General features: G+C 38.5%; 2 protein-coding genes, 1 long non-coding RNA gene, 2 other non-coding genes and 1 pseudogene across 9 annotated transcripts; 5 read left to right on the top strand and 1 right to left on the bottom strand.

The window, feature by feature from the left end:
* The first annotated feature begins 69,997 nt into the window (after nt 1–69,997).
* On the top strand, nt 69,998–72,245 carry LOC100979750 (vascular endothelial zinc finger 1-like; annotated as a pseudogene).
* Nucleotides 72,246–303,781: 231,536 nt separating this feature from the next.
* MB21D2 (Mab-21 domain containing 2) lies at nt 303,782–423,687 on the top strand. Of its 2 annotated transcripts, none has more exons than XM_003807661.6 (2): nt 303,782–304,490; nt 421,393–423,687. In XM_003807661.6, the coding sequence occupies exons 1-2, from the start codon at nt 304,280–304,282 to the stop codon at nt 422,655–422,657; spliced, it is 1,476 nt and encodes a 491-aa protein (XP_003807709.1). In that variant the 5' UTR covers nt 303,782–304,279; the 3' UTR covers nt 422,658–423,687. The 2 variants fall into 2 exon arrangements, with proteins under 2 accessions (XP_003807709.1, XP_008958053.1); XM_008959805.6 differs by lacking the exon at nt 303,782–304,490 and adding an exon at nt 401,981–402,056.
* Nucleotides 423,688–485,304: 61,617 nt separating this feature from the next.
* LOC112439521 (U1 spliceosomal RNA) lies at nt 485,305–485,466 on the top strand. Its single transcript, XR_003027790.1, has one exon. It is a non-coding gene; the product is annotated as a U1 spliceosomal RNA (small nuclear RNA).
* A 564-nt stretch (nt 485,467–486,030) lies between these two features.
* On the top strand, nt 486,031–1,075,312 carry FGF12 (fibroblast growth factor 12). Of its 4 annotated transcripts, XM_055110791.3 has the most exons (6): nt 486,031–487,536; nt 487,694–487,836; nt 859,787–859,897; nt 884,577–884,680; nt 1,049,977–1,050,175; nt 1,070,436–1,075,169. In XM_055110791.3, the coding sequence occupies exons 2-6, from the start codon at nt 487,824–487,826 to the stop codon at nt 1,070,552–1,070,554; spliced, it is 546 nt and encodes a 181-aa protein (XP_054966766.1). In that variant the 5' UTR covers nt 486,031–487,536; nt 487,694–487,823; the 3' UTR covers nt 1,070,555–1,075,169. The 4 variants fall into 4 exon arrangements, with proteins under 4 accessions (XP_054966766.1, XP_034813798.1, XP_008958054.1 ...); XM_034957907.3 differs by lacking the exon at nt 487,694–487,836; XM_008959806.4 differs by lacking the exons at nt 486,031–487,536; nt 487,694–487,836 and adding an exon at nt 699,816–699,951 and having other exon boundaries at nt 1,070,436–1,075,312.
* Nucleotides 680,474–680,577, top strand: LOC112439479 (small nucleolar RNA U13). Its single transcript, XR_003027754.1, has one exon. It is a non-coding gene; the product is annotated as a small nucleolar RNA U13 (small nucleolar RNA).
* Nucleotides 937,754–989,586, bottom strand: LOC130541395 (uncharacterized). The gene is made up of 5 exons (XR_008955442.2): nt 982,218–989,586; nt 955,473–955,642; nt 953,758–953,894; nt 937,937–938,054; nt 937,754–937,853 (listed from the first exon to the last, which is right to left on the bottom strand). It is a non-coding gene; the product is annotated as an uncharacterized LOC130541395 (long non-coding RNA).
* Nucleotides 1,075,313–1,153,433: the final 78,121 nt, after the last annotated feature.

Below are 1,153,433 nucleotides of genomic sequence, written 5' to 3'. Positions count from 1 at the left end.
CTCCTGGGCTAGTTGGAAACAGTACTAATAACTCCAGAGTGCCTGAAAACTACTGAAAAAATGCATAAAAGAAGAGAAGCAAGTTTAAGGGAAAGGAACTGTAAAAAAAGAAAAAGAAAAAAGCTCCACTACCAGCAAAGTGTTCATTTTCCTGCTGAGTTACTTTCCCTGCCCACCCCATTTCAACCTCTACCAGACCACCAGAAGTTTCTAACACTGATCTGATCATGTCACTCCTCTGATTAAACCCTTCTCTAGCACCTGTAAGATGAAGTGTACATTTCTCAGCCCTTCGTTTTGATGTGGATATCAGGTACCCATTATACCTTGCAGGCTTCATCTCCCGTCTCCACCTCCCTGTCTGACTCAACCAGCCCCAGTCCCTATACCATATGTTCTAGCCACATTGAACTCCTTAAAATTCCCTGAGCATGACAGATGGCATCTTGTCTCCATGTCCATTATGCCCTTAACGCCTCCTGTTTCAATGGTAAATGCTCCTAGATTTCAAGGCCTAGTTCAAACCACTCCAAAAATGAAGCAGCATTTCCCCCTTCTTTTTTCTCATTGTGTTTCTTTCAGAACTTTCTAAGATAATCTTTATCATAGATGCTCTTCTCTTTCCTGCAGTAGACTGTAAACTCCTCAGTATCAAGCCTGGATATTATTCACATTTCTGTTGATAATACCTAACTCAGAACTGCAGGCGTATGCAGTCACAGAGGAATGAAAAAATGAACAAGTTCGCCTCTCTTTCATTTTCTATCCCCCTTTATATTATTGTTCTCACCAGGGAGTCATTTTGCTAATCACAAGTGGGAGTTCTCACTACTCTGATACTGCATCCCTGCAAGACCTCAGTATAAATGAAAGTAAGGTACATCCCGGTGACTCCTTGAGAGTAAATGAAGGACGATCTATGGAGACTCCTAACACAAAATTATAACCTTATAAAAACAGCTGCCCTGCCTTACCTGCTGTCGTCACTGCTGTTCCAGAAGCTGCTAGCAAATTCAGCTTTCTGATAACTCAGAAGCTATTCAGCAGCCTCCCTGCTGATTTGCTTTCTGGTGGAGCTGAATAGAAACCAGCTTGTAGTCAGAAGGCCTGAATTCTAGTCTTGACTCTGTGGTTGAAATTCATATGACTTCCTATAGGAACTGAGTCTGTTTCCTCATGTGCAAAATATGGAAAACAATCCTTTCTCCTGCTCTGCTGACCTTACTGGATTCTTACGAAATTCAGAGGATATAAAGAACTTGAAATCACTTTATGAAATAGAAAATTCACCAGAGGGACAGAGGGTTATAATATAGTATTGTTTATATCTTAACCCTGCATTGTCTGTTTTCCTCAGGAAGGTCAAATTAAATACAATGCCTGAAATACAGGCACTTATTTATTCAGCAATATCAAGTTGAGTACAATGCCTGAGATACATTTTATAATGCAAGTGAAAGACCAACCTCTACCACCAGTAACCTGGAACCTTTCCTACACTGTGCCTATTCAAAGCACATTGACCAGTTGTCACCATTGGTAGCATTTATTTGTGAGGCCACATGTCCAGACTCAGTTTAGCTACATGGGACCTGGGCATTGACTACAAGGCAAATAAAAGCCATGTCTACAGATATCTGTGCACCTATCAGAGAGGTGACTCACTAACCTGCATGGAAAATCCTGGTTATATCCTTAGAGCAATGGTGTTGCTCTATGTTATTAGACATACAAAAGGACATATAGTCTTATTCTGCTTAGAATAGAATGATAAATCTATTTTAGTTGAAGTGTTTAAAAGTCTTTTATAACAAGGAAAGCTGCTGTAGAGAGTAATAATAACAGCTAACTCCTACAGAATGGTCACTATATACTAGGCACAATCGTTAACAATTGTCCTGCATTCTCTTAACCCACACCAATCCTTTGAGGAAGGTTCGCTTGATAGCTGTATTTTACAGTTGAGAAAAATGAAGTCACAATGCTTAAGTGTGCAGAGTCTGACTCCACAACCTGGATGCCTAACTCTCCAGTCAGGTCCCTGCCTTTGTGAGGTCCACTAACAGCTAAAATTTCTCTTAGGATTGTTGAGAGAGGTATTTGGGTTAAAAGTGTCAGGTATACATTTTACTCTGCATGGTTTCTCTGTACACTCAACTTCAATAGATTGAGGTGGGAGGAAGCAGGGGTGTGGATGATTATTTCTCACATTGTTTTTATAATGGGTAATTGCCCAAGCAAAAGGCTTTCTCTACGTCTGTCTCCACTTTTACTTGAACTGGCAATGTGCACATCTGAAACTTACGTTTACCAACCTCCTGTAATGTTATCTGTGATTATGTGACTATGTTTCAAGCAATAAGATGAAAATGGAAGCATGACCATAGAATAATCTTGCGGTATTGAAATGGGAGAGTTCCCTGATTTCCTCTCACAGGACGCACCAGGGGTGTGGCTCACCTGTTTGTGTCATCCCACAGCTCAGACACCTAGAAGGAGCATGCAGACGGGCAGGTGCAGAGGCCGGGATAAGTGCTTTGGGCTCTCGGCCCTGGGGTAGTGTCTAGGGCAGGGTGCTGCAACCCCAGTGTTACAAAGCTCTTTCAGCTTTGCCATCTGCAGATGGCTTGAGTGTTAATCAGCTCAATGGACCCTCTGCCTTATCATAAGGGCAAAGGGCCAGTGTGACAGCCTTCTGTGTCCTAAGCTCTTGCCCAGTGTCCCAGAAGAATCGGATCACACACAGGCTCAAAGGATGAGTGCAAGGTTTTATTGAGTGGTGGAGGTCGCTCTCAGCGAGATGGTTGGAGAGCCAGCAGCGGGGATGGAGTAGGAAGGTGATCTTTCCCTGGAGTCAGGACACCCAGCAGCTGGACTCTTCTCCAACTGCCCCCCAGCTGAACTCCCCTTGGTGTCCAGACATTCCTCCTCTTCTCTCTTTCTCTGCCACATTATTCTGCCATCATTGGTCTGCTGGTCTGCTGATCTGTTGGTCTGCTCTGGAGCTTGGGGTTTGGGGTTTATATGGGAGCAGGATAGGGGGTGTGGCAGGCCAACAGGCAACTTTTGGGGCATGAAAACAGAAATACCTGTTCTTATTTAGGGCTCCAGGTATCCAGGCTTGCGGGTGGGGCCTTTGCCGGGGAACTGCCCTCTTCTACCCGTATGTCCCTGTCTCCTGTCTGTATCAGTATTTACAGAAAAGGGAGTTGATGCAGCTGAGGGGGACATCCTGCTTTCCTCCTGCTTCTTCATTTCTTTTACGTGACATACAAACATGGAGGCAGAGCTCTGGTAGTTGCATTGGACCATGAAGCAACCTTATGCAGAGAGACAGAAAAAGCCTGAGTTCCTAATTATTTTTTTGGAGCATTCATGTCAGCACTGCTACCCACTTTACCTTCTTTTATGCTAGAAGAATAAATCCTGAGAGTTTAAGTAAATGCTATTTTGGTTTTCCTCTTATATGCAACTACAATTAATCCTAATTGAGATGAAGATTACCTGGTTTGGCTTCTGTTTCATAGACATTTCACTGTGGATTAGCATTTCAACTACAGGGAAGTTGCAAAATTAATCCTGTTCACTTTGCTTACTTTTTAATAAAACTGAGAAGAAAAATTTTAGTCAGAAAAAGGCTGAATTTATTGATTAAAATAAAATCTGGAGGCTTCTTTCTTTTTCTAGACCAAATTAAAATAACCAGTCAAGAACTAATTGGATTTGTATTCTACAAAGAGAAAGAAAGACAGCCCTTTTCATCTTCTGTACTCGCATGGTAGTGTTGTAGAAAAAACCCAGGTTCTTGTCACACAACCAGGATAATTTAGGCACGTAGACACATTGTAGGGTGAGTAGGGCTGCATTTATTGGGTGGAAAAAAAAGGGAAGCAGGAACCATCAGCAAAGTGAGATAGAGTCCTGCTAGCAGGTTTCTCACCTCACAGATTGATTCCCAGGTTGCCACACAGGAACAGGAGAGGCCAGGCTCCTCGACCCTGCAAACAGCACAAACTTTTGGAGGCTCCACTCCATCTTCCCAGTGTGCATGCCAGTCAGAGATTCTTCAGCGACCCCTTTTTACTTGACTGTCTCAGTAGGAGGTTTGTCCTTCCTTAGATTACAAGTATCCTGTATTCTATTGTTGGAAATTATGCAAATTGCCCACGTTGAGCCTAGTTATGTAAATCGATTACTGCTGGCCAATAGTCAAACTGGAATTTTCCTGGGTCTAGGATAAATTATGAAATTATAAAACTCAAGTCCATTTCTGAGGTATCTCCGACTTTTGTTTCAGAACACTGTGAAGTATATCCATTAACACGTGCTTTGAGGAGACTGATTTCTGGCACAGTAGGATGAGAAGCTCCAGTGACCTGTTTTCCAATAAAACTTGCAAAAATTATTTTTTCAAAAACAAAACAAACTTTTGAAGCCTCTCTGGAAATGGTCGAAGGGTAAATAGCAAATGAAGAAACATCTATGAACATTTAGTAAGAAAGATGAGAGTCTGTGGTAGCTGAACAAAGACTCCTTTTTTCCTTTCCCCTCCAAGCTAAGCCGGGTGGAGATTTCTGCAACCAAGAATACAGGGCCCCCTCTCCCTTTAGCTCCCAGCTGGAGAGCTTCTTCCAGGGAGAAGCAGGAATTTCTCATTCTGTCTTCAGCTGCCCATTGCTGAGCTTAAGTCCCAAGTTGGTGTGATTGTGTGGAGGCTCCATTTCTTCACCCAATTTCCACTCATGGATCTGAGACTCTACCTTCAGTGTGATATGCTTAAAATACTGCAGCCCCCTAAAAGCTCTCTGCTAGTGAGGTGCTAGTGTTACACTAAAAGTGACAAGCCTAGAGGACCCCAGATTATTGAATCTCTTCCCCTTCCACTTAGCTGTCAGCTTCTAGAGTGGAGTGTCGCTCGGAAAAGAGCTTGCCATTGTTTCCACCTCCATTTCCAGAGCCCTGGCTCAGAGGTTTTGCCTGGGAGAAGAAGCCAGCCATATGACAGATCATGCCTAATCTCTTCCCCCAAACTGACTTTAGATGCAATGATACGTGGAGAAGTTTAAACCTAAGGCCACTCTGCAGATAGTAGAGGTTGGAGTAATAGAAAGTTGGGAGGAGATCCATGGGTCTAATGGAGATACAGCCTAGACTGTAAGCCAGCTACTTTGCAGGAGAGAGCCAGGGAATAGGGCAGCTGGGAGGAACGCTTCTAGGGTTAGGACAAATATCAAACTTTTACCTCAGAAACTGTTCTGTCAAGGGAACTGAAAGTTGATTAGACCGGTTTGAAGAAGAATTTATCCTCAGGGCATTGTTGAAAACAATAGAACTCTCAATGGGCAAGTAACTACTGAGAAAGTCAGTAGAGATGAACAGCTGGATATGGTCAGGAAAAGAGTAGAGGAGTCCTGCAAGTGCCACTGTTACCCGAGGGCAACTGTGAACATAGACCAAGTTCCATCTCCCTGAGCACAAATATCAGAGGCTGAACACTATAGAGCTGACAGGCTAGATTTAACTAAACCTAGGGAGTCACTCAACAGATAAACAAATAAATAATAATTATAAGCCCCAGAGGCCTGGCAGTGCCCAGAATTGCTACAATATATTATCTAAAGTGTCCAGTTTCTAATAAAAAATTACAAGGCATGAAAAGAAACAGAAAACTATGATACACCTAAATAAAAGAAGACAAGACAAACTGCCTTTCAGAGTGACCAGATGTTGTAACTGCCCAAGGGGTTCACCTTGCCCTCTGCCTAGACAGAGTTGATTTATCAAGACAGGGGAATTGCAATAGAGAAAGAGTAATTCACTCAGAGCCGGCTGTGCAGGAGACTGGAGTTTTATTATTACTCAAATCAGTCTCCCCAAAAACTCGGGTATCAGAGTTTTTAAGGATAATATGGTGGGTAGGGGGCCAGTGAATCAGGAGTGCTGACTGCTTGGCTCAGGGATGAACTCATAGGGAGTCGAAGCTGTTCTCTTCTACTGAGTTAGTTCCTGGGTGGGGGCCATAGAACGGGCTGGCAGGTCCAGGGGGGCTATCTGGATGTTAGAAATGCAAAAACCTGAAAAGACATCTCCAAAGGCCAATCTTAGGTTCACAATAGTGATGTTACCTTGAAGAGGAACTGGGGAAGCTACAAATCTCATGACCTCTGGAATTATGGCTGGTAATATTTAAAATTCCAGCTCCTCTCATCTTGACTTGGTGGCTGGTGGCCTTTCATTTGTTTTGCTAGAACAGTTTAGCCTTTTGGGAAGAGCTATTATATAAACTGTACACTAAATTCCTTTCCAAAGTTAGTTTGGCCTATGCCCAGGAATGGACAAGGACAGTTTAGAGGTTAGAAGCAAGATGAGGTCAGCTAGGTCTGATATTGTTCACTGTCATAATTTTCTCAGTTATGATTTTTGCAAAGGGAGTTTCAATGTCAGACTAACAGAAAATGATTTTAAGGTAGTTATCACAAATACATTGACAGAACTAAGGGGAAGCATAATTAAAGAAGTAAAGGAAGGCATGATGACAATATATCAAATAGAGAATACCACTAAAGACATACAAGTTGCTAGAAATAACCAAATGAAAATTCTGAGGTTGAAAAGTTCAATAATTGCAATAAAAATAACTAGATGGGCTCAACAGTAGATTTTATCTGGCAGAACAAAGTACTAGTAAAGGAAATTAAGAAATTATAAAAGAAACTATAAATGCATATTTTTCTTCTTTCTTCTGCTAATAGATTTAAAAAGCAACTGTATAAAATAATATGTATCAGCTGGGTGCCGTGGCTCACACCTGTAATCCTAGCACTTTGGGAGGCCCAGGTGGGCAGATCACCTGAGGTCAGGAGTTCAAGACCATCCTGGCCAATATGGTAAAACCCTGACTCCACTAAAAATAGAAAAAATTAAGCAGGTGTGGTGGCACATGCCTGTAGTCCCAGGTACTCAGGAGGCTGAGACAGGAGAATCACTTGGACCTGGGAGGCAGAGGTAGCAGTGAGCCAAGATTTTGCCACTGCACTCCAGCCTGGATGACAGAGCAAGACTCCCTCTCAAAAAAAAAAAAAAAAAATGTATCTAATGTATTGTGGAGACTATAACAAGCATATAGAAATGTAATGCAAGTAATATATTTGCCAATCAGAGAACAAAGAAGATGAATGGGAGCAAAACCATATTGCCTAAGGAAATAATGATAAACAGTAAGTTAAAATTATAATATATTGTCAGGTTTTTAACATTAATAGATATGTATGACAATACCACAAACAAGGAGGAAAAGGGAATAGAGAGCTAACAGAAGTAACCTTTCTTTACATTACTAGAATTAAGCTAGTATAAATCTGAAGCTAATTCCAATAAGTTAAGATTCATGTAGTAAACCTTAGAGCAACCACTTAAAAAAAAACCAACCTCAAAATATATGATGGAAAAAATAATGGAATTAAAATGCTACATTAGAAAACATTCACTCAGTGCAAAAGAAAGCAGTAAGGGAGGAATAGAGTAATAAAAAAGACAAAAGACATGGAAAACAAAAAGTAAAATGGCAGACATATCTAAATATATAAAAAATAAAATGTGAATGGATAAATAACCAATTAAAAGGTAGTTATTTTCAGACTAGATAAAAAGCATAATCCAAAGCCTGTCTTATTTAGATCACATATAGTAGATGAGTGTGTCTATATGTCATCTACATAAGATACACTAGTCATATCTAGTAGATGACTGTATGTCATCTACATAAGACACACTTTGGATTCAAAGACACAAGAAGATTAAAAGTGAAAGAAAGGGAAAAGATATATTATGCAAACAGCAATCTCAAGAAAGCTTGAGTGGCTATATTAATGTCAGACCAAATACATTTTAGATTACAAAAATTACTAAAGATAAAGAGGGACATTTAATAATGATAAAAGGATCAATTCAGGACTAAAATATAACAATTATAAATATGTATGCACCTAATAACAGATCACAAAAATACATGAAAAAAACTGACTGAAATGAAGGGAAAAGGAGAAAGTTCAACAATAAGAGTTGGAGACATCAACACCCCCCTTTCAATAATGGGTAAAAGTAGACATAAGGTTAACAAGGAAATAGAAAAAAACTATAACTATACCTAGAAGACATCTACAGAATATTTTACAAAACAACAAAATATGCATTTTTCTCAAGTGCACATGGAACATTCTCAAAGATCAATCACAGTAAAACCATGAGACAAAGTTTCAGTAAATTTGAAAGAATGTAAATAATGCAAAGCATGTTCTCTTACCACAATAAAATACAATTAGACGTCAATAATGGAAAATTTGGGGAAACTCACAAATATGTGGAAATTGAACACACTCCTAAATAATCAATAGGACAAAGAAGAAATTAAAGAGAAACAGAAGATACCTTGAGATGTATGAAAATGAAGACATAACATAAGAAAGCTTATAGGATGCACCTAAAGCAATGCTTAGACAGAAATTTATTACAATAAAAGCCTGTATTAAGAAAAAAAGAAATAAATCAATAGCCTAATTTTGCACCTTAAGACACTGAAAAAGTAAAAGCAGACTAAACCTAAAACAAGCAGAATGAAGAAAATAATAAGAATTAGAGTAGAAATTAATTATATAGAAATAGAAAAAAATAGATAAAATCAGTAAACCCAAAAGCTGGTTCTTAGAAAAGATCTACAAAATTGACAAACTTTTACTAGTTAGACTAAAAAATAAAAAAGAGAAAAGACTCAGATTACTAGAATCAGAAATGAAAGAGAGGACATTACCACTGACCTTATAAAAATAGGAAGGATTATAAATAAATACTGTGAACAATTGTACACCAACAGATTAGACAACTTAAATGAAATGGGCCAAGTCCTAGAAAAACACAAACTACTAAAACTGACTCAATATGAAATAGTTATTCTGAATAGACTTATAATAAGTAAAGAGATTGGATCAAGAATTTTAAAACTATCCACGAGAAAAGCCCAGGCCCAGATGGCTTCACTACTGAATTCTATCAAACATTCAAAAAAGAATTAATACCAATTTTTCACAAATTCTCCCAAAAATAGAATGAGAAGGAACACTTTCCAAATATTTTAAGCCACTATTACTCCGATACCGAAACCAGAGAAAGGCATTACAAGAAAATTAAAACTACACAACAATATCTCTTGTGAATGTGGATGCAAAAATCTTCAGTGGCATACTAGCAAACCAAATCTGGCAACATACAAAACAAATTATACTTATACTCTATGACTAAGTGGGATTTATTCCAGGAATTCAAAACTGGTTTAACAACTAAAAAATTAATTAATATACTAAATCATCAATAGAACAAAAAAACTCACATGGTCATTTCAATAGCCAAAGAAAAAGGCATTTGACAAAATCCAACACCTTTTAATAATAAGAAACCCTCAGCAAACTAGAAATAGAAGGAAACTTTCTCATCCTGATAAAGACAATCCATAGAATAGGATAAAATACTTGCAAATCACACATCTGATAAGGGACTTCTATCCAGGATATATAAAGAACTCCTACTAAAAAACTCTTATAACAAAAAGACAACCAAATTTTAAAATGGGCAAATGATTTGGATATGCATTTCTCCAAAAAAGATGTATACAAGTGGCAAATAAGCATATGAAAAGGCACTTGACATTAGTCATCAGCATCCACTAGGAAGGTGAGAATAAAAACTAAGAAGAAATGTTGGTGAGGATGTGGAAAACTCAGAACTTTCATATAGTCATAGTGGGAATGTAAAACGGTACAGCCACTGTGGAGAAGAATCTAGTAGTTCCTCAAATGATTAAACCTTGAGTTACTACATAACATAACAATTTCACTTCTAGGTATGCATCCAAGACAGATGAAAATGTATGTCCACACAAAAACTTGTACAGAAATGTTAATAGTAGCATCTTTCATAACAGCCAAAAGATGGAAACAACCCAAATGTTCATCAGTCAACAAACGGATCAACAAAAGTGGTATCCATACAAGGAAAATTACTTAACAAGAAATGAAGTACTGGTACATGCTATAATGTAGATTAACCTTGAAAACATTATGCTAACTAAAAGAAATCAGTTACAAAAGACCACTAATTATATGACTCCATTGATTTATAAGTCCAGAATGAATAAATCTGTAGAGACAGAAGTATATTAATGGTTGCTTAGGGTCAGGGGTAGTGGAAGAGATGGGGGAATTGTGGGGTGATAGCCAAAGAGTAAGAGATTTCATTTTAAGGTGGTGAAAATATTCTAAAATTGACTGTTATGATAATTGTATGTGTCCTAGAAACCATTGAGATGTACACTGGAAATACAATTTTATAGACTGAATTATATTTCAATAAAGCTATTAAAAAGTTTTTAAATTACTTGTATAATTTTATGTTTCTTTTCTAAATATATATATAGACAGATGTCCCTCTTTATATTTTCTGACAAATAATATCACCAACTATCACTTGTCTATGTGTAATATAATATTTGCATGAGGAAATGTTCATTTGAAGCAGATTTTTCCCTACCACAAATGCCAATTCTGTTAAATTCCTAAACTATATTCAGTTTTCACTATTACACTTCCTCCTTTTGACTTGGATACAACAATCTTGGAGCTAAATGAATATAGTGTTCAAATGTAGTGAATCACTCAGCAAGCATCTAGTGTTGTGACTAGCCATAGTAAGCAACCAATAAATAACAGCTATCATCATCATCAGGACCAGTGTTGTCATTACCTCCACCACCACCCCAGGTTTTAACATCTAATCTATGCCTCTCTTCTGCTTGGTTTCTGGTATTTTAACCTGAATTTACTTGTAGTTGTTCCGTAGTGTGTGTAATATATGTACATATTCATATGCATTTGTGCCTATGTTTCTATTTATGTGCCTATGTTTCTATTTATGTGCCTATGTTTCTATTTATGTATGTGTTTGTGTGTGAATTGAAAACTTTGCAAATTCCTTAAAGAAGTAGTTGAATTATAATTAAGTAACCTGATTGAGGAATACTACAAAAATCTGTTATCGACTACAAAAAGATTTTTCTGTAATTGTTTTCCACAGGTTATGGAGAATAAGTGGTATTTGGTTACATGAGTAAATTCTTTAGTGGTGATTTGTGAAATTTTGGTGCACTTATCACCTGAGCAGTATACACTGCCCCCTATTTGTAGTCTTATTCCTCACCCCTTCCCACCCTTTCCTCCTGTGTCCCCAAAGTCCAGTGTGTCATTCTATGTCTTTGCATCCTCATACCTTAGCTCCCACATATGGGTGAGAACATGTGATGTTTGGTTTTCCATTCCTGAGTCACTTCACTTAGGATAATAGTCTCCAATCTCATCCAGGTCTCTGCATTTGCCATTAATTCATTCCTTTTTATGGCTGACTAGTATTCCATCATATATATATAAAACACCGCAGTTTATTTATCCACTTCTTCACTGACGGGCATTTGGGTTGGTTCCACGACTACAGAAAGTTTTGATAATTTTACAAAGAAGCTCAATTGTGTTCTCACTTTTTTTTTTAGCTGTCAGGTATAATAGATTTCTTCTTCATTTATTTCCAGATAATTGTTAGGTGTCTATGCTAAGCCTTGCAATGAGTTACAGCTCCCTATTTGGAGGAGAAAAGTAAAGAATGTGTTTTTCTCCTATTAGATTTGCAGCAGGTAAGTTAGGAGTGTCTATTTAAGAATATGGCACAGTTGAGTTTGCTCATGGTCCACTTAAAACAAAGGATTTTTTAAAAGCCACTAGTTAAGGAAAGCTTAGAATTTCTCAGGACAAAAGATAAATGTTGATACAGTTTAATCTGTCTCACTTGATAATATGCCCTCTTGCCATCTACATCCTTCTGATTCTCCAAAAAAAAAAAAAAAAAACACCAAAACAAAATGAAATCTTAGTTGAAAGTTTGAAAGTTCCCATTAGATAAGTTTGGTTAAGCAGGATTTTGCTGTAGTTGACTATTATTGTACTCCTAACTTAGGCATCTGAATAATTAATTTCTATTCTCATAACGCAATTAATTTTTTACTAGTTTCACATTGAATTAGTCATTAAAGCAAAGCTCATTAAAATGCTGACATATGTTGTGTTTAGGTTGCTTTTGAACAGTAGAAAAAATTAAAATTTTTCATCTAAGTATTCCAAAGAGAAGGTAAGATAAAAAGACATATGAATAAAGTCAACCAACTATGTGCCAAGATAAATATCTCTATTTTCTAAAAGATGTAAATTGACATTTTTTAAAGAAAGTGGACACAGTGTTTCATTGTTACAGTAGATGCTCTATGTTACTAAGTACAATAGTGTTCCAAAGAGTAATAGTTGTACTATTAGTGGTACTTATAATTGAAGAGTAATAGGAAAGAAGTAGCTAAAATTTAAGTAGTAATTTTTACTTCTTTGAAATTTTTCAGAAATGTTGCTAGTTATAACCTCAATTCTAAGAAGCAATAAAGATGATATGATTATACATTGTTTAGATTTCTTACTGATATATGGAACTAGAAGTTATGCACTTCTATTCAACCTGAATAGTTAAGTGCTAAACTATAGACCATCAAGGTATTCTCTTGTTATGATTTGGCTGTGGATTTACTGCTTTTTCTTGAACAAATCAATCCAGTGTTTTGTAATTTGGATTTGTCTCTAAAAGACTGAGAATAGAAATGTTGGACATTCTCTCCAGATTGTTTTAAACGTTAATGGAACCTTCAAATAATTATTATTAATTTTGTATTTATAATTGACACATAATGTGCATATTAATGGAGTACAGTGTGAGGTTTCAGTACATTTATATATTGTTTCAAGATCAAATCAAGATAGTTACCATATTCATCACTTTTAACATTTCTCTTTTCTTTGTGGTGACAGCAAGAACACCAGAACTTATTCCTCCAATATAACTATGACTTCGCACCCATTGACCGATCTTTTCCAGTCCCCTCCTCCTTTTTACCTTCCCCAGCCTTTGGTAATAAATACTTTGCTCTCTAATTCTATGAGATCAACTTTTTAAAATTCCATATATGAGTGAGATAATGTGGTGTTTGTCTTTCTGTGCCTGGCTTATTTCACTTAATGTAATATCCTTCAGGTTCACCCACGTTGCTCTAAGTGACAGGATTTCATTCTGTTTTATGGCTGAGTAGTATTCCATTGTGTACGTATATACATCACATTTTCTTTATCCATTCATCTGTACATGTGTATTTAGGTTGATTTCATATCTTGGCTATTGTGAATAATGCTGCAATAAACATTAAGGTGCAGATGTCTCTTCAGCATAGTGATTACGTTTGTTTTGGATATGCAACAAGTAATGTAATGGGACTGCTGGATCATGAATTAGTTCTATTGTTAACTTTTTGTAGAACCTCCATACTGTCTTCCACAACAGCTGTGCTAATTTACATTCCCACCAATGGTGTATAAAAGTTCCCCTTTCTCTGGATTCTCTTTTTTTAAAATAATAGCCATTTTAACTGGGGTAAGGTCATTGGGGTAAGGTCATTGTGGTTTTGATTTATGTTTCCCCAGTGATTAGTGGTGCTGAGCATTTTTTCATATATCTGTTAGCCATTTGTATGTCTTCTTCTGAGAAATGTTTGTTCAGGTCTTTTGTTCATTTTTTAATCTGATGATTATTATTATTGCTATTGAGTTGTTTGACTTCCTTATATATTCAGTATGTGATGGTTAATATTAAGTGCCAACTTGATTGGATTGAAGGATGCAAAGTATTGTTTCTGGGTGAAACAATTGTACACGAAGTATTGTTTCTATGAAGGTGTTGCCAGAGGAGATTAGCATTTGAGTCAGTGGACTACTAGAGGGAGGCCCACCCTCAATGTGGGTGGGCACCAGCCAATCAGCTGTGTGGCTAGAAAAAGCAGGTAGAAGAACGTGTAATAAGTCGGCTTGCTGAATCTTCCAGTTTTCATCTTTTTCCCATGCTGGATGATTTCTGCACCCTTGGACTTACACCAGTGGTTCACCAGGGGCTCTCTAGCCTTTGGCCACAGACTGAAGGCTGCACTGTCGGCTTCCCTACTTTTGAGAGCTGGGGACTCAGACTGAGCCACTACTGGCTTCCTAGCTCCTCAGCTTGCAGACAGCCTATTGTGGGGCTTCAACTTGTGATTGTGTAAGTCAATTCTCCTTAATAAACTTCCTTTCATATGTACATATGTACATATATCCTTTCATATGTACATATGTACATATATCCTTTCATATGTACATATGTACATATATCCTTTCATATGTACATATGTACATATATCCTTTCATATGTACATATGTACATATATCCTTTCATATGTACATATATCCTATTAGTTCTGTCCCTCTGGAGAACCCTAATATGCAGGATATTTACCTTCTGTCAAATGCAAAGTTTACAGATACTTTCTCCCATTCTGTAAGTTGTCTCTTCACTATATTGATGGTCTCCTTAGCTGCACAGAGCCTTTTTAGTTTGATACAATCCCATTTGTCTATTTTTGCTCTTGTTGCTTACGCTTTTGAGGTCTTATTAAAAACAATCTGCCCAGTCCAGTTTCACAAAGCCTTTTTCCTACGTTTTCTTCTGGTAGTTTCATAGCTTCAGGCCTTCCATTTAAGTATTTAACATATTTAGATTTGACTTTTGTGTATGGTGAGAGATAGAGGTCTAAATAAATAACCTCTTAAATATATAAATATATATATATACATGTAAATATATAAAAATCCATATTTATATATGTAAATATATAAAATACATATTTATATGTAAATATATAAATACATATTTGTGCTATATGCTATGTAAATATATAGATACATAAATGTGCTCTAATTCCTAGCACATTTATATATTTGCATATATAAATATGGATTTTATATATTTATATATGTGTGTGTATATTTACACACACACACATACTCACACAATGGATTATTTTTCAGCCTTAAAAATTAAAGAACTACTGACTCAAGCCACAACATGGATAAATGTGGAGGACATTATGCTAAGTAAAATCAGCTAGTCACGGCCGGGTGGGGTGGTTCACGCCTTAATCCCAGCACTTTGGGAGGCTAAGGCAGGTGGATCACGAGGTCAAGAGATCAAGACCATCCTGGCCAACATGGTGAAACTCCGTCTCTACTAAAAATACAAAAAATTAGCCAGACGTGGTGGCAAGCGTCTGTAGTCCCAGCTACTCGAGAAGCTGAGGCAGGAGAATCACTTGAACCTGGGAGGTGGAGTTTGCAGTGAGCCGAGATTGTGCCACTGCACTCTAGCCTGGCAACAGAGCGAGACTCTGTCTCAAAATAAATAAATAGATAAATAAATAAGCTAGTCACAAAAGGACAAATACTGTACGATTTCACTTACATAAGAAAGACAGAGAGTAGAATGGTGGTTGTTAGGGGCACCATCCAATCAGCTGTGCGGCTAGAAAAGGCAGGTGGAAGAAGGTGTAACAAGCTGGCTTGCTGAGTCTTCTGGTTTTCATCTTTCTCCCATGCTGGATGCTTCCTGCCCTTGGACATCAGACTGCAGTTTCGTTGGCCTTTAGATTCTTGGACTAAAGAATCATTTGGATTCCCTTTAGGGCAAGTTAGGAATGGGGAGTTTGTATTTAATGGGTACAATGTTTCAGCTGGTGAAAATGAAAACTTTCTGGAGATGGATGGTGCTGATGGTCGCACAACAATGTGAATGTATTTAATACCACTGACCTCTACAATTTAAAAAGGCTAAAATGGTAAATTTCATGTTATATGTATTTTAGCACAATTTTTAAAAAGAACGACAATAACTAACATTTACTGGATGCTTGAAATGTGGCAGATGCCCTTCTAAATTCTTTCCAAATAGAATCTCATTAAATTCTCACAGCAAGCCAGTGAATAATTATCATTATTCCTCTTTCACAGGTGAATAAACTGCAGATAGAGGTGTTGAGGGACAATTTTCCACAGGACTCTCAGGTTTCTCTATGTTTTGTGAGCAGAGGTTACCCTTTTTCCGGACTATCTTCTCAAGAATACACGTATAGCAAACAGACTGGGAAAATAAGCATAGTGTCTTCTTTCAGGGCAAAAGCAGGTTTGTTTATTGTCCAGTATAATAAAGATAATGTCTTCCTTCAAGGCAAAGTTCAGGCAGGCTGACTGTCCATTACAAAAGATCTGGGTTCCCTATACCAGGGAGTCCTCTCCTATAACACAATCCACTGCACGTGATGATATCTCCTGCCTTGTTTGCATCACCCTGTAAGAATTGGGGCTCAGAGAACTGGCACAAATGCTGATATTTTGGCTACCGATGTTGCCATGAGTAATAAAGTCCATTGTTTCTGACTCAAGAGTCTCATGTCTTCCGCCAATATCCATGAAACTGTGGCAGTTAACTTGTTAGCTTGCAAGTAGGATGAAATATATGAGACTCTTCACAGTTCTGACAACAGGTTCAGCAAGTTTCCCAAGATCACTCAGCCAAAAAGCAGTGGAGCTAGGAATTGGACCAGCCCATTTCTAATTCCTAGCACATGCTTCCCCCACCCATCTTGCTATACTGAAAGAAATGGTGGCCAGAAGACAGGAGATAACACTCAAATATGTTATTTAAAAGTTAATAAACCATATGTATCCTTTAATAAGCCCATCAAGTTATATTTGATATCCTTTGCCTCCACTAATTATGGTCAATTTACAGGGAATGAAAATGTATCCACAATGATTAGTATAGTCAATGTGTCAGAGAGAATGCTCTTCATTCTGTCCTGATCTTTCCAAACCTATAGTTCTCTGCTTTCATAATTCTTTCAAGGTATCATTTAAAATATTATATATTGCATGAATCCCTTCCTATTCCCTCACTGAAAAATAATGTGACATTTCTCTGAATTCTGGAGTATTTTGCATTTCTTGCTAAGGTCAAAACTGCAGAGCAGTTGAGAACATGGTTTCTGGAGCCAGGCTGCCTTGATTCTAAACTTGACTTGCCGTTTCTTAGCTATGTGACCTTGGGCAATTCACTTAAGCTTATGAGTCTGTTTCCTCACCTGAAAAATGGAGATAATAATGTTGATAATAGGTCATAGGTACAGCCATGATAAAGAAAATGCATCTGTGTGTCACCATACCCTCACAGTTTAAGAAGAAAAATGCACATTTTCTATGAGTACACTTTAGCTTATTTTGCTTTGCAGCCAGTTTTATGTTAGGTTTGCAGCCCAACATAACATGTCCTGTGTTATGAGATTAAATGAGTTCCTCCCTTTAAAGCACTCTGAATACCACCTGGCATATCATTAAGTTTTCAATAAATGTCTGCTATCATTATCCACCTCTTACAGCCCTTTTAAATGCTACCTGGCTTCATGGCTACAAGTGTATGTTACCTCCAGTGAGTATAGATGTAGTCCCATCTATTCTGCCAAACGTCATTGACTGTGACCCTCTTCCTGATTGTTTTAGAAATATCAAAGGAAAATCACAGTTCCTTCTAAATTATCCTCAAAACTGTTTTTATGTTTCCATAATCAAGTCCTGATTAAACATCACCCTCTCAATCAGCCTGAGCCTCAACACTTCCTCATTGGTGTCACTTAGAGTTGGAACTCTGCGACACACCAGCAGCACTGCCATCACCTGGGACCTGGCGGAGCTGGAAAGCGGCTACAATCAATGTCAGTAGAATGGGAACAACCTAACCACAGAGATGTCTGCTATCACTCTTATGTAAAAGAGACAACACACCTACTGTGCGATACTTGGGCAGATAAGAGATCCTCAACAAGATTGCCTGCACATGCTAAGACTTCAGGCTTCCGGGATGTAACAACTCTCTCCCCTGTTTACATCCACAAAACTGGAGCAACATGAGTCTGTTTTCTCAACCACGTGGTTCTCAGGACTTGCATTTTCCTCTGGCTCTGTTACTAAGGATGGCTCCCTGTGAAGATTCCTTTCTCTGTGATAAATTATTTTCAATGATTCACTTTGTCTCTCTCTCTGCAGAGTATCAGGCATATCTGTCTAAATGCAAATGGCAGATGAGATTCAGGTTTTTTCCAAAGTGGCTACCATCCTCTCTGTTTGTCAGTGGGTATAAATGTATACATATGAATGAAAACTTTTGGAATAACTGAAGTGAAAAAAGACTGACCAAAAAGACTGACCATACCAGTTTTTGGAAAGGTGTGGAACAACTAGAATTCTCATACATTGCTGATGAGAATTAAAAAATGGTACAGCCATTCTGGAAACAGTTTGTCAGTTTCTTAAAAAGCTAAACATACAGCTGCCATATGACCCAGCCATTCCACCCCCTAGTATTTACTCAAGATAAATGAAAGCATGTATCATTTCCATATGTCCATGTAAATAAAGACTTCATAAATATATGAATATTTATACCTTTATTTGTAATAATCAAAAACTGGAAATAACCCCAAATTTCCCACAACAGATGAATGGATAAACAAGTTCTGGTATATATTTAGTAGACTATTACTTTGCAATAAAAATAAACAAACTATTGATACAAAACAATGTATATGGACCTCAAAATAATGACGCTGAGTGAAAAAAAGCCAAGCAAAAAAATAGTACATATAGTATGATTCCATTTATATAAAATAATGAAAATGCAACCCAATCTATAGTGACAGAAAGCAGGTCACTGTTTTCCTAGGGATTGGGCAGTGGAGCCCAAGAGGAGCAAGAGGGAGGGATTACTGAAGGTACTAGCAATTCTGTGGGGTGATGGGTATGTTCATCATCTTGACAGTGATCATGGGGTGTCTACATATGTCAGAACTTATCAAATTGTCGCTTTCATTGTATGTGGTTTATTGTGTGTCAGTCAAACCTCAGTAAAGCTGTTTTTACAAAATGAGTACAGAGGGAAAATGTGCCACCTAACCCTTTTCTCCAGAAGTGACTGAGTGCTGTCCCCTCCTACTGAATCAAAATTCCCTGCTGAATATCCATCACTTAGTTCTTAAAAAACTAGGAGCTAGTTTGTTGAGGGCAGAAGTGGCTTTACCTACCTTTGTGTTTCCCAGGAAACTTACCCACCTTTACCTACCTTTACCTACCTTTGTGTTTCCCAGGAACCTTACCCACTTATACCTACCTTTACCTACCTTTGTGTTTCCCAGGAACCTTAGCATAATATCTTGCAGGCATCACAGGCACTGCATATAAACATATGAAATGAGTGAAGAATAAATTAACTAATGAATTGAATAATTATCAATGGTAACCATTATTTTGTTATTTGCATGTAGCTCTACAATTGCTAACTTCCCTCTCCCTAGTATAAATTATTTCTCTTGATAAGCCAATACTTCTCACTCCAGATTATCAAGCAACAAACCTTTGTTTGAAGATCTATGTGTATAAATGATACAATTCATAAAATAGGAAGCATTATTAATTTCTCTTTAAACAGAGCACTGAGGTAGTCTCTTATGTGTCCTTTCAGCACCATTAAAACTTGGAATTATAGTTCAGTATCTCCTTGATTCAGTTGATAAAGTGCTGCCAACATTCAGGAATCTGAATGTAAATGGAAAAGGATCTGTAAATAGAAGGAAAGCTTTAGACCAGGAGATGGGATCCTAGCATTTCATTCCAGAATCTACCACTTACTGACTGTTTGCTTCATCACTCTTGGGCTTAAATTGCTTCATCACTCTTGGGCTTAGTTTTCCAGTCCTAAAAAAAAAAAGATGAAGCAAAATTACTCATGGGGCTTTCCTATGCCAACATTCTGTGATTTTGATTCCAGGAGGGATCTATAGACTGTACCAGGGCTGAAGCGTACTCTTTTGGGGAGGAGATAAAATGAGGTAGGCAGTTGAGGGATTAATTGGAGAAGGAGAGCATTAAATTTGCAGGCTGTTTCTACTCTTAGAAAATTCTAGTACATGGATGGGTGTATTCAGGTCCCAGTTCTTTATTATTGAACTGTGTCCTTGGAGTATACCTCTCTTATCACATTATACCTCTTCCGGGGAACATAGAGCATTAGTTATGTGTCCTATCTACTTGCTATGGATAAACTGTATAATGAAAAGAGCATGGCAGCTTTGATGTGAAGGAAGTATGAGCCACTCATTCATCAGCTTTTCCCTGCATGTTTTGTATTTAGGGACATCAGGCAGAGATTTGGCATAGTCTATGTTCAATCACTGTCAGAGACCAGAATTGCATTTTCTGCCCTGTTTCTACTTGGCAAGAGTGCCTTTTGTGCTGATGCCTAATGGGATGCAGTTTCCAGAAGAGTGATTGATTGCCAGGTGCAGGCATGATTAAGCCAGTGCAACTGTGGGTCACCCCACACCCATAGTGTAAGAAGCAAAGCACACATTTTCTGCAAGGACACTGTAGCTTTTTTTGGCTTTATAGCTCACGACAAACACCCTATAGTAAAAAATAAATAATGGTAACCTATGCATATACTCAGTAAACTAGACTCCTTCATAGAAGCAGGAAGTGAAGAAAATAAATACATTACTGTCAGGACTTGGGGTCAAAACCTAAATATAAAAAATGGAAGCATAAAGGTCATTTGAAAAGACTGCTTTACTAGTGGTGTCATTCCCATGTTGTACTTATTTAGCCAAATTAATGTGATATGTGTGTAGCCCAGTTATATCTCAGTCTTTTGTTCCAAACTTGAAGTCTATCTCTGTCTCAAAGAAAAAAAAAATCAATTTCTGAAAGTCTTGAAAAGCCGAACACTCTTGGAGAAGAGAAAAAGGATAATTGAATGCAATTCAGCACCAAGATCTCTTGGTGATATATATTTCTTTCCATCCCTTCTGGCTATGGCAACTTGCAGTTTGACAGTGTAGAAAAGACAAATTTCTGCCACTCTACCTCCTATCCCACCACACAGGAATGGACCAAGGCACAGCATCCAAAGAAAGGTTCCCCTTCAGGATAAGAAAGTAGGGGAAACAGGACTCACTGGTCTATGCAAGGATGGAATACTGATGGATGGGTCTTATAAGGGACTCTTGTTCTATCATGGGGAAAATTTGTAACAAACCTTGAACTCAATTTCTGGGAGGAATTCCCTAGGCTATTGTTTTCTATGGCCCCTAACTCTCCCATCTGGGAAGTTGGAGGCTCAGAAGTTTTCACAGTCAAGACTTTTAAAGTGCAGGCTTGTTGTTTCTTTTAGCAATGCATTTCCTTCAAAAATATAATGGGCTTCTGATCTATTTACTCCCAGTCAATTCCATGTGCGAATTACCATACCCAAAGTTATTCTCTAGATAGAGTGCTCAGGCCTCTGTATTTGCTTCCTTACCCCTATGCTGAACTCTCTAAACTTAGAGCATACCGAAGTATGTCTAAAACAAAAGGCTTGGGCAGGAAGAGAACATTCTTAACTTGATCTATGCTACAGTATTGAGTTTCTTCATAAGTCCTTATAGACCTTTTCTTGTTGAAAGTGTTTATATGTCTTGCTGTTTGGATTCCAGAAGCAGTTGGCTTTTCGGATCCAAATTTCTAGATTGCTAACACCTTTTATTTATGCTTTTAAATCAGCCAATCCTTATAGGTACTTATTTCCTCTTTACAATACCTTGCTAATACACTAACACACACAATGCACACACAGATGCACTGGCTTTTTCTTACCTATTCCCCTAGAACTAAAGATTTAGAAGGCACTTGTTTTGAGTTCCAAGTTACTGAAAGTGACAATATTACCAAAATTTTTTGCCACTTTATGCCATGGGTTCTCATCTTTCTTGCCTCTGAATATTTGTTTACTCCTCAGCAGATCCTTGACCACTAAGCAGAACCCACATATTTTCAGTTTTTGTTAAAGTAGAGCCCTACTTCTGATGTCAATTTCTAGTCAGTTGTTGGAGGACATAAAATAATCATGCCAACAAAAAGACCTTTCCACACCAATATTGAAGAAAGAAATAGAACACTATTACTGGGAAGCATTAGAGGATTTATACACATGTAAGGTCATAAAAATGTGACTACAAAGTCTGGACAGAATTTCACACAAATTTGGACAGTAAAGTAGTAGAAAGAGCAATTAAAACTTCCCTTATTTCCTCAAGAGACGAAGATGCTAAAGTGTGTGACAATTTCCGCTCACCTCCTGAGATGCTTCTGACCTAATTCCAGGGGTACAATCTTACATAAAGAGCTATCTCATGACCTTAGAAGTATCTCTATATTGTAGAACCTAAAGATTAGGCTTAATATCTAAAAAGATTTATCTTTATTACAAAGGTTAGAATAAAAGCTCAGATTTATTACGGCTCCAAGAAACCATTTTAAGAGAGAAGGGGGAAATGGTCTCTTTGCCCTCTATAAGCAGAGAAAAACATCTTTATTTATACTTACGCTAGTTAAAGTCATGATGACAAATAGACCTAACATGAATATGGCTCTAAAACAATAGAAGTTTGTGTGTTTTCACCTAATAGTCCAAGATAGGTGTTCCTGATCTGCAGGTCAACTTTCCTCCACGCAGTTATCCGGGGGTCCATGCAGACAATGCATCTGCCATCTTCAGCCTATGATTGGCAAGATCATCCTGGGGATTGCCATCCCAGTTAACCATAAAAGCATGGAGGAGGCTTTCCTCTTTTTTAAAAGCCTTAGCTTAGAAACGATACCTATCACCTATGCTCACATTCCATCCACTCAGTCCTATGGCCACACTTAACCTGCAAAAGAGTCTGGAAAATGTGATCTAACTCTGCCCAGGAAAATTAATTGCCTGAAAAAACTAATTTGGTAAATGGCTAGCCATATCTACCACAGGAAATTAGACAAAGCAATATAAGAGCAAGATCACAGGACCCGTAGATAAATTAATTAAAAGGCAGTGTTTTTCAGAAGTGTTTACTTTTCCAATAGCTGGTGCAGTCTCTAACCCAACTGATCCACTCCTAGAATTACAACCTGGCAACACTTCTGGTAGCTCTTCTGCAATAGTATCTTCTGTGCTGCATTCTTCTTGCTCATTTAAAAGTCAGTCTCAGTCAAAGTGACCTTGATTCTGAAGGAGTAACTCGATATTACTCTTGACCCCACCAGGTCTGCTCTGAATTCCCTGGAATTTATATTCCCCTAGCCAAGCCTCCCTCTCCACATCAGTTACTGGCCTCAGCACACGGTCAGACACGTTATTTTTTGCCACTCTTTTAGTAGGCTTTCTGGACTTGAAAATGCCAGTTGCTTATTTCCAGGCACTCATTCAATTCTAATGTAAGTGTGTTGAGAGCAGGGACGTTGTTTATCTTGGCACACAAAGAAGCTTCTCAGACATATCTACTAAAGTATTTTTGTTTGAAGATATGAATGGCACCAATCTATTTTGTAAGTTTCCATAGCTTCCCCCTTTTGAACTTGTATTAACCACATCTCCTTATTTTCTGTTTTGATGCTATGACATCTGGTGTCTTGCTCTCTCTGGAAGGACTACAGCTCACAAGATTAGCCAATTCCTAGAGATAATAAATAACTTGCCCAGGAGCACACTTTCCAAATGTAAACTAACCATTCCAGAGCCACACCCAACCACTTCCTGTATTGATCTTTCTTACTGCACACCCCTATCCATCTGTCCTAAACACTCTAGGGCCAGTGTATTAGTCAGAGTTCTCCAGAAACATAACCAAGAGGATAGACGAATACAGATGCTGCTTGACTTACTGTGGAGTTATGTCTCAATAAACACATCATAAGTTGAAAATATCATGTCAAAAATTCATTTAATATACCTAACCTACTGAACATCATAGCTTACTATACTCTACTTTAAACAGAACACTTACATTCACCTACAACGGGGTAAAATAACCTAACACAAAGTGTGGAATATCTCACATAATTTATTGACTATTGTACTGAAAGTGAAAAACACAATGGTTGTGTGAGTACATTAAGTATGGTTTCTAAAATGCCTATCACTTTTGTGCCATTGTAAAGTGGAAAAATTGTACTTGGAACCATTGTAAGTTGGGGATTGTGTTATATAGGGAGAGTTTTTTAAAAACAGAATGGTTCATGTGATTGTGGTGGCTTGATAAATCCAAAATCTGCAGGGTAGGCCAGCAGACAGGTATATTAGTCCATTTTCACACGGTTATAAAGATACCACCTGAGAATGGGTAATTTATAAACAATAATTTATAAAATATAAACAAAAGAGGTTTAATTGACTTACAGCTCCACATGGCTGGAGAGGCCTGAGGAAACTTACAATCATGGCGGAAGGCAAAGGGAAAGCAAGGCACATCTTACATGGCGGCAGGAGAGAGGAGAAGAGTGAAGAGGTAACTGCCAAACACTTTTAAAACCATCAGCTCTCATAAGAAGTCACTCACTATCATGAGAACAACATGGGGGAAACCATCCCAATGATACAATCACCTCCCACCAGGTCCCTCCCTCAACATCTGAAGATTACAGTTTGAGATGAGATTTGGGTGGGGACACAGAGACAAACCATATCAGCAGCAGACCCAGGGAAGAGTTGCAGTTCAAATCCAAAGGTAGTCTGCTATCATAATTCCTCCTTGCTCAGGAGAGGTCAGTCTTTATGCTTAAGACCTTCAAATGATTGGATGAGGACCACCCACATTTTGGAGAGTAATCTACTTTATGCAAAGTCCACAAATTTAAATGTTAACTTCATGCAAAAAACACCTTCATGAAAGTACCCAGAATAATGTTTGACCAGCTATTTGAGCACCATGGCCCAGCCAGGTTGACACATAAAATTAATTATCACAGCCAGGTACCAGATAACTCAAGACAGCTCCTATGCTCCAGAGGCCATGTTTTCCCCTCCCTCCGTCTGCCTCCTGACGAACCTCAGTGCTTCCCCATGTGAGGAACCTCAGTGCTTCCCCATGTGAGCCCCTATGTGGCATGCCATGCCTCCTATTTCTAGGAATCTGTGAGTATAACAAATTCTTTCATCATGACAACCATGTCTCTGTGTCTTACCATACTTAATCAAAACAAATCCTGGTTACCCTTAAAACATCACTAAATAGGATAGGCACGGTGGCTCACGCCTGTAATCCCAGCACTTTGGGAGGCAGAGGTGGGCAGATCACAAGGTCAGGAGATCAAGACCACCCTGGCTAACACAGTGAAACCCCATCTCTACTAAAAATACAAAAAATTAGCTGGGCATGGTGGCACACACCTGTAGTCCCAGTTACTCGGGAGGCTGAGGCAGGAGAATTGCTTGAACCTGGTAGGCAGAGGTTGCAGTCAGCCGAGATTGTACCATTGTACTCCAGCCTGGGCGACAGAGCAAGACTCAGTCTCAAAAAAAAAAAAAAAAAAAAAAAAATCACTAAATAGGATACTCCAGGTATTTTTCCTACAGGAGAAATTGTTAATAGAAAACCATCTCCAATTCCGGAATTTAAAATCTTTATCATTTTTATCATAGGCTGAATGGCTTTTGCTCACTTACTCTGTGTTAGCTCTTGCCTCTGAGCCTCATATTTTCAGGCTGACAAAGTAGTAGTGTCTGGTACCCCAATTTTGAGAGCAAAACCAACCATTGTGAGCTTTTCCTTCTCCAAGAATTAAACTCTGAGGCCTAAACACAGCCCTATTCAATCTCAAAGCCATCTTGAAGCCTCCAACTCCTGAACCTTTCAAATATAATAAGCTAATTAGAGCTCTTTGGGGTTACTGTTCAGACCTCATTCTCATGCCTTTCAAATCCAAAGCCTATGTTTTTAATGACCAATGAGTTGGCAGAACAATGTTGGTTGCTGTGTGTGAACTTAAATAAGTGACCCTTACCAAATCTGGCCATCAGCTTTTGTATCTCTTCAGTTCTTAATGAAAACACAGGATACATGCTGAAGGCTCTGCTGGCTATTTCTCATTTTCCATGCCCACTCCTATATTGATTCTCTGCTCTTCTCTGCCCTATTCAATGCCCCAGGAAGCTCTGACTGCATAACCTAAGCTACCTTGCTCCTGGCTCCTGCTTATGTTAAGCCAGTGGAAGCCACTAGCAAAAGAGAGAAGGAATGGATATGTCTCTCCACATCCCTCCTGCTCTACCAAAGCATTTCTGACAATTGCTGCATGTCTTCAACAGCCTAGTTTCTGGAAGGCAGCCCCTCCACTAGGGTTCCCATTCTCACTGATTCCAATAAAGGTTAATTTCTACCATTATTCCATCAGCTCTGGGGAGGGGTGGCAGTGGCAGTGGTAATGGCTTGTCATTGTTGCTGGTCTCTGGGTTCCTCACCTTTATTGTTTCCCTAATCTGGCCCACATCTCTGGAAATAGTCCCTTCATTGAATTCTCTTCATTTGAAACATTTATGCTCCCTGACTCAAATAGGACCTTTGCAACCTACAGTAGTTGTGACAAGACAGGTGAAAGAGAAAAGAGCATCTCCTAACAAGGGGAACTGGCCTAACACAGCTAAGCCTCAGTGTTATGAAAGCAGGCCCAGTGCTCACAGCTACACCAGGTGTTCTCTTATTGGACAAAAACTATCTCATGGACTGCCAGCATCAGACAAGATCACTCTGTGACCTTGACGAAGTGAGACTAAACAGGATCACTTCATAATGCTTGTCTAAACACAGACAAAGACAAGGTCTTTATGCAAACTACAAAATGTGAAACCTCCCTCTCCTGGCTAATATGAGTGACAGTTGCTTGTCCGCCAATTATAGCTTTAGCCTTGCTTTAGTCTTGCCCTCCTTCTACATAAGATTTATTGAGATGCCCAATTATAAGATTCTTCCCACTTTCTAACAGCACTCAATCCTGAGCAAACCCACATTTCCTGGGACCCTCTCCAAAATCACCTAACCAACACTTACAGTCGTTTCTAATATTCTTACTGAGGCGCAGTTCCCCATGGCGGCAGTCTCGCTAACTTCAACAAGGAATAAAACCACTTTGCTCAACTGCACATGTGTTTCTGGTAGTTTTAGACCAGATTCTGTAACCAATGGAAATGCCCTGTGCCAGATGGCCTGAGATCTTTGATTTAAATTCTCCCTTATCTTTGCTCCAAGCAAAATTGATAGGGAGAAACATTACAAGAGCCCTCAAATGGGAGAGAGCTGAGGTTGCCACACCTAGAGAAATACTTTTCCTAGAAAACTGTGTAGTTATCTAGCCCACCCCAATCCTAGGAAAGCAAGACAATCCCAAACAGGCCATCACTAATGCATATGCGTAACAATGCCTGGTGGAAATTCACAGCCACACAAGGCAACTGGTCTAGTTGTGACATCTACCAACATGTCAGGCCACCAAGCCTAGTAGAAGCCCAAAACATGATCTTAGGTTCTTCCAGTACCTCATGGGGGCATGCTTCAAAATACCCAAGTATTTAGAATGGATACCCTTGGATTAGAGATGGCTCAGAGAGGCCTAAAGATCTGCCGCATTTTCTGTCATCTCAAACATCCTGGGATTTTATCAGAAAGATATATTTTAAGTGCTTGGCTTCCTGATGCCCAAGACATCATCCCAATAATGTTAAATGCTTTTGCCAAAATGGCATATTTTCTAGGTACCAATATCCCACTGCTGCTCATCTGTATCACCCACAGCAACTGTCTTCATCAAAAAGATCTACTTTCACAGACTGCCCAGCTCTCTGATCTCTGACTATGCACTTTTGTTTCTTGTTTCCAAATTCTTGTTTTGGAAAATGCTCTCTGAGCTTGGGCTTACACATCCATACCAACCAGACTATCATGTACCTCTCCTGGGCCAACAACAACCTGGAATGGTCAACTGATCCCTAGAATATTGCAGATAATAGAACTAGCCAATCAACCCAGATGCTTTCCAAGACCTGAACTTTGCCTATAATAACTTACCTTGCTCCTCTACACAGACTGTCGTCTTTCAAAAGTATCGATTTGTCCTCCAAACTCCTTACACCAAACACCACACCTCCTCAGTAGTCAGAGTATTTAAGAAGACATGGAAGACATACTCTCTCTTGCACCCAAGAATAGGGAATGTGTCAGCAGGGAATCTAGGATGGGAGATAAAATGTAAAAAGCCCTGCATCTGCTACAACCAGAGGATGGTGACGTGAGTCTTTCAAGTTAATACCCATAGTCAACTCTAGTTTTACAGTTTGCAGCTCCAATCACCCTCTATTATTTTGTCCATCCTGTTTTTATGACTCTCTGCTCCATCTGGCCTACTAAGACCCTGTTCGGTACATCTTCCAGGTTCCAGAACCTAAGATGGGTAACCTGAACATGTTGTCAAAGGCCTTCTGAACTCTTGCTTAAACTATATTCAGTCTCAGGACTTTCAAGTTCTAGGTGGTGACAGTGTATGGGATAGAACACATACTCTGGAATTTAGTGTCTGCACCCCTCGGATGAGTCTAAAAGAGGGTTCTGGAAATGGGAGTATCTCCCTCATTCCTGACTCTACAAAAGAGCCAGTCCTCCTAAAAATCCTCCTGAGACAGACACATCAAATCTGATGAGGTAGCAATATCCATTTTTGATAAATACCCTGCACTATTTGTTTTACAAGTGCCCTGTAAGCAATACATGCTCTGTTTTAAGTCCCCTGTGAGTAATATCTGTAAGTACCCTTAACTGTTTTACTTTTTTTTTCAAGCTACTCTCCAACCCAAGATTTAAATATTGATTCTGGCTCGCAGTTGATGATATACTTCCACTTCCATCTCTATCATACTGAACTCCACCTTCTGACTGAATGATATGCCTCCTTCCATCTTCTCCTTCCCAGGGGAGAAACTCCTTCCATCCAAGAATCCCAGGAAACTCTGTAGCTTGGATCAGCCCTGGAAAGTGCTGGGGAAATTAGGTGCTTGACAGCTTCTATTTGATAACCTCTGCTCTTCTCTAGTCTCTTTTATATTCTGATCATCCATCCTTCCATCTATCTACCTATCCAAATGTCCAGTCAAAAATTTTAAGAATTTACTATATGTCAAAGACTCTGTTAAACTCTTGAAATAAAACCAGTCCATATCATCATTGAGTCTACAATGTAATGGTGGAAAGCAACTTTTAAAAGAGAAAAATTGTATTAAAAGGGGTATATGTCCTAATAAGCAGAAGGAACTGCATGTTGTGGCAGCTTGATGGTACCGAACTGCCTTGCTTTCTACCTCCTTCATTTCCATGACTCCTCTCTGATGCTCTCTGTCTCTTCCTCCTCCAAGATGCTTCAACTCTTGAGCCTGCTGTATGATCACAACTGATGTGTCTCCTTCTGGTTTCCCATATTTTCTGTCTTTTCCTTTCATATGACATGAAGCCCCACAAGAGATACATTATATTAAAATTTGTCACTAATTCCATGGCAAGGCATTTAAATGAGATTTTTGTGAGGCTACACTCAGTACGGAAAACTTGTGTTGGGATAATGTATTGTCTGTGTGCATATGCTATCTACTGTAGAAGAGCAGATGAAATGAAATGCCTTCTGTAATTGCTGTCTTTGGGGAATAACATGGGAGATAGGACAAAATGGTATTATTACTGTATCAGCCAAGCCCCATGAATTTAAAAATGTTTATGTGAAAGGAAACAATTTTCAACCCACAATTTCATATCCAGCCACACTAAGCTTCATAAGTGAAGGAGAAATAAAATCCTTTACAGACAAGCAAATGCTGAGAGATTTTTGTCACCACCAGGGATGCCTTACAAGAGCTCCTGAAGGAAGCACTAAATATGGAAAGAAAATAGAAGTACCCACCACTACAACAACACACCAAATTGTAAAGACCATTGACACCATGAGGAAACTGCATCAATTAACAGACAAAATAGCCAGCTAGAATCAAAATGACAAAATCAAATTCACACATAACAATATTAACCTTAAATGTAAATGGGCTAAATGCCCCAATTAAAAGACACAGACTGGCAAATTGGATAGAGTCAAGACCCATCGGTGTGCTGTATTCAGGAGACCCATCTCACATGCAAAGACACATATAGGCTCAAAATAAAGATATGGAGGAAAATTTATCAAGCAAAAGGAAAGCAAAAAAAAAAGTGGGGGTGGCAACCCTAATCGCTGATAAAACAGACTTTAAACCAACAAAGATCAAAAAAGACAAAGAAGGGTATACATAATGGTAAAGGAATCAACGTAATAAGAAGAGCTAACTATCCTAAATATATATGCACCCAATATAGGAGCACCCAGATTCATAAAGCAAGTTCTTAGAGGCCTAAAAAGAGACTCAGACTCTCACACAATAATAGTGGGGGACTTTAATACTCCACTCTCAATATTAGGCAGATCAACAAGACTGAAAATTAACAAGGATATTCAGGACATGAACTCAGCTCTGGAGCAAGCAGAACTAATAGACATCTACAGAACTCTCCACCCCAAATCAACAGAATACGCATTCTTCTCAGCACCACATCACACTTATTCTAAAATTGACCACATAATTGGAAGCAAAACACTCCTCAGCAAATGCAAAACAATGGAAATCCTAACAAACAGTGTCTCAGACCACAGTGCAATCAAATTAGAACTCGGGATTAAGAAACTCACTCAAAACGGCACAACTACATGGAAACTGAACAACCTGCTCCTGAATGACTATAGGGTAAATAACAAAATTAAGGCAGAAATAAAGAAGTTCTTTGAAACCAATGAGAACAAAGACATAATGTACCAGAATCTCTGGGATTCAGCTAAAGCAGTGTTAAGAAAGAAATTTATAGCACTAAATGCCCACAGGAGAAAACAGGAAAGATCTAAAATCGACACCCTAACATCACAATAAAAAGAACTAGAGAAGCAAGGGCAAACAAAAGCTGGCAGAACACAAGAAATAACTAAGATCAGAGCAGAACTGAAGGAGAGAGAGACATGAAAAAACCTTCAAAAAATCAAAGAACTCAGGAGGTGGTTTTTTGAAAAGATTAATAAAATATACCACTACCCAGAATAATAAAGAAGAAAAGAGAGAAGAATCAAATAGACACAATAAAAAAATGATAAAGGGGATATCATCACTGATCCAGCAGAAATACAAACTACCATCAGAGAATGCTAGAAACACCTCTAGGCAAATAAAATAGAAAATCTAGAAGAAATGGATAAATTCCTGGACACATACACCCTCCCAAGAATAAAACAGGAAGAACTCAAATCCCTGAATAGACCAATAACAAGTTCTGACATTGAGAAAGTAATTAATAGTCTTCCAACCAAAAAAAGCCCAGGACCAGATAGATTCACAGCTGAATTCTACCAGAGATACAAAGAGGAGCTGGTACCATTCCTTCTGAACTATTCCAATCAATAGAAAAAGAGGGACTCTTCCGTAACTCATTTTATGAGACCAGCATCATTCTGATACCAAAACCTGGCAGAGACACAACAAAAAAAGAAAATTCCAGGCCAATATCCCTGACAAACATCGATGAGAAAATCCTCAATAAAATACTGGCAAACCGAATCCAGCAGCACATCAAAAAGCTTATCCACCATGATCAAGTCAGCTTCATCCCTGGGATACAAGGCCGGTTCAACATACTCAAATCAATAAATGTAATCTGTCACATAAACAGAACCAATGATAAAAACCACATGATTATCTCAATAGATGCAGAAAAGACCTTCCATAAAATTCAACACCGCTTCATGCCAAAAACCCTCAATAAACTAGGCATTGGTGGAACGCATCTCAAAATAATAAAAGTTATTTATGACAAACCCACAGCCAATATCATACTGAATGGGAAAAAGCTGGAAGCATACCTTTTGAAAACTGACACAAGACAAAGATGCCCTCTCTCACCACTCCTATTCAACATAGTATTGGAAGTTCTGGCCAGGGCAATCAGTCAAGAGAAAGAAATGAAGGGTATTCAAATAGGAAGGAGGAAGTCAAATTGTTCCTGTTTGCAGATGACGTGATTGCATATTTAGAAAACCCCATCGTCTCAGGCCAAAATCTCCTTAAGCTGATAAGCAACTTCAGCAAAGTCTCAGGATACAAAATCAATGTGCAAAAGTCACAGGCATTCCTATACACCAATAACAGACAAACAGAGAGCCAAATCATGAGTGAACTCCCATTCACAATTGCTACAAAGATAATAAAATACCTAGGAATACAACTTACAAGGGATGTAAAGGATCTCTTCAAGGAGAACTATAAACCATGGCTAAAGAAAATAAGAGAGGACACAAACAAATGGAAAAACATTCCATGCTCATGGATAGGAAGAATCAATATCATGAAAATGGCCATACTGCTTAAAGTAATTTATAAATTCAATGCTATCCCCTTCAAGCTACCATTGACTTTCTTCACAGAATTAGAAAAAACTACTTTAAATTTCATATGGAACCAAAAAGGAGCCCATATAGCCAAGTCAATCCTAAGCCAAAAGAACAAAGCTGGAGGCATCACGCTGCCTCACTTCAAACTCTAGTACAAGGCTACAGTAACCAAAACAGCATGGTACTGGTACCAAAACAGATATATAGACCAATGGAACAGAACAGAGGCCTCATAAATAACACCACACATCTACAACCATTTGATCTTTGACAAATCTGACAAAAACAAGAAATGGGGAAAGGATTCCCTATTTAATAAATGATGCTGGGAAAACTGGCTAGCCATATACAGAAAACTGAAACTGGATCCCTTCCTTACACCTTATACAAAAATTAACTCAAGATGGATTAAAGATTTAAATATAAGACCTAAAACCATACAAACCCTAGAAGAAAACCTAGGCAATACCATTCAGGACATAGACATTGGCAAAGACTTCATGACTAAAACACCAAAAGCAATGGCAACAACAGCCAAAATTGACAAATGGGATCTAATTAAACTAAAGAGCTTCTGCACAGCAAAAGAAACTGTCATCAGAGTGAACAGACAACCTACAGAATGGGAGAAAATTTTTGCAATCTATCCACCAGACAAAGGGCTAATATCCAGAATCTAAGAAGAACTTAAACAAATTTACAAGAAAAAAAAACAACCCCGTCAAAAAGTAGGCAAAGGATATGAACAGACCCTTCTCAAAGAAGACATTTATGTGGCCAAAAAGCATATGAAAAAAAGCTCATCATCACTGGACATTAGAGAAATGTAAATCAAAACCACAATGAGATACCATCTCATGCCAGTTAGAATGTCTATCTCTAATAAAAAGTCAGGAAACAACAGATGCTGGAGAGGATGTGGAGGAATAGGAACCCTTTTACACTGTTGGTGGGAGTGTAAATCAGTTCAACCATTGTGGAAGACAGTGTGGCAATTCCTCAGGATCTAGAACCAGAAATACCATTTGACCCAGCAAGCCCATTACTGGGTATATACCCAAAGGATTATAAATCATGCTACTATAAAGACATGCACACATATGTTTATTGCAGCACTGTTCACCATAGCAAAGACTTGGAACCAACACAAATGCCCATCAATGATAGACTGGATAAAGAAAATGTGGCACGTATACACCATGGAATACTATGCAGCCATAAAAAAGAATGAGTTCATGTCCTTTGCAGGGACATGGATGAAGCTGGAAACCATCATTCTCAGCAAACTAACACAGGAATATAAAACCAAACACCACATATTCTCACTCATAAGTGGGAGTTGAACAATGAGAACACATGGACACAGGGAAGGTAACATCACACACCAGGGCCTGTTGAGGGGTGAGGGCCTAGGGGAGGGATAGCATTAGGAGAAATACTTAATGTAGATGACGGGTTGATGGGTGCAGCAAACCACCATGGCACGTGTACACCTATGTAACAACCCTGCATGTTCTGCACATGTATCCCAGAACTTAAAGTATAAAAAAAATTATGTGAAAATACTAAAAAGAGATGCATCTTATATTCTTGCACACATGTAAAAGAGACTTGGATCAAAGTACTGGAAACAGTAATAAAAAGAAAATATAATTTACCATACAAAAGGACATTTCAGGTGTGTGTGAGAATCTCTGGCCAAACCAGGCAGGGTCACAGCTTTGCACCTTGGGGTGCCCTAGTGCTTTGGTGGTGGCATCACCCTCCCTCACAGATATCTTGGCAAGCTGTCCAGGAGTACTGGCCAGTTTCTTTCATTTGTTTATTCATTACTTCATTCAACAAATATTTGCAAATTTCCTACCATGTGCCAGGCTCTCTGCTAGGTTTGAAATAAATTGTGAAACCGAAGGATCCATGCTCTCATGGAGCTTATATCTTAGTACTGGAAGTAGCCCAAACTAGAGGATAATAGAATGTAACTGTAATCGTTCTAATACTTAATTTGGATGTGCCAGGTAGTAAGTGCTTTACTTATATTAATACTCATCACCATCCTAAGGTTAAGATTATTATTCTCACCTATATTGTTTTTATTAGATTTGTTATCCTCATTTTACAGAGGAAGAAATTGAAATTCAGAGGAATTAAGTAACTTATCCCAAATCAGTATTGGCCCCTATAATGGTTAATATTCAGTGTCAACTGGATTAGATTGAAAGATGCAATATATTGTTCCTGGATGTGTCTGTGAGGGTGCTGACAAAAGAGATTAACATTTGAGTCAGTGGACTGGGAGAGGCAGACCCACCCTCAATCTGGGTGGGCACCATCTCATCAGCTGCCAGCACCACTAGAATAAAGCAGGCAGAAGAAGGAAGAGCAGACTTGCTGAGTCTTCCAGTCTTCACCTTTCTCCCATGTGGGATGCTTCTGCCCTTGAACATCAGACTCCAAGTTCTTCAGATTTCGGATTCTTGGACGTGCCAGGGGCTCTCAGGCCTTAGACCACAGGCTGAAGGCTGTAGTGTCGGCTTCCCTACTTTTGAGGTTTTGGGACTCGGACTGACTTCCTTGCTCCTCAGCTTGCAGACAGCCTATTGTGGGACTTCACCTTGTGATTGTGTGAGTCGGCACTCCTTAATAAATTCCCCTTTAATAGACATCTATCCTATTAGTTCCATCCCTCTAGGGAACCCTGACTAATACAGCACCAAATCATATAGTTAGTAAGTGCCGTCTTTGCTAAAGTCCGTGGGCTTAGTTACTGTGCTCTTGAAGTTTCCAAAATGAGAAAGCTGAAACCAATCACCCAACAAGGGGAAAACACATCTCTGCCTCCCCTTCTAAGGCTGAGGCTTAAGTGGATAAGGCCTGGAAGAAATGACAGTTGGGTTCCGTCTAAGCCCCATGTATAAAGGGGGACATCAGGTCTCTGAATCTTGCTCATGAGTTTTTCTGAATCACTTGCCCTGACCTACCTCATGTTCCACTTTCCAATCCATTCCTCACCTTCCATTTAAGTCTCAAGTTTCCTTGCCCCTCAGGCCTGGCCTTTCCGCTGTGTCTCTACCTGTAAGCCCCAGCTTGGTCTTGACCACCTTCTGGAGCTACTCTCCAGAGCTCTAGATGAATGATTGCTTACGGTAGCACAGCTACAGGAGCTACACCCCACAATTCTCCAGGTTCACCTGGCCCCCAGGCAGGAGAACGCAGGCATCCCTATGAGTATCCATACATATCACTTATACAGCTAGATATAGTACAGGTGCATTTGAGGCTCCCAGGAAAACAAAGGCTTTGATCGTTTTATTCTTCTCTTCTGCTAAAATCTAAACCAATAATTCAATTAAAGATAATGTAAAGCTGTATCAGAAAATCCTTTTTCACTTTGTGCTGAGCTTGGCTCATGGAGAAGTAACATAGCAAGTGGATTTTTCTTTCTCTGCCTTTGTTAGCAACTCAAATCAGAGTGACTTAATTTTTTTTCTTCTAGTTTCATTCAGAGATTTAAACACCTTTTGTTCTGGTTCTCTGCAAAATTCCATTGTATCTTTGGGGAAAAATCTCTCTCCTACCTTGTAATCTTCTGCTATCAGTAAGAAGCAAAGTCAGAATAAAGTTTCAGGAGAAAAGTCATCAACTTTGTTGCTTGACAAGAACTAAAATGTGGGGTTTTGACAGATGACAAATTCATTGTGATTACAGGAATTATTTAAGTCTTGAAGGCCAAACTTGAAGAGTAAGATATTTTCTGTTTACAGGTGTAAAGTTAAAATGAAACTACAAATTGCTTGACAGCTGTATTTTCCATTGTTTTTTAGGACACTTCTCTCCTACTTTCAACCAGAGAGGCAGTGTTTTTAGACATGATATTCTTATCACTGTTTAGTCCATGTAGTGTTATTAAACAAGGTTTGTGGAATATAAGAGCTAAAAAGAAACTCTAAAATTATCTAGTTTAAAGAATTCATTTTCCTGTTAGAGCAATTGAGGTCCAGAGAGAGGAGCTGCTTGGCAGAGGTAACTGAAGAAATACATTGTGCCTGGGTCTTTGAATGTCACTCAGTCAGGCATCCTCGTGTCTGCTACCTCTCTGCTGTTGCTATGCAATTCCTAGACATGGCAGTGAGGAGACACCTCCCAATCAGCTGTACCCAGAGCTTTGTGTGAGTGTGCTGGAGGAGGAGGATTGCTCTGTAAAACGACTTGAAATAATTTAATTATTAATGGTAAAGAAGAGATCCAGCTGCTGCAGCCGCTGCTGCTGCTGTTAAAAGCTCATCATTCTCACATCTTCAGTGACACCTCATTTATCAAACAGCATGAGAAGCTGACAACTTCACAGAATGAAAAACGCTGACTTTATTTTATCCTACCTAAAAAATGTCTTTTTCTTTGGGGAAAAAATGTCAAAATGAAATACATGTTTTCATAGTGTAAAAGTGCACTTCTCCCTGTAAAACTCTCCTGTTATTCCATGATATACAAAATGTTTACAGGGCTCAACTGCAAACTCACCATTGGGAACATATGTATATACACTCAGAAATCTTCATATGTGTCTTGAGAACTTCCTGGAATGATTTTGAGTGGAGGAGTATTAGAGAGAAAAAGAAGAAGCAAAGCTTATTTTCCATCTAAAAATTAATTTAAAAGGTGGTTGTAACTATGTTTGCTTTTCAATTAGGCATATAAATTTTTAATAAAATTAATAAATAGCATCCACAGAGCACCATTTCCCAAAAAAGTAATCCATTTTCTATTACTCCCACAAGACAATCTATTAAAAATGGATTCTGTGGTCGAATGAATTTGAAAAATGCAGATAATATAGTCCCTTGAAAATTTACAACCCATATCAGCTTTTTATGGCACTGAGGTGTCCTGCTGTCAAGAAAAATGCATTTATTTTATAACAGAGCCAGTTTACTTTTTAACAGAACACACTTCTGAAAACAATGCCACGATAATACTTTTTAAAAGGTCAATATGAAATATCTTTAAAATTATGAATACATTGAAAACAGTGGAATAAAAGCAACAAAACTAATCTTGGGTTTCTGGTATTGACAGGTGTAGATTCATGCTTAAAAAAATATAAGAATGGTCATAATAAATGAAGTAGCTGTGTTTAGATGTCGGACATCAGACATATTCCTAAAAGAAGAAAAATGCATTAAGTGAGGCCTGGGTTGATTGGCCTTTAGCCTGGGGCACTGCTTGGTAGGCTGAAGGGAAGTGGGGCTCAAGCAGATCAGCTTCAGCAGAGGAACAGAGGTCAGAGTCTGGGGGTGCTGAGCCAGCTGGGGTTTGGGGAACATGATCTTTGAAAGGAGGAGTGCACAGAGCAGGTGCTTGGAAATCTACATAGAGGTCCTCTGGTCTTGGGTCAAACACAATGTCACGTATGCACAGGAGAGACTCAGTGAGACCTGGCGGAAAAGAGCTTCTGGATTGTCACATATGCAACCAAGTGAAAGCCTCAAGAGAAGGTCTGAAGGTCCCACAGTGTGCCGGGAGCCATCAAACTCGGACCATCCAGACTCAGAAGACCTTGCTGAACGTGGTAGACCTTCTACCAAGACCCCCAAAAGACTCTAGCCTTAGACTAAGGGCTCCACTGGACCCTACCTAACCAAGCTTACAAACAAGCTTCAGAAGGATCCAGCCTATCTGCCAGCAAATTACTGCCGGCCATAACAAAAATTCACATTTCTTGCAGGAAGAAAAATATTCAGACTCTCAAGAGTTGGAGCATTTCAAATATCCACAATGCAATTTTAAAATTACTGGATATTTATCTTAAGAAAATAAGCCAAAAGATATGACCTTATAGCTATGCTTCTTCCTCCTCCAACGCTCTTCAACTCCCGAGCCTGCTGTTTGACCGCCACTGATGTGTCCTTCTAGTTTCCCATCTTTTCTCCCTTTTCCTTGCATATGACATGAAGCGCCACTAAAGGTGGGTGGCCATGAGTCAATAGGAGCAGACCCTGAGATGACCTGGAATTAGCAAGTGAGTGCTTAAAATAGCTCTTATACATATTTATAGATTGAAAAGGAAAGATGGACATAATGAGTGAACAAGTTCTCAAACTAAAACATACGGTACCTGAAATAAAAACAAAACCTCAGTAAGCTTGCAAATACATGTCATTCCTTTTAATACTTTAAAAACATCTAGTTATTAATTACTTCCAATAATAAAGTGTTCAATTTTAGGTTTAGATTCTGTACTTAAATTTTACAGATTCTGGAGATGTAAAAGAAACCTCAGAGCAGTTAAAAAAAACTTATAATCTGTGACTGAAAAAGACATGGAAATTATATCTAGATATAACAATTAGAACTTGGCTGTTAATGGCAAGTTATAAGTGATTCATTGGCTGGTTTAACTGTGGGGAGTCAAAAAGAATAGTTTCCTTAGTGAGACGCAATGAAAGAAAATATTCAAAACTAAAATATGAAGCAAAAGCAAGTCATAGACAAATATGGTCACCCACATAAGAGGACTTTTATATAATTTTATCCTCAGTCAAAACTGGTTCTTCACATTTTCAAGAGACATTTGCCTCTTTTGATTTTATCTTTTTTTATTATGCTGCAAGTCAGCATGACAGAGCACCAACTTTTGCTGAATATCTTCTGTCAGAAGTCCTCTAAGATCCTTTGGATCTTGGGTCAGAAAAGTCAATTGGCATTGCTTAATGGTGCGTTGGGGGGTATAAATAAGAGCTATATCCTATAACCTGTGGATTCTCATTGCAGGAACAAAGTTGTCTCTGTTCCTTAACACAGTGAGAAGACAAGGAGAGAGCAGAGCTGTAGTCCATCGGAAGTGGAATGTAATGTGTCTTATCACTGACATGGGTTACAATCACCAGCACATGGTAATAATGAAAAGTAGATCAACTTCTGGTTGGTTTTAAAATTCTCTATAAGGGTTACTTCCATTGCCTCCTCCCCTCCCAACATACACCACCACCTCAACATTTTGCTAGTTACTTTTATTGGCCATCCTTTCTTCATTTACTTGGGCATTAAAATCGTCAGTTGGAATAATACTCTTACACTCTGTGCTCTAGAGCAGATTTCATTAAGCGACTGAGTTTATCCCAGGAGCTTTAATTGTATCTTATATGGACCTATTTTTAATTGTCCTCAACAGACAAAATGTTCTTATGCATAGACTCTAAGGATGATATAGAAAAATCTGGTAAATTTAATAATGTTACATTTATATAGCAACTACATAATTTTTTTAGATTCAAATTTCATTTTAAACTCTTAGTGCTGTTGTATCCTTATAGATATAGACAGATATTATTATTTTCATTTGACACATGATGAAATGCTGCATCATTTGAATGTCTATTCTAGTTAATTACCCCATTTAATAAGAGACTATCAAGAAAGATATATGTAAATTTAGATATTTATCTTTAATATTCCCATTTAACCAATAGGAAAGCCAAAGCTTGGGTATGTTAACTAACGTTTTAGATCAAGGTGCAACTTGTTGCCTTAGGACAGGAAGTTGAGCTCTATACCAAGATGCAAGGCTTCATAACCAAGCCTGGGAGTGTCTCTTGCATGGATGAAGACTCTGGCCCACCATGAGGATTCAGGCTCATGGCAGCAGTGGGAAGGTAGGAAGATGTGACCTGGAGGAAAGTTTGTTCTTTCCAGCCCAGGGAAATAGAGGTAGAAGAAAGGTGTCAGGGCAGAGAAGTTGCTGGGGGCTGTGAGAAGGCCCAGTGTCCTGACTTCTCAGCTCTGGGCTTCAGGCTGCAGAGAAGGAGGTGTTTTAGATAAGCTGTGGTGGAGCCAAGAGCAGAGCAAACACAGCTTGATTCCCATTTCATGCTATGAAAAGAATTCTCCCACTGGGCTGAATTCCCCATACCAACCATATCAGAATAAATTTGTCAACACAATTAGATAGAAAGAGGACTTGAAATTTAGTTTTCCTAAGCATCTCCAAGTCCTCATTTAGAATACACCACCTTATTTCTACCTAAAATCTAAGCACTTTGAACTGATCTGAAGAATGAAGCCCTTAGCCTCATGGGGCCAGGGGCTCATATAGACACACACTTGTACTGCCTCCTAGTGGGAGGTCTCAGAAATCACTGACTTGAGATGCAGATGGCTTGCCACAGAGCCCTATAGCAATGGAAGAGGAAACCCCACAGTAGAGGCTGGGGCTGAACTGCTTGTGTCAGGGTGCCACACAGAGGACATGGCAGAGACTCAAGGGTCTAAAATGCTACTGAGAATATTTCTGTGGAGGCAGCCAGGGAGCATCACCGGGCTGTGATCAACCCAAGAGAGAGAGAGATCAGATGACAGTACACAGCCCCAACCAGTGAGAACAGACAATTCCTCAGAGACCAGAAGAACCAGCAGATGGTACAAGGAAGTAAAGTAAATCTGATCATTCTCCTGTCTTTCTCAAAATCGTGGTGTTGCATAAGCCTCTTCCTTCAGAAGGGAGGGTCAAGCAGAGGATTTTCGCTTAAACTAGAACATTATCTGAAGCAAATCTTTAAATCATTGCATTGGAGTAGGATTTTTTAAATCTTTAAATAATCTCAAACTTACAGAAGAACTGCAAATACAGTATAAAAACTGCACTCCCTCAGAACCATTTGTGACTAACTTGCTGAAATGATACATCTTAAGACCAAAATAAATCAATGCATCATATTTCAAAAAAAAAACAAGAAAATTATCCCCTATGACTACACTATAAATATTAAAATCAGGGAATCAATACTGATAAATTGCCATCATTTCATCCTCAGACTCCATTCCAACTTCAGGAATTGTCACAATAACGTCCTTTATAGCAAAAGGATGCAGTTCAGAATTGCACGATGCATGTCTCCTTATTTCTATCTGGAACATTTTCATGGCCTTGACTTTTTTGAAGATTAAAGGCTACTTTGTAGAATATCCCTCAGTTTAGGTCTTCTGATGTTCCCTTACAATGAGATCTAGATTATTTACCTCTAGCAGGAATATCCCAGAAGTGATGCTGTGTATTTCTCATCGCATCTGATCAGGTGGCGTATGATTTTCAGCTTGTTCCATTACTGATAATGTTCACTTTGATTGCTCCATTAAAGTCTGCCTTATCCATGGTAAGGTTACCCTTTTTCCCTTTTTAATTAACAGGTATTTTGTGGAGAGGTAATTTGAAACTATTTAAATATCCTACTCTTTCCATACTTTTAGTTTATTTATAAATTGACTCATATTTTCCTGCGTTTATTGGGTTATAATTCTTTCCTGTCCTCATGTATTTTGATGCTCTGTGACCTTTTGATATGCCCCTTTCATTTTTCAAGCTCTTCCTTAGCTTTCTGGCAAACGGATGCTCCAGACTCTGATCTACCTTGCTCAATTCCACCTAATGACTTCAGGACTGAATTGTTCAGGAAGGGAAGAGAAGGGAAGAGGAAGAGCTGACAAAGTTAATTTCTATCCTTCTTACCTCCCCATCCAATGTATGAGACTTCAAAGGAAACCAAAGTGCTTATCCTCTGCTATTACGGATGGTAGTGTAAGGAAATTTAAAACCTTGCTAAATCTATGTTACCAGGGAGAAGTGTTAGGAGACCTGTGTTCGCAGTTCATAGACTTTGTCGGTTCCCTGGGTTGGTTACTTGTGTTCACGTTTTGTTCACCCGTCTATAGTGCTTAGCAACAAATCTGTGCAACAGCAGTAACATGAATCTGTTTTAGGATCTTCAATAATGGAAGAAGTGGTGAAATTTTAATACTATTCTAAAGTGAGTTCAAGGATTGGGCACAAGAGAGAAGGTACACTGGTAAATAAGCCCAAATCTCTGGAGTCTGAGAAAATGTAAAAAGTCGAGAACACCAAAACTTGTCCAGGACCCAAAGGAGACCTGATGGCTTAAGAAGCAGAGGACAGCTCCTTGCCAGCAGCACGGCACAGCTTCTCCCAGGATTCACAGTGTTCCTGGAGATTATGGGCCAGGTGACAACACTAGCGGTTCTACACCCTCAAAGCAGCCGCTTTTTCGTAGAAAAATACAACCTGGGTATGATAAATTTTTAACATTGTTTTCTGTCTGGGAAATGGTGTTTTGAACGATATTCATTTTCTAGGCTTTTACATTTCTGATATGTTGGGGTACTTTACGGAATACATATGTTTTGTAACCAGAAAAATTACAGATGTAAGAAATAAAAAGTTAAATAATGAATAGGGTGCAAAGCGGTTTCATTAAAATATCGCATTTAGTTTTTTCTAAGGTATAGTGTTACATTTAGTAAAATGTACACATCTTAAATATATAACTGGGTAGATTTTTACATATGTGTACATTCCAGTAGCCACCATTTGGATCAAGATAGAGAATATTTCTGTCATACAAGAGAGTTTTCTTTGCACCTCTTCCTAGCCAATCCCCAATCAAGGTACCACTCTTCTGACTTGTATCACATAGGTTATGTTCAGGAAGCAGGTCCCAGCTCTGCTCTGAACCTTAATGTACAGTGCCAACCTACACAAGTGCCTGTTCATCCGTGTGTCTCAGGAAATGGACTCAAAGACCTTCATGAACCCTTTCCATTGTACCGTTCCACAAAAAATACGATAAGTAGGGCATTTTCTCCACGGGTCGTTAGTAATTGAGCAGAAAGAATTATCTGCCAACTTCCATACCTGACTCCATCTACTGAGCCACAGGGCTTTTGTGAAAATTAGTTCCTGAAGCTGAATCAAATAGTTAACTCAAATGTGAAGGTGATGCTTAATTTTGAAATATTAGGTTAATGCTTCACTCATTCACTTATTCTACCAAAACTTTTTATTTTTACTATTTATGATTTGCCCAACATTTGTTTGGCAGGAAAAGGGCTTCTCTGGGGAGGCAATGATAGTCACAGCAGTGCCTGCTCCTCAGTCTAGTGGAAGAATGTAAACACAGTTCACTCATCATTTGGCTCTCTGTTTGTCTGTTATTGGTGTATAGGAATGCTTGTGATTTTTGCACATTGATTTTGTATCTGAGACTTTGCTGAAGTTGCTTATCAGCTTAAGGAGATTTTGGGCTGAGACAATGGGGTTTTCTAAATATAAGCATGTCATCTGCAAACAGGGACATTTTGAGTTCCTCTTTTACTAATTGAATACCCTTTATTTCTTTCTCTTGCCTGATTGCCCTGGCCAGAAGTTCCGATAATATGTTGAAAAGGAGTGGTAAGAGAGGGCATCCTTGTCTTGTGCCAGTTTTCAAAGGGAATGCTTCCAGTTTTTGCCCATTCAGTATGATATTGGCTGTGGGTTTGTCATAAATAGCTCTTATTATATTGAGATAAGTTCCATCAATACCTAGTTTATCGAGAGTTTTTAGCATGAAGCGGTGTTGAATTTTACGGAAGGCCTTTTCTGCATCTATTGAGATAATTATGTGGTTTTTGTCTTTGGTTCTGTTTATGTGATGGATTATGTTTATTGATGTGTGTATGTTGAACCAGCCTTGCATCCCAGGGATGAAGCCAACTTCATTATGGTGGATAAGCTTTTCGATATGCTGCTGGATTTGGTTTGCCAGTATTTTATTGAGGATTTTTGCATTGATGTTCACCATGGATATTGGTCTAAAATTCTCTTTTTTTCTTGTGTCTCTGCCAGGCTTTGGTATTAGGATGATGCTGGCCTCATAAAATGAGTTAGGGAGGATTCCCTCTTTTTCTATAGATTGGAATAGTTCAGAAGGAATAGTACCAGCTGCTGTTTGTACCTCTGGTAGATTCGGCTGTGAATCTGTCTGGTCCTGGACTTTTTTTGGTTGGTAGGCTATTAATTATTGCCTCAATTGCAGAGCCTGCTATTGGTCTATTCAGAGATTCAACTTCTTCCTGGTTTGTTCTTGGGAGGGTGTATGTGTCCAGGAATTTATCCATTTCTTCCCGATTTTCTAGTTTATTTGTGTGGACGTGTTTACAGTATTCTCTGATGGTAGTTTGTATTTCCGTGGGATCAGTGGTGATATCCCCTTTATCATTTTTGATTGCATCTATTTGATTTTTCTCTCTTTTCTTCTTTAGTCTTGCTAGCGGTCTATCAATCTTATTGATCTTTTCAAAAAAACCAGCTCCTGGATTCATTGATTTTTTGAAGGGTATTTTGTGTCTCTATCTCCTTCAGTTCTGCTCTGATCTTAGTTGTTTCTTGCCTTCTGCTAGCTTTTGAATTTGTTTGCTCTTGCTTTTCTAGTTCTTTTAATTGTGATACTAGGGTGTCGATTTTAGATCTTTCCTGCTTTCTCTTGTGGGCATTTATGGTGCTATAAATTTCCCTCTACACACTGCTTTAAATGTGTCCCAGAGATTCTGGTATGTTATGTCTTTGTTCTCACTGGTTTCAAAGAACATCTTTATTACTGCTTTCATTTCATTATTTACCCAGTAGTCATTCAGGAGCAGGTTGTTCAGTTTCCAGGTAGTTCTGTGGTTTTGAGTGAATTTCTTAATCCTGAATTCTAATTTGATTGCACTGTGGTCTGAAAGACGGTTTGTTGTGATTTCAGTTCTTTTACGTTTGCTGAGGAGTGCTTTACTTCCAATATGTGGTCAATTTTAAAACAAGTGCGATGTGGTGCTGAGAAGAATGTGTAGTCTGTTGATTTGGGGTGGAGAGTTCTGTAGATGTCTATTAGGTCTGCTTGGTGTGGAGCTGAGTTCAAGTCCTGGAAATCCTTGTTAACTTTCTGACTCATTGATCTGTCTAATATTGACAGTGGGGTGCTAAAGTCTCCCATTATTATTGTGTGGGAGTCTAAGTCTCTTTGTAGGTCTCTGAGGACTTGCTTTATAAATCTGGATGCTCCTGTATTGGGTGCATATATGTTTAGGATAGTTAGCTCTTCTTGTTGAATTTGATCCCTATACCATTATATAATGGCCTTCTTTGTGTCTTTTGATCTTTGTTGGTTTAAAGTCTGTTTTATCAGAGACTAGGATTGCAACCCCTGCTTTTTTTTTGCTTTCCATTTGCTTGGTAGATCTTCCTCCATCCCTTTATTTTGAGCCTATGTGTGTCTCTGCACGTGAGATGGGTCTCCTGAATACAGCACACTGATGGGTCTTGACTCTTTATCCAATTTGCCAGTCTGTGTCTTTTAATTGGGGCATTTAGCCCATTTACATTTAAGGTTAATATTGTTATGTGTGAATTTGATCCCTTCATTATGATGTTAGCTAGCTATCTTGTCTGTTAGTTGATGCAGTTTCTTCCTAGCATCATTGGTGTTTACAATTTGGCATGTTTTTGCAGTGGCTGATACTGGTTGTTCCTTTCCATGTTTAGTGCTTCCTTCAGGATCTCTTGTAAGGCAGGCCTGGTGGTGACAAAATCTCTCAGCATTTGCTTGTCTGTACAGGATTTTATTTCTCCTTCACTTATGAAGCTTAGTTTGGCTGGGTATGAAATTCTGGGTTAAAAATTCTTTTCCTTAAGAATGTTGAATATTGGCCCCCACTCTCTTCTGGCTTGTAAGGTTTCTGCTGAGAGATCTGCTGTTAGTCTGATGGGCTTCCCTTTGTGGGTAATCTGACCTTTCTCTCTAGCTGCCCTTAACATTTTTTCCTTCATTTCAACCTTGGTGAATCTGACAATTATGTGTCTTGGAATTGCTCTTCTCAAGGAATATCTTTGTGGTATTCTTTGTATTTCCTGAATTTGAACGTTGGCCTGCCTTGCTAGGTTGGGGAAGTTCTCCTGGATAATATCCTGAAGAGTGTTTTCAAACTTGGTTCCATTCTCCCCATCACTTTCAGTTACACCAGTCAAACACAGATTTGGTCTTTTCACATCATCCTATATTTCTTGGAGGCTTTGTTCATTTCTTTTTACTCTTTTTTCTCTAAACTTGTCTCTCGTTTTATTCCATTAATTTGATTTTCAATCACTGATACCCTTTCTTCCACTTGATTGAATTGGCTATTGAAACTTGTGCATGTGTCACAAAGTTCTTGTGCCATGGTTTTCAGCTCCATCAGATCATTTAAGATCTTCTCTACACTGTTTATTCTAGTTAGCCATTCATCTAACCTTTTTTCAAGGTTCTTGGCTTCCTTGTGATGGGTTAGAATGTGCTTCTTTACCTCAGAGAAGTTTGTTATTACCAATCTTCTGAAGCCTACTTCTGTCAACTTGTCAAAGTCATTCTCCATCCAGCTGTGTTCCGTTGCTGGCAAGGAGCTGCAATCCTTTAGAGGAGAAGAGGCACTCTGATTTTTAGAATTTTCAGCTTTTCTGCTCTGGTTTTTCCCCATCTTTGTGGTTTTATCTACCTTTGGTCTTTGATGCTGGTGACCTACAGACTTACAGATGGGGTTTTGGTGTAGATGTCCTTTTTGTTGAAGTTGATGCTATTCCTTTCTGCTTGTTGGTTTTCCTTCTAGCAGTCAAGGCCCTCAGCTGCAGGTCTGTTAGAGTTTGCTGGAGGTCCACTCCAGACCGTGTTTGCCTGGGTATCACCAGCAGAGGTTGCAGAACAGCAAATATTGCAGAGTGGCAAATATTGCTGCCTGATCCTTCCTCTGGAAGCCTTGTCCCAGAGGAGCACCCACCTGTATGAGGTGTCTGTCAGCCCCTACTGGGAGGTGTCTCCCAGTTAGGCTACACAGGGGTCAAGGGCCCATGTAAGGAGGCAGTCTGTCTGTTCTCAGAGCTCAAATGCCATGCTGGGAGAACCACTGCTCTCTTCAGAGCTGTCAGATGGGGATGTTTAAGTCTGCAGAAGTTGTCTACTGCCTTTTGTTCAGCTATGCCCTGCCCACAGAGGCGGAGTCTATAGAGGCAGTAGGCCTTGCTGAGCTGCAGTGGGCTCTGCCCAGTTCGAGCTTCCTGGCTGCTTTATTTACCTATTCAAGCCTCAGTAATGGCAGACGCCCCTCCCCCAGCCAGGCTGCTGCCACACTGTTCAATCTCAGACTGCTGCACTAGCAGTGAGCAAGGCTCTGTGGGCATGGGACCTGCCGAGTCAGGCACTGGAGAGAATCTCCTTGTCTGCTGGTTGCTAAGACCTTGGGAAAAGCATGGTATTTGGGCTGGAGTGTCCCGTTTTTCCCAGTACAGTCTGTCGTGGCTTCCCTTGTCTAGGGAAGGGAAATCCCCCAATCCCTTGCACTTCTTGGGTGAGGCAATGCCCCACCCTGCTTCAGCTCACCCTCCATGGGCTGCACTCACTGTCCGACCAGTCCCAATGAGATAAGCCAGATACCTCAGTTGGAAATGCAGAAATCACCCATCTTCTGCATTGATCACACTGGGAGCTGCAGACCGGAGCTGATCCTACTCAGCCATCTTGGAATGGAAGCCCATAGATTACTTTTTTAAAAGCATGATTTCTATGAGATTTATTCATTAGCTCATTTTAAAATTCATTTAGCAAACTTATATGGAGCATCCAGCTGTTAAGAGTATCAGGTCCAGTCCTTGACATAGAGGATACGGTAATAAAAAGAAAAGACTAAATCCCTGTGGTCAGAAAATTTACATGACAGTAGGAGAAGAAAGGTATAAACAAAAACATACAGAACACATTGGTTGTTAATAAGCACTCAAAAGAAAATAGATTGCATTATGATGTACAGAGAAAAAGATTGGCAGGTGGAGGCTGCTATTTTATAGATGCTAGTCGAGGAAACCCTTTCCAATAAGATGACATTTAAACTGAGGCCTGAGTGAAGTGAGGAACTGAGTCATTAGCAATAGTATTCCAGTTAGAGATAACAGCAAGTGCTATGACCTTGAATATGCTTAATGTGCTGAAGAACAGCAAAGTGATCATATGGCTAAAGTAAAGAAGGAATTGGGAAGTAAATCACGCAAGGCTCTATGATTAGAAGCCACTGGACATTGTAAGCAGAGGAATGGAATATTTTTTCATTTATATCTTGAAAGGCTTATTCTGGTTGTTGAGTGTAGATAGTAACTAACGGGCAAGGGAAGGCAGAGTTTTCTTTCAGAAAGCCCTTTAATAGATAGGGTCTATGGAAGGTTCAGGCCTTGGACCAGGGTAGCAGGATGGAAGAGCTGGGAAGTGACCTGATTCTGGATATAGTTGGATGATAAAGTCAATAGGATTCGCTAATGGATTGACTAAGACTTATGGAATAAGGAAAGGGGTCAAAGTAGGTGTTGGAATTACAATGGTGAACAAAACAGACAGGGCCCTGACCTCAGGGAGTTTATCTACTGGTGGAATAGGCAGCCAATAAACAAATAAATGTGATTACATTTTGTGATGAGTACTGAAAAGGAGACAGCAGAGGCTATTGCTACAAAATCACAAGGGGTGCCTGCTTATGGTAGAGTAGTCAGGGGCGGCCTCTACCAGAAAGGGGTATTTAAGCTAACGCCTGAAGAATGAGAAGGAACCTGCCATGCAAAGATGCAGGGGTACAGTGATCAGTTGGAAGCTCCAGCAAACATAACAGCCTGGAGGTCTCAGGGCTGAAAAGAAGAAGAAGAAGTCAGGAATTAAAGCAATCTGTCTAGTCTTAAACCTGTTGTGTTCAACTCTCACCTGCTCTAGCACAACAGCTTTCAAGATGTGATCTGTGGACCCCAGAGTTCCCTGAGACCTTTTTAGGGCTGTCTACAAGGTCAAAACTCTTTTCATGTGAATACTAAGACATTATTTTCACTTTTCCTATACATTCTCTCATGAGTATACAATGGTTTTCAAAGGCTACAAGGCATATAATACCACAACGAATTTTTTTTTTTGAGATGGACAGGGTCTTGCTCTGTCATCCAGGCTAGAGTGCAGTGGCACAATCACAGCTCACTGTAGCCTTGAACTCCTGGGCTCAAGTGATCCTCCTGCCTCAGCCACCCAAGGAGCTGGGACTGCGGGTACATGTCACCCTGGCTAATTTTTTTGTGTGTGTAGAGATGGGGTCTCCCTGTGTTGCCTAGGATGGTCTCGAATTCCTGGCCTTAAGCCATCCTCCTGCCTTGACCTCCCAAAGTGATCACAACAGATTGAATGCAAAGCAAATATGAAAATCCAGCTGCCTTCAGTTAAGCCAGACATTAAAGAAATGTGGACAAATGTAAAACAATGTCACTCTTCTCACTAAATTATTTTTATTTTGTGGAAGAATCATTTTTCATAACATATCATTTGTATTAACAAGACAGAGGGTTATTAATGTTATTTTTAAACAAACTGATAAATATTTTTAATTGCTCAGTATTGAATAAGGTAAATATAAATGAAAATAATCCACAAAAACGAAGGTTCTTTGGGTCCTCCATAATTTCTAAATGTGTAAACATCTTAAGACTACAAATCTGAGAACTGCTACTCTAGTACTAATGTTAAAGCTCTCTCAAATTTTGTACTTTGTCTCTAGATATAAAATACCCTTTAACACTCAGAACTTTCTATAACAAACAGTAGAAAGAATTACTAACATTGATGGAGTGTTTACTACATTCTAGGCATGTCCTAAGTGTTCCACATATCTTAACTAATTTAATCCTCTCAAACAAACCCATAAATTGGATAATTTCATTATATCCATTTTGTAAGGAAGAAACCAAGGAACAGAGACATGAAAACTTGTCTCAGGTCACACAACTAGTAAGTAATGGAACTGAGATTTGAACCCAAGCAGTCTTGCTCTTTAGAAAACATTTCTATCCACCAGCAGTAATTTAATATGTATGAACAAATAAAAGAAGATTTAGTTCTAATGCTATGTAAACCTCCCTTGAAAGGGATTACAGTAGCTCCACCTGTCTGGTGGATCCAGGTCAAGCAGAGTGGTGGCCTGAAATATAATGTGGTAAGAAGCACCAAGGGCAGGCAAGAACCCTGGCCAGGGCGCAGTGAGCATTGAGCCACGGAAACTCAACTCTGCCATGTCCCACAGGCAAGCATGAATCAGGATGACAGTCAATGCCACAAAATCCAAAGCCGTGTGGGTGCTTTTTTGACTAGAGACAGAGCAAGGGCAGGAGTGAAGCTTAGGCTTCTGCACCAACCCAGCGAGACATCAGTCATCTCTAAGCACTGCAGCTCTCTGCCCCTCTGATTCTCAAAGGAAGACCACAAGGACCATATTCCATGGAGTCATAGCTACAGGTGAGGGCTTAGTTGAAGCTGGAAAATATTTCCTCTCTTTTTCCCACCCCACTAACTGAAGGTCACTGAATTAGAAGTTTCCAGACAAACAATAAGAAAAGGGCTGGAATGCTTAAGACTTGTTCTGATTTATTGAAGAATTCATAGGATCCTTCACAGAAATTTATAGGACTTCACAGGTGGATTGCCTGGTTTAATAGCATCAGGATAGGGAAACACCCACAGCAGAATACATTTTGCAATACGAGTTGAGTACCCCTTATCCAAAATGCATGAGACCAGAAGTGTTTGGATTTCAAATTTTTGGGTTAGGGATGCTCAAATTATAATATACGTGGTGAACTAAATAATCACACATGGTCTGCAGATTTTAGCTTGAAGAATCTTTTAAGTGACACAAAATTTCCTAAATGCAAATTTGTTATAATCAGGCATAAAGACCAAAATCAACAGAGAATTAAAATCTAATTATATTCTACTGAACATAAATATCATTTATACTAGACATTTGATAATGTCATTTAAAGTTTTTCTGCTTTAGTAGAATGAGATACAGGTTTCACTTTCAGTATAATGCAGTTGTAAGATAAAAGGGAAATGTTTGTATCTGAGAACTCAGCCTCATTTGTAACAGACTATATAACCTCTTTCCCTCTCCCCTGCCCTAAGATGAGTGTGTATTATGCAAATGAGGTGATGGATGAGAGGAAAGGAAACTCAGAGAAGCCCATTTGGTTTATATTGGAAACAGATAATATAAAATAGACACCCTCCTTAAAAGCTATCTTCAAAGCCCCCTTTATGTCCCTCCCATACCATTCCCAACCCGACCTACAAAGGTAAGCACCATCTTAATAGTCTTACCATCTATTTTTTTCCTAAAAATAAATTGTTTAGTTTTGCATGTTTTGAACCGTAGGTAAGTGAAGTCAGATTGTATGTGCTCTTCTGCAATGTGCTTTGTACATTGTACTCTCAGCTCCTGAGATACATCCATAAAGGTGGGGTTTATTCCTTTTCTCTATTGTGTAGAATTCTACTATTGGCCTCATTCACATTTTCTTTGTTCATTCTCCTTTTGACTGACAGTTTGGTTGTTTCCAGTTTTTTCTCTACACACAATGCTTCTGTGAACCACCTTGTGCAGGAGTCTTTGTGCGCATCCCTAAGAGTCACTTCAGAATGTTCATCTAGGACCAGAATTGCAGGGTTATGCAGGATGCACGTCTTCAGCTGCACTGAATCATGCCATTTTGCTTAATCAATTACTGAGAGAAATAAGCTAAAATCTCCCACAGCGTTGATGGGTTTTAAAATTCCTCTTTGCTGTTTCAATCATTTTGGCTTTACAGCTTTAAATTGAGAGATGATTCCCTTCACATTTACTGTAAATTTGTGAATAATATGTTTGACTTTACTTATATTGCTTTATATTGTCTTATTTTTACTTTTTCTGTGAACTTTCTCTCTCTTTTCTTGACTTTTTTTTTTTTTCTTTTGAGATGGAATCTCTCTCTTGTCACCCAGGCTGGAGCGCAGTGGTGTGATCTCAGATCACTGCAACCTCGGCCTCCCAGGTTCAAGCGATTCTCCTGCCTCAACCTCCCAAGTAGCTGAGATTACAGGCACTCGCCACCACGCCCAGCTAATTTTTGTATTTTTAGTAGAGATGGGGTTTCACCATGTTAGTCAGACTGGTCTTGAACTCCTGACCTCAGGTTATCTGCCCACCTTGGCCTCCCAAAGTGCTGGGATTAAAGGCATGAGCCACTGTGCCCGGGCTTTTTCTTGACTTCTTTTTGATTTATTGAAATTATGGTGGATTATCAAAATGAGATGCAATCATTTCTCTCCCTGTAAAAGGAATCCCTTTGGTAATAAGACTTTGCATTTCTTTCTATCAAGAGGTGAAAGAAGCTATACCAGTCCTAAGTCTATGCCAGGAGTAAGCAAACTAAAGCTCACAGGCCAAATCTGGCCTGCTGTCCATCTTTTAACATAAAGATTAATTGTAACACAGCCACGTTCATTCATGTTCATATTGGCAATGGATGCTTTCTTGCCAAAACAGCAGAGCTGAGTGGTTGCAATTGTATGGCCTGCAAAGCCTAAAATATTTACTATCTGGACCTTTACAGAGAAAGTTTGCTAATCTCTGATTTAGGCATTCATTCTGTTGGGACTTGTCCAGTTAACATGTGAACAAGAGCAGGCTGGCCTGTTGGAGGATGAGAGGCTACAAGGAAAAGAGATGAGCTGCTCTAGATAAGGCCATCTCTGACCAGCTCCCAGGGATGAAGCGTGAGTCATGACATAAGTGAGTCTATCCAAGAACAGCTAAATCTAGCCCAAATTAGTGGAACAGCCTAGTTAATCTACCAGCTGATGAGCAATAATAAATGATCGCTCTTTTAAGACACTAAGTTTTAGGGCACTTTGTTAAGCAGCTGATACAGAAGTTTGTGGGGTTTTTTTTCGTGATTTCATTTTTTATTCTAGCAGTGAGAATTTATACCCGCTATTATCTTCTATTTTTAATTCTGTTAGTGCTCATTCTAAAAATTCTAGTATGCAAAGTCTAAAGTTAATCATCATCTTTTCTTTTCTCATAAACAATACAAGAACCTCAGATGACTGACTCTGATCAGCCTCCTCCCAACTTATATACTATTATTGTATAGAATTTTTGTTCTATCTTACATAACTCCATAAATTAGACATTATTACTACTAATTATTGTCTTTTACTGTTATGTTGTTTAGATTTACTCATAAATGTATCTATTTCTTTGCTCATTATTTCTTCTTGCACATGAAACCTTTCATGTTTTATGAAGTTTTTTTTTTGTGTGTGAGAATTGGTTATTGCCACATTCTTTCAGGATTTTTCCGAAAGTATTTTATTTTGCCTTCATTATTAGAAGATATGTTTCACGAACTGTGCAATTCTGGATTGATAGTTATTTTCTCTCAATAATTTCAATATACTATTACAGTTTTTCTCTGGCTTTCATTTTTATTTTTTCCTGGGAAACCAGCTGTCATTTTAACATTTTTTCTTTTTAAGAATATTTGTCTATTTCTTCATACAGTCAACTTATCTTCTCTCTTTTTCTTTTCTTTCTTTTTTTTGAGATGGAGTCTCACTCTGTCGCCCAGGCTGGTGTGCAGTGGCGTGATCTTGGCTTACTGCAACCCCTGCCTCCCGGGTTCAATTCTCCTGCCTCAGCCTCCCAAGTAGTTGAGACTATAGGCGCCCACCACCACGCCCAGCTAATTTTTGTATTTTTAGCAGGGACAGGGTTTCACCATAATGGCCAGGCTGGTCTCGAACTCCTGACCTTGTGATCCGCCTGCCTCAGCCTCCCAAAGTGCTGAGATTACAGGCGTGAGCCACCACACCTGGCCATCTTCTCTCTTTTACTAATTGTGTTCCCCTATGCTGTATCTAGTAGTGTATTTCTCTTTTTCTTACTTATATTCAGAATTTGTTCAGTTTCCTGAAATGAGAACAGTTTTGGAAAATACATTTGAAATGTTTTGGGGTGTTAATGCCTTACATATTGACTCATTTCTATTTTCCCTTTTCTCTTCTTTTGTAACTCCAGTTAGGTATATGTCAGCTTTCTCATTCTCCTTTACATTACTTACTTCCACTGTCATATACAATTTATTAATTTTTCTCTCTGAGAAGCATGTTGAATAAATTTTTCTATCTTCCAGTTTATTGATCCTTTCCTCATTTATATAAAGTCTGCTATAATACACATTAGTTTTTAAAAAATCGAAATAGAATTCACCTACCATAAAATTTACCCTTTAAAAAAATGTGCAATTCAGTGTTTTGAGTAGATTCACAAAGTTGTACTTAATCGTCAATGTCTAATTCCAGAGCATTTTTATCACGCCAAAAAGAAACCTCATACCCATTAACAGTGGCTTTCTTTTCCCCTCTCTCCAGACCCTGGCAATCATTAACCAGGTCTGTCTCTATGGATTTGCCTATTCTGGGCATTTCATATAAGTGGGATCATACAATATGAGGCCTTTTGTGTCTGGCTTCTTTCACATAGCATAATGTCTTCAAGATTTATCCATACTGTAGTATGTACCAGCATTTCATTTTTTATTGCTGGATAATATTCTGTTATAGAGGTAATATCGTATTTTATTTATGCATTCATCAGTTGAAAGACAGTTGGGTTGTTTCTACTTTCTAACTATTATGAGTAATGCTGTTATGAACATTCATGTGAAGTTTTTGTGTGGACATACGTTTTCAGTTCTCTTCTAGGAGTGGGAATGATGGTAACTCCATGTTTAACTTTTTGAGGAACTGTCTGATTGTTTTCCATGGTGGCTGCACCATTTTACATTTCTACCAGCATTGCATGAGGATTCCAATTTCTCCATGTCCTTACCAACACTTGTTATTTTCTGCTTAAAAAAAATTTGTATCCATCCTACCGGTCATAAAGTTGTATCTTACTGTGGTTTTGATTTGTATTTTCCTAATGACTAATAATGTGAACATCTTATTTTGTGTTTATTGGCTATTTGTATAACTTCTTTGGAGAAATGTCTATATAAGTGCTTTGCCCATTTTTAAGCTGGATTGTTTTGTCTTTTTGTTGTTGTAAAATTTCTTTATATATTCTGAATACTAAATATTTATTATATATTTAATTTGCAAATATATAATTATATATTATATATATAATTTGCAAATATTTTCTCCCATTATGTAGGTTGTCTAGTGTTCTTTATATACATTTTCAAATTTTGATTAAGTCTAAATATTATTTTGTTGTTGTTGCTTGTGCTTTTAGTGTCATAGCTAAATCATTGTCAGATGCAAAGTCATATGATTTATTCCTAAATTTTCTTCAAAGACATATTTTCTGCTCTTACATTTAGGTCTCTGATTCATTTTGAATCAGTTTTTGTATATGGCGTGAGGTAAGGGTCCAGCTCATTCTTTTGCATGTGGCTATCCAGTTGACCCAACACCATTTGTTAGAGGCATAAAAGCTTTCTAAATTTAATGACATTTAGTTTTTCTATTTTTTCTTTGGTTATTTGTACTGTAGGTGTCTTACTTAAGAAACCATTACCTAATCCAAGATCACAGAAATTTATACCTATTTATAACACAGATGTTAAATTTAAATATCAATTTTTGTATTCCTACATGTTCATTTGATTTTTTCCTAAATCTGCCTGACCAATCTTATAGTCCCTTATTCCTTAGTCAAATTTTCCTTTCCTATTTATTTTATTATGCATAACAAATATATTATTCTATTTCAGTCTAATAATTCTAATATTTGAAATCTGTAATATCTGATTTAATTGTCTGTTATTTCTTGCTGGCTTTGCTTTGCCTTATTTCCAATGAGGGCCTTATGGTTTTGACTGCAAGTTTGAAATTTTATCTGTGGGAATCTTAACTTAAAGATGAATTCCCATAGAAAGATTTTTAAATATTATTTTCCAAAAGCACAGGATTGTAAGAAAAAACTAGGTGCACTTTATTTTTATAATTTGGCAGGTGAGAGAAGGTGTTCAGGGTATCTAGTCTGTCATTTTTCTGGAAATGAGTCTTGTAATTAATTTTTACTTAATATTATAGTTACATATATATATACACATATATGTATGTATATGTTATTAGACTCTCAGCTGCTCTAAAGAATGTCTGATTTTATTTCTTTCTTTCACAGCACCTAGTATTATGCAATGCCTAAAGAAATGCTTTTTAAAATGTTCAATTAATAAATTAATTAATTTGTGGATATAAATTTAATGTTAATTGATTGAAATTCTTAGCTGATAAGCTGAAAACATCTGAAGGCCTTGAGGTGTAATAAGAATTTATATGTTAGCCAAACATAGCTATAGACACAGGTACATTTTACATAATTTACCACATGTAAATTACAGTGTGATTATTTAAAGATAAATTATTATAAACGTATATTTTGCTAAATTCATAAAAATGTATGGTCCTTACAATTCTCCCAGACACCAAATAATAAAACTGCAAGTATTATCATATCTGTATAATTTTTTGTTTTGTTTTGAGATGGAGTCTCGCTCTGTCTCCCAGGCTGGAGTGCAGTGGCATGATCTCGGCTCAATGCAACCTCTGCCTCCCAGGTTCCGGTGATTCTCCTATCTCAGCCTCCCGAGTAGCTGGGACTACAGCTGTGCACCACCATGCCCAGCTAATTTTGTATTTTTAGTAGAGATGGGTTTTCACCATATTGGCCAGGATGGTCTCGGTCTCCTGACCTCATGATCCACCCGCCTCGGCCTCCCAAAGTGCTGGGATTACAGGCGTGAGCCACCGCATCCAGCCATATCTGTGTAATATTTTATAAACAGGTTCTACTCAAAAAGTTGAAAACACTAACATTAACATAGCATGTCTGGATCATTGTTATGGGTGAATTTTAGTAGTCTGTAGATTTCTCAAAGAAATTTAAATCTAAATCTTCTTCCTGGAAATTTACCTCATAGTTAAATAAGTGACTTGACTATACTATTCTCTTTAGGGAATAATCCTTCTTAATGGTGTGACATGGGCTAGGGCGTTTGCTCTTCAAAGCAGCTGCTGCACTCACTATCATTTTTCAAGGCATTGCTTCTTTCTCTCCCAGTCACACATGACTAAGACTTCATTGAAATGGTCAGAGCATAATGTCCCTAAGAATTGTTTTCATCTTGTAATTTCATATGTCTTTCCCCAAAAAGATTTATTTAATCATTTGAAAGAACAATTAGTCAATAGAGTAGGGAAGTATGTAACTTTCAGAATATTCATATAAGTAAGTCAAATGCAATAAAAGATGTGAAATAACTATAAAGACAGAAAACCACTGTAAAAACAAATGGAATTATTTTCATTATCAATGTATTAATATTGAAATTGATAATATTTAATAGCATGGTAAACACTTGGCTATGCTTTTCTTTTTGGGGACAATTGTAAAAGCTAAGAAAGTAATTATGAATATTTTTATATAATCATTGCAGTATTTCTAATTAATGCCCTTTTTTCCATACATGGAGAATGAATTCAGAGAAGTAAGATCTTATTTTGTTTTTAACCCTCAGGATAATATGAAGTTTATATTGCCATTGAAGAGGCAGAGAGGAGCTGCAGCATGTATTCACAACTGAGAACTTGTCCTGTGAAGGAAGAAAACAATGCCCCTTGGAGCAAAGAATTAAGAGATGACTTATATTTGAAAAACCACCCACAGCTGCATGTTGATGTGTAAGTTGCACTCAGTGCTTTTTGGATGTGACATGGGAAAAATCCCCATTGTCCACATTAGCCTCTACAGAAGTTTTGTTGAAAGCTCTCCCCAAGGAATACTTCTGCATTTTGTCTTTGTGCTCATGCTTAGTGGTGGTAAATGGATTAACACAGCAGTCTCTGATAGTATGATAGATGGAGTCGGAAGAGCAATTTTCTAAACACCCTTTCCTTACTTGATGGATGTCTCCATTGCTATCTCTTCCCTCGGGGCTCTTTGTGTGCAAAATCTCTCTTCTGAAAAGAGTTTTCATTGCATGCTATTAGTACTGAGTGGATTTATGGTGTCCTCTCGTGCAAACAGCCTTTCTGCCATTCTGTAGGTATTATAGAATCTGCTCTAGCACTTTATGCAAAATGATGTCCTAGTTTTTTGATCAAAAGTTTCCACTGTGTTAACATTTTCAAGTATGAGAAAGAATTTAGCTCCAAAAAACAACACTGATTTTCTTCTCACCACACTGAAGTGCAGCTGAAGCTTATTATACATCTAGAGAAGCATTTTCCTTCTTAGACATTTCGCTAAATCCTGTGGTACTCCTCTGTTGTCATCAGCACCTCCATGAATAATCTTACATGGTTCCATCATAAATCTCAGCTGGGGCCAGAGGATACATCTTGATTACACTAATCAGCATGTACTTCTCCTCCATGACCCCACTCATTTGAACCCTGAAGCATGTGGGTCCCTGTGATGGATGGGAAAAAAGTTGCCAAGACCGATGAACAAAGACACCAAATTTGGGAAGGAAGGGTTTTTGGTAAACAGCAAGGATGTAGGTGTGAGGTGTAGAATTTAAAAACTGTTACTATCCATCTGAACCAATTTTTTTTCTTACTTTTTCCCACCTTCTTTGTAAAAAGAACAAATCTCTGGTAACAGAGAGTTGAGAAGTGGATTATGTGCTCCAATAATTGGAATTTAAAATGGTGAACAGGGGGCAAACTCCCTCTTGAAATTAGGGAATTAGAACCAGCTTCCAGCTGAAGATTTTTGAGAACAATTTCTTTTCTGGCAATAGTCCTTGTACCACCTGGCCAAGCAGAGAGCAGTGAGGTGACAGGGTAATGAATATGGATAGGAGAGACCTGAGGACATCTCCCTCCTGAATCTTCCTGGTACCCCACAAGTCGTGAGGAAGAGATGCAAAATTTTATCCCCATAAATAGAATGTGAAATTTTTCTGCAGGTGAGAGCCACTACCTGCTAAGAAGTTCTTTAAAAGGAGTGAGAAAACTTACATTGAAAGAAGTGTAATATTTCAGTCACCAGCTGGAAAATGTGGAGCTGAAACTTTGTATGTGTCACCCCTGCCACAGAGACAAGGAAGGAGATCACATTATTTCCTTGCCGGAATCATCACCATGGATAACCCAGGGGTAGAAGACGGAGTATCTATTATTATTATTCGCAGCAGCAGACACTATATAGATGCTGTCAGGGACCACTGGCTCACCTTCACCCTTCCTGCCTATCCTTGAGATATAAATCTCCCCTAGATTCAAACACCATTCCCTGAAGACGGAGAAGACAGTAGACTCTTGAATTGACAATATTTTAACCTACACTGACTTGGAAAATTACTAGGGTGGACTGAACAAACTACCCACTTTTTGGCAGGCTCTACAATGCAAAGTGAGATCGCATTGAGTTATATGAGTAAAGTTTACCTGTGTCCTTAAGATTGTAGTAACTGTGAAAGTTAAGATGTAAAATTTATGGTTTTTTTTTTTTTTTTTTTGGTTTATGAAGAGTACAATAGGATACCAAGATCAAGTAAAATACTTGTTCTTTTTAGGAAAAATGTGAATATTCAATATGGGGATTGGAGGAATGGGCAAGAGAATTATAAGAAAGTTTCTTAAAATGCTTGCCATTTTTAGAGAAATATTAATAGTAGATTTAGGGGGAAAAAATAGAAAACCTTGCATTAAAGCCAAAAGGAACAGAATCTGAAACTTCTTATCTGTGAAAATGTTATATTCTGGAAGATTTTTAAGACCGGAGTTCAGAAAAGCAAGTTCCCATAAATTCCAGGACAATTTTAATCCAAATTAAGCCTAGATTCCCGTGGAAGAAAACAACTACTGGCTTTTGGAATGGAGAAGAAAGAAAAATGAACTAGCAGTGGACTGTGGATATTTGAAACTCCCAAGTCTACAATTCGCCTCATTTATATATATATATTTTGTTGTTGTTGTTGTTGTTGTTGTTGTTTTTAGACAGAGTCTGGGAGTCTTGCTCTGCCGCCCAGGCTGAAGTGCAGCAATGGCACCAACTCGGCTCACTGCAAGCCTCGCCTCCCAGGCTCAAGAGATTCTCCTGCCTCAGCCTCCTGAGTAGCTGGGACTACAGGCGTGCACCACCACCCTCGGCTAATTTTTTTGTATTTTTAGTAGAGACGGGGTTTCACCATATTGGCCAGTCTGGTCTTGAATTCCTGACCTCAAGTGATCCGCCCACCTGGCCTCCCAAACTGTTGGAATTGCAGGCGTGAGCCACCGCGCCCAGCTATTTATACCTTTTTAAAGTAAAACTGTCCCACCACAGATTGCGTGCTTCAGACGACTCATGAACAATGCAAGAAAAATGGCAGAAATATGTCCTATGAACCCAGGCAAAGGATATTTGCTGGGTGGAAATTATCGTTGCAAGATAAAGAATCATCAACGGCAAAGCAAAAGTGGGTTTAGATACTTCTCAGGTTCATGTTTTAGTGACTTTTATCATTTCACCTTTGGCGACCAGAAACAAGTTACGCTTTAAGCATGTTTTCAGTGGACTATAAATGATGGAATAATAATTATTTGAAAATAATTTCAGCTTTGGCTTTAATAACCAGAGACCCTGTTTCTCAACATATTAGAGTAGACGAGCAGTCGCATTTTAACAGCTTGTCTTTTTAAAAAATCCTAATTCCAAAATGGAATGCAGCTGGTTGTTTTTTATTATTGTCTTGAATATTCTCCTTTTATTCATGCATTTCAATATCTTTTGTTTTTTGAAAACTAAGGAATGGACTAAGATAAACGTAACCCAAAACCATTACCTTAAGTGAACTTTAGCTCAGACATTTCTAGCCAGTTAACTCCATCTAATACTACAAAGTGACATTTAGAAAATACTATAAGAAAATTTCCATCTCCATTGCTTCCCTTTCGTTAGAAGGCAAGACCCAGTTCCTTGGGTGCTATTTTATGTGGCAAACTCAAACTTGCTCCTTGGACAAAAGATTAAAAGCCTTTGTCTCAGGCACGTAGAAACATTTTCAGCCATTGTGTGGAAACCATTGCAAAGTACCATAGAAATCCTTCACACCTTAGTACTCTGAATAGCATACTCCACATCAAAGTATGCTAGAAATCCAAGGCAGCTTGGTGAAAAACAATACTAAATTATCTTAATCACCATCTCTTTCAGTTATACTTCATGAGTGTGTGAAAAATTAAAATCACAAAGAATTTTTCAAAGAAGACACATCTTTGTCATTTATGTTTGTCTTCGAGGCCTTAACATATGGGGAGGGTGCTAAATCAGACCTTTATTATTGTAATCAGTAATAACAAATGGAAAATGAAGTCCAAAGAAAACTCAAAACAGAATGAATCACTGGTAAATGAAAAGCCTTTCAGAGGTAACCTGACATCTTGGCAGATGGAGCAACTTCAGCTTTACTTCTATCCCTTCTGTCTTCCATCCTAATCTCTGCCTTCACCTCCTCTTACTGGAACAAATAAAGCTGCCCTTAACTGGATTTCCTGTCTCTATGACCTCTTCCTTCTAATCCATTTTATACCTCATTAGTTTTCCCAAAACATTTGTATCATTTTATTTTAAAAACTATTAATTTATACTTTTTTTTAACTTTTGGGGTTCTTCATGGAACTCTCTCCTGCTAAACCTCATTTTAAACTGTGGCTCAGAGCGGTGAGTTTAAAGGGCCGTAACTACAGTCAGCTATTCTTCTCACCAAGAACTAGAAATGGCCTCCTGTTTTACATTGTAGCTGGTGCTGAATTCTTCCTCTCATTCAAGTCTCTCTGCATGCTCTTGCTTACCCCATATCTCCGAGTTTATTCTCTATGATCTCAATTCCTATCTTTGATAGTAACTTTATTTCACATGATCTCAACACCCATTTCTGACATTCCTACTTTCCAACACTGTAACCGCCATCTAAACTTCTCCAAATACAATCAATAATAATCAGTAGATATATTCTGTTCATTAGCATTACAGAGTAACTTGAATTCAAATTGTCTGCAATTCCATCATCTTTCTAAGTTTCAAGTGACAGCAAATAATGTCTAAAAATCTACATGTTGGGCTGGGTGCAGTGGCTCCTGCCTGTAATCCCAGCACTTCAGGAGGCCGAGGCAGGGGAATCACTTGAGGTCAGGAGTTTGAGACCAGCCTGGCCAACATGGTGAAACCCCATCTCTACTAAAAATACAAAAATCAGCCGGGCATGGTGGCGGGTGCCTGTAGTCCCAGCTACTCCAGAGGCTGAGGCAGGAGAATCGCTTGAACCCGGGAGATGGAGGTTGCAGTGAGCCAAGATCGCGCCACTGCACTCTTCTATTTTAGAATCACAGGGTACATGTGCAGGTTTGTTACGAAGGTATTGTATGATGCTGAGGTTTGGAGTATGACTGAACACATCACCCAGGTAATGAGCATAGTACCCAGTGGGTAGTTTTTCAACCCTGATCCTTTTCCTTCCCTCCCTCCCCCTTCTAGTAGTCCCGGTGTCTATTGTTCCTCTCTTTATGTCCATGTGTACTCAATGTTTAGCTTCCACTTATAAGTAACAACATGTGGTATTTGATTTTCTTTTTCTGTGTTAACTCACTTAGGATGCTGGTCTCCAGCTGCATCCACATAGCTGCAAAGAACATGATTTTGCCCTTTTTATGGCTGCATAGTGTTTTATGGTATATATGTACCACGTTTTCTTTATGCAGTTTACTGTGGATGGACAACAGGGTTGATTCCACATGTTTGCTATTGTGAATTGTGCTGCAATGAACATGTGGGTGCATGTGTCCTTTTGGTAGAATGAATTATTTTCCTTTGTGTTTCTCTTATTTTCAGTGGAAACAACATACACTTACTATAATGATATTAAAATTAAGACTTCATGTACTCTTTTTTAGATTCCAGGCAAATAATTTCTCACCAAAACTGAAACTATTAATTAGAAATATGTTGCTTCTGTTGTCCTTTCTCTTCCACAACAGAGAATCAATGTATTTGGAAACTCCATGAGAACTAACTGATTAATGTAATAAAGTTTATTTCAATTCAACAAACATTCAGTATTTACTACATGAAAAAGACTGTGCTGGCCAAATTGGAGAATACACAGATGGCTAAGATACAGCTTCTGTCCTTCAAGAATATAAAATCAAATGGGAAAGAGACACAAACATAATACTGTTAATATACAAGTTAGAGGGCAAGAGAGATTTGTTTTGACTGAACTGAGCACTTAGGATTCTTGGAGAAAGCAGGATTTGAGTTGGCTTTAAAAGATTTACAGGATTTTACAAGGCAAGGAAGATCTGGCAGAGTTCAATTTGAGTTCATTCCTCAGCATCATGATGCATCATAATTATTAGATTGGTACAAAAGTAATTGCAGCTTTTGCTATTAAAAGTAATGAAAAAACTCACAATTACTTTTACACCAACCTAATATTTGTTTAAGTGCTTTTCTCCTCCAACTGAATATTGTCTCCTCCAGGAGATCCTGCCTTCCCCATCTTTGCATCCCCAGAGTCTACCAAGGGCGTAGTTACTGGAATTTCTGAGTAAATATTTGTCGAATTAATTAATAGATAGCTATTAGGCTCCTAAAAATTGTTAATGCCTCTCAAATCTGTACCTAGCCATTGCTTAATGAAGTTTCACTAAGGCTGTACCAAAAAACACATTCAAAAAACTAAAAATGCAAAAACTCCTCTCACTCATATCTGTCATCTCTGTAAGACTGGATCATTCCCACATTGTTCTCCGTGATGGTTCTGTTGATGAAAAGAGTCAAACTGTAAAATATATTTAGAGATTTATTCTGAGCCAAATATGAGTGACCATGGCCCATGACACAGCCCTCAGGAGGTCCTGGGAACATGTGCCCAAGGTGGTCGGGGTACAGCTTGGTTTTGTATATTTTAGGGAGGCATGAGACATCAATCAAATACATGTAAGAAATAGGTTACTGTGGTTCAGAAAGGCAGGACAACTCAAAGCAGGGGCTTCCAGGCTGTAGGTAAATTTAAACATTTTCTGGTTGACAATTGGTTGAGTTTATCTGAAGACCTGGGATGAATAGAAAATGTTCAGGTTAAGATAAAAATTATGGAGACCAAGTTTTATTGTACAGAGGAAGCTCTCAGGTAGCAGACTTCAGAGAGAGAGAGAGAGAGCGGGTTGTAAAATGTTTTTTATCGGACCTAAAAGTCTCTTAGTTGATGATCTCCTGGATCTAGAAAGGAAGGAAGGAAAACAAGGGGAAAAGGGATTCTCTATAGAATATGGATTTTTCCCACAAGAGACGGCTTTGCAGGGTCATTTCAAGATATGGTAGAGAAACATGTTTTGGGGTAAAATATTTTGATTTTCTTCCTTGTTATGCCAGAGTCAGATTGGAAAGTAAGCCACTATTTACAGGGTTAAATAAAACACATCTGATGAGAATTTTTGGTTTGTAGGGCATGACTCCCCAGAGCCCTTAGATAGGAATTTGGGCAAGATAAAGAAAAAATCAGAGTTTAGTCCTCAGTTTGTATGAAAAGCACTGTATTGGCACTAACAGCATAAAACTGAGGCCAACCAGCACTCTGTAAGAACTGGACAATCTCTCTTTCAGGCCAGAACCACACCTGCCTTGAGTGTTCTGTGCGGTGAAGAATCTCATTCCTGCTGGTTGAGGGGTTGTGTGAGGAAATGAGAAGTGCTGAATGAGCTGGTGCCCCCTTAGGAATCAGTGAGCGGTTACGGTCACATTTGTAAGGTTAGCGTTGTATTTGTGATTCTCTTACAGTCTTGAATGAAGAAACAACCTGATCTTACGTCATAACCACCTGTACCTATATGCTTCCCCAAGAGAGAATTAGATAAGATGAGAAACAAAATACTGCTTTCTAAATAGATATGTAAGAGCTCAGTAACTTCCCATTCAGGGTCTTCTCATAAGCTGTACCGGATGGAGCACATGGTCTAATGTTGAGAAAAGAATGGTTCTAGTTCCCCATCTTTACTCTAAATTCTAGGATCAAGGTGCATTTTCAGTAAGAGATATATGCCAACCAAGCCCTGACATAATTTACCATTCAGTTGCATATTTCAGGGGGATGGAAAAGAAGAAAGAAACCTGGTTAGGCCTGTGTCAAAGAGAAAAACCCTGTCTATATCTGCAAAAGGAAAACAAAGAGACTGTAATAGTCAGAGTTGCTCATCTTTAAGGAATGTTGGTAAATGTACCCCAATGAATGTTCTAGATTCTGACCAATGTATCCACTCTTCCTCCTTCAAGGGACTGAATAAGTGCATGGGTGTGGTAACAAGAGACCAATGTGTCCATTCTTTTTATAGTACCTATCACGTCCATGTGCTTTAAAGCATTTTCCTTTTTTTTTCTTTTCTTTTTTCTTTTGAGACAGTGTCTCACTCTGTCGCTCAGATTAGAGTGCAATGGCGCGATCTCAGCTCACTGCAACCTCCACCTCCCTGGTTCAAGCAATTCTCCTGCCTCAGCCTCTCAAGTAGCTGGGATTACAGGCATGTGCCACCACGCCCAGCTAATTTTTTTTTATTTTTAGCAGAGACGGGGTTTCACCATGTTGGCTAGACTAGTCTCAAACTCCTGACTTCAGGTGATCCGCTAGCCTCAGCCTCCCAAAGTGCTGGGATTACAGGCGTGAGCCACCACGCCCAGCCCGAAAGCATTTTCAATTACACTTGTCTACCAAATATCCATTTAGCAGTAGATTTTTATTCACTCAGCATATATTTATCAAGTTTATTTACTAGGTGCACAGGTAGACACTAGAGATGCAATGGTGAATGAGATAATCACGATTCCTGCCTTAATAGCCTTTGTAGTTTAATCAGGAATTAAGAGAAACAAACAGACAATTTTAACACAATATAAAAGTGCTGTGATAAAGAAAGTACAGGTGGTATAGGAAAAAAACAATAGGGGCAACTAGTCTAGAACTGACAGCATTGAGGTTGGCCAGGAAAAGTTCATAGTGGAAATAATAGGCAAGCTGAGACCTGAAGGAGAACTTAGGTGTAAAGCACATCAATTAGTTGTATTAGTTGGTTTTTGCCTGATCATCATTCGTTCCTCCAAATTCTGGTATCAACACCTTGATTTCCCTTTGGGCAACCCCTCCCCAACTTTCCATCCATGAGTGTTGGCTAAGGCTGGCATCAACCCTATACTCTAGGAGTCGGAACACTCTTCAGATCAGTCAACTATGGTCCTCATGATTGGTTCAGTTATGTGCATGTTACCTAAGCTAGGCCAATAAGACTGATTCCAAGGGCATGTGTTAAAACTCTTAGACCAGAGGCCCTCTGATGCATTGAAATGTCTTACCTAATAGAATGTAAAGCTGGAGCTGTGCAAAGATAGGTAGCACATCATATCGGTGTCTGAGGTATAAAGCAGGAAAAGGGGTGGGGGAACATGCATAATGCCTTCATCTATCTTTTTCTATTAGGAAAGCAAAATCTTTCTCAGAAGCCCCACTGAACACTCTCCTTAGTCTTGCTGCCCAGAACTGGGTCACAAAGTCAACCCTACTTGCAAGAGATGCTGAGAAAACAGGAATAGGATTTTCAGAGTTGGCCTAGACCAATCATGGTCTACAGCCTAGTGCTGGGCACAGTGCTGTACTCTCAATAATAATAATAATCAAAAAGAAAAAACTCAGGTTCTATTAGTAAGGAAAAATGGGAAAATGGGTATTGAGAGGAATTGGCTGTGGTAGCCACAGCGTATGAAGATATTAATATTTAAGATTCTTACTCTTGTATGAGTTCTCTAGGGCTGCCATAAGAGAATACCACAGATTGGGTGACTTAACAAGATAAATTTATTTTCTTGCAATTCTGGAACCTACAAGTTCAAGATCAAGATGATGGCAGGCTTGGTTTCTTCTGAGGATGGCTGCCTTCTTGCTATGTGTTCACACAGTCTTTCCTCTGTGGGCATGCTTCCCTGGTATCTCTGAGTGTCCAATTTCCTCTCCTTCTAAGGATACCATTCAGATTGGATTAGGGCCCACTCTAAGGCTTCATTTTAACTTAATCACCTCTTTAAAGGCCTATCTCCAAATATAGTCACATTCCGACATACTAGGGGTTAGGATTTCAACATATAAATTTGGTGGGGGGTGGGACACAATTTGGCCCACAAAAATTTATAACATTAGTTTAGTCCAAGGAAGTTCATAAAATGTATTCATTTTAGCAGTAAAACTCTTCCTCTCTTACTACATCTTTAAAAAATTAAGAATTATCATTTTACAAATCACTTTAAATTTATCAAAGGAAAAGATGTTGATTGTTGTAGTGATTTGCATTCCTTTGTACCAGCAAATGTAAGTGCTTTTCAGGTGTATTTTTCTCACATTAATTTCATCTTTTATTATACCAGACACCTCTCAGCCTCATCTTGGTTCCAGCCACAGCTCAGGCAGAGGACTCCCTTGGCACTCGATATCTTCTGTGCTCCTGCCTCCAGGTTCTCTCCAACACAGGAGAGCAGAATGTCAGTGAGATTTCACTCTGCAAATAGCTCAGAAGTGCTAGAGAGTTAGTAGCCCTGGACAACTTTCAACCAGTGGGGAGTGGAAGACAAAGAGCAGATTCTTTTCTCCAACAATCCTTGAGTGGCCAGTTCTGAGCATTCCCTGCACTCTTGAGCACATCCCAGAAGGACTGAACCTCAGTTGGTGGGAACTCAGTCACACACCTTTGTATTGACTTTTTCTCCTCTATTTCAATCAGCTCAGTTCCTCACTTCTGCCTACCTGGGTTCATCCCCTCACTCCCTGCCCCAGATAAATTTCTTGCACACAAGTCCTATTCCAGCCTCTTCTTTCAGAAGCTACAGCATCTGCAAGCTGGTCTTTGGTTATGCATTTTTGGTTTTGTTCTTCTCAAAAACATTATTTTCCATGAATGTTTTATATATCAAGGATATTAACCTTTGGAGAAAATGTCAACAGAGTTATGAAAGGAGTATATCCCTTGGATTCTATGTCATGCCGAGTTATATTTGAGGTCAAAATTCTTGTACTTGCTTTAATAGTTTAGAAATGCAATGTTGAAGAGTATCCATTTTGCAGTTGATCTTAACCAAAAGGCTGAGAAGTGACAGAAGTGTCCATTTTATATTGTTGTTTCTGTCATAGTTTTTAATTTAGAAATCATTTTTATATGTCCATAAAATTCTACCTGATATAAGATGTGTTCCTCTTTAGGGCTATTTGTTTTAGCTTTAGAGCTAGAGCTCCCTTTTGAATTTTCTTGATAATATAAATAAAATGACTTTTTAATATGTCTGTTTCTTTCACTCCAACAGTTTTTGGTGAAGACCAACTCTCATTCTTCTGTGTGGTCCATTTCCTTTGAATTACAGCTTCAGTTTTGTCCAGGTTCTTTGCTTTTACTGATTGTTCCTCCATAAAGAAGGTCTATGCTTTTCCAGAAGTAGCTTCTATTTCAGGAAGGGTAGAGGTGCATTCTGTCAAATCACTGGGTTTTTGCCTAAACCTTTTTTATAGGGGCTTTCAGGTTAAAATAAGTTCTGAGATTTTGAAGACATCATCTGATGTGACTGTCAGTCAAGTCTTGAGGTGGAAGTGCTAAGCCATTTTATACCCGATTTTAACCGAGCTGGCCAAGAAGAGTGAGCTAAGATGAGGAATAGTCATATATAAGGGGAGAAGAAGGGGAAATAGGAGATCGAGGCTTGGAGAATTTCTCAGCTGACCAGTACCTAGCTATAGAGACACTGGATATGATTCCTGTGGCAGAGGAAAGGTATATGGTCTGAGGCTTAAGAACTGGAGGTAGGACTGGATGCAGAGGCAATGATGAGCACTTTAGATGAATTTATTACCCCTACTTGTAAAGTCAAGGGAAGAATAAGCTTATTTTGCCCTTTCCAATTATCTTTGTTTAAAACTTTGTCTAGTAAATTTCATTTGAGGATAATTAGCAAACATCTGGTGTTCTACAGCTATTTCCCTCCCCACGGTATAGATTCTTCTCACTTGGGTGAGCATCAGTGGCATTCCCTCTCCTTTCTGAGGAGGATTTCAGTAAGTAGGAAATCACAGTCGAACTCAGTGCTGTTTCTTACATGGGGTGATGTATTTTGCTCATCTACAGCTACAGTAGTAAAGTGGTCCGTTCATTTTTCCATTTTAGCTGCCACTGATCATGATAGTCAAGACTGTGACTCTGCAGATGTGTTAAATAATTTTAAGAACATAACAAGAAAGTAATCAGTCTTTTATTCAATTTGTCATTTAATTTTCCTAATTGTAACTGTCCTCCTAATAAATACCTTGAAGTTAGTGTTTTGAGCTGAGGCAGGAGATACTGAATTATAGATCCCAGAGTTACCTGAAAAAGAGCATCTAAAATCAATACAAAAACTCATACAAAAAGTCCAACTGAAGAACTGATTTGAAGAATCTAAGCAAAGAGGCAGCTTTGAGGCAAAAAGTAAGAAGAAATATGAATGAGATAATTTAGAATACCTGGTAGAGACTCTACCTCGAGAGGTTCTAAGGGGCCCAGAACTGTAGTTTCAAATCCTAGTTGCAGAGTATTCAGGGCCTTATAAATGAGAGGATCCGGAAATATTAACAGTACTGTATTAGTCCATTCTTACACTGCTATAAAGAATAGAAACTGCGGATGTTGGGGAGCCGCCGCCGCCACCGCTTTGTTGTCACCTCCTCCGGCTGAGGAGGCTCCCCGAGCGGGGGGAGTGGGGAGGAGGGGGGTCGGCCACCGCAGCCATGGAGGCCAACTGGACCTCGTTCCTGTTCCAGAGAACATTTTTTGAAAACCCAGTTCCCCCTTAGAAGGCTTCATATAGAAGTGTGGGGATCCTAGGAATCCTCAGAGAGTGATTCCTGCAGTGGTTCTACAGCATTTCACCCAAGAATCAGGGACCTGGTGTGACCCTTGTGTGAGAGTGAGCTTCAGCAATGCTGGAAACATACTTTATGTTGCCACAGACATCTGAATTGGTAAAATGGCAGTCCAAGTAGCTTCCCATCACCAACAGCAGGCAGCACAGAACAGCTTGCTGCCCCTCCCGAGCTCTGCCGTGGAGACCCCTGATCAGAAACCATTGCTTCCAATACCGATAACTCAGAAACCTCAGGGTGCACCAGAAACATTAAAGGATGCCATTGGGATTAAAAAAGAAAAACCCAAAACTTCGTTTGTGTGCACTTACTGCAGTAAAGCTTTCAGGGACAGCTATCACCTGAGGCACCATGAATCCTGCCACACAGGGATCAAGGTGGTGTCCCGGCCAAAGAAAACCCCCACCACGGTGTTTCCCCTTATCTCTACCATCGCTGGGGACAGCAGCCGAACTTCGTTGGTCTCGACCATTGCAGGCGTCTTGTCAACAGTCACTACATCTTCCTCGGGCACCAACCCCAGTAGCAGTGCCAGCACCACAGCTCTGCCGGTGACTCAATCTGTCAAGAAACCCAGTAAGCCTGTCAAGAAGAACCAGGCTTGTGAAATGTGTGGGAAGGCCTTCCGAGATGTGTACCATCTCAGTGGGCACAAGCTCTCCCATTCAGATGAGAAGCCCTTCGAGTGTCCTATTTGTAATCAGCGCTTCAAGAGGAAGGACCGGATGACTTACCGTGTGAGGTCTCATGAAGGAGGCATCACCAAACCCTATACTTGCAGTGTTTGTGGGAAAGGCTTCTCAAGGCCCCACCCCTTAAGCTGTCATGTAAAACATGTCCATTCAACAGAAAGACGCTTCAAATGCCAAACGTGCACTGCTGCCTTTGCCGCCAAAGATAGACTGCGGACACACATGGTGTGCCACGAAGACAAGGTATCATGTAACATCTGTGGGAAGCTCCTGAGTGCAGCATACATCACCAGCCACTTAAAGACTCATGGGCAGAGCCAAAGTATCAACTGCAATCCATGTAAACAAGGCATCAGTAAAACATGCATGAGTGAAGAGACCAGTAACCAAAAGCAGCAGCAGCAGCAGCAGCAGCAAAAACAACAACAACAACATGTGACAAGCTGGCCAGGGAAGCAGGTAGCAACACTGAGAAGCTATTAAAACAAGGAAGAAAGAAGCTGCTAACCTGTGCCAAACCTCCATGGCTGCTACGACACCTGTAACTGTCACTACGCCATTCAATATAACATCCTCTGTGTCGTCTGGGGCTATGTCAAACCCAGTCACAGTGGCAGCTGCAATGAGCATGAGAAGTCCAGTAAATGTTTCAAGTGCAGTTAACATAACCAGTCCAATGAACATAGGGCATCCTGTAACTATAACCAGTCCACTATCCACGACCTCTCCTTTAACACTCACTACCCCGATCAACCTCCCCACCCCGTCACTGCCCCAGAGAATATAGCACACCCTGTCACCATCACATCTCCAGTGAATCTGCCCATGCCTATGACATTAGCCGCCCCTCTCAGTATAGCAGTGAGACATGTAGAGAGTATGTCTTTCTTGCACCAAACTTTGCCTACATCACCGCCTTGGTAAACAGTATTATAAAATCAAAATATAGGTTAAAGTAAATATTTACCAGCAACTTAACTTTTAGTTGATTAAAGCAAAAAGTAAACCATGAAATTGGGAGATTTTATTACATTAGTTAATAAGAGTGTGGTAATTGGCTGGGATTATTCAAAGTAGGGTGTGTATATAACTTATCACTGGACCACTTTAGTTTAATCAGAAATTCCTTTTAGCTGACAACATTGCTTAAACAGGATAGTAGTTGGCAAGATGAAATGCCAGAATTAAAACCAATCATAAATAGGTAGAACCCACTTCAAAATAAAAAAAAAAAAACAGCATTACTATTTCTAATTCCAAGGAATCACTTTATTGTAAACACTAGCAGAACTCTTCTCCCTATACAAGGTGGATGGCTGATTTTACCCTGAAATTCTAAATCCACAGATTGAGAGCTAGTGTAGAATTGTCTGTGTTTATTGTTTTTATGAGTAAATACATGCATTGTCATAATAAAATGCATTTCAGAGAATATGCATTTTACCCTTGGGAATATGTTAATTTCGGGCAGCATTCCCTGTGGGAAAAGTGATACCAGCTCTGATATGCAAAACATATAATTTATCATTCTAACTTCAACATATAATAGGGATTGTGACCTGATATTTGGAGATGTAAATATTGCTCAGCATATTAATCCCAATGGAATATAGCATTGTAGTTGACTTTTTAAAAAAAAAATTTTTTTTTTAAATCTACAAATTGTGTTTTGCTAAGAAAAGCCTCAGCTGACAGAGGAGAAGTCAAGTGTGTGGACAGGCAGTCTCCTAACAAACAGAGGCCAGTGGGACTCCTGTTTAGGAGCCAAGGAGTACTTTGGAACAGTTCAAATATATTGCTTTAAATTGGAAGACTCTGGAGGCACTGGGATGTGATATGCCCCTCTGTCTCCCAATCAGAGCCTGTCGATGTTACAACAGAGACAGATGTGTTAGTTGCTCACTAGAGTTTATGTCTTATATTAAATTGTATAGTTTTTATTCTAACCACTAACTAGGTAGTATAGGCCCCTTCAGAACATGCAGAGTGTATCTTTTTTAAAATTTCTCCTTCCGTTTCTTAAGTATTGCGCAGATTTGTTCAACTTTGTAAATATGGACATCACTTTTTTTCTTTTTTTGAGAAAACACTTGTATCAGCTTAGTGGTGTTTTCAGGGAGACAGCTGTCTGCACTCCCTGTAGAAACCCAGCAATGATTGTGCACATTGAGACATGTGCTTTTTATTTCTTAGCAGGGTATTTTATCTCTGTACATAAAGTAGAAACCAAAAGCTAGGGAAACAGATACTCTTTATACCATCATGCCACACATTGTTTTTAAAGCATTGTGTTAAAAAAAAAAAAAAAAGTTAACTAAAACCAAGACGCTGTGATTTTTTTTAAGTTGCAATATGTTTTTGGTTTTTTTCATTTTTTAATCATTGCACTTAAGAGAAATGGAAATTAGTTGTGTTAATCTTGCAGAATGTTTGCAGGACTGACTATCAAACTGGATGATTTCCGTTTATACCCTTCTGTGTCAGTTCAAGCATCAAAATACCTTGCATCTGAGACAGACTTCCTACCTCAGGGACAAGTATCTGTGTGTCGTTACACAAAACAGTTCTAGGGAGTTGAACTACATAGCAAAAAAATAAAATAAATAGTACTTAGTGTAAAATAATTTTATAAATGATCTTTTGTACTTTAGGACATTATACAATTTTTGTATGTATAAAAGCTTAGGAACTTTCTGTTTATCAGGAAGGCAACACATTCCTACACTTTTAATGTATATGTTTGTTATAATGTCCATGTAAACATGCCCTATGTTTGTGCCTTTTAATTAGTTTGTCTCAATAAACAAAATGTAGAGAAAAAAAAGAATAGAAACTGGGTAATTATAAAGGAAAGAGGTTTATTTAACTCCCAGTTTTGCAGGCTTAGCAGGAAGCATGGCCAGGAGGCCTCGGGAAACTTACAATCATGGTGAAAGGTGAAAAGGAAGCAGATACCTTCTTCACAAGGTGGCAGGAGGGAGTGAGTGCCAGCAGGAGAAATGCCAGACACTTATAAAACCATCAGATCTCATGAGACTCACTATCATGAGAGAAGTATGGGAGAAACTGCCCTCATGATCCAATCACCTCCCTCCCTTGACACGTGCAGATTATAGGTCCCTCCCTCAACATGTGGGGATTACAATTCGAGATGAGATTCGGGTGGGGACACAGAGCCAGACCATATTAAGCACCAATTCCATTCAGACATTTCCCTCACTTCATAATTCCTTCCTTTCCTCTTTACAAAAGTTTTCAGCATGAAACATAATTCAAAGTACAATAAATTGTATGCATATCTACATTGATCCATGTATATATAAAGAAGAGAACAGAACTATTAGATATTATTGTTACCTGAAATGAACTACTTAATAAATTTAATTGAACAAAAAGTTTGTTTTAATTTGTGGGTAACAAAAACAAAAAGGATGATATAACCATTGTTGTTTGGACAGGATGTGAATTTGTCTGTTGTGACTTTTCCATTGTGATTATATTGAAAAAAACATTCTGGGAATCTTATGTGAACTGTTTAGCAACATAATGAAAAATGTCATTCTTTTTAATCTGAAGTATTCTATCAATTCCTGAAATCTCCCAAGTCATCATCTCATTATACATCACCTGTTGGTAATGGGACTCACGAGTGGCTTAGAATGAGATTTTACCTTTGTTTCTGCCAAGTACCACAGGGTATTATAAACTTACACTACCTTTTTATCTAATTTCTTGGCTCAGAAGTGTCCAGAATACAGAGGTAATATAAATTTGAGCCGGAGAAGATCCAAGTCCCTGGTTACTAATGTTTAGGACAGGATTATTTCCACCCACAACCAAGCCTGAAACAGACACAGCTTTCTTGTAATTGAGCTGGGGAGAGTATTCCAGTTCACATTTTGACTAAGGAAACAGCAATGTCAGGCAGTGGTTGAAATTTTGGGGTCTAGCAGGGAGCAATTGTCATTCTGGAGTTCTCTACATTCACAGTATTAAGATTTCTCTGCCCTCAACAGCAGAAGTAGGATACAGAAGCAAGGTCCAGAACTCAGATGCATTACCTAATTTTAGCCTTGGGAACGATACCACCAAAAAAAAACCCCTGCAAACTTTAATTTGTTGCACCTTTCAACTGTTTGTTTCAACTCAACAGTCAATCTACTGACTCATCTGCTTCTGATTATCTTGACTTCTGGTACCTTGAATAATTTCTTGCACCTGGTTTTGCTTCAGGCCTCAATCCTGATACTTGTTTCTGCTGCTGTTACTCTGAGTTCTGGATTATTTTCTTGATTGCAATTTACATTTGCCAATTTAGCTAAACACAACACCCAGTTCAACATAGTCCTAAAGACCCTACACACAGGTACAGGCCCTTAGGTTTATCATTCCTATCTAATTCACATGCAGAATCAGGGAAGGGAATTAGTCCATGCCTGGCAGGGTGGGTGTCTTAGTCTGTTCCTGCTGCTATAACAAAATACCTTAGACTGGGTAACTTGTAAATAATAGAAATTTATTTCTCACAGTTCTAGATGCTGGGAAGTCCAAGATCAAGGCATAAGCAGCTTTGGTGTCTGGTAAGTTCTCACTCTCTGCTTCCAAGATGATTCCTTATTGATGCATCCTCCAGAGGGAACAAATACTGTGTGTCCTCGTATGGCAGAAGGGATGGAAGAGCAAAAGGCACTAGGGTGCTCCCTTTTCTAAGTTCCCATCTCTTAATACCTTAGGGTTTAAATTCTAACACATGAATTTTGGAGGGACACATTCATTCAAACCGTAAAAGTGGGGCTCCAGTCTTACAGGAAAACTTAAGGAAGGTTTTCAGAAACTTAAATGACTAAAACTTTAGCTCTGTTTTTTCTTTTCTAGCCAAAATTAAAACATTTTATTGACATATATTAAAGAAAACAAACTATAATCTTGATATAGAAGACTAATCATAAAGATGTAATTATCGCAAAATTGGTTTATATTTTAATATAATCTCTACAAAAGTTCTTATAGGAATTTTTATAGAACTTGACAGTCTAATTCTATATTTGTCAGAGAATAGCAAATGAACAATAGCCAATATAATAGTAAAGAAGAACATGGTACAGGAAAGTGCCCTAACCAATATCAAGATTTATTACAAAGTTTTCATACATAAAAAACATGATATTAATGCAAAGTTAGAAAAACAGATTCTTGGAACAGAATAGAGACCTCCTAAAATAATAAGGATGCTCAAAAATTTGATTTGTGAGAGTCTGAATATTGAAGATCAGTGGCTAAGGGATAAGATACTCTATAATTAACCTCAAGAAACTCAATTATCAGTATAGAACACAATCAATTCCATACAAAAACTTAAATGAGAAAGATAACTTCATAAAAATAATTTTCATATAGTTAAGAATTTTTTAAATAAGGCTTAAAAAATCATAAAAGCTTGATGAAACTGTAGTAAATTTTAATTTTCAATGAAACGAAAAGACAACATAAGTTTTAAAGAGCAAACTACAACTTTGTTGAAGATGTTTGCCATACTTAAGATGTAAAATTTATTCCAAAAACATTTAACATTTAGTTCTTGAAAGAAGCCTGGACCTGTGGATGGAATCAATGCTGAAGAGCCATAGAAAAAGGGAAAAGGAGTTGAAATTGGAGGGTGCAAGGGTGCCCCTGGATTGTTCCTGGGAATAGCAGGTTCTGCCATAAAAGAGACAGAGAAAAGCAGGGGCACACTAGTCATATCTGGCCTTCTACATACTAGGCTTGTGAAACGAACAATTCCAAGTTTCATCAAAAGCAAGTTAGACCATATGATTCAGCAGTTCCATTTCTGGGTATATATCCAAAAGAAAGTTCATAGCAGCATTCTTCACAATTGACAACAGGCAGAAGCAACCCAAGTGTCCATTAATAGAAGAAAGGATAAACAATATGTGGTATATGCATATGATGGAATATTATTCAGACTTAAGGAAGGAAATTCTAACACATGGTACAACATGGATGAACCTTGAAGACATTATGCTGACATGCCAATCACAAAAAAAATTAATGTATGATTCCACTTATATGAGCTACCTAGAGTAGTCATATTCAGAGACAGAAATCTGTACCCATTATGCAATATCTCCCTGTTCTTCTCTCCCCACAGCCAGGAGGGATATTGTGCAATGGGTAGAGAGTTTTGTTTGTTGAAGATGAAAAAGTTCTGGAGATGGATAGTGGTGATGGTTGTACAACAATGTAATTGTACTTAGTACTACTGAGCTATACACTTAAAAGTTTTTATTAAGCACTGTTATATGCCAGGTGCATTTTTTTTTTATTTTTTTAATTATACTTTAAGTTCTAGGGTACATGTGCACAACGTGCAGGTTTGTTATGTATGTATACATGTGCTGTGTTGGTTTGCTGCACCCATTAACTCATCATTTACATTAGGTATTTCTCCTAATGCTATCCCTCCCCACTCCCCCAACCCCAGGACAGGCCCCAGTATGTGATGTTCCCCACCTTGTGGCCAAGTGTTCTCATTTTTCAATTCCCACCTATGGAACTCTGATATTTTTAAATGTCTGCTAACATTCAGGATTAGGTAGCATTCTCCAGAGAAACAGAACCAGTAGGATATATACAGATATAATATATAAGAAGGTATTTATTGTGGGAATTAGTCCACATGATTTTAGAAGCCAAAAAGCCCCATAATATGCCATCAGCAAACTGAAGAGCCAGGAAAGCTGCTGTGGTGGTGTTCAGCTGGAGACCAGAGGCCTGGGGCTGCGGGGAGGCAGTGTTGATGGTATGAGTTTCAGAGTCTAAAAGCCCAAGAACCTGGAGCTCTGGGCAGGAGAAGATGGATACTCTGGCTCCAAAAAGGAGAGCAATTTTGCCCTTTCTCTGCTGTTCTGTTCTATCTGGGCCCTTAATGGATTGCCTGCCTGTATTGGTGAGGCTGGTCTTTTTTACTTAGCCTACTGATTCATAACCTAATCTCTTCCAGAAACACCCTGATAGATATACTCAGAAACAATGTTTGCCAGCTATCTGGGTATTACTTAACCCAGTCAAGTTGACACATAAAATTTTCCATCACACATACTTCACACATACACACATTACATGTGCACTGCTCTGTGCATGCTTGTGTAATCCTATAATCAATTTAGCCTTCTGAATTTGCACTCAGTGAGCTCTTGGCTCAGTTACCCTAGTCCTTGGGGATCCCCTACTGAATGCCCTCAGGTATGATGAATGAGCAAGCGGGCCAGTCAACGGTAGAAGCAGCGTGAAAAGCATTCAAGAGTGGACACCGCTTGTGGAAGTTCATAGGGATTTGGCTTCAGAAGGCTTCTTCAGCTCATGGTCAGTGGTTCCAAATGAACAATTACCAACATATGACTTTAATCTTGGAATTTAGCTAATATCTGCTCCTCAGCTTTGGCTGCAGCCTCAGCCTTTGAAAGCTCAAATAGCAAAATGCCTAAGTGCAGTATCATTCCTGGCATTCCTGAAATCACGGGTGATCAATGATCATAACATTGCATGTTACTCTCATATCTAAATAATGTATCAATATCAGCAATAAAAACAGATCATGTCATCTGGATGTGTTGTCATCTGGATGTGTTGTGATTGTATAATATTCACTTTCAAATGTGGATCACCATTTTAGATATAGGTAGGATTAAAATCTCCTTGTATGCGTTAGTTTTTGAGATTCTGTCAGTTGAATTCAGAGTAAAACGCTGCAATAATTAATGTTGTGAAACCAGTTAATTTTATACATAAAAATTAGATTTTTTCAAACAGTTAACTAGAGAGAGAAATATTTGGTTTTGGGGATTGCCTCAGTGAAATTGCACCATCATCATTGACTAAATTATCAAGACCAGGAGTTGAAGAGGAAGTAAGTTTTCACCTCAGTTTTATCACCCTAAGAAAATACAGAAAGCTTAACATCCTGATTGCAGCTCCATCTTGAACAGTTACCTGTATTGGCAGTGTTAGCCAAAAAGATCTTGTTTCTCCAGTGACCTCAGTTGAAGGTAAATATCTGTTCCCATCCCCAGTGTGCAGTTGAATTAATAAATGTGCAGCTAATAGTACTGAGAAATTATTGTTCCTTTACTAGGTCAAACTTTCAAATTTTGACTGCTGAAAATTTTAACAACTAACATTTTTATAATATTTCAGATTTTTTCTATCCAGATATTCATTCTATGATGGTTAGAGTGACCAACTATTTTCATTTGCCTGGGACTGAGGGGGTTCCCAGGCATGGAATTTATCTGCTAAAATCAGAAAAGTCCTGGGCAAACAGGAAGGAGTTGGTCACCCTAGTGATGGTGTTCTATTTAGCACTGGATTGGGCTTAATATTTGCTTGAACATTTAGCCAAAAATCTATATTTCATGTACTTCTGCCACTAAAATCTTGCAGTGCTAGATAGAGTTATTATTTAATACAATGCTGACCACTTCTCTGGCATAGCTCAGGGTGACCAGGTCTGGAGAGAAAGTAGAGAGTTATTGTTTGTTTGTTTATTTGTTTTTTTAAGATAGAGTCTCGCTCTGTTGCCCAGGCTGGAGTACAGTGGCACGATCTTGGCTCACTGCAACATCTGCCTCCCGGCTTCAAGAGATTCTCCTGCCTCAGCCTCCTGAGTAGCTGGGATTACAGGCACCCACCACCACGCCCAGCTAATTTTTTTTTTTAGTAGAGATGGGGTTTCACCATGTTGGCCAGGCTGGTGTCAAACTCCTGACCTCTGGTAATCCACCCACCAAGGCCTCCCAAAGTGCTGGGATTACAGGCGTGAGCCACCGTGCCTGGCCAAGAAAGTAGAGAGTTATTTAGTGACCTATCGGACTTTTTGTGGAGTACCAAACTTCCAGCACCTCATGAACTGACCCAAAATTCAGGGCCCTGAGAATGAGCCCTGGCACCCACTTACTTAATTTCAACACTTTCTACTCTCCTTGTTATTCCTAATGTTGGCTTTACACAGGGAAAGGAATCTGCTTCAACTTTTACCTATTAGCCTGTCTGCTATTCCAGTTTTCACTTGTTAAGCCCTATTCTTTGTCTGAGTCCTTTAAATAAATGTTTTTGTAAGTTGAAGACAAATCAGTGTAGTGCTTTGGAGTTTTTTTAACATAGTCTAGCTTAATGAGCCAGGTCCACTACTTTGCTTTCTCAGTGTGCTAGAACACAGCGAAACAGAGATCACCAGCTGTGTTACTGTGCCTGTAACTGCTTCTTACTTACATAAAAGATTATTTGGTTGAAATGCAACCTTCAATTTGTAGAGAAAGAAGATGATTAGTTTGTATGTTGGGCATTTAAGAAGATTTCCCTTTCTAAAAGGGAGTAGAATGATGATGATGGTGATGATGATAAATGCCAATATTTATTATAGTAATGTTCTCAGTTCTTTACAGGTATTGATCTACTGAATCCCCACAGCATCTTTGTCAGTTGGGTACTGTTATTGTTAAGCTGTTAGACTGCAACCAGTGCTGTTATTGGTTAGGAAACTGAGACCACAGTCACATAGCTAGAAATTGGTAGAGTCATAATTTGAATCCAGGTTTGCAATCTCTTACACTTCTATTTCTCACGGTAGACATAATGTAGTATTTAATGTTTCCATAGTGTAATTTTGTAGCTATAGTGTGAAAAAAATATTTTTCTAACTCTAATTTTAGTTAAAACTTTATTTTTTATTTATTTAGAAACTAATTTAATTTTACTTGAGTCATTTCACACAAAAATTACACATGATCATGGAATAATCTTGAAGAGTTGTATGAGATTCAGCTTCTAGCTACTTATGATTTGAATCAATGTCAGTATTCTTTTGGTGGTAAAGAAACATATAACTCCTCCTACACAGAGGGCTGGTTTGGAGTAAAGGAAAGGGGTGGGGAGGTATGGAAGTAGACACCAAAGAATCTTAGGGCTGTTTGCTTAGAATATTGTTTTGTCTACGAGAATGAAAAAAATTATGATTATATTTTTAAAAGACTGTGCAGCCATATTATAATGAAGAGGAACTTGCCATCTAATATTTGTCACAGATCAGCCTTGTAAGTGGGAATTTCAAAATCATCTACCCATTATTGTAGACCCAAAGATACTTAGCACAATAAAAAAGACACAATAATCTCTTAGGACTCTTCTGTTTTAGAATTTTATGGTTATGAATTAGACTGTTTCACTGCTTGCCTACACGTTCTCTACTGCCCAGATCTGCAAAGACAGGCAACTATCTAAGAGGCTGTTCTCAAGGTTGGTTGAGGTGATGTCTAATCTATAAAATGCTATTAACGGTCACAAATGGATCAAAATCACTTACCATCATGAAAATTAATGATAATGTCTCTGGCTGGATTAGAACTTGCTTGAGATATACAAAGCATTCTCATGGACTCAATCAAGTGTCAAAACAACCCAGAGAGTTAGAAGTTATCATCTCCAGTTCGTAAGCAAAGGGAGAGATAGAAATGCTAAAGGTCTCTTCTGCAGACACACAGTATTGCATAGTATTTTCCTTTTTTTTTTTTTTTTTAGACAGCATCTCACTGTGTCACCCAGGCTGGAGTGCAGTGGCATGATCTTGGCTCACTGCAACTTCCATCTCCCGGGTTCAAGTGATTTTCCTGCTTCAGCCATCCAAGTAGCTGGGACTACAGATGCACACCATCACGCCCAGCTAATTTCTGTATTTTTAGTAGAGAAAGGGTTTTGCCATGTTGACCATGGCTGGTCTTGAACTCCTGACCTCAGGGGATCCACCTGTCTCAGCCTCCCAAAGTGCTGGGATTACAAGCATGAGCCACTGCACCCAGCCGAGTCACGCAGTATTTTGAGTGCAAGACTAGCATACTTGCACTATATGTAATACCTATAATTAGACATGCACAGTGAGAAAGAGAACAGTTTCCTTCAGATTTGTGACATTGGTAGAGGGCTTCAAAAGAAATAAACAATAATCCAGCATAAAGCTTATTTCAAAAGTGAAAAAACAGAATTGAAAGAAATCTGTACTAAATTCCTGTTGCTAATACTTTATCCTCCATAAGGACATGAAGAGAAATCTTAAGCCCTTAGAAATCTGTATGAAATCAGATATGTTTTTATTCTCTTTCTCTTTTTCTTTCTCTCTCTCCCTCTTTTTTTATTTCATTTTCGGTGATCATATATATACACACAGAGGGAGAAAGAATGTATATATGTGTGTATATATACACACACAAATTTTATATATCATACAGGTAAAAATATTTATATGTAAAGTTTTAACTTAATTTTAACATATGCAGAACAATTACAGAATTGTATTAAAAAATGCTGCTCATGTTCAAGTCCACTGAAAATTGAGGTGCCTTGGGCATGGAGTGCACTTTACAGAAATATTAATGCTAATGGGATTGATTCAACGAAAGCCATGCACTGTGAAGTTATACCCATACTTTTTTTAATTTCATTTGCTAAAAATGTTTTATAAAAAGCTATTTTTCAATATGCCTTGATAACTATTACCAGGAATGCCTCATGTTGACTGCCTTCCTCTACATAAAACATACATTAAAACTGAGAATTAACAAAACAAATATTTGTTGTCATGTCTACATTTAAGGGGCAAAGGTCTACAATTTGGTGGCAAGAGGAAGACAGATACAGAAATAACATCACTGTGGAAATGGAAATTCTCCAACCTAACTCACTTTTTTCCTTTTATTCTGTTACCAGGCTAGAGTGGCTTGTTGATGCTGCCTGAAGTTGGGGTTCTGGCTGTACCAGTTATTTACCCTTTGATTAAAAAAATACTTTAATTCTGATTGAAAATCACCAGAAATGAAATAAAAAGACAAAACAGAATTCCACTTGTTTTATTTTGCTTTATATGTGCTTCTCATTTTATTTGCTTGTTGTTTTTTTAATTAGCCAAATTTATTTTAGTCTATATGTGAACGAAATATTTAGTTTCTAGGAAAAATATGAGGTTGCATTAACATTAGACATCACATGATCACATTGCTTACCACAAAAAGCAACCTAAGAGATTCTGGAATATGTTATGGAGTGAAAAATAAACCGATTAACTATATGTCTGGGATAGATTTTCATTGGCTGGACATAGAATTGTAAATTTTCCAATAGTTCATATGATTGGCACTAAGCGGTAAAACGGAAGTTTTCATTTTTTGTGAGTCATATATTCTGTAGTTGAGAGAAATGTATTTTTTGATTACTCATAACTATGAAAGGCCTGTTGAAGAAATTAGGGCAACATTTTCAAACTCATAAAAATCCATTGCAATCACATGACCATGATATGTAAATCTTAACCTGAAAACAGATGCTCAGTTTTTCATCTTGTCACAAAAAGATGCTTTCCTTTCTGGAGAAGATAGACATTCATGAGTCATGCCTCAATCATAGCCATTGAAAGAGAGACTATAAAGATGGCATATTGAAAAAATAAGTACAGCATAATTTGCCATACTATACGCTATATTTCCAGCCTTGGTGGTCCACAGACACTCAGGAACTTACTCATCTTGGCAGACTTCACAAAACCTAGCACAATGGTTTGCACATTGCGAGTGCTTGATAAATGTCCTGTGTGTTGAGTCTATAAACCAGTAACATCCATCCTGAGAGCATTCGTACTGCTCCCTAGACAGAACTAGTTGGAGTAACTTCTTGTCAAAGACATTTCTGCATACAGAGTTGCTTCTATACTGTTACCCTTGAAAGTACAAGGAGTTGGAGTTTGTTGTCATATTTGAAATAATCTATAATTAGGATGACAATGACAAAGAGGCTGCAGCCCAAGATGCTTGAATGACCATGAGTCACCTTAATATAAGGACATTGTATTAATCAGAATTCTCCAGAGAAATAGAACCAACAGGAGATTATATCCATCTAGGTAGATCGGTCAGTCAGTAGTTAGGTAGGTAGGTAGGTAGATAGATATAATGATGTATTATAAGGAATTAGCTCACATGATTATGAAGGCTGAGAAGTCCCAAGATTTTCAGTTGGCAAGCTGGAGACCCAAGAGAGCTCATGGTATAAGCTTCTCAAGCTTGAGGCTTCTCAGCCATTTTGAAAGCCTGTAGGTTCAAGACCCGAGAAGAGCTGATGTTTCAGTTCAAGTCCAAAGGCAGAAAAAGACCAAGGTCCCAGCTCAAGCAATCAGGCAGAAGGAATTCCCTCTTACTTACAAAGAGTCAGACTTTTTGTTCTATTCAGGCCCTCAACTGATTGGTTGGGGCCCACCCACATTAGATAGGGTAATCTACTTTGATCAAATGTTAATCTTGTCCAGAAACACTGTCACATACACACCCAGAGTAATGTTTGACTCAATATCCTGGCATTCCATGGTCCAGTCAAGTTGACACATAAAATCAACCATCCTAGGCTTGAAGGCTTTATGGGGCAAACTTTGATGACTTATGAAAAACAGGGCATGGGAAGGAGCTAAAAATTTATTTACTCTTCCTCCTCTGGAACAGGGATTTCTGAGGTTAAATGGTTCCAGTCTTCCATTCTGGAGGCTGCTATGTGGCCAAATGGTTGGCTAGGTTTCTTGTCAGCCACTCAGTAATGCACCACCACTTATAATTACTTCCTTTCCTTTTTCCATTACTCCTTTCATCCTTAGAAAAAAAATCATTTTACTTATAGGTTGTGAACTTGACAAGCTTATATCTAACTTTCAACATGGTCTTTATCCATATATTTTCTTTATGCATGTGTGTGTGTGTTTGTGTGTGTGTGTGCACCTGTAATTGCTTGGAACTGTGAAGGATAGAAAGGCAGCTAGGAGAAGCACTTTCTTCAAGGTAACTTACATTATCATTGAGGAGACAAGACACATGCAACTGAAAAAATAACTAATACAAGGTAGCATGTTCTGTGTTAGGTAAATGTCATAGATCACGCTTTTGTTTTAGAGTACATTTTAGTTCACAAATAATCTTAAACATGTAATAAATATCTTTCTCATGTTATGAACTATAATGAATACCTGATCCATCTGACCAACGTTTTCTTGTTGGAAAATAGCTTTCTTACTCATCTTATTTATAAATACAACCCAAGCACGGTTCAAAATATTCAAAGACCTTAAAAAAAAAAAAAGCACTGGAAATTTCACGACTCAGAGTTATTAACTATAAAAATTTTTGCTGAGGTCAAGAGTTTGAGACCAGCCGGGCCGACATGGTGAAACCCCATCTCTATTAAACCATACAAAGAATTAGCCAGGTGTGGTGGTGTGTGCCTGTAATCCCGGCTACTTGGAAGGCTGAGGCAGGAGAATCGCCTGAACCCAGGAGGCGGAGGTTGCAGTGAGCCAAGATCGCTCCACTTCACTCCAGCCTGGGCAACAGAACGAGACTCTGTCAAAAGAAAAAAAAAATTGGTACAACTTTGTATATTTTTCTATATAAATTTCAAGATCTGCTCTTTCCTGACCTGTGTTTACATTATATTGCACTCAAAATAGATGGAACAATTGCAATATATATTGAATACATATTCTTGTGCTTAATTTTTTTAACATTCAGAGTTTGGATTTCTTTTAGATTCAGGGGGTACATACGTACTTTTATTACATAGATATATTGTGTAACGGCAAGGTTTGGGTTCCTAACGTACCCATCACCCAAATAGTGAACATTGTACCCAGTAGGTATTTTTTTCAACCCTCATCTTCCCCACTTTTGGAGTCCCCGGTGTCTATCATTTCCTTCTTCCATATGTACCCATGGTTTAGCTCCCACTTGTAAGTGAGAACATGTGGTATTTAATTTCTGTTTCTGAAATTTTCCATGTAGGAAAATGACCTCCAACTTTATCCATAACATTCATAGTTTTCAAAGTCAATAGTAGTACTAGGCTTATAAAGAAAACCATAGGTGTGTTTTGTTTTTTTTTTTTGAGATGGAGTCTCGCTCTGTCGCCCAGGCTGGAGTGCAGCGGCGCGATCTCGGCTCACTGCAAGCTCCACCTCCCGGGTTCACGCCATTCTCCTGCCTCAGCCTCCCGAGTAGCTGGGACTACAGGCGCCCGCCACCACCCCAGGCTAATTTTTTGTATTTTTAGTAGAGACGGGGTGTCACCGTGTTAGCCAGGATGGTCTCGATCTCCTGACCTCGTGATCTGCCCGTCTTGGCCTCCCAAAGTGCCAGGATTACAGGCGTAAGCCACCGTGCCCGGCCCATAGATTTCTTTAATACCTCTTCACACACTGATTCTTACTCTCTGGAAGGAACTTTTTTTTTTAATTTAGATATTTCTTTAGGCACTAATCTCCATTCTTCTGAATCACGTTACATATTATAATATATAATTATATTGTTGTTTCTAGATTTTTCTGTTTTAACTATTATGTATTGATTTCCTTCAAGACGAGAATTTTATTCTTCATGTCCTCCTCTCTCTGTCTCTCTCTCTCTCCCAATCTCATTCTCTATCTCTCTTCAGCTTCTCAGTAAAGTTACATGGCCCTTTTTGGTTGTCAATGTGTTATTCTATGTTCCCCAGAAAACAGTGCTTAAACAAAGTTTACATGCTAAGGCTTGATTGGGTGCATTCCAAGACACAAGAGTAGGAGGTATGGGAAAAAAGAAGAAAGCAAATACAAGTGGTGATGCATTACTGAGCAGCTGTAGCCTAACAGGAAACCTAGCCAACACTTGGCCACATAAGAAGCTTCCAGAATGAGAGACTGGAACCGCTTAACCACAGAAATGCCCTGTTCTAGAGGAAGAAGAGTAAAGACTTTGTTAGCTCCTTCCCATAAGTCATCAAAGTTTGCCCCGTAAAATCTTAACTACTCCACACTTGCAAGTTGAGTGACCCAGCCCTCCAACCAGTCACAGGAGAGGGGGACTCTGTGGACCTAAACCTGGAGTTCAAGGGCTCCTGTGGGGGCTGTGATGCATACACACAGATGCCCTGCTCCCACCCCGGGAGGGGCTGAGATGAGGCAACAACCTAGTGGCTAGTACTCTCCACTGAGCAAGGGCAAAAGCATGGAACGGGCAGTGAAGAGCAGGTGAGGCCAAGCAAATCTGGGTCATGCAAACTGGGTCCAGTACAATCAATATTGACGTTGATATTTTTAAGACTAAGTAGATATTCATAGTAGAGTCATATATTGTCCTAGATCACACTTTCTTTTATAATTTTATTTTTCTTCTTTTTTTCTTACTTTTATTTTCTTATTTTTAATTATTCTATAATTAAATTTATTTCCCAATTCTGACAGAATTGTATATATCTGCTCAAGCAAGCCAGGCATTATGTTAGACATTTTTTTCTTTCTTAGATACATTTCTGTGGAGCCCTCTGCCTTTTTTCTCTAATCTTGTCTTGTTGCTCTCTAGCCTTGCTCAAATCTGTTGTTCTGGGATCTCTTGTTATCATGATTTTGAAATTGGCCTTTGATTCTTCCATGTATGGTTCTTGTTTCCTGAGGCCAGTGTCTTCCTCTTTCACAGTTATGTTCCCATTTTGCTGGAACAAATATTCCAGTAACATTGTGGGGAAGGTAATATTTTTGAGGTCTTACACATCTGAAGACGTATGATCTTTATTTGTCTTCTTAACCTTGATGGATAGTTTAGCTGCATACAAAATTTAAAGGACATTGCTCTATTTTCTTTTATATCCCAGTTTATTTTTGAAATGTTTAATGCCATTCTAATTCCTGAGCTTTTCATTAGCTCACCCTCGAGAAATATATATATGTGTGTGTATGTGTGTGTGTGTGTGTGTGTGTGTCTGTGTGTGTGTGTCTGTGTGTATGCCTATGTATATATATAGTGTTGGGAACTCAGAAGACCCCTTCAATCCACAAACTTGCATCCTTTCTTCTGGGAAATTCATTGCATAATCTTGTCTTAATTTCCTCTCCTCCATTTTATGTTTGTTTTTCCTGAAACGCCTGTCATTTGGACAATGAAACCACTAATGTGATATTTTACATTTCTGATCTTTCCTCCACATTTTACATTTCTTTTTGTTCTCCTCTCTGAGAGACTTACTTAACTTTATCTCTCAACTCTCTTTTGAATTTTTTATTTCTGCTATCAAATTTTAATTCACAAATGTTCTTTCTTATACTCTCTGTATTCCTTTTTTAGAACTTCCTTTTTTTTCCTGGATGCAATCTCTCATCCATCTCCTCTGCTTCTTTCACTCTCTGAATGTTGATGTACTCAAGACTCGGCCCTCAGATCTCTTCTTTTCTCTACCCACATTTTCTTCTTATGTAGTCTTATTTACTTCCATAGCTTTAAATATCATTTATATGTTGGTTACTCCAGCCTTTCCTAGTACACTGTATAAAATAGCTCTCCGTAACCACTGTCATCTGCCCCATCACTCTCTATTTCCTTCCTTTCCTGTATTTTCTTCATTGTTCTTATTGCTATGTAATATTGTTCTAGTATGTTGTCTATAGTATATACAATTAGCACAGTAGAGTATACATTATATAAACTCCATAAGGAAGTATATTTGTCTATTTTGTTAAATGTTATAATTCTAATACTAGAATAGAATTTGTCACCATGTTTCACAAATTTTTTTGAGTGAATAAATATCTCTGAGAATATGAAGTCAGCTTTTAAAGTGTCTCCTTTCATTTTTTAAACTGTTTCTCTTTCCTCATTTCCCTTTTGCTATAGTTATTTAAATACAAAGGTAGGCTTTTCTTTAATCCCTAGATATTTTTGGCCATTCATATAATAATAATAATAATTATCATCATCATCATCAAAAATACAGATTGGAAGTGATGAACATGAAGAGAATATTTATTGCCTGAAAGGCTTCACTGTAATGCAATCAGGCAGGAATTTTGCCATTTTGTTAGGAACCTCAAATGTCAGGATCTGGGGTCTTTTCTATTAGGCCAATCCATTAACCCACAACAATTTTCCATTTTATCTTCCTGGAGGTATAACTAGGGTTGCTATTCACCATGTATTCAACGCTATGGCCATTGCAGTTTTCAAAATATTGACACACACAACAGAAGCCCCAGGCCCCCCATTTCATCACTGTCTAGCAATAGCAAGTATAGCTGGGAGCCAGTAGGTCCACTGGGACCCTGCTCTAGTACTATTACCAGCGTCAGTGACTATGATATACTGATTACCATGTTCCACACATATCTAAGCCACTTCTCCATCATCTAGAAAGAGGACGGATGTTCACAGTCGCTGTGCCTACTCACCCTTCATGCTCTTATTTAACGTGTACCCTCCTCACACTTGTCCTTTGTTATACTTGGTGTCTCTGAGCCTAGAGCCTGTATGTTTTGTCATCTTTGAAAGGAAAACCTCCAGTATTCTAACAAGGAAGGGTAAGTATATGTTGATTTCTAAATATCTTTTATGAAGACTTTCGACCAATCTTTTTCTAGCCCAAATCTGTACCTCAGTCTTCAAATATTCCTAGCATCTCTCACAATAGAAACGTCTTAGAGTTTTGCTGTGTGAATAGACCGGCTTCCTGTTCATTTACTCAATCCATTCTGATTTATGTTTCAGCTTTTTCTGCCTTTCTAAGTCAGAAACTCATCCTTGTGCTTTCTAGATACCTCAAATTTAGCTATTGTTGCCTTCTTTCCAATTCTATTTGTCTGTTTAGGTTTAAACTTTAAGCTTTTTTTCTTTGCTGTCTTTTTTTATTAAATTGGGTTTCAGGAGAGAGTGGAGATAGATGAGTGTGTTCAATCCACTACTGCAACTGTAAATTTTGACCAATAAATTTCACCAACTAGATCCCAACTCAGCCATCTGTTGGTCTTATATATGAGAAATACTGCACGGCCAACATCTAAAAATAATGAACATGAATATTTCTGCTAAAAAAAATTACATTTACACACATATACACATATGCATATATTCATTTTAACTCCACAGGAGAAAGAGTTTTCCATGTCAACCTATAGATATGCCCAGGGTTCTCTTTTGAAGAGATTTGATCATCAGCTTGATTCTAAACAGATTTCATGGAATTGAACAAAGAAGGGCATGTTCTGATTCTTTTAGGGCTTGTTTAAGAGCATGAAGTCCCTGCTATTCTAAGCAATTTCTTTCTAGAATTTCTATTAAATTGTTTATATTTGGACCATTTGTTGCCAGAGAACTGCAATTCAAAATAAAAGGATATCTATGTGGTAGATATTTGTTTAGATCTTGATGTCCTGTCAATTGCATTTGCTTGATTTTCCCTTCCTTTTTAGCAAGCATGGATTTTTCTGACTGATTGAACTAAGTATAAATGAGTCCTTTTGGCCCAAAAACTAAAATAAAGCTTATTGGATTGGAAACCTAACGTACCCAGCCTTAGGAGTATGCTAGCTGCCCAGAGAAAAAGTCTTCGAATAGATTTTTAAGAATGGGATAAGAATAATTTTTAACTTCATAAACTTTTTTTAAAGACTTGAAATAAATAAACAAAAAAGTAATGGCCTTTAAAACACATGGCTGTGACAGAGTTTGAAAAAAATATATTATTAGGAAAACTCAAGAGGTGGAATATGAAAAAAATGTTACATTTTTGGCCAACCAGCATATTAACTCCTCCAACCCTATGATCAGGGGGAATTCCTACCTCATAAATTTTGAAGGGAAGCAGAGCCAGCCTTCGACTATATAAGCCAACAAGGGCATATTATAAATTTCCCAGCCTCCTTTGCAGCTAGAGTATGAACACACAATCTAGGTTAGCCAATCATGTTCACCCACATGATAATTTGAATCAGGAGCCAGTGATGCAAGAACGCAGGGCTTAGGGAGAATTTATTTTATTGGCAGCAGTGGCAGGGTGTCTAGGGGCTGTATCCAGAATCTAGTAACCACAGTGAAGATCGTATCCAGTGTCATCTGTGGCCATCATGGCAGCAGCATCCTCATCAGACTAATTCCTCCTTCCATTCTCTCTCTATATATATGTATAATGAGCTCCTTTTCTGCTGAAATCAGATCGATTCAATTTCTCTTGCTTAAAACCAAAAACACTGACGAATACTAAAACACTGACTCAGCTCTAACAATCCTTTTAAATTACAAATAACATTTCCATTGGAAAGGTTGGAGTTACTCAAAAAGCAATGGAGTGAGCTATATTAGAAACTGAACTTGGAGGATTTTGAACGGGTTGGCCTATGTTTCCCTTCCTTTTGTTCTTCAGCATAAAATTCTGCATTCTTAACAATGTTCAAATTCCCTTTGTCTCAGAATATTTTACAGTCTCCGTTTAGAGGGTATAGTTAGAAGTGCTTTAGCATTTTTTGTAATACTAGGGTTTGATGGACATAAGTGAAGCAATATATTCTTGGCTTCAATGTAGAAAAACCAGGAAGATTCATTTATGTTTTTTTCAGATATGATGCCAAACATCCACAAGAAGATTCACAGATCAAAATGAGACCCCCCAAAGACAGCAATCTTCAAACTGGCTATCCCTTAAGGTTGCATTTACAGGCTTGCTCTTTCTCTTTTCTGTGTCCTCAGCTGCTTGTCATGAGATGTAGATTATTGTGGTAGATAGAATAAAATCCACTGGAAAGGAATATAAAGGATATTAAAATGTAGGCAATGGCTTCCGTAAATCTCTGTGAAAGCTTACTCCTTAGAGCTGTGCTTGAGACATTGAACTGCCTACTCCCATGATGCTCAGTCCACTCTAAAATTAATAAAATCTGATAAGACCATACAAACTAACTAGTCACTGGTACCCAGGGAGTTGACAACTCAACTTATTGTCTAACTGCTGTGTGTAATGAGAAGAAAGTTTAACATGTTGGCCAAGTGCACAGACTTCAGAACCAGGCACCTTGCTCATTCCTGCCTTGCCTCCTGCTAGCTGTCTGACCCAAATAACTCATTGATCTCTCTGAACTAGTTTTCTTACCTATAAAAATGTCCTTAAAAATAACCAGTTTATAGTATTTGAGTATTAATGAAAAAATATTTATGTCACTGTAAACATGCCTAACACATATTAATAGTAAGAATACACTAAATTACAGCAATCACTATTATGATCAACAGACTCACTCTTGGTCCCTAGTCTTTGGCATCTTCTATTGGTTAAGTCTCTGGCTGGCTCTCCTCATGAGTCAGCTGCAGGAATCTGTCATGCCTTATGTTTTGTGTTTTGGCAATGACTCACTTTACTACTTGGCTCTGTCGTCTACCAGTGATACACATGCTCCCTTCATTCTTAAACACGTCCAGTCCCACATGGCCGGTTTCCATTTCTATGTCAAGTAGAATCTAAGTGTTATGACAGTCTGCATTAATGGCAACAACAAACTAAAACGTGTCATTCCTGTCACTCTTCACTGGTGACAACCCTTTACTTGTGTAGCTTCTTACAAATGTCATTCATCCTATTACAGCAAAGCCAGAGAACCAATAGAAGTCCAGCCTGGACAGAGTCAGGCACTGTATCCCTATCCACAGGGAAAGACTATACATTGCCATTTTTGCTTCTGGCCCATTGAACCAATCCACTTACTCAAGCATCACAAAACTTTAAGTTTCCAAGGTACACTGTAAATAACAGCCGATATGCAAATCAATTGCTTAGGGTGTCCTCTTATTTATACCCAGCTGCTTTTGTTTTGATATTACCTTCACCTGACCTCAGGCTCGGTATCCTTGGCTCCTATGGATTTGTTTTCTCTGATATTTAGTTCTCAGATTTCTCATGTTGATTTTCTTTTGGCCCACTCTCCTGGCCCTAGGCATTTCTATTAGGTAAAAATCCTCCGTTTTAGTTTAGGCTTCACAGAAAACATAATCCCTGTTTTAAGTCATAGAGTGTGTGGCAGTAAAGAACATCATTCTAGAAATTCATTTACCTAGGTTCAGCCCTATTTTTTTTCACTTTTGAGCTATGTGGCCTTGGTCAAGTGCCTTAAACCATCGGAATCTCCATATTTCATTTGAAAATTGGTGTTTATATTGCTAAAACTATCATGAGAGGATCAAATGAGATACATAAAATTTTTTAAAAGTGCTTTCTAAACTACAAGGGTATTATTAACTACTCAACAGTAAAATAAAAGATAGCTCATAAAAGGTCAGCAGGTAATAAAAGGAGCTATAATCTCCCTTGTCCAAAATAAAGATCCATTTTTCTTAAGATGCATTTCTTCAGTTAAGCCCTAAAGCCAACACTTTAAAGCAAATAAAAACAACAATCTTTAGGGTCAGAAAAATTAAAATATTTGCCACTTTTTTTCTTCACATTATCTATTATGAGCTTTTAAGCTTTTATAACTTAAAAGAAATTATTAACATGAAAATTGTAAATTACCTCTTGCCAAATTAGACTGGTGAAGATGTGGGATTTTTGTTATATTTCTGCATATAAAATACATTTTCTTCTTCTTAAGAAAACATGTTTTACAGAAGTCTTCCTTTTGTCATATCCCTGATGACACAAAGCAGAGCGGTTTCCTTCATACAGGTTGAGTAATGGGCAGGTGCAGTTCTCATGAAATGAGATTGCTTTGCTGTTGATAAAATAATACATCAGGTCACCTCATGCCTGGCAAACTTACACCAGGACTGAATAAAAGAAATGGGCCTCTATTTGCATGTGAGGAAGTTTGAGATGTGAAGGTCAACTTGTGTTCATTTAGGACTGCTATCTGATATCTGGATTTCCAAGGCAGGACCTGTGGCACACTTACAAGATGAAACGAAACCCTTCCTTCAGGAACTAAGAAAGAACATATTTCAGTATTAACATCTGAGGTTCCCTGTAGGACACAATTCTCAAAGCCTAAGGTAAGAATTGATTCAACTGAGAATCAAAATGTCTTCTAATTATCCTGTTTGATAGAAAAACAGAGCAATTAAGGGATTGATCCAGTTACATGATGTACACACACCCAACAGTTACATAGCTAACTTGACATTCGCTGCTCAGTCCCAGAGTCTTTGTTCTTTCCAAAACCCTTTTCCACATCTCTTCAGGCAATTTGATTCATCATAAATTGTACTGTTGCCAACATTCCCTGAACATTTGCTTTTTTTTTCCACTATGAAATTAACTCAGATGTAACAGATGAATGCTTGAGCTAGCTCTGCTCTGTGTACATGTGTGTTGACTGTGAAGTGGTTCTGTCACTGCTGGATGTCATCTCTAGGCACTGTGCTGCGATCCGTGTGTCCTCAATCTGGACAATGGAGGAGAGAGTGTGGGATCCTTTGGTCAAAGGTCTTAGAGGCTTAACAGGGATGGCCAGTCCGCTTTATCCTCCCATGCCAACTCCAACAATTGATGGTAGCTGCTGGAATGTTATGAGAGGGATTTTGAGATTGGGTCCAGACTTGGTAGGAAAAAGTGTAGTGATCAATTAGCAATGCTGACTGTGGGCTCAGGAATAAGGAAAGCTGCACCGGTGCCCTGTATTTCCCTTTCCTAGGAGCACTCAGGTCCTTGAGTGTAGCAAACCCATCTGCCTAGGGAAGCAGCATAATAATTCCTTGTGGCAGAAGGTTCAAGCCGGAAGAGGGCAAGATTTAGAATGTGAGGCATTTACATGGCACTTCACCCTTTACAAAGTGTTTTCCCCACATTATTTCCACCCATCCCTACCCATGGGGCAGATGTCAATTTTATCTTCATTTTGCAGCAGAGGGATTTAAAGCTAAGGGAATAAAAATGGTAGCCTAAGGTCCCACATGGGTCATAAATGTCAGACTCACTACCTAAACCAGACTTCCTGCTTCTAAGTCTTGTGCTGGAGGGTAGTGAGTCAATCGAGCACTAAGTTTCCCCTAGAGTCAAAGGATGAGGCCGAACATTTGGAATGGATTTGTGTAGCCTCTGAAGCACATCTGTATTTCAACACAGAAGCACAGCACACACACTCAAATCAAGTACGGGCACACTCATCCTTTTTTTCTTCCTTTTCAGGCAGGCTCCTTTGTGAAAGCATTAGAATGGTTGTCATTACACACACATAGAAGAGGCAAAGAGTTGTTGCTAAATAAAATATAATGCACCTTATTTAAAATGGCTTATCCTGCTTTATTTGTAAATTGATGTTAATCCGACTACTTAGTCTGATATCCTTAAGCAACATTAATGCCTTTGCTACCTATCTTCTGCAGCATAAAAAATGAGGTGGCTGTTTTGGAAAGAATTAACTTCTTTCTTGAGGGGAAAGGCTAAACTCCTTCCTGAAGATTCTTGCTAATGATTCTAATTAGGACATACAGATGTATGTACCTAATGAAAATGAAGCCATGGACCACAGAAGTTTAATGATTTGGGGGAAAGTTTGGGTACAATAAACTCCCTTCACAATTTTGCACCAATGTCACCCAAAACTCTTGCTCTTTGGAAATAAAGAAGATATTAAGAATTTCCCCATTTCCAAAGCTTAGGATCATATGTAGGAGAATGGCTAAAACTTACATGAGCAATTTTTAACGTTCACAGTGATTTTGCCTGTATTAAATCTCAGTATCAAAATAGTCTATGAGATAAATATCATCTTTTCTCACTTTTCAGGTGAGAAAACCAATGTACATAGAAGCAAAGGAATGACTTGTCCTACGAAAAATAGTCAATTTAAAATTCAAATCTGGCATTCTTCCCCCTGTTGTTTCACTTATAGCACCCTCTCCACAGAAGTAAATACTACCTTACATGTGTATAGCACTTCACAGTTTATAAATTCTTGTCATTCAAATATTTTAATTCATGGATTTGCTACTTTAATTCAAATGTTTATTCACCATCTACAGTGTACCTGCCAGACATTATTTTAGGTACAAGTGGTATAAGGTCTCTGCTGTATTCGTGTTTATATTATTAGTTGGAGGGAGACAACTAAAGAACAAGTAAGCAAACAAATTAGAATAAATTCAAATGGTGATAATTAGTACCAAGAAAATAAAACAGGATAATGTGGTGGTCTATGACCAGTTGGTGGTAGGAATGAAATGTACCAGTGTGAAACATTTGGTGGGGTGAATAGAAAAAGCTTCTTTGAATAAAAGATGTTATATGAGCTGAGAGCAAGATGGCAAAGAGAAAGCAGAGGGTGTTAGGGGGAAAGCATTTCAGTCCTGATGTGGGAGAGAGGTTGATATTTGAGCACTAGAAAGAAGGCCTGTGTAACAGGAAGTGAATGAGCAAAGGGAGAGAAACACAAGAAGAGATTGAAGAGATAAGCACAGGCTATGACAGAAGGGTCTTTTAGGTCATTTGTTAGAATTACACCCCAATTTTTATGGAATGACTTTGCAGAGTTTTTAGAAAATTTAATTCCCACAATAATCTGTTACGTTTGTTTAACAAATTAGAAAACTTGGAGATTTACCTAAGGATACACAACTAATAAACAGCAAGACTCCAGTCTTTAGGATCCTAGACTAGGCTTACTTCCTCATATCCGAAAGGAAAAAATGGAAACAAACTCACAAAGGAGGAATACAGTACAGCATCACGTGACTATCCCATGCGTATAATGGGTGAATTTCCTCGGGCAGACAGAGGGCTTACTTATTATGGGAAGTCTTATGACTGGCTCCAGCTGGAAGGAGATACTAAATTTCTGAAGGACTTTTGGCTTAAATTTAAGACAAATATTTTATTAGAGTTACTATTGAATATTTAGCATTATTGAATTTCTCCCAAAGTCTAATTTGTTTGACAGATTGTTTTGGGAAAGTAGCCAGTGAATGCCCAAGACTAGGGGATGAAGAACAATCACAATCATCAAGCAACAAGCTTTGCGTTACTTCTCTTTCCACCTTTGCCTCCCACTCCACACTGCTGATCAATGGATGGTAACCCATGCATGTGGCTAAGATAGAAATAGTCCTTCCAGCACATAACCTGAAATCCAGCTCATTCATTCATCACCCATAATATCACTACAGCCCATCCTTCCGTCTACCTCTTTAAGGCAAATTGCTTGAGATTAATCATTCATTCATTCATTCATTCATTCAGAGCGTCTACTGTGTTATGGACTGAGTCCTTGTGAGGTGTTGGGTATGTGAATGTCATGCAGTCTGAGACCTTACAGCTTTCACAACCCAGTGGTCTCTCAGACTTACCACCTCTTATGACTCCTTTTGTTCTCATTGTTCCCTTTAACTTGAGTCCACCTGCACAAAAGTATTGCAGTTGAAGAAAAAGTTGCTTTGGACATTACCCTATCCTCCTAAGAATGTTACTAGCTGCCATTCAAGCTTTATGACCCTCATAGGCATCAGGGAAAGAATACAGATATGGCCCTTAATTGTCTGATTTCTGTGTGCTAAGGAACAGCCTGTACTTATTATCTTCCATTATTTTTAGCTAATACCCCCACATCCTCATTTTTGAAAATCTTTCCTCTAAAATTGGTTTCCCTTCTTTGTCTTGCCTAACCTGCTTCCCAGCACCTCTGTGGCTTTTGTCCAGAAGAGGGCGAGATCACCTTTGCTACTTAGAATTCATCTCGCTCTTTTTTTTATTTTTGCAATTAAATATGATTCATTGGTCTCTTGGTCGCTTAGCTTTCTCTCCTGAATGAGAAAGTCAAAGTCCTTGATATTTCTCCAACAAAATTTATATTATGGGTATTTGTATTGCATTATGTGATTTTTAAGAGGACTGGCAAGAAGCTCTAAAATGGCGAATAATGAATTATAGCTGAATAGGAGAAACCTGTGAACAGTTAGGACTGATGATCACTGTAACCTTTCCCATGCTTGTGCAATTATGTTTTGCTAATATACAGACTCTTAGAATGCTATATTTCAGGGAACCTTAGAAATTATCTGGAAATGTCATCATGCTGTGTTAAGGAAACTGAGGCATAGAGAAGAAATAACTTACCTGCTAGAACTACTATGACTTTAAACTGCAGAAAAAGATAATCATTCCATATACATAAAAAATTTAATAAGGGGATGCTTGTAAGAATATTATCCGGGCTTATCATTCTCAGCGAAGGAACACAGCAACAGAAAACCAAACACCACATGTTCTCACTCATAAGTGGGAGTTGAACAATGAGAATACATGGACACAGGGAGGGGAACTTCATACACCGGGGCCTCTTGTGGGGTGGGGAACAAGTGGGGGGAGGGAACAAATACCTAAAGCATGCAGGGTTTAATAGCTAGATGACAGGTTGATAGGTGCAGTAAACCACCATGGCATGTGTATACCTATACAACAAACCTGCACGTTCTGCACATGTATCCCAGAACTTAAAGTAAAATTTAAAAAAATAAAGGAAGAAGCATGAATCTTCCCACTCACATGATAAAAAAAAAAAAAAGAATATTACCTGGGTTTTTCTTGCCATCACAAGCTTTATCACTCATTTCCCCCAGATCATCCTGTATCCAGAGTGATATCTCTCCCCTCCTCTGCCTCCTAGACCTTATGACAATGGGGAGGTTCCATACCATTTGTACTCCACTTACACACTGGGAATAGCACTGGCCCTGACCCACAGCCCACTTGACTGAAGCCCTAAAAATCTACTTAGCCTTCACCATCCACAGGGGCCAGGGCAGGTCAAGGGAACTACTCTGCTAGTATCCTGCTTCAAACATGTCCTATTCCCTAGAATCCCAAATAAACACCCCAACCCCTGTTATGAGCACAGCATATCACCTGCAGGTTAGATGTTTTGGTTAACAAAACAAGTCCCAATTATACACAAGTTTGTCACACTCAATGTTATATTCAAATTCCAGGCCAGATCCCCTCTTCCCTAAGGAGTAGCAGCCTTAAGGCTATATTTATCCCTCTCCCTGTCCCAACTCATTCTTTTCTCCCATAGCCCCTATTACTGAGGTATGACAAGCTAGTAGGCCAAGGTCATATAAGGTATGATGATGAATACAATATGTTCATTTTCTAGGTAGAGACTAGGACTCATCTTTGGCAAAGTCCATTCTTGGTGATACTTTCTGTTCTGTTTCCCTGAACCTGTCTGATTGCCCCCAGTCAGAAGACACATTAATCATGTGAATGTCAGCATCACTGGCAGTGTGTTTCCACAGAGTGATTTATATAGTAAGCTTTACTCTTATCCTAAAGTGCAATGATTCACAGGTTTGACTGTGCATTAGAATCACCTGGAAATCTTTCTAAAAATACTGATGATCTGAGCTAGGCACAGTGGCTCACACCTCTAATCCCAGCACTTTGGGAGGCCAAGGTAGGCAGATCGCTGGAGCCCAGGAGTTTGAGACCAGCCTGGGCAACATGGTGAGACCACTTCTGTACCAAAAATACAATTACCCCGGCATGGTAGCATGCACCTGTGGTCCCAGCTACTCAGGAGGCTGAGGTGGGAGGATCACCTGAGCCTGGGAGTTCAAGGCTGCAGTGAGCCATGATTGTACCACTGCACTTTAGCCTGTGTGACAGAGTGAGACCCTATCTCTCAAAAACAAAATCAAACAAACAAAAAACTGATGATCAAGCCTCATGATGATTCATTAAATTTGAATCTCAGAGTGTGAAGCTAGGCATTGACATTGCTTCAAACTTCCCCAGGAACTTCAAATTTTCAGCCAGGGTTGAGAACCACTATCTGGTTAAAGGCTGTTTAGAGTTTGGGGCACTGTGAATACTGAGTGGATAACATTTCTTTGGGAAGGGCCCTTTTCCTGGTACTTCAAAAACCAACCCATACGAACTATTACATACTTCACCCATATTCTAAACAAGTTTTCCTGACAGGCTTTAAGACAACATGAAGGACTTTCTGATTTCTTTCTCAGGAGTTTCTGAAAAGAGAATTAAGCTCATAGTTTGGGGAGAAAGCTTAAAGTATTCCACCCCTTGGCTGAGGCCAAGAGTTAAGAAGAACTGGTAGGCACTTGAAACAAATAGAAGCAGAAGTAAAAATCTCAAAGAAGGGGCCAGATATCATGTCCAAAGACAAGTGGACCATGAATCCTCCTTGGTTCTGAGGTGTGATGCAAGGACTAGGGGGAGTTTAGCTTATGGGAAGAGGACAAGGATACAAGACGAATGCAACAGGAGTATAGGGCAAAAGAGTCATTCAAGGGCTCTGTCAAGTATGAGAGGGGTCATGATGGGAATTGGGGCTCAGTAGCAAGGTGACAAAAGAAGCTTTGACAACGGCCTTAGGTATAGGGTAGACATATGATTTAGGCATATGTTCAGAGAAAATAGGGAAAATTCAGGTACGCAGGAGATTAGAACAGAAGAGGACAAAAGAATTTCAGGGGATGGCGAGTTTCTACATTGCAATGTTACTGAACTGGCATGCCGTTGAATGATGAATTCCCACTCCACCAATTCATAGGAAGGTTATTGATACACCAAACCATAGGAGAAAGGTTATTGCTATGCTCTAGTTAGTCCCAGAAGAGGGGAGAGAATAGCCAGCTGAGAGGCTGGAGTTCATCATCAGGTGCTGAGATGGTGCGAGTCTGATCCCAAAGACTGACAGTGTAGAACTTCAAGGACACCACTGGCCAAGAAACATATTGAGCTTGCCACAGCATGCTGGATAGGAGCTAAAGCCTTTTAATTTGAAAATCATGTGGAAAATTGACAAGAGAGACTAGAAAATTTGAGGATACATGGGGACAAATATCTCGGTAACGGATCATGAAAAATGTTTAGGTATTAAGAATAAATGAAAAACATTTTAGCATTTAGGTGGAATAGCCAGAATGTCACTATAACAGAGAGTGAGTCAGTTCCCTGTCACTAGAGGTGTTTTGGTTAAAGCTGAAAGACAGACGATGAACTCTCCTTTCTGGGACACCATTCAGTGACTGTGGGATGTTTTTTGGCCAGACAAGGGAAGAATGCTGACAAAGATAAAGCAAACTTAAAAATCAGGAGCTGAACGGGGGGATGTCCAGGACATCAGACGTGTAGCAGGCTGGAGGGCAAACAGTCCATATGGTGGCGAGAAGGGGGAAGCTCTGGAAAGGGAGTCTCCGGGGAAAAGCAGGTGAGTGTGTTGTGGGAGGGTACACTCAGTAGAGAATAGTGTCAGATCTGGTGAGGTGCTTGAAAAAAATTAATACAATAGTGTCAAATGGGAAATAGTCATAGTGATTTTTTTAACCATACCCAAGATAAAACTATGTTAGGAAGATGGAAGTGCCAGGATGTAGAGGGTTTATAAGAACACTAAACTCTCATTTGCAGTAAGAGAAAGTCAAAAGGAAAAGGTAAAAGCAATTCCTTTTGGGAGTGTTGGAGCTGTAGGGTAGGGAGCTAACTATTTTTTATAAAAAACACATCTCAGCATTACATTGTTTTTGTTCTAACTGGGTGCTTGAGTGACTTAGGTAAAAATAAAATTGAATAATTGTAGTTAATTAAAAAAAAAAAACAGAAGAGATAATGGACCAGTTAGTAATGGAGCTATTGAAAAGGAAATTCTATGGTCACCTGTGCCAGATAATAAGGTTGCTTTTTTATCTCCAATTTAAAAATGCCCATGTTTCTAGGTCCTCTCTCCTTTCCTTAGTGTGCTCTGTTCAGCTCAGTATGTGGGCTATAGAGATGCAAGGGTGTAGGTGGTCAATGTAAGTTGGGCTGGAAGCACCGAAGGTTGGAGTAAGGTATCTTGCTCCTATCACCTCAGTTCTCATACTGAAATCCAAATCTAGGTGTCCAAGCAGTGTAGACCATGAACCCTAACATTCTACGTGTTTCTGGAAGGCATTATGAGAAAATGTCCTACAGTGATTTGGTGATGGCCCACTTCCAGCATTATGAGGTCACTTTTGATGGCGTATCGATCATTTAAAAGCCTTTGCTTTCAAAGGAGTGCCTTTGTGTGTTTGACATCTGTACTACCACAGAGACTTGAATCCAATAACCTAGTAAGCCATACACAGGTCAGTGGTCACCCCATGGTGCTGCCAGGGACTTACATACCTGGACTTAGAATCAGACAAACCTGCGTTCAAGTCCTAGCTCTGACACTAATTTTCTGCGTGGCCTTGGACATTTTACTTGATCTCTGTAAGCCTGGTTTCCTCAGCTGCAAAAGGATAGTAATGATCATTCATTTCATTGAGACTTTGGGGAGAAAAAAAAAAACAAGATAACTCATGTATGTTCATGCAGCGCTCATAAATGTTAGCAGTAAGTACTAGCTTCCTATGATTCCAGTCCCTCATTCTTCCCCGTGTCTCACTCAGTTAGATGGACACTGAACAGGCAGGGCGCTCTTCCAGCTTCCTCACGTGGTGCAGAGCACACTGCTGCTTTTTAACACATGCTAATTATTATGATGACCAGCCAATTGTCTCCTCTCTGGCAGCGAGACACTGTCATGAAAAAAGCAGCGAAATCATCTCTATCACCCTCTGCATAACTGTGGTGCTGAGCAAGATAGCACTTCCATAATCCTTCTAGAACCCTGACCCTCCAACGGCTAATAGAAATGCTGATTTCTCTGAAGTTGCCAGCCACGAAAATACTTTCTGGCATGATGCCCAAATGCATACTGCATGAGAAAGAAAAATCTTTGTTGGCTTTGGGAGTGTTAATGATGTTATGCCCCATGTGCTTCGCAAAAGGAAAGAGAGAAAAAATGAGGAATAAACTGCCTCCAGTGTTGCAGAATACCTGAAATGTGCCCAAAGAAAGAAATTCTCATTATATTCATATACTGTATGCTTCACTTCTCTAGAATGTCATGAATACAAATGTTAACTCCATATGCATACGTCAACCAAAAAGACAATGTTTTGCCCCAAAACCATGGAGATCTTGCGTTTTCATCTGGTTCCATATCTCCTTTCCATTTCTCCTTCTTGGGTTCCTCACGCCTCTCTCTTGAGCATTAGAGGTTTTCCCTAATGTCTCTGAGATTTTGTGGACATGCATTCCCAGGGTGGCTTAGTGGTCTTCCCTGTTACAGCAAGGCAGGTCTTCTGCTTATCTCCTTTCTGTCTACTAAGGCAGCTGACTTGGGAGGAATGAGGGTCACCAAAGTGTCTCCCAACTGCCCCAGCCCTCCCAGAAGTATATTTTGCTTCTAGTCTTCCATATCCTCAGAACATTCCCATGGCAAATATTACTTGTGTATGACGTGAGTAGTCTTGAATCATCTCTTTGAGGGATTTTATGTCATTTCATTTCTGTTATAAATTATGTATCTGCCACTGGATATCTCCACGCTCTCCAGCTTTCTGGTGTCACCCTCTTCTTTTTTATGAAACTAGAAATGCTTGACTCCAGTTGCATTTATTCTGAAAGCCCAGGACATCCCACTCGTATTCTTGTTGCAGGAAGGGGTTTATGTTTCTCTTAGTGAAACTGGAAGACTTTGTCTCTCTCCATCTCTTCTGATTTTCTGCTTCTCCTGAACTCTCCATTCTTAATCCTATCTCTCTCTTGCAATTACTGTTTCTTTTTGTACCACTTTGCCTCATCTAGGCAACAACCTTTTTCCTCTATTCCCTTACATTATCACAAATCAAACTGTTATGTCTATCACATTTTTACTGAAAATTTGAGGTAACCTAAGATATGTATGGCAGACACAAAATAAGTCAACTCAGAAAAGGCTTGACTGCACTAAAATTACTTTTTGACTCCTTCACTCAGATACTTTTTTTCTCTAGACAAGATATTCTTAAATGGTAGTTCATGGACTAAATACAGCCTGAAGACATATATCATTTGGCCAGCAGAGTAGTTAAATACAATTTTAATTAGTTCCGAACATTTTTTAAAATGAGATTTTTTTCAGATGTTGACTTTTCTTGAAAGACTGGAAGATCTGACAGTGGCTGGATCTCCACCTCTGCATGGCAATGACTGGCTGGAGCAGAGCAGCACTGCCCCTGGCCAGACCTTGCCTTCTGAAGCATCATCAAGCCTGCCCTCCTCAGCTCCCAGCTGCATTACAGCATGAGCCCTGCCTAGCTTGTAAGTTTCGCTGTACACCATTTCCTTCTACCTTTTTCCAAGGGTCCAGTTTCTTTCTCTAAGCACCAACAAATAATTCTAGCATTCCTGTCTCATATCTTGCAGAGCATTTGCCTCTGCTAGGGCCGAATGTTTATGTCCCCTGAATGTTCGCCCCCAAAATTCATATGTTGAAATCCTTACCCAAGGTGATACTATTAGGAAGTAGGGGCATTTGGGAGGTGATTATGTCATAAGGACAAAGTATTCGTGCCCTTACCAAAGAGACCCCAGAGTGCTAGTTAGACTTTCCCACCATGTGAGGACACAGCCAGGAGGCACCATCTATGAACCTCGAAACAGGCCTCTACCAGACACCGAATTTACTGGCACATAGATCTTGGACTTCCCAGACTCCAGAACTGTGAGAAATAAATTTCTGGTGTTCATAAGTGACCCATTTTATGGTATTTTGTTATAGCAGCCCAAACAGACTAAGACGGCCTCTCTGGGGCAACCCTGCTTCATCTAAATTGGCACAGACCACTCCATCTTTTTATAACCAGAAAGACCTAGTGAGATCTTCAGAGTGTTTACCTCCTTAGAACTTATTCTTCTTGATATGAATTTTGCCCCTCCGGTAGCAGACAGAAGTAATTAGCTGTGGGCATTTGCTTTATGAAGTGCTCCCAAATCATGTGGCTAATAAGCAGCAAAACCAAGATTCGAATCCAGTCCTCTTAGTCCCAGTCCAGTACCTCTGCAACACCGTTAATATACCAGACACATTCTGTAAACTGGGCGGGTTTTATTCTGAGAGGCAGATTTAGAGAGGAGGTGAGAGGGAGGTACCTGCCAGCTGATGCTGATGGGCATTTATCTGCCTGTGAACCCTCTCCCTGTCAGCAAGTAAGGGGTCCTTACTTCTCCAACACCTGAGTCAGACAACTGGTCTACATCTTCTTTACTGACATGAGTCCACATGAGTCCGCTAGTCACATGCTTGAGAGGCAGGACAACGTCAAATTGCTATGAAAGTTTCCAAATGCTTACTCTTGATCTCTGTACTTCTGTACACATTGACAACCAGTAAAAAATACTTTGTGGACTGGCATTGGTCGGTGAAGCATATTTTGAGTAGCCCTCGGCAGGAAAGGAGGAAGCGCCATCTGATTCCAGCTCCACCTCTTACCACGTGAGCAAGCCTTGTTAGGGGCTGCATCTACCCCAGTGTCTGATTGTCAGTAATTATTCTTGATGCAGGATTACCCCACGTGCAGACTCAAGTACCCTACGTACTTGAGACAATAGTAATGAAAGAATGTCTTCACATCCTCCAAAACACCAAAGAAAGAAATACAAATTTAAATATTCTATTTTACAGAGAAACATTAATGTAATAATTATGAGAAATTTCAGAACTTATTAGCCTGTTCTATACCTATCATACAGATACAGAATGGCTGCGATCCCGGCTAAACCCCACCCTTAAGTTTGGAACTGTGGCCCTAAGTGAAAACAGCTGCCCCATTTTTTGCCCAAATGTTGCCTTTTTGGTTTGCCATGTCCCTATCTTTTGCCCATAAAAAGACTTTGGCTGGCAGAGCAACACAGGTGGCTGGTACAAGTGGTCAGGGATACAGGCTACTGAGTGTCGGAGATGAAAGCGGCTGAGAGTGGTCCACTGTGGATAGACAGGGCTAACTTCAGACAGCACAGCTTCAGGGAAAGATCATTTCTTCCTGCTCCATTCCCTTTCCAACTCCCGTCTTGCTGAGAGCCACCACCCAATAAAATCCTCCACATAGGCTGGGTTCGGTGGTTCACGCCTGTAATCTCAGCACTCTGGGAGGCCAAGGTGAGAGGATCCCTTGAGGTCAGGAGTTTGAGACCAGCCTGGCCAACATGGTAAAACCCCGTCTCTACTAAAAATACAAAAATTAGCCAGGCATGGTGGCACATGCCTGTAATCCCAGCTACTCAGGAGGCCGAGGCAGGAGAATCACTTGAACCCAGGAGGCGGAGGTTGCAGCGAGCCAAGATTGCACCACTGCCCTCCAGCCTGGTCAACAGAGCAAGACTCTGTATCAAAAAAAAAAAAAAGAAAGAAAGAAATCCTTCACATACACTACTCTTCAATCCATTTATGTGGCCTGATTTTTCCTGGACGCAACACAAGAACCTGAGTGTCAAGAGGGCAGGGGCTTGGATGCTGCTGCGGAGGCTGCACAGAGCCGGGTCCCATCAGAGAGGAGCAACGTGCTGGTTCTAGTGCTCATTCTCTCTGGTTCCCACACTTGCTTCCTCGCACATTCCCTCTTCCAAGGAGTGGCCAGCGGTGGGCTGAGAGAAAGGAACACTCCAGTTCCCATTCACGACCGGAGTCGAGGTCAAGGGAACGATCTAGAAATGTTTTCATACTGAAGGCCACATAAGGATAGGACAAAAGCAGGAAAACCTTAATCTCTGACAGCTTAGCAATTTTAAAGATCTTAAACTGGCCCTGATTATGATTTTTACTTACTTTACGTGATTGTTATAAGACATATATACATACATATATATGAGAAATGTTAAATGATTCATCAGTGTTCTTTTAGTCACAATGTTAAAGTAGTTAAAATTTAGCTTTTAAAAGAAAAAAGATAAATGTCATTTTTATATATTAATACATATATATAAAATTCCTGGAACTGGTGAGATTGCAAACCCCTGTGCATGCTTGCACCCTTGTATGCTTGCATGTGCTAAAATACACTGATTAAGAATGTAGCCTCTGGACTTAGAAGACAGTTTCAATTTGGTTCTGTCACATAATATTATAGTTGTATGACCTTGGAAAACTTTCTTCACATTTTAGAGTTTCAGTTTTCTCATCTGCAAAATAGAGATAATGTTAGTACTTCCCATGAAATTAGTGTGAAAGATTAACTGAAATAATTCATGTAAAGCATTTAAAACATTGCCTGGCCCATAGTAAGTTTTCCAAACTAGTAGTTTTTAAAAAAATAACAAGCAATTGTTACTGTGGCAAATGCACATGGATTTGCAGCAACCTCAATTCTTGCTTCTGCAGAAGAAAGAATTCAACTGAGGGGCCTAAGGCACAAGGAGAGACCAAGACAAGTTTTAGAGCAGGAGTGAAAGTTTATTAAAAAGCTTTAGAGCAGGAATGAAAGTAAAGTACACTGGGAAGAGGGTCAAATGGGTGACTTGGGAGATTAGTGGGGTTTGATCCAACTTGAGGTTTTATATCTTGGCATGCTTCCGGGGTCTTGCATCTCTTCTCCTCTGATTCTTCCTTTGCGGCGGGCTATCCACATGTGCAGTAGTCTGCTAGTGCTTGGGAGGTGCCCCATGCTCAGTGTGTTTACTGGTATTGTACACATGCTCACTTGAGGCATTTTTCCCTTATCAGTCCAGAGTTCCCAGAGGAAGGTCTTCGGCCATTTTGCCTCTTAATGTGCATGCTTGAGCCCACCCAGCCAACTCTTCAGATCTTATCTGGAAGCTGTTGATCACTAGTTTCACGTATTTCTATCTATTGAGAGACTGCCTTTCCCTGGCACTGGCTGCAACCAATTATTATTTTAGAGAAACAGTGTAAAACTGCCTGACCATCACCTGATAGTTGCCTGACATTTCTGGTAGTGGGCGGGAAGGGCTGTTGGGAGCAGGGGTCTCCTGCCCTGCTCTGACTAGCTGCCTATTGTAACATAATGAGTTAATGATTACTTTATATTGATGGAGGGTAATATTGAAGCATGTAACTAAAGCATCAAAATATACATGACAAAAATTGGCAACACAGATAACCATTGCTGTGTTTTTTTTAATAATAGCTACAGTTAGGAAGGTCTCATGGGGGCTAAGGGAGAGCTTTCACCTTGGGCCTCTGAAGGTTCACTGAGAAGTCAACTCACAAAAGGCAGATTAATAGGACAAAAGGCATATACATTTATTCCATATGTATACATGGAAACCTTCAGAATAAAGATCCAAGTTCCCAATGAGTTCGAGAAACCATCCTGAGTTACAGAGAGAATGGGGGCTTGGATCCTGGCAAAACAGGTTATAGGAGGGGGGTGGAGAAGAATTCTATTGTGGGGCAATAAATAATTATTAGGAAGAATGAATAGATGGTGAACAGGGATTAGGTTGTAAATAGGTCTCTTTGGAATTTAAATGATCCTTGGGGACAAGTCATTATACTTGTAAAACGGGCTACTCAGGTGTGGTCACATCTGGGTCTTTTAGATAAGAGGGAGGAGAACTAAAAACAATTGTTCTCCTTGATGGGTCTGAATCTTAGGCAGATAAAGGAACTTCAGCTCCTTTGGGAGAGACAGTGGGGGTACAGGAGGTCAGAGAGACTTTGAGGCTTGTTCAGTTCAGTGTGTCAAAAGTGCCATATTTTGGGGTATTGGTTTCTGAATCTCAACAAACTCAAATGCCCAATATGAGTTTCTCTCAATAAATTATGTACACACATATATACTTGGAAGCGTAATTTTTTAAGAATTTCTTTTTGAGAAAGGGTCTTGCTCTACCACTCAGGGTGGAGTGCAGTGGTGTGATAATGGCTCACTGCATCCTCGACCTCCATGGCTCAATCAACCCTTTCACCTCAGCCTGCCGAGTAGCTGGGAATACAGGGGCATACCACCAGACCTGGTTAATCTCTGTATTTTATTTTATTTTATTTTTTGTATAGACATGATGTTGTTGTCAAGGTTGGTCTCAAACTCCTGGGCTCAAGCAATCCACCCGCCTCAGCGTCCCAAAGTGCTGGGATTACAGGCAAGAGCTACCACACCCGGCCAGCATAATTAAAATTTAAGATAATGTACATGAAAATAAAATCTTCATCTTAACTTTGGTTTTCTATATAGAATAATTTTTTGTTTTTCTATTTTTTTCTCCAGTATATGATCATATAATACTTGGGTAGTAAAATTTGTTTAAAAGGTCCTGTGGAGTCATGATGAGATAAGTAAGCAACAATAAGGAAGGGGCCTCAAGTAGGGGAGAACAATTGTTCGGAGAGACAGCTAATCACAAACAACCTGCTGCACAAAATCCTGTTCCAAAATACCTCCTTCCACACATAGCCTCTCCAGCATGACCTTGTAAAAGTTCCCTCCAGGCCCTGCCTCTTTGCAGACAGCCACTTCTCTGCTGTGCTTCCCCTTGCGCCCTTGCAATGTAACTTTGTGCTTTCTCTAATAAATCTGCCTTTCTTTACCTACAACTGTCTTGGTAAATTCCCTTATCACCTGCAATGCTGGCCCCAGCCAGTCACACCTGTGACAGTGCTAAAATTGTAGCTTCTTTTTTTAATACCCCTGGATTTGTTTTCTAGGGTCATTCTCCCACCTGCCAGTAGTCCACTATTACCATCTCTAGGATGATACTCCATTGCCCTAGGTCTCACTTCTTTCTGCCAGTCAAAATCTGCTACTTGAAAAGGATCTGTTAAACTTGTTTTTAGTCCAGGTGTCTAGAGCCTATTAAGCTGAGAAAGCAAATAGAATCTTGGGACCCCAAACTTACCATCCTAAAGAGAAAGTTAAGCTTGGGAACTAAATCACACAATATTGGTTTCCTTTTGTTCCCAAACAGGTATTAGCAATTTCCCAACCCTGTGTCATATTCTCATCCATAAGCCAAGTTCTCATGATGATCAAAGGCCATATATCACCCCAGATGGCCTCCCTCACAAATTGCTCACAAGGAAATTCCTTGTGAGCCTCTAAATGTTTCAGGATACATATCCCCCTTATAAACTAGCTCTAAATCTGAGTTCTGTTGAATTTCACCCTGACAATGTCAATTATCAGCTTATCTTCACAAAGGACAAAGACAAGATCAGAAATCATCCCTTCACCTACCCTTCAGATATAAAACTTTGTTTTCTTTCTACTCCCTCTTTTCACACGTTTTCTTTATCTTATGTAAAATGTAGATTTACTGAGCATAAGACAATGCATACTTGACTTTTTCCTTTACCTTTTTATAAATAAAATGTACACTTTCGGAGGCTGATCAGGGCCTCACAAGAATGTTAGCATCTGCCTCAGTCACTTTTTGGTTAACACGGCAAATTTGTTAGGAGCATTTGGGTATTTTTGGCCTAGGGGCAGGTTAAAGAATGGTCTTATTAGAATTGTCTGAAGATGAATAACAGGGAGAAGACAAAATCATAACACGGCATCAAGAGAGTGAATCAAACTTAAGAAAAAGGTAAAAGCTTAATAGAAATAACAAAGTCAGCCAACTGTTAGGAGAAACAGCCTGCAGCAAGGGTCAAATCAAGGAGGTCACTGTTTGTGGATGAAATGTGTGTGACAAGGAGTCTCTTTTCTGTGGCTCCATGCACAAAATGGAAGGCAAGCACAACAGCTTCTAGGAGCATATTTTGCTGGATAATAGGTGGGAATGACTGAGACTGTATTGAGAAAACATCTTGAAATAAATCAAAGTGCTTTTTCTTTTGCATTTCCTCATCCAAAACCTTCCCTTTATTCATCCAGAGGCATCCGTTGCTGGGGGGAAGAATGGTATAATTGTAATATAAACGCAAAGAGAGTTGATGCTCAGATTTTGAGTTCCAAGAAAGGTTCTTGATGCCCACTTCAGAGGCAAAAATGTATAAAAGCTGAAGCTTGAAGCTTTTTATTTTAAAGGGAAAGATAGGTTTTTGTAAATCAAAAGGCAAAGCCCTAAAGGAGCTAAGCACAAAATATATCCACCAACGAAGGTGGGAAAAAGAATAGAGGTGGCATCAGTTTCCTATAATAAGGAGGACTAGGTTATTGAGGATCTCTCTCCTGCTAAAAGCATATAAAAATGTTATATAAATTTAAATGTTTAAAATATATAGCCAAATTAGAAAAAAAAGACAGAAAACAAAGTTCACTTTTCAGCATTCAGAAACAAAGAGGAAACTTAAAATCAGATGGGTGTCAAAGACAAAATGCACCAGACAATGAAGAAGAAGATTTTATTGAGGCTATTGCAATAGAGAGAATGTTGACTAATAAGGAACATCTTAAGGAAAAGGAAGGGAACTGGGGAATTTATAGAGGCAGTAAACAAAGGAGTCATTGCCAAGTGACTTTATTTTGTGTTGCTTAACAGAATACCTGAGAATGGTAATTTAAAAAGAACAGAAATTTATTCTCTCATAGTTCTGGAGACTGGGAAGTCCAAAAGCAAGGCACTGGCACTGGTGTGGCCTTCTTACTGCATCCTCACATAGTGGAAGCAGACGAGCAAGAGAGGACAAAAGATGTGTCCTCACATGGCAGGATAGCAAGAGAGAGCCCACTCCCATATGCCCTTTGTATAGCAGCATTATTCTATTCATGAGGACAGAGCTCTCATTATCTAAACACTTCCCATGAAGCCCCACCTCCCAACACTGTTGCATTAGAGATGAAGTTTTCAACACATAAATACTGGGGGACATATTCAGACCATAGCTCTGAGTCTTATGGTGGTCATGAAGAAGGCTGGAACCTGGTCTTATGTAAGTCATTGGGGAAAGATGGAGGTGGGCCTTCTCCTGAAATATGCCAGCACCTGCTAGCTTTTCAATGTTAGCTGGTTAGGGTTAGCCTTTTTCTCTTGTATGACCAAGGGGTGAGGAATTTTTTAACTATCATTGTTTTCTGGGAGCACAGGGCTGAAGTAGAGTTCAATATTGTCACTACCACCTTTCTGAACAACTCAGAAGTAATCATAAACCTGATTGGCTGAAGTAAAGTCTAAGAAATAGTCTCTGATTATTGGTGTTGTTCCTGCAAATCAGCTGAAACAGCTGTTGAGAGGTAGTCGCAAAGGTCAGTTGTTTCAGGGTCCTGGCCACAAGGTATTTTAAAACATGTCTCAAAGGGAAAGAAGAAATATTAATATAAAAGGTTTTCTTAAATAAAGAGCCAGGAGTTGAACCCTGAGAGGAACCTGTCCAATGGATTTCAAGAGGTCAATGGTAGAAAATCTTTCAGTTCTGCAGCACCACCCGCTGAGTTTCTTGAAGCTCTCAAGCTAGGATGGCCATGCTCTTGGTGATTATGTACAGTCTTAGTTACCTCTTTTATAAGAGCATTGAAGGAAACCAAGATATTTCATCCTGAAATATACTTCTTTATGTATTTTGAGATGGCTGTTCAGAGTGCTTGCAAACAAGAGTAGCCTTGCAAAGCTGTCTTTTGTGGAGGTGATTTGCATCTGTAGAGAATCTGCATTGATACAGCCAGGCTTTCTCTGAGGCCCTCCCTTGTCCAATTTGGGAAAGCTTAACTGAGGGTCTGACACCTTTAAAGATTTGAAAGAAACATTTACCATCTATTCTCTCTGCGGCTGAAGACCTATTAGATTTTGTCTATGTAACAAGATGACCTTTGCTAGCCAGGCCTTTTCTTGTCTCCCTCCCATAACCTGTCCTGCCACATAACCTGCTTTACCACCATAGCCTATTTTTGGCCATGCTCCAAGCCCTCATTCTTTCTGTAACCTCAAGATGATTTATAAGCTTCTGAACACCATTTGGGGGTTGGGGTAATCACTCTGTAGTTCTCCGCACAATGCACGTGAATAAATCTGCATACCTTCTCTCCTATGAATCTGCCTCATGTCAATTGATTTTCACTGAACCTTCAGAGTGCAAAGTGAAAGTTTGTCCTTGGCCCCTGAAGTATGCAGGACCCAACCATTTCAATAGACTTTCTTCACGGCCAAGACAGTGGCTTGTTAAGGGATACTTGTGACTCACACATGGTCTGCTTTAGTGGTGAGGTTTGCATCAAGTCATCGGGCTTCAGCTCACAGGGATTCTTCAGATCCTGGAGAAAAGAGCTGGCTGGCTGCAAGGCAACTTAGAGTCTCAGGAGGAATCTGGGCAGCCAGATTTTAGTCCCTGTCCCCAGTGATGCTGAGTCAAAACAGAGAAATTGGAAATGTTGGGAGAATGGCACGTAATCAGATATTCATATCAGATATTGAAGGAAACAGGAAGAATTGAAAATTTGGTAAGGATTAACAATTTCAGCGAGGTGATAGGATCCATTCCAATTTTCATGTAGGATAAAAGCTGTTTCTCCACAGTGTGGGAGGGAAGATACATTTTTTTCAACAAAATGACAAGATAGTTTACTTATCTGTCAGTTACTACAATTTCGAAAAAGGTGCAAAATAGCTCAAAGACAATGAATAGTGCCAGAATTTAACCATCTGCAAGATTATGCTATAGACAATGCTATAGACAAAAACTATTCATTGAAATACGAAATTTCTCTCTACAGTCACACCCCTTTTGCTCAAAAATAATGTGAAGAAAAAGTATTATTCTTGATCACAAAATAAGAATGCTCTAATTTTATTTGGCTTCATTACTTACATAGAGGCAGCAAGAATGGTAATTTACCACATAGCTCTTCTTAAGTTTGCTTTGCTGGAAGTTTTCATAAAGGAATATCAGATTAGAATTTCAAAAGCACCAAAAGCCCCTTGATACTAAAAAGTCAAGTCAATACCTCACCATCAGATTTCACCTAGGATATCAAATTCCTCTCTTCATGAAGTCCTCAAAGTATTTTAAGAGTCCTAGGCCTTCCAGGAAGTGACCTTTCTTACTCACATTTAAGTCTGGGAACTCTGTGAGTCAAGTAATAGGCCAATTTTTCCAAGGGCTTTGTAAGCATTGACTCCATAGTGTTCACCTTAGTTCCTTAAAGGTATCTGGTTATATCAGATTAAATGAACACCATTCTCAAATACGATATTCCTGGCAAGATTTTGGTTACAAAACTAATGTCTCCAATTACATCTGCTAACAATAAGGTTGGCTTTATGGAACATATGCAAATCACTATATCGCTATGAAAAAAACAACAACAAGAGCTTTGAAATTCTGGAGGGATCAAGCAGAGAGAAAAAGATAACATTTAGAAATGTTTCTCTCCCATTTATAAAAGTATAATCTACTTAATTTTTATGAATTATAGTTTATGAGAAAAGGAAGAATTCCTTCTATATCCAGAAAACAGAACATTAAAATATGAACACTATCCCAAGCAAAAATCACAATCAATTTTCATTACTTTATTGATGTATAACTTAATTATTGTTCTGCTTCATCTTGGGTTGGCAGTCTCGTGAACCCACTTGTTTCTCAAGTAAAGTTCTAAAAAACATGACTCAGTCTACCAGTGTGTTCTCAAAGTTGCTTAAGAAGGACGAGTCCCAAAATACCCAACATAGTCCTTTTACATGAGACTCTGAGACAGACCCTCTTTATTGAAGACAAAGCATTCTGGCCTGTAGCTGATTGCAAGTATTTTCAGGAAAGGAACAGAGTAAAATTAAAACTATTTACAGTTAACAACAGACAAAATGGCTATGGTTAACTTATTATTGATAATTTTCAAAAGTGAAACATCTGGTGAATGTTCATCACAAGAATAATGTAACTGACAAAGTTGTTTGCTTCCATTTCATACAAAAGAAGATAACAAAATCAATCCCAAAGATGAGGCAAAATGTCTGTAAACATAATTGTTAGCCATATTTTCAAAGAAGAGTCGATGTTACATTTAATTCACAAAAATGAATGAATATAAGCTTTCACAAAGTAATATATCTTCAGGCATATAATAATCCTGAGATATACTAAGCTTATAGTTTGAACATACCAAGAATATATCAAGAACCTCAAGTCTAGAGTAGGTCCTAAGCATCCATATTGATAAAATTCTGTAGGGAAGTTGGTGAATTCCCAGTTGAAAACTACTGTCCTGGCTAGATTCAAATTAAAGGAGTAAAATTGCAATCCAGTTAACAGTTTAAAAAGCAACTGAATATACTGATAATACTATTATGACTGATAATAGAATATGACTGATAATACTATATTGTTGTAGATTGACATCAAGGAAAGCAGCACCACGATTCTGATGAAGAGAAACAGACCATGGACCGAGGGCATTGACAAATCTCCAGGAACGTCTCATGCAACATAGAATTTCTAAAATATTTATATTAATAACATTTTTCATACAACTGTAATCCAGAGAGGGCTAAACCTCTCTTCTGATTTAAAAACTCCATGCAACTCATCAATAATTACATGTCAAATAAACCTAATTATTTCTAGCACTTCTCCTTTTATAACTAGGAAGAATAAATCCTTTGTGATTTTCCAGGTTCCTTCTAGGAAATCTTAAAGATTTTCGTCTTTTAGATGTAAAAGATATTAGTTAGATTTCAATTTTGAAAAGGCAAAATATTGAAATTATCAGGAAATTTAAACTTGATTAAGATAGGAGCATGGGTTACTGAGAAATGACACTTAGCGGCCTATTAAACCAAGTGGCAATAAAAGATTTTGAAAGTAAACATAGGAGATAACATGATTGTAAAGAATCTCAACTTTTTTATACATAATTTTTTTTGTTTTTTAAAATAATAAAGAACATAATAAATTTAACATAAACCATAGCGGTTATTTTGGCAAGATACAGAATCTTTGGTATCTAGGCAGATTACAAAAGGGATAAAGAATAATCTTTTACAAACTCTTAGTAAGAACAGAACACTATGCTAGTGGAAAAGTTTGCTGAAAAAGAGAGAAAAACAAATTCTAATATTGTATCAATATAATATTTGATATCAAAGCTCTTTTTAAAAATCTTATAAATAAACCCATCGAACCTTACCTTTGACCACAACAAAATTATCTTTCCATTAACTTTCTGTTATTTTCCTATAGCCATATACATCTTTTATAGAACAACTTCTCAGAATGGCAAAATAAATACTTTTAATAACAGATTAAAATATATACAGCCTATTTATACCATATAAAAATAAGAAGCAGAAAGTATAAGCTTAAAATTCCATTTAAGAATTAATGTTTCCATATTCTGTCTTACTCAGAAATAATCTATGTATCTAATGAATATCCATTAATTAGCTCAATTTAGTTTCAGTCCAAGATTTTAAATTACCTAAAGAGCTTGGAAATTATCTTCAAGCTATATACTATAAAACCTAATTACTCTTGAAATAAAGTTTGTCAGAATAATGATTCAATTTGATAAACACTAGTTTACATTTTGCATAATTTATACATTAAGTAGAAGTGATGCTAGCTTATTTGACCAGTAAACATGTGTACTTTTAAGAAAAGCATAAGAAGTAGAATAAAGTCTATGTGTATACTATATTTAACACAAATCAGAGGAGATACGATGTTTGAAAAATTAAATCAAAATATTAAACTGGTTTATTTGACAAACTTTCTGAAAGTTATGTGAACTTCTTAAAACATTTGTGTTAGTTTCTATAAAAAATTTTGTAGCACATTTTACTAGAAATTTAATTTCCTTAATATCTGGGAATTTTAGGGGTATTCAATTTATATAAGCACTTAATCTCTAAACCAATTAGCACTGAGTTCCTTTAAGAGATGCTAAATCTAATTTATTAATGCCATCCAGATAAGGAAAAATATTACACGCACAATGAGAGAGGCAAAGGAACTTCTGAACACGTCATATCAACATGCAGACAGACGCAAATAGAGTGCATACAGCTTCAATTCTAAAATTTTAGCCTTGGATCAAGAAAAAACACTAATTCATAAAACTCATCATTTCATGGCTTTTATCAAAAAGACAAGGTATAATGGATGCTGGTGAGGATGTGGAGAGAGGGGAACACTTGTACACTGTTGATGGGAATGTAAATTAGTACAGCCCCTATGGAAAACTGTATAGAGTTTCCTTAAAAACTCAGAATAGAACTATCATATGATCCAGCAATTCCACTACTGGTTATATACCCAAAGAAAGAAAATCAATATGTCAAAGAGATATGTGCACGCCCATGTTTATTGCAGCACTATTCACAATAGCCAAAATATGGAATCAGTCAAAGGGTCTATAAACAGATGAATGGATAAACAAAATGTGGTATATATACACAATGGAATATTATTCAGCCATAAAAAGGAATGAAAACCTGTCATTTGCAGCAACATGGATGGAGATCATTATGGAGGTTATTACGTTAAGTGAAATAAGCCAAAGCTAAGTATCACATGTTCTCACCTATTTGGGGGAGCTAAAAAGTGGATCTGCTGAAGATAGAAAGTATACTGGCATTTACCAAAGGCTGGGAAGGGTATAGGGGAAGGGAAAAAGAGATTGATGAGTTGGTAAATACACAGTTTAATAAAAGAATTATGACCTAGTTTTTCTTTGTGTTTTTTTGTTTGGTTGTTTGTTGTTGTTATTGTTGTTGTTTTGTTTGTCTGTTTGTTTTGAGACAGAGTTTTGCTCTGTTGCCCAGGCTGGTGTGCAGTGGCAGTGGCACAATCTCAGCTCACTGAGATCAACCTCCACATACTGGGTTTAAGCGATTCTCCTGCCTCAGCCTCCCAAGTAACTGAGATTACAGACACGTGCCACCACACCCAGCTATTTTTCGCATTTTTAGTAAAGATAGGGTTTCACCATGTTGGCTAGGCTGGTCTGAATCTCCTGGCTTCAAGTGATCCACCCACCTCAGTCTCTCAAATTACTGGGATTACAGGCGTGAGCCACCATCCCTGGCCTAAGACCTAGTTTTTGATAGATAAGTAGGGTGACTCTAGTTTACAACGATCTATTGTATATTTCAAAGTAGCTAGAAGAGAACAATTAAAATGCTTCTAAACACAAACAAAAGACAAATATTTGAGGTGAAAGATATGCCAGTTACACTGATTTGATCTTTACAAATTATATGAATGTATTAAATTATCAATTGTAGCTTGAAAATATGTGATTATATATCAATAAAAAGTCACCATTTCATATTAAAAACCTCTTCTTTATGAGTGGGTATGAATTCTTAATTGATTTGAGTTCAGAATAGACAAACAAAAGAGATTAACACTCTTCTGTTAATATTTTGTTGTCCTTTACTCAATAAAAACAAGATCTCTATAAACCATCAATCCATTCATAGAAATCACCAAAAGGTCAGACCATCAAATCAGAAGGAGCAGCACCAGAAATCAAGTGCATACTCAAATATAATCAAAATCAATCTTTATCATGCTACCAATGGACAGTAACCCAGAACACAGGACAAGAAATCACACACACCGTTGGTCACCAGATCACCAGTCAGGAACAGTGCACAAAGCTCACTGAGGGGCCCAATTATGGGGATGGAATTAACAGGGATCTGAAGGTGAGGTTCAATCCCTTCTGAGTCACAGCACCAAAGTATTACAGACAAAATTCACCAGGCAGTTAAGGAGAAGGTTTTATTCAGGCTATTGCAATTGAGAGAGCATTCACTAGTGAGGGACGTATAGAAGAAAATAAAGGGGACATAGGAAGAGGCAAGTTCACAAGGGAATCATCCACAAGTCTTATAAGAATCAAGAGGGAAGATGAAGAAGGGTTTATCTGAGTCGTTGGAAAAGGTGGAGGTGAGTCTCATCTTGAAATATGGGAAAGCTGAAATTATGGGATGTCCTTCGTGGATACTCATTTCTCAGAAAATAAAAGGATGGGGATTTCTTAATCATTGCTATTTTCCCAGAGCACAAGGCTCAGGTGAAGTTCAACATAATCAGAGGTAAGCTTGTGAGCTGTAACTACAGGTCAAATCTCAATTTAAGTTGTTATTGGTTGGGACTAGGTTTTTAATGCTTATTGTAGAGAAAGCAACATGACTTGCATAAGATAGGGGCTGGAATTAAGAGCCAATTGACAGACCACTGTAGGTGGCTTCTTTCTCAGTGAAATGAGGACTGAAAAATCTCCATGCACCATTCCAGGGAAACAATAAGCAAGCTCGTCTATGTTTGAAGCTGTGAGAGAAAAAGATGTCCTATGAGTAGTCAGAACTCATTAGTTAAGTATCTAGATGGAGTCTTAACCTATACTAACTGTGCGGCATGTGAACCTCCAAGCTATTAATAAAAGAGTAACATAAAATCTGGACCAGGACACAAACAAAACCCTGCAGAACCTAGTGAAACAAATTCAAACTTAAACAAACAAACAACAGCAACAACAAAAACACTCTACTGAAGAAGAGCTGGCAACATTTTTTAACACAAGAGAAAACTGTTTACCATGAAAGACAGAATTAGCAAACATAAGACTTTGATATAATAGAAAAATGGGGGAAGACTATAGAATATGTATGCTTTAAATTATTTAAAAGCTAAATGAAGGAACATAAGTTATACTAAAATAATAGGCTATTGCAAAACATTAGAAATTTTATTTTTTTTTAATTTATTTATTTTGAGAGGGAGTCTCGCTCTGTCACCCAGGCTGGAGTACAGTGGCGTGATCTTGGTTCACTGCAAGCTCCGCCTCCTAGGTTCACACCATTCTTCTGCCTCAGCCTCCTAAGCAGCTGGGATTACAGGCGCCTGCTACCACACCCAGCTAATTTTTTTGTATTTTTAGTAGAGACAGGGTTTCACCATGTTAGCCAGGATAGTCTTGATCTCCTGACCTTGTGACCCGCCTGCATCAGCCTCCCAAAGTGCTGGGATTATAGGCATGAGCCACCACTGTGCCTGGCCAAAATTAGAAATCTTAAAAAGCTTCTAAAAATAATAAAAAGTAATAGAATACTTAAAATTTTCATACTTAAAACACAGATTAAGAAATAAATTAGTGTACTAGAAGATAGATTTGAAGAAATACCCACATTGCACCACAAAAAGATTGTTTTAATATAATAAAGCTAGACAGCAATTATGCATAAAACATAAAATTCACGAAAGAGAAAATTTGAATGGGAAGTATATATAAGAAAAGATGCTTGACCTACTAGTAATCAGAAAAATAAAAATAAAAATAAGATAGCATAGACACCTATCTGATTAGAAAGTTAATATACATTATAACTTAAAATTTTCGTGAGAACATGGAAGAATAGGAACTCTAAACATGGCTGGTTAGGGTATAAACCAATACAATTTTAGAAAACAATTTTAATTTGGCAACATCTAATTAGTTATGCAATTAGGAATTTATTATCATCTGGCAATTTGACACCTAATAAGTATTTTAGATAAATTTTGTCACATGTATACAAGGATATTTGTTGAAATGTGTTTGAATAGCAAAAAGAAGAAAAAATTCAGTGACCTCTTTTTAAACGTATGGGAATAGGATAAATCAGTTGTAGCATATTTTACTCTGTTTTCACCATGTGCTGTTCACCAATAACTTCCAGCTCTCTACTTTCCAGGAATATACTAGAATTGTAATTCTCTATCCACTTGATATTTTATGTGACCTTATGACTTGCTTTTGCCCAGAGAAAGGAAAACAGAAGTTCTAGTTTGAAATTTTAAAGTCAGCTCAGAATTCACCATATTCCCTTTCTACTATCAAAGGCCATGGAAACATGTAACAAAATGAAGCCCACATTAACCTATGTTCTTGAAAGACTACAATGAGCAAAGCTATCATGTTGATTAATAGTGGACATATCCATTTAGCATGACTGAATCATAACATTTGTTGGTTATTTTTTATCTAAGAAATGTTTGATTCCCAAAGATGCACTTGAGAAGCTAGGCAGAGATTTCTGAAAGACTGTTAGCTCTATGAGTACAAAAGCCTAAGTTTAATGACCACAAAGGATGGAGATCCTGAAGAAATTCAGGAAATGCTGAGAACCTCAGTAAGATACTTCACAAGAAGATCATACCCAAGACACATAATCATCAGATTCTCCAAAGTCAAAATGAAAGAAGAAATGCTAAAGGCAGCTAGTGAGAAAGGTCAGATCACCCACAAAGGGAAGTCCATCAGACTGACAGTGGACTTCTCAGCAGAAACCTTACAAGCCAGAAGAGATTGGGGACCAATATTCAACATTCTTATAGAAAAAAATTCCAACCCAGGATTTTATATCTGGCCAAACTAAGCTTCAAAAGTGAAGGAAAAATAAGAATCTATTCAGACAAGCAAATGCTGAAGGAATTCACTACCACCTGACTTGCCTTACAAAAGCTCCTGAAGGAAGCACTAAATATGGAAAGGAAAGACTGTTACCAGCCACTATAAAAACACACTGAAGTACACAGATCAGTGACACTATAAAGCAACCACACAAACAAATCTGCATAATAACTAGCAAATATCATGATTACATGATCAAATCCATATATGTCAATACTAACCATGAGTATAAATGGACTAAATGCCCCAATTGTAAGGTAGAGTGGCAAGCTGGATAAAGAATGAAGACTGATTGGTATGCTGTCTTCAAGAGACTGATCTCACATGCAATAACACCAAGAGGTTCAATACAGAGATGGAGAAAAATCTAGCAAGCAAATAGAAAACATAAAAAAGCTGGGGTTACAATCCTAATTTCAGACAAAACACACTTTAAAACAACAAAGATTTTAAAACAAATAAGGACATTACATAATGGTAAAAGGTTCATTTCAACAAGAAGACCTAACTGTCCTAAATATATATGCACCCAACACAGGAGCACCCAGATTCATAAAGCAAGTCCTTAGAGACCTTCAAAGAGACATAGACTCTCATACAATAATAGCAGTGACAGCAGTAGATCATCAAGGCAGAAAATAAAGATATTCAGAATCTGAACTCAGCACTGGATCAAATGGACCTAATAGACATCTACAGAATTCTCCACCCAAAAGCAACAGAATGTATTTTCTTCTCATCACTACATGGCACATACTCTAAAATCAACCACATAATCAGACACAAAACACTCCTCAGCAAATGCAAAAGAAATGAAATTATAACAATCACTCTCTCAGACCACAGCAAAATCAAATTAGAAATCAAGACTAAGAAATTTGTTCAAAACCATACAATTACACGGAAATTAAATAACCTGATCCTGAATGACTTTTGTGTAAATAGTGAAATTAAGGCAGAAGTCAAGAAGTTATTTGAAACTAATGAGAACAAAGATACAACATACCAGTATATCTGGGACAGAGCTAAGGCACTGTTAAGAAAGAAATTTATAGTACTAGATGCTCACATCTAAAAGTTTGAAAGATCTCAATTTAACAACCTAATATCACAGCTGAAAGAATTAGAGAACTAAGAGCAAACCAACCCCAAAGCTAGCAGAAGACAAAAAATAACCAAAATCCGAGGTGAACTGAAAAAGATTGAAACACTAGAAACCACTCAAAAGATCAACAAATCCAGGAGTTGCTCCTTTGAAAAATTAATAAAATAAATAAACTGCTAATTAGACTAATAAAGAAGAAAAGAGAGAAGATCCAACTAAACACAATTAGAAATGATAATAATAACCGGCAAATAATATTTGCTGACCCCACTGACCCAAAAAAAATTACAAATAACTGTCAGAGACTATTATGAACACTTCTATGCACATAAACTAGAAAATATAGAAGAAGTGGGCAAAGTCCTGGACACATATGCCCTCCCAAGACTGAACTAGGAAGAAATTGAATCCCTGAACAGACCAACAGTAAGCTCTGAAATGGAATCTGTAATAAATAGCCTACCAACCAAAAAAAGCCTAGGACCAAATGGATTTATAGCTGAACTCTACCAGATGTACAAAAAACAACCTGGTACCATTCCTACTGGAACTATTCCAAAAAATTGAGGAGGAAGAACTCTTCCCTAACCCATTCTATGAGGGCAGCATCATTCTGACAATAAAACCTGGCAGAGACACAACAAAAACAGGCCGATATCCTTGATGAATATTGATGCAAACATCCTCAACCAAATACTGGCAAACTAAATCCAGCATTACATCAAAAGCTAATCCACCATGGTCTTTATTCATGGGATGCAAGTTTGGTTCAACACACGTAAATCAATAAATACAATGCATCACATAAACAAAACTAAAGACAAAAACCACATTATTATATCAATACATGCAGAAAATACTTTTGATAAATTTCAATGCCTCTTTATATTAAAAACTCTCAATAAACTAGGTATCAAAGGAACATACCTCAAAATAATAAGAGCCGTCTATGACAAACCCACAGCCAACAATATAATGAAGGGGCAAAAGCTAGAAGCAATCGCCTTGAAAACCAGCACAAGACAAGGATGTCCTCTTTCACTACTCCTATTCAACAGAGTATTGGAAGTCCTAGCCAGGGCAATCAAGCAAGAGGATGAAATAAAGGGCATTCAAATAGAAAGAGAGAAAGTCAACTACCCCTGTTTGCAGATGATGTAATCCTATATCTAGAAAACCTTATAGTCTCAGCCCAAAAGCTCCTTAAGCTGATAAACAACTTCAGCAAAGTCTCAGGATACACAATCAATGTGTAAAAATTACTAACATTCCTATTTACCAACAACAGTTAAGCTGACAGCCAAATCAGGAACACAATCCCATTCACAATTGTCAAAAAAAAAAACACTATAAATACAGTTAACTGAGGAGGTGAAAGATTTTTACAAAAAGAACTACAAAACACTGCTTAAAGAAGTCAAAGATAACACAAACAAATGGAAAAACATTCTATGCTCATGGATAGGAAGAAGAATCAATATTGTTAACATGGCAATACTGTCCAAAACAATTTATAGATTCAGTTCTATTCCTATTAAACTACCATTGACAGTCTTTGCAGACTAGAAACAACCATTTTAAAATTTGTATGGAACCAAAAAGAGCCCAAAGAGCCAAGGCAATTCTAAGCAAAAAGAACAAAGCTGAAGGCATCATTGTACTTGACTTCAAATTATACTACAGGGCTACAGTAATCAAAACAGCATGGTACTAATACAAAAACAGACACATAGACCAATGGAACAGAAGAGAAAACCAAGAAGTAAGTCTACACACCTACAGCTATCTGACTTTCAACAAACCTGACAAAAACAAGCAATGGGAAAATTATTCCCTATTCAATAAATGGTTCTGGGATAACTGGCTAGCCATATGCAGAAGACTGAAACTGGGCCCCTTCCTTACATCATACACAAAACTCAAGATGGATTAAAAACTTAAATGTAAAACCCAAAACTTTAAAAACCTTGGAAGACAACCTAGGCAATATCACTCTGGACGTAGGAACAGGCAAAAATTTCATGATGAAGATGCCAAAAGCAATAGCAACAAAAGCAAAGATTGAGAAGTGGGATCTAATTAAACTAAAAAGCTTCTGCACAGCAATAGAAACTATCATTGGAGTAAACAGACAACCTACAGAATGGGAGAAAATATTTGCAAATGATGCATCTAATAAAGGCCTAATATCTAACACTCGTAAAGAACTTAAACAAACAAAACTTAAACAAAAGAGAAAAGAAAAACAACCGCATTAACAAGTGGGCAAAGAACATGAATAGATACTTTTCAAAAGAAGACATACATGCCACCAACAATCATATGACAAAAGCTCATCTCTGATCATTAGAGAAATGCAAATCGAAACCACAAAAAGGTACCATCTCACACCAGTCAGAATGGCTGGTATTAAAAAGTCAAAAAATAACAGATGCTGGCAAGGTTGCAGAGAAAAAAGAAACACTTATACACTGTTAATGGGATTGTAAATTAGTTCAATCATTGTGGAAAGCAGTGTGTCAATCTCTCAGAGACCTAAAGACAGAAATACTGTTCCATCCTGCAATCTCATTACTGGGTACATATCCAGAGGAAAATAAATTTTTCTATTATAAAGACACATGCACATGTATGTTCATTGCAGCACTATTTACAATAGCAAAAACTTGGAATCAACCTAACTGCTCATCAATGGAAGACTGGATGAAAAAATATGGTACATATACACTGTATTAGTCCATTCTATGCTACTTATAAATACATACCTGAGACTGAGTAATTTATAAAGCAAAGAGGTTTAATTGGCTCACAGTTCAGCATGGCTAGGGAGGCATCAGGAAATTTACCATCATGGTGGAAGGCAAAGGGGAAGCAAGGCACCTTCTTTACAAAGTGGCAGGAAGGAGAAGTGCAAGAAGGAGAAATGCCAGATGCTTATCATACCATCAGATCTCATGAGACTCACTCATTATCATGAGAACAGCATGGGGGAAACCATCTCCATGATTCAGTTACCTCCACCTCATTCTGCTTTGACATGTGAGGATTATTACATTTCAAGGTGAGATTTGGGTGGGGACCCAGAGCCAAACCATATCATTCTACCCCTGTCTCCTCCCACATCTCATGTCCTCACATTTCAAAACACAATCATGCCCTTCCAACAGTCCCCCAAAGACTTAACTCATTTCAGAATTAACCCAAAAGTCCAAGTCCAAAGTCTCATCTGAGACAAGGCAAGTCCCTTCCACCTATGAACCTGTAAAATCAAAAGCAAGTTAGTTACTTCCTAGATACAATGAGGGTGCAGGCATTGGGTAAATACACCCATTCCAAATAGGAGAAATTGGCCAAAACAAAGAGGCTACAGGCCCAATGCAAGTTTTAAATCCAATAGGACAATCATTAAAACTTAAAGTTCAAAAATGATCTCCTTTGACTCCATGTCTCACATCCAGGTCATGGTGAAGCAAGGAGTGGGCTCCCATGGCCTTGGGCAGCTCTACCCCTGTGGCTTTGCAGGTACAGCCTCCCTCCCGGCTGCTTTCATGGGCTGGCATTGAGTGACTGGAGCTTTTCCAGGCACATGATGCAAACTGTTGGTGGATCTACCATTCTGGGGACTAGAGGACAGTGGCCCTCTTCTCACAGCTCCACTAGGCAGTGCCCCAGTGGGTACTCTGAATGGGGGCTCCAACCCCACACTTCCCCTCCACACTGTCCTAGCAGAGGTTCTCCATGAGGGTCCCACTTCTGCAGCAAACATCTGCCTGGATAGCCAGGCATTTCCATACATCCTCTAGAATCTAGACAGAGGTTCCCAAACCTCAATTCCTGACTTCTGTGCATCTGCAGGCCCAACACTACATGTAAGCCACCAAGTCTTGGGGCTTGCATCCTCTGAAGCAATGGCCTGAGTTGTATGTTGGTCCCTTTTAGCCATGGCTAGCATGCAGGGCACCAAGTCCCAAGACAGCACAAGGCGGCAAGGCCCTGGGCCTGGTCCATAAAACCATTTTTTCCTCCTAGGTCTCTGGGCCTGTGATGAGAGGGCCTGCCATGAAGACATGCCCTGGAGACATTTCCCCATTATTTTGGCTATTGACATTTGGCTCCTCGTTACTTATGCAAATTTCTGGAGCCGCTTGAATTTCTCCTTAGAAAATGGGTTTTTCTTTTTCTGTTGCATTGTCCAGGCTGCAAATTTTCCAAACTTTTATGCTTTGCTTCCCTTTTAAACATAAGTTCCAATTCCAAACCATCTCTTTGTGGATGCATAAAACTGAATGCTTTTAAGAACATCGAAGTCACCTCTTGAATGCTTTGCTGCTTAGAAATTTCTTTGGCCAGGAACCCTAAATCATCTCTCTCAAGTTCAAAGTTCCACAGATCTCTAGGGCAGAGGCAAAATGTAATCAGTCTCTTTGCTAAAGCATAGCAAGAGTCACCTTTATTCCAATTCCCAGTAAGTTCCTCATCTCCATCTAAGACCACCTCAGCCTGGACTTCACTGTCCATATCACTCTCAGCATTTTAGTCAAATCTATCCAATAAATCCCTAGAAAGTTCCAAACTTTCCCATATCTTCCTATCTTCTTCTAGCCCTCCAAACTCTTCCAACATCTACCTGTTAACTAGTTCTAAAGTCACTTCCACATTTTCAGGTATCTTTATAGCAGCACCTCCCCCGACCTCGGTACCAATTTACTGAATTAGTCCACTCTCACACTGCTAATAAAGACATACCTGAGACTGCGTAATTTTTAAAGGAAAGAGGTGTAATTGACTCATAGTTCAGCATGGGTGTAATCGACTCATAGTTCACCATTCTCACGCTGCTAATAAAGACATAGCTGAGACTGCATAATTTTTAAAGGAAAGAGGTATAATTGACTCATAGTTCAGCATAGGCCTCAGGAAATTTACCATCATGGTAGAAGGGGAAGCAAGGCATCCTCTTCACAAGGTGGCAGGAAGGAGAAGTGCAAGCAGGGGAAATGCCAGATGCTTATAAAACCATTAGATCACATGAAACTCACTCATTGTTATGAGAACAGCAAGGGGGATCCACCCCCTAATTCAATTACCTCCACTTGGTCCCACCTTTGACACATGGGTGTTATTACAATTTAAGGTGAGATTTTGGTGGGGACACACAGCCAAATTATATCATACACTATGGAATACTATGCATTCATTCTCAATGAGGTCCTGTCCACTGCAGGAACATGGATGGAGTTGGAGGCTATTATCCTTAGCAAACTAACACAGGAACAAAAAACCAAACACCACATGTTCTCACTTATGAGTGGGAGCTAAATGATGAGAACACATGGACACATAGAGGGAAACAACACACATCACGGCCCATCAGATGGTGGAGGGTGAAAAGACATAGAAGAGTGGGATGAATAACTAACAAGTACTAGGCTTAATATCAGGGTGATGAAATAATTTGTACAACAAATCCCTATAACACAAGTTTACCTATATAACACACCTGCACATGTACCCCTGAACTGAAAATAAAAGTTAAATAATTTTTTTTAAAAAATCAAATACTAAGAATAGATCCAAAGCCTTAACTTCTAGGTAGGAATTATAAGAGGGTGCTGAAGCAACTATGCACAGAGACAGACACTAATAGTCACATAAAATCAGTATAAAGAAAGTGTACAGAGAATGACTAAATGTTTCCTCTCATTATCTCATCTACAGTTAGAGTAGCACTATTGACATTTGAGACTCAGTAATGCTTTGTTGTGGAGCATGATAAAATTAGCAGCATCCCTTCCCTGGGCTCTACCCATGAGATGCCAACAGCAGCAGCCCCTTATTATGACAATAAAAATTGTCTTCAGATATAGCTTGAGAATACCCAGAGTGGAGAGCTCACAGAAGCCACCCATCTAGTGGGTAGGTGGATAATATTGTCAAAGTGAAGGAAGAGAAGAGGAAGAAAGGAGAAGCTGGAGCAGAATCCCGACAGTGATAAAATCCAGGCAAAATTATTCCCAGTTGAGAAGCACTGATTAGAGGAAAGCTCCAAGAGAATTAAGGAAGAATCCCAGGAAGTGATGACTAAATATGTTTAAAGACTGTGAAAAGGAAAATGAAAAATAAACATTTTTGACAGTTTACTTAACCTACCACAAACCACAGCCTTACCTGGAGGAAAGATGATAACAAATTAAAATCCCTTTAAGCCCTAGCTGGGTTAAGGGATGGTGTTGCCAATGAAAGGTATCCATCCATGTAAATCTGGTAGGGCTAACACTGTAAGTGTTCTTAACAGTTAAAGAATATTCCAGATTAAAGAAAGAGCAAATCAGAAGAAGGTAATAACCTTAGAAAAAAAGCTTCATTAAGACTAATTATAATAAAGATTTTCTTCTCGGAAATGACCTTTTTGATGACAGGCCGATTTGGATTACCTAATTATCATATTTACTGTGAAATTTTCAAATGAAAGAATCTGACTTTACAGATGTTGTGGTTTAAACAAAGAAAAGCATCTAACTGACCAAGAGTAATCTTCTGGACTCTTATAGGACACTTCTGTGCTATTATCTGCAAATACTTCTTGTGGACTTTGATTACACTATAAGTTGTATCATCAATTCAACTCAGTTCAGCTGGTCTCTATCAGGGCCTGGCTGGGATAAAGAGATGCTCGAGGATGCCTATTTGCCCTCAATGAACTTGCTGTCTGGTAATAGAGACAGGAATACTCTGAAATAAATTATATTAATTTCTGTCCCAATAAAAAATAATTTATTAAGTTACAAACATGGAATAGAAATGAGCTTGGAAAGCCTAGGAAGGAATCACATAATTTCAGCTGACTGTGGTTGAGGAATAGTGATTATTTGGGGTAGATTTGGAACTAGGCCTTAAAATAGGAAAAGTTCAATAGTTACTAATGGAGGATGTACACAAAATGATCTTCTAGGTGGAAGGAACAAAAATGGCAAAAGCCAAGGGGTCAGAGGCATAGGCTGTGAGTGTGGAATGAGGAGTTAATCTTTTAGGACTGGAGCGTGAAGTGTGTGGAAACGTGGGACACGTTGCCGGAAAGCCAGATTGTTGTCAGCTGTGGAGACCTTTGAATGCCAGAGTAAGGTATACATGATGGTGATTTGAAATTTCTACCTTATTCTTTGGATATTATGTAATTGCTTCCATCTCCAGACATATTGATTACAAATGAAGAGTACATTGTTAGTAAATTAATGTAAATAAGTTTTCAAAAGCATAAATGTGTCTGAGATGACTTAACTGGTAGCAGCTCTAGAATTTATATCATAACCAAGTGGCTTTTCAGTCTTAGCCTTGCTGCTGAATTTACAGGGCAAAGACAATATTTTTACTAGAATTGTAAGAACGATGTGGAGTGGCTTTGAGGAAGACACTGGAGTTACTGGAGAGGCTAGAATTTTATGAAAATCCCATTTGGAGAATTTAAAACCTCTGAAAATCTGTTTGGAACTGGGCTTCATTAAATAAGAAGCTAGTAGGTTAAGGATTAAAGAAAAATATATTTGTGCTCTATATCCAAGGATGAAGCAGGGCATTAGGTAACAAAATCCAAAACCTTTATATATGCAGAAAGAAGCAGAAAAGTGCTCCTTGAATGTTATTGACAATCTTCTGGAAAATGCCCATTGAATCAGAGGATCAGAAAACTCAAATACTTTATGTTATCAGATACTGTGCACCTTTTAAATAAGTAAGCATCCTTACGTTATTCACTAAACAATTTACCTTCCCCCAGAAAGTTTCGTCCTGTGGAGTCAGGAATGAAGGTTGCAACATGTCAAATTGATGTCAAACGGAAACTCACAGTTGTATCAGTAAACTTTCCCACTGAGGGGCTCACCTCTGAAAACCCTGTTGTCAAGAGAGTTTGACCTATCCCAAAATAGTCTGAATAATCACTCTTCTAAGAAAACAAAAATGCCTTTGTGAAAGGTGCCATTAAAATATAGTTATGTAGATTTCATTATCATTGTCCTTGCTCTAGCTATTAGCAGTGTATTTCTGAGACACTTCATATATGCAAAATCTAGACAGAAGGTTAAGGTCTACTTGAATTATTGAATAGAAAATAGCATGTCATCCTAAGGTCACAGTTTTTAAGTGCCTAAATGAAGCCACTTGATGAATTTTATTTTAATTATGAAAACATCCCTCTATTTTTAAAATTTGTAATTCAAATCCTTCTGTGCCTTCTGCTAAATGATGATTGAAATATTATTCCTTATTGAAGGATACTGAGTGTCCCATATCCACCAATCTTGAAATCTAACTGTGTGTATGTATCTTTGTAATACTTTGATTATAAGCGGCCTTGTATATGAAAGCGTCTACTACAGCGTCTACCTTACAGAAGTTAGTAACATTAATTTTACCTTTAAATGAGTGAGAACTGCATTGAAAATCAGTGAAGTAAATCCCAGCCTATCTTTACTAACTACACAAGAAAATCCTCCTTGGGGCTGCCTATCTGTGCTCAGAAAGTAGGTTTACCTTCATTGTGAAGTTAATTCTAGGTCATGATTCTTTCTTCCCTCTTTCCAGCCTACTCTTATTCACTCAGTGTGGATATTTGGTTAGTATCCTGTGAAATGCAAAGTGCCTACCTCCAAGAGAAACATTTTGTATTATAAAAATCCAGTAAACTCTGGAGACAAATGGATTTGGGTTGGAATGCTGGCTCTGCTTGAAGGAAGTTATATAACTTCTGAGTTTTTGTTTCCTGGTTTCTGCGACGTCTATAATAAGTGTGTACCTTGTTATACATTATGATATTATACAGTGTTGTTCTGAGGTTTGGAGGGAATGAACACATTGATCTGGTCCCTGCTAGGTGCTCAGGCAGTCATGGTTGCTGCTGCAGTTGTCATTGTTAGGATTTAGCTAGAACTGACCTGTAACACGTCAGCAATGACAGATCTGAACCACATGTTCTCCTCAGGAGCAGCTGAGGGCAACAGAGAAGCAGAGAGCTCTCAGAAGCCACTTTCTACAGGTGAATAGAGCTGTCAGCCTGGAGGCAGGAGAAAGGAAGAAAGGAGAGGCTGGAGCAGAATCCCTGAGCTGACAGGAATGGAAATGTAGGCGTAAGAGGGAACATCAACACCAAGAATGGAATTGGGTCAGGCAGTGGGCAACTGAGAAACACATTTAAAAGAACATTTTTCCTTAGCAGAATCAGAAACTAGAAAATACGGAAACTCAGGAAAGTGGACAATAATACTAACATTTACGTGGGAACCTTTTAAATTACAAAGCCCATTCACATCCCTGAGTTTATAGTGAGATAGACCCATTATGAAGCCCATTTAATAGCCTTCAGTTTCGCTGTTTAGAAACTTGATAACCTTCATATTTTACAAATCACCTCACTATATTTCTAACTACATGTTAGAATAGGGAAGCGTATAATCACCTAAACTTCCACCCTGTGGGAAATGTCTCACAATAAGCAGCTCTTGCATATTCTTCTAGAGAGCCTAGAAGTAATAAGCCCCCTCTGCTAAGTAAATCTGCACCATCACCCTGGTCACTCGTCGATGCCTGAGTGATCATGCACCTGAAAGCTGGCTGGCTATCTGCCAGACCAGGGCCACCAGGCAGTGCCAGAGAGGTTAATACAGTGTGCCAAGATGTACTTCCAGAAGGCCACAAATTGCTGACTCTTCACTGGTTGCTAAGGGAGAAATAGCCTCTTTTCTGCCAAGCGGGCTTCATCTGGGAAAATTGAGCTCTTGGTCATCCAGGCATTTTAATGGACTCTATGAATCACTGATCAGCCAAGAAAGAATGTGAAAGAGCCCAGGGTCCTAAGTCTGCTGATTGGCTTTTCTAACAAAGACAAATGGAAAGCCAGTCATTCTCAGTGAAGCAGGCCGCAAAAGAGATGCTTTCTGCTAATTCCGGCCTCTCCTGTTTCTGTCCCTGGAGGACCATGCAGGTAAAAGCCACCATAAACCACAATTCCTAGCAGACAGCAAAAGAGAGTAGAGGAAACAAGGATGGATTGAATCACTCGGTATCCTTCAAAAAGTCTCAGCCTTGGTTCACAGCAAGAAAGAGATGTGAGATGACTGGGGCCCCCCTTTGCCCCCCTGTTTCACAAGCAACATTGAAATGACTGAGACGTGACACAAAGTAGAAACAAAGGATCTTAGTGCTGGAAGGGAAATTAAACGTCATTACTCTACTCACCCCAAACCATTTTATAAATGGGAAATTTGAGGCTGAGAAAGGCAAAGAAAATTGTCCAAGGTCAGACTGTATATTAAAGGCAGCACTGGAACTAGAACCTGTGACTCCATATGCTCAGTCCCAGTGTTGTTTGAATATACCATGCCTCTGTGTGGGGTGGGGTGGGCTGGACAAAAAGCAGAAAGCATACCTTTTTATGAAGATCATATGAGGAGTCACTTTACAGAGCTTCTAGATATTTATGCCTTCACAGATATGCAAAGCAGAATGGGGGCTTATATAACAGCATGATTTTCAACCAAACTGTCATATATTGAGGAGTCCCAAAAATGAAAACTTTGTCATTTTCTTGCTTAACTGAGACCAAGTTGGGAATTTAGAAAACATCTAAGTCTTATCCAAGGCATACTGAGGGAACATTTGCTGCCAACCAAAATGAAATAATACGAACCAGTTTTTCTCCCTCCAGATGAAAAAATATATATAGAGAGAGAGCAAGAGAGAGAGCAATGGTATTCAAATAAGTGGGAAATGGGCATCCGGCAACCAAGGACAGTGATTCTGAGAAAGAAAAACAAATCAAATGAAGCCTGTGATTGCGCCTGGCTGCAACACAGGTTGGGGAACCTGGGTGGAGCCTCATAAACTCCCTGGGCTGGGATTCTAGGGAGGCCAATGTGGCTGGAGTATACGAAGCAGAGTACTAAAGTGGAGACAGCTACAGGAAAAAGGACTCTAGAGGTTTTCAGAGAGTGTCCTGAGAGTCTTCACCCGATAGTATTGAACAGTGAAAGTGTGTGAGGAAACAGGTGAATAGATAAGTGATGGTATATCCATAGAAAAGCATGCTACTCTGTTATACAAAGAAACAAATTGGGCCAGGCGTGGTGGCTCACACCTGTAATCCCTTCAGGGGGCAAGACAGACAGGTCGCTGGAGCTCAGGAGTTTGAGAACAGCCTGAGTAGCATGGTGAAACCCTGTCACAAAAAAATAAAAATAAAAATTAGCAGGGCGTGGTGGCATGCACCTGTGGTCCCAGCTACTTGGGAGGCTGAGGTGGGAGGTCCAGGAGATCAAGACTTTAGTCCAGGAGGTCAAGGCTGCGGTGAGCAGTGATCTCACCACTGCAGTCCAGCCTGGGTGACAGAGCAAGACCTTATCTCAGAAATTAAAACAAAACAAAACAAATGTATTAATATGTGCAGCATCAATAAATCTTAAATAATAATTATGATTAAAAGAAGTCAAACAAGTATTATATAGAATATGATTCCATTCATGTAAAACTCTAGAGGATGCAAACTAGTCTATAACAGAAATACCAGTGATTGTCTAAGGAGAAGTGGTGGGACAGGTAGTGGCATGAGGAAGAAAGTAGGAAACAGCACAAGGAAACTTAGAGGATTGGGTGTGTGTTCATTTCCTTGGTCATAATAATTGACTATGGAGTAGTAATTGATGTATATTTGCAAAACTTATCACTGGAATCATGCAAAGTATACTCTTCAGTGTCGAGCTTCTTTGATGCAACATGTTTCTTAGATTCACCTGTGTTGTGGGCTGTATCAGTAATTTATTCCTTTCTATTGCTGAATAGGATGCCATTGTGTAAATATACCACAATTTAAAAATATTTTTTAAAGTTTTGTGGGTACATAGTAAATGTATATGTTTATGGGATACATGAGATATTTTGATACAGGCATACGATGAATAATAATTACATCAGGGTACATGGGCTATTTATTGCCTCAATAATTTTTTCTTTGTGTACAAAAAATCCAATTAGACTATTTTAGTTATTTTTAAATGTACAATAAATTATTGACTGTGGTCACCCTGTTGTACTATCAAATACTATATCTTATTTATTCTATATGACTATATTTTTGTACCCATTAACCATCCCCACTTCCTCCACTCCACAACCCTTCTCAGCCTCTGGTATTCATTCTTCTACTCTCTATCTCTATGAGTTCAATTGTTTTAAATTTTAGCTTTCACAAATAAGTGAGAACATGCAAAGTTTGCCTTTTTGTGCCTGGCTTATGTCACTAAATTACTGACCTCCGGTTTCATCCATGTTGTTGCAAATGACAGGACCTCATTTATTATTATTATTATTGAGACAGAGTCTTGCTGTGTTGCCCAGGCTGGAGTGCAGTGGCACAATCTCAGCTCACTACAACCTCTGCCTCCCAGGTTCAAGCGATTCTCCTGCCTCAACTTCCCAAGTAGCTGGGATTACAGGCTCACACCTCTACGCCTGGCTAATTTTTGTATTTTTAGTGGAGACACGGTTTCACTATGTTGGCCAGGCTGGTCTCGAACTCCTGACGTCAAGTGATCTGCCCGCCTCGGCCTCCCAAATTGCTGGGATTACAGGCATGAGCCACCATGCCTGGCCAGATCTCATTATTTTTTATGGATGACTAGAACTCCATTGTGTATATGTACCACATTTTCTTTATCCATTCGACTGTTGATGGACATCCACATTGCTTCCGAATCTTGGCTATTGTGAATAGCACTACAATAAACATAAGAGTGCAGATATCTCTTCGATATACTGATTTTCTTTTTTGCAGGGGGGGGGGGGCTGGGTATAGACCTAGTAGTAGGATTGTTGGGTCATATGGTAGCTCTATTTTTAGTTTCTTAAGGAACCTCCAAATTGTTCTCCATAGTGGGTTGCACATTCCCACCAATGGTGTACTAAGTCTCCGTTTCCTCCACATCCTCGTCAGCATTTGTTATTGCTTGTCTTTGGGATAAAAGCCGTTTTAACTGGGGTGGGATGATATCTCAGTGTAGTTTTGGTTTTCTTTTCTCTGATGATCAGTGATGTTGAGCTCCTTTTCCTACACCTTCTTGCCATTTGTATGCCTTCTTTTGAGGATTGTCTGTTCAGATCTCTTGCCCATTTTAAAATCAGAGTATTATATTTTTTTTCCTATAGAGTTGCTTGAGCTTCTTATGTATTCTTGTTATTAATCTCTTGTCAGATGGGTAGTTTGAAAATATTTTCTCTCATTCTATGGGTTTTCTCTTCACTCTGTTGATTGCTTCCTTTGCTAGGCAGAAGTTTTTTAGCTTGATATGATGCCATTTGTTCATTTTTGCTTTGGTTGCCTGTGCTTGCGGGGTACTACTCAAGAAATCTTTGACCGCTTCAATGTCTTGGAGAGTTTCCCAATGTTTTGTTTCAGAAGTTTCACAGATTAAGGTCTTAGAGTTAAGTCTTTAATCCATTTTGATTTGATTTTTGTATATGGCAAGAGATGTGGTCTAGGTTCATTCTTCTGCATGTAAGATATCCAGTTTTCCCAGCACCATTTATTGAAGAAACTATCCTTTCCCTAACTTATGTTCTTGGCATCTTTGTTAGAAATGAGTTCACTGTAGATGTATGGATTTACCTCTGTTCCATTGGTATGTGTGTCTGTTATTACACAAGTACCATGCTGTTTTGGTTACTATAACTCTAGAATAATTGGAAGTCTGCCAATGTGATTCCTCCAGTTCCTTTCTTTTCTCAGAAAACTTTGGTATTCTGGGTATTTTGTAGTTCTATTTAAATATTAGAATTGTTTTCTTCTACTTCTGTGAAGAATGTTTTTGGGCTTGCATTGAATCTGTAGATTGCTTTGAGCAGTATAAACATTTTAACAATATTGATTCTTCCTATCCATAAACATAAAATATCTTTCCATTTTTTTCGGTGTCCTCTTCAATTTCTTGCACCCATGTTTTACAGTTTTCATTGTAGAGATCTTTCACTTTTTTTGTTAAGTTCATTCCTAGTTATTTTGTTTTGTTTGTAGCAATTGTAAATGAGATTAAGTTCTTGATTTCTATTTCAGATTGTTCACTGATGGCATATGGAAATGCTACTGATTTTTTGTACGCTGATTTTGTATCCAGCAACTTTACTGGATTTGTTGATCTGTTCCAATAGTTTTTCAGTGGAATTTTCAGTTTTCTCCAAATAAAAGATCATATCATCTGCAAACTATGTTATCTGACTCCTTCCTTTCCAATTTGGATGCCCTTTATTTCTTTCTCTTGTCTGCTGTCAGCTAGGACTTCCAGTACTATGTTGAATAATAGTAATGAAAGCAGGCATCCTTGTCATGTTTCAGATCTTAGAGAAAAGGCTTTCAGTTTTTCCCCATTCAGTATAATACTAGCTATGGGTCTGTTGTATATGGCTATTATTTTGTTGAGGTATGTTCTTTCTATTCTTTCTATCCTTTCTGGGTATCCTTCTATACCCAGTTTTTGAGGGTTTTTATCACAAAGGGATGTTAAATTTTATCAGATGCTTTTTCTACATCAGTTGAAATGATCACATGGTTTTTGTCCTTCATTCTGTTGATATGATGTATCACATTGATTGATTTGCATATGTTGCAAAATCCTTGCATCCCTAGGATAAATCCCATTTGGTCATGATGAATGGTCTTTTAAATGTGTTGTTGAATTCGGTTTGCCAGTATTTTGTGGAGGATTTTTGCATCAGTGTTCATCAGGGATACTGGCCTGTACTTTTCTTTTATTCATATGCCTTTTTCTGGGTAATACTGGCCTTGTAGAATGAGTGTTTATTCCATTTACATCCAGTGTTATTATTGATAAGTAAAGACTTACTCCTGACATTTTGTTACTCATTTTCTCATTGTTTTGTGTGCCTGGCTAAACATTAAAAATTCCCTTTGCCTCTACCCCCAAAATTTCTGATTTAGTTGAGTTGGGATGGAGCCTGCTCATTATTGTTTTTTAAACATTACCCTGATTATTTTAATATTCAGCCAGAATTGAGGACTACTACAATAGTGGGGAAAATGAGATTATTAGAAGAGTTTTTTTAATCTAATCTCAATAAGTCAGTTATAGAAAACTTACTTTTCAGTAGTGTGTGAGAACTGACTTATAATAGCTTATGAAAGCTGATTGTTAAAATTTCAGAAATTTTGTTAACCTGTTGGTGTTGTTTTGGTCAATGAAAAGTAGATGTGTGGGATAATTTACACATTGGCGAATACTACAAATCAGGGTTTCCCGCTCCCAGCTGATTGCAAAGCATTTACCAGTACAACACTGCTCTAGCCTTTAGTTCATTTTCCTTCACCTTGCTTGTCCTTGAATCAGAAACTACATGTAACTAGAGGCACTCTCCTTTTAATGAAGTTCAGATGAAAGTTTTTCTCTATAGTTCACCATAAAATTGTTCTGCATCCTCTTCTCTTAAATAGAAATGGCTGCCACAGTAGCCTAGGGTAAAGTCGATAAATACCTTCATAAATATGAACTGACAGAGTTGAGAAGGCCCCACTTTCTATGCAAGTCTATTTGCTCTTTTTTCCTCATTGGTCTGATAATTTATAATTATTGATCTAATTTTCATGGTTCTCCAGACCCACAGCGATCCTTTCAGTTCTACAGCACATGAGTTATTTTCCGTGTATTTTATTGCAAGTGTATAAAATAAAATAAAACTTATCCTAGGCAGATGTAATATCAAGGAATATCAGAAGAAAATGGCCTTATAAGTCATCTAGTCCAAGCCCTTCACTTTTAAAATAGTGTAATAGGCCCAGAGAGTTTAGGTGACACCCATGGTTATATCTCCAGTCACTGGCAGAGCCAGAATCATATATAACTCAAGTCTCTTCACTTCCAAGCTACTTTACTTTTTTCTATGCCCTTGCATCTCAAAGTATAATCTCCCCAACAGTGGCATGGCCATCACCTGGGTGCTGTTTATAAATACAGAATCTCTGTTATTACTCTTACTAAATAAGAGTCTATGTCTCCACAAGATTTTGAGATTATTTGTATGTACATTAAAGGTTAGGAAGCATGAATCCATCCAGTAATTCCACTTCTAGGTATATACTCAAAAGAATTAAAGGCAAGATCTCAAAGAGATATTTGTACACCTGTGTTCATAGTAGTATAATTCACAATAACTAAAAGATAGAAATAACCCAAGTGTCCATTGGTGGAAGAATGGATAAACAAAATACAGTGTGTGTGTGTGTGTGTGTGTGTATGTGTGTGCATGTGTGTGTGGGGGGGGAATATTATTCAGCCTTTAAAAAGGAAAGAAAAAACTCTGACACATGATACAACATGGATGAAACTTGAGCACATGAAAAGTGAAATAATCCAGTCACAAAAGACAAATACTACATTATTCCACTTATATGAAGTACCTAACATGAAATTCATAGAGACAGACAGTAGAATGGTGGTTCCCAGGGGGTAGGGGGTGAGGGGAGTGGGAAGTTGTTGTTTAATGGGTATAGAGGTTCAGCTTTGCACGATGAAAGGAGTTCCAGAGATTGGCTGCACAGCAAATGTGAATGTACTTAACACTCCTATACTGTGCATTTTCAAATGGTTAAAATTGTAAATGTTATGTTGTGTACATTTTACCACAATTAAAAAACTTTTTTAAAAATCTTCATTGAAAAAATCATACTGATATGATTCTGGTCTTCTGGAAGGTTTGATTCACCAACTGAAGCAGATGCCAAGTGGAGAAAAAAGTAGAAAGACTATCAAAGTAAATTGAATAAAACCAGTTTTCATTAATTTAAAACTTATTTTTACTAGGCTTTCTATTACTGGCTCAGAATCCTCACCACAACCTGTAGATAGGTATCATTTAATCCTTCATGTTTTTAATATGGTAACCAACTTGTCCATTTACCTGGGACTCTGACCTTTCATATTGAAAGCCTCATGTCCTAGGAAACCCCTCAGTCCCGAGCAAACCAGGACAGCTGATCACCCTATTTATTAGTCTTAGAATCTTGCAAAGGCTATGCAGCAGCTCAGTAGAGCCAACACTCAACCACAGAGCTGACTGACAAAAGAACCAAAAGAACTCCAATTAAATGAAAAATAAAAAGAGAAGAGTGAACACAAAACCTCTCTGCCAATGTCACTGTATCATAGTAGGGTAATATTATTTTAATATCTCTCACAACAGTTTGGATTTGTATTTAAAAGAAATTTAGTCTGGCATGTCAAATATTCTTTTTTTTTTTTTTTTTGAGACACCTGTTGCCCAGGCTGGAGGGCAGTGGCGTGATCTCGGCTCTCTGCAATCTCCGCCTCCTGGGTTCAACCTATTCTCCTGTCTCAGCCTCCCAAGTAGCTGGGACTACAGGTGCACACTACCATGCCTGGCTAATTTTTGTATTTTTATTAGAGACAGGGTTTCACCATATTGGCCAGGCTGGTCTCTAACTCCTGACCTTGTGATTTGCCTGCCTTGGTCTCCCTAAGTGCTAGGATTACAGGCATGAGTCACCGCACCTGGCCAATACTCTTAACTAGCTAGTTTCTCTGCCCCTATTAAAGACACCATTATGACCACTGAAATTCTGGGAAGTTTGAAGGATGCTGCCCTTCGAAAGCAAAGGCAAATCTCTGACTTGTGTGTTGTGTTTAGAATGACTGTGGAACACAGGGAAGAAGCAGCAGGCAATGACTGGCCCCAGGCATGGAGTATTATCAGAGCTGTAATCAGTTTTCACCCAAAGTCTTCTTAACAAAGGACTTCAGGGAAGAAGTCTATGCCTTAAAAGTCATTGCAAAAAAAAATCACTGTAATCTCTGGCAGTATTCAAAGTATAGGCTGACAATTAGACGATCAAAGATGTTTGGATTACAGTCCGTGATTAACCATATTTGATTTTTTCTGCATTTACTGGAGAGGTGGCAGGAATGATCAGGATGAACAATAAAGCCAAAAGATTGAGGTTCACCTGGGGTCCCCATAATCCACTGGAAGAAATCTCAGATAATTCATGTATCTGCCCTACATCTATCTTTTTCAGTCCTGGGTGCTAAAGAGAAGGACTATTAAAAAGAAAGGGCTGAAAGAACACTGGGAGGAGAGGGGAAGCTCCACTCCAAGGAAAGAAAGAATGAGAGTACTGGCCAGAAATCATTAAAAAGGAGAAACTGCCTAAGCTGCCAGGGATATTTTAGAATGAAACAGGAAAGCGATTTCTTTATATTTTATTGTATCTCAGGGAATGACTACTATTATGATGCTATCAGTCCTGAGGTAATGTTGCCACTGCCCATGTTGCTTTGTTTGTTTTTCATTCTCCTTACCTATTGAAGTTAATAATAAAACCCTAAGTCGTGAGCAGAGGGAGAAAAACTAGTGAGACTGTTCTGCTCCACAGTCATCTCTGGATTAGGGAAGGCGGAAAGTTGAGAGATGAATCTCTAGTAGGATCTGTAAAAAGAAGACAATAGAATGCTAGCTTCCTTGAGCATATATAAAGGGAAAATGTCATTCTTAGACCTAGCTTTGAGTGAAACAAAGCAGCAGCCTAGAACCAAAGTGTTCCCTTTGTAGGTCCACTGAAAAATTCTCTTGTCCATTCAGAGACAAATCCTCCAGAAATGAGTGCATCCAAATCAGTGACTGAATAGAACCACTCTCAACCTTTTTATTCTACAACACAATTGAAAAATGATGTTCCCTCACACACTGGGGCCTGCCGTGGGGTGGGGGATGGGGGAGGGATAGCATTAGGAGATATACCTAATGTAAATGACAAGTTAATGGGTGCAGCACACTAACACGGCTCATGTATACATATGTAACAAACCTGCATGTTGTGCACATGTACCCTAGAACTTAAAGTATAATAATAAAAAATTAACATAAAAAAAGAAAAAGAAAAAGGATGTTCCCATGCCTGGCAAACTCCTGGGGCTGCCCCCAAGGTTACTCCCGTCTGCCTATTTGATTTCTGAAAATCCATTGTTTTCACTCTTGCCAACAGGATGGAAGTGAGTGAGACTTATAGGGATACTTGTTTATTTCCCTGAAATTTATTATATGACAACAACAACAAAAGACCAACTTAGCTACAAACCTCAAATTTGTAACTATCAAGTCAAGAATGACTTGTTCTCATACATAGACTCATACATGCATGCTCATGACAGCATTATTCTCAAAAGCCAAAGAGTGGAAGCAACCCAAATATGCAACAACTCATGAACAGGGAAACAAAATGTGATATATCCTTGAATACTATTCAGTAATACAAAGGAACAAAGCACTACGACATGGAGAAACCTCAAAAACATTACCCTCAGTGAAAGAAGGCAAACAAAATTGCTTATATGACATTATTTCATGAAACAAATATTTACATGAAATTTCAAGAAAAGGCATATAAATCAAGACGGAAAGATTAGTGGTTGCTTGGGGCTGGGAGTGGGAATAGGGAGTAACGTTAAGTGAGTATAAAGTTTCTTTTTAGGGTGTTGGAAATGCTCTAAAATTAGATTTGGAGGATGGTTGTAAAACTCTCTAAATATACTGAAATTCATTGAAGTGTACCCCTAAAAATGTGTGAATTGTATGGCATGTAAATTATATCTCAGTAATGTTTTTAAAAGGAAAAAAATTACTTGAAATTAGAAAAAAGAATGGTTGGTGGCATTGCTCATAATTAATTGGTAGAAACTTGCCTTGGATGTCTACCCAAATCTATTTCCGAAGCTGTTCTCTGTCATCGTCCGGCACTCAGTTGAGGATTTACATCTTCTCTGTGTCCTGCTTTGCTATTAGATTGTGACCATCCCTGTGGCACATTATCACATCTCTATAAATATAGTCAACACCATCACACTTGCAGGATTACTTGAGTCTAACAATGTATCCTAACAGCACAGAAACCAGGAGGTGTTGTACACAGGTTACTCTTGAGAACAAAATATAGGAAATAATATGTAAAATGTGTTGCCATAAGTTACCTGTTGTGTATTCTTGGTGCATTTTCCCTGCTGGGACAAAAGGGGGGAATGATAATGCTTTCTGGTCATTAGGAGTTGTTTATAATAAGATAAAATATTCTGCATGTGTGAAATGGGAATATAAAGGTGATAGTTCCTATCGACACTAGATGTTAATAATTCTTTATTGCCATGACTTGAAAACTCAGTTTTAACAAATTTCTGTTGCTATATATGGATCTGAAAAAAAGTGTGATAAACAGATTACAAGTTCGTTATAACTGTTAAGGTGGTACAATGCTATAAAACAAAGTTTAGCATGTTTAAATTTTCCTTAAGTCACATGTCTGACTATAAAACTTTTTAAAATTGAAAATACAGAAGCTGGATGAGAACTAAAATATCACCTAGCCAATCTCTTTAGCTTAGAGAATGAAGGACTATTACATGCAACTTGTTCCAGATCTTCTCGCAGAATAGTGAAGACAATTCAGGACTTAGAACCTAAGTCTCCCAACTCATAATTATATGTTCTTTCCATTATATCTATAGCTCATAGAGTATACATGAGAAGGTTACACACTGGATTAATAAGAACAGGAGAGAAGCTTCTCCTCTGAGGACACCTGAGATTTCCAGAAAAACAGAAATACATATATATATATATATCTTTCTCTCACTCTCTCTCTCTACACACACACACACACACACACACACACACACACACACACCACACACATTAAAATCTTGGTCTTCACAATCCCTTATCTTAACCCAGACATTTCTTTCTATTGAATTCAGGTCTTTAGATAATAACTCTTTGAAAAAATTGCCAATTAGAAAATTCTGGAATCCATCTTTGACCTGGAAGTCCCCACTTCAAGTTGTCCCCCCTTTCCAGACCAAAACAGTATACATCTTAAATGCAGTGATCAATGTCTTATGTCTCCCTAAAATGTATAAAATCAAGCTATAGCCTGACCACTTTGGACACATGTTCTCAGGATCTCCTAGGGCTGTGTCATGAGTCATGGCCCTCATATTTGGCTCAGAATATACCTTTTCAAATGTTTTATAGAGTCTTTGTCTACACCAGGCGCAGGATGCAAGCTCCTGGTGAATCGACCATTCTGGGGTCTGGAAGGTGGCAGCCCTCTTCCCACAGCTCCACTAGGCAGTTCCCTGGGGACTCTGGGTAAGGCCTCTAAACCCAAAGTTTGTTCCCCTCTGCACTTCCCTAGTAGAGATTCCTTGTAAGGGCTCTGCCCCTGCAGTAGTCTTCTGCTTGGACTTCCAGGCTTTTCCATATATCCTCTGAAACCTAGGTAGAGGTCCCAAGCCTTCTTCACTTTTGCATTCTGAGAACCTACAGGCTTAACATCATGTAGAAGCTGCCAAGGTTTACAGCTTGTGCCCTCTGGGCCCCTTTGACTTAAAGCTGGAGCTGGAGCAACCTGGATGCAGAAAGCAATGTCCCAAGGATGCAGAGGGCAGCAGGGCCCTGGACCTGACCTACAAAACCATTCTTTCCCCCTAGGCCTCTAGGTCTGTGATGGAAGAGCCCGCCTCACCAAGCTCTGAAATGCCCTTTTGAGGCCTTTTCTCCCATTGTCTTGGTTATTAGCACTTGATTCCTTTTTAGTCAGGATAATATCTCTATCAAGTGGTTGCACCAGAGCCCTCTTGAATTCCTCTCCAGACAGTGCTTTTTCTTTCTCTGACAGATGGCCAGGCTGCACATTTTCCAAACTGTTATGCTCTGCTTCCTCTTTAAATGTAACTTCCAACTTTAAGTCATTTATTTGCTACCACATCTGAATGAAGGTTGTTAGAAGCAGCCAGAACACATCTCAAATGCACTGCTGCTTAGAAATTTTTTTTCACCAGATACCCTAAGTCACCACTCTTGAGTTCATACTTCCATAGATCCCTTAGGCATGGACACAATAAAGCCAAGTTCTCTGCTAAGGTGTAACAAGGGTGACTTTCGCTCCAGTTCCCAATAAGCTCCTAATTTCCATCTGAGATCTCATCAACCTGAACTTCACTGTCCATATTACTATCAGCATTTTGCTCACAACTATTTAACCAGTCTCTAAGAAACTCCAAACCTTCTCTCATCTTCTTGCCTTCTTTTAGGCCCTCCAAACTTTTCTAACCTCTGCGTGTTACCCAGTTCCAAAATCACTTCCACATTTTCAGGTATCTTTATAGCAATATCCCACTCCTGGTACCAATTTTCTGTATTAGGCCATTCTTTACATTGCTTAAAGAAATACCTGAGACTGGGTGATTTATAAAGAAAAGAGGTTTAATTGGTTCATGGTTTTTCAGGCTGTACAGGAAGCATGGCACCTGCATCTTCTCAGCTTCTGGGGAGGCCTCAACGGGCTTTTACTTATGGCAGAAGGTGCAGTGGGAGCAGGCACATCAAATGGTGAGAGTGGGAGCAAGAGAGAGAGAGAGAGAGAGAGAGAGAGGAGGAAGATGCCACACAGCCAGATCTCATGAGTACTTGCTCACTGCCATGAGGACAGCCCAAGTGGGTGGTACTAAGTCATTCACGAGAAACTTATCCCCATGATCCAATCACCTCCCACCAGGTCCCACCTCCAACATTGGGGATTACAATTCAACATGAGATTTAGAGGGGACAACATACAAACTGTATCACTCCTTTCTCTACCTTTTGTTCTATTCAAGCCCTCAATAGATTAAATGCCAACATACATCATCTAATAGGAAAGAGCAATCTAGTTTAATGAGTCCACTGATTCAAATGCTAATCTCATCCACAAATGCTGTCACAGCCACACTGAGAAATAATGTTTCATCTGGACACCCTTTGGCATAGTCAAGTTGACACATAGAATTAATCATCAGAATACCTCAGAAAGCATTAAGGTGAAAGTCAAACTGTACCGAAGACTAAATTCAGCCTACAAAAAGGTATGCTTGACCAACATAAACTTTTAAAAATGTAAATTAGTGTCAACTTTTAAAAATTTGAAGATTTGATATATGAACGCAGATTTCCAGATTTTTAAGAAACAGAGTTTTTGTAACACTGGGTCAGTGTTCTTCTTCTTCTTCTTCTTTCTTTTTTCTTTTTTCCTGAGATGGGGTCTTGCTCTGTTGCCCAGGCTAGAGTGCAGTGGTGTGATCTCGGCTCACTGCAACCTCTGTCTCCCGGGTTCAAGCAATTCTCTTCCCCAGCCTCCCAAGTAGCTGGGATTACAAGCGCCAGCCACCACACCCAGCAATTTTTGTATTTTTAGTAGAGATGGGGTTTCACCGTCTTGGCCAGGCTGGTCTTGAACTCCTGACCAGTGTTATTCTTATGATAGTAGTCACTGGAGGTGAATGGTAGCTGCCCCATTTGGAAGGTGCTTTCCCTCTCCTTTGTGTAGGCATTTGAGTTTGTGACACTGAATAAAGGGATCTGAGAATACTGACTCTTAGATTGCATATATTAAGGAGGAACTTCTAGGACAGAAGTGTGGAATATAGAGGTTGGCTGACTTCTAGCCTCTCTGGGTATAATTTATGCAAAGGACAACTGTTGGGAATATACATCTGCAACAGACTTATTATGGATACCCTGAGAGTAACTTAGGAATTGGTGGTTTTTTTCAAAGTAAGAGTACTGGATATCCTGGGACAGGTTTGCTCTCAATATTTGTGCAGCTCAGAGTAGGAGTACAAATAAAGGCCCATGTACTATGTGTTTGAATATTTTGAATTTGTAAATGTAAACTAACAAACTATTAATCAAAATAAAGTTTTATATTCCATTGAAAGATGCACCTAAATAACATTAAAGGCCAGGGTGTTTGTTCATTTATTTGTTTGTTTTTGAGACAGGGTCTCACTCTGTCACTCAGGTTGGAATGCCGTGTCACAGTCATGGCTCACTGCAGCCCAGACCTCCCAAGACTCAAAGGATCCTCCAGCTTAGCCTCCCAAGTATCTGGGACTACAGGCCCACGGCATCATGCCTGGCTAATTTTTTGCATTTTTTGTACAGATGGGGACTCACTTTGTTCCCTAGGCTGGTCTCAAACTCCTGGACTCAAGCTATCTTTTCACTTAGCCCTCCCAAAATGCTGGGATTACAGGCATGAGCCACTACACTTGGCCTAAGGCCAGTTTTAAATTTAAAATTCTCAGAAATCTTGGAATTCCAGACCAGAACAATGTAGCATGAATGTTAGCCTCAGGATACTTCCCCACAGTTCATCCCCATCTCTTCCTATCCTATCTTCATCGTCTACCAGTCATGCCTTTTGAGGAAGGAGCTGATGAAGAATCCAGTACAGGCCCTGGAAGTGGGCTATGTGTCATTTAAGCATAATATTCTTTGGTACATAGGGAAAAGCCTAGAAACTTCTTATGAACACTAGGAGGGTACATTCCCTTGGCTGCAAGGACCCCTGGTACCACAGGAAGGCATGCAACCATGAAATAACCAGACGGGGTTCATTTCCAGTAGCGATCGGTAAACCATAGCCTGAAGGCCAAATCTAGCCCACAACTTGTTTTTATATATCCTTTGAGATAAGAGTGGTTTTTTGTTTTTTGTTTTGAGACGGAGTCTCGCTCTGTTGCCAAGCTGGAGTGCAGTGGCACGATCTCGGCTCACTGCAACCTCCGTCTCCTGGGTTCAAGCGTTTCTCCTGCCTCAGCCTCCCGAGTAGCTGGGACTACAGGCATGCACCACCACGCCCAGCTAATTTTTGTATTTTTAGTAAAGACAGGGTTTCACCCTGTTGGCCAGGATGTTCTCAAACTCCTGACCTCAAATGATCCGCCCTCCTTGGCCTCCCAAAGTGCTGGGATTACAGGTGTGAGCCATCGTTCCCGGCCAAGAATGGTTTTACATTTTTAAAGAGTTGTAAAAATAAACTAACAAACTACAAAACAAAACAAACAAACAGAAAACAATGAAGAATAGGTGACAGAGATCCCAAGTGGCCCACAAAGCCCAAAATATGTACTATCTTGCTCTTCACAGGGAAAAATTTCCCAAACCCTATATTAAGACTCATGTGAAGCTTCCCTCTTAACTGAGTCTAGGGGCAATGTATCCTAGGATAACCCAGATTCTTCTGAAACTATCATGAAGCCAATTCAAAGTCTATTTGTCTCCTCCAAAATCCCTCAGTGATCCTGGGATCTGTCTTTTAATCCCACCTTGTGTGAACTCTTACAAACAAAAGAAGCTCTTGATGCGGTTAGGGGTAGAAACTGTAAAGTAACATATATCATCGTCAACCACTGTGCTAAATTTTTAGGTGCCTTATCCCATTCAGTGCTCTTGGGCCATCTTCAATCAAGAGTAGAAACCTAAATCATACAAATAATCCTAGTAAGACTGGAGATAATGAAAAAGACTAATACTTCTTGTTTTTGCTGAAATTAGTACTATCATCAACATCAGCATTTTAGTTTAATTCAATGACGTTGATGAATAAGAGGATCAATCATTTTAAGAATACAGTTTCAGTTAAGTGCAAAAATGACTCTTCTTCCTTCTCACAGCAAAGGAACGCAGGCTTTTAGCTGAATCTCAGCAAGTGGGGAGTTCAATAGCCTAGAGACCTCGGTGATTACATTCCACAGTTGCTTTTCCTCTGTGTCTCTCTAAGGAGAGAGACAGATGTTGTGTCAGGTGAAAGCAGATCATGTGGAGATGAATATCTCTGACACTGGCTCAGAGGCGGTTTTATATGAGGCCAGTGGCCTTGAATGGAATCAAATACTTACATTAAAAGAGAAGGCAGAAGGAAGTTGCCACATCGTAAGCTGCAGCATCTTAGCTCACAACCTGACTGAGGTACTGTGATCTGCCATTTCATCACACCACATAAAGCAGCGCTTTCCCAGAGGAAAATAGGCTCTCCTTTCTCAGGGAAAGAGGTGTCATTTTAAATCCCTGAACTGAGCTAAGAACAAAGAAACCTCAGAGAAAGTCACTCATGACCTTTGAGGTTGATCTGATTTTCTTATTCACAGCAATAAAATGGCTTTTTTTTTTTATAAGCAAAGGCAAAAGCCCCATTGTATTTGAATGGGTCAAAAGAGTAGGAGGTTGATTTTTACAGGCTTTCTTCAATAAGAAATAGCTTTATCTATTGATAATGCAGAAAATCTTGCTGCAATCTAGTAGAGAATAGGCTGTAAAATTACAAAATTGGAAAACTACAGAGAGTAATATAGTAAAAGCACATGTACCCACACCGAGGTGGGATAAGGTTTTGTCATAATTGCCTCAGATCTTTTTAAAATATAAAATAAATTAAATATTACTTTCAAGTTGAAGTCAATTTTTTGCCTACCTTTTCCCATAGCTTTATTAAACCTGTAAATCTGATAAATTACATTAATAGGTTCATAATGCTGAATTATTGTTTTAGAATAAATGTTATTTGTTCACATTTTTATATATGTAGTACTGTGCTAAATTCTACTTGGTCTTATATTATTTAGAATTTGTGCATCTATGTTTGTTAGTAATGCTGGACTATAATTTTAGCCTTAAAAAATGAGTTACGTAACTTACCTCTTCTTTCTATTTTCTGAAACAGTTTACATATAAAAGGAATTATCTTTTCCATTTATATTTGAAAGAATTCACCTACAAAACTGCTAGAGAAATTTTTTTACTATTAATACAATTTTTTAAAGTCTTCGAACTGTCAATATAAAAAAATCCTGTTTTGTCAATTTTATCATTTATATATTTTATATTTTGTACCTTATCCAAATTTTTTAATTTATTAGCAAAAATTGTTCATGGTATCTTTCATATACACTCTCAATTAAATTGTATTTATAATATTTTTATTCCCATACTCCTTTCAGTATTTATTTGCGATTGCTCTCCTTTTCTCAATTAATTTTTTTCACATGTCTGTTTTATTAGTTATTAAAATCATCAGCTTTTTACATTTTATAATTTCTTCTTTATTTTTTATTTCATTAATTTCTGATTTTACCTTTTTTACATTCTGTTTGTGCTTTTTTTATTTTTTAGCTTTTTGACTTGAAACCTAGCATTTTTCTTAAACGCATCACACAATGCTTATACATACTTCCTTTGTTTAAAACTATTTTATATTTTATATTATGATTATCTCTTTATAAGTTGTTAAATGTTGCTTTGCTTTTAAATAAATTTATTTTTAAATGTTAATTAATTTCTTATTTATTTACTTGATTTTAATAATTGACTATGTTCTGTGTGATATCAACTCTTGGCAATCTATTGGAATTCCCATTGTGCTCTTAAAGAATGTCGACTCAAGAGAATGTTTTATTTCTGTATGCTTGAAAATAACTTAGACCCATTATTGTTTGATGCTAAATACTATATAGGTGCTAGGTCAAGCTAATAAAATGCATTATTTATATTACTACAGCCCTACTATGTTTTTTTCTGCAAGAGTTATCAATTTCTGAAAGCATTCTATTAATATCTTCTTCTGTGAGTGTATTAATGTAGAACATAATATTGACTGATTTCCTGTTGTTAAACATTCCTTTCATTCCCGAAATAAATCCTACTAGGTAATGATTATCTTCTTAATTCATTTTATTCAGTTTGCTAATGATTTGTTTAGGATATTTGTTCCTAAGTTCATAAAAGAGATTAGCCTGTAAATTTCCATTCTTCTAATATCATTGCAACAAAATGAGTTTGAAAGCATCCTCTATTTTTCTTTTCTTTGAAATATGTCGCGTAGGATTGTTACCACTTTTTTATCAGAGGCTGTAGTTTTCTTTGTGTATTTTCTTCAGATTATGAGTGCGGTTTTTACTATCATTTCAACATCTTTACGATTTATAGCCATGTTCTTATTTTTATTCCTAATATCAGTAACGAGATTTTTATGTTAAAGCATAACTTATTTTAAATCATATAACTTAATTTCCAATTAATCGGGAAATATTTTCTTATTGATTTGTAGTTTAATTCTACCATTGCCTGAGAATATATTCTACTCAATTTTAATCCTTTGAAAATTTTTTAGACTCGCTTTATGGCACAGCATACACTCCCTTTTTGGTAAAAAGTTCATGGCATCTGGAAAAAAAATGTATTTTCTTCAGTTTCTACAAATGCCAATTTGGTCAAATTAAATTATTGTATTGTTCAAATCTTTTCTATCCTTTCAGTATTTATTTGCTTGTTCTATTAGTTACTCTGAAAAATGTGTTTAAAGTACTAACTATAATTGTGTATTTGTCCATATTGTCAAATTCTCCTTTAAATATTTTGAATTTGTGTTTTTAGGTATGTACAAATTTTTACTTTTTTATTGACTTTTCCCTGGGTAGGATTTCTGATATAATGTTAAATAGAAGTGGTGATAGCCTCATCCTTACGTTCTTTCTTATCTCAAGCACAAAGTTTTAAATATTTTGATATTAAATCTGATGTTTGCTGTAGGTGTTCTATAAATTTTTTTTGTCAGATTAAGAAAGTTCCCTTCTATTCATAGTTTGCTATGAGTTTTTTATCATGAATGGATGGTAAATTGTATCAAATAATTTCTGTATCTCTCAAGATTATATAATTTTTGTACTTTTCTATTAATGTGGTGAAATATATGGTTTTTTAAAAATATCATGCTGTTCTTGATACCTACAATAGATTCTACTTTATCGTGATGTATGCCTTTTCACACACTGTTTAATTTCATTGCTAATAATTTCTTTTGATACTTTATCTATAATCTATATTTTTCTTTTCAGAATCTTTGTCTATAGTCTGTATTTTTCCTTTCTGGTAATATTATTGCCAGGTTTCAAATCAAGGATGTGCTGGCCCATAAACAACAGAGAGGAATTCCCCAGTTTTTAAATTCTTGGAACATGTTGTGAGATAGGTTTTCTTTCTTTTTTAAATAGTTGGGAAAATTCTCCAATGAAGCTATCTGGGACTGGGAATTTGTTTTTTTGTTGTTGTTGTTGTTATTGTTAATTGTTGTGTTTTGTTTGAGGGTAGAGTTTCAATAATAAATTACATATCTTTTATAAATACAGAAGCATTCAGATATATTATTTTTTTGTGGTCTAATTTGGCAAGTTGTATTTATCAAGGAATTTGTTTATTTTATCTATATTATCATATATTGGTATAAAGTTTTTCATAATATCTTTTTATTATCCTTTTAAACTCTGTAGCATCTATAATGATGCCCTTCTTGCCATTTCTTTTATTGATAATTTTGTGCATTTTTTCAGTTTGTTTTGATTTGTTTTATTAATGGATTTTTGATGGTCTGATTAATCTTTGCAAAGGATAAAAGTTTGGCTCAAATTATTTTCTCTATTGTATGTGTGTTTTCTACTCTATTTCTATTCTTATCTTTAATACTTCCTTCTTTTTTCTTTCTTTGGGTTAAATTGTCTGTTTTATTTAGTTTCCAAGCCTCTTAAGGTACAAGCTTAGGCTGGGCATGGTGTCACATGCCTGTAGTCCTAGCTACTTGGGACACTTGAGGTAGGAGAATGTCTTGAGCCCAAGAATCTGAGGTTACAGTGAGTTATGATCACACCACTGCACTCCAGGCTAGATAACAGAGTGTCTCCAAAAAAAAAAAAAAAAAAAAAAAAGATAGAAGCTTAGAATGTTGATTTTTAGACTTTCTTTCAAATATATGCGTTTAATCCTATATACATGTCTCTTAGCAAGACCGTTTTAGTCATATCATATAAGTATCACATATCACATGTCTTTCTTATTTTTCAGCTAAAAAGTTCTTATTTCCTCTTTATCCCACAAATTACTTAACAGTACGTTATCTAATTTCCAAGCAGGGGATCACCTTTCTGTGATCAAATTGTAGTTTGATTCAATTATAGTCAAAGAAATTATTTTGAGTGATATAAATCATTGAAATTTCTTGAAGTTTATTTTATGATACAACATAAATTTTGGGAAATGTTTGATGTGTACTTGAAAAGAATGAGTATTCTGTCGTTGTGTGCAGTGTTCTAAATATGTTAATTGGGTCAGTTTTGTGATTATTAAAAATCTATACTCATACTGAGTTTATTTTTGTTTGCTTGTACTTTGTACATAGAGAGAAATGTTTTAAATCTTTCTGACTGTAAATTTATCTACTTTTTATTTTAATCTTATCAATTTTTGCTTATAAATTTTGAAGCTCTACTATTGGGTACATTAACATTTAAATTGTTGTAACTTATTGATTAATGTACTCATTGGCCTTATGAAATGTTGGTCATTATCTCTAGTAATGTTTTTGTCTTTAAAAATGGACTTTGTATTGTACTGCCATGCCAGCTTTTTTTGGTTAGTCTGTACCTGGTATGTCTTTTTTCATTCTTTTCTTGGAAACTAAGTCCTTGTATTTAAAGTGTTCATTTTGTAAATAGCATATAACTACTGAGGTTTTTCAATCTACTCTGACAATGCTGCCTTTTAATAGAAGTAAGTAGCCTATTTACATTTAATGTAATTATTGATGTTTAAATTTATTTACACAATTACTTTTTTTCCACTTAACACATTTATGTTCCTTTTTTCTTTCTTGCCTTATTTTTTGATTAATCAAAACAATTTATTATTCTATTACTTTCCTCCCAATAAGCAGTTAGGGATATGGTTTGGCTCTGTGTCCCCATCCAAATCTCATCTTGAATTGTAATCTCCACATGTTGAGGAGGTGATTGGATCATGGAGGTAGTTTCCCCAATGTTGTTCTTGTGATAGTGAGGGATTTCTCATGAGATCTGATGGTTTAAAATCGGCAATTGCCCCTGCACAAACTCTCTCTCTCTCCTGCTGCCATGTAAAGCATGCCTTACTTCTCTTTCTCCTTCCACCATGATTGTAAGTTTCCTGAGGTTTCTCCAGCCATGTGGAACAGTAAGTCAATTAAATCTCTTTCATTTATAATGTACCCAGTTTTAGGTAGTATCTTTATAACAGTGTGAAAATGGATTAATACAGTTAGTTATATATTTTACTCATCCTTTTAGTAGTTACAGTAGAGATCACTGTGTACATCCTTAACTCATTATAGGTTAATACAGTTCATTACCTTTTACTACTTCTCCAGTACTGCTAGAATCCTAGAACATGATAACTTCATTCATCCTTCTCTTGCCTTTTGTATTACATTTTTTATGAATTTTAACTCTAGGTATATATTTTTAAATTCCATGCAAAATTACTGTTTTTTGTAAAGTGAATATTTACTGAAATTTACCCGTATATTTTTTCTAATTATTATTCTTTTTTCCTTTCTGTATTTCTATATTCTTGTATTATTTCTTGTAGTGGATACTGCTGGTGATAAATTCTTCTCTTTTTTTCCTCTTACGATATATTTATTTCTCTTTCATTTTGACAAAAAATTCTGCTGGGTATAGAGTATAGGTTCCACTTATTTTCGTGAGGCACTTTAAAGTTGTTGTAAATCTTTTTGTTCCTTCTTTAAGATGACATTACTCTTTTCTCTGTCTCATTTTAAAATCTTTTTTGAAATTTGTTTTTTAGCAATTTTAATATAATGTGCCTAGTTGTGTGGTTTTATGTGATTTTTTTCTTTGTATTTTTTATTTTTTATTATTTATTTGTATTTTTGTATTTTTAAGTTTTGTTTGTAGTCTGTAAATCTTCTTCAATCTGGATTAATGTCTTACTCCAGTTTGGGAAAATTCTTGCCATTATTCATTACCTCTTCAGTTTTTTCTGTTTCAAACAAAAAGTATCTATCTCTTTATCTACCTTATTCATATTTTCTTCTACATAATGCTGAATATTTTAAGGTCTTTATCTCTCAACTCCAACACCTGCATAACCTATAGATCTGCTGTTTCCTCCCTCTTGAGTTTTTTTTGTTTTATGGTTTGTGTCTTGGCATGCCTGTTTTTTACTTTTATTTAAGGTAATGCTGCATATTATATATGAAGAAAATGCAGAATCTCTGCATAATGTCACCTTCCTTCAGAGAAGTCTTAATTTTCTTCTAGCTGGCAGATACAGTACAAGCAGATCACTTTGACCCAATTGGAATTTCATAGCTTCGAGGTTGTCTTTCAAGCTTTTTGATAGTTTGTCTGTTCTCAGTTTGCCTATTCTCAGTTTGCCTTTATGTCCAGAACATAATCCTTCAATCATTCCAACTAGAAGCCTTGAATATATTCCAAGTGGCTTTTTCTCTGGCTGACTCTTAATTCCTATTTTTCTCTCCCTGTCTTAGACAGCTTAACCTGCTGTAACAAAATACTATACACTGGATGGCTTAAACAACCACACTTATTTTATCAATGTTCTGGGGCCTGGAATCCGAGACCAGAGTGCCAGCATAATCAGGTTCTTGTGAGGGCTCTCTTTCTGGCTTACAGAGATGGTCATCTTCTTGCTATGTCTTTACATGGTAGTTCCTTAGTGCTTGCATGTAGACAGTGATTGATCTCTCTTTCTTTTCTTATAAGGCTACTAATCTCATCATGAGGGCTCAACCTCATCACCTAATCTCATTCTAACTACCTCTCAAAGGCCCAATCTCCAAATACCACCACATTGAAGGTTGCTGCTTCAACATATAAATTTGAGGGAGGTATAAACTTTCAGTTGATAACATGCCCAACCCTGTGAGACTGCCAGAATGTCTGCTTAGCATTTTCATCTTTGAGTAGCTACGTTGTGCTTGGCATTTTTCCCTATACACATGAAAGTTAAGAATATCAAATGCTTCAGCAGAAATCATGGGTAAATGTTGGGCTTACTTCTCTCTTTTTTTTTTTTAGTCCATTTATTTATCCATTAAAGTAAAACACATACACACCCAAATGCACACGCATATTTTGGGGCCCCTGCTGGGACAGGAGCACACTAAGCTTGTTACCTACACTATATAACTAATTCACCTTAGGTAGGTACATTCACACTACAAATGCTTATGATCCTAACAGCTCATCTATTGCAACACATCTATGAAATGGTTCCCATGTCCTGGGCCTGAAAGAAGTTGCCATGGGACTAAAGTAGATAAAAGAGGAGATCTGGAGAGATTTGATGACAGCCATGTCTTCTTCCTATTCCTGTGTATTTAATCCCTAGGGGAGCTGATTGGAGACATTCTGATTATTCTTTTATAGACTGGAGCAAAGTGAAAAGAAATTAGGTAGAAACTGTGAGATTTGGGAAGTAAATGTTTAGGACTGGTAGATTTGGGTATATCTAGTACATTTTGCAGACTAAGAGCTATTTGCAGTGTTTTAAGGGATATTTTACCAATTATACAGGGCAGAGTGGAATAAAAGGTTAATATCTAGGGTTAGCAAACGCCAACTTTCCAACTCACTAGCTATGTGAGTTGCAGCAATTCACTTAATCTCTCTGAATTTCTTTTTTTTATTATTACTATACTTTAAGTTCTAGGGTACATGTGCACAATGTGCAGGTTTGTTACATATGTATACATGTGCCGTGTTGGTGTGCTGCACCCATTAACTCGTCATTCACATTAGGTATATCTCCTAATGCTATCCCTCCCCCCTCCCCCCACCCCACAACAGGCCCCGTGTGTGATGTTCCACTTCCTGTGTCCAAGTGTTCTCATTGTTCAATTCCCACCTATGAGTGAGAACATGTGATGTTTGGTTTTTTCTCCTTGCAATAGTTTGATGAGAATGATGGTTTCCAGCTTCATCCATGTCCCTACAAAGGACATGAACTCATCCTTTTTATGGCTGCATAGTATTCCATGGTGTATATGTGCCACATTTTCTTAATCCAGTCTATCATTGATGGACATTTGGGTTGGTTCCAAGTCTTTGCTATTGTGAATAGTGCCACAATAAACATACGTGTGCATGTGTCTTTATAGCAACATGATTTATAATCCTTTGGGTATATACCCAGTAATGGGATGGCTGGGTCAAATGGTATTTCTAGTTCTAGATCCTTGAGGAATCGCCACACTGTCTTCCACAATGGTTGAACTAGTTTACAGTCCCACCAACAGTGTAAAACTGTTCCTATTTCTCCACATCCTCTCCAGCACTTGTTGTTTCCTGACTTTTTAATGATCGCCATTCTAACTGGTGTGAGATGGTATCTCATTGTGAATACAAAATCAATGTGCAAAAATCACAAGCATTCTTATACACAAATAACAGACAAACAGAGAGCAAAATCATGAGTGAACTCCCATTTGCAATTGCTTCAAAGAGAATAAAATACCTAGGAATCCAACTTACAAGGGATGTGAAAGACCCCTTCAAGGACAACTACAAACCACTGCTCAATGAAATAAAAGAGGACACAAACAAATGGAAGAACATTCCATGCTCATGGATAGGAAGAATCAATATCGTGAAAATGGCCATACTGCCCAAGGTAATTTATAGATTCAATGTCATCCCGATCAAGCTACCAATGACTTTCTTCACAGAATTGGAAAAAACTACTTTAAAGTTCATATGGAACCAAAAAAGAGCCCACATTGCCAAGTCAATCCTAAGCCAAAAGAACAAAGCTGGAGGCATCATGCTACCTGACTTCAAACTATACTACAAGGCTACAGTAACCAAAATAGCATGGTACTGGTACCAAAACAGAGATATAGACCAAGGAAACAGAACAGAGCCCTCAGAAATAATACCACACATCTACAACCATCTGATCTTTGATAAACCTGACCAAAACAAGAAATGGGGAAAGGATTCCCTATTTAATAAATGGTGCTGGGAAAACTGGCTAGCCATATGTAGAAAGCTGAAACTGGATCCCTTCCTTACACCTTATACAAAAATGAATTCAAGATGGATTAAAGACTTAAATATTAGACCTAAAACCATAAAAACCCTAGAAGAAAACCTAGGCAATACCATTCAGGACATAGACACAGGCAAGGACTTCATGTCTAAAACACCAAAAGCAATAGCAACAAAAGCCAAAATTGACAAATGGGATCTAATTAAACTAAAGAGCTTCTGCATAGCAAAAGAAACTACCATAAGAGTGAACAGGCAACCTACAGAATGGGAGAAAATTTTTGCAATCTACTCCTCTAACAAAGGGCTAATATCCAGAATCTACAAAGAACTCCAACAAATTTAAAAGAAAAAAACAAACAACCCCATCAAAAAGTGGGCGAAGGATATGAACAGACACTTCTCCGAAGAAGACATTTATGCAGCCAACAGACACATGAAAAAATGCTCGTCATCACTGGCCATCAGAGAAATGCAAATCAAAACCACAATGGGCTTACTTCTCTAAAGCTTTTTTATTCGTTGTCACGATCCTTCACATTATAGCTGCTTTAGTTGCTGCCTGGTGATTTCAACATCTGTGTTGTCTGTTTTATTCAGCTTTTATAGTTACTTTCAGCAGGAGTTTAGTCTGATATAAACTACTCCTTTTAATCTAAAAGTGGTAGTACACTCTTTGTTTTCTGAATTGCATAGGTGAGAAGGAGTACATAAATACAAGACAGAAATTGTTTCTAGTAATAAGATTATATAATTAGGAGAACTTCTCTTGTGTTCTCTAGGAATTTGTAATGCAGATAGCATTGATGTCTCTCTCATTTACTCTTCTTTTACTTCCAGTTTGCAAATTAATTTTATTAGGGTACTATTTGACCAGCAAAATTCTACTTGCCAAAACTGTACATTTACTCTTTGAATCTATTTTGGTTAATGTCATGTAAATTAAAAAAGGGGTTCAAAAATAAGTTTGTACTAAAATGGCAAAGAATGTCTTTGGTGCATTCACCTTATGCAGCTATTATGAAACAAGAAATAATTTGAAAGTAAGTCAGCTATGAGTTCTTGGAAGCAGAAGTCTTATAGTACTTAGTACTTTCCTCTTTCTACAACATTCAAGGCTCTGTGCTAAGATAGACGATAGATAGATAGATAGATAGATAGATAGATAGATAGATAGATAATAGCTAGAATTTAAAGAGAGATATAAAATGGAAGGATAAAAGGAATAATATTTAAATTTCTACTCATTATTTCATCAAGAATGGAAATTTACAAAATTTTAAAGATAATGTCTTTATTTGCCAATTAATAAGCATATTAATTTGATGTCAAATCACTCTCAGTATATTCGCAGAGAGTTTGAACATATACATCCAATTCAAATATTCAATCTATAAGGAATGGGCCACGATGCTTATTACTGTTACATGTCACTTTCATGTGTTTATTGTGCTGTTTCTCACCAGACTTCAACAAATTACTGTCACCTACATAGCATTAAGATAATTTCTCACTGAAGATAAGTAGCAACAGCAAAGCCACTTAGCATGTGGCTAATGGTTTACATAGATTAATCCATTCCCTGCAAGTATTATTTTGTTCTCATTTTAACAATGGGGAAACAAGGACAAAGATTAACTCTGTAGAGGAGAATGAACAGCAGTCGTTTAAAGAAGAAATGTGCGTGGGTAATCATCCCACTTATAGGATGTACTTCCTAAGCCAAAACTAAACCAAACCATCAAAGCAAAGCAACTAACCCAGTAAATAAATTAAATAACTCATGTTTAAAAGGTCATACTTTTTTTTTTTAACTCTTGACAGGGAGAAACTGGAAAAAGTGTTATTTAAAGATACAGACTACTTCTGCTTTCTAAGGCATGGAAACTGGAACTTTCTGGAGATGATTACCTTACTTGGGGGGGAGGAATATGTGCAGAATCTACTAGAAAGATCAAGTATCTATTTACTGTTTTGGGGGAAGACTTTTATGTACAGTATAATGACCAAAATACTGATGTTTTGGGTTGAGAAATTAAAGTTCTGGTTAGTAATATAAATAGGATTAATTTTTAATAGATGTTTGTCATTCCAGATTATGTTAGTATTATTTATGCTTATATGTTATTGCTGGATTTTGGTAGATATGCATGCTATTACCTAAACTGTTGCACTCAGAAGGTAAGGATAAGATCTCAGAAAGAATTAGATGGTTGCGTAGGCCTGGTCATAGCCTCATGCTGGAGAACAGCCTTTGATATAGAAATATATTTTGTTCAACTTGATGGAAGGACTAAAGTCTTCCAGATGGTGTTATTCAAGATTGAATGACCTGGACTCTGAAAATTATAATGATGCTGAATAAAGATATTTGAGATATATACTGATGACAATTATAAAAATATCTTATGGTCCAATATATTTTGGATATGAAGGGGCAAAGAGTATATTACTCTGTAACGTTGGAATAGCCTCTCAAGAGAAGTGGCATTCCCAACAAAAATTATCCCGGAAAATAGTCAATCCTGAATAAAAATGACTGTAGGAGGTGGGGCTTTGGCTGGAGGAGGCGGAAAACGATTTTATTTCTGGAATTCAAGGAATTGGGGCTAGGGTTCTGGAGAAGGGAGTATAATTATTGGGTCTTCCATTGGGGAAAGCAGTCTGAACCCCATCACAGCCGCAGTCCAGAGATTAAACAGCTTGGCAGACCTATGAAACAGTGAGATCACAGGCAGCTAGACAAGAAGTTGCCTACTAGGGGATCAATGATGAAGATCTTAGGACCGCGGTCTCTTTCTAACAGCAGCCTATCTATGTTTAAGTTCTCTGTATTGTAATTCCCTCCAATTATCATCAAAAATCCTCTAAATCACCTCTTAATAAAAGGGTTTCCATTCATGGTCTGTCTGAAGTGGTGCTAAGAGAGCAGCAACAGCTTAAGCAAAGTTCTCAGGTTAGTAAGAAGCAATGTACGGACTAGAGGGACAGACAACAACCTGGATGGAATGGCAACGCCTTACCACTCCCAAGGAGGTTCCAGAAGTTCTTGACAAGGGTAGGCTTGTTAGCCTCAGCTCTTCCTGCATAGAGGTGTCATGGAGACCCTTGACAGTGACTTTGGTATGAAAGTACAGGGACCTCACCGACTGGGGAATCCTCAGACATCTGAAGAATACAACAGAAAAGTTTTCATAGTTAAAATAGCCCACTACAGAGTGAAAATTTAAACTCCATGCTTTTTATTTGTTTGTGGTACTTTCGTGAGTTTTTATTGTTTTAGATTCTTTTTTGCAACACTGATCAATTTTCATTTTAAATTAAGAGTGACATTTTTTCAGATTTATACTCTGATTAGGCTAATGCTATAGTCAAAGATGTTTCCTCTCTTTGAGATTATAAGTATTTCACTTACTTGACTAATTATGATGAATAGCAAAAGTTATCAGCTGTTAGTCTTTGTACATGTTTACTTTAACAGACTAATACACACACGTATACTTTTGACTGATTAACATTAATTTTGCATGCTTATTTAAGCCAGTGTTTTTCAAAATTCCAAGAATTTAGGATTGTATCAAAATAACATAAGGTACAGACTAAGAATACAGATTCCTGGGTCATACCCCCAAAATTCTGATTTAGAAGTGCTAGTCCAGTGCTCAGAAATTTGCAATTCAATATCTCCTTTGAGTTTATTATGTCAATAATGTTTGAGAATCACTGCCAGAGGCTTCTCCATATGTTGTACATTTATCACTTTAAAAATTCACTTAAAAAGCGAGCTTCTTCACTCAGTGTAGATGCTCAGAGCTAAAACACTGTAGTTTTTTTTAATATAAATACAAAATCAAAACCTGATAAAATGCAAGCAGAATCAGATTTTTTTTACCAGTGCAGTAAAACTACTGGAATTCCTATTGAAATGCTGGTTATTGTGAAGTTTTAGCCCCATTTTTATAGCATTGTAATATCACTTGAGATAAAGACTGAAGTAGCTTCTGCCAATCCCCATGCTCCTATATCTGGCTCAGACCTTCTGCTACTGTGCCATCTTTGAAACAGCTTCCAAAGAGGTGAAATTAATAATTTCTCCACTTTGTGCATATCCCAAGAACTGATGCTTCTTTATCCTTTTCTCTTCTCTGATCCACTGGCCACATTAGATGTACTCACACCACGGGATGATAGTTTTTCTCTTAGAATTAGAATTTCCAGTCAGTCATGAACATTTATTGCATATATTTTTTGAGACAGGGTCTCACTCGCTCTGTCACCCAGGCTGGAGTGCAGTGGTGTGAACATGGCTTACTATAGCCTTTGAACTCCTAGGCTCAAGCAATCCTCCCACCTCAGTCTCCCAAATAGCTGGGACTACAGGCACATGCCAATGTGCCCAACCAATTTTTTTTTTTTTTTTTTTTTTGGTAGAGACAGGGTCTCATTATGTTGCCAAGGCTGGTCTTAAACTCTTGGGCTCAAGCAATCCTGCCTTGGCCTCCCAAAGTTACAGGCATGAGCCACTGCATTCAGCCCAATAACACTTACTAATTACTAATTACCACTCTTATTTTACTGTGATGTTTGACTCACGTCTGTTATCACACTAGATTCACATTATCACTATTAGATTTTTTCTAAATTCTCAGTACACATTCTGTGTTAGTACCTTTCAGATGATATCTACCATGACTTAGCCAGACTTCATTATTTATGTCCACAACCTTTTTCTTCCTCCTTCCTTCCTTTGCTGATTCTTCCTCCCTCCCTCCCTTCTTTCCTCCTGTCACTTTTCTTTTCTCCTATTATTTCCTTTCTCTTTTCTTTAGAGGATCCTCTGAGGAGCCATACAAACTTCCTTAAGACTGCCCAGAGTTCGTCCTTCAGAGCATTAACTGCTGGCACTTCTGCATTTGCATATGTGGGCATTGAATATGGAAAGTGAGAGGCACAGGGTGGGGGTGTGAGGCAAGTCGCTGTCAAAATGCACATGCGTGAAGCTGGTCAAAGTCCTCACAGAGTAGCTGCAGTGATTGGAATAAGAGACAAATGAGGCTGAGAGATTTTGAAGTGCTGCACGAGACATGTCTGAAACAGATGGCTCTGAAAAGATGAATAAGAGCTGACAGGTAGACAAATCGTAGAAAGCTGCGGGACTCCAAGTAGAGAAACTGACATATGGAAAGATACCAAGGCATGAAATGTGTTGTGTACAGGGATCCACAGGCGGTTCTATTTTGGCAGAATACGAAATTTAAGAAGGTCATGACAAGAGAAGAGGCTAAAGGGATGACAAAGAAGCTCCTATAAATTTCTAGATTTCTTTGTAACCCTTTATGGACTTGAAAACTGTTGTGTTATTTGTTGAATTTTATGTGTATTAGAGTATATTTTATTATTTGTTTAATTTTATGAGACATTTTAACATTTTATGTCCTTTAAAGGCAAGAACATGCCCATCTTCTTCTCCGCTCTATTTGGCATAAGGTAGGCTTTTTGAATGAAGAAGGACAGTGATTGCTAAGGGCCTTGCACATTATTCTAGACTCTAGGAATCTCCTTTCACTCTCTAAGCTGCTTGAGGACAAGTGTCACATCCAGCCCTTCTTCTAACTGCCTCGTGAAGAGCTTTCCATCTAGTAAGTACACAGAGACTGTTTACTGAAAGAATACAAAGTTATTTAATTACCGAATTGCTTGGATTTACTGGAAAGTTATGGAAAGAGTAGGCATGCTAGGAGAGGCTGCTGCCTTGTAAAAGAGATGTCAAGGAAGTGTGATTTGAATAATCTGAAGGAAGATTGAAGAGCTTTTTGACATCTCTCTATTTTTCAAACTAACTTAACTAATCAAATCATTTGTAACACTTAAACTAATTTGTGCTATTAGACCTAGCCTCAGAGTGTCTTTTCTAGACTCTGGCATATGAATTTTCCAAGACATCGGCATAAGCACTTGCTATTACTCTTGTGTGTGTGTGTGTGTGTGTGTGTGTGTGCGTGTCTGTGTCTGTCTGTGTAATAATGAACAGCTATTAAAATGTGAAGATGTTAGTGTGGTTTTAGAATATAATTGCATTTAGAAACATTAATTGCTCATTGACATCCGCTTTTGGATATAGTGTGCTCAATATAAGTGTGGAGAAATGAATATGTGTAAGTCCAACAAATTAATAATTCTTGTGTTAAAGCCACCAGACATTTGCAGCTGCATAGTTACAGTTGTGACATTCCTCTCAAACACCCAAAGAAAGCATGAGGTCAGAATAAAATAACTGATTCCATTTCAGTTTATTTTTTCTTTTCAAAATCTCGGCCGGGCGCGGTGGCTCACGCCTGTAATCCCAGCACTTTGGGAGGCTGAGGCGGGCGGATCACAAGGTCAAGAGATCAAGACCATCCTGTCCAACATGATGAAACCCCGTCTCTATTAAAAGTACAAAAATCAGCTGGGCGTAGTGGCGCACGCCTGTAGTCCCAGCTACTCAGGAGGCTGAGGCAGGAGAATCGCTTGAACCCGGGAGGCAGAGGTTGCAGTGAGCCGGGATTGTGCCACTGCACTCCAGCCTGGCAACAGAGCAGGACTCCATCTCAAAAACAAAACAAAACAAAACAAAACAAAAAAAACACAAAATCTCATTTAGCAGTCTCAATGCATAAATCTAGCCTAGAAATCACAAAAAATGTGAAGATAAAAATCTGTGAGTGATTCCATGTAGGTGCTTGAGATTTGGCCAAGTTTTTACCTGGTTACACCTATCAGTTGTTCTCTGTAGTTATCTTTCTTTTCCCAAAAATAGTTTGCAATGTATTGTTTAAATATGACTTGATAATTTTAGTAAAATAAGCAACATCTGGCAGAAAATATGGAAGAATTCTTGCTAACTATATTAAACTGCTAACTAAATATGTACTAGCACAATCTGAGGCCAAATGGTACCTTAAAGATCATGTATAGTGTTTGGCTCATCTAGAAACTGATGACCTATGGAACTAAATCTGACATATAGATGGATTTTCTTTGGCCTACACTTGATTTTGATCCCAAAAATTGAATTTGGGGCCATTTAAAACTCAAGATGTTTCTCACAAGTGTCTAGACTTGCAACTTTTCTTCTTCTGTGACAATATCCAGGGTTTATCTCCATGTGGTAACCAAAACCTGGAGCTGACAACCATTGCCCTTTAGAGAGATAGGCCCTACCTCTCTGCATGGTATTCTACCTGCCCACTGTAAGAGTTTAGGTTTCTGGCCTGACCTCCGTACGTATTTGAACTCCTGGCTTCTGCATTTGTGTAATACTAAGGGATATTTTAGCTCTCATATCTTAAATCCCTGAAGTTGAGTAATATATGCTGTACTTTTATCTGGCTGACATGGATAATTTTTCTTCAGTATGGCATTATCTGACAATATAAATATTATAATTTGTTTAACCTGCTACAGTCTTAAGCTAATTGGGGATTTACTTCTATCTAATGAAATATGCTTATAGCAGTTTAACGTTATCTTGTTAGCACAGATTGCAAATGCCTAATTCTTTCTTTAAGAATTTCTTTAAAGTCAACTCAAACATAGGGGCATTAGACCAGGAAAAGCCTCATTCAACAATATGGAATATATATAGATATATCCAATATGTTTATAATCTCATATTAATTTTTGGTCTGAATGTTTTTCAAACTATAATACACAACTTGAATTAGGATTAATTTTAGAATGGCAATGAACATTCTTCTGTATAATCGAGACTCCAGTGTTCACTGACAATATAATTTGGCCTACTTTACTGAATATTTATTTAGCAAATGCTTATCATATCTCAAAATCTTTGTGCAAAGGGCAATTAGGAAATGTAAAGGTGAATGAAACATGGTCTGTGCCCTCCAAATAATTTACATTCTACTCAGGGATACAAATATATAAATAATTCAAGGGAGAAGAGCAGGGGAGTGCTAAATAGATGGTGGGTGGAAGTGAACAGTCTCAAGGTTGGAACTGGGGTAAAGGGGTGTTGGGGGGAGGACTGGAGAGTTATTTTAACATTCTCATCAGTGACCTGGATGGTATTAAGAGAGTCCGTCCAGAATTGTAGACCAAATGGATGCTGAATGCTGCCCAATAAAAAGAAGTAAATTTTAGGACCAGTCTTGCCAGTACGACAATTTTTTCATCAGCTTATATAGCTTCCTAAAAATGCCACTTGAGAGAGTTAAAGGTTGGCCTCAAAAAAGTTAGAATACTAGTGTAGAGAAAGAGAGATTAACTACATCCTGCCTTTCTGTTTGGAGTGGTTTTGACTTCTTTTTCATAGGGATTGGTGTACATAATCCAGGCTGGTGTGGATTTGATGGTGGTCATAATATTTGCAAAGAAGACAGACAGTTAATGTCCTCTTGCATAGGTCTATACACACTGAAATACTTGGTCTATTAAGTGGTTGTTCTATAATGAGTTTATTCTACAGGTAAAATCAGACAGATTTACTGTTTGATATCATAGTTTTTTTAAGAGACAATAACTGTTGGGCTGGAGCTTTCCCTTTTCAAATTCTTTTGCCAATTCTTTTTAGATCATCTGGTGACATTAGGAGATCTCACCAAGTGACTGATACTCATTCAGTACCTCAAGAGAAGGAGGTAGGAATTAAGAGAGGTATGGAGTATCACTGATAAGCGTGGTAGAATGTCTGCTTCAAGTTGCTGTGCTGCTATAAAATATCATTTCTAATTATACGTTATTAGTGTGCTCTAAGTAATACCAGCTGGCCAAACACAGACAGGGGAAAAGTGGATAACATTATCTCATATTGATAACTCACACTCATTCGGTATTAATAATTTGTTGAACCCATCTTTTCCATCTGCATAAATGCCTCCATTTGCCCTACCTACCTGATTATTTGTGTTTTATCAACAGTGCTTGGAGCAATTCTTCTTTCTTTTTCTTTCTCCTCCTTTTTCCTATTTGTCATTTTTGGCCCTTTCCTAAGCACAATCAGTGAACTATTCATCCAAGTCTACATTTATTGAGCATAATTAAAGTCAAGCACTAGAATAGATACCATACAGGACACGGTGACATGCACAATTCAGTCCCTGCCTACAAGTCTATAGTGTGGGAGTGGAGGAGATAGGAGGAGGAGGGGACAGTGCTTTGTTAAGAACCTGTAATGTTATCTCTTTTAAGCCTCACAAAAGTCATTAAGTTTGCCTGCATGTTTATAAGGGTGATGACAGAGAGATCAAATAAATTACCTGAGCTCAAAAATGATGCATGTCCCCCCTCACACACACACCCTCAATCTAGAAGCTTTTGTTTGTGCCTTTTTTATTGCACTGGTTGATTTTTGCCTTCTAATATAGTTAACTGTGTATATCTGTGAGACACATTTTCATAACTCTAGCTCCCGGCCTAGGGTCTGGCTCATAATAACCATTCAGCGAGTGTTTAATGAATTAGTTGAATTTTCTTGACTAAAACCAGAATAGTGGTGGGGGACTAATACTTGCTGTTCAAAAGCTCTCATAACAACGTTTGCTCACCACAAGGTTGGAGGACTTCCATGGAGGAGAGAGAATACCCTTTCCTTAATCACCAAGCAATTTCCCAGGTCATCAGTTTTCCTCAAGTAAATAAGAAAAGCTCAGGTTACTTCAGCTTCCACTTACTTACTGGTGAAACCGAATGCCCCGAGTGTACAAGTGTACGTCACTTTAGGAAAACCTAATGTGAAAACAGCTGAATATTTAAAAGGCTTTTTAAAAATGGAAATTTCATGAGTTGGATTTCTAGTGCATTACAGGTAGCCCACTAGCTCCGCTGGTTGTCTGTGCCATGCTCAGCGTAGGGGTAATATGGTGAGACAGATCAGCGCATCTGTGACTCTGGAGACCCAAGATGAGAAGCCGTTATGTTCTTAGCAGCCTCCCTGGTGTCCGCACTGGCGTTCCGACTTCCCCATTTCACCTCAGCTCAGGATTTTGATACACTCTGTTGACTAAGCACATTTCTCAGCACCATAAACTTTAGCAAATTTGCATTTCATCTCGGAAATCCTGTGAAAAATGAACCAATGCCTACACTTTGAGAATCATATTCCACCCAAGCTACTCAGAGACTTCTTCCCACTGTCTTTCAGAAAATCTCCAGAGTCCTCTCTGTTCCCCTTCTCCTGGACCCCTTACTCCCCCTTGTACCTCACTCTCCTCGAAAGAGTAGAAATGGTGCAGGAATGAAGGGGTCAAGATCAGGATCATTTATCAGGTCCTATGCTAACCAAAATAATCTTTCTGTTTCTCCCTCAACGCCTTTCTCTCTCTCTCTCTCCCTCTCTCTCTCTGTCTCTCTCTCTCTCTCTCTATCTCTATCCCTATCTGTGTGTGTGTGCGTGTGTGTGTGTATATATGTGTGTATTTTCCCTCTTGGTAGGCTCTCTCTCTTCATTTATAAAGCTATCAAGGTAAGACAGGCCTCGGATTCATCCCATGTGAGTCTCTCCCAGGCCCTCTTAGCACGGAGTGTTCCTATTAGGCCAGCCAATGTGGCCTGCTAAGGGCTGGGAGTGAGAGTGGTCTGCCCCAGGTATAAACAATAAAGGTGTGAATTGTCTGTAAATAATTTAAAAGCAATAACAGAACAACTAAAATTCTGTTTATTATCAGCATGCACCAATAATTCTAAACAATATCTGTGATCAAACACTCCTCCTGTCCTGGGAGGGGCAGATTGACTGTTCCCTGTGCCCTGCCCTTCGTACACCTCTGGCAAGCCCTGCTGTGGAACATAGAGAGAAATTCCTTTCTTTGGTTTGCTTTTCTCAGACTTAACTTTCCTCCCCATGAGGGAATGGTAAGCACAGTGAACTTAAGTCAGAACAAAATATGGTCCTCAGACCACTATCAGCAGCCCCTCTTACTTAGATCTTTTAAGCTGTCAGTTTAAAGACAGAGAGAAAGGTGAAGCAATATCCTTTTCATAAATTTGAAGTTATTTTTCTCAGAAATCTTATTATGTAAAGTTTAGGAAAATAATTTGAAGAATGAAATTATATTCTCCAAATATTATATTCATAAACTTTATACAAGATACTGTAATGACTAAATTGGTTGTTCTTTTTTTTTTTTTTTTTTTAAGACAGGGTCTCGCTCTGTCATCCAGACTAGAGTGCAGTGCATACAATCATAGCTCACTGCAGCTGCAACCTTCCGGCCTCAAGGGATCCTCCCACCTTAGCCTCCCAAGAACCTGGGACTACAAGTGTGCACCACCACACCCGGCTAATTTTTTAATTTCTTTGTAGAGACAGGAGTCTCAATATGTTGCCCAGACTGGTCTCAAATTTCTGGCCTCCAGTGATCCACTCGCCTTGGCCTCACAAAGCTCTGGGATTACAGGCATGAGCCACTGTGCCCAGCCTGATTGTTCATATTAATTAACAGTTTGCTTTTTAAAAGCAAACAAATTTCTCCATCATTTGCATGTTATTAATTTTTTCATCAAATTAACAGTTTTAATTATTCCCACCATGTTGCATTATATTCTTCGAAAATGGCTCAAAAGTGGGTCATTAAAGCATTAAAGTAGTTAATGTAAAAAGTAATACAGCGGATTGCCCTGCCTCTACAAAAAAAATTATATATTTTTAATTAGCCAGGCATGGTGGCACATGCCTATAGTCCCAGCTACTCAGCAGGCTGAGGTCGGAGGCTCCGTTGAGCCCAGGAGTTCAAGTCTGCAGCAAGCTATGATCATGCCACTGCACTCCAGCCTGTATAACAGAGCTAGACCTGGTCTCTGAAAAAAAAAAATGATAATAAGACAAATACAATTCTAATGAATCAGAAGGTGTGATGATTTTACATAAGCATCTGGAAATGGGAACTACACATAGAAAATAAAGAGTGAATATTTGAACATCAGATATTACTGCATCAGTGATCCATCTGCTCCCCAGTTTTGTTGTCTATGTCATGTCATATAATGCATGGAGCAATGAGATTGTCACATCATTCTAAAACAAAGGACAGTGGCCTTCCTGATAAACCAATCACAATATTTTGGAATAAGCAAAAAAAAATTAATGTTTCAGATAGAAAATTGATTAATTTGTTATTAAAATAAGACATGAGAAAATATGACTCATGCATCTAAACTGCTCAGGCATCAAAATAAGTAATTGTCGTTACATGGAGCAAAAATAGGCACAAGTCACTATTTCCAAGAAGTCTATAAAACCAGAAACAAAGTCATTGATAATATTTTATTTGGAGAGAAAGAAGAATGAGTTATTGGCAAACTTATCAAATGGCACCTTTTCGATGTTACATTCTGCCAATAGCATAGGCTGTGACTGAACCGTCAGCATCCCGCAGGCATGCTGCCCTGTACAGCGAGATCAAAGCATTTTTTATTGCAGACTGTGGATCAGCTTTTGGCAAATGTACTTTGAATAAGAAAAAGTGCCCAATGACTTCTTATTTTGCTTATCCTTAAAAACACACTACAGGAGAGACATTTCTTATTTAGATAACACTTGTTTTTGTGAGCCAAGAGGTAGACTGGAAATGGCACATTGGGGTCAGAACCAAAGGTGCACCAGCTATGTGTGCAGTAAGGAAGGGCTTTACCACAAGGATAATGGGGGCTGCTCTTGAATGCCAGTCCACAGACTGTTTATTGTCAGAGAACAGGTCACCAACTGGAAGTCGTCAAAATACCTTCTGATCTTAATTTGGTGTTGAAAGGAATTGTAAAACCTATGAGTCTTATTCAATTGTAGAGCCTGAGTGTATGGCTTTTCAGCCTGCTGTTCAAAGAAATAAGCAGCAAGTACAAGACTGTCACGATATGTAAGTTGGCTAACTGCTGAGGGGAAAGGTGCTTGCATTGAGTGGTTGAATACAGGATGAAATGAAACTTTTTTTTCGTGGCACTGCTAAAGTCAGCAAAGAACATCTCTACGATTTTAAGGGGCTTACTCAAATGAGGTGTCTCAACACTATAGTCAATATCTGAATAGCTTGAATCTATCATCCTAAAGATAAAATATAATGTTTAATGTTTAAGAAAATATATCAAAACATATTTAAAAGACTGAATTATGGTGAAGCCAGCTTTTTCATCAAGAATTTGGATCTTTCTCAGAATCTGATTATTTTTTCCTTCCATCAGAAAGATCAATACTGAACTAAGCACCTTTTAAAAATGCATACAAATGTCACAGCAAAATATAAATTAAGAATTAAAGCAACTGAAAAGTGGATAATTAATCCATTTCCTGCTTTCTCCCAAGTTAAAATATCCAGCCTTCCAGCTTTGGACATGATAATCCCAATTAGCATGTGAAAGAATGTTGAAGTAACCTTCAATGAAATTTCTCTCCATCTTTCCAGGCTCTTCACTGATCTCAATGTCTATAATTATCTGACAAGTCACCAAACACTTTCTCCCATTTCTGATGACTTATAATTGCATATTAGGATTTTCTTTTCTTTTGAGACAGTGTCGCTCTGTCGCCCAAGCTGGAATGCAGTGGTGCAATCTTGGCTCATTCTAGCCTCAACCTCCCAGGTTCAACCGATTCTCGTGCCTCAGCCTTCCGAGGGACTAGGACTACAGGTGTGCACTATGGTGGCTGGGTAATTTTTGTATTTTTCTTTTTTTTTAGTATAGATGGTGTTTCACCACATTGCCCAGACTGGTCTTGAACTCTTGAGCTCAGGTGACCCACCCGCCTCAGCCTCCCAAAGTGCTGGGATTATAGGCGTGAGCCAACAGGCCTGTCCACATTAAGATTTTCTATTTTCATGTTGTAAAAGATTATAATAAACCAAGTTGATATGAAACATGGCTGGCAGTTATATTCATTATAGAGTCTGGTAGTCAGGTATCAATACTTTGGGGAAAGAAAGCTATATTATCTATTAAACCTATATAAAACAATAATTACTAACATTTAAAGGTTGTACATTATGTTTACCTTATCTAAAAGATGTTGATACAGTGCTATGTATGCACTAACAACTATAAAAAGCTTGCTGCTGCTAAGAAAAAAAAGCCATAGATTCATTCTATTTCAAGTCTGAATAAACAAAATTACTAGAGGTTACATTGAGGTTTCGAATAAAACACTCCTTGTAATAAAACAAGTGACCTTGTCTTCTGCCTGCAGATCCCTGGGAATCTCTTCACAGAGGGTGGAGAAGATGGGGGAGAGGTCTTGTAGGAGGTCAGGATTTGAGCATCTCGGGTTTCTGGCTATTTTCCTTTCCTTCATGTTCGAAAATTTGTTGAGATTATTTAAAATTTTGTATCTAAATATCAATATCATTTTGAAAATATTGTTATATAATGGAAGATTTTTGTAGCATCTATGCTAGCTAAATTGAAATATTTTTGCTCTCATCTTTTACTATCTAATGTAATTGCTTATTGCAATTTAAATAATGACAATGTTTATGTTTCCTATTCTCATTTTCTATTGAAACGTGGAATTCCACAATCATGCAGCTATAGTCTCACAACGATAATAATTGCTATGCATCTGTATATTCCTATGCAGAACATTTTTATTGCCTATATCTTCATTTCAGTAATGCAATAGTAAGCATTTGTTTCCAATACAATTGCAAGCTGCTCTTAATGTAAACATCAGTATTCCATCAGCCTCACAAATCCACAAGCAACAGCACTTCCGTAAGCATCAGCATTCTTATCTCTATTTCTCCAGGGAATACGTTTTCACTTTGGTAATTTTCCCTGTATTTTTAGGATTAAATATATGCCTTTCACACCAGAGTGAGGAGGGGCATACTCATTTATCACTAAGCAGGCTGTCCATCTCCTAACACTTAAAAGAAGAGAAAAGGAAAAAAAAAAGATTTCTCTGTCTTTTATTGCTGACTTCCTATGAGAGTTTTCAAAGTATTTTGGATGAACCCAAGAGAAACCATGTTATCATCTCTGTCCATGGTAGCATATACTAGCCTCCATGCATGTTTTTTTTGTTTGTTTGTTTTGTTTTTGAGACAGATTCTCACTCTGTCGCGCAGGCCGGAGTGCAGTGGCACAATCACGGCTCACTGTAACCTCCGCCTCCCGCGTTCAAATGATTATCCTGCCTCAGCTTCCCGAGTGAGTAGCTGGGATTACAGGCGTGCGCCACCATGCCCAGCTAATTTTTGTAGCCTGCATGCATTTTAGGTGGTAAAACAAATACTAGAAGAAGAAAGATATTTGTTCTTCCTGCCAAATGGCCAGTCTAATTCTTGGTCCTACCATTGTTTTAGTATCTATGATAAGCATTAAGATGTTAATTTTGAGACTAGGGTAGGCATCAGAGGAATTGGTCAGGACAGGCAGTGGCAGGTAAATTAGAGTAGAAGCCACTTGCTTTCTTTTTTCCTCCCAACATTTTAAACATTTGAGCCTAATGATCTTTGCCAGCAAATCGTGTTACTAATACTACCAGTGTCTAACAGTAATTAATGATAAGTATAATTTAATAACTGCATGTTCTAGGCAAATAAGTGTGCTAATTACATATATTGCTTCATTTAAAACAGTTACAACCCCATGAGATATGTATTACTTCCTCTAGTGTACAGATTAGGTCATTGAAGCTCATAGAGTTCAGTAACTTGCCTGAGGCATTGTGGCAACTAAATGTGGAGCTGCCATTTCAGCAGAGGTCTTTGAGACTCCAAAGCCTTAACTAATGTAATATGATAGTCCAATTTCCTAAGCCTATATATCATTCTGTTCTACCAAAAATTATTGTGAACCCTTCAAGAAGAAAAGCGATGCACTTTCCTTCAACCATCACTAACTAAACAAGCTATTTTATTATGCTCTCTAGGAAATGTATATGTAAGAACATGAACTCTTTCCCCCAAAGAACTTGGGATCTAAGCATAAAGATTATACAAATGCAAGAATACTCATAACACAACAAAAAATGGTAAGTATCATGAAAGAAGCACAGATGGGTTTTGTTTGATAGAGCATTAACTTCCAGCTGAGGATACCAGAGAATCTTCACGAACACAGGCCAGAGATAGCCTAATAAGGAAATGTAAAAATGGAGATACATATTAGCAAGCAAACATGGATACTCGCACACAGCCACATGTTTTAAGAGGTTCTCCCAACCTCCATCATTCACAGGGCTGGTGGATGCTATATGCCTTTGAGCAAATTATTCTCTCTTTGACCCTATCTCCTATAAATCGGAGGGAATGGCTTGTAGGATCAATAGTCTATGGCTGTATGTTCATATGTTGATTAAATTTGGAGCCAAAGGGAGAAAAGCATCCAAGGGAAGGAAGAGAGAGCTGTCATATATTCCTGAGCAATGGTTGCAGAGGAAGGTTAAGGTGGGCATTACAGAGATAAGAGAAGAAGGAAGCTCTTCTACAAGCCCAAAGGCCTGGTCCTGGAAAGAACTTTTCTATGGCCACAAGAGGATAATGCTTGATGTTCATCTTGTCCCCACACTTTGGAGAACTGTACTCTTGTTTCCTCTTTGACTTACATGGTTGACATGGTAAAACGGGATGCAGGCTTGTCTTCAAATTCAGACTATTTCTTTGGGCTGGCTGGTAGACTGCTGGGACTCAGATGACCTTCACCAATCAGATTTCTACAAGAAATTCTTATAATGCTACAATTCAGGAAACATAGATAAAATACAAAGGATAACACTGGCTTGGTAGGTAGGTGTCCAGTAAATGTCTGCCAAAAACCAGGAAGTATGTGCTTGAAACAAGCCAAGGGCAGTTTTCCAAATGACCTAGCCCTTCTTTGTCTGATGGTAAGTCAGGGGTCCTTGCTTGAGATTTGAGACTTTCCCTCCCATTAGCTACCCTTTTTATATTTTATTGGCAAAAAGTTACCATATAATTTCCAAAGGAAACTATGTCATAAAAATAGACATTGAATCAATGGACAATTAAGCATCCATTAATAGAAATATGCAGACTGTGTTCTTAGGAAAGTGTAAATGAAATAGCATTAAGTGAAAATGTCAAATAAAAATTATTATATATACTCTATAATTATTATAATGGTTATATGTGGAAAGACTTAAAATAGGCCAAGGAATGATAAAAATAGTTGTTTAAATAAAAAGAATAAAGATATACTTCTTTGAGAAACCGATTTAATAATAATTTTCTATGAAAAATATTATTGTATTCCTTCTCATTGTTAAATATCCAAACCATGCAGAGAATGTAAAAATCTTTATATGATCTCATCCCCTTCCCCACTCCCAGGGGATAACCACTTATAACAAGCTGCTGGAATACTTCCAGACTTTTAAAGCACATACAACCATACTCATACATATTTCTCCATAAATGAGACCATATTCTGCATTCTGTTTTGTAACCAGATTTTTTAATTTTAAATATTGTTTGTTATGATAGTGGAAACAATATAAGCTTATAAATTAAAGAATAAATAATTAATTAGAGACAACTCTAGAGATTCAAATACAGATGACAAGGTATAGTCTTTCCTTAATTGCCATTGAGATTCCAATCAGGTCAGGCTCAACATTTCCTCAATGCAGCAGCCTAGTAACATGGCCTCATCCTCCAAGATTGAAAGGGAGGGTAATAGAGTAATCCTGATGGTCTGGGGGAGGGGGATTGTGACTTCAGCCCCATCTGTCATGTTGTGCCTGACCTGTCAAGACAAAACCCAATGGACCTCTCCACAATGAGGAAAAAAGAAAACGTTGCGTCTTTGATTGTAATAGATGTGGAGCCCAGGGAGTCCATGAGTGAGCCGGAGAGGTGGCTGCTGAAAAGCTGCCTTGTATGATGTGCCAGCAAAGCCCACAGGCTTGGTTTTGATTTTCTGAGTTTACACCCTACTTTCCACGGAGAACAGCAATCTATATTCTCTGGGTCTCCAGTCTGTGTGCCTTCTCTCCCAAGGGACACTTCTCAGCTAAAGGAGGTTATTATTCATTATCCTCATGTCATTCTAGCTAATCGGACTGAGATTTTCCTAAGGTCACATGGCAGTACTACTGCAACTTAAAACCAGGCAGGCTGGGAAAAAGGCCTCTTCCTTCTGCTCTGTAACTATCAGAGTAATGAAGTAATGTGAGATTACGCAGCTCAGCGTATGACATTTCCTTGGAGAGCAGAGTCTTAGAAATGGAGGCCTGGGAAGTAATTTTAAGGTAGAACAGCTTCACTGAAGACTCTCAGATAGCGCTAACACAGGGCCCGTGGGTTTGGGGACCTATGAATACTGGCCAACTCGAAACATTTGCAATTTTCTGAGGTAAGGGTCGAATGCATGCAACAGATCCTTAAAGGCATTTGTGATGCTCCAAAGTGTGACAAATTCTTATATTATTGTTCCTAGACCTAGCAGATATTGTTGGTGCTCTGGCCAGATTCCCCTTGGATTTTTTGTTTTTTGTTTTGTTTTGTTTTGTTTTTTACTATTTCAGCATACTCTTCCTCCAATTCCAGTGGGCTTTTGGCTTTAAAGGCTCACAACCATGACTCTCTTCAGAAGAGCTTTGTTTGTGCAGAAAGCTGAATATCTGGAATTTATAGCCTCTTGGGGTTGTCTTTAGCCAATGACAGACTAGTGAAGAAGTATGAAAGCCCAGCTCCCTTGCCTCAGTGGGGATAAGCTGGTGTGTATTTCACATTCCAGCATACCCTGCGGAATCAAACTGAAGTTAGGGCTTTGGCAGAAATTTCTGGGCTTCTTTGCGTTCCGTGTCCTGTTTCCCTCACCACCTTACTGGATTCTCCTGGAAGCACTTTCTTAATAACTCACACACACACATCCTCCTTTCAGGGTCTTTTTCTGGGAAACCTTTCTTAAGACAACTGCCTACAGAATGCCAACTGGATGGAGTCAACAGCGTCTTTGCTACTGAACCTCTTACGAAACAGCTGATCATAGCCCAGAAGTGAGAAGAGTTGTCACTAACAAGCTGGAGGCATGGTTAGAGACAAAGAAAGAATATAAAGCAGATGGATGAGCACAGAAGTAAGGCAGAAAAAGAAATGGAAAGAGGAAGAGGAATGGTGAGAAATGTTAAGAGAATCATTCATTTATTCATCCGTTTGTTACACGTGATTGTTATTCATTCACATTACACTGGAAAAAGTTTTAAATAAGAAGGAAACTCTCTGGGTTTTTGTTCAGACTCCATAAATTATCAGTTGTTTGGTCTTAGACAAGTTGCTCCAACTCTCAGAGCTTCAGTTTTCTTATCTGTGAGTCAGGGATCATAACACCTAATTCATAAGATTAACAGGAGGATCAAATAAAACAACAGAAGTAAAAGCACCTTAAAGTTGTCATGCACAATGAAATGCTGTCTTTAATAAGCATTTTTTGTGCCTGTTTAGACTACATTAGTAATTAACTGGGCTATAAAAAGTGTTTAAAATATGATACTGTCCTATAAGAGGTTTCGATCTAACTGGGGATGCAAAATAAACACAAAGGAAACAGCAAAATAACAAGTAAGTGTGTATCTATATACAAAAATATATAGACAGCAAGAACAGAAAAGATTCTGGAAGTGGTAAGGTCACAGTTGCCCTGAGGAGAAAAACTCATGTATTAAGGCATGTCTCCCTATTACATGTGTCTATGGCACCTACTCTCTTTTTGAAACACTGCTTACATCTTCGGTAATTAGCTATTTAATGCCATGCTATTCTGCCAGATTGTAAGGTACAGATCATATCTGAATTATTCTCCTAAGAATCTCCAGTGCATAGCATGTAGTTGGTGAACATTAAGTATTTCTTAATGAATAAGTAATATGAGGTGGACCTTTTAAGGTAAACAGCATTTGCGAAGGAATTTGAAAATACGTTGCCATTAAAAGTAGACACAAGCCAGGCGCAGTGGCTCACGCCTGTAACCCCAGCACTTTGGGAGGCCAAGGCGGGCAGATCACATGGTCAGGAGTTCAAGACCAGACTGGCCAATATGGTGAAACCTCAACTGTACTAAAAATACAAAAATTAGCTGGGCGTGGTGGTGGGTATCTGTAGTCCCAGCTACTCAGGAGGCTGAGGCAGGAGAATCGCTTGAACCCGGGAGACGGAGGTTGCAGTGAGCTGAGATTGCGCCACTGCACTCCAGTCTGAGTGACAGTGAGACTCTCTCCAAAAAAAAGTAGAAACAATGTAAAAATCTATTTGGACTCAAACAGGGTTGATGTTCAGCATACTAGGAGAAAAATTTTCAGAGATAGGATAAGAGTCACATTATAAAAAGGTTTTGACTGCCAATGTGATGGTTAGACTTTTGCCCTATTGGGAGTCGCTGAAGATTCTGCAGCAGAATAACGTGATGGAATCCGTGCACTTGGAAGATCTTTCTGGCAACAGTGAGTGGAATGTATTGTGGAGATACGTCAGTGGGATGGATCCCAGTCAGAGAGCTGATGCAGTAACCACGAGGTGAGAGGTGGTGAGGAGTTAGACTAAAGAGCGACAGTTTTCCAGAGGCTCAAATCACTGCCATAGGTCATCTGTCCTTGTCCCAGCTTCCCTTTCATAATTAGAAATTAAACTTTTGTGTTTAAAAAAACGGCCTCAATTCCTCACAACCTTCTAACAAATGAGTTGGCAGAGAATAGCTTTATATAAAACTGGAAGGTAAATTCTACCTACCCATCTGATGCATTTATCTACAGGTGTCCTTCTAGGTAGCATTTGTCCTACACTTGACCATCTCACTACCTTCTAAGGGAGCCTGTTCCATATCAGCATTACTGGCTTTATTAAAATACCGGGCACACTGACATGACTGGCCATTTGTTTCAAGAAACCCCAGAAGAATTAGCCTGCCCCTTGGCATGGGACTGGCAGTCAGACAACCTAGATTCCATTTCCAAATTTGTCCCTGAGTTGCTGCGTGATATTGGGCAACTCATTTTTTCTAATTTTACTTTGGTTTTCTCATCTTAAAAATGAAGAAGTGTTATTCTGCCTGAGCATACATTTTTTAAATGATGAAGTATGACTAGATCATTAATTTTCAAACCTTGATGGTCATTGCCATTACCTAGTGACCTTGCTAAAACTGTGCCAGGCCGGGCACAGTGGCTCACACCTGTAATCCTAGCAATTTGGGAGGCCAAGGCAGGCAGATCACGAGGTCAGGAGTTTGAGACCATCCTGGCCAACATGGTGAAATCTCATCTCTACTAAAAATACAAAAATTAGCTGGGTGTGGCTAAGATATGATACTGTCCTATTAGAAGTTTCAACCTAACTGGGGATACAAAATAAACACAAAGGAAATGGCTAAATAACAAGTAAGTGTGTATCTATATACAAAAATATGTAGACAGCAAGAACAGAAAATATTTCAGAAGTGGTGAGGTCACAGTTGCCCTGGGGATGTGCACCAGTTGCCCTGGTGCACGGCTGTAGTTCCAGCTACTCAGGAGGCTAAGGCGGGAGAATCACTTGAACCCGGGAGGCAGAGGTTGCAGTGAGCTGAGATCGTGCCACTGCACTCCAACCTGATGACAGAACGAGACTCCATCTCAAAAAAAAAAAAAAAAAAAAAAAAAAAAAAAAAAAAAAAAAAACCTGCCAAACCTACTGAAGCAGAATCTTTGGGAACTTCATTCAGGAATCAGATTATTAACAAGCTCTCGAGTTATCTTATGAAGCCAGCATGGATCTGGTCCAAGTTGAAGTATTTGGGAACCGATAGACTAGATGATCTCTAGGGTCTTCTCCAAATCTTAAAATTCTATTTAAGAAATGTATTCTGCAAGTCAGGCATGGTGGTATGTGCCACTAGTCCCAACTACTCAAGAGTCTGAGGCAGGAGAATCACTTGAACCCAAAAATTCGTGGCTATGATCCCACCTGTAAATGAGAATGTTCACTGCACTCCAACGTGGGCAACATACCAAGATTTTGTTTAAAAAAAATTTTTTTTTGCTGTGATTCTTATGTTAGTAATTATACAACTAGTCATATAAGTGTAATCTTTTTATCAGACTGTATCAGCCTAGATTTAGAAAGGGGGAAGGAAAAAACTAACAAAGTAAAAAAAAAAATCCACCAACTCTACCCTTTCCTGCTATTGCAGACTCTTCAAATTCCCATTTCCCCAGAATTTTGGGAGTTCACTGGGGATGTACACCAATAAACATTCTCTCTCCATTGTAGTGGCTTTCTCTTTCTGCTCATGTTCTGGATCTGATGTGCATGCCTCTTCTTATGAGTAACACATGTCATCTCTGAAACTCAATATTTTCTCCCAAAAAATCTTGCTGTAGCTGTTGTCACTCCATCCTATTGATACCAGTTGTACTGTGCTGTGCCAGAGGTACCACCGTGAGCTATGCCACTCAGCCTTCTGAGACTCCTGATGAAGAGGACCACAGGCATCACTCAATTGTAAGTAGAGCAAATATATTTCCTCTCACATGCTAATGCAGAACAATTGCTGTTGGGAATTCTGAGGCTGCATGAGGTTGGTGGAAAGTGCCATAATCAATTAATTATGACTGTTATGGGAGCAAGAATGAAGAATGATGGTATGCCAAGGATGTGCCATCTAATCCAAATCCTCTCTTTTCTTTCTGGCTATTTGTTTTGTTTTGTTTTACAAATGACAATACTGCAGCCCAGAGAAAGACTTACTCAAATTTGCACAAATATTGCAGAGACACCAATTGCATTAGTCAGGGTTCTCCAGAGGGACAGAATTAATAAGAGAAATGTATATATAAAGGGGAGTTTATTAAGGAGTACTGACTCACGCAATCACAAAGTGAAGTTCCACAACAGGCCATCTGCAAGCTGAGGAGCAAGGCAGCCAGTCCAAGTCCCAAAACCTCAAAAGTAGGGAAGCCAAAAGTGTAGCCTTCGGTCTGTGGCCACAGGCCTGAGAGCCTCTGGAAAATCACTGGTGTTAAGTCCAAGAGTCCAAAACCTGAAGAACCTGGAGTCTGATGTTCAAGGACAGGAAGCATCCAGCATGGGAGAAAGATGGAGGCTGGAAGACTCAGCAAGTCTAGTCCTTCCAAATCTTCTGCCTGCTTTATTCTAGCCACGCTGGCAGCTGATTAGATGGTGCCCACCCAGATCGAGGGTGGGTCTGCCTCTCCCAGTCCACTGACTCAAATGTGTCAACACCCGCACAGATACACCCAGGAACCATACTTTGCCTCCTTCAGTCCAATCAAGTTGACATTCAATATTAACCATCACACCAATCATCCCAAGCAGACTTTTGGTTAGAGGCAACTAGCCCATGTACAGGACTTTAGGCTGATGGTGTTCTCTCTCTCTCTTTCTCTCTCTCTCTCTCTCTCTCTCTGTGTGTGTGTGTGTGTGTGTGTGTGTGTGTGTGTAAGAACCTGGACAGCCAGGTGCAGTGGCTCACGCCTGTAATCCCAGCGCTTTGGGAGGCCGAGGCAGGTGGATCACTTGAGGTCAAGAGTTTGAGACCAGCCTGGCCAACATGGTGAAACCCTGTCTCTACTAAAAATACAAAAATTAGCTGGGCATGGTGGCGGATGCCTGTAATCCCAGCTACTCAGGAGGCTGAGGCAGGAGAATCGCTTGAACCTGGGAAGTGGAGGTTGCGGTGAGCCAAGATTGCGCCACTGCACTCCAGCCTGGGCAACAAAGTGAGACTCTGTCACACACACACCCACACAAAAAGAACCTAGACAATATTCCATAATGCAATGCAATGCCTCGTGTACACAGTCCGTGTGGGCTTTCTGATATTTATCTGTCCTTTTGAAGATTTTTTAATTAAAAAAAACTCTATAGAATTTATTCAAGCAGCATTATCTTAGGACAACTACTTACTACATTTTCTAACAGTTGCTATTTCCCCTTTCTTAAAGGGTCAGCTGTAAAATAATGCTTTCTTTGCAGAAAGCTTGTGCCGCTGGACAGATTAGATAACTCGGGGGATTTGCAGCAGGCAGTGGAGACTTTAACCCGCAGGTCACCCCTTTCATCTCTCACCCAGATTAGGCCTGACAGCTGTTCATGATCCTCCTTGGAAGGGAATGCCCAGCCGCTTGCCTCAAGACAATTGGCATCAAACTATGGAACCTTTTTGAAAGTCTTGAAATATATTTTGTCATTCCTTTTAGTCCAGGTGTCTGTCATTTCACAAATCACAAGAGTACCACAAAAACCTGGATGAAGTTTAGTTAGCACAGAGCAAAGAGGCTCTGACCGCTGAAATAGATATTGATGACTGGCCCCAAAGCTCCATCCACAAACCACAGGCAAAAAACAGTTTCACCACATATAATCCAGGGTCTGTGATAGGTGCTGAACAGATGTTGCTTCTTGAAGAACAGTCTCTCTGGCTACTTTTCTAGAGAGTTCTTTATTCTACCCCATCTTCGCTTCCCCAGAGTGAGGTCCAAAGCAGTTGCAACATATCTTGCAGGTAGAAGCTGGTTGAGTTCAACTCACTCACAACTAGAAAACTGAATTCGCCTCAGAAAACATCCATTTATATTGTGATTGTTGGGATGGTTGGTTTTATTATAGGAAGGGAGAGTGGAAAATAATATATTATAAATGGGATTTTTAATATTATTGACCTATAGCAATAATCCCCAACTTCTTCAACAAAAGAACACCTCATATATGCAGAACCATGCCGCACCCCACAACACACACGTACATAACTGTGGCCATATTTTTTACATGCCTGGAATGAAAAAATATTTATACTTCAAGATCTCTGGAACTCTTGTAATAATTTCTTGTCTCCCTAATTCTCCTTTCACTCCTCCAGATGAGGAGCCTCTGCCTAGAGGAGTGGTCCATGCATGCATTCTCACAGGTAGGAATACCTATTGAAATACCCAGCAGAGTCTCGTAAAGGAGTCTCCATGCTTCATCTTCATAGATGGACAACAATAAGAACGTGCTGTGGAGTAAAAAACTCAGTGACAATTTTCATCCCAGGTTGCTATTTATTCATTTTTTTTGTATGAAACTTACATTTCTTTTTTTAACTTTTAAGTTCAGGAGTACATGTGCAGGTTTGTTATTTATGTAAACTTATGTCACAGGGATTTGTTGTACAGATTATTTTGTCACCCAGGTGTTAAGCCTAATACCCATTAGTTATTTTTCCTGATCCTCTCCTTCCTCCTACCCTCCAACCTCAGGTAGGCCCCTGTGTCTGCTGTTCCCCTCTATGTGTCCATGTGTTCTCATCATTTAGCTCCTGCTTATAAGTGAGAATGTGAAATATTTAATTTTCTGTTCCTGCATTAGTTTGCTAAGGATAATGGCCTCCGTTGTATGGCTGCATAGTAGTCCATGGTGTATACGTACTGCATTTTCTTTATCCAGTCTACCATTGATGGACATTTAGGTTGATTCCATGTGTTTGCTGTAGTGAATAGTGCTGCAAGAACATACATGTGCATGTGTCTTTATGATGGCATGACCTACATTCCTTTGGGTATATACCCAGTCACTGTATATTTATATATATTTTTATCCCAAATCTTTCAATTTAAGACTAAGCTTAAATGATCTCCAAGTCACTATATATTTATATATATTTTATCCCAAATATTTCAATTTAAGACTAAGCTTAAATGATCTCCATGAAACATATTACTGCTGTTATTGTTATTATTTCTTCTACTTTCATATGTGTCATTAATAAATTGTTGGGAATAAAGAGCATTGTTAGATTTTTCTTTGTTTATTAAAGGAAGATATTTTAATATTTATTGTTTTATTTATTTTTGAGACAGGGTCTCACTCTGTTGCCCAGGCTGGAGTGCAGTGGTAAGATCATGGCTTACTGCAGCCTCAACCACCCAGGCTCAAGTGATCCTCCCACCTTAGCCTCCTAAGTAACTGGGACTACAGGTTTACACCACCATGCCTGGCTAATTTTTTTTATTTTTGTACAGACAGGGTTTTGCCATGTTACCCAGGTTGGTCTCAAACTTCTGCACTCAAGTGATCATCCAACCTTGGCCTCCCAAAGTGCTGGGATTACAGGTGTGAGCTACCACACCCAGGCTGAAGGAAGGTATTTTAAGGAATTGTGGTATAATGGAGAGATTGGATTAATACTCAGAAAACCTATTCTGATTATTAGGCTATTTGGCCACATGACTTAACTCTTCTGAGCCTCAATTTTGTTATGTATGAATTCAAAAACATTGTTCCCATTCCTGCCTCATAGCATTGTTACAGAGATCAAATATGTTAACATATTTGAAAAAACTTTAAGCTTTTTAAAAAGTATTTTGTGCTACTTATAATCTATTCATTTCTAACTAAAGGAGTAATGGTAGTTTATTATGGAAAATTGGAAAATGCAATAAAGTAGAAAGTAAATTAATATGACTCATAATCTCACAATTTAGAAATATCAACTGTTAAAATTTTGACATGTAAACTTCCACACTATTTGTCTTCTGTATACATGTGTATGTGTTTGAAAAATCAAAGTCACATTATAAACATGGCTTATGACATACATTTTTTCACTTAAGTGTCTTGAGTGTTATAGACTGAATTGTGTTTCCTCCAAATTCCTATGCGGAAGTCCTTACTCCCAATATGACTGCATTTGGAGAAAAGGCCTTTAAAGAGGTAACTGCAGTTCAATGAGGTGGTAAGGGTGAAGCCCTGCTCCAACATGACTGGTGTCCTTATAAGCAAAGGGAGAGAAAGGGCGCAGTGGCTCACGCCTGTAATCCCAGCACTTTGGGAGGCTGAGGTGCGTAGATCACGAGGTCAGGAGTTCAAGACCAGCCTGATCAACATGGTGAAACCACGTCTCTACTAAAAATACAAAAATTAGCTGGGCATGGTGGTGCGCACCTGTAGTCCCAGCTACTCAGGAGGCTGAGGCAGGAGAATCGTTTGAACCCAGGAGACAGAGGATGCAGTGAGCCGAGATCATGCCACTGCACTCCAACCTGGGTGACAGAGTGAGACTCCATCTTAAAAAAAAAAAAGAAAAAAGAAAAGGGAGAGACACCAAGAATGTACAAACACAGAGAAAGGACCATGTGAAAACACAGCAAGAAGGAGGCCAGCTGCAAGCCAAGGACAGAGGCCTCAGGAGACAGCAACCCTGCTGGCACCCTGATCTTGGACTTTTGTTCTCCAGAACTGTGATAAATCAATTTCTGTTGTTTATGTTACAAGGTCTGTGGTATTTTGTTATGGCAGCACCAGGAAAAGAATATATTGAGCATTTCCCTGTAAATATTTTTAAATAATTTTATTTTTAATGACTGAAAATTCATCATTTTGATATAATTATGTAGCTAATCCTCTTTTTTGAAATATTTAGGTCATTCCCAATTTTTGCTATCATGAATAATGTTTTTAATATCCTTGTATGTTGGTAAATCATTTTTTAGATGCAAAATGCCCTCCAAAAAGACCATAGTATAAATTAATGGGAATAAATTATGGGAATTCTTCGTACTATTTCTGCAACTTTTCTGAGTTAAAAATTACTTCAAAATAAAAATGAGAGAGAAGGCCAGGCGTGGTGCCTCACGCCTGTAATCCCAGCACTTTGGGAGGCCAAAGTGGGTGTGTCACCTGAGGTCAGGAGTTTGAGACCAGTCTGGCCAATATGGTGAAACCCCGTCTCTACTAAAAACACAAAAATTAGCCAGGCATGGTGGCGGGAGCCTGTAATTCCAGCTACCTGGGAGGCTGAGGCAGGAGAATCACTTGAATCTGGGAGGCGGAAGTTGCAGTGAGCTGAGACCATGCCATTGCACTCCAGCCTGGGCAATAAGAGCAAAACTCCGTCTAAAAAAAAAAAGTGAAGAGAAATCTCAAAACAAGGCTAGAATTCCACTAGAATATTTACATGAGTATTATCCTGTAGCCAATATTGTATAGGCACAGGACCAGAAAAGCCTTCTTGGAGATCAATATTCTGATTGCAAATACTGTCAATCCAACAGGGGACTCTAACAGGAATGCTTTCTCTTGGCAGGAATTTGACAATTTGGTGCACAGCTAAGGATGGGGAAGGAAGGAAATTTAGAAACATCTTTCTAAAAATCATTGGTCCTGCACAGAGAAGAATAAATGTGAGAATGGAGGTGGGATTCCTACCTTTGCTAGTCTCTCCCTGATTTTATAAGCAATGACTATCACACAGCTCCCTTATGCTTCTCATTTTAGTAAAATTTACCCTAGCTCTCATAATCAGGTGGTGCTTCACAGGCTTTTCCATGACAATTCAATAACAGTCAAATATTTACTGAACACTTATACAGAGCTTTGTTGGGGGTTATAGAAATTAATGAGGATCGTTCTCTACCTTCTAGGTGGACACACTAGTGAGACAGACTCATAGAAAGGAAAACAATAAGCTATCATAAAAACTGAAGGAACAGCCTCACTGGTGGCTGGGAAGGCACTGAATATGCATTAAAGAGATCAGGGAAGCATTAATAGAGGAGGTAGCATTGAAGGATGAATAAGATATTGCTAAGCAGAGCCAAATGGAAAAGCTGCTACAAGTACCTAACATCTGAAAAAGAATGACCAGGGTTCATGCGTGAGATAGGGTGCATGGGGCATGCCATGGGATATGAAGCTGGGCATGGGAGCCAGTACTATGGATTTTGAATTATTAAAAGGACACCAATTTGCATTTTAAGATTACTGAGAAAATATTAAGGGTAAAAGAGCAGAATGTGTATCTTGCCTGGTTCAAGGGTGACAGAGAAGGGTTTGCTCTATCCCCACTCTATCCCCATCTCCTAAAATTCAGTTCACAGGGACACTGTTGCACTCTGCAGAGCCAGAAAGAAAGATGTGTTAGTCACATACTGTAATACAAAGCTGTGATATGATGTGATCAGACAAAAGACTCCACACATTGCTGCTGAGTGCATGGCCGACATGTTTAGTATTTGTCAATGCATGAAATAATGGGTCACTCTTCATTTGTGTTAAAGCATAATGCAGGTTCACTTGTGTTAAGGTTTAAGTATGCATCTGCCAATCACTGTGTGACCTTCTGGAAGTGACATACTCTCTGAGAACCTCAGTTTCTTTTTCTGTCAAATGTGGGTAATAAAAGCTACCTCATAAGGATTTTGTGAGCATTAAATGAGATCATGCACATGAAAGTGTTTGCTAGCTATAAAGCATGATATAAATGTTATTGTTACGAGGATAATTCGTGTATGTGTGTGTGTGTGTAAAAATGACAGGGGGAGAAAATATTCTGTACTATTTTACCAGAAGGTGGCAGCATTTTGTTTGCTAGGCATTTCCTGTCTGTGTTACCTCTAGTAGGTATTTTCTGGAGACTTCTTCAGGCAACCAAGGAAATCTCATGGGGAGGTATATGAGTTGAAGACCCTTATTCTTGTTTGTCTTATGTTGTTTTAAACTACAGGGAGATGAATATATAGAAAAGTTACAGGGAACAAAGTCTTCTTAGAAGCTCAATTAGGGGAAAATCATTTGCTCTCCTGCCCCACCACTGCAGCATAAGCCCTTCTCTGAGCCTCCCATTTGCTGGAGCCTTTTAAAATGCTTTTATTGTTGTCTGGTGTTTGAAGCAGAGATGTACATTTTGGATCTGATTAATGTTTTTGTTGGATTGTCTCTGTGTCTCCTGCATGTTAATCCACATTACCATATTCAAACATGTGCATTAACTGAACACCTTCTGGCTGCAGAGATTCTGGATAAAATTACAAATATGGTCATATTTTTCAGGATCTTACAGTAAGTCTTGTTGGGAAGATCAAGTATGAAAGAACTTGAAAATGGTTACAAAATAACATATCAACATGAATAAGCAACAATACCATCAACTGAATTGGGGGTCCTGAAAATGCAAAAAAAAAAAAAAGATCAGAGTGAAAGGAGGGTGGTGAGGTTTTCTGGAGGGAATATATTCTGCTTATTATTTCACATCAAAATTTGTGATGTTTCATAACCTATTCCACCACACACACACCCAAAACACCCTATACCTCACCATTTTTAAATGCCTTATTTATTTATATGTATATTTATTAACATAATGTTTGAGTTTGTTAAAATATATTATTTCCTGTTACTTCTTATGGCAATATGACAATCTTCTGGATATATTGCAAAACTAAGGTTTCAGAGAACAGAGACTACATCTATCTAAATATCTTTGCAGTGTGTCTAGTGAAACTAAATAGGCTTGTGGCAAGTCATTTTAACCACCTTTTAAAAAAAATTGCTTTCCAGTACTCTACTTGGGGAACCAAAGTGTTCCCTAGACTTGGTTTTGCTTTCCGTCTTGACAGTGAGGATAATACAATAATGCTGGTGCTGTGATGAAATGTGTCCACTATGAAGTACAGTCCAATTGATACTTATTGTTTTATCACATGTTGGGACAATAAAAGAAGATTTTTTAATTTAAGGAATTATTATTTACATGGTGACGAAAGGCTGTGAATCCAAAATCAACAGCATATCAGATCTGGTTTCACTAAGAAAAAGACCAGGACTCCACTTGGGATTCAATCTCTATGATCATCGCCTCCCTGGTAGGAGCTGGGAAAGTATCTAGGTCTACAAAACTTCCCCTGAAGCCCATGCAATTGACAGTTACCACTGCCACCATTTTCATTTCCAAATTTGTTTTAAAATGGATCTGATTTTTGCCCAACATCCACTTAAGTGCCCTGCTATCTCAGAGTAAGGAGCAAAGATTACACAGCTAACCCTTTCTTTTGTCTGTGAGAGCAAACGAATAATTAAACCATATTAAAATAAGGTAGTTCTAGACCTTCTGAGATATTTGGTAATGCATAACGTGACTTGAGGAAGTCATTTTTTCCCCTGAATCTCATTTTACCCATCTATTAAAAGTGGGGGGTGAAGAGGGCTCAAGGATGGTGGCACGGATTAGCTCTAAGGACCCTGCCAACTTTGACCTTCTGTGATTCTAAAAGAAGTCAAGTTTCAGTAATTGCCTGGGATTCAGTATCAGGCCCCTGTAAGGAGCATCAAGAGTCTTTTAATGAAACTCATTTTGCTGTATGTATTTATAACAGCACTTGAATCGGGCTGGTTGAGTATTGGTCAATAATGGGGCCTAATATGAAAACGATCACCAGATCAATCCTTTCCCCTTCAGTTAGGAAGCATCATTCACTACCATTCAGGTAGTGAGAACACCATTTCGGAGCTGCCCAGGGTCTCCAACAAATGTGGAAAATGTGAACACTGCCTCTGATGATGAATGCCACAGATCTAAGAACATTTTTATCCATGAATCAGCAAAAAGAGCATTTGCCCTTAAGTAACAGAACTTAAATTTGAGACCTAGCTCTGGACGTAGCCCTCGCTCTAACCTGGTTTGAGTCCTCAAAGCCAAACTTCAGTTTATAATATTTAAAACTTAAGAATAATATCTAACTGCATGGCTGCAGTATTACTCAGCTGACATAATAAATGTAAATTTTTATAAAGATGTATCAATCAACATTAATTGAGAATCCACAACATGAAAGTTACATGGTTTTCAAGGAACTTTCAGGGTTTTTTTTGGGGGGATGAGGAGGGTGGCAGGCATGCAAACAAGTACCATTTTAAAAGATTAAAACTGGTAAGCCAGTAAGAGGAGTACAAAATGGCATGAGCAGAGACTTCATTCATGTAATTCACTACATTAACCAAAAAAAAATAAGTTAAACTAAGGTAATCTCAATAGGAACCAAAATTAGTGCAGAAAAAAAATTTTTGATAAAATTGAACAGCTATTCCTGATTGATTAAAAGCCAACAGAAAATTCCCGTACTAGAAAGAGGCCCTGTACCAAGAACCTAACGTAAATTTCATAATAACATTAGAAACATTTCCAGTTAGATACAAAATGAGTTAAAGATGCCCTCTACAATCACCACTCTTATTTGACATCATCCTAGAGATTTTATCCAGTAACAAGACAAAATAAAGGAACAAACAAATCTATTATTATGGCGAAAAAGCTGAGATATTTTTTCAGTTAATATGATCACCTATCTAGAAAATCCACAAGAATCAATTTTTTTAAGTATAAAGATTAGGAGTTCAGCAATGTAGTTAGATTGAAGATCAATAGCTTTCCTACACATTAGCAAAGCCAATTAGAAAATACAAAATAAAAATCACAATCACAACAGCAACCAAAACTGTAAAATTTCTAGAAATGCAAGAACTATATTACTTATGAAAATGCATAAACAAAGACCTGAATAAATGGAAAGACAAGCAGTATTTCAGGAAGGGAAGACTCAGTGTAAATAAGCAGCGCCAGGTGAACAATTAAAACAATAAGGCAATCCCATTACTGGGTATATACCCATAGGATTATAAGTCATTCCACTATAAAGACACATGCACACGTATGTTTATTGCGGCACTGTTCTCAATAGCAAAGACTTGGAACCAACTCAAATGCCCATCAATGATATAGTGGATAAAGAAAATGTGGCATACATACACCATGGAATACTATGCAGCCATAAAAAAGGATAGATTCATGCATTTTGCAGGGACATGGATGAAGCTGGAAACCATAATTCTCAGCAAACTAACACAAGAACAGAAAACCAAACATCGCATGTTCTAACTCGTAAGTGGGAGTTGAATAATGAGAACGCATGGACACAGGGAGGGGAACATCACACACCAAGGCCTGTTGGGGGGTGAGGGGGCTAGGGGAAGGATAGCATTAGGAGAAATACCTAATGTAGATGATGGTTGATGGGTGCAGCAAACCTCCATGGCACGAGTATACCTATGTAACAAACCTGCACGTTCTGCACATGTACCCCAGAACTTAAAGTATAATAAAGAAATGAAATAAAAAAAAAACAAGAACAAGGCAGCTTCAGGCATGCTGAGATGCAAAGATTTTCTGGATGTTCTATTAAGTGGGGAAAAAAATGTAACAGAATAATATAAAAAGAAATTATTCATTTTTCTAAAAAACAACAAAACCACATACAGTTGATTTTTGAATAATGCAGGAGTTAGGGGTGCTATCCCCTGCACAGCTGAGAAGCCATGTATAATTTTTGACTCCCTATAAACATAATGACTAATAGTCTACTGGCTAATGGAAGCCTTACTGATAACATAAACAGTTGATTAACACATATCTTGTATGTTATATGAATTATATACTTCATTCTTACAATAAAGTAAGCTAGAGAAAAGAAAATGTTATTAATGAAATTATAAGGAAGGGGACATAGTTTTATAGTAGGTACTGTATTATAGATGCGTATATCTGTTTACAAACCGAATCATCAGTCTGAAATGGTGGGCAACCATAGCTGCAGACCTCAATCTTACCAAGCAATTCGACGATTACAGGCATGTGCCACCACGCCTGGCTAATTTTGTATTTTTAGTAGAGACGGGGTTTCTCCATGTTGGTCAGGCTGGTCTCGAACTCCCGACATGCCTTTTTCTTAATGTTTCAATATTTCTAGGCTAAGAGATTCATCTGTGAGTTTTTCAAATTGTCCAAAGTCTCCAAAAAAGTGTACTGTATGTTTATTGAAAACCTTCTGGCCGGGCGCGGTGGCTCACGCCTGTAATCCCAGCACTTTGGGAGGCCGAGATGGGTGGATCACAAGTCAGGAGATCGAGACCATCCTGGCTAACACGGTGAAACCCCGTCTCTACTAAAAATACAAAAAATTAGCTGGGGTGGTGGCGGGCGCCTGTAGTCCCAGCTACTGGGGAGGCTGAGGCGGGAGAATGGCGTGAACCCGGGAGGTCGAGCTTGCAGTGAGCAGAGATCGCGCCCCTGCACTCCAGCCTGGGCGACAGAGTGGGAGTCACTCTCAAAAAAAAAAAAGAAAACCTTCTGTGTGCAAGTGGACTGTAACAATTCAAACCCATATTGCTCGAGAGTCAACTGTATTTCTATGTATGTGTGTTCAAGTAAGTGCTTAGCAAAAAGTAACGTGGTTACTTCAAGGAAAGGGGTTGGGAGAGGGCACAGGAAGGAGGAATTCAGCCTTTTTTGTAGTCTTAAGATTTCTTTTAGCAACAATACATTAGTGCATCTTTTTTGAGAGGTATTACCACCAATGAGGAAAATGAGGGAAGAATAGGGGAAGAGGAATTTTGTAGAGCAGGCTTTTGCAAGACGAGGAGGAGGTTTTCAACAGGTTTAGACAGTGGCATACATTCCAGAATGGAGGAAAAGCCAGGAGGAAAAAAATGGCAGCATAAACCTGAAGGAGACAACAGCTTTGCCTTGTGCTTTATGATTTACAAAGCACTATAGCATTTCATGTAAGTAGTGCTGCAGTGTAAATGGTTTAAATCATCCGTTCTGGATTTGAATCCCAGCTCTGCTAGTAGCTAACTAGGAGAGTGACTTTGGACAAGTAACCCAAACTCTCTGAACTTCCATTTTCTCATTTCTAAAGTGGAGCAAATACTGGAACCTGATTTATAGGAATGTCTTAACTATAAACCAAAAAGCAGAGAAAAACCTGAAGCATGGGTGCTCACATACGACCTTCTTACCTGTACTAACCTACTCTGAAATTCTGGATAATTCTTTTCCACATGAAAACACCATATTCTTCCATTTTCTATCATAAAAATCATCATTATTTTTATCTAAATAATGTTTTTGCCATACTCTTTCCCCGAGATGCCATGTGATAAAATGGTAAGGAACCAAGTATGTTTTGAAGTCTGCACTAGACAAGCACATACATCCCATCAAGCAGGGACATTTCTCTAACGCACAGGGGACTGGTCAAGGAACATCGTTATAAAGAAGCTTTTAACACACAGCATTTTCTTTTTCTCTCTGGTTTGCCATAGATTGTGCTTTTCCTCTCCTAAGAGAAGGAAATGGGGGAAATGACAGATGAAAATTCGTAAGGCAAGTCAGCTTCTAAAGAGAAAATCATGCCCGGGAGAGAAGACAGACTTTCTCCCATTGTGTCTGCAGGTGAGACTGAAGTCAGCCACGGTGTTTCATGTTTTAACAAGAACGTGGGCATAAATAACGTCATTACAAAATGTGATTCCATAAACCAGAAAGGTCGTGCCTGTGAATTTTTGCATGATTAGGCTTTTGGAGAACGAAGAAAGAAAGGGATAGAAATGTAGTCAGAATTTGATTTTTATCATCTCAGAATTACAGGAAAGAAATGGTGAGTCAGTAGAGCATAAGAATTAGTATTTCAATACCCCAAGGGAATGCTTTATGTTTAGAAAAGACCATATAGATTATATACAATTAAGGAAGTACCTTATGTGAATTATGCACATGGGGACTGAATCTTCCAAAATCTAAATGGGAGATTCACTGATCCCTAAGACTAGGGGTTAAGTTTTGAGTTAGCATCAGTTTATTTTTGCCATTACTGTTCTTGTATATTCTGCGACATCCACTCCTCAGTTCAGGCAAAAGTTCTGTGTTATCAACAACTCCTTTTTATTTAAAAATCTCTTTAGGGCCTGTGTAGCCTATTACAAATAAATTGATTAATTTTCAAAGATGTTAATTAAAAATATTAAATGAGAGGCTCAGTGAGTTTATTCCTCTGCTTAAAATCTCTCAAATATGTACACATTGACACAAAACTACTTTGCTAAAAATTGTATATCAAGCTGTTATAAAAATATTTGTATTATAAATTTGTTTACGCACTATAGCAACAAAAGACATGTCTGATACACTTAGCCTGTCCTTGCACCCCTGCTCTGAGACATCTTTCCCAGTTCTATTATCCCTGTATTTACAAACCCAAGAGTTTCTTCAAGAGTCTCAAGTTTCTAGCTGGCATGGTGGCTCACGCCTGTGATCCCAGCACTTTGGGAGGCCAAGGCAGGAGGATCACTTGTGCCTGGGAGGTTGAGACCAGGCTGGGCAACATGGTGAAACCTCATCTCTACTCAAAATACAGAAATTAGCCAGGCATAGTGGTGCACACCTGTAGTCCCAGCTACTCGAGGCTAAGGCAGGAGAATCACTTGAACCTGGGAGGTCGTGGGGTGCAGTGAACCAAGATCATGCCACTTCCCTCCAGCCTGGGTAACAGAGCAAGACTCTGTCTCACAAAAAACAGTCTCAGGTTTCTCAGCGTTACTAGATTCCAAGGGAGGCTGGAGAACTCTTTTAGCCTGTGTCTCCTTAGCATCCTTGACTTCTGGCTTTACTTGTCACAAGGCCCTCTGCACTGCAGGGCCAAAGCATAAAAGCTCCTAGAGCAATGGTTACATTATACATGACACTTAGTGACTAATAGGTCCCGCTGTCATCATCAAAAGCATTTTTGAACATCTCTTGCCAGAGGAGGTGTATAATACAGAGTGTTTGCTCTATTGGTCTGTGTTTCAGTGGCTGACCTGGGAAATTTTTCTGGAGCAGTAGCGTCCCTAAAAGAATTGTAAGTTCATAGTTTGACTAGGTCTGGGTATCACCAAGTTGACCTGTGTGATCAATCCTAAATCAAGCCATATCGTGAAGTAGCTGGTGCCCGACTTTTCAGAATCTAGACCTAACGTGATCGAGGATCAAATCTGATCCCACTGGAATCAGAAAAGTCCTGCACAAATTCAGCCACACACAATAACCACAGGTCTAGCTGATCGTTTTAGATGCCTATTCTTGTTTGTGATGGGTATACCTTGAGAGTGTATGAGTGGCTTTATAGAATCTCATTACTCCTGGAGACAAAAGCAGACAAATTCACAGAACATGCTCTAACAATAATGAGAAAGAAATATGCACTTAGGGAGAAAAGATCAGAGTTTGAATTTAGACTCCTTATTCACCTGCATATATCTTGGTCAAAACTATTAGTCATCATGAACTTCAATTACTTCAACTGTAAAATGAAGATAATGGCACCTACCTACCTTACAAGGTTATAGGAAAGCTCAAATTTGGTAATAATTGTGAAAATGTTGTGTAATATGCAAAAAAATACACACATATATATTTCGAATGACTCCTGTTTTATTAGTAGTAGTATTATTTTCCATGCTAATGAGCATACTAGAACATCTTAAACATCATTTAGTACAGTGCTCTGAAAATATATGTGCATGAGAACCACCTGGTGATTCTGTTAAAATACAGATTCTGATTTAGTAGATCTGGCAAGGGCCCCAAGAGTCTGTATTTCTAATAAGCTCCCAGGTGATAACAATACTGCTAGTGTAGAGGCGCCACTCTATGTAGCAAGGACTCAATACAACTTAGGACCCTTAGAAATGATAACTGTATAAAATGGCTCCATATATGACTCTGAGAGTAAGAATCTGAACATCTTAGGTGATTTATTTTATTTTGAACATAAAGGCAGTTTTTACTTTGCATCAGTTGCATGTGCAGAGGGCACAGGAGTCTGTCAGATAACGTCAGTTGTAGACTGTTGGATTCTGCTACCATAAACAATAAATGCAATCAAGGGATATTGATGAATGTCTTCTATACATTTCTTTCCCTTCAGAGATTTCGCCCTTCCTAAATACTCAGCTACCCTTTAGAGAAAATTCTATTTGGCAACTCATTCTTGGCAGTCCTGAGAAATTATTTCCAGGAGAGAAGAGTTATGACAGGATGGCCTGAGAGGGGGCCTTACCTTACACATGTCTGCCAGCCCCAGCAGCTTCTCAGAAGCTGTGCTCACTGTGAAATTCATCTTTGTCACAAATAGCAAATCACATGCTATGGAATATCACAATCTCATTATGGGATGTCATCTCACAGCACAAATACATTATTTTCACCAGATTTACAGACAGTGCAGCCCACATCACAGCCAGCATGTGATGGATGGGCTCTATCTGGATGTATTTGGGTGTATGATTTACACATGGCAGGACCCTGACAGACGGGGACTGCAGCCAGCCCCACAAGGGCTTTGAAGAAGGTTTCTCCTTCACGGTCTCTTAAACACAAAACCCAGTGTCTGGAAAATGCTGTAGCACCTACTTTAAGGGAAAGAAATAGGGACAGCCCCGATTACCTCCCTGTCACACTTCCTTTCCTTCTTGTGTATTAGAATTTAGACCTCACAACAAGGAAACTGTTAAAATTCACACTCAACCTCATGGGATGTACCCACAGTAACATATCTGCTATTAAATTCCATTCTACAAAAAAACTGTCATTTAACAGGCATTGTATCTTGCACAAGAAGAAGCACCTTGCTGTAGTATTTTGGAATTTTTTTCTTTTTTTGAGATGGAATCTCACTCTGTCGCCCAGGCTGGAGTGCAATGGCACAATCTCGGCTCACTGCAACCTCTGCCTCCTGGGTCCAAGCAATTCTCCTGCCTCAGTCTCCCTAGTAGCTGGGATTACAGGTGCCTACCACCATTCTTGGCTAATTGTTTTGTATTTTTAGTAGAGATGGGGTTGCACCATGTTGGCCAGGCTGGTCTCGAACTCCTGACCTCAAGTGATCCACCTGCCTCAGCCTCCCAAAGTGCTGGCATTATAGGCATGAGCCACCGCACCCAGCCCTACCCAGCTAATTTTTGTATTTTTAGTAGAGATGGGGTTTCCCCATGTTGGCCAGGCTGGTCTCAAACTCCTGACCTCAAGTGATCTGCCCACCTCAGCTTCCCAACGTGCTGGGATTACAGGCGTGAGCCACTGCACGCAGCCTAATTTTGGAATTTCTATGGCGAGCAAATAATCTTACCTAGGGAATAAGATATAAGATAATAACATGTATTTTTACTTATGGCCAGTTTATAGTCTTAAAAAGAGAGAACCAAATATTCTGGAGAAATGGAACAGTATAAATATCATAATGAAAAATATTCATTTAAAAGGGATCTAAAAGACCCTCATATTTTTCATTCAATGCTTTAGTCAATTCCTTATATTGTGGTTGACTAATCTCTGCTTGAATATCTGGGGTATTGGGAATATCATCATCTTCAGAAAAAAATATTTTTACTTATGAAAGATTTGGACTGTAAGAAAGCTCTTATACATATTGAGTCTGTGTCTCCAATTCCCTACTAATACTAGTTCCAACTCTTAGGGGCTCACAGACTAAGTCTATTTCATCATCTTCCTAGCCTTCCACCTCTATGAATTCTACTGCCACCAACAATATCTCTAATGCTACATGGTGAGTGAGATTTTCCAGGGTACAGTGGAAAAAAATAATTTTCTGAAGGAGTAGCATTATGTTCACATTTAATTTTTAATTTTTTTCAAATTTGATTGCATGTGCTTATCAGAGAGATAGAGAACAGCAAACAAGAACAGCAAGCAAGAGAAAAAGCAATAACATCCTAAGTAATGTTGATGATTCTGTCTACCATTTTTCCCAGTGAGTGTACACACCAGCAGAAGATGAGAATCTATTTCCTCTGTTGGCTCAGTTCCCAGGTGTCTCCCACAGTATACACAGCTTACCACACTGAACGTGATTTAAGTATTTTAGATGATTTTTTATATAAAACATGGCACCTAAACATGAGCCAACTACTTTATTTGGCTATCCACTAAGAAATAGCAATCATTTCCATCTTTGGAGAAAAACTCACTGTATTAAACCTACCGAGAGGTGGTATATTAGTCTTCAACATGGACTCTTTCTAGAAAATAATCAAAGAAGATTTTGGCTACATGTGAGTGGTATATTGTGCCACAGTGAATTTAGAATCTACCCTTTTCCCATATGCATGGAAGTTATTCCAGGGTGTACTTTATGGCTAACCTCTCAAGTTCTCTTTTTAAGAGGAAATACTCAGGTCTCCCTCATTCAAACTGATACTTTTGTGGTTTTTATAATTTGTATGGCTTGGCAGGAAAGCACATATGATCAAAGGCTGTTTGACCTTAGAACGTGACACAAGAAGAGCAATACTGGCTCCTCCAGTTTCTTAAGGAGGGCAACAATTAGAGAGATTTTGGGAAGAGAGAAGCAAATCAAAGCCTCATTACATAGCCAAAGTAAATACAGACCTTTAGTAAAGAAGGGATCCAGGTGTTTTCTATGAGCTTACCTGTTAGTCATACATAAATTAAGTGCCTACTTGTATTTCTGTAGCAAATGACAATTATTAAATTAGTTTTTTACATCCAGGAGTCTTATTAGTGACTATAGTTGAATACGGTTTTATTAGACTAAGCGAGTACTTTAAACTAAGTATGTAGTTTTCTATTGCTGCTATAACAAATTACCCAAACTTATTGACTTAAAACAACATAAATATATTATTTCATAGTTCAGGAATGTCAGGAGTCCAAAACAGGTATTATAGACTAAAGTCAAGGTATCAGCTGAGCCATCTTCCCTCAGAAGGCTTTAGGATGTTGCATTTTCCAGCTTCTAAAGGTTGTCTACATTCCCTGTTTATCCTGATTGATGACCTCCTTTCCAGAATAGCATTGCATCCCCCTCGGCTTCTGTCTCCACATCTCCCTCTCCGACTCTGACTCTCCTGCCTCACTCTTATAAAGACCCTTATGATTACACCGGTCCCACCAGATAACTCAGGATAATCCTACCATTTCATGATCCTTAATTTGATCACGCCCATCAAGTCCATTTTGCCATATGGGATAACCTGTTCGCAGGTTTGGGGATTCGAATGTGGGCTTCTTTGGTGGGGGGTATTATTCAGGCCTCCACACTAAGCTAAAGCAGGTGGAATTCTGCATTTTCTAATGTAAGTGTGGATTTCCTAATCTATAAGGCAAGGTAGGGAGAGAAAGCCATATTTGCCCCAGAGTCTGATCTTAGCACTTATCCTCCCACTGCCATATGATTTGGGATAAGCCGTTTTCAGGGCTGGGACTAAAGTGAGATGAGTTAACTAAGGCACACAACTTAAGGTAGCGCCCCCACTCAGGTGCCAACCTGTACTTGCACAACTCTGAGACTGAGAGTGAGTGCCTCCTTGAATTTCAAGCTCTAGGAGGCTTTCATGCCTCATCCTATGTCCTGCATTGCTTTATCTGTCTATGGTTTGGTTTTCTCATCTGTAAAATTAAGGTACAAAGTTAATAATCATTGCTCCTTTTTATCTTGCTTTTTTGTTTTATTTTGTAAGAAATAAATGAACTAGTGGAGATGAAAGCATTTTAATAGCACAATGTCATGCATACATTAATAACAACTAAGGTTTTTTTTAAAGCATGAGGCTAGAATAAGGGATACTTTCTATTTTTCACCCAATTAATATAATAGTTAATTTATGTAAACAAAAAAGTGTTAATGAATATGTTTATAAAGATGAATTAGGAATGTATTCATCTAGGAACTGTGTTCATTCAGGACAATGGTTTTTCAGTCTGGGCGATACATTGTCATCACCTGCGGAGCTTTACAAAGTGCTGGTGCCTGGCTCTTATCTCCAGAGAATGTCATTTAATTGGTGTGGGGTACAGCCTGGGCGTTGGAATGTTTAAAACTCCCCAGCTGACTCTAATATGCAGCCAAGGTTGAGAACCACTGGTTAATGACTACTTTTAGAAGCCTCAGAAATGGGTTTTGAATTGATTTAAATTTTATGGAGGGTATAGCACACACATTTCCTGCCTGCAGAATGTATTCCGTAGAATCAAAGTGACAGGCAAAATTCTCAAGATTGTATTCTGATTCAAATGTAAAACCTTTCTGTTAACAATAGGAGACATCTAAACATCAAAATGCAAGTAAATGCTTGTTTTTAACAACAAAAAAGTACCGTGCGCAAGTAAAAAAAAAAAAAAGAACAACCAAATACAGTGTTTCTTATATAGATTAAATCCTATCTAACACAGTGATTTTGTTCTTTATATTGACCAAGGCAGTGGTTCCAGATCTTGACTGAACATTAGAACCATCTGCAGAGCTTTTAAAATTCCAGTGTCCTAGCTGCACCTAAGATCAATCGAGTTGAAATCTCTGCAGGTGAGACCCAGCATCCGAATTTTTTTAAGCCTGCCCAGGTGACTTCCATGTGTCGGCAAAGTCAGAACCCATAGCCTAATTAACTTAAACTCAAAATCAATACAACCAACATTTATTGAGAGCAGGCCATTGTCAGGGATTGCAAGAAGATGCTCCCTACCCCGAAAGGCACTGAGTCTAACACCGGAGAACAAACATGGGGACACACAGTTGATAAAGGTAAGAACAGGATGCAGTGGGAGCGCAGAGGAGGACAAGCTTGCAACAACTCCTTGGACAAGGCATGGGAGAGAGGAATGAACCAGACAACTACAAGGATCAGCGAGGGATTCTGCGAAGCTGAGATGTGAACTGGGTTGCTGCGAGATGGGCACTTGTAGGAGAGCACCTAGCATGTGCAAAGCACGGAGGCCTCTATGAAACAAATTGACTATGTCACATAGGATTACTGATTTTCTGAGTTAGAATAGGGTTATTTAAACTACCTTATTGCATAAAGAGCATTTTAGCATCATCAGCTCATTTAAACACAATTCTTGAAATACTACTCAGCAATATAAAGGGTCAAACTATCAATACACACAAACAGTAAGAAAGATGAATCTCAAGGAAATCATGCTGAGTAGGAAAGGCCAATCTCAAAACTATATATCGTATGAAATCATTTATGTAACATTGTTGGAATAACAGAATTCTAGTGATAGAACAGATCAAAGGTTTCTAGGATTTAAGGATGACGGAAGAGGCTGGGTGTGGTGGCTCACCTGTAATCTCAGCACTTTGGGAGGCCGAGGTGGGAGGATCACCTGAGGTCAGGAGTTCAAGACCAGCCTAGCCAACATGGCAAAACCCCGTCTCTACTAAAAATACAAAAAATTAGGTAGACGTGGTGGTGGGCACCTGTAATCCCAGCTACTTGGGAGGTTGAGGGAGGAGAATCACTCGAACCCGGGAGGCAGAGGTTGCAGTGAGCCGAGATCACGCCATTGCACTCCAGCCTGGGCTACAGAGGGAGACTCTGTCTCAAAAAAAAAAGGGGCAGGGGGTATGAGAGAAAGAGGAAAAGGGGAGAGTTGTGAGTATGAAGAAGTAGAAGGAGAGGGATAAGTGTAGTGATGGATTACTTCTGTATCTTAATTGCAGTAGACATATCAATCTACACGTGAAAAGGGACATACAGCTGTACACACTCACACTGTGCCAATGGCAATTTCCTAGGTTCAATATTGTGTTCTAGTTAAATAGGACGGCACCAATGGAGAAAACTGAGGGAAGGACACACTAGACCTCTCTGTACTATGTTTGCAATTTTGTGTAATTCTATAATTATTTCAAAATAAAGTTTTCTTTAAAAAAGACCTCCTAAAATAAAATAAAATGAAACGGATTGTTACCAAAAAAAAAGGCCCTGCAATTCTATTATTACTATATGACTCAAAAGGCAGTTTAGGACCTAGAAAAGGAAAAACATTTCTCGGTGTTTCTTTTCTTTTTTTAAAATTTCTTTATTCTCTCCTTACTTCTCTGAACTTCTCTGTATCCTTTCTTTCTTTTCCTTCCATTCTCTTGCTTTTTCTTTTTTCTTCTCCAATATTAATCTCTTCTCCAAAATTACAGCTTGAAGAATACATTTATTATTTATTTATAAATAATAATAAAGGGCCTAAGTCATGGAGAAAAGTTAGTGATGTTCCAATAAGTCTCTGTTGTTACTAGGCTACAAGCCCATTCTGAAAATTTAGCTTACAATTTAAACAGCAGGACACTCATATGCTGTTTTATTAATATGCTAACTTAAGGCTAAAATAAGAATCAAATAACATCTCAATTATAACCACTTTGAGTTTCTTTAGTCTAATGGTGATATACTGGCAACAAAGAACAAAGTTTTGGAATGAGGACGAAAAATGCAGCTTAGATTTTAGAGATTAGAAAGTTTCTATGTTTACAGATATTGATTACAGACTGATATTTTAAATTATGTTTTGCTTAAAATTTGTTCCTATAACAATAGTAAGATGGTCCTTTACGGTGAGAATTTGTGTATTAACCTCACTAATATATCTAATGAATTTAGGTACTTCTGTTGCAGCTAAATGCTCTTGAGAAATTATCATTTTTTAAAAATCACATTTTTCTGTTGATTTCCATTTTAATAGCAAAAATAAGTTTGTTCCAGCAGTTCTTGCAACTGCAATCCATAGTGAGAAGTGGGTTGATTAGGAGATTCTCCAAGGATAGGCAGCCAGGCTCGGGCTGCAGTCTGAACTCAGGCCTGATTAAAGATTCCCTGCTCTTCCCACTCAATGACTGATGTTCTTCACAATAGACAGATGCTGGAATTCAGAGGCCTCAGCACTTTCTCAATGAGGTATCAGTGCTGTAAATAAATCATTCCTTGACCTTTAAATGCCATTTATATTTCCAAGTAAGAAACATACACCTAAAATTATTGGAAGGGATAAATGGAATTTGTTCAAGCAACAAAAATAAATGGAGCTTTTTCCTTTTATAAAGAAAATTACATACTTCAGAAAAGCTAAAAATACCTTAATTGGAGAGAATATGAATATCCCTTAAGGAAAATGAAGTAGCTAATTGTACCAAGAAATTTAATGAGATTATCACATACCTTAATGGTTCTGGAGAACCATGGCCTTCCTTTTTTAACTGTTAGAGAAATCTGTACTTTGGTTAACTTACAGAAAGTGGATAATGCACCATAACGGGTTTCTGAAAAGCTACTCTATTAAGTTCTTCCAACTCCAAGTGACCAAATAAAGTCAAATCACAACAAATCTAGAAAAATAAGTTGTGAATTTAAAGAGCAGTCGAGCCTTCTTGAAAGTGAAATATAAAATAGATATGCTAAGAGCTACTTTCAAAAAATAAAACCCTAGACCAAGTTTCAAATCCTAGGATGTATGGAGCAGTCCCTCATGCATGAGTTTCTTGCCGGTGGCAATATAATATGATTTGATGTGGAACCAAACTAGAGAGCTTGGAGGACCCAGAAGATAAACTCATTGTAGAACTCTGAATCCTGACAGTGACTTCACTCTTTCTCCTGTCATCTGCTTCCCAGCTCTCCTTACTCAGTTACCCATGATTCTCCCTGGTCCTAACCCAGTGCTCTTCTGTCTCTGGGCCTTCCCTGCAATGGGTATTATGCCCATTGCATCCTTCACTCAGTCAGCATCTATTTGTTGAGCATCTACTATATGTGAGGGACAGAGGAAAAGATAGAATCCCTGTCTTGATAGAACTTAACTGTAAGTGGGAGAGCAAACACACAATTAAACAAGATACAATTTTGGATTCTAAGAGCTAAGAAGAAAATCAATAAGCAATGTGATAGAGAGTAGATGGGCAGAGAGACTCATTGAATACGTATTTGTAAACATAAATAAGTGGCCTCTTCTTTTTTCTTCATTTTACTTGAGTGTTGTTTGAATTTTTACAAGAAAAATACAAAATGCATAATTGTAATGTTTTACATATATAAACCAGTAAGTCCTACCCACTAACCTACAAAAAAAATGAAATTCTACTCCCTTATTACAGAAGAAGGAAGCAAGGGCCACAGAGGTTGAAGGACACTTTATCAAAATTGCGTGGCTGGTTGAGAATGAACCCAGGTTTCCTGATGAGCTAGCATACTGGCTCCTAGAGAGGTCAGCATGCCGGGATCCTTTGCTGCATGTGTGAATTCTCATTTATTAAATCTATATCTGGTTGCAACATGTGGATATTGAGGATGAGATGTATGGAGCTATTCTCTATATAAAGAATACGTGTATATTTTTCTATAGTTGTGGGAGTACAAAGGGATGGATCTGGGGAATTTAGAGTGGGCCAGAGAGTTCTTGAATAAGCAGGAACTCACTAAGAACAGGAAGGACTGATGGGAAGCTAGGATCTCTCTCGTTCTCTCTTTCACACAGGTCTGCACACACACGAACACACATACCTCACAACCCAGGTAAAAAGAGGACCTAACAATGTGGGGTAAAATGATGAATGGATAGATAGACACATGTCCTAAAAAAATAGCTGACTTCAAATACCCATGTCCCTCACCATCACATCCTGAGAGATAATGCCTCTGCATGACACCACTCATTAAATGACAGTCTTAAAGTATAATGAAGTGAACGGTAAACTGAGTCAGGATTTTCTGTGGCCATGATTTAATAAACATGGAAATGAAGAGGTGTCCTCCAGGAAGTAGAAGAGAGGACAAAAGAGTATGTCTCTTTGGTTTGGGGATCTTTGTTTTGTTTTGCAGGTTTTTTTCATTGCCTTTCATTTAGTGTGTGACAGGTTCTTTGAAGTGAAAATAAGATAAATATTGTATCTGCTGCTCTGATTCCAGCTAGTTTCTCAGGGCAATTATTGTGGGGGAGCTGGGAGAGAGAAAGGCTCTCTCTACCCTGCCCTTCCATGAGAAGTCTTCATGACCAAAGAAACCCTGTCCCCTCTCCACTCTTTACTCCTCCCTATGGGGAGAAGGGCTGTGTCTGATTGGTTGGGACTAAGAAATGAATCTGCATAATCTTGGCCCTTCATCTTTTCTTTTTCACTCTGAGTTCTGATCTTTCTGCAGGAAGCATGCACCTGCTCTGCATCTCGATCCCTTGAGTCTTACAAGGGCAGGCACAGAGCAGGGGTGCTGTGGTTAAGTCTTGCTACTTCTGGGATTCAGTATTAGTAAGCCTGCCAGCCTATGAATAGAAACTACATTTTCCAACATCAACTTCATTGGTAAGAAAAATAATATGTTGGCTCCCAACCTACCTTACTCTTAAGCCTTATTTTCCCTTTGGTTCAGAACTCAAGTGAACAAGAAGGGTGCTATTCATTGGACCCCGTCCAATCTCAACAACTATACATGGAATGGCAGAGAAACAGCCCTCTGGTCAAACTGAGTTTGGGGTTGATGACTTGGGACCTTGTAGTTGCATACTGCTTGACACCAGTCTACCGAGAATTATTCAAGTCAGAAGAAAATCAGCATTTTATTTTTGCATTTCTTGAACAAATGTTATAGAAATAAATATATTTCTATTATTAAACACTTGTGTGCACTTCATATAATTAAATATTTTTATTGCAATGAAAACAAATTATCCCACTTGGATGGGTTTAAGTCTAAGAAAAATGTTAGCTTTTCCATCGAGTCAGCCTTGCTGGCACCTGCAAGATATGCTTCCTTCTGCCTCAATTCCTAAAGTGCTTCTTTCGTATCACTCAAGCTACTCACCACAACAGCAGTCTATGGCAGCTGTGAATACATCTTCTCTCCCATTTCTAGTGTTGTTAGCTCCTGAAGCCCAGGAACCTTATCTTATTCATGGCTGTGTGCTTTGCAGTATCTATTATAGAGGCATGCAATTTGTAGATAGCAAGGAAATGCAATTTTAAAATGTTTAAAAGCAAGCAGATCATAAACCAAAGGGCTTAAGAGTTGATGGCAAATAATATCAGGTACTTGTCCTCTGCATAGCCATTTAATTACATATTTAAAAACAAATGGACATCAAGGGCAGCCTTGAAAAGAAGTTCCTAAGGAGCATCCTTGGGAAGTTGAGAAAGGTAGAAAGAGGGAGGAACAGTGACTTTCATCCTGTGTTATCTCATGTGGAGGAACAGTGACTTTTATCCTGCGTTATCTCATGTTTTTCATCATTTCTTAACCTTGATAACTTATATTTCTCAGGCTCTCAGAATCTATTACCATAATGCAGGAACCCACCCCCCTACAAAATCCTCTCCTCCCCGTCACCATCTACAAATATTTGTCTTAGGTGACCCTGTACATTCCTATCAATGTAGTCTCCTGCCAGAAAGCCCCTTGAGGTACCTGACTCCGCCACTCTAGCTGCCTTGATCCTTGACTGAGGCTTCTAATCCCTTTCTGACAGGCAAAGCTGCTTTCTCAAGCTGGCAGATGGCCTCGGGACACCGGATCCTCACAGAGACTGAGGAAACTGCACCACATCACTGCAAAGAAATAATATGTTTATCTTTATTGTCTCCTAGAGAAATCTAAGAAAACAGTTTCTTCACCTTCTGCCTGGTGTCTCATCCTTTCTCCTTATCCTTTCTTCCACTAGATACACTGCAAACCTCTTCCACATTCAGAAGAAAAGGCCATGAAAATCTGTGCTTGAAGATCTCACTCACACCTCACCTGTGTCCCCAAAGCCTTTCAACAAGAACTCTTGCCATGCCAGCTGTTCATTGCTTCAGGCCCTGCCTTATCCTACATTGATTGGCTTAAGAAGCAGCATGTTCACAACATGGAGAAACCCCGTCTCTACTAAAAATACAAAATTAGCCGGGCATGGTGGCGGGTGCCTGTAATCCCAGCTACCTGAGAGGCTGAGGCAGGAGAATCGCTTGAACCCAGGAGGCGGAGATTGAGGTGAGCCAAGATCGTGTCACTGCACTGCAGCCTGGATAACAAGAGCGAGACTCCGTCTCAGAAACAAAAAGCAGCAGCAGCAGCATGGAGCCTCAAAAGTTCTGGAGAAATCATCCATAATTAGCCACACAGTCCAGCTCTGAGCCTGGGGCTGAGACATTTGCCACTTCCTGTCCCATCAGTGCTCCTATAAGCATGTCACTGCCCAGCTCCACAGCTCAGACCCCACCACAGTGGAGTGGAACTGGATGAGCGAGCATGAGGGTAGAGACAAGAGCCCTGGGGTGAATGTGATCTCCACGGTCTCTCACTCCGGTTCCAGTTCTGCTGCTATGTCCACGTGACCTTGGAAAAGTAAGTCACTTTCTCCACTTGTTCCTCAGTTTTTCCCATTTATACATACGGTGGTTAGACCTGGTAATCCCTTTGACATGCTACGAATAAATGACAGTTTATATAATAGAAATACTAAATATTAAGTTTTGGGCCCTGGTTCCATCTCATTTGATCATTCACACAGTTCCTATATTATCCCGTGCTCATTCATGCATTTAAAGCTTGAGTCCATTTAAGATTACAAAATCCAAGAAATGCTAGTATCAGAAGTCCTATTCATATGTTTTTTAAGACGAGAAAATAACTCGTTGCATGCTCACATGCTGTACAGCAACAAAGCCAGAGGCTGACAATGAACTAAGTGGGAGCAATACTTACTATTCCTGGTAGAACAACCAATCCAGTGGTGAAAATTCGGTAGCCAAGGAACTGTTTCTGGTTTAAGCTATGCTTTTTGCCTTGGCTGAGGAAATATACCAAAGCATTGGGTTTTATCTGACACTCAAGGAAAGCCATATCACAAGAACTGGAGTTTGCGTTGCAAAGTAGCAAAAATCATTCATTGACTTGAGCTGCAGGAGGCCTATGCATTGTGCAGTCCACACATGAGAAATTGCACCCCTTCTCTCCATGAGAAGCTGGGCTCAGATTGATTGCATTAATTTTATTGATCTATAGTCTGTGCAAGATAAAAGTCCTATGATTGCATGGCTAACCCTGGTAATACTCTATGCTCCTTGACAGGTTTTCTGATAGGTCTAAGAGTTGTTTTCCCCCCCAGGCCGCATCTTAAAGAACCAACTTCAGCATTTTCATAGGAGCCAGGGATGCAAGAGATCTAAGGAGTTTCCTGTGTTAACTCTCTTTCTCCAGTACAAGGATTCACATATTCTTAAAACGTCTCTAAGTATCATCCAGCTTAGAGCAACATATCTAACTGGCAAGAAACTCATGATTCTTCAGTCCATCTTTTCCATTTTTGGCCAGCTTCAATGGTTAGAAAGTCCCAAAGAATTATGAGTCCAAAATGTCTTCCTACCTAGGTTACCTTGATTTATAAACTCTCGGCCCAGCTCCTCACACATAGTACTTGATAAACATTAATTATAATACAGGTATTATACTGAAACAATTCCCTATAGTATATTAAGACCATGGATGTTGAAGGCAGGCATGCCTAAAGTGAAGTGTAACTTTGGGCCAAGTGTTCCTTAGGCCTTAATTTCCTTATTCATAAAATGTATAGTAATAGCTCCAACCTTACATGTATTACCTATTAAATGAGATAACGCAAGTCACATACCTAGTACAGTGACTCACAGTAAGCACTCAAAATATTTAGCTATTATTAATATTATCATCAATAATTATTTCTGGCGATGCTCTCTTCAATTGAAAAATTATCAGGCACATACACTGGAAGGAGAAGGATGAAATAACTTGTTGAAATAGTTAGCAATAGAAAACCTCTGCCTGATGGCAGAAACTCTTTCTTAGTCCATCTCTCAATCTCTTGTGCATAACACAGTACTTGGTGTAGGCTACATAAATATTTATTGAGTTGAACTGAACTAAACTTTCCATTAATGAGGACATACCAAGTGTAACATCAAACTGTGTTTTCATAGACATTCACATTCTCCCATTAAGCTTTATTTAGAAAATATCTATGGCAAATGAATCCTCTGTTGCCATATTGACTGTTAAATCCTCTTTGCATAAATCCATTTTTACCCTTCTGTATTAATCAGGGTTCTCTAGAGGGACAGGACTAATAGGATAGACGTATATATAAAAGGAAGTTTATTAAGAAGTACTGACTCACACAATCACAAAGTGAAGTCCCACAACAGGCCGTCTGCAAGCCGAGGAGCAAGGAAGCCAGTCCAAATCCCAAAACCTCAAATGTAGGGAAGCCAACAGTGCAGCCTTCAGTCTGTGGCCGAAGGCCTGAGAGCCCCTGGCAAACCACTGGTGTAAGTCCACCAGTCCAAAAGCTGAAGAACTTGGAGTTCAATGTTCGAGGGCAGGAAGGACCCAGCATGGGAGAAAGATGAAGGCTGGAAGACTCAGCAAGTCTAGCCCTTCCACGTTCCTCTGCCTGCTTTTATGCTAGCCGTGCTGCCAGCTGATGAGATGGTGCCCACCCAGATTGAGGGTGGGTCTGCCTCTCCCAGTCCACTGACTCAAATGTTCATCTCCTTTGTCAACACCCTCACAGACACATCCAAGAATAGTATTTTGCATCCTTCAATTCAATCAAGTTGACACTCAATTTTAAGCATCATACCTTCCCTTATCTTTTCTACAACATTTGAATTATTGGATCTACTTTTGCTATTGCTTATGTAGATGGATATCACAATCTATTATTTATATCAGCCAATAATCATAGACTTGGAAGAGGCCTCGAAGATTGTTAAGTTCATCCTGTATATTTTACATATATTGAAACTAAGACCTAGTAAGAGGGAACAACATGTCCAAAGTCACCCAGGTTTTTAATAGTAGAACTAGCACCAGAAGTCCGGGCGTGATTGCTCATACCTGTAATCCCAGCACTTTGGGAGGCCGAGGCGGGCAGATCAAGAGGTCAAGAGATCGAAACCATCCTGGCCAACATGGTGAAACCCCGTCTCTATTAAAAATGCAAAAATTAAATTAGCCGGGCATGGTGGTGGGCACCTGTAGTCCCAGCTACTCGGGAGGCTGAGGCAGGAGAATGGCGCAAACCCGGGAGGCGGAGCTTGCTGTGAGCAGAGATCGCGCCACTGCACTGCAGCCTGGGTGACAGAGCAAGACTCCGTCTCAAAAAAAAAAAAAAACAGTTAGCTAGGCATGGTGGTGCATGCCTGTAGTGTCAGCTACTTGGGAGGCTGAGGCAGGAGAGTCGCTTGAACCCAGGAGGCAGAGGTTGCAGTAAGCTGAGATCATGTCACTACACTCCAGCCTGGTGACAGAGTGAGACTCTGTCTCAAAAAAAAAACAAAACAAAACAACAACAACAACAAAAAAACTAGCCCGAGAAAATTACTTCTGACTCCCAAGTTAGAATTCCCTTTGCTCTACCACACTGTTAGTAAATACCAAGCGATTCATCAGTATGTGACATCTTTGGCATTCTGAGCTCTGTTCTGTGAGGGTAATTAGATGTATAGCCTCCCGTTATATTTGTTAGAGGCATTTAGAGATGTCAGCTATTCTTTCGCCTTCACCTCCCTCTCTCTGGCTATTTCCACAGATTTTCAACTGATCACTTTTTAAAATCATATCATTTCTATGAATTAGGCTTATTTGGATGTGGGTGACAGGAAGCCAACTCAAACTAATTTATGCAAAGAACAATTATTGGGAAAGACTGCGACATGTCTTCTAGTGGTAAAGGAAGTGAAATAGTGAAGGACTTTCTAAAGAAAAGAACTGTTTGGGATTCATGAATCTTCTCTGTACTGCCATTTTCAATGACACCCAGTCTCTCTGTCTCTTTTGTTTTTAGTTTTAAACGAGAGAGAGAGAATAGATCAGCTCAGCTAATGTCCAGTGTCCAATTTGCTATAGTGAGAGTTGGAAGGTTACCCCCATAGTACAGTTCCACTAGAGACCTCCCTTATCTGAGCATCAGAGGCTGCCCCTAAAGAAAAAGTAATCATTGTGAACAGAGCAGCAGCCCCAAAAGGTATGTATAACATTTCACTACATATCTCCACAAGTAGATCGGGAGTTTCCAGAAGGCAAGGACCACATCAACTTCATCTTTATACAGTATTTTCAAACATTTTTCTTGCCTTCTGTGTAATAAACACCTAATGCACATTTGTGGATTTGAATTGTATTAGATCTACTGTTTCTTTTTATCTAGGCCTACTGAACTAAGCTAAGAAAGCTACAGTATACAACTAATAAGAAAGAGGACTTTGCATTGCTTTTGGTTATTTGGAAAACCTGAAACCCAAGCCAATACATCCTCACTCCAGTGAAAAATACCTAAGCACGCTTCCCTCCCCAGTTTCCTGTAGATACAGAGTTCCTCTTTCTCGGGCAGCCTCTCTACTGGAAGTGTTTCTTCCTGACACCCTGGAGCTTCCCCACAGCTAAGTCTTCAGTGTTTCAAATAGAGCCCTGCTGTGCTCAGGTCATTAGGATTCTTGTCTTTCCTCTTCATATGACAGACATCGAGAGAACATATTCTCTTCTCCCGAGAAAAAGCTCCAATTAGATATGCTCATTAAAGCCCTGTGATTCTCCTGCTTCCTTCAAATGCACAACAAAAATGAATCACTTTATGCTGACCTGAAACCTGGCCAGGGAGCGCCTGCCCAGGCCAGGTGTGGGCTGACTGCCAGGCCCTTGTGAGATGCACTAGGCAGTTTCCCTGTCAAATACCAGATTCTGCTGCTGCCTTCCAGCTGGTTATCAGAGCTGGCAGGCAACTGCATAAAGAACCCTGAACAAAAGATCACAGTTTACCCAGAATCAAAAGGATAATAACAAATTAAGGTGAAAACAAAGTCAAATCTGCCCCCATTCTGCCCCTAATTGGTCTCACTTACCCATTCCTGGCTTTTCAAGTATAGGCTATGTGCTTGCTTCGGCAGCACATATACTAAAATCAAGTATAGGCTATGATGGCGTGTGGTGGGAAGAGCACGAGATGGGAAGTCAGAACACCTGAGTCTGCTCACAGGCCCTGCCTCTAGCTAGTTGTATAATCTTTCAGCCTCAGGTACCTCATGTGAAAAGAGGATACTATTAAGATCTTGCAGGTCACATACTTTATTTTAAGGTATGTCCCAGTACTTTACTACCACTGATAAAACCACCAGTATTAGCTAATATTTATCAAATATTTATTCTGTGTCAGACACTGTTTTGTGCTTAATTACTATGTATTTGTTTATTTAATCCTTATAACAACTTTTTGAAGGAACCTAGTAATATTATTTTTCCCACTTTGCAGATGAAGAAACTGAGATTTAGAGAGTGAAATAACTTGCTCAAGATGATAACAGCCAGTAAATTATAGAGCTTCACAACCCATGTTTTTCGTCTCTGCAGTAGTAGTCCAATAACATCTTAGTTATTGGACTCAGTTTGAGGCAGAGGGAGGCTAAGCTTCCTCCTTGGCCTCCCTCTGCCTCAAACACTTGGTTTCTGGTCTTAAGTACATGATATTATCTCCTTCAAATTGGTTCACTATTTCTGTACTAACCGATGGGGTCTGACTCCTTTTAAAAACCAGCACATTTCTGCCTTCTAAAACCCACCATCTACCATCCTCATTTGCCAATGCATGTGTTGCCTCATTAAGTCATCCCTTTTATTATTATCAGTTACCTCTTGACTATTATGTCCCATCTTTCCAGCCAGATTTGAATACATGAAAGACCAGGACATGGATCACACTTCTTTGAACTACACTTAGTCCCTGGCACAATGTCTTTGTGCCAATCGGTAAATGTTAATTGGGTTTAGTGTAGCTTCTTCCTAAGCTCTAGCCTAAACTATACTCCTTATTAGTGTCTATATGGTTATATGTACTCTTTTTTGGGAACTGTGGGATTAGAATTGTCAACCAGAAGCCTGGCAGCCCCCTCTGGGAGACATCCAGCTTTCATTGTGCAGGCAGCAGTGGCAAAGGGCACCCTGACCTATTCCTGTGTTCCTCTGCCAACTTCGTGAGTTACTTATGCCAGAGCTTCACCATGTCTGCACACCACCATGTGTCTGATGGGATCAGGACAAGCTTTCCTGGTGACGCCAGCCAAGAAAAAACAGCTGGCTAATGTGGAAAGGATGTTACCAGGCACCTGGCCCGCTTAGATCAGCTTTCTGTGCCAGCTTTGCATTTTGCATCAAGGCCTATGGTGACAGTAGGGATGACTACACCTTCTCTCCTCTCCAAAAGCTGGTCTGTAGGTGCCAAGTTCATAATGGTCATCTGTTGGGCTGTCTGTACACAGCACCTGCAGCTCAAACAACTAAGTCTGGAAGTTGCCAAGACCTTGGCACTCCCAGGGTATAATGGCAATGCCAAGAACTGAGGGGGCGACAAGTGTCCAAATTTTCTCATTACCTCCTCTTGGAAGTTCCAACACCCAAATGCTGAAGGATATATGAAAGTTATTCCAGGTGCATTGTATTTTAGAAACATCATCTATTTCAGCAAATAGAGGAGATGCAAAATGTTCAGAAAATTGTGAGGAGCTTGGTGATTTTCAGGAAGGATGATGTCCTTTTATTGCTCCCACAATACTGAGTAATAAACAACCCTCAATGTGCTTTTAACAGCTAGCTGATCCCCAGTTTCACTGACAGCAAAGCAAAATAAACCAACTCTGGCTACAGCAAGAAGAGAAATTTGTAACCCTTGTTTTTCAATTGTACTCCTGCTGGGTGTGGTGGCTCATGCCTGTAATCCTAGCACTTTGGGAGGCTGAAGTGGGTGGATCACCTGAGGTCAGGAGTTCGAGACCAGCCTGGCCAACATGGTAAAACCCCGTCTCTACTAAAAATACAAAAAATCAGCTGGGTGTGGTGGCACACCCCTGTAATCCCAGCTACTCTGGAGGCTAAGGCATGAGAATTGCTTGAACCGGGGAGGTGAAGATTCAGTGAGCCAAGATCATGCCACTGCACTCCAGCCTGGGTGACAGAGCAAGACTCCGTCTCAAAAAACAGCAAATAAATCAATGAATAAATAGTACTCCTAAGACTGCTTTGAAGGAGGTAGTGGGCAGGAAGGGTCCTGAATGGGGAAAATGGTAACAAAAGGAGAAAATACAAAAACATTTTTATCATTGTTTAAGTCTCTGTAAAGATAATTGACTTTTTAAAACAAAAATACTAACAATGTACTGTGGGATTTATAACATAGGTAGAAGTCAAATGTGCAATAACAGCCCAAAGGCCAAGAGGGGAGAAATGTAGGCATACTCTTGCAAGGTTTAAATACTTGATGTGACACAGGATATCATGTGAAGAAAAACTGGAATAAAGTTAAGGTGAATACAACAACCCTAAAGCAGCCATTAAAATAAAACAAAAAAGAGTAACAGCTAATTTGCCAACAAAAAGAATAATAAAATAAATTATTTTAAAAAATCATGTGATCCAAAAAAGGCAGGAAAAAAATGGGGATGGAATGAAGGACAGGTGGGACAAATAGAAATGAAATAGCAAAACAGTATGTTTAAACCCAATCATACAAATAATCACATTTAATGTAAATAATCTAAATACTCCAATTAAAAGAGACAGGTTCGGATTGTATTAAAAAGCAAGTCTCAACCATATGCTGCTTAAAAGAAATCAGTTTAAATACAAAAATATAAACTGGTTAAAAGTCAAAGTGTGAAAAAGATATATTATGCTAACATTAAATTTAAAAAATAAAAGCTAAAGTATCTTGATTAATAGCAATCCAGGAAAATTTTAGAGCAAAGAATAGAATATTACCAAAGATAAAGAGGATCATTTAACAGATAAATGGACCAATTCATCAAGCAGAGATAACAATCCTAAATGCTTATGCACTTAAGAGTAGAGATGAAAGCCTGATATAACCACAAGAGGAAAGAGAGAAAGCCACACTTATAATTTTTAACATAATTTTTCACTTTTTATTTTTGTAGGTACATAGTAGGTGTGTATATTCATGGGGTACATGAGATGTTCTGATACATGCATGCAATGCATAATAATCACATCATGAAACATGGGGTATCATTTACTTCATGCATTTATCCTTTGTCCGCACTTACAGATTAAGATTGCAACAACCTTCTCTCAATAATTACTGGAACAAGTAAACAGAAAATCAGTAAGGATATGGAAGACTTTAAAAAAACATTGACTACCTAGATTTAATTTACATTTTTAGGATACTACACCCAAAACAGCAGAATACACATTCTTCTCAAGAACAAAAGGAACATTTACCAAAACAGACCATAGTCTTGGTCATGAAGAAAGTGTCAATAAATTTTAAAGGACTCAAGTCATAGAAAGTGTGTTTTCTGCCTGCCTAGCAATTAAATTAGAAATTAATAACAGAAAACTGGAAAATCTCCACATATTCGAAAATAAATAACACATTTCCAAACAGCCCATGAGTCAAGAAGAAATTGTACTAGAAGTTAGAAAATGATTTGAACTAAGAAAAGGAAAACTCAACTATCAAAATGGGTGAGATGCAGGTAAAGCAATAATAAGAGGAAAATTTATAGCAGTGAACATAAATAACAGAAAAAAAAGAAGAGTCTCAAATCAGTGACATCAGCTTCCATCTTAAGAAACTAGAAAAACAAAAGCAAATAAAACCCAAAGAAAGCAGAATAAAGAAAACAAAGATTAGAGCAGAAATCAATAGAATAGAAAACAGAAACACAATAAAGAAATTCAAGGAAGTCAAAAGCTGGTTCTTTTAAAAGGTTAATGGCTACATCTCTAGCTTGAAGGGGATAGAAGGATCACAAAGAGCTCCGGGATTAAGGGTAGATCCTCACTAGCTGCAGGGAACCATACCTTGCCTGCCTGAATATGCCTAGGTCTCACATTGATGTCTCTCCCCTCAGCTTCACAGGCAATCATTCACTTGCTGTCTTTTGTTAAGGATGTTCTTTCCCAGGAGTCAATGAGTAGTCAGGGTTGGCATTTCTGAGGGAGATGCCAACAAGCATAACTTCAGGCATATTTAAAGAATTCTGATGATTTTGCATTTTCTGATAGCTTTGTGTTTTTCCACAGTTTGCAGATCTCTGCCATCTAAAAACTTATAATACTGAGGCCGGGCACAGTGGCTCATGCCTGTAATCCCAGCACTGTGGGAGACCAAGGCAGGTGGATCACAAGGTCAGGAGTTCCAGACCAACCTGGCCAACATGGCGAAACCCCATCTCTACTAAAAATACAAAAATGAGCTGGGCATGGTGATGGGCATCTGTAGTCCCAGCTACTCTGGAGGCTGAGGCAGGAGAATCACTTGAACCCAGGAGGCAGAGGTTGCAGTGAGCCGAGATCATGTGCCACTGCACTCCAGCCTGGGTGACAGAGTGAGACTCCATCTCAAAAAAAGAAAATATATATATATATATATATATACACACACACAACTATATATATATAGTATATATATAGTATATGTCGTATATACAGCATACTATATATACAGTATATGTCGTATATACAGCATACTATATATACAGTATATGTCGTATATACAGCATACTATATATACAGTATATGTCGTATATACAGCATACTATATATACAGTATATGTCGTATATACAGCATACTATATATACAGTATATGTCGTATATACAGCATACTATATATACAGTATATGTTGTATATACAGCATACTATATATACAGTATATGTCATATATACAGCATACTATACAGTATATGTCGTATATACAGCATACTATATATACAGTATATGTCGTATATACAGTATATGTCGTATACTACATATACAGTATATGTCGTATATACAGTATACTACATATACAGTATATGTGTCGTATATATAATATACTATATGTATAGTACTGAGACAGAGCTAGCAGAACCTTGGGGAAGGAAAAATCCTCAGTGTTGCTGTGAATATGGGACTTTACTAACCCTCCTTGAATCTTTGACTCTTGCCAGAGGAATCTGGCTTTCTCTTAAAACCTGAAGGTGAAATGCCTCACCTGGGCCAATGCCACTTACAGGGATAAGAATATTGAAGTTGGGGTAAGAGGTAAGTAAGAAGCCTGGATTCATTAAATACAAAAAAACAGATGCAAACCGAAAAATAAAATGTAAACAAAAAAATGTGCAAACCAACTAGCAGCAGTTTGGACAGACAAATACTGAAAATGGCATCAGGGGGACATGAATGCTAGCTCCATCTCTGAACCTGACTGTGTGATGCTTTCCATGTTATTTCTCCTTTCTAACTGAATGTGCCTCTTTGGGAAAAAAAAAATGAGAAGTGGATTAAATGATCTCTCAGGAGCTCTCTGGTTCTGTTATTCCTGTGAAACTCCTACATTCTTCCTGTGAAGGTGACAAAGTCAGTGTTAGGGAACTTTTGACCACATTGCTTAATCTCCAGGTTGACTTCTGCGAGGAATTGGTTTTAGGACTCTCCTGCCCTCCTTTAATCTAGTTTTTCAAACAAGGTGCTTATTTGCAGAAGGGGAATGTGGGAAATCTGCAACAGATTTAAGTTAAAAAAGGGAGCTTACTGAAGGGATTGTGGGCAGCTCATAGAATCACAAGAAGACTGGAGAGGCAGGTAAGAAAGTGGGGCCTAGGGCCAGCCAGGATCACAGCCATCATGTTCTCAATCTGGTGCCTGGAAGACCCCACATTCCCTCCAGGAACACAGGATGCCATGCTGGTACCCTGTCCCCTTCAGCCTTGACAGACACAGGAGATCACAACTGGCAGCACTGTGTGCTGTAGCAGCTGCTGCCAACACCTGCCTCTGGAATGGGCTCTTGGCTGCCCCTGCTTTTTGAGTCACAAGCTTCCAATTCAGTCTTTGCAGCTGGGTCTGATGGGCCTAGATCCTGTCAACCTAGTTCCAGGCACGAGAGAAAGAGGAGAGTGAATATTTGAGGTTTTCAGCATCTATAGTGAAGACAAGTTCTATCTCCCACTAAAACTTATGTAGTGAAAAATTCTTCCACAGATGAAGGGGTTCAGTTATGCCACAGCCACAAGAAAAGACAAATGTTTTAAACATCTGACTAACATCTGAAGGAAAAGAACATGCTTTCATTTGTTGCCCTATACCATAAAGGACTCTAGGTTCTAAAATCTGGACATGGAAAATAGACTGCAGTCCACCTAATCTAGCCCTTTCATTGTACAGATGGGAAATTGAACTTAAAAAGGGATGATAACCAGCTTGTCGGCTGGACCGGAACTTAAGTTTCCTGCCTTTGGGCCAGTTATCCCACTACCTCGTGCTGCCTTCTAAGACAAAGAACAGAATCCCTTCTTTGTCAAATGAAGTAAGACGCCAAATGTTCATAAAACATATTTGTTTTTGCAATTTAGCTTGTTTTGATTTTTTGTGAAGGTTTTGGTATTAAACACATTAGATCTGCTCCCCTCCAGATTCCGACTCAATTAGTATGTATTAACCACCTGCTATAATGGCAGACAGTGCACTGATGTTCTCCTTAATGCAGCAGGAGGTGCAGGGATCTGTTTGCATCTGAGGAACAATGAGTAATGGGGACTACAGCACTGTGGAGCTTCCCTCACCATCTATTATTTCTGCTTTTCTCTGATCATTGTTTTATTCTCCCTTTTTGATAGATACCTCTGCATCTGGTCCTCCTGGCTAAAAGGAAGACAACTGTGGAACAGTTGCAACAGCTATGGGAAGATGTGTTAGAGTGTCAACAGCTGGCTCGGCTCTTTTAGTCCCGGTACCAAAATCTCAAGGAAGAAGCAATTGTCTCAGAGTCTTTATCCCTGGTCCAGCAACTGTAGCTAGAGGGTCAGAATTACACGGCGCATGGCTGCTTCCAGAGTACCTCCCAGAGTAACTACAGGAGGCAGAGGGTAGTTCAAGAAAAGCTTGGAAATGCTCAGAGGAAACATCGATTCCATTACACAGATATGAATTAATTTAATACATTAGCCCCATTTATTCATCAAATACTTATTTAATGCTACTGTATTCTAGGCCCTGTTTTAGATAATAGAAATATAGCAGTGAACACAATAAACACAGAAGATAGAAAAAAGATAAATAAGCAAATATGTTTTGTGTCTGATAGTGGTAAGTGCTATGGAAAAAAAATAAAGCAGGGTTAAGAGTGAGGGTGGGGAGTGGGTATATGTGCTCACATGCACCACTCTATGTAGAGAAGACAAAGAAAGCCTCATTGAGAAGAGGATGTTTTAGTTGAAATCCAAAAGAAGTGAGGGAATTAGCCATGAGGCTGTGAGGTAAAAGCATTCCAAGTAGAAAAACAGGAAGTGCAAAGACCCTGAGGCTGGAAAGTGCTTTGTGTGTTCAAGAAATAGCAAAGAAGTTGAAATGCACCTAACAGAGAATGAAAGGAAGAATGTCAGAAGATGATGTCTGAGAGGTGAGAGGAGCCAGGTCATATAGGGTTTTGGGCTGTATAAACCACCATAAGGACTTTTTTTTTTACTCCAAGTGAAATAGGAAGCCATTCAAAGATTGTAAGAAAAATAACATTTCACACCTGTGTATTGTCTTGAGAGCAGGCTGCAAGTGTGTAAAGGTGCAAGCAGGGAGATCAGTTGAGAGACTATTATGACCATTTAACCAAGAGATGACGGTGGTTTAAAACAAAGTGATAGTGAAAAGATGGTCACATTTTGGATTTATTTGAAGGTGAAACTGACTGGAGTAGTTCAACTGGATGTGAGAAACAAGAGAAAGAGGAGAACCAATGATGAGTTTTGACCTGAGCAACTGGAAAGATAGAGGTCACTGATACCTTTCAAAGTTGTTGGGGTTTGTTTTGTTTTGTTTTGTGTTCAGTGAGATGGTGGGAACAAAAGTCAAGCACAGTGAGTACAAAAGAGAAAGTGAGGAGAGAGAAATCAGAAACAGCTAGTATAGAAAGCTCTTCGGAAAATTTTGCTATAAAAGTGAACAGAGAAATGGGACGGTAGGTGGAGGTGAGGAAATGTTTATTCATTTTTAAGATGAGAGTGTTGAAGCATCTCGGTATGCTACGTGAATGATCCAGTAAAGAGGGAAAAATTGATGGCATGGGGGAGGGGAGAGAAACACTAAAGAGATGTCTCTGGGTAGGTGAGAAATGATAGAATGTAGGACACCAGGCTGACAATTTGCCTTAGATAAGAAAAGACAAAATTCAACCTTTGTAACTGGAGAAAAGTAGAGCGCATGAGTACAAAAGCAGATAGGTGTGAGGCTTAGTAGGAGAAAAGTAGGGAAGTGCTTTCTTTTCCCAAGTTTATTTCTCTTATCAAAGTGAAGTAAAAAGTAAAGTCATCAACTGAGAGTGAGAATGGAGGAAGAGATCTTTGAAATTTGAGGAGATAGGAGTGTGAAACATAAGCAAATGGGAGATTGGATAGAGGATGGGGAATGTAATCATATTTCCAGGCAGCACTAAAGGCCCTGTTGAGATTAGTAATCATGAATGTAAGGTGAGATCAAGTAGTCCTAGCTAGCGCAATCAGGCAAGAGGAGGAAATAAAGGGAATTCATGGAAAAGAAGTAAAATTATCTCTCTTTGCTGATGATATGATTCTATACCTAGAAAACCCTAAAAGTTCTGCCAAAAGGCTCCTGGAACTGATAAACAATTTCAGTTAAGTATCAGGATACAAAATCAATGTGCAAGAATCAGTAGCATTTCTATACACCAATAACGTTCAAGCTGAGAACCAAATCCAGAACAAAATCTTATAGGAACAAAGCATCCAAGAAGTCTGGGATTATGTTAAATGACTAAACCTAAGAATAATTGGTATTCCTAAGGAGGAAGATAATTCTAAAAGCTTGGAAAACATATCTGGGGGAACAATCAAGGAAAACTTTCCCGGCCTTGCTAGAGACCTAGACATCCAAATACAAGAAGCAGGAAGAACACCTGGGAAATTTATTGCAAAAAGATCATTGCCTAGGCACATTGTCGTCAGATTATCCAAAGTTAAGATGAAGGAAAGGATCTTAAGAGCTGTGAGATAGAAGCACCAGGTAACCTATAAAGGGAAACCTATCAGATTAACAGCAGATTTCTCAGCAGAAACCCTACAAGCTAGAAGGGATTGGGGCCCTATCTTCAGCTTCCTCAAACAAAACAATTATCAGCCAAGAGTTTTGTATCCAGTGAAACTAAGCATCATATATGAAGGAAAGATACAGTCTTTTTCAGACAAACAAATGCTGAGAGAATTCGTCACTACCAAAGCCACCACTACAGGAACTGCTAAAAGGTGCTCTAAATCTTGAAACAAATCCTAGAAACACATCAAAACATACCTCTTTAAAGCATAAATCACAGAAGACCTATAAAACAAAAATACAAGTTAAAAAGAAAAAAATACACTGGCAACAAATAGTACAATGAATGCAATGGTACCTCACATCTCAATACTAACATTGAATGTAAATGGCCTAAATGCTCCACTTAAAAGTTAAAGAACTGCAGAATTGGTAAGAACTCACCAACCAACTATCTTCTCCTTTCAAGATACTCATCTAACACATAAGGCTCACATAAACTTAAAGTAAAGGGGTGGAAAAAGGCATTTCATGCAAATGGACACCAAAAGCAAGCAGGAATAACTATTCTTATATCAGACAAAACAAACTTTAAAGCAACAGTGGTTAAAAGAGACAAACAGGGCCATTATATAATGGTAAAAGGCCTTGTCCAACAGGAAAATATCACAACCCTAAACATACATGCACCTAACACTGAAGCTCCCAAATTTATAAAACAATCACTAATACACCTAAGAAATGAGATATACAGCAACACAATAATAGTGGGGAAATTTCATTACTCTACTGACAGCACCAGGCAAGTCATCAAGACAGAAAGTCAACAAAGAAACAATGGATTTAAACTATACCTTGGAACAAATGGACTTAACAGATACATACAAAACATTTCAGCCAACAATTGCAGAATACACATTCTATTCAACAGCACATGGAATTTTCTCCAAGACAGACCATACGATAGGCCAGAAAACAAGCCTCAATAAACTTAAGAAAATTGAAATTATATTAAGCACTCTGTCAGATCACAGTGGAATAAAACTGGAAATCAACTCCAAAAGGAAACTTCAAAACCATGCAAATACATATAAATTAAATAACCTGCTCCTGAATGAGCATTGGGTCAAAAATGAAATCAAGATGGAAACTAAAAAATTATTCCAACTGAACAACAGAATAACACAACCTATCAAAACCTCTGGGATACAGCACAGGCAGTGCTAAGAGGAAAGTTCATAGCCCTAAGTGACTACATCAAAAAGACTGAAAGTGCACAAACTAACATTCTAAAGTCATACCTCAAGGAACTAGAGAAACAAGAACAAACCAAACTCAAAGGCAGCAGAAGAAAGGAAATAACCAAGATCAGAGCAGAACTAAATGAAATTGAAACAAAAAAAATACAAAAGATAAATGAAACCAAAAGCTGGTTCTTTGAAAAGATAAATTAAATTGATAGACCATTAGCAAGATTAACCAAGAAAAGAAGAGAGAAAATCTAAATAACCTCATTAAGAAACAAAACAGGAGATATTACAACTGACACCACAGAAATACAAAAGATCATTCAAGACCACTGCGAACACCTTTAAGCACATAAATTAGAAAATCTAGAAGAGATGGATAAATTCTTGGAAAAATACAACCCTCCTAGCTTAAATCAGGAAGAATTAGCTACCCTGAACAGACCAATAACAAGCAATGAGATTGAAATGGTAATTTAAAAATTACCAACAACAACAAAAAAAGTCCAGGACCAGTGGATTCACAGCAGAATTCTAGCAGACTTTCAAGGAAGAATTGGTACCAATCCTGTTGACACTATTCCACAAGATAGAGAAAGAAGGAACCCTCCCTAATTCATTCTATGAAGCCAGCATCACCCTGATACCAAAACCAGGAAAGGACATAATCAAAAAAGAAAAGTACAGACCAGTATCCTTGATGAACATAGATGCTAAAATCTTTAACAAAATGCTAGCTAACCAAACCCAACAACAAATCAAAAAGATAATCCACCATGATCAAGTGTGTTTCATACCAGGGATGCAGGGATGGTTTAACATAAGCAAGGTAATAAATGTGATACACCACATAAACAGAATTAAAAACAAAAATCACATGATCATTTCAATAGATGCAGAAAAAGTGTCTGACAAAATCCACCATCCCTTTATGATTAAAACTCTCAGCAAAATCAGCATACAAGGGACATAACTTAATGTAATAAAAGCCATCTATGACAAACCCACAGCCAAAATAATACTGAATGGGGAAAAGGTGAAAGCATTCCCTCTGAGAACTGGAACAAGACAAGGATGCCCACTCTCACCACTCCTCTTCAATAGAGTACTGAAAGTCCTAGCCAGAGCAATCAGACAAGAGAAAGAAATAAAGGGCATCCAAATTGATAAAGAGGAAGTCAAACTGTCACTGTTTGCTGACTATATGATCGTTTACCTTGAAAACCCTAAAGACTCCTCCAGAAAGTTCCTAGAACTGCTCAAAGAATTCAGCAAAGTTTCCAGATACAAGATTAATGTACACAAATCAGTAGCTCTTCTATACATCAACCAACAGCAACCAAGTGGAGAATCAAATCAAGAACTCAACCCCTTTTACAATAGCTGAAAAAAAAAATATTTAGGAATATAGCTAACCAAGGAGTTGAAAGACCTCTACAAAGAAAACTACAAAGCACTGCTGAAAGAAATCATAGACAACACAAGCAAATAGAAACACATCCCATGCTCATGGATGGGTAGAATCAATATTGTGAAAATGACCATACTGCCAAAAGCCATCTACAAATTCAATGCAATCCCCATCAAAATACCAACATCATTCTTCACAGAATTAGAAAAACAATTCTAAAATCCATATGGAACCAAAAAGGAGCCCACATAGCCAAAGCAAGACCAAGCAGAAAGAACAAATCTGGAGGCATCACACTACCTGATTTCAAACTATACTATAAGGCCGTAGTCACCAAAACAGCACGGTCCTGGTATAAAAATAGGCATATAGACAAATGAAACAGAATAGAGAACCCAGAAATAAACCCAAATACTAACAGCCAACTGATATTCAACAAAGCAAACAAAACATAAAATAGGAAAAGGACATCCTTTTCAACAAATGGTGCTGGAAAAATTGGCTAGTCACATGTAGGAGAACGAAACTGGATCCTCATCTCTCATCTTATACAAAATCAACTCAAGATGGATTAAGGACTGAAATCTAACACCTGAAACTATAAAAATTCTAGAAGATAACATTGGAAAAACATTTCAAGACTTTGGCTTAGGCAAGGATTTCATGACCAAGAATCCAAAAGCAAATGCAATAAAAACAAAGATAAGTGGTTGGGACTTAATTAAACTAAAGAGTTTTGCATGGCAAAAGGAACAGTCAGCAGAGTAAAGAGAAAACCTACAGAGTGGGAGAAAATCTTCACAATCTATACATCTGACAAAGGACTAATATTCAGAATCTACAATAAACTCAAACAAATCAGTAAGAAAAAAACAATCCCATAAAAAAGTGGGCTAAGGACATGAATAGACAATTCTCAAAAGAAGATATACAAATAGCCAACAAACATGTGAAAAAATGCTCAACATCACTAATGATCAGGGAAATGCAAATTAAAACCACAATGTGACAGCACTTACTTTTGCAAGAATGATGATTATCAAAAAATCGCCACTATGTAAAACAGTGTGGAGATTCCTTAAAGAACTAGAGGTAGAACTACCATTTGATCCAGCAATCCCACTACTGGGTATCTAGCCAGAGGAAAAGAAGTCATTATATGAAAAAGACACTTGCACACTCATGTTTATAGCAGCACAATTCACAATTGCAAAATCGTGGAACCAGCCCAAATGCCCACCAATCAATAAGAGGATAAAGAAACTATGGTATATTTATATGATGAAATACTACTCAGCCATAAAAAGGAATGAATTAGCAGCATTTGCAGAGACCTGGATGAGACTGGAGACTATTTTTCTAAGTGAAATAACTCAGGAATGGAAAACCAAACATCGTATCTTCTCACTGTTATGTGGGAGCTAAGCTATGAGGATGCAAAGCCATAAGAATAATACATTGGACTTTGGGGACTTGTGGGGAAGAGCAGGATGGGGGTAAGGGGCAAAAGACTACAAATATGGTGTGGTGTATACTGCTTGGGTGATGGGTGCACCAAAATTTCACAAATCACCACTAAAGAACTTACTCACTTGGCCAGGCGCAGTGGCTCACACCTGTAATCCCAACACTTTGGGAGGCCAAGGCGGACAGATCATGAAGTCAAGAGATTGAGACCATCCTGGCCAACATGGTGAAACCCCATCTCTACTAAAAATATAAAAATCAGCTGGGCATGGTGGTGCGTGCCTGTAGTCCCAGGTACTTGGGAGGCTGAGGCAGGAGGATTGCTTGAACCCAGGAGGCAGAAGTTGCAGTGAGCTGAGATTGTGCCACTGCACTCCAACCTGGGAACAGAGCGAAACTCTGCCTCAAAAAAAAGAAAAAAGAACTTACTCATATAACCAAATACCACCTGTACCCCAATAACTTATGGAAAAATTTTTTAAAAATAAATAAAAGAAATAAATATTCTGATGCTACTCCAGAAACCTTAAAACATACACACAGCCACACACACACACAGAGACACAATTTTATTTACAATAGCCACAAACACAAAAATAAAATACCTAGGAATACTTCTAACCAAGGAGATGAAAGATCTCTATAAGGAAACTATAGAACACTGCTGAAAGAAATAATGGATAACACAAATAAATAGAAAAAGCATTCCATGCTCATGGATAGGAAGAATCAATACCATTAAAAAGAAATCTACAGATTCAATGCTATTCCCATTAAGCTACCAACATCGTTTTTCACAGAACTAGAAAAAACTATCTTAAAATTCATATGGAACTTAAAAAGAGCCCAAATAGCCAAGTCAATCCTAAGCAAAAAGATCAAAGTGGGAGGCATCACACTACCCAACTTCAAACTATATTATAAGGCTACAGTAACCAAAACAGCATGGTACTGGTACCAATACAGACACATAAACCAATGCAACAGACTAGAGAACTGAGAAATAAAGGCATACACCTACAACCACCTGATCATCAACAAGCCTGACAAAAACAAGCAATGGGGAAAGGATTCCCTGTTCAATAAATAGTGGTGTGGTAGCTGGCTACCCATATACAGAAAAGTGAAAATAGACCCCTACCTTTCACCACAAACAAAAATTAACTCAAGGAGGATTAATTTAAATATAAGACCTCAAACTATAAGAATCCTAGAAGAAAGCCTAGGAAACACCATTCTGGACATCGGCCTTGGGAAAGAATTTGTGACTAAGTCCTCAAAAGCAAAGGCAATAAAAACAAAAATGGATAAATGAGACTTATTGAAACTAACAAACTTCTGCACAGTAAAAGAAATGATCAAAAGAGTGAACAGACAGCCTACATAATGGGAGAAAATGTTTGCAAACTATGCATCTGACAAAGGTCTAATATCCAGAATCCATAAGGAATTTAAACAATTGAACAAACAAAAAAGCAAATAACCCCATTAAAAAATGGGAAAAAGACATTAACAGGCATTTATCAAAAGAAGATATGTAAGAGGCCAACAAATGTGTAAAAAAATGCTCAACATCATTATCAGAGAAATGCAAATCAAAACTTTCATGCGCGTGGGTGTGAAGAGACCATCAAACAGGCCTTTGTGTGAGCAATAAAGCTTTTAATCATCTGGGTCTGGGTGGGCTGAGTCCAAAAAGAGTCAGTGAAGGGAGATAAGGGTGGGGCCGTTTTTATAGGATTTGGGTAAAGGAAAATTACAGTCAAAGGGGGGTTGTTCTCTGGCAGGCAGAGTGGGGGTCACAAGGTGCTCAGTAGGGGAGCTTTTGAGCCAGGATGAGCCAGGAGAAGGAATTTCACAAGACAGTGTCATCAGTTAAGGCAGGAACAGGCCATTTTCACTTCTTTTGTGGTGGAATGTCATCAATTATGGCAGGAACCGGCCATCTGGATGTGTACGTGCAGGTCACAGGGGATATGATGGCTTAGCTTGGGCTCAGAGGCCTGACAATCCTGTCTTCTTATATTAATAAGAAAAATAAAATGAAATAGTGGTAAAGTGTTGGGACAGTGAAAATTTTTGTGGGTAGCATGGAGAGATTATGGGTGATGTTTCTCAGGGCCTCTTCGAGCGGGATTAGGGGCAGCGTGGGAACCTAGACTGGGAGAGATTAAGCTGAAGGAAGATTTTGTGGTAAGGGGTGATATTGTGGGGTTGTTAGAAGAAACATTTGTCGTGTAGAATTATTGGTGATGGCCTGGATATGGTTTTGTATGAACTGAAAAACTAAATAGAATAAGAGAAGGAGAAAAACAGGTATTAAAGGTCTAAGAATTGGGAGGACCTAGGACATCTAATTAGAGTGCCTAAGGAGATTCAGCGTAGTCCTGCCAGCAAAGATTATTTATTTACTTCAAGAGTTTAGAGTGGCAGTTTGGGGATAGCACCAGGAGATATCAGCTGTGATGGCTTGGAGAAACAGTGTAAACCGGCAGTGTAAACAAGAGCAGGGCATGTATGAGTAGTTGAGAACGGTGAATAGGAGTATGACTAGACAGAAGACAGTAGGGATGACAAGTTTTTTGGGGCACAGTCCAAGTTGGTCTGGTGTCTGGAATGAGACTGGGGCCTAATAAAAAGGAACGTCTATACAGGAGCTCAAATGGGCTGTACCTTGTAGCATTCTGAGGACAGGTCTGACTTCTGAGAAGGGAAAGTGGTAAAAGTATTGTCCAGTCCTTTTTAAGTTGGTGGCTGAGCTTGGTGAGGTGTGTTTTTAAAAGACCTTTAGTCCGTTCTACTTTTCTTGAAGATGGGGGATCATAAGGGATATAAAGTTTTCACTAAATACTAAGAACCTGAAAAACTGCTTGGCTGATTTGACTAATAAAGGCTGGTCTGTTATCAGACTGTATAGAGGTGGTGGGAAGGCTAAACTGAGGAATTATGTCTGACAGAAGGGAAGAAATGACTGTGGTGGCCTTCTCAGACCCTGTAGGAAAGGACTCTACCTATCCAGTGAAAGTGTCTACCTAGACTAAGAGGTATTTTAGTTATCTGACTCCGGGCATGTTGAGTAAAGCTAACTTGCCAGTCCTGGGTGGAGGCAAATCCTCAAGCTTGATGTGTAGGGAAGGGAGGGGGCCTGAATAATCCCTGAGGAGTAGTAGAATAGCAGATGGAACACTGAGAAGTTATTTCCTTGAGAATAGATTTCCACGATGGAAAGGAAATGAGACGTTCTAAGAGGTGGGCTAGTGGCTTGTACTATAGCATAGCCTGCCTTTGCTTGTGTGTTGCTATTAGGCCTGGTGGAACTGTCATTAATAAATCAAGCGTGATCAGGGTGAGGAACAGGAAAGAAGGAAATATGGGGAAATGGGGTGAATGTCAGGTGGATCAGAGAGATACAGTCATGGGGGTCAGGTGTGGTATCAGGAATAATGTGGGAGGCCGGATTGAAGTCTGGGCCAGGAACAATGGTAATTGTGCAACTTAACAAAGAGTGAATACAGCTGAAGGAGCCGGGGCACAGAAAGTATATGCGTCAGGTATGAGGAAGAAAATAGATTTTGGAAATTATGAGAAATGTAGAGAGTGAGTTGAGCATAGTTTGTGATTTTTAGGGCCTCTAAAAGTATTAAAGCAGCAGCAGCTGCTGCACGCAGACATGATGGCTAGGCTAAAACAGTAAGGTCAAGTTGTTTGGACAGAAAGGCTACAGGGTGTGGTCCTGGCTCTTGTGTAAGAATTCTGACCGCACTAACCATGGCTAGGAAGGAAAGGAGTTGTTGTTTTGTAAGGGATTGAAGTTTGGGAGATTAATCGGACACGATCAGCAGGGAGAGCACGTGTGTTTTTATGAGAATTATGCCAAGATAGGTAACAGATGAGGATGAAATTTGGGCTTGACTGAAGTAATGGGGGCTGTCTGTGAAGCCTTGCGGCAGTACAGCCCAGGTGATTTGCTGAGCCTGATGGGTGTCAGGGTCAGTCTAACTGAAAACAAAGAGAGGCTGGGATGAACGGTGCAAAGGAATAGTAAAGAAAGCATGTTTGAAATCCAGAACAGAATAATGGGTTGTAGAGGAAGGTTTTGATGACAGGAGAGTATATGGGTTTGGCACCATGGGGTAGATAGGCAAAACAATTTGGTTGATAAGGCACAGATTCTGAACTAACCTGTAAGCCTTGTCTGGTTTTAGGACAGGTAAAATGGGGGAATGGTAAGAAGAGTTTATAGGCTTTAAAAGGCCATGCTGTAACAGGCGAGTGATAACAGGCTTTAATCCTTTTAAAGCATGCTGTGGGATGGAATATTGGCATTGAGCGGGGTAAGAGTGATTAGGTTTTAATGGGATGGTAAGGGGTGCATGATCAGTCCCTAAGGAGGGAGTAGATGTATCTTATACTTGTGGGTTAAGGTGGGGAGATACAAGGGGAAGATGTGAAGGAGGCTTTGAACTGGGGGAAAAGGCAGCAATGAGGTGTGGCTGTAGCCTAGGAATAGTCAGGGAAGCAGATAATTTAGTTAAAGTGTCCCGGCCTAATCAGGGAACTGGGCAGGTGGGGATAACTAAAAGGAGTGCTTAAAAGAGTATTGTCTAAGTTGGCACCAGAGTTGGGGAGTTTTAAGAGGTTTAGAAGCCTGGCTGTCAATACGCACAACAGTTATGGAAGCAAGGGAAACAGGCCTGTGAAAAGAAGGTAATGTGGAGTGGGTAGCCTCTGTATTGATTAAGAAGGGGATGGACTTACTTTCCACTGTGAGAGTTACTCAAAGCTCGGTGTCCATGATGGTCTAGGGGGCTTCCAAGGCGATCAGGCAGTGTCAGTCTTTAGCCGCTAAGCTGAGAAGATCTGAGAAGGAGTCAGTCAGAGAGCCTTGGGCCAGAGTTCCAGGGAAGCTGGGAGTGGCTGCCAGGTGAGTTGAAGAGTCTGATTTTCAGTGAGGTCCCACACAGACGGAATACGGCTTAGGAGGAATCCTGGGCTGTGAGCATTCCTTGGCCCAGTGGCCAGATTTCCGGCACTTGTAGCAAGCTCCTGGGGGAGGAGGTTCTGAAGGAAACCCTGGCAGCTGTGGTTCAGGTGTTTGGAGTTCTTGTGTGCTGGAGATGTGGCTGGGGTTTGTCTCACAGTGGAGGCAAGTAATTGCAATTCAGAAATACATTGCTACTTGGCTGCCTTTACCCTATTATTGTACACCTTGAAGGCGAGGTTAATTAAGTCCTGTTTTGGGGTTTGAGGGCCGGAATTTAATTTTTGGAGTTTTATTTAATGTCAGGAGCAGATTGGGTAATAAAATGTATATTGAGAATAAGACAGCCTTTTGACCTTTTAGGGTCTAGGGCTGTAAAGCATCTCAGGGCTGCTGCCGAGCCATGAACTGGGCTGGGTTTTTCATATTTGATGAAAGAGCCTAAATGCTCACTGATTTGGGAGAGGTCTGATAAAGAAAAAGGAGCATTAACCTTGACTATGCCTTTAGCTTCAGCCACCTTTTTAAGAGGAAATTGCTGGGCAGGTGGGGGAGGGCTACTCACAGAATGAAACTGTAAACTGGACCAGGTGTGAGGAGGGGAGGTGATAAAAAGATTATAGGATGGAGGAGCAGAGGCTGAGGAAGAATTGGGACCTAGCTCGGCCTGGCGAGGACCAGCCTGGGGAGGAGGGGAGAGGTCAGATGGGTCTGTAGCAAAGGAATATTAGAAAGACTCAGCGATGCTTGGGGTTGGGACTGAGGGGACAGGTGGGAGGGAAAGAAGGAAGATTTGGGACGAGTTGCACTGGACACAGAGACTAGGGAGGGACCAATGTGTAAAAGAATGCCTGGACATCAGGCACCTCAGACCATTTGCCCATTTTACAACAAGAATTATTTAGATCTTGCAGGATGGAAAGATTCAAAGTGCCATTTTCTGGCTATTTGGAACCACTGTTGAGTTTGTATTGGGGTCAAGCAGCATTGCAGAAGAAAATAAGGCATTTAGGTTTTAGGTCTGGTGTGAGTTGAGGAAGTTTTAAGTTCTTGAGAGCACAGGCTAAGGGAGACAGAGGAATGGAGGGTGGAAGTTTGCCTATAGTGAAGGAGGCAAGCCCAGAGAAAAGAGAGAGTAGAGACACGGAGGGAAGGGGTTCGGGGGTTCTTACTCTCCAGAAAAGCAGGAAAGGGGTCAGGGCATGGAAATAAGGGGTTGAGGCACAGAGATAAGAGGTCAGGGCACGGAAATAAGGGATTGGAGCACAGAGATAAGAGGTCAGGGCACGGAAATAAGGGATGGGGCACAGAGATAAGAGGTCAGGGCACGGAAATATGGGATTGGGGATTCTTGCCCCCTAGAAAAGCAGGACTTGCTGCTAAGGGTGAAGGAGAAGGGGTTGAGGGGTTCTTGCCCCTCCCCAAGAAAAGCGGAGAAGGGATAGAGACACGGAGAGAAGGGGTTGGGGTACTTGCCCCTCCCCCAGAAAAGCAGGACTTGCCGCTAAGGGTGAAGGACCAAGGCAGGCATCCCTGCATGGTCTGACACGTCTGAAATGTGGGTGAATAATCAGAGAGGCGTCCCTGCAATGATTAAACACCAAAGGAAGGCTGCCTTCCCAGTCCGTGACTGGCGCTGGAGTTTTGGGTCCACGGATAAAACATGTCTCCTTTGTCTCTACCAGAAAATGAAAGGAATTGAAATTAAGAGAAGGGAGAGATTGAAGTGTGGCGCCAAGATTGAAAGGAGAAAGAGGTTGAGGGATAGTGAGGGAGGTTGGAGAAGAGAGTAAAAAGAGGCCGCTTACGGATTTGAAATTGGTGAGATGTTTCTTGGTCTGGTCAGTCTGACGACCTGAGGTCGTAGGTGGATCTTTCTCATGGAGCAAAGAACAGGAGGACAGAGGATTGATCTCCCAAGGCAGGTCCCCTGATCCGAGTCACAGCACCAAATTTCATGCATGTCCGTGTGAAGAGACAACCAAACAGGCTTTGTGTGAGCAACAAACCTTTTAATCACCCAGGTGCAGGCAGGCTGAGTCTGAAAAGAGAGTCAGTGAAGGGAGATAAGAGTGGGGCCATTTTTACAGGATTTGGGTAGATAAAGGAAAATTACAGTCAAAGGGGGGTTGTTCTCTGGTGGGCAGAGTGGGGGTCACAAGGTGCTCAGTAGGGGAGCTTTTGAGCCAGGATGAGCCAGGAGAAGGAATTTCACAAGACAATGTCATCAGTTAAGGCAGGAACAGGCCATTTTCACTTCTTTTGTGGTGGAATGTCATCAGTTAAGGCAGGAACTGGCCATCTGGATGTGTACATGCAGGTCACAGGGGATATGATGGCTTAGCTTGGGCTCAGAAGCCTGACAAAAACCACAGTGAAATATCATCTCACACCGTGAGTCAGAATGGCTATTATCAAAAAGTAAAAAAACTACATATGTCAGGTAAGGCCACAGAGCAAAGGGAATGCTTCTACATTGTTGGTAAGAATGTAAATTAGTTCAGCCACTATGGAAAGCAGATTGGAAATTTTCAAAGCACTGAAAACAGTACTACCATTTGACCTAGCAATCCCATTACTAGGAAAAAGAAAAAGAAATCATTCTGCCAAAAAGACACATGCACTCACATGTTCATCGCAGTACTACTCACAATCGCAAAGACATGGCATCAACTTAGGTGCCTGTCGACAGTGGATTGAATAAATAAAATGTGGTACATATACACCATGGAATACTATGCAGCCTTAAAAAGAACAAAATCATGTCCCTTCCAGCAGCACGGATGCAGCTGGAGGCCATTATCCTAAGTAAATTCACCCAGAAACAGAAAACCAAATACTGCATGTCCCCATTTATAAATGGCAGCTAAACATTGGATACTTATGGACATAAAGATGGCAACAATAGACACTGGAGACTGCTAGAACAGAGGGGAACAGAGGGATGGGAGCAAGGATTGAAAAATTAACTGCCGGATATTATGCTCAGTATCTGGGTGGCAGGATCAGTCGTACCCCAAAGCTCAGCATCATGCAATATACCCCTGTAACAAACCTGCATGTGTACTCCCTGAATCTGAAAGTTGAAATTATTAAAAATAAATAATACAGTGATGCCAGGCAGCAGGCTTAGTTGCTATTTTCCAGCTACATTTAGCTGCATGTGTGCAGTCACAAAGTACATGGAGTATTGGATTTAACCAGATTTAAGGTATTGCCAGGCAAGTTTGATCAAAAGAGAGAGGGGAACAGCACTGAAGGTATTGGCAAGGTGATGATTATAATAATGGACTACTCTGGAAGCTAAGCTGAATAAGGTGGGAGGAGAGAACATAAGGGGGTACAAAAAGAGCAGAAAAGTGGAGGCTCAATGATGGTTGATCTTAATGGGGCTGAAAGATTGTTAGAGAGGAGGTATAAAAAAGAGTGGCCGGGCCAGGTGCAGCAGCTCACGCCTGTAATCCCAGCACTTTGGGAGGCCGAGGTGGGCGGATCCTCAGGTCAGGAGTTTGAGACCAGCCTGGCCATCAAGACGAAACCCTGTTTCTACTAAAAATAGAAAAATTAGCCAGGGCGCAGTAGTGGGCATCTGTAATCCCAGCTACTCAGGAGGCTGAGGGAAGAGAATTGCTTGGACCCAGGAGGTGGAGGTTGCAGTGAGCTGAGATTGTGCCATTGCATTCCAGCCTGGGAAACAGAGTGAGACTCCGTCTATTAAAAAAAAAAAAAAAAAAAAAAAAAAGGAGTGGCCTGTGAATCTGTAAAATTGAATTAGAGAGTGAAATGCTTGAAATAAAGAAGACAGAGAGATTGCAGTTATTGGTAATGACCAAAATATGATGAAAGAGTGATTCAGATATGGGGGTGAGGGGAGCAAAAATATAACAAGAATGGAGGAGGAATTACCTATGAGATGTTGAAATTAAGAGTTATGATTGGGAATAGTTATAAGTTAAGTTGTTTGCCTGAGATGTGGTAAGTGGAAGAGCGAGTTTCCAGTTGAGGTCTACATGGCTGCAATGCCTTGGCCATCATCAATATTCTACTGTATATTCTCCAATATAGCCACCAGTGCTGATAACTTCTCGGCCTTCTGGCTTTCCTTGTTCCTTCAATTCTCCCCTTTTCTCCTAATTTCCTCACCATTGAACACTTCCTGCATGCACAACAGACAACCAAGGCTCAGAGAGGGTAAAAAATTGCCTAAAATTAAACAGCTAGAAAATGGATTCATTTGCTACCCAGGGGAGAGGATGAGATGTATGGCAAACAGTTGAATGACTGAAACAAGAAAAAAGTGCTTCCTGTGAAGGAAATAACAGGGATAAAGGATTCAGACCAAGAAAGAGTGAGTTTTCGTGGCAGCCCTGAAGCTTCAGAGTCGTTTTCAGTTTTGACTCATTTGCTTCCTGAATGTTACGTGATAAGGGATTAGTGAAGGGGGAGCTTTTAAAGATTTAATAACGATGTTGTAAAGGTCATTACAAAGTTCTTATGATTGGTCATCTTTATCTTTTAATTCCCATTTTGAGAAACAGGAAGAAAAATAAACAGGAAAATCCCCAACAGGATCTAATTGAATAAAAATAGCACTGACAGGAAACAAACATCTTAAAACTTTCAAGAAGGAAGAGAGGACCGTAAGAATTGAGAAAATCCTGCAAGACCGATGACTTTTAGTGGATATTGAAAATAATCAATTACTGTTAAATAGAACAGAGACCAACATCTGGGCAACAGCTTACTGCCTACTGGCAATCCCTTTCTGCCACGTCAGACATTTCCCAAAACTGCTACCTGCCAACACCCTGTAAAGAATGGGAATCAGACCTGGCAGTACCTCTGTGCTGGTGGCCAAGTTATATACCATCATGTATTGGCCTAAGGGGCAACTCCCTAAAAATAATAGCTAGCATTTACTGAGTGTCATTATGTATTAGACACTGGACTGTGGATTTTACATACAAGACTTTAAAAGAAGCTAGAAAACATCGCTATACCTAAAAAGTTGATCCTTTACTCCAAACATTTCTACTTCATCAATTCTAGGCCTCCATTAGCTTTTAGTGCTTTAAATGTGAATTAATTTATCAAATTACCCAGAGTTTGTTAAGTGAACATTTATAGAACACCATCGTATATGGGTGTCGCAGGGCAAATTCCAGAAGTGGGGTTCAGCCCAGGAGGCCACTTGGGTTCTTGGCTTTTTGGCTTTGCACGCCAAGCCAACAGAGAAAAGTGAAAGCAAGTGTATTAAGAAAGTAGAGGAATAAAATGGTGGCTACTTCACAGGCAGAGCAGCACCAAGGACTGCTGGTTGGTTATTTTTATGGTTATTTCTTGATTATATGCTAAACAAGGGATGGATTATTCATGAATTTTCCAGGAAAAGGGCAGATAATTCTCAAAACCAAGAGTTCCTCCCTTTTTAGACTATATAGGGTAACGTCTAGCAATTGTCATGGTATCTGTAACCCGTCATGGTGTTGTAGGAGTGTCTTTTAGCATGCTAATTAATTATAATTAGCATATAACGAGCGGTGAGGACGATCAGAGGTCACTTTTATTGTCGTCTGGGGTTTGGTGGGTTTTGCCTTGCTTCTTTACCACATCCTATTTTATCAGCTGGGTCTCTGTGACCTGTACCTTTTGAAATCAGTCCTGCCAAACTCATCTCACGGACATTCAGATGATCACTGTGAATAAAGAGATAGAAAAGACACAGCCCTTCACGAGCTGATAATCTAGTTAAATATTAAAGTCAGGATTTGTCGCCACTGCACTCCAGCCTGGGTGACAGAGCAAGACTCCGTCTCAAAAAAAAAAAAAAAAAAAAAAAAGTCAGGATTTGTCAAATCTGTATTATGTTTCTGCCTGTCATGTGTTTCTTAGTTAAAAAGGACACGTGATTAGAAATCGGGAGTTTTCCTACTCCCTCTGCCACCAACTTAATCAATTGTGAAGACTGCAGGTAAATAATTGTCCTTCTTTGGAACCATTTGCATCTCCTAAAAGAAATGCTTTGGATCATGGTCCCTACATTCTCTTCCATGGCTGCCAATCTATGAATCTACTGCTATTTTATTTTTATTGATTTAATCTATATAGCACTGTGTGTCAAGCACTATTCTAGGCACTTTATAAATATTAACCTACTTACTACTCGTAAGTAGTACTATCCTGCTATGTAAGTACTATCATTATCCCTAATAATATATTTATATCAAAATTATTATTGTTCCCTTTACAGATGATGAAACTGAGGCACAAAATCATTTGAAACCCTTAAGATATATTTTACTCTTGAGATACTTATTTTGCTTTGCTGAGTGATATATAAGCAGCCTTTGAAATTTCATAATATGTAGAGTTAGGTCATTAGTCTGTAGAATCTGGTTTTTACTAGGGTAGGTAGAACAAAAATCTTGGAAAAAGCTGCAGTCATCCATCCGAGATGGTGAAACAACAGGAAGTCTGTGTCACAGTCACAAACCTACACACGACAGCCGCAACATCCACCCTTGAGCGACCAGTGGGAATTCTTGGGGAACCCTTTTTGTTTTTTCTGTTCCCCTATTCCTATATTGTCTCCTTCCCCCTCATTAATGAGAGAAGGTATGTGAAAGTGCCTAATACAGAAACTGGATCATCTTATTGATTAATTGGTTGATTGATTGGTTGGCTGGTTGACACAGGGTCTCACTCTGTCACCCAGTCTGGAGTGCAGTGGTGTGATCAAGGCTCACTGCAGCCTCGAACTCTCAGGCTCAAGTGATCCTCCCACCTCAGTCTCCTGAGGAGCTGGAACTACCACCATGGCCAGCTAATTTTTAAAATTTTTATAGGGACAGGTTCTTGCCATGTTGCCCAGACTGTTCTCGAACTCCTGGGCTCAAGCAATCCTCCTGCCTCAGCTTCCCAAAGTGCTGGGATTATAGGCGTGAGCCAACTCACCCAGCCCCAACTAGCTCATCTTACACTCTAAAAAAATTGCCTTCCCTCCTTCTCTTGCTCTTTTTCCCTCCAGCCATCTTTCCTTCCTCCTTCACACTCAGCCTTTCAATCTTACTACTTTCATAGTGATGTTGTTTTCTGCCTTTCTAGCCATTTCCTAACCAAATGTGATTACTAATTTATATCCCAAAAGTGTCTATGTATCTCTGCAACATGATGCTGAATTGCCTTTGGCTTCCCCTTCCATCTACTTCAGAGTTCATTTGTCTACTGTTACCGTGACCATCCTGCAGCTGGATCCTCCCCCACAGCCCTGCAGTGTCATCCCATCCCCTGCACTCCCCTTTGCTGCCACGTCTTACATGTCCCTACATTTCAAACTTTCTGTGTTGCTCTGTGCCTTAAAAATTCTCTGAAAGCACCAGGCTTGGCCTGACCTTAGCCATCTTGACACTCCACCTATCTGACAACACAAAGTGAACTTTTAACAACGTGTACTCATTGATTATATTACCAAACGGTGGTCAAAGGACGCCAGTTTTAGATATAGCAGCATATACAGAACAACAGATTTTTATAACTCACTTGGCACTAATAATATATTTTTAACTTTAATTTTTAATTTATTTTTAATTGACAAATAAAAAGTTATATATATTTACCATGTACAGCACGATGTTTTGAAATATGTAAACATTGTGAATTGGTGAAATCAAGCTAATTAACATGTACGTTATATCACATACTTGTCAATTTTTTGTGGTGAGAACACTTATAATCTACTCTCTTGGCAATTTTCAAGACCACCATACATGGTTATTAACTATATTCACCACGTTGTACAATAGATCTCTTGAATTTATTCCTCCTATCTAACTGAAATTTTTCACCCTTTGACCACATCTTCCCAGACGTGTCCCATCTTCCCCCACCGACCCCTGGTAACCACAATTCTACTCTCGACTTCTGTGAGTTTAACTTCTTTAGATTCCACATGTGAGATTATGCAAGATTTGTCTCTCCGTATTTGGCTTATTTCACTTAACATAATGTTCTTTAGGTTCATCCGTGTTGTTGCAAATGACAGGATTCCCTTCTTTTCTTATGGCTGAAAAATATGCCGTTGTGTGTATATGCCCTCACACCACACTGCTGCTCATCTGACTGTCTCTCTTGCTAGACTAGACCGTGAGCTCCAGAGAGAGGGCTGTGTTCTTTTATCCCTGTGCCTCCACTTCTGTTCTGCCAGTGTCTATCACGTGCAAATGCTTAAGAACGTTGCCTGGGCCGGGCACGGTGGCTCATGCCTGTAATCCCAGCACTTTGGGAGGCCGAGGCAGGAGGATCACTTGAGCCCATGAGTTTAAGACCAGCCTGGGCAAAGTGGTGAAACGCCGTCTCTACAAAAAATACAATTAGCCCTATGTCATCACGGTGCATGCCTGTAGTCCCAGCTGAGGGACTGAGGCAGGGACAGAGGCTGAGGCAGGAGAATCGTTTGAACCCAGCAGGCAGAGTTTGCAGTGAGCAGAGACAGCACCACTGCACTCCATCCTGAGGCCCAGAACAAGACTCCCTCTCAAAAAGAAAAAAAAAAAAAAAAAAAAAAAGAATGTTCCTTGAAAAAAAAAAGCAGGAAAGAATGAAAGTACCCTACTCTGATTTTCTTTATCCATCCATCCATTGACAGACAGACATTTAGGTTGATTCCATGTCTTGGCTATTGTGAATAATGCTGCAATGAACATGGGAGGGTAGATATCCCTTCAACATACTGATTTCATTTCCTTTGGACATATACGGAGTAGTGGGATTGCTGGATCATATTGATATTAGTAATATTTAAGGTATTGACACTTGCAACTTTTAAAAAATTAAAGAAGCAAGGTGATACTTACATTAGTGTGACTTTCATACATCATGACATCGTACTGAGTGGGAGATATAGAGAAGACGCCACACTGTTCTCTCCAGCAATGGGCAAGCCCCACCTACGCCCATGGGAGAGCCTCATTCAGGGGAACATCATCTATCAAATATGTCATAGTGAGGGAAAAGTTTCAAACTACTGGAGAAGGAAAAAGGGCATGGATTTTGAGTCAAAAGACATGAGATTAGATCCAAGCTTTTCGTTTACTTACAGTTTAACTTTGGCCAATTTACTGCTTCCATTTAGCTCTTGGCTGTTTTTGTCTATAAAAGGGAGAATTTAGTATATTAATCCGTGAGGTCCCTAATGCTTTGAAGTTCTAATATTGTGAGATTCCAAGCTTACTGTCCAAGTTGTTCAAATGTCCAATTTTGTCAAATTGCATATGACAGCACCAATTTCTAAACTCACTATTAGGTGGCCTTCAGTAATGGGTAGCTCTGTGCTAGGTAAGGTTTGAGGATGCGAAGAAAAATATAAAGCATGGTTCTCACCCTCACTGAGTCTTAATCTATTTGTGGAGAGAAAAAGAAAATTTGATAAGGCTAATTAGCATGAAGAAGGAGGAAATAAAATTATTCTAATTCTAGTTACACCTGAAACTCGGAAGAAAATTCAAAATAGAGAACTGGTGTGATCATATGTACTCTAAGCTAGGCTTTGCAGAATGGGCAAATTTTGATGGTGGACAAAGGAAAAGACCTTTACGTAGAAAGGAAGCAAATAATGAGTGTTTGAAAGGATGTGTGGGAAATATAATTGGATAGTAGGAGTAGAACTATATTATCAAAAGTTTAGAGAGAGGTAAGCAGAACATTTCAGATTTGTTTCCATGAATAATTAGAAGCACTAAAGGATTTTTGAGCCAATAAATAATACAATAAATGTACAAACCAAATGACAAGTTAAGAGAAAGAAGAATCTTAAATATGACAGGTTTCAGATCCAAGGGCATGTTATAATTTATAAAAATAAAATAGTTTTAAAATAAAGGAAAAGAAAAAAAACAATGAAAACCTCCTGCCTCTCATTTCCTGGTACTACAATCTGGGGACTATTAGCTGGAGCGGTGGAGAGTTTTAATTGCCTGTTAATTGACACTGCATGGGGAGAGAACCAATTGCTAAGGTAACCGGGTCCCAAGCCATATGGGGCTTTGCAGAGTCATTCCAACACCTTGAGCTACCCTTGGAAATGAACAGGAAGTCCTGTTAAGCTGCTCAGTCCGTGGCCAAGCACCTGCTTCTAACATCCGCCCAAAAGAAGGCAAGGCAGTGATCTGGGCCAGCTGACATTTCTAGGTGATTTTGAAAGAGAAGTTTGATGCTGAAATTTTGTCAGAAAATCTGAAAAGATAAATTTCTCCCATTGGACTCCAATCTCTGCCAAAGCGATTTTAACTGGGGCATACTAAAAATTTTTCAGCAGGACTTCATAGCCACAAGGGGTTAAAGTTGGAATTGTCCTTTTGCCAATTGGGGAAATAAGCCCAGAGTAGACTTTTCAAGGTCAGATTTTAATTAACGACAAACCTGGCATTAGACCCCAGGTTTTCCGAACCCCTAGGCGAGTGCTTTTTCCAATTCATCAAATGGCCTGTCGCAATGTTACTTGTTGAATTAAAGGAGGAATACCAGGAAATCTTCAAGATCAGTGTGGTGGAGAGCAATGCTGAAAGTGGGGTGGAGGTGGGGTCTTTAGTTCCTTAAAATTCCCGAGCATGTAGGGTACTGTCTACAGAAAAGACTCTCCAATTCCATCAGTTTACTGGATGCAACTAAAAACTAAGGAAGACCTTAAATCTGGTGATCCTATAAGCAAAGTCTAGATTATATCTTGACAAATCGACTTCTAGCCTTCTGGATATTGTGATAAAGTCACCCTATTTTAAATGAAATTTCAGTCAGGGCGCGGTGGCTCACACCTGTAATCCTAACACTTTGGGAGGCCAAGGCAGGTGGATCACCTGAGGTCAGGAGTTTGTGACCATCCTGGCCAACATGGTGAAATGCCATCTCTACTAAAAATACAAAATTAGCCAGACATGGTGGTGCATTCCTGTAATCTCAGCTGTTTGGGAGGCTGATGCAGGAGAATTGCTCAAACCTGGGAGGCAGAGGTTGCAGTAAGCTAAGAGCATGCCATTGCACTCCAGCTTGGGCAACAAGAGTGAAACTCCATCCCCAAAAATTAAAATTAAATTAAAATTAAAAATTAAAAATAAATAAAATGCAATTTCAAGCTATCCCTTCTTGCTCCCGCTCCCTCTCCTCCTTTTATCCTGTTCTAATTTCTTTTTCTACATAACACTTATGACTTTCTAACTGACCATGTAATTTTTTTTTTTTAAACAGAGTCTTGCTCCATTGCACAGGCTGGAGTACAGTAGCACCATCTCGCCTCACCGTAACCTCTGCCTCCCTCCCAGGTTCAAGCAATTCTCCTGCCTCAGCCTCCTCAGTAGCTGAGACTACGGTGCATGCCTACAGGCCCGGCTAATTTTCTCCATGTGCCCAGGCTGATCTCAAACTCCTGAGCTCAAGCAATCATCCTGCCTCGCCCTCCCACGGTGCTGGGATTACATGTGTGAGCCACCACATCCGGCCCCGTGTGATTTCTAATTAAGCTTTTTGCATACGACCCTACTCTCCACACTGTAATGCAAGCTCTATGGAGCATTTTGTCTGCTTGGTTCACATACATATCCCAAGATCCCAGAGTGCTCAGTAAATATTTTGAATGAGTAACAGAATACCAACTGGATCTGTCACTTACTGTGAACAATTAGCATACTTTAAGCTAGTGTTTCTTATCTGCAACATGGGCAGAATAATTTCTATAATAACATAGAAATATTTTTTGCATGGTACTGGGCCCCAAGTTGGCACTCAATAACTACGGACTCTCTTCTTCTAAATGTTCAAAATCTCTCAGCCATGTCACTTCTAACCAATTCAGTCCACACCAGAGATGCTACATGTTCCTGCCTTGTAAATGCCTTGACATTCTTCCTGTGGCTTCACAGAGTAAAGATGGGACTTAGCGGCATATTGAGTAGAGGAAGTAGTGGTAGTTTGGGACCCAATAAGAAGTACTGGTTTCAGACCGGGCACAGTGGCTCACACTTGTAATGACAGTACTTTGGGAGGCTGAGGTGGGCAGATCCCTTTAGCTCAGGAGTTCAAGACCAGCCTGGGCAACAGAGCAAAATCTGGTCTCTACAAAAGAAGCACTGGATTTAGAAACAGGTAGATCCCGTGATGAATCCTGGCTCTGACACTTTCTAGCCATATGACCTGGAAAAGGGATCTCTGTTTCCTAAGCCCTAATTTCCTCCTATCAAAAATGGGGATAATAGTTCCTACTTAACATTCAGTGAATGTTACTGAGGCCATATGTTTGCAGATTACCTCCACATTAGTAGATGTTTAAAAAACATAAATAAAAGCAGCTATTATTCCTGGAAATTGGTTGATTTATTAAAAATTGTCTTTTAAGGCCAGGCGCGGTGGCTCACGCTTGTAATCCCAGCACTTTGGGAGGCCGAGGCAGGCAGATCGCCTGAGGTCAGGAGTTCGAGACCAGCCTGGCCAAAATGGTTAAACCCCGTCTCTACCAAAAATACAAAAATTATCCTGGAGTGGTGGCGGGAACCTATAATCCCAGCTACTTGGGAGGCTGAGGCAGGAGAATTGCTTGAACCTAGGAGGCAGAGGTTGCAGTGAGCCAAGATCACGCCACTGCACTCCAGCCTGGGCAACAGAGGGAGACTCCGTCTCAAAAAAAAAATTTATATATATATATATATAACTTCATGATTGTAAATATTATATCAAGGCTTATATATGTAGAAATTACAGAATTTTATGGCCAGATTTTCTGCTTACATTCTTCATTTTGCATATGATGAATGGTTACAGAGAATGCTAATGTAAAAAACTCAATTTACTAAGAAACACTTTTATTAAAAAAACAATTTATGGATATGAAAATTTGATAGTTTTCAAAACACTTTATAATTTACAAAACACTTTCACATTCACTGTTTCATGCAATCATGTTGTAACCCTCTACAGTGAGTTAGAACTCTGATTCTATGTCTTTTCAGTCATTCTTCCCATTTTTCTCACTTTGTGTTCTCACACTCTAATCCTATTAGACTTCTCCCAACTCTCAGATCGTTAAGTTGTACTCACACTGTTCCTTTTTCCATGTCTCTGCTCAAGTTGTTCTCTCTGATTGGAATGGCTTCTTTCTCCTAGTCCCCTAAATCTACTTTTTAAAAAGTCCTATCCATTGATCAAGGCCTAACTTTATCTTTTCTCTTCCAAATCCTCCCCAGGTCCCTTTGGCAGATGTCTGAAGACGACATCTATAGTTTTTGCCTTGCTAGTGTCCTTTCTTTCTTATTATGTTATCAACAAACCCTCTTTTCAAATTGTCTTGTTGGGACTATCAAATATCGTGCACAGTTTTCCCCCTAATGTGTCCTAAATTCACTTTCACCACTATACACAAGTGCAAAATTGGACATCTGACGTAAACCAAGCAAAAAGCCTCTCTGTGAAGAATATGGAGTTGATTCACAGACAGAGGGCCATCCTCATGTGAGCTCTAGAGTCTTGGGTGATTTCAGTAGCAGGATCCATAACCTCAGGCCACGGAGCTCATAAGGGTTACCTTTCTGGACCTGTCTTCAAAATCTTCTTATCAACCCTTCCTTCAATTCTGAGAACTGTTGGGTTTCCCTGAATAAATTATTCATTTTATTGATGAAAGTTTCTGATGTAAGCAATTAAGAAAACTGAATGGTTACATTCTCTCTAATATTTCCAGAGTTCTTTCTTTGGTCACTCTATCCCATTCCTCACATTTCTACTTTAGATTAAAAAAAAAAAATGTTCAGATGTGCTTCTGCCTCTCCCATTGAACTATGAGTTCCTAACCAAGGTCTGTATCTTCTTCAGTTCCACTATTGTCACTTTCTTTCTTTTCTTTTCTTTCTTTCTTTTTTTTTTTTTTTTTGAGAAAGAGTTTCACTCTTGTTGCCCAGCCTAGAGTACAATGGTGCGATCTCAGCTCACCACAACCTCTGCCTCCTGGGTTCAGGTGATTCTCCTGCCTCAGCCTCCAGAGTAGCTGGGATTACAGGCATGCGCCACCACGCCTGGCTAATTTTGTATTTTTAGTAGACGGGGTTTCTCCATGTTGGTCAGGCTGGTCTCGAACTCCCGACCTCAAGGGATCTGCCTGCCTCAGCCTCCCAAAGTGCTGGGATTACAGGCATGAGCCACCGCACCCGGCCTATTGTCACTTTCATACCATGGGTCCTCAGAAAAATGTTACTGGAGTTGAAATTGAGAAAACACATTTTCTTTTCATTTCACACTAATTAAAATCCTCATATAATACTTAGTTCTAGAAGAGAACATTTCTCAAACGCTTGGAATAATTCAATCTTAGGACTGGAAGAGACCTTTAAGTTCCAGAGCTACAGTCTGAATCTTAGGTCCTTATTATATCATTCCCATGAGGAATGGAATACAAATAGATATCACTGGGGGCCGGGCACGGTGGCTCACGCCTGTAATCCCAGCACCTTGAGAGGCCGTGGTGGGTGTATCATGAGGTCAGGAGTTCAAGGCCAGCCTGGCCAACATGGTGAAATCCCGTCTCTACTAAAAATAAAAAAAAATTAGCTGGGCATTGTAGCGGGTGCCTGTAATCCCAGCTACTCGGGAGGCTGAGGCAGGAGAATTGCTTGAACCCTGGAGGCAGAGGTTGCAGTGAGCCGAGATCGCGCCACTGCACTCCAGCCTGGGCAACAAGAGTGAAACTCCCTCTCAGGAGAAAAAAAAAAAAAAAAAAAAAAACAGGTATCGTTGGAATGTCCGTAATGTGCAACATGATTGTCACCCAACTCTAGGACAGTTACTCGCTCTCTTATTTCCTCTTCCAATATTCAAGGGCTGAACCAGAGGCAGATTTGGTGTAGGAAAAAAAAAAAAAAACAGAAAGGACAGGGATAGGAACTCGCAGTTCTTAAAAGAAGCAAGATAGATCAACAGAAAAACCCGGGGGTCTGGGCACAAGCAGTATCAATATTTTACTATGCTTGTAAGGCTTTTACTCCCATATACACGGAGGTCTTTAAAAGCGCATGTCAGCAGTGTGTGAGGGAAAATACAGAGCAGAGCTAACTGCTTCAAAGGGAGTACAGAGCCTGGATAGCCTGGCTCCTGGGAGAGGTCTCTAGTCCTGCAAAGCCTGTCCTGCCTTGTGTCAGGGTGGAAAGTGGGACTAATGTAATGCCCTAATGGGATTTCCCCATCTTTTCTGTTTATTTTTTCTTTTCAATCTTATTTCTCTTCAAGGTTCAATTATCATCAGGGGATATCTGTTTTATTTTTATTGGATTTTCTGTTCTCTTGATTTATAAAATCCCAGAAATAGTCAATGTATACTTTTCAAACACTCCATTGAAACTGAGGTGTGCAGGACAACAAGATGGAAGCTGCCCCTGGCTCAGGGGAGCGAACTCTACTCCTCAATCAGGAAAAAATGAGATAGGAATGAGAAACTTTCTTCTTTTAACTCCTTGTCACTGCACTTCGGGTATCCAAAATAATGGATAGAATATATGACTTCATTACTAAATTAAAATATCATCTGAAATCATTAACAAAAGAAGGATATAAATGGGGTTTCTTGTGTGTGTCTGCATAAATGTATTGAAAAAGAAATTATCCATGGGTGTACCTGAGGATCAGATGCAGGCCAACGGGAAGCTGATGAGGGCACATTAAAGCTGCCTTGTGCACTGCCTTCACCCCAACAGTCCATTTACCAAATTCTAATGTTTCAATTTATGCACCTGCCAGAAACTCCTGTCCACCCCAACTAACACAGGGCATTTTCAAAATTTTTGATCTTTGTCTGTTTCACAGCTTAAAATTTGTATTTTATTATATTTTCAAATTGCCTGTTCTTTGTAAAAAGTACTAGGAAAAACCAAGGTGAACTTCATATAAAAGATAATTTTGACAGCCTGGACAACAAGGTGAAACCCCATCTCTATTAAAAATACAAAAATTATCCAGGCATGGTGGCAGACACCTGTAGTCTCAGCTACCTGGGAGGTTGAGGCACAAGAATCGCTTGAACCCAGGAGGCAGAGGTGAGCCGAGATTGCGCCACTACAGTCCAGCCTGGGCAACAGGGTGAGACTCTGTCTCAAGAAAAAAAAAAAAAAAAGAAAAAGAAAACTTTGAGATAAGCAAGACCTTTTTAAGAATGACACAAAACTCAGAATTGTAAAAAACTGAGAAATTTAAGTATATAAAAATTGAAATTTCCAGGTGTTAAAAAATAATACAAACAAACTCAAAATAAATGACCAAGAAAAAAATATTAGCAAAACATGTAAAATACAAAAGGCTAATTTTATTAACTCATAAAACCTTTATAATTATACATTTCATCAGTATATAATAAAATTAATTAAAATATTAGTTTTTATGGGTATATAGTAGGTATATCCATTTATGGTATACATGAAATATTTTGTTACAGGCATACCATGAGGAATAATCACATCAGCATAAATAGGGCATTCATCACCTCAAGCATTTTTATCATTTCTTCATGTTACAAATATTCCAATTAAATTCTTTTAGTTGTTTTTAAATATACAAAGGTTTTATAATTTTATAATTGTAAAGGTTTTATAAATTAAAATAAATTTAGGCTTTTTTTTTTTTTTTGAGACGGAGTCTTGCTCTTTTTGCCCAGGCTGGAGTGTAATGGCACAATCTCGGCTCACCGCAACCTCTGCCTCCCAGGTTCAAGCGATTTTCCTGCCTCAGCCTCCCGAGCAGCTGGGATTACAGGCATGTGCCACCACCGGCTAATTTTGTACTTTTAGTAGAGATGGGGTTTCTCCATGTTGGTCAGGCTGGTCTCAAACTCCCAACCTCAGGTGATCCGCCACTTCAGCCTCCCAAGGTGCTGGGATTGCAGGTGTGAGCCACCGCGCCCACCAAATTTAGCTTTTATAAATTTATAATTATAAATTATATTATTTTACAAGGTTTTATAAATTAATAAGAAAGACTAAATTTTAAAATGGGGGAAAATGAAGTAAAGTGTTTCTAAGTACAAACTCTGTTTTCCCTCCTTTACACTCTAATTTCACACCGCTCTGGGAATCATAATCCAAACCCTTACGTGGCTTATCATCCTATGCATTATCTGCCTCCCCTCCACCTCTCTAATTTCATTGCTTGCCATTATTCCCCTCACTTCCCTATTCCAGATAAACTGGCCTTCTTCCAATTTCTTGATTTCTTCATGCATTCTCTCCCCTTGAAACACACCCCCCTCCCTAAAAAGTAAAAATAAAACCCTTATCTTTTACAGACATTCAAATCTTACCTCAAATGACACTTTCGTGGAGAAGTCTTTCTTGAGCATTGCAACCCCCTACCCTATAGTAAATGAAGTTCCCTTGTTATTTGGTCTCATCTTCCCCTACCTTTTCCCTTCATTATACTTTACAGTTTATTATAGACATATATGTGTTGATCCATTTATTTCTTCTACACTAGATGCTAAATTCACCAAGAAGCAGATCACTCTATCTCCAGGACTCAGTATATTGCCTGGCACAAAAGACAGTTAAACAAGTGTTTTCTAAATTCAAGCTTGTTTTAAATTTTCTTACTCCTCAGATCAGATTGGTAAGCATTGTTCACTTCTTTCAGTATTATTGCATTATCTAACACTGGGTGTCAAAGTACGGTCCCTGGATCAGCAGCATCAGCATCATCTCGTAACTTGTTAGAAAAGCAGATTCCTGAGCTCCAACCCAGACCTCCTGAATCAGAAACTCTGGGTATAGGGCCCAAAAATCTCTTTCTGTTTTTTTGTTGTTGTTTGTTTGTTTGTTTTTGAGACGGAGTCTTGCTCTGTCGCCCAGGCTGGAGTGCAGTGGCACAATCTCGGCTCACTGCAACCTCCCCCTCCAGGGTTCAAGTGATTCTCCTGCCTCAGCCTCCCGAGTAGCTGGGAAAACAGGTGCACACCACTACACCCAGCTAATTTTCATTTTGTATTTTTAGTAGAGGCAGGGTTTCACCATGTTGGCCAGGATGGTCTTGATCTCTTGACCTCGTGATCCACCCACCTCAGCCTCCCAAAGTGTTGGGATTACAGGTGTGAGCCACCACACCCGGCCAATAATCTGTGTTTAACAAGTTCTCAGGTGATTGTGATGTACACCAAAGTGTGAGAACCACTGCTATAGGATATTACTAGCATTAGTAACCTACAAACTCAAATGTCACGTGGCTTAATCACTGTAGTTTATTTCTCACTCATGTAACAGTCCAACATGGGTGCTCCATGAGGTTATTTCGGGACCTCAGCCAGGGACCTCAGCTCACAGAGGCTATGCCAACTGTGACATGTGGCTCCCAAGGTTGCCCTGGACTTTGATATCTAGTGGAGGAATAGAGTAGAGAGAATGGGGATAGTATGCCAGCTTATTAAGCACCATGATTCAGAAGTGACATGTAACCCCTCCACTCACATCCCACTGGGCACAACCAGTCATATGACCCCATTTTTTTTAATTTTTAATTTTAATGGCTACATAGTAGATATATACATTTAGGGGGTACATGAGATATTTTGATACAGGCATATGATGAGTAATATGAGTAAATGGTGTATCCATCACCTCAAGCATTTATCATTTCTTTGTGTTACAAACATTCCAATCATACTCCTTGAGATGTTTTTAAATATACAAAAATTATTGTTGAGAATAATCACCCCATTATGCTATCAAATACTAGATCTTATTGATTCTATCTAAGTATATACTTTTACCTTTTAGCAATATCCATTTACCTACCTCCTACCCTTCCCAGAGTCTGGTAAGCATTATTCTACTCTCTATCTCCATGAGTTCAATTGTTTTAATTTTGAGCTCCTACAGATAAGTGAGAACATGCAAAGTTTGTCTTTCTACACCAGGCTTATTTCATTTAACGTAATGTTCTCTAGTTCCAACCATGTTGTAAATGACAGGATTTCATCTTTTCATAGCTAATACTCCGTTGTGTATATGTACCACATTTTCTTTATCCATTTGTCTGCTGATGGACACTTAGGTTGCTTCCAAATCTTGGTTATTGTCAATAGTGCTATAATAAACATGGAAATGCAAATATCTCTTTGATATACTGGTTTCCTTTCTTTTGGGTATATACCTAGTAGTGGAATTGTTGGATTATACAGTACTTCTGTTTTTAGGTTTTGAGGCACCTTCATACTATTCTCCATAGTGGCTGTACAAATCTACATTCCCATCAACAGTGTATGAGGGTTCCTTTTTTCTCCACATCCTCGCCAGCATTTGTTATTAATAATAGCTTGACTTTTGGATAAAAGCCATTTTAACTGGGAAGACATGATAACTCATTGCAGTTTTTATTTGCATTTCTGTGATAGTCAATGATGTTGAGCACCTTTTCGTATACCTGTTCGCCATTTGTATGTCTTCTTTTGATAAATATCTATTCATCTATTCATATCTTTGGTCCATATTTTAATTGAGTATTCGTTTTTTTTCTCATGGAGTTGTTTAAGCTCCTTATATTTTCTGGTTATTAATCCCATGTCTGGTGGATGGTTTGCAAATATTCTCTCCCATTCTATGGGTTTGCCCTTTCATTTGTTGATTGCTTCCTTTGCTGTGCAGAAGCTTTTTAACTTGATGTGATCCTGTTTGTCCGTTTTTGCTTTGATTGCTGGTGCTTGTGGGGTACTACCCAAAAAATTTTTGCCCAGACCAAAGTCTTGGAGGGTTTTCCCTATGTTTTCTGTCAATAGTTTAATAGTTTGAGATCTTAGATTTAAGTCTTTAATCCATTTTGATTTGATTTTTCTGCATGGCAAGAGATAGGGATCTAGTTTCATTCTTCTGCATATGGATATCCAGTTTTCCCAGCACAATTTACTGAAGAAACTCTTCTTTCCCCAATGTATGTTCTTGGCAGCTTTCTCAAAAATGAGTTTACTGTAGATGTATGGATATTTCTGGGTTCTCTATTCTGATCCATTGATCTATGTGTCTGTTTTTATGCCAGTACCATGCTGTTTGGTTATTATAACTCTGTAGTATAATTTGAATTCAGATAATACGATTCCTCCATTTATTTTTTTTTTTTGCTCATGATAGCTTTGCCTATTCTAGACCTTTTGTGGTTTCATATAAATTTTAGGATTGTTTTTTCTATTTCTGTGAAGAATGTTATAGGTGTTTTGATAGGGATGGCATTGAATCTATAAATTACTTTGAGTAGTACAGACAGTTTAACAATATTAATTCTTCCAATCCATGAACATGAATATTTTTCATTTCTTTTTGGTGTCCTCTTTAATTTATTTCAGCAATGATATATAGTTTTATTTTAGAGATTTTTCACTACTTTGTTTAAGTTAATTCATAGTTATTTTATTTTATTCGTAGCTATTGTAAATTGGATTATTTTCTTGATTTCTTTTTTCAGATTGTTTGCTGTTGGCATATAGAAATGCTATGAATATTTGCATGTTGATTTTGTATCCTACAACTTCACTGAATTGGTTTATCAATTCTAATAGTTCTTCGGTGGAGTTTTTAGGTTTTTCCAAATATAAGATCATATTATTTGCAAACAAAGATAATTTGACTTTGCCCTTTCCAATTTGGATGCCCTTTATTTCTTTCTCTTGTCTGATTGCTCGTAGCTAGAGCTTCAGCACTATGTTGAATAACAGTGGTGACAGTGGGTATTCTTGTCTTTTTCCAGACCTTAGACAAAAGACTTTCAGTTTTTCTCCATTCAGTAGAATACTAGCTGTGGGTGTGCTGCCCATGGCTTTTATTGTGGTGAGGTATGTTCCTCCTATGCCCAGTTTTTTTAGGTTTTTTAATCATAAAAGGATGTTGAATTTTATCAAACACATTTTCAGCAATCAATTGAAATGATCACATGGTTTTTGTCCTTCATTCTGTTAATATAATGCATCACATTGATTGATTTGTGTATGTTGTACCATCCTTGCATTCTTGGGATAAATCCCACTTGGTCTTGATGACTGATCTTATTAATGTGCTGTCAAATTTGGTTTACTAGCATTTGGTTGAGGATTTTTGCATCAATGTTTATTAGGGATATTGGCCTCTAGTTGTTTGTTTTTGTTGTTGTTGTTGTTTTTTGAATGATTTTGGAAGTATTCCCTCCTCCCTCAATTTTCAGCACAGGTTGAGTAAGATATTCTGTAAATGTTTGGGCGAATTCAGCAGTGAAGCTATCAGGTTCTGGGCTTTTCCTTGCTGGGAGACTTTATTATGGCTTCAATCTCACGACTTCTTATTGGTCTATTCAGGTTTTGGATTTATTCATGGTTCGATCTTGGTAGACTGTATGTGTGTAGAAATGTATCCATTTCTTCTAGGTTTTCCAATTTATTGGCATATAGTTGCTCATAGTATCCTGTAATAATCCTTTGGATTTCTGTAGTAGCAGTTGTAATGTCTCTTTTTTCATCTCTGATTTTATTTACTTGGGTTTTTTCTTTTTTTTTTTTTCTTAGTTAGTCTGGCTAAGGATTTGTCCATTTTATCTTTTTGAAAACTTGACTTTTCATTTTGTTTATCTTTGGTATTTTTTTAATTTCAATTTTATTTATATCTGGGCTGATCTTTATTATTTCTTTTCTTCTGCTAATTTTGGGTTGGGTTTGCTCTTGCTTTTTTACTTCCTTAAGATGCATCATGGGGTTATTGTTTGAAATTTTTCTTTTCTTTTCTTTCTTTCTTTTTTTTTTTTGGAGACAGAGTCTCACTCTGTCTCCCAGGCTGGAGTGCAGTGGTGCAATCACAGCTCACTGCAACCTCTGCCTCCCAGATCCAAGTGATTCTCCTGCCTCAGCCTCCTGAGTAACTGGGACTACAGGCACCCACCACCACTCCTGACTAATTTTTTGTATTTTTAGTAGAGACGGGGTTTCACCATGTTAGCCAGGATGGTCTCGATCTCCTGACCTCATGATCCGCCCACCTCGGCCTTTCAAAGTGCTGGGATTACAGGCATGAGCCACTGCAACTGGCCCTATTTGAAATTTTTCTACTTTTTTGTTGTAGGTACTTATTGCTAACTTTCCTCTTATTGCTGCTTTTGCAGTACCCCGTAGGTTTTGGGATGTTCTGAGTCCATTTTCCTTCATTCGAAGAAAATTTTAAATTTCCTTCTTAATTTCTTCATTGACCCACTGGGCATTCAGAAGCATATTGTTTAATTTCCAGGTGTTTGTATAGCTTCGAAAATTCCTCTTTGTATTGATTTTTAGTTTTATTCCATTGTGGTCAGAGAATATATTTTATATAATTTAAATTTTTGAATATTTTACAACTTGTTTTGTGGCCTAACAGATGGTCCATCCTTGAGAATGATCCATATACTGAGGAGAAGTTTGTGTATTCTGTAGCCATTGAATAAAAAGTTCCATAAATATCTATTAGGTTCATTTGGTCTTATAGTGCAGATTAAGTCCCATGTTTCTCTGTTGATTTTCTGTCTGGATGCTCTGTCCAATGCTGAAAGTGAGAGGTTGAAGTCTCCAGCTAGAATTGTATTGGAATCTCTCCCTAGGTCTGATAATATTTAGTTTATATATTTGGGTGCTCCAGTGTTGGGTGCATGTATATTTATAATTGTTTTATCTTCTTACTGAATTGACCCCTTTATCATTATATAATTACCTTGTCTCTTTTTACAGCTTTTGTCTTGAAATCTATTTTGTCTCATATAAATATAGCTACTTCTGCTCTTCTTTGGTTTCCATTTGCAGGGAATATCTTTTTCCATCCCTTTATGTTGAGTCTGCATGTGTCTTTATAGGTGAAATATGTTTATTGTAGGCAACAGATTGTTGGGTTTTGTTTTTTATCCATTCAGCCACTCCTGGGTTTTGATTGGAGAGTTTAATCTATTTACTTTCAATGTCATTATTTATGAGTGAGGACTTAATCCTGCCATTTTGTTATTTGATTTCTTGTGGTTTTGTGGCCTTCCTTCCTTCATTCTTTCCTTCCTTTTTGTGAAGGTAATATTTTCTGATAATATAGTACATTTTAATTTCTTTTATTTTTTGTGTATCTGTTGTAGGTTTTTTTATTTGAGGTTCTCATGAGGCTTGCAAATAACATCTTATAACTCATTGTTTTAAACTGATTTCAACTTGGCCAGGTGTGGTGGCTGATGCCTTTAATCCCAGCGCTTTGGGAGGCTGAGGTCAGAGAATCAGTTGAGGTCAAGACCAGACTGGCCGACATGGTGAAACTTTTTTGTTGTAGGTACTTATTGCTATAACGTTTCCTCTTATTAGCTGGGTGTGGTGGTGCACACCTGTAATCCCAGCTACTTGGGAGGCTGAGGAAGGAGAATTGCTTGAACCCAAGAGGCAAAGGCTGAGGTGAGCTGAGATCACACCACTGCACTCCAGCCTGGGCAACAGAGCATGATTCCATCTCAAAAATAAATAAATAAATAAATAAATAAAATAAGTAAACTGATGACAACTTAGCACTGGTTGAAAAAAAAAATAACAAGCAAGCCAAGAGAAAACTAATAAAAACTCTACACTTTTTAACTTCATCCTCCTACTTTTTAACTTTTTGTGTTTTCTATTTATATCTTACTATGCTGTCTATGTCTTGAAAACTTGTTGTAGTTATTATTTTTGATAGGTTTATCTTTTAGTGTTTCTACTCAAGGTATGAGTAGTTTATATACCACAATCACAGTGTTATAATATTTACATATTTACATACTTACACAATTATATATTATAATATGTAACTGTGTTTTTCTGTGTACTTACTATTGCCAGAGAGTTTTGTACCTTCAAAGGATTTCTTATTGCTCATTAATGTCCTTTCCTTTCACATTAAAGAACTCCCTTTAGCATTTATTGGAGGGCAAGTCTGGTGTTAATGAAATCCCTCAGCTTTTGTTTGTCTGGGAAAGTCTTTACTTCTCCTTCATGTTTGAAGGATATTTTCAATTGTTACACTAGTCTAAGATACAAGTTTTTTCCTTCAACACTTCAAATATGTCATGCCACTCTCTCCTGGCCTATAAGATTTCCATTGAGAAGTCTGCTGCCAGACATGTCAGAGCTCCTTTGCATGTCATTTGTTTCTTCCCTCTCTCTGCTCTCAGCATTCTTTCTTTGTCCTTGACCTTTGGGAGTTTGATGATTATTATTATTACTTTTTTTGAGATGGAGTCTCTCTCTGTCACCCAGGCTGGAATGCAGTGGCATGATCACTGCTCACTGCAACCTCTACCTCCTGGGCTCAAGCAATTCTCCTGCCTCCGCCTGCAGAGTAGCTGGAACTACAGGCGTTTGCCAGCACGCTCAGCTAATTTTTGTATTTTTAGTAGAGATGGAGTTATACTATGTTGCCTAGGCTGATCTCAAACTCCTGAGCTCAAGCAAAGCAATCTGCCCACCTTGCCCTCCCAAAGTGCTGAGATTACAAGCGTGAGCCACTGTGCCTGGCTGGGAGTTTGATTGTTAAATGTCTTGAGATAGTCTTATTTGGGTTAAATCTACTTGATGTTCTACAACCTTCTTGTAGTTGAATATTGATATCTTTTTCTAGGTTTGGAGAGTTCTCTGTTATTATCCCTTTGAATAAACTTTCTACCCTAATCTCTGTCTCTCTCTACCTTTGGTGTTTCTGCAGGAGGATGATTGTTGCAGTGGTCTACTCAGCCATCTTCCTCTGCCTCCTGCCCTACCCCCATATGACCCCATTTAGATGGAAGAAGGCTGAGAAATGTAGTCCTCATTGGACAGCCACTTCTCAGCAACAGTTGTATACCATGGAGGAGAATACAAATTTCTGATGCGCAGCTGGCCATCTCTGCCACAGTTACATCATGGAAAATGCCACTTCTGAAACTTACCTTTTATATAACTAGAATTTTGTAAGGGCACGTCAGTAACTCCCTGTCTCAGCAAAAATCTCTGGAAGGCAGGCTCCACATCTCTCATTCTGGTTCCCATGGTGTGACTCACACGGGCAAAAACGAGTCCATGTCATACTCTTTACCCATTTGGTAGAATTTGTTCCAGTTTACATTTTGTCCTGACAGCGGCTTCAGTTTCTAATGTACCTCATGCCATCAGGCAACCTGAGTTTGTCACAGCCATTCTGCTGTTGCATTCTCACAGACATCATCCTGGCTGACAGCGGGGGCCCTCCAAGACTCTGCTGGTTCCTTTGCCCCTGGGGAGGAAGAAAATGGCCCATGTTGGTCAGGATGGGGCAGCAAACAGGACACATATCTCCTGCCCCTCCACCCTCCTCATCTATTGATAACACTCCACCATGCAGAAGTGTCTTTGGTGGTTAGGTTTATCATCTTGAATTTTTATTTGTTTATGGTTTCATTTAGTAATTACCTAAGTTCTGACATACATGCCCTAGGCACTAGGTTGAAAGATAATCTCAATGACCTGTCTTTTATACTTTTAACCATTTTTCTCACATCAAACTGGTGTACCTTTCTTCCCTTTTTTCCAGGCAGGCTTGTTCCTCAACAACCAGTGTTCTGTCAACAGCTAGTGGGAGAGGACAAGGAATGCAGGCAGAGGCCTGTTAATCTTTGGTGAGGGTTTGACTTTGGCTCTGGCCTGCTTAGTCCTTGTTCACCTAAAAAAACTCCTTAATTCCTCTTTGTTCACCATGAAAGTCTTCTTAATCTCTCATTTAAAGTTACCCATAGCCCATGTGTATACATGCAACTAAAGCCCTGTGCGGGGACAACTGTAGATCCACATGCAAAAGAATAAATTTAGACCCCTACCTCATACCATATACAAAAATTAACTCAAAATGGATCAACAGTCTAAATATAAGAGGTAAAACCATAATATTCTTAGAAGAAAGCATAGGATAAACCTTCATGACCTTGAATTTGGGAAGCTACAACACCAAAAGCATTAGCAACAAAAGAACAAAATTAAAAACTTTTTTACATGAAAGAACATTATCAAGAAAGTGAACAGGCAGTTACAGAATGGGAGAAAATATTTGCAAATCATATATCTGTAAGGGTCTAGTATCCAGAATATGTAAATAACTCATAATTCAACAACAAAAGGCAAAAACCCAACAAAAAATGGGCAAAACATATGAATTGATAGTTCTCAAAAGAAGGTGCACAAATAGTCCACTTGTCCTTGAAAAGATGTTCAACATCATTAGTCATGGAAATTTCAAATCGAAGTCTACAATGAGATACCACTTCACACTCATGAGGATGGTTATAATTAAAAATAATAATAATAATAAGTATTGGTGAGGATGCGAAGAAACTGGAACCCTCATACACTGCTGGTGAGAATGTAAAATGGTGTAGTTCCTATGGAAAACAGTTTGGCAGTTCCTGAAAATGTTAAACATAGAAGGTATATATCCAAAAGAACTAAAAACATGTGTTGAAACAAATACGTGTATAGGCATGTTCATAACAGCATTATTTGCAATAGCCAAAAGGTGGAAATGACCCAAATATTCATCCACAGATAAATGTATAAACAAATTATAATATATACATACAATAGAATATTTTTCAGCATAAAAAAGAATGGGGCACACTGATACATTCTACAACATGAATGAACCTAAAAACATTAAGCTAAGTGAAACAAGCAAGACATAAAATGTTGTATATCCTATTATCTGTTTATATAAAATATCCAGAGTGGGTAAATCCATGCAGTCAGAAAGTAGATTGGTGTTTACCAACAGCGAGGTAGATGAAAGAATGGAGAGTAACTGCTTAATGGGGACAGGGTTTACTTTGGGGGTAATGAAAATGTTTTTGTGGTGGTTGCATAAAAATGTGAAGGTATTAAACGTCACTGAACTATTCATTTTAAAATGATTAATTTTACATTATATAAATTCCATCTCAAATTTTAAAGAAAATTAACAACTTAAGCCCTCACTTTAAAATCCCAACTACATTTTTAAGAGTCCCTAATTAGGCTGGGCATGGTGGCCTGTAATCCCAGCACTTTGGGAGACTGAGGTTGGTGGATCACCTGAGGTCAGGGGTTCAAGACCAGCCTGGCCAATATAGTGAAATCCAATCTCTACTAAAAATACAAAAAATTAGCCAGGTATGGTCTTGGGCACCTGCAATCCCAGCTACTTGAGGCAGGAGAATTGCTTGAACCCGGGAGGTGGAGGTTGCAGTGAGCCAAGATCATGCCACTGCACTCCAGCCTGGGTAACAAGAGTGAAACTCCATCTGAAAAAAAAACCTGATGGAGCTGAAAACCATGTCACGAGAACTATGTGACGCGTGCACAAGCTTCAGTTGCTGATTTGATCAAGTGGAAGAAAGGATACCAGTGATTGAAGATCAAATTAATGAAATGAAGTGAGAAGAGAAGTTTAGAGAAGAAAGAGTAAAAAGAAATGAACAAAGACGCCAAGAAATATGGGCCTATGTGAAAAGACCAAATCTATGTTTGATTGGTGAACCTGAAAATGACAGGGAGAATGGAACCAAGCTGGAAAACACTCTTCAGGATATTATCCAGGATAACTTCCCCAACCTAGTAAGGCAGGCCAACATTCAAATTCAGGAAACACAGAGAACACCACAAAGATACTCCTCGAGAAGAGCAACCCCAATACACATAATTGTCAGAGTCACCAAGGTTGAAATGTAGGAAAAAATGCTAAGGGCAGCCAGAGAGAAAGGTCAGGTTACCCATAAAGGAAAGCCCATCAGACTAACAGCAGATCTCTTGGCAGAAACCTTACAAGCCAGAAGAGAGTGGGGGCCAACATTCAACATTCTTAAAGAAAAGAATTTTCAATCCAGAATTTCATATCCAGCCAAAATAAGCTTCATAAGTGAAGGAGAAATAAAATCCTTTACAGACAAGCAAATGCTGAGAGATTTTGTCACCACTAGGCCTGCCTTACAAGAGCTCCTGAAGGAAGCACTAAACATGGAAAGGAAAAACTGATACCAGCCACTGCAAAAACATGCCAAATTGTAAAGACCATCGATACTAGGAAGAAACTGCATCAACTAATGGTTAAAATAACCAGCTAACATCATAATGACAGGATCATATTCACACATAACAATATTAACCTTAAATGTAAATGGGCTAAATGCCCCAATTAAAAGACACAGACTGGCAAATTGGATAAAGAGTCAAGACCCGTGGATGTGCTGTATTCAGGAGACCCATCTCACATGCAGAGACACACATAGGTTCAAAATAAAGGGATGGAGGAAGATCTACCAAGCAAATGGAAAGCAAAAAAAAGTAGGGGTTGCAATCCTAGTCTCTGATAAACCTGACTTTAAACCAACAAAGATTCAAAGAGACAAAGAAGGCCATGACATAACGGTAAAGGGATCAATTCAACAAGAAGAACTAACTATCCTAAATATATATGCACCCAATATAGGAGCACCCAGATTCATAAAGCAAGTTCTGAGAGACCTACAAAGAGACTTAGATTCCCACCCAATAATAATGGGAGACTTTAACTCCCCACAGTCAACATTAGACAGATCAGCGAGACAGAAGATTAACAAGGATATCAAGGACTTGAACTCAGCTCTGCACCAAGCAGACCTAATAGACATCTACAGAATTTTCCATCACAAATCAACAGAATGTACATTCTTCTCAGCACCACATCGCACTTATTCCAAAATTGACCACATAGTTGGAAGTAAAGCACTCCTCAGCAAATGTAAAAGAACAGAAATCACAACAAACTGTCTCTCAGACCACAGTGCAATCAAATTAGAATTCAGGATTAAGAAACTCACTCAAAACCACACAACTGCATGGAAACTGAAAAACATGCTCCTGAATGACTACTAGGTATATAATGAAATGAAGGCAGAAATAAAGATGTTCTTTGAAACCAATGAGAACAAAGACACAACGTACCAGAATCTCTGGGACATATTTAAGCAGTGTGTAGAGGGAAATTTATAGCACTAAATGCCCACAAGAGAAAGCAGGAAAGATCTAAAATCGACACCCTAACATCATAATTAAAAGAACTAGAAAAGCAAGAGCAAACAAATTCAAAAGCTAGCAGAAGGCAAGAAATAACTAAGATCAGAGCAGAACTGAAGGAGATAGAGACACAAAAAACCCTTCAAAAAAATCAGTGAATTCGGGAGCTGGATTTTTTGAAAAGATCAACAAAATTGATAGACCACTAACAAGACTAATAAAGAAGAAAAGAGAGAAGAATCAAATCGATGCAATAAAAAATGATAAAGGGGATATCAACACCAATCCCACAGAAATACAAACGACCATCAGAGAATACTATAAACACCTCTACACAAGTAAACTAGAAAATCTAGAAGAAATGGATAAATTCCTGGACACATACAACCTCCCAAGACTAAACCAGGAAGAAGTGGAATTGCTAAATAAACCAATAACAGGCTCTGAAATTGAGGCAATAATTAATAGCCTACCAACCAAAAAAAGTCCAGGACGAGATGGATTCCGAGCCAAATTCTGCCAGAGGTACAAAGAGGAGCTGGTACCATTCCTTCTGAAACTAGTCCAATCAATAGAAAAAGAGGGAATCCTCCCTAACTCATTTCATAAGGCCAGCATCATCCTGATACCAAAGCCTGGCAGAGACACAACAACAAAAAAGAGAATTTTAGACCAATCTCCCTGATGAACATCGATGCAAAAATCCTCAGTAAAATACTAGCAAACCGAATCCAGCAGCACATCAGAAAGCTTATCCACCAAGATCAAGTTGGCTTCATCCCTGGAATGCAAGTCTGGTTCAACATAGGCAAATCAATAAATGTAATCCATCACATAAACAGAACCAAAGAGAAAAACCATATGATTATCTCAGTAGATGCAGAAATGCAGAAAAGGCCTCAGTGAAATTCAACAGCCCTTCATGCTAAAAAACTCTCAATAAACTAGTTATTGATGGAACGTATCTCAAAATAATAAAAGCTATTTATGACAAACTCACAGCCAGTATCATAATGAATGGGCAAAAACTGGAAGCATTCCCTTTGAAAACTGGCACAAGACAGGGACGCCCTCTCTCACCTCTCCTATTCAACACAGTGTTGGAAGTTCTGGCCAGGGCAATCAGGCAAGAGAAATAAATAAAGGGCATTCAATTAGGAAAAGAGGAACTCAAATTGTCCCTGTTTGCAGATGACATGATTGTATATTTAGAAAACCCCATCGTCTCAGCCCAAAATCTCCTTAAGCTGATAAGCTACTTCAGCTTACAGTCTTAAGTCTCAGGATACAAAATCAATGTGCAAAAGTCACAGGCATTCTTATACACCAACAACAGAAAAACAGAGAGTAAAATCATGAGTGAACTCCCATTCACAATTGCTACAAAGAAAATAAAATACCTAGGAATCCAACTTACAAGGGATGTGAAGGATCTCTTCAAGGAGAACTACAAACCACTGCTCAAGGAAATAAAAGAGGACACAAACAAATGGAAGAACGTTCCATGCTCATGGGTAGGAAGAATCAATATCGTGAAAATGGCCATACTGTCCAAGGTAATTTATAGATTCAATGCCATCCCCATCAAGCTACCAATGACTTTCTTCACAGAATTGGAAAAAACTACTTTAAAGTTCATATGGAACCAAAAAAGAGCCCACATTGCCAAGACAATCCTAAGCAAAAAGAACAAAGCTGAAGGCATCACGCTACCTGACTTCAAACTATACTACAAGGCTACAGTAACCAAAATAGCATGGTACTGGTATCAAAACAGAGATATAGACCAATGGAACAGAACAGAGCCCTCAGAAATAATACCACACATCTACAACCATCTAATCTCTGATAAACCTGACAAAAACAAGAAATGGGGAAAGGATTCCCTATTTAATAAATGGTGCTGGGAAAACTGGCTAGCCATATGTAGAAAGCTGAAACTGGATCCCTTCCTTACACCTTATACAAAAATTAATTCAAGATGGATTAAAGACTTAAATGTTAGACCTAAAACCATAAAAACCCTAGAAGAAAACCTAGGCAATACCATTCAGGACATAGGCATGGGCAAGGACTTCATCACTGAAACACAAAAAGCAATGGCAGCAAAAGACAAAATAGACAAATGGGATCTAATTAAACTAAAGAGCTTCTGCAGTGCAAAAGAAACTACCATCAGAGTGAACAGGCAACCTACAGAATAGGAGAAAATTTTTGCAGTCTACCCATCTGACAAAGGGCTAATATCCAGAATCTACAAAGAACTTAAACAAATTTACAAGAAAAAAATCAAACAACACCATCAAAAAGTGGGCAAAGGATACGAACAGACACTTCTCAAAAGAAGACATTTATGCAGCCAAAAAACACATGAAAAAATGCTCACCATCACTGGCCATCAGAGAAATGCAAATCAAATCCACAATGAGATACCATCTCACACCAGTTAGAATGGCAATCATTAAAATGTCAGGAAACAACAGGTGCTGGAGAGGATGTGGAGAAATAGGAACACTTTTACACTGTTGGTGGGACTGTAAACTAGTTCAACCATTGTGGAAGTCAGTGTGGCGATTCCTCAGGGATCTAGAACTAGAAATACCATTTGACCCAGCCATCCCATTACTGGGTATATACCCAAACGACTATAAATCATGCTGCTATAAAGACACATGCACACGTATGTTTATTGCGGCATTATTCACAATAGCAAAGACTTGGAACCAACCCAAATGTCCAACAATGATGGACTGGATTAAGAAAATGTGACACATATACACCATGGAATACTATGCAGCCATAAAAAATGATGAGTTCATGTCCTTTGTAGGGACATGGATGAAATTGGAAATCATCATTCTCAGTAAACTATCGCAAGAACAAAAAACCAAACACCGCATATTCTCACTCATATGTGGGAATTGAACAATGAGAACACATGGACACAGGAAGGGGAACATCACACTCTGGGGACTGTTGTGGGGTGGGGGGAGGGGGGAGGGATAGCATTGGGAGATATACCTAATGCTAGATGACGAGTTACTGGGTGCAGCGCACCAGCATGGCACATGTATACATATGTAACTAACCTGCACATTGTGCACATGTACCCTAAAACTTAAAGTATAATAATAATAAATAAATAAATAGAAAAAAAATCTCCTTTCATCTTAGTAAATTCTATATAAAGCATTTAAGAATAAACTTGCATCCTCATGAGATACTGAGATATACTGAGATCCTATCTTATCATTTTGACATTAATGACTAGAAAACTATGAATAAGAAAAATCTATAACAACAGATGGTTATATGGTTAGACTCTGTGTCCCCACTCAAATCTCACCTTGAACTGTAATAATCCCCACATGTCAAGGGTGGGGCCAGGAGGAGATAATTGATTCATGGGGGCAGTTTCCCCCATACTGTTCTCGTGATGGTGAGTAAGTCTCATGAGATCTGATGGTTTTATAAATGGGAGTTCCCCTGCACAAACTCTCTTTCCTGCCACCATGTAAGACATGTTTTTCTTCTCCTTTGCCTTCTAATCACGACTGTGAAGCCTCCCCAGCCATGTGGAACTGTGCGTCCATTAAATCTCTTTCCTTTATAAATTACCCAGTCTCAGGTATGTTTTTATTAGTAGCATAGGAACAGACTAATACAGATGGAGTAGGGCCAGGTTAGGGTAGCAGAAGTCTATGTAAACACAATGAGAGACTTGACGTAACAGAGGAATTTTAGGTGTCCTGGAAGTGTGTTTGAAAGATATCAAAGTCAAAGACTGTACTTTCAGGAGCAGTTCTGCAATGATTGGGCACCTGAGCAGGGTAACTGACAAATCAGCTATTACTGTAGGTACCAGCTAGTTCTCAGCTACAACTGGACTGGTGCTTGATCAGACAAAATGATGCCCACTGATTTGAGCTCAAAAGGATGACACTTACTGAAGATTGAGATTCTACCTCAAATCCTTACTTAATGTCAGCAGGGACACAATTCATTTAACCTCGTAAGCGTTGGTAATTTATTATAACATTATTCAAAGCATTTTGCAGGACATTCTTGCCTCCTCCATTTATTTTTGACCATAGACTGACAGAATCTTTTTCTCTATCTTTCTTCCCACGCTCATTCTCCCCTTTCTCTTTCTCTTCCCTCTCGTTCTGAACAGACGGTTTTGATGTCAAGAGCTGGAGAAAGATGTGTACTGGTTGTTACCCACTACTCAAAAATCAGACCTGAACAGGTAGTCAGGACATATCTTAAGCAATATGGAACAAAATTTTTTTCCCACTAAGTTTAAGCTAATTTTTCCTATGAGTGACAAAGAGGGACATTGATAAAGAAAACCCAAAAGTTACCACCAGAATCCATCTTGAGATCGCATTTTGATGCATTCTTTCCCAAATGTTGAAATGGGTGAATTTTAGAGTTTGACTCCTAGTAACATCTGTGGGAAATATAAATGAGATGTGAAATGAAAACAGTGAAAGGTGAGAGAGAAAAAATTAGGCCTTGAACTAGACAAAAACAGATTAATCAACTTCTAAAAGACGCAGAATGAACACGTTTGAGCTACTACCTTGAGCCAGGCAGTGAGATAGGCACCTAATATAGATGAGACAGAGGATGCCAAAAAGAATAAAGACTAATAAGTTGTGGCCACTCCCTTCCAAGATAGAACTTGAGCTGGGACTTGAAATATATGGTTTTGACAGTTAGCAAAGTGCAGTGTGGTCAGTCACACCAAAGCAGTAATATGCATATTACACCTGATGTCATAGACTCAAAAATGTAACTTTGACTCTTGATCATTTAGAGGCTGATTACCTAGACAGGTTTATAGTTTTTAGTCATCTTTGAATGTAAGCTTTTCTTTCACTGTGACAGATTTTCATCATTCCAGGTTTGTACATATTTTGGAAATTTTGTGTAATCTTGAGTACTTTGCTTATTACAGCTAAAACTGGTTCTCCCAGCCAAAGTAATTTCCTCCCTCCTCTGTGCTTCCACAGAACTCTGTTCACACCTTTATAGAGCATAGATTACACTGTATATTAATTATCTGTTCTTTTCTGGCTCCTTCACTAGAATAAGCACTCCTTGCAGAAAGTGATTATATTTTTTTAAGATAGGAAAACATAGTGGTCAGGCTTTGGACTCTCCACTCATTCTTCCCAAGTTCAAATCCCTGCTCCACTATTTCCTATCTTGCTGTAGAACCTTGGCAAGTTATTTGTTAACCTCTCTCTGTTTCAGTTTCTTCCTTTGAATGATAATAAACCTACTTCATGAGGATGTATTGTGAATATTAGATAAATGCGGTACTTTCTACAGTGCTTAGCACATGTGAGGGATCAATAAATGCAGGCTGTTACCCTATAGCCCACAGTTCCTAGCATATGGTAAGTATTTAATACAAGTTCATAGAAATATTAAGTTAACAAATCATTTTACAAGAGCTGCCTACGTTGGGGAATAGTTTTAGTCTACTTTTCCTGCCAAAATTTCCTTTAGATAAAGAGAGAAATCCCCTTTCAGACATTCCGTGATGCTGGAGTGAGTCACTCATTTCCCTTTGGTTTGAGGGGGAAATGATGGTAACTGTTTCTTCCTCATCTTGCCCAGAAACTGCTGGACTCAGCTGAGAACTGAAGACAGGGAGTGACAGTTGAGGTGCAGCTGAAAGGGTCCCTGCCCTTGCAGTTCTCTGCGGGCTGTGAGCACATTGTACATGCTGGTGCTTTACTAAGCACTTCACATGTATTAACTCATTTAACCCATACAACAAATCCTTGAGGTTGGTGTTACGAGTTTCATTTCACAATTGAGGAGATTGCAACACAGAGAGTTGACGTAACTGGCTCCAGATCACACAGCTACTAAATGGCAGGGCTGGGATAAGAACAGAGCTGTTACCAGAGTCTGTACTTGTGAACAGCACCCAAGACTGCCTCCCTGATTACCTTCCTGTCACTGTTTCCCTGTTGTGTGGAAATCCTGTCATGGCAGGTTTTCTTATCTTCCTCTCCAACCAAACTGTGGGACTCTTGATGGTATGGCCCATAACCCCCCTGATTCCCTAGCTCCTGTCTTGGTGCCTTGCACACAGTTAATATACATTGAGGAAACGGATGAATAATTGCACACATTGAAAGCAGAGCTCTAGGCAGAAGATGTTTTGTTGGATTTATGTGAAGAGATGGAAAGCAGAGAAATCACATCTGCATCGGTTTCCTCTAACTGGTTGAGCTCCCAGTAGAAGACGCCTCACCTCTTTTAGATCCAGTGGCTCTGGGATGATGAAACTGGAGTCTTCCTCTCCATAACCTTCATCAAAACATTTCAAACAAATCACCAAATAGGAATCATTTAGCTTGCCTTTTCCCACATTAGTTTCAGACTTCCATAAGGGCGTTCACTTCAGGCTCTAAACAGCCCCTTCGCCCATTTGTTCCCCCCTGGCATGGTTTAATATCCCCAAACTTTACCTGCCGTGCTAACTGAGGCCGCATACATCTGCAGAACTCTCCCCAAAGAAACAGTCCTCCACGGATGGAGATATATCACATCTAAGTATTGAGCTTGTGAACGTCTACCAAAAGAAGCTTTCCATGCACAGGCCTTCATTTACCCCAGGGATTGAGGTGCTTTTCCTGCCTTAGGTGGCTTCTCTCCACACATCTGAGGGCAGAATTGGACTCTTTACTGAGCTACACTGTTGCCTAAAGATATCATTAAGAATTGAATAAGGGACCAGGCACAGCAGCACATGCCTGTAACCCCAGCAATTTGGGAGGCCGATGCAGGTGGATCACTTGAGCCCAGGAGTTTGAGACCAGCCTGGACAATATGGCAAAATCCTGTAACTACAAAAAATACAAAAAAATTAGCCAGGTCCACGTGGTGGTGCACCCCTGTTGTCCAAGCTATTCCGGAGGCTGCGATGGGAGAATCACTTAAGCCCAGGAGGCGGAGGTTATAGTGAGCCAAGATTGCATCACTGCACACCAGCCTGGGTGATAGAGTGAGACCCTATCTCAAAAAAAAAAAAAAAGAAAAAAGAAAAAAAATTTGAAAAAGGATTAAAGATTGATTCCAGGATATTTTCCTGAAGAATAAAGTGCAGTTTGTAGCCAGGAATTGGAGTGCTTACAATGGGTTTTCTGTGGGCTCAAATTATATTTTCTCAACAATCTCTGTCACTTCATCTGAGAAATCATCTGAACCATCCCTGCTCAGGTTAAGGTTTTCTTTCTTTCCGAATTCCTATGACCACACAACTGTGACACAGAATTCCCTCCAAACAACATACACATACACACTTACACAAACAGATACACATACATGCACACACACATAGACATGCACACTCACACACAGACACACACACACAGACTGTAATCTGTTCCAAAAGTAGGGCTCACTCAAGTAATTTTCATACACTTGAACATAAAGCAAAGAAATCGCACAATTTAGTAGTGTGTGCATTCTCTGGGTCACTATATAAGCCATTTCTATCATCTGCTCATCACTCTTCACTGGAGTGAGAACCCCTTCATAAAGTTGAGTTGTTTTAATGCAACATTAGGAAAGTATGTCAGTGTTACTTAATTTATGAAAAAAAGAAAATAGCAATTCACTTCTCTGTTTAAAAAAATTGCCCTACTCTTCTATGGCTTACTGACAGTAAAAAAATGAAAACGACCTGACCCATTCCTTTCTCCTGGTATCATCAACCTTCTTTTGCTCATCAAATATTTATTGACCCTCAATGTGCAGAGCGCAGATACTGTAATACTTCTTACCTATTATTCTGAATAGCCAACTTGGAGATACAAGTAAAAGTGAATTCATATTAATAATGAATTAAAACTAATATTCAAGGGAGAGGTTGTACCCTAACAGGAAAATTTAGAAAAACTCATGGGATTATCTATACCAGTAGTTTTCTAAAAATTTCTTTAGCTTCAAAAACTCTTCGCATAAAATTTTAATTGGGAGCTCACTACATCAAATGAAGGTCATATTCTAATTGAGGTGGCTGAACTTGCGAGAGGAGTCAAGATCGGTCAGCATCTTCAGACCACATCATGGAGTGCAGTCGGGTCTAATCCTCTTATCCGTACCCATGAGAAGTTGTGCTCACCTGCTGAATTGCAGGTTCCCTTATTGTAATAGGCTGTCTTTAATGCCATGAATAGTCTATAGACTTTAAACCCTGGAATCCTGACTCCTTGTCCTTGGCCCCATTTGCCAACAAAATGTCTAATTAGGACAACCACTATTCTTCTCAGAATTTAGAGTTTGTGGGTCTGGGCGTGGTGGCTCATGCCTATAATCTCAACACTTTGGGGGGCCAAGGCCAGCAGATCACTTGAGCTCAAGAGTTTGAGACCAGCCTAGGCAACATGGTGAAACCCCATCTGTACAAAAGATACAAGAATTAGCTGGGCGTGGTGGCATGTGCCTATAGTCCCAGCTACTTGGGAGGCCCAGGCAGGAGGATCACTTGAGCCCAGGAGGCAGAGGTTGCAGTGAGCTGTGATTGCACCACTGCACTCCAGCCTGGATGACAGAGTGAGAGCCTGCCTAAAAAAACAAACAAACAAAACAAACAAACAAAAATTAGAGCATGTGTCTGTGAATCGAGATATCTTCTTGAACCCAGTAGAAAATGTCTATCGTGAAGCATTTTAATGGGACTGGATGACCAAAATAAGCAGTTCAATATATGCAACTGAGATAGCTGGCTAGCCATAAGCAAAAAAATGAAAATGGACCCCTACCTTTCACTATATATGAAAAATAACTCAAGATGGATTAAAGACTTAAATGTAAGACCTCAAACTACAAGGATACTAGAAGGAAACCCAGGAAACACCATTTTGGACATTGATCTTGGGAAATAATTTGTGACTAAGTCCTCAAAAGCAATGGCAACAAAAGCAAAAATTGACAAATGGAACCTTATGAAATTAAGGAGCTTCTGCACAGCAAAAGAAACTATCACTAGAGTAAACAGACAACTTACAGAGTGGGAGAAAATATTTGCAAACTATGCATCTGACAAAGGTCTAATGTCCAGAATCTATAAGAATATTAAACAATTCAACAAGCAAAAACCAGTAACCCCATTAAAAATGGGCAAAGACATGAAAAGACACTTATCAAAAGAAGACATACAAGTGGCCCACAAAACATGGAAAAATGTTCAATGTCACTAATCATCAGAAAAATGCAAATCAAAACCACAATGAAATACCATCTCACACCAGTCAAAGTGGCTATTACTAAAAAATAAAAAAGCAACAGACGCTGGCAAGCCTGCAGAGAAAAGGGAATGCTTACACATTGTTGGCGGGAATGTAAATTAGTTCAACCACTATGGAAAACAGATGGGAGATTCTCAAAAAACTTAAAAGCAGAACTACCATTTGACCCAGCAATCTTTTTACTGGTTATATATTCATCAGAAATCATTCTACCCAAAAGACACATGGACTCATATGGGCATCACAGCACTCTTCACAACAGCAAAGACATGGAATCAACCTACGTGCCAATCGACAGTGGACTGGATAAATAAAATGTGGTACATATACACCATGGAATACTATGCAATCATAAAAAAAGAATGAAATCATGTTCTTTGCATCAGTGTGGATGCAGCTGGCCACCATTATCCTAACAGAATTAGTGCAGGAACCAAAACCCAAATACCTCGTGTTCCTACCTAGAAGTGGGAGCTAAACATTGAATACTCATGGACACAAAGAAGGCAATAATAGACGCTGGAGACCACTATAGAAGGGAGGGAGAGGAGGGAGCAAGGGTTGAAAAACTGTTGAGTACTATGCTCATTACCTGGGTGATGGGATCAGTCATACCCCAAACCTCAGCATCACACAATATATCCATGTAACAAACCTGCACATGTACCCCCTGAATCTAAAATAAAGGTTTAAATTATAAAATAAAAATAAAGAAATGTAACTGGAGTGGAGTAGAGGTGCATGAATGAAGTGCCTACTCAGAAAGTATTGAGAAAACTGAAATATTAATATTACATGAAGAAATGTAAAAGTGTTGTCCTGCCTTGTACCATATCTAAACATAGACTTTAGGTGGATTAAGGACCTAAATCTTAAACTGCAAAGTTGTCAGAAGAAAATGTAGGATAGTTTTGTGAAAGAGAGGAAGAAAAGAAAGGAAGATAAGACTGATTATTGACAAGGGTATGAGAAAATGGGAACAATTGGGTGCTGCTGGTTTTTGTTTTGTTTTGTTTTGTTTTGTTTTGTTTGAGACAGAGTCTTGCTCTGTCGCCCAGGCTGGAGTGCAGTGGCTCGATCTCGGCTCACTGCAAGCTCCGCCTCCCGGGTTCACACCATTCTCCTGCCTCAGCCTTCCGAGTAGCTGGGACTACAGGCGCCCACCACCGCGCCCGGCTAATTTTTTGTATTTTTAGTAGAGACAAGGTTTCACCGTGTTAGCCAGGATGGTCTCGATCTCCCGACCTCATGATTCGCCTGCCTCGGCCTCCCAAAGTGCTGGGATTACAGGCGTGAGCCACCGCGCCTGGCCTGCTGCTGGTTTTGAGTGTAAAACATACAGCCTTTGTAGAAAGAAATCTGGCAATATTTAGCAACATTAAGAACAGTTGGCTGGGCCAGGCATGGTGGCTCACGCCTGTAATCCCAGCACTTTGGGAGGCCGAGGCAGGCGGATCATGAGGTCAGGAGTTCAAGACCATCCTGGCTAATACAGTGAAACCCAGTCTCTATTTAAAACACAAAAAATTAGCCAGGAGTGGTGGCAGGTGCCTGTAATCCCAGCTATTCAGGAGGCTGAGGCAGGAGAATCACTTGAACCAGGTATGCAGAGGTTGCAGTGAGACGAGATCGCACCAATGCACTCCAGCCTGGGCGACAGAGCAAGACTCCATCTCAAAAAAAAAAAAAAAAAGAAAGAAAAGAAAGGAATGGTTGTACCTTATGACCCAACAATCCCAACAATAGATATACCCAGAACATTTCTCCCATGAGTTCACTAAGAGACAAATACGAGATAAAGCTAGGCACAGTGGCACACACCTGCAGTCCCAGCTACTCAGGAGGCTGAGGAAGGAGGATCACTTGTGCCCAGGAGTTTGAGTCCAACCTAGGCCACATAAGGAGACTCCATATTTAAACAAAAGAACTTAATTGTGGCAGCATTGTTTGTGGTATTAAATATAGAAGTTACCTAGTATTCACCAGAGAGGAATAGATAAGTAAAATGTGATAAGTTAATAGTCTGGAATTCTAAGCTATGGTCAGAGCAAATTAACATGTAGCCGCATGGACAGACCTAAAAGCACAGTATTGAATGAAAATGTCTAGCACAATACATTTAAGTAAATAAAAATCCATAGATAAAGCAGCATTTTCATACTTAAGGACATACCAAATACAGTAGAATAAGTGTCTAAGGGGGAGAAAGGGCTGGGAATGACAATTATAAGTGGAGAAAAAATGTACAATAATAAAACATGAAAGAGTCTCAGTATGCATTAATGATGATAGTATTCTATGAACCAAAGTAATTAAACTTTGCGAACGTGGGGTTAAAAAGTAGAACAGAAAAAAAAAGAGAGATGTTGTTGAAGAGATGATGTGGTATAGAGAAAATTAACCTGTCCTGCAGGCAGGAGACCTGGGTTTTCATCTTGACTCTGCCTCTTGCCTGTTGGATAACACGTGCCTGGTACTTTCTTCTCTGGATTTCCATTTTCGTCTTTGATATGATAACAATATTAGGCTAAATTTCTAAGATCCTTTCCAGCTTTGTGCTTCAAGTATTCTGTTCTTCCATTCCCATCAATAACCTCTAGAATGCCATTCATAAGCAGCAGTAAAACCGTATCAGCCATTTCAGAACATTTTTAATTCACAGTGAAAGATAATCTAACTTATGAGAAATGTCTTTTGCTGAAGGTGTGTTTTTACACATCTGGCTGACAGAGTGGTATCCTTTGTTAAAATGTGCATCCTTTATTATCTTAAAGCAACAGTTTCCCTTTTCATGGATCTATGAATGAAAAAAAACAGCAAAAAACAGCTTAAATAATGTTCAATATGATCGGAGGTGCTATAGAACCAAAAAGCCTTTCTTGGATAATCAGAGCCTGGTTGATGATAATGATGATGATGATGATGACAATGATGATAAGCAAACTGAAAAAAAACATAAACCCAGGAGAAATTCAGCTTGTCTCTACACATCTAGCCCATAGAGGCCACCAGGCCTTTCTAGCCGGCCCTGGGCTGCTTTGGCTCTAACTTTAATTTACTTTAAAACACATCCTTGAGATGAGAGATGGAAAGCATTATGAAATGAGGAAGGTCATTTATACACCTGTGGACTCCATTTGCAAATTAAAATAACAAAATAGAAAAATACACACAGTCATGGAAAATCCATTCTGTATTATACTAGAAGAATTTTTTTGCCCTTTTAAGGGCTCATTAAAATGCAACAGTGCTCATTTCAACCAATTACTATTTTGGCTATGAATAGGAAAATATGTGTGAATGGCCAGCCCAGTACAAATGAAAACATTTGCATAACGTCAGCTCTTTCTTTTGTTGCATAATTAATCATTTAGAATTACATATTTGTAAACGTAATTTTTAAATGTCAGAAGAAATCATATTTTACTTATTGAACCACTCTAAATCATAATTACAGCTATCGTTTATTGAACACTCACTGAGTACCAGACATTATATGTATATTAATGATTATGCTCATCACAATATAATAAAGTGAATATTACTATCACTGTTCTTGGATTAGGAAACTAAAGTTCAGAGAGAGTGATTAATGTGTCCAAGATGATAAGCAATTCAAAGCTAAGTATGACTGTTTATTAAAGCTTTTGTTCCTTATCACCATAACATTCAGCCTCCTGTAAAGATTTTTCTTCTGAAAATAATGACCCCATATTAACAGGTAAATTTATTGTGTATTCACTAATATGCCACTGTACATACAACTATATACACATGGCCTCCTATAATTCACCAAACATCCCTATGAGATGTGGATACTCTTATTTATTTATTTATTTATGTATCTGAAACAGAGTCTTGCTCTGTCTCCAGGCTGGAGTGCAGTGGCACGATCTCGGCTCACTGCAATCTCCACCTCCTGGGTTGAAGTGATTCCCCTGCCTCAGCCTCCCGAGTAGCAGGGACTACAGGCGCACGCCACCACACCCTGCTAATTTTTTGTATTTTAGTAGAGACAGGGTTTCACCATGTTGGCCAGGATGTTCTCGATCTCCAGGATGTTCATGATCCGCCCTCCTCGGCCTCCCAAAGTGCTGGGATTATAAGCGTGAGCCACTGTGCCCGGCCACGATGTAGATACTCTTATACACATTTTAGGTGATGAGAAAACTGAGGCTTAAGGAAAATAGTACCTGGTTCAATATAGCACAGCTAGAAAGTAATGGAATCTGGATTCCAGGTCTTGATAATTATTAGTTCTTTCATTAAATTTTTTTAAAAATTTTATATAATAAAATTGGCCTTCCTGATGTACAGTTCTCAGAATTTTAATACATGTGTAGATTCATGCAAGCATCACTACAATCAGTATACAAATCAGTGCCATCACTTTACCCATTTGTAATCACACCTTCCTCCCATGCTAACCCCTGGAACTCAGTGATCTGGTCTCTGTCACATAGTTTTTTTCTTTGTGAGAATGTGATATAAATGGAATTTTGTAGTATATAACCTTTTCTACCTGACTTCTTCTACTCAGTATAATGTCTTTGAACTCCATTCTTGCTGCTGCATGTAACGATAGTCTCTTCCTTTACATTGCTGAGTAATTTTCTGTAATACAGATGTATCACATTTATTTATCCATTCATCTGTTGAAAGAAATTTGAGCTGTCTCAGGTTTTGGAGATCATGAATAGAGTCGCTATACACATTACATGTAAGATTTTGTGTAAAGGTAAGTGTTTGTTTTGTGGGGATAAATACCTAGGAGTCAGGTTGTTGAGTCACATGGTAAGCATTTGTTTAACCTTATAACAACTGCCAACCTTTTCTAGAATGGTTGTATCTTGACTTCTCACCAGCAAAATATTACAGCTCCAGTGCCTCCACATCCTTATCAGCACTTGGTATTGTCAGTTATTGTTTTCTTTTTTTCTTTTCAGCCTTTCTTTTCCTTTTTTCTTTCTTCCTTTTTTTTTTTTTTTTTTTTTTGAGATGGAGTTTCACTCTTGTTGCCCAAGCTGGAGTGCAATGGTATGATCTCGGCTCATCGCAACCTCCACCTCCCGGGTTCAAGTGATTATCCTGCCTCAGCCTCTCAAGTAGCTGGGATTACAGGCATGTGCCACCATGCCAGGCTAATTTTGTATTTTTAGTAGAGAGAGGGCTTCTCCATATTAGTCAGGCCGGTCTCGAACTCCCGACCTCAGGTGATCCGCCCACCTCCGCCTCCCAAAGTGCTAGGATTACAGGCATGAGCCACCGTGCCTGGCCTAATTTCAGCCTTTCTAAAAAGTGTTTAATAGTATCTCATGGTGGTTTAATTTGCATTTTTTCTATTTGAACTTCTTCATGTGCTTATTAAAGAGATGCTAAGCATCCCTTTCTGTGCTTATTTGCCATCTATATTTCCTCTTTAGCAAAGTGTCTATTCAAGATATTTGCCCATTTAAAAAAGTGTGTTTTTCTTACCATTGAGTTTTAAGAATTCTTTATATATTCGGAGTCCTTCATCAGAAATATGACTCACAACTATTTTCATCATCCAGTTCATAGCTTGTATTTTCATTATCTTAATAATGTATTTTACAAAGCAAACTTCTTAAACTGTTATGAAGTCCAGTTTATCAACTTTTCTTTTTAACGGATCATGTTCTTGGTGTCCTGTTTAAGAACTCTCTGACAGGAGGGTCCGGGTCAGAGAGAAGGAGAAAGTGATGGGAAGACACTACGGTGCTGGCTTTGGTGATGGAGAAAGGAGCCACGAGCCAAGGAGTGCAGGCCTCCCCAGAAGCTGGAAAAGACAGAGAAACAGTTTCTCCCCTAGAATTTCCAGAAGGATCGCAGCCCTGCTGACATCTTGATTTTAGCTTAATGAAACCCATTTAAGACTTACCTTCAGAAGTGTAAGATAATAAATTTGTAATAAATAAATATTTTTAAGTCACTTAAAAAAATAAATAAAACAAAAAGCCTGTCTGCCTAACTTCAGGTCAAAAACATTTTGGTCCTATCAATTCTTTGAAAGGTTTTATAGGGCCGAGCCTCGTGGCTCATGCCTGTAATCCCAACACTTGGGAGGCCGAGGCAGTAGATTACTTGAGCCCAGCAATTTGAGAGCAACCTGGGCAACATGGTGAAACCCTGGCTCTACAAAACATAAAAATAAAAAATTAGCCGGGCGTGATGAAACCCACCTGTAGTCCCAGCTACTCAGGAGGTTGAGGCAGAAGGATCCCTTGAGCCCAGGAGCCCCAGGCTGTAGTGAGCCGTGTACTTGCCACTGCACTCCAGCCTGGGCGACCCTGTCTCAAAAACAAAAAGAAAAATAAAATAATAATAATAATAATAAAAACTACCAAAAACGGCTTTATAGTTTCATGTTTTACATTTAGCTCTATGATTCATTTTGAATTATTTTTGTATAAAGTTTGAAGTTTTGGTCAAAGTTCTTGGCTTTGCATATGGATGACCAATTGTTTCATCATCCTTTGTTGAACAGACAAATCCTCTCTTCCATTAATTGTCTTTGGAAGCTTGCCAGAAATCAATTGACCATATTTCTACGGATGTCTCTGTGCTCTTGATTCTGTTCCACTGGTCAATACTGTCCTGAGATTACTGTAGCTTTATAGTAAGTCTTTAAATCTGATAGTGTGTGTGTAATTCTCCAAGTAGTTAATATTCTGAACCAAAAAACTATATGGCACAGATAGATCAGCTAGTGTCCTCTTTTCTTTTACCACCTGGAGGGTGTTAATAATATGGTTTTTGATGTACAAAGGGGTGGAAAAGCAATGGGTCTGCCCTACTTTTCAGCTCAAGAGAGAAAAGTCTGGCTGTCGTTTGCAGCTTTTGCTCTTCCTGAACCACCTGGAAGCCCCCGTTAACCTAACATTCACTGTGCATTCATATATATTTATGCAACATACTTATTAAGTGTGTCTCTGTATTGGGCACTATTACAGAATTTAGGGAAGAACAGAAGAACAGGGCACACAAGGTTCTCCCTTCTTCAAAGATTATGTCAAACAGCAAACAAATAATATCTAAACAAAGAACACAAAACCAGATGGCTATTCTTCAGAGAACCAGAATTGGGTAAGGTAAAAGAATGACTCAGGTATCTTAGATTGCATGGCCAGAGAATGCTTCTCTGAAGAGGTGACATTTACACTGAGGTTTGAAAGACAAGAAGAAACCAAATGGGTGAACATGGAGAGGAAGAGTATTCTAGACTGTTAGTCTAAAAAGCTGTAGATGAAAACAAGTTTAGCATGTTTGAGAAACAAACAAAAATGACTGAGTTAGCTAGAAAGTGGTGAGCCAAGGAAAAGGTGTGAGGCAAGTTCTGAGAGGTGAGCAGGGGCAGGTTGCAGGAGGGCTCTGCCACCAGGACAAGAAGTTGGGCTTGACTCTAAGTGCTAGAGGAGGCCGTTAGAGAGTTTAAACCAAGATCAGTCACATGACCAAACGCAGAACTGGGCTCCCAGATAAGCAAATGAGAATAGGGTGTATAATGAGTCTTCCCAATCCCCATCCCCATAGAAAAATGTTCTCTGCTCACATTAAGCTTTTCTACACACACACACACACACACACACACACACACACACACACACACACACACAAAATGATGTACATGAAATTCTGATGAAGTCAAGTTCAGGACTCCGTCTCTCATAACTTGCATATCATTTCTTCCTACTCTGGACTCCAAGAGCCTGAGGAGAGGAAAGGGAAGAGGAGAGAGAGGAAGAAAAGTCATTTTCAGACTCTTGCTGCGTGTCGGGTGCTGCTGAGGACCCACTACAGAGGAGGTTGAGTCCTGAGTGTGGGACAAAGCAGCCCCCAAAAGAGGAGCCCCTCATCTCACCACCCCATGAGAAGTAGAAGCAGAGACCTCTGTTTGCAGAGACAGTGAGTTGTTTCATCACAGCTGCTGCTCCACGGTTCCCAATCTTCATAAACAATGAATTAAAGGAAAATGGGATTAAAATTATAGTATAAAGAAAAGTCTTGCATGGAAAGACTTTCCAGCTCTGAGGAGTTATAAGCACTGGACTGTATCTCTGAGCAGAGGGAAAAGAGCGTGTATTTATTCTATTTATTTAAACTCCACTTTGGATAAATAACGACCTCTGTGGAAATGTAAACACAGCACCTCGTCCCCATTACAGAATCGTGATTTCCAACTCTATGTCATCTCTTCTATCTTCACTGTGTATATATAATTTTTATGGGGATATTATCCCTGGATGCTTGCTTTCTAGAGTTCTGTTTTCGCTTAACATTTTACATATATTTTTCTACGTAGCAGCACAGTCTAAATATTTGCTATTTTACAGAGCTACACAGTGATACAATATAAGAAGAATAGCCCACACTTACATAGTAATTACTATGTGTCAGGCACTGTTCTAACCACTTTACCAATTTTTACTTATTAAATGTTTTCTCACTAAAGCCCTCTCTCTAGTCTGGCTTCAAAATAAAGCAAAACCTGAAGCAAAGGATTCCATACACTACTTTATTTAAGGTGCAATTCCAGGGAGGCAAGAGTGAAGGAAAAGTAATGTGAGGCAGGGAATGGGGAAGAATCCGTTTGAGGCTATGTGATTAATCTAGTTACCAGCAAGTGTGATAGATAGATCCATCTATCTAAGACTTCTAAGACTGTCTTCCCGGGAGACAATTCTCCAAAAGGCTACATAAGCTGCATTTTAGACAGTCCTATAGGGGGAGGGAGGAGGAAGTTTGTCCACCTGTTCCCATCTGCCCCATGAAATATTTTATCCACCCACCACTACCCTGAGACATACACACAGCACACACACACACACACACACACACACTTCTGAGCTGGTGCATGTCACACCTCAGTTATCAACAGGGAAGCCTCAGGCTAGGCAACAAAGGCAGGCAAGAGGGCTTGAAGCTAGGTATCTATAGTTTGCCTGCACAACTTCACGAAGCCAATCTGAGCCTACATAAAACCTGGTTGTGGCAGCAATGGCTGGGACATACAAGAGATTCTATATTGCACTGGTTTGGGGGTGAAACACAAACAGAGTAAGTGCCTCCCTTAAACCACTCAACTAGTGACTGATGGAGTCACAATTTGAGTCCAGGAAGCCAGGCTCCTCACAATTTTGTTAAACTATCCTTTTCATTGGGGGAGATGTGAATTGTTTTCCATTTTTCACCAAAATGCTCCAGAGCATAATAAAATATCACTGGACAAGAATATGGGATTCTGACCTGACTCAGACTCTTGGAAAATCATTTCTTCATGTGTCTCAATCTGTTTATCTGTTTTTGGAAGAGTTCAGACTACGCCATCTTAGAGTTCTCAAATATTGAATAAGGCTGTTCTAAAAATCTAAGCAAATAATTTTTCTTAATGTATAAAACTTTAGGATGTAAATCCGGAAACTAGATCACTCAGTCATAGGGTAGGACCCTTTGTATAAATCACGGTTTAAATGAGCAGATTGCCTTTGAAAACAATCATACCAATTTAATGCATTTACAATACCTTCCACAAATGTGAGTGCCTCTTTCTTTGCAGTCTGATCATCACTGGGATTAAATAAAATTTGATATAAAATATTAATATTTGATGATTTGATAGGCATCTCAGCATGGTCTTTTTTTCTATTTCCTTAGTAGCTGAGCAAGCCAAACATCTCTCTAAGTGTTTTTCATATCATTTCCTCTTGTGTAAATTTACTTTTAGCAAGTCACTTCTCCTCTCTAGGGTATCAGTTTTGTTATCCCTAAAACGAAAAGGTAGACTGAGATCTCTACAGCTGTTTTGAGGTTTAAGTGAGACAACCTAGAAGCAGGCCCAACAGCAGTACTACCTCAATTCAGTAACTAGTTAAGTAAGGGCTGTTCCATTTTTAGCATTTCTATGAATTTAAGAACCAGCCAGCATGTCCCCTGACCAGAGACTTTCAAGAAATGTCTGGGCCAGGCAGGGTGGCTCATACCTGTAATCACAGCACTTTGGGAGGCCAAGGCGGGTAGATCACCTGAGGTCAGGAGTTCAAGACCAGCCTGGCCAACATGGTAAAACCCCGTCTCTACTAAAAATACAAAAAAATTAGCTGGGTGTGGTGGTGAATGCCTGTGGTCCCAGCTACTTGGGAGGGTGAGGCAGGAGAATCGCTTGAACCTGGGAGGCGGAGGTTGCAGTGAGCCGAGATTGTGTAACTGTATTCCAGCCCGGGCAACGGAGCAAGACTCTGTCTCAAAAAAATTTTTAAAAAAAGAAAGGTCTAGTCAACCAGATTCTGTCCTTCTTAGATGGTTCATATTTTAATCATTCCTAAAAGACGGAGAGATGAACTTAAATGACCTGCATGTTTTTCCCCTGATCCTGCCAGTTTGTAATATTATTACATGATGAGAAACACATTATCCAATGCCTCTCCCGAGGTGGTGCTTATCTTGGTTGACTAACACTGCTAGTTTTGCTCTAAGGCTGGAGCTTCTGAAACATTTGACACATTTGTTCCAACTTATGGTGACCTACTTATTCCAAGTTTCAATCTTTTAGCAGATAAAATTAAAAATGGCCAAAGCAATGATGTCATTATTGTCAGTCTCTGGAGATTTAAGAGAAATAGGACAGTGCTCTCAAACACTAGGGTGGAGTTAGGGGGCTGGGAAACTGGGAATTTGCAAACAGATTACCATGTTTCCATTCTGGGACAGAGATTTTTTTAAAGCAGGGACTAATCCTTGGAGAGCGCCAGCCTCCTTTTTCTAAGTCTCTTTCTTTATTCCGCGGTGTTCCTCTTTATTTTTACTCTCCTGTGAAAATCTGTGTTCAGAACTGGACTAGGAGGCGGGAGAGATAAGTGCAAGCCCAGTTCTGCCACTTTGTAGCTCTGCAAATTTTCATAAGTAACTTCACGTCGTTGAGTCTGTTTCCTCATCTGTTTCCATGATTACAGCCCCTTCCACTGATTGTTCATAGTCTTCACTAATGAGCCTGTAAGGTTCTGGAATTAGTAGGAATACCTTATCTCTGTGCCCTGCACAAAGGCCCACTATATAATTTGTCATATAAACATGCTTTTTCCTCTATATCATAATAAATTTTAATAAATCTCCCCTTGTTCCTGAATGTAACCACTATCATTTGATCTTTCTAAGGTTGTTCAGGTGTACTAGTTTTCCAGAGCTGCTCTAATAGATCACTACGAAGTTGGTGGCTTAAAACGACAGAAATGTATTCCCTCACAGTTCTGGAGGCTGTAAGTCCAAAACCAAGGTTTCCAAGAAGCCATGCTCTCTCTGAAAGTTCTAGGAAATAATCATTCCTTGCCTCTTTCCAGCTACTTAGGGTTTCTGGCAATCTTTTGTGTTCCTTGGTTTGTAACTGCATCACTGCACTCCCTTCCTTTATCCTAACATGGCAATTCCTCCCTTTGTGCGTGTATCTTCCTGTGTCTCCAAACCTCTCTCTCCTTATAAGAGCACCAATTATTAAATTGGGTCCCAACCTAATCCAGTATGACCTCGTTTCAATTAAATTTGCAAAGATCCTATTTCCAAAAAAGGTCACATTCACAGGTTCCAGGAGGACAGGAATTTAGGGGGACACTATTCAACCCAGTACACCAGGATGTCTCTATATCCCTACTCCTCGTATCACATCGCCTTGGAGCTGTCTCTTGCCTTCATCGTGAATAATCCTTCCCCTTGGATGGCTTCCCTTTACTGGAGTCAAAATTATTATCCTCATTGTTCTTGACAATAGGCTCTCCCTCCTGTAATCCATGTTTCACAGGAGCCTGCTGTCAGGCTAATCTCATGAAAAAAGGACAGCTTGGATATCTTTACTCCTCTACTGAAAAACTTTTTGATGGTCCCCATTATCTGTTGGACTAAGGGCTACACTTCCTCAGAGAGACCTTCACAGACCTTTTCATGTGATCCCAACACACCTTTCCAGTCTTACTCTCAAGACTCCCCTCCACGCACACCCCACCTTGTCCTTTACTCCGTGGCCTGTCCTTTTCCCTCTCCAGCATGGTTTTTCCCTCCATCTGAAAAGCCATTATTTCTAATACAGCATGTATTATTCCCAACTCTCTAGAAAAGCCACCTCCTTTCCAAAGTCTACCAAGATCCCTACCCCGCACCCAGCCAGAATAGTCCCTCCAACTCCAAACTCCCATAATATTTTGTGCTTCACCTGATATTTTTCTTCTGGAAATTGTGATCATGCTATGTCTCTTTTGATTAGAACATGAGCTCTTAAGAGCAGGGACCCTTTCTTACTCCCCAGTTTCTGGTTCTTAGGAGATGTTTGGTACATATTTCAAAGGGAGTGAGGGACTGAGGGAGGGAGAAAAGAGGGAAGAGAGGGAGGGAGGGGAAGGAGAAAGAAATAATTCTAAAGTAAAGATTTTCAGAAGGTACTTCAAGGGATGTGCAAATATTTTGTATTTTAATAATAGTCAAGCTGATTAAAAAATTAAAATGTTATCTTTACCCCTAATTTTAAATTTTGATATTTACAAAAATAGCTCATTTTTTTATAATAAGCATCTATTATAATTAGATTTTCCAAGTAAAGGTATATTAATAAAGTGTATTTCTATCTTATAAGTAGAAAGATAAGATTTTGGCCAGGCACAGTGGCTCACACCTGTAACCCTAGGACTTTGGAAGGCTGAAACGGGTGGATAACTTGAAGTCAGGAGTTCGAGACCATCCTGGGTCACATGGTGAAACCCTGTCTCTACAAAAAATACAAAAATTAGCTGGGCGTGGTGCCCACAACTGTAGTCCCAGCTACTCAGGAGGCTGAGGTGGGAGGATTAACTGAACCCAGCAGGTTGAGGCTGTAGTGAGCCATGATTGTGCCACTGCACTCCAGCCTAGGTGACAGAGTAAGACCCTGTCTCAAGAAAAATAAATGAATAAATTTTTAAAAAAGGAAGAAGAAAAGAAAGATAAGATTTCTGCTATGGTAAGATTTCTACCTAGAGAAATCTGGGTAAGATTTGATCGCATTTTAAAGAGTATTAAGCCACCAAAGTAGTGAGGTCACATATTGCCCCTGGCAGATGAAGTATTTGCATTTCCTTTTAGACTCTCCTAATCCCAGGAGACATACGATGCTTGGGATTTTTTTTTTTTTTTTTTTTTTTTTTTTTTTGAGATGGAGTCTTGCTCTGTCACCCAGGCTGGAGTGCAGTGGCGCGATCTCGGCTCACTGCAAGATCCGCCTCCCGGGTTCACGCCATTCTCCTGCCTCAGCCTCCCAAGCAGCTGGGACTACAGGCGCCCGCCACCACACCCTGCTAATTTTTTGTATTTTTAGTAGAGACAGGGTTTCACCGTGTTAGCCAGGATGGTCTCAATCTCCTGACCTTGTGATCTGCCCGCCTCGGCCTCCCAAAGTGCTGGGATTACAGGCTTGAGCCACCAGGCCCGGACGATGCTTGGGATTTTTTAACCTATGGGTGAGATTAAAGGAGAGAGATGCTGTAAAGCCAAGAAGCACAGCAAAAAGGTAATGGACTTCAGAGTTACAAAGACTGTGACAACCCTGCCATTTATTAAGTGTGTGATTTGGGAGAAATCACTGAACTTCTCAAAACCAGTTTCTTTATTGAGATTAGCTTTAATTTATAAGGTTGTTGAGAGGATTACATAATATCCTTTAAATGGCTAACATGAGACACTTATTAAATGAATCTACCTCAATTACAAGGGTTAGTTCTGGTGAGAGGTGCCGTTTCTTTGACTCCCCTTGGTGAATTACAGCAGTAATTCTAACAGAAGCTGAGAAAATGGATGAGTAGGGCCTTAACCTCTCAATTGCCCCGAGGGAAAGTTAGCTAATGAAAAGCCACAAGAGTGAATTATCTGCTGAATGCACTCTTTTGCGCAGGTACAAAATTACTTTCGTATAGATATCCAGTTTGTTAATTATCTTTTAGAAATCCAAGGAGAGTTCTTTCTAAAGTCTTGATAGGGACCAAGATTGAAGGAAAAGTAACTGATTTTACCCAAGAATCAAGGGAAACACATTTGGAACTAAAAGAAGTGCCTGAACACATATTGCTTGATATGAGTCTGGAATAAATAAAATATTTTCCTGTCTGTGGTCCTTTTTCTCCAAGATTTGGCTTAAAAATTTTTTTTTGAGAGATGACTAAGAAATAGAAAAATCCACTTCCTGAATTAAATTGGATTTTTTATTTATTATTATTATTTATATTACATATTATCATTATTATTATTATTATTTTGAGATGGAGTCTCGCTCTGTCGCCCAGGCTGGAGTGCAGCAGCACGATCTCGGCTCACTGCAAGCTCTGCCTCCCAGGTTCACGCCATTCTCCAGCCTCAGCCTCCCAAGTAGCTGGGACTACAGGCGCCCGCCACCACGCCCAGCTAATTTTTTGTATTTTTTAGTAGAGACGGGGTTTCACTGTGTTAGCCAGGATGTTCTCAATCTCCTGATCTCGTGATCCACCCGCCTCAACCTCCCAAAGTGCTGGGATTACAGGCGTGACCACCGTGCCCGGCCCCAAATTGGATTTTTAAGAGAAAGCCAGTGACAGAATTTTTCTCCTACCAGTTGGGTTTCAAGTCATCTTTTCTTTCATGAGACTGTTCTCTCCTGGGCACTGGTGGGCACTGGTTTTAAGAGTCAAGAGTGCTGTAGGAGGACACGCCACACTTACCTGCAAGGGGCTCATTCTAGGTTTAACTCATTCCATCTAAAGGATTTTACCCACACAGCTGGTGATATCCACATGCCTATGGATGTACTTTCACTTTTCTGACCCAGAGTTTCGAGGACAGGTATTCATGGTCATATAGGGCTCATCAGGAACTCCCCTCCCCTATATGTATCTTTCTAAAACTACATTACAGGGCCATTTCTCAGACCTAGTGAGAGGTGCAGCCAGCTGGACTTCCTGGGTCGAGTGGGGACTTGGAGAACTTTTCTGTCTAGCTAGTGGATTGTAAATGCACCAAGCAGCACTCTGTAAAAACGCACCATTCAGCACTCTGTGTCTAGATAAAGGATTGTAAATGCACCAATCAACACTCTGTAAAAACGCACCAATCAGCGCTCTGTGTGTAGCTAAAGGATTGTAAACACACCAATCAGCACTCTGTAAAAATGCACCAATCAGCGCTCTGTGTCTAGCTAAAGATTGTAAATGCACCAATCAGTACTCTGTAAAATGGACTAATCAGCACTGTGTAAAATGGACCAATCAGCAAGATGTGGGCAAGGCCAAATAAGGCAATAAAAGCTGGCCACCTCAGCCAGCAGCAACAACCCGCTTGGGTCCCTTTCCATGCTGTGTTAACTTTGTTCTTTCGCTCTTCACAATAAAACTTGCTGCTGCTCACTGTTTGGGTCCCCACCACCTCTATGAGCTGTAACACTCAACGTGAGGGTCTGCGGCTTCATTCATGAAGTCAGCGAGGCCACAAACCCACTGGAAGGAAGAAACTCCGGACACATCTGAACATCTGAAGGAACAAACACCAGACACACCAACCTTAAGAGCTATAACACTCACCACGAGGGTCCACGGCTTCATTCTTGAAGTCAGTGAGACCAAGAACCCACTGGCAGGAATAAATTCTGGACACACTAGAATCTTCGAATCTTCATTACTTAGATCTCAAAGAACTTAACTGACTGTCTTTTCCCTTCTAAATATTAGCTCCACTTCTTACTCCATCTCTTGAACAAGTATTAGGGCTCGAATTTTAAGAGTTTTACCACCAATCAGAATAAAGAAGAGACATTATTACCAAAAATAAATTTTATGGAAAGATGGAAAGTCTCTAGCATCTTACAAAGTAACTACAGCCGGTGCCCAGAGCTAATGTTTCCATTGACATTAGGGATGTCTCAAAAGTTTGAAAAGCAGCACTTTCCACAATGTAATTTATTCAGTGATACTCGGAATATTCAGTGATATTGGGAATAATTGGCTGTAACTCAGAAATGGGTATGTTTCAAACTGATTCGTATTGGATTCTGAGAGCAAGGGGAAGAGTGATTGGTTTCACTTTTTTAATTCTCTCAAAAGTATCAGTTCCTTCAGAGTTCTTCAATTTTTCATGCCACATCAAACTTTATGTTTTCTCTTTCACAGTTCTTGATCATATAGATCTATTCAGCTTCTTTGCTCATTTTCCAATTACCCAGACCCTAAGAGTTGAAAAAACGTGCAAGAATCTACACCATTTCCTATATGTCTGCAGGTGAATCTCTCCACTCTTTCCTATGAATAAGGCAAAGACGGTATTTTCTTAGAAGACTGAGGGGAGAAGCTGAGCTGGTGAAAACAAAATGTCTGTTGCAACTTGACAGGGCAGACTAAAAGTAATCTGAAAAACTCTCACATATTATTAAATCCTGTTTCATTTACATTTGGATTAAATTTTTAGCCACGTGATCAGGAACTTGTTATGTGCTTCTCTCAATCTCATTTCTCTCATGTGTAAACTATAGATATCTGGAGGCTGAGGCGGGTGGATCACGAGGTCAGGAAATCGAGACCATCCTGGCTAACATGGTGAAACCCCGTCTCTACTAAAAATACAAAAAATCAGCCGGGCATGGTGGCACGCGCCTGTAGTCCCAGCTACTCAGGAGGCTGAGGCAAGAGAATTGTTTGAATCCGGGAGGCGGAAGTTGCAGTGAGACGAGATTGCGCCACTGCACTCCAGCCTGCGTGACAGAGTGAGACTCCATCTCAAAAAAAAAAAAAAAAATTAACTGGATGAGACAAACTTCTAGCTCTGGCCTTCTAAGGTTCTACAACTTAAAAGCATTCATACATGTTAACAAAGCTAAGAACAATGTAAAAATACACCAACTGAGCTCATCACCAACAGGGACCCTCAGCTGTTATTTTTGGTTGTGAGGATAACATTGTTTTTAAATATTCTTCTGGATATTTGCTTTATTCGTGCTAGGTTTTAGGTTCTTTTGCAACGATGATTAATCCATAATATCCAATAAATGCAAAAGCAAGGAGAGTATTGAAAGTGCTAATCAGAAGAGGCCTGTAATAATTATGTAAACAGGGTAGGGCATATTTAAAATTTTAAAGTGGCATAATTCACTAGCCTTCAAGGAAATTTCTGAAAACAAAGAGCTATTCATGAAGCAGGTGCAAGGATCTGTCTACATCTTTGCAATCAGCAATAATCATCAAGAGAAAAAAAGATTGATAAGCCAGAATATAATTAAAGTGTGTGATTCTAGCATTATCATCAATATATTCACTCAGGAGAAGGCTATGAGTTTGGTCAAAAATTAAAAGTGAAGGCGTGGAGCTTTGTTGATGAAACCTGTCATAAGCCATGGATAGTTTGTGTGGTTTAAGACTCTCAGTGAAGAGGGAGTGAGTGCAGGTACAGTAACTACTAAAGTGTTCCCCAAGACTGGGCACAGTGGCTCACGCCTGTAATCCCAGCACTTTGGGAGGCCAGGGTGGGAGGATCACTTGAGGTCAGGAGTTCAAGACCAGTCTAGCCAACATGGTGAAACCCTGTCTCCACTAAACATACAAAAATTAGCCAGGCATAGTGGTGCATGCCTGTAATTCCAGCTACTCGGAAGCTGAGGCAGGAGAATCGCTTGAACCCAGAGGGTGGAGGTTGCAGTGAGCTGAGATGGCACCACAGCACTCCAGCCTGGGCGACAGAGTCAGACTCTGTCTCCAGAAAAATAAAAAATAAAAATAAAGTGTTCCCATACTACTTAGGAGAATTATCAAAGAGGGAGGTGACTTGCCTCAGCGGAATTTCCACCATATAAAATAAATTGGTTATTTTTGGAAAAGATGTTGGAGGAAAGGCATAGCTGCAAGGATGTGTGAATCCTTGGTTCTACAGCTTTGATGGTCATTGATAACAATTCTATGTGACGGAAATGAGTGTGTGGATGTTAAGATTAAATCCTTCTCTATTTGCTAAGGTAAGAATCTAGTTCCTCTCCGGGCATGGTGGCTCACGCCTGTAATCCCAGCACTTTGGGAGGCCAAGGCAGGCAGACCACCTGAGGTCAGGAGTTCAAGACAAGCCTGGCCAACATGGGAAAACCACGTCTCTACTAAAAAATACAAAAATTAGCCGAGTGTAGTGGTAGGCGGCTGTAATCCCAGCTACTCAGGAGGTTGAGGCAGGGAGAATTGCTTGAACCCGGGAGGTGGGGGTTGCAGTGAGCCGAGATCGTACTACTGCACTTCAGCCTGGGCGATAGAGCAAGACTCCATCTCAAAAAAAAAAAAAAAGACTTTAGTTCCCATAGGCTTAACACAAGAAAAGTTTACATCTGACTCATCTGGGAATGCAGTTAGGATGATACTTGGGTGATATTTCATATAGTTATTCAGGGCACCAAGAACTCTATCTTGTGGCCCACCCCTCCTGCAGGATCCAAGGAGTCCTCCCTATTCACTTAAAGACATACAGAGGGGCTGTGGTGAAGACACACCCACTCCACTACTTCACCCAAAGTGACTGACTCACATCATTTCCTCTCTCTTTCCATTGGCAAGAATTAGCCATGTGACTTCCACCCCAGATGCAGGGGAGCAGGAACATTAAATATGCCCTAGTTGGGCATCACTTTCTAGCAACAACCTACACTACGAAGGAGACTTTGGTGGTCAGCTATCCATCTCTGCTACTGTGTTAAGCTGTTCTACCACTGCATTGCGTTGCTATAAAAGAATACCTGAGACAGGGTAATTTATAAAGGAAAGAGGTCTAATTGGTTCATCATTTTGCAGGCTGCATAAGAAGCATGGTGCCTGGCATCTGCTCAGCTTCTGATGAGGCCTCAGGAAGCCTCAGGCACATCACAGGCCAAAGCAAGAGCAAGAGAGAGAGGGGAGGAGAGGTGCTACACTTTGCAACAACCAGATCTCACGAGAACTCTCTCACTATTGTGAGGACAGCACCAAGCCACGAGGGATCCACCCCCATGGCCCAAACACCTCTCACCAGAGCTCACCTCCAACAATGGGAATTATAATTCAACGTAAGATTTGGGCAGGAACAAATATCCAAACTATATCAGCTACACCTTCTTTTTTAGAAAATGCTTTATTTTTAATTATTAGGAGTACACAATAGCTATATACATTTATGGGGTACATGTGATATTTTGATACAGGTAAAATCAGAGTAACTGGGGTATCCGTCACCTCAAGCATTTATCATTTCTCTGTGTTAGAAACATTCCAATTCCACTCTTTCAGTTATTTTAAAATATACAGCGCATTATAATCCCAGCTACTGTGAGGCTGAAGCAGGAAAATTGCTTGAGGTCAGGGGTTCAAAACCAGCCTGGGCAACATAGAGATACTTTGTCTCTACATAAAATAAAAAAATTAGCCAGGAGTGGTGACATGTGCCTGTACCCCTAGTTAGTCGGGAGGCTGAGGTGGCAGGATTGCTTGAGCCCAGGAGTTCGAGACCAGCCTGGGCGATGTAGCTAGACCCTGGCTCAAATATATGTGTATACACACACACACACACACACACACGCACACACACACAGAATTATTGTTAATTTAAAATTAAAGGGTCCTAACTGTAGTCACCCAATTGTGCTACTGAATACTAGGTCTTTTTATTTATTTATTCATTTTTTCTAAATGCATTTTTGTACTCATTAACCATTCTCACTTTATCATCCCCCCCCAATTTCTCATTTCAGTTATGAAGAGAAGGATTTATAACTAACTTCTCAGAACCTTTTCTGTTTGCTTGTAGAGAAATAGAGAAACTTCTGTGGTAGACACTCAAAAATAGGCGCCATGACTCACAGCATTGCGTGTCTATACAATGAGTGCATAAATGCAATTTTTAAAGAAATATACTGCTGTTTTTTTAAAGGAGATTTTCTATCCTAGATTGTAAATGTGTTAATGTCAAATTTAGGTAATGCATTTATGTGTGTGTGTGTGTGTGTGTGTGTGTGTGTGTGTGTGTTGGCCCACTATCTCTTCTTTTGAGAAACTACTCCATACTCCTTCTGTAAATATCTTGATTTACGTGGTTAAAGAAGGTGGAGGAAGGACTGACAAGGGTCACCTCATTACCTCAGCAGTTGCATATGACCTGGTCCTGGCCAATCAAATGGCTTCAGCTTACTGGCCACAGTGGGTTTTCAGGGATGGAAACCTAAGCTGGGCCAATCAGAACTCCTTATGGTGCCTTTTCCAAAGACTCTTTCTCTGAGCCCATAACCTCTAAACCCCATGTAAATGGAGCTGTCTGTAGGCGTCTTACTGTTGCATGGAGGTAGCCTAATAATGGAGCCAGAGAGCTGATGGGCATTATTTGAATGCCTGAACAGTCGTGGGTGAAGCCCAGTACAGGAGCTTTCTAGTTACATGAGTCTGTTCGTTTCTCCACTTACATTTTGTTTTTTTTGCTAAATTTGATTTGAATTATTTCTGATAATAAAAGCTTCGAATTAAAGGGCCCTAACTATAGCACCGGGTTTGGATTTTCCATCTTTTCATCATGGTTACTGTTCTGCTCTAAAACCTTTCATGAGGCCGGCTGCGATGGCTCACACCTGCAATCCCAGCATGTTGGGAGGCCAAGGCCGGCAGACGGCTTGCGCCCAAAAATTCAAGAACAGCCTGAGCAACATAGTAAAACCCCATCTCTACAAAAAATAAAAAAGTGGGCCGGGCGCAGTGACTCATGCCCGTAATCCCAGGACTTTGGGAGCCCTCAGCAGGCGGATCACTTGAGGCCGGGAGTTCGAGACCACTCTGGCCAAGACGGTAAAACCCTGTCTCTACTAAAAATACAAAAATTGGCCAGGCATAGTGACTCGTGCCTGTAGTCCCAGCTACAGGGAGGCTGAAGCATGAGAAGCACTTGAACCTAGGACACTGAGGTGGAGGTTGCAGTGAGCCAAGATCACGGCATTGCGCTCCAGCCTGGGCAATAAAGTGAGACTCTGTCTCAAAAAAGAAAAACAAACAAAAAAGGCCGGGCATCGTGGTGTGCGCCAATAGTCCCAGCTACTCATGTGGCTAAGGCAGGAGAATCACCTGAGCCCAGGAAGGTGGAGGCTGCAGTGAGCTGTGAGTGTGCCACTGCACTCCAGCCTGGGCAATGGAGTGAGACTGTTTCTTAAGAGTAAATAAATAAATAATAAATAAAACCTTTAATTAGCTTATTAATTGCCTACACAGCCAAATTAAAGCTCCTTTGCTTCACTTTCAGAGCCTTCCACAATAAGGGTTCACTTTTCTTAATCCAAGAACATAAACCTTAGAACGTGCAAACACTTATTCCTTACATTGACATCTGGTTTTAGTTCATTTATGTCTTAACCTGTTTCAACTTATAAAATTCCACATATGTTAGAACAGTTCCCATGGAAATTATTACTGCTTTGAGGGTAGGGACTACGTCTTTCAGACCATGTGCCTGTAGCCCTAGCCAATCAGGACAGGAGGCTGAGGTGGGAGGACTGCTTGAGCCCAGGAGTTGGAGACCAGCCTGTGCAATATAGCTAGATCCTATATCCCTGTATCCAAACAAAAAAAAAAGGTATATATATATATACACACATATATATACACATATATACACACACATATATATAATATATATACACACAGAATAAATTATTTTTAATTTATTGTTAATTGTAATGGTGTTCAGCTACCATCCACTTCTCTACCCCTTGTAGCAGTTCAATCTTAGCATGGTATAGAAACCGTAAAACACTCTGAAAATACTTGTTGAATTACATTCCCACTGTGATATTTCTTTGAGAAGTAGACTTTAATTTTGAACAGGCTACTTTTTCTTTTTCCTGAGAGAGAAAAACTATCTAAGTAGACAATTTGGGGAGTAAATTTGCAGCTTTTTTGCAAAAGGTGCTGAGCTGACCAAAGCCTTCTTGGAGGCCAGCATGAAGGTCACCTTTTCCTTTATTTCATTTTCAACACAGTTATAGCTCAGGTACCAACTCAGAGAGGGTTTTTCAATAATTGACCAAAGTGGTAATCTCTTTGAGATGTGAAAAAGAAATCGAGTGCTTCACAGATCAGCTACCCAGAAGCTGTCGAATATCTGTTCTTCCTTATTCCCGGCACACTATGGTGTATGGCATTTGTTGAAAGAATAAATGATTTCCCCCTTCCCTTGGGCCTTTTTCCTCCACCTCCAGGCCTCACCAATATTAGGAAGACATTAAATTGAGATGTAACAATTCCTCATACCTTTACAGCATTTTTTTTTTTTTTTTTTGACAGAGTTTCGTTCTGTCGCCCAGGCTGGAGTGCATTGGCGTGATCTTGGCTCACTGCAACCCCCACCTCCCAGGTTCAAGTGATTCTACTGCCTCAGCCTCCTGAGTAATTGGGGTTATAGGCTCCCACCACTTCGCCTGGCTAATATTTATATTTTTAGTAGAGACAGGGTTTCACCATGTTGGCCAGGCTGGTCTCAAACTCCTGGCCTCAAGTGGTTTGCCTGCCTCAGCCTCCCAAAGTGCTTGGATTACAGGCCAGACCACCACACCCAGCCATCTTTACAGCATTTTTTTTTTTTTTTTTTGAGACCAAGTCTTGCTCTGTCGCCCAGGCTGGAGTGCAGTTGGCACTATCTCCACTCACTGCAAGTTCTGCCTCCCGGGTTCACGCCATTCTTCTGCCTCAGCCTCCCGAGTAGCTGGGACTACAGGTGCCCACCACCATGCCCAGCTAATTTTTTGTATTTTTTTTATAGAGACAGGGTTTCACCACGTTAGGCAGGATGGTCTCGATCTCCTGACCTGGTGATCCGCCCGCCTCGGCCTCCCAGAGTGCTGGGATTACAGGCGTGAACCACTGCGCCCCGCCCTTTACAGCATTTTTATAGTTTTCATTCACATTCCATCTTCTCATTGGCCCTCCACAACAACTTTGTAGCTAGGAGAAAAAAATAATGTGCCTTTTGCAGAGAAGGAAAACTGACACTCAGAGAAGCCAGGGTACCTACAGATCATACAGCTGGCAAAGGACAAACCCAAGGTGTTAGGCCTCCTAACACAGCCATACACCTTTCCCATGTTACCCTACCCACGTGCTCTGGGAAGTGACCAGAAAGCAGGACACGCAGTGCAGTGGTCAAGACCATAGACTTGGATTCAAGCAGACATTGGCGAAAGTCCTGGTTTGCTGCTTACTATGTAGCCTTGGACAGATTACGTAATCCATTAAAGTCTCAGTTTCCTACTTACTCTGAAAATGGGAATGATGCTACAACTTCTAAGGAAATTGTGAAGCTTGATTGACACTGAGACTGAGATGTTTTGAGTGCTCAACAAATACTAGCTGTTAAAGATGAAGTTGTCGAGGGAATGGGGATCCACCCAGGTACAAGGGGTAGTTACCACAGGTCTAAAAACTGGATTTGACATCTCCATTTAGATTACATAGGTCTTGTCTATGTGATATACTATGAAAGACCCACTGTGGGAAATACTTAGTCTTTGGACATACCAAGAAGAAAGAGCCGGAGGCCGGGAGCAGTGGCTCACACCTGTAATCCCAGCATTTTGGGAGTCCGAGGCGGGCGGATTACCTGAGGTCAGGAGTTCCAGACCAGCCTGGCCAACATGATGAAACCCCATCTCTACTAAAAATACAAAAAATTAGGTGTGATGGCACATGCCTGTAATCCTAGCTACTAGGGAGGCAGAGGCAGGAGAATTGTTTGAACCAGGAAGGCGGAGGTTGCAGCGAGCTGAGATTGCACCATGGCACTCCAGCCTGAGCAACAGAGAGAGACTCCATCTCAAAAAAACAAAACAAAACAAAACAAAATAAAAAATAAATAAAGAAGAGCGAACTGGCATTCAGCCCTCACCTCCATAGGAACCCCCGAGAGTTTATCATTGAAATGAACTGAGTCATTGTCTTTGGATGAATACAAGAGGTAACCTGTCTAAGTAAACTCAGACTAAGCTCTCCCAAGGAGGGCAATTGCAGCATCAGGATTCTGGAGTGGAGGGGCTGGATCTCCACCAATCACATGCCACTTGAAATGTCCTATTCTTGAAGAAACTTCTTGCTAAAGTACTTGTTGCACTCTTCCCACAGGACACCACGCTCTCGTTTAACAATCAGGAGACACCTGGAGCTTTTTCTGCTACAGTTTGTGGTAGGATCAAGCCCTGGACGACACGGAGGCTCAACCTGCTGAGCACACCCCACACACTTCACTGCTGGCCTCCCAGGAGCCTTGCCAATCCGGAAATGACTTTTGACTTTTCACATTCTTCAAAATCTAATCCTGAGCTAACAAAGCCTCTTCTTTTCTACTGCCTCAAATTTGCCTTAGGTACTTTTCTAAGGCCCCACCTCTGCCTTGATTGTTTCTGAGGATGCTACTTTTTTTTTTTTTTTTTTTTTTTTTTTTTTTTAGACAGAGTCTCACTCTTGTAGCTCAGGCTGGAGTGCAATGGTGTGATCTCAGCTCACTGCAACCTCCACCTCCTGGGTTCAAGCGATTCTCCTGCCTCAGCCTCCTAAGTAGCTGGGATTACAGGCACCTACCACCACACCCAGCTAATTTTTTGTATTTTTAGTAGAGATGGGGTTTCATCATATTGCCCAGGCTGGTCTGGAACTCCTGACCTCAGGTGATCTGCCCTCCCCGGCTTCCCAAAGTGCTGAGATTAGAGGCATGAGCCACTGTGCCCGGCCGGATGCTACTTTTTTAGGGGGAGACTCTGCTCTCTATCCAAAGGGATGTGACCTTGTCCTCAGACTGGAGTGAAACATGATACACTAAATCTTGTTATAACAGATTGACGCCTACCCTGGGAGGGGAATTTTTTCTTAATGAAGGCCATTAGCTAGTTGGCATGATTACATTTATCCATGCTCCTTATCTATCTCTCCACACCTGCCCTTCTGAGGCACACAAAGACATCCTCCTAGACACACTCCTCCTACCCAGGTGTTATTGATGTGTTGTAGAGGGTACCTCTGCCCTCCAGAATGTGATTCAACAGTCTGTGAATCTGTGGTTTGCCTGTCCCACAGGATTATTGTGGGGATGAACATTAAAATGAGATCATATACATTAAATCTAATGCATTATGTAAATGTAAGGTAATGTTATGTTTCTAAGCCTCTAGACATTTTCCATCTTTGGAAAATAATAGAACAATGTCACCACAAGACAAATGTTCAGCTGTTCACAGAGGAAGTTGAACTCTGACCCCCCTTGAGCGTTCCACACATCTGTTAACATCCATTTCTCGATGATGTCCATTTATTTAATACCTCTGATCAATAACCTCATTTCTCCCCAGTCTCTCTTTTACTAGCCTCTTCGGTAGATTTAATTAAAGTAATGCACTTTATGGGGATATGAAACCAGGCACTTGATTATGTCACTTCCTGATGCAGTTCCTCAGCTTCCCTCTTATAAAGCAGAAATTAGGAGGGGGAGAGGGGAAGAAAGGGTACAACTTGCTTCTGCTCCATTCACAGCGGCATGAAGCCGAATGAAGACTGGTCCAGAAAGTGTCTAGAATCCTATAATTCCTATAATTATCTTATTTTTTAAAAAGTTACATTAGCCTCAAAACCAGTCACATTCTTTTGAATGCCATAAAACCATTAATCTTCAGAACAAACCCATGGCTAGTTAGCTCATCAGTAGAAAACATGAATTCCTATGTAGGCAAAAGGATGACTGAGTTTAACGCAGGGATGGGAGAGGCTGGTGGTGGAATAAGTACGGCACACATCGTGTTTTCTTAACAGTAATGTGCTAACCCAACAACAATTCTTTGAAATGTGGGAGGGGCTTGGGGCGTGGAAAGAAAATGCCTGAGAGGAATTATAATAAAAGGAATTCATAAGGCACAAAACTGAAATAATAAGAGTCATAGATTAATTTTACTTTCCTGAGAACCTTCTGACTCCTATAAATATTTTCTCTGTGCACCCCTGACCACAGCGATTTAAGTATTGTGCCCCCCCACCCAAAAAAAAAACAAACAATAACAACAAAAATCAAGAAATACCTTTCACCGAGTGGTAAAAGCAGTAAGGTTTGAATTGTGTGATATATAAATCCCTGAACATACTATTTGGTGCATTGATATCTACATGTATGTTCATTAAAAATTAGGGCCTAATACATTTCTTCCATTTATTGAAGAAATAGTGGCTTTTTCAAAGACAGTTAAACCGAAAAACAGAGATAAAAGCATTCTTATTTCTCAAGGATGGCAAAACTTGTTTTGAAGAGTCAGCAGCATCTAGCTTCCAAAAGAAAATGGGATCGACTTGTATGTGTCATGCCCTGGAGGTTTTCTGTGTGATTTTGGAGGAACCTCTCGATCTCTCTGTTTCATCTGCAAATGTGCTAACAGCTTTGGAATGAGTACTTGAACAAGCATGGAGTAATCACTGGCTAAATAAAAGAGGTTTTGATGAATGCTCTATATTTCCAGCCAAACTGAACCACTCAATGTTTCTATAAACATCACACATTTTCCTGACTCCACACTTTTTCTTATGCCACTTCTCTCACTAGGAATGCCACGGTCCTGTCTTGTTCTTATTTTACCTGTTCTCCAAGGACAAGGTCAATTGTCTTTTGTGTTTTCAGCTTTTCCACCTTCTTTACCTGGAAGTACTATTCCTTCTTCCAAACCTGCAAAGATAGCTCTTGTTCTCTCTTATAGATTTGTCGAATAACATTTTTAATGTCTTTAATTAAATGACTTACGCCCTTCCTTTAGAGGGCAGGGATTGCGTGTGATTTATCTCAGAACTTGGCATGTGATAAGCACTTAGTAAATATTTATCAGGTAGATGGCGTGCCAGTTAGTTTTATGTGTCAGCTTGGCTAGGCTCTAGTACACAGTCATTTAATCAAACACTTATCTAGGTGTTTCTGTGAATGTATTTTATAGATGTTGTTAATATCTACAACCAGTTGACTTTAAGTAAAGGAGATTACCCTAGATATTGTGGATGAGACTTATCCAATCAGTTGAAATTCGTTAAAAACAAAAACTGAAGTTTGTAGAAGAAATTCTGCAACATCAACTCCTGCAAACCTGCCCTACAGTTTTCAGACTTGCCTGCCCTACAGATTTTGAACTCGTCAGTCCTCACAACTGTGTAAATTAGTTTAAAAAATAAATCTTTCGGGCCCCAGTAGGACGAAAATGTTTGCTTTGTTCACCGCCGTATCCTCACTGTCAAGAACAGTGCCCGACACATAATAGAGATTCAATAAATATGTTTTCAGTGAATGAAGACATAAAAAGACAACTTTATGAAAAATGCCATATTAACTAGGTTATGAAAATTTACTAGACTATTTACTAGGTTTTTGCTAAATTTGGCTATTTATAGTTTTGTAGTATATAGCTATGGACTGCAAACATATAGCTATGGACTGCAACATGCAGCCATTTATTGGTAATTGATGCACAGGCCCTCACATTCTTTGGCTTTTGTGCTGACATGTGGAAAAAAAATTCCAGTCCTGCCATTCTGTGTGTTCCCATAAGCAAATCACTTCTGTTCTCTTCACCTTATCTTGTTCAACTGTATTATTAAGATTTTGATGTTATGATACAATTGGAAACTCCTTTCCGCCCTTCTTTAAGATCTGTGATTTTTATGCATGGCTATATCCTTAATTTTGCATATAATTTTGTCATCAGACATACTTGAATGTTATTTATTGCCTGAAGATTGTTATGTCTTTTCATTACTATCACTAATTATTATCTGAAATTTATAAAGTTGCTTTTCTCCAAAATACATAAAGAAAACTGCAGCCCAGATTCCTAGGAGCAGAATTCTTCCATATCTTGGTTGTGAAGAAATACAGACTCCTTAATGCTTTTTTGCCAAAACCAGTTTCTTATGTCAACTGCTTTATAAGCCTGGTTATAAAGTTCTATACCTATGTTCATCTCACACCTGGGCTTCAGAACATCATCCTTGGCTTCTAACTTGAGGGCCAGAAAATCATTTTATAACTGTTTTGCAGCCTCTTGTAAATACTTCCTGGGGTACTTTCTTCGGGTGCCTTTTGTTTCTGCTTACCCTGTGAGGAGAGGGATTTCTGGAGTCTGACAAACCTGCTGGGCCCTGGCTGGACCCTAAGAACCCAGAGGCCATGTAGCCATACCCTAGGGCCAAGCTGCTGAGTGAATTTCATCAGCAGGCTTTGCTTCATCCCCCACCAGCAGAGAATAAGAGGCCATTAGCCAAGATGTGTCAAGGAGGGGGTCTTAATGCACTTATGGATTCTCTTCTCTTTTGATTTTAGGCTAATTCTTTTAGAGTAAAGATCCTTAGAAAAAAATTAGAACATTCAACTATGGAATGTCAAGCTGTGCAAGGATAGACTGGGGGAAAATAAACAAACACATTGTGTTAAGAATTTGTAGGGAGCACAAGACTGCTTTATTTGTCTTCTCATGTTAGAGCTGTAGCCTCAGAATGTCACGCCTGGATGACACCTTATTTATTCATTTACACAAGAGGAAGAGGAGATTCAGAGAAAAGGAGAGGATTTTTCTCTGATCATGAAACTAATGGCCAAAGCTGAACCAGAACAGAAATCTCCTGACTTTCAGCTTTTGTCTGAATTTATTTGTTTACAATGTATATCCGATATATTCCTATCTATCCCCCTTTAAAAAATTTAAGGCAGGCTGGGCGCGCTGCCTCACGCCTGTAATTCCAGCACTTTGGGAGGCCAAGGCAGACGGATCACTTGAGGTCAGGAGTTCGAGACCAACCTGGCCAACATGGTGAAACCCCGTCTCTACTAAAAATACAAAAATTAGCTGAGCATGGTGGTATGTGCCTGTAGTCCCAGCCACTCGGGAGGCTGAGGCACAAGAATTGCTTGAACCTGGGAGGCAGAGGTTGCAGTGAACAGAGTTCACACCACTGCACTCTGGCCTGGGTGACAGAGTGAGATTGTCTCCAAAAAAAAAAAAAAAATTAAGGCAAATCTCAATAAAATGCATGTACTCATATCCCCAAGATAGTTTAAATAGACAAGAATAATCACAAATTAGATAGAATAAGGGAGCTATGTTTTCTTTTAGTCTATCTTTCTTCCTTTTTTTCTCTCTCTCATTTTTTTCTATTAGACTATAAAGAAACATTAGAGAATGTAAAGGGTGTGAGGGTATTTTTTTCTGCTGCTTAGAAAGTACTAACAGAGTAAGCAGAATTAGAAGTCATGGTCCAGAAAGTATATTTATGGCTGTGTGTGTGATAATATTGTCAGGGCTGAAGGAACATCACAATTTTCTTCATATCCTCTCTCTCTCTCTTTCTCTCTGTCTCTCTCCAGGTTATACATTTGGAATTTAAAATTAGCTTTGGACCACAACTCAACACACCAGGTCTCAGATCAGGGGAAACAACTCCTGCTATTCTTGTGCTGTACTGAGTATGGTTGGAGGTAAAAAAAAAAAAGGAAGCCAAGTTTTTCAATAAACTTCTTACAGTGTAGGGTTTAGAAAGGTTTTGTTTTTGTTTTTGTTTTTCTGTGAAGGAGTCTCCCTCTGTCCCCAGGCTGGAGTGCAGTGGCGCGATCTCGGCTCACTGCAACCTCTGCCTCCCAGGTTCACGCCATTCTCCTGCCTCAGCCTCCTGAGTAGCTGGGACTACAGGCGCCCGCCACCACGCCCGGCTAATTTTTGTATTTTTAGTAGAGACAGGGTTTCACCGTGTTAGCCAGGATGGTCTCGATCTCTTGACTTTGTGATCTGCCCGCCTCAGCTTCCCAAAATGCTGGGATTACAGGCGTGAGCCATCGTGCCCAGCTTTTTTTTTTTTTTTTTTTTTGACGAGATCTAGAAAACAAAACAGGCATTATAACAATTCCTTTGCCAATGGTATAGATGTGCTCAGAGAACTGGCTTCTATCATTAAACAATGAGCATGTAAATTAATATGTTAAAGAAAGACCCTTTCTTTTTACTGAGAACTTCTCCAAATATAAATTTGGGTTGCACGGTATGTATATGATGTCTGTGGCATGTTTCTGTACTACAGAACTTCTTTGTATCGGGTGGAGTGAAATAACCTGCTAGAATTGGACAGTAAGAAAGCCAGAAACGGCTGGGCACGGTGGCTCACGCTTGTAATCCCAGCACTTTGGGAGGCCGAGGCGGGCGGATCACAAGGTCAGGAGATCGAGACCATCCTGGCTAACATGGTGAAACCCCGTCTCTACTGAAAATACAAAAAAGTAGCCGGACGTGGTGGCGGGCTCCTCTAATCCCAGCTACTCGGGAGGCTGAGGCAGGAGAATGGCCTGAACCCAGGAGCGGAGGTTGCAGTGAGCCGAGATGGCGCCACTGCCCTCCAGCCTGGGCGACAGAGGGAGACTCCGTCTCAAAAAAAAAAGAAAAAGAAAACAAAAGCCAGAAACAAGGAAATATGTATTTTTAAGCCTAGAAAAATAAAAGACATAATCCTTGATCTTCGTTGGGCCTTACATGAAAATAGATCTCAGACGCCTTGTGTTTAGTGCAGAACATAGCTCTGTCATGGAGTGACTCCTTGTAGGAAGCTAGTTTTCAGTTTTCCTGTTAACTGAAAATGGATCATAGAGTCAGAGCTTCTCAGAGTTGAAAGACATTTCAGAGGCCATAGTCTAAGCTCTTTACTAACTTAGGAACCTAGCATAACCCTGATGGGTGGATAACACAGCCCTGAACACCTTCTGTGATGGGGAGTTTACTAATTCACAAAGCAGCCTATTCAGTGCAGAGTGGCTCTCATTGTGAGAAAATGCTTCCACATCCTCAGTCAAAGTTTTATGTCCGTAGCTGCCATCAATCCCTCCTGGTTCCACCCTCTGAAGCCACATAGGAGAAAAAAAAACTAAATTAATTTATATTTAATTAACTAATTGACCACAGCAAAGCAAGCCAAACAGCTCCACTTTTCCCATGACAAAGGATTATGGTCTATCCTTGGCACTTGATCCAGTACCCAGAGTATATGTAAAGTAGGATACGGATTGGTGTGGAGAACCCAGAATAGGGCCTTTTGGCAAGTTCAAGAGCCAGAACAAAATGTAACAGTATCAACGGATTGATTGGTTATGAGGGCCTCACCGTTTCACCAGAACAGCTGATGGGGTTAAGGCAGTCGTAATATGCAAAGAGGATTTTTTGAGATATTTTAAATTACCTGCAATTATTACTATGCCCTTTCTTACCTGATGTGTAGAGTTTAAGTCAAATGGGTTTTCCCAAAAGAGAGAAGAATTGAAAATATGAACTTAATTTTTAAAGTTATTTTGTCGTAAACTTTATTGAGCAAAGGGCCTGAGCTTAGATTTTAAGGTAGAGAGAAGAGGAACAAAAGGCTTTGTTTACAGTAAGGTAACTTGAATCAAAATTTGGAATCAGATTGTGTATGTGAAATGCTGATAAAGCGTACCCATTCTCTAAAATGTGAGAGATTATTGGTGTTTTTCTGTATACTCAATGGGTGCTAACAACAGATTCAGTGAGGTTTCATGGAAAGAACTTGGATTGTAAATCAAAAGACTCAAATGTGGGGTCTGAGCCTGCATCTACTTTTTAATCAAACATTTATTGAATATCTACTATGTTCTACACATCCGGTAAGAGGTACTGGTGATAGTCTGTGATCCAGACAGACAGTGTTGCATACATTTTTGTGAGGGAAACAGGAAAGTTATCAGGCAGATACAAGGAAGTGTGAGAACGAACAGTGACGTAAGTCCAGAGGGAAGGAGAGTCTACAAAGGAATTTACCTGACCTAGACCTGGGTGTGTGGGGGTGGAGGAGATCCAGAAAAAGCTCTTTGCAAGGAAATGACATCTAAATAGAGAGCTGAAGGATGACAATTAGCCACAAACTTCACCATCTCTCTGAGTTTTAGTTTCTTATTTCCAAAATGCAAAAAATAATAATAGTCCTCACTAACCTGCTTCAGTAGGAGGCTGTGAGGAACTGATAAATGAATTTTGTGATGAGCGCTTTGTTGAACTGTAAAGTGCTCTATTATCATGAGGAATCGTTAATAATTGCTATCAGATATTGTTATTTCCATCCCTAGAGTTCATTTCCTTCTTTTCACACGCACAGATTTTGCTTCCCTGAGTATAGCAGGAGCAGAGAATAAAACAAGAGACTGGATGAAGAGATTGATATTGCTGCACTTTTCTCCATAGCTACATCATTCACACCCTCAAGGTCATTAGAGTACAGGGTTGGGGGAGAGAGAGAGCAGAGAATAAAATGAGAGACTCAGTAGAGAGATTTACATTGCTGCACTTTTCTCCATAGCTAGATCACTCACGCCCTCAAGGTTATGAGGATACAGGGTTGAGGGAGAAGCTGGGACTAGGCCCTCTGAACCATGTGAACACATCAGAGCAGGTGGGCTTCACGTGGGCCTCACTTTATTAGGACTGAATAGTCTGAATAGAGAGGGTTATTTATATTGTTCTGGGGACCTCGCTAATATTTCAATGGCCTAAGGCCGGGCGCGGTGGCTCACGTCTGTAATCCCAGCACTTTGGGAGGCTGAGGTGGGCAGATCATGAGGTCAGGAGTTCAAGGCCAGTCTGGCCAACATGGTGATTCCCTGTCTCTACTAAAAATACCAAAATTAGCCGGGTGTGGTGGTGCGTGCCTGTAATCCCAGCTACTCCAGAGGCTGAGGGAGGAGAATTGCTTGAATCAGGACCCAGAAGGTGGAGGTGGCAGTGAGCTGAGATAGTGTCACTGCACTCCAGCCTGGGCAACAAAGCGAAACTCCGTCTCAAAAAAAAAAAAAAAAAAAAAAAAAAAAAAAAAAAAAAATTCAACGGCCTAATCTCATTAGAAATAACAGTGCCCGATTTGCCCCAAGCAGGGACGTGCGCACCTCTGTTTATGACTACCAAAGAGATTTAGCTGTAGTCTTGATTGTCTACCTATTGCCAGGAAAAATCAGTAGCCAAGTAATTCCAAATGTCAGCAGTTTCTGGTTTACTGAGATTTAACTTCAAGTGAAATGAGTGCATTTTGCCCAAGGGCCACTCTCCTGTTTTTATTTTTATTTTTTAAATTATAATTTTGATCAAATTTCGTGGCATTTTTCATGTTCCTTCTGGCAGTCTGGAAACACAGTAACAAATATTTAGTAAATTTAAAGTTAGTATGAAAAATAGAAACAGAATTGTCTCTACTATTTAGTCAAGTTTCCCTTCTCTTTCTGTGCCCTCATTCTCCCATCTGGTAAATAAGGGGGGTAGATGGAATTTATCATCTAAGTTCCTTCTACTGTCAACATTCCACATGTCTGTGATGTTTGCCTCTCTTTTTCCTGCCTGCATTTCAAATCATAAAAAACCCAGGCCACTTCCATTTGTTAGACTTTTATTGAAAATCCAGCTGCCCAAGAAGGCCAGATCTTGTAGCCTAGGCTGCTATTTAAATCTCCGTCAGACCAGAGAATCTTTGTTTAAAATTATATTTTGTTAATCCATCATGTGGATGTGGAGCTTGCTATTTTTAATGCAGGCTCTGCACAGCCCAGTTATTCATGGCTGAGAGTTTGCCACAGAACTTCAGAGCTGTATTTAACAACAAACAGCTCCAGAGAAGCAAGATGAAGACTTCTTTCACATGCTAATAAAATTTGGGAGTTGGGAGTAGAAGGGCAAGTTCTACCTCTAGGTGTGACAGCAGTTTGGAAATGCAGGCTGTTACTCTGTTCTGTTTGATGCTGCAAGAGCCAGCAAAGGAAAAGCCTACCTTAGTGCTTGTTTAGATGGTACACTCCACTGACCTTTGTCCATCTGTCAAAATTCTAGAGATATGCATTTTTATTACAAGGCTCAGACACTCTTTAACATCTTCTAATAATGATTTTCTCTCTCTCTCCACCTTCCTCTCTATCTCCCTTCCTTCTCTTAGGTCATATAACATACACAGGGAGAAAAAGGCATAAAAATTGGGGCATTTAATTAAATGCATGCAGAAATACTTACATTTATGACAACACTTAACTAAATACTGGGAAACCATAGATAGCTTACATTGAGATATTTAAATTGTAGCAAAAATCACCTAAATTCTGACTTCTTGGACTTTGAGGGATGGTATTAGTTCATTCTTTTTTATTATTATTTTTTCTGAGACGGAGTCTCCCTCTGTTGCCCAGGCTGGAGTGCAGTGGTGCAAACTCGGCTCACCATAACTTCCACCTCCCGGGTTCAAGCGATTCTCCTGCCTCAGCCTCTCAACTAGCTGGGACTACAGGTGCATGCCACCATGCCTAGCTAAGTTTTGAATTTTTAGTAGAGATGGGGTTTCACTATGTTGGCCAGGCTGGTCTTGAACTCCTGACCTTGTGATCTGCCCGCCTTGGCCTCCTAAAGTGCTGGGATTACAGATGTGAGTCATCGTGCCCGGCTTCATTCATTCTTTTATATATTCATTTGAACATATAAACTAAGGTCATAAGATGGGTCAAGAACTAAATTAAATGCAGTGTTTACACAGGTGAAGAAACACAGTACTTGCCCTTGAGAAGCTCAGAGGTTAAAAAGTCTCCCAATAGAGCAATTCAGGAAATTATGGTTTTTGATCGTTTTTCTCTATTCTTCTAATTCAACAAGGGATATTGACACAATCTTATCAGTGTTCTATTAGAGCCTAGGAAGGTGTTAGTTTACCATCCAACTACATTATCTGGATATGCGGGCTCACTGAGGGTCCATGATTCATAGAATTCTGATCTGGCTGACGGGAAGGAGAACAGACAATGAGGAACATCAGAGAGACCACTCACTCATTCAAACCCCCAGGGTCCAGCACTACGGCACAACAGGAATACTTTCTGCTAACAACCTGTTTCTTTATGGATATAAATATCATAAGAAAAGGTAAAAATAAGGGAATATTAGTGATGCCTCATTCATATGTTTGAAATTAACAAATAAAAAGTGTTTTGATTTCGTTGTCTGAAGTATTTCTAACTGTACATGGTTTGGAGGTAACTAGAACCATTCTGCTCTATGGAATGACTGCCTCAGCCAGCTGTCGCACAGGTGCCTGCCACTGATCACTAGTGAAGCACTGACAGATGGGAGTGGATCACTTTGTGCTGGAGTTCCAAACACTTATGTGGCTTCTAGTACTGCCCAGGTAATGTTAATGTCCTCTCAGGATGAGAAGTCAGGGCAGCATAGCAGAGCTGCAAAAGCCAGAGCTTGCTTTTTGTTTGTTTGTTTGTTTGGAGATGGAGTCTCACTCTGTCACCCAGGGTGGAGTACAGTGGCGCGATCTCGGCTCACTGCAACTTCCGCCTCCCGGGTTCAAGCAATTCTCCTGCCTCAGCCTCCCAAGTAGCTGGGACTACAGGCGCATGCCGCCACACCTGGCTAATTTTTTGTATTTAATTAATTTTGTAATTAATTGTTTAGTAGAGACGGGATTTCATCGTGTTACCCAGGCTGGTCTCGAACTCCTGAGCTCAGGCAATCTGCCCGCCTCGGCCTCCAAAGTACTGGGATTAGAGGTGTGAACCACCACGCCCTGCCTAAAAACCAGAGCTTTTAAGTCTCTTCCTCATCAGTCCACCAGCATTTATCTAGGCATGGATCCTCTCTCTTTCATACTGAGTGGGTGAGGAAGTGTGTTTCAAAGAGAAGGAAACGAAAAGTAAGAGAAATTAACTGCTTATGCCACAATTCTTCACTCATTACTTGATTCAATAAACATAGAGGACCCTTCGGTAGGACCATATGCTGCAGGAAATACAAAGACGAATAAGATGTAGCCCTCATCCCCAAGAATCTTTTAGTCTAAAACTTGCATTAACAATGATGAAGTGGTCAGGTGTGGTGGCTCACACCTGTAATCCCTTTGAGAGACCTAGATGCAAGCACTATTTAATCCCAGGAGGTTGAGGTTGCTGTGAGCCACGATTGTGCCACTGCACTCTGGCCTGGGCTACAGAGGAAGACCCTGTCTCAGAAACAAACAAACACACACACACACACAACCCAAAACAAAAAACAATGATGAAGCAAGGTCAAAATTCATTAGCATCATATGAAAGCTTCTGAGAGTAGGTTCTGAGGAAGGAAAAGTTGCCACCAGCTTGAGGGGAGGGTCTCCGGAAAGCTGTAAGAAAAAGGCAGACGCGAATTGGTTTTGGTGTAAACGGAGTAAAGAAGAGAGGAATTCCAGGGGGAGGTCAGTGGTCAGGTCTGTGTTTTCTAAAGATCACTCTGGCAACAAGTTGTTACTAGATTGAGGAAAAGTGAAAGAATTAATAACAATAATAGTAGAAGCTGATAATAGCTAAGTACTTATTATGTCAGTCCTTGTACTAAGTTCTTGACCTGTTTTATCTCACGTAATCCTTATAACAACCTGTGAGACAGGAATTATTATTCCCATTTTATAGGGGAAGCCAGGGAAGAGTCTGTACTTCCTTCCATGTCTAACAAAACAATTTGTATTCTTGGCCATGAGAACTCGGGTAAGAAAGTGAAACAGACCTGATCTAAATCAGGGACTGTGGGATAGAGAAGAGAGATTTTGGAGAATTAGGGAGGAAGATAACCTATGTTTCTCAGAGCCAATGGGCCTCCTAAGTGTTTGAATGATACACCCCATAAACACTAAAACCACCTCTGAGACTCTATTCTGCCTAAAGGACTATGACTTAGATTGAACCTGCCTTGTCATGTAAGCCTAACTCCATGGTAGGAGCCATGTCTTTTGGCTATCACTGTCACATTCTGTCACTCCATCTGGCAAATAGTGCGTACTCAAATTTTATCTGTTGAATGAGAAAATTTTCATCTTGTCATTCAACATTTCTTGGAACCTGGGGCAATACATTGTTTCCCCTCTCCCACACCCACACTTCAGTTTCCCTATCTTTATATTAGAGTAGGTTGAATCTCATTAACTCATTATATGTTAAGATAAATAAGCTGTTATTCAGGTCATTAATTACCTTGGGCAAAGGTAGGGATATTCTAGGGGTTAGTGGGAGTGCCAATACTGGGTTAGATGTCGACCCTCTTTTTTGATACGCTCAATCCTATCATCTTGGCAATCCAAGAGGAAAAGGGTAGAAGACAGGTTTCATATTCCTTAAGGCAGTTTCCTTTACTATTTAAAGGTATTGGAGTTCTTGGGATAGAGAGGTAAACGCGCACAGAGATGTCCTCCCCCAGGACACCGCCCTTAAAATCAAACGGAGGAAGACTTTCTTCTTGAATGCGCTTGGCAAACCCTGCCCAGAAAGGGGACGGGGGGACGGCCGTGGAGGTGGAGAAAGAATGCATCCACACCTCGCGCGTCTTCCCAAGCACGGATTGGCAAGTGGTATATGCGTGCAGACCTCTGTCATTTATTTATTTTCCTTTCCACTGGGTGCGCTGTCCCTTTAAATGGAGACGCTGGTGCTGGCTCCGTAACACCGGAGCCGGCAGCTTGTTGATTTCAGAGCTGGTGAATTTCACATTGTTTCCACTTCACTTTCCTCGCCCGGGGGAGGCTCCAGTTGGCTCTACGACCGGCGTTGCCGCTGCCAGCGAGGGCCAGGGCAGGGCAGGGACGCGCAGCATCGGGGCGGGCGTGGGGCCGGAGAAAAGGGTGTCGGGGCCACACACGCACCCTCGCTGCAGTCCAGCTCCTCCCGAAGCTCGCACGCCCAGAGCGCACGGAGCGGGGGACTGCCCGCCCAGACGCCCGCCCGCCAACCCGCCCACGAGCCGGGGCCAAAGCCTGGGGGCCTGCGAGGGGAGGAGGCCCAGGGGGGCGGGGTGGGGGGCGGGGGTGGGTGCTGCGCTGCCGCGGAGCTGCTACTCGGCGCGTTTTGCATGAAGATGGCGGCTCCCACCGCCAGCAAGGCAGCCTCCCTGGGCTGTAACAACAAGCCTGCGTTCCCGGAGCTGGATTTCAGGTCGGGAGCTCGGGTGGAGGAATTGAACAAACTCATCCAAGAATTTACGAAGCACGACCAGCGGGAATACGACGACCAGAGAGCGCTGGAGATTCACACAGCCAAGGATTTCATCTTTTCCATGCTGGGTAAGGAGGAAAAAGGGGGAGGTGTGTGTGCGTGTGTGTGTGTGATGGGAAGCGGAGTAGAAAACCCATTCCCCCTTCTCGACCTCTTCCCTTCTCGGTTGCCTTCCCGAGCCGGTGCCTTGGGTATAAGCCATCTCTGTTCCGCCTCTCTTCTTTCTCTGCCGAAAGCCGAGCTGCCTGCCCTCCCCTCCTTACTATACTTTACGCCGGGTCTCCCTTTCCCCCTATTCGCTTGCTCTTTTGTTAATTTCTCCGCCACCGGAGGCTGGCAGGCAGGTGAGGCGTTCGCGGTGAAGCGTTGCACTGTTGGGGGAAGCCCCTGGAAGCGAGTGCAGTCCAGGTGAGCCCCTGAGGTGCCTTCAGTGGAGGGATTTGGCTGCCGGAGGCAGGGACCTCCGCTTTCCCGACGCCGGCTCTTGGGTGCTCTCCCGAGCTTGGGAGCGGAGACGGCTCAGGGCTCTGGCTTGGCGCCCGAGCGACAAGTTGCTTCTGTGGTCTCGCGGCGCGGCGCTGTCATGCCGAGCCCCCGGTGGCCAAACTTGTTGGGTGTTCCCGAGTAACCCGCTGAAGTAGTCTAGGCGTCCGGAGTTCCTGCAACTTTGATTTGCAAATTGACTTCTCTTATGAAGCGATCGGAAGCATTTCCGGTGCTTCTTCAGGGCTCTCGCTGAGCTCGGAATTCTTAATTCCCAGCTCTTCCGTGACTTAGGCGCGGAGCTCTGGCCGCAGAGGAGCGCCGGTTCCCTGCTCTTTGTGTATTGTCTTAGCGCTGGCCGAAAGAGGTGCCCAGAGTTTCCAACCGCGGAGACGTCGGGGGCTAGAAAATGTGTCCCCCACTCCCACCTCCAGCCCCTCACCTACGGCTCCTGAAACATGATTGAATGCTGTGTAAAGGAACATAATTGAGCCAGGCCCGGGAGACCGAGCCCACCCTCCCCAGGTGTCCTGCCGTTGGGATTATTGCTACTGAGGTGTAGTGTGAGTTTGCCAGGCGCCTGGGTTGTAGCTTGCGGCTCCGCCAGTGGATCCGTGGCTGTCATGCGGTGCGTGGCCGGCGGTCAACATTCCGCAGAACTGGTACTCCAGGGTAGCGCTGCTCTAACGCTCGTCTCTGGGTGCTCTCTACAAATAGATAAGCCAATTTTCCAGGTGTTGAAAAATTTGATTGGGAAAGGTCTTTTGGCCACAGAGGAAGACAGGGCTTTTCTCTTTCTCCTGCAATCTAATTGGGTTTCAGCCGGCTGTTGCTGCTTCTATCCTGGGATACCTTCTTCCTTCTAGGTTTTCTTCTTCCTCACTGCCCAAGGAGGGGGTAATACAGACTGAACGTGTCTGTGTCCGCTGGTAGTTGTTCACGCGTTGGGAAGTTAGATGAAACATGTTAAAACTCTAGGCTGGTTTTTACCTTTTGCGCCGCACTCTTCAAGTGTATCTTACGTTGCGTATGAGGTTGAAAAACTATTGAGAGATTCAACCGTTCAACTATTTAGATGAATAGATGAATTAAATATATATATATAACCTGGTAGGAGTGAGCTTCCAGAGGGAAGCCTAAAATGCTTACAAAGCCAAAAGCCAACACAGTGATTGTCAGGAAGGTGGGGCCACACACAGAAGGCTGAGCGCAGTTACTTAAGTTGTTTAGTTCATCATAGCCTTTCTCTGTGGCATAAATAATGGAAGTCTGCCATTGTGTTAATACAGCCCCCAGATCAGTTCTGATGTCACTTGCGTAGGTCATTTACTAGAAGAAGGTACTGGGTCACCACCAGTTAGGGTAGTCATAGGTCAGGAAATGGGATAATGTAGGGAGGGTAAATTTAAGTGCCTGGCTCATTAGGAACTTCTGTGCTTAACTCCAAAGCTGATACACTGAATCAGCAAAGCTTTTATCCAAGTATAAAAAAGTAAAGTATTCTAGGGTGCTTAATTTTTGCATGTGTTTAATGTCATGGGTGGCATTGTGTTGACAGGTAAACTAGATTTGCTTCTATTCCTTTTTACCCAGTTGACCTTGCAAGCAGTCTTTCTTGCCCCCTGGGAATTTAGCATTTCCACCTGCAGGAGAGAAGATTCCGGAGAGTGTCATTTAAGCCTTTTGCCCCTCTGGACACTAGAAGGCAGATGGCGAAATGAGCTTGCTTGCCTGTGTGTGGTGCTGCATTCATTTGCGAGTTCCTTGCTTTCCTTTAATGAGATGCTGGCTGCTCTACACAAGTGGAGGTTTGGCGACAGCAAGGGTTCCTATGTGGATTTACTTTTTCTAAAGCAGATTTTGGCTTGGCTTAAGGAACAAAATCATTTTTTTATACACTTTGTTTCACTTGCCATAGCTTTGGTTCTTTGATGACTATGCAAATGAGGTCTCTTAATGACCCCTAGCTTGTTAAGGTGTTACTTGGGTGGTACCAGGCCCTCATTTCAGGGCGGGGGTGCGGGGGGTGGCAAGTCCTCTTGGCTTTGTTGTGTATCTGAGCTGCACCTGGGGATTGTTAGCAGCTTACAGATATTATCCCCTCACACAGAATGAAGTGGCCAGCCACGAATTGGGTGCAAGCCTCTTTAGTGGAGCTGAGAAAAATACTGCCTCATGTTTCAGGCAGTTGGCTGGGGTGAGGCATGTTACTCTCTTTTTGTGTAAGATTGTTAGCCAAGTCTGAAGCCCCTCCAGCTTCACAGATCCTTTTCATTTTGTCTAGTTCGGAGGAATTTTACACTGAAGAGCAAGGAGGTGGTAGACAGCTGTCATAATCAATGACCTGTCAACACCAAGACACTCCACTGTCTTATCAAAGCAGGGTTCTGCACAGGCTGTGGGGTTGATCTGAGCTTGCTGGTGGTCACTGTGGTCTCTGGGATGTGTCCTGATGTTCTCTGTTTGTACAGAGATTCTGATTTTTTTTTGGAGGCAGGTGTTAGCTGCAATTGTCTAGATTCACTTCTTATTCCTCTGTACTTTGGCCTTTTAGGAGAATGATTGGTGTTATTATCTAGTTAATATTTGAGAGCCCAGACTGTGCGAAAGGCTGGCAGTGCATAATAAACACCATTTATCAAAATTCAGGGAAATTGCCAGAGTTCATTAATGTTTTAATAATATTTGGTATTAGCATAATGTCTCTGCCAGCTCTTTTGTTATCTTCATTCCCTGGTGAGGTTCGATAGAGACTGCTTTGTGTCCCCATTGAACAGATGCAGAAAAGGGGGTATGCAGATGCTGGAGAAGGCAGGAAAGAAGCCGTCACCTAACCTACAGACCAAGTGGTCGGTACCATGGCATGATTTTTACGGTAGTTAATCATTTACTAATCGTCTTCTCAGGGCCAGGAACTTCACATAGACTTTTGAGGAGGTATTGCTTTCCCATTACATAGATGAAGATATTGAAATTTAGTGGGGTGAAGAAAGTGGATATCCAGGGTCACAAAGCTAATAGATGGTAGAGATGCTGCTGAAACTCAGGTCAGCCTTACTCTAAAACATGTTCCTCTTCTCCTACTTGAGACTGTTAAGAATAGATGCATAAAATCCAGAGGAAAGGCTTTGTTTTAAAAAATCACTTCTTTCAGGATTTTGTTTCGATTTTAGCTATAAGTTTTAGCATAATATAAGTAGATTTCTGGAACAGTCTGAGTTCAAGTATTCTATAATAAGATCTCCTATTTGAATTTTTGATTGAGAAAATCATAGTAATTATAATAAAATGTTAAAATCTATAGTTTCATTCCCAGTCTGCCTCTTGTTGGCTGTGTGGTCTTAGTATTTTCTCTCTCTTTTTTTGAGACAGGATCTTGCTCCGTTGCCCAGCCTGGAGTGCAATAGTATGATCATGGCTCACCGCAGCCTCAAATTCCTAGGCGTAAGCTATCTTCCTGTCTCAGCCTCCCTAGTGGCTAGGACTAGAGATGTGTACCACCGTGCCCAGCTAATTTTTTATTTTTTAAAATTTTTGTGTAGATGGAGTCTCACTATGTTGCCCAGGCTGGTCTCAAAATCCTGGCCTCAAGTGATCCTTCTGGCTTGGCCTCCCAAAGTGCTGGTATTATAGGCATGAGCCACCATGCCTGGCCAGTTTTTTCATTTATTAAACATGGATAACAGTAAGCATTGTTTTTCAGAACTGTTATGTCAGAATGTGAAATTACTTTGCTAACTAAAAAAGAATATATACGTGAGTTTATTATTTAAATACATGTTTGTTTATTTATTTATTTGTTTATTTATTTATTTATTTGAGACAGGGTCTCGCTCTGTCACCTAGGCTAGAGTGCAGTGGTACAGTCTCAGCTCACTGCAACCTCTACTTCCTGGGCTCAAGTGATCCTCCCACCCCAGCCTCCCAAGTAGCTAGGAGTGCAGGCGTGTAACACCACACCTGGCTAGTTTTTTGTATTTTTGGTAGAGACAGGGTTTCGCCATGTTGCCCAGGCTGGTCTCACACCCCTGAGTTCAAGCATTCCTCCTGCTTTGACCTCCTAGAGTGCTGGGATAAAAATGTACTTTCTTAGAAGATCCAGTGAACTTAAATTGGAATTATTTCTGCAGCTTGACATCTGAAAGAACTATGCAGTACAATTAGGGTAGCCCAGGAGGATTTTGGCTCATACCATGTGCTGACCATGCTGCTAGCTACTTTGCCTAAGTCCATTAGCTCATATAATCTTTTTTCCACAACTTTGTAAGTGTAAGTATCATGCCTATTTTGGAAGTGAAATAGGTGTTGTTACCCCTTTTAAAGATGAAATGGTGAGGCTCAAAGAAAGAAGTCAAGAACTTAGGCCAAGATCATTCAGAGTTGGAGATTGAATCCAGTTATTCCTGACTCAGAAGCTCATGTTCCTTTTATTGTAGTAGCAATCAGTTTTCATCACTTTTGGGTGAGACATACTATACTCAGTAGCCTGCCTAGTCTGTAGGAGCAAAGATAATTTCTTTTTTTCTTTTTTCTTTTTTTTTTTGAGATAGAGTTTTGCCCTTGTTGCCCAAGCTGGAATGCAGTGGCATGATCTCGGCTCACTGCAACCTCTGCCTCCTGGGTTCAAGCGATTCTCCTGCCTCAGCCTCCCGAGTAGCTGGGATTACAGGCGCCTGCTACCACACCTGGCCAATTTTTGTATTTTTAGTAGAGATGGGGTTTCACCATGTTGTTGGCCAAGGCTGGTCTAGAACTCCTGACCTCAGGTGATCCACCCACCTCGGCCTCCCAAAGTGCTGGGATTACAAGCGTAAGCCACCATGCCCCGCCTGAGAGAATTTCTTTTTGTCTTCCTGTCTCTGTCTCTCTTTCTCTCCCTCTGTTTTTTTCATGCATTTGACAAATACTTAATGAATGTAATAGTGTTTGCAGTTCAGCATGCAGGGTTCTGAAGATAAAATGGTGAACAAAAACTTTGAGAAATTCATAAGGGCCTTCAGGGACCCCTCCCCTGTTTCCAGTGTTTACCAATTCATCCAAGTTTACCAGCAAGTGAGTGGCATAGGTGGGACTTAACCTGGCTCAGGATGAATACAAAACCCTGGCTTTTAACAAGGACAATATTCTGCACTCAGGAGGACCAAGAGACCCAGATTTTACCTCTGAATCTCCAGTTATTAATATTTGCTGTGTGACGTTGGGCAAGTCACTCAGACTTTAAGCCTCAGTTTCTAAATATATAAGGTGGGCTTAATAATTATATGTACTTCATGTGTTCAGGTGCATTCAATTCTGAATCTGAAAGCTTTTATATAGTAAGAGAAAAGGGAATTTCTGAGTTCTTGTACCAGCTCTGTTTTGTGCTATGTGGTATGTGTTTTACCCTAAGTCTCCTAACCTATGTTGGGCCTAATTTTGCCCGTTTTCCAATGATAGAAAATGCAAAGGAAAAAGTAAAATCACTCCTAAACTTGAATCACCATTAATATTTTGATGCACATTTTTTCTAAACATCTGTGTTATACATATGCTTATACCCAGACATATGCGTACATTTACATAACGGGGATGGTATGGGATCCATGCTCTTTTATTAGGAGTAAATTTATCAATATGCTGTCCTCTACATTTTAAAGAGGAGCTATAAGTTGAAACTTGTAGAATGATATTTTCCTAGCTTCTTTCATTCATCTCTTTTTATTCCAAAGAAGATGCATTTCTAGAACTTAGAGCACATTCTGTTATTTACGTATATATGTATGAATGACAGGTCTCACTCTGTTGCCCAGGCCGGAGTGCAATGGTGCCATCACGGCTCACTGTAGCCTTGACCTCTTGGGCTCAAGCGATCCTCCTACCTCAGCATCCAAAGTACCTGGGACCACAGGAGAGCACAGCCATGCCTGGTTAATTTTTAAATTTTTTTTTTTTTTTTTTGTAGAGATGGTGGTCTTGTTGCCCAGGCTGGTCTTGAACTCTTGGGCTCAAGTGATTCTCCCACCTTGGCCTCCCAAAGTGTTGGGATTACAGGCATGAGCTACCACGCCCCACCTCTATTCTATTATTTAATAATTGGGAGTAATGAATTCTCACATTGGTGACCTCCAAGGATTTTACCTACCTTATCTGCCATCTTCTGAGGATTGTACCTACCTTTCCATGCCGTCTCCTGTCTCTGCATGTTCTACATTGTCATGTAACATACACCCCAATTTCTCACTTTCTTTCTTTGCTTAGGCTCTTAGGCTCTTTTCTCTCTCTCTCTCTTTTTTTTTTTTTTTTTTTGAGACAGAGTCTTGCTCTGTCACTCAGGCTGGAGAGCAGTGGCCGATCTCAATCTTGGCTCACTGCAACCTCCGCTTCCCGGGTTCCAGTGATTCTCCTGCCTCAGCCTCTGGAGTAGCTGGGATTACAGGTGCGTGCCACCATGCCTAGCTAATTTTTTGTATTTTTAGTAGAGATGGGGTTTTGCCATGTTGGCCAGGCTGGTCTTGAACTCCTGACCTCGAGTGATGCACCCACCTCGGCCTCCCAAAGTGCTGGGATTACAGGCGTGAGCCACCGTGCCTGGCCGAGGCTCTTTATCAGAGTTCCCTAACCTGGGTCCATGGAAACAGCATGGAACCTGGGAACTTGAGTGGGGAAAAAAGGACATCTTTATTTGTATTAACCTCTAACTTAAATATAGCATTTTCTTTCATTATAAATATAGGTGGGAAACCATAGTGTTATTAGTGGTACGTATGTTTTTGTTGCCAATAGAAATCCCAGGCATTTTTATTTCACATTACAGTTGTTGCAGATATCTCAAAAAATGTTTACTGCTGCTTTGAAATTATGGTGGATATTAGACTTGCTGCTAGATTTTGTTATTTAAGGCACTAATAATCACATAGGGTACTCTATCACAAATTTACTTTAAAAATGCATTTATTATTTATTATTTATTATTTATTTTTTTTTTGAGACAGAGTCTCGCTCTGTCGCCCAGGCTGGAGTGCAGTGGCGCGATCTCGGCTCACTGCAAGCTCCGCCTCCCGGGTTCACACCATTCTCCTGCCTCCGCCTCCCGAGTAGCTGGGACTACAGGCGCCCGCCACCATGCTTGGCTAATGTTTTTGTATTTTTAGTAGAGACGGGGTTTCACTGTGTTAGCCAGAATGGTCTCGATCTCCTGACCTTGTGATCTGCCTGCCTTGGCCTCCCAAAGTGCTGGGATTACAGGCGTGAGCCACCGTGCCCGGCCGCATTTTGTATTTTAATACTGATTTTCTTGGAAATCCTGTGTGATGTTATCATATTCACTTAAATATGCTATTCTCTGCAGGGATCTATAGGCTTCTACAGTCTGTCGAGAGGATCCATGTCACAGAAACAATTAAATGTCCCAGGTTCTACAGATGACCTTCTGACACCTTATGTCCGCTTTATTTTTTTCTCCCAGCTCAAATGCCACTTGACTCATGAAGCCTTCCTATATCTCTTTGAGAAGAAGAAAATTTGGCCCGGCGCGGTGGCTCATGCCTGTAATCCCAGCACTTTGGGAGGCCGAGGAGGGCGGATCACGAGGTCAGGAGATCGAGACCATCCTGGCCAACACGGTGAAACGTCGTCTCTACAAAAAAAAAAATACGAAACATTAGCTGGGCATGGTGGCGGGCGTCTGTCATCCCAGCTACTGTAGTCTCAGCTACTTGGGAGGCTGAGGCAGGAGAATGGCGTGAACCCAGGAGGCAGAGCTTGCAGTGATCCTAGATCGCGTCACTGCACTCCAGCCTGGGCGACAGAGGGAGACTCTGTCTCAAAAAAAAAAAAGAAGAAAATTTACCTTTCCTGTGTTTCCTCCTAATACCTGGTCCCTTTTGTGGCCCTTAGCCTGTTCTTTCCCATGCTTTAAAGAATACCTGGCTTATTTATCTTTGCAGCATGCAGGGGGTCATGCACATAGTAGGTGCTCACTAAGTGTGATGTGACTTGAGTCACTCTTTAAAAGAGCTCTTCCCAGTGAAGCTTTTTATTGCAGTCTCTGAGAAATTAGCACTTTCTAACCTTGTCTCTTTATGATTTTTAAAAATCCATTGAGTTATACTATATCATTTTCTGGAGTCCAGAAAATCTTGATCTTATCTCCTTATGTGGCAGAGGGATGTAGGGCAAGTTTTTCTACATTCCTTAAGACCTATCCTAGGGCAATATAAGAAATGTCCATAGTGATTGCTGTAGCTTGTTGACTGGGAACAGCAAACTGCAACTCACGACTCATAGGGATGTTCCCTTCCTTGTGGACCCCGGTGTTTCTTCACAGGCATGTGAGGGTACTTCTGGACCTCTGGCGTGCCCATACTCAGGGCTTTCCAGAATGCACAGTGGGCACACGTTATCTTTCTCATTATGGCGTTTAGTGTGCTTATCAGTCATCCTCCAAGTGCCTCCAAGCGTTTGGATGGTTAATCTGGAACGCAAGTTGTAGGAATTCTTTATTATTAGAAACTACTGTTATTTGCCATCAATACTAATTTATCTTTGCACAATGCTTTATAGATGACAATAAATATTCACATTTGGTATGGTATTATCCTTAGGTCAGGCCTTTGAGAAAGGTTGTATAGGAAGTATTAATCCCCATTTCTAGATGGGAGTACTGAGACTCTGGGAGGTGATGTGACTGATTCGTAGGTCACAGAATCAGTTGGAGATCAAGACTCCACCCAGCTATTGGGTGTCTTCTGCCGCAGTCAGTATATCACCTGCAAAGAGCTTATAGACTTTTCTACCCTTAGCCATCTTTCTTGGGTTGCGGGGGTTGATTGTATAGTCGCAGACAAGGGAGGGATGGGAGGTTTCATTCCCCTTTGGACTTCTCTGCTCTTCACCTGAGCCAAGGGTATATAGGGGGTGAATCTGACTGAGAGTGGAATGAGTAAATACAAGCCGTATAGACATTCATTCCCTAGGTCTGATTTTTAGGCCTTGCCCAACTCATCCTTAGGGCTTGTGACAGTGTTTACAATAGACCTGGGTAAGTACTTGCCAGCTGAGTGATCTCTTTTAAGAACTGTTCATAATTATGCCCTTCTGTGAGGCCCTGTTTCCAGGAAACAGCTATCTGTTTTTCATCCACTTAAGTGCCTTTTCATGAATTCACTCTACACAAGATAAAGAGATAACTAGGGATAGTGCTGCTATGAATAAAGCTGGCATGGGGAACTGTTCAATTTGTTTATATTTTATATTTTTTCCTTAACGCAAGAAGACTTGTGAGTTAAGTCAGTAGTGGGAGTTGGTATAAGTCTTGTTTAGGCTTTCGTCTCTTCCAAATAGTATTTGAATATCTACAATGTGTGTAGAATGGTGTTAAGCATTCATTCATTCATAACTTCATTCAACATATGTTGGCATGCCTGCCATGTGCTAGTGTAATTACTGGTGCAATTACTATGTAAGTGCACAGAGTAGTGAATAAGAACCAAGACCACTACCTCCATAGATCTTCTGTTCTCTGGAGGATTTAACAAAATTAAGCATGCAAGTAAACAGGGGTGTGTGCTCTAAAAGAACAAGAAGCAAAGAATATGATGATGGTGGGCAGCTGGGTAGGATAGAGTGAAGAATGATTGAGAAGCCTTCCCTGAAGCAGAGACGTTTGAAATGGAAGCAGCAGCAGCAGCCATCTGAAGACCTGGGTGGAAGTGTATTCCAGGTAGACAGACAGCAGGTGTAAAGGCCCTGAGGTGAGGGGTAAACTTGAAAGGAGCTTTCAAGGCGGCTGAAATTTTAGCAAGTTTAATTTGGTTTCCATAAGGAGGAATGGTCTATGTTCAGATAAGGCTTATGATGGGGTGGGGCTGCCTGCCTTGGCATTTAGTGAGCTGCTTTTTGTGGGTAAAGGTTTTCCAGGTGGGACCACACTTTTGCTAGACTCCTGTTAATAGCATTCAGGGATGGCGGGGGTGGAGTAGGAGGAATGTAGAAGAGTTGGATTACAAGTCCTCAAAAGGCCCTCTGTAGCCATGTGATTCTCAGATTTTACCCCGATAGTCCTAGGCCAGAAACAGTGACTTCTACATTTTATGATTTATGGTTCAAACTGCAGCTTTCATGGGATGATGCTGATAAGCCTCTATTTTTATCTAGTCCTCCACAATTTACAAAATGCTTTCATATGTGTAATCTGATTTGATTTATTCCTCAGCAACCCTAGGAAGTAAGTATTACTATTGTATCTATTTTAACACAGGAAGAAACCATAATCAAGAGAAGTTAAGTAACTCATTCAAGGTCACTAAATGGTTGAGGTGGGATCAAACTCAAATCCTTTGAAACTCACCTCATACTTCATATTACAATACTTTTCTTTTCCTTTCCTTTTCTTTTCTTTTTCTTCTTTTTGAGACAGGGCTTGCTCTGTCACCCAGGCTGGAGTGCAGTGGTGCGATCTCGGCTCACTGCAGCCTCAACCTCCTGGGCTGAAGCAATTTTCCCACCTCAGACTCCTGAGTACTGGGCACTACAGGCACACACACCTCCATGCCTGGCTAATTTTTCTTTTCTTTTCTTTTTTTTTTTTTTTTTTTGAGACAGGGCGTGCTCTGTCACTCAGGCTGGAGTGCAGTGTCTTGATCTCGGCTCACTTGAACCTCTGCCTCCCGGGTTCAAGCGATTCTCCTGCCTCAGCCTCCCGAGTAGCTGTGATTACAGGCGCCTGGCACCACCCCTGGCTAATTATTGTATTTTTAGTATAGATGGGGTTTCACCATGTTGGTCAGGCTGGTCTCGAACTCCTGACCTCGTGATCTGCCCACCTCGGCCTCCTAAAGTGCTGGGATTACAGGCGTGAGCCACCATGCCCAGCCACGCCTGGCTAATTTTTGAATATTTTGCAGAGACAGGATCTCGCCATGTTGCCCAAGCTGGCAATAATTTAAAAACAAAACAACAGCTTTTCTACCCCATCCCACCCTGTCACAAGGAATGGAAAGGGGATGATTTCTGGCCTGGAGAAAGGCACTGAGTGAGGCAGACTGTAAGTCTGCCTGTGCCTGATGGGCATTCAGCTGTAAGCACTGTTTTAGGCTGCTTCAAGATCACCCTTTTAGCAGCTGCAGCTGTTCTTCATAGCAGCTGCTTGCGCGGATTGTGTTGTGATTAATAAAGGCAACTCAACAGTTTGTTCTTTCAACTGTGCCCTTGGTGTGCACAGCCTGCTTTTCATACAGTTTTGATTTGGAACAACACAATCCTACGGGCATATGGTGCCTGCGGGCTCATTACCCCGTTGTGAGAAAGATGGTCCACCTAGGTCAGAGCTGCGGAGCCCAAGGCCTCCCAGGGACTGGACGGTAAGGAAGATGAGTGTGGTGTGTGGCTCAGTAAATGCCGACTCCTCAGTATGAGTCAGGGATGCCAGGAAGGCAGGGTACGTTGGTAAATGGAGATCACCTCTCGTCCCTGTTTTCTGATGGGGCCACTGCCCTTCAACACCTGCCCGTTGTTCCTCCACTGCCGTGGTTCTGGAACTTCAGTGTGTATCAGTGTCCTGCTTGTTGAGACACAGATGGCCAGGCCCCACTTCCACAGTTTCTGACTCTGTAACTCTGGAATGGAGCCTGAGAATTTGCATTTCTGATGAGTTTCCAGGTGATGCAGCTGCTGCTGGTTGAGGGACCGCACTTTAAGAACCGCAGCCAAGGGCCCGGGGCCGAGGGTCTGGGCTGATAGAACTTTAGATGTTTTGGATCTTTATGAAAAATCTCCAGATTTTAAGTATTAGAATAAATCAAATTTTAAAGAAACACCATGGGGTTTAAAACTGTAGGTCAAACAGAACACTGTCTATCAACTTATCGCCTCTGATCTGAATACTTTCAGGAAAGTTCTTTTGCAGCCTGCTCTGAAAACTGAGACCCAGAGAAGGGTGGGAGTTCATCCACAGCATACAGCTAGTTTGTGGCAGAATCGTGACTAGAACCCGGTTTCCTGCTATGTGTGTGTTTGTCCTTGCATACTGTCTTCTGAATACATTTTCTCTTTGAATGGGAACACGTTTGAAAATAATAATAACCACACTAAAATATTGCGAACCGTGTTCCAGGTGTGGTTCTAATTACTTTATGTATGTTAGCTAAATCAGTCCTAACACCAACACTGTGAGGAAGGTACTTGTAATAGGCTGTTTTTGCATTGCTGTAAACACATCCCTGAGACTGGTAATTTAAACCGAGGTTTAATTGGCTCACAGTTCTGCAGGTGGTACAGGAAGCATAGTGCTGGCATCTGCTCAGCCTCTGGTGAAGCCTCAGAGAGTTTCCAGTCATGATGGAAGGAAAATGGCAGCAGGCACTTCACATGGCGAATGCAGGAGCAAGCAAAAGTGGGGGAAAAGGTGCCCCCATACTTTTAAATGACCAGATCTCTCAACAGCTCAGAGTGAGAGCTTGCTTGTCACCAGGGGGATGGCCCGAGCCATTCATGGGGGATCTGCCCCATGATCCAGACACCTCCCACCAGGCCCGCCTCTAACGCTGGGGATTACATTTCAACATGAGATACCAGTTGTTGGGAGAGCAAATATCCAAACTCTATTAGTACTATTATCCTTATTTTACTGATGAGAAATCTGAAACACAGAGAGGTTAAGTAATTTGCCCAAAGTCACAGAGCTACTAATAAAGTGAGGATTTAACCCAAGAAGTCTAGCTTTAGGCAGAAATTGGCAAATAACTATGAACTTTTTTCAAGACTTCATTTAAAAAAGCAAAATAAAACCTCTTACCATGCAAAGTACAAATCATGGACAGATTCTTATAATTTTAATGCTGCCAGGAAACTCAAAAATTAGGTGGCTTGACTTCCTCCCTCCTCCGTTTTATAGACACGGAAACTGAGGGCCAAAAAGAAAAGGGGACTTGATCATCCTGAATGCTGCCTTTACTTTTGGGCGGAATGGAGGTTATGTAAATGTTGGGTAATTAATGCTTTAAGAAAGATACTTGTACCTGAGACAGTTGGCTTCATAGCATTTGTGCTCCAGGGAAGATTCTGCTGACTTTGAAGGCAAGGGAAGTCACTCCAAGAGGGCTGTGCTTCAAGGTAGGGAAAATATCCCCTGTTACAAAGCCACCTTGTAGTTTGAAGTTCTCTTAATTGCTATTAGAGGAAGGATGCTAAATAAGTAGCCTCATAGGCAAGGTGTATTTTTGGTCTGTCGTGTTTGCTTTGGTCTTTTGATTTGTTCCTCATCTCTTTCTCTCTGGTTTCTTTCCTCTAAAAAGTGTGACCTTTTTTTATGCCTGTGCTGTTTCCACAGCTTTGAATAGCATGATGAATATTTTGATCTCTGAACAACTAATATCTGTAATCAAGGCTGGCGGGCTGGACTCTGGACTATAGGACCAGCCTGTGGCTGGGAGGAGTTGCCGCTGCATGGGCTGAAACAACCTCCTCGGGATCTGAAAGAACCAGCATAACCTTCACTCCCTGTGGCTGGTCTTAGAGCTTAGGAGGATTTAGGGTGTTGTAATAGGATTCGAAGAATTAGAGAGGAGTTAAGCTAGTGGGAATCTTTCTGAGATCAGCTCATCCACCCCATCACTTTACTGATGGAGAAACTTAACCCCTAGTGAACAGTGACTTGCTCAAGGTCAAACAGTGATGGTAGTGATGAGAATGATGAAATTGAGAAACTCTTCCTCACTGTTGGCTAGGCGATGTTCCAAGTACTTAGAATTATTAATCCATTTAATCCTCACAACTGTCCTGTAAGGAGAGTACTGTTACCTGTCCGCACTTTATAGATAAGAAACCTAAAGCCAGGAAATCACCTTGCTCAAGCTAGTGATAGAGGCTGGATTCAGACGTCGGCAGTCGGGCTCCTTCCCTCTTTGCACCTTCACAAAAGTGACTACGCCGGGCTCTATGTGGTTGCTGGTGTACAAACGTGGGGTGGTGCCACACACTGAGCGGAAGAACAGAAGTGAGGGGGTAGTGGGCAGAGTGGAAAAGATAATGGTTTTGATCTCCTGAAAGCCGGTTGCTAATTTACGGTTCTGATTCCTGGTCCAGAGCCCTTTTCACTCTATCAGTTGGCCTTCCTTGGCAGCTCCCAGGACAAACATTCTTTTGATGCTTGTGATTTTGTTTATTGAAAAGTCCTGGTATGAAATCTCATCCTATCTACAGCCTCCTTTTGAAAGTAAGAAGGTGCGTCCCAGCTAATTGATTGATTTAAAGAGGTATAAAGGCCAATTGGGCCCTTGACACTAAGTAAATTAGGGCAGCCTTAGGAAGATGCGGGCTTTCCCCCCACACTCCCCCAATGGGTTTAATTTCAGATTTAGAACATTTAATTAGGACATAGTTAATGTAGTCTATCATTGTGGGGATAATGGGGGAGCAGATCTATTTTTCAGGGAAAGGCAGATGCCAAATGTATTTTTAGGAAGTTGACTTTGAGGTCCCAATTTATAAATTGAGTTGGGTTTTATGTGAACTAAGGGATTGGCCTCTTTAGTGCTGTGAGTGACTCTTATAGTGACTAAAAAGTGACTAATGATTTGTTAATATGAATAACCCTTCCAGCTTTCCTGCTTTCCAAGGGCATATGTTTGTACCTTGACTTGTTTTAAAGCATTGAAGCATATTCATAGGATGGGACACAATTGGTTGTTGGGGTGAAATAACTGCTTGAGATCCTGGTGCTCATGATGCAGAGGAATGGAATTGAAATTCTCAGGAAGCCCCATTCCCAACCTACTTACTCATGGCTTTCTGGCAATAAAGTCTTTTTTTTTTTTTTTTTTGTATTTTTAGTAGAGACGGGGTTTCACCTTGTTAGCCAGGATGGTCTCGATCTCCTGACCTCGTGATCTGCCCGCCTCGGCCTCCCAAAGTGCTGGGATTGAAGGCATGAGCCACCACTCCCGGCCGCAATAAAGTCTCAACAGGAATGGAAACATTCATTTCTCTATGGAATAGTGAACTATCTGGACAATGTAGAACCTCATAGGAAACAATTAAAAAATCTCTGTTTCTTGGGGAAGAGGATTGATGGGAAATGATCCACCTAATGTCTCTGTGTCATCCAAGACCAACCAACCCTGGCTCCATCCTCTCTGCCATCTCGGGCCGTTCACCTGGGTATTATCTCTGCCTTCTCCATCTGTAGTTCTTTTTCAGTACTGTTTCCTTCCTGAAGCATTCATACATCCATCCTTCATCAATGTCTTCAACAGAGACCTTGGAGACCTTTGTGCAACAAGTCTTTTTTTTTTTTTTTTGAGACAGAGTCTCGCTCTGTCACCCAGGCTGGAGTGCAGTGGCGCGATCTCAGCTCACCATAACCTCTGCCTCCTGGGTTCAAGTGATTCTCCTGCCTCAGCCTCCCCAGTAGCTGGGACTACAGGCGGGCGCCACCATACCTGGCTAATTTTTGTATTTTTAGTAGAGACAGGGTTTCACCATGTTGGCCAGGCTTGTCTCGAACTCCTGACCTCGTGCTCTGCTCGCCTCTGCCTCCTAAAGTGCTGGGATTACAGGTGTGAGCCACCGCGCCCGGCCTTTGCAACAAGTCTTCTATGGGGCCATAGGAATACAATAGGGAGCAAATCTTCATGTTACTTATACGTTCTTAGGAGGAGATGGGCAAAGAAAAAAAAAGAAGCTTTACAGATTATGATCAATACCCTCAAGGAAAAAACCAACCAAACCAGAACATGGTGCTGTGACTTGGCATTCTTCTCCAACTTGACCCTGTTGACCATTCTTGTCCCTTTTAAATGCTTTCCTCCCTTGGCTTTCATGACAACGTATTCTTTTTGGTTTTCTCCTTTTTCTCCATCCCTGTGTAAAGGATGGATTTGTCCAACCCTTGGTGACTGCTTTTCTCTTTTCTCCCCTCAACACTTTCTGTGATCTTTTTTGTTTTTTTTTTTTTTGAGACAGAGTCTTGCTCTGTCACCCAGGCTGGAGTGCAGTGACAGTGATCTTGGCTCACTGCAAGCTCCGCCTCCTGGGTTCACACCATTCTCCTGCTTAAGGCTCCTGAGTAGCTGGGACTACAGGCGCCCGCCAACACGCCCGGCTAATTTTTTGTATTTTTAGTAGAGACGGGGTTTCACTGTGTTAGCCTGGATGGTCTCGATCTCCTGACCTCGTGATCCGACCGCCTCAGCCTCCCAAAGTGGTGGGATTACAGGCGTGAGCCACCGTGCCTGGCCTCTGTAATCTATCTTAAAGTGCCAGTCTCTGTCTCCCAAGCCTGTGTTCCAGCTCAGACCTCTTGACTGCCTCTTTGACAATTCTACTTGGATGACTCAAAGGTGACATAAGGTCAGTGTTTAAAGTGAATTTATCTGTGCCCCAAACCTGCTTCTTCTCAGTCAGCCACACTTCCACACACGAGGTGCCCAAGACACGAACTTGCCAGCCATCCTGGGCTTCTCCCTACCCCAGAGCTGAAGAGGAAATGAGGCCTGTCAATTTTGCTACCTTTTTTGGACTATGTTTTCTTCACTCCATTCCGTCACCATAGGCCAGGCCACTACCATCTGTCTCATGGATTGTTGTAATAATCTCACTGGGATTTTGCTTCCAGTCTTGCATCCTTTCAAGCCCTTCTCCATGCTGAGTCATCCTTTAAGTACGCCTGAACCCATTATGGGCATCCCATTCTCTTTTATTTATTTATTTATTTTTGAGAGTCTTGCTCTGTCACCCAGGCTGGAGTGCAATGGCGTGATCTCGGTTCCCTGCAACCTCCACTTCCTGGGTTCAAGTGATTCTCCTGCCTCAGCCTCCCAAGTAGCTGGGATTACAGGCGCCCGCCACCATGCCTGGCTAATTATTGTATTTTTAGTAGAGACGGAGTTTCACCATGTTGGTCAGGCTGGTCTCGAACTCCTGACCTCAAGTGATCCGCCCACCTCAGCTTCCCAAAGTGCTGGGATTATAGGCATGAGCCACCGCGCCTGGCTGTTCAAACTCCTTAGCCTGTTCTACAAGGCTCTTGGAAACCCAGCTCCAGCCCACATCTCTAGCTTCCTCTCCTATAACCACTTCCGTTTTACCATGTATTTCTTGTATGCCTGCTGTGAGATAGGCACCATGTGAGGTACTGGCCTTGCATTATATGTTAAGGTAAAGACACAAACATTCTGAACATGTTTGGAGGGCCTCAGTGCTCTTTGTCCTGTTGCCTCTTCATCCACACACTGAAATCTCAGAAGCTCTTACTCTCATTTCAACCACGTTGGCCTTTCAGTTCTTTGAAAATAGCACCTCCTGCCCACAGAGGCCTTTGATGGAACGCCCCATCTCTCTCATCCCACGTAACTCTTACTGATCCGTGAGATCTCAGCTCCGTCAAATCTCCACTTCTCGGGGAGGCCTTTTAGGCCAGCCTAGAACAGGTCAAATTTTTCCCTGGCCTTCTAGCGTCACAGGTTTCTTAGTTGCACCAGTCAGTTATGAATTTGCAATTGTTTGTGCTTAATGTCTGGTATTTTACACTGCCATAGAAACTCAATGGTGGCCTTTTGTGTATCTGTTTCTGTCTTTTTTTTAATTGCCTGAGAAGCAGATCAACAAATATTGCTGGTATTGTTGGCTATTTTACCTTCGTTCTTGAACTTGGGCAATTGGGTGGTTCACCATTCATGATGAGGCACTAAGATGGCTATGTGTGTTCTGAGCTTTAAGTATATACCTTGATGTGTTTTGGGAACTTATCTTTCCTTCCTAGTCTCCCACCTCTTTGTAGCATATAATCATGAAATTATAAGACTGACATCTTTTGAAATTGTCTAGTCCAGTTATTCCCAACCTTTTCTAAATATGAGAATTTCTTTTTTCTCAATTAAGAAAAGTATGAGATAGTGATGCACACCTGTAGTCCCAGCTGCTTGGGAGGTTGAGGCAGGAGGATGCTTAAGTTTAGGAGTGTAAGACCAGCCTGGGCAATATAGTGAGATCCCATCTCCAAAAAAAAAAATGAATGAGGTTCATGTATTTTTGGTTGTATTTTTGCTGTCAGTTTTTTTTTTGAAAAATAAATAGTTATAAAATGCTACTGTGAACTTATGTAAATTACTTTAAATTTTATCTTAATAGCATCTACATGTACTTAAAAAGTAGTAGTATATTTGCATGAGAGATAATACTATAGCACCAATACCTCCATGCCCATGTGGTCTCTCAGTCAGGAACCAGCTATTAGTATTGGTCCTTTATTTTTTTAATTTTTTTTTTATTGAGACAGGGTCTTGCTCTGTCACCCGGGCTGGAGTGCATGATCACAGCTCCTGGGCTCAAGCGCTTCTCCCACCTCCACCTCCCCAGTAGCTGGGACTACATGCCCTCCCAGCTAATTTTTGTATTTTTAGTAGAGATGGAGTTTCACCATGTTAGCCAGGCTGGTCTTGAACTCCTGGGCTCAAGTGATCCTCCTGCCTTGGCCTCTCAAAGTGCTGGGTTTACAGGTGTGAGCCACCATGCCCGGCCTTTGGTTTTTTATTTTACATACATCAGATTTGGAACTGGTTGCCTGTAGGCTCATTCCACCCCTCCCCCATATGTGTTTGATCTGACCAACATGCTGTTTTTAAAATTTTGGAGCAAATATTTAAAAGCTGGGAGATTTTCTTGAAAAATGAGAAGAACTAGACGTGATTTCCTATATGGCCATAATCACCCGGACTGAATAGCAGCTGCCTCCTCTAGATGTGCCACATTTTCTTCAGTTTGTCACAGTCCTCACTAATCTCTATCTTATGGCAAGTTACTGGTAAAATGGGAACTCAAAACCTAATGACCTAACCCTTGGTTAGTGGGGCCTCCTGTCAGTCTCCACAGAGGTTTGTGAGCAGGAGCCCTGGGGTCAGGAGTCAGGAAACCTGGGTCTTTGTCTTCCACTGTTGCTCACTGGTTTGATGACCTTGAACAAGCTATGCAACCGTTCTGTTTGTTGCATAGTTTGTTGCATCAAACTAGCCTCTCTGACTAGTTTGACGACTTTGAACAAGCTATGCAACCTTTGTCACCTGTTACCACATTCTAATAAATACCTCATGGATCCCACGAGGTTGTTTGATCTACCAAGGGAAAATTGTTTGCTACAAGTTGCAGAACTTGTTTGCTATTAATTTCCCCGTTTTCTCTTTCCTTGTCTCTCTTCTCCTCCTTCCATAGAGGAATTTATGTCTTGTTTCACCTTGATGGTTCATTTTAGGAATCTGAGAAGGGAACCATAGGTTTTCCCTCACTTTCTTGCCTGCCGTTTCTTCCGCAGGTTGTGTCTGGAGGCAGCTCTGCTCCTTTCATCCCATGCTCTTTGCTCCTCCTAGGGGGTCCCACAGCCGTAAGCAAGCTCCTGCAGTGACACCCAAGACACACCAACGCTGGAACTTTTTTCTCTGAATATCGGAGTTCTAGCTGGATTATTGCCTGTTGAGATACTCAGTAACTAGCCAATGATGGTAATTATTTTGGTGTTGCTAATATCCATGAACTGCTAACAGGATACTGGGCCAGTAGGGGAAGACTTAGTTTCCAGTGGCAATGTCTTTGTAGGCAAAATTTGTGTTTCTGTGTTCAGTTTTCATTGTCTGAGATGAACAATACCAGTGCTTTTGTCCTTGTGGATCTGGAAGGGAGGGTAGGCATCAGTGCCACAGAAGAAGTAAATATGAAGGAAAGCTGGGTGTGGTGGCATGCACCTGTTGTTCCAGCTTCTTTGAGGCTGAGGTGGGTGGATCACTCGTGGCCCAGAGGTTGAAGTTGCAGTGTACTATGATCACACGTGTGAATAGCCACTGCACAACAGGGGGCAACATAGAAAGACCTCATCTCTAAAACAAAAAAAGGCGAAGGACGCTGGGTTGTGTGGTGTAGTGGGAAGAAAGAACGTGGACTTTGGAGTCAGGCAGACCTACCTGTTACAGCTTGTGTGGGACAGCTTGTGTGACCTTGGGCAAACTATCCTTTCTGAACGTTAGTTTCCTTGTCAGTGTAACAGGGATAAAAGAATGTTTCATCTTTTAATTTTATAGCCATGTTTTTTTAAAAAGGTTTTGTAGAGGATGAATGCCAACTTCATAGGGTTGTTTTAAGGATTAACTTAATGCATGTGTTGTATGTTAAACAAGCAGCAGAGTACATAAAACTGCTCTTCTCTTCCACACTTTTGTGGAAAATCCTTTTTTTCTGTCTCCTTAAGTAGAATTAGTGTGTTGCCTGTAAAAAGAGAAGTAGCATAAAGTTGTCTGAATAAAGGTCTAGTGTGATTCTTTGTGCAAAGAATTTGACTCAACAGTTTCTTAGGCCAGGCATGGTGGCACACATCTGTAGTCCCAGCTACTTGAGAGGCTGAGGTGGGAGGATTGCTTGAGCCTGGGAGGCGGAGGTTGCAATGAGCCAGGATCGTGCCACTGCACTCCAGCCGGGACAACACAGTGAGAGCTGGTCTCAAAAAAACAAACAAAAAAAACCCCCCAAAAACCCAACAGCTTGAGTAGGTAGAATGAAGTTTCTAGTGATTTTCTAAATGTCTTATAAATAAACAAAAGCTAGATTTTCCAGGAAACTGAATGAAATTTTCTTTTTCTTTAATAGTTTTCTGGATGTTTTAAAAGGTATATAATTGGCCACACAGTGTGCTTATTCCAGCCACTCTGTAAACCAAGCCCAAGTGGGCCTTCAGAAGCAGAAGAGAGTCTTTGCCTCTCTGCAGTGAGTCGTTGGCTTCATTGATTGAGGACCTCTTGCCTGGCTGGATTAAAGTGATTGAAATAGATTGAAATAAAGCTGAGGTTTCAAACGGATGCTTATATTAGTAATTTTTACTTAGAACAGAAGAGATATAATTGAGAGAGACCTGATTTGGAGATGATGGGGGACTATGTCTGGGTGTGGGAGTATGGAACTCCCTCTTGAAAGTCTGCATGTGAGATTTAAGATTCCACTAATCTTCTTGAGGGTGAAGGTGGTGACGTGGGTTGGGCACCTGCTGGTGAAATGAAGGAGGTGAGCACTGGACCAGAAGGAATGGTATTTAGAAAACACTCCTGTTCCTTCAGGCCCCTTGAGAAGTGGGAGCCATGGAGTGATTCCCTAGCAGGCCCCCTTGGCCCCCTCCCCACCAACCCAGGCCACCGGATTCCTGCTTCTGTGTAGGACTGGCTGGTTGTGTGGAGAGGGTTGGTGAAAAAAGAGTTGGTGATGAGTTTGATGCCCAAAGAACCCTCTTAGATGAGAGGAGCTCAGGAATGTGCTCTGAGATGTCAGACAAAGAGGAGATTTCTTTATCAATGTTTGTCTTTCTTATCAATCTTATCTTTTTGTGTTGTGATGGGGTGAGAAAAAGCCTAAAGGGAGGTTTCCCTTGAGGGAGAGCTGCCTGGTGAAATTGGCACACCCTAGTTAGAATGCATGCACCTGTTACTCAGGTGAGAGATGGAAGAATGGGGTGGGAAGCAGCAAAAGGATTCTTAAAGAATGGAGGAAGGTGGAGGGACGGAGATTCATCTCTAGTTTGAGCAATAAAGTGGAAACTCCAGTCGCTTTCTCAGAAAAAAAATGACACTGTGTTATGGACATGGGCAAAATGTAAGACTGGCAGCTTTTACATGTTCTCAGGTTTGTTTCTCCAGTTACCTGTTGCCTCCCTATTAAAATGAGAGGTGAAGACCTCTCAGGTGAAAATAGTCCCTGTGCTTATCTTCAAGGGAAGCCAGGTACAGGATTGGGCAAAAAGCTGCAGAAACCACGTTCTACTAAAAAATCCGTTGGAGGCCAGGCGGGGTGGCTCATACTCCTAGCACTTTGGGAGGCCAAGGAGAGTGGATCACTTGAGGTTAGGAGTTTGAAACCAGCCTGTCCAACATGGTGAAACCTCGTCTCTATTAAAAATACAGAAAAATCAGCCGGGCATGGTGGTGGGCGCCTATAATCCCAGCTACTCGTGAGGCTGAGGCAGGAGAATCGCTTGAACCTAGGAGGCAGAGGTCGTTTTGAGTCCAGATTGCGCCACTGCACTGCAGCCTGGGTGACAGAGCGAGACTCTGTCTCAAAAACAAAACAACACAAAACAACAACAAAAAAAATTTGCTGGGGAGAGAAGAGCTTGAACAGGGAACAGAATGGGAAAACAAGGGTGGCTCTTTAAATTATTTGTTTTTTAGAGACAGAGTCTGTCTCTGTTCCCTAGGCTGGAGTGCAGTGGCACAATCATAGCTCAGGCAGCCTCTAACTCCGGGGCTCAAGCAATCCTTTTGCCTCAGCCTCCACAGTAGCTGGGACTATAGGCACAGACCACTATACCCAGCTAATTTTTGAATATGTAGTAGAGACAGGGTCTCTCTATGTTGCCCAGACTGTTTTCAAACTCGCCTCAAGCGATCCTCCCACCGTGGGCCTCCCAAAGTGCTGAGATTACAGACATGAGCCACCTCCCAGCCAGGGGTGGCTCTTTAAAGATGTGGGGGATGGGAATCATGCACTGGTTTCAAAAGGGAGAAAAGTGCTTGGACACGGGGGAATGCCTGGACTGGACCCTGAGAAATGGGCAGTGAAGCCCACCTGAGGCTAAGTGCTAAGTGCTGAGAATTGTTAATGATGTTTCCCAGATGTTTGAGGAAATGCGATGTTTTCCCATACAGTCAAGGGGTGTTGGCAGCCTTCTTCTGTCACTTACTGTGTCATCTTCAGCTAATCACCTCCTCTTTCTGGCCCTCACTTTCCCCAACTATAAAATGAGGAAATTAGGCTTCCCTTCCTGGTCTGTGATTTTAGGACTCCATAAGTAGAGTTGCCTCTTACTGATATCAAAACCTGTGTCAGGTAGCTATACTTTTGAAATGATGGGTTAGATGTAGAGATTTGCAGTGGTGGTCGGTTTGAGGGCAGTGATTTATATTTCAAGGAAATGTTTGGAACGCAGTTTCGGTTCTCATTCGAAGAAGTAAAGACGTCATGTCACTTGACACATGGGGAAACCCACATCGCCGGCTGTGGCTCTCAGAAGGGTGACTCATTAAACTCCAGGGGTGCTTTGACCTGCGTTGGGAGGTTGGTGACTTGGCCCCTGCTGCTTTTGGTGGTGCAAAAGCTCTGGGCAGCTGGCTGGGCTGAATGTAACTGCGCCTTGGAAGGCACCACGGCGGCCCTGAGCAGTTTACATTGACTGTGGAAGCCAAATATTGTCGTGCAAATTAAGTAGGACACCAAAAGGGAAATTCCTCTTAATCTTCTTTAAATACTTACTGCTCATTTGCCAAGGTTCTAAGTAATACAATTTCAAAGGTTCAGAGGTGTCTAATACAATTTTCCCCCTTTTGTACATAGTTCTATGCCCTTTGTGTAATTCTGTTAGAAACATTAGGGTAATTATAGAGCTACGTTCTGCTTTTCAGTTGCTATAATATTAGCCTGGGTCTGCTTGTACCAGCTGTATTAATAAGCAATGACTATGGCCGGGCGCGGTGGCTCACGTCTGTAATCCCAGCACTTTGGGAGGCCGAGGCAGGCAGATCACCTGAGGTCAGGAGTTCGAGACCGGCCTGGCCAACATGGTGAAACCCCGTCTCTACTAAAAAATACAAAAAGTAGCCAGGTGTGGTGGCAGGTGCCTGTAATTCCAGCTACTCAGGAGGCTGAGGCAGGAGAATCTCTTGAACCTGGGAGGCAGAGGTTGCAGTGAGCTGAGATCATGCCAGCCTAGGCATCAACAGCGAAACTCCATCCCAAATAAAAATAAAAAAAGCAATGACTGAAGTTTAGCAAACTCCTAAATTAAGACTTTTTCTGAGCCTTTCTCTGTAGCATTTATTTGCTACTAGAGGCAGGCAAGGTCATAACCTGGGGTGAGCTTTGGGTTATTAATTCAAAGACCCAGTGTCTAAATCCTCAACTGTAAAATGGGGACAAAATTATCTGAACTCCCAGTCACTGGATGTGGGGACCAGTGAGCCTGCTGGGTGTGAAAGCACGTTGGGAGCTGAAGATGGACCCTGCCTCACGGGCAGTGGGGGTTGTTATGTAGCACGATTCCTGAAGTGTGGGCCAAAGGAGCTGCCAGTGCCACATGAATTTGTGAGTGGTCGTCATGGGTGTGTGTCATGGAATAGAAGTGTTAAGATTTAATGTCTGGGCTAATAATTGTAATCATTGTTTGACACAAGAGAATGTACAAGATGATTTTACCCTATGAAGTAAATGAGTTTGTTTTTCTCCATTCTACAAACCAAGCAGTAAAAGTGCAGGTGGGTTAAATAATAGGCCTAAAATCGAATCAACCATCGGAATGTAATTTGTTAAAACTTTGCCTTTTGTTCACAGCTTTTAGAGTTTTTCTTTTCTCATGAATCACATTTTTGGGAAGGGCTTCCCATCACCTCTATACCAGTAATAACAGCTGACATTTATTGAAGCTTGGTCTGTGCCGACACATTTTACAGATGAGAAAACTGAGCTAGAAATGTTAAGTAGTTTACCAGAGGTCATGTAGCTGGTGTGGAAGACCCATTTAAGTTTTGCTATCTTAATAACAGTAATAAAAGCATTAACATGTATTGGCTGTTTGCTAGGTGCCAGGCATCATGTTAAACAGTGTCATCTAGAACCTCATTTGGTTTCACACTAAGCCTGCAAGGGAAGCCCTTGAAAATGTTATGCAGAGGGAGGACTCCTACCATCTCTCTTCTCCTGCAATGGATTTGCAAATACCTCTCTTTTGCCTTTCTTTTACCAGCTTGGAAACAGCGAATTTCAGTGCCTCTTATGATATCAGCTTTTCCTGCTCTTGTTCTATTACATTAATTATTTTGTTCTATTTATTAATTATTTTCCTGCTCTTGTTCTATTACATTAATTATTCTAATCCAGATGTTATGAATCGGCTGCCTGCAGTCTGAATTTGGCTTGCAGCCTTGTCTTGTTTTGGCCTTCAATGTATTACAAATGCATGGTTGAATTAGATGGCAATGTCTAAAAATTCAGGTGACCATATGTAAATCTGTATTTATGTTTTCTCATGAAAAATTGCAAAGTACACCTACCTGTTTGAGATAAAATGACTCACCCAATTAATTTGACCAGAAAACTTCTATAAGAACTTTGTACAAGTCAGAAGATGATGTGTGTTTTGTAGTTTAAATAAGTCTTCCCCTGCGTGGTATTCCTTTTCTTTGAGATAAGCCGCTAAGAAATAGTGAACATGACCTCTAAAAATACAACTCTAGACTTGGATAGGAGATGTTGCTATCATCTTTTCCCCCACGCAGGATAAACTGAGTTTTTATGAGTAATATTTAAAATCATCATTCTTTCTTCCTCTCCCCATGTCTCTGCGTGGACCTAGTATTTAGGGACTCCTGAGATGCACGTACATCTTATATCAATAACCGCCTGCCATGGAGGATGTGAGGAGGATCATTATGACGTAATGCCATATCCTCAGAGCATGTATCATTTTTGCCGAAATTTGTTTGTTTCAAAGGTTTTTAACCAGATAGCACAATCACTTGGCTTCATGGCTTTCAAAATTGATGAGTTTGTACCTGCACAGTCGGGAATGGCAGGGTATGCCAACTGTGAACTTTATAGGTAGGATTTTTTTTTTTTTTCTGTAATCATTGCTTACAGAACAGATTGCATCAGACTTTTTCTATACCTAGAAAATTATCATGTGGGAAGTTCAGGTTTTGCTTTTGTCCTGATGCCCCATCAGACATTACAAGCTAAGCCTGCCCCATTCTAAAACCCAGGCTTTCTTTAAAGGACAAGTACAAGCTCTTTGTTTATTTGGTGTCTTGAGTTTCCAAGATTTGCTCAAATTATGATTTCCCTAAGTATATTGCCTTGAAAATACCAGGAAAAAAACCTTCTTAGTCTTTTTATTTATGTTGGGAATTTCTCCTGGCATCTGTGATCAGTGCAAATAGATCATCTACACAATGATGAGAATTTCTGTTTGCATATTACCATTAACTAGTTTTATATACTAAAAATGGACCTACATACCTGTTCTGTGAGGGAAGCAGGGACATGCTGCACTATTTATTGCAAGGAGATATTTTTCCAGAAACACCAGAGGGATGTCAAGAAAAGGTTGCTCTTGGTTCTTGTTTCTGTTACTCTGGGAATAAATAAAAGTAAAAAGAATTGTTTTTTCTGCCTAGCTGTAGTTTCAGAAATGGCATTAGACGTGTTATTTCTGGAAATCTGTCCTTCACAGTGAAGTCATTTCTGGTGTCTACCCTTGGATTTTTTTTTTCCTAACTGACTAAGCAACACTTTTATTATTTTATTTTGTTAAACGAAGTGTTGACTCCGGATGTGGGTGTTCAGACCTTAATTCTTTTCTGTTGGAGGTCATTGGACTGAGTTCAGTCCCAGCAGTGATAAGAGTTATAATATTTTCTTGTTATGTTGCACGCTTTACAAATAGTTCACAAAACACTTTTCACATCTTTATACTCTGCATACATGGATTTTTCTTGTTTGTTAGGTATTTTGGCTTGGGCTTGAGAGTCACCCTGGAACAAGCCTCTGGAAACTGTATTTATACATTTAAAAACAAAAAAAATCTTCCTGTGATAAACTCTAGGGCCAGCAGAGGTAGGTAGGACCTAGCCTGGGCAAGTGTCTTGTAATTTCCCTAGAGGCTGCAGCCTCAGGGAAATGCTGCTGGAACTAGGTACAATAAGACTTTTTAAAAAGAATAACACTATCAAGTAAAAATTAAATATTAATTGCAAAGTTAGAACTTCAGAGCAAATCAACTTCCTGTAATAAGCAGCCCATTGAATTCTTTTCTGCCAAGAGCTGCTCTCTGGGTCTGTGCATTCCAGCCATTCCAAGCTACTCACCAGTCTGTTCTCACATGCTTCAGTGTCTTAGTTCATTTTTTCCCTTTTTTATGTGTTATAAGTACTCTTTGAAGGTCCAGCCCCAAAACCATCTTAATAGAGAAACCATCTTAATAGAGAACTCCTTAACCCTTTTGTCAGAAGGGTTTCCTCTGCCTGCCTGAACTAACTATATATGTGTGTGTGTATCTGTTTGTTGAATACATCATAGATAGATTTTAATTCTTCTGCCTGGTGACATTTCCACTGGATTGCGTGCTTGCTGAAGGCAGGGACTTGGGTGGGTTCTTTCCATGCTCTTCCCAGTGGCTGGCTCCCTGTCATGCGTATGTGAACCATAAGGGGCATGATTTGAGCTGGTAGAGATGGTAGAGTCCCTTAGACTCTACCAGAGTCCAGATGGCGCCACTGCACTCCAGCCTGGGTGACAGAGCTGGACTCTAGATAGCTTGGTCTGGAGTTCACAGGTCAAAGAGGGTAGCACCTTCTCCTTTACATCATTCTGCTGAAAGAAGCTAAGAATTAACATTTTAGGAAAAATACTTGCAAAGAGGGGAGGGATTTAGTGAGTAAAGACTCAATAAATAAAATACCTTAGTGACAGAGTGTTTTAGGTGAAATAAGTCATATAAACTGCTTCGTGCTCACCTGGAAAGCACAATAAATGGGAGCTGTATGATCATATGGTAAGAGCTTAAGAATCGTCAGTGATAATCCCTGTCCTGTAGGCATTCATAGTCTACCAGATAATAGAGCATTTCTCTGAGGACAGAAGACTTTGGTTAAGTCAACCTGACAACCATAAAACATTAGAGGAAATAACTGTATTTTGTGGATAAGATTTTCTACGGGTAGAAATTCTTCTTTTGATTCTTCAGAGATGTTGATGGTTGCTTAGGAGCGCGCATGCTTTAATGAATGTTATTTCTTTAACGGAATTTACTAGAGCTTCCAAGATATACTGCGTTTAACCTTCTTAGAGTTTGTTAATGATTCCCAGCTCTTGCCTGGGCCTCTGCACTTTGGCCTCTGGATGTGTTTCTTTGGCTTAGTCATTACTTAATAGATTGAGGAGGAGAATCTTTCAGGGCATTAGATTTTCATGGCTGTTTAAGGAGTTTAAATCTAAACTTAAATCTACACTTAAATCTAAGTGTAAGGCTGGAATAAAGCTGATTGCTAGGAGGTTTTTGTATGATGCTCTCCATTTTAGAGGTTCTCACTAAGTGGATAGTGATGCCTGGTGCTGGGGTGCAAAGGAGCCGGGAGACTTTTTCCCAGAACGGAGGAGCAGTGTTGGTGCCCTTCTAGTCCCCAGATATGCAATTTAAATAAAGCCTTGCTAGATTCTCCCCTTGCAAATGCTTGCAGCCTACGCGTCCCCTGTTGCCTTGTTCCTCAATATGGGACCCGTGAACCAGCACCAGCACCTGGGAGCTTGTTTGAAGTGCAGCATTTCAGGCCCCACCCAAGCCTTACTGAAGAGAAACTGCATCTCCACAAGGTCCCAGGGTGACTCAAATGCACATTCAAGTTTGAGAAGCAGTGTCCCTTCTAGAACTGCAAAAGGTAAAGCAGATCTTAGGGCTGCTAGCATTCAAAAAATAGGATGCTTTTTATTTTTACGTAAGAGCAAAAGCAACCTGTTAGTAAAGGGAAAAAATATTTTTCGTTGGGCTAAGCCATTATTTAAAACTTTATTTTGGAACTTCAAACATATAAAAATAGAGACTGGTATAGTGAACCCCCATATACCTATCACTGAGCTTTAATAGTTAGTTTTGTTTTTTCTGTAACCTCTACCCCACCATGGATTATTTTAGATCAAACCTAGACGTATAATTTATCCCTAAATATATCTTTTTCCTTTTTTTGAATATTGTGGTAAAATACACATAGCATAAAATTACGATCTTCACAGTTTCTAAGTGTACAGTTTAGTAGTGTTAAGTACGTTCACATTTTTGTGCAATCAATCTCAAGAACTCTTTTCATCTTGTAAAACTGAAACTGTATAAATATTAAGCAACGTCTTTTTTCCTTTTGAACATACCATTTTCACTCTTCAAGAAAAGTTAACAACAGTTGGGTGTGGTGGCGTGTTCCTGCAGTCCTGGAGGCTGAGGTAGGAGGGTTGCTTGAATCCAGCAGTTTGAGGCTGCAGTGAGCTACGATCACATCACTGCACTTCACCCTGGGAAACAGAACGAGACTTTGTCTCTTAAAAAGTAAAGTTCATTGATATCGTCAAATGTCTGGTTAGTGTTCACGTTTCCCAGAGTGGACAAAGAAACCAAAGAATTTGGTTCAGCGTCTTCTCGAAATGAATTGGTAGCCCTGTTTGTATAGTGAAGAATCTAGGGACAGTGGCGAAAGTGGGGATTTTTTTTTTCCTTTCCTTAACTTACAGCTTGACAGGATTTTAAATGAAGACTTTGTAATTTCCAGTCTTCTAATTTCAGAAAACAGAGTTTTACAGTAGAAGAACATGGACTTATGGATGAGAATGGAATCTGAATTAGTCATTGCTTCTTAGAATCAGGCAAGATATTTACTCTTTCGTTATTTTAGGTAAAAAGGTACTGTGAAAATTGAATTAAATTGGAATTAATGAACTAGAGTTATATTTCCAGCAAAGGTAAAATTCAAAAACATAAGGTTTAGAAAAGCAAGTTGTAGAATGACTAGTACATGACACCATTTATTGAATGTTAAACAATACTATAAATTGCTTATGAATCACACGTATGGTAGAAGTATGAAATGTGCTTTAGAGTGACACACTCATGTTTCAGGATAGTAGTCATCTCTCTAAATGACAGCACAGTGGAATGGAATAACTGTATCTGTAGCTTTCTTTTTTAAATTATTATTATTCAAAAGCCCGAAGGAAATGTAGCAAAGTGTCAAGATTTGCTAAAGGTGGCTGATGGATAAATGAGTACTCGTGGTATTAATTCTGTTGTGTGTTTGGAAATACTGCAAGGGAAATACCTTAAGAAAACTAGTCAACGTACGTGAAAATATTTTGTAAACTCAAGTACTCAAGAATGTTAGCAAGTATGATTTTTATTTATACTCCCATCTCATCACAAAACAATGGAGACTTTGTCAAAAATTATAAAAATAGACCAGGTGTGGTGACTCACGCCTGTAATGCCAGCACTTTGGGAGGCCAAGGCGAGTGGATCACGAGGTCAGGAGTTCAAGACCAGCCTGGCCGAGATGGTGAAACCCTGTCTCTACTAAAAATACAAAAATTAGCCGGGCATGGAGGTGGGCGCCTGTAATCCCAGCTACTTGGGAGGCTGAGGCAGAGAATTGCTTGAACCCGGGAGGCGGAGTTTGCGGTCAGCCGAGATCGCGCCACTGTACTCCAGCCTGGGCGACAGAGTGAGACTTCATCTCCAAAGAAAAAAAAAATTATAAAAATAATTGAACTAGTGGGGTTTAAAGACGTAAGGAAAATAATTAAAAAGAGCCATTTGTGATGTGTGTGGGGTTGTCCAAAATTTGAACAAGCTTTCTGTTCATCACTTTAGACTCAGGTGAAGTTCCAAAGAGTTAATAATGGTGGGCCATGGTCATTTTTGTTTTTATTGGAATTTATAGTTCTCCTGCTTCCAAGGAAGATTTGAGGTGGCAGAGTCCCAGCTTGCTGTGGCCTTGTGGCCCTGAAAGTATCTTCTACTCAGAGAGCCTGCACATTGCCCTGTCATTTGTGCCTGTCCCTCTCTAGGCAGCACTACTTCAGAGCCATCTGAGACGAATGGTGGTTTTAAAGATGATTGAGAAGGAGCTTCTTGGAGCTTCTTAGAGGACTGTTGTGTGTTTAATTACCTTTTCCTGTAGGCTGTAGGAAAACTCCCCACTTCGGAGTTTTCCTGCTGTGCATGTGGAGGCAACTGATCAGTGTTCTCATTATAATAATCCTTGCCTAGAGGGTGTGATAAAGGTCACTAATTTGATATTTATTCATGAGTAGAGGACTGAAACCCATCACTGTAGATGTTCTTTCTGGCAATGGAGAAGATTTGGGATTTTAAATCAAAGAGCATGTCGTGGGAGTGGAGAGCAGAAATATTGTTAATTAAGCCACGTTGACAAAAATGATAGAATTTATCTTGCCAAGAGTTTAAATAATGTGCAATTTATGCAGGTTGTCTATATCAAGATCTCTTAGTTGTGGATGTTTTATTGTTAGTAATTAAATTGGGCTTACAATGTAGTCACATCCGGTATCTGAAGACAGCTTGAAGTCTGTCTTTAGTCTAACCCTTGCTATTATGATTTTATTTCCCTCACAGAACCAATTTTTGTCCTCTTAGTCATATTTATTGCTCTTACCTCAATTCTCAAATATCTCTAATCTTCCAGAAACATATATAATTATCTTTTAAGGGCTGAATCGTGCCAGATGTAGCAGAAGAATTGCCTCCTGGCTCTTGCATGACACTAAATCTTTTTGTATCAGATTTTCCCTCTGTAGAACAGGAATGACACTCTGTCCTTTTCTGAGTGATTCATGGATTTGTCCATGTATTCAGATATTTATTGGGCTCCTCTTATGTGTAGGGTGCTGTGGTGGGTGTCATGAGGAAGGCAGGCGTGGAAAGGGGACAGTTGTACACATGTGTGCATGTGAATAGAGAAAAAGAGGCTCCATTCAGCCTCAGATTTTCTGTTTGACTTTGATCAGGATGGAACGAGACATGCACCTCTGGCCGGGTGCGATGGCTCACGCCTGTAATGCCAGCACTTTGGGAGGCCAAGGCGGGCAGATCACGAGGTCAGGAGATCAAGACCATCCTGGCTAACATGGTGAAACCCCGTCTCTACTAAAAAATACAAAAAATTAGCCGGGCGTGGTGGCGGGCGCCTGTAGTCCCAGCTACTCGGGAGGCTGAAGGCAGGAGAATGGAGTGAACCCCGGAGGTCGAGCTTGCGGTGAGCCGAAATTGCACCACCGCACTCCAGCCTGGGCGACAGAGCAAGACTCCGTCTCAACAACAACAACAACAAAGACACGCACCTCCACCTACCTGAGTCTCCAACACTATTGAAGTTCACTTCAGTTTCAGTTGCCATATAGTTAAAAGGGAGAGAGGATTAGTGCAGAATTAAAGAATGATTTACAATGTTTGAATGGTGGAGAAGTTAAGGAATGATAGGTTTAGAACGTAAACAATAGTAATGAAGGAAATGCAGGAAAATGCAGTTTTACATCACCGCATGAACACTGGACCCTAACTTTGAAAGGTAGGGGGATGTCCCATCTGATATATGCCCATGCTGAGGGCTTCGGACATGGCTTTTCATGTGTGTGAATCTAACTGGTTTTGACTCATGTTCACCTACTTTGCTGTGACAAGGAGCCTCAGATGCTGAGAGTCAACCATAGAAACAGATCAAGCTTGAGAGGGTTGTGAGATTTGATCTAGATTTGATGGTTGCCTTCAGGCAGCAACACCACTATTAATAGAACTTATTTTTTTATTTTAAATTGACTAAAAGACTCCCCTGTTTCTGGCAGTGAGATGTCTCTAAAGGGGAATCAAGGAAGCCAGAATGAAGGTGATTTAAGCCTCAGATCAGGGAACTATTTAATAGTTATGTATCTTTGGAGCTAGAAACTAGCTTTCAGAGGGAGGTGACTCTCCTAGTATTACAGAGGCATTCCTGGGACTGGAATGCTGATCTTTTGGTCTACTGATCCCACCGAACTCTGTTGTCACAGAGATACAACTACAACTACTGGATCATGTTTCCAGATACCTTCTAATGGATCGTTTCCTTTTCCCCATTCTTTCAGATAATTGTCAAGGATTTATATTCCTGACAATAAATACAAAACCTAGTTATAAACTAAGCTAAAAGCCATGTTTAAAATTCCCTACGCTTCAGCAGCTGTCAATAGCTGTCTTCCACACTACCATTTTTAACCTAAAATATAAATGTTTATGTATATGTTTTACTCTCATGCTATGCTGCAAACTAGATCTTCTTTTCTTATGTTTTTCTTGTCAATAGATAATTTTTAAAAAGTTTTAAACATGACTCATACAAATATAAAATGAGTACATAGCAAAGATGTATTTAACTCGTTAATGAGGGAACCAGTAGGAAGCTAAAGCTGGTTCAAAGAGCATTTGAGGAGCTGTGTAGTTAATAGGCCCTGAAGAATACCGGCACAAGATTGCTAGGTTAGATATGAAACTGGTCAGGCTGGGCACGGTGGCTTACACCTGTCGTCCCAGCACTTTGGGAGGCCGAGACGGGTGGATTACCTGAGATCAGGAGTTTGAGACCAGCCTGACCTACATGGTGAAACCCCATCTCTACTAAAAATACAAAAATTAGCCGGGCGTGGTGGCTCATGCCTGTAATCCCAGCACTTTGGGAGGCTGAGGTGGGTGGATTACCTTAGGTCAGGAGTTCGAGACCAGCCTGGCCAACATGGTGAAACCCCATCTCTACTAAAAATACAAAAATTAGCCGGGCGTGGTGGCTTACGTCTGTAATCCCAGCACTTTGGGAGGCCGAGGCGGGTGGAATACCTGGGGTCAGGAGTTCGAGACCAGCCTGGCCAACATGGCGAAGCCCCATCTCTACTAAAAATACAAATTAGCTGGGTGTGGTGGTGGGCACCTGTAGTCTCAGCTACTCGGGAGGCTGAGGCAGGAGAGTCACTTGAACCTAGGAGGCGAAGGTTGCAGTGAGCCAAGATCGTGCCATTGCACTCCATCCTGGGTGACAAAAGTGAAACTCCGTCTCAAAAAAAAAAAAAAAGGAAACTGGTTGATGTCCTGTAGGGCAGTAAACCAATCACATCTGGGGATCTTATTTCTACCAGGCAGAGAAATTATATACATCTAAAATGGATAAAAATCTCAGTTAACATGTAACTTCATAAAGTCTGAACCATAACCAATGGTAAACAGTCAGTGAAACACAGGTACATCATCTCCTAGAGAATCAGATGACCCTTGGGTGCACCTGTGAGACAGTACACCAGTATGGCATTGAAAGGACATGCTGCCTTCCTTTTGCCTAATTTCCAAGTGTTGCATAGTGTTTTGTCTTATCCATAGTGTCACTGCCTTTAGCAAAGGAGCATATACATTCATTCATTTGGCCATTTTGTTTAATAATTACTGAATGTGCGGGGCGCAGTGGCTCATGCCTGTAATCCCAGCACTTTGGGAGGCCAAGTCAGGCAGATCACCTGAGGTCGGGAGTTCGAGACCAGCCTAACCAACATGGAGAAACCCCATCTCTACTAAAAATACAAAATTAGCAGGAGAATCGCTTGAACCCAGGAGGTGGAGGTTGCGGTGAGCCAAGATTGCGCCTTTGCACTCTAGCCTGGGCATCAAGAGTGAAACTCCGTCTAAAAAAAAAAAAATTACTAAATGTCAGTTTTGTGCCAAGTCTTAGGTTAGGCATTAGACATACATAACTGAATGAGACAGATGACCCTTGCCCTCAAGGAGTTCAGAGGCTATTCCGTCCTATAAAGGAAGTAGCCAGGCAAGAGTTCCCTTTAGGAAATGTTCTTTTGTGGGATAAGCAAGAGGAATCATCCTTTTTGGCTCACAGTTCCTTTGGATCCCAATGTTTATAAGACTGGGATAAAATGCAAATATCACAGAGAATGACAACCAGAGTTCAATACTTTTGGGGACAAGAACAGATAAACATTGATGCCACTTCGTTTTGCTCATGTGGCATTTATAGCTCCCTAGTGATACAATTTCACAGGAATTTTGTGTTAGCCATCTGACATGATGGGCCCTCTTTGGCCAGTGCCACCAGGTTTCTCCAGAAGCCTTCCTTTCTTGGCCTTCACAGGTACCGAATAGCTTATTTCTCTTGGTTTGGCCAGTTTGTGACATAAGCTTCTGCAGCTTCTGAGACAAACACCTGCCAGCGAGGGTGCTCTTTCCCCAGAAGGGTTGTGGTAACTGGTAGACAGCTCAAACTTTGAAGCTGTCAGTACAGTTTTCTTACAGCAAAGCTATACGTTTAGGGTATTTTGTGTGTTTGTCAGTTAAATTTAGCTTCTCATTACCAAAAATAATGGGGAGGGGAGGTGGCTGACATTTGTTTTAGAACCATAAAACATCGAGCTGGAAGGAGCCACAGAGATCTTCTAGTTTCCCCTGCCCCAGAAACAGAGCTACAGAGCAACCAGTCAGTCATTAGCCTTTGTCCTCCTGGTGATTCACTGTTGGGTCCAAGACTTTTGTCTAGTTTTGGGGTCCTTCCTCCATAATGGTGGTTCTCAGCTGGATTCATGGGTGGGATATAGAAGTCCTCCAGAGGGGATAAAGGATGCTTTTGTTTTAAGTTTATATCTTTGTTTCTGTTTACAAAGATAACTTGCTACCAAAAAATGCGATTAATACTGAAGGATATTAAGATGAAAGCAAAATCTTTCTGAAATCATAGCACCTAGAGATAATTACCGTGAACAATTTTTGGAACATCCAGATCATCTTCTATATAAATACGTACATCTATATGTATTTATATATAGATATGTATATAAATATATATGTTTGTGTGTACATTCTTTATAATTTTCAGTAAGTGGGAAGAGCAAAATTTTCTTGCAATTGATTTTTCTATAATCTGAAAAATGATTGTCATCTTAAGCACTAATGAAAATATTTCCTATTGGTTTATATTTTATTCATATTAGTAAATTCCCAGTAACATAACTTAAACTTTTAATCTTCTTAAACTTCACTGTAAATCTAAAGACAGGTTATGTCTTTGAAACAGGCGGATGTGCTAACTGCAGAGATGTGCCACCCTGGCTCCCTCTGGGGGAGGGCTTGCTGACAGTTACAGGTGGTGCACTCTGCAGACAGCCTCTTGCTAGCTGTCAGCTCCTTGAGAGTCCGTCCCCTCTGAGAGCTGCTCGCCCTAGGCCGTGCTTTTCCTGGGGGACTCACATCTGGAGACATCTGGTGACAGGCAAGGTTGGAGTATGAAGGCTCACTGGACGCCAGACACCCCGTTGAGGCTTTGGTGGGTTGCTTTCTCTGCCTCATCCTGCTTCCTCCTCCTTCCTTTAAAAGGGTAGTTCTTCTAATAAATATCTTGAACCCCAGACTTTGTCTCAGCATCTGCTTCTGAAGAATCCAACCTGAAACAGTGGATTTTATTTTATTTTATTTTTTTCTGAGATGGATTCTCGCACTGTCGCCCAGGCTGGAGTGCGGTGGTGCAATCTCGGCTCACTGCAACCTCCGTCTCCTGGATTCAAGCGATTCTCCTGCCTCAGCCTCCCGAGTAGCTGGGATTACAGGTGCCCACCACCACGCCTGGCTAATTTTTTTTTGTATTTTTAGTAGAGACAGGGTTTCACTATGTTGGTCAGGGTGGTCTCAAACTCCTGATCTTGTGATCTGCCTGCATCGGTCTCCCAAAGTGCTGGGATTACAGACGTGAGCCACCGCGCCCGTCCTTATTGTTTGTTTCTGAAGTGGTTTAGTAGCCACTGGTGAGGCAAGAAATCCTGCCATTTCTCTTGCTGGAGTAGTCCTGGGAGCTGGTAGAATCTTGGGGAGCTGAGGATCTGCCAGTCCATTCCTCTTCTCAGAGTGAGCTCATCCTCTCCTTGTCTACTCCTTGTCAGAGGTTTGGCATTTGAGGAATTTGGCCTTGGGCAAGGTGCTGAAGCTGACTGCTTTGTGGTTTTAAGGGAAAGCTTAAAAGATTTTCTCGCTATGGGTATTCTCTGCAATAAAAATCCCTTTTAATTGTTTATGACATTAATCAATGAAAGATTTATCTGCTTTGGGAGACATTTCTCTAGAACAGTTGAAAGCTTCTGCCTACAAGTTGATTAAGAAAGATTTTTCTTCTTTGGCCTCCAACAGATACCCCCTTCTCTGCCTCTCCCTGCTTCCAACGTGCCACTTAATGGTGTCTTCTGTGAAGCCCTCTGTGTGTACAGCCTCTCCAATCACTTTTTAATTTCCAGGGGAAATCGTAATCTCACTAATCACCTAGAAAGGAATGTGAAGATGGGAGTGTGAAGGACGCAGTTCAGGCCTTGAGGCCCAGCGGGGGTTTGTTTTAGTCACTGCATTTGCTCGAATGCTTTGTGTCCGTGGTTAATGCTGGGGAGTATTGGTGGACCCTGCCTCTCTGTCTCTCAGAGTCCCCTTGGAGACCTTCACTCTTCACTTCAAGGCTGTGTGTGCTGCCCAGCTCTGGTGCTGGTGACATCAGTGTAAAGAGAGCCGCAGGTGCTGTCTGGTCCCTCGGAATCTCTTCTCTTTATTATAAAGTACCGCTGGAGGCAGAGAAAGAGATTTTTGAGCTTTCCTTCTAGCCCACAAAGCTCAGTTTTATTTGGAGCTTTTAACCTTGAGCCTTAGCCAGCCCCTGCTGTGTGGATTTTAGAATCAGTGTGAATTTTAGGGAGATAGGGAAGGCCTGCAGAAGTTTGAGCACTGCTTCTTGAGCACCTCTTGCTGTCTTTTTCTTTTTGAGGAGGGTGGGGGCTCCTTTAGAATTATGCTGGCACGGTGATTCTTTTTTCTTCTTCTTCTTCTTTTTTTGAGAGACAGAGTGTCCCTCCATAGCCCAGGCTGGAGTGCAGTGGCACAGTCTTGACTCACTGCAAACCCCGCATCCCGGGTTCAAGCAATTCTCCTGCCTCAGCCTCCCCAGTAGCTGGGATTACAGGCATGCACCACCACGTCCAGCTAATTTTTGTATTTTTAGTAGAGACCAGGTTTCGCGACGTTGGCCAGGCCAATCTCGAAATCCTGACCTCAAGCGATCCGCTCGCCTTGGCCTCCCAAAGTGCTGGGATTATAGCCATGAGCCACTGCAGCCTGCTCTTCAGCACAAAGCGCCCATCCCATGGCTAGCATGTTGCCGAGGACCGAAAAGTAGAATTGCGATCTTCACAGTCAGGTCTGCAAGACATAGCTTATAGAAATGCCGACACATTCAAAGTCCTCACTTGCTTAATGGATGTTTTTTAAGGCTATAAAAAAGTTAATTTTTCATGAAAGGGCAAACTAGACCAGAAGATGCTGCTGAATAAGTCTTTATTCTATTGAAAGTAATAGGCAAAAACCTAATACCATAGAAATTGCTAAGCTTTTTATTTCTTCTCCAGTTTTCTCTCTAAGGGGAGAGAGGTCTATAAAGGCGTTCATCTGTGTCCACTTTTTAAATGACTTAGTCCTGCCACTGAATTTGCCTGGGGGAAGAGAACTCGTAAGTAGATAATACACCACGGGTCAAGCCTTTTGAAGTCATTTTGTCACTCTCTCCTTTTTTTGGGTGTTGAGGTGAGGCTAAGAGGAGGAATTGTTTGAAGACGTTTCGTACGGGCAGTTCCTACCTAGTATATGGCTTCTCCCACCGTTGCTGCCTCTCAGTGTTTCTTTTTCTTTTTCAATAACAGGTTCATGTGAAAGGAGGGTAATGATTTATTTGGGAACCCCAAATCTTTAACCACTTGTATCTTTGGCCCTTTCAAGTTCTGACAACAGAAATGCCCGTCAGAATTTAGACGTGGCAACTTCTGGAGACAGAGATGCGCAGAGCACATATATCAGTCTGCAGTACTTGCATGTGAGTTTGCTAGATCCTCAGCCCCAATCTGAGTAATTTGGTGTCACTAAGCTATTACTTATTCATAAAGACCCGTTGGATAGGAGTTTGAGCTAGATTCCTTGAGCTGAGTAACCACAGATACATGTTGTACAGTATATATGTCAAATATATAATTACGATTATACAGTACACCATGGGAAAACCTCTAGGTGAGGTCTCGTGGGAGGACAGTGAGATGACTGTAGAGTCGCTGACACTGGTGGCCAAGGAGGCCATTGTGGATGAGTTGATATACGCGATGGGCAGAGCTCAGGGTAGAGGACTGGCATGAACAAAAATTCAGATGTTGTTAAAGGATACGCATGACCTGTGTGGTGAAGGGTAACTAGTTTGAAATGGTTCTGAACACTCAAAATGATTGTCAGATTTTATTATTTTGAAAGTTCAACTTCATATTTTCCTCAAATTATGACCTAGATGTGAACTTTTTTGTTTTTGGTTTGTTTTAATGAGCTCAGAATCATCTTGAGTGATTTGAGAGGGTAATACAGTTTAAATACAACATAGGAGATGGTAATTTCCAGGAATTTCTTCTATCTTTTAAGTTACATAAACTAAGAAAGTATGTGTTCAGCCAAGGTTTCTGTGGAATCCTTCAGGCCCTGGCTAACACAAATCCTGTTGTAGTACGGGGTCTTGGGATTGCTTAGAAATCCATTGTTTTTCTTCCGTTCCTTTCTTCCTGTTTCTCTCCTTCTCTTTCATACATTCCACCCATAAGCATATATTAATTACTCACTGTGGACTCAGGCGCTGTTCTAGAATCTGGAAATAAACTCGAGGGCAGAGGGTGGCTCATCATTTCACTCAACCAGCGGACTGTTAGAATTCTGGGTATTAAATAGCGGGTGCCACGGGAGCACATAGGAAGAGCATCCAACCTACTTTGGAGCCCTAAGGAGTTTTTAGAGAAAGCTAGAGCCCGAAGGACCAGTAGTAGGAGGTAGCCAGACCAAAAGGGAGGAAGGAGTGGGAAAGAAAGAGCACTGTAGCCAGAGAACATATTATGTTCAAAGGCCATGAACCCAGGGAAAACATGGCTCCTGGAGGAGCCACAGGAAGCTTGGTATAACTAGGGGAGTGGCAAGAATTGAGAGGGAGCAGGGGCTAGATCATAAAGCATCAGCCTCAGGATGTAGGGCGCTATCCTAAGGGCAACATCTATTGCAGCGTTTTAAGTGGGGAAGTGAAATGCCCTTTTGGAAGACCAACCACTGTGGCTACAAGGTTGAGAAGGGGTGGAATGGACTAACAAAGAAGACCAGATAGGAAAGTGTTGCAATAGTCCAGGAGAAAGGATTGTTGCAGTAATCCAGGAAGCCTGAACTGGAGTAAGAGCAGCAATTATGGAGAAAACTAGACAGATTCTAGAGATAATTAGAAGGCAAAGTGAGCAGAGTTGTTTTGATGTGGGTTGTAAGGACAAAGGCAGAAATAAATTCAAGATGACAGCCATGTTTCTGTCTTGGGTGCAAGAACGGGTGGTGGAGTCATCCTCAGAAAAGGACTGCAGAGAGCCAAAGGAAGCAAGTTGCAGGATGAGATAGAGTTTTGGCATTGGGGCTGCTGAGTTGGCAGTGCCTGGGGGAGCATCCGAGGAATTTTATTGACTTTCTACCATTGCCATTGGATGTCTTAACACTAGAGGTAGTCAGCATAAAAGTGTCAGAACTGTGGGGATTTGTGGTTTGGCAAGGGACCTTTAATTTACACATGAGGAAAGGACTCTAGAGAGGTGGAGTAACTGGCTTAGGGGCACATAGGTACATCCTGGTTAATCTGGGACAAGTACCTACGTCTTCAGCATCTGTCTAGGAGTACTTCCACTTCTATTGTTGGTTTAGTAACCTCTAAAAAAACATGTAGAAATGAGTGTATGTAGCCATGTCGTCCCTTGCTTGGGAAGAACTGCTGATAATAAAAATGTGGGGCCATAAATCTCATTTGATTCCACCTGCCCTGTCTTAACATGATTATGGCAACTTTGTTAGGCAAATGGTTGCTTAACACTGTGGAAAGTCTTAATTACTCTTTAATAGCTATGTACAGAGGGAAAGTGTTAATATTTAATCATGTTGTTGTCTCTAAAAAAATTTAGTATTCCATTTGTGTATCCATTAAATATATAAATGCATATTTGCTACATTTCCATTTCATTCCAGATTTCAGGGACACAAAATATTTTCTTTTTAAAGTATTATTGCTGTATAAACATAGCGAATTTAATGAAAAATTAAAATTAAAAAATCCACCTACAGTCTTTCTAAAACAACAACAACAACAAGAAAAATTCAAGCTTTATGTTCTTTTCATCCTTTTCTCTACGCATCCATATGGCAATCCTGATTTACATTCTCTTTTCTGTTTTCTTTCACCATATATTTTACCGTGCTGTTTATTCATCCATTCATCCATTCGTGCAGCAAACAGCAGAGTATCTTCTAGATGCCAGGTAATCTGAAGGATGTTAAGGTTTACAGCAGTGTCAGTCCTCAGGAAGCTGACATTTGGAGAGTAGGGGAATGGCTGCATGCACAACACATTAAATAAGTAATAAATGATGTCTAATAAAAATGGTAATGGAGGCAGTAAACATGGTGTAGCATGGTCTTTCCATGTTGTGGATGTAACATAACTGCTTTCCGTTTGTTAAACACTGTATCAGTCGGGGTCTCAGTAGAAGATAGGTGGCACACCCAAATTAGGATAAATAGAAGAGTTTTTTGTTTTTTTTTTAATAGGGACAGTTTACAAAGGTGTAGTTAGGGTGAAAGGAAACCACCAGGATGGTGCGTCTTCAGTGCAGTGACTGTAAAGCACCCCTAGACCTAACAGCCAGGGGAGGGGGAGATTTCTGAAACCCTGAGGATCATTTGGTAGAACGGATGCTTTGAGAGACTGGTTGAGGAAAGCAGCCATCCCAACTGACCTTGCAGAGGAGTTAGGAGAATAAAGGCTCCAAGCTTATGTTCCTGTCTTCCTCAAATCTTTCTCTGTTTTTCTGCTGTGCTCCCCACTGGCTGGACCCTACTAGAAACCAGCAAGCGATAGAGTCTCAGTGCAGTCCATAGAGGTCAGCTTTCCAGGGCAAGGAGCTGGGGGGAAGCGAATATGAAGGGCACACAGGATATCCAGCACAGACAGTCCATATAAAGTTATTTTTAAGGGCGTTTTGACAGGAAGCACTGGATAAGCAACTATACATACAGGATAATAAAGTAAGTGGTGGGGATAGGGCTGGAATTGGGAAACTGGGAATTAGTGACATCGTTTAGGTAAATTTTGATGTTTGTGGATGCATTTGTTTTTAAACATAAGACAGTGTGAGGTTTCATTAGTGTATCAGCTTAGGTTTTATAACGTATCCTAGTCATTGTTAGTGATAGAGCTTTGGAGAATGGACCTTGATTCTAGCTATGGTTCTGACTTATTTATTCATTTGTTCAGCCATTCATTCAACAAATGCTTTTTCTTCTTTTTTACTGAGGTACAACTTTTGCATGGTAAATGGCAAAATTTTTATATACAGCCCAGTAAGTTTTTACACAGTATAAACTTGTGTAACTACTACTATGCAGGTCTATGGAGAGAAATTGATAGACCCCCCTGGATGCTTCTTTATGCCTTTCCCATTCACTTCCTCTTGTACCCATCTTTGGTCTTTGAGTAGACACTACCACTCATTTCCATTGGGAATCAACAGATATTTTAAAAAGTACTTTCAGTGTGCTAGGAAAACATTGTGCTCAATGCCAAAGTGAAGAGAATAAATGCACTAAGGCCCAGCACTTTGGCCGGCCAAGGCGGGCAGATCACCTGAGGTCAGGAGTTCGAGACTCGCTTGGTGAATGGTGAAACCCCGTCTCTACTAAAACTACAACAATTACCAGGCGTGGTGGTGTGTGCCTATAGTCCCAGCTACTCAGGAGGCTGAGGCAGGAGAATTGCTTGAACCCGAGAGGCAGAGGTTACAGTGAGCTGAGACTTCCTCACTGTACTCCAGCCTGTTGACAGAGCGAGATTCTGACTCAAAACAAAAACAAAAACAAAAACAAAAAAAGAAATGCACTAAGAGAGTCTTCTGTTTCCAGGGAGTGCAGCTCCCAGACGAGGACAGCAGGTCAAAGAGTGGTAGAGGAGGGATAACAAGAGAGGGGCCCAACAGAGGCTGCTTGGTTTCTCCAGTGGTGAAATGGGCTGAATGGTAGGAGTGGGATGAAGGGAAGGTTGCGGTGAACTCACTTGTTCCTTAGGCAGAGCTTTTCAGTTTGGCGTAGGGATGGGATGTAGGTAGAGAGGTGGAATGGGTGTGGAGACCTCCTGCAACTGGTTACTTGCGGTCCTGAGAAGCCTCATCCCCTTTACCCTAGTATCATAAATATTATAAATTACAATTTCACTCTCTTTGTGTGCTATGATGAAGCTGGGAAGTTTCCAGGGGACCGCAGTCGAGTACTGTCATTCTAGAAATGCTCCTTGGAATATAGGAAGTGACACACTTGGGTATTGTTAACCGTCACTTAACTCTAATGTAATCCTACTAATAGTAATTGTGCATACAGCAACCATTCTATTGTAGCCCTTGTCAAGTTGGAGGGAGGCAGATAGAGCCAGGGGTAGGTAAGGGATTCATTTTGGAGACAGTGGGGAGGGCAGCACATGAGCAGTCTCCACGCCCATTGGTGTAGAGGACAAGGGTGTATAGGCAGGGGACACAGCATTTTGAGTTGCTTGCTTGGTGGGGTGGGGGGGGTGTCTTCTAAACTTGTGAATTTTATGTTTAGTGTTTTGCTGAGTATCACTAAATTTGGGATCTGTTCGGTTAAGCTACTGGGGAGCTAATGAATCTCTTATGCTGAGCTTCCTAAGGGAACAGAGGTCAAGATCTAATGGCACCGCTAATGTGTGTATGAATGAAACCTTGTCTGGGGCCCCTGTTTTTAAAGACATAGGGTGGGGACCTCACTGCTTTTGAGTTATTAATTTTCTATTGTTTTGTTATGTTTTGCTGTCCTGACTGGGAGAGGGGCTTGTCCAAAGATGAGCCCAGAGAAAACCTAGAACCTGATTCTGTTTCATAATTTTAGCCATCCCCATAGGGAACATTACCCTCATCCATGATTCTTTTCTCTGTATTGAAATATTTAGCCATAAAGTCAGAGCTTTGCAACTTTTTTTTTTTTTTTTTTGAGACGGAGTCTCGCTCTGTCGCCCAGCCTGGAGTGCAGTGTCGCTATCTCGGCTCACTGCAAGCTCCGCCTCCCGGGTTCACGCCATTCTCCTGCCTCAGCCTCCCGAGTAGCTGGGACTACAGGCGCCCGCCACCACGCCCGGCTAATTTTTTGTATTTTTAATAGAGACGGGTTTTCACCGTGTTCGCCATGATGGTCTCGATCTCCTGACCTCGTGATCCGCCCGCCTCGGCCTCCCAAAGTGCTGGGATTACAGTTGTGAGCCCCCGCGCCCGGCCAGCTTTGCAACTTTTGATCCTTAGACCCTAGGGAGCTAGTGCAGAGGGCAAACAGTGAGCTCCCTTACCTTGTGATACATTTGGTTGGTCTCTGTTTACCTTTTTTATTGTAAACGACCTCAAATCCTTTTTAGAAACAGGTGGGGTTTTGAGTAATAAACGAGTAAACTTTTCTTTATCCAAATCCAAACAGCCAGAAAGCTAGGTAAGGATTATTTCCACACCTCAGTTTTATGAGGGACAAACTTGGATTGTGATTATATATAAGAAAATGAGTGAAATGTTTAGGATATGTCATAAGATTAGTTCAGCTCTACCTCCATCTACTGCACCGGTGGTTTTTCTGTTTCAGTACCACGTGATGTCTCTATCCAGTACCCAAGGGCATTTCTAGTTACTGCAGGGCCTTTTGAACCACCCGCGAGAGTCCAAGTAATTTCCCCTCACCCCCCTTGCTGCAAACAGTGTTGTCCCCATCATGTCACTCCCCTCTGTCATCCCCATCATGTCACTTCCCTCTATAGTTAAAAAGCATCCCTGTTAACCTGTTTTAAGGGCCACTTGGCTTCTCCCCACCTCCACAGTCCATCTTTGGCCTCCACCCTCTTCATTCTCTTGGCTCTGAGTTTTTTTGAGGCCCTTTATCCTGACCACTCTTGGCTTCAGACCTTGGAACATGCTTTGCCTTCCTTATTCTTTGACCTTCTTCCCTGACTCTGCAAACGAGGCTAGGTTTTTGTTTTATTCCCATACCTGCATCTCTAATGTCTATTCGTTGTTATAAAATATCAGCTCTTCTTTATAGAACATAATCTCCATGAGGACAGACTCTGTGTTATTCTGTGTTCTACTGTATCCCTGTATCCCTCTCAGTGTCGGGTAAACAGTAAATGCTCAAGAGAGATTTGCTGAAAAATTGAAGTATATACAAGGGCCACATTTTTGGCATAAGTAATCTATATTTAGTAGGTCCCATCAACCCCTAAATAACCGTCATTTTTCATAAGGTAGTATCCTTCCTTTTCTAGTAAGCCTGGGTGCACTCAGTTTGCAAGTATGTGTAACTTTTCATCATGTCAGGTGATTGTCAACAAGGGCGGGGTGGGTGGAAAGTGGATTCTATGAGAATAGATGGACTCAGTCCGTGCCTTCGTGAATATGCCCATGTTCCGTGTGAGTTGAAGCTTCACAGGTGGAAACTTTCATGTTCATAATCCCCATTGATGGCCTTTTAATAACCTCTGCACTTGGCAGAGCAGATGTCTTTATCCCCATGTTACAATTCAGATAACATTTGTGATGACAACAACAATGTGTGGTTGAGAAGTTGCATCCAACATTTGCTCTGAGGGTGGTAATGACCAACTATCCTCACATTGGTTGGAAGGAGAGAGGTATAGAATTAAAATAACCACAGGAAACCATTCCCAGTTGGGTCGTAATATATTTTGGCCTTAAGAGATATGATGAGAAACTATCTCCCTATTTCTACATCGGTTTTGCATTTTTTTTTTAACTCCTCGAACTTGTTAGCCTTTGCAATCTTCCTTCCTTCCTTCCTTCCCTCCTTCCTCTCTCCTTTTTTTTTTTTTTTTTTCCGACGGAGTCGCCCAGGCTGGAGTGCAGTGGTGCAATCTCAGCTCACTACAGCCTCCACCTCCCGGGTTCCAGTGATTCTCCTGCCTCAGCCTGGGATTACAGGCTTGCACCACCATGTCCAGCTGAGATTACAGGCGTGCGCCACCATGCCTGGCTAATTTTTGTAGTTTTAGTAAAGGTGGGGTTTCACCATGTTTCCAGGCTGGTCTCAAACTCCTGACCTCAAGCGATCCACCCACCTCGGCCTCCCAAAGTGCTGGGATTACAGACATGAGCCAGTGTGCCCGGCCAGCCTTTGCATTTCTAAGAACAAGGGTAAGCATGACAGAAATGCCCATCAGATCCAATGTGCTCACTCGTCGTGCTCACTGGTCTTGGGCTTTAAATGTTTCTGGCTTATTTAATCCTTTTACAGATGAGAAGCTGAGGGTCAGAGGATGCCATTTGCTAGAGAGACACAGTCAGGAATCCTGACTAGGTTTCCTGACCCGTGTTATGGATTCGTGTTACAGAAGTCCTCCCTGTGGATTAGGAAAGACAGAGGGGCAGTCCTGATTGTGTGCTTTTGAGGTTATTGTGTGTCTAAGCAGTCGTGGGCCAAGAGCATCTGTATTTGGTTGTGTAATTTATTTCATGATGATAATTATTAGCCTTATTCATTCAGCTAGCCTTTCTGATAAGTCTCAGGATCTTGCTCCACACTTAAGCATCATCCATCCAAGTACTATTGATATGCAGTTTATTTTTTTTCTTGGAATTGCTCTGCATGGCTGTAATATAATTTGAAGGCTGAAGCTCCCTTATTTCCTGCTGTTTGAGTATCTTTCCTAGCTCAGCTCAGCAGGTTATAGACTGCTGATGGCTGCTCAAGGAGCAGTGATGTTTTTCATTATTGATAATGTCAGTGGCAGGCTTGTTGCTGTGTCCTGTGCAGGCTGGAATAGGCTCATTGATGGCAGATATGCTTCCTTCCTGCAGAACTGGCCATGGCCCCAAGTGCAAGGTGAGGTCAAGTGGCTTTTTACGGGGAGGAGAAAGGGGGGTTTTCAGAACCAAGAGGCCAGTAAGAATCTGGGTAATTGGAAGCTTTTACTTTCCTTTGGGAAAGCCAGGAAACCCAACTGTGACTAGAGCCTGGGTTGAGTCAGACACATATTACGTGACTCTGGATAATTGTACTTGGAGTTTGTTCCAGTGATTTGGGGACAGGATGGTTACATCATCAGGCCTCGGCTGGAGCCAGCTTTCAGGTTTTGGATTGTTTTATTCACTGTGTCAGTCTCCTCCACTACTCAAGCCTATCACATTATTCCACTTCTCCTTCCCTTCTTCCTTTCCTCCCTTCTCCCTTCTCCCTTCCCTCCTTCCCTTTTTCCCTTTTTCCCTCCTTCCCTCCTTCCCTCCTTCCCTCCTCCCCTCCTCCCCTCCTCCCCTCCTCCCCTCCTTCCTTCCTTCCTTCCTTTCTTTTTTTTTTTGACATGGAGTCTCACTCTGTCGCCGAGGCTGGAGTGCAGTGGCTCCATCTTGGCTCACTGCAGTCTCTGCCTCCTGGGCTCAAGCAATTCTTCTGACTCAGCCTCCTGAGTAAGTGGGATTACAGGGGCACACCACCATGCCCAGCTAATTTTTGTATTTTTAGTAAAGATGGGGTTTTACCATGTTGGCCAGGCTGGTCTCGAACTCCTGACCTCAAGTGATCCACCCTCTTCCTCTTATTTCATTACTAAATGCTGTATATTTCTTTTAACAACTAGTCTGTGGCCTACCTAATTACTTAATGTATTATTTCATGGACATACTTCCGGTTAGTAGCATAGTCCCCAAACTTACCATTTCATTGGCTACGTCATTTCCCACTGTGCTTTGTATGATAGTTTGCTTAGCTAGCCATTAATATCAGTCTGTTGGGTTATCTTATTTTTCATGATTATATGTGGCAGTGAATTGTATGAAAGAGTTGCACTTACAGAATCCTAGGGATATTAGAGACCATCCTTCCTTGGGCATAGCGCAGACCAACCTTTTCATTTTATGGACCACAAAATGGAGCCTCGGTATATTGAAAAATTTGCCTATATGTCTTTTCCCCCTTTGAGATGATTCCTTATTTTGCCACTGATGACTGATTATTTAGGAACGGAAAAAATCAAGGGCAAGTGAAAATCCTCTTTCCATTAACTAGCAGGGGTGTCAGCAGCAGCAAAATTTAAAAAAAAAACTTAATACAAACTTGCTTAAGCAAAATATTAATTTATTAACTGTCAGTGAAAAGTTCATGGTTAGAGGTGACTTGATCAAAGGAGTCAAATGATGTCACTAGTCCTTGTTTCTTTCCGTTACTTGGCTCTGTCTCCCACTGCGTTTTCAAAGAGATTCTCTCCCCTCTGCTCCAGTTGCTTCTTGTGTTTCAAGTTCACTGGGAAGATGGATTCTGTAGAGTCAGACAATGAGAGTCCAATATAAGCATGCACCTAGCCCTTCTATCTTTTGGATATGACTGCCTTAGTGAGGATGGGCTAAGAGCTGGAGGACCACTGGCACACATGAAGATCACAGAATCAGAGTTGTTAGGGCTAAAAGGGCATTTATAGATCCCTGTATCCGTTACTGATTGCTGCATAAAACTACCCCCAAACTTAGTGGCTTAAAATAATACCTTATTATATCTGGTGATTCTTTGAGTCAGAAATTCAGACAGGGTACAAAGCGGATGGCCTACAATTGCTGTATGATTTCTGGACCTCACTGACCAAGCATTTTTCCCCTTCCCTCATTCCAATCTTCCTTCCTCCCCCATCCCCAGCCTTTTTGTGTGATTAGCTTGGCCTTTCTCATAGCATGACAGCCTTAGTCTAAGTCAGCTTCCTTATGCGGAAGATCCGGGCTCCCAGGGAGAACATTCCAAGAGATACGAAGTGGAAGCTGCCAGTTTCTTAAGGCCTGACGCTGAAAACTAGCAAACCATCACTTCCCACTTACTCTGTCAAGCAGTCACAGAGCCCTCTTAGGTTCAAGGGCACAGGACCTAGCCCCAGCCTCTTGATGGGAGAGTGTCAAAGAATATGCATGCAGCCATCTTTCACCTGCCGTGACCATCTAGTCACATAACCTTTTCTCAGATGAAAAACTTGAGGCCTGAGAGGAGCAGCAGTTAGTCCAATTTCTCTGAGCCCTCTCTTTAGAAATAAAAAACAGCAACCAGGACAGAAACCTGTACCCTAACCAGCCAGAGTACCTGTACTCACCACTTTGCTACCTTCTCCTTTTGCTCTGTGTCACTGAGCCGTGGAGGTACATAGTGGGGTGAGAGCCAGGGAATATTGTTTTTTCTTTGCAAATAAGATACTGACAGAATGCTGCTTGTCAGTTTTGAGGGAGCTGCTTTGTATCAGCCTCAGGCTCCATGACTCTGCTGGGACCCTTTCTCAGCCAGAGAGAGAGAGAGCCTGTTTTGATTGTGTTGTAGAGGGCATCTTTGCTTGTTGCATTTTTGCTTCCTGGGAGGTGTGTGGAGGTCGGGGTACAAGGGACTGAGGATTACAGCTCCTTATTTGAGCAGCCTTTTCCTCCCTCTACCCAATACTCCTCCCATTCATCAGTGAGCCACTGATGCATGCCTGTTGGAAAGTCAGTCATTTTATAACCTAATATTGCAATATTTTCTGGGTTTATTGTCTCCCTCCAACCTGCGGCTTCACACCATCTGGTGTGCATGCATGCGCACAAGGGAGAAAGCTGAGAGGGAGGGAAAACAGCTTTCCCCATTCCTTCTCCCTTCTGGGAGGAAGGAAAATTTACATTCTTTTCCTCATGTAGGACTTGATGTCAGTTTCTAGGTGTGTGAAGCAGGAGGGGAGAGATGGTCAGAGCACATGGTAATGGAGGGTATTTCAGCAATTGGTCAGAAATCCAATTAAGTCTCCTCTTGTAAAGATGGGAACTTTCTTCTCTCCTAAGTTATCTTTTACCTGGTGTGAGGACAATTTTTATTTTTTTAATATTCTTACATTTCATGTATCGTGCCTCAAGAACAGGCAGTCTTCATGGATAAGCCAGACAGTTAGGTTAATTTAGAATTCATTTATGACCTAAGGGACCTGAGAAAGAATAAATTAATTCAGAATTAAATGTGGATGTGTACGTGCATGTCTACATACACGTGCACGTATGCATGCTGAGATGCATTCTATCTTTAACATTATAAATCAGGTAAAAAGAAATCTCAACAGCATACATATTGGGCTGGGAGTAGGTCAAGGTGAATAAATTAATTAAATGTAACATTCTTTGATTTCCTTGCGTCAGTTCCCCTCTCAGAGAAAGAGAGATCTAACCAGAAGACGCAATCTAATTGATGTTCTTTTGTTTTTTTAATCCTAGCAAATTAAAGAGACTTTGCCAGTGATGTTTTTAGTTCTTTCAGGAAGAATGTGATTCCTGCTTACACTTGTACATTGTAATTTTAGTATATATTTAAAGTTTGCTGTTGTTTTCCTAACCTGAGCATTTTGGGGAAATTCTGAGCCTTAGAGATGAACAATTAGTTTGAAATAATGATATTTAAGAAGAAAAATCTGTTGGTACACAAGGGTCAGTGGCTCTAGTCTCAGTTTCTGATGAGTTCATTTCATCATTACCCTTGGAATCAGAAACTTCTTTTTTTTTATTTTTTATTTTTTTTAGACAGGGTCTTCCTCTGCTGCCCAGGCCAGAGTACAGTGGTACAATCATGGCTCACTGCAGCCTCAACAACCTCCCGGGCCCCAGCAATCCTCCCGCCTCAGCTTCCAGAGTGGCTGGTACTACAGGCATAAGCCACCACACCCAGCTAATTTTTTATTTTTTGTAGAGACAGAGTCTTACTATGTTGCCTAGGCTGTTCTCAAACTCCTGGGCTCCAGCAATCCTCCTGCTTTCACCTCCCAAAGTGCTGAGATTACAGGCAGGGATCAGCAACTTCTTAAAGGTGGCTGATAAAGACAATCATATGTTGAACACAGAAGAATGGTGAGGATGGGGTGGGGGTTGGGGAAGATTGGGAGGGGGCCTGGTAGACCAAATCTGCTTCTCTAAGCTTCATCACAGCCACAGGCATCTTACAGCTTCAATTCTCACTTTATCCTTAACTCTTTTCTTAGGACTCCCAAATTCAGAATGCAGAGGTGTGGTTATTTTGATCATGTTTCTGAAATGTCTCTTACTTGTAAGATGAAGCAAATCAGTACTTGCTCTTTTTGCCCTTCCAGTGGAATGTTAATGCATGTACTTTGAATTTCTACATACTCCTGCTGAACCATTTCTCCAATATACAATCCTACAAGCCCTTCTACATGCTTCCTATGAAAATCAAGCAAAACTATGAAAGGTGACAGCATCCTGGGAGCAGGAGACTGAGGGCTAATCTTGGGTCATCTTCTACCTTGCAGTTCACCTACCTCTGAGCCTCCTTCCAGCCTCATTCATGCTGATCAGCTCCCTGGGTTGCTGTAAGAATAAAGCCCAGGGACACACGAGAGTGTTCTGGAAGGGTGGAAAGCTCCACATGCAGGAGGTTACATAATTATGTTCTAAGATTGTTCACAGCTGTCAAGCGCGACACACTGACATCCTCATGCTCCTCCACTGTTGAGAAGCAGCTGTTACTTTCATTTCAGCCTCTCCCTTCTCCGTAGGCCAGATTGAGGAGAAATGAATGAATTAAAAATCTGTTGGGGGTGAGGGAAAACCATCTGAGATGTCTTCTGTCTGGTTTTTCATCTGTGAGTATTTTAATATTCCCATTGAAACTGCAAGGTGGGTATATAAGCAGTGTGGGAGGAGGAATGTGGAACTGGAGTCACTCTAAAAATGAAATAGTAGAAATAACAGTGCTCTGGGTGAGAGGGCAGTCACTGAATATGACTCTTAAAAATTGGAGTTGGGATCAGGCATGGTGGCTCACACCTGTAACCCCACCACTTTGGGAGGCTGAGGCAGGCAGATCACCTGAGGTTAGGAGTCCGAGACCAGCCTGGCCAACATGGCGAAACACCATCTCTACTAAAAGTACAAAAATTAGCCAGGCGTGGTGGCGGGTGTCTGTAATCCCAGCTACTTGGGAGGCCGAGGCAGGAGAATCGCTTGAACCCAGGAGGCGGAGGTTGCAGTGAGCCAAGATTGTGCCATTGCACTTCAGCCAGGATGACAAGAGCAAAACTCTGTCAAAAAACAACAACAACAAAAAGCACGGTGGTTCACACTTGTAATTCCAGTTCTTTAGGAGGGCAAGGGAGAAGGATTGCATGAGGCCAGGAGCTCAAGAGCAGCCTGGACAGCACAGCAAGACCCCATTTCTGCAATAACAGTAATGATGATAACATTAAAAAGAGGACTGTCTGAGCACCTGCAGGGTTTCCTGGACCAGTTCACACACAAACTGGGGTACTTCAGCACAGCTCTTGAGGTTTATTTCTTGTCCTTCCCTCCTTATTCCCCACATTTATCTGTATCTGGAAGAGTTAGGCCAAGGCCTTTTGACATGCCTAGAAAGTACTTCCCTACCTTGCTCACCTGGAGCACACCTACTTTTTAAAGATCTAGCACAAATGTAAACTTTACAGAAAGCTTTCCCTGATACCCACTGCCACAGAGGATTATTCTTCACTTTTTCATACCTCTGTGTTTGTAAATGCCTCTGTCACAGCATCCACTACTGATGTAAAGACATCTGTCACATTATGTTTTTACATTTTCTTGGTGGGGAGTGTCTTAGTCCATTCAGGTTGCTGTAACAAAATATCATAGACTGGGTGGGTTATAAACCACAGAAATTAATTTCTCACAGTTCTAGCTTCTGGAAAGGTTAAGATCAAGGCTCTGGCAGGTTTGGTGTCTGGCAAAGCTGCCTTTCCTGGTTCACAGATAGCTGTTGTTTCACTGTGTCCTCACCTGATGGAAGGAGAAAGGGAGCTCTGAAGTCTCAAGTGCAGAAATCCCATTCATGAGGGCTCTGCTCTTACGACCTGGCCTCTTCCTGGAGGCTCCATCTCCCAATAATCATCACCTTGGGGATTAGGATTTCAATGTGAATTTTGGGGGGACACAAACAGACTGTAGTAGACAGTGAGCTCTTTGAGGACAGGAATCATGTCTTCTTCGTCCTTGTCTTCATAGGGCACTGCAGAAGTTTTGTCACATATTAAGTACTCAGTAAATATTTAATAAGTGTATGAATGAGTTAAAAAGAAAAAAAACTAAACTTACACCATGTGCTAACGTTCCTTTTGATTCAAGAATTAATGTTAGTGCCCCATCACAATTCCCACTTGGAAAACAACCGTTAGTCCCTTAGATATAGACAGAATGTCACCGAGTTGGGTGTTTGTGTATGCGTTAGTTTCCTAGGGCTGCTGTAACAGATCACCACAAATTGGGTGGCCCAAAACAGATGTGTTCCCTCACAGTTCTGGAGTCTAGAAGTCTGAACTCAAGGAGCTGGCAAGCCAGTGCTCCCTCTGAAGGCTTTAGGGGAGAATTTTTCCTTGCCTCTTCCTAGCCTCTGGTGGCTGCTGGCAACCCTTGGTGTTCCTTATCTTGTAGCTGCAACACTTCAGTTTCTGCCTCTATAATGATTGCTATGGTTTGGAATGTTTGTGTCCCCTCAAAATTCATACATTGAAACCTAATCCCCAGTGCTGTAGTATTAAGAGATGGAACTTTCAGCAGGTGATTAGGTCATGAGGTCTCTGCCCTTGTCAGTGGGATTAGTGCCCTTACAAAAGAGGCCTCAAGGAGCCACTTCTCCCTTCTGCCATGGGAGTGTGCAGCAACAGGGCACCATTTTTTGAGGCAGAGCGCAAGCCTCCCCCAGGCACGGAATCTGCCAGTGCCTTGACTTTGGACTTCCCAGCCTCAAGAACTATGAACAATACATTTACATTGTTTATAAATTACCAGTTTAAGATATTTTGTTATAGCAGCCCAAATGGACCGCAGCAGCCATCTCCCATCTGTGTATGTCCGCGTCCGACTTTCCCTTTTCTCTTAAGTGTATGAGTCATTGGATTCAGGGCCCACCTTAATTCAGTGTGAGCACCCTACAAAGACTCTGTTACTCACAGTTAAAGGAGCAGGAGGAGTAGGACTTGAACATACCTGTTTTGCAGGACACAATTCAACTGACAACTGTACATTGTTCTTATCATGGAATCTTGACTCCTGTCTCTCCTCTAAATGGTCGCCCAGCCTCTTGTTTCAGCACCCTGAGGAAGTTACTTCTTCTAGAAGCAAATTTGTATATTTGGGCAGCAGCTTTCTGAGAATTATTATTATTGAACCCAAATTTATCTCCCTGCTGTCTCTATTATTCTACAATTCGAATGAATATGGAATACAATCCTACTTATGTTTCAGAGGAGAGAGGGAGCTTTAAGGTTTTAAGATGGTGCTCCTGGCCTCCTTTCTGAATGTTCCCAGTTCCTTCAAATCATCATCCAGTCTATAGTTTCCTTACCTCACTTCCTCCACGTTGGCAGAACTTTCAGGGTGTTGGTTGAAACAGGTGTGGTAAGAGCAGCACAGATGAAAGCAGATACATTTCCTTCCAGGGAGTCTGCTTCTGTTCATGCAGCTTCAGTCACACAATCTTGGCCGCCAAAGCACACTCTTGAAACATTTGAATTTACTGTTGGTTTCATGTAATGTTGCTAAACCGTGTTCCTTGAGCATTGTACTGTTGAGCATTTTGGCCACAAGACCAAGGCTTGGCTCTTGTATGATTATATTTTACTCTGCTGTACCTGGCCTGTTGCCCCAGTTTGTTGAAACACTTTTATCGTAATGTTGTCATTGCACCTTGCATGATAATGGATTTTGGTGGAGGGAGAGTAGAGACATGGTTCATGATAGAAATGGGTCTATGTTTTTGTTTTTTTGTTGGTTTTTGGGATGGAGTTTTGCTCTTGTTGCCCAGGCTGGAGTGCAATGGCGTGATCTTGGCTCACCGCAAACCTCCACCTCCCGGGTTCAAGTGATTCTCCTGCCTTAGCCTCCCGAGTAGCTGGGATTACAGGCATGCGCCACCACGCCCGGCTAATTTCGTATTTAGTAGAGACAGGGTTTCTCCATGTTGGTCAGGCTGGTCTCGAACTCCCGACCTCAGGTGATTCACCCGCCTTGGCCTCCCAAAGTGCTGGGATTACAGGCGTGAGCCACCACACCTGGCCCGAAATGGGTCTATGTTAAAGGTCACTGTGCTGCTGCTTCATTCCCAAACACCTTATCAGAACAGGACCCAGATGTAATTTGGGGATAGCTATGGAAAAGGCTTTAGGATTTTGTACTGTTACTCTAGGCAACTGAGGAGGATGCAGCTCTCTCATACCATTTAGCAGGGTCTCCTGTGACACTTGGGTACTAATTAGATGCCCGCAGATGCTGGCAGTCCCAGCCCCTTCCTATTTGAATGAATGCAGAGATGGTCACAACCAGAACCACAGGGGACTTGGAGATGGTAACTCGAAGGACTGAGAACCGAGCCCAGAGGTCAGATCTGCATACCTGGCTCCACTTCTTGTTTGTGACTTTGGAGAAAGTACTTTGTAAATTGGGTTAATAATAGTATCAACTTGAAGGGTTGTTAGAATAATTCCCATTTAATTTTAGCCAAGATGCAGTCAGCAAGGTAAGCTAAGGCCTGAAGAAGTCCAGTGATTTGCCTGAGGCCACTTGTGTGTCCACCTAAACCAGGAATGGTGTTCAGCCTTTTCGTTTCTAGTTTAATGCTCTTTCTTTTAAACTACTCTAGCACTTCAGAAATCATCAGCTTATGTTATTTATTTTCTCATTCTGCTTGTGTTTATGGAATAAAGGAAGATAAATACACAGAATTGGTATTTAAAACCTTTCTCACTAAAATACTGATTGGGTTCCTCTGTGGTGTCTATGGATTTATTTCAGATGTGTCTGGATTAGCTGGGAGACATTGTTGCCCTCTGAGACAGGGACATAAGGAGGGGAAGTTGCCCCAGTCCTTGCGTTTTCTCAAGACTTGATAAAGTCTCCCACTTCTGCTGGCAGAGCTGGCTCCCAGGGCGGGCTGGCACCATGTGCAGACTATCTCTGCATATTCAGCAACTGCTTGCATCCTGAAGCCACACTATCTCCATTTAATTTGCAATGTGGACTATATTTTCTCTCAATTTCTGTGGATTGGAGAAGTGCATTGTGCCAGCTTTCTTAAATTGCCACTATCAATATTCTACTGCCTTTATTTTTTATGCATGCTAATGACATTTCTCCTTTTGAAATATACTTGTTTCCCAGATCAGTCTTTGCAACATTAAAATTAATAGATAAATAAATAGATAAAGAAATAAAATAAAATAATGCCCACATTTTAAAAACAGCCTTCTACATCAGGGTCAGTTTCTGCCTAGCAGTTTGTGGCATGAATCTGAACTGGATGTAGAAAATCACTGCTCTGCTGTGCTGGGGAGACCCTGGTTGGCTTTTCTGGGTCGGTCAGCACGTAGCCAAGAGTGAAGAGGGAGGTAGGCTTTTGGCTCAGAAAACTACTCGGCCATGTGGGGCACAGTTTGGAGGCCTGTCCTACATTCATTGGCTTTCAGGAATCATCCTTTACACCACCCAGCTGAATTGCTTTCTAACAAGGCCTGTAATTTTGGGGACACCAGGGTGGTCTCCTGAGAGTGAGTGGTGGCCCTCCACCCTTGTTTATACACTTTCCACATTTTGGGCTTCATTCTGCATCCTTTCTGCTTTGGTTTCATATATGCATCTTACATTTCAGACAGAGGAACCCGTCGTTGGTGCTATTCCAGCCCCACGCTTCCCCCACACTTTCTCCATGTTGGTCAGGCTCGAAAAGTCTAAATACTTTTCCATATTGTTTCCTCCACATGGGATGTTTAACTGTGGTCTCAGTTCTTGTCAATGTCTACTTTTTCTGAACCCCGTCCATTTAAAGGTGATTTCAAATGGTGTCTTCTTCACAAAGCCTCCTCTGATTTCTGCTTTTATTCATTTGTTTATTCATTCTTTTCAAAAGACATGTTATTGAGTACCTAACATGTCTGAGGCTCTGGGCTTGGTGCTGTGGATAAAGTGCTGGAGAAAACACACAGATCATTGCCCGGAGCCCTTAGTTTACTCAGGGGAGAGAGAAAAAGTGTGCATGTAGGATGTTAGATGGTGGGGCAGGGATGGGGTTATAACTTTAAATTGGATGTTCCAAGAGGGAGGTCTTACTGGAAAGGTGAAATCTGAGTTAGGATCTGACAGCAAAAGTGCTGTCTTCTTCCCCCGCTCCTCATCTGGCACTGTCTGAGATCTATTTTGGGCAGCAACCATGTCGGGGGTGGGGGTGGTTTGACAGGAGGGAGAGATTGAGAGACAGTGGAAGATGAGAGAGTATGCATGTATCTGTGTGTGTACTCTCTTCCAGTGCCGTCTAGCATTTTTCCTCATGGTACTTAATCCATTATTTTGGAGTGAATATTTTTATCAGGCTTGTTTTGCTGCTCTTCTCATTGAGGTGAAACACGATTTGCTCTGTGTTGTGCAGTACTGCTCAGGGATGGATCAGGATCCCTCTGGGTCCGTGGGCTTTGTGTGACGGTGTTGGAGCCGGCCAGCATGGCTTTGCTGTGGAAGTTGCTCTGTGAGCCCAGCACACATGAACCCCTTCCAAAGGCTTAGTTTTCTCAACCTTAAAATCAGGAAGTTGACTAACTGATTCCTAAGAGCTTTCCTGGCGCCAAGGTTTTTCCATCTTGTATGATAAAATTCTCACCGTGTGCAGGAATCCTTTGTGGATGGTTCCAGCTCACAGATTGTTCCATGGTTTATGCTGATGGTTTGTACGCTGTAAATAGAGCCTATATTGCAGTACCTGTATACCTGTAAATAGAAGTATATTGTCTTTGACACTGTCTTCTTCCTGGGAGGATATCCTGTCAAGTAGATGGTGAGCAGTTAACTGACAGGCCTGGGGACATACCTTGTGTCCTTTATAACCTGCAATAGACTGCACATTCAGGGCTGGTTGATTCGTAGCTCCATCTGTCTATCTGTCCATTTTTTAACTGAGTTCCTAGAAAGTATGATAAGCATTCAGTATTAAATACTAGAAATGCCGAGGGGGAAATGTGAATCCTGATCTGCAGAAGTTCACAACTTGTCAAAGGAATAACATTATTTGTAAAATACTTTGTCGTTTGCATGGTCCGTTCACATTTGTTTTGACGTATTGGTCTTCAGACATCTTTAGGATTCAGATATGAATTATAATATGACGATATATTTTATGTCCTTTAAATTCCAGGAGTGTGACTTGGAAAAAATTGAGAGAATGAGAACAGTGGAAATGGTGCTGGTGACATGGGGTTGGGAGCCCCATCCATGAGACAGTGTCCTGAGGGGCAGGAGATAGCTGGTGGGAGACATAAGTCTGTTCTCTCTTTTCTCTTTTTTGGCCTCAGGTCCCATGTGTCTCTTATGATATATGCATTAAAACATGTCGGCCTTAACTTTTCAGTGAATTTACAGGTTTCCAAGGCCACTTTTTTGTTTGTTTGTTTTGTTTTGTTTTTTGAGACAGAGTTTTGCTCTTGTTGCCCAGGCTGGAGTGCAGTGGTGTGATCTGGGCTCACCGCAACCTCCATCTCCTGGGTTCAAGCGATTCTCCTGCCTCAGCCTCCCTGGTAGCTGGGATTACAGGCATGCACCACCATGCCAGGCTAATTTTTGTAATTTTAGTAGAGATGGGGTTTCTCCGTGTTGGCCAGGCTGGTCTCGAACTCCCAACCTCAGGTGATTCACCTTCCTCAGCCTCTCAAAGTGCTGGGATTACAGGTGTGAGCCACTGCGCCCGACCTAAGGCCGCTTTTATCATATGTGATTTTGCCAGATCCATTGACTTATGAACTGAATTCCTCATGCAGCATGTTTCCACCTTTGTCCCATGTCACAGATGAGATGGTCTCAGAAGGAGGAGTCTTCTTCCCTATCTGCATGGAAGGCAGAGTCAGGATTGATCATATGCCTTCCTAACCCACAACCAGGTTTTTTTTTTCTCTTTAGCCTAATTTTTGTAATTCCACAGGGATTATGTACACGTGGACTAGTCATGCCTATGGCAGGAACTGGGTCTAGAAGTTCGGCAAGATGCGCACGCTGAAAGGGATAGAAGAGTGGTTTCTCTTTGAGACTCCAGCAGCTCTAGGCTGCGCTCGGCTCCTTCTGGCCTGGGTTGGAGATGCCTGTTTAGAAATCTGTAGCTGTTTCTCCTCTGGCATCTAATGAATTCTGGCTGACTTTGAATGTTCCCTTGACACGACTGCAGTTCTTTAAAGCCCATCTTCCACATGGAATTGGCAGGTTCATTTAATTGTTTGGGAGCCAGATAAAAATGCTTTGTTCTTTGTTCTTACATTATGCCATTTCAGAATATCTCTTCTCCCACAAATTGCTGAGACTGTTCAATTTGAGCCTTCAATTGCTTCTCTCTGAGCAGATCTTTCAATTTATTTTGCAGGGCCTGTTGTTTTTGATTAGGCAGTTAGAATATCAGCTGGGTTTCTTAATCTATTTATTCATATTTCTGCTTGCCTTTCTTTTTTCTACCTTTAAGCCTCTTTTACTGTGAAAAGCATGTAGTCATAGAAGCTGTAATGAAGTGCAAGTACTTTTTTCTTGTTTGCTGACTGTAGTATGTGATCATTTTTTCCTTTGCTTATGTTTTAGGGTGATAATAATGTCCTCATCATTGTTATTATTTTTCTTTTTAAATCAGTTACTATGCTTAGATCTCAAACAGACAGAAGATAATTAGTAGATAAGAGAAAAACCAAAAATGCTGTGATTTGGCCAGGCACAGTGGCTCACACCTGTAATCCCAACACTTTCGGAGGCCCAGATGTGCAGATTGCTTGAGTCTACAAGTTCAAGAACAGCCTTGGCAACATGGTGAAACCCCACCTCTACAAAAAATAAAAAATTAGCTGGGCTTGGTGGAGTGCACCTGTAGTCCAGCTACTTCGGAGGCTGAGGTAGGGGGATCGCTTGAGCCTGGGAGGCAGAGGTTGCAGTGAACTGAGATTGCACCACTGCACTCCAGCCTGGGTGACAGAGCAAGACTGTCTTAAGAGAAAAAAAACAAAAAACAAAAACAAAACCCTGTGATTCAGATTTCAGAAAACACGCAAGGGCAATGCCAGGTGCTGAGGTAGAGCCATGAAAAAGATTAACTGGGTCTTTTCTTCCTGGTGCTTATTGCCTAACTTCCCATTTCCTTATTTCTCCTTATAGCAATCTGGTAGGATAGGCATTGTGATTCTCATTTAACTCATGGGAAAACTGAAATTTAGAGTAGTGAAGTGATCTGCTCAAGGTTGCAAAGTTAAAAGAATTGCGGCTGGATTTTAAACCTAAGTGTGGAGTCTCCAGGTTTAGTGTTAGAGTCTGTGTGCAAGCGACTGTATCTTACTGCCTCAAACCAGACCTCTAATAAGACCAGAGTGTCCCCTCTGAATGCAATCAGAGTCTCCTCCTGATTGATTTTATTCTGAACATTGGAAACATGACAACATGTAGGTCTCTGATTCTGCCTTTGTCTTGCTTTATTATTATTATTTTCTTATTAATTTTTTATTTACTTTTTGAGACAGAATCTTGCTTCGTTACCTAGGCTGGAGTGCAGTGGTACGATCTCGGCTCACTGCAGCCTTTGCCTCATAGGTTCAAGTGATTCTCCTGCCTCAGCCCCCGAATAGCTGGAATTACCTCTCGGCTAATTTTTATATTTTTAATAGAGATGGGCTTTCGCCATGTTGGCCAGGCTGGTCTTGAACTCCTGACCTCAGGTGATCCTCCTGCCTTGGCCTCCCAAAGTGCTGGGATTACAGGCATGAGCCACCATGCCCAGACTGTCTTGCTTTATAACTTCTTTGAAGCTTCATTTTCTATCCTGTAAGTGGAGGAGGTAGAAAAGGAGGAGAGAGAAAGTGGAGAGGAGGTTAGTCATCAAGAGAATGGGTTCTAGAGTATACAGACCTAGTACTGAATCCTGGCACTTCTGTGTTTTGACTCTGTGTTTTAGAAACTGGAACTTCAGTTTCCTTATTTGTAAAATGGAGATGATACTGCATAGAGGTATACCTCAAAGATATTGTGGGTTCAGTTCTACACCACCACTAGAAAGTGAATATTGCAATAAAGTGAATCGCACACATTTTTTGTTTCCCATTACCCTATACTGTATTAAGTGTACAATAACATTTTGTCTAAAAATATACATATCTTAATTTAAAAATACTTTATTGGCTGGGCACAGTGGCTCACACCTGTAATCACAGCACTTTGGGAGCCTGAGGCAGGCAGATCACGAGGCCAGGAGTTAGAGACCAGCCTTGCCAACATGGTGAAACCCCGTCTCTACTAAAAATACAAAAATTAGCCTGGTGCGGTGGTAGGTGCCTGTAATCCCAGCTACTCGGGAGGCTGAGGCAGGAGAATTGCTTGAACCTGGGAGACAGAGGTTGCAGTGAGTCAAGACTGCACCATTGCACTCCAGCTCTGGGCAACAGAGCAAGACTCCATCTTGGAAAAAAAAAAGAATTATTGCTAAAAAATGCTGATAATCATCTGAGCCTTCAAATTTACTTCACAATTACTCATTGGTACATGAGTTGCAGAATAGATATTGTATCAGCAGACGTGAAAACAACATTAGTTTTATTGTACATCTCCATCAGAGTGCTTGAGTGACCAAGTGCATTGTCAGTGAGCAGAAATATTTTGAAAAGAATCTTTTTTTCTGAGCAGTGGGTCTCAACTGTGGGCTTAAAATATTCAGTAATTCACCATGCTGTAAACAGATGTGTTGTTATCTAGCCTTTGCTGTTCCATTTATAGAGCACAGGCAGAGTAGATTTAGTGTAATTCTTAAAGACCTTAGGATTTTTGGAATGGTAAATGGACATTGGCTTCCATTTAAAGTCACCAGCTGCATTAGCTTCTAACAAGAGAGTCAGCCTGCCCTTTAAAGTTTTGAAGCCAGGCATTAATTTCTCTCAAACTATGGAAGTTGCATTGACATCTTCTCTGAATGCAAGACCGTTTCATCTCCATTGAAACGCTGTTTACTATAGCTACCTTCATCGGTTATTTTAGCTGGAGCCTCTGGATTAACTTGCTGCAGCTTCCACGGCAGCACTGGTGACTTCACTTTGCACTTCTATGTTATAGAGATGACTTATTTCCTTAAATCTCATGAGCCAGTTTCTGCTAGCTTCAAACTTTTCTTCTGCAGCTTCATCACCTCTCTCAGCTCTCAGAGAATTGAAGAGAGTTAGGGCCATGCTCTGGATTGGACATTGGCTTTCGGTATTCTATCTAGACCACCAAATCTTTCCCCATATTAACAACAATGCTGTTTAACTTTCCTATCATTCATGTGTTCACTGGGGTAGCACTTTTAATTTCCTTGAAGAACTTTTCCTTTGCATCCACAGCTAGGCGAACTGTTAGGCACAAGGGGCCTGCCTTTCAGCCCATCTCAGCTTTTGACATGCTCTCCTCACTAAGCTTAACCATTTCTGTCTTTCGACTTAAGGTGAAGGACATGTGTCTCTTCCATTCACTTGAACACTTAGAGGCCACTGTAGGATTATGCACTGGCCTAACTTCAAAGTTGTTATGTCTCAAGGAATAGGGAAGCCCATGGGGAGGGAGAGAGCTGGGGTAACAGCTGGTTGTGGAGCAGTCAGAACACACTATGGGTGTGATTCATGGTGCCCCAAGACAATTACAATAGTAACATCAAAGATCACAGATCACCATAACATATAATAACAATGAAAACGTTTGAAAGATTAAGAGAATTACCATAATGTGACACAGAGACGCATGTGAACCCTGCTGTTGGAAAAGTGGTGCTCACTTGCTCGATGCAGGATTGCCGCAGGCCTTCAATTTGTAAAAAACACAACTATCTGAGAAGCACAGTAAAGCAATGCACTATCAAACAAGGTGCGCCTGTACTTGTAAGTCTTTTGAGAATAAAAAAAAAAACACCAAAAAACACCAGAAATGTATGTGGAACATTTAGCGTAGTGCAAAATAAATATTTTCAGCTATTTTTCTGTCTGGGTCATTGATTCATTTACATATTCAGTGTGCATTCATTGAGTGACACTCAGGTGGGAACACCACTGCTGTTGTTGCAACCCCTATTTTGTCCCATTATGGGTACTTAGGGGCACAATAAGGCATTATAGATAAGACATGGTTAAATCTGTGGTGAGCTGAAACTGCATAGGTGTCCAACAATAAAAGTTACCTTCTATTAAATGCTACCTTAGTGTGAAAAACCATTTGTCACGGAAGTGCCTCCTAAAGAAAGGAGTGTTAAATTCTGACAGGGTCAACATGGGATGGAATGGCGGTTGCTTGGTGTGGAGATGTGGAGTGAGTGTCCAGAAGTGGGAGAAGACCGTAGAGGGGTGATGTGGTTGGTGGGTGTGGTTGGTCTCAAAGACCAGGTTAAGGAGTCTAGGCCTCATTCATTCATTTGTCCATTTATAATGCTGGGACTATATGGAAGATGGATCAGAAAGTCAATATACTGAATATAAACCAGGTAAAAAGCAATGAAAATGGTCTCAGAGAGAGAGAGAGAGAGAGAGAGAGAGAGATAACTAAAAACTGGATTTAGGGCAGTGATAAGGAGAAAGAAAAGTAGCTAACAGAAATGAAAGATGATGGGATATTTTAAAAAGCACTTTTAAGAATCTGGATTTCCAGATGGTCATAAAAGTAGGAACAGGAAAACCTGGAGTAATTTGGAAATGCAGTGAGAATGCTACAGACAGAGGATGATGGGCATCTTGGTTAAAGTGACTAGAAGTGGGGGTCAGTGGTGGGGAGCTCATTCTGAAAATTCTAGGGCAAAATTGGAGGATTTGCCAGTCAACTGACCTTCACCTGCTTCTGGCAGTCATCCATCTCTCAATTACGTTAGCCATACTAACAAATGAACATTGGTTTTTATTTTGCTCTCATTATTTAACATTTCCTGTATTTATTGCTTTTGGATTCAAAAGGATGTAAGAAACTTAATCTATTTTTTCTTTTCACTATGAAGTAAAGAGACTGTTTTCCTTGTTTGATGCAATTGCTTATTTCTCCTTCTGTTTTTCCCCTGTTTAAAATGTCCTGCTACAAAATGACCTCTAGAACCTGTATATGAAGCAGGTTGCAAGGTGGTTCAGCTGAGTGCTAGAATTTATTTAAGAATACTTTACTGACTGTCAGTTCAAGCAAAAAACAAAGCAAACAAAAACCTGCTGCTTTGAAATAAGGGCTATTTGCTTCCTATGGCTTTCTTTCGCCTCACAACCTGTCTTTCCAGTTTATTCGCTTTTGTAGCAATTACATCGATTGAAGAGTGACCATACAAATAGGTCTGCATTTTGGAAATGGGTGCTGTGCATGCTGAGTGGTGTCTCTGAGTGTGAATCCTGGTGAAAAGATGAAGGAGGCGTCTCACTCCATATTTTCTCTCCCTGAACTGGTCTGTCTCAGTTCTGCTTTCTGATCATTTCCCCTGTTGGCAGAACCTGCCCTTGACCCTCAGCCACAATGAGTCAGTGTACACTGGCACGACTCCAGATGCCTGGGGGATAAAACTTTGCCCAAGTTTGCCAATCATTCCTCGAAGCTGCCCAGTTGTTCTAGTCTTTGTTGATGTTTCCTAGAAAATTTTGGCTCCACATTTGTCATGGTTACTTAGTTTATTTGACAGCATGTCTTGCTTTGTGTTGGATACTTTAGAGGATACAGCAGTAAGACTTGGGCACTGTCTTGGAGTAGCTCAAAGAAGAGGAAGATAAATAATAATAACCTTTTAAAAATCGGCCAGGCATGCTGGCTTACGCCTGTGATCCCAGCACTTTGGGAGGCCGAGTCAGGGGGATCACTTGAGGTCAGGAGTTCAAGACCAGCCTGGCAAACATGGCAAAACCCTGTCTTTACTAAAAAAAAATACAAAAATTAGCGGGATGTGGCGGTGCATGCCTTTAATCCCATCTACTCTGGAGGCTGAGGCAGGAGAATCACTTGAATCCGGGAGACGGAGGTTTCAGTGAGCCAAGATTGTGGCACTGCACTCCAGCCTGGGCAACAGAGTGAGACTCCATCTCCAAAAAAAAAAAAAAAAAAAAAGACAAAAAAAAGTGTACAATTTAGTGGTTTTAGTATATGTACAAAATTCACATTGATCACTCTCTAATTTTGGAATATTTTTATTGCCCCCAGAAGAAACCCCATACTCATTAGTGGTCACCTTCTACTCCCCACTCCCCAACAGCCCTTGGCAGGCACAAATCTCCTTTCTGAATCTATGGATTTGCCTATTCTGGACATTTCATATAAATGGAATTGCATAATAGGTGGCCTTTTGTGTCTGGCTTTTTTGACTTAGCATAATGTTTTTAAGGTTATCCGTGTAACAATACTTCATTTCTTTTTATAGCTTAATTCTATTCTATGGTGTGGTTATACCTCATTTTGTTTATAGGAGCCATATCTTGAGTGTGTTCTATGTTCATTGTTCCATGAGCTTTACCTTTTAAATTCATTTGTCTTCATAATTACTTCATAGGTGCAATTACTATTGCCATATTGCCAGTAAAGAAGAAGGCATAGATAGGTAACACAGCTAATCATAAGTAGCAGAGCAAGCTTGGTTTAACTGCAGAGTCTGTGCTCTTAACCTTACTCTTCCCGCCACACACCGTGAGTCACAGGATAGAAGACATATTTAAAAATGAGTATAAACGTGGGAGGAAGTTACAAAGGTCTTAAATGACTGTGGAGTTCAGTAGCTCAGAGTTGGGGGTGGCCTGTGGCGTGGGTGTCTGTTACAGTGTGCTGTACTTTGTCATCTGTACTGCCCTTCGGATTATGGTGCGCAGTGGATTTAAGGCATCACAAGGGATCTAGGCCGCAGGGAGACGGGGTGTGGCTCCCAATCCACTGACAGGTTAGCTCAGGGCTGATTCGGCAGCGTGCAGGGCTGAGCCTGAGGCCAAAGGTTTTCAGACATGTATGTGTATCTGGGTGGGGCCTGGCCTGTGCAGGCAGGGACTTGATAGCAGGCACCTCTTTTCTGTGGAATGTGGAGAAGTACAAGCAAGTCTAACCATGCTGCCCAGCTCACCACACATGCGATGAATGACGGAATGAAGGAGAGAGATGGTGGGTGAGAGTTGAGAGCCTTGAACCTCAAGTTGCAGAGACCGTGCAGTGGCCTGCCTTGAGAGGTATACAGTCTGTCCACATCTCTGTTACTCTGCTGGAGCTTGCTGTCTAGATTCTACTAGGAGCTGTCACCCAGGTTCTTTCCTTCAGTGTAGAGTCTGTCTCCTGGGAGATCAGAAGTCCCAGCTTAGTCTTTTCTTAGTGGAACCCCAGAAAATTGTTCTATGGGCCGGGCGCGGTGGCTCATGCCCGTAATCCTGGCACTTTGGAAGGCCGAGGCGGGTGGATCATAAGGTCAGGAGTTCAAGACCAGCCTGGCCAACATGGTGAAACCCCCCTCTCTACTGAAAATGCAAAAAATTAGCCTGGTGTGGTGGCGCGCGCCAGTAGTCCCAGCTACTCAGGAAGCTGAGGCAGGAGAATTGCTTGAATCCAGCAGGCAAAGGTTGCCGTGAGCCAAGATCGCACCACTGCACTCCGGCCTGGGTGACAGAGTGAGACTGTCTCGAAAAAAAAAAAAAGAAAATTTTTATATGACATGTTTCTGTCTCTGACAGTTTATTCACTCAGCAAACATTTATGAGGCTCTTCTGTGCCAGGAGTTGTTCTAGGTCCTTGGGACATATGAGTGAGCAATATATAATATAGAAAAGGACTTTTGCTGTCTTTATACTATTCTGCCAGGGCAAACAGAATAATAAGCAATAGACATAAATAAATACAGTTTTTTTTATTTAATAGAATAAGTGTCATGAAAAAAGGTTGAAGTAGAGCAAAGTAAAAAGGGATATAAAGTGGTTGAAATATTAAATAAAGTAAGACGGTGACGGCCGGGTGTGGTGGCTCACGCCAGTAATTCCAGCACTCTGGGAGGCCGAGGCAGGTAGATCACGAAGTCAGGAGTTCAAGACCAGCCTGACCAACATGGTGAAACCCTGTCTCTACTAAAAATACAAAAATTAGCTGGGTGTGGTGGCACATGCCTGTAATCCCAGCTACTCAGGAAGCTGAGGCAGGAGAATCGCTTGAACCCGGGAGGCGGAGGTTGCAGTGAGCCGAGATCGCGCCACTGCACACCAGCCTGGGCAACAGAGCGAGACTCCACCCCCCCCCCCAAAAAAAAGAGACGTGAAAAACTTGCACTTGAAGATGGTTAACGAATTAGCCATGAGAGCTTTGGAGGAAGAGTCTCACAGTACAGAATTCGGAAGGTTCGAGTAACAGGCTGGGAAGCAAGTGTGAGCATGGGAGCAAGGAGTGGTGGGAAGCCAGCTTGTCACTCCAGTGGCCAGAGGATCGTGGTTTGTCCTCATAGTGGAATGCCAGCCATTTCAGGACTGAGCAGGGGGCTGCCCCATTGAGAATCTCATAACAAAACTGAATCTGTGATATGTTAAGCACAATTAGAATAGACAGATGAGCCCAAGAAATAAAAAGTTCCTGTGGTGGGTCCAGAACTTGGAGAATTCCAGGGTTACGCTGTCAAGTTCCCAGGGGCCCTCTGAATTCATTTGTTTTCTTTTCTTCGGTCCATCAGAACCCCAAGGGGAAGCGAGCACTTTCCATAGTGGAAGCTTAGCCATGCCTGGTTTTGCTGGATGGGTTTTTCTGCTGCTGGCTGTACATGACCAGGTCTGGGGTCTTATTTGTTCTAGGAAGATTTAGAAATTAGTACTTAATCATTTGCCTACCTTGTGTATATACTTTGAAAAGTAGAGATACATGTGTATAACACGTAGATTCTGGATGCTGGTGTATAAAACTCTGACGGGTTGGTTTACTTCATTTCACAAGGTTTTATTCACGTTAGAAATATGACCTCAGTAGTATACTGTTAGTCTACGAAATAGTGGGTCTATTATACAATCCCAATTTATCTTTGTTGGGAATAGGAAATGGGTCATGCAGTAGTCAGATTATCTCCCATATGAATGGGTAGCTTCTTGTGGCATGCATCTATAGTAGTACAGTTTAAAAGTACTGATGTCTTTTATTTTATCTGGCTTGATTTGGAGCCTTACCTGGGCCAGAGTTTTTTGAAGATGTCCCCAGAGTTTAAAATTTATGTTACATTTGTTGTACTCCTTTCTTCCCTCCCCATTAGAGATTTGTGGGATAGCTTTTTGGCAAAATGTCAGTGCAAATGTTTGTAGAAGTGGGTGAATGAATTAAAAAGCAGAGTAGGCATTTAACTGGCAGGCTGAAAGAAAAATGTCAGTTTCCGTGGGTTAAGCAGGATCTTTGCAGCATATTTAGCACTTGACTTCTTCCAGATTTGCCTACATGAAGTAACCTCTCTGTTTTCACACATGAAATATTTAAATAACTTTAAAATATGTGTGTAATGCCGGGTATGTGACCAGATGGAAGAACACTTCTTGGCCGAAAATGTAAACAAGCTGCCACCAATGTTAATGTTACAGCTGTAGACATAAATGTATTTTGGTTGGTTTCATTTTATTTTTGAGCATGTACAGTTCATCAAAGTTAAGCCCAAATTGAATTCTGTTTGAATGTTTTTTTGATGGTCCTTCATATTTATATTGATTTTTAACCTGTCCTTCTCATCTAGGATATTTTTACCCCATGTAAAATGGATGCAACTATTTGTTTTTCAGATCATGTCCAAATAATCATTTTTGTCTCTAGTTCCCCAGGGAAGAGTGTTATGCAGACAGCTTTAGGATGTTTTAGCCAGTTAATAAAGTAAGTTGTCAGGTAGGCTGAGGAGTTACTGAGTTTGTAGTGTCTGGACAACTGATCTGCTGCTGTGTTGAATTGGAAATTGTTGTTTGTCCTGCAAGAACTTTGATTTTGGAGCATTATGGTGAAGGGTGTTTCATTGTTATGACTGTAGAACAAAGGAAGTTAAAGCATCTACTGTGTGTCACAGGCCGTCTCATTTAATCCTCATGTTTCATGTGAGTTGATCATATTTTACAATGAGGAAAATTCGCCTTTTGAGAGACACCATTTCCAAGACCCCTAACTGCTAGTTAGTGGCACAGCTCAAGTAAGGACCCCGTTTCAACCTGCTGAAGAGCCCATTCTCTTTCCACTGTCTCTGGTTGTTTTTAGGGAGGGAATAAGGTGATATTTGTCAAGCATGTCCCAAATGATTGGGTCTGACAGATTTAGTGTTTCTTAATCTCTAGATAATTAAATGGAGAAACTATACCTTTACATGTTTATGAATTCATTTTCAACATTTAATCAGCAAAGTAATGTTGGGTCTCTGAGACCCAATCATCTGAATCTTGTTTGACAAATAATCGTGTGAGTGTCTGGGGGATTAGTGAAGGCTTAGATTCCTTACAGCTCCCTTGACGTGGAGACCATGAAGTCTCAGGGATGACTCTTTCCAAGGTATTCCAGAGCCTCTGCTTCCCTATGGTGATGAGTCTTCCCCCAACTGGGCTTTAATTGCTGCCTGTAGATAAAGGAGTCCAGGGAACCCTCAAATCAGACCACTTGGGAGATTTTAAATTAATTGGCATTTAATCAAAATGTTTGCAGGGATGAAGGTGCCCATGCGTGCAGCTGCCATTGTTTGTGCTTACACCTCACATCTTGAATCAGGTATAAGAGAAAAGTGAAAATGAGAAGCCCCAAGAAAACCACAGACTCCAAGTTTATGGTATGAGGAGCAAGAATGATAAAGGTGGTCCTTGGCTTTGTTTATTCTAGGGAGTGCTTTCAGTAGTGCGTGTTTGGGATATGGCTTGGTCAAATGATGGCTGTTTCTCTGATTCTAAAGGAAACAGCATGGATTTCTTGTTCAGGGAATTTTTGGTATGTTTTAGAAAGAGATTTTTCTGAGATCCCAAATCTCCAAGTTCCATAAGAGGTGATGCTATGAGTGGGTTAGGAGTTGGAACTGTGTTGCCAGTGACCCTGTGGGGTGGATTTGTTTATGTACATGTGAACACATTGAGCCAAGGGTGTGGTTTGTGGCATTGGGGCAGGGGAGCAAGGAAGAACGGTAGAGCAGGTAATTATACATAAAAACAAAATAAAACAAAATACCAAAACTTTGTTATGAAGATTCATTGAAATAATATATATGAACTGCTCCAAGCCTGGCCTATAGTGAGCACTCTCTAAATACTATTTTTAATGTTATTACTCTTGTTTTTATTACTGTTATTTTATGTATCTCAGATGTGCATGGAAAAAAGGCTTATATGGATTAATAAGATACGCTATGTAAGTTTTATAACATTTAACTAAAAGATCAGATAATGACTGTGATTAGAGTCTAAACCAGACAGAAGATTGGACATTTAATCAGAATGTTTCAATGACTTGGCTAAAGGCATTATTTTTATTTTATTTTATTTCATATATATAGTTTTGAGACAGGGTCTCAGGCTGGAGTACAGTGGCACGATCATGGCTCACTGCATCCTTAACCTCCAGGGGCTCAAGTGATTCTCCCACCTCAGCCTCCCAAGCAGCTGGGACTACAGGTGTGTGCCACTAATGCCCAGTTAAGTTATTTTTTATTTTTTGTAGAGACAGGGTCTCACTATATTGCCCAGGCTGATCTCGAACTCCTGGCCTCAAGCAGTCCCCCTACCTCAGTCTCCCAAAGTGCAGGGACTATAGGCATGAGCCACCGCGCCTGGCCCCCAGCCACTGGCCCCTGGCCTCTGGCATTATTTTAGAGCATAAAATAATGTGGACTCCTGTGTACCACTCTTTCTGAGCCTCTGGTGGAGGGAAATGAAGTAGATCAGAGTGATATTTGACATTTCAGTCTCTGTTGCCCTTTCCTTAAGGCCCTTCTGAGCACTGTGGTGGAGAAGGCAGAGATTATCAACCCGTTAGGGTGTGGAACATTCAGAGCTGAGGCGAGAATTATGGGCTAAGGAGCAGAGCTGGAGGATTTGCTCACCTTTGTGACTCTTCGGTCTTGTGATGGGAATTTAAAATTGGAGCATAGGAGCATAGATGAGGATGCTCAGCAAGTCAGGGAGTGGAGAGGAAACACTTCTTCGTGGGAATTGTGATTCATAGCTGCAAAATGTTCTCTACCACAAAGCTCACCCTTGGCTCTACAGTGAAATGAGAACCTTTGGGGATGCGAAAGGCAGTTGCCTGACTTAGGAATGGTACATTGTCCTTCCTGTGACATGTAACTGATGAAAGCGGTCGGAGTTTACTTTTACCCTGGCTCTTAATTATAAAGGGAAAGAAAACCTTACTCAGTAATTTATGTCATTTGAGGAACATGTGCCAGTCACCCTATAATCCTTCTGTTACTATTCTGTAGGTTTCTTCATCATTTAGTCTGCAACTTCCGAGTTTCCCAAGGAAGTGAGACAATGAATACATGTTTCTTTTACTTTTGAATCAAATGTACTTAGCAGCCAAATCTATAGTGAGTAGAGAATCACTCTTGTTTAAGTGGCTGTTAATCACCAGTTGTAAAAGTTCCAAGTGGGAACGAAAGGGGCAGAGCTTTAATCATGTTGGCCTTCCTTGGGAGGAAAAAAGAGAAAGAGGCTGCCAACCGCCTGGCCGAGAGATGGGAGGCTTGGAAACAGACTTTCTCCTACACATCAAAGGAGGGCTCTTGGCTTATTCAGGTTTCTCTTTTTCAGGCAAAATACGGTTGTATGTGAATGGTGTCCTTGTGAAGGAACAGGCTGGAATCAGGCCCTAAGAGTTAATGTGAAGAAGGGGTCAGGTTGACAGGAAAGGGTGTTGAAGCATTTCCTCTCGCCCTGGAGCCTCCAGCCCATCAGAATTGGGGAGCTCTGTTTGAGAGGTGTCCCAGGGCTCCACCTAATCTCCTTCAAGAGCTTGTGCTGGCTCCATCTGCCAGAGGGGAGAGATATCAGGAGACATGTGCTTGTACACAGAAGTGGATGGGTGGTCTTTGGATTACGTTTTAAGCTTTTGCATCTGCTCATTTACTTATAAGTTGGTGAAAGGAAGGGACAGGGGAAGCTAAAGAGCACAGCAGTGGGGAGAGGCAACTAGAGATTGGCAGAGGTTTTGGGAAGAGATACTTCTGCCTCTGAAACAACCACATGAGTGGGAGCATCCACCTCATGACAGGGTGATGAAGATAGGGACATTTAATTCACATGAACACCAACTAACATTCAGGGCAGCCAAAGCTGTCTATGCTCCTTGCCTCCAAAAAGTATGGAAGTACAATAAAAATAAGCTTGAATGTTAGTGGGACAGTATGTGTCCAGGCTTCATCATCACAGAGGGAAGGACAACATAAGTGAGAGTGCCTGGCTGCATTAGATGCCCCGTGGGCTGGCGAGGCTGCGGCACCCGGGGATTCAGGTGGATCAGGATAGGTTTCTAGCTAAGAGAGGCAGAACTAGAAAGAAAAAAGTTGAGCAGAAATCAAAACCTGGACAGAAATAGCACATTTCATAATCGGCAGATGAAGTAAGCATGGTAGGAGACGAGGAGTGGGAGTCCGGGGCTGGGAGGACAGGTGCTCTGGCCCAAGTCTGCTAGTGTGGGACTCATATACAAACGGAGCATACGTTTCAAGAGGCTCCTTGTCTGATCGTGCATGGAGGGTTGCCATGGCTGCTTATGAGGCTGGGCTGGGGGCTGTGTAGGTACTTCTCTCTTGCAGTCTTTTTGACAGGTTGGCAAAGAAGAGGATATTTATTTCTATTTTATAATTTGGGTAAACAGGCCTCCAGGAAGTGAAATAACCTGCAGGTTACATGGCTAAGTGGTAAAGCCAGGAAGTGAATATAGGTTTTCTGTTACAATTTTTAGGGCGGAGAGGGACTCTCTCTTCCCTGACCCAGCTGTCTTGCTATTTATATGTACATACTGTATACAGACGTCACTGTTTCCCAAGTAGAGATATGTTTATATTTCTGTGAATTTATCATGTCCAACTTTCATGAGCAAATGTCCCTACCTCTATTGCTTTTTAATCTAAAAGGACGCTTGCTGAGCATCTCTGTGGTCCCAGCACAGTATGATGTTAGCAGGACTGGCCTCTACACTGTGATGACAGTCTCCTTGTCTGATCATAGCAAGCAGAGAAGCATAGCTTACTCAAGCTGGGTTCTTAGCACTTGTTCCTCATAAGAAAGCTGATGAGCATTCCACTCTGACATGTCAGAGACAGAGAGGAGCTTTCTTTCAGCACTTGTCTTTTGTAGTTCCACTGACAGGACTAACTTAGTGACAGAGGATCCTTTAGCAAGCTCCCAATGTGGGTGATTGAGCCTCTCCCTGTCCAGGGTTGAATCATGTTATTCCCTTAGTAAATCTGGATGCTAGCCCTGATGTAATCTTCAGGCTCTGTGACCTGAGCTAGTAGCTTTAACTTTCTCAGCCTCAATTTTCCTAACTACAAAATGAGTGTAGGCTAAAAGACCTCCCATGCATACTAAGCTAGCTGGGCACTAACCTTGTGTATCTGGGAAGGAAAGGCCACACGTGCTCTTTTCACCCCAAGGGCATGTTAACTTCTTTACCTGCAGTCTCTTAAGACTTCTGTTAGTCAAAGACACAGTCTGCCAAAGGCTAGGGTCCTTTTGTCAGTTTTCCTGCCATAATTTCCACAAGAATGGCCCTAACTGCACTTAACATGCACAGTGGATGTGACAACCTTGGAGTAACTGGACCGTGTCCACTTCCCAAAGAACCAAAAAATCCCTGGATCTGAATGTTCCTTGAATCTCCACTGATGATTTTTCTTTTGTTACATAGGATGACTTGATGAGATTGATAATACTAATATTGTTCTTCAGGCCTTTCCTCCTCAGACCTGTCAGTGTTATAAAGGATTATTTTTTGAATTTTCTCTGTATTACTTCCATGTGTTCTCTTTTATTATCATTATTATTAGTTGGCTTCATTTTATTAAAGATAGTGTAATTTGGAGTCAGTTCTTGTGGCTGAGTTGATTTAAGAGGAAACGAAGCTTACATATTTACTATAATTTTGTGTCTATAACATCTACAATATTTATGGCATTAATTTTGTGGTGCAATGCATTGTATACCAGAACAGCATGTTATATGCATGAATGGTGGTGCTTTGACTGAAAAATGTGTCCTGTGGTAGCTTTGTCCTCAGGCACGGAACTAAATATGCACACATATTCAATGACCAAGTGAGTGGTTAGAAACCTCTGGCTCTGACGGGCAGCCGTGGGAGGCCAGTGTTCAACGTGGTAGACCATGTTCCTGCTGTACTTCCCATTCATCTCTTCAATCCATTCCTACTTCAGCTGTGCCCCAGTTCAGCTCTTTATTTCCCCCACAGGGTCGTTACGGAAGGCTCCTGGTTGACCTCTCTGCCTCTGGTTTTACAACAGCTATTTCATCTTTTATATGCCCCCCGAGTGGCGACTCGCCCTCCTAGCTACTTCCCAGTCATCTCCTTGCTCAAGGACCCTGCTTGTGCTCCATTGCCTGTATAAAGCGTAGACACTCTGGCCTGCCATCCCTGGCTCTTAACCCACTGCCCACAGAGCTTTTCTGAAACCCTCTCACCCCTCTGCCTGGTTCACTTCTACTCATGTCTACAGCACATTACACTCTACCACTTCTTACAAACTCATCCTTCCTTCAAAACGTGTTCCTTTGACAAAGAACCCCTAACCTTTAGGGATTTCTTGCTCTTCCGAACCCTAGCAACTCCTAGCGAAGCCTAATGTATTGTTAGTTACCTATTGCTGTGTAACAGATTACTCCACACTGTAAAACAACAAATACATATTATCTCCCATAGTTTCCGAGGGTCAGGAATCTGGGAGTGGCTTAGCAGGTGGCTCTGGCTCAGAGTTGCTCATAAGGCTGTGTTCAAGCTGTCGGCCAGAGCCGCAGCCTTTGGAACACTTGACTGGGCTGGAGTATCCACTTCCAGGCTCGCCTGTGAGGCTCTTGGCAGGAAATCTCACTTCTTCTTCAGTTTGTCCTCCCCATAGGGCTACTCAGCATCATGTCAGATGGCTTTTCTAAAGTGAGCGATGAGAGAAAGACAGACAGACAAAAGACTAAGATTGAAGCTGCAGTGCCTTTTATAACCCAATCTTGGATGTAAAAACCATCACTCTTATTTGTCACACTGACTGCTACCTTTGATACAAGGTGAGAGGTGACTACTTAAGGCTGTGAATACCTGAAGGTGGGGTTGTTAGGGGCCACCTGGGAGGCTGGCTGCTACACCTGCCTTATATTGTTTTAGCATGCATGTGTTCTGTTTTGCCAGCTAGCCTGGCACTGTTTAAGTTTGCAGGCTGGTCTCATTGACTGTGTGGTTCCCTTACTTCATCCAAAGTGCTTTTCATGTAGATAATTATTTTGTTTTCAAAATAATCTGTTGCCCTCTCCTCCTTTTTTAAGAGATAGAGGTAACTGGGGCCTGGAAGGATTGGTTATCTAAGTCAGTCAACTACTATGTGACAGAACCTGTGAATTCACTCCTAGGTCTTTAAATCTAAAACCCATGTTCTGTCCACTATACAAATGGTATGCTGATTTTGCTTTCTATAAAATATTTTCCACAACCTGCCTCTTGTCTATAAGCTTTGGTGTTAATTAAAAGGAACAACTTGGAAGCTCCCAATGATTGCAGGGAAGTATTTGTGTGTAACAATTTTCAGGTGGGAAAAGTTTCCAAGAAGTTGTCTTAACCAACTAAAACCTCATCTTCCTGGTCTTCATCTGTTCAGCAGTTGCCTATCCAAAGCCTCTGATTTATCTGACTGTTCTACTGATCAAGGGAGCTTAAGAGGCCCATACGAATACCATGTTTTAGCAGTTTTTTTTCTCATTAAGTCATCCGGGGAGATTCAGCTGGTCACCTCCCACCATGAGAAACTTTCTACCATAGCGCCTCACTCATCTGTTTCTAACAAGTGATGCTCTTGCGAACAGTCTCTGAGTTTTCTAGGCTTAGAGGGATTGCCCTGGAAACTAAATTGGGAACTCTCCCAATAACGCACTCTGGATACCACGACTTAGCTTCAGAGGGAGGTTCTAGGAAAAGCAAAAAAAAAAAAAAGAAGAAAAAAGAGAAAAAAAGTCTTTGTCATACTCCCAAGCACAAAGTTACGGTGGTTGAATTCAATAAAGGAGCTTTGATTTTCTTTTTCATTTTGAACAAAATACTGGTCCTTTTGGTTGACTTTGAAAATGTGTAATATGTATGTTTCTAATTTCAGTTATTTGCCCTTTTCTGCAGAAAGGGGAACACTGCAGGTGGCTTTCTGAAACTTGAACACCTCGAATTTTTGTGTTCCCTCTCATGATCATCTTTTATATCTGCAGGGGACATTAGACTTATTCTTGTAATGATCTTTAGATTTTTGGCTTATTGGCTAAAGATATCTCTTTTTGAAACATTTTTATTGAAGTATATCTTCTACCCACCAATGGTTGGAGGAATTTTGAATATTGTTTTCCAACCTCTTTTCTTATCTCTGCATAGGGATGCTTTTTATTTTTTACCTGCAGTGGCTGTGGGGTGGTTTCATGTTCCATGCTTCTCCACAGTGAGTTTCCCTAAAACGGAATTTTTTGAATCTCTTTAAAAAGTCTGAACATACTGGGAAAAGATGAGAAAGGGATTTGAAAAAGAATTGAGAATGAACTTTCTCAAATACTTTTATGCTCCTAGGTGGTTAGAAGGTTGTTTTCTGTATAGATTGACATATAGATTGACATTTTCTTTAGCGGCTATACTCTGAATCAAATTCCTTCCTCTGGAGCTCTGGGAAAGCTCCCATTCTGATGACAGTAGAATTCTGTCTTGCTAGTTTGTTTTTACATATATCTAGATCTAGACTTAGGTAAATAATATACACACACACAGACACATATATGTATATGTAGACATATCTGCAAATACAAAATATTTCCAGAAACTTCTGTATTTATGTGCTTTTTCTTCTTACTGTCACCTTCAATGTAAATGGACATTTAAACATTTAGGGAGCAATTAAGTCTTCAAGATGAGTTGCTTGATGAAGTAACATTTGGGCACTTGTTTAAGTACATTTTACAGGGCCCATCGAGTTCTAATTGCCAGGAACACCACAGGTAGGACAGGTTTAGCAGAAAGAAAACATAGTTTGGAGCAGGAAGATGAGTGCCCCAGAGAGAAACAGAAGGCTGTTTTGTTCCTAGAAGGAAGGTACGTAAATCCAGAGTGGGTACATGCAAAAGGAAGTAAGGTGACCTGTTTGTATTGACCTCTTCATCTTCTGATATGTATATATTTTTGCTTATAATAAGCATGCTAGTAATTGTAATTGTTAATATTTATAGCACTCAGCTATTTTTTCCAGCACAGTCATGCACTTTATCTTCTTTAGCCCTCACAAAATCCTTGCCTCCCAATCCACCCCCTCACCATCATGAAGTCATAAGTAATTTTCATTTTGTAAAAGAAAAAGGTCGTAACTTAGTGGCTAAGTGATGTACATAGCTAAAAGTGGGAAACTAGGGTCTCAAACCCAGGCTTTTTTGACTTGTAACTCAGTACACTATGCGCCTCTGCTCCTAACCTAAATGGGCATTCACTAGTTTGACTTCAAAAAAGGAATATAATACAGTGGATACTTGGGTTCTGTCTTCTATCCCTGCTCCAAGATTCCATGAGGGCAGAGTCAAAATCATGTATGTATTTTTATATCTCTAATTTCTACTTCATTCTTGGCATGACAGAAACATTGGAAAGTGTGCTGGTTTAAAATATGTCCACAAGGCCAGGCGTGGTGGCTCACACCTGTAATCCCAGCACTTTGGGAGGCCGAGGTGGGCAGATCACGAGGTCAGGAAATTGAGACCATCCTGGCTGGCACGGTGAAACCCCATCTCTATTAAAAATACAAAAAAGTAGCCGGGTGTGGCGGCGGGCGCCTGTAGTCCCAGCCACTCGGGAGGCCGAGGCAGGAGAATGGTGTGAACCCGGGAGGCGGAGTTTGCAGTGAGCCAAGATTGCGCCACTGCACTCCAGCCTGGGTGACAGAGCGAGACTCCATCTCAAAAAAAAAAAAAAAAAAGTCCACAGATTATTTAATACTCACTTCAAAGAGCCCATTTTTCTCTTGAAGGTGGGTTGGGCCTAGTGACTTGCTTCTAATGCATGGACAAAAGTGGAAGTGATAGTGTGCAACTTTATAGACTAGTCATTAAAGGCACTGTGGTTTCCTCCTTGCTCTCTCTTGGATCACTTACTGTAGGGGAAATTAGCTGCTATCATGAGCACACTTAAGATGTCTTATATAGATGCCCATGTGTTAAAGAACCAAGGCCTTCTGCCAGCAGTCAGTGAAGAACTGAGGCCTCTGGTCAATGACTTGGAAACAGATTTTCAGCCCCAGTCAAGCCTTCAAATGGCTGCAGCTCCAGCCATGAGTGATGTTGCCGCAGCTTCATGAGAGAGCCTGTGCAGGAGATATGCAGCTCTGCTGCTCCTCGTTTCTCAACTTACAGAAACTAAAAGATAGGAAGTGTTTATTGTTATAAATCCCTAAGTTTGGGGGTGTTCTGTCATGTAATAATAGAAAACTAATGTAGAAATAGATGGGCGGTACCTCCAGGTTTCTGATGTTTCTGATACTGACTTGATATGAACTGTGATTTGTTGGCACTGGCTACTTCTCAGTTGTTTTCTTTCAACTATAATATGTGTGGCAGTTTTGTGTGTTTCTCAAATTAGACAATCACCTGGGGATCATTTAAAAATACAGAATCTAAAGCCGCAGACTCATGATATGGAATGTCCTAGGATGGCGTTTTGGAATCTATATTTTTTGCAAAACCTTTTGAGATGATTCAGATGCAGACGGCCCAAACTCATTCAGGGAATGTCATTTGGAAACCAGTGAGCGAGAGCCCTTTCCTTGATTCAGGTCTGACAATCAAGGTTTGCTACAGGATTCCTCCATTCGGTTCTCTCCCAGGAGCTCATCTTAATGCCTCTGTGCCGAGGGGCCTCGGAATAATGAACTATTGCAGATCCGCAGCTCGTTCTCCCCTTGAGCTGCGTCTTGTGCTTGGTGGGAAGCCCAGGTGGGACAGGGGTGGAGGATGGCCTGTTCAGGCCTTGAGTGTGACCAGGAGCCGAGACGGAGACATGTTCCAGTGCTGTGGCTGAGACTGATGTGTCCTTTTACTCTTAACAATAGGCATGTTTATGTGGGAATGTCTCTCCATGTTTACAAACTTCAGAAGGCCCCTTTGGGAAAGAAAACCTCTCAGAGAAGAGTAAGTAGCAATGGAGAGCTCTCTCGGGAGGAAACGTGTGGGCTTTCTAGGGTGAAACAAGAACTGCTAATACTTACTCTGGTCAACAGATGCTGACATAGTTCTGGACTCAAACAGGGCATATTTTAAACATGTCTTTTTTAGTTCTTCAATGTCATAATCCTGATGTAAAATGGGTTCTTCAAGCGTTATGGCCGTACACTGGGTATGGTCTTTGATGTATGCCGTTTGGATGTCTATGCCAAGTGTTTTGGTGTTTTGTATCATCTGCATTTTTTAAGAAGAAAAAAGTACAGATGTCTGAGGTATGTGTTTCTTCCCATGAGCCCTGTTGGAGTACCTCTTCTGACACTAAGTAACTGTGTGACCTTGGGAAAATTAGTTACCAGCATTAAGATGAAAGTCTTTTCTTTAGAGAAAGGAGAAACCTAGGCAGGATGATTGATCCATGTAAACAGTTAAATCTGTTCAGTGTTGTATTAGCTTGCTAAGTCTGCCATAGCAAAATACCACAGACAGGGTAGCTTAAACAGCAGAAATTTTTTTTCTCACAGTTCCGGAGGCTGGAAGTCTAAGTTCAAGGTGTCAGTAGGTGTGGTTTCTCCTGAGGCCCCTCTCCGTGGCTTGCAGACGGCCGCCTGCTTGCTGTGTCCTCACATGGCCGCCTTCTGTGTCTGTGCACCCTTGTGCATCCAGATATCTCTTCTTACAAGACTACCAGTCAGATTGAATTAGGACTCCCTCTAACAGCCTCATTTTAATTTAATCACTTCTTTAAAGGCTGTATTTCCAAATACAATAATATTCTGAGGTTACTGGGAGTTAGGGCTTCAACATAAGAATTTGTGAGTCCACAACTTAGCCCATAACAAGCACCCAGGCTGCTTTTGTGTGTTAGAGGTCTGGGTGACGCAATGGCTTGGGGTGGGTGCCAGACACCCTTGGGTTTCCGTAGCAAAAGTAAAATAGAGTGAACTCCCTAAAGACATTTGGTCCATTTTCTGCTTTTTCAGAAACATGCTCTGAGATTATCTCTGTTAGGGAGTCACAGAATGCTACCTTCAAGGAATGCCCTCTATTTAATATTAAAGGAAGCTGAGGTCCAGGGAGGGATACAGCTATGTCTATAATTAGATCTCTTGATTTATAACCCGGTTCCATCCACTCAGAAACAAACCAGAGCATATAACCATACTCTCTGACCTCACTATTGCCTCACTCCAACACCTCAGAGACACCCAGCTTAGAAGTGGTGGGACTTTTTTTCATCTCCAGAGAGGGAGGATATGATGGTGCTTCACTGGGAATGTGCTAAGAACATTCTGAAAATAGTGGCATCCTGTAATCAAAAGCTTTTTGTCTGAGGGAAGGCCTTTTTTTTTTTTTTTTCCAATCTTTCTTCTTCTTGATCTTCAAAGGAGGTCAGGTTTTTCACCATGAATTCTAGGATCAAGGCTAGTAAATCTGTAAGTTGGCAGAGTTTTGTTATATTTAAACAGAGGTAGAACAGAGACAATAGTAGAAGTGATTCATCTAATTTTTTTAGTTTAATTCCAGAGTTAAGACTGAAAATGATTCTTGATGTCTTAATAAATCGTTTTAGACCAACAGACGGTTAAAATGTTTTAAGAAATTAGATCAAATTGTCATCATTTTTTTCTGGAATCTATAAGTGATTTGGGAATCAGGGCCTAGCATTTTTCTGGATTAAGTGGAATAAAATTTGCAAATGTGCTTGTATGTTTTTAAGACTTTTTTTTTTTTTGAGACAGAGTCTCGCTCTGTCGCCCAGGCTGGAGTGCAGTGGCGCGATTTTGGCTCACTGCAAGCTCCACCTCCCAGGTTCACGCCATTCTCTTGCCTCAACCTCCCGAGTAGCTGGGACTACAGGCGCCCGCCACCACACCCAGCTAATTTTTTTGTATTTTTTTGTGGAGATGGTATTTCACCATGCTAGCCAGGATGGTCTTGATCTCCTGACCTCGTGAGCCGCCCGCCTCAGCCTCCCAAAGTGCTGGGATTACAGGCTTGAGCCACCGCGCCCGGCTTTTTTTTTTTTTTTTTTTTTTTTTTTAAAGACACTTTCTAAAGATCCCTGGCCGAATAAAATGTGAACAATCAGCCAGGCCTGGTGGCTCACGCCTGTCATCCCAGCACTTTGGGAGGCTGATGTGAGCTGATCACGAGGTCAAGAGATTGAGACCATCCTGGCCAACATGGTGAAACCCTGTCTCTACTAAAAATACAAAAATTAGCTGGGCATGGTGGCATGCGCCTGTAGTCCCAGCTACTCGGGAGGCTGAGGCAGGAGAATCGCTTGAACCAGGGAGGCAGAGGTTGCAGTGAGCTGAGATCGTGCCACTGCACTCCAGCCTGCGTCAGAGCAAGACTCTGTCTCAAAAAAAAAAAAAAGAACAATCCTCTCAAACATCTGTACCTGTGGTAGAAAGTAATTGTCTGCGCAATCCAAGGAACATTTCAGTCTATCCCAGAAAGAAATTCTGCCAGCATTGCATTGGTGTTCCCAGTTTGTCTTGCTCTCACGGTAGAACAGCTGGCACTTCTTTGTGGTGTTTGGCTTCCTTGTTTTTGTTCCTTGGCTGAGATGTGAAGGACTTGGGAGGGGCTAAGAAACCTCAGGAAGGTCAGAAAAGTAGTGGCAGAAGACACAAAAAGGAGTGGCCCCACAGGAGAAACAGCATATGCAAAGAGGAGGCATGATAGAAAAGCAGTGGAATGGGGATGAGAAAATCTGGACTTTTGTCTTTTTTCTTTCTTCTTCTTTTTTTTTTTTTTGATATAACTGGGGAAAATTACTTCCTCAGTCCTCATGTCCTTATTTGCATCATAACTGGATTTGGTTTTTTTTGTTTGTTTTGTTTTTTTTTTTTGAGATGCAGTCTCGCTTTGTCGTCTGGGCTGGAGTGCAATGGCATGATCTCGGCTCACTGCAACTTCCACTTCCTTGGTTCAAGCAATTCTCCTACATCAGCCTCCCGAGTAGCTGGGACTATAGGTGTGAGCCACCATGCCCGGCCTCATAACTGGATTTGAGTCAGAGAATCTGAGGGACCTCAGTGTTGCTGAACTTGATTCATTTATTCACACAAATTGGCAGAGTACCTGCCATGTACCATGTACCTGCAGTGTGATTGGTCCTGCAATTCAAAGATGAATGAACTGAGATCGTTGACCTCAAGCTGCTTGGTTCAGTAGCAGAGACAGACATATGAGACAACCATTTGTGATGCCATATTGTGAGTGTCATGGGAATACAGGGGAGGATGGGATTAGCCTTGATGGAAAGAGAGGGAAGTCTGCGGGACTCAACAGAGGAAAAGACCTTTCCCTAGAAGGAGAAGAGGGTGAAGTTAGCCTGGGCAGCCAGGCTGGTAGGAGAAGAATCATAGAGATTGAAAAACTTCATTGCAACAACAGCGAGTAACACTATCCCACGCTCTAAAGTATTGACAACTTAGTCATGTCCTTTTGAGACACTACGTGCACCCAGAGTTCTAGGGTTGTTCTGAAGGTTGATTATGGAAACCCTTGCCCCACGTCTCCTTGCTCTGTAAGGCTGGAAAAGCATAGAATCTATTTTTGTGCTCTGACTTCGTTGCCCATCTGTCAGAAAATGCCCTTTTCACAGCAGGGTTCTAGTGACTTAATTATTGTTTGTGGAATATTTAGAAGTTTAGGTCAAGGATGAATTTCTGTTGCGAAACTGAAAGCACACAAATGAGATGTTTAAAAATGAAGTGGAAGTTTTTTGTTTTTGTTTTGTTTTTGCAGAAAAAAGATTTTTAATGGCTTGAATGTGCTGCCATAGTTGCGTCAGATTGTCAGAAAATTATGTTGTACATCTGAGAGAGAAAAGAAGAGCCTTTTGAGGAGCTGCGCTAAAATTATTTTTTGTTTAGTCTCTTAACTCTTTGGCTTGAATGAGTCATTGACTTTCCTTGCCAAGATAGGGTTAGCATTTGTTTTGTGTTTTAAAAGCAGGCCAAGGGATTGCCACGAGGGGAGACAACCTGAGCAACTGAAGGAAGAATTGCTAGAAATTGTGTTATAGTTGTTTAGTCTGAATGTGATTAGAAACAACAACAAAAATGACCTAACATTATTGACTTTAAAACTTGTTTTCTGCTTTCTTCCAAAAAAAAAAGGGTCTAAAGGAAAAAGATTTTACTATAATGTGTCCATTAAAATACAGGGCAAAGCTAACGTCTCACAGGAAATGTTTTATTTGACATAGGTAGATAGCTATTATTTGAGGGCATAAATTTTAGATAAAAGATTCCTGGCAGTCTATGCAAAAAACGAAAATATGGTTGCCTAGCAACTTTTATTGATTGATTTAAAAGAGACAGGTCTGTCAGTAGATGTACTCTTTTTTTTCCCCCCCCTCTTTTTCTTTTCCAGACAGAGTTTCATTCTGTTGCCCAGGCTGGAGTGCAGTGGCTCGCTCTCTCGGCTCACTGCAACCTCTGCCTCCCGGGTCCAAGTGATTCTCCTGCCCCAGCCTCCCGAGTAGCTGGGACTACAGGCACACGCCACCACGTCCAGCTAATTTTTGTATTTTTAGTAGCGACGGGGTTTCACCATGTTGGCCAGGCTGGTCTCAATCTCTTGACCTCGTGATCCACCCGCCTCAGCCTCTCAAGGTGCTGGGATTACAGGCGTGACCCACCACACCTGGCGAGACATACTCTTTCATATCCTTATTATGCAGATTTTTAAATATTATAAACATTGAATAGTGTAATTTGCCATCACTTAAGTAAGTTTTCCAGCTGATGATAAACTTTACTTGGTAAGACAAGTTTTTTGCATTGGCCTTCAGTAAAATCTTTCACTTAGTTGAAAGCATTTTTATATGGGGAGGAGATGTAACTAAGGCAATCTAGATTTGTGATTTTCTATCACAGTTTGATCCAAGAAAAAATATCAGTAAGTGTGTCAATATTATCTTGTTTAGATCAGTGTTTTAAAACTTGTATGTTCGTAAGAACTGCCTGGGGCCCTTGTTAAAATACAGATTCCAATGCCAGCTGCAGATTTACTGAATCAGAGTCTCTAGGCAAGGGGCCTGGGTGTATATTTATCAAAGGCACCAAGTGATTTCTTATGCTCAAACAGGTTTAAGGAACACTGCTGTAGATAGTTCTCCTTGACTGTTTTTTTCCTCTCAGCTGGGCTTTGTAGCAGTCATTTTGAGTATAAATTGTGATAGGAGCCTGAGGCAATAGCATTAAAAGTGAGTTGGCAAAGCCCAGCAGAGCCAGTTTAATTAGCTAGTTTGGATAACTGTAATGTCATTTCCCCTTCTCAAGCTGTGGTGCTTCAGGATGCTGCCCATCAAGTTCCTTCATCCTTCAAGTCTTTTCATCTGTTATTCCATTGATCCTTACACCATCTCTGTGTAGTGGACAGAACAAGTATAATAATTGTATTTCATTGATTTTTTTAAGATGCTCCCCTTTCTCACAATTGTACATCCCTAATAATAGTAGGCATCTTAGAATCGATTGTCTGAATTTGAATATTTTTCGCTATTCTAGTGATTTGTAAAGCAACGGTGCATCTTATATCCAAAAGTGTTGAAGATTTGATGAACTGCCATGGCTCCTTTCACAGATGAGTCATCTGAGATACTAAGAAGGTGACGTGACTGTGGAAAATTGCTACTAGTTGAGAAAACCCAGTCTCAGATCCATCTTTCTGTTCTTGTACTAGTTTGCTGCTGCTGAGTAATCAATTATTCCAAAACTTAGTGGCTTAAAACAACATTAAGCATTTATGATCTCACACAGTTTCTTGGAGTCAGGCATCTAGGAGTGGTGTAGTTGAGTAGTTCTGGTTTGTGGTCCTCTCATGAGGTTGCAGGGCTGAAATCATCTAAAATTTGACTGGGGCTAGGAAGTTGGTGCTGCGGTTGGGAGGCCTCGGCTCATCCCCATGTGGGCATCTCCACAAGGTTCCTTTGAAGTGCTGCGACATAGTGACTGGCTTCCACCCAAGCATGTGATCCAAGGAACCAAGGCAAGAAAAGGTTGCAGTGTCTTTGTGACCTAGCTTCAGAAGTCTCATACTATCACGTTTACCTATTTGATTTGCCACACAGACCAACCCTCATTCAGTGTTTGAGGGGACTACACAAGGGTATGGGTATCAGGAGGATCACTGGGTGTGGGCTGTTTCCTTGAGACCACACAGCCTTTTCGACATAGTTTTGTCCTTATTAGCTTGACCATCTCATACCCATAGGTCGGTTCTTAAATTGGATACATGGAAACTCCTGTGATTTCTGTTCCTTTCTAGCACTTGTAGAACTTTAACATGCCTACAGATCCACTGGATCTTCTGTTAAAGCACAGATTCTGATTCATTAGGTCCCAAATGCAGGCTGAGATTCTTCATGCTAGCGAGCAGATGATGCCTTTGCTCCTGGGCCATGAACAACATGTTGAGTGGCAAAATGAACAGACAGGCAGGCTTCCAATAGCACTATCTCTAGGGTTGCGCTGCAACCAAAACTCCTTTCTCCTTCTCAAGATGTACTTGCCTCCTCCTTTTCTTTTGCAGAGAGATAACTGGTTTGGGGAGAAGTAACCAGAGAAACAGAGGAGCCTGCCTCATGAAGTTGGTTAGCAGAAAGGGTTGTATGAAGCAGATAAGAGCCATGCATTATTAGGTAGGCAGATGACTGCAGCTGTGAGTGTGTTCATAGTGAAGGTCAGGTTTCAGACAGCAACAGCTGGGTGCTCAAAATGGTGAGGTAATTAGCTTGCAGGGGGTGGGGGTGCGGAATGGAACCTAAACAGTGCTTAAAATGAAACGTGTCAATGCATTATTCAGAGCTCAGATGTCCATCAGTGGATCCTCATCTTTTTTCTCCTCTCTCCCTTTGACACACACACACACACACACACACTCACACACTCACACACACTCATCTTTGAAGCATTAACATACTAACAGTCAGGAAAACTCTATGTTCATAATATATTTTTTGAATAAAATGAAGAACGTAGCCTGGTGTGGTGGCTCACAACTGTAATCCTTGCTCTCTGGGAGGCCGAGGTGGGAGGATGGCTTGAGGCCAGGAGTTTGAGACCAGCCTGGGCAACATAGCAAGACCCCGTCTCTACGAAAATAAAAAATACAAAAAATTATCTGGGTATTGTGGCATGCACCTGTAGTCCTACCTACTTGGGAGGCCAAAGCAGGAAGACCCCTTGAACCCAAGAGTTCAAGACTAGCTCGAGCAACATAGCAAGACCCTTGTCTCTACAATAAACAAATAAATTAGCTGGGCATGGTGGTGCATGCCTGTGGTCCCAGCTACACAGGAGGCTGAGGTGGGAGTATCACTTGAGCCTGGGAGGTTGAAGCTGCAGTGAGCTGTGATCGTGCCACTGCACTCCAGCCTGGGAAACAGAGCGAGATCCTGTCTCAATATTTAAAGATACACCATACATACATACAAACATAAACATAAACAGAAGAATGCTCTAGACTGCACTCCAGCTTGGGAAACAGAGCGAGATCCTGTCTCAATATTTATAGATACACCATACATACATACAAACATAAACATAAACAGAAGAATGCTCTGGAAGAATGCACACATGAGGCATTGATTTGTCAAAGGAACAACAGTCATTATCTGAGGTTGCCCATTAAATGTCATCCGGTCCATACATGGCTGGTAGGAATGCAAAATGGTACAAGCATTTTTTAAAATAATGTGACACTTTACAAGAAAGTCAAACACACATCCACACTTAAAAAATGGAACGGCGATCGCACTTCCAAGTATTCGTCTGAGAGAAATGGAATTTATTTCTACACAAAGGCCTGTACACAAATGTTTACAAAAGTTTTATTCATATTAGCAAAAACCCAGAAAACGGTGAATGGATAAATAAATTGTGTCACGTCTGTACAAAAAGAAGCAAGCTATTGATGAATCAACAAAATGGGTGAACTTTAAAAGCATCATGCTAAGTGAAAGAAACTAGTTATAAAAGGCTACGTACTGTGTCATTTATATGTCATTCAGGAAACAGTAAAACTACAGGCATAAATCAGAACAGAGATGGCCTGGGGGCTGGGAAGGGGATTAACTGGAAAGGGGTGTGAGAAAACTTTTTGGGGTGATGGAAATATTCTGTCTTAATTGTGGTGGTTATACAACTTTATACCTTTGCCAAACTTACCGAACTGCATCTTTAAAAGGGGGTGAGTTTTGGCCGGGCACGTTGGCTTATGCCTGTAATCCCAGCACTTTGGAAGGCCGAGGCGGGTGGATCACGAGGTCAGGAGATCGAGATCATCCTGGCTAACACGGTGAAACCCCGTCTCTACAAAAAATACAAAAAAATTAGCCGGGTGTGATGGCGGGCGCCTGTAGTCCTAGCTACTTGGGAGGCTGAGGCAGGAGAATGGCATGAACCTGGGAGGCGCAGCTTGCAGTGAGCCGAGATTGCCCCACTGCACTCCAGCCTGGGCGACAGAGCGAGACTCCGTCTCAAAAAAAAAAAAAAAAATATATATATATATATAAGGGGGGTGGGGTGAGTTTTATTGTATATAAAGTATACCTTAATAAGTATGACTTAAAAAAATATATCAACCTGTCCAAATCTACCATTTTCCAAATGAGAAAACAGGCCCCAGATGAGGAAATGACTTGCTAGGTCTTGTGAGTCAGGGACACAGGCATCTTGGGCCCCACTCCTGCTGCACAGGTGCGCTGGATCCTTGGCCTCCTGTCCCATTCTAGAGCACACTCCAGGTAGGACTCAAGTGCTGATCTTCATTTCTCCATGCGTCACTGTGTGTGGCTTTTTAAAACCCACACTTCACTGTGCTGCCCTTTGGGCTGTTGACCTACAATTTGGCTGGAGGGCTCCTAATTAGAAAATAAAACAAATTTGCGTTCAGCCAGAATCCAAAGAACGTCGTGTTAGTCCATTTTCACACTGCTGATAAAGACATACCCAAAACTGGGTAATTTATAAAGAAAAAAGAGGTTTAATGGACTCACAGTTCCACATGGCTGGGGAGGCCTCACAAACATGGCGGAAGGCAAAAGATATGTCTTATATGGCGGCAGACAAGAGAATGAGAGCCAAGCGAAAGGGGTTTCCCCAGATAAAGCCATCAGATCTCATGAGACTTATTCACTACCACGAGAACATTATGGGGGAAACCAATCCCATGATTCAATGAACTCCCACCTGATCCCTCTCACAACAGGTGGGAATGATGGGAGCTAAAATTCAAGATGAGATTTGGGTGGGGACACAGCCAAACCATATCAAACAAAAAGCTACCAGTGAACTTCTATGCACATATGTCATTCAACTTTTATGGTGGGGAGCGGGAAGCAAAACTTTCAGTTTATTCAGAAGAGTGCCTTAAAGGACACTAAGTCAGTGTAGAAAGAACAGAACGTTCTAGAGATAAACACCAACATCTTGTTGCAGAAAGCAGGTAAGATTTGGAATGAGCCAGACCTGGTTTTAGTTTCTGACGCTACTTTCCACCTTCATGCCCCTGACTAGCCACTTAACTTCTCTGTCTGGGAAATAGTGACCGTAATTCCTACATTACGGGCTTCTGTGAGGTTTAAATAAGAAGCTGGGACGTAGAGTACCTCTCCAGCTTCAATAGACTTCTCTAAGTGTCAGCACTGGGCTATGTGTTCCACACACATCATCTTAAACTCTCACAATCGTTGTTCCCATCGTGGAGGTGAGCCAGCCCAGGGAACACAATCTGCCAGTGATTATACCAGCTGGGCAGACCAGTGGTCATAAGTCAATTTCAATAAACGACTGTGGATCTGAATCCAGTTCTATTTATAAGTTAATAGGTTGGGGAGCTTGGAAAGTGTGAAATTTTGCTTCTTAATTTGAGAGGAAGCTTTCTTTTATACTTTTTGCCCTTTAAGAAAGACGGGGGGCCAGGCGCGGTGGCTCACGCCTGTAATCCCAGCACTTTGGGAGGCCGAGGCGGGTGGATCACGAGGTCAGGAGATCGAGACCATCCTGGCTAACATGGTGAAACCCCGTCTCTACTAAAAAAATACAAAAAATTAGCCGGACGTGGTGGTGGGCACCTACTGTAGTCTCAGCTACTTGGGAGGCTGAGGCAGGAGAATGGCGTGAACCTGGGAGGCGGAGCTTGCAGTGAGCTGAGATTGCACCACTGCACTCCAGCCTGGGCGACAGAGCGAGATTCCATCTCAAAAAAAAAAAAAAAAAAAAAAGAAAGAAGGAAAGGGAAAACAATTGAAGGCAAAATTGGGATGCTGAGTGAGTGCCAAACTTCAGCTGAAAGAAAGCTGTCCTCCCCAATCTCATATGCACTCAGCCTCCTCTGTGTCTAGAAAAAAATGCTCCAACCACCCGGAGACCTTGTGCTATTCAGGGTCCAGCTAATACCAGAGATGCAGGGAGATTCTCTCTGAGGGCATTCTCTGTAATCTCAAACTCGTCTGCCTTCTGAGATTAAGAGGCCAGTTTAACACTAACTGACATGGGGTCAACTAGGTTTAGGGTTGACTTTTATTAAAACTTAATTTATTTTTCCCTTTTATAATCACAATGATATACAAGTAGGTTTTCCATCTTCACTTGAAAATAATTTCTCATTCTGTCACACAGCCAGGCTAAATTTACAAAACACCAACTAGTTTTAATAGCCCAAGACAACTGGCAAAATACCAACTGGCAAACATACTGAAGACAATATGTTCTCTGTGTTTAAATCCCTCCACCATTTGCTACACGTGCCTTGACTCAATTTTCCTTTCCTGACTATAGTCATCCAGTATTAAGTGGCCAGTTAAACTTACCTTCCTACAAGCCCTGTGTACCATTTTGTGTTATGGATGTTGTACTCAAAGGGCATAGTTTGGTCTGTAAGTATGCAAGGTTCTAGTATATGGAGAATATGATAAATGTTAAACCTCTGTATGGGGAGAAAAAAGCACATAGTGTTTTAAGTCCTAGAGATTCCTCTACTGCCTAGGGCAGAATTACTATCCTCGTGAATAGTGTTAGGAGGAGCCTGAGGACCAGAAAAATTGGAGTCAAGACTAGTGGTGAAAATGGGAAACTGTAGACAGTTTCCCAGCACCAGCCTGGAGCTATTTCTGCTAGACCACACCACATTCCCCTTGTGTAGGTTATTTAATAAATTCATTTCACAACCCATAAAGCACAGTAGGAAACAATGCAATTACTGAACCATTGGAACACAGCTGCCAACATCTTGTTTATTCAGAATTGTCCAAACACTTCCATGTGGGGGCGGGACTGATGCAATTTGCTGGTTCAACAGTTGACATTGATAAATTGGAGTTTCATTTCCTCTGCCTTCTGTTGGAGGTGCTAATGAGCATTGAAAGGCTGGAGAAACACAGAAGGGAGAGAAGGGAGAATCTTGCCTCATCTACATACTAAGTAATTGAGCCTGGAAGATGTAGACTTGACACCATTAGGTAATAGGTGGACACATTTGAAGTCACTAATAAGGGCCAAATGCAATTAGTGTTGTGAAAATTTTAATTATTTAAATTCCACTTGCAGATTGTGTGGGTTGGAAGCTTCATTTAATAGGAGAGAATGTTTGCTTTTCCTAATATTCTTTTATGTTTTCTGATTTTTTCCTTTTTATTTCATGGGCACTATGCCAACATTCCTTGGCTTCTGGAAAATGAGGGAATTGGACTAGATGATCTCTGAGGCCTCTTCCATACTCCATTGTTTGACTTGCTCTGGCATGAGAATTTGCCTGAAATGAACTGCATTCCCCTACGCACACATTTATCCAGGCCTCTGTTTTCCAAACCACTAATTTACTCATTCATTCAGCAAGCTTACCATGTGCCAATTACTGTGTTAGGAACTAGAAGTAAAGTAGCATGCAGGCTGCAGTGAGCCATGATAGCACCACCGCACCCCAGCCTGGGCGACAGTGAGACCCTGTCTCCAAAAAATAAAGTAGGTAAGTGGCCTGAATATCACCAGACCTCGATTCTCGAGAGCTGGCTTTCTAAATGGGAGACAGGAAGGTAGAATATATTGGGGCTATTCTTGGGTAGAGTACACGGCAGAACATGAGCACGTAGGAGGACCGCTAAGCTAGACATAATCAAGGACAGCTACTCGGGGTATGTAATGTTTTAGGTAGATCTTTTACATAAGAAGGTAAAGATTGAGAGGAAGAAGAGTTTGGATAGACTTTGTTTGGTGTACCTCTCAGGACTTTCTGCGCACCTTTTCTATATGTGGCATAGAAGAGGAAAAACAATTTCATAAAAAACACGGTTTGCTTGACGTAGGAACATGAAGTGGAAATAAATTGGAGTGATTTTTGAAGAATGAATGGCAAAGAGTTAACACTCAAACAGGTGACGTTATAAAAAGGCTAATAATTTTAAATGAAAACCTTAAATGCATATATTTTATAATTGCCTGCTTAAATACAGGCTGTGGGCTGCATAGCTGAACTCAAGCGCCTCTTTATAAACAGCTATTTTAACCAAATTTTTAGAGTTGAAAATACTTTAAAGGTTTTTGATACTAATCATTTCACACAAGGCAATTGATGTCCAGAAACTTTATTTATTTATTTATTTATTTTCAGAAATCAGACCATGTAATGGCTAAGCCATCTTCCCATCTCTCTGAATCCCTTTCTTCTTCAAAGGGTCAACTTAAGATATTACCTCTTCTAGAAGCTTCCTCTCATAATCCATCATCTCCCCTTATTTTCTATAAACTCCAACTTTAAACTTTCCATCATTAAAAAAAATTTAAAATACATGAATGTTTTGCCACATTATTTGAGGTCTTATTACATCTCCCAACCTACTTGAGCAATTTATTTTTTCTGTGATCCAACAAATTGAACTTTTACTATGAGGGCCTTAGACACTGGGGTGTGACATTGTTCTTGTCCTCAGAAAAAGCTTTCGGTCCAAGTGGGAAGATGGATAACATGGTTTTAAGGGGTGAGGTCCTAAATTCTTCCTTCGGAATTTACATCCCTCAGTGATCTAACCCTATTCCTACTGTTCCGTGTTCTCTTGGTGAAGCTGGATATATTACAAAACTAGACATTGTCTTTTGTACTCACTGAGGTCTCTCAAAAACAAGTTCCTGAAATGCAGTGATTTTCACTGTCTTTTCCTCAAAGGTTGTTAGGCCATCTAGATGTCCTCAGATAGAAGTATTTCTGCTATGTTTTGGCATGGGAAACAATTATTATTTCCACAGTTTAAAATTTTTTTTTACTCTGTTAATCTGTCAGTTTTATTAAAAAACTTTATTTGAATAAAACAGGTTAACATGAGTACTGGAGTTCTAAATTAACCTTTTACACACATGAATATATGTCTTACAGTCCAAGCTAGCCATAAGTATTCTTTTTCCTGTCAAGCTCTCAGCCAGGAGAGTAGACTTATTTTGGAGAAGGGTGTTTTTTTTTAAATGGAGTTCCACTCTTGTTTCCCAGACTGGAGTACAATGGCGTGATCTTGTCTCACTGCAACCTCTGCCTCCCAGGTTCAAGCGATTCTCTTGCCTCAGCCTCCCGAGTAGCTGGGATTACAGGCATGCGCCACCACACCCGGCTAATTTTTTGTAATTTTAGTAGAGATGGGGTTTCTCCGTGTTGGTCAGGCTGGTCTTGAACTCCCAACCTCAGGTGATCCACCTGCCTTGGCCTCCCAAAGTGCTGAGATTACAGGCATGAGCCACCATGCCCGGCCAGAGAAATGTGTTTTGTGAAGCAGCGAGTACACGCAGTTAGGAATTCTCTAGTTGCAAGTCATTATAGAGATTGTCAGACATTTACTCAATGTTTTTAAAGCAAATTGGATTTATTTTTGTATGACATGAATTAATATTAAACCTAAACAATTTCTTTGCAGGTGATTTTGATTTTATTTTAAATGTGTTTGGTTAACACCACCTGTAAATAAACTAGAACATAGGATCTTTGGTGTGAAAATAATTCAGATGTGTATTTAAAAGGTAGATTTAACTTGAAATGAATATTATACTGGCTTATAAATGTATCAGATACGGCGTATTTTATTGTATTTTATCATATCCGTTTAGTAGAAACTATGGAGATTGAATGTCAACTGAATGTTGCCATTAGGGTGATGGCCAGACTGTCCTGTAAGGATATAGGTTTACACATTTTAAGGTGATCTCATCACCTCTGCGTGGTAATACTTGACTGATACCAGGGTGTCGGAGTGCTCGTTTGAGAATCAGGAGACCTTGCCCTAATTATCTTAGTTCTAACACTGACTAGCTGCGTGGCGTCTAACTAACAGCAGTACCTCTTTGACATTCAGTGTTCTCATCCATACAAGGAAGCAGTTAGATTAGATGTTCTAAGGGCCTGTGCAGTTACAAAGTGAATGAATGTGATCAGTGGAATATTTCTGTTTTGCACGCAGAAAAGCAAAAGCCGTAAAGGATACAGTGACCTGACCATGGCCACGGGGAAAAATCACTGGCTCATCGGGAATAGGTCAGACTCTTTCTAAGTTTTGGCCTTCATGCTTCCTCGTGGTCCCCGGTAGCACTTCCCCGTGGTGGACCTTGTTCTTTACAATGCCAGTGATTTGCATTTGCTCTTACATCTATTAGGAGAACTTCTATGTGGATATCCAAAAGGGGTGGGAGGAATAAAGTTACTTGGTGAGTTCCTATACTATTAATGAAGTCTCTGCCTCCATGCCTGTTGAGACTAGTATCTGAGGTGAACTCCTGTCACCTTTTCTGTTGAATCTTATTTTGGGGAGAAACCAGCAATTGAAGTGAAACAGTGTAAGTGACTCTCCAATGTATCACAAGCTCTCTTCAACTCAATTTAGAAACATCTCCTATTAGGAATGAAAACTTTAAGCAGATGCCCCATTCCAACCTCCCACCCCCACCCCACCTTTTTTCTGTTGGACTGCTATGCTTGTTTGTGGCACGTTTAATTAGCTTCTCAGGGACTTGCTGGGAATAATAGCTCCCTCACATTTAGAAATGCGATAGGTATACACTTGTTTGTGTAGAATCAGATCACGTATTTCCATGTAAAGACATTTCAAGTAATGCCTAGGTTCACAGGTGCCATTTTAACTCCGTTTGCAAGCGGAATGCAGTACTCATCCTATTATCTTGGGTTTGGGGAGTAGGAGGCTGTATAGGAGGGGAAGGAAAGGAAGAGGAAGAGGAAGAGAAAAAAATTGAGCACAGTTTTGAAATTGACAAAGTGTTTCCTGGGTGCTGCCTCTTGCTGCCTCCCTGTCTCCTACTTCTGTCCTCAGGACCTTCCAGGACCCTGACGGCCCATCATGGCACTTTGTAAACCTCCAAATCACTCAGTCAACTCTGAATCCAACTCCCACTGTGGCAGTGCTGGTGTTCTTTGCTGCGTTAAGAATGTTGTTCTCCAATTCCAGACATTTAAACCAAAGAGTAAATGTTAATTAGCGCCTTAACTTCCAGAAAGCAATTTCCAGTTTCCCTTTTAATCGTGACAATGAACCTAATTGGTAGAATTAGGCAAGAAGAGAGGGAAGGGGCAGAAAATTCTGGACCGAGAACTTGCCTCTAGGTTTGGTGCTCCCTGCTTGTGCCTGGATCTCCCAGCCTCCTTCATTTCTGGATCCCGTAGTGTTTGAAAGCTGCAGGTGCTTTGCCGTCTCCCAGGGCAATAGCGAAGTTGTGAGATGAGGTTGAGGAATGAGGTGGGAGCAGGTGTGGATAGTTCACACTACTGACCTGGATGAAATGTTTGTGAGTCAACCCTACCTTTGGAGTCAGAGAGCTTGGTTCAGCTATCAGATCCACTGACTATGTAACTTTGAGCATTTATTTAACCTCAAGGTCTTCATCATAAGAGGGCATTATAAAGATTAATAACAATTCACAAGAAACCTTTTGGCCCAAAGTAGGTGCCCAGTAAATGAGTGATGTTATTAAGAGCCCAGGTGGTGGTGGATAGTGACATTAGCAATATCAGGAAGGCAGCAGCATTAGTCAAATAAACGATGTGTTCATTGTTATTTGAAGGGTACGTAATGTTCTGTTTGTTTGTTTAAAATGGATTTGTGAGGGATGGGTGTGAAGGATGGCTTGAGGCCAGGAGTTCAGGACTAGCCTCAGCAACATAGCGAGACCTCATCTCTACAAAATATATATATAAAAAAAAAGCTGGGTGTGGTGGCACCGCCTGTAGTCCTGATTACTCAAAAGGCTGAGGTGAGAGGATTGCTTGAGCCCAAGAGTTTGAGGCTGGAGTGAGCCGTGATCACACCGTTGCATTTCAGCCTGGGTGACAGAGCGAGCCCCTGTGTCAGAAAATAAGATTTGGGGGGATGGAAAACAGGGTGGAGCACGAGTTAGGTAGTCAGAAGTTGTACCTCCAGATGCTGGCTGAACGAGGCAGCGGAGCATCTGTGAGGAGGTTGGGCCTTTGCAGAGAGAGCCCGGGGCGGGACGCCGGAGGAATATTTGACACAGTCTGAGTGGCCGCTACGCAGACGCTTTCATCAGCAGTCATTCCTCGTCTGTCTATAGGCGAGAATCAATAACAGAAGAAAAAGGTGACAAATCGTTCATTGCTCAGAGACTGGCTGTAAATCCAGTGCCTGTTATTTTCTTTCTAATCATTTTAACAAAACTTCTGTACGAGTCCTTTCCCTGCAACACAGAACCTCATCCCTGGACTTTGAAAGGCCTTTGGAAAGATCTGAAATTACCTTTTGTATTATCCGAAGTTGTTATCTCGGGGGAGTTAAAGGTCTGCTTTGCTCTGTTGTGCTTAAGTTAAGTCAGCGTTCATGATGTCATAGTTTTCTTTTTTACAATCTGTTTCGTGATACTCATAAATTTTAGAGAAATCTGTCTGAAGGTTCTGCAAACGCCTCTGTGTGTTTCTGGGGGGTGTGTACTTTTATACGTCTTAGCTCTGACTTGCTGTTATACAAACTCACTCTTAATATCGCATCTCCCTCCCCTTTCTCTCCCCACAGAAACACAAACACACTTATTTATGTATAGAGTCCTGAAAGTCAGAAAGGACATTAAAAACCATGTATTCCACCCAACTTACTTGGTAGCCAAGGAAACAGAAACCTAGGGAGAGGAGCTGATTCCCCTACCCCCTTGTAGGGAGCACCAGGACTAGGCTCTGGGTGTCCTGCTTCAGGTTCAGAGCTTGGGATGCAGAGCTTGTCCCCAGAGCAGGAGCTGCAGGGCCTGCTCTCCAAGCCGCCTGCACTTTCACAGATGGATGTCAGGTGCCTCCCAAGCTGGAATACCTGGAAATGGGTAAAAATAGTTGAACAAGTGAGTACAGCTGGCGAAAAGTAAAGTCTTTTTAGACAGCTTTGGAATGATTAGAGAGGGGACTTGGGGCATAGAAGATCTTTTGTAAGCACTGATTTATTTTTCTACTGAGGGGCCAGCCTCAGGCAGAATTGGGAAATAGGCAGCTTGATATGATGCAGTGATTTTCTAACCCTTTCTCCATCTCCCTTTTAAAACTATAGGACTCTTCCCTCAAATAGAAGCATAAGAGGAAGCCCAATATGTAAAACTGATCCAAGTGCTTGAAGCGGGGGTGGGAGGCCCAGGTTCTGCTCACTTGACTCTCACATTCTTTCCTTGCACTTCATCTTCCACCTTCACCCTCCACTAATTACAGGGCTCCTCCGGAGGCCCAGCCCTTGTGCTAGGTTTGGAAACCACCATTGCCGTGAAAAGCCAGTGTTTTGGATTCAGGCAACCCTGTGTTAGTCACTGTGGGCAAACCCCTTCACCACTGAGCCTGACTTTCTTTTCTTGTCAATTGAGGATTAAGTCTCAAAGATTTTTGCATGTAAATCTTAATATATAATATAACTGGGCCTTAGCAGATACTCTGCAAACATTGATTCCTATCTCTCTTTTCTTCTCCCTTCCCTTTTGCCCCCAGGTGGCCTCTCCCTCTTCAGGAGCCCTGGGATCTAGCATTCTTCAGACATGCTCAGCTCTCCAGGAAAACTATGAGTCACTTATATTCCAGGTCAGGTCAGCTTGTCTTGCCCAAGAGCATTTCCATTGGCAGTTCAGATTCTAACAAAAAAAGCTCAATTCCTGCCTCTCGGATATTCAGTTAGTTGAGAACTGGCTCAAACAATTGACATTCAAGGGAACTGTATTGAGGGACCTTGTCATCATTCACTTATTAAGACCAGCAGTTGGCCTTCTATCTCCAGTTAAGTTGAGCACTGGTCTAGGCACTTATATAACAATATAGTATATGTATTCCTTAAAATCCTCATATTCTGCATAATTGCATTAAAAAAACCAGCACGACTTATAGGAAAAGCAGGGTTATGAGCATATCCCCCAAAACCTATTTGACTTTGTAACCAGGACATTAACAAAAGCAAAAGAAACACGAAAAGATAAAGAAATACCACTCTAAAAAGGACTTTACCTTTAAAAATGGTTGAAGATGGCTTGATGGATTATAAGGAAAAGTTGTTGAATTTTGGAGACAAGGATACAATGAAGTAAGATCATAGGCAACAATAAAAAAGAAAAGCCACATACTTTCTGAACCAAGAACCACATGTCTGTCTGAGCTGAGAACTCTGTGACTTGCTGTGTTCTGTGTTTGAGTACATTTTTTTTAGCTGCTAGTTCTTGATTGTACAAAATATTAGCATTCTAGGAAAATTGCATGTGAAAGCAATCCAACTTTTAATTGTGCTGACATCATTTTCCTATCTGCCAGTCCTGTACAAGCAGTTCATGTTACGGTGACATATTCTGTAGTAGGTCAGACTGTTTCTAGATATCAATGGCCTAAACCCCAGACACAGAACACAGGGGGATGCAGGTGAATAAGGCTCCGTTCCTGTCTTCAAAAAACTCATGGTCTCGTGTGAGACATGAGAATGAGCTCAAATAGCTGTAGTACAAATGGTGTACGAAGGGGGACAGGAAATAATTTGTATGATTGTGGAGTAAGGTTAGGAGGCAAAAGCTTTTAGGTGGGTAGAATTGGCAGGATTTCAGCAGGCAAGGAGCGAGGGCACACAGAAGAGAACAAGTAGAGGCTTGGGGACTGGAAAACACTGGACATATTTGGGGGACTAGCATATTGTGGGGGATCTGTTTGGGGGCTGGGGCCAATTCAGAACATAAGGGAGCAGTTAAGACAGGGACGAAAATGGAGATTGGCCTCAGAGTGGGGGAGGCCTTGGCTATGGAGATGGGGGCACCGTGGAAGGATTTTGAGCAGGTGAGTGATGTGATTAGAGCCCGTCCTTCAAGAAGCTCCTTCTGGCAGCCTATGCTGGGTGCGGTGGTGGGAGCAGAGTGTAGTTGGGAGGTATTGCAGTTGTCCCTGTGAGAGATGTGAGGACCCTGGCTGGACTGTGACAGTGACACACAGTGGCATGGGGTGTACAGGGAGGACACTACACCACAAACATTTTAAGGACAGAATCTGAAGTATTTGTCAACTGAATGATGGTGCAGGGCTCTGGTGGTACCTGTTTAATGATGACAGATTTACTGTTTGCAGTGATGCTAGCTGTCATGATTGAGTCCTGTAAAAGATTATATTAAGCTAAAACTAACTGTAAAAATCAGTATATCTGTTTCTTTCCCTTCCTTTCTCTCTCACTTCTTTCCGTTCTTCCTTCCCTCCTTCCCTCCTTCCCTCTCTCCTATCTACCAGGTGCTTTGTGTTAACTTTTCATTCAGAGTGTTTTCTGTCCCTTACAAAGCTGACAGAGTTGTCAAGAGGTTTCACCCACTCAACCCACATTACTTGACACACAGTTACTTGCATTACAAAGCACTGCATGAGGAGCTCTTGGTAATAAAGGGGTGACTCAAACACAGATCCTCCCCTCTAGAGTCACGTCTGTGCTGTTGAATGTTGAACCACATGACTACATTACTAAATAAAAACTAAAATTAAAAGAAAAACAGGGAGGGAGGTGATAGAATAGATAGAAAAAGTATTGGAATATTTATTTTTAAAAGTCACATGCCAAAATAACAGGATAAAGACGAGTGTTATTCATTAACCTACAGAAGTGTGAACAGAATGTGATTTTAAAAATACAATTACATTTTCTCAGGATTGCAAAGTTCCAGAAACTCTACTTGGAGCTTTATGTAACTGTTTCAATTAAGTGTCACAAGAACCTTATGAGAAAGATGATATTACCCCCATTTTTTTTTTTAATGGGGAAACTGAAGTTTCAGAAAGTCAAGTAACTTATCCAGATGCCACACAGCTAATAAATCATGAAGCTAAGGTCCACATTCAAGCTTGCCTGTATCCTAAATTAATAATCTTTCTATCACATCATCCACATCATCTCTTCTGGCATCCTTCTTTTCTGTTTTCCTTGTTCACCTCAAAGCTGTGAATCTTACCAACGACGATGTGACATCCCATCATGACAGTAGAATTGCTGCAAACAGCATGTGGGCATTTGAAATTCACCGGCAAGAAGCACTGTGTTCTCACTCACTTTGAAAGCATACCAGTAAAATCAGGTATTAATTTTAAAAATTTATGTTCAACCTCAGGCCTTACTTTTTGGGTTGCAGCCAGTCCAGCAACTAAAGAAAAATTAGGAAGGCATGACCTCTAGTGGAAAGACTGAAAACTTCATGTGATTTTACTGGAGAGTTTCTTCTCAAACCACCTCTTGTTAGACTGGAATTATGGAATTTTTCATCTGAAAGTTACTCTCATAACAAGACTTGGGTCTGTGTACAAAATGTCATTTTTGTCACTATCTTAAAAATGGGATTTTTGCATCTCACAATCGTAGCACACCTGAGTCCTTTAATAACCTTTCTCAAGTCGGAACCATCTTTTTAAAAAAAAAAAAAAATTGTCCTCTCGTCTTTTTGCCACTTCACTATAAAACCCAAACTGGACTTTTGGAAGGGACACAATATAAATACAGCTGTCTGCATTTAATCTGTCGTCGTCTCTAAATTCAACCCTGGGACAATTGATAGCTTTGGAAATTGTACACCTCTATTCAAACTGTGTGATCTTTGGTTTTGAGAACTGAGCTGTAATTGTGCCCATCACTGCAGGTTTATTGCTTGGCTGCCAAGTCAGCTCCACACTTGATACTCACTGACCCATATATGTGCTCCCAAGCCAAGTGTGGTATGGGCGCCAATTGTCCTTAAGGATTCGGCTGGTGATGCAATCACTTTATCTATGCTTGAGATTGAATAGAGGACAAAAATCCATCCCTATCTGATGGGTAGAGGTAGATACGGGCCCTGAAAAAATAGCAGAAATCTAGCACAAATACATCATTTTCTTTCAAACTAAATGAATACCTGGATGGTTAGAGATGAATGAATTCCCCAATTGTACAGAATGAGACCTGTCACATCCCTCCTGAATCTCAATTACTATCATGTTTCCAAAAGCCCGCCAAAGTTGTCTTTCCTGATTTGAAGAGTAGCCAATCTCAGCTCTTCAAGATCTTAGAGAATTACTGAGACAGTAAATTCCTTCCTCTAACTTGACAGCTTTGCCTTTCCTGATTTCATGCAGTTAAACTTTCTGCTTTGAAATTGAGAGAGAGGCAGACTCAATTTTTAAAAGCAATTCAACATTGCTAGTTTTAAACACATGTCTCCTTGGAGATTATGCTTCCATCCTTGTGGGGTGAGACATGGGAACCTGCATTTTTAACAAGCCTCTCAGTTTGAGACCCACATATGAAGCAGAGAGTTCTGGATTGAGAGTCAAGTACTTTGGGTTCTATTTCTGGCACCTGTGCCAGGTTCAGTGCTGTGTCACCTTTGCTTTCTGGGCCTTAGCAACCTCATACATACCATGGCAGTTGGAATAAATAACCTTGAAAGTCAGTTCTGGCTCCAGTAACCTCCAATTTATTCATTCTTTGTGTGGGGAACACATATATAACTTAAACTTCATTCTCTGGAGACCAAGACTTAGTGAATTTTAACTTATTCAAACAACATCCTTTAATACTTTGAAATTAAAGAAACTCTTATTTCTCCCTTAGTAGCCATCATTTGGTTAATAATTTCTGGCTAGAATGTTTGAATGTCACACTGTTCATCCACTGACTTGCTCCATTTTTAGATGGTTGGGGGAAAGTAGATGAAAGAAGCCATCTCTCAAAATATGACTTTCCCATGTCAGCATTATGAGACTCATCTTTGACTTTGTCTAAGAATTTTTTTTTTTTGAGGTGGAGTCTTGCTCTGTCGCCCAGGCTGGAGTACAGTGGCACAATCTCAGCTCACTGCAAGCTCCACCTCCTGGGTTCACGCCATTCTCCTGCCTCAGCCTCCCGAGTAGCTGGGACTAAAGGCACCCACCACCACGCCTGGGTAATTTTTTGTATTTTTTTAGTAGAGACAGGGTTTCACCATGTTAGCCAGGATGGTCTCGATCTCCTGACCTTGTGATCTGCCCGCCTTGGCCTCCCAAAGTGCTGGGATTACAGGTGTGAGCCACCGCGCCCGCCCAAGACTTTTTTTAATTGAGCAGGCATGGATTTAAAAACACTGCAGCTTTGCCCTCTTTTAAATGATCTACCCGTGCTTTTAAACTGCAAATTTCTACTTCTGCAGAGGGCTTTGGCTGGTTATTTCAAGTCTGATTTCTTTTGATCTGAACATTTTCAAGCTCAAACAATAGAGTATGTTTTTACCCAGATACTGAAAACAGTTATCAGGTAGGCAATTCTGTCTCAGCAGATTCAGCTCTTTATTAGTCTGTTAGCCTGTCAGTATTTTTTTTTTCATGTCTGTTGTCCTTGGAAAAACTCATTTGATCCCTTAGTCCTGTCTTAAATTACAGGGATGGGTGTAGCTGTACTAATCTGAACTTCTGGATGTATCAAACATTCCAACTTTATACGATGGAAATACTTCTAAGACTTATTAACATATCGTTATTTTTCAAACTAGCATGTTTTTAGGATATTGCTGATTTGTTATTTGAAAACTAGATTGAGGAAATTAGTATTTGAAATAACATTTACTTATTTAAACGAAGGCAAAAACAATAGAAGCAGGAGGTCATTGTTAATAAGCCATGTGGAAAATTGATTAATAGCTATTAAGCACTTGGTTATTGACACTTAAAGACAAGTTATTTTTCAGCAAGGATGTGTGTTTATTTTACTGGCATAGGTAAGGAAAGAAGGGAATCTTATCAGTAACCCAGGCAGTCTGGCTATAACCATCATAGATTCCTCCCAATAGAGCACACCTTATGTTTTGAGCCCTTTCTCCCACCTTGCAACAAATTGACAACTTGATGGGAAAAAAAATGATCCCTCTATCTTTCCTTCAACATAATTGTGTGTGGTCAGATTAGTTTTAGTCTGGTTTAGGCCGGAGAACTAGGTGGATACTTTGTATACTCATCTTGACTAGTTACTTAGGGCTAGGAGCCTCAGCCTCCACATCCCTACAATGAGAATTCTAGAGCTCTTCATCAAGTAATTATAGGGAACAAATGGGAAAATGATTGTGGCCATTCTCTGGAAACTGCAAAGCATCATACAATATATATATTGTTTATTTTGACTTGATGGAAGACAGGTTAAAAATTTTTCTTTTTATTAATCTTCTGAGCTCCTGAAGTCTTCAATGTATTTATTCACTTACAGTCAGAATGAAATAGTCTTGAAGGAAGAGTAGTGTCTCAGCCTCATAACATCAAAGACTGTTTCCTCTGACTTCTTTTTCTTTTATTCCTGGAAACTGAAGCTTTGTTCATTTAAAAAAAAAAATTAACTGCAGTAAGTGCAAGCGGACAACTCTGCCTTGCAAAGAGCTCCTGAATATGCATTGGGAACCCATTGTCAGCCATGTTGCTTGCCAAGACAAAGCATCTTTCAGTCTTGGCTCAACCTAGATGATCCCTTCAGCTTCTAAATTATCAGGAGGATTTTCTCAGGGAAACTAAACAGAAAAGTTATAAGTCACTGGGTGAAACCTCAAAGTAAATAGGCCTGGGACTGATGCTTTTAATGTAGTCTTATCACATTTTAGCCCGTTGATCAGCTTGTTTCCCCAAAGATTTTATTATAGGATTGTAAGACGTCCAAGACCAGCTAGAAACTCTTAGTAAATGAGTAGAGTGTGGATGCCATCTCCTGGCAGTTTTTGGGAATGGCTTAGTAAGGAATCCATTTATTTATAGGTTCTCCACGTACGCATCAAGGGAAAAAATACATGGTTTTAATCTTTTTAGAAATTAGGTATTAGACTTTGATCTTAGATCACACTATAGTTATATAGTAACTTTTCTCCTGCTTCCCCGATGAGGTTGTTGACTAAAAGTTGGTGCTTTGGAGAATGTCCTAGAGCTAAATTATCCTCAAAGAACGAGAGGAGACGTGTCTGTGTAGTTACAGTATAGTTCATTAACAAGCCCCTAGCTTCTCCTTCATCTCTTCTGAGCATGTGATATGATTCCCTTGCTTGCAGATATAGAGGATCTGGAGTCTTTCATCATGTCTTACAATGACAGTGTTGTCAGTCTAAGTATATCACCTGACAGTTTCATCCACTGTAAAGATAGAGTTTATTTCAGAAAACTCTGTCATTAGGCTCCACCATCTATTTACTGATTCAGCTTACTCTGCTGAACTTCTCTTGTGTTAGGGTGGGAGATACACAAGTCATCAGAGGGACACTGACAGGTAAACACATAATTGATAATTAGTGTAAACACTACACTAAAAAAAGTACAGGCTGGGCATGGTGGCTTACGCCTGTAATCCCAGCAGCTTGGGAGGCCAAAGTGGGCCATTTGAGGTCAGGAGTTTGAGACCAGCCTGACCAACATGGTGAAACCCTGTCTCTACTAAAAATACAAAAATTAGCCGGGCGTGGTGGTGCACATCTGTAGTCCCAGCTACTCGGGAGGCTGAGGCAGGAGAATTGCTTGAACCTGGGAGGCAGAGGTTGCAGTGAGCCAAGATTGTGCCACTACACTCCAGCCTGAGCAACAGAGTGAGACTCCATCTCCAAAAAAATAAAAAAGCAAAAAAAACAAAACACGCGCACACACAAAAGAAAGTATGGACAAAGGTGATTGAATGAAGAAACTAAATATATCATTTAGAAGTATTTCTGTACAATTTAGAGGAATAGAGAGAATAATCCTCAACAGAGGCTGAAAGAGAAACGTTGTTTTGGTCTTTAAATTTGGCTTGAGGCTTTCATGTATAAGTAAGGTCTGTTTGAACAAAGCTCCACTCTGATGGTTGGTTCCTGGAGTGAGTTCTTTTTTTTAATCCACCCTCCCCAACCTTAATCCCCATTGTTCTCTTTGGAATTTAAGAAAGAAATGCCTGTATCTGAAAAATATATGGATTTTCACCTCTCCAGAGCTTTCCAGAGGTCTTAAAATGTCCCTTGGGAAGTGAGGAGAATTGAGATAACAACAAAGCAAGAAATAATAGGGAAGATGCTAGCTGTAAATGCACAGAAAAGCAGGCTTGCTGATCTGTGAAGGCTAATGAACTCTTTTTGAGAATTGTTCTCAGATCTAGTTTTATAAGACTTGTAATGGATCTATAACTGATTGTGGGAAAGAGCAAGTAATCCCTTACCATTAGCTTAGGCTTCCAGGCTCCTCATGGCCAGTTGTCCATATGAAATGTAATGTCATGAAGAATTATTAACAGACCTGAGCCTGCCTGTCCCTGCTTTACACCCCCCACCCACTACAGTTCCAGAAACAAGAATTACTCTGCTGTGGTAGTTCACTTGGGAGGTGACACAAAGAAACAGGAGTGAGGGAATACAGCAATTGAGACAGATGAGAGAAAAGCCAATAAAGATTCTGTCTATTAATAAGCTATTGAATGGGTTCATCTGAGAGGTTGTATAGAACCCAATGTAGAATCGCCCACAGAGTCTGGGGAAGCTAGGGCATTTATCTACTGATTCTGCCCCAGTGGTTGACAGTCGCCCCAATGGTGTCAGTTCTCTTGCATTAACTCCCCTGCACTTCCTGGCAGTGGCTGGAGAGAGAATGCCCTTAGGCAGAGGGGCAGAGTCACTGGCACTTGAGGAGAGGGGCTGGGAACATCTCGGGGACTGCCTGTCACAGCTGCAAGTGAACCCAGGGATGGGCTGGGGACACAGGGCAGGATATCAACAAAGTCCTACGCACATGTGCATGTGCACACACACACACACACACACACACAAGCATACTCATATATTAGGAAAAATGTAAATTCAAGTGAGGTCTGTAATAATAGGAACTATTATTAATTTTGTTTAGATATGAGAATGGTGGTTATACTTAAAAAGTCTTTAGACAAATGTCTGTGTCTAATTGAGAAAGTGATGTTTATGGGTAAAATGATAGGTTGTCTGGGATTTACCTTAACATATTATGCCAAAAAAATGGGATAAATGAAATAAGAATGGCAAACATAATTGTTGAAGTTAGGTGATGGATGCATGGGAATTTATTTTACTATTATATCTACTATTGTATATGTTTGAAAATTTCTAAAGTAAACAGTAAAACAAGTTAGTAAACTTGTCTAAAGTAAGACAGGGTCTTCTTCGACTAGCCAGTGATAGTTCGTAAGTCCTTTAGAGGCGGCTTCTTTATGTAAATTGGGATCATTTTAAAGCTAGTTTAGCAAATTCGAATGTGTAATGTAGATCACCGATTCAGGGTCTCTTTTACATGGATAGTGACACCTTTTTTTAGGGTGCTGGTTACAAGGAGCATTCTCTCTTATCACAGTTTGATGGATACCAGTTTTTGTTTTTAGAGAAGACACAGAATTCTTTCTTTCTCCATGTCCCAGTGTACCCGATAAGAGTTTTGTACAGAGACAAAATGTGACTGTCATAGGTACTGCTGTGTCTGTAAAGGGAAAAGACTTTCTTCCATTAGAGTTCAATAAAAGTTTCTGGCCTTGTGGTTAGTATGTTTTTGGCAGTCATGTTCCTGGCTACCTCCACCTGTCTCCTCAACCTAGTAGTATAAACTTAGGGGATATGACCTTCAAATTAAGGCTCTGATGTTGGGTTAAAATAACAAATTAGACTACGCATCTGAATATGTGGGAATATTTTCAGAGTTTGTTCTGGGAGCCTGAAAGAATTTCAGGGATGCTGTTGTTATTAAAACACTTGTGGAATGTTCTCTGAAAGTTGTCCAAGAGCTAAGTGTGCAACACAGACGCACACGCACACGTGTGCACGCACATAGCTGTGTGTCTCAGCACTAAGTATCTTTTTATAATGTCATCTATAATCGTCTCTTTCCTATGATCCTTGACCCATTTGCTCATATACTTTATTCCCCAGAGATGACTAAAGTCAGTTTTTAATCTGCTCTAGAAATCTGTTTACTCCAAAATAGAGTTTGTTCCATTTTTGGATGGAGAAATAAATTTCTACGTACTGTTTCCTATACAGTTTATGTGGCAGTTCCAAAGGCCCAAGGTATTACATTGTTTATTCTCTCCTAGGAAAGCCCATTTAATGCAGGAAAGCAGCATAGGATCAACTTGAATTTGGATCCCAGGTCAGCTATCATGGCCATAAACAATTTATTTGGCTGCTATTTTTCTTAATTTCCTTATCTGTAAAATGGGGACACTAGGCTGGGCATGGTGGCTCACGCTTGTAATCCCAGCACTTTGGGAGGCCTAGGCAAGGCGGATCACGAGGTCAAAAGATCCAGACCATCCTGGCCAATACGGTGAAACCCCATCTCTACTAAAAATACAAAAATTAGCCAGATGTGGTGATGCGTGCCTGTAGTTCCAGCTACTCGGGAGGCTGAGACAGGAGAATTGCTTGAGCCAGGGAGATGGAGGTTGCAGTGAGCCAAGATTGTGCCACTGCACTCCAGCCTGGGGACAGAGCGAGACTCCATGTCAAAAAAAAAAGGGAAGGGGGACACTATTGCCCACTTGAAAGGGCCAAGAAGATTGAATGAGATGACACAGGTAAGCATTCGGCCTGTGCCGTAGTGCATGGTAGTGGCATGAATGTTTGTGCCCTTCTCAGAGAGTCCTTGTCATGAGATGTATGTACTTCAAATGTGTACTATAAACTCAGCTCTTCTTTTGCTGTTATGTGTGTCATTGCTGGTGCTAGTTATCTCTTTGTAAAATTGGTGAAGTCGGCTGGAGGATGTGACAGCAGCAGGGCTGCAGTTTACAAATGACATAGAGTAGGCCAGATGAGAAGGAAGGGCAGCATCCAGCCTTTGGGCGTAATGCTCAGATTATGGTCTTGTTACAGCCACTGTGACTGGGCCCACACTGGATGGTCATAGGTGGCTATAGAAGTCTACGTTATAGTTGTCTGTCTTAAGTAGTAGGTTCTTGGGATGGGCAGCCACCTCGGAAGACATCTATACTGAGACTCCATCCCTGCTGAAGATTCTCATTCATCCTCTCTTGGGATAGGAAAGGTACTGCCTCCACAGGCAGCATTGCTAGAAAATTCTGCCGGATGGATGACTTTACAACATTACACTGAAAACTTCTCTCTATATGTTCTACTTAGTGAAACCATATAGGCAAATTCCATTTCTTCTGTACTAGCACAGCTTATCAGATATTTGAAGATGGCTCTCATAGCCTTTTTGAATTTTCCATTTTTCAGGCTAAATAATTTTCACTCCTCTTCTTTCTCTTGTGCATTTTGGCTAGGACCTTATTCATTTCATTCAGTGCTATTATCTCAATTTCTAATCATATGTTGATTCGTGTGTGATTATCTGATTAGTGTGGGAGCTGTTCATGCAGCATATCACAGATTCCCAGTTCTCCCAGCATGTGGTAGAATCGTGCTTTCTTTCATGGGTGTGGATGGGACCATGTGACTAGTTTTGACCAATGATTTGTGTATGAAAATGATGTATGTCATTTGCATGCCAGAGCATTTAACTGCCAAAAAGAGAATGCCCAGAGCCTTCTTTTCCTCCAGCAGAGTGACTGTGAAGTTCTTTCTAGACATGGCTTGCTCTACCCATCTGGGTCCTAAGTTAAGGAAAGAAAAGCGCCCCCAATCCCTCCCGCCCCACTCACCCTTGATGGTCATCTAGTGTGAATGAAAAATAAAACTTGGTTGTTTGAGTCACTGAGATATTAGCTTTGTTACTCAGCATAACTTCACCTGTCCTGATTGATAGAATTAACATTTGGCTTTCTCACTAAATCATCAGCATTATGCAGTGGGGGCGGTGTATGTTTCTCTTCACCTTTGTCTCTTCAGTGTCTAGCACAGCACTGGCTCATAGGAGACGCTCATACTTACTGTGTGAATAAGTAAAATCTGAGTTTTGAATCCTATCTTTATCCTTGTTGCAATTTCTTAGACTTGGCCTACTTCATTATTTTTCTTCTAAAATGTAGACTTCCCCCCTTCTTCTCCCCAATTAAACACAGCTTTCCAGTTTCGGAGTAATTAAGTAGTTGACATATACATCTCAACGTGAGAAAGGAATGGAAACCGGACCCAGCTGGGTCCTGGGCATCACTGGTCAGTGATGGGGTACAGTTGACTTCATTCAGAGCATCTCCATCACAAGCTTATGGGTTCTTGGGAAGATCAGGAGAGCATTAATGTGGTCATCCCTGATATATTTCTGTATCCTTATGTAGCTGTTTAACACCATTACTCTTGCTCTTCACTTTTTTTTTTTTTTTTTTGGCCTTTCAAGAATGAGCCTTCGGAAGTGAACACTGTCCTTGTAAATTGTCAGTCTGTAACTTTTGTACCCTATTGTGACTTTGGGAAGCTGCTAGGTAGGGCTAATAAGACTCTATTGGGTCTTGCCAGTAAGTTCTGAATGGCAAAAACCATGAGTTCTTAAACTGTCCTAAGTACTGAAAAGAAAGGTCGGGATTTATTTGATGGGAAAAAATATATTGATAATATATCGATATGTGTATGCATGTGCCAACAAACCCTGTTCACTGATTACCAACTAAGCACAAAACTACACACTAAGAAATTTGTTGTGCATTTTCTCATTTTATTCCCTTGGCCACCCAACAAACTTGTACCAGTTGTTATTCTACTATTTTGTTTAAGGAAACCAAGGCCCACAGTGGTTGATGTTGGTCATAAATGAATTGGACTCGAATCTAGGTCTAACTCATGTTCATTCTGTTTAAAATAGCTTAGTAGACTTTGACAAAGCCCACCAATTTTTAAGACCTTCAGTTTTAATTTTTAAGAAGGAAAATAATGGAAGATTAGAGAGGCATTTTTTTCTTCCCATCTTTTAGATGATTAGTAAACATATGCTGACAGGCTTTCATATTGTATTGTAGGGCAAATTCCATAATCCTAGGTTACGGTTAATGAGGTATTCAGGTTGATTGAAAGAAATGGTATACATAAAAAGCAGGTGCCTTCTAATCTAAAGTCTATACTAGCAATGCAGCAAAAGAATGTTGACCACAAGGAGGTTATAGATGTCACCTAAGATAGGATCTTTCATTTGTGACGCCTTTTCGTGAGTTACTGTGCCAGATGCTTCACGGTTGACCCTTGAACAACACAGGTTTGAGCTGCACAGGTCCACTTATAGGTGGCTATTTTTCAATCAAATGCAGATTGAAAATATACTATTTGCAGGATATGAAACCCACTTATACAGAGGACCAACTTGTTGTGTAAGTGGATTCCACAAGCTCAGCTATGGGACTTGAGTATGGACACATTTCAGCATATGTAGGAGCTCCTGGGACCAAGGGACGATTGTGTATTGTTGTCTCGTTTAGGAAGAAAGATACACCATGAACACAGCCCACAATGACAGTAGATGTCGAAAGTGCTAATTTAGTTCAGGTCAAGACCCTCCACTAGGATGTACAGGTTGTTCATTCCATGGGGTACCTGGGTGAGAGGACAAGAAAGAGCTAGAATCCAGCCTGCCCTCTGCCTGCCACCCTGTGTGTCGTGCCACACGATGGCATCCACTCAGAGGAAGCAGCCTTGACTAGCAGCAGTCTTGGTGCAGCCAGGGGAGAGAATACTTCATTCATTTCCCTTCATCTAACATGTTTTGTGTGCCTTGCATGTGCTAGAGGCTTTAAATAGATTATCTTGTTTAATTAAATCTTTAAAATAACTCCGTGGAATCTGTGTTTATTTGCTCTTCCAGTTTATGTGTGGTAGGAAAAGGGACGAACATATGGGGAACATGAGCTAAATATCTACGATGCGCTTAGACACTTCATAGCAATCCTGTAAGGGTGGGTTTTTATATGCATTTACTTACTTTTCATCAATTTGTTTGTTTTTTAATAGATAAGGAATTGGAAACTCAGAGAGGTTAAGTAATTTGTCAGCCTCACTTGAATAGTATATGACAAGCCCAGGATCCAAGCCCAAGCCTATGTTGAGTCCAGTGTTCTTGCATACATATCAGTGTCAAAATGGGGAAATACTAAGAAAGACTCCTTTGGAGTGACATCTTTTAAATCAGCCCTGTTACTATATATATATTCTGGTCAATAGGGCATTGCCATTACCATACATGAATTAATCAGTCTTCTAAAAAAATAAAATTATATGCAGTTGTCTCAAATTATGCAAAAAAAGCAGACTCTTTGACATATAAAACATATTATCCTAATTGTGAGTACTAATAACTCAGAATATTATTGAAAAACTGGAAAGCTCCGTTTTTGTCTTCTGTATTTCCAGGGTCTTACAGTCTATTTGGGAATACTAATGGCTCTATCAAGGCAGACCAGGCCCATTCTTCTTTATGATAAATGTGGATGGTCAGACATGTTCTGCCAGTTGTCCCAGGTCCCACTAAAGATTTGACCAATAAAAATGCAAAACTGGCACATTGCCCTGAGACCTCTGCTACTTCCCTCTTAAGCCATTGTGCATTGTCATGGGGAGATCAGGACATATGTGTCATTCTGGTCTTTGCGCAAATGTTGGAATGCAACAATGCTGGTAATCTGTCACTAAGGCCGTATGACCCCACATGAGTGATTTCTCCTCTTGGAACCAGTTTTTTCTTTAGATAGGTGATTTCTGGGCATGAACGAGGAAAGGCCTAAAATCTTTTCCAACTGGGGTCATTAAGAATTTCATGGATTAGTGACTTTCTTAGAAAAAGGTGGCTATGCCCACATCTCAGACGTTCCTCAGAATGTCAGGTAAGCTTGACAAAAATACTTCCGCCCTGGAAACATAAACCATAATATTTTTATAGGAAGGTTTTATATTGTTTATTGTCAACCAAGGAGACTTACCCTAGGGGATGCATCAGAATGAAAGAAGGACTTTGTCAACATCATCCCACCGTGTACCCTTCCTGCCATTAAAACCCACTGCCGGAATAAGGCACTGTTTGTTACTGGTATGTGCTACATGAGTTGGAGCCAAAAAAGGAAACTCTTTTATATGAAACAATATTACTGAGATATTCAGGCATATAGTCAAAGGTATATAAAAAGATAAAATTTATCTAATTTTGTAACTTTAATTATAAGACATAAAAATTTTACTTCTTTTATAAACCTTTCTCCCTTCAACATATGTAAGTGTGTGTATGTGTGTATCTGTTTTAAAGAAGTCTATACAGGTACTATTTTGACTTACCTACTTAGTATTTCTTGAACTCTCTATTTGAGTTTTCACAGACTTACTGGGGTGGGGTTGTAAAGACAACAAGAAATCATACTTAGTTTTTGTGCTCTAGTATTAGCAATCTGGCATTATATGTTTGCATGATGAAGGTTTGCAGTTTCAATTTAGTGGAATATGATATAGTTTTATTCACTAGAACATAAAGAAGTCAGGGACAGAGTTCCATCTTTCACTTGATATTCTAAAGATAATCAGTAAATAACTGAAAGCATGACATGAAACACATTCCTTAAACTTAGGACCTGAGTATCTATATAAAAGGGTACTATTAAGATATTCTTAAGTAAAAACTCTGAAATGTATCAAAACCAAGAAACAGTGAATTACAGGAAAAGAGGTTGAGTGGCAGTTTCACTTAAGAACAAGCATATGCCAGTGCCTCCATGAAAAGAAGAGACCCACCCAAGGGAATAGCTATCCTCTATCCTTCCTTTTTTGTTTTGCTGCTAACAAGCTCAGTGGTGTATGTGCATCTTCCTTCTGTTCCCACTCATAGCTTTGGATAATCTAACAGCTAAACAGCCAGAGTCACTAGATCTTATCCTCCAGTACTTACACAGAAAACCTCGGATCATTGCAGAGATGGCACTTGTTGGAACTGATCCCTACAGCCAAAGCGTACAGTTGAAAATTTTCCCTCCTCTGTCTTTTTCCCTTCCAGCCCTGTGTTTTGGTTGCATGGCAACCCATCTGCCATGATAGCTGATGTCAGCTCATTTTCACTTAAACTTAGCCCAGGAAAGTTTTCAAGGAAGACATTTGGGCTTGTATAACGCTGGGGAAGGCTCGAGTTGTGTTACCATATCGTTTGTAAAATTGCAGACTAATGGGCTCAGGGAGGCTAAATGGAAATGTGGATGTAGGAAGGGATTAGCTTCTGGAACAGTGTGGCCTTAGGGACTTTGTTTCTTATAGGGGCTTAGTAAATGTGTGTCTGCAATACTCTTTCTGCTACTAAAGGGCTTTCTTCACTTTAAAAGGAATAAGAAGTGTTCAAAATTACCCTATCTCCTGAATATTAGAATTTAGCCAAATACTTGATGTTGACTCCTTTGAATAAAGGGTCAACATTTTAACGAGATGCATAAGCATCATTGAAAGGAAAGAGAACCTTTTATCATTGGCAGGAATTTTCTAGTGTGTATATTGACAAGTGAAAACAGGTTAAAACTTCTTAAATCCAGCAGAGGGCAGAAGGGAGTTTTAGCTATGGCTTACCCAAGACTCTCCAAACAAGATTGTAACAATCCAAGGCAAAATTCAGTGGCACTTTTGTAGACAAATTATTTCCAGGTTGTTAATGCACAAGTTACCCTGATTATATAGACAAGTCTTAGTTGGTGGGCTCAAAGCCAGTTTTCTTCTGTCCAGGACAAAAGCATATATAGGATTTTGAGTTAGTTACGCCTAAGAGGAGACAACAGTGTGGTACTCAAATAACAATATCACTTTAATAGATTCAGATCTTATTTACTAACCACAACACAGCATTTCACAGTACTTCTCACGTATATTTATGGTATTCTGAATGGTAGAATGAAAGGATGTTTGAAATAATGAAGAGTAAACGATTTCATTATCAAATATATCTCACTGAAACTGACTGTTCCAACATGTGAGTTCATAAAATAATGAAAATGATTTTCACAACCTAATCTGGAATCTGAGAAATCAATTTTATCCTTTAAAGCAATAACCAAAACGTGGGATGGTAGTATTTCTTTACATGGCAAAGATGAGGTTAATATTAAAACATAATGACATTTGAGAAATGGATCTTTGTCTTGGCATTTATAAGAACTTTCAATCCGGATTAAGTTTAGCTTTAAAAAAAAAAAACACTTTAAAAAGGAAAAACATATTTTCCATGCTGAAGACGGTTTTTGTTTGGGTAGTAGGTAGTATCTTCTGTTTTGCTTGGATAGTATTTAGTGTAGTATGTTGGGTTTCTCAGGACGCAGGCTCTGAAATGGAGTTAGGATGTTTATGGAGCAGCACCCTTGGGATCTACACCTGTCGAAGTGGGGAAGGAAGCAGGTTCAAGTAGGAGAAGCTGAGCTTCCCTGCAGGCGCATCATTCGCCACAGCCAACCCCACTGGGAACTCAGAGTTTGAGTGGCCCTTCAGAGTATCCTGAGCTGGGACACTCCCACACCGATCAGTTATTGGATGTGCACCTGCAACCCCCATCCCAGCCACAGGACCTGACCTGGCTAAGACAGCCTTTTGCAGCTGAGACAATCCTTAAGGGATAGCATTTAAGCAGCTGGGATAAGTCCTTTATTGAAGAGGGACCTGGATGCCGTATCACAGTGCAGATAGTGTGAGAAACAGCCAAGAAGTCAGGTTTGTTGGATGTTCTTTCTGATGAATTGTTGACACTATAATGTTGGCTAACTTACGGTTTTAAAAAGAAAATGATAACTTGCCATATTTCTGTGTGTAAAGAATTGTACTAAATAAAAGACTTTTTCATGGTTAATGTGGTTTGGAAAATAGGATTTTAAAGAGCATATTTTAATAAATGAGCGTTAAATTTTAAAGTATAATTGTCTTAGTTCATTCAGGCTGTTATGTCAAAGTACCTAAACTGAGTAGCTTATAAACGGCAGGGATTTATTTCTCACCATTCTGGATGTCAAGAAAGCCAAGATCAAGGTGCCTGCAGATTCATTGTCTGGTGAGGGACAGCTTCCTGGTTCATAGATGGCTGTCTTCTCACTGTGTCCTCACACGGCAGAAGGGGTAAGGAAGCGCTCTGAGGTTTCTTTTATAAAGGTACCAATCCCACTCATGAGGGTTCCACTCTCACGCCTGATCACCTACCACAGGCCCCAGCTCCTAATACTATCACATTGAAAGTTGGGATTTCAACATGTGAGTGGGAGTCACGAACGTTCAGAGTATAACAATAATAGTAAGAAAACACAGGCATATGGTTTATTTGATTTGGGATTGTCCTATGAAGAGCAAACTATGAATTATAATGAATAATGGAATATTATAATACTTTGTGGTAGGTCTTGATCTTTGGGGAAACACTGTTAAGTAAATCACAGGATGACGCTGGTAGTTTGTCAGAGAATCAAGCGTAAGCAAGTATATAATGAAGGAGGGAAAATGTATATGTTGTTTATGGAACAGTCATTTAAGTCTAGCCTTTAAGAATTTATGTTAATTCCATCTATTAATGCTATCTACCTATTAATTTCATGCATTTTTTCCCTTATCATTTAGTCATAGCTTGAATTATGTTCCTACTGCATGCACGGAGTCTTCTATACCTGCTTAATACATGAGACATGGTTCTCAAAAGGACCCACAATCTCTTAAAAAATCACATTTGTTAATATCATCGCCAATTTAATCAGAAACGTATACAATTCGAGAAGATGTCACGCTCATGGTGCGGAGTTTTCTAAATTTAATTTTCCCTTAGAAATTTCAGCTTTATCATTGGCAATAAATATTGTCAGTAGTTTCCTTGAAGCCAGGCTCATTTTGTTCATTTCTGAAGAAAATGTCTACCAAATACCCAAATCTAAATAGCCATAGTTTTCTGTTGTTCTTTAAAGTAAAAATGGCGTTCCATGAACAAAGAAGCTAGTTCAGCTCACAACTCAGTTACGTGAGTGCTTTTCCTGAAGACAGATTTCCTATTTCAGTATGAGGAAGACAGGTTTTATGGTTATTTCCATTTCATCACACAGACTGTTAGGAAGATAGTCTTTCTAATGGCTCAGAGATTGAGATTCAATAAAATAACTTATTTTTCTTCTCCATCCAGGATTTTCTTAAGTAAAACTGGGTTTTTTAAAAAATTGCTAATGCATGTCAGTGGTAAAGAACCTACTGACTGCTAGTACAGTTTGGCATCAGTGTCTTTGCTGCTGCTAAGGCACTGGCAATATTATCCTCCCTTGTTTCTGTGCCATTAGTACAATGGCAACACAGTAAAAAAGTCAGACAAGACTGGGCGTGGTGGCTCATGCCTGTAATCCCAGCACTCGGGGGAAGCCGAGGTAGGAGAATTGCTTGAGGCCAGGAATTTGAGACCAGCCTGGGCAACATAGCAAGACCCTGTCTCTTAAAAAAAAAGTCAAACAGTGTGTTAGTATTATTATAAAGAGAGTTCTGAACTCATTACCCCTGAAAGTGTCTCCAGCCCACACTGAGAACCGCTGGTACAACGAAGAGTGTAAGCGCAAAGAGCCTGGGGAAAGAAAACCGCTTAGGCAATAGATAAAAAAGGCTGAACTTCATATGATGGCAGGAGAGATGGAGAACAGGGAAGGAAGTGAGAAACCCTGGCAGAGGTTCCATGGAAAAGATTTGGCAGTAGAAGGGCAGCAAAGAGTTGAAATGTACTGAGGTTTTCAGTCTGCATAACTGAGTGGATGGCAATTCCATTAACTGAGATGATGACTGGGGGAAGAGGGGCCCTGTTTTATTATTGAAAATGATACTGCTTTTCACTGAGAGAGAAAAATCTATCATAATTCTTGCATGTGGAAAAGGGTGGATTCTAGCACTAGTGAGAAAGTACTGTTGGCCAGGTCTCTGCAGCAGCCTGAGATTTGATTTAGTACTGATAATGAATTTTGGTTCTTGGAACATCAGAGCATTCTGTTTCATGCATAAGACTCTTATGTCTGTGTTTCCTGTAATAGTGTTGTTTTTTTCTTCTTTATTTCTAGGAATGGTGCAAAAGCTAGACCAAAAGCTTCCAGTGGCTAATGAATACCTGTTGCTCTCTGGAGGTGTCCGGGAAGGCGTGGTGGACCTGGACTTAGATGAGCTTAATGTCTATGCCCGGGGTACTGACTATGATATGGACTTTACCCTCTTGGTGCCAGCCCTCAAGCTGCATGACCGTAATCAGCCTGTGACACTCGACATGCGCCACTCAGCCTTGTGCCACTCTTGGCTGAGCCTTCGGCTCTTTGATGAGGGGACAATCAGTAAATGGAAAGACTGCTGCACCATTGTAGATCACATCAATGGTGCCACCAACTACTTCTTCTCACCTACCAAAGTGGCTGACTGGTTCTATGACTCTATCAGCATTGTCCTATCAGAAATACAGAAGAAACCCCAGCGAGGGATGCCAAAGGTGGAAAAGGTGGAAAAAAATGGGACCATCATCTCCATCATTCTGGGTGTAGGGAGTAGTCGCATGTTGTATGATATTGTCCCTGTGGTATCTTTCAAAGGTTGGCCTGCAGTGGCCCAGAGCTGGCTCATGGAGAACCACTTTTGGGATGGGAAGATTACTGAGGAAGAGGTCATCAGTGGGTTTTACTTGGTGCCTGCTTGCTCCTACAAGGGTAAGAAGGACAATGAATGGCGGCTGTCCTTTGCCAGGAGCGAGGTGCAGTTGAAGAAGTGCATCTCCAGCAGCCTCATGCAGGCCTATCAGGCCTGCAAAGCCATCATCATTAAACTGCTGTCCCGGCCCAAGGCTATTAGCCCCTATCACCTGCGGAGCATGATGCTCTGGGCCTGCGACAGACTTCCTGCCAACTACTTGGCTCAAGAAGACTATGCAGCCCACTTTTTGCTGGGCCTCATCGATGACCTGCAACACTGTCTGGTCAACAAGATGTGCCCCAATTATTTCATCCCTCAGTGCAACATGCTGGAACACCTGTCTGAGGAGACAGTCATGCTTCACGCCCGGAAGCTGTCCTCTGTGCGCTCAGACCCGGCAGAGCACTTGCGCACCGCCATTGAGCATGTCAAGGCAGCCAACCGGCTGACACTGGAGCTCCAGAGGCGAGGTAGCACCACCAGCATCCCCTCTCCACAGTCCGACGGAGGGGACCCCAACCAGCCTGATGACCGTTTGGCAAAAAAACTGCAGCAGCTAGTGACTGAGAACCCGGGAAAGTCAATCTCTGTCTTTATCAATCCTGACGATGTCACAAGGCCCCATTTCAGAATTGATGACAAATTTTTCTGAGTGTTAGCTGACTTTTTTTTTTCCTGATTCTTAAACTCTGATAATGTGTCGTGTGGTTTGTGATGCTATCTTTCTGTTTTTTACATATCCAGCCTAGATTGGATTTGTTAAGAACAAATTTTAAGTTTCCTGGTTCTGCAGGATGGTGCAGGCTCTGAAACAGTATATTACTATTTCATATTCTGCCTCTGATTTCGTTGTTTACTTTTTGTAGTTATTGTCATGCTCTTTAGTTTGTTGGAGTTTTCTTTCTTTTTAAGGAGATCTTGAGCCATAGATGAAAATGCCCATGAATCCTCTTGCTTTTTTCTGTTTCATACTTGGTGCAAATTTGTTCATGGGTATGGGGAAACAAATCTCTTTCTGATGCTTAACGATTCTATCATATTATTTTTATTATTTTGTTTTTGTCTTTTTTCTTATGAGCTTTCACCACTACTGATATTTGAGAATCATATGAACCTGGGAACTACCTGGCATGTTAGCTGGATTTATTTATTTTGACCAGTGACCAGAGACCAGAGTAGTTTCCCCCCTTTTCCACCAAACAATGTAAACTTTGAAAGTGATAATACTACAAATTGTGTTTTGGAGCAACTTCATTGAATGTAATTGTCCTCAAATCAGAGAACACTGGGTGGTTTGAAGGGTGTGTCTGACAGTTTTCCAAGCAGAATTAAGGTTTCCAAATGTTAGTTTTAGCATATGTAATTATTTGAAGCCTTATTTAAATCCTATTAAAGAACATATTATTATTATTATTTGCACTAATCTTTGCCATTGTCAGAATTGCAAAGTGTGTTTCAATATAAATTAACAACCACTCTTGAAATTCTATCATTTTTTCATTTTGCCCATTTCTCTCTATCAGTGAAATGATTCTTTGCATTTGCTTAGTTCTCCTTCAATTGTGGGGTCCTGCTTTGCCCTCTTTGATATTCCTGGTTCCTGTCTCACTGAGAGAAGTTGTTAAAGCTTTATACATGTTGACCCCATCTAAAGCTGGGGAAAATATACACTTGATGAAGTAGGTGTCTTTGTATTTATTTCTTTTGGGGTCATAGAGGTAAGCTTCTTTGTAAAATCTCTACTCTTCCTGAGAGTTTTGAGAAAAACTGGCAGGAAGAACTTACAATCCCCAAATAGAAGATACCACGTCTGTTCAAAAGCAGGTATTGCTATAGAGCAGCACCCAGGAAATATCTGTGGGTGGCAGCCTTGGTATAGAGGTGTCCTGTCTTCATGAGTGAAGTTACTTGCCTGATTAGGTGCTGGAAGGTATTGGCTCCCTGTTTTGGTGTGGACTCATGGCAAGCTGGTGTTTAAGAGGTCAGGAGGCCTGCTGATCTTTCAAAGGACACCCATGATGTCTACTCATGGAAAGGGCAAGTAACGTGTTCATTTTGGTCTTGAATGTCCAAACTCAAGGGTTGGATTTTGGCCATTTGAAATCAGACATATGCGATCTTGGGTTTTTGCATGGAAATTAATGTAATGCTTATAAATGAAAAATGAAAACATTCAACCATCTAAGTCAAACACAAAAATAATAATAATAAAAGAAACATACTAGCCTTGACATTTTGTTGTTGTTAGTTTGTAATCTGGGAATTATTTTCTTATTAGTATTATATTAGCATATTTATATATTAGTATATTTTCTTATTAGTATTATACTAACAGCAATTTTCAATAAATACAGCCATGGGCTTGCTAGTGTCTTTCAGACCAGTTGTCCATATAGTGAACAACCAACATTCAGTCTTCCTCTTTCCCCAGTTTTACTACTAATGTCTATCCGCCACATCATCCTTGTCCTTCTCAGGAAATGATTTCATCCCTAGTGCTGAAAACGCGTCATAATTGGAAAAGCTGATCTGCACAAACCATCTCCCTGGCCACAACATTAACAAGGGACACAGCATGTAAGCTGCTCCAGTCAGGGACATGCTCAGCATTCCAAATTGGAATGCCGGGACAGAAACATACACTCTCCCTGGATATGGAGGAGAAAGCATTTGGATTCTTTTGCTACTGACAACTATCACACGATCTTTATTTATTTGTGTATTTATTTTTAATACACTTTAAGTTCTGGGTTACATGTGCAGAACGTGCAGTTTTGTTACATAGGTATATACGTGCCCTGGGTGATTTGCTGCACCCATCAACCCGTCACTAATGCTATCCCTCCCCCAGCCCCCTACCCCCCGACAGGCCCCGATGCGTGATGCTCCCCTCCCTGTGTCCGTGTGTTCTCATTGTTCAACTCCCACTTAAGAGTGAGAACATGTGGCGTTTGGTTTTCTGATCTTGTATCACGCAATCTTGACTAGAGCTAGCTTTAGGATGAAGCTGACGTTGGATGGCGTTATGGGAGCTGGGAATTAAAACATGACCTACCACACCCGCCACATCTGAGATCTCCACTAGACTTTCTAGTTAAATGAGTCAACACTTGGGTTATTTTAGCCAGTTTGAATTTGGCTCATCAAAATATTTAAACTGGTATACCAAACTACTTCAGTATATTTAAACTATTGCCGTTGTTGTGTGCCTCTTTTCTTTCTCGGGACAGATATCAGGGTTACCGTGTATTTTATCTGAGAGCTGGTTTATGCTATCTGATTTGATTAAAAAAAATAGCCTCTATAATAATTATGCTTCTACTAAAGCCTGTTAAAAATGTATGATACTTTGACCATTACATTACACTTTGTAGATTAAAATAGTTATAAACCATCAAAGTAGCAAGCATATTACAACAGCTGTTCCTTTAAACTATAAACTACCATAACTATTCTCTGAACTGGTGTCTCAAATACACTTAGCAATATTTGCAATATTTTACGTGCCATGTTTTCAGACAAAACTCCATTACAGGCATAAAAAGAAACTAGTTTCAAAGATCCTCTTGGCCCTGTTTTTGTTTTGTTTTTTGTTTTGTTTTGTTTTTGCCACTTCTAGTCCTAGTGAAGATCACTCTACAAATTCTTGGTTAAACGTCTTGAAAAAGGTCCAGAGGCCTCTGGGCTCTAGTAATTTTAAAATCCTTTTAAAAATTCCTGGAATTTCCTATTGGTACTATAACCTCGGACTTTTGGCTCAGATGTTGAGAGGGGTAGAAATGGGATGTAGTCCAATACCTTTTCTTATCTGAAATTTAAGCAAATCATTGAGTTACTAACCAGTCTGTCCTTCTGAAGTTCAGAAGATTGGTTAAAATCACTTCTGTTTCAAGCACAGAATACAATGCCTTAAGGCTGGAGTCATAATTTTAACATTATTCATGGCTTTTTCATCGGGGGGGATTTACAAGCTATTACTCAACAGGCCTTCAATTCTCTAATGAGGCTGGTTTCACCTATTTTGAGAGTAGGTTATTCTCTGTCCCCTGGCTTTCTCTTCTGAAATGGAAGATCCAAAGATGCCAGTAAAGGTTGGTTTAGAAGTGGGTAGAGCCAGGACCAGACATTTAAAAAATATTTCTGAAAGTACTATACAGAATTATTTCAGAGAAAATGAGAGGCAGGCATATGTGGCTAATCTTACTTCTGAGTGGAGAGGTGGGAAAAGTGCAAAGGAGGTTAAGAGCTCCTAGTCACTTGTGTACCACAGGCACACACGCACACACGTGAGTGTGAGCGCGCGCACGCGTGAGTGTGAGCGCACACGCGTGTGTGAGCACACACACATATTTTTATATCACCAACTAGAGGTTTCTTTGGGGTGACTTTTATAATGCACTTCCTTGAAGAATTAAGCCCCCTGGTCATAACTAATCGTTGGTGGTTTGGAATCAGATCACTGCCTCACCAAGAGGAATTTTCTGAGTTGGAGTTCAGCCTTTGCTGGTAATGCTGGGAAGGAACAGGAGGCGTGTTGAGCAGCGGTGTTGGTCTCCCAGGGTCTGGGGGCTTCCTGTGGCTTCAAAGCTCAGCAGTGGTCTTTAGAGAAGGTGCCTCAAGTTCCATCCTGGTAAGCTCTCTCCAGAACCTTTCTCTGAGTCACTGAAGGGGCTGTTGGTATGACTGTTTCAGGTAGGAATCTGGGAAAGACTTCTTTCACTCTCCCACAGTCTTGCCTAGAGGATAAGCCTTTCTGTCATTAAATGGAGCACTAGCTACTACTTATATTAAAGGAAGAATAGGGATCAATCTCTGTTGCTGTTTCTTTATTAATGTCAGGTAAATACAAATGTATTTTTTAGATTATTACAGGGATGTAATCAATGCCCCTCTTTGAGGAAAAGAGTTAATTTTAAAAATGCAACTCTTGGCCAGGCACAGTGGCTCACGCCTGTAATCCCAGCACTTTGGGAGGCCAAGGCGGGTGGATCACCTGAGGTCAGGAGTTGGAGACCAGCCTGAACAACATGGCAAAACCCCGTCTCTACTAAAAAGTACAAAAATTAGCCAGGCGTGGTGACGGGCGCCTCTAATCCCATCTACTCAGGAGGCTGAGGCAGGAGAATAGCTTGAACCCAGGAGCTGGAGGTTGCAGTGAGCCGAGATCACGCCACTGCACTCTAGCCTGGGCAACAAGAGTGAGACTCCATCTCAAAAAAAAAAAAAAAAAAAAAAAAATCAACTCTTATGCTATAATTTCTTCAACAGTTAAACAAAGAATGTATAATCTAAACACTTGAGAATAAATATTCACCAATGGAGAATTACTTACGTATCTAAAATTCTACCTTATGTTAATTACCTGGAAAAATATATTTTTATTTTTTAGGACTGAAGCTGTAATAATTTACAATAGTTTATGCCCATTTCCAGTGCTATTAGCAATAAGTTCAAAAGCAGCATGTTTCGTAAACCATTTCCTATATCACACTGAAATTTATATTGATTTAATGTGACTATTTTTCTGAGTTTGAATTGACAATTTTTCTCCGCGGTTGGGTCTCGACATTCAGCGATCATCAGAGAGACCGTATGACTGGGTTTGTGTGGTTAAGAATAAGCAAGAAATCTCAGAAAAGTCTAATATTAACCATCATGTAAATACACTGTTGTTCAAAGATGTATAAAGACATATATAGCCTTAATTTGGTATGGCAGCTAAGATGAGAATGTTTGCACTCTGGACCACTCTCCCTCTCTTTTCAAGATGAATGGACTCCTAATGTGACCTTGGTGAGGGTGCATTGATATATTTTTCTCTTGCCATTTTCTGCCTCACCAATTAATCACAGAAGATAAAAGGGGCTAACTTTGGATATAGTTGAAATTTTGTTTCTTTGATTTTATATCCTTATCCGTAAAATGTGGATTGGGGTAGCTGTTCTAGCTTTCACTAAAATTGCCTCAGTTTCCAAATTAGTCTCAAGTTTAGATCTATAAATCTACACACTTGGAGTATCCATTTTCACAATATTATTTTTAAAAATCTTACTAAGTTGCACCAACACCTACAGTGGAGCGCAGGAAACATTTATTGAACACCTGCATGTACCGTTCTTGCTAGATGCTTTATATTCATGAGCCTATTGAAGTATCACAACAACTCTAAACACGGTAAGTCTGAACTTCAATACTCAGGAATTAGGTAACTTGTTCAAAATTACATAGATAATTAAGTGGTAGGGCAGAGTCAGTGTTTGAACCCATTTGTTTGTTTCAAAAATTAAGAACTTTCTTCTGTGTTATCCTGCCTCTGGTATTAGAATCTGTTTTTATTGTTTAAGATAAATTCTATTATGTGCCTGCATAGGGGGGCCTGCATTCAGATAACAGGTAAACCTTGGACTGTGTTCTGATACCAGAACCCTGAGTATTTCCAGAGCTTTTCATCAGCAGAATAGATGGATCATTTAGAGAATGCTAAGAGAAGATAAATGACCATTTATGGAAAATTTTCTGTTTAGGGCAAGGAAATTGACCAAATGTCTCTATCATTTTAACTTCTGAGCTCAGAGGAGTAGGCAGAAGAACTGTTAGTTACTATTAGCAAAATACTATTTTTAAAGATGTAGGGAGAGAGGTATTTATGAATTAGCTACAAATGAAAGGTATGACAACTTTAATGGCTCAGCTGGCCTTGATGTAAAAATGAAATACATGTAAATAGACCACTTGTATTTTTAAAACAGTATTTCTGTAATTTAGAGGGAGTTTTTGAATATTTTTTGAATATGATATCTTTTAAAAATTCTGAGCATTTGTAGACTTTGGTAGACTAAACTCCCTACAAAATCTTACTGCTTACATTTTATAAATCTATAATTTACCATTTACATTAATACTTTTTTAATAGAAATAGGAATCTCAAACGAGTTTTTATAGACTATCACCAAACTGAAGACTGTGAGGTGTGGTTTGAATGATGCCCTAGGTGATTGACCCAAGAGGCAAGACAGCATTCCTTGGTTGTGATAATTGAAGCTACCCTGAGATAAACAGCAGCTTGTTTCTGATCCTTGTTCCTTCCAGCCTCAACACAGCCTATGCTTGGAGGACCAAAGCAAATAATCTGCTATCATGAGCCAAACTCTTCATTTATGGGAATTAATAAATCTAAAGAAGCGTCCCATCTCACAAGATAATAAGAATGATTAAAAGTAAAGTCAGACTCATCTGATCTTTTGTGGTGATGGGCAGGTACTTTCTATAATGATTGTGGAAATTTACCAAATGACTGTCCTCCGAAAAGGAACCTGTTGAAGGAAGAATGTTCTGTAGTGGGTAGGAAAGGCGGGTTGAGGCAACCTGTGGACCAATAGTGAGTGTGTAGACAAGGGGCTGGACAACCTGGATGCAGACGGTTCTGACATTAGCTATGACACTTTAGGCAAACCTTTCCCTTTTCTGGGTCATGTTTGCTCTCATCATTTGTAAATTGAAGATGAGATGTGTGGCCTGTCTTTAGAGCCTTCATGAAGAGCTGTAAAAGAACAAACACCAAGACAACAGCTACACACAAATATTAAGCAATGATAACCTATGACGGTTAAATGGGATTTGCAGATCCTGGCTGGGGCTGTAGATAAACTGAGATGGACAGAAGTGGCAGGGAGTGCTCAGATAGGTTGGAATAAATGAGAGGACGTTGCTTCTGCTTGTCTCGTTCCTTACAATAGAGTGGTATCATTATTCTGAGACCTCTCCAAAGCCAATCTCATGGTCATAGGCACAGATCTCTCTGTACCCTCTGCACAGCTGTGATTGTAACATTTTATAAGCTGTTGCTTACAAAAGGATTTTACTGGAAAACAGAAACTATTTTTGGCTCTCAGGTCCTTAAATATAGCTCAAGCATTGACCTTCACTAATTCACACATCAGTGTTGTTCAGCTTTTTTATACGAGAATCCTAAAAGTAAGCCATTTGGGGGTTTGCGTGACAAGAAAGTAAGTCCAGGTTGGGTATATAACCTGCTTAAATTTGCTACCTACCATGTGTTCTCCGTGTGGTAGAAACCTTTGGGGACAGTGTCTCCTATCAGAATTCTGTGACTGACAAGATCACAGCACGACTCCAGCCAGCGGAATCATTCCTTGCTGTCATATTGACGTTGCAGTCATCTTGTGTTTTTCTATGCTAATGGTGTGGAGAAGAAACTAACAAAATATAAGAAGAGTAAATAACAAAGTAACAGTCTATGAATGGCTTCCTTAGCAGTGAAGGTCCTGGCCTAGAAGGTTTCTTCTGAATTTTGGCATCACCTGCCTGTTTGTTTCACATAGTTCTATGTCCAGACCCAGTCTCCTTATATTGTTGTAACAATTATATCGAATATTAAGTGGGTGAAGAGACCCCACCCAAGTTTCTACATTAATTTCTGTTTTCAAATTTCTGTTTTTAGATATCCTGAAATCTTTTGATCAACACAAAAACCTCGTGCTTCAACCTATCCTTAATTCTTTTGGACACTCCTTTTTCACTTTCCTGTTACTTGTTAGAGAATCACTATCTTCTAAGTATTCCCACTAGACAGCCAAAAATATTTTGACAAGCTTTCTGAGGTTTGTACTGTAAAAATTATAGATATTAGGGGATTTTAAAATAAATTTAGAGACTGTGGTTTTTCAAGCTACACATACTCCTAATTCTAAAACACCATGATGCAATAACCCTCCCCCTACCTCCATTAAGAATAATTTATCTACATGGAAGGCCAAGTGGATGTTGAAGGGCTTTTCTAAATTTCTTCTGCCTAATTTGACCTCATAGAATAACCTGCCTCACTAGAAAGAATTATTTATAAAGAAATGTCTCTATAGCTTGTTCATCTACACAGACTTTGCTCAAATCTTGAATCTCCTATCGTGTCTGGAATTGGTGGGTTCTTGGTCTCACTGACTTCAAGAATGAAGCCGCGGACCCTCGCGGTGAGTGTTACAGCTCTTAAGGTGGCGCGTCTGGAGTTTGTTCCTTCTGATGTTCGGGTGTGTTCGGAGTTTCTTCCTTCTGGTGGGTTCGTGGTCTTGCTGGCTCAGGAGTGAAGCTGCAGACCTTCGCGGTGAGTGTTAGAGCACATAAAGGCAGTATGGACCCAAAGAGTGAGAAGCAGCAGGATTTATTGCAAAGAGCGAAAAAACAAACCTTCCACAGTGTGGAAGGGACCCCAGCGGGTTGCCACTGCTGGCTCCGGCAGCCTGCTTTTATTCTCTTATCTGGCCCCACGCACATCCTGCTGATTGGTAGAGCCCAGTGGTCTGTTTTGACAGGGCGCTGATTGGTGCGTTTACAATCCCTGAGCTAGACACAAAGGTTCTCCACCTCCCCACCAGATTAGCTAGACACAGTTTCCACACAAACGTTCTCCAAGGCCCCACCAGAGTAGCTAGATACAGAGTGTCGACTGGTGCATTCACAAACCCTGAGCTAGACACAGGGTGCTGATTGGTGTGTTTACAAATCTTGAGCTAGATACAGAGTGCCGATTGGTTATTTACAATCCCCGAGCTAGACATAAAGGTTCTCCACCTTCCCACCAGACTCAGGAGCCCAGCGGGCTTCACCCAGTGGATCCCGCACCGGGGCTGCAGGTGGAGCTGCCTGCCAGTCCCGTGCGGTGGGCCCGCACTCCTCAGCCCTTGGGTCTGAGCGCCGTGGAGCAGGGCGCGGCGCTCGTCAGGGAGGCTCGGGCCGCACGGGAGCCCAGGAGGGTGGGGGGAGGCTCAGGCATGGCGGGCTGCAGGTCCCGAGCCCTGCCCCGCGGGAAGGCAGCTAAGGCCGGGCGAGAAATTGAGCGCAGCGCCGGTGGGCCGGCACTGCTGGGGGACCCGGCACACCCTCTGCAGCCACTGGCCCGGGTGCTAAGCCCCTCATTGCCCGGGGCCGGCAGGGCCGGCTGGCCACTCCGAGTGCGGGGCCCGCCGAGCCCACACCCACCCGGAACTCGCGCTGGCCCGCAAGCACCGCGCGCAGCCCCGGTTCCGGCCCGCGCCTCTCCCTCCACACCTGCCCGCAAGCTGAGGGAGCCGGCTCCGACCTTGGCCAGCCCAGAAGGGGGCTCCTACAGTGCGGCGGTGGGCTGAAGGGACCTTCAAATGCCGCCAAAGTGGGAGCCCAGGCAGAGGAGGCGCCGAGAGCGAGCGAGGGCTGTGAGGACTGCCAGCACGCTGTCACCTCTCACTATGGTGGGTAGGCACTTGTGGAGCTTCATTCTCGTGAAATGGGGGTGAACATGAAGGGAGAAATCAGCTCTAGAAAATAGGGGTTCTAAATACGCATACACACACATCTTTATATAAAAGCATAGTGTGGTATTAGGTTAGTTTAAAAAAAATAAGAACTTCTGTTCTGCACCTGTGTTTCAGGGTATGATTAGAGCAGCTTCGATTGGTGACCTATCTACCACTACTGGCCATGTGACTTTATTCTGGTTTCTTTTTCTCTCTACTTCAGTTTTCCCAAGGGCTATGTGAGTGTGTTGGATTTTGAATACCCACCTTAGGGGATACCACGATGTGCTGGTGGTTGGGCTCCAGATCCCTCATCTTTCACTCAATGGGGCAGCTCTAGGATTATTTGCCTTATGAACTAGAATTTCCTCTAGGAAGTTATTTGAAAAAAAAAAAGTGTCACTGTTTTAAGTATTAAAAAGCATGAGATAAGATTATCTCTAAAGGCCTTTCTAGCTTTCTAAGGGTCAGTAATTCTAGAAAGCAAATGCTAATTGTTGGGGAGTGAAGGATGAGTGGAAAACACTTCAATTCTTAATTGTTCATTCAACAATATTTATTGAGCACTGAGGCTCAACAAACCATGAAAAACTAAAAAAAAAAAAAAAAAAAAAAAAAGAGCCACTTTCCAGCTTCCTGGAGTTTTTAGTCTAGTGAAATGCGGATGAACATGGGGGAGAACATCTACCCTAGATGCTCAGATATAAAAACTAGCAGTTATATAAAAATTCCATAATTTAAAAGTCGAAAACAAATATTGAAATCTATTTTCACATAGATCAGCCCACATTGGCACAGTAAATTAAGGTTTCTCAAGCTTGGTACTGTTGACATTTTGGGGCCAGATAATTCCTTGTTATGGGAGGCTCCCCTGAGTATTATAGGACCCCTTTGCAGCATCTCTTGCCTCGCTCACTACATGCCAGTAGAATCCTGCACCTTCAGTTTTGACAAACAAAAATATCTCCAGACATTGCCATATGTCCTCTGGGGAGCAAAACTGCCTCTGGTTAAGAACCACTGTAGTAAATAATTATACCTTACCTATTATTTTTTAGGGGTATGGATAAATTTTATCTTACCTGTTATTTCCTTGGGGATACAGACAATTATGTCTAGCTAAAAGTAACAATGACCATTTAATGTTGGTTGTATTACATTTTTAAGAGACGAAGTGCCGATGAGGCTTTCCATAGTTCTTCATTCATCACTTTTATGTTTGTAACTATTGAAGTTCTTGCTCAACCAGCTAATCAACCAGCATTTCCAATGATTCTGGTTACACTCTTCAAGATGTAGCTTTTTTCTTAAGGAACTGACAGTGTATCCAGGAAGATATTGATTGTGTAGGTAGAAGTATAGTGAGTAGCAAAGGGAATATACTGAAAGGGTTAAATGAATGACCAGATAATAGTTGTCATAGACATTGAGTGTAGGGTGAAATCTTGGGTTGGAATATTTAGGGAAGGCTTTGAAGGATAGTAGCTTAAAACCATGGAGACAATTGGAAAAGTGTTATAGAATGAAGGAAAAAAATAGAGAATAAGACATGGAAAGACTACGCATGGGAAAGAAGGACAAGAAATAGAAGTAATCATATTATTGCATTCATTGAGGTCTGAAAATGGTTCTTGAACTGTAGTTTGAACTCAGGAAACATAGCTACAGCAGATTGGAGTGGAGATGGAACTTCACTTCCGATTTTAACTTTTGTCAGCCTGGGAAATATATAAAGCAGCTTGACAGTATTTGAGATTCAAATGTTAGTTGTCATTGAAATGACTTCACTACTAAATAAGTTTCATGTATGAACGCTGTTCTACCTTGTTATTTTTGGTTGAATTCATTAAGAAACATTATCAAGTCGTTAGCAACCACTAATTTTCAAAGCCAATCAAGGTTTATTAATAGTCACTAAGGGAAATTGTTTTCATTCTGATAAATTTCAATCTCAGCCAGTGTCCCAAAATGTCACACACAAAAAAAATGTTTGCCATTGTTATGTTATTGGCCTTCCGTGTGGCTGGGCAATTAAGAATATTCCACTTCTGTTTCTCAACAAAAATATTCAGAACTGCCAATAGTTAAGTATACAAGAGCATATGAAGTTGACTGTTGATGTGACTGGTTCATAACACATAATCAAATACGTTGCTCAGAGTACTTGTTGATGAATAGCGCAATGAATAACAATAGGATTAAGCAGCACATCTTCATACATTTTGGTAAATTTATCCAACTAAAATGTCGTTCTGCTGCACCCATATTTTTATCATTATTAGTTGTCACACAGTTTTGCAGATTCCACTTCAGATTGTACAGAATTAGTGTTTTTCTCAGTTTCTTTGAAAATGTTCTCACCCATAATTGTTCCACATACACTACTAGAGGCCAGTTCTTTAGTCACATCAAACTCCGCATTGATTCCTCAAATAAACATAACTGAGCAATATTAATAATACCTGTGAACTCATCAAGAGCCAAGGAAAAACACTTAAAATTATTTGTCTTGTTTTTAAAGTGACTGTTGATTTTGCTTCTGGCTTCATTTTGTCTTCTGTTAATATCCCTCTTTCTTAGCCTTAAAATTTCATATTAAAATTTGTTTACAGGTTGACCATTCTGGGAACTATTTACTAGTTACCTAGAGTTTCATTTCAGGTTAAATAAGACTTTTTTTAAACTTGAGAAATCTTTCTTGAGTTATAGTTTTAAATATTTGTTTTACAGCAATGTTTGACTTTTTCCTTCTGGAAATCTGTTAATACTCATATCCTATTTCCTTTGCCTGTCTTTTATTTCTGTCATTGTCTTAAAATCGTTCTTTTTCCTATTCTGTGTTTTATTTTATTTTTATTTATTACCATTTACAATCATTTTCTTATTGAGATTTCTTTGTTTATTTTTATCTTGCTTCCAATTTACTCTTTTCTTTTTTAGAAAAAGAAATGTCAAACTCATAGTACATTTGCAAGTACAATGCAAAGACTTTTACTTTTCTGAATATTTTAAGAGTATTGTATTAGTCTGTTCTCATGCTGTTATAAAAAACCACCCAAGACGGATAATTTATAAAGGAAAGGGGTTTAATTGACTCACGGTTCCGCATGGTTGGGGAGGCCTCAGAAAACTTACAATCATGGCAGATGGGGAAGCAAACACATCCTTCTTCATATGGTGGCAGGAGAGACAAGTGCCATCAGGGGACATGCCTGATGCTTATAAAATCATCAGATCTCTTGAGACTCACTTGTTATCAGAAGAACAGCATAGGGGGAGAGCAGGAACCACCCCCATGATCTATGATCTAATCACCTCCCATGAAACCCCTCTCCCAACATGTGGGGATCACAATTTGGATTATAATTCAAGATGAGATTTGGATGGGGACTCAGAGCCAGCCCATATCAAGTACATATCAAATACATTGTACATACAATGTCCCATCACCACCGAATACTTATTTCCCATTATCAGGAAAATTTCCTGCATAACCACAGTAGAACTGTCGAAATTAGAGAATTGACATGGGTATGTTGTTATTATCTAATCCTCAGACTCCATTCAAATTTGGTCAGTTTTTCTAATGCTGTCTTTTATAGCAAAAAGATCCAGTTCAGATTCTCACATTGCGTTTAGTTGTCACATTTTTTCAGTCTGCTGTCTAGCACCTTTTCTCAGTCTTTCCTTAACTTTAGGACCTTGACCCTTCTGAAGATTACCAGCTAGTTATTTTTTAGAATGTCTCTCAATTTAGACTTGTTGGTTTTTCCTACATGTTTAGGATTAGTTTTACATCATTGGCAGTAAAAACATTATCTAGATGCTGAGTTTTTAATGCATTCCATCCAGTGGTACATTATTTAGATTTTTTTTCTACTCAGTTAAGAAGTTGTCTGCCTGTTTCTCCATTGTGAAGCTTATTTTTTATTTTTGCAAAGTGTTTTGTAAGGAGGTACTTTCAAACTGTAAATATCCTGCTCTTCATCATATTATTACTTAATCCGCTTATTTAAATTAGGATAGACTTATGCATTTTTTAATTTAAAAGTTTATAATCCATTATTATTATAGTTTATTTTGATGATCAAATTGTCCCAGATTTGTCCAGTGGGAATTTCCTAAAGATGGCTTCTATGTCCTCTTGAATTGATCCCCATCACTCTTTGGACACTTCCTTATTTTCATGCACAACAAGATGTTCTAGGCTTATCTTCTTTGGTATTTTCCTTGCCTTGGCCCAGGTCTGCAATCATTCATTACTCCAATCATTCATTTATTTTTATTTTATTTGTGGTAGAGAATGGTCTATAGAAACTAAAAACCGGTGCTAGGTATGCTAATTGCCATTAGTGTGTCACTTCTCTCAGGTCCTCTCAGTTGAGAGAACTACAGTGCGCGCGCACACACACACACACACACACACCAGTATTTATTTCTATATCCATTTACAATTTGAAAATAATGAGGTCACCCCAATACCCCAACTGTAATCTACCTTTGAAGGGTTCATTTTAGTTTCCTTCATTTTCATTTTATTTTTCATGGTGTATGTTTATTTTCTGAGAAAACTGGCCTTGATATATTTATGTATTTGATCAATCTGTGTGTAACTAATCTCCTATTCTTTCTGCCACCTCTTTGCCACCCAACCCGCAGTGCGGATCCCCTCTCATCCTACTTGATCTCTAACATGGCCCCTGGGCTACTGCCCTCCCCCTTGACACTCTCCTTACCTGGTAATTGACCTTCTCTGGGGTAAATGCCCACTCCCCCAACCCCCCAACAAACATGCATCATTCACATAAATGCCTACTACACTTGGCCTTGTCTAATAATTTTTGGACTGAATTGTTTGAGGAGAGGGACATTTTTTCTTTCTTAATTATTTTCAGAGATCTCTGAGTTCTTGTTTCATTTCTTCCTAGAAATATAATTTCTAACTTTTCACTTCTGAGATTTTCTATCTTTGATCTGTGCTATTTCTTCAAAGTTTCAATCATTTTCTTCATGTGTTATAGTTCATTTTCATCTGCTTCATGACCACATTTTTCTATGTTACAGTCAGATATGATAGGGCTTATTTTAATATTTTTCTTGTAACTTGTGTTTAAAGGGTTCAATTGAATTCACTTTTTGTTTCTCATGTTTAAATAAGGTGAATTTTTCTGGGCTATAAAAAGGAGTTTCCTATTGGGTGGAAGAAAGGAAGTAGGGTTTCTTTCCCAGCTTCAGAGCTCAGTAACTCTTCTCTGTTATCACCATGAAAAACTTAAAACATGGCCTCTCTGTGTGGCCAAGTTAGACCCAGTAACATTTCCTGCCTCTAGCTTTGTGTGCTCCAGGCTCAACCTGTTTGGGCCTTGGTTAGTGCTCTCTGCTTTAGACTTTGTTTTGCTGACAGTACTTCCTTCCTTGAATCTGCCTCCTCAAAGACTTTCCTCCCCTAACCATGGAGCCTTCTCTCTCTTCTTTACCATCAGTGGCCCTCTCCTCTGCTCAATTTGATTTTTGTTTCCAGTATTTTTTTTTTCCCGCAAAATGGGACTTTATCCTTCTGGAAGAGAACACTTGTTGATTATATAATTTTCAAAGGCCCCGACTTACTGCAGTACTTTTTAATCTATTCGTATTTACAATTCTCACTCTGTGAGGGTCTTTGTTTAACGAATATTTTCCAGAACAACCCATACTGGTTTTCAATTTGAATGGTGTTTTCTCTTCTTGTGGACAAGCATTCATTGATATTTTTTAGTTTCAATAGCTTTTAGGGTACAGTAGTGAACTTCCACTATTCAACAGTTATTTCATACAGGTTCTGCTGCTGTTGATGGCTTGATGACAACTGGTTTTCAGGAGAATATTGTTGAAGATGTTCATGTCTTTTCCCCCCTGTATTGATGGATGTCTTCTTTTCAGAAAGTTTTGGTAAAATTTAAAACTACATCATTCTGTGCCGACCCACAGCAAGTGCTCCTGGTTTTTCAATGAAGTGAATTCTTCCTGGGCTAGTTATTAGCAACAGGAGAGTGTGGAAGGGCCAGGAATTCTCTCTGCCTCAGAATGAAGTCCCACATGAAGCAGGGTTTGTGATTGTAAGCGTTAAGTCCTATTCATGTTGGCTAAGAAAAATTAGCAACCGCAGAGCTTTTTGGCCATCACAGATTTTCTCCATCCTTCCACTTGGTAGCAGATGTGGCATCTCAGAAGCTTGCTTTCTCTTGCTCCTTTCTTCATTTGTCCTCAATTCTTTGGCTTCTCTCTGGTGTTAAAAGCAGCTCATTGAAGATACCAGGTGCTGCTTCCTCATCTCCAAACAAAAGGTCATTGCTTTTGCCCTTCTTAATGTGCCTAATATTTTGGAGGCAACTGAAGCCAGCTGCTGCTACTCGAGATCTGTAGTGGGTGTGGTCCCTCCCCACCCACCTTCCCCGGGTCCAATTTTCACCACCCTTGACAGCTCTTCTTCAAATATATATGACTTAGGGGCAGGGGTGTTTCCTAGTTTTGTCTTGAAGAAATAAGTTTTGTTTATTTTCACTTCAATTGTTGCTTTCAATTAATCACTAAAAGAAGTGAGCAAAGATCATTTTACTTCCCCATTTTTACTCACATCTTGTCTTTTCATGTAGAAATGTATTGAGTTTTTTTAAAATATAAAAATTACCAATTTTTTTCATTTGTGATTACTGATTTTAAAACTATTCTTAGAAATGCCTTTGATTTTATAAATATTCATATGTTTTTGTTTCATTTAGTACATTTTAATAATATTTAATTCCTTAATCCTGCTGGAGTTTGTTTTTGTGTAAGGTTTAACTTAGATGTCTAATTTACCTATTTTTATAAATGATTAGCCAGTTTTTCCCCCAACCATTTGTTTATATCTGTCCTCTCTCCACTGGTATGCAATGTTACAGAATGTACTGAATTCTAATATAGACTTTCTGTAGCATCTGTAATCATCTGTCATTCTGTTTCTGCTTCAAATCCATAGTGGTTTAATTATTGTGTCTTGAATATATGTTTTATTGTATGAAATAATAAGTTTCTGTCATCTCTTTTATATTTTTCCTAAATTTATTTTAGCTATTCCAGATATTTTTTAGTTATTTTGTTAAATTGATTAATTGATATTTTTATACCATTGAGGTCCCTTTCAGAAACATGAATTCATTTCATGTCAATATATCAGTAGATGTTCTAGTTTTCTTCATGATTCCCATTACTGCAAATGTGATTTCCACTCTTATTCCATTATATATTTTCTGAATACTTAAACAGCTATAGAAAAAATTTAGTATAGGCTGGGAATGGTGGCTCATGCCTGTAATCCCGGCACTTTGGGAGGCTGAGGAGTGTGGCTCTCTTGAGCCCAGAAGTCTGAGATCAGCCTGGGCATCATGGTGAAACCCCGACTCTACAAAAAAATACAAAAATTAGCTGAGAATGGTGGTGTGCGCCTGTAGTCCCAGCTACTGGGGAGCCTGAGGTGGCAGGATCACTTGAGCCCAGGAGGTCGAGGCTGCAGCAATCTGTGATTGTGCTACTGCACTCCAGCCTGAGTGACACAGTGAGACCCTGTCTCAAAGAAAAAAATTAGTATCAAGGTAAGGCTGGCTTTGTGAATTTAACTGAAAAGATGGCCATCAAAAATTAATTTTAAGGATTTAAATGTTAAGAATTATCTGTGTCTTAATTATTTAAATGAATTTCTATTAAAACCAACTAGGACTGATGCCATGTTGTGGGAGGCTTGCATTCGCATTTTTAAAAAGAGTTTTTAATAGTATTTTTTCGGTCATAAGAGAGACAAAACCATCTACTTAATTCAGTTGTTTAATAAACATCATGTGTCAACACTGCGCAGTGTTGGGGACACTGAGGTAAGACATATTCTTTGCTCCTCAGCTTCTCAGGAATTTATTTTAATGGATTAAACTAGCAAATATTCCAATGTTAAATAATGATTAAACTGGCAGAATAACCTGAGTTTAAGTTCTTTCGACAAATCTTTCATTTGATATTTTCACTACTTAAACTAATTCTGGTAGGATGAGTGCTATAATCTTCAGATGAATTATTGATTAGCTTTCTATTTGAGTCCCCGTCATAACTTCTAAAGCAGCATTTTTCAATCGTATCTCTATCCCAACCCAGCCTTCCCAAGGGATATTATGCAATACTATTAATGCCAGTGATTTCACTGGGTTAGTGTTAGAATAGTTTAAAGAAACTGCATGTTGGTTACCCACTACCCACCTTACACATGTGAATTATCTTTCTAGAGTTTATAATACTCAACAAATCCCTCACGTATGCTTACTCTTTTGTTATGTATAAGATGAAGTTACAAATAACAATTTTTCACTTGCTTATCATAATCTTTTCCCTAACTATCCCATAATTAGGGCAAAGATTATATTTTCCATTTTACAATTGACTGACAAGGCTGAGGCTTAAATAAAATGACATGGATTCCAGCCTCCTCACTTTAAATGCTAAGGTCTTTCCTCTGGACTAAGCTAAGGGCAGTGTCGCTTTGAATCTCTTTAAAGAGCTATGAAGAAGGTAGCTTTTAATTTACATAGCTGCTACTACAGGTAGTGCTGATCTGGGTGCTTGGTGTCTAAATTTCCTTTTCAGTTATCTTATAGCTAGATAATTCTTTTCTTCTTCTATGCCCTATAGTGGTTCCTAGCGTTTCTTTATAAAGATGAGTTTGAAAGAGCTATGTGACAGCCTTCCAACTCAGTATTTGGGAACTGACAGAAATTATAGAAGTTGCTTCTTTATGAAGACATCTCATCTTATCTTGCTAACTTTCCACCTTTGCTCAGTTTTATACCAATTTGTTATTGAGAACCAACTGTAATTTTTTTATATTGTATAAGAGAGAGAAGGTATAGACTGTGAAATGAGAATAGTAAGGAAAAATTACTGAGATATAATTTTCTCTTCTATTTTATATTTCATAATGAAAGGAGAACTATAAAATTATTTTAGACCTTTGAGATTATAGTCTTTAAGTGAGTGAGATAATACTTCCAAGAGTAAGCATATAGTTATGGGCAGATAATGAAAATACAGTTCCTATATAGTGTTTTCAGACAGTCTTTATTGTGAAATATGCCATTAAGTGAAATACATACAAATGTAAATATGCAGCTTCATGTTAACAAATTTTTGTAAATGTGAACACCCATTTAACCACCACTGAGGTCAAGAAACAGAACTTATCCAGCACCCTCAGCCCATCTATGCTTCTTCCCAATTCCAACCTTCTTTTCCCCTAATAAATATAACTGTGTCCAATTTTATGATAATCTCTTCTTTTTCTTTTCTTTATGTTTTTTCTGTAGCCCTCTGCATTTTTAGGTGATATAGTTTAGTTTGACTGTGTTTTAACATTTTCTATAAATGGAATCATTTTTTCATGTTTGGTTTCTCTCACTCAATTTTATGTTTGTGAGATTCGCCTATGGTGTTTCAGGAAGCAGTAGTTTGTTAACTTCCAATGCTGTCTGATATTCCATTATATAAACATGCCACTATTTATTTAACTATTTGCTGTTGATGGATATTTAACTCGTCCCCAGTATTTACTTATTAATAATACTATTGTGGATATTTTCATCCATGTCTCCTAGTACTCATACCTTCAAACCTTTTGGACATAAAACCAAAGTAGATTGTTACTTAAAAATGTTTCAAATATTTTCTCCCACTCTGTGACTTGCCTTTTCATTCTCTTTCATATTAAAATAAAATTAAGACCTCTGCTTATGTTTTGAAAAGCAGAGGTCTTAATTTTGTTTTAATATAAAGTATATCAATCTTTTCACACGGTTTATGTATCCCAGAACTTAAAGTAAAATAAAATAAATAAATAACAAATTAAAGAAATTTCTTCCTAACTTGATAGTTGAAGTCATTCTTCTATATTATCTTTTAAAAGCTTTATAATTTTTCTAATTCGAATTTATGTCTACAATCCATCTGGGGACATTAGGGTTGTTTCCAGCTTTGGGCTATTTTTGGCAGTATTTTATGGTTAGGAAGAATGCTGACATGCACATTTCATACACTTTTTTGTTAGACATATGCAGTTGTTCCTTTTAGGTATATATCTAGAAATAGAATTTTTGACTCGGAGGATAGTAGATCATTCCAGGTATCTAAAGTGTTGTATCACTTTATACTTCCACCATGAATGTATGAGATTTCCAGTTGTCTCACGTTCTTACCAACACATTGTGTTGATAGTTTTTTTTTTTTTTCTAATTTGTAGTCACTTTGGTGGGTACATACAGGTGTTTCATTATAGTTTTAAATTGCATTTTCTTTTTTTTTTTGAAATGGAGTCTCACTCTGTCACCAGGCTGGTGTGCAGTGGTGCCATCTCAGTTCACTGCAATGTCCACCTCCTGGGTTCAAGCAATTCTCCTGCCTCAGCCTCCTGAGTAGCTGGGACTACTCAGTCCTGAGTAGTACTGGGACTGCTACTACATGGTGCACACCACCACGCCCAGCTCATTTTTGTATTTTTAGTAGAGATGGGATTTCAGCATGTTGGCCAGAATGGTCTCTATGTCTTGACCTCATGATCCACCTGCCTTGGCCTCCCAAAATGCTTGGATTACAGGCGTGAGCCACCACACCCGGTCTTAATTTGCATTTTCTAATAACCAATGGTGTTTAATAGATTGTCTTACACTTACTGGATATTTTTATATCTTTGTTGGTAAATTGCCTGTTCAAGTTATTGCCCATTTTTGAAATTGTGTTATTTTGTCTTTCTTTATTAATATGTAATTGTTCTCTATATATTTCAGAAACAAGTCCTTTATCTAAAATGTATTTTAAACATCTTTCTCTGCCTATTCTTTCTATCCTCTTAATGATGTATTTGATGAACAGAAGCTTTTAAAGTGCATAAGTTCTCGGCCAGACACAGTGGCTCATGCCTGTAATCTCAGCACTTTGGGAGGCCGAGGCGGCGGATCATGAGGTCAGGAGATCAAGACCATCCTGGCTAACACAGTGAAACCCCATCTCTTCTAAAAACACAAAAAGTTAGCCAGGTGTGGTGGCAGGTGCCTGTAGTCCCAGCTACTCAGGAGGCAAGCTAGTTACTTCCTAGATCAAAAGCAAGCTAGTTACTTCCTAGATACAATGGGGGTAGGAGAATGGCGTGCATTCGGGAGGTGGAGCTTGCAGTAAGCCGAGATCGTGCCACTGCACTCCAGCCTGGGCCACAGAGCGAGACTCCATCTCAAAAAAAAAAAAAAAAAAAGTCCACAAGTTCTCGTCTTTTATGATAATTGTTACTTATGTTCTGTTAAAATTTCTTTACCTGACGAATATGTCTCGAAAATATTCTCCTTTGTTTTTTCTAAAAGCTTTATTGTTTTACCTTTTACTATTTAGATTTATAATCTATCTTAAGTTAAATTTTTATTATAATCTACCTTAAATTAAATTTTTGTATGATGTGAGGTTTGGGGTTAAGGTTGTTTTTCTTTTCTATATGGATGTCCAATTGACCTAGTACAATTTATTAAAAGATCATCTTATCCTCTCTGAATTGCTGAGGTACCTTTGTTAAAAACTAAATGACCACACACACACATACACACAAACACACACACTCATGAACACTTTATTGTGTTTTATGTTTAATGTCTCTCTGCTTTTGTCAATGCCACACTTTTAATTACTGTGTCTTTAAAGTCCTGAACTCTAGGGGTGTAAGTCCTTTCTCAAGACAGTCTTGGCTATTGTAGGTTTTGTGTGTGTGTTCATATAAATTTCAGAATCAGTTTTTATGAATATTCACAGATACACAAAGCATGCCAGCACTGATTGTGATGGTGTTAAATCTATAGATTAACTTGGGGAGTGGAACATTTAATAATTTGTAGAAAAGATGCAATCAAAAGATGCAATCTTCCAATTACAATTGGGAAATTTTATCTTCCAATCTATGAACGTAGTCTAGTTCTTCATTTATAAGGTCTTCTTTAATTTCTTTCAGATATATTTTATAGTTTTAAGTTAGAAGTGTTGCACAAATTTTATTAGACTTAAAAGATATTAGACTTTTTAATGATACTGTTCATATATATACACATATATATACACATATATACATACATATATAAATACATATATATGTATTTATATATGTATATATGTATATATATATATATATATATAAAATTTTCTTTTTGAGATGGAGTCTCACTCTGTCACCCAGGCTAGAGTGCATGGTGTGATCTCAGCTCATTGCAACCTGGGTTCAAGTGATTCTCCTGCCTCAGCCTCCCAAGTAGCTGGGATTACAGGCATGAGCCAATATGCCCAGCTAATTTTTTCATGTTTTTAAAAAAATCTAATTGTGTTAGTCCATTTTGATGCTGCTGATGAAGACATACTTGAGACAGGGAAGAAAAAGATATTTAATTGGACTTACAGTTCCACATGGCTGGAGAGGTCTCAGAATCATGGTGGGAGATGAAAGGCACTTCTTACATGGTAGTGGCAAGAGAAAATAAGGATGAAGCAAAAGTGGAAACCCGTGATAAACCCATCAGATCTCATGAGACTTATTCACTATCATGAGAATAGTACAGGAAAAACTGGCCCCCATGATTCAATTACCTCCCCCTGGGTCCCTCCCCCAACATGTGAGAATTCTGGGAGACATAATTCAAGTTGAGATTTGGGTAGGGACACAGCCAAACCATATCATTCTGTTCCTGGCCCCTCCAAATATCATATCCTCACATTTCAAAAGCAATCACGCCTTCCCAACAGTCCCCCAGAGTCTTAACTCATTTCAGCATTAACCCAAAAGTCCACAGTCCAAAGTGTCATCTGAGACAAGGCAAGTCCCTCCCGCCTATGAGCCTATAAAACCAAAAGCAAGCTAATTACTTCCTAGATGCAATGGGGGTACAGGTATTGGGTAAACACAACCATTCCAAATGGGAGAAATTTGCCAAAACAAAGGGGTTACAGGGCCCATGGAAGTCCAAAATCCAGCAGGGCAGTCAAATGTTAAAGCTCCAAAATGATCTCCTTTGACTCCAGGTCTCACATCCAGGTTACGCTGATGCAAAAGGTGCATTCCCATGGTCTTTGGCAGCTCCACCCCTGTGGCTCCTGGCTATTTTCATGAGCTGGTGTTGAGTGTCTGCAGCTTTTCCAGGTGCATGGTGCAAGCTGTCAGTGGGTCTACCGTTCTGGGAGTTGGAGGGTAAAGGCTTTCTTCTCACACCTCCACCAGGCAGTGCCCAAGTAGCGACTCTGTGTGTGGGCTCCAACCCCACATTTCCCTTCCACATTGCCCTAGCAGAAGTTCTCCATGAGGGCTCTGCTCCTGCAGTAAACTTTTGCCTGGGCATCCAGGCATTTCCATGCATCTTCTGAAGTCTAGGTGGACGTTCCCAAACCTCAATTTTTGACTTCTGTGCACCTGCAGGCTCAATGCAACATGGAAGTTGCCAAGGCTTGGGGCTTCCACCAACTGAAGCCACAGCCCAAGCTCCACATTGACCCCTTTCAGCCATGGCTAAAGCAGCTGGGACCCAGGGCACCAAGTCCCTAAATTGCACACAAGACGGGGACCCTGGGCCCAGCCCACAAAACCACTTTTTCCTACTGGGCCTCCAGGCGTGTGATGGAAGGGGCTGCCATGAAGGTCTCTGATATGACCTGGAGACATTTTCCCCATGGTCTTGGAGATTAACATTAGGCTCTTTGCTACTTATGAAATTTCTGCAGCCATCTTGAATTTCTACTCAAGAAATAGGTTTTTCTTTTCTACTGCATCATCAGGCTGCAGATTTTCTGAAGTTTTATGCTCTGTTTCCCTTTTAAAACTGAATGCTTTACAGCACCTAAGTCAACTTTTGAATGATTTGCTGCTTAGAAATTTCTTCCACCAGATATCCTAAATAATCTCTCTCAAGTTCAAAGTTCCACAAATCTCTAGGGCAGGGGCAAAATGCTCCCAGTCTCTTTGCTAAAAGATAACAAGAGTCACCTCTGCTCCAGTTCCCAACAAGTTCCTCATCTCCATCTGAGACCACCTCAGCCTGGACCTTATTGTTCATATCACTATCAGCATTTTTGTTAAAGCCATTCAATAAGTCTCTAGGAGGTTCCAAACGTTCCCACATTTTCCTGTCTTCTTCTGAGCCCTCCAAACTGTTCCAATGTTGGCCCATTACCCAGTTCCAAAGTTGCTTTCACATTTTCGGGTATATTTTCAGCAACACCCCACTTCTGGTACCAATTTACTGTATTTGGTCCATTTTCACACTCCTGATAAAGACATACCCAAGACTGGAAAGAAAAAGAGGTTTAATTGGATTTACAGTTCCACATGGCTGTGGAGGCCTCAGAATCATGGTGGCAGGTGAAAGGCACTTCTTACATGACAGCAGCAAGAGAAAATGAGCAGGAAGCAAAAGTGGAAACCCATAATAAACCATCAGATCTCATGAGACTTATTCACTATCACGAAAATAGCACAGGAAAAACCAGCCCCCACGATTCAATTACCTTCCCCTTGGTCCTTCCAACAACATGTGGGAATTCTGGGAGATACAATTCAAGTTGAGATTTGGGTGGAGACGCAGCCAAACTGTATCACTAATTGTCCAGTTGCGATATTCTTATCATGTTTTTAGCTAAATCTTTTCCTTTGGGCTCTTTCTAATATACTGTTTATTATGAAATGATTTTGTCTTTTCCAATATTTTCTAGGCTCATTTCATTTTTGTTTCACAATTATCCTGTTTCTTTGCATATTTCTCTTCTGTGTTTTAAAATTCCTAATTTGAAATACTTTCTCATACCTCCAAATTCTTGTTTGATTATTTTGAATTCACACTGGAGTGTTTTGTTACAGTTTCTTTGACTTTGTGATTGCTATTTTGGTAGATCCTTTTCATTGGCTAAATATTTTGATTCTTACTTCCTATTTTATTCCTACAGTAGCTTGTATTAATGTGGCCAGACAAACTCTTTTCATTTTAAAATTTCGTGGATTTTCCTCTCCAAGATATGACAATGTTTCAATGAAGGAGATGTGTGAAGTGTTCAGATGTTCAGAATAATATTATTATTATTTCTTATTTCAAGCATGATCTCTGATGTCAGTTCAGTAAAATGTAGTTTTATTAAAAATGGTATCCTTTGGGGACAAGAGGTAATATGAGTTCTGATTTTCTAATATTCTTATTGTAGTAGAACATAACATAATCTTGGATATTACCTATGATTTCAGAATATGTTCTTCTTCTACATATGTTTTCTTCAGTGACTGCCACTTGTTCAAAATTTAGATATCAAATTTAGGAGTAAACCTTTTCCCAGGTATGGAATTTCAAATATTATAAAAACCTATGCTATGTATTTCTCTGTAGTTTTTATTGTGAATTTCTGGTGACATATAAATGTTTCTACTCTCTATTCTATTCCTTGGTTTTTGTTCCTTCTGTAACGGTTATTAAAAGATATTTATTTAAAGCACCTAGTCCCTATAATAGTAATATAGAAAATCTTTTGCATTGTACAGTAGTTCCTTTCATTAGAGACTTTGAGAGCACTTTATAGGCATTGTCTGGTGGAGAACATTTTTAGAAAGGATAAACAATTAAAATTCTTCTATATAAATTCATTGTGCTTTCCTAGGCTAACAGGAAAAGAAAAAGAAATAAATGTCTTAGGAAGACTGAAAGACTAATCTAGTGTTTTCTCATTTATGCTTCTTGATCAAGCATTTGGAGAAATTATTTGAAAATGTTGAAGACTAACCAGAAGGGAAATGTCCAGATAGTAAGGAAGCCCAAATGGATGTTAATTTATTTCAATACCTTCTACAGAGTCTGAGAGGCTTAGAGATTAAATCCATGAGCAGAGACGGTTTCAACCCTTAACCGTCTATTATATCCTTAACCTACTATTATATCCATTGCCTACAACTGTTCCCAGAGACAAACATCATTCTGTTCTCCTAGGTTCATGTATTACTGCCTGAATGCTTCTCTGGTGAGGTTTATGATATCACCAACCGCACAATGTCTATGTTGGCCACGGTCCTCTTGGGGGCAGCAGAGCAGCAGTTGCTGTCTACTTGGCAGTTACTGAGGAGTCAGAGAAGTCCTGGAATTGAGGGAAGCTCCAGACTGAGAGGAAGACCAGAAGACAAGAGTGGAAGTGTTAGGATCAAGAAAAGATAAAAATGTATACAGCTATGTTCTGGAGGCAGATGTGAGCTGAAAGTTAAATACAAAGAGAAAGTAATATTTGCTTTCTCATCAAATGTTTCCTCAGTCCTTAATTTGGGACAGATCCTTGAGGGTTGTAATGAGGTCTCTGCCCAGTGTAATATGGAGACATATAAACAAGTACCATGAACTAAGTGCAATGAAGATAAGCAAAAGGTGCTGTGGGAATTCCAAAACAGGGACTGTAGGAGTGGGGAGGTGACAGATGGTGGAGGTGGCAATGGGGAGGACTTCATATGTGGATGACATTCATGGCAGGTCTTAGAGAATGAGTTGCCAGAGAAAGAACAGGGAGACATTAGGGTATATACTGCATGCCTTGGGAATGGTGAGCTGTTCAGCTGAGCTGTAACATAACGTCCCTGTGTGGAAGTGGGGAAGACAAGGCAGTCAACTTTGCCAACTGTGCCTCTCCCCTCTAAGAAAATATCTCTTTTAATATACTCTGAGGACAAAGTCCATAAGCCCTCTTCATCAATACTCCTTATTTCCACAGCTCTTTGGGGTTCTTCCTTGAGAGAATGAAGAATATTTTGTTTTGCGGAAAATTGAGAAGTTTTATTGTTTGGTTAAAACCAGAAATCCCCAAGGGAGATATGAAATATGAGCCCTTACTCCGCTACAACATCACAAGATAAGGACATGGGATAGGGAGAAGGGACTTTACCGGAAAGATAAAAAATGTCAACGTATCATTTAACATTTGCTCATCGGTCTCCTTGGGTCCTCTTCGTGAGCTCTAGGCATCTCCAGACCCTCTGGACTTAAATTCTAAAGGATCCAGAATTTTTAGACATCTTGGCACCTTGATCCTTCCCCTTCACTCAGCCTCAATGAATCAAAAAATACCCAGAAAAGCATAAACCTTACAAATCAATTAGGGGAGCGGTAGCACATATGCCATGAAAAAATTAGTGCAGTTTATCACTGATTAGCTTGTCTAATATTTGATGTGATGTGGGGCAGGGGTAGTAACATTGTTTTATTCTTGAGTTAGGACCCCAGACTTCCAGTGCCTAAGGAAAGGACCCCAGAACCTCTTCCCAATTCAACTTGAAACATTTTTAGACTAACATTAGTGTCTGGCACAGAATAGACAGTCAATAATAATTAGATGAACCCGTTAACCAATTGATTGGACTATATGAAACCAAAGGCGTTTATGAGGATTATTATCCCTGAGTTTGCTGCTCTGGCTCTTGCCTAAACAAATTTGAGACCAATGATACTTGTGAAAGAAAGTTATAGAGATGTGCTGACAAGTCACTGTATTCCCTAAAGCAAAGTTTTCCAACCAACGTGCTATTGTACAGTCTAATGCTTGTACTTTGAGAAACTGAACAATTCTGTGCTTGGAGTGGCAAGCAGGCTCTCCTTCAAATAGGGCTCCTAAGCCACTTACCTCAGGTCATAAATAGTCTCATCTGAGACTCCTTAGAAGGCAGCATGATTAGAGAAGAATCTGAGGGTATGTTCCATGGTACCCACAAATTTGAAGAATGAAAACTCCCATTCTCTGCTTTGGCAGCTCTGAGGTCTTGTTCAAGGAGATGTTCCTCCACCCGGATTTCTACCTCAGCTGCCAATTGCTGAGTGCTTCTGCCAATTTTAGACAAGAGGTATGCAATGGTGAAGACATTCATGTTCCAATTGATCAAAAGGCATGGCAGAATATCCAAAGTGCAGCCAGTTAGGGTTTGTAGGAGGCTGACTGTGGGGCGCTTGTGGTAGAGTTCTCAAACCCATCAGCCCTAATATCTGATACTTTTTTGTGACTGATTTACCCTTTTACTGGAGTCTGAGCTACCTCCAGTGTGACTGCTATAACAATGCAAGTACCATTTGCAGAATATGTTCAGACAATGCAAGTTAAGGTATTATCACCGTTTTGAAATACTTAATATAAAAAATGTTTTGCATTCAAACCCACTTACAAATCTTAGGAAAATGTACTATTTCATTTGTTAATGAAAGTTAGGAAAAGTTGTTAGATTCTTTAAATGTAATTTGAACTACAAATAGTCCCTGACTTACAATGTTTCAACATGATTCTTCAACTTCTTGATAGCTGTATAGGGGTACTAAGTGCATTTTTGTTATTTTTGACCTATGATGCATTTATCAGGATGTAGCCCCATTATAAGTCGAGGGGCATCCGTATTTTAAATATTTAGATGGTTATAAAAATGTGGCTTTATCACCTACTTTTGGGAATGGTTTCTCATCAGTGATGACTATCAGGAATTTAGAGAGCTCATCATTAGAAAGTCTTGTCAGGAATTTTATGTGAATCATAAAATCTGAATTAAAAATTTTATGCTCATTGACAAAACTTTAACTTTCTTATCAATTTTTTTGTAATTTTTTTTTATTTTGCCGAAATGGGATCTCACGATGTTGCCCAGGCTAGTGTCAAACCCCTGGCCTCAAGTGATCCTCCCAGCTGTGCCTCCCAAAGTGCTGGGATTACAGGCATGAGCCACCATGCCCAGCCACAAATTTTTGAAAATATTTTATTTAGAAATTCTATCATGTCTAATATTTAATATTTTTCCTAATGTTTTATTTTACTTATAATTATATATTAAAAAGAAAAGCAAACTTTTCTCACCAGAGGATTTATGGAGTGTCCAAAATAACCTTCTATTTTCTGTCATGCAAATATTATTGCTTACTGTAAAGTACCATGATGTGCACATTCACCACTGCACCCCAGCCTAAAAAAAAGAACATGTTCTAAGTTTTTGAGACAACTTAGGACACTTGCCTTGACTTTTTTTTTTTGGCTTCCTATAGAGCTGCCTTCAGGTCTTATGATTTACTTCTTTAACATTTGGTTTATGAAAAGATTATAAATCTGCTGCATTTTTAGTGTTATAGATATTGTTTATTTAAATATCCAAATTGCATGTGATAGGAACCGTTTTGAATGTCTCACTGTCTTGGTGGACTTAGTGTGATCTGACATGAATTTCTTTTATCACCCACTGTGAACTCAGCAACCTGTTGAATTTCCTTTTTGCACTGGCTTCCAGAACAGTAGTTTAATTATTGATTGTGGTAACAATTATTGCTAAGACATATTAGAAATATTAAAGTTTGATATTAAAGTGGGATAAATTATGCAGACAAACAATCAAGAGTTATAATCCCCCATTCATTACAAAGCACTTGATGTTAACTGAGGATGAAAATCTTTATTGCCTAGATGCATCTACATATATGGAATTTTCCTCTTTTTTTTTCTTTTTGCTTTTCTTCCTAGTTTTAAGAATAATGTCTTTGCTGATATCCAGACATCACTCAGGCCTGATATAACTCTTGATGGGAATGTATACCACTCTCCTAAGCCCCATGCATATGAAAGTCAGGCAATTTAAGATCTGTACAAACCATGGTGCTAATTATGACATAGGAAAGCAACAAGGGTTGAAAATATCAGAATCTGACTTAGTATTGTTACTTACCATAGGAAAAAAAAGACCAAGCCCTGAAAAGTAAGAACATTAAAAATTTTACCTCCTGCTACAGTTAAAATGAAATAATTTTTAAGTGATTTTTATAAATGCAGTTCAAATTACACATCAAAGACATGCTAAACATGTCACACTGTCACGTTGTTTCTTCCACACAGTCCCTCACTATAGGACCATAACAACATTTCCCAAATGATGGTGAGTGCTTTCTCTAGCTTGTCCTCAGAACCACTAACATCTCACATCTGTTTCCTTCTATATTGCATCAGATATATCTATCCTTTTCTGTGTGTTGTATTTATTAAAACACTCTTTCAGCCGGGTGCGGTTGCTCACGCCTGTGATCCCAGCACTTTGGGAGGCCAAGGCAGGTGGATCACCTGAGGTCAGAGTTCGAGACCAGCCTGGCCAACATGGTGAAACCCCCGTCTCTACTAAAAATACAAAAAATTACCTGGGTGTGGTGGCCAGTGCCTGTAATCCCAGCTACTCGGGAGGCTGAGGCAGGAGAATCGCTTGAACCCGGGGGCAGAGGTTGCAGTGAGCCGAGATCGCGCCATTGCACTCCAGCCTGGGCAACAAGAGTGAAACTCCATCTCAAAAAAAAAAAAAAAAAAAAAAAAGAAAGAAAAAGAAAAAACAGTCTTTCATTTTTGAGAAGGGTTACAAATTGGTGAAGCTTATATAAATATAATTCTTAGGATTATATTTATTTTAGATAAGTGCACCACTGTTTTCTTCTGCTACTTTACTGCATTTTATCTTTTATATGCATTTACCTGGATTCCACTGTTAGGTTACATTCTCTTTGAGAACAGCACTTATATGTTGTTTAAAAAAAATCTAGCAACCAATGAGTTCCACATATTCTGATGAAAATAATAGGTGCCTATTCCCCTCAGCTCTATTTTGCCTAGTTGGAAACATGACTTTAAAAGAAGCTTGGGCAAATCAGTAGTCAGAGGCCTGGAAATCAGGAAAGTCCTGAGTTTTCAAGTCTAACTCTGGTGCTAATTTGCTCAGTTATTTTTGGTGGATTTTTTTCAGCATTGCTTTTCTTGTCTATAAAATTAAGGGATGTGGGCTAGATTTTCTCTAAAATTTCTGTCATTGTATAGTTCTGTAGAAATAAATTATTATAAACCTTAAACTATCTTTGATTTAGCCCTGATTAAAATGAAAATTGAAGTCTGAGGCTATAAGGTATTTTGTATTGTTTTGTTTTGTTTTTTAAAGCAGGAGCCTTGAGAGCCTGATAAGCTGTTGACACAAGTGCTTTTGAGAATAGCAGGTAGAGTAATTACTAGCTTATTTTTAAATTGACAAAGGAAAAGGTTAATAAATGTTTGCATATCTTCATTTACCACAAAATGTAAGTAAATCTGTACTTACTTGCATCTAATTATTAAGGAAATGGAGTTTGTATCTCAATTAGTTAACCAAAAGGGGAGATATACTTTCCTATCATGTTAAAATTTTTATTTCAATAGCAGTTTCAATAGTTGTTGGCTTATATCCTTGAAATTATATTTATTATAATTACATGCATTTGAGAAAAATATTTTTATAGAAAACTATCTAAAGTTATAAACTGTTCACCATGGGACGTTGTACATGCTTAGAAACTGTGATAATTAACCTGCTATGACCTCACCAATTTTGCTTCAATTAACTCAACCAGTATCAACACTGTAGTTTCTATTAAAATGAGAACACATATAAAATGCTCTTCTCAGTAAACAGTCATTTTACAAGTAAAAGAAATGTCTCTAACTAAGTAAAACACAAGATCAAATATTAATTTTTTACAGCTGATACTAAGAAATCTAAGTTATCTCAATGTATTATTGAAAATTCAGCAACGTAATGCTCTCTCTTTTTATGATAAAAAGTCACATAAAATATCTTTTTTATTATTATTATACTTTAAGTTTTAGGGTACATGTGCACAATGTGCAGGTTTGTTACATATGTATACATGTGCCATGTTGGTGTGCTGCACCCATCAACTCGTCATTTAGCATTAGGTATATCTCCCAATGCTATCCTTACCCCCTCCCCCCACCCCACAACCGTCCCTGGTGTGTGATGTTCCCCTTCCTGTGTCCATGTGTTCTCATCGTTCAATTCCCACCTCTGAGTGAGAACATGTGGTGTTTGGTTTTTTGTCCTTGCGATAGTTTGCTGAGAATGATGGTTTCCAGCTTCATCCATGTCCCTACAAAGGACATGAACTCATCCTTTTTTATGGCTGCATAGTATTCCATGGTGTATATGTGCCACATTTTCTTAATCCAGTCCATCATTGTTGGACATTTGGGTTGGTTCCAAGTCTTTGCTATTGTGAATAGTGCCGCAATAAACATACGTGTGCAAGGTCACATAAAGTATCTTTAATAAATTTATTGCATTTCCAGGAAAGTAAAACCAATTTCATGTTTTGTTTGTGTTAATTCAAAACAACTGATAAATACTCATGACATCAACCACCTGTCTCAACACTCAACCTCCAGGGAAAAAATATTGTTGTGACTCTTGGTGCCAGTGTTAGTCTTCTCATCTCCTCTGCATGCTATTCCAGCTGTTAGCTGGTGGCTACTCTAACCCACACAACTCAGGAAAAGGGTTAGGTATTATTGGAGAGTGTGGCTGTTTAGGTAACAGTAACAAGCACATACCCTCCTGTTGTCATGGGTTGCTAGTTTATCTCCAGTTGGGTAGAGGAAATGAGTTGAAAAAAGTAAGAGAAAGCTTAGGTAAACTGTGAAGGAGTATATGAAATATGTAGTTAGGAATTTTTCCACCATTGTCAGTCATTGCAAATTAAAAATGTATTGCTCCAATGTAGTGATTACAATACACTGAATATATCTTAGAAAAGGTTAAATTGATAATAGTCTCCATAGCATACGGGCATATAAAATATGAGTAGAAATGTGTTTGGAGTCGAACTTCCAACCAGGCTGTCAATTTGACCACTTTAGCATTATCCCAAGCTCACTATAATCTTTCAGTGATTCTAACACTCTGGAAAATAACTTTCCCCTTGATTGCAAATACCAGTTTTATATGCACAGAACCCAGAATTTACCGATGGAGTGAAAACCTACAGATGGTCTGCTGAGAGCTCCTTTCCTCATCAATTTACTTATCAAGAGAATTATTACATTAGTGACACATGATCCTAACCATTGACCCTAGTTGTTTGGTTCAGGAATGGACACACTTAACTCAAGCTAGGTTAGAGTCACTTCTGTCTCAGATTTCTGATCTTCGAGCTAAGAACTGTGTTGGCATCTCTTGGTAGGCTGCAAGGTTAGCATGTAAAACATCATTGGTGTTGGCAGCTATGTCTCCCAAAGTGTAGAGAGGACTGTTATAGTAAGAGTAGAATGAAGCCATTCCTGGAGAGAAGCAGAGAAGAGAGGTGGGGGTGAGGGTGGGGGGGCGGGGGCGGGAATCCTGAAGACTCTCAAGTGCCTGATTCCAGCTGTTCCTGAAGCTTGCTATGGCTTTGCTATTCAAATATTTTATAAGATATTTCCGTATTCTCCCAATGTATTCCCATTTTGATTAAGCTAGCTGGAATTTTTGTATTTATATAAAACAAAATCTAACTAATATAGCTTTCTTTTATTAACAGTGTCTAATGGAGCTAGACTGAAATTCTATGTTACCAGAAAGTGATACCACATAATATCCATGGTCTCTACAGAATGCGCTTCAGTCTGAAGTTGAGGGTTATGAAAGCTAGTCTACCAATAATTCCCTATGTATCAATAAATGTGTAATTTTGACTGTTCAGTTAACTCAGAATGGCAGATATGAACATTCAAACGTAAGAAGACATAAAGATATGAATGTGAATCTATGTGTGAAATCGTTGCATATCTCTTTAGGGGTGAAAAAATTAAGAAAAGTTATATTTGAGGTAAAAGTTGTCTTTGAAATCATCTAATTCATTCTCATGTCTTTTCCAGATGGATGAACTTAGGCAAGAATGAAGATTGGTTTATAGTAATTAATAATATTACTATGTTTTCTTGACTTGGGGATCAGTGTTCTCTGTGGGATACTTTGTGGATGGAAGAACATTAACTTGCTGTGTGAACTTTTCTCTCTAGGTCACAGTTTGTCCCTATAACCTGATTGAATCATACCAGACGGTAAATAAGATTCATTCTGGCTCTAATATTCTATGATTCAATAATTTTTGCTGCATAAAATTATTATACAATGTTTATACATCTATACTGAAATTCTTAACAAAGAGAAAGAAAAAATGAGAGGAGAAAAAGCTAGGCCAGAAGGACAAAAAACCCAGAAGTGACACAAATTAGGATGAAAATATAATCGATTTATTTGTTGGCAGTTGACAAATTGAATTATTAAAGTCTTTTTAGGAGCCATCTTGCCATTTACATCTGGCTTACAAATAAATTTTACTATTTAATTTTTTTAAAATTTTACTTTAAGTTCTGGGATACATGTGCAGAATGTGCAGGTTTGTTACATAGGTATACACTTGCCATGGTGGTTTGCTGCACCCATCAACCCATCATCTACGTTTTAATCCCTGAATGCATTAGGTCTTTGTCCTAATGCTCTCCCTCTCCTTACCCCCAACCCCCCGACAGGCCCTGGTGTGTGATGTTCCCCTTCCTGTGTCCATGTGTTCTCATTGTTCAACTCCCACTTATGAGTGAGGACATGTGGTGTTTGGTTTTCTGTTCCTGTGTTAGTTTGCTGAGAATGATGGCTTCCAGCTTCATCCATGTTCCTGCAGAGGACATGAACTCATTCTTTTTTTATGGCTGCATAGTATTCCATGGTGCATATGTACCACATTTTCTTTATCCAGTCTATCATTGATGGGCATTTGGGTTGGTTCCAAGTCTTTGCTATTGTAAATAGTGCTTCAATAAACATACATGTGCATATGTCTTTATAGTAGAATGATTTATAATCCTTTGGGTATATACCCGGTAATTGGATTGCTGGGTCAAATGATATTTCTGGTTCTAGATCCTTGAGGAATCACCACACTATCTTCCACAATGGTTGAACTAATTTACACTCCCACAAACAGTGCAAAAGCGTTCCTATTTCTCCACAGCCTTGCCAGCATCTGTTGTTTCCTGACATTTTAATAATCGCCTTCTAAATGGCGTAAGATGGTATCTCATTGTGGTTTTGATTTGCATTTCTCTAATGACCAGTGATGATGAGCCTTTTTTCATATGTTTGTTGGCTACATAAATGTCTTCTTTTGAGAAGTGTCTGTTCATATCCTTCACCCACTTTTTGATGGGGTTGTTTGTTTTTTTCTTATAAATTTGTTTAAGTTCCTTGTAGATTCTGGATATTAGACTTTTGTCAGATGAGTAGCTTGCGCTTGCAGAAATTTTCTCCCATTCTGTAGGTTGCCTTTTCACTCTGATCATTTCTTTTGCTTTGCTGAGGTTCTTTAGTTTGATTAGATCCCATTTGTCAATTTTGACTTTTGTTTTAGTTGCTTTTGGTGTTTTAGTCATGAAGTCTTTGCCCATGCCTATATCCTAAATGATATTGCCTAGGTTTTCTTCTGGGGTTTTTATGGTTTTGGGTTTTACACTTAAGTTTTTAATCCATCTTGAGTTAGTTTTTGTATAAGGTGTTAGGAAGGGGTCCAGTTTCTGTTTTCTAAACATGGCTAGCCAGTTTTCCCAACACCATTTATTAAATGGAGAATCCTTTCCCCCTTGCATGTTTCTGTCAGGTTTGTTGAAGATCAGGTGGTTGTAGATGTGTGGTGTTATTTCTGAGGTCTCTATTCTGTTCCCTTGGTCTATATATCTGTTTTGGTACCAGTAGCATGCCGTTTTGGTTACTGTACCCTTGTAGTATAGTTTGAAGTCAGGTAGCGTGATGCCTCCAGCTCTGTTCTTTTTGCTTAGGATTGTCTTGGCTATATGGGCTCTTTTTTGGTTTCATATGAAATTTAAAGTAGGTTTTTTTCTAATTCTGCAAAGAAAGTCACTGGTAGCTTGATGGGAATAGCATTGAGTCTATACTTTGGGCAGAATGGCCGTTTTCACAATATTGATTCTTCCTGTCTGAACATGGAATTTTTTCCCATTTGTTTGTGTCCACTCTTATTTCCTTGAGCAGTGATCTGTAGTTCTCCTTGAAGAGGTCCTTCATGTCTTGTAAGTTGTATTCCTATGTATTTTATTCCCTTTGTAGCAATTGTGAATGGGAGTTCACTCATGATTTGGCTCTCTGTTTGTCTATTATTGATGTTTAGGAATGCTTGTGATTTTTGCATATTGATTTTTGTATCCTGAGACTTTGCTGAAGTTGCTTATCAGCTTAAGGAGTTTTTTGGCTGAGATGATGGGGTTTTCTAAATATACAATCATGTCATCTGCAAACAGACAATTTGACTTCCTCTCTTTCTATTTGAATACCTTTATTTCTTTCTCTTGCCTGAATGCCCGGGCCAGAACTTCCAGTACTATGTTGAATAGGAGTGGTGAGAGAGGGCATCCTTGTCTTGTGCCGGTGTTTAAAGGGAATGCTTCCAACTTTTGCCCATTCAGTATGACATTGACTATGGGTTTGTCACAAATAGCTCTTATTATTTTGAGATATGTTCCATCAATACCTAGTTTATTGAGAGGTTTTTTTGTTTTTTTTTTTTTTTTGACGGAGTCTCTTTCTGTCACCAGGCTGGAGTGCAGTGGAGCGATCTTGGCTCACTGCAACTTCTGCCTCCCCAGTTCAAGTGATTCTCCTGCCTCAGCCTCCCGAGTAGCTAGGACTACAAGCATGTGCGACCACACCCAGCTAATTTTTGTATTTTTTAGTAGAGACGGGGTTTCACCATGTTGGCCAGGATGGTCTCGATCTCCTGACCTCATGATCTGCCTGCCTGGCCTCCCAATGTGTTGGGATTACAGATGTGAGTCACCGTGCCGGCCCAAGAGTTTTTAGCATGAAGGGATGTTGAATTTTATTAAAGGCCTTTTCTGCATCTTTTGAATCTTTTGAGATAATCATGTGTTTTTTGTCATTGGTTCTGTTTATGTGATGGATTACATTTATTGATTTGGGTATGTTGAACCAGCCTTGCCTCCTGGAGATGAAGATTTCTTGATCGTGGTGGATAAGCTTTTTGATATGCTGCTGGATTTGGTTTGCCAGTATTTTATTGAGGATTTTCGCATTGATGATCATGAGGGATATTGGCCTGAAATTTTCTTTTTTTATTGTGTCTCTGCCAGGTTTTGGTATCAGGATGATGCTGGCCTCATAAAATGAGTTAGGGAGGAGTCTTTCTTTTTCTGTTATTTGGAGTAGTTTCAGAAGGATGGTGTCAGCTCCTCTTTGTACCTCTGATAGAATTCGGCTGTGAATCCATCTGGTCTTGGGCTTTTTTTGCTTGGTAGGCTATTAATTACTGCCTCAATTTCAGAACTTGTTATTGGTCTATTCAGGGATTCGACTTCTTCCTGGTTTAGTCTTGCAAAGGTGTATGTGTCCAGGAATTTATCCATTTCTTCTAAGTTTTCTAGTTTATTTGCGTAGAGGTGTTTATAGTATTCTCTGATGGTAGTTTGTATTTCTGTGGGATCAGTGGTGATATATCCCCTTTATCATTTTTATTGTGTCTATTTGATTCTTCTTTTTTTTCTTCTTTATTAGTCTAGCTAGTGGTCCTTCTATTTAGTGAATCTTTTCAGAAAACCACCTGCTGGATTCATTGATTTTTTGAAGGGTTTTATGTGTCTCTGTCTCCTTCAGTTCTGCTCTGATCTTCGTTACTTCTTGTCTTCTGCTAGCTTTTGAATTTGTTTGCTCTTGCTTCTCTAGTTCTTTTAATTGTGATGTTAGGATGTTGATTTTAGATCTTTTCCACTTTCTATTGTGGACAGTTAGTGCTATAAATTTCACTCTTAACATTGCTTTAGCTGTGTCCCAGAGATTCTGGTACGTTGTCTCTTTGTTCTCATTGGTGTCAAAGAACTTCTTTGTTTCTGCCTTAATTTCCTTATTTACCCAGTAGCCATTCAGGAGCAGGCTGTTCAATTTTCATGTAGTTGTACAGTTTTGAGTGAGTTTCTTAATCCTGAGCTCTAATTTGATTGCACTGTGGCGTGAGAGACTGTTATGATTTTTCTTTTGCATTTGTCGAGAAGTGTTTTATTTCCAATTAGGTGGACGATTTTAGAATACATGCTATGTGGTGCTAAGAAGAATGTATATGCTGTTGATTTGGGGTGGAGAGTTCTGTAGATGTCGATTAGGTCCGCTTGGTCCAGAGCTGAGTTCACGTCTTGAACACCCATGTTAATTTTCTGTCTCATTGAACTGTCTAATATTGACAGTGGGGTATTAAATTCTCCTACTATTATTGTGTGGGAGTCTAAGTATCTTTGTAGGTCTCTAAGAACTTGTTTCATGAATCTGGGTGCTCCTGTATTGGGTGCATATGTATTTAGGATAGTTAGTTTTTCTTGTTGCATTGATCCCTTTACCATTATGTAATGCCCTTTTTGTCTTTTTTGATCTTTGTTGGTTTAATGTCTGTTTTATCAGAGACTAGGATTGCAACCCCTGCTTTTTTTGTTTTCCATTTTCTTGGTAAATATTCCTGCATCCCTTTATTTTGAGCCTATATATGTCCTTGCACATGAGATGGGTCTTCTGAATACAGCACACTGATGAGTCTTGACTCTTTATCCAATTTGCCAGTTTGTGTTTTTTAATTGAGGCATTTAGCCCGTTTACATTTAAGGTTAATATTTTTGTGGGTGAATGTGATTCTGTCATCATGATGCTAGCTGGTTATGTTGCACATTAGTTGATGCAGTTTCTTCATAGTGTCATTGGTCTTTATATTTTGGTGTGTTTTTGCAGTGGCTGGCATCAGTTTTTCCTTTCCATATTTAGTGCTTCCTTCAGGAGCTCTTGTAAGGCAGGCCTGGTGGTGAAAAAAATTCCTCAGCATTTGCTTGTCTGGAAAGGATTTTATTTTTCCTTTGCGTATGAAGCTTAGTTTGGCTGGATATGAAATTCTGGGTTGAAAATACTTTTCTTTGAAAATGTTGAATATTGGCCCCTGCTCTCATCTGACTTTTAGGGTTTCTGCTGAGAGATCTGCTGTTAGTCTGATGGGCTCCCCTTTGTGGGTAACCTGACCTTTCTCACTGGCTGCCCTTAACATTTTTTCCTTCATTTCAACCTTGGTGAATCTGATAATTATATGTCTTGGGGTTGCTCTTCTTGAGGAGTATCTTTGTGGTGTTCTCTGTATTTCCTGAATTTGAATGTTGGCCTGTCTTGCTAGTTTGGGGAAGTTCTCCTTGGATAATATCCTGAAGTGTGTTTTCCAACTTGGTTCCATTCTCCCATCACTTTCAGGTACACCAATCTATCATAGGTTTGGTCTTTTCACATAGACCCATGTTTCTTGGAGGCTTTGTTCATTCCTTTTCGTTCCTTTTTTTTCTCTAATCTTGGCTTCATGCCTTATTTCAGTAAGTTGATCTTCAGTATCTGATATCCTTTCTTCTGCTTGATCGGTTTGGCTCTTGATACTTGTATATGCTTCACGAAGTTCTTGTGCTGTGTTTTTTAGCTCCATCAGGTCATTTATGTTCCTCTCTAAACTGGTTATTCTAGTTAGCAGTTCTTGTAACCTTTTATTAAGGTTCTTAGCTTCCTTGTATTGGGTTAGAACATGCTCCCTTAGCTCAGAGGAGTTTGTTTTTAATCCACCTTCTGAAGCCTACTTCTGTCAATTTATCAATCTCATTCTCTGTTCAATTTTGTGCCCTTGCTGGAGAGGAGTTGTGGTCATTTGGAGAAGAGGCATTCTGGTTTTTGGAATTTTCAGCATTTTTGCACTGGTTTTTCCTTATCTTCGTGGATTTATCTACCTTTGGTCTTTGAGGCTGTTGACCTTTGGGTGGGGTTTTTGTTGGGGTGTTGGAGGGGGCGTCCGTTATGTTGATGTTGTTGCTTTCTGTTTGTTAGTTTTTCTTCTAACAGTCAGGCCTCCTCTTCAGGTCTGCTGCAGTTTACTGGAGGTCCACTCCAGACCCTGTTCGCCTGGGTATCACCAGTGGAGGCTGCAGAACAGCAAAGGTTGCTGCCTGCTCTTTCCTCTGGAAGCTTCGTCCCAGAGGGGCACTGGCCTGCAGCCAGCCGGAGCTCTCCTATATGAGATGTCTGTTGACCCCTGTTGGGAGGTTTCTCCCAGTCAGGAGGCACAGGGGTCAGGGACCCACTTGAGGTGGCACTCTGTCCCTTAGCAGAGCTGGTGAGCTGTGCTGGGAGAATTCCTCTTGTCAGAATCCGCTGCTCTCTTCAGAGCCAGCAGGCAGGAAAGATTAAATCCACTGAAGCTGTGCCCACAGCTGCCCCTTCCTCCAGGTGCTCTGTCCCAGGGAGATGGGGGTTTTGTCTGTAAGCCCCTACCTGGGGCTGTTACCTTTCCTTCAGAGATGGCCTGCCCAGTGACAAGGAATCTAGAGAAGCAGTCTGGCCACAGCCGCTTTTCCATGTCCAGCCCATACCTCCCAGCCTCCTTAGCACTATCAGGGGAAAACCGCCTACTAAAGCCTCGGTAATGGCGGACGCCCCTCCCCCCACCAAGCTCTATTGTCCCAGGTTGACTTCAGACTGCTGTACTGGCAGCAAGAATTTCAAACTAGTGGTTTCTTAGCTTGCTGGGCTCTGTGGGAGTGGGACCTGCTGAGCCCGATCACTTGGCTTCCTGGTTTCAGCCCCCTTTCCAGAGGAGTGAACCGTTCTGTCTTGCTGCAGTTCCATGTGCCACTGGGGTATGAAAAAATACTCCTGCAGCTAGCTTGGTGTCTGCCAAAACAGCCGTCCAGTTTTGTGATTGAAACCCAGGGCCCTGGTGGTGTAGGCACACGAGGGAATCTCTTGATCTGCAGATGGCAAAAACCATTGGAAAAGCATAGTAACCTGGCCAGGTAGCACAGTCCCTCATGGCTTCCCTTGGGTGGGGGAGGGAGGTCCCCAGCTTCTTGTACTTCCTGGGTGAAGCGACACCCCACCCTGCTTCTGCTCTCCCTCCGTGGATTGGACTCACAGCCTAACCAGTTCCAGTGAGATGAACTGGGAACCTCAGGTGGAAATGCAGAAATAACCCACCCTCTGCGTCGGTCTTGCTGGGAGCTGCAGATGGAGCTGTTCCTATTCAGCCATCTTGGCCCCTCCTTACTATTTACTTTTTTACTTTTAGTCTAAGCACAATGTTTTTCAATTAAGAATACACCAGAATCAGATTCAGGACATAATTCCGTGAAGAACACTTACAACTTTGGCCTGGAGGTTAAAATGTGTTATATTTTAAAAGGCTTAGCTGTAATGATACTATCGAATTTATCGTATCTTAAAGCTAGTTACAGGGAGAATATTAACAATAACTTGTTTCTGGGTAATGTGGAAATTTCCATGACATGTTAAGATAGACAAATTCCAACACAGTTGTTTTATGGGAAGATTTTGGCTTGAATCTAGGTGCCACTGCTTATTGTCTGTGCATTCTTGGCAAGTTACCAAACCTTTCTAAGCTTCAACTTTTTTTGTTTTTTCTTTTTTTTGTAAAATGAAGATACTATTTACACCTAATTCAAAGAATTATTGTTTGTATTAAATGAGATAATGTGTGTAAAGGACTTACCATGGTGCTTTGCATGTAGTAAGTGTTCAGTAGCTGCTCCTTTTAGTAGGTCCTAATGAAGTACGGCACTTACACTGGAGACAACTCTGATAAAGCACCTTCAAGCAAGGCAGACTCCAGACTTCTGTTGGCATTCCCATAAATAAGTAATCTTATTAAATCACGGACATGAAACTTTAATGATGAATTGGAAAATTTCAATCCAAACATATTTTACATGATTCAAAGTGGTATTTAAGGCAGGGTGAGGTGACTACACCTGTAATCCCAGCATTTTGGGAGGCTGAGGCGGGTGGATCACTTGAGCTCAGGAGTTTGAGACCAGCCTGGGCAACATGGTGAAGCCCTGTCTCTACCAAAAATACAAAAAATTAGCCGGGTGTGGTGGCACATGCTTATGGTCCCAGCTACTTGGGAGGCTGAGGTGGGAAGATGGCTTGAGCCTGGAAAACAGAGATTGCAGTGAGCCTGAGCAATAGAACCAGAACTTGTCTCCAAAAAAAAAAAAAAAAAAAGAGTGGTATTTAATATTTATAGAGTTGTTTGTGGTTTACAATACTTTTACATATAAATAAAAGTGTGTGTATATATGTGGGTATATGTATAATTTTGAATTTTTTCCATCCACCAAATAACCATATTACTAACTCCATTCTTTTTAAATATTTTTTTATTTTAAATTTTTGTGGGTACAGAATTTTACTGGGTACATGAGATGTTTTGACACAGGCATGCAATACGTAATAATCACATCATGGAGAATTGAGTATCCATCCCCCAAGCATTTATCCTTTGTGTTATAAACAGCCCAATTATACTCTTTTAGTTCTTTTAAAATGTATAATAATTAAGTTACTATCGATTATAGTCACCCTGTTGTGCTATCAAATAATAGGTCCTATTCATTCTTCTAACTTTTTTTTTTGTGCTTATTAACCATCTTCCCCTCCCCCCACCACACTCCTTCTTCCCAGTTTCTGGTAACCATCCTTCTACCCTCTATGTTCATGAATCCAATTATTTTGATCTTTTAGATCCCACAAATAAGTGAGAACATGTGATGCTTGTCTTTCTGTGCCTGGCTTATTTCACTTAACAAAACAATCTCCAGCTCCATCCAAGTGGTTGCAAATTACAAGAGCTCATTCTTTTTTTGTGACAGAATAGTACTCCATTGTGTATGTGTACCATATTTTCTTTCTTTATTCATCTGTTGATGGATATTTAGGTTGCTTCAGAATCTTGGCTGTGGTAAACAGTGCTGCAGCAAACATGGGAGTGCAGGTATCTCTTCGATATACAGATTTCCTTTCTTGGGTATATACCCACTAGTGGGATTGCTGGATCATATGGTAGCTCTATTTTTAGTTTTTGCAGGAACCTCCAAACAGTTCTCCATAGTGGTTGTACTAATTTACATTCCCACAAACAGTGTACAAGGGTTCCCTTTTCTCCACATCCTCTCCAGCATTTGTTACTGCCTCTCTTTTGAATATAACCCATGTTAATTTACTCGGGTGAGATGATGTCTCATAGTTTTTATTTGCAGTTCTCTGATGACCAATGATGTCCAGTAACTTTTCATATGCCTGTTAACTCCATTCTTTAGATAAAGAAACTCTTGAGAGGTTTGATGTTTACATGGCTAATCACTGTTGGTACTGTCATTTAAAATCAGGACTTCTGACTAGTTCTGGCCCATTCTCTATTTAATTAATATGTATTGAGCATTTATTAGGAGCAAAGCACTATGATGGGCACTAAGAGAAATATATTGTAGTACGTACCTTTTTTCTTCTTTTGCTCACCTAGCACTTTCTTCTAGAACTGCCCCTTTGTAGGAACTTCCTGCAATTGTCTGAGAATTGCTGCTACCCACCAAACTCACAGGATAGGGTGACTGAGAGAGCTTCCACATCAGTCTCACCCCAGCTATCATAAGCAGCCAAAGGAACCACTTGATGCAAATATGGGAGATTCAGAAATCCTTTAATAGAATCTGCACCATGGTTCATGAAAGAGAGAGAGAGAATATGAATGTGTGTGTGTGTGTGTGTGTGTGTGTTTACTTTGGGTAAAGTGGACACTTGATACCTTCAAATCCAATTTGAATCTTTCCCTGAGAATTTGTCCTTAGAAAAGAAAGTTATCTGTATATATGGACTGAAATATGTAACACTTGGGAAATTGCAGCAGTTACATTCTGCTACTGAGGAGAGGAGAAAGCCTGTCTGAGGTGAGACGGAAAAGCCAAATCAATATTCAGAAGCCCCTCAAGATATGAAATAGAAAACATCTGGAAAGTGACTTTTTCATTGTTCTTGAGCCCAGCTGCAGTCTTTCTTAGAGTTTCATGATCCACTCCAATGTTCTTATGTTTTTCGGTTGTTAAAGTAGTAGAATTATATTTTTATTCTATGTAACAAAGATTTATAATTAATAAAAAGTCAAGATTAAAGACATAAGATTTCTGCTTCTATGAGCAAGAAACAACATTATATTTCCCAAATGACTAATATTAAGCTAATTGCCTAAGGAGTATTATAGAGCTTGTTGAAATGCATATTCTAGGGCTTCTTCACCTGCAGGTTCTGGTATAGGATGGCTGCAATTTAGCCTAGACATCTGTGTTTTTAATAAGCTTTTCAAACGAGTCTGATGCACAGCAAGAATTGGAAACCTCTGGCAGAAATACTTCTGTAAATATTTTGAGAACATGGCAATGTGACTTCAAGATGGTGCAGGCCATGTCAATTATGATACATCAGCTGTATTTCAGTTTGGGTGCTGATTAGATGGTAAAATTAAACATTTCCTCTTGTGGAGCTGTTATTCCTTTGATGTGTTAGGAGGAGGAGAAGAGAGAAAGCAATGTAGTCAGACTTGGGGATTGGGGGTGGGGGTGGAAGAACAAGGAAGAACTGAAGATCAGAACTGGGGACGGTATGTAGGAAATTGGTAATACATTGTGGGTGGGCAGAGGGAATGGACTCACTCCTCAACTTGACCCAGAAACAATTACAGTGTTAGGCATCCCTGGCCAGAAGCAAGGGGAAAAGCAAAAGCAGTACAAAAGCTCTTTTGATGGAAGAAGCCACTGTCATGCCTCTGTGTCTCTTTTCTTGACCTGGCCACTGCTGCGAAGGTAGTTTATAGATGTAGTGGATGATATTTACCTAATCTTTGCCTCCTGACCTCATGGGATATTGCCAGATGGGCATCTTGGGAAGAATTATTTCCTATCCCAAAATTGACCCTGCTGTAATTTGCATTTACCTCAGCACCTTTCAGAAGTGCAGGCCATCAGCAACGCATGAAGCAGCTCTAACCACAATCAAGTTACAAGGACACTCATGAGAAGCTTTTCCATCTGAGAAACACAAAGAGCTCCATTGATTTTGCTAACACCCCAGAGGTAAGTGTGAGAGCAACACAAATTGTCTTGGCGGTAGAGTGAGGAGAAGGGATGGCATAAATGATTCTTGAGTTGTTTCCTAGCCTTGCCAAAAAGCATTACTGGGAAATGGAAACCGGATGTGATTAAATTCCCAGCAGCTTAGAAAGTCATTGCAGGAGGGAAACTTAGAGATTATCCAGGGCATAACTCTCTTTACAATTGAGAAACTGAGCTCCTGAGAAAGGAAGTGACGTGTCCCGATTCACACTTCTAGTTGGTGGCAGAGAGTCAAGTTTAGAATTTAGGCCTCCCAACATCGAGCTTAGTGTTCAATAAATGTAACCATGAGTAAGACTTCTGACTGTGTATAGGGCATGCAAATATAGCCAGTCCAAGAAACAGAATTCTAACAACAATTGTATTAGTCAGTTCAGGCTGCTATAACAGAATACCACAGAGTGGATGGTTTAAACAACAGAAATTTATTTCCCACAGTTCTGGAGGCTACAAAGTCCAGGAGCAAAGTGCTTGCTGGTGCCTGCTGAAGGCTTTCTTCCTGACTTGCAGATGGTAAAATGTGACTTTACATGGTGTGTGGGAGGGAGGGGGGAGGGAGAGCACATGCACGCATGCACACAAGTACACTCTGGTATCTCTTCTTATAAGGACACTAATATCATCAGATCAGGAACCCACCTTTGTGACCTCATTACCTAAACCTAAATTACCACCTTATAGGCCTTATGTCCAAATACAGTCAAATCAGTGGTTAGGGCCTTAACATATGACTTTGGGTGGGATACACAATTCAGTCCATAGCGATGACCATCTTCAGACTAGCCTGCATCCTCTGTCCTTGGTCACATTGATGATTTAAATGGAGGCAGGTACTTGCTCTCACTGCCAGCAACAAAGACACTGCTTTTGAAAGGAAGAGGATGCAAAAATACTTATCAGTAGTGACTTTTTAAAAAAAATTCACTTTAAGTTCTGGGATACATGTGCAGAATGTGCAGGTTTGTTACATAGGTATACATGTGCCATGGTGGTTTGCTGAACCTATCAACCCGTCATCTAGGTTTTAATCCCTGCATGCATTAGATATTTGTCCTAATGTTCTCCCTCCCCTTGCCTCCCACCCCCAGCAGGCTCTGGTGTGTGATGTTCCCCTCCCTGTGTCCATGTGTTCTCATTGTTCAACTCCCACTTATGAGTGAGAACAAGCGACACTTTGTTTTTTTTTTTTTTTTGAGATGGGGTCTCACTCTGTCACCCAAGTTGGAGTGCAGTGGCATGATCTTGGCTCACTGCAACCTCCACGTCCCAGGCACAAGTGATCCTCCCACCTCAGCCTCCTGAGTAGCTGGGACCACAGGCACGCACTATGATGACTGGCTAATTTTTTGTAATTAATGACACTTTTCGTCTATTTTATTTTCTGTGGTGTTTCATTATGAAGACATAAAGGGCCATAGGAAAAATCAGCTCAATACAAGTCAACTAATATTGATGACTCTCTTAGAGGGACAAATGGAGTCACCAATGGTAGTTGATTAGATTGAGTAGTTATACAAATTGAGTAGTTGTATGGGTGTACAATCCCTTATCTATAATTCTGAAGTCCAAAATGCTCTGAAATATGATAGTTTTTCTGTAAATGTATAGCAAATGCTCTTGGTCACAAAACTTGTCCTGTCCTTATATGAAGTTGTTTATACTCTTTACTTAGCCCACTTATTAAGAATATTCATATATTTTCTGAAGAAACACGAAAGCTTTCAATGATGGGTTCCTGCCCCAGATCCTGCTGGGGTGTTTTTAATATAGTAAGACAGACACTGAACTATCTTTCTGAAATACAAATAAGTATAAATTCTTGAAACACATATGGCCTCAAAAGGTTTTAGACAAAGTTTGAGTTTGTACTAAAGTGAATATTCTATTTCAAGGAGTAAAATTACATATGATATGGTAGCAGGAAAAAAGCAAGGTTAAACAGAAGTGATTGTTCTGTCAAAGTCGCTAGGAAATGAGCCAATGTCGAGGCCATCAGAACAGAGCAGGTGAGAAGGCAACTGAGCCGCGTGGAATTGCCGATCCTACTTCTGCCTGGCTTCAGCGACTGCAAGTGGAGTCACGGAATTCTTCAAATAAAATGTTTAAGTCAGAATCTTTGGATTTGTATTATATAGGGTTCTGAGGAGGAGAGCCATGGTGATTTGGAAAATAATATGCAGTCGTTTTTAGGAATTTGGCAATGCTGTCTCATTGAGCAGACTGACCTCCAGGGAGAAGCTGACTTTCTGCCGTTTCCTTCTTATGCATGTTTCCTTGTTAGAAATTAGCCAAATCATTTGACCTGCATGACTACTTTTTTTTTTTTCATTTAAGTGGGAATGGTGCAAAGTGCTTACTTTACCATATTCTAATCAAGACATAAAATATCATTTTAAAAAGACTTATAGTCCCACATAGGCCTTGTTCACAAGGTTACATGACAGTACAGCCTCTGGTTCTGGTAGAGTGACTTCAGGGCTGGGTGTTAAGAGTCATGGCTCTAGTTTCAACCTCAATATTAATTTCTAGTGCAACCTTGAGCATGTCATTTTCGCCTCTCTAGACCCGTTTCCTCACCTAGAAATCAGAAGGCTTGGAAATAATGATCTGTGAGGTCTGTTTTGTGATTAATGCTGAACCTACGAGTAACAAGATGATAATGATTATACTAGGACCCTCTAGTTTGTTTAGCAATTTATAGTTTATAGACAACTTCACATCCATTAAGTCACAACAAATTTGTTAATATATGCTAAGCAAATATAACCCTGGAAGTATTATATAGTAAATGATGAGCAAGAATAATACTGAGATGTATTATTCTCTTCCAAAAAAGTTAAGAGAAAAGGGACACTACCTGACCAACATTACAGAGCAAACTATTGTCCAATTACAAAAGGGACAGACCATGTCTCCTGACTTCCTAACTACCCGCCCCCCTACCCCCCGTGATGTTTCTACTCCGGCTCACTACTTCACTAGTTTCAGAGATGGCTTGCTTAATGGCGTTCCCCGAGAAAACACACTTGTGACCCTGTGGACCTAAGTGAATAGCTTTTTTTTTTTTTTTTACATTTAACAGTATTGTACTTGGACAGAAAATAGCCAGATCATGTTTTAGCTTCTGTTAGTCAAGACACTAGTTTTCCTTAATGGCTGAGAAGATACTGGCAGATGCAATTTTTAAAATGTATATGAAAGAAAGACAAAAGAGGGAGTCACTTCCCTCCCTGGGCCCCACTTTCCCCGTCTGTAAATGAACCTGGCATTCAAGGGCCTCTGCCTTCTGCCTCTGACCTTCCCCAACACCACTCCTCTCTATACTCTAAGAACCCAGTTCCTCTATTACCCATGAGGCAACCTCACGCTGCTTTTGCTTCCGTAACTCTCTCTTCTCTTATTTATCTTCACTATTCCAATTCTCCTTTTTTTTTTAGGCCAGCACAAACTCCCTGAAGCATTCTTTGAATTCCTCTGCTGGAAGCTAGTGTTTCTTCCTCACCTGCCAGTCACCTGTTTGACCTGTGGATGATGCTTAACAATTTCTGCCTCATATTATAGTCATTTGTTACCTGTTCCATGTCCTTATCTCACGAATTCTCGATGACAGACACATCTCTGTGTCCTGTTTCTTCTCCAGGAGTGTGGACCTCATGAAGTACAAATTTAATAAATATCTGAACAAACAAAGAATGGATGATATTTGAGGTCCTTTCTAACACAGACTCTGATTTTAGAGTAACATCATACTCATCCTGAAGCAAGTTTAATAAGAATTCATTTAGAAGTAAGATATTTTTTGTGAAGTTATTATAGAGACCTGTCTAATCAAAAACTAAATGATCTTGGCTGAATTCTCCTTCTCTAAAAATAAATCCATTCAAAGGTAGATGCCACATAGTAGAAAAAAATGCTACCTGGGTTTTTTTGTTGTTGTTGTTTTTTTTGGTGTGGGAAAAGTGAAATTTGAGATACTGTTCTATTTCTTACTAGCTGTGTGACTTTAGACAAGTCATGCCACTTTTCTGAGTCCATTTTTTTTTTTAACCAGTAGGTAACGATATCTTCACGGGGTTGGGAAGAGTTAAGGTGATAATGGATGTGAAAGTGTGTTGCAAACTAAAAAGAACCCCACACATAAAAAGGGTTATTATTATCATTACCATTATTATTATTTAAAAAGTCATTTCCACGGGATGTAAATGCAGTCTCTACAGCTCCTCTGGGCCTCTAAGTGTACAGACTGTATTTACAAGTTTATAAAACTCCCAACATGGAGTTGAATAACAGCCAATCAATGCTAATGGCGCTGGATCCTTATTTACAGAGTGCCTTTCCTCTGAGATCAAGAGCTGTTAAAAGCTAAATCCATCAAATTTTAATTAATTTTCATTCCGTAGATTGTCCAACAAATATTTACTACATGCCTACTATGTGTCAGGCAGCATTTTAGACAGTGGGTGGGTCATTAATATTGCTAATGATCTACTTACCTTATGGAAAACTGCAGATCCACAGTTACGTGCAGACAAAGTCAGGGGCAGGGCTACAGTCCAGAGCTTAAGGTGGTTATGGCCTACATTGTGCTAAGGATAATTGTTTCATGAGCTGAAGCTGGGCAACTTTAGTAAGAGGTGACTCTTTGGTAAGAGTCACATATCTTCATCCACAGAAAACTGGGCCTTTTCCTTATTCGCCCATAATGAGAAATGATGTCAGTGGCTGAAAGACACATTGTGTGACCCAAGTTGCAGGGGTTAGGTTTCTGGGCTGCTTTGGTCAGCTCAGTTTCAGACACTTTGGAATGGAAAGTTTAAATGTAGCTATTGATTGAGACAGATTTGAGTCTGTCCCAGAGCTGACTCCTGCAGAGCCCTGCACCTGGCTGCAAACACATTTCACAGAGGTGCAATTTCACTTTTATCATCTAGAGAGAACAGATTCTTTTCCAATTGGAGGATTTTTAAGATGCTGGGATCAAAGCTCCACTTTCATGTGCGGTTGACTCAGAGAACTAGGAGTCAGCAGGGATATGGTGAGCCAGCCCAAGATGCTACAGGGAGCATTAGGCATGTTTCCCATTTCCAGCCATGTAGCCTCTCAGACATTTTCTACCAAAGGGTTCTGAGTAGGCCTCCACAGCTTTGGAATATCCCTAGCAGTTTTATCTAGAACAGGAAAATCACATAGATAATTTGCATCATCTTGAATGGCAGGATTGTTGACAGTTATTTGACACATTTGCTGAAGGATTATCACTTTTTCTCACTTTTGAGAAAGACCCAGAGATGACAGGGCCACCTCCCTCCAAAAGCTCACTGTGGGGTGATTAAGAATATAAATAATTAGAAGGGACCACTCATTCAACAAATAGTCCTTGATAGAGTTTTTTTTTTTCCCAAATCACACTCTTCAAAGAGTAAAAAGGATTTGATGAAACCAGAAAGTGTTTTTTTGTTTTCTTTTCTATAATGTGGTATTTGAGATACTTTTGTAGCTGACTATGAAAAATTTTGAAGAAAAACAAAAACAAAAACAAAAAACAAAGATGGTTTGAGAATGGGTGCATTCCAGAGGTGAGCAATGTCCTAGAGGCAGGGAAATGGAAACTGACCCTGGGCACCAAGCATTGTCCTGTGAGGGCAGATTGGAGAGTACAGCAGGCAAGAACTGGATAAAGAGTTTCTGTGGGTCACTTTGGCAGCCAGCTTAACTCTGTGAAGGCAATACTGTGAAACTTTGAGAGTGCTATTTGGAGGCATTTAAATGATTGACCATGTACAACCTCACTCGCTGGTCTACAGTTATCTCACAATTCACCCAGTCTCTTATATGTAATAGATTTCTCTGAGCAACTGGAAAGCCAGCCTCTCCTCAGATAACAAGTGCCATTGTAATTCGTGATGAATAAAGGCTCAGAATGACCTACCACAGTGATTTTTCCAAACACTTGGGATTTTGTGTGTATGTCATTGATAATTGTCTTGCTTTTGGCAAAGTGGCCCTAGAAAAGTAGTAACCATACTGAATCATTCATTTTATTTTGATAAATAATATATTGGCTTGGATGAGAAAAAAAAACTCTCCTATCTTCATTTTGATTATATTCCTTTGGATCACAGGCTCACCTTTCTCCCTGGTTTAAATATAAGAAGCCATCCTGTTTTTGGAAGTAGTTACTTCTTGTTCTTCACTTGATTGTTATAATATTCTTAGTGATTTGGGAATTAGTGTATTTACGTAGTTATCTAAGTAAGTGTTCATCAAAGTATAAACTCACTTCTAGGTTTAAGTGTTTCTATTTAAAATTCTTTAAGATATTCATCAAATATATACGTGTGTGTGTAGGTGTGTGTGGGTGTGTGTGTATGTGTGTATTTATGACATTACTCTTTTAAAAATACCCAGAGCCCCCAACTGACAACAGTGAGAGAAGTGTAGAATAGTGGATAGGACCTGGCCCTGGAATGCAAGAGGAATGGATTCTCCAGGGACTCTGCCATTTACCAGCTTTGTGATGCAGGGCAAGCCACATACCTGTTCTGAGCCTTGATTTTCCTTCAAGACAAATTCTCACCCTTTCCTGCCTCCAACTAATACAGTAATTCCCCTTTATCTGTGAAGGATATGATCCAAGACCCCTAGTGGGTGCCTGACACTGCAGATAGCCCTCAATGCTATATATGCCATGTCTTTTTGATTTGAAAACAGAGATGACTACCAAGTGACTAACAGGCAGGTAGTGTATACAGCATGGATATGCTGGCCAAAGGGAAGATTCATGTTCTGGGCAGGATGGAGTGGGACAGTAGGAGATTTCAACACACTACTCAGAGCTGGGTGCAATTTAAAACTGATGAATTGTTTATTTCTGGAATTTTGCATTTAATATTTTTGGACCCTGGTTGACTGTGGGTAACTAAAACCCTGGAAACTGAAACCATGGATAAGGGAGGAACTACTGTATTTATTGAATGTGAGGTGTGGCACACTTCTCATACAATTATGGGTGCTTCTCTTACAAAGCTTGAAGCCTAAAAGGGTGGGGGGCAAAGGTTCTCCAGCAATTTAAGTCATCATGCTCAAGAAATGCTCAAGGTTCTATGAGAGCCCAGGTTGAGCGCATCAAATCATACTGGAGGATATGAAAAAGCTTCCTAGAGGAGCTGACATTTGCACTAAAGTTTGAGTGAAGTAGAAAGAGAAAGGGGCACACTGTTTTTCCAAATAGGGAGAGCAGCATGGACGAACGCAGAGACGCAACACAACTTGCTATATCTGGGGGAACCATGGGAGGATCTTGGTAGGAGGTAGGAGAGAGGATAAGAATGGGAAAGGTGGGATCTGGGGCTGCAGTGGTGAAGTCTCTTTTAGGCTCAGCTGGCAATACCATTGCTGCTAATAATAACGACCTTTTGTTGACTGAATTGAAAATACAAGTTAAGCTCATTTTTAGATTTCAAAGATTGATAAAATTAGCATTGCTGAGTGCCTAGCTTTTTACCAAATAGTCATTTCTAATATGCACTATACAATTTCTCAAATGTAAACAAGTATTAACCAGATCTGCTGACTTAACTGAGATCAATTAACAATGTCAAGAGCTAAAGGATTATGGAAATGTTGATGTCCTTTTGTGATATAAAATTTTACAACTGTTCATTTAAATATTCACCCCAGTGCTTTGATAAACTGACCCAAATCTTAGCATATTATCGAGATAATAAGGGTTTACTAGGTAGTATTTATCCTACTTTAGTTCTCTTGAGCATAGACGTTCAGTAGATTTTTTATTTCTTGGCACAATTTTATGAGCATTCAAATTAAAACTATTTTTCATGTTTAGTGTAGTAGTAACGTATGAAAAGCTAAACAGGAAAATAAAATAAAACCTTAAATCCAAAATTGCAATGAGAGAGAAGTGTTGAAATTCAATCCACCAATGATTACTGAATCCATCCACATGTTAAATTCAACCATTTTTTTTAAAGCTCTGTTTACTTGATTTGTTTAACCTTGTGAACTTAGGAATAATCATTTGCAAACTTGACAATAATACTGTCAGCCCTCCGTATCTATCGGTTCTACATCCATAGATTCAACCAACTATGGATAAAAAATATTTAAAAAAAGATTGCATTTGCAATGTTCACATGCAGTGAACATTGAATTTTTGTCTTATTATTCTCTAAACAATGCAGTAAGACAACTATTTACATTGTGTTAGGTATTATAAGTAATCTAGAGATAATAAAATAAGTGTACATAGGTTAAATGCAAATACTATACCATTTTATATCAGGGAGTTGAGCATCTGTGGATTTTGGTATCCAAAGGAGGCCCTGCAGCCAATACCCTATAGACACCAAGGTTCAACTGTATAGACAAAGGGCATAGTATATAGAGTAAGTGGTTAATAAACTGTACATATCACTTACCAGGCTTTGTGCCAAGCTCTCTCTTGACCTTACCTCCAGGGCAGAGCAGTTGGAAGAGGTGAGCCAACAGGATTTCTGTGGGAGCAGAGGTGCCAGGAGAGGTAGAGCTGGAAGGGCTGTTATCCTGAAGGTTCTTTAAGAACTCGTGGAATTAAGGAAGAGAGATAAAAAGCACAGCTGGAAGTTGAATCTGGTATCATGCTGACTAGGGAAGTGAGGTCGTTAACACAAGTCAGACACAAACCTGGTGGCTAAGTAAAGAGAGACAATCTAGGAGCAAATTGCTTAGTGAGTGGAGTCAAAGGATGGAGATCTAAATTTGCATGTGGTCCATATTTATTTTGCAGTCTCAACAGCTTGGGAAGCCAAGGCTGAACCCTTAAAGGAGCTGCACTGGGAAGGGAAGATCTGGTGGAAAACTCATGCAAGATTCAGCCTTTGCAGGCAAGGAGCTAAATCTGACATGACAGGTAAGCATGAAAACAGTCAGAACTTCAGATATGGTAAACTCTGTGTTCAACTGAAATCCCAGGAGTGTTAAGGCTTCCTCCTCAATCCACATCTAGCCAACCTTTTCTCCTCATCTTCTTCCATTGCAGGAACACTAAACTATTTACTCTTCCATTGCAGGAACACTAAACTATTTACTTTTCCCCAAATCACCCTACACTGTCTTCACTGAGCCTTTTAATGCTGAAACCTCTGTCAGGAATGGCTTTCTCTACTTCGTGGAAAAGGCTTTTCAATGTTCCCTGCCCCTTCCCTGGCTGGGAAAGTAATGCACTCTCTCTCCGTCTTTGGGTTCCTGTAGCACAAGTTTATATAAACACCAGTGGTGGAAGATGGCTCACCTACCAAGTATATGTCCTTGAGGCACGTACAAAGGTCAAGAATTTAAATTCTGTAAGTGTTCGGTTGCATTTTTGACTCTATTCCTCACTTGCTGCATATTTTGGGCAAATAATAGACCTTGGAGCCTCAGTTCCTTTTCAGTATTGTTATGGGGATTTAATAATACAGTAGATATAAAGTACCAGGCATAATGATAGGCAAAATTTCAGATGTTTGGTTTGTTAAATTCAATCTTTGGAATTCATAATATAAATGAACATAAATGTAAACTAGTTACATACCTTATAATGGATTTTAGGAGCTACCTTCAGCTTAAGAAAGAAGTTTGGTTTCCTAAATTATCATGCTGCCTTTTTGATAAATTCTTTGATGCCACACAAAGACAAGCCATTCTTTTCTCTTGGCAGTTTACTGTTTTATCGTCATTATAACAATAAAAGGGTGACATTTTAATCTTATTCAATATATAATCCACAAAGTTATTTCAGTCAATTTCATAAGCTTATTTCATTTTCTCAGTGTTGATTTCTTGATTCTGATTTTCAGTTTATCATTGAGATGGATGAACTATCCTGTTTCTTTCTTTTTTTCTCTCTCTCATTCCTTCCAGCTTAGTTGCATTCAGATTGCAGTGGTCCTCTATTCAGGGCCTAAGTAATACTTGTTGCATGATCTCCATGCTTTAAAACAACTAAAAAACAACAACAAAAATAATCCAAGGAGAGAAAAGGCACCATTTCTGTTGGCAATTCTCCCACCTCCATCTGTGCTGCCCAAAAGTGTCTGCTTTCTGTACTTACAAGACATTAGTCTTTTGGCACTACCATCCAGAGCAAATAGTGCTGAATGTAATAATAGCAAGTGATTTGGCATGTGCATCAATGTGAAAATAGAGTTTACAAATGCACAGTAATGTATTCTGCAAGAATACATCATCTTTTTAAATGTGTTTCTTGAACATACTTATGTTCAGTGAGAAAAACCACATCCATTATTAGAAAGGTAGAGTGTCTCTTCATATTCTGGGAAAATTTTTGATAGATGATTGCTATATTTAGCCATGGAAGCTAACATCTCACTTAAGGGGGGAGTTCCCTCTGTTCAGGGAGAAAACCAAGAATTGGAGTATTTTAAGTTCCCTGCTTAAAAGAGGAAATAATTGGGAGGAAACCAAAGGAAGTGGGTAAAAGGATCAAACAGTAACATTCAGCTACATTCAGAGCTTGAAACTGGAAAATAAAAATCAATAGAATATTTATCATTCATGCATTTCTTTTTCTAAAGCACTCCTTCTTTCCTTGACCAAGTCAGGATACTAGCTCAGCTCATGGAGGTCTGTGGAGCCAAGCAAGGAGATTATTAATGAGGATTGTGTGTGCGCTGCTTGTGGTGGTGTTGGGAAGGTGTGTGCGCTGCTTGTGGTGGTGGTGCGTGTTTCAGGAGATGGGAAAGCCAAGACCAGAGGGAGAAGAAAGTAAGACTAAAAAAGGCCAAAGTCTAAGAAGCCAGAAGTGGAGAACTTTTTTTTCTCCAACTTGGAGATTTGGGGAGAAAAGAGCAAGAATAAAGCAGGTTGATGGGAAACACCGACAGTGTTGATAATACTACCCAATGCAGAACAAGCACGGCTATTCAAAGTTCATTTTTATTTGCTCCTGGGGTATAATGAAGAGTGAATCAACTAAATTGAAAAGTTCTGGAACATTTTCAAACTTCATTCATTTAATCACTCATTGACTGCTTCATTAATGAATTCAGAATATAATTACTCTATGCCTGCTATATGCTGGGCACAATGCTATGTGATGGGAATACTCCACCTGTCTTAGCCTATTCAGGATTCTGTAACAGAATACCACAAACTTGATGACTTATAAACAACAGAAATCTATTTATCATAGTTCTGAAGATTGGGAAGTCCAAAATCAAGGCTGCTGGTAGATTTGGTGTCTAGTCAGTGCCCACTTCTGCGTTCATAGAAAGCAGTCTGTGGCTGTAATTTCACATGGCAGAAGAGGCAAGAAGCTCTCTGGGATCTCTTTTATAATGGCTTCAATTCTACTCATAAGTGTTTTGCCCTCATGACCTAATAATTGCTCAGAGTCTCCACATCCAAACACTATTATATTGGGAATCAGGTTTCAATGTATGAATTTTGGGGGAGCACAAACATTCAGTCTATAGCACTGCCTTTATAGAGAGACAGATATATAAATAAATGGCAGACATAAATAAAAAATACTGAAAATGCTATGAAGATTAAGAGAAGGCTTCTTGTGAAACACTTTAACTGGGTTTTGAAGGATAAATAAGAGTTTCCTAAGCCAGAAAAAAAGTGAGCCCCAAGGTTATAGCCAATCTTGTAGCTCTGTGAGATTATATTTATCCCTTCCTCTGTATCACAGCCTGAATCATCTGCCAACTTGGCTTGTTGGCATGATGTAGGCAATAAAAATGAGATAAACAAGTAAAAAGATATAAGGGAGGGGGGCAATGAGGCAGGTAGGTGGAGATCATTTTGATGGGGTTTGTATTTCTTCATTCAGTAGTTGAGTGGTATTAGTGGGGCCTAGTAGAATACTATTTTTTTACTTCAACCTATTTTCTATTTTTTACTTAAATACTTTGCACTTCATCAACATGTGGAAGTAAAGTGTAGTAAAGGTATTAAAGTGACAATATAAGATAATGGCTAAAAGTATTGACTTTGGATTCTAGCAGTTCCAAGTTCAGATTCAAAAGTCTTCCCCTCTCTAGGGCTCAGGTGTCTCATCTATAAACTAAAGGAGCTGGGCTAGAGGAACTCTAGTGTTCCTTTCAGGTCTGACTGACTTTGATTCCAAAAGGAATACAGCATTCCATGGGATACCCTAGAAGCACTGCTGGCCCAACACAGATGCTTCCAGTATTAGGGCTGGAAAGGGCCTTATAGACTGTTTTGTCAAAGTCCCTTCTTTCACAGCATAAGAAACCAAGGATACATCTCAATCTTTCCAGCATCCTTTTTATAACAGCTACTACTTTTTAATTATTAATAGCTTGTGATTCTTCAGAAAGAAGGGGAAAATGTTTAATGAATAAATTTAGAAGCGATTGGATAGGCTAAATAAGAAGTTTGTCAGTCATGGTACATAAACATAAATTTAAGATCAGATGAAAAACATTTTCATCTGATACTTTAAATTGAGACAGATTTTAAGTGACTGAAAGGGGCTGGCAGCATCAGCATCATATTATCACAACCCTAGGCCTAGAGCTCAGTATGCAAGAGAACCCTCTGGGCAGAACAGCAGTCTTGGTTCCACCTCTAACTATAACTCTTTGCTTCCTTTACAGTCCCGTGGTCACCTTGCTAGGGCAAATGGTTAGAGAAAAAAAAATGTAAAAAGTTGTGGAAACACTTTTTTAAAAAAGCTATCAGATAGACAAATCCATTTGTCATTTTTTTTAAGCTGCAGAGTATCAGTACTATCTACTATCAGCAATTGGTTATGACCTCCAAGTCCCTGCTGATAATACCCTTGTGTCAATACACATGTGGGGTCCATTATGCTATTGCATTCTTTTGCTGTTATTTAATTTTAGTTGGCTTAAATTACTCATTACTCTTTTCCTCCCTTTTAAAAAGCAGGGTTTTTGGAACCAATAACATAGCTAATTGTTTCATTTCTGCATTTCACTTTCCCTGGGTAGCCATAGCCGCTATGTGAATTGAGATTTGAATGTAAACATAAACCATGAAGATTTTTCATCAAGTAAGAGCACTACTAATAAAATAGAGCTTTGTTATTATTCATCACACGAACAATACACTTGTATCACATCTATCAGGCGTCGTGTAGAACACATTGTGGAGGTTTCTTATTGGCAGCAACACATTTAGTATAGTTATCGTTTTCCAGCCCTTCAACAAGAACTTCTGGATGTATTTACTAAGTGAAATAAATAAACTTCGGAAACAATGCTTTGCAGTACAACACACATAGGACTAGTCCTAGTCCTCCAACCTAAGAATGTATACAAATTTGCATAGAGGGTGCCATAATGAGATAGGCATCAGCAGACTACTTCTAGTCTTGTTTATAACTTGCTATTTGACTTGAGAAAAGTTGTCCCCCTCTCCCCTCCTAATGGGTCTTTTTTCTTACTTTTGTTTAATAAGTATTTGGGCTACAAGATTTATGAAGTTCATTCCAATGGTGAAACTATAATGTAAATATTATGAGTCCACAGATTTATGGTGTATCCCAGCACCTACACTAGTGTCTTGCACACAGTAGGTTCTCAGTAAATGAACAAATGATGGACTTTAGTTAATTTCTTTATGACTGAATACTCGTATGCTATTATTACAAAAATATCGAGCATCTGTGTATTTGGAATTTTGAGGGGAGGGTGGGAGAAGTATAGGAGGAGAAAATGTCAAATGTCCACATTCTTTAGATGCAGCATTTTTTATGATGCCTTTTTGGACCAAACCTTGATGTACATTTGGTCTATTCTTAGCACCAGAACTCAAGGATTGGGTTGGTCTTCATAATGATCCTGAGCAGATTCAAGAAGTTACTTTTGCATATTAGATTGCCAGGTTATTTCTTATTCCTAGAATGAAAAGGGACAATCAACTGAAAAGTTTTATTTTCTAGTATCCTATTTTGACTGATTAAGGTTTTGACTCAAAACCTAAACATTAATGAAATTGGCCTACCACATTTTAAGTGGGCATTATGCCAGTGTAACAGATGGGCCTTGAAATTGTCAGTTGATAGCTTGTGTATAAATTTCTAATATCGTCAAGTGGAGAAAGTCGTTAACAAGAAATGTAAAAAACGTTTGTGAGTTGGCTTCCAGATGCCTTACCCATGCATCATTACTCTGTTACACGACTCTGCAAGTCTCTTTAGATACTTAATAGCCCCTAGAGAGATCACTGTTAGACCATGTAAATGGGTAACTCCATGGAAAAATATACCCAGATGACCTGCATCTTCTGCCCTTTCCTGTCTTCTCAGACTGTTCCTTACCTTCATTCCTTCCCTGCAACCTGAACCATTTTTATTGAAGCTTTATCATGTGTCACTGCCTTTTTAGGAAGATCATTCTTTCACCCTCACTCAAGGAAGAGAATGAGAACCTTGCACATAGTAAGCAATCAAGACATGTTTGCTTTCTGAGGGACGCTGTCTAACTTCTACAGCATGGTCACTTTCACGTAGTTTTGCCACGTCAACCCGTCTTCTTCTTGTGCTTTGAAATTTTAATCTTCCTATTCTTTCATCTTCTATGACTAATTTCTTCCAGCCTCCTAGCTTGTTTGCAAAGGCATAGCCCACCTATTAGCTTGCTTAAGAGGAATACCTAAACTCAAGTGCAGAGAAAACCGAATGTAGGCCTGATTATTTATGGTCTTTGCCCAAGAGTAAGCACGGAGCACACTTGTTAACTGACTTCCTGCCTCATGGTGATCTTGTTGCTTCTTACAGGTCACTTATGACCTAGTTTATGCCGTCAAGGATTGCTGATTGATGCTTCTCAGTTGCCAAGTGAATTGGCTTTATGGCCACAAAAAAAAAAAAAGCTTTTTCTCATTAAACTCATTCATTTATTCATTGGATATTAAATAAGACTTTCTAAGGATGACATGCTCTTCTAGAAGCTGGAAAAACAACAGTGACAAAAATGGACAAGGTCCTTGTTCTTGTAGAGCTTACATTCTGGTGACAGTTTGAACTGACACTCTCAGTGGAAAATGAGCTGACCATTTGTTTCATCTTAGAGTGAGTACTCACTTCTAGAGGTGAGTTGACCTCAATATCATCACCAAAAAGTCTAATTGACCAACTTCTCTTTTTTTGTAAATATAAAATATGTTATAAAAGATATTAGTTATAAAAAATGAACAGTAAGAAAATAATTGGGCACAAATAAATGGTCACACATTTCTCTCAATTTACATTCAGCACTTCTGGACAAACAGCATGAGTATATGGAAAAATTGTATGCAGGCTGGTAATTGGTTTGGCATTTTAACAAGGCTTTTAAAATAGTTATAATGTAATGTATTGCTGTTAATTAATTTCAATCATTTATATTATTTCTGTACATTCTAGTAGGAACTAAAGGTATATGGTCATATAATTTATTAAGCCAGAACTGTTTTTGATGGGCAAAGGGGGCATTCTTTAAAAGTATGTTGTGACAATGAGTATAAAACAGGAACATTTTGGGAAAACCAGAATGCACATTCACCCCAAATACAAGAAACCCAGTCTCACCTAATTCTTGGCATTTTGAAATAGCAAATTGCCAGGCTACTAGTCTATTTCCCCTATTCCAGGATTATCATTAAGTGAGTTCATCATAACTAGATCAAATTATGTTTCATCAACGCTTTTATGAAGCAGTTCTTCCTTTAAATCCTCTTCCATTTTGGGATGGGGGGATTAGACCCTTTTCTTATTAAAAAGGAGGGAACCTTCAGGGATTCCAGCTCTAATCCTTAGCCTGGATGGATCCAAGACCCTATATATAATAGTGAGTACAATTTATTGAGTGACCAGTATTTTAGACACTTTTGTAAGTATTATGGTCAGTCCTTACAACAGCTCTGCCTACAAGAAGATATTACTTACTTTTCCAGATTAAAAAAATAGGACCCAAACGGATTAATTGCCCAAGATGGTACCATAAATAATAAGAAGCAAACTGTATTTGAGCCCACGTCTGTCTGGTTCCAGAATCTATTTTTTTCACTATGCTCTACTGTCTCTCTATTCAAATGTATGATAGAAAACTTAGGTGAGATAAAGAGATATGATCTCTCCCAGATACTCTGGAGTTTTGTAGCTCTGATCCCGGAACAGTACTAAGCATTTCTCTGCCTCCTTCCACTTTCCTCTTTGACATTGGAGATTCACATCTGGCAGAGAAACCTGGAAAATGATCATAACTTCTTATGTCCAAAAGTACTTTTGCACACTCACATGGTCCCTGCCCCACACTCATACCCCAACCCTGTGAAGCTCACACTTCAAGAACTAGCTCTATATATGTCTCCTCCAGGAAACTTTCTTAAAACCCTCAGGCTGGCTGACTGCCAACTCTTCTGCACCTCCTACTCCACCTGTGACAACCTATCTTATACCTTACGATAGCTTTTAAAATCATTTATGTTTCTATCATCTTCAATAGACTTTATGCTTCTGTACGGCAGAGATCATGTTTTATTCATACTTTAACCTCTCTGTGCTCCAGGTTGCTTATCTTTAAAACAGAGATCATAATAGTACTAACCTCATAATATTTTATTTTATTTCTTAAATTGACAAATAATAATTGTACACATTCATGGGGTAAACAGTGACATTTCAATACATATAATGTAAGTGATCAGATCAGGGTAATTATTATATTCATCATCTCAAATATTGATCATTTCTTTGTGTTGGGAAACTTCAATATCCTCCTTCTGCTGATTTTAAACTATGTAAAATATTATTATTAACTATAACCATATTACAGTCGTGTAGAACACTAGAACTTATTCCTCCCACCTAGCTGTAATATTGTATCCTTTTACAAATCTCTCCCTCCTTCCCCCTACCCTTCCCAGCTCCTCCTATCCTTTGTTCTACTTTTTACTTCTATGAAATCAACTTTTTCTTTTATCTTACACGTATGAGTGAGAACATGTGGTGTTTAACTTTCTGTTTCTTAGGCTTATTTCATCAAACATAATGTCCTTCAGTTTCATCTATGTTGCTGCAAATGACAGGATTCCATTCTTTTTTATGGCTGAATAATATTTTATTGTGTATATGTACCCCATTTTCTTTATGCATTCATTTGTTGTTGGACACCTAAGTTGATTCCATATTTTGACTATTGTAATAGTGCTGCAATAAACATATGGGTGCAGATATCTCTTTGATATACTGATTCCCTTTCTTTTGGATAAATTCCCAGTAGTGGGAATGCTGGATCATATGGTAATTCTAGTTTTTTTTTTTTTGTTTTTTTTTTTTAGAAAACTCAATACTGTTCTCCATAGTGACTGTACTAGTTTACATTCCCACCAACAGTGCATAAGAATTCCCTTCTGTCTGCTTCCTCACTAGCATGTGCTTTATTTTCTTTGTCTTTTGATAATAGCCATCCTAACTGGGATGAAATGATATCTCTTTGTGGTTTTAATATGCATTTCTCTGATGATTAGTGATGTTGAACTTTTTTTCATATATTTATTGGCCGTTTGCATGTTCATATAGCTTATTTAATGAATAAAGATAATATTCATTAAACATTTAGAATCCTTATAGTACCTGGCACGTAGTAAGCTCTGAGCAATGTTAGGTCAATATTATCATCATTTTGTTATCATGGTGATTGTAGTTAACGTCACATAGTAAAGTACACAAAAACATGTATGCTAAATGTTATTAATTCATGAAACATTTTTATTGTTTCCTATGTTCAGGACACTCTAGACTACACTGAAGTAAAAGGAGGCCATTTAAAAATATGAGTGGGAAAAAGGAACAAGATATATACATAAATCATTCTGGTACAGAATAAAAAATAGTGATGGAAGAGAAGTAAATCATCAGTTTTGGAATCATTAGTGAGCGGATCATCAGTGTTCTTGGTAGAGAATATTTTCAGACTATCAGGGAAGACTGTAAGAAGGAGATGGATCTAGAGGAAAATATAAGATTTGAATTTGTAGATACTTGTGGTAGGTAGTGGTTTGATGAGGTCAAGATATTCCAGCAATGACTATGTAAGCAAAGGTAAGAAAAATCTTGACAGAGGAGCTATCATGAGCAAGAAGTTTGTTTTCCCAGTCAAGGCTTATCAATTGCACTCCAGATGTGCTGACCCCCGCAATTTCCCCATATGTGGGAAACTAGACTGCATAATTTGTGGTAGTGGGGGTCTGTGATCCCACTTTCCCCTGGTTTAAAAACAATCTTGAGGTTTGTTTAGGATAATAGCAATTGTTGTCTAGGAGTTAAGCTTGGAGAAGAATGGAAAGATCTTGAATGTCAGAACACAAATTTTGCATTAAATTTGATTTGCTTTCTATTTAATAAAGCAGCTGGGTTCTTAAAATTATGAATAAAAATAATGATAATTTATGAACTAGAAGGTTCTCCCTGTTCTTATTCACTGTAGATAATGGGAAGGCAGTTATATGAAAAATCATTCTGGACTATAGATGGCTTGCCTCTGCCTTTGAGATATGACACTTAGGTTCCGAGCCCAGATCTGGTTCACCATGTGACTTTTATCAAGTGCCACTCCTCCCCTGCCTTTAGTTTCTCCATCTGTAAAAGAATAAATATGAAGAGTACATAGAGATGCATTCTAAAGATATCTCCTATTCTAAAACCTTTGAGAAGGAAAGAACATGTAACGGGGTGCAGTATTAAGAGCAGAAATTATTTATCTCAATGAAATAGGCTATTGTTCTTAAGAAGCAACACTACTCCCACCCTAAGCTTACTTCCTAAGCCTATTCAACATTGAAAAGAAATCCTGAATTTTGTGATTCTTCCAAACATGTACTTTGGCATACAATTGGAGAACCTAAAAATTAGTAGGCCCTAGGTTGTGGCCTCTGCAATCCGATACTCCTAAATGCTGAATGGATCCAGGCATTGCTGACCCACAGCAGTTCATTAGTGGGAGTCTTCCACTAATGATGTCCATGTCTGGCTGAACCATCCGTGGTTAATATTTGTAATCATGGCCCTAAGGCATTGGAAAAATCAAAGGATGCCCTCTGAATCACCAGGAAAAGATTAAATTAGATATAACTCCAGGTTTCTTGTTGGGAGTACATTTTATTATATTTCAATGTTTTGAAAATTAGGACTAGAAGCCTACTGTGGAAGGATCTTTCATGAACTAGAGTATGTGACTAATCTGCACCTCTCCTTCCTTAACCATTTCAGATAACAGAGTTTTCTGGACTTCTGGAGAATAAGATTATTATTCTCAAGGAGAGATGATCACCTCAGGAAAATTTGGACTATTGAAAAAAAAAAGGTAGTAAATACAACACAATTTTTCCTGTTAAACATTTTGCATATAAGCGAAATACAGTGTGGCCTTTAGAAATATTTTGCTATGAAAGTAGCACTTCAAGAGATTTGTGGTTTTGCATCTTCCTCTAGAGCTCTGTACAAGAAAAATACTCTATCCCTGCAACTTCACAAAAATGATTAGGTATTGCGTTTGGAAGTACTTATTATCAATAAGGCGCCTCCCCACCTTTGGGGACTTCTTGCAGGTTGTTGGAAAAAAGCTAAAAAGAGCACCTCAAAATATCCTCAGTGGCTTTTTTGAAGAACTTTAGAAGCCTTGGAGCCTGCTCATGGTACAGTTTTAAGGTGAAGGCAGGCAGGAAAACACTGAGTTTGAGTAACAAAGAAGCGAGAGAATATTAACCTTTGACAGCTCCATAACTACTCTCACCCCACTCCCGAAAAACAAAACAAAAGACACAGGAATATAACAAGCAATGTGAAGTCAGTGGGGAGAGGAGAGGGAAGCAGACAGCTGGAAAGTTACTGCAGCAAGTAGAAAGAGAAACCCAAATTGTGAACATTAAAAACGATTCGTAAATCTCTCCTCTCTGCCTTCTGAATAAAACCATACCCTGCCTGGAGACACTAGCCTCCTCTAAGACTTCAGTAATTCGTCCTGATGCACGCAGTACCAGTCCAATCCATTTTCTAGTTTGCAGAGGAAAATCCGGTCCAGCGTTTATTTTTAGCAGCGCTTCCCTGTGACCGAATGCTACAGCTCCTCAGCTGGGATAACTGAGGACCGTATTGGGGAGGGAGGCGAAGGGGGCGGGGGAGCGGGAGGCGGTGAAAAGGGGAGGGGGGACGCCCTGCGCATGCGTGCCAGCGCCCATGCAAATCTGCTGTGCATCCAGAGAGCAAAGTGGGATGATCTGTCACTACACCTGCAGCACCACGCTCGGAGGACAGCTCCTGCCTGCAGCTTCCAGACCCAGGTAAAAAAAAAAAAAAAATCTGAGCGGGCACTGTGCATGCATTTCAGTATCAGATGCGCGTCGCAACGTATCCCCTGTAGAGGCAATCTGCTGCTGCTCCTAAGTGTCCTTTGGTGGCTGATTGCAGCTTCAAGGTTTAAGAAATCCCATCTTTCAGGAAGCCTGAGGGGAAGGAAGGAAGTACGGGCGAAATCATCAGATTGGCTTCCCAGATTTGGGAATCTGAAGCGGGCCCACATCTTCCGGCCAACTTCCATTGAACTTCCCAGCACTCGAAAGGGACCGAAATGGAGAGCAAAGGTATGTGGTTGTCCCTATCGGGGGACTTCCCGCTGCATGTGCGTGTGGCCAAGGCAATCCTCGGCGAGGGGACTGCAGTGCTTGGGGAGCGAGCATCATACTAGGTCGATAGAGGAGGAGATGCTATGTCCATTGCAGCACTGGGGAAGTGTGGCAGGAAGGCGACTTCTTTTTAACTCCCACAGCTTGGAAGACAGTGTTTAATACTCCATCAGTTGCGTAGTGAAGTGTGATGAGTTTTTTGGGGGGAGGTGGGGAGAGTCCCCCCAAAATGGAGGAGGAGGAGGAGGAGGTATGTGTTAGTAAAGCAATATCTTTTCTGTATAATGGATGGACTCAAATAAATCTATTTCATTTGCTTTAGAATTGCTGACAGGCACGTTTGTATCTGATATCCAATAATGCATTGCTAAAAAAAAAAATGTTTGAATTTCACCACCCCCACCTCATGAAGATGGTATTTCTGGGTGTGTATGACCACATCCTACTGCATTTTGAATATATATCAGCAGAGAAATTGGGTCTATTTGGAACAGCATGCGTTAGAACTGACCTCTAAGAGGAACAGTGTATGGGAGTACTGCTTGGCTTCCAAGCATAATGCATTTACTAGTTCTGGACATGTACATATTAATGTTCTCCTCATAAGCAAATCTGCATAATGTATGCATGCCAACTGATAAATGAACTGTAAAAATCAACTTCTAATTGGCATATTGAACACACATAAACACAACGACTATTCTAACCACAAGATTAGATATCTTTTGGATTTAACCCCATCTATGCAGGTCTGTTTCTCCTTCTCCTTAAAACGCCCACCAGGTTGTGAGAGCCTTGAGTGATATGGTGGTCAGATATCCAGGAGGCATACTGGATGTATTTAATTCTGGCGAAATCAGAAGAAATGATGTCAACTTTTATGAAACTATATTCATTACCCAGAACTCGGGAAGCTATATTTGAAACAAGATTTTATTTTTAAACCAGGAATGTCAGTCACTGTGGTAATGTACTTAGGATCAGGGAATGGTGGTGAGTTACCTATTTCTGGGCTGATTAATGAAACTGGAGTGTTGAATGATAGCAGTTCTATGTTCAATAAAGTGTTTTAAGTATTTAATTGGTAGATTTAAAGTATTTGAACCTAGGCAAGCATTTATAGTATAAAAAGAGCTGAATCAACACGGATTAAGACTAGCAGGCAATTTTCAGTTCAGGCAGATTATTCTTATGATACATTGATGGGCATCTCCACGTCTGACAATGATGTACACATATGAGAGAATCCATGTCTATAAGTATACTTGAGGCATATATTATTAACTCTGTTATACTCCATTTTAAAATAAAAAGGCAGTCCTTAACATATAAAGGTTTGTAATATTCTAGTTGACTAAGTATTTCTGGGACATAAGGTTAACAACAGAACAAGAGTATCATTTTACTATGAAACAGTTTTTCTTGCTTAGATGACACCTGGTATTTGGTCACTAAATTTAGTTATTTGACAAAGGTTCTTGGTAACAGTTTTGCCTCCAATGTGTATACTAATTCCTGTTCAATCATAAAAAGAGGCTATATCTCTCGGCAGTAATCTTTTATTTTCCTTCGTTGCCCATAAAACATGCTACGTGTCACTTAGCGTTCCAGGTGGTTTAATGATCAGATTGCTAACAGTAGAGTTCTAGCTGTTCTTCCAGTCTTTTGAGTTCAGAAAGGAGAAAGAATCTCAGAAATATATCCGAAAAGAATCAGTTCAGAAGTTCTATGTCAATCCAGACAGCAATGATATAGTGAATCACAGCACTGATCCAAAGGCAACGAAGACTTTTGCTGTAGGCCAACATTCTGGTCATTTTGCAGAGGTCACATAATTGCCTCTGAAAAAAAAAAACCATGATGAAAGTCTTTATGCATGTTAGTTCCTGGACTTTCTTAATGAAGCTGTGTTAGCTGCTTGGCAATCAGATTAAAAATGGCTAATTACTTATACATTGGCCTCACTTTCTAAGTTGGTGCAAATGGCACAGCTAACGATGGTAGCTAACTTGAAATTTTTATTCCAGCCAAAAAGAGCGTATTAAGAGAAATGTGTATTTGTGCAATACTGTAATTGGTGCATCTTTCACGTTTTATGCTGCCGTGTACAAACTTCTTCCCCCAACAGATTCAAATCTAATTCTAGGAAGACATTCTCAAATGTATGTATATATAATACTTTTCTAGTAGAAACTCTTTAAAGATAGAGTCATATTGCGTGACTCAGTTGAGGGTTCAAGAGTTCTCTATCCCATACCCCGATCTAATGGCCCGTTTAATCTTGAATCCCATCGCCAACACTTGACAACCTTCACATTACCTCTAGCATTTGACAACCTTTCTTAGAGCATTGGTCCAGCATCCAGAAAGTTGAACTTCAGCTATTTACAAATAAGATCAATTTATTTTTGCTTGCTTATTTACAACTTTGCATCACTCCCTGTCATACAGGGTAAAGAAGAGAGGAAAATACATCAATTGACCTGAGGTTCAATTCATGATCTAATTTCAGCGATTTTTGTGCACCATGCACTTAACATTGTCTCAAAGATTTGGGTTGGTACGCAGTCCGAGCAGCTCTGATGGAATTTGTGCCTTGCATATCTTAAGGGCTTGAGATTCTTAAATGAGTTAAAATGTTTAGTATTTAGACGAGTGGTTCACAAAGTTTGCTGCACACTAGAATCACCTGACATACTTTCTGAACATACTCATCCTGAGATGGCACCCCATACCAATGAAATTAGAATATTGGGGTGGAAGAAAAAAGCATATATGTTTCCTTTAGAGGTCCCTATGTACAGCAGTGTTTGGAAACCACTGATTTAGACTCTTGATAGTCAAAATGTGGTTTGCAGACAAATTTTTTAGAACTGCAGAATCTCCATATTTACTCCAGGTCTATTGAGTCAGAATTAGAATTTTGACAAAGTACCTAGGCAATTTGTATGCACATTAATGTTTGAGAAGCATGATTTAGAGTGAGGAAACAGGCTTTTTCCTTCCTTTCCTCCTTCCTTCCTTCCTTCTTTCCTTCCTTCCTTTCTTCCTTCCTTCTTTCCCTCTTCCCTCCCTTTCCCTTCCTCCCTTTCTCCCTCCCTTTTCCCTTCCTCCCTTTCTTCCTTCCCCCCCTCCCTTCCTCTCCTCCCCTCCCCTCCTTTCCTCTTCCCTCCTTTCTCCCCTATTCTCCCCTCCCCTTTCCTCTCCTCTCCTCTCTCTCTCTCGCTCTCACACACACACACACACACTCTCACCTCCCACTGACCCCCACCTATATCACATTTTTCTTTGTCTAGGTAGATTTCCAGCCTCAAGCTGGCATACTACCTATAGAAACACCTGTAGAGCTTTTCAAATGTAAAGATGCTTAGGCCATACCCCTAATAATGTGGGTTTAATTAGTTCTGGGGTGGGATCTGGGCATAAGTATTTTTAAATGGCTCCCAAGTGATGCTAATGGATGGCCAGAGTTAACCACTGATGTAGGGCATTACTGCTGGTGGTCCACAGACCAGCAGCATTTGCATCACCTGGGAGCTTGTTAGAAATGCAGAATCTCAGTCCCTACACCAGATCTACCAAATCAAATCTGGATTTCAACAAAATCTAATGGTCATTTCTATGCACCTTAACATTTAAGAAGCACTGGTGTAGATCTCAGGGAACTGATTGTACCTGAGAATGAATGACACCACTCCAGGCACCTCAGTAGAGAAGATTTGATATTATCTGTCTAATCATTATGAAGGCTCATGGATATGTGATCATGTTCTAGGTCTTCTGGTTGTTTTTGGATACAACAAAAATGAAATGAAAAAGAAACTGCGTGCCTCATAGTTAGATCAGAAAACAAACTTACTTTTAAATACCCTTGCTGCTCCTCCTCCAATCACTTACTTTCAACCCCCAATTACCCTAAATATTTATTCTCTACATTCATTTTAAGCTCCTGACAAAGTCTGCTGTTAACTCATGGTAATGTGATGATATTTGACTACTTAAATCAAGTCACTTCTAAACAGAGTGAATATAGCTTTATCCTTTTCTATTGTCATACCTCTCTGTTCAACCCTTTTGAGATTCCTATGACCTAAGTACTTGTTTGTCCCTCACATACTGCGTTTCTTACAGTCAACATTGTAATTTTTGTGCTTTTTATTTAAACAAATATTTATTGAGCATCTGATATGTACCCAATGTGCTTATTTCTGAGAATGTGAAAGAAAACTAAGATGCAATCTCTGAACTTGACAATTTCACTCTTCTATCTTCACTAATATATTAACCTTCTCGTGGGCAAAATCTGAGCCTTTAACATTCCAGCAACCACGTAAGTGTCTATCTCAGGTAGAGTATTTTAGTTTGCATAGTAGGGATTCGAATTATATGCATTGGATAGCCTTAATTAGTTTTTTTAGGCCAACTTCATGGATCCAGAAGATTGTAAGTTGGGAGAAGTGTGGGAAACTTAGCTACCAGGAGGGCTTCCAGAAACATCAGTGTGATTCCAGAACATGGAAGGGAGTAACTTGACCCACTCTCTCAAGAGAGACCTGCACATGTATATCCAAGGAAGATTCAATTCTCTATTCTAGATTTCATACCAGCCATCAGAGTTCAATCAGGGCCATGAACCAACACACTTAAGGTATAGAACAGTCATTTCTCTGAAGCCAGGATGATTTACTCTGCAGCAGAGAAAGGAAATGTCTATGCAATCATTAGTATATCAGAACTGGAAAGTGATTTTAAGAAGAGCCATTTTGTGGTTCAACAATAACAACAACAGTAATAAAAGACTGAGCCAGTATAGTGAGATAAGTACAATATAATTCAGTAAAATCATGATGTATAGTCACTGAGTGTAGGAAATACAGTTTCTTACTCCACCTGTCATGGTGTAAATTTGGACAAATCTTTTCCTCTTTGGGTCTCAAGATTCTTAAATATCAAAGGGAGTCCAGTTCATTTAATTTAAAATACTGAGTTGCCACATTGTTCCAGGCACATTATTAAATGTGGGGGACAGAGGTATAAATAGTTTATTGACTTGCCCTCTAAAAGCTTACAATGTAGGGATATATGAACAGGATCAAGAGCTGTTGATTTCTAACATTTTATGTGTCTTCTCCATTCATCTTTCAGAGTTCTAATAGGTTATCCGGGAGGCTAGAATATAAAGTCTTACAGTGATTAATGAGCTCCAAAGAGGCACTTAACATTCCACAGCAATAATTCCCGCCTTTTGTTTCCCCTTTGGTTTATTTAAAGAAAATTATTGTGTGGGAGAACATTTGAACTCAAGCTATATATCTACTATAAAAGCTATTCCGCCTAACTAGCTACCTGCCTAACCTGTTTCTTGCTTTAGGTTATTATGAGGCTTGTTAGCCTCAGTAATAGGTCTGGGGGAGGCCAACCTACTTGCCATTCCCTTATCCTTTTTCTTTTGTGCTTTTAAGTTTTTGAAGTACCAACCTTATTAGGTTTGGTGTTTTGTGCTACTGAGTGACCAATAATGGTTTATTGCATCTCTTAATATTGGGTTTCCTGATTTGTCACATATTTACACCCATAAATAACGTTTGTGAAACACTTTGTACTTTTTCAAAAGGCTTTTAATATATACAGTCTCCCTTAAAACCCTGTGATTGGGCATTTTAACTTTATTTTATAGATAACAAAACAAAGGATCATAAAGACTAAATGACTTAGGCAACTCATCTTACCTCTGTTTCTCTGCAAAATAAGAATTCTTATACCCATCCCAAGTGCCGTACCATAATATCATGATTATGAAATAAAACTCATGCTAATAAAGTATTTAGCACTCTTTAGAATTATAATCTGACTTTCATCATTTTTAGCTGTATCTCTCTTTACACTAGACTGTGAGATCCTGGATGGTAGAAATTGGTCCTCTGCCATTTTTGTAGTTTTAGCAGCAAGTGTACTGCATAGACACTCAATAAATCACCCTTCATTAACTCCCACAAAAACTTCACTTTACCAAAAGGGATTTCTTTTGTGCTTATTCTACAGTTTTAATAGTAACGTCTCCAACACCTGAATTTGTCTCTACATCTTATGGGTTTGGGGATGGAGATATATTGAGTCAAGTATTACACCTTGGATGGGTTTAAAACATAAACTGTGTAAATTCTGGCCACTAACAATGGTCTTAATCGGGGTACATCTCAGAACCACCAGACATCCTGTAATACCTGCAAGTCAGATATTTAAGAAACACTCAGGTGATGATGTATGTCCTCAATTATGAATCCACAGATAAGCTCCAAGATGGTTACTAGGAAACTATAACACATACATGTGTTCTTTATCAGGAGCACTATAGGACTTCTACTGCCTGGGCCTTGTCTTTTATTACCACCCTCTTTAGTGTTAAGAGAGTGTGTGTAGAAGAGAGATTTCATTTCTGTACTACAGACTTGGGATTGAAAATAGATATGCAAAATAGATGGCAAGAGTTTGAGGCTAAGATGACATGCCATTTTCCCCAGCATCATCTTCCTCATCTCCTTATTAGCATCCTTGCATGCAGAGCACGGTAGGATTTTTTTAGGATCTATGTCAATAGTTCTAATTTTAGCTTTCTCATCTCTCCAGTTACTTTTTGAAATAGTCTCTGTCTCCTTGTCTTTGGGAATGTGAGACTCCCACCCAGGGAGGCCGTGGTATTTAACTGCTGCGATGCTGCTGATGGCACCTAGGCAGAAGTCCCAAAGGACACCTGTTGCCCCTTCACAGATCTTTTCTTTTTTCTCTAGCGCATACTCTGCCTGGCTTTTTACCTGAAAGAAGCCCCATTACTAATGATTGAAAAAGCACACATAATTGAAAGTGGGACTTTAAACTACGTGAAAGAAGTAAAGGGAAGCTGCCATTCTGTGGTTAGGTTTTTGTTTCTTTCTTGTTTGTGGATTGGCCATTAGCCTGAGAAGCAGCCCAAAGGGACTAGACTGCAGAAAAAGAATCCAGAAACTTTCAGAGGCTGTTCAGAAGATAACTAAATGCACCAAAGAGTCCTTTAACAAGCAGGCAGGAAGAGGCAGCAATGCCAATCTCTCCCTACCTCATTCACTTCTACAATTATCACCCACGTGAAACAATCAGGTTTTCCTCGAATCCTCCAGTACTGATAGCACTCTTAACAGATTGAACAAACCTCAACACAGGTAATTTGGGAAATTTCTTTTCAGATACTTGGAAACTGAAAAATCTAGATATGCTTCCTGCTTCAAAATGTGTTGGGTTGTTTTTCTTTTCTTTTTTTTCTTTTTTTTTGCCCTTAGTCTCTTTCACATATTATAATAAATTGGGGTTAGATACTCTACAAACAAGACTATTATATAAGATTTATTATATGATCATTCTAATTGTTTAAATCTGGAAAATTTAAAATTAGACTATTTACACATTTTATCTAAAGGCTTTTCCTTCATTTCAAAATATGTTCAACATTTCTAGCACTATTTAAAATTGAATTTGGTTTACTTCTTTCTTTCTTCTGGGATTTAAGAGAGAAATATTTGCTATGTATCAAGATAAAGGTTTTCATGTAAATCACTCTTTATTTGCAAGCCTACAAATAATTTAACATGAGATGAAATGAGTACTTTTTTACTATGGGCTTTGATTTGCATCAGCATAAAAAACAAACGATTATGCAAATATAGCAAGACCCTCAATAACAATAACATAAACGTGAGGGAGACAACTAAAGCAATAGCACAGACCAATCAGTGCCAGTCTTTTAAAATGAGACCATTGGTTGATTGATTCAATAAGCAGTATTTCCTTAGAACCTACTGTTTGTTAGCTGTCCTAAGGCTGAGCTTTTCTAACTGTAGTATGCACACTGGTGGGATTATGACATTGTATACTCTGGTGATACACTGAGGCATAAAATACACATGGTGCATGTTCCAATGAAATATAACTAATATTCTAATGTATTAATCTAACAGACTACTTAGATTATTCTAATCTAATCTATTAAATGCTAGAAGATCTGGGATCAGGTTCTCGTTCTTCTGTTCCATGGATGAACCTCAGTGTACTAAACCTCTCTCTCTTTTTTTTTTTTTTAACTCGGTTTGCCCATTATTGATTTTTATTTTCTTGTTACAAAGAAATTGTTATTTTAAGCTTGTTTGTATTCTTTCTTGATCCTCTTTAGGCTTAACTTCTACAGAAAATAAACAGGGTGATCATAATTACCACATCAAATTTTAAGGACTCAGTTTGGGTTTGAGCTAGCTTTTTAATGCTGTGAATTGTGCAACTGAAGTTGTTGGATGTATAACTTTATTGAGGAATTAATTTGATTCTGAGTGAGAAAGCACTAAGAGGAAAAAAGTGCTACTTGGCTAAAGTTTGTATATGGCATGATTGTGACCACATAGGTCACAGGTTCATGTCTAAATTGATGGATGGCTGCAGTGGCCTTGTGGAAAAGACGCTGTCTTGGGGATCCGGAGACCTGGATTTGAATCCTAATTCCCGCCCCATCTTCAGTTTGAGCTCGTGGCTTTCTTTCTATGGCCTTGTTCTTCATCTGCAAAACAAGAGTGGATTAGAGGCAAGATTCTTTTCACTTCTGGGATTGAAAGAACCAGCATTTGTGAAGTGTTTATATAGGAACTACAGTGGATACATTCTGTTTAAAGATTTATGATCAGCTGCTTGTTCTCTCCTATCTCTTTTGGCGAACTTGATGGCATTTTTGCTTAGCAGATTGTACATTATGTTTTTATAACGTCTTTTCTTCACCCTCATATGTGTCCTCTTTACAATTAAGATGAGTTTATTTATACAACAGTCATATGTGAAGTTGATTTGGTGGATATGGTTTTCTTCTCTCTGCCAGCCCTAACCAGCACCTTCTTGCTAAAAAAAAAAAAAAAAAAAAAAAAAAAAAGAAAGACTAACAGAATAATGACAAACAGTCCACCAAGGGCTGAGTGTTTTACTGACAATATTGATAGGAAGTCTGATTTTCTTTAGTTCTCAATCATTAGTAATATATTACTAAAAAACAATTGCACTCAATCCTTCATTGCCTTCAAACAATTTAAAAACCAATAACTATGTCTTCTAATGTTTGATTGGCTACTGACCATTTTAGATAGAAGAAGCATTTTCTACCACCAGATGAAAGCTATCCAAGGTCTAAGGGTTTCATGGTTAATAAACTGAATTTCTTGATTATGAGAGAAGAATAAAAGAAAGGGAAATATCTAACAGCCATTAACATGTTTATGAACATGGGTTATAATCAGAAGTGTTTATGACATAATGGTAATTATAAAAATAGTACATGTGGATATATGCACTAATTATAATAATGTAAAATCTGTTTGGTCATTGGCAAATAGTAGATTGTATTATGCAAAAAGTGACAATATTTGGATAATGACGATTGAATTATGAGTGGAGTTTTATCCTTTTTCACATATTTTATTACAGTTTTTTTCCCATAAAGCAGATTTTCTTTCTATGCTTTATGGGGAAAAAAACTGTAATAGGTGTTGGGTTCAGTTATAAACTTAAACAGATCCAGCTAAACTTAAAAAAGCTCTTTATTCTTCATGCTTTCATGCTTTATTCATGTCAAACATTGAAAGGACATTTGGAAAGATAACTGAGTCTTTTGAAATAATGCGTTTGCAGCTTTTACTATGTTTAGGCACTGTACTTTACATATATTGACTCACTTAAGCCTCATAAAAACCCAATGAGGCAGGCACTATTGTCATCCCTATTTTAGGGATGAGAAAAGTCAGGCGTAGAGATGTTAAGTAATTTGCCCAGGTCACACAGCTAGTAAGTTGCAGACTGGCTTCAGGGTCTATGAGCTTAACCACTACTTAACACCTAAGGCATACTTTAGTATAGTCTTATAAGCCAATCAACCTTCCTTTGTTACTGAAAAACTAGTCCCACTGTGTATGTACAGATTTTATTAACCTTCAGAATACCCAATCTCTGCAGGCTTAGTCTCACTCAAGCCCTGGGCCAATAAGATACAGACTTGAGGAATCACTGGGCCTTCCTGCCTGTTATCAGGTGGGTTCAAGAAAGAACCCACTGCTCTTATGTGCCTTAAGTTGGCTTCCACCCCTAGGGGCTTAATTAAGCATCGGGTTGCAGCTTCTTTTTCTAACCCTCACATTGAATAACTGTTCTGTTTACCTGGGCAGCTCAGTGGTGTGGTAGAAAGATCGTAAGACTTGAAATCAAACACACAACTAACAACTTTTTAGTCTCTGTAACTTGGGTAAGATATATTTCTGTATCCTTGCTTCCTAATTTGTACAATGACTCTCTTTCTAGGTTAATGAGACAAACGAGGAAAATACATATAAAGAACCAAGCTTAAAATTAGTACTTAATAATTACAGCTGCTACTGTTGTTATTCTTGTCGTTAGCATTTGACCCTTAGGCTTACTACTTCCTCTGCTTCTATATGGGGCTGGATTCTTTCCTTAAAATCCCTAAGATTCCTCTTCATCTTACCTAGTTTTATTTTGCTCATTTTTATCTGTTTGGAACCAGAGAATGCCATGCAGCTGTGGTATGTAGTTTAAAACAATGTAGTTAAGATATACTCGTTTTAAATTATGCAATAAAAACTGAATGGCAGTGACATCAATTGATTCCTATACTGATTTTTTAAATCATAGTTTTACTATTTTTTTTCCCATTATCTGGCTTACAATGAAGTCTAATTTCTTCAGAAGAAAGAACCTGACTATTTTAACAGGGATGTTGACGTTGTTGGCTGGGTCCAGGAAACATTGCATTGTTTATGTCAGAATAGTAAGGACAACTTTCTGACCAGTTTTCCAACTTAAGTGTGTACAAAAACACAGATCACTGGGCCCCACCCCTAGGGTTTCTGATTCAGTGAACCCAGGGTTACCCCGGGCTTTTGAGTTTACTTTTCTACAAGTTCCCAGAAGGTGTTGATGCTGCTAGTCTAGATCTTTGAGAAAACCTGGTGTAGACAATCTAGTCTAAGATTCTCTTGCACTTGGGAATTCAATCTAGAAATAGATGTGTATTTTGCTGGTTATTCAGAAATATCAGAATAAGGGATCAGGGATAGCATTCTCATGAGGGAATTGCATAGCTTAAAAGAGTCAGTGATACCACGTATAGACAATTAGCCCAGCATTATCCACAACCACACTGGTTAATTAATTAATACAAGGATCCATGCTTGGACGTATCCATTTATCTGTGCCATGCACATTGCTTGTTACTGGGGCTAGACATGAAAAACCATGCAGTTACTGACCTCAAGAACACCTCACAAATTAGCTTTTGAAGATATGCATGAAGAGAAACCTAGGAAGAACTGACAGCTGGCAATACATGTGAAAATTTAGACTAAATTTACTTTTACCATCACACGGTCTGTGTGGATTGCTCTGGCTAGGCATTAGAGGCTAGGAACCAAGGACTAAGACAAGGTTTCAACTATCCCCTATTACACTAAATATCTAAATGTAATCTTTTGGGAATATAGAGAGGAATTCGACATCTAGGAAGGAGTTGGCATTTGAACTCACTCTTGCAGAAGGGATAAAATGAAAACATTGGAAAATCATTCTAGGCTGATGAAATATTATATGCAAAGGTAGAGAGACCAATGTCTCTCTACATATACATGTAGTAGCCAGGAAAAGATTAATGGATTGCTTAGTTCATTCATCCAATGTCCATTTATTGTGCTGGACACTATTTTAGGTGCTGAATATAGTACTGACACTCTTTCCTCATGAACCATGTAAGGGTTGGGACAGGACACAGTAGATGATGAATCATATAAGAAAGGAAGAAAGGTTGGAAGCAAATTGTGGAAGCCTGTTACAAATTATGTAATGTAGGTGATGATTTCATTTACATTTCAAAAACATTGACTGCTGTAATCATCTTTAAAAAATTAGATTCCTAGGTCTTCTAGAATACAATTCTACTTACAAAGCTTTAATTATTCACTAGCTTTTCAAGAACACATCTACTGTGCAAAGCAAGGCATACGTACAAGCACACTGTCAGGGCCAGAAGAAATACTGTGACCCAGTATTTCATTCTGATTTTTGCCAGTCTCTGCTGCTAACACACTTCTCTTGCTTAATGGAACAATGAGTTTCATTTTTGTTCACTTTTGGCTCTCAACTCTCTAAAATTCTAGCATTGAAACTTATAGACTAGTATTGTAGGGTAAAGGTCCTTTTGAAAATAACCTTTCGAAAAGTGTCAGGCTTAAAAATTATTTCCTTAAGATCTATAAATTATTAAGACTCAGAATTATAAGACTAAAAACTACGCAAGTACTAATATATGTGCATTTTGCAACTGTGCTATACGAATTTTCTCAAACTCATCTATGCTTAAATATATGAAGACTCACGTCAGAAATACGTTTGTCTCCAAACTCACCCATCACTCTTTCAATGGCATATTTTTGATATTATGATGACCCTTCTTTAGAGAAGACAGAGTTCTAAAAGAACAGTTTCTGAATCCAATTCTGGTCTTGATTTTTGTCTTCCTAATTCCTAGCCAAAGACATTGGGCAAGGGTCCTAATCTCCATAATCCTGGATTTCCTTATCTATATAATGGAGATAATAATAGTAGCTATTTATAGAGTTGTTTTTACTACTAAATAAGATAGTATAAGTATTTACCACACTACCTGGCATACAATAAGCATTCAATAAAATGTAGATATTATTATTTTAAGTATCTCAGAACTGCTCTGGTACGAAATCATCGCCATGGGGTTTTGCTGAGTCTAATGGATTCGAGTTTGCTTAATTGTTTCAATGAAATTCAAGCACCACACTTGCAATGTGTGCCTTTAGTTGTAGCTCAGTGTAGTGCTGTAAAGTATGGCAGCTCCAAAACATTTTACTTTTTAATCAAACACTTAAAACTGCTCCAGGAAGACACATCATACCAAACTGCATCATCGTGATCAATGATTGAAGTCTAGAAAGCATCTTGTATAGGGAAGGTCTCAGCTTGATTGGTAAAAGATTTATGAACAAGATTTTGAAGATGAAGGTCAGCAGATGATTTTCTTCTAATAACCATAAGGTGCAGTTAGACAGATGGCAACGACAGCCTTGTCTTGTCTCTGAGCAACCTCTTTTAATCTCAACTGACCCCAGTGAATCGTGTCTTAGTAAAGATGGGAGGATGTTGGGGAACACACTGCAATTTCCTGTGATACTCAATTCCATCAGAAATGCTTTTAGAGCAAAAGCAGTATAAAAACAATCTCTCATGCATAAAATTTGAGGTGATTTCTTCTTTCTTTTTCTGTTTTTACTTGCTATTTTTGTCACAGTTATACAAAGTATATCGTGAAATATAGTACTTTCTTGTCCTCTCTCGCATTTTTTCCTCTACAATCACTTTCGACTCTTGTTGATATTTACCTTCATGTGCTAAACAATATTCTCTTCTTACTACCTCTTAATTTCTCAGCGTCCCACCAAGGAAATAGCTTTCAAGTCTCTCCCTTTATCACATTCTTACCACAACCTGCCTCCTTTCCATCTCACCATCTTTCCAAGGCTGTTACGTTGTTATTTTTCTTAGATCAGTATTTAGTAGTTGCATGATTATGATTATGTAAATACTTTCATGACTAAGACAAATTAAACTATGATTACTCCTCCTTTTGTCATAAGATTTTGTTTTTTTTCTGTGGTTGATAACTGTCTTGTTTTTATGTGCCCAGCTTTCTACATACTTTGTACTATATTTAACTCCAAGTCCCTGCCAGTTACCTGAATCTCATCTGAAGACACTCAGATGCACAGATATTCTATCAATTTCATCGTGAAGTAATATCCCTCAGAACCTGATGACTGGGTGCTATGTGCACCCTTTTTCTGTGCATTGCTTTGGTCCCAGGGTCTCTTTTTCCATCACCCTAGAAAATTTTGGCAGGTCTCTGCTTGGCTGTCTTGTTCTCCTGCATCCTCTGTATTAGTTCACTCTCTTATTTTGGTGGAATACATTCTCCAACAGCTTCCTAAAAAAAAAAGGATACACAGTAAAATTTCTGAGCCTTTTCATATCGGAAAATATCTTCATTTTCCCTCATATTTGAACAATCGTGTGGTTAGGTATAGAATTCTAGATTTAAAATAAGTTTTCTTCAGAACTTAAATTACACCATTACAACATCTTTTTTTCTGCCAGTTTTGTTGTTCTGGTCTGATGTCATTCTAACATTCTGATTTCTTATTTTTTGTACATGCTTGATATTTTTTTTCTCTGAAAACTTTTAGTGTCTATTCTTTTTTCTCAGTGTTTTGAAAATTGATAGTAATTTGCCTTCTTATAGTTTCATTTTCACTCATTATGCTGTGTATTTACTGTGGAAACTCTTCTTTAATTCTAGAAATGTTTTCTTTAATTCTTTAATCTCTAGAAAATTGAAAATAATTTAGTTTTTGAAAATATTTTCTTAATGATCTCCTACTCTCTTTTTTTTGTTATTGTTGTTTTGTTCTGGTATTCTGGAAATCTTACTTGTTTATATTTTGGATTGTTTTTCATAGGTTTCTATTTTTCATATGTTTTATTTCCTATTCTCTACCTCTTTTGTCTTTTCTCTATTTTCTAGATTATGGGCTCAAGTTTATCTTTTAATCTTTTTCTTAGATGTTTTCTTTAATTTCTGGTATCAGATTTTTAATTTCCAAGAGGCTTATTTGTCTGTTTTCTTTAATTGTTCAGTTTTATATTATGCCATCTTATTTCACAGATGCGATATTTTCTAATACTTTGCTGAGAATAATTATGATTTACATTTTTTTTTCTTTTTTTTTATTGATCATTCTTGGGTGTTTCTTGCAGAGGGGGATTTGGCAGGGTCATAGGACAATAGTGGAGGGAAGGTCAGCAGATAAACAAGTGAACAAAGGTCTCTGGTTTTCCTAGGCAGAGGACCCTGGGGCCTTCCGCAGTGTTTGTGTCCCTGGGTACTTGAGATTAGGGAGTGGTGATGACTTTTAAGGAGCATGCTGCCTTCAAGCATCTGTTTAACAAAGCACATCTTGCACCGCCCTTAATCCATTTAACCCTGAGTGGACACAGCACATGTTTCAGAGAGCACCGGGTTGGGGGTAAGGTCGTAGATCAACAGCATCCCAAGGCAGAAGAATTTTTCTTAGTACAGAACAAAATGGAGTCTCCTATGTCTACTTCTGTCTACACAGACACAGCAACAATCTGATTTCTCTATCTTTTCCCCACATTTCCCCCTTTTCTATTCGACAAAACCGCCATCGTCATCATGGCCCGTTCTCAATGAGCTGTTGGGTACACCTCCCAGACAGGGTGGTGGCCGGGCAGAGGGGCTCCTCACTTCCCAGAAGGGGCGGCCGGGCAGAGGCGCCCCCCACCTCCTGGATGGGGCGGCTTGCCGGGCGGGGGCTGTCCCCCACCTCCCTCCCGGACGGGGCGGCTGGCCGGACGGGGGCTGCCTCCCACCTCCCTCCCGGACGGGATTTACATTTTTAAAGAAGTTTTAATCTCCCTCCATAACCTCTGTTTCCAGTAAGCTTTTTGTTTGTTTTCATTTCTATCTTTCATGTTAGAGATTTCCTGAAGATATTTTTATATTTGGTTACTTGTTCATATTTAAAAGTGGGTGTAGGGGGCTAAAAAGGTGACTGGAAGCTCTGTGTTCATGGGTGGGGCTTGTTGTCAATGATCTTAGTTGTAGAGTGATGTTGGTGGGCTTTTCACTGTGGAGCTCCTGAGGTCCGTATCTTTAGGTCTTACCTCTTACGTTTCCAAGATTCCTCAAAGAAGACTCTTCCATTCTCTTGTTTCTCTTGCCTGAATGGGAAAGACCTGGCTGTGAGGGTCCTGTGGGTTTTGGAAATCCGTAGAAATGTTCACTTAATCTCCTGATTTTCAGTGTGGTATTCACTCTGTCCACTATGCAGAGTTTCTGCTCTATCCACTACAAAGAATAAATATCTAGTCTTCTCCTGGGATTGTGGAGAGCAGTTGGCTAGATGCTTGATGTTTGGGAGAGGATTTGAGGTTATAATACCGTCCTAAAAACAACCTTTCCACCATTTTTGCATAATTTACCCTTTTCTCCTTCAGCTCACTTCTAGACAAATCTGGTGCTACCACTGTCTAAACTTTTGAAGATTGTGCAATCCAAGTTAGGTTGCCTGTTGGCTTTCTCCACTGCTGACTTAGGACCTCAGCTTTCTCAGATCTGAAAAATATATCTTCACCAGCTGGTTTTCCAGTTCTAAAATTTTGTTGTTGTTGTTTTCTTCTCTCTCTTTTGTTCCATCTTTAAAGAATTATGCAAAACATATAAACACACCTGCATCCATTTATTGTACTTTTAATTATGTTTCAAGTAGGAATGAAAGTAAAAGCCAGTGTTCAATATTTTATCCTTACTTGAAAGGATAAAATACAAAATACTAAATAATATTAAATACTAAATACTTACATCCAAAAATACTAAATAACCCCATGGAAAGATACTCTCAGAAGTGCTTGATGTAGCATTTTGGGGAGTTCTCAGCAGTGCCCTGGCCAGCTCCCTCAGTTTATCCAATATACTGTAGGCTGTCAGACATAAGGGTCATTAAGGTATTCTTCCCTTGAGAAAACACCATGCAAATAGCTTTAAAAAGTTACTGGCTTAAGAAAATTACCAAGGTCATCTCCAGACAGGTTTTTAAAGTTACCTTTGACATTCTCATTTGTCTGTTCTTCCACTTTTCAAGCATACATTGGACACATAGCCTGAGCCATGCATATTGCCATGAATTGGCAAAACAGGATAATGAATAAGAGACTGACCTCATGAACCTTCCATGCTATCACAGAAGACAGACACCAGTGTTCAAGATGCAATATGGTAAATGCCATCATAAAGATATTAACAAGTGCTAGAGGCTCTAGGGGGTGGGAGTGATTAAGTTGGCCTTCAAAACTCATGATTGGAAATGTGTCTTAACTCTCACTATTCAAGCAATAATTTTCCAGAACAATCCCCTGGCCAATTTGTAACTGGAAAACTTAATAATTTCCCAGCACCATAATAGAGTCTTAACTTGGTCAGAAGAGAATTTGAAAGTGATTTTCAGCTTCTTCATTTTATCTGGGAAAACCTGGCTCAATCCTGGTGAAGTCAAGACTGAAACTTAGGTTTCTTGAGTCTCGTAGTAATATACTTTCCACTAAATTGTATTGAGCCCCCACCCAAAAGCCCAATTATTTTTTGATATGACTGAAATTTTAATCAGTAGCTCTGAGTCTCAGAGATCTGGACATACTGATTTTAAAGACCTCTAAGAAGTTCTTTCAAAACAGTAACTTAAATGAAGGAGCTGTACTTTGGATACAGATACAGGACTCCAAACTCTTTCATGTAATGCCATAAAGAGAGAATGGCTTGGAGTTCTCATTGCTTCTTTTGAAAGCAGGGCTACCATTCTTAAGCTAGAAGAACAGGGCTCTTCTTATTTGTACAGGTTAGTATTGATTGAACTTCAAATCAGCCAGCAAATTCAGGGGACAGTTGCCCGGATGAAGCTTCGGTGTGTCATTTTGCAATATATTTTTGAGACATTTCTGTGTTTACATTGCCTTGAAAGTACACAACAGATGTATAAACATAGAATTTAAACATTTTGGAGAGGCAGACAATGTTGTCTTCAGTGAACACTTAAGAATGTAATGTATTCTGTTAAATGTATGGTTTCATGACTTAATTAATGATTAGCAAATGGTATATTATGGGAAAGCCAAGAACTATAAAAATATATTGTTCAATTGTCAGTTCTTTATCAGTAATATAATATTAACAATAATTACATTACTCATTCAAAGCACAATACAACTTGAAAGTGATATTATAATATCTTCCCAAAGTATATTAACTTTTTATTTCCACAAATGCTTAGATTGTAATTTTCTCAATAAAGCTTTTGCTTGATGCTCTTCTGGTAAGAAGTCCTTCTTTCCCTGGTCCTTCAAATCTCTCCTGTAGTGTTGATTTCTTTCTATGCTATACTATAGTTCCTTGGGTCCTAGCTTGTTTTCTAGGCTGTGAATTTCATGAAGGCAAGGGCTGTCTTCTTCTTTGTAATTTCAGTGGCTTGCTTTGTAATTTCAGTCATATGGAATAGCTACTCGGGAGGCTGAGGCAGGAGAATGGTGTGAACCCAGGAGGTGGAGCTTGCAGTGAGCCGAGATCGTGCCACAGCACTCCAGCCTGGGTGACAGAGCGAGACTCCATCTCAAAAATAAATAAATAAATAATGGATGCTATTCCATATGACTGAACTTCCTGTTGTCCATGGAAGAGAATCATCAATCCTCATCCCTGGGAAATCTGGCTCGGCATAAAAACTTTCTCCTGCACCTTGGTGGAAGAAATTCCTGTGCTGTTTCTAAAAATGAGAAAGAAAAAGAAAAGAAAACATTCTCTGTTGTTCTCATTCTTTTTTTTTTTTTTGAGAAGGAGTCTTGCTTTGTTGCCAGGCTGGTGTGCAGTGGCACAATCTTGGCTTATTGCAATCTCCACCTCCCAAGTTCAAGCGATTCTCCTGCCTCAGCCTCCCGAGTAGCTGGGATTACAGGCACCCGCCACCACGCCCAGCTAATTTTTGTATTTTTAGTAGAGACGGGGTTTCACCATGTTGGCCAGGATGGTCTCGATCTCCTGACCTCGTGATTCATTTGCCTCAGCCTCCCAAAGTGCTGGGATTACAGGCATGAGCCACTGCACCCAGCTATTGTTCTCATTCTTGAACAATGGGGAACAGCATGATTCTTTATTATTATTTGTGTATCTGTGTTGTGACCTGTCTTCTGGTTCTCTTCCTTCTTGACAAAGACTGGATGTTCCATTCTCAGTCAGCTCCCATGAAGCCAGCTCTGAACACCTCCTTGCATTCTAAGTACAGCCTTGTCATTAGTTACACCCCTGGCATTAGTGACTGAGATTGCACTTCTCAGGACCTTTTGTGAGTCCCAACAAAGAGACTTCTGCATCAGTTCAAAGGGTGGCATTTCTGGAGCTACAACTATTACAACCTTTGTTGTTGAAGATAACCTGGGATTTCTGCTTCTTGAGGCCTGAGGTTAGAGATTTTTCAGTTTCCTCAACTCAAAAGCGGAAACTGAAATAAATGGGTAATGAAGGCCTTTCTTGTCCTTGATGTGTGAATCCATTTTCTGGACATTCATTTCTGTGACTGTCTTGTCCTTTTCCTCAACAATTCATCTGTTACTTTTGCATGGGTTATTCATCTGGTTAGTATTAACATTCTTTTAAAATCATCTTCTATATTAATAAACACTTCACAAATCTATTGGTGAAGTCCCCTTAGAATCTTGGCTTAATGGGATTATAGTGAATAATTCTTTTTCTTTGATTCTATCTCTGTAACAAAAATTGCTGTGGATTTATGTACAGAAAACTAGATGTGTTGTAAAAAGGTCAGGGTTCAAGTTTAGCTCTGTGACCTTGGACATTTCATTTTATCTTTCTAGGCCTTAGTGTGTTGTAAGCAGAGGTAAATATCTTGCATCTGGGGTTCTTGAGGCGGGGATTCAAGGAGAGAAAGTGTTTGGGAAGTGCTTTGTAAACGATATTGTACTATATGACAAGCAAGGTGTTATTAATAGAGGCCTGACTACTCCCAATTGTTTCTGCTTGGTCAGTTAGTTCTAGATGAATAAATTGGAGAGGACAGAAAGGAAGGAAGTGGCACTGGGCGGGGAGTCGGGTGATCTGGAATTCATCCGGGTGCTGTTTGGCGGTCAGTCGGTGACTTAATGTGACCTTGGCAAAGTCGCTTCGCCTCATGTGCTTCTGTTACGTCATTGGTCATGTGAGGTGGGCGAAAGAAAAGATGATCCAGAGACTTTTTTCCAGTTTATAAAAGCATGTGATTATTAGAGTTTAAATTATGAGATTATTATTTATTTAAGGATATCATTGAGTTTAGATTATTAAATCATAAGTCTTACCAATAGTGGGCCCAAATAATATACATATTTTGTATATATAATTTCAATGAATTATTTTAAAGAAAATGCCAAAACTTCATCTTTTAACCACTGAAAAGGAACTAATGAAGTCTCCTATTCGCTACATTTTTGTATTGTATTTGGAAGGAATGTGTGTATTTAAAGGGAGGCTAAGGATTAACAGATGGAATTCTGTATGAGAAACCAATTGTGTCTACAGCACCTAAAGCACATTCTGTTGTGATATATTCTCTAGTTACTTTAAATTTGTTTGTTTTCCTTCATTCAACCAAAAAATGAATAATTGTAAAGAATCAGGCACTATGTTAATCACTGTAGTTAAGATAATTCCTATTATAAGACATGGTTGATCTAGTGTAGAAAGCAACATGGCTTAAAAATTATACAGGGATGCCTCGTGTCATTGTACTTTGCAGATGTTGCATGCGTCGCATATTGAAGCTCTGTGGAAACCGAGAGTTGAGCAAGTCTATTGGCACCATTTTTCTAACAGCACGTGCTCACTTCAGGTCTTTGTGTCACATTTTGGTAATTCTTACAGTCTTTTAAGTTATTCTATTATTATAACTTTCATGGTGATCTGTAATATTTGATGCTATTATTGTAATTGTTTTGGGAGTGCCACAAGCCATGCCCACATAAGACAACAACTTAATCCATAAATGTTGTATGTGTTCTGACTGCTGAAGGAAGAGAAACAAATTTAAAGTTATTAGAGAATATATCACACCAAAATCTGTTTCCTGTGTTGTAGACATAATTGACTTCTCAAACAGAATTTCACCTGTTAATTCTTGTGTGTGTTCTGACTGACTGGCTGTTCCCCATCTTTCTCCCTCTTCTCAGGCCTATTTCCTGAGACACAAAGATATTAAAATTAAGCCAATTAGTCACCCTAAAATGGCCCTTAAATGTTCAAGTGAAAGGAAGAGTCACATGTCTCTCACTTAAAATCAAAAGCTGGTAATGATTAAACTTAGTGAGGAAGGCATATTGAAGGCTGAAATACGCTGAAAGCTGGGCCACTTGCCCTAAACAGTTAGCCAAGTGGTGTATGTAAAGGAAAAATTACTGAAAGGAATTGAAAGTGCTACTCCAGTGAACACAGGAAGGATAAGGAAACGAAACAGCCTTATTGCTGATGAGAAAGTTGTAGTGATCTGGATAGAAGATCAAATCAGTCACAACATTTCCTTAAGCCAAAGCCTAATACAGAGCAAGGCTCTCTCTTCAATCCTGTGAAGGCTGAGAGAGATGAGGAAGCTGCACAATAAAAGTTAGAAACTAGCAGAGGGTGGTTCATGAGGTTTAAGGAAAGAAGCCATCTTTGTAACATAATGCACAAGGAAAAGCTGCAAGTGCTAATGTAGAAGCTGCAGCAAGTTATCCAAAAATATCTAGCTGAGATAATTGACAAAGGTGGCTACACTAAACAGCAAATTTTCAATGGAGACTTCATAGTCTTCTATTGAAGAAAATACCAACTACTACTTTCATAGTGAGAAAGAAGTCAATGTCTGGCTTCAAAGCTTCAAAGGACAGGCTCACTTTTTTTGTTAGGGGCTAATGCAGCTGGTGACTTTAAATGGAAGCCAATGCTCATGCACCATTCTGAAAATAGTAGGGCCCTTGAGAACTATGTTAAATATACTCTGCCTGTGTTCTATAAATGGAACAACAAATCCTTGATGAAAGGCCATTTGTTTAAAGGATGGCTCACTGAATATTTTAAGCCCACTATTGAGACTTACTGCCCAGAAAAAGAAAGATTTCTTTTAAAATATTACTGCACATTTGCAATGCACCTGGTCATCCAAGACTTCTCATGGAGAAATACAAGGAGATTAATGTTGTTTTTATGCCTGCTAACACAACAGCCATTCTGCAGCCATGGATCAAACAGTTATGATCCATGAATGATCAACAGCCATCCTATAGCTATGGATCAAATAGCTATGGATCAAAGAGTAATTATGACTTTCAAGTCTTTTTTATTTAAGAAATATATTTCATAAGGCTTACTTGCTGTAGATAATGATTCCTCCGATGGATCTGGGCAAAGTAAATTGAACATCTTCTGGAAAGGAGTCATCATTTGAGATGATGTTAAGAATATTTATGATTCATAAGAGTAGGCCAAAGTATCAACATTAACAGTAGTTTGGAAGGAGTTGATTTCAATCCTCATGAATAACTTTGAAGGTTTCAAGACTTTGGCTTATGTCTATAATCCCAGTGCTTTGGGAGGCAAAGACAAGAGGATTGCTTCAGTCCAGGAGTTTGAGACCAGCCTGGGCAACACAGTGAGACCTTGTCTCTACAAAAAAATTTTTAAAAATTAGCTGGGCACAGTCATGCAATCCTGTAGGAGGAACTGGCAAACACTTATAAAACCATCAGATCTCCTGAGAACTCTCTCACTATAATGAGAACAGCATGGAGGAAAAACTGCCCCTACAATCCAATCACCTCCCACTAGGTTTCTCCCTTGACATGTGAAGATTATGGGGATTAAAATTACTGATGAGATTTGGGTGGGGACACAGAACCAAACCATATCACAGGGTTTGAGAGGCTTTACTCCAGTTTTGAAAGAAGTCCTATTGTGGGTAAAATGCTGTCAAACAGCATCATATTCTATAAAAAACTTTTGTGAAAGGCAGAGTCAATCGATGTGACAAACTTGAGTGTTGTCTCATTTTGAGGAACTGCTAAAGCCATCCCAATCTTCAGCAACTACCATCATGATCAATCAGCAGCCATGAGCATCAAGGCCAGATTCTTCACCAGCAAAAAGATTATGAATTGCTGAAGGCTCAGATGATTGTTAACAATTTTTTAGCAATGATGCATTTTCAAATTAAGGTGTGTACATTATTTTTTAGACATAATGCTCTTATACACTTAATAGACTGTAGTATCATGTAAATATAACTTTTCTATGCACTAGTAGCCAAAAAATTTGTGTCACTTGCTTTATTGCAATATTCACTTTATTGTGGTTGTCTGGAACCCAGCCCACTATATCTGTAAGGTATGCCTGTATAAGGAAGATAAAACACAATTCCAAAATTATAGGATAAGGGATTAACTTTGCTGAAAAGATAGAGGGAATATAAAAACAGCATATTTAAAATGCTTTATAGATTATAAGTGTTTCTTACGTACCGTTTTATTTAAATATTAAACAGACTTTGTCAGGTATAGAATGAAATACCATCTTTTGGTAATCAGTTTGGAATCTCCTGCAACTCTCAAAGCCTGAGCAATGTAGAGAAAATACTAATAACATATATTGTTATTTAAATAATTAAGGTGGATAGTTATATGTAATCGACTCTTTCAAATTTCTGAAAGTTTTGCCTAAAATGACTTAGACTAGCTTTTTTTAAATTTAAATTTTTATTTTTTAACAGAGTCTTGCCCTGTTTCCCTTGCTCAGGCTGGAGTGCAGTGGTGCAGTCTCAGCTCACTGCAATCTCCTCCTCCCGGGTTCAAGTGATCCTGCCACCTCAGCCTCCCGAGTAGCTAGGACCACAGGTGCATGCCACCATACCTGGCTAATTTTTGTATTTTTGCAAAGCTAGGGTTTCGCCATGTTGCCCAGGCTGGTCTTAAACTCCTGGACTCAAGCAATCTACCTCCCTCATTCTCCCAAAATGCTGGGATTACAGGCGTGATCCACTGTGCCTGGCCTTGGACTGGCCTTTTTACATTTGGGCATGAATATTACCCTATTAGTCATTCTCTTTTTAAATAAGAAGGCTATAAGAAAGTTTTCAACTTACATAATGTAGGTATTTAGTTCTATGTATATTTTCAAGGTGAATTTCTCTAACACTTATAGCACATTTGTTTGTGATCACAAAGCTAGGAGAAACCTTAGTTCCATTACCTAACTTTAGAATTATCCACAATAGCCAAGATGTGGAAACAACCTAAGTGTCCATAGAAAGGTAAATGGATGAAGAAACTGTGGTATATATATAATAAACTATGATTCAGCCTTTAAGAAAGGAGAGCCTGACATTTGTGACAACATGGATGAACTTGGAGATCATCCCATTAAGGGAAATAAGCCAGACACAGAAAGGAAAGTATGCATGATGTCACTTATACGTGGAATATTTTTTTAAATGTCGAATACATAGAAATAGACAGTAGAATGGTGGTTACCAGGTGATTAGAGTTGTGGTGGGAGGCGCTAAGGGAGGGAGGGTAAAAAGTTTCAGTTATGTAGGATGAATAAGTTTGAAGATCTAATGTACAGAATGAGGGCTATTGTTAATAACATTGTATTGTATTATATACTGGGAATTTGCTAAGAGCAGATTTTAGGTGCTCTTCCAAAAAAATGCTATCTGAGATGACGGAAATGGTAATTGGCTTGACTGTAGTAATCATTTCACTATATGTGAAAACATCATATTGTATACTTTAAATATATAATTTAAAAAATAATCTAACTTTACAGATAATGAATATAATATGCCTTTTTTCATAAAATAAAATTATTTTCATAAAAGACGTGTCTTGCTCAATCACAAAATCAGGACTATAATTATGGTCTCTGAGACCAGTTTTCTTGCCGCTATACCACAGTCAGAGTAAAGATCGCAGCAAGTAGAACTTCATTTGATATGGGAGGTGCCTAAAATTCTCTTGGTTGCTGTTTTTCTGTCAGCACAATATTTTTACATGAATTCTTTGAAAAATAATTAATGTCGTGTTTAAAGTTACTACTGCTTGTTGATGAAAAGAGTTTCACTGTGTAAAATATTTGATGAAATTTATTCTGAGCCAAATATGAGGACCATAACCCATGACATAGCCAGAGGAGATACCAAGAACATGTGCCCAGAGTGGTCGGGCTACGGCTTGGTTTTATACGTTTTAGGGAGACATGTCATCAGTCAATACCTGTAAGATGTATGTTGGTTCCGTCTGGAAAGACAGGACAACTCAAAGGGGCAGGGCTCCCAGGTCATAGGTAGATTCAAAGATTTTCTGATTGACAATTGCTTGAAACAGTTATTATCTGAACACCTGGAATCAATAGCAAGGAGTGTCTGGGTTAAGATAAAGGGTTGTGGAAACCAAGGGGTTTTATCATGCAAATGAAACCTCCAGGTACCAGGCATCTGAGCTTTTATCAGACTTAAAAAGGTGCCAGACTCCTCTTAGTGAATTATCTCCTGGACCAGGGAAAAGATCAGAAAAGGGAAGAGGATTCTCTACATAATGTAGATTTCCTTACAAGAGACAGCTTTACAGGGCCATTTCAAAATATGTCAAAAAATATATTTTGGAGTAACATACTTCAATTTCTTTCAGGGCCTGCTACCAGTCATGTTGGAATTTTATTGCTACAAAGAGTCTATTTTGTCAATCTTAAGATCTCTGTTTGAATGTTAATGCTGGTCAGTTGTGCCTGAATTCCAAAGGAGCAATGTATAATGAGGCATGTCCGACCCCCCTCTTCCCATCATGGCCTAAACTAGAGTTCCAGGTTTATTTGGAATGCTTTTAGCCAAGAAGGGTTCTATAAGTTGTTGGAGGCCTTAGATTTTATTTCTGGTTTTCATATTGTACAGTACTAACATTTCAAGGAAGTTTGACTCTTTTGTGGCCTCAAATGCCTTTAATAATGTATCTGCTCAAACATGTTAAGTAGTTAAACATAAAACAAGGAGATATGGTGGTCAGAGTTATTGCTTCCATCCTTGCCTCAGTTTCAGTGACAAATCTTTAAAAATGAAATGTATCTTTTTATTATGATGTGACAGGGCTTTATTTGGATTTGTTTTATTGCTGAGTAAAATTCTAATTTTACTTTATTTGAACACATTAGATATAGTGAACCTTAAATTTCAATAACTGTGGCTACAATTTAATTTTCTCTAAAAAAAAGCCCAATTTTCTGGTTTTATGAATGTGATCTTTGTTTATATATTATTTGGATATTGTTAAAGCATTGTGTCCATTTTTGGACTGCAGTTTAGAAGAAGCTCATAAAAATAGACAGAGTATGTATATAAAATGAGCACTTTAATGGCAGGTTAAGAGAATTGACGTTGCTTAACCTGAAAAAGAGAGAGCTCTGGAAATGTGGTAACTACCACCCTCAGGCATCTGAAGTGATTTTATGAGAAGTACTGTAGTTTTTCTTTCCACTTAGAAAGGAGAGATTTGGGTTTTATCTTGTGTTAGAGGTGATGGGAGCATCTCAGGGATTCAGCAAGGGTGATTGCAGTTTTCATCTGTTAATATCTCTTAAGAGAAGGATACAATGAAATGATTACAATGAAAAGATTAGGTATGATGAAATAACTTACTCAAGCATGTGACATTGTCTCTCAAGCCTTCCTCCTAAAGATGAGGAACTAGAAGCTCAGAGAGTGCTAGAGAGAGAACTTACATCAAGATCTTGCATCAAGCCTTACATCAGGGCTTTTGCATGTCTCTGCACTACTGAATACTTACTGAGTGATCTAATATTTCATTAGAGTTGACTACACAAAATTAATTGGAATGGGAGGTCAAGCTCAGGATGAATTGAGAAATGCACCTCTTTCCAAGTACTGCAGGTGATGGCTTATTTTGTTAGAGTGGTGACTTTCTGCTAGTGTGGCTAAAGAGGAACAGATGTGTTGATTTTGATTGATTTGCATTTAGAAATTATGCAATAATTGTAATGTGTCCTAGATCATTGTGCTCTTCTTTTATAAAATAGAAATAAGTGTGTAGGCGTGGATATATTGCACCCCACCATGACCGAATAGTTATTACTTGGAATTTTTCACACCTAGCAGTGGTGCTGGTGTTTCATCAAGTATAGCTTTTTGAGAGCCATGATTACCACTGACTCATTCCTTTTCTATGACTTGAAATCGTGTAGGAAAGGGAAGAGTAGATAAGTTTAAAGAGATTTCCTTGTTGCAGAAAACACTAAGGTATAACAAAATGAAAGAGTTGCAAATGGCATGGATGATGTGTTGCCCAAACCCTCCTCTGAGAGATGTAAAACTTGAAGCCAGGAAAAAGACATGGCTGGTCTTTGGAGATAGGTGAGGACTAGAAACCAGGAATAAGAAGGAAAAACAAAACTGAAAGCCGCAAATGGGTTATAAGGATTTATCAGGAAACACTGATGGCAGGTTTTTAGTGGCTAAGACAAAGTTATCACCCATATCTTTATACAGAAAGAGGGAAGACAACTCTCTCATGACACATAACTCTCTTTAAAGCATTAACATACGGAACTTTTCTGAAAGGGTCAAAGGGAGTAATACTGAAAACGGAAGTGAACAATGTGATGAGCACTCTGAAAGGGTGAGGTGTTTGACAACTAAGGTCTTCTCACTGGTATTTTGTGGTTTCTCTTTGAAAAATGGAGGTGATTCTCACCTTTTGGGGGAAGATCTGTTGCTATTTGACCATCATTGGCAAGTATCTAACTGTTTCACATCTCCAGAGAACCAAAGGTAAATTATAAAGCTGACAGGAGTATAAAAATTCATCATTTCTGCTCAATGTATGAATTTGGATTAAAATTTAATTATTCATTAAATTTTTGTATTTTGTCTTCTTCCCACTGTCAGTGAGTAAGGTTCAATGGAATTGAAGTCTATGTTTACTCACTTTTATGGCTTCTGTGCCCTCAGGATAATGTCTGACGCATATTAACACTCAGTAAATATTTTTATTATTGTTGGTGTGTATACAGCCATTGCTATTCTTATTTTTAGTATTATATGATATTGGTGTTTAGAAGGGACTTAGAACCTGGTGTAATTCCTGTATTTTGTGATAAAAGACTGAGGCTAGGAAAGGGCCTGTATAAACTTATACAGCTACATAAACAAAACTTGGTTATACTGACTTCATTTATCTCCTCGTCCAGAACAATACATTTTTGAGTAAACAACTTTGTTAGAGGAGGTCATATATAGTATATAGTTTTGATGAGCATGCACATTATCTGAGATTCAATACTTTAATAACCCTCTTATTAATTGATTAGTTAATTCATTAAAATATTGATTTGTTAATTCACCAATATTTCTTGAGACTTATTGTGTGCTAAGCACTGCTTTATATAGAGCAGTGAACAAAAGCCAATAGAGTTGTCTGAGTTTATGAAGTTTACCTTCTGTGATGGGAGAGAGACTATCAAATAAATAGAACATTTTATGTCAGATGTTGGAAAGTATCATGAAAAAAAAAGATCAGGCAAGGGGACAGGGGATTTTAGGAGACATTAGCGGATTAATTTAGAATTTTACTTAGGTAGGTCATGAAAAACCTCACTGAAGAGGCAACATTTGCACAAGCACTTGAATTAGGCAAGGGAGCAGCAATGAGCAAACAATGGTCTATTTGGGAGAGCAGCATTTCAGATGGAGGGAACAGCAAATGCAAGTCCTCTAAGGAGTCGTGTGCTTGGCATATTTGCAAAGCATCAAGGAAGCCAGTGAAGTCAGTGAAAGTGAGAATGTTGGAGATGAACTTTGGTGAGGCCACAGTACATCTCCATCTTCATGGCCCATGTCTCCTGACCAGTGGCTTCTGTCACAGTCAAATCTCAGATATGCAAGGCAACACTCCTGGGACTAGTCAGTCCACCTTCTCCCTATTATAGGGTGCTTTCTGCCATAACCAGCTCCTTCAGCAAGTAACATTTGAGCCTTCTGCCAGGTTGAAATAATAAGTGCCTCCTGAATACTAAACTGGGGATGGGAATTGACCTTCAGTGAATGCCCTTGTATATCAGAAATTTGGGACAGTATCAATAATTTCCCCTTAGAGAATGTACATTTCTCTTCTGATGCAAGAGCCTCAGATTGCTGATGGGAGAGACGAGAAATGCAAAGTAGTTTGCAAGAAGTGAAATTCTTTCTATTCTGTTTCCAAAAGCAATGCAAGTCTAATGTATACCTTCGAAGAGTTGTTGTAGACTCAGACCATGTTTCATTTAAGAGAGCTGTGTGTTTTTCTACAAGGTTCCTCAGAGCCCCTCTAGTAACCTTTGGGGAATCATTGCATTGCTAAATCACCACATTAGCCTGCTGCCTTCTGGAAAATGCTGATCCCATTGCTTCTGTCAGCAGGAGAAGTCAGCCCTTGGGCTGGAACCAACCATATTGAGAACTAACTGAGAGGCGGGGGAGGGTGGGGAAGCCCTTAAAAAGAAGTTCAGATCTTCAGGGTAGTGTGGGGGGCAAACAATCCTAGGAAATGCTGTACTAAATAGAAAGCACCTGTTTTTATTATTGCTAATCATAAAATCACTTTTTAAAAAAATGCATTACAGTTTTTAAAGCTTTTCCCTATCCCTTACCTCATTTAGTCTCCTCTTCAATCTAGTGTGGCCTTGTTATATAAAATGATACAAACCAGCACATCTGCATCACCCGAATCTTGTTAGAAATGCCCCACACAGACCTACTGAGCTAGAATTCACGTTTAACAAGACCGCTAGCCCCTTTAAGTTTAAGAACATTGCTATAAAGCCTACAGAACAATAATTTCTTCTGATTACGGTAAGGAAATAGAGAATTAGCCTCATTGGACTAAGCCAAGGTCACCCATTTAGTAAGTAGTGAAGTCGGGCTTCATACCCAAGCTTTGTGCCTCCTGTTCCAGCAGTCTCTTGGCTGCAGTCACTTCCCACTCCACAATCCCTTCATAGCATGCCTGCAATGTACTAGCTTTTGAAAGAAAAACAACCCTTTTTCTCTGAACCCACCTGCTCTTATTTTCTCCACCAGCTGTTCTGGGCTCCTCCCTCATCTGTTTGCTGATTCTAGAAGTGCAAACACACTGAAAAGCTCTGCAGCCATTGCCCACATGGTGCCCTCAATGAGTGAATCTGATAAGAATTGCTAGCATCAGTCACTTGCTCAGGGCTTCTCTGCAAAAACCTTCTGGCCTCACTTAGAGGAAAGGGTAAGAATTCAGAACAAGACAACAGAGATCATGCAGCTGGAACATACTGGTGGGTACAAATGGGTTTTTCCACTATTGCTTACTGTTAGGAAATGATAAAAAAAAAAAAAAAAAAGCTGAGCTTAGCATCACAGAAAAACACATGTGCAGAGAGCTTCATAGCCCACCATTAAACAGAATCTTTCTCCGTCACCCAGGTTGGAGTGCAGTAGTGAGATCTCAGCTCAGTGCAACCGCTGCCTCCTGGATTCAAGTGATTCTCCTGCCTTAGCCTCCCAAGTAGCTGGGATTACTGGTGCATGCCACCATGACTGGCTAATTTTTGTATTTTTAGTAGAGATGGGGTTTCACCATGTTGGCCAGGCTGGTCTTGAACTTCTGACCTTAAGTGATCCACCCTCCATGGCCTCCCAAAGTACTAGTATCACTGGCATTAGCCACTGGTGCCCAGCCCTTAAGGATATAAAACGTGCAGAAAGTGAGTGCCTCATCCTCGCCAACTAATTGACCCAATAAGTAGGCAAAACTTAGTCTGCTGGGTAAACAACCCCTCATCCATAGGAATCATACTTTGAGTGAGGGAAAATTCTAATAGAATTTTAAATATTTGATTTGTAAATCCTGAACTAGAATTCCTTAAGTAAGTAAAGCTCACTGATCTCAGGTTGAATTCTCACATTTTATTAGTCAGTTTGTTAACTGAAAAAACTGACATAAGACATTTCCTGTGAACCTACTGCATACATGAAGGTCATCAGAGTAGGTGATAGGAAAGTTTCTGGTATGAGTGATATCTTCCCTAAGAGCCTGCAGTTTAACAGAATTCACGTATATGTACATGCAAAATGATAATGGAACACAAAGGGACATTTCTCCCTTACCTTCCACCTCAAAGAATGAAGTCTTAATCTAGGAGGTGGCATTTGAATTATTTATGGACAGAAGGTAAGTTTGGGACATTCAGAGTCTGCAGAGTAGAGAAAGTCATGGGCAAGGTGAAAGGAACAATGTGAATAAGACACAACAAAAAATGCTAGGTTTGTATTTGGAATAGCAAATAATGTGTTGAATATGACTTGTAATCTATCAACTCAGAGATAAATAGGCTTTTGTTTTCTTTTTTTCTGATTGTATATATTTAAGGTTACATGATGTTTTGATACACATAGACACAGTGAAATGATTACTACTGTCAAGCCAATTGACACATCTGTCATCTCACATAGTTATCTTTTTTTTTGTTAAGAACACCGAAAATCTACTCCCCTAGCAAATTTTTAGTATATGTACAAATATTATTCACAGTAGTCCTTATGCTGTACACTAGATCTCTACTTATCCTACACAACTGCAACTCTTTACCCTTTGACCTTCACCTCCCCATTTCTCCCCACCTTCCAACTTTGGTAACCAGCATTCCTCTCTCTGTTTCTATGTATTTGACTGTTTTTTAGTTTCCACATATAAGAGTGATACAGTGTATGCCTCTCTGTGCCTGGCTTATTTCACTTAGCATAATGTTCTCCAGGTTCATCCATGTTGTTGCAAATAGCAGGGTCTCCTTTTTTGAAGGCTGTATACTATTTTACTGTATACTATTTTACTGTGTACATATATATGTATATATATGTACGTGTATGTACAAATATATGTATATATGTACGTATACGTACATATATGTACGTATACGTACATATATATATGTACGTATACGTACATATATATGTATATATGTACATATACATACACATATATGTACATATATACATACATGTACGTATACGTACACATATATGTACATATGTACATATATGTGTATATATGTATGTATATATGTACACACATATATGTATATACACCACAATTTCTTTTCCATTCATCTGTTGATGAACACGTAGATTGTTTCCATTATCTTGGCTATTGTGAATAATGCTGAAGTGAACATGGGAATGCAGGTATCTTGATAAAGTACTGATTTCATTTCCTTTGGGTATATACCCAGAAGAGGGATTGCTGGGACATGTGATAGTTGTATTTTTAATTTTTTGAGGAACTTTCATACTGTTCGTCATAATAGCTACACCAATTTACATTCCCACTAACAACGTATAACTGTTCTCCTTTCTCACCACCCTTGCCAACATTTTTTATGTCTTGTCCTTTTAATAATAACCATCCTAACAGGTGTGAGGTGATACCTCATCGTAGTTTTGATTTGCATATCGTAATGACGTTGAGCACCTTTTCACATACCTGTTTTATATTTTTATGTCCTCCTTGGAGAAATGTCTATTCAGGTCTCTCACCTATTTTAAAAGTGAGTTATTTGATTTTTTTTATTGAGTTGTGAGTTCCTTATATTTTGGATATTAACTCCTTATCAGATATATGGTTCACAAATATTTTCTCCCAATCTTTAGTCTGCTTTTTCATTCTGTTTATTGTTTTCTTTGCTGGGCAGAAATTTTTTTGTTTAATGTAGTGACATTTGTTTATTTTTTCTTTTGTTGCCCATGCTTGATGTCTCAGCCAAAAAACAATAATAAAAATCACTGCAAAGGAAAATATTAGTAAGTCTTTTTCACATGTATTCTTCTAGGAGTTTTACGGCTCTGTGTTTAGATCTTTAATTCATATTGAGTTGAGTATTTTGTAGTGTAAGATAAGGTTCTGATTTTATTGTTTTGATGTGGATATATAGATTTCCCAACATCATTTATTGAAGAGACTCTCCTTTCTTCATTGTATTTTCTTCCGCTTTCAGAAATTAGTTGACTACATATGCCTGGGTTTATTTCTGGCCTCCCTATTCTATTCCATTTGTCTATGTGTGAGATCTCATGGTAGTACTATATTGTTTTTATCTTGGTAATATAATTTGAAATCGGGAAGTGTGATGCCTCCAACTTTGTTTTTCTTTTACAGGACTGCTTTGGCTATTCAGGGACTTCTGTTGTTCCATAAAAATTTTAGAATTAATTTTCCAATTTCCATGAAAAGTGAAATTATAAGAGGGATTTTGTTGAATCTGTATATTGCTTTGAGTATAAAAATTTTAACATTATTAATATTTCAATATATGAACAAGACATATCTTTTATTTGTATCTTCTTCAATTTATTTCGTCTTATGGTTTTCAGTATACAGATCTTTCACCTCTTTGGTTGAATTTATTTCTAACCATTGTATTTTTTTAATGCTATTATAAATGGGCTTATTTTCTTGATTTCTTTTTTGGACAGGTAATATTTAGTGTAAAGATATACAATTGATTTTTGTATTTTTTTAATCCTGCAACTTACTAAAACCATTCTAAGAGTTTGTTGTGAAGTCTTTAGGGTTTTCTACATAAAGGATCATGTCACCTGCAAATAGGATAGTTTATATTTGGATACCTTTTATTTTTTTTTTCTTTTCTGGTTATTCTTGCTGGTACTTCCAATACTGTGTTGAATAGAAGTGGTGAGAGTAGGCATCCTTGCCTTAAGCCAGACCCTAGAGAAAAGCTTCTGGTTTTCTCCCATTGATTGTCATGTAGACTATTCATAAATGGCTTATAATATGTTGAGTAAATTTTCTTTGATGCCTATTTTTTGTGAGTTTTTATCATGAAACGATGTCAAACTTTGTCAAATGCTTTTTCTGCATTTATTAAAATGATTTTTTTTTTTTTTTTTTTTTTAGACAGGGTCTGCTGACTCTGTCACCCAGGCTGCTGGAGTATAGTGGTGTGATCTTAGCTCACTGCAACTTCCACTCTTTAGGCTCAAGTGATCCTCCCAGCTCAGCCTCCCAGGTAGCCAGGACCACAGGAACCACACCACCACACCTGGCTAATTTTTGTATTTTTAGTAGAGACAGGGTTTCACCACATTGTCCAGGCTGGTCTTGAATGCCTGAGCTCTAGCGATCTGCCTGCCTTGGCTTCCAAAGTGCTGGGAATACAGGTGTGAACCACCGCATCTGGCCTGATCATGTGGTTTTTAATCTTTTATATTGTTAACGTGGTGTATCACATTGGTTAATTTACCTATGTTAAACCAACCTTGCTCCCCAGGGATAATCTCACATAGTCACAATGTATAACTTTTTAGATGAATTGTAAAACTTGGTTTACTAGTATTTTATTGAAGATTTTTGCATCTATGTTCATCAGAGGTATTGGCCTGTTGTTTTCCTTTCCTGTGCTATATTTTTCTGGCCTTCATATCAGGATAATAGTGGCCTCATAAAATGGGTTTGTATGTATTTTCTCTACTTCTATTTTTTAAAATAGATGAATAGGATGGATATTAATTATTCCTTAAATGTCTGGTAGAATTCAACCATCAAGGCATCTGGTCCTGGGCTTTACTTTGTTGGGAGGTTTTTAATTACTACATTAATCTCTTTATGTGTTATTTGTATGTTCATGATTTCTCTTTCTTTGTGATTCAATCTTAGAAGGTTGTATGTTTCTAGGAATTTTCCATTTCTCTTAGGCTATCAAATTTGTTTACAGATAATTTTTCATGATAGTCCTTCATGTCCTTTTTATTTCTGAGGCATTTATTGTAATGTTTCCACTTTCGTTTTTTATCTTGTGTCTTTTTTTAAATTCTTAGTGATTCAAGCTAAAAGTTTGTTAATTTTATTTTTTCAAAAACTCAACTCTTAGTTTTGATTTTTAAATAGTTCTAGTTTCTATTTGATTTATTTCTGCTGTGAGCTTTATTACTTTTTTTCTTCTGCTAACTTTGGACTTAGTTTCTTTTTCTTTTTCTAGTTTTTTGAGGTAGAATGTTAAGTTGTTTATTTGAGGTCTTTCTTCTTTTTAATGTAGGCATTCACTGCTACCAACATCCTACTTAGGAGTGCTTTTACAGTATCCATAGTTTTTAGTGTGTTGTATTTCCATTTTTGTTTGATTTAAGAGAGTTTAAAATTTCACTTTTGATTTTTTTCTTTGACTCATCGGTTGTTTAGAAGTATTTACTTTAATTTCCACATATTTACGAATTTTCTAGATTTTTCTCCTTTTATTGGTTTCTAGTTTCATACCATTGTGGTTGGAAAAGATACTTAATATGATTTCAATATTCTTGCATTTACACAGCCTTGTTTTGTGACCTGACATTTAATCTATACTCGACAATGTTCCATGTGCCATTAAGAAGAATGTGTTTTCTGTTGCTGATGGATAGAATGTTCTGTAAATGGCTGTTAGGCTCATTTGTACTGAAGAGTAATTCAAGTCTAATAGTTTATGATTGATATTTTGTCTAGATAATCTATCCATTGTTGAAAGTGGGTATTGACACCCACTTCTATTATTGTATTCCTGTTTATTTCCCCCTTCGGATCTGTTAATATTTGCTTTATATGTTTTGGTGTTCTTATGTTGGATACCTGTATATTTATCATTGTGGTAGACTCTTGATGCATTGACCCCTTCATCGTTATATAATGACCTTATTTGTCCCTTATAACAGTTTTTGGCTTAAAGTCTAGCTTTTCCAATATAAAAGCTACCTCTGCTCTCTTTAAGTTTCCATTTGCACTAAATATCTTCAGTCTGTGTATGTTCTTAAAGGTGAAATGAGTCTCATGTCAGCAGCATATATTTAGGTCTTGTCTTTTTTAAATAATTTATCCGCTCTATGTCTTTTGATTGACAAATGTAGTCCACTTACATTTAAAGTAATTATTGATAGATAAGGATTTACTATTGATATTTCATTAATCATTTTCTGGATATTTGTAGATCCTTCCTTCCTCTCTTGCTGTCTTACTTTGTGATTTGGTGATTTTTTTTTTTTTTTTGTAGTGTTGTGGTTTGATTTCTTTCTTATCTTTTCTGTATCTACTATAAGTTTTTGCTTTGTAGTTACCACGAAGCTTATGTAAAACATTTTATAGTTATACCTGTATGTCTACTTTAAGCTGATACCCACTTTGATCACAGGCAAAGCTTTATGGTTTTACCATTTCCCCACATTTTATGTTGTTGATGTCACAGTTTATTTCTTTTTATGTTGTATATCACCATTAACAAGTTAATGTAGCTGTAGTTATTTCAAATACTTTTTTTCCTTTCAATCTTTATAGTGGCACTATAAGCAGCTTACACACAACCATTTCAGTATTATGGTATTCTGATTTTGACTATATATTTACATTTTCAGTGAGTTTTATGCTTTCATATGTTTTTATGTTACTAATTAGTAAGCCTTTTGTTTCATCCCAAATAAGTCTCTTTAGCATTTCTTATAAAGCAATTCCAGTGGTGATGAACTCCCTCAGCTTTTATTTGTCTGTGAATGTCTTTTTTCTCCCTCTTTTCTGAAAGACAGCTTTGCTATGTAATGTATTTTTGGTTGGCAGTTTTATTTCTTTCCACATTTTGAGTACATCATCACTCTCACTAGGCTTGCAAGGTTTCTACTAAGAAATCTATAATGGCCTTATTGGTATTCACTTGTATGTGATTTGCTTTTTTTTTCTTCCTGCTTTTAAAGTTCTTTCTTAGTTCTTAATTTTTTATTGTAATGTATCTTGGTGAACTCTTCTTTGGGTTGAATTTGGTTGAATTCCTTTGAGCTTCATGTACCTGCATGTTCATTTCTTTCCCCAGGTGGGAAGTTTTTAGCCATTATTTTTCTAAATAATGGTTTTCTGTCCCTTTCTCTCTCTGTTCTTCTGAAAATCCTATTATGCAAAAAATAACTCTCTTGATGGTGTTTTATATATCACATAAAATTTTCATTCCTTTTTTTCTTTTTTCTACTCTTACTATATGATATAAAACAATCTGTCTTCTAGTTTGCTTATTATTTCTTCTGCATGATCTATTCTTCTTCAAGCTCTCTATTCCATTCTGTTGTTCAGTCATTGTATTATTTAGCTCCAAAATTTCTGTTTGGTTATTTTTTAATGTTTTCTATCATTTTGTTGAGCTTATAATTTTGTTCTTTTATTGTTTCCTAATTTTTTAAACTGTTTTTTGTGCTCTCTTGTTTGCTGAACTTCTTTTAAAATGATACATATTTGTACATATTCATGAGGTGCATGTAATACTTTGTTACATACATAGAATGTGTAATGATCAAGTCAGGATATTTAGGGTATACATCACTTTAAGTATTTATCATTTCTATGTGTTGGGAACATTTCAAATTCTCCCTTCCAGCTATTTTGAAATATATAATACATTGTTGTTACCTGTAGTCACCTTACTCTGGTATCAAACATTAGAATGTATTCCTTCTATCTATCTATGTGTTTGTACCTATTAACCAACCTTACTTTATCGCCAACATCCATATACCCCTTCCATCTTCTGATATCTATCATTGTACTCTCTACATCCTGGACATTGACTTGTTTAGCTCCCACATATGAGTGAGAACATATGTCTTTCTGTGATTGGCTTATTTCACTTAACATCACCTCCAACCAATTCAGTCCACGTTGCTGCAAATGACATAATTTTATTTTTTTATGGCTAGATAGTATTTCATTATATATATATATCCCACATTTTATTTATCCATTTGTCCACTGATGAATTTTTAGGTTGATTCCATGTTTTCGCTATTGTGAATACTGCTGCAATACACACGGGGGTGCATGTATCCTTTTGACATACTGATTTCCTTTTCTTTGAATAAATATCCATTGGTGAAAATGCTGGATTATATAGTAGTAGCATTTTTAGTTTTTCAGAAATCTCTATACTGTTTTATTTTTTACTGAGCTTCTTTAGAGAATTATTTTGAATTCTTTGTTATAAAATTCATGAATCTCCAATTCTTCTGAGATCAGACAGGATTGGGCATATTCAGAGTGGTATGGCCATAGACAATGTCCAATTCTTTAAGGTCACTTATTAGAAGTTTATTGTGTTCCTTTGGTTTCATATTCCTCTGATTCTTCATAATTCTTGTAGCCTTACAAAGGTGTGTCTGTGCATTTGATGCATGCATTCTTTTTCCAAACTTTATAGACTGGTTTTGGTAAGAGAAGACCCTCACCTGTGGCAGAGGTTGGGGGGTGGTTATAGAGGGATGCATGCTGGGGCATGCCATGGCACCAGGTGTAGTGGTGTGGGGCACCATGAATGGAAGTATACAGTAGCTCCAGGTCAAGGGGTGGATGTGGTGTCTCATTGGCTCAGAAAGCTGGGGGTCCATGACATTGGCAATTAGGTCGTTCTTGGTGGCAAGAGCTGTGTGAGGTCTGCTATGGCTGTGAGGGTCCTCAGTAGTGTCTCTGAGTTTGGTGGCAAGAGGCTGGGGCAGAAAGTGATGGGGACCATAGTCAGTGGTGTGCATGTGCTCAGCTGTGGAGGCTGGCTGAAGGCATGTGTGTGGCAGCAAAGGTCAATTGCAAGCTTGTGCATCGTGGCAAGGGCTGGCAGCAAAGGAAGGGGCTAGGACTGACTGCATGTGCACATGTTGTAGCAGAGGTTGGCAGTGTACACATGCATGATGGCAGGTGTCAGCTGCGGGTTGGGACAGGGGTCAGGCTGACTACATGTGTGTAGGCAGTAGTGGGCCTGAGCTGGAGATATGCACACCTAGGCAGCTGCAAGGGCCAGTTCTGGGTACAAGAATAGTGGTGGAGGCAGGAGCTGGGGGGTGGGGCCTGCTACTTACACATGCACAGGTACAGGGGCAGGGTTGGGTGCATGCCCTAGCCTGCTGCAGGGGACAACCTTGGGTGTGGACATGGTGGTGATGGCTGGGCCCCTGGGCCGGAGCTCCTTTAGAGACAGCAGCTGTTCTTTGTTTCCTTTAAATTAGGCCAACCCAATTCTGACTTTGACTACCTCTCCTTGGTGGTGAATTATTTGTCAGTCGCTATTGGACCTTATCCCACCTACTAGGCAGAGTCAAAGTTCTGCCTGGGTCTTATGAGCCTTAACCTATTTGTGGTCATTGGCCACTGTTATGGAATATGTGCCATGTGTGGGGCGTGAGAGTCTTCACTGCCACCAAGAACTGCCCTTTGCCTGGGGTTCAGCTCCCCAGGCAAGTCACATGGCCATCACTCCCCAGAATGCTACTGACTGTCTCCACCCTGCTTCCTCTTAATACCCCTGTGTATATGTTTTTAGTCCCAAGGCAAATATTTGTCTCATCTAGAGATTCTTTTTTTTTTTTTTTGATGTGAGAGACTATTTTATTAAAAATAAATCAGAGGGCTGGGCGCGGTGGCTCACACCTGTAATCCCAGCACTTTGGGAGGCGAGGTGGGCAGATCACGAGGTCAGGAGATGGAGACCATCCTGGCTAACATGGTGAAACCCCATCTCTACTAAAAATACAAAAAAATTATCCAGTTGTGGTGGCGGGTGCCTGTAGTCCCAGCTACTCGGGAGGCTGAGGCAGGAGAATGGCATGAACCCAGAAGCCGGAGCTTGCAGTGAGCCGAGATGGCACTACTGCACTCCAGCCTGTGCGACAGAGGGAGACTCCGTCTCAAAAAAAAAAAAAAAAAAAAAAAAAAAAAAATTAGAGAAAAAAGTCATTGTCTTTTTTTTTTTTTGTATTTTAAGTTCTCGAGTACATGTGCAGAACGTGCAGTTTTGTTACATATAGATATTCTTAAGAAATCTCTTTCCCTCACATACCTCCATCCCTGAGCCTTACACATCTCCTTGCTGAGTATAGTCTTTTCTAAGACCTGTGATCTCCAAATAACTTCTGTTTTTCTTATTGAAAAAATACCTGAGTCAAGGAAATACTACCTTAAGTAACCCACTTCAAATAGCACAGGAAAAAGAGAAGAACAAATGTAAGTTAATATCTTAATAAACAATGGCACTACATTCAGAACAACCGGGGCATGAGGTCGGTGAGATAGAATGGTGGGTGCCCAAACTGGACACTTTTTGGGGTTGTGGTGATGGGGAGTGGTGTGGGATGTCTTCCATTGACTTCAGTGACTCTCCTCGCTAAGATCATACAAGCCTACATTTCAGTCTTGGTTCCAACTTTCTGACCCTTTCTATCATTTATAAACTTGCCTCTGTGCCTGTCTTTCTCTCTTCTTTGTTCAGAGCAAGAGTTGGCTCTCCTTTCATTTTAAGCCAGTCAACGTTTCCCCTAGATGCTGTCACCTCCTGTGTCTTGTGGGATGCTGCATCAGCACCTACTTCTATGACGCTGATATTTTCATCCTCTCTACTGACTTCTCAGCTAATCGACATGCTCACATCTATCCTATATGAATACGAAATCAGCACATGAAAAGCCCTTCTTTTCACCTTCCAACTCTTTCTAGCTCCTTCCTTCTCCATTCTTCACAACATCCCTGATTGCGCCACACTTTGCCTCCAGGGCTCAGGAGTGCCTGAGAGACAGCCTGTTCAGTGTCAGTCATGGAGACAGATGGGCTCTGCCACTTACAGTATATTCTCCTGGAGAAATATACTGTAAGCTTTTCTAAGTCCCATGTTCTTAATTTAAAAAATGATAACAGTGAGGACAACCTTAAAATACTATTGTCAGGATTCAAAAACAAAGTAAGTAAATCTTTTTATCACAGTCCTTATATATAATAGATAGGAAAGATTTGGAAGTATTATTATTTTTCTCAAATATTGCACCCTTAGCCTGAAGTCCGATTCTCTCCCTCTTCCATCCTTCCAGTTTTCCTGGGAAATTTCTGCTATCTATTTATACTCTCCTCATGCTGGTACCTGCTGTCACCTCCTTCCCTACCTTTCCCCTTGTCTGATGTGCCCCCACTACTCTCTGACGATACCTAAGAAACTGTCTTACAGTTATTTGAATTTTTGTCTCCCTCTCAGTACTGCTTTGCGAGCTCTTGGAGAACAGGAACTGGGGTGTAAATCTTTTATCCCTGTGCCTTTGTTGTTTGGTTGTGAGCACTCAAATGCTTGTTGAGTATAATTTTATTTCACAAACTTTTATAGTGCTTACTGTGTTCTAAACACTTTAGAGATATTAACTTTGTAGGCCAGGCACAGTTGCTCACACCTGTAATCCCAGCACTTTGGGAGGCCGAGGCGGGCGGATCATGAGGTCAAGAGATCAAAACCATCCTGACTAACACGGTGAAACCCCGTCTCTACTAAAAATACAAAAAAATTAGCCGGGCGTGGTGGTGGGCCCCTGTAATCCCAGCTACTTGGGAGGCTGAGGCAGGAGAATGGCGTGAACTGGGAGGCAGAGGTTGCAGTGAGCTGAGGTCGTGTCACTGCACTCCAGCCTGGGTGACAGAACGAGACTCTGTCTCAAAAAAAAAAAAAGATACTAACTTTGTAATCTTTACAACAACACTATGATGTGGATACTATTATCTTCATTCTACAGATGAAGAAACTGAGGCACAAGGAGGTAAATATGCCCAAGGTCACATAACACAAGTAAATAGGGGAGTTGGCATTTGAACAACAAGGTCAGTCTCCCTCATCCACGTTGTGTTTATTACTATCTGCCCTGGGTTAATATTATTATAGATTCCTTGCCTGCTTGAAGGATTGTAATGAAGACTATGATATGAATGAACTTTGTAGACTGAAAAATATTGAATGAATAAAGAAAAAGTGTTATCTAAATATAAGTCATGACAACTAAAAAGAGAGCATTATAAACATAACACTTTATAGAAATTTGATGATGATCATCAAAATACTCTTTTAAACCCTGACTTTGAATCACTGAAAAGAGAGACTGCTATTCTTATATGCTTTTCAAAGGTAAGCAGAAACTGAAAAATAGTTTAACATATGTCACCTCTGGAGTGTGGTCCCACAGTCATTTTTCTGCAAGGATCAATTCTACTTGAGAACAGCTGTTTAGAGCAGATGAACTTCCTAAAATGGCCCTGGAGAGAAAAAAGCAAACGGGCAGCTGCTTGACCTTTTTCCAAATGAAAAAAAACAAACCCTGATCAGTTGGTCTTGATTGGCATGTTCAGAGTCAAGGAGCTTTAGATCTGTTTTTATAACAAATCACTCGTGATGATTACTCACTGCTCACTAACATTGTATCACAGATCTTCTGGTGGGTCTGATGCGTATTTCCGTTTTAACCCCATTAACACAGGCAGCTTGGACAGCATGTGCCCTCTCAGTGGTGACCTTTGGGGAAAAGCAATAGAGAGTGTTTCTGCAGATCGCCTGTGTCAGAATTACCTGGAAGGGTTGAACCATGCAGGTTAATGGGATCAAACTTAAAACTACCGATTCATAACCTTTGGGAGAGGATTCTAAGATGTTGCATTGAGAGCAGGCATTCCCAAGATGACTCTTAGGAATACAGGGACTGGGTATCATGGAAGGGAGATGCTGGTCTCTTACAGCATCATACAGGATGAAAACGACTCTGGAACTTAAGTTGACCTTTCCCAAAAGAATTCCAGATATTCTTTCTTCTGCTGGTTATGATCAGTTAATTGATGCTTCCTATTGCGCAGGGAACGGAGGTTGAGTTGCAGCCGAACAGAAAGATATTCCTAAATCTGTTTTGGCTCAGTTTACATCAGTGATTTCAATTCTGTTGCCTGTGCCTTTAGGAAGCAAAAAAAAAAAAATGAATTTTCTGGATGACCAACATTTGAATTGCTTGAGAGTGATAAAAATAAGCCCCGCAGAGTAGCATTTAAAGAGATGATATATTAGGCAGGGCTTTATTCAACACCTGAATAATGATGGCTGCCCCCTAGAAAAAAAATTTTTTTTAAACTTTGTAACAGCTGCTTAATAGAGCGGGGAAATGTTTCTGTTTTAAGCCCTGTTAGGAGGTGCTGGTGCAGACAAGTGTGTCCTCTTTGACATCTTGAAACAATTTTTTATGTCATTCATCACACCAACATAACCATGATTTGAAAACGCTATCAGTAGCTAGTCTCTTATAATCACATAACACCCATGCTGCCACCAGAGCACACCAGTAACTGTAAGCCAAGGAGCACTTGTAGAAGGTGTTTAGAGTCCATTTACTTGTCTAAGAACACATATAAATTATAATTATTGTCTAGTAGGTTTATTTTACATAATGCTACAAGTCAAGTCTGACGCTAACCACTCAGAGTTAGCACTGACTCCACAGGTTAAGGACGCAATCCCCAACAAGATTGCACTGACTTCAGATGCTGGCTGCCAGTTCGGGTTCCTTAGGCCACTTTCACTGCTCACCAACTGAATACAAATTTGGAAGGGGATTTCCCATGACCCTCTCAGGTTAGATAATTCATTAAAACAATTCACAAAACCCAGTAAAGTATTAGGATTATAGTTCTATTATTAGGGATACGATTCAGAAGCAGCCAAATGAAGAGACACATAGAGTGAGGTTTCTAAGAGTTTCAAATATTGAGCTTTTATGCCCTCTCCCCATGACAGCATGTCACCCTTCTGGCACATTGATACATTCCCCAACAAGGAAGCTCACCAGAGCCTCAAGGTCCAGAGTTTTTATTAGGGTTTTATTACTTAGGCATGACTGATTGAGTCATTGGCCACATGAACGAAGTCAACCTCCAACTTCCCTCTCTGTCTGACCCATGGCTCAAAGTTGCAACCCTCTAATTACATGTTTGGTCTTTCTGGCAAGACTAGCCCCTATCCAGAGACACCTCCTTAACTCAAACTCAGGTGTGGTTCATGGGCCCAGCATGAATCACAGACACTCTGATGATTTGGGAAATTTCAAAGGTTTAGAGTCTCCATTCCAGAAGCCCAGGACAAAGACCAAATTCTTTGTTGTATAACACTGTAATTCTCAGAGAATGATATTTCATATTAAATAAGTTATCTATTGGGACCTCATACAATGTTGAGGAGGAATGAATCTTAGAAATCATTTAGTCTAAACCTCTCACTTGACAGGTGAGGAAACTGAGATCCAGAGGTGAAGAGAATCTCCCAAGCTAGTTACTAGTAAACAGCAGAGGTGGAGCTGGAGTCAGAGTTAGGTTTAGGTTTTCGTATCTCAAGACCTCAGATTTGGGACCCGGATGGAAATTTTCATGCAAAATTTACGTGGGAAACAATGGGGATTGGAAAAAACATGCATGACTGTGTGTGCACCAGCTGTGTGTGTTCAGGGGCTTATAGCAGATAATATTGGGTGTCTGCTGTTTACCTTGCTTGTACCAGGGCTGCCATATGGTTAATGAGGGTTCTTTAGACCACTGCTGGGAGAATTACTGAAACATAAAACTTGAGATGTGTGTCACCATTTCTCCCGGTCTAAGGAAACTTATTATAAAAGAGAAATCAAGAGCCCAGATTCTGACTGTCTGACTCAGTCAACTCATGAGAAAATGATGGGCAAACCATTCTACCTGCCACTGTCTTAACATCTCCATTTTTATAAAAACGGTGGGCAGAGAAGAATGGCTTCCCAATCTGACACTATGGAATGTCTATGAAACATTGTATGTGTGTTTTTTTCTTGGGGCACAAATTTTTAAAAATGCAAAAAAAAAAATGCAGTCATTCTATGGTGACCCTCAGCATGTTGCGTTTCCTCCTCTTCTGCATGTAGGTGTTGGCTGACTAGATGATTTTTATGACCCCAGCCAGCTTCTGGAGTAAATATCTGGGTGAGGTGTTCATCATTGCTCCCTGTATGCCCATCTGTAAAGCAAGAATAAAGATATTTCCTTTAAAAAAGGAGGATTTGGGTGATACTTGGGAAAGGAAAAAATAGAAAACTTTAAAAAATGACTTCCAGTTAACTGACTTTTTCTCTTTCATGCTCTTTCTTTATTCATTTCTAAATCCCTCTGGCCACAGGGATTTTTAGATATTGGTAGAGGCAAGGCAGACGCCTCAATCTAGCCACTATCATCTACTTCTTGTCTTCACCTGCCGCCTAGATTCTTACGACTTGTATTCTTCCAGTCTAGAACTTTCTCCTGGACTTCAGAACCAAAGCACCTCAAACTCTACTGACTCCAGCTGAGCTCTTTGTCTTCTCCTCAGTCACTCCTTCTGCTTTTCTCACCTTGCCAAATGACACCACAATCTACATAGGCACTCAGAGTGGAAACTTAGTCATTCCTAAGACAGCCCTTTCCTCACCTAGTCTGACTTTATGTCACCCCTTTTATCGTCTCTGGTTTACATTGTTATATCCCTTTGGTTCTGCTGTCTCAGTTCACACTCCTCACCTCTTATCTTCTGCAGTGGAGGCCTAACTGGCCTCCCTTATTCTGACCCTTTATCATTTATAAGAAGACATTAATTCTACGCTCTATATTATATTGAGCCAGGTGGCTTATAGACAGAAACAGTATTGAATAAATAAAATGTTTACAAGTATATTCCCAAGCTGCCTATATTATTGAACAACCAAATAACCTGAAGACTTGTTCAGCTGAGCCCAGCACAGGCCCTTACTAAATGTCTTCACGTAAATACATTATTTAGTCTCATTTAGAGTAGCTTCCAACTATTCCTATTCTTTGATCCTGGAAGCTCATGAGCCTGGGCTTTATAGGTAGGGACACTTTTGTTTATTATTATGAGTCTAGCATCTAATGACCTGGCAAATAGTAAGTGCTTAAGTTCTTGTGGACTGAATGAATGCAAGAATATACTTCCTAATGGATTTGGGAGCTAGGAGGACCCTCAGAGAAAACTTAATAGAATGTATTCATTTATAAATGTAGATGCTATGGTTAAAAGAGAGGAAGCAAGTCACATTGTGAACCACAGCTTGTCTGGCTGGGCTGTTCTTATGCCTCTCACGTTTCCTATTGGGTTTCCTGCTGTGCAATCACTGGTCTTTTTCATTGCGGAAAGTTTTCTTCTGTCCGCTCCAGTCCTCACAACACAGTCTGACCTCTTTGGCTTTCACCATGTGATGACCTGAATAACCCCTGCAAAAACTCCTTTCTTCATAACCTCCCCCCACTACCACCTCCCAACCGAAGGCCACCACCACCTGCTTTCCTGCTGGAGTCCATTGGGTTTATAGCTCTTCCAGCTCCTTGAACCTCTTTCCCCTTGTGTCCTGGGCATAGTACCTTGTGCCCTTTGCACCATTTCCTTTGGCAGCAGTCATCTTGTTTTTCACCTGGTTATGGCATTAATCTTCTAATCATTCCCCACTTTTTCTAGCTCTTTGTTCAAAATAAGGTTTGGAACAGTGGTGTCCACTTCCAGACTTTTCTGAGGACCCAACAAAATTCCTCCCTTGACAGTATCTGTTTCTGACTCCCTACAGTATCTGTTTCTGACTTTTACAAACTGCTTTCTTCACAATGAGGCAATGCGAAACATCTATAAGCTATTTTTTCCAGTAAAGGAAAAAAAAAAAGCCCTTAGTATAGAAATCTTTCACCAACATGGGAGCCAGAGAAAATGTTTGTTTTTGTTATTTCCACTTTTAAAATGTGATGTTTTACTATCAGGCATACACCTGGTGTCAGGGAGTAGAAGAGAGGATTTTATGCTCCCCCAGCTCAGGAAGAATTACTCTCTCCTTCCCTGACACTGAAACATAAAGTCCTCGGCTCCCAAGTCTGAAGCCCCATGGCCTGGTTAGCTGGCTCCCTTGATAATGTGCAGCTGTATGGAGAAGCCACAAAAAGCAGCCATCGTGATTTAGAAGCTTTAGAATAATAAGGTGTTTGGCCTTTGGGTGTGATCCCTGGTTGGCAGTGGTGGACGGGATCTGGGGCCTCCCTGTATGAGAAGATGAATCTAGATGTCTATCTATGATTTTTTTTTTTTGGTTGGCAGGCTGGGGTGGGGGACAGTGAGGAGAAAGGGTCCTGCTCTGTTGCCCAGGTTGGAGTGCAGTGGCACAATCACAGCTCACTGCAGCCTCAAACTCCAGGGCTCAAACCATCCTCCTACCTCCGACCTCCCACCTCCTGAGTAGCTGGGATTACAGGTATGCACCACCACACCTGACTAATTTTTGTATTCTTTGTAGAGATGGGCTTTTGCCATCTTGTCCAGACTGGTCTTGAACTCCTGACCTCGAGTGATCCACCTGTCTTGCCCTGCCAAAGTGCTGAGATTACAGGCTTGAACCACCATGCCTGGCTAGATCTCTTTGTGATCTGAAGTTGGAGCAGAACTGCTTACCTTTCGTGTCAACTCCACATTTTCTGCCTATCTTCCTGTGCCTCACTTTGTACATTCTTGCATCCCAGACTTACCCTGCTGCTTCTATTTCCCATCTAAATATGACCTTCCGTGCCTCCTCTATTTGCTGCATACCCTTACTCCACCAAGGAGCTTCTCACTATCTACTCATTTCTTTTTCACTTAAAATACTTCCTATTCTCCAAAGCTGGGATCCAGAGCAGAGATTCTCAAAAGTGTGGCCCCCAAATCTGCACTGTTGACCTCACCAGGGAACTAGTTAACAATGAAAATTCTTGGGCCTCACCCGCATACCCCCTGAGTCAGAAACTCTGGAGTAGGCCCAGCAAGGTCTTCAGGGGACTCTGAAGCATATTAAAGATTGAGAACCACTGCTCTGGAGTGAATTCCAGGTTTTCCACATTACCCAGTGAGCACTGTCTAAGGGCCCATTGAAATGGACCTTATGAAAGATAAGCTGGGCCTGGGCTGGCTCTCAGGAAGGCCCTGGATTCTTTACCACCATGCACTGACCCTGTTTTTCTTTATCCCGTAAATGTTTATGGAGAACTTCTTACTAAATGCAAGGGAATATGGTGGACTTCGGGGAAATTGCAGAAATAACTTAGCTATGAATTTTGCACATATATAAGCTGTGGGGAAAGGAAGGAGGTTTAAGGTATGTAAACAACTACCAGGCAAAAATTGTCATCGATGAGAAACTGAGAAAGTTGAGTGGAGGGAGAAATTGTTTCCTGGTTGGGGCATAAGGACATGAACGAGTTTGAGTCTTTCAACAACAGTCATTAAATGCAGGTGGAAGAGCTGAGAAGGGGATCCTCACTGACTTCAAAAAAGTTCAGAGTCGGAGAGAAAGAAGTGACGGTAATGGTGGCCCTCAGTGCGAGAAGCAGACCAGGATAGTGGTTTCCAAGCATGAGCTCTGCAGTCAGCTTGGCTTCACATTCTGTATCTGCCATTTATTAGCTGGGTGAATTTGAGTAATTTACTCAACCATGTCTTTGCCTGTGTTCCTCACCTGTGAGGTGGGAATAGTAAGAGTACCTACCTCACAAGGGTTTTATAAAGACGAGCACACAATAATAAGTGAAAAGCATTTGGAACATTTAGCCTGTCACATAGTCAAGGCTCATAGTAACTAGAGGTTAGTCATTTTGTCATTGAGTATTGTGATAGCAACTTGTATAATTGAAAACCCAAAAGTGAGGACTATATTGTATAACTGTTCTTATGATGTTTTACTCATGATAGAGTATCTTTAGAAAGCATTTAGACAGTAAGCCCGGCTAGGCTTACACACTACCAATACAATTACTTTCTATTTGTAGAGAATATAGTGCCAGGACTTAATCTGGAAATGACTCCAGTGTTTCCTCTTCTGATGAATGGGTTCTCAGTCAGCCTGCCCCAGACGTATGGATTAGGACTGCCAAATTCAGAACTTCTAATGCCTGGCAGTCCACTTAGGGTACCAGCTCTGTGTGAGACGGAAGACAGGCCAGGATCTGTCTTTTGCATCATCATGTGTCTCTGGGTGGGGCAGCTTGCATTGAAAAATATAATAAAAGGTTGAGGTCACATTGTGTCCATTGGTGCCAAAGCATTCTGCTGAGGCATAGAACATGTGGCTATTTTGTTTTTTCAGTTTCCAATTTTAGAGTTTCTATTCTTTGGAGCCTTTTGTATCTTTCTGTTAGAAGAAGAAAAACCAATATATTGAACTAGCTAGTAAAATGATTAGAAAATATTCATATTGAAACAACTGGAAATTCTGTTCAAAGTGAAAAAAATTCTCTCCCTGTGTATGTATAAAACGCTCTGGGCCAGAACTCTGACAGCATCACGGTATGTCCTCAAGTTTGCCTGACACAACCTCAGGAGTTTTTCTTTGGCCTACTCATCTGTATAGGTGAGATCAGGAATAGGGGGAAGGCTATGGTCATCTCAACCCTGAAGTTCACCAGTTATTATCAATGTGGGGCTCACTTTTGCCTATAGAACTAGGCCCAGTCAACTCTCAGTGTGGGAGTTGGGGGAGGTAATAGTTTGGAAGGTGAGGAAGGAGTAAGGTCACTGTTTGGCAGGCTGTCTTTATTGTATGTGTTGAGGTATGGACTTTTCATGCTACATAAAGTCAAGCAATCTTTGTGGCACATGTTTAGGCTGGGGTTAGGACAACAGTCACTACAGGGTGAGCAAATCCATATGGCAGATGAGTGACTTACTAGACACTGGAGGAACACTGCGCCTCTATCTCAAACTCACCGAATTCGTTTTCTAGGGCTGCTGTAACAAAGTACCACAAACTGAGCGGCTTCAATAACAGAAATGTATTTTCTCCCCATTCTGGAGGCTGGAAGTCTGAGACTGAGGTATCAGCAAGGATGGATCCTTCTGAGAAATATTAGGGATAGTCTGTTCCATTCCATGCCTCTTCCTTAGCTTCAAGTTGTTTGTTGGCAATTTTTGCCATTCCTTGCCCTCACTGCTGCCTTCATCTTTCCATAGTGTTCTCCCTGTGTGTATATTTGCATGTAAATATCCATTTTCTGAGGATGCCAATCATACTGGATTAAAGCCCACCCTAATGACCTCATTTTAACTTGATTACCTGTGTAAGGGCCCTATCTCAAAATATGGTTACATTTTGAGTTACCGTAGGTGAGGAATTCAACATATGAATTTTGGGGAGACACAGTACAACCCACAAACTCACATATAATGAATCCATTCTAATTCACTTGTGTACATTATTACATGGAAAGAGTTAGAAAGCACTGTGGACCACAAAACAGGAAGCTTGAGGTCTACCTCTAATTTGCCAGCTCTACCACTAATTTGCAATGTGACTCAGACACGATTTTAAGGCCTCTTTCCATTTCATAAAGAGAGGAGTTGGTGTTGTTCTCTTAGATTTCATTCAACTCTATGCTCCTGGGACTCTGCAGCTCTTTCTCTGAAGTTCTCCTGTTCTGTCTAGGAAGTGTGATGTTGGGTGATACCATCTTACTTACTTTTTTGTCTTGTAGTGATGTGAGCTGGGCCAGGGGTTGCTCCAACAGATTCCAAGCACTCATCGCAAGAGGGGAGGAAGAACTGAGTCATGCTTTTATTTTAACTTAATGCTAAATGAAACTGAGAATACTCATATGATCTTCTGGTTTGGTGGCTGTGTGATGGGTTCCCAGGAGAGGCTTCTTTCTCCTCTACATTCTCCATTTGGACAGGCTTTGTCAAAAGCGTGTCTCTCCTAGGATATGTCAACCTGAGTGAGTCTGACCACCTGGTGTGGTGCATTGGGTTTAAGACCCTATTGGAGTATAGGCACCAGTGGATTTTGCTAAGTATTCACAGCCAATGCAAATAGTGAGCCATGCTGTGCAGACCTCGGTTGTTTCCACTGATCTGCCTAGCTATTCTTGAGTGCCTCGTGAAGCACATCAGGGAATTGTTGACTTGCAAACATTTTAATAATGTGTTTTGATTCCTAGTTTGTTCTTTAATGTTTCCTATCTTTAAGAATCCTTTGAACATTATTCTTCAAATATTGTAAGGTGACCTTTTGTGTGTCTTGGACAAGGCACTTCAGCTCTCTGAGCAACAGATTCCTCATCTATAAGACAGGCATAAAAACCTGTATTCTGCTCCCTTCTTAGGCTACAAAAATGGAGCAGATGAAATGGTGGATAATGAACACAGGGTTTTAAGGATGAGAGCCATGTGTCTCTGTTTATATTGTTTTGGGGTGATAATTAATGATATCCCCTTGTACTCTCAAAAATGTCTGAGTGTGCATAATTAATTATATAATCCTCTTATATCATAAAACAATGAATGTAAGGATTCTTGGTTTTATCATTTATGTCACTATGTAAATTATCTTAAATTTTGTTTTCTTAGCCTCACTTGAAAAAAAAAGTAGGACTTTTTTTTTTTTTTTTTTTTTTTGCTTACTTCGAAGGACAGAATAAGAGTTTTATACCCACACTCTTTCACGTAATTGATGTCATTGGCCACAGTGCATCCCAGGCAGGCCCTGCTGCCACGGTGTACTGGGACCATCCAGGTCTAGCCAGTGCTCAGGCCATCTACAGGCTTTAGTCACTCAACTGATTTGCTCCTACCACTTACTCTATCCCTAAGACTGTCTCCAAAGTGATACTGGTTTCTGCATTTGCCCATTTTCTTTCTGCACCTAAAGACAAGTACTGAAGCCCAGTCTATTTATAGGATTAAAAACCATGATCACACAGGTGGATAGATGATGGTAAAAAGAATAAAAACATGGAAAGGCTGCAAAGCTTAGGAAAGGGTATGATGTTCTTGCAAAGGGTTTGGCCTAAAACCTATCCTTCTCTACACCCTTGCTGTGACAGAAACTGTAAACCCCAGTGGGCTTCTGTCTTCTGCATTTATGGCTAAACCTGGGACACACACAGTTCTCTCCTAGTTTAGAGTACATTTTCTCTTTTGGGAAAAAGCATTTCTCCATTAAAGTCTTGTTCCTCAACTAAGGCTGAGTAACAGGTTATATTCTTTCCTTGAATGAGCAGTTTTCACCTTTGAGAATTTTTAGATTGGAGAGTACTCATTTGACAGAAATTTTATTCATCTAACTGCATGTATCTTATTAATATTATAATTAAAAACTTTTTTTTACAGTGGAAAGCAACTTAGGGATCACAAAATCTACTGCTCTCGTCTCCCTTATGCAGTAGAAGAAAATGAGTACTCAGAGGTTCGAAACCGTCCTTTAATTACAGAGTATGGGCCTTATGCAGGTCTCTAGGCTTAGGGTTTCTTTCTAACATACTATTCATAGTCATTTGTTTATCATTTTGTTTTAGCCCAGTTTACTGAATATAATAAGTGTTTAGCAATGAACAATGCAATTGTGGACGGACTGTATAGTTTCTAAATATGTGTCACAAGAATTGAGTCAGTGGATAGCATGCCTTTTGCTGCTTTTGTGGATTACAGTGGCCAGACTTTGGCATCAGTACTTTTAACATTCATGGAGTTTTGATTAGATACAAAGCAGCTGACCCAAGTGTATGGTACATAATAATTTGTCACAAGGTTAGTAACTACCCCATGGGTTGTTCTAGGGATTACATGAGATAGGGCACAAAAAAAATCCTAAGTATGAATGTAAATTCCTTGAGTTGCAACATTGGATGTAGGAGGAATCACTCAATAAGAGAGTCTAGTCATAAAACACTTAGCAATAACTTTTGAATGAGTTAGAGTCAAGAATTCGATGATTTGAAAATCTGTCTGAGTGTGGTGATTCCTCAAGGATCTAGAAACAGAAATACTATTTGACCCAACAATCCCATTACTGGGTATATACCCAAAGGAAATATAGATCATTCTGTTATAAAGATACATGCACATGTATGCTTATTGCAGCACTATTCACAATAATGAAGTCTTGGAACAAACCCAAATGCCCATTAATGATAGACTGGATATAGGAAATGTGGTACATATACACCATGGAATACTATGCAGCCATAGAAAAGGAATGAGATCATGTCCTTTGCAGGGGCATGGATGAAGTTGGAAGCCATAATGATCAGCAAACTAACACAGGAACAGAAAGCCAAACATCACATGTTCTCACTCATAGGTGGGAGCTGAACAGCGAGAACACATGGACACAGGGAGGGGAGCAACACACACTGGAGCCTGTTGGGGGGCAGGAGGAGGGAGAGCATCAGGACTAATGGCTAATGCATGGGGGGCTTAATACCTAGGTGATGGGTTGACAGGTACAGCAAACCACCATGGCATATGTTTACCTATGTAACCAACCTGCACGTTCTACACATGTATCCCAGAACCTAAAATAAAATACAATTTTTTAAAAAAGGAAAAGGTTTCTGGATGTAGTTTTTATGGATGTGGGCAATTTATTATAATACTTAACTGATTTGTCTCTGTATTACAGTGTTCTTTACGTTTTTCTTGCCAGCACCACAGGCCTCTTTGTGGTTGCCCCTTTCTAATGCTCCTCAAGACAACCTGCTAATATAAGCAAAGAGTAAATGAGTGAGGAGAGCACCTCCTCAGGTCAGGAAGCCTATGGAGTTAGATCACCTGGATTTGCTCATTTCCTGGACAAAAACTGCCCTTTTAATCTCAATTTCCTATTAAGGACTGGCTCAACATTATCATTTCCCAGGGAGAGTCTTCAACTTGAAGTGATCACTCAATCACTAAAAGCCTCCAACTTGAAGTGATTGCAAAACCACTGCAGCTGCACCTTTCTTATGCATTTCTCTTATTGCCTTTTGGATTGGACTTTATGCCTTATTTTTTTCTCCATTTCCAAGTGTGTCTTGCCTAGAATGTAGCACACAGTAGGAGCTCATAAAATATCCACTGAAATTGAGTTGAACAGGAGAGATAAGGCAAGGAAACTCAGTGGATCAAGGCCAGCTCTTGCCAAGAGTTCCAAACTTCATCTTTGTACCTGAGCTGCATATTTCTATGGCCTTGATGAATTCCTTGGCAGCAGAATGTTCAACAACTGAAACATTTATGAAAATTTAAGCAAATGGGTCAATAAAGGGAACAAAACGAAGCCCACACAGTCTACTCTTGTGCTCTTTTACTTTTAAAGAAGCTTGTTTGTGTTATCACTTCAACGGTTTGATAAACAACTGTGCCTTCTCACGGATCTGTCCCCTGTGTTTGAAGTGGTAAAATGTGATGATTAGTCATGGGTAAAAGCTGTATGCATCTTTCCAAGCTGCACAGCAATATGTGTGCAGGAATTTGAGGTAAGTAGAGATGGGTGCATGGATATCAACCTAGAATGACAATTTTAATGTGTGTTCATCTACTTGGAATTTTCAGGTTTGTCCATACCAGACTTTAAAAAAAAAGAACATTCAGATAACTTAGTGATTTCTTTATTTATTTGTGACAACAGGAAAATCTTATTTTTAAATACTTATAAAAATCCAGAGTTGCCCTCAAAGCATTTGGTCTGGGAGGTGTGTATCAGAGGAGTTGCCTTACTTTATCACCCACTCCTACCCACCCCAGGCTCTTCTCACAACTATGAGATTCTATGAAACACATAAAGCCTCTGTATTATTTCCTTTTATTGTCATATTCCTGCAGTTGACTATAGAAGACTATTGGACTGGGAGTCAAGAGAGCTACGCTCTAGTGCTGGCTTGGCTGTTAACTTGCTTTAATGTTGAGTAAGCCACACTCTCTCTTTGGGTCTCAGTTTCTTCATCAGTGAAATAAAGAAATTTGTCTGTATGAATTCCTTGCTATGGTGATAGTTTTATTTAAATCCAGTTAATTATGAAAAATTATTTATTCCTTTAAACTAAACTTGTAATCACATAATTTTAGCAATGACCATGGGATTCAGATTTCTCAGATGATGTCTGAATGTTCTTGTGAGTGTGTGTGTGTGTATGTGTGTGTGTGTGTGTTGGTCAAGAAGCACAAGATGCTTTATTGAATGCCTCCACTTCACCACAGCCTTCAGTTTCTCACCTAACTAGAAGACTATTTCCAAGGTATAAAGAGTTATCCCATTTATCGTTGTATGTGATCTTTACAGAAAGTGTGTAAATATCATAAAGGGTATTTCATGTCCGTCTTACAGTGGAAGAAAAAACTGAAGCCTATGGACTTGCCCCAAAACACACAGCTGGTAAATGGTTATGGGTATTTCTGCCTATTTGTCCAATGCGTCTACCAAATGTTGGGTTAACTTTTGACTGCTAGAAAACTGGTGATTAGAGAACATGACCAATACATGGAATTTCCGCTGAAAGCCCCACAAATATTTTGTCTTTAATAATTGATATCTTTGAATCCTGTTTACTTAATCCAGAATCAATGGTAAATGGGATATAATCTCTAGTTTCCCAACTATTCACCTGATCTCCACTTTTCTCCCCTGCAAAACATTATTTTACTGTACTACTAGAGATGTTTTTTCTAAAGCACAAAAACAATCACATCACTCTCTTTTAATGTTTTCCTGCTGTCTAACTTCAAAGCTCTGCAGGATAATCTAACTTCCTTTACTTGGTATGTAAAAACATTCATAACCTGGTCTTTGTCTTCCTCAACAGTTCCCTCTCTTTCCATGCCTTCCATTTATTCATTGAAAACCTATTTTCGTACTTAACGATATTCCAGTTTCCAAGCTAGGATAGACATGAAATCTGATAAATAAGATAGATCTAGATGATTCCCTGAGATTACCATCTACAATCCAGCTGAGCCAGATGTCATGGATTTGGTACTGCTCAGCCCAGATCGCTCTCCCATTTTATCTATCTTCACTGTACCTGGAAAACATCTACTCATCTTTGCAATTCAATTTCTGTCCCCTTCATGAAGCCTTTCCTTGAGTCTCGAGGAGATTCAAACTATCCTTCGGGTCCCCATTATACTTTGTATATATGTCTATGATAACAAAAATAATGCTTTAGCCATTATTGATGTACTAGACTGCAGACTCTTTGAAGGTAAGGGACTCTATAAACATTTATTCAGTGCTTTAACTGTTTGTGAGTCCAAGTACTTTGCAATCAACAAACCAAGAACACTGGTCTATTTATTGTGCTCATATTATATGTAGAAAGGCTGATCTGCCCGTAGATCTATCCCAATGGATACATGTACATCATATCCTGGCCTTTTTATTGTATGGCAATTTATATTATTCACAACATTATTATTATTATTTCAAAAATACTATTGTTGTTAAAGATTGTCCACGTGTGATGATTACTCTAAAACATTTGGTCTCAGAAGATCTACATACTTCAAAATTATTGAAGATTTTAATGCACTTTTATTTGATTTATATTTATTAATACCTACCTTATTAAAAATTAAAACTGAGAAATGCAAAAATAGTTATTTACTAAAAATAAGTAACTAAAATTATTACATGCTACTATAAGCAATATATTTTTATTAAGATAACTATATTTTTGAAAACAAAAAATTAGTGTGAAGAATAGCATGATTTTATATTTTATAAGTCTCTTTTAATGTCTGCCTTAATAAAAGACAGCTGGATTGTCAATCTACTTCTGCATTCAATATATGGCAAATATTGTTTTGGTTGAGGTATACTAAAAAATCCGGCCTCGTATGGGATATAGTTGGAAAATGGAGGAATATTTTAATAGTTCTTTTAAATAATTGTGGATATTTTTCTTAACACTACATAAAACTCAGCCAGTGATTGTTTCTTAAAGATTAGAGACAAACGGGAATTCAAAGTCATATCAATTAACTCTTTATGCTCTTTCACATTAGCTACCTTGTAATTTGAATGGATGTTTTGCTGATGGAATATGCTTTAATATCATATATTGATTATTTGAAAAATATTGGTTCACTGAGTCATGCAGCTTTTTCATATGTTGACACAGTTAATTACACAATGTCATCATCTGTCATGGAGCCTCTGGAAAACACATTATCATAAGAAAATTATAATGAAAAAGGTAAATAACAATTTAATATTATTGGAAAAGTAACTGTGACCTTGTGCACTCCTTGTAGAATTTCTGGGGACATCCAGGATTCTCTGGATCACACCTTTTTTTTTTTTTTTTTTTTAAGACAGAGTCTTGCTCTGTCTCCAGGCTGGAGTGTAGTGGCACAATTTCGGCTCACTGCAACCTCTGCCTCCCTGCAATCTCCACCTCCTGGATTCAAGCGATTCTCCTGCCTTAGTTTCCCAAGTAGCTGGGACTATAGGTCCCCACCACCATGCCCAGCTAATTTTTTGTATTTTCTGTAGAGACGGAATTTTGTTATGTTGGCCAGGATGGTCTTGATCTCTTGACTTCATGATCCGCCCACCTCAGCTTCCCTAAGTGCTGGGATTACAGGCGTGAACCACCGTGCTGGGACCACACTTTAAGAGCTGTTCCATCTGTCAATCACACTCATGTCAATGTTCAATTTCTGGAAAAGTCCTAGCCATAATAACATCTCTTCTATTTTTTCATGTTTTGCATTTTCTATCATAATCTTTTAACTACCATTTCACTAATACAATATTCTACTCTAACATATACGATTTAACGTATCTATTGAGATTCTTATTCCAATAGCCATATTTTATTTTTAAAAATCTTATCTTGTTTGCTTGCCTATTCTTTTATGCTCTAACAATTTTTAAAATACCTATGAAACATATTAGAGCATATTTATTTGTGTTTCACATTTTGCATTTTTCTTATTTGCTTATTCTAATTTCCTAACTGCCGATTCTTTTAATTCTTATCATGGTTATTAGTCTGTTCTTTTCTCTGAGGGTTCTAATCCTCCTTTTAAAAAGTCTTATTCAGATTTATCTATTTTCTCTATTTCCTGGATATGGATTATCCTGTTTGTTGGATCTGGTTGCTATATGTCCCATTGCTGAGCTTTTTCATGTGCTTTAGGATTCTTATTTGAGGCATCATTTTCTTTGGAGATTGCTCTCTAGTAGTGCAGGGAGTTCTGCAGTTTTTAAATTCTGGGACCTACACGATGCACAGCTCCAAACCAGGTCTCATGATAGCATCTCAGGATGAGTTCTGCCGTTTCTGGGTAGTCAAATTTCAGATCCTGCATCTGTGTACGACGCAGACCCTGTGTACCAGCAGAAAACCAGCAGAAGCCGAATTTCTGCTTCTGCCCTCAGAGTGGCACATTTCTGGCCACAGACCTAGGAGAGTGGGAAGAACTCTTCTCTTTGAAGGTAGGCAGTGCAATCTCAGCTTCTGCATTTATTTGGAGAGCCTATCTCAGACTCTTCTACTAGGCAGGAGTCATATTTGTCCCCCATTGAATATTCCCATTAAGAATCCTGACCCAATGTTTATATTCCTTCCCAGTTCCCCGTAGAATAGTAGTTTTGTCTCCGCTTATAGCTGTGGGTTGCCGCTCTGTTTCCACGATGAAGAAATTTTTTCATTCTTAGAGTATGCAGTTTTCAATTATATATAACTTATTTTGTCGCATCTTTTAGTTACTTATTCTACCATTTTTTTTTCGGAGTTCAGAGTGGAAGATGGAATTTTTGGTATGTGCTTAATCTGCCATTTCTACCCATTTATCCATTTTAGGAAAGTACTAACATTTATTAAACCAATTCTCCATTCTTGGACATTTAAGGTGTTTTTAGTTTCCGGTTATTACAAACATCACAACGATGAACATCTTTATAGCTAACCATTTGCATGTATCCATTATTACATCCCTAGATTACATTTTCAGAAGTAAAACTAATGATAATTTTTACCTTTTCATTATGTGTGTCTGATAACATTTTTCTTCCAGCTTAAAACCCCTCCTTGGCTTTTCATTTCCTTCAGGATAAAGCACTAACAACATAACATGATGTTCAAAATGTGTCAATATCTCACTCTTTCTGACCTCTCGCCTCCTGTTATACCCGTCTTCTCTACCACACTTGCCATTCTGCCATTCTGCAGATACTCTATGCTGTGTCTTTCACTGTGCCTGCCCCTCTATCAGGGATACTTCCCCTCACTCCGTCTCTTTGCATAGTAATCTCCTACTTTTTTTTTTTTTTTTTTTTTTTTTTTACGGAGTCTCGCTCTGTCGCCCAGGCTGGAGTGCAGTGGCAGCGATCTTGGCTCAGTGCAACCTCCGCCTCCTGGGTTCTAGTGATTCTCCTGCCTCAGCCTTCTGGGTAGCTGAGACTACAGGTACACGCCAGCAAGCCTGGCTAAGTTTTTTTTTTGTATTTTTGGTAGAGACAGGGTTTCACCATATTGACCAGCCTGGTCTCCAATTCCTGACTTCAAGTGATCCACCCGCTTTGGTCTCCCAAACTGCTGGGATTACAGGTGTGAGCAACCACACCCAGCCCCTACTCATCCTTTAAAACTCTGCTCATGTGGGTTTTTTGCTGTGAAGCCCTCTGTGACCTTTCCAGAAGCTTTTCTCCCTTCTATGCTATTATATAGATCCTCTATTAAAGCATTCACTACAGTTGTTTTACATGATTATCTCCACCACTAGGTTGGGAAATTCTCAAAAAATTGTTATCTGAATCCCAGCACTTAGCAGAGTGAATTATACACAGTAGGTACTCACTCAATGCCTAATCAATGAATGAATGATATTATATAACTTTGTGAATTGTATCATGTTGAATCATGATTTTTTTCCTTTTGCTTCCACATAATAAACTTGTTTTGGGTGAAGATTATATTATGATGTTCTTTATGTCTATCTATCTATCTATCTATCTATCATCTATCTATCCAACTATCCATCCATCTAAACTATTGTATTCTTTAATCTCTAATGTAGTGTCAATCATATTGTTGGCACACTAAACATTTACTGTTTGATTGACTATTAAGCAAAATTACAGTATTGGTGAGATTGAAGTGAGCTTATTATGAAGTTCTGCTGCAGGTCATTACACTGTAGGCTGTCAGGACATTTGCATTGAATATGCACTTTGGATGAGCCTCTTTCCCTTTCTTAGTTTCCTCAGACATAAACAAAGGCTTTGGACTTGAAGACCTCCATGGTAATTTCCAGTTCTAATAGTCGATCTTCTTACTCATAATTATAGTCCTATGTCCAACAGCCAGACTATGGTCCCTGTTCTATAAAAAATAGGTGAGCCCTGTGTTTCATAGTGGCACTTGTTTATAGTATATTTGTATTTTGTGGAGTGCTAAAATAGAAGTCACAGCACTTGTATTTGTGTTTTAACTTACATCTGGAAAAATGATTGCATAAAGTCCTGGGAAGAAAGCTTGTAAATCCTTCTGGAAATGTTTTGACTACAAATGAGCAACCATCCATATTTCTAGCGAATTTGAAAGTGATAGCAAAAAATGATAAACTGTTTGCTGCTTTGTAGAGAAAGTTCATAGACTGAAAATAAATTCTTAAATTAAGCAAAGCTATATAAAACTGAGTTGAAAACAGATATGAAACTCAAGAAAGCATCCTTAATTGATTATGAAAAAGAAAGGTATTTAAAATTAAATGACTTCCTTTTTAATGTTTATTTTATTGTTATCAAATTGAGAGCTATTGTTTTGGGGTATGTTCATTTCCAAAAATCTTTCTCTCTTCTACTTCTTAGGTAAGTTATATTGGTTTTGTTTTAACTGCATGAGTACTAAGGATTATTTCTTAGTGGTATTAAAATTTGATGTATGTACTCAGTCATAACAAACAAACAAAACTACTAGAAACTTTGAGAATCAATTCAATGTCACCATTACTGATTGTGTCTTCTTCATGAAAGGTCTTCTTCCATAACTAATCGAATTGAATATCCTGAATTCTGTTTTGAGTGCTGGTCCCACATATGAGACCTTAGATAAGGCATATTCTTTTTTTTAAAAATTTTACTTTAAGTTCTGGGATACATGTGCAGAACATGCAGGTTTGTTATATGTGCCATGTGGTTTGTATACATGTGCCATGGTTGTTTGCTGTACCTATCAACCCATCGTCTAGGTTTTAAGCCCTGCATGCATTAGGTATTTGTCCTAATGCCCTCCCTCCCCTTGCCCCCCACCCCCAAAAGGCCCCCGTGTGTGACGTTCCCCTCCCTGTGTCCCTGTGTTCTCATTGTTTAACTCCTACTTATGAGAACATGCGGTATTTGGTTTTCTGTCCTTGTGTTAGCTTGCTGAGAATGAAGGTTTTCAACTTCATCCATGTCCCTGCAAAGGATATGAACTCATTCTTTTTTATGGCTGCATAGTATTCCATGGGGTATATGAATCCTTTATTGATTTCAGGTTTATCACTTATGGTAATGGCATAGCAATCTGTTCTCTCGCTTCGACTTATCTGTAGTTCAATCTTCATTTCCTTACGTTTTCCTATAATAGTTCCATGAACCATGATGAAGTTGATTTTTTTCATATTTAGGTAAAAGTCTATAAAAAGCAACTGTGTCTAATTTATTTTTTTACTCTCTACCCACTCTCCTGCCCCATCCTATTACTAATGTGTAACATGCATTTAAGAAATATTTTGTAACTACCTGTACTTCAATAAAAAGCTCAAGCTCTCTAATACAGAAATCTTATTTCTCATTACCCTTAGATAAACCATGGTCCTGATTTTGCTGGATTTTCAGGATTAATGCACTAAAAATCTTACTGAACGCCAGATGAGGTTTCTGGATAATTTGTTTTTCTTCTTTGCGCTTTTCTGTGTTTTCTAGTTCTTCTCTACTGGGTAGGTATTACTTAGCTGTACAAAAACTAAATGTTAGTAAAACTCTAGATAGTAGACATTACATCAGTTGGTACTGGATTCTTTATTCCATGCAGAAGGAATAACAATAAATAATCAAACTAAATGGGGCTGGCTTTTTGGTGACTTTTTGTTGTAGTTGTTGTTGTGAGATGGAGTCTCACTCTGTTGCCCAGGCTGGAGTGCAATGGCGTGATCCCAGCTCACTGCAACCTCCGCCTCCCAGGTTCAAGCAATTCTCCTCTTCAACCTCCTGAGTAGCTGAGATTACAGGTGCATGCCACCATGCCCAGCTTTTTTTTTTTTTTTTTGTATTTTTAGTAGAGACAGGGTTTCATCATTTTAACCAGGCTGATCTTGAACTCCTGACCTCAGGTGATCCACCCTCCTTGGCCTCCCAAAGTGCTGGGATTACAGGCGTGAGCCACCGTGCCCCGCCTTTGGTGACTTTTAAAAACCTCATTGTATAAATTAGGGAAGTAATGCTGGTGGTAGTTTTAGTGCTCTGATAAGACCTCTAAAATCAGAAGCGCCAAGGTCCTAGAACAACTCTGGGGAGGAGTTTCACTCATTTGGCATGTCTGTGGCTCATTTAAAACAGGAAGTGCTCACACTCAATGCTTCTCGGTTGCTACTACTTGTCTAATCCACACAGTGGTAACTTTGTTGGATTATAATGTCTCTTCATTTTATTATTAAGGTATCTTCTTATATCTCATGATAGATTCATTTGGTTGACACAAAATGAAATATTAAGGTATGTTACAACGAGGACCACATTGCTTAACTTCATAATTCCAACCACTTCCTCTTCCACGTATCTCGAGAAAGGTAGGAGCATTTTTACTCTTCACATCCATAGACTCACAATCAGCTTTATCACTTACTAGTGGTAGGATTGGAGAAGCTTATGTGTACTATGTCCTTCAGGGGCTTCTTATCTAACATGGGGATACTATTACCTGCCTGTCTGTCTAATGGGATTATATAATGCATGTGAAAATGCTAGACTAATTGCAAACACAGAACAAATGGATGTTGTCACCATTATTGTCAGATCTCTATGTATGTGCAAAAGTGAAATCCTTGGAGACAAGCTGGGAGATTTTTTTTTTTTTCTTTAGCATCTCTTCTGCCAAAAATATATATTGATTGCAGCTGGAAGGAAACCGTTCTGAGAGGGAAAATAATGTTGAATAGAAATCAGAGCCTGTTTGATATTTGACAGCTTGGACATGTTTCTTTATGTTTAATGATAATAATAATTTGACTTTTAAGTGACTTCTCTGACATGAGAGCCCCCTAAATCAGGAAAGCTATAAACTGATGCAAAGCTACCCCCAGAGAGATGACATGGAAGGGTAAATAGGATTGACCAGTGTGTTTGGCTGAGGGTACTCATCTGCCTAAGATTTTATGGGCTTCACAAGAGGCCTGTTCTGTGGCATGTGAATGACCTGAGAACAAGTCACCCACCAGCCTTGGACTCCATTTATTGAGATTCTACTATGTGCTACCCTCTGGAGTAGGTGCTTTGACAAAGTTATTACATTTGACCTTCAGAACAATTCTGCGAAGAGAGTACTATTGTACCATTAATGTCTGTAGGAAAATTGATACTCAAATATTCCCTAGACTACAATTATCGTCAGATCTTCTAATTCTAAATCTGGTACTCTTTTCATTTTATAGACAACTGCCTGACCACCACATAAAACTGTATTAGTAACTACGCATTTACAAAGCACTTCTACACAAATTACCTTACTTGATTGTTACTTTTTCTGTCTACAAGTTTTTCAAGTCATGCTAGTGTGTTATTTCTGTCTCAGTTCTGGTGGCCTGCCTAAAAAGAACATTGCATGATCATGAACCAGAATTCTGGTATTGTCTCCTTCACCAGTTAGCTTTGTTACTTAAAGCCCTAAAAGAGAAGGGAATTGCCTCTACTGTAGCTATTTGGTGAAATAATCCAGAGGAGAACCCAGGCTTCTTGAGAACCAGGTCTCCCAACGATCTTTGGAGATAAACAGTACTAAACATACAAGTATTTGTGCATTTGTTGAGATCATTATTTAATTATTTAAAAAGTATAATTACGATCTGTTCCTTCTGGTAATCAATAAGACTCTGACTCAAAATGAAATAAGGGAAAATGTTGGTAGAAAAAGACTTAGCATAAAGGCTGGGTCCTTATTGATAGTGAAAATGATACTTAGACAGAGGAGAAGAAGCTGTTTAAAGCTTGCATTAGTTGTAGAAACCCCAGCTTGAGGCATTGAATCTGTAAAAACTGGAGACAGAGTTTGGGCTGTATTTAAAAGAGTCTGTCAAGGGCCCCTCTTTGTAGGGGACCCAAGTCAGACTTCCTAGCCTATGGAAATCAGCTTGTCATAGCAAATGAATGTACTGGAGACTGACCCTGACCTAGGTAGCTTTCAAGTAATCCCTGAGAAAGAGCATTTGAGAGGTTGAATTGATGAGATGGCTAATATGGTTATTGAAGTTATTGGAGGCTATTTATTTGGATTTTGCAATGATTCAGATTTATGAAAATGAATCTGTAATGAAAATGAATGGTGGAAATAAGCTAATACAGGAAGTGTTCAGCTACCAAAGCAAACCTGCCTTTTCAATAAGACAAGGATATTACCTCTGGAGAATGAATAACATATCATTTGAGATATTTTATTAAAAGTTAACTGTGACTCTCTTTTGAAGGCAGTCGCTATTACTCCAGGGAGAATGACCTTGAGGCTACTTCCTTCTTTCTCTTACCTTTCCTTTTCTTTTCTTTCACCATTTCTTTTGGACATACGCTGGTGAATGAAGACTGTGGAATATGGAGTGAGGAATAAGGAAGCCCACTCAGGCTGAGTCAGATGCAGTAGGAGATCAGTGAAAGGGATTTTTCATTAGGGAGTGGGATGTGTTGATGTGATAAAGCTTCTTGAAGTAGAATTTTATGGCAAGCGTGATATTGTAACTTGCCCATATTTATGCAGCTTTTAAGTAGTAAAGCTACGCTTTGAACTGGGTCTGTTTGTCTTGAATGCAGAGGCCCCAGGGAATTTACCAGGTCTGGCTCTCATTGGTTTTGGATAGCAGAAGGTTGAACCTTAACATGTCAGTCATTTTATTTGCTAGATTGATTACATTTTGTCTGGAACATGGTAATCTCAGACTCTAGTCAGTCTTCAGCTTAGGAAATATTTTCTTGATTATTATTTCTATTCCACTACTTAAGATTTGTTCTTAAGGATAAAAATTACTTGTAAAGATAAATCTCCAGTATTTACTATTTTTATTATCTTCCCTTTCATATCTTTCACCTTTTCTGATTCTTGGGAGAATTTCCTCTTTACATCAATGATTTAATTTTTACTGAGACCGAGTCTCACTCTGTCACCCAGGCTGGAGTGCAGTGGTGAGATCTCAGCTCACTGCAACCTCTGCCACCCAGTTCAAGCAATTCTCCTGCCTCAGTCTCCCAAGTAGCTGGGATTATTTTTAATCCCATGCCACCATGCCCAGCTAATTTTTATATTTTTAGTAGAGATGGGGTTTCACCCTGTTGGTCAGGCTGGTCTCAAACTCGTGACCTCAAGTGATCCGCCCGCCTTGGCCTCCCAAAGTGCTGGAATTGCAGGCGTGAGCCACAGCGCCCAGCCTATTTAATTTTTTTATAGTGCCAGTTTTGTTCTTTTCCAATTCCAGGGTAGGATTAATTTGGCTATTTTTACCTTGCTTTTCTCAGCCAGGTCCCTTAATAATTTTAGACTATATTGCCATAAATTGTCTTTTTATCTCATCACTTATCATCATCCCTAACCTTAACAAGTGTACTATTTCATGTATTTACTTGAGAACCCAGAACAGACATTCCCAGTTTTTTTCTTAATATTAAATTATTATTATTATTTTTTAAAGAACTAGGGTTTTCTTCTGCACTTTCAGAACTTTTCCTTATTTCAATTTTATAGCATGGGTCCAACCTGTGCTTTTTTTTTGCCCCACCCCCACCCCCAAATGTTTACTTTTCCTTGAGCATGAATCCAACCCTGGAATTTCCAAAAGTGAGGCTTCTCTGTTTTCCCTTATTCTCCAGTAATTTCCATGAGAGTGTAATAGATTTGTACAAAGCTCTTCACTAATTTTTAGGAGGTCTATTAGTATGGCTCTGCCTAAATAAGGAAGTATCTTCTGCTTCCAATGTAGAAGATACTTCTTTGGCTCTGAAGAAGATAATTTTTCATCCCTTGTAAGTTGAAAATTTTCTAGTTCTTACTTTTCCAAAAACAGAGTATACAATGGTCAGAGCTCTTCCTATCTTCACTAGTGCCCACTCACCAACTTTACATTACGTCCTACTTGGAATTTCTTTCTGTTTTTTTTTTTATACTTTAAGTTCTAGGGTACATGTGCACAACGTGCAGGTTTGTTACATATGTATACATGTGCCATGTTGGTGTGCTGCACCCATTAACTTGTCATTTAACATTAGGTATATCTCCTAATGCTATCCCTCCCCCCTCCCCCCACCCCACAACATGCCCTGGTGTGTGATGTTCCCCTTCCTGTGTCCGTGTGTTCTCATTGTTCAAGTCCCACCTATGAGTGAGAACATGAGGTGTTTGTTTTTTTGTCCTTGCGATAGTTTGCTGAGAATGATGGTTTCCAGCTTCATCCATGTCCCTACAAAGGACATGAACTCATCCTTTTTTATGGCTGCATAGTATTCCATGGTGTATATGTGCCACATTTTCTTAATCCAGTCTATCATTGTTGGACATTTGGGTTGGTTCCAAGTCTTTGCTATTGTGAATAGTGCCACAATAAACATACGTGTGCATGTGTCTTTATGGCAGCATGATTTATAATCCTTTGGGTATATACCCAGTAATGGATATATACCCAAAGGATTATAAATCATGAAGGATATGAACAGATATTTCTCAAGAGAAGACATGTATGCAGCCAAAAAACACATGAAAAAATGCTCGTCATCACTGGCCATAAGAGAAATGCAAATCAAAACCACAATGAGATACCATCTCACACCAGTTAGAATGGCATCATTAAAAAGTCAGGAAACAACAGGTGCTGGAGAGGATGTGGAGAAATAGGAACACTTTTACACTGTTGGTGGGACCGTAAACTAGTTCAACCATTGTGGAAGTCAGTGTGGCAATTCCTCAAGGATCTAGAACTAGAAATACCATTTGACCCTACTTGGAATTTCTGTACCACTGGGCATTACAGTCTTCAACTTTTTCTATAAGGGTAATCCACTAATGCTGCTTTAGGGAAAAAGCAAATGTCATGGGAGAGAGAAAATCATCCTAGATGGCTTAGTTAACCATTTCCTTATTGTATTTTCTTATTGTAATATATGTGGGAAGAGGGATGTAAGATTTCTGATTTCTGCAGGTTGGAGAGGGAGCTACACAGTGGGAGTGACTGATGGTTTCTGCTACTTTTCTAGCCCTGTATATACACATAAGCTGGGGATGAGGCCACATGCTCATCTTATACAGATGAGTATTGATTTCTCCTGGGTGCTGAAAAACTGTTGTTAGATATTATCAGTTTAGTTTTCATTGCTATAGTTCTGTCAGGTCATATTTTTTGTTTTTGTGTATTTTAATGGGATGTAGGGAGAAGAAATGCCATAAGATGTATCAACACTTTATTTTTATGATGTCACACTAATGTATTGCTACAAACTTACCCTCAGTAGTTATAATTTTCTGGGATCATTTTAGAATAGATGATGTCCATTTTTGAGCTCATGTTTTCCTATCTGTGGAAATCTAGCATCAGCAGCTGAAACCATCAGTTTTGGGATGACTTTCAAGCCTAATTTGTCCTGTCCCATGATCCACTCAAGGCACATAGGGAAGCAGCTTGGCGTCCTGGCCGGACCACTAACCCTGGAAGGCAGGGGCCATGTATGACTTACCTTTGAATCCTGTGTACTTTGCAAAGGGCCTGGCACCTGGGTTTCTAGAATATATCAAATTATGGTTTTTTGTTTGTTTGTTTGTTTGTTTTTTAGAACAAATGAAAAGCCTATAAAATTTCCAGAGAAAAACTCAGTCACCTTTTCAGGCACTCTGTCTTCAGCTTCTAATGGGATAACTATTTTGATATGTAGCAAATGAGGTTTTTTAAAAATCTTAAGTGCAGTGGTAATTTCATACTAATTATTGCACTGGACAAATAAATTATTTTCATTAAAAACCTAAGTTATGCAAAACTATGATTTAATAGAAAAGCAGAATTTTTATTTATTCTCAAGCTAACCTATTATTTCAAAATAAGCCAAGTGCCCTGCTTTCTAGGGTAAAGCTAATGCACCCTAAAACTTTGTTTACTAGTTAGCACGCTCCAAACTCTGCGTTGCTCTGCTCTCCATGAGGATCTTCGTGCAGAGGCTGCAGCTTGCTCAGCTTCAGAAAGTCATGGCAGAAGTAATAAAACTGCTGGTAGCAGCATTTAGGTACCCAAGGGAACGTTCTCACAAGCCAGCAGCTGATCTTGAGTTGAAAGAGGCAAGTGGTGAGCTACAGAAGCAATGCAGCAGTCTGATATGCCAAGTTCTGGGTACCTGACCACTGGCAGGTTCAGTATCAGCTTTCAGCCTGCTAAGGCATGGGTCCAGTTTACCACCTATTTTGTTTGTATAAAACTATATAGAAAATCTATTTAAATGTGATTTTTTAAACAGTGGACTGATTGATTATGTAGCACATTTACCATGGTTTTTCTGTGATTTTTCAAGAATCGCTGATGTGTCCTATTGTATTTTTGTCCTAGTTAAACTTCACAGCATCTCTGTCAGTGCACTGTTTTGTATCTGCAATTGCAAAGTGCTGATAAAGGTCCTTTCTGTTTTCCAAAGGAGCAATGATAGAGTGAAAAAAAAAAACCCAAATGGTCTCGTGGTACTCATTGCAGAAATATAGTTTAGCCCAGAGTAAAAAAGCCTTTAAAACTTCATATTATCTTGCCACACTTATTACTTCTGAAAATTTTATTAGTGTTTTGATCTTTTGGCAATTTAAAAATGGGAGCTGCATGTTTGAAAACTAAAATTATTGTTTGGAAATATGGTTTTATTGATAAATTTGGGTTTAAGTGTTAGTGGACATGCATAGCTTGGTAGATACATAAGATCCCATTATACTATAGCCAAATGTAGGATTTTAAAAATTATGATTAAAATGTCTACTACCTGTATTTTAAAACCACATGAGTCCGAATCTCATAGATTTAACAAATTCAGGTAGTTGGAACTCAGTTGTAAACCAAGAAATAAAGCCAAAAGGAATTTGGTGCAGATAAAATTGATACCCAGAAGCTTGTATAGTCTCAGCTCTTCTTCCTTCTCACCTCCCTCCCCTCTCCCCCTACACTATGGGAGGTTCTTTTAGGAGCTTGTTTTACAGTTCTAATAGTTCTCTGTTTTTTTTTTTTTAATAGTTCTCTCTAGTTAAAAAGAGGCAGTTCCAACTCTGCCAGAAAGGCAGACGAAGAAAAATGATAAAAATCAGACAGAAAAACTCTAAAAGCATCGGGACTATCTAGTGAAGTGACAGGAAGCCCTGAATATTTCATTTGCTCTAATACAGAACAATGTGGATATTCATCATAACCACCCTGACATGTTAAGGGAAGATTAAATTATGTTCAATACGTTATATCAAATAAAGTTCAGAAATGTACAGTACATTTCAGGAAGCATTCTGTGCAAGAAAGTTATTGTCTTTATGAATGTAAAGGAAAAAAACAACCTCAACTCACCAGAGAACATAGATATCCAGAATAGCAACCATTGTATGATTACATATTAACCTTCCCATTGTTGATATGTACTGGGGACCTCTGTTGTTTATAAGTGCTGTGACCTTGGCCGTGGGACTTTATACTAATACCTATCCCTCAGTAATGTTCTGTAGATTCACCAAGATTTATCTTTGTAAAGTTTTTCACATTGTACTTGCCAATTAGTCTATATTTAATAATTGTGGCTATTATGCATTTCAAGCTTCCTGTGAACAAAAAATACATTGGAAGCCGGGTCGCGTCAAGGATTACAGACCACACATTACATTTTCATGAGCCTACACTGCTAGGTGTTTTCTTGTTGGGTACTCTGAAAAATATTACATGAACTAAAAGACTGTCAACAATGGAGAGAGTAGGCCATAATCTTGAAGTAGGTGGCATTGTTACTGGATATGTATGGCTTAAGTCTTTGGTTTGGAGGTGGGAGGCTGTCCTGTGCATTGCAGGATGGTTGGTTAACAGCATCCCTGGCCTCTACCCACTGGATGCCAGTAGCACCCCTCCTCCCACCCCAGTTATAACAATCAGAGATATAGGCATTGCTCAATGTCCCTGGGGGCCAGATCACCCCGGCTGAGAACCACTGCACTAGAGAAACAAATGTGTAAATATGGAGCATGAAGTTTTAAATAGTGGTCACAAGTGAATGCTGAGTGTGTTTAAATTCTCATTCCTTTTGTGCTATGAGGCTTTGACTACATGTATCTGCTTTACTATAATTCTGTGTGTGTGTGTGTGTGTGTGTGTTTGTGTGTGTGTGTCTTTTCACCTTATAATTTAGGTATTGTTTAGTGACAGTTAAAGGATAGTAAGAAAGGATTGGGATGAAACAGTGTGTTTTATCCAGTATTTTGAGAATAAGGTTTCCCAGGTGAGCTTCCGTCACTGATTTTTTGGATGGCTGTACATTGATTAACATATATTTATTGAGTGCATACCCTTCTAGAAAGTCCTGTGCTAGGTACTGCAAGGAAAAGAATTTTTTTTTTTTTTTTTTTTGCCTGAACGTCCTGAACGAGGGAATTTCTTTTCTGGCGTGTAACATTTCTTTTCTCGGCCCATGTGTCTGGAGTGCTAGTTATTCTTCCCCTCCAGTCCCAAACAGCTTCTTTTCCAATGGCTTCACTGACGTTTCGCTCTAAAATCCTCATGCTTATATTCACCTCTTCCCATTCCCCCATCTCTATTGCATCATTATGCAGGTTTGCAGACATCATCATCTTCTTTCTGGCATGACTCAGACTCCTGATGACGTTCCATTTCTGGTTGCCTTATTTAGGGAAAATCATCTTCTTCTTCTAGCCCATATTAGCATGGGAGACTCGTCCATCTATTACTCAGTAGCTCTTTAATTTCAAAATATAGTCCTAATCAAAATTTTCTAGCTCTTCATTTTACTTATATTTTGGGGGACTCATCAGTTATGATTAAATGGGTCAACTAGTAACAGAAATCTAAGTAATACTTGTGAACTAAATAGAATTAATTTTCCCTTGATGTAGAAGTCAAGAGGCTGGTATGGTGATGTTGTGATTTCATCAGCCTCTCAGTTTTTCTCAATCCTTCTATTCTGCGTTCCTATTCTGTAGCTTCCATCCTCAAGGTCAAGTCATGGTCTAAAGATGTCTGTCTGTCTATTGCAGCTCCAACCATCACATCTGAGTTTTAGAAATAGAGATGTAGAAAAAAAGAAAGGCCTGTCAATGGAATGCTTTCTGCTTCTCTGAAGTCCCTCTTAAAATTGTTTAAATTTTAACACCTATCTACAAGGGTGGCTAGGATATGTAGCTGGGCACATTGTTGCTATCAACAATTCAGAGATTGTGTTAATAAGGAGGAAGTGAGAATAGATATTGGCCAGGCAGCAGATGTCTCTGCACACAGAGAATTTTGAGTGGAATTTATGTCATCGATGTTTTATACACCATATACAAAATAGGACTTTAAGAAGATGTTTCATAATCTGTACAGCAAAATTTACTATATTAATATTGAGTTATTACTCCTAACATTTGTTCCTTGTGCTCAAGTACAGAATTGGAAGGATTCTTTATCATTGCTCCAAGGAATGAGGGGGAAAACTGTCACATTCCTCTGAAAAGTAAAAAACGTGGTCCATCAATCTAGTTGACTATTTTTTTTTTCACACTGATCTGTCAGAAGTGGTTGATTAGCTGTGGGTTTCTATACATAGCTAGCATTTATCAGAGAAATATCATGAGGACACTCTTTCTGTTGAATATACGAAAACCATAACCAGTTTCTACATGTAAGGGAAGGAGTGGTACACAGGTCTGTCAAACTGTGATGCAGGGTGGTGTGGGGAAAGGAACGGACTACGTTCAAGAAGCCTCTCTTCTGCTTCACGTTGAACATTTCTGACTCTGTCACTTTTCCTCAATCACTGTAAGCCTCTGCTTTTCATCTATAAAATGGGACTAATCCTTAACTCGGCTATCATTTGTTGTGTCCCTTCTTAAAGATACATTGAATGCCCATCTGTGGCAAGATACCAGAGTAGGACAGAGCTATTGTTATGCTTAAATAAAATATCTTGTAGAAAATCATATGTAAATTCAAAGTGCTATTGGGTTGCTGATATGGAGATTTTTTTTTTTTTTTATCATTTAGATCCAGATCAGATTTTAGCCATTCTTGGCAACAGATAAACTCTATTTCTCAAAAATTTCTAGTAGCAATCAATTATCTCAAAAAAATTCTGCTGTCCTGTGTGACACTGCAACTATGTATTACCCATTAATGCTAATTAGGAAGGACCTGGGAAGCACAGCCAGATAACCTATAGTTTATTCCCAGCCCTCCTACTTGGCCTCCAAACTTCCACAAAACACTAGCTTCTTTTGTGCCTACTTCCAAGCCTAAAATTCTTAAGTAACTTTATTATTTATTTGTTTATACAATGGCGAAATCCTGAAATCCTTCACATACTTGTTAGGCAACATAAATATTTGTGAAGTCTGAGTGGCACACTCACCTTAAGAAGCTTCAAATGAGGCCAGGTGCTGTGGCTCATGCCTGTAATCCCAGCATTTTGGGAGGCCAAGGCAGGTAGATCAACTGAGGTCAGGAGTTCTAGACCAGCCAGACCAACATGGTGAAACCCCGTCTCTACTGAAAAATAAACCCATACACAAAAATTAGCCATGCATGGTGGCTTGCACCTGTAATCCCAGCTACTCAGGAGGCTGAGGCAGGAGAATCACTTGAACTGGGGAGGCGGAGGTTGCAGTGAGCTGAGATAGCACCACTGCACTCCAGCCTGGGCGACAGAGCATGATTCCGTCTCAAAAAAAAAAAAAAAAAAAAAAGCCTCAAATGAGGAATATATATTGAAAGAGTTTTATTTATTTATTTTGGTTTAATGAAAATGTGATCTGTTGTATTTTTAATTAGAAATTATTTGCTTCAAGGTTTTCATACAGGACATACAGGAACTAATTTGGATATTTTTAATATTATAGATCTGTACTGTGTTCTCAGAAGGCTACAGAACTCAGTAAGAGAAAAATAATTATTTGGCCTGCATTGTTTAAAAGGAGATCATATCTAGTTGAGGAAAACTGGTGGCGTTGGAGCATGGCTTTGACAGATTTTGATGGGCACAGAAAGCGAGGCTGGCTGAGCATTCCAGGAAGAAACCAAAATGTAGGGACCAGAGAAACTCCTGGGGATGATTTGGGAAAAGTGAGATTTTTTGATTATTCTAAAGAAATGGACTGAATGCCTCAAAAACAAGAGCTATGACTTATTTCCCGTCACCACTCCTAGCCTAGTTACAGTGATGACATAAAGAGAGCTTGGTGATCATTTATCAAACTGAATTACAACCAGTTTTAAGCCAAACCCAAAGACTGCAGAGAAATGGATATGCCCACCGTCTCTTCTGTAACTGTCATGCTTAAATATGACATAGGTGTTCCCTAAAGAGCATTTCACAATTTCTATTAATGCACCATTCGAAATATGATGTTACAGAAGGCTAACAGTAAGTTCTGTGTTACAACAGAAGTTTATTCCAAGGAGAGTAGGGCCACAGATGGCATCTACTCAAATTAACAATGGGTGCTTAAGTCTCCCTTTCAGTAGCCCTAAAAAGTGATGACTCACCACCTCAGCATAAATTCCTAGTTTATTCCCAAACAGTCCATCTTGCAAGCTTCTCTTACATGCGCTCACAAAGTTAGCCTGTAGATTTCAGGAGTGTGTTGGTAATTCTGGGTTAGAACTGATGTTTTTTGGTATAAGGATATTCAAATGGGCAGAAGTCCTTCAAAGCAGTGATTCTCAAATTTGAGTGAACATCACAATCTCCTGGAGTACTTGCTAAAACACAGACTTCTGGGCCCTACCCTCAGAGTTTATGATTTGGTAAATTTGTGACACTAGCCTGAGAATTTGTATTTCTCACAAGTTACCAGATAATACCAAGGCTGTTGATTTGGGCACCACACTTTGAGAACCGTTCTTAAGGATATTCTGAAGCCAAGAGCAAGTAAACTTCCTCTGTGGCAAAGCTTGGAGAATGAAAAACAGAGAGGATATTTTACTTTGCTGCCTCAGGGCTGGTCTGGCTTTCTCTGAACAAAACGATGCCCACTCAGTCTTTCTCCTGCCATACAGGCCAAAAGAACTACCTTCCTGGGTGAGCTTTGCACTCTCATCCATCCGGGCTGTCATTCCTGCTGTTCTTTCCATGTTGGCACGCCTTCCCTTGCTATGCTCCCTATTGAAATACTCCTCCCTCTTCAAGGCCTAGCTAAATGCCAGAGGCTGTCTCTGATTTTCATGAACATGATGAATTGTTCAATGGGTTTCCATAGTTCCTTGCTTATATCTTTATGTCCCACTTGTAACATGTGCCCATGGCATACGATTCATTTTATCCACTTTAATCTCTCCTGGAAGTGTAAGATCTAGAAGTCCAGAAGGGCAGGGATCGTGTGAGGTTTGATATTCCCTGGCATCTAGCAGAGTGTCTGGCATAGAGTAGGTGCCTGGCAAATAGTTTTTGAATAAATAAATGAGCCTTCCAATCTCTTCTCTTCTCACTTAGCCACATCCTCTGCATGAATAATATGACTGGAGGGAGGGGTTGCATTGATACAGAATGAAGCTGAATTGAATCTAGAGACTGACAATTGAAGCTTAGCTCTACATTTATTAGTTGCTGGACCTCACGCAGTACACTGAACCTTTCTGTCCCATCCTCTGTCTAAATCAAAGGGTCCTAACTCTCAGCGATGTTTCAAAGATTAAACAAGGCATTACACATGAGTGTTTTGGAAAACTGTAAATCCTATATAAATATGAATATGTTAGTTGCTTAATATTTCCATGTGTAACAAAAGTATGTACATCTTCTACAATGACCCAAAGTGACAGTGGTTTCAATATATTTTCTATAATGAACTAGAATAAATGCTTTATTTGTCCACCCATTTTAAATGTGTTGCATATAAGAAAAGCATCTTATTTTTGTTTTTAATTTGTTTTATTTTTTATTTTTTGTCTTCAAAGGTGAGGGGAAAAATGAGATTGTTGAATTAAGAAGCAGGCCTCTTATTTGCCATATACCAGTAAATATCACTTAACCTCCCTCGTCATTTATTATAATTTGAAACAATCCATAGCTTGACAGGGTGTGAGACCTGGAAGACTCTAGGGTATATCATCTAGGCCCCTAATTTTACAGAAGAGGAGCTGCAGTTCAGAAAGAAGTCCCCTGCCCAGGTTCATATGACTGGTTTGTACCCAATTCACCCCACCTGAATATCCCACTCTGAAGGCTTCAACAAATGTCAGTTAGTCTGAGAAGGTCAATGTTCTGTTTGCTCATCAGTCCTGGGACTAAGGTTTCTATCAACCCATTGACCCAAGTAATTAGAATGTTTTGTGTGTTTTGGAAATTCACCTGAATTTACACATTTAACTTCCTAGTAGGTGTCTGTGCCTACGAATACAAAGGACATAGATGTACAGATTTCATCTGGAAACTATTTTTTGGTGTCTAGATAATCAATATCTTCTTAGCAACTTGAGACATTAGGACAGAAATATATTTAACTTAAAATCTTACTCACTGTTTAGAATTAAATGTTGGTCAATGAAACCCATTATTTACTTTTTATATTCATGTTATTCATATTTTTCAAGTAAAAAATCAAGCTATCTTGTCGGTTGATAGGACAGAATATGTAAAGTCATAATTTTCCTATTGGACATACATTAATATGTGGCATTATTTTATTATATATTTTAAAAAAATATTAGTCTTTAAGAGATGCTGTTTCATTCTTTAGGTCAAGAATACTTCAGATTTATTCAGAAACTTTTATGGAACATCTTTGTGTGCCAGGAACTGTGCTAATTGCTAATAATATGAAGTTGAAAGGTACACAGGTCTTGTTTGGAAGAAACTTATAGACAGACTAAAAATGTATTTAAGGACAAATTATGACAGTGAGGTATAATAAATTCAACAATGAGATAAATAATAGGTATAGGGTTGGCACAAGTACAAGGGAGTGGGTTGTTGTTTGGGTGGCTCAGGGAAGCTCATACAGATGGGAACTGTCTTTCAGAATGAGTAGGAGTTTATCAAAAGTGGAAACTAGGAAAAGGATGGCAGTTCCAGTAGTGGAAATAGCAGGTGCAAAGGCATGGAGATGTGAAACAGTATGGCATATTCAAGTGGTTGTAAGTCGGTAGACATCTCTGAAATGCAGAATTTGTGTAGGTTGGTAGTAGAAACTGAGGTTGAAAAAGGAGGTAAGGACAAGTTCCTGGAAGGCCTTTGAAGGCCCATTAAAATGTTTAAAGTATTCTGCAGGCAAAAAGGAGTTTGGAGTATGTGTAATTTTAGAGACATGTGACATGATCAGATGTACTCTTAAAGAAGGTCTTTGTGGCTTCCCCCATGACTCTCTTTGGTTCTTCTTCCTTACAGTCTGCAACAGTGAAAGACTGTTTCCTACATGAAGTCTGTGAGAGAGAGAACAGGTTTGCATGTTGCCAAGTTATCAAAGAAAATACATTTCCTTCAAAACCAACTTATCCCCTGAAGCTGCTAGTAAGAAAAATATGAGCAAAATATACCACAGAATAAACTTAAGCTGCATTTTAAAAAGACTATTATCTTGTATGAAAATAATTCATAAGTTAAAATGTTAAAAGGCCAGGTACCACACCTGTAATACCAGCACTTTGGGAGGAAGGGGTGGGCAGATCACTTGAGGTCAGGGGTTTGAGACCAGTCTGGCTAACATGGCGAAACCCCATCTCCACAAAAAATAAAAAAAAATTAGCCAGGCATGTGACGGTGCATGCCTATAATTCCGCACTCCTACTTAGGAAGGTGAGGTGGGAGGATCACTGGAACCGGGAGGCAGAGGTTGCAGTGAGCCAAGATGGCACCACTGTATTCCATCCTGGAAGACAGGGTGAGACTCTATTAAAAAATAATACATAAATAAAAATAAATAGTTAAAATGATATTTCAGTGTAATTTTAGTAACACAGAAAACTCAATATATTTATTACAACTCAAAGTTATAATAATAAGAATAAAACTAGATTGTCAAGGCACCCTATGAATTAAGAATTAAAACGGTCATTAGTTAAGCAGCAGAACGCTTAAGGAGAAGTCAATGAATAATGAGATTTACTGCACTTTGAGAGGGCCTAGCTCTTTCTTCCCATTGAATAGACATTACCATTGGGGTCACTCTACTTACTATAAGTGCTTACTATCGTATGCAGTGGCTGAGGTTTTGGCTGTGACGATCAATCCTCTACTGTTGGATAAGGGATAGGTGAAATCACTTCACAGGTCACAGTAATGAATTTTTCACTGTCTGGGACACTATCAGTTAAATCATATGGTGGCTACTTATAGGCATATTGATTTGAGAGCTAAGACAACTGCAATTGGATAGGGTGACTCAATAGTCTTCAACTTTTGACACTCTGCTTGTGCTGATTTTTAACATGATAGAGTGACCCCTTAAGATTGCAATTTCCCTTCCTCCACACTCAATAACACTTACTCTACCCTCCAAAGAGAAGGATGACTTGAAATCATTCCAAGAATGAGTTCCTTGATTTATTTGAGAACCCATATTGGAGATTAATCAGCACCAAGTTTGGTGAACTCCCTAACTGGCTTCTGGCCCCATACTTCAATTTCAGTTTATATTTAGTTGTTACTCAATGGAAAGCCTTACCTCACAGATAATTTATTCTGCTTTCTGCAAGCATTGTTTAAAAAGTCTTTTTTCCTTCTATTTTTCTGTTGCTCCCTTCTAATGCCATTTCTCATCCTTCATATTTTGCGTAAATTTTGGAGCACAAAGCATAATCATGAATAAAATAATCTCTATTGAAGCAATGATTATTTGCTTAAGAGATGTTTATCTAGTTGGAGAAGAATGAAAACCAACAAAAGCCAGAAAATTCATGGGTTTTTAAAATAATTTGTTTTTGTTAAAAGGGGAAATATCTACTGATGTGAGAATTTGAAATTCTAAGAGACTAAAAAAAAAAAAAATCTAAAGAGTCTTTGTTCCTGTAAGTCCATGGATGGTTGAGAATTGACCATATCGTGGGGGAGACAATCATTTTGTGTATATAGATGTATCTCAGTGCCTTACTTTTCTTTGTGAAATGAACAAAAAACAATGACAAAAATCAACAAAACCAACAAAATCAATTATTTTTTCTAGGATACATTATTATCTGGGCCACTAGTCAGTTGTTATAGACCATTTCTGTTATATCTTATGCCATTATTTACCTTCTATCTGACATTTGTGTATATTTTTATCCTGCAATAATAAAAATAACAATAATAATAGTAAAAATAATGATAGAATATTGTGTCATGTCAGAATGTATTGGACTTGATGTCAGAAGATTTGAATTGATATAAAACTGAATATGCCACCTCCTAGAAGTGTGAGTCTACATAAAGTGGCCTTACTTTTCCAAGCCTCATTTTGACCCTTTGTGAAATGGGGCTATTCTTTCTGCACTGCTCATTTCATAGAGCAGATATGAGGATCACATTTGTTAATAGGTGTAAATGGGGACCTATCCAATACTAAAGTGTTTTTATTCATAAATATTTTTAATCTGCTATTCTTGAGCAGCTTTCCTATTTAGTTTGCTTGGTTATTTATTCATTTATTCACATCTTATTTTCTAAGGAGTTCGTTAATTTGATGGAATCTCCATCATATATTCGTGTGTGTATATATATAGTGTGTGTGTATATATATGTATATATGTATCTTCATTTCTCTAAACATCCATAATAAATGTGTTAAGCCATGTTCCCCAGGTTGATATGAATTCCAGGTAATTATTCATTCTTTGATTATTAAATATCAAGGGAAAGTTGAAAAATTGATAAGTCCACTTTTTAAAATACTTCCTGAATACTTGCCATTATAAGGATTCAGCATCCTGATAAGTCACTAGGTTTCTTAAACTAGAAATATAATAAAATTTTAAATCTTACCTTGGCAGTCTTCAGAATGTTGGATGAATTTAACCCCTCTCTATCTTCTTAATGAAATGAACTCGTAGATTAGTGCTGGCAGAATAAATGGAATGCAAAACACCCCTTCTAGTTCATTGATGAATATTTTATGTGAGATAGAACCCAAAACCTCATTAAAACCCCAATGTGTTATAACTCTGCCTCATTTTTGATCAATCTTATCATTCAGCACGAAGGAGGAGACTTCCTAACTGTACTTTTATAAGGTAGCAAGTGGCAACGTTTCATAAGACACATGGATCTTGTCATCTTCATGTATTTGTGATGGATTACTGAAAGCGTTTCAGTTTCTTTCCAAGTAAAAAATTAATCTTATGAAACTGAATTTCCAAAGTCATTGTTAAATACAGACATAACTCATTTAGCCACAACTCGTTAAAGACAATATCGGTTTTCAAAATTAATTCTGGTAAAATCCTACCTAAGCAAGCTCTCTAGATCTATCTCTATGTTAGTGTGTCATATATTGACACTAACAGGATGCAAGGAGGTCTCCCATGACATTTTAAAAAAACTTTATTGATATATAATTTACATACCGTAAAGTTTACCCATTTAAAGTATACAACATACTGGTTTTCAGGATATTCGTAGAGTTGTGCATCTACCACCATTATCAAATTCCAGAACACTTTCAGCACTGCAAAAGAGAACCTGTACCCATTCAGCAGTCATTCCCCATTTTCCCCTCTCCCTAGCGCCTGGCAGCCATTAATCTACTTTGTCTCTAACGATTTGCCTACTATGAACATTTCATATTATTGGAATCATACAATATGTGGCCTTTTGAATCTAGCTGCTTTAACTGAACGTAGTGCTTTCAAGGGTCATTCTTGCAGTACATATCAGTATTTCATTCTTTTGCATGCCTGAACAGTATTCTCTTATATGGCTATTTCACATTTTGTTTATTCATTCCATGAGTTCTTTAGTTTCATCAAAGTGTTTTGTGGATTCCTCTTCCTACTCCCCAGAAGAGAACATTTCTGGTGGACAAATTAGCCATATATAATGACTCCTATATTTATATAATTGGGAGAAAGGGGCTCATTAGTAGATACCATACTGTGCTGGAAATGGTCAAAATCTAGGTTTCTTTTGTAGGCTTTACTTCCCCTGCCTCTTTTATTAAACGTTGACTTCCTGCATTCCACACTGTGATGATTGATTGATTGATTGATTGATATTGTGTCTCAAGTTATACATTTTCTCTGCATAAGTAGATCTCTTTGAACTCACCCCTTTCTACCTCTCATCCTGGGTACATGTGAGATGTCCCAACCACACTGACCTTTTCAGTATCTTGAATACGAAACTGTTTCTCGTTTTGGGGTCTTCACATATGCTGTTCCCACTTGGGGTGATTTTTCTTAGCTAACCCTTTATCAGGCTTTCGTTTCAGTTTAAATGCCCATATTTCAGAGAGGCTCTGACCATCTCCTACTCCCCAACTCAGTCTAGATTACATGGCCCCTGCTATTCCTTTTTAATAGCACTCTACGCCGTTCCTTTCTGGAACTTAATGTAAATTTGTTATCGTGGATTTGCTTGTATGCTCCAAAGTGTAACCTTCACTAGAATGTTGGTTCCAAGAAAGCTAGACTTTTTTTTTGACCTGTTTTGTCAACTGCTGTATCCTCAGCATCTAAAACAGTTTCTGGCACAGAATAGGCATTCAGTAAATATTTGTAGAACAAACATTTGACTTTAATTACCACCTGTACTCTGATGACTGCCTACTTGGAATCTCTCTCCTAGACATATCTGATGCTCCATTCTGGTATGGGCTGTCATCCTGACATCTCTATCTGAATGTTCCACATGTACACCGACGTCAGCAGTTCTGAAACTGGACTCATTATCTTTCTTCACCAACTTTGCTTCTACCTGCCCTCTTTAGTGGAATAAAAATTCTTCTTACTACCTAAGCCAGAAATCTGAGCATCATCTTAAATTCTTTTCTTTCTTCAGCTATTAATATGGAACTGGTCATAAGGTCCAGTTGATTAAGTGTCCTAAACATTTATTTAATATGTTTTTATTTCCACCATCACTATCTTAATTACTTCTTTTCTCTCTGTTGTGCTGTTATGATATCCTCCTAACTTGCCTCACCCCACCCAAGTCTTATTTAATTCATACCTCACACCGCTGTGAGCTTTCTAAATCTAATAGTTGACCATGTCAACTGCTTTGTTATGAAGCCTTTGGGGATTATTTCTTACAGGCGAGATCCCAACTTCATTACTTGGCCTGCAAGCCCCAAGCTTCTTTGGCTTCAGCAGGAGCCATGTTCCAGTCATGCCAAACTGCTTTTATTCCCCGAAATATGCTACTTTTTAAAAACTGTGTGCCCTTTCCCGTAAGGTTTCCTTCACCCACAAAGCCCTCTTTCTCCCATCTACTTAACAAACTTATAGTCATTTTTTTAAGATTCTGCCCAAATGTCATATATTTCTCAAAGATTTGGCTAACTACCCTAGAAGAGTTAGGTTTCCTTCCACCATGCTCAACGACACCTGTACTTATCTGAATAATAGCTTGAACCCTGTGAATTTAATCATCATGATAGCGATCTGTAACACTAGACATGAGCCCTTGAAGGGCAAAGGCTCTTCTCTGCTGACCTAGGCTTCAGATGATGGCAGACTTGGGTTTAAATCCTGATTCTTACTTGCAGTCCCACAGCTTGGGTGAGACCTTTAACTCTAACTGAGAAGATGTGTGTAAAGAGCCTATTATAGTACCTGACGTACAATAAGTATTTACTTAATGATAATTCTTATTCATATTATTTTTAATAATAGAAGTAACAATAGTGTCCTAGGTGTGAGACAGCAACTGACATTTGGTAACATTTGTTGAATCAATGATTCAACAAAAATTAACTTTGTTGTTGGTGAATCATGATGAAACCATCATGCAATAAAATAGGAGTGAACATAAACTTATGAGGTGATCCAGAAAACAGGTGCACAAATATACGACAACAGGGGTTTTAGCCTAGAGTGGCTGGAGAGAGGGCTAGGTGACTTGGACTTTGCTTCCCCTCAACTTGCTGAAGGCCAGATCTGAAAATCTGGAAGAATTCATACAAGAATCCAGGACTCCAAAGGTATGTTCAGACTAAGTTATTGAATGAAGTTATGGTTTGTTCTAAAAATGTATGGACATGATAACAATAGCAAAGCAGCAAAACATGTATTTACATTTTAGCAGTGGACATCACCAACTAAAAAAAATTGTTAGGGAAGCAATATGATCAAACGGGGATGTATGGGCACAAAGAGCCAGAAGACCCGAGTCTTAATGCTGGGTAAGTCGCTTTATCTTTTTTAGACCTTCATATTTTATGTGTAAGGCTGGAAGTTCAGCCTAGAAGGTCCTTTAGGTTTTTTAGCTTTGTAAGTTCTGAAGTCACTTGGTTTACTCTTCAAGTGGGGTGTCAGTGATTTCAGAACAAGAAAACTTCCGATAAATCAAGACCCATTTATTCTGTGAGAACTCACTGAGGTGATTTACCACAGTATATGAGTTCAACTGTTTTTTCATTTGTATTGTTTCACCAAAATTCAGATGCCAAAAAGTTTCCCTTATTTGATAGTCTTTTCTGTGGTTTAAAAAATGTATATACTATTTATAATTTATATACTGATATAAAACAGTAAAAACCAGAATGATGAATGTATAAAAATAAGTGCCACTGGAAATGGACACTAATAAAGTTCATTAAGAATTCAAGGAAGCAGAGCCTTGAAGAGTGGACAGGATCAGAATACGAAAATTAAAAGGAAAGGACATTCATATTATTTAAAAGAACAAGGAAAAATAGTGTAATATAACATGGCTGGTTTGGGAGTAGAATGAGGGACAGAAAGTATAATTTGCATGAAGGAGAGCTCATGGTGGTAAGATTAAAATGGTAGATTGGGGCCAGATTGCAGATACATTCACTGTGTATGTAATCTTTACTTTCAAGATTCACATTGGACAAAATCCCCTTTGGTGGTAGTTTCCTCACTGATTAAGACAGTTGGACTAGATGATCTGTAATAGTTCATCCAATCATAATTTTTTAAAAATTTTGTAATTCTCCATGTCAGGATCAATTAGTGATATTCTAACTAGCTAGCTAGAGATAGATAAATGGATATATATTCTAAATTTTTCTATCTATCCATCCATCCATTCTAAATGATCCACCACTGTTTTCAGAAGCTTAGAATAGTAAAGAATTTTTCTGATATTTCAACTCCAAGTCTGAATTATTTTTAAAAAATCATGTCTGCCAGCTATGTGCAGAAAACTCTCTTGTGCAATATCATTCCATGAAGAAACACTTAATGATTGTGAATATACAGCCAGGTAATTTGCTGCTGGTAAGAAAACATAATTGATAGGTGATCTTACTGTAAGTCATAGCATTTAGTAGTAAAAAGGAATCAAAGGAAAGAAATAAAGAGTAGGACTCCAGATGGATTGGGCAGGACTCCCCATGAAGCTCCTCATCAGGTTCCTGCCAGAGCTGGCACGGCGTCAAAGAGCAGTGATGTGCTTCATCATTTTCTTTGGGCTACAAGTAAATGGCCCATCAAAACGGATTTCATGGCAAGGGCTATGCTGACCTCCGATTAACATTTAATTGGAAATTCTCTTTTCCTTGAGAACCATTGGAGCTATGTGAAATCTTTCCTCAGAGAGAGGCAATTCTTACTGGTGGGAGTTGCTTTCACTTGATCATCTTAGTTTGGCAACTTTTGAAAACCTTATTTGTTGAATAAGTAATATATGTGCATGGTATAAATTTTAAACAAAAGAATAGTAAGTCTTTCCTAACTTCTTCTTTGGCCAGAGACAAAAGTTCTTCCTGGTTATGTTTCCAGAGATAACCATGCACAGGAAAGGACTGTCATTGTTTTTATAATATTATCCTTTATTATGTTTTGGCTTCTCTAATCTCAGCTGTGATTATCTTCTATCTTTCAAGTGGAGTGCTGTTCTCTTAGGAGCACCTGGGTTCTGGGGTCAGGGCAGGAATCTCTTGCTGACTGAACAGTGCTCTTAGGAAAGTGTTTTGAATTCTCGGAGCCTGGTTTCCCTCTCTGTAACGCAGCAATAGTAATTATTTCCATGGGCACCTCATGGGAGAGATTAATGGAATAATGGATGTGAAAGTGTTTGAGACAGTAAAGACTTACGTAAATATGGTTTGAAAAGGAGGTGTCGACTATTGAGAAATTAGGAAAAATTCTCAGACATTTGGTATCCTCGATGAAACAGTTTGATAAGCCCATGGATGTATAACCAAAACACAGAAGGATATAAATCAAGTTCTGGGTATGTATAATTTATAAACAAAAGATACGCTGTTTGCAGACACACATCAACATATTAAACATCTCTTCACAGACGTCATTTAGAGAAGGGGTGAGCAAATGTTTTCTGTGAAGAATCAGATAGAAATATTTCAGGCTTTTGAATGCTGTGGTCTCTGTTGCCACTACTCACTGTCATTGTAGCATGAAGGCTGCTGTAGACAGTCAGCAAACAAATGATCATAGCTGTGTTTCCATAACACTTTTTATTTAGGAGCATGGAAATTTGAATTTTGTATAATTTTCATTAATCAAAAACATTTTCTTTTCAACCATATAAAAATGTGAAAGGCCGGCCAGGCACTGTGGCTCATGCCTGTAATCCCAGCATTTTGGGAGGCCAAGGAGGGTGGATCACCTGAGGTCGGGAGTTCAAGACCAGCCTGACCAACGTGGAGAAACCCCGTCTCTACTAAAAATACAAAAAATTAGTTGGGCATGGTGGTGCATGCCTGTAATCCCAGCTACTCAGGAGGCTGAGGCAGGAGAATCGCTTGAACCCGGGAGACAGAGGTTGTGATGAGCCGAGATTGCGCCATTGCACTCCAGCCTGTGCAACAAGAGTGAAACTCTGTCTCAAAAAAAAAAAAAAAATGTGAAAGGCCAGGCACTATGGCTCACAACTGTAGTCCCAGTATTTTGGGAGGCTGAGGCAGGTGGATCATTGAGACCATCCTGGGCAACACAGCCTCTGTCTCTACAAAAAAATAAAACAAACTAGCTGGGCATGGTGGCATGTACCTGTGGTCCCAGCTATTTGGGAGGCTGAGGTATGAGGATCTCTGAAGGCCAGGAGATTGAGGGGGCAGTGAGCCATGATCGGGACACTGCACTCCAACCTGGGCAACAGAGTAAGACCCTGTCTCACACAAACAAACAAACAAACAAACAAAAAAATGTGTTTTAACTCTCAGCCTATACAAAAATGGGCTACAGTCCAAAATTGGCCCATGGGTCACAATTTGCCAAACACTAATTTAGAGCAAATTGTATATAGAAAAACGAACTTTTACCAACCAAAATTTTTATTTATTTACTCAAGTTTTTAACACATTTTATGTAAGATTGGGCTGACTGTGTGGACACGGGCAGGCCATGTTATCCTCTGAACCTCACTTTTTCTCCTATAAAATAATGGAGGTACCATTCTATGACCTCTTAGCCGCTTTCTTTTGCTAATATTTTGTGATTTAATGGCTCTGAATAACCTACCTCTGTTGGAGTTCATCTTTACTTATATGTGATATATAAAATTAGCCTGTGAAAAACATTCTCCCGGCAAGCTTTTGGCTTCTATTTTATTTTATTTCACTCTTTTATTTTTATTTCTTTAAATTTAAAATATAATTTATTGTCCATATTTGATACATACAACATGATGTTATGGATACATATAGATAGTAACATGGTTCCTAGAGCAAATCAGATTTACATATCCATCATTGCACATAGTTGCCCATGGTTTTTTGTTTGTTAATGTCAAGAGCAGCTAAATTCTGCCCATTCAGCAAATACAGCACACATTTATTAGCTGTAGTCCTCGTGTTGCACCACATCCTCCAGATCTGCTACCTCGCAACCTATGACCTACATCCCCCATTTCCTTCCCCCATTCCCATCCCGTGCCCCTGGTAACCTCTGTTTTATTCTCATCTCTGTATATTTCACTCTTTTTTTTTTTTTAATTCTACATATAAGTGAGTTTAGGCAATATTTTTCTTTCTGTGTTTGGCCTATTTCACTTACTGGCCTCCAGGTTTGTCCATTTTGTGGCAAATGGCAGAATCTTTTTCTTTTCTAAGGCTGAATAACACTTCATTGTATATACAGTCCTACCTTAGTGTCTATGGGGGTTTGGTTTCAGGACCTCCCAAGAATACCAAATCCACAGATGTTCAAGTCCCTGACATAAGATCTACATTACTTGTAATATCTAATACAATGTAAATTTTATAAAAGTTGTTTTTCTGCATTATATAGGGAATAATGATGAGAAAAAAGCCTGTACATGTTCAGTACAGATGCAGTTTTTGTCTCAAATGTTTCCCATCTGTGGTTAGTTGAATCCACAGATGTGGAACTCATGGAGGGCAGACTGTGTATATCGCCGTTTCCTTATCTATTTGTTGATGATGGACACTTATGTTGTTTCCATATCTTGGCTATTGTGAATAACGTTACAATGAATGTGGAGTTCAGATATGTTTACAAGGTGGTGAGTTCATTTTTGGGGGCATATGCCCAGAGGAGGGATTGCTGGGTCTTGTGGTAATTCTATTTTAAATTTATTTAGAAATCTCCATACTGCTTTCGATAATGGTTACATTAATCCACATTTCCACCAATAGTGTAAAAGGCTTCTCTTTTCTTCACACCCTTGCCAACGTTTGCTATCTCTTAACTCTTTGGCAATAGCCATCCTCATAGGTGTGAGGTGATATCTCATTGTGGTTTTGATTTACATTTCCCTGATTATTAATGATGCTGAGCACCTTTTTATATACCTATTGGTCATTTTTCTGTCTTCTTTGGAGAAATGTCTATTCAAGTCCTCTGCCCATTTTAAAATCAGGTTATTTGTTTTTCTACTATTGAATGGTATGAGTTCTTTATAAATCTTGGATACTGATCCCTTATCAGATGTATGGTTTGCAAATATTTTTTTCCCAATTCATAGGTTTCCATTTTATTTTGCTGATTGTTTCCTTTGTAGTGCAAAAGCATTAAATGCAGGGAAAACCAGAAGTGAATTTCTACCTCTTTTAGGGTTCAGTTTGCCTTGGTTCGGAAGTTTCTATTAAATTAGGTGTTTTGGATGTGCATTAATTCTTCAATGCCTCCTGGGAATCATTTGGGACACTGCCATGTTATTACTGCACAGCCTAGTGAATCTGATCAGTGGGATTTCTCCCATCCAATACTCCCACAAACGTGGGCTGTAACTCATGCTAAATGAGCACATCTATAAAACAGAGAACTAATACCTACCTTGTGGGCATGTGGTGAAACTTAATTAGTTAATGCTTCTAAAGAACTTTCAAATCCGTGGATAAAATGTATTATTCAATTGCTAAGAGCTATCATTGTTTATTATTTCCTCTAGTATTTGCCAGTGAGTGCTTTACTGTTAGGATATAATGGCAGTAATTTTGAAACAAGCTGGTATTTGACTTTGTTTGCAGAGTGCATGAAGCTACAGGTAACATTTTAATGAAATCTTTCCCTCTTCCCCGCAGAGTCATTAGGTACACAGATACTGCCTCCTTCTCTTAAAGCTTTACACAATTGAGGAGTATTTAAGTAACATCATCATTGCTATAAAAAGAATCAAAAGAAAGAATCTTTTTCCAACTAAGACCAAGTGATTTAGTAACTTAATCCTTGTTTATAATTTTTTTGTCACTAAGGCTATGTCTAATGGAAGGAAGAACAATAAGTTGTATTCAATAATTTACTAATAGCTGTAATTGACCTTTTATGTTGGTCAGCATTATAGTTTAGATAAGAGCCCCTTGAGACAGGCCCTAAGTTACTCTTCTATTATTTATATATGTACATATACACACACACATATATATACACACACAAACACACACACATAGCTTTGGCAAGGCTTACCATTTTTAGATGTCATGCCATTTAAGGCTCACTTGCAATAATGTGAAAGCCAGCCAGCATATTATAATATGAATAGAAAGAACACTGGCCTGGAGGCAAGCCACCTCTTTAGAGACTCAGCTTTTCCCCTTCTTAGCAAGTTTCTTTTCTTTCTGCATTTCAGGTTTCTTGCTAAATTGGACGATTATACTTGATTTTCAAATTGTGCTTTTTGGAATTTAAGGCTTAGAACAGATGCTTCAAAATTTCTACCAACAGTTAAGTACTTTCCAACAAATATTAAAGACTTATATGCCCAAGAACCCTCATTTATTATTTTTTCTTATATATATTGTTTCCTTTTACATTTTTATCTGAAGATTTTTATTACTTAGGAAAAGAATTCTATTCTGTGACTTGAAAGATCCCTTCCAGTTCTGGCGTCCTATAATCTTTCCTCTCAAAAGAAGCTAAACACCACAAACTTTAACAAGACTTCCTAAAAATACAGCTCTTAGCCCAGAGCCTATGGTCCATTTAACAGAGAAGGAAAATGAAGCTGAATGTACAGAGGTCTACCTTCTGAAAGGCACATTTGGTAAGTGGCAGAGGTGAAATTTGAACCCAGGCAAATGTACTTTAGTGCCTGAATGCAATGTCAATGCCATATTGCCTATAGATGTTTGGGGCACCATGCTAATAACTGTCAGGGGCCACAAATATGATACAAATTTTGTCCTCCTAGAGCTTATGGTTGTAATTTAAGCTGAAAGGAAATATGAGTGAAAGCACTGAAAGAAATGCCAGGCGGCCTGCATGTCGGTGGCCAGAGGAGAGGTGCAGAACATGGCTATTCTGGGAGTCCTGAGAAGAGGGCCATAGAAACTTGGCATCACTGAAGTGTCATTATAAAACCAGCCAAAAGCATTGTCAGCATTCCACAAGATTTCCATTGCCTTATCCAAAGAAATAGGAGCGAGGGAGAGATGCTATAAAAGGAAGAATAAAGGAAACATCTATTTATCAGCTGTGTTCTCAGTCATCCCTCACTTGGCTGAGCTGACAGCCTATGATAATCAGGCTAAGGTGGATTGTCAGGTAATTCTGTGCAGGTCCATAGCTCTTTGGCTTCCTATCACCTCCCTTCTCCCACCTCCCTAATCAGTAGTTAACACTCTCTTCATTGCCATTGCCCTTCTCCTCTCATGGCCTTTCTTAGTACCCTGGCCACACTGACTATATCCTTGTTTCCATTTCTGCTTTTAATTTAGTATGATACACATATAGCATTTTGGAATTGTCCTCTCTGATAACATCACTGTTGCTCTCCTGAGTGCCTGAGTCATCAGGGAGAAGTCCCCTGAAGTCACCTCTGCTGACCAGTATGGCTAGGTTACCTCACGGCACAGAAGGATTCAGCAGGCAGAGTAGCCAATAGCTATGACTCTTCCTCAAACTCTGCACCAATTCTGATACATACACATGCACCCACACCCATTTTCAGGGGACTAGACACTGTCATATCCTTGACTCATGAAGGAGAAAAGAAGTAAAGATGTAGCATGACACCTTGGAAGAGATTTATGAAACCATTTGTTAAGAGCTGACTTGTGCAGATTTCAACATGATGAAATGGTGGTAGTTTATACTGGTTGTTGAAATTTGTGCAGAGAACTTTCTGCAGCGATGGAAATGTCCTCTGTCTGGGCTGTCTAATATAGTGGCCACATGTGGCATTTGAACCCTCAAAATGTGGAACTTGAAGTAAAACCAAGGAAATAAATTTCAACTTTTATTTAATTTCAAACATTTGACTAGTGGCTACCACATAGAACAGGGTAGCTATGGATCAAAGTATCCAAATGTTCAGAACTGACAATCTAGGGGGATCTAGTGTCTTCCTAGTTATATAACATATCTTATAAGGTGAGTTTCTATACATTACATGATTGTATTTGAGCAGAAAGGTCTCAGTACATCAAGGATTTCTATTCTATAAATATTTATTGGAAGAACACATATGCCATTTATCCTCCAGCTCCCTGTCTCAGTCTCAGAATCTTTCTCAGTGCAGTGTTTCGGGTGGCTAGTGTCAATTGGTTGTATTTGTGAAGAGAGAGACACCTGATTTCTATCTTTGAGGTGCTAGAGACAACAATATATTGTGTACTTTGATACAGACATCATCAATTAAGACTTGATGACCAAACGATCTTTAAGGTCTGATCATGAGATTATATGATTCCATCAATTAAAAGAGGATCAGTTCTACATCCTATCCAGACTTCTCCATAGAACTTCAGAAGAGAAACCACCTCTATAGCACTAACATATACTAAAAGGATGGACCTCTACTTCCAATAAACTCCCTCCCCACACGTAAAAAAAGAACAGAAAGATAAAAATGTACAGCAAGATTTTAAACCATCTATTGGTTGAAGTGATATCAAATAACTGATTGTTTTCTCTGGTTTCTGGATTAATGTATACACAGTGTCAGGCCAAGTCATAAGCATTATAAAAACTTACACGGTCAAGCACTTTTAGGTGCTGGTATAGTACAGGGTTTAATGACAAGTTATTAAGTATTTTAAAGTGACGTAGCAAAATCAACAAAGCTTTACCAGGTTGTACTTAAGTTAAACAGTAATTCTCTGTGATATATGCAATACCATATATATGTATCAATTCTAGCATCAAAATGTACATGTGTATATGTAGGGATTTCAGTGATTTTTAAAACACAATCAGGTTGGCCTAAAGCAAGAAGAGTTATGAGTAAAGAGGTACTTGAAAAAAATTAAAACATTCTAAACACTAACACGGGAGACAAGCGATTCTAAATCATGTTATAGCTCTATCTTTTAAAACTGTAAGAATGTCTTACAATTATTATGTGATTATAGTAATAGATCATAGTATTTTAAAAATTATTCTCGGTCAGGTGTGGTGGCTCATGCCTGTAACCCCAGCACTTTGGGAGGCCGAGGTGGGTGGATCACTTGAGGTCAGGAGTTCGAGACCAGCTTGGCCAACATGGCAAAAACCCGTCTCCAGTAAAAATACAAAAATCAGCCGGGTGTTGTGGCACGCGCCTGTAATCCCAGCTACTCAGGAGGCTGAGGCAGGAGAATCGCTTGAACCTGGGAGGCAGAGGTTGCAGTGAGTGGAGATCATGCCACTGCACTCCAGCCTGGGAAACAGAGTGAGACTCTGTCTCAAAAAAGAAAAAAAATTATTCTCATCCCTATTGTGAACTTATACCTAAAGTCAGTTATTCTTTTTAAACACTCACAGTTATTTTCTTCTTAAATATATAAATTAATTAATTTAGCTAATTAATTTTAAGTAATTTAAGTTTCTATAAAGTCATTTAAATATATAAAGTAATTTATTCATTTATTAGTGATTTATTGTACACCTTCTTGGAACAAAGTATACTGCAGTATACACTCTTGAGAGATAGTAAGGTATGGGGCTTCCTCTCTCAGATGTTGGTTTCTTCTTTTGGAATTAGGTGGGTGTGAATGTGTGTGCATATATGTATATGTAGTCATCCCTCAGTATCCATGAGGACATCCTGTGGATACCAAAATCCATGGATGCGCAAGTCCTTTATATAAAATGGTGTAGTATTTGCATATAACCTATGCACATCCTCCCTGTATAATTTAAATCATGTCTAAGTTACTTTTAATTTCTAATACAATGTAAATGCTATGTAGATAATTATTATACTGTATTATTTTTAAATTTAATTTTATTCTTATTGTATTACATTTTAATTTAATTTTTTGGATATTTTCGATCTGCATTTGGTTGAATCCATGGATGTAGAACCCATGAATATGAGGGCTGACTGGACGTACGTGTATGTGTGCATGTGTATATGAATCTATGTGTGTAGGCATCATGTGTATACAGGAAGAAAAAGATGAAAGAGAGAAAAAAGGAAAAAATAAAGAAAAAGGAAGGAAGAATAAAGTATGATGAAAATTACATTTTGTTTCGTATCCTTTGAAGCAAAGAGGTAGTGCTATGGTAATTAGGAGACAGATTTATATCTGCACTGGGCCTTTAGGAATGAATTTAGACCTAAATGGATTTTGAGCATGCAGATATGACCTGAGCAGACAGGGATTTCAGGAGAAGCAACAACGATATACAGTTATAAAAAGGTAGAGGAGATGAAGGCACCTGTCTAATTCACCTTGGTTTAACATAAAGGTGCATGAAGGGTTGTTGAGATGTGAGAGAGGTTACTGAAAATGATGGCCAGGTATCCAGTTTGGGTATCATGAGCAACAAAAACCCTGAACTTTCAGCTGTTGGCTGAAGGGAGTTGAGCCTCCATATAGGACTGTCACAGATAGTTAATCCTGTGCTGATTATTGTAAATTAAAAGAAGTTGAATGAAGCAGGGGCTTTTGCAAGGTGATACGGAATGACTCCAGTGCTACAGCAGCACATCCTAACTTCTCTGACTTGGGCAGCATAATGTTATAGAAAAATGGAGTGAATTGGATAAGGGTTGAATATACTTTTGTTGTGGTCTTGGCTCCACATCCTATTACTTGTGTGATTTGGGGGAATCTTTTAACTCTTCCGTAGTGATGAATCGTGTTTTCCCAAATTAATGTCCGCCAAGAACCTAAGGATGCGATCTTATTTGGAAATAGGATCCTGAATTAAGATGAAGCCATATTAGCTTAAAGGGGGTCCCAAATCCAATGATTGATAAGACGAGGAGAGGCCGGGCGCGAGGGCTCACACCTGTAATCCCAACACTTTGGGAGGCAGAGGCAGGTGGATCACTTGAGGTCAGGAATTCGAAACCAGCCTGACCAACATGGTGAAACCTTGTCTCTACTAAATATACAAAAACTAGCTGGGCATGGTCATGTGCACCTGTAATCCCAGCTACTCGGGAGGCTGAGGCAAGAGAATCGCTTGAACCTGGGAGGTGGAAGTTGCAGTGAGCCGAGATCATGCTGCTGCACTCCAGCCTGGGCAACAGGGCGAGACTCTGCCTCAACAAACAAACACAACACAACAAAACAAAACAAAGCAAAAAGGAGAGGGCACACAGAGAAAAGTGCCAAAGTGGGGATGAAAGCAGAGGCTGAATTGATGCATCGATGAGCCAAGAACTCCAAGTATTGCCTGCAACCACCGGAAGCTAGGACAGAGGCATGGAATAGATTCCCCCCCAGAGCTTCTAGAAGGAACCACCCCTGCAGCACGTTGATTTCAGAGTTCTGGCTTCTATAACCATGAGAAAATACATTTCTGTTGTTTTAAGGTGCCCCTTTGTGCTACTTTGTTAGGACGACCCTAGGAAACAAATACACCTTCAAACCTTAATTTACTTCGTTGTAAAATGGGGTTGATGATTTTTACCTCTGAGAGTTTCGATAAGAATTAATGAACCAGAATCAAATTAAGAATATATTTGTCAAATTTAAAGTGCTCTACAAATATCTGCGAATTTAAAACTCCATTTTCTAGTGTTGGGAAATATATCTAATCATTACTGAGCATTAACTGTGCATCAACCAAAGCGTTAAGCACATGATGCCTGCTCTCTCACAGTAGAATTAGCAATATTTAGTTGTCATTTTACCTGCTTGGCATTTGAAGCTTGATGTCAACAAAATTTTGTAAGTCTTTACTTACTGGGGGAAAAAGTGAGTGCAGTGGTTAAAATGAAATGATTAATGCATTTTTACTTTCTGGCAGTGGTTTTTTTTAGTCAAAATCATTTCTTTTTCTCTACAGATAAGCAAAATTGCTATGCTATGGTTTAATAAGTAAAATATGTATATCAAGTTAAAATAAAAATTTCAGTGGGTGTTGAATTCCATGCTCTGGTTTTCAATTACTACTCACCCTCTCTTAGGAAAGTCACACTTCTCATTTGCCTTGGATTAGATGGGGGAAGGAGCTCCATGTACCACATAGTAAGTGTAATATGGAATTCCAGGAGAAAATGCATGTGTAAAGCTATTTAGCTCAGTTCATTTTTAGATGATTTGGCAACTATTGGCTAATTTGTTTGCGTTGCTCTCCTGAGAGAACTATGAGTTGTGTTCTTTTGTAACATGGAAGCTGAAATGGAGCAGTTCAGTGATTTACTAATGTGTAAAAGGAGTAGATATTGCTGCTGGAGCTGGACTCCCAGGAGTTTAGGGCTCTACTCATTGATGAGCTTCCCCCACTAGCATGTGAAGACCCCAGGCAGCACCCACAAACTATTCCTGACCATGCTTTAAATGGCCAAATAATTTTTCTAGGTTTATACTATATCACATATTGCAAAACCCATTTGCTCTGTCTTTAGCCTTCCAGTTTCCATTCCACTGCCTTATATGCAGAAATACAATGATAACTATAATGGGGTATGCCACCTGCCTTCAGTGTGTCATGTCTAGTAATGGAGAGAGGAAGTTAAATCACAGTGTGTGAAGTGGCATGCCATTTTTTAGAGCTCCACTTTAAATAGACAAGGCCACTTAGTTTCAGCAAGAATGCAGAGGAATTATGTAGACTGAAACATCCAGGTGCTAAACTTGCCCACTGGTGTGGTACAAGGAGTTAGGAAAATTATCCAGGTGTGGCTGCAAATGAGGGCTCAATGTGGTGAACAAATGATGTTAGCAAGATTTTCAGTTATAGTTAAACAGTTGCTGTGGGAAGCCAGGAGTGCTATACTGGATGAAGTGGCATTACGTTCCAGTAGTTGGGCTAGATGTCGTGATGGATGCTAGAGGAGTGTGAGGACACAGTTAGTCTCAAATATCCAGACACTGGCATCAGAGTCGTAGGACCTAGTGACTAGCCTGAAGTTTAGGAATAGGACTCTTCTCTATGAAAGGGGAAGTGAAAAGCAAATTCGGGCCAGCAAATAGATGGAGGATACTGAACTCTGAAGCAGGTTAGCAAAAAAAGATCCTTCTCATAAGAACAAAGGCAAAAAAAGTGGCAATGGCTCAGGAACTGGAGAAAGAGATAAGGAATAAGCTGCTGGCAAGAAGGACTTGATACGTTTGAACTCCAGAATATGGAACCGGAGACAGTTTAGTAAATTGTGTTATGAGGCAAAATTTGGGGGGAAAGCCAGAATTGGAAGTGCCTGCAGATGTGAAACATAGCTTTAGCCTCAGCTGTTGGGGGGAAGAAGAGTGAAGAAGTTTGGAACCAGACTAGGCCATAGTATAGTTTTTCTAAGAAAAAAAAAAGTGGGCCGGGCGCGGTGGCTCATGCCTGTAATCCCAGCACTTTGGGAGGTCGAGGCGGGCAGATCTCGAGGTCAGGAGATTGAGGCCATCCTGGCTACCATGGTGAAACCCCGTCTCTACTAAAAATACAAAAAAAAATTAGCCGGGCGTGGTGGCGGGCACCTGTAGTCCCAGCTACTTGGGAGGCTGAGGCAGGAGAATGGGGCGAACCTGGGAGGCAGAGCTTGCAGTGAGCCGAGATCGTGCCACTGCACTCCAGCCTGGGCGACAGAGCAAGACTCCATCTAAAAAAAAAAAAAAAAAAAAAAAAAATTGAATTTTTTTATAGCAACAACGTGTCACACAGGGTTGAGAGCACAGGAAGCGTGGAAGAGTTCTAGTTCAGCCTTTGTTAGTTATCAGGGGCATGACCCTGGGGAATTTTTTTTTTTTTAGCCCTGATTTCCGTATCTATAAAATGAAAGCATTTCTCTATATTAATAATTCCCAAATAGCAGGCCATGGGCTGTGTGTTAGGCTGTTCTCGCATTGCTATAAAGAAATACCTGAGACTCGGTAATTTATAAAGAAAAGAGATTTAATTGGCTCATGGTTTTGCAGGCTGTACAGGAAGCACGATGCTGGCATCTGCTTGGCTTCTGGGGAGGCCCCAGGAAACTTACAATGAAGGCAGAAGCCAAAGAGGGACCAGGCGCATCACATGGCCAGAGCAGGAGCAAGAGAGTGGGGCAGGGAGGTACCCCACACTTTTAAATAAGCAGATTTCTTGAGCACTCACTCACTATCACGAGGACAGCACCGAAGGGATGGTGTGAAACCATTCATAAGAAATCCACCCCATGATCCAATCACCTCCCACTGGGCCCCACTTCTGATACCGGGGATTCCAGTTCAACATGCGATTTGGGCCGGAGCTCATCCAGACTATCTCAGGCTGGCACTAAGTTGCTAATAAGGATCACCTAGGGAGCGTGTTAAAAATACATGTTCTTGTGTTATATCCTCGCAGATTGTGCTTGAAATAGTCGCGGATAGATCCCAGAAATCTGTGCTTTGAACAGGCACTCCACGTGGTTCTGAGGTAGGAATGGAGATGAGACTACCTTAGAGACCGTGAAGTCTCTGCAACATTGTTTGTATTATTTTCTCTTATCATCATTTGTCTTTGTACTTTTTTGTATTCATGAATTGGGATGATGCTCAAAGATCCAATAAAGAAGTTTATTGGCACACTCTTTCCAGCAGTCACTTGAAGTCTGGGAGCCAAATAATGCAGGGAAGTTAGTTTTTATTGCTTACTCAGCCCCAGCAGCACAAACAATCAAAAGTCCAATCTAGAATCTGTTTTCATCTGACTTCTGAGCCCATTTTTGCAGATGCAGAAGTTTGCATTCTTGAGATCGCCGGTTTCCTTTTTCTATTTTATGAGGCTTTTCTGAAGCCTAACTAGTAATATCTCCCCAACATTTTAAACTCTTTAGAGAAAAAGTTTTCATAAATAAATATAGGATCAGTCATGGTGGTGATTAGGTGATTTCTGCAGTAATGCAGGACAAGGGAAAAACTTTCTGGAGTTTGTCTCAGATGAAGTAAATCAACTTGCTGTGTTCAGTGGGTTACTTTTGGAGAACATGATATGCTCTAGGGCCCACATGTTACCTTGTTCTCCAAAAATAGCATTTCCTACTCATTAAGCAAATTAATTCTTTGTCTTTCAGAAGATAAATAATTTACAGATTCTTCCTAGATTCTAAACCTCATAGTCAGTCATGATAGTCTGTTTTATCTTATATTCATATAAAGTTAAAATTAAACATTAGTAGAAACTTTGTAGTTTACAGAAACCATGTTCCAGAGAGAGGAAATGGTTTGCTCAAGATCACACAGTAAATTGGTGGCAAAAACAGTCTCAGCCTCTGGTTCTTAGCTCTACATTCAGTGGCCAATAAAAATAATAAGAATATTCTCCATACCTATATTAGTCAGGGTTCTCCAGAGAAACGGAACCGATAGGATTGTGTATGTGTGTGTGTGTATATATATTAATATCTATATAGAAAGTAATGGTAAAAACCACAATTACTTTTGCGTCAACTTATATAGTAAAAAGTATATATTTATGTATATATGTGTATATATGTATTTATGTATATATTTATGTGTATATATACATAAATGTATATATACTTTTTTAATGTATATATTTGCTATATATACGTTAAATCTATAATGAAATCACAGGCTCACAGTGTCCTCCATCTATTTGCTGCCCCGAATTTACTTTGTATATTTATGTATATATATGAAACTTTGGTTGGAATGAAAAATAGTATATATATATATATATATACACACACACACTAATATATATATACATATATGTCTGTGTGTATGTGTGTGTGTGTGTGTGTGTGTATATATATATATTCCTTTGGTTGGAATGAAAAATTGTATAGCCCCTCTGGAAAAACAATTTGGCAGTTTTTATTTATGTTATGCTCTTGAGTTTTATTCCAGAAAAACAAAAAGTGTATTCCCACAAGAACCTGTATATGATTGTTCATAGCAGCTTTATCTAAAATAGCTCTGAAGTAGAAACAGCCTAAATATCCTAAAACAGGAGAATGGTTTAACAAACTGTGTTACATTCATACCATGAAATACTACTCAACAATAAAAAGAAACAAACTATTGATATCTAACAACATGGATGAATCTCCAGGGAATTATACTGGGTGAAAAAAGCCAGTCACCAAAGGTTATTTACTGTATAATCACGTTCATGTAATGTTTCTTAAATGACAAAATTTTAGAAGTGGAAAACAGATTAGTGGTTTCCAGACATTAGAGATCAGTTGGTAGGGTGGGAAAAGGAAAGGAGAGTATGTTTATAAAAGGGCAACATAAAAGATACGTGTGACAAAACTAATTTTGATTGTGGTGGCCTCCACATGAACCTCTACATATGATAAAATTGTATATAACTAAACACACATACACACACACATGCACACACACAGAGTACAAGTCAAACTGATGTCTGTGAATTATATAAATGTTAATATCTTGGTAGTAAGACTGTAATAGTTTTGCAAAATATTACCATTGGGGGAAACTACGTAAAGTATACACAGGTTCTCTCTACATTATTTCTTACAGTTGCATGTGAATCTGCAATTATCTTGTAAAAATTTCAAATAAATGATATCCCTACTAATAAGCAAGTTAGAAAACTGTTAGTATTTTTCTTGTGCCTCAAAAGGATATTTGTATGCTTCTATTGTTGGCAAGGACAGAGGAAAATAGATACTTCTATACTGTACTGATGGGAGTAGAAATTGCTGTACTTTTAACAATAATTTGATATATTTAATCCTTTGGCATGATAATTTCACACCTGTGAAATTGTTCTAGGAAAATAATCAGAAAAATGAATAAAATTTACATATAAGTGTTTTATTATAGTATTCGGTATAGTGTATTATGATAGCAATAAAACTAAAAATAACCTACATAATAAAATATAGTATTTTATATGTTTTATTAAAATTATATTTTCCAACCATATTTGTTAATTGGAGAAATGCCCCTGAGACAATGTTAAGTACAAAATATAAGATAAAATTTTATTTATTATATTACAAACTATATATCAAAATAGATATCTGACTCCTATGCTACTAGCTGTGTGATATTGGGTGAATTGCTAAACCTCTCTATGGACTTGTTATCTGTGCAAAGGAATACAATAGGAATCGTTCATTTTCTTTTTTAATTAAATGATTATAGCTCTTCCAAGCATATCCTAGCATGTAGATTTTTAAGCTGATAATAAATAGCAGTTGTATTTGGTTAGTAGTAATACGTCTCATATTTACACTCTTCTGTATTTTAAAAATCTTTAACAGTGAGCATGAGCATGTGATACTTTTTGTTTAAAAATAATTACTATAGGCCAGGCATAGTGCTCATGCCTGTAACCCCAGCACTTAGGGAGGCTGAGGTGAGAGGATTGCTTGAGGCCAGGAGTTCGACATCAGCCTGGGCAATGTAGTGAGACACCACCTCTACCAAAATTTGTTTAAAAATTAACTGGACATGGTGGAGCACACCTAGCTACTGAGGAGGCTGAGGTGGGAGGACCGTTTGAGCCCAGGAGTTGGAGGCTGCAGGGAGCTATGATAGCACCACTGCACTTCAGCCTGGGTGACAGAGCAAGGCCCATTCTCTAAATAAACAAACAACAAACAAACAAATTGGCATGTATATGTAGTGTTTAACTTATTCCTTCTTACTCTAATGATGACTAATTCCTGTCGATATTTAATTTATATCCAAAATGCCTACAGTTAGTCCATTTCTGAGAGAAAAAGACATGCAAATGTCTACCCAGCTGAAATTTTCCTTATAGATTCTCTTGGATAGTGACAGAGTCTTTGAATGGAGTACTTAATTTTTAATTTTAACTATGCCCAAATATAGGGTGTATACTTAAGGAATATGATTTGATCCTGAAGAGCAGAAAAAAAAGCGTTGAAAAATATTTACTGTTAATTTTGGTAGTAGATAATTAATTGACTGCCTGGAAAATTAATCACTGATGAGACCATGAAATAAATAACATACGCTAATTATTTCAAAAGATTGAGATGATACATTGGTGATTGGCATTGAAACCTCCAACCACTTACTGGGTCAGGTTATGAAGCATTTAATCATTTACTTATTCTTGGTGAGCATTTAATTTGTGTTAAAAATGGCAGTCATTATAGCAGCCGTGAGAAAATTTTGTAGACTTTATGCATTGCAGCACTGTCAGAGCAAAGAGCAATCTGAGGAAATAAGAAGCTACAGAATGTGGGTCAACAGGGACTGTCTCATCTTTCTAATATCATCTATTTATCTAATTTTACCCAACAAGCTAGCTATCAATTTACTTTTAACCCTTTAATCCTAACCTTGGGATCTTGGGGAAAATTGCAGTTCGTGGTATTAGGTTTTTAAAGTTTAGAAACATGACATCTAATAACTGTTTTGCCCATTATTTGTTTCCATTTGTATTTGTTCATGCCCTTTTCCTTTTGAATGTATTTTGTGTTTTTCTTTTCAATATTTTATTACCTAAATACCCTTTGGGATAATCTAGACACCTAGTAACAAAGTACTTGAAAAAATATGACTTTTTAAAAAAAGTTTATTTTCTGAAAATAGAGATTTTTCCTTTATGTATTTGCTCAGTTTTTAAGAAAAAACCTAGAATCTGTATTGCTTTCTGAAAAGCATTAGTGTTTGACACTAATGTTTCTTGTTTAATTTTTAAAAGGCAGTAACAGCCTGAACTTATTAGGTTCTCATTTTTAAATTTTTAATATAGAAAAATAATTTCAAAACAGAAAACATTCAAGTGGCTATTAAACATATGGAAATATGCTCAATCTCAGTCTTAATAAGAAAAAAGCAAACTAAAAATTAAACATCAATATACCATTTTTAAATCCACAAATTTTCAAAGATGAGAAAATTTTATAACACACTCTATTGACTCAGTTGCAAGGGGAACAGGCACTCATAATACAAGTATGAGAATTGGTATAATATCTATCAAGGACAATTTGGCAACATCTGTCAAAATTACAGATATACATATTTTGATCCAGCAATTCTACTTCCAGAAATGTACCTCAGATATCCTGGGACATGTGAAAGATGATTATGTAAAGTAATACATCATAGAATCATCTATAAAAGCAAAAGATTAGACACAACCTAAGTACTAACTAAATGATGGCACATCTATAAAATGAAATCCTATATATTTGAAACATAACAAAGCTTTTAATGTGCTATATGGACTATTTCCCAAGCTTGTTAAGTAGACGGAGCAAAGGTACAGGACTATGACAGTAGTCTGTACCCTATTTGCTTCTTATTAATGTTTTCATAAAGTATCTCTGGAAGAATGCAGTAAAACATGACAAAATGGCTGCTCTATGGAAGGGTACTGATGGATCACAAATAGGGGATAGAGACTTTTAAAATGTATGGTCTCTTACACCTTTTGGTTTTTAAACTATGTGATTATGCTACCTAATCACAAAAATAAATTAATTTTACAATCCTTGTATACACACATAATATATAGTAAATGGGAATGTTTAAAAGCAACTTTCTCCTTGCTACGAAGCTAGTTTTTTCCTAATATAGTCCTTTAACAAGGAAGATGCTATATAATTATTTTATAATACTGATGAAAAATGATTTTTTAAAGTTTAAAGAGAAGAATAAAGCTTTGCAGCATTGCAGTCAGTTTACCTCTACTTGTATTATTCACATGAGAAAAAATATAAATGAACACCTAAATAAGTGAATCACTTTCCCCCTTCTCCTTCCTCCTCTTCTCTCTGCTCCTCCTCTTCATCTTCTTCTTGTCTAGTTTATCTGTAGCATTCGCTGGTATTGGAAGGATTTTCAAAATACATTCACAAAATATAGGTATGTGCATGACAATTGTAAATTAATATTTAGCTATTCATCTAAATTATGTTTTTCCTATGTTGATATAAATAGAAACAGGCCTAACTGCCTTTCTGCACATACCAGCCTTATTTTAATAGGGATTTTATTAGTTTTTCATTCAGTTTCATGTGGGATTTTTTTTTTTATCTAAGAGATTGTTCCGCATTTGCTACTGGGTTGTATGCCCTATGTATATTTCTATGGAAAGTATTAGCACATTTCACTAATTTTTGCTATTACCAACTCTAAAGAAAATATGGAAAAAAGGAACTTAAACCACGGAGCCTCATAATGTCATGTCATCTCAATCTAGTTCAAGATATGGTGTGTTTTCACATTTAATTAACCTTCTGTCACATCCTGTGATAACTTAGCCTTAAAATTGATTATACAGTCGAGCATGTTTTTGGAGGCTCCATAAACTAATTACTTTTTGAAACATGCAGTTTTGGCAACTAGTCATGATTACTTCTGAGGCTCCTATAAGGGGCTGTCAAAGAAGGGCTCAGCTCTGATGCACCATGAAAAAATCCAACAGGGAATAATAGCCGAGAGAGAGGTGAAGTTGGTGAAGTTATTGGACTTCCTTGGTCTCTGGCTAATTTTCTTACAGCCTCTCCTCCTTCTGCTGAATCTGCACTGCAGTGACTCATTTATGTTCTTTACACCTAAGGAGGACAGCATTCTACTGTAGGCAAACGTATGAAAGAAACTAATGGAAGTCTGGTTTCCTTCATTCATAGAACCTTGCTCTTTCTGCAAAACAAAACCAATACATCTGGATAAAAAACAGAATACAAACAAAGTAAACACCAGGGACTATGTACAAAACAAAAGAGCAATCGCAATTTTTAGGGCATTATATTTACAGGATTATGAAGAAATTCAGTTGACTTTGAGGCATCACCCCCAAATCTGTATTAGTAGCAGTTTACACTGGCATTCAGATACCAAGCATCAAAATGTGTAATTTTAGCAAACATTGTAATCCCCTGATCAGAAATCCCATCCAGAGCTGTTCACAAAAAGCATATTTGGCTTGCTTAAATTTTTACTTTCTTTTGTCTCATCAGAAAAAGGATGATACCCCCCTCTGTGCTCTTGTAGTCCATTTGGTACTGACTTCACTTTTGCCTTGTTATTAGTTGCTTTCATGTCAACATGAACATGAACATGAACAAACAGAGGACAAAGACCATGTTATTTCTATCTTTATCTACCATAACCTCTAGCAGGGGACCTGGCTTATAGCTGTTACATGGTTGATGTTTATTTGATTGAATTGAATAATGAGTGACACTTTGATTATTTCAATGTAAACAGAGGGGAAAGGAAGGGAGATATGCCAGGTTTGACATAGAAATTGGTTTTATTTCTAATATATTAAGTGCTTGCTGCAAATGTCATAATCCAGAAAGATTGTTCTGTGGTCCCTGGATCTAGGAGAGAAGACGCCACTGACTTGCTCTCCTTGGTTGTCCAGGAAGGCCACCCTAAGAAAACAACAAAACCTTGATTTCTTTAGCCACGTGTGTGTGTGTGTGTCTGTGTGTAAGTGTGTGTGCATTTGGGTCCTCACCTGATGAAGAAAAGTGAGAAATCTGTTTATTTGTGGGTACAAGGTGTTTCACAGTTTATGAAATGCATCTGTGCTTTTCCATGATCATATTTAATGTTCAAAACAATATGAAAATACTTTGTCTAGTTTACAATTATGTAAACTAAGCTTCAGAACAGTTAAGTGATTTGCCTAAGTTCTCCTAGTTAGTAAAGATTGGAACCAAGACTGGGGTAAACTTGAATTATGTGGGGACCTGCCTTGAACTCCACAGTGACTCCCACTGACTGGTGGTCCCTGCCCCCTCCTTTTCCTAGTCACTGTTTCCATGAGAGAATGTTGTATGTCTTGGGTGTCTTAGGGTACTGTGAGGATTGGAAATATCTGATCCAAGGATTGGACTCCTAGTTTAGTGGTTTCTGCTCAGGGCATTCTACCAATGACTTACCTACTGTGTCATCGGTTCGATGATAACTCTAAGGAATGGCTCCATGTGAGGTTGAAAGGAGCACTCCTGGATGACTTTGTTCCTGCATATCTCTTTCTTTCCCTTTGGACTGCTCCATAGCCTTCCTGTCTCTCAGTTGCTACATTTTGCTTGATACCCTTGGGCTGAGGGAGGGCATGCTGTGGAAATGATTACATCTACATACCAGTTGGCACAGAGAAGCCATGCTGTGCGTATTTATTTGTGCCCATGCCATTTGACAACAGCAAAATTTAGTACTTGGCTTGCATTTGTAAAGAAATTGGAAAAGAGGCCTTTTCCTCAGTGGGCTACTCACCAACAACTGGAAAGATCTGAGTTCTCAATCCTGGATGGCTGCAACTTTCTTCATATACATCTGGCATTATTTGACTTCTCGTCACAGGGTAAATATTTGGGATAGAAGATATGTACCAATTTCCCTTATTGCCCCCAAAGAACTTGCGTTGTATCATTTCCACTAGTGGCATTGGAGCACAGTACCAAGCGTCTTGCCAAGCTTTCCAGATTTCTTGAGGCCCCTTCTGGTTCTGAGAGCAACAGTTCTTAGGGCTGGAGGCAGGAGGATGTGTGCAAGTGTATGTTCCTTTTTTTTTTTTTTTGTATTTGTATCTTGCCTAAGATATTGCTGAAAACTTAATTTAACCCTGCTGCTTCCCTAAACAAAAGACACAATTTTCTCATCAATAAGAATATCTACTTTGTGACAGGCACTATGCTCCACAAGTTGTCTATATTATCTCTCCTCTAAAATAGCCCTGCAGAGTGGGTGCTATTATTCCCAATATGCTATGAGGAAAGTGAGGGACTCCATATTTTCTCTAAGATCACAGTGACAGAACTTCAATTCCAAATGGTTCTTGTCGGGCTTCAAAGCCCATGCTTTTTCTGGTATGCATTACTGCATAGCTGAACTAAACAGAAACTTAGTTTTACAAAAGGTGACAATTAATTTCACACAGTAACTTTTACCCAACCTGCTACCTATGGGAAAAAATTCTGGACAGAAAATAAATTATACAAGAAAAAAGAATTTCATTGAGGAAGTACATTTCTCTATAAAATTTTTGAGGAAGGAAATTTATTTATGAAAATTAACCAGCTAAATGCAGGCAGGAAAGGTGAGGGAAAAGCGCACATATCATTTTGGGGGTGGGTGAAAACAAAAACAATGGTTTTTAATGAATTTAAGGTCAACAATGGATTGCTTGAAGAGAATGCAAGGTTGAGGGGAGGAGATGTTTGAAATTTTCAAGTCATATAGAATTATATTCCCTTAATTTACCTGACTAAAAATATATAAGTAGTATGTTAGAGTCAGATGATGCTGGGAGTTAATTCTCCAACTTTACAGATGGAGGCTTATGACCTGGAGCTCATACTGGTATATACGTAGACCTAGAACCTAAGCTTACTGAGCTCGAGCCCAGGTCTCCTTTGTGAGCTGCCATGATAGGCTTTGGTAGGGAAGTAGATATCCCAACTCTTTCAACTTGCCTCAAAAATGAATCCAGAGCTCACTGCATTGATGTTGGGGGGCTCACAGCTGGGTACATGACAGTTCAGACATTTTGATCTTAAGAATATATCTGGACAATTCTGAAACCAAATAGACCTCATAAAGAAAATAAGAGTGAGTCTGGTGAATGATATACTCAGGGAGGACACAGCACATTAGGTTTCAGAACGTAAAAGCTAAATAATGTGGACTCTTGATCAGCAGCTTGCCAGGCAAGAAGCTTGGGCAGCAGGTTGGTGGCATGCTGGCTAGCTTAGACAGGGTGGCATTTTTCCTACCGTATAGTTTTTATGCAGAGCACACTCCAAGCAAATGATTCTCAGCAGGGAAGGATGCAGATTTTCTCTAGTATGTTACAGCCACTGGGGTAGATGAAATATGGGCCCTGGAAGCCTTTTTGGCAAACTCTCCGATTACTGTAAGGAATGCTTATAAAAGGAAGAAGAATGTGGGCTCTTTTTTAGTCTATTGAAACCTTGAAATATTTTTCAGGTTTGAGTGTTTGTGTGTGTGTGTGTGTGTGTGCGCGCGCGCGCGTGTGTGTAATTGATCTTGTTAAACTGAATCATGAATTTTTTTTGTGAATTCAGGGCCAGAATGTATTTTCACGTCCCCCTCAATGAGGAGGATGAGAGTGAGGTCGGCAAAAATGGAGTGTTGACAGGAAGTGGATGCCAGTGGGAGTGAACCTGTGTTATGGGGGATTTGAATAAGAGTTCCAGTAAGCTCTTCTCACCCACTGAGCACAAATGACCACAGGGTATCCCGGTCTGAAACAATCAATAGGTTTCTCAATAAGTATTTTTGTCCTCTCAACCCATCTCAGCTACCTGTCGCCAAGGGTTAAGGAGAAGCTGTCAACTTGTTGGTTTGGGAACTGATTAAACTCCATTGCTAAAATCCATTCTTCTGCTCCAGCTGAAAATTCGCCCAGCAGGAGATGGTTTCCTGATTGAAGATATGACAAAAGAAAACATAGGTCTAACAAGTATTCCTAATTATTTTTTCAAGATGTTAAGAATTTATGGCCAAATACGTTTGGAATAGAGCAATGTATCTCCAATTTCACACATTATAGGAAAATCAAACAAGCAAAATCAAAGAACTTCCCATAGAGAGTGTCAGAACTGGGTTTACTACTTGGATTCTAAAATCTCATACTTGAGCAAGATGCAGAGGTAACAGTCCTCAAATTAGTCCCAGCCCAAACTTGCCAATAAAAGTTCTGAGGTCAGTAAAGGCCATGGCTATGATACCAAATGTTTCAAAGATGTCAGCAGGAGGTGCTTGGGGGAAGCTTGGCTAGAGCAACTGATGGGAACGCCAGTCAAGGCCCAGATGTACTTCTTCAGCCTTGTCCTGCACCTTCCTGCTATACGCACTAGTCTAATCACCTTTCCCAGTTCCTGCCCACACTTTTCACTTCCCTTTGCTTTTCATATATGCTTTTGTTTTCTGTGCCTGGAAATGCTTGCTCCTTCTTTGAGGCCCAGCTCAAACATCACCTGTTCTGTAACATCTCTTTCAGATTCCCACCCATCAGGGGAGGAAGGAGGAATAAATTTCTCTCTCATCTCATCTCATTTGCCTGATAGAGGTTACAGGCAGCCAATTAAAAAATCTAATAACATGCTAACCACTTAAAACAGGACTACTAAAAAATATGTATATGTAAATTAGCAAATGTTTACCAATTAAATTAGCCTTTAATTAGCTAATTTAATTAGCAAACATTTACCAATCCCTTGTATATATTATATATATATTATATATTGACATATATATATTTTTTATAGGCCTATTTTAAGTGGTTAACATGTTATATGATTTTTTAATTGGCTGCCTGGAACCTCTATCCGACTGTAAGCCAGGTCTTGTCTGTGCATTCCCAGTCCCTAGCAAGTGTTTCTCACTTAGTAGGGATTGGTGAACATTTGCTAATTTAAGGCGGATTCTTGGAACTGTTCTCACCCAAAGAGCAAATCATCTTACTGTTTTTTTTTTTAGTATTATAAGATAGTCGAGCTTTGATCTATGAAGGCAGAAGCCACATTTGTAATTGAACAGCGTTATTACCTTTCTTTTTCATCTGTGAATCTGTTCTGGAAGACTTAGCAGCTTCAAATCAGACTGAAATTAAAATTTTGAAGCAGTCCATTTCTGAGCCAGAGTTTTAGAGAGAATATTTTTAGCTTTAATTCTGAGGAGAAATCGGTCAAATTTATTATTGATATGCTGCCATTTTAATACATTAACTCTTCTCATCTTGTCTATCATACTGTAAGTCTCCTCCCTTCCTTCCTTCCTTCTTTTCACCTAGAAGTGATAATTTTTAAAAATCAATCTATTTATTATCTTGCCTTACATCAAATGGCACTAATCTGCCAGAACTTGATGGACTTGAGTCTGAGGTCATGGGATACACATTGAGCTTAGAGACCTGTACCAGTTTGGAACGCAATTCTATCAGCAGTAGCATTCTCTGGTTAACTTAGCGGACTTCAGAATTTTTTTTTTTTTTTAGTTCCCCATGATATCTCTTTATAAAAGAATGTACTCTTTTTCACCTTAGTGATTCCATTATAAAATCAGAAAAACGTACAATAAGAAAGGACCTTGGCTGTCACTTCAACAAGCCCTCTACCATTCCTATAAGGGGTTGCTTATGTTCATCTTGAATACTTCCATTCAAAGCGATTTATTATCTTCCAAGTTAACGCATTCCTTTGTTAGTCAACCTCAATTCTTCTTTGCCATCCTGGGTATACAGATGGAGTCATATTTATATCAATAACCCAAATTTATTTTCCTTTCCTATATATATGTTCTTAAAATACCTAGGATAGCTGGAGTACTCCCAGCGTTTCTGGGTATGTCTGGATTGTGTGTGGAGGGTATTTCCAGAGTATTCATAAAGTACCATGTGGGTTTCAGACCCTGTTCAGCATCTACCCCGTTTTTCCTCTCCTACTTAGCATTTTCCTTGTCAATTTCTTCTCATCTCAATAATCTCTACTAAAATTCTTCTACCTGGTGATTGTTGGACTAGCACTATCAAAATTACGTGATAGCTCATTTGAAAGGTGGAATCTTGGGTCCCACCTCAGACCAACTGAATTGGATCAGCATTTTAATAAGAGCCTCAGGTTGGTTGTGTTCTTATGTAAGTTTGAGAGGGATTGGTCTGTCTAAATAGTGCCTTATGATGCCTGTGGCTTTGCCCATTCTTATAACACCAATTTCAAGACTGAAAGAGGTGCTTCTGGCTGATTTCCAAACCAGAGTGGTCAAGTTGGAGAAGGTTCTGCACAGAAAGTGGGAGAATGACTTCTCCAATTTTATGACCCCCTTTATCACTTTGTAGTGTCCTAGGCAGCCATGTCCTGAACCCTACTCTCTCCGTGGAGCTTTTCATAAAACTTGATCCTCCAACCTCCCACCTCCCCCACTTACCTTCTGAGGGATCCTGGAAATGCTATCTACACCATTATGTTTTTTCCAATGACTTTTTCAAACTTCTCTTTAGGTTCTTAATATATCCCTAGCCTATTCTCCTTAAGTCTGAAATTTAAAAGCTTACCTAGAAATCAGTTGGTGCCAAGACCCTTGTGGACCCACATACATCACACACATGCAAATAAGCCTGAATTCCTTCTGGATTTAACTGGACCAGCCCATATTCATTTCTATTGTACTAACATACCTTCCAAAAACTTCTTCATTTTCTAATTTTTGTCTTCCGAAGCCATGAAAAAATATACTTTTAACCTCTCTTCCATGTAACTGTTCTTTAGGTATTTGAAGGTCATTTTTATGCCTGTGTCCCCCAAACTTTCTCATTTCTACACTGCACATTCTGACATCTCTCACATTTTTCTCATGTTTGATTTTTTCAGTTATTTGTCCAGAATATAGCTTAACTCTCTAAAGAGTGGATGATACAAGTTGATCACAAAATAAATTGGTGATCACAAGCAGGAGATAGCAGAAGGCAGAGAGTAACAACACAGGACATTCTCATATACATGAGGGTGTACATAATGCCGTAGAAGATTTCCACATGCAACCAAGCTGGAAAAGAACTCTCTTACTTTACTACCTCTCATGCATCAAACAGATGAGCTACTCATCTTCTCTTCTCAAAATATCACTGCCCATATTACTTTTTTTCACCAGTTTATTTATATTCTAGATTTTAGTTTCTCAGCACTTATGCTGAGAACTCTTCAAACAACAAAATTCTGAGAGTCTATGCCTCAAAGGCTCTGTGTGTCCAGGGCTACTCAAATTATTGGATGTTAAAAACAATAGGCTTAGGAATCATAATAAATCTGATGTAAGAAATGTTGTGATGGCTGAGGCTTTTATAAGTTGATGAGGTATATACCTAAATAAACAATAAACTAACTTAGATTCATGGGCTTCACTGATGGTATTCCATTTCTCAGATTGTAGATCGTAAGACTTTAGAGACATACTACGTTTATTTGTTTTAGTTAAACAAATAAAAATAAGTTAAATAAACCATAAGTGATTTTGAAACTTCTCTGAGGCTGTGACAATGTGGCACACTTTCTTTTCTTTGCCAATGATTCCAATAAATACAACTTAAGATAATTTTTTCAGTAAAATTTGCTCTATTGGAATTTATTACATATAAGTATCTATAAAATATATTAGTTGTTGGTATATTACATTTGAGGTTATATGTGTTAGATTTTAAGAAAAAAATTTTGTAAGCATAAAACTAATAATTATTGTAGAATTTTTAATGCTATAATTGATTATATTTACAAAGAAATTAAAATCATCCATAATCCCATTACTTGTAGATAAATGTGATATTTTGATGTACTTTTTTCATTTTTAATCAATGAAATATATAAACATATACATGAGTATGGTTATTGACTCTATGCAATGTCATATTCTGCTTTTATCACCTGGCATAAATTTCCATCTTGTTAAATATTCTTTGTCTTTAATTCTTGCATAACAAAGCAGCACAAGAATATGCCATGCTTTGTTTATTTTACCATTATCTTCTTGCCAAACATTTAGATTTCTTTTAACATTTTATTGCTTTCACTGGAATGCATATTCTTGTATATATATTTTGAGCACTTCTGTGATTATTTCCTTATAATGGATTCTGTGAATTGGAATCAGTGAGTTAAAAATTATGGACATATCATACATATGTTTTAAATGTGTAGGTGGTTTAGTTTGTCCATTAATTAAGATGCCGCTTGGGTGGAGTGGATAGTGTGTATGGGGTCTGGCGGGGCTGGTAAGGGGTGAGGAAATGGAGAATTGGAGTTACATATTCTCAAGGAAAGAAAAAGAAAATCATTTGTTAATAGATGATTCAAGATCTTAGCTATTAAGTAATTCTAAACACTCTAAAATGTGATTTTATAATGAGAAATCTTAATTCTATAATTATAGAGAAGGGAGAATTTCGAATCTTTTCATCTTCTAATAGAATAAAAAAACACACACATTTAAAGTGTGTAATTAGTTGTTTATCTTGGCATAACACTGAGATTGAATAATCTCTTTAAAATTTTTTTAAAAGGTTTATATTATTTTCTTCCTGTCATAAAAGGAAAGACACACAAAATCAATACTGTAAACTCCGTGAAGGCAAAAGATGGCGGCTGTCCCAGGGGCTCTGCATCTCGGTCCCCCATAGATCTCTTGACACATGAAGGGTACACAGTAGATATCTGGACAGTGTAGAGAATCTCTTCCTTGTGACTTCTGGAGTATTAAATAGATCTGGTCAAGATGATTTTATTTTCATCAAAATTCTTAGAGAGTGATATAATGGAGAAAAAAACCCCTGTAAACAAATAAAACAAAAACAGTATGTAAAGGCCATTCTGAAGGTTGAAGTACTTAGAAGGCTGGAAGTGCTCCTCTGTCTAGAGTTTGCGGTAGATGGGATTTTTTTCTTAACCAGGAAAGTCCAGGAACTCACAGAAAACGTTTCTCTCTCTCACTTTTCAAAGGCCAGTTACCTGAAACTCTGTCTCTCTGTTCTTCCTTTGCCTTATTACAGCATAAAGAATACTAAATAACACCTTCAGAAATGTTTCCTTTTAAAATGTAGTCTAGTACGACTGAGAAAAAAATGGATTAGAGTTTTAAAAAATCTAAATTCTACCATTTGTAGCAATACAAAGAAAACACACTATTCTCTGTTCATGTATTTAAGGTAATAAGCAAATTTAAAGAATAATACAGAAAAAGCTAGATAAATTAACTTGAATGAAATAGTTTCTTTTTTTCTTGAAATGGCTCAAGTCCTTTTCAAACTACCACTGAAGTTTTTTAGAAGTTAAAAAATCCATGGCAGGATATAGGTTTCTTCCTTCTTGTCCCAATTAAAAGCATTCTGAATACTAAAACTCTAATTTTATTCTCTTCACTTTCGTCTAGATGTAGAAATATAAGGGCAGATGAGCAAAGGATCTTTGTAGCAGATTGTTTGAAAAAAGGAGGATTTAAAAGAAAAAAATTAGCTTTAACCATAGAAAATGTTGACCCTTAGGAAAAAATTTGTAAATGCAATTAAAGGAAAAAAAAGGAAATAAAAATTTAGAAATAAAATGATCTGTGGTGGGGATATACAGAGTGCTACATTGAACACACATTTTCACCCCTCATACTCCTGGAGCAAGTATATGTTCAGGAGAGATGAATAACAATGTCTTCAGTGGGAAGCAATGGGGAAGGACAAGAAATGCTAGGATGCCAGGGGAGAGCATGCTCTTATGACTTTGATTCAATAAGAAACCCATCCGTCATTCCAAGGTTGATCATTCTTACCACTGATAAATTAATTAATTTACATTCCTTTGTGTAATGGCCTTATTGCAATTGTAAATTTATAAGTGATGTTTTAGGATCTTATGCATAATTACTGAAAAAAAAGTTTGCATTTTTGAGCCTGTACACAGGGTTGGAATTTTACTAATCAAAGATTTCATTTTGGATGTTTCCAATAATATGAGTGTAAGTAGGAATGTGTCTTGGTAGTTTGCTTGGTGTACCTAGGATCATTCACCTTTGACTTCTCTTAACTGGGAAAATTGATCATACTTATTTTTTTCTTTGAACATGCCAAGACTCTTGGTAAATATTTGTAAACTTTTATAAAATATCTGGAAAATTGTGTTGAAGGTCTACAGGTCAAATAGCATTTGTTCCACAGAAGAGTCCTTTATTGGACGATTTATTTATTACATGTTCTCCAAACCTAGATATAATAATCTATTCAGATAAAGGTAAATGAAGTAAGTCCTATATTGTTTTGCTTTCAGTCTTTAGTGTCATATTTTTATAGCAAACACTTTCTCATCGTACTGTTCCAGAAAATAAAACAGAGCAAGATATCTGTGGTATACCTGTGAGGGGGTTGTCTGTTACAATTTCCTGTATCATAAAAGCAATTCATATAAAAGTGCTCATAAATAAAATGAGAAAGGGTTTGGAGGCAATCAATAAGGGACAAATTATACAATAAAGTTACTAATCTCTTTTCAGAGATAATTTTCATCAAATGAATTGTACAAAAAGTCTTCAAGGAATAATTGACTTCAACAAGCTTTCCACTGGTCAGCAAGACTTTTTGCTTTGAAGTAAAACAAAATAAAACAAAACAAAAAACAGATCAGAAAAAAAATGGTAAATAAGAAGTAGTGCCTACATCTTCCCACCAAGAAAAATGAGCAGGGAAAGGTCACCAGCGTGTGTTTTCAGGATTATTTGTCTATCCCACAGTTTGTGGTTCCAAAGTATTTTTATCAGCATTAATTAGTTTTTGCCTTAAAATTGTGGAAACATTCAACTCAGAAGAGTTATGCCAATTTAAATCTCAAAGAAAAATTTGGGCAAGGAGCATGTTTCTTGGAACAGGGGGTATAAAGGAAAACTGATTTCTATTTATTTGGTTTCCATTAAAACACCACAAGTTATTGGCTTAAATGTCCCTATTTTTTATGTTTTGAAATTAATACATGTTCAGCTTAGAAGATTTGATATGAAATAAGCAGAAGATGAAAATATATAGCCCTAATAATGTTATTTCATAGCTATAATTTGTAGGTCATTTTTATATCAGAAGTAGCTTTGTATCCTCCACCCTCACATTTTTTTCTTACTTTATGGTGACCATTTTCCCGTGACATTTCCCATTCTGCAAAGTATTTCACCATCTAGGTTTATCATATCATATTTAATCAGCCTCCCTTTTAGTAACCATTTATCTATTTATTCTTAATTAAGATGAATATCATCAATTGAATACGAAGTCAACCATGTAAGCCAAACACAGTTATGAAATTCAGATGTGTGTTACAGTTCCCAGTTTGGCATAATAAAGCAAAACTTCGTTTCTCTGTCTTCCAAGTGATTCATTTACTTTCAAAAGGCTGACAAAGGAAATGATATACAAACCTAGTCAATTAAGAAGTGCAAAAATGTGGAGAAAATATAAAAAAAATCCAGGTAGATAGAGCACCCAAAGTCCAGGGTCATAGAAGGAAAGCAGAGGATACTTCATCCAGTCACTATAAACCTTTAAAAATAGAGCCGGTTCTCTACTACTGTGACTGGTTTGTTTTCGTGGCCAAGAACTTGCCTTGGTTGCAATTCTACATGGCTAAGATAAATGGGTATATAGAGAGTCATGTGGTGGCATGAAGCCCAAGTAGTATTATAATCCCAGAGCCTCTGCAGGCCTGTTTAACAGGGTTGAACTCATCAATGACTCTCCGTAGAATGTCTGCCTCATCTCCCTCAACTCACTTGAGTGCAGAGAGATTCCCTAAAACACTGAATCTCCATGAAATGGAGAATGAATAATTTCCCAAATTTAGTTGAACATGGGGCTATTTACTCACCTAAAACAGCTGTTAACCTTTCACAGATGACTACTGTCCTTTGGAACATAGTTTTAGGAACATAGCTCTGACTAGACAGCATTACTCTTTCTCGTACTCCTCTAGCACTTATATCTGTTGTTCCTTCAGTATACATCCTTTTAATATGACAGCAGGAGTAAAACCTGGAGTGAATATTACAGTTACGTGAGAAGTACTTAAGAATTCCTCTGTTCTTCTTTCTGAAACCAGGTCCCAGGCATTGGTTTGGTTTTGAGTTTCTTGGGCAATTCTATTATGAAGCTGTGTTCAGAACCATTGCCTGACGGTGCACTTTTTCTTTATGTATTTTACAGAATACATTTAATACAGCTTCAGATATCCTTAAGGCTAATGCAAGGACCTTGTAGATAATAGATTCTCAATAGATATTTGTTGAATGAATGAATACACCCGTAAAACATGCTACTGCAAACAGTATCAAAGTAAGATTTGAAATCAAAATTAAAAAGGCAATCCCTGATAACAGCCTCCTTTTCTGACCACTGTGTATGTAGGCCTTAAAAGCTAGAAATAATTCCAATAAGTAGCCATACATGCTTTCCAAGGATACTCTGATCTTCCCAGAGGCTTAAAGAGTTTTAAATTCTACAAGCAAAGCAGAAAGCAGAGCTTCTAGGTATGTAGCTTCCACGTATGGCATTGCAATGGAGCTGGCCCTCCATCTTTTCTTCTTTTCTTTCTTCTATAGCTGATTATTAAGTGATTAATATGTAATGAACACTATTGTAGGCTTTGAGATTATGCTAGTGGACAAAACAGACAGAAGTTCTTGCCCTTACAGAAGTTAAAATCTAATTGGGGAAAATAAAGATCATGATAAGGGCTAAAGAGGAAAGTAAAACAGAAACGGTTATAGGTAGTATAAATGAGGCTGCAATTTTTATATAAGGAGGCTAGCTTAGGCCCTGCTGAGAAGGTGTCATTTGAGTAAACAATGGAATGAGGTGAAGGAATATTTGGGTGACAACGTTCTCCAGGCTGAGGGCACAGCAAGAGCAGAGGTTTTGAGACATGACCACACACCTGGTATATTCAAGAAATAGCCAGGGTATTAGGAGTAAGAGATAGTCAAAGAAGAAATGGGGAAGCCAGATCTTGCAGGGCCTTGCAGGTTCTAATATGGACATTGGCTTTAATTCTTACAGAGATGGAAAGTCACTGAGGCTTTTGAATAAAGGAGTGACCTGATCTGACATTTTAACAGGATCACTCTGGTTTCCATGTTGAATAAACTGAACAAGGTAATGGATGTAGCAAAGAGACCAGGCAGAAAGCAATTGCAATAATCCGGATGAGATAATTGTGGTTTGGAATAAGGTGTTAACAACGGGAGATAAACAGTAGCCAGATTTTATGTGAATCTTCCCTTTGATCTGTGGACCAATATAACAAGACTGGAGAGAACATACAATTTCCTCCCTGGATATACATCATCATAACTCTACTGTTCATATTTTCTTGGAGCTCAGTGTACACTTCTAATGGCTTCCTTTTTATAATTGCAGACAATGTACAATAAAAGGGAAATTTGATTCACATTCAGTAAGCTCTCAGCTTCTTTTGCTTGGATTCTGACTGACCAATGAGTGAAAGAATCTGAAGAGGAGATTTCTGTACCCAGCAGCGGGTGGAAATAGATGAATGTGAGCATTCTTTCTAATTCTGAGATTCTGTGATTCTGTGATCCTTAGTAACTCTGGAAATTGAATGTTCAAAGACTGAAAAAGTTATATATGATAGGGGCACCAATTGTCACAATAAATTGGAAGCAAATACTAATGATCATGGATGTATTTAAAATATTTCACACCTGTCATAGCACAGACCAGTCAGAACAGATGCCAACTGTAAACAACAGGCACAGCCATGCATCAGGCTGAATATTAGTTGTGCTTATGCTCAGGTACAAATCAAATTATATTTTAGCTGACACGGTCTGACAAAGATCTATGTCTGTTTGAACCAAGTCAAGTGAGCAAGTGTAGTGAACACAGATGTTTTGCCTAGGTTTGTGCCTGATATTTTGAGAAAAATATTAAAAGGGGTATAAAATACAGTTATGACCTTCTGAGTGTTTTTAATCTGTTTCAGAAGACAACACTTTGCACTCAAAACAAATTAAGAATGTTGCAACATATGAGGCCATAACAACTATTTTACGGGTTCTTGGCTCCCAGCAGCTTGCCCCTAACACGGTAACTGTGTCTTTCCTGAGATTTCAGAGTAGTGTAATAATGAAAGAAGAACAAGCTTACTTGCAAGATATTAGGAATTGTTGACTTCATGATGTTTGCTGGCATCTTAAGAACAGACATGCAATGTCTCAAGCCAGCGTTCAACACACTAACTTAGGCAACAGCCGTATAAGGCAATATCTCTTTTCCATATTCATGATCCCTCCCTCCTACCCTGGTTTGGGTGCTTCCCAGCACTATAAGAACCAACAATCATAAGCCAAAGTATATCTGGAGAGTGGGAGAAGCAGTCCTGCAAATGCAGCCTTTTCACACGCTTCACCCCCCATTTATGATTGGCTTCAGGAAAATCTGTGTTGTATGGCATCTGATCAAGTATGGTCAAGGTCTGCCTGTGCATCATCTATTCAGCATGTAACACAGTTAGCTGGGTAGAGGGTATCACTACCGTCCAGAATCAACACACCAGGCTTATATAACAAATATGGAGAGTTTGCAGAATTTTAGTTTATTTGACCTATTGAACCCCCGTCATTAAGAAGAATCTAGAGGAAGAAGAGAATGATCACAGCTTTATCCAGAAGGAACACAGAATTTCCAAAGTTAGCTAACTACAGATTCTGTCCCTTAAGCTGGATGCCCATTATAGCTCAGCCAAATGCCTTTTTTAGTATCCTCCTCTTTAAGCCTGCCTCACTAAGCTGGTTAAGTGCCAGAATATGTGGAACTGACCATGCACTTCTTCTGCATTAAATATTTCGGAGCTGGTAAATTTAGAACAACCTAAAGAGTCATGTTATGTCTCTCTCTACTGCTTATCAAATTGGCATAAGGGTTAGAGACTTAAAACTGGGAGCTGGATTTTCCCAGAGGGCTGAATTAGTTAACCGTCAGCAATTTTGAGGTTCACAGTAAAGTAGCAATAATGAAATCATCTGCTTCTAGATGTAAAAGCATCTTCTCGGAAGGCCAGAAGGAGTTTGCAGCTTTTTCTATCTGTTGGGTGTTCTGGGCTCTGCCTAATACACACTGTTTATCTGACCTGAAATATGAGACGATTCTGCCATAGGAGAATAAATTCCATATAAATTTAAAAGGGAGGGTCTGCATGTGCTGATGGCTCCTTATAAGGGGATAGTTTGTCAAATTTGGTACATATTCCTCTCCTTTTTTAATTTTTAATTTTTGTAGGTATATTGTAGGTGTATATATACAGAGCACATGAGATATTTTGATACAGGCATGCAATGCATAATAATCATATCAAGGTAAATGGAATATCCATCACCTCAAACATTTATCACTTCTTTGTGTCACAAACATTCCAATTATACTCTTTTAGTTATTTTTACATGTTCAATAAATTATTGTTGACTGTAGTCACTCTGCTGTGCTGTCAAAAGCTACATCCTATTCATTCTATCTAATTATATTTTGTACCCATTAACTGTCATCACTTCCCACTGCCCCCACCACCCTTCCCAACTCTGGTAACCATCATTCTACCTTCTATCTCTATGAGGTTCGATTGTTTTAATTTTTAGCTCCCACAAATAAGCGAGAGCATGCGAAGTTTGTCTTTCTGTGCCTGGCTTATTTCACTTAACAATGGCCTCAATGATCCAGTTTTTTCATGTGTAAAATGGGCACAATAATGGCAAGGACTTGTTCCTAACTGGGTTTTTGTGATGCGGAATTCAGTCAGAAGAGGGACTGGCTCAAAGTAAGTGCTCGGGGAATGTTAACTATTCTTCTTCTTCTTCTTCTTTTTTTTTTTTTAATTTTCAGTGTTCTCTGGGTATGTTAACTATTTTTATTTGCTCATGGTGAAACGAAGAGAGCTGACAAGAAAATTTCCACCAATGAACTTTTTATGTCCTTTTTAAAAATTGTCAAAGTTCTATTGAAATACATGGGGAGCTTAAATAAAATTAATGAATCATACATCAGAGTAACAAGAGTAATAATCATTGTATTTTTAAAACAGTCAGTTAGAAATGAAGAAAACCTTTTACTCCAACAAAGGAACTGACACATTTTTGAAAGCCTGCTGTATGTCAGGCATTTGTAATGGCATTGACATCATATTTAGTCTTCCCTTCACCCTGGCACTACTATCAGCATATAATAAAGAAACTAAAGCTCTAGTTAACAGAAGCTCTAGTGGAAAGCAGGATGAAAACTCAAGTCTGACACCTCTGAAACTCCTCCTCTTCCACTAACTCCAAATACCACCACATTCTTCGTTCTTCCTTATGCCAGGCCTCAATTTTCTTTCTGTGGTGTTGAAGCACCTTCTTTCTGTGCTCCTCTCTTCTTTGCTCAGCAGAACGGCTTTCTGATGCTGCTCCTGAACACATGGGGTTTCCTGGATAAGGTGGATTTCTTGGGAACTGCTGCAGGATGTGGCAGCTTCATGTGGGTTTTTGTCCAACTTTAGTCAAATAGCAAGCCTCTTATGTCCAATAGTCAATGGCTAACGACTCTGGTTGTAGTTGTTAAATAAACAACAGTGAAAACATTTCAAAAGTTACAGAGAATCAGTCAGAGCATAAATGGTAAAATTGTGACTGAATGGATGGGTGTACCTGCATGTGTGTGTACCTGCGTGTGTGTTGGGGGAGGGGGTTGTCCTTGAAGCTGTCTCTGCATTCTTATGAAGTTCCAGTAATAAACATTTGTATTCACCTGGCTTATTCAACATGCTGCTGCAATTACTTTAAGATATTTCACGCTGTTTGGAAGAGAGGGATTTATACCTGGGAGTCAGGGGGAAGACTGAAGTTTACTGGAGGTGTGGAGCAGGGAATTCCCAGTTGGGAGCTGTTTGATAGCCCAGACTTGAGAATAGAACAGATCCAGGTTCAAATACTTGCACTGCTTTTAAATAACTGTATGACCTTGGACAGCTTACTTAACCCCTTAAGCCTTGTTTCTTCCTGTGTAACAGGAAAATAACCATATCAATGTTACAAGATTCTCTGTGATGATCAATGAAGTAATGAGAATCAAGTACATGGCACATAAATTAGATAGTGCCTAGTGAACAGTGATTATTAATGTGCACTAATTTATTATTATTATTATTTTAAATTTCAACTTTTATTTTATATCCAGGGGGTGCATGTGCAGGTTTGTTACCTGGGTATATTGTGTGATACTGAGGTTTGGTGTACAGTTGATCCCATCACCCAAGTACTGAACATAATACACAATGGTTAGTTTTTCAACCCCTGCACCCCCTTTCTCCCGCCTCTTTCTGGTAGTCCTCAATGTCAGTTACGGCCGTCTGTATGTCCATGAGCACCCAATGTTTAGCTCCCATTTGTAAGTGAGAACATGCAGTATTTGGTTTTCTGTTCATGCATTAATTTGCTTAGGATAATGATCTCCAGCTGCATCCATGTTGCTGCAAAGGACATGATTTTGTTCTTTTTTTGGCTGCATAGTATTCCGTGGCATATATGTGGCACATTTTCTTTATCCAGTCCACCATTGATGGACATCTAGGTCGATTTCATGTCTTTGCTATTGTGAATAGTGCTGTGATGAACATATATGAGTGCATGGGTCTTTTTGGTAGAATAATTTATTTCCTTTTGAATATATACCCAGTAATGGGGATTGCTGGGTTGAATGGTAGTTCTCTTTTAAGTTATTTGAGAAATCTCCAAACTTCTTTCCACTGTGGCTACACTAATTTACATTCCCACCAACAGTTTATAAGCATTCCCTTTTCTCTACAGCTCACCAACATCTATTGTGTTTTGACTTTTTAATAATAGCCATTCTGACTGCTGTGAGATGGTATGTCATTGTGGTCTTGATTTTCATTTCTCTGATAATGAGTGATGTTGAACATTTTTTTCATGTTAGCTGCTTGTATGTCTTTTAAGAAGTGTGTGTGTTCATGTCTTTTGCATCTGTATTTTTCTGTTTTTGTTGGGCCTTTTAAAAATGAGATTATTTGTTTTTGGCTTGTTCAATTGTTTAACTTTCTCATAGATTCCAGATATTAGACCTTTGGTGGATGCATAAGTTGTGAATATTTTCTCCCTTTCTGTAGGTTGTCTGTTTACTCTGTTGTTAGTTGTTTTGCTGTGCAGAAGCTCTTAAGTTTCATTAGGTTCCGCTTGTCAATTCCACTTGCTTTTGAGGACTTAGTAATAGATTCTTTCCCAAGGCCAAGCCAATGTACAAAATAGTGTTTCCTAGGTTTTCTTCTAGGATTTTTTTTTTTTTTTTTTTTTTTTTGAGACGGAGTCTCCCTCTTTCCCCAGGCTGGAGTGCAGTGGTGCAACCTTGGCTCACTGCAACCTCCACCTCCCAGGTTCAAGAGATTCTCCTGCCTGCCTCAGCCTCCCGAGTAGCTGGGACTAGAGGTGTGTGCCACTATGCCAAGCTAATTTTTGTATTTTTAGTAGAGACAGGGTTTCACCATGTTGGCCAGGATGGTCTCGATCTCCTGACCTGGTGATCCGCCTATCTCGACCTCCCAAAGTGCTGGAATTAAAGGTGTGAGCCACAGCCCCTGACCCTCTTCTAGGATTCTTATAGTGTGAGGTATTACACTGAAATCTTTAATTCAGCTTGAGTTTTTGTATATCATGAAAGACAGGGGCCCAGTTTTACTGTGGCTAGCCAGCTATCCTAGCACCATGTATTAAATAGGGAATCCTTTCCCTCTTACTTGTTTTTGTTGACTCTGCTGAAGATCAGATGATTGTAGGTGTGCAGCTTTATTTCTGGGTTCTTTACTCTGTTCCATTGGTCTATGTCTGCTTTGTACCCATACTATGCTGTTTTAGTTACTATAGCCTTATAGCATAGTTTGAAGTTGGGTAATGTGATTCCTCTGGCTTTGTTCTTTTTGCTTAGGATTGTTTTTGCTATTCAGGCTCTTTTGTGGTTGCATATGAATTTTAGAATAGTTTTTTCTAGTTCTGTAAAAAATGACATTGGTAGCTTGATAGGAATAGCATTGAATCTGTAGATTGCTCTGGGCAGAATGGCCATTTTAACAATATTGATTCTTCCAGTCCATGAGCATGGAATGCTTTTTCATTTGTTTGTGTCCTCTATGGTTTATTTCAGCAGTAGTTTGTAGTTTTCCTTGTAGAAATCTTTCAGTTCCTTGATTAGATGCATTCCTGTTGTGGGAAGTCAGGGACCCTGAACGGAGGGACCGGCTGGAGCTGAAGCAGAGGAACATAAATTATGAAGATTTCATGGACATTTATCAGTTCCCAAATAACACTTTTATAATTTTTTATGCCTGTCTTTACTTTAATCTCTTAATCCTGTTATCTTCATAAGCTGAGGATGTATGTCACCTCAGGACCACTGTGATAATTGTGTTAACTGTACAAATTGATTGTAAAACATGTGTGTTCAAACAGTATGAAATCAGTGCACCTTGAAAAAGAACAGAATAACAGCGATTTTTAGGGAACAAGGGAAGACAATCATAAGGTCTGACTGCCTGCACATGCATGCAAAAAGAGCCATATTTTTCTTCTTGCAGAGAGCCTATAAATGAACGTGCAAGTAGGGAAGTATCACTAAATTCTTTTCCTCACAAGGACTATTGATATTAATACTCTGGGAAAGGAATTCATTCCTGGGGGGAGGTCTATAAATGGCCACTCTGGGAATGTCTGTCCTGTGTGGTTGAGATAAGGACTGAGATACGCCCTGGTCTCCTGCAGTACCCTCAGGCTTACTAGGATTGGGAAACTCCATCCTGGTAGATTTTTGGTCAGACCAGTTCTCTGCTCTCGAACCCTGTTTTCTGTTAAGATGTTTATCAAGACAATACATGCACCACTGAGCATAGACCCTTATCAGGAGTTCTGCCTTTTACCTTTTGTCCTGTTTCCTCAGAAGCATGTGATCTTTGTTCTGCTTTTTGCCCTTTGAAGCATGTGATCTTTGTGACCTACTCCCTGTTCAGACACCCCCTCCCCTTTTGAAATCTTTAATAAAAACCTGCTGGTTTTGAGGCTTGGGTGGGCATCATGGTCCTACTGATATGTGATGTCACCCCCAGCACCCCCAGCTGTAAAATTCCTCTCTTTGTACTCTTTCTCTTTATTTCTCAGCCGGCCGACACTTATGGAAAATAGAATCTACGTTGAAATATTGGGGGCAGGTTCCCCCAATACATCCCTAGATATTTTACTTTTTTTTTTGTGGATATTGTGAATGGAATTGTGTACTTGATTTGGCTCTCAGCTTGAACATTATCGGTGTACAGAAATGCTACAGATTTTTGTGCATTGATTTTGTATCCTAAAACTTTACTGAAGTGATTAATCAGTTCCAGGAACCTTTTGGCAGAGTCTTTAATGTTTTCTAGGCATAGAATCATATTGTCAGCAAAGAGATATAATATGACTTCTTATTGTCCTATTTGGATGCCTTTGATTTCTTTCTCTTGCCCGACTGCTCTGGCTAGGACTTCCAGCACTATATTGAATGGGAGTGGTGAGAGTGGACATCATGTCTTGTTCCAGTGTTCAAGGGGAATGCTCCCAACTTTTACCTATTCAGTATGATGTTGGCTATAGGTTTGTCATAGAAGGTCTTATTATTTTGAGATATGTTCCTTTGATGCCTAGTTTCCTGTGGGTTTTTATCATGAGGGGATGTTAAATTTTATTGAAAGCTTTTCCTGTGTTTATTGAGATGATCATATGGTTTTTGTTAATTCTATTTATAGAGAGAATCACATTTATTGATTTTCATATGTTGAGCCAACCTTGCCTCCTAGGAAAAAAGCTTACTTGATCATAGTAAATTGACTTTTTGTGTGCTGCTGGATTTGGTTTGCTAGTATTTTGATGAGGATTTTTGCATTTATCTTAATCAGGGATATTGACCTGTATTTTTCTGTTTTTGTTGGGCCTTTGTGCACTAATTTAATTAGAAGTGCCAGATACTCATAAACAGCAATGTTTTCCTGGGTCCCACAGTGGTATCATAGATCTTTTCCTTAACAAGTATCTATTGAAACTTTGCTGTTTAGAAACAGTTGCATACACACTGTGGCAGCAACTTGTACATGCCTGAGAGTGGACCCTTCTTATCAGCGTTAATTCAACTACACTTCAGAGCTCTGAGAAGATGTGTAATCATCAACATAGAATTTGATGGATAAGGTGGTGGAAGGATTTGCTTAGTTGGATCCTTCTCATTTTTTAGGTTTTGCACAAATACCACCTCCTGGAAAGGAACTTCCCTGACCATGATGTCTCAAATACCCCTCACCTTACCCATGACCCAGCCAGCTGTAATCTGTCCCCTTTAGTATTATTTATTTGTTTGCTTACTAATTTTTTATTTCTTAAATAATAGACTTTATTTTTGAGCCATTTTAGGTTCTCAGGAAAATTGAGCAGAAAGTTCCTATATATCCTCTCCCTCTCACCACATACACAATCTCCCCACTATCAACATCTTAAGCCAGAATAAGACATTTGTTAGAATTGGTGAACCTACACTGACACATCATTATCATCCAAAGTCCATAGTTTACATTAGGGTTCTCTCTAGGTGTTGTACATTCTATCAGTTTAAACAAATGTTTAATGACATGTATCCACCTTTATAGTAACATGCAGCATACAGTCAGCCCTCCATATTCATGGGTGCTACATCTGTAGATTCAACCAACTGTGAAACAAAAATACTTAAAAAAAATGGACAGTTGCGTCTATACTGAATATGTACAGACTTCTTTTCCTTATGCCCTGAAAAATATTGTATAACAACTATTTACATAGTATTTGCATTGCAGTAGGTATTATAAAGAATCTAGAGATGATCTAAAGTACATGGGAGAATGTTTACAGGTGATATGCAAATACTACACCATTGTATGTGGATTTTGGTATCCACAGGGGTTCTGGAACCAGTCCCCCAGGAATACTGCTGGATGACTGTAGTTTCACTGTGCTTAAAGTCCTCTGTGCTTTGCCGATTGATCTCCCCATCTTCACTAACCCCTAGCAACCAGTGACTTTTTTTTTCTTTTCTAAGCTGACCTATAATAATTGTACATATCTGTGGGGGTACATTGTGATTTTGCAATACATGTAATGTATATGATCAGAGAAGGGTAATTAAGATATCCATTATCTCAAACATTTATCATTTTCTTGTGTTGGGAACATTCAATATCCTCCTTGTAGCTATTGAAACTACATATTATTATTAACTATAATCACACTACAGTGGTATGGAACACTAGAACTTACTCTTCCTATCTAGCTGTAATTTTTATGTTTTAACAGATCTCTCCCTATTTCCCCTGTACCCTACTCTTCTCAGCCTGTAGTATTCTCTGTTCTACTTTTAACTTCTATGAGATCAACTTTTTTAGCTTCTACATATGATTGAGAACTTTAACTTTCTATTCCTGGCTTATTTCATTTAATGTAATGCCCTCCACTTCCATTCATGTTGCTGTGAATGACAGATTTTATTCTTTTTTATGGCTGAATGGTATTTCGTTGTGTATTTATATCGTATGTTCTTTATCCATTCATCAGTTGTTGGACACCTAGATTGACTCCATATTTTGGCTATTGTGAATAGTACTGCCATAAACATGGGGTGCAGAGGTCTCTTTGATATTGCTAATTTCCCTTCCTTGGGATAGATGCTCAGTAGTAGGATTACTGGGTCATACAGTAGTTCTATTTGTAGTTTTTTGAGGAACCTCCATACTGTTTTCCATAGCAGTGGTATGAGTTTACATTTTCATCAACAGCATATAAGAGTAACCTTTTTTCTGCATCCCTGCCAGCATTTGTTATTTTCTGTATTTTTGATTACAGCCATTATAATTGGGGTGAGGTGATACTTCATTGTGGTTTTGATTTGCATTTCCCTGTTGATTAGTGATGTTGAGAATTTTTTTCATGTATTTCTTGGCCATTTGCATATCTTCTTTTGAAAAATGTCTTTTCAGTTCATTTGCCCATTTTTAAATTGAATTGTTTGTTTTTTGCTGTTGAGATGTTTGAGTTTCTTGTATATTCTGGACATTAATCTTCTGTTGTATGAATAGTTTGCAAATAGTTTATTTCATTCTATAGGTTGCCTTTTCACTTTGTTGGTTATTTAATACTACCCAAAGCAATCTACAGATTCAGTGAAATCTCTATCAAAATACCGATGATATTCTTCACAGGATTTTTTTTAATCATAAAATTTGTATGGAACCACAAAAGACCCCAAATAGCCAAAACGATTCTGAGCAAAACAAACAAAGCTGAAGGCATCACACTACCAGACTTCAAAATATATTACAAAGCTGTAGTAACTAAAATAGCATGGTGTTGTTATAAAAACAGACACATAGACCAATGGAACAGATGACAGGGTCCAGAAATTAATCCACGTATCTACAGCCAACATTTAATTTTTGACAAAGGCGCCAGGAACAGTCATTGTGGAAAGGACAATTTCTTCAATAATTAGTGCTGGGAAAACTGGATAACTATATGCAGAAGAATGGAACTAAATCCCTGCTTCTCTTCCTACATAAAAATCAACTCAAAATGAATCAAAGACTGAAATATAAGACCTGAAACTGTAAAACTACTAGAAGAAAACATAGAGAAAACAATTCAGGACACTGGCATGGGAAAGGATTTTATGAATAAGACCTCAAAATCCAGGTAACAAAAGTAAATATAAACAAATGGGATCGTATCAGACTAGCCACTAACTTTACTATCTCCATACTTTTTTTCCCTATAATGTCATATAGTTGGATACTTTATTTTTGAAACATATATATCACTATTTGTATTATTTACATGTTTTATTATTTATTTTTTTCTCCCTCTAGAATGACAGCTGCATGAAAGCACAGTCATTCTCTTACTTTTTAAATGTCGTATCCTCAGTGCTAGAGTATGATTGTCTCAGAAAAGTCCCCAATAAATATTTATTAGTTAATAAATGAGTAAATCTTCCCTCCATTATAATTACTCTCATCCTTCTGCTAACATTAGAAACTGGTCATTGGAAATACTTACATAGTGGCAATAACAATATTGGTTGTCATTTTTATTATCTTACAGATGCCAGGCACTGTGGTATACATTCTAAGTACATTATTTTATTCAATTCTCAGAACTACCTTCTGAGGTAGGTAACATTTAACAGGTAATATAGGTAGTATATAAGTAGTCGAGACATTTTTTAGGTACAAAAATGAGATTCAGAGAAGTTAACTTACTGAAGATCACGTATTTAGTAAATTGCAAAGTTAAGGCCTAAATTCAGGACTGTAGGATTCCAAAGGTAACAGTCTTTATTATTATTATCAATATTATTATTATTATACTTCAAGTTCTGGGGTACGTGTGCAGAATGTGCAAGTTTGTTACATAGGTATACACATGCCATGGTGGTTTGCTGCACCCATCAACCCGTGATCTACATTAGGTATTTCTTCTAATGCTATCCATCTCCTAGTCCCCCACCCCCTACAGGCTCCGGTGTGTGATATTCCCCTCCCTGTGTCCATGTGTTCTCATTGTTCAACTCCCACTTAGAGTGAGAATATGTGGTGTTTGGTTTTCTGTTCTTGTGTTAGCTTGCTGAGAATGATGGTTTTCAACTTCATCCATGTCCCTGCAAAGGATAGAAACTCATCCTTTTTTATGGCTGCATAGTATTCCATGGTGTATATGTGCCACGTTTTCTTTGTCCAGTCTATCATTAATGGGCATTTGGGTTGGTTCCAAGTCTTCTTAAACTGTATGTTGGAATTTAGAGTGAGAGGAAAGTGTATAGCTAATCCATTCCACTCTTTGGATTTGAAATATGGTTGCTTAATCTAAGTGCCTTGATATTTAACTCTAGTCCATTTAATAATTACTCTACTATTTGCTGTGCCATGTGCTCTAGGGTTATCACCTGACTTTTCTTAGAAATGCAGACTTTTAGCTGTACTCCAGGCCTACTGATGCAGAATCTGCATTTAAACAAAATCTCCAGCAGCTTTGTATACATGAGATATGTGTGTTTGAGAAACACTGCCGTCTAAGGAGTATCAAGACCCAAAACTCCCATGTCCTTGACTAGTGAGCAAACAAGGATCTTAGCTTTTAGAATACCTCGCACTTTAGGAGGGGATGTAGTTACTCATGCTTATCACACTTGCTAGCACTAATACACACTTAGAATTATTATAAATTACACAAGCAATGAACTATCAGCCAGCTAGTAAGGCAGATAGTGTTGCTGAGGGTGAACAAGCCAGCCTCTAGCCCCTCGACAGTATAAAATATTCTTTTCCAATAATGCATAGACGATGCAGTTTCTTTTTCTCTTGCTGTGATTCAGTGGTGGCGTGGGCATTTGGTGTCATGTTAGCTTTTCTAACTGTAGTTGTGTAGAGTTCTGTAATACCAGTTAGACTGTAGTACATCTGCAATTATGCAGTAATGTGCATTGCCAGGAAGGGCTGATATTTTACTACAAATCACAGAAGAGCTACTGCATGTCCACCAGGGAAGTTGTGGGTGGTCAATCTTAGCACATCTTGAGGCTGCTGTGTTCTTACAATAGGGAACAAAGTGTTGACTGTTTTCTAACATCTCTGGTCCAAACAAACCCAACCTTCGTTACCCACTTTACAGTTTATGAGCATTTATTTACACAAGGGAAAATGAATTTTGATACTCCAGGTATGCCATCTATCCCAGCCTGTCTGCATCAAAATGCCAGATTGTCATCTCCAGTTTAGGCCCCCTCTTTTTCTGCTGTAAGTTGTATTTCAGTCTGAGGATGAATTCAGCACTTTAATCAGTGCATTTGTTTTCTGCTTTGTCATACACGTAACTGGCAAGTCTGGCCAGGGCACTGTTTGCAGATGAAATCTGCCTGTGTCTGGAATGCAGAGTGGCCAGTTGCTCCGATTTTTCTTCTCTTTCTCAGTCAACACAGCCACTCTTTCCATTTGTTCCCAGTTCTATGCACACTATAATTATGTATATTTCCTTTCATGCCACTTACACTTGTACATTTCTGCACTAGGGTGAATGCAATTTATTCCATTTTCTCCTTTTTTCCCCTTTGTGGCTCAAACTGTTGCCTTGTTCTTTCTCATTGATTCCTGCACTGCAAAACAGTCAAATGGAAATACAATATGTTGCACCTGACATCCATTTAAATCACCTGCCATGATGGTAATACATGCTGGTGATTTCTTAGTGTACTAGTCAATGGAAAACTGTATTAGTATTGCAATAATATGCCTATATTTGCTTTTTCTGGAATATACTGTGGTTTGGTGCGTGAACGATTCAATAAAATTTGGAGGATGTAGTGGGAATGAGTAATAACACTTCACTCAATATGTTCTTTAATGTTCAAATCCTAACAGTCCTAGCACATCCTTTTGCCCTTCCAATAAGTTAGGGTAGGAATTAGATCTTATTGTGCACTCTCACTACTCAAGGCCCTGGACTAGGTACTCTGTATGTACATTCTTAGTTTCACATATGTTTTTGCTTAATCCTTATTAGAGATTAAAATTTTAACATATACATATACTTTATTTTACAGACAAGGGACTTAACATTCATAGAATTAAGGTGAATTTTTTCAAGGTATCATAGCTGGTCAATGACAGAATGAAGATTTGTTTGACTCCAGCATTTATCCACTTTCTACACACTATCTTCCTCTTTGCAAAGTTTTAAATTCCAGAAAGTTCAGCAGCATCCTTGCTATCTGATGCTGATTAATTGGGTGGAATAGAGTCTATTTTTTAAATCTCACTCAAAGTATCCACTGCAAAGCTGCCGTGTGTAAATAATTGTGTGTGTGTAAAATAGATGCTTTCTGTTACTTGTGAGTAATGTGTTATGGGTCCAATTGCGTTTTAAGAATCTTTTAGCTTATCCTAAATCCTCATGGCATTTTTAATCTAGTTTTCATTGTGTGTCAGTAAATAATCCTGGTGAGCAAGACTAAAGATCAAGTGCTAGCCCTGGCTTTGCCATATATTTGCTTTGTATCCTAGGGAAAGACATGTCAAGCCTCTAAAACTTAGCTTATCTGTAAAGTAGAGTAATACACATACCCTATTCACTTCACAGGATTGTTGTATATGTTGAATGAGATAATGAATATGAAAAGCTTAGGAAACCACAGTCATACATAGAAATGTATCATTGTAAGTCAATAGGTGTTTGCCAGGTCCATAGCATTAGCCTATGTTAGACACTGCAATGAGGAGGCTACTAGGATTTCTTTGCCTTCAAAGAAGTTAAAATGTAGACAAACAAAAAAAGTAGTAATTGAACAAAGTCTTGACGTTTTAATAAATTTACAAAAATTACTCATTGTTTTCAATATCATCAGCAGTTAATTCTCAAGCAGAGTAGGCATCATGAGAAATGCTATTATCTAATATGTTGTAATTCACATTTTAAGAGTGATATTATATTATATTATATTATATTATATTATATTTTTGAGTCAGGGTCTGGCTGTGTCACCAGGCTGGAGTACAGTGGTACAATATCGGCTAACTGCAACCCCCGCCTCCCTGGCTCAAGCCATCCTCCCACCTCAGCCTCCCAAGTAGCTGGGACTACAGGCATGCACCACCATACCCAGCTAATTTTTATATTTTTGGTAGAAACAGGGTTTCACCATGTTGGTCAGGCTGGTCTTGAACTTTAGCTCAAGTAATCCACCCACCTCAGCCTCCCAAAGTACTGGGATTATAGGTGTGAGCCACTGTGCTTGGCTTTCAAAGTTTTTTAAAAATAAGTCTTACTTTACTATGTCTTGCATTCAACTTGTCAAATTGTTACAGTGAAAAATGCCTTCTAATCTACCAAGACCAAGTTCAAAGCCTACGACTTACTACAACAATGATTTTCCAAGTGTGGTCCCTGCACTAGCAACATCAGCATCATCTGAGAAATTGTTGGAAATGCGAATTCTTGAGTCTCACCCCAGGCCTACTGAGTCAGATACTCTGGGGTGTAGCCCATCAATCTGTGTTTTAATAAGCCCTCCTGGAGATTTTCATACATGTTCAAGAGTAAGAACCACTGCTCTACTAAAACCTCAAGGTATAAGTCAGACGTTAAGAACTCAAAGGCTCACCGAGGTCAAGAAGGACACATGAATGAGGGAAAGGACTGGAAATAAAATTATCAGGAGTGGGAGGAGGAAACTGTGTTGAATTGGAGAGCTGCCCTTGCTTAATGGGAGCAGCTAGTGATTATTCTAGACATTGGTTCCCATTTAGGAATGTGAAGCAGGTCCAAATATAATTTTCCAAAAGATGAAAGAAAACATGACTGTCTTACAAATATACAGTGAAAGTGTCAAAGATTAATTTAACTCATAATAAGAATTTAGTAAGATGACAGCTGGTTCAAAGGAGAAAATGAGAGGCTGGAATATTTATACAGTCAACAGAAATAAGAATACTGAGAGAAAATAAAGTTAGTTAAAAAATTGGTTAATACCCTACAAGGAAACAAAACTGTTATCTATGGAGTTATTTATTCTATTGTACAAAAATAATTTACAATCACTCAATCTTCTACAAGTTGGCATCTAACTTTATAGACTTTTAACTCTAATCAGTAGTACACAGTAAATCTAACAATATTGCATCACTAGAGTCTAGGGCCTAGACAATTGTATAAGTCTTAGGCAGGTATCTTAGTCCATTTTCTATTGCTGTAACAGAATATCACAGATTCGGCAATTTATAAACAAAAGAAATGTGTTTCTTATAGTTCTGGAGACTGGAAAGTCTAAGACTGAGGGGTTGCGTCTGGTGAGAACCTTCTTACGGCATCATAACATGGCAGAAAATATCACATGGTGAAAGGACTAGAGCATGTCAGCTCAGGACTCTCTTGCTCTTCTTATAAAACCACCAATCCCATCATGGGGGCCCAACTCTGGTTAGGATCAGATCTTATCTGATCCTAATTATCTCCCAAAGGCCTCATCTCCAAAAGCCATCAACGTATGAATTTGGGGATTATGTTTCCGACACATGAAACTTGGGGGACATATCCAAACCATAACAGCAGATTTTTTAGACAATATTCTATTATGATTGAATGAGCATGCTGTAGTCCCTTTGTCTCATTTTTGTCTTATTTCCAAGGCCTGGGTGATTTTTTTCTTAACAAGCAAGTGTGGCAGACCTTCTACTTTTAAAGGAAAACCGAGATCAAGATTTATACCTGAAATTTTTTCTTTAATAAATATAGGCTAAATAAAGTGTGCTTGAGGACTGGCAACTGTGGATTGCCAACTTGCAAACCAGGTATAAACCATTATTGAATGAATGTGTGGACTCTAAAAATAGCCTATTCATCATGTGATGACACTCATTCTATTCATTTTATCCATTGTGTCCAGTTATGCACCCCGTGTTTCACTATTAAAGCCTGTTATCCAACTTTTGAAAATAGGCAGTCTCCTGTTCAAATGTCCTTACCAGACATTTCAAGCCTCAGCTCCACTATGTTCTTCAGAAAATTTCAGCAGGTTTGCTCTTTTTGCATAACTTTACTCTAACAGACAAGCTGCTTACCCTCTTAATATTTGAGCAATTCAAGGCAAGACTAAGAATGAAAGTGTCTAGACAAAGTAAGACCAAAGCCATTTAAATCCTTATTACAATATTCTCAGGCAGAGTAATGCAATTTGTGGATTTTTATAAAAAGAGGAATTTTTTTTTTCCTGGTTTTTCCTTTGTTCCAGAGCCTTCTACCGTTTGAGCCAGTATCTTTCAAGCCTCAGAGGGAGGGCAGAAGCAACCCAGAACAAAGAAATCAATGCCTAGCTTTGAATTGAAAAATGAACTTTTAAAAGTGCACTGCAGAAAAAATAGTTTTGAAACCCAATGCAGGCTTCTTGTGAGATTGTTTTTCGGTTTGTTTGTTTGTTTAGTTCCAAAGATTGACTTTGCTAATAAAGATTCAAAGTTTGGTGAACTCCCAATTTAGAGTTTGTTCATTCATTAATTCACTCATCCTACAAATATTTATTGAGTATCTATAAAGTGCCAGGCACTGGGTATTCAGTAGCAAACAAAATAAAGTGTTCTCATGGAGTTTATGTTCCAATGGGTGTAACTGAGCATATATCAGCAAATAAACAAATAGTATGTCAGGTGATAATAAGTGCCGTGGGGAAGAAGAGGCAGAGAGAAGGAGAAGAGGGTCACAGAGGGCATAGGGTTGCTATTCTACGTATGATCATGAGGGAAGAGGGTCACGCAGGTGCATGGCAGTTGACCAGACCTGAAGCCAGTGAGGAAAAAGATATCTGGAGTCTAAGCAATGGGGACAGCTTGTGCAGAGGCCTGAGGCAAAAGAGCAGAGTGTTAGAGAGGAGGCAGGAAGGGCAGATAATATAGGGCTTCCTGGGTCAATATCAGAGCTTTGGATTTTATTAAGAATGAAGGGGAAACCAATGAAGGATTTTGCGGAACAGAAGAGTGATGCTATGTTACTTGCATTTTAAAGGGATCACATGGCTGCTGTTCTGAATATAGGTTCTAGAGAATCAAAAGAGGAAGCAGATGGACCAGTGAGGAGGCAATCACAGCAGTACAGGTGGAGGATGATGGTGGCTCAGACCATCATTGTAATGGCAGGCAGGTGAGGAATTATCAGCTTCTGTGTGTATTTATCATAGTCAGTCAGAACCGTGTGACATCAAAGCAGACAATTTTGTGCCTAATGGGCAGGAAATAGCACTAGAGGAGCTATGAGTCAAGCTGAGGTGTACTGAGTCTCCATGAAATGCTCAACCCCTCTTCCCTTTGCTTGATACCAAGCTCTGGAGATAAAGAGAAGATGGAGACCCTTGGAGAAATTTGAGGGAATTCTGGAACAGAGGTTTTGTTTTTGTTTTGTTTTTCCCGCAAGGACAACTATGAGCCCTGTGAAGTATCCTGCATCCTGCATGATATTATGATGGTAGAGGAGCAACAACTGGGCGGGGAGCTTGGGAAGATGGACAAGAGTGTTGCTTCTCAAATTCCTATGCATCCCGCATGGTGAACAACTAAAAGTTTCCCATAACCCTAAGAAAGAAACAACGATAGGAGGGGGAAAAACCAGCAGAAAAGAAGGATCTGTGACGAGGATCAGGAGGACACAGTTTGCAAATACCACTTTACCAGGACCCGTGAAAGAGCCAGAGACGCCGGTGGCAGTAGACAAATAAGACTGGATTCCAATACCTAGAACCAGGTAGTCTGAAATGTGCTATAGGGTACACCAGCAAAGACAGGGGCAAATAACGAAGACATAATCTCTTCTCCCAAAGAGGAGGGTTTATCCCAACAGAGCTTTGTAAAATGTGTGCAATCTTCATCAACAAGACAACACTGATAAAACAACTTCAGACAAAATGTCTGTTTACTCTATCAGGCCCGAGTTGAATGGGGAGCAATTATAATTCTAGAATTTTGAACTAGGTAAAAGTATCCAGGTATACAGGGCTACTTGTCCTAATAGAGATTTTTTTTTCCCCTGACTAACCTATTTTTATTGCCTACACAGCCTGTAGCAAAACAGAGTAGCAAGAGTAGTCACTTATAAGTAGTTTTTCTTATAATTTTTTTTTCTGGTTAAACCACTGAGATTATGTACTGTGGCAAAAAAAGAAAAAAAATGCTTATCTTCCAATTTTATTTGTGGTAGGAATAATCTAGTCCCAGCTTTCCCTCTACCCATACCCTTCCACCCATCCTTCCCCAAAGTCTTCAGATTCTCCATCTATAACGTGAAGGGCTTGTGCAGAAAATAATTATAGTTCCTTTAATTCTAAACATGGTGGACTTTCTATTGCCACATAAGCATTTCCAACTATACCATCCCCTTTCCTGTCACTCACCTCAGTGTCTGGCACAATGCCTTGCTTATATTGGGTACTAAATATCTTTTTGCCTTATGAGTAAATGATGCATGACAAAGATGACTTCAGCCTGAGCCCACTGTAGGGCCTTGCTGAGCTAAAGGGCTTGATGGGCCTTGGCCTGAACTCCATTGGAACCAGATTATAAATAAGCCACAACCAGCTTATTTCCTGCCTCTTTTTCCTCAGTGCCACCACTTAGCTACTTTCTGGTTTAGTCCTTTAGGAAAAACAATAAGCACCTTTCTCATTTCTTCTCTTTTCCTTCACTGGCAGCTGTTTTAAGGCATTAAAACTGGGAGCCGAGCATGTCCAGAAGTGAAAGAGTCTCTCATGATGACAAGTTGAGTCTCTATTTTTAAAAAAATGTATGTAAGAGTGCTCCAACTGGTCATCAAAAGGGCTAATTAGAAACTTCCAATCCCCAGGAGCACTCAAGTAGAAGACGGATAGAAGACACTTCTTAGAGCAACACTGCTGCTTTGGTCCGACTGTGCCTATGAAGGAACTGGGTTTTGCCTGGTCTCCATAGATACTGCCTTCTTCACTGACTTTATCTTAGACTCACACTACGTGTTTCCAATACGAGATAGCAAAGCATATGAATAGAAAATGAAGAGAGGTGACCTGATTGGACTGAGGAAGGCAAGGCCCCTTGAGGAGACATAGACAGTTTGGTGTTTTGTTAGAAAGTGATATGCATGGGAGGAAGAGGGAGAGAGATAACTATTCAGAGAACTGTGTGAGCAACGGGGAGCAGAACAAGGTTTATGTCAGGAACAGCAAGCTATCAGGTCATCACTGTGGCTGGAGCTGTTTTTTTGTTTGTTTTATTGGGACAGAAACTTAAGTTGATGGTGCCACTTTCGAGAGGTTTAAAATCTAAGGCCAAGAAGTCTGTATTTCACAAAATCCATAATTCAAGAAAATGTGGCAAGGTCCATGTGATTATCTGCTAGATGTGTGGTACAGAGAGGAGTGGAACATGACTAATTGTGATCCAAACCTCCATCTTTGGCCTTGAAGCAAAAGGAAGTCATTTGTTTTAAAGATGGATGTAGAAATAATTTCTGTTGATAATTTTTGGGCAGCACTTGACTTCTATGGGGTTTTTGATTCAGAATAAATACTTATCTACATAATTTCATTTATTTGTTCTGCTGAAAAATATTGTTTTCCTGCTAAAAAGAAAAACCTTCACGTGTTCATAAACCTTTCTGATTATCTGCAGTTCTACTGATATGTTCACAAAAAAATAGGGATAAATGAATTTGAAATGTAGGAATTTAATTTCCGGAGAACTATGTATGTTTTCTGAATGAATTAACTATCTATAAAGTATGACAATGTGCAATGCAGTTTAGGCTTTACAAATTTTTTTCATGGTTTGAAACTTTTCTCTTTATCTGTGTTCTGATTTTATATATTTCCCTGGTTCCATACATATACTGGTTCTAGAATGAATCACTACAGTGTCTAGTTTTACACTCATTAATGCATGAATTTGATATCTGAAGCCTGAGTTTTAGGTTAAATATTGTGGTAGGGTGGAAAGAGCAAAGGACTTTGAGAGAGAAGAACCAAGGTTGGGATCCCCATTCTACCACTTCAGAGTCCAGTGGCCCTTGAGCAATTAAAAAACATCTCCCAAGATCATTTTTTTCTCATCTGTGTAGTAGTAAAAACAATACCAACCTCCATCTTAGTAGAGAAGGAAGATAAGAGTTTCTCTCACAGGTGCTGAACAATCACTATTCTTCCCTCTTCTCCTTTTTCCATAAAATATATTACTTGCTTGCATAGTCTTTCTCCTAAAAATTGTCATTTTCTCTGAAAAGTCCACCTACCATGTGACCTTAAGAAAGTGATTTGTGCCCTGCAAATGCAGATAGTTCCTAATTTTCATACATATTATTCACATACTTGAGTGAAATAGTTTGCTTTCAGTTTTAACTAGTATAATTTAAAAAAACTGTGGTCAGGTCTCTCAAAACGTCAGAGATACTGATTTTAAAAAGTGGTTACAAATGAGGCATTTGAAAAGCAATTCCTAAACAATTGGATTTTAGGGGTTTAAGGCCAAGCATATAGGCACTCTACTTTTTCATTTCTGATCAAGAACAGAGTTAAAAAGTAAAAATAATTAGAGAATATAACACTTTGTGCTTTTAGAGTATTGATTGCTCAGATGGAATTGAGGAAATTTTAGTAATTTCTAGAAGCAAAATTATAGAGTTAGTAAAATCATCTCAGCAGAGAATAAGATGGTTTCATGATATATTTTAAAATACTCTATGCTGGGCCAGGTGTGGTGGCTCATCCCTGTAATCCTACCACTTTGGGAGGCCGAGGCAGGAGGATCACTTGAGGCCAGGAGTCGGAGAACAGCATGGGCAACACAGCAAGACCTTGCCCCTCTACAAGCAATTTTTAAAAACTTAGCTGGGTGTGGTGGCATACACCTGTAGTCCAGCTACTCTGGAGGCTGAGGCAGGAGGATCACTTGAGCCCAGGAGTTAGAGGCTACAGTGAGCTATGATCATGCCACTGCATTCCATCCTGGGTGACAGAGTGAGACCGTATCTCTTAAACAAAAGAAAATAAAAAATAAAAACTGTTTACCAAAAAAAAAAAAAAAAAAAAAAAAGAAACTGATACTCCTCCGAGCATCAGTCACTCTTTATGTAAAGTGAGGGACTAAAGGAGATTGCCAGGGGACCTTACTTCGATTAGTGTCATTCAGTGAGTTTGGGGGATTTCATCTACTTCTTGACTCCACTCTTCCTTGACTGTCCATTTCCTCCCTCCATCCCATGAATCCTGTAGGGTTTCAGTGTGACTTACATAATGGGTGTTCTATATCAGACATCCTGGGCTTGCTGATGAGATTTAAGCCTAGAAATAAGTTGATAGAATTTGCTGAGATCTACTCATGGAGTAGGCAGTGTTTTTCCTCTTGTTAGCTAACTTTCTTTTCCATTCCAAAACATTGTGATTTGCAAGTCTTTGAGAATTTTATATCTTCTGACAATTTAGCACAACCTGCTCGTATAAAATGGTGTTATACAATCCAGTAGCAGTTGTTTTCTTTTTTTAAAAAATTTTAGGACTTTTTTTTTTTTTTTTTGAGATGGAGTCTCACTCTGTCACCAGGCTGGAGGGCAGTGGTGCAATCTCGGCTTCCTGCAAACTTCGCCTCCTGGGTTCAAGCGATTCTCCTGCCTCAGCCTCCCGAGTAGCTGGGACTACAGGTGTGCACCACCACACCCAGCTAATTTTTGTGTTTTTAGTAGAGATGGGGTTTCACCATGTTGGCCAGGATGGTCCCCATCTCTTGACCTTGTGATCCACCTGCCTCGGACTCCCAAAGTGCTGGGATTACAGGCGTGAGCCACCACACCTTAAAAATAAGCTTAAAATGAGCTAATAAAGTGTGAAATTCTTGACCATGCTGATACAGTTTCTAGCGACCTCTGTCACACACATCCCTATTAGTCTCAGCACTTGAGTATTCTGTTATCGAGCTCAAGAAGTGGTCACAAATACATACAACAGGTAATAAGGTAAGATGATAATATGTTTCATTCTTTTACTCTCTAGAACAAACATTATAATTACTAATTTACCTCTCACCTAAAGAAATATCCCAGGAATTCCAGTGTGCTTTAATGTAGTGGAAAGCGAACTCAAATAAGAAGACCTGGGTATAAATACTGTCTCCCAGTTTCTAGCTGTATAGCCTTGGTGAGTTAATATGAGTTAATTTTCCGAGCTTTAACATCTTCATGTATAAAGTAGGAATAATAACCCTGGTATCCCAGGATGTTGCATGGATTAAAAGAGTTGATATATGTAAAATAACACTGTGAAGTCTAAAACACAAAAATTAGCATTATTATAAAATAACTTCTTTCTTGTTCCTAATATCGTTACTATTATTGTTTTAATTTTATTTAATTTTTTATCCGGATGCTGAATTCTTTAATATGCCACTGTTTTATAAAAGAATTTCTTTCTTGTTCCTAACATCATTACTGTTTTAATTTTATTTAATTTTTTATCCAGATTCTGAATTTTTTTTTCTTTTTTTCTTTTTTCTTTTTTCTTTTTTTTTTTGAGACGGATTCTTGCTCTGTCACCCAGACTGGAGTGCAGTGGCGCGATCTCGGCTCACTGCAAGCTCCGCCTCCCGGGTTCACGCCATTCTCCTGCCTCAGCCTCCCGAGTAGCTGGGACTACAGGTGCCCGCCACCACGCCCGGCTAATTTTTTGTATTTTTTTTTCAGTAGAGACGGGGTTTCACCGTGTTAGCCAGGATAGTCTCGGTCTCCTGACCTGGTTATTCACCCACCTCGGCCTCCTAAAGTGCTGCGATTACAGGCGTGAGCTGCTGCGCCCGGCCTGGATTCTTAAATATGCCCCTGTTGTTAAAAAGTTCTATAAAATACAAGGAAATCATAGATGTTCAAAGAAAGCCTATAGCGTGATGAAATAACTAAATTAGGTAACCAAAAGTGAAGGCAAAAATAAAAGTATTATTTGTCTTTTTCACCCATGTTTTAAGAAGGTGGTGCCCAAAGTTTTAGAATTAGAAATTCTTTTTCCTCACATTTTCAGATTTGAGAGAGATTACGTATATATGATGAGAAAGAGGGTCTCCCTGTGTCACCCAGCTGGAATACAGCGATGCAGTCATAGCTCCCTGTAACCTTGAAGTCCTGAACTCAAGCGATTCTCCTGCCTCAGCCTTTCAAGTAGCTAGGGCTACAGCTGTGTGTCACCACATCTGGCAAATTTTTAAAAAATTAAAAATATAGTGATAGGGTCTCACTATAGTGCCCAGGCTGGTCTCAAATTTCTGGGCTCCACTGATCCTCCTGCCTCAGCCTCCCAAAGTGCTGGGATTACAAACATGAACCACCATGCCCAACCTGTGAGAGTATCTTGAGTTGATTTTCGGCATGAAATTATTTCTTTGTTATTATATGTAAACATAAGGCTGATATTTAGCTGTCATGCTTGTTAAAATATTACAATATATCCATATTCTCCTGTTCGAAGACCCTCCTACTACCACCACAACCTCTGCCAGGAGTGCCCGCTCCACAGCCCAGCAATAAAGTGGGTCCACTCCTAGAATAAGTGGGGGCCTCTAGAAACTTGCTTGATCACAAGGCATTCATTCTGATTGATGACCCTGCAGAATTAACTGGTAACCGTTTTGAGTACCACTCTTACCAAGTTCTACATTGAGGATTAAGTGGCTCCATTACTACCAGAAGGTAATGTCTTTTCATTAACAGAAATGCTAGATGGAGCAGTTATGAGCAGCACTTTCCCTTCAAATGCCTTGCTGGCATTAACCTTAGAGATTTAATTCAATTCATAAATTGCTTTAAACTATAGCTTTTATATATATTATTCTGAGTAGACCCCCCGGGGTCAGTGATTCCAAAAAAGTGTAAGAATTATCATGTTAGACTCTTTCTAAAATAATACATTATTAGGTTTATAATGTAGAGACACAGGGGGAAATGTGTACAAATGGAAACCATACTAACAAGAAGTACAGTTGTCAGCAGTTTAATAGAAAGAATTTTAACAAGACTTGAATGATTTTTTTAAAGAGTAAAAATGAGTGTGGTCTAGTCCGCAGCAGGACATATGCACATTTCCAACATAAACAAATGGATCTCTATGGCGTTACCTAGACTTACGTTTATATTTACTAAAGCTTCTCTACAAAAATGAGAGGATGAAATTTAGTCTTTGATACCCACTTCTGGAGGAAAATAGAGCCTTCCTTGCTGGCTTCTTCCTTGCTATCCAGTTCAGGCGAAGTTATATTGCAACATAGACTGTGTCAGAGGCAATTAAGCTCTTTCTGGAGACACTAATACCAATTTTCCAAGCACTATTTTGGAATGATTTAATTATATTAAGATCAATAACAATAGCTGATTGTATAACTACATTTACTATTTGTCAGGTACTATACTGAGTTCTTTATTTACATTCTTTCATTAAATCATTGTTAACAACCAATGAGATGGATATTATTATGGCCCATATATAGATATGGAAATTGAGGTTTAGAGAAATTAACTTGCGTAAATTTCCAGAGTTCATTAGGTAGCTCATAAGCAGGAATCCAGAGCCTTCATAAGCTCATGAGCAGAAATCCAGTGTAGGGTAATATACTGTCTGCTTCAGTATTTCAGTTGTTCCAGGTCTTCAGTTTTAGGAGATGTGATTTACCTGCTTGTTACTCATGCTTGTCTCATCTGGGTTATATCCCCACCCCCCTGAAAAATCACAAGTGCACAAGAAGCAAAGACTCATACCTTTTTATTCAGTTTGTGTATGGTGGCTTTCACATGTACACTTGGTTAATTTTTATGTTTAGTAATCATTATAACAATGATTTTTTTCTTTTATGGACTATTCCCCACTTTCCAGTGTCAAGTTATTTTCTTTTGAAAAATTTTTTCAATACAATATTTTCTCTTCATATATTATTACTGCTACTACTGTATGCTTTCTTCACTAGTTCTTAGATATGTTGCTAGATTTCAACTAAATGTATGTAAACACATTCGACTAAGTATAAGTAATCATGGGGTTTCATCGGTGAAGCTAAACTCTTAGACATAATATTACATTGCTATAAATACAGTTATCCCCTTCCCCACCTCCATTCAAGACAATTGACTATTGGCCCCAGTCTTCCACCTATTGTTGTTGTTTTGCTGGTTGTGGGTGTTGAGGGGCTCGGGGAGTTCATGGATGGCAAGATAAGGCTGAGCAAGAAATGTCACACAACCCCTCCTCAGTAAGTGGGGAGAAAAAAATTGGGTCCTGGAGTCCCCAGAGTTCTACAGGCCCAACCTCCTTGGGTCAAGCTGGTGAGATACCTACCAGCTTGTTAGGTGTCTAGAAGTTTCAGCCAATCACTGAGCCTAGAATCCCTTATGGACATTAGAGTGGGAGCAGGAAACTTGCCACCAGGTTGTGCCAAACCACAACTAAGTGTTGGATATGATCTGTACTGAGATCCCTGAAACTGCTCCCACCCCTCACTCCTGCTTACAGCTGGAAAGAGGCACAAAGATAATTTATTATATATGGTAGAACATATAAAGATTTATAGTTGAAGAGACCTGGGTTATATCCTGTTGCTTCCAAGGTTTTTGTGGAGTCTAAAATAAGACAGTGGTGAGTGCAAGCAGGCAGGAAGCACAGTGTCCAGCATTTACCAGGCACTCCGTAGTGTTGTTTGGACCCGACCTAGAAAGAATTGACTTGGCCTGCAGTTTGTTCCTTAAATATCGAATTCACCTATGCTATTGCCACATTACTTTATTGAAAGCAGGGTAACTTTTTCTCACTTGATGTTGAATGCAGCAGAATAAACCTGTTTCCAGAATGAGAATTTTTTATCTGAAAATAACTGAACCACACCTTGTCTTTAACCAATTCACTGGCTTCAGCAAGGCACCTAGCTAGGGCCTGGCATACACTATTGAAAAGCAGATGTCATATCCCAGAGATGTCTAGAGATGGGGATGACATTCTTTGTGGAGGGGCAGAGTTTTGTTGGCAGCTTTACAGTAATTCATCAACAGAGGAAAAGCAACATTGCATAAAAGCCCAAGAGAAGCTTGAGACCTGAGGAAATGTCTTAGCCAAGCGGAGAGAGCAGATAAAGGAAAAAATCTTAGAAGCTGATCACAGGATAGCCTGAGGATCAGACAATACAGGGCAGCCTGGCACAATCCGGAAAGGTAGGAGACAGGAGTATCAGATTTTGTCTACAAACTCTGGTGATAAGGCCAGGGATGAAGGATAAATAAATACAGAAAATGTGGCTGACATTCTGGTATGCAACTAAAAGAGCCAAACCTCTATGTGAAATCGTCTGAAAGTACCTAGGGCAACAGTAGGCAGCACATTCAATGCAGAGAACCTCAAACTCTGAACCCATCGCAGTCTGCTTCAGGGATGCCTCTGACTTGAGATAAGGCCTCAGTGTATCTCTGGACCTCTCTGGGCCTCTGTTTTCCACAGGGATCGCTAATATACTAGATAAAAATTCTTATAATTATGTTATCATGATTAAAAATAAGACTGCAAATAATATTCTTAATTGGTGCAAATTTACAAGGCTGAAGAAGATCGGCATACAACAAAGAAAACGGCTATGGCTTTTCCATACTTGCAAGTATAGAGTTGTGCCCTCAGGAAATGCCCAGAGATTTCAAGGGTTAACAAAGGTATCAAAGAAACAGTAATTACTAAGGTTAATCTGCCAGTAATTATTCATCTCTTTTGCTCCTTCTGAAACAGAGCATAGGCAATGTCAGAGGAAATAAAGGTGCGGGATGAAGCCAGTTCCACGTCTCTTAAATGGCTCCTTATTGAATTTAGAAATACCCGAATCATTAAACTCCATGATTCCATGGTAGATCAGTTTGATGTTCCTATGTATTTCTAAAGAAGATTATGAGCTCAGATTTTTTTTTAAGTCAGCAGAACCCTATTCTTCACAACAGCTCAGCAGGCTTTGTAAAGCTAGTCAGACTGAATTTTTTTTTCCAGAATTTAAATTAACAGAGAAAAAGATAAAACGATCATTTCAGAAGCAGCCCTTTAAGGCCTATAAAACAAGCTAAATTGAAAGTCACAGTTAGGAGATAGAGCCTTTGTGAAATATGTCTGTAGAGATAGAAATCCAGTTACTGATGCCTCTCCTAGACACCTGTCTGAGTGTGGAAGCACCAGGGAAACAGGTCAGATGTCAAGACTGTGACGTTGCTCTTCAGTTGTAGGTAGGATGAAGTCAGGGGGTCTGAAAGTCACATTTTTTTTTCTGATCCATTTTAGAAAGATTCACATTTAGTATTCTGAAACTCAAAACTGCTTCAGTCTTTTTCTGCTATTATATGTGACTTAATATCCAAGTCTTGAATTTTTGAAACTGTTCTTGTCAATTCAGAAGGGCTGAAAAGTACCACTAAAGCAAATCAAAGATAGGTTCACTCTCACTGCCAAAAGTATTTTTTTAGGACCGGTAACAATATTTTCTCTAGAAAAGGAAGAACATCATATTGTGAAGATGCTTGAAAAGTATAAACTATTTTATGCAATAATATCATTAAACGATTCGCATCGCTCATCTGATATCCTATGTATCTTCAATGTTTTCCACACTACACTAGGCTCCATGGAGAATATAAGAGAGCACGAAGCCAGTGATATTCACCGTTGACCTGCAGAGAAAATAGAGGTGTGTGTTATTTGAGGCAGTGTATAATTAGATAGCACACTAGATATCATTTAGCAATGCATAAAATAAAGATTTGGAAACTGGAGAAATGAATGAGAACTAAGGATGTCTTCATGGAGGAGATGCGATGTGACCTAGCTCTTGAAGAAAGGGGATGGTCTGGAAAGATTGAGGAACAGACAAAATCTCATTTAGGCCAGGCTATATGTGATGAGGGGGAAGGGAAGGAGGAACAAAATGAGCAAATTATAGAGTCAGGAATGAAAAGTGCACAGTGTGCATGTTTGTGTTGAGGCTAGGGATGTGAGGAAGGGAGACAGAGTGGGGTAGGCCTGGGGAGTACCTGCCGAGAGCTCAGGTGTGGTAGGGGTCAAATGAAGCTGAGAAGCTAGGCACGGGCATTTGAACTGCCTCCTTCATCTTCACCTTGATCCTGGTTCATACCCAGACCTTTATATCTGTGTTCATAATGACAGTAAGATAAGGATTTATCTATGTTCGTAATGATAGTAAGATAAGGATTTATCTATGTTCATAATGACAGTAAGATAAGGATTTTTTTTCTTTTTTTTACTAGCTGTGGAAGCATTTCCTGCTCCATTTTCTAATCACCAACCACCAGGACTGAAATCCTACTTAGTTTCAAAGCTATTCAAGTCAGTTTAGCTCCTGACCCTTAGGACTGCTCTCACTTCTTACATGGCATTTGAAGTTTTCTTTTCATTTCTCTTTGTGCTCGACCAGATCTCACAGTGCTTAGTAGCTGGAAGGCTTCATCCTTGTCAAACGTCAGCCCATCCTCTTCATAACTTGCTAAACTATGTATTAAGGTAGGAAATAGTAATCCAGTAATAACAATGAGTGAACATGATAAAGATACAAACTCTAACTTTCAGTTAGAGTTCCCCTCCTTTATAGGCTAACAACTCCCATTTATATTTATAGTATGTGCTTTGGAAGAAGATATGAAATAAAACATAAATTTTTTATGTTAACAGTCTATGGCAGATTTGCTACAATCCTAAAAATAACTTTATAGAGATTCTAAATACACAGCCACAATTATTTTTGAAAGTTTAAAACTATTTTTAAAGCTGCCATAATTTAGTAATTCTGAAATAAAATGCAAAGTGTAATGCAACGGTGAACCAGGTTAACATCTGTACAGTTATATATAGCTGCTTAATATATCAAGAGTTTGGAAAGACTCTACTTTAGTGGGCCTAGAATAATTTTATTTTCCCACAAATAGTCAAGAGTTTGGAAAGACTCTACTTTAGTGGGCCTAGAATAATTTTATTTTCCCACAAATCCTGAACAAATACAAATGTTGCAGAAATACTGTCAAAGAGTAAAACATTGAGTCTATCAGGACATTTGAGTACCCTGAAGAGAGTAAGGAATTCATTGTTTTAAGCATTTTTATATGTATTTATAATCTTTTAGGTAATTAAAGATAATGATATTTTAGAGATAACTGTGCTCAGCACATTGAGTAATTAAGAATTCACCATGCCATGTAGATTTGGATGCAGGAAAAATTTGAATTATAGTGTATTTAGATAAAAAAGCCATCATGCCATTTGGGTTCTAAAGAATGGAAAAATTTGAAGTCCTCTAAAATATTTTCATTTACATTTTAGAAATCTTCAAAGTCAACAAAGAGTGATGGGAGTTGAATATTTCAATGGAAGGAAAGAGAACACTTAACCTCGATTACAGAGAGCATGACAAAGTCAAGAAATTTTAGAATGTCTAAGTGTCCAGAGTTAATATTTTTGACATTTTTGCATGTATTCTTCCTGTATATATATGTGTATATATATACATATATACACATATATATACACACATATATATACACACATATATATAAAATATGTGTGTGTGTGTGTATGTCTGTGTATATATATATATTTTTTTTTAGAGAGGTGCGGTCTCATCATGTTGCTTAGGCTACAGTCTCAAACTCCTGGGCTCAAGACATCCTCCTGCCTCAGCCTCCCAAAGTTCTGGTATTACAGGCATAAGCCACTGCGCCCGGCTGTATTAAGATGTGTTGAAATATATTTTAACATGCTTTGAGTCTTATAATTCTCTACATACTTTATTTATTTAGTAATAAATTGTGTTTATTGGCCCACATCATTGAAAGTCTTCTATATAATGTTTAATGATAACAATTATCTATGAAACAATGATTTCATAATTAACCATTCCCTTCTCACGGAGTATATTATGTCCAATTTTTCTCTATTATAAAAATAGAACATTTTAATAGACATTTTATGCATATCTGATTATTTCCTTCATCTCAAATTGCTGTTCAAAATGCATGGACATTTTAAGACTTTTCATATGTATTTCAAATAAATCTACTTCAAATTAAATCCTCACAACACGTATTTGTGTCATTTAAAATTCTTTATCGAGGTCGGAAGTGGTGGCTCATGCCTGTAATCCAAGCACTTTGGGAGGCCGAGGCGGGCAGAATGCCTGAGATCAGGAGTTTGAAACCAGCCTGGCCAACATGGTGAAACCCTGTCTCTACTAAAATTATCTGGGCACAGTGGTGCATGCCTGTAATCCCAGCTACTCAGGAGGCTAAGGCAGGAGACTCGCTTGAACCTGGGAGGCGGAGGTTGCAGACAGCTGAGATCGGGCCACTGCACTCCAGCCTGGGTAATAGAATGAGACTCTGTCTCAAAAACAAAACAAAACAAAACAACAACAACAACAAAATCTCTTTATTGAGAAGGATTTTTTGAAAAGCCCCACATGTGGGACATAGACCAATTGCCCTCATCAGACATAAACTATGTGGAGCTATACCTTAGGATCCCAGTATCTACATATTATGACACATTTCCTTAGCAAGCTGCTCCACAGTTCAGCGGTCACTAGATGTTTCCTAAAAAAATTATTGAGTTGGATTTCAGGGAGAGCTTGAAGCAGTTTTCATCTCTAATCATTTTTTAATAAAGGATTTCATAACATTTGCGAAAAAAAAAATAGAAATGTTGACTCCATGATAAATTCCAGTAGCTTCTTCTAATATTGCACATTGGCTGTCACCTTTGTGGCCAGTGAGATAGCACACAGGAACTTGAATCACTGCATAAGATCTTGCATAAAGTGCCTCAAAAAAATAAGTAAGTATATAAGCAAATAAAGAGTAAGCTACAACGTTGTATGTCTTGGATTTCTAAAAAAAGAAAAAGGAAAGAGCAAGCACTGAATTAAAAGTCAAGAGGACCCTAGTCTTCCTCCCTCCCAGATTGTAAGTTATTTGAGGTCAGGGAGCATGGCATCTGTCATCACCGTTTCTCTCTACTGCGTATGAGAATGCCCAGGAAACGGCCCTCATTAAAAGCAGGTTACCTCAATGAATGAGTGAATAGATAAAAGAAATAATGAATGAAGGAATACTGAGCTTGAGGCTCTTAGAAGAATAACATGTGGGGCCAGGTGCAGTGGCTCACACCTGTAATCTGAGCATTTGGGGAGGCCGAGATGGTCGGACCATCTGAGGTCAGGAGTTCAACACCAGCCTGGGCAACATGGAGAAAACTGTCTCCATTGAAAAATACAAAAACTACCTGGGTGTGGTGGCATGCACCTGTAGTCCCAGCTACTCAGGAGGCTGAGGCAGGAAAATCACTTGAATCCCAGAGGCATTGAACCCCGGAGGCAGTGGTTGCAGTGAGCCAAGATCATGCCACTGCACTTGAAACTGGGTGACAGAGGGAGACTTCATCTCAATAATAATGATAATAATAACATGTGGTTTACAGCAACATGGAAACAGTGCTTGTGTGTCCTGGGCTTACCTATCCTCCAGGGGATATTTTCATGGAGATACAGGAAGTGCCTACCCCAACAAATACCTCCACTCTTTGTTCAGGAACATATATGCGCAATTCAGTTTTCACTCTCTTAAATGTATCTTGAGAATGAGTTGTCTGCACAATTTCATCTTTTCTTTGTGTGCGTGTATGTGTGTGTGTGTGTTTTAAGAATTGCTTTTCATAGTGTTGTAATCAAGTCTTGTACCTTGAGAACAGATAGAGATCTTAATTTTCTTTATTGGAAACAGGCTTATTACCAGGGTGCAAGGTAACCTTTTCCCAAATAGGAAAATGTTTCCTCAAAATGAAGACACATCATAGATGGAAATAACATTGAAACCCTGTATTTTAAAGACCATTGTCTATTTCAGAAAAACCTTAATGATGAACATTAGGTACTTGAAAAAGAACTAGTGAAAATCATTAAAAGAAAAGAGAAAAAGAAATGATAAACTTAAAGGAGTGTTGGAATGAAGATTTGGTGATAGACATTTTACAAACCAAGGCAGCGTGGGAGGTCTTCAATTGGTATTTTTAAATGTGAGCAGATGGGCTGAGCATTCTTATAGAAAGTGGATGTGTGTGTCTATGTGGTGAAAATGTAGTTCATGAAGGCTGTTCCTTTGCAGGTGGGAATAATATGAGCTACTCGCTTTGCAATAATAGGAGAACTAAAATCAAATCCGCAAATCATTTTACATATGGTGACCCAGTTCTTATTTTCTCATTAACTGTCCAGGGAGTTGTTTTTTTCTTTTCATTTGATAATTTGAGTGAAAAAGGTAATATTATCAAAAGAAATTTGAATGTCCAGCAAGTAAAGATCAGACACATCATAGCAGAAGAATATCTGTTACTTGGCTCTTAAAGTGCTGGGTGTCTCTGAGGTTAGGTGGGACAAAAATTAAAGACACACTTCCTACTTACAAATCTAATCTGAGAGGCAAAACTGCCATGAAATTAAGGAATAAGAGCAGTTAATAAATAAGTTTTGAATATATGCATTGTTGTTATTGTTGTTGTTTTATCTTAAAAGACAGTAAAGGGTTAAGAATGCAGACTCTGGAGCCACAAGACTTGGGTTTAAATCCTGGCTTTACTAAATATTTCCTAGCTGTGTGACCTTGGGCAAATCACTCAATCTTCCTTTACTCCAGTAAAAAGAAAGGAACAAGGAGAATAATAGTACCTATCGACAGGGAAGTTTAGGAAGACTAAATTAGTTAATATATGTAAAGTGCTTAGAGCAGTGTCTGGCACATTGTGATTGCTACATAAACAAAGTGTTTTTATTTACTATTACTTACTTGGTATTAATTTGATATTACACAGGTAACTAGAGTTTGAAATTATCTTTCAGACAAATGTACCAAAAATATTTTTTTGTTGCCATAGAGAACACGATTATCTTTCATGAAGTGACTGTACAATGTTGCTATTTTAGATACCCTGCCCCCCGCCAACCATAACCCCTTTCACTAGACCTTGCTATCTCCCTGCACCTTTCTTTGAAGCCAAATATTTACCCATAGTTACTGCTTGTCATAAAAAGAGCATTTTCTTTTGTTTTGTTTGAATTGAAGCATCCTTTTAGGGCTTTATCTAACAACTTCACATTAGTATTTTAAGACTTCTTGGATAAATACATGTTTATTCAACCTATAAACTACAACTCAATTCAGGCACCTGCTATTTGCCAATACTATGCATATCATTGCGAGATTAGAAAGATGAGTAAAACAGTTATTATTCAGGAGAGTAAAGTACAGTGGTATTCAGATATTCAAATATATAATGACAAATTATTTTATGAACCTCAATCATATCACTTTAGTCTTAAGGGATCTCTATTTAAGATTCCTAAATTTTAGTGAATTCCTCTATGCCATATGGCAGAGTTTCCTCTTCCTTTGTTCTCTGTCCCAGCTTTTTTCTAAGTCTGTTCTGGTTTCATCTCTCCAACACTGCCAAAATGCACATAGCATTCCAGGTAAAGCTGGCAGGATCATGTTTCCACTTTGTTACATATACCCTTTGTGAGTGTTTTGCTGCTGGAACCGAGTACATACAAAGGGCCAAATATTTAGAAGATAAGCACAATGACTCTCAGAACCATTTGTTCATTTAAAAAAAGATTCTATTTCTTGCACTAAGGACAATATGCTCACAGTTCAAAAGTAGAAAAGTATAGAAAAGAATAAACAAACACAAAATCGTTTATTGTCTCACCACCAGAAAGAGCATGGCTACCATTAGTATTATTTATTTATTTATTTTTTATTACACTTTAAGTTCTGGGATACATGTGCAGAATGTGCAGCTTTGTTACACAGGTATACACGTGCCGTCGTGGTTTGCTGCACCCATTAACCCATCATCTACATTAGGTATTTCTCCTAATGCTATCCCTCCCCTAGTCCCCCACCCGCCGACAGGCCCTGGTGTGTGATGTTCCCTCCCTGTGTCTTGGTGTTCTCATTGTTCAATTCCCACTTATGAGTGAGACGTACAGTGTTTGGTACTCTGTTCTTGTGTTAGTTTGCCAAGAATGATGGTTTCCAGCTTCATCCCATGTCCCTGCAAAGAACATGAACTCATCCTTTTTTATGGCTGCATAGTATTCCATGGTGTCTATGTGCCACATTTTCTTTGTCCAGTCTATCACTGATGGGCATTTGGGTTGGTTCCAAGTCTTTGCTATTGTGAATAGTGCTTCAATAAACATGATGATTTAGTTTTCTACCCTCCCCTGCCACCTAGCAGATTTGGGACTAAACTGTTGTTCTTTCTCTGCCTTTCAAACTTAATATTAAAATATGAGCATTTTTTTCCATATCATTAAGTATTCTTAAATAATGTATCTGATGGATTTAATTATCATTTATTTAATCATTCTCTTAGTATAAGGAGAGGCCATAGCATGCAGATAAGACATTGACCTGATTTCCCCTCAGTACCTTTCTAAGACATTACTCTTTACTTTAAGTCACACAATACTTCCTTTTCTTACCTCCTTTTCCAATCAAACTTTCTTCTTAAACATTTCAGTGTTATGGAAAATGTGCAAGATTTAGAGTCAGTTGTTCTAAAACTAGCTTGCGTGGTATTTGGCAAGTTACTTTATCTGACTTACCTTCAGCTCTCTCATCTGTGTGGTTGGGTAACATTCCCTGCCTTTGTTACAACATGGTTGCTGTGCGGATGAAATCATATGGTGAATATGAAATTGTTTTACATATTATAAAGTGAGAGATGGTTCTTTCCCTGTGCTGTACTTTTCTAACCCAAAGGCAACATTCATTATTTTTCTTCTTTTGTAAGCAGAAAAAAAAAGGCTGCATAAATGTGCTGGAAAAGACATCATTCAATTGCCTGACCTCCCAAAGGATTTGTTAATGTTTAACCCCAACTCACCCTTTCCCCTCAGTGACCTGATTTATATGATGATTTAAAACAAAGGTTATTCGGATGGTGAAATTACAATTCTAAAATTTTCATCGCAAGTAAAAAATCTATTGATGAAAGAAAACCTTAGTTATTTTTTTCAAGTACCTTTTTCATACTTATCATAGAATATAACCTTATAGTAGTAACGATATCAACATAATAATTACAATGTATTAAGTATTCATAAAGTGGCAGCTAGGTGCTACATATATCAGTTTAAAGCTTCTCAACACCCTACAGATTATTTGTTGGGGTGAAAAGTTTATCAATAGGCCAGAGTCATTTAGAGAAGAGATCCAGAGTAGATCTTTAAAAAAAATCAGTCTGAATTAGAAAGAAACTAGGCTTAAGAGGGACCAAAACCTAAATGCAAAAAAAAAGCAACCCTAATGGCTAAGTGGTACCAAGAGAAGGAAAAGGAAAAACAAAGAAAGGACTTCAATATGGAAGCCCTAGTGGGAGGCAGAGAACAGGAGACTTTCCTCCTCCTCCTCCTCTTCCTCCTCTTTCTTCTCCTCCTCCTCCTCTTCCTCCTCCATGTTGCTGTGTTAGCCCTTCTTCCACTGCACTGTGGCTATTAGCGAAGTTAATGTCCTTTATTCCAAACTGAAGTACATTAGGACAGGGCCAATGCCAATGCTTTGATCACCATTTTTACTTGATTTTTTATAGCTCTATTGAGGTTAATTGACAGATTACAACAAACTGTGCACAATTAAAATGTACAATTTGACACATTTTGACATGAAACTATTACCATGATAAAATTAATGAATATAACAATTGCATCCCCAGAGTTTCATTGTACGTGTTTGAACTCTTTCTCTCTTTGCCTCCTCTCCATCCTTAGGCAATCACTACCTGTTTTCCATCATAATTGATTAGCTTGTCTCTTCTAGGCTTACTTCACTCTATGTAATTATTTGAGATTTTAAAGCATGTTATATATAATAATAGTTCACCTCTTGTTATTGCTTAGTTGTATTCCATTGTATGGATATACCATAGTCTGTTTATCAATTTATCTGTTCATGGATGTGTACATTATCCATTATTGCATAAAAGATTATCCCAAAACTCAGTGGCTTAAAATAACTATTCATTATCTCACAGTTTCTGTGGGCCAGACATCTGGGAGTGGCTTAGCTGGGTGGCTCTGGTTCAGGGTCTCTCATGAGATTGCTGTTAAGCAGTTGACCACTTCTGCATGTGCAGTTACCTGAAAGTTTGACTGGGCTGGAGGAGTCACTTCCAAAGATGCATTTTTATCTACTGTCTCAATTATTGTACCTAGTACACAGTAGTATTCAACAAATATGTGTTGCTAGAGTAGGTTAAGCTTTGATTATGGAGGTTCTTAAATTTTAGGCTAAGCATTTGAACATTTGCCCTCATCCCCCCTAAGCAATGGAGAATCATTGCAGGGGTTTGAATGGGGAATGCTATGATAACCTATGTTTTGGAAGTCTGGTTTCATTGACAGGAGGTGGCCCATTTTTGAGTAGGACGACATGAACTATCCAATTGTGCAGTGCTACTCAGAGATTCAGAGGTTTATTTTCTTGATTTGATCTTTAAGCAAAAGTTAATATGGTAAAGGGTCAGAAGCATAGCCCCTCCTGCAGAGCAGACATAGTGGATTTTCATGAGGCTCCAACTACACTTTTTAAAAATTCTTACATCTTAAAGACATGCTAAGAATTGAGGCTTCATTATATAGCAGGCTTTACAGATCTGCTAATAATTGCTGTATGGTACAGATAGGACATTTTTCTCCTCTGAGGCTTTGTTTCTCCATATCCAAAATAAACAATATTGACTAGCTAACTTCTGCACTCCTTTTAAGTTTTAGGATATGTACTATGAGAAGTAGATTATTAATTGCAGAAAAGTCAGTAAAATACAAGAGTCCTGTATGTCATCCCTTCCCAAAGCAGCATCTAGCTTTATAGCTCAACGATAATGTTTAATCTGGACAGGAAAGACACTGTACTTCACTCCCATGATCCTCTGCTAGGGAATGGCTGGCCAGAGGCCCTTTCTTCAAGGGCACCTTAGGGTACAAGAGGCTGGGAAAGGAGAAAAGTGGGTTAAACCTGTTATTGAACTTTTGTTCCTAACTTAAATGAAGACTAAATGACACTTGCTGAACATGTAAGAGGAAGGGCATGGATAAGATGGCAATTAAATGTTGCTGACACACCAGCAGTGTTGACATTTTAAAACTCAGACCGCTTTTGAAATGTCTTCTTGCTCTGTTTGTTTCTTATACCCAAATTTGGTTGGGTTTTATTTTTTCTAATGAGTATCGTAAAATAGGTATTATGTTAGTCAGGGGTCTCTGGAGAATTGGAATCAATAGGAGATTTTTTTTTATTTATTTATTATAAGAAATTGGCTCATGTGATTATTGAGGCTGGTCCAGTGTCTGCAGAGCCAGTGTCCCAGTTTAAGTCGGAAGGCTAGTAGGCTGCTGTAGAACCAGGAAGAGTTGATGCTCCAGTTCAAAGGCCTTCAGGTAGGAATTTCTGTCTTAATCAGGGGAGAGTTAACTTTTTGTTCTACTCAGGCCTTCAACTGATTGGATGAGGCCCACCCACCATTACAGAGGTCAATTTGCTTTCCTCACTCTACTGATTTAAATGTTAATCTCATCCAAAAACAACGTTGCAGGAATACTTAGAATAATATTTGAACATATATCTGGACACTGTTTGGCCGGTCAAGTTGACACATAAAATTGACCATCACAGGTATATTGACTATCCTTTTTTTTTAAGCTCCGCAAGGCACCAACCATCCCCTTTCCAAGATTATTTTTTAAGGCCAGTTCAGAAGTAGTTTCCATAAGCACTGAGAACCCCTATCCTATAGGAAGAGAACAACTTTCCAAAATAACCTTTCCTAGTTCTGACCACTGAATATAGAATGAGACTCTTTAGTATAAAGTTTTGTTCATTACTTCTGTCCTTTGCTTTCCCAAGTATATAAGAAAATACCTTTTCCGAATGCCATTTCTTCATTCCTAGAGTCATGTCATCACCCTTCTTCCCTCATTTTCTCTCTCCCTTTTTCTAACATTTACTAAATATTTATTTTATATAAAGTAATTCTAACGGTTGGAAAAACTATGAGGATGACCATGAAATGGCTCCTATTTCTCATTGTGGGCTTTTAAAATCACATTGCCATTGTGATGACAGTGAGTCCCCTGCATTTTAAATTGTACATAAAAACAGAATTGTTGGTGTAAATTGTGAATGGGTCACTGTGTGCTTTATAGCTCTGATTAAAATAGTGTAGTATGTAATTTCTAAAAATAGTCTAAGGGGTAAACTTTTAGCATTGTTACTGTGTATTTGGCCCCAATGAGTGGTATTTGTCTGTGCATAAAACTGTGCATATTTAAGTCCTTGGGTTTAAATTAAAGGGCTAAAATACTATACATGCCACCTTTGCATTCCTTTGAGTTTTGTTTGTTTTGTTCTGTTTGTGTCACTACAAAACTTATGTTGCCCTTATATAGCACATTTTTCCTTATTGTGTCCTTTTGATTAATTTTAATGACCATTTGTTCTCTTTTAAATCACCTGCCTGCTCATCAGTATCATTAAAGGACAAAAGGTAAATGGAGCTTGACCCTGTGCATGATCATGTGAATTTTCCCCTTGCTACAAGAGTTCTTCAAATGGGCCCAAGGAAGATCAACTGGGCGCTCAAGGAATAAATCATTAAATGCTAAATAATCATTTGGAGGAGGCTGTCAGTTTTATGTTCCTGGAGGATGGAAGAAGTGAAAGAGCTCATTTTCTTCAATTAAGTCTCTTTCGAGAAGAAATAAAAAACAAAGAGGAAGGAAAACAGAAGTTGTGTTTATTAAAAGCTTCCATCCAGGATCTGGATTACTATGAGAAGGTTCGTGATGGGTCCTAGTTTCCTAAGCCTCAATATTCTGATTTATTCATTGTTCACTAAATTGTCCATTGTATACTAGGCACTGTGGATAAGTCAGAGATGTATGAGGATTGCTAAGACTCGTATATTACAACTAAAATTAAAAAAAAAAAAAAACAGCAATAGTGCTAAGGACCACTATATGGACCCTCAGAAAGTTCCCAGGAGGGGCAAAGACTCCTAAGCTCTTGGAAGACCGCTAGGAGGCATGGGCATTGTGAGATCGAGATCGATTGAACACCCAGATTGCTGCTGGGGCTGCTGCTGAGGAAGCTGGTGATGTGGCTTTGAGTGGGGAAGAAGCAGCTGCTCGGAAGTTGCTCGCGTTGCTGCTTTGGTGTTTGAGGAGCAAGTGCAGGATCTTGCAAAAGCTAAATTGCTGCCCTGCCCTGGGGGAGCAACCTTGACACAGGACAGATTCAAAAGCACAGTCTGACAGATTTATTTTAAGAAGGCCCGAGAACCCTATCAAGATGTTATCTTCTAATAAGTTGGATACTGAAAGCTTTTGCTTTCTCGGATGGAAAGTCTGGACCCGGGCAGTGGGTCCCGTCCGCCCCGTGGCACCTTCTGCCTGTTGATGCCGCGCTGCTCGCGCGCTCCGTCGCTCTGGCAGCGATCCCGGTACTGCATGAGTCAGTTTTGCGCTGAACCTCGGCATAATGGAGGAAGGTGCTATTTTAGGATAACAGGCATATGATCGGGGTTTTTTTGTTTTGGTGTGGTTTTTTTGTTTGTTTGTTTTTTAGGGGGCAGATTTCACAGACCGCGATGTTTGCAGAAAGAGCGATCCTCCAGAATTCCTCCCTTTCTGCTAGAGCTCAGAAAACGATTTCACGAAGTCATTGTTGCCTTTCCAGGAGAAAAGGTTTCACATTTGACATTGACAGTCCGTTAACTGTGTTAACAGCAGTAATTGCTTTAGAGCAGTTTAACGGAAGATGTTTATGTGTGGCTAATAAGGTTTGTTTTTCCCCCCCACACCAATGTAGAAATGAAAGCAGAGAGGAATTGGAAAGGTGTGGAGAAGCTCTGAAGAATCAGAAGGTTAATGGAATCACGCAACCCTAAATGATTCCACGCAAACCCGTCTGTTTCCCCTCCCTTTTCCATTACTACGTCATTTACTTTCCTAGCCTTGCTAGGACGGATGCCAGAAAGTGAGCTTCCAGCTTAGAATAGTTATTAAAAAGGGATGTGCTAAGGTTATAATCTTATTTTTTATTTAGTTTTATTTTTTCTTATACATATTATTACTGTTACAGTGAACTTTTTTTTGGTAATAAGCCAAAATCAATAAAAAAAATATTTTATGAAAAGATAAAACTGTGTATGGATGTGTGTGTGTGTGTGTGTTGATTTCCAGGATTGTGAAGTTTGGGGATCTGCATACTACTAGATGTGCTGTAGACAATATGGTGCTATGAATACAGCAGATGTTATTCTTATGTCCACATGATGTACACTCTGGTATGTTTTCTGTTTCATAAATCCAGCTAACCAAATTTGGGGAAACTTCCAGACTCAGTCCTTAATTAGGCTGAGAGATCAAAGGTGACTATGATGAAATCCCCACCTCCAGACACATCATAAACCTTTATCTTTTATAGTGTTTGTGCCAGCCTGTCTCTTTTTTTCTCTTTGGCAATATCATTAATCACATATTTGGACTACCAGATTTGCATGTTTTTCCCCAAGTATTTATCTATAACTAAAATCTTTTTTTGATAAGTTTAACATACATATGCCTAAATGTCTGCTGGAGCTCTCTACTTGGATTTCCATAGGCAACTCAAATTCAGTATGTTCAAATCCAAACCACCTATGGCCCTCCCCCCCATCGAAAACAAAAGCAAACAAACACAGCTAGCCTGATGCTTGTATTACATCCCTGTCTTGGTATATGGCACCTCTGTCTTCCTCCTTGCTCAAGCCTGGACCTTGCTAATCATATTCTGTCCTCTTTTCTTTTTTCTTCATCCTATTCACTCATTTATTAAAACCTATAGATTCTGGTTCTTACTTGCCTTTGGAACTTCTGCCTCCTTGCAGTCATCACTGGCACTTTTACGGCACTGGCTCAGTGTAGGGCCTTATCTTTTCTCTTCCAAAAATTGTCATAGCAGCGCTAGTATCCTCACATCCTTAGTCCTGTTCTTCCCCAATCATTGTTTTATACACATATTTCTAAAGCATAAATATGAGTCGTGTTTTCCCTATTGCAACCTTCCAGTAATTCCCTGTTATCATTAGGATAAAGTCCAAACTTATTTGCATGGCACATGCGTTTCTCAATAAAGAAAGTGTAAGATCTGGAATCAGACAGATCTGAGTTCAAATCCTCATTCTGCAACTTACCAGTTGTGTGACTATGACTAACTTCTCTATATCTCAATTTCCTCTTCCATAAAATGAGAATAATTTGGTGGCTACCTGCGATAAATCTTACTTCAGTTCCCCAATACCTGCTTCTCCTCTAATTTTGGACATTATCTTTCCCTGGCCTTTGAAGTTAGGTGTGTACAAATGACTTGCTTGGCAAAAGAAATGTAAGCACAATAGCTGTATGTCACTTCTGTGTATAAATATTCAATTACTGGTACTGAATTCTCCAGACGTTCCTTTGCTGAATGTGAAAACATGGGAATATGAGGGTTCCATAGAAATTAAGGAGATAGAATGCTGAGGCTACACACAGAAGACAACTGTCCTGAGGAATGACTCAAATCCACAGCAGACTATGTGTGGATGAGAAATAAACATTCATTAGATGAAGCAACTGATATTTGAGGGTTGTTTGTTACCTCAGCACAGCTTAACCTACACTGACATTCTACCACAAAGGCTGTTATGAGAAATTATATAATATACAAAGGCATATGCTATGATGCTTGGCCCCAAAGCAAGTGTTCACATAATGATTATCTTTGCAGACAATATTTTTTTTCTACCTTTCATCGCTGTACTTTATCCAAGGCACTTAACCAGTTGGTTTCACATTTTAGCTTCTTTAGACATGGCGATTATTCCGCATGTACTGTTTTCTCCTATTTTGCTCAGCTAATAACATTTATTCAACTTTGGAGAACCAACGTAAGTGTGCCCTTCATAAGTTGGTCTTTTATGAAGGACACCCTTAAGTTGGTTCTCGAAGGTTGAATAAATGTTATCTCATACCTGAGTCTACCCATAGCCTAGAGTGGTCACGTGGGCTCTATGCTCATGTATGCAAAGGATCTCTCCTTACTGCTTGAACACTACCTCACAGTGATAACGTTATGTATCTGTCTCTCCTACTGGGTTATGGATTTCCTGGCAGAAGGACTCTGTCTTGCCCATCTCTATAGTCTCAGGATTTATTAAATATCCACAATAGGCAGATATTTAATAAAACGTAAAAATTAACAAAACACTCTCAAAACTAATGAGGGAGATAAGATAGCTGATTCCACTATAATATAACAAGTAATTGGCAGAAAATATGAATGCTTTCATTTCTCTGAAGCCTCACTGTTCATTTCCTCTTAGACCAAGAACGCTTTTGACTGTGACCATTGGCTGGTCTAACTCTCTTATTTTACAGATGAGGAGACAACCCAAGGAGAGGATACAGCAAAATGCTGTCAGATTTTGGAGCAGAGATCAGATATTATTGCTCCATAGCAACTAAACACACGGAAGGGTAGGAGTCCATAATGTGTACATGTATGAGCTCCCCACTGGCAGGAGGAAGTACAGTCACAAGAGCACTACAGTGGGTTGAATGGTGGCCTTAAAAGATTTCCCCGTGTCTTAAGCCCTGGTAACTGTATACGTGATCTTATTTGGAAAAGGGATCTTTGCAGATGTAGTTCTGCAGATGAAATCAATCCAAATTATCTAGGTGGACCCTAAATCCAATGACAAGTGTCCTTATAAGAAACACACGCAAAGGGCGGGGCATGGTGCTCACACCTGTAATCTCAGAACTTTGGGAGGCCCAGGCAGGCAGATCGCCTGAGGTCAGGAGTTCAAGACCAGCCTGGCCAACATGGTGAAACCCCATCTCTACTAAATATACAAAAATTAGCCAGCCATGATGGCTGGTGCCTGTAATCCCAGCTACTCGGGAGGCTGAGGCAGGAGAATCACTTGCACCTAGGAGGGGGAAGTTGCAGTGAGCCAAGATCGCGCCACTGCACTCCAGCCTGGACGACAAGAGCAAAACTCCGAAAAAAAGAAAGAAAGAAAGAAAGAAAGAAAGAAAGAAAGAGACACATGGAGAAGACCATGTAAAAATGGAGGCAGAGATTGGAGTTATGCACCACAAGCCAAGGAAGGCCTGGCATTAACAGAAGCTAAAAAGTCAAGAGAGGATTCTCACCTAGAGCTTTTGGAAGGAGCACAGCCCTGTGGACACCTTGATTTTGGACTTCAGACCTCCAGAAGGTTGTTTTAAGCCCCCAAGTCTGTAGTGGGTTTTTAAAGCCGCCCTAGAAAATGAATGCAAGCACCATTTGGAGGATACATGCTTTTCCCCGCCAGGCATATTTCTCTCCAGTTAAGCTTTCTATAATAATCTCTAAGAAAATTTTTAGCCTTTGTTACTTAAAAAAAGAAAGCCCTTTCCCTTTCCTTATCTTTTCCCTTTTTTTTCTCCAACTTCGGTGAGGAATAACTTACAGCCCCAACCCCTTAAAAAATTCCCAGTTCTATTAAAAAAGCCTTAGATTTTTTCCCCACTAAAGTTGAAGGTAGAGTATTCCCGTTCATATTATATTTCCCCAGATCATATCCTAAAAGAAACAATGACAAAGTTTTGATCTTTGTCTCACCTTTGAGCCTCTGAGGTGCTTCTAGTACCTGGAGTAGAACTTCCATCTTTATCCTCCACACAAAGCATGATCCTTTTCCTGTTGACTTCTCAGAGTGGTGGTAAGAAGTAGACGAGAGAAAGTATCTGTGGGAGTTTTGTAAAGTGTGAGGTGCTGTGTGGAGATAATGTTACTAGCATTACAGCTGCTGACTAATATGTATGAACTCAACAGAGAATAGACGGAATCTGAGAATTCAGTGCATAGCACCCTCTAGGCCACCGGCTCCTGCTGCTTGTACGCTATACTTTGCTGCCATCGTGTGGCCTTTCTGGTAGTTGTTAGTGTTGTTGGTTCTTATATTTAATAGTTTTAGCCATAAATTTTATAATTATAAATTTTCAGGGTAAAAAGTAATTTTTATTTTAGAAAAATACTGGTCATACAACTGTGAAATTGCTCAGTGTCTATGTTCTTGTTTGAGGGAAACTAGGAGATGGTTTGGAAATACCATTTGAAATATTATGACGGACAAATCTAGAGATTAAAAGACTGGGATGGGCCAAAGAGACAACAGACAGTGTTGTAGACTTTAGAGAAACAAAAGCATGTGCCCTATCCAGGGGCATCCATAAAATACAGTTATTTGAATTCTAACATTTCCTGCAAATTTTCCCAGGCTCTCCACAGGTAGTCTCCAAGTCTTTTTAGCTTCTTTTCTCCAATATCTCTTTCATTTATTCTATACTCTCCAGCCTTATGGCTATTGTGTATTTGTGGCCTTTGTTTCTTTCTGTCTGGATCATTTTAATACCTGGTCTTCCTATCTCCATGATCTCTTATTTTTCTTTTATCTTGCACATGCTGCTTGAATGATTTTCATGAAGCACTATAGAAAGAGTACAGAGCAGTGATTCAGAGTGAAGTCTGAGGCCAGATTCCTTGAGTCTGAAACTGAGATCCCTCAATTTGGCTCTAACTAGTAGAGCGATTTGGTAACCGGAGGCAAGTTACTTAAATGCTCTTTATTTCAGTTTCCTTACCTATGAAATATGATACTACTAATGCCTGCTTCATATGCAGTCATGCCTCTCTCTTGCTTTTTTGAGACGGAGCTTCGTTCTTGTTGCCCAGGCTGGAGTGCAATGGCGCAATCTCGGCTCACCGCAACCTCTGCTTCCCGGATTCAGGTGATTCTCCTGCCTCAGCCTCCCGAGTAGCTGGGTTTACAGGCATGTGCTACCATGCTCGGCTAATTTTGTATTTTCAGTAGAGACAGTGTTTCTCCATGTTGATCAGGCTGGTCTGGAACTCCTGACCTCAGGTGATCTGCCTGCCTCAGCCTCCCAAAGTGCTGGGATTACAGGCGTGAGCCACCATGCCCGGCCCAGTCATGTGTCTCTTAATGACAGGGATATGTTCTGAGAAATTCATTGTTAGGTAGTTTTGTCTTTGTGTGAAAATTGTGGGGCATACTAACACAAACCTAGATCATATAGCCTACTATACAACTAGGCTGTAGTGTATAGCCCACTATACAATAGGCTGTATGCTGTTGCCTGCTATTCAACTAAGCTGTATGGTATAGCCTATGGCTCCTAGGCTACAAAAACCTATACAGCATGTTACTGGGCTGAATACTACAGACAACTGTATTTGTGTATCTAAACATATGTAAACAAAGAAAAGATACAGTAAAAATATGGTATTATAATCTTATAGGACCACTGTACTATTATGCAGTCCATTGTTGACTGAAACATTGTTACGCCATGTGTAACTTTATTTCTGACACAGATAAAATGAGCGAATTCACATCAGTGCCTATAATTTAGTGTTCAACTAATATTTGCTATTATTAGCACTCTGATAGAATGCAAATTATTTCGAATGCAAGAATTTGATTTGTCTTAGCATCTTCAACTTCACCTATGACTTTTAAGTTGTAGTAATTTGATAAGATTTTTAAACATATAGGTGAAGGAACACTAAGCTTTAAGCCAGTTTATTTCTTGGAACTCTCATTATATTACCGAAATATGCTTAAAGTCATCTCATGATTTGTCTATGCATTAATCAGAGAATTTTCAAACTTGCTAAATTTTTAGTTAATAAACAGTGATTAATATTTATTGAGCATTCACCAAGTGAAAAAGCTCTGTTCAAAATATTTTATGTAGATAACCTCATTTAATACACACAATAGTTTTGAGATCAGTAGTAATGTCAGCATTCCTATTTTATGTAGAGGAAACAAAGGTGTGGGAAAGTCCCACAGCCAGTAAATGGAGAGTAGATTAGAACCAATGCAATTTGTCTCAAGAGCTTACATTCTTAAGGGAATTCTGTGCTATAAATACATTCTCCTCTAATCTTTCATTTCAGTCCTGAGATGCTGTTTCTGAATACCAAAACACAGAAACATTTTAAAAATTCCAAACCCAGTGGAATGCAGAATGTCAAGCTCATTGCTGCACTGAAGCTACATCAACTTGCTATAGCCCGTTTTGGGAACAGTGCTCCATGTGATCATCAACTGTGATCACTGGTTTCTGTTGCACTTGGATTTCTTTAAGTGTGCAGATGGTGTGGAGACCCCAAAGACCAAGTATTTTAAAGCTTGTACAATAGGAAAGACAATGATTCAATTCCAAAAGCAATTCATTAGACATATCACATATCACCTGCTGCCTTAAATGCTGGCTTGTGTTGGAAAGTCTTCCTGAGAATACTGTCCCCGAAGCATAAAGTGGACATGAAAAAATGTAATCCCTGAGGTAAGTGGAGCATCTGGAACTTCTAGATGTTCCAATAAGACTACACATGGTCGGCCGGGCGCAGTGGCTCACTCCTGTAATCCCAGCACTTTGGGAAGCTGAGGCAGGCAGATCACCTGAGGTCAGGAGTTCAAGACCAGCCTGCTCAACATGGAGAAACCCCGTCTCTACTAAAAATACACAAATTAGCCGGGCATGGTGGCGGGCGCCTGTAATCCCAGCTACTCAGAAGGCTGAGGCAGGAGAATCACTTGAACCCAGGAGGTGGAGATTGCAGTGAGCTGAGATCGCGCCACTGCACTCCAGCCTGGGCTACAGAGGGAGACTGTGTCTCAAAAACAAACAAACAAACAAAAACAAAAACAAAAGACAAACAAACAAAAAAACAAAAAACCACACATGGTCTAATTTTAAGCCTTGGTGCCTCCTAATATATGGACAGGTTGAACACTGAAAAATGTAGGCATACCAAATGGTAATCATCCATTGATAATAATAGCACATACCTATGTCTTGCAATACACTTTTCTTAGGCTTGATTTGAATTAATGAATTTAATCCTCATAAGAAGTCTATGATATAGGTATTCTTGTCATCTGTATTTTCTCAGATTGGAGAACTGACAGAGAGGTTAGGATTTCAAATCAGGCAATCTGGATCCAAAGTTCAAGCTTTAACTACTAAGGAATACTACTTATCATTGTGTTTATCTATTGTTAATAGCAGAGTTAAATATCATTTTATTAATTATGTAGAATTTCTCTCTTTGTTTCAGGACACTAATGATACATCTTTGCTGACAAAGCACTATGTAATCGTGTTCATACTTTTAAACTTGTCAGCTGCTAATGAAAATGCCATTCTCAAATATTATCCTTCCTCATTGGATTTAGCTTGATTTTTTTCCTCTTTAGGGAGTACAATTGAAACTACTCTGGCTCTCCTCAGTCTCCAGTATTAAATCATTGGCAGCAGCTGGTAACAAACTAGGAGGAGGATGGGATTGTGTGTGCAAGTCTTCATTGTTTGAGCAAGTGGTGAATGTGTGAGTTGTGAGCTTGGGGGCATAAAGAGCCTGGTGAAACATCTGCACCCAGAACCATTAAATCTTGGGATATGAGAGATATTAAAGATTGGATTGTCTAGCCATTCATCAAATGCTTAAAATTTGTGTCTATTTACCTGTTTTCAGTTTATACAACTTTTTAATAATATTCCATTAATCTTGGATAGATCTAACTTTGTTATTTTGAACTGAAATTGCTTTACTTTTAACTTCAACGGTAGGTCCCAGTTCTAAAGCTCTCAAAATCACATAAAAAAGTCTAATCTTCTTTCATGGCATATAAAAGCCACTTATACGTCCAGTATGAGTCTTCTCAAGATCCTTGGAGTCTTTCTCTGATAGCACTTTGAGTGTCCTTATTACCCCGGTCATACTCATGTGGCAAACAATGTGTCTAAGAGTATGTAAGCCGAACAGTGTTGGTTTCAGTATGGGAAATCCGTGTGAATGCTTGATAGAGAATGTTCAGGATGAACAATGACAGTGTGAATAAGAGAGATAATTGTTTGCAAGAGAAGCTTAGTGGATGAAACATAGCTTCTCTCATAGCACAGTGAAACATTGCACCACTGCACTCCAGCCTGGGCAAAAGAGTGAGACTCTGTCTCAAAAAAAAAAAAAAAAAAAAAAAGTCTCAGAGGTAGGGTTAGTATCGCCCAGAATTTATCTTCTGTACCCAAATTTCCATACTAGTTGCCCAAATGAAGAGTATACCTATTTACTGATTACAAATATGTTTTATTGAAGATAATATAAATTCACAGCAAGTATTTGTCCCATGGCGACAAAATGGCCTATATAATTTTTTTATTTATTAATAAGAGCTGTATCTAGTACAATTCTACTTCATTGTGGGTTTTTTATTTCAATCAAATTTTGAACTTTACTGAAGAAATCCCTTGTTTTTCTTATTATTTACTTCATGCATTTATGAAGTAAAAATACATGCATTCTTTGTGTTTCTATTGTCTAATTAAAAATTTAAATGCAATAAAATGCAGAAAGTTTAAATGTGTAATTTATTGAGTTTTGTTAAATTAACCTGTATAACCAACACATTCATCAAGACATACAACATTTCACTTGGGAAAATTTCCTCACATCCCTTCCAGTCAGTCTCTTCCCCACCCACCCACAACCAATTATCTAATTTTTCTCATCATAGACTTGTTTGGCCTAATCTTGAATTGCATATAAATGAATTTTTTCAGTCTATACTATTTTGAAACTTCTTCCTAAACAAAATTTCTGAGATCCATCATGTTGTTGTGTATCACTAGTTAATTATTTAAAATTGCTGAGTATAAGGTCTATTGTGTAAGTATTCCATGGTGTATTTGTTTTTATTTTGGTAGACATTTGAATTATTTTCAGTTTTTTACTAACTTGCATAAAGCTTCTGGAAATATTCATGTACAAGTCGTTTTCTTTTTTTTTCTTTCTTTCTTTTTTTCTTTATTATTATTATTATTATTATTTTGCCATGTTTTAACTTCTCTTGTGTAAAAACCCAGGAGCAGAAGTATGGGGTCATAGTGTAAGCTCTTGTTTAACTTTATAATGAACTGGGAAACAAATTTGCAAACAATCTGATACTATTTTAAGTGACATTTCTAGAAGTATTATTTTCTAATCGTTTGTAACATAGTACACTCCCAATGTATGAGAGTTGCAGTTGGTCTGTATCCTCACAAATAAATAGTATTTTCCAGGAAGGGTGGCTCACACCTGTAATCCCAGCACTTTGGGAGGCCAAGGCGGGCAGATCACAAGGTCAGGAGATCGAGACTATCCTGGCTAACACGGTGAAACCCCATCTCTACTAAAAATATAAAAAATTAGCTGGGCGTGGTGGCGGGTGCCTGTAGTCCTAGCTACTCAGAAGGCTGAGGCAGGAGAATCGCTTGAACCCAGGAGGTGGAGGTTACAGTGGGCTGAGATTGCACCACTGCACTCCAGCCTGGGTGAAAGAGCGAGACTCTGTCTCAAAAAAAAAAAAAAAAAGAAGAAGAAGAAAAGTGAAGTTTCTCACCATCATTTTAATTTTCATTTCGCTGAAGACTAATGATGTTGATAACTTTTCATGTACTTATTGGTCATTTGTATGTCCTCTGTTCTGAAGTGCCTGTTCAAATATTTTGCTTATTTTAAAATTTGTGTTGTCTTTTTATTATTGATTTGCAGAATGTGTGTTTGTGTATATACCTGTGCGTGTGTTTGTGTGTGTGTATATATGGCATATATATATGTTGGTTACTCCCCGCTTCCCCCTCCCCTTATAGATTTTCCTGTTCTGGGCATATCAGATAAATGGAGTCATGTAATATGTGACCTCTTGTGACAGTCTTCTTTCACTTAGCATAATGTTTTCAAGGTTTGCCCATGTAGCATGAGTCAATACTTTATTCCTTTTTGTGGCTAAATATTTTGTTGTATGCATGTACTATATTTTGTTTATTCTTTTTAATACTTTGCTAGGTTTTGTTTGCTAGAATTTTATTACTCTTTCACATCTATGTGTATGAGAATATTAATTTGCCTATTTTTCAGTAATAGGTTTGTTAGATTTGTGACAGGTTTTATTTCTTCCTCTAATTTAGGAAAGAGTTTGTTAAAATTAGCATTCTTCTTTCTTTAATATTTAATATATAGTTCAGCAGTTAAACCAACCAGGCCTCCAGCTTTCTCTGTGAGAAGGTTTTTAATTTACAAATTAAATTTATTTACCAGGCAGAATTATATTTATTTTCTTCATTTTTCCTGTCAATTTTTAATTCATGCTTTTCAAGAAATTAATCCTTTTACCTAATTTGAATATACTAACACAAGGGCATGTATAATATTTGCCCATAGAATCTACAATGACATGCCATCTTTTATTCCTAGTATTGGTAATTAGTGTTTTTTCTTTTTTCATCAACAGTACCTATGTTAGGGTTTAACCATCTTATTACTTTTTTTTACAAAAACACTTTGGCTTTTAAATTTTCCAATATTGTTTGTTTTGTATTTTGATTTTTGCTCTTTATTATTATTTTTATTTATTTGAGTGTAATTTTCTCTACTTTTTCTATCTTCTTAAAGTAATCCTTAGATTATTGATTTTAATTTTTTTCAAATATAAGAATTTGAATCTCATATATTTCTAAGACTTAGTTAAACTGGATCATACAAATATAGAGTGATTTGTTTTCGTGAACATACATTTTCAGAAATTATCTAATGTCCCTTGTTTCTTCTTTACCTTGGGTGATTTACAAATGTGCTGTTTCGTTTCAAAATATTGAAGATTTTCTTCATCTTAGTGAATTTTAATTCAATGCCATTGTGGTCAGAGAACATACACTGTAAAATTTCAATATTTTAAAATTTATTCATACTTATTTTATGGTATATCATGAATGAATCTTGAACATTTTTAGCATTTGAAAGGGATGTGTGTTCTGCAATTGTTGCAGTAGTGTCCTATAAATATCAATTAGGTTAAAATGGTTGAGATAGTGCTGAAATCTTCTACTTACCTACTGATTTTTTTTAACTCATTAATGAACTTTAGTTTTTAGAGGAGTTTTAGGTTCCCAGTAAAATTGAGTGGAAAGTACAGAGAGTGTCTCTATATGTCCCTGTCCCCAGACAGACACAACCTCCATTACTATCAACATCTCCCACCTCAGTGGCACTTTTGTTGCAATCTATTGACACATCATTTTTCTTCTTCTTTTTTTAATTTTATTATTATTATACTTTAAGTTTTAGAGTACATGTGCACAATGTGAAGGTTTGTTACATATGTATACATATGACACATCATTATTAATCAGTGTTCTACATTATGGTTCTTGCTTAGTGTTGTACATTCTATGAGGTTTGAAAAATGTATAATAACATATATACACCATCATAGCATCGCACAGAATTGTTTCATTACCCTAAAAATCCTCTGTGTTCTACCTATTTATCCCTCCCTATCCCTACCTCTTGATAACCACTCATCTTTTTACTATTCCCATGGTAACATTGAGCATGTTTTCATACACCTATTGACCATTTATATGTCTTCTTTGGAGAAATGTCTACTCAAGTCCTTTGCCAATTCTTAAAACATTTTAAAAAGTGGGTTATCTGTTGGTTTTGCTATTGAGTTGAAGGGGGTCTTTATATATTTTGGAATTAACTCTTCCTCAGATATATGATTTGCCAATATTTTTTCTCATTCTTTAGGTTGGCTTTTACCTGCAGATTGTTTTCTTTGCTGGGCAGAAGCTTTTTAGTTTGATGTAGTCCCATTTGTCTATTTTTGCTTTTGTTGTCTGGATTTTCGGTGTCAAATTAATGAAATCCTTGTGAAAAGCGATATGAAGATGTTCCCTAATGATTTCTTATAAGAGTTCTATAGTTTCAGATCTTGCATTTAAGTCTTTAATCGACTTTGAGTTTATTTTTGTTTATGGTGTAATATAATGGTTCAATTTCATTATTTTGATGTGGATATTCTATTTTCCCAACACTATTTGTTAAAGAGACTATTGTTTCTCCATTTTGTAGTCTTGGCACTTATGTCAAAAATCATTTAACCAATATATACATATGGGTTTGTTTCTGAACTCTTTATTCTATTCCATTGATCTATATATCTGTCTTGATGGCAGTACCAGATTGCATTGATTATGTTGCTTTGTAATATGTTGAAGTCAGGAAGTATGAAGCTTCCAGCTTTATTCTTCTCTCTCAAATCATTTTGGCTATACAGTGTTTTGTTGTTGTTGTTGTTTATTTTTGGTTTCATATGAATTTTAGGATTTTTTTTCCATTTCCACAAAAAATGCCAGTGGGATTTTGATAGCAATTACATTAAATCTTTAGGTCACTTTGGGTGGTCTCGACATTTTTGCAATATTAATTTTTCCAATCTGTGAACATGGGATGTCCTTCCATTAATTTGTGTCTTCTTTAATTTCTTTCAACAAAGTTTTGTAGTTTTTAGTGTACAAATTTTTTACCTCTTCAGTTAAATTTATTCCTAAGTATTTTATTATTTTTGATGCTATTGTAAATGGAATTATTCTCTTAATTTCTGTTTCAAATTATTTGGTATTAGTGTATAGAAACACAAATTATTTTTGTTTGTTGATTTTGTATCTTGCAGCTTTGCTGAATTTATTATCTCTGTTTTTCTGTTTGTCTATTCTGACATGCACTTTAGAATTTTCTGTACATGCAATCATGTTATTTGAGAACAGAGATAATTTTACTTGATCCTTTCTGATTTTGATGGATTTTATTTATTTTTTCTTACCTAATTACTCTAGCTAAGACTTCAAGTACTATTTCAGTTAAATAGAAGTGGTAAGACTGTGCATTTTTGCCTTCTTACAGATCTCAGAGGAAACATGTTCAATTTTTTACCATTGAATATTATGTTATCTGATGGTTTTTTATATATAGTCTTCATTATGTTGAGGTAATTTCCTTCTATTCCTAGTTTTTTGAGTGTTTTTTAAATGAAAAAGTGTTGAATTTTGTCAAATACATTTTCTGCATCTATTGTGTTGATGATGCGGTTATTACCCTTCATTTTGTTATTATGGTATATCACCTTGATTGATTTTTGTAAGTTGAACTATCATCGCATCTCAGGAATATATATTACCACCTGGTAATAAATACATGATTCTTTCAGTGTGCTGTTGAATTTGGTTTGCTAGCATTTTGTTGAGAATTTTTATGTCTGTATTCATTGGGAATATAGGCCTATAATTTTCTTTCTTTTGGTGTCTTTGTTTGTCTTTGCTATCAAGGTAATGCTGTCCTCATAAAATTAGTTTTGAAGTGTTCCCCTCTCTTCAATTTTCTAAAAGAGTTTGAGAAAAAATGATATTAATTCTTCTTTAAATGTTTTGTAAATAGAATTCATAAATGAAGCCATCTAGTCATGGGCTCATCCTTTTTGGAAGACTTTTTTGTGCTGATTCAATCTCCTTACCTGTAATTGGTATTATTTTATGTCTGTGGCATGAGTTGTAATGTCACCTCTTTCATGTCTTTTTTTTAGGCTTATCTGTTTTTTTCATACTCTAGCTAACGGTTTGTTGATTTTCTTTATCTTTTCAAAAAACAATTCTTAATTTTGTTGATTTCTTTCTATTGTTTTTCTACTTTGTATTTTATTTATTTATACTTTAATCTTGATTATTTCCTTTCTTTTGGTGACTTTGGGCTTAATTTGTTCTTCTTTTTCTAGTTATTTCAGGTGTACCATTAAGGTTTTTATTTGAGGTTTTTTTTCTTATTGCAGGCATTTACTGACATAAAATTCCCTCTTAGGGCTGCTTTTGATGCATCCCATACATTTTGGTATGTTATGTTTTCATTTTTATTTGTCTAGCAATATTTTTAAGTTTCCCTTTTGGCTTTTTCTTTGACTCATTTGTTGTTTATCATTCAAGGGTGTGTTGTTTAATTTCCACATATTTGTGAATTTTTAAGTTTTCTTTCTGGTTTTAATTTCTAGTTTCAATCCATTGTGATTGGAAAAGATACTTGGTATAATTTTAATCTTCCAGGAGCTCAAACAACCCTATAGGAAATAATATCCTTAAATTTGTTAAAACTTCTTTTGCGACCCAACACGTGATCTATCCTGGAGAATGTTTTGTGTGCACTTGAGAAGAATGTTTATCTTCTGCTGTAGAATGTTTCTTACATGTCTGTTAGGTCCATTTGATAAATAGAATTGCTCAGCTCCTATTTCCTTATTGGTCTCTTCTCTGTATGTTTGGTCCATTATTGAAAGTGGAGTATTGAAATCTCCTATTATCATTGTACTACTGTCCATTTCTCCCTTCAGTTCTATCAGTGTTTGCTTCCTATATTTGGGTGCCCATATTTTGGGTGCATATATATTTATAATTGTTGTCTCTTCCTGGTAAATTGACATTTTAATCATTATATAATGTCCTTCTTTGTCTCTTATAACAGCTTTTTACTTGAAATCTATTTTGCCTTAAATAAATATGGTTACCATGATTCTCTTTGCTTATCATTTGCATGGAAAATCTTTTCCATCTCTTCACTTTCAGTCTATGTGTGTCCTTAAATCTAAAGCAAGATTTGTTTATATCTTATAGTTGGATCTTTAAAACAAAAACAAACATTCAGCCACTCAATGTCTTTTGATTGAAGAGTTTAATCTATCTATATTTGAAGTAATTTCTGATAGGGAAGGACTTATGATTGCCATTTTATTAGTTGTTTTCTGTCTATCCTGTTGCCTTTTGGTCCTCCTTCTCTTGTTGTCTTCCCTTGTGTTTTGTTGATTTTTTTTTTTTAATAGCAACATGCTTTGATTTATTGCTCACTTTCTTTGGTGCATCTTTTATAGATACCTTTTATTGTGTTTACCAAGGGGCTTACATTAGACATTTTATAGTTGTAACAATCTCTTTTTAGCTAATAATTTCAATTGTACACAAAAACTGCCCTTTATGTCTCCTCCCCATGGTATCAGTGCCATCAGTTGTAATGTCTCCCCGTGCACACACTATGCTATAGATGTCACAAATTACATCTTTTTTTTTTTTTTTTCCCCCGAGATGGAGTTTTCCTCTTGTCATCCAGGCTGGAGTGCAATGGCATGATCTCGGCTCACTGCAATCTCCACCTCCCGGGTTCAAACAATTCTCCCACCTCAGCCTCCCGAGTAGCTGGGATTACAGGCACCTGCCACTACACCTGGCTTTTTTTTTTGGTACTTTTTAGTAAAGACAGGGTTTTGCTATGTTGGCCAGGCTGGTCTCCAACTCCTGACCTCAGGTGATCCGCCCACCTCAGCCTCCCAAATTGTTGGGGTTACAGGTGTGAGCCACTGTGCCTGGACAATTACATCTTTTTATATTGTGTATTATCATGTTTTTATTGTCATTTTTTATACTTTTATCTTTCAATTTCTACACCGGAATTAAAAGTGATTTATGCACTACTTTTATAGTACCATACTATTCTCTGATTTTCTGTTTACCTTTGCCATCTAGCTTTAAACTGATAGTCTTATTGAGCCTCCCTTGTATGTGAAAGTCACTTTCTCTTTTGCTGCTTTCAAAACTCTCCCATTGTCTGACTTTTGACAATTTGATTACAATGTGGCTTGTTATAGATTTCTTATATACTAGTTTTATACGAGTTGAAGTCTTTTGGTATTCTTGAATATGGATATTAATTTCTTTCCACAGATTTGGGAAGTTTGGGCCCATTACTTCTTCAAATAATCTTTCCTTCCCTTTCTCTTTCTCCTCATCTTCTGAGACCCTCATATTGCATGTAATGAACACCTTGATCATGTGCCATAAGTTTCTTAGTCTTTCTTTACTCTTTTTCATTCTTTTATTGTTTTCTCCTACTGGATAATTTCAATGACCTGTCTTTGAGTTTACCAATTCTTTGTTCAGCTAGATCAAATATGCAGTTGAACCCCTCTAGTAAATTTTTCAATTTAGTTATTGTATTCTTTCATTCCAGACTTTCTGGGTGTTTAAAAATATTTTATTTTTGTTGATATTCTCATTTTATTCATGAATTCTTTTTTTTTTCCTTAGCTCATTGAGCATCTTTATAGTAGCAATTTAAAATCTATTTCAAGTAATCTCCATACCTTTGTTTCTTTGGGTTCAGTTTCTGGAGATTTATTTTGTTCCTTTTATTGAACCATGTTTCTGTGTTTATTATGTGCCTTATAACTTTGTGTTGGGATCTCTTCATTTGAAAAAATAGCCATATATATCAGTTTTTATGAACTGGCTTTGTACAGGAAAAGATCTTTACCAATCAGCCCAGCTAGATATTCTAGAGAGCTTCTCAAACTTTTCCTATGGATGCCTCTTCTCTGGACTTGTGCATATAAATTCATTAGAGAGATTTGCCAGTTTCTTTTTTTAAGAATTCATCATCTCTTTCTCCCTCTGATGTGTCTGTTTGTGTTCTTTGGAGCTGCCACAAGGTGCCTAGCTCTCTTTTGCTCTCAGTGGCTTCTAGTAAATGTTGGGACACATCAGTGCACTAAGTCTGAAGACCCAGAAACAATTCCCCCAGAGAGCTCCCTGAAAAGCCAGACCACTAGAGGCATACTCCACTCTTCTCTTCTGGCATGATCCCACAAAGGAGAGACCACCAAATGGCATAGGCCTCTGTCTGTTGTATGTTATCAGTAGCAGCAGCAAGCTGCCCAGCTCTATTTTGTCCTCTGTGCCTTGCAAGTACATAGAGTATTCCAGGTCCCTCCCATCCATCCTCCAAGACAGGCAAGACAGAATCTAGTCCTTCGGGCAGTCCCTTGAAAGTTCAGAATTTTGGACACACACTTTAACTCTTTCCCTCCACAGGGATAAGCCAGGAGTTAAGGCTTCTTTTTCCCCCTACTCATTCTGCACTGAGCCAGAGGGGAAGGGTATATAATTTTGGTGAGCGAGTGTTTGTTAGTCTAAACCATTACTTTTGTTTTCAGTAGTCCCCAACCTGGCCCTTTTGTTTTTCTGTGCTTAGAGTCAGGCAGGAGATAAACCAGTTCCTTGGGCAGCCCCGCAAAAGTCTGAGTTTTGGATGTGTTTTAGTCTTTTCATTTCCTCTCCAGAGAGAAGCCAGGAAATGGGAGTTTTCTCCGGATTGTACAACTCTGAGCCGGGGGTCGGGGGGACTATGGTGTATGAGTGACACGAATTTTCTTACTGGTTTCAATGCATTTGGCTTCATATTTGCCTGAGGTTCAGGAACCTCCTAACTGGTTTATGGGTTTCTAACAAGGGACATTTGTCACTGAATTGCTGTTAAATGGTGTCCTATGAGGGGAAAGAGGTTCTGGGCTTCTTATTTTGCCATCTTGCTCTTCTATTGGCTTTTTAAGCTGTGCTGCTTTATTTATTTTTAGCAGTTGTATGGGGATTAAAATATGTATTCTTAGTTTATTATTACTTACTTAGAGTTACCATTGTAGTATTTCATATAAAATGTAAGAACTGTATTATAATTATATTTATACCCTTTTCCATCTTTGTGGTATTGCTGTTATATATTTTTCTTCTACATATGTTATAAACCCTACAATATAATTTCTTTTTTTTACTTTGACTAGTAAGTTGCATTTTAATGACATTTGTAAAAGAAAAAATCGTTTCTTTACATAGATTCATATATTCAGCACTTCTAATTTTCTTCTTTCCTTCTTGCATATCTGTGCTTCAATCTGGTATCCTACTTCAGTTTGAAGAACCTTTAATAACAAATTATTATAGCGTATTTTTACTGGTGACAAATTTTCTCAGTATGCATTTATTAAAAATGTTTATTTTATCCTCATTTTTGAAGTATTTCCACTGACCGTGGAATACTGGCTTGACTTTAAAAAAGTTTCAGTACTTTACAGCTGTTGTTTCAAGATCTTCTGGCATGTATTTTTTTCTTTTTTTTTGGTTTATGTTTTGTTTTGTTTTTGTTTTTGAGACAGAGTCTCACCCTGTCACCCAGGCTGGGGTGCCGTGGCATGATCTCGGCTCACTGCAACTTCTGCTACCCAGGTTCAAGCGATTTTCATGCCTCAGCCTCCGGAGTAGCTGGTATTACAGGTGCACACTACTATATCTGCTTAAGTTTTGTATTTTTAGTAGTGATGGGATTTCACCATGTTGGCCAGGCTGGTCTGGAACCCCTAGCCTCAGGTGACCTGCCAGCCTCGTCCTCCCAAAATGCTGGGATTATAGGCATGAGCCACCATGCCTGGCTGGCCTGTATTTACTTTTCTGATGAGGAGTCCATCATCTTTCATCTTTTTTCCCTTCATATGAGGGGTTTTTTTTGGATACATTTTAAGATTTTCTTTTTACCATTATCTTTCAGCACTTTGATTATAATATACTCAGTCAAGCTTTTCTATTTACATGGTTAAGGGTTTACTAAATGTCTTGAATCTGGAGGGTAATTTTTAAAACAAATTTTGAATTTTGAATTTTTTTTTTGCTTCTTTTTCTCTCCCTACCTTTTCTTCTCTCTTACTTTTTCTCCTCCTCCTTCTCCTTTTCTTCTTCCTCTGGATTTTCACAAATAGTTGAATTTTCTGAGGTACCAGGGCTCTGCTTGTTCTTCTCAATCATTTTCTTTTCCTTGTCTTCAGATTGGTTAATTTATATTCACATGTTTTCAAATTCATTGACCCTTTATTGTAGTGTCTAATCTGCTGTTCAGCCTATCTAGTGAATTTATTCAGGAAAAGTATTTTTTGTTCTAGAATTCTCATTAGTCCTATGTTATAGTTTTCTTTTCTCTCCTGAGATTTCCCAACACAGCATTGTGAGTATATTATTTCTACATTTTTCTTTAAGTTTATATCTATATCTCTACATATATATCTCTATATAAATAATAACATATCCACCTATATATCTATATTTATCCACTTTTAAGGTATTTATCTCCTTATTCCAACATCTCTATCATGTTGGGATTTGTTTATATCAACTTTTTACTTTTGACTATGGGTCACATTTTTCCTACATCTTTGCATGTCTAGTAATATTTGACTGTATGCTTGACATTATGAATGGTATGTTGTGGGATGGTGTGTATTGAGTATTTTTTTTCTTTGAAGAGTGTTTAGTTTTATTCTGGCAAGTGGTTAACTACTGGTGGCTTCTTTTGATTTTGTTAGAATGGATTTATACTTTATTTCAATTTTATCCTTAGTTCTATGGCATGGCCATTATTTTAGGTCACGGTCTTTCCTCCTAGGCATGGTCATTCCAGCATCTCGACCGAATGCTTTTGTTGCTCAGTGAAGCTTTCTCACTCTGGCTGCGTTAGGACTTTAACATCTATGAGCACTGTTTAATGTCTCCATTCAGATGAGCACTGAAGGATTTGTCACTGCTATAGTTGTTCTCTTAAGAGTGTCACAGAATACTCTCCTGAACAAAAGTAGCCCATCTTTTGGCCAAGGGCCTGAGGGCAACCTCTGTGAAGATTTCTTGCTTCCCCTACTCTGCGAAGCTTTCTCTCCTCAGTACTCGGCCACACAAATTCTAGCTACCTTACCAGCCCGAAACTCTGATCTGTGCCTTCTCCTCTCAGTAAAATTGTCATTCTCTATTTGGCCTCTGTCTCCCATGCTGCCCCTGGAAAGTGACCCCGGGTAGAAAGCTGGAGTTAATACAGGGTTAACTTACATTTTCCCTTTCTCTAAAATATGACAGTCCTGCACCATTTGTTATCAAGTGCTTGAAAATAATGTGTTAATAGTTTTCGACCCAGTTTTGTAATTGTTTATGGCAGAAGGATAAGTCCAATACTAGTTGGACTTTGTCATGGCTAGAAGCAGAAGTGTTGTTTTTAGTTAATATTGCATACACAATCTATTCCTAGGGTTCCTGACCTAAGTGACTCTCTAAACCTGACAGTTACATGCGTTCCAGGGAGAGGAAGCTAAAATAAATGGAGATAATTTTGCTTTTTGTAAAGAGAGAGAAAAAGGTATTCGTATCTTTAAATATTGGAGTATTTTAAAGTATTTTTAAAATTTCATTTTAAGTCTTCTACAAAACCTTCATTGAATTATATTCTTTTTCTTAAATTAGCTCTGAACTCTTTGGTTATGTATCAGAAATTTTCCCCTGTGTACCTCCAATCTACCTTTTTCTGCTTACCTCCTACTTTATCTCACCTGATGCTCTAGTTGTGTTATACTATTTGTTCTTTTAAAACTATACCCTACCTATGTAATTTTCTCTTTGTCTGAAACGGCCCTCTTCCTTTCTTTAAGGCTTAGCAAACTTGACATACTACATTCTTTGTTACTTATTTCTGCATTACTCATGGTTCTTCAGAGAACCATGATTCATGGAACTCATGGTTCTTCAATAGGTGTTGTATATCATAATATTATATCTGTGTAATATATAATGTAACATATGCAATATATAATATGTTGTATATGTAATATATGTAATTACATTATATATTATGTATACACACATATAATCTATTATGTATGCACATATATAGGAAGGAAAGGAATATATTATATATGTTTGCACATACATATATACGTGTGTGTACAAATATTATCTATGCACATACATGTATATACACACATATATATCTGTACATATACACATATGTGTATGGTCTCTCATACACCTCACATCCTGTGGCTCACTCAAGTGGACACATAAAATTAACCATCCCAATTTCCTTTTTTCTATATGTGTAATTATATATACATATATATATACACACACACATATAAACATATATAAGTGTGAGTGTATAGATATATGTGTGTATAGATAATATACATATATAGAGAGAGACAGAGAGAGACAGAGGGAGGAGATTTATTATAAGAGATTGGCTCACATGTTTGTGGAGGCTGATAAGTTCCAAGGTCTGCAGTCTGCAAGCTAGAGACCTAAGAAAGCTGTTGTGTAGCTTCTGTCCAAGTCTGAAGGCCTGAATACCAGGAATGCTGATGGTGTAAGTTCCAGTCAGAAAGCTGGCAGGCTCAAGACCCAAGAAACGCTGATATTTCAGTTTGAGTCTGAAGGCTGAAAAAGACCAATGTCCCAGCTCATAGCAGTGAGACAGAAGGAGTTCCCTCTTGCTCAGCCTTTTTGTCTATTCAGGTCTTCAATTGATGGATAAGGCCCACCCACACTATGAAAAGCAATCTGTTTTACTCTATCTACTGATTCAAATGTGAGTCTCATCTAGAAACACCCTATAGTCATACCCAGAATAATGTTTGGCCAAATTTCTGGGCATTCTGTGGCTCACTCAAGTAGACACATAAAATTAACATCCCAAATTTCCTTTTTTCTATTTTCAAATGTGATTTTATCCTCCTTTTCATTTGTTCCTATATCTGACACTTTATACACTTTACCATGAATAATCATTATTCTGTCGTGAATAATAAATGTCTGTTTTTCATTACGAGCCCCTTTTCTACTTAGCACAATTCCAGGAGCTTGGACATTATTGCTTCTTCTTCTTTACTTCCACACACAATCAATTACTAAGTTACATTAATTATTAGAATCTGTTCTTTTATTTTTATCATGACTGCATTTGCCATCGTTTAGGGTTTTACAATTTGTTGTCAGGTCATATTGGTTTTTTCTGTCTCCATACTAGTACCAGAGTAATCCTCCTGAATCACATATTTGATTATAGCGTACTAGGAGTTAAAATCTTTCAAGAGCTTTGATAGGATTTTTAAAAATCCAGATTTCTTAGCCTGAGCAACAGTTAGTGTAATTAGCTTGCCTGGTATGGTTTAGGAAGCATAAACTATCACATCCACTTTAATGCCTATTAAGAAATGTGGCAGTGGTTTATAATAGAGAAGTGATGTAGAGATCTATGAAAGACTTTTTTGATGGAAGAAACACAAGTGAAGTATTTTTTCAGGTTATAAGAGACAGGGTTATATTGCAATGAATTATTCCCACAGGAACAACTGTAGATTAGTTATGGAATCAGCTTTCCTTTCCATTTTTTAGGTTAATATTGCCAGGTTTTTTTTAATGCTGTGTGTTGTTACTAGTGAGATGAATAAAAATATCAGTAAATGTGTTAGAAGGGATATAACACTACAACTGGGTAAATACATGATTGTCTTTCAATCTGTCTGCTCTGAAACACAATGGTGGCATTATTAGAGAATAGCTATCATTGGAATTAATAATAATGTTCAGAATCTGGCTAATACATACCTTGATTAATTAGTTAACCCCATCTTAGACACGGTAGATGAGCCATTGTAGTGTCACTGAAAATACAGGTGATAGCCACACAGTTGATAAGAATAAATCTAGCAAAATCCTCTGGAAAAGGGATTTAGAAGTGAAAAGGCTTGAAGTCTGCTCCAAGTTGAGTAATTATGTTGTAAGTTTTTCTGAGTGATTCATTTCCCTATGCCTCAGTTTTTTCCATTTGTACAATGAAGGCATTGGACTGTGTAATGTCTGAAATTTATATCAATTCTAATATTGAATTTGAAATTTAAGAAATATTTCCGATTCGTGTTTTATATTTTTAAACATGTGTATCAATGCTTCGGGAATTAAGGACTTTAAGTTGCTTAATGTTATCTATTGTCACCAATTCAACTGGTAACAGCTCTAAAGTCTCTCTATGCACTAGACAGCAAACATCCTTCTTCTCTCCCTCAGCATACCCTGACACTTAAAAAACAGGAAATGTGTATTTTTGGATGTTATTCAAATTTACTTAGAAGTATTTACTCACTTAGAAGCAATTTACTCATTTTGAAGTATGCTAAGAAAGGCATTTTCAAATCCTGTAGTAGTTGGAAAGTTTTTTAAATCTTGATTTCATTGGTTTCATTTTTTGACTTCATTTCTGGTTCTAGTCATCTACATTCTGAATGTACAGAGGCCTCCAGTAAATTTTCTAGCTAATACTTGGGAAGCATTTGTAAGGGAACAGAGTATTATCTCCCAGCACATGTTGAAGAAAATGATAACAGAAGCTATAGAAAAAACAGTGACAGAAGCTATAGAGAAGAAAATGATAATTTTTATCGCAGTGACTGAAAGGCAACCCTGGCCAGTGCTGTGATGAGAAATAATACTAGTTTCATTGGTTAAGTTCTAGCATTATATACCTAGAGCAGGTATTTTTAAGAACAGGTTGGAGAACGCTTCCTGTTGGTTTTGGATTCAGTTGTGAATTCAGCAAGCTGTTTAGAATCCAGTATCATTTCTATGTGGCCAATTTTACTGCAACATAAGCTATAATTTGTATACATATTGAGATTTGTCCACAACAATATACCATTGTAAAGATAATAACCTGTTATAAATTACAATAATCATTTATTAGAGACAACCTTCCTGAAATAACTTGGTATCATTGAGGTGATGAAAGAGAGACATTGGGGGAGTTTATTGCAGAAGCAGAGACTCTATAAAGAAAACGGTGAACTTGAGGGAGTTGAGAACTATGTATAGTTTGATTGTGGATTATTCTATTGTGATCAAACTGAAAAAGACTAATTCATAGAAACTACTTATAAAAAACATTTAATTAATGAGTCAGATGCCGATGGATACATTTACACTGGGAGAGAGAAGTCACCTGCTCTACTACCAATGGAAATTGTCGCTCTGTTTTCTATAAAGGATTCCATACATGGCTTATAAAAAGCCAAAGAGTCATCACAAGGTTTCTTTTGATATGTGAAATTAGTACAGATAGAGTTGGGTAGGTCTAAGGAATATTTGTGGAGGCTCAGCTAGAATCTGGTTTGTCTTGCCCCACTATTGTTTTTTTGAGACAGGGTCTCACTCTGTTGCCCAGGCTGGAGTGCAGTGGTGCAATCTCAGCTCACTGCAACCTCAACCTCCTGGGCTCAAGCGATCCTCCCACTGCAGCCTCCGAAGTAGCTAGGACTACAGGTGTGTGCCACCATGCCAGGCTAATTTTTGTATTTTTTAGTAGAGATGGGGTTTTGCTGTGTTGCGCAGGCTGGTCTCAAACTCTTGGGCTCAAGGGGTCTGCCCACCTCAGCCTCCCAAAGTGTGGAGAATTATAGGCATAAGCCACCCCGCCCAGCCCACCCTACTATTTTGTAAATAGTCATTGGTTATTAGGGTACTGAGTTAGGGTTCACTCATTTGCCAATAAAAGTCTATTGAGTAGAGACTATGTGTCAGAAATAGTTCTGGTCTCTAGAAATACATTGGTGAATCAGATAAAGTTCCTGCCCTCATAAAGCTTACATTCTATCAGGAAGGAATAAGCATTGAACCAGGGAACTACAATTAAACCCTTATTCTCCAGTTGTGGTTTTGGTGTATTCTTTATCTGTCGAAATATCCTTCTTTTTTTTTTTTGAAAAGTAGCAATTTCTCATGACAAACATGTTACAGATTCTAAAATTTGCTGTGCATTTTAAATTTCTCCTTAATTTATGAATTATATATATATAATTCATTTTTCCATAGATGATCTTAAAAAGCTGGGATCACTGTGGTTTGCACCTAAAGTATTAGTGATGATAGGTTTAATTTGTTTAGTGCCTATTGTAAGCCCTGTAGTGCGGTAGTCACTATATGTATAATATCTCATAGACTTCTTACAATACTCTATAATGAGGCATTCTTATCTATATTTAGAGGAAACAACTGAGACTCAGAGAGGTCATGTAAATTGTCTAAGATGACACAGCTAATAAATGACAGAACCAGGATTTTAATCAAAGTTGTCCAGACTCAAAAGTTATGTTCTTTTCCACCACACCACTCTGTCCCTCATTTACTAGGTCTTTCCTAAGGCAATAATTACAGCTAGCTAATTACATTTCATTCTGAGATGAAGTTATGACTTCTTCCTTAGTTTATTTGGGTGGAATCCATTCAGAGCATAGAGATCCTTATGCCTTTAATCAGTCAGATTGGACTACTTTTCTTTTCAAAATCTCTGAGATCTAATTTGTCTTAGAGAGTGTAGCCAAGTGGTTCAATGTCCTTTGCCCAAAGCTCGAATGTCCTCTGAAAGTAAAAAGAAGCTCACTATGAGTAGAGACAGGTAATTCCAACTGTGCATGGATTTCAGAAAGAGTATATTTTTTAATATTGAGTTGAGAATTGTCTCCTTAAAGTACCAGCATCTACCACGCTGAAGAATTACAATATTTTATCCATAAAAGAACCCTCTGGATATTATGTGGACAATTTTGTTTTCTTCTGGAAGCTACTTTTTCTAGCACCTACAGTTTCATTCTCTTCACCGTGTGTCACTCTCCTCGGGATAGGGGCCAGTTGAGACCAGCTATAGCTATGGGACGTAATTCACAGCTTCGCTAGAAGGTAAACATTTCACAAAAGCTATGCACATACTTGTGAAGGGTTTTCTGTGGGAGAGAAAGATCAGTGGTTGTGGAGGAAAGCTTTTTCAGAGGTCGTTGAAACATGACTGTTCACAGCTGAAGACTGTTATTTGTGATGGTCACTGTCCTTTGTGATAACATTTATCATGTGGATGCACATGGTAAATGCCTCCTGGAATTCAGTGCCAGGGAAAATATGTTGGTAATGATAAATTGGTACAATTGTCTTGATAATTAAAGCTTATACACAAGTAGTTTTGGGGGCCAGAGTGCAAGTGTTCGGTTGGTACCTACATGAGGGAATATCCTGTAGTATTTGATTCCCCAGGCAGTTGTAGTTGGCACAGAAATCCCCTATAATGCTATGCTAGAGAGTGCTGCTTCTCATAGGTGTTTCTGATCATTGTGGGGCTCGCTTCCCTTGGACATGGCTCAGTTGATCTTGCGTGAGTCTTTGTACCAGCTTACTGATTATTCAAGTTCTCCTTAAGCTATCTCACCTGACTTCTCCTCCATCTCCTCTTCCAGGAAGAGGAAAAGTCAAAGTCCAGACAAAGTAGTTGTGGCGATTGCCCTGAAATAGGTGTCTGCTCTTAGACAGACCTGTTGACTTACAGACTGAATGGAAATACAAAGGTCTGCTCTACTCACGACTGTACCCTGATTCTGTGCCCAAACTTATACAACTTGTGTGGGCTAGACCTGGAATGAGAGTCTAAAAAGTCTAGCTCTAGAATCAGCTCTCTTAAAACCTACAGTATAGTGCTTCACTAATAATACTTTAAAATAATAAAATGAATGTGAAATCCAGACCCTACTTCTATAAAAAAAATTATAAAATTTAAAGTGTTGTAGAGAGAAATCTATATGTTTTGTTATGTGTTAAGTAGTTCTTTTGGATAACTTTAATACTGAGATAAAATAAATTTACAGTAAAATTCTCAGAAGGATGAGATAATTTACATGAGTTCACTGTCCAGATATCGAAACTTACTCCTTCTAAAAATTAAAATATCAGAGAGGAAGGCAGCGCAAGATGGCCAAATAGAAGCCTTCACTGATTGTCCTCCCAGCAAGAATAACAAATTGAACAACTATCCACATAAAAAAGCACCTTCATAAGAACCAAAAATCAGATGAGCAATCACAGTACCCGGTTTTAACTTCATATTGCTGAAAGAGGCACTGAAGAGGGTGGAAAAGAGAGCCTTGAATTGCCAACAGTACCCATCCCCCTCCCCCCAGCAGCAGTTCTGTGGCGTGGAGAAAAAAAAATCTGTGTGCTTGGAAGAGGGAGAGCACAGGGGTTGTGGGACTTTGCATTGAAACTCAGTGCTGTCCTGTCACAGCAGACAGCAACACCAGGCAGAACTCAGCCAAAGCTAATGGAGGGAGCAATGAGACCAGCCCTAGCAAAGGGGAATTGCTGAGAACCAGTGAACTTGGGGGGCATGTGACCTAGTGAGACATCAGCTTGAACAGCAAAGAGAATGCTTGCACTATCCATTCCCCAGCCCCAGGCAGTGTAGCTTGCAGCTCTGGGAGATACATCTTCCCTCCGCCTTAGGACAGGATAGGGAAGAGTAAAGAGGACTTTACTTGCCACTTGGATACCAGTTTAGCCACAGAAAGATAGGGCACTAGGCAGAGTCCTGAGGGCCCCATCCCAGACCTTAATTCCAGGATGACATTTCTAGACACACCCTGGGCCAGAAGGGAATCCACTGCCTTGAAGGGGAGAACCCAGTCCTGGCAGGATTCGTCATCTGCTGACAAAAGAGCCCTTGGGCCTTGAACTTTCAGCAGTGGTAGCCGGGCAGTACTCGCTGTGGGCCTTGGGTGAGACTCAGAGACATGCTGGCTTCAGGTGAGACCCAGCACATTCCCAGCTGTGATGGCTATAGGGAGAGACTCCGTCTGCTTGAGAAAAGGGGAGGGAAGAGTAAAGGGGGCTTCGTTCCTTAGCTTAGGTACCAGCTCGGCCACAATGGGGTAGAGCACCAAGCAGACTCTTGGAGTCCTCATTCTGGGCCTTGGTTCTTGAATGGCATTTCTGGACCTATCCCTGAACCAGAGGGGATCCCATTGTCCTGAAGAGAGTGTCCCAGGCTTGGCAGCATTCACCAACACGCTGACTGAAGTGCCCTTGGGCTTTGAGTGAACATCAGTGGTAGCCAGGCAGTACTCGCCATGGGTCTGGGGCAAGGGTGGCCACAGGGAGAAACTCTGTGCTTACAGAAAAGGGAGGGAAGAGTGTGAAGGACTTAGTCTTGTGGCTTGGGTGCCAGCTCAGCCACAGTAGAATAGAGCAACAGGTAGATTCCTAAGGTTTCTGACTTAAGGGACTGGCTTCTGAAAAACATCGCTAGACCTGACTGGTGCTGGAGGAAACTCACCATTCTGAATGGAAGGACAAAAGCCAGAGTGGCTTTGTCACCTGATGATTGTAGAGACCTAGGGCTTTGGGTGAGCATAGGTGATAGGCAGTGGTAACCACAGCCCTTGGGTGAGACCCAGTACCATACTAGTTTCAGATCTGACCCAGCACAGTCCTAATAGTGGTGACAACAGGAGTATTTGTGTCACCTCTCTTCTAGCCTAGTTAGCTCAGCACAGAGCTGAGCTGTTTGGGAGAAAGTAAGGAAAGAGAACATGAGTCTTTTCCTGGTAATCCAGACAATTCTTCCAGATCTGATCCAAGACCACCAAGAAGTATCTCTATAAGTCTGCAAGAACCATATTGTTACTGGGCTTGGGGTGCTCCCTAATACAGATGGGGCTGCAGTGACCAGAAACTTAGAGCACAACACCCAAGTGCCTTTGAAGGCTTGGAAAGCCTTCCAAAGAAGGACGGGTGGAAAAAAAAAAAAGACTGTGAAGACTACAATAAATACCCAACTCTTCAATGCCCAGACACTGACAAACATCCACAAGCATCAAGATTATCCAGGAAAATATGACCTCACCAAATGAACTAAATAAGGGAGCAGCAATGAATCCTAGAGAGACAGAGATATGTGATCTTTCATTCAGAGAATTCAAAATGGCTGTTTTGAGGACTCGCAATGAAATTCAAGATAACACAGAGAAGGATTTCAGAATGCCATCAGATAAATTTAACAAAGGAATTCAAATAATTAAAAAAGAATTATGCAGAAATTCTGGAGCTGAAAACTGCAATTGAAATACTGAAGAATGCATCAGAGTCTGTTATCAGCAGAATAAATCAGGTGGAAGAGATAATTAGTGGGCTTGAAGGCAGGCTATTTGGAAATAGCCAGGGGAGACAGAAAAAAAGAAGAAGAAAAAAGAATGGGCCAGGCATGGTGGCTCCCACCTGTAATCCCAGCACTTTGGGAGGCCAAGGTAGGCGGATCATTCAAGATCAGGAGTTCAAGACCAGCCTGGCCAACATGGTGAAACCCCGTCTCCACTAAGAATACAAAAAAAAAAAAAATGCCAGGCATGGTGATGTGCACCTATAGTCCCAGCTGCTTGGGAGGCTGAGGCCCCCAACGTCAAAGATAAAGAAAGGATCCTAAAAGTGGCAAGAGAAAAGAAATGAATAACATACAATAGAGCTTCAATATATCTGGCAGCAGTCTTCTCAGTGGAAACCTAACAGATCAGGAGAAAGTGGCATGACATATTTAACGTGCTGAAGGAGAAAAACTTGTATCCTAAAATAGTAGATCCAGTGAAATTCTCCTTCAAGCGTGAAGGAGAAATAAAGATTTTTCCCAGACAAATAAAACTAAGGGGTTTTATTAACATCAGACATGTCCTCCAAGAAATGTAAGGGAGTTCTTCAGTCTGAAAGAAAAGTTTGTAAGTGAGCAAAAAGAAATCATCTGAAGGTGCAAAACTCACTGGTAATAGTAAGTATACAGAAAAACACACTATATTTTGACACCATAATTTTGATGTGTAAACTACTCACATCTTAAGTAGAAAGACTAAAGATGAACCAATCAAAAATAAACTACAACAACTTTTCAAGATACAGATAGTGTAAAAAGATAGAAATAGCAAAAAGTTAAAAAGTGGGGGACACAATTAAAATATAAACTTTTAATTAGTTTTCTCTTTGTTTATGCAATAAGTGTTAATTTGTCATTAATTTAAAATAATGGGTTATAAGATACTATTTGCATGTTTTATGGTAACTTCAATCAGAAAATATACAACAAACACAATAAAAATCAAGGACTTGAAACGTTAAAACATATTGTCAGAGAAAATCACCCTTGCTAAAAGGAAGACAGTAAAAAGGAAAGAAGGAAGAGAAGCCCACAAACAACCAGAAAACAAGTAACAAAATGGCAGGGGTAAGTCCTTGCTTATCAATAACAACTTGAATGTAAATGGACTAAACTCTTCAATCAAAGCACATAGAGTAGCTGAATGGATTTAAAAAAACAAGACCCAATGATAAGTTGCACTTTTCCATAAAGACACACATAAACTGAAAATGAAGGGATGGAAAAATATATTGCATGCATGTAGAAACCAAAAAGAGCAGCAATAGCTATACTTACATCAGACAAAGTAGATTTCAAGACAAAAACTATACAAAGAATCAAAGAAGGTCATTACATAATGATAAAGAAATCAATTCAGCAAAATGATGTAACAACTATAAATATATATGTACCCAATACTAGAGCACCCAGATATATAAAGGAAATATTATTAGAGCTAAAGAGAAAGATAGACTCCAACATAATAACAGGTGGAGACTTCAACACCCCACTTTCATCATTGACACGTCATCCTGACAGAAAATTAGCAAGGAAACATCTGGCTTAATCTGCACAATACACCAAATGAACCTAATGTATATTTACAGAACATTTTATCCAATAACTGCAGAATACATATTCTCCTCAGTACATGGATCATTCTCAAGGATATACCTTGTGTCAGGTCACAAAACAAGTCTTAAAACATTCAAAAAAGTGGAAGTTATATCACGTATCTTCTGTGACCACAATGGAATAAAACTAGAAATCATTAACAAGAGGAAATTTGAAAACTATACAATCATGAGGAAATTAGACAGTATGTTCCTTAATGACCAATGGGTCAAAGAAGAAATGAAAAAGGAAATTGAAAAAAATCTTGAAACAAATGATAATGGAGACACGACACACTGAAACCAATGGGATATGGCTAAAGCGGTACTAAGAGAAAAGCTTATAGCTATAATTACCTATGTCAAAAATTAGAAAAACTTCAAATAAACTACCTAGTTATGCTTCTTAAAGAAATAGAAAAGCAAGAATAAAACAAACCCAAAATTAGTAGAGAAAAAATAATAAAGTTTAGAGTAGAAATAAGTGAATGTGAAATTAAGAAAACAATACAAAAATCAGTGAAAGAAAATATTGGTTTTTAGAAAAGATAAATAAAATTGAGAAAATTTTGGCCAGACTAAGAAAGAAAAGAGAGAAGGACCCCAAAAAATCAGAGGTGAAAATGAAGAATTTACAACTGATACTACAGAAATCCAAAGGATCATTAGAGGCTACTATAAACAACTCTATGCCAACAAATTGGAAATTCTAGAAGAAATGCATACATTCCTAGACACATATAACCCACCAAGATTGAAACATGAAAAAAAATCCAAAACTGGACCAGACAAATGACAAATAACCAGATCAAAGCAGTAGTAAGTCACCCAGCAATGAAAAGCCTGGAACCTGATGGCTTCAATGGTGAATTTTACCAAACATTCAAAGAAGAACTAATATCAACCCTACTAAAACTATTCAGAAAAATAGGGCAAAAGGGAATACTTCCAAACTTATCATATGAGGCCAGTATTACCCTGATACCAAAACCAGACAAAGACACCTCAAAAAGAAAAGAAAACGATAGGCCAATATCCCTGTTGAACATTGATGCAAAAACCGTCAACAAAATACTAGCAAACTGAATTGGATTCAATAACTCATTAAAAAGATCATTCATCATGACCAAGTGGGATTTATTCCAGAAATACAAGGATGGTTCAGCATACACAAATCAATCAATGTGATGCATTATATCAACAGAACAAAATACAAAAAACATATGATCATTTCAATTGATGCTGAAAAATTATTTGATAAAATTCAACATCATTTCATGACAAAAACCCTAAAAAAAATCTGGGTATAGAAGAAACATACCTCAACACAATAAAAGCCATATATGACAGACCCACAGCTAGTATCATAGTGAATGGGGAAAAATGGAGAGCATTGTTTCTAAAATCTGGAACACGACATGGATGCTCACTTTCACCATTGTTATTCAACATAATAGTGGAAGTCCTAGCTAGGGCAATCAGACAAGAGAAAGAATAAAAAGCATCCACACTGGAAAGGATGAAGTCAAATTATCCTCGTTTGCAGATGATATTTTTGTTATTTGGAAAAACCTAAAGGCTGCACCCAAAATTATTCAAATTGATCAACAAATTCGATAAAGTTGCAGGATACAAAATTAACATACATAAATCAGTAACATTTCTATATGCCAACAGCAAGTAACCTGAAAAAGAAATCAGGAAAGCAATCCCGTTTGCAATAACTACAAATAAAATAAAATATCTAGGAATTAATTTAACAAGATAAGTGAAAGATCTCTACAATGAAAACTATGAAACATTGATGCAAGAAATTAAAGAGCACAACAAAGAAATGAAAAGATATTCCATGTTCATGGATTGGAAGAATCAATATTGTTAAAATGTTCATACTGCCCAAAGCAATGTACAGATTCCATGCAAGTCCTTCAAAATACCAATGACATTGTATTCTTCACAGAAATAGAAAAAAAATTTTTGAAAATTTATATAGAACTGCAAAAGACCCAGGAAAAAGCTAGAATTATCCAGCTAAAGCTATCATGTGCAAAAAGAACAAAACTAGAGGAATCTCATTACTTGACTTCAAATTGTACTACAGAGCTATAGCACCAAAATAGCATGGTACTGGCATAAAACCAGACAAATAGACCAATGGAACAGAATGAAGAACTCAGAAGTAAATCCATATGTCTACAGTTAACTTATTGCCTAAACAAAGATGCCAAGGACATACATTGGGGAAAAGACAATATCTTCAATAAGTGGAGCTAAGAAAACTGGATATCTGTACGCAGCAGAATGAAACTAGACCCCCTATCTCTAGCTAACCATATACAAAACAAAAAACAAAAAACGATTAAAGGCCTGGTGCGGTGGCTCATGCCTGTAATCCCAGCACTTTGGGAGGCCGAGGCGGGCGGATCACCTGAGGTCAGGAGTTTGAGACAAGTCTGGCCAAAATGGTGAAACCCCATCTTTACTAAAAATACAAAAAATTAGCTGGGCACAGTGGCACACGTCTGTAATCTCAGGTACTCAGGAGGCTGAGGCAGGAGAATCACTTGAACCTGGGAGAAGGAGGTTGCAGTGAGCCGAGATCGCACCATTGCACTCCAGCCTGGGGAACCAGAGTGAAACTCCATCTCAAAAAAAAAAAAAAAAAAAAAAAAAAAAAGGTTAAAGGCTTAAATCTAAGACCTTACACTATGAAACTAATAAAAGAAAACTTTGGGAAAACACTCCACAACACTATTCTTGGCAAAAATTTCTTGAGTAATACCCCACAGACACAGGCAACCAGACCAAAAATGGACAAATGGGATCACATCAAGTTAAAAACCTTCTGCAAAGTGAAGGATACAATCAACAAAGTGAAGAGACAACCCACAGAATGGGGGAAAATATTTGCAAACTATCCATCTGACAAGGAATCAATAACCAGAATATATGAGAAGCTCAAACAACTCAATAGGGAAAAAATCCATTAATCTGAATAAAAAATACATGAAGATCTGAATAGACATTTCTCAAAAGAAGACATGCGAAGTGGTATATAACGATATGCTCAGCATCACTGATTATCAGAGAAATGCTAATAAAAACTAACAATATGTCACCTCACCCCAGTTAAAATGATTTTTATCCAAAAGACAGGAAATCACAAACACTGGCCAGCATGTGGAGAAAAGGGAATCCTTGCACACTCTTGGTGGGAATGTAAATTAGTACAACCACTATGGAAAATCGTTTGGAGGTTCTTCAAAAACCTAAAAATAGGGCTACCATATGATCCCACAATCCCATTACTAGGTATATACCCAAAAGAAAAGAAATCAGTATATCAAAGAGATTTCTACACCCTCATGTTATAGTAACACTATTCCCAATAGTCAAGATTTTGAGGCAACTGAAATGTCCACCAACAGACAAATGGATGAAGAGAATGTAGTACATACACACAATGGTGTACTATTCACCCATAAAAAAAGAATGAGATCCTGTCATTTATAACAGCATGAATAGGACTGGAGGTCATTCTGTTAAGTAAAATAAGCCAGGCACAGAAAGATAAACTTCACATGTTCTCACTGATTTGTGAGAGCTAAAAATTAAAACAATTGAACTCATGGGGATAGACAGTAGAATGATGGTTACCAGAGGCTAGGAAGTGTAGTGGCGGGGAATGAGGATAGTTAACGAGTACAAAAATGTAGTTGGAAAGAATGAATAAGATCTAGTATTCGATAGCAGAATGGGGAGACTAAAGTTAACAATAATTTATTATATATTTAAAATTAACTAAAACTATAATTGGATTACTTGTAACAAAAAGAAAGGATAAATGCCTGAGGTGATGAATACCCCATTTACCCTGATGTGATTATTATGCATTATATGCCTGTATCAAAATATCTTATGTACCCCATAAATACACCCAGTATGTACCCACAAAAACTAAAAGTTAAATCAAAAGCAAAAATCTTATTTTTTACATATATTTTTAAATGTCTTAGAAAATTCTCAACATATTTTACAATTTTTGTTAATGTCTCAGGATCATTATTATTAATTTTAATAGTTGTATTGCCCTGTAAAATACACTTTCGGAGAGTTGTTGACAACTTGATAGGCTTTCTGGTGTTATTTGTCTTCACACATGATGGCACCATGTATTGTGACTTTGGAGGGCATGATATTTGTTGGTTTGTTGTTTGCTTACTTTTTTGCTATGAAATAGTTATTTCTCACCAAATGTTTTAAAATCTGTCTATTTCAACTTTTGCTTCTTGATAAGAGGTTAGCAGTCCTTTTCTGCTAAGAGCCAGATAGTAAATATTTTAGGCTTTATGGACCATATAGCCTTTGTCACAATCACTCGACTCAGGTTGTAGCCTGAAACAGTCATAGACAACACAGAAACAAATGGCTATGGCTGTGTTCCAATGGAACTTTATTTTCCAAAACAGGCAGTTTGCTGGATTTGGTGTGTGGGTTGTAGTTCTAGACCGTTGAGCGTGGTGAAATAGCCGTGTAGAGTAATATGTAAAAAAGTAAATAGAATTTTTAAAAATGTAAGTACATATTGTATTAGGACATAATGTTACCCTACAAGCTATGTAAAATTTAGTGCTGCAATTTTATGACAGCATTTGCGGGTGGTTAGATGTCTTTCTTTTGTCCCTTCTTTGCATCTTCTTTCAGGTTTGTATCTATGTGGCAGATATTTGGGGTTATTGAATAAATGAGCTCTAGAACACTTGCTTCATATGAATACGTGCATATGTATGTTTATGTATCTCAGATATAGCTAAATTCATTGTACCAGTTAAGACCTAGCTAAGATTGGTTTGAGCTCCATTCTATGAATTTTAGAGTTCAGTAGTGCCCACCCCAACCACCAGCAAGTTGTATGCAAATTTTCAGTGTGAGTTTATATTTTCGAGGTCTCCTCTGGCTCTGAATTCTGCTTCTGTCAAATTATTTCATTTTAGAGATTGTACAGCTATCCTTGTTCTCTGAAAAAGTCTCTTGGCCATTTCTATACCTCAGACTGCAGCCTCCTACCATGGTTTTTGGTTTTCCTTAGTCCCTTCCAGATGGCTCACAGGAGCTCCAAATTCTTCTCACATTGTTCTGCAGATTAATTCCATTTCCTCCAGTCTTACTCCCAAATTTCTCTCTGACTCCTCTGTGCATGTTTTGATCTACCAAGATGCTTTGCTGAAGAAAGACCTATTCTCCCTTAACTGAACTGTCTTCCTAAGAAGGGAGTTTTAATTTTAAGTAGAATTTTTTCCCTATGGATATATGGATGAAAGACTAGGTGGATGGATGGCTAAAAAGATGTTATACAGTACTGTATATTAGGATAGCTACTTCATATGGAGGCTAGTACCAAATATGAAAAACCTATTTTTAGCTTATTATAATTGATTTTGTGATCTAGATATTATTCAGCATTGTTCTTCAAATCCCCTGCCATAGCCAAAACACACCGTATATACTATTTCAGGAAGAATTTTATTCATTTCTTATTTGTTTCATTTTATAACATATCCTAATAATGATTTTATTACAAAAGGAGTCAGGAATACCACTTCATATGATAGTCTACTAAATCTTAGAAATAAAATATAAGATCATAAATTGTGTAAGGTAAAAGTTAGACTTAAAATCAAAGTATCCACTGAAACTTACAATAGTAAGGTGGTATTTCTATTTGGAGGAATGTCTCCAAATCTCCAATATTAGAAAAATAGTTATCTTATTATTATTAAATAGTTCTAAAATCGGTAATTTTAAAATGATTTTATTCAAAATTAGTATTATTCAGTGATATATGAATTATCAGCCACTCTTAATTGTCTACAAAGAGCACTGCAAAGAACATCAAATAAAAAGATACATTTTTAATAGACTAAATAGCATGGTGGCTCATGCCTGTAATCCCAGCACTTTGGGAGGCCAAGGCAGGGAGATCTCTTGAGGTCAGGAGTTCGGTACCAGTCCGGCCAACATCACAAAACCCCATCTTTTCTAAAAATACAAAAATTAGGTATGGTGGCATGCACCTGTAGTCCCATCTACTTGGGAGGCTGAGACACGAGAATCTCTTGAACCCAGGAGGCAGAGGTTGCAGTGAGGCAAGATCATACCACTGTACTCCATCCTGGGCAACAGAGTGAGAATCCATCTAAAAAATAAAAATAAAAATAAAGAGCTTACATCTGGTTTTGTTTCTGGAAGTGATAGAAATATGATTAAATGATTAGAAAAAATCAGAAGTGTAATATATAAGTTAATTTTTTAAAAACTCACATTTCCTGAGCACTACAGTAACCTAAAACCAGCTTCTTTGAAGTTTACTCGGTGTGTTGAACTGTAATGGAAAGCTAGCAGCTATACTGCTTATACTTTTTTCTTAGAATCACTAGAAAATATTTGACCATAAAAAATAGATTCTGAGTAAAATTACTTTTTTTAAACAACCAAACCTGATCCTTTTGTAGTTCGTAAGCATGATGATTGGGTGTTCACGTGTGTATGTGAGATGTGCCACCCTTGAACCTTGTCAAGACATCGGCACATTACCCATCTGATATGAAAAAAAAAAACCCTGTCATCTTATAAAAATTCACATTTATAAAGAGGAATAGAGATAGGACACTGAATGCTTTGGGTTTGTTTTGTCGACATTTATGTTTTCAAGCAGGCTTGCTTCATCCAATTTTTATATTCTTTTGAGGAAAAATACACTGCCAGGAATCACAGTATGCAATGCAAATTAGACACAGAACTATTCCCTATGGACTTTCTAGCCTATGGAGACAGATATGCATGCAGACAACAGAGGAAAATGGGGTCGCTTCTGATGTTTGGACTGGCCCACGATAAACTTTAATAAACTAGAAGAGACATAGAGGACAGTTTTGGCTAAGGAAAGAAAATGAACAAAGGCTCAAAAGTTCAAAAGTCTATGTCCAAGTAAAGCAAGTGCTGGCTTACATTTCACTGTCTTTAATTTCTAAATTCAAGAAGCTCTGAAGACCATTGTGTGTGTTGTTGTTTTTCCTTAAGCTACAGACTGACCTGAATTGACAGGAGGCTATTTATAGTCTTTATTTGTCCCACTTATGAGAATATTTATAGATTTTACTGCAGAAATATCAAAGTATTTCATTATAGGTGCAGGCCCCAACGTACATGGATTTTGCTAATATTTTATACATTAACTGTATTACTTTAAAAAAATACCACCTTGTTCCCCAAAAACCTGAATTACAAAACTCACTCGGCCCCAGCTGTTTCTGGTAAGGGATTGTAGACTTGAAGTAATTATGGGGGAAGTGATATTGTAGAAACTATGTCCAGAAAGCTAGGTGAAGATTGTGCCAGTTCTTGAACACACCAAGTTACAGATTTTGGTAATTTGACTTTAGATTATAAGGAGCCATTATACACTTTTGAAGAAGAAGTGAAGTATTCAACCAGTTTTTATCAAAATTGGTTGAATCCCTGAGCACACGCTATTTTAAATTTTTTCTCCATGCAATTACAAAAACTCTGAGTAAGATGGTGTCAGATGAAATGCCTTTTGAAAATAGATATTTACATCCATCATTTGTTTTCTTGTGATGGTGTGTAGGAGAAATAAGGTTAGAGAAAACAATTTCAGATCATGTCTGCAGCTTGCTAAGTGTCATGCCACATAAATATGGTCAGAGTTTGATGTCCCCAAATGACTGTGCATTAAAAATACAAGAATTGTCTCATAGAAGAAAAAAATAAACAAGCAAAAAACCATAAGAAATAGTGATTTCTTTCATATTTGGTCATGTTTTTTGCTAAAAATACCTGAAGGCAAATTCCAGAAAATTTGTTTCTGATTTGGTTAAGAAAATTGAGAAATTAAAAATGTTATTGTCGTTATGTGTACAGTGTATGTGTGTCACTCATAGTGAGTCTTTCAACTCTGCCTTTAAGAACAAGCATCAAAAGTTTGGTACAAAGTCAATGTTCACAAATCAGTAGCACTGCTATACACCAACAACGACAAAGTTGAGAATCAAATCAAGAACTCAATTGCTTTTAAAACAGCTACAAAAAATAAAAAAAAAACTTAGTAATGTACTTAAGTAGGTGAAAGATCTCTACAAGGAGAACTACAAAACAATGATGAAAGAAATCATAGACGACACAAAGAAATGGAAAGACAACCCATGCTCATAAATGGGAAGAATCAATATAGTGAAAATGACCATACTGCTCAGAGCAATCCACAGATTCAGTTCAAACCCCATCGAAAGGTCATCAGCATTCTTCACAGAGCTAGAAAAAAAAATCCTAAAATTCATATGGAACCAAAAAAGAGCCCACACAGCCAAAGCAATACTAAGCAAAAACAACAAATCTGGAGGCATCACCTTGCCCAACTTCAAATTATACTACAAGACTATAGTTACCAAAATAGCATGGTACTAGTATAAAAAATAGGCATGTAGACCAATGGAACAGCATAGAAAACCCATAAATAAAGCCAAACACTTATAGCTAATTGATCTTCAACAAAGCATACAAATACATAAATTGGGGAAAGGACACCCTATTAAATAAATGTTGCTGGGAAAACTAGCAAGCTACATGTAGAAGAATGAAACTGGATTTTAGTATATGCTAATCCAGAATGTAGGTCTAATGCTGAGTGTCTAGGAAGACCATGGACTAAAAACAACTAACAAACAAAAAAGCACTATCCAAATAAGCTGCCATCAGACTAACACCTCCTAAGCAAAAGCTACTTATTATATTCCTCAACTCAAGGTGTCAGTGACAGCATCAAGCGTGTGGTAGAAAATTAAAGGAGGGGGTTGATTTCCCAAATTTTATCTTCACATAACTTCCTTTCAAAATATAACAACCCAAAATGTTGTTAATAACTTTAAGTTTTAAATTTCACCTTTAAGAAAAGTATTTTCATTTGCTTTAAAATAATTATAAATTTTAAAAATAGGGACGACCAGTGGGTGTTTCATAATAGGTTCTGACCAGAAAAAAGGAGAAAAAAATACCGAAACCTCTTTTTTCGGAATGTACTAGTCCTTTTGAAGAAGATCTTCTGTAAATGGGGAGTCCACTAAGTGCTAATCTCTATGTTAAGCATTTCCTTTTCTTTCTTTCTTTTTTCTTTTTGCCACAACAGACCTCAAGGCAGACTATTAGCCTTGTTTTGCAAATGGGGAAAATGAAATTAAAGTTAAGAAATGTGTCCATTAACACACAGCTGGGACTTGAACTCAGCAATGTATAGCTCTCAAGTGTTTCTTGTGATGTCATCTAAGACTTTGACAACCAAACTGATCATAATCTCTACAATGTGGAGTGGACAACTGAAATGAAAACAGGAAAGAAAAAAAATCACCGCTCTAATAGCGTGTGTAGCTGTAAACTATCTTGCTGTCCAATATTTTTCTTATAGTTTTAAAACATTAAACTGCAGGGCTGGGTGTGGTGTCTCATGCCTGTAATCCCAGCACTTTGAGAGGCTGAGGTTGGTGCATCACCTGAGGTCAGTTCGAGACCAGCCTGGCCAACATGGTGAAAAGCTGTCTCTACTAAAAATACAAAAATTAGCTGGGCATGGTGGCATATGCCTGTAATCCCAGCTACGTGGGAGGCTGAGGCAGGAGAATTGCTCAAACCCAGTAGGTGGAGGTTGCAGTGAGCTGAGATTGCTCCATTGCATGCCAGCCTGGGTGACAGACCAAGGCTCTATCTAAAAAAAAAAAATTAAAATGCAATTCAGATACCATAAAATTTACCCTTTTAATGTGTACAGTTCAGTGGTTCTTAGTATATGTATAAGTCTATGCAACCATCACCACTCTAATTCCTGAACACTTTCATCACCTCAGAAAAAAACTCCATGCCCATTAGTATTCACTTCTTATAGAATTTTGATGAAGCAAAATCCTTCAAAAGCTTTCTACTAAAAATCCAATTTTCTTAGATTTCTCCTTCAAACAGAGACAATTCTTAAATATTTTATAGATACAGAAGAGAAATTATTAAAATAATCTCAAATAACAAATGAGCAATATTGCTGTTGTTGAATAAATCTTCAAGGATGAAAGGATGAAAAGGATTATTACTAGTAGAGTTTCCCAAAAGTCATAAATGTCAATAAGCTTCTCCACCATATCATTACCACAATTTTTAAAGACCTACGATCTGGCAGGCACCATATTAAGATATTCTATCTCAATTTATTCTGACAACAATTCTAAGGAAGTATGAATACTCACTCTATTGTACACATAAAAACCACTGAAAGAAGGAGCAGTCGTCTCATCCAGTAAATGTAAGAGTTGAGAGGTAATCCTAGGTCCAGTTTGATTTCAAAGCTCAACCTCTAAACACTAAGCTCCACCAAGTGAGAGAAAGTGGATCAAAAGAGAATGTAGATGTCAAATTAGAAAAAAAAAAAAAACAGGATGGAGACAGAAGGATGAACAGAAGTGGGTTAAGGGTACAAACGTACAATCCAATAAGAGGAATAAATGTAATGGTTGGTAGCAGAATAGGATGACCATGCTTGACAAAACTGTATTATCCTCAGGTGATGGACATTTTAGATACCTTCCCTTAATTGCTACCCATTAGATATGTGTGACAACATTTCTCATGCACCTCATTGATATGGTTTGGCTGTGACCCCACCCAAATCTCATCTTGAATTCCCATATGTTGTGGGAGGGACCCCATGGGAAGTAGTTGAATCATGAGGGTGGGTCTTTCCTGTGCTGTTCTTGAGATAGTGAATAAATCTCACAAGATCTGATGATGATATAAGGGGGAGTTTCCCTGCACAAGCTCTCTTCCCTTGTCTGCCACCATGTGAGATGTGCCTTTCACCTTCTGCCTTGATTGTGATGCCTCCCCAGCCAGGTGGAACCGTAAGTCCATTAAACCTCTTTCTTTTGTAAATTGCCCAGTCTCCAGTATGTCTTTATCAGCAGCATAAAAATGGACTAATACAGTAAATTGATACCAGTAGAGTGGGGTGCTGCTGAAAAGATACCCTAAAATGTGGAAGCAACTTTGAAACTGGGTAATAGGCAGAGGTTGGAACAGTTTGGAGGGCTCAGAAGAAGACAGGAAAATGTGGGACAGTTTGGAACTCCCTAGAGACTTGTCAAATGGCTTTGACCAAAATGCTGATAATGATATGGACAATGAAATCCAGGCTGAGGTGGTCTCAGATGGAGATGAGGAAATTGTGAGAAACTGGAGCAAAGGTCTCTTGTTATGTGTTAGCAAAGAGACTGGTGGCATTTTGCCTCTGCCCTAGAGATTTGTGGAACTTTGAACTTTAGAGAGATGATTTAGGGTATCTAGCAGAAGAAATTTCTAAGCAGCAAAGCATTCAAGATGTGACTTGGGTGCCGTCAAAGGCATTCAGTTTCATAAGTGAAAGAGAGCATAAAAGTTGGGAAAATTTGCAGCCTGACAATTCGATAGAAAAGAAAATCCCATTTTCTGAGGAGAAATTCCAGCTGACTGCGTACATTTGCATAAGTAATGAGTAGCTGAATACTGTTCCCCAAGACAATGGAAAAAATGTCTCCAGGGAATGTCAGAGGTCTTCATGGCACCCCTTCCCATCTCAGGCCTAGAGGACTAGGAGGAAAACGTGGTTTTGTGAGTGGGGCCCAGGGTCCCCATGCTATGTGCAGCCTAGGAACTTGGTGCCCTGTGTCCCAGCTGCTCCAGCTGTGTCTGAAAGGGGCCAATGTACAGCTCTGGCCATGACTTCAGAGGGTGCAAGACTCAAGCCTTGGTAGTTTCAACGTGGAGTTCAGCCTGCCAGTGCACAGAAGTCAAGATTTGGGGTTTGGGAACCTCCACCTAGATTTCAGAGGATGTAAGGAAACGCCTAGATGTTCAGGCAGACTTTTGCTGCAGGGGCAGGGCTCTCATAGAGAACCTCTGCTAGGGCAGTGCGGAAGGGAAATGTGGGGTTGGAGCCCCCACACAGGGTCCCTACTGGGGCACCGTCTAGTAGAGCTGAGAGGGCCACCATCCTCCAGACCCTAGAATGGTAGATCCACTGACAGGTTGCACCGTGTACCTAGAAAAGCTGCAGACACACAACACCAGCCCATGAAAGCAACTGAGAGAGAGGCTCTACCCTGCAAAGCCACAGGTGCCGAGCTGCCCAAGAGCATGGGGACCCACCTCTTGCATCAGTGTGACCTGGGCCTGAGACATGGAGTCAAAGGAGATCATTTTGGAGCTTTGAGATTTGACTACCCCACTGGATTTCGGACTTACGTGGGGCCTGCACCCCTTTGTTTTGGCCAATTTCTTCCAATGCCTGAACCCCCATTGTATCTTGGAAGTAACAAACTTGGTTTTATTTTACAGGCTCATAGGCAAAAGGGACTTGTCTTGTCTCAGATGAGACTTTGGACTGTGGACTTTTGAGTTAATGCTGAAATGAGTTAAGACTTTGGGGGACTATTGGGAAGGCTTGATTGGCTTTGATATGTGAGGATATGAGATTTGGGAGGGGCCAGAGGTGGAATGATATGGTTTGGCTGTGTCCCCACCCAAATCTCATCTTGAATTCCCACATGTTGTGGGAGGGACCCAGTGGGAGGTAGTTGAATAATGGGGGTGGGTCTTTCCTGCGCTATTCTCCTGATAGTGAATAAGTCTCACCAGATCTGATGATTATATAAGGGGGAGTTTCCCTGCATAGGCTCTCTTCTCTTGTCTGCCGCCATGTGAGATATGCCTTTCACCTTCCACCATGATTGTAAGGCCTCCCCGGCCATGTGGAACTATAAGTCCATTAAACCTCTTTCTTTTTTAAATTGCTCAGTCTCTGGTATGTCTTTATCAGCAGCACAAAAATGGACTAATACACCCATAAATATGTACAAATAAAAAAAAAATGAAAATAACAGTTCAGTCTAAAAGGATTATTTACATAAGCCCAGGATGCTGAAGATGGTTATCTAGTGCTGGCTCCTAGAAGCATTATTGCAGTGATTTTCATATCTACATATTGAATGCTTACAATGTACACTTGCATAAGACCATAGAAAACGGATCTTTCTGATCCTTCCATTTTTCATTATTTGTTAATTAACCTATAAAACTAGAAATGGAAACAATGGCAAAATCTGGAAGTATACAACCTTTCAGACTAATACTATGAACCTCTTCTCCCAGGTCTTTGTCTGTTGGTCTTCCAGGATCTTTATCCTAAACTAGTCATCATCTTAGTTTATTTTCTGTTGTTATAACAGAATATCACAGACTGTGTAATTTATAAAGAAAAATACATTTAATTTTCGCAGTCCTGGAGGCAGGGAAGGCTGCTAGCATCTGGTGAGGGCCTTTTTGCTGTGTCATATCATAGCAGAAGGCAAGTGTGTGCTAGCTCAGGTCTCTCTTCCTCTTCTTATAAAGCCACCAGTCCCATTGTGAGGGCCCCACTCTGATGATGTTATCTAATCCTAATTACCTTCCAAAGGCCCCACCTCCAACTTTTATCAATATATGTTTGGGGATTGAGTTTCTAACACATGAAATTTTGAGGACACATTCAAGTCAGCATCAATTTAAGGGTTCCAAAGGCTCCTTTTCTCCTGGCTTGCATTTCTTTTGGATTTTTTCAAGACCTCCTTTATTTTTATCATACTTGAAACCATGTGGTAGGTGTGTCATTGATTTTTAGGAAAGACAGAAGGCATGACGCATACTGCTTTTGTTGTAACTGAAATGTAAGGTTATAATAAATTTGATTAAGGCTTTATCTTCAGTCGAACCATATGGTTAACTCTAAAGAAACAGAATCATATAACTATTCTGCAACTCGGGTAAAGTTTTCAATTCAATTCAGCAGATATTTATTGACCATTTCCTATGTTTTGAGTAGCATCTGTATATTGCGAAAGGCAGAAATAGTAATATTTCATGATGAATGACTTTTAAGACTTACCATGAAAGGGAACAAAAGTGACTGTGTGTGTGTGTGTGTGCGTGTGTGTGTGTGTGCATGTGTGTGTATGCGTGTGTGTGTTTATAAGCTTGAGGTGAGGAACTGTATATAAAGCATATGCCCAACTAATTGTGACACAAACTATGATGTGATAAGTGCCTCAGTGTTTCCTGATTCCTCTGGCTAAATCAACACTTCTACCACCTCTTTAGACACTATAAAATCATGTACTTCTCCACTTTTGCAGCCGTTACAGTTGTAATAATATATTAGTTTGCATGACTATTTGGCTAAATTTTCAAGAAGTACTTTGGCTTTTTGGAAATCAGAGACTATTGTGTGAAAGTTCTATGCTAAGAAATATGCACAGGTAAGCTCCAAAGAAGGGCACCTAATCCAGCCAGGGAAGGTTTATTGGCAGAGGTGATAATGAATCCAATTTTTGAAGGGTTGGTGTGAACTCACTGGAAGAAGAAAGAAGGCAGGATAGTCTAAGCAAGTGAACTATCATGTGCAAAAACATGTAGACATGAACATGGAAGTGTGACTCAGACCAGGCGCGGTGGCTCATGCCTATAATCCCAGCACTTTGGGAGGCCGAAGCAGGCATATCACGAAGTCAGGAAATCAAGACCATCCTGGCCAACATGGTGAAACCCATCTCTACTAAAAACACAAAAATTAGCTGGGCGTGGTGGCGCACACCTGTAGTCCCAGCTACTCAGGAGGCTGAGGCAGGAGCATCACTTGAACCTGGAAGGCGGAGGTTGCAGTGAGCCAAGATGGTGACACTGCACTCCAGCCTGGCGACAGAGTGAGACTCCGACTCAAAAAAAAAAAAAAGAAAAGAAGAAAACGGTGAGACTCAAGGACATGGATGGAGTTAAGTTCATGTACAGAGATAAAAGAAGACAAGCAAATCATCGTAGGTTTTATGTACCAAACTTACATTGTCGACTTAATCTTCAATACAATGAAAAGTTTCTGAAGAGCCACATTCTTTAAGGACTTAAGTTTTGGGGTGATTATTTTGGCAGTATGGAGGCTAAATTGAAGGCAGTTGGAATATTTTTGTAAATATGTTGTAGTAATTAGGCAAGATGTGATCAGGGCCTGAAGGAAGGCAAGAATAAAGTGATGGATGTTAGAGATGTTAAACAAATAGTATCTGTAATACTCTGATTGGAGATAAGTTAGCAAGAACAGTCTAGGATGGCTCACAAGTCTTTGAATTTGGAAACTGGATAGTTAGATGTAGTTGTTCATTAAAATATGGAGCTCAAGAAGTTTACAGAGAAAGATATGTGTCCAGTTGTAGTTATGTTTTTTTTTTTTTTGAAATACCTGTGGATCCTTTAGCAGAGATTTCCAGGGAAACTTGGAAATGGATGATTAAATCTATGTAGGTATCTTGTCAGCAGACACAGATCCAGGAGTTATCAATAGTGTAGGAATTTTAATGTGTAAGAAGATGCCTAGTAACAGTAAAAATGGAGAAGAGATTGAAGCTTGGTAAATAGTAACACTTTGAGGATGGCAGAAAGAGAAGTATGATGTTAATAGAGAAGTAGAGGGAAAACCGAGAGAAAAATGATGTTTCTGAAGATGAGGAAGAGTTTCTTGAAATAGAGTGATCAATAATTTCAACACATACAATTACTGCATCTTTGTAGCATTAGGACAAAATGTGTCCGTTGTATCTGGAATAGCTTTGATTATGGTGATTTTATAAAAAGAACTTTGGTGAGATTGTGCAAGCAAGAGGCAGCACTCGGTGGGTTTAAGAAAGAAAAGAAATGCTGAAGTGAAGGTAGTACATATAGCCTCTTCTTTAAGATGTTTGTATGTTTGTGGAAGGGAAAACAGAGAGGATAGAAAAATAATGCACAAAGGAGATTTCAAAATTCCACATGTGCCTCTTGCCTGGTATGTGAGAGTGGCAACTTTGGCCTTAACCTGTGTTCTGCACAGGCAGAAAGATATATACATACGTATACTTGTGAATATATTTGTGTGCATAACAATCACCTTAAAGGGGCTGAAATATTCATTCTCCAAATTACTTCATGTCCAACAAGCCTTTGATATGGATCCTAATGAACATCTCCAGTTAACCCTTTTTCTCCTCCTTTCCCACAACCATTTGTATTAGGACAGTTAAAAGCTTGCCATCAGGAAAGTTAGCCAAAGTCATAAGCTTAGACTCTTTCCTATGCCCTTTTCTGAAAGTTAACACTAATAGAAAGCTCAGAGTTTACTGTAAAGGCAATGCTTATTTTTATTGGTCAGATCTTTAAATGAATGGCTGCCTTCTGCTTCTAAAAAGCAGAGAATTTACAGAGAAAATTCAATTTCCAGGGAAAGGAAAAATGCCCTGAAATAATTTCTATGCATATTATCAAGTAAGTTTGATTCTGATGCTATCAAACCAGGGGCAGCATCATAGTGTCTTTTAGAGAATGTTGCACTAGGAAGGGGGCAGGGGTTCTGAGCCACTTAGTTGCAGCCCTGCTGCTGGGGGCCAGGTGACTTTAGAAGAAGTCACTGTCTCTTTTTTGTATTTTTTTTTTCTGTTAAAGGATGGAGTTAGAAAATAAATGTCTACCATGAGTTGACTTACGTTAAAATTTTATTCCCTAAAACCCCAAATGAAGTCATTCCACATATACATACCCTTTTTCCATCTGCATTTTGGAAGAACCTCTTCTTTACAAATGTCATGATACTGCTATGTGGTTTTACATGGTTTGCATCCCTCCTCGGCAATCAGAATCACTCTTCTCATCTGTGCTATCATTACCACAGGCTTCACATTTCTCTATCCATCTCAACATTGTTTGTATAGCTATCTATTATTTCCATCCCTATGAGATAGTGAGTCCACTGAGGGCAGGGTTATATTTAAACAAAACATGCACTCGCTAAATGTGCAGTGAATAGAAATGAATATTGTTTAATTCATTTAACAGGTGGACTTAATAGTATCTTATAAAATTTGATGAAAGTTTTATTTGGAGAGCTTGGATAATATGAAAGCTAAAAGAGGTTGGGTGAATCTTCAGTATCAGACTTGGGTAGGGCTCTTTATTACTGTTTTGGTGTCTTTAATACTCAAGATTGTTGAAATTCCAGAAGGGCATGTGGGAATCAAACATGGTTTATAACAATCACATGGAAGTAACTATTTTTTCCCAATGTCACCTAAATGTAAGACTTCCCATTTAAAAATGAATATATAGTTTAAAAGTAAAATTAGAGTATCACCTCAGATTTATGGCACTTTGGAAATTTCTTATCATTTACTCATGCATCCCTTCATCTTAAAGGATAATGATCATCAATACTTGAACTCCTTTTGGTACCAACATTCTACTGTTAGGCTCTGAGAAGTTATGATGTTCACTTAGGTCTTCTGATTCTCAAGGCATCAAGACTATATCCTGTTGCAACTTAGAAATAACATTTCTAGTCCCTGTGTGTCTCCTTCACATTCTGGATTTTTGTATTTTAATTAAGCTTAGTAATAAATATGTTTTAAAAATCAAAGCCAAATTTATATAACTGATTTTTGTTGTAATATGTTATTTATTTTGAAGAATATGCATATGGTACATTTTTAAAGTATAAAATGGAATGCAGTCAAAAGTAGGTCTCCCTCTCTGTTGCGTTCTGCTACCTAATCTTTCTCCCTCAGACTACAACTGATGCCAATTTCTTGTGTACCTTTTCAGAAAGAGTCCATGAGTTTATAAACATGAACGTATGCACATTCTTATTTTCTAGATTACACAAATTGTGGCAAACTATATTTATTCTTTTATATGGTTGTTAAATTCAGTAATAAATTTCACGGATCTATTCATATTAAAAAAATTGTAGCACATTACTTTGTGGGAATATACCAAAATGTAAGTTAGTTCCTTATTGATAGATTAGTATCACTACTATCAAATAGTGTTATCAACCATGTTGTACCGACTACTTTGTGCAGTTGTCACTGTTGTATGCTTATGCAACTATATCTAAAATAACTAAATAAGAATTTGCCAAAGGGGGAATTGGCTTTTTAAAGTTTGAAGGTTAGAGACAAATAGCTATCCATAAAGGCATTAATGCTTACTTTTACCAAGAATATATGAGGGTTCCCATTTCCTTTATATTCTCTCTAGTACACCAAGTTATCAAACATTTTTATCCTTGAAATCTTATACGGTATTAATATTTGATTTTGGATATATATATATATTATTTCATGTGTGAATCTGATGACTTTTCAAATGTTTAAAAGTAAGTTATATCTTCTATCTAATTCATATCCTCACTCTAAATTCTTTCTGGGCTATTGTTTTTAAATGTAATACAGAATTACAAATATTTTTCCCAATTGGAAAATCACAAAAAAGTTCCCCCCGTTTTTTTCTTTCTTTTTTTTTTTTTTTGAGACAGAGTCTCGCTCTGTCGCCCAGGCTGGAGTGCAGTGGCGTGATCTCGGCTCACTGCAAGCTCCGCCTCCCGGGTTCATGCCATTCTCCTGCCTCAGCCTCCCAGGTAGCTGGGACTACAGGCCCCCGCCACCACACCCAGCTGATTTTTACTATTTTTAGTAGAGATGGGGTTTCACTGTGTTAGCCAGGATGGTCTCAATCTCCTGACCTCGTGATCCGCCCGCCTTGGCCTCTCAAAGTCCCCATTTTTTTCATTTCATCAATATTTAAATAAATTATTTCTTACATATTCTAGGTACCAAGATATACAAACATAAAAGATATGAACATGAACACCAAAATTTGGAGGCGAAAATGCTCATAGTCTCTTGGGGGGAAAATATATATGTGCAAGCTGAATAAAATAAATCCTATAATAGAGGAATTGCAGTGTGCTGTGGGAACTACGAGGAAGCTGTGACTGCTTTGGGGGAGGCGGGGAGATAGGAGGGAAAGTTTACCAGAGAGATCGCTGTGGCTTCTATGGTAGGTCTCAAGAAATGTGTGTAATTTATAGGGTCAGAGACGTGTTCAGGTGATAGGAGAAAAGGGTGGAAACACCCATTTTGTATTGTGCCCCTCCTTTGGTAATGAGTTTTGACTAATGAGCAATTGCTTTTTTTCCTTGACATTCATAAGTATTTATTATCCTGAACTGACTGACCTCATATTTTGCAAAATAAATAGCTCATATTTTACTATGATGATTTAAAAACATTTTCCTTCCATTTGAATTAGATAACTCATCTTTAAAGTTTTCTTATGGCTAACGAGCTCGTGTTTATTCAAGACAACTTGTTAAAGTGCTATTAGAAGAGATGGAAAATGTCCAACTGCAGCCGCAAATCCTGGAGGTATCTATTTGAAGATAAGAAAAAAGTTCTCAAACAAATGACAAAATGTTCAAACTCAATCATAATTAGAGATATGCAAATTAAAACATTACAATCACACTGACATAAATGAAAAAGTAGGACAATACATTATGTTGGTAAGGCTGTGGGCAAATAGGCAATCATATATTGCTGGCAGGAATCTAAATTCATACAAGCCTTCTGGAGTAAAATTCAGCAATACTTAGCATAAATATCTATACACATACTTTTTGACCCAGCATTTCTTTTTCTAGGAGGCTGCCCTGGAGGCACACAGAGTGTATTTCTCACAGGAGTATTGGTTAGCAGTGTTTTCTACAATATGAAAATGCTACACACAAGGTTACTTATTGCAGCATTGTTTATAATAGTACAATACTGGAAACAATCAAAAGACCACTACATAGAAGAGTGTGTGTGCATTTGTACAAAAGAAACACAGGCAAGATAAACTAAAGAAACCAGTTACCTATAGGCAGTGCATGGGAAATAAGTGGAAAAAAAGAGGGAACAGGAACTGGCCAGGAGGGATAATGAGGGAATAACAATTATCAAGCTATACTTTTTGGTAAAGCTTTGACTTTAAGTACCATAGTAATGTTTCATGCACCCAAATAAAAAAATAATTTAAGTAAACTAAATCTAGTTAAATAATTAAAATCAATGTGTATGGAATATAAGTTTACAAATGAATAACCAAACCACACTGAAGAGGATGGGCAAGTAAAGAAGCAACCTAAGTCACTTTCAAAAGAAAATAATATTTTGATTGGATACTGTAAAGTTCAAGACAAAAGTAAGTGTACATAAATACTGTACTCTTGTAATAAGTGTTTCTCACAGGAGTATCAGTTAGCAATTCTCTAACTACCTTAAGTGTATAGTAGGATTTAATAAATAAGTGAATATATTATAAATAACGGAAGTCAGGCCTTTCACTGCCAGAAAGAAGTTACAAATAAGGAAAAAGGCAAAAAATAAAATGAACCTGGTGGTATTGACTTAGGATTGAAGTATTAACGATATCTATCTCTATCTCTAGCTCTACATGATATATCAGAATCTATCATCTAAAAAGATATACCAATAGAAATGTAGAAATAAATATGATGTAGGTGTATGTGTATATAGATTTCCTAGCTCTCTCTGCTGAGAGGACCTAAGAGCAGTAACACCCCAGTAAAAATGAGGACACTTAGCGCTCAGATGTTGGTTGCTATTGTTCTCCAAAGGAAGAACCCAGACTCATTTGGCAATCATTTGAATCCAGGGCTAGGGTAGAGGGGACAAAATAAACTTGGAACATTATGTGATGCCAAAAAATTAAGGAACTGCTAAAAAGCAATTGGGGTATGTCAAAAGGACACAATAGCAAATCAGAAGGATCTCCCAATGGCTAAAGCCAGAACAATTTTAGCCACAAAATAAATAATGATAGTATTGGATTATAATCCTTAGAATAAATATCCTTGAGGCCATGCTGATATAAATAAATAACTGAATACATAAATAAATGTAGGAGAAGGAACAGCTCTTACAGAATTCCTATTACTTTAGACAGAATAAAGGAAATACAAAAGTCACTGCTGGGCAAACTGCACATTAATAATTGTTGCAAGCAAGAGCTGTCAATGGATGCTAAAATCAGTGGATAAAAGTTTGAGGAAAAATAGGACATTAGCACAGCATCAAAGTTTTTTCCTCAATATATTTATCAATTATAAATGAAAAAAATGTAACTTTACAATATGGAAATCTAGTAGACATAACTTTAACCAGGCAATCAAGGTTAATACCACTAACTGACATCATGTACCCTCCCCCCTGCCATAATGATATACTAAGAAGGATACAACATCACTTCTATGGCATTCTTGCCAATGAATAACCTTAGACTAATCATTAGAAGACATTGGACAAATCCAAATTGAAAGACATTCCGCAAAATATTTGACCAATACCTATTAGAAATGCCAAGGTACTGAAAGACAGGGAGACTGAGGGACCATCACAGATTGAAGGAGATTCAAGTGACATGACAATCAAATGCAATATGGGTCGTAGTTGGATCTGGTACAGAAAAAGGACATGAGGGTGGGGAAGAGCTGGTGAGAGCTGAATAGCTGGTGAGAGCTGAATAAAGTTTGTAGTTTAGTTAATCACAAGGTACTAGTGTAAATGCTCTGGGTTTGATATTTGTACACTGGTCATGAAAGTCATTAACATTAGGGAAATTGGGTAAATGGTATGTATGAACTCTCAGTCTTATTTTATAACATTTGCATAAGTGGAAACTTATGATAAAAAAGTTTGGAAAATAATAGAAGGAGATAATGAAGATGAAGAAGAGGAAGAGAAGGAGAAGGAGGAAGCAGAGGAACAGGAGTCAGGGAGGGGAAGGAAAAAGAAATAAAAAAGAACAAAAGGAAGAAGAGAAATTTTAAAATAACATGTTTGCTTTTTTAAAAACAGTATCAAGATTGTATTTGAAGGTATTGCTAAGATGAGAGCTACAGGCATGGTTTTGTGCCCTTTCAGAGTCAATGGGCTATATGCATAACATGGAACAAAAATGCCATGTTAGATAGCGTACTGATTTTCATCTTTTAGTTTATATGTTGGTTTCTTTGTGAAAATAAATTTAATATCAATTCAACAGACATTTTGCCATTGATATATTCAATAAAAGTTTTGCAATCTGGCATGATTCTTTATATGTTATTACCAATTCAACATTCTCTTCCAAACAGATAAATATACTGATTAATTGCACAGCTGATGCCAAGAGTGAACAGATGCCTATGTTTAGTCTTAATAGAAAAATATCTTAGATAAGTCACAATTTAAATATCTCAAAACTCCCTTACACAATTATTAATTTCTACAAACTCTTAGTAATTATTTTTAAAAAGAAAAAATTTAGGTACTAGGAATTCAAACACATTCATCCATCATTATATACCAGAATTCCTAATCCTTCTCAAAAAGTGCTAACTTATTTTATTCTGAAGCCACACTGGTGAGTCACTTGCTATAATTTGTCCAAGATGTCTAAGTCAATTAGAAAACAGAAAGAATGGCTAACTTTAAAAATCCCAATTACAGACAGATAACATAATTTAAAATTTGGGTATTAAAACAATAATATATCTGAATATAAAATTAAAAATATTATTGCCAGTAAAATTTTGAGTTTGGCTTATGGGATAATACACAGAAAGGAGAAAAGATGAATGTTCTTGTTCAAACTAAAATACATCACTTTCTTACCCTTCATGTGCTCCTGGCTATTTTTGTTGTTTTGTTTTGTCTTTTTTGGGATGTTATGATACATGTAAAAATGAATTCTGATATATTGCTCAAGATACTTCAGAAAGACTGTACTCTGTGTGCCTAATTGTGGAAGTGGGTGACAATCACATGAGGAGTTGCTTTAAAAAGCATGAACATTGAAATCCTGATAAGTGTAAGAACCTTTTTTAAAAAATAAAAAACTGTCTAAGTAATACAATTCTACTGATCAAGTCCCTTTCATACTTACTTACAAAGTAGAAACTTATGTTGATACATACTTACAAAGTACGAGCTTACTATTATCAAATGTCCATACTATACAGTAAGAAAATATTTTGCATTAAAATGTTACGTGCCCTCTGAACTCACCTGAAAGCTCAATACCAACAAAACAATCCATAAATGTAATACTTCAGTTTGTTTTTATAAGTACTGTGATGATCCATTTCCTCTCTGGTCATAAGAATCACTGTGATGGCCATTTAAACAATACAGTACACCATTTGAATATTAATTGTACTGAGTTGTCTTTCCTGCTCTGCATCCTAAAAGTTTACAATCCTGTTGTGGAGTCAGAAGACTCACACGTAAATGCTTCCTATAATCAAATAATAGAGCCACTGTATTAGACCTCAATAGTCTAACACCCAGAACCCAGGGAAGTTGGTAATAACACCTTATGTTGCAAAGATAATTAAAATCTTCAAAGCACTTTCACATGTTTTCCCTAATTGAACTCTTGCCACAACCTTGCCAGGAGGCAGAGAGGGTTGTGATAAATATAAAAACTGATGCTCAGGAGGTCATATGTGTTTTAAAATCACACACGGACCTGTTCACTCTGCTCAAGTGCCGTCGAGGGAACCACAGCATTGTCCTGTTCATTTGCTATTTTTCCAGGGGTAGCACTTTCCTCAAAGTAAGGAAATAGCTCTAGGTATTGGGTTCCAGAATAGGAGAGCCCTACCGGAAAACCGTGTTCCGCTGCAGCACAAAGGACTATTTTTAGATGTTTTCCTTTTGCTAATTGTCTCTCCCTCTGTGGGGGAATTTCTATGGGTAGAATCCCAGATGAGCCAATTTTCTCACTAATTCTCAAAGAGACAGGAAAGACGAAGACCATGGCTCAGGTTGCCCTGGGGCTGCATAACTTCTTCGGTGATGTCAGTGCAGTGGTTTTAGGAAGATCTTCAAGGACCTTGGAGCTTAAAGAGCTTGCGATACTACTGAACAACAGGACTAAGAGGCGACTAGAAAGAAAGGCCTGGGCATATCTTCTTGAATCTTGGAATCACCCCAAATGACCTTTCCTGGAGCTTCAGCTTTGAAAGGAGCTAAGAGGGTGTGAACCCAGGTGGTGGCTGTAAACTCAAGCGGCCCTCCAGATGTTCTGGTTTTTCTTCCATCACCTCTGAGAGAAAAAAGGAAGAGACTTCTTCCAGGCAACTTCAAACATCATTTCAAGTGTTAGGGAGCCAGTGGAACCACAAATGTTTAGCCTATATAAGAGAAAGAGAACAGGTGTGATGCAAACCATTTTTACTCCCTTGCAGGGAAGAGCTAACCAGTTAGTGCTAGGCAGCCTTGAGACAATGGATGGAACAAAGGTGAGGTCAGTTGTTGGCTCAACCTCAGGGAAAACCTAACAGTTTTCGTGCAATGAATTACCTAGGGAGCTGCTGAGTTCACTGTCACCTGGATTATTCAAGCAGAAATTCACTGGTATGAACACTGGCATTCATCGGAAAGTGAAAATGATTCACAACCCTACAGGTGGGGTCTAAATAATAATAATTGCAAACACTATTTTAGCACTTACTTTAAAACAAGTGTTTTCTTAACTCTCAGGGGGTGTGTGAGACAGATGCTATCTTTAACTTTCTTTTAAAGATGAGAAAATTGAGGGACAGAGCGGTTAAGTAATTTGTTCAAGGTCACACACCTAGTAGGAATTTGAACTTACGCTGCTTGTCTCTAGTGTCTGTGCTCTTAACCACTTGTATTGCTAAGTGTCCCCTAAAGTCCCCTCTTGCCCTGAGATTCCACACAGGGTTACGTCCTGTCACTTCGACAGCATTCTTCCCATGCTTACTCATTGCACTTCCAAAAGGGCATTGCTGGAATCAGGAAAAGAAAAAAAAAAAAGAGTCAAGGGGGCTGCTGGGAAAAAAAAAATCGAGATCTTTAAACTCATGGAGAAGCTGTTTGGTCATCGGGGCGGGCTGGCAGAGGCAAAGCCTGCCAGAATACTGGCGCCAAAGCGAAGCGCTCTTTTGTCTTCAGATTTCCCGCCTCACCTGCCTCCTCTCCCTCTGTCCCTTCTAGCTCCACTTCCCACTGCACCTATGCTAAGCTTTTCTAGGAGCCTGAAAGGCACGGGGACAAACAAGCACGCCGCTGCCAATCCTCTGTCTCACACCCTCTTCCCCACCCAGATTGACGGGGAGACGCCCAGGGTGGTAAGTGACTTACCCAAGGACACAGAGCCCCGACCAGAAAATCCAGGTGTCCAGACTCCCACATCGGCACTCTGTCCACGCCTACGCACACCTGACTTCTCATAGCCGGCACCCAGGAGCTTTCTTTATTCCACGTCCCCGCCTCCCTACCCCACCCCCTAGTTCCCTAGAGTCGCTTCTGACGCTCTGCAGCCTCCGGGGTCCAGCCCTCCCTGCGGGTGCTTCCCTTCCGCCGGATTCCCACACCGGAGTCGCCCTTGGCCGCGCGCAGCCCGCGGGACCGCTGCCTTCCGGGCTGGAAGCCGCGCAGCCCTCTCAGCGCCCCCAGCCCGGGACGGCTGGGACACCGAGGTAGTCGGGCTCCCAGGGCACAGGGTCCGGCACCGAGGGCAGGAGCAGGGGAGGTGCCAAGGACCCCGGTCCAGAAGGCACCTGTAAGGAAGCACCGACCCGCAGTGACGTCCTCCGCGTCGTCCTCAGACCAGCCACCGCCTCCGGAAGGTCTCAAGGGGCCGTGCTCGAGCCCACCGAGGGGTGGCGGCGCCTCGGGCTCTCGGAGGGCTGCCCCCGGCGGACCGGCACTTCCGCGTCCCAGCCCGCCCCCTGCCGGCGCCCGGGCTCCCTCCCGCTCCATGTGCAAACTCCCCTCCACCTGGGCGCGCGCGATGGACTCGGGACCCGGCTTCCGAAGACAGGCCGCCTGTTGGTTGGACTACTAGCGCAGGTGGGCGGGGAGTTGACCAACCCCACACACGCGCTTCTCCATGAAGATTCTTGAGCTTTCTCTGAAGAAAGGAGTGCATATGCTGCAGTGTCTCTGTGGAAGGAGCCTGAGGTCCAGCGACAGCCCAAGTGGTGAGAAAATGTTCTTTCCCCAGCCCCCAAACACTGCAGAATGCCCCCTTCCCTTCTCCCGGGGCCCTCTCCGCCGCCCTCCTCTGCTTCATTCAGCGCTGCCGGTGGCGGAGGGAAGGCGTTTCCCGACTGGGGCGAGGTCAGGGCCCCTCCGCTGGTTCTGTCTGTGGGTATTTTTTCTTGTAAATCCCTGAAGTCATCGACGCTTTGTAGGGAGAGCGCGTTGGCTTTCGCCGGGCGCGCCTGGGCTGAAACCTGCGGGTCTCTCTCCAAGCGGCGCTGGCCGTGACCTGCGTTCGCACCTTCTCGCGGCCCTCTCTGCGATTTGCGAGGGCGGCGCGCGACTTGGAGTTGTTCAGTGTCTCCGAAAAGTTGCTCGTGCGTTCCACAGCAGAGGGGACTTTTAAACAGATGGCTGGCAAGGCAGGTATATTTTCTTTTTCTTGCTTTGTCTGAAAAGTAGACATCTGGCGGTGGTTAGGGGTACGTTTCCCCTGGAGATTTAGCGATTTCTGTCCTTGGTGCTGAAGTAGGAGGGTCCCAGTTAGCCTTGGGCTTCAACCGGGTGCCCTGGGAAAGACTACACGGACGAAAAGAAAGAAAATCAGAACCTTTGAATGAACTGAGATATTGAGAAAGGCCATTAAAAATTGAATGAAAAAAAACCCCACCAAACTAATATCAAATAAGTGTGATTCTTTTATGCTGAAGTCTTGCAAAATGGTGTGCTGTTTCACCACGTTTCCTCCATTGTCTATCTCTAATTGTTTATAAAGTTCTTTAAAAGGTTTGTATAAGTTATCTTTAAAGTGGTGTATCTATTAATCTTGCAAGGGCTAATTCAGGTTCTGTGTCTTTTGATTTTCCTTTTACAAACTGGGAGTGGGGTGTGGGAAGAGAACAATGACACCCTAATACATCTAGACAAGTGTCTTTTTGCCAAGAAATATACGTTTTTGGTCCATGAATTCCAAATAATTTTACTTTTCAAAAATTTAACAACATTATACAAGATTTCGTGTTTAAAACTCCATATGTTATTTTGGAGAGTCTGATTCATTTGGTTATGGCACCTATTTTCACTCTGTTCTTGAGCTATGAAAATTATATTTAGAAAGATTATAATATATGTAGGTTTCATTCATTCTTATAGATCTTTGACTTTGTGGTTACTCATCAGTCTAAATGAAATATAAAACTACTTAAAAAGACCTAATTAGAATTAAATAGAAAACTACTTAAAAAGAACTAATTTATGAAATTGCAGAACACATTTTCAAAATGGAATCAGCAACGAGATCTCATTTTTACTTCCATGCAGTTCGGAAGATTATTTGTACATTATTTTTTGCCATTATATTTGTAAGTACTAAAAGGCATCATACCACTATATTCTAAATGAAGTGGCTTTATGTTAAAGTTTCGTGTTTTGATATACATATTTCAAGAAGCCAGTAGAGATATGTGTTATTATTTCATTTTTTCCTGGTCCACAGTAAATATAATGTGAATAGATCATAACTTGGGTATATGTCTCTTAGAGGTGAAAATTTTAAAACTCTGTAGGGTATGTAATGAAGACAGGGCAGTCTCTCATGTCAAATTAGGAAAGATATTCAATTTACCTGCAGAGTCAGTTTCCTAAATAGCGATAGATCCAAATAGAAGGGTTAACTTATGTGATTGGACAGCATAGTTTGTTGCAAGTATGGGACTGATTTAGTTGTAACACAGTCTCAATAAGTCACTACCCATCTTTGAAACTCATTATTTTTATCTGACAACAGTGGAAATGATAGACATAGCCTGTTTTATATATATATATATATATTTGAGTATACTCTAGGTTTAACAGTGAGTCTGTGAAAACTTGTGTTTTATTTATATATGCATTTTTACTTAGTGGGGTAGAGGAATTCTTGTAAAATGGTATTTAGTTCCAAGTAGTGAAGTTTACTTCCCACCCTTTCCACAGACAGAGGTAATATACGGTTTTGTATCAGAAGACTGTTTCTGGGAACTAAACTACCTTTACGAAAATTGTGACTCTTTTAAACTTATGATCTAGTGTAACTAACATGGCCTTGCTGTTTCCTAATTAGTACATAAATGTAAATTACTATAATAATGGTACCTACCTAATAGATTGTTGTAAGCATTAAATGGATTAATAGCAGCTAAAGATTTAGTTGAGCTCTCATGGTATGCCAGGCACTGTTATAAGAACTTTAAGCCTACTATACACCATGTGCTTAGTATATTTTAGGTCCTTTTATCATTGTGTTCTATTTTAAAGCGATATTTTTTCATGTGGTCTGTGCCATTAGTATGACCTCACAGCAATTTTTCATGTAATATTGCCATGCCCAGTGTGCATATGCAAATTGAGGTAATGATATCAAACATTTTTTTTCACGGAGCAAATGTATAAAAACAGAGCTCAAATGAACCACTCTAATTTTTAAAACTAACTTAAGGAGAAATTAAGTAATATTTTAAACAATGTAAGCATGGATAACAAAGTTTTATGCCAGCTGCTGCTTCTCCATTATTTTACAGTTGAGGGAGGTGAGGTCCACAGAAGGGAAGTGACATAATTTGTTACAGTAGGTTAAGAGATTCTCCTAACAGATTGCTGAATCGTTGGAATTATGAGCATTTTGATATTTTATTTAAGTTTTATTAAATGAATAGTACTAAGAAAATATAAACTAATCATTTATTTAGAGCTTTTTAGTATCATTAAAATATATTATTGCTCCGGTCTTTCCTCTACATTATCAGATATGAATGTCTTGTTTAGTTTATCCATCATATTAGTTTCTAAGTCCTTTGTACTGCAGTAGGATGGGTATAAGCTATCAAATGGAAGACAATCTCAGACAAGGTTGAGTGGATTGTTTAAGGCTAAATTCTGGGTCTCTTATGATTCTTTTTTTTCCATTTCTCAAAATGAATTTTTTTAAGCATGTAAAACCCATCCATTAAATGAAAGATTTCAAGTTTAAGATGCTAAACAATATTGCTAAGCTTAAATGGCACTTGTATTAATCTGATAATATATTAAGTTTTTAGTTTAAAGGGGAAGTAAAGCAAATTCATCTTTCTCTAGAGATAGAACCTTTACAAAGAAAAAGACTCACAGAAGAGTAGAGATTAAAACAATAGCTAATGCCTATTCCCATTCCTCTCAAAATGTAGTCAGGGGAAATGTGGAAGCAATCCATCAGAGTGGTGTTAAAATTGCAGGTTCCTCATCACTTCAGCAGGAAAGACCATTAAAATGTTGTAGAAGAGGAATTCCTGTCCTAATGATCAGGCTCCTGAGAAAGCTGGGTTAAGTCTCAATCTGAAACAGAAGGGCAGCATTTTTGGCAGTAGGTCCCTACAGTAGTAGTAATAGTAGCAGGTGTGTGTGTGTGTGTGTGTGTACACACAATTGCTTCCTTGCATGCCTGTGTTATCACTTGGGCTACCCCAGAAAATCACCCTCCTTCTGTGTATAGTTATGACTCTTCTGCGTTATTTACTCAGGGGCTTCTCAGGCTGGTAGCCTGAAGGATTATCAGATGCCTAGAGACTGAGCTAAACAATCACATCAAGTGGCCTTGATGTGGAATTGAAACACTCTAGGCAAAAAAAACCTCAACGATCCTATAAAAAACACATACCTCAAACTCCATCTTTCCTAATCCCTGAAAACCTATGGCCTTTTTACTATCTCTATAGTTTAGCATTTTCTAGAATGCCATATGGTTGGAATAATATAGTGTGTAGCCTTTTTATATTGACTTCTTTCACTTAGTAATATGAATTTAAGTTTCCTCCAGGTCTTTTCATGGTGTAATAGCTCATTTCTTTTTAGCACTGCATAATATTCCATTGTGTGGATGTACCACAATTTATTTATCCATTCACCCACTAAAGAACATCTTGGCTGCTTCGAGACTTGGAAATTATGAAGAATAATGTTGCTATAAACATCCTTGTGCATGTTTTTCTGTGAACATAAGTTTTCAGCCTGTTTGGGTAAATATCAAGGAGCACAGCTGTTGGATTGTATAGCAACAGTGTTTAGTTTGGTAAGACAGTGTCAAACTGTCTTTCAAAGTTGCTGTAGCATATGGCTGTCCCACCAGCAATGAATGCAGGTTCCTGGTGCTCCACTTCTTTGTCAGTGTTGTCAATGTTTTGGATTTTGGGCATTCTAATAGGTGTGGAGTAATTTCTCATTATTGATGCAATTTACAATTCCCTGATGACATATGATATTGAATATCTTTTCATACCCTTGCTTGCCACCTGTGTATTTTCTTTGTTGAGGTGTCTCTTAATGTCTTTTGACCAGTTTTAAATCAGGTTGTTCATTTCTCATTGTTGAGTTGTCATTAGCACTTTTCACCCAATATTTTGGGTCCTCCTGCTGGGCATATTGTTGGATGGAATATCCCATTCACTGGAAGTTAGGTGTGGCCCTATGACTTGCTCAGACAAATGAAATGTGAGCAGAAGTGACACACTGGAAGCTTTCATAGCCTGAGCACAACTCACCTCAGGTTCTTTGCTGCAGCTGACATTCAAGGCAGTGGTTACTCCCTTAGCCTGTGTACCTGAGTATCTGTGATGAAGAGCCCCGCCGTATGACCCATGATGGACATTTAATGCAAATAAAAAGTTAAAACTTCTTTTTGTGAGTAACTTCAATTTTTAAGTTAGTGTATTATCTAACTTGCCTTTGTTGATATAATAAGGCGGTGCAGCTTAAATAATAAGATTTAATGGAAAGTTACTGAGCTATGTTGAAGCCTGTTTTCAGTTAAAATGCTCTAATTTCTTTATGATATCATGTGTAGTATATAATAAATAGATGTATTGAGTTCTGTTTGTAGTCTTTTGATAATTAGCTTAGCATACCAAATTATGAGGTTTTGTTATTACCATTCTAGTTAGTGTGTGTCCTGAGGCTAGTTGGTGCATTATTCCTTAAATGATATCGATCTCTTTTCCAAAGATGTAATTAATCCCCACTGATGTTTTCCAAGAACTTTGAGATTATTCTTTCAAAGTTGTAATTTAATTGCAAGACTCTGAAAAACTCAGTCATTCCTTTCTACTTACTCTAAAATGTGGAAATTACCTTTTGAGGCTCCCAATCACATCTAGGAGAGGAAGAGTTATCTCCATTGCCTGGAAAGCAGTGACAATGTGGTAGCTTTCATCACTGCTGCAGTTTTGCCAGGCAATGGAAACTGCAAATAAATGCTCCTTTTTTTCTCTCAACTTATAAACAAAGAGTTGTGTGCATTGGGAAGAATATCAGGGAAGTAGTTTGTGGTGAAAGGATAGGCTCAATGCTCCCATCTGGCTCATGGGCCAGCAATCCATTTGCCTGACTCTGTGTTAAGCACAGCAGAAGAGAGAAGGGAACCCAGACTTTTTCTGAAGCCTAGGATACTTGCACCATGCCAATTAACCCTCCAAATTGCCACCCCTCCCTTCTTTCTTTCCCTCTCCATCCGAGATTAGAAAGTTAGAGAAATATGTCTCTTGCTTCAGAGATTGCCATTTTCCAATTTAGCAAAAAAAAAAAAAAAACCCTTCAGGATTGATTGTATCTAGCTTCTGTTTCAGGCAGTAGAGACTCAGCAGGGAACTCTATACCTATAAGCAAAAGGCGTTATACAAGGCCAAAGTGCCAAAATGAAGTAATTAGGAGTCTCAGTTTGTTTCAGTTCAACAACCCTTACTTGATTTAATGTTTAATGGTAAAAGTCACCTCAAGGAAGGAATAATTAATTCAATCTAAGATTCATGATAATCTCTCTGAGCTTGAAAAGCATTTAGGAGTTCACAAGGAAGTGCTGGGATATGACAGATGAGAGCTTTAATGGAAATGAGTAGTATCTCTGTATATTTTACTGGAAAAAATGTGTTTGAATACAACTAAGATAAAGATATAAAAAGAAGCAATTTTTAACAAAAGGCAATTACTCTACAACTCAGTTCAAGTCTACTTAGCTTTGCCCATATTCAGATATCCTGCAAAGTTATCTATGTGATACCTTTTCTCTGCTCTTGCTTCAACATAAATCCATTTATTTACAGCCAGATATATTAGAAATCAGCTTCTTAGAAAGGTGCAAGTTCTATTCTGTGGTACCAGAGTTATAAAGAGACATCCAGCGAGTACTTATAGATCTGTTATCTCAGTTTCTATGGAGTATCTTAAAACAATGGAATTATTGTTCTTTGTCTAATTTAGTGTATGCAATTGTTATCTTTATGCCATGTAATTTTCACTGCACAATATTATGAATGCCATGTTTGAATATTTCTTCTGATGCCATTAAATGTGGGGCATTTGCATTTCATAGGGTGCCAATCAGAAAGATACTGTGACTCTTTTTGAGACAATCTCTCTTTCTGAAATGATCTTTCTTGTTTATACATAAGCTTCTAGTACCGACCTACCCCCTCCACTCATTACTGTTTATAGAAACGATAGCATTGCAGTTGGTGTCACTGATTGCCCACGTTGTTACTTCAATGAAGCCAGCTGGGATGCGATTGCATGGTCTTTAAATAAAACTTAGTGACACAAGATGAATCTCTTTTTTTGAGGGGAGAGGGGTTGTTGCTAGCTGGATCATTTTTCTAAGGCACTAATTATTTGCTTAACTTGGAGGAACTTGAGAACCAGTGAATCGCCATGTTGGTTCAGCATCTGACCTTGGCTCTAAGGAACTTGTGGGTGGATAGCAGAGTTACAGTCATTATGAAGCCATTCTCAAAATGATGGTGATGATCCTTCTACCCCAACTAATTCCACCATTCTGCAAATAAGTCTTTGACTAGAGATAGTAGATGTGCCTGTAGTTCCAGTTCCTCAAAGGCTGAGGCCAGAAGATTGAGATCAGGAATTATGGGCAGTAATAGCCCTTTCAGCCTGGTGACAGTCTTCTGTTCACAAGCAGCCTGGGGATTACCTAAAAGTGGTGAAAAGGAGAGTGAAAAGTTGGTGTTGCATTGTCTAAAACTGCCATGGTACGGAATATGGAGAATATCAATCATTACCTTTGACCTTTGGGCTTGCAAATCTTATCGTGAGATAAAGTAAGATAGCATTCCTCCTTACAGTTATAGAAGACAAATTAGGAAACCGAGACTTCCCCAGGTGAAGATTTAGGTCAATGTACATTATTTTATCCTGAAAAAATTTATAAATTTTAAATATATTTATATCTATTTAAAATGTCTGTGTGCTTGTGTGTGTGTGTGTGTGTGTGTGTGTGTGTGTGTGTATTTGGTCAAATGCATTAAAAATTGCTAATGGCAGTATAAACTACAACTAAATGCTAAGCCCCTTAATTGACTGACTGGACCCCCCTCTCAGCCAAGAGGCTCACCCCAGAAGAGCCTTAAAAGCTGTAAAAACTGAGTTCATGGCCGGGCACAGTGGCTCACGCCTGTAATCCCAGCACTCTGGGAGGCCGAGGTGGGCAGATCACGAGGTCAGGAGATCAAGACCATCCTGGCTAACACGGTGAAACCCCGTCTCTACTAAAAATACAAAAAAATTAGCCGGGTGTGGTGGCAGGCGCCTGTATTCCCAGCTACTCGGGAGGCTGAGGCAGGAGAATGGCGTGAACCCCGGAGGCGGAGCTTGCAGTGAGCCGAGATCACACCACTGCACTCCAGCCTGGGTGACAGTGCGAGACTCCATCTCAAAAAAAACTGAGTTAATGGCCATGACTAGATGGGAGGTCAGATTCGCCGTTATATCCTCTCTGTTTTGCAGTTTAGACACAACTGACCAGCATTGTTAAAATGGAGATCATAAGGCTGGTAGAACAGACTCTTTGTGGCCATAAATTAGCAAATTATAAATAGAATCTAAGGCCATCCCAGGCAAGGGTTACGTTATGCACCCCTACACTTAAAGAATAAACTATGTTGGCCGGGTGCGGTGGCTCACGCCTGTAATCCAAGGACTTTGGGAGACTGAGGTGGGCAGATTACCTGAGGCTGAGAGTTCAGGACCAGCCTGGCCAACGTAGTGAAACCCCATCTCTACTAAAAATACAAAAAATTAGCTGGTTGCAGTGTTGCGCAGCTATAATCCCAGCTACTCTGGAGGCTGAGGCAGGAGAATCGCTTGAACCTGGGAGGCGAAGGTTGCGGTGAGCCGAGATCATGCCACTGCACTCCAGCCTGGGCTGCAAAGGGAGACTTCGTCTCAAAACAAAAAAACAAAACAAACAAAACAAAAAACAAAAAAAGAATAAACTATCTTCTAACTGCCACAGGATATTTGTTTTTCTGTAGCAGCTAAACAGGCACTGGCTTTGAGATAAGCAATGTTGAAGCAATTACAGCTCCACCAAATGCTAACTGACCCCCAACTTCTCTTCCACGAGTGATAACTGTAGCTTTGATTGGACAAGAGATTGATATCAGTAACTTTCCCCCGATAAGAGACCATTGACCATGCACTGGCTCTGGCTGGCTTACAGAAGCTATGCACTTGAGTGCCTTCCTATCCCTGCTTCACTTTTTGACCCACTGGGCCCAACCGTAATACACTTAATATTAAGCCTCCACCCCAAAGTGAACATAGGTCATATGTTACATGCATATTTGTTCAGTATGCATGCATCGGAACTACTTTCATGAATATTCATGACTCCTCCTACATTAGCCACCCTGTTTAGCATAAAGCTCCCACCCCAACCCTCCTCCTTCGAAGTTCATGTGTCTGGTCTTCGCCAGAGCTACACTTCCCAGCCTGTGGGAATGGCCACCTAGCAGGCTGCTACCCTTGATAAGAAATAAAATCTCCTTCCCAGATTTATAATTCTGTGATTTTTCAATTAACCTCAGTTATCTTTAGGGAATTTGACAGCTGAAAAGGAAGACTAGCTTTTTACTTTACATGTGTTTCTATTATTTAAATTTTTATTAAAAATGTGTTTCTTTTATAATTAAAAACTAGTGATATATATATATATTCAGATTATGCAGTTTTCTGTTGATAGCACAAGACTTTGAAAATGTAAAATCTCTGTAGAGTAAGAAAATCTCTTATAAATCTATAACCCCAATATAATCTCTTCTATTCTATGCGTGTGAATTTTTTAAACAAAAGTTATCACACAAACATTAATATGTTTTGTTTCCTTTCTATGGGACTAAACAATTATTCTAAATATGGAAAGAGGTACATATATTGAAATATTTGGAACATATATTTTTTCCAAAAGGATTTACAAGCAGCTATTAGTAATGATTACTTGAAGAGAGAAACTTCTGAAGCAGCGAGAATGAGGCTTTCCCGTTTTAGCTTTGTGCATTTCTGTGCTGTTTCTAATGATGTGTACATATTGACTTTATTTAAATATAAGTAAGGGTGTAGCTAGGTGGAGAATAGTGAATCATTTTTGTTTCTTTTTTTTTAAGCTTGTCTGTATTTAAAAATACTAATGGATATGCCATTTTACAAAAGATTCTCCCAAACATGATTTTAAATTACGTTATGGAATGACATTACAGGTCTGTACCATATGTACCAGTCTACTCAATGTCATTTGATATTTAGATTTTTGTGTGTGCTGTGGGCTTGGGGGAGGACATCAGTAATAACTTTTCTTTCATTTTCTTCCTTTGAACTCCCTCCTTCATTCTGAGTTCCAGACAACTGAGAAAATACAGAAACTTGTCAAACAGATGGCTATCCACCTTCTTAGTTGATTGCTGGAATACTAGATTGGAGAAGATCAAAATGGAACTTAGCACCTTTCTCCCAAAACTAAATCTTGACACGTCGAACTCACCAGAGGGAAGGTCTGGGTCTACAGAGAGGACTCATCTGCTGAGAATTCCCGCCTCATCTTTGTTGAACCCCAATAATAGTGTGAGAGAGATTTGGATTCCACATCTACCTGTAAAGGCAGGTCGAGGTCCTGACCCATTAGTGCCTACTCAGCAGCTCAGGATGTGTCCAGCCTGTGGCCAGGCTGATCCACAGAGAAAGAAACAACAGGCTACACTTCACGTGTTCAATTTCCCCCCGATCTCACCAAACACACAAAAGTTTTCTCTTCCCTGGAAAAGAGTGAGAAGAATGGATGGAAGGGTGAAGACTCTTATTTCCAATACTCTGGGAAAGGCAGAAGTGCCTCTTTTGTGGGCCAGGAAGTAACTGTGGAAAGTGAGAGAGCAATTAACTCTTACAGTGTGTAACTTTCAAAGGCATAGATATTCTTTTATTTATTATTTTCACTTTTCTTTTAGGTTCAGGGGTACATGTACAGGTTTGTTACACAGGAAAATTGTGTGTTGTAGGGATTTGGGGTACAGGTTATTTCATCACTCAGGTACTAAGCATAGTACCCAATAGAAAGTTTTCTGATCTTCACCCTCCCCACACCCTCCACTCTCAAGTAGGCCCTGGTGTCCGTGGTTCCCCTCTTAGTGTTTATATGTCCTCTTTCTTTGTCTTCCACTTGTAAGTGAGAACATGCAGTATCTGGTTTTCTGTTCCTGTGTTAGTTCGCTTAGGATAACGGCCTCTAGATCTATCCATGTTGCTGCAAAGAACGTAATCTCATTCTTTTTTATGACTGCATAGTATTCCATGGTGAATGTACCACATTTTCTTTATCCAGTCTACCACTGATGGACATTTAGGTTGATTCCATGTCTTTGCAAAGTGAACAGTGCTGCAATGAACATATACATGCATATGTCTTTATGGTAGAATGATTTATATTCCTTTGGGTATCATGAGGTCAGGAGATCAAGACCATCCTGGCTAACACAGTGAAACCCCGTCTCTACTAAAAATACAAAAAATTTAGCCGGGCGTGGTGGCGGGCGCCTGTAGTCCCAGCTACTCCGGAGGCTGAGGCAGGAGAATGGCATGAACCTGGGAGGCAGAGCTTGCAGTGAGCCGAGATTGCGCCATTGCACTCCAGCCTGGGTGACAGAGTGAGAGACTCCATCTCAAAAACACACACACACACACACACACACACACAAAACAAAAACTAACAATCACCATAATATCCATAGAATTCAGAAAAAAATTCAATTTGGTTTTTCACGGATAAAAAATGTAAAATGGTATTGGGCAGTAATTTGGCTGTAACATATAACTTGGGTGATAGTCTTTTAAGTGATTTTGGATCCCTGATTTTTTGGAATTCGGCATAGTAACACTACTACTGAATAGTCTATGGTGATCCATTTTCAACCCTCTCTTATGTTGGTAGATTATTCAGAGGATCAGGACAGGAGGCAAGCCAAAGTCATATTAAAATTTAATATTATAAATTGTATAACAAAATTTTTTGACCTCATTAACCTGTGACTAAAAAGTAAATTCACTTTTATTTCTCAAGTCCTGACAGCTGGGCTCATTCAGTAGACTGCCGATTTTTCATTTTCTTGCTGTTTTTCTGTCACCAAGTAATTTGTAAGAAACACTGTAAGTATTTATACATTCCACAAATTTATCCTGGTGTTTATTTGACATATCCACCAACTTTCCTCGAAAACTCAGAACCGCTGAGGCGCAAGAACTTTGCCACTCTCCTCTTTCAGTCTTAAGAAAAAACAGACTGTGGGTCTTTGGAATAATTTGCTGAATTCCTACAGAAAACAAAAGTGTATTACAGTGCAGAAAATGGAAACGTTAAGCTAGATATTAGCTATCACTGCTTCTACAGCCCTTAGGCCATGTGCTTCCCTAGAAGAGCCTCTTGGTCTTCTCTCTTTAACTTCTAGCCTAGATATGCATAATGGATATTCTTTGTTTCCTCTAGCAATTAGGTGCTACTCCCAATTCCATAGAGAAAATTCCTGCTCCCGTTCCAATGTTAGTTGCTTTTCTTATTGCCACATGACTGAAGGTAGAGCATCTCTGTCTTTTAGGAGAAACGCTTGTACCACAGGGCATGGTCTGGCCACTCCTGGTACAGAAAAGTAATCACAGTAGTTATCTACACAGTCTGGCCACTCCTGGTCCAGAAAAAGTAATCACAGTAGTTATCTGTACATTTCTATGTGTTTGGGTTATTTCATTTTAAACACTGGATGAGAAACACTAAGAGTCTGGCCCAAGTAGCATTACACCTTTCCATTATCTGTTATACAACGTAGATTGCAAAGAGATTAGTCTGACATGCTCTTCTTGGGATGATCTGTTCTCACAGACTTTTAGGAAAAATAAGACGTTCTTCTAAGAATGATAAACAAGGATTTTCAAACAGGGCAGCCAAATGCAGAGGAAAAATTTTTAAGTCTGCTGAAACTTGGTTCTGCTTAAAATATACCCAGTGTAAATTACTAAACAAAATACTTAACACCTCGTTGGAAGCATCTGTTACAATGGTGGTGGTGGGAGGGGTATTTCCAAGAACAAAGAATGGGAAATGGACTTAGATTTGTATGATTAGAAAGACTCACAAGGCAGTCCCTCTCAAAACAAAGTAATTTCTAGGACAAGGGAAAATTCTCATCTCTATCCTAGGGAGCAACAATTACAAACACTTCCCAGACTGGTATCTATCTAGCTATAGGAATTTTAAAGGCCAGCCTCATTGGTCACCCTACTGCTTGAAGAGTTGAATGTTTTAGGTTTGGGAAAGAATGACATTATGAAATATTGCTTCATTTATATGTTTTCTTCAACTAGCATTACTAAGACCCATGTCATGTGCCAAGCAATGAGCCTGCATGAACCCTATTTTAAAAGAACTCACAGTTTGATAAGGGAGATAACATGTGAGCAAAACTGATCCTAATTAAGATATTAATGATGTCTAAAGTGTGCCATTCTTAATCAGCATTGTCATTGTTCTAGCAGAGACTGCTATGTTTAGAGTAGAAATAAATTCTCCCAAATATTTTTGTTTATAGGTTATCTTCTCTGGCAATTACGGTTGGCTGCTGTCATTGTGTGCGTGTGCTCAGTTCCTATTCTAGTTGAGTGGTATGGTTGTTGTGTTGTTTTCACCACTCTCAGCTGGAAATATTCTATTTGTAGTTACTATTACGCTAACTAGCCCTAGATGAGTCATCATGATGATTTTGTTTTCTAAAATGCAATACTTATGGATTCCATGACTTCAACTGGAAGTAGAGTTCATGGCATTGGAATTGGGAAGGCACAGGAAGGAATAGAAGAAAAAATATATGTAGTTTGTTTTTAAGGTTAAGAAACAGAAATGTGCAGAGAATATGGTAACAAACACCAATACACCTAAAACTTAGAATGAACAAATTTGCTGACTTTATGTCATATTTATTTCAAGTTTTTTTAAATGAAGAAGTTAAATATTAGTGATACAATTAAAATTATTAGAACCCTTCCCAGCTCTATTCTCCAATTCTTTTTTTCTCAGGTGTAACAACTATAATGATTTTGGTGTGTGTCCCTCCAGTCCATGTGTTTACATTCTTAACATATATGTAATGGTTTTGAGTGTTTTAAACATTTATATAAATTATATCTAACTTATCTCTCTGCATCTTATTTTTCACTCAAATTTGTGTTTTTGAAATGTATGCCTGTTAAAAGAAATTTATCAAATTTAGAAAGAGGTAGCCTGATGTGAAATAGTCTACTACAGCGGCTGAGAGTATGGACTATGGAGCCACGTTGCCTGGGTTTTACGTGGCTCTGAGAGGTACCACTTATGCGATCTTGAACAACCTTCAGGGTTGTTCTTTAACCCCTCAGTGCCTCAATTTCTCCATTCGTAAAATGGCAATAACAATAGCACCTACTTTATGGGGATTATAGTGAGGAGTAAAATGAGTTAATATATGCAAAGCTCTTAGGATAGTGCCTGGCGCTTATTAAGCACAATGTAGGTATTTATTATCTGTATTTCACTTGGGAATGCATATTCAGTCATAGTAGGAGGAGCAGTCTTGCTTGGCTAATATTCTCTGATTTCTTACATTCATGTTAACTAGAAAAAACCATTCTGTGTTCAGAGTTGGATTAGTCTCAGAAGCAATTGGGCAGTAAATGAAGCAGAAAGAGTAGTAACCTGAACAGGATAGATTAGGCTGTTGCACAGCGGACTGGCATAGAGCGAAATTTGTAGCATCTGCTGAGAAATTGCCTGACTATTCTCTGTGTGTGTGTGGGGGGGGGGGAGATGTTGGATTTATTATATCAGCAATACCACAGGGACAATCTGAGAATGGTCTGAAATCCTATTCTATTTTCTAGACCTTCCCCTCCTCTCTCTGAGGAATTGTAAATAGGTGCACTCTTGTCATCTCACCTTTTAAATGGAAAGGGCATGGTTCTTGGTTGAGCTGGAACTAGAGTGAGCACTTGAGACTCAAGTAAATCCTTCCAGGTGTGTAAGAGGAAAAATAAGTGAAAGACAGTATGTGGAGCTGGGATTGTCCAGTGACTTCAGATCTGTGCCAGCTCTACTTTCCAAGCCACCTGGGCATCCTTAGCAGGTTTCTTATGTCCAAAAATAGCCAGCTGTCTCAGAAAGGTGTAAGTGCATTTCTAAGGCAGACATTGACAGAGGCAGGACTTTGTTTTGATTGATCTTCTCACCTCATGAATCCTTTAGGCATGACCAAGTTTCACTAATTCTAATGCACCTTGCTGTTATTATTGCAACAAAGATTTTAGGAAGAATAAAATAATACCTGGGTTGTAACTTTCTAATGAAGGTTACAGAGCTTAAGTGCAGAGAGCATAAGTGACTTTAAATACAGAATCTTAATATTTGGATGCTAGCAGGCCGGGCACGGTGGCTCACACCTGTAATCCCAGCACTTTGGGAGGCTGAGGTGGGCGGATCACAAGGTCAGGAGATTGAGACCATCCTGGCTAACACTTTAACTAACATTTTTAGTAGAAACTCCGTCTCTACTAAAAATACAAACAATTAGCCGGGTGAGGTGGTGGGTGCCTGTAGTCCCAGCTACTTGGGAGGCTGAGGCAGGAGAATGGCGTGAACCTGAAAGGTGGAGCTTGCAGTGAGCCGAGATTGCGCCACTGCACTCCAGCCTGGTCGACCGAGCAAGACTCTGTCTCAAAAAAAAAAAAATATATATATATATATATATATATATATATTTATATGGATGCTAGCAACAATTGGAGGCATTGAATGCACCCTTTTATTTGGCAGATTAATAAATTGAGGGCCAGTAAGCTTGAGATGTTTTTTCAAAGCCCCAAGTCTGTATAAAGTGGCTGGATCTTTGAATCCAGAACTTTTACCTCTTAGTACACTTGGGATTTGTAGACTTGTGACCTGGGTTGAAATCTAGTTATTTTGGTCACTCAATGCATGACCTTCGGCAAGTTTCTTAACCTCTTTGACCCTCAAAATTGTCATCTGTAAAGTGATTATGATCATCCTTGCTTCCATCAAAGCATTGTGAAGTTTAAATGAAATAGTGTATGTCCAAAGCGTAAAATATAAAAAGCATGACACAGATATAACTTATTTAGTACCACTGTTGTTATATTTGATGCATTCATAACACAAAGGCTATATCAGGGATAAAAATAAAGCTTCATTTTATATCACCTTGGAGAGAGATTTAAAGGCAGAAGCAAATTATACCAACATGAATCTTACAGCTTCTTTGGCATAAGAGGTATATCTTCCAATAGCTATTTTGTTGCACACAAATTTTTCTGACCTATTCTGTTATGATGCTGTTTACAGAAGATGCTATCCTTATCAGTTAAATAGAAACTTTTCAGTCTGTGTTGTGGACTGGGATAACATGATAGAGATTAATGCATTTTATTGATTTAAACTTGTTTTAAGGGTTTCACCAGTTACCAGTAACTAGACTCTTACAAAGTGTGTGGTAATGGACTCCAATATCCAGACTGACTTCTATTATTAAAGGCTTGCGTCACTCTAGTTCTCAGTCAATGGTGAGCAAATATATACTCAATCAGGGTTTAATTCCTAGGACCTACATGCATTTTTATCTGTAATCAAAGAGTAACTAGTAACTAGACTCTTACAAAGTGTGTGGTAATGGACTCCAATATCCAGACTGACTTCTATTATTAAAGGCCAGTCAATGGTGAGCAAATATATACCCAATCAGTGTTTAATTCTTAGGACCTACATGCATTTTTATCTGTAATTCAGAGAGAACAGTTGAACTACTTTTAGGTGTGGCAACCACATTAATGAACATCAGCTGTTAGTAAAAATAACAGCACAGGCAGAAGGAAATCGTAAAAGCTCACATAAGCACTAGTGATTAGACACATTTAGACATAATTTTGTTTCTAGTAGGTGCCGGACTTTGGGCATACAAAGATAAGTCAATGCCTGCCCCAAGGAGTTCATAGTGTAGCCAGGGAGCAAATATATAATCAAAAGTACATCTTCAAAAATAGGTGCTAAAGATAAGAATAATTATCCACAGGAGCAAACAGAGATGAAAGCAAGTTATCATTCAAGTTGCAGTTTTAAAAATAAATAGGCATACACTTGGCATAGAAGGTGATGAGAAAGAATACTTTAAGTAAAAGGGAAAATGTGCACCGAGTCATGGGGCCAAGAAAGAACATGTGCTTCAGGCTGATGAATTTGCTGTCTTTCATTTATTCCTTCATTCATTTATTGATGGCCTACTGTTTGCCAGGTGCTATTTTAATTACTAGGGATTCAGTGGTGAGCAAAATAATGTTGATTTTGAAAGCTTATTTTCTAGTGCAGAAGTAAAACAATAAATAAACAACTTGCATGTGTATAATAGAATGTCAGGTGGTGATAGGTGCTATAAAGAGAATAAACCCATTGAGGGGATAGAGAGTGAAAGGAAGAACTCTTTGGATAGAGCAGTTTTCTCCTAGGGAATTGCTTTTTAGTAAAGACCAAGGAAGTGAGGAAGCAAGCCTGCAAATACCTGGGGAAGTTGTATCCCAGCTGGAGGGAACAGCAGGTGGAAAAGTCCTGAAGCAGGAAAAAACTTGGCATATTTAAAGAGGGGCAAGAAGAGCAGTGCAGCAAGAGCAAAGTGAAGAAGAATTGTAAGAAAGGAGATTATTTGGTGTCTTACACTGTGACATATATTTGGGAATGAGGATTATGGGAAGTCATGGAAGGGTTTTGGACAACGGTGGCATGAGCCATGTACATTTTAAACGGATCCCTCTGTCTGCACTATGAAAACAGACTGTAACAGGGAGACCATTTAGTAGGCTATTCAGCATTTCTAGTGGGAGGTTTGGAATAGGGTGATAATGTGTTGAGTAGTGACACATAGTCTGACTTGGAATATATTTTGAAGGTAGAACTGTCAAGATTTGCTATTGATTGACAGCGGGATTTGAGAGAAAGAGAGGCCTCAAAAAGGACTCAAGTAATCGGGCCTGAGCAACGAGGTGAAGAGTGACACCTTTTACTGATTTGGGAAATAGAGTAAATCTGTGTTGTGGGGTGGAGGCGGCAGAGGGCGGAGGAATAAAGTGTTCTGTTTGAATGTGTTAAATTTCACATGGAGTAGAGAAGAGACATTGAATAGAAAGATAAAATTCTGGAATTTAGGAGAGACTCGGGCTGAGACATGAGTGTGTGATTCATCAGCATATAGATGATGGTATTTAGGACCACAGAACTGTATTTAGTCATGTAAGGAGTTAGTGTCAATATGGAAGAAAAGAGATATAAGGACTAAGCCTGCAATGTTCTATATTTAGCCATCAGGAGCTAAATCCTACCAAAAAACCAGAAGGAGTAACTTGAGAAGTAGAGGAAATTCAGGAGAGTGTGATAACACAGGAATTAAGTGAAGAAAGTGGCAGAAAGGAATGACCAGCTTGATGAGAGTTATCCACAATACGCAGACTGGGAATGGATCTTTTGACTGGGAAATGTGGAGGTCGTTGGTAACCCTGGTGAGCAGTTTCGACGGAGAAGTGGGTGAGAAAGTCTGATTTGAAAGGGCTCAGGAAACTAGGAAGTGAGGTAGTGGGGACAGTGAGTATGGAAAAATCTTTCTCTAAGAGTTTTGCAGTGAAGTTGTGTGGAGAAGTAAGGGAATGTGAGAAGATGAGAACATTGTTTTTATGAAAAATATTATTAGCATATTTATATGCTGATGAGATAGATTGACTAGAAGAAGGAAAGCTGATGTTGCAGGAAAAAGACGGCGGATATTGCAAGTGTAAAAGCGTCTTCCTATGGCTGGCAAATGCCAGGCTTGGACCAGTATATCAGAGTCACATCAGACTCTTGTCAAACAGATTGCCTTGTCCTGCACCAGACCTCCTCTGTATCAGAAAGGTTCTGTATTTATATTTTAGAAAAGCTCCCCCCGAGATTATATTGTAGAATTAGATCTGGGAACATTTGTTTTAAGCAATGTAAGATATTGCAGTGGTGGCAAGAATCCATTAGCTTGGGGTGGAAAGTTAGACGTTTTATAAATGTTTCATCTTGCTTTGGCTTTTCTTGGTTTTGAATTTCTCCTATTAAGAATGATCATAGCATTTGTGACTAGAGGCTGCTAATGGTTTTTGGAGTCCATGTGGTTTCTTTGGGGAGTATTTACATAAGAGTCTAGCTCTATTTATGATTAGAAAAACTTTAATCATGGATTTTAACAAATGGTTTCCTGTTTTTAAAAGTGAAGATTAGGCTGGGCACAGTATCTCATGCCTGTAATCCCAGCAATTTGGGAGGCCGGAATGGGTGGATTGCTTGAGCCCAGGAGTTCGAGATGAGCCTGGCCAACATGGGAAACCCTGTATATAAATATATATATAAATTAGTTGGGGGTGGTGGCACATGCTTATGGTCCCAACTACTCGAGGCTGAGTTGAGAGGATCACTTGAGCTTGAGAGGTCAAGGCTTCAGTGAGCCATAATTACGCCACTGCACTTAAGCCTGGGCAACAGAGCAAGACCCTGTTTCGAAAAGGTGAGGGCTATTGGATTTGGAATACAAAGGCCTAGGTTACAATTTTGTCTCTGTAATTTAAAAACTATGTGAATTTTGACAAGCTTTGTGTGTTATTTGAAAATGAGTGTGCTAATTCTTTCCTTGAGTTTACAGCATCCTGGAGTTTTGTAAAGATCAAGTAGGTCTAAAACACTTTATGATTGATAAAGACTTACACACACATATAGTATAGGTTTATATATATATCACTGTTGTGAATTGTGGAAAACAGCTTTCATAAAAACAATTATATACTGCATGATGTAAGTATCTTGGGAAAAAACATTCATATTCTACTACTTGTGATGCAAAGTAAGACTGATTAAAATGTTTATGTATGGACACTTTATATATTCACATACATATATATAAGCATACATAGATATAAATGTGTATGTTGTTGTATAGCTTTGTTCAGTATAGCTTTGTTACTAGGTTTCTTCAGAGATTAGGATGATTTCTGGATTATGGCTAATGAGACTGTAGAAAATGTGTTAGTGGCCAGGTGCAGTGGCTCACGCCTGTAATCCCAGCACTTTGGGAGGCTGAGGTGGGTGGATCACGAGGTCAGGAGTTCAAGACCAGCCTGGCCAAGATGGGGAAATCTTGTCTCTACTAAAAATACAAAAATTGGCCGGGCGAGGTGGCGGGCACCTGTAATCTCAGTTACTCAGGAGGCCGAGGCAGGAGAATTGCTTGAACTTGGGAGGCAGAGTTTGCAGTGAGCTGAGATCGTGCCACTGCACTCTAGCCTGGGTGACAGAGGAAGACTCCATCTCAAAAAGAAAAATGTATTTTATATATATATATATATATATATATATATATGCCCTCCAATTCTTCCCAGAGCACTTTCAAGTATGTAGATAAGCCCTTGAGTTTTACTAGTGTTTCTCTGTACTACACCTGTGTTTCAATCTGTGTCCCACATATTAAATAAATCACAAATGAGAGAAGGAATAGAATGCGTGATACAGTAGGTTGTACCATTGTATTCCATGCAGATCACAAAGCATTTGCAGGTGGGAAGGAGGAGATCATATCTGGTCTTGGGAATCATGATTTTCAAGGAATATTATCACACTAGAATGCATCTAGGGGATAATGACCAGGATATTAGTAGGATTTGGAATCATGACTCAGAAGGAACAGGTAAAGACTAAAAATATTTAACCTAAAGAAGAGAGATTGAAGTAGGATATGATGGTCTGATGATTTTGAGGAAGTAGAAGTAGGTTTGACAGATTTAGTTTGAAAAGCAGCTCTGTGCCAACAGGAAGTACTATTGCAGAGAACACAATGGATGTTTCGGCTGCTTATCAACTTTGCAGTGACTGTTATTGTACAAACAGATGCTAGATGACTGTAGGGATATTGCAGAGGGAGTTAAACATCTGATATGAAGCAGAAATAAATGACCTATGAAATGTCTTCTAGCTCCCATATTCTGTGTCAAATCTAAGATGTTACGAGAGGAAGAGCTAGTGAATTTTCTGAGCTCTAATGGAGACTGGAGGGGAAGCTACAGAGGAAGACAGATGCAAGACATGCTTGGTTATGCTAAATAGTAGAAAGTATTTCAGAAAGTATCTAGAAACATGAAACTTGCCATTTGATTTCTGAAGTGTTTAGATAAATCTCTAGGTACGTGCTGTTCTGTCAGTCTCTTCTGATCCAAGGAGTCAGAACAGTGTCCTTGGTGTATAGCTAGTTCTCTTCTAAATAACAGAAAAAAATCATCCTGTGATAGGGTTTGGATCTGTGTCCCCATCCAAATCTCATGTTAAAATGTAATTCCCAGTGCTGGAGGTGGGGCCTGGTGGGAGGTGATTGGATCATGGGGGTGGTTTTTCCTGATTTAACACCATCCCCCTTGGTGCTGTTCTTGCAACAGTGACTTCTCCTGAGATCTGGTTATTTAAAAGTGTGTGGCACCTCCCCCTTTTCTCTCTCTTCCTCCTGGTCTGGCCATGTGAATTACTTGCTCCCCCTTCACCTTCTGCCGCGATTGTAAGTTTCCTGAGGGCTCCCCAGAAACCGAGCAAATGCCAGCATCGTGCTTCCTGTACAGTCTGTAGAACTGTGAGCCAATTAAACCACTTTTCTTTATAAATTACCCAGGCTCAGGTATTTCTTTATAGAAGGGCAAGTCCTGACTAATACATTCTCTGAGGCCTTCTTATGTCTTCCTTTGAGTGGTAAAATTTGCTATAAAATAATAAAACCCTTAGCACATAGACTTTCATAAGTGCATAAATTGGGTGGAAGAAGCAAGAATTTAATTTATGGGCCACTTAGTTAAGAAGAAGTCCATTTGACATACTTAACAGCTAACTGTGCTCCTAATGCAGAGTTAATGTTTTATACGTAGACTCACAGATTGATGTTGCAGAGAGAATCTTTAGAGATAATTTAGTCCTTTCACAGATGAGCAAGCTGAGGTTCAAGGAAGAAATCTGCTAAAGGCACACAGTCTCAGCACCTAGACTGAGACCCTGGACTCCTGCTGTCATTGGCCAAGGCATGCTCTGACTCTTTATATTTCCATTTGTCTCCTAAATTTGTAATTCCCATGATTACACATTGAGATGACTATTTCTAAGTTTTCCTAAAAATCAGGGTGGATTACTTGAGCCCAGGAGTTCAAGATGAGCCTGGCCAACATGGTGAAACCCTGTCTCTAAAAAAAAAAAAAAATTACAAAAATTAACCAGGCATGATAGCACATGCCTGTGGTCCCAGCTACTTGGGAGGCATCATCACTTCTTATCTCTACCATCCTGTGTATAAATTGGACAAATTTTGGAACTGACCCAGAGGAAAGCACCATTAAGGAGGCTTTTCTCACACCTAGTGACATGTGAGGAGCAAATATCAACTAACACAGTAGCCCAAAACTAGAAATTCTTGCACCTCTTGAAGAATTGTGTTATATTGGTGTGATCCTTTCTCTTTTAATCAACATATCTAAAAATTAATTAAGCTTTGTCCTAGTAATGGTGTCTGTAAAATCACAAGTTTAGCATGCTGTTTTTTCTACTATAAAAATAATTACTTTAATATAACCATACTTTTTTTTAACAGTTTCATCTGTGTGTCAACTAAGATAATTTTGTATACCGTGCTTTGGGAATTGCTGAGGAAATGAGACTATTTCAAAAAACTCTGCAATGTGTAATAATAATTTCTTCTTCTCCACCCTCCCCATCTGACTACTAATATCTCAGTAATTTAAGAGAAAAAAACATCAATCCCTACCTTCGTGTGTGTGTGTGTATGTCATTTTTATATATTTTTTTCTTTCTCCATAAGTGTGGAGGAAATAGGAAAGAACTGGAAACTAATTTGTTAGAAACATGAATGAATCAGGTTACAATTCTATATTAACTAATGATACAAATCTTTTGGCTAGAAAAAGTGATTAAGAAAATGTGCAAAATAATTATTTCATTCCTTCTTAAGTATTGATCAGGTGTTTACAAATTTATTCTCATTAGATATGTAAGATACAAACAAAGTGTCCTTTATAAAGTTTTTCTTCCTGCGATGCCACCAAAAAGTCCATACAAACCTAGATAAACATTCCAAATTCAGTTTAGGAGATTTAAGTCTGTAGTATGAATACTCTTACATGATGAATGACACTCCTGTTTTGATCCCAATGGTGATGGGAGCAATCTGTCTTGTACACCTACCATTGTGTTTGAGCTCAACTTAATGCATGTTGCTTGAGAGACACAATACCTTGATCCTATCTGAGCGAGAATTTTTCATTTTAGTAAATTCATGGTTTTCTAGCGCTTTCTAGCCAGTGTGCATAATTACCTGTCCTCCAGCTCTAAGAAGCCTTGTTATTTTACTCTAGTGTATTGTACAATAATTATAATTTTCTAGGTGTGACATGACATGAAAAAGGCTAGGAAATACTACTGGAAGACGATGGAGAACAATGCTTGTAGTTTATATACAGTTTCAGAGTTTATGTAACATCATATACATTAAGTCTTTTGAGATACATAGCAATTTTGTGAGGCAGACATGATTATCTCCATAATTTAGATGAAGATATTGCAGATCTAAGAGGTAAAGTTGCCTGTATTAGTTTCCACAGCTAAAGGTGGTGTCAAGTGAAGGCTTGTAAATAAGTTCATCACATTTTTCATCCAATGAGCCTTCTACACTACAGCTGCCTTCAGAATTGCAAAACTTCATGATATTAGGTTATGAAAACTCAAAAATGCAAAAGCACACACAAACAGCTGATTTTTGGTACCTATGTTTTATAGAAAGCTATTTTGAAGTAAAACTCCCTTCAAAGATGATTACTGATCTATCTGGTGCATTGCAGTATGACATAGCACAGATGAGATCCTTGCCATCAGAGAGGTCATGGTCTTAGGGGGAGAAGAGGTGTTTACATATACAAACATTGTAATACAAAGCATCTTGGGATATCTGTTACATGGTAAGTGTAGACAAAATTCTATGGAGGAATAAGAGAGAAAAAGGTTAAATAGAAGTGAAGAAGGAACCAAAGGAAGGGTTGTAGAAGAAATGTGTTTATGTTAATGATAATTCTTTGGCCTGAGTAAACTTCTTTTTTGCTTTGGAAAACAATTTCTTTAAATATCACATACAGAGGAATGCACGAATCATAGATATACAGTGTGGTGTAATTTCACAGAGTGAACACAACCATATGACTATGACGTAGACTAGAAAACAGAACATTCCCAGCATCCTGGTAGCTCTACTTGTTCCTTCTTCCAGTCACTGCCCTCCCCAAGGGCAGCAATTATCATGCGATAGCACCATCGATTAGGTGCTTGTTTGAAAACTTGAATCAATGAAATAATACAGTACATCTTCTTTTGATCCTAGGTGCTTTGCTTTGTGTTATCTTTGTGAGATCTATCCTTATTGTTGCATGTGGCTATAGTTGCAGTTTGTTCATTTTCAGTGCTATAAACATACCACACATTATCCTGTTTTACCACTGATGTCCATTTGAGTTGTTTTCAGTTTGGGGTTTTTATGAATAGTGTTTTCTATGATCAAGCTCTGTCTTTTTGGTAAATATATATATATGTATATGTTTATGTATGTGTATATATGTATATAAATGTGTATATATGTGAATGTATATATATGTGTGTATACACATACATATGCATGTATACATACACACTTATATGTTTATATATAAGTTTGTATACAATATCCATACACACATATGTGTAATATAAACATATATATGCATTTCTTATTGAAACATTACTAGGGGTAGACTTACTGAGTCATGAAATACACCTGTACTAACATAACTTTTGATGAAGAAAAATAAAGATGGCAAAATACTTCAGTGATGGAGGTAGAACCATTTACAAAATCCTGCAGCGAACCACAGAGAGAATTCAGAGAATCGTGAGCAATTTGAGCGGCTATTTGAGAGCTAAAGTGGAAAGCAGATTTAAAGAGAAACACAAGAAACAAGGTGAGACTTTTTTTTAGAAGTCCTGAGCTACTAAAAAAACCACTGTATCACTTAGAAAAGTATTCCACTGTAAGTTACAGACTTCAGTGTCTTCATCAAATGGGGATGGATTTTTCTCAAATACTAAGTCTGAAAGTAGGCATTTTGCTGGATTTCACAAAGAACTTAGTATTTTTTTTTTTTTTTTTTTTTATTATACTTTAAGTTTTAGGGTACATGTGCACATTGTGCAGGTTAGTTACATATGTATACATGTGCCATGCTGGTGCGCTGCACCCACTAACTCGTCATCTAGCATTAGGTATATCTCCCAATGCTATCCCTCCCCCCTCCCCCCTCCCCACCACAGTCCCCAGAGTATGATATTCCCCTTCCTGTGTCCATGTGATCTCATTGTTCAATTCCCACCTATGAGTGAGAATATGCGGTGTTTGGTTTTTTGTTCTTGTGATAGTTTACTGAGAATGATGGTTTCCAATTTCATCCATGTCCCTACAAAGGATATGAACTCATCATTTTTTATGGCTGCATAGTATTCCATGGTGTATATGTGCCACATTTTCTTAATCCAGTCTATCATTGTTGGACATTTGGGTTGGTTCCAAGTCTAATGCCATCCCCATCAAGCTACCAATGACTTTCTTCACAGAATTGGAAAAAACTACTTCAAAGTTCATATGGAACCAAAAGAGAGCCCGCATCGCCAAGTCAATCCTAAGCCAAAAGAACAAAGCTGGAGGCATCACACTACCTGACTTCAAACTATACTACAAGGCTACAGTAACCAAAACAGCATGGTACTGGTACCAAAACAGAAATATAGATCAACGGAACAGAACAGAGCCCTCAGAAATAACGCCGCTTACCTACAACTATCTGATCTTTGACAAACCTGAGAAAAACAAGCAATGGGGAAAGGATTCCCTATTTAATAAATGGTGCTGGGAAAACTGGCTAGCCATATGTAGAAAGCTGAAACTGGATCCCTTCCTTACACCTTATACAAAAATCAATTCAAGATGGATTAAAGATTTAAACGTTAGACCTAAAACCATAAAAACCCTAGAAGAAAACCTAGGCATTACCATTCAGGACATAGGCGTGGGCAAGGACTTCATGTCCAAAACACCAAAAGCAATGGCAACAAAAGACAAAATTGACAAATGGGATCTAATTAAACTAAAGAGCTTCTGCACAGCAAAAGAAACTACCATCAGAGTGAATAGGCAACCTACAACATGGGAGAAAATTTTCGCAACCTACTCATCTGACAAAGGGCTAATATCCAGAATCTACAGTGAACTCAAACAAATTTACAAGAAAAAAACAAACAACCCCATCAAAAAGTGGGCGAAGGACATGAACAGGCACTTCTCAAAAGAAGACATTTATGCAGCAAAAAAACACATGAAAAAATGCTCATCATCACTGGCCATCAGAGAAATGCAAATCAAAACCACTATGAGATATCATCTCACCCCAGTTAGAATGGCAATCATTAAAAAGTCAGGAAACAACAGGTGCTGGAGAGGATGTGGAGAAATAGGAACACTTTTACACTGTTGGTGGGACTGTAAACTAGTTCAACCATTGTGGAAGTCAGTGTGGCGATTCCTCAGGGATCTAGAACTAGAAATACCTTTTGACCCAGCCATCCCATTACTGGGTATATACCCAAATGACTATAAATCATGCTGCTATAAAGACACATGCACACGTATGTTTATTGTGGCATTATTCAGAACTTAGTATTTTTTTAACTTTTATTTTAAATTCAGGGGTACATGTGTAGGTTTGTTAAATAGATAAACGTGTCATGGGGGTTTGTTGTACAGATTATTTCATCACCCAGGTATTAAGCCTGTTACCCATTAGTTATTTTTCCTGATCCTCTCCCTCTTCCCAGCCTCCACCCTCTGATAGGTCCCAGTGTGTGTCATTCCCGTCTCTGTGTCTAGGAGCTGTCTTTCTGTGGTATCTTTAGCGTGTTGCCATTTATACTCTGACTTGCTTTTTTAGTCTCAAGATAGTTGTTGCAGTTCCAGATATGAAGCCTAAATTCAAAGCAGCAAAAGGGTGACAGAGTGATGCCTGCCACCCTAGTCTCTCTTTCTCCTCAGGGGAGTAAAAGTTTCCCAAACATCCCTGCAAAGTCTTCTTCCCAAGTCTAATTACCGAAAGTAGGTGACTTCTGGCTAGAAGTGAGGCATAGTATTATTAAGTTTGGCTTGCGTTGATTATGATTAGTTACCTGGGACTAAGCACATTGTTGTTCTGAAGAAAGCTGAGACTCTCTTGGCAAAGAAGAAAAGGAAATGGATTTAGATAGGCCGTTAAATGGGTCTTCTATGGCAATGACGGCATTGGAGTGAAGAATGAATTAGGGGCATGGGTTTTTTGTAATGTGCAATTTTATATTCACATAGAGAATTAGAAAAAAATGGAAATTTGCATAGGGAAAATTAAGTATTCCATTTGATGATGGGAAACTCACTAAGTCTTTTTATTTGTAGTATTTTTGCTCTTTTTATTGTTATTTTTATTATTGTGATAATAATGATATCACGAGATTAGAAAATGATTAGATAATATGTCTAAAAGTTACTTTGGCCCAGCAAGTCATCAGTTACATAAAGTGACTTTTTACCAGCTTTTCCAGAATAAAGTGAAACCAGAGCACAGGCAAGCATTGTGAGATGCTGCAATTACAGGCAGTGGTATAAAGAGATTTCTATGATGCATAAATTAAAACATCCTATCATAAGGCTAACAGATCCAAAATAGCCCCAATTTGGTCTTTCATGTGACTTTATTTCTATCTCTAACCTGCAGTTGTTGATTTCTGACAAATTAATTTGTCATGAAATCAGTTGAGTTAGTGCACAGAAAGATAGCACATTGATTCAGATGTTGTTTCAAAGCAGAAGTATGTATTGCCCTACAGAGAGAAAGATGGTCATATGAAGTTCTTGAGGTTCTTTTTGTTTTAAACAAGTCTTAGAAATCAGGTTAGTCTATAAATTCCGTTTCCTGACAGTTGACTCCCTGCAAGCAGCAAGACGAGGTTCTCATCCAATTAAGGCTCACACAACATAACTTTTGTCTTTGATGGTCGTTTGTCAATATTTAGTTTGGTGATAAGGTGGTAGAATTAATTTGGCAAGAGTTGACATTTTCTGTATTGAGTGGAAAGAAAGAGAAAGAAAAGAATCACAACTATGTCATTTCCGATGTGGTATTGATAAAGGTGGAGTTAATGGACTGAGAGATTTTCATTTTATGCTGAGTCTGATGAATGTCTTTTCCGTCCAAGAAGTTTTGCTCAGGAAGAGGAAGAAGAGGAAAGAAATGTGACTGTGATTGGAAGATACAATTTAGACCTGGGTTAAGCAATATTTAGGTAACTCTATTTTCGTATGTGGTTATTAGTGATGAATGTTATATTTCCACATTAGGAAATATTACCCAGATATTTCATAATTTCATAATTATTGTATCTATTGGTATGTTTCAAGATTATGTATTGAACCAATAGAAGTTACTTTTATCAAGAGGTAATTAATGAAGAATTTTATTATTCTGAGGGATATTATAGATTCATAATATAAATAGCTTAGGAAAACAGCATATGAGCCAGAAGCCATAGCTTATAGTTAAGTAACTGGTGTTGTTTGGAGAAGAAAGTGATATAGACGATGCTTCTGTTATTTTAGAGATCTTGTCAGCAAGCATGAGCATGGTTTTCCATTTAGCCATCTCATATGTCCAGAGCACAATATTGTGCTGCATGTCTCGTAGCCTGGCATTCATTCACTGCTCAACAAAATATGTGCTGAGAAGCTTCCCAGGTCCCACTACTCTAGGTACTGGAGTTACAGTAATGAACAAGTTAAAATTCCCGACCTAATACCCTTACATTCTCTTAGAAGCATTTAGTTTTCATGATTTGGCTAAACTGCATACTTTCCAGGCAGATGAGAGTAAAGGGATAAAACTAGAAACAGGCTTCAGTTAATCTCAACCCAAGAGGTTACACATAAAATACAATTAGGATTGTACATTCCTTACGTTTACATTATAAACATATTATAAACAAAGCACATTAGGCAGCATCGATTTTGCCAACTAAAACACTTAATTTTGTATACAATACCCTGCCCCTCAAAGGGTCCAGCAATGACATGAATAGTAGATGTAAATAGTGCAGAGGCCCTGTGTGAATGTCTTCAGAAATAAGCATGATCAAACAGGCGAGCTTGAGACCTGGAATAATGGCTCACAGAACTGAAGCTAAGCACTAGGCTTGGATGAGCAATGAGATAGAACAAGTTGATGTTTCATGCCTAGGTGTGGTCTTGGAGAAACAATGGACAAAGTCATCTGGGACTAATAAGTGAATTAAGATCAGGTTTAGAAAAAAAAGATCAAGTTGGCATAGTCTTTACCAAGGTTTTGAAGCGGCACTAGGAACAGCTCCCAAGGGCTGTGATTGTTATTAGTTACTATGGTTCCTATGAGGAAGTAGAAAATAATAAATGCATCTAGCTATAGCCAACATGTAAGAAAAGTGAATGAAGTAGGCTAGTTCTTAGGCAGTAGGGGATTTGGAAGAAATGTGACAAATATGAAATCACAGCACTTTCCAAATGGGGAAATTAACCAGCTACTACTCAGCTCCAGCCAGTTGGTTCTAGGCAGGACTGCAGGCTCAGCGTTACTGGATCTTCCAGAAAATAATAATAATAATAATAGTAAAACAAATCCAAAGATGCAGGAGGAAATCCAGATATTTTAAGTGAAATCTCATGATTTTAATAATTTTGGCTACTCAAATTAAAACATATAAAACACACTTGTAAACACAGTCTTGGCTCTAGTTCCTTTTAAGGCAGTTTTGGCTCTGAATAAAAGAGGTTGTATCCTTGTCCATCTATGAGTGTTCAGTGTTTATTCATGACACATCTAGCCATCTTACCCACTGTAGCCTGATGTTCTCAAAATATAAATTATATCATGTTTGTCTACTGCTTGTATTCCTCAAGGTCTTCCCATTCCACTCAGAATGAAAGAAGAACACTTTAACATGGCCTTCAAGGCCCTGAACAGGGTGTCTTGCTTACCTCTGTGACCTTGTCTCATGCTGTTCTTCCCCCTGCTCACAATTTTTGAGCCACAGTATTCTTCTTTTACTTCCTAGGCTATGCCAAACTTTTCCGACACTAGAGGCTTTTAATTTTTTGTTCCCTCTTCTGCAACATTTCCCCTTGCCATCCGTGTTCACTCTTTGTTTTTACATGGCTCATTCTTTCATCAAGGCCTCATCTGAAGCAATATGCTCTCCAAGAGGCTCCCATGGATGATTATTTAATACCAACTGGTCCTCCCAGTTACTCTGTTTGCCACAGGACCATTCATACACTGAATGCAATTTGAATAAAAAAAAAACTATTTGCTTTCATGTTAATTATCTGTCTCACTCATTTGAGTGTAAACTACTTGAGGATAAGAAACGTCTGTCTTGCTCATTGATATATAACTACAGTGTCTAACACACAGGAGGCATTCAATAAATATGAATGGATGGATCACTGCATAAAAGGACTTGAAAGGCTTATGTCCTGGATGTGTTGGTTTGGTGCTGTATTCTTTGGACCTAGATCTTCTGGAGCAGTGTTCCTCGAACTTAGGTAAAGGGCTCACTTTTTATAATGAAAAACCGTATAATGGCCATCCACTGTCAACTTAGGTTATTTTTACTACGTATTATATATGCACATATATGGCATAAAATTCTCTTGTTTATAGTGCGTACAAAATGATGAAACTAGATAATTTACAAATTAAATTATAAACAAGTCTATACAGAAACAATTCAATCTAAATTAGCAATATTAATTTAATGTTTAATGACATAAAATTATCTCAGTTCAGATGCAGTTATATATTTAATGTTTCTATGCTTTTATTTCAATAATACTTATACAGAGAATCTGTTCACAGAAGTATGTTGAATAAAATTATATTACTAATTTCTTGGTTTTTTTACTTAAGGGTAATTAGACTTCATACTTAACTAAATCTTTGCCTGCTAGAAATCCTAAAATGCTAAATGTAGTGATATCACTAAAAAAAATTTTGGAAGACAATAAGACAGCATTACTGAAAACTACATTAAAATGTTTTATCAACTAATTGCTGGAATTGGGAACAGATAAATTTCTTGTTGAATATTTGCTATTTAGTCTTACCATGAATGAATTATTCTAACAATGGTATTCCTAGAGCTGGGATTTCTGAAAGACGTATACCTGCTAAATAAAATGTCTTCTTAATGTCGAAGCATTAATATTTAACTTTTCAAAAGTCTGGTGATTACTCCATTTTCTCAATTTGAACTACCTCAAACAATTATTTCTTCAATTCACAGTGATTTCATCTTAACTTTATTGGAGTGAAACATATCATAATACAAACCAGAAACATTCGTTTCAAAATTTTGTGGCAATAATTAGTCTCCATAAAGTCAATTAAGTCATTGCTCAGATGCCTTAGAATATGTCTACTTCTAAATAATAGATATACATACGCACACATGCACACCTGTTTATAGATATAATACATACAGATAGATGGATGTTTATGTGTATACATATAAAATTTAAAATTTTAAAATTTATGTGTACACATAAATTTAAAATTTTAAAATTTATGTGTACACATATAAAATTTAAAATTTTAAAATTTATGTGTACACATATAAAATTTAAAATCCAGGCATTGATTATGGAGGGTGGGGCTCTAGACCAGTCTTGAAACATGTAGACTTAAAATAAAAATACAAATAAAGAGATGAAACTCCTAGAAAATGCATTGTTGTCTTTGAACTGAGCTCTGGTCTAGAAAATAGCCAACAAGTTGCACAGTTCCGGGAGCACCATTCACATGGCTTTCTGGAATTGTGTTTCAAGAAATGACATTTCATATAAATACAATGGAAATAGTGCCCTTTGGGCCTGTGCAATGTGGGCCTGTCGATTCAGCCTGGGAGAGTGCATAAGGTCCGCCCACCTTTATGGCAACTGTCCTCTCTTTTCACCCAGAGAAACCTGCTCTTCTCCTATACTACCTCTCACAGCTGATCATTCACTTTGGCAATAGTTTAAATGATAATTCCATCTTACAGAAATATTCACATCCTAAAAGTTAACTGCTGTATATTATGAATATGTCAATAATAGAATAATAAGGTAGAACAACAGGCTGTATTTTGCTTTTTGTGGGGATATGCGAGCTGCAATCAGCATAGTTTATCATGCACTGACTGAAGGGTCTATGTGGAATTTCAGAGTCTATATTTATATCAGGTTCTAGAGCAAGTTCTAGATTAATAAAAATTGATGTTCTTTTTTTTTTTTTTTTAGGAGAATGGAAGGATCTCTATTGGATTAAAAGAGCATCCAGTTGTTGAGTGTTCTTTTGCGTAGAGATCAGAATCTTTGCACCTAAGTGGTGATAATAGAGAGTACTCTCTCAGAAAAACACTGGCTTTAACAGTATCACCTGTCCCCAAAGTGCCCTTCTCTTTGATTCAAGACCAAAATAGAGTTTGCTATTTCATCTACTTAACTGGGCCTCTGTGGCTAGTCTTCATTGCTATCAGGGATAAAATCAGTTCCCCAGTCTTTCAGGCTCAAATTCTTGGATTTACCTTTAATATCCTACAATTTTTTTTTATATTGATCAGTCACATATAATTAACATCTGTTCTTTATAATGTATATTATGCTACAAGTGACTTCTCAAGAGCATAATGTCTCCTTCATATGTACAGCAATACGCCTGTTTGACCTTACAGCAATTTTTATTTTCTATTGATGTGTGGCACAGCCCATGTGATTGTTAGATGGGTTACTTCTCTACCTTTACCACAAATAAAATACGTTTTTTTTCTTCTAGGCTACTGCTTATGTATTTTTTCTACCTGGAACGCCTTTCCGCTTCCTTTTAATGCATCCAAATAGTAACCTTCCTTCAAGCTCCACCTCAGCCACACTTCTACTTGGCAATTCATGCTGGAATGATCATTCTGTGCTTTGAATTCTTCTCTCATTTACACAAATAGCTTGTAACACGAATTCCCCTATACCATATTTTCTCCTTCTGTTATTTTCATTTATTTATTGAACTGATATTTACTATAATATTTGTGAATTATCTCATTTTAGCATCTTGAGGAAATAAAACCGTATCAGGCATAATTCTGCTCATAAAGCCTTTACACTTCAGTAAGAGAAATTAGAGTTTTTAAAATATGTGACTGTTGTATAGTATGTTTTCATTTTGTTTGGTTTTGCTTTTAAGAGCAAGCAAGTTACAAATCAAGGGCTGTAGAAGTTTAGAGAATGAAGGATGACAGCTAGTGGTGGTATATGAATCCCCAGGAAAGAGGGGGCATTTGAACTGGGCTTTAGGTATGGTAGTCCATTAAAAAATTGTAAATAGTAATAAGACATAGGTAGATGTTAGGTTGGCAGAGAAGGAGTATTCTTCAAGGAGGAATAACAAGAGCCAAGATATGTAAGTGGCTAACATAAGAGGTGCTGAGAATGAGGTGTCTAGGAATGCTGGACGGCAGGGTTACTGGCATGCAGAACTTGTAAAGATGAGTAGTAGGAGATGAAGCTGGAAACATATATTGAAGCCAGGTTGTAAGTTGTAGAAGACTATAAATTCTATTCTAAAATATTTGGACTTTATTCTTCAGACAATGGAAAGTTGGCAGCCTCGAACAAGGAAATGAATCAGTGTTTTACCATGCACATTTTATCTTTCCAACTAGGTTAAATGCTATTCATTTTGTGGAAATCATATGTGAATAATAAATATTTTATTTTTTTTTATATTATCTAATATCATCCTTTTAATAGCTTTTGAAAATTTTATTATTATTTTGTTTTACTGCTGAAGGGAGTGCCTCAGAAAGTTTAAGTAAACAGCACAAGATCACACAGCTAAAAGGCAGAGAGGAATTTAACCGTGTCTCAAGATTCATACTCCATGCTGTTCTTTTTTTGTTTGTTTTTTGTTTTTTGAGACGGAATCCCGTTTTGTTGCCCAGGCTGGCGTGCACTGATGCGATCTTGGCTCATTGCAACATCCACCTCCCAGTTTCAAGTCATTCTCATGCCTCAGCCTCCTGAGTAGCTGGGATTACAGGCATGTACCACCACGTCCAGCTAATTTTTGTATTTATATTAGAGACAGATTGTCTCCATGTTGGTCAGGCTGGTCTCGAACCCCTGACCTCAAGTGATCCTCCTGCCTCGGCCTCCCAAAGTGCTAGGATTACAGGCATGAGCCACCACGTCCGGCTCATACTGTTTTTCTTTACCACGGTACCTGTTCTCTTCTCTGTTGACTTTTTAGTTTTCCAGTAAAAGCTTAGGTTATCATTTAATAAAATAATCTTAAATAATATATGAATATGTTTATATTTTTTCTCATACACATTTTGCTTAGTTCTTTTCAAATTCTAAAACACTAAGGTTGCAATCTCTTCTATGATTGAGGTTCAAAACTCAAACTTGGAAACTCATAGTGATCCCAATAATGAGGTGCAGTGTTCTTACCATTCTCAGCAGTGATAAGGTTGGCTTGTGATAATGACATAGTAGCAAACATTGGGCCCAGGAGTCCCCATTAGTTACTATTCCTAAAAATCATCTTATCTTCTTCATGTGACTCTTCTTTACTTCTTCATATTTAGACAAATAAAAATATGCTTGAATACCCAGCAGTCTTTAAGGTTCAGTTTATTATTCTCTGACTATAGGCTCTGTGAACAATTGAGCAATACATGTTGCATAGTGGTTAGGATACTTTTGGGCAGAATTTGCAGAAAATATGACTCAGCCTGGCTTAAACACCAGGGGATAACGTGATTCATTTTATTGGAAAATCCAGACGTAGACCCAACTTCAGGGTGGGCCGGTCGAGTGGTACAACTCTTTCATCAAGAACTAGCTTTTTCTTCACTTTTCACTCTGCCATTTACAGTGTTACTGGCTTCATTCTTAGATTGGTTTCTCTTGTGGCCATGGATAGGAGGCTGCCTGAAGCAAACTTAGACTACTCAGCAGGATAGTGTGGATGCCACTGAACAACATTCATGAAATCTCTGTGGCCAGAGAATTATTATTAATTGATTGGTATAGACCTAGTTTATCTTAAACAAACAAGATGCATAGGATTACCTTTATAGATGTGGATTAATTAGGACCTTCCCCTAGTTGGAGATACTGGTAAATCCTATCAAAAGAAATGACTGCTACCCAATGGAATCTGAAAAGAAAGACTAGGGTCCAGTATACATCAGGACAAATGATTTTTTTTTTCCTCAGAGAGGATAAGTGCATTTTTTTAAACCATCCAAGCTATTTATGCTCTTTTTCATTTTCAAAGAGTTTTCTTTAAAAATTTTATATCAACGTACCCTTACATGAAATGTATTTTGAAGAATGCTGATAAAAGTCATTCCTCAGCAAGCCCTAGAGATCTTAGAAATGAAATTTCTCTTATATGCAGTATTCTGAACAAGACATACAGCAAATAAAAAATGTCATCTTTCAGCATTATAGTTACTTGATTTTGAGGGGAGGTTAAATTCAGCATGTTTTTTTAGAAAAATAAATTAAGCATACAGGGCATTAACCACTGCTACTCCTTTCCCTGCCTTCATGTTGTGTCTGACCAATTATAATGGAGCCTTCTTTGATTTAATTTTAAACGGATCATGGAATAATTAATCTGTGTTAGCTCAGCATGCAGACAAAGAAAACACTTTGATCAATCAATAGTAATGGGTGAATGTCACAAGATAATGCAGTTAAGCTGGTTTGGATTCCATTCTAGGTTTCACAATGTAATGAGTTATTTTATTCTTAATGTAGAATATATCATGTATGGAATAAGACTGTAAATGACTTTTGCTGTGTTCCATATTGCTGGTGATTGGGACTTTGGACAGAAACTTTTTATGTTGCTTCAGTGTAGGGAGAGTTGAAAGAGGTCTCAATGTTTCCCCATAGTGAGATACATGCTTTCTGCATTTAGCAATGACTCTACTCGATGGACAACTTTATTTGCAAAATACCTTTGCTCTTTTATTGTTTCTGTACATGGAAGCATCATTTCTCTCAGATTCCTCTTGGAAAGAGGACTATCTTCTCTAGTAATAAGCATATCCTCTTTGCACTGGCCAGCACAGCAATTATATGCCATTTCTACAATGAGTGACTTCCTAGAATTAGCCATGGGCTCTCGTACTGATATTCAAAATCTTGTATTTAGAGGAGAAGTGAAGGAAGTTAATGTTGATACTTAAAGGTGATTGTGCCAAGTGAAATGCTAGAATCTCATAGTCCAGGTTTTGTGGGAGAAAAATAGATTTTGTTGGCAAGGGTGAGAAGAATGGTAAGGTTCCTTTGCAAAGTCTTACGATTAAGTTTTTTCCTCTTTATTCTGTCTCTATAATAATCAATGCTTAGCACTGAAATTGTTTCAGTTGTCATTAGATTCTGTAATTCCCTTTCTTTGTCTCCATCCCCACAGAAAATAATTCTACTTGTTGGTGCCAGCCAAATATTCCCAGAGCACTGATGTCCTCTTTGCTATTATCTTTTCATCATCTGCATGGCATTTCCCCCCTCCCCCAGCCCCCAAATCCTTCTTTCTTCTCTTTCCCAATCCCAATTTTGTCTTTCAAACCCAGGCTGGCCCGTATCTGTGCCACAAACCCTTCCCCAGTTCTCGAGTCTATAAAAATTCCTGATTGTATATGCTCTATAGTGTTTATAGGGTCTTCATTACCTGTAATCTTATTCTTCAGCCTAGCTCATGTTACCGTAATAATTTTTAAAATATTCTTACTTCTTAATATTCTAGGGGATGGGAAATGCAACTTAAATTGTGCAAACTCCAGAAACTGGGCACAGTGGAGGCATTCAGTTAAAATGGACCAAATGAACTGGGTAGCATTGTCATGAGAGTGTAAAACAGGATTTTGTTTAACCAGACTAGGTTAGTAGACTCATGCTACTATTTTTCTCCCCCACCTTACTCACACCTACCATTCAGGAGTAAGGAATCTCTCTTTATTTTGGTTTGCTAAGGAAGATAGGAGAGTCTGCAGACTTTTTTTTTCCATTTATCATTTTGTTTGGTGAAAGAGAAAATAGGTAATGCTTAAGGTCTCCCAGGTGTTTTGAGTTGGACATCTGAAATAAAGAAGTTTACTAAATCTGCATTATTAAGACTCCATGTGACTTTCACTGGGTGATATGTTTCAATGACACCTGACTCAGATGGAGCCTGGGACTTTGGACAGGTGGGCATCTGCTCAGGGACCCATCCTACTGCTCTATCTCTTGAGATAGCTGCTACTGCTGCCTTCTGAAAGGATGATGGTGTTAGACTCTAAACATAGACGGCACTGATATAGTCTCCTGTGGCCTTGAAAGTGGAATAATTCCTTTTAGACACTGGTGAGGAGAAGGAGGGAGGCCCAGGCATATTGCCTCCTCAAAAGGGAATATATTTCCTGTATCCAGAAAAAGAAGAACTAAAAGAAGGGAAGAATTTGGCTTTGGATAAGAACACTCATCTGCATGATGTTTCACAGTGTTTTTCAAACAGCATGCCTCTTTTAGGCTTCCATATTTTGATCAATATGTACAACCGGAGATTTATTTTGCCTTAGTGATGTCTGTTCTGCAGAAAAGTGGACTGAGCAGGTTCTAACCAGAGAAAACTTTTAGTAAGAATTAAAATATATAACATAACATCAAGACAACACCAACAGTATGTTTCATGCTTACTGGAATATGAGAAACTGTTTCTTTTGAGTTTATGCAAGTCAACAGTTACACTGAAACAGTAACCCAATTCTGAAGACCAATTAAATACTATGGTAGTTTTTAAAAGAATTTTCTAAACTTCATTTTTCTTTCAGCCGGTGTTCACCTTTAACTACTTCAAGTATGCTTTTCCACAGTCTAGTATTTGAAAATTTTATCTTAGTCACAAGAAAACTGAAAATGATTAATAGATGATCAAAATATTTACATGAAGAGTGAATACAGTAGACTCTTTGAAAAGTTATACTTAGGGAATGATCAAGAATCTTAGATATTATAAAAGAAAAATTATACATTTGTATAATTCTTTACCTTTACATAATATTTTAACATGTTATTTCATTCAAACCCTAAATGACTATTATGGGGTAAGAAGATAGTACAGTATATACTATCTACTAATTATGGAGTAGGAGGATCTATAGTATATAGTTTGGAGTTGGGCCAGGGGCTGGATTCTAATCCTACTTTATCATTTATTAGCTGTAAGACTATAAGTAAATTACTTAACCCACATTAATAAGACTCACTTTTCTTATCCGTAAAATGGAGATAACTGTTGTACCTGCTTCTTGGGTTGTGGTGATAAGTACCAACCTGGTGGTTGGAAAATGGTAATTGCTCAGTATATATGTTCTATGAGAGGTTAGGTAGGGCAAGATATTTGCTTAAAAAGGTCAAAAGACTTGCCCAGGGTTACAGAGCTAAAATGCAATGAGATTTTAGGCCTAATGCCTACCAAGGATATTTTGAATTTAACGATTCTTAGCAAAGCGAAATTCTGGCTTACATTTTTCATAAGCCAGTGTGCTTATCAGTCACACAAAGAGGTAACCTATGGATGCCCATATGGGAAAGCAATTATCTCCAGAATTGAAACAAGTTGTATTTTTAAGTGATGTAAAGTACAACCACTTAGCTCCTGATTAGGAAACACCAACGTTCTTGTTGATGACAGTTTTCTATTGTGTCATGAACCTGAAAGAATAATTGATCAAACAGCATATTAAACTATCATTATAAATATGTGGCTTCAAGTGAAGTCATTTTTAAATCAACCATATGCAGTTTTCTGCTACTAATAATTTATAGCTAATTTTTCATGCCAGATCAAATTACCAATCAAAAGTGTGTATTTTGGGGCCAGACTTGACTCTTCCCCTCTCTCCACTCCCATTCTCCATTTCAATAGCTGCTATACTTACAGAAACTGGAACTACCATATAAATGAGTCTAGTGTTTAAAAATAAATGTTGTTATACAATCATTGGGAATAAAGTATCTTTATACTGGTAATAATATCGTACCATTGTTTCTACTTATTCTTCATTTATCTTAATACAGGTAACTAAAAATTGTCTGTAAACTATACTGCAATAGAATTTTTCTCGTTATTGGGAAGACTTTGAGGCAGATATCGTTGGTTTGGGCCTCCAGATCCCCTCCACTCTCCCACCTCTGCTTTCTTCCTGGGGGGCTCCCCTATGTGAACTCTTTGAGGGGCTTGAGTGTACTCTGCTGCTTGTTGGGTTTGTCCAGTGGGAAGCGCTGGCAGGAGATAGAGTGAAGAGAGAAAGCAAAGTCAGTCTTTATTCCTCTAGTTTCTTCCCTGTGAAGTGACCTCTGGCTGGCCATGGCAGAATGTCACAGCTGCCTTCTGGGTAGTTTACACTGTACAGCTTTCTCCCCTGGATTTGGGTAGCCCCTCTCTCTTCTTTTTCCGTTAAGCTAGTACAGCTCTGCTGCTACTAGCCCTGGGTTCCTACCTGCTCCCTGTAGTTTCTCTACACCTCATTCTTCCTTCTGTAATCACTTCTTTTGTAAGTAAATATTCCTCAAATTATCCAAACTTAAGAATGCCATATCCTTTTGGGATCTAGTCTGATATCAACTTAATCATCCGAAAGCATTTATCAGATACTTGCTTGTATATGGCTCCAATCTTGTTACTCCTCCTCTTAGGAGCCATTCAATGGCTCTCTATTGCCTTCAGAGTAAAGATCATCCAAACTCATTTACAATTTGGCTATAATCAGTCTTTCTTTACTCCCACTAGTGTCCTCCAGACAACCTTTCTTCTAGCAAAACTAGACTGCTAGGTACTTCTCTGATCCTCAGTGTCTGACTTCAGGGAAGCCATTTTGCTTCTTTGATCTCAGATCCCAAACTTTGAGCTTCTTTCCTGCAATTTTGCATTATGTTGTATTTGTGGAGGTAATTCCATGAAAAGTCACAGTGGGGATTAATACCAACAAAATAAACAGGGGGCATATTACAGATGGCTGTGAGGCTGTTGGACTTAATGCCATTGATCAATTCATTCATCAATTATTTATCAAGTACTTCCCATATGTTGTGGTAAAATGATGAGTAATTCATCAGGGTTAATGTAGAGTGGTGGTGGCAGTCAGGCTTTAGACTCAAACAATTGGGATTCACATTTAGATTCTGCCACTTTTTTGTTAGAGACCTCTGGGCTTCATTTTTTTTTCATCTGTAAACAAAAATAACAATATTTTCCTCATAGGTGAGAACTAAATGGTAGTCACTGGGCAGAATCATTTAGGTAAATGGATGCAGAAAAAAGTTTCAAGATTGTAGCTATGATTATTTTTATGTTTTCCTGCCCTTTAAAATATAGAGCTCACATGTGATCTCCGAAGCCAATGTTTAGGCCATGTATGGAAAGTCTTTCGGGTGTCATCTCACCTGGAGCTGCAGGTGATCTCTTGGGGATCACGTTATTCTATTTTATGCTGTTTGATGATGGTTTGGGAAGTTCATAGATTGTTAGATTCTTTGCTGAATGGGCTAGGCTATTTTTCAGAAATATTTTATATATCTGCCTATCATTATCTATCTATCTATCTATCTATCTATCTATCTATCTATCTATCTATCTATCTATCGTCTATCTATATCATCTATCATCTATCTATATCTACCATCTATCTATTATCTATCATCTATCTATCATCTATCATTTATCTATATCATCTATTATCTATCTATCATCTATCTGATCTATAATGATTTTAGGCTTCAAGTGGTGGACTTCTGGAAGGAAATTTTCTGACTATTAGGTCGGAATCGTATTTCAGACACATAGAAGTTGTGTTCGGTCCCTGTGAATTTCCCTATCACGAGAACAGCTTTTGCACTGACGTGTAATGCTTTCATTTCTTTGTCATTTAAAAATTATGATATGAGAAGATTTGGTCTAGAAAACATGGGCCTCTCCTGAAATACTGGAATCCATAATCACTTAAAGCACTCTGGCTTTTTCTGTTTGGCTTAGCTTTACAACTTTCCCATCAGTGGGTAGAAACATCTTTGAATTTGTGCTTTCCTTGTATTTTCTGTATTTATTTCAGTATTTCTGGAAAAATAATTCTTGGACCAAGCTGGTATTTCCGGTCATCTAAGGCCTGCAACCTTGTGCATCATGCCCTCTCATGCCCTTCACTGACACCTACATTAGTTGTATGTTTTGTGTGCATGTCACTTTTCTGTGTCCCAGTCATTCCGTTTATAGATTAAGGGGGAAAGGTCTTCCTCGGATATGGGTGGAAGCTCTGGAAAGGCTCAGGAACAACCTATCCTTAATCCTTACTAATGTAGAGCTAGAATGGACCACTGATTAGGGTTACCTGGCGTGCTTTCAAGAGCATCATCATTCTTTACAACCCAACTTGCTGAATTGGATCAATGTAATATTTGTTCTGTTTTGATTTATAAACCAATGGTTGAAAGCTACTTTAATTCAAATTATATTCAATAGTACTTGAGATACAGAAACTCAATTTTAATTTACTTAAGCAAAGAAGGAATTGTTAGAAGGATACCAGGATTGCTCACAGAAAGAAGAGCTACATTAATGAGGTAGATATGGGATTTCAAGAACTAGGCAAAAGACTCAAGAGCCCAGAGAACATTCTGTTAATTCTACTACTCTCTTTGTGGGCTTTGTTTCGTTTTTCTTTTTCCTTTCTTTCTTTCTTTTTTTTTTTTTTTGAGATGAAGTTTCACTCTTGTTTCCCAGTCTAGAGTACAATGGCACAATCTCAGCTTACTGCAACCTCTACCTCCCGGGTTCAAGCAATTCTCCTGCTTCAGCCTCCCAAATACCTGGGACTACAGGGACACATCACCACACCTGGCTAATTTTGTGTTTTTAGTAGAGACAGGGTTTCACCATGTTGGCCAGGCTGGTCTCAAACTCCTGACCTCAGGTGATCCACCCACCTTGGCCTCCCAAAGTGTTGAGATTACAGGCCTGAGCCACCGTACCTGGCCTTCCTTTTTCTTTATACCTTTTGGGCATGGCTGCAGTTTACTACATCCGTGAACCCAACAAAAAAGGTAGCAGTTTTCTCCAACCACTTCAGTATATGGAAATTCAAGGAAGGACTCTGTCATCCTAGATTATGTTCCTCTCCAAGCACCAATCACTGTGACAGAGAAAATGAGGTGCTATAATTGGCCAAATCTGGGTTATGTGCTTAAACTTGTGGTCTGGGAAGCCAGTGTCCTATGATTAAAAGCCTTAGAAGAATTACTTGCCCCTAAAATGAGATGAGTGTTGTTCCTGGAAGTAGAGGAAGAAATTCTGAACTGACAAAAACAACAGATGTCCAATACACAAAGGAGAACTAATTTTTAAAGTTTTAATTTCTACATCATTAAACACAACCTGTTTTACTTTATTGCAATTATATTAATTCAAAATATTTATTTAGAATCTTTTAATGTGCCAAATTATAAAAAGGCAATATGATATCATTCTTATCCTTAAATTAAAATAAAATCAGTCTTCAATAATTTGCCCTGTGCATAAGGTTTTCTTCTGTGTTCTGTGTGAAGACCAACTATAAAGCTGAGTGGCTTACAATAAATATTTAATTCATGCTCACACACCATGAGCGCTTCAGGGCATGAGTCTAGGTGAGTGTAGTTCTGCTCTATGTTTCTTTGCATTGTGGAACCTTTACTGAAAGAGCAACAACCCCTCTCTGGAGACATGATATTCTCATGGTGGAGGGCAAGAACAGAAAAGCTTCAGCCATCCACACATTTACATTAAAGGCTTCTGTTTAATCATGGCAAATGTCTGCTCACCATTCTTTTGGTCACAAGGCCGGTGCATATCACATGGTGGCCAAGCGCAGAATCAATGAGGTGGGAATGTGGTTCTTTCCCAGAGAATGTATGACAAGTCATTTGACAATAAATAGAGATGTATAATCCTGTTTTAGAGAGGAAACATGATTGAGGACAGTAACCCAAAATACTACACTTACAAAGTAATATTGAATTTTCACTAATTCATTTCTTAAGTGTTTCAGAAATGACATATTGGTATATAAGTAATAATTACCATGAGTTTTCTTTCACGTAGATAGAAATTAGATAGAGTGTAACCAGCTAAATAATATTTCTGTATTTCATTTCCTGGATTCACCAGCCATGTATACAGCCTTTAATGACCACTGTGCCTTTAGTTACCCCATAATAACCATCAACTCATGATAAGGGATGGCAAGTAATGTCATCTGGTCTAGAAAACTTGTTGGAAGTAGGCATGGGAATAAATTAGTGAAAGCACAAGGAAATCAGTGTGTCAGCCATTCTGAAGGTTAGGTCAAACTTCTGCGGCTTGAGGGGTGAGGTGTGGTTGATAATTTTAAGTTACAATTGGCTCCAAAACATACCTTGTATCTTGTATTTCCTGTTTCAATCAAACATTTTTCCATAAATTGAACACAACCTAAGAGTTAGAATTACAAAGATGAGTAAACTCATAGGCTCTGAACTGAAAGAAATTACAGTGAGTAAAAACATGTCAATTGTAGAAGTTTTTTCAAGTACAGAAACGGCATTAAAGAGAAAATGGCTAAATCTTTCTGGAGCCTGCCATGAAGGAGAGGGACATAGGGAGAGACTTCTCAGAACAGGTGATACTTGAACAGAATTTTGAATAATGGGGTAGGAATTATTTAGGTAGAAATTACATTTGTACTTCTCAATACCAAGTAAAGAGAATAGCAAGTACAAACTCGAAATCATAGAGACACAGGCTTTGTGTTTTTGTCTTTAACACCCCTGGTAGGAACGAAGGGCAAGTAGTGGGAGGAGGTGAGGAGACAGGGCTGAGGAGCCCAGCAGGGAGAGCAAGAGAATTAGAGAAAATGAGACATCCCTCTTCCTGGAGCAGAGTGTGAATGACTCTCTCCCTTCCTACTCTTCATTCCTCTGTGGAATAGCTGGATGCTGCTCATGAGTTTTAGCTTATTAGCCTTTTGGGAATTTCCAGGGTGTTGTGAGTCTTTGGAGGCCCTGGAATGTGGGCTTTGGGGGAACCTTTGGACTCTAGCAGGAGACAGAAATCAGAGGGAGAAAAAGCCAGGTGACAGGATGGAGTGTCATCCAGGTACCATGTGGAAGTGACAGTGTTAGGAAAGGAAATGTTAAGTTTCATTCCAAGTATCTGAACCTACACAGTGGTGTAGCTGGACTGGATGACCGGAGAGGCCTGACCCAATACGGACAATAAGGGAGTGTGGTGTCTACAGATTTAAAAATATTAGGCTGGGTGCGGTGGCTCATGCTTGTAATCCCAGTACTTTGGGAGGCCGAGGCAGGCAGATCCCGAGGTCAGGAGATCAAGACCATCCTGGCCAACATGGTGAAACCCCGTCTCTACTAAAAATGCATAAAATTAGCCGGGCATGGTGGCAGGCGCCTGTAGTCCCAGCTACTCAGGAGGCTGAGGCAGGAGAATTGCTTGAACCGAGAGGCAGAGGTTGCAGTGAGCCGAGATCGCACCGCTGCACTCCAGTCTGGTGACAGAGCGAGACTCCATCTTAAAACACAAACAACAACAACAACAAAATTAATAAAGTGAAATACAATCTATAGGCCTTTTTTGTTTTAATCAGCATGTGCAGGTACTTGATAACATACTCTTCCCCTTAAAAATCTGCTGCTGCAGTTGCTTACAGTTGAGTTTTTAGAATAAATATGTAAGCTTGGAATTCTCACATTTTAAAATCATGTATCCTTGAACACACTGTATTCTATCTATATGAAAGCTAATTTGGAGACTTCCCAGTTCCACAGTCGGTCCTCAATACATGCAAACTCAGCTACACATGTTCATTTTGAGCATAAATTAGCCATGGCTCAGAATATCCCAGCTCACTTTGAGAGCAGCTTATATCTATCAATTCCTGGATTTAAATAGTAGATTTGAAATCAACAATAATAACACAGTTTGTGAAGATGAAGAAGTAATTTGAGTTACTTCAATTCTGTGACCACTTGAAGAGCTTTTGTGCCTAGCATTTAAATCAGTGAAATAAAATATGAACCATGGTATACAATTTTTCCCTTTTCTAAAAAGTATATGAATGTAATTATTTTATTTCTTCTCATTACATTATTTTTATTTTACTGCTGGTTTCATTATATATAGAATTGAATAAACAATTTTTCACTGTTTGCAAATTTCTCTATTAGTATTATGATTACGAATAATTTTGTTGCATATAGGAGAGAAATGTTAAAAAGTAATTTTTTTCTGGTGTCATATGTAGTAATTATACCACTGCTTGGCTCCTAAAGCTAAGAATAGAAATAGGGACTCAGAGAAAGCTCTGTTCCCAGGCTGAAAACTGCATCTGAATAAAACATTCCCAAGAAGTACATGTCTGCAACCTGAGCGAGCATGATGTTTATGGAGCATCTAATCCTTGCCAGGCACCGTTCCTGGTACTGGTAACATCACAATGAACAGGCCTTGAAGAGCCATACATTCTAGTGGGGAGAGAGTGAAAGTCATCAGGTAAAGTAAAATACTTTAAATGAAACAACCAATGAAATAAAACTGCACTGGGGATAATAAAGGGTGGAGGAGAGGTAATTTCGATAGGTGGTCTGGCAAGATGTCTGGGGAAGTGCCATTTGATGAGAAGCCGGAGGTGTGAAGCTGTGGAGGAGGAAGAGTGAAGACAGAAGGGTCAGCTGCAGCACAAGCCCAAGGAGGTCAGGCTTCATTTGTCCAGAAGATGGAGAAAGGGCTACAGTGACTCGCGTGAAATGAACGTGGAGAATGAAGAGATGAGTTTTCCCTTGTGGGAGAAAAAGCCCAAGGAATAACTGACGTACCCTGATAATGATGAATGTTCACGACAGTTATCAAACTCCATTACTAGGCCGGGTGTGGGGGCTCATGCCTGTGATACCAGCACTTCAGGAGGCCGAGGCAGGAGGATCACTTGAGGTCAGGAGTTCGAGACCAGCCTGGCCAACGTGATGAAACCCCATCTCTACTAAAAATACAAAAATTAGCTAGGTGTGGTGGCGGTCAACTTTAATCCCAGCTATTCGGGGGGCCGAGGCAGGAGAATCACTTGAACCTGGGAGGCAGAGGTTGCGGTGAGCCAAGATTGTGCCATTGCACTACAGCCTGGGCAGACAGAGTGAGACCCTGTCTCAACAACTACAAGAACAACAACAACAAAATTCCATTACTAAAACAAGATATTTAGTAGAGCCAATGTTGGATTTTCAAAGCATTGTAATGCATTTATATTGTTCTCACATGTCGTTTTGAATTAAAATATCTTCAGTGCTGAATTTTTTAAAAAACCTCTTACCCTTTAGTTTCTGAAGGCCTTGAATGACAATAAATTTAATATGAGTAAAAAAATTGTTTTTAAGTTAAAGACTGATCTTATTATTGGCCTCTGATGATTTCATTGACTTCTTACACATTGCCTACTTTGATTTTTACCTCCAGAGAGGACATTGGAATTAGTTACACTCTCCAGTGCATCACACATCATTATCTTGGTTCAGTGAAAATGCATTTCTCTTATTTTGTCATACTCTTTCCCTTTGTATCCAGTTCCATTCCCCTTCCCATCATGATATGCAGAATCTGATATGTGCCAAATATACACACATATCTTTGTAAAACAGATAATTTTTATGTAGGCGTGTGTTTTAAATTTACATACGTGGTATTATTATTGATCTCCTGACTCTTCGTTCAACACTGTTTTTGAAGTCTATCCAGGTTCAGTTTATTGCACAGTGCCCACTTTTTATATCCATTACCTTTTATGTTTCCATCCCCCAGTGAGGGACACCTAGGTTGCCTTCAGTTCCCACAACTACAAACATTGTGGGGACGGTTATTACACACATTCCTTTATAGACCTTGGGTAAATAGCACAGAACAGATTCTCTGGGTCATAAAACATAGAGCTACTTAATTTCACTTAGCCTAATTTAGATCTTACACAATTCTACTTAGTTTGGTAAACATACACACTTTTGTGTTGGCCGAGTAGGTTATTGTGGAGGACAGGCTCTGCTATTGATTGTCCTCTGGGAGCCAGGTTTCTCATCTTTTGAGCAAAAGTTACAGGTAAAGAAGGAAGGCTATCATGAGCCCTCTGGTACTTGATTGGATTTACAGGTATTAGTAGGAATTCATAGTATTTAATAGACATACAGAGAGAAATACAGGTGTGTACATGCAGGTGTTAGCAAATGTGCATTTATTTCCTAGATCTATTGGCTGAGAGGGTCTAGAAACAGAGGCACTCTGTTTATAATGAACACACTTAGCAACCAGATGTAAGTTTCATTTCTAAATTGCATTCTTTAATAAAAAGAGCCAGGACACCTTAGAGAAGTGCTAGATTGCAGCGCTGGGGAAGGGAAAATATCAGATGAGCCTGGAGCATCTTGTGATACTAAAAAATGAGGACGTGCTTAAACAGGTGTGAGGACTTGTCAAAAGAACACAGGAGCCTACCTAAAGGCTCTCGATATCCAAATCTGGAACAATTTGAGCATGAACATAATGGTAGTATTAGATTTTAATCCATGGGATAAAAGAAATAGCCGTGAATCTATACTGGTATAAATAAATAATCAAATAAATAAATGAATGGGGGAGAAGGGATCAGTCTTCTTTTCAGAAGAATTTCTATTAATAAATGTAGAAGGAAAAAGGGAAATAGAAAAATCACTATTCGGCAAACCCCACGTTAATAATGACTGCAGATAATGTGCCTGATGGAGGCTAAAATCAGGGGGAAATTTTTGAGAAGAAAAGATATTTGTAGAGGCTCAGAGTCTCTTCCTCAAGATATATATTAACTACAAGTGAAAAGACAGTAACTTTCCGGAGAAGAAACCTGAAAGATGTCACCTTAACCAAGTGATCAAAGTTAATCATCACTAGTAGTAGACATATTAACATCAGCTCCTTGATATGATGTCTAAGAAGGACACAGCATGATTTTTGTGGCATCCTTTCAAAAAAATGCGTAGCCTCCATCTCATCATGTGAAAACAGCAGACAGCCCTAAATTGTGAGACAGTCTACAAAATAACCCATCAGTATACTGCAGAAGTGTCAAGGTTATGAAAGACAAGATTGAGAAAGTGTTGTATGTGATACACTGGAAGAGATGAAGGAGAAATAACAACACGATGCAATTTGGATCCTGGATAGGATTCTGAAATAACAAACTGACATCAGTGGGAAATCTGGTAAACTATGAATAAGGCCTATAGTTTAGTTACTATGGTACCAGTGTTAATTTGCTGGTTTGGATAATTGTACTGTGATTGTGTGAACTGTTAACATTAAGGGGAGCTAGATGAAGGTGTACAGGAATGCTACTCATCTTTCAATTTTTCAAAAAAGATTGTCATTGAAACCATCAGACAGGAAACCCACTCTTTAGTCATAGAACTCCATGTCTCTTATGTATTCATGCAAAAGGGGGCTGTTTGAATTTCCGTGTCAGGACTTCCCCACTGTCGGGAGTGGACCATGGAAATTGGTGTCCTTGGTGAACCCTGGTCCAGGGTCCACGCCCTTTCATCCTCTGCTGAGGAGGGGACCTTTAGTAAATGCAAATAGCAAAGACATTTGAGATGTATATGGCCTGTTGTGCTCGGTGCCGGCCGCTGAAGACTTCTTTGAGAGCCTCTTCTAGATGTCAAAGCAAATGTGTTCTCTGAGACAGCTTTGCTACATGTTAAGTGTAGGACATTGACCTGGGAGTCAGAAGACCTGTCTTTAAGTTTGGGCTCTGCCATTTCCTAGCAGGGAGGCATTGGGCATTCAGTGGTTCTTCATGTGCCTAGTATTTTTATCTTTAAAACGGGCCTGAATCTTCTATTGCTAGGAATTCACAATCATGTAGTCCTCTTTTAAAAGACAAACAGAGACCTTCCTCTCTGTAAGTGTAGCTGTGTTTCTTGACATAGCATGTCAGAGGCAGCCAACCTGTGAATGTTTCTTTCTTAATTATGGTAATTGCAGTATAACCTTCCACGTTTTCCCCTTCAGCACAGTGCTCCAGGCGTCCCGCTCACCTGTTCGGCGCACAATCTGGCTAAAGTAGAACTCTGCTGCCATCCTCTGGCCAATTCTAGGTACTGTAAGGCTGGGAAACTAACAAAAGAGTAAACAGATTCAGGAATTTACAGAATCATAGACCTCTAAGGAGGTGGGAGATCCCTCAGAATTCACCTAAGCCGATCCCTTTGTTAATAAGGAAACTGATGCCCATAGAGGGAGAGTGAACTGCCTTGTGCTACTTACTGATCAGTGGGAGAATTAGGAGCAGAACCCAGGCCCATGCAGTTGAAATTAATTTTCCGACATATATGATGATAGGAAAAAGAGTCGAATATTACAAAATTTGAATAACTGGAAAAACTCTAAAACCTTTTGCACAGGGCCTCTCTAGATTCGTCTTCTTTTAAATTTACTCTATGCAGATGTTACAAACAATTAAGAAAAAACCTAAAAATTATAAATAAGAAGAGCCATTATCTATTGTTTGTATCATCTTCCAACAAAATGGATATTTTAACCCTAAAAAAGGCAGAACATAGCTAAAAATATGTGGCGAAATTATATTACTTTTTTTTCTCATTTCGCTGAGGGCTAATGCAATTTCTTTGCTGGTATAAATGTCTGTCTACAAACCACATTTGAGGGAACTAGTTATAATGAGGAGAAGCCAGGGGCTCTGGATTTTAATAACTGGGTCTGATTTCAACTCTTCCATACGCTGTGAGTGTGAAGTAACTTAACCTTGATCAGACCCCTGACCTTCTTTCTCTTGTCCCCCATTTCCTCATCTATGCTAGTGAATAGCTTCCTCACAGGAAATTTGCCAACATTCACTAAGAAAATCAAGGTACAATTAGTGGTAACCTGCAAGCACAATAAATATGCTTATTACTTTATTGTAATTATGGAGTAAATTGAGATGAGACAAAGAAATTTGTTAATGATATGGAGAGCTCTCAGGAGCCCCTTTCGTCTTCTGCTGAGGAGGGATCCTTTGGTAAATGCAAACAGCAAATACATTTGAGAGGTATATACCTGTTGTGCTCGGTGCCAGCCACTGCATATGTGTGAATTTATTACATGTTTCATTTTGTCTCTGAGTGCGTGTGTGTGTGTGTTTAAGTGCTTCCCTGAGGATCTCGAACACCACCCATACATTCTGTGATTTGCTGGAAATACTCACAGGATTTAGTAGATATCGTCATGTGAATGACATAACAGCATTACAGTCAACAAGAGACTTGCTTGTATGATGGTAATCCTATAATGTTATAATACCTTATTTTTACCGTATGTTTTCTGTGTTTAGATATGTTTAGATACACTAATACTTACTGCTGTTACAATCACCTGTGGTGTTAAGTGCAGTAGCATGCCGTACAGGTTGGTAGCCTAGAAGCAGTAGGCTACGCCACATAGCCTAGGTATGTAGGAGGCTGCACCATCTAGGTTTGTGTATGTATACTCCATGGTGATCGCACAATGCTCACAGTAGCGATCGCCTGATGATGCATCTTCCAGTCATTAAGTAATGCATAAGCGTAGTTGCACTATCCACTGAAGTTTATTGCAGGGAAAGGAAACATAACAGGATCAATAGGGAAAAAGATACTCAGAGACTGTAGAGATTCATGCGGAAGCTTCTGATGTTTTCTGTCTCCTCTGAGGGAGCACTGAAGGTGCTCTTTTCTTCAGCAGCAAAAAAACGCGGTAACATGTATACAATGTTTCTTCCCAGGAAGCTCATTAGAGACAGAGCATGCAAGGAAATTACCTGACTTGGGAGTGGGGGTCGGGGAGGGCGACAGTCACGTAGGCACCCTCTGCCTAGCAGCTATCAAAATTTAAGAAAAGTAGCTATTCAGCATAAATCGCATTGTTTGTATAGACAGTCTGTGCACAGCAAACCATCTTTATCAGAGAGAGAATGGAGGGAACTCTCCATCGACCAAGTTTCCAGACGCCAGCCCAGGGCCAACCTTTCAAGACAGACACTCTAGAGACAGCAGCCTCAGTTCCACTTTCTTAACTTTTTTCTGCACAGTCAAGATAATTTCTACAGATTCTGAGTGTAGGGCAAGTCTTGGGTTTATTTTTATCAATATGGTTTTAAAAATTCATGTATTCACCTTATATCCATATGTTAATTCTCAACTTTTACCTGATTGTATATTTTTAGACGGTGTTTCGGAATTTGGGATTTTTGGAAGAAATTTAAATATTTCACTGTTGCCAGGCTATTTCTTTGAAAAGTTAAGTCTTCAGTGGACTCAAACATAGGGAAGTTTTATATTGCCTTATTAACCAGCTAATTTGCATTTAACTTAAGAAAAAGTTCTGCAAGGTAAAAATTCTTCTATAAGTTTTTAACAAATAATTGGGATTTAATCTGCCCCAATTTAGATGCCAGTGAGGAATTTACATTATTATACACCCACAGAAATATCATTATATAATGTTAAATTGAAGTTGTACTGTGTTATATTAATTATAACATACATGATCTGTAATAAGAAAGCACGGGATATTTGGGGGCCTTTTCTCATTAAAATCAGATCACAATGAGATAGGAACTTCTCCTCCACTTGATGCTTTAGCTTTGCTCATTCAGCTCTAGGGCATTTTTCTTCTTAACAGCCAGACCTCTCAGAGGTGTGTCTGCACCTACTGTCTCTATTGCCACACCTGTTTTTAACACATTCAGGCAGGCTTGCACTACCCTTCCCCAGTCCACAGGAAAAAGCCGTAATCCAGTTGTGTAAAGCAGAGCCCCTTCTCCCAAAGGAAACTTCTGCCATTCGATCCAGCAATCCTGCTACTGGGTATCTACTCAGAGGAAAAGAAGTCATTATGTGAAAAAGAGACTTGCACGTGCATGTCATTACAATTAGCAATTGCAAAAATATGGAACCAGCCCAAATGCCCATCAATCAATGAGTGCATAAAGAAAATGTCATACACACACACACACACACACACATACACACACACACACACCATGGAATACTACTCAGCCCTAAAAAGGAATGAAATAATGGCATTCACAGCAACTTGGATGGAGATGGAGACCACTATTCTAAGTGAAGTAACTCCGGAATAGAAAACCAAACATCCTATGTTCTCACTTAGAAGTGGGAACTAAGCTATGCAGATGTAAAGGCATAAGAATGAGACAGCGGACTTTGGAGACTCAAGGGGAAGGGTGGGAGGGGGGTGAGGGATACAAGACTACCCACTGGGTACAGTATACACCGCTTGGGTGATGGGTGCACCAAATTCTCACAAAATCACCACTAAAGAACTTATCCATGTAACCAAACACCACATGTTCCCCTCAGACCTACTGAAACTAAAAACAACAACAGCAGCAACAACAAAACTCATCCCTGGGCCCCACCCTGAGCGGTGTAATTGGAATCTCTAAGGGTGGACCCAGGCATTGTATGTTTTAAAAACTTCTCACATGCCTCTAATTTGTAGTCAAGAGTAGAACCACTGATCTAAGAGTAGGAGTAGAAAAAAGAGGGTAGTATGGCAAGGTTGGAGAGCTTCACCAGTGAGCCGGGTTTGGGTTGGGAACACTGGCAGGAGTCATAGTATGGACGATAATAAAGCATGTTATTTTGCAGGTAGCTTTGTTCTTAATTTAAAAAAACAAAAACAGAAACTAACCTAAAAAAAGAACAAAACAGATGAATACCAGCTACTCTGATTTAAGTGAGTTAAGGGACTAAATCCCTACCCACAAGCTCTTACTCTTCCATCATCCTTTCACATGATTCCCTGTCATGCCTAGAGCTTCTGGAAGCAGAGTTGCGAAAGCACCCATCTAGGTGCGAGCCACTGTGCTGGGCTGGGAAGGTGTCGGGTGGTTTTTAGGAATCAAAACGCACGACTGTTAAGTGCAACTGGCAGCTCATAGGATCTGTGATGTTAACTTTTGGGAATGGCCAGGTAAGCTTGAAGAGTTCATCCCCAAAAGGTAAAACCATAAGCAGTTGATGGAAACAAGGTATGTCTTTTATTATATAATATTTTGATAATTCCTTTGAACAACGACAACAACAACTTTTTTTTTGAGACAGAGTCTCACTCTGTCACCCAGGCTGGAGTGCATTGGTGCAACCTCAGCTCACTGCAACCTCTGCCTCCCAGGTTCAAGCGATTCTCTTGCCTCAGCCTCCCAAGCAGCTGGGACTACAGGCATGTGCCACCACACCTGGCTAGTTTTTTGTATTTTTAGTAGGAATGGGGTTTTGCCACGTTGTCCAGGCTGGTCTCGAACTTCTGGCCTCAAGTGATCCACCTGCCTCAGCCTCCCAAAGTGCTGGGATTATAGGCATGAGCCACCACACCCTGCCAACAACAAAATCTTCTATCACCCTAAGGTAACAACTTTGAACAGCTTGGTCTGTTCCTTCCTAATGCCTTTGATATTATTTTCCCTCCTCTATACCTGGGGATTTATTATAACTACAGTTTTCCAGCTTGCTCTTTTCACTTGACACAATAGCATGAGCATGGTTTCATATCCCCACAAACTCTTCATACATCATATTTTTAATATCCCTGAAAGCTTTTCATAAGCCATGACAGTTGTGTAGCTTCTACAGAGTGCTTCTCTTATATGGCTGCATATTTAAATTTCTTACATTATAAATCAGTTATTTGTATAATTAGTACATATCATTATCATATGAAACTTTATACATAAAGTCCTTTTTAAAATTTATTAAGTCTACTGTAGGCTTTTAAATCAAAAGTTAGGGGCATTTGTACCTAATGTCCTCTCAGTGAACTGTCATATTAAAGAACCTTGGTAATGCCTTCTTAACTAGCTGAGACTTCTTAACTTGCCAATAACTCTGTGTCTATTTTCTGTTGTTTGTAACAGAATACCTAAAACCAGGTAATTTATAAAGAAAATAAATTTATTTCTTACACTTATGGAGGTTGAGAAGTCCAAAATTGAGGGGGCACATTTGCTGAGGACCTTCTTGCTGGTAGGGACTCTCTACAGAGTCTTGAGGTGGCAAAGGGTATCACACTGCCAGGGGGCTGAGCATCCTGCCATACTAACTCAGGTCTCTCTTCCTCTTCATGTAAAGCCACCAGTTCCTTCCCATGATAACCCATTAAATGCATGAATGGATTAATCCATTCATGAGTCAGAGCCCTCAAGACCCACTCACCGTTTAAAGGCCTCACCTCTCAATACTGCCACATTGAAGATTAAGTTTCAACATGAGTTTTGGAGGGTATACTCAAACCATAATAATCTCCGTCCAGAACAATTTATACTCCCACTGTTTTATTGACATTAGAAATTCTTAATAGTTTCAGTGTTTGTTAATTTTATTATTTTAATATACATTTCTTTATTACTAGTGAGTTTTAAAAACATATGTTTTAAATTTCAAAATGAAACAAGCCATATATTTTATTTGATTCATTTTCTTATCATCCAATAATCATTAAGTAATAATGTGTGTTTATTTTTTTCTTGTGACAGAGTTTCGCTCTTGTTGCCCAGGCTGGAGTGCCGTGGTGCGATCTCAGCTCACTGCAACCTCCACCTCCCGGGTTCAAGCGATTCTCCTGCCTCAGCCTCCCGAGTAGCTGGAATTACAGGCACGCACCACCATGCCCGGCTAATTTTTTGTATTTTTAGTAGAGACGGGGTTTCAACATCTTGGCCAGACTGGTCTCAAACTCCTGACCTCAGATGATCCACCTGCCTTGGCCTCACAAAGCGCTGGGATTACAGGTATGAGCCACCATGCCCGGCCAAGTAATAATGATTTTTAAAAAACATCTTCCCCACACTTCTGCTTACACACATACTTCTGTTTAGCGTCAGATAACTGAAAAGTGAATTCAGTTATAATCTCAGTTATATAGCTTGTAGAAATGAGAACATAAAATTTCTTTAAATTAAGAAATAAAAACCACATCAGATAAAAATACTGATTAGGATTTGATAGATACTAGTTTATAATTTACCTTATAAATATAATGGAATTCCAGTCACTATTAATCCTTCACAGGAATTTTGTACTCTTCTCTTACTTTAGAGTATTTAACCTAATTTGGGTATGTTCTGTAGTGCTCATCATTTTTGATATCACGGTGCCAATATTTTCAATTGTCATTATAAATTAGGCAAACGTATTCCATGAAGATTCTGTTTAACTTTCTTTTTGATGATCTCAAGCCTGAATGTTTTGAGCTGGAGGTGTGCATGTGGATCATTTTTTTGGCCTGTCTTTAAGCATGTTTCTCCCAATGTAATTCAAGGTGTATTTGTTATTCAAAAATATAACAAATGTTTTACAATGTTCATTTACAAAAATCCCATTGTTAAATGATTGCATTTTCTGAATAAGCTTCAGCCTGTGAAAAAATGTGTCCTGTATGTTATATAGGTTATCACATTGAGTAAACATTACTTGAAACAGATCATGGATTACAGATTTTTAAACTGGCCCCCATATCACTTAGCACAAACTGTGAGCCATACCACATGCTTAGTGAATATATGTACTCTGGATAAAAAGGAAAGGTGCAAACACTTAGCAGCACCGTATGGCAGGAAATACATAGGAATTACAAATGCTTAACTTTTTGCTCCAATTCAGTTAAAGTGATTGTGAGAAATTCATTTTAACTCTCTAAGCCCCATGATTCTTCCCCTAACCAGCTTAGAGCGCTCTTGAAAGTAGCACATTAAATAATATATAAGAAAAAAGTTTCCAACTGTAAGGCACTATCTAAATGCAAGTAAATGCAAAGTGGATATATATGTATATATATGTGTGTGTGTGTGTGTGTGTGTGTATGTATATATTTGTTGTTGTTGTTGTTGTTTGTTTTTGTTTTGAGATGGAGTCTCACTCTGTCACCCAGGTTGGAATGCAGTGGCACGACCTCGGCTCACTGCAATCTCTGCCTCCCGGGGTTCAAGCGATTCTCCTGCCTCAGCCTCCCGAGTAGCTGGGACTACAGGCGCCTGCCACCATGCCCGGTTAATTTTTGTATTTTTAATAGAGACAGGGTTTCATCATGTTGGCCATTAACTCCTGATCTCAGGTGGTCCGCCTGCCTCAGCCTCCCAAAGTGCTAGGATTACAGGCGTGAGCCACCGCACCCGGCCCAAAGTGGGTATTTTTTAAGGGTAAGAAAAAAATGACACTTTTCAAATGTTCAGAAGGGATGAAAAGAAATTCTTTCCATTTCCTCTGCCTTTTAACATTAGATTCAACAAGCGTTTACTGAGCATAGCAGTAGTCATTGATGGGAGAAAAATCATAAAGACCTGGAAAGTCAGAGTCCCTGCAACGAATGCAACGAGCTCAGAATCTAGTAGGAGATGATTTGACATGCGGCAGGACTAGTCTAGTCTTCTTACTGCAAACACAGGGCTATGGGAACATTGTAAAGGGGTGAGTGTGGAGCTACAGAGGGGAGATTCGGAAAGCGTCTGTAGCCTGTGCTTGCTGGTTGCAGAGCATGTGTACTCTGCTTGTGGGTTTAAAGGCACTTATGTGACATTTGTTTCAGAGTTGATTCTCAGAGACCTGATACATGAGCCTTATATTCCCCTGTCTTCCCTATATTGAGTTTTAAGTGGGCATATATAGACCCATGCTGCATGTCTGCATGCCATTTGTTATTGAACAAAACCACTGAAACGGTTTTAATCCGGAAAGTTTAAGTTTATTTTAGTTGATAATCATATCATCTCCTTACAAAACAACCTTCCCTCTCAGTCCAGCTTTCGCGGATTCTGCTTTATTGCTGGGGCTGCTACATCTGGCTATTTCATATGGATTTAAAATACATTCTTCCTACTTTTGTTGCTTGCTCCCAAGCATAACTAGAAAAATGTATATTCTGCAGATCTGCCATGAATTCACTGGGGAATCTACAATTTCCCAGTGAAATTGAGGCTTGCTGTCTCAGTCAACTTTGCCGAAAACCTCATGTCTTGGGATGGGAAATAGAAAACACTGTAAACAGATTACAGTGGTTGAAAGGAAAGAGAACATGTTCCTTCTCCTGAGAGTGGTTTCACTCAGCAAGGGCTTTTGTGATTACCATGCAGAACTTGCCATCTGGGGAAAGAATCCTGAGAATGATGCAAGAAGCAGGAGACAGGGGCCTTGTTGAACTCCAGGAGAGGTGAAGATGGTTAGTGTAACAGGAAATGCAGAGTTTATTATAGTCACAGCTCCGCTGCCTAGACAACTTGTTTTCCTCCCAGCACCCTGCATTTTTAGAACCAGCTGTCACTGGTTTGTGCTTTCTCAGGAAGTTGAATGCATTGCATTGTTACCCTAGGCAAATATAAGGTAGATGTAAGCCTACTGTGAGGCTCATGTCTGGTTTAGGTAGACGGGTGCTCCTGTCCCTCCAATTACACGGGTATTTTATTTGAAAGTTGTTAAGAGCAAAGGTTAAATTCTTGCAGGAACCTGAGGAAAGCCCACTTGTTAATTGGTCCTTTGTGGTCAAGCATGTGATTAGGGCTGAGCAGTGTACTGGAGTTTTAGCTTTGATGTCAGTAAGCATTTCTCCAAGTGAACAAGACCCCAAGTATGATGCAAGTTAACTCTTACTTTTCTAGGCCCCATTTTGCTTATGGGTTATTTTGCTTCTATGTCAAGAGATGAAATCTGTCTCTGCTCTGGAGAAGGCACTGGATGCTGTGGCCATCCAGGTGGCCAGGCAGGCCTGCATGTTTTTCAGTGGACACCCTGAGCTTCGCTGCCATTCCTCTAGCTCCGCTCTGAGGCTGTGGGCAAAGCTCAGACAGAGAACTCAGGCAGGTTTCTGAATTTAGAAAAAACTCCCTCTTCCTACCCGAACTTGAGCATGAGTAGGAATAAAATTTGTGTGATCCAAGTGGTTAGTTCAGCTGAGTCTTTTGGAAAAGGAAGAAGTTCAGGCAAGGAAGAAAAGGTTGGAGCATGCTTTACATTTTCTTTGCCTATTATGACTGAGATCTTGTGCTTATCTTTCTCATTAGGTCCTTAACAGTCAACAGAGTGTTCCCTAACTCTCCCCTCCCACAAGGTAGAGTTGGTTACCTTTCCTCTTACCCACCAACTCTTCTTTGTAAGTATTTGCATTATCCCCATATGTCTGTTCATCCTGCATGACTCGAAGACAAGATTGATCTAGATCATCTTTGTAGCTTAAAAGTCTAACATGTCTCTCAGTACATGAAAGGTACTCAATGAGGGTTTTTTGAAGGATGTTGAATCACTTTCTGTCTCCTTCTCTCCCTCTCACACACACACAAACACACACACACACTAAACATACATGCAGGAAAGATTATCTTTTCAGATTATTAAGAATTTTTCTTAAAAGGTTGTACAAGTATAAGCAATGCCATATTTTAACCAGTCAGATTAAAGCACATACATCTTCAAAACTATTTTATTTTTCCTTCTGGAAACCATGCAACCATTCTAAATTTGATTCTATTATTAATCCATTTTAATATTTGAATCAATGTATGCAATGTGCCCAAAGACAAGGCTCATGCAGAATGGTGCCTTGTTTTTGAAGACAAAAAAGATTAAAATGTGTCTGGTTCCCATGGGAATGTAGCCATAGACATGGAAGCAATCAAATAAGATTCACAGTTTTGTAATGTTGTTACTGCACAGCATTTTCCAAATCCTTTCATTTTGAATGTAGCATCATAACAAATGCGAGTTAAACAATTTAAGTTGACCAACTTATGTCTCCTAAATACCAGGCAATTCTTTTGAAATGAAAGAGAATCAGATGTGGGAAATGCCAAATTTTGTTGCCGTGTTATTTAGCATTCACAACAAGAATTGAAGCTCAATTTTTAGATCTGATGAGAAGTTTGCTAGCTTAACTGAGTTGGTGAAATCGAGCAGCCCCAATATTTGATAATTTAATTCTGAATTGCTATGGAATTCTAGGAATTATGTTACAAAAATAGACAAGATGAAGTCTCTGCATGTATTAGCCTGTTTTCACATTGCTGATAAAGACATACTCTAGACTGGGAAGAAAAAGAGGTTTAATTGGACTCACGGTTGCACATAGCTGGGGAGGCCTCAGAATCATGGTGGGAGGTGAAAGGCACTTCTTACATGGTGGTGGCAAGAGAAAATGAGCAAGAGGCAAAAGCAGAAACCCCTGATAAACCCATCAGATCTCGTTAGACTTACTCACTACTGCAAGAACAGCATAGGAGAAACTGCCCCATGATTCAAATTATCTCCCACTAGATCCCTCCCACAACATGTGGGAATTATGGGGATACAATTCCAGATGAGATTTGGGTGGGGACACAGCGAAACCATATCATTCCACCCCTGGCCCCTGCAAATATCATGCCCTCAAATTTTAAAACCAATTGTGCCTTCCCAACAGTCCCTCAAAGTCTTAACTCATTTCAGCATTAACCCAAAAGTCCACAGTCCAAAGTCTCATCTGAGACAAGGCAAATCCCTTCTGCCTATGAGCCTGTAAAATCAAAAGCAAGCTAGTTCCTTCCTAGATACAGTGGGGGTACTGTTATTGGGTAAATACAGCCATTCCAAATGGGAAAAATTGGCCAAAACAAAGGGGTTACAGGCCCCATTGAAGTCCAAAAACCAGTGAGGCAGTCAAATTTTAAAGTTCCAAATTGATCTCCTTTGACTCCAGGTCTCACATCCAGGTCACACTGATGCAAGAGGTGGGTTTCCATGGTCTTGGGCAGCTCTGCCCCTGTGACTTTGCAGGGTACAGTCCCCTTCCTGGCTGCTTTCATGGGCTGGCATTGAGTGTCTGCAGCTTTTCCAGGCACACAGTGCAAGCTGTTGGTAGATCTGCCATTCTGGGGTCTGGAGTAGGGTGGCCCTCTTCTCACAGCTCTACTAGGCAGTGCCCCAGTAGGGACTCTGTGTGGGGACTCCGACCCCACATTTCCCTTCTGCACTGCCCAAGCAGAGGTTCTTCATGAGGGCCCCACCTCTGCAGCAAACATTCGCCTGGGTAACCAGGCGTTTCCATACATCTTCTGAAATCTAGACAGAGGTTTCCAAACCTCAATTCTTGACTTCTGTGCACCTGCAGGCTCAACACCACATGGAAGCTGCCAAGGCTTGGGGATTCCACCCTCTGAAGCCACAGCCCAAGCTTTATGTTGGCCACTTTCAGCCACAGCTGGAGTGGCTGCGACAGAGGGCACCAAGTCTCTAGGCTGCACACAGCACAGGGACCCTGGGCCCAGCCCACAAAACCACTTTTTTCTCCTTGGCCTCCAGGCCTGTGATGAGAGGGGCTGCAGTGAAGATGTGTGACGTGGCCTGGAGACATTTTCCCCGTGGTCTTGGGGATTAACATTAGGCTCCTTGCTACTTATGCAAATTTCTGCAGCCAGCTTGAATTTCTCCTCAAAAATGGGTTTTTATTTTCTATTGCATCGTCAGCTGCAAGTTTTCTGACTTTTATGCTCTGTTTCCCTTTTAAAACGAAATGCTTTTAACAGTGCCCAAGTCACCTTTTGAATGCTTTTGCTGTTTAAAAATTTCTTCTGCCAGATACCTAAATCATCTCTCTCAAGTTCAAAGTTCCACAAATTTCTAGGATGGGGGCAAAATGCCACCAGTCTCTTTGCTAAAATGTAGCAAGAGTCACCTTTGTTCCAGTTCCCAACAAGTTCCTCATCTCCATCTGAGACCATCTCAGCCTGGACCTTATTGTTCATATCACTATCAGCATTGTAGTCAAAACCATTCAACAAGTCTCTAGGAGGTTCCAAACTTTTCCACATTTTCCTGTCTTCTTCTGAACCCTGCAAAGTGTTCCAGCCTCTGCCTGTTACCCAGTTCCAAAATCGCTTCCACATTTTGGGTATCTTTTCAGCAACACCCCACTCTACTGGTACCAATTTACTGTATTAGCACATTTTCACACTGCTGATAAAGACATAGCTGAGACTGGGAAGTAAAAGAGGTTTAGTTGGACTTACAGTTCTACATGGCTGGGGAGGCCTCAGAATCATGGCGGGAGGTGAAAGGTACTTCTTACATGCCAGTGGCAAGAGAAAATGGGGAAGATGCAAAAGCAGAAACCCCTGATAAAGCCAACAGATCTCATGAGACTTATTCCCTACCACGGGAACAGTATGGGGGAAACTGCCCCCATGATTCAAATTATTTCCCACTGGGTCCCTCCCACAACACGTGGGAATTATGGGAGTATAATTCAAGATGAGATTTGGGTAGGGACACAGCCAAACCATATCACTGCATGTGTGGATTTATGTTATAATCTAGAAGAGAGTGCCTAGCTTTTGAGTGTATAGGAATCATACATTCTCATAGTACTACCTCTATTCACTGCAGTATGGTCGAACTGAGTCTCCAAGATATTTACTAAACATCTATATAGCTAAACCCTGCAGGGTGTAATTCTTACCTTGCAGTCCTTATCTGCAAAGAGTTCATACATAAAATGTTCTAGGTGGTGGGATTTAAGTCATTTCATTTTTTTTAACTTTTAAATTATTTTTGAAAATTTTTGTGGATACATATTAGGAGTATACATTTATGGGGTAAATGAGATTTTAAAATAACTTAAAGAATCAAATTAGATCATTTCACTTATTTTAAAAATGTATTCATCAATTTTTTTCTACAATAAGCCTGTATCACATTTATAATAAAAAAGATTAATCTTTGGAAAGTATTTTTAATGAGTTATTCAAAACTATCTAATTGCAATGAGACTCCATTCTCTAGCCTGCTTGACAACAGGCTTTGGGCTAAGATATCTCTAAGTCTCAGATGACCTCTGCCTCTTAATTCCAAGTTTGGTCAGTGGCATAACAAATTTGGTTTTCCAGTTTCTTTCATACATAATCCTGAAAGTAGAAATGAATTTTTGAAAACTGTATAGGTCTAAAACATAACAATACGTTTCGAATTTTAGAGCATAATTACATTTCAAATATTTTCTCTTGTATTCTTCATAAATTGTGAAAATGTGATAGACATTACCATGTTTTTATCATCTCTCAGATTTTGTCATATACCCAGAATAGTGATACCTAAAGTATCAATCATCTTTTCAGAGTTTAGGTAATGTGAGTCAGGTTGAGTTGATAACATATTATGGACCCAAAAGACCAGTTACTGGCTTTAGGGGACCACCTCTGCAAGGCCCCACTTATTAACCACTTTGCTTCTGTCTTGAGCATCCTATGAACTGTGTGAAGTATGTTTTCATCTTTATGATTTTTGATGCATGTATGTGGAATTGTGTTTGAGGGACCAATGGAACTGTTGACATTTGGTATCATGGAGGCGTGTGGTTATTCTGAACATATTCTCAGTTACATCTACTAATATTCTGCAGAAAATCTTAGAATTATTTGATAGTAGAAACTTAAAGCCATCTACATATGCAGAAGCATGGTAAAGACTAAGTGCATTAGAGCAAATCATTGGAATATTATTCAGTTATTGATAATGTTATAAAAAGTTTATAACAACACGTATGTTTATATTTAGCATATAATGTGAAATAAAAAGTTATAAAATGTTATCATTGCATCTAATCCCATAAACACAATAAACTGTGTAGAGATTAAAGAGATCCTGTGTGCAGAAGGGGCCATCCCTGACCATCTCTCTGTCTAAATATATGATGTTATAATTTCTATTCTGCTGTAGGTACACCATGTTGATGCAGAGTTTCCTTGCAACTATTTCTCTTCCCAGAATTCCAAATAAGATTTGGGTCCAAAGGCTTCTGTACTCTCAGTTTCTTCCTGATCAAGAGTTTCAATCTTCTTGTCATCACCCCATCTGAGTTGAGAACTAGAGTGACAGAGTCATCAGAAACCTAAGAGGCTCAGAGAGCTTTTGATCCTCTTCTTGTGCCCTCTCCGAAACAGTATTTCTCCTCCAAAGAGTTTCTATGTCTGCATTTTATGTGGTGGAAACTTTCTGTACATCATATTATTCTTCTTTCCACCTCCATAGGCTTTTAATTTTAGGAAGTAATTGACCACTCTTTTTTCCAAGCAATAACTCTTATGGCTTAGCTTTGATGTTAGAAGTTCAATAAAAGTAAATTTCTCACCAGTAAGAGAAAATACATTGAGAATTGGGGGAGTTTTTTAAAAAAGTATTCTCCCCATTTGAAATTAATAATTAAAATAATTATTAGAGAAAGTGGAAATATTGTAAAAAACTGAGATGTCCAAGCCCACAGACATCCAGAATAGATGTTGAGCCTTGTAATGTCTGTCTTATTGTTGAGCTCACAATTGATTGTCTGGTTATGTACCAGACATCTTCTGAATGTGTCACCTGGCCCGTTCTCTAGTGTGACACCTTTTTCTCCTCAGATCTGTAGTAATTAACAATCAGTATCATTTTTAAATTTTGGTGAAATTATCGCTAATGGTTTTGTGTCCTTTGTCATTTTCTAAAACTTTGCCGTGTGAAAAGGGCTGGAACCATGTAGTCTGAGAAATATGCCTTTGACACTTTGCTGTGTTTCTGTCCTTGCACCATGTTTATCAGACTACAAGGTTTAAGCCCTTTTTAGGTTTATGAAATAAGCCTTTTATTCCTGAATATTTTTCTCTCCTTCTGCTTTTCAATTATTTTTCCTTATTTTAGAAGTATCTCTCTTTTTGAGTGCATAACATTTCTAGACTGTATTTGTACCAGACACTCTCCATGTTCATTTTATTCTGCTGATGAAACGAGAAAATCTTTGTGTTTTTGGTAAGGACTGTGGAAATAGAACATGCAGGCCTTTCTTGTTAAGAGAAATATAGGCCGGGCGCAGTGGCTCATGCCTGAAATCCCAGCACTTTGGGAGGCCGAGGTGGGTGGATCACGAGGTCAGGAGATCGAGACCATTCTGGCTAACACGGTGAAACCCCGTCTCTACTAAAATACAAAAAAATTAACCGGGCATGGTGGCACGCACCTATAGTCCCAGCTACTCAGGAGGCTGAGGCAGGAGAATCGCTTGAACCTGGGTGGTGGAGGCTGCAGTGAGCCAAGATTGCGTCACTGCACTGCAGCCTGGGTGACAGAACGAGACTCCATCTCAAAAAACAAAACAAAAAAAAAAAAAGGAGAGAAATGTAGATATACATCTTTAACTTTTTGCCAAATTTTGATTAGAAGGGAAATAATAGACCAAGAGTATTGCATGGAGAGAAAGAAATATCTTTGGTCCTAAATATGTATTATTTACATAGATATTATACTTATTAAAAATACTTCAAGTTTATAGAGAAATAAAGTTTAAACCCAGATTAGTTAAATTTGATTTAAACAAATGGATTTTGCTAACTAACTGATCAAGGCAAAGATCAATATGAGCGTGAAATTGGGAGACTAATCCCATGGGTCTTCATGCTAGGAGAGCTGAGCCCAAGCCAAGCAAGAGACATCCCCTCATCCCCCAATAAAACAAGCAAAAGTGATCACAGATCAGTACTAAATCCTGACCAAAGAAAAAAAAATGCAAGTATTCTCTGAAGGAAAGCAAACATAATTAATCATTTTCTAATAATACCTTAAAGAATTAAAGTGTTTTTACTTCCATTTTGGAATTCAACTCCCTAGGAGACAAATAGATCCTCAGAATGTAAAGATGCTAGATAGAATCAGATATGAGCTTGAAGTTAAATGTGACCAAACCCTCCAAATTTTTTTAAAAAAAAGAGGGGGGGGGCATTCTTAATGACCCTTCAAGAACCAAGAACTTCATATATTAGAATGGTCAGTTTCAGAATAATACAGAGCTATGTATAAAATATTTTAAAAGCAAAATTTATAAGTTTAGATATAGAAGGAACAAAAGATTTTCAAATGTGATCAAATTAGTTTCCCAAAAGAATCAAATACAACTTTTAAAAGTGAAAGATATAATTGAAATTAAAAACCCAATAGATGGTTTGGAAGCATATCAGACACAGCTAAAAGAAAGAATAAATGAAAAGGGAGACATATATGAAGTGATTACCGAGATCATAATAATGCAGAGAAGGAAGGTAGAAAATATGAAAGAAAAGTTGACTGATATGGAGGACACAATAAATATCTAAGCTAGATCCAACTGGAGTCCCAGAACGAAAGGACAAAGGCAGTTGAGAAAACAAGTGACTGAAAATTGTCGGGAATTATGGAAAGCCATGCATCATAGATACACAAAGAAACATGCACATTAGGTAGGTTAATAAAAAATATGCATGTATATACAATAAAATATTTGAATGTCAAAGAAAGTATAGAGAAGTTTTAGAACACCAAAGAAAAAGAGATCTTAGGAGCAGCCAGAGAGAAAAGACTGATCATCTGCAAGGGAACAATAATTAGGTAAAGAGAAGACTTCTAAAAAATGGAAGCTGAAAGACCGGAGCAATACTGTCCACATTTTGACACAATCACGGACAAGGATGCTGAGTGGAGCCACATAGACTGTGCACTGAACAACTCCAGAGGGGTGTGATTCACATAGGATTTAGTTTGTGTAGTGTTCCCTGGAGTTGGCCAATGCAGCATAAAATAGAATTTTGAATTCAACAAAATTATCTTTCAAATATGACCTGTAATTTTTCAGGAAGTAGAAGAGGAAGCAATTTCAGCCTCATATCATGAGACCAATATAACCCTGTTACTAAAACTTGACAAAAATACTTAAGAAAATTAGTAGAGACTATAGCACCTAACACAGAGCCACAAAAAATCCATAATAAAACACTGACAAATCAAATCCATTAATGTATCAAAAGGAGAATAAATTATGGCTAAGTGGAGTTTGTCCTTAGAAAAGAAGTTTGGTTTATCATTAAAAACTCACCAGTCTATGCAATTCGGCATATTAACAGAATAAAGGTTAAAATTCACATGGTCAACTCAACGAATACAGAATAAAAACATTTAACAAAATTAAACACCCATTCACCACAAAAAAATCTCCTAGCAACTGAGAAATATAAGGGATCTTTCTCAATTTGATAGAAAATATGTACCAAAAAAACCTATAGCTTACCTCAAAGTGAATGGTTAAATATTGATGCTTTTCTGCTATAATTGGGAATACGGCAAGGATATCCATTTTCATTACTTCTATTCAATATTGCACTGGCGATCCTTACCAAAGCAAAAAGGCAAGGAAAAGAAAAAAAATCTATTAATGCTGAAAATATGAATACTCCACAATTATCTATTCTACTTTAAGGCAAACATTCTAGCTAAAACTCTTACGCATCACCAGGAGACACACGTAAGAATGTTTATAGCAGCAATGTTTAGCCTAGCACCAGTCTTCACCCAGGTTCCGTCAGTAGCGGAATGCATAAATAAATTTTAGCAAATTCACACAATGGGCTATTATACAGCCATGAAATAAATTAACTACAGCTATGCATTACTACATAGGTGAATCTTAGAAACAAATTGTTAAGAAGAAAACTGTTAAGTGCAAAATCCTAAATATATGTGATATTTACCAGGTCTTGACATATTAATTGTGTCTAGGACTTTTAGTAGTTTTTAAACTTTAGCGATCTCCTAAACCCTCAACATGACTTATCTTTAGTCCATTAAATACCTAAGGGTCTAATAATCATCACAAACTTATCTTTTAATATGGCAACCTCCTGCTCAATAGTCATAATGACATCAAATAAGTTCCTGGTACAGTAGGCTGGTTTCAGTTCTCACGGTTTGGCCATAGCAAACCTTTTACAATTTTCCTGTTGTCAAGAACAATGTATTTTATGCTGTCAGACTGGTAATTCTCATAATTCTTCCATTCTCTCAGCTGATGTTACTATCTTTAAATCTTGTCTCTTGACACTTACAATGGCATAGAAGAGAGAGTGTTGGAAAGTCAGGAGACTTGGATTCTATTCCTGATCATTCTTTACACCTACTGAATTAACCTGAGAAATTGTTATGAAATGATAAATATCTATCATTGAGCACTGTCAATGCAGAAACCATTGTGTTTACAGTTTGGGTAAAAATCATATCAATAAAGTAATTCTTGTCCCAGAGTAACTTACAGCTCCAAGAGACCAAGGAAGGTACGTAAGTAGTCACCATGCAAAGTAGAGCACACACAGATCATGGTAAGAGAAACACAGATCATTCTATGAGGCTTCCAGTGTTGGAGAAATCATGATAAGAGAAACACAGATCATTCTATGAGGCTTCCAGTGTTGGAGAAATCATGATAAGAGAAACACAGATCATTCTATGAGGCTTCCAGTGTTGGAGAAATCATGATAAGAGAAACACAGATCATTCTATGAGGCTTCCAGTGTTGGAGAAATCATGATAAGAGAAACACAGATCATTCTATGAGGCTTCCAGTGTTGGAGAAATCACTTTTCATTTTGTTAGTGGAGACTAGCCAAAGCTTCATGATTGAGGTGATATTGGAAGTGAGTGTCACACAAAGGTACTGGGGTGTGTTGAACATGTACAGGAAGCTGTAACCAATGGAAATGCTTTGGAAAAGGGTTCTGGCAACTGAAATAAGTATAGGATTGACACATAGTTTGGTATTTTTCACTCTATTTTAAATTAGACCATTAGATACAGAGGCTAAATGATCTCTTCACTATCAGAAATTGATCAGAGATGGTGGCCAGATTGGTACTGTGGATTCTTAATCCATGCAACTGAGTTATATTTTTATTCAGATTCTAATATTAGGAGCCAACTTTTCTTTCTATACTAAGTGAATGACTCTTGACTATTATAAAGAGTAAAGCATCTTTTTGTTCAGTTTGGTTTATTTGGATGAATCATAACATGAATGCCTGATAACACTGTGGTCATTGTAATTGTATAGTTTATTTCATCAAAAGTTAGGATGTTAATCTACTCAGTATCCTGTATTGAGTTTTACCTGTCATCAGTATTGAGTTTTATTTGGTATCCTATGTTCAGTTCTATCTATGTTTAGTATTACCGGTGACCTCCGAAATTTGCTACATGATTAAAATTAGATATATTGTCAGTCTTCACTTTTTACTCCTTAAAAGGATCTGCAGACCTAGCTCTGTGTAATGGGTAGTCCTGGTGTAGTACATAGTATGATATGATGCTTTTGTCTTTGAGTGTCTAAGAAAATGAGTTGGAAGGAGATTGCTATAAAATGACACTGAGGTTATTTTATTATATTAGGTGTTTCTTCCCTTCTTCTCCAGTAGTTTTTATTCCTGGAAAGGGTATCTTGGTGCAGTGGGAAAAATGGGATTTTTAGATTTAGAAGTTCTTGGTTTTGGTCTTGGCTTTGTCTCTGCTACTCTTGGATTTCATCACCTTGAAAGATGGTGTATCAATTGTGGTCAACTCAGGAGACAGAAACCTCACAGTAATTTGAAAAGTGAGAGTTTAATATAAGAATTATTCATTGTAATGTGGATTGAAGTAACAGAAAATTGGCTAGTAAGAAGTACAAAGAATTCCATAGGATGCAGCAATAGTATATATAAATATCAGCTGCTGTCATAAGGCTGAGATACAGTGTCAAGGAGGAGCCCTCTAACCCCACCTCAGGCTGAGATCCAGACTTCCTTGGAGAGGGCATGCCCATGGCTGATTATGAATTATTGAAAAGTCATCAAAGTGCCTCACTTCTGAGACTTGCTGGAAACCTGCCTTCTGGGGTACAGAAAAGCAATCCACAGGGAGGTGTTGCCCTCAAGCCTTGCTGCAGAGTTGCCAGAGTCAGTGCTGGGTGCAACTGTTTTCTGCTGGGCACTGTTGGTCACCAGATGCTCCAAGAACCAAGGGACAGAGAAGCCTTCGTCTGTAGGAATGGGGCGTTGGAGAAACTGCATTCTAGAGGGGTCCAATGCTTAAGAATGCATAAGCCCTGCAGGAAGTGAGCCCTGGCAGGTGCACAGGAGCTTACCCGACAGCAGGGTGCTGTGGAACCTGGGATGCATGGTGTCCACATTGGGAGATCCATGGCAAGATGATCACTGAGCTGAAACTGGGGACGCAAGCTTACCAAGGGGCTGCACATTCCGGGTCTGTGAGCACCACAATTTGTGAGTATTCCCCTCACAAATTAGCTGCTGACGGCCATCCAAAACAAATAACAAGAAAATCAATATAGAAGTAAACTGGAAGCAGGGAGAGAAACCACTTCCTCCAGCACCCTCTAGTGACAAAGCTTAATATTGTGTTTGCTGCAAAGAACAGAGACTTAAAGGGTTCAAGGCCATTGTTGCCAAGTAGGTAATGAAGGATGGATTTGAACTGAGACACAATAAATTGATAACTTGCATAGAGGAAGGGACAGATCCCCGCCGGTATCTGAAGGACTGAATGAGATTTGAATTTAAAAGCCTTCGTGTACACTAAAACAGAATACAAAAATATACTGTTGCTATAGTTATGATTCACTGTAATTAAACATGATACTGACATAAATGTACAGTGCCAGAGTTGGATCAGACTGATTCTGCTGCAGCAAGTCTGCTGTTCTTGTTTTTAGGGAATTTATTTTAAGATTATATTTGGGAAATATTGCACCTGAATTTAAATTTATTTGGATCTTGTAAGCTAAACTGTATGGCATATTGGTGGTCATTTGTCAGTATAAAAAATAATATTTTTGAAATCTAATGATATGCCAGAATACATTTACTCATGCTGATATTTATATTACTGGCCCTGTTTTTAAAATGAGGAGCTGAGGTAAAGTAGTTTTCTAAGACCATACAGAAGGAAATAATCCAGGATTCAGTTCCAGGTTTTTCTGATTCTACAACCTGTGCCTCTAACTTAGAACTGAAGCATAGTATCACTCAAGCCTAGGATACTGTCAAAGTGCCGTCACTTGGGCAAAATGCGTATTTGCTTTGGACCTTTCATGTCTCTGTCCTGCTTACAGTTCTGGTATGTTGTTACCCCCCCTCCCAATTTTCAGGGGGATGTTTTTCTTTTATATTTAGTTGCTTTTCAATAACTCACACATTTGACACTAGGAGTAAATAATAGATAAGCAGAAATTCATTTAGAGTTGGTTGTCTAGCTCTAACATCAGAAAATGAATTTTTTGCAGAGTGCAGAACAACTAAGGCATGTTCAAAAGAAAAGTTTTCCACATCATTGGTAGATTTCTGCAACTCATTTCATTAAGAGGTGTTTTATGCTAACAGTATGACTAGACTGAAGCATGGCTAATAACAGGAACTGAATTTAATAGCTGCAAGGTAGAAATAACCCAAGTGTCCTTCCGTGGCTTGGATGGAGTATAGTACACATAAATATGTGCTTATATGTGTATGTGTATACACACACATATATATGGAAATACTTTGAAGAAATGAAAATGAATAAACTACTTATACAAAAGCTTGGATGAATTTCAAAGACATAACATTGGGCAAAAGAAGTGAGGCAAAAAGGGCTGTGAAGTTCAGAAACAGGCGAAACGAATTTATGGTGCTATAAGTCAGAATGATAATTACTTTTGGGGGTATTGCCTGGGAAGGGACATATAGGAGACTTTGGGATGCTGCTGTGTCAAATACTTGATCTGCGTAGTAGCTATGTAAGAGTAGACATTTGTCAGTTTCATAGAGAAAAGATTTGTGTGCTTGATCTATGTAATATTTTCAATAAAACATTTATGGGTAAAACTTAAGTTTTTTAAAATAGGAAAATGATAAGTATACTGTGTAATGGTAAAATGATTTAATGTTAAGTAGTCATTACGTAAGTTTACTAAAAAATTTTACATGATAAGAAAAAAGTACTTAGGTTACAGCGTTGAGAGGAAACAGATTAGAGTCCAAGTCTGAATGCACTATATTATTGCCACTATTTAAACCAAATGTCTAGAAAATTTGTAGAAAAAAATGCATCAAATGTTAGCAGTACTATAGAAATGGGTGATTTTTCTTTTTACTTCACTAAGTTTTTTCAGATTTCCTGCAATAAACGTATAAACACTTTTAATAATCAGCTGTACTAATTATTGAAAAAAAAATGAGTATTTGGAGAGTGTCTTCATCTTTAAAGACCCCAATGTTTCCCATTACCTAATGCTCAAGTACTCTAGAAAATGGCGCCAATCTGAGTCTGTATCCTGGATTCTCCCTCCTTCTACAAATATTCTCTGTGCCTTGACCAAATTGGGTTTTCTCTTTTGTTGTTGTTAATTCATTAAATAGTTTTCAAGCATCGGTTATCTGCCAATCACTCTAGGAACACAGCAACAAATGAGTGGCTGTGATTTCCTTTCCCTTGATTACTATTTCCTCTACTGGGGAAGACAATAAATAAGCAATTGTCTTAAAGATTGATTGGGTTGAGGATGGGAAAAAATTAAGAGTATTAGGACAGTTTATCTACAAGGGAGATCACATCCAATCTAAAGGTGCAGTATTATTGCTGCTAAAGTTTTGTTTAAGCAAAGACTAAAAAGATGAATAGAAATCTGCCAAATGTAAAAGGACAGGACACGTGATGGTGGACAGGAGTGAGAATGAAGGATTAGGGATCTCAGGAAGACTGAGGAATTGTTGGGAAGTGTATACTGTAGGACAGGAGGGAGGTGAGTCAGAGTTGGATGTTTCAGATGAAGATTTCAGAGGTGGTGTATGTCCATGTTTGCCTTGGATGCGAGTTGTGAGGCAGGATGGAGGAAAATATTATTCAAGGTGAGGATGCCGGTGGTCTGACGGCTGGTGCTGGATGCGTTACACATGTAGATGCTGACCTCACTGGAAAGACAATGGAGAGGAGTAGAAAGGAAGGACCATCTCTGTTTGCTGACTGCTGTCAGACTATGCATCCTTAAAGACCCACGGGAAGCAGAACTTGTATCAGGCCATCTGTGAATTGCCCAATTTGATACATGCTGTCATTCTTTTAATTCCATAGCATCTAATGGTTCATTGCATAACCTGCTGCTCAACGAGCATTTGCTTAATTTAATGCTTCCGTGATACATCACTGTTAGAAACGGATGTGTTGAGCTGAATGAACTGTGTGTTTAACCTGCATCTATTGTTATGTTCCAACAGTTCTGGCAAATTGAATTGCCGATTCTGAAAGCAGTTTTGTTGAGAGAATAGCAATCTATGTTTTTCACTTGGTATACAGCCATATAGTTTAGAAAGAATTTCCCTGTATTTGTGCTAAAAGGGTAAAACTATAGCTTTTTAAGTAGTCACTTAATGTTTATATTTCTGTTCAGTGTCTGGGTATAGTCTCACTTTTCTGTACATAAACTTGCAACTTCAAATGACAGGCATGAATTCGGGACAGATGTCTCCCATGTCTGGAATCGAGACAAATTATATCACTTGGCTGTCACAAAGAATGCCTCTTTTGACGTTATGGAGCAATTTGTTTAATGACACAATTGCTAGGCTGTGGAACAGATGACTGTCTCCTTTGCTGCTTAGAATTCCTGGGGCACTGCAGAGAGCCAAGCAGTTGCAAAATGATTGGTGTGTCTGGATAACTCTGCAGTCACGGTGCCTGAGTGGCAGAGGAGAGGAACAACTCTGTTCTGGTGGCAGCTGTTCTGCCACTTTAGGGAAGGTGGGAGGTTTGTTTTCTGGTGGCCATGCTGCCAATCTTTTTGCTTGGTTAATTATTTGAATCCATAAGATTCCAAGAGCAAACTCATAAGAGTTTGGGATGAACTCTTTAAACCTTGCCACGTGCAAAACGCTGCTGCATGTATTCTGAAAGCCCATGGAAAGAGAAGCGTGAGAGGCCCCCACCTTTCAGAATTTCTAGGTGAAGATATGGATCTCTGATGAGCTAAAATAGGAAGGTGGAGTAAAACGACCCCTGGATAAGGACGTTCTTGGGGTGAAGGACTCAGGAAAAGGCATCTGTTTGAATTTTCTAGAATAAATTGGGAAAGCTTTCTAGATGAGATGCTCTAGGAAGCTGGGCTATAAAAAACTAGTAATAGTGTAATTTGCAAGAACAATGGCAATTCTATTCCTAAATTGCTTAATTCCTGGATTCAATGAAGAAAGCAGTGGGGTCTCTAACTGGAGCGCACAGTGTGCAAGAGAATCAACTAGATGCTAACCTCAAATGCCCCTTCCTGGGATTCAGCCCCAGAAATTCTAATTCAGTTGATATTGGGTAGGGCCTAAGAAGCTGCACTTACAACAGAAAAGTATAGGTTATTTCAATGCAAATGGTCTGTAAATGACACTTCTCTGTGAATTGCTGGTGTTAAATATGAAAATGTAACTTGTTTTTGCAAAATGGATGGTAGTTTCAAAGATAGAAGAGTTTCTTCAGGAAAGATTTAATGGAAGAGTAGTAATTAGTGCTCTGCTTTAAAGCATGGTGGAATTTACTGCCCAGATACTATGTAAATTTTAACTTGAATGCAATCTGCATAATTAGTGCTCTTTTTTCTTTCTTTAAATTTCTGTTACAAATCTTTTATTTAAAGAAGTGAAGCTACTGTTGTCCTTCACCTTAAATTTTACCTGAGGACGGATTCACCGTACAGATATTTCTCCTGCTACTCAGAGAATCCCTAAGATAGAGAATTCATAAATTCAGGCTTCGCTTCACTGACTGGAAGGTGTTCAAGCCATTTAAAAATACAATTCTCTTAAACGTGTTTTGAGAGCTAAGCCGAAACCCAGTCTAATTCGCAGAGGGAAGCAATTTCCCTCATGTCCACGAGGTGGCGCTCGCCCACCACTCCTGGCCTCCTGTGCGTAGCAAGCAGGGCTGTGATGGTGTCTAGAAGCTGAGAGAATCTGGGGAGATCCTGTCAGCATTATGGCATAGGCTTGTTTGAATTATTCTTAGAACATAGAATGACAATATACTCTGCTTTTTTTCCCACTGGTTCCAGTCTTGTCTAATGCTGAAGGTCACATTATCTTGTTCCAGAAGCAATGTTAGGATCAATTGGCTAACTAGAAGAAACAAAGACAGTTTCACAGAAAGGCAAGATAAAAAAAAAAGACAAAAGGAACAAACAAAGAGGGCTGAGTCAAAAGCATGGAATCCTTCTAACAAACCTACTGAATGGGAAATGTTGGAAGGTGTGAAGAGAGAAGGAAATTGTGGCGGATGATGAATTCAGGTTTGAAAAAAAGTGAGCTCAAATCTTTCTTCTCCTTTTTTCAAGGTCAGCTGTCAAGGTCAGACCGGAGAGAACTGGAGGGGATATGGGTGATGTCACACACTGTGGCAGGCTGGGCGTTGGTTTTAGGGCTTGGCTACGGAACTCAAGGCCGCCAGACTGATGGTCATTTTCCTATTTCTTCCTCACAATCAACTCGTTAAAGTCCATGCAAATGTCTGTGGTTTGGTGAAGAATTATTACTTTATTATGGCACTATAGGGACTTCCGGAACTCTGAGAATCCATGGTCCTGAGTTGAGAGGAGGTCTGTAAGTCCTGGAGAAGCCCAGTGCCTGACATTGGGCCAGCATTGCACCTTGCAGCGCCAGTGCTTCTCAGCCACTGTGTTTGAGCTCTCTTGTTGCTACCTGCCCCACCTGCTATTCTCCTGGTTCCCATAAGCTACAGAACCTTGTGTGTGCATCATGGAGCAGAACTTGACCATGATGGGGAATTTCCATCCTGGCTTATTTTGTGTGAAGCAAATAAATAATTGTGAAAAGGGTAAAGCAAAGTCCAAATGAAAATGCAGATTTTGCTGAGCTGGAAATCATCTTTAAATTTTTTTGCTTGTTTTCATAACTTATAAGGTATATTGAGAGACATTTTGAACTCAGGTCTTAACCGAAATGTTATTTTAAATATTGAGCCAAAACAAAATTATTAGCTGTAAGTTTTGAAGCAGAATGCTGATTATGTTGCAACTGCTTTTCAAAATCTTCAATGGCCTGAAAGATACAGTTAAATACTAACCTAGGTATTCAAAGCTCTCCAACAATCTTTCCAGCCCTACTTATTACTACTGTCCTGCAATACTTAAGTTATTTATATTTTTATAAAATATCTATCTTCTATATTATTATCCACATTTAAAATCTGTATGTAAGAGCAGAAAAGAATATTCCATTCTATCACAACTCAGTTGTGGATATAGGAGCTACAGTGACACAATTGTACAAAGCAGTGAAAACTTCACTTAATGTTATCTCTGAATACTATGATGTTTACGTATTTTACAAAGAGGATGGATATGTTTGAAAATGTCTGAATTTCTCTGTGTTGTATCAACTGAAATCCAGTCTTCCCAAATAAAACTCCTTCTTTCAGCTTAATCAAAGATCTTGTTAGTAAAGATGGAAGACACGGCCGGGCACGGTGGCTCATGCCTGTAATCCCAGCACTTTAGGAGGTTGAGGCGAAGTGGATCATGAGGTCAGGAGTTCAAGACCAGCCTGGCCAAGATGGTGAAACCCCGTCTCTACTAAAAATACAAAAAATTAGCCGGGCGTGGTGGCAGGCACCTGTAATCCCAGCTACTAGGGAGGCTGAGGCAGGAGAATCGCTTGAACTCGGAGGGCGGAGGTTGCAGTGAGCCGAGATTGCGCCACTGCACTCCATCCTGGGTGACAGAATGAGACTCTGTCTCAAAAAAAAAAAAAAAAAAAGATAGAAGACATGTGGCTCCCATTTCTCTATCTGAAAACAATAACAGGTTCTTTAGCTAGGGCTCATCTCAGTTACCGGGCAGCATTATTTTGGTACCATCTGAATAAAAGAATTCATGTAAATACTGAGATTTTGGGTTTACTGAAGGTTAATTCAGAATTGATTACATACACCAGTGTGATGATATTCACATTTCTTTATCATCTTCTCTCCAAAGAAAAACATGTGTGTAATCTTGACTTCTTTTCTCTGTCCCAGATAGACAGTACATCTGTAACTTGTTTGGGCATCTTCAGATTCTTTTCCCTCTGGCACCTAAAACTTATAGCATCCAACTAGACTCACCAACATCTTAGTCTGTCTTGAGTCTATTATCTTTTCTTTTATAATATTGCTGATTTCACTTAATTGTCTCATGCATTTATTCAATTAATAATCAGTAGATGTCCATACTGTGCCAAGCCCAGTGCTATACTGGAAGCAGCTTTCATCCACAAACCATTGTTTTTCACTATGTAGTCATTGCCCAATGCAGTGTAGTAAACACTGGATATATATCAGCCCAATGAATGCACAGACATACAGAGGTGAACAAGAGACATGCGTTCCCTGCCCACTGAGCTTGAATACAAGGGTCATGTCACAGACTTCTTTGAATCATTCACCTCTGGCAGTTTATTTTGCACTACAGGTCCTCTGTCCTCTGTCTCTAGTTGGTCGTCCTGTGGGCAAAAGAAAGTCTCACTCAACAATGCTCTAATTTTGATCTATATAGTTACTGTAAATCAAAATTAGGCTTCTAAAATGTATGTACAATTGTTGGCATTAAAGTGAGTCAGCAGCAATAGCAGTTTTATTATTGTCGTTCTAAGGGAAACTTAAGCTATAATGAGTTCATCTAACCTAGAGAGTAAAATTCTGGTACAAGTATGGACCTTGGGACTACAAACAGGAAAATTCTGTAATGGATGAAATTGTTCACCGGGAAACCAGGCCAGTCTTTGAGAGGTAATTGGTACCTTTCCGTATCTGCTCACAAGATTCTGGCCTTAGAATTGCTAAGGACTCACTTGTTAAACAATTGTGTTTCCTAAAGTGGAATTTCTCTTGCTATCTCTTGGACAAGAAGAAAATAATCCAGACAATCTTAGGGCTGAAACTAAGTGCTGACGTTTCTCATTTGAAGGAGTCTTTTCATACTGGAAATGAACAGCACTTTCAGTTTATTGCTTCTTTCTTCATCCTCAAATAATTGAGTAAAGAGTTTCTTTCTGTGTCTCCCTGGGTCTAGGCTGTGACAATAGGATGTCAGAAAAAAACATGCAACATCACTGGGAGAGGCGTTACAGGGAAGGAAACTGAGGCACAGAAGGAGAAGAGGCTGACCCCAGATCAGAGAGTCAGTGGCTGAACTGGGGCTAGAACCCTGGTTTCATGACTACCAGGGTTCTATACTAATACTTTTTCTACTGGCTAAATCCTCCCTCAGATTCCCCCAGTCAAAGATTCATTTGTTCATGCCTTTATTTATCCAACATTTACTCAGAAAAAGATAAGGAAAGCTGTCCTAATTTCTGTGATGAATGATGTTGCTTTAAAGTATACTATCTCATTTCACTGAATCTTCAATATTTATAATGGAGGCAGTTGAAGCCCAAGAAAGTGAAATAATTTGCCCAGTTTTACGTAGCTAGTTAAGTGGCAATACTGGCATTAGGACTCAAGTCCCCCAAATAAGTCTCTTTTTATTATGCCATAAACCGTTGCCGGTGCCCAAAACAGTGTTAGGGATTGGGAAATGAACAGTATTTAATTTATCAGATTGAAGTCCTTTATCCTAGAGCATTTTCTACAATGTAAGATGGGGTTCCTGCTGTCATTGAGCTTGCACTCAACTTGGAGAGAAATTCTATATCCTTTAAAATGTAAGTAAAACTGCAAGTTAAGTGTCATCACCAGATTGGTATATATGATGGGACAGAGAAAAGTTACCAGCCTCATGGGATGCTTACAGGGACTGAAGAGTTAGATTGTGTGGCTGACACGTAGGGCATCAATTGTTTTACTTTCAATTTGTTGAGTGATTAATATGTCTTAGAAGAGTAAAGAGAGTTAGGTTTTCAAATGTGGCAGATGTGTGAAAACCTCTTATCATCTGCGAAACAAGATTTTAAGAGATGTTGCCTGATATCCTTGTAGCTAGGAAAAAGCGGAGGGTTAGTGAAGGAAAATCGTGAAGCTCAACACATCAAAATTCAAATGTATGATTTTATTGCTCACAGTGTGTCTGTTGGCAGTATCGCTACATTCCGTGGATGGTATCACACTATACATTTATTCCAGAAACGTTGACACATTGTTGCTCTCCCCCAAATCCCATCTGACTAATCACTGATCGCCCCACTGCCACCGCTGTTGTCTTGTGTCTTTCACCTGAGCTGCTGGAAAATACTCCCGTCCACCCTTCTGTGCTAAATGCTCCCTTTGCTTGAAAATTTCCCAGACCACAGTCAGAGTGACATTTTCAAAATGCAGTGTTTTTCATTTATCTCACTAATTCTGCAAAACCATTCAATAGATTTCCTGTTGCTCTTATAACAAATAAAAATTGTTTTTAATGGTCTACAAAGACCATTTTTTTCCAGTCTTTGAAAAATAACTTCCTCTTATCCTGCACACTCTTTCACATGGCAGTCTTCCTACATACTGTTCCCCATACCTGAAAAAGTATTCACCTGGGTACCTCCACTCAGCCCCTGGACTTCAATTCAACATTTACTTACTTCTTCCATAAAGCTTCCCTGACTTTCCTCTCCTTATATTATGCTTTTTTTTTTTTTTTTTTTTCCCATATGGAGTCTTGCTCTGTCACCCAGGCTGGAATGCAGTGGCGCGATCTCAGCTCACTGCAACCTCTGCCTCCCGGGTTCAAGCAGTTCTCTGCCTCAGCCTCCCAAGTAGCTGGGATTACAGGCGCTCACCACCACACCCGGCTAAATTTTTTGTATTTTTAGTAGAGATGGGGTTTCACCATCTTTGCCAGGCTGGTCTTGAACTCCTGACCTTGTGATTCACCCACTTGGCCTCCCAAAGTGCTGGGATTACAGGCATGAGCCACCATGCCTGGCCATGTTATGCTTTTATACAACATGTACCTCTCTGGCTCACAGATGCAATTTCCCATTTAACTTACATGATTTATTCCCACCTGTCTCTCCCACCACTAGATTGTAAGCTCAGTTGAGGCAAGAACCAGGTCTGCTTTTGCTCACCATTGTATCCCCAAGCCAGTGAAATGCTCAGCACATAGAAGGAAACTGCTAAGTATTTGTTGAATGATTGATCCAAGAAAAATGGGACGATTCTGATTCTAGGAAGGGAAGATTAAGGTGTGGCTTTAAAAGGACCTTTATAGGAAGTTGCATTACATGGAGAAAAGTTTGATGTTCTTTTCAGCTCCCCTGAGGATGGGTAAAAGAGCTCTGCATTGTGTTGGACATAAAGAAATATTGGGATGAATTACCAGTAGATGCTCTAAAATCTATATAAAGAATACTGATAGTGTCAGAATGTAGGTTGACAGGAGAGAATAAAGGCTAGGTCAGTGAATTTCTGAAGGGGCCATTGTAGTAAACAAAGTTACTATTTTAATAAAAGCTTTAGGCAATTTTAAATTCCTGCTTGAGTCTTTGACTTAAATCTGAATCTGATTGCCTTTTGTAATATTCCATAAGAATGTGACAAAGGCAGTCGATCTCATGTTGGTGATACAATGTCTTGGGTAATTTTCAGAGACCCACTGCAAACTGCAAACCAGTATATGCAACTAGGTCCATATAGTTAGCGTTGCAGTTCAGGACAAGGTGGGGGCTTACCCACACTTCATGACTCCCACATAGAAACTCTTGTTTTACATTCAGCCCTGTAGAGGTGCTTCTCTCAAGCCAACCTGTTCTGTTTCAGTTCTTTTGAAACCGGGGGGCTTTGTAAAGCCAGAGAGCCTGAGAGACTAAGAGGCTTTGACATGTTGAAGCGCATGCAAACTGCCTTTCTTGGTCACACCAAAAGACTCCAGTCCTACTGGTCAAGCACAAACGTTGTTATTGGAATACTCACAAATCATCAATCTTTGACATGAATGTTTCCTTCCTTAGTGGAGTCTGCCTGATTACAGCAGCAAACCTGGTCTCCTGTCTGGTACCCTTCCCTGGCTTTTACCCTTCAGAGGCTGGAGCAGAAAGAGGCTTATTAATTAGTGATTTCACTGCACTGGCACCAGGAAATACGAAGAGCAGGAATCCTTCGTTCTGCCTCTGGACTGGATAAGAGGAGCCAAATCTATTTTCCTGCATCCCTGAAGATGGCTTCTTCTAGATTGGCTATAAGTTTCCAGAAGGCTTAACATCAGACGTTTGTATCCGTTTATACCTTCTCCGATTAATTTAAAAGATGATAAGTGCAAGCCTTAAGTCTCACACATGCAAACACTGCATACTCTTTGTTCTTAATGATTTTAACATCTGGATGAGAGGTAAGAGTAGAGGGTCATGAGCTATCGTTGTAAAGTTAGAGGAAGGAAGAAGAACCAAAGGTGGGAATAATATTCAGTTAGAATCAGAGATGCTTTTATAGCACATGTGAGATTTTTTAAAGGACAATAGGATCTCATCAACGGGTGAAAATGAGTAAAATCATATCCTTCAGTTTCAGGTGTCTATGTGGTAACTTGCAAAATATGTACAAAAGGCAATTGAAAATGAGAGACTCAAGCTCAGTATATTTGCAGATGTTCGAGGAAAAAAGTTGGATTCATCACTATAGAAAGGACTTTTTTTAGTCAGTTGAGGGGATATGACTGCCAAAGAAGAACAAAATTCAGAGAACACGTTTATTCAGGGACAAAAGAAGGAAGGAGAGGCAGGAAATGAAGCTATACAAGGGAGTGGGCAAAGAGTAGGAGGCAGGCCCTGATGCCCAAGGAAGCTGGAGACTTTAAGTGAGAGGGAGTCTCCAATAAAGCTTCCAGATTACGAAGAGAATGAAGGAATAGATTTGGAACTGGGGGTTACTAGCAAGTAATTTGCTCACTGTTTTTTTTTTTTTGTTGTTGTTGTTGTTGTTGTTGTTGTTGTTTCTTGAGATGGAGTCTTGCTTTGTCGCCCAGGCTGGAGTGCAGTGGTGTGATCTTGGCTCACTGCAACCTCCGCCTCCTGGGTTCAAGCAGTTCTCTGCCTCAGCTTCCTGAGTAGGTGGGATTACAGGCGCCCACCACCACACCCGGCTAATGGTTTGTATTTTTAGTAGAGATGGGGTTTCACCATCTTGGTCAGGCTGGTTTTGAACTCCTGACCTTGTGATCCACCCACCTTGACCTCCCAAAGTGCTGGGATTACAGGCGTGAGCCACGGCGCCTGGCCAATTTGCTCACTCTTACACATTCCACTGACTTCCTTAAACCTTCTGGCTAAAAGGCAATGCTACCTCTCAACTAGTTCTCTACACAAATAGCATTTTTTGTTAGCTCCTTGTATTTGATGAACTTCTTTAACTAAGATGATAGTATTTCTATTTTCCTAATGATTTTGAGAGTAGTATTGTTAGTATTTTTTTAAAGTCTGCAGTCCTATCACAGGCACTTCCTCTAGTCGCTAGCCTTTTATTTCCTCCATTTTCCCAGAGTTCTCCCTGCTCCCCTGTGCTTACTTAACTATGCCCCTTCTACCCGGCTTCTCTTGCTGCAAGACCTTTTAAAGAATTACACACTATTCATTCATAAGATGCAATTCAGACTATACCATTCTCATCCTTAAACACCTCCATTGCCTCTAATTTTTAGAAAGAAAAGCCTGAGTTTCTTGGCACAGCATAGAGTGAGCACTCAAGAAACTTTTTACGTAGATAATTTCATACATTAATCTTTGTGTCCTTTCATATCTTCCCACCTTTGTGTTCTCCAGCACTGGAACGCAGTCTGTGTTGGGAGACAGCAGTTTGCATATAGTCAGCTACCCAAAAAAGGGGGATGCGTTCTAGTTTTTTCTGGGAATGCCACCTTAAGTGTAACTTTACCTAGAATTTCAATCTACAGGGCAAGAAATCGTTGATCAGACAGGCTACTCAGAAACATGTGTAATCTTAAAAGTATCTTGAACATGCAGTTACTTTGGGAAACTGACATTGTGCAATCTAACCCAGTGGCTGTCCAGCCTGGATACACCTTAGAAACACCTGGAGAGCTTTGTAAAACTACCGAAGTCAAGGCCTTGCTCCAGACAAATTAGCTTATTCATGATTGCTCGTTTACAATGGAGGTTTTCCAATTGTGGGCCCCACAGCAGCAGCATCGGCAGCACCCAGGAGCTCACTAGTACTAAAATCTCTTGACTCCACCCGAGACCTTTTGAATTGGAAATCTGGAAGTAAGGCCCAGCGATCCGTGTTTTACTAAGCCCTCCACTTGATTCTGCCGTGTATGACTATTTGAGAACGCCTAATTTACAGCAGTAAGCTCTGATTCTCAGTACCACTGTATCCCAGAGGCAAAGCTAGGCGCAAAGGAAGGTGAATGTTCCTCTCTGGTATGTTACTGCTCTACAACAAAGTATCTAATTTTTGGCCCAGGAGGCTTCTCATCTTTATTAATTTAAGTGGGATCACCATCTACAATGGGAGTGAGCTTCTTGAAGACATGGACTATGACAGTATCGTCCTGAGGTCACGTTCTTCTGTTTCCTTCAGAGCTCCAACCCCTAGCACGAAGCCTGGCGTGAAGTGAGTGTTCAATAAAGACGAGGAGAAAACTTTGAGAATTGCTTGGGCTAACTGAGAGAAGTAGACGTATTCGCTGTGGTGTGTTGGTTTCTTCAAATTGTGTTGTTTCAAAAAATATTCTTCAAAATAAATATTCTTTTAAAAAATGCCAGGGAATTGTAAAAGCTGGTTAAGCAAATGTTATTTATCATTTATGCTTCTGAAAATGTGATAACAAGGCTTAGCATGGTAACACATTGAAAATTACTCTGCACTGGGAAAACGACAGAAGCAGATTGTATCCTCAGAGCCCAAACAGAAGAACAGGAGAAGAAATGCTTATTTTGATTTAGGCTTGATATACTTTATCAGAAAAGCAAAGCTGTTTCATCCTTCAGAGTAACTTGCCTTTTAGAAAACAGAATTTCTGAGAGAGAAAGACCTAAGGAAGTTACTAGGTACAGAGGAGAAAAGTAAGGCCCAGGAGGCTCATGTATAGCCCACTGGCTGAACAATGCTGTTCTGGGACCAGAAATTGGGTTTCCAGTACATTATCTGTGATACCACATGGTCAAAATGGATCGCCAACTTCCCGAAACTTGCAAGTTCAGGACATCACCAAGCCTGGGGATTATCACAGTGAGCAGTCCTGGGAGTAAGAAGCCAGATGGCCAGGCTCTTTTAGAGGCTTTTGCTAAGCTCTCCTGTCTCTTTTAAGTAGTTTTCAATTTCAGAATTAAAATTTTCACTGTATTTCCTTTAGCAGTAATTACAAATTCATTCTTCATTTAGCAGTCAAAGAAATGAAGTTTTTAAAAAAAAACTAGTGTTGCACTAAATGAGAAAGATCTGAGATAAACCCAGAATATTCCCCCAACTTCACAGCCTGGAATGTTCTTCTAAAGCTTTCTGATTTGTGGTTTAAAGTAGAAAATAGAGACTTTATGCTTTATAGATCATAGAACATTGGAACAGCTGTAAAATCATGTATCCTGTTGAGGAAAATGAGACCAAGACGGGGATAGGAGCTGGAGTTGTCTAAAGTGTCAAAGATGGAATAATTGTGAAAATGGGACCTCAGGCCAGTTCTCCTGACTTTTTCTTCAGTGCTCTTTAAACCCTTCAATGGCTAAGACAGCACCACTGAGAAACATGCTCATAGACCTGAAAAGCAGTTGGATAGATGTACTGCTACCCCAGTTAAATGGATAGAGAAGCCATCATGAGTTAGATTATCTTTCTTGTTTTTTTTTTAATATCCTGATCATAGGGGTTTTAAACTAATAAACAGCATTCTGGGGGAAATGCTTTGAGATTGGCTTTGCAACCACAACAGAGTCAAACTGTATTTCGAGTAGCACAACTGCTCCTTATGGTACTTAAAAATCAACTCTATGACCCAATTTTATTCCTAAAGACTCTAACTGTAATCAAGTAGAAGAAACAAGAACTCAAAAAAGTCAACTCCATATGAAGATTGATCACAGAACACTCCTTTCCTTTCCTCTCTGCCAGGTACATACACATGCACACACACACATACATGTATACCTGCACATGTACACATATGCCTGTACGCACACATGCACAATCTCAAGCTTACTCCTATGGCAGTCTGTGTAGCACACTGGTAAAAAGTGTGAAGGCAGCATTCAGGCTTCCTGAGTTCAACTTTACCTGTACACTTTACTGGCTATGAGACTGGGAAGTTACGTAACCTTTCCATGCCTTGTTTTTCTTATTCCACAAAGAGCTTGATCTGTCTCAGTTTTTCAAGGAAAAGCTGATGTCCTTCACTTCCGCTGAACAGAGGCTAATCAAACCACAGCTTCATCAGTTCCTCACTTTCCTCACTTGCACAGCCCCTTCCAAGTTCTGGGAGGGGCTCCCGGAGGGTGTTCACATGTGTTTTGTTTTCTGGGTTTTTTTTATTCGCAAAAGTGAGAATTTTTTTTTCCACAATTGGTTAAGGTTGCTATCTTTTTCCACTCGGCCATTCGCTTTATCAGTTTTTCTCTGTTTAAGGGTGGTGGATTCGTCATTGCCAGTTTTGGCTCTGGCTAAGGAGAAGTTGAATTGGGGATACATTTAGCTTGGTTTCGGTAGGATTATCATTTATGTTTACAGTCACTTACTAGTAAATCATTGCCAGCCCTCCTGATGTCGAAATGGCCAGAAATACTGAAACTGCCCACTGTGCTGACTCAGTGTGGGGCATGACACAAAAGTGCATGGCAAGAGATCGAATTGTGTTGTGAACATACCCCATGGGGAGGTGAAGTGTACAGGAATTAATCGTGGAAAATTCTCCCATGTTTCTTAGCTCATATGTGAAATATTTGAGAAATCAAGGAAACTGAGTTTGTTTTAAAATCAAATTTGATACTAGTCTAAATATTTACATGACATTAGCAATAATGAGTGGTAAAGCTGAATTTAACAATTCTTAACTTTCACAATTAAAAATAAGTTAGTCACATTGGAGGTGAGACTGATCGTCTATTTTACAGAAAATATTGTAACATTTATGTTACAGGATGAAAACATTTACAGACAAAAATTATAAAGAAAAGGTATTAAAGCTGTGTCTGAATTTTGTGATGTTAATTTTTCAAATGTGCAATTTGGTCTAAATTCTTTTTCTTATATTTAGTAAATATTTACTTGGTAAATAATTTGATATTTGTAAATTTGTATTATTTTCTTTAAGGAGAGTTTCCCAAATTATATAAGCTTCAGGCCACACAAAACTTGTTTGTCCTTCTGCAGTTGACTATTTGTAGGAGGTGAAAGAAGACACTTTGGGCCTGTTTTCATCTAAAATGAGGATCAGGAGAAGATTACTCCCAAATATCTTTAAGGATCATTCTATATCTAAAGTACTGTGATTCTGTTTTCTCAGCACAATGACTAGGGTGCCAGGGTCCCTGGGGTGCTCTCAAAAACAATGAATCTAAAAATGATGAATCAATGCCCTTTCTAGGAATTCCCTGGATAGAACATACGTGTGCGTTGGAGTGAGGGGGTGGGAGGAGATTGATGACAGCTGGATTCTCATGTTTGACGATCTGAAGGGTACCATTCCCTAGAAATTGTGTGGGAAATCAGATGATATGGTACCCTCAGGGAGTTCACCAATGCTACAGACCACCCCGACTCATTTCATTTAGGGAAGGTGTAATAGTTCTCTCATGCTGCATAACAAATTATTACTTAAAACAACATATGCTCATATCTCAGTTTCGGTGGGTCAGTAACCCGGACACAGCTTCACTGGGTCCTCTACTCAGGTTCTCACAAAACTGCAAAGTGTTTGCCATGCTGTTGGTTCTCACATGGAGCTCAGATCCTCTTGCAAGTTCTTTCGGGCTGCTGGCAAAATTCAATTCCTTGTGTTTGCAAGACTGACATCCTTTCTTTTCTTTTCTTTCTTTCTTTCTTTTTTTTTTCTTTTTTGCCAGATGTCAGCAATGCTCTCTCAGTTCCTACAGGACCTTGCCCCATGGCCCTTCCCACAGGCAGTTCACAACATGCCAATTTCTCCTTTAAGGCCATTAGGACTCTCTCTCTGATCTGCTAAGGAGGGGTCTTACACAACACAATCCAGAGAGTGATATCTCATCATATTCATAGTCTCCTACTTATGTCGAAGGGGAGTGGATTATATAGGGTACGCATTTTAGGGGACGAGAATCTTGGGGCCATCTTAGAATTCTGTGTACAACAGGAGGGAAGGACAATATTATTTTGAGTACCAACAGTATGCACTTATATTCATTTATTTATTTATTAGAATAATTTTGAGATAGTTGTGATTATCTCATTTTTCATAAGAACCTAATATTTGAGAAATCAAGAAATTTGCCCAGAGTTAGAGAAGCTGAGTCTAAATTTGTATCTGTGTCATTTGACTTGACAGTCTGGTCTTTGCAACATACCACCTGGCCTCAGGAATTGATTGTCTGTCTGCAGAGAAGAGCATTTATTGACCTCTCTGACCACATCAGGTCTAATGGAATATACAGTCACCCTGTCATGCGTCCTGACTCTCGTAAGGGATAGGGTCTTATAAACGTAATGTGCCCATTTAATCAGTGCAGTTCATATGGCACAGTTTCAATGTTAGGCTGCTTTCTCAACAAAGTTTCAAGTTGTCCATCTTTAAAATTTCAGTTTAATTCAGGAAATATTTCTTGTGGTTCCCATATGAAAAGCAGTGGATAAAATAAAAATTAATAAGGAAGATGTTCTAAACAATAGTTTATATAAGAATCCTCATGGTAGAGTAGACAGATCACTGAATAAGAATCTGGAGACTTGAGCATCAGTGCCTCCATTTACCAATGACTTCAACTTTCTTGCTCTCAGTTTCTCTCATCTGTAATACTTGTAAGGACACCTGTGAGGATCAAACGAAATAATTGAGAGACAATATTATGAACTGTAATTATTACAACCCAAGTTTTATAGGCTAACACAGGGCTATGGAGGGTGCTACAAAAGCACGAGGAAAGTGAAGATTATCTCAGGAAATTGGAGAGATTTCTTGGATGACACTGATCTTTGAGGGATCCTATTGTGGATTCCTAAGGATTGACATTTTCCCCTGGCAATTTTTCACCTCTAAGAGTATGTTTCACAGTGATGTACCATAAAGATGGGAAACTTGACCCTCTTATTATTACCACTGCCTGCCATCCTTTGATTAGAATAGACATTCTTAAAATTCCATGGAGGCCCGGCATGGTAACTTACACTTGTAATCCCAACACTTTGGGAGGCTGAGGTGGGAGGATTGCTTGAGCCCAGGAGTTCGAGACCAGCCTGGGAAACCTAGGGAGACCCCATCTCTACAGAAATTAGCCATGCATGTTAGCGCACCCCTGTAGTTCTAGCTACCTGGGAGGCAGGGGTGGGAGGATCACTTGAGCTTGGGAGGTGGAGGTTGCAGTGAGCCGAGATTGCATCACTGAACATGAGTGCAAGAGTGAGACCCTGTGTCAAAAACAACAAACAAAAAACAGAACCAAAAACCCAGTGTTCTAGTGGAAACTTAAAAAATTAATGTTAGGAATAATTTACTAGCTGCTGCTGCTGCTATAGACCTTAACAACATCCCCTTCATATACCACACACTTTCGTGCTCACTTGTCCATAAGCTTCTCTGCATAGACTTGCTTTGTCTTCTTACATATTATTATTTGTTTATCCAAGTGTTATTTCTTCTTTAAAAATAATATACATTGGAGAAATGAGTTTCTGGTTATCACTGTAAAGCCTATTTTACAATTGTAAAATCTGCATTATAGAAAATGTAGAAAATACACAAAAATACAAGGAAAAAAATTTTAATCTTTCATAAATCACCAAATAGGGAGAAGCAGGGTGGATATTTGCAGTTTGCACATTCATTCTTTATGTATTTGTATAAGTGTATATGTATTTGTATAAGTCCCCTATATACATCTATATAACATACTTCCTGTATGTACTCACATAAAAATTATCATACATATGTGCAACATACAATTTTAAATGAAATTGAGATTATATGTATTATATAGTTTTGCATTCTGCATTTTCTCATAATACTATATTCTATTCCCCTATTTTATTTTATTTGCTAATATGATTTTTAAAATCTGCTCCATGTTTCTTCATGTAAATAGCATAATTTTTACCTCTTCTACTTAAAAATTATTTTGGTTGTTACCTTTTCATAATTTCTCTTACATATTCCAAATTATCTTTGAAAATAGCTGAACATTTCTTATCTCTCACCTACCATACATACCTCAATGTGCCTAGCCAGTTCTGGTCTTGCCTTTTGAAAACATGGCAAGAGAAAAGCTCATTTTAAGTTGTGTTTTTGGAATGTCTCTTATTCTTTAAGGTCTGGCCTTACTGTCATTTCTTCCATCATATGAATCAATACTCCCACAACACTTTGAACAAGATTGTATTTGGTTTATTCTGACCTGTAGTACACTTATTTATTAGGTTGTGTTACCTCCATTAGACTCTCAGCTACTTAAAGGCAAAAGTCATCATTCATTTTTGCATCTTTGTTAGCACTTAGGACAGCTCCTGGGACATAACTGGTGTCAGTAAACATTGAAAGATGGTGGTTGAAATAAGTCCCTTGAAGAATGGGAATTAAGAGGGAGATGCCACAGGTAAGCAGACGTGATCTATGTGGTGTTGCCGAGGTGAACGGTGATGGAATGCCTGGATAAAGGGCTGCCAGTGGGAACAGAAAAAAGACAACAAAGAGACATTGTGGAAACAGCATAGTGTACATGTGTATTGATATGTGTGTGCTGTGCTTGGGGTACATGAAGGAGAGGCTGTAGTCAGAGAGGATGCCCTGTGCTTCCTATGAAATGACCTGGTGAAGGTTAATGCTGTTATCCCAGCTGTTATCTGACAAGCGATGGGACAAGTTAGGCTGATTTGACATGTTGAGTTTAGTATTTCAACAACATTTCTAGATAATAGAAAGCTTACGTAAGTCTAAGTCTAGATACAAGTCTATTATACACTTTATGATAATACAAGTCATCATTGGAGAAATGCTTGGTACTTGAGTTGGGCAACTTGACCTTCCAACCCCAGGATTCTGTGATTCTATCAGAATTGTTTTCTGTTGAGCAGGTTTTGTATTTTGAACTGATTTTCCACTTCTCCCTGTCATTTTTCATTACAGGAAGTAGAATAACAGTATAAAAGGAGTCTCTTGGTTTTCTTTAGTTTTCTAGTCACATTGGCAATAGAAATACAAGAATAAAGTGCTATATGCTTTTTAAATTCTCCTTCACACGTTTTCTTTTTAATACAGCTTTACCATCAGGGACTCCAGCTATTTTGTTTCTCCCCTTTAGCTAAGATCTAATCAGCTCCTTTCTATTTTGATTTCCAAGAAAATCAACCTGATACAAACTTTAAATGGAAAGGTTTCACCTACAACTGCTTACAGGTACCGCCGAAGTTTCTCTTTTCAGAACCCAGCTCCTGTGTAAGTAGGGCGAGCTTATCTCTGGGATTCATTGTGGGTGGTAAAGGCCGTTTTTGCCTTTGTTAGAGTGATCCAAGTAATTTCTCCATTCAGATCTCATTTATGTTGGAGTTCTCAAGATAACTCATATCATCTGTTCCTTCATTCCTTTGGCTTACAGGATATCTTCAAAATAATATCTGGTGCTTGGGGAAAGTGGGTGGACTCCATTGTGACTTGAGGTTAACATGAAAACCTCAGGTATCTCTTGAAATAGAGAAGTGTTCAGTGGAATTTAAAAACTGTTGATATTGAGCATAGACCCAATTGTTTGAAAAACTCAAAGGTTGAGAAATTCCAATAACAATTATGCTCCCAATACACTGGTTATAGTACAGAAGCAGGTTGTTGTATTCCGTATCAACAGGAGTCATGTCTTTCCTTACCTGTGGTCACTAAGACCCACCCAGCACTACCCTCTTCATGGTGGCGAAATGCCTTCCCTCATTCCCCCTTTCACCCTAGGGCCAAACTCATTACTTTAGGCATAATAGGAACCCAATAAATGAATTGAATGTCTTCTAGCCAACTTGATTATTACTTTGAGAAATATTTGTACATTGTGTGGTAACTATTTAAAGAGTGGTAATCAAAACCTAAATGGCAGGGGTGAGGTTGAAATAATTGCAGGCATTTTGTTTCAAAGAAGATCCAGTTCTTTATTTTTCATGGAGATAAGACAGATAAACTTTACCATCTTTACTATTTTTAAGTGTACAGTTTGGTAATATTAAGTACACCACTGTGCAATGGATCTCCAAAACTTTTTCATCTTGCAGAACCGAAACTATACCCACCGAACAGCTATTCCCCATTTTCCCCTTATCCAGCTCCTGGAAACCACCACCCTACTTTATTCTTCTGTGGATATGATACTTTAAATACCTCATACAAGAAGAATAATACAGTGTTTGCCTTTTTGTGGCTGGTTTATTTCATGTGGCATAATGCCCTCAAGTTCATCCATGGTGACAGAATTCCCCTTTTTTTTTAAGGCTGAATAATATTCCATTGTTGGTACATACCACATTTGGTTTATTGATTTATCCATCAATGGACATTGAGTTGCTTCCACTTTTTAGCTATTGTGAATATGCTGCTATGAACATATGCAAGCAAAGAGAAGGCCAAATTCTTAAGGTAATTATAATACTTCCAAAATGAGATTATCTTAAAATTGCTAATGCTATTTAACTAAAATAGAATAGTGGCAACGGAGACAATCATTTTATTACCATTGAAAATCTACTCTGTGTGGCTTTGAAGAAAGCATCTGGTATATCTATACAGAAGTGTATTTGTTTGTTGCAAAAAATATCTTAAGAGCCTTTTACCTTATTGTTTTTCCTTGAGAGTATTTTCTAGCAAAATACACCAGCTGCATTTTTTTTCCAGAATGGCATTAAGAGATATCTTCTCAAATCTATAAATATTGTTACCTACCTTACCTCATTTGCCAAGATAAACAAGCACCAATGTATAGTACAACCCCCACAAAAAGTAACATACATTGTGGTTTAAACACAAGTGCATTAATATCTAACCAGCTTTTCTTTTTTCTTATTTTTCATGGCAGCCATCACGAAGTACACTTGGCCTTTTGGGTAAAGTGTAGGCACATAGTTCTAGAGAAGGAGTAATGCATGTAGAAAGCAGAGAGATTTTGTAGTATTTTAAGGATATGACTATCAATACTTTATGCAAAGGAGAAAGAGGAGGAGCACATAAAGGAAGACAAGGAGAAATAAGAGAAAAATGTGGGGTGGGGGGAGTTAGGAAAAGAAAGAAAGGACTGCATTTTTCTCAGTCCACTTCTTTTTCCAAAATACTGCAGTATAGAGGACAAGCTCCTCCTTCCATTCCATCAAAATATAGCCTGTTCTTTGAGTGATCCTTCACAAGCCAGTCTTTAAGTGGTGCCAGTGTGCTTTACAGTTTAAAATTATTAATCTGCGAGGGCTGTTATAAACAAGAGTCAGATGTCTTAAGCTTCGTGAGGAGGTAAGTTGATGCTGTCCTCTTCCCTCATCTCTTCCAGTGAACTTAGATATTTCAACTCAATATTAATTTGTGAAGTACTCTTTTTTTCAGGCATTGTGCTAGGTGTTTGGGGTGAGTAGGGTAAACATAGTTTTTGCCCAAAATAAATTCATGATCTAATTGAGAAAGCCAACATATATCAGTGTATAAATAAAAGTGTTTAAAAGTGATCCACGGGTCTTTAAGAAGGATGAATAAACTGACTGGAGGAATGAGAGAAGGTTTCAAGGAAAAGACGGCAATGGAGGTGGGTCAAACACAGGAGAAGTAATTCCAGACAGAAGGGTTGCCATATGCAGACTCACAGAGCTTTCAAAGCCTATGAAATACTTAAAGGAACAACCTCATATCCTTCATCTAAAGCTAAGGTGCTGGAATAATTGATTCATAAAATCCCTCCTTCTTTCTGTTAGTTTGTAAAATATACAGGTTTTTTTTCTCTCATATTTTACTGTTTCAAAGTCTGACATTGTCACCGGTCTGGGGAAGTACGGGATTATGCCCAGATTTGGACTTCTTTCTACCATCTTCCGAAGCATTGCCCAATTATGAGAACCCAAGAGAAGAGTCACTGTCAAGTTTTAGATCATTTATATATTAATAACATTCCAAGCAGTGTTTTTTCTTTTTTCTTTTTTAAGACCCAGATACTCTAATTTATTTTTCAAATGGAACCTTCTCATAATTATCTGTTTGACAAGCCAGGAGTATAAAAATCAACATCATTATTAGAGTGGCTGCTTTCAGACATAGTAATTTATTTCTCTTATTTTCATACGTGTGAACTGTTTCCCCCTTCCCTTCTTCCTCTCCTGATTCTTCCCTCTAACACACCTTTAATTAAACTGACTGTTTCTGAAAGGAGGAATTTAGACTCCCTGCCTTCTAGGAAATCATGGTCGAGTAGAGGAGATAGACACAATTGAGACACAAATCAATGTAATGCAAGGTAGGAAGCTGCCTTTCCTTTGGCAAAACCAGAGAGTGCTTTTGACATTCAGACTTGGGTGGCAGAGGGGGATCCTGTTAGGAGACCACAAGAAAGTTGCAATTGAGAAAGGTCTTGAAGGGCTTGAATAAGAAAAGCATTTTCTACCTGACCCAACTTGCTACACAATCTTAACATCCTTTGGCTTTGGTTGGCAAAGCACAGTTGAAGTTCTAAGACATTCTCAGTGGCAGGTTACGTGAGTGCCCTGAGTCTGCACTCTGATCTAAGCAAACACAAAATCAAGAGGGATATTGTTTCAGATGCTGGCAGGCATGAGAAGAGGCTGTGTCCCCCATACCTACTTCTCTGCTGGTGGCTGCAGTAAGTGGCTGTCTCTGTGTTTCTTGGAAGTCACACAGATGAGTTCTGCTCCCTGCTGCCAAGTCTTAGTGACATTGATGCTCTCTCGGAATGGTACCAGGGAATGCACTTCAAGAGCCTCTCAGTATCTGCTCTTGAAAAAATTGTCTCTTTACACATCTTTCCAGAAACACATACTACTGGGCACTAAATGAAATGATGTGAGAACCACTCTACTGCTATTTGTATTTATTTACCAAATGAAATAAATGCCTACCATATTGATTAGAATTAACGTCAGATTGTCCTATCCAGATAATGCAAATCACATGTTAAAATGTTCATGCTAATTTAAAAATTCATCTGTGTTTTTTGTTCATTGAGAACCTAGAGTATGTTTGGCACTACTACGTACATCATGAGAAAGTGTTAAACAACTTACACTCTTCTACTTCTACTCTTTTTTTTTTTTTTTCAGAGACGGAGTCCTGCTCTGTCGCCCAGGCTGAAGTGCAATGGCAGTCTCAGCTCACTGCAACCTCTGCCTCCTGGGTTCAAGTGATTCTCTTGCCTCAGCCTCCTGAGTAGCTGGGATTATGGGCGCTTGCCACCACATCTGGCTAATTTTTGTATTTTTAGTAGAGACGGGGTTTCACCATGTTGGTCAGGCTGGTCTCGAACTCCTGACCTCGTGATCCACCCGCCTCTGCCTCCCAAAGTGCTGGGATTACAGGTGTGAGCCACCATGCCCAGCCTACACTCTTCTACTCTTAATAGTGCTCTACAAACGTTATTGAAAAGTCCCAGGAAAAAAAGCTAGCATTTATTCAGCACATACTGTGTGCCATAAACCATGCCAAGTAATTACTATAGTGTATTTTTGTATACCTCAAAATAATCGTATCAGTAAGTATTTTTATTTCCGTTTCAAAGATGACTACCAAACTAAGAGACAGTAAATTAGTAATTAACCTATGTTTCTACAGTTATTTACTTAAATAATTAAAATTTAAAATCAAGATTTTGGTTATAAGTCAAATATTCTTCTACTCTTGAGACATTTGGTTCTTTTAAATCCTGATACTACTTATGTAAGTGTCTCTCTTTCAAACATAGCTAAGGATAAAAGTAAATGTGCTCACAGTCTCTCTAGCTCTTAATATAGTTACTGGGATGTCACCATCTTTCTTTTGTATTACACTTTTTATCTCCTACAACTCTCAAGTAATTTAGGAAGTTGATTAGGAATATTATTATACATACTGGATTGCCATCATCTAAAATGGGGTCATCTCTGGGGTAAAATATAACATCTGTTTGAAGAGCTACACAGATTTCCAAATTTGAAGCCTAATATATTTCCAAAAGTAGCATTAAACATAATGCAATGTTCCCTTGTAGCTTCCTGCCTCATTTTTCACTTTATACCTGTATTTGTTCAATTTTAGGTGAGTAAAGAAAAGGATGTGGTATTTTTCCCTCTGACAATACTATGAGGCTCATCACTCCCTAGCCCTCTGCTGTGCTAAGTGTGGAAACTAACAGAGGCCATTCCAGAGACCACATTGGAATCACAGACTATCAGAGCTAAACCAGACCATGGAGGGCACCATTTCCCCCCTCCTTTTATAGATTAGGGAACTGGAGCCTAGCAAGGGGAGGAAAAGCCCAGGATCTTAGACCAAGTTAATGGTAATAGCAACACCAAATCCAGGTCTTACACTGCTAGTCGCATGCTGTGTGTTATGTATAGCCGTGGGAGAGTTTGTGGATATTTATATGTGTTTTTCTACTTATGAAAACAGATAACTTTTCAATAACATTTGTAAAGAGCTATAAACTTGGTGAGAGTAAGTGTAACACCTATGAACTTGATCTCTTGGAGCTTCGTCCCAAGTGCTATTTATATCCATTTAAGAAAGTTGTAGTAAGACAGTTCCATCCCCATGTAATTTTAATGTATTGAAATTTAGTTTAATACTATTTAATTTTAATGTAATGAATGAATCTGATTACTACTCTGTTGTACCACATTTAACCCAATTATTTTCATTAAAAGCTACAATAGTACATGACTTTATAGATTAAATTCTATCACAGTTCTCTTAAAAAACTTTCAATAGCTCTCTGTTGCCTTTAGGATGAGGCACAAATTCCACAGCAATGCATTCTATTCGCTAGTGATTTGTTCTGATTTCTATCATATATCTCCATATATCTTATTTTCTTGACCCAATAAGCTGGTAACACTCTCCAAACACAGTTCATTCATTTATTGTTCTGTTTGATTGATTTAATTTTATTGATCATGAGTGTGACATATGAGAAATGATAGTAAGACACCTAGGATCGCTGCCCTGGAGGACTTCCACAGCCTGACATAACCTTGATGTTTGACACCTTTGTGCTTTTCCTTTCCTGTCTGTTTAGAAGGCCTTTCTCAGACTTATTCCTGGGAGACTGCATCCCACTTTTCCTTAAGTGGGCAGTTCTCATGTCACTCCATGGTGCAACCTTGTAAGGACCCTTGTAATTGAGAAGAGTGTCCTTCTCTCCTGAACATCCCAGCACAGAGCCCACCTTTCATTTGTATTTGCTTCATTCTGTTATTACATAAAATATCAGGTCCATCCACTAGACAGTACGTTCTAAGGAGAGAAATTATGTTTTATTTCTTTATGTCTCCCATGTGATAAGCAGTTTGGCATGTGGTAAGTGCCCAATGACTGAGGGATGGATGTAAAAGGAAAAGCACATAAATGCTTTGGTAGAAAAAGTCGGCAGGAGACCGCTTTTCTTCCTCTCCTTCACCAGTTCTTACCTTAGCATTTTAAAATTTTATACACACATATATGCAGTATACATATAAAACAACAAATATGTATATGCATGACAACTCACCTTGTATGCATCTTGTATGTAGGATGTATCATATTTTATAAACATATACGTATATTGTATATGCATAAAATTATAAAATGCTGAGGCAAGAAGACTGGTGAAGGGATGAAAAACATGGCCTATTGCAAAGTTTTATTATAGGTAAACAAAGAAATTGGTAAGATGTAAAGATACGTGTGTGTGTTTGTGTGTGTGTGTCTCTGTGTGTACGGTGAATCATTGCTAAGAATAAACGTTGTTTATAGACTCTTCTCCTTTGGCATGTGATTCAAATTATATATATTCAGGACAAAGGCAAATTCATATCTTCATGAAATTTTCCCTAGACTATAGTTGTTTTAAAAGATAACTTGCAGGTTAATGAATACTCTAGCACTGAGTTGCAAGTTTTGTGTTTAATTGAATCCTTGAAGCCAAGATGCACAAGGGGTAAACTAATTAAAGAAATTAGTTATGTGACTATCAGATGCTGCAACATCTAATACATATATTAAAGGCAATGCCTGTCTTGAAATTACCTGGTGGAGAAGATCCTGAGGCAAAGTTTGCATCCTGCCTTTCAGCTCCTATGTATTTTTGGCATGGTGCACCAGATGTTTTGCAAACAGCACTACCTGGTGAAGAAAATTCTCATTAGCATTACAAATAATTCTGTATTTTGATGATACTTCTATGGTTAAAAAAAGAATTATGACTCTCTTTTCCTATGCAATAAACCAGTGTGAGAAATTCCTACTGTTCTAAGGAATCCTGTTTTATTTGAAAATAGATGTCAGATGAACAGGATCTGGGGAAGTGGCCAGTGAAGAAATGCTTAGCTTATATGCTAATTGGGGACATTTTGGGGAAAGCATTAATAGTCTTTTTTTTTTTTTGAAGACTTTATAATTCATTTGATCTGACGTGAACCAAATTTAAAGATGGCGGGGTAAAGAAAAGGTCCGAAGAAGAAAATGAATTTCAAATTTCGGAGATCAGAGCTAGAATGCTAATGTGACCTTGGACCACTTCCTCAGCAGCCTGAGCTTCTCTTTATGCATCTACAAATTAGGCATATAGTGAGTGTTGATAATAACTAGTAACTGTCTTACTGAGTGGTTGTGAGGCTTGAATGGGAAGCTTCTATAAACTGTGTCATTTTGTACCTACTAGCTTTTGTTAGAACTTTTTTAAAAAGCCTAAAATATAGTCTTTAATAGAAAAATTAAACCTTATACCAGAGAAACCACTGATCGTAGAATCAGGAGGCCTAGGCTGTGTTTCTGCTTAAGCTACCAAGAACTGTGTGACCTAAAGCATGTTGCATCTTTCTCGGTCTTCAATTTCATAATCTTTAAAATGAGGTCATAAGCCTGAATAATTCTTAAAGTTCTTTCCATTCCAAGTATTGTATGCGGTGATTCCATATCTAAATCTTTGCATGTAAATCTTCGTCATGAGAGTCTGTTGTATTCATTTTGGAAATGATCTTAAGAAACAAAAAGTTTAAGCTGTTTGCCCAGGCTCTCTCAATAAGCTAACAGCAGTTATACATTAGAATGAAGAACCCGAGAATTTAGCGACTTAATGCTGTGTTAAGTCGCTCTTCTAGATACATACTTATAAAATGGCTCCGTAAGATGGAACACTCCAAAAGGAAAATCAGAGGTTGGTATTTTATGCCAATATAATTTCTAAAACACTCACACATTTTAGTGGCTCTAGGAGAATTGCTTAGCAAAGCTATACATACTTTAATTACACAAATTATGCAACAGGGGGCTCTCTAACAAAAAAGAAAATTAGTGAGCCACACATTTAGGCCTGATTCTGCTTCAGAAGCAGGATTAAGTCTTACCCACAATTTTCAAGGAAGTAGAAGTGAGATGCTATGCTATTACAGGGCTCAGTTAGGATTATAAACTCACGGAGCTGTCATATCAAGGCTTACTTAGAAGATTTTCCGGTATTTGGAAGGGGAAAGCATGGGCTTGCTCCCAACTCTTATAGCTGAGAGCGTTCTTCACATCAGGTTTTCCCCCCCTGCCCAGCCACATGTTTTCTTTGCATCTAGAACAAAAAAGAAGAGCTATCATAGCCATCACTAGCACCAGAACTAGCACCCTTCCTCTCCCACTACACTGGGACCACAAAACTGAAATGTGATTCGTCAATTACTAAGAGGCTGAACCCAAACTTGCTGAGTTCAAATCATGGTCATTCCCTTTGACAGCTGTATAACCTTAGCCAAGTTACTTTTTTTTGTTCCTCTGTTTACGTGTTGACAATAATACCCATTTAATAGGGTGGTTGTGATAATAAGTTGATACATATAAAGTGCTTAGACCAGTTCCTGGTAAATGATAAGCACTCGAAAAATGTTAGCTTTAAATAATATTGCCTTTATCCAGAGTTATAGAGAAGGGCTTTGTGGCACGAGATAATGAGTCAGGTTTAGTACTTCTGGGGACTGAGGGAATCTAGCCAATGGCCTGGGGAAAGAAGGATAACCAATGCTCTTTTCACTTTAGTTAACTACTCTGAAGTTACTTTGGAAGATGACAGAAAATGCTTCCTACTTTGTTTTGTTTAAGTAATACGATGTCGGTGAGCACTATATTTAGAGTCATAGAATTTTAGAGTAGAAAGAGACCTTAGCAATCATCTGGTTAATCTCATTTTAAGAATAAGGAAATAGAGACCAAAAAAGAGGAATAATTTGTTCAAAGTTCCGTACTGAGTAAGTAACATCAGAATAAAAATTCAGCTTAGGCTAGAAACAAATCCATTAGAATGTATTTCCTCTGTCGACTCTCCTCACTATAGAATTATCTCTGTCTTTTATCCAAATTATTACAAAACTGTTCACCAACAGTTATCTAAGATGTCTTATCTATATAGAAATTGTACACAGGAAAAAAAATACCAAAATAAATAAAAATAAAAATAAACTAAAAAAATAAACTAAAAAAGCCAAAAAAAAAATAAAAATAAACTAAAGCAAAAACCTTTGAAGTCCAACTATGACAGGGACAGCTTTATGTTGTTTTGGGCCATCTCCACAGTTAATAGACATCCTCATATTTCTTTCCTTCACCACCACCACCACTTATTCAGAGACAGAGGAATTCGGTTTGAACTAAAATTGGGAGAACTTAGCAGCTTCAAGAGAGTTTCGTTGAGATGAGTCATTTACTCTTTTTTTTTATTATACTTTAAGTTCTGGGGTACATGTGCAGAATGTGCAGGTTTGTTACATAGGTATACACGGGCCATGGTGGTTTGCTGCACCCATCAACCCGTCACCTACATTAGGTATTTCTCCTGATGCTATCCTTCCCCTGGCCCTCCATCCCCCGACAGGTCCTGATGTGTGATGTTCCCCTCCCTATGTCCATGTGTTCTTATTGTTCAACTCCCACTCATAAGTGAGAACATGCGGTGTTTGGTTTTCTGTTCTTGTGATAGTTTGCTGAGAACGATGCTTTCCAGCTTCATCCATGTCCCTCCAAAGGACATGAACTCATCCTTTTTTATGGCTGCATAGTGTTCCATGCTGACAATCTTTGCTACAGCTACTAAAGCCATTTTTTTTTCAAGTAAGCAATCACATTGAAAATATTTGGGTACTCTAGACTATATACTTTTTTTTCTTATTGTTTAGACTCTCTAAAACTGAGTGTCACACATGGTTCCAGAACCCTTCCAAAAGTAATCTTCATTAAAGGACTTAAATCATAAAGATCATCGGTTATTCTTTTAACAATTTCTCATTTTATGGATGAGTAAATTGATGTACAGAGGTTAAGTGACCTTTCTATGGTCACACAACTTTCTCACCTGCTGGTGGAACACATGCTTACTTTCTAATTTTAAAGATAATACTGTGCATGGAGTCAGTTAAACATTGTCAAGCAGGAAATGGGACGGTTGCCTTTTAAAGCTCCTAACTTCATGCATGTAGTGGCCACTGTCGATTCTCGTTGAATATCTCTCCGCCCCCTTCATTGTGTTTTGTAGCATTTTATCGATAAAACATTTTGTAAGACTTTTTTTTTTCCAATTTGTAGTCAGTTTTCTCCAATTGGTTTTGAGTTTTTCCAAATTGTGATTCTTGTTTTTCTTCCTGACAAATGAAATCAAAGATACTATATGATGAGCTGTGAGTGTGTACTGAGATTTAAGTATTTCTTTCTTTTTGCCAATAATTAAGTGTAGCAGCCCATTTGATGTTGCTAAAAACAAATACCTGAGGTTGGGCATTTATAAAGAAAAGAGGTTTATTTGGCTTGTGATTCTGTAGATTGTATAAGAAGCATGGCGCCAGCATCTGTCTCTGGTGAGAGCTTCAAGAAGCTTTCACTCACAGCAGAAGGCGAAGGGGGAACAGGTAGTGTCACATGGCTAGAGAGGGAGCAAGAGAGAGAGGGGGTACACCCCAGACTGTTTTTAACAATTAACTCTCACATGAACTAACAGAGTGAGAACTCGCTCATTACCATGGAGAGGGCACCAACCCATTTATGAGGAATCTGCCCCCATGACCCAAACACCTCCCACCAGGTCCCACCTCCAACATCGGTGATCATATTTCAACATAAGAGTTGGAGGGGATTAACATCTGAACTACATCATTGAGTCTCCAGATTTCTCTGTGATTACTTTTAGTGGAATTGGTAGATCTCGTGGGAAACAACCATGACTGCAACTTAAGTATTTCCTTTTCACACTCTCTAATATGAGCCTAACACTTAACCTGCAGAAGGCCTGATGTGAGGGAACCATAGCAGAGCTCCTAATAGCACGATTTCCACCCCCGACCATTTTCCTTTGGTTCTGTGCTCACCTTTAAGCTCATCGGCTTTTGGTTATTTTGAGGTGCCTTACCCCAAACTGGGATCTTTCCTACACAAGAATCCAAAAGAGTCAATGACCGTCTTCCACAGAATCCACTGTAGTTTTGACGAACAACCTAGTAGCTTTTTACCCTGGCCTTTCTAGGGGAGCTTTCCTCACATACAACTTAATAGGTTAATATGTTTTCTTTTTCTTATTCTCAAATACCACAACTCAGAGGAACATTATCATTTAGGTTTTCAACCGTTTGTTAAAAATCTACTTATTTTATCAATTATGCCAGTCTTTACAATACACATTTGATGCCACATAGAAGTGTTTAGCTCTGTGCTTTCTTTCTGGGTTAGTAAAGATGTGCTTTCCGTGACTATCTCCTTGAATCTTCCATCCTTCTGTCATTTCTCCCACATCCCCAGCAGTCGGTTTCATTGTTGATTCATGATTCCTTATTTTCCCTTTTTTATGTCCTTTAAAACGAACAAAAGTTTTCCCAAGTATTGCCTTGGATGCAGCCTATAATGATTTTGATTCACTCTCCACCCCCAGCAATGCTGACCTTAATCATTTTATAGAATACCTGTCTGATTTCTTGGAACCCACTTCCCATGGTATTGCTCCTGATCTTGAGTGGAAAGTCTCTGAAGGTGGGAAAACCACTTCCTCATTTTGCGATGTAATCTATTCCATGGGTGGAAGAGAGGCATCCAAGTTTGCCTCTACACACACAGGATATCTTGTTCTTAGTGTGAATCTCTTGCACACACACGATACTCAAGTTCTTCAAACACTTGAACATAGGCCTCACTTTCCTCAGTTTCTCTTTCCCCAGCTCTATTTGTTAACTAGTATTTCAAATGGGGTCATGATCAACAAGGAACAAACAGCAGGGATGCCCCTGACTTAGACTGTGGGTGGCCCTAAATGATGTTATCTTAACCTTTTTTTAACACTTCAAGAATATGAATTGTCCTCATAAGTTCGTTTTATGGATTCGTCATCTTAAAAAAAGTCATGAAGAGAGCTTTGGATTTGGAGTGAGCTAAACTAGATTTGAATTCTGGACCTGACCCCATATTTCAGACAATTAATCAACTTTCTATGACTTTTAGCTTTCCCACTGTAACATGTGAATAACAATGTTGGCCTTGCCAGGGTTATTGTGAGGATTAGCTAAAATAACCTGTGTAGAGCCCAGGACTGTGCATGGTACGTAGAAGGTGTCTAATAAACCTTAATGTCCATATTAGTCTGTTCTTGCCTTGCTATAAAGAACTGCCTGAGACTGGATAATTTATAGAGAAAAGAGGTTTAATTGGCTCACGGTTCTGCAGACTACAGGAAGCGTAGCTTGGGAGACCTCTGGAAACTTAAGATCATGGTGTAAGTCAAAGAGGAAGGAGTCACATCTTACATGGCTGGAGCAAGAGCAAGAGAGTGAGGGGGGATGTGCCATATACTTTTAAACAGTCAGATCTCATGAGAACTCACTGTCACAAGAACAGCAAGAGGGAAGTCTGCCCCCATGATCCAATCACCTCCAACCTGGCCCCTCCTCAAACACTGGGATTACAATTCAACATGCGATTTGGGCACGGACACAGATTCAAACCAGATCAATGTCCCTTCTAGTCCCTACCCTATCCTTCCTGTCCCTCAAACACTTTTAACCTATAATTGGAACGCAGAGTTTTTTGATATTTTTCTGTGGTTCAAAGGATTTGCCTGAAATTATATAAGGACTTGGTAAGGAAAACCCAACAACTTCTTGACTGACATCATACTGTTAATTTTCCATAGTCTGTGTTGAACGAGAGTGTCTTGTAGTGAGGACTAACTCACCCCAGAGATACAGCTTGGAGGCTCTAATTAATTAAGTTTGTTATTTCTATGGTGCTGCGTACTATGTAGCTCGTGGCCTAAGCATTGGCATATTAACTTTTTTATTAATTACCGGCAGCAAAAGAGAGACTGCGTAGGAAGATTAACATAAGACTTTATTGAAAGCCAGTGTGTAACAAAGAAAATTACGATGTGGAGAGTAATTTGCATCTAACATCTACATAACTTGATATGGTTCACTCTTTGGAGTCCACAACTCCAGACTAATATCTTAAAATAATCCCTATGAGATTGTTTTCCTGTGCAGTTCCTGGCTTAATTCTGCTTGGTAGAGGATTTCTTCCTTTGTCTGTCAGCACAACCATAAACATGGGCAAATTATTCAAAATCCAGGCACAAAAGAACAAGGCACATCCTCTTTTTTGAGTTTAAATGCACCTTCCAAGGCTCAGATCTCTTAGCTGTTGCCTGAAACTATGATGTTTCCCTCACTTAGGGCATAACCTTTCCCTTCCCTAGAGTGGTGTGGGTTTACCTTAGGGTTTTATCAAGGGTTCAGTATCTGCTAGATGTACAAAGGAGATAAGGGAAGCTCTCCTAGATTAAAACCCTGTGTTTTTACCATATTTATCAAACATTTATTTCTTGTTTTAATAGCCACTACTTAACTGATGCTATCAGAGATCAAAGGTGATTCCACTATTAATAAAAGCATGCCTAGGGTTTTGCTTAAGGTGACATTGAGACTATTCTTATTCATCCTGAACATTTATTATTTTTAAGTCAAAGTTAAAAATCAACACATGCATACAGTGTCTATCTTATATTCAAAACACTATACTACGTTCTTACAGGAGGAACAAAAATTCTAAGTCAGATTCTTACCCTTAAATTCTGTGTCTACTCTTATACACAGATCATTTTTAGCATTTTTTTTTTTTTTTTTGGTAATGAATTCTACTTATCTTGGCATGAAGTCAACATTCTTTCCCTGCCTTTTGTCCTTACAAAATAATAAGCGCTTTTGGTTACTTATCTTTTAAAGGCCAGTTATGGCTATTTCCTGGTCATGGCCTTTTAAAGAAATGAGAGAAAGAACTGTCAAAATGCAATGAGGATCATGCTGTTTTTCCATTGCCATGCCATTAGCATACTCAACCAACCAGGAGACAATTTCCAGCCTACTTTTAAATAAATCTCCTCTCTTAAACTGTTGCTAGCTTACTACAATGTGTATACATTACCTAGAGTAGGCTGATGACCGCATGAGATCCCTTCCAGTTAACACTGCAAGTTTAAATATGATTATCCTGTCCAAAACATTGGAAAAATATTGTTTCTTCCTGCTGCAAATACTGTTTAAAGAAATATTCTTATACATTATCTTATACCTGCTTTTCTGGATAGCTGAGCACCAAAATGCATACCTATCTGTATCTATCTGTCTGTCTGTTTTGGCTGTAGACTTCGCAGACACATAGACATCTACATCAATGCCTCCTTGATGTCATGTTGCAGGTTGGATTAGTGGCTAATACTAGGCACAGGGGAATATTGTTTTATGTAAAAATTACTTTTAAGTGAGTGACGGATTTTTATTACATGCTTTCATGTACTATCCTAGAATTCTTCAATGTTTTTAATCTGCTAACAAGCTCTCCACATCTTGTTAAATTTTTATTGGGAGCAATTTCGCTTAGCCTAACAATGCTAATTTAGGGATATTTAAATGAAATATGCTGTATTTCCTCCATACAAACATCTGTCCACTCGTCTGCTGATCTGTTCATTCATTTATTCATTCACACTTTTTCTCATTTCACAAATCAGTGCCATAATTTCAACCTATTATTTTCACCAATTTAGGTCCTATAATGTAGTTGTTTCACAGGCAAATAAACTTCAACTCAGGCAGACGAAGTAGCTTTATGTAAGGACAACTTATCTACTCTAAATTGCATACTCTTTGTACTTAACATTTTACTCTTAGAGAATTCTACAAAATCAGGACAAGAAATGACCTATTGGTCACCTTGTCCAAACTTCCATTTGATCCTCTGACAGATTTTTTCTAATCAGTTAGTATATTTCAGTTATCTCCAGTAAAATCTTACTCAACATCAGATACCTGTGAACGCAGGATCAGTGAGATCTCTCATTAATTGTCTCTTACTTTCACAGTGTCTGGTGCTGTGTGCATGCAGAAGACAAAAATATGAATTTATTGTGGTTTTAATAGTATATTTTGAGTGTCAGTCATGTGCTGGGTGCTGTAAGAGACTGCTATTTCAACAAGATCCATTCCCTGAAAATTTGGAATCTAAATTTAGAAATGAGAGCAACTAGGAATGGCCCATGGAGAAAGAATCTCAGTGAACATGGGTGACAGTATGAATGTGAAGATTATTAAACCATTTTAAGGTCATTTTAGTCATATTCTGAGATTTTAAAGTTGCCTACTCATTTTACCTGATGTCTGTGGCTCTCTGTTTGCCTTATTATATTCCTTTTCTTCTGTGAACATGAGTGTGTGTGTGTGTGTGTGTGTGTGTGTATGAGAGAGAGAGAGAGAAGAGAAGTATCAGAACTGAAAATATAGGCCTAGATATGGGGATGGGGGTGATCAGAGCAGAAACCTAGGTACCATGTACCCTCTGAGGATATCAGATTTAATATTTAGGCAGAGAATTTTAGGGAGTGTTGATAAAACAAAACAATCAACTTTGGAAATGTGGAGGCTACCCTTGAGTTACCTGAGCTTATTTCCTGATACAAAGAGTTGATACCCCATTCTTCACTTTGGGATGACCCATGCATCTATTTGGCTCAAAAATCTGGGTGGATGGATTGATGAATTAATTCATTTATTTGAGTATTTTTTGAGTATCTGGCTATGTGCAAAGATTATTTTAAGCACTAGAGATAAGAAAGTAAACAAAATAGACAATGGCCTTGTCCTTATGGGTATTACCTTCAAATAGGGATCTTCTAGCCGAGTTTCTCTTTGAAAAGGAAAAGGTGCCACTGGGTTAGTGACAGTGGGACTTAGAGTAGGGCTAAAATGATGGGCAGTCTGTTGTGACAGGTCGTTCAGCATCCTTAACCCAGCTATGAAGGAAAATAACCAAGTATCAACCATCTCCTAGGTGGTATAAGCCAAACCAATGTACATTTTTAAGGAATGAAAATGGAGGAAATTTATATTTTTCCCCTTATAAGCTTCTTTACTTTCTGTTTTAACTTAGTTTCCCTTTGATTTTCTTACTGAGCTCGACTTGAATTACTAAACTAAGAAGGAGAGTGTTTCAAGACCACCCTCCTAGAACCAAAGAAAACATAGCACCCTGTCTTGGTCAGCAATAGTAAAACCAGGAGCAGCTTCCTCATCTAGAAAAAGGAAAGAGCTTCACGGGGAGAGAATTGGGGATACTTGTTTCCTCTCCCTTCCAACGCAAAATGATCTCTTCAAGGTCATTCACAAGATGTGAAACCATGTTAGAAGCTAGTGAATGGAAGTACATTTGGCATTCTCATTTTTCCCCTCCAGGTTACTTTAGTTAGGGCAGTAGTCACATTGAGGTTAGAAGGCCTGGATTAAACTCATAGATCTTCACTCATTGATTGTATGACCTTGGGCGATCACATTACTTATTGGAGTCTCAGTTTGTGAAACTGAATTATTATTTTCCCTTTAGCTTCCATCATAAGATTGTTGAAGAGTCTCAGTGAGATAATACATGAGAAGATGATTTGTAATTAGTAAAGAGTTACATAAATGTATGTGATTTGCACATTCTTATTTTATTGACTTTATTACATGATTGTAATTATTCATGGTGTTTTGTTTTTGTTGACATGCGTATAGCATAGAGGTAAAAGGGAAACTCTGGAAATAAATTATATGGGTGTGAATCTGAACTCTGGCAATTCTTAGCTGGGTGACCTTGGTTAAACAACTTAACCTCTCTGTCCTGGTTTCTTCATTTATAAAATGGCGATATGACAGAACTTACCTCATAGAGTTGTTGTAAGGATTCAATGTGTCAATAATTGTAATGCACTTATAAGTGTGTAGGGCACTTCTCATTGGCTCATATTAATTATATCTATGTTTCTTATCAAAATACCTATTCTCCAAAACATTGAAAATTTCCCTTTTTGGGCAATGAGGATACCACCCTTCATCTATGTCATAAAGAGGAATTAAATCTATTCTCTTTTCTGTTTTGGAAGATGATCAAAACCAGATGGACATATAACATGTAGTAATTCAGTTGTCGAATTGTTGAATAAAGCACCATGAATAAATTTGCTATATAAAGGAATTTACAAATTATTAGAAAGTAGTTGTTTATATTGCTTTTGTCAGCCTACTGTAACTGACAATATGTCAGAAAAAAGCAAGTGGAAATACAGCTACTTTATATAATAAAATTCATGGAGAAAAGGTCTTCTTCCATTTGCTGTGGCAGAGCCCAGTGAGCTCATATTCACCCGACTTTGAGTCAGGGGCCTGATCTCAGAGCAAGATGATGTATGAGCAGAGCTAGACTTCTTTGTGTTCTCAAGACAAGGACACTGACAATATTCCACTAATGAAAATTCTGTTTGCCATGACAATGTCAAGGTTAATCATTCATTTCAAGTAAATTTTCAGCCTTCATTAAATACATTCCAAGAGTGAATGATGATGTGTATGAATCAAAAGGTGTGTTTTCCTGTTTTAGGAAATCTGTATTTTATGGCAGGGACTTAATTTAAATGGAGATTTTAATAACAGCATGGTCATTCTCATACTTTACGTTATTATCACATCTTCTTTGAGTCTTTCAAGAGCCTAGTTAGTTAGGTACTGCTAGTATTATTATGTATCTATTTTGCAGATGTAGTTTAGAGAGGTTGAATAACGTGTCCAACAGCATACAGCTAGTGGGCGATTAAAACAAGAGCCAAGAAAGTTCATAATGTCATGAACTGGAAGCTTGTTGAGGGCAGAGAGAATGTGGAAGTGTATGGAATTTCACAGTAACTGACAGAGCCCTGGATGTAATCTGTGGACAATGCAATGTTTAAAATGAATGTGTAAACTAGCCCTAATAGTAGATTTGGAAGTTGAAAGACTTGGCCTATGAATAAGCAAAAGATCAAAAAGCCTCTGTTTTTCCTTTTAAAATGTGGAGATAATTAAGACTGCTCATGTTTTTATTTGTTTGACTAGAGCCCAAAAACATAGACTATATATATATAACTAAATATAACTACATAATTATCATTTTGATGTGCATTTGACAATTTTCTTCAAAGTAATTAAAACTTCTTCCACTCATAATGTCTTCAGAATAGGAATAAGAAATTCTTAAGTTGTTCAAAGAAAGCATAAAAATCAAAGTATTGGTATCCCTGGGACATAACCCTTTAAATACCTGGTTGTTAGTTTAACCTAAATCATCAGTAGGTTGGCTTAATTTCATTCCTGATCCCAAAATGCAAAGATATTGGAAATGTACGAGTAACTGTGGAGAAAGACTTATGAGATTTAGTGGCCCAGGTAGGAAACCTACGAATTTCTATATATAAAATTAACTGATTTAAGCATTGCTTCTGAGCTCAATATCCATATATTTAGGTCTTAGCTAACTTCTTAAATTTCTTTATACTCACCTCTTCTCACTGGGGAAATGGAGTAAATGATGCTGATGATGACTTAAAAAGCCAAAAAGCACTCTGACAATAGCTGCAGGAGTGCGAGGAAAAAAGTAGTCTTTGTTGTCCGATTGAATCCAAAACACTACCTTCTTTTAATAGAGATCTAAACACAGAAAGAATGTTGCTCCCAGAAAGCTGACATTGTTTTTCTTCTGTTCTTTAAATGCCTAACTTGATGTTGTCAGGTTAAGACAGAGAGGAGAACTTCAGACAGCATCGGCTACCTGCCTTTTCATCTTTCCTCATAACTTCCTTCTCTCCTGTGCCTCTGTATTCGTTACCTTCTGCACCAGCACACCCTGATATCTCATAAACCCACAGAAAAAAATCAGGAACACAAAGACTAAAGAATACACATCCTCTTTCCAGGCCTTTTATAGGGGGCGCGGGGTGGCGGTGCACAGGACTGCAGTTCTGGAGAAATGTACTATATTTTACTTTTGTCTTCTAGTATTATTTATGTTGCAAACATACATTAAACTCTGAAACTTTGACACCTGGAGAAATTGTGAAGAATTCAGATTCCCAGGCTCTACCCATACAGACTTCCACTTCGTGTTTTGAGAGACCGTCAGGAATCAGCATGTTAACAAGCATTTCAGGTGAATCTCATGCATTTTCTTTGGAAAAAAAAAACAGCCATATTTTATTCATTCATTTGGCATTTTCCAGTTTTCAGAATGCTTACACATGCACATTCAGTTCTGCGAGGTAGATGAGAATGATTATCCCCATTTTGAGAATATAAAAGAGACTCCAAATTTAGCAATAATTTCCTCAAGTCCTCATTATACACCCCCTCTTGCCTATTTCTCTGGCTACTCCCCTTAGCTGACCTTTGTCTGTGTGGGTGTTTAATAGCAAGGACAGGGAGCCCCCAAAGCCCACTGTACTATCTGTGTCTGCCTTGCTCAAGAATGAGACAAGTCTTCTGGTAGCCAAGGAAGGAAAATAATTTAATTTGTGGAATGTGAACATTTTCCTAATTGATAGAATTACCAGTTGATGTTAAGTAATGCCCCTCACCCCATCCAGATGCACATATGGAAATGCATTCAGCCTTGCTTTTGGACCTGAGGTGTGTGTGTGCGTGTGTCTTTTTCACGTGTCTTGTTCTGTATTGCTAGAATTCCAAGGATGTATCCACTGTCTTCATTCAGCCACACTGAACTGCTGCAGGGGATGTGTGCTTCCCAAATGACAGCTGGGATTCTCCCTTTCCTCAGGATGTCTTGCCTATTTAATCCTCCTCCCAGCTGTTTGTCCCATGAGCCTCTATCTGCCAGCCTCTGCTTTGCCCAGCTGGCAGCCTGGAAGGTCCAGGCCCCCGGGCATTGTAGGGTGTTAGACTCCTGCTTGATCTGAACAACGTCACAGATCTCAATCCTTCTTATTGCCCAAGTGAATCTTGGCTAGGCCCATAGGTTTGTGCTCATATCTAGAAAGCTCCTGGGGTCCCTCTGGGTCCCACATCCATTTTCAGTAGCTTCAGGGCCTGCATTTTCCTTGCCTTCTATTAGGATGTTGCCAACATACACCTGTCTGTGCTTGGAAATCATACATTTAATCCTTTCGCACTATCCTAGATGCTTCGTGAAGTGTCTGAAGGAGAGAGATTAGGGATATATGAAGAGAAATTGTAAGTAGAAACCAATAGCCGCTCCTAGACTTTAGCATGAATGGAAGGTGATTAATGCTTCATGCTGCATTTTAACTTGGAGAACTCCTCTGCCCAGTGTCTCCAACATCAGATGTCGTCACATTCACGTCTGGAGACCTGATTGCATTCCACAGCTTGTTGTTGACTGTCCTTGTCCACATCACTCCCTCACCGCACCTGGAGTCATCCTCTGTGCAGGCTGCTTATTTGGGCTCTCTTTTTAGGGACTGAGCCTGCTTTGCAGCTTTCCAGACAGAACCAAGAAATCTGGGTTCCAAGAAGAACGGAAACACTTTTTCCTGTTCCAAAATGAGCCATAGGTGGGGCCCACGATAAGGTCCAAGAGGTCATTTTTACTTTCTCCAGTGTTCACTTTCTTCCTAACTAAACAGAGAATTCTACGTGCTCAAGCTTATTGGAGAGAGTGCGGACTGCATTTTCTCAGCTCCCCCATCCCTCACCTCTTCTTTGCGCACCTAGGGTCCTTTAACTCCCACTGTGGTTGTGTTTCTCTCGTGGGAGGGACCGGACGGAGCAGACCCAAGCTGCAGTTCCCTCGCTCTGCCTCTGAGAATTTCTCATCCAAACCTCAATCACGTAGGATTGCGTAGAGAGGAGAAAAGGGGAGAGACAGAAGACACAGAGAGGAGGGAGAGGGGTGGCGGGAGGGAGGGAGGAAAGAAGGGAGTCTGGAAGCGGAGGGCTCCAGGAAAGGGAACCTGACTAGAGCGCGCTGTGCTTCCCAGCGCTCCAGGAGCCCGGCCCCCAGCTCGGCCCCACCTGGGCGCTCTTTCGCTCTTCCGTGGGTCGGCGGGCCGTGCGGGAGGAACTCTGGCTGCCGCCGGCTCTGCGTCCCACCTGCCATCTCGGTGGCTCTCGCCCGGGCCCCGAGTTTCCTGCGGAGCTAGCACTCCAGCTGAGCCAGCCGGAGGGGCGGCGGCGGCGGCGGCGGCGGCTCCGCGCGCCCAGAGCCTCAGCCCATGAATGGGACTCCACCCTGAGCGCCCCCTCCCGGGCCTGGGGAGGCGGCGGCGCGGCGGCGGGGGGCGCCCCGCAAGCCCGCGGCTCTGAGCGGCCACCCGCGCAGCAAGTTGGGCGAGTTGGCGGCCGCCTGCACCTGCCTCCTGGCCCCGGCCCCTGATTCCGCCTCCGGCCCCAAGCGCCCGGGTTGCGCCCTCGGCTGCCTCGCGAGGTAGCCCCAGGAGGCCTAGGGGCCCCGCCTGCGCCCCCGGCGCCAGACCATGGTGGGCAGCTCCGGCCAGGAGCCGCAGCCGCCGCGAGCCAACATCGCCTGCAGCCAGCCCCCGCCCCACCCGAGCGGACGCGCGGGTATTCGCAGCGCGCGGGTCACTTCCTTCCTCGGCCGGGATGGGCGGCGCGGGACTGAGTGATCGGCCTTGCGTCCGGCGGGTAATCCCCATCTGATCTGCTGCCTGTGAGCTGCTGACTGCCGGGGCGCGCGAGCCTAGGGGGCACGGGCAGCAGCGCGGCGATGACCTGATCCCGAGCCCGCCAGGGCGCCCCTTCCTTCCCTCCCTTCCCTCGCTCCCTCTGAGCCTGTGCGGAGACCAGCTCGGTGCGGCGGCCCCGGGTGGACCATGGCGGGGAGCTCCAGTTAAAGGCGTGTGGGCGCCGAGCTGGAGCGGACACCTTCGGCATCGCTGCCTTTTGAGGGGGCTTATTTAAACTACTGAGTCATTCCAGATTTAGGATTCCCTAAATAATCACCAACTGTGCCCGTCTCGTGCCGGAAAGCAAGCGGAAAGAGAAAGAGCGCCCACTCTTGGGACCCCGCAGATCGCCTCTCGCTGGTTTCTCCCCGAGGGGTGCTTGGCCCTCGAGGATCTCCCTCCCTCCCTCGCGCCCTCCCCCCTCCCTCGCCTCCCGCTCTCTTTGCAGTGCTGCTGGCCAGGAGTCGCTCTCACCGCAGCTGGAAACAGCTGCCCCCGCCCCGCGCCCCTACCCAGACTCCGGGTAACCGCCCCCACTTCGCGCCTCTCGGAATTCCAGAACTCGGGTGGCCGGCCCCTGGAAAGCCGCAGCCGGCGCGATGCATTCTGTAGACCTCACCCTGCCGGGACGGACCTCCTAGTCTTCAGAACCGCGGGCCGCAGGGAGTTAAATTGCTGCCTTCCTCTCCTTCTCTCGTGCGGTTGGTGGCTTGTTTTCTAAAGGAACGTTTTATTCACTTTTTAGTATTTTCTACCGGGGGCGCGCTACCCGCCTGGGTCCAGACTCTGCTTTGTAAACGGGTTTTCTATGTATGTATGTGTAGGTATACTTTGGACACCTTACAACGCTTGCGCCTCTCCAACAGAGGCACGTCTTGTTATTTTGGGCATCGTTCTTCCCCTTCCACTTGGTACCCCGAACGCAGTGTGACTAAACTCCCCACTGCCCCTTGGACGCCGATCGCCTTGGGGTGCAAGTTTGGGGTGCAAACGTCTACTTCGCAAGAGGGCCTGGGACCGCCCCGCCCCGCCCCCCGGCCGCCAGAGGTTGGGGAAGTTTACATCTGGATTTTCACACATTTTGTCGCCACTGCCCAGACTTTGACTAACCTTGTGAGCGCCGGGTTTTCGATACTGCAGCCTCCTCAAATTTTAGCACTGCCTCCCCGCGACTGCCCTTTCCCTGGCCGCCCAGGTCCTGCCCTCGCCCCGGCGGAGCGCAAGCCGGAGGGCGCAGTAGAGGCTGGGGCCTGGGGCCCTCGCTGAGCAGCTATGGCTGCGGCGATAGCCAGCTCCTTGATCCGGCAGAAGCGGCAGGCGAGGGAGTCCAACAGCGACCGAGTGTCGGCCTCCAAGCGCCGCTCCAGCCCCAGCAAAGACGGGCGCTCCCTGTGCGAGAGGCACGTCCTCGGGGTGTTCAGCAAAGTGCGCTTCTGCAGCGGCCGCAAGAGGCCGGTGAGGCGGAGACCAGGTCAGTAGAAGCCCGGAGAGTGGGCTCCCCAGAGGGGACACCCTCTCTCTCCCTCCTCAAAGCACCTCGGGACCCCCGTGGAAGGGAACCAGGATTCCTCTTTGACATTCTGACCCCTCTTCTCTCATTTCCAGACTTCTCTCTTTCAACCACTCTGTCAGTGAATAGCTTCTTGCCCCATATTCAGCAAAAACACTCTACTTTGATCAATCCAGGGTTTGACTAGGAGAAGAATTACATGTATAGATGCACTTATTCCAAAAGAGCCTGTAGAGTCCTTGCGGGGAGTGACCACTTCATTCATTCATTTATTCATTCATCTGTTCTCTCTCTCTCCCGCTCTCCCATCCATCCATCCATGCATCTCTCCGTCCATGCATCCATCCGTCTGTAGAGTACAGTACTTACGCTGCCCACTGAGGACCTAAAGATTAATACAGCCCTTCCCTTATCCCTCATAGTCCATGATAGACACCTAGTAGACACCAGATGAACTTAAATTTATTATTTTTCCAACTCTTCCTCCAGCAACACTTGGCATTGCATCTTTCAGACGCCCTTGTCAATTTCTCACCTCTTCATTTTTCCCTCATGCTCTTTCACTTCCTTTACACAGTCTTCATTTTCCTATTATTTTCTTCCAACCCCTCTCATGGTTTCCAAGGACTCTGCTCATTAACGTTTCTGTCCTATTACCATACTTAGCACACTCACACTTTTGAGACATTGAGGGAACAAGACAGTATACACAGTTTGGCCTCAAGGAGTGTAAAGAAAACTTCAGCTTGATCAGAGATTTTCATGGCGTGGGCTTTCTGAAGCTAATTCTCTTCTGCAGCCCCGGCCGCAGATGATTGATTGCTTTTGGATATGTCTCTACTTGCAAAGGGAAATTGGATACCCGAAGTTTTGACATGATGATTTCCAGGTCAAGCCAGGCCAGTGTTCCCAGCTTGAGAGAACGGAAGCAGAATTGCGGAGAGATCTGTGCTTCCATCAGAATGTTGGTTTTCTGGGTTGTGGCTGCAGAGCCATTTGCATTCTGCAGATACTCTACCCCTATTGTGGACAACTGGAAGGAAATACTGTCTAGAAAGGGAGCCTGCCCTGTAATCTGTTGGCTAGTTTGTCTCTTTGCAACTCTGACTGTGGTGTGCTGTTGGTTTCCAGCAATGAAGTACATTGTTGGGTCCATTGGATGAAGGGCGACACTTGGGAAGTCTGGACAAGTCGGGCTCAGAATTAGCTCAGAAATTTGGGGTTAAGCCTTGTGAAGAAGCGACCCTGTTTCATTTTCCGTTGGGTTTTCATGACATTGTCCACTCCATACTAGGCTCATTTTCTTATTTTGTGATGATGATAAAGTAGTAAATTTCAGGAGTATACAAAAATAATTATGATCCCAAGACAGGAGCTATTAGTCTCTATTATTTTATGACCAATTAGTATAGCATGTTCATTTTATAAAGTGAAGATTTATGCAATAGTTTGAATTACCTCTACAAAGTAACTCACCTAGTGGAAAATAAAATAACCTGTTCTGTTGTGGAGGGATAATTTGGAGGCCTTCTTTTCTTAGGGCTTATGTGGTCTACAGAGGACTTCAAGGTTCTGAACTCAATGTGACTTTTATATCTCAATCTCTGAAGTACGTGCTTGCACTCTAGTTGGGAAAATTATATGACGTTTTTGAGTTGATCCTAGTCAGCCTCTTCTAAAAAACAAGATAATAAGAATGATAGGTGGATATATGTGAACGGGTAACATAAACTGATCCTGATCTCTGGAGTTGACTTGGAGATGATCAATGGGTTACTTTTGCATGGCTTCATTTTGCATGGGAAGGAAGGACTGTATTTGCTGCTTCCTGTGGGCTCTTCCTTAGCATCTCATTAGAAAACAGAGATTTGAGGCAGTTTCTGAGTTTATTGTTTTCTTCAGTGTTCATTTAATTTGCCTCCCTTTTTCTTCTACACAGTGTTCATCTTATCAGAGAGGATCCTGACTGGTGACTTCCTTTAGCTTAAGTGTCAAAATAACAATCTGGCAGAGAGATGGCAGGACCTATTAAGACATTCCCAGTGCAAGGGCAACCTGCGTGTATTTGTATACCATTTCAGTTTGTTCTGAAGCTTAGCTTAGAAGAATGGGCGTGTGGTGTGTGTAAAAACATTTTGGGAAGATGATAGTGTGCTATTATCTTCACTAACAAAGCCAAATAATTAATCTGTTGATTTGCTGTCAGCAGCCATGATTCACATAGCATGGAATAAGTCTATTTATAGGGAGATAGCACCTTCCACATATCAGTTCCAGAGAAGAATCTTTAGTTGGATTGGGAGGAAGTTGCTAAACACCAAAAAGAAAAATGATTCGAATCTGTTTTATAATCACTTTGATGTTGTATTCACTTAATATTTGATTCTTGAAACCACTAGCCTTCCTAAGCCATATCATTGTGAACTAACAAAGTAACTCACAAATGGTAAAGTGGTGAAGTGGAATAATTTGTCCTGATAAAGAATTTCCACTCTGAATTTCTGTCACTGAGACACATGTTCCATTGACCAGACTTTCTAGGGGAGTGAGGCTTAGGAAGTGAATCTAAGGCAAGTGTTTGATGGGAAAGGCCACGGTTGTATTTCTGATTTCGGGGCTGACACATTGAGTATCTCTCCTTCTCTTTTTTCTTAGCTAACCAAGTTCTGATATGTGTAGTATTGAAGCTGTATAAATACAGTGGGGATCCTGAAATTATCATGGCAAAGGGCTCAGATTTAAAATGACAGTAACACAGAATGAAAACATGGGAAATGACTAGGTATGGCCTCACATCACACAGTTTCAGGGCCAGGGTACACATTGGATCCTTTTTGTGCAGCAAAATCTCTGTCTTTATAGATGAGAAATCCTGGAGCCATTGCAAGTTTGTAATTTATCTAAGGTTACACAACTAGGTTTTGTCAAAATTGAGACTAGAACTAGATTCAGTTGACTTTTTTTCCTACCTTCTTTGCAACACAGCAGAAAGTAACATCAACTAGTGTAAAGAACTGGACGTCTTCTGTCAAAGTTTTAACCATTGGTATTATTATTATCATTGTGATCATTATTTTATAATTAGAACAGAGATAGGGTAGAGTAGAAGAGGTAACTTGTAGAAGAAGGCATAGGCTAAGGAGGCCATTGGACTTCAGCAATGACCACCGTCTAGCATTATTGAAGACCTATAGGCAGCTAGGGTTAATGGGCCCCTTAGACACTGTGTGGACTGTAGATCTTTGAAAATGAAATATTGGAGACCCTGAACTGGAAAGTTGGATGAGGTCATTGAACCATGAAAAAGCCTTTAGAACATTTCTGTTTGTGCACTTTCTAATGAGAAAAGAGTGCACTTATAGTCATTATTTGAGTCATTATTTATGTGTGAAAAGGCTGTATTAGTCAGGTACACTAGAATATTTGCCTAAATGTTGATGCCACTTAATTTGTTCTATCTAGACTATTAGTACATCCGTATGAATTACACGCTTATTCATGTCCAACCTTTAGCTTTATTTTGAGTAGAAACAATAGTACAAATGATTGACTACAAAAGGATGTATGTTTTGACTCGGAAGTTATTACAGACAAAGGATAACACTCATAATCAAGGAGGGAAAGGTGTTTGTAGAATCTCTGAATGTCTGAGTGGCCACGAACCTTGGAGGTCATCAATATTACTCTTTCATTTTTCAAATGAGACCCTCTCTGGAAAGAGCAAAGCAATTGATTAAGCCTAAATCTAGGTATTTTAAGTGATGTGGGTGTTTTTATTATGTTTCTATATAACTTAGTTTCTTACCTCAAACCAGAACATGAAAAGAATAATCAATCAGGAAAAATCTATCTTAAAACCTAAAGATCTTCAGAATTTTTTTACAATTTAAAGATTTGATTTCATACGCCGATCCCTTTAAAAAGTAATGGAGTAGAATTACACTACATGGTAAAATAAATCAAAGTAGTAATTGTAATTTACCCGATTTTGTCGATTTTCATTTACCTTATCTTTCTGAGTCCCTGTTTCTGCTGTTATAAAAATTATGGTTATTCAAAATATTTCAATATTCTTTTACATTGTTTCGGTAGATGCACAGTGTTTAACAGTATACTCATTCAGCATTTTTATTATAAAACGTATCCTTTTGCATAGAGGAAGAAAATATCATAGGAAATAGAAACTTCAAGAAGAAAGTTGACAGTAAAGGTGAAATAATGTTCAATCATGTGATTTATGGAATATGAGTTAGATTTTTATAAATTGAAATAGTTTTGGCCAATATATGGGTCAAGAATAGATTTATATGACAGGTGATATTTTACATTTATAGGAAGTACTTTGATTACATTTTCTCTTTTAAAAGTATGACTCATATCTGAACTACAAAGTCAGCCTAATTAAATGATGTTTGGCTTGATTTTTGTTAAAAAAAAAAAAAACAGTAAGACCCCTAACTTTTTAGAAACCCACCTTAGGGTTTAAACTGATATTTTGAACATGTTTTTAAAATTCTGTTCTCTCTACAGCAGTGCATTCTCAACAACAAATTATGTTTCCATTGTAGGAACATTTTAAAATAGCAGTTATTGTGATCTCTTGATTTCTTTCATCCCACAGAGATCTCATCAAGACGTAACTCGAGATTAAGTCTTTAAAGTTTTAATGAATTTGTTTTTCTTGAACAGAAGTAGAAAAGCAATTTATAGGAAGTGAGGCAGTCTCTGCATTTGAGGAAGCAATAGGAATATTTTGGAAGATCTTTAGAAATGTAAGCTTTGTCTCATAAAATTGTATTTTAAAAAGTCCTGGGCTTACTCATATGGAAACACATTGCTTTTATTCTTGGTGAGAGAATAAATTTGCTCTGGAAATTTTGTAGATTTGCTTTGGAAATATGTTAATAGTGATCAATTTTTTCTTGTCTCTTCTTTGAATGCATGATCATCATGTATATTTGCTTTTGACGTATAGAATTATTATAGATTGTATGATGATTCCACAAAACAGCCTTGTTAGACATAGGGGACACGCTTGATATGCTATATTTTCAATTTTATCTTCTGGCTTACTCATGGAATTACAGAACTTTTCCTATTTTCTAAAGAAAGGTACACCACATCTAAAGGGCTGTGATTCCAAGACTACCTCCTAAGCATCTGTGAGTGGGAGAAGGCGTAGATGCAAAATGCCTATAAATTAATCATCTATAATAATAAATTTTAATAATAATAACTTGACTTCAGGATTTATAGAATTTCTTTATAATTTTTGCTTCTTTTACTTTTTATAGCAGTCTACTGAGATAGCCCCATCTTAGAAAAAAGAAAACTAAGCCTCAAGTGGCAATGAGACTTGTTCAGATTCATGGAATCAGAAGATGACTAAGTTTCACATGGCCCCCAGTTCCACACTGCAGATAATCTGCTTTTATCTCCCACCACACTGAGGGTTAGGAAGCTGGGAAACTATTGTTGGAGGGAATCTGATGAAAAGTTCAAGAAATGTGGAACGTGATTACATGGTTTGTTTTGCCGTGTGTGTGGTCTAGAGCCCCCAGAGTGGAGGAGAGAAGTGGAAAGCTGATGGAGATCTTCAGGGCAGGACTGAAGAAGCAGTCCCATGACTATGTTGTTATGTGCTGGGCTTAGGCTCCTGGCTCGGATGTTCCTGCCTGAATGCCGGGAGCCTTGATGATATCAAGGGGTGCCACATGGGATACCTAAGGACCCACTGGGAGACTTGGGCCCAGAGGGCCAGACTCTCTTAACCATAAACATAAACGATTGCTTCAGACGTTTTGGAGAGTAAAGAGGTTAACACCAAGTTAAAGAGAGCTCTGTAAGATTTAATCTTTTTGTTTGTTTGTTTAACTTAAGTGATAGCATAGCAGAATGATTAAGTACCTGGACTTCGGAGTGGGATGTGAATTCAAATTATGGTCTTATTATTTGTAAGAACATTAGGCAAGTTTCTTAATATCTTTGCACCTCAGTTTGCTGATTTGTAAAATGAAGATATTACCTCTAGCTTTTGGTCAAGAAATGCCTCTTTGAGGAAGAATCATTTAAGCTGAGCTCCAAAAGATGAAACAGGCAGACAGGAATGGAAGAACATTCAAGGCAGAAGAGAACAACTTGCATGAAGATTGATATAAGAGGGAGCTCGGTGCTTCTGAAGAAATTGAAGTATAGCTGGAGCAATGAGAACAAGGGGAGAGGGGTACAGATGATGTTGGAAAGCTTGGCAAGAACCACAGGGCCTTGAGAAGCCTAAGATGAATTTTGTATTTTAATCTAGGGTCCAAAGAAAGATCAGCAGTACGGGGTGATATCATGTGACTTGTATTTTTAATTGGGCACTTTGCCTTTGGAGAAGAGAATGGATAGCAACGGAGCCAGAGTAGAAGCAAAGGAACAGTAAGGAGGCTAGGGCATCAGTCTGGACCAGCAGTTCTCAAAGTACAGTACAGGACAGAGGCCCTAGAAGGTTCCTGAAAATCTTTTAGTGGATCCAGAAGGTCAAAATGATTTTCATAAAAAATATTTCCTAATACCACTAGTTATTTGCCATTTTCACTCATTCTGTCACAAGTGTCCAGTGGAATTTTCCAGAGACTGTGTGATATATCCACAATCATCTGTAAAAGGTACTAAAAGTTTCCTCCCTTTTCAACCACGTTTCTTTGTGAGGCCAGGTTATCCTTATGTACTTCATGCACAATAAGATATCAAAAGTGATTGAATGCAGAAGCAGACTTGAGAACAAGCTGACTTCTATTAAGCTAGACATTAAAAAGATTTACAAACAATTTATAAACTAGTCTTTTCATTAATTCCTTTTTGTTTGTTTTGGAAAATAAAGATAAGTTTTATTAACTCATGCTCTTTATGTTAACACAGTGGGGCTTATTATTGTTTTAATAAACAAATAATTATTTGAAAAATTTCATTGTAACTTCTAAATACAGCGAATATTGAGAGATATAAACTACATAAGCACAAAGCTCTTCGGGGTACTCAATAATTTCTAGGAGTGTAAAGGATCCTGAAAACAAAAAGTTTGAGAACCACTGGTCTAGGCTATAGATGATGTTGAAATGAAGTTGCTGGCCATGGATATAAAAAGAGTGGGTAAAGGTAGAATGAGCAGAACCTCATAAGAGGTAGACTATGAGTGGAGAGTCGAAGGTGCCTGGATAATCCCTGGCTGAACTATTCCATAGTGAATTGCATGTTTGTGGAGATGGAGGAATGCTGGGGAAGGAGCAGGGTTGATAGAGATCAAATAATGTAATTGCCCAACTACAAAACACTATAGAATGTGAAGGTGGGGACGGGGTGCGGTGGTTCACACCCATAATCCCAGCATTTTGGAAGGCTGAGGCAGGTGGATCACAAGGTCAGGAGTTCGAGACCAGCCTGCCCAACATGGTGAAACCCCATCTCTATTAAAAATACAAAAATTAGCTCAGTGTGGTGGTGGGTGCCTGTAATCCCAGCTACTTAGGAGGCTGAGGCAGGAGAATCATTTGAACCCGGGAGGCGGAAGTTGCAATGAGCCAAGATCGTGTCATTGCACTCCAGCCTGGGCCACATGGCGAGACTCAGTCTCAAAAAAAAAAAAAAAAAGAAAAGAATGTGAAGGTGGAAGATTGGGTTTTATTTATTGTTTAATAGTTTTACAATACCCATATATATAAGGCTGTTTACTTTATTCTTGAACTCTCAAGAAACACTCATTGGCCTTCGAATCGTCAAGTGATTTTACAAACACAAATTTTATAAAGTTCTATTTTTCTGCCTGTTGTTAGTTATTTGATTCGTTTGTAGTATTTATAGGTCTCCCAGACTCCATGCTTGTAACCACACTTATGTTAATGCCTCATAATTGAAACTTGGACTGATGGTTTTGCATTTGAAGATTCACCAACCATGGATGGAAATATTCAAGAAGAAAACCATAGTGCAACCATGCTATGCAAATACTATGCCATTTTATGTAAAGGACTTGAGGATCCTCCGGTTGGGTATCCTGAGGGTGGTGGTCTCATAACCACCACTCCTCACCCTGAACATAGGGAGGGATGACTGTACTCTATACAGTCTTTTCTTCGTTACTTTTCAGGAGTCAGTAGAGAGGGCCCTAAGGCCTAAGACCAAACTTGGTTCCCTAGAAGTAAAGAATGACATGGGTCAAATAGGATCTGTATGCTGAATCACAAAATGTTAGCACTTAGAGCTTATATAAGCCACTGGTTCTCAGCCCTAGCTGCAAAATGAAATCACCTGAGAGTTTTTAAACGTACTAATGCCAAACACCTAGAAAGTCTATGCTAATATGCATCATATATTGAGAGTCCTCAACCTGTTCCAATTCCTTTATTTCATAACTTGTGGCCCTTAAACAAAATTAATGATTTTGTTAATGTCTTTAGGAACACATCCATTATGCCTAGAAATTTTATACACTAATATAATTTATAATGATGATCTCTTCTGTCTCAGCCCATTCTGGTTGTTATGATAAAATACCATGCACAGGTGGCTTAAACAACAGAAATGTATTTTTCACAGTTCGAGAGGCTGGCTTTCCCAAGATCAAGGTGCCAGAAGATTCGGTGTCTGTGAGGGCCTGCTTCCTAAGTCATAGATGGCAGTCTTTGCTGCTTTTTCAAATGGCAGAAGGGGCAAGGGAGCTCCCTGGGGTCTCTTTTGTAAGACCACTAATCCCATTCATGAGGAGAGAGGCTTCATGACCTAATCACTTCTCAAAGGCTTCCACTTCCTAATATCATCTTGGAGGTTAGGATTTCAACATTGGGCAGGGGGAGGGACACATAAACGTTCTGTCCAAGGCACCACTTTTTTTTTTGGCTTATATTTGAATCTTTCCTGTGTTTAATGATGTCCCAAAACTAAGCTGCATCATCATATGGAATGCTTGCATGCCTCGTCTTCTTGATGAAAACTTCAGTTCCTAAGCACAGGACCTGGTCAGCACTAGATTTCTCAGCACTTAGTATACTGCCTGTGTCACTGCAGTTCTTCAGTTGCTGTTAAATCAATGAGGAAATGACATCCTGACTCACTGAGCAAGCCTCAGAGGAAGAAGGATTCTGAAGGTAGCATCTCTCCTTCCCACCTAAGGATGCTGAGGTCCTGCAAAGCCTGGGGCTTCTCAGTTTCACAGGACTGGTTAGATTCTGGATTTAGACTCAGGTTTGTTTTTCCTAATCTACTTTTCTTTCTACTCTGCCAGTCCTGGAAATGGACCTCAGTTTCTGTCTTTGAAAAACAAGGGAGCTATATATAAGAATATATAAGAGCTAGCTCACACCTGTAATTCCAGCACTTTGGGAAGCTGAGGCGGGCAGATCACTTGAGGTTAGGAGTTCGAGACCAGTCTGGTCAACATGGTGAAACCCTGTCTTTACTAAAATACAAAATTAGTCGGGCGTGGTGGTGCATGCCTGTAATCCCAGCTACTTGGGAGGCTGGGGCAGGAAAATCACCTACCTGGGAGGTGTAGGTTGCAGTGTGCCAAGATCACGCCACTGCACTCCAGTCTGGGTGACAAAGCAAGACTCTGTCTCAGAAAAAAAAAGAAAAGAAAAAAGAAAATATAAGGGCCTCTTTAGCCTGAAAAGCTATTAACTGTAGCTCCCCTCACCCCGGGAGAAACATTTGTGACTGGGAACATGAAACACAAATCTTTTCCCTGCTTCTTACTTGAAGGACAAAACTATTTTCTTAGTGTGCTGTTTTGGATGTTCCTAACTGCATCCCATGGTTTAATTACTTGCAATGCACTAATAAAGAAATCTGTCTAAAATGTCAGTCTGTCTCTTGACACCAATTTAGGCTTATTTTGTCTCTTCAAGGATTAGAAATTAAATCAGTGTGCTGTGTGCAGTGTTTTAGATTTTTTTTTAAAGGGGGTTTGAAGGGAAGAGTGAAATTCATGAAAGAAGAACTATAAACCCGGATAAGTTGTATAAGTTATTATAAAGATAAAATAGACTAAAAAGTTCATAAAGAGTTTTTTTTTTAAATTGCACTGGTGATTTAAATGTTGTATTTTAATTTGGGAACTCAAAAGATGACCCAGATCACCTTCACAGTGTCCTAGAATCAGATAATGCATTAAAAATCATTAAGAAACAGGGGCAGAATTTAAATAAGTGCCCAAAGTAGGGATCTATATTCAAATTTTCTGGTTAGAATAGGTGTCAGGTTCTGTTTTCAGCCAAATAGCTCTAGCTGTCTACACAATATACCTTCTACATACAATATTACATTTGAGAAAGGAAAGTCACCCAGAGTCACCCACAGAGGCCGCAACAGAAAAGGTTCATTCATATCTGAGTAATTAATAGAAAATGATGGAACATATAGAGGATCTCAAATTCTATGGAAACCCAAGTTTCTCACTGAGGAGCGAGTCATGTATGTGTTGCTGTCATGCTTTGTTGCTTCAAAGGATATTGCAGTGGGTTTTTGCAACTCGACCTAGCTAGGAGAAGAAGAGATGGCATATGAGGTGATAGTTCAGAAGCTCAGAATTCTAGGAAAGGAAGTCACAATGATAGAAACCCAGACATCCTCTGTAGTCTTCTTATAGGATATTTCTCTGAGAAACTGGAGATCTATTTTCTTTTCGGGAAAGTAGAGAGGATTCCTCATTGCCTCCTTGCCTCACCTGTCTTTCCCTGACAATCCCTGGGCCATTATCCTCTGCAGCTTTGCTCAGGAAAGGAGTTGGCAGCATTGTGGCCAGGCCGCCTCCACATTCTGCAGCTCTGGTTTCCCAGGCATTCTATCTACTCCTCCCTCTCCACCTACAGGTCATGAGAAAAGCAGGACCAAGAAGGAAACTTGCTTTGAAATTATGCTTTTCCTGGTATTGCCACAAAACTCCCTTCTTTGAAATGTTCCCGAGTGCATTTTCTGGGTTACCACATGGCTTTATGATTTAGAGTTCCATTCATTATAATTTTGCTAATGGAACTACCATCTTGGTTGAGAGCCTGCCCCTTCAGGGTAAGTTTTGATCTGGTGAAGCTGGAGGTTCCTTGGTCCTGACTCTTGTTATTTTCACTGAAACTGCTGGCCTGCCTGTTGTCTTTTTCATGCTCAGCAATTACATTCAGTCTGAAGCTGGTTTTCAATTACATTCAGTCTGAAGCTGGTTTTCTTTGTGATTATGCAGACACCTGTTAGGGCTGAAGAGCAGCAAGCTTTATGCAGCTGGGTTCATTATTTGAATTCAAAGTCTGGTTGAACTGGCACCTTGATTAAGACTTTCGTCCCAGGCCATTATATATCTTGCACTTGGGGTTGACTATCTGTGACATTAGCCTTGAGATGTCCACCTGGTAAGGTATATATGAAAAGTGTTGGTGGGTTTGAATTGGAAAACAGAGCTCATTACAATACACCTGCCCACCTCATGGAAGAAAGAAATAAGACTCATAGTGGGTGTTAGGTCATACAACTATGAAAGGCAGAGCAAGGACTGAAATTTGCGATAAGCCTATGCCTTACTGCTACACCACAGCTGCCTCCTTTTAGGGCCCATTGCCCAATGCTGGTAGCAAGAGCTATCTGCCTGTTCTGTGTCTGGAGCAATATAAATGTTGGGTAGATGCGTTTAAATATCTACAGTCAAGTTATATTGCTAGACACCCATTGAGTATTTGTATATCATGTGCTTGGGAATGGAATATAGAAATACTGAGAAAATCCTTGCCTTCTTTTGCGTAAGGCAGTATATAATTAAGATTTGTTAACTCTTGCTGGATTTATGTTACTGTGTTCCAAGTTATAGTTTTGCTGTATTATTTTGGGCTGTTTCTCCTTTAATGTCTATATTTCAAGAAAAACAGTAATTTCTTAATTTAAAAAAATTAGCCACAATCTGTCTTTTAAAAATACACGTGTGGGCTCAATACGTGGTTAAGAGCAGACAGTTTATTATTGTATCATCAATATGAATAGGCTCCACAATCAAGGTTCTTTCTCCACCCTTCCCCACATACTACTCTAGCCGACCCAAACCTTCTTGACATTCATAGAACATTTACTGCATCTATCCATTTCAGTTCTTTTAGTTTATAGATGTTTTTATTTCTCCACGAGGGATGCCATTAACCTCCACACCTATCCTTCACTTACCCAGAGACAACCCTTCATTTATCCACTCTGCTGCAGTCCTGCGCATTATTCAAAGCCCAGCTCAACTCCCATCTCTTCTGCCAGATCTTCTCAGATCCTTCCAGGTAGAATGAATCACTGCCTGCCCCAGGCTTTATACCCTGCACTGTTGTCTGTGGTTAGTCTGTCTTGTCTTATAATTACTCTATAAGTACCTGTTTGTCTCTGCTGCTGGAGAGTGAGTTCCTGGAGGGCAAGCGCCCTGTCATTTCAATGCTTTCTACATACTAGGTGATCAGAAATAATTCATCAAAACGAAATTAACTCCATTGGTGACTAATGGGCTCATGGCATCAGTACTAGTCAGGATCTGAGGGAATTTCTGCATATATATGAAAATGTTGGGAAAGAAAATAAATCAGTATTTTTGGCTAATACAAATATCTCTTCATTTGATATTAAATTCCAAAAATATTGTTACTCCAGTTTAATTTGATATGTAGTTGTTAGATAAATACTTAGAACTTCATGTCTTTACTTATTCCCCAACCCAACTCCTAATGGCCATCCCTTCTTATACTTAGTATTTACTTTGCCTAACACCTTCAAACTTTACCTCTTTCTTATCAGAGCACCCACTGATGCAGGGGGCAGTTTCTATGGGAATGCTGAAAGAAGGAGCATCTTTATATTCATTTATGTCTTTGCCCCAGAAACCTAGAGGGAGTGGGTGGTGCAGCCAATATGGAAAAGGGCCCATTTCTATTTTGACTGGTTTAGGTTTCTTAACGTTAGGTTAATGAGGAATAACCTTTGCCATTGATTTCAGATTTAGTCATGTCTGGTCCTTATATTTACAGTTGAGAACAACAAGTCATCTTAGTGTTAAATACCCTTGCGGGAACATATTCACTCTGGGTTCACTTTCTCTGGTGAAGCGCTAAGTGATGGGGAAATACAGTATCGATTGGGTTTAATGGAAAAGGTTCTTTCTGTCAACTCTTGATTACCTCATTGGTTTTTCTTCTTTTCTCTTACTTTTAAAGTTATTGATAGCAGCATTAAATAAGTCTTCTGTGTATGCTACAGTTCTCTGTATTTATTCTTTTGCTTGGTTTGAAACCCAACCTTTTTAAAAGGAAGATATAAATAAAAGAGGTTTTTGATTCAGTATAAGGTAAAATGATGTGATAGAAAAAATACTGGACTAGGAGTCAGAGTCCTGGTGACCTTGGGGAAGTCATTTTTCTTCTCTTCAGCTTAGTTTCCTTATTTTCATCATGAAAGGGTTACTATCAATGATTTCCGAAATTCCTTTCAGTTTTATTATTCTTGATGTATATTTATGGTGCTAATACTCATGGAGGACAGGTGTATGTATTCCAAGATATCTGTATGTCAGATATAAGAAAATGGCTTAATGATATGTTTGATATGAAGTTCTAGAAGGTTTGACATGTATATTAAATGGAATATCACAAATTTAACAAATATTTTTATTAGCTTCTCTGTTGTATATTCTTTATTTGTTCTTAGATTCATTCAACTGGACACAAATTGACTGTATTTCTAAATTTTCCTTGTTTCTAGCATTTTGACAGGCCTTCAAGGTAGACCATTACATAAGTTTGGACATCAGCCCCGGAAGAATTTAATAATATGGTGGAACTAGTATTTGTTTTAATAGAAAATACGTTTATTTACTAGTGTAGTCTTGAAGATAATAAAACAATTTTTAAAAAACAGACAGGAAAGGAACCACGTGATTTTGAGTGAAAGCTGGAGACTTATTTCTGGGTAGGTTAATGTGTAATGTCATATTGCAGGACAGTTTTAAGCAATAGAAATGTAGTAAAGTATAGGATGCCATAGGAACTGATTGGAATGGATGTGGAGAGGCAAGTCATGCCTTAATTATCAAGTTTTTAGATTTCCCAGACTTGGGATATACCTTTTAGATATGTTTTCCACCAGGACTTCATCAATTATGAAATTTTTTTTAAAACAATGTTTACTAAATATCAGCCTTCACATTCTCTTAGAATCATCACGTTTAATATTATGGACAGTTTGTGAAATTAATTTATGCTCATTAGTGATAATAGTAGAAGACTTGGTAAGGAAGGATATGATTAAAATATATCCTAAAATGATATCTTAAGAGTTTCTGTGAATTTTATTCATGTATATTATCCACATTATCTATTTCCATAGGTGACCTTTTTCTTTTTTTTCCCATTTTCTTTATCTGTGCAGTATGATTACAGTATACACAGGAAAATTCAGTTTTATCTTTTGTGCCATTGATCATGTTACTTCACCAAAAATAAGCTTGGCCTACTCCCTGAATTTGAAGTATAATACAAAATCAGTTTTAACCATGAGAAGGGCTTTTTCTTTTTGAGGAAAATGTCATAACAGTCAGTTAGAGGCCACCTCATGGTGTGTGTCAAACATGAGGAAATTTTACAAAAACAATTTGGAGGGCTCCTATAGGATTATTTCTCCCTATTTACAAGTGAGTTGAGAGTCAATGTAGGATTCTACTGAATCACTGGCTAGTTTACTGTTTGATTAGAACAGGGTGCTAATAAAGTCATTTCTTGAGGTTAGTCCCTTACGTAGAACATGGTAAAGAACAAAGCCTAGCATATTGCTTGACACGTAGATGTCACATAAAATATATTTGTTGGATGAGTCACCTTACCAATGACATAGGCCTAACAAAACAAGGTGAATGCAAATTATTACTCCTGGTGGAGAGGGAGAGTGAAAGACCTCAGCAATATTCTATGAATACTCATAAGTAGAGCCATCTTCACATACACTATGAACCTTTGGGAAATTTGAGTTTGTTGGGTAAAAGTTTTTGATTCTGCTCTATCCCGCATATAGGTAGAATTAAAAAGCAAACCTATATCCCATTAACATTGTAATCATAGAGTCTTCATAATGTAGAAAACTTTAAAGGTCATTTACCTTCATATTTGAACCCACTGACTCCAACACCACTGTACATTCATTTACATCTTCAATTATTTGACAGACATCCATTGTCTACTTATAATCTGTCTAGAACTGAAGTATGGGTCAATAGAGAAAAAAACAAAGGCCTTTATCTTAAAAAGGTCGTGGGTTAGAGGAGATACAGAACACCAAAAATTACATGTGTAGTTCATCTTCCTTTCTTCCTTTCTTCCCTCCCTCCCTCCCTCCCTTCCTTTCTCTCTCTCTCTCTCTCTCTCTCTCTCAGAGTTTCACTTTTGTTGCCCAGGCTGGAGTGCAATGGCGCAATCTTGGTTCACTGCAACCTCCACCTCCTGAGTTCAAACGATTCTCCTGCCTCAGCCTCCCCAGTAGCTGGGATTACAGGCATGCGCCACCATGCCCAGCTTTATTTATTTATTTATTTATCTATTTTTTATTTTTAGTAGAGACGGGGTTTCTCCATGTTGGTCAGGCTGGTCTCGATCCCCGACCTCAGGGATCAGCCCACCTTGGCCTCCCAAAGTGCTGGGATTACAGGCGTGAGCCACCGCTCACAGCCTTAGTTCAGCTTTCTACTTGAATCTTATGATCTTCAGTGGATGACATATGTTGTCAACTCTGATTATAAAATGATGTTTCCCCAATATTAATTCAAAATCTGTCTTTTGGAAGCTTCTTAATTCAAGTCTTCTGAGAAACAAAAATAGAAACATAGGAAAAAATCTCTAATCCCTTCTCTCTATAATAGTTCCTCAGATCAGCACTTCTCAAACTTGTGAAATGCAGATTCTGATTCAGCAAGTCAGGAGTGGCTTTGGAATTCTCTCCCAGGTGATACCATTGCTGCTGGCCTGGTGACCACACATTGAGTAGCAAGGCTTTAGTAAACATAAATCTTTGCTTATGCAATACAGCCTCTCTCCCGCTCCGCTCCTCAATCTGTGTCTTACTGTCTCCAGTCTAAGTCTCACTTAGTTTCTTAGTTCTTCCTGATACAAGGTGGCTTTAAGCTCATCTATAGAAGTAATATTGAAAAACTGACATGTCAGCGAAACATGGTCAGGTATTGAATTTTTCTAATCCTCACTTTTCTTATCTGAAAATCAGGACACCAAACTTACCTATCCTAAATTTGGAAAGAATTTATTTGAGATGAAGGATTTACAGCACCTATTATGAAACTGTATTTCATATAGGAGATTTGTTCACCTCCAGTTTATCAATATCATTGTAGAGGGTGTTGCTTGGAATCAAATATAATAATCAGATTTGGTCTGATAAACCCAGAGTAAAATACCTTCAGTCTAGATTAGAATTTCTGTGAGGCCTTTACGAGATCACTTTATCCCTCTGCACAGTAATATTTGGTTAATAATCCTTGCAACTGCTGTTTATAATGTGCTTTGAGAAAAGAACTTCATAATTTCACAGTAGGGATTTTATTATTTTTTAATGTTAACCAAACTCTTAGGATTTTCATAAGAGATTTTTGCTTGCATTCTAAATTAAATCACCAGTTGGTCTAGACATCATCTGAACTGATTCAGGCACTTTTGCAGGTAGATTTCACAGCATGTAAACTATATGCTCAAAGGCATTACTGTGTTTAGTTTTAAGAGTTCTGAGCATATTGTTGTCCACAATTTCACTGTTACAGTCTGAAAACTATCATAATGAAGAGATATACATTTTGCTAATCCCCAAGCAGTGCATCTTTTTGTCCTCCTTCGGCTCATGCTTTTCTCTTTGCTCGGCTATGGTTTCTCCTTGGATAAACTCATTTTTATTGACTTCACTTGTCTCCTCTATATTTTTGAGCCACAGATTAACCTCTGAGCTCCTCATCCAAATTTTCAACTACGTGCTAGATACCTCCTGGTAGTTGTTCCACTGGGAACGCAAATGCAATTTGCCTTAATTTGAATGTATTATCTTCCTCCAGAACCCAATCTGCTTTGTGTCTTGAGTTTCCCCTTTAGTCAACAGCACTACTAATGATACCTAGTAGACACTTAGCAAATATTGGTAGTTTTCTGATACTGACCATCTTGTTTGCCAAGTTGGGGACCCCACTTATCTTTGACTCATCTCTTCATATCAGTCACACGCCTCGTTGACTGTATCTCTGTAACGTTTTACTCTATTGTTTATTCATCAGGTACTAACTGAGGACTTTCTGGGAACTATAAGGGACAGTAAGATGAATTAGCATAGTCATGGTCATCACATAGCTAACAGCTTCTGTTTCATATAACCTTTTCTTCATCCCTTCTGCCATAATTAAGGGACTTGTTGTTCCAACCTGAAATGTTGTAGAATCTCCTACCTGGTGTTTCAACCTCCCTTTTCTTGAATCCCTGATTATTCTTTACACATAATTTTTCAAAACATATTTAATGTCACATTACTTTCCTATAGAAACCTTTGCAAAGGTTCCCAGTTCCTTACAAGAGCACCTTTAAATGGCTTTAAAATGACTTTACTTTCGTGAGATCTTATCTCATCCAATCTCTCCATCCTCTCTCTTAGCTGTATCCACAGCCCCCACACTCTGAGTATGGCATTTGAGCCAGGCCGGCGAAGATGAGAAGAATTTCAATAGGCAGTAAGTGTAGGCGGTAAACACATCAACAAATAAATGAATGGAGATGGGAAACTGTATGGCTGCATGTCTCAGCAGTTACTGAAACTCAGAAATATATGACACAAAAGGGCTTTCCCACATCCCTCCATTTTGATATTTTTCACATAGTGTGCTAGAATCTAAGCAGCCATTTTGTATGTTCTAAGGAAGGAAAACCCATGGACAGTTGAATGTTTTTCATAAACTAAGTGAACTAAGTCAGCGACTATGAGTCAGCCTACAGGACAGCTCTTTCTTTATATACCTGGGTTACCATAGTGCCATTCTTGGTTTAGATTAAACATTTTAAAATTGAAAAGAGAAACTTAGAGCATGATAGTTAAGTAAAGGAAGTTCTTTTTGTTGTCCAGATATTATGGATGATGGTCTTAGTCAGACATATAATATTTATTTCACCATTTGTTCCTCGAATTGACTTTTTGTGCCATCATCTAGTCTAACTGTAGTTTATATTGGACACTTCTGATTAATCAACTCTTGTAGAAATTATACATTTTGAAAAGTGGGTCTAATACTTAATAACTCATAAGAGAATGCCTTTTTATTAACGTTTTGTATCAAATAAAGATTTTAAAATAATTTTAAGTAGAATCAAAATAAAGTTGAGTTGATCTAAATTTTTGTTTGCTTTTTGCTTCTTTTTATTTTGCTAGATCAAACATTAAAGATTAGGAATGTTTAGTTTCTTTTTTAAAATCTGGAATAGACAAATGGAAATGCTCATGCTGAAAGGATAGCGTTAAAATGCACGTATGCTGTTCCCAACTTTCCCCTTGAGGAAGTGTTTGATCTAGATTGTCCCAGACCTCAGGGGAAGATTGCGGAATATGTATTGTCGTTGTTTGAGATGGAGTCTCACTCTGTAGCCAGGCTGGAGTGTGGTGGTGCCATCTTCTCTGCTCACTGCAACCTCCAACTCCCAGGTTCGTGTGATTCTCCTGCCTCAGACTCCTGAGTAGCTGGGACTATAGGCATGTGCCACCATGCCTGGCTAATTTTTGTATTTTTAGTAGAGATGGGGTTTCGCCATGTTGCCCAGGCTGGTCTGGAACTCCTGACATCTGGTGATCCGCCTGCCTCGGTCTCCCAAAGTGCTGGGATTACAGGCGTGAGCCACCACGCCCGGCCATGTATTAATTTAAGTCTTTTCACATTGGTTAGCCATTAATTATGTTTCGTTGTAAGAGTATCCTTTTATTTTTTCTTGGTTACCTTAGTTTCCTTTTTATTTTTTGGCTTCTTTTTTTCAGTAATTTGGTATCACAGGCATCAGTATCAGGAAATAAGTGACAAAATTTTGGCACCACTTTATATTTCATAAGACATAGTGAAAGTTTTTGCTTATTTTGTTATTCTTCTTTTCCATATGTTTCATTTTTTTTTAAATTGAATATGTTTTAAAATATATTTTTCAAACTTGAATACTTATTTATAGAATTCCACAGTCTGGCATCATATAGCAAGTTGCTTTCAAAAATGTGAAATGTTTTTAAAATATAATTTATGATGACTTTAATTTTAAGAAAATGACATTAATTTTTAAATTTTTATTTTACCTTCTATATTCTATCTTCAACTTTTATTCCATGTATTACTGTATTGAATTTATGTGATTATAAGTTATATATCTTTCTTAATAGTCTGAATTCTTTTAGGGCATGATACATATATGATTTCTAATTGTGATCTCTACAACATCTGAGAAAATATCTAGCAAATAATTATATTTCTGTAGACAAAAAATAAATAAAAAGCACCTAACATATGTCAACCTCTATAACTTCACAAATTTTAAATAAAATGCAATATAAATTATGATACCTTCAATATAATGACTCATTTACTGTAGCTGATATTACATTGTATTATAATGATTTGGATTGTCTTTGTCTTTGCTTATTTTTATAGACACTTATGTTTTACGTATTATTGTTATTTTTTTAGATAGGGTCTCGCTTTGTCGCCCAGGCTGGTGTGCAACAACAGTCCGATCGCAGCTCACTTCAGCCTTGACCTCCAGGGCTCAAGTGATCCTCCTGCCTCAACCTCCCAAGTATCTGGGACTACAGGCACATGCCACCATGCCTGGCTATTTGGTTTAATTTTCTGTACAGATGGGGGTGTCTTTATGTTGCCTATACTTGTCTTGAACTCTTGGTCTCAAGCAATCCTCCTACCTTGACCTCCCAGAGTGTTGGGATTCAGGTGTGAGCCACCCCTCCGGCCTTATGTATGTTCAATTATATAAAATAACTAAGAGTGGCTATAATCAAACTTCAAAGTCATGACATTTCTATCTTGTTACTTTTTATTTTTTGGAGACAGTGTCTCACTGTGTCACCCAGGCTGGAGTGCAGTGGCATGATCACACCTCACCGCAGCGTCAACCTCCTTGGCTCAGGTGATGCTCCCACATCAGTCTTCTGAGTAGCTGGGACCACAGGCGTGCACCACCACAACCAGATAATTTATATATATATATAGTGTGTGTGTGTGTATTTTTTTTTTTTTGTATTTTTTTTGTAGAGATGGGGTTTTGCCATATTGCCCAGGCTGATCTTCAACTCCTGGGCTCAAGCATCTTCTGGCCTCAGCCTCCTAAAGTGCTGGGATTACAGGCCTTAGCCACCGCATCCAAACTGTTTTGTTATTGTTTTATTGAAAATAACTATACTACTTTATTGAAAGAATGAAATTAGTAATAAAAAGAAATCATTTTTAGACATTTACTAAAAATTATTGAAGCATACCTGGCTTTTTAAGTTATTTTATTAATACGCTATTTTCTTTCTCCCAACTTAAAAAATAGAAGACAGGTTTGGATGTCTATCCTATAACTAGATGGCTAGATATACTTTTGATTTATCTAAACCTTAAAATTTTGAGCTTCCGAATAGCCCCTTGTCACATCTATTCTGTGAAATCATAAAAGGGCCAACCATGAGGTGTCATTTGAATTCTTCCTGTGAGATATAATAGAATATTAACCAGCTCCTCAGTAGGGTGTTCCCAGATGCAGGCATGCCAGGGAACATTGTGATTCACTGTTAGTAATGGGATCTGATTACGATCCCAGGATTTGCAGTGCAGTGAGACAGGAATACCATGGTTATTTCTCTATATTCTTTCTCAAATACAGTGCACAGCCATGCTAGCAATTGCCCCTTTTTTTGTTCATATTACTGTTATTTATATTGTACAATGTATAGAGATATTCATATTCTAGGTAAGGGAGCAACAGACAGGTGAATGTCAACCTTATCGAAGGTTTGACACTTTTAACAATAAAGTATATAAAGGCACTAGCCCTGTACCTGAAACATTGTAAGTGTTCAATGAATTTTAGTTTCTTTTTTGGCTCCCCAGCTTTTGACTCTAATTCCAGTGTTCTTTATATTACCAGAGGTTACCTCTCCCAATTGCCTTTTTATTAGGTAGGTCAGAAATAGTTTGATTTCTTCACCTACTCAATTCATCATTTTCAATTTGTGTTCTTCAGACACGTCTCTGTTTCTATTCATGCATTGCCTTGTATGTAGAAGGAAAAATAGAAAAATAAATATTATATAAATTAGTCTAATTATTTTATCAGAGCCTTCCTTTAACTTTCATACTCATATTTATTCTTCTGGATTCCAGCTGGGAGACAGAACTTTAAATTATAATACCTTTTTTTAAAGTGAGAAAAGTAATTTTTGATGGAATTTGAATGCTGTTTTGGATGGTGAGGTTTATAAGTATTGCATTCCTGAGTCATAAATCAGCCAGAACTTATGACAGATGAAATTTGTGTAGGGGAAATCAAATAATGAAATGAGACTTAATAATTTCTGCAAGCCATATTTAAGATTTGTTCCCAAGATAAGCTGCAGCTAGCATACAGTGTGTGTATGTGTGCATACACATGTATAATTACACACCAACATAGATATAAATGTATGAGTGAATGAGCTATCAAGAAGAGAGTTCAAGACCATGAAAAACTAGCATAGCAGTATGTATTGAAGTCAGCGTGGAACTGTGGAATTAGCTCTGGAGAGAGAAAGAGAAGACTGTGTTCATGTTGGAGACAATGTCACTAATTAGGTGTGTGTCATTTATTCCTCGTTTATTCACCCCATATTGAAAACTTACCATATTCTAGCAATTGGGCTAAGTAACAGTTGCTTAACCTTTCTGAGCCCCAGTTACCTTCATGTTAAAATAGTTTAATGAGAATACTAATGATTGCTTTAATTCTTAGGTAGGGGCCTTTGTCCTGGACTCTACTCAGGCCTTCCTCCAGGCATGTCCACGTCTGTGGTGGCAATGAGTCCACGGGAATAAGGGGGCATGTTTACCTGGAGCCTGGGCTTCCCTATTCTGTACCACACTCTGGCATCCCAGAAGTTCCTACCCAGACATTACTGAGGTCGCTTCCAGGAGCTGTGTGCTCATCTTCCTTGGCTGTACTTCCAAGGGCAAATTGCATGGCAGAGAGTATTCGCCCCTGGCCTGAAGGTTCACCAAGGCTGTTAGACGGAGGTGGATGTTGCTTGGACATACAAACTATGGTTTATATGTGAATCCCTATGGGTCCCTGGCAGTGTCAGTTGGCTGGAGCCCAGAGTGGGAAGAGAAGAGGTCTGAACTATGAGCTGGGGGGGGTGAATTCTCTCAGTCCTGCTTTGTTTTGTGAAAGATCAGATCTGAGGAGCCCAGGAGATCTGTTTGAATTAGGAAAACATAATTTTCAAGTAGCAGAACTAAATATCCAATATTTGACAGTTACCTTGATTTATAAATTTAAATATTAAACATATGATATGGGAGTCTCCATTTGTTTTCTTGCTTTAAGCCCTACAAATATTAGGGTTGAGTTTGAATACTACCTACCTTAAAAGTGTGTGCTGTGGAACAAGCAACATATATATGTTAAAATTTCATTTAAATTAGAAAAAATCTACATAAATTTAGGATATGTCGTAACATATTATTATTTTTATATATAAATAAATACTAACAGAACTCCACATTAAGAGATACTTGGTACTTCACGTAGAGCCTCAGCACAAAGTGCTCCGGACATGGTAGGCACTGCCACAGACACACTGAAATTCATTCAAATATGACAAGCAATTTCATAACCGAGTCTATGTACCCGCTTCCTGAAAAGCCAGGTCATCTCCCTTTTCCCTCAAATCTATCTATATATCTGTATATCTACTTACTTACCTATCTGTTGCTACTGTATATACATGAGGACTTTGTAGAAACAGATGTCACCCAAATGAGAGTGACAGAGTTAAGAATTGAGGCAAGTTCTCCTGACCCTCATAACAGTCACTTTTCACCCTCTCTCTACCTAAGGAATACAGAGGTAACTGACCATCCAGTGTATCTGTGCAGATGGTGCCTGTACAATTCTTGGGATGTGTCACTCATGCAAACATCAGTGAATGTCACCCCCGGAGCCTGAAAGTGGGAAACCTGTGGTGGCTCAGGAAAAAAAGTCATCCTCAGCAGATATTCAGTGTAGTCTGAGAGAGATTGTATATGTGCGTGTGTATGTGTATAAGTATTTTTTTCTCTTTAAGAATTTTCATATATGTATTAAAAATCTTGAGTGAGAATTACCTGTTATAAAGAGAAGTCATCACATTTGGGAGCTCCTCAACACTTTTGCATCTGAATAAGCAAATTAACATCTGTTCTATCCTTCTTTCCTTCTGTTAGAATGAAGATGTTATTTCTTCTAGCTAAGACCAATCTCCTGTGTTCTAAATCTCATCCTCTCTCACCTTCATAGGGAAGATACATCACCCTTCATCCCCTCTCCTCTAGCTTCTTGCTGTTTTCAATTTAATATGCTTAAATCTTTATAAAATATCAATAGTCCCCAATCCTTTTTCAGGACTGAAAGAGTGCCTACATTTCTTCTTTTTGATTTTTAACCTTTTAACAAATTCTGTGTATTCACTGTTGGCTTTTCTTTACCTCTCACTTCTACCTCATCTTTTTCTAATGTGGCATTTACACTCAACACTAACACTAACAATACTGTTCTTGCCACCGTTACTAATGACGTCTCATTTACCAAATCTAATGGATACTTTTCAGCCCTCATTTATGTGACTTCTTGATAGCACTCAACATTGCTGATTAATTCCTGTTTTTGAAACAGTCTTTACTCCCATTTTTCTGGTTTCTCCTTAGTCTTTTTAAGCAGTTTATACTCTTCTGTTCCATCTTTAGAGATCCAAGGCTGAGTCCTGGATCTTAAACACTCACATTGTACTTTCATGGCTTTATTTATCAAAACATCAACACTGCCACATTTATATCTTCAGGCAAGACCTCTCTCCTGAGTTCTAAACCTGTAAATCCGACTTCCACTTGGTGCCTCCAACTGAAAATATCCTAAACCTAATTTGTAGGTTTATTTCTAAATCTGTTCCTCTTCTAATATTTCCCTCCTCAAATAATGTGGTTATCATGTTTAAACAAACATGTACCCACTTTGCCAATGGTGTAGAACCTCAAATATATAGCCATAAAACCTAAACACCTTTGCACAAATTTAGCCTTTGATTTCATCTACCTTTGTCCTAGAATAATGGCCTTTCTTTCTTTTCCAATTATTAGTGTGGTCTTCTCTATTACTTATAGCAATAGATTTTTTTTTTAATCAGATTTTTTTTTTTAAATCAGAATCCTTGGAACCATGTCATTTTAAGGGAGTTCTGACCTCAAAGGTTTATCTGGGTTCAAAGACTTATGAGAATAACTTGTTTTATTTAAGACCACCTTGACTGCCTTTTCCCCCTCTGATTTACTGTCACACCAGCACATGAATATTCTAAAGGGTACACACAACAGCAAGGATACAATTGACTTTATTATAGCATGTGCAGCCTCCCCATTGGCTCCATAATATCTCACAGAGGCATGCTGAGCTCAGTAGTCAATAAAGCTCACAAGGAGAGAAGTATGTTCATTAGCTCAGAAAAGTATAAACTCTGGATTTTGTCTTCCATGCCACGCTGGGGTGTATATGTTAGTTTGGGGGAAATAGATCAGTGAAGGATCTACTTTGCTGTCTTCTAAGGAAATTCTGTCTGTGCCATGATTACATACTTCCACTTTCTATTTTTACTGTGCTCCCACACATTTCCCTTTCTGCCCACATGCAATTAATAACTAAGTCAAGACAATTTTACATCTTCACAAACTAGTCACTGGCATCTCTTGACTGGCTGTGTTGTTACTTTCTCACTTGTCTCCCTGCTCATCCTCCTATCTGTTCTCTCGTTATCAGTCTCTACTGAGCTTTTAAAGTACAGATTAGATATCATTCTTATGCTTAAAACTTTTCAATGACTTGCCATTACTCCTCATAAAAGTGAAAAATTTTAAATATAGGCATTCATTTTACAGGGTAATTTACATTCAAATTTAATAATTATATATTTTGGGGTAATACAACTTATTAAAAGGAAATGATGAATATACCTTATATAATTATGAATTATAATTGTCACACAATTTTAATTTATTTAGAACCAATCTCTTTTGTTTGATTACTTGCTCTATATTATAGCAAAGGAAGGAAAAAACATGTTATTGCTTGGGTAAACCAGCTGTTTTGTGTGACTGACTTTGTTTTTTATACCAACGTATTTTTTTTTTATTGCTATAGGTAATAGAGAAGACCACACTAAGAATTGGTAAGCAAAGAAAGGCCATTATTCTAGGACAAAGGTAGATAAAATCAAAGGCTACATTTGTGCAATGGTGTTTAGGTTTTATGGCTATATATTTGAAGTTCTACACCATTGGCAAAATGGGTACAGGGTGATCAGCCTGAGTGTAGATGGACTATAGCGTAGCATTTGATTGATGTACAAGCTCAATAAAAAGTGTTATGCTAGGCCGGGCGCGGTGGCTCACACCTGTAATCCCAGTACTTTGAGAGTCTGAGGTGAGTGGATCAAGTGGTCGAGATCGAGACCATCCTGGCTAACACGGGGAAACCACTTCTCTACGAAAAATACAAAAAATTAGCTGGGCGTGTTGGCACATGCCTGTAGTCCCAGCTACTCAGGAGGCTGAGGCAGGAGAATGGCTTGAACCCGGAAGGTGGAGGTTGCAGTGGGCTGAGATCGCAGCACTGCACCCCAGCTTGGGTGACAGAGCGAGACTCCCATCTCAAAAAAAAAAAAAAAAAAAAGTGTTACGCTAGTCTACATAACACTCCCTATATGTCCTATGTGTCTGACTTTTTCCGTTCAGAATTTCCCAAATGACCCTTGCTTTCACACTGCTTCTTCCGCCTTGCTCTGTAACATTCTGAATGATCTGAACTCCTCTTGGGCCACTGTCCAGACTCTTGGTCTCTGAACTCCAGCCACACTTTCAGTTGTTTAAATTCACCAAAAAAATTCACCAAAAAGTCGTTTCTGACTTTGAACCTTTTCTTTTACTTCTGTCCTTGTGTGGAGTGTTATTATTTTTTACTCCTCATTTTTTCTGACACGTACTCACTTCCTCTAGCTAATTCCTTCTTTTTCGTTACACTCATCTTCAATGTTCTATCCTGAGGGAGCCATTTTTGACGCCCTAGGGTTTGGTGAGGTTTATCCTCCATAGCAGCCAGGACTCCTTCAGAACACTTCTCGTATTTGTAATTATAATAACTGATTGTGGCATTATTTATTTAGTTTCTTTCTGACAAGAGGGTCAATTTCACGAGGACACTAGCCATACCGCCTTGTTCATAGTTGTGTTCCTTGGCGTGGTATCAAGACCAGGGTATTGGTGGAAGGAAAGATCAAGGTTAGGATGGAAGGAATGAAGGCAGGCAGGCAGTAGGTTTAGGATATAATTTTTGCTTGCACCTTATTTGGTACGTATTTTTCAGAATGTACGTGGTCTTTGATTACCTGTACCTTGTTGTTATCAGTATTAACAAAGTCTTCAAGATCATTGTTGCTTTGTATGATAGATGGTCGGGTGCTGTTTGGAGAAATGTGTCTGTCAAGATGTCCAACCACCTAGGTCTGTGCTGTATAATATGGTAGCCACTAGCAACATGTGGCTTTTGAGCACTTGAAAGTGGCTAGTTGAACTGAGATATACTGTGATTGCAAAATACACAGTGTGTTTTGAAGACTTAGCATGAAGAAAATGAATGTATGATATTGCAATAATTTCTATATTCACTACTAATTTGGGATACATTATGATAAATAGAACAAGTCATTAAATATATACTATATATAAATAGAATACTGTATATAAATATATACTCTATATAAATAGAATATACACTTTCACCTATATATTGTGCTTGTTTAAAAATGAGTACTAGAAATGTTTTAAAATACCTACGTGGGGTTTGCATTATATTACTGTTGGATAGTACTGGCCTAGGCATGAAACTCAGCATTCTTTCCCTTGCTATTAGATCCAAGGGAAAGAAAGCCATTCTGGTGAAATGAGGTGACTATTGTCAACAATGTGCTATGAAATCTAACAAGTTGTACTCTACTTTTTATTGGACAATCAGGGGCAGGTTTTTCTGATTTTGCCTTACTATCTTGCTATCAGAAATTAGAATTTCTGTACACAAACACTATTTCTGAAATAACATAATTGTTACCATTTGATAGTGTTTTATGGTGTAGAACATTTATTTATAGTTAGATTATTTTTTCTCTCTCATGAACTTATACTCTATTAGCCACCATCTATACTTTCTTTGCTAGATTCTAGAATGTGGTTTGTTATGTTTTCATTCAGGCAAATGAAAGTTGGTAAGGTTTCAAGCTTTGAAATAAGCCTGGAAATTTTTCCAATGAGATAGAAAATGTTGAAATCAACCATAAATTATCTCACAACCAATATTAAGTCTAGAACTCTGAATTTTAAGAAGACACCAGTCCATTAAGCAAACAGATGAAATATGCTTTGCCTAAAGGTTTATCTGCAGTGCAGTCAATTGTAATTCTTAATAATGAGACAAGGAAGGGAAACTTGGACACCCGGAACTGAAACTAGACATCATCTATTTAAATATTAGTGGATATTAATTATTATTGCCTAAAGTTGGATCTGATTTAGTGTTCTTAGAGATTTCTGGCATAGCCTTTAATTTAAATATTGTTATTAATTTCCTGTTATTTATTTCCCCAAGCAGTGGGCTATAAAAAGTGTGTTATGTAACGCTGTGGTGTTTGAATGTGTTCAAATCTGGGTACTTTATGGTATCCAATAACTAAAACATAACAAAATCGTAAGTCAATGTCTTATCATTACCACCATTATTGTTTTAAAGCCATAGAACAAAAGAGCTAAAAAAGATCTTGATGATCCAACTCCTTTAGAAAGCTGAGTAATGGAGTGAATGGCAAAGCTGGGACTGGGACTTAAGTCTCCTGAATCCTGGAGCAGTGTTCTTTCTGCGGACTTCTCCTGAGAGTATATTGCTTCCAAAGTGTGGTGACTTATTATTGTTAAATTGAGTAAGTAAGGCAGCATCCTTAGGTATGTTAAACTTAATAAAATTCCACAATTATCTATTTGTGTGCGAATGCATTGCATGTGTGTGCACGCGTATATGTGAAATTTCGATGTCATTCTGGGAAATAGCCACTTTGTAAATATTATTGCTTTGTTAAAGATTCCCCAAAGGATTGAGAGCTCTTTTAGTGTCCCTCATGTCTTTATATATTTTTTTCCTTTTATTGTTGAAGATAACAGAGTAGAAAAGGACATTTTAAAAAGATAGGCTTTTTTTTTTTTTTTTTTTTTTTTTTTTTAGAGCAGTTTCAGGTTCACGCAAAATTGAGTGGAAGGTGTAGGGATTTCTTATGTATCCCTTGCCCTATACACAGTGACAATTTATTAGGTTATCTCCAGAATACATGATTTTATTTGTATTTATTAATGTTTTTATTAAATAGTCATATACACTGTATTTATCACATAGTCATTTGGGAAATGTAGGTATGAATTATGGAAGCTGAATAACTGCTTTTGCAATTCGCAATAGCAAAGTCATAGAATCGACCTAAATACCCATCGATGGTGGATTGGATAAAGAAAATGTGGTACGTATACACCATGGAATACTATGCAGCCAGAAAAAATTTAAATCATGTCTTTAGCAGGAACATTGATAGAGCTGGAAGCCATTATCCTTAGACTAATGCAGGAACAGAAAACCAAATACCACATGTTCTCACTTATAAGTGACAGCTAAATGATGAGAAATCATGGACACAAGAAAGAAACAACAGACGCTAGGGCCTTCTTGAGGGTGGAGGTTCGGAGGAGGGAGAGGAGCAGAAAAAATAACTATTGGGTACTAGGCTTAGTACCTGGGTGACGAAATAATCTGTACAACAGCCCCCCAATACATGAGTTTACCTGTATAAAAAACCTGCATACGTATCCCTGAACCTAAAGTAAAAGTTAAAATATATATATAGCCCACAACCCCACACCTGCACCCCCGGACCCTGAAAAAAAAGTGCTTTTGATTCTTGGAGTTTGGAGAAAAAGGATTAAAATGGAACAAGAAACAACAAATAAATGTGATTTTCTTAAATCAGAATGTAAACTTATACCAAAGAATATTCTTGAAGAGCTGTTTGCTAAAATGACGAAAATGAATCCCTGTTCCGTTACTTTTGGAAATCTTAAATTTAAGTTTACTAAAATTATGTTTATGAATAATCTAAGGTTTACCTATTTAAATTTCCAGTTACAAAAGTAGTTGTGTCTATATCTTTGCATTTTTGGGAAAGCTATTTTAATAGTTAGAGGAGACCAGGCACAGTGGCTCACACCTGTAATCCCAGCACTTTGGGAGGCTGAGGTGGGTGGATGGCATGAGCCCAGGAGTTCAAGACCAGCCTGGGCAACATGGCAAAAACCCTGTCTCTACAAAAATACAAAAATTAGCTAGGCATGATAGCACACGCCTGTAGTCCCAGCTACTCAGGAGGCTAAGGCGGGAGAATCTCCTGAGCTCAGGAGTTCGAAGCTGCAGTGAGCTGTGATCTCACCACTACACTCCAGCCTGGCCGACAGAGTGAGACACTGAGAAAAAAAAACAAAGAGAGAAAGAAGGAAAGAAAGAAGAAAGAAAGAAAGAAAGAAAGAAAGAAAGAAAAAAGAAAGAAAGAAAGAGAGAGAGAGAAAGAAAGAAAGAAAGAGAGAGAGAAAGAAAGAAAGAGTCAGAAGAAAGGGATCTCGTCTAATGTTGATCAATGTGTAATACCAGAAAAGTCATTTTTTCCTGCACTAGGGTTCTATTTTTCTCTTGTAAGGAGTGGTAATAAGAACAGCTTTCCTCACTGGTGGTTTTCAATTCTCTAGGGAAAACATCTGTTCAGATATATTATTCTCCTTAAAGCAATAGAATGAACTATTTAAAAATTATTTTTCCTTTAAGATTTAAAATTTGGGAACGTAAACTAATAAGCTGCCTATTGTATCCCAAGCTCCTTGCATAGTGTCTGGCCCTGGGAGACTCTCACCTACTAAATACCTGACACTTGGAAGGGATCAGGCAGATGTGTTCGTGACTCAGTCATTCAGAGTGTTTTTATGTCCTAATTGCACAGTTCTAACCACAATGATAATTTTGAATATTATAGTTTTAATGTTACCCCCATAATGTTCTACTTGTTAGAGGCATAATAAACATTGACGCTAAAATAAGACTTTGACTATTGTAATCTGAGCTGTTACGAAATGACTCTGCCTCCCACTTAAAATAGGTGGATCTGCTGAAGAAAATATAACAACAAAAATTAAAATGCATAGTTGCGCTCAAAACCAAAAAGGGGAAATCTCTATGTGCCAGAAAAGAAGAGGGAATTTATATTTATCGAGATGAGCAGGAACTGAGTTTCTGTACTTCAGGTGGCGATTACTAGAACGGCATAGGCATCAACAGGTGAGCATCGGGCTTAACCTTTATGTGGGCACAGGAGACTGGGTGTCAGGCCCGTGTGAGGCAGGCAGGGTTCTATACAGAGACAGTGCTCCTTCTGAGAGATGGTGATCTAGAAGAATTTTCTATCTGCCAAGGAAAACTAAAAGGAACTTGATGTGTCCACCTAGGGCAATGGGTGGAAAGTGTTGTCTATGAGGAATTAGAAACCCACACGGGGACCACTTCCTGGGTGAGGTTCAATATCAAACTCTCCTTGCTAAGTTGGAATCCCAGTCTGAGAAGTTAACGTAAGAACTTCTCTCTAGCTGGGGAAATCCGCGAAATACTACAAGAGGCCAGTACAAAAGCTTTCCATGTGTTTCACAGTCCAGGGAAACACCAAACAACTTTCTCTGAGGAAAATCTCAGTCTGATAATTGAAACCATACAAGGATATAAACCATCAAAAAGAAGAGTAAAGCTCAACGAGTTGAATAATTCATACCCCCAAGTTGTAGATGTTAAGATGAATCTAAAATAAATTTTAAAAATAATGTTTTAAAAGTTTATTAATTAAATGAAGCAGAAATCACAAGACAGGAAAAGGGCAGTATAGAAAAAAAGGTGAATTTTGAAGAAAATGATTATATAGCGGTCAGGCGCGGTGGCTCACGCCTGTAATCCCAGCACTTTAGGAGGCCAAGGCAGGCAGATCACCTGAGGCCGGGAGTTTGAGACCAGCCTGACCAACATGGAGCAACTCCGTCTCTACTAAAAATACAAAATTAGCCTGGCGTGGTGACACGTGCCTGTAATCCCAGCTACTCGGGAGGCTGAGGCAGGAGAATTGTTTGAACCTGGGAGGCAGAGGTTGCGGTCAGCCAAGATCACGCCATTGCACTCTAGCCTGGGCAACAAGAGTGAAACTCAGTCTCAAAAAAATAAAAATAAAAATAAATAAGTAAATAAAATTAAATTAATAATTATATAGCAATGACAATAGTAAGAAAGAAAGTTTATGTGTGTGTTCAAAAATAGGCTCTAAATAATAGAAGAGAAAATGATTGAATTGGAAATGAAAGCAGACAAATCAATTCTTCTGAGAGATTAATAGATGGAAAACATTGAGTGAGATTTTAAGAGAGAGGAAATATATAGAGAGAAGCTCCAACATGCATTTCAAAGGAGTCCTGGGAAAGAAGAAAAGATACAATGTCAGATCATCTATAATCAAAGAGATTAAGATAGAGAATTTGCAGAACCCCAAAATTCATATGGGCTTTTCCCATCATGTGGATTCTTAAAACAATCCACACCTGGGAATATTATAGTAATGTTATAAAATCACATGATGATGAAGATACAATATTTTAAAAGAAGTCAGAGAGAAAAGAGAGATTAACTACAAATGAAAGATAGATTGCAGACTTGTCAGCAATAATAGTTGCTAGAAGATGATGAAATTTTTTTCCAGAATGCTGAGGGAAAATAAGCATCTTTTTGATGTTATGTGTCCAGTTAATTACAATAAGAAAGAGAGAGAAATAAACAAATGTAATGCCAAACACTGAGACATTTTTACACTTTAATAGATTGGTTCCTTATTGGTTCACAAAGAGGGGGTTGAGTCTGGGAGGAAAGAGGGGTTATAATGATGAGCAAAAAAGATGGTAAACATGTTTGTAAATCTATCATAATAAATGAAAAAAAAATGAGGAGCATTTCATGGGTTTAAAAAGAAACCAGAACTAAAATACTAGCCAGTAATAGGAATATGTGGATTTGAGTTTTTAGCCATTTGCATTATTTGATAAAAGCTTAGTAATTAGCAGTTAGACTTGGATTTTGTTAAACTACACATTTATGTTAGATATGTAAGGATTACTACTAAAATAATAGAGACAGAACTGTAATTTCCAATTCAAGATAAAGGCAAAAATTGGAGAGAGTATAAGGGAGACTAAATCAATCTAATTGAAGGAACATAAGGATAAAATAATGAAGCAAAGAAATGCATAATAAATAAAAACCACAAACGAAGATGATAGAAATAAAAACAGCTAAATCAGAAAATTAAAGTTAAAGCAAAACGATTATAGTCATCTATTATGGGAATTTCAAATCAGATGAAGATTCAAAATCCAAATATTTGGTGTTAATACAATGTTGAATGAGATAATCAAATTGCTTGATAATATACATGGCATATTTTTATGTTAAAATGCACAACACACAAAGGGCAGTAGGTACTTTTTGTGGATATTTACAGAGGGAGTACAGGTACAAAAATATGAATAGGAAGGCTACCTCCCAAATTCAGAAATATGTCTGCATCTCGTTAGCAAAGTAATAGAATGGAATTAAAGAGATGACTGTAATGGTTTGATTCTATAAAACGATTTGAAGCAATTATGGAAAATGCTAGTATTTGTTAAATATGGGTGATGAGTACATGGTTGAGAGGCAGTGAGAATGATAATCTGTTCTATGGGTTCTGGAGCCAGGCTGCCTGCACTCAAATCTTTACAGCCCTTCTGCTTATGAAATTTCGGTGAGCCATTGGGCAGTCACTTCACTTGCACCTTAGTATTAGCATCTATAAAATGAGAAAAAAATACTAACTTCATAGAGCTAATGCAAAGATGGAATGAGTAAGTACTAGACATAGAAATCATTTGAGTCCCTGGCTCATGGTAAGCACTGTTAAAAAGGTTATTATTAGTTTTCTGTTTTCTGCATGTTTGAAATATTTCATGCTAAAAAGATAATTCAAATTAATAAAACTGTTAATGGATAGGTAAAATTATAATAAATCTTCAAATCATAATCAAGATAATCTTCATCAAAGCAAATTAAAATTACGAATAAAAATTCCTACGTGGTACATATAGATGTTTTCAGAGCCTCAATATCAGAGTTAAAGAAGAAAATCTTATGACCATTGTATCTAATTTGTTTTCCCATTTATGACTACACAGGTGATCCATGGAAAGGATGGATTATGTGTGGATACATACTTGGGAAGAGTTTCAATTTTTTTCATCTTATGTGGTCACTAGAAAGAAAACACAGAGATTCTAAAATTAAACCAGTTTTTATAAAACAAAGTGCAAGATTTTGAAGCATCAAATAAAAAACCCAATGTTTTTGTATTTTTGATTCTGTAACACCTAAACAAAATGCAACATACATTTTAATGTTAATTGTTCTCCCAAACGTGTGCCCTTTAAAAATTATTTGTTGACAAATCATGCCTTTTCTTAATACAATGTGTCACATGTAAATGGGAAACTGTTTTCAATTTTTAAAATAGGTTATAGGTGTTAAAGTCAAGCTGACCTTCTCCATAAGTTTGAGAGATTCCTTAGCTATGGGTAGATCAATCCTTGCTGTATTGAATCCTGAAATATGCTTCTTGGAGTCGGCCATGAGAGAAGTAGGCTTTTGATCATGTCTACAGTCAGATCAGCCACCCTTGAAAGTATTGTCCTGGCACTTTGTCTGAAAACACTGGTTCATTTCTTTATTCATGAGATCTTAGCCTCTATGTCACAGTCCGTCATTATCAGTCACAGTGGCAGTTCCTTGTATCTGTGTTTCACTTGTCCCTAAGAGCCTCCCAAAATGAATGTGAGTTATAGCACCCAACCCATGTTTACATATTTACAGTGTATGTGTTATCCACATTTGATAAATATTTTCAGTGCTCTTTTGTGTGATGTAATATCAAGTAATAAATTAATTGTATTAATATAGTTTGTCTAGATTATAATTTAATTGAAATTTTAATAATCTTCATTGATTTACAGTGGTAAAAGATATATCTATTAAAAATGTTTTCTCCATTTTTAATTCTAACTTATTAAAAATAGCTTGTAAGTATCTATCTTGACCTGAGAGTCCCTCAGGTTTCTGGGACCTAGACTTGGAGCCACTGAACTCTTCCAATACAGTCGTTTTATAGATGAAACCTGAAGCCCAGAGAGAAGAAACTAGGTCACTGAAAAAAAAAAAATGTTTGCTTCCTGTATGTTAATAGGCACTATGCTAAGAACTAGATATTGTGTAATAAATAAAAGTTACATGGCCTCACCCTCAGGGATGCTACAGTCTAGAGTGGGAAATAGATAATAAACAACAAAGAGAAATAGCTATTTAGTTACAAATTCGACTACGTGCAATGAAGGGAGGTGAAAAAAAAAAACAGTGTGCTGCCAGATAATATCTGTACAAATGTGGTGGCAGATTTAGGTTGGAGGCCTAGACAAGACCTCTATGAAATTGTATTTATGCAGTGACTTGAATTTATTTCAGGAAGAAAATCAATCCAGGCAGAGGGAAATGCAGGTGCAAAAATCCCTAGGTCTGAACGGAAAGAGGGCACATGTGCCTAGAGCTTAGTGAGCCAGGGAGAGAGTCAATTAAGATGATGATGAAACTGTAGGCAGGAGCCAGATGGTGCAAAGCTCTCCCGGCCATGCTAAGGGTCTGACGTTTTCTTGTAAATGAAATGGGAAGCTGTTAAAGAGTTTAAGCAGAAGAGTGACATGATCCAATTTATACTGTAAAATATTACCTTGACTGTAGTGTGGTTTGGAAGGGAAAGAGTGTTAGTGAGGAGGCTGTTAGTGGAATCTAGCCCAGAGCACTCGATGGCCTGAACAAAGGTGGGAGGCAGTGGGGATGGAGAGAAGCAAACAATTGGAATGAGACCCCAAATGTCCGGATCCCACTGCCCTGCATATGCCCCTTTACCACAGTGCCCGAATTTACCAGGATCAAGGCTGATGGATGTGTTCTTGGAGCTCTCAACTGCTCTTTTGCCGAAAGTATTATTACACCGCTAGAACTCACTCTGGTTGACTCTGCAGAGGCAAAGCATTTTGTGTGTGGGTGTGTGTGATGGTATGAAAAGATGATAGACAAAAATCACATTTAACAACCATAACAAAATACCTGAAGGTAATTTACATTTGGGCTGCATGAGGGAATTCCTCAGGCTTGCCAACCTGGATAAACAGATCTCTGATATCCAAGGCAGTTTCAGGACAAGTCCAACATTTGTGCAGCTCCCCTGATGTCAGGGAACTGTCATGCCTGTGCTCGCCCAAATAATGTGTCCTGTTCATTTATTTCTGGTGCCAAGAGATGTGTCTGTGAGAAAAGAGACTCACTGAGAAGATTTTTCTATGCCAAATGAGGATGCTTTTATTACAGAACACTTTCTGTGTGCATCGAAGTGTCTACAGCCCCGCCACTTTTTTTTGTGACAGGAGGCCAAAAGCTATGTCTGCAACTCCAGTTTAGTGTTTGCTTTTTATTCCTGGCCCCTGGCTTTATAGATTTCCACAGGGTTTGTGGGCTGATCACAGTTAAAGAAGTAGAGAGATGTATTAGCACGTTAGAGTTCTTCAAAAGACAACCGATGATTAACAATGAGGTGTAAAGCAAAAACCTTCCACCCTGGCTCTGGCATGGATTAACTCTGTAATTTAGCACTAGTGATTTCACCTCTGTAAGCCTCAGTTCCCTAATATATATGTAAAAAAAAAAAAAAGCCCAATGATAGTACCTGCCTTAAATTATTTCAATGAAAATTCAGAGATAATCCACATAAAGTGCCTGGCATTTGTTAACTGCTTTGCATTTCCTTTCTGTGAATGAACCTCAGGAGAATTTGCCCATTGCTACTGTTTAACTAACCGTGGGTTTTCCTATCTACATTAATTCTGTCTGAAAGTCAAATCTACCATATAAGCATGGCTTCCTAGTCATAGAGCACACTATAATGTGTCTTCCTAATTTCTTAGAACAAGCTTTAGTTCAGTGGGTCTTAGTTATCTAAACAATTTCACAAGAAGCAAAGTATGGCTATGCATGAAGAAATGAAATGGCTTTCTGGATACCATGCAGCTCATTTGGGATAAGATCAGGAAACCTCTGGGAGGCACAGAACTGGAAGATCCTGGTATATTAAAGAGCTCTGACTCCAGGGATTGGAAGATGTGCTGCCACGCGACTTTCCCCTCTCCCTGGTGTTTTGTTTCTTCATATGTAACATGAGCCTTGAATTAGATTATCCTGAATGGCTTGTCTGGCTCTGAAATCTTAAGATTTTAGGATTATCTTCATGTTTGAAGTGTCTTGTGGTCGGCATTCTCCAGCAATCATTTTTGAGCTGCCTGGAAAGCCATGTTCATTCCAGGTCTACTTCTCTGGGTGATCATTCGAGAAAGACCAGGGAGTTGTAACCCAGTGAGGTTGACCAGTGTCAAACTCCCCTCCATGAACAGAGATTCTGAAAAGGCAAGAAGGTATTTGGCTTCATGGGAATGCCTGCGTTAAGCTTTCTTCACCCACACCTTCATTAATATTCTACATTTAAATGGTGCTCCCTTAGGAAGATGATGATTGATTCGGATTCGGATTTGGGATTTGGATTTACAACTGAAATGAGACTTTCATTCTTAAGGTGGCTGAAACGTTAGCATACCAAGCACAGTCAGTCCTCTGGCTGACAGCTTTTTCCATCCCCGTTGCCACTGCCTATCTAAGGCCCTTATTAGATAGAATAGCTCCCTAACTGGCTCCCATAACCACAGTATCCTTTGACTTTCTAGAATACTACCCTCATAATTTTAGCCCCTGACTTAAAATCCTTCCAAATTTTCCCATTGCTTAATGCATTGGCCTCTGAAGCATGTGGGGCATGACAGCCATTGGCATATGAAAAAAAACTATTACAACTTTTTTTCAGATACAGGTTCTCACTCTGTCTCCCAGGCTGGAGTATAGTGATGCAATCATAGCTCACTGCAGCCTTGAACTTCTGGGGTCAAGCAATCCTCCCACCTCAGCCTCCCCAGCAGCTAGGACTGCGGGTGTGCACCACCATGCCTGGCAATTACAACTTTTGTTTGTGTTTTTCACTGATCTCATTTTAAAATTCCTATTTTGTGTTAATATTATACACAAAATTTACAGAGTGGCACATACACGTGGCATAAATTATACATGTACATATATGAAGGCTGTAGATTTAAAATATTTTACTGATAGAGATGTACAATTAGAAAAGTTTGGAGATCATTGACTTAAAGAATAAAGTAAAACTTGTTATTAGCTTTGCTTAAAGATCCTCAAGTGTCCTGGACCCTGCTTCTTTTCTGCTGTCGCCTCCAGCCCCTGCATGCACCCCCATATTTCCTTCACCCTGACCACACCCAGCTACATACCTGGTCCCTGCACATGCTAAGCACATGCATCTGTCTGTGCCCTTGCTCCTGCTGGTGCTGCTCAAAGCAAAATCCTCCTGCCTATTCTAGGCTAACTATAAAATGGTACTTCATCTTTAAAGCTTTTTTCAACTGTTTCTTGTCCCAGAACCTGCCATCCCAGGTAAAATGAGCATCCCCATTCTGTGATTCCATGGCATTTTATTTGTTCATTTATGACAGCACTTTAAATGTTCACAGAAATAATGATTAGTTGTGTATGTGTCTCCTTGATCAGATCGTGCCTTCAAGGCAGGAATTGCATCTTACTCATCTTTGTACCCAGCACCTAGTGCATGTCGGAAGTCAATAAATGGTGCTGGAACTATTTTAAATTTTCATGAGCATATTACAAAGAAGAATCTAGGAGGAAAGGGGCTAATGCTATGAGGAATAAAACTGGCTCAGTACAAAAACCTTGTCCCTATTGGCATTTCACATCTTAGCTCAGTTTTCCTGCCCTCCGTCTCCTGTCTTCTACAGCTCAGACTGCTTTGGTGAAGAGGAAACTCCAAAAATGAAGGTTTTTTTCTTTCCATGTAGCTTTGAGACAATATGAAGATTGAGGATTGCCTGTCTCAAGGTCATTCGATTCCTGTTGAAATGTGAGGCAACTCAGGGCTTTGGAGACTGTGCAGTTTATGGAGGAGGCTGCTGTGCTTGTCAGACTGTGTTCAGTGTGCAGGACAAAATTGGAAGAAACGCACTAGAGGCCAGAGGCATTATATTCAAAGGCTATAAGCAGCTCTTTGTACAAATGAGAAGCTCCTTTGAAAGTCACAGGTGACAAAGGAAAATGCCAGGTATATCTTATTACTTTCATTCCTTCAGCATACAAACACTCCTCATCTACCTTTTGCCTGACACTGTGTTAGGTGCTGGGATAGAGTTGATGAATAAGGTCTCTGCCCTGAGAGGTTCATAGTTCAGCAGCAGAGACAGGGGTGTAAACAAGCACCTCTAAAATAGTGCACAGCTCTCCTAACCTATGCACAATGGAGCTTTGAAGAGGAAGTGATTAATTTTGCCTCAGGGTGTCAGGGAAGACCCTGTGGAAGAAAGCTGTGCTTAGAAGGCTCTGGAGGACCCCTGGGCAGAGGAGGAAGGCAGGGGTTGTGCTTTTCAGGCAGAGGTGTCTACAGAAGCAAGAGAAAGCAAGTAGAGAAAGGGCTGGCAGACTTTCTCATTAAAGGGTCTGTTAGTAAAGATTTCAGTCTTTGCAGGATATAGGGTATCTGTTGCAACTACTCACCTTTGTTGTTGTAGCATGAAAGCAGAGGCAATGCATGAGTGAATGGGCATGGTCATGCTCTAATACTGTTCAGATTAAATGAGCAAGAAAATGAAAAAAAAAACTTTATTAACAAAATTGGCAGCCACAGGGCTATAGTTTGTGGACTCTTGGCATAGAGGAAGGATCTTCAGAGAGCCTCTAATCTGTTGGTTATTAATCTTTACAATTATTAGGATTGCTTTACACTTGCTGCTCCCTGCTCCTGGAATGTATTTCTGTTAGATATCCTTAATGGTTTCCTTCCTCTCTTTCTTTAGGCCTCTGTGATGTTATCTTCTATTCGTTCTGTCCACAATAGCACATCCATCCCTTGCATGCTCTATCCTTTTATATTGCTTTAATTTTTATCATAGCACTTATACTAACATTTTATTATATACTTTATTGTTTACATGTTTATTTTCCATCTTCCTACTAGAATGCACTCTTTATGTTTTATCCTCGGTTATATTCATTGGTGAGCTGGAGCTGATGGTGCTCACCTCTTTCCAGCTTCACATCTATGTTCAGTGATGTCAAGTAGTAGTTTTAAAGCAGTCATAGTTGAAGTAGTTGCACTGTGGAAATCATCCCATGGAAGTCTGGTTTTGGATTTTCTTTTCTGCTCTGTTTTTCTTTGGAAGGGGAGGGAGGTGGGGGAGAGTTGATTTACTAGCATGCACTGATTATCCCTTTTGCCCAGAAGAATAACTGCCACAAAGGCTGCTGCTCAATAAATATTCATTTTAAAAAAATAAAATGTGTCATTGGTATCTATTGATAACTGAAATGGAATGCACTTAGTTACAGAATCCTCTTGGAATATCAGCACTTTTGGGGTTGATTCATGGCCCTCAGCAAGGTAGCTGCTGATGGTGTCTCTCGTCTTCATTTGACCAATGGGGAGATCGAAGATGAGGGACAGGACATGACTCACTTTACTCCACAGAGCAGATTCTGCCAGGCTATAGTGACATGTCTTCAGCCTTATCCTTTCAGTTCTGGAAGGTGTTCCTCCAGGTCTGTTCACCGCAGTCTGTTGAGTGAATGAGGGGCCTCAGGCCTGCTTCTCCTTTACTAAATAGCATATATTTTTAATGAATCCCCATAGATCAGTAGAGTTGCAATTTTTCAGTGTGTTCAAAAGTCCAGGTAAGTTCTGTCCCTTTTCAAATGCTTACTGTAGCTCATTTCTGATTTGTCTGGGACTTTGATTTATGGTATGTAAATATGCCCTAGTCTATACCCTTTAGTTATGATTGGTCAGAAATGTATTTGCTTATGAACATTTTCTAACCCTAATAGTCTAATTTTGAAGTCTGCATCAATGTAATGCCCCCGAAGCCCTTGACAAGAATCACACTTAACAGCTTCTTCAATCTCATTTCCCTTAAGTGGACAACATTAAATGTTAATACAGAAGGCACATTTGTAAACCCAAAGAGGCTGATTAAAAGAACCCATCAAACTATTCCACAATCCATGTTTAACATTTATAAAGAAGGTTGCATTTTCTGGATGCCTGGTAAACAGTCTTTTTAATTCCCTGTCTTAAGCACCGACTAAGGAAACAGAAAAGTGAAATTGTATTTAGTGGACCATCTGGCTTATCTCAAAGCTTTCCAGGACATCAGGGTTAGAAAAGACCTTTCATTCTCACTCAGAGTGTCTCCGCCTTTGGAGACATCCACGTTCTTCACAGCTGCTCTGACCTGCAGTTTTTCTGCTTCTTTCTGGTTATGTCCAGTGATAGAAAACTCACTCTTTCCTTAGGCAACCTGTTCTGTCTTTGAATACAATTAACAGAAAGTTCTTTTTAATCTGCATATTCCTGTAACTTTCACCCATTGGCCCTAGGTCTATCTCTGTGGAGCCACTCAGAACAAATTGGCTGCTTCTTATTTCTTTGGATTTTCAAGAATGTGGAGACAGCTCTCCAAATCCTCCCTCTTCTAGGCTCTCACATCCCTTCAAATCCTTCCTTTTCTAGGCTGCACAGCCACTGTTAATTCAGCCATTCTTCATATGACAGTCATTTATACCCTCTTTATTTGGCTCCTTTCCTCTGGACAGGTTCCTGTTTTGCCAGTACTCTTTTAAAGTGACTGAACAGTGCTAGGGAGTGGCTGTGACTTTGGGTCAAAGTGGTGCAGCTTCCTTGAATCTCAACAAAAAATGAAAAATGAGAAAAGAGTACCTCATACAGTTCGTTGTTATGCATAATAAATAAAACCATAGTAAAAGTATCAGAAGTGTGCCTGCCACGAAGGAGATGGGTTCAATATACAGCCATTGTTATCAAAAGTACTATTAATTCTCTAGATATGGCCCCCATTACATAATTTTCATTATTGTTATAATAGTTTTCATTTTAGATTGGAGTTTATATGTAGAACCTTTCTCTAAAGTTTGGGTATATGTGAATACGCTGGCCCTAGAAGATTTTAGTATCAAAGGTTATATATATATACATATTTCTTGCACAGTTTTCTATAACTGCTTTTCTATCAACCCATACTTTAATAACTGATTCACAGCTAGATACTCTCCCCTCCTTATTCTCTCCTCTCTTCTCCCTTCTTGCTCCCCAACCCTCAGTTTTAATAAGGTAAGAATTTTGCTCTTTGGAAAGGAAAGGATGATGTCCATTCAGCATATAGGAGCTGAGTTCTTGTCTGAACTCATCAGTGTGTTAGCTGTGTGACCTTGGATAAGACACTGTCTCTCCGAGCCAGAGTTTTGTTTTTTGTTGTTGTTTTTTTTTTTACCTTTGAAGCTAATGAAGTAAAGTGTCGATCATTTCCACGTCTAAAATTCATCCTATTTCCTGTAATTGAATATTCATCCTGAGATTTCTGACCAGGACCCCTTGGCTCTGTCTCTGTTCTGGGTTTCCATCGTGTACCTAGGAAATACTCCATAGCACTAGATGGACTGTCAAGCCGGCAGGAACGTCTAGATAGCTCCAGCATGTGTCAGCTTTTCTGAGTGGCTCTGAATTCAAATGTTCTGCTGAAATTGCCATGTCATCTTGATGGGAAGCAGTATTGAACCCGAGGTCCCATCCTTTACCTTCCTTATCACTCAGCCTCTTTGAGGAAAACATTTATTACTTGCTTTTTTAGCTGTACTTAGTATTTTTAATAAAATTATTATCTTAGAATTTTTTTAATTTATAGAGATGTGAAGATAGTACAGAGTTCTCATATACCCTATATCCAATTTCCCATAGTAACAGCTTACATTAATGTACAATATTTGTCACAATGAAGAATCTATATCATTACAGTATGTTTAACTAAAATCCATACTTTATTCAGATTTCCTTCATTTTTACATAATGTTCTTTTTCAGCTCTTGGATCTCATTCAGAATACCCCATTACATTTAGTTGTTATGTCTTTTTAGACTCCTTTTATCTATGACTTTTTCCTAGACACTCGTTTTCTTCAATGACATTGATAGTTTTTTCTTTTTAATTTTTTACTTTTAACGTGTATGGGTACATGGTGGCTGTACATATTTGTAGGATACACGTGATATTTTGAAACAGGCATATGATGCATAGTAATCACATCAAGGCAAATAGGTTATCTCTCACCTCAAGCATTTATCCCTTCTTTGTGTGATGAACAATCCATTTTGAGGAGTACTGGTCAAGTATTTTGTAGAACATTATTTAATGGGCATTTGTCTAATTTTTTTTTCTCATGATTAGACTGGGGTTGTGGGTTTTTTGGAGGAAGATCACAGAGGTAAAGTGCTATTCTCATCACACAATCTCAAGAGAACATACTATCAGCATGTTTTATACTTGATGATATTAACCTTGATCGCCTGACTGAGGTAGTGCTTTGTTTGTTAGGTTTCTCCACCATAATATTACTCTCTCCTTCCCTTTGCATACTGTATGTTTTGGAAGGAAGTCCAAAGCCCATTACGCACAGCCAATGGAAGTTTATTTCTTATTCAGTTCACGGTCCAAGGTAGGTATTTCAATGGCAGTCATCTTTCCTTTACCTGTTATTCGGGGACCCAACATTCTTCCATTCTGTTGCTTCTATAGCCCCTAGGGCTATGTTATCTTAATCTGGCCGGTGTTAAGGAAAAGAGAGTGTGGAGGAGAATGTTTGCTTTTAAAAACCTTGGCCTGAAAATGGCACACATCACTTCCACTTCCATTCCATATGACACTTATTCATCTGCCAAACCTAACTGCAAGGGAGGCTAGGACATATGGTCTAGCTGGGTGCCCAGAAAAAAGAGGAAATGGATTTCAGTGAAATGCTTGCAGTATTTGCCACACCACTTTAGAGCACAAAAGGGAGCAAACCAACCCTTCCTCCCCTACCATCTAATAATATGGTCATCATTTCATTAAAAAAAAGAAAAATAGTAATGGAAGAGCATAATTTTAAAATCAAGGAGTCATATAAACTGGCAAATATTAGCTTCATAGAAAACCTATTCCATTGACCCTATTTGTCTTAGTGTCACTGTTGTGCTAGAACATTTGTTGAGAACAGGTACTTACTTGTATGTCTGCATTTGAGAACCCTTTTCCCTATTCTGTCTATACCAGGCTGCATCATTCCCAGAGTGGAATGCCCTTTCTCTGGTTTCCTTGCCTATGGCAATCCTACTCATTCTTTAAGTGACAGATGAAGTGCCTTATCCCAACCTTCAGGCAGAACTGGTCCCTTGCTCCTTGGTGACATCACATCGCTGTGATTCACTTCCTTATTTATTAGCTCTCCCACACTGGTATTATACACAAATATGTTTCATGCATTGGACTGGGTGCTCCCTGAGGACAGCAAAGGTTTTCATTTTCTTCATATCTTGGGTCCCCAAGCATAGTCTGATAAATAAATGTGTGTTAGTTGAATGTACCCAGGATGTGGGATATGCTGAAAAGTGGTCTCATTTTATACCTCCTTTCTTTAAAATAAAGCAAAACATGTTCTGGTTTTCCCCATTGTAAAGGAGATTGTCACTTTTGATACCTGAGTCTTCATGGAGAAGGTGATGTTGAGCTGAACCTGGAAAGGTTGGTAGGACTTGATCGATGGTAATAGACATACAAGATGCCACTCAGGCTGCACAGCTTTCTGTGCCCCATCTATATTATATATGTTCAGGGTATTTTTTTCAATAGATGATCAAGTCTCCTTTGAAACTTCTGTAATGCAGGATGTTCATTTTCACATATCACAACATGATTAAAACGCAGACTCTGGGCCTGTTCTGGCACTGCTCTCAGAGATGGGTGCTCAGAGTCTGATGCTCATTATCCTGAGCAGGAGTTACCAGCCCGAATTCCCAGGGCTCCAACAGGGGATGGCTACACCAGGGTAAAAGAAGTGTTTAATTACAGGTACAGAAAGAGGAGCACCAAGAAAACAAACAATCATTTACAGGCTTTAACGACTAAACTGGCATGCATCTCATTACCATAAAACCATGACTTCTTTTGTTTTTTTAATTATACTTTAAGTTTTAGGGTGTATGTGCACAATGTGCAGGTTTGTTACATATGTATACATGTGCCATGTTGGTGTGCTGCACCCATTAACTCGTCGTTTACATTAGATATATCTCCTAATGCTATCCCTCCCTGCTCCCCCTACCCCACAACAGGCCCCGGTGTGTGATGTTCCCCTTCCTGTGTCCAAGTGTTCTCATTGTTCAATTCCCACCTATGAGTGAGAACATGTGGTGACTTCTTAAAGTGACTTTATCAAGCTTATTAGAAATACAGTGTGAATTGTAAGACAGTTGCCCTCTTCGTCCCTTCTATTGTTTTATATCCTGTACTTTTAGCCCACTGTTTACTTTAGTGACTTTACAAGCTCAGTTAATGTTTACTAAAGCAGAAGCTGGAGACATACTCTTTTCTCAGAATGCTTCTTTTACCTCCCTTATACCGTGTCCTTGATTTTCATAGTTGAAACATTAGACTTTAATTAGGATGTATATTTTATGGGTTTTCTAGTTTGTACTCGGTCATTATTCATTTAAAATTTGCAAGGATTATAGAGTAGGACTTTAAAAAAATCTTACTATATAGATGCAAAAACTTGAAACTCAGATGTTAGATGAGTTGATCGGGGCCACACAGCATTTGAGGTTCAAATCTATAGGTGAGTCTACCACATTAGAAGCTGCCTGTCAGCCAGGTAGCCAAAGGCAGAGGCACACAGAGAGTTGTTTGCAGCAAGGACAGAAAACCAAACACTGCGTGTTCTCACTCATAGGTGGAAATTGAACAATGAGAACATTTGGACACAGGGTGGAGAACATCACACACCTGGGACTGTCGTGGGGTGGAGGGATGGGGGAGGGATAGCATTAGGAGAAATACCTAATGTAAATGACGAGTTAATGGGTGCAGCCAACCAGCATGGCACATGTATACATATGTAACAAACTTGCACGTTGTGCTCATGTACCCTAGAACTAAAAGTATAATTAAAAAAAAAAGAGAGAGTTATTTGCAGTGATGTTAGCTAGCCATGTGTGTCCCTGACTTGTCCATAGTTGTGGGATTAGATGAGCCTATGGAGGAAATGCATTGAAGACAAATCCATTCTTCTATTTCTGACACCATTCAAGGCAGAGGATTCTAATGTGCTCAAAGTGAATAGAGACTCCTATGAAGGAACAAACAACCATTCAGTTTAACTTCCAGATTTTTATTGATGAGGACATTGAGGTTCACAAATTTAAAAAAACTGAATTTATTTAACTCATAAAGGTAATACATATCTATTAATTAGAATACCTAATTTCCAGTTCAGTTCTTTGCTCATTAGTCTGCTTCCTCATTCCCAATTTTCTTGACATCTCTTTTGCTTCGTAGGACTGCTTTGAAAAAGATGTGTTGATAGAGGCATTGCCCCATATTCCCAAATAATGCGAATGTGATCAAGTCACATGTGCAAAAGTCCCAACCGCAGACACTTGTTATAGGGTGTAGGCCAATTCTCAAAGAATTAATCACATTAAATGCTTAACTAGAATTCTTTTAGACCTAAATATCAATAATGCATTCAGTGTAACACACAGTGCCTGCCATATTGCTTGGCAGAAAAAAGACATTCTTGGTAAACATTAGTTGAATAAATGGATGAAGGATGAAGCTGACTAGCTTAAATTCAGCGATTGTCCTTCTGAGGATACCATGTTGTTACTTCAGCAATCATATGATTTCCATCTTTGCCTCCATTTTTATCACCAGAAGCAGCATATTTCTTTTTCTCCTCATTTTAATGAAATAATTAGAGCTATAAGGGCACTAGAATACTTCATTTTTGCTCAACAATAGAGACAAAAATGGTGATGCGGTGGGAAATAGATTGTTGCTGGCAGCCAGCACTGCAATGAGAAGGCTTTAAATATTTATATTAGCTGATGCACAAAAATTCAAATGTGTTATACAAAGGTTAGTTTGAAAGTATTTGTGTTTAGAGGGTTTTTAAAAGATGAGCAATTCTGGTTTGAAATACTTAGATAAATATGTATGACTTGATTTTTTTTTTTTTTTATACTGGAGAAATGAACTTTGGAACACTGAGGCTCCTCTCTGATGAAGTATTTAGTGAAGGTGAAATTTGCATTTCCACATATTTGCCAGTGACATCTCATGGCCGTGGAAGTTTCTGCTGTTGTCTGTGGTTCTTCTCCAAACTATTCTTTCTGGCTGAACTTGATCACAAATTCAAAACCCAGGAACTTCTGATGGAGAGCTGACATCCTGCAGAGATAGAAGTCTTATGGACCTGGTTATGGCTACTAGAAACTTAGAAATTACAGAGGCATTTTGGCCTAAACAATAATTCTGGAATGGGACTATAAAGTTGGTGAAATCTTGTAGTCAGACACCAGATGCACAAAGGAGGAAAATAATTCACTTTTTAGCATGTCTCTGTGTTTTCCTAATCATAATTAGCTTTTATTTATTTGCATTTAGTTTACTGCTAAAAGTGTTAAAGCTCTACCTCTAAATGGAAAAAAAAAAGCATAGATATGTTACTGAAACACCCAACTCCCAAATACATAATTCAATATTTAAGCTATTGGCATTTACGTATTTACCTACAGGATGTTTTTAACAATCTGTAAGTGTGCATTTGTATAAGCCAAATAAAAATTTGAATAATTATTTTGTTTTGCAGAACCCCAGCTCAAAGGGATTGTGACAAGGTTATTCAGCCAGCAGGGATACTTCCTGCAGATGCACCCAGATGGTACCATTGATGGGACCAAGGACGAAAACAGCGACTACAGTAAGAAACATTAGCTTCTTACAATCTGATTACAAATCAAATGTAGGGCCCAGTGTATCTTATACTTAAAGCATTGCTAAGCTGCCTTACCAAACTATGCCTTTCAAACGATTTAACTATTAGTAAGCTAGTGTCTTTTCCTTTATCCTTCTTGCTGTGATTTCCTACAGCAAAGACAGTATAGGAGAGAGGTTATGCACTTAAGAGAAGGTAAGAGGCTTGAAGGTATTCCATGTGGTCAATGGGCAAGAATATACTCCCATCACAGTGTTTTTAGGCAGCATGATGATACACACTCCTAGGAACAATACAAGCACATCTTCCAACACAAGATGGTATTTAAATCTCGGAACCAAGTGATGAACAAGTTATAGTTCAATAATGAACAAGTTCTATGTTTCTTAGAACACAATTTCTGACAGACAAAAATTACCTCTTAAGGTAAACACTGAGTACATGCATATATGTGTATATATATATATATATATATATATATATATGTTATTTTATGTTAAAGGCAAAATTGCTGATTTTAAAAGGAAAATATATTTAAATATTATAATTACATATGGTACATGTAATAAATATATATAATAGTAAGAAGATAATGAAGACTGATAGACCTGGAATGGAATTTAAAAATTTTGGGGAGGAAATAAAAATGCTGAGCATTCAAAGATTAATAATAATTTCTCTGGATATAGTTTTTAAGTGATCTAACTTTAGAGTTGACAAGTTCAAAAATTAAATGCAATCATCAAGGTATGACAAAATGAATTTGCAGTCTAGAAAAATGTCAAATACAAGCTCCAGAGGCAAGATTGATAGCTCTCATATCTTTCAAATTTTGCATAATCATATACAGATACCTGAGGGCAAATTCATGTCATTCTAAAATTATGTATGGTGCCATATTGTTTCCTAATGTTTGTCTAGATCTTTAGTGTTGAGCACACAATAAATGCTCACTGATATCTGTCCCAACAAGTTGTGATTCTGATGGATGTAATTTTGTGATCAGGCTGATAATCTACCAAACTGCATAAAGTAATTTAGGAAGCTAGATATTTTGTAGTGAAACGTCTTTTGAATTATTAAGAAATATTTGAGGAAAAATTTAAAATCCCTAATGAATGAAAATGCCCTTGTCCACCCTTTCTAAGTTATTCTTTGTTCAGTTAATATTACACATTTAAAATATAATTTACAATAAATAAAAGATCTTATTATAAAGAATTTCATTTCAGTTTTCTTGCTCTCAGATTTTTTGCTAAGTTGTTGATTGGCTGATTTTGGTTTGCATTGTTGGCTTGTGTTTTTGTGAAAGCATTCTTTAAATGATTAAAGCTTTCAACTCAGTGTAGAAGAATCAGGATACTTTTCTCTCCATGTACTTTTATTTATTGCGTCTGTAACTGAATGTCGATTTAGTGAGGCTACAAATATAGATGCAAGAACCAGGGAACCACTTATTTGTGTCACTTATCTGCACTAACTCCAAGATATTACTAGTTCTCAGGTTTTATTTCTATAAAATCTAATGGCTGGAGATGGTGATGATATATCAACATCCCTGTCAGCCTCGTCCATCTAACTTTAAAAAAAATTGAAAAATTATAAATTGATGAAGATAGAATCAATCCCTAAGTAAGACGATTAGCCATATTCAATCTACAAAATGCTACCTTTACCCAGCCAACTGTCTTGCAAATGCATGACATTTATCATGGGGCAGAGACAGAAGGGTAGAAGTGCAAGTGTGGGGTCAAGCTAGGACAAATCCTTCCTTCACTCTTTCTAGGAAAATAATTGACAATGCTTGCTCTGCTGACGCTGGGTGAACTGCTAGTGTAAATCTACACCCACGTGTACATTTGTACCTTCCTCCATGCATATATATATCTTAGCATAATGTCATTCTGCATACCACACACAAACCCACATACACACACACACACCATAGGGCACACATTGTGTCAAATAAGTACTTTTAAAAATTCTCTGAACTCCCAAATTTAAACTAATATTTTATTAAGATAAACTATCTTAATATTTTATTAAGATAAATTTAATAAATTGTGTTTAAAATCATTTAGGTGTACAAAATATATAGATTAATACAAGTTTATCTGGATACCTACCACTAGCTTTAAAATTAATTAAAAATATCAATATAGTTTAACCTTCTTGTTGTGTTTTCCCTCATGGAATCTTACTTTTCATCATTACCAGATATAATAACTCCCTGGAATTTTGTATGTCTCATATATATCTAATTTAAGAAAAAATTTTAATTCATAATATTGTTTTGCATATTTTAAAATATTTTATAAGTTAGAACATTATCATAAATATATTTTATGTACTTTAATCCCCAATATTATGGTTGTGAGGTTTGTATATGGTAATATATTTATTTGCTTTATTTCTTTCGTTTTTGTAAAATATCCCACTGTATGAATGTATACAAACATATTTATTCATTTTCCTTTTTGTGTATAATCATTGTTTCTATGTTAAGGTCATTACAAATAGTGCTGCTAAGATCTGTCTTATAGGTGTTGAAGATGCCTTCCTTAACAGTCCTTTAAAAATTACACTTCTCACCTTGGAACTCTATTTTCATATCCCACTTTCTGAAATATGTATTGTTGCTGTTTATTTATTTTTGATCTTCTTTCCCAGAAGAATGTATGTTCCATGAGTGAAAAGATTTTGATTGATGCCTCATGCATCATTAGAACCTAGAATGAATGGTCTGTAATACATAGTAAGCACTCAATACAAAGTGAATGAATGAATGACTAGGTGCATGAACGTCTCTGTCAATATGTAGAAAAGTTGTTGTTTTTTTTTTTTTTGAGACGGAATCTCGCTCTGTTGCCCAGGCTGGAGTTCAGTGGCTGTAGGTCATTGGCTAAAATACTGTTACCCACATTTTTTTTTTTCTTTATGAGATGGAGTCTCACTCTGTCACTAGGCTGGAGTATAGTGGTGTGATCTCGGCTCAGTACAAACTCTGACTCCCTGGTTCAAGTGATTCTCCGGCTTAGCCTCCCAAGTTGCTGGGGTTACAGGCACGTGCCACCACACCCAGTTATTTTTTGTATTTTTAGTAGAGATGGGGTTTCACCACGTTGGCCAGGATGGTCTCGATCTCCTGACCCGGTGATCCACCCGCCTCGGCCTCCCAAAGTGCTGGGATTACAGGCGTGAGCCACCGCGCCCGGCCCCACATATTTTTTAACTTAAAAAATCATTTAAGACTTCAGAAAAATTACAAAGTAATAAAAGTGAATTCCTTTATACTTTTTACCCAGCTTCTACTAATGGTACCATGTTACGTAACAACATACTGATCAACATCAGAAAATTGACACTAGTGAATATTATTTACAGAGCGCTATAGCTTTTATTAAAATGTTACCAGTTTTTCAACTAATGTGCTTTCTTCTGACACTTTCCCCACATATTTTAATGAAGAATATCAAATAAAAACAAATAATTTTACACATACTTTGTCAGAGTGGGGATTAGAAGTCAAAATATCGAAGAAGGATTTAAATTCTACTCATTTCTTTCATAGAAAAATTATAAACCTCTAAGTTGTTAAAATGTCTTTCTTTCTCTACTTTGTGTGTGTAGGAGTAGAAGCAGTTGATTGTTTGAAAAAAGAATCTTGTTACTATGAGCATCTGTCAGAAATGTGTTGTTTGGTTCACTAGACATCATTAGGTCTAACCAACCTTACCATAATATATTGCACAGAATTGATAAAGACACCTGTTCTTTTGTTCATGAAGAAAAGACTAATTATATGTAATTGAGTACAAAACACAAATGGATTTGTCGGCAGGAACAGATAAGAATCTCTGCAAATGTAACGATAAAAAGCACAAAACTGTGTTGGAACACTGGAACAAAAAAGACAATGGCAGTTTGGAGGGTATTAATAGGAATATTTTACATAAAATTAAAAAGCTAATTATTTTGTTTCCTGAGTTACCGTAGCACAAGATACATTTGAAGAGGTCAAAAATGCTAGGGAGAAAACAATGAAGATATTATAACCAAAGGTATTGTTCTCTTTACCTCTGAACAATAAAATATTAAGAGCATTTGATATGGAATGGGCTGCCTGACAAGTTAGTACAGTGGAAAGACTGGAGATACTGAAGCAGATGCTGTCCTGGCACTTGAGGCAAAGGGAGAGGTTTACAAGAAAACCCCCTTGGTGTGGGAGGAGGAAGCAGAGTGGTGGTGGGAGGGGCATGGTTTCAGAACTCAGTGACTTTTAAGGTCTCATTTAGTCCTGATATTCTTTTAAAAATTATTTTGAATAGGTAAGATAAGTATGTGGCACCAAATTATAAAGGCACAAAAGGGCGTATAGTTGAGAAATAGCAAAACAGTCCCTGACAGCCAGCAGGTGGCTTGACACTCCCAAGAAGACTTGGTCTCCTTCTGTTGAATATAGACAATTTCACATTTGCAATTAGACAAAGCCACTGAGACATGATGGGTCAAGATAAAAGCAAGACCCCGTAATCACGTCTGAACACGACGAAAACAAAAATGTTTCCTAAATTACAAAATGAACAAATATGTCTCTGTCCTAGATTATGTGGGTGGCTGCTGCTTCTTTACTAAACACAGCTTTAACCTTGCTCTGTTCTTCTTGCCTTCTAGAAAAGAATTACTAAGATAGTAGCCATAGAATTACACCCACATCCTTAGAGCATCCAATCTGGGGCAGATTCACATTTATTTGAGCCCTCCTTAAAACCACTTGACACACACCCAAATCCTGTAAATCTTTTCTTACATCCTCTTACCAAGAAACCCCAGTTCTGCTCTGGTGTGTATTTTTCCTCCTTGCCGAGTGTTATTAAAACAAACTTTGTTCAACCTTGGGTGTGTTTATGATATTCATTGGAAGTCACTGACACAGTCAAAAGCAATTTTCATTCACACCCCTCCATTGCCACCTGGGCACATTCTTGATATTTTCCTGATATAGTCTATGCACTTATTAACATGTACAATATCTATCCATCCATCCATCTGTCTTTATCTATCTACTATATTGATCTATCAGCACCTTCTTTTAACTTAAAATGTATATCTGCAAGATTTTTTCATATTAATACATATTTAAATGGATAATTTAAATACTTAATTTCCTATTAGGTATTTTGCTAATACAAACAATCCTATAAAGAATATCCTCCTATATAAGTCATTTTTCATATATGCAAATGTATTTATAGGATGGTTACCTAGAAGTAGAATTGCTGGGTCAAGGGTATGTGCTTTCTTCATTCTGAAAGATATCACCAATTGCTCTCCATTGTGCAAATTTACTCTAAAATTGTGTTTCCTTATCATCTAGTCAACAAAATGTGTTATCAAACTTTTGGTTCTAGTTGGTTGCAGTGGCTGACGCCTGTAATCCCAGCACTTTGGGAGGCAGAGGTGGGTGGATCACCTGACATTGGGAGCTCTAGACCAGCCATGGCCAGCATGGTGAAAACCCGTCTCTACTAAAAATACAAGAAAAATTAGCCAGGCACGGTGGTGCATGCATGTAATTCCAGCTACTCGGAAGCCTGAGGCACGTGAATTGCTTGAACCAGGGAGGTGGAGGTTGCAGTGAGCAGAGATTGTGCCACTGTATTCCAGCCTGGGTGACACAGCGAGACTCTGTCTCGAAAACTAAAAACAAACAAACAAGCAAACAAAAAACTTGGTTCTTTGTTACCTTAAAATGTAAATTTTAATTTTTTTAAAATTATGAGTTAGGTTGAACACTTGTTTAAGGATGATCTTTACTTCCTTTTCTATGAACTGTCTGTCTATATCTGATTCTATGAAATGTCTTTTCTTATTTTTAGGAAATCTGTATTTAAAAAATCAGTTCTTTGTTGTGATTTACCTTTTTTTTTCTAATTCTGTTGCCTCCGATATTTTTTTTTTGCCATGCTTTATTCTTTTTTGTTTTATTTTAAATGTGGTTTTCTGCCGTCAGCTTTTCTTTCCAATTTAAAAAGCCTTTATTTATCCAAAATTATTTAAAAAGTCTCCTATGTTTTGTTTTTTGTAACGTATTCTTTCTTTTCTTATATTTGATATTTAGTTAATCTGGAATTTATTTCTTAAGATTCTCTCAGTCTAGACTTCTAATACTTTATGTTCTTATCAGTTATGAATACAAATACACTTTCATTACATTTTATGAACGTACTAAATTCACTGTGAGTTTAGCATCAACAAACATTTCAAAATGTTCTGTGTCTGATTTTCAGAAAACCAATTGGAAATGTAAAAGTTTAGTCATTCGTTATGTTTTCTATACAATACCAAACATATGATGTTTTGATACCACCAGTCACAAGAATATATAGACACAGCCAAAGTCAGCAGAAGCTTTTATTGCTAAACTATGAACAGAAGTATGATCCAAATGGTTAGCTGAGGAAAATTATGAAGGAAATCTATTTCTTATCACAAGGGCATGCAGGTACTACAAAAAATTAAACAGATGTTCTAAATTTGTTAGAAATTTGTTTTCATTGACTGTGTTTTAATTTTAAAGATAGTGCCTCCAAATAATATTTGTGGAAAATTTTAGCAAACACTAGTTATTTTCTTGAATGGCTTACCCCCTTACATAAAATCATAAGGGGATAACTCCTCCAGATTCTTCAGCCTTGGCTCCTCACTTTCTTCTTGATCTTATATATATTTTTGATCATAAGACTTCTGCTCCCAGCCGGGCACAGTGGCTCATGCCTGTAATCCCAGCACTCTGGGAGGCCGAGGCTGGCGGATCACAAGGTCAGGTGATCGAGACCATCCTGGCTAACGCGGTGAAACCCCGTCTCTACTAAAAATATAAAAAATTAGGCGGGTGTGGTGGCGGGCGCCTGTAGTCCCGGCTACTTGGGAGGCTGAGGCAGTAGAATGGCTTGAATCCAGGAGGCAGAGGTTGCAGTGAGCCGGGATCGTGCCACTGCACTCCAGCCTGGGTGACAGAGCGAGACTCCATCTCAAAAAAAAAAAAAAAAGACTTCTGCTCCCATGTATCTTTCTGGTCAGTAAAGCAAAACATGAGTCATTTGAAATGATATTCTTTCTTATTTACTCTATGACTTTTTATGGGCATATTTCTAGGCAGAATACATAGTAGTTAAAAATCTTATTGGAGCTCCTTAACCAAGTGTATTCCTAGAAAGAGCTGAGGACTGAGGTTGTCTTTGATCTGTTTTTGGCTCTGTGTGATGACTAGTGCTTTGGCCATGGGCAAGTCACATAAACATTCTCTGATTTATACAAATTCAGATAGTACAACATTAGAGGAGCCAAGAATCACTAAGATTTTGATAGTCTTTTATTTACTTCTGATATAGAAGTAAAGGTATGCTCAGAAAAACTGATTGACGGCCTCCATTTCCCTAAATACCCTTTGTTCTGAAAGATATGTTACCAGCAGGCAGGAAATCATCAGTTTGCAAATCCCTGTGTGATAGTCTCAAAGTGTGTTTAAAGATCTAGAGAGTTAAACACATAAATGCTACAACCAGAATTTGGGTCCAAGTAATCTGACTTGAGATTCTTTGCCCTTGAATTAGTTATTTAACCCCTCTCTGTTAAATTTCCTCATTTGTTAAATGACAATAATAATAATATTTAGATCATAGGGCTGTTGTGTAGATTAAATGGTTTGATTCCTTAAAAGTACCTAGAACACAGTAGTTCTTAATAAATGTCATATGCTGTCATTATTTTCATCAACAGGGATGAGAGACCCCTTGTTTTCAAGGAGCTCATACACAGTGACCATTTTAACAAAAATAGAATTCTTAGCAGTGGCAGCTATTATTATATGGAAGAATTTGAAGGTGTTTACACTGGTGGGTATTGAAGAATAAGTCAGTGATTCATAAAATGTCTAGTCCCTAGACCAGCAGCATCTATGTATCTGAGAACTTGTTAGAAATACACATTTTCCAGCATCACTTCAGACATGCTGAATCAGAGACTGTGAGGCTGGGGCCCAGCAATCTGTGTTTTGACAAGCCATCCAGATTATTCTGATGCACTGCAGCAAGTACAACTGGCATCTTTCCTCTGCCCCCTGGATTTGAAGTGCTCACATTTGCTAATGAAGGCAATCTCTGTTCTGGGACTGTGAAACCTATTTCTATGGGGATCTGACTCCTAATATAATAGGGAAAGCAGAGGTCTGTAGACACTGAAATTCAAACTTTCTATCACCTTAAACAGGTGTGAAATCTGTTACATTTTGATTAATTACTTGAAGAGAGTCAAGGCTCAATTCTGGACAGATATATGATCAAATATAAGTTTGGAGGATTACAAAAAAAAAGAAAAAAATATGAAAAATATGTAGTGATATAGGTAAGCCTGTATCACAGATTTGTATGTCTTGGAGCTTTTACATATGCAAATTTATTTTGCTTGCGATGTCTTTGCCAATCTTATCCAGGAGGCAAGCCACTCTCACCCTTCAAAACTCTCCTCAACTCTTGTTTCTTTTGTCCATGTGAGGTCTTCTTTAGCCATCTTGTCTCAACTGTCACCCCCATACAGAACCCCACGCTCACTCACTTCACTCTGCTGTATTTGAGGGTTATGCATTTGTTTACAGCTGCGCAAGTCACATTATATACTGCAATTCCTTATCTGCTTTTGTGTTTTCCCTATTAGAGTATGACTTCCTTATTTGCCCTTCTGCTTAGCCAAGCAATGGAGATTTTCCAAAATCCAAAGAGCTACAAATGTGTTTCATTTAGCTGGCATGCTTGGGAAGGGGGAATGATTGTATGTAAGCAACAGATGCATCTACTTTTTTCCCCACATTTTCTTCTTACCTGCCTAGGGCCTGAAGACTTTTCAGTTTGAGATACCTGTGGCTTTCACTCAATGTTTGTTAAATCAAAATAACAGAACAGAACTTTAAAGGAACAGTACAAACCCCTTAAATATCACCGATTGTAAGACAAAGTAGCTTGGGCTGTGAGTCAGACAGCCTGGTTTCCAGTCCAGGTTCTTTCTCTAAATAGCTGAGTGAACTTATTTAAGTCCCACAAACTTTCTGTTCCTTGGTTTACTTCACCCCGCCCCTCATTTCTCCTCTGAGGAATGAATCCTTTGTTTTCTACTCTGTAAAATGAAGCGTTTAGAAAAGATAATATCCAGTATCTCTGATAGATCTGAAATTTTGCAAGCCTACAAGATGACAATGATTTTTGTTTTCACCTTTGAAAAATGGGAAACTTTTCATTTTAAACACATTACAAAAGAAGGCAAAATTGTAAGAGCAAATAGTACAATAGCTTTTGCATTGAATTGGAACACAGTAGTGAATTCACTGCTACTTTCAATGTATACGTATACAGATTTCCAGCAATTCTCAATACCCCTATTGCCACTCCCTAGTCCAAGCTACTATCCTCTTTGTATGGACTCTTGCAATAACTCTCTAACTGGTCTCTTTACTTAAAGCTTCCCCGCATCAGCCTATTTTCCACATAGCAGCCAGAGTGACCCAGTTAAAAGATAAAATGAAATAAACTCACTTCTTTGCTCAATCCCTTTCATCACATATCATTCGGGGTAAAAGCCAATGACCTTTTTCCTATGACCAATAACGTTTTATATAATCTAACCCGTTGTCTCCTTCATCCCTCCTCAAATATTATCTCTCGTCTTTCTTTCCACTGGCCATCTTGCTGTTCCTCAAACACACCAACCATGTTCTTGCCTGAAGGCATTGGGACCAGCTATCCCCCTCTTTCTGGAATGTCCTTCCAAATGTCTAAATAGCTCAATCCCTCATAATCTTCATACTCCACTCAAAAGGGAAGCCTTTTCTCAAAAAGATCTTTTCTAGTTAATCTATATACATCTCAGTCCCTATCCTCAATATTTCAGTCTCCTTTGCCTACTTGAATTTTGTTTTCATCTTTAGAACCCTTACCACTATCTAATATACCTACTTGTTTTATTATGTCTTCTTACTACTAAAATATTACTTATATATACCATACTTTTTTTATTCTATCCTATACTTGCTTATGTTATTTCTTTCACTAATTATGCCATCCTCTAAAGGCCTTTTGTCTTTGAAGCCTGTTTCTGATTTAACTGTATATTCTACTTTTTCTCTGAACAAACTGTACATCTCTTATGATTTTATGCTGTTTCATCTGTATGTATTTATTGTGTATATGACTGGCTGACTTCTTTTTGGTTATGAACTACTTAAGGGCATTGACAATACCTGCTTTATCTCTGTGTTGGCCTGTAATAAATTCTTAATAATGAGTAACGCCTTGATAATGGATATGGATAAGTTCATTGATAGTAGCAATAGTATAATCATTATACCATTGAAACCAAAAGATTTAATTAGAATATAAGCTTCATGGGGGCAATGAGCTTTATCCGCATTTTGTACTGCTATGTCTCCAGCACCTAAAAGAATACCTGGCACATATTAGGTATTCAGTATTTGTTGAATAAATGAATGAAAGTGAATTCACAGAACAACCCCATCAAAAATGAATATGACTTTGCGTGACAATGCCCAGCTTGAAAAATTAATGCTAAGGGGACCATGCTTGCATTTTGTTTTGAGAATGACAGATGATTTAAGAGAATTCAAGGGATGAGTAAGGAAATTATTTCCATTTTGAAAATAGGAAGAAAATTGAGTATGCTTAGTCTGGAAAAGTGAATTCTATAGCAATAATAGTAAAAGAAGACACTTTCGCAGTGTTACATATATTCTCAAAATGTTACATGAATATATATATTCATGTTGACAATTATAGAGACATCATTTTCTTAAAATAAGCAAATGGTATATTTGCCCATAAGAGAGAGAGTCATTGCTTTTATTATTCATCTAAGGGCAGCAGTATAAATTTAAACATATGTTGCAGGAAAAAGAAAATACACACTCAGGTGTTTTAAGAATAAGATACTAAAAAGAGAGGGTTTCTTGAAGTAGTGGAAAAGGGTATTAAAATTTTGATGAGTGAGAATTAGAGATCACTTTAAAATTCCTGAAATTCATTACCTTACTTTGAGGCTCTGAAGTGAGAGTTGATTTGCTCTAAGTACAGTAAGTAGAATTCATTTCTACTATATCCATATCCTGTGCTCCGTCTTCAACATAAGTTACTGATTGCAAGGTTGTATAGATTTGTCCGTATTCTTAATGAATTGCAGTGGAGTTTCTTATATGTCTCTGGTTTGATTAAGCACTGTTTTTAGCCACCAGCTAAATAACGTATAAATTATAAATGTATACTCATATGGATTAGCATTTTCTAGGGCATACTACCATGAAGCATAAAGAAGAACTACATATTTGGAATGAAGGATTTGGAAAATAAAATGGTCACCTACGTGTCAAGCATTATTTCTTAATCTATGACTTGGGGACATATCAGATAATAGTAACTGTTTACTGAACACCTTCTAAATGTTCAGTACAGCTATGAAAATTTTCACAATTGTACTCAGTTAAGTCTTGTGATAACCCTATAAAAGGTACTGTAATCATTTCTATTTTGAAGATGAGTAAATTGAGGCACAGGAAGGTTAAACAATTGGTCCATGGCCTTAAAGATATTAAATAATAGACCCAGGATTTGAATTCAGCAAGTTTAGTTCCAATGTTAATGCCTTCATCCAGTTTACACTGTATCTCGAATTTATCTTTCCTGGTTAATATTTCCCAGTGTATAATAAACAATCTCTTAAATCATACCTCTGCATTCTTCTGACAACACTTTCAAAAGGCATTAAGAAGGCAACGTGGTTTAGTTCTAAAATATTATGGCGGTTTACTTTAGACAGGCTAAACAGTGAACTTGCAAGGATTTTTCTTCAATGTGTTTGACGTATTTAAAATATATATTAAAACATCTTTTAGAGATAATAAACCATTATACAATAATTTTAAAGATTTTAAATAACCTGGTTGCCTATTTCATAAATCTGATTTGAGAAGTTTGAGGTGTGTAGGATGTGTGTGTCTTTATGTGGATATATATTTTCATGTATTATTCAGCAGCCTAGATAGAGTGGTACTGAACAGGTATCCAGCCAGGATCTAGCGAGGTTGCACTTAGTACATCTGCTTCCCTTGACATTGAGACCGAATCTGAAACACATACCTATGTGAAACTATGTATGCACAGCATTATTAAGCCCAGTCCACGGTATTATAGTTGAATTTTTACAAATATCCTAAAGAGAACTCCTTGCTCCTTCCTACTTAGGTATGAGCAGAAAACATCACTTTTATTGTTTCTATAGTATATACCAGGGATCATTTCCCATACTTGAGGAAGCAGGATAGTGTTATAAATAGTCCATTTGATTTTAGGGACAGACAATCATGGATATTAATATGAGTATCTCCACTTGCCAGCTGGATAAACTTGGGCAATTAGTTTAACACTTTGAAACCAGAGTTCCTCATCCGCAAAATGGGAATAATATGTAGGAGATTTAAGTTAATAATATCAAAATGTACTCTTATGGAAGGAAGTGCCTTGGAAAGTCTCAACAGGAGAAATCAATGCTGACTGAAGAGTGATCAAGAGCCATTTCAGAAAAAATGAAGGACTTGAGCAGAGCTTTGACAAATTGGGTAAGAAGCCATTTTGAACCACATCTGTAGTTTCAGCACTCTTTTAGGCCTTAGACCAACCTTCTTTTCTTTGGAAGAATTGATCGAAGTCTAATTTAGATAAGATTAACATCTAGTGCACTTGGAGTTTCCCTCTGAAGAGGTTGGAATATACAGTTACATATGGTCTCTTCCCAGTCTTTGACACTGATGATCTGGGCAGAAAAGCCCTACTGAGACGTAAAGGTAGACAGCAGCCGCTCCTCATAGATCCAGGTTCTCAACAATGGCTCCAAAATCTTTGTTTTTGAATCAGGAAGTCTGCAGGAGGACCACACTTTGAGAACCAAGCACACAGCACTTCTCAAAACTTTAACTGCATTGTAATTGTGTTAAAATGCAAATTTTGATTCAATAATTCTTGGATACAGCCTGAGATTCTGCCTTTCCAACAAGCTCCAGATGATGGTGATGCTGTTCACACTTTGAGCAGCAAGGTTTGGTTCATTAACTGGTAAGATTTGGAAAGAATCAGTATCGCATGTGAGCTTGCTAGAACTATCCCAGACTATTGAATATTAAATTGTTTTCAACAATGAAGCATACTGGAATAATCTGGGGAGTTAAAAAGTACTTGTCTTCAATTCCAGGCAATTTTATTTAATTATTATGAGTGTAGTCTGGACATCAGAATTTTCAAACTTTTCAGAAGGTTTTAATATGCAGCAAAGTCTGTGAACCATTAAGCTAAATTACCTCTGGAGAGTTGGTTTTTTTCTTCAATTTTTAAAGTTTGCATTCCAAATTTGTATTATTATAACTTTGAGTCAAAGTTATACAATAAGATATTGATTTTAAAGTACGGTGCAAATCATCGCTGTTTTTATGGAATGTTTCATGCTTTTTTATTATAAAAGGAGGCCCTCAAGTGGGAAATGACAAATCAATGGCTGAAGTACCCCTTCCTGTGTTCACTGCAGACATCACTAAATTCTCACAACATTCATTGTTGCCTGGCTTCAAATGTCTCCTTAAGACATTGTCTCAGGCAGCTACCACAAAATGATTGAGTTTTCACATATGCCTGCCATATGCATGCTTTATTTTCATTAATACCAACATATTGAAGGCCAACTGCGTTCTAGTTACTGGGTTACAAAAATGAATCTGATACAATTCCTGCCTTCTAGCTGTTCCCAGAGCATAAAAGGTTTTACATTTTAATGTAAAACAAAAGGTGTCACTGGTACTACCAAGTGATTAGAAGAATCACCAGATTTCAGAGATCTAACAGATCCTCAAAAGCCATAGTGATCAACAAGTTTGGTTTTAACCCAATTCTTGAAGAATGGGAACAAAATAAATAAATTAAGATTAGGACAGTTGTATTTCAGGTAAGGAGGCACAAAATCAGGAAGTGGAGAAAGCTCCCACCATGTTAGGGAAAAATTAACCCACTAGCTTGCATGAAGCAAAGAGATTATTTGAAAGTATCATGGGGCCATATTTTAGAGTGTCTTAACTGACACTTAAGGGAGTGTAAGCTTTATGTTGTAGGAAATGGGGAACCAATGAAAGTTATTGAGCAATGAGTAAAATGCAATACTTTAGAAAAATTTTCTAACTGGAGTTTATAGTAGACATGGGTTGAATGAGAGATTTTGAAGTAGAGAATAGTAAGGACAAAATCATCATTTTATTTTTCAAGTCCTTTTTTATCCCTTAATTTCTAAAAAAAAAAAATCTTTCCACATTATGTTTATTTCTATAGATCTACTTAATATTTTTGGAATTAGGCAGTCATATTTTCTTATTTAGGTATTAATGATAACAACGTGCAAAGCTTTGAGCATATCTAAATCAACTCAAATAAGTGTGCTTGTGTTGCCTGTGTGTAATTTTATCTAAGAAAAACTAAAGATTTTGTACCTTTTGAGCAGGATGGTTCTACTTGGCTAAAACATTCCTTGTAAGGTTTTCACATTTTCTTATTATAGTCTGTTTTTCCTACTTTCTTCACAACTACTTGAATTGTTATCATTAGAATTTTATGTTATATCTTAAGAGCAACAATATTTTACAGCTTTGTAGCCACCAGAATCTAGGTTCACAGCTTAGCTTTTTCACTAGCTGACTTTATAACCTTGGGAAAACAGTATCTTTGAGTCTCAGTTTCCTGGTCTGTAAAGATGGATACATAGTACACATGTGGTTACTTTTATCTATTTTAGACTTTAACTACTATGATGGCAGGTACCATCTCTGTCCTTTCTACCACTGTATTGCAAGTGCCTGGCACAATGTCTGGAATATATGTGATGAATTAATGAATAAACCTAGTAGGCCATAGTATTGATTTTGGCAACATAGTTTTTGATGAAAGGTTTATAGAGGATGCAAATCTAAAAGCTTCAAAACATGCAAAGATTTCTTGGAAGATGTTTCTGCCCATTGATCTTATGGACTGTCACCTGTGCTGTTCACTGAATTCTTCAGACCAGACGGGCTCCAAGACAAGTCTGTGTAAGACAAATGGCTCCAGAGAATGAGTAATGACAGGCATTTGCTTTCATTATCAATAGTGATATGCCTCATTTTTCATCTTAATGAAAAAATAATCACGTTTAATTGACTTGTTAATTATGCAAATTTTTGAACATTTTTGAACTATCATAGGAAAGGTTATATGATATTATCAGGATTAAAAGTCAATGACAGGACTTTTACCAGAGCTAAGGCAAATATTTCTACTACCTTATCAAATAAAGAGATCACAATGCTGCTCATTTTTGTTATGCTGAAAACCCACAGTGTATGCTGTCAGCCAATGCTTAGAAGAAAAATTTTAGTCTCTGAAGTCCCAAACCACTAGTCAGCTCTGTAAGTCGATAAATTCAGTGAGAAAATAAATCAGTCAGTTAGACTATTTGGCCAATTGCTTATAAAATAGGACATCATACTTAAAGCAGTGAACCAATATAACTTAAAGTATGTTGATGTTTACATTCTTAACAGTGTTTTATTTTAACTACATAGTTGTTTTGCTTATGGGAACTTCAATAATAGAAGATGAAATACATGCTTTTTTTTTCTCCCATAACATTTTTAAAAATTTAAGTTGAACTATGGAATAATGATCACCCAGCCATGTTCCTCCTACTATGAAAACTCCAGATGTGGAGATATGAAAACAACGAGAACAAAAACACTGACAACACTGATAGTGATGCTTTGTATCCTTTATGGTTTAAAAAGTGGCTTGTTTTTATTATCTCATTGATCTTCATAACAATCCAGTGAAGCATTCAGAGCCAAGAAATACTCAAAGTGGTTAACTCATTTATGCCTAGTGTTCCATTATTGGAACACTACGCATGTGAGAGTTATTTATATCCTACTGCTCAAAGTCATCGCCAAGGTCTGATTGCAGAAATTCAAAAAATTGCAACCTCATTAAATTACTTGGAGTCACCAAGACCACTTATTTCCTTGACTTAAAAGCTAAAAGAATACGGCAGGTTACATCTTTCCTTTAATGTCTGTAAGAAATGCTGTTTTAGAGGGTTAAATTCAGTAACAACAATTGTTTAGGCTTTATTTTGAAATGCAATCTGGATGCAAAACAACAACAAAAACATGTTATATTCTATGAATCCCTAGTTTTCAGGGAAACTCAGACAAACATATAAATATTAATAAGCATTGTGATAAGTGCTATGTATGGAATGCTGTGGAATTAGGGTAAGGGAATGAATAATTAATTTGCCTGGGTGAACATTCCATTGTACCGTAATTTATATAACCACTTTTGTATTGGAAGATTTAAGAGCTCACTCCTTTGCTGTATATTCAATAATAGCATTTTCCTATTGAGAATGGGGAGGGTGAATAATTGACTTAAGTAAATTATAAATAACAGAAGTAAATATTAATTTCATAACTGAGGAAAAACCAATTGAGTGGCCTGCAAATATTATGAATATTATAATTATAGATATTATTGTGAGAGACTAGGATTTATTGTAAGAGAAAATAACCTGGTACTAACTTAACTTTTTATTTAAGATTTTGTAAGATATGATCTTATTCACACTCTAATAAAATATCTTGATTGAGAACATTTTGAGATGTGGGAAATGATATTGAATTTTCAAGGAAATCTAACGTTGAAAATGCACAGATTATAAACCCAAATATCTCCATTCTCTCTCAGTATGTTCCACATGGGTTTTTAATGGGTCACAGGATGAATCTTTTTTATTGGCCATTTGACAAAATAGACCTAGAATTTCTAAATACAACTGTACTCTTTTATACCTTTCTTCGTCACAAGCAATGAGTCTGTCCTTAGAAGTTACTTGGAAAGATACTGGATTTACATGTTCCAAAGACAATTTGTAATGAGCTTTGTTTTCTCCTTCCTCCCCTCCCTTCTTCCTCCCTATCTCCCTCTCTCCCTCTCTTCCTCTTCTTCTCTTTCTTTGAAACTTTCTTGGTTGTCACATTGTTTTCCTATGTGTTTTGGATTGATTGTTACCTTTTTCTTACTGGAATAATATGGTGTGTACAGGTAGAAATTAAGCTGAGTAAAACATAGCACTTTTAGAAAGTACATTTTTTGGTGCAATATCATTGGACAGGATGTTTATTTTTTATTTTATTTTGTTGAGACAGAGGCATGCCCTGCCCCGTTACCCAGGCAGGAGTGGAGTGGTGCAATCATGGCTTAACTGCAGCCTTGAATTCCTGGGTGCAGGCTATCCTCCGACCTCAGCCTCCCAAGTAGCTGGGACCACAGGCACACACACATACCTGACTAAATTGTTTTTGTTTTTATTTTTACAGAGATGGAGTCTCCCTGTGTTTCCCAGGCTAGTCGCAAACTCCTGGGCTCAAGTGATTCTCCTGCCTTAGCCTCCCAAAGTGCTGAGATTACAGGCATGAGCCACCACACCTTGCTGACAAGATGTTTAATATCTCAATTGTAACAGATTCCCCAAACTCTTTCCTTCCTCTTAATTCCCTCCAACCTTGCATCACTCTACACACACACATACTCCTACCCTTACCAGGCCTATGCATCCCGTGATTCTGCCATTTCAGACTTTGTACCATGTAGGATTTTTGGCTTTCCTTTAGTCTATGTGTAATACATATTATCTTCCATTTTTTTCTTACATGCTTAATTATAAAAATATGTCTGAGAAAAGTTATGAATAAACATGTGTAAGGAGAAACTACTCCTAATTCATTTATTTATTCAGCAGATATTGAATAACAGCTTCTAAAACCAAGATATCATGCTAGGCATTGGGGATCATAATAAAAGTTTCTGGTAACTTCAACTTGCCCTTAAAGTAGTGGAAACCTCGGAAAGATTCACAGATAAAAGTCTTTTCACTAGAGACCACAACTGTTATGTTCATCACTCTTTTTTTAGCCTAGGCATGGCATTTGGCATACAGTAAGTCCTAATAAATATTTATGGTAAGAATAAATGACTTCTAAGTCAGGTTTTTACAAGTGCTGTATGCGAGTTCAACTTTCTAAGGCCAAGGTCCTACTCCAAATGTTAGGATGGTACTTTACATTTTCTCAATTTTTTTCACTTTGTACCCCTCAAAGAAGTTAGGACTTTTATATACTGTTCAATGAAGCTATTTTAAGTAGTCAAATACTGAGTTTATAATAAAATGACATTTCGCATATCAAAATGCCTAGCAGGATGCCTGAAAAAATAGACAGTCAATGAATATTATCTATGTAGTTTTTCTTTTCTCATTTGTTACTTTCTCTCATCTTCTCCTTCCACTTAAATTTCAATATGAGAATGATTTAGGTTTTGTAAGTCCTAAAGCTTATCTTATGTGGGGTTCTCCCTCGAAAAAATAAATATAATGAAATGAAAATTAGATGCAAAATTGAGTATTTAGACTGAGAAAATATACCACAACTGTTTAAATTTTGAAAAGCTGAGAACTATCAAAGATGATACAACTCAGGAAAATAATACAACATTTTAATTAATTGCCTGATAGCAGCAAGTCTATAAATTTCCTTCCCATTATTATGGATATGTAATTTTTGAATGTCTTTCCATATGACAACAATTTTATTATACATTTCTTGTAGAGAGAAATATAATTCAGTCTTTCCTGTAGCATGATTAATCAAAGTGATCCTTTAATATTTTATAACTTGAAAGTGTTTATTTTAGGTTAACAGCTCATAATTATCTGATGATTAGTGATGTTGAGTATATTTTCATATACCTGTTGGCCATTTGTATGTTGTTCTAGAGAAATGTCTGTTCAAGCCCTGTGTCCATTTTTTAATTGGCTTATCTGTTTTGTTTTTCCTTTTGAGTCATAGGAGTTTCTCATGTATTCTGGATATTGAACCCCTACCAGATATACAATTTGCAAATATTTTCTCCCATTCCATAAGTTGCCTTTTCATTCTGTTGATTGTTTCCTTTGCTCTGCAGAAGCTTTTTAGTTTAATGTAATCCCACTTGTCTAGTTTTTGCTTTCATTTGCCTGTGCTTTTCATTATCCAAGAAATAAATCATTGCTAAGGCCAATGTCGACTTTTTCCCCTATGTTTTTTTCCTATGGGTTTTACAGTTTTAGGTCTCACATTTAATTATTTAATCCATTTTGAGTGAATTTTATGTATGGTATAACATAAGGGCCCAATTTCATTCTTTCATGTGTGAATACCCAGTTTTTTTCAGCATCATTTGTTGAAGAGACTATACTTTCTCTTCATTACCTTTTCCATTACCTTTTTTCTGTGAAGTTTTATCAATGAGCTTGGTTTATGGAAGCCAAGAGTACCAGCTCCATTATTCCATTTTTCAAAATACAAGAGTCAACTTTATAAAAAGATGTAGAACAAGATACTCCTTTTGGAAAGGACAAGTTTAAGAAGATCTTTGAATGTCAGATTAAATACTTGGACTCTATTTGGCATATAATTGTAGTATTATTTAGTCTGCAAATGTTTACTGGGATTGCTAATATACACAGAATATATACTACCCTGCATATTCTCCCTCTTGTTTTCTCTGTCTCTATCTGTCTCCTCCCTTCCTTGTATTATACAAGTGTAGTTTTGATGTGAGTTTTGTTTTGGAGAGCTTACAATCTGGTTGTGGTTGGCAGAGGAAACAGATTTTTTAGAAGAATAAAACTATAAATTGTGATAAATATAGTCTGGATCCAGGAATAGGGCAGCTAAGAAGTGAAAGAAAGCACTTGGCATTTGGTGTGTCATTTCACGCATGTCAGGGATTTCAGTGTGAAGATGTAGGGAGAGTGACATTCCAAGCAGAGGGAGCTAAGTTAGCAAAAAGATGGTTTAGAAGGTAGGAGGAGGAAGATCAAATTACTAGAAGCACTCAGTATTGGAGTGAAAGTGCCATGTAGCACAAATGTATGTTGTAGATTAACTGAGTATCAGGCTGAGATGCTTTAAGTTTCTAATTTCATTTTTATCTTAAAAAGAACTTTCATTCTAACAAGAAAACCTACATTCCTGGAAATAACGTGTTTTTGTCATAACTCATATAATAACATTTATTTAATAAAGCTATGTACATGTACCTGGGCTAGACATTACAGCAACTACCCTCAAGAGTCTTGCATTGTAGGGATGGAGACAGAGATATAAACAAAGAACTCTAAAACCATGTTCTAAATATCATTACTGAAATATACACAAGAAATAAGCCATCTGGAAAAGGGAAGTATTATTTCTGAAGGGTTTTGGGCAAGATTCATGGGGGAGTTCAACAAGGTAGGCCTTAAATGATGAAAAGAGTTGGCCAAATTTAGAAGTGGGAAGATAAGCTTTCCAAAAAGAGATAGAGGACAAAAGAGGACAAACTCCAGCCTAGTTAAAGATCGAGGGGGAACTTAGGAAATGGCAAAAAGCTCTGTGAAGCCGGTTACAGCAGATGGAAAGGGTGACAGGTGATAAGCTGGAAATGTGGGTTGGAGCCAGGTTGTAAAGGACATTGGAGACAGGGAGGAATCACTGCAGGTTGTAAGCAGGAAAATGGCATAAGAGGATGCAAGGGACTTAAAGAGTGGGTGGAGTCAAGCAGCCCAGTTACTATGAGTTAGGACAGTGGCTTTGAGGAGTAGTGAAAGGAGTAGCAAAGGGCTCCTGTGAGCTGGAGCCACAGTATGCTACTCTGAAGATAATTAATAGATAACAGTAAGTCATTTGCCACCTTTTGGGATTTTTAGGAGGCAGATGAGGACCTTTCCAGAGAAACTATGTTTAGCTTTTACCAATAAAGTCTCGTTTCAAATCGTTTACTGATTTTTAAAAATGGGCTTAGTAAGTCTCACAAAGCAAACCAGCTAAAGGCCATTATCATGTTGTGGTTCATATAAAACTTTCAAACAGGTTTCTTGTTTTTGTCCCTGCCTAGCATTATCAGTTTTCTCTCATTCCATGTAGGAAAAACTTTATAGTTGCTTTTCCTTCTATGTTCAGCTACATAAACCAGTGTTCTTAGCATTTATCCTGGGAAGTCTTTTCTCCTTCTCACAGTAATTATCAGTGAACTTAATCGTTTTCCAGTATCTGCTTTTATTTAAAATGAAGTACCTTGCATCTAGTTCATATCTTGCATATTAATTCTGCTTTCATTAGCATCTCTATCAGTTAGGATTAGAGTTGGCTCTGCATTGCACAGACTAAGAGAACAAGGACTTATTTTCTCATGTAAAAGCCAGACCTGGGTAATTGAATGTTGGACTTGTGCCACTGCTCCACAAAGCTCTCAGGGACCCAGCTCCTTCCAGCTCACCTGCCAACACCCGCTGGGGAGTAGTCCTTGTTTTTTTGGTTTGAGATGATCCAGCTACCATATCCCCATTCAAACAGCAATAGGCAAAGGTTGAGAAGGGGCACAAAGGACACCTTTATGCTGGCTTTAAGGAAGGATTCCTCAAGCTTATAATGATGTGATGACTTACATCTCATTGGCCAGTAGTGGGTCCATAGGACCTACGTCTGGTTGCAGGATATGTAAGAAGGTGTAGCTGAATAATCTATTTATTTGCAAGAAGGCAAAAATGGATATTAGAGGAAATTAAAAGAACAAAAAGGGGAGGCCGAGACAGGTGGATCACAAGGTCAGGAGTTCGAGACCAGCCTGGCCAACACAGTGAAACCCCGTCTCTACTAAAAATACAAAAATTAGCTGGGTTGTGGTGGCAGGCGCCTATAATAGCAGCTACTCTGGAGGTTGAGGCAGGAGAATTGCTTGCACTCCAGCTGGATGACAGAGCTAGACTCTGTCAAAAAAGAAAAAGAAAGAACAAAAAGATGAAATATGATGTTTTGAACAGGTAGCCACATTAGGGAGCCTGAAAGCCTTTGTTTAGATGCATTTTCCCCTGGGTTAACTCTAAATCTTTTTGTACTTCTATAAATTAAGGTAATCATTCTGTCCTAAATTCTTCATAGCATTTATGGTTGAGGATCAAATAGAATTAATGAATGTATCAGCACTTTGAAAATTAATCTTGCACAAATATAAGGTATTAGATTTTAAAGCTTTAAAGCAATCTGCTGAATATAAACTAAAAAATATTACTGAGGTAATATGTCAGTTTTTACAATAGTCTTATGGTAACTTTATCTGACAAACAGAAGAATTAGGTATTCATGACAAATAGCTCTTAGAGAGGATACATCTCTGTGAATCACTTTCAGAAACATGACAATGCATTTGGTTCTATCAACTCTGTGCAATAAGCATTATCATATCCATTTTACAGATAGGAAAACTAAGGCAGATAAGTTAAATGAATAGCTCAAAGCCATGTAACTGAGTGGAGGGTTTAGAAACTATGTGTCTGCAAATCTCATAATCTGTGTTGTTGCTCTAGTTTTCATATGTCACACGTCTTGTTGCCTATTTGGTAAAGTCCAGATATCTAAGATTAGAGTGACAGACTCGGTTATTTATCCTTATTTTATTTACATGCTGTTCTTTCTCATTTCCCCCCAATATAAATCAAATCCACCAATCTGCCAGTCCCTTTCTGCATACACACATTACTCTGCAAAACCACCTAACTTCCGCCTCACTAAAATGTTTTCTGTTCTTGGCTTTCTCAACTTCCGCTTCTTCTTTAGGTGTCAACTCAGGTTCCATTTTCTGTGTAAGGCATTCCATGAATACTTCAGGCCACACAGAGCTTCCATTTTCCTGAACTTCTGTAACATAGGGAATATATATATAGAATGCATATATTACATTTAATTATAGAAGTAAATTATACACTGTATCATATTATTCCATATGTCTTAGCTTTTTCTCCCCAACTAGACTTTGTCTAGTTCTTGTATTTCTTAAGTTGTTTCAGTAACACAAGGACACTGGTAAGAATATAGCAAGAAATAAAACCAGTTCAAATCTAAATTGAGCCAACAATTAATCTATAAGAAACTACTTACAGTTTCTTATCTAGTCTCAGTTTTCGTAAAAAATGTGGAAATGGATTCAAAGAGGCAAAAGGACTGATCCGATGTCGACAGCTAAGAATGGAATCCTGTTCTACTAAACTTGTGGTCTAAGACTTGATCCTCTACAACTGTCAATTGAACATTTGACTGAAAGCCAAATACTGTGAGTGTGTGTGTCTGCATGTGTGTGTGTTTAGCTTACTATTGTAGGTTGAGAGAAGCCGAGAAAAATAGAGGCATCCCTAAATAATGGTAGCCCTTGGGTTAATTTATGTGTATCTTGTATTAAAAACTAAGAAAACGAGAACTGATAGGAATTTTATCAACAGAAAAAGTGGATAAGAACTTCTAATTAAGCCAGGATACTGAAATGAACTGCAGAGATATTTTCTTATGCATACAGCCGTGAGATACTTAATTCATATCCATGTTGCCATCTATAGAGCCTAACTATATGATTGCTTTTCTTCCATATGCAATGTGAATTGTTTCAGGGTGGGGGCAGTGTTTTCTGTTTATGCTCATTTCGTGATCTCAAAAGTAACTGAAATAATCCCAAGCACAGAAAAATATTGTTGGAAGAAAAATAGAAGGTTCTCTTAGGTATCTTTTTTTCTGATCTATGAATTCCTTCTCTAAGTGGACATATAGACTATTGAGTATTTTGAGTGATGAGCAACTCGAATATGTAAAGACTGCAAGCATGTTTCCATTTCATCTTAGGATGTTGAATTACTTTTGTCAAATTAATTCTTAATGGTTTTGAGTATATGTGTGTGTGTGTGCATATATATATGTGTATATATATTTGTATATATATAGTATGTATATATGTGTGTATATGTGTGTGTGTGTGTGTGTGTGTGTGTGTGTATTTCCCACCTGGATATAAAATATATCCATTACAGCTTAAGCTATCTATCAATCATCTGTCCATCTGTTTATCTCTGTTTATTTACATGTAAAAAATTGAGATATCAAGAAAAAAGTTTTGTCTGAATGTTATCACCCAATAAGTCAGTAATTTTTGCATTCTTCTTCTGTGTTCAATATAATGTTTGGAACAACAAGGAAAATACTAAAAACAAGAAGCTTTGGCCTGTTTTAAAGATAGTATTTTGTTATTTCTTACGACTACAGATAGGTTTTCTCCTGTTGAGAATTTTTCGGTCCATATTATTTGTTTGTTAGAAAAAATTATCTTATATTACACTGTTTGAGGATCATTTTAAGGATCAGGGATCCTGAAATCTCAGATCCAGCTGGGCCTTTAGAGACCTTCTAATCCAACCCCTTTAGTACAGAGTTTATGTAATTTACCTGAAGTTACATAGGTAATTAATGCTGGTGCAGGGTCAAGAAGTCAATTTCTCTCATTTTTAGACCTCTCTTTATTTCTCTCTCCATTTTTCTACGAAGTTCAATTAATAGGTTTTAATTCTCAAAAGAATGATTATAAGAAGGATTATTTATTCAAAAGGTCACTGATCCTTTCCGCCCTTCTTTTTCTCCCCCTAGCTCTCTTCAATCTAATTCCCGTGGGCCTGCGTGTAGTGGCCATCCAAGGAGTGAAGGCTAGCCTCTATGTGGCCATGAATGGTGAAGGCTATCTCTACAGTTCAGTAAGTACATTGTAGTGTGTATTTGTGTGTATGTGTGTGAACTACCACTGAGAGGTAATGGAGTAACCATCATGTTAGGCAAGAAAATTGGAAGTTGAAGTCATTTTATATTTTGTGATCCCGTTTTTCAGGATTATTTTGAGGTTTTGTAATTTAGAGTGTTAAGGACCATGTCTTGTTGAATGAGTATATTGCAGTTACTCTCCATGCGATATAAATTCTTTGTGTCTAGCTTCCATTTCTGCAGGATACTCTCCTTTTGGAATTTTACCTTTCTGTTTAATTCAAAGAGCAAGACATTTTTCTTTTCTCTTGTTATCTCTCCTTTAAGCATAGAGGATGGCTCAGGAAGGAAAATTCTTCAATTTGTCTGGAAATAGTCTCTGTCCTACCATGGAGAAAAAAACGTTCATAATTTGTGAAAGATTGTGGCTTTGTTTGTATTTAGTAGGTCTATGTTTTATCTAATATGTCAGATTCTCAGAATAACTTTAATTTAAAGGCAATATGAATTTATGGAATGAGCTCTGGATTACGAGCAAGGATATTTGAGTTTTATTTGCATTTCATTTACTATCTTGATATCCCTTTGGGCAAATTATCTACCTTCGTTGGCTTAATTTTGGACTTTTCAAATGAGCATGTTGGACACAATGTTGTATCATGTCTTTCAAATCCCAAACTGGCAAAATTAGGTAGCATCAGTGGCTACATTATCAGCACTGACATATTTTAAAGTAGCGAACACAATTATGATGCTTGTCTCACTCTCAGGATAATAATTTATGCGTTGAGAGAATGTGGCTGCACTGAATGGGGTGTGTGTGTGTGTGTGTGTATGTGTGTATTTCCGCTTTCTTGTAAGAGAGTTGGCTATTTGTAGTTCATGAGAAAAATTCCTTGAAAATCATGATTACAGATTTCCACCCTTACTTTTTATGATCTCAGTAAATAGCACAAGGTTATTTTGGAAGTTTCCATATGTCTGCTGGATTCTAAATTGGTTATTGACTAATTTTCATTAGGCTCTTCCAATGTTCAATTAAACAAAACTCTGGTACCTTGGAGCTCAGAAATTGATACTCTCAAATATGGTGTTTTTACATGCTGCACAGAAGAAGCAGCCTCAAGTCTCCTCTGAACTCCGTCTGCCTCCTGTGTCTTAATCCTGTCTCTCCCAAAGCACAGGATGAAGTTGTTCTCTGGAGTTCCCTTATCTGCCTAAGCTCGGACCTGCCAAAGAAGAAAACAATTACCTTTGGTCTCTTCCCTGAGTTTTCATTAACTGAACTCGTATCACAGGAAGAAAGACAGAAGTCCATCAATACACCTAGACAGCATTTTGTCACAAACCATGGTCTACTCTGCAGACCAAAAAGACTTTGTCCCAGCTCATTGTATGTTCTTTAAGTTCATCGAACTCCCCCCCAAAATCATTTGCTATCGCTGTAAAATCATCCACACCTCCCCATCTCCCTTTCCTCTAAAAAGAAGGGTATATAACCATGTGTACCACATTTCGCATGGTGGGGTAATCACCCTGTAATTCTCCCCAGTGCACATTAATAAATTTGTATTTCGTTTCTCCTCTTAATCAGCCTTTTGTCCATCGATTTTCACTTAAGCTACAGAGAGTGAAGGGAAAATTTTCCTTTAGCTCCAACAGGTACATCATACTTGCTTATTAGTAATACATCTGTCATTTGTATTACAATTATTTTTTTTACTCCTGAAAATATTCAGATCAAAATATACACTATATTTTGTATTTACACTATAAATATGCTATATGTGTACATATACCTTTTTTCAAAGTTTCTGCTTAAAATAACAATTAAATACATTTTCAGTCAAAATAATGGGCTCTCTTAGTGTGTCAGCTCTAACAATTCTTAATGTCCAGTTATTGTGAGTCTATTTTAAATGTAAGAATTAAAATTTAAAAAGGCAAGAGGATGTTATTTTGAATATTTCTAGTTAGTCTTACTTTAAAGATTTAATCAGTCATTAAATAAGCAGCTAAATGTAGACTATATTATGTATATTTAAAAAGTCATAATTCAGATAATAATTCCACAGAAGCTATAGAGTTCAGTTTATTAGACTAGAATTGATCCCCAAAGGTCCATGAAGAAGAAAAACACAGAAAGTTTGACAACAGTATTGTAAGCAGGAGACAATTGTATAAGGGAAGGAGGGAATTTGGAGGGATTGCTGGGTTGTGGTTTCATCCTCTGAAGCTTTTCAGAGATGCATTCCTTCTGTCCTTCTTGCTTAGTTCTGAGGTTAAGAGGGGGTGGGAATCTTGAGCCAAAAGAGGGAGTTTCTTTTGTAATGGAGTTTACCTTTGTAAACCTATTGGGGTATCTGTATTTTCAGTTCTTCTCTCGACTTGAGTCAAACTTGCCTCACATCTAGAATCACAATGCTTTCGCCTCGTGAGTTAAAAGTCATCTGTTAACTTTGACTTTCCTGAGGTGTTTCTGGTATGCATTAAGGCTAGAATTTCTTTGAAAAGCAATTTTCTATGTCGTAGGCAACACTGTAGTTGGGCAACCAATAAGGGTCATAACTGCAGTTTATGGAGAGAGAGGAGAGGGCTGAAGCAAACTAAGAGGACCTACATAAGCTAATTTAGAACCCAAAAGATTCACAAGCAGTATCATTTATCTAGTGTCATTTACCTGGCTTCTATTTATTTTTAAGCTAGGAATTAATTCCCTTGTTACTTTTGATTTCTATTTCTTCACCAGGAAGCAGGAGGAGAGAGTGTCAAAGACGGAGTGAGTGTTAGGTAGCACAGAGCTATAGTTTTAAGAGTTGTTCTGAAATTTTGTGTTTTAATAGATGAGTTTAATCCATATATATATTTGATGAGATTATTGATGTATCTGGATATGTTTTTACCATAATAGTTTGTATTTTTTTAAATTTCCTTTTGTTTCTCTTTTCTTTTTTAAAAAATTCTGTTGCTTTATTCACATTTTTTTATTTTATTAAATTCTTCTGCAAGTTTGTAACCTTAGGCTGTATTTTTATTCCTGTAGTGGTTAGTCTTATTTTTTTTAATCGTACATAAATCACGACATACTTTGCTAAATATTTTTTAGTGTTTCTGTCTTCCTTTCCAACAGCTTATGGAGGTTACAGTGTTTTCTTGCTAGTAAATATCACAACCTTTCTTGCTGCCAGTTTGATTAGTTGCACTTTAAAATAAAATCATATGCACAGTTATTTTATAGCTAATCATTAAATTAATGAATGTTTTGAATAATTTTATGCATAGAACTTTTGTTTGTGTGTGTATATCAAATTTGGTCTCTGATTTCACTTTTCTTCTAAACTAAACCTTTAATTGTTTTGTGTGTGAGGGTGTGTGGCTGGTGAACTTGCTTTTGGTTTCCATGAAAATGTCTTCCTTTCACTTTCATTCTTGAATTGCAGTTAAGGTAGTTATACAATTCTGAGTAGACCAATATTTTTTTCAGCATTTGGAAAATAATATTACATTGGTTTCTGGTATCTATTGTTAATTGTGAGAAGTTTGTCATCAGTTTAATATTCTTTCCCTTGTGGGTAATCTCTACAGACACTTTCTTCCGTCCTGGAAAACTAAAATTCTGTATATTCATTGAACAACAGCTCTCTTTCCTCTCCTCCCCCAGCCCCTAGCAACCACCATTTTTTACTTATAGTTACAAAGAGGTTGACTACTTTAGATATCTCATATAGGTGGGATAATGCAGTATTTGTGCTTTTTGTAACTGGCTTATTTCACTTAGCGTAATGTTCTCAACATTCATCCGTGTTGTAGAATATGACAGGATTTCCTTCTTTTTAATGTTTAAAAATATTCCATTGTATGTTATATGCATTCTACATTCTGTTTATCTAGTCATCTATTGATGGACATTTAGGTTACTTTGGCCTCTTGGATATGAGATTACTGCTGCAATGAACATGAGTGTACAAATGTCAAGATCTTATTGGATTATATGGTAATTCTGTTTTTGTTTTTGTTTTTTTTTTTTTTTGAGAAAACTCCATACTGTTTTCCCTATCAGCAGCATCATTTTACCTTCCCACCAACAGTGCACGAAAGTTCCAATTTCTTCACATCCTTGCTAACACTTGATACTTTTTGTTTCTTTTGATAGTGGCCATCCTAACAGGTGTGAGATGATAACCCATTTTGTTTTGATTTGCATTTCTCTAATAACTAGTAGTAATGGGCATCTTTGAACATACCTGCTAGTCATTTGTAAATCTTCTTTGGTGACATGTCTATTCAATTCCTTTGCCTACTTTTTAATTGAGTTGTTTTGTGTTGTTGTTGTTACTGAGTTGTAGGAGTTCTTTATAGATTCTGGCTATTAAGCCCTTATCAGATATATGATTTGCAAATATTTTCTCCCATTCTGTAGGCTACCTTCTCACTCTGTTAGTTGTTTCTGTTGATACATAGAATTTTTAAAGTTGCATGTAGTCCTATTTGTCTATTTTTGCTTTTGCTGCTTATTGTTTTGGTGTCATATCCAAGATATAGTTGCCAAATCCAGTGTCATGAAGGTTTTTTCTTATGTTTATTCTAGGAGGTTTTTTGTTTGTTTGTTTGTTGTGGTTTTGTTTTTTGTTTCTTGAGATGGAGTCCTGCTTTGTTGCCAGGCTGGAGTGCAGTGGTGTGATCTCAGCTCACTGCAATCTCCACCTCCTGGGTTCAAGCGATTCTCCTGCCTCAGCCTCCTCTTATGCAGATGTAATCCATTTTGAATTAATGTTACATGTGGTGTAAGGTAAGGGTCCAATTTCATTCTTTTGCATGTGGATATACAGTTTTTCCAACACCACTTGTTGAGAGGCTAACCTTTCTCCATTGTGTAATCTTGTTGAAGATGATTTGACCACATATTAAAGGGTTTATTTCTAGGCTCTCTATTGTGTTCCATTGGTGTTTGTGTCTCTTTGTGCCAGTACCATACTGTTCGATTACCATAGTTTTCCACTATGTTTTGAAGTCAGAAGGTGTGCGACCTACAGCTTTATTTATTTATTTTTTCTTAAGATGGTTTTGGCTATTTGAGGTTCCTTGAGATTTTATATAAATTTTGGAATGGAGTTTTCTATTAGTGCAAAAAACGACATTGAGATTTTGATAGGAATTGTATTGAATATGTAGATTGTCTCTGGTAGTATGGACATTTGAAGAATATTAGGTTTTCTGACTCATAAACATGGGATTTCTTTTGACAATGTTTAGCAGTTTTCAGTATACAAGTTTTTCAACTCCTTGATTAAATTTAATCTCACAGCGCCTTTTAGAAAGGAAGACCAAAATAATTTTAATGGTATTAAATAACATTTAAAAAATAGAGTAAATAAAAAGTTCTTAATGCATCTCTTTCTCAAACAAAAGAAGGTTAAGCATGTTGGAAACTTATGTTTCTGAAACACCTTTTTCGATAGTTCAGGAAATACCATTCTGTGTTACAATCTGTTGAAACAGATTTTTCTACAAATTTTACCTTATACATAGATAGTGCCTTTTAAAAATTTTTGCTGTTTAACCAGTTTTGATTTAAAATGTAATATCCTTTAATGTTTTATTCTTTTTGAGTTTTAAAAGTTTTTGACAAAACTTGTAAGACCACCTAAATTTTCTCAAATGATCACAGTGCTTAAAGGCATTTCGGTTGGGAGTGGGGAAGGAGAGGTATATTTTCATTTTATACAGGAAAGACAAAACCCAAGTAAGCCCTCGACCATCCTCTGTAAATTGACTCACATCTTTTTATATTTGAGTTGTTTGAACTGAACCTTGTATAAATAAAGCAAATGTAGATAAACATCATTTGGTATGATATTATAAAGCTAGATTTTCAAATTGTGGTTAGAACACTAGTGATATAATATTTTAGGTAACTTGATAGAATGATACATGTGATAAAATATGTAAAGAGTAAAAATAAGATTTACTAAAGTGCTATCACTGATACTGTTATATTTGCCTTTTTCTCTTCTGTACCTATGTAATTCATAATTTTCCTTAAAGCTCAGCTCAAATCTTACCTGATATGTCACCTGTCTCCATTGTCCATCCTCTATGAGAATTAGATGCTACTTCTGCTGTAATATCTGAGCACTTGACTTTTATTTTGCTGCTGGGCAGGAATTACATCGTATTCATCTTTGCTATCTGGGCCATCTGGGCCACATATTTGTCCCAACCACAGCATTAAACACATTCCCTGGTAAAGGAAGATTCTCAGTAAAGACTTGTTGAATTTTAAAGAATTGCCTATTTCAAGTATAGATGGAACAAATTTCATACAATTGTTGCACAATTAACTATGATTACATTGATCAAAGTTTAATTGGTAGTCTTACAAACCACTGCACAAATGCTGGTTTGTCCTCAAAGCAATCTCAGTAAACCTAAAATTTGTTCAATACATACTGATAGAAAGTATACCACATCTCAGGCACCAGACTGCATACTGAGCATATAAAGATGAATGAAATAGATACAATTCTTATCTTGTTATAGTTTGCTCTTATTATCATAATTAGTTAGCTGTCGTAAGGAGGTTAGGCCAACTACTAAGTTAGAGGGCATAGTCCTCAAGACCACCCTCACTTCTGGCACCAACTGCAAGTTTATGGCCTCACAGAATCATCTTTAGATTGATAACTTTCCAGAAGGACTCACAGAACTCACTGAAAACCATGGTTATACTCACGGTTACACTTTATCTTTGGGAGAGGGACAGATTAAAATCCGCCATGGGAAGAAATACCTAAAGCAGGATTCAGTAGAAGTACCAAATACTGAGCTTCTATTGTCGTCTTCCTATAGAGTCAGGACATGTTACTCTTCAGGTACCAACATGTGATAATACACGTGAAGTGTCGCCAAGCAGGAAGCTCACCTGAGCCTCTATGTCAGGAGATGTCATTGGCGTCTGTTACGTAGGCAGGATTCATTCATTGCGCATGTGCTTGATCCCAGCCTCTGACTCCACAGATATTGTATGACCCAAAGCCCCTACCCTAAATCATAGTGCTATTCTCTATTTAGCCCAAGGCTCTCAGGAAGACACAAATTACCTTCCAGAAACCAAGGGCAATGGCTGCACCTCTTTTTGGGCAAGTTCTTTATGTGTCCAATGTCCAAGTGAAGTGAATGCCATAGTCCATAAATAGGTACCTGTGACTCTGCTTCCAGTCCCACGCCCTCACTCGTCTGACTACCATCTATTTTCTTACCCCAGCTCAGAAGAAGAAAATAATGAAAGAAAAGAAATTTATGGGTGTAATATCTGGCATATCAGCACTTGGGAAATAAAAATATAACTTACTGCTTTGTATAACTTAGGAGCCTTGACATTCGCATCTAGGAAAATAGCACCTAAAAATAATGCAGTTTGAACCTGGACAAGAGGTGAGAATCTGTCTCTACAAAAAATTTAAAAATTAGCTGGGGATGGTAGCATGCACCTGTGTTCCCAGCTACATGGGAGGCTGAGGTGAGAGGATTGCTTCAGCTTAGGACATCGAGGCTGCAGTAAGCCATGTTTGTGCCACTGAACTCCAGCCCGGGCAATAGAGCAGAACCCTTCCTCAAAAAAAGCAATTTGTATAATTTGAAACATGTCTAGAACGCATAACTAGGCAAACATTGGACCTTTTTTAATGAATAGTTTGATGTGCTTAGCACACTTATCGCTGGCATTTTAGTGGTTAATATTGGTTAAAATGTTTTTAAAAGGTTTTTTTTTTCAAACTATAGCGATGATTTGTTTACTTTTTATAAACTTAGACTATTTATTGTCCAAATCTGAATTAGGTAGTTTATGAACTAAATGAGAATTTTTTTAACTAAAGGATAAACTGAAGTCAAATTGTGCGAACACAGTTTTTTGTTTAAACAGGGCCTTAACCTGTACCAATTATATTTGAAGCTGAAATAGTGGTAAAGACGCTTAATTTAGTCTATATTCTAATAAATAAGTAATATTATAAGTTCTTATCAGAGTAGCTGTAACCATGAGAATCATGGTAACAATATTAATGGCTGTGCTAGTGCAAATAACACAGTGTACTTTTAGTTTTTGTTGTTTCTGAAGGACTTTTAGATTTGTATTTAATTTCACCGCAACTCTGTGAGGAGGGATAGAAATGAACCAGTAGATATTGATGAAGAGCTGAGGCTTAGTGAGGTGCTTGACTTAAATAAGCCCACTCTGGTGACTAATAGAACTAGAGTTGAAATCTAGGTCTTCACTTCCACAACCATGAGCTTTTCATAATACCATACTGCTCTTGGCCTTATGTGCAATAAAACCTTTCCATTGGAATGTTTCTCATATTTTCCCATGTGCTTTCACATAAACCATCACATTTGAGCCTTGCAATAACTCTGATATTATTGCTGAGTGACAAAAATATGCCTGGGAAACAGAGAAGTCATGTGACTAAAATGAGGTCACTCAGCATTGTGAGGCAGGTTAAGAAAAAGCAACTTCTAGTTCAATATTCATTTCTTTAATCAATATTGCTTCTCCTATTTGCTGTTGCAATTAAGGATGTGCCATACTACAGTGTTCCAACATAATATAAAAAGCATAATTCTTTGAAAACCAGGGCAGCCTATCACCTTGTTTGTGATGGCTTTATTACAGTGATAACACCAACAACAAAAATGAAAGCGAGACTGCTTGATTGATGCATATCCTCTGCACCATTTGGAATTTCTCCCTTAAAGTATTGCCTTGGTGCAAGCAGACAATGTTAAGATTGTGAGATGACGATACTGATTTTATATTGAAAAGCTGTGTCAGGAGTTATTGAGAAACATGAGTTGGGGGTGGTGATCCCTAAGGAAGAAAAATGAAAGGGCCACTATTGGTAACTATAAGGACAGGACTATTTTATGTCCAAAAGGTAGATGATGGGAGAAAGTGGTTGTTATTCCCTCCTCTAATTTCTTTTACTTCCCCACCATCATAGATATCCACATTTCTCCCATCATTTAGGACCCAGTAAACATTTTCCTAATTTCTGCAGCCCCAAATAACTTCCACATTTTATACTTTAATGGGACATTTATCTCTGTATTTCCTTTCTTTTGTTAAAATTTGTTCTTAATGCTTTTTATATCCTATCAGATGCAAATTCCTTGAGGTTAGGGATCATATCTAATATAGATTAATATCTCTCATGGCACTGAAAACTGTAATTCCAATGTTCAGACATCTGCTGAAGTCTAGTTGAATCAGTTGATAGAGGCATCATACAGTTTAATTTTGGCACTAATTCACTGGCTGTCTGGACTTAATGGGCTTTATAATAATTTTCCTGAGTATGACCCGACACACTTTCCAGTTCAGTGACTAGTTCACTTTTGAGTAGTCTGTTTCTATTCTACTGAAGCATGTAAAGTTTACTCGAGGAATCTTAGTGTTCATGCTTCCCTATTGAGGCTGATATGGTGCTGTAGTTTTAAGAGCTGATATTGCCATGTTTTTCTTTCTGTACTAAATACTGTTTATAAAAGGTAAGGGAGAGGTAAAGATTAGCCATGATATCTTCCTGGAAGCCACCTGGGTTTTACAGTTAATCTCTCAGTGAAAGAATTCTGTTCCATCCTAAAAAGATACGCAGGCTTTATAAAACAAGCATATCTGGAATAGAGGTACAAAGCAGTTACCCATTCTGGAATTTGAGTTTCCTTATCAACATACTTTCTCATGGAAAGTTCTGAAATCTGAGGCATATTCACAGCTCTTTCTTGGGACAGCAAGTGAGTGACATCTCAGAAAAGTGAAAGACGAGAGAGAGAGAGAAACAAGAACCTTAACTATTAATGTTGAATGAATCATAGAATTTGAAGTTAATGATGCCTAAATAGAGAAAAGTCAAAGGCCAAATCATAGACGCTTGTTCAACAAGTAGATTGTTAAATATTCAGTTTAGATCATTTACATAATTTTTTCTTCTCATATACTCGTGATTTCCTTGACCTTTGTAGCATTCCTTTAAAAAAAATTGGGGGCATAGCACCTAGAAAAGGATTATTTATTTTGCCTATTTCTTTTTTCACCCCATATATATTTACCAAATGAACTGGAAATTTTTTCAGTTAAAAAAAGAAAGAAAATATGGAATTCTGTCAACCCAAGAACCTGGCAATTACTGCTTGCAAACATGTGACGTGGGTTATTTTTTGTTGGGATTAGGTTGTCTTTTTTCAGAAACAACAGATTATTAGTTATATTTTCAGTAAGGATTAACAGTAAGCATCCATTTTTAACTTACAATGTATTCATAGTAAATAGTGTTGGTTTTTTTTCTAAGAGTTTATAACTTATGGAAAATGTTAATACTTTAGCTCCAGGGCTAACCTTAATTGGAAAATTAGCATATATGTTTCTAGAAACATTTTTCATTAGAATATAAAAGCAAGGCTCAACTTTTGAGAGCAGCACTAATGAGGACCTTTGGTTAAATTATTTGAATATGATGCCAGATTTTGTATTTTTCTTTTCCATCTTGTCATTAGCCACATTAGGCCAACAAGTAGTCATATTTCCAAAGTTTCTAGATTGTATTTCTTTAGTCATCAGTGAATCAGGGAATATTAAGTAGTAATTTAAAATGTAAGCTTTAGAAATAAAACTGTGTTTGAATCATAGCCCTGTAACTTACTTCCTTTGTGAAAAAATTGGAAAGTTTTTTAACTTTCTAGATTGTTTTCTTATGTGTAAAACAGGGGTAATAATGAGAATATGGGGCTGTATAGAATTGTGTAAGGATTAAATGGAAAGATGCATGTAAAGCCCTAGGGCAGTGTATATTATGTACTCAACACTCAGTGTTAGCCATAAGCAATAACAGTAGCAGCAGTAGATATATTTTAAAAAGATGCAAACAGCTCCTGAGCATCAATCCATAAAGTTTCTGTAGGATTAATCTCACTGCTAGTTTTAGTGCTGGTTCCTGCTTTGCCTAATCAAATATCTTTAGTCACTCTGGTCTTGGGGGATTGCTTGAAGAGTATTTCTCATCTAATTAGGGCAAATTAGCTTCAGGCTCAAGACTTTATCTGTTGAAAGAGAGTTGCATTTTATTATTATTTTTTTTAATTTTAAGTTCTGTGGGTACGTGGTAGGCATATATATTTATGGGGTACGTATGATATTTTATTTAATTAATTAATTAATTAATTAATTTTTTTGAGACAGTCTCGCTCTGTCGCCCAGGCTGGCATGCAGTGGCTTGATCTCGGCTCACTGCAACCTCTGCCTCCTGGGTTCAAGCAATTCTGCAGCCTCAGCCTCCCAAGTAGCAGGGACTACAGGTGCACACCACCACACCCAGCCAATTTTTTTGTATTTTAGTAGAGATGGTGTTTCACTGTGTTGCGCAGGCTGGTCTCAATCTCCTGAGCTCAGGCGATCTGCCTGCCTCAGCCTCCCAAAGCGCTAAGATTACAGGCATGAGCCACCATGCCCTGCCACATGAGATATTTTAGTACAGGCATATAATGATAAATAATCACATCAGAGTAAATGAAGTATCCATTACCTCAAACACTTACCCTTTCTTTGTGTTACAGACATTCAATTATACTCTTTTAGGTAATTTAAAATGTACATTAGCTTATTGTTCACTGTGTTGGGCTATCAAACATTTGATCTGAAACATTCTATCTAACTATATTTTTGTACCCATCAACCAACCCTACTCCCCATGTCCCCCTTTCCTGGCCTCTGGTAAGCATCATTCTACTCTCTATCTCCATGTGTGCAATTGCTTTAATTTTTAACTCCTGCAAATAAGAACATATGATGCTTGTCTTTCTGTGCCTGTTTTATTTCACTTAACGTAACATCTTCCAGTTCTATCAATGTTGTTGCAAATGACAGGATCTCATTCTTTTCTGTGGCTGGATAATATTCCATTGGGCGTATATACCATATCTTCTTTATCTATTCATCGGTTGATGGATAGGTTGTTTCCAAATCCTGGTATTGTGAATAGTGATGTGGTAAACATAGGAGTGCAAATATCTCTTTGATATACCTATTTCCTTTCTTTTGGATATACCTAGCAGTGGGATTGCTGGATCATATGGTCATTCTATTTTTAGTTTTTTGAGGAACCTCCATACTGTTTTCCATAGGTGTACTAATTCACACTCCTATCAACAGTGTTGAAGTTTTCCCTTTCTTCACATCTTTGCCAGGCTTTGAAGTTGCCTGTCTTTTGGATAACAGCCATTTTAACTAGAGTGACATGATATCCCATCATAGCTTTGATTTGCATTTCTCTGATGATCAATGATGATGAGCACCTTTTTATATACCTGTCTGCCATTTGTAAGTCTTCTTCTGAGAAATGCCTACTCAGATCTTTTGCCAGATTTCAGTAGTTTCATACTTTGAGGTCTTAGATTTAAGTCTTTAATCTATTTTGATTTGATTTTTGTCCATGACAAGAGATAGAGGTCTAGTTTCATTTTTCTGCATGTGGATATCCAGTTTTCCAAGCCCCATTTATCAAAGAGACTCCTTTCCCCAATGTATGTTCTTGGAAACTTTGTCGAAAATGAGTTCTCTGTAGAGGTATGAATTTATTTCTGGGTTCTCTATTCTGTTCATACATTGGTCTGCATGTCTGTTTTTATGCCACTACCATGTTGTTTTGGTTACTATATCTCTACAGTATAATTTGAAGTCAGGTAATGTGATTCTCTCAGTTTTTAATTTTTTTGCCCAGGATAGCTTTGTCCATTCTGAGGGGTGTGTGTGTGTGTGTGTGTGTGTGTGTGTGTGTGTCTGTGTGTGGTTTCATATAAATTATAAATTTTAGGATTATTTTTTCTATTTCTGTAAAGAATGTTGTTAGTATTATGATAAAGATTGCATTGAATCTGTAGATTGCTTTGGGTAGTATGGACATTTTAACAATATTGATTCTTCCAATCCATGAACATGGAATATTTCCCTTTTTTTTGTGCCCCCTTCAATTTATTGAATCAATATTTTATAGTTTTTATTGTAGAGTTCTTTCACTTCTTTGGTTAAGGTAATTCCTAGGTATTACATTTCATTTGTTGCTATTGTAAATTGATTTCTTTAAATTTCTTTTTCTGATTGTTCACTGTTGGCATATAGAATGCCACCGATTTTTGTATGTTGATTTTGTACCCTGAAACTTAACTGAATTTGTTTATCAGCTCGAAGAGTTGTGTGTTTTTTTTTGTCCTTAGGTTTTTCAAATATACAATCATATCATCTGCAAACAAAGATAATTTTACTTCTTCCATTCCAATTTGGATGCTTTTTATTTCTTTCTCTTGTCTGATTGTTCTAGCTAGGACTTCCAGGATTATGTTGAATAACAGCAGTGAAAAGTGGGCATCCTTGTCTTGTTCCCTAATCTTAGAGAAAGACTTTCTGCTTTTCCTTGTTCAGTATGATACCAGCTGTGGGTCTGCGATGTATGGCTTTTATTTTGTCAAGATATGATCCTTCTATACCCATCATTTTTAGGGTTTTGATCATGAAAGGATGTTGAATTTTATCAAGAGATTTTTCAGCATCAATTACAAAGATTATATGATTTCTGTTCTTCATTCTGCTGATATGACATATCACATTGGTTGATTTATGAATGTTGAAGCATTCTTGCATACCTGGGATAAATCCCTCTTGCTTATGATGAATGATTTTTTTAATGTGTTGTGGAATTTGGTTTGCTGTATTTTGTTGTGTGTTTTTTCATCAGTATTCAACAGAGACACTAGCCTATAGTGTTTTTGTGTGTTTTTTTTTTTTTTTTTTTTGAATGTCTTTATCAGGTTTTGGTATCAGGGGTAGTACTGGCCTCACAGAATGAGTATTATTCCCTCCTCTTCTATTTTTTGAAATTGTTACAGTAGATATTAGTTCTTCATTAAATGTTTAATAAAATTATTCAGCAGTGAATCCACTAAGTCCTGGAACTAAGTTTCTTTTTTGGGAGACTTTTTGTTACAGCTTCAATCTCATTACTTGTTACTGGTCTGTTCGGGTTTTGGACTCTTTCAGGGTTCAATCATGGTATGCTGTATGTGTCTGAGAAGTTATCTTTGTCTTCCAGGTATTGTATTGGTGTGTAGTTGCTAATAATAGCCACTAGTGATCCTTTGAATTTCTGTGGTAGCAGTTGTAATGTCTCCTTTTTTTGTCTCTGATTTTACTTATGTGGGTCTTCTCTCTTTTGTTGTTCATTGGTCTGGCTTAAAAGTGTGTTGATTTTGTTTATGTTTTCAAAAAACCAACATTTTATTTCATTGATTTCTGTATTTTTTAAAATTTCAAGTTCCTTTACTACTGCTCTGGTCTTTATTATTTATTTTCTTCTCCTAATTTTGGGTTTGATTTGCTCTTGTTTTTTTAGTTCTTTACAATGCATTGTTAGGTTTATTAGAAATGTTTTACTTTTTTACGTAGGCACTTATACGTATCAGCTTTCCTCTTAATATTGCTTTCACTGTATCCTATAGATTTGGGTATGTTGTGCTTTCATTTTCTTTTGTTTCAAGAAATTTTTACATTTATTTCTTAATTTCTTTATTGAGTAAGAAATATTCAGGAGCATATTCTTTAATTAGTTTTCATATGTTTGTAGAGTTTTCAAAATTCCCCTTTTTATTGATTCCTAGTTTTTATTCCACTGTGGTCAGAGAAGATACTTGATACTATCTCAGTTTTTTTGAATTTTCCAAGACTTGTTTTGTGACCTAGCATATGGTCTATCCTTGAGAATAATCCATGTGCTGAGAAGAATGTATATTCTGCAGCCATTTAATGGAATGCTCTGTATTTATTAAGCCTATTTGATCTATAGTGCAGATTAAGTTTATTTCTTTGTCGATTTTCTGTCTGGATGATCTGTCCAATGCAGAAAGTGGGGCATTGAAGTCTCCAGTTATTATTTTATTGGGGTCTCTCTCTGTAGCTCTGATAATATTTGCTCAGTGTTGGGTGCATTTATATTTACAATTTTTATATCCTCTTGCTGAATTGACTCCTTTATCATTATATGATTTTTTTGTCTCTTTATGGTTTTTGTCTTGAAATCTATTTTGTCTGATCTATGTAGAGCTACTCCTCTTTTTTGGTTTCCATTTGCATGGAATATCTTTTTCCATCTTTGTATCTGTCTATGTGTATCTTTCTAGGTAAAGTGTATTTCTTATAGGCAAGACATTATTGGCTCTAGTTTTGAAATCTATTCAGGCACTCTACGTCTTTTGATTGGATAGTTATTTCATTTACGTTCTATGTTATTATTGATAAAGAAGGAATTTTGTTCTGGCCACTTTATTTGTTTAATGGTTGTTTTGTAGTCTTCTCTTCCTTTTTTCCTTCTTTCTTATCTTTCTTTTAGTGGAGGTGATTTTCTCTGCTAGCATATTTTAATTTCTTGCTATTTTTTTGTGTGTATCTGTTGTATGATTTTTGTCTTGAGGTTACCGTGAGACTTGCAAATAATATAACCCACCATTTTAAACTTATGACAACACAGCCTGCATAAACAAACTAACAAAGAAGCAAAGAGACAACTAATAAAAACTCTACATGTTAGATTCATCCCCTTGCCTTTAAACTTTTTCTGTTTCTATTAATATCTTATTATACTATCCGTGTCTTGAAAGGTTTTTGTAGTTATTTTACTTATTTATTTATTTATTTATTTATTTGAGACAGTCTTACTCTGTCACCCAGGCTAGAGTGCAGTGGTGCGATCTCAGCTCACTGCAACCTCCGCCTCCCAGGTTCAAGTTCTTCTCGTGCCTCAGTCTCCTGAGTAGCTGGGATTACAGGCACGCACCACCACACCCGCCTAATTTTTGTATTTTTAGTAGAGGCGAGGTTTCACCATGTTGGCCGGGATGGTCTCGAACTCCTGACCTCAAGTGATCCTCCTGCCTTGGCCTCCCAAAGTGCTGGGATTACAGACGTGAGCCACTGCGCCCAGCCTAGTAGTTATTATTTTTGATAGGCTCATGTTTTAGTCTTCCTTTTCAGGATATGAATAGTTTATACACCACAATTACAGTATTATAATATTCTGTGTTTTCTGTGTGTTTACTATTACCAGTGAATTTTTTGCCCTCAGATGGTTTCTTATTGCTCATTCACATTATTTTCTTTCAGATTGAAGAACTCCCTTTAGCATTTTTGGAGGAGAGTTCTGGTGTTGATATAATCCCTCAGCTTTTGTTTATCTGAGAAGGTCTTCATTTTTCCTTCCTTTATGTAGGAAATTTTCCCTGGATAATTCTATTCTAGGATACAAGTTTTGTTTTGTTTTGTTTTTCCCCCTTCAGGACTTTAAATATGTCATGCCATTCACTCCTCTTGGCCTGTAAGGTTTCCACTGAGAAGTCTGCTGCCAGATGTGTGGGAGCTCCATTGTATGTTTTTTGTATTTCTTTTTTCCTCTTCCTGCTTTTACGATCCTTTCTTTAGCTTGACCTTTAAAATTTTAATTATTAAATGTCTTCAGATAATCTTCTTTGGGGTTAAATCTGCTTGATGTTTATAACCTTCTTATGCTTGAATATTGACATCTTTCTCTAGGTTTGTGAAGTTCTCTGTTATTATTCTTTTGAATAAACTTTCTACTCTGATCTGTCTCTCTACTTCCTCCTTAAGGCCAACAACTCTTAGATTTGTACTTTTGATGTTATTTTCTAGATCTTGTAGGCATGCTTCATTTTTTAAAATTCTTTTTTCTATTGTCTTCTCTGATCGTGAATTTTCAAATAGGCTGTCTTCAAGTTCACCAAGTCTTTATTCTGCTTGATTAATTCTGCTGTTAAGAGATGTTAATGCATTCTTCAGTATGTCAGTTGCGTTTTCCAACTCTAGAACTTATCCTTGATTCTTCTAAATTATTTCAGTCTCTTCATTTATCTGATAGGATTCTCAATTATTTCTCTGTGTTATCTTGACTTTTGTTGACCTTCCTCAAAACAATTATTTTGAATTCTGTCTATCTCTCTGGGATTGGTCCCTGGGGTCTTATTTAGTTCATTTGTTGAGGCCATGTTTTCCTGGATGGTCTTGATGCTTGTGGCTGTTCATCAGTGTCTGGGCATTGAAGTTAAGTATTTATTGTAGTGTTTGAGTCTGAGCTTGTTTTACCTGTCCTTCTTCGGAAGACTTTGCAAGCATTCAAAAGGACTTGGGTGTTGTGATCTAAGTTTTTGGCTGTTGCAGCCATACCTGCATTAGGGGGCACCCCAAGCCTAGTAATGATGTGGGTCTTGTAGACTCGCAAGAGGTACCATCTTGGTGTTTTGGGTAAGATTGGGAGAATTTTGTGGATCACCACGGAGACACCCTTGTTCCTTTCTCTTACTTTTCCCCAAGCAAATGCAGTCTCTCTCTCTCTCTCTCTGTGCTAAGCTGCCTGGAGCTGGAGGTAGATGACACAAGCACCCCTGTGGCCACCACCACTGGGACTGCACTAGGTCATACCTAAAGCCAGCACAGCACTGTGTCTCCTTTATGGTCTGTGGTGAGCACTGTCTGGTTACTACCTATGTTCACTCAAGGCCCAAGGGCTCTGTAATCAGCAGGTGGTGAAACCAGCCAGGCTTGCTCCCTTCAAGGCAGCAAGTTCCCTTTTCCCCCATGTAGGTTCAGATATACCATCTGGGAGCCAGGGCCTGGAGTTGAGAACCTTATGAATCTTGCTGGTGTTCTATTCTACTGTGGTTGAGCTAGCACCCAAGCTGCAAAACAAGTCTTTCCTACTCTTCCTTTTTCCCTTTCCTTAAGCAGGAGAATCTCTTCCTGTGGCCACTACCATCCCTGGCCCACAGCACACATTGCCTGGCTACTGCCAATGTTCATTCAATGTCCAAGGGCTCCTCGGTCAGCTTGTGGTGAACGTTGCCAGGGCTGGGTCTTGCTCTTTAGGACAGTGGGCTCACTTCTGGCCCAGGACTGGTCCAGAAATACCATCCAGGAGCCAAGGCCTGGAGCTGGGTTCCCTGGGAACCTGCTTGATGCTGTACTCCACTGTGGTCAAGGTGGTGCCTAAGCTGCAAGAGAAGCCCCCCTTACTCTTCCCTCTCCTTTTCTCAAGCAGAAGGAGTCTCTTCCTATAGCCACTACATGTGGGAATATGCTGGGACACCCTTGAAGCCAGCACAGCTTTAAGTCTCACCCAAGGCCTGTGGCCTCCACTGCTAATTATTCACAATCCAAGGGCTCTTTAGTTAGCTGGTGATGGATCCTGCCAGAACTGGGTCCTTCCCTTCAAGGCATTGGGTTCCTTTCTGGCCCAGGGTGTGTCTAAAAATTTCATCCGGGAGCTAGGGCCTGGAATGCAGGCCTCATGACTGGTGCTCTATTCTATAGTGGTTGAGCTGGTATCCCAATTGTAAGGGAAAGTTTTCTTTACTCTCCCCTGTTCTTTCCTTAAGCAGAAGGAAGATGTCTCTCCCGTAGCTGCTAGCTGCACTGCCTGGGGTTGGGGGAGGGGTGATGCAAGTATCCCCTTAGCCACCTGGGCTGGTGTCTCACTAGGTCACACGCACCACAAGTCCACTCAGAGCCCAGCCCAGCAGCAGGACTTGTCCAGGAATTGCAGGCTTTGTTGTCTAGGCTGCCTTTCAAGTTCATTTAGGACCTCAGTGGCAAGGCTTGGCAGAACTCAAGTTCTGACCACTAGGATAGACAATTCACCTCTGGCTAGGGCTGGTCTAGGTGCCCCCTATCTGGGCACCGGCAAGTTCTTCACTTTGCTGTTTTCCACGGTAACAGGGAAGCACTGAGTTCTAAGGCAGAGCCCCACAACCACTGCACTCTCCTTACCCCAAACACACAGATTCTGTCTCCATGCCATGCAGCCACTAATGGGGGATGGGAAAGTGGTGATATAGGTGATTCATAACTGTCTTTCCTACCCTCTTCAGTGCCTCTTTCAGTGATATGAAGTTAAAACTAGATACTGTGATAATTCATCTGATGTTTGGTTATTACGAAGGGTTTTTTTGTTTGTAGGTAGTTATTCATTTTTGTGTTTTAGCAGAGGGAGGACAGCTGCTGGAGTGTTACTTATTTGCCATCTTGCTCCACCTCAATGATCTATTATTATTTTTTAAACTGGATTTGGAGCAGAAAAGATAAAGGGACTCTAACCATCTTAATACCACAGAGGGAGATCCCTTCTGCTAATGATTCCAACATTCGGAGGACAGGAGGTCTGGTTCAAAACATGGGGAGCAACAAGTTCTCATTCTTATCCTTAAAGCCAGCCCTACCTCCAAAACTCTCAGTTACCTGAGCCAATAATTGCCCTTTTTACATAAATCGGTTTGGGTTACATTTTTATGAACTGCTAAACTGATAAAGCAGTGAACCAATTTTTGAGAGTAGTAACATGTTCTGAAAAAGCTGAAGCTCCATTTGGTCCATGTCCTCCTTGTTGTTCCTGCCAAAGCATCACACAATGGCCTTCTGAAGAGTTATGGCCTTGCTGTAGCTTTCTGGTCCACCCTGATTTCCAAAAGATCTCCTGTCTTTATTAGTTCTGCTTTCTCTTGCTGTTCTATACCCCAGTCTGCAAAATGTAAAAACATTAGTAGTTTTCATATTTGAATGTTTATTGGGTTTTTAACAAGAAAATCCTAAAAAAGTATTGGTTACTTATTTTTTCCCCCTAGGATGACCTGGTTTTTCAACTTCTGGGCATTTTCCTTCTTGGAACTATCTCCTTATATAACTCACTTGGAGGGAAGTATACGACATAAAATAAAGCTACAGTCCAGGACTTTCATAACCTTCAGGGAGAGGAAAAGAGAAAGAATTTATGTGTCCTAAATGCAAAGGGGAAATCAGTGGATTTTTCAGTAGAAATTTGAAAGGAATAGAGATGTGGCAAAGCAGAGAAGCAGAAACAAGTCATTCTTACGAACAAGTCTGTAGAGAAGTTGGCTCTTTGAACATATAGCACTGAGAAAAAAGACATAAAACAACAACAACATCAATGAAACAAATTTTAAACACCTGTGATGGGGTCAAATAAGAACAATGATAGACAGAGATAGATCACGGAGTGCAGCATGCTCCACAAGCCCACAGTCTGCTGTATTTATGGTATACGTACTGGTTATTTCTGCACCAAACAAAAAATCTAGTAGTTATGTTAGGGGAATATATAGAATTTAAATGACATACCTTTCAGCCAGCTACAACTGAAATGAAAGAACTTTATTTTGAGGCCACTGTGAACATCATTCTCCCATGGGGTAACTCTATGTCCTGATTCATCCAGAAGAGTTCTAGTTTATGCCTAGTATCTTAGTGTAATTATTGATGGCACCTATTTAACCTTCTAAAGAATCCTGGATTCAGATTTTGGCAATAATTATGCAGTCACCTTACACATGCCTTCCACATAATTCTACATGTAACTCAGTGGGTAATTTGAGGTGTCAATATATGCACAAAACCCCACTAAGAAGAAAGTTTCCTCTTCTGATTTTATTTCCTAAGACCAATTATTAATAACAAATTTCTTATGTTTACTTTCCTGTATCAATGAGGAATTGAGTCTAGCTGTGAGGAAAGTGATGCCCATAACAATGATTTAAAGGGATCAGAGGTTTAGATTTCCTCATACACCCAGAAGTCTAAAGATAGACATGTATTGGTATTGGTTCATTGATTGACTCAACGGGCCCATTATGTCCAAGGCCTCTTTACATTTGCTTGGACTTCTCTTCCTGGCATGGATGGCTCTTAAATCCCCAGATAACATGGGAGCTTTCTAGGCAGTAGAAAGGGGCACAGAGGAAGAGATGGTGCCTTTATCAGGAAAGCTAACATCTTCCCAGAAGTTCCAGTAGATTTTACTTATGAATCCTTGGATAAAACTACATCATGTGGTGAACCTTAAGTTAAAAACAAAAACAAAAACAGGGTAATGCCTCTTTTGTTTTTTTTTGTTTTTTTTAATTTTTAATTTTAAGCAATATACTTTACCATGTGTATCAAACCAGAGTTGCCTTAGTTTGGGCTGCTTTGACAAATTATCACAGACTGGTTGGCTTAAATAATGGACATTCATTTCTCACAGTTCTGGAGGCTGGTGAGCCCAAGATTAGGGGGGGCAGCATGGCCAAGTTTCTTGTAAGGGCCCTCTTCCTGTTTGCACTTGGCCATCTTCTTGCTGTGCACTCAAGTGGTGGTGGGCAGAGAAAGAGGAGGCATGCTCTTCCCTGTCTCTTCTTACAAGAACACTGATCCTATTTATGAGGACTTTACTCTTATGACCTGATTACTTCTCTAAGTCTCCACCTCCAGATTGCATCACATTGAGCATTAGGCTTCAATATATGAATCTGAGGGTAATAGAAACTTACAGTCCATAGCACCTGGCAGCAGCCACACCTCTCTAGACCAAAAACTTAACTGTACATAATATAAGACTTTAGGGCAAGAAAGAGAGAGAGAAAAAGGGAGTAGACTGAAGCATAGATATGCATACATAGTCTCTTCATTAGATTGCATATTATCTTTCTAATCACCATAACTATTAGTTGACAGGTTTATGAACCTCTACTGGGAAGCCAAATATTGAACTGTAGAGACTACAAGGAAGAGAGATTACCTCTAATTTTATTCAGGTCTAAATAAATTAGAACTCATCTGGGATTTGGAAACAAGCTTATTGCTTGATGAGTGTTCATTGCAGATTGCTAGATATTACCTCTAAAATTTCTATAGCAAGGGCAAGGATGAATAAGCATTACTACTTCAACCTTTATTCTTCAATTTCAATAGATGGGAAAAGGTTCTCTCTTCAGGGAAGTGTGAAAGGTTGTGTGGGAACTGAAAGCTCTACCATGAAAAAGGACATAGTAATGACTTTGTGCCTGTGGTTTCAATATAGCTATTCCTGAAAATCCAGGGATCAGCAGGTTGTCTATGATCCCATTTACCCTATCATTTACCACCTATTTATTTAAAATTATTAATGTGTCACACATCGTCTTAGGCATTGGAAGTAAAATGAAAAACCTTCCATCTCCCATATTGGGAGAACACAATAACATGTAAAAAAAATAAATGTAAACATTTACTGTTTAGGATTAGTGCTATGAAAGAATGAAATGTATTTCTGTAATAGAGAATAATAGAGGAAACTAATTTTGACAGAATTTCTCTGGAAATTTCTTTAAGGATATAATACTTAAGCGAAAACAAAAAGGATGAAAAGGAGAGAAAATTATGCATCAAAACAGGGAAAAAGTGCCAATTCTAGAATTCATTCATTTTAATTTGTTCACCTATTCAATTTTGAATATTTTTACTTATCATGTACCAAGTTATATTATAGATGCTTTAATCATGGTAGAAGACAAAGGCAAACACTATACGTTAATACTATAATGAAATATTTAAATTGTTAGATGCCATAAGAGAGAGAAGCAGGGTTATAGAAACATTAAATATTTTGTGTCTTGGCATAATTTTTTTTTTTTTTTTGAGACCAAGTCTCACTCTGTTGCCCAGGCTGGAGTGCAGTTGTGCGATCTCGGCTCACGGCAAGCTCCACGGCATAACATTTTAAGTTTTCATTAGCTCTCATGAATTTCCTTGTTTTGTATTTGTATTATCTTTGCGTTTTGACTAATTGTACATATAATCCAAGAATAAGATGTTTAATTTCTAAAAATTTATGTACTACTTATTGAAATGCTTTCTTTTTTATTTATATGCTTATGGGATTTCCACAAACTTTCTTAGTTATTTCAATGAAAAGATCTTGTTGCCATTGTCTGAAGACCTTAAGAAATCTGAATGGTAGCAAAAAAAAAAAAAAAAAAAAAATTAAAGGCTAAGTTTTCACATGACATATGAAAAAGTAACCCAAAATGGATCACAGACCTAAATGAAAAAGTAACCCAAAATGGATTAGAGACCTAAAACCTATGGCTTTTAGAGCTAAGACCATAAAACTCATGGAAGAAAGCATAGGAGTAAACTTTTATGACCTTGGATTAAGCAGTGGTTTCATGGATATAACATCTAAAGCACAACCAACAAAAGAAGAATCGATATGTTGCATTTCATCATAATTAAAAACTTTTGTGCTTCAAAGGACACAATCAAGTGAAAAATCAATCCACAGAATGGGAGAAAATTTTGAAAACCACATATCTGATAAGAAATTTGTATCTAGAATATATAAAGAACTCTTACAACTCAGTAATAAAAAGACATATAACCTAATTAAAAGGGTGCAAATGATCTGAAAACAGATAGATAGATAGATAGATAGATAGATAGATAGATAGATAGATAGATAGATAGACAGTCAATAGCAATGTGAAATGTACTCAACACCATTAGCCATCAAGGAAATGCAAATTAAAATCACAAGGAGATACCACCTCCCACCCGCTGCAAAGGCTATATTAAAAAAGACAGATAATAACACACGTAGGTGAGAAATGGGAACTCTTATACACTGCTAGTGAGAATGTAAAATGGTGCAGGCATTTTGTAAGACAGTCTGGCAGTTTCTCAAAAGATTAAACACAGAGTTATTATATGACCCAACAGTTCCACGGCTAGATGTGTACCCAAGAAAATTTGCAATATATGTCTACACAAAGACTCTTGTATATGCATACCCATAGTAGCATTATTCATAACAGCCTAAAAGTAGAAACAATTCAAATGTCCATCAACTGAGGAATGGATAAATAAAGTTTGGTATATTCATACAATGGAATATTATTTGGCAATAAAAAGCAGTAAAGTACTGATGCATGCTACGATAAGGATGAACCATGAAAATATTATGTGATGTGGAAGAAGCTAGTCACAAAAGATATACTTTATCATTTCATTTATGTAAAATATCCAGAAAAAGCAACTCTATTGAGACATAAAGCAGTTGTATAGTGCTGAGTGGGGATGGGAGGAATGGGAGGGGTTCACAGCTAAAGGGTGCGGGGTTGCTTTGTGAGGTGAAGAAAAATATTCTAAAATTAATTGGGGTGATGGTTTTACAACTCTGTGAATATATTACATACCATTGAATTGTACACTTTGAATGAGTGAACTGTATTGTATGGGAATTATGTCTTAATAGTTCTGTTATTTAGAAAGATAATTTGTCCAAAAAAAAGCTAAAATGTCAATTTAATCATTATTTAATTGAGATTAAACAGGAAATAAAATCATTGTTCTTTATGTATTCAATACACATTAATTGAATTACATTTTTTAAAGTAATACAGAGGTGTGAATTTCTTCACGATTGGAGAGGTGAGACAACATTTTAACACTCTGGTGATGGACCAAAAAAGTGGAAGAAGTAGTGGAAACAGAGTGGAATCCATGTTTTCATTGTGAAGCTGTGTCTTACAACTGTAAACACAATGATTTTGACCACAAAAGACTACTATGCAAGAAGAGTTTTCCTGATTAAGAGTTTTCCTAGGACTGGTATTTAACTGTACTTACTGAGCTTGGGCTTCCAAATGATTATTGTCAGCACTTAAAAAAATTATACGTATCTCTCAATGAGGTGGTACATTTGAGTAGGTATTAAATTGCAAAACAGATTTTTGCTTTCTGTCCTTAGATCAATTTAAACATGTATTGTGAGATATTTTATAATATTTTGTACCTTAAAATGACACCTTTGAGCTATTTAATGAAAACCAGATATAGAAATATATGTATCAATTCAGCAATGTACATTTTTGGTGCCTTGCATCAGAGAGAATATTACTTCCTCATAAGTATTTGCAAATTGCAATTTATGGTGCAGTTTTAAGTATAAATATTTTAAAAGGGCTCTAACTGAAGTTTGAAGCCCATAGGAATCTTTATAGAAAGACACATGAAGACATACTTTCTATAATTAAATATTTATCTTTAGTTCATACATTTTATGATAAATCACTTAATGATCATCTCTACGATATCAAAATAGCACACAGTTGAGAGGCAACATGTGTCTTCCACTCTCAGTTTAGTTTGTTTCACCTTCTTCATCGTTAGACATAATAAGCACATCTAAAGTCGTAGAAGTCTATTTTGTGAAGTGTGACTATTAATCCAGGTTGTAGCTCTTGGCATTGCGACAAATACTTTACCAGCACTTTTTTGTGTTTATTATGGTATTCTTATGTCTGTTACTCAAGGTCAGTGGCTGGGTTAATCAATGTTGCTTTCACTCATTGAATCAGATGAGATTTCATGCTCGATAATTTACCATTTTAAATATTCTATATCTACTTCACCTTGTGTAGTTTAATTCAGCCCATCTCTAAAAAAGAAGAAAAAAGAGTAAAAGAAGAAGCACTCTGAAATAAATACTGAGAAGTACAGAGTTTTAAGAAGGATGAAAGATTTTCAACATAGTTTAGCCTAGAATAACATTTTCTGATGGGTTCCCTCTAGATCTGTTTAGACTCTGCTTGAACACCTTGAGGTCTGTGGGGACCTGCAACCCCCAAAGGCGTCTCGTGCCATGTTCCAACAGTTTGGTGTAGTGTAAAGAACGGTGTTTGGAAGCAGTTATACTTGGGTTGTAACTTCACTTCTGCTGCTGGTTGAATTTGGGTGATTCACTTAATGTTTCCGAGTTCTTCCTTATCATTTATTTTTGTTATTATTGTTATTATTATTATTTTAGAGGCAGAGGTCTTTCTCTGTCACCCAGCCTGTAGTGCAGTGGCGTGATAGTAGCTCATTGTAGCCTCAAATTCCTGAGCTCAAGCAATCTTCCTGCCTCAGCCTCCTGAGTAATTGGGACTATAGGCCTGTGACCCCATGCCTGACATCATTTTTGAACTGGATATAACATCTAGCTTGTAAATTTGGTGGAAGAGTTTAGAATGATAAAATAATATGTAATATGGTCAGATCAATAATTAACACAAATGAATATAGTTCTTTCTTCCTACTCTCTATAAATGTCAAAATACTTGGCAGGATAAAAAATATCTCAGTGTAGTATGTCTGCTTTGCATGCAAAAAATTTCTTATTTGCCTTATTTGATTAAGTGAAAATGAAGTGATTCTTTTCCTTTTGTTCATCCTTCCTGTTAACTTCTGTATTACCTCTGTTCTCTTTTTTCTCCCAAATCCCCAGTCTTGCCAGCTCTGGAAGAGTGACTGTGTTGTTGCCCCCACTATTTTGTAGGGGCACCCTTTTCCGGGTGACTAGACACTTACTGTATCTAAAACCTTCAGTGAATTCTAGGAACTTATATGTAAAATCTAAAATTCTTTGACTGGCCTTCTAAGCTGTTTAACAGTTTGACCCCAGCATAATTCTCTGGCTTCATGTCCATTTTCATTTACTTTTATGACATGTTTTCCTTTCCTTTTCAGTCATTTCATATATCTCAACTTTCCATGCACTCAGTCAGTGCTCATGTCTCCCTGTCATCATTATTTATCAATGTCCTGTTTCTTCTTTAAGACCCAGTATACCTCCACCATGAAATCCTCACTGTGTTTCCTGTTGAAACTGAAGAAGTAGTCTGCCTTTCTTTATTCTTCCATAGCTTTTTGCTTGTACCTCTCTCCCACCTTAGGTTGAGTTTGTACTTTTGTCTCCAGAAATGAATCATCAGCATCTTGAAGGCAAAGCCTGTGTCCGACTTATGTTCCAGTTCCCATCTTCCAGTTTCCTGCAAACTCTCTCACCCCCATCACCCACCCAACAATACCTCCACAGAGATGATGGAGTTTTCTGTTGCCACAGTTTCTTCAAATGTGTGGAAAAGCTTTGTGTCCTCACTGTAGCCACTTAGGAAACCATAGCAGATTGGATATTTGTGAATTTAATCTTAATGAGACTGACACAAGCTATGGTTTCTGCTTTGGTTTTCCCTGAATGGTCTAAATCATAGCAGCAGTCTTTTCTTTCCACTAATGGCTGTGTTGTGCTCTTCATTTTATTCTCTTCCTTTGCACTCTGCATGTTATTTTTTATAGTCAATTTAGCATGTTTATGGTTATACCTTTGCTTTAAAATGATGTGATAACCAGAAATGGAGTTGCTCCTGCATGATACATTGAGGGTGATTCTTTAATTTACAAAAAGCAAGTAATATTTCTTTAAGTGAAATACAATATTTACATTGTATTTTATATTTTACATTGTATATTTACAAAACATGTTTGTACTTATTGTCTCATAGGAAAGGTAAGTGGGTACAGACCTTGAACTAATTTTTCAATGCCTACTCTAAGACAATTTCTTTTATATAATTCTAGAATATTTAACATTCACCCAATTTAATTCCTTAAAATAATGTATCTGTAATCTTTCCCCTACCCAATGCTCCATCAAGTAAAATGGATTGCTGTAGGTCAGTGGTTTAAAGGACCTTATTTGGTTTGGACTTTTATTTTATTTTTTAAAATTTATTTGTTTATTAATTTCTTTTTTTTTTTGAGATGGAATTTCGTTCTTGTTGGCCAGGCTGGAGTGCAATGGTGCAATCTCGGCTCACTGCAACCTCTGCCTCCCAGGTTCAAGCGATTCTCCTGCCTCAGCCTCCTGAGTAGCTGCGATTACAGGCACACACCACCATGCCCGGCTAATTTTTTTGTATTTTTAGTAGAGATGGGGTTTCTCCATGTTGGTCAGGCTGGTCTCAAATTCCCAACCTCAGGTGATCTGCCCGCCTCGGCCTCCCAAAATGCTGGGATTACAGGAGTGAGCCACCGTGCCTGGCCTCTTTGATATTTTAAATTTTAAATATATTTGATATTTTGTTTGTTTTGCCATTAGATCTGCCAATGTCATTTGCCCTCCAAACGGTTTAGCAACCTATTAGTTTTGAGTGCTCTAGTAATACTGAGGTTAAATGTGATTGAGACAGTTGCAGATTGGGTTCTGGTTATTTCCACATTTACTTGTTTGTTCTTTTACTGTCTGGTTTTTCATGTGAATATCGTTGGAGAGTGGTTTTCATTCTTAAAAGCTTTTAATGGTCTGCTAATTTATCATCTCAACAGTGATTTTTTTCATTAGTATTATAATTTAAAATATAAGTATGGAGCATAGAGCTGTAGATAATTATAGTAAAAATTCATTTCTTAAGATTTCTAACATGTGTTTCTTGGTCTTTATTCTCAAATCTATATTTACAAACAGACTATATTTTTGGTGTCTTATTCTTCACAAAATGAAGTCCCTACTATCTAAGATGTATGGTGTGAAAATTTAAAATGGAGTTGTACAGCCTAAGTCTCAGATGAAAAATGCAGAAGGAAGTAATTGGCCACATTCCAAACTCTTCTGAGAGACTGATCCAGTAGTCCAAAATGGGAAATGAAATTTCAGAAAAAGCATTCCCCAAAGAGGCATGATTCATCTTGCGTGGCAGTAAATATAACTCTTTGAGCACTGTTATTTATTTGACCACTTCACTGGGGTCCAAGTTTGCCTATCTTTGCAAATCAGCTTCTCAGCAAACTCTTAAAGCCCAACCTCAGTGCTTCCCCTAACAATAAACTGTTATTACTGTTGTTTGGTTTGTTTTAAAAAAAATCTGCCTGTAGAATTGAGAGATCTTCCAAATATGCCAGTTCTGTCTCTGCTGTCTAGCATTGTGCCCACTCTAGCTTTATTTATTTATTTTTTAACTTTCAGTTGATAAAAGTGATCATAGAGGTCGGCTAGACTAAATCAGTGGCTTCTTTTCTAATATTCACCACAATTATAATCCTGGCGTTGCTGCTATCTCTGATATTAGAACTTCATTACCTAAAGTGTACCCTGGAGGTGATGATAAGGATCATTTTCTATTTATTGTGCCTTTCTTATCTGGCATCATAGATAATATATGTTAATTACTTAACACATGGTTAATGTTCTAAAGCTGTTGGTTGTTGTAATGATTAAAAGAATTTTTCTGTCTCTATCTCCATTGTATTTCTTATCTCAATCATTATCCATATCCATGTCTATCTATATATTTGTCTTCCATCACATGAAATGATGCCTAAGATATGGTAAGTGCTGTAAAAGTGTTTGCGAAAATTATTATTTTTCACATAACACATTTTCAACGATTTGTTGATCACATTTAAATACTACATGATGTGTGATCATAGTGTCCGTGAGAATATTAAACAAATCTAATTCTTTCACAGGTACTTTTCTCATTTTAAGTAAATAAATATTTTTAAATAAATAAAGGAACAAGTAAATAATATTATTAAATTTTGGAAGTGGAAGGAAACATAAATTATTGGGTTCAACCCCATTTTATGAGATTAGAAAATTGATTTGGACAGCCTGGACTTTTTAAATCCATTCATTATCCAGAGGTCACTCTTATTTATACTGCCTCTCCTGAAATGTGGTGTTATTTAATCTGTGCAAGTGATATTTTATTAGCTTCTGCCCTGGATAAGCCCTTGATGACAAACCATTGTCGACTCTCTGGGGCCACCAGAAAACCATTCATGGTCAACATATATCAGTCAGCAATACAGGGTTGAGAACTAGAATTCATTCATTTGCCCCTTAGAAATATATGTTAAGAAACTCTCTTTAGGTTGTCCAGGCTGATTTTGAACTCCTGGACTCAAGCAATCCTCCTGCCTCAGCCTCCCAAAACTCTGGGATTACAAGTGTGAGCCACCATGCCCCGCTTCTTTGACCAATTTTTTAGTAGTGATTATGATGCCACCTAGAAAAATGATGCCCCTTTGTGCCTTCTCAGAGTATTCCATCATTGGAGAATCATAACCTGCAACTCACCTGAACTGGGGGTTAAGGCATGTTTTTATGTATACCTGGTTGCAGTAGTGGGAATTAGTGGCTTAGAGCATCCATAATGGATGGATTTGTGTAAGAATTTCCAACTTGTTGTGTCCCCTAACATATAATTGAAATCATATAAACAAAAATGTGCATTCAGAAAAGGTAATCCAACTGTGTGTTTTTGTGTACATTTTTAAAATTTAAAATTTTCATATTTGTAATGACACTGGATCCACATAAAAACCTTAGAGACAGGTGGATCACGAGATCAGGAGATCGAGACCATCCTGGCTAACACAGTGAAACCCCGTCTCTACTGAAAATACAAAAAATTAGCCGGGTGTGTTGGCAGGCGCCTGTGGTCCCAGCTACTTGGGAGGCTGAGGCAGGAGAATGGCGTGAACCTGGGAGGTGGAGCTTGCAGTGAGCTGAGATCATGCCACTGCACTCCAGCCTGGGCGACAGAGCGAGACTCCATCTCAAAAAAAAAAAAAAAAAACCAGAGAGATGGTTTGACCAGTGTCATTATTGCTATCTTAGAAAAATAGAAAGTTTCTCAAAGGAAATAGGGGTCACTAATATCAGTGTCAGACACAAAAACTAAGCCTCTTAACTCTAGATCTTTTCACACAGTTTTTCATAGGATTTATATATATTTATATATATATATATATTTTTTTCCTAAGCCACCTTTCTCTCCCTTATTAGAAAAATAAATGTTCTATCATGTGCAGGAGTTTAGAATTTCTATTTAAGACTTTTATTTCTTCGTTTGTGTTTCACTGGAAGCCAGAATATTGGCTGAGGTGTGTGTCTGGAAGAGTGACGGCGATGGTTTGAGGACGTGAGAGCTGGGGACTCGAGCAAACTGACGTGTAGAATCTGGCTGGGAGGCAGAGAAGGAGTGGGAGGTATATAGAGAAAGGGCAGCTCGACGTGTATTTCTGGGAAGAAAAGTAAAACACAAACAAAGGTATTATAGCTCTGTTTAAAAATTTGGTTTTTTTTTACATTTAGCTTTTTGAGTTTGTATGAAAATGAAGCCTGTTATAATTCCATTTTCTTGACACCCTGTAGTAGCATCAGTCATCCTAAGGACTAAGAGGTGACATACAAGAGTGGCAATGAGAAACAGTGTTATACTGTATCTGAAAAGTGGTCTAAGAGTTGTATTTACAGTAGTCAAACATCTTTGAGATCTCTCCTCATGCATTTATAACAATTTAGTTTTCTTTCTTCTGTTTCCATCTTTCCTTTCTCCTTATTTCCCTCCTTCTTCTCTTCTTTCTCTGTTAATCTCTCTTATTTCTACTCCATTCCTCCAATCCTCCTCCTCTTTCTCCATCCCTTTCTTTTTTGTTTTTATTAGTATTTCTTTAATAGCTATTTGTTAAGCATGTACTGCTGTGTACAAAGTGAGCTAGATGCTTTGGGTGTGTGTGCTACAAGCAATGAAACAAAAATTCTGCTCTCAAAGGAGGTTATACAGCAAGAAAGCTAAACATTACAAAAATTAAGACATTCAAAGTGGGATCTACTAAAGTTCTGAGTATGGAATAAGCATTATGAAGCAGAGAGGATATTTTAAAATTGTAGCTTAAAACTGTAGTTCTTGTCAGTAAGTCTTACTGATTTGGGTCCAGGAAAATACTGGCCATTGTGACCTGTTCTTAACTGTATAACAGATTCACGTGTTATAACATGTAAAGTATGGTATATGCGATAATTATATTATACCTTTTTAATATTAAATATTACCGCAAGCAAGTGGAGTTGAGTGAGAATTGAGAAACTGACTACTGTAGTTCCTTTAAAAAATTTTCCTGGTCTTTCCTTTCTATGCAGGAGAGAATTTTGATAATAAGATAAAAAGTAGTTACTCTGTTTAGACAGACCTGTGAGGAACTGTAAGCTTGGTAGCACTTGCTTAATCAAATAAACCATGGACTATCCCAAGTTTTTAGTTATATGTAGAGCAGGAGAATAGTAATTTCATGGAATGGAGAGGTCATCAGGAGGAGACAGCAAAAGTAAAGCGCTCGGTGCCCAACAGGGGAAGTAGATGTCTTGGAAATAATCTCTAGCATGCATGAATGTGTTAAAAAGCTGTGGAGGGTTAAGAGAGTTTTGTGCAAGATCCCTTGGATACATGTGTTTTGGGGTTCTATAGAATATTGCTTTGGGGGTCATTTAGTAGGAATAAAAACTGTCTCCAGTTTAGCAACCCCTCAAGTTCTCACAGCATTAAATGATGGAATGATAATAATTGTTAGTTAACATTTTTGAGTGCTTACTACAGTCTTCACAGCCAGTCCCTGAATCATGTCCTAGCATTATCTTCCTTGGGCAGGTGAGGAAATAAAGATGAAATGGCTTACTGGAGATTACCCAGATGGGAGCTGAAGCTATTAGCTATATTAAATGCTGTTTCTCTAATAGTAAGAAAATGTCAGTTAATATTTATTTACATGAAGCTTGACAGTTTCAAAGGGCTTTGAGATCTGCTATATTTTGTGATTAGCACAACACTGCTGTGAGATATGTTAGGCCAGGCAATGTATGTATCTTATTTTAAGAGATGAAAAAATTAAAACTCAGGGAAACTATCATGCCTAAGAACACATGGGCAGTAAGTGATAAAACTAACAGTCACCTTTAGGTGTCTTTAAAACCTAAGCGTAATCCACCACACTCTGATACCTGTTCATAATTTAAACACACAGACATCTAATTTTAGGCAAAATTCCAATCATGCTGTTGAAATTCTAATAGTCCCTGGTGCATGGGAATGTAAATTTCAGTCTCTTAGTAATTATCTTGTGCACTATACAGTCTTCTCTGGAATTGCCAGATAAATGAGATGTCATTGCACTTAACAGCAAGGATCACTGCTGCTGGCTTTTGATTGGCTCCATCTGTTGCTAGGAGGAGTTGCTATCTCTCAGCAGCTGCCAACCAAGCAGGCATTTCTGACTGGAGCTGAGTCTAGGTTGACATTAGCTAGAAAAGGAACGTATCCTAACCTGGCAAGGACATCCTTCAAGTCGATGTTTTTGTCTACTAGCGTGACAAAATTTCTGATGTTGATGCATTTCATTGCTTTTTGTGAAGCCCATTTTTTTTCCATACTTAAATTTGTGTAATGGCTGACAGACCATATTCATGCACCTTACAAAAGAAAAAGTACATTGCAATTAACATATGAAATGCAGAATTTGGTTCCAGCTCTATTGGAAAATTGATATATTGTTTGATTTAAAAAATAAGGACTGTTTTTTCTAAATAAGGACTCTGGGCACACATCATTTTCCTAGCAATTACAAAAGAGATTTTAAAATGTTCCCTTTAGGATTTTGATAAAAGAATGAGAATTGTCTGATTTGGATGACTTCCCATGTTTAAAATCCTGTTTATCTGCAATGTGACTGAAATAGATGCTGGGGAAGGAAAAGCATTATGTTCATTCTTTCCCTTCTTGCCTTTACTTATCATAGTCTGTCTGCCTGGAATGTTCTTCACCTTGTTTAGCTAACTCCTGTTCACTCCTTAAGATCAGGCACCAATGCAAGACTTGTGACAAAACTTTCCACATGTACCTCTCCCATTAACACTTACTTCCTTCTTAGTGGTCTCAGAGTTCTTCCTTTGTATGTCCAGGTTGATACAGCAGTAAACTCTTTATGCTCACTGTTTTCTGCATGGCCATTTCCATTCCGAGCCCGTTGAATGACTAATATGCAAGGACCACATTTTATGCAATTTGGAATTCCTGGGACCTAGTCCTGTGCCTGGCCTTAGTAAACACCCCTCCTTAAATCCCCAACATCAACATCTAGACATTTAGTGAATTAGTAAGTGCACATTATGGTATATTAGTCTTCATCTCTGAACAGCTCAATTCAGGTTCCAGTTTCTCAAAAGTGAGACTTAAAAGGGGGAGAAATCCCACCCCAACAACAAAATCTTAATTATATGTCTGACCCCTTAAATATATTAACTGCCTCCAATCCTACACAAACTCAGATGTATTTGAGCATTTTCTAATGACAATCTGAAAAATGGAGCAGAGTCTGTTTAACCTGGAAGGAACTTCACAAAGTCAGTTGCCTACAAGCTCTATGACAGATGTGAAAGGAAGGCTCCCAGAGGAGACATGACCTGCCTAAGGCCACCCAGAGGGCTGGTGGCTCTACTTCAACACCTAGCAGGCGTTCTATTAGATTTTTTTCTCCCTGTCACTTGATTGTTCTGCAAAGCAAGTGTTGTGCTCACTTTTATATTCTCCATAACACCGTCTCAGTTGTACATTTTGGATTCTTGGTAAATATTAAAATGAAATAGGGCTTCTCTTATTCTCTTCATCATATTCTTTTCATGGCAAAAGGTATAAGAGAGAAAAGATGGCTCTGATTTGGAGAGTAAATAAAAGAAGAGGTGGTTGCTCGGGCTCCAGTCAAAGGATTAGATGGCGAAAGTTTGCCTCCTCCTTGTTTCTTTCCCTGCTCCCTTCCTTACCTGACTTCTACTCCCATACTCTCTTTTCTTCTTCTCAAGGTGGAGAATCTACCCAATTTCTGCAGTGTGTTGAAGAGTGTCATAATTCAAAATACTAAGCAGCAGTACCATCTTTTTCTACATGCTCCTCCCTTCATCTGGAACACCCTCCCTCCACTCTGCCTGGCCACTTTGTGCTCATCTTACAGGTCAAAACTTCAATTCCACTGACCACGAGACTATGTATGCCTTTGTTGCCACAGTACTCTTTTCCTCCATAGAGCTTATCATAATTTTTTGGGTTCTTACTCACTTAATTAATGCCTGTCTCTCCAAGTCAACTGTAAGCTTCACAAGGTCAAAGACCATTTGTGGTGTTTCTATACCATTGGATATCTATCACCTAGCATGTGGTACCTGACACATAATAAGTGTTCAATACATTTTTACTTACCGGATGAATTGAGTAACTAAACAATAATTAGTAGCTCTTGGCTATTTCTCCCAAGTGACTATTTAGTGGGACCCTGTGTCTTTAAGACACTACTTGCAAGATAAAGAGAGTATTCGGTTTTCTCCCCGATGCTTGTCTTGGAATGATTTCTCCATGCCCGGTGATTCATTTATCTTCACCTAGTCTTAACCCATCCCCTTCCAGATATTGCAAACTCCTTTCTATTGCCCTTTTTTTTTTCACAGTAATATTTTAAGTCCATGTTTCTTTGGACTTTCAATACCTCATTGTGTTTTCCTTATGGAAAGTGACCTCTCTACTCTTCTTTGTCCCATGCATTTGCTATACTTGCACATTAACTGATTTCTGGACAATCTTTCGGGAATTTTCTTTTCCTTTGAGACAGAATCTTACTCTGTCCTCCAGGCTGGAGTGCAGTGGGGTGATCTCGACTCCCGGATTCAAGCAATTCTCATGCCTCAGCCTCCCAAGTAGCTGGGGTAACAGGTATGTGCCACCACACCCAACTAATTTTTGTATTTTTTAGGAGAGATGGGGTTTCACCATGTTGTCCAGGGTGGTCTCAAACTCCTAGTTGCAAGTGATCAGCCCCCCTTGGCCTCCCAAGTGCTGGGATTACAGATGTGAGCCACTGCGCCAGGTGAGCCTTCAGGGATTCTTAACCGTTTTGTGCCATGGATCAACTTGGCAGTCTTGTGAAGTCTAGGGATTCCCTTTTTAGAATAATACGTTTTAATTTGTATATAAAAATACATAACATTATAAAGAAAATGAATTATTATGAAATATAATTATCTACAACTCTTCACTCTTACTTCTCATGACTGCCCCCAAGAAAGACCTGACTTGACCAAAATTGGTACCTACCATGCTTCCCCCAGGACCTGGCCCCAGGCATTTGGAAGGTAATAGATTGGTAGTCCAGGATTGTAATATTGGGCTGTCTCTGTTTAAGCTAAAAATTAAGGTAAACTATTAGGTCCCATCTGGACAGCCCCATTGATAAGTTTTATATAACCTTTCATAATCAGCCTCAATGACAGATATGTCCAGCAAATATCCAAATTGGTTTTAGCGTTAGTTGCACCATCATTTACTGATATTTAAAGTAGATCATTATAATTTAGTAAGTACCACTGGTGGCTAGCTCTGGGAGGAGGGCTGCCATGTGACAGAGTAGGTAAGATTTTCCAACCCAGGACACCTGGTAGGTGCTATTAGCAGCGATACCAGTGTCTTCCTGAGCATGCCCTAGGGGTGGCAGAAGGGATTGCCTGTGCTCCCCTATGTTTTGCCAGAGTTTCTATTGGCTTTTGTGGGAGATGAACACAATCCATAGAGAAAATAGGCCCCAGTGGGACAGGTGGAGCATCACATGAGCACAGGGGAAGAAAAATAAAATGCATAAATGCCTGAGGCAGCTTTGTAATTTCAGTACTGAAATGAAGTCCTTCTAATGAGGAAATATCTAATAGAATCAATGTATCTGTGGAAAGACTATCTTAGACTGGGATCGGGAAGACTTGAGTTCAATGACTGGCTCAGTGTTTTGTGCCTTACTCATTGCACAGAGAGCACTGTCTACAACTTCATGTGACATTCCAGTCGTTCTCCTCATAGTCTGGAGTCACTCCTCCTCCCTTCAAATTGTAAACTCATCAGGTAATATTTAATTAACAAGAATTTATAGAACATTTTTAATGTATCAGCACCGTTAAGACATTCTTTTGGAAACAACACTATATCCTCCATAATGCCTAGAACAAAGTTAAATGTGTATTTGAGGAGTTTCTGTAGACTTATTGTATGTTTGCATATAAGTAATTATGGTGTAGTATGCCATAGAAGTCTTTCAGCCTTTTATTCAAAAGAGACTTACATTTTCTCATTTTTTAAATACAATATACATTAGGAGAGGAAACAATCTGAGGAATATTTCAGATATATGAAAGAATAAGTCATGTCCTCAAACGCTATAGAAGCACATATTTACATACAACCAATTTGTATGGTAATCACAGGCCAATCTCATCCAGAATTTCTCAGCAACACAAATCAAATTTGAATTTACAGAGTGTAGTCAAAAGTGATATAATTTCAGCTACAAATTTCTCCAAATTGGTGGTGGCAGGAAAGCTATTTCTACTTCTTGGCCTTCCCTCAGTCTGCAACAATCTTCTCCAATTTCTTCTGCCTATCAAAATCATGCAAAAGCCAAGTAAAACTACATCTTTTGTGAAGCATTGTTTTGAATCCTCACTGATATTGATTGGATATTTGTCCCCTTCAAATCAGGTGTTGAAATTTGATCTGCACTGTTGGAGGCGGGGCCTGGTGGGAGGTGTTCAGGTCATGGAAGCACATCCTTTATGAATTGCCTGGTGCCATTCTTGAGGAATTGAATGAGTTCTCACTCTTTGTTCCAATGAGATCTGTGTGTTAAAAAGAACCTGACATGTTCTGTTTGTTCTCTTGCTCCCTCTCTCACCATGTGATATGCAGACTCCACCTCCCACGTCTCCTTCCACCATGACCAGAAGTTTCCTGAGTCCTCACCAGAAGCAGAGGCTGGTGCCATGCTTCTTGTAAAGTCTGTAGAACCATCAGTAAAATAAACCTCTTTTTTTTTTTCTTTGAGGCAGAGACTTGCTTGTCACCCAGGCTGGAGTGCAGTGGCACGATAGCTCACTGCAACCTCCACCTCCTGGGTTCAAGTGATTCTGCCTCAGCCTCCTGAGTAACTGGGATTACAGACATGCACCACACCTGGCTAATTTTTGTATTTTTAGTAGAGATGGAGTTTCACCATTTTGGCCCGGCTGGTCTTGAACTCCTGACCTCAAGTGATCTGTCTACCTCGGCCTCCCGAAATGCTGGGATATTACAGGCATGTGCCACTGTGACTGGCCAAAATAAACCTATTTTTAAAATAAATTACCCAGCCCCAGATTTTCCTTTATAGCAACACAAAATGGACTAAGACACTCACCAAATAGAAATATTTCTTTCTTCTTTTGTTCTCCGACCTTCCTGTTCTTCTATTGTTGTCTTTAATCATCTTCATTTTTCACTTACCTATATATCTCTAGTTAATTGTAAACTCTATGAGATCAAGGGACAGATAACATTTTTCTCATCTTCTTGCTAAATCATTCAGTGATTTGCAGATAGCAGAGCTCAACAAATGATGATTGATTGACTGGTTAAATGAATGAACAAATAAAGATATGAGTTAATGAAGCTGAGAGAACATTAGCTTTTTATGTTGGGATGACTAGTGATTGCTGTGTGCCATGCACTGTGTTCAGTCTCGGGTATACAATAGTGAACTTGTGCTTGCCACCACAGCGCTAATGGTCTAATATTGTAATAGCGGTTACAAATGCCTTCTCAGTGTTATATTCAGAAATATAGACATTCTACCATTTTTGAGAATGTATGGAAAAATCTGTGGCTCTTAAAAACTGCACACACATTGGAGTACAGAAGTGAGCTTTCGAGAAATATAGGGAGCATAAAGAAACCTATGGGTTCAACTTATCAGTGCCTAAAAATATTAAAGATGTTAACCATATCAGAACAGCACTGCTAACTTTGGGGATGTTAGAGATTCTATTTCAAATAGAGATTCTATTTCAAAATGAGATTCCTTTTTGAACTTATCCAAACCATTTCTTGCTTGAAATCCTCAGTTTTACAATCAATTGCTCATTCCCCTGACAAATGAGTATTCTGGGGATTAATTATTTTAAAGCACTTTGCAAATGAAGGGCCTATATAAATTCTAAGTGGTATTGTTTTGTTGTGGGTGATGTGCCAGGGAAATATTGACAAAAGCCCTTATTTGCTAAAGCCTGCATTGACGTATTAAACTCCTGCTATAGAACAGTGCCTCTGGGAGTCTTATATATTCTTTTCTTTAGATATGTGAATTGGCAATTAAAAATAATTATATTGCATACTCTGTCATGCCAATCAAGAAATCTGCATTTAACAACACAGGATGTGGTCTTTGAGTTCCAATTACCAAACAGTATACTTTTCTCTTCCCTTTTCAAACGAAGTATTGCAACTGAACCAGTCTAGCAATCCAGAAGATGTTTTTAATTTTTAAAATTTTTGCTTCATAGCATATTTCCAGAAAAGTGAATGAATCGGTCTTGTTTGTGGGCTATGACGCAAATCGTGGGAAATTCTAACCAAATAGGTTTTTCTCTTATTATTATTTTTTTGAGCAGACATACCTATATATTGACCCTAGTACTTTTATTGTTCTTCACAACATGTGCTGATAGAAGGGATAGTAAAGGGTGAGCAATAACCATGTTGTGCCAAAAACAAGTCTAGATAATGAAACTTGAACAAAGCAATTTAGAAGAATTTCGGTTCTCATTTGCGGGCACTTTGCTGACTACCTGGATTTTATTCCTTTTGTAAACTTGCATGTAAGCCTATCTTCCCTGGGTTTGGGCTAAAGTGTGTTCAGGAATAATGTTATCAGTGCAAATGATAGAACAGAGTTAGGCTGTATAAACTAAGTACTCCACATGTTTTTTTCTGAAATCTAAAGTTTGGACCTTAAAAGTATTTTATTTTTAAATTTGATATTATCAAATTTGCAGGACATTTCTTAAGGGATTGTAAAAGTTTCATACAGAATTATAGATTACTTATGTGCATTAAACTCATAAAGAGCAATATTTCATTTCTTGTGAAGACCTAATAATGTTCTTTACAAAGAAATAAAGAATCTGTATAACTAAAGATGATAAATATGAATATCATGTTTTAGGATGTTGTATTTTCTTATTAAATCAGGACAATTTTTGAAGATTTTGTTTAAAAATAAAATGAGGCTGGGCACAGTGTCTCACACATGTAATCCCACCCCTTTTAGAGGCCGAGGCGGGGCTATCACTTGAGCTCAGGAGTTTGAGACCAGCCTGGGTAACATGGCAAAACCTTGACTCGACAAAAAATATGGAAATAAGCTGGGCATGATGGTGTGCACCTGTGGTCCCAGCTACTGGGAAGGCTGAGGTGGGAGGACCACTTGAGCCTGGGAGGTCAAGGCTGCAGTGAGCCATGATTGTGCCACTGCACTCCAGCCTGGGTGAGAGAGTGAGACCCTGTCTCAAAAAAAATAAAATAAAATAAAATGAAAACATTGTAGGCCAGGCATGGTGGCTCACGCCTGTAATCCCAGCACTTTGGGAGGCCGAGTCAGGTAGATTGGTTGAGGTCAGGAATTTAAGACCAGCCTGGGCAACATGGTGAAACCCTGTCTCCACAAAAAAAAAAAAAAAGAAAAAAGAAAAAAAGAAAGAAAAACAAAGTTAGTCAGCATGGTGGTGTGTGCCTGTGGTTCCAGCTACTTGGGAGGCTGAGGTGGGATGATCGCTTGAGCCTGGTAGATGGAGGTTGCAGTGAGCTGTGATAGTGCTACTGCAATCAGCCTGGGCAACAGAGCAAGACCCTGTCTCAAAAAAAAATAAAATAAAATTTAAAAATAAATTAATTAAATTAAATATTTCTACTGCAGTTTTTAAATCAGAGTTGTATTGGAATAGCTATGAAAAATGGGAGTGTTTGTGATAAAAATAGTCTATACCAATTTGATTTTGACAGATATTTCAGGGAAGAGATTTGATTTTATTTGAGATTCAGTATTCTTTAAAGAGAAAATCTAGATTTACCTTTAAGACAGTCTATCAAAACAATCACTCTAGGTTGATATACTTTAATATTGCTTCCTGTTGAAACATTTCATTAGGATTCCTGCTGTGATTATATTTAGCTCTTATTCCTTGGATAGAAAATTAAGAGAGAAATGTAGACATTAATTTGATATATCCACACTTGGATATTCTGTCTTCGAATTCTTCTTAAATATAACACATTATTTTGAGGTTTTATATATGTCGAACAGTTATCCAGGAGAGAAGGCATCTGAAGTCCATACTGCCATGGGCAATGACTCTAGTTAGGTGAGGCATAAGGAGATTCCTGGTATATAATTGGTGCCAGTGGTTATATTCAAAGGTCATGATGACCTAGTGGTATAAATATTTCCAAAATTAACATGCTGTTTTGTAGTGGATAGATAAGTGAACTGGGAGTGCAGAAATCCAATTACTAGTTCCAATCCTGCCACTGACCCACACCAAAAAGTACAATGTATTGCCAGAAGGCTCTAGGCAGTTCTCTTAGATAGGTCGGCTTTTGTAAGCCAGAGAGAGTAGGAGGTGGGGAGGTGACTGAATGCTAGCAAGAGAATGAGGCAAGATTCGTACCGTTTCTTCTCCATCACTCTGAGTCTTAAAGCCTCATCATTTTTTGTCACTAGAAACAATATGTTTACATCTGCATAGAACTGTCTTTGATTGGTAGGATAATTAACCTGCTAGAGTCCACTGGTATTATTTTAAGTTAGGGTCTTATGGCCAAAATTCTGAGAGTTTGTGTTTCAAGAAACCAAACCTCTGGATGACTTCTTAGTTTTATATACTCAAGGGAGCCCTCTTAGTGTTAAACAATATGTCTTTATAGAGAGATATTATATTTTTCTAAAAGTAGTTACCTAATCTAATTAAAGTTTATTTACCCCTATCAATTTAGAAGATTGCTGTTGCTTATCTTTTATTTTATGTTATAGTTGCAAAACTTTTCCCTATAAGCCAAAATATGTTGGAAGATCAGGAAGAAAGCAAAAAAGCATGTGAAACATTAAAAACACAAATTGTGATGCCTTTCTATACAATCTCATGCACTTTATTTGTAAGTGTAGAAATTATTCTGCTTTTATATGATCTGATATCTGTGCTTCTTCCAACCTGGGTTGTTTTGTTTCTTTGCCTAAGGAGACAGGAAGCTACACTTAAAAAGGAGAAAAAGAAAAGAGTGACAGCGATGACAGGGAACAGTGCTATGACTGAATGTTTGTGCCCCCCTACGTTCATATGTTGAAATCCTAACTCCTAAGGTGGTAGTTTTAGGAAATGGGGCCTTTGGGAGATTAAGTCATAAGGGCTCTCAAAAATGTCATAAATGTCCTTATAAAAGAGACCCTGGAGATCTAGTTAGCCCTTTCATCCAAGTAAGGACTCTGAGAATTAGTCTGTTTCACACTGCTGATAAAGACATACCTGAGACTGGGAAGAAAAAAGGTTTAATGAACTCGCAGTTCCACATGGCTGGGGAGGCCTCATGATCATGGTGGAAGGCAAGGAGGAACAAGTCCCATCTTACAGGGATGGCAGCAGGCAAAGAGAGAATGAGAGAGAAGTGAAAGCGGAAACCCCTTATAAAACCATCAGATCTCATGAGATTTATTCACTACCATGAGAACAGTATGGGGGAAACCACCCCCATGATTCAATTATCTCCCACCAGGTGCCTCCCACAACTTGAGTGAATAATGGGAGTACAATTCAAGATGAGATTTGGGTAGGGACACAGACAGACAGCCTCATCTATCGACCAGAAGAGCAAGCACTTACCAGACACTAAATCTGCCATCACCTGGATATTGGACTTCCTAGCCTCTGGAACTGTAAGAAATAAAGTTATATTGTTTATAAGCCATTGGCTACAACTACCCAAACAGATGAAGAAAAGCAAGAACTAGGAGAAACAACCCTGAATCAAAAGAAAAGGCAGGCAAATGTTGAATATATATTAGAAAATGTTCCACACAAAAAGAAGGAACGTTTGAAAGCTACAGAATCTCTCAATCTTTAATTAATTATAAATGGCAGTCAGTGCTACATTCCTGAGAAGCCCAGTATACTGAGGCTTTATTCACCTGCATTATTCTCTTAAGAACCTCACAAAATTTGGCACTTGTTTTTGATACAAAGGATCTCAAACTGATAGCAAATCGAAACACTAGAATAATCCCTAAATCAAATTAGCCTTGAGGACATGAGGATGTGACGATGGAAAGGTATGTTAAGTTTTATTTTAGAAAACCCTTGAGAATGAGGTTCAAATTTAGCACTGGAAAGATGATTGGAAATCTCCAGATACATACACTTCATTTTCTCTTCTGTTAACGAATTGTAACAGGTAAATTTTCATATGATTTTCTTTTATTTCCCAAGAGAAAGTGTTTTTCTTCCTCTAAATTCCACCTTTTTTTTTCAGTAAACATCACTAAGGCACAGAATTAGATTAACCAGAGAAAACTTTGATTGAATTAAATGAAATCTCTCTCTTTCCTTCTTTAATATCTCTTTCTCAGCTGTCTATGAAAGAAATGTAAATGAAATTCTGAGAGATCATATGATCAAAATTACCTCTAAAGAAGTCAGTTGTTGGCTTATGCCTATAATCCCAGCACGTTGGTAGGATGAAGTGGGAGGATTGCTTGAGGCCAGGAGTTCGAGATCAGCCTGAGCAACTTAGCAAGACCCCCATCTTAAAAAAATAAAAAAAAGCCTAGCTGGACATAGTGGTACATGCCTGTAGTCCCAGCTACTCAGGAGGCTGAAGTGGGAGGATCGTTTGAGCTCAGGAGGTCGAGGCTGTAGTGAGCCATGATCATACCACTGCACTTCAGCCTGGGTGACCAAGCGAGACTTTGTCTCAAAAAATTGAAAATAAATAAGAAGTCCCTTGTTCAACTGGTATGTTTGTGTTGAAGTGTGTTGTTTGTTGTTTCAGATAGGTATGTTTTAGATAGAAAGTGAGCCAGTCAGAGAGAGAGACTGACTTTACAAGCCAGAAAATTGTATAGACCGTTAAAATATTTTTAACGGTGCCATGTTTATTTCAATATCTTAGACTTAAAACAATTGTATGAATATTTGAATAAATGAATGATTTTTCCTTTAATATCCTCTCATTATTTTATTATTTTATAAGTAAGACAATGTAGAAATAGAATTGACTCAGATGTTTCCATTTTCCTTTAAGATGAGAAATTAGCACTGATTAAAGGCATTTTAAAGCAATCAAGGTCACTGTCCTAAAGTAAATTATCACGAATTCTCTTTATAAAAGTTAGAAAAGGATGCTGACTCATTGCAACATATTATTTTATGTTTGTGACTGTATAATATTCTGCAAACACTAAAAAAAAAATTGTTTGATATTCCTGACACAATGACCAATAAAATGCCACAAACACAAAGCATTTGAAAAGAAACCACGTGATTTGTCAATAGCTACTTGGTCCATATGTGAACAAAGTAACTTGCCCTTAGAAAGTCGCTTATAACACGCTGAACAAACTTCTGATTCTGAGCAATATTAGTGAGTAGTTTTAAATTTACTATGAGTGTAATCAAAATTTGGTGTGAATGTTAGCCATTTTCATATTTTGGTTGAGTGTCAACACATGTTTTGAGCTTTGATTGTGGAATTATTATGATTTGCCTTCCTATTTCTACTTAAATGGCATTTCAAATTGGGTTAGCTGCATGATCCCAATGCCAATTTGATACACGTATTGTTGAATATAGCACACTTTGCTTTTATGAGGACTTTGGGAAAATAGTTCTTTTTTCCTTTTAGTTAAGATTCACAATCTTTTGCTCCACAAGTTTAGTGTCAAAGGTTACATAACTTTAGTATTTCCCTTAAAACATAGAAAGAATGTATTTCTATGACTCATTTGTTTCCATATATTTATTTCCCCTACTTATTTCCATAGGTTTCTCACATTTATTCTATTAATATATACCTTTTGCTCTGTATTAGTAAGCCAGTACTTCCCAGAGTATTCATTTGAGGAATATTTTTGGGTGCTATTCTGGAACAAACCTCTGGCCATGGTAATTTTTTTTTCTTTTTTTTAAGACAGGGTTTTGTTCTTTTGCCCTGGCAGGAATGCATTGGTGCAACCTTGGCTCACGGCAACCTCGACCTCCCAGGCCCAAGCAATTCTTCCACCTCAGCTTCCTGAGTAGCTAGAACCACAGGTGTGTGCCACCACACCCAGCTAATTTTGTTTATTTTTTTATGGAGATGAGATCTCACTGTGTTGCCCAGTTTGGTCTTAAACTCCTGGGTTCAAGTGATCCTTCTGCCTCGCCCTCCCAAAGTGCTGGGATTACAAGTATAAGCCACCATGCCTGGCCTGTAGTGATAATTTTTTAAAAAGTAACATCCATAAGATTCTCAAACTGTTATGTCCATAGAATAATTAATAAATGAAAAGTGCTTTATAAAAATATATACACATATATCAGATGTTCTTCGTATACAAGAAGCTCTCCTACTCAATAGTAGTAAATCACCAGAAGATAATAAGAAAAGCAATTTATTTATGCACAAATACATGTACAGTCCGTGAACTGGAGACATGGTAATTTAATGTTATTTAATAAACAAGGGATAGTGACATTGTATATGTAGATAGATAGACAAATACACACACATATATGCATAGAGGTGAAAAATACACACTTGTATGTATAGATGTTTTTCGATGTATGTGTGTATATACATGTATGTTATATACATATTTTTTGTATGTGTCCTTTTTTTTGAAGTAAATAACTTTATAGCTTACCAGACCAGAATTGATTCTAAGATTCCTATATTGTTATTAACAAGGATACAACCTGCATGTAACTATTGGGATATTTTTGTGTTTTAACAAAGAGTCACTTTAATACAATATAATTTAAGAACCTGTCTTTTCTGTGTAGCAAGTGAATTTCCCAGCTAGTTACATGAAGAAATAAGTATCATGATGTGTTGGAAACTTGAGAGGTCAAGTCCCGTCCCTGCTACTCACGAGCAGCACAACTTGGGCAAATGAATACTCTGTGAGTGTCAGGTAGCATGCTAGGTGTTTCGCATGCATGACTAATAAATGGCACACCACAGGGCTGGGCTTAGCTGTCTTCAGTAGGCTTGCCCTTAACCATTGTAACTTGGAATTGTACTCTATGGACAGATTGTAACTCCTACAACTTCCCCTTCTTTCACTACTTTATGAAAAGCTCCTACGCCTTTATCTGAAGCTGTGACTTATGTATTACTTTATCATAGGGATACGATCAGTAGGCAGTGTAGTGCAGCCAAATCTTTTTAAAAATTGTTATTTTTAATTGAGAAATCATAATTGCACACACTTATGAGGTACAGACTGATGTTTTGATATATATGTACAAAGTGGAATAAGTCAAGCTAATTAACATATTTATCATCTCACATAATTTTCTGTGGTAAGAAATTGGAAGTTTACTATCGTAGTAATTTTGCATTACACAATATATTATTATTGATTATAATCACCCTGCTGTGCAATTTATCTCAAAACTTATTCTCATCTAACTAAAACTTTGTACCCTTTGACCAACAACTTTGCCTTTCCATCCCCAGCCAAGAAGAGATATTAGTTGGGTCTAACTCCAAGCTCCCATGCAAAGCAATCATCTTGCAAATGTCACTTGATCTCTTTGAGCTTCAGTTTTCTCATCCATAAGAGAAAGATGATAAAACCTTCTCTGAAGGCTTGCTGGAAGGTTGAATGAGGCACTGTCAGCTGTGTTATAAAATAAATTATTATAACTGGGTTTCATATCTCCTTGTAATCCCTATTTTGTAAATTCTACTTATTCCCCTGATAAAGAGAGAACTGGCATTTATTGGACATCTAATATGTACCAAGTGCTTTATTTACACTAATTAATATTAACTACAAACTTAGAAATTTGATGTTGTTCCTCTAATTTCTTAGTGAATAAACAAAAGTTAAAAGTGGTTAACTCTCCCACATAATGAAAATAAGAGATGCAGTCGATAATCCCACTCTGGATTGTTTGCTCTTCTCTTCTGTAGGCTGGAGACAGGTCTGTGCAGTACCTAGCAAGATTCCAGTCTCTTCCTCACACATATCGACTTAGAATGGTCATTGTATTTTCCCATTTGAATCCTCTACTTATTTTTTTCTTCATATCTTCCAGTGAGTGTTCCTTCTCGTTTTATTCTTACCTTCCTTTTGGCACAAAAGCTGAGACGCTATCCTGTTGCTCCAAATCACCAGTCAGGTTATCTATTTTGTTGTCATTACAGCACTTGCCACTGTCTGAAATTATTGATGTATTTAGCTAGGCACTGATGGACTCATTCAAAGGAATGTAAGTTCCTTGAGACCAGGGACCTTGTCTACCTTGTTGGGTCCTGCATCCCAGCACTTAGAATGGAGCCTGGCATTGTGAATACATAATCAATAACTGTTGAATAAATGAATGAAAGATGCTCAGCTATTTCCCCAAATCTATTTCCTATCATCAGAGGCTGATCAAATCATTTAAAATATAACCTTCAGGTTCCTGCATGATTATCAGTGTTTTCCTTGAATGTCATCTAATTTCCTGGAAAGATTTCTTGGTGATAATAGACTTGAGTATCAGTGAGTGGTTTCCTCTTGTAGCAGGATGTCAAGGGCACTCAGACATGAGGCCTTTTTTGGTATCATGAATGGTAGTTCAGTGATAAAAGTTAAGCATAAAAGGCATGGTACACATGAGAGCTTAGGAAATGTTGAAGACATTTAAAATGGAAATATAGTGTTTATATCTTGAGTGCACAGTTTGCAGCCAATCTTTAAAGTGTCATTTCAAATAGAAAAATGGATTTATAACCAGGTCCCATGTTCCTTGGTAACCAGCACAAACTAGTTTTGGGATAGACTAAAATTTTGTCTACTTTGATATTGAAAAGCCATTAAATAAGAATTAGTTTGAGCTCTATTGCTTAAGTACATTTATCATTGCCAAAATCCTAATTATGAACACTTTATAGTTGATGATTCAAGAAAATAGGATGGCCATGGATGAACTTTCAGGCTGTTAATTGGAAACGTGGAATCATCGATTAAGATACAAGTATCATTTGTATTTTAAATATAAATTTCATCTGGATATCAGCTATAACAAAAGAGCATACCATAATTTAGTAAAAATTAAAAAAAATAATCACAGGTATAAATCTAATTTTGAAGGAAGATTCATGAATCCTTCGGGAGAATAGATACTATGTTTTGTCTTTCTCTTAAACGATACCTAGATGGTTTATGTAATTGTGCTTCAGCTTTGATAGTATTTCTTGATGTCTGTGTTAAGTGTATTCTGCATTAATTGCTATAAATCACTCTTGTTCCTGCTGTGAATTTATTTTTCTGTTAGGTAATTGTTTGTATTTTGTGAATGACGCATCTTTGTCACACAGAGTAGCATTGCAATTCACAAACTAATTTTTTCCCTGCCCACACATCGCTTGAAAACTTGTCACTTCTACCCAAAGTTATGCCTATAGTGAACACCCCAAATCCTGAAGCACTTTTGGAAGATTTTTTTTTATTCTAAAGCCTTTCCTTCAACTTATTTCTAGGGGTGATTAGTGATTAGTGCCTTATTAAACAATAACAGACAATAACTACATTTTCTTGGCAACTGAGTTTATCAAGGAAAGTTACTACACCAGGAAGCCCTTTTTGGCTTAGGCTGGGTTAAAGAAGTATCTTTTGTCTGTGCTTCTGCTCTAATGTGTTTGTGTTTGTCATCGCATTTGCCACTTTTTCTTTTTTTTGAAAATAAGATAATGTATCCCTTTCCACTAGTAGACAGTGAGCATCTCAAAAGCAAATGATCCAGATGCCGTGTCAACCTTTGTAAACTCAAATTCTGGCATAGTTCTTGGCACACAATAAGTATTAAATAAATAGTTGTTGAACTTGAAATCTAGATGAATACCCTTTTCATTTACATTCTCAGAGTCACTGAAGGTTTTGCAATCATTTGCCCCTCCACTGAAGGACCCCAGTCTACTTTGGGGTTAGTGGTTTTACTATTTTGGCTGGCTTTTTAAATGTAATCTCTTCTCACCTGTGCTAGCTTTCAGAGCTTTTCTCATGGTTGCTGCTTCTAGTCTGCTTTGATGCAACAGACCAGATAGCTAAACACATTAAAACAATAAGCTAAATTTCACAGACTGTTAACCTCTGAACAACTGCTGAATAAAGGTATATGCATAGCATTGTGTTAAGTATCATTAAGATACAAAGAAAGTACAAGACACAGTTCCTCCCTGATTTACTTGGAGAGACAATAGGCAAAAAGGGAATACAACTGGAGAATGAGATAATATATCCAGCAGTGAATTGTTAAGTGCAGATGAGGGTTAAGGAAGTAACACTAAGGGAATTAGTAAATAAAGGAAGGTTCATAAATTATTGTGGTAGTCTATGTGATTAGATCTAAACATTGAAAGTTAATCAAAAAGAAACAGGGAGATTGACAAAATTTATTTGGAGGAAAAAGGTTAGTATAGTCAAATGCTATATTTTTCTTATTTTAGGCCTGGTAGTCTTTAATTTATTATGAGTCATTCAGACAATTCCATTTATGTTTGATCATTAATTTTCTATTTTGGCTTTTTTATAAGTTTGTAAATTGCCTTATTATCTTAGAATTGCGTAGGATGTAAACCCTGAAGAAAACATTTTGAAAGGCTGACATATTTTACAGCAACACTTCTGTACATTGTAAGTGTGCATGCCATGGCTTAGCAGCAGATATATAGTGTCTTAAAGTTTCCCATAAGTGGTCAAAACCCTCTGCTATCATGGAACTGTTGTGTTATTTGATCACTTGTTGATAAAAATGAAGATAATTAAACAAAAATCAATCTCAAGAGTATACTCAGAACAACAATAAACCATTGTCTTAAAAGTTTTGTGAATATTAATTAACACAATAGATAAAAGGATTTCTTTTTCATTCAGTTATTTCTTCATTAAGAATCAGTTCATTCCATTCTCTCTTTTGTGCCTTTTTGGGAGACGATTTAACATTTCCTTGTTGAAAACCTCTGTATCTACCATTTGTAAGCATATGTGAAACAACCAAAACTGGTCATGATCCCAGAAATCAATCAATTCAGTCAGATTGCAGATCATTCTAAGCAACTGAAAAAGAGGGTACAGATTTCTGGCTGCTTTAAATTCTCCATAACTCAGTAACACCACAGTACTCAGCACTAGTAACAGTGAATGCAAACAGTGAGTGGGAACACTTCCAAACAGAGTCTACCATGGATGCATATTTGAGTTGGAGGGTTTTCTGATTTGGTAAGGACCTTTGGGAGGCTTCATAGCTCCATCAGAAAATTAACCTCTCTCTGATGGGCGCCAACAGCACATGTAATGGAAAACTTAACCAGAAATCCGATGATATACAATTCAGAGCTCTAGGATTGATCCTTTTACTACTTAGCTTTTTAAAGTTCATATTGTAGCAAAAGTATGTCTGTTACTTCAAGGTTCAGTTATCACATCCTTATTGGAATTTTCACTTGCATCAGATGAATGAATGACTGGCCTTCTCTAAGCCTGCCATTCTTTGCTTATATGACTAAGTTTGATAAATTTTTGTTTAATTGATTTTGTATCCATCTCTCCTAAACTGCAGTCTCGTCAGGGACAGGCACCAGGTTGTGCTAATTTTTGTATCTCCAGCACATTGTAAATATGCAAACATTTGCTGTCATAGTTAAGGAGCGCACTATTCGTTCACTCAGTTATCTTTGGTTATTTCCACCAAAAACAAGATAACCTTGAAATAGTCTAGAATACTCTCACAATAGGATGTTATTTCTTTTACTTCATGCAAGAAGTTTTAATTACTAAAGGCAGCCATGAAAATAATTTTAGTTTGACCTAAAAGGTGGTTCACAGCATAAACACCAAAAATGAAAGTATAATTAGTTTTTTGGACATTTCAGTTTTATTACAGAGGGTAGAAAGTGAAACGAGAGCTTCAGAATTTAAAAGAATTTCAAGTTGTAATAAGAAAATGACAGTAACTGAACTACACTCACATGAGAGATTCTTAGAAAAATGCTTATTTACATAGGCCATTTTTGAAAAAAAAATACAGGAGCAAACTATATGAATGATATTTAATTTACTCATGTTGCATTCCCTGTAATAAGTTGATATTCTTCATAAGTCATTGATCTAGAAAATCAGTTCTTGATGTGAAGATATTTGCTTGAGATTGTAGTGAAAAGAGCATAAGGTTTAGACTCAGGAGGCTTGAATTTTAGTACTGGCTTGGCCAATTAGAAATAATGTGGTTATGGCCAAGTTACTTTATTTCTTTGAGGCTTATATAGCTCATCTGTAAAATGGAGATAATAATTCCACTCTCACAGGTATTGCTTATCAACTACTAAGGGTCATGGGGATTAAACTGGCAGAACATGATTTATATTACATTTCATTTCATAGGGCAGCAGTATACTCAAGACTTGAACACTGCATTTGTCAGGTCATGGTAAATCCCAAATAGTACTTAGTATACTACAATAGCTTGTTATACGTCTCTGTAATGTGTATCCGAATAAAGGCTATGTCTGTACTTGTACCTTGGTGGAACCTAACTAAAGTAGCTCCTGGGCAGTCCAATCAGCTTGTTGTAAATCCCAGTAACATTCATAACTTCAGAGTCACCAGCAATCTGATACGAGCCTAGTGCTTGCTGCATAACACCAGGGCCAATGAGTTAAAATCCAGCTTCCCCAGTAGTTTTCTAGGTGACTCCAGGAACTTATTTCAACACTTCCAGCCTGTTGATTCTATGACTTTATGAAAGCCAGTGCATTACATTAGAGCTTGTCTAGATTTCATTGCTTTCTGAGTTAATTGGGAACTTGAGATTTGGAGTTTTGTTCTTTTTATTCTCTAGCTCTATTGATTTGCCTTGAGAATCATGACAAACATTACTCTCTCCCTGTGGAATGCTAGATAAAAGGCTGTTCTGCAGTGTGACCTGCTTCTCAAAAATCAAATAGATCAATACATTTTGTTCTTCCTATTTTTTTGAAAATCTCCTCTCCCTTCTGTCCCCATATCCTGCATTTAGCTAGAGTCTCATATCATTGGGAAGCCAAATTGCAAAGGTAATACTATGTTTTTTACATTTGTGTTGGAAACTTCTGGTGTAAAGATTATTTGAAGGACAGAGTAGAATATAGCAGCAATTGGGGCATATTTTAGCAGATATCTCAAAGAATTATATTAACCAGATTTCCATTTAAGAATATTAATTGAACATCCACAATGGGCAGGGTGCCCTGTGATCATCAGCATGTCACCAAAGGTAAAATGCAAATATTCCATGATCCTCCTCATCAAGAACTTTCCAGTGTAGAAAGAATGTTGAGGTTTGGAGTATTGATTTTCTAGGTTCTAACTAGTAGAAAATAGGGACAAGAGTGCAAATGGGGAGCAAAGTACAGTTTTATTATTAGTGGCAAGTGTCTAGTAGCTGGAAAAGCTGCAATGCAGAATTCAGTGTTGCTGTAAGACAGAGTGTGGGATTATTTCTGAGTATCTGAATTAGACCTCAGAGCCTACCTGTGGAGAAAGCTGTGTCTGTAAGTGATCCCAAATGTTCTTATGCATTCAGCTTTGTGGAATTTCTCTGGTAGAGCAGGAAAGAAGGAGAATTTCAGGCTTTTATGTGTGCACTGAGATTGAGAGAACCTAGGCTCTGTTTTAGAAGTGCTGACCACGTGGAAATAGGAGAGGAATTCTTTGTCACTATTCAGGCAGTGATATAAAATAGTGCTTCCCCGACTGACCACTCTCCCACCACCTTTTAAACCTAAATAGCCCTATTCATTTTTTACATGGCCCAGTGCATCAAGTTTTGACTAATGAGATTACCTACATCTCATATGGAATAAAGATGTAGGAGGAGCGACTGAAAATCGGTTTCTCTGTTGTGGCAAATAAAGGGGTGACAATTTACCCTTCTAAGGTAAAATGATATTCTCTCCCAACCAGGAGTGATAACATGTGTACACAAATAACCATTCTAACTAAAATCTCCTAAAAACTGAAATCCTATAGCTATTTAATTATATGTGTGTGGAAATTATTTTCAATCCTTTTATGAGTAGAGCTGAATATAAATGATCAAATAAATGCCTGTGCTCAACCTTATCCTTTAACGAAGAGTTTAGTTGCCTCTCTGATGTCAAAAAATTATTAAAGATAATAATGTTTTTGTTTGGAAAGAAAACAAGGTGAATCACAATGTCCTACCCAGAGTGAATCACAACTGACAAAGAACTTTTCATACTGTTATTACTATTATAAATAACATAAATAGTAATAGTTCTTATAGACTGTGGTTCCATATGTTCTAGCCCCAGACTATGGTGGTTACATTCATCTAATATTTTAGATAACATTCAAAAATATGTGTTATACCATTCACGTCATGAAAATTTTTCTCATTCCTGTTGTACCTTTACATTATTTTTCAAAGGCCAGTCCAAGAGCCACTTCATCTGGGAAGTCCCTCCCAGTTTTCCCTCACATACAGCATTTCTTGATTCTAGGAAACACTGTAATACTGCCTGCAAAACATGGTCATCCCTTTTTCAACAGTACAAGGCATCCATTTTATCTGTTTATGTGTATATCTCTCACATCCACTTACCTCATGGGCAGAAATTAAGCTCTACATGTCTCTTCGCTCTTCCTGAGTAATCACATCTGGTGCCTTATTTATAGTATATACTCTCTGCACTCTCTGTGCAATTTCTGTAGACCTGAAACTATTCAAAAGAATGAACTTCTTAATGTGGGAAACAAGAGTAAAATATTAATTCGAGGTCATATTGTTATATGTGTTACAGCTCTCTCTGTCTCTCTAATATATACATATATATATCTAATATACATATATCAGATAAATATTAGATATACAGAATCTGTAGGCATAAAGGCCTATGGAGCTTTTATATTTGACCCAATTAATTGGCCTAGAACTCCTTGGAAGCCACAGTGAAAACAAAGATATAGTCATTTACATACTTACTTTTTGATTTTGGTACATAGTACACTTAGCCACTCCTTAAAGAAAATTTTCAAACATCTCATAGTGGGAGTATGGAGGGACGGCACACAGTGGAAGAGAATCCAAAACAAAATAGCTCTTTTAGCATAAATTATTTTTTGACTAGAGTAATAAGGGGGCATGTTGTGTATTTAAGAATCTAGTAATTTTGCATTCTCTTCTTTGTCATCCAGATTCATTCATTCATTCAGCCAAGTTCATTCACTCATTCATTCATTTACTCAAAAAATATGTGTTGTGTTGAGTACCTACTATGTACCAGGTGTTCACCTAGATATTGGCGAGAAATCTGAGAACAAATGGAGCTTGCATTCTAAGGAATTAATCAGACAATTGTTCAGAAATATTTAGAAGATTGAAAATATAACCTACCAATAAAATACACATTTTACTAACTTATGATTAAAAACACCACCTATCACTTATGAATGTTCTTCAAATGGATGAAGTGACTACCTACAGCAAATGAATAAGTAGTGTGTTCTCTGTATGTCATGGCAGTCAGATGAGTGTAGGTTAATTCTCGTTTCTAATTTACACTGTTATTGGAGATTTATGGAAACAGTTTTGCAGGAAATCTCCAAGTAGACATTTTCATACTAGCATCTGCAGTATAATCAGGAAACGATTACAGAAAGTATGAGGATTTGAAACACTGAAGCCTTTCCACTCTAGGATTGCACAAGGGCTATAGGGAACAGCTTTGGGAGGGCTGAGGCACATATTTGTTATGTTTTAGGTAAGCCCTGGATGCACTGTACTCAGAGGATTACCCCTAATCCTTTCACCTCAGTCCTTTGAGATCGCTGAAAACTGTTTGCCCATGTGTTGCTAAGTGCCCAGGCTGAGGTCACAGTGCGACCTTCAGCAGCATGGAGACATCTGTGAAGTCATTACAGAGATTATGTGTTTAATATAGGGTCTCTCAGAGGTGTATGTCAATGTCAACTTAATGCCAGGCCACAGTATCTCCACACATGAATAGTGTCCTCCAAATTCATGTGTACTTCGAATCTCAGAATGTGACCTTATTTGGAAATAGGCTTTCTACATATATAATTAATTAAGGACCTTGAGATGATGTCATACTTGATTCAGAGTGGGCCCTCCATCCAATGACTAGTGTCCTTATAAAAGAAGGAGAGATGCAGAGATACACAGGTGGAAGGCCGTGTGAAGACAGAGGCAGAGGGTGAAGTTATGTGGCTACAAACCAAAAACACCAAAGATTTTCATTAACCCCCCAAAGCTAGGAAAAGGCAAACTAGGATTCTTCCCTAGAGGATTCAGAGGGAAGATGGCCTTGCTGACATTTTGGTTTTAGAATTCTGGCCTTCAGAACTGTGAGATAATAAGTTTTTGTTGTCTAAGCCACCCAGTTTGTGGTGATTGTAGTGGCAGCCCCAGGAAACTAATATACCCCACACACTGAATGTGAGACACTGCAGAAAGTGTAAGGAAAACTGCACCACAAATTTCTGAGGCCCCATCATTCAGTGTAGTGAATAAGTGGAGAACAGCCTTTCTCTTGTCAAATCCTTTTTGTAATGAAACAGAATTTTCAAGAATAAATAAGACTTCAAAAAAGGCCTAAATTTTACATTTTTAAGACAGACCTTCTGTGGAAATATATCTAAGATATCATGTCAAAGCCTCAAACATTTAAACTAAAAATTACAATATTTTAGCTTATATTATTGCTATTTTTCCTGTTGTTTCTGGTTTTATTCTGCACCTCTCAACGGTCTATTGTCACATCCTAGCTCTTCAACTAACTGATTAACTTTGGCAAGTTACTCTTTCTGCCTCAGTTTCCTCATCTGTCAAATGAGGATGATAGTTCCTAGATATGGGTTCGTTGTGAGAAAAAAATAATATCATAAATGTAAAGCATTCGGAGCAGTATTTTGCACATAAGAAGTGCCTAAATCATGTCAGATACTATAAAAATTTCTGCTCAGCGACTTGAGATTTGCTTTGGAGAGGCACTAGTAATACAACTATTGATTTTACAGTAGCAAAAGACTTATGTGACAAGAAATGAAATTCTGAAAAATATTTTGTAATTACAGATAATTATAATATATATGGAGAGAAAGTAAAATATTGAGTTATTTTCTAATTTTGTAACTAGTAAGTAAAGAGACCAAATACCATGTTTCGTATTTTAAACTCTGAATTCTTGTTACATTTCTTATTTAATGCTAAGCTATGACAAGGAAATAAATGTGTATCTGCTCCATTAACTAACATTTGTTTGGAAAAAAACCTCATTACATTTGCAAAGTAGGATTTACAAAACAAGCTGCCAAAACAGCTGTGCAGTTCTAAAAATAATAATAATGAATCTATGTATAACCCCATCACACTCTCTTTAAAAAAACACATTTAGGCTTCTTTGATCTTTGAAACTGTCTTTTATTTTCATCCAGTTGACATGTTATCAAACATATTTTTTGATTACATGTTATGTTCAGATAGCATTTTTTCAAAACTATCTCTTATGTAAATGTAAATTTTAAAAATATTTCATCAGCCCTGCAGTCAAATGCAAGGCTAAATTGTTTGCATAATTTAATATGCATTAGCTACCCACCACACACATATTATTTTAGAGCTGGAAATCAAATTCAAATCTGGAAGGGACCCTGGAGACTCTCTAGTCCATTTCCTTAATTTAATCGACATGGAAACTCAAGCCCAGAAAATGTAAGTTATTTACCCCATGCCACACAGCAAGATAGTGACAGACCTGTTGTGCTGCCCTCCTTCCTTTTTAACTTTTGTTTTATTGTTTATGATACAGCTGAGTCCTCACAGATTGATCTAGGGGAAATCTCATTCAGGATTTCTGGTGTAGACGCTGGCTTTGCTGCTCACTCACTACGTCATGTACCTCCTGGATAGGACTGTAGGCTCTGAAGCTCAACTGACAGGTGTAATTGCTGACCATATCACTTGCTGGCTGTGAACTTTAGTATCTCTATGCCTCTGTTTCTTCATCTATAAAATGGGGAATATAATAGTGACTACTTCATAGGGTTGTTATTAGAATTAAATGAAATAAATATATGAAATGCTTAGAAAAATGTCTGGCAATTCATTCAATTCAAGCAAGCTATTGATTGTCTTAAATGCTCTCTCTTAGAGTCATTTTCTTTACCTATGAAATGAGAGACATATTTATGTCACAGAGTGGCTGTCTAGGTTAAATAAAGTTCTCTATGGGAATGTACTATATATATACTCATACATTAACCAAGCATGACTTACAAGGTAAAATCAGTATACAAACTGATCATTTTCTTTAACTGTCCTTTAAAAATTTATGCATAAGGAAAATTTTCCCATGTCCATGGATGAAACTCATCATTTTTCTTCAAGTTGTAAAACATTTATTCACTTAATAAGTAAATTTCCCAGCTCAATATGATATAAACACTTCCTTCGTTATTCAAAGGTTATTCATTCCACACTCTCATCCACGATCAGGCCCTAACTGTGACATTCTTGCAGGAAGGCCACCAAAAATTTTAGTCACCTCCACTGCCCAAACCAACCACCATGACTGATATCTTCAGGACTAGTTAGAATATGGAGAGGGAGGAGCAGGAAGGGAACCAGAGAATTGTTACTTGATTGGTACTTCAGTAAGAATCTGGGGGTAGCGCTTACCTACTGTAGTTTTTAAGGGTTTTTTAGAGACTTCCCTTTGTGGGCTCTCCAGCTGAAACTCTGTCCGGTCAGTGATGACTTCTCACCTTCAAACCACTTTTCCATCAGCTCTTGGTTTTCCACTTTCTACCATATGTAGGCTCTTCCTATTAAAGCCTCATTTCCTCTAACCCTGTTCTCTTGCATTGGAGTTTTAAAAGACTCTAGACTGGTTCTTTTTTACCATGTGGCCCACATCTATTCTAGAAGTATTATACACTCATTCTCCTCTGTCTTGACCAGCTTTGGGAATGCCGTTCAGTCAAAATATAGGATGAGCTCCTTGCCCTTGCTTTCTATGTTCCTAGATGGGACTATATTTTGACGTTGGTGTACTGTGCTTCTCAGTACAGTGGGAAGAAGATCAAAAACTCTCCATGGCCCTATTGAAGCCCTTTCTCTAGGTTTTAGATGAAGAAATTACCAAGCCCTACTCTTAAACTTTCTATGTCTTCCTTGTAGAATTTAGAGCAGTGTAACCAATTTCTGTGTTACCTATTTTCAGATTTCTATATTTTCTGGAATAAAATTTTAGAGTTCATATCTATTCCCTGATGCCTTAGTCAAAGTTTGTCATTTAAAAAAATCCTGTTACATACGTAATGTCTATTCATCAATATATGTTAACATAGTGATGATTTTCAGTCTTTAACGTAGGTAAGCTGACTGATTGGTAACAGCGCAAAACCTTTAAAGGAGAAATGTGGCTGGGCGTGGTGTCTCACACCTGTAATCCCAGCACTTTGGGAGGCTGAGGCAGGTGGATCACGAGGTCAGGAGTTCAGGACTAGCCTGGCCAACATGGCGAAACCCCGTCTCTACTAAAAATACAAAAATTAGCTGGGCATGGTGGCAGGCGCCTGTATTCCTAGCTACTTGGGAGGCTGAGGCAGAAGAATCGCTTGAACCCGGGAGGTGGAGGTTGCAGTGGGCTGAGATCACACCACTGCACTCCAGCCAGGGTGACAGAGCGAGACTCTGTCTCAAAAAAAGAAAACGGGGAAATGTATGTGTACGGGATAGGAGCTGCAGGGACTGTGACAGCCAGATCCTCATACAGATGCTGGGCGGTGGACTTCCGTGCTCTGAATACACGCAAGGAGGAAAGAATGTTCACTGTAGAGACCCATGCAAACAGTAGTGAGCACTGCAACATGGTCGTAGGTTCTGCAAGCAATACTCATAGTTACCCAGTTAAAAACAGTAGGAGATTTACCTCTTGTGGACCAAAAACTTCATGTGAATACCCTATAGAGATTGATCAAACAGCTGCCCCCACTGCAGACCAAGCATCATTCTTTGTTTTCCCTTGAAAACCATCTTTGCTGTGTCTCTTGGTTTTGCAATCACAGCAATTATGCATATGGACAGAAATCTTTACAGAATGCTCTCTCATTCAGCCCAATAAAAGTAATAAGTGTTTTATGACTGCTCCTCAAATTTGGCTCTTCTTACCAACTTCTGGCTTCTCTCTTCTGGCCTAGGCATATCTCTAAAATCTGAATAAACTTGAGATAATATTTTCACTTAGAAACAATCTATTCTTTGATAGGGACAGCAGTGAATCATTTTATCACTGCTATACAGGCCAAGAGAAAAATTTTCCTCTGCTGCCTTAAGGTTCACTGAAAATTATTGACAAGAGGCAGATTGAGAGGAAAAAGGCGTATAAATTTGTTTGATCACAGTTTTACATGACATGAAGCCTTTCAGAATGAAGGCCCAAAGAAGCAGGGGAATAATTTGTCCCTTTTTATTCTTAGGTTTAACAAAGTATAGACAGTATCCTGTAGAAATATGATTGGACAGAACGAATATGATTTAATGCTAATAGACTGAACAGGGAAACTCAGTAAGACCTGTCTGTCTAGATTTTTCTTGGCCTTTCTGAGTACGTATTCCTTTCTTCTGAGTGTGGTGAGGACCCTCTCTGGAAAGGGAATCTTATTACCTACGGTTAAACAAGGTAGGTCAGATAATTTTTTCATAACCAGTTTTTGTACAGAAAGGTAGAGGGGGCAAGTTAGAGTAATATGTTAAGGTTTTTGGCTGGCTTCAGGGAAATGGGGTTCTGGTTTCTATCACCCACCTTGGGAAAGAAGGGGTCTAGTTTCTATGGCTAACCTCAGGAAAAATTGGAACTGAGAGGCAGGAGGACAGGAAAAGGACAGAAAAAGATTGGATTCTGAGGCCTTCAGTTGGGGGTGTTGTTTTCTAACTTGCAACAACAACATTAAAATGAGAATCATTTTCTCATAAGGCACCTTGGTTATCTGTGAGTTTATAAGAAATCATAAATTTTAAAATAAGCTGTAACCAAAAAATTAGTGAATCTACACTCTAAAACCTTTTCACAACACATTCAGAACATTGTGATTTGCGCTGGATGATGACTTGAACAAACTTGTCCATTTTACTCAGCACTAAATTTCTAGACTTCATCTAGGTTGTTGTGTAGGCCTGGAACAAACTTGTCCATTTTACTCAGCACTAAATTTCTAGACTTCATCTAGGTTGTTGTGTAGGCCTGGGATTTATCCATTTTACCCATGCATTTCCTCTTGAAGTTGTGCTCTTGTGAGGGAAAAGAAACTTTAGTGCTTACACGTGGACTATATTTTCTGCAGTGACTATACGACTGGTGAATCAGCTCTCCTGTCAGTGAGCATTTGTTTCCACATGTTTGCTTTTTGAACACTGCATATATGAGCCTCTTTAACTCCAAGGCTTGATGATTCTTAATGAATCACTGACTGTTAACATTGATAATCTAGAAAAGTAAGTAACGTTATTCCATCCCTTATCAGTAGGTGTTGGTTTTATGTGGAGTGTTGTGATACATATACGATGCCGTTGGTAATATAATTTATGTTAGTTTCAGATTACAGGGAAACGGGTTCCAATCCATCTCAGTGAGGTGACAGTGAGGCAATATCCTTAGCTGGGAGGTTGGAATGCGGAGTTATCTGAACCATGTGGTCAAGCCAATCTCATGATTTATAATCTTTCATAATTTCCTGGAGAACAACGAGTAAAGTCCAAATTCCTTGGCTTGACATTCATATTTCCTCACATTTTGTCCCCAAAGTACATTTCTAGTTGTTTATCTTACTTATACTTTACTTAACTAAAAAGGATATCTTACCATTCCTTGGGCAAACTCTCTTCATTATTTTTCTATTGTATTTTCCTGTATTGTTTCTACCAATCTTTTTAGTTCCCACTTAGAAAACACCACCTTCACAAAACCTTTTCTAGTCCCAACAGGTAGATATAATTCTAAAGACAAAATTACAACAGATTTTAGTTTGAAGATCCTAATTATTTTTTAGTTATCATTCTAGAGTCAAGCAATTTCGCATTCTATAAAATAGAATGAATATTTCAATGAGCTGAACAGAGGAGTTTGGTTTTACAAACAGAAAAGGGTAGAGGAAAACATATATAGAAAACAAAAAGCAAATTGGTCTTTTCAAAGTTACTTTACTTGCAAAGGTTAATGCAGGAGGAACTTCCTTATCATAGTAGCTAAAACTGGACTGTTTGGGGATGTGAGTTTCTCCTGATTGCTTAAAAGTTCAAATAAACAACTTAGTTTTGGCTTGGTGATGAGGAATTTCAACATGAGTGACTCCATCTTGGTTTGGTCTGTTGGGCTTGGTGCAAGAGCTCAGTCTAAACGAATGGCTTCCTATAAATTTTATTTATCTATAAATAAAGTCTGATTACTTATAGATAGCTCTCATGCCAGGTACTGAACAAAAGAAATAATAGATACTAATCATCTTTAATCTAAAACATTAATATGCAGCTTCATTATCTGTATTATTTGAAAGATCTGTTTTCACTTTGTTAGGATGTATTTTTTTTCCCTTTGAGAACAGTTGAAGGACCTGTCGTAGGTTCTTAAAGCATAATTTAAAGAAACACCTAAACCACGGACTTTGTACTGATGGCATCGTTGGACAAAGAAAATGTGAAGCCTTCCACAGTGATTGATATGAAGGAAACCAGTTTATTTGCAAAAGCTGTATGTTATTAGCAACTTTGTTTCTTTAGTGCCACACTGTGTCCTTGTTATGTCCTTATCTGAACATCAGTCATGCTAATTTGGACAAATGCTTACGTATCCTTAAAGTATTCACATATTATTGGCTTCAACTTCAGAAAAGCCAGGGGATTAGATAGTAGCTCTAAGTAGAAACCATTTCTTCTATATTCTATCTCTCTCTCTCTCTTTCCTCTCTTCTCTGTCCTCTCTCTTCCTCTCTTTCTTGCCAAATTCTTAAACTCTGACTACCCTGGTTTACACCAAATAGTTTTTCTGATTAGCCATCAGTGTGACCACGTTCCTGTTTTTATTACTATGTATCTTCTCTCAAGTGTGTTCACAGGTATAGTTCTTGTGAGGTATATAAACAGCAGGCAAATATGGAATTTTTGAAGTACTTTCTCTGTTATTTATTTTTGGTATGGCTTACTCTACACATTTTATATACATAAATACTTGTCACTGAATTTCTCACTGTAATATTTTGGTAAGTGTGCATATTAAATATGTTATTTTACAAAGATTCTTGCATTGGTGGAATTTTTACTCTGCTCTATCTTGATAGGTAGTAATGTAATAGGAAGATTTATTCTGGAATTTCAGTATATCTCTGGATATAGCAAATAATCTTTATTAACTCTACTTCTTTTTATTTTTCCTTTAGCAGTACCTTTAAAAATAGAGTATAGAGTGTTTATACGATGTTTATACAAAAGATAATTAGGATGTGTTAACCTTGAGGCATCTATTTTAGGTTTTATGTTTGTAAAAATCATCTTCAGCCTGTATAATTATCTGGCTGATGGTGATCAGTCATTACGATGCTGATGACAGGCATTTTTCATTGTTTTCAGTTCTACTTTTTTTTTTTTAATTCACTCACTTAACATCCTGAAGACTCAAATCCTTGAATCAGTCCACTGAGCAGGAAGGACATGTGCAGCAAGCAGACAAACCAATTCCTCAGCTTGCTGTCTCAAGGTTGCAAACACAAATTGAATCCTCCTATCTATTATTTTTGCAAGCATTTTTTAAAGAAAAAGTTTTATGGGAGTGGAAGTAAATTTTCCGAAGCCTTGACATGCCCAGTGTCAGATATACGTCCATTCATTTAATATTTACTGAGGGTGTACCATGCACAAAGCCCCAGGGAAGAATATTTACCACCTTGAGAATGGTTTGCAGTCCAGCTACAGACATGGATGTGCAAACAACCAGTAATGCCAAGAGATGCTGCGTGACTCCTCGAGCTTACATCTGAATGCATCCTGAGCTACTGGTGAGGAAGAACTCTAAATATTGCCTAGCATGCAGGACTCTCTAGAGGCCCCATGTTTGTCTGTGCCCATAACCCAGCTTCAGCCCCAGGGAAACTTGGTCTTTTTGTCTTTATTTTTTAACAAGTTTGTATTTTGTGAAGTTTTCTTCTTTCTCCTTGGATCAGAGTATATTGTATATATTTTCCCTTTTCCACTATAGTGGAAGCTAAAACAGTAGGAATGGCAGTGTCTCTCAATCTCATTCATATGTATAAATACAGAGTGCTTAGTGCAGATGTTTGAATGGATTTCCCCGTTAACACATTTATGTAACAGCATAAGTGGTTCAGTAGCTTTTGTTGGAAGAAGAGATTGATTTTCTTATGAAAGGAGTAAATCCCCTCATAGGGAACACTTTACCCAAAAGTGATAAAACTAACTTGCCCTTAGTTATGTGGGAAGTGTGGCTCTATCCACTTCACCTGTTCTCTTCCTTCCTTGAAACCAATCTTGCAAAACTGATTCTAAAAATTTATTCACCATTTTCTTCTCATCTATCGAAGTTTGAAAAAGAGATGGAGGTTGAGATAGATGACATTTTTTCTTCTGAAACTGGAAGGATTTGTCTATAAAACAGGTTGTGTAAGTGATGGCTTCTCAAATTTAGCAAATCACAAGTCAAGGAGCATCAGACTGGGAAAGGATCTTTCCTTTCATCCATGAATATTTTTACAATGGCTATGATCAGTTGGGCTATTTTTGGGCTCTCTTGGTGATGGAGAGCTCCCTCTCTTTCAATGTGCACATTCTCTGACACACAGGGAAAAATCAAGCAAGTTGGAGCCTTGTGACAGATGAGCCACAGTTATCCTGCCTCATCCCTTTGCAGTTTCTTCTTTGTTTTACTCAAATAGGGAAGTATCATTTAAAAGAGTACCAAGCATATCATATAGTCATAGAGCCCCCTTCTCCATTGTTGAGGATTTATATTCATTTAGTGGAGTGGTTTGTAATTTGCTGGTAATTAGGTTCAATTGTGCCCCGTAATCATGCAGCCGTATTTCACTGGTTACGTTTTATTTTATTTAAAAATGTTTTAAACTAGTTTTTTATCTTCATGAAATGGATTACATTTTTACATAGCAATTTCACAAAATCAGATAATATGAAAATATAACCTCCCCGTCCCCTTTCCTTGTCTGCAATGGAACTAAGTTAGGCTTGAAACGAAATGAGCCTTACTTGAAGCATAGCTACCACAAAAAAGCCATAACAGTTACTGAAAATTCCTAGAATAAACTGTGTCTTTATGAAATGCTTTTAAAAAAAATTTGGATTTGTCTCTGGGTGATTGTTTAATTTTCAGATGACTCCAAGGAACTCGGGCCATTAGTTTTTTAATGCAGCTCTCTGAATTTTCCAGGACTCAACATTATTTTTATTAGTCATTCCTAATATCACTTGGAGGAAAGTCAATATTTTTCCCTCTCCTGTCTTCCCAGAAAACCCTAGAACTGGATAAGAGAAATGAGTAGGACCAGATCAGATTCTAGGCAAGAATCACAATTAGGAGATCAGCTTTGAAGAGCCGTTTTAAGACGTCTCAGTAAACCAAGGAGTCAGTCTGTAGCCTGGGAAATTCTGAATCCTTTGGGATACTTCTTTTTACAGTGCTGCAAAACTAGTGTCCTCAGCTTCTCTACCTCTTCCTTGGGACATATTGTATGTCTTTCAGACTCCTGCATTAAGTTGCCTTTGTGTTTGTTTATAAAACATTCAGATGTGATACATGAGAGTGGACTGATCTAATCTGGGGATGAGGGTTGGGAAAGACTTCCCCCCAAACAGAAATATTTGAATTGATATCTAAAGGAAAAATTAGGAGTAAATTAAGTAAAGGTTGGAAGATACCATTAGTAGAAAGAAGGAAGGCAGAGGTGATAGGGAAAGCTAGAGATAGGCAGGTAGGTGGGAAATGGTAAGTTAGGCTTTGTAGGTTGGATTTCAAAGATGGGTGGGATACGCTGATGGGAGTTTAAGTCAGGAATTCTGAGCCAATCAGACTTTGCCTTGCTATTGTAATGTTTCAGGCTTGCTATTGTAATGTTTCAGCCTTGCTACTGTAACTTCCAGCAAATGGGCTGAGAATCAGATTCACAATAGTTCTGGTTGACAGTACAGCATTCAACAATGCAGATACTTATGTCGACTCAGAAAAAGTTTAATGGGCGAATAACACAGAATACAGGAGAAAAGAATTTGAAGAGTGCTTGAACCTCTGAATTCATACAAAGCCAGCAGATGTACTGGATGTTACTAAATACATGACATGAAGGAGGCTCTGTAGTTTCAAACATGAGGCTTATTCTTCCTTGGTAACCAAAAATGATGCATGGATGTCTTATACAATGTCCATGATATTTCATGCTACAGTTAATGATTTTTAGATGACACTTGGAGAGAAATCTCTGGCAATGTCTAATTGATTGATTTTGGTCCAGTTTTTTAAGAACCATCCTTACTGCAGGGAATGAGGCTGCCTGCCAATATACTATCTGAGAAACTCAGAAGGGCAAGAAAAACCTACATATCAAATCAATTTAAATGGAATTTGAGGTGTTTTGGTGGAATTCTAACATCCACCAACACCCATTATATCTCCCTATTTTCTTCCCATTGAATTAGTGGATTCTTTTTCCTTCCTTCCTTCCTTCCTTCCTTCCTTCCTTCCTTCCCACTTTTCTTCCCTCCATCCATTCATCTGTCTTACCTATTTTCCTTCTTTTTAAAAATTTCAGCATAGCATTTTTCTTCTACAATCTGGAGGAATATATGGGTTATGTAAGTGTGGAAACATATTTGTCATTTTAGTTTACCTTTGCTGAAATAGTGAAGGATACATAACGTATAAGATACAACAATTCTCTTAATTTTTTGTGACTTGGCTCATCCAGAATTAGTTTGTCAGCTCCTGCAATGTACTTAACATCTTATTTCTCCCCAGTACCCTTCATGAGATCTGCTGTGGTTCATAGTAACTTAGATTGAATTATTTTTCTTTTCTTTTTCTCTTCTTAGTTCACTTTGCCCAATAATAGAAGGGGAGAAAGAGGGGTTTTATGAAATGTTGATATAGTGGAATAGCATGAGTGGAGAATTTCAAGAAAGTTCAGTTCTTTGCTCATGAATTGATTTAACAGTTACCAACCAAGGTGCAGGAAATTAAGTGCTGTATTACATGTAGCCTGAGGCTCCTTGGAGAGAAGAAAAATGCTTTTGCTTTTCATTGAGCTGTGGGAAGTTGTTTCAAGACCATCAGGAAAAGCTTTATTTCTGTGAAAAATAGCTCTATGGTCATCAGAGCAAAAAGGCCTTGAATTTTATATTGTGAAAGATTTCTACTGAAAGACCACTAGATCCTGACGCCATTGACCTCGGAAGGCAGGAGGATGTGGAACACAAAATTGAAACTGTGGCCCATGAAAGTTACTCTTTTTCAGTAACACTACAGTATTACAAATATTGCATGTTCTTTAATGAAACACCTCGCCACTAACCTGAATGGATGTCAGTTTTGTTTCTCTTTATAACACAGGGCTCACTAACAATGTTCAGCTTTTCAGCCATTTATTAAACTCAGAAATTTGTCTTAATAAAATCACTTCAAAGGAGAAAAAACAGAGCTGTTTGTCTGAAGATATTCTTTGTAGTATTAGCTATAATAGTAAAAGATGGAAACAATTTAAATACCCAATGGTATAGAAATTATTAAATGAGTTTACATGCCAAGAGGTAAAGAAATATTGTGTGGCCATTAAGAGTTATTGGGCAGACTCTGAAACTGCAGAAAATTGGCTCCAACCTAGTGTTATATAGAGGAACTAAATAACTAGTCATAATAAATATAGCATTTATTAGGTCCTTTTAATGTGCCAAACACTTTTGAAGGACTTTACATTTATTAAGCCTAACAGTAATATTATTAGGTAGTACTATTATGGTCCCTAATTTACACATGAAGGAACTGAGCAAGATTGCAGGGCTGATAACCCCTGGGTTTGGGATTCAAATGTAGAGAGTCTGTCTGCAGAGTTCACATTTAACCAGTACTGTGTATACGATCAACAAATGGCTGTATCTACATTGATTACATCTGGTAACACTGAGTGCAGGTTAAAAAGCTAGGAGAATATAGAGAAATAAAATTAGTTAAGACTGCTGAAATTTGGAAGAGAGGCATTTTTTAAAATTTTCTTTTATGTTCTAGTGGGTGGCTTTCACTATTTAAAAATGTCTTAGTAGGGCCAAGTATGTTAGCTCATGCCTGTAATCTCAGCACTTTGAGAGGACAAGGCCGGTGGATCACTTGAGGTCAGGAATTTGAGACCAGCCTGGCCAACATGGTGAAACACTTTCTCTACTAAAAATACAAAAATTAGCCAGGCGTGGTGGCACACGCCTGTAATCCCAGCTACTAGGGAGGCTGAGGCAGGAGAATCACTTGAACCCAGGAGGCAGAGGCTGCTGTGAGCCAGGATCATGCTGCTGCACTCCAGCCTGGGTGACAGAGTGAGAGACTCCATCTCAAAAAAATAAAAAACAAAAAATAAATAAATAAAAATAAAAATGTTTTAGTAATGTGTAACATTTGCATACAAAGTTCAAACTTTATTAAAGTAGGCTATTGTATTAGATTATTCTTGCATTGCTATAAAGAAATACTTGAGACTGGGTAATTTATGAAGAAAATAGTTTTGATTGGCTCACAGTTCTGTAGGTTTTACAGGAAGCATGGTGCTGGCATCTCCTTGGTTTCTAGGGAAGCCTCAGGAAGCTTACAATCATGACAAGGCAAAGGAGGAGCAGGTATGTCACATGGCAAAATCAGGAGCAATGCAGGGGAGAAGCCACACACTTTTACACAGCCAGATCTCATGCAAACTCAGAGAGAGAGTTCACTTATCATCAAGGGGATGACCCAAGCCATTCATGAGGCATCTGCTCCCATGATTCAAACATCTCCCACCAGGCCCCACCTCCAACATTGGAGATTACATTTCAAAATGAGATTTGGGCAGGGACAAATATCCCAACGATATCATCCGTCACATAGTATGAAAGAAAAGAGCTCTCTATCCCACGTGACCTCTTATTCCGTTTGAAAACCCACATCTAGAGGTCTGGTGTTAAGTCTAGTTTTAGATAAAGGCCACCACAGCTCCCCAGATGGAGTAGATGCTTGAAGGATGAGCTTTTTGTGGAAAATTGGAAGCAGCAGAATTTGCTAGTATGTAGGGCAGAGAAGTGCAGTCTGGGTAATCAGTTTGTAATCCTCTAGCCTATGATGCAAAAGTGACAAGGAAAATAGCTACATCTGGCATAGGAAATATTTACGTTAAACATTAGGAAGAACTTCTGAGATTTCATAGTACTGTGCTGGGTTGTGTATTCATGTTTTAAAATAAAAGCTTTATCTTTAAATCTGAGATATCCATCCCTTGGGGGAACAAGAATACTCAAATAGAAACAGAAAGGATTCTTACAAAGTGGGAGGTCAAGCAACTTATAGAATAGAGAATATGTGATGTGGAAGGAGAACTATGATTTGTGTTAAACTTATTAAAGGTGCGTTGTTAGAAATTTGTGATTTTTGATGCAAAATTATCTATAGTGGGTTTTTATGATTTTGAATAGCACAGAAATCATATTTTATAATTTAAAATGTCCTATAAAATTTTTAACATTGGGAGTCCGTGAATAAGTTTAGGGAAATTATACAGCAAATTGATGTATGTGCATATGAATATTTTCAGGAAGGGAAATCCATGGTTTTAATCAAATGTTTATAAATGTCCACAATGCCACGTTTACTGCTATAACATCTCCACTGATATGTTACAGGAAAAGAGAGGACTGAATGGTAATTTAGGTAGATAGATGACAGATAGATTGATGATAGATATAAAAACAGATATATAAATATAATCTCTTGCATAGACTTGGAGAATCTTCTTGGCCCCTGCTAATGTTGTTAATATTCTCATTAAAAAGAGAAGATATAGTCTTTTATTAAACTCTCATTGGAAATGGAAATAACTAACATGTGTTTAAATACCTTTAATCTGTGGCCATTGAAAAGCGTAATGCATGGGAATTTTAGACGGGGGCTGCAGCTATACCTTGCACATTGTATTTTGGCATAAAGATGGATCAGAGCATTGAGATGATACACTGGGGTTCTTCCTGGAGATGCTATGCTGCCAGCCAATCAAGCATAGTTATCTAAGTTGCATTAATCAACTGTGTAACCTGTGATTTCCTCTCAGATGAAATCACCTTTCCAAGGACTAAGACTCAATTAAACCTGCATTGCTTACCTTGGTGACATCTGTTGTTTGCATTGTCAGGAAATCTGTTGTCATTATTTAGAAAGCAATCTTTTAGATTTCATGTAATCGAAGGTGCCAAAAATTTAAATTAGCATGAAACATCTGATTCCTCAAGGCATCAGTTCCTTGAAGCAGATAACCAATGAGAAGAGATTTATTTCTCTTTTATAATTCAGGTTTTTATTGCTTTTACTTTAATAAGAGCTTTTTGAGATATAAGTCACTTCATAGATTTTTTCCCTGAGTTTCTTTTCCTTTTGTTAGCTTTTTAAAAGTGTATTTGTTCATGTGTGAGGTAGTGTATGTGTGTGTGTGTGTGTGTGGTGTTTAAAGATAGAGCAAATTGACTTTTGAAAAGAACGTGGTTAATAAAGCCATTCGGGTTAGTAATACAGGATGGAGTAAGACTGATTGAGCAGCAGAAAAAAATGGAAAGTATTCAAAGTTCCTAATGAACATATTCATTTTATGAGCTACCATTTTCTCACTAAATGCCTCTTTTGACTCTGGCAGTTGCTATTGCTATGACATATTTTAATTTATACCCTAAAGCCAAGTGGAATATATGTCTTCATAGGTAAAATATAGCAAGATATAAATTAGACAGTCTAATATTTGATACTGGTTGGAGAAAGCCTTTCCCTGACATTCCTTTGACCGAACCTCCTAGATAACATGTTGCCTATTATTTGGGAGGGCAGTAAACCTACTTAAATACCCCCATTGGTTGTTCATTTTCATCTTCATTCAGCTTTTCATTTGTTCAGCAAACATTGAATGTCCCCTGTGTATAAGGCCCTATCTGTGCTTAACATTATGCAAGTCATGAAATTCATAAGAAATAATATCTGCATTTACGAAGGGTCTTAAACATAACCAAAGTACAAGGTAGATTGAGGATCATAATATGACAGACTGGTAAACAGAACGCTGTGGAAACATAGAGGGAGCAACTAATTTAACCTGAGCAGTCAGAGAAGATTGTATGAAAATACAGTATTTTGTTTTGCCTTCGAAGGACCAGTACGATTTTAGCAGATAGAGGAGGAGAAAAGGTGCTAAGTGCTTCCAACTTAAGGGAAACATTAATTTATTAAGTGCTTTTTATGTGCAAAACAGTCTGCTAAATGAATTCTTTCCTATGAGCCAATTCTTTATCCCCACAATGCATAGAAGGAAATGGAAGCTTGCAGAGATTCAGTTTATTTTCTGGCCAAAAGAAAGAGCAAGTAACAGAGTCACTGCCATATTTGCTAAGCTGAAAGACATTTCTTTTTTTCATTATTGTGTCAGAGAGAGGTTGGCAAACCTTTGCTTAAAGAGCCAGATAGTAAATATTGTAGGCTTTTTACACTGCACAATCTCTGTCACAATTACTCACCTCTGCCATGGTATACACCAAACTCTCTGGTGTATAGCTTAAAAGCAGCCATATACCATAAGTAAATGAATGAGCATGGCTGTGTTAAAAAAAAACTCATTTATAGATATTGAAAGTTAAATTTTACACAGTTTTCAGGTTTCATCAAATATTCTTCTTTTTAATTTCTGAACTATCTAAAAATGTTAAAACTGTTCTTTGCTCATGGCTCTACAGAATCAGGAGGTGGGCTGGATTTGTCCTGTAGGACATACTTTGCTGACCCTTGAAGCTTTATCAATACTTATCATGAGAAATAATTAAGGGAGAAAGAGCCACCTACCCTTTATATGAGGCCATCGCATCACACAACTCCTGAGTCTTCATTTGATTTTTAGTCCATCTGAATAGCACTGCCTGCAATTGTGGACTCTGCAGTTTGAGTGACCAGTGAACTCCCAACACGGAGGAATATAACATTGGATGTTACTACCTCTTACACAGATGCATCTGCTGAAAAATAATAGGTTAAAAAAATCATCTGAGATAAGACTTGACTCTATTATTGAACAAAGAAATGTTTCCAGGACAACTCTTAAAGTGAGCAAAGTTATGTCATACTTAAGTTACCTTGTTTGTCAATCTTTACACAGCAAGGGCTTTTTATGTTTTCTCCTTTATCTTCAATGGTTCCCTTTTTGATTAAAAAATATGAAAAAAATCCCTGAAGTTTGACTTACTTATAAAGTGAAAATGATGCAAGCCTGATTATGTCCTTAGAAAGCATTGATGATATCCTGTATACTTCAATATACCTAGTGAATTCTAACACACCTGAATGGCCTTGATGTAGACCAGAACATGTAGAGAGACAGAGGCAAAGCACTTGGCATCAGACGGTGGATCCCAGAGACGTTTTAAGGTTCACTAGACATTTGCTGTAAGTTTCTAGGGCTAGACTTCTGGAATTCCACTCTTGTTGGTTGAGAAGTAGAGTCTTGATAACCAGGAGTATATTAGAGATTTTCATGGAGGTCTGTCTGACTGCAAAGACTCTAAGAGTCAAATCATCATAAGATTCTACTCAATAAAGTATAAAGAATGATCTTGGCAACGTTTCTATCCTCTCTGTACATCAGTTTCCTCTTCTGGAAAGTGGGGGTAATAATAGCTACTTCCTTAGGTTGAATAGAGGACTAAATAAGAAAATAAATCATTTAAATTATTTTAATTACGCTCTTTGAATTTTTGTTTACCCTTTTCTCCAGAATTAAAAATAGAATTCATATTTTCTACATTCCTGATTTATCTGTTATGAATGCAAGCTTTTTTTGCTTAGACGCTTTTGGATTCCACATTAAATGTGAAAAAAATCATCTCTTATTTTTGTTCATCAATATCGTCAAAAAAATATGATATACCCAGGCAATTGTATTATTTAGCTTTTAGGAAAAGTCTTCCTTTCTGAAAGTCATTTTATTGATGGTGTGAATTAACACAAAATGTTAGGTCAATTTAGTTATCGTGTGCTTGGGGAATATTTATTCATTCTGGAGATTTCTGGATGTGCTATATAGTTATGGTGATTTATGAAAACAAATCGGAATACTCTGCCAAATTTTTAACAAGAATCTAAGTCATAATGAGATACTAGTTTACTTGATGGGAGGATTGATTCATTTGATTTTTCCTAGGGGAAAACAGTGTTTCAGGCTTTAAAGATGAAATATGACACATTAGATCCTCTTTAGGCTCAGTAAGGAAAGTTTGCTTTAATTTTGCAGAACTTTAAAGTTCAGTTTTATTCTGCATACTGATGTTAACTGTTTAAGATGATTTTGAGTCAAAGAAGAATAAGAATAAGATATTTTGTTGGACTGCATTTATGAGCCTTAGAGGGCATAATTTAGACTAATGTGTCTTTCCATTTGATCCTAAAATCTGTAGGGTATTAAGTAATGTCTTACTGGAGTTTTCATATATGGTATTAGAAGTTTATTTCCGCTGATTTAATTTCAAAACTCAATTTCATTTATTTCAGAAAATTCCAGCATAGCCAGCATGATATTTCATTGTTGTGTTTAAATCAATGTTTCTCAACTTGGCTGCACCTGAGAACTTCATGGAGCATTAAAAAAGAAACTTCATCCCTGGACTCATATGCGTATTTAATTGGTTTGGAGTGTGGCTCAGGAATAGTTTTTTTTTTTTCCCCTCTTTTTTTTTTATTTTTTTAAAACAACACCAGATGATTTTAACGAGTAGTTTTGATTGAAAACCAGTGGTATAAATGAGCACTTCTCAAATTGTAATGCATGTATAAACCACCTGGGAATTTTGTTAAAATATAGATTCTGATTCTTCTGTAGTTCTGGGATGGGACATTGATGGGATTAATGCTGCTGAGTCAAAGACCATATTTTCAGTAAGAAAGGTCTAAGCTAAGGCCCAATTTAGTTAGAAAACATTTTATCAATCAATGCCTTGATACTAAATAATTGTTTATGAAATAATTAATGTTTACTTGATTACTCGAAATGATGTCATACTCAACATTTTAAAATGGACCATTTTTACTGCCATGTTGCTTGATTCAATCCTATATTTTCTGACCACCTACTATATACTTACTATTTTGCTAGTCTTGCAGGGAATGTACAGAGTAGAAAAATAGAAATCCTATGCTTAAATAGCTCAGAGAATCAGAGTGTTTATGCTAATGACCATAATTAAAAGGAAAAGGCTTGTAAGTAAAATTTTTGATTTTATACTTAATTTTGAGGTATTATGCCTTTTTGTTAGAGAGATTTCTTACGTTTTAGAAATTATTGAAATCTGACACCTTTTCTTTCTCTCTCCCTTTCTGCAGGATGCGTGTGTGTGTGTGTATGGGGGAGTAGTTCTTAGGGGTTTTTATCTACTTTTTTGATGGGTTTATCCAAAGCAACTAGAGGAGCACTTGATTGGAAAAAAAAAAAAATTACAGTCACGTGTCACTTAATGATTGGGATACATGTGAGAAATGCATCCTCAGGCAATTTTGTCACTGAACAAACATCATGGAGTATACGTAGGTAAACCTAGATGTGAGAGCCTACTACACACCTGGGCTGAATGGTATAGCCTCTGGTTCCTATGCTACAAACCCATATGGTGTGGTACTGAATACTGTAGGCAGTTGTAACGTAGTGATATTTGTGTATCTAAACCTAGAAAGGTACGGTAAAAATATAGTATTCTAATCTTATGGGGCCATCTTCTTATATGTAGTACATTGTTGACCAAAACATCGTTATGTGGCACACGACTATATATACCATAATTCCATAATATTTAACTGTCTGCAGTCAGATCTAAAAACCATTTTGAAAACTACTCATATAGAATACATTTTAGAGCTTAACATGCAATGGAGACAACATTTTTTGTCTTCAGAAAAGTGTTTTTGAATCTCTTACAAGAAATTTAACAAAATGATCCACAGCTGTTGCCAAAGGAATTAAAAGCAAAGTTTATGCCTCCCCACGGCCAGCATACTTGTACGAAACAAATGTCAAAAGCTGCACGTGGGGAACTTGGAATGGTTTAATTTATGTGTACGGAGTCAGCACAAAATTCATAGCAGTCTGTCACCAAGGTTTGTTAGCTAATTGCTGTGTTTTAAATAAATGTGAATTTTAACAACACTGTTTAAGAGCCTGCTGTCTCCCTTCGTCTTGGCACACCTAGGGGTTCAAGCTATTATCTGAACACATTTTCTAATTCTTCAAGTACTGAGGGGGCACCTCTGTTGTCTTTGACAGTCAGTCCCCCTCCTTAATAAAATCAGCTAGACACATTCTCAGGAAAACAGCCCATAAGGCAGAATTTTCATGGGCTACTACTACTATTTTTTTCTTCACACACTTCTTTCCCCATAAAGCACAAACAATTCAGATTGTGCCACAGGCTGCTGGAGATAACACGTATTGAGTTTTCCTCGTCTCACTCTACATAAAATTACTTTAGGTAGGGAGAATTCATTTTACTAACTAAAAAACTCATCTATTTGTAACCAGTGTGTTCGATACAAGCTCATGATGTAAGCAAAAAAGATTTTCTTTTCTCTCTCTCTGTCCTCCTTACACTTTGTTACAGTGTGGTGATGTAAGCAAAAAAGATTTTCTTTTCTCTCTCTCTGTCCTCCTTACACTTTGTTACAGTGTGGCATATCTTCATGTGTTCCTGGACATAACCTCTGGCGGAGCCATGACGTCTCCACAGCTCTACAGACACTTTAGATCACAAACATAGTGCCAGTTCAGTAATTAGAATGGAGTCCAAGGTATTAATCCAAACTTAGAAGCTTGTGTAATCAACAGTTAAATCCTCTCCCAGGTGAGGTTTGCTTTAGTGCAGAAGCCTGTGGTTGGAAACGGGAGTATAGCATTAGCTCCTCTTTCTTAGACTCTCTTACTACCTAGATGCTGTGTTAGCTCTACCAGGACCAAAGTGATGTGTAGAGCAGAGGAGGTGTAAAAATAGTACAGTTCTTGTTTATCTGGGTGGCTTCATAAACCCTCGGCCATGGCCGACGTTTGAAGTTGAGGTTTTCAGGTAGACCAGGCCAATATAAAAGCCATCTTTTTTTCCTTTCATGAGTGTTTTCATGGAATCTTTAAAGATTCCTTGCTGGATTCTCTCACCTGCAGTTCCCTTAGCTGATATTTCTATTGCAGATAATTCCTTTGTGGCTCCTTCCTCAGCCCCTGCGTACCCTGTGGTGTGTGGCCAGTCTCTTTGTGGTGAGGTTCCTTTATCCCTGTACCCCAGTTTAGCTTATCCAAAGTGACTCCCTACCCCCATCTGTCTTGGCCTACATCTGATCCAGATAAAACCCTATACATCCTTGGTTCTCACAACTTCTGGGGGTTGTGCGCTATCTCAATACGGCGGTACTCTCCTATCTGTTTCTGCTATCAAAGCAGCTGGTCAGGCTTTCAGTCTCTGTATATATTTCTCTGGCATGGGTTAGAGCCTAGTAAAGTTTAACTTTTTAAGAAATGAGTCAGGCCCCTGTCCTCTGTGTCTTTCCACTGCAGAGAGATAACACCTCTCAGCCCTCCCTCCATAGAAGCAGGAAAGGGGACTTACAACACAGCAATAACTTTCTCTGGAGAAATCTGATAACAGGCTTTCTCCAAAATTCTATTTCTGACCCTTGGACCCCTATTTATACCTTATGCTAACTGAGAGGTCCAAGAGTAATGGAATATGTTCTCCCACATCACATGTGTAAATTCTGCATATGGAGATTTGTGTAATATGCGGGTTGTATTATGGTATCCGCTGGGTTGATTCTACAGTGAAATCTGAGGCAGGAAGAATCCCAGTCCAAGGATTTGTTACATATTTTAACAAGTTGGGGATGAACAGAATCCAATTTAGTGTGATTTCTTAGCCACTGAATAAACACTATTAGTTGGGCACAGTAAAAATTTGGTGGGAGATCAAAGATGTATAAAATATAACATTTGTCTTCATTGGCAAACAACCTAATTGGGAAAGCCAGATACACTGTAAATAGCTAAATATAGATGAATATGGCTGTGATATACACTTGCCTAAACTACCCTGATATGGTATCTTGTAGTTTGTCAAGTCAGAAGGTTTTGTACTTGGCAAAGGGAAAACTAGTTTGCTAGGCATAGGAACATTTTGGCATGATGATTTTGGTTTGGAGATTGGTGAGGTTATTGATATTATCGTAGAGATGCTTCAAGTGACAGAAGATCCGGTTGGGGAAGAAAAAATATGTAACAGCAAATTATAAACTTAGGCTAAGCCCACAGATTTTACTGAGTAATTTCTGTCAGCAAAAGCATCCACAGTGAAGACATTCAACCATTAGAGACATATATGAGAATGCCACATATAATCCCACCTACGAGATCAGCTATTAAGAATTCTGGCATTAATCCTAGGTGTGAATCATTGGTCGTGAAACCTCACACCTCGTTTATTTTCATTGCTACATCCTATGCTTCAGCAAACTTTTCCTTCAACCATTACCTAAAGTTAAACTATTTCCACTGTTTTGTGGTAAGAACATATTTATTGTATTTTTGTATCTTATAAAAAAAGAGGGAATTTCTGATTGTTTCTTCTTTGAGGAAATATTTTTAAACTCCCCTCAATCTACAGATTTCTTTAGTGAAGAAAGTATAAAACCACCCTATTTCTACTTACAAACATTTCCTAAAACATTTTTTTCCTCTCATGGGAAAATTATTGCCATGAATATTTATACATGGCATGTCAGAGACTTAGTGCGTTTTGCCCATACACTTAGACTTTCCTTGTTCCAATCTAATGCTTCTGGAGTTTTTAAATAACATAATTGTGCTCAGCTCAATTCATTTTTTGTTCTATTTTATGGATATATTGTCAGCTACATTTTACGTATAGAAAGTTGTTTTACAGCCATTGAACCATAGCCTTAACATCTATTGTTATGGTTCTTATTCATCACCCCCAAAATAATTTTTAAAATTCCAATACAACTGTTATCTTATGATGCAGTATTTTCATTATGAAGCTTTCCCTTATTCAGTTTCTTAGCAAAACCTTTTCTGATACCAGACCGATATTTTCCACTTATGATTCTGTTTTCCAGTCATATTAATCAAGCTCAACCCATGACCTTGAAAAAGGATGAAATAGAGGAATTGCCCTTGGGTGTAATGAATTGACACAGGAAAAGCTACTCATGATGGATCTTAAATGCAACCAAGTAATTTGCTTAGATTCTCAAGAGAATGATTTTATATTCTCTATTAGGATGTGTTTAACTGAGTAACTGCAGTTACATAAGTAATAGTGATGGTGTACAGATAAGGGGGATAAATATACGTGCAAATGCAAACACACACATCACACATACATTTAATAAAATCTGATTCGTTAGTGACGCATATTTCCTCAGTTGCTAAGCATTGATGACAGCATATCGTATTCAAAGATTTATAGAAACACGACTTTCACAAGTCGTTCACTGCTTTCTTTCTCTTTATGTGGAACATGAATTTCTTTCATATATCATTACTTGAGGAACTTCTAGTCATCAATCTGCCCATTTGTGTTAGTCTGCTTTTGAGTCACCCAAAAGTTTTTATACTTTCTTTAATAGTATAAAAATAAAATGCTTCAAAAACCTTTAAATCTTCATATGGATTACAACAGAGCAAAAGATTAAGGTATCCAATATTAACCTTCTCCAATTTTAAAGAAAATGAATCAACTCCATACTGCTTATGCTTTAAATACGTTTTTATTATAAACAAACTATACTGTTTTTAACTGCTATTGTTTATTTTATTTATGTATTTATTTATTTTTTGAGAAAGGGTCTCACTCTGTCACCCAGCTGGAATGCAGTAGTGTGATTTCAGCTCACTGCAACCTCTGCCTCGCGGGTTCAAGTGATTCCCCTGCCTCAGCCTCCTTAGTAGCTGGGACTACACACGTGCACTACCACGCCTGGCTAATGTTTGTATTTCTAGTAGAGATGGGGTTTTGCCATATTGGCCATGCTGGTCTGAAACTTCTGGCCTGAAGTGACCCATCCACCTTGGCCTCCCAAATTGCTGGGATTACAGGCATGAGTCATTGCACCCAGCCCTATCTTTTAAATTATATTTATTATCATGTCTTATATTTTTCCTCATGCAAAATTTTCCTGGTTCCTCTCTCCCCTGCAAACAAACAAACAAACAAACAAACAAAAACAACCTTTACTTTGTAACATTTCTGTTCGTTTTGCTTTTTTTTTTTTTTTTAAATTTTACCACTACCTTACCAATATGCAAGCTTCACTGGTTCTGAATCACACAGGGTACGGTAAGGATTGGAATTTAAGAGTTTGATTCTCAAACATTTGCTGCATGTCAAGCCCTCTCAGAAGTCAAGCCCTCTCAGAAGTCAAGCCGAAGTTCAAAAATAGAATAATATCATTTAGAATTTGCTCACCCTAATCTTGTAAAAAGTGTAAATTTGTATTCCTTGTTATGAAATCTGGAGAAAGCCAGTTTTCCTGTGACCATGGAAAGACTCTTCCAAGGGAGACTTCTGGCAAAGTAGTATTTTTATGCTTAAGAGTAAAAACACAAACAAAAAACCCTCCCTGGTCAAATAACTAGAACATTTGGTTAACTCAACCAATCAGCAAAATCAGCACCAAAATATTTTTCATGAAATAGATGAACTACACTTAGCCACCACTGCACCATAAGTGGAAGTTAAAATGGCTCTGAAGAGAAGATATGGAGAAATCTATTCTTTAAGAAGTCAAAATCCCAAGATAATGATGGGTAAGGGTTTCCGAGAAATTACTCAAAAGTCAGGGATGTGCACGATTACAAGCAATATGTGTGCAACTGATATAGGGATTAGAGCTTCATCTGCCACTCTCTGATGTTGATATAGAGATCATCTGGGTGATGGACAGGCTATATTTTGATTGTTATTGAGTAGGAAATTGGGTCTAAATAACACGGTGGCAAAACTAGGACATAAATTCAAAATTCTGGTTCTATAGCTAAATGCTAATGCTGAGACTCTGACAGGGCTTTTGATACTAATAAAATTACCCCCAAAAGATATGGGAAGGTACTTATTTAATCTGATAAAATGTGGGAAAATTAGAAAAGGCATGTAGCAATAATTGTACTGGTTTAATATTTTGAAGAATAACCAAGTCACGTTATATTATTTGCACAGATTGCTCTTACAGTTTTACAAAAACCAAACACTAGTAGGATCTTACATTTAGTCTGTGAGAGCATAATTACAATTTATGAGCTTATGGGAAAAAGTTACTGAAGGGTGAGGTTTTCTGAGGAGCATAATTCTTGAAATCCAGACTTGGAAACTAGCGATGGTGAAAACAAATATTAATTTCCATATAGTCACTAACCAGATCCAAGCTAATTAAAGGAAAGTCCAAAAGCTCAAGAAAACTCAGTTTAAATTGCCTGAGTTTAGGGAATGCTCATGATTCATCTATTCTGCTATCTATCTGTGTGTTTAATCCATAAATAATTACATCAAATAAAACCATACTTGAAATTATTCTCCAATAAGACTTTTAAAACCTACTTTACTATTTTTATGCTGTTGCCTGAGGAATCTATTTCATTTCAGTCTAATTAAAATGGCTCAAAGAGCATTTTTAAGGGAGCAAGAGAAACTTGATGTTAGAAAGTTTTTTTGACATTAAATGCTTTAAATATATGTCATATGCCATACCAAATAACATGCAAATTAGTATACAGCACATCATTTCTAAAGAAAGTAAACACGCATATTTTACTTAAAATATATAAATATATAAAATATGTACAATTTATATTTATAAGTAAACATAAAATATGTAAATATCTATACAGTAACAAGTATGTTGCTTATAGGTTTACGTGTGTGTGTGTGTGTGTGGTATGAGTAATGGGGAAGTAGATTTGAATAGAGGGTACAAATCAATAAGACAATGAATTATTGCAAAAGTATCAAAAGATTAAAAGGAACAATGTATACTTGGTCAGATTATTGAAAGTTTCTGTTATTTAACAATTATAAAATTATGCATATTTATAAGTCAGAAGCTGGAAATCAAAGTAAATGACTAATTTGCATGGGAAGTAAGACTCTGCCTCATTGTAGCTAGTTGTAAGAATTATGACAGAAGATGAGGACAGGACAAGGACCAATCAGCTGGGTTCACTCTTCTTTGGCGTGAAGCTGAATATTTATGACAATGAATTCATCTTCTGGAATAGCATAACAAGTTAAACCATAACAGAAGTGACTTGCAGTTTCCCTCCCCACCAGAAATGATGTCAAAAAGCGCTATAAATTTCATTAATGGGATGTTTTAACTCTTTGTTGTGGAATGCCAACCAGAGGCCTGCCAGGTGGGTACATTCATGAAATGCCATATAACTTCGGGAAAGACATTAATGGCTACTGGAGATGTTCCGTAGACTTAATAATAGGCACATCTCTAGGAAAATGTATGTGCATGGCTCCGTTTAGTAAATGTAACATATTTCTTTCATGTTAAAAACTGCTTGGGGGGTCAGACATGAGAAACGTATGTTTAAGCTTTGGCAAATACCATTTTAAATATTGTTTTAATAAAGTTAGGTTTACATTGATGACTAATCAGAGATTGCAAATAATAAAGAAATAATAGTAGAGGATTAGGTTGTGCTTACATGTGATATGTAAAACAGTTATCTAATTATTTTATTATACCAAACGTGAATTGGAATTGATTGGAAAACTTTATGCTATGATATGCATTTTAACATGATCCCTACTGTGCATTGATAATTTAAACTTTCTAGGTACCATAACACTTTCTTCCCCTATAACTCAGCTTACTCAGGATGCACTTAATAAGTAAAACTCTGAAATGTTTTCTCTCCCCAGATAGATTGTAATTTTAATTAGTATACCTCTCCCCCAGCTCTATTCATTGGCTTTTGTTAGAACGATTGTAATGGGAAAAGTTGACAATGTTTATAATATTAATAATTTAAACTTTTCTCTAACATTAATAATAAATTACCTTTTATTGAGGTCTTATAATGTGCTCAGCTATTTGATACATGCTGTGAGCAGTATTTCTATTCATCCTTCCTGTAGCCTTTTATGAGAGAGCTGTGCTGTTAATTCACATTTTACAGATAAGGAAACCGAGGCATCAGCAATTAAAGTAGTTTTCTCAAGATCTCACAGCTGGTAAACAGTGGAATCACAATTCATACCCTGATCAGTGTGCCTCCTAAGTTAATACTCTTCCTACTAGTTCACATCCATACCTCTCATCTCTCTAGGCTTATGGCATGATATGCATTTGGCAGAGTGAACATTTTGAAACTTAGCAAAAATTATATAATGTTACCTAATGTTCCAAATAATTTGAAGGAGTTTTATATGTGTTCATTATAAAATAAATCTTAAGGAAGGATCTATTTGTTATATAAACACATTTTTAACTTGTTATAACTTCTTTTGATTGAATTGTTAAACTTTTTATAGTGCAAAGTGACAGAGAATTTTAACTCATCATTGTTATGTAAGCACTTAATGTCTTCCCATTGGATCTTTTATTGTTTATACATTAGCCTGAGAATGTTGGCTTTTGCCTAGTTGTAGAATCAAATATTTTTAGTTTAAAGGTAAATTACAGATTATTAGTAGTCCAGTATCACATTCAATGCAGTTATCCTTTGTACATTTTCCTATATAGCCTCTGAATTTATCTTCAATGATAAATTTATCAAATATCCTATGTTGTGTGTCAATATGCAGAGAATGGCTGTAACATAATAGGAAATTGAATACATATTATTTTATTTATAAAAATGCATCACAATATTAAGATGGCTATCAACATGAATAGAAACAGAAAATGTAGTATATATGCACAATGAAATACACTTCAGCCTTAATAAAGTGGGAAATCCTGTCATTTTTCACACCATAAATGAACCTAGAGGACATTATGTTAAATGAAATAAGCCAGGCACAGAAAGACAAATACCACATGATCTCATCTATATGTGGAGTCTAAATATTTGAATTCATAGACGCAGAGAGTAGAATGGTAGTTACCTGGGTCTTGGGGAGAGGAGGGGCTGGGGAGATATTGGTCAAAGGATACAAAATTTCAGTTTGATAGGAGGAATAAGTTCAAGAGAGCTATGGTACAAGGTGGTGACTATAGCTAATAACAATGTATTCTTGAAAATCACTAAGACAGTGGATTTAAGTGTTCTCATCTCAAAAAAATAAGTATGTGAGATACATATGTTAATTAGCTCCATTTAGCCATTCAACAATGTATATATATTTCAAAACATCATGTTGTACATGATAAATATGTACATTTTTTATTCGTCAAGTTAAAGTTAATTAATTTTTAAAATACTATGGTGGTTTTACAAATAGCTGTTTTAAACCAGTTTTAAATGAATGACAAATCTTATGTTAACAATAATACATGATTCATTTCTTTTCTAAGTGAATAATTTTCATAGCCTAAATCATTCTGTGGGGAAAATTTCCTGCATCTTTTTATGCCGAGAGTCTCAGGAAAACATCCGACTTTCTCTGGATTGATATGAGAGGGCAAGACTCCAAACATAATTTGAATAACACCATTTCCCCTTCCAAACCACAAACTTTAGCCACATCCAGACTTTTCTTTCTTCAATTTTTTAAAATAATTCTGTAATTCTGGACACATTTAACAGAAAAGCAAGAGAACATCCTAATTTTTATTCAATCTTCATTTCTTACTGTTAACTGAAGCTAAATTAGTTTCTTTTCTCTTTCCATTTTTTTCATTCTTTCTTACTTTTGTTCTTCCCTTTTCCCTTCCTCCCTCTCTCCTTGTTGCCATATTTTTTATTAAGTACTTATGTAATATGCGTTACTCTTGCCAGGAGTCATGATTTCTCAGTGTCATCTTATTTCCTCCTTCCCTTTCCCTTTTCTTTAATAGGATTAGTTCCATGTCTAGGAGCAAAAAGCCAACATCAATAAAATGGTCTCTCTGCTCTAAGAAATATTATCTTCTGGAGATTGAAAGGAGGTGACTGAGCACTTTTGTAAAGTATGCAATTGAGAGGGTGAGTTCAGATCCTAGGAGCCTGCAAAATCAAACCATATCTCTTCATCCAGAGTCAGAACATATTTTTCCTTCAGTGAAAAGTAGAGAGATCCAATGATTTTTGATACGTTTTATATGCCATTGGTCAGAAATAACCTCTGGATCCATTGATCAATTCATAAATCCATTTTCAAGGATATGCATTTCAACAGTTTTATTCAACAACTGATGTGATTTAGTTTCTTATTGTTTCTTTCCTTGGCATTAAGACCAAATCAGTTCCCCCAGGGTATAATGAGAGCAATGTTTCGAAAGGCAATAATGTGAAAAGCACACTCGATATAATGCTTTTTATTATAATTAATCTTTTTAGGGGCTCTTTATTTTAATTTTACTGAGATATATATCTTATGTGAATTAAGTACTATTTTTCAGAGTATTTTTCCTGACTATCCAGTAAGTTTTTTTCTTTTCTACCATAGCTGACATTAATCAAAATTAAGGTGATCATTGTGTTACTTGAAGACAAGTGATTATTTGTCAAAGAGTTGGCGGCAGAAAGCACTTTGACAGAGACATTGATTCTAGTTAGAAGCAACCAACATAGGTACATACATTTTTATTTCCTCGGTCACTGTAGAGTTGGAGAAGACTTTTCTTTTCTTGTCTTTTCTTGTCTTCTCTTGTCTTCTCTTCTCTTTTCTTTTCTTTTTTTTTTTGAGACAGATTCTCACTCCATTACCCAGGCTGGAGTGGAGGGGCATGATCTGGGCTCACTGCAACCTCCACTTCCTGGGTTCAAGGGATCCTCCAGCCTCAACCTCCCCAGTAGCTGGGATTACAGGCACGCTACCACCACTCCTGGCTAATTTTTGTATTTTTTAGTAGAGACAGGGTTTTGCCAAGTTGGCCAAACTGGTCTGGAACTCCTGAGCTCAAGTGATCTGCCCATCTTGGCCTCCCAAAGTGCTGTGATTACAGGCGTGAGCCACCATGCCCGGCTTATATTCTTTCTTAAGAGCCTGAATATTTCGCATCCTAGAGAATACAAAATTTAGTCAGACAGGTCTCTGACTTTACGTTACTCTCAATCTATATTAAAAAGACTTACACACACAAAAAAATTAAGCATGCAATTACCTGTCATCTTGTTTGCTGGTGTTCTTATATAAATACCTAGCATAGACTAAATCCTAAATAACGATACGTGCTTCTTGTGAGGAATGATTTATAGACAAAGTGCTCAAATCTAATGTGTAAAGCTCCTGTGTAACCACTATCCAGATATTTGGAACCCTTCTACCACTCCCCGAAGTATTCCTAATGCCCCTTCACAGACAAAGCTCTCCATCAAGAATTAACTACCATTTTGTTTTCTACACCTATTTTTTTTTTCTGTTTTTGAACTTTATATAAATAGGATCATACTATATGGGCCATTTGTATCTGGCTTTTTTTTCTCATGCAACTAAAAATATCTGATCTTTTTCATGCTGTTTTGTACATCTTAGTTCATTCATTATTATTGCAATGTAGTATTCCTTTGTATTGTATATAACACAATTTCTTTACCCATTCTCCTGATGATAGACATTTGGGTTATTTTCAGTTTGGAGCTATTATGAATAAAGTTTCTAAACATATTCTAGTCATTTTCTTTTGGTGGACATGTACAGCCATTTGTCTTGGGACTTTGTATAAGAATAGAATTGCACAGTCATAGGCTACCTATGTTTAGCTTTAGTAGATAGTGTCAAACATTTCTTGAAAGTTGGTGAATCAACTGATACACCTGTTATAGCCAAATTTAGGAATGTAATAGTACAATAGAGTTATAGACAATACACAGCATGACTAAAGCAAAAGAGCACAACTTACTCTCTATCAGAATCAAAGTGGGTCATCAATGACAACATTTTCATGGCACACTCCCTGCTCTTAGTTAGGAAAAGATAAGCAGCTCTTTCTAGGAGAAACATGTTATATGAGTTTGAAGGCCCTGAAATATTTGATCAACAGACAAAAGTGAGTTGTGGTGAGACAGAAGAGTTTCCATAGAGTGACAAAGGGTACAGATTTGTGTCCCAGTAGCTCCATTGACTCACGATCAGCTTAAGACTTTAAGTTTTTCTTATCCAAAACCCACAATCATAGGCAATGGTATATTTTGTCCTAGAATAAATATAATAGGATGTCTCACTTTTGCTCTTTCTGGATACCAGTAATTAAGTATGCTTCACCTGATTTCAGCATTTAGAACTCTATTCTCTTTCTGGAAGGGCCAGATGTTCTTTGGCTTGTATGAATTTAATCTTCTATGTTTGATTTTAAATAAATGAACATCCGAGTTGGATCCTTCCTTTCTAGTCTACCAGAAATTAAAAAAAAAACCTTCAAAATAGATTTATTTGCCCCATAATGTATTGAATTCTTTACAGCACAAAGAAAGCTTCCATTTTATACTATGTTTTGACTCTCCAGAAAAAGAAGATACCTATAGGTATCCTCTATTTTTTGTTTGATAAATTCTTTAAAATCAATTATCTAAATATATCATTATTGGCATTTGAATTATTGTTAGCAGCAATTAGGTAGATAGGGAGAGTATGATCAGAATTTTATGGCTGAAACGGACTTGAAATATTTAAATCTTAATTTATTTTTCTAATATTTGAATATTTATCAAAAACACTTATGCTTGTATTGTGGCATAATTTTTTCTCAAGGTGTAAATTATTAAGTGGTTAATTAAATGTAGAACATTCTTTGGTGACTAAATATGAACAGGTGCCCTGTTTTCTTGTGCTGACCATAACTTATGCACAACTCATCAAAATAATGACTCTAATTTTTCCTTAGTGTACACTTAACTAGCTAATGATTAATGCTATCCCCTAATCAAAACTGTTTTTCTTTGGCTAAATGTGGCATTTCCAGGGCCAGAGAACCAAATTCAAAAGTTACCAGAATAAACAGAAATAGAAAGGCAAATTTAGGCATACCCTAAAACGTTAGGTTATTATGTCAGATTTAATATAAATGTTATTTGAATTCTCAATGTTTTAGATTATCCACATGAGTGCACACTTCGAGTACTAAGCAGAATAGAGTTGACTGTATAAATGAATCGATAATAAGGTTGTTTTAAAAATGTATTTTAAAATATCAGGGCAATGGCTTCCATATCTAAAGCACTCTTGTCTTCTAGTTAGACACCAGCCTTTCTCAATCGTTGCTTTTTGTTGTAGTGTAGTCCTGGTGACAATGCCATTCAATGTTTTTTTGATGCAAACTGCTTGAAAGGAGCCCCAAATTGCCTTTGGTCAGTGTCACATAAAAACTGATAGAATGTGAGTTGTAATGATTGCCTCATTGTTCAGACAGCATTGAGAAGGTCACCTCACATGCCTCTCCCTTTTGTAGTCTGACAGTAGGCAAAGTGCCACCAGAGGAAGAGAGGGGTTTGTTCTTTCCATTCTGAAGTTACTATGTGAACAGTCTCAACTCATCAAAAGAATCAGGGCAAATAATGCCTTTACAAGCACCATGGAAAACAATCAATGTTCCCTAGCAACGAAAGCTGGAGTTTTCACAAAGTCATTCTGAAGACCCTGATTCTACGTGTTGAGAAAAAAAAACTCCTCTCTTCCTAAGGCCTCCCTATTGCATATTGAAAGGTAGCATTCAAGACCCTACTGACTGTTCATGAAGTGGTAGAAAAATTATTTTACTGTATTACTATATTTTAAATATTCTGTGGGGGCTGAGTCAGGAATTATATCACAAGTTTGATTCAGAGCAATTGTTTGACCAAACTTAATCTTTTACGCACATGTTTATCAAGTAGCTGCTGCATGCAGTGTTGTAAATGTAAGTATAATCAGACAAGTTTTTAAAATGAAATACTAGATTCATACTTGAGTTCTCTATAATAGTGTTTTATTATTCAGCTGTCATTTAATGAACATCTGCTTTGTGAAAGACATTCTGCTAGGGACCTTGGATGGGAGTTATATCACATACCTTTCCTCAAAAAACTTGTGATTAACGTTATAATAGTACAGTGTGCTGCATTTACATAGCCGTTATAATAAAAACTCGCTACCATCTTCATTATGTAATTATTGAAGCAGTTTCATTTTAGTCATGGTTGACTCGTTTTGCATTTGTTAATCAAGTCTCAATTTGAGCCCCAAAACAGTTGTTAAAACTATTCAAAACTCTTCACTAACCCAATCAATAATCACTGATTGTAATGGTAGACAGAAAGTGATGATAGTAAATATGGCTCATCAAGCAGGTAGGGTTTGCTGATAGATCAAATTAATTGTGTTAAGCTAAAATAAAATGCTTTCTAAAGAATTAACTCTTAGGATTTTATATATTTGTGTATTTATTTTGAGACAGGGTCTCTCTCTGTTGCCCAGGCTGGAATGCAGTAGTGTAATCACCGCTCACTGCTGCCTGGATCCCCCCGGGGCCGAAGTCATCCTCCCGCCTCAGTCTCACGAGTAGCTGGGACCACAGGCGTGTACCATCACACCTGGCTAATTTTTGTTTTTATTTTTTGTAGAGACGGGGTCTCACTATGTTGCATAGGCTATTCCCAAGGTTTTATAAGTATTATTAGTCCAGAAGACTGCTACAAATGATTAAAGGGAAACTTTGGGATCATCCAAGAATCTTAACTGTCTGAATACCCAGGATAGCTTAAAGCCACATGCCAGAGAATGTGATAAGTATATTCAGTGTTAGTAATTGTGCAACATGAATAGTGATACTTCTTAAATTCAGATAACTTGAAGATGTCAGGATAGGTGAAAGCAGCTGCATGGAGAATATGAAAAGTGCCATATTGGGCCACATCTATACATCTGAAAATAGCTTCAAATAACATATTGTCAAGGTTGTTCTCTATGGTCATGTTTCAGTTCAATGTACACTTTAACTATGTCCAAGTTCCTTAATGGCTGTTTTATTAATTTGCCATTTGTGATTTTTATCTCAGCTCCTTTGAACATGTGTATTATAACTAATGGTTTGATGAAATTTGTCCTTGAGGAAGTAGATGTTCATAGTTTGGTTCTGTTGATTCTAGATAGTATATTGGAACAAGATAAAATTTGCTGAACCATTTATTCCCCCTTTAGAACTCTCATGGCTGATCATAGAGAATAAAATAAGAAAGTCTTGAAGGGTCAGATAGCTCAATTTCTTAAGCAGTATGTGGGCCCCAATTTAAAAAGTCCTAATTTTTTAGACATTACAATATGTGTTAATCCACCATCTGGCTTAACCATATGTCAGGAACACTACTTTCAGAAGCTAAATACTTTTCATTTTCAATATCCCTTATTATTGGTAAAGTCTTATTTAGAGCAAAATTCTACCTCACTCTTTTGGCCTTCATCTCTCCTGGAAGCCACACAGAAGCTGTTGACTGTTTTTTCTATAAATCTTTCCCAGACTTAACGTCTTCAATTTGGCATACATTCCTTATTAAATGTGGTAGAATCAATAACTATATAATGAAATGATTTATTGAATTATTGACCTTGAACTGTCATCTCCTGCCAGTGATCGCTAGGTGTGGATTCAGAAAACTGTCAGCAAAATATGTGCCATCATATAGACCCACATAGCTGAAATTCTCTCCTTATGCTCTTTTGACAGAATGCAAGTTGGCTGACCTTTAAATCATATTGTATTCATGATTGTGAGGTGAGCAGAGTCCATTGAGCCATATCTGATCGCATGCATGGGTGACTGCAAAATACAGTGACCTTTAAGCTAGTAGAAACTGAATGAATGTTTTTTAGCCAGGTAGAAGGGCAAAATTACTCACCAATTTGATACCCTACAGTGACGAAACAACTCTTCAGTGCTGAAGTCTCTGAGGACGGCAGATGAGTGCATCTGCTTGTTGACTATTTGGGATTAGGCTGCAAGCATGCCTACAGATTTGGGTTTGTGCTACACAAATGTTTCCCATCAGCAAGTCTTAGCACCATTGCACATCGCCAGTCTCCTTTCCTCAACATTCTGTTTTGTTTCCTGAGAGTTGCTTTAGGATACTCCTTCCTTCCTTCCTTCCTTCCTTCCTTCCTTCCTTCCCTCCCTCCCTTCCTTCTTTCTTTCTTCTTTCTCTCCCTTCCTTCCCCTCCTTTCCTCCCTCCCTCTCTTTCCCTTTCTTTCTTTTCTTTCCTTCTTTCTTTCTTCTTTCTTCCTCTCTCTCTCTTTCTCTCTCTTTCTTTCTCTCTCTCTTTCCTCTCTCTCTCTCTCTTTTTTTTTTTTTTTTGATGGAGTTTCACTCTTGTCACCCAGGCTGGAGTACAGTGGCGCAATCTCGGCTCACTGCAATCTCTGCTTCCTGGGTTCAAGCGATTCTCCTGCCTCAGCCTTCTGAGTAGCTGGGATTACAGGCGTCCGCCACTGCACCTGGCTAATTTTTTGTGTTTTCAGTAGAGATGGGGTTTCGCCATGTTGTCCAGGCTGGTCTAGAACTCCTGACCTCAGGTGATCCACCCACCTCGGTCTCCCAAAGTTCTGGGATTACAGGAGTGAGCCACCACACCCGGCAGCTTTAGGCTTTCTTATCACTTTTATATTTATGTCAATTAGAACCAGGTCCTACCTGGAAAAGCCTGCATACTATCTGAAAAAATAAGTACTTACTATCTTGAGTCAAGGAAAGTATATATCTATCTACAACATATTAAGACTTCCAGAATTCCATGGGCAGCACCACTAAATTCAGTATAATGTTTGGCCCATTTATATTTACTCCACTTATGTTAAAGATTAATTTCTTTCCCTTTTATTGTTCCAAGTGGTTCTTGATGTCACCTGTTGTCACAGTGGTCCTTTTGCTTTCTTTTTTTATAAACTCATACTAAATATGTAATCAAGTATGTAATTATAATTCTAAAATATAAATTTTAGAATTCGTATTTTTAGTTTATGAGCACTTGCCTTGAATTGGAACATGCTTTTGGAGGAACCATTTTAAAACTAAAGCTATTATTTCCGGTAAATGTTTTGAAGTTATGTTTATGTTCTGATGTTATTAAAAACCGAATTTTGTAATGTGATGAGATATTAAGGAACTAGGAATTCCATTTTAATTTTAATGTTTTTTAAGTTTTTAAGTGTTTTTTAAAGTTTAATGTGAACTTAAAACTTAATTGTCCTACTAATCACTTTTTTACTATTACATTTATTCAGTCTTTTAGCATTAGGGTCTGAAAAAGCAAGGACTCTGTTGTCTGTCGCTTATAATTCTAGACAGTCTAGTAGAAGTAAAACTTCCTCTGTTTTGTAAAGCCCTCTCTGAGTCTCCCCAGGCATTGTTACTGCCTCCTTCTCCTAGCCTCTTGCCATTCTTATGATCTGTGGCTACTATTCTAACATGGACCAAATTGTATTAAATTCTATTATACTCTTGTCTCCCTGAATAATGATTACCATGCAAATTATTTAAGGGCAAGGAACATGTCTTTCTCTGTTTCCGGTACCTTCCATGCTACCTGGCATGTAATTGATGGCCATTAAATATTCATTGACTAAAGAGTAAATTGTGCTTATGCAAATGCATAATTACTTCCTGATTAAATATTTCTGATGCTCACATGTAGGAGGAAGTGTTATGATTATGCCAATAGCTAATTGATGCCCACTAAATGTTTGCTGAGTAAACAGTAAGTCATTGGCCGGGCATGGGGGCTCACACCTGTAATCCCAGCATTTTGGGAGGCCAAGGCAGGAGGATAACTTGAGGCCAGGAGTTTGAGACCAGCCTGGGTAAAATAGTGAGACCCCATTTTTCTGAAAAATAAATAAATAAATAAATAAAACAAAATAAAATTGCCGGGCATGGTGTCATGTGCTCATGGTCTTAGCTACCTGGGAGGCTGAGATGAGAGGATTGCTTGAGCCCAGGAGTTCAAGGCTGCAGTGAGATTTGATCATGCCACTGCACTCCAGCCTGGATGACAAAACAAGTTCCTGCTTCTCAGAGAAAGTCCCAAGCAAACAAACTAACAGAAAAACACAGTAAGTTGGGCTTATGCAAATGCACGATTATTTCTTGCTTAATTGTTTCTGAGGCTCACACTTAAAAGAAAAGAGTATCATAGTTGCAATGAGTCTTGGAATAGAATATTCAAAAGGGGCAGTTATTGCATGCTTGGGAGATAGAATCCCCAGTCTGTATAGAGAAGATAACCACTTGGTCCAGAGGAAACTCAGACTCGAAGGGCTCTGGGTCAGTAAGGTAAAGCTGCATTAATAGCTTCATCTGTTGTGTTCATCTGTCAACATGAATTTTAAATTAACAAAATATGACTCATGTGGGCTAGTATTCTGGATTTCAAAATCAGCATTTGTTGATCATACTGTGCATATCTTCTTTCAGGTTTATCATAATAATCTTTTGTCAACTATTTTGAAACAATTTATTTCCCTTTGAACAGATAATACATTCACTTAACTCACAACCATAAGATACAAGATAAATTGTACAATCTCATTCTGCCTATCTATAGCCACTTTTCTATAGGCTATCAATATTACAATTTTCTTATTTGTCAGCTGGAGTTATTATTATTATTACTTTTCGCTTATACCCATATAAGTAGATATGTCTATTTACCTCTCTTTGTTAGAAAAGATAGCCACTGTCCACACTATCACTCCATTTTGCTCTTTCCACTTAATATTTCTTGGAGATTATTCCTAATCAGTACACAGGGAGTTTCTGTATTTTTTAAAAGCTATGTGGTATTATACCATAGACTGTGACATACATGATTTCATCAGTCCCATATTTCTGAAAGTTTGCCTCAATATTTTGCTATTATAAATAATATAGTTATACATCAGTATTCTGCACATTTTATAGTATATCTGCAGAGTAAATTTCTAAAAGTAGAGCAGAAAGCAGAATATTTGTAAGTTTGCTAGATAATGCCAAATCGATCTCCCTAGATATAGTATTTACACTCAATAAAGAAATATATGACACGACAGTGCCAATTTTTCTGCACTTTCACTAGCACAGTGAGTTATGTAATTTTAAAAAATATGATGGATAAAAAATTCTATTCATCATAGTTTTAATTTTTACTTTATTTATGATATGTGGTTTTAGCATATTGTAGGAGAATAGCTAATAGCTGATTTTATTTTAATTTTGTTTTACTTGTCACCTATCCTTGCTTTTGTTCTTATTTGGATCTTGGTCTTTCACTTATCTTTCTGAAGGAACCCTTTTATATTCGGAAAGTTAGCCCTTGCAAATGCTTCCCACTTTTTACCTTTTGATTGGTTTATGGCATTTTAAGTAATACAAAAATTTTTGCATTTTCGTAAGTACCATGTGTTTGACAGACTCAACAATATAATGATGTTAACATTTTATTAATTTTTTTTATAGTTTCTGAGATTTTAAAATCTCCTACTGAGGAATACCTTCCTATTCCGTTGTCATTTAAAGTCATTAAAATGCCTGAAGTAAATTTATTGTTTAAAATTTTATGCTTAAGTTGGATATACTGTAAAGGGAATTTACTTGAGTTTTTTTTTTCTGTAAAGCTGCCCTAATGTTTTACCACAATATTTTAAATAAACTATCTTTTTCCCCTTAGTGTTAAATGCTACCTTGAATATACATATATGCTTTACTTATTTGGACTTCTGTACTACCCAGGCTGTTCCAATTTTATGACTGTTTATTCATGTGCCAATAACACACTGATTTAATTATTGTAGCTTTACTTTATTTTTTAATAACAGCAAGTCTACCTCTTCTTTTAATCTCCACATCCCACACCAAATTACTCTTCATTTTCATGATCATCCTAGTTATTCTTTCTGATTTTGTTTTCTATATTAATGTTAGCATTAAGTTTTTCAGTTCTCTCAAATTTTCTTTTGGTATTTTATTTATAGATATATTTAAGGTTAACATCTTTATGAAGTTGAATCTGCCTGTTTAAGTACCTGGTATTGTTTTGATTACCTCAGAAGTATTTTGATAGTCTCTAAATATAGATCCTGAAAATTAACTATCAGTATTATTCCTGAATATTATGTGTTTTTCCACCATGATCTTCTATATAATAGAGGTTATTTGTATACATAAAGGAAAATGATTTCTGTCCTTTAATTTTATACTGAGCTAACTGACTAAATTTTCTTACTATTTTTCATAGTTGCTCAGTAAAATATACTTTTCTTTCCAGGTAAACAATAATATCAGCAAAATTAAATTGCATCTGTAAACAATAACACTAATTTTTGTCTTCTTAATCTTTTTCTAAGGTTATTTTCTTTTACTAAATTATATGGCCAAGTGTATCTGGAAGGGTCAAATAGCATTGTAGTAAGGATTGGTTTTAACTTTTTTTTGAGATGATTGGATTTTGGCAAGTTTCCTCCTTTGGTAATTCATATATAACATTTTCTATTTTTGTTAATTTTACTTTAATATAATATGATGCTTTATATTCAGGTTTCATATTAATTTGTAGAGTTTATTAAAATAGCCTTTGATTTTTAAAATTTTCCCTGACTGATCATTACTTGCTTATTATTTCTTATATTGGGTGTTTGTGCTTCTTCCTTTCCTTTTTGACTGGGCTACTTCAGTGGTTCTCAACTGGAACAATTTGGTTCTCAATTGGAACAATTTTGATACCCCCAAGGGGAAAATTGGCAATGTGCATAAACAGTTTTGGTTGCTAGAACTAGGAAGGGGAGGGCTACTGGCATCTGGCTAGGGATGCTGCTCAACATCCCATAATGAACAGGACAGCTCCCACAACAAAAATTATCTTCCTTAAGTACCAAAGTGGAAATATCCTGGCAGCTAAAACTTATTTATATTATTATATTTTTTCAAAGAACCTACTTTTGTATTTATTTACTAGTCCTACCCTTTTGTTCCTAATTCATCAATTTATTTTAATCATTGCAATATTATTCCTTCTACTTTCCTTAGGTTTCATGATTTTTAACTAATTTCTGAATATGAATGCTTAATGTGTTTTTCTTTTTACTTGTTCCCTTACATAAATATTTAATGCAGTGATTTGTTTTTCTGAACACTGCCTCAGCTGTACCCCATAAATACTGATGCAACACATTTTTATTATTTGTCTCTAAAAGTGTTGTAATTTTGGTCTTGATCTCTTTTTTGATTGAAGATATACTTAAGAACAGTTGGTTTTGTTATTTGAAGTAACTTGAAAGCCTTTTTCTTTATTATGTGAATTTAGCCGTATGAATTTCATTCCTTAAAGAAATTTTTGCCTGCAGTCATGAGCCAGGCAATGTTCCAGGTGCTCGGGACACAGCAATGGACAAAACAAGCAGACATCCTTTCCCTCATGGAACTATCAATAGGGGAGATGTATTTAATTTTAATTCTAGCGTAGAATTTCATGTTATCCTTTCCCATCTTTAAAGCTTTTTGTATTTCCTTTTTACCTACTTTGGAGAGAGAGTGCTGCTTCTGCTCATTAGAAAGTTGGTATTCTTGATCTAATACAATTTTTATAACCTAAATCCCCTGTTTCTTCAAACTGTTTTTGATTCTCCACTATAATCAGTGATGGAATTAGTATGTTTGTTTTTCTTTATACTGCTTTTTCCTCTTATCCCCTTGATTTCGGTTAATTACATAATCTTTGTAGTGTTTTCCTTTGAGATATTAAATACATTTATATTCACATTGCTTATTTTGAAGTATTGAAAATATCCTTTAACTCCTGGTATTAAAGTGAGAAAATTACCATACTTATCACTCTCCCACCCAGTCATTTAACATTTACATTCTCTTCTGTCACCTTAATCCTTGCATATGTTTAAATCATTGTTCAACAAATGTATAGATTCAAATTTCAGTACTAATCTTTTTATATAGTCTTTCCAAAAATATCTTTCTGTTCAGTGAAATTCTTCTTCAGCAAGAACTCATGGGAATAGTATTCCCTGAATTCTTACATGTTAAAAATTGGGTTTTGTTTGTATTTGTACTTGAACACTGTGGCTAGATATTAAAGACTTGGATTATATTTTTCTTTCCTTGAATATTTTGTGGGCATTGATTCACTGTATTCTAGAATTAAATGTTGCTGTGTAGATATCTAAGGTCAGCTTTATTTTTTCCCTCCTTGTAATTGGCTTGTTCTTATTTCCTGAAAGCTCAAAGAAGTCCTTTCCTTACCCTTTAGGTTAGTTGCTTTAATAAGATACAACTTAAGAAAAAATAGAGGTTTTGCTTTGTTATGGTGAAAAGCATGATAGTATCATAAAATAAAAAATTACAAATAACATACAAAGTAGAGATAAAGACCTCTGAGAAATTGGGGGGAGATATGTCTTCTGACAAAATATCAGACCAAGATATTTATAGGATTTAAGCTGAGTCTTAAATAATTGGAGCATGAGGACCGGAAAAGGAACAGAATACAGCTGGGTGATAATGGGACATTGGGTGAGATAATCACTGTGCACTAGGTCATCTATTTTACCAGATTCTGAGCAGTTTGAAGTCAACAACTACTTCTGATGTCTTTTTATTTCTTGCAACTAGCAAAATCTTTTGCATATAACAGCTAAGTTTACATTTATTGTTGCATGTTATCATTCTTATTGTAGCAGATAAACATATTTATATTGGTTTTCGGAGCAAAAAAATAATAATTTTATCAGAAAATCATCTTAAATTCAGTGAAAAGTTGATATTCCAAAAAAAAAATAACAGGGGAAATCAGATAAGTCATTGTATTATTATTATAACATTGATTTATCTTTTCTTGAATGGCAATTATTGTCACTGCTGGGCTGGAAAAATCCAGAAAGCTCTCCAGTATATGGTAATTAGATATGGGATCTATCAGTCATTGTGTGGTGTTGAATAACAAACATATGGAAAAATGAAGCATGAATGCATCTGTATTGTACTATTTCCTCTGAGCCTTCAGCATACTAATGGATTACCATAAGGGTGGGGATTCAACATCCACAACATCTATGAAAAATGTATAAGACAAGTTTCCTGGTTGAGTTTTTCTCTACCAAGAAGGTCATATCTTGGACTTCCATTCAAAGACTATTATTTCTGGGATCTTCCCCCCTGCACCCATAGTGTCTAATACAACTTTTTCTCACCTTTCATTTTACCCTGTTTCACTAAGACCTCAGATATTTACTGGGGCTTTCCAACCTTAAACTTAGTTGTGCCTTGGGTTACCCCATTAGCAGGATTAGTAGCCTATCACAACAGTCCCCAACCTTCTTGGCACCAGAAACCAGTTTCTTGGAACGCAATTTTTCCACAGACTAGTGGGGGGTTGGAGATGGTTTCCAGATGAAACTGTTTCATCTCAGATTAACAGGCATTGGTTAGATTCTCACCAACAGTGCTCAGCCTAGATCCCTCATATGCACAGTTCACAATAGGGTTCATGCTCCTGTGAGAATCTAATGCCACTGCTTATCTGACAGGAAGAGGCAGAGCTCAGGCAGTAGTGCTCACTCACCCGCTGCTCACCTCCTGCTGTGTGACCAGTTCCTAACCGGCCACAGACCAGTACCAGTCTGTGGCCCAGGAGTTGGGGGCCCCTGGTCCATCACACACTTGAAGAGCTATTGTTAGAATAAGCTTCACATAATTAACGGCTTTGTCCCAATTTGGTATTAAAAGAGCAATTTCCCATCTTATTCTGTTCACCAAAATTCAGTGTAAGAGATCAGGGATTTGTTCCTATTTCTTTAATGGAAAAACAAATCTATCAAAATCAGTAGTTCTGGAAACATCAATGCGAAGAAAATGGACAAGTTTCCATGGATTTTTCTATTGTTTATTTTGAATAACATTAAAGTGCATGGATGCTACCATTTGTATGCAAACCAAATAGAGAATAGAAAAGAGCTAGCTTTTTATGTATCCTGCAGATATTTTTGGGGCTCAATTTATATTTTGGGCCATGTACACTTCTACATGTTACACATAGACCTCATGTCTTTTCGTAAGTATGAAGACTAGGAAAAGTTATACACTAAGCAAGCCCATTCTGTGGGATTGGAATGTTAACCTGTATTACACTAAAATCTCTGCTTTTATTAGGATGCTGGTCTACTTTCCAAGATGAGTACTGTTTGTGGAAAATGCACTTCCCATCAGATTTGGGAGAATTAGATTAGTATAGACTTGACTCAGCATGAGCTTCAGCCATCCCAGGTTCACCATTGATAGGCCTAGCACTGTCCAAAGATTGCCATTGATAATGTGCTCCAGGAGGATTACATGTGGAATGACCAAAGGAATTCACTGAGTTAGAGTAAACTTTGGACCTGTGAGGAACCTTTGAAGCAGCCATAAGATGATGGAAAGAGCAATATATATGTAACACAGAAGCCTGGGATTACCTGCTCTGCTCTTTTCCAGAGACAACTCACTGAATTCCTTGAGCTTCCACTTACAAGTCTGTCCAGTGGCACATCACATAAAATAATTGAAGTCTTTCTGCTTAAGAAAACTTTAAAAATTACAGTTCAGTCATTTTATAGTACAGGTTAACAAAACTGAAACTTGGAGTAAGAAAACGACCTGGTGGACCCCTACCATTATGCATCCACCCATTGTCTCCCCCTGCTGGCACACTCCAACCATGACCTCCCCTGCCAGCACGTACCTGCTTGCATCCTCCCCCTGTCAGTGCATACCTGCCCATAGTCTTTCCCTGCCAGTGCACACCCACCCTCAGCCTCCCCCTACTGATGTGTACTCGCCTGCAGCCTCCTCCATTGGTGCACATGTGTGTGGAGACTCCCACTGCCCCACTGGAGCAATTTTGCCAGCAGCCCCTGCCAGAGTGTTGTTGCAAGTGAACTGGGAACACCTCAGCACCTCCAGCACAGCAGGTGCTTAATCTCAAGGGGCCAGAGAGCAAAGCCACAGGACTAATCCCCCATCCCCCAGGATTACAGCATGCAGCCCAAGAGTGCTGAGATGAGCTTTGGCTCCAGAAAAGCATTCAGAATTGAAACCAATCCATGAAACCCAATTTATACCATAGTCAAAACCTCAAGAGCATCAAATAATAGAAAAGCAAAAAGCCCCATCCAAAAGACAGCAGCTTCAAATACCAAAGGAGCATCAGTCCACACAGATAAGAACTAGTGCAAGAACTCTAATGATTCTTAAAGCCAGAGTGTCTTCTCGAGTCTAAATGACTACAACTTGCTCCCCAGCAATGGTTCTTAACCAGAATGAAATTGCTGAAATTACAGATACAGAATTCAGGAGCTGAATGACAAGGAACCACATATAGTTACAGGAGAAGGTTGAAACCCAATCCCAAGAACACGGTGAAACAGTCCAAGAGTTGAAAGAGTACACATCCATTTTAAGAAAGAAACAAACTGAATGTCTGGAGATGAAAAATTGACTCCAGGAATTTTAGAATGCAATTGGAGGCATTAATAACTGAATAGATCAAACTGAGGGAAAAAAGTCTCAGAACTCGAAGACTGTTTTTTGGAATCAATGCAGGCAGACAAAAATAAAAAAGAATTTGAAAAATGAACAAAAGCTCTGAGAAATATGAGATTATGTAAGGAGACCAAACCTGTAACTCGTTGTCATTCCTGAAAGAGATAGAAAGAGAACAAGCAACTTGGAAAACATATTTGAGAATATTGGTCATGAAAATTTCCCCAACCTTGCTGGAGTGATCAACATGCAAATTCAGGAAATTCAGAGAACCCCTGCAAAATACTATACAAGATGACCATCCACAAGACAGGTAGTCATCAGATTCTTCAAAACCAATGTGGAAGAAAAAAATCTTAAAGACAGCTAGAAATAAGGGGCAGGTTATGTACAAAGGGAACTCCGCCAGGCTATAGTGGACTTTTCAGCAGAACCCTTATGAGCCAGAAGAGATCAGGGTCCTATATTCAGCATCTTTAAAGAAAAGAAATTTCAACCAATAATTTCATATTCAGACAAACCAAACTTCTTAAGTGGAGGAGAAATAAAATCTTTTTCAGACAAGCAAACACTAAGGGAATTTGTTACCACCAGACTTGCCTTATAAGAGATTCTTAAAAGAGTGCTAAATATAAACACAGGAGATGATTACCTGCCACCACAAAAACACACATATGTACATAGCCCACTGACACTATAAAGTAACTATACAATTAAGTCTACATAATAACCAGCTAACAACATGATGACAGGATCAAATCCTCACATATCAATATTAACCTTGAATGTAAAGGTACTAAATGCCCCTACTTAAAAGACACAGAGTGTCATGTTGTATAAAAAAGCAAGACCCAACTGTAGATCCGTCTCATATGCAATGACATCCATATGCTCAAAGTAAAGGGATGGAGAAAGATCAAGCAAAGGGAGAGCAAGAAAGAGCAGGTGTGGCTATTATTATTTCAGATAAAACAGACTTTAAGCCAACAGTGATCAAAAGGGACAAATAAGGGAATTTCATAATGATAAAGGGTTCAATTCAACATGAAAACTTAACTATACTAAATATGTATGCACTCAACACTGGAACACTTAAGATTCATAAAATTTCTTGCAGACCTATAAAGAGACTTAGATAATCAAACAATAATAGTGGCAGACTTCAACACCCGAGTGACAGTATTAGACAGATCATGAAGGCAGAAAGCTAACGAAGATATATCAAATGTAAACTCAACACTTATCAAATGGAATTGGGAGACATCTAGAGAATACTGTATCTAACAACAACAGAATGTACATTATTCTCATCAGCACATGGCGCTTACACTTAGACTGGCCACATGCTTGGCCATATAGCAATTCTCTATAAATTCAAAAAAAAATGACGTCATACAAGCTACACTCTCAGAACACAGCAAAATAAGAATAGAAATCAATACCAAGAAAATCTCTCAAAACCATACAATTACATGGAAATTAAACAACCTGCCCCTGAATGACTTTTGTGTGAAGAATGCAATTAAGGCAGACATCAAAAATTTCTTTGAAACTGATGAAAATAAAGATACAACAAACAGAATCTCTGGGACATAGCTAAAGAAGTGCTAAGAGGAAAGTTTATAGCATGAAATGCCTACATCAAGCAGTTAGAAAGATCTGGAATTAACAACCTAACATTACAACTAGAGGAGTTAGAAACACAAGAGTAACCCAACCCCAAAGCTAGCAGAAGAAAAGAAATATCCAAAATCAGAGATGAACTGAATGAAATTAAGACATGAAAATTCATATAAAAGACGAACAAGCCCAAAAGCTGGTTCTTTGAATGGATAAATAAGATTGATAGACCACTTGGTAGATTAATAAAAATGAAAGAAGATCCAAATAAACACAATCAGAAATGACAAAGGTGACATTACTACTGACCCCACAGAAGTACAAAAATTCCCCAGAGACTATTATGAACACCTCTCTGCACACCAACTAAAACACCTAGAAGAGGCCAAGTGCAGTGGCTCACGCCTGTAATCCCAGCACTTTGGGAGGCTGAGGCGAGCAGATCACAAGGTCAAGAGATCGAGACCATCCTGGCCAACATGGTGAAACCCCATCTCTGCTAAAAACACAAAAATTAGCTGGGTGTGGTGGCATGCACCTGTCATTCCTGAAAGAGATGGAAAGAGCTACTCAGGAGGCTAAGGCAGGAGAATCATTTGAACCTGGGAGGTGGAGGTTGCAGTGAGCCAAGATTGCGCCACTGCATTGTAGCCTGGCGACCCAGGGAGACTCCATCTCAAAAAAACAACCAAAAATCTAGAAGAAATTGATAAATTCCTGAAAACATACAACCTCCGAAGATAGAATCAGGAATAAATTGAAATCCTGAACAGACCAATAACGAGTTCTGAAATTGCATCAGTAATAAAAAACATACAAACTAAAAAATACCCTGAACCAGATGGACTCACAGCCAAATTTTACCAGATGTATAAAGAAGATATGGTACCAATTTTACTGACATTATACCATAAAATAAATGAGGAGGGACTCCTGCCTAACTCATTCTATGAGGCCAGCATCATTCTGATACCAAAACCTGGCAGAGACACGAGGGAAAAAGAAAACTTCAGGCTAATATCCTTGATGAACATAGATATAAAAATCTTCAACAAAATATCAGCAAACCAAATCCAGCAGCACATGAAACAGCTAATCCACCATAATAAAGCAGGCTTTAGTCCTGGGATGTAAGATTGGCTCATCATATGAATATCAATAAATGTGATTCATCACATAAACAGACCTAAAGGCAAAAATCACATGATCATCTCAATAGACACAGAAAAGGCTTTTAATAAAATTCAACATCACATCCCTTTGTTTTAAAAACTCTCAACAAACTAACCATCGAAATACCATACCTCAAAATAATAAGAATCATCTTGACAAACCCATGGCCAACATCATACTGGAGGGACAAAAGCTGGAAGCATTCCGCCTGACAACTGGAAGAAGACAAAGATGCCCACTCTCACCACTCCTATTCAACATTGTACTGGAATTCCTACCCAGAACAATCAGGCATGAGAAATAAATAAAAGGTATCCAAATAGGAAGAGAGGGAGTCAAATTATCTCCCTTTGCAGATGATATGATTCTATACCTAGAGAACCTCATAGTCTCCATCCAAAAGCTCATAGAACTGACAAACAACTTCAGTAAAGTTTCAGGATGCAAAATAAATGTACAACAATTAGTAGCTCAACAATAGCTGGCAGCCAGATCAAGAATTTGATCCCATTCACAATAGCCACAAAAGGAATTAAGTACCTAGGAAGACAGCTAACCAGGGAGGGGAAAGTACTCTATGAGAATTGCAGAAACTGCTGAAAGAAATCAGAGATGACACAAACAAAAAGAAAAACATTCAATGCCCATGGACAGGAAGAATCAATACTGCTAAAATGACCATACTTCCCAAAGTAATTTACAGATTCAATACCATTCTTATCAATCAATGTCATTTTTCACAGCATTAGAAAAAAAATTCTAAAATTCATATGAACCTAAAAAAGAGCTGGAATAGCCAAAGCAATCCTAAGCAAGATGAACCCAGCCAGAGGCATCACACTATCAAACTTCAAACTATATTACAGGGTGACAGTAATAGATACAGTAGTAGGCTACAGTAAAATACAGCATGGTAGTGGTACAAAAATAAATACATAGACCAATATTAGATAACCCGGAAATAAAGCCATACACCTACAACCATGTGATCTTTGACAAAGCTGCCCATTAACAATCAATGGGAAAAGGACTCCCTATTCAGTAAATGGTGCTGGGATCACTCGCTAGCCATATGCCGAAGACTGAAACTGGGCCACTTCCTTCTACCATATACAAAAATCAACTCAAAATTAAAGACTTAAATTTAAGACCTCAAATTATAAATATCCTAGAAAAAAAATCTAGGAAATACAACTCTGGACATGACCGTGGCAAAGGTTTCATCACAAAGTCTGCAAAAGTAATTGCAACAAAAACAAAAATGGATTAAGTGAGACCTAATTCAACTAAAGATCTTCTGCATAGCAAAAGAAGCCATCAACAGCATAAACACAACCTACAGAATGGGAGAAAATTGCAAACTATGCATCCAACAAAGGTCTAATGTCCAGAATCTATAAGAAACTTAAACAAATCAACAAGAAAAACCAAACAACCCCATTAAAAAATAGGCAAAGGACACAAATGGACACTTTTCCAAAGAAGACATTCACATGGCCAACAAGCATATGAAAAATGTTCAACATCACTAACATTAGAGAAATGTAAATAAAAACCACAATGAGATACCATTTCACACCAGTCAGAATTACTATTATCAAAAAGTCAAAAAATAACAGATGCTGGTGAGGTTGTGGAAAAAAGGGAATGCTTATACACTCCTGGTGGCAATGTAAAGTAGTTCACCCATTGTGGGAAGCAGCCCAGAGATTTCTCAAAGAACTTAAACCAGAGCTATCATTGAACCCAGCAATCCCTTTAGTGAATGTACACCCAAAGGAATATAAATTATCCTACCAAAAAGATACACATAGTAATATGTTCACTGTAGCATTATTCACAATAGCAAAGACATGGAATCAACCTAGATGCCCATCAACAGTGGACCGGATAAAGAAAACATGGCACATGTACGTCGTGGAATACTATGCAGCCGTAAAAAATAACAAAATCATGTCCTTTGCAGCAACATGGATGAAGCTGCAAGCCATTATCCTAAGCAGGTTAATAGAGGAACAGAAAACCAAATATCACACGTTCTCATTTATCAGTGAGAGCTAAACATTGAGTACATATGGATACAAAGAATGGAACAGTAGACACTGGGACCTATTTGAAGGTGGAGGGTAGGAGGAGGGTGAGAGTCAAAAAAACTACCTATCAAGTACTATGCCACTATCTGGGTAACAAAATCATGTGTACACCAAACCCCAGTGATGTGCAATGTACTAAAGTAGCAAACCTGCACATGTACCCCCTGGACCTAAAAGAAAGTGGAAAAGAAAAATAAATAAATAAATAAATACACGTGCATGGGAGCCCACCATTGATTAATCTTCACTTGCTAGGGTTGACTATGGAATTATACAAATTATGAGAACTCTTTCCTGATATTGTGCATATACATCAATGAATCTGATCTTTTATTAAGAGTTTTCTGTACTCTATTAGAAAAAATAACTTTGGCATACCTAATTAAGCATTTATGACTTGGCTCCTAGAGAGCAAGAAGTATCATGATCATTCCTTCTTTATTTACTATTTTAAAAAGAAAGGAAAGAAAATGACCTGTTGATACAGATTGGTAGAAAACAACAATGAAGATATTTTTAATAGACAAGCTCATTTCCCATTGAAATGTCTTTCACTGTAGTGGGAAAGAGCTACCACACATAGCCTGGGTTTTAATGATATGACATTGTCAATGGGAAGTTACAAGAAAAAAAAAAGGTGTATTTGATTTATTACTGAATTCTGGAAGGATTATGGAGCACTTGTCAGAATTTATTTCAAATGAATATTCGTTAAGAATTAATTATCTCTACGTCGTTGAGCAATGAAATGAATCTAGAAGTCCATCAGAGGAATTACCTTTGCATCTCCTAAGTAGTAGGCAGCACTGACTTTGATCTCTGTTTCCTACTGGTCAGTAATTCACATGGTATGAGCTGATTAATCTAGTCGATGGTTTTCTATTAGGTTGGTGCAAAAGTATTGTTTTTTTTTTCTATTGAACGTAGTAACTAAAACTGCAATTACTTTTTTTTTGGAGACAGAGTCTTGCTGTGTTGCTCAGGCTGGAGTGCAGTGGCACCTTCACGGCTCACTGAAACCTCTGCTTCCTGGATTCAAGCGATTCTCCTGCCTCAGCCTCCTAAGTAGCTGGGATTACAGGCACCTACCAACACCCCTGGCTAATTTTTGTATTTTTAGTAGAGATGGGGTTTCACCATGTTGTCCAGGCTGGTCTTGAACTCCTAACCTCAAGCAGTCCACCTGCCTCTGCCTCCCAAAGTGCTGGGATTACAGGCATGAGCCACTGCACCTGGCCAAAAACTGCAATTACTTTTGCACCAACCTAATAGTTTTATATCCACCTGCTCTTATTTTAACAGCCCTAATTTAAATGCATGAAAATACAAATGTAAAGTGTTTATTTGGAGTTCTACAGAGCACCTCTAACTCAACCTCTTTTCTCATTGTTGTTGATGTTCTGTGATTCCTGATTTTTAAATTTTAGCTTAGTAAAAAAAAGGGGGGGCCTGTGACCTATCTAAATAGGCATTTTCAGATTTTCCATGCATTTTAATGTTTGTTCAGCATGACTGAAACCTGCATCAATAATATATCAACAATATTTAAAATACAGAGAAGAATTCGGAACTCTGTCAGAGATATTTCCAAGGCCAGAGAGGATGGTATAGGTTTTCCCTTAACAGATAAAATTAATCAAGGACATTTTTACAGGTGAACTTTAAGTTTTTCACATTTAATCAAATTTAGCAATGTCTAGAGACTATAAATCTAAACTAATTCAAGTGCTTAAAAATTAGAAAGGTAAATGATTTTCTTAAGTAGGTCATCATTAGCTTAAAGTGTTTAATTTTATTAAAGCTTTCATTTCTTGTTTTGAAAATTCCAGGACTATATCTACCATCTATATTTTTCAACTTGATTTCCACAACCTGAGAGATCACAATTGCTGATGCACTATATGAATTTGATTGATCATTCCTTACATTTCAAGGTATCCTCTAATCCTATTAAAATTATACGTGGAGACTGTTACCCTATGACAGTAAAAAATAAAGAGATTAAAAAAAGAATGATTACTTCCACCTGAAACTCTAGGTTAGTCTGACATTAGATTTCATCAAAATTAAGTGTGGGTGCTCAAGAATATTAAATAGCAACCTTTTGGTTTTTTTCTATTCTGTGAATTGTTATTTCCAGGTGAGTTGGAATTAATGTTTCTGAGAATTTCCTACTCTTAGTTGTGCATCCAAAGCATTTTTTCTCTAATTATTGTCAGATTATGATACTGTCATCACTGTTTCTCAAGGCAATTTACATATTTATCAGGCACTGAACTAAGTATTTGAAGGCAATCCTTGCCGTCCAGAAATGTGCAGTCTAAAATTTGCTGCAGTGATGCAAAAAACAAATACATCAAGAGTATATGTGTATGCCAAAACAGTTATGTAGAGGAATGCTTAATTAGAATATGAAACAGTAACACCATATATGTATCTGTCTAAATAAGTGCCCATGGATTTGCTGAAGTTTCACATCACATAATTGGGATGTCAAAACATTTTTAATATTGAATGATAAAAGTGGATCTTGAAAGTAGTGAAATTACTGCTTTCCATCCAACTTACATGTGAATAAGTCTATTGGCAATATGGGTAAAATGTATATTCTGATTCAGTAGGTGTGGAATGGGGTCTGAGATTCTTTGGATCAGTTGACTTCCTAGGAATGTTGATGCCATTGCACTGTGACCACAGCTTAAGTAGCAAGATGTTAGGTAATAAGCTCCATCATATGCATTACACTTTAAAGTTTACAACATTCTTTCTCACATAATGTATCATCCATTTTTACAACAATTATGTAAAGCATGAAAAGTAAGTTGTTTATTTTACAGATGAGAAAACTAAAGTGAATGTGACAATTTCAAGCTTTTCAGGTGTATGAACTTCTAATTAGTAAATACAGTGCAAGAGCTTTGTTTTTCGGATTCCGTGAGTAGATCGCTTTCATTTATATAATGTTCCAAAGCTGTATAGGAATAGCATGTAGTTCAGCTAGTTTATTTTCCATGACCATTCAAATTACTTACAATAGCCATTTATAAATTGCTCATAGAAATATATATTTACCTCATTTTAAACTACATAACATGGATCTTCTTAGTCTCCAGGATCTGTAATTAATTTTCAAAATGTTGTATTGTATCACTTAATAGTGATAGTTGACCTCTAACCTGGTAGCAGTACTCTAAAAAACAATTTTAGAGTTTCTGAAAAATAAAAATCTGCAATGATCAACACACACTTGATTAGCCAATAGTTACTTATGAGGTTTTAGAGAAACACTGGGGCCAGAATACCTGCATCTAAATTGTAGCTCTTCCACTTTCCCTATGAGAGAAGTCAGTTAAAGGAACAAATGTGAAGGATTCCCACCTATCACTGGAGGAAGATAATCATTTTTCTTTGCTTTTCTCAAATGCTTGTTTTATACCATTATATAAATAAACATTTTACCAGTATGGCTTGGTAAAATGGAAAGACATTCTTGGGTTCGCATCTTAATTCTTTCATCTATTCCTTCTGTGTGCATAACCCTCCAAGAACTCAAGTTTTTTTTTAAATTTTATTCACTTAGATCCATAAAATTTATAGTGCATCAGCCATGTCCCAGAAGTTAGACAACTTAGGTTTAGTATAGAATGTCCTTACTCTCAATGAGCTCCAATCATGAGGTGAGGAATCTCACAATATAATAAGCTCTACCATAGCCTGAAATTATCTGATCAACTGTAACATGAGGATTATGCTACATATGTAACTCAGAAAATTATTGTGAGGATTGAATAAGTTAATTTAAAAAAAACGTAATTGAACTCTGTGACTGCAAATGTATTGGCTCTCGTAGTGTCTAGTTTCCCTCTGTTTTTCCTCAGACGCAGTGTTAAAAATTGTATGGAATAATTTCTTAAATCCTGTAACTAAAGCAAGAATGTAAATCAGTGGAGCAAGTGATATTCTTTTATATTCATCTTAATGGTTCTATGCCCTAAGGAAACATGACTTGTGGATTCCTTGAGAATATGACATTCAATTCTGAGTATTGTTTCTTTCCTAAAATAGTGATGATGATTCTGTATTTATCTCTAACACTGTAAAAATGCATCATTTCTCATTCTGAGGGAGAAATCACCCGAGGGCACGGTGATTGTGATAAATTTTCTATTATTTTTAATATCTTGTCTGTGTATACTGTCCAAAGGTGACGCGCCTTGACAAGTTGACATGGAAGCTTTGCTACATAGATAAAACACTGTTGTGGTAAGAGCAAAGTTAGTTACATTTAGCCTATTTACATTTTTATATATCGCTAATATCTGTAATGCAATTGTCATGATTAAATGTGATATGCTTGCTCAACAGAATAAGAGGTCAGGACACAGGGAAGCTGGATTTTTACCACTGTGATGGGTAATGCATGCCTCATGTCATCTATAATCACTTATTTTTTAATTGACAAATAATAATTTTATATATGTATGGGGTACAATGTAATGTTTTGATGTGTATGCATTTGTGGAATAATTAAATTAAGCTAATTTGTATATTAACTACCCATATACTTATTTTTTTTGGCGAGAACATTTAAAATCCACTGTTCTAACAATTTTGAATTAAACAACACATTGTTAACTATCGTCACCATGGTGGGCAGTAGATCACTAAAACTTATTCCTCCTGTCTGATCAAAACTTTGTTGGCCTTGACCAACATCTCCTCTTTCCTCATTCCCCCATGACTTATCTTTATTTCTTCTAAACAAACAAACTTTTAAAGTAACAGGTCCTCTTGTAGAAAATACAGAAAAGTAGAAAGAGGAAACAAAACATTCTTTTGTTTTGAAAAACATTCCCCTTGCTTCAACTATTTGCAGTTCTCTTTCAATGCTTGTCAATTCTATTTTTTGCTGAAGTTGCTTCCGTTTTGAGCACAAATGGAAAATCATGACTATGTATCACAGAGTTCAATAAGAAGTAATTGACCTGCGTTTGTCAATGATGGTTCGTTGGGAGTGAGTTTCCCTTCCTAGACTATGTTTTGACTTTCAGTCAATTTTTCCTTCAATTTCATGTACTTACTAGTTACCTCTTGCTCACTTACTATGGTGTGATAGAAATTTTTTTTCTTTTTTCTTTTTTTTTTTTACTTTAAGCTCTGAGCACTAAATGGAATTTAAGCTTTACCAGGTAGAAGTAAATGTTTTTCCCCTGGTTAAACATTGCTTTCCATATTCCATTGGTCAGATAAAGGGAAATATGAGGAAGCATTTAGGGTACATTTCAGATATTGACTGCTTAATGGTCTACTTCCGGAAAAAGATTGAACTGGCATCCTCATAAAAGCAAAGGAAAGCATATCTCATAAACCAAGGTGAGAGGCACAGGGTATGGAGTTAAGGCTTAAATGTCTGTGCATAAGTACAAGAACTGTGCTTTATAAAACTGGGTTTTATTTTTCTTTCTGAGATTGCTGCTAAAGTAGTGATTTTGCTGATAGCAGTATGAGGAAACAGAATAGTAAGACTTTATAAGATATGATCATTCCTTTATTGTATATGTATGTGTTTAAGTCTGTTTGAGCCACTATAACAAAATAGCATAAACTTGGTGGCTTGTAAACAACAGAAATTTATTTGTCACAGTTCTGGAAGCTGGGAGCTCAAGATTAAGGTGCCAGCAGATTCAGTGTCTGATGGGGGCCCACTTCCTGGTTCTTGGACGGCCCTTTTGTGCTGCATCCTCCCACGGAAGGAGGACAAACAAGCTCCTTTGAGAAACCTCTTTTTATCATTATATTCATTGTTTTTTTAATTGACACACAATATTGAATATATTTACCAAGTGCAACACGATGTTTTGAAGTATATATATATGTATAGTGGAGTGAGTAAATCTAGCTAAGTAACATATATGATTCCTCACATAGCTATCATTTTTGTGGTGATAACATTTAACATTCAGTCTCTTGGCATTTTTCTAGTATACGATATGTTGTAGTTAAGTATATTCACCATGTTGTACATTAGATCTCTCCAACCTCTTTTCTAAGGACACTAATCCCACTCAGGAGTGTTCTGCCCTCATGACCTAATCACCTTGCAAAGGTTACACCTCCTGTTGCCATCACCTTAGGGGTTAGGATTTAAGCATAAGAATTTGAGGGGGACACAAACCTTCACACCATAGCAGTATGTGTGTATGTATGCATGTGGGTTTTGTGTGTGCATTATACATAGATCTGTGCTTACTTCTTAATGGCTGCAGTAATGGCATTTTATGTTGTCTTTGCAACACACACAATTCTGCCTTATTCTTATTTTAAGGATCTCAGCATGTTCATGTTTCAAATGGAGATTGCTACATACAAAATTTAAAGGATACTGTGTTTTGAAAAAAATAGTTTGCTTTTTTACTCGGCATTCAGGCATAGAGTACCGATACTATGTGACATATTATAGTAATCATGCATGAAACAAAGATATTCAAAAAATGCTCTAAGCCATGGGAAAAAAAGCATACCAGGACTTCAAAAGAGCAATGGTTCACTTAGTCTTGGGTATAGGACGCATGAAGAGAGGCTATGGAGGAATGGGTCTCATATACCAAGTCAGGAAATTTAGGGTTTTGTTTTTTTGCAGGTGGTGAGGAGCTATTGGAGACTTCAGTGTGTTTTAACATATTCAGAAGGTTGTGCATTCATCACCAGTATCTAATTTCAGAAGGTTTTCATCACCCCCAAAATAAATCCCATACCCACTACCAGTCACTTCCTATTCCATCCTTCCCCCAGCCCCTGGCAGCCATCAATTTACTATCTGTCTGTATGGATTTGTCTATTTTGCACATTTCACGTAAGTAGAATCATACAATATGTAGCCTTTTATGGCTGGCTTCTTTTACTTGGCATGTTTTCAAGGTTCATCCATGTTATAACATGTGTCCATATGTCCTTTTTATGACCGAAAATATTCCATTGTAGGAAGAGGTCACATTTTATTCATTAATTAGTTGATGGACATTTCAGTTGTTTTTACTTTTTCACTGTTATGAATTATGCTGCTATGAATATTAACATTTGTTTATACATTTTGTGTAGATATATGTTTTTAATTATCTTATATATATATAAAGTAGGAGTAGAAGTGTTGGTAATGTGGTAACCTGTTTAACTTTAGGAATTACCAAACTGTTTTACAATGTGGCTGCATATTTATATATTCCCATCAACAACATATGATGATTTCAGTGTTTTTACATCCTCATTGGAGGCTTATAAGGAGTTTTAAGATTATAATTATGCATTAAGAATGTGTGTGTGGTAGCAAGAGTAGGATTGATTAGCATGAGGGAGAGAATGGAGATGGAAAAATCAAAGATGAGATGATTATAAAAGTCAGGCAAGGGATAGGGGGGCAGAGAATGATGATGGAATGGAGGAGAAATATGCAAAATATTGAGTGCAGAGCGATGATGGCTAGTGAGCAGGAGGATGAGCATACTGAGGTTTTGAGATTGAAGGGTCATTAAGAGAAGCAACAATAATTTCAAGGTTTAAGTTAAATTCAGCTTGGGATACAGACTTGCTGGCAGAATATCCAGGGGGAGATGTTAAGTGGCTAATGATACATTTTTAATGTGAAATTTCAGCCTTGAAGTTGTGGCAAGTCTTCATTTTCTCTGACTTGTATTTGTGTAAATGTGGCCTGTAGTAAGGATGGGCAAGGCAGGTGCTGGTAAGAAATGCTAAGTCCTGGGGCCTCTCTCACATGCATTACATCGGAATTCCGGGTATGGTTTCATGAATTTCTATTTTAACAAGTAGTTCAGCTGATTCATTTACATACTGGAGTTTTAAAACTACTGCTGTAACCTACTAGCATAAGAAGAGGTCACTGCAAGAATCTCAGCGGCAATGGCAACTCGAACTACTCTGAGGATTATGTACAGTTGAGAACATTCAGTTTCGAGTTTTATTGACATGATGCCAGACACTTCACACTTTTTCTTTCCTTTTATTCTAACTAATTTTCTGAGGTAGGACTATGATAATCCTCATTATAAAAATGAAAACATTGAGCCTTGGAGAGTTTTTCTTTTAAGAGTGACTCAATGGCAGACCTAAGAAGAAATTTAAGTATAAGTTGAGGAAGAAAAGCCCAAATTAAAAAAAAAAAAGTAGCTATGAACTGATATTTACTTGTTAACCATTTCTTTTCCTAGTCCCAGAACAGATTTTTCTATAATAAAATGGCAGATCTAAGAGATGCAGAATTGAGATTTGAACACTAAAATGTCTTTTTACTTTATCAAGCCATATTGGTATAATTTTTATTTACTATATAAAACAAGGATTGGCTAGAGAAAAGGAAAAAGAAATGTTATCTTCTTCCAGTTTTGTGTAGGAAATCCTTCACGTTTGTTTTCGAAGGACTGGAGTAGAAAGTATTTAAATAAATGGAATTGTACGTCATTATCATCATCATCATCACCACTATCATCATAATACAGAAAACGTTCTCCAGCACCGTTTTGCTGAGCTGTGAGTGCTCTGCACCTTGCAAATATAGAAATGCTGTATCAGTTTGTCTAGTAGTAATAATGGATTTTGTAATTGGATTTCAGAAAACACTGCAACAACTCTCCAGGTATCTTACAAAATCCCTACCCTGAGGCAATCTCTCAGTGGTAGTATTAGATTTGGGCAGTAGCCAAGGTGACCTTGATTTTGTTGCTAACAAAGCCGCTGAGGCTTGCAGAATTATCACAACTCACTCTATACACTTTGTCTTTCTTCTTTTTATGGGCTATGGGGAAGTGCCCTCTTGGTGTAATTTATTACATTAGACAGGAGAGTTTGGGGAAACAAGTATTTTTGTCAATTTAGTCATAGTGAATGATATAATAATATCATTATATTGTTTAGTAGTAAATATTGTAAAGAATATGTTACCATTTATATTTTTTCAATTAGATTATACATTTATAGCTCCCCAAGGGCACTGACTATCCTAGTACAGTTTTATATTTCTCAATACATTCTGCATACACCTGTAATAGACAGTTAAGGCAAACATAATTTATCATCCAAACCTGGATAATTTTCAAATGAAATGAGATACCGTGAATAATTTTGCCAGAACCATAGGCATAAACTGGAATTATACCAGACAAACTGGATGTATGGTCACCATCATTAATGAATGCTAAAAAGGCATAACATTATTTCCATATTATCTGAGGAGCCACGGAGTAAGATCTCATGATCTGGATTATAGCTGATAATAGAAATCATTGCCCTTTATTCATTATTATCTCTTTAGCTTTTATTTTATTTCAGGAACAACTCAGTGGCAGACATAAAAAGAAATTGAAGAATAATGTGAGGAAGAAAAACTCAAATGTGACAGTAGCTATGCACTGATATTTACTTGTTAACCATTTATTTTTGCCATTCCCAAAATAGACTTTTCTAAAATGGTATTCTGCTTCAGTTAGAGGGCTTTGTGTTGTTTTTAAGTGTAGTCACTGTAAGTTTCCTAGGTAACCTGTAATATTCAGTGTTCAGGCGCCTCTAGTAAGTAAAATGTGTTGAAGGTACATAGCTAAAAGGAAAGAGTTTTAATTTAGGCATTTGCAAGATCCCTTTCATGTGATTTTATTTGCTTTGAAAATAGTAATAATTTTAAATTCACTTTACTAAGTTATATCTAACCTTGGGTAAAGTATGGGCAGAGGTGCAGTGCGGAATACGTGCAACTGAAGAGGAAGGACATGAAACGTGGGGGAGGTTCTCAACTGCATCCTGATGGAGACACTGAGTCTTAATTCAACACTCATTTCTCAGAATTCTAATGAACAGTTGTTTTTGCAGAATAAGTAATGAAAGTGTGCTGAGTTTCATCCTGCATTTACAAAGAGCCAGGATGAGCACTCGGTTTGGTGAAACTCATGGCCATATTTTTTGATGGCATAGACTTACCATTCCCCAGCCTGTTGTATCGGGTTAACTTGATAGATATCAGTCAGTATATTCTTAAGATTAATTTGGAATTTTTCCCTTTTTCACACGCAATAAAAGTATCATGTATTGATACAGCCTGTTTCCCAGACACTCTTATTATCTTTGAGTGTGGAGGAGAGACATATTTTCACAATTCAATTGGTATCTGCCAACTGAGCCTCCTAAAGAACACCATACTAGAGCAAGGTGAAATCTGATGTGCAAGAAAAATACTAATTATTATTCTTTCCTTTTGAGTTTCCAGATGCTAACATTTTAACAATGAAAAAATTAATCTGGAATCCAATAATCATGTTCGGGAGTTTACAGAATTTTTCAGAATAGAAGTAAGGGTGTCTGATATGGAAACTGATTCTCCTCTGGACATTCTAAGGACATGTTACAGCCAAAGAACCTTATTTGAGTCTCTTCAATAGAGTCGGCTGTTAAGAATGCTGTATTTCAGGGTTCTTTGTTGAACTTAAGAGAATAAGAAACCTGGCTTTCATCCATCTCTTTTCACCTACTCAGCACTAAGTACTCATTCCCATGTTCATGGCCTTATCAGGATGACCCCACCAAGTTTTACACTCTCGTCTCCCACTTCTCGCCCCATTTGCTTGTATTCTCTCTAGATTTGATTTATGGATAGTATCTGAATACATGTCACACCTGTCATGTTCTCTGTTCCTGTGGCTTCCTCTTCATACCACACCTTTCCTGGTAAAAATGTAATTTGAATTATAAGGCAAATCTCTATCAAATGTTTCTCTATCTCTTTTGCTAAGCTATTTTTTGTTTGTTTTTGTTTATATTTTGCTTCTTCGAATCCTCACACCATATAACCTTGGTGGTATTTATATCATGATCATTTTATACTTGTTATATTCTACCTTTACACTGCCAGTCATAACTAGAGACAGGATTGTATCTTAAATATTTTCGTGATATTTTCTTCTATATTTTATACTTCAGTAAATCTTTGCTGACCTGGATTACATTTTACTTTTAGATGCCCAAGACTTGAACTATATTTCTTTCTTTATATTACCCATGCATATTGTTCTCTTGATTTGCCCCAGCTTTAAGCCTTCCCAAGTCACTTCGTCCAAAATGTAGATATTTAAAGGATTATTTATGATGTTCTAAAGGTCCAAGCAGTTGGTTATTCATGATGGCTATCTCTTCCTCCCTCCAGCACCACTGGTGTTTATTAACGTACCTTAGTATAAAGATACTGATCACATCCCTGCGCTGTCATGGTGCTTACAGGGATAATAGTGTCTCTCATTTGAGTAAGGCCTTATTAAATTCTAATTAGTACTACGTATGCATAGCATTTTAACCTAGTTACCATTTTTCCATTGGCTGATCTGTCAGATTAATGGCTTGCATATAAGAGCCTAAGAGAATGTGCAGAATTTGTGGCTTTAAGGTGAGAAGGCTCCGGAACATGAAGAACACTTAAAATAAAAAGAAATACCAATCATGTATGAATGTGTGTGTGGGTTAGCCTTGTGAGGCTTTGTCAAACAGAAAAGGTCACCCAACTCTAGCAAAGAGGAAATTGGAGAATTGTGTGTTTTGAGTAAAATCCAAGCAGCACCAAAGGTAGGCAAGCTGCCATGTTTGGCTGAGACCCAGTCTTATCTTGTTACCAGTACTCTTCCCTTTAAACCATCCTCTCATGGAGTCACACAAATACATTAACTCACCTCTTTGTCATTCAGATGGTTGGTGCAAGACGCTTTTAAGATACAATATTTGGAGGATTTATTTGTGTCTCATTTCATCTAATAAAGAGAGTAATAATAGAGGAATTGCCTTGAAGATGGAAAGGAGAGGATTCACAGATTATCATCTTCAGTAGACTATTGGAATATTTAACATCATGTTTCCATTTGTTCAAAAATCCTTCAAAGAAACTTTTAAAAAACATATTTATACCCCCAAATTTCTAAGGCTTCTTTTCAATGGACCAATATTTACCAGTCATATAGAGCTTAGCACAGTTCTTATCTCATAGAAGTCAGTTATTATTTTTTTGGTTAACCAACTAGATGGATGATAGTTCGTAACTGACAACTAATATGTTGTCTGTGTGTGCATGTTATCTCAGTATGTCGAGTGATGTATGAGAGGCGGAATAAAAACCTAAGGTAGTACAGAGTGGATCAAAACTACTTTAGATTTGATGGATCAAGGAAGGCTTCAGAAGGAAATGGTGTTTGGGACAATTATAGTGTGAGGAGAATTTGGAGGAGATGGTAACAGAAGACAAAGTTTGGTCAATCCAAGTGGAATGAAAGCATAAGTTGAAACATAAAGTTAAAAGTCAATATGGAGTGGGAAAGTTTAGGCAATAGTAAATTATTTAGAGTTTAAAGTTAATAGGGAAGTAGAATGGTGAAGGAGAAGTGTAGAAATGCAAGGAGGAGTCAGATCATGGAGGGTCTTTGATGCTAGGTGGAGTAGACTGAATATATTCAATGGCAAGTCACTGAAGAATTCTAAACTGAATGAGTTTATGACTTGGCTTGCATTCAGGAAGACAAAACTGTCAACAGTATATATGAGGAATTGGAGTGAGTAGGTACTAGAGGCAGGGAAGCCAGAAACAGATTCAATTGTCAAGATAAGAAGTAATGAGGGCCTGGACTGGAACAATGGCAGTAGGACTATAAGGAAAAAAAAATGATTGTAATATTAAGAGGGTTTAATTAGCACTGGAAAAGAAAATAATGCCTGAAGCTTGGTTGGTGTCTTTTTGTCATAATCAGAAAGAGGAATTTCAAGAGAAAAATTAGGTCTGGGAGAATGAGAATGAACTCGGTTAGAGGATCTTCAAATACAAACACAGCTATAGGTAAGTCAGTTAACTGAGTGAAAACAATAACTATAAGCAATAACTAATAGAGATGTGCAGGGTCTACATAGTGCAGTGGTTCTCAAATGTGAGTGTGAGTCAGAATCACATGCACATTTATGGAACACTTGTTCAAACACAGATTCCTGAGTCTCACCCCAGAATTTCTGATTGTGTAGGTCTTGATATGGCCTGATAATTTGCATTTCTCACATATTCCCAGGTGATGTTGGTGCTGTTAGTCCTACCACTTTGGGAATTTATGCTACTGTAGCCCAGCTCACTGTAGCATGAGGCACATGAGAATCATCTGAGGAGCTTAAAGGAAGCATACCAATACCTGGGTTCAAACCACATCTATTATATTAAAATATTTCTGGGGGTTTTTCATTTTTAAGTATCTCAGGTGATCCCACTAGGCAGCCAGACCGAAAACCACTAGTCAGTTCTTCTGATATTTAAAAATTAAAATGACCTGGCGCAGTGGCTCACATCTGTAATCCCAGCACTTTGGGAGGCCAAGGCGGGTGGATCACTTGAGGTCAGGAGTTCGAGACCAGCCTGGCCAACATGGCGAAAGCCCATCTCTACTAAAAATAAAAAAATTAGTCAGGTATGGTGGCAAGCGCCTGTAGTCCTAGCTACTTGGGAGGCTGATGGGGGAGAATTGCTTGAATCTAGGAGTTGGAGGTTGCAGTGAGCCAAGATCGCACCACTGCATTCCAGCCTGGGTGACAGAGCAAGACTCCATCTCAATTTAAAAATAATTTTAAAAAAAAATAGATATTTATAAGTAAATGTTTCTAATTTTTATAACATTGCATTTACCACCCAGCTACACAACTAGGGCAACATCTAGCTAGGGGTCACAATAGGCAGCTGAAAGGCAGGGTCAGGACCTGGAAGATATATTTGTGTTGTGGTCATAGAGCTAGGTATGTATTTGTAACTTCTTAAATGTGGAGCAAATCTAGCAATGAAATGGAAATTATGAAGTTTGATACTGTCCAAATAAAATGGTTATCTTAAAATGCTCTTCCTCTTTTCCGCCTTGGCTCATTTTTAGTCAAAGTACTTTGTTGTGTATGCAATTGTGAATCATATTGGATTAGTCCATTCTTGCACTGCTGTAAAGAAGTACCTGAGACTGGGTAATTTATAAAGAAAAAGAGGTTTAATTGCCTCACAGTTTTGCAGGCTGTACGGGCTTCTCCTTCTGGGGAGGCCTCAGGAAACTCACAATTATGGTTGACATAGGAAGCGGAAGCAGGTGATAGCCAGAGCAGGAGGAAGAGAGAGACGGGGAGGTGCCACACAATTTTAAACAACCAGATCACATGAGAACTCACTCACTATCATGAGAACAGCACCAAAGGGATAGTATTTAACCATTCATGAGAAACACACCCCCATGATCCATCACCTCCCAACAAACCCTTCCTCCAACATTGGGGATAACAATTAGACATGAGATTTAGGTGGGGACACAGATCTAAGCCATATCTCATATAATCCAGATCAACTGACCCCAAAAGATGCCAGTATCTCCTTACTTCTTTCCCACATGCCACAAATGCCCTGCCACAAGATGAACTCAAATTTAATGTTCTCCATTTATCTTTATAAATTTCACTTTTTAGATCCATTAATAGCACGTGATTTCCTGATGTAGAAAAGTGACAAGAAGGGCCAGGCGTGGTAGCTGACGCTTGTAATCCCAGCATTTTGGGAGGCCGACGTGGGCCACCTGAGGTTGGGAGTTCGAGGCCAGCCTGACCAACATGGAGAAACCACATCTCTACTAAAAATACAAAACTTAGCTGGGCATGGTGGCACATGTCTGTAATCCCAGCTACTCGGGAGGATGAGGCAGGAGAATTGCTTGAACCCAGGAGGCAGAGGTTGCGGTGAGCCGAGATCATGCCATTGCACTCCAGTCTTGGCAACAAGAGCGAAATTCCATCTAAAAAAAAAGAAAAGAAAAGAAAGGAAAAGAAAAAAAGAAAAGTGACAAGAATTAATTAGTATGTCATATATCATGAATTACTGATGGCAGTGATGAGCCCTTGATCCTTTTAAATTAGGATTTTAAAAGAACTAAATGCGTGTGTACCGTTACAAAACTATTTAAAGCAAAGCAATTCAGAGAAACATCTTCCAATTTGATTTTATATATTTTTCTTAATAAAATACTAAAGCTTAATTCTAAGTTATTCATAAAACCATTATTGACATGATGGCAAAGAGACTTGGCAGCCATTGAGACCTGCCTGCAGGTGTTTTACAGCTCCATGTGTTTTTATTTTGTTGTCTACGTTTCTCTTTGCTCTCTAATAAAGAGCATTTACCCACAGTAATAGAGTCAAACTCTTGTGCCCACTTCTTCCCCTGGATTAGACTTCTTTGCTTCAGCTTGAATTTGGTTACCGGCTGGTATAAAGTGAAAAGAGTGGAGATTCAAACTGAACCTGAGAAGAATATGGAAAAAGTAATTATTCAGTTTAAAAACAGTAACAACAACAAAAACAACAGCAGACACTCATATAGCGCTTAAGGTGTTGGGCAGTTTTATGTGCACTGCATGTATTAACTCGTTTTATCCTCAAAACAAGCTTATGAAGGAGGTACTTTCATTATCCCTCTTTTAGGGATGAGGAAACTAAGGCCTTGTGTGGTTAATTGACTTGCACAGTGCCAGAAAGCTAGTTATCGGCTGGGTGGGGATGTGAAGCCAGGTTTATCTGGCTGAAAGCAGATGTTCTTAACCACTGTGCTCTTGCATACTGTATGTATAGCAAGTGCCACTCAGTAAACATGCTTTCCTTGCTGCACAGATTATAAATAAAACAAACACATTAGAAACATCAAGTTTCCTGATTTGATTAATTCATCTTCTCACATCCTTAATATTCAATTATTAAGATGCTTACCAGTACAAAGAAAAAATTGTTGTGAAATAAAGTGATAAGAGTTGGAAACCAGAGTTTAAGCCCGCGTTTGCTCCACACTCTCTGTAGATTAAACAGATATTGCATTTCTCTGGGCCTCAGTTTTCTCACCTGAAAATGGTAGTTTTAAAGATTATTTTCAGCTCCACAATTTTGTGAATTAAACTTGATTTCTGAGATAAAATGAAAAAGGAATGAGAGAACTATTTAGAGATTGTTTTCTACCCTGCTATTGCCTACCAAATCCTACCAAATGTCAATAATTTTCTTTTTATAAATCTTTCATAGAAGTTTCTGATTATGTAGCATTTTAAAGGTATTGTTTATTACACATTATAAAAAATTTTATATAAAGAGAAACATAGTTTTTTAGCACATACAAATTTTATGATATGTATTTCATTTGATGGAACGATGTGCAAATTCATTTACTTTCCATGCAAGAGCGATCTTGTTTTGATTTTAGACTAAGAGCTGGGAAAATAATTTCCATTTTGTTGTTAAAGACAATGGATAGTAAAACAAGATCTGGGTGGCAGGGAATAACCTCCATTACCAGGGGGTAGATAACAAAGGGCTGGATGTGACAATGTCCAATTCATAAAATTCTGGTTAACAATAATTTAATAATAGTTCTTTGTGCCAGGAGAAAAAAATAAAAGAAATAGTCACTTGGAGAAATGTAAATGGGAGGAGATGGTGTTTTTCTGTCATTGAATATAACAATACACTACACTGTCTTTGTAACAATGGTCTGGAAATTGGTTTCAGAGGAAAGTAAATTTTCCTAAATTTACTGTGTTATCTGAGCTCCTTGTGAACTATATTCCTAGGGTCTAGCAAGGTGCCTTGTACATAATAGAAGCTCACGTGCTTGTACAATGAATTAATCATGACTATATTCAACATTTTAATACAGATAAGATAGTGGGATGCATAGAGAGGAGGGCAGCAAAGTGAAGAAGGAGGAGTCTTAAAATTAATTCCTGTGAGGAAAGATTAATAAAAAGCTGGACGTTAGATGAGACTCAGGGGAACTAGAAAGTTGTTTTTATGTCATTGAAGAATTATATCAAAGAAATGGCTTTGTTTTATATGTCTACCACCAGTAAAAGATTGGCAGAATTTCTTCTACAGGGGAAAAAGGTTTTGGAGGAAATAAGAGAGAGCAGTCTAATCTGTACAGAGATGGCTCTGAGCTATTTGGAGAGGCAATGAGAACTTCCTAACAGAAGACCTGGTAGGAGATCATCGGTACAGAGTCGGCAGGAGTGTTGTGGAGAAGCTGTCAGCCTTAAAATAGTATTGAATTTATGGCTTTTTGGCCTTTAAGACCCATATAACCATGAGCCAGGCACTTACATTTGGGCCCAATGCTACAGATAATGTGTAGTAAGTAAAAATCTCAACTGAAGAAGCACCATTGCTCCAATGAATAATTGCCATGTGAAGTCCATCAATTATAGTGCTAAGGTTTAGCAACCAGCAGTAGTGGTGTGAAGGTAAGAAAGACTTCTTTAAATTGCTGGGTGATGAGTACCAAGTATTTCTCCTCTCTCCCTTCTTCATTGGCTCAGAAAAACAGACTCTGAGACAGAGATTAGTGCGGAGTCTAATGGGCGGGTGGGGGTTATTTGAGAATGAAAGTGATATCAACACCTTCGAGGGAAAGCCAGGAATGGGAAGACAAGGAAACAGGATTCAGCAGAGGGAATTGTGAGTTAGGATGAAGCTTTGATGGGAGAACACAGCCATTCACTCCTGTAGAGAGTTCGGGAAGAGCCGATGACAATGTAAGCATCCTCTGATTTAGGCTGAAGAGGATTGGCCCCTATACCTCCATGTCGATTAGTCATTGTAAGGCAGCTCTCTTAAGCAGATCTGGGGGGAGCTGAAAGCATGAAGAATTTCTTCCAGCAGTTCTCCCAGCAGCTGTGGAATAAATTCATTCCTGAGGAGGCATCTGGGTTACATGTGAGAGTACCTAAAACAATTGTTTTCATGTAACTACATTTAAGTTGACAAATATTATTCTTTACATAATGCAAGTTCCTAAAATCATTCTTCTCCAAACATTCTTATGTGATCAAAGATGTGTATGCTATTTAGCTTCATCCTAATGTTGATATTTAAGACAGCTGTTGGCCTTGGACTAACAATGCTTATGAGTTGACATTTTTAACAACTTTTAACATGTCAATTACCAATTTGCCTTCTCCATGCTTATTTCTGCTCGTGGGTAAGTTGCTTAATCATAACAACTGGAACTATGTGGAACACAGGAAAATGTGACTGATCTGGAAGCCAGTTCGTAGTTAGAGCTCCTTTTTTCTACTGTAACACACATATAGACCTATTTGGAGCATCTGATGATGGTGACCTATGTGTCACTTGTCTCTTCTCATTCCACATCTTCTGTTAGCAAAAATATTTGACAGTACCATTACCTCCCCCAGGAGAACATTTGCAAATAAAAAAGTAAAACACACCAAGATTCATGGAAGAAATGTTACTGTGCTTACTCAGAGATTCACTGTTATTCTTATTATTTCTAGCTTTGGTTCTGGGTTCTCTCATTTATTAAACATGAAATATTGAGAAAATATCTTGCCTTTTCTGGCTCTGAATTTCCTAAGCAGTAAAATGAGTATAACACTGATCTCACGTGGTTATTGTGAAGAATAAACAAAAATGAATTAGTAAATGTAAAACGTGACACACAATCATATAGTTTCTTGGTAAATGTTACAGTTCCCATCTCCGTCGAAGGAAAAGCATCTTCTAGATTGAGAAATGACCTAATTCAGTTTGGCATTCTAGTAACGAGCGTTATAATATTTGTAAATTACATGGACACACAGGGAGAAAAGTAACAGTTTTTTAAAAAAACCCCTCCCTTTTCTTGACTTGGGTCTTCCATGCCCTGGTACTCCAGGAAGTTCCCCAACCCTGGAATCAGAGCTCACTCACAGTCAAATGCCCACAGCTTCCACAACGGTCAGTGAAACTGAAAGCTGCATTGGAATAAATGGGCCACGAAGATCCAATCTATTGAGAGTCACCACAGCTACATGAAATAAGGAACAATTTGGCTGAATCACGGGCCTGTGAGTAGTGTGAGCTGTGTTCAATCTATCTGTTGAGCCACGGAGAGAGACAGTTCTTACGGTTCTTCAACTCTCTGGAGGATAAACTCCTATAGTGACAGAAACTGTAACTTCCTGAAACGAGGCAGTTAAAATGAAGTAAAATGAGAGCTAGACTGGATCTAAGACTTAGTCTTGCCCCTTCTAAGCTGGGCGATCTCAGATAAGTCACTTGACTTATTTGAAAACTGTATCATCATCACTATAGTGGAAAAATAATACTTTGGAAATGGCTGTGCGAATGAAATGAGATGCATATTTATAAATGAGAAAATAAAATGATATGAGCATTTATCAATTTAAAGAGCTTAATTCATGTCTGGAAATAGTGTTATTGGATTTAGAGTTTCAAACAAGTAGGAGGTGTTCCCTCTTAAAAGGGTAATTCCTATTCTGATTTATCCAGAGCTCCCTACTGACTACAAAAGCAGCTTCCAAAAAAAAAGAAAAAAAAAGGAAAAAAAAAAAAGAATTGGAGACGCTTTCAGATAACCAAGACTTAGAAATAGGCAGATGCTCTCCTTCGCCTTCAGCTGCTCTGGCGCTCGCTTGCTGGGACAATTGTGCTTACAAGGGGGAAGGAAGAGTGACAGCACACAGTGTTTTCTTGCCCAGAAGCGTAAGCACGTTCTGTGAGGAACCTTCTTGTGCAGAACTGTAGACATTGATAAAGATTGGCACATCATAACCTGACAAGTTTTGCTGCAGGAAGAACATGGGACAAAGACCATTGGTACCATTGCACTTCTGGGACTGGCACGAGACAGATAGCTCTGACAAGAGCAGCTGCCACTCCAGACAGGGTGTTTGATTTTTGTGTGTTTCTCTTTATTGTATTACACATCACTGATGCTAACGAGATTGTCTCCACCAAAGCTCAAGGACCAGCTTTTGAAATTATCAACAGAAATTACCAAGTTATCTTTTTATTTCTTTTTTTAACCCCCCCATTTTTGTGAATTTTAATGTTGAGAAGAAAATATGAAAGGAGAGATTCTCAGTCTCCAGGATGCCACAAAATGAGGCACATTATTTATGACTGTTAAATGACAAATCCTGAAACTGCTTTGAGTCCAGGCAGGATAAAAGGTTTATATTAAATGTGACCTTTGAGTTTAATGGTATCTAGCAGAAACCTTCATTTTGACTGTGCAAATTGTGCTATAAGTTATTAGCCCAGTTTACTGCATTTTCACACAGTGGAATATAGGGGGCAGACAGACAGCAGCAAATATATACGTATTTCTTTTCACCTACCATCTTCTAAATAATAAGTTATTTAAACTTAACCATTCTTCTCCCCACACCGTTTTACATAACACATTTAATACATTTTTTTTTCCTGAAACTAACTGCCTGAACTAAATCAGAGTTGACGTTTTATGGGAAATCTCTTCCCTACACTGTCCTCAGTTTTCATATCTGCAAAATGACAGTGTTCGTATTCATTATCAATATATTTGTTTCTAGCTTTAAATCTTCACTATATAACCTTCCTGTTTTTATTGTCTATGAAAGAATAACTGTTAATCATGGCAACAACTCAGCAGTTTGCAGCCAGATAAGTGATTGGAAGAGCAATCAACTTCTCAGAGATTTCAGTATTTAAAGGTAGGCCCTGCTGTGCACGTCTGTATAAGTGACAGTGTTGCAACACAGAGAGGATGCATTTGAAAAAGAAGTTAGGCAAAACAGAAGTTAAATTGCAAATACATGTTGTTCAAGTTGCACAATGGGCTATTTGGGAGAACGCTATAGGCTGTTTAACATTCCTGTGTTTAATGTGGGAGAGACTTCACTTTGTAGCAAGAGTCTAAACTTTCGTGTTTTCCTATTTCTTCTAAAATATGCAATTATGTAGGATTTATTATGTTATTTGAAAGGGAAAGCTATTTTGTATTATGTCTTTTTTAAAGCATTTAAAAATGACCATGCAGCAGATCTAATTCCTTCTTTAAAATGTATTGTTAAAATAACAATATTTACAATATTTTTATGTTTACAAAAAATGAAGGCCAGTCACAGTGGCTCACACCTGTAATCCCAGCACTTTGGGAGGTTGAGGCAGGTGGGTCACCTGAGGTCAGGAGTTCATGACCAGCCTGGCCAACATGATGAAACCCCGTCTCTACTAAAAATACAAAAATTTAGCCAGGCGTGGTGGTGGGCACCTGTAATCCCAGCTACGCGGTAGGCTGAGGCAGGAGAACTGCTTGAACCTGGGAGGTGGAGGTTGCATGAGCTGAGGTCACACCGCTGCACTCCAGCCTCGGCCACAAGAGCGAGGGTCCGTCTCAAAAAAATAAACAAATAAATAACAATATTGTGGTATCACACACTAAACCGCCATTGATTTTTTCATGTCCAGGATTGATCTCCTCTTCTAATATGCTCCATCCAAATTGTTCTCCTTTGTCGTTAATGGCAACTCTACCCTTTTAGTTGCTTAAAAACCACCACAACTCTCAAAAGCATCCTGGATTCTTCTCTTCTTTTATATCCCACATATAATATTTGAACATTGTCATGGCTCTGTTTTTTCAATTATATGCATAGTCTGACCATTTCTCACCTTGTCCATAGTGCCCCTCAAATCCAAGCTTTCAGTCCTTCTCCTCTGGAATACTGTAATATCCTCCTTAGTGGTGGGAATCCACCATTGCACCCTTGGAGCCTAATCCAAACAACAGGAAGAGTATCCTTTCAAGATATGAGACATTATGTCATACCTCTGCTTTAAACCTTGCAATCTCTCCTGTTTTCACAATGGCTTACAGGATCTAACCCATCAATACATCTCTGACTTCTCTCCTGTTGTTCTTCTCGTTGCCTCCAGCCACCCTGGCCTCATCACTGTCTTTGGTCTCATCTACCTTAATGAATTTATGAACCTCTTAAAATTGCCACATTCTTTCTCACAACACCTTACCCCCATTTATATTCTAATAGCACTCATTTCCTCCAATATAATATTTATTACATCACTGTCTCTTTCTTCTACTCTCTGTTAGAATATAAGCTCCGCGATGGTAAAGACTTTTATCTCTATTCCTTGCTATATCCGATAAGTAGAAATTTAATTTAATTCTATGACAAATACCGAGGTCAAACAGAAGTGCTGCAATTGTCATTTATGTTCAAGTTCATAAAATCCTAGGTTACTGTGTAACTTTCTATTCTTCCATCTCTTTTCTGTGTACTCTATGTTGACTTTCCTAGAATTTTATTAAACTAGTTATACCCTTCTTAGAGCTCCAGCCAAAGCCCCATATATTACCAGGTCTGTCCACCTTTGTGGGGACATGAACTACTCTTGGCTCTGTGTGAGCTCCAAGAATTATCTGGCTTTTTTCTTGTGTATTTTTTTTTTCTCCCATAGCCTTGGGTAGTTTCCTCTCACACATATGCAGGTCAGTATTCATCTAAATTACTGACTTCTTTTAATCTGATACACTGACACCCAACTTCTAGCCACCTTGCCTCCCCTGGCTCCCTGAAATCCAGTTTCTGTTTCCTCAGCTCAGTGAATCTCCTTGGCTGTTTGTGTTCTTTCTTTCTGTGCCGCTGTCTAGACATTTCCTTCTGGGGCAATGCTCACTATGTTTTTTTCTCTCAAGGATCACAGTTGTACACTGCATGTTTCCCAACATCTGAAAATCATTGTTTCATATATGGTATAATTTTTGGTTGTTTAAAGTGGGAAGTTAAATCTAGTCACTGTTACTGCACCATGGCAAAAACAGAAGCCCAGTGAAAAACTATGAAAGCTATTTTTTATCTTTAATCAAAGGAGCACGTAAGTGAGTCAGGTAGTGAATAGTATACAACATGTGACTAATGTTCACGTGTAGAACCTGCAAGTTATCAATAGGAAAGCAATACATTTTAAGTCAAGAACGTTTGGTTTCTGGCTGTACCAACTGCTGTTGTTTGACCTTAGGCCGATAGCTCAACCTTAATTTCATCATCTGTTTGTATGGGAAATGGAAGTCCTTCTGCTTTATTACAGAGTTACTTCAAAGATTAAATGTGGTCACAGATATAAAAATTCCTATCTCTAAAATCCTGTATCCTATCTCTAAAATCCTGTACTGATGTGAGGGGATATTCTTATTTGCATCATCATTATTTGTGAAGCTAGAAAATTCAGAATGACAAGACACTTCACCTTAATTCATCTTGTGCATGTTTATCCTGATAATTTATGTAGACAAGAATACATTCTCTTTTGATATAACCTGTGTCAGCTAAGATTAATTTTCACTTTAAACAAACTAAAAGTGGTTTAAACAAGACAGAAGCTTGTTCTACTATAAAAAGGGATCTGAAGGTCTACAGTCCATAGCTAGCACAGGATTCCCAGAGGACACTAGGAACCCAGGTTTCTATTTTTCTGTTTTCCCATCCTCATTGATAGTTTTCATCACCTCTTGATTCAAGATGGCTGCTGGAATTCTAGCCATTACATCCACATTTCATGATGATGATGAAAATGATGATGATGATGGTGGTGGTAGTGGCAATAGCTGGAAGAAGTAGGGCAGAAAATGTTTTCCTCTAAGTCAAATCAACTCATTTAAATCAGCTTTTCTGAAAGTCCCATAATATATATTCATTTATATCATATTAGCCTTAATTTAGTCAGATGACTACATATAGCTACAAGGAAGAATGGTAAATATTGTCTAACTTTTTAAGTAATATAGCCAAGTATAAAAACGTGTGTTGTTATCAAACACATTAGAAAAGAATGAATACTGAAAGACAGTTGTCAGTTTCTGCCACATGCTTTATCAACAAGGAATTCTCTGAACTAGTTCAACTGAAGGTACTATAAGGAACACTAATGCTACACTTTATGCCGAGTGAGACACTTATAGACAGTAGCTAAGTTAGATACCTCTCACGTGGCAACTGAGAAGCATTTGGCTCAAATTGAAATTTGTCTATTTTGAAAAAGTAAATTCACTACAAAGGAGTTGCTCCCAGTAAAGATAGGTCAAAGAATGCTCTGAAAGCATTCCTCAAAGAGGGTTCCCAACAGTGTTTTTTGTTTTAAAATTGAGATTATTCTACATTTATTTGTATTCTGGAAATGACTCTGTTGATATTAATAATGTATTCTCGTGAAATATCTATTCACAAGAAAATTCAATATAATGAGATTAAAATAGTTTTTCTTTTATAATTTGGTGTATATATATAAAATATCCAAATTACAACATGTTCTTTAATTTATGTAGCAAAGGACATAGTTCATCTGATGAGAAACTGTGGACAGAGAGAAGCACTTAACATAAAACTATGTATGAGATTCAGGCTTAAAGACAATAGAGGTTCTTATTCAGTGGCTAAACAGCTGTATTTCTAGCTATTTCTATTAATCTGACTACTCATATTGTCACACTTACTCCCTACAGTGTTTTGAGTTATGGTGGCTGAAATTTGTGAAATGCATTCTATGGAATATCGTAACAGACATTCTTCTTATTCTAGTTTCTATAAATCACATCGAAGTGCTTTTATAAATCAAATTTCCTTTTTCATTGAAAAATGATAACTTCAAACATTTTATTTTCATCCATGAAGATTTTTAATAAGAACACTTGAAAGTACATCTTTAGGATTTTCTTGACTTTCTCCGCCTCTATCAAGTAGCTAATGAGCTGTAAAGGGATGCCTAAATGCACTAAGAAACTTGCTATTTAGAGGAACTCTGGGATCCTAAAATGAATCCTTTTATGAAGCAGAGAATGTTTCTGCAGTGGAAATAATTACCCTGTAATTTATCTGGCCCTAAGTAGGATTTTCCTCTGCTTAGCTTTGTGAGTGTGGTTTACACTGAGTGTCCTGCAGGCACCTCCACTTCAGCGTGTCTGAAATGGTGGCAGGGAGCCCAGGTAGGAGGCTGTTGCTGTAAGTCTTGACACCAGTTTCTCTCAACTCTAATTCATCAGCCACTCTGATGCCAAGGAAATATTTCCTGAAAAACAAATCCACTCATTTCACTGCCCTGCTAAAAACCTCTGCTGGATCCCCGTTGCAGATCTTCATCCTCTGCTGGATAAATGCCAAGCCCTTTAGCAAAGTATCGATGGCCCTTCACATTTTGGCCCTGACTGCTTTTCCAGCAACACTTCCTGGTATTCCCCCTACATACCATATGCTCTAGCCACACTTCACTTCTCCCCACTCTCCAAATACACTGAACATTTCATACTTCTCTGCATTTGCCTTTGGCTATGCCGGGATCGCTCCGTGTCCAACAACTTTTGTACCTGAAGAATCCCTCCTTCTGCAAAAGCCTCAGCTCAAATATCACTGTTCCAGCTTTCCAAGGAAAGTCAGTCATCTGCCTCTTTATTGTCATAGCAATCTGCTCACATCTGAGAGAACTCATTACATTTTATTGTAATTATATGTCTCCACAACTGGCCTTTAAGTTTAGGAGGCATGACATCATAATCTTTTTATGTTGAAGGTTGATAAAATTTGGATGTTTACTAAATCCCAGAAACTATATGCTCTACAAATAATATATCATTAAGGACTTTCAATACAATTATGAAGTATTATTTTCGTTTCACTGATGAATGGATGGATATTCAAATGCTAAGGAGCTTTCTCAGGACTAGACTGCCAATAAAGCCTATAGCTTTGATTTGATCCCATTTTCTGATGCCAAAGCCTAGTTATTTTTTTCCCAATATAATATCTTTCCCCCTCAAGACTTAGCACCACGACTGATGTCTAATACATGAAAAAATGTGTGAAATTATGTTCTGCCTAACTCTAAAGTCTGTATTCACCCCCAGAGAATAAGATTTCCCAGTATTGAGGTCAGTGTGAAGGAAGCTTCAGGGGCAGCTTCCAGGGGGCCCTCCAGGAGGGTTGAGAGTCAGGGCAGTGCTTTAGAGTTGGATACAGACACCCTTTTAATAAAATGTTAAACTGTTAACTTCGTTTTGCTCACCATTTGTTTCAATGACAGCAAGGCAACTTTTGAAGAATCAAACTTATAGGTAGGGTCCCCATCATCCACCCTATCTTGTCGAAAAGATATTTTTTTCTTTTTTGAAAAAGTACCCAAAAATATGAGCGGGTTTTGTTTCAAAATGTGTGATATGGTTTAGAAATATTCATTTACTAATGTAGATTGAGTGCTGTTAAACTGGACTAAAAACCAAAAACACAGAAGTGCATTCATATTTCTTTTGTAATTGAGCAGTCTCAACTTGGTGGATATAAATATGAACCTATTACGCTTTGTTTTGTTCTTCCTGTCATTACTTTTAACTGTACTTTGTCAAATCCAGCTTTCCTGCTTAACAACGTACGGAGTAGATTCTATTATTCTCCAACCGCTTGGTCTAATTTAGCAAAAAACTTTAATCTCATATCTGATTTCAGGCTATTGATCTTCCCTTTTGGAGACTAGAGCTATGATCTATGATCCTTTGTTGGGTAGAGTGAAAGAGAAGAGGGTTCTCTGAGATTTCCCCTTCTGTTGCTGCTTCTGGGCCTAGAGCCTTCAGTTTTTCAGGGAAAGGGAAAAGGATGGAAAGGCAGAGATCTCCTTATAAAGGCACATGAAGATAGTGGAGTGATGTCTATGGCATTGCTCTGGATTGGCCTGGTTCTGTCTGCTGCTAAAGCTTCAGGTGATGTAATTGTCTCCATATTAGCAATATGCATGGTTTTCTTGGAGTCATCTTCAACTTCCTGTGACCTTCTCTTGGTGAGGACCCTCTCAGAGAAGGAGCTGTGTCTCTGATTACCCCATCAATGGTGCACAATAGTAACACCTCCTCTGTGTAGAGCACCACATTCTTTGAACTGGACCTTCAATATGCATAGCCATGAGGAATCCAGAGGTCTTCTTCTGTGTCCCTCCAGGGATGTAAAGACTGGAGTGGAATAGCTGGCATTCTCATCTTCTTCCACGCTTACCACACCACTTCAAGGCCTCCTCTATGATCCCATAATCAATTATAGCAGGGAGCCTGATTTCCAAATCTCTTCATCAGAAGTGGGCGCCATTTTCTATGTTCTCAAAGGCCGAAAACATGAGGTGGCACAAGTCACATTTTTACAAGAACTTCTTAAGCACTCCCTACTCTGCCTACACCAACAGGACTACTGTTTATCAAGCACCCAGTCTAAGGATAAGATGCTAGTCTCTTCTTGCTGGGCACTTAAGTTTTATGCATAATATTCTTGGAGCTTCCTTCACTTAGCTTCAGGCAGGAGGGATATTCTCCCTTCCCCTAACTAATCCACAAGGAGGGAAGGGAATTGATTGTCCTCAGGAACGCTGCGTCTCTCAAAGACCTAGGTCCAAGAAAACCCTCTCTCATCTCTCATCCTTTTCTTATATTAACATGGGGGTAGGATATGGTATGGTAGTTGGCGGTATTTCTTTAATCTCTTAGAAAGTGCTATAAAGGGTAGCTGTCTCTAATTCTAGGAAGCTTATTTAGAATGTGGGGTGCATAAGGTTGAATATTTTAATCTTGGATTTAGCTACAATTCTGGGACCACACAAAAATCTACTTAAAGACCTATTACACTAAGATTTTCTAAATTAGATTAATCATTTTTTTCTAATGGCTGTCATAATTTGTCCTCCCAAAAGATAACAGAGGATACTTCTGCCACAACACATGCTTAGACAGCATTTATATTAGGAGGAATGAGCAGTCCAAACTTAGGAGAGTAGAAAATCAATAGTGACCAAGTCTAAGGAAGAGAAATGCAGAGATAATGAAGCAGAGTTGTGCATACTTCTTCCAAGGAGTGCAAAATTTTTTTTCTTTCTTTCTTACTTTCTTTTTTTTTCTCTTTTTGAGATGGAGTCTCACTCTATCGCCCAGGCTGGAGTACAGTCTTGGTGCGATCTTGGCTCACCACAACATCTGCCTCCCAGGTTCAGGAAATTCTCCTGCCTCAACCTCCTAAGTAGCTGAGGCTACAGGTGCATGCTACCATGCCCAGCTCATTTTTGTATTTTTGGTAGAGATGGGGTTTTGCCACGTTGGCCAGGCTGGTCTCAAACTCCTGACCTCAAGTGATTCACCCACCTTGATCTCCCAAAGTGCTGGGATTACAAACCTGAGCCACCACTCCTGGCTCCAAGTGCAAATCTGAAGGTGAACTCCTGATATTATGGGACCTGCATAAAAGGCAACAACCTGACTGCACAGGTTATTAAAATGCAGCATATTTATCTGCCTGGATTGTGGCACTTTACAATTCTTGCTTCAGTAAAGTGTGACTAAAATATTTAGTAGCACTCTCTAATATAGTAGACACTAAACACATATGGCTATTTAAAATTTAGTTCCTCAGTCATAATAACTACATTTTGACTGCTCAGTAGCCACATGTGGTATGTGTCTACTGTATCAGACAGTGCAGAGATATACCATTTCCATCATTAGAGAAAGTTCTGCTGTACAGCTTTGCATGTTGAGACTCTTATTTGCTCTGTGATAAAGAAAGTGGAATTTTCTTTCATCTTTTTGCTCAGATCTGCCTTGTGTGGGGCTAAAAGACATGGATTAGAAGGATTCCTTTTCAAGTTTTTTTTCCAACTCAGTTTTTGGGTGACCTTCATCTAATACCTAGACAAATTGAAAAGTGAAATTTGCCATCTATCATTGGTTGGATCAAATCACACAATCATAATTAATAAATCGGAGAGATTTGCTTTTTTTTTTAATGACAAATTCTTTTTGGCCAATGAACCACCGGCCTTTATTTCTAAAAAGTGCAGTTATTCAGGGAGGCCCCTGACATGTCTAAAATTGAAATCATAGTAAAGAAAGTAAATTGCTGGGCATGGTGATGCATGCCTATAATTCTAGCACTTTGGAAGTCTAAAGCAGGAGGATTGCTTAAGGCCAAAAGTTCGAGACCAGCCTGGGCAACATAGTGAGACCCCTGTCTCTATAAAAAAATTTAAAAAATTAGCTGGGCGTGACAGCCAATAACCTGAACTATTTGGAAGTCTGTAATCTATAATCTATAATCTGAACTACTTGGAAGTCTGAGATGGGAGGATCACTTGAGCCCAGGAAGTCAAGGCTGCAGTGAGCCATGATTGTGCTGTTGCACTCCAGCCTGGGGTGTCAGAGTAAGACCCTGTCTTCAAAAAAAAAAAAAAAGAAAAAAAAAGAAAAAAGAGTGTAAGCTTGTAAGCTGACTCATTTATTAGAAACTCCTAAGCTACTTCAAATGCAACATGTATCCAAATCCTTAGACATATAGACATGTGATATTTACAGAAGAGTTTAGCATGGCCTTCCAAATCTTAACTTTGTTTATACTTTTCAATAAGGGTATGTGCAAATGAATGAAAATAAAGTTTTACCTCCCAAGTCAATTTCACACAATTCTAATTCCTTTTAACTAGAGAATATCTTGTTTGAAGGATCATTAAGCTAGGTCAAGGTAAAAAACAGGTTATAAGACAAATGCATATGAAATCTACAACTTATAAGGAAAGAAAATACCAAATTAGTTCTATCAGTCCTCTAGCCTACAGAAGAACATTATTTTTACCTAGTGTGCATGTACACACACACACACACACACACACACACACACACAAATATTTAATGCTTTTAAGTACATTTTAAAAAAAATCTAAACAATACTTTGACTAGTCTTTTCCTCCTAATATTATATATAGACTGAAGTTTTTGAAAATAAAAGTAGCTGAGCCAATGAAATGCTTTAGCATTGTATTTTTACCATCAAGCACTGTTTAGCAGGCTGTATTTCCCACTTTTCTTCATTGATGGAGCAAGCACTAGAAATATAGAAAATAAATATAAAATAATCACAAGTTCTTAATCTTATTTTTTTCAGTCTTTATCAGCTTCATGTAGAGAGCTGCTCACTGTGTTATAGTACTTTTTAAGTTGCAAAGCCTTGTCATATACATTATAATTTGTATTCCTCTAAGCAAGTAAAGTGGTAATTACTGGTATCCTCAACTTTCTGGTGATAGGACCCATAGTTCAGAGATGCTAATGCTGCAAATTCACATAGGAAGAATAATAGAGCTGCCATCACTGCATTCCAACAATATGGCCTTTCCTCTACTATTCAGATATGAGACAAAATTAAATATTTTCTTGATTTTCCCTTACAATTAAAGAAACTATTGTCAAAAACAAAAATAAAACCTTCCAGCTTAGCATTTGCTTCAGTGTTGTATGAAAACAGAAAGTGCTTATTTCAATTAAAAAAACAGTGTTTTTGCCTACATTAATTAGAACAGGCACATAATAAATCTGTGCCTAAGACCAAACACAAATGGAGACAAAAATCTTGGGCAGTTATCTGTGGCTTTAAATATTTGGATTTTGCTATCATGTAGACAAAGTACTCATGACCTTCCAAAGCCTGACATCAAAACTCTATTTAGATCTTTCCTCTAATGCTTTCATTAGAGCTACCGGGCCAATCTCTGTTCTTGGGAACTGTGCCACTTCCTCAGTCTGTCTGTTTCTTTTGCTGTTTCCTTCATCTTGCATTCCTTCGGCATTGGAACTTTCTGTTGGATACCTTACTTTTTTTTTCAGGGTCCCATCTCAAATGCCACTCCACTTGAGACATTTATGCATAGAAATAATCTTTGGTGTATTTACTTTTGTCATCTGAATGAGATAAATGGAAAAATTTGGCAGCATAAATTGTTCAAAGTCAATTAGGTAATTCACATTGAAGAAACATCCATATGTAAGACATTATTAGGAATAAAGCCTTTTAAAGAATGTATCGTTAATAACTATTAGTAGATTTGTTCTTGGTAAATAGAAGAACACTGTTCCCCAGAGGCTTATGTGTATATTCCATATCTGAAAATCAACGTGCACATGTTATTAGCAACAGCTAATAACATGGGGCTGTTATTAGCAAAGTCATTAATTACAGTCCTGCTTGCTCTTCTATTATGAAGAATATTCATTCGTTTGCTTTCTCTGACTGACAGGCAGTAATGACTTCAATAAGCTAATGAGACATCTAGTTAAATAAATATGATTTTAAGTTAGTAAAAGTGTAAACATGATTTTAATGAGTTCCTAGGCTAATAGAGTTTCCACAGTTATGGGCTGATGGTGGTGGTATACAGAGAGGGATGAATATAAGACTGGGTTCCTATTCAAGCTCTGCGGGTTACAAGATGTGTGGCCTGATTGGAGCTATATCAGTTCTCTAAACTGTAGTCTCTGGGCTTACTGCATGGAGATGTGGTGAGGATAATGTCAAATAACACACATTGACATTGTATTTTGTAAAATGGCAAGTGTTAATTAAATGCATACAAATGAATTTTAAAGACCTGTAGAGTAGGTGTCCACTCACACCTTCTTGATAAAGCTTTGCCCTTGCCTGCCCCTTTCTGAATATTTCCATTTCGGTTGTTGTTGAATGAATGTTGAATGAATATTTCCATTTCCATTCACCCATGCATATAATGAAATCTATTGTCCATCCATTATGTGTCAAAATTTGACTTTAGAAAACAGGACAATGCTAAAGAGATCAATCAAGAAAGCAGTGGAAATTACACATTTAAAACATAAAGTACAGCTTAGCACCTTGACTCCTAGTCATACATCATCTCATTCCCTAAGGATCCAGTGTTAACCAGCTAACTTAGTAAAGAGATATATACCAGTGGCCCCCTACAGATGACCCTTCACAATTAACAGAGGGATTATCTGGAGACGTCTGAAGCTGTACCCCTTTATGAAAACTTTCTGTGCTTTTATTAGCTTTTTCACCTGCCTGTCAAAGCAGGATACTTTTACCATCTCTTAAAGTACTGAGGTAGCCTACTCACTCATTTTTTTTTTTCACACAAAAGCCTGGTTCTCCTGGTTCTAATGGGAGCCTATTACTAATCTTCTGACAAATAATATAAAATACAGAACCACTTTGTGACATCCATAAACTTAAGGAGCATAGGCCTTGCTAGAGACAACTAAATCTATGGTGCTGTAAAGAGTCGAGATAGCATCTTGTCCCCATTCCCTCTCCCATTTTAATGACCATGAGAGGACAAGTATGTCTTGTCCAGGATCACATGGCAAGGTACTGATGGAGTTTGGTCTGTCTTACCAAGCACTCACTGACACTGCAGTCTACACTTGTGAGGCTTTGATAATCGCTGGCATGTGAAGATGCTCCAGTAATTAGTGTACACATATGGGGGAAACAATGTGGGAGGATATTTGGCTTCCTACGTGAAAGTTTCTTTCTTAATGTATTACACGTTATCTCTTGGATCTAGTGTTTTTCTGGTTTAAACTGGAGAAGGAGAAACAGTACATAGCAAGTGTTTTTATTCCTGTTTGATTGGCATTCTCATTTTATTATGATTTTAATATCTTCATGTTCCCAAACATGAATAATTTCTATTGCCTTTTTTTTTTAAGATGGACTGTTGCTCTGTCACCCATGCTAGAGTGCAGTGGCACAATCTCGGCTCACTGCAACTTCTGCCTCCTGGGTTCAAGCAATTCTCCTGACTCAGCCTCCGGAGTAGCTGGGACTACAGGAGCACGCCGCCACACCCGGCTAATTATTATTATTTTCTTTTGTATTTTATTAGAGATGGGATTTCACCATGTTGCCCAGGCTGGTCACAAACTCCTGAGCTCAGACAATCCACCCACCTCGGCCTCCCAAAGCGCTGGGATTACAGGCGTGAGCCACCGCACCCGGCCTTTCTATTGCTGTTTTGATTTACCTCTTTAGCATTGCTCTGTTTCCTGGAGCCAGGGAGCAGTACCTTTCATCTCTAAGAAATCGACTTGAAAATCCCTGAGCAAGTACATGTATATGATTGGCCTTTGATATATGAATCATTCTGGTCATAAACCTAGAAAATACCCTTTAGTCCATCTGAACTGTGATGGTTTTATTCTTGAGCTTTCCTGGCGTAAGAGTAGCGTATGATACAATCACTTTCATCTTCACTGTTTTCAGAGTGGGAGGAGGAGGGAGGAGTTAGATCTCATAAACAGCTAGACTACCTTTTTATTTTTTGCCTTTTCAGATTGGCAAGGAATATCATTTATTGCATCTTTTAATACCCACTTACAAGATTTAGCTTTTCTCAGATGGCCAAATAATTATCCTTTATTCCTAAACTTCATGCACTGGCTCTTAAACCAAATGCGGGTTAGGTGAGGTTTCTACATTTATTGGCCTGCTTGTGAAAGAAGGCCACATATACATTTGGCCTCCATTTGTTAGCTGGCTTCACTAAGCTACTTGGTATTTGCAGACAATGCTGTTTCTTTGTCCTAATCATCTCCTTCCCTCTCAAGAAAGTAAGAAATCTCAAATACGGAGGACATCTGATCTGAACTATTATGATGTATGTCTTACGTGAAATGCTATCCTTGAGTGAAACGTTAGGGAGGTTGAATAGAAAAAGACTGAACAGGAGCACAACTCAGTACACTTACTACTTAGTTTTCCTTTTCAATTTTGTTAGCATTCTGTTTTAGGCTCATAGGCTCTTAGACATAGAACAGATCTGAGATTATCTCATCCCTTTTCTCCCCTTGCCCCATTTTACGAATAAGTGAGGCCAAGAGAGATGAAGTAACATGTCAGCATTTGCAACTTTAGTTAGCATTGTTACTGACTTCAGCTCTTTCCCATTTGTTCACACATCTTGCACATATCTTCCTTGAAACGGTGCTGAGAAGAGCTAAATTAGCTTACTACTAAAGATTATTCTGATTAGTCTTTGTTTCTTCTGATTAACCTCAACAACACATGTGTAAAATTTTCCAGAATGAAAAGATTATATAAGTTTGAGATAGTCTGTTAATGAACTATTGCCCAGTGATGAAGAAACTACCTTAAAAGCCACTAAGAGCTGTGTCTCTGGTAGTGTCCAGAGAAGCTGAGTAAACAACATGAAATTTCTTTTTGATGGTGGACACTAGCATGTTGACCTTATTTACCTCTTCACTGTAATAATTAGGACTTTTCAAAACATTCCTTAGTTATTTACATATTTCTAACCAGTTGGGTCATGATATTGGTAATTACAAATTTCAGGAATTTGGAGAACATCAGATTTGTAAGCTTTTTTATATTCTCCAAATCTTAATTTTCATGAAATCTTTCTAATATCCTCAGCAGTCTATTTTAGACTCATAGGCACTTATACCTAGAGAACAGATATAGAAATTATCTTGCTGCCTTCCTTCTCTCACCCTTTTTTCATGGCTGAATAAGTGAGGTCATGAAAGGTAAAGCAACATTTCAACATTTACAAATTTAGTGAGCATTATTACTGATCTTAGCTTTTTTTTTATTTGCTCAGTGGTTTTTATGCTCAATCTAATGTACAGATTCTTTTTTACTCAGGTTAAAGGTTAGAAAATAGATATTAACTAAAGCAATGAAAAAAATATTGTCAGTTTTAAAGGCCATTAATTCCCTAATCGCCATCAGTGAACATTTGCTTCTAATTTTCAAGTGCCTGAAAACATTTTGGTCATAAAAAAGTTGAACATTCTCTCCTAATCCTATTTATGTGATTCATTTGCTTTTCATATCTTTTTATCAGAATACAAAATACTCAGCTCTCTGCCTTTAGAATGGATGCACTGTTCTAGATCCTTTGGGGTCTTTCTTTTATTCAAAATTTGTACAAAACTATAAAGTTAAGAAGTTTGTTGACAGCAAATTTGCTGATATTGTGAGAGAAAAAGTTAAAAAAAAAAAAAAGTTGGCTTTGTAGGTTGGCACTCGGGACCCCCAGAGGACTTTTTTTTTTTTTTTGAGAAGGAATTTTGCTTTTGTTCCCCAGGCTGGAGTGCAATGGCATGATCTCAGCTCACTGCAACCTCCGTCCCCTGGGTTCAAGTGATTCTCCTGCCTCAGCCTCCCAAGTAGCTGGGATTACAGACATGCACCACCACGCCCGGCTAACTTTGTATTTTTTTAGTAGAGACGGGGTTTCTTCATGTTGGTCAGGCTGGTCTTAAACTCCCGTCCTCAGGTGATCTTCCCGCCTCGGCCTCCCAAAATGCTGGGATTATAGGCGTGAGCCACCACATCCGGCCCCCCGGAGGGCTTTGTAAAGGCCATCACTATTCTCCCTTCATCTGTTACCTCATTGGTGAGTTCAGGCACTGTAGAGGCCCCTTGGATAGGATGGAAATGTGAAAGCAACACATTTCCCTTCACTGTTTCAAATGCAGAGGGACTTATAAGGTCCTTATGATCTTTATGGTACTTAATCTAGATCATTTTATAAAAGCTAGACAAGAAAGGAGATATAACAACACAACACTGCAGTTCAAATGTCGTTACCTTCAAAATTAAATTTCATATAACGCAGACTTCGTTTTATCCCCAATATAAAAACCTCACACTGAATATTAAACATCTTTAAAAATTAGTACAGAAGGACACACGATAAGTGTTTGAAACTGATTGCCTGATCTTGAAGTTCACAGTAACTGTCTATAGAGTTTCATGTAGGCACCGAGAAGAATACAGAGTGTAAAACAAACATCACTAAAAATACATTTTTATACTAGGATTTTCCAGAAAGACTTATAGAAAATTGCACATGTACTGCCGAATCAGAGATTGTGGTGGGCCAAATCTAAGCAATCAATAGGAACAGTAATCCATTATTATTTTTAGATAATTAATTCTAAGGGAAATCTTTGAGGGGGCTGTTACGTTTCCTTAGATTTCTGGTAACTGCACATCTTATCTAACAAAAAACAGAAACCCCAAGCATCTCATAACCGATCTCTTTCCTAAGAGTCTATTAAGTAGATACTGGTTTTCTGTCCACTGTCTTATTAAGTTATTTTCTGTAACTACTGCTTAGTTGATTTCTTGCTAAAAAAAAAATACTTGTCTTTGCAAATATGGTCTCTGAAAACTGAATCTATAATTTTACCCTGTGTCTTCATTTGTATGCTCAAGACTGTCAAATTGTCACACACAAAAACTAAATAGATTTAAATGGTGGAAAGAATGCTACAAAATGCTGTCACGTCTACCTTGATGGTTCACATTTAGAGTGTTATTTTTGACGGAAAGTTAGAAATTTACACCCTAGAATATTTTAGTTATTAATTTTATCTACATTTCACATTCTTTACAGCCAAACATGTTGCTAAACAGCTTTATGGCATAGATGGGATTTTTTTTTTTGTCTCCCAAGCAATTAAAAAGCTCTACTGTCCCATCAGATATGCTTATCTAATAAGCTCTAAGTATTGGCTAAAAAAGGAAAAGTGGCATCTCACCTCTCTATTGTTTATAATGATCTTTTACATTTCAGAGCATTACATTTTGTTGTGTTCTAACACTCCCATTTAAAAACTTTGCCCGAGGAATTAAAAAATGTGCTATTTACCCAGATTATTTTTTAAATCTCAATTTTTAAGGTAATATTTGGAACAGTCTTTTGTGTCTTTTAAAGTTGATGGACTCTTTTTTCATCCGTCCATTGAGGAACACTTGGGTTGATTCCGTTATCTTGTTTATTGTGAATAGTGCTGCAACAAACATGGGAGTGCCAATCTCTTTGAAATCATGGATGAAACTGGAGGATACTATATTATGTGACATAAGCTAGACACAGAAAAACAAATACCACATTATCGCACTCATGTAGAATCTATAAACTCTAAACTCATAGAAGTAGAGAATAGAATAGTGGTTACGAAAGGCTGGGGTGGTTGGGGGAAGGGGGAATGGAGAGATGTTTCTCAAAGTGTGTGTAACACAGTTAGATGGGAGGAGTTAAGTTCAAGAGATCTCTTCTATAGCATGGTGACTGTAGTTAAAGAAGACATATTGAACTCTTGAAAAATGCAAAGTGGATGTTAAGTGGTCTTACCACAAAAGTGATAACTAGATGAGGTAATACGTTTGTTACTTAGGTATATTTAACCATTTCGCTGTGTGTGTGTGTGTGTGTGTGTGTATGTACACACATACATACATACATATATACACATACATACATATATATACACACACACATTGTGAAATGTGTATCTGTATATACATATAGTTATACATTGCTTACAATGGGGATACATTGTGAGAAATTTGTCATTATTGCAGGTTCATTGTGTGACTATCGTAGAGTATACTTACAGAAACCTAGATGGTATAGCTTACTATACACCTACACTATGTGGCACAGCCTATTGCCGCTAGGCTACAAACCTGTCCATTTATGGAATAATGTAGGCAATTGTAAATAACGGTAGGTGTTTTTGTATCTAAACATAGAAAAGGTACAGTAAAAACTTCAGTGTTACAAGCTTATGGGACCACCATTTGCACATGTGCTCTGTTTTTGACCTAAATGTTTTGAGGTGCATGACTGTATTTCAAAACATCATGTTGTACACGATAAATACGTATAACTGTATCTGTCATTATAAACATGTGTAACAAAAATTATGGACTCTGACTTTTCTCTTTGATCATTTAAATGGTAACGACTTTAGTTGAAATAAAATCCTCATGAAAAATAACACAAAAGGCCAATGATACATTACATATAAAAAAATTTGTTTTGTTCCCACTTCAAAATGAGCGTTCACGATGCCTTTGTTGAAAGAGGTAAGCAATTGGTGGGCCCTCCTGGCTACGTATGGGACTGCCAATCTGCATCCTAGTTCTGGCTCCAAGACAACCACAATGGGAGACAGAATACTTGGTGGAGATGCTTTTCTCCATTAAACTGTAAACCCCTTGAGGACAAAGTCAGTCAGCATGCTTCTTTTACCGCAATCCTTTGCACGATATCTGACCCAAAGCAGGTATCTTGTAAATCCTTGCTATATAAATTAGTTAAATTAAGCCTTAACATTTAATATTGGTTGCACTGTATTTTAATTTTTTATTGGTGAGAAATCTGAAAAATATGTTATAAAAATGATCAAATTCCTTACTAAAAAAGCGTACATTTAAAAAGTCTTATTATAGTTAGGTAGAGTGAATAGAGACTCCACAATGTTTCAAAGATAGTATTGGTTTTTAAACTGTTAATAAAGATACATTTCTATGAGTATCCTATCAGGAAAAACTTGACACACTCTGAATCCATCCACATGATAGTCATGGACAGAAAGAAAAATTCCACCAGGTATACACTATTTTATTTTTAGGTTGTCAAACATCTAAATATATATGAAAATAAGTCCATGTGGAAATACCCAGATGTTTAGTGCTGTGAATGAAAATTTCATCCAGAGTAATATGAATGTATAGCTCTATGGTATTGTCAGTGTCAATTAGACTCTAAGCCACAGTTTCATTTTGTAAGTGGAGAAATGAGAATCTCCAGAGTTTCATAGCTCTCACTCAGCCTGATTCAATGATTTTAGTTACCACCTGGTCCTCTGAGGCATGCATTATCCTTGCACTGGATGAGAAAATACTAATCTCTGGGTCAGTGTGCCAAAGAGGCTCAGCATACTTTGAGGCACAAGCTTTAACAATTTGGGCAGACCACAAGATAAGCATAATGAGCTAAATCTCTTGTCATACATTTTACAAATTTCTGACCTATGTGAATGGATTTCTGCTTTATATAAATCAGCTGCTTGAAGGAATAGAAAGCTATGCATTTTATAAAATATGTGCCTACATTTAAAACCGCTCAGATTTATTTTTGAACATTATGTTAGGACCAGAAATACAGGGCTGTATGAGTTGGAGAAGTGATGTTGTTTTAGCTAGAAAAATGTTGCTTTTATTTTTTCTACATACTACACATCCCTGCTGGCCCAGTATGTATATTTGGTAGAAAGAAAAGTTGAGAGAGCTATTTATTCACAGTCAAACTCAAGTACACGAAGATGAGCCGACTGTAATTGCTTTGTAGGACAGGCCAGAAGTATTCCTGAGAATCACCCTGATGGTACATATACAAATTATAATGCATTTGGAATAAAAATATCCTTAAAAAAGAAAGAAGACAGTGGCCGCTTTCTAGTATTTAAAAGTGTTTCAGTAAGGACTGGGGAATCATTCCAAGATAGGTATAGAGTCATGTTATTGACCAGTGATGTTGAAAATGGAAGATGACATAGGGTGAGACTATAGAGTGTATAGTCTGGAAGTGATACTTGATTTTAACCAAGGTAACTCTTAGCATTAATCTTCAAGAGAAGAGGTATGTTTGGTAAGAGAATGTCAGATAAGATCATTATAATGTTAGGGCTGCTGATAAAGAAAGCTGATTATGAGAACCTACTTAAAAGGAAAAGAAACTTGGATCACTGCTGAGGAGTGAGTCCTTTATTACCTGTAGAAGAAAATGAGCACCCTTCTGAGTATTCTGTGCAGTCCAGTGTTGGAGTCCAAGACAGTGATGGGGTGATCGTGGCAGTATCATATCCAAGGCATAAGAGTTGAAGTTGTTCTCTTGTCACCTCAGATCAGATTATATCTAAAGTATGTATTCCTTTATTGGAGTCATATTTTAATAGGAACATTGACAATCCAGAACAGATCTAGAGCAAGGCAAGCGAGACCAGGAAGTAAGTCAAACCATATCATGGGCAGAGTTAAAATATTTAGAATATTTAAGAATACACATGGCATTTATGAAACTTTTTTTGGTCTCTGAAAGAAGTGAGCTTGAGAACCCAGACCACTGATACCCAACTTCTGTTCTACCTGGATCGAATCTTGTCCTGCTCTATGTTCTTCCTACCTCCCAAAAAGACAATTACAGCAACAATATTTCACTCAGTATAGGTGCTAAAAGTATTCTTGACACTGCTGCTTACATGATTATATATTGTCATTAATTTCATTTTTATTGACAGTTCATGATGCAAAATGCTTCCTACTTAAAATAACAAACATCTCAATGCTCTATTTACACAATGATATGCTATGTATGCGCTGATGTATTATGTGAATAAAAAATAACTGCAGGTATTCATAAATACCTGTTGAAGGCAGACTTAATGCAACAGTATAGAATTAAAGACACTTCTTTTATTTTTCATTGTCTCACTCAGGACCTATTTCTTTGTAAAAATCAAATGTTCTCCCTTTTAAGTTTGAAAATACTGTGATTCTATAATTCCACAGGGAAAGAATGCATAATAAAAGTGTGGAGAGAAGAAAAAAGTTATTACTAGTTATATTAAAAACCTGTTTCAAGTGCGAAGATCTGTCTTGTTTCCTGCCCCACTGTGTGTGTATATATATAATTTATATATAACATGTAATTATATATTTATATTATATATTTATTATATGTAATATAATTATATATTTATCATATATAATTATATGTACATATATGATTTGAACAAAAAAAATCTTACAAATTTTCTTCTATGAAAAGTGTATGTGTAAATGTGTATATATAATTTGAATAAAATAAAATACTTATAAATTTTTGTAAGCCTAAGAGACAATGAGAGAAAGATAATTTCCCTTTCTACCAAAAAGTCCATAATCAATAGCTAAATAGTTCCATTTTGATCAACTTGTAAGAAAAGTATGAAGCTAGTAATAATTTTATTCTTTCTCCATTAAGTGAAAGTTAGGAGAGCAAGACTTCCAGCTCTAATTATGACAGATCTTCATTTAGCATGTTAAAGTTTTTGGATCCAATGAGATTGAAGAATGATTTCTCTAGAGTTTGTCCTGAAGGTTTACGCCAGAGCACCAGATCTTACCACTGTTGTATGCTCAGTGTGTTTAAAGGCACACGATGTTATCCCATGCCTGTGTGACAAACACATAAAATGAACTTAAAAATTATTCAGTGTAATTCTCTTATTTTCTGGGGAACCTTTCCCCTACTCTGTGTATCTTTCTGTATCCCTGCTATTTGCTTAGGGCTTTGTTATTAGTTTTTTAAAGGCTTTTTTTTTTGAGACGGAGTCTTGCTCTGTCTCCCAGGCTGGAGTACAGTGGCGTGATCTCTGCTCACTGCAAGCTCCACCTCCCGGGTTCGTGCCATTCTCCTGCCTCAGCCTCCTGAGTAGCTGGGACTACAGGCGCCTGCCACCATGCCCGGCTAATTTTTTGTTATTTTTAGTAGAGACGGGGTTTCACCATGTTGGCCAGGATGGTCTCCATCTCTTGACCTCATGATCCTCCCACCTCAGCCTCCCAAAGTGCTGGGATTATAGGCGTGAGCCACTGTGCCTGGCCTTAAAGACTATTTTTAGAGCAGTTTTAGGCTCACAGAAAAATTGAGAAAAAGTTACAAAGATATCCCATATACTCCCTGAAACACACATGCATAGCCTCCACATTATCAGCATCTTCTGCATTAGTGGCACATTAGTTACAATGTATGACCCTGCACTGACATATCATTATCAACCAAAGTCAATAGTTTACAATAGGGTTCACTCTTGGTTTTTTACATTCTACGAGTGTGGACAAATGTATAATGACATGTATCAGCCATTATAGTATCAAACAGAGTAGCTTCACTGCCCTAAAAATTTTCTATTTTTCATGGATTCACCTGACTTTTCCCCTGGGATCCCTGGCCACCACTGATCTTTCTATTGTCCTCATAGTTTTGTAGAACTTCATTATTTTACTTATGAAAATACTTCTCCATATTATGTCAGGGTAGTCACCAATACTAAAAGTACTGATGGGAAAGATGTACCTTCAAGAAAAATTACAGAGGTGTCCTTACAATATCTTGTCTAGTTATACAAGATCTATTATTGTTTTCTTTTAGGCTCACTCTTAGGATAGCCTAAAGAAATCGACAGAAATAATGAATATTCTTTTGAAGAAGTCATCATTCTTCAGATAAGGGTCATAAATAATAATCCGTTGCACATACGTGATACTTTATAATTTGAAAGACCATTTCACGAGCATTATCACATCATTTGTATTCTGATTCTTTTCATGGGGAGATGTTGACCTATTGAGATTTATAAAGAATAATTCAAAAAGAGTATTGGGCTTACAGATTGTCAGATTTTAATTATCAATGTATAGTTGGTTTATATAAAAAGAATATTGTAGCTCTGTTAAATAATTCATTAAATTTTCTTCTAAAATGTGGATGCTTTAAAATATTTTCAATGAATTAATCATTTGCCCTTTAAAATAGTTTTTGAAACATAAGGAATTTTTGAAACATAAAACTTCATACTAGTTGCAATTTATAAAAGGTGTTTTTGTTTGTATGCTTGTTATGGGAAGATGTATTGCTATATAATAACTATAAAGCTTTGACCACTGTGTTTGATCCTGGAGAAGTTATATAAAAATGCAAAGTCTATGCAACATAATTTCAAAATAATTTTTTATATTTCTTATAACTTTAAAAAAACTTTTCCTTAGCTCTCATAAACTATGTGCCATACCTTAAGTGCTTCCATGCTTTTTTCAATTTGTCCTGATCCATTAAAAAGTGGACAATTCCACCTTGACCTTCTATGTTTCACATAGTCTCCCCCACCATCCCCCCTTGCTCCTGAGTGTCAAACACAAAAGTCCTTAAAACATCCTGCTCAAAGGAAAGAGGAAAGGGAGGGACTGGGTAGCCAAACCAGAATCCTCTTTGGTCGGTATATTAGTTTGCTAAGGCTGCCATAACAGAGTACCACAGACGGAATGGTTTCAACAACAGAAATGAATTTTCTCGTGGTTATGGTGATCTTGGAAGTTCAAGATCAAAGTGGCAGGGTTGGTTTCCCCTCAGACCTCTCTCTGTGGCTTCCAGATAGCTACTCTCTTGCTGCCTCTTCATGTGGCTGTTTTCTGTGCACACCATGCCTGGTGTTTCTGTGCGTGTCCAAATTTCCTCTTCTGATAAAGACACTAGTCAGCGTGGAAAGAGCCCACTCTAACAGCTCATTTCACTTCATCTAAAGGTCCTATTTCCAAGTACAGTCACATTCTGAAGTACCGGGAGGATAGGGCTTCAACAAAAAAATTTTGGGGTGAGAGAAGGCACAGTTTAGTTTGTAACAGAGGGCAAAGAGAGGAGAGAGGTGCGTCAACTTTACATTTTTTAATCTAACAGATAAATGCATTCAGTCGCCAGCTAATTTCTGTTTGGAGAGGTCAAATTTCTCTGTTATTTTGGAACTGAGAAGCATGCCTATGTCACAGGAGAGGGTATGACTCCCTTAAAGATTATCTAATTAATATTGTCTTTCTCCATTGGATTCCTCCAAGTATGGGAAGTAAAGGAAGAAAGGAGAATAAATAAATCAAAGGAAATCAAAAAAGCCCCTTTTAGATGGCTTAAACAGGACTGGAGATACCATGAAACCGAGGCTGAGGAAGCCTACAAGCTGCGGCTGGCATGAAATGTCAAGTAGTTCTTTGACATTGATGTGCCAGAGTCCCAGGCAAGTTTCCCCTAAATCTGTGTTAGCACACTCATGTGCAGGGAGGGGAGCCTGGGTCACGTAACTGCAGCTAATTCTTAGACAGAGGAATGAAGATGAAGTGTTGCCTGAACTTCAGACTTTTTCATAAGAAATTAGAGATTACATTTCTATGTGAAATGTTGTGAACTTGAAAAACCTCTTGGGATTGGATCAGGCATATTTGTGGATCATATCTAGGTGGTTACCCACGTTCTTTTCAAAGCACATTGCACCACATGGCTTTGTCTTCTAACAGACTTGTGAAATAAGTATGATGATTCAAGTTTTAAATGAGTCCAACGCTCATAGAAATGAAGGAACTTTCTGCTTTTCATTCAACTAATAAATGGCACAGGCAAAATTGAAACTCAGTGTCTTGCATCAAAGCCCAGAGTTTTCATTTGTCTTATTGTATTTCTCAGACAATGTATTGTCATCCAGGTATCACACGACACACTTAGTTGTTTCTAAAAACTTATTATCGAAGCTTATTTCTCAACTGTCCACTGCAGTTTTTGAAAGAAAAAATGAAGTAGATATAAGAATCATGGGACCCATAACCCTCCCTTTCTTGGTCCCACCAACTGTAGCCTCTTGGAACCAAGTCACCACCTCGCCACCTAGTGGCGGCATTCTCTAATTGGAGGTTAAGTACCACCTCAGGAAAGCAACCTGAAAATGGAAACACAAAAACACGTGCGTAGTTTCAATCTGTAATCCCCATTAACCTGTAAAGAGGACAGAATAACATAATTTGAAATGTGCTGAGTTTTGTGGAGCAAAGAGTATGGAGGTCTTATGCTTAGAATTCCTGCCATTGGACAGTCTTTTAGTTCAAGCTGTCTCACTAGTACCTGTTTGAATTCTAGATTTCATTCTTAGAATCACATGATTATGAAATTATTAGAATATTATAAATTGATGTTGGATTAATAAAATAATACATTGATGAATAAATACATGAGGCCACTACTCTCCTTAGGAAACTTTCCTGGCTCTCTGTTTTACTGGAATGTCTCTGAAACTCCTGGGACTAGAATAGGAATGTCTCCACTTTCTAAACCTCACGTGTCTTTCTGTTCTCATTTCCTAATACATAGATCTGCTACTATTTATTTCCATGATATCGTAACCACAGTTGACCCCCCATGTCGAGGAAAACTTACTATTCTTTCTTCCTTTTCCCTTCCCTTCCTTTTTCTTTCCTTTCTTCACCTTCCTTCACTTTCTTTTCTTAGTTTTCTCTTTTTTCTTTTTCTTTCCATCTGTTCTATTTATTTCTCTCTCTCCTTTCGTTTCTCTCTCTTCATTTGCTTCCAAGTTCCTACAGATTCTTCAAGGGTCAATCCAAAGCAGCCTCTTCAGGAAGCTCTCCTTGGTCCTGATTCTTATTCAAGAAGGAAGCATTATCACTTAATCTTATACCTCACAGTATGGCAAATTCTTTGACTGCAAAAACTGTTTATTAATCTCTTTATCATTAACCAGTTAGAACATGGACAGGATTTAAGTGTTAGCTAAAAGACTACATGAATTACATAATTATTTTAGTGTCTATCGTGTAATTAAATAGCAAATGCTATTTGGTCAACTTCACATTAACCTTCTCTTTCTACCTTGACTGGCTCATTTATAGCTGTTTTACATTAAAAATATATGTGGAAGTTGAGAATGCAGGCAAAAATATGCTTATGGTTTTACTGACCTGTTTATGATAAATTATAAGATATACTATATAAATTTTGCCTTTGCTCAAAAAAAGACTATATATGTCAGAAACTAAAACTCGTCGACTCTAGCATAATATCTCCTTCACATATTGTTCTGCTCTCCCACACAGTAGTTTAAATACAGCTTTTCAAAATTGAATGCTAGAAATTTGCATGCTGATTCTATTAGGGAAAATGGTCAGATTCTATTCATGTTGAATACAAGCTAAACTGATGAGATGCTGTGACCCCTCTGCTACTTGGCTTCAAGTTAAGAGAACAGAAACAGTAGTGAGGTTGGCTTCCTTTTATAAAATGATGAAATTCCGATTAGAAGAATTCCAAGCTTCCTTTCAGCTTCATCTGTACTAATACAGATTTCTACTAAGGAGAAAAGAATTAAAAATGCCAAGCTGCAAAATATCTGAAAAGAGCAGACTATGTTTGAGTGTGTTGGTACATTTTAGCGGGAACCAAAATCAAATACTAACTGCTTATCAACAATTGAACCTCAAATTTCAAAACTGAAGTTTAGGCAGATAAAAGAATTTAAGGTCAAGAGGAGACATGACTCATACTAAACAATAGATTTTTCAATTGTTCTTGAAACTGCCAACGCAGTTCTTTATTTTACTTTTTTGCAAAAGAGCATGAAAATCAAAACAGGAAATGAATCAAAATTATTCTCCTTTCAAATAAAGTAGCAGTACACACACACACAAATGTAAGAGAAAATGAACTGATGGTTTTTGTAGCTGATGATCTGAAGAAGAAATTGTTTATTCATTCGATATTCCTGAAAAATAACTTTAATAGAATGAGTCTATAAAAAGGAAGTAGATAGCCTTCTTTCTAGTAGGCTTACTATGTGCACAACCACATATATAAGAATAAATCATGTACATGTCACTAAGTATTTATCAAACAGCATTTGTCTAAGGCTTTATGCAAGATGGTGGCACCACGTAGTCATGAACTGAACAGGAACCCTGACATTTTAGAATGTATCAAAACAATGGATTTACTCTTAAGTGATTCACATGTAATTCTCAAAGTATTAACATCAGAAAAGAAGTATTAGCATTTTCCTTATACTCTCCAAGTCCCAGAATACCATCTGTTTGCTTTGGTTCATACATGTTAATGACATTTATCAAGTTAACATATATTTGAATTTCTACACAATTGGTTCTCAGTTCAAGAAAAAAAAAATAGTATCTCTTACACTCAACATAAAATCACTATCTTTTGTAAACTAACATAGAATGTGAAGAGGAGGTTGAATCATACCTGTGTTTATTCTCTCATATTATAGGCTTCTTGAGATTGTATGCTTCAGTTTAAATTTTTTAATGTTTTTTTCTCTCTCTTTCACCAATGAGTGAATATTTTCTGAAAAATTAAATGGTTATTTTTTAGGCTACTGATTAATTATTAGCTGTAACTTTTTTTTTTTTTTTTTTTTTAGACGGAGCCTCGCTCAGTCGCCCAGGCTGAAGTGCAGTGGTGCGATCTTGGCTCATTGCCACCTCCACGGGTTCAAGCATTTCTCTGCCTCAGCCTCCCGAGTAGCCGGGATTACAGGCACCCACCACCATGCCTGGCTAATTTTTGTATTTTTAGTAGAGATAGGGTTTCACCATGTTGTCCAGGCTGGTCTTGAACTCCTGACTCCATGATCCGCCAGCCTAGGCCTCCCACAGTACTGGCATTACAGGCGTGAGCCACCACGCCTGGCCTATTAGCTATAACTTTTACCTTTCAATTAAAAAAAAAATTCATGAAAAAAAAAAGAAAATGTAAACAGTTGAGTTAAGTTCTGAATTTTGTTAGCTATGTTGATTTGTAGAAAGTCTACTGCTGGAAGCTATCTGTAATAGGCTTCATAAGCCATTACAAGGGCTATTTCATCAAACTACTTCCGACATGGAACAGGCTAGACTCCTCCATTCATTAACTCATTGACAAACAGTTATGGAGGAGCTACTGGGTGTCAGATGCCAGCTACTGTGCAAGTATCTTATTTCAGTGAGAAATAAGACAGAGGCCGGGGTCTCAAGTAAGTTCTATATAGTATGTCATCATTGCAAATACACATGATATGTAATACAAAGTGATCATTATGTTAAGACAGCCACAGATAAATAGCTATGACGGGAGTCAGAAGAGAAAGAGATAATTTTAGATGACAGGATCAGAGGCAATTTTTTGAAGGGAGTTGAATTTGAACTAGATCTTTAAGAACAGGAGAGATTTGGATTTGCAGATATAGGTGGGAGGAATTGCCACATGTGAAAGCACAGCAGTAGTAACAACAAATGAAATAACTATAAATTGTAATGAAATCTGTGAGAAGTGATAAGATATATATCAAGTACCCTAATGAGATGGAGGCACATATATGAGGTGATTTAGCAATCTGATGGTAAAGATAGAGAATGTAAATTATCCACATATATCTGAATTCTTTTTATGGATTTGTAATCCAACACTGTAAATGGGAAAATTGGTAGATAAAACACGTTTGGAGAACGATTTCATTTCTTTACCATTTTTGTAGGGTCTGCAAAGATGCTTTGAGGAAGACACTTGCCAACTTTCTGTTTGCTAGAGAAAATTACTTTAGGATCAAATCATAAGTTCTGAATCACAAATGAACTCAAAATGTGCATTAATAGCATCATTAGGTAGCAGTACAGCTATTGATTTTCAGAGTTGGATTGGCCTTCCCCTGACCTTTCACCCATTGTTCCCTTTGCCCACACATGGCAATTCTACTTTGAAAAATACAATATTTTCTCCATTCACCATCTCTAATTCAGACCATCGGTCAAGCTTACTCCGGTTTTATCCTGTTCATATAAAAAGAATCACCCTTTTTTGCCCTTTGCCACCTCTTACATTACTAGTGTCTGCTTTATGGAATCAAGAGCAAATAACTTCCTACCTGCAGCCAAAATGTCTAAAAGCAGAGAATTCACTCTAATCGGTAAGCAAAGTGAAAACAACTATTATATTAACCGAAGCACATTGGTCAGTCATTTGATTAATGGAAAATATGCTGAATTAAAAGTAAAAGCCTATTTTATTTTATTTTTGGGGGACAGGGTCTCTGTTGCTCAGGCTGGCATACAGTGGCAAAATCTTGGCTTACTGTAACCCGTGCCTCCCAGGCCCAAGCTATCCTCCCACCTCAGTCTCCTGAGTAGCTGCAACTACAGGCACCTGTCACCATGCCTGGGTAATTTTTGTATGTTTTTGTAGAGACACGGTTTTGTCATGTTGCCCAGGCTGGTCTCAAACTCCTGGGGTTAAGTGATCTGCCCACCTCGACCTCACAAAGTGCTGGCATTACAGGTGTGAGCCACCATGCCTGGATTATAAAAGCCTATTTTAGCTAATCATTCTTAATCTACGAAAGCACATAAATCATAAGCAAAGCACCCACTGTGGCAAAGAGAGGGCAGACCCCTGGACTGGAGACCGGGTTCTAATCCTTATTCTGCTGTTATTTAGCTCCATGGTCTTGATCGGGTTAATTCCTCCCCCTGCTCAGCCTTGCTTTCTTCATCTGTAAAGTGAAGAGTCAAACTACATATTTGCAATTTTAGATTTCAAGGATTCTATGATGAGGACAGAGCTTATGAACTTTCTTTTTGTACCTTTTATGAAATTAAACAAGTGTACTTGTGATCTCTTTGTCCAAATGGTAGTATATCCAAAACATGATACAGGTAAATGATATTCCTGGGACTTTAGAAATAAAGCATAAAGTGAACCAGGCCTCTCTTCATTCTTCTTTGGTGGTGCAGGTGTTTACTTTGCATTCTCATTCTGAGGACACACCATCACAGCAAGAAGCATTGCAGCAAAGATTTTTTTCAAAAACACAGCCCCGGCTTTTCAGTGCCATCAGAACTGTTTATCTAGCAGATTACTCTTTAGGCTGTTAAAATGAACGTGGCTGGAGTGACAGTCCATGCAGGCTTGATTGAGCCTGAGCAGAAAACACCTGTGAGATGTGCGTTTCTAGCTCTGCTAAGGATATGATGTCAGATCTCAGCCTACTCACTGCTGGGTATCTTCATGTTGTTGGGGCTTCTTTTCTTTTCTAAAAAAAAAAATCTTACATGCTCTCCAGATCCATAAAAAGGATTTGAGGTGTCTGCTGTACTCACATCAATATCTCAGCAATACTGCACCACATGCTGCGTCCCAGTCCACGTTTCTCCTTCATTGACCATTATAGTCTCTCCTCACTGAGAAATGTTTCAGTCACTGAGCATTGTAATCACCTGCAGGAAGTCTATGTTTAGATGAATGTATAATTTAAACCCAATGAGCAAACAAGTAACACAAACAAATTCTGCAGTTGTTTCTTCCCCATGGCCGTAGGCATAATTTTATGTCATGCCTACAGGGACATAAGACCCCCAATAAAAGCCCTTTACTGCATATTCGCAGGTGAAATGTCATCATCTTCTGGAGAGCCTACATCCTTCATTCCAGCTTTGATTAGAAAATTAGGTAGTGTTGGAGGAGGAATTTCAGGGCCCCCTGGATGTTGGGATTGATCTGAGTCATGAAAATACTGAAAAATGAAGCAAGTAGAGTTCAAAGAATGATGAGTTTGTTTGCTTTAATATATATCCCTTGTGCTGAGCTCCAGTGTAGTTCTGGTGGTCTAAGCAGGACATAGACGATGGGGTAAGTCAACATATTTATTCTCATTCCCTCCTGTACTCAACGAGTCCATTTAGAGATTGCCTATTTCATGGGTTCTTCATTGATTTTCTTCCTTCAGTAATTTTTCAGAGGAAGGGGCCATTCTTTTATATGGGATTAGGAAAACTTATGATATATCCTTATAGTCATCTTTGTTTTGTGAGCCTGGGTAAGTAAATTTGCACTTCAGAATATATGTTTTATAAGATTTGAAATAAAACCCTATTAGTAATTGGAGGTCTGTAGTCTATATTTAACTAGTACATTAATTGTACTTGACCCAGAATTTTTCCCCTAAATTCATTACTTGAAGTAATAATACATGTAGAAAAAAAAAAGTCTATTTCTTATATCTCTGCTCCCTAGCCAACTAAATCCCTTCCCAGGAGCCAACACTATTACCAGCTTGTGTAAGCTTCAAGACATTTTCCAATCATACATAATACACACAAATACCGAGTTGTTTATATGTGCCAGTATCCAGCCTATAATTAATTATATCCAGTAATATTTTCCCTCAAATATGGTTCCTTTCAGTTCTTAAATTTTTATTGGGTTTTAAAAATCATTTATATTTTTTCTGCTGTTTATTGTTTATTCATTATGGTCTTTGTTTTCATTGAGATATGTTTTCTCTAGAACATATTTATAGTGGCTGTTTTAAAGTTCTTATCTGTTGGCTGAGCATGGTGGCCCATGTCTGTAATCCCAGCACTGTGGGAGGCTGAGGCAGGTGGATCACTTGATCCCAGGAGTTCGAAACCAGCCTGGGAAACACAGCAAAACCCTGTCTCTACTAAAAATACAAAAATTGGCAGGGTGTGGTGGTGCATGCCTGTAGTCCCAGCTACTTGGGAGGCTGAGGCAGGAGAATTGATTGAGCTGGGGCAGTGGAGGTTGCAGCGAACAGTGATCCTGCTACTGCACTCCAGTCTGGGCAACAGGAGTGAAACCCTGTGTCAAAAAAAAAAAAAATTACTTCTCTTAATTTTAACATCTAGGCCACCTTGTGATCTTTTCTACTGTCTGCGTAATTGACCATGAGTTACATTGTGCTGCTTGCATCCATGTTTTGTGATATTGTATGTTAGACATTTATAAAAAACGTTGTAGAGTGTATTACATTATCTGCTGATACAGGTGTGTGTTTTGTTCTGGCATTCGGATTAATAACTAATAAATCCTCTTGATCTTGTCATGCTGTGTGTGTGTGTGTGTGTGTCTGTGTGTGTGGGTGTCTGTGTGTGTGCGTGTAGGTCTTGTCTTGACTGTTTTGGTTCTGTCTTTAATCTGGGGGATGAGGACGTGCTCACTTAGGGTGTGGTCATTAACTTGAACCTGTGGCCTTTCTGAGGTCTTCATTGAATGCCCTCTTTGCTTAGTGAGGCCCCTGCTTTCTGACTTGCCCGGAAGTTTATCATATCCTAGCCCTACACAGCCACAGCCATCTCCATTCAGCTCTCAATCCTGGAGCAGCCATTCTATGCTGGGCCTTGAAGAGTCTCATCCTGAGCATGTGCTTTTTTCTCTGTAAACCCAGGATCCACAGGAGGTCTCCATACAGTCTCCTGCCCCTCATTCCATCCAGCCCCTTTTCACTGGCACCTTGCTCCACAAATTCAAGTCACCTTAGCAATCTCGAACTACAGTTTCTGCCTCTTCAGCTTCACAAAACCACAGTGCTATCCCTTGAAGAAAGCAAGAAAACCAACACAGAGCCAAGCAAATACGCAGTGCTTACCTCCTGTGTATCTGCCTTCTCTCAAAGATCAAACACCCACAGCTCCACCTGACAAGTGCCTGGAAACTGCTACCTCATATACTTTGTCCAGTTTTATAACTGCTTACATTGGAAAGTTAAGTTTGATAGCAGTTAGTTTGACTTCATGGGAGTTGATACAGAAGTTTTAAAAGTTAGGAAATTTCATGTAAAAAATATGTTTTTTAGCCTCAGTTGATAATTTCTCGTACCTTTTAGTGTATGAAATGTGACTTTCCAAAAAGCAGAAGAATGTTTAAATTGAAATATGTGCATTTGACAACATCCCCACTTTCATCCTTATCCCAAGAAAGGAAGACAGAGGCTGAGGCACTAGAAGCACATACCTTGCCATGATTTTCCTGTTCAATCATAGTGGGACACTTGATTATGTATTCTGCACATGTTCACTTGGTAAGAACCAAAGGCATTTTCAATGGAGAATTGTGCTGCCCCTCCAATATCCGCTCTAGATATGTCGTCTCTAGAACATTGAAGCTCCTGGAAGTTATTTTGATGATAACAGTGAATTGTAATATAATATACCCCTCACCCACTGGCTTTCTCCCACCTCACTTCTATACTTACAATCTTCTGGCTAGAGGCTGAGTCCAGTGGTATTGTGGTATAATGCCTCATTAGGAGGTGACAAGAACCTGAAATTACCACATCACTTATCTCCAATTGATGGCACCAAATTCCTCTACCAGAGAAAGAAAAGTGATCTGATATCTCTGTGTTCTCTCTATATAGATGACCAAGTTGAGCCTTAAGCAAGATAATCTTAATTAACCTGTCACAGGTAAGAGATCCTCATGACACGTTATGTGGATCCACAAGTACAGTGACTTTTCTCTGCCCGCTGCTCAGGCTACTGCATTCTCATTTGTGATATCAGTTTTCCCCTGAAATTGTAACCAGGAGTAAGGAGAGTGAGTAATAAGTCAGGTACTACATGCTTGACACACCTTCATTGTCTAGTCTAATAATCACAACCTGGCCGGATGCAATGGCTCATGGTTGTATTCCCAGCACTCCGGGAGGCCAAAGCAGGCAGATCCCTTGAGGTCAGGAGTTCAAGACCAACCTGGACAATATAATGAAACCCTGTCTCTACTAAAAATATAAAAATTAGCCCGGTGTGGTGGCACACACCTGTAATCCAAGCAACTTGGGAGGCTGAGGCATGAGAATCACTTGAACCCGGGAGGCGGAGGTTGCAGTGAGCAGAGATTGTGCTGCTGTACTCCAGCCTGAGTGACAGAGCAAGACTGTCTCAAAAAAAAAAAAAAAATCAACCTTACAGTGATGATATAATTAACCTTAACTTACAGATGTGAAACTGAGTTTCAGAGAAATTAAGTAACTTGCTCAAGGTCAAAAATCAAGGGTTTGAGTATTCAGTATTTGTGTCTGCCTACCTCCAACATTACATTTCCAGTACGTCACAGGTTGCATTATTTTATGATGGTATAAATTTACCTTGTTTCCTTGTCAGATGTTGCAAAGAATGTGTTAACAAAGAACCTTTATTTTTAGAGGAATAAAATAAAGCTCAGTAGTTTTCCAGTAAAAATTATTTCAAAAGTGTATAGACAAAGGTTTCCGTATCTGCAGAGTTGTTTTTTTTAAGTTATAAAATTAGACTTGTTCTAGTCAAAGCAATCCCAATTTTTTTTTCCAAAAAAATTCACTTGAGATAATGTAATTTGGCATTTTCTTTGCCTCTTGTCAGGATGGAAAACAATATTTCTCTTGCTTGATTTAATATCATTATGTGTGACAACAGAGTTAGCAAAGTAGCAGCTATTATAGCAAGGATTTTCAAGTTCTCTCCATCTAAAGGCCATTAATGAAGTTAGCAAATCAGAAGCTTCACAGCCAAATATCCAGTGAGAATAACCGAAGGGACTCTGTCTCTGCAGTTGTTGGATGTAAATTGTGTTGGAAGATTCCCCAGTTGTTTTTGATTCCTTTCTTTCTTACACAAAACTGAATCCACAAGGTGGCACAGCAAACAGAGAAGGTGGTTATATACATTAAAAAGAGTTTAGACCTGGCGCAGTGGCTTATGCCTGTAATCCCAGCACTTTGGGAGGCCAAGGTGGGCAGATTGTCTGAGGTCAGGAGTTAGAGACCCGTCTGGCCAACAGGGTGAAACCCTGTCTCTACTAAAAATACAAAAAAATTAGGGCATGGTGGCAGGCGCCTGTAATCTCAGCTACTCAGGAGGCTGAGGCAGGGGAATTGCTTGAACCAGGGAGGTGGAGGTTGCAGTGAGCCAAGATCGTGCCACTGCACTCCAGCCTGGGTGACAGAGTGAGACTCCCTCTGGAAAAAAAGAAGAGTTTAGATTTGGGGTTTTAAGTGGGAAAGATAGAACCAAAATCAGAGGCCCTTTTTTATCTGGCATATGCTTGAAAATTCAATAATTTCTACATACCATATGGAGAATCATTAGTCATAATTACTAACACAATAGCAAAGTCTATTTCTCTGATTAATTTTTCTTTGTTTGCTTATTAAATAATAATATATTACCACCATTTCTTTGGCAGGAAAGCTCTATTTTTGAAGAAACAACATTTTATATAGGCTCTTTAATTTTAATACATTATGTATTTAATATGAATAATATAGCTATAAAGTAAGACAAAAGTGACATTTGAGATTGTGTAATTTGGCATTTAGAGCTGTAATTTTTTACATTTAGAGAAACTGAGAGCCTAAGAAAGAAAGAGGCCTTTCCCATTTGATCACAACTTAGAGATATACAGGAAGAAAAAATTCAGATTTTATGATGTATTTTCACCAAATTATTTTGTTGGAGTCGATTTGTTGTTTAATTCCCAGAACTGTTGAGAATACGAAGAGAATATAGCAATCATGGTGGCTACTTTCAAGAAGCTTAAACAAATTCATATGTGTTATAATGCCAGAAAGGGTCAAGTTATGAAGGAAAACAAAAGCAAGGTAAAGGGTTAGAAAGTGGCCGTAGTGCTAAATTATGTAAGGTAGTCAAGGGAGCTTTCTCTGAGGTAGTTACATTTAAGAAGTAACCTAAATGAAATAAGAGATCAAACCATGTTAATATGTTACTGAAGACATTTTCAAGAACAAGGAATATTGATTGTGAAGGATTTGAAATGGGACATGCTTATTGTGTTTCAGCAACAGCAAGGAGACCTGTGGCTGAGTACAACGAGCATTCACTCATTGACTGTACATTCACCCATGGGTTATCTCAGCCAGAGCAGTAAGGAGGAAACAGGGATCTGCAAAGAGCAGAGTGAAGATGAATTATGGTTATGGTATCGTGTAATTATATTAACTATACAGTGCTACCAAGTGCTGTATTCCTACTTGAGTTGGAAAGCATGCATTTGGCAAGTAAAGCTCACGGGAGCAAAAGCGGTTCTGAGTGAATCACATAACATTCTTTACCTTTCAAGAACTTTATTCTGAGCAGATGTCATACTAAAATGTAGAAGCCTTTAAAGTTACAATATCAAAGTTGTCTGTGAAAAGAAATAATCTCGAATAATTTTATAGGCCTTTGTAGTTATCAAAGAGCTTTCATATCTGTTAAATAATTTGATCATTACAACGCTCCTAGTCTGTATAGTAAACATATCTTCAGTGTACAGTGGAGGAAGTTGAGGCTCAGAGAGGTTAACTGGCGTGCTAAAGGTCAGGGAGAAAATTGTCAGTGAATGACAAATCAGATATTTAGATAATTCAAATGATTTTCCAGAAAATACTTACTGTTTATTTCTCCATGTGTCCTGGACAATTCTGTTTTTCTATTCTGTTCATTTGATGTCTTGACATAATTATTCTGTAGGACCTTGTAAGTGGTTACTTTTAACTTACACAGTTTTACAAACAGTATTAGTAAATCAAACATGTAAGCATGGGTGTTGTATAATATAACGGTGTGGAATAGAAAATAAGAAGGGGAATGTGTTAGTTGGAGACAGAATGGAAAATATTTTTTTCTTGAATAAGTTATGTGATCCACAATGTTATATTTACATCTTGAACAAAATTTGCTTGCAACCTATAAATGAATGGTTGTTATTTGTTATTAAACTTACCATACATCATCTGTTAGCTAATTATGTAGGAAAAACTTGATATTGAAAGAAGGACAAAGATTTTGGGAAGTAATTTTTGTCATTTTACTTAATCTTCAAACATTTTTAATGTGAGAATTATTGCTCCCAGTTTAATGTAATAGAAAAAGAGATTTTTAACAAAATTAAATAGCATGTCCAAGTTCAGACAGGTAAAGGGACTGAATCAGTACTGTCAATCAGTTCTATCTCACCACATAACCTTTGCTGTTTCCTTGACTTAAATTATTGCTACATTTATTTAAATAAGAATAAACTGGGCGCTGAATTGCTTGGCTTCATAAAAAGCATTGAAGAGGATTATGTCCCTATGAACCAAAGCTCACATTGTCTGCTATAGGAGCAAGAAAAACCATCGTGATTCAAGACAGAACACATTAAATACTAAAAGAAATATCAAATACTATGAGAAGCGAAAGGAAGGAAAGTTTGCTGTAACCCAAAGAGACTTGAAAGAGCATCTGTTATGGTCCTATTTGATAGAGAAACAGACAGAACAGCTTGAGCAAAGCACAGCTTGAGGGTTAGGAAGTGGGGGCATTGCAAGAAATTAGCATGTGATGAAAACAGTGTTGACAGTGGGAGTCAAACCTGAGAAGAAGATACAGCATTTTATCCATGTATTCATTAAAATCTCTAAATTTCTGTCTATTTATCCTTGATGATGTTTATATCTTAAGGGGAATTCCATTCAGATGAGGGGGCGGTGGGAAAGGCCAAAGCTGACACAGTTAGAGGCTGACTAGAGAGGAAAGGACTTTTCCTGGGCAGTGGCAGACCTTAAGAAGCCAGAAACTGTGTAGACAGTTGTCTATGTCCAGGGAGAAGAAACAGGAAGAAATTCAGTGTTGGAGAGGAATCAAGGTAGAGTATGAAACTATGAAGTTGGGGTCAGGGAGCATTCTAGGGAGAGGAGGTTGGAATCCCATGGGATGGGGAGAGACTAGAAGGGGTCCTGAGTGATCATGTTGGGCTTACGTAGGATTCCAGCATTCATTCATCATCTGGATTAAAATGAGTTGGAGATTTTAACTTTTGAGGCAAGGCTAGGGTGGACAGGTATTTGGAATGTGAAAAAGAATTGGTCAAATATTGGCTTATACCATGATAGAACAAAAACTCAGTTCTGCAAATGCTGCTAAAAGAGGGAGCATTCAAAAATAATTTCAGAACACTATCAAAATATTCATTTTCTGCTGAAGTCAAAGTGAGTGGAAGTTGAAGAATGGGCAGGTTTTAAAGTAATAATTGTGAAAAATAGACGTATCATTTCACATATCTACACACATGACATAGAATAGAACATGGGGGTGTTTCTATTTCAGCAGATTTCTATAAGTTTTCTCTGATGCCTACATTGAACTGAGGGCTCAAGACTATAGGAAAAAGAAACACTCATGAGATGCAACATGACTACTGGTTAGTCTTACAAAAGAAACAAAATCATCCTTATTATACTGATTATTTACTCTGCTTTCTATTATATGCACTGGATCAAGGTGACCTAGGATTTTATCACCTTTGACCCCAAGCCTGCCTGTTTCCGTTATACATTAGATTTTTTGTCAATCTGAACACACGTTTTATAACCACAGAACCCCTTCTGAATATATGTGATTGTCTAAGTCTTTACCAAAAGCTTTAGATTATTTTTAAAATGTCTATATATTTGTAACCTGCCTTAACTACTCTTATGGCACAAGGTCCTAGATGTTGGAGCGGATATAAACATGTGACAAAAAACAGAATTGAGTGCCTTATTATAGGATTCATTGCATTTTTCCTGCTATGTGAAAAGTGAATAATGAGTTGGAGGTTGTTAAATTCTAAACATTTAAAACATGTGTCCATATGCATGATTTTCCTTAAAATAACTCAATTTACAGTTGAAAATGTGAAATTTAGAGAATTGTAATCACTTACCTAAAATCCACAGCTAATATGTGTGGAGCCAGAAGGAAAACCCTGATTTTTTTTTTTTTTTACTCCATGTGTAGGGCTCTGATTTCTCATTACAAAAAAAAAGAGGCATAATAGCAAATACAATGTAAATTCTTTGATGCCCAACTCCATATTGAAACTGAAACTGCACTTATATTGTAAAGGTTCTACTTAGAATGACTATCCAAGCTGGTTCAGTGCCATTAAGATTTCCCGTCCAGTTTATAGGGGAGCCTGCCTGTGTCCACACAAGTGCCTGCAGCAAACTCCTGCCATGTTTCCAGCCGGAAATGTCTTGCCCTGGTCAGGTATTAATAGCTGCCTCATTTTCAGATTCTGACTCTGCATAGCCCTGTTGGAATTATACTGAATGGAAAACTCCACTTGGCTTTTCATTGCTGATTAGGACCTGGATGCTGTGCAAGAAATCCCCCATTTGTCAATTTAGTAGTTCAAAGCCCGGTTCCTACCTAATGCGGTTCCTGGCTCAGGACCCCAGGACTCCAGCCTCTGTGCAATATCTCTGATTTTTGCTGTCCCGGGAGGGAATTTTAAATGAGTATGAAACAGAAACCTAAGAATCGTTATTTATTAAATGAGAGTGTTGTTTTACTCATGTATAAATGACAATGTGGTAATTATACATCACTGATATGGTTTCTATAATATGAGTAAGGCTTGCCCAAATCAAGCTTGGCATCAAAAGCAGGATTGCATATGCAGTAGGAAAGCAATGTGTGGCATTGGAAGAAGTACTGAACCAGCAGCGAGGAGCCCGTTGTTCAACACAGGGTCTGGATCTGCCGCTAGCTTCCTATGACACTGGGGACAATTATTTCACTGTCATGAGCTTTAGTTACCTTGTTAGATAAAGGTGCCAAATTATACTATCATCACTAAGCAGCTTTATATCTATCTTCAAATTTACATGTTTCTGTGATGTACATTCATAAGGAAGAAGGTTTTATCACCATCTACATATATGACGATATGTACTTACACAAAACAGGAATTATTTTTTTCCTAACTTCTTTGTAAAGTCTGAAATCTTATACATTGAATGTATTGCTTGAACTTTCCAGAGTTCCTTAGCATAGCATCTAGGGTTAATACTGTTTGCTAGTATTGGACTAGATCTAGAAAAAAAAAATAATAAAAAGCTTTGGGATTATTTTAATTAGTTTGTTTTTAAAAGAAAATGAATTAAAATTCAGACCTAAAGTTAAGCATTTTAAAAATACTTTATTAGTCCTAGGAAAAAAACAGAATTTAATATTATCATCTAAATTGAATGTGAGTTACTTTTATCCATATACTTGGCAATGACTAAACTCTGTCCTGGCAATATTGAGACAAGGCCTTCGAAGAGCCAGTTTTCCTTCACATGGGTTATCATGTAGCCCTGTGCTGCCAGGCAAGGAATGTGCAATAGTTTCATTCCTTCCCTCACTTTCTTTAATCACCTGGTTTATCTGATTTTTTTTCATTGAGATAGCAATTGAATGCCACGTAATTTACATTTTGAAAATGTATGCATGCTTTAGTGGGTTTTGGTACATTCAGAAAGTTTTGCAAACATCACCAGTATCTAATCCCAGAACATTCCATCCCTCCAACAAAACAGTCACTCCACCCTTATCCATCTCACCTCCTTCCCCAACCCTTGATAATCACTACAGTACTTACTATCTCTGGATTTGCTTATTCTGGACATTTCATATAAATGGAATCATACATGTGGCCTTTTATGTCTGGCTCCTTGCACTTAATATAAGGTGTATGAGGTTCATCCTTGTTGCCACATAAATCAGTATTTCATTCTTTTTTATAATTGAATGGTATTACAGTTGCATTCTGTAGAACTATCACACTGTATTTATCCATTCATCACTTGATAGATGTTTGGGTTGTTTCCACATTATGAATGATGTCACTATGAACATTTGTGCACAAGTTTTTGTGTGGACATATGTTTTCATTAATCTTAGAACTATATCTAAAAGTGGAATTTTTGGATTGTGTGGCAACTGTATGTTTAACCTTTTGAGGCACTGCCAACCTATTTTCCACAGCTTCTGCATAATTTTACATTTCCACCAGCAATGTATGTGAGTTGCAGTTTTTCCACATCCTCATAAACACTTTATCATGTCCATTTTTAAACTATAGCCTTTATAGTGGATGTGAAGTAGTATCTCATGGTCATTTGTTTCTTTGATTCTTAAGCTAGTAGTTCATTTACTTAAAACTCAAAGTACTGTAAGAAATCATATTTCAGTATTAATATAAACATAATATTAATTTATTGCTATTCGTATTATCTTACTATCTGCAACCACCTTTCTACTCCAATTTTCTTTGGGGGGTGTTTTCTTGGACTTTTTTTTGAAGGGGGGGTTTGAGATCGATTTCACTCTGTCACCCAAGCTGGAGTGTGGGGTGTAATCTCTGCTCACTGCAACATCCACCCCCTGGTTCAAGTCATCCTCCCGCCTCAGCCTCCCGAGTAGCTGGAAATACAGGCATCTGCCACCAAACCCAGCTAATTTTTCATTTTTAGTAGAGACGGGGTTTCACCATGTTGGCCAGGCTGGTCTTGAACTCCTGACCTCAAATGATCTGCCTACCTCAACCTCCCGAAGTGCTGGCATTACAGAGGTAAGCTACCGCACCCCAGCCTACTCCAGTTTTCTTAGTCTCATTTTTCTTCGTCTATAATGTTGGAACTATTCAAAAACAAGCTGGGTGCAGTGGTACACACCTGTAGTTCCAGCTACTTGGGAGGCTGATGTGGGAGGATCTTCTGGGCCCAGGAGTTTGAGGCCAGCCTATGCAACATAGCAAGACCCCACCTCTTACAAAAAGAAAAAGGAAAAAAAGGAGAGAGAGAGAGAGAAAGAGAGAGAGAGAGAAAGAGAAAGAGAAAGAGAGAGAAAGAGAGAGAGAGAGCACTCTCTACAAATAAGGAGATTGGCATGGGAGTATCACCTACAAGGACATGGCTTCAACCAACCTATATTCATTAATATTCCTATATTCATTAATAACTTAATTCCAGGTTTGCTTGCATTAAATCATGGGAGTCTCACATTGAAATTCTTCCAGTTCATGGAGAGGAAGATGGTGACTGTGGCGAATATGTCTGACATGTAGGACTCTTGTTTAATTGCAGCTGAAGAAGATGCAATAGCATTTGTTTTTCTTCTGCTGATCTCAGAAGGGGAGAAATTTCTTCCTTCCACACAATACATTTTGTTCATGTGACATGTTAGGATATGATTTTATTGTATTGATTTTTAAATCTCATTATAAGTCACTAAACAAGACTCAGGCAGAAAAGGTGAGCCTGAGAGGCTGTGATTGTGAAGCAATAAATGCGAGCTCTGGCATTGACTCAGTAGTTTTTTAAACGTGTATTTGAATTAATCTTATGACCTTTTGGTTTTCTCACTTACCAAATGCTGGAGTTGAAGTACAGGATCTTACGGTTTCTTCTGAGACTGAAACTCTCATTCTGTGTTTCACTGAGGTCAATAGTGATAGGAATTAATACTATTAGTAATTTTCTTCAATATAATAGTAATTTTTTTCTATTATTCCTGGGCTTTTTACCTGAGATTTTGATTACTAAGGAAAAAAATGTTTTAAGGAAATTAGAGAGGAAGTTACCGACTTTAGGAAAAGTGGTGATTTTCCTCACCAAGCTGTGGCTGTGTAATACATTTGTATATACAGAATAGTCTCTTCAAAAGCACCTTGTGTGCCTGTGTTTGCTGTGGTTATATTTGATTTTGATTTCCAGGATAAATTTTAGTTCCTTATTTACATGTTAAGGGTGAGTAAATGAGGAATGACCAATCACTTTAGTTTATAGAACATATTGCTAGGATCAGAGCGCAGACTTGGCCACAGTCCTGAATGATTTTAACCTAGCTTCAAGCCTGAGCAAGTTATTATCTCTGGGCTAAAGGTTGGCTAGAAAGGAAATCATGTTTTTTGATTTTGTATGATGAATCTTTATAACCAAAGGCTAATAGAAACTACGTGTCATTGCCTTTCATTTGTTCTTAACAGAGGACATGGATTTCAAGCTTATTGGATTTAAGCATTTGCTGATTCACCTTTAAATCATTTCTCTTTTTTGTGTCTTTTTTTTTTTCTACAGGATGTTTTCACTCCAGAATGCAAATTCAAGGAATCTGTGTTTGAAAACTACTATGTGATCTATTCTTCCACACTGTACCGCCAGCAAGAATCAGGCCGAGCTTGGTTTCTGGGACTCAATAAAGAAGGTCAAATTATGAAGGGGAACAGAGTGAAGAAAACCAAGCCCTCATCACATTTTGTACCGAAACCTATTGAAGGTATGAAACCAACTGACTGTCTTTGTTGGACCCTTATCTGTGTGTTACATCAATTCTGCTTCTTGCCCTTTTGGTCCAGAGAGTTTGCCTGGAATGCAACAGATCAGAAGAAAGATTCAAAACAAATATTCAGAGAACACAACAGTATCTCTTCCTTTTTTTTTTTTTTCTTTTGAGACAGAGTCTTGCTCTGTCGCCCACACTAGAATGCAATGGCGCAGTCTCGGCTCACTGCAACCTCCTCCCGGATTCGAGCAATTCTCCTGCCTCAGCCTCCGTAGTAGCTGGGAACTTTTTCCTATTAAAAAAAAAAAAAGGAAAATTCTATTACAAATACTTGGCACTTAAAAAAAATGCCTGAATATAGAAGCTGGAAAAATTTTGAAAGTAGAAAAGAAGTGGTAGTTACTATCTAGTATGCAGTTTCCCCCTTTTTTAAACCTAATAATTTCCTTTCTCAAGATACACCCTTGAAAAACAAATGATACTTTTATATTTACCGTATTGCACTGTATCCTTCTCAGGTGAGCCTATAACCTTTTCTCTCATAATCATTTAATTCTCTGTTCATTTATTTCAAACTGACCATTAGAATAAACTTTTTTTTTTTTCTGAGGAAACCGATTTTTGGCAGCTAGGCTATGTTCCCTCAGAAATTCCTTAGCTAGGATGAGAGTACATCATTTGGGTAACCACATTTCCTGAATTCAGCCAAGCTTTCTACTACAGGCTAAGTAAGCTTGTTTCTCCTCTGGAAGTCACATTATAATCACTTTAAACATTGGCTCAACATCCTTGTCAGAGGAAATGAGAAAATTGAGGCAGTGCATTGCAACTCTGTGGCTTAGTCAAGCTTGCTGTCCCCTGAATATCTCATATGGCGTGGTCAGTCAACCAGTGTACACAATGCCTGGTGCATAGTACATAGCACGGTGACTGCAAACATTTAAGTCAATACTATCTTCCAATGTTCCAAGCACTGGATGAAATGTGATATTCAAAGCCCCTAGCCCCTCTCAGGACTCTCTTCACATGCTGTGTATTCAGCACATGAAATGAACTTTTCTTTCCTGCAGTATATTTTCACTTTATTTATTTATTTATTTATTTGAGATGGAGTCTTGCTCTGTCACCCAGGCTGGAGTGCGGTGGTGCAATCTCGGCTCACTGCAGCCTCTGCCCCCTGGGTTCCAGCGATTCTCCTTCCTCAGCCTCCTGGGTAGCTGGGATTACAGGCACACACCACCACACCCGGCTAATTTTTGTACTTTTAGTAGAGACAGGATTTCGCCATGTTGGCCAGGCTGGTCTCAAACTCCTGACCTCAGGTTATCTGCCCACCTCGGCCTCCCAAAGTGCTGGGATTACAAGCGTGAGCCACCATGCCTGACCTATTTTCATTCTTATTGGGCTCATTTTGTTCATCACCCCTGCTCCTTTAGTTTTTATCCATTTATCTCATCTACCTGGAAAATGTCTATTAGTCTTTGTAAAAAAATAATTCAAGAGTCAATACTTCCATGATGGCCTTCTTGACTTTCTTCAAGTAGAACTAAACATTCGGTCAGCTTGTCATTGCATACATTTCTCTCCCATAGAAATTATGACATTAAATTTGCCCAATGCCACTCTGTCTCCTCTTATTCATGGTTAGCTCACTCTTTGAATGAACAGAACATGTTTTATTTTTCTTCATATCTCCCTTTGTCTTCTATAATAGTTGGCATATCATAGAGAGATATTTGATAATCAACTGTCTGAAAAGTGAACATGTGAATGAATTAATGAATAGAAAACTATAAAGACAAAGAAGAATATATGCGCCAGAGAACTTTATGATATTCTTAGAGGTGTGACATATGTTTACTCAGAGCAATAGTAAAATGTAAAGTGATGCAATATATAGGATTTATATTGGGACTCAGAGAAAAAGGCTATTATTTTCCCAAAAAGTAAGATATCATTGAGAAGCTAATATTTAAACTTACCTTCAGGGCTAGGCCAGGTTCCTGCAATTTGAGATGAGAGGTAGGGATTAGGCAGACAAAAACACTCCAGGTGCAGTGTGAATAAAGGCAGGAAAGTGCCTGCTTCTTAGGGTTAAGCAAAGGGTACCTGAGAAGTAAGTAATATTTTCACAGGGAAATATATGGATTCTCAAAAATGAAATGTTTGATGAATTATGCTCTTAATTATTGCATCATTTTTATTTGTTCATTTACATTGATTTTCTTCTTGTTATAAAAGTAGTACAAGGTCATTTACAATTTTGGAAAATTTAGGAAAGTATGAAGAAAAGAAATCCACGTGTTGTGTTTATTCCCTTTACGGATAATGCCCTTTATATTCAACTTCACCCTCATGACCCCACTTAAAAATACACCTAGGCCAGGCTTGGTGGCTCACGCCTGTAATCCCAGGACTTTGGGAGACCGAGGTGGGCGGATCACGAGGTCAGGAGTTCGAGATCAGCCTGACCAACATGGTGAAACCCCGTCTCTACTAAAAATATAAAAATTAACCAGGCGTGGTGGCACATGCCAGTAATCCCAGCTACTCAGGAGGCTGAGGCAGGATAATCAAGGAGGTGGAGATTGCAGTGAGCTGAGATCATGCCACTGCACTCCAGCCTGGGTGACAAAGCAAGATTCTTTCTCAAAAAAAAAAAAAAATATATATATATATATATATACCTATAACCTACCCTCCTAATTTTAGCTGCTATCTGTACTTTGGTTAATCAAGTTTCCTCTTGGGTCTGGATGAGCATGTACGTGTACAACTGGACATTCCTATATGTATGGATTAGAATTAAGGTTGTCTTCGCACAACACAAACTCATATTAACAGCAGCTTAATCATATAAAGTTTTTTATTCTCTCACAAAACAAATCTAGAGACCAGCTATCCTAGCTGGTACTGTGCTTTCCCAATTGGTAGGGCCTTGGCTGCATCCAGCTTTTACTACCTCTCTCCCAGTGTTTTGCTATGGCTTATTTACAACTGTGCACTGCACCCGGAACACAACCACACATGCCGGCCCTGGATCTGCCCTTCTGCCCATGATCCAACCAGCATCTTATTCCAGCCAGAGGGCAGAGGAGAGGTGAAGAAGACAGAAGGAAAAGCCAGGGCCAGTTTTCTTTTCAAGCTGTCCATGGTAACTGCCATATGATACTTATCCCACTGGCCACAACCTAGTCAGGTAGTCACACTTAGGTGTAAAGAAGCTAAGAATGTAGTCTTTTTTTTTTTTTTTTTCTGGTTGCCATATACCAAATAAATGTTCTGTGACTAGGGGTTATGGCACAATGGGTATTGAGACACTAAAAACTCTGCTTCAGGCTTCCGTCCTCTTAATTTTAGAATATCTCTGATTTCCTAATTTTCTGATTGACATCTTTTGGTAGACTATCGTGTTTTTACTTTATGTTATTGACTGATCCTTTAGAATGATTTTCTTTTTGTTCTGGGGAAAAAAATGCATTCTAAATCAGATTCACTAATACTTCTATTCACTTCCAAGGATTTTTGTCTCTCTAGGTGTGAAGCATATAGAATATGATGATAATTACTTCCAAAAATGAAAAAAAAAACTTAATTGGTTTTAGGCCAAATACCTTCTCATTCCCTATAAATGTCTTTATCTTTTGTCTTAGGGAACTAACTTTATTGAACAATCTTAGCTAACAGTTTTATAAATGCTTACTCTGTGCAGGTGCTATTCTAAGCACGTCTCAATTACTGTCTCTTACTTTCCATTCCATTTGTATGAAGTAGGTTCCAGTATTATCCGCATTTACAAATGTGAAAAATGAAACACAGAGATACTGAGTAATTTCTCCTAAATCGTGCAGCTAGCAATTGGCAAAGCCAGAATTGAAACCAAAGCATTCTGACTTGAACAATCAAGTTCTTAAACCCCATTTGAAACTGGTAAGTTAGGCTACAGTCTGAGGTCTGAGAAAGATGTAGATGTAACTTCAATATAGTGGGACCTAGTAAATGATCTTGAGTAAATGTCTCCTAATTGCTTCTCTTCTTAAAAATCTGCAATATATCCCTACCCCTTAGAAATAAAAGTTCTGGCAGATTAATGGAGATCACCACACTCTTATAACTGACATGAAACACATGAAATTGGTTGGTTCTCTTCTGCCTCCTATGTGCTTTGATGTCATTATAATACAGAAAATGTGAACAATTACCTTATGATTCTCCATGCAGTTATACATTATATCATTAAATGATTTTAACAGGTTACCATTATTATCAAAGATATGTACACTTGAGGTTGTGTCAGGCATTAATCCACTGGATATTGAAACCTTTTTCCTCGCTGCTGGGATACTCAAATTATTTTTGCTGCCACCATTACTGCTATTACTAGTCTTACTACTTCTGTATGCAGTTTATCAATTTACTATTTGCTAGCCAGGTTGCATATGTTATCTCTGTTAAGCCTCACAATAGTTCTGTATTTTTATCCTCATTTTATAGATGAGGAAACGTCATTTAAAGTAATTAAGTAACCAGTCCAAGACCACAGGGATAGATAAATACAGAACTGGGGTTGCAGTCCAGGAACCCTAATGTCACATAACCTCTGTACTATGTTGCCCTTCAATCTGAAGTAAGCCTATGAATATGCAAATACTCAGAAAAGTCAGTGATAGCAAAGCAGAAACCTTATAGTATGATGCAATTTGAATAGTAAACTAGTTTTAAATCATGCAAAATTGAGACAGAAATACATGATATGATGAGAAACACATTGGTAAACAAACAGATAAAACAGTTAATGGAATGCCATATTCAAGCTAGGCAAGAAAGAATTAACAATGCATCACTTCTTTTCTGGTGAATTCTAACAAGGTTTATTTCCACTCAGCAAAAAAAAATTGGACCAGATGATTTCTAAAGTTCTTTGGCAATGACATTGTGTGGCAGTCGTTATAAGCCCTTCACTGTAAAACCATGTTCCTTCATAGAACCTAGCATAGAATTTACATGTAAAACTGGTCTAAACATATTTTCTTTATTGAATTATTGAATAAATAAATTACAGCTTTATGAGCTATTTTCATTATTTGTGATTTTTTTTTAATGAAGGGATAGGATGAAAGGCATCCTAGCCATAACTTACATTTAAATAGATTTTAGGACAGACGCAGTGGCTCATACCTGTATTCCCAGCAATTTGGGAAGTTGAGGCAGGTGAATCATTTGAGGCCAGGAGTTCAAGACCAGCCTGGCCGACATGATGAAACCTCCTCACTATTAAAAAATACGAAAATTAGCCAGGTGTGGTGGTACACACCTGTAATCCCTGCTACTTGGGAGGCTGAGGCAGGAGAATCACTTTTAACCCAGGGAGGTGGAGTTTGCCAGGAGCTGAGATTGCACCACTACACTCCAGCCTGGGCAACAGAGAAAGACTCTGTCCCAAAAATAAGTGAATAAATAAATAAAGTTTTCGATAATATTTTTCCATAGGGCAGGTATAAAGCACATAACTAGATGACACTTTTAGAAAACGATTAGAAAATGAGAGCATAAGAGATTAGCTAACTTGCTGCTAATGGGTTAACCAAAAAAATTATTGACTATTTTGTTTGTAATGTTTAAAGGCATTTTTGTAACCATGTAAGTCCAGTGGTAATACTGTTAACATCCTAACAGAGTCCAGCACTGCACGGTAAATGAGCCCTTCCTTTGTGAAGGGAATTGACCTCTTAGGGAGGAAAAGCCAAAGTAGGGTTTTTTTTGGTTTTGGGTTTTGCTTTTGTTCTTTTGTTTTTTACTGCTTATTTGTTTTTCACATATGTCTGCCTTTATCCCAGTCCTGCTGGTGTTGTCTTTTGAATGTCAGGATTCCCAAAATTAAGCGCTGCCAGTTTGAGGATGGTTAAGTCCTACACTGATAACATGATAATAATTACCCACCAGCCCATTTCCCTTCACTCTTTCACGTCTCATCCTGTGTTTAGAGAACAGGAGCGTTGATGAGGGGTTCCAGGGTAACCTATTCTGATAGATGGCCTTGATGTTTAAGCACATTACTATGTACATTGCATATAAACCTCTACTTACATGGGTCCCCTCCCCTGGAATTTTGGACAATAGCACAGTCTTCCTGATTCTCAATTCTGCTCTTTCAGAGTATTGTTCAAAGCACAGATAAGTAACTCCCCCAGATGTAAAGTGTTTTAGTGGTGACCTCCCCCTTTAGCATCAGATATAGCAGTCAAATACTCTTTGACAAAGAACAAAATACAGTCTCCTCCTTTTCTCCTCCCTCCTCCTTCAAGAAGCACATTGCTCAGCTACTGCAGGTGGCTGAGTATTTAGGATCTGGTTCTTCCCTTCTGAAAAAAAAAGTCTGTGTACTTTGCAAAGATTTAAGCTTCAAGAGCTGAGACCTGGAGAAATAAATATATTTCCAAATAATATTAAATAGGATCATTTGAGAGCCATCCATACAGAAGTATTAAACTTGGAATAAAGGAATATTGACTTATTTCTCCCAATTTATTTTGTAGTGGGGAGACAGTACTAACACACACACAAACACACACGCACACTCATGCACACTTGGCCATATACATGGTTTCCATTTTCTTTGTTAGAACTGGTGCTTTAAGCTCATAGAATCTGATTTAAGACTCAGCAGAATGTAAACTGTTGTTTCCCAAACATCAGTATCAGAACCATCTGTAGTGTTCCTAGAAGCTAACAGATTCTCAGACCAAATCTCCAAAGTGATCTGATGTTTGAAACCTAGGTAGGACCTAGGACTCTATAGGTTTAAAACCCTGTGCAGGGGATTTCTGATGGCATTGAGTTTGAGATGCAGCGTTCTGAATTTGGTGTTTCTAAGCTCCTTTTGGTCAAATCTGGCCATGGATGATTTAAATTTATTCATATTATTGTGATCAATATATTGGACTAAATCTAATGTAATATAAATTGTCCCTCTGACATGAAATTAAGTACACTATATATGTTACATTTTTACATTCCCTACTACTATCGAGACAGGTATGTTTTAGTCCAGGGTTAAACTCCTATATGAAGTCAGTAGAGGTAATGCCAATTATTTTATTAAATTGACACCTCTTAGAGCAACCTAATAGAAATCAAGTAACCAAGAATACAGAAGTGTCTAATTCTTTGGGTCAAAATTTGGCAGTGATTTCCTAAGCAATTTTTCTTTGAATGAAAGCAAGCGTATTGGAGAAGTCAAGAAACAGAAGAATGGCTACTCCATAGGCAGAGCAGCCTTGCTAAGTAATTTTGAGCAAATAATTTATCTCCTTCCACCTCAGTCATCTCTGAAGATAAAGTCTATTATAAATTCCACCTGCTTCAAAGGAATAATATGAAAATTAGACATTGTAAAAAAAGTTGGATTTTTCAAGAGAATTCTGTCAGATCAAACGTGAAATGCCTTTTTCATTTTGTCTTAGAAAATGGACATTGTCTTACTGTGTTTTGTATTGGAAAAATGCTGTGAGATGTGGCATTGCATGAGAAATTAAAGGCAATGAAAATGGAATCTGGAAGGAAAATAACAATCCCTTCAAAACTACATAATAAGACACCAAAGAACAGAGCAAATCAGGAGTCCTGATGTTATAAAACTCCAACTGGTGGACACTAATGCCAAATTTGATATTTTTATTTCAATAAACTGGAAATAGAAATAAATGCCTTGGTTCTCTTTTGGACCCAACCATACTGAAAGACAAAAGCAGAAAGATGGAGCAAAAAAGAACCTCTCTGCCAGTAATTGTTTTAATTACAGAAAGGATAATAGCTGCAACTCTTTCTTTTGCGTTTTGGGTTTCTGCCAGCCTGTGATACTTTCCTCCTGCAAACCATTGTAACTTATTCAAACAAGTTTTTTCTGGTTTCTGAATGTAGTCTTTAATACCACCCTCTTACCTCTTCCCCACACATTCTTCCTCTTTCTCTCTCTTTGTCACTCATGCAAATATTGCTTTTTCTTTCTTTCTAAACAAACATACAGATGCTTTTGTTCACAACGTTATAGTTGTTAACTCGTTATAGTAAATACGTATAGCACAGTGAATGCATTTCTAAGGCAATACATTTCTTCCAAACCAGCACTTAAAATTCTCCCACAGTTCCAAAAGGATCCCATGTAACATTCATTCAGGTGTGAAATTGCTTTAGGTAAATTTCCCACACCCTTCTATGATCTGCTATTAAGACAATTAAGTATCTTCAATGGTGCATTAACTAACACAGCAGTCTAACCTTTCAGCTTGTCGGAAATTACAGAGGACCAAGGAAAATTCAATTAAATTTGTAGTAATAAAATGATTAATCACATTTCATTTGTCTTTGATGGTAACTAGTAGTCGATGGAGGTTCTTTATAGAGTTTCATGTTTTAGTTTTATTAAAAACAGAAGTTAAATTGTTTTTATTTGGAAAACAGAATTTGTCAGAACAACTCCAGTGTTCCCACACACAGGTTGTTCAACTCTCCACTACAGAGTGACATTGACACTTAAAAATTACTGCTAGCACTCTCAAATTTCAAAGGATCTGTCAAGAATACAGCAACAGTATAAAGTGATAATTAGTAGCAGCTATACCACCTTATATTCCATTTGAATGGCATATTGTCCTTTCAACATGCTTTCTGAACCAGAGTATCATGTAATAGCCACTAAATCCTTGGAAGTATGAAGGTTAAGATTTACTATCCCTATTTTAAACACGAGAAAGATGTCATTTCTAGAGGTTAACTCACTTAGGTGTATACAGCTAGAAAGAAGCAAAACTAGAATTGTTACCTTGTAACTTCAGATGTCATGCTTGTCCTACTACAAATGTGATGTGATTGTGTGTGTGTGTGTGTGTGTAAATAGGTGCTGTCATTCCTTAAAGTTATTCAATTTAGTTAATCAGTTGTGTGCGTGTGTGTATTTGTGTGTAACTTCTTATGAATTAGAATCTGCAGAGGCAAGACATAGATACAAATGTGTATTCTTAGAACATCCGGGTATTTCTCATGGAAGAATTAAGGACAGCAACTCTACAAGTTGAGTGTGCATCAGAATTACCTAGAGAGCCCACTAAAGCATAGATTGCTAGGCCCCATCTCCTGAATTTTTAATTCTGTACGTTTGAGCTGGCCAAATAATTTGCATTTCTTAACGTTCCTGCTGTTGGTGGTGGTGGTTAGGGGTCATGCCTTGACAATCACTAAGTTTAGGGAACTGTCTGATGCAATGATCCTTAGAATCTCTGTCCTTTCTAGACTCTATAATGCACCATATATACAAGGAAAGGTAAGGGTGGTCGTCAACTTTCTTGGTTTATTTTCTGTTTCATTGATTTTTCTTATTTCTGTGAAGATGAGGCTTATTATTTGATTATTCAAATATCACAACTAAAGGAGCTTGATAAATATTGTCTACCGTATAGTATTCCTTGCTCCATTTGTGTCAAAGTCATCTATTTTACCTTTATATTGGTCAGTTTCAGGGAACTCAGCCCAAGTTTAGGACCTTAGATAAAGTAAAGATTCACTGACTTTAAAGGTGAAAGAAAAATCAGCTTTACTCCAACCAAAGACTTCTTCAGTTAGTCACTGTAGCATAGTAGATAGGAATATTCATTTGGAACATAACTATGAAACATCTACTAAGCGTCTTTCACTGTACTAATGGGGACACAGTTAGTACTCAAGGAAAGACAATTTTGACTTGATAGCATTTATGTCTAGAAATGGGTAAAAAATACGCAATTAAAAATAAGCAAGCATTTTAAAACATCACTAGAGATTAGTTCCAAGAAAAAAATATGGGACTATTTTTAAAAGGATGATGAAGGTAAATTTTGTAGAGAAGATGACGTAAATGATGTTTGAACAGTAATCTGAATGAAATTTAGTAGTAAACCATGCAAAGATGTGGTACAAGGTTTTTGCAGGCAAAGCTGACAGATTCCAAAGGCTTTTATAGAATCCGAGGATGCCTAATAATGAGCAAGAAAGCCAATGTGACTAGAATGGATTGATTAAAGGAACGGAAGGTAGGAGATGAACTTAGAGAGAAAGGAAAGACTCTATAAATTGAGGGCTTGTAACCACCTTCAGGACTTTAGATTTTATGGTTAATGTGATGGGGATTCATTATAGATTTTGAGCAGAATTGCACTGAAATCATCCAGGATCTTAAGCAAGATAGTATTAGATTGGACTCTAGGGTTTTATAACTAGAGGTAGAGAGAATGACTTTGAATTCATTTTGAAGGTAGACCTGATAGAGCATGCTAATGGATTGGATGTAGGTTGTTAGATAAAGACAGAAATCAGGGATGACTTTTAGGTGTTAGGCATGATGAACTGGGCGAATAATGGGTCTGTGTGCTGAAATGTGTACACACACACACACACACACACACACACACAACTTAAATATGACATTTTAAAATCGCTTGTAATCCCCCAGTACTGGTTATTACAACTCAGACACTACTGACATTTTGGGACTTTGGGTTGTATAATTCCTTGTTGTGGGGCATTTCCCTGTGCATTGGAGGATATTTAGCAACATCTATAGCCTCTATGTTCAGGATACCAGTAGCAAATCATCCTCGCTAGTGGTGACAAACAAACATGTCTCTGACATTATGAAAGATTCACTGAAGGCAAATTCACCACCGCTTGACAACCACTGCCCTAGGTTCTATGACTACTTTTCAAATGGGGAGACTATCTTGTTTGGAAAAATTATTCTATTGTGTGGAACTTTCTCACATTATAGAATATTAGTAATACCACCTTGACCTCCATCACTATAGTTGTGACAAGAAATGGGGAGAATACTTCCCTAGTTTCTTCACACTGCTAAGAAAATGAATGTAATTGCTGACTTACTCCTGGGGAACACTAACATTTATTGGAAAAGGAGGCTCCTGCAAAGGAGAATAAAATAGAGTAGCCAGTGATTTGCAGAAAGACTAGGCTATTTTGATTGATGTTCAAGAAACCAAGTGAAAACATCTTGTGAAAAAGGAGGAAATAATTAACTGTATCCAACACTGCTGGAGTGTCTACCAAGCTGCTAAATGAGAATTGATCTTTGCTTTTGTAACTCGTGGTCAGTAGTGACTTGACATGAGTGATTTTGGTGAAACAGTGAGAAATAAGTCTGAATGGAAAGAATTAAATGATAACTGGAGGCAAAGAAAAGAAGAAGGTAATATTGAATATTAAAGTTCTTTTGAGAACTGCTGCTATAAAAAGGAAGTAGAGAAATGAGGAGGGAGCTGGTGAGAAACATGACAGTTACATGGTAGGGTTCTTTGTTTTTAAAGCTATTTCATACATTCATATACTGATGGGAACAATCTGGGATAAGCAGACATTGGGATCACAGGAGAGAGGGACACCAAAGAACACTGAGTAGAAGGTCTGGGATTGAGTACACCATGGCGCTCTAGATTTAGATAAGAACTGCATAGTGCAAACATTGTAACAAGCAGGAGTCAGAACATGTGGGGGCAGATGTCCATAGGTTGGTAATTTTTGCCATGAAAACATTCCTCATCTGATTCTCCTTTCTAAGTGAAATGCAAAGTCAGATAGTTTATTGTCTTGGAAAATAAAGAGGAAGAATAAGAAGGAGAGAGGGAGAAGGAAGGAAGGAAGGAGAAAGAAAGAGGGAGGGAGTGAGGGAGGGAAGGAAGGAAGGAAGGAAAGAAGGAAGGGAGGGAGGGAGGGAAGGAAGGAAGGGAGAGAAGGAGGGAAAAAACAGAAAGAAAGAAGGAAGAAGAAAAAAGAGAGAGAGAAAGACGAGAAGAAAGAAAGAAAGAAAGAGGGAGGGAGGGAGAGAGGGAGGGCAGGAGGAAGGGAGGGAAGGAAAGAAGAAAGAAAAAGGAAAGAAAGAGAAATGAAGGAAGGAAGGGAGAAGAGAGAGAGAAAGAGCGAGAAAGTGAGAAAGCAAGAAAGCAAGAAAAAAGAAGAAACAAAGAAAGAAAGAGAAAGAAATAAAGAGAAAGAAAGAGAGAGAAAGAAAGAAAGAAAGAAAAAGAAAGAAAGAAAAGAAAGAAAGAAGAAAAGAAAGAAAGAAAGAAGGAAAGAAAAAAGGGAAAAGCAGGCAGGTCTATTTCCTGAGTCTGTGGAGGGGCTGAGGTGGTATTGGAAGCTTGAGGTACAAGGGGAGGGTGTGAAATAAGTAACTTGCGAAGCATGAGAGAGCCGATTGACCAGAAAGATGTAGTAGAATTCCAGAAAGTGCTGTGTACAACCATGAGGTTTGGGGTCAAGGTTTGACTTACGACCAGTCAAAACAGTTTTATGTTTTTCAGCATATTTAGACATACTCGACTGTTAGGCTATCAGCTTAGAGCAGGGGCACCAGGGTTAATCTCAAATGGATTTTACAGCTGACTGCCCTGTATTGCTATATTACTTTGGACAGGCTACCCTCTTTGTTCTTCAGTTTACTCAACTGCAAAACAGGCCACTAAAACTATCTGTTTTTATGGTCATTTAAAAAACTGTTTGTATGTATAATGTGCAGGCATATAGTAAGTGCTCAGTTAATGTTAGATATTATTATGAGGATGACTAATGCTTAATAGGAGAGTACCCATAGGATGGTACTTGGCACCCGGTTTATTATAGCTGTGTGCTTTATAAATAACAGCAATGCCCAAGATTTTACTTTTTTCATACTTTTAAGAAAGTCATTGTTTCACTGTAATTTTTTCAGAAGAAATTTATAACTAAAATAGAAGTTATTGTTGAATGTTAGAAGTTGTAAATAGGGGAATCTGAGCCATCGCGATGGCAAGGAAAGCCTGCATATTCTGATAACTGCATTTGCAACACAGGCACCCGTGAAAAGAATGTAATAGAAAAATATTAAATAGAAAGCTTGCCCTGGAAAAAATCCATACCTAATCCTACAAAGAGAAAATGGAGTGTTTTTGACAATACTTCAAAGCTCAGTGATATATATTTCACATTTCTCTTTTCTAAAAGTGTAATTTTTCACTTTAAAATGAAGCAAGAATTAAATAAATAGAACAAATACCATATATCATCACAGAGTCAATATATTATGGTCCTGTTCTGACCAAGTGTTGCATTGTATTTGTGTTACCAGAACTGCAGAACTGCAGGGCTTTCTATGGCTACATGGTCAGTGCATGCTCAGACAGCTGTTAAAATCAAAACCTTCACTGTGCTGGGTCACCTGGTAACTACTGTCTATCTCACAAGTGCATTCTGCTGACATTCAAGGGTTAAACTGGTTCCTAGTAAATACTGTGCTTTAAAGTAGTACATACTGTGAGCTGTGTTATTAGAAACTTGCTTGTCCTTGTGTCTAAAAATAAGGAGGAACACTCTCGCACCAAATCTCTACCTTATTTTCACTCAGAAAGCTGGGTTGAATCTCTCCGTTTCAATCTATGATAGCTCTAGAAAAGTCAAAAGCATGAATAGAAAGAAACATTAAGAAGAAGGAAGAAAATTGAAATGTAAGTCAGAATAGAGGAAAAATAAGAAGAAAAGAAGTGAAATAAGAGTGTGCTTTGATTTGAAGTAAGAGTACGGAAGAACCAAAAAGAAATGCTTCCTCTTCAAAACATGATCGTATTTTACCATTTGTCCAAAACTATTATGATGACGCATGGATTAGAGGAACAATGATATTTTATTTCAGAAATATCCTGGGGTGAGGGAAGCAAATATTTCTTTTCCTACTCTATGTACTTGACAAATGAATAGAAAGAGGGCAAGCGGCTTGATCAAGGACAACCCAGAAAAGCCAGATGAAAGGGAAATAACATTGTTTATTTATCTTGCAGGCCATGCATCTTTAGGACACTGAACATCCTTGAAATTTGGGTACTGAAACTGTGTTGGAAAAATAGTATCAAGTGCAATCAGAGAGAAACAAAGTTTAAATCAGTTTTATATTAAGTACTATCTATAACATCATACCTGCTGAAAATAAAATCTATATCACAAGTGTTGCCCCAAGGTCCTGAGTGAGACATAGTTAACTAGTAACATCCCATATTGTCTAAATTAGAGGATTTGTTTCCAATTTCATATGAGAAGTGCCACTGAATCTGAGTTTTTGTGAAACAGGGTTGGGGAACTGGGAAGACAAGAAAGATAGGGAGTTTCTGTTTGTTTGTTTTGTTTTCATGTTATTTCCAGTCTAGAAATTACTGCTTATCATAAGAACTAAAATATCAAATTTTGTTCTCATAGCTGAAGTGGCCTCCAGTGCATAACACAGAGGAAACAGGGAAAAAAATTTTGAAGAAAAAAAAGAGATTTAAAAAAAATTCTAGCACCTCCTAAAGCATGGTAAATCTATTCCTGGTGAAATAATATTGCTCATTATAGCAGAAAGAGTTGGAAAAAGTCCCTCTTGAAATACATTGCACTTCGAGCTACTACAAATCAAGGGACTAGGAATCTTTCTGGTTAATAATAAGAATCTTATTATTAGGAAGAGAGAAACTTAATCTGGCATAGGATAAGAATAATTTGAGAACCACAGTTTAAGAGTTGTAGAATTCATGTAGCTATTGAAGGTCAGAGCCTAGACAGTTCTCTGGACATACTTGCTAAAGGTTTCCCCTAATTGCTTAATAGTATGTGATTAGAAATTAATAGCAGAACTCCAAATTCTAGTACTGATATTTATATAAGATCATGAATAAATTTTACTATCAAGTACATGTGATTCCCATTTTCTATGTGGTATTAGTAATTCTCCATACTTGTTCATAGCCAAAAGGCCAGAAGCAATGACATTAGTAATTCTTAATTTATTTTTTGTTTGTTTAGGCTTCTTAAGCTCCCCCCAAAACAAAAGAACATGATTTAGATCGCCCAAATGAACCTCACCTTTCAATTGCATTCAGAATTATGGTACTTGGACTGGGTATATTAGATAAGCAGTGAAGCAGTGGGCCCTATACACGTAGTGGGTCTTCAGCTCGATTTATTCCTACGAAATTGTGATTGTGTTTGCAAAGCACCAGAACAACTCATAAAAGTTTCAAATGCTGCCAGTCATTCCTTACAGAGTTCACCCAGTGAGATTCAGTTTGAATGATTTTTCTTGACTATACTGACTAGTTGTATCCATATCACGTAAACCCAGACATTTTTCTACATAAAGGAATTAATAGATTTTTCTTTATACACTCATGTCGGATGGACGTTAACTCTTCATTTGCTATCATATCACTTAATTAACTAAGTATATTAACTCTTCATTTGCTATCATATTGAGGCTGATATATATGATATTCACGGTTTAAATTTTCTGGCCTGGAATTCAGCAAGCTCTGACACAAATTAGCCTTATCCTTCTTATTCGTCATCACCTCCCTATTTTACCCAGTCCTGTAGTGTTTATTTTTGCACTTGTGTCTCATCTGAATTAGGACTAGCTACATTGTACGTGCTCAGTGGCCACATATGGCTAAATGGATGCTATACTAGGCAGCACAGTCCTAGAATATTTTCATCAGATTCCTCTATCCTTTTCCTCACCCTGTACCTCCTCCTCAGTTATATCTCAACTCTCTCTTCCTTAATACAGTTCTAAAACTAATGTTTTTTTATTATTGGGGAATTGCTGGCTCTTGCTATGCAAATGGAACACCTCTGGCTTTAATAGTCACTTCTTATACCTTATACTCAGGACAATTCAGAACAAGTTGTTTGTTTGCTTTTTAATAAAATATGATAATACAAAATTTACCATTTTAATCATTTTTAAGTATATGTTTCATTGCCGTTAAGTACATTGACATTGTTGTGCAAACATCACCATCATCCAACTCCAGAACTTTTTCATCTTCCCCAACTGAAACTCTGTACTCACTAAATAAGAAATCCCCATTCTTCCCCACCCCCTGGCAAGTACAGTTCTATTTTTTGCATCTGTGAACTTGACTACTCTGGGTATCTCACATAAGTGGAATCAATATTTGGCTCCTTGTAACTGGCTTATTTCACCTAGCACAATTTCTTCAAGGTTCATTCATGTCGTAGTATGTGTCAGAATTTTGTTTTTCAGGCTGAATAATATTTCATTATATGTATAGGCCACATTATATTTACCCATTCATTTGTCAATGGACATTTTGGTGCTTCCATCTTTTGGCTACAGTGAATAATCCTTCTATGGACGTGGATGTACAGATAGATGCTGGGGTCCCTGCTTTCATTTATTTTGAGTGTACACCTACATGTGGAATTGCCGGATCATATGGTACATCCGTATTTAATTTTTTGAGGAATCACCATTTCATTTTCCACGGTGGCTGAAACATTTTACATTTAAGTAGCAATGAATAAGGGTTTCAATTTCTCCACATACTCACCAACTCTTGTTAGTTTCTTTTTTGATTTTGTTTATAACAGCCATATGTTTTCTTTTATTACCATTTCTGAATGACTTTAGGACTATTTAGTGAAGTTAAAGCCAACTTAAATCTTGATTAACATACAGACATAAGAATTCAAACACTGATATGTCAGTCATTTTACATTGTTTGATAAATTATGGTATTTCTGATTTTATTCAAAACTCTTAACTAGGACCTTGAAACCCTAAATATTCATCCTGGCCCTGCCACTACTCACTATCTGACTTTATGGAAGTGGCTTAATTTCTTTTATATTAAAAAAAATGGGGGTGATAATTTCTCACCTACTATATTCACTGGGTTATAATTGTAAAATTTAGTTAATCAATTTAAAATTGCTTCGAATACTCTGAAATGATAGTTTTATTCAAGGAATTATCATTGAGGCTGCTATATACATCATGGTGATTTTCGTTTACATTTTGCACATATAATGCACTTTAGAGAACACTTACGCCTTGTTTCCTTCCTCAATTTTGTTTCATTATTTCCCATGTACATTCAGAATAGCAGTCATTAAGTGTTAATGCAACTATGGATGGTAGTAAGGCAGTTATATTACTGAAGGGAGGTACTTTATTCTTTGCTTTCTAATTGGATTATGGTCTTTTAATTACGTTGTAATTCAGAAATTTGATTGAGGCTTATTCCCCTTGATTTGTCAGCTTCTTAGATATGTTACTGAATCCTAGGTCCTGTAAATAACAATGAAAATTAATGCTCAAGAAATTACATTTAATCTATTGCTGTGACCAAGGTTTTGCTCTCCGTATTTGTATTTGCATGCAGTTTCTAGAATAACTTTAGTTTGCTTTCTCTGAACATCCTTTTATTTTGGTTAACGGAAGTATAGAAATTCAAATACCTATTTGATTTATTGAGGAGGAGGGCGGTTTTTATCAGTGAACTGGAAAACCTACCTTTTACTTGTCATTTTCTAACTGGGACATGAACTAGGTTTTCAAAACCCTTAATTTTATTACTCCATTTAGTGCAAAGATTGGGAAATTAGAAAATGAGTTGTATGAGAAAAAGAGCAAATTTTACATCTTGCTGTGGCACTGGTGACTTTTGGTCTTTTTGAAACACTGTATATTTTCAGATGTCAATTTGCAATACCTCTCAATATAAGGATGGCCAGCAGGGTTAAATTACTGGAAAAGTTATCTGCAGCAGTAATTATAACAGTAACATTGTGTGTTGACACAAATGAAGTATTTTATGTGCAAGTGAGAAATAGAAAACAAAAAAAAAAAGATAAAAGTCCAAGTGAATGTTTTGGGTAGAATCTGTGGCATAAAAAAACTAAAAAGGAAATTGCAACTCTAAGAAACTCAGCTTAAAAAATGATAAAAATATACACTTTAGGCCGGGCGCGGTGGCTCACGCCTGTAATCCCAGCACTTTGGGAGGTCGAGGCCGGTGGATCACGAGGTCAGGAGATCGAGACCATCCTGGCTAACACGGTGAAACCCCGTCTCTGCTAAAAATACAAAAATTAGCCAGGCATGGTGGCTGGTGCGTGTAGTCCCAGCTACTTGGGAGGCTGAGACAGGAGAATAGCGTGAACCCAGGAGGCGGAGTTTGCAGTGAGCCTAGGTAGCACCAAAGCACTCCAGCCCGGGCTATAGAGCAAGACTCCGTCTCAAAAAAAAAAGATAAAAATATACACTTTAATGAAAATTAGAAAATTTATTCCTCAAGTATCCCCGGATGAAGCTTAAGGATTTGCAGGTCAAAATATATTATTTTTTAAAAAGGAGATTTTTGTAAATTCATTGAGATTCTGATTTAGCAATCTGTGGGGTGACCTGCAGATGTGTAAGTTTTCACAGCTGATTAGGTGACAGAGTTGGGAAGAACTATTTTATGGTATCATATGAATAGCGTTCCAGCTAAATCACTTCGTTGCTTCTTGCGTTCCCCTGTGCATTGAGCAGTTTTATGTAAATGGTTGTATTTTGCACAAATAAAAAACTATGCTTTAATTTTGGAGTTTTTAATTTTTTTATAATAGAAAGAGAGGTAAGCACTATTAGACTTAGGGAACTTCAAGATTCTGGCAAGATATTCCCTATGGATCTTCTATTTGTTGAAACAAAAAAAGAAGAAGAAAGACAAACTTGAATGACTTACTTGTGTCATTTGAAAATTATATGATCTACTCTCTGAGCTGGTTTCCTCTGTATACTCTGTTACTTCAGCCAAGGGCATTTAGTCCTTTGGGGATGTTGGAAGAGCCATCCGTGCAGTAATTGAAATATTTTTAAATCTCATTAAAATATATGTGGCTAATTTACATAACAGCCTTAACACACATATTTTATTCATATATTTTCTGCTACTCAGAGTGTAGTCTGGGTTTTATCAGCATCAACATCACCTGAGATCTATTTAAAATGGAGACTCTCAAGCTCACTACAATCCTTCTGATTCATAATCTGCATTTTAACAATATGCCTAGGTGATTCCCATGTACGGTAACATTTAAGAAGTTCTGTAATAGAATATGTTGGAAGAAATCTGTCTCCTCATCACTGAACCAGTCTCAGGAGACACTCACTTGTATTCTAAATTCTGTTTTAGTCTAGTTTTGGATTTAGAATACTTTCAGCCAAAACAATTTATTTCTATATTCTCTGAAGATCTGTTATTCAAAATGCTCACAAAGAAATCAGCTCCTTAATTTTCATAAACATTTTTTGGTACTTGCTATATGCAAGGCATTTAATCTTCATAAACATGCTATTTTTCATTTATGAAAATGTGTCCAAATTAACAAGGCTAGGAGATGGCTGAGTCAGGGTGTGGATCCGGGTAGCATGGTTCGCAAATCGGTAACCACTCAAAGTTCAAGGGAGGAAGCTATTTGATGTTGCAAGTAACATTCAAATTATCAAATCTTTGTAATGATGGTTTAATAGGTGGAGATACCTGTTTGTTCCTAAGCTGAGGATAAAAGTAACTCCTGATATTTACCTGAGACATATCATATACTCTTATCTAGTCACATTTGTCTATTTCACAAGAGTGTAATGAAGCTGAATTAATGTGTTTTGTAAGAATAACTTGAATAATTTGAAAACATTGTTCTTTCTAAACAATTATCTAGGAATAGCCATGATGGCTCACAGATGACTGAACTTTACAGCCAGACAATACAATAGAGGAGAAAAGAACGGTTTATATAGATATGAACTGAAGTCTCATGCTTGCATAATCACATTCCCTATTGATGAAAAACTACAAAGTCACGGACTGTGTTTCTTACTTTAGCTAAATGTAGGGCAGTCGGGGAAATTGCTTCATCTTTTTTCCTTTTCTCTGTCCTCCCTTATTTTTTTACATAGGGTGCCCTGGAAATGGCAATAAATATTTCAGTTTGATACATTATATTTCCTATGGTAGGGTAAAGATTAGCAACATGTAAATAAATATTTTTTTACCTACCCGAATTAGACTGCAGACTAAGGACCAAAAAGCGTAATATTTCCCATGTCTCCTCTGACTCTGGATGAAAATCCTGTTTTCTAGGTTAGGAAACTGTAAAGATTCAAGCCTTATCTATGAGAGAACAAAAACAACTTACTTAAATGTCTGCAGTTCAAGAAAAGTTTAAAAGGTTGTGACTGAAAGAACTGAAAGAAAATTAAGTGTATTCACTGATTATCAAGTTAAAACTTTTTTTTTATAATAAGAAGAAGAGCTTGTGATGAGAGTGAAGAATATTGTAAAATCAAATTTGAAAAGCTTATTGAAGGAAATTTATGTCCACTGTCATAAGTAATTTTTGTTATTTTGCCTTTCAGTGTGTATGTACAGAGAACCATCGCTACATGAAATTGGAGAAAAACAAGGGCGTTCAAGGAAAAGTTCTGGAACACCAACCATGAATGGAGGCAAAGTTGTGAATCAAGATTCAACATAGCTGAGAACTCTCCCCTTCTTCCCTCTCTCATCCCTTCCCCTTCCCTTCCTTCCCTTTTACCCATTTCCTTCCAGTAAATCCACCCAAGGAGAGGAAAATAAAATGACAACGCAAGACCTAGTGGCTAAGATTCTGCACTCAAAATCTTCCTTTGTGTAGGACAAGAAAATTGAACCAAAGCTTGCTTGTTGCAATGTGGTAGAAAATTCACGTGCACAAAGATTAGCACACTTAAAAGCAAAGGAAAAAATAAATCAGAACTCCATAAATATTAAATTAAACTGTATTGTTATTAGTAGAAGGCTAATTGTAATGAAGACATTAATAAAGATGAAATAAACTTATTACTTTAAAGGAAAGGATTTGGAGAATTGAACTCACAAACTGATGTTATATACTCAATAGCTTAAACTCATGATAATGCTGCGATGTGTGGTTTTGCTTGATTTTGTATTTTATTTGGGCATCTGGAATTGACACACCATTACATTCTGTTTGCAGGATTTTTTTTGTAACCATGAAATTGAACATTTCCAAATTATAAACTATGTTAATACCTATAAAATATACAGCCAGGAACCATTTATCATCAAGAAAAGTGTAAGAAATTATTTTTGAGATGTAATTTAAGATTGTTTTATGTAAAAGGAAAATCTTGTATGGCATCGAATAGCCTTAATGAATTTAATTCTTTCACAAAAATAATTTCAAATTATCCTAGAGTATAACATTTTTATCAAAGATATTATTTCCGGAGTTCGTTCTTTCTTTTTTTTTTTTTTTTTTTTTAGTAATTTAGCAAAAACATTACTGTTCTAATGCTGAAGTGACTTTTGCCAGTGCCATGTCCAGGTGGTGAGGTATAAGTTACTTGCTCTTAGCATTTGGTCTGATTTTTTTGCTTTGTGAACACCTTTGAGAGTATCCACAAAGCAATGTCTCAGGTGTGGATACCTGAGAGCATGTTTTAGAAAGCTTTGTACCCTGTCTTGTGGCAGGAAAGAAAGAACAGGGGTTTTACATAAGGAAATAAGTCCTAGGAAATTAGTCAACGCAAATTGCATTTGCCTTTGTACCTTACCACAGTCTTATATTGTTTTTTAAACTCTGCCATGAAATTTGGAGACATGACTGTGAAATTCCTAACTTACTATCTTACAAAGCCAGTAGCTAATTTGTTGCTCTATGTATGATCCTGTTACAAGTCCAGTTTGCAATTCGTTTGTTTCCTAGAACACAGAAGGGTACCAGTAATACACTAAATTTTCAAGGGGTGTAGAGAAATAATATGGAATTAGCAGCTATGACTCCAACAGACAGGATTGTGTGAGCAGCTGAAAGGAGCAAAAAAGAACTCAGTGTAAGAGAAGGCACATAGTTAAGAATACTAAAGTATTTTTAAAAATCAAGGAAGAAATAAATGTTATACAATTTGCATTGGAATAAATAGATCTATTTAGTCCTACAAATCAGGAGTGGTGTAGAGACATCCAAATTTAAAGAAAAAAAACCACACAAAACAGAATGTTAAAAAATGTATGCAGATTTATGGATATTATCAATGAGAAGACATAGCATGTAACTTCTCCTATATCTCTACTGTCCAGCATGTATTGTTCCAAATATGACTCCCTAAAATATATACACTTTGCAAAAGCTCTAGGCCCTCACCTCAAACCTTGCCATTGGTTGCTGTATTTCAAGGTCAATATAGTTTCCCTCACTTTACACAATCATTATTCTTCAATAGTGGACCATATCCTTCACCAGGTATCCTATTTCTGTTATCTAGAGGTTAGCAGAAAATGAAATGAAGGACTTTCCCTAAGCAGTTGGGAAGAACAAATTGTATGCATGTAGGCAAAGATTTTGAAGATACATTTGCAAGAGATATTTGTTTAACCAAAATATTTGGAAAGTAACAAATAAAGACATTTAAATTTTCTAAAAATGGACTTGCTCTTCTAGGAAAAGAATACCCTTGGGGCAAAAATATAACTCTAGCTGTATTTCTTCTTGTCACTCTTGATTCAACTTGATTATAAATACACCTGTCACTACCAGAACCAAAAAGAAAAAATCCCAAGCACAAAGCTTATTTTATTTGAAAAAAATAAAAAAGAAACTTCAACACTATGGGACACTGGCTCTTTTAGCATGAAATGACTTGAGCTTTTGTAGTGATGATACACACACATACACACTCATCAGTAAAACGATGGTTTCATAAATAACACAATTGATGCAAATCATAAAAATCTATTACAATTATGATTTCATGACAAAATATATTTAATTAAGTTTGTTATAAAAAAATAGAGATATGAATCACTAACAAAATTCCTCCCTCTATTTTCAGTGGCTATTCATCATTTATCATCTAGATTCACATTTGTCTCCTTCCTGATAGCAGTTAAGAAAAAATTCTAACCACACAATTTGTATATTGTTTTTCTCCATATTATGTTAAGCAAATGTTCACTGCAGTAAAATATTTTGGAAATTAGCTTTGTCTTATTTCCAGTTTAGTTCAGAGAATTAATTGGAAACCTGATTTATTTTACACATAAACCTGACAAAAAAATGTAGCTTAGAGCAAAGGGTGAATGTTTGCTTAACTGCTGCTTACTTCTCAAGTACATGAAACCTTTAATAGAATATGCCAGTATTCACTGAGTTTTTAAAAATATTACCATGTATAAACATATAATATCCAACTTCATCCAAAAATATGATTGAGTTTAAGTACTTTGTTTTTCAGGCTTATTTCAAGTATAATAATTCTTTGATTTTCATTGTTCTGATTTCTGGGTCTTCAATTCATTCGTCACTTTTCCTTTTTAAGTAAAATAAGCTTTTTTTTTTTTTTTTTTTGAGTTGCATTGGGATTTTTCCCAGGAAAAAATATGGCTTTTAGTAATGCTTTGCAATTGGCTACGCAGATATAAATTAAGATATGTTTATTCTGAGTTCTTATTGGAATAAGTTTCAAAATCAACGAGCTTAAGAATGAAAACAAAACTTTTGAGAATCTCACAAAATAGCTTTCTGGTCAATACACCTTACTTGATTTTTAAGCTCGCAGAATAAAGTATAGAAACAAATGGAGCTGAAGTTCCATTTGCTAATTCAGAGACTTTTGTGCTTCTGCAAATTGGAGGGCAGCAAGCCATCCTATTCTCATGGTAATCGTTTTGGCTTTGAAATTTACATACAATTTAATAGCACATTTTTAGCCATTATGGATTGGCGCAATAAAGAGATATCAATGTAATGCAATGTGATGCTTTATGGGCCTCATTCTAATTCAGAAAGCTTGTTTAAAAGAACTAAGACTCTTCTGTTTAATAAAATAGCAACAATCTAATATCTAGATTGGTGGTCCTGCGGTGCCACTAGTGGGAGATGAGAGTATTAAGACAAGAGTAAGGACAAGGAAAGACTTAAAGGTTGCATATTGAAAAGTTTGGAATTCCTAATTTGGGAGCACTGATTTCTTGGTGAAGAAGTAAGTATGACTACGTTGCCAGTAATTTTTTTAAAACATAGACCCAGAAATAGCAAATCGATTTCACCCTCATACCTTAGTCTACAAGGCCTTGCTCTTGAGAAGGTTTTCCATGATATTGCTTAATTTCATCTGCACAAGATGAGACACAAACATAAAAATTCCCTGCTCATTTTAATACCATAAAAGGCTGAGGTTATTTCTCTGTCATAAAATTGTAAATAGCATTTTTTAAGTAAAAATTACATTTAAAACAGTGGATTGTTCTACAAATATATATGTGTATATATACATATGCTTCTGAAATAAGGATATATTATATAGAGTTTTTATTTGATTTGTGGTCTTTAGTCATAGGTAATCAAAAATAAAGAGATTTGAATGCAAAACTTTATACATTAATGTACATTTCTAATGATGGTACAAATTGCCACTTTATAATAAAAAAGAAACAGGTGGGAATAATAATCAAAGCACGTGTTCCTTCAGTACTTTGGTGATTTTTAATCCCCCTTGTGATGCACAGGAAATTATTTTTTAGTTACAAAAAGTTATCTTAGAAATCTATACTTCCCAATACAGATTTCATGATAAGTCATATCAAATTGAGAATTTGTGGTGAAAGAATAGGAAAAGGATGCTAGATGCTGATCTTTATTTTTCAGGATTTTTCCTGGAGCCCAAGTTAAAAATTCAATACTTAAATCTAAGTTAAGTGAAAATTAATAATGTTCAGAATGATGTATTGAGCTTTAGTAACAGACGGAAGCAAAAAAAATAAGAATATTTAACATTATGATAATAGCCTTAAAATAATGTAATAAAAATTGCATCATTAAATGTTCTATTAGTTGGAAAGAATGAGCTGATGTTTCTTTGTCTTTGCTCCAAGTACAATTTAAAGGCAGTGACATTCATTTTACTCAAAATTGTTCAAAAAGTCCAAAACATATTCCCATGGCTAGAATTGGTATTAGCTCCAATACAAGGTTAAATGTTACAATCTTAAGAAATTATTGGCACTGAAATGTTTAGTAAACATGTTGTATGAGAAACTAAACAAATTAATGTTTCATTTTTCCATTAAAGCACAGATTATTCAAATCATTGTTTTCTGAGCTCAGATTTGTAAAATGTTTATACATCATTACCCTCCTGGAATTAAAAACAATTAAAATCCTGAGATGCTCATGCACGTAGACGAAATACTGGCACTTTTTTTTAAACATTAAACTTCTTTGAGAAGTCTACCTTTTTTTTTTAGTGTGTTTATCCTATATTGCTGAAAAAGCGCTGTGTCTTTTTAAGAAAAAGATCAAAAATTGATTTACAGATGGGAAAGATGTCTAATTTTGTAGAAGAGTTGAAAGAAAAGTAAATGTTTCTTTGTAATTACATAGCTACTTGTCTCAACCTGACATCTTGCTTTCAAGGATTAAGAACTAAAGTACGTTCATTTATTCTTTTATTCATAACATACCAACTAGAGGCTCAGTTGAGTTTAGGCATCATACACTAAATTGCAATCTCAAAACAACAACAACAAAGGCAGACACATAAATAAACAAATAATGCAATACCTAAAAGTATGTGCTATGATAAATGCAAAAAAGATTTTATATACCACTGAGGAGGCAACAAAGGCATCATCAGGGATTAGAGGCAAGACAGCGATTGAAAAAGAACAGATATTTGCTGAGTGATAAAGGGGGACGACAAAGGCCTCTCAAGTAGAGGAAATCATTTGAATGAAAGATGGATACTTGCAAAACAGGGCTTGGTTGGGAAGAATGTTCAGAAAAGGAGGTGGAAGAAAAACTGAGTTGAGATCAATAAAAACGAAAAGTTACTCAAAGGTTTTCAATACAGCCTTTGTATTTGTTTGAACATCTGTATCTGCTAGGATGCTTCTGGTTGCTCAGATAGAATCCCCAAACCAAACTGGCGCTTCATCTCGAATATCTAGGTACACAGCATCACCATCGAGGCTTACTTTGTAGTTCTCTCAGCTCTGTCCACTTCCATGTATAACTTCTCCCTTAGAGGCAGAATTTCCTTTAGAAGTTTCAGAACCTACATGCTTATATCATCTGTTCTCTATTAGAATCCCCCAGACGACATCTTACATTTCGTTGGCCTGATTTAGATCATCTGTCCACACTTCAGTGACTGACCATGGCCAGAGACTTGAGATATGTTGACTAGTGTAAGTCAACCAAGACCTGGAGGTTGGATTGTCCCCCAAGACACAAGTCTGCATGGTTGAGGAGTAAATATTTGAATGCAATTCAGATCCCTTTTATCAAGAGGAAATGTAAATGAAGAGCAAAAAGTTGCAAATCTCCATTACTAATGAATAGATGTATTTTCTATCACAAGTCATTGGATATTCTAAAAATCCGCAGAGAAATGCAAATATTGATTAATTAAAGCTACTGCCATAAACCGTAAGAACAAACAAAAACATTGACAATTCAATTCCCTAAGCATTATTAAGTGACTGCTATGAAGAAGGCACTGTGCAGGTCACTGATGAAGAGATAAACAGCTGCAATTTTAAAGAAAAGCGGTACATTTGACAATAACTCAATATATCTGATATGTTCAATGCTTTTAGATGACTCTCATGGAGGGGGTTAGAAAATGCAGCTTGTTTAGTCTAGATCAGAGGTTCATATCATACCTACTTTTATTCATACCCTCGCAAGCACTGCTAGGATTAGGCCATTAGAAAATGCTGCACTTCAAAATCACCTGCAACAACCGTGCATGTCTTTCTTTCTTTTTTTTCTTTTTCTTTTCTTTTCTTTTTTTTTTTTTTTTGAGACGGAGTCTCGCTGTGTCACCCAGGCTGGAGTGCAGTGGCGCGATCTCGGCTCACTGCAAGCTCCGCCTCCCGGGTTCACACCATTCTCCTGCCTCAGCCTCCCGAGTAGCTGGGACTACAGGCGCCCGCCACCACGCCCGGCTAATTTTTTGTATTTTTAGTAGAGACGGGGTTTCACCGTGTTAGCCAGGATCGTCTCAATCTCCTGACTTCCTGATCCGCTCACCTCGGCCTCCCAAAGTGTTGGGATTGCAGGCGTGAGCCACCTCGCCCGGCCGCGTGCCTTTCTTGAATCTCCTCTACAGAACATAGCACGTGTTTTGAACACTTTGGATGACACTAAGTGTATTAACAATCCAAACTACCCTATTCCATTTGTGAGAAGTATTGGTTTTATATTTATATTGGCATCAAAACCTTGGGTTACCATCTTTCGAAAAAAGTCTTGATTTTCCACTGACTTTCAGGTTTGTTTTTTTGAGAGGATTGAATACATTTTATTTAAAAGTAAAGTGCATCTTCTGAGCACATACTTTCACAATTGTTTTTCTTATGAGTATAAAATAATAGTGCTGTTGTCACATTATTTTTCTAATTCATTTTGACAATCTTATCTGAAAGACAATGTATCTTAATTTCTGTGCTATGTCTCTTATATATTATACCTACTTGTGTATTAACCTTGCCTACCCGCTGCAATTTGCTGTCTTGAAAAATATGTTCCTGACCCAGAGAGGCACACAAAGACATACACAAGAAGAACATTGCAGGAGGAGTATTTAATATATGAATTGCATGTCAGTCATGCTATGACTTGTCTCTGATGTCATTTTCCTTGCCTGTTTCATCTTTTTGTTTCTTATATGCATTTTCGGTTGTACCACTGCTTCATTGACTGACTTAACTCTGAATTTGTTTATGATATTTTTCCCTAGTGTTTTGAGTAATTATTTTCTATGCTGACGGCTTCACCTCATAAGCATACCCTCATAATGGATCTGTTTGGTACTTTACCTTTACAACCAAGAAAATAGTGGCTAAATTAAATTGGAAGGTTGCGGGTTTGTTTGCTTTTTGTGTGTGTGTGTAATGATAAGCCTGAATACAGGCATTCCACATGTTATTTGGACCATTCAAAGACATCATGACCGAAGTCTCTGCAATTCAATGTACTTTTTCTTCAAAGTACCATTTATTCACAGTCCAAAATGGCTGCTCTAGTTGTAGGCATCAGGTTCACATTTAGGACACAGGAAAAAGGAAAACAGGGAGGTAGAAATATGTGGTACCTCTACAATGGAAGCATCTTTTCCAGAACCCCCAGCATAGGTCTCACTGGCCAGAACTGGAGGTTCGTGGGTAAGGAAGAAAAAGGAATTGAAATTGGGTAAGGAATTAGACACTTCTATCACAAAATGTGAACTGCCCTCGAGGTTTGTACTGGGCATATTCACAGCCTCTTCCATTGTCTAGTACATCCTCCTGCTGAAGGTACTAACACCAACAGTCTATAAGGTCTAGGTTAACGATGTTTTTGTGGTCCAGGATACTTGTTTCTCTGGCAAGTTGAGCCACTGTCATTTCCGATCTCCTGTACGACAAGGAAAGTAACTAACCTACATGCTGTCTGAGTGTTCCTATAAGAAATCAAAGAGAGGCACACTGGATGTATGAGGAGATGAGTTCTTTCTTTCAACACTGTGGATTAGAGTAGCAATATTCTCTAAATCGTACACCAAGAAATCTTGGTCAGATCCCCCTAGAATGATAGAGCATAGGTGCTATTACTTCACCATATCTAGTTCACTAGGAGAATGATCATCACAACACCCCAATTTGGGGGTCTCGCTGAATTAGAAACTTGCCCACACTACTAGCAGATGACCTGTGCTGGGATATCTCAGCCCAAAGGTGAACTAATCATGGAATTCTGGGCAAGAGTGATATGACTCTGCTTTACTAACTCACCCTCCATCTTAAATGCCAGAGCTATTTCTAACCTGGCTCGAAACAAGTGACTGTGACCTGTTAGAATATAGCCAGCATAATTGTCCATGGACTTGGAGATGGCCACCCACTTCCCTGATACAGAGCATAAAGTTATCTGGAACTTGGTTCTAAAAGCAAGAATTGGAGGGATTAGCTCTCCCTACTTCCTCACTGTTTCCCCCATCCAAAACCCAGCACATCATTGCCTCTATAGTTAGGGCCTAGGTTCTGGTCAAGCGTACGTATCCTTCTTCCAGATGGAGGAGTCTAAGAGGCATCTCATCCAGAATGCATAAAATGGTTTCATTTTCATGATTTTGTTTCTTCAAGGAAATAAAAGTAATTGATTATTTCAGTATCTATGTAGTTATCATATGTTGTTACCATTTAGATTTCATTACTATTCTTGCTTAGGATATATTCATTGGTTTGTAACCTCAACTGCATATTAGAATTACCTGACAACTTCTAAAAAATATACTGAGGCTTAGGCCCCACCCCTAGAAATCCTGATGAAATCAGTTTGGAGTAAAGGCAGGTGATTTTTTCTTGCAGATTTGAGAATCACTCCACTGAATGAACCCTTAATAAACCGTAGTTAACATTTATTAAGTGCCTAGTCAAGGCTGGTTGAAGTCAACTTTCCAGAGAAATTTTAAGTTGTAAATGTGCATGAGAGTTATGAGTAGAAGACTCTCTTATGACAAGGTTTAGACAATTTTAATAGCAGGGGATATTAGATGCTAAGTTTCTGCAATGTCCCTGCCATATTTCAGCATCATGCCTAATCTCCTAGAGGTGTTGTAGTGATATATTTAAAGATTTCTTGATACGGAGCTTGGCCTTGTATTAAGATGTTGCCCGAATATTCAGAGTTGATTCAAGGACAACTTCTTCTGTCTGAATCCAGAGAGATACTTGTTTAAGCAATCGCGTTATGTGAGTGCTTACTTTATGAACAAAATATTTGGATCTGAATTAGGTTAATAAATGTGGCCACCGTCTTGAAATGGTAGCCCCCCAAATTATTAACAGCATATATTTAAAATCTGGACCTTTACAAAAATAAAGTTACATTTTTTGCTTCTGCTGTAATGGTTCACAATGCTACTTTATTTAGTAGTGTGAATATGTTAAGACAGACTTCTCTGTCACTTGGAAAGGAGTTCACTTTCCCCTGACAATATAGTCCTGGCTAAGAATGTCTCTTAGCTCATGAGTAGTCAGATTTATTCTCTTGCATCTGAGCACCCATTCTCAGGACAAAATTAAATTACAATAGCTTTTTTCACACTTTTACTCAGAGCACACTGTCTCCTGCAACCAAAACTGTCACACTTGTGTTTTATTTTTTTTTCTTCGCCCAGCACTACACTCTAAAAACAAAGAGGTAACATATGACTCTTCCTCAATTACACGTACACTGACTGAACCCATTATAAGGAAGAAAACAGAAATCTGTGTCTCCTCCGGAAAACTAGAAAGCTAGGTAATTCAATAGTGCGTGTTTCTGTATTTTGCTATTTAAGTCCATGTACCCTATATTTCTCTAGTCCTTGCCCTTATTCTTTCCAGCAGACACACAACTTGTCTCATAAAATTCCTTGACTTGCTCCAACAATAAGGGAGGGGAAGTCAGAAATTCACCATAGGTTACTCTGAGTTTCATTGCTTAGAACCTGCTGAATGCAAGCAGCATATATCAAAAGAAGATACCTGGTTACCAGGTCACTTTCTCTGCCTTTGTCAGAATGTATGCAACTCTCCTCATGAAAAACCTAGAGAAATTTGCCTCACACTTCCTTTTTTTCCCAAGAAGCATGCTGGAAATTGGGTCAGATCTAGTATTGTGGTCAATTTTATGCGCCAGCATGACTGTGCCACAGGGTTCCCAAATAAAAACATTCTTTCTGTGTGTGTCTGTGAGGATGTTTCCAGATGAGATTAACGTCTGAGTTAGCAGTGTCGGTAAAGTAGACTGTCTTCTTCAACGTGGGTGTCCATCATCCAATCTGTTGAAAGCTTGAATAGGACAGAAAAGTGAAGGAAGGAGGAATTTACCCCTTTTGGCTTCCTGCCTGTCTCCTTGAGCTGGGACACAGGTATTCTCTTCCCCTAACTGGGATTTGCACCATCAGCTCTCTGGCCTTTGAACTTGGGTTAGAATTACACCACTGGTTTTCCTGGATCTCTAGATGGCAGATGGCAGATCATGAGACTTTTCAGCCCCCACAATTGTATGAGCCAATTCCTCATAATAAATCTCCCCTCTCCTCCGTGTGTGTGTGTGTGTGCGTGTGTGCGTGTGTGTATCCTATTAGTTCTATTTCTTTGAAGAATCCTGACTAATATACCTAGTATGACCCTTATGGGGTTGATGCCACTTTAGCCATTATTGACTACCTCCCTATATGATGATGGGCTTTTTCAATGGCTTTCCTAGTAACACACTCCTCTGACACAAGGTCAGGACCCTCCTGACATTTAGCTCTGAATTCAATCCTGAAACAATGCAATCTAGCTGTTCCCACTTCCTTATTCTTTATCCCAGAGGGCTGGGACAAGCTCGTTTGTGAAGTAGTAGGAAGCAAGATCTAAGAAGTTAGAAAAACTGTCCTCTAAATCTGGTTGCTGTAGGATCTTGAACAATTTATTTCTCCTCTAAATCTCTGTTTCCTCATTGTAAGACAGAGACAGTTTTCAAAGCAGGGATTAATTTGATTGTCTAATATTCCTTATCCACCCTAAAAATCTGCGTCTTTTAATAGATGTGATTTGACCATTTGCATTTGATGTAATTCTTGATATGTTTGGATTTAGGTTTACTGTTTTATTATTTGTTTTCTGTTAGTTATTTCTGTTTTTTCATTTCTCTGTTTCCTGACTTCTTTTTTGTTATTTCACGAAGGATTACAATATATGTATTTAACTTTTTACAGTCTACTTAGAATTAATATTTTACCACTTTTGGCTGAATGTAGAAAGCTTACTACCATTTGGATCACTTTAGCTTCCTATTTATGTCATGATTATATACATACATTGAAATCTCATTTGACAATGTTGTAATTTCTGCTTTCAACTCCCACACACTATTTAGGGAAAAAATCTATTATACTTACCCAAACATTTGCCATTTTCATTGTTGCTTCTTTGTATTTATTTATTTATTTTTTTAAAGACAAAGTCTCGCTCTGCTCTGTTGCACTGCAGTGGCACATTCTCGGCTCACTGCAACCTCTGCCTACCAGGTTCAAGTGATTCTTGTGCCTTAGCCTCCTGAGTAGCTTGGATTACAGGTGCATGCCACCACGCTTGGCTAATTTTTGTATTTTTAGTAGAGGCGGGGTTTCACCATTTGGCCAGGCTGGTCTTGAACTCCTGACCTCAAGTGATCTGCCTGCCTCAGCCTCCCAAAGTGCTGGGATTACAGGTGTGAGCCATTGTGTCCAGCCTCCTTCATTGTTAATGTTCCAGGTTTCCTTCTTATATTAATTCCCTTCATCCTAAAATCCTAAAGAGCTTTTTTTTTTTTTTCCACAATGCCTTTAGATCAGGTCTGCAAGGCAATAAATTCCCTTAGTTTTTCTTCTTCTCAAAGTGTTTTTATTTCACCTTCATTCCCGAGGGATACGTTCATTGGGTATAGAATTCTGAGTTGAAAGTTATTTTCTTTCTTTCTTTCTTTCTTTCTTTCTTTATTTTTTATTGATAATTCTTGGGTGTTTCTCACAGGGGGGGATTTGGCAGGGTCATAGGACAATAGTGGAGGGAAGGTCAGCAGATAAACAAGTGAACAAAGGTCTCTGGTTTTCCTAGGCAGAGGACCCTGCGGCCTTCCGCAGTGTTTGTGTCCCTGGGTACTTGAGATTAGGGAGTGGTGATGACTCTTAACGAGCATGCTGCCTTCAAGCATCGGTTTAACAAAGCACATCTTGCACTGCCCTTAATCCATTTAACCCTGAGTGGACACAGCACATGTTTCAGAGAGCACAGGGTTGGGGGTAAGGTCACAGATCAACAGGATCCCAAGGCAGAAGAAGTTTTCTTAGTACAGAACAAAATGAAAAGTCTCCCATGTCTACTTCTTTCTACACAGACACGGCAACCATCTGATTTCTCAATCTTTTCCCCACCTTTACCGCCTTTCTATTCCACAAAGCCGCCATTGTCATCCTGGCCCGTTCTCAATGAGCTGTTGGGCACACCTCCCAGACGGGGTGGTGGCCGGGCAGAGGGGCTCCTCACTTCCCAGTAGGGGCAGCCGGGCAGAGGCGCCCCTCACCTCCCGGACGAGGCGGCTGGCCGGGTAGGGGGCTGACCCCCCCACCTCCCTCCCGGATGGGGCGGCTGGCCGGGTGGGGGGCTGACCCGCCCCACCACCCTCCCGGACGGGGCGGCTGGCCGGGCGGGGGGCTGACCCCCCCACCTCCCTCCCAGACGGGGCGGCTGGCCGGGCGGGGGGCTGACCCCCCAACCTCCCTCCCGGGTGGGGGGCTGACCCCCCCACCTCCCTCCCGGATGGAGCGGCTGGCCAGGCAGAGGGGCTCCTCACTTCCCAGTAGGGGCGGCCGGGCAGAGGCGCCCCTCACCTCCCGGATGGGGCGGCTGGCCGGGGAGGGGGGGGCTGACCCCCCCACCTCCCTCCCGGATGGGGCGGCTGGCCGGGCGGGGGACTGACCCCCCCACCTCCCTCCCGGATGGGGTGGCTGGCCGGGGAGGGGGGGGCTGACCCCCCCACCTCCCTCCCGGACGGGGTGGCTGCTGGGCGGAGAGGCTCCTCACTTCTCAGATGGGGCGGCTGCCGGGCGGAGGGGCTCCTCACTTCTCAGACGGGGCGGTTGCCGGGCAGAGGGTCTCCTCACTTCTCAGACAGGGCGGCCGGGCAGAGATGCTCCTCACCTCCCAGATGGGGTCGCGGCCGGGCAGAGGTGCTCCTCACATCCCAGACGGGGCGGCAGGGCAGAGGCGCTCCCCCATCTCAGACGATGGGCGGCCGGGCAGAGATGCTCCTTACTTCCTAGATGTGATGGCGGCCGGGAAGAGGTGCTCCTCACTTCCTAGATGGGATGGCAGCCGGGCGGAGACGCTCCTCACTTTCCAGACTGGGCAGCCAGGCAGAGGGGCTCCTCACGTCCCAGACAATGGGTGGCCAGGCAGAGACGCTCCTCACTTCCCAGACGGGGTGGCGGCCGGGCAGAGGCTGCAATCTCGGCACTTTGGGAGGCCAAGGCAGGCGGCTGGGAGGTGGAGGTTGTAGCGAGCCGAGATCACACCACTGCACTCCAGCCTGGGCACCATTGAGCACTGAGTGAACGAGACTCCGTCTGCAATCCCGGCACCTCGGGAGGCCGAGGCTGGCGGATCACTTGCGGTTAGGGGCTGGAGACCGGCCTGGCCAACACAGCGAAACCCCGTCTCCACCAAAACCAGTCAGGTGTGGTGGCGTGAGCCTGCAACAGGCACTCGGCAGGGTGAGGCAGGAGAATCAGGCAGGGAGGTTGCAGTGAGCCGAGATGGCAGCAGTACAGTCCAGCTTTGGCTCAGCATGAGAGGGAGACCGTGGAAAGGGGAGAGGGAGAGGGAGAGGGAGAGGGAGAGAGTGAAAGTTATTTTCTTTCAACACTTCCTTCTGAGCTATGTCACTGTTCTTCTATTGATAACGAATCTTTTTTTTCTGGGGGGCTTCTGGGCTTTTTTCTTTGTCTTTAATTTTTAGCAGTTTGATTACAGTGCTTCTGGGTGTGGATTTGTTTGCTTTTATCCTGTTTGGCATTCCCTGAGCTTTTTGAATCTTTATGTCCAGTTCTTTTGCCCATTTGGGGACATTTTAATCAATTACTTCTTTAACTTTTTTCTGCACTGCACTTTTTCTTCTATCCTTCTGGGACTCAAATAACAAAAACACTAGTTTTTTTGTTATTTCCCCACAGATGTCTAATGTTCTGTTTAACTTTTCATTTTTTAAGAAAACTTTCTATGGTTCTGATTAAATCATTTTTATTGATTTTTCTTCAAGTTCATTGATTCTTTCCTCTGTCATCTCTATTCTGCTACTGAGCCTGTCAAAGGAGGGTTTTAAATTTTGTTTTGTTTGTTTGTTGTTTTGAGGGGGAAGTTATTACTGTTGTTGTTATTTTTATAATTCTAAAATCTTCATTTGGTACTTCTTGACAGCTTCCATTTATTTTGTGTACTTTCTATTGTTCCTTTGGTTTCAAGAATCAGATAATTCCAACATCTTTGTTACTTCATATTTATATCTGTTGATTGTCTTTCCCCATGAAAGTTGAGATTTTCCTGATAGTTTACATACCAAAATTTTTTTCATTGTATCCTGGACATTTTGAATATTATGTTATGTTATGAGACTCTGGGACTTCTTTAAATCCTATGGAAAATGTTGACATTTTCGTTTAGTAAGAGTCAGCCTGGTTAGGTTCACTCTTAAGTTCGAATCTGCCTCTCCTGTGTGCTGTGGTTGCAATGCTAGCATAGTCTTCAAAGCATTCGCAGTACTATTTGGATCAGTCCAGTTCATGTGCCACCTAGTGGCCAGTCTCAGACATTGGGCAGTGGTGTATCTTCAGTTCTGTCTTTTGTACACTAAATAACATCAGATCCACATGTGCAAGCTTGGGAACGAGTCCAAAATTTATAAACAATTATTTGGAATTGATTTCCTGAGTTTTCCTTTTTCTCCATAACTTTCATACTTTCTGGTTCCTTGGGGTCCTTCTATATCGAGGAAGCCAGGGTTTTAGTTATCCCACTCTGAGGTGCACTTCTGAAGTGTGCCCACATCCAGGTCCAAACAATGAAAGGACAATCCAGATGGACGACAGTGGTGGTCAGCCTCACTCTCTTGGAACCAAGGATCCTCTGCTGAAGATATGGGACAGGAGTCCCCTTTTATCCATGGTTTTGCTCTTGGCAGTTTCAGTTACCTGTGGCCAATCAAAGCCTGAAAATAGGTGTATACGTGACAACAGGATATACTGAGAAAGACAGAAAGAGACTACATTCACATAGCTTTTATTACAGCATATTGTTATAATTGTTCTGCTTTATTATTCGTTATTGTTGTTAATCTCTTACTATGCCTAATTTATAAATTAAACTTTATTGTGGGTTTGTGTAAGAAAAAATACATGGGGTTTGGTACTATTGGTAGTTTCAGGCATGCGTTGGTGGTCTTAGAACATATTCCCCACAGATAAGGGGGGACCACTCTAATAGAGACTTTCCCCACCTAGAATTTTGGCTCCACAGGATTGCATAGGAACTAGGCCATGGGAGAACAGAAAAAAGAAAGAAAAATAAAACAGGACATTTCCACACTCTTTCGGAATATTTTAAGTTCCCTTTCTTGCTTCTTGAGCCAGAACTAGGGAGAACTTCTTAGAAGAAGCCAGAGTTAGGCTTCTCCCAAGCTCTCTCTGCCAACTCCTTTGTGATCACTGCTGTGTTGGTTGTGAGCATTAGAGGGAAAAAATGATAAATTCCTCGGTATTTGAATTCTGGGCTTCTTCCCCAGTTTGCCTTCTATTTATCAGAGTCCTCAAAGAGCTGCTCTGTTGCATCTGTCTAGTTTTTATTCAGTGCAGAAGACTGAGTCACCAGTGTTTATTCCATCTTATCCAGACAGGACCCCTGATATTCTTTAAAACCCCCCAAATTTAATGACATTTATTTATATTTCAATTATTTTATCTAGTCAGTTTTCCTGAATGAAAATCTCCCCTTTTCCCCCTCAGAGTTCACTTAACAAATTAAAATATAAAACCTAGGATAAATGAACCTAATATATCAAATATTCCAATACGCTACAAATGCTGTGTGATGTGGGGGAAAAGTGAAATATCCCCATCTAATCCAGTTGACACCTGGATATATAAAATGTGATACAGTATAACTTCCAAATTATAGTTTTTGAAATAATATTTTAAAAAGTAAAGAAGATGTGAAAAACTAATTTAACCTTTCTGTTTAATCCAATGATTCATATTTAGAAATTTGGCCAAAAAATGGCCCTCATCATAGAGCCATCCTACAACTTTCGTTACAGCTTAGTGCTTCAAAGGAAATATAAAAGCTGGCTAACCATAGAAAATGCCTACACCAAAAACTGCTGACCCTTTTTCCCCCCAGCAACACCTACAGCATGACAGAGTAAATGGGGCACTGAGGGGAAAGTCCACAGTGACAGCTATTCATGGTCCATTTCCTCTGTAAATACCTAAATGCACTTTATGCACGATTATGTCAGAGACACATTGACTAGGAACTCTGCAAAATTTATTAACAGAAGACTCAAAGAGATTGGGAAAAAAATATTACTTCTCTAATACCTACATAATAATCACCAGGTATAAAATGCCCATAAGAACATGTACACACTGTCTTATTTTGACAGATCCTCCAAAGAAAATATTTTATTATAATTGAGGTTCAGTTCCAAATTTTGGTTTTGTGAGACAGTTTTTAAATGTAGCTAAGGTTTTCTGGACTATATGTAGTCTTTTTTTGTTTGTTTTTTTAAGAATAAATACAACTGATTTCGTTCCTCTCAGAAAGAATCATGTTACATTTGTACCTAGATGTAATTTGATTCTTCAACTTTTCACACTATTTCTTTGAGCACAGTCCCCTCTCTTGGACTGTAAGCATTTAAAGGCCTGAAATGAAGTCTGTTTAACTAGATTGGCACAAAACTGAATTTAATAAATTTTCATCAAATTGTTTCAAATATGAAAAAGATCAATCATAAAATTTCAGTAAAAGGTGATGGGATTTTTAAGCTAGCCACATCAAAGAAAAATATCCTGGCAAAACATATTTTAAAGAACACTCATGAAAAATTCATTTTCTGCAAAACGATTCTTGCAAATTAACTATACAGTATGTGACATTTACTGTACTACTGCTCGATTTTTTTCTTCCTTTATTCAAAGTGACTTTACTGGTAGAAAAATGTAAGCCAGTATTCTAAGTGGTGCGTGGGTGTGTGGGAGTCTTCTCTGAGCACATATCTTGTTAATATATAACAGAATATGTGCATATATTTTAACACCCACATAATTTTCTAAACTGCTCTGCTGAAGTCTATACAGCTTATAATCAAGTTAAGTGGCTTTCTGCCTGGGACTCTAGTTGAAATCATCTCAAGGCTAAATGTCTCCTTCTGTTGGGTTCAGATTTAATAGGAAGAAAATTTTGGTTATCAAAATCTTCACTCTAGATAAATCTTCACCATTCTATGGTTTTTCAGGAAGCAAAGAACATAGAACAATGTTGCCCAACAAATATGTATTGGGAGCCATGTATATGATTTAAACTTTTCTAGTAAGCACACCGAAAAGGTAAAAGAAATAGGCAAAATTAATTTTTATAATACAAGATACTTAAGCCAATATGTCCAAACATCATAATTTCGATCTGTAACCAACATACAATTGTTAATAAGAAATTTTGCACTTTCTTTTTTTTTTTTCTTTTTGGGTGTGTGTGTCTCGCTCTGTCACCCAGGCTGGAGTGCAATGGCACGATCTCAGCTCACTGCGACCTGCACCTCCAGGATTCTAGTGATTCTCCTACCTCAGCCTCTCGAGTAGCTGGGATTACAGGCCCTCACAACCACACCAAGCTAATTTGTTTTGTATTTTTAGTAGAGATGGGGTTTCGCCATGTTGGCCAGGCTGGTCTCGAACTCCTGACCTCAGGTGATCCACCAGCCTCGGCCTCCCAAAGTGCTAGGATTACAGGCGTGAGCCACCGCACCTGGCCTGCAGTCTTTTTTATACTATGGTTTCACAACCTGGTGTTTATTTTTTATTTACAGCACTTCTCAATTCAGACTAGCCACATTGAAAGAGCACAGTAGCCACATGTGGCTTATTGGAAGCACAGATTTAGAAAAAAACCCAAATGAAAACACTGGAAGACACCAATGAAGTACTCATCCAGCTGCTTATATAATATTTGAATATTACCTTAATATCCATAAATACTTTTCTGTAATCCAAAATGCTTTCCAAGTCTCAGTACGCTACTTGGTTTGACACCATCTTCCTGCTTCTCTGAGCCTCCTGCAAACGCCACTCTCTTTGTTCTAGCCTTACAGCACACCTTTCTATTATTGAATCTCTACTTGGATGTTTCTACTCAGGTCTGCGGCATTCATTGTTTTCCTCTATACAGAATACAATTTATTTTTGCCATTCTCAATTTAAAAATTATCTCAGCTCCCTGGTTTTTTGATTAGCCAACTCCTTTCAGGTTTGAAATTAAATTTATCTTTCTCAAGGAAGATGTCTCTGAGTCTCCAAGAGTTTTCTAAGAGCAGGGGCAGTCCATCACATGAACTACTGTCTTCACAACGCTTACATGGTGGTTCTCCTTCTGATAAAGAAACACACACATCGGGTGGTAGAGTCATAAACTAAGTACATAGTATGTGTTCAATTAATATTGTTTGAATGAATGGCTGAGTAAGTGAATGAAAGAAAAATCAGAAAGAAGAAATGAGTTGCTGAAAGTCTCATAGCCAATAAAGGATAGGTCCCGGGCAGTCGTCCAGCTGCGCTCACACAGTTCAAATATTTAAAGAGACTACAGTTAAGAAGAGACTTATCATTACAGGGTGAAGAGCAGAATTACAAATCACCATGCATACATTCAAGAATTTGGGGCCATGGCAAGGTTACCATTTCTAAAGACAACATAAAATACACACTGCTGATGGTTGTGTGTGCTGGCATAGCTGTTCTTGAAAACAATGTTTGTCAGTAACTGGACGATACTTATGATCCAGTCAGGCCACATTTGGATATACATCTCACATTCTAATAAAAAATGCTTAAAGAAAAAGGCTTGAAGATGTTCATTGCAATGTTGCTTATGTTGGCAAAGAATTGTAGACAGTGTAGGTATCCTTCACTGTGGCAGAGGGAGGGGTGGATGGGTAAAACATGGTGGATACACTCAAGTGAATACTACACCACAGTTAGAAACAATAGACTTGATGTGTACACAGCAACAATAGTGCATCTCAAAAACATGGCACTAGTAAAAAAGAAAGAAAACAAGATATTTATGTAAGGCACCATTCATATAATTTAATAATACACATATTCATACAAAGGAAATAAACACATTTTAAATATGTATATATAAATATAAGGATACACAATAAACATCAAAATATCAAAATGATTATATATAAAGGAAGGATATAATGGTAGTGGGGAATCAGGACAAAATAAAATCAAACAAATGTCTCATACAGGTAACATTAATTGAGAAGTATAATTAACCCTCAGAGATTGAAATCCAAAAATTAAAAGCAAAATTAAAAAGGAAAAACAACAAAATATTATATACATTTAAAATATTTACCTTGTCTAACTCATTTATACTCATTAGTTGTACTTCCTTAAAATATTTCTTTAAAATATCTCTTCTATCCTTTCATTCTTCTTTACCTTTTCTCCCCTCCTTCTCCTCTCCTCCCTTCCCTTCTCTTGCTTTCTCTATCCTTCTCTTTTGACCCCCTTCCTTACCCTCTCCAACACTGTCTCTCTCTCCTTTCTCTTTTTATCTTGAACTAATTTACAGTGGTCATTTTCGAGCTAAACAGCTGTTTTAGAAGTTCAAGAGGGCTCTGTATTATATTGCTAATCATCTAGTTTATGAAACAGCTCGTTAAGTGGACACAGCAGCCATGTTGCCTACATAAATAACTTGGCCAAATTATCTCCTAACAGAAACAGTGCTTATGCCTCCCTTAGCTATGCGCCCTTCTTAACTTAACTCTCAGTGCTGCATTATCAATGTATTTTTTTCAAGTGTTTATTTAATCTTATTTTGTTAGATGCTCTGGACAAAATCATTTTTTGAATATACTTAGATAGTCCCCCTCCAAGGTGATGCACACATGAAGATTGATAAAATAATATAATTACCAAATTCTGGAAGATGCTATATTAATGAAGAGGCATATCGCAAGGAATTTCATCATAAACTAAGTTTTATAGAGTTGGTTACATAATACTCTGCTACAGTTAGTTTGATATTAGCCTTCTTGACCATGTATATATTTTTTTCACATACTAAGCCCAATTCACTGCCAGAGATCAAAGAACAAGGAGCTAAAAACAAATCACCAACACCAATTCGATTCTTTAGAAGACTGCCATTTACATAGCATGCTCTCAAGATGGAGGGAGGATACACAAGACGTTTTTATACTGTTATTAAGAAAATTATGTGGTAGAAGCTAAGCACATAATCTAAAAAAATAAAATAAAATACAAACAAAGATAAAGAAGGAAGCTAGCTGTGGCACAAATATTTTGATTTATGAGTCCAAAATAGGCACATATCCTACATTACTCAGAGGATTAGGGAGTGTTTCATGGGAGACTAGCATTTCAATCAGAAAAACAGTATTGGAAAGAAGACACCTGGGACAACATGCATAGCAGCCAGAGGCCGAGATGTATGTGGCATGTATGAAAAATAGCAGAGACTTTATTATGACTGAGAGAATGTGTGAGAAGGACAGTACTGAAGCTGCAGTGATAGGCTAGAGACAAATCTTGCAAAGATATTAATGACAATTTAAAACATGGATCCATGTTAGATTTAAAATACATAATGATAGGTTTATAAAAGTAACTGGGATATAGGAGTGTCATTTCATTTATAACTGATTGACACATCTCATCAAAGCATTGGTTAAAAAAGGGACACTGGAAATTGTAAGTGCATAAACCACATTTTAAAAAAGTAATGATGTTGACACCACAGTAAACCACTTTAAATCATTATATTATTTATACAGTATTTTTATTTTGATGAAAGACTTCTCTAGGTGGGATTCTATAGCTGAGGATTATTGCTACACCCTTGATCCCCTTTTTATGGGAAAAGGAATTATTAACACCCTTCTTTTCTGTCAGCCCAGTTGTCTGAAGCTCCCTTTTCTGTACCCCGTTTATGTTCATTGTTCTTGAGAGATTTCTTGTTCATTTCTTGTTCACTTTCTCATTGAACTGTCCATTTAATGTTTTTACATTCAGTGCCCTTGAGATTGGTTTAAATAACATTTTCATTTATCTAAATTAAGATTTGAGAGAACTAAAATGCCTTAGTATGTGGTATTAATTCAGGTAAACTGACATTGCCACTTACGCTTTGGATAAATTTCATCTTGTAATTCTGGCTATTTTAGGGAACATTTGTTTCTAGTATCCATGGTGAAAATTCAGAAATCTGCTTCCTGGTGAAGTCTGGTCTTTGGTTATGGCTAAATTGAAAGATCAGTACAGATTAGTCCAATTTGACTGAGAAAGCATATTATGTTAGTATACAGTTCATATAATTGTTTTTCTGTAACCACAATGTCTCACTTATTATTGATGCTTATTATATTGATAAAAATGTGAAATGTTGACATCGATCTTCCTCTCTGATTACTAAATCTTGTCAATTATAATCAATGCTTAACTAAAATCTCTTCTGGCCTGAGAAATTAAATTCCATCAAAATATTTTAGAATCAGAATCTCCCTAAAACATACATTCTATTAATTTCATGACTTTGATACACTGATGCTTCAATGAAACTTGAACGCAAACAAGTAATCTTCGTGATTTTTTTTTTCTGAGTCAACTTGGCTAAGTGGGAAGTTCATTCTCTCAGATTCTTTTTCTGGATGCTTCTAACTCAGGGTTGACGAAAATAAGTATTTGCATGAGGCGTAGCAGGAAGAAATGAAGCGAGAGTTCCTCCTTCTTGAAGGTCGTAACAGTCAAAACATTGAACGATGAACCTAGAGGTACTGGTGGGGTTCAGCATGTCCTCACTTATCGCTCATTTATATCTAGTTCTTTCTGACTTCTGGCCCTACTAACCAACTGCAACGCTGGGCTGACCACGAGATGCAGAGCTGACAGCTTTCCATAGAGTTTCCTAACAGCTCCACATTGTGGCCACACACCAACAGATAGACATGCCCGGCTTCCCAGATTCCCCTTGCCAGGGCTTCAGGCTGGCAGCTTAGCAACCTGACTCGAATCCTCCAGCTCCTCCATTCTAAACCTTAATCTTCGTCTCTTCTCACAGTTGAGTAACAGCCAACCCTGATAGTAAAGTCCTCATTCCATAATACTCCTAGTGGTTCTTCTTTCCTGACTGAGCTTTGACTGCCACAGTCCTTGCAAGTAATGTCATGGTAGCTATTGGTAAAGAAAAGGAAGTAGTTTTTCTTCTGAGCAATTGCCGTTTAACTAATGGAGTCTCCCTTTGACTCATGATCCTCTTTATTGTTTTGGCTCCAGAAGAAACTTTTTTTCTGTTCTGTGAAATCTTACTTCCTCTATGTTCTCTGTGAAGCAGAAATAATTACACAGTCGTATGAAATGTTCTGGAAGTTTTCTTTAGTAACTAGCATTAAAATGTTTAAAAAGTAGACACTAATAATATATATCAAATGCTCAGAATTAGTCTTTAGTCATTAAAACAATTTTCCAGCTCATATCCAAATATGTTTATTAAAAGGATTTGTATTCCTATGTGTGTATAATTGAAATAAATTTCTGAAGAAAATAAATGTGAAACTAACATTAAAATAATTTTAAGCACTATTTTTTTTCCTTTTAGTAAATTGTGTCAATGTTTAAGCAAAGAAAATAACTGATGGGGGAAGATTTTTATGAATAGAGAGAGTATTCAATTCATGTATAAGACTGGTCTTTATCTTGATGTAAAATTTGACCTAGAACATTGTTATGATTTGTGAAGAGAATAGGTTAAAAAGTAAAAATCCACTAAAAAAGAAGGAAGGCAAGAAGACAGTTGATACTGAACTCTGCACTTTCATTTGTATCATTTCAATGGAATATGGGAATAGTAACAGTAACCACAGTATCTGTCACTTGGATGTAATCAACCTGAAGTGAAGAAATGTAAGGAAATGATAACATTCTGTTCAAATGGCCATCATGATTATGATGATCTCCCTTTCATTTTTTCTCTCTTTTTCTATCTCATACTCATAGGCGTTTCTTGCTGATAGGAGCTAATTAGATAAAATAGTCCATAGAACTCTGCCAATGAGACATGCTGTGTTCCCAGGCAACGGATGTTTATTTTAAATATGGTCTTGCAGAAGCTATGGTTTGTCATTGTTGTGTAAGTCAGAAGTGACATTTAACAATGGAGACCTTAAGGGAGTTGGATCTTTCAGCAGCCTGATCAATTCAATTCAGCAAACAGTAACTGAACACCTACATTGTACTTTCATGCTTATTCACTTGTTGGGAAGTATAAGCCAGGCCCTTAGTTTAGAACAGAAAATCAGAGATACATCCAGCCTGTAAAAGCCTTCCTCTCAGTTTCCACTACTGCAGGGATGACAATACCAAATATTATTTTAACACATAATAGAATATATATTAAATGCTATAATAAAGATTTAAACTAAATGTTAGAAGAGGAGGTTATAATTGAGTGGAGGAAACCAGCATCTCAGTCAGAATAAATGGCCTGAGCAGAGGTAGAAGGTTATGAAGATATACTCAAGGCCACTTGAAATGTTGTTAGGTGTTGCTGGCTAGTGAATAGCCCAAGACCATCTATTATGATGCTGTTTTCCAAAGTTCAGTGATTTAATAATGACATTCACATTTTTCTGTATCCAAAGATTTGCCACATATAACATTATTTATTTTTTATTTAATTAATTTTACACTGATTTTACTTTTTAGCTAAAATTCTTCTAAGCATCTAAGTTTGATATACTAGTATTATTTTTCCTAATGAATATTAAATATATTTAAAATTACTGATATTAAGAATTCTACTCATCTAAAATAATATTGTGCATTAATAATGGTCTGTTACTATACATTGAGAAATTTATCAAGGACTTTGAATCCATAGTATAGACTGTACTTTGTGCTTAGGTACAAAAATGTTAAAAATTGTTGCAATGCTCAGAACTGTGCATGGTGATTTAATACTAGAAGCACTGATATTAAAAGGTGGAGAGACAAAATTAGATAAGGCAAAGACTGATCTCCATTCCAGCTTCATTCTTTAAGAGCCATCTCAAACGTTACCCTAAATGAAACCTGCCCTACCTTGACCAGGAGCTAGTAAATTACTTGTCTATGCTGCATTCTAAGTATATTTATCTATACTGCATTGAATCTAGTACTTTACATGTATATCCTGCTCCTCTGTGGATTTGTCGAGATGTGTCTTCTTCATAAGTAAATTCCCAGAGCCCCAGAGTATATGGAAAATATAAAGGGCTAGCGTTTTTGTAAATGATAGAAATAGGATAATAAGGAGATGAGATAAAATCTGCTTAATAACCTAAAAATTAGCTAATTAGAGTCTACAATAAGAGGATATGAATTCCAGAGATTCTTAAGAGATAGAATTATAATATCTGGGTGAATAGAGATATCCCAGATCAAAAATGTTTCTGAAATTTCAATCTGTTTGAAGAACATAACAGAAGGAACAATATGTCAAGTAAAAATCCAGCGACTAGGAAATGGTGGTTTCTGAGCCAATTACTCTGTTTCACTTCACTCCTCCAAGATAAAACTGTAAAACATGTTTATACATTTGTGAGATCAATTATACACAAGGCTTAATACACCAGGTTGCTGATTGAATGTGTGAATGGTTGACTACTGAAATGTTGCTGTGTTGTAGTGGAAGAACAAATAAACATTTTCCAGTTTTGGCTCTGTCACTTGTCACCATTTATCCATAAACTGGCCATTCCATCTCAGCAAATTGGAGTTCCTCCATTAAGCCAATGGCTGTGATCATAATTTCCCTGCCTTTTTTCATGTTGCAATGGTTGTGAACATGGTTTTAGAATTGCTTCTGCTCTTGTATCCACAACAATTGTGTTCTGTATAGAACAATCAAAGTGTGATCTTTAAAAAACATAAATAAATGATGTTATTTTCCTTCTGAAGAGTTTCAATAATTTCCTATCTTACATAGTTTAAAATCTGTACAGCTTACTAGGAGCATAGGCAGAGTCCTTGCACATCATGTGTTCCTTATTTGTTCAGAACTGTATTACTACCACAAGTACAGTGCCTGGCCCATAGTACATGCCAATAAGTCTTGTTGTTTGTTTGTTTGTTTGAGACAGAGTCTTGTTCTGTTACCCAGGCTGAAGTGCAGTGGTATGATCTCAGCTCACTGCAATCTTGAACTCCTGAAGAGCAATCCTCTTGCCTCAGCCTCACAAGTAACTAGGACTACAGGTGTGCATCATCACACCCAGCTGATTTTTAAATCGTTTGTAGAGACAGGGTCTTGCTATGTTGTCCAGGCTAGTCTGGCCTCCAGCAATTCTCCTGCCTTTGACTCCCAAAGTGCTGGGACTATAAGCATACACCACCACACCCAGTCAAGGTAATAAGTATTTAATAAATGTATGAATGCGTGATAGAATGAGTAAGTAAATGAATGAGCTGACTGTGACTTCCTGGCTAAGTAGTTGGCAGATTCAAAGCTGGAAGATGGGTTTCCTGATCCCAGGACCCTTTATTTCCACTGTCCCCAAATTGTTGTAATTCACAAAATTCTCTTCTTTTACCTCTGTGGGACCTAGGCCTTAATTTTTGAGGTGTTTGCCTACAGTTAGAGGTGAGATCTCTGGCTAAGATTCATGTTACAACACAAAACTTACCATTCACTTTAGCTGGCAAGCACAGCTTTTTGATCTCATATGTTTACCATCTGATCTTTGTAGTACACACAGACTCTTCACATATGTATTTTCATTTTATAATACGGCAATATGCATTTATCTGCTTCTTATTCATACATTTTACAAGATAGATACTTCCATTTTAAATTTATTTTGGCAAAGTGTAATATTATTCCAGCATTTTATAAATGATAAAGAACAAGGTTAAAGAAGGATTGGATTCATCGTGTAAAGGTTAAATAATTCTAATTTTAAGGAATGAATATCAATTGCTCTTTTAAGATGTGTTTGAAGAATTCTTGTCATTGAGGGAAACATTTTTCAAGTCTGTTGAAATCCATTCAAGTGTAAGGAGAGGGCTGAAGAATGTATGGTAAGCAGATGACTTTTGCATATTAAGGTATTTTGAATTGTACTCTTCTTGCCATAGGAATAATGGGTATCTTTAAAATCAGGTATTCTTGCAAAATTGTAGCATAGCTTTGTGTTAGCTTTAAACACTCAGAAAAATGATTCTTGAAAAACGAATGAAATTCTGGCAAAAACAAACAAACAAAAAAAACAAAACCACCTAAATACTAAGTAGTTTAGATTATTTGAATGAAATATTTCCCATGCTGTTAAATTTACATCCAATTTTCTATGTTTTATTCAAGGAGAGTTCTGTCATACAAAGATTAGAGGTACACCAAAAACGGCTAATATATCTTATTGTTTTCTAAACCTGACTTCTTCATATATAGGTAAACAATTTTAGATAAATTTCTTAACTTTCCATGTATTTGTTTCACCATTTGTAAACTGAAAGAATTGGACTTAGATGATCTTTAGATTCTGAACTTCAGAGACTTTGTGTATAATAAAGTAGAGATAAATTCAATATTTGCAGGATGGTTTGATTTGTAATATCTAGATAGATACACATAAATAGATTTAAACAGATAAAATACTTGGTACACCTGGAAACACTATATATATGAAAATTAATAGATGATAAAATGAATATGCAGATTGGTAAAAACAATAAATATGTACTTGAACACTTAAAGAGAAAAACTCTAAATAAAGTCATAGAGGGGATTGTAGAGATGGCCACAGAAAATGACCATGGAGAGTATTATGAAGATTGCAAGATTAGACATTGATGATGTAAATTACTCCCTTTCTAGATAAAATAATCCATAGACGTTTATGAATCATATTTGTATGATTATTGCTGTTACTATTATTTTGACACATTATTTATTATTATTGTTGTCATTATTATTACCATTAAGATAGCAGGCGTAAAACTGGACGCAGAATGGCTGCAGTGTGGAGAAGATGAGGATCTCCAGGAAGAAAAAAAGAGGTTGCTCTCACTAGGGCATGCCTTTTAATTGCCAAGGAATTAATAATGTACCTTTTTTAAGCTTCAGTTGCGCTCAACTCAAAAATCTACTCTACAGGATAATTGGCCTTTCCTTGCCTATCTCTTTGCTTCTTGCAAGGAGTAATAAAATTAAACATACTCTCAATGAGTAGGAAGTTTCTAAGATGCTTAGCCTTGATATGTAATTTTCAAATATGTGCTTTTTTAGAGATTTTTCTATTTTTAGCTTAATCTCTTTCTGCTGCTGCTTCCATTGAGTCTTTTCATCAGACAACTCCCTTCTTCCCTTTCGGAATATAAGTTCCTTTAAGGTTAGAGGTAATATTCTGTTCACTTCATCTTCTTATTTCCAAACATGATTCCTGGCATACAAAGGGTGCTTAGTGAATTTTCTGAATGAGCCACAGTATGCAAATTATCATGAAATTCATACCCCTAATGTTGTACGCACCTAAATTTGATTTACAGCATAATTTACTGTGGTAGTCTGTGTACAGACAGGTTTTGCTGTTCATTAAAATAAGATCACAACCTCCTTCCTATACTCTCAATATAATAATTTTAAAACTGTACTAAATGTTAGAGTACTTAAGATTATTGATGTATTCAGAGACAGAGTAGTACATGATTCAGTACCAACAGGGCATCATCACAAATTTAGAATTGTGCTCACATTTATGGAAAAATGGTTTGCATTCAACGGAGAATAAGTATTAATTTATTTGATAAATATTTATGGAGCACCTGCTGTTAGTAATTTTTCTAAGCATGTGGGATACAAAACTTTCTCTATGAAGTTTATCATTCAGGGAAGAGAAACAAACAGTAAATAATTAAAATGACAAATAGGTCAACTGTGAAGTATGCTATAAAGTGCTACGTGGGAAATACAGAGATGGGGCAGTAGGATGTGGTATGTGAGTTGAGGAATATTTTGTAGGCAGTTTGTAGTTTTAAATAAGGGGAGTTAGTGTAGGTATCATTGGTAGGATGATATATGAGCTAAGACTTGAAGGAGAGGTGAGATCTAGCTAAGAGGACATCTAGAGGAAGAGTCTTCCTTGCAGAAAAAAAACAGTATGTCTGGAAAAAAATATAGAACTGCAAGAAGGCAATTATGGCTGATGATGGGTCAGATGGAAAGGGAAGAATGTTAGTTGAAAAATACATCAGATTGGAAGCACAGTATCCAATGAATATTGAAGGAATTTGTAAAAGTTTAGTTCTATTATAAGTAAAGTGGCTCAGCACTACAGGATTTTAAACAGAGGAGTGACAAAGTGGACATATTTTCAAAGGATCATTCTGGTTGATATGTTAAAGAGAGGGCAGAGCTAGGAACATGGACACCTACTAAAATCTGTTTTACATTAAAGTGGGAAATGATGATGACTTTAGTCAGCATGGTAGTAATTGAGATGGAAAGTAGTTGGATTCTGGATGAATTTGAATGTAAACTCAACAGACTTTGCTGATGTATTAGAAATAGCTGTATAATAGAGAGAGAGAAGTCAGGGATAAATATTTTCCACCTGAAAATTATCAAGCATTGTCTGTGGGTCATAGTAGCTATTGATAAAATGTAGCTTGAATAACATAAGTAATATATAACTGTGATTTAATGTATGTTTTATTTGGAAAGGCATAGATGCTGATATTCCAAACTCAAGAGAAGCGGACTTAATTAGCCATAATATGAAGTAAACAGCTGAGCCAAAAGTAGGTCCTAGATAAATACAGGCACACCTTATTTTATTGTGCTTCACTCTTCTGCACCTCACAGATACTGCATTTTTACAAATTGAAGGTTTGTAGCAATCTTGCTTTGGGCAAGCCTATGGGCACTATTTTTCCACCAACATATGGTCACTTCATGTCTCTGGGTCAGGTTTCAATAATTCTCCCAATTTTTCAAAGTTTCTCATTATTATTTTATCTGTTATGGTTATCGGTGACCAATGATCTTTGATGTTACTGTTGTAATTGTTTTGGGGAGCCACAAATCACACCCATACACTACTGTAAACAAAGTAGCCAAAAATAAGTGTCTACCTCCTTTTATTTCTATTCTTTTATACATACGTATTTGCCCTTTCTCCCTTGTCACTTGACACTCTTCTTTTCCGTGACTGACTATATACTTGCTTAAGGTTTCCAGGAACTAATATTGAAACCATTCAGCTATGAAGGCGAGATTTCAGGATACTCTTTTCCCAGAGAAGGGATCAGCAAGCAGTTAATCCACAACCCAGTCATGGTGAAGCTGACACCAGCCAGGCTTCTAGATGGTCCTTTACTCATGATAATCATTGGAATAAGACGTGTAGACCTGTGCCTTGCACCACTCCTGCATTTTAGTTTCCATGGTTCCTTTCTCCTTGAAATCCCTTTGGTCAGCCTGAAAATTTTGAGATGGTTTTCGTGACACTAGTCCACTATCTCCTCAGGTTGTCAGCTTTTGAATAAACCTGCATTTTCTTCCACCAACTCTTGTACATGTCTCTCACTTTAAATCAAAAGCCACACATAACTAAGCTTAGTGAGGAAGGCATGTCAAAAGCTGAGATAGGCCAAAAGCTAGGCATTTTGTGCCAAACAGTTAGCTAAGTTGTGAATGTAAAGAAAAAGTTTCTGAAGGAAATTAAAAGTGCTAGTCCAGTGAACACACAAATAATAAGAAAGCGAAACTATGGTTGGTATGGAGAAGCTTATAGTAGCTTTGATAAATGATGAAAACAGTTATAACATGTACTTAAGCTAAAGTCTAATCCAGAGCAAGGCAGGCCCTAACTCTCTTCAATTCCATGAAGGCTGAGAGGGGTGAGGAAGCTGCAGAAGAAAAGTTGGAAGCTAGCAGAGGTTAGTTCATGGGGTTTAAGGAAAAAAGTCATCCCCATAACATAAGAGTATGAAGTGGAGCCACAAGTACTGATATAGAAGCTGCATCAAATTATCTAGAAGATTTAGCTAAGACAATTGATAAAGATGGCTACAATAAACAACAAATTTTCAATGTAGATCAAACATCCTTATATTGGGAAAAGATTCCATCTAGGACTTTCATAACTAGAGAAAAGTCAATGCCTGGCTTCAAAGCTTCAGAGGACAGGCTGATTCTCATTAGGAAATAATGCAGCTGGTGACTTTAAGTGGAAGCCCATGCTCATTTACCATTCCCAAAATCCTAGGGCCCTAAGGAATTATGCTAGGTCTACTCTTCCTATGCTCTAGAAAAGGAACAACAAAGCCTAGATGACAGCACATTTATTTGCAGCATAGTTTACTAAATACTTTAAGCCTAATGTTGAGACCTACTGCTCAGAAAAAAAAGGCTTTCAAAATATTACCATTCATTGAGAATGCACCTCATTGCCAAGAGTTCTGATTGAAATGTACAAGGAGAGTAATGTTTTCATGCCTGCTACCACAACATCCATTCTATAGCCCATGGCTCAAGGAGTAAAGTCTTATTATTCAAGAAACAGATTTTGTAAGGCTATAGCTTCCATAGATAGTGATTCCCCAATAGATTGGTGCAAAGTAGATTGAAAACCTTCTAGAAAGGTTTCATAATTCCAGATGACATTAAGAACATTCTTGATCCATAGGAAGAGGCCAAAATATCAACATTACTAGGAGTTTGGAAGAAGCTGATTCCAGTCTTCATGGATGACTTTCAGGGTTTCAAGGCTTCAGTGGAGGAAGTAACTGTAAATGTGATAGAAATGGAAAGACAACTGGAATTAGAAGTGAAGCCTACAGATGTGACTGAATTCTTGCAATCTCATGATAAAACTTGAATGGATGAGATATTGTTTCTTGTGGATGAACGAAGGTCATTTCTTGAAATGGAATACACTCCTGGTGAAGATGCTGTGAACATTGTTGAAATGACAACAAAGGATCTCAAATATTACATAAACTTATTTGATAAGGCAGCAGTAGGGTTTATGAAGATTGACTTCAATTTTGAAAGATGTTTTACTATCAAAGAGAATCACCTGTGACAGATAAATCTTTCATGAAAGGAAGAGTCAATGGATGTGACAAACTTCATTATGGTGTTTTTTTTTTAAGTTGCCAAACACACTCTGACCTTTAGCAAACACCATCCTGATTAGTCAGCAGCTATCAATATGGGGGCAAGAACTTCCACCAGCAAAAAGGCTAGGACTCACTAGAGGCTCAGATGATCGTTGGCATTTTTAGAAATAAAGTATCCTTAAATTAAAATCTGTAGTTTATTTTTAGAAACAATACTACTGCACACTTAATAGACTACAGTATAGAGTAAACATATATTTTATATGCACCAAGAAATTAAAAAAAGTGTGTGACTTGCTTTATTGCAGTATTCACTTTATTTCTTTATTTCTATGGTCTGGAAAAAAACCTGCAATGTCTTTGAGCTATTTCTGTCATTGAGCCCTCTGGAGGAGATGGAAAAAACTTAGTGTTGGCCAAGCACGGTGGCTCATGCCTGTAATCCCAGAACTTCAGGAGGCTGAGGCGAATGGATCCCTTGAGGCCAGTAGTTGAAGACCAGCCCGGCCAACATGGTGAAGCTGTATCTCTACTAAAATGCAAGAAAAAGAGCCAGGCACTGTGGTGCATGCCTGTAATCCCAGCTAGTCGGGAGACTGAGGCACAAGAATCTCTTGAACCTGGAAGGCGGAGGTTGCAGTGAGCCAAGATTGCACCACGGCACTCCAGCCTGGGTGAGACTCTGTCTCAAAAAAAAAAAAAAAAAAAAAAAAAAAGAAAGAAGAGAGAAGAAAAGAAAACAGAAAAAAATCAGTGTTTCTCATTTCCTACTTTCACATAGCCATTCAACACATCCCTTTCTTCCCTTTCTGACATCAGATGCGTGGGGGTTTTTAGCTACACACCAAGCAGTTCTGCAGTGGACACCATCTACCTGGTGTTTTCAATTCAACATTGACACTATCTACCTGGAGATAGAGCCAGATTCTACAGGTTGAGGGCTCAGTTTCACAAGACTGCCCATCACTCCAGACCCAGTCATAACTGCAGGTTTTTACCTAGACTTATGACCTACTGGGTGTAAATGGAAAGTGCCCATGACCCCTTGCATGGGTTCCTTTAATTTCCTAGAGTGGCTCACAGAACTCAGGGAAACACTTTACTTACATTTACCCATTTATTATAAAGAATATTACAAAGGATAGGGATGAACAGCCAGACGAAAGAGATGTATAGCGTGAGGTATGGGAGAAAGTGCAAAGATTCCATGTTCTTTTTGGGTGTGCCACCCTTTAAGAACCCCTACGTGTTCAGCAATCCAAAAGCTCCTGAACCCAATCCTTTCGGTTTTTATGGAACCTTTATTTAATAGGCATGATTTATCATATGGTTGGCCATTGGTAATTAATTCAACCTTTAGCCCCTCTCCCCTCCCTAAAGGTTAGAGGGTTAGGGTTGAAACTCCCAACCCTCTAATCCTCCCTTGGTCTTTTAGGTGACTGGCCCTCATCCTGAAGCTATCTAGGGGCCTCCAGCCACCAGTCATATCATGAGTATCCAAAAGACACTCATCACTCTGAAGATTTCAAGGGCTTTAGGAGTTGTATGTCAGGAAATGGGGACTAAGACCAAATTTATATTTCATAGTATCACTGTCCTACTGACATATGAATACACATCTAATGTTCTGGGCTTATATTTACATACTGTGTGTATATATGTACATGCACAAAAAACTAAACTGTGATTAACAAAGATTCATTATTCATTATTTCACTATTTATATATATAATATATAATATAATATCATATATATATATATGCACACACACACTCATCTCCATTCTTTGTTAATCACAGTTTAGTTTTTCCTAGGAAACATTTCATGCTTTCATGTCGGTGTTAGAGGGCTCTTCTATGTAGTCATATAACCCTGTGTACAGGCTCTACTATAACATTTACTGCAATATATTTGCCTACTAATTTGTATTCTGCCTGATCAGAGTATAAGATCCATGCAGGCAGGAACTGTATTTTGTTTACTGCTATATTGCAAGTATATTCCAGCATCACACCTTGAACATAGCGGGTTCCCAGAATATTTGTGTCAAGTTTTAAAAATAAAAAAATAAGTGAAATAATGAATAAATGAATCAATGATTTGTTTCCATGAATTACTGCCATGGCAGTCCCCAAAGTCAGATATATCTCAATCCATAATTGAGGGCAAATTAAGACATTTTTAAAAACTGCTAATTGGGTTAACTGTGAACTCATGTTGTAATGTTATAGCTACTTTCCCATTTTTTTTCTCCAGTTGACTCTATAGTCAATGGAAAAGTTTTCTACCTTCTTAAGGGTCTTGTTGCTACCACTACATTTTTGTAAACATGATTGTCTCTTCTACACGAGGAAAATGTCAAAGCAAATAGAACTTGTTTTAGTTATCTCCTCTTTTCATTATGTTTGCCTCAGTTTTTATATCCACTAAGGCTTTGTTTTTCTATCTGGAGGAAAAAAACACACCTTTAAGAGTTATTTCTTCCTTCTATTATTATTAATTTTGAGACAGGGTCTCACTCTGCTGCCCAGGCTGTAGTACAGTGACATGATCGCAGCTCACTGCTGCCTCCATCCCTGGGCTCAAGTGATCCTTCTGCCTCAGCCTCCTGAGTAGCTGGGACCACAGGCTGCTTTTTGCTCCTTTAAAGTATCCTATACATCATTGCTAAGTAAACCTCATTAAACGTAACATACCTCTAGTCAAAGAGTTTTAATTGCTCCTTATTGCTTAGTAAAGTGCAAATCTTTTAATCATTGTTCAAAATAACTAATCTTTCCAATTTTATCTCTGACTGCTCTAGATAGTTTCTTTTCCTTTCATTAGCTTCGAGTATTCGCTAGTCTTCTTAGATTTACAAGCACTGCCACATATGCCTACCTTTTCATCTCCATTTATTGAAAACAGCCTAGAAATTCTAACATAAATGTATTTTTTTCTCATGAATTTGGCTGCAAGTAGTCCTCTCATGTCTGAATTTTGGTGGTACTTTATCTTTTATGGCACTTTCAACTTTTTAACTTGTTTGATAGTTTTCTATTCATGGTTCATTTTCTACTTGAGAGGTTGTCTAAGAGCAAGAATCATAGTTTAATTAGATTTATAACCATCCCCAAGGGTTATCATGGTACCTACCATGACTAGTGCTCAAAATCGTTTACTGGGTAAATAAATGTGTGAGTAAATTAATGAATAATTATAGAGTCATGTCTTTCAAAAATTAAGGATTTTTTTTCCTTCTGGAAAATTGCCTCCCTACAGCAGTAATAGCCCAAGTTTTTAGTTATTGCCTTACGTTTTTTTCTCCCAACTTAATATGCAAATCATTGACTTAAAACAAATGTTTCATTTACTGATGAAAATGCTGAAGACAACAAAAATGGGGCATATTAAGAATCAGTAGAAGCTGCTACATCTGTATCTTTTTTAACACCATCTGTCTCCCAAGTTGCTAGATGAATCCAAATCCCATCCAAATTTTGCTGGTCTGCAACAGTAAAATGGTTCAATGGCAATTTTAGACAGATCGAACATATTTCAGTTAGACAATTTAGTTGCAAGAGCATTGTCTTGGTGGATAACCCTCTAAGGATTATAATGAATACAGCTTAATTGGTTTATTAAGTAAAATTTACAAAAGCCAGGAGCCTGAGTTTGAAAAACTTCTTAGTGATGTATGGATTTTGCATGTAGTAGATGTGATGAACTCCTGTTGCTGTGGAAGAATTGCTGTGGTTGTACCTGTTGAATGACTATTCTGGCTGGTTGAGAAGTAGCATCTATAAACACAAGTATATTTTTTAAATAGTTATGACATAATATACACCTAGAACTAAGGCTATATACTAAGCCTCGGTGTGGTGCCTTATCAAGAAATCCTGGCCTGAGAAACAGAATTTTAAGATTCTAGGCCTGAATACCTAAATTAAAGAATATAATTAAATTTCCTTAGTCATTCAGCAAGGCCATAGTCATAAATATCATTATCATTACAGAGTCCTGAAAATTAAGCCTTTCCATTTGCACATATTGGTAGATAGACAAAATAAGATCTGGTGTTCACTCCTTGTATAATTATACCTATATTTATATAATTTAATATTTAAGAATATCTGAAGTTAGAGGTAAAATACATGTTCTTAATGTTTGCTTGTTAAATCCACATACCTAACTTATGAGATGGCACAGAGGTACCATAAAAAGCAAAAATCATTTTAGTTGGAAAAAAATTTTATATTTTAGATTTCTAAATCCCTCATCGAACAAACGTGGGAAAGAGAGGGTTAGGAAATGCATGACAATCCTCATAAAGACAGTTCTCCAAAGTCAGACATCTAGATAGTTGGTCAATATGGAATCAAAACCCATGTTTTCCGCTTCCCAGATGGCTACTTAGGTGACTTTTACAAGTAACTAGCAAACTCTTGTTTCCAAAGACTGACACAGTGAGGAAAATCAATAGAACCTCTAAAGGTGAAAAAGTGATTGGGAAGCTAAAGAAAAACCCAAAGAAATGCAGTCTAAAACTTCCTGACTCTAACTATTTATACACAATTCAACAAGAAACTAACCATGATTTCCAGAAAAATCTCTTTCATTCCACTAAATAATTATAGTCATCACAAGGTACAAATATTTTTCTAACTTAGAACTTTATTCTTTAGTGTTATCAGGGAACTATAGTGTACCTTATGTTACCATGGGGATAAAAGTAAATTAAATTCAAATCAGTATGCATTTTAATATTCTATGTTTAAAGCATTATTCTGAGCAGTTTGGGGAATAAACATAAAAAAGAATATATTTGCTAATGTCATACTTTATAAATTCCTTGTTATGAATTTAATTCTATCCTCCCTAAAGATATGTTTAAATCCTAATACCTAGCACCTGTGAATGTGCCTTATTTGGAAATAAGGTCTTTGCACATACAATCAAGTTAAGGTGAGGTCATTAGTGTGGGCCCTAATACAGTAAGACTGGAGTCTCTATAAGAAGAGGAAGTGGCATGTGATAACACAGATAGGGAGAACACCACGTAATGACTGGCAGAGATTGGAGTGATGTAGCTGCAACCCAAGGAATGCCAAGGATCTATGGGCACCCGCAGAAGCTAGGAAGAAGCAAGGAAGGATTTTATCCAGAATCTTAGAGGGAGCATGGCCCTGCTGACACCAGCCCCCAGACTTCTAGTTCTCAGAACTATGAGAGAATAAATTTTTGTTGTTTTAAGCTATCCTGTTTATGGTACTTTGTTATGGCAGCCCCAGGAAATTGACACTATTGTTCATAATTATCAAAATTTAAATCGCTCAGGGCCTCTCCTACTTCGAGCCTAGATATTCAAAAATTATAATAGAGAAGATTGCACATGCAGAGATAAAAGGCTCACAGGAAGGTAGCTTGGAGTCTGGTTAGGTTTGGCATGGTTCCTGGTGGGAACTGTGGAAAGGGAGCAGAAATACTGACATAGATAAGTACAGCACTCTTGAAAAAGGAACATTGATGCTGAAAACAAATGAACTACATACTTCAAATTATTTCATTCATTTCCATAGCCCTAGGAAGAGAGAGAGGATGTGTCCATGTTTTATTATCTCTTAAGTCTAAGGAAGAAGATAAAAACCAAACAATGTGGGCCACTTACAGCAATAAGAATCTTATTGTTCCCATCTCATTAGATCTTAAGAACGTTGGAGAGTAGGCAATATAAATAGGGGAATAAAATCAATAATTACATTGGGGATATACAGCTCTACACTTTTAATATCACATGAATCTTTAGATTTCTAAAGGATTGTGAATAATTCCTGACAGCAGCAAGTGTTAAGTCATAAATCTCTGTGTATCTGAAGCTTACCTCTTACTGTTTCTTCTTAGTAAGTCAATTGAAGGTAATTGGAGATTAATCATTGATCTTAGCAAGGAGAAAATCTGTTTGTGTCATGACAGATTCAGAGGTTTGTGTATTACCAAATTTTAAATAAGATCCTCTTACTTTCACAATTTTTTTCTGGAAAATATTTGAATGTTATTAACTTCATACTTTTTAAAATAATAGTAGAAACTCACACTTATTGTGTGTATTCTATGTGCCAGGAACTACTAAGTGCTTTGTATGAATTAAGTTTTTAAAAAATATCCTCTGAGGCTTTGGCAGATGATAAAGCAAATAAAAGGTAGTAAAGTAACTTGCCAAGAGTCACATGCCTTAGAAATGGCTGAAATAAGTTTCCTTAGCAACGTTGCTCCATAGCTTCTGTACTAAACCACCATCCTCTTCTGCCTCTGAGAGCTATATGTTGTGTATGATATTAAAATCACATGTAGTACTTATTACTTTTCCTTATATCTATTTTATCAAGTCAAATACCAATCTTCGAATATATAGAATTTCATCTTCAACAACCACAGGGTAAATGAGATCAGTCTTGATCCACTTCCTCTCACCTTCCATTCCTTCTCACCATAAATTGTTGGTGACATCTACTGGACTGCCTTATGAGTTGTCCTCCGTACTTGATTTATAAAATCCATATGAGTGTGGCTTTTACCATCATGACATTATCCTTTACTGCAATGTGAACTCTTTCATATCAGGCAGGAACAAGTCAGGATTACTGTGCTTGCAGAGTGCTAGCTTTTTTTTTCGTGTGTGTGTGTGTGTGTGTGTGTGAATCCTCTTAAATTGTATTTTGTAAGCAAAAGAAGAAAAACAAATGATCAATCATCAATGAGTGAAAAGTAGTAAGATTACCTCATAGAGAATATTTCTGATTCGGAAGGAATATCTTTCTTCCACTTTATGCCTTGTGAATTCCATCAAAGGTAAGAAAGACTGTATATTATCTGCCCTGAAAATGTCACATAGATATTATACTGATCAAACATAAATATGACATGGTATTACCAATGGGTTGCTATTATCTTCTGCTGTTTACTTAGTGCTTGTGCACATTTTATTGTATTTTCCAACTTCAGTCTGTCTTCTAAGCCAAATGTTAAAACAGTTTTCACATGGTAACATTTCACCTTACATTATTTACTTCCTGTTATGATTCCTATGTGAATATGTTAATAAACTTGACATTTTCTAGGTAATAGATTTATTATTGTCCCAAAGAAATGATAATTTGAAAGTATCTGTATCTATCTGTATGTCGTTTTCCTCTTTTTCATCCTTTGAGATGAAATATACATTCCCTTGAACTGCAGGAGGTGGTAGCATGAGGGGAATAAATTGTTCCAGCAAAAGAAAAGGTTGGTTAGCACAGCTGGCATGCCTGAGTGTCAGTAATCATCCAGGACATCATTAAGCTAAGGCTTCTCCCACTGATCTTTCAAATAATACCTTTAAGCTGAGGACTAAGAATATCAGCATCTGTCAGTTCATTTACTAATTAAAATAAGTGTGGTTAAAAATACATTAAAATTTTTAATGTTATGTTCATGAAGGAGAGAAATTTATAAATAAAAATAATCACACCATTTTTTTTTCCAATTCTCCTAACTCAGCCTAGAAGTTGATTCCTTTTTTTCCCCCTTGATGCTATGCTTCAAAATCCTAGGAAGGAAATAAATGGAGTATTATTTCCTGTGGAATAGTGATTCCATAGTGATTTAATAGTGATTTAAGTGACATTTGGTGCTCTTATAAGAGGTGTCTGAGAACATAAGATTTGCCCATAGTTCTCGTGAATGATCATCCAGATTTCTCTTATCTAGCTATAAGTACATATTGTAGTCCTCTGGAGAAATTAAATCACTTTTTCTCCCTACTGTGCAGGAATGTATTGTGGAGCTTCTATCTTATTTAGCTCCTAGAAACCCCTATGTTAGAGAAGTACCTGAAGATCCTCAATTTCACTGCCTCTGAAGACTTTGAAGTGGAGCAATAAGAAGTTATTGCTAAAGGTGAACAGCGGGGGCACTTGCTTTGGTCAGGGAGAATTCTTTTTTATAGGATTGCAAATTTAAATTCTGCATTCTCCTTGTTTGTATCTTGGCAATGATGCCCAGAAGTTCAGTTTTGCTCTCGTTATTGGAGGGATCGAAGAACAACACTAAATAGTTTTTTGTAATCATCATGATGAAGTTCCAAATCTACTAGTATTTTGACATATCATGAAAGCCCTGCGGCTGTGAGGATTCCAGTATATGGAAAGGAATCTATTGGAGGACATGAAGGATTTCAATAAAGTAGGCAACGAATTTTGTATAAAGTCTAAAAGGGCTTTTATTCTTTAATAACCAAGTGCCTGCTAATACTAGACTTACCCAACACTTCAACAACTCATATTTAGATGAAAATTTCATGGATCTTTAAAAGTCTAACACTGTCAGCTTAGCACTTTATGGGCCATTTACTTTGTGTGAGGCTCCATGCTAAGCAATATGGGGAAATAAAGAGATAAATAAGACAAGAGTCATGCTCTCAAGAAGTCACTATCTGTTTGAATTGTCAATCTCTCTGCCAAAAGTTCCCTACCTCCTCAGAACTTCTGGAAAGACCATGCTGTGACTTCACAGGTAAGGTTAAAGTAAAGTAAATATAATTTGCCTTATTATTTTAGATTTTCACAATGATCTTGAAGTAACTGGAGTTATCAGTTATTATAACTAGATACCCTAAATCATGCCATAAACAATATTTTACATATAAATACATTCCTTGAAACTGATTTTGCACATTTACAAAACAATGACCAATGCTTTGGATATTGACCGTATGGCACCAAGAATTCTTACAGTAGGTTCTAATGGACAAAAACCATGCAAAGCAATTCAAATTCTTAAGAAAACATATTCTGATTTGAAAAACGGACAACCTAGCTCTGGCATATGCAGTTAGTCTCAAGTAATCAGAATACTTCATTAGACTGAATATTAAAATCTTGGAGTATGCTTGAAGGCAGCTTAAGGTTTCTGTGTACCTAATTATGTATGTGTGTGTTTGCATTTGTTTATAAAGAGTTCATTGTTAGTACTTTTCTCAGCATGGACCCTGTTCAAATTAACAAAATGAAGATTTTGGTTTTACTTTCCATTATTCCAGTGTCTAAAAATTTAAGCCAGAAAGAAGAGATGTGACAGTGAATTTACTTACAGATGCTGATCTGTAAAGTAAATGTAGCCTACTTTTTTTTCTGTTTCTGTCTTCTAGTCCTTCACAATCTGTCAGATAATCTCATAATTATTCAAACAGTCCTGGTACTGCATATAGAGCACAATAAAAACTAGCACACCATGCTTCAACAGTTCTATAGTCATTTATTATCAAGATGAGAAATTCTCAAGAAAATCATGTTTTAACTAATTCTACTTTGAGGATTCAGTAGACAGGGAGGATGAGATAGAAAAAGGACAATCACACTTTTTAAAACTCTTTGTGTTTTTCATTATTCAAGTAACAGTAAGGAAGATAATGCATAAGGAAGGAATATACTATCTAAACACTTTTAAAGAAAACATACGTAATTACATCTTAGCTCTACTTATAGTAAAATTTGAGGGCAATGATTTTTTCTGCCTAAAATCTCCATGTGGCTACAAAAATGTGTGCATGCTGTAATAATAGAACATATTTACTAATATTACTATAACAAAATATTATGATCTCATTAATAATCTTGGATGTTAAACTCAGCTTTAGTATTATTATAGCAGGAACAAAATGCCATCTATTTTTTATTTTAGCCATGATGTTAGATCAACAAATGAGTTTGCTCTCAGGATATTTCCAAATCTATTTTGTTTTCCCTCAGGAAGTCTTGATAAATCAGTAAGTGTTGTTAAATATCTGCATATTTTTTCAGAACATAACTTTGTTGAGGTGTTTCTTAGAGCACCGCTGTCAGTGAGATGCAGTTGGAAGAGCTTTAGACTTGGACATAAATACCTGGGGTTCCAGTTTTAGACCTCTTAATAACTACAACTTTAGTAATGTCTTAATTTCTCTGAGTATTAGACTCATTTTCCTGAACACAGTGGTATTATTTCTTTCTTACAGTGCTTCAATAATACCCTAGGTCAAAATCAGTTTGTAAACTGAAATGCACTGCTTGCTTGTGCATTATCATAGCAAATAAATAGTTTGCGTGTGTATGGTGGTAAAAGAATTGGACTGGACACCTACCAAAATGGCAAGAAAAACTATTTAAGACTATTGCAATAGGGGTCAAGATTACTGCAGTGGGGAAGAGATTGAATTCAACTCTGTTGAAACAAAAGGTGAGAGGATTTTTAAATGCTGGGTGAACTAATGGAAAAGTACTGGAGGGTATTAGGGGAGAGGTTAGTCAGTGTGATTAGGCCATCTGTGTTCACTAATTGTTGCTTATTAAAGTTACACTCCCACATTCCCCACAGAGATTGGGAAATAGAGGCCCCATCTTTTGTTTGTTTGTTTGTTTTAGACGGAGTCTCACTCTGTCCCTCAGGCTGGAGTGCAGTGGTGCGATCTTGGCTCACTGCAATGTCTGCCTCCCGGGTTCAAGTGATTCTCCTGCCTCAGCCCCTGAGTAGCTGGGATTTCAGGCGCCCACCACCACACCGTCTAATTTTTGGATTTTTGGTAGAGATGGGGTTTTACTATGTTGGCCAAGCTGTTCTCAAACTCCTGACCTCAGGTGATCCACTCGCCTTGGCCTCTCAAAGTGCTGGGATTACAGGGGTGAATCACTGTGCCCGGCCTGCCTATCTTTCTTGATGATTACATTTCAAAGTCAAGAGGATGGGAGAAGATTTGCATCTTAAGAAGCAGAGGCAGAGAAATAATTGACAATGGCAAGTGTTCTAAAATGAATGCTCTAAGAATAAGATAAGGAACTTTGGTGGCCTATAGTCAGAAAGAAGCCTGTCTAAAGTTCAGTCAATCTAAGGCCTTGGTCAATGTGTGTCAAGATGCTGAAATTCCATAGGGAAAAAACAAACAATCAGCAGTCACATATCTACTTTATATTCCCTTTCTGTTCACTGCTGGCTGACATTCAGCCATCCGTGCTACTATACACTGAAATTCATTGCTACTATACGTTGAAATTCATTGCTACTATTTGATGAAATTTCCTACTATATGCTGAAAATATAGTAGCAATGTTTGGAATTTATTTTTGGTATTGGAGTTGTAAATGCATAATTAATTATAGGCAAGTGCTTAAATGATAACAATGACAAGGACTTTTGCAGTGAGTTTTTTTTTTTCCCCTGAGATTTATTGATGTGTATCCAGATGAACTTATGTCATAAAAAACATATGCAGACTTTGCCCCTTAATTTAGGTAAATAAAGTAAGGGTAGAACACAGTGTTGATAACTTCCTTCAGACATTGCTGCCAGAGACTATTGCTGCATAGACTATTATCCATGCAGAGTCACATACCTCTGGACAGCTTAATTTTTCCTGGGTCCTTGCTCCACGCTTCTGTGGGGGAGGTATTTGACCTTCTCAATCCTTTTTTCAATGGTCTTGCATTTTTATTGCAGTGGTGGAACTCAGAGTTGCTAAACAGCCCTTGTTTAATATGGTAGGGATGTTCTTTGACCATGTTAAAATGTTGAATCTTGACAGTATTTTCTGATATAGCCAGTGACCTGGGTGCTCATTGATTTAGTGAATAATGAGGTTCAGAATTTAAATTCCCACAATTCATTATAGTGAGACAATGAAAAATAGCAATTACATTGTTTAATACCTTATGGTTATAAAGTACTACCACACACATGGATTTATTTGCTTCTTACAACAATCTTGTAAATTTAGTAAATCTTGACTTCATTGTACAGGAAATAAAATAGGTTTAGGGAGATTATGTAACACGTAAAAATTTGCACAGAGAGTAAGAGTTAGATCTGGGTCCGGAAGTCTATTCTGCAGGGTGAGAGAAACAGCATGGGGATACTGGCCAGAATACAAATTTTAGAAACACATCAGATCTTTTGCTCAAACACTTTACTGACTAAATTGTTTTATTTAAATTAAGTCAAAAGCTGGCAATTCTTTCTTCATTTATAAAAATAAAAATAAAAAACACATAAAAATCTCACAAGTGTCTTACATATAGAAGGGATTTGTCTCCATTAATTGTCATTCCACTTTCTATCATAGTCTCCTCTTTCCCTCTCTGGCTGTGAACACATTATTCTTTCTGTCACATCATGCATTTTTGCTAAAAAGTAAAATAAGAAATCTGAATATGTTATTCTATAATTTTAAAATCAACTTCAGGTATAATTTCCATACAATAAAATTTACCCATTTTACCTGTATGATATGATGACTTTTGATGTATATACACAATAGTATAAGTACTACCACAATCAAGATTCAGTGATAACTCATGCCTCTTTTTTTCGGCATTCTTTATCCCCAATTTCAGCATTTGGCAACGTTAAGGTTTTGTCTTTTCCAGAATGTCACATAAATGGAATCATACAGTATGTAGCCCTTTGATTCTAGTTTCTCTCACTTAACATAATGATTATGTTAATCATCTGTGTTGATGCAGGCATCAATTGTTGGTTCCTTTTTATTGCTAAGTTTGGAGGTACCATAATTTTTCTGTTCATTTACTTGTTGATGTACATTTCATTTGTTTCCAGGTTTTGGCTATCTTGAGTAAAGCTGCTTTAAACAATTGAATATAAGTCTTTCTGAGGGCATGTGATTTCATTTTTCTTGATTAAATACCCATGAGTGGAATTTCTGAGTTAAATAGTACTATATAGTTAATTTTATAAAAAACTTCCCAACCGTTGTTCAAAGTGGCTGTAGGATTTTGCATTCCTTAGAGTACTGTTTTAGAGTTCCAGTTCTCTACATCTTTAGTAACATTTGGTATTGTCTGTCACTTTACCCATTCTACTGGATGTGTAGTGCTATCACACTGAAGTTTTGCTTTGCATTTTCATAATGCTTAACAACAATAGGCATCACTTTATGTGCCTCCTAGCCTTTGTTCAACTTCTTTTGACAGTAGAAGTTGAAGAGAACTCTATTTTGTTAAACTGATCTGTAAGTTTATCTTTCCTCAGGTAGAACACTGGCTTGACAACTATAGCTTTAGATTAAGTCTCATAATAAAGTAGTACAAGTCTCTCAATGTTTCACCATTTTTTTGGCTACCTGGGAGTATTCATATTTTTAAATAAATATGGGAATCAGCTTATCAGCTTGTACAAAAAGCCTACTGAGATTTTGATTGGGATTGCATTGAATATGCAGATAAACATGGGAAGAATTACTGGCTTAACAATATCGAGTGTTCAGATCCATTAACATATTGTATTCTCCATTTATTTAGGTCTTTAATTTATCCGAGCAAAGTATATAGTTTTAGCATACATGTCTTACACATATTTTATTAAATTAAATTACACATATTTTATTAAATTAATCTTACACATATTTTATTAAATTAATCTTATTAATCTTGAGTATTTTGTGTTTTGATGCTATTGTAAATGATATTGGTTTCTTAATTATAATCTATTGGGATTATGCTGATATACACTTAAATTTTGTTTATTGACCTTGTATACTATGAGTTTATTAAAATCACTCTCTGGTTCTAGCAGATTTTTGGATATACCTTATGCTCTACAACAACAAAAACCATAACATTTTTGGATACAAAAGATTTTACTTCCAATATGTGTTTCTCCTACTTTTTCTCAATTTATTGCAGTAGCTATTACTGGAATAGAAGTGGTGGAAGACATTCTTCCCTTCATCCTGATATTAAGATGAAGTCATTTAGTTTTTGTTTTGTTTGTTTGTTTGTTTTTTACCACTAACAACATGATACAAGCTGTAATTGTTTGTTTGTTTTGGTAGAAGCCTTTTATCAAAGAGATAGGTTGAGCTGGTTCCCTTCTACACCACTGGTGATAATTTTTTTTTAAATATCAAGAAAGGGTGTTGCATTTTGTCAGTGTTCTTTCTACATTTATTGATATGATATTCTTGCAATATATTGCTGCGTGTTGAGTATAATTTACCTATTCTCTAATTTATTGAAAAGAAGTGTTGAAATTTCCACATTTAATTTAAACCTATCAATTTTTTATTTAAAGTCAATTGTGTTTTATTAGAGACAAGGTCTCACTCTGCTACCCAGGCTGGAGTGCCGTGGCATGATCACAGCTCACTGTAACCTCAAACTTTTTGACTCAGAGGACCCTTCTGCCTCAACCTCTTGAGTGCTAGGACTACAGGTGTGTACCACCACACACAGATACTTTTTATATTGTTTTCTGGGGATAGGATCTTACTATGTTACCCAGATTAGTCTCAAACTTCCGGTCTCAAGCAATCCTGCCACACCCTCCCAAAGTGCTGGCATTATAGGTATAAGCCACAACACCCAGCCTAAATTCAGTGTTTGAAATGTATTTTGAGGCTCTTAGATGTATACATATTTAGGTTTTTAATGTCTTCTTGATGAATTGACTTCTTTGTTATTATCAAATGGCTTCTTCATAATTTCTTATACTTTATATTGTCTGATACTAACACGGCAACCTCAGTTTTCTTTGGTTTAATGTTCGAACACTGTATCTGTACCTTCCTATTATTTTATCCATATGTTTGTTGCTAAAAATATTTTTAAGACAGCATATAGTTTGGTCTTGCTTTCTTATTTATTCCAAGAATTTTCAACTATTACTCGGAATTTTAATGCAATTATTGCTTAATGTGATTTTTAAACTTTTAAGAAGATAAAATTTCAGAAAACTGTCTTTTGTGCTTAACCACATGTGCACCATCTCCAAATGCTCTTCATTAATTTGTGCAGATCAACATTTGCATCTGTTATCATTTTTCCTCTGCTGAGAACTTCCTTTAATATTTCTTCTAGGCCTGGTGTAGTGTCTCATGCCTGTAAATCCCAGCAGTTTGGGAGGCTGAGGTGGGAGGATTGGTTGAGGCCAGGGGTTTGAGACCAAACTGGACAATATATCAAGACCCTGTCTCTACAAAACATGAAAATTTTAGCTGGATATGGTGTCTTATGCCTATAGTCCTAGTTACCAAGGAGACAAAAGTAGGAGGATAGCTTGAGTTCAGGAGTTCGAGTTTACAGTGAGCTATGATCATGCCATTACACTCCAGCATGAGCAACAGAGCAAGACCCTGTGTCAAAAAAACACACACATATATGTGTGTGTGTATGTGTATACACACACATTTATATGTATATATGTAAAACTCTACTAGAGCTATATATATATACTACTATATATATGTATTTATATATATATATAAATTTCTGCTAGAATGAGATTGCCAGCAGTGAATGATCTCAGCTTTTGTTTATCTAAATCTGTCTTTATTCCAACTTCATTTTTTGAAAGATATTTTTGCTCTGTGTAGAATTCTAAGTTGACAGCATTTTTTCCTACAGTACTTTCTCAGTATTTCTCTGTCTCTGGCTTGCATAGTTAATTTTTACTTTTTAATTTTTAACTTTTTATTTTTTTTCACTTTTATTTTAGATTCAGGGGTACATGTGTAAGTTTGTTATGTAGTCATATTGCATGTCTTGGGAATTTGCTATACAGATTATTTTGTCACCCAGGTAATAAGCATAGTTACCTGATAGGTGGTTTTTCAATCCTTAAATTCCTCCCACCTTCCACCTCAAGCAGTTCCTAGTGTCTGTTGTTCCCTTCTTTGCGTCCATGTGTACTCAACGTTTAGCTTCCACTTATAAGTGAGAATATGTGGTATTTGGTTTTCTGTTCCTGTGTTAGTTCAATTAAGATAATGACCTCCAGATCCTTTCATGTTGCTGCAAAGGACATGTTCTCATTCTTTCTTATGGCTGTGTAACGTCCCATAGTGTATATGTACCACATTTTCTTCATCCAGTCTACCATTGATGGGCATCTAGGTTGATTCCATGTCTTTGCTATTGTAAATAGTGCTGTGATGAACATACGAGAACAATTTTTGGTAGAACTTATTCCTCTGAGTATATACTTAATAATGGGATTGCTGGGTTGAATGGTATTTCTGTTTTTAAGTTCTTTAAGAAATTGCCAGATGGCTTTCCACAGTGGCTGAACTATTAGGTTCCTAGCAGCAGTGTATAAGCATTCCCTTTTCTCCACAACCTCGCCAGCATCTGGCATGTTTTCTTTTTAATAATAGCCATGCTGACTGGTGTGAAATGGTATCTTATTGTAGATATGACTTGTATTTCTCTAGTGATTAGTGATGTTGAACATTTCTTCATATGCTTGTTGGCCATGTGTATGTCTTCTTTTGAAGAGCATCTCTTCCTATCTTTTGCTTACATTTTAAATGAGTTGTTTGATTTTACTTGTAAATTTGTTTAAGTTCCTTATAGATTCTGAATATTAGACCTTTGTCCGATGTACAGTTGGCAAATATTTTTGCCCATTCTGTAGGTTGTCTGTTTACTCTCTTAATAGTTTCTTTCGCCCATTAGTTTAATTTGGTCCTATTTGTCAATTTTCATTTATGTTGCAATTGCTTTTAGTGTCTTTCTCATGAAATCTTTGCCAGGGCCCATGTCCAGAATAGTATTTCCTAGGTTATCTTCCAGGATATTTATAGTTTTAGGTTTTACATTTAATTATTTAATCTATCTTGAGTTGATTTTTTATGTGATATAAGGATGGGTACCATTTTCAATCTTCTCAAATCCCTAGGCAGTTATCCCAGCACTATTTATTGAATAGGGAGTCCTTTCCCCATTGTTTGTTTTCATCAACTTTGTCAAATATCAGTTGGTTGTAGGTGTGCAGTTTTATTTCGGGGCTATCGTGTTATAGTTGTCTATGCATCTGTGAAGACTGTTATTGGTATTTTTATAGGGATTGCATTGAATCTGTAGATTGTTTTGGGTAGTATGGACATTTTAACAATATTGATTCTTTCAATCATAAACATATTTTCCCATTTCTTGGTGTCCTCTTGAATTTCCTTCATGAGTGTTTCATAGTTTTCATTATAAAAATCTTCCACTTCTTTGGTTAATTTCTAGGTATCAAATTCTATATTTGGATGTTATAAATGGGATTACTTTTTAAATTTCTGTTGCACATTGTTCACTGTTGGCATATAGAAATGCTAATGATTTTTGTATATTGATTTTTTATCCTGCAAATTTGCTGAGCTTTTTTTTTTTTTTTTTTTACCAGTTCTATTAGTTTTCTTGTGAAATCTAGGTTTTTCTAAATATGAGATCATATCATCAGCAAATAAGAATAATTTGACTTCTTTTCCAGTATGGATGCCTTTTATACCTTTCTCTTGTCTGATGCTCTAGCTTGCACTGCCAGTGCTACATTGAATAACAATAGTGGCAGTGGGCATCCTTGTTGTGTTCCAGTTCTTAGAGGAAAGGCTTTCGGGTTTTTTTTTCCCCCACTCAGTGTGATACTAGCTATGGGTCTGAAGTATATGGCTGTTGTTACGTTGAGATATGTTCCTTTTATACGCACATTTTCAAGGATTTTTATCATGAAGGGATGCTGAATTTTATCAAATGCTTTCTCAGCATCATTCAAAATGATTGTATGGGTTTTATCCTTTATTCTGTTTACATGATGTGTCATGTTGATTGATTTATGTATGTTGAACCATCCCTGCATCACAGGGATAAATCCCACTTGGTCATGGTGAATAATCTTTCTAATATATTGTTGAATTTGGTTGACTTGTATTTTGTTGAGAATTTTTGCATCAATATTTATGAGATATTGGTCAGTTTTTTTTGTTTTGTTTGTTTGTTTTTTTGGATGTGCCTTTGTCTTGTTTTGGTATCAATGTAATACTGGCCTCATAAAATGAGTTTGGAAGTATTTCTTCTATTTTCAGAATAGTTTAAGTAGGATTAGTTATTACTAGTTCTTCTTTAAATATTTGGTAGAATTCAGCAGTGAAGCAATCAGGTCATGGGCTTTTCCTTACCAGGAGAATTTTTATTTACATTTTCTATCTCATTAATTGTTATTGGCCTGTTCAGGTTTTGGATTTCTTTCTGGCTCAATCTTGGTAAGTTGTATGTATCTAGGAATTTGTCCATGTCTTCTAGATTTTCCAATTTAGTGGCATATACTTGCTAATGGTAGCCAATAATGATCCTTTGAATTTCTGCAGTATCAGTTGTAATGTCTTCCCTTTCATTTATGATTTTATTTATTTAGGTCTTCTATTTTTTTTAGTCTGGCTAGAGTTTTGGCAATTTTGTTTAACTTTTCAAAAAACAACTCCTTGTTTCATTGATCTTTTGTATTTTTTTATTTCAATTTCATTTATTTCTGCTCTGATCTTTATTATTTCTTTTCTTCTATGGATTTTGGGTTTGGTTTGCTGTTGCTTTTCTGATTCTTTCAGATGTATTGTTAAATTTTTTAATTTGAAGTTTTTTCTCTTTTTTGATATAGACACTTACAGCTATAAATTTCCCTCTGAGTACTGCTTTTGCTGTATCCCATAGGTTTGATGTACTGTATTTCCATTATCATTTGTTTCAGGAAGTTTTTCAGTTTTCTGCTTAATTTCTTTATTGACCCACTGATCATTCAGTTGCATGTTTAATTTTCATGTATTTGTGTAATTTGTGTAATTAATACCAAGAGGAATTTCCAAAATTCCTTTTGTTATTAATTTCTAGTTTTGTTCAATTGTGGTCCGAGAAGATGCTTGATATTATTAACATTTCAATTTTTTGAGTGTTTTAAGACTTGTTTTAACCTAACATATGGTCTATCTTTGAAAATGATCCATGCGCTAAGGAAAAGAATGTGTATTCTGCAGTTCTTGAATGAAATATTCTGTACATAATCTATTGGATACATTAGATCTACATTGCAGAATAAGTCTGATGCCTCTTTCTTGATTTTCTGTGTGAAAAATCTGTACAATGCTGAAAGTAAAATGTTGAAGTCTTCAGCTAGTATTGTACTGGGGCTATCTGCATCTTTCGCTCTAAGAATATTTCCTTTATATATCTGAGTGCTCCAGTGTTGGCTGCATGGATATTTAAAATTGTTAAATGCTTTTGCTGAATCGACCTCTTTATCATTATATAGTGACCTTCTTTGTTTCTTCTTATAGTTTTTGTTTTGAAATCTAATTTTTCTGATGTAAGCATAGCTACTCCTGCTCTTTTTTGTTTCTATCTGCATGGAATATGTTTTTCCATCACTTTTTCAGTCTTTGTGCTTCTTAGTAAGTGAAGTCTTTCAATGGGTCTTGCTTTTTTATCCATTTACCCAGTCTGTCTTTTCATTGAAGAGTTTAATCCTTTACACTTAAGGTTATTATTGATAAAAAAGGACTTACTCCTGGCATTTTGCTATTTGTCTTCCAGTTGTTTTGTAGTTTTATCTTCCTTCTTTCATTTATTCCTGTCTTCCTCTAGTGAAGACAATTTTCTCTGGTGATATTATTTAGTTTCTGGCTTTTTATTTTCTGTGTATCCATTGTATGTTTTTAGGTCTGAGGTTACCGTGAGGTTGCAAACACTATCTTATAACCCATCATTTTACCCTGAAAACAACACTATTTGCATAGACAAATAAACAAGCAGAAATAAAAGTAATAAAAACTCTCCTTAACTTTATCCCCCTACTTTTTAACTTTTTGTTGTTTCCATTTCTATTTTACTGTCTATGTCTTGAAAAGTTGTTGCAGTTATTTGTTTTAATTAGTTCATCATATAGTCTTTCTGTTTAGGACAAAAGCAATTCATACACCACAGTTACAGTGTGATGATAATATTCTGTGTTTTTCTATATACTTACTATTACCAGTAAGTTTTGTACCTTCAGGTGATTATTTATCACTCATTAATGCCCTTTTCTTTTTGGAGAAGTACTCCCTTTAGCATTTCTTGTAGGATGGGTCTGGTATTGATGAAATCCCTCAGCTTTTGTTTGTCAGGGAAAGTATTTCTCCTTCATGTTTGAAGGATATTTTCAGCCAGATATACTATTCTAGGCTGAAGGTTATTTTCCTTCAGCACTTTAAATATGTCATGCCACTCTTTCCTGGCCAGCAAGGTTTCCACTGAAAAGTCTGCTGCCAGATGTATTGAAGCTGCATTTTATGTTATTCATTTCTTTTCTCTTGCTGCTTATAGGATTCTTTCTTTATCCTTGACCTTTGGGAGTTTAATTATTAAATGCTTTGAGAGAGCATCATTTGGATTAAATCTGCTTGGTGTTCTGTAACCTTTTGGTGCTTGGATATTAATAGCTTTCTCTAGGTTTGGAAAGTTTTCTGTTATTATCTCTTGAAATAAAATTACTACCCCTATCTCTTTCTCTAGTTTTTCTTTCAGGCTGATAACTCTTAGATTTGCCTCTTAGAGTTATTTTCTAGGTCCTGTAGGCATGCTTCATCTTTTTCCTTCCTTTTTTTAATCCTCTGACTGTGAATTTTCAAATAGCCTGTCTTCAAACTCACTAATTCTTTCTTCTGCTTGATCCATTTTGGTATTAAAGGACACTGATATGTTCTTTATTATGCAAATTGCATTTTTCAGCTCAAGAATTTCTGCTTGATTCTTTTTAAATATTTCAATCTGTTTGTTAAATTTATCTGATAGAATTTTGAATTCCATCTGTGTGTTATCTGGAATTTTCTTGAGTTTCCTCAACACAGCTATTTTGAGAGCTTGTTTGGAGGTTCTAGCAGGGGAATGCAGCTACTGATATACCCTTGTCCAAAGACAGGTCCTCCTCTATTGGAGATTGTCGTCTTCTTTGACCAACCACCCAGCTTTGGGAAGGATGTACATGGAGCAGTGAAGGAGTAAGGGGACACCTGCCTAGCCAGCCAGATCAGGTGAATCAATTCTGGACATCAATGGGGTGACAGATGTCACAGCCAGATCACTCTCACGTTCAACACAGCTCTTTTGAATTCTCTGTCTGAAAGGTCACATATCTCTGTTTCTCCGGATTGGTCCCCAGTGCCTTATTTAGTTCATTTGGTGAGGTCATATTTTCCTGAATGGTGTTGATGCTAGTAGATGTTCTTTGCTGTCTGGGCATTAAAGAGTTAGATATTAGTTGTAGTCTTCATTATCTGGGCTTCTTTGTAGCTGTCCTTCTAGGGAAGGCTTTTCATTTATTTGAAAGGACTTGGATGTTGTGACCTAAGCTGTTTCTGTTTTAGGGGACAATCCAAGCAAGCAATGCTGTGGTTTTTGCAAACTCATAGAGAAACTGCCTTGATGCTCTTGGACAATACCCTGCAGATTTATCTGGGTTACCAGACAAAGACTCTTGTTCTCTTTCCCTATATTTTCCCAAACATACAGAGTGCCTGTCTTTGTTCTGAGCCACCTAAAGCTGGAGATAGAGTGACACAAAAAGCCTTGTGGCCACCACTATTATTTTACTGAGTCAAACTTGAAGCCATCATAGCACTGGGTCTTGCACAAGGCCTACTGTAACCACTCCCCTGGCTATTGCCTATGTTCCTCAAGGCCCTGCAATCAATATATGGCAAAGTCAGCCAAGTTTGCGTCCTTCCTCTTAGGATGGTGAGGCCCCCTAGGCCCTGGCTGGCTCCAGGAGAGTGGTCTGGGAGTCAGAGACTAGAGTCACATTTCTTAGATAATTGCTTCTAGCAATTTATCCTCTCTTCCTCTCTCTTTCTCAAGGCAAAGGAGGCTCACCCCGTAGCCACAGCCACCCCTGACCAAGAGGAATACTGCCAGACTACCACTAATGTTCCCTTAAGGCCCAAGGTCTCCTAACATTTTTTCTTTCATTTCGACCGTGGAGAATCTGACGACTATGTGTGTTGAGGATTATCATCTTGTACAGTATCTTACAGGGGTTCTCTGCGTTTCCTGAATTTGAATGTTGGCCTTTCTAGCAAGGTTGGGAGAATTTTAATGGATGATGTCCTCAAATATATTTTCCAAGTTGCTTTCTTTCTCTCCATCTGTTTCAGGAATGTCAGTGAGTCATCAAATTGGTTTCTTTACATAATTCCATATTTCTCAGAGATTCCATTCATTCTTCTTCATTCCTTTTTCTTTACTTTCGTCTGGCTGAGTTATTCTGCAGAACCAGTCTTTGAGCTCTGAAATTCTCTCCTCAGCTTGGTTGATTCTCCTGCTAATGAGGGAAGAGAGAGACCCTCTCATATTGTTTTATATTGTTTTATACTCAGTACCTGTTTTAAGAAAACAACAAGGAAGTAAAACCAAAGACAGGCAGCCCGGCGCCAGGCCCAAAACCAGGCCTGGGCCTGCCTGGCCTAAACCCAGTAGTTAAAAATCAACTCATAACTTAGAAACTGATGTTATTCATAGATTCCAGACATTGTATAGAAGAACATTGTGAAACTCCCTGCCCTGTTCTGTTTCTCTCTCACTACCAGTGCATGAAACCCCTGTCAGGTATCCCCTAGATTGCTCAATCAATCATGACCCTTTCATGTAAAATCTTTAGTGTTGTGAGCCCTTAAAAGGGACAGAAATTGTGCACTCGGGGAGCTTGGATTTTAAGGCAGTAGCTTGCCAACGCTCCCAGCTGAATAAAGCCCTTCCTTCTACAACTCGGTGTCTGAGAGGTTTTGTCTGCGGCTCGTCCTGCTACACTAATACTAGCAATTGTGTTATGAAATTCTTGGTGAGTTTTTCAGCTCTATCAAATCAGTTTGAGTCTTTCTTAAAAGGGCCATTTTGTCTTTCAGCTCCGGTGTCATTTTATTGTATTCCTTAGATTGAGTTTTGACTTTCTCTTGAGTCTTGGTGTTCTTCTTTCCCATCCATATTCTAAATTCTATGTCTGTCATTTCAGCCATTTCAGCATGGGTTAGGAGCCATTGCTGGGGAACTAGTGATGTTGTTTGAATGTAAGAAGACTTGCTGGCTTTTTGAATTGCCAGAGTTCTTTCACTGGTTCTTTCTTTTCTGTGTGGGCTGATGTTCCTTCAGTCTTTTAAGTTGCTGTCTTGTGGATGCTTTTGTCCCCTTTTGCCTTCTTTGATGCCCTTGGGGGTTTGATTGTGATATAAGGTGGGTTCAGTTGACTGGCTTCATTTTTAGAAGATTATGGGGGGACAAGGCTCAGCTCACTACTCCTGGGCTATGAGCTCTAACTCTGGTGTTCTGGTACTAAGTCCCTTGTTTTGTTTTCTGCCCCCTGGAGGTTAGGAACCTGCTGTGCTGGAGGTGCTGAGGTGTTCCTGGTTCACTAGCCACAACACTCTGAAGGGGAGTGCTGGCCAAAGCACTTTGTTGGAGTGGTGGCTGTGGAATCTGTGCTCACTCTTGTGTGCCAGCAGCTGCAGCAGCACAATGGGGTGCATGCACATCTACTGGAGTGAGGCAATGGTGGTAGTGGGGCAGCAGCATTACTGTGCATGCTCACATTGGCAGCAGTGGTGGCCCACAGTTTTTTTAAAATAAAATTTCTGCTGTAATTCTTATCTTTGTTCCTCTGTACTTGATGCATTTTTTTCTGGCTGTTTTAAATATTTTCTCTTCAGCACTGTTTTTTAGCAATGTGATTAAAATATTATTTGGTTTGACTTTCTTTATGCTTATTTTCTTATAGGAGGGAGTTTGCTCTTCTTGGGTTTGTGAGTTTATAGTTATTATCAATTTTGAAAAAAATTGGTCACTATATCTTTACATAATTTTGTTTTCTCTCATTTGAATCTCCTGAAACTCCAATTTACATATATCTTAGACTATTTGATTTCATCCATAAGTCATTGAGTTTTTATTTTTTCACCCTTTTTTCTTTTTTTCTCTTTTCTCTCAAAATATTTATTTTGCATTTTGAAAATTTATTTTGTAGTATCTAATCTACAGTCAATCTTGTCTAATATTTCCTTTTTCAGATACTGTATTTCTCATTTATGTAAATTTTTTTAGTTTTTAAATATATATCTTACATTTTTCTCATCATCTTCATGTTTTCCTTTACCTCCTTGAGCATATGGAGTATATTTATTACAGCACTTTAATGTACATTTGTGCTAATAATCTCATCTCTGTCATTTTGGGGTCTATTTCTATTGATTGAGTTTTTTTCCTACAAATGGGTCACATTTTTTCACTTTTTCATATGCTTACAGTTTTTGGATTGTTGATACACATTATTAACTTGATAGTTTTGCTCTCTAAATTTTGTTATATTCCTTTGAAAAGTGTTAGACCTTTCTGGTGGTTAGTTAAGGTACTTAGGTATGAGTTTGATCATTTTTAGGTTTTATTCTAAGTGTTTTAGGTTGGGCCTAGAGTAACCTTTAATCTAATACCTATTTATCTTTATACATAAGTTATTACATGTTTGGGTCTTTACTGAATGCTCCTTGTGTTTCACAGGTATCTGCACTCTGGCTAGAGGGAGCTTGAATTGTTTCCTATTCTGTGGGAGCTCTGGGAATTGTTCATTTTACATCTCTTCAATCACTATTCTTGCTTCAAAAATTATTTGTATCCAATATCATTGTGTTTTACTCTATGTAGGCATGAATTGAATATTCAGTCAAAGACTCAGGTGATTCTTTATGTGAATTTCTCTAAGACTTTTTTCCCTTCTTTTTAGCTCCTTTCTCACAGGCATTCTGTCCCAAATATTTAATCTCTTTGTACACCCTGAACTCTGATGATAGTTTTTTCTGCATTCCAGGATTACCTACAGGCATGAAACTTAGTTAATTGCAGAGCTCACCTCATTTGTTTGTTTCTCTTTTTGAAAGGGGTCACAGCCCAGTGCTTTCCAATTTTAGAAAATGGTTGTTCCTTATAGTTTGTTCATCCTCAAAAGGCATAATTTTCTGTTAAGTCATTCACCTTCTCTCATGATAAATATCATTACAGAAACTGTAGAATAATGCTTTTGAAAAAAAAAAATACCCTACCATCAATAATAGGGTTGCGATGGTTTCAGAAATCCTACTATAGTTCTAATGTGACCTTTTCCTAAGGTTTGTTCTGCTGGATGAGAAAAAGAAATTATTCAAACTGGCTCACTGTCTCCATAAACTAGGAAGACTAATTTAAGGAATTTGCATAAATTATAGTAATGTTTACTCTGGTTTTAGGGGCACCATGTTTTTGTGAAGTCATATAAATTTGTCTTTAAATCTTACTTTCTAACCCCATGACCTTAGAAAAAAAATTCTCTTTTCTGAAGCTCAATTTTCTATTCATAAATTATTAATATTATTCACTTCAAAGAGTGATTGTGAGGATTAAATTGTCTTATGTCGTGTTCAATAAATGTTAATTTTTCTTCATTACTCCCCAATAGCCTTTTAAAAATTCTGATATAGTACTGAGAGTTTTACAGATAAGTTCTCTTTTTACAGATATTAAGTTTCATAGGAAGTAACTTATCTAAAGTCATACAAATTAAGTGTTCAAGTCAGAACTAGAATTCAGAATGAGCATCTCACCTATTGCTCTCTTCTCCATATCATGCTTGTTCTCATCGTAGATTATTAAAGACAATGTTTTAAAGTAGTTTGACTTAGAACATATCTCATAGTGAGTAAGGAGACACAGTGGTTTAAGACATCGAACAAACTAGTGGAGGTCAGTAATTTGAAAAATCTAATTATAAGAGAAAAAACGGAACTGAGATCGGTAACTAGGTTAGGAGATATGTGTATGTGGACGGGTGTGTGTGGTTGTGTGTGAATGCTTTCTTTATCTTCAAAAGAATAATATTTTTTTGGTAAAATTTATGTCAGAAGAAATAGGTGAGTGAAGGAGAAGAATAATTTCCTGAGAAAGAAAACACTGAGTGTTAAGAATGTAAAAGGAGGAGTTTGTGGTAGAGTAGCAGGCATATATAGAAGTACAAGCTTATTTATCTGAAGCTGGTGGACTGCTCACATAGTCTAAGAAACCATAAAATATAACCCCATTTCTTAAACAATCTAATACATTAGTTGACCAGGCCAGCAAAATGTTTATTAACACTTCTATGTTATTTGAATATTTTTTTTTCCAATTCATTAAAAATTGAGACAAGTGGGCCAAAGGCTGACTGCTGTGACTCATCCCACAGAAATTTACAAACTTATTAATCAAAACTAACCACATCAAGTTGCATGCATATTAAAACCAAATCAATAAAGTGACCCAATTCTTTAATTTGTTGACAATGTTTTCTCTTCTGATATGCAAATACAAGATCAAACGGCCTAGTGTCTCTTAAGGATTCTGTAATCCTAGGCAGGAGTTTAAGAAATGCAAGACAAAGAAAGATACTTTTCTTCTGCTAGTAAAATATCCATTTTTTGAATTAACCTCAAATTTAATATGTTAAATAGATTATATCTTTAAATATATTAGCATTAATTTATTAAAATTAAGCTTATTAACTTTTGGTTTAAGCTTTGACCTGTAAAAAGAATGAAAGTCATCACTCACATTCTTACAAGAAAAAGCTGAAAAAACCCTGAAAACAAATGTCTTTTCTAGAACTCATTACAAAACTAAGGTTGCAGGGCAAATTTCCACTAAAAAATCTGGAGTGATGAGACAATCCAGAAAGTAACAGCCAAGATCTATTTACATGGAATAGAACGTGCTAATGCCATAAAATGCTAAGAACATTTAATTTTGACAGGTTACTGGAGATTGAGTATAGACTAATATGAGAATGAGAGCCTCCTACAGACAGTCTTAGTGGAGAGTATATTCAAGGGCTTTATATCCAGGTACTTCAGAAGATTTTTAAGCTGAATTTATCTAGAAATGGGAAAAAATGAATAATCATTGTGATATAGGTCCAGAGCATTTTTACTTAACAAAGACCTACCCTCCAGGAATGAAGATTTTACCAGACTCTACCCAACTGAAGTAAGAATACTCTCACCCTTCCATTCCCTTCTAGCCTTCTTGTTTATCTAAGGGCAAAAATCTATACCACTAGGTTGACACTTATGATGGTCACACCCTCAAAAGTCCCCAAAATTTTAGGATTAAAAGTCCACTAAGATTTAACCCTGAGATTATAGAATGTTTTTCCTCCCTCACACCTTACCACCACCAAAGAGAGTTCCAGTATGTCAATGGTAAGTTACGACTGAGTTTTAACATGCTGGCTCTGAGGAGTACATAGTGAAGTCTGAGTCAAGAGTGAGACAAAAGTAAGGACAATAAAGTCATTTAAAACCTCTGACAATTGCAGCTTCAGCAAACATTAAACACAGCCCAACTTCTAGCCAGATTAATGGAAATTCTAACACTTAAGCCTGTTTGTCTATTACCCAACACCACATATTCAGCTTTTGACACCATATTGTAAGTCATTCCAAAAGACAAAACAAAGTCTGAAGAGACAATGCAATTATTAAAATGAGACTCAGATATGAGACAGATGTTGGAATTATGAGACATAGAATATAATATAGTTATGATCAATATGTTCAGTGCTGCAATGGAAAAAGGAGAAAACATAAAAGAATAGATACACACATTTAAGTGGAGGATTGGTAATCCTAAGAAAGAATCAAAAGGAAATGCCACAAATCAAAAACACTGTCACAGACATAAAAAAAAATACCTGTAATGTACTAAATGCAGCACTTGACATTGCTAAGGAAAGAATTAATGTGTTAAAAAATACATCAGTAGAAACTTCCCAAACTGAAATGTAAAGAGAAAAAAGGAAAAAACAACAACAACAAAAAAAAAACAAAAAAACAAACAGAACAGAACCTCCAAGAACTATGGATGTAACAATTAAAAAATATATATATGGTAATTGGAGTAACCAAGGAAAGAAAGAATGTCACAGAAAAATATTTGAAATAATAATGGCCCAAAACTTTCTAGAGTTAACAACAGCCACCAAACCACTGGATTAAATTGGATTAGAGAACACTGAGCAGAATAAATATGACAAATCTACATTCATTTATATCATATTCATACTAAAGAAAAATGAGAAAACCTCAAAAGGAGCTGGGGATAAGGAATGGCAAAACACCTTACTTATAGAGAAACATGAAAAATAATTAGAGTGCACTTCTCATTAACAAAAAAAATAAATTAACAAACCAAGAAAAGACAGGTGACTCACAACGTGTATAGCTAAGTTGTAGGAAGTCAGCCTAAAAAGCCTTCAATTGCATAATTACAACTATATGACATTCTGAAAAAACAAAACAAAACAATGGAGATCATGAAAAGTGAATGATTGCATAGGGTTTAGAATTGAACAAGTGAAGTTCAGGGTAATTTGAGAGGTGGTGAAGCTATTCTGTATAATACTGTAATGGTTGATACATGACACCATGCATTTGTCCAAACTCATAGAAACTTACAGAGCCAACAATGAATCTTAATATACACAAATATTTAAAAAATTATTTAGTACATTGGAAGACCCCAGAATGGAATCAAGAATGCAACAAAAACATTTACCTGTACTGCAAATGTGTGAACCAACCTCACTGGAAGGTATGGGGAGAAAAAGATGCCGACCTAAGGAAATTTGGAAGTGAGTAGAGTCTGGAAGCTTTAAGCTCTGGACTCTTTTTTTTTTTTTTTTTTTTGAGATAGAGTCTCACTCTGTCGCCCAGGCTGGAGCGCAGTGGCACGATCTCAGCTCACTGCAAGCTCCGCCTCCCGGGTTCACGCCATTCTCCTGCCTCAGCCTCCCAAGTAGCTGGGACTACAGGTGCATGCCACCACGCCCGGCTAGTTTTTTGTATTTTTAGTAGAGATGGGGTTTCACCGTGTTAGCCAGGATGGTCTCAATCTCCTAACATTGTGATCCGCCCGCCTCGGCCTCCCAAAGTGCTGGGATTACAGGCGAGAGCCACCGCGCCCGGCCAAGCTCTGGACTCTAATTGATAAAACTGTTTCCCATGGGAGTATGAGTTAACAATTCTGAAATGGCTGCACATGTATACTCGAAATGGACAATTAAGCAAATGTATGGAGAATGGTAAGAATCAGATTTTTCACTATTAAAGTGGAAGGGTACAGATAAGCAGTAGGAGGAGGTTAAATGATCCAGTGGTAACAATCAGTCAGAAATATCAGTATAATCTCATTTTTAGTGTAATGTAGACATATGTGTTTAAATACAGAAATATTTGTAGATATGTGCGTGGAGTTAGAATATACACCGTAACTGGTATTAGCTGAAAGTAGCAGTGAGTATCCCAGTAGCAATGAGCACACTAGTGCCCTGACTCTGGTTTCTAAACCCATTATCCAATAACAAGAGCCAAGGCTCCTTCGATAAATGATTGATTCTAGGATTGGGCAGGAAATATACAAGATGGACCTGGAGCATCTGTGGTGTCAGAAAGGAGGACAGTATTCAAAAGCAAAACAAAAAACAATACGATGATAGTGGTATGCCAAAGAGACACAGGAACCAACTGAAATTGCTTCCAATGACCAAAGTTAGAAAACTTTGAGCAACAAAATAAAGCAATATTAGTTTATAACCCAAAGTGTACAATTAATGTCAATGATTCTATACTGATATGAATAAATGATTGAGTAAAAATAAATGAACGTGGGAGAATAGACAAATCTTCCATTCAGAACCTCAAATAATTTATGTAGGAAGCCATACTTAGAGGGCTGGAGCCAAACTCCCCACACCTCAAGGGTAGCCTACACATAGTGACTTCCTTCTAAAGAGCGCAATATGGAAAGGGGAGGGTAGGAAAGAGTAACACAGGAGCTAGACGAATTGATGAAATAGGAACCTGACAAATGCTGCCGCATCCAGGTAATCAAGTTTACCATCCACAGTGATAAATCATGTGCATAGTATGTACTCTGGATGTGAAACAATACAAGTGGTGCTTTACCTAACGGATCATCCTCTCAAAAGCCCATAACCTCAGTCTATTCATGAGAAACTTCCCCAGTTGAGGAATATTCTACAAAACTCTTGATAACGGCACAACTTAAAACTGTCAAGGTAATCAAAAACAAGGAAAGACTGAAAAACTTTCGCAGACAAACAAAGCCTCAGGAGACTTGACAACTAATTGTAATATTGTATCACAGATGGGATCCTGAAACAGAAAAGGAACTTTAAAGTAAAAACCAAGGAAATCTAAATAAAATATCAATTATAGTTAATAATAAGGTATGTATATCAGTTTAATAATTCTAGTTAATATACAACACTACTGTAAAAAGTTAATAATAGGGGAAATTGGGAATGCATATGTGAGAACTCTCTGTATTATTTTGGAAATCTTCTGTAAGTCTAAAACTGTTCTAAAACAAAAGATTCATTTAAAAATAAGCTTATCAACTTTTGCAAAATGTCATTCATCCAAGAATCTAATTTAAAATTGAGAAGTCATTCTCCTCTTTTTTATATTCCTCAGTGACACATGTATCACCAAGTTCTAATTTCACTCCAATTTCTTTCTGATTTATTTTTTTGTCTCAATGTATCATGTTTGCTCCAGTTCTCATCATTTCATCATGTCCTCTGAGACTAGGGGTCCCAGCCCCCTTGACATATGTCAGTACCTGTTAGCAACCAGGCCACACACCCGGAGGTGAGTAGCTGGTGAGCCAGCAGAAGCTTCAGTTGTTTTTACAGCCACTCCCCCGCTTGCAATACCAGCTGAGCTCCATCTCCTGTCAGATCAGACTTGGCATTAGATTCTCATAAGAGCTCAAACCCTATTGTGAACTGAGCATGTGAGGGATCTAGGTTGTGCACTCCTTATGAGAACCCAGTGCCTGATGATCTGCAGGCTGCAGCTCTAAGAGGCTGCAGTTCAAAAAGTGGCATGTGCTCCTCTTTTGGCTAGCACCATAACTAGACAAACTGATGAAACAGCAGAGCATATTGAGGCACAATTGTTAGAGAGGATGAATGAGTCACAGTGGTACACAATCCAGGTTGACAAGTCTACCGATGTTGACAACAAGGCAACAATGCTTGCTTTTGTGCAATGTATTTTTCAGAAAGATGTTCATAAAGATGTGTAATATGCGCTTGCATTGCCATCCAACACCATAGCTGCAGAACTATTCAAGTCTTTGAATGATTACATATCAGGAAAACTAAACTGGTCATTTTGTGTCAGTATATGCATGAATGGAGTGGCTGCCATGACTGGGTGGCTTTCTGTTTTCACTACTGGGGTCAAAGAAGTCACTTCTGAATGTGAGTCTACATGCTGTGTCATCTATAGAGAAATGCTGGCTAGCTGAAAAATGTCACTTGAACTTAACAGTGATTTGCAGGGTGTGATTAAAATTATCAACTGCGTTAAAGTGCATGCCCTTAACACATGTCTGTTCCTGCAGCTCTCGGAGGAGGTGGACACAGGGCACACATGTCTTCTCTTATACGCAGAAATGAGATGACTTTCTAAAGGCAGATGATTGGCCAGAGTTTCTGAGTTATGAGAGCTACTTCAGAGGTTTCTTTGAGAAAAAGTCACCATTGGCAGCACATTTTAGTGACACAGAATGGATCATAAAACTTGCTTATTTGTGTGATATTTTCAACCTGCTCAGCGAACTCAATCTGTCACTTCAGGGAAGAACGACAACTGTGTTCAAGCCAGCAGATAAAGTGGCTGCATTCAATGGCAAATTGAAATTATGAAGGTGATGGGCGAACATTCGAATTTTTGACATGTTCAAACATTAGCAGAGATTTTGAAAGAGACAGGGCTTTCTTTCTCCCAGCTGGTGCATAATCACCTATCTCAGCTTTCAAAAGAGTTTGAGCATTACTTCCAACCACAAAAGACCCCCGAACTGGGAAGGAATGGGACCATTAACCATTTATGAGTAAGCCAGGTGAATCAACTTCGTCTGTTCTGCCAGAGGATCAACTGCTTGCGATCACAAATAATGGTGGCCTTAAAAGTATGTTTGAGACAACGTTAAATCTCCATATGTTCTGGATTAAAGTCAAGGGGTAATATCCAGAGATTGTCACAAAAGCACTGAAAAACCTACCTCCATTTCCAACATTCTTTCTTTGTGAATCAGGGATTTTTGCAGTGACAGCAACCAAACCGAGATTACGGAATAGACTGGACATAAGCAAAAAACTTAGGGTGTGGCTGTCTCCCATGACCCCCAGATGGGACCATCTAGTTGCAGGAAAACAAGCTCAGAGCTCCCACTGATTTTCTATATTATGGTGAGTTGTATAATTATTTAATCATATATTACAGTGTAATAATCATAGAACTAAAGTACACAATAAATGTAATGCACTTGAATCATCCCAAAACCAGCCCCGCCAACACTGTCTGTGGAAAAATTGTCTTCCATGAAACCAGTCCCTGGTGCCAAAAAGGTTGGGGACTGCTGTCTCACACTATCTGAAGTTTCCTACCTAGCTCCATCCCTTCCTGTTGCATATTAATAATCGTATTAATTAATGTGTTAATTGCTTAGAAAAGAGTGGAACTTGAAAGACATTACAAACTTTTTTTTTTTTTAAGGCCATTGATTTAATAGGTTTGATGGTCCTGGGGTTATTTGGGGGGGAAAATAAAGTGATGATTAAGAAGACAATATTAATTAAGCTCTTTGCTTCCTGCTTTGGTTCTATTGCTACACTTAAGCCGCTTATCTTCCTTATGTATTCCTAGATATATTATTTCCCAAAGTTCTTTGCCAAGATATAAATTATGTGATTGTCTTCCAGTGTCTCATGAGAACTTGTTTTGAAGTTAGGGCATTTAGGTGATTGGCTTTACCTCTTCATAGCTTTGGGATTCAATGTGCTCCCAAATATGTAATGTAGAACATTCATATTAGATATTTGATAATCTATTGACCTTCCAAGAACTATTATGTAAGTTACTAATTATCATTGTTTCCTGGAGCTAGAATGAATTCTTGATGAAGTAGCAAGTAACAGAATGATTAATTTCAATATGTATCTTTTAATGAATGCCCAAAGGTAATGTAGACTGTTTATGATTACTTTTTGTGGACTTTCACGTGAGAGAAATAAATATCCATTGATTGCACATTAACAAAGCCAGCCTTTTTGAATTACATGTGATTATATTTAAATTTGGTCTAAAATTCTTTTTCAGTTTTGTATTAGACCTTCATAGTTACAGTACATCCCTGTGACAAAATATGATTCACCCATAAATATATATGTTGATTAATATTTTGGGGGAACACACTTAATGCATAAAATGAAGTCAAGCTACATTAGCTATATTAGTTGCTCAAATCCATAAAACCACATCTGTCCTCCAGGTAAAATGTTCATTGATTTTTCGATGTTTAAAAGATTTTGTTTTAGGATCTGAAGCTTTGTGTTTTCAGTTGTTCAGAAGGTTTGACAAGGAAGCCTGAGGGAATAGTGAGAAAATATTTGATTTTGAGGCTCAGACTTTTCATCTGAAAGGGAGTTAAAATGGTATCTACCAGGAACTGCTCTAGCAGACATCAAACTACAAGGTTGAAAAAGCAGCCTTTGATTTGTCTTATCTTCCTGGAAGGCATGCTTATCAGAAAAGATTAGGAGTGCTGAGTTAATGCTACCAGCAGGACTGCCACCCCTGAAGCTTTCATTAACCATCTAGGACAACCTATTCTTTTAGCGTTGTGAAACAACTGGTAATGTGCTTTATGTTTCTCAATCTAACAGCATTCGTGAACATTCCCTTTGGAGACAAAAGTAAAATCTAGAGCCATAAAAAGCAAACAAGTTCTGATGAAAAACAAATGAAGAACTAAGATGTTCGTAAATAAGATAATGAAGATAATGAAAGGGAGAGGCTGGAGTAAGAGAACGTGCACCCAAGAGGAGGGAATAGATGATTTTGGCAAGCAAAGAAGAAAAGTAAGGAATGAAAAACAAGTGCAAACAAAAGGAAGGGTAGAGGTAAATTAAGAAAGTGTTTAGAAAACAAATAGTGTGAGACTGAAAATAAAAAAGGACAAACAATATGAGTGGCCATAAAAGGTGGAAAGGAAAGGGCTAATTATTTAAAAGCGGTTAGCGCTCTCAAAAGGCAGTGAAACTAAAGGTGGTAGTAGTCCTCAGAGCCCCAAAAGCAAGAAAAGCTAGCTGTGATTCCCCTTACTTGCTTCCAGCTTCTAGCATTTAGACCTGGAAGCCTTTCTGCTACCCAAAGTGCCACGTGTTGGGTTGAAGCAGGCTGCCTCAGGACAACCAGTCACTCAGAGCACTTGCCTCCATATCCAGGCTAACCAGTGTGTTGGTATAAGTGGTTTTCATGTAGCTGCCATAGGGGGAAAAGTCACAGGAGGAAAGGGGAAGGGGAAGAGGTCAAATGACCACTGAGCAATAGTCAATCAAAGATGAAAACTGGAGAGTGATAATGTTGCTGGGTAGTCATAGCATTCTTTTTCTTTCTTTCTTTGTTTATGTTTCACAAGAAGTTCAGATGGTATGCACATTATGTAATTTTGCAGCAATCAAACAAACCTTTTCTTCCCCTTCTCCTTACCTTCTCCAGTGTGGCACCGTTATTTTCTAAATGCAAGGGTCCGATGAACAGGCCAGAAGTTCACTAACCTCCTTCTACACTTTCAGTCTGCTTCCACCTATTAAACATAGGAAAACAGTCAACAGAAGCGTTCTGCACCAGGGGAACATGGGCCAGAGGTCAGAGCAGCCTTTTCTTTTCTCTCACTTGAACGCTTTTGAAGAAAAAGTACTGCTATTGAGTCATGATTCAGCAGGGGCTGTCATTAATGGCAGACCAAACAGCCAGGTGCCACAGTTTGCCACTGGCTTCCAGCCTCCTCATCCAGCTGCCAGGAAGTGGAAAGGGTAGTGGAGAGGGATGGCTCACTGGAGCAGAGCCAAGAGGAGTGAGAGGCTGACAGGCACCTTTCTGCTGTGAAGAGCCAGGCTACAGCTGGGCCCATCAAACAGCTCCATGGAGTACCTACGTTGTAATAAGAAAAAGCAGGAAAGAATTGACCAGGCAAGGTTTTTTGGAACCTGAAACACATTTTCCAAGGTGGCACAAACAGTGGAGCCTCTGAAAGAATAACATGGCACGTCAAGCATTCTGATCACTTAACTTTATTATTGGCTTTTGAAAAGGGAACCAACTACTAAGCATGCAAGCTGAAAATTAAAATAATAGAGATGATGAAATAACATTTGTTAATCATGCTGAGCACACTACAAAGTGAGGCAAACAATGCATTCTCAAGCTCTACAATTTAGCCATTAAAAAAATAGTAAGGAGGTTTTTTCTGTTCTTTAACTTTAAATGTTAAAAACACAGTCTTATGTCTCACCACAGCCCTTTGAGGCTGACAGGGTAGAGATTATTGGCCCTTTTATGCAGAAAAAGGACCTAGGATCAAGAATGATTGTGAAACTGTAATTGTTCTCCGACCATGAGTTCATTATTTGCTCTTTCTCCCTTGCCATCAGGGCCTGTGGTTCATCTTCTACATAAAATTGGCTACAGAAGGGAAGAATCATTTTTCAGCTGCAGCATTTTCTAAAGTGCTATCACTAGACCTGAACTAAAGCTGAGTTTTTGATGGGGACAGGTCACTATTTTTTCTGTCTTTCATGCTGATGTGATGTGTCAATTTAGCCCAAGTCCTTCTATTTTCCAGTGTAATCACTGAATTTCTATATGATCTTGGGCTTTAGGTTCCATTTCCAGGAAATGAGAGATTTAGGAAATTTTTCTTCCCTATGTCTTGCCTCCCCCTCCCCCATAGTCCTGACACTCTAGGTTCTGCCGAAGCACTTTAGGAGTCTCACGGGTGAGAGCAGGAGCTGGGGAAGGAGCACGAGCAGTGCGGGTTTTGGACCACATATCACTACAGCTACTGCAGCCCTATTTTTATCTGGTTGATAGGAAGTGCCTTTCAGTAAAATTTAGCTTAAAGAAAGGGCACTCTCCTTTGAAACATAAAAGGTTTAGAAACCACTAACCCGATGATTTCCAAATTCCTGCCAGCTTTGATATCACATGATTGCACGTCTCCAATCAACATTTTTAGGTTTAGGTTGGAGTGTGCTAACTCTTTCAAAATACAAGGATCTTGCTGGATACTCTGATGAAAGGCCATAAATTTGAGATCAAAGCATTCTAACTTTTAAAACAAGGAGAGGTCACAGCATGTGGCAGCTGAAGGGCATTCGATTTGATTCCCTATTTTTCTTTCATTGGCCAAGTCAGTGGCTGATGAAGTAGAGAATGAGGAATTGCTTTCCTCATTCATTGCATCTGCTGCAGTGAACCTGTGCTCTCTTCCCTCTAAGACTTAGTTTCTCGTCTATAAAGTGGGTTAATAATACCTATGTAAAATATCATTGCAAATAGCAAGTGGAATAAAACATTTAATGTGCTTAGCATAATCCCTTGGCAAATTTTGATGCTCAAAGATTGTTAGCTCTCTCCTCATTCATTCCTCTGACCTAATCCATCCTAAGGTCTTTAACAACATGTTAATTAGCCTAGTCCATTTTTTTTTCCATTTTTGAGATAATACACCATTTTTATCAGCAAGGAATATTCACTCTTAAAGATGTAGTCAGGTATTAAAAACTCATTCAGTTATAGAGACCAGGCAAGTAATGTGAATTGAAAAAAAAAAAGTCCCTAATGCAAAGTGACAGGGATTGGTTTAGACTGTGGCTAACTGCTTCTTTTACCTGGCTGAGCTTTGCCATTGGACCTAGTCAGTTAAGAGGGGCTGGATATCTGCATTCTCCTCAGAAATTAGCCACTTAAAAATGTTGGTTCATTTTCTTCAAACCAAAACACTTTCATGTAGTGACTTTGGCAAGCCTAAGGAGTGTTTATGGTACTAATTTGGAGTGTGGGGAGTTGGATGAGAAGATTCTGAATTTATTTTATATGTTTCAAATTCACACTTCTATACAATTGTCCTTGAGGTCCTTGGGTGACTGGGTCAATAGAAGAGCCAAGAACTGACCCTGAACTTTTCTTTGTATCCACTTTTGTCCTCCATTTTCTAAGTGACAGCTAATTTAAATTGAAATTATTTCAAGGTCTGAATTCAGGGGTCAAGTAGATAGAAATAGAAAAGAAGACATGGTATGGACTTTTAATGGGTAGTTTTCAATAACTTATGCGGTCCAAAAGTGAACGAGTTGTCCAAACACATCCACTTCCAGGGAGTCCTACAGGAGCTGCTAGTTGGACATATTAAAATTTCAGGTCTAGAGAGTTCAGAAATGAAACAGGTTAGGATTGTCAGGCCTCTGAGCCCAAGCTAAGCCATCATATCCCCTGTGACCTGCATGTGCACATCCAGATGGCCGGTTCCTGCCTTAACTGATGACATTCCACCACAAAAGAAGTGAAAATGGCCTGTTCCTGCCTTAACTGATGACATTGCCTTGTGAAATTCCTTCTCCTGGCTCATCCTGGCTCAAAAGCTCCCCCACTGAGTACCTTGTGACCCCCACTCCTGCCCGCCAGAGAACAACCCCCTTTGACTGTAATTTTCCTTTACCTACCCAAATCTTATAAAACGGCCCCACCCTATCTCCCTTTGCTGACTCTTTTTGGACTCAGCCCGCCTGCACCTAGGTGAAATAAACAGCTTTATTGCTCACGCAAAGCCTGTTTGTTGGTCTCTTCACATGGACGCTCATGAAATTTGGTGCCGTGACTCAGATCGGGGGCCCTCCCTTGGGACATCAATCCCCTGTCTTCCTGCTCTTTGCTCTGTCAGAAAGATCCACCTACGACCTCAGGTCCTCAGACCAACCAGCCCAAGGAACATCTCACCAATTTCAAATCCAGTAAGCGGCCTCTTCTTACTCTCTTCTCCAACCTCTCTCACTGTCCCTCAACCACTTTCTCCTTTCCACTCTTCAATCTCTCCCTTCTTTCAATTTCAATTCCTTTCATTTTCTGGTAGAGACAAAGGAGACACGTTTTATCCATGGACCCAAAACTCCGGCACCAGTCATGGACTGGGAAGGCAGCCTTCCCTTGGTGTTTAATCACGCAGGGACGCCTCGCTGATTATTCACCCACGTTTCAGAGGTGTCAGACCATGCAGGGACGCCTGCCTTGGTCCTTTGCCCTTAGCGGCAAGTCCCGCTTTTCTGGGGTAGGGGCAAGTACCCCAACCCCTTCTCTCCGCGTCTCTACACCTTCTCCACCTTTCTGGGGGGAAAGAAACCCCCAACCCCTTCTCCTTCACTCTTAGCATCAAGTCCTGCTTTTCTAGGGGAGAGGCAAGTACCCCAACCTCGTATCTCTGTGCCCCAATCCCTTATTTCCGTGCCCCAAGCTCTTATATCTCTGTGCCCAAATCCCTTATTTCCACGCCCCAACCTCTTATATCTCTGTGCCCAAATCCCTTATTTCTGCACCCCAACCTCTTATATCTCTGTGCCCCAATCCCTTATTTCCATGCACCGACCTCTTATCTCTGCACCCCAATCCCTTATTTCCATGCCCCGACCTCTTACATCTCTGTGCCCCAATCCCTTATTTCTGTACCCCAACCTCTTATATCTCTGCGCCCTGATCCCTTATTTCCACACCCTGACCTCGTATCTCTGTGCCCCGACCCCTTTCCCACTTTTCTGGAGGGTAAGAACCCCCGAACCGCTTCCCTCTGTGTCTCTACTCTCCCTTTTCTTTAAACTTGCCTCCTTCACTATGGGCAACCTTCCACCCTCCATTCCTCCTTCTTCGCCCTTAGCCTGTGTTCTTAAGAACTTAAAACCTCTTCAACTCTCACCTGACCTAAAATCTAAGCATCTTATTTTCTTCTGCAATGCCACTTGACCCCAATACAAACTCGACTGCAGTTCCAAATAGCCAGAAAACGGCACTTTCAATTTTTCCATCCTGCAAGATCTAAATAATTCTTGTAAAATGGGCAAATAGTCTGAGGTGCCTGACGTCCAGGCATTCTTTTACACATTGGTCCCTCCCTAGTCTCTGTGCCCAGTGCAACTCGTCCCAAATCTTCCTTCTTTCCCTCCCACCTGTCCCCTCAGTCCCAACCCCAAGCGTTGCTGAGTCTTTCTAATCTTCCTTTTCTACAGACCCATCTGACCTCTCCCCTCCTCGCCAGACTGCTCCTCACCAGGCCGAGCTAGGGCCCAATTCTTCCTCGGCCTCTGCTCCTCCACCGTATAATCTTTTTATCACCTCCCCTCCTCACACCGGGTCCAGTTTACAGTTTCATTCCTTGAGTAGCCCTCCCCCACCTGCCCAGCAATTTCCTCTTAAAAAGGTGGCTGAAGCTAAAGGCATAGTCAAGGTTAATGCTCCTTTTTCTTTATCCCAAATCAGATAGTGTTTAGGCTCTTTTTCATCAAATATAAAAATCCAGCCCAGTTCATGACTCATTTGGCAGCAGCCCTGAGACACTTTACAGCCCTAGACCCTAAAAGGTCAAAAGGTGTCTTATTCTCAATATACATTTTATTACCCAATCTGCTCCTGACATTAAATAAAACTCCAAAAATTAAATTCCGGCCCTCAAACCCCACAACAGGATTTAATTAACCTCGCCTTCAAGGTGTACAATAATAGAAAAAATTGGCAATTCCTTGCCTCCACCGTGAGACAAACCCCAGCCACATCTCCAGCACACAAGAACTTCCAAATGCCTGAACCTCAGCAGCCAGGCATTCCTCCAGAACCTCCTTCCCCAGGAGCTTGCTACAAGTGCCAGAAATCTGGCCACTGGGCCAAGGAATGCCCACAGCCCAGGATTCCTCCTAAGTCATATCCCATCTGTGTGGGACCCCACTGAAAATCAGACTGTTCAACTCACCTGGCAGCCACTCCCAGAGCCCCTGGAACTCTAGCCCAAGGCTCTCTGACAGACTCCTTCCCAGATCTTCTTGGCTTAGCAGCTGAAGACTGACACTGCCCGATTGCCTCAGAAGCCACAGGACCATCACAGATGCTCTAAGTAACTCTCAGAGTGGAGGGTGAGTCTTTCCCCTTCTTAATCAATACAGAGGCTACCCACTCCACATTACCTTCTTTTCAAGGGCCTGTTTCCCTCACCCCAATAACTGTTGTGGGTATTGATGGCCAAGCTTCAAAATCCCTGAAAACTCCCCCACTCTGGTGCCAACTTGGACAACACTCTTTTAAGCACTCTTTTTTAATTATCCCCACCTGCCCAGTTCCCTTATTAAGCAAATTATCTGCTTCCCTGACTATTCCTGGACTACAGCCCCATCTCATTGCCCCCACTCCTGCCCACTAGAGAACAACCCCCTTTGACTGTAATTTTCCTTTACCTACCCAAATCTTATAAAACGGCCCCACCCCTATCTCCCTTCGCTGACTCTCTTTTCGGACTCAGCCCACCAGCACCCAGGTGAAATAAACAGCCTTGTTGCTCACACAAAGCCTGTTTGGTGTCTCTTCACAGGGACGCACCTGAAAAGGATAATTTCAGATATTCAATCCATGGGCTGTGCAGCGATATACCTCTGCCGTCCAGATGGTCTGTGAAGAAACTGCTCCAGGGCAAAGGCCCTCAAAACTTAAAGTGCATTAGGATCACTTAGAAGACATGTTTTTCTTTGTGGCCTTTAAATTTGTTTCTCTTGATTACAAAATTAGCAATTGTAATCTTTTTTTGAAAGAAGTAAAAAATAGAAAAGGAACAGAGAAATACCTCTTCTATATGCAATTACTCGTAGTTATTATTTTGTCACATTCTCTTTTGACTGTTTTTTTTTAATATCAACTATTTGACTGATTAAACAAACACATAAGCAAGTTTTTTGGGTTTATATAAGCGTATATTTTGTATTCATAAAATTTCTGGCAAATATAAGCAAAGTACAATTTATTCCATTAATTAATTCTTGACTGTTTTACTATAATTCTCACTTTCTCTTCATTTGTTTACCCCGTGAGAGCAGTGTTCTTAAACCCTGATATTAGAACCTTTAGAGTAGCTTTTGAAAAATATTGATGCCCAAATACCTAACAATAGAATCTAAAAAAAGATGGGCACTTAAAAATTATTTTTATTTTGAAATATTAAGAATTTCATACTTATAGAAAAGTCACAAAAATAGTACAGAGAATTCCCATGACCCGTAACCCGTGTCAGATAATGTTAACATTTTATTAATTACAGTATAATGATCAATCAAAACTAAGAAGTTAACACTGGTTCAATACTACTAATTAAGTTACAGACTTCATTTGAACTTGATTTCAACACCAGCTTTTCCACTGTGTCTCTTTGTGTTCCAAAATTGAATCCAAGATTCCATATAGTATTTAGTAGTTACGTCTTACTTAACCTCAGCCGTCTTCAATCTGTGATACTTCCTCAGTCTTTCCTTGTCTTTCATGACCTTAGCACTTCCGAAGAGTTCAGGTAAGATATTTTGGAGAATGTCCCCAATTTGGGATTATCTGATGTTTTCTCAAGATTAAGTTGATTGGAGAAAAATACCATAGATGTTTAGTGTGCCCTTCTTAGTGCATCAATATATTTTATTACTGGTTATATTGACATTGACAACTTTCTTAAGATAGTGGCAGCCAGATTTCTGCACTGTAAATTGCTATTTCTTCATTTTATAAATAATAAATATTTAGGGGGTGATATATCAAACATACAAATATTGATTTACTTAAACTTTAACCGACTACTTTTAGTATTCCAAGGAACTTGCCGCAACAATTGTAACTGTGATGTTTAAATAGTGATTAAAAAAATTTTTTTTCATTCTATGTTAATGGGAATTCTATAAGGAAGAGATGCAATCCTTTTTCCCCTTTTGTATTTATTTAATCATTTGTTTGTATCAATGTGGAATCATGGATATATATTTTACTTTTTGGGTTATAATCCAATATTGTATTTACTTACTCTGTTTCTCAAATTATTCCTCATTTGACCTTTGTGAACTCTTCCAGGTTAGCTCCTGCATAGATTCTACATGCCTCGATTCTTTATTTATTTAGTTCATTAATTTATTTTTTCTGGCACCACAAGATGCCTGAAGCTCAACTTATATTTTCACTGCTCTCTAGCCCTGATATCAAGCTCTTCTCCAAGAAGCTTGTTTTTTAATTGGAAAATGATACTAAGAAACTGAAATATGTGTGTTAGGTGTTATAACTCTTAATAGGATATCACTGCTTCTAGGACTCCTCAAATATCAGAGGCAGTAAATAAATATACATGTATACACACATGTATATTTATGTCTATACATATCAACATACATATATAGTTTAAAAACCAAAAAGGAAAACATGAGTGTATTAGTCTGTTCTTTCACTGGTAATAAAGACATACCCAAGACTGGGTAATTATAAAGGAAAGAGGTTTAATTTACTACAGTTCAGCATGGCTGGGGAGAACTCAGGAAACTTACAATCATGGTGAAAGAGGAAGCCAATACATTTTTCTTCACATAGTGGTAGCAAGGAGAAGCGCAGAGTGAAGTCCGGGAAAGCCTCTTGTAAACCCATCAGATCTTGTGAGAACTCAGTCACTATTATGAGAACAGTGTGGAGGTAACTGCCCCTATGACTGAATTTTTTCCCACTGGGTCCCTCCCACAACACATGGGGATTATGAGCACTACAATTCAAGATGAGATTTGGGTGAGGACATAGCCAAATCATATCAATGAGTTTATACAGGTACCTCCAATTCAAATCCAACCACACAGGGCTCCTCCTAGCATTCTCCCTTTTTTCTTCCCCTCTTATTTCCTCTTTATTTTAAATTCTTTCTTTAATGGTGAAAAAACTGGCTCTCATCATATATCATATATTTACTTAGCAGTTCACCCTTTGGGTAAATAAAAAGCAGTTTCAGAATTGCTAATTCATAACCCTTTGAGAAACTAACTTATTCAACTAGAGTACAATGATTATATACAGTTCATTTTGTCTTTAGCCTTCCAGTATCCAGTTTAAACACTGTTATCCAAAATTACTTAGATTAGATCCTTTCTTCCTTACCTCTTCAATGTGGTTGTGTCCTTTATTTATAGTGCAGTGAGAATGGTCACAATAGGCATTCTGTTTTCAGTTCCTTGATTTCCTCCCAATACTTGTTTATTTTTCAAAATTTAAATTTGCATGCTGTAGAAGTAAGTCTGTGATGCAGAGTTCCACAGTCTGAAAAATGCATGCAATTGTGTACCCACCATCACAGTATCAAACAGAAAGTTTGAACATCTCAATTACTCCCTTTGCTTCTCTTATACACTATACCCATCCTTACTAACCCCTGATAATGCCAATCTTTTTACCATTCTTATAATGTTGACTTCCCCAGAATCCCATATAAATGGAAAAATGCAACATATAGACTTCTGGGTTTGGCTCTTTCATTTAGCAAAATGTAAGATTCAGACATGTTATCGTATGAATCTATAGATTGTTCCATCTTTACTGCCAAATACTATTCCATTGTATGGATATACCGCAGTTTGTCTAGTTACTTTTTGAAAGGCATTTGAGTTCTTTTCAGATTTTGGAGTTGTGAACAAAGTTGCTATAGACTTTTATGCATAGGTTTTTGAGTATTTGGGTTTTCATTTCTCTTGAGTAAATACTGAGGAGTGGGATCGCTGGGTTATGCAGTATGTGTATTTTTAACTGTGACTTTCCCAAAGTGATTGTATTATTTTGTACTCCCACCAACAATGTGTGAGAGTGGTATTTCTACATTCTTGCCAGCACATGACACTGTCATTTTTAAGAAATTAAATTTTTGATGGTAAAATAGGTCTGGGTAGGGACATTTTGTTGTGATTTTGATTTACGTTTTTCTAATGACTGGTGAGTTTGAACATCTTCTCATATGTTTATTTTTATCTGTATATCTTCCTTATTTTGTTGAGAACTTTTGCTCATTTTTTTCCTTTTTTAGATGTTCTTAGAATTCTTATATATTTTAGATAAAAATCTTTTATCAGATATGCACTTTGTAAATATATTCTTTTAGTCTGTGGCTATCTTTTACTTATCTTAGTAGTATTTTTTTCAGTGCAAAAGTTTAAAATTTTGGCAGGATATCATTTGTTATTTTTTTCTTTTATGCATTATGCTTTGGTGTTATATCTTAAAAAAGAAAAAGCAAACCAAGGTCACGCAGTTTTTCTCCTGTTTTAATCTAAAGTTTTATAGTTTTATATTTTACCTTTATATCTATGATGGATGCATTTAAAAATAATTTTTGTAAGAGTTATGAAATTTGTATCAAAGCTTTTTTTGCGTATGGACATCTGCTTTTAGTTCTAACAGTTTTTATTTCATGTAGTTTAAACATTCTTGCTAAATATTACATACACATTTAGGATTATTAGGTACTCTTGGAAAGTTGACCCTCTTTTAAAAGGGTCAACCCCCTTTTTAACCTTCATAATAATCTCTACTCTGAAGTATAATTTGTCTCATTCATGTGGTTACCTCAGCTTTATTTTGATAAGCATAAGCATGGAATATCTTTCTTCATCCCTTTACTTTCAACTTATCTATTTTTTATATTGTGATTTTTTTGTGTGTAGTAAATAGTTTGATATTGCTTTTTTATTTACTCTGATAACCATTATTTTTTAACTGGAGTGTATATATGATTCCTATTTAATATTTTATACGATTGAATTAATATCAACAAATATTTTCTATTTGTTTTTATCTATTCTTTCTATTTTTTGTTTCTACATCTTATCTTGTATCACTTGAGTGTATTTTTATCTCATTTTATATCATCTGCTGACTTATTATTTATATCTCCTTTTTATAAAGTTTTGTTAGTGATTGTCCTAAGGGTTATACATTCTCTTCCTTTTTTTTTTTTTTTTTTTGAGACGGAGTCTTGCTTTGTCGCCCAGGCTGGAGTGCAGTGGCACAATCTCGGCTCACTGCAACCTCTGCCTCACGGGTTCAAGCGATTCTCTTGCCTCAGCCTCCTGAGTAGCTGGGATTACAGGTACGCGCCATCACGCCAGGCTAATTTTTGTATTTTTAGTAGAGATGGGGTTTCGCCATGTTGGTCAGGCTGGTCTCAAACTCCTGACCTCGTGGTCTGCCCGCATCGGTCTCCCAAAGTGCTGAGATTACAGGTGTGAGCCACCGTGCCCAGCCCTCTCTTTCAATATGTATATTTAAATACATATTACATATATATTTAAAATTAATTACAGCCTTTCTTCAAATAACATTGTAATGTTCCACATGTTTTGTTAAGTAAACATTCTCATTGCTTCTCTCCTGTCATTTGTACTATTGTTTTTATGTCTTTTACATATGCTATAAATACGAAATAAATTGCTACAATTTTTGCTCTCAAGTCAGTTATATTTTAAAGTAATTTAAAAGGAGAAAAAATTATATTACTTTAATTTATTTTATATTTAGTTCTCTTATCTCTTTGAGACACCAGCTTTTTGTCTGCTGTCATATTCTTTCTATCTGAATAAATTTCTCTTTCATATCTTGTAGCTTATGTTTACTGGCAGGAAATTCCCAGAGTTTTTGTTTTTCCAAGGAAAGTATTTCTTCTTCATTCTTGTAAAATAATTTTGTCTAGTATAGAATTCTGGCTTAATAGGTTATTTTTTCTGTAACATTTTAAAGATGTCAATCTATTATTTTCTAGTTTGTATGACTTCTGAAAAAGAAGTCTACTTTTATTCTAATCTTTGTTCCTCATGTGTATGTATGTTTTTCTTAGTCTACCTTCAAAATTTATGTATTTTGTTTTTTGGTTATTCAAACCTAACATGCCAGGGTTGTGTGTGTGTGTGTGTGTGTCTGGTGTTCCTATTCCATTTGCTATCCCTCACAATGGATCTGTCTCTAGCAAGTTACTCGTTACTTCATGTATGCAAACCCGGAGGGGAGTGGAGGGCATTTTCTGTACTGAGTGCAACTCCTTCTTAGGCACACTGGGAGATAGATGTGTGGCCTTCTCAGTGTTTCTGCCCCTCACCCTGCATAGTTCTGCATATAGCATGCATTTACTCCTCATTACAAACACACGTTAATTATAATGCTTGTGAATAATGTCTTCTTAGCAGAAATCTCCATTTTATTTAGTATTGATCAGACACAAGACTGCCATTATAATTGTAAAAGTGGCAGACACATAGTAGGTGTTCAGCAAACAATGGTAATTTTCTTCTTGCCTCTGCTTAAAATGTTGGTATCTTAGGGAATGTTGTCAGGAGGGAATGCGTACGTGGGCAAAGAACAGATTTTCTTTTGTGTTAGTATTATTTTGAACCTAGACAGACTGTCCTTTTGCTTTGTTAATCTGGCAATTACTTCTTTGCAGAATCAGCAATTAACAAGGTCACTCTGACCTTCCTTGAGGCAAACTATTAAGTTAGAATGCCTACTGTGCTCTAGCTATTTGGCTAATGTGGTTTCTGGGGTTTGTGGGAATCCTGCCACATTTGCAAGATTATTCATGTTCTCTTTGCATTCAGGTACAAATAAACACAGAAGTAGCATATTTCACATGTATATTCTATAAACATTTGCTTCAAACAATAAGACACTTTTTTTCTGAATTGATGGCTTTTACAAAAGGCAGTGGATTTCAAAGAAGCTAATTTTTAAAAATTAACATTTCTAATAATGAAATCTCCAATGTCCACTTTTATTTTCTATGGCGTCCTGTTAAAATATAGAACATTTAGAAAATGATTTTAGTGACCCATATATTTTAAGATTTTTTTCTCTGTTGTTTGTTTATTGATCAGGTTGTTTTCCCTAGACTGATTAACACTGAAGATTAATAGACAGGAATATAATTACCTAATTAGAAACAGAGGCTTCCCGTGTGGCCAGCTAATTCTCATCTAACTGTTTCAGAATAGTTTATTCCAGTTATTAGATCGAGCAGTGGATATGTTCAGTGGAGACCTAGGCAGACTTGATGGACATGAAAAAAAAAAAAAAAAGGAGAGATGGATGGAAGATGAATCATACACATTCTTATATGAATTTTTAAGGAGACATTGCATAAGGAAGTGTTCTTTTGAAAATTTATGGCTATTTTAAAATATTGAGGCACAACCTGTGGCAATATGAGCCCTGTGATTAAAGTAATCGAATGATGTCTATGCCTCCATTGCCAATAAAGTGCTCCTTTACCCTTTGGTGTGGCTGCTTCAAGGTCTTTCTTGAGCAAGACTTACTTCTTTATGTCAGATTTGTATTTGACTTCTCTGTTTTTTCACTTTGTTTTCAGGAGATTGCGTTTCTTATATTTCACCAAGGTAAGCTTTTTTAAAAAAAATGTGCTTTGATTACCCACCCTTCCAAATTCTTAAGTACATCCATCTAGCAACTATCACTTCTCTGTAACCATTCTCTTCATCTCTATTGGTTACTGCCTTGTAGCCTAGTAATATTCCCATAATTTCCCTGTTCCTCTCAGAGTACCCCACGCATCCTTCCTTGTTACATTCCACCTATCAATAACTTCTTCTTGAGGGACTTTTTCCTTAGTTCAGCTAAGAGCCAGGTCCTTATCACACGCCACAAAAAATTAGCCTTGCAGACCATTTGAAAGGCGAGAATAATGGGATTTACTGGGAAAAAAGGATAAAAGGGAAACAGTGACTCTCCACAAAGCCAGAACCCCTGGTGGTGCCCTTCTCGCCTCGCAGTTTTAAAATCCCGGGTTCTACACAGGACGAGGAAGGGCCAGGCTCCTCTCTGCTGGAAATGGTACAAACTTCTGTGGCTCCACCCCAGGGCGCACTCCTCCCAGTGCACCTGCCGGTTGGAGTTTTGCCAGGAAGCCCTTCCCACCCGGCTGTCTCATTGTCATTTGCGTATTTTTTCTATTTATATCAAACTCAGCCTAATAGACTGTGTCTGCTTCCTCACTACCTAGTCACTTTTTTCGCCTCAACATTTCTAAGCATTTACTCAGTTCAAAGAGCCACTAATTCTACCAGATTTGTTATGACAAAAAATGATTCACAGACCCTTTTTCCTTATTTCCTCTTTTCCAGAGACAATCACTTTCAATTACTCTTTATGTATGTACGTTAGTATCTCTAAATAACATGGCTTTTTTTTTTTTTTTTTTTTTTTTTTTTTTTTTTTTTTGAGTCTGAGTTTTGCTCTGTAACCCAGACTGGAGTGCAGTGGTGCCATCTTGGCTCCCTGCAACCTCCATCTCCCAGGTTCAGGCGATTCTCCTGCCTCAGCCTTCTCGGTAGCTGGAATTACAGGCGCCCACCACCATGCCCGGCTAATTTCTGTATTTTAGCAGAGACGGGGATTTCACCATGTTGGCCAGGCTGATCTTGAACTCCTGACCTCAAGTGATCCACCAGCCTTGGCCTCCCAAAGTGTTGGGATTACAGGCGTGAGCCACTGCACGTGGCCCACTATTTTCTTATTTCCCACTATATATATATGTGTGTGTGTGTGTATGTATGTATATACATATATGTATATGTGTATATGTATGTATATACATATATGTATATATATGTGTATATATGTATGTGTGTGTGTGTGTGTGTGTGTGTGTGTGTGTATATATTTCTTTTCAGATTTGGCACTATTGACTACCCACTATGACAGATGAGAATTTAGGTTCTTCCCACTCCACATCTCCAAAGATGTGTGCAAATTTCCATCTTATTCTTCCAAAAGAGATTTATTATTATTTTGGTTAGAACAATATTCAGTCTTGGAAATTTTTCTTGAGTGAGCCCACTGCTTTTTCCCTCTGCTTTCTTCATCTTTTTGGATTACCTTTTTAAAGATGTCTTCAACTTTATCCTATGAAAGTTATATTGAGTTTTACTCTTTTCCCTCAAGTTTTAAATTTTATAAGATATCTTTTTGTTTCATGAATAGTTTTTTTCCATAATACCGAAAGTTGTTTAATGAATGGAATATATCTTATTTCTTTGAAAATATTAGTAATACTTTTAAAAAATATCTTTTTATTTGCATAGTCTCAACTTTCTGCAAGTTGTTTTCTTCTGTCTATGGCTTTGGACTCCCTCTTCCATGTTAGCGGCTTTCCATACTTACCTAGGGATCCTGGCTGTCTCTTCATATTTGAGAGCGTTGTGGGCTAAAAGGCTAACTAGAAACTCTGAGTAAGTGGATGAGTCTCACTGACGCATCATTTCACTGTGACAAGATTGGGCTAAGTCATCTGTTAGAGAAGACGTGAAGTCCAAATATTTAGGCTTTTATTTTATTGGAAGTCAGACTTCATAAGAACCTTCTGATCTGTAGTCTGGAGGGTCAAGGCCTAGCTGCTGATATTTTGTGAGTGGGAAAAGAAGGCTGAGAGATCAGCATTTTATATGCATCAATTTCTTTGGTCTCTCTGTTTGCATAAATGATACCAGCCCTAGACCATCCCTATAGTCCAATAGTCCAGAGACCCTCTGCTGTCAACTTGGTTAAGCTGAGAAATATGTTTTCTAGACTCTCTTTTCCTGTATTCTTCTATGTTAGAGTGGCCAAAAATTAAAAAAAAACCTTTAATAAGATTCAGAAGAAAGAAGTGAAGCATCACTTAATACACTGTGAAGCTCTTTTCATGGTCAAATAGGTCAGACACACATTAAGGGTTTGTCAGGTTCCCACTTGTCCTCCCTCTCCTGAACTTCACATTCAGTGTTTCTTGCAAAGTGTTTGCCATGCTGACAACAGGGGCCTCAGGCCCACAGTTAGAGGCTTTGCTGAAGATCTATAGGCATAAGAGCTACCTAGAAGCAATAGCACCCCCTAGACCTTTCCGTGAGCTTCCTCTCTGCAGCCCCAATTCACTGTTGGACATGTGTGGCTTCTTGGATTGAATGGGTGGTTATTTCTCTAATTCTCCAGTGTCTTCTACAACTATGTAAATTCTAGTTGCCATGACACACACCTAATTACATAACACTCATAGTCACCCTGCTTCTGTGTCTGAACCTTGATAGATTCTCAGCTTTAATCTCTTCAGAGGATAAACCTGCCATCATCTGCTCAGACGTGTGCTAAAACAGAAGAGGTCTTTGCAAGTAATTTTAGAAAGAGTTGGTTTCCTAGGTGGAACTCATGTGATTAGAAAGGAGATCACTTCTCCACACACACACACACACACCCCCCACTCCACTTCACCAAACACTCCCAGAGTTATCTAGTGCTATGGGTTCCTCAAGGCGGTTCCTGGCTTTTCCCATTGCAGTCTTAGGGTGTGGCTTTCTCTCTGCTGCTACATCAGTCATCTTTATTCCATCTATGTTCTAGCATTCAAAATTTTTAGTTTATTGATTTCCCTGCTCCTATTCCCCCCATATTTGTAGATTTATGCCTTAAATATTACTTGATATTTCAGTGGGATTTCAGTTTTATTGGGATTTCACCAGGAAGTAAACTCAGAAAAATGTAGTTAATTTACCATATTTCCTGAATCACCCCATTGTCTTTCAAAATTTATGGCCTGGCTACTGGCTGTCAACCCTACTGCTGTTCCTTTTTTATGAATAACCTAACTGTCACATCAAAGGGCCTGCTTTTTGAGTCCTTGTTGTCCTTATTTTTCCTTCAGTATTTGACAATACTGACCTTCCTTCTCCTGTATTTCCTCTTCTCCCTCCTTCTTTCCCTCTCTGTGTCTCTCCCTCCCTCTCTCCTTTTTTCCTTGTATACTGTCTCTACTATCACTAACATTTCTGGAGTATTCATTTTATGCCAGCTTTTCTGTTAGGCATCACCTTTCCTCTTCAGAGGATGCCAGAAACTTAAACCAAAAGACTGGGTAGCAGAAAAACCTTTAAATTATATTGTGCCTTCATTGATAGCATGTGAATAATTCCTCCCACTCAGTGAGGAAATTACAGGTTGTAAATTACCTCATGCAGGATTTAAAACAGACAGCAAATCAGTCTGCATGACTGCTTCCTTCTAAGGCGGCCTGGCTGTCCATTATTTTAGGGTTTACACTCCTCTGCAGAACATCCGGTTAATAGAATGTGGGCTTTGGCTCTGCTAGACTAAACACTGAACAGGGACTCCAGTGAGGACATGGGGAAAGGTCCTTTTCCAATACACTGGAGACAAGTGTTCAGTCTGAGGGAGGAGCTGGCCTTCTGCTTTTGTCAGAAATCCTGAAGTGGAAGTCAAATAGAGCAACCGAGAGAGTAACCACCACCTATTGTCACTGTGGAACTCTTAAGGAGAAAGAACATGGTTTTCTGCAAATAAAAATCCTGGTCCCTTTTTATGGGGCAAATGCAGAATATTTCCTTCAGATTCATTTTAATTAAAAAAAAAAAGCTTAGCTAGAGAAGCAAAGAGTATTTCTCAAAAGGGCTTAGAGAAAATGAAAAATAATTAATTATTGGTGCTTTAAAAGAGAAGAAAGACTGAGAAAATTCAAACAGCAGCAGCAGCCACCATTTTAACTACAAATATCAATGCAGCAGGCTACTCAAAGTTCTCTATGTGGTAGGACAATGAGACT

Source organism: Pan paniscus, chromosome 2 (genome assembly GCF_029289425.2).
Source record: "Pan paniscus chromosome 2, NHGRI_mPanPan1-v2.0_pri, whole genome shotgun sequence".
Classification (NCBI taxonomy): domain Eukaryota; kingdom Metazoa; phylum Chordata; class Mammalia; order Primates; family Hominidae; genus Pan; species Pan paniscus.
This window is presented reverse-complemented; position numbering and strand designations above follow the sequence as displayed.

Excerpts from the sequence above, each read along its gene's own strand:
- FGF12 (XM_003807662.4), top strand. The coding sequence starts at position 812,112 with ATGGCTGCGGCGATAGCCAGCTCCTTGATCCGGCAGAAGCGGCAGGCG. Across the intron at positions 812,311-859,786 it reads GCCGGTGAGGCGGAGACCAG|AACCCCAGCTCAAAGGGATT; the intron begins GTCAGTAGAAGC and ends TTTGTTTTGCAG. Across the intron at positions 884,681-1,049,976 it reads AAGGCTATCTCTACAGTTCA|GATGTTTTCACTCCAGAATG; the intron begins GTAAGTACATTG and ends TTTTTTCTACAG.
- MB21D2 (XM_003807661.6), top strand. The coding sequence starts at position 304,280 with ATGAAGATGGCGGCTCCCACCGCCAGCAAGGCAGCCTCCCTGGGCTGT. Across the intron at positions 304,491-421,392 it reads TTTCATCTTTTCCATGCTGG|GAATGGTGCAAAAGCTAGAC; the intron begins GTAAGGAGGAAA and ends CTTTATTTCTAG.